Source organism: Mobula birostris, chromosome 7 (assembly GCF_030028105.1).
Source record: "Mobula birostris isolate sMobBir1 chromosome 7, sMobBir1.hap1, whole genome shotgun sequence".
Taxonomy (NCBI): Eukaryota; Metazoa; Chordata; class Chondrichthyes; order Myliobatiformes; family Myliobatidae; genus Mobula; species Mobula birostris.
Genome location: NC_092376.1, coordinates 35,639,901 through 36,793,333, shown reverse-complemented (window position 1 = coordinate 36,793,333; position 1,153,433 = coordinate 35,639,901). Strand labels below are relative to the sequence as shown.

The window sequence follows — 1,153,433 nt, the reverse complement described above, 5'->3', positions numbered from 1 at the left end:
AATTAATGTGGAACACAGCGAGATGGATAAGGAAATGATTGTGACACACAAAAAGGGGAGTTAGTGCAAGTAGATAGGCTGTGATGTGGGTATTGACGGCTACTGAACATGCTGGGATCTCTTATCATCGAAAGAGTGATGTGTTAACATCATGAACATAATATAAGACTCTAGGTTCATTCAGCATAGAAACAGGCCAACCAACCATTTACTTAACCATACTAATGTCACTTACCATCTTGGTCCGTCGTCTTCTATGCCTATATGCAATTCAAATACTCATTCAGATGCTTCTTAAATGTTGTGAGAATGCTTCCCCCTACCACCCACTCAAGCAGCATGCACCAGATTCCAACCATCCTTTGGGTAACAAAAAACCTTAGATTTCCTCTACATTTCTTACGACATCTCTCGTATGTTTTGTACAATGAATGAAGACAATGCAAGGTTCCTTATTTTGTAACTGTATATTTTATGACAAATGCATATTTATGGAAAAATATGCTGGGACTTACTCTGTTTTCCATTATACCAGAAGATATTTCATGGCATTGCAAGGCCCAGATTAAGCAGTATTGGGGTGACGTAAAATTAGGGGCAAGAAGAGGAGGTAAAGGAAAAGAAAGGAGAGGAGGTGAACAGGGAAGGTTAGGGCCAAACAAACCCTTGGAGTACCAAGGAAAAGAGAGAAAGAATGGAACTGGAGGAAGCAAGCAAAAGTCATGATGAGAAGAGGATGACGATGGTAGGGACATTGAAAGGGCAAGAGAGAAAGGAGGAGAGAGAGATGAGATCATGGGGAAGAAGGCAGGGGGAAAGAAAGACAGAGGACACAAGAAGGAGGAAAGATCAAAGAGGTTGGGAAGGGGTGACAATCATTGAACAAAAGGTTAGCATGTGGCCTTCTTCAGTTGGAGCTAATTTTACCTAACTGTACCATGGAAAGGGGTGAGGTAATGGCCATAACCTGTCGTCAGTCAAGCAACTCAGTTTTTTTGCTAGAACTGACAATATGGCATGTTGATTAGCTGCATGTATATGTGAAGCAAAATGAATTAACATTCAAGATGAAGCCATTAACATAAACTGCCTCAGGAAGCCCACTATTTTATTAAACAAAATATAAAGAGGAAGAAGAGTGTTATTTGCAATTCTGAATCACCGGTCTATAAAGGTGTGCTGATTATGAGAAGTGTGTCTTGGCAAATTGAATTAAACTTATAGAATGAAGAAAAGAGGCAATTACACTATCCCATGGTTTACTTCATATAACATAAAGCAAAGCCACTGAGAGCCTCTGCATCACACATTTGCTTTTTATGAAGCACAGGTGTGTCAAGCGATTGGTCATAATCACAAGTGAACCAGATGTTAGTGGTTATAGCCTTAACATTTTTGATTATGATTTTGCAGTAAATATTTCCTCAGTCATTCATACGTTCTTAGGATTTGACATACCATCTGATCCACTAAGGGTTTTGCTATAAGGTAGCTTAATGTGAAGTTTAAAGGATTGGCAGCATCTTACATTATACTGACATATTGTCTTATCATTCCTGTCGTATACGATGCCAGAGAATCAAGCTGTTCCAATGTGCAGTGATACCTGTGTGAAAACCAAACTTAACACACCCAAGCATGAACTTAATATAGTGACATGTGGCAGTTCCTTCACTGACATAGCAACAAATTTGATGCTACATTGTTTTGTCTTTGAGGTTCAAGTGCTAATTTGGAAATTTAGTTGAAAAACTAATTTGAGTACATGGAAACTTATACTTTTAACTTGTTTACTGGAAACATTTTAAGAGGTTAATTACTGCTCTTTTGGGTTTACTGTTTTTAAGTAATTTCATAAATTAAACTTATGATGTTTCTATTTCTAGTAAAAGATAGTGAAATTGTAAATATAATCACATAAAGAAAAGGATTAAGTTCATTATATGTTACAGTTATATACGGTAAGTTGTTAGTGAGACTGCACATGGGGTATTGTGTACTGTCTTGACTCAAGCAGTGTGCCTGATGCCAGTTTCCTGATAACTTTCCTGTTATTGGAAAGATATTGTCAAGCTAGAGAGGGTGCAAAGGCGATTATCGAGGATGCTACTTGAGTTATAGGGAGTTGTGGGAGTGGTTGGCCACGCTGGATCTTTATTCCCTAGAGCACAGGAGCATGGGATATGATGTTATTTAAATTCATAAAATTATGGGAGATATGGACAATCATAGTCTTTTCCCCAGGGTTTGAGAGTACAAAACTAGAGAGCAAGATACAAGATAAGAGGGGAGAAGTTTAAAAGAGACTTGAGAGGTAATTTCTTTACACAGAATAAGTGGGTACCGGTCATGGTCTGTCAGAGGAAATGGTCAAGGTGGGTTGAGCCGCAATGCTTGAGGTATTCAGATAGGTAAATGTAGTGGAAAGGATTAGAAGGTTATGGGCTGAACACAGGCAACTGGGAATAGCAGGGAGGACACCGGATATTGTGATCAGTTGGGCCTAAGGGCCTGTGTCTGTGATGAAAATCAGTTTGTGTGTGTATGTGGTGCCCATAAGCCATGTCAATGTTTTTCCTAAGGGAGGTTTGAGAACATCGTTGAATCTTTCCCCTTGCCAATTGGTAGTGTCTCTTAGCATGACAGAAGTCTGAACGCTTATTTCGGCAGTCTGGCATCAGGCACACAATCAATTTGGCCTGAACGTTGGAGTTGACTGTGTGTGATTACAGCCTCAGTGCTGTGTATGTTGACTTGGCAGTGATTGTGGAGACAGCAATATCTGTGTCTCTCCAGTGCTTCGACATACTTGCTATCTACTGTTAGCATCTTGAAGGCGTTCCAGAGGCCAGTAATCACAGTTGCACAGTAGACCATAAATCTTGTGCTGGGTTTGAGGTCTTGAATTTCAAATACTCTTTGCTTCAGTCAATGAAAGACTGAAGTGATGCATTAAAGGCAGAGTTGAATTTCATCATCAATTTCCCTTTCCTCAAGAGCTGACTCCAGAGATGTGGGAAGCAGTCCATGCTTTCTAGGATTTGTGCCTTGATTGTTGGAGATCAGTGTTGTATAGATAGGTAGGGTCTAGTTGATAGAGGGCTTTGTTTTGCAGATATTAATTGTAGGACCCATTTACTTGGATGTTTCAGAGAACAAGTTGAAATATGATGGAGAAGGAAGTATCTTCACACATTGATGACTGAAGATGGAGCAATCTTGTCTATGAAGTGGAAGAAATGTAAATTGTACAATTTTCTACTTGTGCTGCAGATTAGTTCCACTCCAGCTACAAGATTTTTGTAAGTGAGTACAGCAAGAATGATTGAGGGAAATGATGAGGGGATGATATAGCCTGGTCTAACATGTTACCACCAAGGCTGGGCCCATCATGGACTTATTGGCCAAGATCACAACATGCCTGGCATCATGTAGCAGACACGGGATGGAATAAATAAAAAAAAATCATGCAAGAACTTAGCTGGTCAGGTAGTATTTGTGGAAAGTGAAACAGTTAAAATGTAAAGTTAAAAGCCCTTCTCACAGATGCAGTCTGTCTTGCTGAGTGTTTCTAACATTTTCTGTTTTTGTTTCAGATTTCCAGCAATATTTTGATTTTCAGATATAATGTGTGCGTGCACTTCCATGGGCAGTCAAATTTGAGGAAAGGTTTGCCTGCTCATGGGCAGCGAGATGTCCATGATTGATAAATTCATATTTCTTTTTGTGAAACCACATTTCTCTACATTTCTTACAGTGTATTTCACATTGTCGACATGAATCTGTCCATGACATGAACGTCCTTTAGCAAACTATCTGGACCAGCATTGCTGTCACCTCTGACTAACCAGACAACAAAAAGACAGGAGTACACAGTGCTCATGATGAATTCATGAAACTTGACAGAGATAAAGGTCAGTCACATATACGTAATCTCATACCCTGCGTACGATGGGTAGGAGACGTGGCAGCAGATGTCAGAGATGTTGTGATCATGACCATCTTCAAGAGAGCAGACGTATCTGGTTGCCATACCGACTGAGTTATGGTTGCTCTATGTGGAAGTCACCAACAGGATTAGCACCATTTCAGTGGTATCTCCCTGTGACCGAAGAGCTCTATTATAATGCAAATTCTGTTCACCCAGAGTCATTGGGGCTCTGATCTCTACTGTGCAAATTCCCCAAGAGGGATCCGTGTGTGTGTGTGTGTGTGTGTGTGTGTAGTGTGTGTCTGTGTAGTGTGTATGTGTGTGGAGTGTGTATGTGTGTGGTGTGTGTGTATGTGTGTGTATGTGAGTGTGTGTGGTGTGCATGTATGTGTGTGGTGTGTAATGTGTGTGTAGTGTGTGTGTATATGTGTGTGGTGTGTACTGTGTGTGGTGTATGTAGGGAAGGAAGGAAGATGGTGTGAGCCATTTTTGCAGAACAAGGCGACTTCTTCCACTTTGTTCATGAAACAGCTTCTTTTTCTCTTATCTTATTTTTTTTCTTTTCAAGGTGGTTGGGGTTTTGTTGGAGTCCATGATCTACAGTTCTATCTACGGAGTCTGTGTTTGACAGTTTTAACTACGGAGTCCGTGTTTGACAGTTTTAACTACGGAGTCCGTGTTCGACAGTTTTAACTACGGAGTCCGTGATCTACAGTTCTAACTATGGCTCTTTGCAAGTGCTGGGTTTTTGAAACAGCCCGGAAGACGTGCGCCCTTGGAGTGTTGTCTTGGGGGTGTCCTGGTTCTTTACCAATTCGCCGACTGAAGCATCATGGGACTGAAACATCGAGATAGCAGGTGGTGTGTTTGCTAATCACCAGCTACTGTTGGAAGAAGGTCCCTGTACTCGTGATATCTCCATCTCCATTGCCCTCCCCTCCCCCTCTCCCCCTCCCCTCTCCCCCTCCCCTCTCCCTCCCCTCTCCCCCCTCTCCCTCCCCTTCCCCCTCCCTCTCCCTCCCCCCTCCCCCCTCCCTCTCCCTCTCCCTCCCCCCCTCCCTCTCCCTCCCCCCCTCCCCCCTCCCTCTCCCTCTCCCTCTCCCTCTTGATGATGAGTGAGAACCTGCCAGTCCTCGAGAAGTGACAGGGAAGATTGTAACATCAGAAAAGTGAGTTGCTGGTCTCTGCTCTTGTTGTTGCCGGGGCGACCGCTCTCTCCATCACTGGAGAGAGAGGGCCTGTCTGAGATACTGAAGAGCGGGGTTATGGACCATAATTTTGATGGACTCTGGATAAAGGTCTCTTTGAGGGCTTTTGCTGTTGCTTGCAAGCTGGGGGCGAGGGGAAGTGGGGGCGGGGTGGTTAGTGCTTTTGCTGATGCAGCTGTGGGGGTGAGGGGAAGTGGGAGAGGGGGGGTTTCTATGTGGTCATTTTTGTGGATGTCTGTGAAGAGTACAAATTTCAGGTTGCATACTGTGTACATCCTCTGATGTTAAAGGAACCTAGATCTCAATCTGAATCTATGTACATTTGTGTCACAGAGAGAAACATAGTGGAAACATGCTTTTTGCCCTGCCCTTTGGCACGCTGAGCCTGCACTGAATATCAACCACCCATTTCCACTAATCCTACATTAGTTCCATTTTTTATTCTCTCCACATTCTACCACTCAACTTTACACTTGGGGCATTTACAGAGGCCAGTTAACCTACCAACCACACATCTTGGAAGGTGGGAGGAAACCAGAACACTTGGAGGAAGAACACATGGTCACAGCAGAACGTGCAAACCCCACACAGTCAGCTCCTAAAGTGAGGATTAAACCTGAGTACCTGGTGCTGTAAGACAGCAGATATACAGTACTGTGCTACTCCAATAGAGAGCAAAATCTATTACATTTACAATTGCCTTCTCGGGTGTGTACATATGGGTAAGGTTTTCCATAATAAACTTGTTCTTTTATCCTATGACATGGATAGTCAAAAGTTGAGATTGCTCACAATATATACTAATTTGCCTTCTAACTGTATAAAACCCCTAGCAGTCGTCCATCCGTTGCCTTATAAATTGTGGCCTTTTACAGAGCACCTAACTTGTGCTTCCATTTGTTACATACAACACTGCATGCATAATTACCATTTTAATTAACACATTTCAGCTGCTGCTAAAAACAGAGATCCTGTGTTTGAGAGGTGTTAAGTCGGTATGGGGCTACCAGGTGTAGCATCAAGGGATGGAGCCCAGCACTTGGCAACCTCGAACTCTGCTGAATGAGCTGCTTTGTAGCTGGGTAGCAGGAGGAGTGTATAGCTGCCCCCAGTATCGATAGGACAAAGGCAACAATAATCAGCGAGGCACCTTGAGCTGGCTGCCGTGCTAGAACTTTCTGGAAAGTGCGAACAGGATCATCTTCAACTGTGACTCCCCCACAGTTAAGATATTTACTGTGAAGGTTCACGCATGAAGCTTGGCCAGTTTGGCAAGAAGCTGCTACTGTGATATCATATGAGCCCACATCTAAAAAGGTAGGGGTGTTAAAATATATTTTAACTCTCATTTTTATTTAGACTAGACCTTGCAAATGACACAACTTATAATAAATCTGCTTTTATCACCCTTTAAACAAAAAACAATAAGCAAAATTTAAATAGTCAAGAAATATAAATTATATATGTTAATAGAATGAAATTACATACAAATAAGCATGAACTTATTTGTACTTGGACTGTACTTATGTTTGTGAAATACAATGAACTACAATTGAGACTGGGGTGGTGGCAGTGTGTTCAGTAGTCTTACAGCCTCGAGGAAGAAGCCATTTCCCATCCTAACAGCTCTCATGCTATGGCACCTCCTGCCTGATGGTATGAGGTCAAGGAGATTGTTGGATGGATGGGAGGGGTCATTGACTATGCATATGCAATGCTCCTGATAAATATCTCTGATGGGTGGAAGAGAGACCCTGATGATCCTCTCAGCTGTCCTCACAATCCTTTGTAGGGTCTTGCGCTCGGATGATGTGCAATTCCAGTACCAGGTGATGATTCAGCAGGTCACGGCACTCTTGAGGGAGCTCCTGGTTTACACTCCAGTTTTATTAACGCAGATACATACACCTCCACAACAGATTTTGCCAGAGATCATGGCATTCTGCCGGCCCAAAAAGAGATGAAACCCTCTGGTTGGATGGCCACTTTGGGGTGGTATCCTGGGGTCACATTTCCGTCAGGATGATCATGCGCCTATCCTTCGTCTCACGCTGATTCAGTCTCAGATGCAGCTAATCTGGTTTATTATCACACGTTTGAAAGCAGAATGGAAGGGAAAGCTGCCCTGCAGGGTGTTACCTTTAGTCTCGCACGAATACCAATGTGCTTTCCTTGTGCACCGCTGCCAACAGCGCCTCCCCTGGGTGGCTCCCAGGTGACAACACACTAAACCCATGCCGCGGATCTCCTCTGCCTTCCGATGACTCCCTGCTGAGGTAGACTTGCAGTGTTTGCTGTTCTTAATATTCAGCAGTGTCTTATGACCACAAGAACGTTGTCAGTGGCCACCATATAGGTACCTAATAAAGTGGCCACTGAGTGTATGTCATGAAACTTGTTTTGTGTCAGCAGAACAGTGCAATACTTCTGTCACCAAAGACTTACACATTTCTGTAGATGTGCAATGGAGAGGATTCTGACTGGTTGCATAATAGCCCTTTTGAGCGTCCAGTGCACAGAGTCACAAGATACTGCAGAGGGTTGGAGACAGAGCCAGTTCCATCATGGGGACAAGCCTCTCCATCATCAATGGCATCTTCAAGGAGCGGTGCCTCAAGAGGGCAGCACCCACTATTAAGGCCCCTCACCACTCAGAACGGACCCTCACCACTCAGAACATACCCTCACCACTCAGAATGGACCCTCACCACTCAGAACAGACCCTCACCACTCAGAACAGACCCTCACCACTCAGAACAGACCCTCACCACTCAGAACATACCCTCACCATTCAGAACATACCCTCACCATTCAGAACATACCCTCACTATGCAGAACATACCCTCACCATTCAGAACACAACCTCACCACTCAGAACATACCCTCCCCATTCAGAACATACCCTCACTATGCAGAACATACCCTCACCATTCAGAACACAACCTCACCATTCAGAACATACCCTCACCATTCAGAACACACCCTCACCATTCAGAACATACCCTCACCATTCAGAACATACCCTCACCATTTAGAACACACCCTCACCATTCAGAACATACCCTCACCATTCAGAACATACCCTCACCATTCAGAACACAACCTCACCATTCAGAACATACCCTCACCATTCAGAACACACCCTCACCATTCAGAACACACCGTCACCATCCAGAACATACCCTCACCATTCAGAACACACCCTCACCACTCAGAACGGACCCTCACCATTCAGAATGGACCCTCACCATTCAGAACATACCCTCTTTGCACTATTATCACAGGGAGGAGGTTCAAGAACCTGAAGACCCACACTGAAGCTTTTAGGAACAGCTTCTTCCTCCCCACCATCAGATCTTTGACAAGTCCATGAACACTCCCTCGTTTCCTTTCTCTGCACTATTTATTTATTTTGTAATTTATAGTAATGGGTCTTTCCTCTGTACAGGTGCCACAAAATAATAAATTTCACCTTGTATAAATCAGTGATAATAAAACTGATACTGAAATTTTCCTGGTTTTCCATTCCATATGCTTATCCAAGAACACACTGCAATCTCATTTAAAAAATATCTTCCCTTGCACAGACATTTGTCACATCAATGAATGCATAAGAAACAGATTAGGTTCTGCACTAATTTAAATTCAGCTAGTAAATTTTATGCTCCTGCTTCTCCGTCAAGTAGTCCTCTTTTGTATGAATTAATTGCCAATTTATCTTTGTCCAGTAATGATATTTATTGATGTACACAAAATGTGCCACAATTCAATCAGTTTATTAAAATGCATTTCAGCTCCCATTTTGTTATCCTTCCCCAAACGTAGCAGGGAGATTTTTCAACATATAGATCACATTGTGATTCAAAAATACCATTTTCTACTCCTGGAACTACTAATAATTTTGATGCAGGTGACTGCTATAATTGCCCTTCCCTCTATTTTCAACCTAACCATTCATTGTTTACCATAAAAATCAGCAGTACAGAACAATTAGGGAAGTGTGGTATATGGTACATTGCTTCCCATTTTGAAATAAAGCATCCACCTCAATGTGATAAACATGAGCATGGCTTTTATTATCCCCTACAAGCCAACAGCATTGCAGATACATAAGCTTTGAAGGAAAAACACACACTCTGTATTCACTTATCATTTACATCAAAATTATGCATAAATGCAACTTGTTTGCTGTGTCTCTACATAGGTAACCTGAGCAATACCAATAATGGCTGTTGCTTCCTAGTTAGCTAAATAGGAAATGAGGATAACGTTTTCAAGAAAATGTATTTAAGAAGTGATTATGTTATAATGAAGTGCTAGCTGAGGCTGAAGGTTAGTCTATTTATTTTGCTTTCCTCTAATGTTGCTCTCGAGCATTGTCAGTTTTTCTACTGTACCATACTTCAGCTCCATTTATTCCTCACTCCCTTGATACCCTTCAATGACAAAAATCTTTTCATCTTTGTTTTTAAATGTTAGTTATTGCTTTATGAAATAAGAAATTACAGATTCCCTCTAACCTTAAAATGAAAAAGTAAATTTGATTTCCTGAATGAAATAGCTTTAATTTTAATATTATTCCTTTTTATTTTGATCTCTCATTAGCAGAAAAAAATCTCCCTCTTTTCTCTCTTTCCCTCTCTCTCTCTCTATGCCTATCTATCTCTTTATCTATCTATAAATAATAGGATATATATATATATATTTATATATATATATATAATTATTAAATTCCTTTATGATGAAGAATAAAACAAGACACATGGTAAAACAATGCTGATCAGTAATTTAAGCCAAGTATTTGGCTCACTTTAATATTCAAAGCTAAATGATTTAAGCTATTTCTTCATTTTTAACTCATGTTATCTTGTCATGTGAAAGCTGTTTTATTATGCATCAACACAATTTTTAGACATTTTAGCAAGGTCTATATCATAGCTTTTACAATACACAAAGAGATCTTTTGGCCCAGCTTGTCCATGCTGATCACCACACTACTCCCCTCCCCTTTGCCCACGTTAGGTCCATATCCTTCTAACTCCTTTCCTGTCAAAAAGGTTTTTAAATGCTGTAATTGTACCCGCCTGTATCATTTTCACTGGCAGTTCATTCTGTATAACCACCACCACCCTCTCTGTGAAAAACCTGTCCCTCAGTTGTTTGTATGTATGTATTTGGATGTCTTTATCTATAACCGCAAGTAGGTTTGTACAACTTTGGATGAACTTCCTGCTGTTTCTCTGAACCACTGATTGCTCTCCCAACCCTTACAATTAGCCAGTAACCCTAGGCTATTGGGGTTCATGATGGTTATACCACACACACTTGCACTGTATCATATAATGACAGTAATAATGAGGTCCATGTGGAATAAAAAATATAAGTAAATAGACAAAATTCCTTGCACTGAAACACATCAAGTAAAATATAAGATTGTTTCTAACTTAAGTCTGTTGGAAGAAATTGTTATATACTTGGAATGGATAAAAATCTATTAGATAAGTAGCAGAATATGCAATCCATCACAATGCATAATTAACAATAACCATATGAATATCAATATCATATCACAGTAGTATAACTATAGGTTATGTTAATAGATAAATAATCCAGAGTGTGAATTCAAATCCTCTAATTGCCATGGAAGTATTTCAAATTTCAGTTTTAAAAACTCCTCAAAATCGGCAAAACTAGAATCTGTAACATGAACATAAAGCGTTCAAGTTGTTCTCAAAATCTCAACAACCAGCAGGCTTGCTATATTCCTTTTAGAAACTGAAGCCTACCGTTGTCACCTAGTCTAGCCTAGTCTGATCTGCTCTAGTTTACTGGCCTAGCAAGTAATTTTGTTATTTAATAGCACCTTGTAGGCCAGAGAGAGGAGCGATAGTGTTGTGCTGTGTGATTGCATTTGCCCTTTAAGATCACTGTATGTTGTCTTAAACACACCTAAGGGCTGAAAGAGTCAAAAGTTCACAATCTTCTCTGGTCAAATATGGATAATATAGTTGTAGCCTTGACAGTGAGACCAAATGCTGGGAATGAATAATAAAAAAAACAAAATAAATAGATCTAATGAGGCGGTTTTAAATAATGAGCAGATCTGAACACACAGCTGGCTAGATTGCCACAGGCATCCTTTGTTCATTTAGATCTTCATATTTTAATTAATATCAGATCATGCCAGCCTTCATTATGTATTTTTTACACATAATGCAAAATATTAGTAATTTATCTTACAAAACATAAGTATAAAATATTAAATGATGAAGCATCTACTCCGTTTTTACAAATGTTGAGATTCTTTCCGAGCAATACATACTACAGCTTCTATCCTGACTTTTTCTTCAATAGTAATCTGGCTTTGTTGAAATATTCAGTGGTGATATGAATCCAGTTTTAGAAAGTAATTTCATTTGTGATTGAAATTTGAAGGAGTGTGATAAAAGCAATGAAATTGAACAATTTACATTCGCCACTTCAAAGATACTTGACATCATATCAAGCTTAAGATCAAAGCTAATTTATATAAAACAAAATTAGAGTACAATGTGTAAGAGTACTGACTTATTTTATGTAAACAAGTAAAATCATATTTACTAAAATTAATCCTGTCCTAAAATAATCATAATATTTCACTAAAAATGAATTTAAACATTAAATAAAAATCTGACCAAACTGCCTAGAATAATTATTTCTGCATGAACAGAAGTGTGCAATATATTTACTGTTCGGTTAATTAATAATGTACCATTCAGATACACTAATTCTCGGCTCTTTATCTCTATCTGATAAGATGAATGCACTTAAGAGGAAGTATATCCCATACTGACATATTGGATTATAATTCTTTATGTGCATTTCTACATTTCAATAAATTGAGAAGCTTCCAATGCAAAATTTAAAAATCGTTGGCAATCTAGCTTTTAGTTCATTTATCCTATTGTGTAAACTGCAGAAATGGACTCAGTAAGGCAGATTGTGAGTCCCAAATGCTCCACTAGATGGAAGTAGAGCCCATACTAAATACGTGCTCTTTGTCCACATCAGGTGCTCTAGTTTTCAATGCATTAAAATAGATCTGTGATTAATATTCTCTTGAAAATTTGAATACAGTACAGTAGGCCTGGAGTTCTATTGTTTTCAAGAAACAATTTAGGTGAACAGAAACTTACTTAATGCACAGACCTAAGAAAAACAGAAGTGTGCTTGTCTGCTTTATCAAGTTACATTGAAGAAAGCATTTCAGGGTAGAATTTTTTTATTCAATTGAAGTCTGTTTAAAACAAATATTTCTTTTGTGTGGCTGTTAAAAGAAATAGCTCTACCACAATTTTCTAGAATTGAGGGATTTCTATTCTCATCTGTACCGACCATGTGAATTCATAAAAATTACACCGTTCCCCTACGAAATATCGAAAAGGGTAAAGGTACCTTTGTATTTCAGATGCATGCCTCTTGGCAGAGCTGAAAAATTGGTAGATTTATCTGCCATTCTAGCCTGCCACATTGATTGCTGATATTTGTCTATGTTAGCTCAGTTTGTTATTTGTAGTGGGGGTAGAGAATTTCTTTTAATAGATGAAGCATTGCAGTTTAGTGTGTGTAGGATTTAATTGTTAATTTTCACTCTGAATACAAAGTGCAGCACAGGATAGTTAAAAGTCCTTTTAATAAGAGTTCAGATATCTACATGAGAGATGAAGGGGTCATCTAATGGTTTTGAAAGAACTCTGTCTTCTGCCATTTTCAAGGATATTTATTGAAAGGCGAGAAAAGGATTTTCTTGCAGCGTTGAACATTGTATAAACCCGAGCTGGTAATTATTAATGATTCTATATGGATGTCACCATGCATTAAGTCACTGCTCATTGGTATTTACTATTAGAGACACTGTCAGCAAAACGAAAATGAAAGCAAGCTGTGAAGCCGAATAAAATAGGAACAATGAATTTCAACATTTTATATATGAGCATGATCATCCAGGTAAAAGAAAATTCCTCGCAAAGATCGATCAAGTGGCAAATAGAATTTTGGTACTAATGTATCTTCTGATTTTCATCAATCTGAATCATTCACTGCTTGGCAACATAGCCAGTAACATCTTCCCTTATACCATTAAAATTTGCCAATTTAGGGAGTCAAGACCTGAACCTATTTGCTTCAAACCCATTAAATATATACCTATCATGGATAACTGAAATCATATTAACCATCTTCCAAAAATAAATTAATCTTTTAAAAAGCTTTTGTGTCAAGAATATGATGGATTTCCACTCTTTTATCAATATAATTAATTATCATACAATACTGATGACTCTGCGACACGTCGTTCAGCTTTATAGTTTTACAATATCAATCATCCTCACATTATCACATTAATAGTTCTAAATAATTAGGAGTGAATTTATTTGAAAGGTAATCAGTTATGAAATATAAATTTATAAATTGCTAAGCTGATGTACAGAGTGTGCTGGAATACTCTCCACGTGTCTAGTGTTGTGTAGCTTCAATATCAATGGACACCAATCTGCAAAAAGCTGTCCTTTTGTTCAGCATTCAACTTAGCACAGCTAGTCTGTTTTTTCTTGCAATACAAAGGTAGGTTAGCAAATTGTGAGAAGGATATGGAGCCTTCAGAATGATATAGATAGATTATGTGGTATTTTCCAAAAAAAACATTAATTTTAGAAGGGTTCCTTTTCAGAAGTGAGTGTCCTAGAAATTGGCAGATGGAGTATAATGTGAGGTTACCCATGTTGGAAGAAATAATGAAGAAACTAATATATTTTTTAAATCAAGTAATACTGCAAAATGATTCAGTACAATGGCATCTGGAAATACTAATGGTTAGAACACAAAAGATTTGCGTGCAGGTAAAGATAAAGGTCTTTTCTATAAAGATAAAGATTAGTTTTTGTTTATCACATGTCAATTGAAACATGCAGTGAAATACACCGTTTTTGCACCAGATCAGATCAGCGAGGTTTGTGCTGCAGGTAGTCCACAAAAATTGCCATTTTCCAGCACCAAAATAGCATCCCCTCAAATCACTCACCCTAACCTGTATGCCTTTGGAATGTGACGGCATGTGTTTAGCAAGGCTAATGGAACGTTGGCTTTTATTGTGAGGGATGTGGCAGTTAAAATTAGGAACATTTTTGAAGAATTTTACAAAGTTGAACCTGGAATACTGCATATAGTTTTGACCTTGTACTTGTAATGGAGGCAGTGCAGTAAAGGCTTTCCACATTGATTCCCGGGATGGATGAGTAGACGCATAAAGAAATATTGAGCAGGTTGCACCTATACTCAAGAGAGATTATAAAAATGAGGAAAGTCTCAATGAAACATATTCACTTCTGAGAAGAGTTGACAGAGTGGATGATGAGAAGATCCATCCCTGAATGCAATATCCAGGAATAAAGGGTACAGTTTCAGATTAAGGAGATACCCAACTAAGAAGGAAATGGCTTGAATATCTTACTTCAGTGGATCATAAATCTTTGGAATTCTATGAAAAACTGTGAAAGCAGAGTCAAGGAATATATTTTAACTGCCTGAGGAATCAAAGGGTATGAGGATAAAGGGGAAAGGTGGTACTAAGATCTACATAGGTTCAGCCATCATCATACTGAACGTTAGAGCAAACTGAGGGGAGGAATTGATTCACTGATATTTGTTCCTGTTTCTGATGCTTTTGTGCAGCATTTTCCCAACTATTCATTTCTGGCTAACTAGTCTGCAATTCCATGTTATTTTCTTACCTTCCTTTCTGAAAATGTGGGCTTATACTTTTTACCCTCTAACTTGTGAGAATCCTTCCAAGATTTAAGGTCTTTTGGAAAATACCAACTGATGCGTCCACCATCTTCAGAGACACCTCTGTCTCCATCAAAATTCGAGTTTGCCTGTCACCAGATCTTGATGTTTACTGCCTTTCAATCCCACTAGTTTCACCAGTATTTAATTTATACAGTTGCTAATATCTTTGAACTCCTCACTCGCTCTAGACCTCTCATTATCCACTATCATCATTTGGCAGTTTTCTGTGTCCTCTTCTGTGAAAACAGGTGCAGAATATCTATTTGACTTCACTTCCATTCTCTCTTTTACCCTTATAACATCTTCTTGCTTATTCGGTAAGGGACTCACTTTAACATTTGCTAATCTTTCGTGTGGGTGTGAACAGGAAGGTGTGAGCCGGTGTGTAGTTCAAAGGAAGCATTGTGAATGTGGAATTGTCCTTTGATCTTCAGCCTGAATTGTCCTTTGATCTTCAGCCTGAATTGTCCTTTGATTTTTGGCATATATATGATTGTGTACTGTTGGGTCAGGCAGGCCTTTTCCCTCCGAAAGGGGTGTCAGTATGATATCTGCTCTGTCTCCTTTTGTTGAATAAATAAACTGCTTCATGTCTACCTGTATTTCTCTTTGGTGACTTTGTTCATGCCACAACATTTGGGGGCTCGTACGGGATACCTTTGCAACCCATTGTGTGGCCAGCAATCTCAGCAGTCTAAGTGGGTGAGTAGTTTTAAAATTAGCACTCACACTTGGACATATTCGGGTCAGTGGCTACAGGATTCCTAGGTATCACAAACACGGCGGAAAGCTGAACCGGTAGATATAAAAGTTTTGTGTGTGTGTCCATTTATGTGTGTTTATGTAAGAGACTAAGCTTGTCAATTCAATTCAATTAAAACTTTGTGTGTTAATTTGGTGAGACAGACCCACCAGCTGTGAATGATGGTTATTGAAGGTTCAGGACACCAGAAACTGTATTTTAGCAGAAGTGTGTGTGCCTTGGCGTAACAGATGCAAAGGAATATTGCAGGCATCATGAGTTTAGATGCATATAAGTGGCATATTGTGGAGTGCATACTCTGTAGTTTTAAGTGTGTACTGTTTAACTTGAATCTATCATTTATGTTTTGCATAGTTTGGGAGTTAGTGTGGAAATAATTCAGGGAGCGGTTTTACCCAGATATATCTGTCAGGATGGCGTTTATTGTGGTTAGGCAATGTCACGTCGAAAACCATGATGACCCAAGTGAGCTCTTGGCCCTGTTTATGACCATCCATTAGCCCTTCACCCCCCCGGGGAGAAGCGGAGCATTTTGTCAAATCTGCCCTCACTACCGATGCTCTCCACTAAAATCGAGGCGAGAAGACTGCAACTAGCGGGGCACTGTCTATGCCACCCCGAGCTACCTGCCAGCCTAGTCATCATATGGGAGCCCAAGCACAGGAGGATGAACCCTGGGCGCCCTTCCAAGACTATGGTCAACACGCTCCTAGAAGACAGCGGCGCGGCTAATGTAGATGAACTGAACGCATTGATGAGGGAGAGGGAGAAGTGGAGAGTCCGTCATCGTGCCCGATGCCGGCCCCCTAGGCCTGAGTCGACGTAGTAGTAGTAGTAGTGCCCTCACTTAAGGTCATCTGTGGGAATGCAGAATTCTGGCACAAGCACGAGGAAATGGTGGAAATTCACCAGATGCACAATAAAGATATACATGTGTTGGTAAACGCAAAGCGCCCAAGGTATATGTCCTCCTGAAAATGCTGCAAGAAGACCTGAGCTCAGCCCACCAGGAAGTTTTAGATGTGGGGATAGCAGTGAGATTGACCTACACAGTGATAGTGTCATGGACCAGTGAGATAGAACATAGGAGGGGGAGGGGGGGTTGTAAAGTAGATCTAGTGAATATAGCTGCTGTGACAAACAGAGAACTTGTTATGTGATTTGTCGTGTCTGTGCACAACTACATAACAATTAAATAAAAGCACACATGTAGCAGATAGCTTTAACTGGTGTATTCACATTGCAGTGACAGAGAGAGAGTAATGCGCATGTGAAGGCAACAGATCAACATGTAGTGTAGGGGTGGGGGTTTATTGCTCTAAAAGAAATAGATCCATATATTACACTTCCTCCCCCTTTAGATTAACTGTATATGTACAAAACATTCAATTTCCCTTTCATAAACCCATATTCCAAATAAACATACTTTCACAATAACAGTCGATAACTAACTTCACAGTTCTAAAGGTTCAGTCTTTTGGGTGGTGCTCTGTTTCTTTCAGGATAGCGTGCCTGGACCTGCGAGTGGTATCAGGTTTGGTAGGTGTCTTGTCAACAATAACATTCTCGTCACACCTCTGCACCTGTGGGATGACATCAGGTTTAGCAGGTGTCTTGTCTAAGACAACGTTCTCAGTTTCTGGTGTCACGTTGTTGTCAGCGACATGATCATTACTGAGAAGTAAGCCCGGTGACTGTAATATGTCCATTTTGTTGGATTCAGTCGAATCAGGTGTGTTCTTCGGTTGAGCATCAGTACCTGGTCTACATGATGTCTCCATGTCTGATCTCCAACGTACACTGTGTACATCAGTGGTCCAGTTCTTGTAGATCCTACTGGGTGTCCACTTGTCTTCTCGGGTAATCATGCGCTAGGACTTCCTGTCCAATCTCGAAGCTCCTTGCTGCTTCACTTGGCAACTGGCTGAACTGTTTATTTCGCACTTCCCTCCATAGATCTGGTTTCAGGAGGTTTACGTGAGACCTCAGATTCATGAGCAACATTGCAAGTGTGTGAATTGTCTCTCGTGAACAGAATTCCAATACACAAAAAGGAAGTTATCCACCTTGTGCTGTCCAGAAATGTCCTCCTTGTCCATCATTTTAATAAACTTCTGGAAGGTTTGGACAACTTTTCAGCTAACCCATTCATTGCTGGGTGGTGAGGAGCTGGCTTGAAATCCCTGATGCCGTTTTTCTCCATGAACAGTCAGAATTCTTCTGACGTGTATTGTGGCCTGTTGTCATTCACAATTTGCTCTAGTAAGCCATTTCTGGTGAAGATGGTCCTGAGAGCAGAGACAGTCTTAATTGAGATGGTTGACTTCATTGCCATAACCTCCAGCTACTTCAAATAAACATCCACAGCTATCAGGAACATGGAGTCCATGAATGGCCCAGCAAAGTCAATATGCCCTCTTTGCCATTGGGGCCCTGAATGGTGGCAAGAGAGGAGGTGTAGGGACAGGTGTAGCACTTGCGCTTACGGGGATAAGTGCCAGGTGGGAGATAAGGCAAGAGAGGAGGTGTAGGGACAGGGCCCCAAACAGTTCTTCCAAGTGAGGCAACACCTCACTTGTGAGTCTGTTGGGGTCACCTATTGCATCCAGTGCTCCTGGTGCGGCTTCCTCTACATCGGTGAAACCTGACGCAGATTGGGGAACCGCTTCGTCGAACACCTCCACTCCATCCGCCACAACAGACAGGATCTTCCAGTAGCCACCCACTTCAACTCTGCTTCCCACTCCCATTCAGATATGTCCATACATGGCTTCCTCTACTGCCATGATGAGGCTAAACTCAGGTTGGAGGAGCAACACCTCATATTCTGTCTAGGTAGTCTCCAGCCCCTTGGTATGAACATAGAATTCTCCAACTTCTGGTAATTCCCTCCCCCTCCCTTCCTCTATCCCTATGTCACTCTGCCCCCTCCCCCAGCTGCCTATCACCTCCCTCATGGTTCCGCCTCCTACTACCCATTGTGTTTTCCCCTATTCTTTCTTCACCTTTCCTGCCTATCACCTCCCTGCTTCCCCTCCCCCACCCCTTTATCTCTCCCCTTACTGGTTTTTCACCTGGAACCTACCAGGCCTTCTCCTTCCCACCCTCCCCCCACCTTCTTTATAGGGCCTCTGCCCCTTCCCTCTACAGTCCTGACGAAGGGTTCCAGCCTGAAACGTCGACCAAAGCCAATTCTGAATCCACTTGGCCAAACTTCCCTGGATCCCATGCCTTCTGACTTTCTGAATAAGCCTCCCATATAGATTTCGTAAAATCTAAATCTCTCAGCTATTACCAACAGTTAAGGCTCAAGTGATTTTGTAAAATTGTAACAATTTCGTCAAACATCTTGACGGAGATTGAGAGAGAGAGAGAGACAGATAGACAAGCGACAGAGAGAGGAGAGGGAGAGAGAGAATGAGAACAAGAACAAGCTGAAATAGTAAGGAACTGCTGAAATAGATGTGGGAGGGTAAAGGAGATGATTTGTTACAGTAGTGGCCATGATTGAAGGCAGCATCCTCAAAAGAGAGGAAGATGTGAAAATCACTGACTAAAGCAGGCAGAATCCACAGCAGCACCCTCTCAATCTGATTTGGCTGCTGACCTAATTATAGAGCTGGCGAAGTCAGACAAGTGGGGGTCATCCACAAATATACACAACAGATTCATTTGTGGGCCAGCAATGTAAGTTGTGAGTGGTCTGGAGATCATCAATATCGATAACTGATCTACCTCTGCCCACAAATGGAGAGGCGAGTTACATTACACCAGTGCAGGAGGTGAAACAATGATTGCGGAGAGAAGTCAGCCCCAGGTACTTGAGATGGAGAGAGAACATAAGAACATAAGAAATAGGAGCAGGAGTAGGCCATCTGGCCCATCAAGATTGCTCCGTCATTCAATAAGATCATGGCTGATCTGGCCGTGGACTCATCTCCACCTACCTGCCATTTCCCCATAACCCTCAATTCCCCTCATAACTTTCCTGCCTCTATCTTATCTATCTCTTTCATAATTTTATATGTTTCTATAAGATCGCCTCTCATTCTTCTGAACTCCAGCGAGTACAGTCCCAGGAGAAACAATCTCTCTTCATAGTCTAATCCCCTCATCTCTGGAGTGCAGCTTCCTGGAGATAAGTGGATGTACCCAAACAATGAAGGGATAACCTTGGGAACAGACACACTGTGTAAGGCAGGTGCGATCATAGACACAAGAAAAAGAGAAATAACACGGACAAGACAGGGACAGCAAAAATTTGTGACCCGCAAAGCAGAACATGGCCCATAGAGAGACAGCAGCCCCAAGCAGGGTGATGTGTGGGAATGTCAGGAGCGGAGGGGCCAAGCACAGTCAGGAGCTGTTAGAAGTCGTGCAGATGCCTGAGAATGTAGCAATGATTAAAGTAAAGGCTCACCAGAAAGGGGATAGTAAGGAGCAAAGAGGGAACGCATAGGCAGACATCAGTGTGACGAGGGCAACGGAAGAACAAGAATCAACAGAAATTAGAAGTGTACAGAAAGAAACTACAACTGCCAATTTAGTAAGCTTACATGGAGAAGTGAAGGACCACTGTAACCAGGGTAAACTGAACAAAATAACATTAATACATTGCTGATCAGAGAGCTGGAGGGAAAGGAGATTGTCTTCCTGCAGCTGGGTGACCAAGTCATGGTGAGGGTGATGCCTGAAAGGGCAGGGTTTGCTCCCAGATAGATAGGACCACAGATGGTACTTTCAACAAATGATACTTGAGTCTGTGTGCAGACTCGGCGAGGCAGCCAGTGGAAACACTGGACTCAGGTTAAACCGTAGACTCACCTTCTTGTTGTCCCCACAGGCAGGGGGAGATCAAATGCACCCAGCAACCATATACTTCCAGAGAACCTAAGAGATGAACACCAGCTGGCCACACCAGACCTGAGCACAGTTGATGGAAGCAGACCCACAGCAAATGCAAAGGCAGTGGATACCGGGAGAGCACTGCAGAAAGTCAAGAGTAGCATGTTAAAGTGAAATGGTAATGGTACTCTGTAAGGAAGGTACATGATTAGTTGTATAGCATAGAATAGAAAAGATGTTGGGGATAACAGATAGGAATATCTATTTAATTTCACTGCCATTCATTTCCTTTTTTTTAACCTTTTATTATATCTTCTTGTTTGTTTGGTAAGGGGCTTGAATTAACCTTTGCTAATGTTTTTCTTTTGACATATCTATTACAGTTTGCTTTATGTCTCTCACCAGCCTACACTTCTATTATACTTTCCCTTTCCTCATCAATGTTGTGCTCCCTCTTTTGTTGCTCAGCAATTTTTTCATTCCTTAGGGATATTTCTTTTTTTGATATTAGAAGCCCTTTCCTTTATTGCAACACTAACTTTAATTTCCCTGACAACCTTGGTTAGATCATTATTCCGCTCCCCCAAAATGAATATGTATTACTTATTAATCTGTTCCCAGTTACTTAAAAGTTAGCTAGTGCTGGTTTATTGTCACATTTTTTAATGTAGATCCCCAATTGCATAGGTTGCTTTGTTCGGATATAAGAATCCGGCGTCAGACTGACCAACATCATTTTAAGTTTTTACATAACAGTGGATTGCAGTTAACTGGGCCATCAGTTAATTGTGGCAGCTGCTTATTTTGGACAACTCTTAAAGAGCAAAAACGAATCAAGAAAATAGTTGGGATTCCCTTTGTTTATTTGGGACACTGTGCCGCTTAATGAGGACAGGAAATAGTTGCCAAAGTTTCTAACTAGTGTCGGACGCATGCACTTGTGTGAACATTTCTCACTACGCTGTACTTAGAACGAACAGTTTTTAAATAGTCAGTTGTACGTGTTTATGTTCAAAAATCAACAATTTTTGTCACTGATAGTTGGCGAGAAATAAGCAGTAAGACAATTCTGAAATGTTTCACTCACTGTGGTTTCAAGCATTCAAGCTTGAAGATGCCAGAAACGGCTGAGAGTAAAACTGAAACTATTTCATTACTTAATCAAGTTAGGAACTATGAAGAATTTGAAGGTATCAACAATCATCTTGAATGTTTCAATGACAATATAGATTTGAATGATGAGGTCATTAAAAGCACGGAATGAAGGCAGTCCATTAACTGTACTAGGTGAGCTGATTTTGTTCATTTAGAGTCAAACAAAAGAACAAGGCAGTGTACTCTGGATGAATTCCTCTGACACTAACTATTAGGAACTAATACAGTTTTATAGTACTGTGGTAGTATTGGTAGTGTTCTGATTTGTTCCGTATTTCATTTAAATACATAATTTAATACTCCATTAAATGGTAATTTTTTAAATACCTTTTTAATTATTTCCCTGAAACCAGCTAATTGGGGCAGCCACTTAATATGTACTGGTCCTGATATGTCCCAATTAACTGCAATCCACTGTATTTATATTTTGTGATGTCCCTTAACTATGAGATTGTCAATGAACTGAATCTTATTATACAATATTTGAACATAAAACCTTTCCCATTTTGTTCTAAACCATATTAATCTTGAGTCTAAGCCTGAAATATCAACTGTTTATTCCTCTCCATAGATACAGCCTGACTTGCTGAAGTCCTCCAGAATTTTGAATGTGTTGCTCAAGAATTTCAGTATCTCCAGCACCTTTTGTGTTTATGATTTAGAGAACAATCTCTTATTCACTCTTTGAATTCACCCTTTACACTAATACTGTTTGTTTTGTTTGTCCAATCTGTATATAGATTAAAGTCCCAATGATTATTGTTTCACCCTTGTTAAATGTACCTCAAATTTCATGATTCATACTATGGTAAACATTATTACATTGCTATTTGGGAGGCTTAATGGCCATAATGCTTTTTTCCCATGCTGTTTCATAGCTCCACCCAAAACGTTTCCAGTCTACTAATATTTCTGGTCTAAGTTTCATTGTCTAGTGCCATTATCCCATTCTCTCTTAGGGCCTCTCCACCCCCTTTCCCATTTTGCTTATCTCTCCTTAAAGCTAAATATCCGGGAATACCTAGTTCATTTTGGAACCACATCTGTAATAGCTATTAGATCATATCCATTTGTTTCAGTTTGGGCCATTGATCATCTAACTTGTATGAATCCTCTATTCATTCAGTTAAAGATCCCTCAGTTTCATCTTTTTACTATGTTACTATTTTCCCTTCTCTGAATCTAATTGGAACTACAATCTTTTATTTGTCTGCGCTATTGATTACTGGCTTACCATGCTTATTATTACTTATTTTGTTACCAAACATTATCATCTTGTCCTTTTCCTTCAACCAAATTTCTTCTCAGTCCCATCCACCCAGCATCTCCCTACAGGCCTTGTTATTCGATTCACTGCAACACTGGTCACAACCCAGTTCAAGAGAAGTGCATCTCAATAGAACAGTTTGCTCTTCCACCAATATCAGTGCCAATGCCCTGTGAACTGAAACCTGTTTTTTCCACACCAGCCTTTCATCCACACATTCAATTCTGTTTTTAATGAGTCTAAATCAATTTACATGTAGCTTATGTAGTAAATCGTGTTCTCAGCATTATTAATTAATTAATCAAACTATTTGTTTATTTAGTTTGAAGTTTGTCTTCTTTTGCATATTGGTTATCAATCAGTTCTCGCTTGTGTTGGGAAAGGGAGAGGAGGCCTGGCCCACGTGCATAGCAATGGATGTTATTCAGTGGTGAGTGATAATTTTAATGATAAACTGCAAAATAACAAGCCATGAGGGGCTACAAAACAAGAGAGAACAGATACTTAACATGACAGCTGTTATTCTAAGATAAGGAATGCCTACCATTCCATGCCCAGACTGCATTTCGACAATCTGATCACTTGGCTCAGATTAAAGAAAAAGGCCCCGGACATCAGGACAACTAAGAGGTAGTCATGGGAGGCTAAACTTGAATCCATCAAGGATGCTCAACTGCTGTGACAGGGTTTGAATGCTATTACCTCTTATAAGGTTAAATCAAGCAACATAGCTAACAACAGAGCTTTGCTTCCAAATAAGCTCAATGCCTTCTATGCTTGTTTTGACTGTCTAAGCATGAAGGAACCATTATGAACTTCCAAAGTTGCTGATGATCCTATGATTTCAGTCTCTGAAGCTGACATGAGAACAACCTCCAGAAGGTTGAACCCACAGAAAACGTCTGGCCTAGTTGGGGTAGCTGACCAAGAACTAAAACCTGCGCTGATCAGCTGAATGGGGCGTTCACTGAGATCTTTAATCTCTTGCTTCAGCAGTCTGAGGTACCCACCTGCTTCGCGCAGGCTTCAATTATACTGGTGCCCAAGAAGAACGTGGTGACCTGCCTCAATGATTATCATCCAGTAGCACTTACATCCACGGCGATGAAATGTTTTGAGAGGCTGGTGATGAAACATATCAGCTCCTGTGCGAGTGATGACTTGGATCCACTCCAATTTGCCTACTGGAGCAACAGGTTCACAGTAGATGCCATCTCACTGGCTCTTCACTCAACCCTGAACATCTAGGCAGCAAAGGTGCATATGTCAAGATGATCTTTATCGACAACAGCTCAGCATTCAGTAGCATCATCCCCCAAAACTGATCAATAAGCTTCAAGACTGTGGTTTCACTACCTCCTTGTTGAATTGGATCCTGGATTTCCTCACTTGCAGACCTCAGTCAGTTCAGATTGGCAACAACATCTCTTCCACGGTCTCCATCAGCACAGGTGCACCACAAGGCTGTTTGCTGCCCTCGCTTCACACGTGCAATTGTGTGGCTAAGCAGCGCTACAATGCCATATTCAAGTTTGCTGATGACACCCCTGTCGTAGGCCTAATCAAAGGTGGTGATGAATCAGCATACAGCAGGGAGATTGAAAATCTGGTTGAGTGATGCCATAACAACTTCTTACTCAATATCAGCAAGACCAAGGAGCTGATTATTGACCTCAAGAGGAGGAAACCAGAGGTCCATAAGCCAGTCCTCATCCGAGGATCAGAGATGGAGCAGGTCAGCAACTTCAAATTCCTCAGTGCTCTGTCCTGGGCCCAGCACATCAGTGCAATTAAGAAGAAAGCACAGCAGTGACTCTACTTCCTTAGAAGTTTGTGAAGACTTGGCATGACATCTAGAACTTTAATAAACTTCTATAGATGTGTAGTGGAGAATATAAACACCAATGAACAGAAAGTTTGACAAAAGTAGTGGTCCGGTCCATCATGGGTAAAGCCCTCCTCACCATTGAGCACATCTACACAAAACATTGTTGCATCCGTCATCAGGGACCTCCACCACCCAGGACATGCTCTCTTTTCACTGCTGCCATCAGGAAAACACAGGAGCCTCAGGACTCACACCACCAGGGTTCAGGAATAGTTATTACCCCTCAACCATCAGGCTATTGAACCAAAGGGGATAACATGACTTCATTATGGAAATGTTTCCACAATCAATAGACTCCCTTTCAAGGACTCTTCATCTCATGTTCGTTCTCTCTCTCTCTCTCTCTCTTTCTCTCTCTCTCTCTCTCTCTCTCTCTCTCTCTCTCTCTCTCTCTCTCTCTCTCTCTCTCTCTCTCTCTATATAATTATTTATTTATTTATTATTTCTTTATTTTTGCATTTGCATAGTTTGTGTCTTTTGCGCATGGGTTGAATGCCCAAGTCGGTGCAATCTTTCATTGAATCCGTTTTGGTTATTATTTTATTATAGATTTATTGAGTATGCCTGCGAGAAAAAGAATCTCAGGGCTGTATATGATTGCATATATGTACTTGAATAATACATTTAACATAGAACATAGAACAGTACAGCACAGTACAGGCCCTTCGGCCCACAATGTTGTGCCGACCCTCAAACCCTGCCTCCCATATAAGCCCCCACCTTAGATTCCTCCATATAACTGTCTAGTAGTCTCTTAAACTTCACTAGTGTATCTGCCTCCACCACTGACTCAGGCAGTGCATTCCACGCACCAACCACTCTCTGAGTAAAAAACCTTCCTCTAATATCCCCCTTGAACTTCCCACCCCTTACCTTAAAACCATGTTCTCTTATATTGAGCAGTGGTGTCCTGGGGAAGAGGCGCTGGCTATCCACTCTATCTATTCCTCTTATTATCTTGTACACCTCTATCATGTCTCCTCTCATCCTCCTTCTCTCCAAAGAATAAAGCCCTAGCTCCCTTAATCTCTGATCATAATGCATACTTTCTAAACCAGGCAGCATCCTGGTAAATCTCCTCTGTACCCTTTCCAGTGCTTCCACATCCTTCCTATAGTGAGGTGACTGGTCCCTGATCAGACCATGATTCTCTAAATGCCTATAGATCCTATCTCTAAGAATCTTTTCCAACAGCTTTCCCACCACAGACGTAAGGCTCACTGGTCTATAATTACCCGGACTATCCCTATTACCTTTTTTGAACAAGGGAACAACATTCGCCTCTCTCCAATCCTCCGGTACCATTCCCGTGGACAATGAGGACATAAGGATCCTAGCCAGAGGCTCAGCAATCTCTTCTCTCGCTTCGTGGAGCAGCCTGGGGGATATTCCGTCAGGCCCCGGGGGCTTATCTGTCCTAATGTATTTTAACAACTCCAACACCTCCTCTCCCTTAATATCAACATGTTCCAGAACATCAACCTCACTCATGTTGTCCTCACCATCATCAAGTTCCCTCTCATTGGTGAATACCGAAGAGAAGTATTCATTGAGGACCTCGCTCACTTCCACAACCTCCAGGCACATCTTCCCACCTTTATCTTTAATCGGTCCTACCTTCACTCCTGTCATCCTTTTTTTCTTCACATAATTGAAGAATGCCTTGGGGTTTTCCTTTACCCTACTCGCCAAGGCCTTCACATGCCCCCTTCTTGCTCTTCTCAGCCCCTTCTTAAGCTCCTTTCTTGCTTCCCTATATTTCTCAATAGATCCATCTGATCCTTGCTTCCTAACCCCATGTATGCTGCCTTCTTCTACCTGACTAGATTTTCCACCTCACTTGTCACCCATGGTTCCTTCACCCTACCATTCTTTATCTTCCTCACCGGGACAAATTTACCCCTTACATCCTGCAAGAGATCTCTAAACATTGACCACATGTCCATAGCACATTTCCCTGCAAAAACATCATCCCAATTCACACCGGCAAGTTCTAGCCTTATAGCCTCATAATTTGCCTTTCCCCAATTAAAAATTTTCCTGTCCTCTTTGATTCTGTCCTTTTCCATAATAATTATAAAGGCCAGGGAACAGTGGTCACTGTCCCCCAAATGCTCACCCACTGAGAGATCTGTGACCTGACCCGGTTCATTACCTAGAACTAGATCTAGTATGGCAGTCCCCCTGGTCGGCCTGTCCACATACTGTGACAGGAATCCATCCTGGACACACTTAACAAATTCTGCCCCATCTAAGCCCTTGGAACTAATCAGGTGCCAATCAATATTAGGGAAGTTAAAGTCACCCATGATAACAACCCTGTTATTTTTGCACCTTTCCAAAATCTGCCTCCCAATCTGCTCCTCTGTATCTCTGCTGCTACCAGGGGGCCTATAGAATACCCCCAGTAGAGTAACTGCTCCCTTCCTGTTCCTGACTTCCACCCATATTGACTCAAAAGAGGATCCTGCTACATTACCCACCCTTTCTGTAGCTGTAATAGTATCCCTGACCAGTAATGCCACCCGTCCTTCCTTTTTCAGCCCTCTCTATCCCTTTTAAAGCACTGAAATCCAGGAATATTGAGAATCCATTCCTGCCCTGGTGCCAGCCAAGTCTCTATAATGGCCACTACATCATAATTCCATGTATGTATCCAAGCTCTCAGTTCATCACCTTTGTTCCTGATGCTTCGTGCATTGAGGTACACACATTTCAGCCCTTCTACCTTACTGTCTTTACACTGTTTATTCTGCTTCTCTTTCCTCAAAGCCTCTCTGTATGTTAGTTCAAAGTTTACTTTGAACTTTGAACAGGGCAACAAGGTAACTACAGACCAGAATAACTGGTTGAGACTGGCTGTTTCGTATGAGGATTGGGGATGAGAGTTGGGTTCCAATAGGCTGCAAGTAGTGAGTTGGAAATGAGTGGTAAGTGACTCCTCTTAGCTGGGTGGAGGCTGGGAGGAGCCTGCATGTGCACACCTGACAAGACCCCCCACTCCCCTCATGGCTGGCCCCTGATGGCCCAAGACAATCCAGAAGGCTTCAGTGTTACTCATCAATGAGCAATGGATCCAAGTTGTAACTGGATGGCACCCAAGGTTTCTCCTCCCAGTCGACCAGTTACTGCACACCTCATCCAGGATGATGGGAATCTATCAACTGGTGAACCATGTACACTGGGCCACTTTCCAGCATCCTTGCTTCTGGAGTTGCAGGCTCAGGTGGGTTGAGTGGACAGGGGACTTGAGGCAGGACACGTGGAAAGTAGATGTGATCCTGCAGGATTGTGGCAGCTGGTGATGGGAAGTAACTGGGTTAATGCAATGGGCAATCTTAAAGGGGCCAATAAACCAGGATGGGAGCTTGTGGTAGACAACGCACTAAGGTAGACAGCCAGACAGTCCCCTGGCTGGAGTAATCTAGCTTGGTGCCATCGGCGGTTGGCTTGGCAGCATTAGGCATGATTGCCAACTAGGATGGCCCTCTGTGCCCTCTTCCAAGCATTCTGGCAGCTGCAAACCAGGGTCCTGGCAGATGGGACCTCCACCATTGGCTCCTCCGTGAGGAGCAACAGGGGTTGGTAGCTATAATACACTTCAAGGGTGACATACCCGTGGCAGAGGAGGTGTGTAGATTGTGGGGCATCCTAGCCCAGAGCAGATACCTTTTCCATGTGGAAGGGTTAAAAGCATAGTATTACAGAATGTACTCCACTTGCTGATTGGCTCTTTCTGACTGTCCATTGGTCTGCGGATGGTAGCCAGAGGACAAATTCAGAGGTGCTGAGGAAGCAGCAGGACGCTCACCAGAAGCGGGAGATGAATTGTGGGCCCCTGATCCAACGCAGTTTCCTGGGAGAAGCTGTGGAGGCGAACTACATGTTGGAGAACCAGGTCCACCATCTTAATGACTGGCAGAAATTTGGGGAGAGCAATAAGGTGGGCTGCCTTGGAGAACTGGTTCACCACTGTCATGATCACCACGGCCCCAACAGAAGGTGGCAAACCTGTTGGCAATGTGGGACCATGGGTGACGAGGGAACAGCAGGGGCTGCTGGAGCCCCAGTGGTCACTGGTTGAAGGAATTGGACTGGGCACATTGAGGGTAGGCAGAGATGAATTGATGTAAATCTATGATCATGGTAGGCCACTAGAACCGGCATCATAGCGAATCTAGGGTCCGTGCTGTACCTGGATGCTGGAGAGGAGTGGGTCCACTGGAGGGCTTCAGAACACACGGCTACTGGCACGTACATGTGGTTGTCAGGTTTGTCAGCTAGAGCAGGTTCGTGCTGTAGGGCCTAGCAGATCCGGCTCTTGAGGTCCCAGATGATCAAGGCGAGGATCTAGGAAGATGGAGTTATGGGCTGAGGACCGATCTCTGTTCCAACTGGGTTGAACTGTTGTGACTGGGCGTCCACCTTGGTGTTCTTGGAGCTGTATCAGTAGGAAATGGGGTCGGCTGCTTCCAAGGCATCAGCAGTTGTCGATGCCTTAGAGGTTTATGGCAGGGAGTTTCTCCCTTTTGCCGCCTGATGACGGGGACTTGGGAGTCGATCGGGACTTGAGACTTTTTTTTTACCATGCCCATGGTCTGTTCTTTATCAAATTATGGTCTTGTTTTGCACTCCTGTTATATGTTATAATTATATGGTTCTGTCAGTGTTAGTCTTTGGTTTGTCCTGTTTTCTGTGATATCACTCTGGAGGAATATTGTATCATTTCTTAATGCATGTATGCATTTCTAAATGACAATAAAAGAGGACTGAGTGTTCTCATAATCTAAATGGGGAAATTGAATTGCTCCAAGAAGATGGCCCAGTGAGCCTGATGTGGGTTGAGTTGGCGGGTCTGTGGTATGGATATGAGGTTCTGGAGATCAGTCCAGATCAGGAAGGGCTTAGTGTTTCAATTCCTCCAAGGCCCATTTGATGGCACGTGGCTCCTTGTCACCTACTCCATACAGGGCTGTGTCCAGTCCTTGCTGGGAGGGGATGGCTTTGGTGCCCATATGATCAATCCACCTCTAAAGGTCTGGAGGGGTTCGGATGGCAGAGAATATAAGTAGTGGTGAAGCATCTTTTGACCAAGTTAGCCATGAAGTAGGCGATTTGGTATGAGAGGTGAGAGGAGCAGCGATTTGGGTGTTGTTCCTCATTAAACGGCGGTAGAAGCTGGAAAAGCCCAAAAAATGCTGTAGCTGTTTAATGGTGCATTATTGGAGCCATTCAATGATGGTATAGACTTTCTCTGGGTCCATGGTCATGCACTGGGGTGAAAAGACGTAAGCCAGGAAGGAAATGACTGGACTGTGGAGCGAGCATTTCCCTAAATTGCAGTACGGTGGTTTTCAAGGAGATACTGAAAGACTGAATGGATTGGGCAGACCTGATCTTGAAGTCCCTAGAGAAGATGAGAATGTCATCGAGGTAGACAAGTACATACCTATGTAGCATGTCTCGGAGGATCCCATTAATGAAGGCTTGGTAAAATGGCAGGACTGTTGAATAATCCAAAAGGCATCACTGTATTCGTAGTGGCTAGTGTATATATTAACGCTGACTTCCACTCATCTCCCAGTGGTTGTGGATCAGGTTGTATGCACTCCGTAGATTCAGTTCGGTGAAGATCTGGGCCCCTCGGGGTGTTTTGAATGCGCTATCCATCAAGCAGACAGAGAGTGGTTCTTAATGGTAATTTTGTTAGGTCCACAGTAGTCGATAAAGGGATGAAGACCCCCATCTTTTTTTTTGACAAAGAAGAATCCTGCATGGGCTGAGGACTGGGATAGTTGACTGAAGCTGTGTTGCAGCACTTCAACGATGTAGTCATTCATGGTGTGGGTCTCAGCAGGGGAGGGGGGAACAGATGACCTTGGGGAGGGGTGATGCCTAGGAGGAGACTGATTGCACAGTGGTGTGGTCTGTGAGGGGCAGGGCTTCCCTTTTGCTGAAGGCATTGGCTAAGTTGTTGTACTCCTCTGGGAGTTGGGTGGGGTTGAGAGTGGCTTTGTCTCTACGGATATACGGGGTGAAATTAGCAGGGTGAAGTCTCTACGGATATACGGGGTGAAATTAGCAGGGTGAAATTTGTCTCCACGGATAGACAGGGTGAAATTAGCAGGGTGAAATTTGTCTCCACGGATATACGGGGTGAAATTAGCAGGGTGAAATTTGTCTCCACGGATAGACGGGGTGAAATTAGCTAAGGTTGCAGGCTGGTGGTCCAGCAGGTGGGACCCCAACTCGGCAGTGAACCAGATGACCAGGAAAAGTGAGGGTTGTGAGAAGAGGACCAGAGGTAACCCAAGACGAGAGGAGTGTTGGGTGAGTTGATAAGGAGAAATTGGATGAACTTACGGTGCTCTCCAATACTCACATGCGTAGGATGTGTGCACGTTCTGACCATCTCAGACCTCAGGGGATGTCCATCAGTGGCTGTGATGCAGAAAAGGTGAGAGATAGGCTTGGTTTGAAGTCCATGCTGCGCACAAAGAGCCCAGTCCAGAAAGTTGCCTGCTGCACTGGAGTCCACCAGAGCCTCCTGTGTGCTTAGAGCTGTCGGGGTGTGGAGGAGGACAGAGAGAGTGAGTTGGGCTATGCTGCAGGAATGAGAGACCGGGTGTGCTTGCTAGATAGAAAGCCCTCACCCTACCTGATGTTGCCATTTACCTGGATCCAGTGGGCATTTGATACGTGGATGGTTGGTGGCTCCACAATAAAGGCACAAGTTGTTGCTCCACCAATGCTCATGCTCTTGGGGATTCAAAGGAGCTCCCCCTAACTGCATGGGTCCTAGAGGTTTTGATAATGAGGGTTCTGTATGCTCACATAGACAGACAACTTCCTTTAGACAAGTATATCTGCTGGGTCAATCATTAGTTCAAATGTAGAGGAGGTTTGATCCAAACTCAAAGCAGCAGAGACAATTCCGCATTGGGTGATAACTTTAATAATAAACTGCAAAATAACAAACCACAAAAACCACAAAGCAAGAGAGAACAGATGCTTAACATGACAAGGCAACAAGGTAACTGAAGGCCAGGAGCAACTGGTTGAGGCTGACTGATCCAAGGTGTCCAACTGCAGGTAGGTTTGTTAGAGCTTTTGGGGAGGATTTAAACTAATTTGACAGGGGGATGGGACCAGAGTGATAGGGCTGAGGATGGAGTGGGTGATATACACTGGATGCAGTGTGTAGTGAGATACACTAAAAAGGGTGATGAATACAGGACTAAAGGTGTTTTATTTGAAAGCACGCATTGTATGGAATAAGATAGATGATCTTGTAATGCGGTTAGAGTTGCTAGTATGACGTTCTGGGCATCATTGAGTCGTGGCTGAAAGGTCATAGTTGGGAGTTTAAAATCCAAGGATACACATTGTATCGAAAGGACATGCAGAGGGGTGGGGTAGCTCCGTTGGTAAAGAGTGAAATCAAATCCTTAGAAAGAGGTGACATAGTATCGGAAGATATAGAATCCTTGTGGTTAGAGTTAAGGAAACTTAAGGGTAAAACAAGGGTAAAAACATGGGAGTTATATACAGGCCTCCAAAGAGTTGCCAGGGTGTGGACTACAAATTACAATGGGAGATAGAAGAGGCATGTCAAAAGAGCAACAGTTACGGGGCATTTCAATATGTAGATAGATTGGGAAAATCAGGTTGGTGCCAGATCCCAAGAGAGAGAATTTGTAGGGAGAAGGTCCTTGAGAAGCAGGAAGTTCTGAAACTAGATCAGTCACTAGTACCAGATGAACTACATCCAGGGTTCTGAAAGAGGTAGCTGAAGAGACCGTGGAGGCATTAGTAATGCTCTTTCAAGAAAAAATAGATTCTGGCATGCTTTTGGAGGGCTGGAAAATTGCAAATGTCCCACCATTCTTCAAGGGAGGGAGGCAAAAGAAAGGAAATGTTCGGCCCTTTAGGCTGACCTCAGTAGCTGAGCAGATGTTGGAGTTGATTGTTAAGGATGAGGTCTCAGAGGCACATGATAAAATAGGCCAAAGTCAGCATGGTTTCCTGAAGTGAATATCTTGCTTGACCAATGAGTTGAAATTCTTTAAGGAAATAAAAATCAGATAATTGGTTATAAACAAGCAGCAAGTGACTTCCAATAGCAGTATGGAGACTGGGAAGAGCCTGTATGTGCAGGCCTGACAGAAGGTTTTCATTGATTCCATTGTATTTGTTTGTTCTACTGTGAATGCCTTTAAGAAAATGAATCGTAAGGTAGTAATGGTGACATATACATATTGATAATAAATTTATTTTGAACTTTAACTTTGTTATTATTACCTTTGTGGTTCTGCTTTTTAATTTGGATTCCAGACAAACATAATCCTTCATCAGAATGCCCCTTGTCCTGCTGATGCAATTGGGTCTCGCTTGGAATACAATAACTAAATCCTTTTCCCCCTGCTCTGAGGAAATGTTGGTAATCTTGGCTTTGGGCAGACAACACAACTTTTCGAGGCTAAGGCTCACAGCTGCAGAAAATAGCATCTGTCACCGTAGCTGCACGGAGACCATCCTCACTACAGACCTTTTCATTTCTCCAATCTGAATGACCTCTATACCACTGTCCATTTGCTCATCCACCTCAAGCCTCTGTTCTCATCTGCATGGATGCAAGGTCTTCATAATTTTTAGACAAGTGCAATCCTCTGCCATCCTCCTTCTGCATCTCCATATCTAGAATCGAAGAACCATAGAGCCATAAAAATCTACAGCACATTACAGGTCCTTTGGCCCGCAATGTTGTGCCAACCATGTAACCTACTCTATAAACTGTCCAGAATTTCCCTACCCCATAGCCCTCTTTTTCTCAGCTTCATGTACCTATCTAATAATCTATTAAAATACCTTATTGTATCCACCTCTACCATTGTCGCTGGCAGTGCATTCAACGCACCCATCACTCTCTGTGTGGAAAAGCTTACCTTTGACATTCCTCTTGTACCTTCTTCCAAGCACCTTAAAACAACTTCCCCTCGTGCTAGCCATTTCAGCCCTGGGAGAAAGCCTCTGGCTATCCAGACAATCAATGCCTCTCATCATCTTATACACCTCTATCAGGTCACCTCTCATTTTCTGTCGCTGCAAGGAGAAAAGGCCAAGTTTACTCAACTTATTCTCGGAAGGCATGCTCCCCAATCCAGGCAACATCCTTGTAAAGCTCCTCTGCACTCTTTATAGTATCCACATCTTCCTGTAGTGACGTGACCAGAACTGAGCACAGTACTCCAGGTGGGGTCTAACTAAGGTCTTATATAGCTGTAACATTACCTCACGGCTCTTGAACTCAGTCCCACAGTTGATGAAGGCCAACACACCATCCGCCTTCTTAACAACACTATCAACCTGACACCTCGTTCGTGGTCACACCTTCCTGTCCCTCTGCAGAACGTTATCTAAAAGTGGGGGATTTGACTCCTGGATATTTTTTCCATTCATCAAAGCATCATAGTGTAAGAATCTCAGATGATGGTTCATCAATTTATGAAGATTCTTGAGCAGTGGACACTCACTTCAGATAAGATCACCAATGGATCTGAATGGTTTCCATCAAGACCCATACATAACAGTTGCAACATGTCTTTAATTTTAATATTTGCATTAATTTAATTTTTTATAACTCTATTACCATTACCTTATCTTCTCACTTAATGTTGAAATTCTTGGAGTGAGCCCTGCACCCAACCACACATCATGTTTTCAGCTACAGCTACAGACTTGCTTTCCATCCCGACTTTTCAATCTCCAAACTTCAGTTGCCCAATTCCTACTGGTTATCCAATGACCGGAAACTAAAGGCTACTTTTGTACCATGTGATATTGAACAGGTTCAGATGAGTTCAGAATCAGAATCAGGTTTACTATTACTGACATAATGTAGGTCATGTAGCTTGTGGCTTTGTAGCAGCAGTTCAATACATTAAACAAGCTAAATAAAGGCATCCGTTAGTCTTGCGAGACCATGGATCTGCACCTGGAAAGTATTCACTCTCCAGGGCGCAGGCCTGGGCAAGATTGTATGGAAGACCAGCAGTTGCCCATGCTGTAAGTCTCCCCTCTCCACGACACCAATGTTGTCCAAGGGAAGGGCATTAGGACCCATACAGCTTGGCACCAGTGTCGTCACAGAGCAATGTGAGATTAAGTGCCTTGCTCAAGGACACAACATGTTCCCTCGGCTGGGGCTCGAACACACGGCCTTCAGGTAGCTAGTCCAATGCCTTGACCACTTGGCCACGTGCCCACATTAAACAAGCTATAAATTACAATAAGATGTATAAATATGATAAAGCATTGAGTGTCAGTCTTCAGGCTCCTGTACTTCCACCCTGATGGTAGCAATGAGCAGAGGGCATGTCCTGGGTTATGGGGGTCCTTAATGATGGATATTACATTTTTGAGGCATCAACTGTTGAAGATGTCCTCGATGCTGGAGAGCCTAATGCCATGTTGGAGCTGGCTGCGTTTACAAACCTCTGCAGCTTTTTCTGATTCGCTGCAGTGACCTGACGGTGATGTAACCAGTTAGAATGCTTTCCACCTATAGAAACTTGAGAGAGTCCTCGGTAAAATGCCAAATCTCCTCAAACTCATTATGAAATATAGCCACTGCCGTGCCTTATTTGTAATTGCAATAAATTGTTGGGCGCAGGATAGATCCTCAGAGATGCTGACACTCAGGAACATGAAGCTGCTCACCCTTTCCACTTCCGATTCCGTGATGTGGACTGGTGTTTATTCCCTCAACTTCAGCTTCCTGAAGCCCACAATCAGCTCCTTGACATTGAGTGCAAGGTTGTTGTTGTGACACCTTTCAACCAGCTAATCTGTCTCACTCCTCGTCACCATCTGAGATTCTGTCAACGACAGTTGTGTCATTGGAAAATTTATAGATGGCATTTGACCTGTGCCAAGCCCCTCAGTCATGGGTGAAGGGAGAGTAATGCAGTGGGCCAAGCACACATTCTTGATTGCGCCACTGTTGATTATCAGAGAGGGGGAGATGTTATTTCCAACCCACGCTGACTATGGTCTCCCAATGAGGAAGTCAAGGATCCATTTGCAGAATGAGGTGCAGAGGCCCAGGTTTTGGAGCTTGTTGATTAGTACTGAGGGCATGATGGTGTTGAATACTGAGCTGTAATCAATGGACAGCAGCCCGATGTAGGTATTGCTGTTGTTCAAAGCAAAGGCCGAGTGGAGAGCCATTGAGATTGCATTCTCTGTAGACCTATTGTGACGGTAGACCATTGGCAGAGATTCCAGGTCCTTGCTTAGACAAGAATTAATTCAGCCATGACCATCCTCTCAAAGCACTTCAGCACAGCACATGTGAGTGTAACTGGGCATTAGTCCTTGAGGCAGCTTACTCTGCTCTTAGAATACAGAGCTTAGAACATGGAATAGTACAGCACATTACAGGCCCTTCGGCCCACAATGTTGTGCCAACCCTCAAACCATGCCTCCCATATAACCCCCCTCCTTAAATTCCTCCATATATCTGTCCAGCAGTCTCTTAAATTTCACTAGTGTATCTGCCTCCACCACTGACTCAGGCAGTGCATTCCACACACCAACCACTCTCTGAGTAAAAAACCTTCCTCTAATATCCCCCTTGAACTTCCCACCCTTGACCTTAAAGCCATGTTCTCTTGTATTGAGCAGTAGTGCCCTGGGGAAGAGGCGCTGGCTATCCACTCTATCTATTCCTCTTATTATCTTGTATACCTCTATCATGTCTCCTCTCATCCTCCTTCTCTCCAAAGAGTAAAGCCCTAGCTCCCTTAATCTCTGATCATAATGCATACTCTCTAAACCAGGCAGCTTCCTGGTGAATCTCCTCTATACCCTTTCCAATGCTTCCACATTAGATTAGATTATGAGGACACTCAGTCCTTGTTTATTGTCATTTAGAAATGCATGTATTAAAAAAATGATACAATGTTCCTCCAGAAAGATATCACAGAAACACAGGACAAACCAAGACTAAAACTGACAAAACCACATAATTATAACATATAGGTACAACAGTGCAAAGCAATACCGTAATTTGATAAAGAGCAGACCATGGGCATGGTAAAAAAAAGTCTCAAGTCCTGATAGCTCCATCATCTCACGCAGACGGTAGAAGGGAGAAACTCTCCCTGTCATGAACCTCCAAGCACAGCAAACTTGCCGATACATTGGAAGCTCCTGACCACAACCGACTTTGAGTCCATCCGAAAACTTCGAGCCTCCAACCAGCCCTCTGACACCAAGCACCGAGCACCATCTCTGCCGAGCGCTTTGACCCCGCCCCAGCTGCCAAGCAACAAGCAAAGCCGAGGACTCGGGGCCTTCCCCTCCGGAGATTCTGGATCACACAGTAGCAGTGGCAGTGAAACAGGCATTTCAGAAGTTTCACCAGATGTTCCTCCGTGCTCTCTCGTCTGTCTCCATCAAATCAGGATCGTGCACGGCACCCTGCTTGACAGATACGATATCATTCACTGGAGTGGCTGCTGCAAGCTACATCGCGCTGCCATCCTTCCCAGAGTGAGGCGACCAGAACTGGACACAGTACTCCAGGTGTGGCCTAACCAGAGTTTTATAGAGCTGTATCATTACCTTGCGACTCTTAAACTCTATCCCTCGACTTATGAAAGCTAACACCCCATAAGCTTTCTTAACTACCCTATCTACCTGTGAGGCAACTTTCAGGGATCTGTGGACATGTACCCCCAGATCCCTCTGCTCCTCCACACTACCAAGTATCCTGCCATTTACTTTGTACTCTGCCTTGGAGTTTGTCCTTCCAAAGTGTACCACCTCACACTTCTCCGGGTTGAACTCCATCTGCCACTTCTCAGCCCACTTCTGCATCTTATCAATGTCTCTCTGCAATCTTCAACAATCCTCTACACTATCTACAACACCTTTGTGTCGTCTGCGAACTTGCCAACCCACCCTTCTACCGCCACATCCAGGTCGTTAACAAAAATCACAAGAAGTAGAGGTCCCAGAACTGATCCTTGTGGGACACCACTACTCAGAACCCTCCAATCCAAATGTACTCCCTCCACCATGACCCTCTGCCTTCTGCAGGCAAGCCAATTCTGAATCCACCTGGCCAAACTTCCCTGGATCCCATGCCTTCTGACTTTCTGAATAAGCCTACCATGTGGAACCTTGTCAAATGCCTTACTAAAATCCATGTAGATCACATCCACTGCACTACCCTCATCTATATGCCTGGTCACCTCCTCAAAGAACTCTATCGGGCTTGTTAGACATGATCTGCCCTTCACAAAGCCATGCTGACTGCCCCTGATCAGACCATGATTCTCTAAAAGCCCATAGATCCTATCTCTAAAAATCTTTTCCAACAGCTTTCCCACCACAGACATAAGGTTCACTGGTCTATAATTACTTGGACTATCCCTACTACCTTTTTTGAACAAGGGGACTACATTCGCCTCCCTCCAAACCTCCGGTACCATTCCTGTAGACGACGAGGACATAAAGATCCTAGCCAGAGGCTCAGCAATCTCTTCCCTTGCCTCATGGAGCAGCCTGGGGAATATTCTGTCAGGCCTCGGGGACTTATCCATCCTAATGTATTTTAACAACTCCAACACCTCCTCTCCCTTAATATCAACATGCAACCTCACTCATATTGTCCTCACTGTCATCAAGTTCCCTCTCATTGGTGAATACCAAAGAGAAGTATTCATTGAGGACCTCGCTCACTTCCACAGCCTCCAGGCACATCTTCCTACCTTTATCTCTAATCGGTCCTACCTTCACTCCTGTCATCCTTTTGTTCTTCACATAATTGAAGAATGCCTTGGGGTTTTCCTTTACCCTACTCGCCAAGGCCTTCTCATGCCCCCTTCTTGCTCTTCTCAGCCCCTTCTTAAGCTCCTTTCTTGCTACCCTATATTTCTCAATAGACCCATCTGATCCTTGCTTCCTAAACTGCCTTCTTCTGCCTGACTAGATTTTCCACCTCACTTGTCACCCATGGTTCCTTCACCCTACCATTCTTTATCTTCCTAAGCGGGACAAATTTATCCCTAACATCCTGCAAGTCATCCCTAAACATCGACCACATGCCCATAGTACATTTCCCTGCAATTATAATGGGTGACTTCAATCTACATATAGATTGGGTGAACCAAATTGGTAAGGGTGCTGAGGAAGAGGATTTCTTGGAATGTATGCGGGATGGTTTTTTGAACCAACATGTCAAGGAACCAACTAGAGAGCAGGCTATTCTAGACTGGGTATTGAGCAATGAGGAAGGGTTAATGAGTAATTTTGTCGTGAGAGGCCACTTGGGTAAGAGTGACCATAATATGGTGGAATTCTTTATTAAGATGGAGAGTGACATAGTTAATTCAGAAACAGGGGTTCTGAACTTAAAGAAGAATAACCTTGAAGGTATGAGACGTGAATTAGATAAGATAGACTGGCAAATAACACTTAAAGGGTTGACGGTGGATATGCAATGGCAAGCATTTAAAGATCGCATGGATGAACTACAATTGTTCATCCCAGTTTGGCAAAAGAATCAATCAAGGAAGGTAGTGCACCTGTGGCTGACAAGGGAAGTTAGGGATAGTATCAATTCCAAAGAAGAAGCATACAAATTAGCCAGAAAAAGTAGCTCACCTGAGGACTGAGAGAAATTCAGAGTCCAACAGAGGAGGACAAAGGGCTTAATTAGGAAGGGGAAAAAAGATATTGAGAGAAAACTGGCAGGGAACATAAAAACTGACTGTAAAAGCTTTTATGGATATGTGAAAAGAAAAAGATTGGTTAAGACAAATGTAGGTCCCCTACAGACAGAAACAGGTGAATTGATTATGGGGAGCAAGGACATGGCAGACCAATTGAATAACTACTTTGGTTCTGTCTTCACTGAGGAGGACATAAATAATCTTCCGGAAATAGTAAGGGACAGAGGGTCCAGTGAGATGGAGGAACTGAGGGAAATACATATGAGTAGGGAAGTGGTATTAGGTAAATTGAAGGGATTAAAGGCAGATAAATCCCCAGGGCCAGATGGTCTGCATCCCAGAGTGCTTAAGGAAGTAGCCCAAGAAATAGTGGATGCATTAGTGATAATTTTTCAAGACTCTTTAGATTCTGGACTAGTTCCTGAGGATTGGAGGGTGGCTCATGTAACCCCACTTTTTAAAAAAGGAGGAAGAGAGAAACCAAGGAATTATAGACCGGATAGCCTACATCGGTGGTGGGGAAAACGCTAGAGTCAGTTATCAAAGATGTGATAACAGCACATTTGGAAAGCGATGAAATCATTGGACAAAGTCAGCATGAATTTGTGAAAGGAAAATCATGTCTGACGAATCTCATAGAATTTTCTGAGGATGTAACTAGTAGAGTGGATAGGGGAGAACCAGTGGATGTGGTATATTTGGATTTGCTTTTGACAAGGTCCCACACAGGAGATTAGTGTGCAAACTTAAAGCACACGGTATTGGGGGTAAGGTATTGATGTGGATAGAAAATTGGTTGGCAGACAGGAAGCAAAGAGTGGGAATACACGGGACCTTTTCAGAATGGCAGGCAGTGACTCGTGGGCTACCACAAGGCTCAGTGCCGGGACCCCAGTTGTTTACAATATATATTAATGACTTAGATGAGGGAATTAAATGCAGCATCTCCAAGTTTGCGGATGACACAAAGCTGGGCGGTAGTGTTAGCTGTGAGGAGGATGCAGGGTGACTTGGATAGGTTAGGTGAGTGGGCAAATTCATGGAAGATGCAGTTTAATGTGGATAAATGTGAGGTTATCCACTTTGGTGGCAAAAACAGGAAATCAGATTATTATCTGAATGGTGGTCGATTAGGAAAAGGGGAGGTGCAACGGGACCTGGGTGTCATTGTACATCAGTCATTGAAAGTGGGCATGCAGGTACAGCAGGCGGTGAAAAAGGCGAATGGTATGCTGGCATTCATAGCAAGAGGATTCAAGTACAGGAGCAGAGAGGTACTACTGCAGTTGTACAAGGCCTTGGTGAGACCACACCTGGAGTATTGTGTGCAGTTTTGGTCCCCTAATCTGAGGAAAGACATCCTTGCCATAGAGGGAGTACAAAGAAGGTTCACTAGATTGATTCCTGAGATGGCAGGACTTTCATATGATGAAAGACTGGGTCGACTAGGCTTATACTCATTTGAATTTAGAAGATTGAGGGGGGATCTTATTGAAACATATAAAATCCTAAAGGGATTGGACAGGCTAGATGCAGAAAGATTGTTCCCAATGTTGGGGAAGTCCAGAACGAGGAGTCACAGTTTGAGGATAAAGGGGACGCCTTTTAGGACCGAGATTAGGAAAAACTTCTTCACACAGAGAGTGGTGAATCTGTGGAATTCTCTGCCACAGGAAACAGTTGAGGCCAGTTCATTGGCTATATTTAAGAGGGAGTTAGATATGACCCTTGTGGCTAAAGGGATCAGGGGGTATGTGGGGAAGGCTGGTACAGGGTTCTGAGTTGGATGATCAGCCATGATCATACTGAATGACGGTGCAGGCTTGAAGGGCCAAATGGCCTACTCCTGCACCTATTTTCTATGTTTCTATGTTTCTGAAAGCATCATCCCAATTCACACCCGCAAGTTCTAGCGTTATAGCCTCATAATTTGCCCTTCTCCAATTAAAAATTTTCGTTGGGTACTGGTATGATTGATGCCCTTTTGAAGCAGCTGGGAACCCCCAACTGCAGCTCGGAGAGACTGAAGAACAGTTTGTTGGCACAGGTTTTCAGTGCACTACCAAATACAACATCAGGGCCTGACACTGCAGAGGGTTCACCCTCTTGAAAGAAGTTCTGACGTCAGCCTCTGAAAAAAAGATCACTAGGGCACCAGATGCTGCAGAGATCTGAACAGGTGTATCTTTATTCACCCTTTCAAATTGTGCACAAAAGATGCTGAACTCATCTGGGAGTGAAGCATCACAGCCATTGATGATGTTTGATTTCACTTTGTTGGAAGTAACGGCCTGTAAACCCTGCTAGAGCCAATATGCATACTCTAATTTCAATTGGAATTGCTTTTTCACTCTTAAGATAGCCTTCCATAGATGGTACCTGGACTTCTGGATCACAGCTTTTGAACGTACCAACCTAGCCCTCAGCAGACTGCAAATCTCATGGTCCATCCATGGCTTCTGGTTTGGGTATACTCAGTGTGCTCTCCAAAGCACACACTCATCCACATAGGTCTTGATGAAGACATTGATAGCAGTGGCATATTTCTTCACATACAAAGGTGAATGTCCAGTGAGTATAAGTGCTCTTTTGCCTCCTTTAACCACACTGTAAAGCTGATTTAAATAAGTAAGTGTTTCAAGTAAAAGTAAAATCATGTTCCTATTCACCAAATTCCACACAAAACTATGCTGAATACACTCCATGCTTGTATCTGAATCCAATGTCAGCTCCAGATTACCTTCCTAGTCACATGCCTTGGCTATTTATTGCTGCTTCATTTTATACTGATGTGGACCTGGAAATCCCTGTAGCACAGAGTGCCCTTCAGCACAAGCTGCAAAGGTTCAAGAAAATAGTCTATTAACATCTTCCCAAGGGTATCTCGTGACGACCAATAAATACCAGCCTTCCTAACAATTTCACATTTAGTGGCAAGGTCACACAACAATAAAATTGGCTTGCTGAATGTCCTGTGACTAAGCTTGAGCTCTGTATCATCATGTTATGGCTTATAGCCCTAGATTTTTATAATATAATCAGCATTCTACCTCACTTGCTATTTGCGTCAAATTGGAGGGTAGATTCTCATGAAGATTATTTCAGTTAAGCTTATTTACAGTGAACCCTTTAATTACTTAATTGTGTAGATTGAGATGTTTTGCATTAGTTCTTTTAAACTGTTTGTTATGATCCTGTTCCTGTTTAAATTCTTGCACATCCTCATCTCAACTAACTTCGGTAAACAAGTTTTGTCTATGTCCTAGTCAATATCTGATATTTGCCAGCTCCTTTGTCCTTGAACGCCAAAGTGAAATGCATTTGAACAATTAGAAAATTAGGTCAGTTTTACACAGCTTTGAAGATTTTGGAAGTGTTCTTTATCTGCCATTAACTGCTAAATCTCCACATAGCAACATTGCATTAAAGTTTATCCCGGCAAAGAATTTGTTCCTTCATATTAATGCTTTTATAGGTTGAAAACTATTGCGAACGCTATAAGCGCAATATAAGTATAATATATTAGGGTGCCATGGTGGCGTAGAGGTTAACGTAACGCTATTCCAGTGCCAATGACCCGAGTCCCATCCCCGCCACTGTTTGTAAGGAGTTTGTACATTCTCCCATGACTGTGTGGGTTTCCTCTGGGTTGTTCAGTTTCCTCCCACATTCCAAAGACGTACGAATTAGTAGGTTCATTGGTCACATGGGTGTAATTGGGACAGCGTGGGCTCGTTGGGCCAGAAGGGCCTGTTACCTTTGCTGAATCTAAATATAACGCCACATGGATCTGCGAGTGCACACTTCTGAGAACATCCCCTTTTGATTTCACAATAACACTGTAATTCTCAATGTCAAATAAACCCTTGAGCCTGCAGAGATTGCAAAGAACCATGTGAAACCTCAGCACAGGCAAAATGACTGGATCATATTATTAGAACCTAACACTTATTTTCCAATTTCCAGAGCATAGCTCAGACAACCACTGGCGTATCAGCATCTAAATAGCTGCTGCAAATTGATGATTAATGCAAAGTATCCAGCTGAAATGACAGCCCAGTTGGAGTAAAAAAATATTAAAAATCAGGTGATTGTAAATTATGTGATTCATTTGAGAATTACTCATCTATCACATCCTTCTGCTACAGCAAAGCTGGTGAGTTAATTATATTTTGAATGCCTTGCTGGGGCTCAAAATGAATGTTGGATATGAAACAGACCAGATCCAATCAACTTTGAAGAGGGCTCCTTGCTGATCTTTAAGCTTGATTTGAATTTCTGGTGAGACTGTAAAAGCCAGTAGTGGTGATTTAGCCTCGGTGGAAATGAAGGATTGTGAGAGATGCAAAGTCAGCCAAAATCAAAATGATTCCCTACTTTCACGGGCTGAAGGTCTTGTCCGCAGTTCCAACTGGTGCAGCAGGTGAACCTTCCACTGACCTCTGGGGAGCTCTTTTCAAATGCTGGAGAATATTACGCCCTTTAAAAAGAAAGAATAAATAAAAGATTTCCAGCTGGGAAAGAAAGAATGCTGGATAGAGAAAGGGTAAAAAAAACTGCTTTGTCTGGCAGAATAATGTATCATTTCAAACAGCATCGGGTCCACAAAAACAACAATGGGAGGATATTATCCTGGTAAATTTGAAAGCTGCCTTCAGTGATCAATTAATCTAAAGCTCCTGACCAATAACATTCCTTGTTTGTGATTGCATTATTTTTTATAGATGCCATTGTTCACTGAAGCATAATCTCAGTAAAGGGGAATGGTGATTTTTTTTATACTCTATATTTTCAAGAATGCTGAAAATATATTGAACAGTAAACAGTATTAATGCACAAATGCCCTGAAAATTCAATCATGTTGTTCTACCTTTTTGTGTGCCGTGCAATACAAATTTAATGACACGAAATGTAATGTGAAATCAGGATCTAACCGTGAGCGACTTTCTGCAGACTCTGGTCTCTTAATCCTCAGCTCCCCACTGCCTCACATGCACTAAAACACAAAGGAGTCCGCACCTGTGGCGCCCAATGTCAAACACCACATAGCACAATATTTTTTGCAGAAACAGGCCTTCTCATTGCTACTGGTATCTTCGTGAGGATGCCCCAGCCCCACTTTTAAACATTATATTTAAAGCGTTTTCTCCTCAGGGCACCTACACCATATGCTCACCATACGCACCCAACTTCCGAAATTCCAAAATCCAACTGCACTGCCTGATCATTTTCATTTTTTTCCCAACCCTCTTCCCACCACTCTGAATTTTCCGATAACTTGCCCTTGTCCTGACCACTAGCCACTCTGACCCAATTTCATTGCAACCTCCATTAACTGCTTGATTCCCAACTTCTCCATTTACTGATTCCCTGAAACTACTCCATCCACCACTTTTGTCCTTCAATGCATACAAAACTCCCAACCGACTAACCCCAGATTCCCAGGTCTGTGTCCTTCAGATTCCCAGGACACTGTCCTCCATAGTTCTACCCCTCTATCAACACACAGGCATTCAGACAACTGAAGTTACCATCTGCTTTGCAGCTGATCCTCAGATTGCAAACTGACTGTTAAAAATATGGCAAAATGAATTTCTAGGCAACATTTCTGTGAATAACCATTCCCAATTGGTTCTACCATCAGAAAGCAACATTTTAGTAACATTGGAACTAATCTATCAAAAGAAACCCATCTGTGTCACTGGTATTTGTATTACATAAATGAAGTAGCTTGCCAGTTGACAATAATAGTTGATTCATCCATATTCAACCAGCTATATTACTGGATGGTAACATTGCTGCATCTGGTTGGCCTACACCATGGTTATCTATGGACCATCTTTGTTGCAGATTCATGAGATACAGACACCAACATTGAATACACACTCAGCAGAAAATCCCCCTTCAATTCAACTGCTCTATTATTTATATGCAGAACAGTTGCCTAAGGTTCATTTTGAGCCATTATAAGCTGGTCTTTGAGGTTGAGCAGCAGTGACCTTGAATCAAATGACATGAAGGATATCTAGTGCTCACACTGAAATTATACAGGAAGCTCCATTATAGGATTGAATTTAGGATGTGATGCCTCTAGCAGCTACAGCCAAAGTGGGGCAAATATTGTACCACATGGAATTTGGCTTTTATGCCACAAGATAGCTCTAAGCTGAATTACTTGCAGCACAACACCTCTCAATATGCTATCAGTACCCATGTGTCGTAGTCAGAGTTATGCAATTGTGACTGTTTCCACTGGAGTGAAGGAGGCTGAGAGATGACATCTTTAAAATGATGACAAGGCGGAAGATCAATTTAGAACTGTCACAAGCACGGACTCTGTTGCGGGGGCTATGTGCCCGTGCAGGTGGGCTGTGGAACAGGTTTGGCAATTGTGCTCGTAAGTGTACACGTTTCAGCTAATCACTGTTTCATTATGGCGGCATTAAACTCTGCTCTTTTCATTCTAGCCATGTCGAAACTTGACCAAAAACACAACTTTAATGCTCCTGCTTACTCTTGTCCTTGTCCAGGAAAGAAGTCTACTGTTCCGATTGGTGCTGTAAAGGAGTGGAGTTCATTTAGTATTTGGTTAGGGCTTCCAGCCGTAGTGTTGGCATTTAACGTTCAGTTTGAGAGTTTCAGCTAATGGCCCTGTTGGCATAGCATTTATTGTTCTTCCTACCCTTTAAACTCTGCAACAGTTCTCATTAAAGTCAGTGAGCTGTTGACACACGTTAGTATCTCCCTCTCTCTCACAATCTCTCTCTACACTTGGGCCATATCCGAATGTCTTGACAATAACTAAAGCACTCCACCCCCTCCATAGTGCTGGCAACATTCCTGTGAATTATTTCTGCATCCTTTCCAGCTTAATCACATCCATCCTACAGTATGGTGACAAGAAATGCTCAAAATATTCAGGTACCATTTCACCAAATGTCTTTTACAGCTGTAATGTCATGTCCCAACTCATGTATTTATTATCCTTTTAATGAAGGCAAGTGTACCACATTTCATCTTCCACATTTTTGCCATGACTGATGTTAGGGTCACCAGTCTGTAGTTACCTGTCTTGTCCTTTCAACTTTTCTTAAATAAAGGTACAATATTAACCCTCCCCAGGTCTTCTGGTACATCACCTGTGGCTGAGGAAGATATAAACTAGAGTGCTAGGCCTCCACAATTTACGCTTTTCCTTCCCACATGTCCCAGGGTACACTGACAGGCCCCAGACCTCGATTTCAGCTTTATGCGTCTCAGGACTGCCAGCACTTCCTCTTTTATAATATCGGTATGTTTCAACATATCACCATTTTCTTCCATGACCTTCACCATAGTACGTACAAGTTCAAAGCTCAAAGTAAATATATTATCAAAGTACATATATTTCATGACAGTATCCACTACTTTTTGTAGACTTTTCTGTACAAGAGCATTGGTGTTTCCATACCAGACCATGATGCCACCAGTCAATAATCTCTCCACCACACATCTGTAGGAGTTTATCAAAGTTTTAGATGACATGCCGAACCTCAGCAAACTTCTAAGAAAGTAGGGATGCTACCATGCTTTCTTTGTTATGGCATGTCATTGCTGGATCCTCTGAAATGATAACACTGAGGTTTTAAAGTTGCTAACCCTCTCCACCTTTGATCCCCCAATGAGAAGTGGCTTATGGACCTCCAGTTTCCTGAAATCAGTCATCTCCTTGGTCTTACTGACATTGAGTGAGAGGTAGTTGTGGCACCACTCAGCTAAATTTTCAATCTCCCTCTTATAAGGTTATTCATCACCACCTTTGATTCGGCCAGTGATCAGCAATCTTAGATATGGAATTGGAACTGTGCTTAGCCTCACAGACATAAGTATAAAGTGAGCAGAACAGGGGTTGAGCACATAGCCTTGTGGTGCACATGTGGTGATGTGGGAGAGTCTAAGACCAGAGGGCACAGCCTCAGAATAGAGGGGCATCCTTTTAAAATGAAGATGAGGAGGCCATCTTTATGTATATTTAAGGCAGAGGTTGATAGATTTTTGATTGGTCAGGGCCTGAAGGGATACAGGAAGAAGACAGGAGTTTGCGGCTGACAGGAAAATTGGATCAGCCATGATGAAATGGTGGAGCAGACTCAATGGGCCAAATGGCCTAATTCTGCTCCTACACCATATGGCCTTGTAGTGAGAGCCATGTGAAATAACATTAAGTCAGATGTTTGTTTAAGCATTGCTTCTTCTACCTGGATGCTTTGGCATGAACTCTTGCAGCATATCCCCAGTTTCCAGCTTTACGAATGCATTTACGCTGTCATAACTAAAGGCCTAGTTCTCCAACCTCTGGCTGACAATAAGCACGAAGTGAAAAAACAGACTACTAATGGGATTATTTATCTTGCAGAGAGAAGAAAACAACTTCATCCAAAACATCCCATGATCCTTAGCACCCGATCATGGTGTTGCTTTGCAGGCCTGAAATATAGTTCTTGCCCACAATCATCTTCAAATATAATAACCAATACCTGATACCAAAGACAGAACTATCACTGCACCACCTCTTCAGTAAATATGAGTAATAGTTAACTGGAAGCAACAACTACAAAATTCTGGAGGAATTCATCAGGCCAGGCAGCACCTATGGAAAAGAGTACAGTTGGTTGATGTTTCAGGCCGAGACTCCCGGCATCTGCAGATTTTGTCTTGTTTGTAGAAGCAACAACCAATGCTTTTCTTGTGTAAGCAGTTTCCTATGCTAGTGCTCCTACTTAACGTGGTTATAGTTTGGAAAAGATGGCTGCAGTACTCTGGCCTGGGTCACTTCAGGTTGCCGTGGTGACTAATCATATGGTAGGGTATGGCCATGGACTGCAACATCCTGGTGTGGAGTAGAGCAAAGTAACCCAGACAGACAAAGCAACTAGCAAGTGGATGGAAGGACGACAGCAGTTTCATTGAGAGAATAATCACCTCAGCTGCTATCTCAGCATTCCTGCGACTACTTAAGAACTGAATGCATAATTAGCGAGCCCTGGAAGTCCATCTGACCATTGGCTCCTGGATCCTCGGTGACAGCAGTCTGAACTTCCATAGCAACATTGTGACAGCTGCTGAGAAAGCTACCAGACTGCTTAACGCAGGGCCCATGACAGTTGGCACTGTTGCCATGGAAACCTTATGCGTAATATGTGGATTGCTTTCCATGCTCTGAAGAAAGCCACCACACACATGCTGGAGGTTTTCTTCCATATCGTCCACATATTCACAGGAAAGCCACTGACCTAGTATTTCAAAAACAAATTTTATTCATAAAATATATATATGAATTACAAAAAATGCTCTTGGCTATCAGTGTAATTCATTCTGTATATTCATGATGCTATTAGTTCTATACATTTGTAATTTGAGCGCATTGAATTCAATTGACTTATTTCCTACATCCTTCACATACATGAGTAAAAATCTTTACGTTACATCTCCGTCTGAATGTGCAAATTATAGTAATTTGTAATAAATAGTCTGTACAGTAAGATATACAACAGGACAGTTAATATAGCTTAGAAATACAATTGTCTCGGTGTAAATTAATCACTCTGATGACCTGATGGAAGAAGCTATCCCAGAGCCTGTTGGTCCTGGCTTTTATGCTGCGGTACCATTTTCTAGATGGTAGCAGCTGGAACAGTTTGTGGTTGGGGGTGACTCGGGTCCCCAATGATCCTTTGGGCCCTTTTTACACACCTGTTGCTGTAAATGTCCTGAATAGTGGGAAGTTCACAACCACAGATGCACTGGGCTGTCCACACCACTCTCTGCAGAGTCCTGTGATTGAGGGAAGTACAGTTCCCATACCAGGTAATGATGCAGCCAGGGCAGGATGCTCTAAATTGTGTCCCTGTAGAAAGTCCTTAGGACTTGGGGACTCATGCCAAACTTCTTCAACCGTCTGAGGTGAAAGAGGCACTGTTGTGCATTGTTGCATTCTGCAACAGAGTACTATTGATATTCTTGTGGCCCCCTTTGGTCAATGTAAAGTGATGTTCGATAGGTTTTTGCATAGGACTTGGCCCCTTCATGTCTATTAAGAGAAGAATCCTAGACTGCATTCTTCCCCGTAAAACCTTATGCTGGCTGCACCAGGTTTCAGTGATACCTCAGCATATATTACGACAGTCTGGAATATGCCACCTTTAAAATTCTTTGGATTTTTCAAGGTAGCTCCAGAGTATTCTGCAGCAAATCTACTTCTGAGGTGTTTCCCCAGAATAAGCATCCACTCAACTCATTTCAATTCCTGATGTACCTTCACCAACCCACCCTCCTATCACCCCACTTTCCATTCTAACACATTTGCAGCATTTGCAATAATTGGCGTATTATCTCTTTGGGTCAAGTATTAAATCTTATTGCAGCTCAAGTTCCTTATTCTTAAATCAATGTCAATAGAACAGAAAGTTTAGCAGAGTACAATGCAGCAACTTCGATCTGAGATTTTTTTCTAAGTGCCAATATTTTCCACCATATTGCACAATGTTTTCCAATAGATTTTTGGAAATATCTCTTTGATTTTTGGTGCAATCTCCTGCAATGAACAAACTTCTGTACTTTACATTGTTGCAAAACTGTATGTTCAATATATGGAGTTAGATTCTGGGTTATCTGGAATTCTCTGCTTCTCTGAAGCCATTGTCACGTTTTGTCTGTTGATGTAGCCAATGGGATGCAACCTTGTGTTGTTGACTATCTGACATGTTCTATTGTAAACTAAACAGTTTCCCGGCTTCCCAAGTTTTCTGATCTCAACAGTATCATTTACGGAACTCCACACTTCAGACTATTCTTGCCCAGTCATAATAATTAAGAACATTGAAAAAACCTATTATGTTTCTTTCTCTCCTATATCTATGAGAGCAGATTATTGCTGGTAAAACAGCCATAAATGAAAGAAACAAAAAAATCTTAAAATTATGTGCAGTCTGAAGGGATGAGGCTCATTGCATTAATAGTCCTATGCCCATCATGAAGGCATAAAATATAGAATAGTCATAGTCATACTTTATTGATCCCGGGGGAAATTGGTTTTCATTACAGTTGCACCATAAATATAAATAGTAATAGAACCATAATAGTTAAATAGCAATATGTAAATTATGCCAGTAAATTATGAAATAAGTCCAGGACCAGCTTATTGGCTCAGGGTGTCTGACCCTCCAAGGGAGGAGTTGTAAAGTTTGATGGCAGGAATGACTTCCTATGACACTCTGTGTTGCATCTCGGTGGAATGAGTCTCTGGCTGAATGTACTCCTGTGCCCACCCAGTACATTATGTAGTGGATGGGAAACATTGACCAAGATGGCATACAACTTAGACAGCATCCTCTTTTCGACCACCGTCAGAGAGTCCAGTTCCATCCCCACAACATCATTGGCCTTACGGATGAGTCTGTTGATTCTGTTGGTGTCTGTTACCCTCAGCCTGCTGCCCCAGCACACAACAGCAAACATGATAGCACTGGCCACCACAGACTCGTAGAACATCCTCAGCATCGTCCGGCAGATGTTAAAGGACCTCAGTCTCCTCAGGAAATAGAGATGGCTCTGACCCTTCTTGTAGACAGCCTCAGTGTTCTTTGACCAGTCCAGTTTATTGTCAATTCGTATCCCTAGGTATCTGTAATCCTCCACCATGTCCACACTGACCCCCTGGATGGAAACAGGGGTCACCAGTATCTTAGCTCTCCTCAGGTCTACCACCAGCTCCTTAGTCTTTTTCACATTAAGCTGCAGATAATTCTGCTCACACCATGTGACAAATTTTCCTACCGTAGCCCTGTACTCAGCCTCATCTCCCTTGCTGATGCATCCAACTGTGGCAGAGTCATCAGAAAACTTCTGAAGATGACAAGACTCTGTGCAGTAGTTGAAGTCCAAGGTGTAAATGGTGAAGAGAAAGGGAGACAAGACAGTCCCCTGTGGAGCCCCTGTGCTGCTGATCACTCTGTCGGACACACAGTGTTGCAAGAAACTGGGTCCTTCAAACTGGGTCCACACTAACCATCAGCGCCCATGTATATTAATTGTACTCTAGCCCATTGTATCCCCTCCACATTCCCATCAATTATTCATGCCACTAACCCAAAGATTCTTACCACTTACTTACACAAGGGACAATATGCACCGACCAGTTAACCTACCAACACAGTTGTCTTTGGGATTTGAGTGAAAAGGACACCACCCAGGGAAAGCTTTACAAGCATAGGCAGACCATGCAAACTTCAACAGACAGCCCTGGAACTCAGGGTTGAACCTGGGTCACTGGATGTGAGGTAGTACCTGTCGTAGCCGTGCCACCCTTAAAAGTGATGAGAGCGGCACAAATCACATTAACAGTCGATCATCATTTTTTGTTTTATTTAAAGTGAGTGCAGTGAGAAAATTAAACTTGAACTGTGAAAGTCAACTGAGCAATAATAGTGACTTTTTTCCAGATCAGAGAAGTTATCTATTCCAGATATGGTGTGTTGTAAATAGAATAAACACTTACATTATTATGCCTTGTGGCCTCAAAACTGAAGTAATTGCATATAGTTAAATGATTCATATAGCTAGAAGTACCAGGCCAATATATTCACCTGTGACAGAGGATTTCATTCCTAATACAATAGTTCTGCAGCAGAGGCTGCTTATTCCCTTCCTAAGTTAAATGCATCCTGTTGTCCTGAGCCAATAATTCATAACAAAGCCTGACAAAGTAAGAAAGAAAACCCAGAGAGAATTATTGTGTGCTCTGGCTCCAAAGAGGATCTAAATGAATGAAAGCTATAATTATAGGGCTGGAATTAGAACAGCCCTTCTGTTCCGAGTCGAATCTATCTATCAAACTACAAGTCATTAAAGCTACACAACCTCATCCTGCAGCCTGCAAGTATCATTAACCATCAGTAAGATATTTCCACAGGGAATTGCATGTATATGCGGAGAGAGCAAAAAAAAAAGGCAGACAAGCTAATCCCACATAGTTATTATAAGAAGTGACTGTGAAAAGAGAAGGCATTAGAGTTCTCCCATCTCTCTCTCTCTCTCCCTCTCTCTCTCTCTCTCTGCTACAAATTTTGTCTTATTCTCTCCACAGTTTGCCCTGGGAACCTATGATACTTCCATAGGAACTGCATAGAAATGAACTTTGTTGGCATTTGTGAGGAGGCAGGCACGTTGGTGAGGCCTAATTTGGAGTATTGTGTGTAGTTTTTGTCACCCACCTACAGGAAAAATGTAAATAAGGTTGAAAGAGTACAGAAAAAAAATTACAAGGATGTTGCTGGGTCTGGAGGACCTGAGTTATAAGGAAAGGTTGAATAGTGTAGGACTTTATTCCTTGGAACGTAGGAGATTCAGAGGAGATTTGATCGAGGTATAAAAATTATGAGGGGTATAGATAGGGTAAATGCAAGCAGGCTTTTTCCACTGAGGCTGGGTAGGATTACTGCCAGAGGTTATGAGGTTATCAGGTAAAGGTGAAAAGTGAAATGTTTAAGGAGAATATAAGGGGAATTTTCTTCACTCAGAAGGTCGTGAGAGTGTAGAATGAGCTGCCAGCACAAGTGGTGCATGCAAACTCTATTTCAACATTTAAGAGAAGTTTGGATAGCTACATGGAAGGTAATGGTATGGAGGGCTATGGTCCCAGAGCAGGTCAACAGTAATAGGCAGTTCAGCATGGACTAGATGGGCTAAAGGGCCTGTATTTTTTTCACTGTACTTTGCTATAACTCTATGTCCCTAATAGCATGTGCATCCATTATCTCCTTGGAGCATTACTGTGGACTGTGTTTCTGCCTTCTTCGCTACCATTTTGGAACACTACAGTAGTTCCAGTATTTCCTTGTCAGCTTCCCATTTTACAACAAACATACATCTTTAATAATCCACAGCTCTACTATGCACGTCTGTTCAATGGAATGTAAAATTCAGGGAACATTGGTAAATTGGTTAATATAATCACATGTACCAAAGTACAGTGAAAAACTGTTTTGCATACTATTGATACAGGTCAATTCATTACAACTGTGCATTAAGGTAGTACAAGGTAAGGCAACAGCATAAAGCAGAATGGAGTGTTACAGTTACAAAGTCCAGTGCAGGTGGACAATAAGGTGCAAGGTAATAACAAAGTAGACTGTGAGGTCAAGAGTCTATCTTATCATACAAGGGAACCATTCAATAGTCTTATAACAGCGAGATGGAAACTGCCCTTGAGCCTGGCGATATGTTTTCATGGTTTTGTTTCTTCTGCCCAATGGGAGGGGGGAGGAGAGGATGTCTATGGTGGTTGGGGTCTTTGATTATGTTAACTGCTTCATCGAGGCAGTGAGGAACATAAACAGAGTCCAAGGAGGGGAGGCTGGCTTCTGTGATGCACTGAGATGGAACCACAACTCTCTGCAGTTTCTTGTGGTCAAGAGCAGAACAGCTGCCATACTAATCTGTGATGCACCCAATAGGACATTTTCTGTGGTACATTGATAAAAGTTGCTGAAAGTAAAAGGGGACATGTTAAATTTCTTTAGCCTCTTGAGGAAGTAGAGGCACTGGTGATCTTTCTTGGCTGTGGCATCAATGTGGTTGGACTAGGGCAGGCTATTGGTGTTGATCATTCCTAGAAAGTTAAAGATCTCAACCTTCTCAACTTCAGCATTGTTGAAGTAAACAGAAGCATGTGCACCACCTCCTTCCCAAGTCAATTACCATGTCTTTTGTTTTGCTGACACTGAGGGAAAGATTGCTGTCATGACACCATTTCACTAAGCTTTCTATTTCCTTCTTGTACAATGACTCATTGATGTTTGAAATACAGCGACTACAGAGTATCATCTGCAAACTTGTAGATAGAGTCAGAACATAGAAACATAGAAACATAGAAAATAGGTGCAGGAGTAGGCCATTCAGCCCTTCGAGCCTGCACCGCCATTTATTATGATCATGGCTGATCATCCAACTCAGAACCCCGCCCCAGCCTTCCCTCCATACCCCCTGACCCCCGTAGCCACAAGGGCCATATCTAACTCCCTCTTAAATATAGCCAATGAACTGGCCTCAACTGTTTCCTGTGGCAGAGAATTCCACAGATTCACCACTCTCTGTGTGAAGAAGTTTTTCCTAATCTCAGTCCTAAAAGGCGTCCCCTCTATCCTCAAACTGTGGCCCCTCGTTCCGGACTTCCCCAACATCGGGAACAATCTTCCTGCATCTAGCCTGTCCAATCCCTTTAGGATCTTATACGTTTCAATCAGATCCCCCCTCAATCTTCTAAATTCCAACGAGTACAAGCCCAGTTCATCCAGTCTTTCTTCATATGAAAGTCTTGCCATCCCAGGAATCAATCTGGTGAACCTTCTTTGTACTCCCTCTATGGCAAGGATGTCTTTCCTCAGATTAGGGGACCAAAACTGCACATAATACTCCAGGTGTGGTCTCACCAAGGCCTTGTACAACTGCAGTAGTACCTCCCTGCTCCTGTACTCGTATCCTCTCGCTATAAATGCCAGCATACCATTCGCCTTTTTCACCGCCTGCTGTACCTGCATGCCCACTTTCAATGACTGGTGTATAATGACACCCAGGTCTCGTTGCACCTCCCCTTCTCCTAATCGGCCACCATTCAGATAATAATCTGTTTTCCTATTTTTGCCACCAAAGTGAATAACTTCACATTTATCCACATTAAATTGCATCTGCCATGAATTTGCCCACTCACCCAACCTATCCAAGTCACTCTGCATCCTCTTAGCATCCTCCTCACAGCTAACACTGCCACCCAGCTTCGTGTCATCCGCAAACTTGGAGATGCTGCATTTAATTCCCTCATCCAAGTCATTAATATATATTGTAAACAACTGGGGTCCCAGCACTGAGCCTTGCGGTACCCCACTAGTCACCGCCTGCCATTCTGAACAGAATCTGTCCTGCAGTTTTGTGTATATAGGGAGCAGAATAGGGGACTGAGGATGAAACCACGTGGGACAACAGTGCAAAGAGTAATTGTGGCAGAGGTGTTGCTGCCTATTCTCACCGAACATGGTCTACTGGTCAGGAGGGTAAGAATTCTGTTACAGAAGGAGGTGTTGACTCCCGGGACTTGGCCTGATGATGAGTTTATTTAATAGTATATTATTATTTTTATTACAGTATTGAAGATGGAGCTGTAGTCATTTAGCAATATACCCTATCAGTCTCACAGATACTTGTGCATGTACTGTATCTGTGTTTTCCTCAAGTTGACCATTTGTAACCTAGGCAAGACCTGTATGGTGTAATGGTGATCAAAGCAATCTGTAGAAATTAGTAGAATCAGTCATTTTCGTAATGTGGCCACAACAGTTGAAATCACATAAATTTGTAGAAAGCCAGTGGGTACTATTTTATGTGCAGATAACCTTATATAGAAAGGCATTGAGTTAAGCAGATTTGGCAGACACTCACAAACATCCAATGTGCAACTTGTGAAATGCCACAATAAGAAAAAACATTTAGAAAGAACAAATGAATCAACAACTTCCAAAGCAGTAGAAGGGGATTCAGGTACATTCATTTTCAACATATAGATAACAGGCTGATTAGAAAAAATGAACATGAGCCTTATATTTCATTAAATGGGTTGTCGACTTATATAACATTGAGCAATATGCACAAAACGCTGGAGATACTCACCAAGTCAGGCAGCACCTATGAAGGGGAATAAACGATCAATATTTTGGGCCAAGACCCTTCATCAGGACTGGAAAGGAAGGGGGCGTAAGCCAGAGCAAGTAGGTGGGGAAGGGGAGAAATACAAACTGACAGGAGAATTAAAGAATATTGGTTCCACTGCAACTGGAAGATTAGTATGATGTGACTTTGCTCCTGCTTGTTTGGCACTATTACTCAAGTCACATTTCACCATCGCCTAATTTAAAGCACAATTATAGAGAGATTATCAAGTCATGCAGGTAACGTTGAAGAAATCAATTACTTTTTTAAACCAGAGACTATGAGAACCATTGGCAAGAATGCCTTCAATCTCATTGATTTATGCTAAAAGGCCAAAATGCTGTATATGACAACATTGGTGACAACATTCACCAGAATTACATTCAAATTTCATTCACATTCACTAGAATACATTATGGATCCAGTTTTAAATTGGCATAAAACAGTAAGTTGTGAATTTCTGATTATTATAGTCATGGCAAATATTATCGGGAAATTCCATCTCAGTAATTCAAGGAGGATAAGGGGATATTTGACAGGTGAGGACAAAATTGTGTACCAATAGATCACCCTTGATTTTATTGATTGGCAGAGAGGATTTAGAGGCCAAGTACTTGCTCCTGTGTATATTAATATGTTCAGATGTTTCATGCAGTGTTTTAGACAAACATAATAGCAGATTAAATTGGGAACAAATAACTTGGATTAAACTTGCATCTAGGCTTGCCATACTGCCCTGACCTGCATGTAATTATCTGGTTGAGACATAGAGGGCCATACAAGCTGGCATTGCTCACTGGAGTCTGGCAGTGAGGCAGAGCTAAGTCTTAGGGTTGAGTAGGCCTCTGGTAGCCTAGTACTGAAGCCTCACCAATGAACTCCTATCAAACCCCACCCTAGAGCACTCCAGACACCTCTGGCTGGAGATAAGTCTGGGGAACTGACTCTTACCTTCAAAAATCTGTGAAGCATTATTTGAGTTTAGATTTTTCTGATATTCTGAGACAGTTAAAAATAAAATTGTCGTAAATGATTTAGACTTTAATACAGAAAATACTCAGCTGGTAAGACAGTATCTATGGAGAAAGAAACAGAGTTAACATGCCAGATAAATAACCCTTCATCCATTTTCATTTGAAATTTCCAGCATCTTCACTTTGTTTTTAATAAAAATTAAATATTTTCTTAAAAATAACAAATTGGAAACCCTAAGGTATGATTAAATAAACCTAGAAAGATATTCTTCTCCACAATTTTGAGGTTAGAAATACTCAGTTAGAATGGAATTCCAGTCTATATTGCATACCCTAATCTGATTACATGATGCAGGTTCCCAGTATTTAATGAAATTTTGTCCCAGGCTCACGGCTGGTTTCTTACCCGGGAGGGAGAGGCGACTGCCAAATGTTTCCTTCAGAACCACCAGCCGCAGGCAGCAGAACTTGGCCCGTTACCTGAATGCTTAATATGTTCAACCTCTGCAGAGCAGCAATAACAAAATCAATAAATGTTGAATTATATAGCCTTTGAGTCAATCACTGCAGTGATCAAACGATGCGATGCCCTGATCAGACCTCGGGAGGAAAGATTTGGGGGTAATAAACAATAAGGAAATTATTTCATTTTGACAGCTATTATTTGAATACATCCTCCAAAGTAAAATGAGAGCTTTTGTTTTGATAATTTCATGGCATCCTACAGCACACAAGGAAACCAAACATGCATTGTGGCTAGGTTAGTTCTCTGAAAGAACCATACAATTAATTCCACACTCCCAGCTTTTCCTAAAGCCATACACATATTGCTTTTTGATGTTTATTCATTCCCTTTTGAAAGTTGTTGCTGAATCCGCTTCTGCCAGTCTTTCAAGCAGTGCACTGCAAATCGTAGCAGGTCGCTGCATAAATAAATCTCCTCTATTCGCTGTACTCTGCTTCCAATACTGATGATCAAAAATCTGAAATCTGTAGTACATAGCCATTCCCCATCTTAGCCACCAACACCACAAGTAAGAGCAGCTTCTACTTATTTACTGTTTGAACACTTCTGTAAATCATCTTATTGCTTTGAAGAGATCAATCCCAATTTTTCTAGCCCTAGAAATCCCTCATCCCTGGAAACTGCATCAGCTACTGGAACATTGGACTGAAAGAATGTTAATTTCATGGCTATTTCAAGCTTACTGTACAAGAAGCTGAGGCTAATAACAAAAATGACCAGCACACAATGGACAATGAGAGCCTTTGTGAATCATAAAATGGTATGAACTCCTTTTTGGAATACTAAATGGATTCAATCAATTGCCTCACAGCACTACGAAATCCATCAATTTGGAAAGCAATTTATTGTTCTGAACTAACTGAGTAGCAGCATTCTGAATCAATGCCAGCCACCTCTTTGCAATACCTTCCTCATCTCTGAAATGTTCTTAAGCCTCGCTTACTCCTTCTCTTTCCCCTTAACACACTCTTTAAAGCCTACTTCTTTTACTTGTCTAAATATCTCCCATGTATCTCAGTAATGAAGTTAACACTCCCATGAGTCACTATAGGACCGTTTAATACATTAAAAGGTACTATACAGTTTGCTGTTAGTGTAAATTGTCTGTTGCTGTCTTAAGATCAAATGGTTACAGTGTGCTGAGGTTCATGAAGTCTATATTAATGCTGGTGGGTGAAAGGCGGCACAGACCTCAGAGATTTCAATGTATGAGTATAAATTTACAAAATGTGGATCTATTGACAAATCACTGCAGCTTCCATGTCTTTTGGAGCAAGAACATGGCATTATGTCATATCCTAAAAACATTGAATATTATTCCAGGGACAATCTATTTGCTTCCTTACATTTAATTTAGTGTTATTCAGCTGACAGTGCATACAATATATCTGAGCTGATAATTTTACATCAAGGATCCTTTGCATTTCAACAATAAACTCACAAACAAAGCTATTTTCTTTCATTCAGACTACTCAGCCACGAGAGTTAGCGTGTATATTTATTTAGAGATACAGAGCGGAATATGCCCTTCCAGCCCTGTGAGCCATAACACCCAGCAATCCACCGATTTAGAAGACCATAAGACCAAAAGATACAGGAGCAGAAGTAGGCCATTCGGCCCAGCAAATCTGCTCCGCCATTCAATCATGGGCTGATCCAATTCTTCCAGTCATCCCCACTCCCCTGCCTTCTCCCCATTCCCTTTGATGCGCTGGCTAATCAAGAACCTATCTATCGCTGCCTTAAATGCGCCCAATGACTTGACCACCACAGCCGTTCATGGCAACAAATTCCACAGATTTACCACCCTCTGACTAAAGTAATTTCTCCGCATCTCAGTTCTAAATGGACGTCCTTTAATCCTGAAGTTGTGCCCTCTTGTCCTAGACTCCCCTACCATGGGAAATAACTTTGCCGGATCTAATCTATTCAGGCCTTTTAACATTTGGAATGTTTCTGTGAGATCTCCCCTCATTCTCCTGAACTCCAGGGAATACAGCCCAAGAGCTGCCAGCTGTTCCTCATACAGTAACCCTTTCATTCCTGGAATCATTCTCGCGAATCTTCCCTGAACATATCCTTTCTAAAATAAGAAGCTCAAAACTGCACACAATACGCACAAGTGCCTTATAGAGCATCAACATCACGTCCCATCTCTTACATTATACACCTCTAGAAATGAATGCCAGCATTATATTCGCCTTCTTCACCACCAACTCAACCTGGAGATTAATCTTGAGGGTATCCTGCACAAGGACTCCCCAAGTCCCGTTGTATCTCTGCATTTTGAATTCTCTCCCCATCTAAATAATAGTCTGTCCATTTATTTCTTCCAGCAAAGTGCATGACCATACAATTTCCAACATTGTATTTCATTTGCCACTTCTTTGCCCATGCCCCTAAACTATCTAAGTCTCTCTGCAGGTTCTCTGTTTCCTCAACAATACCAGCTCCTTCACCTATCTTTGTATCATCAGCAAATTTAGCCACAAATCCATTAATCCCATAGACCAAATCATTGAAACACATCGTAAAAGGCAGCGGTCCCAACACCGACCCTTAAGGAACTCCTCTGGTATGTAGCAGCCAGCCAGAATAGGATCCCTTTATTCCCACTCTGTTTTCTGCCAATCAGCCAATGCTCCACCCATGCTAGTAACTCCCTTGTAATTCCATGGGCTCTTATCTTGCTAAGCAGCCTCATGTGCAGCACGTTGTCAAAGGCCTTCTGAAAATCCAAGTACAGTACATCTACAGATGCAGTAGATGCATCTCCTTTGTCTACCCTGCTTGTAATTTCCTCAAAAAATTGCAGTAGGGTAGTCAGGCAGGATTTTCCTTTAAGGAAACCATGCTGGCTTTGGCCTGTCTTGTCATGTGCCTCCAGGTACTCTAATCGCATCCCTAACAATTGATTCCAACAGCTTCCCAACCACTGATGTCAGGCTAACAGGTCTATAGTTTCCTTTCTGCTGCCTCCCACACTTCTTAAATAGCGGAGTAACATTTGCAATTTTCCAGTCATTAGATTAGATTATGAGAACACTCAGTCCTCGTTTATTGTCATTTAGAAATGCATGCATGCATTAAGAAATGATACGTTCCTCCGGAGTGATATCACAGAAAACAGGACAAACCAAAGACTAAAACTGACAGAACCACATAATTATAACATATAGTTACAGCAGTGCAAAGCAATACCATAATTCAATAAAGAACAGACTATGGGCACGGTAAAAAAAAAAGTCTCAATGTCCTGGTCGACTCCCGAGTCCCCGATAGCAGGCGGCAAAGGGAGAAACTCCCTGCCATAAACCTTCAGGCACCGACAACTGCCGATGCATTGGAAGCACTCGACCACAGCCGACACTGAGTCCATCTGTCCGAAAACTTCGAGCCTCCGACCAGCCCCTCCGATACAGCCTCCCAAGTGCCATCCTCTGCCGAGTGCCTTCGAACTTGCCCTGGCCGCTGAAACAAGCAAAGCCGAGGATTTGGGGCCTTCTCCTCCAGAGATTCCGGACCACACTGTAGCAGCGGCAGCAAAGCAGGCATTTCAGAAGTTTCTCCAGATGTTCCTCTGTACTCTCACATCTGCCTCCATCAAATCAGAATTGTGCACAGTACCTACTTGACAAATAACAGACATCACCACTGGAGTGGCCGCGCACGCTGCGTCCAGTACGATGCCAGAATTTAACCTAGCCTAATCACAGAACAATTTACAATGACCAATTAAGCTAACAGGTACGTCTTTGGACTTTGGGCACCTCTGAACTCTGAACTCCAATGCCCCAAGCAATAATAGCATTGTGTTAACTTCTACGCTACCGTGGCACCCCAAGGTATTTCAACTACTCCTTCTCAACAATAGGTTTGCTGCCTTGACTTGATGCAACTTGAGCAATTGCAGGACCTGGTTTCCTTGCTGCTTGATGCATACTTTTCAGTCCCCTGCCTGCATGCCTGGCCATCTCAATAGCTGCTTTTGACCCCTTGGACCACATTACGTTTGTACCCGGTCTCTATCTAGAATTTACTGCTCCTCTTTGAGTACCCAGCTTAGGCTGGTGCAACTTCTACTCATTTGATTTAACACATACAAGGTTTTAGTGCAAATCTACACTTGTATGACGGTAATAGGCTATTATTGTAAATTAGCAGAGTAATCCTACCACATTAAGAATCCGTATATTTCAGTACCATACTTTTTTCTCAATGTGCCAAGAAAAGAAGGTAGACAATCCACTTTATTCAAGTTCAAGGTAAACTTACTATTAAAGTACATATCTGTCACCAAATACTAGGCTGAGATTCATTTTCTTGTGGGCATTCACTGTAAGTACAAAGAAACATGATAGAATCAATTAAAAACTGCACACATCAAAAACAGACAAACAACCAATGTGCAAAAGTCAACAAATTATGCAAATATGAACAAGAAACACACAATAATAACAAAAATAAATAAGCAATTAATATTGAGAAAATAAGATTCAGCATCCTTGAAAGTGATCCGATGGAGTGTGGAATCCGTTTAGTGTTGGAGTGAGTGAGGTCATCCCCTCTGGTTCAGGAGCCTGATGGTTGAAGGATAATGACTGTTCCTGAGCCTAGTAGTGTGAGACCTCCTTCCTGATGGCAGCAGCGAGAAGAGAGCATGAGCTGGATGGTGAACGTCCTTGATAATGATGCTGCTCTCCTGCCGCGGCGCTCTTTGTAGATTTGTTCAATTGTGGGGATGGCATTATGATTGACTGGGCTGTATCCACTAGTTTTTATAGGCTTTTACGCTCAAGGGCATTGTTGTAAACATTACCTACAAATGTACCCATCCTACTTATTAATTAACTAAATGAAAGTATTGATGAGTGGGAGCCACTGAAGTCTGAGGAATAATCCCACGGGCACATCAGAGCTCTCAAACGCCTGATTATAATTACCACCATTGATCCCAATCATTTGTTTGGTATTATAGACCCAATTTATTATCCAATTTACAGCTTCCCACAAATCTTTAAGAAATTTTAACAGCTTTTTCTTCTGAAAACCAATCATTATAACATCTAACACATTACTTCAGCTTAAATAAATTATTAAGGCTTGGGAATTTTGGGTAACATCTTATTTTTTTCATTTTTGATATGCTGTGTTGTATATTAACCTCACACTGAATAAAAGGTAAAGCATTGTAATATGTCCTTTAGAATTGGTGACAAACATGACAACATCATTCCCAGGATCAGGATTATGCTATCTGCTATCCTATGAAGGAATTAGATTTTGCAAACATTTTAATAGTCAAATTCCTGCATTTTACATCCCAATTTCAACTGGTGCCATAACAACAACTTCTTACTGAATATCAGCAAGAACAAGGAGCTGGTTATAGATTCAGAAGACGGAACGCAAGGATCAGAGGTGGAGAGGGTCAGCAACTTTGAATTCCTAGGTGCTGTCATTTCTGAGGACCTGCCCTGGGCCTGGCACACAAGTGCAATTATGAAGAAAGCTCAGCAGCGCTTTTACTTTCTTAGGAGTTTGCAAAGACTCGACATGACATCTAAAACTTTGACAACTTGTACAGATGTGCAGTGGAGAGTATATTGACTGGCTGCGTCACAACCTGGTATGATCCATTTCATCACAGGTAAAGACCTTCCAACCGTTAAGAACATCTACATGAAATACTATGGTAAGAAAGTAGCATTCATCATCAGGGACCCTCAACACACAGAAAATGCTCTCTTCTTAGTGCTGCCGTCAGGAAGAAGGTATGGGAATCTCAGGACTCATACCACCAGGTTCAGAATGAGTTAACACCCCTCAAACAAAAGGCTCTTGAACCAAAGTGGATAACTTCACCCAGCTTCACTTGCTCCTTCATTGAAGTGTTCCCACAACCAAGTGGCGTATTTTCAAGGACTCTTCATCTCATATTCTCAATGCTTATTGCTTATTCATCTATTTATTTATTATTATTATTATCATTTCTTCTTCTGTATTTGCACAGTTTGTTGTCTTCTGCACTCTGGTTGAATGCCCTAGTTGGATGGTCTTTCAATGATTCAGTTATAGTAACTATTCTATAGATTGATTATGTCCACATGAAAATGGATCTCATGGTTGTACATACAGTACATATGGTCACATACTAGTTGCAAGAAAAAGTTTGTAGAGCCTTTAGAATTACCTGATTTTCTGCACTAATTACTCACGAGATGTGGTCTGATCTTCACCTACATCACAATAATAGGCAAACACAATCTGCCTAAACTAATAACACAGAAACAATTGTACTTCTTCTCATCAATGCTGAGTACACCATTTAAACAATCAGTCTAGATTCAAAAAAGGATGTGAAGCTTTGGGGTAATGCCCTCTATAAAAGCTATTTGGAATCAGGTGTTCCAATCAATGAGATGAGATTGGAGGTGTGTGTTATAGAGGTGCCCTGTCCTATAAAAAAGACAGAGTCTTTTTAAGAAGAGTTGCTCTTCTTGAGAATGATATGTTTATGTGCACCATGCCTTAATCAAAACAACTTTCAGAGGATCTTAGAAGAAGAATTGTAGAGATGCATGAAGCTGGAAAAGGCTACAATATCATTTCTAAAGACCTGAGTGTTCACCATTCCACAAGAAATTGTCTACAGATGGAAGAATTTCAATACTGTTGCTGGGAGAGGGTGTTCTGCAAAGATCAGACCAAGAGCACAACATGCAATGCTGAGGAAGGTGAAGAAGAACCCAAGGGTAACAGTAAAAGACATGCAGAGCTCTCTAGAACTTGCTAAAGTCTCTGTTCATGTGTTCACTATAAGAAAAACACTGAACAAGAATGATGTTCATGGAAGGACACCATGGAGGAAACCACTGCTCTCCAAAATAAAACATTGCTGCACATCTCAAGTTTACAAAAGACCACCTGGATGCTCCACAATGCTTCTGGGACAATGTTCTGTGGACAGGTGAGATAAAAGTTGAACTTTTTGGCAGAAATGCATACTGCTATGTTTGGAGGAAAAATGACACTGCACACCAACAGCAAAACTTCATCCCAACTGTGAAGCGTGGTGGAAGAAGCATCATATTTGGAGCTGCTTTGCTGCCACTGGGTCTGGACAGCTTGCAATCATTGAGGGAACAATGAATTCAAAATTGTATTAAGACATTTTACAGGAGAATGTCAGGGTAGTGGTCACCTGAAGCTTAATAGAAGTTGAATGATGCAGCAAGACAATGATCCAAAACATGAAAGTAAATCAACAACAGAAAGGTTTAAAAAGAAGAAAATTCCTGATTTGGAATGGTCAGGTCAGAGTCTGGACTTTAACTCAATTGAGATGCCGTGGCATGACCTGAAGAGGGCTGTTCATGCAAAGTATCACAGAAATATTGATGAACTGAAAAAGTTTTGTTGGAAGGAATGGTCTAAAATTCTGCCTCGCCATTGTGCAAGTCTGATGAGCAGCTACAATGAATGTTTGGCGGAGGTTATTGCTGCTGTCATGTACCCCATGACGGGTTAAAGAACCAGCAGAAATAGAAAACACTTTGGAGTCCGGTATTGCTATCAACTAATAGAATTTATTAGTAACTATGTAATACAGCAATATAAATGCAGATATATAAAAAACAGGTTAGCAATGATTATATATAAGTAAGTGTGGAAATATATGAAAGCCAAGCTTCTTCAAGTCTAGAGGTAAATAGATAGTCTTAAGATGATGAGTAAAATTCAGTTCAGTTTGTGGTATTGAATTGAGTAGTGATGGAGAGAGAGAGAGAGGGGGGGGGAGAAATCTGAGTCTTCAGGTGAGCTGACACCGTCGATCTTCCCATTGTCCTCTGAAATCCTTTAGAAGTCACCGACTGTAACCACAACAAAGGGGACCATTCTTCTGTGGTGGAATTATCAACCCAAGTGAGGGTTGGCCACACAAATAACTCCCACCAGTCACACCCCTTTTCACACTGCGAGAGCCACTGATCGATCCTCCAAAACCCACCTTTTCTGTGGGGCACTACAAATCTCATTCAGTATCCAAAACCATATGTCTCCAGGTCTATCATCTGACCTTTATTTATCTCCCCTTGCTGAATACCAACTGTCTCTCAAACAACTCCTCCCTTCTCTTTCTGTAAGAATTTCCAAGCAGGCAGCGTCCTTATAGAAAGTATAAATATGCTGTAAGCAGTCTTCGCCTCTCTCTCTTTTTAACAAGGTGTTTGTGTTGGGCACCTCTCTCTCTCTCTTTTCAAAAAGCACAGTTCATAGGGGTAATTCAGGACCCCGTCACACTGCTAAAGGACGTTCTTCCAGTTATTAAATATAAGGGTTCACATACTTTTTCCAGCCTGGACTGTGAATGATTAAACAATGTGTTCAACAAAGATGTGAAAATTACAATTGTTTGTGTTATTAGTTTAGGTAGATTGTGTTTACTATTATTGTGACTTAGATGGAGATCAAACCACATTTTATGAGAAACTTATGCAGAAAACCAGGTAATTACAAAGGGTGCACAAACTTTTTCTTGAACTTGTATATGTACTTTGATAATAAGTTTACTTTGAATTTTGAACTGTTCATGTGCATCTTCCATTTTGACATCATATTTATAGAACAAGCTTGAATATCAGCCATGATAAGACCGTAAAGACATAGGAGCTGAATTAGGGCATTCGGCCTATCTAGTCTGTTCCACTCTTTGATCTAGCTGATTTATTTTCCCTCTGAACCCCATTCTCGTGACTTCTCTCCATAACCTTTTGACACCCTTTCCATAAAGAACCTGTTAAACTCTGCTTTAAATGAATAACTTGGCATTCACAGCCATCTGTGGCAATGGACTCTACAATTCACTACCTATTGACTAAACAAATTCCTTCTCATCTCTGTCCTACAGGGACAACTTTTTATTCTAAGTTTGTGCCCTCTAATCCTGGACTCTCACTCTATAGGAAATATCTACTTCACATCTACTATGTCAGTCTTTCAATATTCATTAGATTTCAATAAGACTCCTCTCAGTCTTCTAAATTCCAATGAGCACAGGCCGAGAGCCATCAAATGCTATTCTTTCATTCCCAACTCATTCTTGTAAGCCTCCTCTGGATCCACTCCAGTGCCAGGTCACCTTTTCTTAAATAAAGAGCCCCAAACTGCATGCAATACTCCAAGTGCAGTCTCATGAATACCATGTAAAGTCTCAGCATTACATCCTTGCTTTCATTATGTGCCATGTCGCATGACTTGTGATCACATTCTTCGACCATGACTGCCCTTGGCATATTTTTCTACAGAAGTGGTTTGCCATTGCCTTTTTCTGGACAGTGTCTTTACAAAATGGGTGACCCCAGCCATTATCAATATTCTTCAGAGGTCATCTGCCTGGTGTCAGTGGTCGCATAACCAGGACTTGTGATATGTCACACAACCATCCACCACCTGCTTCCATGGGCTTCATGTGACCCTGATTGTGGGGTTAAGCAGGTACTACATCTTGCCCAAGCATGAATTGCAGGCTAGCGAAGGGAAGGAGCACCTTACTACTCCTTTGGTAGAGATGTATCTCCACCTCTCAAATGAATGTTAACATAGCATTTGCCTCCTTTCAGTCCTCTGGAACGATTCCAGAATCCAGTAATTCTTGAAAGATCATTACTAATGCCTACACAATCTCTTCAGCTCTCTGTTTCAGAACCCTAGAGTGTAGTCCATCTGAACGAGGTGACTTAACTACCTTCAGACTGTTCAGTTTCCCCAGCACCGTCTCCTTCATAACAGCAACTACACTCACTTTTGGCCCCCGCACTTTCAAATTTCTGGCATACGGCTACTGTCTTCCATAATAAAGACTGAAGCAAAATTAAGAAAATTGCCCATTTCTTTTTCCCCTGTTACTATCTCTCCAGTGTCATTTGCCTGCGGTCTGATATCCATTCTCACCTCTCTTTTACTCATATCTGAAACAATTTCTGTATCCTCTTTTATATTATTGGCTAGCTTACCTTCATATTTCATCTTTCCTATCCTTATGGCTTTTAAGTTGCCTTCTGTTAGTTTTTAGAGGCTTCCCAATCCACTAACTTCCCACTAATTTTTGCTATATTATATGCTCCCTCTTTTTATTTAATGCTGTCTTTGACTTCTCTTGTCAGTCATAGTTTCCTCATCCTCCCTTGAGAATACTTCTTCTTTGGAAAGAATCTATCTTGCACCTTCCAAGTTGCTTCAAAACCTCCTGCCACTGCTGTTTTGCCGTCATCTGTGCTGCTATCTCCTTTCATCCAACTTTGCCCAGCTCCTCTCTCATGCCTCTGTAATTCCCTTTAATACAATACTGATACATTTGACTTTAACTTCTCTCTCTCAAGTTGCAGGGTGGATTCTATCATGTTATGATCACTACCTCCTAAGGGTTCCTTTATATTAAGCTCCCTAATAAAATCTGTTTCATTGCATAACACCCACTCCCAAATTGCCTTTTTCCTAGTAGGCTCAACCAGAAGCTGCTCTAAAAGGCCATCTACAAATTCCATCTCTTGGGATCCAGCACCAGACTGTTTTTTTTCCCTATCTACCTGCATATTGAAATTCCCCTTGCAATTGCCCTTTTTACATATCTTTTCTATCTCCCATTGTAATTTGTACTCCACATCCTGGTTACTGTTTAGGGGCCTGTATATGTATAACTCCCATCAGGGTCTTCTTACACTTGCAATTTCTTAACTGCATCCCCAAGAATTCTACATCTTCCAATCCTATGTTACCCCATTCTAAGGATTTGATTTCATTTTTTACCAAAAGAGCCATCATCACCTCTGCATACCCACTTGTCCTTTCAATACAATGTATATTCTTTTATGGCAAGCTCCCAGCTATGATCTTCTTTCAGTCACAACTCAGCGGTGCCCATAACATCATACCTGCCAATCTCTAACTGTGCGACAAGATCATCTACCTTATTCTGTATACTGTGCGCATTCAAATATAATACCTTCAGTCCTGTTTTCATCACCCTTTTTAACCCTCCCCAACTGCTCTAGCAAACCTGCCTGCAAGGATATTGGCCCCCCTCTGGTGCAGGTGTAACCCATCCTTTTTTTTGACAGTTCATACAAAAGAAGAGATCCCAATGATCTAGAAATCAAAAACTCTCCACCAACTCTGCCCTCTACACCAGTTCCTTATTGCTCACCAAGCTCATCTACTTCACCATTAACCCAGAAGAATTGCTAACATTTCTCCTCAATATTATACTCATTCCCTTCATGATCAAATTAACTCATTAAGATCCGAGTTTCGATCTACCTCATTATCCAGCTCATGGATGAAATCTTCATTTGTAATTATGGATTCACGCCACCAACATACCTGGGCACTCAGAAAGCTTGCATTGAATGCCATAGAGGTAGAAACTTGCACTAACTTGGGAGAAAGCTTTGTGGAGTGGTTAGAGCTTATGGGTATCAGTGAGGGGGTAAATAGGCAACTCTTTGCAGACTTGTGAACCTCACTGTCTGATGGGAGGTATTTCAGGTTTAAGCAGTTCAGTTCAAGCAACTTCCCTCCAGTGTTTGAAGGCTACAGTTAGTGATCAGGAAACGTAAACTTTTCAATTCTCTCTGCAGTTTGTGCCTGACCCCTGCTGAGTTCCTGAAGCAGTTTGGTATTTCTTACCCATCATTATGTCCATATCTTGAAACAAAAATGCGTTTGAGAAGAAGTCAGAAAAGAAACCTCTAGTTTAGTCACATTATTCCCTGTAGATCTTTGCAATTGAAACAACTATAATAAACTTAAAAACAAACTTTGTGGTACCATGGCAACAACAGAAGTCAACCAGCACCTAACCTGTATAGTGTGGTTGATTACTATAAACAGTGCTGGTGGGTGTTAAATTCTGTGAGATTAGGAGAAGGTGTTTACTGCAGCAATCAATGCTAAAATGCTAACAATGACATGAAATCAGCATTACTCACAGATTGGCGTTTCATTTCAATTCTCTGCATGTTATTCTCCCATTACATTCTGTTTTCTATTAATGTGGATGACATTTTTTCCACATCATGTTCTGTCTACCACATTCTTCCAATTCATTGAACTAGTGTATATCCTACTGAAGCCTCTGCACCCACCTTTAAATCAAACTCAGCAAACAGGAATGTACAACACTTACTTTCCACATGACTGATCCTCGTCACAACTTCACAACTCACTATGATCTATTTTTTCCTATTGTTCTCCAAGCATTAACCAAACTCTGGTCTAGGCTGATGTATTACCCCTAAACCCGTTTCATAAACTCATGTAGTATTTTATCAGAGCCTTTCTGCAAGTTCAAATATATCACATCTACATGTTCCTCTTTATCCATTCTGCTCACAGAACCTCAAAATTACAACATCTTTGTCATTTTCCTTTTTAACGTCCCAGACTAATTCACTGAATTCTGAAAAATCCCAATCTGATGTTCAGAACAGCTTTTTGTAAAGCTGATATTTTTTCTTTGGCTCCAGTACTATCTTTAAGTTTCTCTTATTAAATACTGTACAATTGAATCACTTTTCATAGTGGAGTTAAGGCTTAAAAGGCACAAACTAAATGATTTTTAAGTTAGGTACCACTCATTTATTGTCGCACTTTTTAATGTCTTTTTCCAATCTACCATAGCCATCTCATGCTTTACACCTCTCTTTATTGCTTTGTTTAGATTCAAGACACTGGTTTCAGATTGAACTAAATTACTTTCAGTACTTATTATACAATTCTATTATGCCACGACCATTCTTGTAGTTAAGTGACCTTCAAGGAAGATAATTAATTAATCCCTTCTTGTTTCATGATAATAGATCTAAAACAGTCCAGCATGAACAAAGAATGCTGAAAACACTCAGCAAGTCAAGCTGGTCAAGCTCCTTAGCCATTTCTTCAACTTACTCATTTAAAAAGAAAACTGCTCTTATACACTTCATTAATTAATTCTTCACATGTTTATTATTACAATTTCATTTCCCACTCTACATATGTAGCCCTCCGATGATCATTACCTTTGTTACCTTTGGTAAAATAGGGTTTATACCAAGTCCTATAATACTGCTACTGTCTGGAGTTTTTAGACAACTACCAACAATGCTTCTATTTGGAATTTCTTAGCTCCCTGCAAACTGATTCTAATTCCTGATTTTCCAAACAAAGATCGTCTTATTTTATTACATTATTGGAATTCTTCACAAATTCTCCTCCTCCTTTTTCATTTGACCTCTTTTCAAAAGAGAAATATCCTGGAATACTTAAGTCCCCAACCTCAGTCAGTTAATAATCAGTTGCCCATAATGGACTGTAGATCAGGCCTGTTTAGTTGTATTTGTGTCTTAATTCAGTTGCCCATTTTATGTGCTCTGACCATTCAGATAAAGTCTTTTTGCTATTTTTATCTACTTCAACTATCATCATTATTCTCTGTTACTTCCTCACACATTCTACTTATCAGTGCATATTTTTGGCAACCTGCCTTGTCCTTGTCCTTTCCCTTTAACTTTTTATGTTATACCTTGCCAAGACCCTGCTCTTACTAGTTAATGAAGCTCATTCCAAAGAAACAGCTCAATCTTTCCGCAGTTTTGTTCCCATTAGCACATGAACTGAAATCCATTTCTGCCACATCAATCTCCGAGCCATGAAATGACACTCTGTTTCTCTGTTTTTATTTACCTTATGATAATATGCACATGGCTCAGTTAATATTCAAGACATTATTAACTTTATGGTTTGGCTTTTTAGTTTGGAGCTTAACTGTTTATGCTCTTTCAGCAGAAACAACTTCTTGGCTTGTGTCATTAATTTACATTGGATCGCATCAATTAGGTCCTTCCCCTTCTGTTCCAAATTCCTTTCCAGCCCTGTGGAGAGTTTTATAATCCTGGCACCTACCAAAGGATAACGTAACTGTGGGAACAGATTGTCAGCAAATGTAGAGGAGGCTTGACCCAAAAGCAGAGCAGAGGAGACAATTCAGCGATGAACAATAACTTTAATTATAGACTGCGAACATAACAAGCCACAAGGGGCCACGAAGTCAAAAGAAAACAGATACTAAACACCACAGGCAACAAGATAACTGAAGGCTAGGAGAAACTGGTTAAGTCTGGCTGGTTTGTGTAAGTAAACAAGCACTGTGGATGAGAGCTGGTTTAAGTAGGTTGCAGGTGATGAGTTGAAAGTGAGAAGGTGACTCCTGTTAGCTGGGTGGAGTCTGGGAGAAGCCTGCATGTGCAAGCCTTGTGGGACACCTCTGCTCCCAGTGATCCAGGTGGGTCCAGTGGAACTCCTCAATGAGCGAAGGATCCAAGATGTAATTGGATGGCACCCAAAATCACTCCCCTGGGCTGTACCCTTCCAGTTGATCAAGTACAACACACCCCATCCACAATGACATGAACCCATCAACTGGTGAATTGTGTACGCTGGGCCACCCTCCTCCACCCTTGGTTCTAGAGGTGCAGGTTAAGTGGTCCATGGACAACGAGCTTGAAGCAGGACCTGTAGAAGGTGGGTGTGATCCTGAGGGACTGCGGCAGCTGGAGATAGCAACTGGCTGGATTGGTGCGATGGGTAATTTTGAAGAAACCAGTGAACTGGGGCAAGTGTTCATGGGAGCTGGTGTGCAGAAGCAGATCTCGGGTGGACAGCCAGACACAGTCCCCAGGCAGGAGCAGTATAGCTCGGTGCTGATGGTGGCTAGCCTGGTGGCAATAGATGCATTTAGCAAGACACACAAAATGCTGAAGGAACTCAGCAGGTCAGGCAGCATCCATAGAGATCTCCGCCAGGAATATCGGCTGCTTATTCATTGCCATAGATGTTGCCTGACCTAATGAGCTCCTCCAGCATTTTGTGTGATTTGTCTTAGATTTCCAGCACCTGCAGATTTTCTGCAGGCGTATTTAGCAGCTGGGATAGCCCACCGTGCTCTCTTCCAGTCACCCCAACATCAACAAACAAAAGCTCTGGCAGACGGGACCTCCACCGTTGGTCCTTCCCTAGTGAACAATGGGGTTTGCAGGAATGAAACACTTCAAAGGATGACATCCCTATAGCAGAGGAGATGTGTAGATTGTGGAACAGCTCAGCCAAGGGCAGATACTTCTTCCATCTGGAAGTGACAAGGCATCACAGAAACATCTCCACTTCCTGATCGGCTCTTTATGATTGTCCATTTGTCTGTGGATGTTAACTAGTGGACAACCTCACTGAGGTGTGCAGGAGGGAGCAGAAGGCTCTCAAGAAGCAGGACAATTTATGGGCTCTGCCCTGATACAGTGTCCTGGGGGACGCTGTGGAGGCAGACTTCATGTTGGAGAGCCAGGTCTCCCATCTCAGTGGCTGACTGAAGTTTGGGGAGGGCAATGAAGTGGGCCGCCTTGGAGGAAAGGTCCTCCACTGTCATGATCACTGTGGCCTCATCAGAAGGTGGCAAACCCATGATGAAATCCATCGTGATGTAGGACCCTGGGTAATGAGGGACCAGCAGGGGCTGCAGGAGCCCAAAAGGCCTCTGGTTGGAGGAATTGGATTGGGCACATTGGGGGCAGGCAGCAGCAAACTTATGCACATCTGTGATCATGGTGGGCCACCAGAACTGGCATTGCAGAAAATCCAGAATCCGTCATGCACCTGGGTGGCCAGAGAGGGGTGAGGACTGGGTCCACTGGAGTGCCTGGCCGCCACCATGCACATGCAATTGTCAGGTGTTTCGGCTGGAGCAGGCTCAGGTGAAGGGCCTGGCAAATCTGGTTCTCAATGTCCCAGATGATTGGTGTGAGAATCTGGGAGGAAGGAATGATGAGGATCAATCTCTGTTTCAGCTGGGTCAAACTGTCATGACAGGGCATCTGCCTTCGTGTTCTTGGAGACAGATCGGTAGGAGATGAAGTTGAATTGCTTGAAGAAGGCCCAACGAGCCTGACGTGGGTTGAATGGATATGAGGTTCTGATGATCAGTCCAGATCAGGAACATCTCAGTGTTTCCCATCAGCCAATATCTCCATTCCTTCAAGGCTGATTTGATGGTGAGTAGCTCCCTGTCTCCTTCTCCGTGACGGTGCTGTGTAGAGTTGAATTTGTGCGAGAAAAAGGCACAAAGGTGTGTCTTCCCATTCAGTCCTTGCTGGGAGGGGATGGTCCCAGTGCCTATGTCAGATGCATCCACCTCTACCACAAAAGGCTCTGAGGGGTTTGGATGGTGGAGAATGGGAGCACTGGTGAAGCGTCTGTTAAGCTGCTTGAAAGTGTGGTCCGCAGCAGCAGAGCAGGTTATCCATGGGACAGGTGACTTGGTGACATAGGTGAGGAGAGTGGCGATTTGGCTGTAGTTCCTGATGAACAGGTGGTAGAAATTGGGGAAGTCCAAGAAGCGCTGTGACTGTTTGAGGGAGCATGTTCATTGCCATTCAATGTCAGTGCGCACTTTCTCTGAATCCATGGTTACACCTTGGGATGAAAAGACATAACCCAGGAAGGAAGTGTCTGAGATATGCGACTAGCTTTTCTCCAACTAATTTACTTATCTTATTTATTTAAAGATACAGTGCGGAGTCAGCCTTTCCAGCACCACGAACCACACCACCCCAACAAACCCACAACACTGATTAACCCTAACCTAATCATGGGACAATTTACAATAACTAATTAACCTACCCAATCCATCTCTAGACTCTGGGAGGAAACAGGAGCACTCAGATAGAAGCAAAGCATTCCATGGGAGGACGTACAGAGACTCCTTACGGAATGGCACTGGGTTGAACTCTGAACTCTGGAATGCCCCAGGCTGTAACACTGTGGCATCCTTGCAGCATTGTTGTGTCGTGTTGCATTTTTGGACACAAGCACAAGATCACATAGAGATGGAAGATTTAAACAAAACAAGGAACTTTATTAATAAAAGACAACAAAAGAGTAAAACTTACAAGGCCTTGGATAACTTGGCCAGAACTTCATTAGGCAGGGATCAGGACTACCTGAGGTGCTAGCACTGGCCCTTTAAATACCCTCCAGGGCATGAAGGAATCCACGCCCAGCTAATTAAAACCCCAGACACTTGACAAGCTTACAAGTAACCATTGTGATAAGAGATAAAATTCTAAGGATACTTAATAGGACAGCTGCAAAGTTTCAAAGAGAATTAACTTGAAGCATCCAAGGACAATTGCAACCAAAACGTAAACCAGAGAAGACTTAACTATAATACATAAAAAACCTAAAGCACAGCAATACATTGTAATTATAATTAATAAAACACAGAAAATACAAAAAAACAACAGTAAAAAATCTCACAGCCTTCAGAATACTCTACCAACGGCCCGCAGATATGTCAAGTTGGTTTTCAAGAAGACACAGAAGGACTGAATGGACATGACAGATGTGCTCTAGGGGTCCTTGAAAAAGGTGAGGATGTCATCGAGGAAGATGAACACGTACTGTACCTATGGAGCATGTCTCAAAGGATCTCACTGATGAAGGCTGGGAAAACAGCTGGACTGTTAGAAAGCCCGAAAGGCATCACCAAGTATACATAGTGGCCAGTTGGTGTTATGAACGCTGTATTCCACTCATCCCCTGAGTGTATGTGCATCAAGTTGTGTGCACTCTGTGGACCTGGGGCCTGCGAAGCATTTGAATTCACTATTCATCAAGGGGAGAGGGTAACTGTTCTTAATAGTGATTTTGTTCAGTCCAATGCAGGGACGAAGACCCCCCACCTTTCTTCTTAAAAAAACAAGAACCCTGGACTGGCTAAGGAACTGGAATGGTCAAATAAAATGGTGCTGTAGCACTCTGATGACATAGTTATTCATGGCTTGGGTCTCAGGAGGGCAGAGGGAGAACGGAAGGCCTTCGGGAGGGGTGGTGTTTGGGAGGAGGCCATTCACATAATTGTATGGCCTGTGAGGCAGCAGGGTCCCAGCTTCCCTTGTACTGAAGGGAAGGCGATGGTTAAGTTGTTTTATTCCTGCAGGAGTTTGGTGTGGCTGAGGGTTTCCTCTACCTCCACAGATTTATGGGGTGAAGTCAACTGAGGTTACAGGCAGGTAGTTCATCAGGTGCGTCCCCAACTCAGCAGTGAACCAGATGTCCAGACGAAGTCAGGGACAGTTCATTGGAGTCTGCAGAGTGGGAGATGGTGGAGTGAGTTGGAGACAGCTTCTTTGTAGACCTTACCTGCCAGGTTTAAAAAGTGGCCGCAGCCTGTTGGGACTTGTCTGCAAAGCGGGAAATTGACTGGGTTATTAATAAGTTAGCAGGGACCCACCAAAAGAAGTGAGGTGTAAGTAGATTGGCCATTGTGGGAGCGGCCATTGTTGGAGTGGGGTAGTGTTGGGAGCAGTCAGGCTTTGGCTCAATAGGCTTGGGCGAGAACAGGCACAGGCTAGAAAAATTTGAGAAGTTAGAGGTATAACAAGTGTAGACAGTTCAGGCAGTGTAATGTGCTTCCTCTGAGATGTGGGATTTCAGATACCTGACAGTCTCCCTGATGACTACATTTATAGGAAGTGCATCCAACTGAAGCTTCTGACTGACAATGTCAAAGAATTGAACCTAAAGCTGGATGTACGCAGGACCAGCCAGGACTCTGAAAACTACATAGATGATACTTTTACTAGATAGATATACTTTATTAATCCCGAGGGAAATTTGGTTTCATTACAGCCGCACCAACAAAGAATAGAGCGTAAATATAGCAGTACAAAAGACCCCAACAATCAAACAACAAAATGTAAACTATGCCAGATGGAAAATAAGTCCAGGACCAGTCTATTGGCTCAGGGTGTCTGACCCTCCACGGGAGGAGCTGAACGTTCGATGGCCACAGGCAGGAACGACTTCCCATGCTGCCAGTGTTGTATCACGGTGAGAATGTGGCCGAAGTCCAACAGTAAAAAGTTCAATATCCAGTCTGCAAACACGTTCCTCGATCGTAATATACCCCGGATTGCACCATCTGTTGTTAACCAGATCAGTAAGCACGAAACTCCTTTACGCTTACCGCTCTCGGTGCACTTCCGGTCAGCCGGAATGGCATTACCCACCGAACTCCTCTTCTTCAAAACTCTCTGTTGTCTTGACCCGGTCCTCTTTCCTCGGCTTTGTGATCCCCCCTGTGTGTTTTCCTCCAGATTTCAGCAGGGGTGTCCGTCGCTCAGTTAGCTAAGCCCGGCCGGGATTTGCTGGTCCATGGAATACACAATGCGACCTTGCTTCTGTCCCACGTGTTGGGATGTAACCATTTCCAGCGCTAAAGAAAACCCAAATAAAACTCTCTCTACCAGTATGTTAGAGAGGGTGCAGCTTCGACGTGTTACCATGAGAAAAAAAATACAAAACTAACGTAAATTAAAAAGTAAGAAGAAGAAAGTAAAAGAATAGATCGGAACGGCTGTACCAGGCTGCATGCACAACTGGTGCATGCGCACTAAGCCTGAGGTGGTCACACCCAAAGTGCAGGCTTCTGATAGTAGAAGGGAGACCACCGGGAGAAGTAAAGGGAGTAAGCAGTCAGTGCAGTGTTCCCCTATGGCCATTCCCTCAGCAACAAGTATACCCCTCTGGATACTGCTAGGAGTGGTGACTATCAGGGCACAGCAGAAGCAACCAGGCCAGTGGTATAGTGGCTGGTTCTAAGGCCCAGCAAGGAAGGGTAAAGTCAGACAGAACTAAAGGGGTAGGAGACTCAATAGTTTTGGGAGATGGACAAGAGATTCAGTGGCTGCAAAAAAGATGCCAAAATGGTATGTTGCCTCCCAGGTGTTAGGAGCCAGGATGTCTCAGATCAGCTATCGAAGATTCTCAAGGGGGAGGTTGTGCAGCCAGAGGTCTTGTGCACATTGGCACCAATGACGTGGGTACAAAGGGGGAAGAGGTCCTGCATAGAGGGTATAGGAAGTTGGGGAAGAGGCTGAAGAACAGGACCTCCAAGTTAGTAATCGCTGGATTACTCCCAGTACCATGTGCAGGTCAGTGCAGGAATAGGATGATAGTACAGATGAATGAGTGGCTGAAGAATTGGTGTAGGGGGCAGGATGTCAGATTTCTGGACCATTGGAATCTGTTCTGGTGAAGGTATGACATGTACACAAATGATGGATCACACTTGAACCGGAGGGAGACCATTATCTTTGCGGGCAGGTTTGTTAGAGCTATGGCGGGGGAGGAGGGTCAACTAATTTGGCAGGGGTTTGGGAACTGCAGTGGAATGGCTCTGTTGGTAAAAAGATGAAATCAAATTCTTGAAAAGAGATGACATAGGGCTGAAAGATGTAGGATCATTGTGGGTAGAGTTAAGAAACTGCAAGATGCAAGAGACCCGGATGGCCTCCCAACAGTAGCCAGGATGTGGGATATAAATTACAATGGGTGATGGAAAAGGCATGTAATAAGGTCAATGTTACAATAATCATGGAAAAATTCAATATGCAGGTATATTGGTAAAATCAGGTTGATGCTGGACCAGAGGGAATTTGTTTTTTTAGAGCAGCTTATGGTTGAGCCCACTGGGGGATTGCAATTCTGGATAGGGTGTTATGTAATGAAACACATTTGATTAGGAGCTTAAGGTAAAGGAATCCTTAGGAGACGGTGATCATGATATGATAGAACTGACCCTGCAGTTGAGACGGAGAAGATAAAGTCATATCTATTAGTATTATCATGTATAAAGTATTACATTGGAGTAAAAGAGTATTACAGAGGCATGAGAAAGGAGCTGGCTAAAGTTAATTGGAAGGGACACTAGCAGGGTGATGGCAAATCAGCAATCAATGACTGGACATTCTGAGGACAATTTGGAATGCACAAAGTAGATATATCCCAAAGATGAAGGAGTATCCTAAAGGGAGGATGAGACAACCTGGCCGACAAGGTAAGTCAAAGACAGCATATAAAAAGTGAGGGAATATAATGTAGCAAAAATTAGCGGGAAGTTAATGGATTGGGAGGTTTTTAAAAACCAACAGAAGGCAATTTAAAAAGTCATAATAGAGAAAAGAAGATTTATGAAGGTAAGCTAGCCAATAATACGAAAGAGAATACCATACATTTTTCAGCTATATAAAGATAAAATAGAGGAGAGAGGGATAGCGGACCACTGGAAAATGACACTGGAGAAGTAACAATGATGAGCAAAAAAATGGCCGATGACTTAATAAGTGTCTTGCATCAGTCTTCACTGCAGAAGACGTTAGCAGTATCCAGAAATTCAAGAGTGTCAGAGGGCAGAAGTGAGTGTTGCTGCTATTACTAAGGAAAGGTGATTGAGAAGAAAGGTATAAAGGTAGATAAGTCTCTTGGACCAGATATAATATACCCCAGGGCTGTGAAAAAGGTCGCTGTAGAGATTGTGCAGACTTTAGTGATGATCTTTCAAGAATCACTAGATTCTGGAATGGTTCCAGAGGACTGGAAAACTGCAAATGTCACTTCACTCTTTAAGAAGGGAGTGATGCAGAAGAAAGGAAATTATACACCAGCGGGCCTGACTTCAGTGGTTCGGAAGATGTTAGAGTCCATTATTAAGGTTGAGTTTTAGGCCAAACCTGTTGGAATTTTTCAAGGAAATAACAGGCAAAATAGGCAAAGGAGAGTCAGTGGATGTTGTTTACTTCGATGTTCAGAAGGCCTTTGACAAGGTGTCACACAGGAGTCTGCTTATTGCCATGCTAGGTAAGATACTAGCATGGATAGAAGATTGGCTGACTGGCAGGAGGCAAACAGTGGGAATAGAAGGAGCTTATTCTGGTTGGTTGACGGTGACTAGTGATGTTCCACAGTGGTCAGTATTGGGACCACATCTTTTCACATTAGATGTCAACAATTTGGATGACGGAATTGAAGTTTTTTTTGGCCATGTTTGAAAATGATACAAAGTTAGATGGAGGGCCAGGTAGTGTTGAGGAAGCACAGAGTCTGCAAAAGGATTTGGACAGATTGGGAGAATGGGCAAAGAAGTGGTAGTTGGAATATAGTGCAGAGAAGTGTATGGTCACTTACTTCATAGAAGAAATGGGGCTATATTTTTTTCTAAATGAGGAGAAAATTCAAAAATCTGAGGTGCAAAGGGACTTGGGAGTGTTCATGCAGGATTTCCTGACGGATAACTTACAATTTGGGTTGGTGGTAAGGAAGGCAAATGAAAAAGTTAGCTCTTATTTTGAAAGGACTACAATGTAAGAGGAAGGATGTAATGCTGAGGCTCTATAAGGCATTGGTCAGACTACATGGAGTATTAGGAGCAGTTTTGGCCCATTATCTAAGAAAAATTGTGCTGGCATTGGAGGGGAGTCCAGAGGCAGTTCATGAGAATGATTCCAGATATGGAAGTGTTAACATATAAGGAGCACTTGATGGCTCTGGGCCTGTACTCGCTGGAGTTTAGAAGAATGAGGGATATTTCATTAAATCTTATTGAATATTGAAAGGCCTGGAAAGTATGTGGAGAGTATGTTTCCTATTCTAGGTCCAGAAAGCAAAGCTTCAGAATAGAGGAACATCCTTTTAGAACAGGGATGAGGAATTTCTTCAGCCAGAGGGTAATGAATCTGTGGAATTCATTGTCATGGATGGCTGTGGAGGCCAAGTCACTGAGTGTATTTAAAACAGTTGTTGTTGTTTCTCTCCATGCCTTGTGGCACATTGGGTGGCAACCTTGTTGTTTCTTTAGCATTTGCCTATTACTTTACAAGGCTTAATTTGCTTGTTTGATGCTCAACCCAGCATGGATGGAAAGTGTGCAAGGAGCCAGCTGGATTTAAACCCAGGACCTCTCACCTCAAGGTCAGATGCAGATGCCACTACACTACCGGCTGGCTAATATTTAAAATGGTAGTTGATAGTTTCTTGATTAGTCAGGCCATGAAAGGTTACGAGCAGAAGGCAGGAGAATGGGCTGAGAGGGATAATAAATCAGCCATCATGGAATGGCAGTTCAGACTCGATGGGCTGAATGGCTTAATTCTGCTCTTACGTCTTGTAGTCTTGTGGTCTTATGGAGTGGAGAACTAGAGGTAACCCAAGAAGAGAGGAGTGTTGGGTGAGTTGATAAGGAGGAATTGGATGGACTTGTGGTGCACTCTGATGCTCATGTGGAAAAGCCATTTGCACGCTTTGACCATTCCAGACCCCAAGGGATTTCTGTCAATGGCTGTGATGCAGAAGGGGTGTAAGATAGGCTCAGTCGGGAGTTCAGGCTGCACACACACTGTCTGGACCTGCTGTGGCGGAATCCACTAGAACCTCCTGTGAGCATAGAGCTGTAGGGCTGTGGAGGAGGAGAGAGAGAGAAAGTGAGTCGGGATATAACGGTAGAATGAGTTACCGGGGGAGCTTACCAGATAGAAGGTCCTTCGCCTGTACTGGTAGTGCCATTTTTCTGGACGCGTGGATGATCAGCTGCTCCACAGTAAGTGCACAAGTTGTTTCTCCACTGCTCACACTCTTGGTGGTGGGGGTGGGGAGCGGTTCTGGGATTCTGGCTGGTGATTTGCAGGGCCATTCCATAAGATGCTTGTCAACACAGAGGGCCAGAGTGTTGGGGGGGGGGCGGGTTCTCCCAGTTAGGCAGCTCATCAATCAAGCACTCTGAAAGGCAGTGATGGTAAAGGGCCAGCAGCGCTTCTGCATTGCAGCTGCACACTGCTGCAAAGGTTCTGAATTCCATGGTGTAATCCTGCACTGAGCGCGAGGCTTCATGCAGGCAAAGTATCCGATCCACTGCCTCGCTCCCATTTCCTGGATGATTGAAAACCTGGTGCACCTCAGCAGTGAATTCCTCATATTCACTGCAGATGGAGGTTTTATTGTCCCAGTTAGCGGCGACCGGGGACAGAGCTTGCCCATTCAAGGGAGAGATTACGAAGGCACTCTTGGCTTGGTCTGTAGAACACAGGGATGGCTGCAGTTTGAAGTGCACAACGCACTGGGACAGGAAGTTGCAACCACTGGCTGGGGATCCATTGAAGCATCCAGGCTTGACTGGAATCTGGGCAGCAAGGGAGGAGGTTGACTGGGGTTTCTGCGACATGACGGAGAGTTGGTTGAGTATAGTGAGCAGATGGTCAATAGTTTCCTGCTGCTTCTGGATCGTGTACTCATGAAGGCAGATGACGTCCTTTCAGCAAGAAAACTCTGCTGGGTCAATCACAGGTTCACTCACCCGGTCAGGGAAAGTAAAGAAGCCTTGACCCAAAAGCAGAGCAGTGGAGATGATTCAACATTGAATGACAAATTTAATAATAGACCGCAAAAACAACAAGCCACAAGGGGTCACAAAACGAGTGAGAACAGATACTAAATACCACAAGTAATAAGGTAAATGACGGCTTGGAGTCTTAATCTCTTGGAATACAGCAGCCAGGTAATTTTTCCCTCTCTGATGCATCAAATGTCCAGACCATAGAGTCCAGCACAAAGCCAAAATTCCTTGAACTGTCATCACTTATTGTAGATGTGGTTGCCCTGGATCCCAGCATTCTATATCAATTTCCATATGCATCACCTGTCCTGTCATGCATATTTTAAATAATATAAGTTGCCATTTTGTTTAACTTAAAACAACAGCTTTGCATTTTTCTCTCCATATTTCACAGATTCATATTCTGAGGCACTACCATTTTTAGTCAGCTGACAATGACTTTAATTAACCAGTTCTAGCTTGTCACCTAACTAACTGGGAAACATGTAGGCTATTTCCTCATCATTTATTACAACTTGTTTACAAATGAAAACTACGTGGCTAAGAAAATCCAACAGGAGAACAAAACTAAATATTTAAAATTAAATCCTCTCTTTACACGCCGAAGTCTATATTGTGGGCTGAGCTAACATAATTCACAGATTCACAATTCAGGAATCAGCGGCTTCAGATAACCTCCATTCTACTTAGTTTCTAATCCCAATAATATTGCTTTGGTGAAGTGTCGAGGCACATTGATAAATGGGCCCGAATCCCTAATCAAGTTTGCACAGTACTGCATTATGTTTTGTTGTGCTGCTATTTGCAAATTGCCAAGCCAGGGAAGCCAATACGGTATTTTATCTTGCTTAGCAAAGCAGCACCATACTGAAGAATTGCTTTGCAAATATCTGTTGATTGACCAATCAGGATCTGAAAAGTATTTGTGCTATTCAACCACAATACAGCAGTATTTTTATTAGCCCCATAACTGAAATGAATCCTCATCATGCAATACATTTCATTCAGCAATTTTAAAGTTTGAATCAACACAGAGTGTTCAACTTATTCATAAAATATTGCATTTTCAGGAATAGACTTCAAAGCTTCCCACGTGATAATACAAAGATCCAGCACGTCATATGTTATTGAGATGCAATGTGTGGAAAGTGTTCAGAAGAACAAAAAGGCTTGCAGTACAAGGACAATGGCTTGGTAGATCGTGGTCTGATCATCCATGTCGAGAGTTGAAGAGAGTCAAAATGAGAAACGGAGGCATAATGTGGCACAGTCACAAACACAGAGGATATTATGTATGACTTTAATTGTGGATTTTCATCATCACAGTTCTGACCAGAAGCTTGAAAACATAAACTTGATCAAAAGGGTACAAATCTAACATTACAAAAAAGTTACAAGTGAATTTGAAAAGCAATGTCACTTTGCAACAGAAAGAGATGTTGAAAATGAATCAGTTGTTTGCAAGGACGTGGGTCTAAAATGAAGGCTTTTGGAGGAGGGATAGATAGATGAACAATACCAAGAAGAGCAAGCTATCCTAATATAATGTTGGAGGAGCAGTTTAATGGCCATCCATCCAAGAAGACAGAAGATAGTTTTAATTCAGGAGCCATGCTTTGGAGAAGGCGAAAGAAGAATTATGTGAGGAAATAGGGACATATGTGGGTTTACGGTTAAGATGCAGAGAAATAGCAGAGATTTCATTTCATTGTGAAGTGGACATTGCAAGGAAAACTGAACAGATATTCTTTATACTTTATACTTCATTGTCGCCAAACAATTGATACAATCATCATAGCGATATTTGATTCAGCGCTTCCCGCTCCCTGGATTACAAATCGATAGTAAATATTAAAAAGTTAATTTATAAATCATAAATAGAAAATAGAAAAATGGAATATCCTCTTTATCTTAAATGCAAATACATCCCTTTACACCTTGCTGTTGCATGGAAAAGATAGAAGGAAGAAAAGAGTTTAAAGAGATGTTTGATTAAAAAAATATCCATGGAGTTTCTTCACTTTCCAGGCAGATCATAGAGAAATAAATGTGGTGGAAGCAAGTGAAGCCAATAGTATTTCGTGTGACATCTGATGGCAGATAGCTACAATTGTAGTCATCCTTGAACTAATCTTCAATCTGTGTGAAAGATGCTCTAAAGATATTTTAATACCATGAATTCATAAGCTTTTCCCATTATAAAACTTGATTTAGTATACTTCATGAACAATGGACACTTTTTGATATTACAAAATTATTCTGGACAGCACCTTTTAATGAGGCAAAGATCTGGATAAATCCCGGTTATTTATATAAATTGCCCTTCTGAAATTTTAACATATTTTCAATGCCACAAATAAATGCAGCATGTGGCAAATCTTTGGCCTTATAACAAATTATCCCTCTGCCATTAAGCAAATGTTCCAGCAATAGATTTTAAATTATTATGTTTGAAAACAGCATGAGTCAAACTTTAAACCAATCTTCCCACATAGAGTTATCTCAACAGACTCTTTGCTTTTCTGTTGATTCAGACACAAAATAATGTTGAAGATAATCAGACACATGAAGCTTGATATTAATGTTTATGGAAATCAAATGAATTGACAGCGTGCGATGCTAAAAAGTCACCAGGTTGTAAGCTTCAGTGAACATAATAAACATGTTAAAATGAAACAAACTTACATTAACAGTTTAAATATGTGTTTGAAATTTTGAATTAGCAAAGCAAGAGGATGAAAAACTTAGTCATTATCAGTCATTGATTTCTCAAAATTCCACTAATGCCCCACCTCCGCCTCGTACCCCATCTATTATTTATTTATATACACACATTCTTTTTCTCTCTCTCCTTTTTCTCCCTCTGTCCCTCTCACTATACCCCTTGCCCATCCTCTGGGTTTTCCCCCCTCCCCCTTTTCTTTCTCCCTAGACCTCCTGTCCCATAATCCTCTCGTATCCCCTTTGCCAATCACCTGTCCAACTCTTGGCTCCATCCCTCCCCCTCCTGTCTTCTCCTATCATTTTGGATCTCCCCTTCCCCCTCCCACTTTCAAATCTCTTACTAGCTCTTCTTTCAGTTAGTCCTGACGAAGGGTCTCGGCCCGAAACGTCGACTGTACATCTTCCTAGAGATGCTGCCTGGCCTGCTGCGTTCACCAGCAACATTGATGTGTGTTGCTTGAATTTCCAGCATCTGCAGATTTCCTCATGTTTGCGTTAACTAAACATCAATATGGTCACTGAATGAAACAAATTATGTTCATTTCATTTTATGTGTTCTTTGCAAAACCTCTAATCTGCAATCTGTGTGAAAAATGCTTGAAAGATATTTTTTCAATACCATGAATACATAAGCTTTTCCTATTATATATCTTGATTCAGTATTATAAATATATTTTTGGATTATTTGTATCTTTTGCTTCCATTGCTCAGTGTTCATTTCCTCCTTACCCCTTCCCTGCCCTGGATTTTTGTCACCCAATCATGGATGTGTTCTTCTAAAATTCTTCTGGATGAGAGCATGAGGAAGACAGGGTCACTGATTTCTCCATCATTTCTTTCATAGCTTTGTATATTAAGCAGAGTATTGCTGTTACTTACTGAGAGCTAATTTGGGGAATTTGATCATTTGTTTATTCCCCCAGTAGATAATGGTCCAGTTCCTTGAGACTTGTTGAAAAAAATGTTATTGATCGTTATGAGGCAACAGCAGAGAATGGTGAAAAACATATAAAAAGACAGCGTAAAGCAAAGGAAAGGGCATATAACATAGCAAAATGTAGTGGGAAGACAGAGGATTGGGAAGCTTTTAAAAAAATAATAGAAAATAACTAAAACACAAGAATGAGAGAAAAGATGAAATATGAAGGTAAGCTAGCCAGTAATATAAAAGGTCACTCATCTGAGTGCTATTGGTATCATGTAACCCAGTACTACCTGTCGCATGGTCAGGTGGTCGGCGACTAAACCGGCTCCCCCACCAAACTTGCCTGGTGAGGAGGGTGGCTAGACACACTGCAGGACGAAAAACAAGACCTGTCAAAGGGCAGATGAACCCCCTCGTAGGGTCAACGGCCATCTAACAAACATGTGCCGTGAAGTGCGGAAAGGGCATCCCTTGCATCGAAGCTCGGTCTGGCCATTCACTGCAACAGAACTTCCCCCAGCTGTCTTGGACCCCACCATGCCGCTGGATCCGGGAGGGGATGTCAAGAGGGTGTGTCCGGACCTGTGCAACCCCCTACTCACCTAAAATCCACTCACGCACACGCTGTTCCTTTCTGAGGAGTGGGGTATCCTCAAACCCCACTAACTGACTGAAAGGAACTATCATCATCCAATGGGATAGATAGCCAGAGGGAGGGAATATAAAAGAGGATACCAGAAGTTTTTTTCAGATTTATAAACAGTAAGTGAGGGGCAAGAGTAGACTACTGGAACATGATGCTGGAGTGGTAGTCATGGGGAAAAAAGAAATGGTGGACAAACTAAGTAAGTATTTTGTGTCAGTCTTCACTGTGGAAGACACCAGCAGTAAGCCAAAAATTCAAGGGTGTCAGAGACAGATGTGAGTGCAGTAACTATCACTAATGAGAAGGTGGTTGGGAAGCTGAGAAGTTTGAAGGTAGATAAGTCACTTGAACCAAATGGACTACGTCCCAGGGTTCTGAAGGAGATAGCTGAAGAGATTGTGGAGGTACTAGTAATGATATTTCAAGAATCACTAGATTCTGAAATGGTTCCAAAGGTCTAGAAAACTGCAAATGTCGTGCCACTTTTTAAGATTGGAGGGAGGCAAAAGTAAGGAAATTATAGGCCAGTTAGCCTGACTTCAGTGGTTGGGAAAATGCTGAAATCCATTATTAAAGATGAGGTTTCAGAGTACATGGAATAACATGAAAAATTAGGCCAAAGTCAGCATGGTTTCCTTAAGGGGAAATCTTGCCTGACAAATCTGTTGGAATTCTTTGAGGAACGAACAGGCAGGATAGACAAAGGAGTGTTAGTGGACGCAAACACGAGGAAATCTGAAAATGCAGGAATTTCAAGCTACACACGTAAAAATTGCTGGTGAACGCAGCAGGCCAGGCAGCATCTCTAGGAAGAGGTACAGTCAACATTTCGGGCCGAGACCCTTAGTCCCTTAGGCCCAAAATGTCGACTGTACTTCTTCCTAGAGATGCGGACTGGCCTGCTGCGCTCACCAGCAACCTTTATGAGTGTTAGTGGATGTTGTTTACTTGGATTTTCAGCAGGACTCTGACAAGGTGCCACATATGGGGCTGCTAAACAAGATAAGAGCCCATGGTATTACAGGAAATATACTAGCATAGACAGAAGACTGGCTGGCAGAAGTCAAAGAGTGGGAATAATGGGAACCTTCATTGGTTAGTTGCTGGTGACAACTAGTGTTACACAAGGGTTGGTGTTGGGTCTGCTGCTTTACACCTGGTATGTTAATGATCTGGGTGACCAAATTGCTGTCTTTGTGGCTAGGTTTGCAGGTGATACAAAGGTAGGTGGAGAGGCAGGTAGTGTTAAAGGAAGCAGGGAGTCTGCAGAAGGACTTGGACAGATTGGGAGAATGGATAAGAAGTGTCAGGTGCCTTATAGTGTAAGGAAGTGTATGGTCATACACTTGGGAGAAGGAATAAATGCGTAGACTATTTACTAAACAGGGAGTGAATTCAAAAACTGGAGATGTAAAGGAACTTGAGAGTCTTTGTGCAGGATTCCATAAAGGTTAGCTTGCAGGTAGAGTCGGTGGTATGGAAGGCAAATGCAATGCTAGTATTCTTTTTCAGTGGACAATAGGCAATAGACAATAGGTGCAGGAGTAGACCATTCAGCCCTTCGAGCCAGCACCGCCATTCACTGTGATCATGGCTGATCATCCACAATCAGTATCCAGTTCCTGCCTTATCCCCATAACCTTTGATTCCACTACCTTTAAGAGCTCTATCCATCTCTTTTTTGAAAGCATCCAGAGACTTGGCTTCCACAGCCTTCTAGGGTAGAGCATTCCATATATCCACCACTCTCTGGGTGAAAAAGTTTTTCCTCAACTCTGTTCTAAACGGCCTACCCCTTATTCTTAAACTGTGGCCTCTCGTTCTGGACTCACCCATCTGCAGGAACATGCTTCCTGCCTTCAGCGTGTCCAATCCCTTAATAATCTTATATGTTTCAATCAGATCCCCTCTCAGCCTTCTAAATTCCAGAGTATACAAGCCCAGTCGCTCCAATCTTTCGACATATGACAGTCCCGCCATCCCAGGAATTAAACTTGTGAACCTACGCTGCACTCCCTCAATGGCAAGAATGTCAGAATGTCCTTCCTCAAATCTGGAGACCAAACTTGCACACAGTACTCCAGGTGTGGTCTCACCAGGGCCCTGTACAGTTGCAGAAGGACCTCTTTGCTCTTATACTCAATTCCCCTTGTTATGAAGGCCAGCATGCCATTAGCTTTCTTCACTGCCTGCTGTACTTGCATGCTTGCTTTCAGTGACTGATGTACAAGAACACCTAGATCTTGTTGTACTTCCCCTTTTCCTAACTTGACTCCATTTAGACAATAATCTGCCTTCCTGTTCTTACCACCAAAGTGGATAACCTCACATTTATAGTCATAGTCATAGTCATACGTTATTGATCCCAGGGGGAAATTGGTTTTCGTTACAGTTGCACCATAAATAATAAATAGTAATAGAAATAGTAATAGAACCATAAATAGTTAAATAGTAATATATAAATTATGCCAGTAAATTATGAAATAAGTCCAGGGCCAGCCTATCGGCACAGGGTGCCTGACTCTCCAAGGGAGGAGTTGTAAAGTTTAATGGCCACAGGCAGGAATGACTTCCTATGACGCTCTGTGTTGCATCTTGGAGGAATGAGTCTCTGGCTGAATGTACTCCTGTGCCCACCCAGTACATTATGTAGTGGATGGGAGACATTGACCAAGATGGCATGCAACTTAGATAGCATCCTCTTTTCAGACACCACCGTGAGAGAGTCCAGTTCCATCCCCGCAACATCACTGGCCTTACGAATGAGTTTGTTGATTCTGTTGGTGTCTGCTACCCTCAGCCTGCTGCCCCAGCACACAACAGCAAACATGATAGCACTGGCCACCACAGACTCGTAGAACATCCTCAGCATCGTCCCGCAGATGTTAAAGGAAATCAGTCTCCTCAGGAAATAGAGACGGCTCTGACCCTTCTTGTAGACAGCCTCAGTGTTCTTTGACCAGTCCAGTTTATTGTCAATTCGTATCCCCAGGTATTTGTAATCCTCCACCATGTCCACACTGACCCCCTGGATGAAAACAGGGGTCACCGGTGCCTTAGCTCTCCTCAGGTCTACCACCAGCTCCTTAGTCTTATCCACATTAAACTGCATCTGCCCACTCACCCAGCCTGTCCAAGTCACCCTGCATTCTCATAACATCCTCCTCACATTTCACACTGCCACCCAGCTTTGTGTCATCTGCAAATTTGCTAATGTTACTTTTAATTCCCTCATCTAAATCATTAATATATATTGTAAACAGCTGCGGTCCCAACACTGAACCCTGCGGTACCCCACTGATCACAGCCTGCCATTCTGAAAGGGACCCGTTAATTGCTACTCTTCGTTTTCTGTCAGCCAGCCAATTTTCAGCCCATGTCAGTACTCTGTCCCCAATACCATGTGCCCTAATTTTGCCCACTAATCTCCTATGTGGGAATTTACCAAAGGCTTTCTGAAAGTCCAGGTACACTACATCCACTGGCTCTCCCTTGTCCATTTTCATAGTTACATCCTCAAAAAATTCCAGAAGATTAGTCAAACACGATTTCCCCTAGAATATGAAAGTAAGTTTATAATACTGAGGATTTATAAGGCATTGGTCAGACCACATTTCAGATTCAGATTCAGTTTATTTATCACATGTACATTGAAACAAACAGTGAAATGCAGCACAAATGCTACAACTGCACCTATACCTCTTCCCTCTCTACCATTCAAGGCCCCAAACAGTCTTTCCAGGTGAGGTGACACTTCTCCCTTGTGATTCTGTTGGGGTCATATACTGTGTCCAGTGTTCCTGATGTGGCCTCCTGTGTGACCCAATGTAGATTAGGAGAAAAAAACGGGACCTCCCAGTGGCCACTCATTTTAATTCCACTTCCCATTCCCATTCCGATATGTCAAACCATGGTCTCTGTCGTAATGAGGCCACACGCAGGTTGGAGGAAAAACACCTTATACTCCTTCTGGGTAGCCGCTAACCTGACAGCATGAACATCCATTCCTTGAACTTCCGGTAACGGCCCCTCCCCCCATTACCGCTCCCCATCCTCTTTTCCCTCTCTCACCTTATCTCATTGCCTGCCCATCACCTCCTTCTGGTGCTCCTCCTCCCCTTTCCTTTCTTCCATGGCCTTCTGTCTTCTTCTATTAGATACCCCTTCTCCGGCCCAGTATCTCTTTCACCAAACAAGTTCCCAGCTCTTTACTTCACCCCTCCCCTTCCCAGTTTCACATGTTATCTTGTGTTTCTCCCTCCCCTCACCCATCTTTTAACTCTACTCCTCGTCTTTTTCTCTCCAGTCCTGCTGTGGGGTCTCGGCCTGAAATATCACCTCTACTCTTTTCCATAGATGCTGCCTGACCTGCTGTGTTCCTCCAGCATTTTGTGTGTGTTGCTTGGATTTCTAGCATCTGCAGATTTTCTCTTTTAGTGAAATACGTTGTTTGGTTTAACAATCAACACAACCCAACAATATGCTGGGGGGAAGCCTACAAGTTGTTTATCTGCATTTTCAAGAACAGAAATGCTTGGTGTATTATTTTTAGTTGGAGTAATATGAGCAGTTTTGGGCACTATAGGAGGTTTACAAGACTGATTCCAGGAATGAGAGTGTTAATGTATGAACAGTGTTTAATGGATTTTTTGCTGTATTCACTAGTTTAGAATTGGAGAGGTGGCGGGGTGTGAATCTCATTGAAACCTATTGAATATTGAAAAGCCTAGATAGAGTGGATGTGGTGAGGATGTTTCCAATATTAGGAGATTTTATGACCAGAGTGCGCATCCTCAGACTAGAAGGACTTCCTTTTGGAACGGCAGTGAGGAGGAATATCTTCAGAGAGAGGGTGGTGACTTTTTGCCACAGATGGCTGTGGAGGCCAAGTGATTAGGTATACTTACAGCAGCAGTTGATAGACAGGCGGTGGCACAGTAGTGTAGTGGTCAGCGTGACACTCTTACTGTGCCAACCGTAAGATTCGGGTTCAATTCCCTTTGCTGTCTGTGGGAGGTTTGTATGTTTTCCTCGTGAATGTGTGGGTTTCCTCTGAGTACTCCTGTTCCTTTCCACAATTGAAACGGTTAGGGTTAGTGAGCTGTGGGTATACTAAGCTGGCGCCAGTAGAGTGCTGTCACTTGTGGGCTTCCCACCACAATCCTTGCTGACTTGATCTGACCCAAAACAATGCATTTCGCTGCATGTTTTGATGTACGTGTGACATATAAAGCTAATCTCCAATCTTTAATCTTGATCAGTAAGTGCGTCAATGTTACGAATAGAAGGAGGGAGAATAAGGTTAAGAGGAAAAATAAATCAGCCATGACTGAATGGTGGAGCATACTTGACGGGCTGAATGGCCGAATTCTGCTCCTATGCCCTATGGTCTTCTGAATGTGAAATGCTATTAGCCACTGCTTGAGGTTGTAAGGTACTACTTAACATTTCCATTGTTCAGGATCCACCTCGATGTTTTTTTACTTTTCAATGCAATGAACAAGTATTCTACTTAAACCATATTTAAATCAAGCAACTGTGTTCTTGAATGGGTAGATAAATAACATGGACAATATGTACGTGCAGGATACACATATCACTGAGTCACAGCAACAGAATTTTGCAACTCCCTGCCTGGCAGTTATGGCAGCTTTACTTCAGCAGTTTAAGAAGGCATCCACCAACCTTACAAGAAAGGATCTAAAATAAAAGAGAATTATGTAAATCTTATTGCTATTCACATTCATCCCCTGTCACTGGGGAAGATAGGATTCATTTTGAATTTTCTGTTCTGAAACCAAGAGAGTCTTGTGTTTTGTTTTCAAATCTGAATGTGACCTCCAACAGGATAACATGAGTGTGCTTTTGAATAAATAATACATGGTTAGAATTACAAAAAAAATCCCCTATGTTGGCTAAAGGAAGCATCTGATCAAGTCTCTGTTTTTCTAGTTTCCTTACTATTTTGTATGATGTTCTTTTAAGAACAATTTTGTCGTATTCCCAACTTTCTGGAATGTTGATACTAAAATTTGATACCTCTGGTTCTTCCTTTCATTTCAATTTTATAGCCATTGATTCTCAGTCTGAAAATGTGGAACCTACTGTTGACAAGTTAAATAAGAACAGCTTTACTAATAACATGCATTCACACAGAATCGCTGGGCATGGAAAAAGTGGGATAAAGTGTAGAAAGAGAAGGAGCAGCACATGTTTTGTGGGTTTTTGGACATTTCTTTGGTTTGATATTACCCTGTCACTGACATAAGTTCACATCCATACAATAATTTGATAAGCTACCACGCTTCCTGATATAACACTGATAGATGCAGACATGCTGCAAGTTCAAAACCCTATGCAGGATGAGCTGTTCTTAGCTGGCATGTCAGTACAGACACTGTAATTAGCTGCACTGCCTAAGGTTAGGGAAAAAAATCAAGGTCTCTGAATAGCAATCACTAGTGGGAATTCTAGCTGACATTTATCTAATTTAGCGGTTGCTTCCTTATAAATGAAGGGTTCAAAATGGTGAGGAGTGAGGTGAGGGGAATGTGATCAGGAATATAGAGAGAAAACAGGTAAGCAAGTGCATAATGATTATGGAGAATACTACAAGTAAGACATGACAGAGATACTGAAGGTGTTGCAAGCTGGAGGAAATGGTTACCTAATTGGCACTTGATGAAATCCCTCGCCTTTGCTTACCCACAAGTAAGTGGGTCTTTCTTATCTCTGCTTACTGATCTGATTTCCCAATGTTTGGAAATCTGAGCAAAATAGACAAGTTTTAAAAGGGTTTTAAAAATGAAGACATGAAACACTCTTCAAAGATTTTACACACTGTGTCTACATTATTTGATACACCTATATATCTGCTTGTTAATGCAAATATCTAATCAGCAGATCATGTGGCATAACTTAATATGTACAGTAAAAGCATGAAGACATGTTCAAGAGGTTCAGTTGTTGTTCAGACCTAATATCAGAAGGGGGAAGAAATGTGATTTTGACTGTGGAATGATTATTGGTGCCAGATGGGGTGGCTTGAGTATCTCAGAAACTGCTGTTCTCTGGGTTTTTCACACACAGCAATCTCTAGATGCTGCCATTTTTTACAAATCATTGCATGATTATGTTAATTTCAATTGTTTTATCCTTGTCCTTCCAATTGTCCTCACAGGGGGAAGAAAGCTTCTATCATCACTATGTGTGTATCAGGTGTGGTGGATATGGTGGCTGTACTGTGGTTAAGTTACAAACTAGCAATCCTGTGATGCTAACTCAAGGCCTGCCATAGTGGCTGTGATGTCAGTTAAATAATCTGGATTTCTGTTTAAGTACTGGTATCAATTTACATATGCATATATATCATACCAGAAAGTGCAGTCCTTCAAATTGTTGTATAGACGTGCACTCGCGTCGCTGTCTGTAAGGAGTTTGTACATTTTCCCTATAAGTGTGTGGGTTTCCTCTGGGTGCTCCGGTTTCCTCCCACAGTCTAAAGACTTACCGGGTGGGAGGTTAATTGGTCACTGTAAATTGCCTGTGATTAGGCTAGGGTTAAATCGAAGGCTGCTGGGCAGCTTGGCTCTAAGGGCTGGAAGTGTTGTTCCATACTGTACCTCAAAAAATACATAAATATAAATAAACTTATCTCAGTGACAGGTTGAGACCAAGTTCAAGGAAATGTCTATAAGCCCACAGAACATAGTCACCTTTTCCTTTTTCTACCGTTAAACCACGAGATTGTTGGAAACAATATTTACACAAAATAATTTGCAGATGCTGGGGTCAAAGCAACACTGGCAAAACGCTGGAGAAACTCAGCAGGTCGGGCAGCATCCATGGAAACTATCAGTCAACGTTTCGGACTGATCATTTCCACGGATGCTGCCCGACCTGCTGAGTTCCTCCAGCATTCTGTGAGTGTTGCTGGAAACAATATTTGATTCCTTAATGTGCTTCTGCTATCCTTACTTGAACTGTTCAGAAAATAACTCCAAACTTTTAACTACCTTCAGAAAACGGACTTCATCATGATTCACCACCATATCTTCAAGCATGTTGAGGAAATGTAATAAATGCTCGCCTTATCAGGGACACCTACTCCTTAAGCAATGACTATCAATAAAAAGTACGATAAACTATTGTTCAGGCTGAAGAGATTTTTTTTGCCAGAAGATCTAAATGAGACTGGAATATTGAGCTACATCTCTTCACATTGTTGTGATGGTGGAAGGTGGACCTATGGCTGGAGAAGTGGAGGGGCTGCTAGAACTAGTATGGAAGTACTGTGGTTTGACAGGAAAAGGGAGATCTGGTGGCAGGGGCACCAGGGTTAGAAGTTTTGAAAATGGTGCTGAATTCTGGAAGCAAGTTACCTGCCAGAGCCAGCACCATATTGTGTGCTTAATGCCAATGACCAAAGTTGAATTTCCACCCCTTCGAACTCCTCATCCATCAACCCCATGAGGGCTCTTCCCAGAGCTGTACTAATCCAATTAAGTTTGCTGACTTTGACTCCAAAAATACCTTAATGCTTAGGCCTCTCTATCCTATAGGCATCTGTTAGTCTCGTGAGACCATGGATTTGCACCTTGGAAGGTTTCCAGGGCGCAAGCCTGGGCAAGCTTGTATGGAAGACCGGCAGTTGCGCATGCTGCAAGTCTCCCCTCTCTACACCACCGAGGTTGTCCAAGGGAAGGGCATTGGGACCCATGCAGCTTGGCACCGGTGTCGTCGCAGAGCAATGTGTGGTTAAGTGGCCTCTCTATCCTGCACTACCAAATATTATTGTAAGAACCACATAGACACACTGTTCCCACAGGAATCTAGTTCCAATTTCTTGGAGGCCAAGAGTCAGTCAGCAGCACTTTATAATTAATAATGGTGGGAAAGGAATGGAACTGCATGGAGGAGGAAATGGAATAGTAACCTAGGTTTTCTCACCAGAAGCCTGCTGTCACAAGTCACTCAATCCCATGACGTATCAGAGAAATCATAACAAGAAATAAATATGTTTACTTTTGAAAGTATGCACAGAGACAAGTACATTTTTGCATTGAAATACTTCATAAGAGCAACTGGATGTACAATGAAACATATATTTCTACTGGTTTTTTTTGCAATTTCTCTAATTTGTATTAATTATGTAGTTTTTCTAACTATAACAGTATGAACTTAAAAACGCACATTTACAATTCAAAGCATTCATAAAAATATTAAAGGCCATTTTAGTGAATCAATGTTACTGTTGTCTAATGATTTGCCTTAAATATTAAAATGTTAATTCTTTGCTTCTGAATGAATATGGATTTTTCATTAATATTGATGGTCTTTAATTTTAGTAAAGTGGAAAGTAATCATTCCCTCAAATGCTTCTTTATCTCTGCACATCCCACTTCCATCATGTCTCTGGCAGAGACAGTAAGGAGCAATGTACACACAGTGGCTTCCTTATTAGGTATTTCTAACACCTGTTCGTTAATGCAAATACCTAATTAGCCAATTACGTAGAAGTAATTCAATGCATAAAAGCATGCAGTTATGGTCAAGAGGTTCATTTGTTGCTCAGACTAAACATCAGAATGGGGAAGAAATGTGATGTAAGTGATTTTGACTGTTGAATGATTGTTGGTGCCAGACAGGGCAGTTTGAGATCTCAGAAACTGCTGATTTTCATGAGTTTACAGAGAATGGTGCAAAAAAACATCCAATGAAGAGCAATTCTTAATGAGAGAGGTCAGAGGAGAATGGCCAGTCTGGTTCAAGCTGACAGGAAAGCAACAGTAACTCAAATAATCATGCGTTACGACAGTGGTGTGCAGAAGAGCATCTCTGGACGCACCTTACTTCAAACCTTGAAGTGGATAGGCTGCAGCAGCAGAAGACCATGAACATACACTCAGTGGCCACTTTATTAGGTACATGGTAGAGTTCTAAATGCCAACTTAGATTACCAGATCAGGAAACATAATCCAACAATGTTAGCATTGATTGTAAGGGTAAGAGTACAAGTTTTCCACAGCAAGAGAGCAGTAATCATCTGCAAATTTTTATTTTAAGAAATACATATATACCTGCTACAACTGCACTAGTGCCATCAGAGAGATTAATTTTAGTGTTATAAAATCACATCATGGTGCTGAACATGTTATTATCCTGCATAATAAAAGAGGGTTTTAAAATTACCATTAAAACAATTTTCTACAGTTAGCTGACATCAGCTTTCAGACCCTGACACTGAGATTTTATGTATACATCTTTATATCTTTAATAAACAAAACTGAGACTAATTCAGGATGAAGTTCAGCGCAATAGAATCACAAAACTTTATCGGAGACCTAAGAAGTCTAAAATGGCCTCTAGTTATACGCTAGGCCACATTGCTCTTTGTAGATTAGCACCTATATGAGGGGTGATTGATAAGTTTGTGGCCTAAGGTAGAAGGAGTCAATTTTAGAAAACATAGCACATTTATTTTTCAACATAGTCCCCTCCTACATGTACACACTTAGTCCAGTGGTCGTGGAGCATACGGATCCCTTCTTTGTAGAAGTGGTCCACAGCAGGGGTGATTGATAAGTTCGTGGCCTAAGGTAGAAGGAGATGAGTTATACAGCTCTCGTTACATGCACATGCAGTTCAACTCTTTGAGTGAAAATGCAGAAAGTTTGAAGTTAATAACCCATCTCTCTCTACCCTAGGCCACAAACTTATCAATCACCCCTCCTGTGGACCACTTCTGGAGGTCCAAGACGCCAAATTCTACAAAGAAAGGAACCGTATGCTCTACGACCACTGGACTAGGTTGTAAATGTAGGAAAAATAAATGTGCTAGGTTTTCTAAAATTGACTCCTTTACTACCTTAGGCCACAAACTTATTAATCACCCCCGTACGTCGTACTGATACAATATCAACACTTAGGTTCTAGACCTCAATGATTCATCTATTGCTTTATCAAAATTGTAGCACTCATTGTGCAATTATCAGCAGCAAAGGCATATTTATAGTTACAGGCTTTGTTTTGGTTGCTTTTTTCCTGGCTGATGCTGCAATTCTATTGACCTACTGTAATCCTGTTGGTGATAGGTTGATCCAGGAACTGGTTGAAGTTACAGTATATAAACATGTAAGAAACACTGTGGCAGATATTGGAGATGTCAATAAGGACTTCAAGGTTTGGTGACAAATAGTTGCTCCTGGATTTGGGTGCAAAATAAAAAAAAACGTTGTAATACCACAGAATTGGAAGAAAAACACAGAATATGCTGAGCATATTATGCTGCTGACAGTGGAAAGGGAGAAGATCTGTCAGCACAAATTCATATCTTACCTACCTGTTCAGAGAGAAATTTCCTTACTTAATCCTCAGCAAGGAACAAGGTTTTAGCATGTTGTAAATCCATAAGCATTCCCTCACACCAGGGGTCCTCAAACTGGGGTCCACATATCCCTTGCTTAATGGTATTGGCCCTTGGTATGTGAACCCCTGCCTCACACAAACCTACAACAGTTGTAGTGAAACTGCAACCTCTGAGCAGAGCAAACATCCCATGGGTGATAAGTATTGCATTGACTTTGGTGATTTAGAGTCATAGAAACAGGTCATTTAGCCCATTTAATCTGTGCCAAAGTGTTATTCTGCCTAGTCCCATCAACAGGCACCTAGACCATAGCCCTCCATATCCTTCCCATCCATGTACCTATCCAAACTTCTCTTAAATGCTGCAATCAAATTGGCATCTTCCCTTCCACTGGCAAGCTCGTTCCATACTCGCACCATCCTCTGAATGAAGAAGTTGCTGCTCAGGTTCCCCTTAAATCTCACCATTCAACCTTAACCCGTGACTTCTAGTTCTAGTGTCGCCCAATCTCAGTGGAAACAGCCTTCCTATACTCATAACTTTGTATACTTTTATCAAATCTCTCCTCATTTTTTTAGATTAGATTATGAGGACACGCAGTCCTCTGTTATTGTCATTTAGTAACGCATGCATTAAGAAATGATACAATATTCCTCTGGTGTGATATCACAAAACACAGGACAGACAAGACTGAAAAAACTAACAAAACCAGATAATTATAACATATAGTTACAACAGTGCAACAATACCATAACTTGATGAAGAACAGTCCATGGCACAGTAAGAGTTCCAAGTTTCTCGAAAGTCCCACATCTCACACAGACAGGAGAAGGGAGAAAACTCTCCCTGCTATGCCTGACCACAGTCCAACTCTGAGTTGTCCGAAAACTTTAGCCTCCGATCAGCCCTCCGACACCGAGTACCGAGCACCATCTCTATCTGAATGATTCAACCTCAGTCTTGGTCGCCAGCAGCAGGCATAGCTGGGGATTTTGAGGCCTTTCCTCCGGAAGATTCTCGATCGCGCAGTAACAGCAGCAGCGAACCGGCGTTTCAGAAATTTCTCCAGATGTTCCTCTGTGCTTTCACATCTGTCTCCATCAAATCAGAATTGTCCATGGCCCCTATTTTCCTACACTCCAGAGAATAAAGTTCTAACCTATTCAGCCTTTCCCCATAATGCAGGTCCTCAAGTCTTGGCAACAACCTTGTAATTTTTTTTCTGTACTCTTGCAATCTTATTGATGTCTTTCCTGTAGATAGGTGCCCAGGACTGCACATACTACTCCAAATTTGGCCTCACCAATGTCTTATACATTTAACATAATATAACATCCCAACTCCTGTACTCAATATCTTGATTCCTGAAGGCTAATGTGCCAGAAGTTCTCTTTATGACCCAATCTACATGTAGCATCACTTTCATAGAATCCAGATCCTTCTGTTCTATTGCACTTCATTATACTCTATGTTTTACTGTGTAAGTCCTCCCAAAATGCAACACCTTGCACTTGACTATATTAATTTCCATCTGTCATTTTTAAATCCCCTTTTTCCAGCTGGTCCAGATCCCACTGCAATCTTTGATAGCGTTCCTTATTGTTCATTACACTTCCAATCTTGAGGTCCTCTGCAACTTTGCTGATCCAGTTTCCCACATTATCATCCATATCATTGATATAGATGACAAACAACAATGGGCCCAGAACCAATCCCTACAGCACAGCACTCATCACAGGCCTCCAATCAGAGAGGAAACTATTTACTAACACTCTCTGGCTTCGCCTCTCCCAATGTTAAATCCAATTTATTCCCTCATCCTGAATGTCAATTGACTGAAACATTCTGACCAGCCTCCCATGTGAGACTTTGTCAAAGGCCCTGCTAAAGCCCCTGTGGACAACATTGAATGCCTTTCCTTCAACTTTCCTGATACTGTAAACTGCTCAATATAACTCTAGAAGATTAGTTAGACAGAATCAATAAATCCATAAGATTTGCTGATGCATGTTTTTCCCCCCCAGATGGCTACAGATATTTTCAGAATTTTGCAGCTTGTCATCTTTTTTGCACTGGGGGGAAATCATTGACATTCTGTGTTTGAGCCAAATCAATTACAGTATATTTCATTTGTCCTTAGCACAGACAAGCCAATTGAGCACATAGGTTTAAAGGCTTTCGGTACTCTGACTACAATCCCTGCAGTGCTCAGGCAGTATATATACATTGTACATTCTGTAGCAGAGCTGCAGTCCTGGTGCCTCCTTCTTCCAGCAGTCCACTGTGCCAGCAGTATCTGAAAGGTCACAGTGAACTAAAGGTTGGCTGCTGAGTGAAAAGAACTGTTGGCCCGAATGATGAAGTTTATGTAGAGTTCTAGGCTTGTGAACAGCAAGTATAAATGAAAGGCGTGCTATCACCAGTCTAGAGTGTGCTGATGCAGCCTGTCTCCCTGGCCCACTCTGGAAGTGCCTGTTGTTAATCTGCCGGGTGCTTGTGTACGTTCTGTGCTGCCCTGCGCATAATCTCTCACTTGAGGCCACAGTCCTTCCCTCCCTCCGCACAGCAAGCAGCCAAAGTGCAGAAGCAGGAGGGAGGGGGATTCTCAGCAGCTTCCTTCTCACCAGACTCACCATGAAGATCCATTCCAAGTGAATTTTAATAATTAACAGTCTCTCCCATCTCTCTACCACTGAATGCCACACAAACTGCTTAGCTACAACACTAAAGCAAAAGCCATGACAAGATAAAGCATTTTTAAAAAATGAAACCATGCCATACTCCATTTGGAAAGTAACTAATCACCCTTGTACATTTCTTTAGGATGGCTAAGGAACACATGTCCCTGGTAACCCTCACCAGTGTCTTTGGATCCTCTCCAGATGCATCACAGCTTGTTATGGTAACTGCTCTGCCAGAGTCTGCAAGAAATTACAGCAAGTTCAGAACACAGCCCAGTTTATCAAGAAAACCACCCTTCCATCCATTCACCTCCTGATGCCTCAGAAAAGCAGTCAACATTATTAAAGACCCCCTTCCTCTAGTCATTATCTCTTCTTCCCCCTTCTGTATGGCAATGTATATGTCACCAAGCACAAGGGACAGCTCCTATTCCAGTGTTATAAGACATTTGAACAGACCTCTTGTACAATAAAGATGAACTGTTATTCTCTCAATCTACATCACTGTGGCCTTTGAATCGTATTTGTCTACAGTACCTGCACTGTATTTTTTGTGTAATTTCAATGCTAAATTGTGCACATTGTTATTGCATTATCCTTTCCTACTCCCTTGATGCACATAGGTATGGAATGATCTGTCTGGATGGTGTGCAAGCAAATCTTTTCATTGCATCTTGGTTCATTTTGGTTCATCTTAATTACCAATTACCAATCAAAGCCTGTCTTCTCTGTGTCTTTGTCATTTCCATCACTCCTTCACAGCATCTCCCAGTGCTTGAACGGGAGCACTGGAAGGCCGCTGACCTTCAAAGGAGATGGCAGAACTCCAAAAATACAACATTGAAGAACTTTGGGTCTGGAACATTCAGCTGCAGACTGTGACAAATCTTCAATGAGAGCAAGAGCCTAGGGTGACTGACTGACAGGCAGGGCAAGGTGAAAGGATGGCTTTCGGCATGCAATCAAACCCTGGAAGCTGCTTTTCAGACTGTTCTTCACAGCCAACAGCTTTCACTACTGCATCCTGAAACAGACATATTGCTGCTTGTGCTGCAGTGGAGGTTATAACATTGGCCCAGAAATTCTTCACCGTACTAGGTTTACAACTGTGGAACCAGAGATGGCCATTTCTCCCATGTTTCCAGCTGTGTGACAAGTTAATGCAGAGCTCCTCAATGCTCAATGACATTAAAGCAAATTTCATTACACATCTACCAGCTTCTCCTATAACTCATGTCATCAAAATCATCACATAACTCCATTAGAGTGGAACTCATGAGTGCCTGTGCTCTCTGGTGACTTGATTTCTATGTTGCCCTTCATCCCAGTCCTGACTAAGCATCTTAAGCCTGGTGATTTACCACATATGGATTCTTCCCTTGCACTCTCCTTTCTAAAGGCTCTCCTGTGTCCACTGTCTAAAGTCTTAGGTGAAGGCAAAATAAAACCATAAGACCATAAAACAAAGGAGCAGAATTGGGCCATTCAGCGATTGAGACTTCTCTGCCATTCCATTACGGCTGATTTATTATCCTTCTCAACCCCATTTTCCCTGTAAGCTTCGTTGCCCTGAATAATCAAGAACCTATCAACTTGTGCTTTAAATGTACCCATTTACTTGGCTTACACAGCCTCTGTGGCAATGAATACCACAGATTCACTACCCTCTGGCTAAAGAAATTCCTCCTCAATTCTGTTCTAAGTAGATATCCATTTATTCTGGGGCTGTGCCCTCTAATTGTAGACTCCTCCACTACATCCACTCTATCTAGGCCTTTCAATATTCGATAGTTTTCAATGAGATCCTACCCTCATTCTTCAAAACTCCAGTGAGACACTGATTCTCCTTTGTCTATCCTGCCTGTTAATTCCTCAAAAAATTCCAACAAATTTGTCATGCAAGATTTTCCATTAACAAAACCACGCTGACTTTGGCCTATTTTTATTATGTGCCTTTAAGTACCCGAAATGTCATCCTTAATAATGGACTCCAATATTTTCCCAACCACTGAAGTCAGGATAACCAACCTACAATTTCCTGTCTTCTACCTTCCACCCATTTTAAAGAGTGGAGTGATATTTGCAATTTTGTAGTCCTCCAGAACCATTTCAGAAAGCTTGGAGACAGTGAAAGAGGGAGGATAGGCAGATGACAGAGAAGGGATATGCTTAGACCGATGGTTTCAGATGTGTCTATTTTAATGCAAGAAGCATCATAAACAAAGCAGATGAGCTTAGAGTGTGGATCAGTACTTGGAGCTATGATGTTGTGGCCATTACAGAGACTTGGGTGGCTCAGGGGCAAGAATGGTTACTTAGAGTGCTAGGCTTTAGATGTTTCTGAAAAGACAAGGGGGGGGCAAAAGGGGTGGGGGCATGGCACTGCTGATCAGAGATAGTGTCACAGCTGCAGAAAAGGAGGAAGTCATCGAGGGATTGTCTACTGAGTCTCTATGGGTGGAATTTAGAAACAGGAAGGGGTCAATAACTCTACTGGGTGTTTATTAAGGATTACCCAATAGTAACAGGGACATCGAGGAGCAGATAGGGAGACAGATTCTGGAAAAGTGTAATAATTACAGGGTTGTCGTGGTGGGAGATTTTAATTTCCCAAATATTGATTAGCATCACCCTAGAGCAAGGAGTTTAGATGGCGTGGAGTTTGTCAGGTGTGTTCAGGAAGGTTTCCTGACACAATATGTAGATAAGCCTACAAGAGGAGAGGCTGTACTGGATCTGGTATTGGGAAATGAACCTGTTCAGGTGTCAGGTCTCTCAGTGCGAGAGCATTTTGGAGATAAAGATCACAATTCTATTTGCTTTACCATAGCATTGGAGAGGGATAGGAACAGACAAGTTAAGAAAGCATTTAATTGGAGTAAGGGGAAATACAAAGGTATCCAGCAGGAACTTGGAAGCATAAACTGGGAACAGATGTTCTCAGGGAAATGTACGGCAGAAATGTGGCAAATGTTCAGGAGATATTTGCATGGCATTCTGCATACATACATTCCAACAAGACAGGGTACAGGAACCGTAATGTACAAAGGCTGTTGTAAATCTAGTGAATAAGAAAAGAAGAGCTTATAAAAGGTTCAAATAACTAGGTAATGATAGAGATTTAGAAGATTATAAGGCTAGTAGGAAGGAATTTAAGAATAAAATTAGGAGAGCCAGAAGGGGCCATGAGAAGGCCTTAGCAAGCAGGATTAAGGAAAACCCCAAGGCCATCTACAAGTATATGAAGAGCGTGACAGTGGAAAAGTGTTCCTGGAACCGGAGGAGATAGCAGAGATACGTAATGAATACTGTGCTTCAGTATTCACTACGGAAAAGGATCTTGGCAATTGGATTGAAGAGCTTGAGCATATAGACATTAAGAAAGAGGATGTGCTGGAATATTTGGAAAGCATCAAGTTGGATAAGTCTCTGTGACCAGATGAGATGTAACCCAGGCTACTGTGGGAAGTGAGGGAGGAGATTGCTGAGCCTCTAGCAATGATCTTTGCCTCATCGATGGGGACAGGAGAGGTTCCGGAGGATTGGAGGGTTGCGGATGTTGTTCCCTTATTCAAGAAAGGGAGTAGAGATAGCCCAGGAAATTATAGACCAGTGAGTCTTACTTCAGTGGTTGGTAAGTTAATGGAAAAGATCTTGAGAGGCAGGATTTATGAACATTTGGAGAGACATAATACGATTATGAATAGTCAGCATGTCAAAATCAGGTCGTGCCTTACGAGCCTGATTTAATTTTCTGAGGATGTGACTAAACACATTGATGAAGGTAAAGCAGAAGATGTAGTGTATATGGATTTCAACAAGGCATTTGATAAGGTACCCCATGCAAGGCTTATTGAGAAAGTAAAGAGGCATGGGATCCAAAGGGAACTTGCTTTGTGGATGCAGAACTGGCTTGCTCACAGAAGGCAAAGGGTGGTTGTAGACGGGTCATGTTCTGCATGGAGGTCTGTGACCAGTGGTATGATTCAGGGAGCTGTTCTGGAACCCCTTTTCTTTGTGATTTTTATAAATGACCTGGATGAGGAAGTGGAGGGATGGGTTAGTAAATTTGCTGATGACACAAAGATCGGAGATGTTGTGGATAGTGTGGAGGGCTGTCAAAGGTTACAGCGGGACATCGATAAGATGCAAAACTGAGCTGAGAAGTGGCAGATGGAGTACAACCCAGATAAGTTTGAGGTGGTTCATTTTGGCAGGTCAAGTATGATGGCAGAATATAGTATTAATGGTAAGACTCTTCGCAGTGTGGAGGATCAGAAGGATCTTGGGGTCTGAGTCCATAGGACACGAAAAACTGCTGTGCAGGTTGACTCTGTGGTTAAGACGGCATACAGTACATTGGCCTTCATCCATCGTGGGATTGAGTTTAAGAGCTGAGAGGTAATGTTGCAGCTATATAGGACTCTGGTCAGACCCACTTGGAGTACTGCACTCATTTCTGGTCACCTCACTACAGGAAGGATGTGGAAACTATAGAACGGGTGCAGAGGAGATTTACAAGGATGTTGTCTGCATTGGGGAGCATGTCTTATGAGAATAGGTTGAGTGAACTCACCCTTTTCTCCTTGGAGCGACAGAGGATGAGAGCTGATAGAGGTGTACAAGATGATGAAAGTCATTGATAGTCAGAGGCTTTTCCCTAGGGCTAATATGGCCAACACGAGAGAGCACAGTTCTTAAGGTGATTGGAAGCAGGTACAGAGGAGATATCAGGCGTAAGTTTTTTACGCAGAGAGTGGTGAGTGCATCGAATGGGCTGCCGGCAACGGTGATGGATGCAGGTACGGTAGGGTCTTTTAAGAAACTCCTGGATAGGTACATGGAGCTTAGAAAAATAGAGGGCTCTGGGTAACCCTAGGTAATTTCTAAAATAAGTGCATGTTTGGCACAGCATTGTGAGCCAAAGGGCCTGTATTGAGCTGTAAGTTTTCTGTGTTTCTATTTCCCCTGACACTCTCGAATTTCTGACATAATGTTATTGTCTTCCACTGCAAAGACTGATGCAAAGTACCTATTAAGTTCATTGGCCATTTCTTTGACCCCCATTAATACCTCTTCAGCATCATTTCCCAGTGGTCCGATATCCACCCTCACCTCTCTTTTATTCTTTATATATCTAAGAAAACTTTTGGTATCCCCTTTTATATTATTGGCTAGCTTCCCTTCATATCTCATCTTTTCTCTCTTTATGGCTTTCTTAGTTGCCTTCAGTTAGTTTTTAAAAGCTTTCCTATCCATTCAATTCTCACGCATTTTTTGCAATATTATATTCCCTCTCTTTTGCTTTTATGCTGCCGTTGACTTCCCTTGTCAGCCACGGTTGCTGATCCTCCCTTTAGAATACTCCTTCTTCCTTGGGATGTATCTATCCTGCTCCTTCCAAAGTGCTCCCAGAAACTCTTGCCATTGCTGTTCTGACAAAATCCTTGCTGGTGTCCCCTTCCAATCAACTTTGGCCAGGTCCTGTCTCATGCCTCTGTACTTCCCTTTACTGCTCTGATACATCTGACTTTAGATTTAGATTTAGATTTAGATTCAACTTTATTGTCATTGTGCCAAGTACAGATACAAAGCCAATGAAATGCATTTAGCATCTGACCAGAAATGCAAAGAATAGTGTTATTTACAAAATAACTGCGAATAAAAAAAGTGCTACACCACACAAATATAAAAGTACTAAGATAGTACAATATGGTGTGATGAGAGGTTCAGCAGTGTCACAGCGTCAGGGAAGAAGCTCTTCCTGTGCCTGCTGGTGCGGGAGCAGAGGCTCCTGTAGCGCATACCAGATGGGAGGAGAGTAAAAAGTCCATGGTTAGGGTGAGATGCATCCTTGATAATGTTTTTCGCCCTGCCCAGGCAGTGTTTATGGTAGATGTTCTCAATGGTGGGCAATTGGGTGCCGATAATCCGCTGGGCAGTTTTCACCACACGCTGGAGTGCTTTGCGGTCCGATACGGGACAATTGCCATACCACACTGAGATGCAGTTGGTGAGCATGCTCTCAATGGTACAGCGGTAAAAGTCTGTCAGTATCCTGGGACAAAGTTGAGCTTTCTTCATGCTCCACAGGAAATAAAGGCACTGTTGTGCCTTCTTGATCAGGAAGGAGGAGTTCAGGGATCAGGAGAGATCCTCTGAAATGTGGACACCAAGGAATTTGAAGCTTGATACATGCTCCACTACATCTCTGTTGATGTAGATGGGGATGTGAGTTTAGCTTTACCTCTCAATCTGCAGGGTGAATTCTATCATATTATGATCACTATCTCCTAAGGACACCCTTACCTTAAGCTCCCTAATCAAATCTGATTCATTGCACAACACCCAATCAAAAATTGCATTTCGACAGTGGATTCAACCACAAGCTGCTCTAAAATACCATCTCGTAGGCATTCTACAAATGCCATCTCCTGGGATCCAGCACCAAACTGATTTTCCCAATCTACCTGCATATCGAAATCCCCATGACTATCCTACCACTACTCTTTTTTACATGACTATTATATCTCCTTTGTAATTTGTACCCCACATCCTTGCCACTATTTGGAGGCCTGTATATATCTCCCATCAGTTTCTTTTTACTCTTGCAGTTCCTTAACTCTACCCATAAGAGTTCTACATCTTTTGATCCTAAGTCACCTCTTTCTAAGGATTTAATTTCATTTTTTACCAACAAATCCATTCCACCTGCTCTGCCTACCTGTCTGCCCTTTTGATACAATGTATATCCTTGTATTTTAAGCTCCCAACTACGGTATGTTCTCTCAGCCACGACTCAGTGAATCATACCTGCAAATCTCTAACTAGGCTACAAGGTCATGCACCTTATTCCATATACTGTGTGCATTCAAATATAACATCTTCAGTTATGTATTTATCACCCTTCTTGATTCTGATCCAATATTACACTTCAACTCATTCCACTGACTACAATGTCACCCTATCATCTGCCCGTCCTTTCTCACAGTCTCACTGCACACTGCATCTACTTGTACGCCGACCGCCCCATCCTCAGCCCTGTCACTCCAGTTCCCATTCCTGTCTAATTAGTTTAAACCCTCCCCAAACCTTGCTGCAAGGACAATGGTCCCCCTCGAGTTCAGATGTAACCTGTATTTGTTTTTGTATCACGTCATATCTTCCTCAGAAGAGATCCCAATGATTGAGAAATCTGAAACCTTCCCTCCTGCACCATTTCCTCAGCCTCTCATTCATCTGCCAAATCATCCTGTCCTTACCCTCACTGGCGTGTGGCACAGGCAGCATTCCAAAGATTGAGGTCCTGCTTTTCTGCTTTCTACCTAACTCCCTAAATTTCCTTTTCAGGACCTCTTCCCTTTTCCTACCTATGCCATTGGTACCAATGTATACCATGACTTCCAGCTTTAAGATGCTATTAATTCGATTCAACACATCCCTGACCCTGAAACCTGGGAGGCAACATATCATCTGAGTGTCTCTTTAATGTCCATTCAATCTCCTGTTTGCTTCTTAGCTCAGGAAACCCCAGTTACTGCTGCGCTCCCCTTCTACAGAGCCAAACTCAGTGTCAGAGACCTGACTGCTGTGGCTTTCCTTTGATAGGTATCTTAACCTGTTGTCAAGGGGAACGTCCACAGAATTACTCTGCATTTGCTGCTTATCCCCTTTTCTCCTCTTGTGGTCACCTAGTTACCTGTTTCCTGTACTTTGGGTGTAACTACCAACCTCTCAGCCTTCCAAATGATCCAGAATTCATTCATTTCCAGCTCCAGCTCCTTCACACTGTCTGAAAGAAGCTGCAGCTGGATGTATTTATTGCAGGTGTAGTTATCAGGGACACCGGAGGTTTCCCACATCCCACATTCCACTATCCTGCCTGACATCCCCACTACTCTAACTGTGCAATAACAAAGATAAAAATTAAATGAAATACTGGCCCACTTACACAATAGCCGCTCCACTAAAACTTAGCTTCTTTTTATTGGCCCTTGCCGAGTACCTAATTATGCACAGTCCATTGTCTCAAAGATTCAAAGATTTAAAGATCAAACACTCAATGCACGAATAAAGAACAAATTGTGCAAACGGCCCAGTCTGCTTTGAGTGCCCCGTTCAGAAATACATGCAACATGAACCTCAAAGTCCCAAAATGAGTCCACAACCTTGCCAATCAATCCTTGCATTATGGATCCCAAGACTCCTGCACTTGCTCTGACAGCAGCTAGCAAATGGAAGAAGACTGGTCAAGCACAGGCAGACGGCACCGACACCCACCCATCCTCCACTCTTGTCCTCGTCAGCTTCAACCTTGCTCGACACCTCAGTCAGTAAGGAGCAAAGTAGTCGAACATGGGCTTGCACCCCCTCTCCAGGCTTCCAGGTCTGCAGGCCACACATTCATCTCCAAACCTCTCTGAACTCTCTCAGAGGCAGCAAAGCGCCAGATCACTCAATCGGCCCAAAAACACACCATCAAAATGTAAATCGCAGGTTCCACAGCTTAGTAGTTGAAAGCAGTAGAAGAAGAAGTAAAAGAAACACTTAGATGAACTGTCTACAAGACATTGTCATTGGTCATGGGAATTGTGGCATGCAAAATTTCCTGACTCCCCTTCTCACTTCTTTTGACCTCTCTCTCCCGCTACACAATTCAATGGTGTGTTAATCAGTCTGTCTCCTTTTTCTTCCATTGCTTGACAAAGACTAGGTATCCGAACATTTAAGTGGTTCTGGGTAAGGAATTGGTGCATGAAGAAGGGAATGGGGTGGATGGGGATAGATGAACCTGTGTATTTGAAGAAATCATTGGTTGAAGGGGAAGTAGGATGTGGGTTTTCACACCTCTCACTGGCCATGGTCCTGGCAGTGAGAGTCACAATAATATCCCACATCTTAAGACCATAACACCAGAGAACATAGGAACAGAATTTGGCCATTCAGTCCATCGAGACTGTTCTGCCTGTCCACCATAGCTACATAAATGTCCTCCTCAGCTCCATTTCCATGCCCTCTCCCCACAGCCTTTGACGCCCTTCCTAATCAAGAACCTATCAATCTCCACTATAATTATACCCTGTGCCTTGGCCTCTACAGCTGTCTGTAGCAATGAATTCCACAGATTCAACATCGCCTGGATAAAGAAATTCCTCCTCATGTCTGCTCTAAAGGGACATCCATCTATTTAGAGACTGTGGCCTCTGGTTCTAGACTCCCACACTCTATAGGAAACCACCTCTTCACATGCACTCTATTTCAACATTCAAGATAGGATGTCAAATGCAGATGCACTCACCTCCTACTGCACCTCTTCTCCAGTTGGTTGCAGTTGTGTCAATTTGGGCACCTGTGCCTAAAAAAAAGCAAGGGAAGTGAATTAGTGATTGTTGTGAAATGTATATGGGTGATGTGGTTGTCATGGTTAAACAGAGAGCAATGTGCACATTCTTTGAAACGTGTGGATGTGAGATTTGCAGCTATGCTAAAATGTGTGAGAATGTTACTGCACCATATGAATAGGTGCAAGTTTTGATTAAAAGAGAGTAGATATTGCCTTTGTTAAAAGAGCTACATATTTTATTCTAATAAAAGAGTAGGTGAATGGTGAATTGTACTACATCTGAGATTAAATATGTGGTTGGCAGCTATGGCAACCAGTCTTTGAACCAGTCATTAATCCAGCTGGAGGATCTTGATACAAAATATTGACTATTTCCCTCCACAGATACTGCTTGGCCCACTGAGTTTCTTTATCAGCTCCAGTTTACTCCAGATTCCAGCATCTGCTGTCTCTTCTATCTGAGATGTTACCCTCAGGTCTGTCAGCTGTGTAAGTCTAAGGAAGGCAATCTCTGGCCCAGCCAAATGGGTGAGATTGAGATGTGAGAGCACCCAGGACCACCCGTTTGTGTGGATGCTGCGTGATTTGTTACCCTGATACAAATCAGTACCACGAAATAACGGACAGTACACCACCTACAATTAAACGATTTAGCTTTATAATCCTTAACTTGACAGGGTTAGTGAGGAAAAAGCAAAAAGGGTCCATTTTAATGAAACAGTCTAATGTGCACAAGTTGGAGCTCACGGTTTCCCCTTCGCCGATCCTCCTTCAAACTTCTCCATTCCGAGCATGCCCAGTAACTCATGTACGAGTCTACTCTTGAAATCCCTTCCCTAATCACTATGCATCCACCTGGGGAGGCCATAATAAATGAAATACTTCTCCCATAACACTTTGGCCACTGTGGATGCCCTCTGATTATTGGTAGGGAAAGCCTGCGCATATCTAATGTAGTGATCCATGATGACTAAGACATTCGCCGTGTTGCTGGTATCTGCCTCTGTTGACAGGAAATCCATACACATCAGGTCCGGGAGCCCTGCACTCTGCAAGTGGGACAACGGAGCAGCCCTCGTGGGCAGCATCTTTCTCCATATGCATCAAATGCACGACTTGCAGTATTTTTTGACCTCCGTCTCATTCAGAGCCAGTAGTACTGTCACGTGACCAGCAATAATGAATATATAATTGAGTCAGGTTTTATAAACAAACAAACATTTATTAAACTCTGCTCAGCAATAGCGAAAACTATTCAAACGACTAACTTAACCGGAAGTTAACGGCTATACGGCAAATCTGGAACAGTTCTTAAAGTGATAAATTCGAACACAGTCTTAAAATGGTAAATTCGAAAGTCCAAATGATTTACACAGTCAATAAGGAGAGACTTCTCCGGAAATGGATTTCTTTGAATATGTGACGTTACTGCTGATTCTGTCCAAAGGATTCATGACGAAGGAAATAAAATGGCTTAAAGGAACTGACCTTTTCCAGGCGAATGAACACTGCAAGAACCTTCCTGATATTACAGGACTCAATTCTGGTAACTGGTTGGTCTTCAGAGCAGTGAGGTCACTATTTCTGAACGAAGATTCAATAAGGTCGATCCTTTGTGAAACCGCTAAAATATACCAACTTTACTCGATCTTTCCGGCTCCCGTACCTTAGTAAGATCGTCACTCTCCAATATTAAACTTATAAAAGAAAGTAAAACTCCACTTTAAAATGAACTGCATCATGAGGCGAATACGTAGCATAACGGAGTAACTGACGAATTAAACAACAAACTGAAACTGCATAACAACAGGGGTTTTCTGTTATATACCTGTTGAGAACATGTTATCACGTGACCTCACACTGGCGGGAAAATTACATCACCCCACTATCACAAGACCATTACATCATGTCACAAGATACTCAATTACATCATGGTCATAAGACAGTCACAAGATACCCACGAGGTATGTAACAGTACCAATCTCTGAGCAATCCACAGGTCTTTTCAAACCTCAAATGTCCAGAATCATCATGAAGTGACTTCAACACAATCCTCCAATACTTCTCAGGCAGAACCAAATGGGAATACATGAGGCTGGTCCGGAGGTGACGTGACCCGGTATAGGATTTCGTTCCGCAACTCCAATATCGGCCATTCTATCAGTAATGGAGGCACTGCAGTCTGTTTCATCTTCTCCGCTTCGGCCGTATCTCCCTCTTCGACCACTGACCAAATGGTACTGATGCCTGGGTCATCTCGCTGAGCAGCTGCCACTTCCCCAGGACTCAATTCTGGTAACTGGTTGGTCTTTAGAGCAGTCAGGTTACAGTAAACTTGTGGGCTGGCGTCATCAGGAGCTTCCAATTGATCTACCACTTGATCCTGCCCTTGCCTTCCCTCTGCCTTCACGGTGATGGAAAACTGACACATGGCCTTCACCCCCGGCGGGAATGCTCTCCCACTCCTCGTCCGTGTCCTGTCGCTCATGCACCCATCGGGACAAAGCATCAGCATCAATGTTCCTACTTCTCGGCCGGTACTTCAGGCTGAAATCATAGGCAGACAACGCCACCAACCACCGATGTCCTGTGGCATCCAGTTTCACCGAGGTCAGGATATAAGTTAGAGGATTGTTGTCCATCCACACCTCAAATTTGGCACCATAGAGGTAGTCACTCAACTTATCCATCACAGCCCATTCCAATGGCAGAAACTCCAACTTGTGCATGGGATAGTTTTTCTCAGAGGGCAACAGACTCCGGCTTACAAATGCAACAGGTCTCAACCCGGTGCCCTGATCCTGATACAGAGCACCCCCTTAGCCCTCTCTGCTGGCATCCGTATGCAGTACATACAGCAATCGGGGGTCTGCAAAAGCCAGCACAGGCACTTGTGTCAGCATCTCCTTCAGCAACTGAAAGGCCTCTTCACATTTCAAATCCCTGTTTGCTCCAAAAGGCTCTAAAGGGCTAAGATACTCTTTACCCTCCTCTCCTTTTGTCCTCCTGCCTTTCTTCCCCGAGGGAGGGTAACCACACTGAGGCTGATTTAAAGGGTGACTCACTTCCGCGTAGCCCTTCACGAACCTCTGACAGTCACCACAGAACCCAAGGAACAAGTCTGGGGCCATGGCCATGTGGTCACCACCTCTATCTTAGACGGATTCTAGCTACTCCATCCCATGAGACTATGTGCCCAACGTAGCTGACAGGCGTCTTGCAGAACTGGCACTTGTCCAGGGAAAGTTTTAACCCTTCAGCTTTCAGGTGACCCAGCATCTTCAGTAGCCTCACTTCATGTTCCTCCAAGGTGGATCCAAACACTATGAGGTCATCCAGATGCACCAATACCTCAAGCAAGTTCATATCCCCCACCATTTTCTCCATGACATGCTGGAAGGTCACAGGGGCTCCCAATATGCTCTGGGGCATCCTTTTGAACTCAAAGAATCCCAGTGGACATATAAATGTCCATCTTCTCTTTGTCAGCCTCACTCATGGGGATCTGGTAATATCCACACCTCAAGTCCAGCACACTGAACCACTTCACACCACTCAGACAGGCCAGCGTGTCTTTGATCCTTGGGACTGTATACTGGTCGGGGCGGTACACCTGTTCAGAGCCCTATAGTCCACACACATCCATACCTTCCCATTCTTCTTTCAGGCCACTACTGTTGGGAACACATAGGGGCTTCAAGACTCGGTGATGATTTCAGCTTCCTTCAACTTACACAAATGCTGCCGAACGTCCTCCACCTCTGTAGGGGCCAGTCACCGCGGCCTTTCTCTGAACGGGGTATCCTCAGTCACCTGGATAGTGTGACAAGTGCTCTTGGAACAACCCACAACAAATTTGTCAATGGAAAAGACACCTTCCATCTTCAACATCTTCTCTACCAGCCTCCTCTTTCAACCTGCAGGAACCGGGGAGTCCCCGAAGTTGAGTGACTCAGCGGTGAACTTTCCCCCCTTTTCCAACAGTTTCTCCCGGCCTGTCTCACAGGGACACTAGATATTATTGGCACCAGGAACAGATGTTCCAAGGACAACTCCCACTTGAAGGTGACCTCCCGCTTCAAAGTGTTCCTGACAATCACTGCCATCCTGTTCGCCTGTACAACCGAGGGCTTCTGAATTTCGGGCCTCACCAGTACTCCAGCAGGCCTGCCCGACTCCTCTTCATGCTCTTCCAGAGCACCCACCAAGAGGGCCTTGGCCTCAGGTATTCTGGGAAATTTGGGATTTCCCATTACTCTCGCTATTTCCCTGGGCCGTAACATGACTGGCTTTGACTGGGTGAACCACACAGTCCCTCGTCTAAACTCATTATCCAGCCCAATGCAGCCACGCGCTTCCTAAAAAACAGCTCAAAACACCAAGTGAACGGATAACGTTCTCAGAAAGCTCTCTCAAGCTTTCTCCTTGCAGGTTCCCATTAGTCTCCTCACAACAGGAGTGTTGGTCCCCACAAGAATTGAAATGCCGCCCTTCTCAATGGGGTCTGGACAAACCAGTGCTGATGTATCAAGGACCTCTGCCACTCCCACATTGACTTCTGAAAACTTCAGCTTTATTGACAAATAACCATCATACAGATCATACCAGATCTCTAGTGCTCTGAGTGACGTCAATGCATCAAATACTGGTTATAAAACAAATGGTACAGCAAAATGACCTGCAACCCTGTGTCAAGTATGGCTGTAGCATAAGTACCCTCTATCTGTAGCAATACACTGGAGCTTGGCCCCACTAAACCTTCAGGAATATGTTTTTTTGCTTTAGGGTATTCCTTGATATATTGGTGGGAATGTGTTCCCCGCGATATGCCAGGCTGTCTCCTCACTGGGTTGCTTTTTAGTTTTCCCAGTGTCTCTCTCTGTTTAGGTACCCGGGGGCTCACTCACTAAAGGGTTCCCCTTTGTTCACACTCCCGTCTGAAGATCCCCTCTTCACCGCAGGTATAACAGTCAATACCAGCCGCGCCCCTTCTCATGGAACCCTGGATGCTAGCAGCCCTCTGCATAGACTGTCCCCGTAGGGGATCCACCTCCTTATCAGCTCCAGCATATGGGGGGGGGGGTAACACCCACTGCTAACAACCGGGACATCTCAGTTCTTAACTCTGCCATGATCTCCTCTACCACTCCCCCAGGAGCAGGCTATCCATCGTCATTTCAACGCAGAGAACCACTTCTAAGGACCGTACCCTGGTGATGGAGGCCTCCTGCGCCTCCGATGCATTCTCCTCCTCTCGTACTCCAGCTCAACAAACAAGGGAGGGGAGCACTTCTTACGACAGTCAAGGACCCCAAGCGATCAAGTTCTGGGACTGGGCACCTTTCACTATTTGGTCCATTCTTAATTAATCCACCCCTCTACGCCGCAAGCAATTTAGATTTTTTTTTAGATTTAGATTTAGATTATGAGGACACACAGTCCTCTGTTATTGTCATTTAGTAATGCATGCATTAGGAAATGATACAATCTTTTTCCAGAATGATATCACAGAGACACATGACAAACCAAGACTGAAAAACTGACAAAAACCACATAATTATAACATATAGTTACAACAGTGCAAAGCAATACCGTAATTTGATAAGAACAGACCATGGGCACGGTAAAATCACAGAGTCTCTGGAAAATCCCATCATCTCACGCAGACGGTGAACCTCCAGTGCCACAAACTTGCCGATGCAGCATCCTGGAAGCATCCGACCACAGTCCGACTCCGAGTCCGTCCGAAAACTCCAACCCTCCGACCAGCTCCCCGACACCGATGCACCAAGCACCATCTCTACCAAGCGTTTCGACCCCAGCCCTGGCAACAGGGGCTACACAAGGCCAAGGATTTGGGGCCTTCCCTCCGGAGATTCTCGATCGTGTAGTAGCAGCGGCAGCGAGACAAGCATTTCAGAAGTTACTCCCTCCCTCACATCTATCTCTATCAAATCAGGATCGTGCACGGCGTCCTACTTCACAGATACAATATCAATTCGGAATGGCCGCGCACGCTGCGTCGTGCCGCCATCTTCTCCTCCCTCCTTTTAGCTGCTTCTTCAGCCGAAAAATATAGACAGAAAGCTTCACCCCTCCTCCTCACACATGTTCTGAAACCCCGTCATGAGTTCCATTGGGGTCCTATCGTATTAAACACCTTTTCTAGTGCTTGCCTGTGGGCCGCAGAAGTGGCAAGGGGGTTCTGTGTCTTTACAGCTCTCACTACGTCAGCAACCCACCCACTCAAACTTTCAACCAATTGATGTCATTTTACATCATTAGAGCACTGCCACTCATCTAACAACCGAGAGGTCTGCTCCACCCAAGTCTCATACTTCTCTTCTCCTTTAGGGATGGGTTTCGATCCTGAGAACAGGTGGAGCATACTGTGGCTGGACTTTGAATCTGGGCATTTTTCCATTTATTCACCAGGGAGGTAAGGGCCGCTACCAACACATTCCTTGCTGGGGAGCTAATTGGACATTCCAAATCAGATCACTCTTTCCCCTTGCTCCGCAGAAACAAGAGAACCCTGTCTTTGAAGTCTCTAACCCCAGCTACAAGAGATTCGATTTGTGATTTGGCCCACTCCCTTACACTCTCCTCCTCCTGAAAAGTATGGATAGTCCACAGACCCCCCCACCTCTCCTGGGGCCCCAGTGGTACCAGGAAGTTCCACTGCTGTTATGTCAGCTCTTGTCTGAACTAAACAAAGTCTCTGCCCGCCATTTGATCAAACCTCCGCTCCACAATCATAACTTTCCCTACAGTTTTAACAGTACTTAGAAGTCAAATTAAGAATTCACCAGGAGTACGAATATCTACCCCACTCAACACACACACATTTGTTACCAGTAACCCCGTGGATTCACACCACTGCTCAACCCCGGCAGCATCCATACCCACATATCTTAATTACTTTACTGGCCAATAGTTTAGCACAGACTTAAACACACAACCCACTGGTTCAATGCTCAGGGCAATCACACAGCAGCCAACAAGACCAATCCCAGATGAGCCCCCACAATTGTAACCCTCCAGTTCCGTCGGTTGTGTAAGTCTAGTGAAGACAATCTCTGGCCCTGCCAAACAGGTGAGATTGAGAACAGGTGAATCCACCCCTAAAACCCCTTGTTTGTGTGGATGCTGTGTGATTTGTTACCCTGTTACAAATCAGTACCACAAAATAACAGGCAGTACACAGCATACAATTAAACGATTTAGCTTTATAATTCTTAATTTGACTACAGGGTGAGTGAAGAAAAAGCAAATAAAAGGGCCCATTTTAATGAAACAGTCTAATGTGCACAAGTTGGAGCTCATAGTTTCCCCTTTGCTGATCCTCCTTCGATTTCCCTGGCCTTCGTTTGATCATGGCTCCACTCCTCCCTCCGGCGTCTTCTCTCTTCATCTCCTACTGAACAAAAGATCCAGATCACCCTGGCACGAAAACATCCTCCCGTCAGTGGACAGCTCACATTCCAAAGCACCTGTTATCTCTAACCCTAACCGAAACACTGCTCCTGCAGAAAGACCATGACATTAGCAGTGAAATCTTTCCCAGGGTGTTACAGAGACATTGATTTCCTTTTTTTTTATTGCTTTTCATTATATTTGTGTGGCTTGTTGCTTTGCAATGCTGTCTGATCCCATTGCCTTCCAAGATTGTTTCAGTGGATTGGCAGTGCACTTCCTTCACCAGGGTCTCTAGTGGAGCACCTGAAAGCTCTTGCTCCTGGGTATTTCGTCATTTATTCAGCTTCTGATTTAGAACACCCGTCAACTCCCATACCATCCACAAAATACCATGCTTTGAGACCTGCTTTAAATTTAGGTCGTCTGATTGGCCCCCTACAGTCAGTGAACAGCATGGTTAGTGCTGGTTGAACATCATAATTAAAATTAACAGTATGAAGTTGCCCTTCTTCCTTTATTCCTTTTAACAGGTGTGGTTTATTAACGTGTCACAATCTCTTGGCACCCATTGAAGGTCTATTAAATTTTGTTGCATTCATCGTTTATCTTCACCTTTCTTTCTCAGAAGTTCTGACCAGATACAGCTGACTGATGCCAGAAACAGACAGGAGACTGGCATACATAAACCTAGAAATTCAGAAAGCTTTGTGTCACAGATTCTATATCCCTGTACCTTTGTTTCATGCTTGACATGAGCAAGCAGAATTAAAAATAAATAAATTTGGTGCAGGTGGGAAAAGATTGTATGGACATAATGACTTGAAGGACCTATTTCTGTGCAGTGTAACTCTATGACTCCGTAGCAGAAAAAGTAAATAACTGCAAAATAAAATCTTCTCATGATGATTCATCGTTCATATTTATTATTGCAGTCATGATTCTTCATGGAACTACAAACAATCTGCTGGAGGAACTCAGCAAGATGAGCAGCAGCTGTGGGGGGAAAGTAATCGTTGACATTCAGGTCAAACCCTTGCATCAGTACCAAGAGTGAGGTGGAGTGAAGGGATGAGGGAGAGTGGTGAGATAGAGAAGGGATGAAAGATGACAGACAAATAGGGAAAGGCAAGGGGTAGATTTGGGACACAAAGACAGATAGATGATAGATTGAGGTACACAAAAAATGGGGCAGATTGAGCCAGTTTAGGGGAAGGGAGGGTTAATATATCTAACATTAAATTTAGGTTGTTCGATTGCCCCCCCCCCCCCCACTACAGTCAGTGAACAAATGGTTAGTGCTGGTTGCACATCATAATTAAAATTAACAGTATGCTTTAGTTCTCTTTCATATCCCCACACTGACCTGTCCATTCTCAGCTGCTCCATTGTCAGGGTGAGACATAACTCATATATTGGAGGAACAACACCTCATAGTATGCCTTGACAGTTTACAATTCAAAGGCATAAGCACTTAACTTTACCAGTTTCAGGACACCTTCACCTCAGGAGGGCATTTTATTCCTGGCCCTGCCTCCCCCCTCCCAAATTTCTTCCCACCACATCTCTCTTAATCCTCCTCCAGTCCGCTCAATTTGTCCCCCTTCCCATATAAACCAAACCTCAGCCCCCACCAACCTCCTAGTTCCATCATTCCATTATCTCCTTCCTTATTTACCACATTTCAACACTGCTAGCTTTGCATTCCTACTTATCACCCTTCTCCACCTTCACCCTTCCCTCACCTTGGTCCACCTGACTCTCTGTTTTTACGTCTGCCTCATCTATCATCCATCTGCCTCTGTTCTCTTAACTCCACCCTTCCCCCTGTCCTAGCTGGCTCAGTCTGTCAGTCATCCTTCTTCTCGCCTCAGTCCAATGATCACTTGTGACCCCTGTTGCAACATTTCCCCTCTGTTCTTTCTTTAGACTATCTCCACTCATCATTCTTGACCCCATTGCAGAGTTTCAACCTGAAACATCAACAATTCCACTTCTCCTCACAGATGCAGCCAGACTAGCCAAGTTCCTCCAGCAGATTGTTTGTTGCTTCACATTTTGTTATCTCCAGCCTCTTATGTTTCCTGGCTTCCTATGGCCTTTGATTTGGACACCAACTTATGATTTATAATTTGTAATCCATTTTATTCACATCGGCTTTGTTAAGATTAATATTAAGTATTTAGCTATGATGAAATGTTTACATTTTGAGCTGAATTAATGTTAGGACACACAAATACGTTCCATCTTGAGAGGACGTTTACATCAGGCACATTCAAAGGGCAGGCATAAACTTTACAAACTGGCAGTCTTTGGCAGTAATCACATAAAATCTCATACTGTGAACATTCACACTGGGAGATACAGGCAGCATCTGTGCATGTGCTGCAGTCTCAGTGTGTGTGCATTAAAGAAGGAAGCATGGAAAAGGCTTCTCAATAAGAAGTGTTGTAAGCCAGCCCAGATTCTCTGAAGCTATACTTGAAGCCCATGATTCATGAGACCAATTCAAATTTAGCATCAGGATTCAGTACATGAAAAGATATTATTTAATAGGAAGTACTCTACACAACTGCGTTTATATTTAACAGCATGTGGACTCTTTAAGCATCATACTTTATAAAATAAATGGGATTTTTTATTTTAACTAGCTCCATGTCTGCAGCTGCCTTTCTTCTACATCAAAAACCATTCATGATCAAAAGGGAAAATACAGACAAAAAACAGCATTCATCTTATCTGAGTTCTATCCAATCAGAAAAATCCAAGAACTCACCCCACCACAGCATCCAACAAGCTCTTAAAATGATTACATTTTTTTCCTTTGACACTGCACAGAGGTCTGTTTTGCATACTGATCAGATTAGAGGGAAGGGAAGCTGAAAGAAAAGAACTTTCATCTTCTGACTACGTGCACACAAACCTGTTCTATGCAGCTCACATGACAGAAAGCAGAGAAAAGATTCCTGACTTCTCTGACACTGGGCAGATAGAAACTAAAATTCATTGAACAGGGAAAGAGTGAGCTTTCAAAGAGACAGAGGGAGATTCAAAGAAAGGTTAAGGCAGCTGATTCTAGGATGACTGGAGGAAAAAAACATTTAGGGGGGAGAAATCTCAGGAAGCTTCATCAATTATTATATTGTTTAAATAAGGGCAATACTGAGTGTTATTTTAAAATAAATGTGGATAGTTACACAAATAATAATAATTACATAATAGTTATATAATCTAGTTAACTATGAATGAATAACTATAAAAATAATGAATGTCAGAAACATCTACAATACATAAAGATGAAAATCACTTCTTCTTTATATTTTTCATTCTGGATTGCATCACTGCTCGTATTTTGACATGTTGAAATTACCTGAAAACTGCGGATGTTAGGAATCTGAAATGAAAACAAAAAATGCTCGGAACACTCAATAGATCAAGCAACATTTGCAGAAGGAGAAACAGTTAATGTTTCAGGTCCAGGGAATGAAGAAACATAAATTAGTTTTCAGTAGTAGTAAAGGTAGAAGAGAGATGAGTAAAACAAAGGGAATATCTCTGATAGTGTGAGACCAAATTACCTAATCTGGCAGTTAAGTATTAGAATAAGCTTCTTTGTGTAATGTGTTACTATTAGTAAGGCTGTGGGACATGCCCAGCAGGGCAGACTATATGTATATGTAGAAAAAGAAAAATGGAGCCAAAATGATAATAGATTGAAACAAAGAGTTAATTACATATGGTTTGTGAATTTGATATTGTGTCTCAAAGGCTGCAATGCACCCAGACAGAAGATGAGCTCAGTGTCATTCACATGGAGAGCACACAGGGTGCAAAGTGATCATCCAATCTGCATTTGGTTTCTCTTTGTGACCTTATTAGGCCACATTGTGGGTTCCAAAGGCTCTACAGAAGATAATGCTGGTTGGAGAAGTCCTTCGAAGTGATCAAATTCACATTCAATTAAGTCATTTACTCATTTGGTCACAATGATATTCCCATTGTTCTATCGATCGTTCCCTCATCCACTCACAACTAAAGAGAATTGTGATTTTATCTCTGTTCTGCTGGAGAGTTCTGGACCAATAATATTAACCATTTCTCTTGTATGATTTGCTCAGTGATCCAGGCATGTTCTGTTTGTTTTGTTGGAATTATTTACTCATTATCTTGAAGAGAGCACTGTTACACAAAGGACTGTGGCAATTCAAGGAAAAGAGTTCCGTAGTTAATTATTCTGTATGCTAAATACAGCCTTTGCAGCAATAAATATTTTGAGAGGACACATCACAAAAACAGTTGCAGGACACGGGGAAATGCATGCTAAAATGGCACTGCACAGATGACCCCTATAACTTCCTCTGGAGCTGCAGGGAAGAAGTTTTCTTGCTTGTGGATAACAAAACAAAACCATGCCAATGTGATCCCTCACCTCAGAAGTTCTTTTCTTTCACCTAAAGTCATGGTTCTCAATGTGAACTCCTGGTGCATGCTAAAGGGGTGAATCAAGCTAATGATTTAAACTGCAATACAGTCAAAAATCATGGATGCATCAATAGAGAAACAGGGCAAGAAACAGAGCAGTTAAGTCCGCTCCCAAAGAGAAAAAAATGCAACAACAGCTATTGTTTTCCAAGGGGAACTCACCCAACAGTGGCCCAGATAAATAAGGATTTCCCTTTAGCTGACTCACAAGAAGTCCTTTAATGGACCATGTAGGCCTGCATTTCCAGTCAAGACCCATACTGGCTCCTGATTCTGCACATATGTTTCAGCGTTGCAGTAGTGATGTCAGTTCTGCTTTGCATATTGACTGATGTCGCTGCTGCGAGTGCAGTGGCCTCTGTGATAAGACCAATTATGCAGAGTGAAGACAAAAGCTCCATTTCATATTATGCTGTAAATGTACTTGGAAGTGCCAACTGTGTTTAGCAAATGATTTTTACACGTTAATCAATTATTCAGCATATAAAAAGAAAAAGTAACACAATTGAAATCTAAGTCAATATATTGCTTTTCAATCATTTGTCAAGCAGGAGCAGAGCTTCAGGATTTTTCGAAGTGTTTAAAGCATAGTTGCTACTAAGATAGGAACACTGTAATGGCAACACATTGGTCGCTCTGTTCTGTCCTGGTTTTGTAATTTAATTTTAAACGGTCTCTGTTGGATTCACTGTGTATTTTAAGGATTCAATGGCCACATTTTTCAATTCACTTTTAAAGAAATAATAGAAATCGACTCTCGCACTGCATTGAACATCAGAATTACTACTGCACAGAGAGACAGTTTGTTGGTTCTCAGATGAAATAATGCTCACTCAAGTAACCACTCTGTAGTTAGCAGAAGCCATCAACTTTGAAGAGACTATCTTGTATATCACCTCATGGTCCTTGTCAATTGTAATTATTTGCCTGTGCACTTTATCATCATAAACTCACATGATCGATGAGAATTTTAAACAATACATAAAAACACTTTTCTTAAAATAAACAATTTCTTCTAGATTTTATGATGTATGGAAACCATTTTCTCTTATTTAATCATAAGCCTCCAAAGACTAAATTTTCCTTTTACCGAGGGATAACTGGTTAAAATATTTTATTGCAAATCTTTCAGACAGGTCTTGGAGGAACAAGTTAATCATAAAAATCACATTGCAGGGATATCTGCAACCTAGAAGGTTTTACAGAACAAAATACATTTTTTACTTTTCAGAAACGCCCTCTTACCCATCTTTTGTCCTGCACATTGACTTGAATGTAAATTTGTTATTGATTAGAGTGATATTTGTGATTATTGTACATAGAACATAGAGCAGAATAGCATACTATTGGCCCTTGGCCGACCAATATGAGCCTATTCCACAATCAATCCAACCTTTCCCTCCACACAGCCCAGAACCCTCCATTTCTCTTACATCCATGTGCTTATCTAAGACCCTCTTAAACGTCTTTTTGTACCAGCCTCCACCACCACCAGTGAGCTCCAAGCACCTACAACTCTGCGTTTAAAAAAACCTACAACTAAAATCTGCCCTAAACATTTGAACACTCACCTTAAATGGAGTCTTCTAGTTTTGGCCATTGCTGCCTTGAGAAAAAGATGCTGGTTGACCACTCTATCTATGCTTCTCATAATCATATACATCCTTGTTATCACCTTTCATATTGCTTTCCTCCAAAGAGAAAAGCCGTAGCTCATTCCACCTTTCCTCATAAGACATGTTCTCTATTCCAGGAAACACCCTTTTCACCCTCTCAAAAGCTTTCACATTCATCCTGTAACGAGGTGACCAAAACTAATCGCACATTCCAAGTATGGTCAGCACCACCAACCTTCATGTTATCTGTAAACACACTGACTTACCCTTCCTCTTACTCATCCAAGTTATTTGTAGAAATCACACAAAGAGCAAGGGTCTCCGAATATCACTAGTTACTGATCTCCAGACAGAATGCACTCCACCTATTCCCATTCTCTACCATCTATGGGCAAGCCATATCTGATTCCAACCTGATGGCATGAACATTGATTTCTCAAACTTCCAGTAATGCTCCCCCCACTCACGCTCCTTCACCATTCCTCATTCCCATTTCCCTCTCTCACCTTATCTCCTTACATGCCCATTACCCTCCCTCTGGAGATCCTCCCCCTTTTCTTTCTTCCATGGTCTTCTGTCCTCTCCTATCAGATTCCCTCTTCTCCAGTCCTGTATCTCTTTCACCAGCTCTTTACTTCACCTCCCTCTCCCCTATCACCTTCTATTTGTTCCTCCCCTCCCCCCACCTTCTTACACTGACTCCTCATTTTTTTTTCTCCAGTCCCAATGAAGGGTCTCGGCCCAGAACGTTGACTGTACTCTTTTCCATAGATGCTGCTTGGCCTTCTGAGTTCCTCCAGCATTGTGCTGCTTGCATTTCCAACATCTGCAGGTTTCCCAGGGAAACTTGACTGCATGGAATCATGATGCTTATGACTTTCTGAATGAGCCTAACATGGGAATCTCTGTCAAACACCTTACTAAAATCGATATACACCACATCCACTGCTCCACTTTCATCAACACACGCAAAATACTGGTGGAACGCAGCAGGCCAGGCAGCATCTATAGGAAGAGGTACAGTCAACATTTTGGGCTGAGACCCTTCATTGCGACTGGAGAAGAAGAAAGATGAGATCCTGACGAAGGGTCTCGGCCCAAAATGTCGATTGTACCTCTTCCTATAGATGCTGCCTGGCCTGCTGCATTCCACCAGCGATTTGTGTGTGTTGCTTGAATTTCCAGCATCTGCAGATTTCCTCGTGTTTCCACTTTCATCAATTTGTTTTCTCACCTTGTCAACAAGCTTGTGAGACACAACCTGCGCCTCACAAAGCCATGCTGACTGTACCTAATAAAACTATGCTTCTTTAAACGGTCATAGGTCCAATCCCTAAGAATCCTCTCCTTTAATTTTCCCTCCACTGACATAAGTCTCACTAGTCTATAAATCCCAGGATTATCCTTATTAGAAACATAGAAACATAGAAAACCGACAGCACAATACAGGCTCTTCAGCCCACAATACTGTGCTGAACATGTACTTACTTTAGAAATTACTTCAGGAAATTCTTACTTTCCAATGGAACAAGTTTTGCCATCCTTCAATCCTCTGGTAACACTCCTGTAGCTAGAAAGGACACAAAGGTCATTGTCAATATCCTAGCATTCCAATCCTTCACTTCCTGTAGTAATCTGGGTACATCCTTTCCTGGGAATTATCTATATTAATGTTTTGCAAAAGCTCCCTCACTACCTCTTTCTTAACCTCAACATGCCTCAACACAGTATCCTGTTCCACACTGACCTCACATTTCTCAAAGTCCCTCTGCCTGGTGAACACTTATTATGTTCTGTAACTCCAAAACATTAAACTAATCAAAATAAAAACAAGGGAGGACCAGGGAACTCGAGTACTTTGTTTTACTTTAAATAAGGTGCACACGTACCCTGTGGTAGTATGCCATTTATGTACCTTTAAAGATAACCTGCAATGCATTATGTAAACAACAAAGATTGTAATGAAATGAAATATTTACAATATTACACAAATACTACTGAAATATTAAATACACAACACTCTTCCCCTGCTTAGCTATAAACTCTAACTGAATATAGAAATGCATCTCAACTTAAATAACTATATCTGAGGTCTTCATCAGTCAGATATTGTGTCCTAGCTGTCCAGATACACAAGAATGGGCAGTACAATATGGAGAGCAAGTTTCCCTTCTCCCAGTCAGCATTGAACTCAATGTAGGACTGCCTTACGGACTATAATTTACTATGCTGTGGATGTCCATTTAGTAGTTGTACTATATGGAATACTATATATATATATATTACACAAGAGACAACCCAGGAACAGCATAGCGGGTGAGTTGTTGGTGGTGGAGTGTGCTGCATTACGATATGTAAAAAGGAAATTGGCAGCTTCTAATTCAGTGCCAGTGTAATGTGTTCTACTGACATTCCTCGCGGTGTGTTCTTTACCCTCTGGACAAACCTTTCCGCCAAGCCATTTGTACAGTGTAGATGTAATATGTCTTATTTCATTGATTTTTAGGAATGACTGAAACTGTTCCACAACAAGCTGTAGTCCATTGTTACTGATTGACTGAATAATCAGTCCTTGAGAAGAGGCTTCTCAACACATTAACAGTCCGCAAGGCTGCACTGGAGGCTATAGGGAACACTTCTGGCCACTTCGTATCTGCATGCACTACTACCAAGAAATTTATGCCCATGAATGGTCCTGCAAAATCTACATGAATCCTCTGTAAGGGCAATGCTGGACATTTCCAGGGATGGAGAGGCTCTGCACTTGGCACCTTCTGGCCGTGTTAGCATCCTGAACAGAGCATGGCAATCTGCTCGATCTGATGATCTATCCCAGGCCACCAGACAAAGCTTTGAGCCGACACTTTCATTTTTAACATGTCTAGATGACCAGCACCTACAGTAACTGCCCCAACACTTTATCTCTCAGCTTGGATGGTAGAAAATGTCTCAATCCCCACATAAGACAACCTCCATCAAGAGCAAGTTCCTCCCAGCACTGGTAAAAATGAGGGAGATGGAGTTTCTGCTGCACATTCCAGCCATTTTGGGTGGCCGTGTAGACCTGAGGCAGTATGAGGTCTTTCTCATTTCCCTTTGGATCATCTCTGCCATAATAGGGAGACATTCAATTTGCATCAGGGAGAATACGTCAAGAGCAGAGTCCTTTTTTGTAAATTGTTCTGGTATTTCCTTTTCCAAGGGTAAACGGGACAATCCGTCAGCATTTCATGATTAGTTGTCTTCTGGAATTCAATTTTGACATGGCGTCCTCCAAGAAACAGAGCCCACCCCTGCATTCAGACTGCTGCTATTAGTTGAACACTCTTCTGTGGATTGAAAATGAACACTTGTGGTTGATGATCAGCAACAAGGGTAAACTCTCTTTCATACAAGTACTGTTGAAATGTTTTGCACCCCAAACCAGATTCAAGGCCTCTTTGTCAATCTGCATTATTTTTCTCTGTAGTGGTAAAAGAATATGATGCAAAGACTATGGTCTGTTCACTTCCATCACTCATAAAGGCAAGATGATGCCAGAGACCAACAGGACTAACAGTAACACCCTGCAGATTGTTCATGAAACTACTTCTTCTTTTAAATATACTTCTAATACTAATCTGTGAGTGATTGCAGCCTGTAATTTAGATTTTGATAACATGTTTCAGTTTCACTTTCGCTGTCTCTGAGGGGATTCGGCATGGTTGAGATCGAGGTTGAGAGCGGAGTATGCACCGTAATGGCGATTCGTGAACCCATGGTGGGTTTCAATTCTTGATCAACTCACCAATTAAAGCATCAAACCAGACTGAAATCAATGAGGACAAGAGCAGAAGGTGAGCATATGTTCAGCACCGTCTGCTTGTTCTTGACTGGCCTCCCTCTCCCTATCGCTTGGGGCTGCCAGAGGAAGGCGCAGGAGTCTTGGGCAAGATTTGATCGGCGTGGTTTGTGGATTGGACTTGTTTTTAGAGGACTCTGCAGTTCATGTTATATGTGTTTCTGGTTCCTGGTTACTCCTTTTTTTAATGCTATTTTGTGTGATTTTGATCGGGGTGGGTAGGCGTTGCGTCCCACAGTCAACGAACGACACAGTGCTAGCTTGAGCTGAACTGAACTGAACTGAACATTCCTAAGCTGCTTCAAGGACTCTGCAGTTTGACGTTTAATATTCTGTGTGATATTTGCTCATTTGTTGCCATTGCGTGATTTGGTCTTTTTTACTGCATTGGGTGTTTGATGTTTTATCTGAACGGATTGCATGGTGTTTCTATGTTTCATGACTGTCTGTGGGAAGATGAATCTCTAATTGGAAACAATACATATGTCCTACTTCGTTGCATTCCCTGCATGCATACTTTGATAATAAATATACTTTGAACTTTAAACTGTAGCATGTGACATTACTGCACCTATACCATAAAGTGACAGGCAAGCTTCACTGGATGATATGGATCATAATGTGTGAGTACAGTGTCCGACATCACCATTTCCTTAACCTTTTAGAAAGCCACCGCACACTGCTTTCTCCATTGCCATTTCTTCCCAATCTGTGGTAATGAATTCAAGGGGGGAAGAACAGTAGCCAGGTTTGACAGGAACCTGCTATAGTAATTGACAAATCCTATAAAGGATCACAACTGTGACATGTCACTTGTCCTTGGAGCATCCACCACTGCTTGAATTTTCTCAGCACGCTTCTGTAATCCTTGTGTGTCAATAATGTAACCGCATAAGTAATGTTTAGTTTATAGAATTCGCACTTGTTGCATCATGCTCTGAGCCCATAATTTTCCAATCACATGAACACTACTTTGAGATTTTGGAGATATTCCTTGTCCTCCTTACTGGTAACAATGATGTCATCCAGGTAACACTGAGTGCCTGGGCAGCCTTGCAGAACCTGGTCCATAGCTTTCTGTCAGAGTGCAGGTACAGATACTCCTCCAAAAATAAGCCTGCTATAGCAATTAAACCCTTCATGGCAAGAAACACTTTGGGCTTTTCTTCCATCTCCACCTGTAGATAAGCCTCAGCTAAATCCAATTTGCTGAAGTGTTTGCAAAGATATCTTTTATCCTGGGCATTCTAATGCTTTCTCTCATTCTTTGTGTTTTTTTCTCTCTCTCTGTTCTGTGAGTGTCAACAAAGAGCAAGGATTTCATATTGTATACTATATACATTCTCCGACATTAAGTTATACTATTAAACTGTTGATCTATTTTCAGTACTGGGTTGATGGTGATCTTCATGTCACCACGGAGACTGACAGACCCATTCTTATTGGCTACTGGGAAGACTGGCATTGCCCATGGGCTCCATTCAAACTTGGAAAGAATTCCTTTGGCCTCTTTGCAATCCAGCTGACTGGCTACTTTATCACAGATGGTCTAGGGAACTGGACTGGCTTTGTAAAATTTGGATATGGCATTTTCATTTAACACTATTTTACCCTTGATATGTTTCAGTTTGCCAATACTATCCTTGAACACTGCTGTAGTATCATCTAGTACCTTCTTTAATTCACTTTCAGTTGACTCTATTGTAGGGGATGTGGCATGGATCTCCAACCAAGCTGTGGTTGTCTCAGTCAATCACATTCTCACATTGCTGGCCCTTCTGTTTTTACCACATACAATCCCAATATGACTCTGTACCTCTGTAAGAAGAAGGAACACATACCAATCCTCATAGAGGGATCAGAAGTGGAGAGAGTGAGCAGTTTCAAGTTCCTGGGTGTCAAGATCTCTGAGGATCTAACCTGGTTCCAACATATCTATGTAGTTATAAAGAAGGCAAGACAGCGACTATACTTTATTAAGAGTTTGAAGAGATTTGGCATGTCAACAAATACACTCAAAAACCTCTATAGTTGTACTGTGGAGAGCTTTCTGACAGGTTGCATCACTGTCTGGTATGGAGGGGCTACTGTACAGGACTGAAGGAAGCTGCAGAAGATTGTAAATCTAGTCAACTCCATCTTGGGTACTAGCCTACAAAGTACACAAGACATCTTCAGGGAGCAGTGTCTCAGAAAGGCAGCGTCCATTATTAAGGACCTCCAACACCCAGGGCATGCCCTTTCCTCACTGTTACCATCAGGTAGGAGGTACAGAAGCCTGAAGGCACACTTCCCCTCTGCCACCCGATTCCTAAATGGACATTGAATCTTTGGACACTACCTCACTTTTTTAATATATAGTATTTCTGATTTTGCACATATTTTAAAATCTATTCAATATATGTATACCATAATTGACTGACTTTTTTTTTAATTTTATTTTTTTTCTCTGCTAGATTACGTATTGCATTGAACTGCTGATGCTAAGTTAACAAATTTCGCATCATGTGCCAGTGATAATAAACCTGATTCTGATTCTGATTCCGACTTGTTGGTTATTGTATCTCACTGTTACGTATGTCATTCGGACAGGAATTATCCTTTCTCCAGTATAAGTTCTTAGTTGGGAATCTGCAGGCTTCAGTTCAATTTCTTTGAAACGTCACTCAAACTCAATGTGTGGAATGACTGAAACAACTGAGCCAGTGTCTAATTCCATTTTAAATAATTTGCCGTTCACTTCTGGTTCAGCCATATTGCTTGTCCATCGCTAGTTTTCACATTATAAATCTCAAGGCTACTCAGTCCTGGTCACTCTCATCATTTTCAGATTTTTTGTCAACAGCTTGCAGACTGTTGAATCTGATGACTTCTTGAATCTGCAACTTGACTTTTTATCCTTTTCTCTTCCTTGTGCAATCCATTTATTTTTGTCTGCCTGACATGCTCTTTGTATATGTCCTATTTTGTTACACTTTCCGCAAGTTTCACCTCTAAACCTGCATTGATCTAGGTGTATGTGTGCGATCCTCCCACAAAACTGACACAATTTGTTTGGCCAGGCTGGTTTCTGTTTAGATGCTACAGTTTTGTTCACGTTCACTTTCATTCCCGATGGCAACTCTGTTGTATCTCAGTCTGCTGTTTCCATTGATACAGTGCTTTCAACTGCTCTTTTAAATGTGAGTTGTGTTTCACTTAGCAGCCATTTTTAGATGCTTGCTTGTAAGATTCCACAAGCAAAATGACCTCTCAGTGCATCATTAAGCCCATCATTGAACTGACAATGCTCAATCAATCTCTTCAATTCAGTCACATACTGTACGCTGAAATGGACTCCCTTTCATTTTGATTCCACTTATGAAACCTAAAGTATTCTGCAATTAACAATAGTTTTGGTTCTAAATGTTCCTACATTACCTTCACAATATCAGTAAAGCAAATATTGGCTGGTTTGTTTGGAGCCGTTACATCTCTAAGCAAATTGTATGCCTTTAAACCTAATTCCACTCAACAGACTTAACGCTTGTTTCTCATTGGATATTCAATTTGTTTTAAAATACTGTTCAATTCGCTCAGTATCAAAATCCAGTTATCTTGTGCAATTAAGAGTGTCAATCTTTCCAATGTAGCCAGGTATTGAGCTTATTAGCACCCGGTACTCACTGTTTATGAACCTGCATATTCTTCCATTTTCTGCCCTTTTTTAATTCCATCATCTCGGTCTCCTTTTCTGAAGAGATATGTGCTTCACTGCTTTTTTTAAAAACTCAACTGTTCCTCGCTGCGTTTTTTTAAACTCGAGCGTCTCGCTGCATTTAAGTAGGTAGATAGTCATCTCGGGTTTTTAAAAACTTCCTCATCGCCACTGCTATGTTTGTAACTTCAAAACTTTAAACCATCAAAATAAAAACAAGGGAGAGCCAGAGATAACTTATATACTTCTTTGTACTTTAAATGAGGCACACGTGGTGGGATGATGACATATGCCGTTTACGTACTTCTACAGATAACCCACAACGCATTATGTAAACAACAAAGAATGCTTAATCAAACAATATATTTACAATGTTATTCAAATATTACTGAAATATTAAACACATAATAACAGTGAGGCAAAGAATTCTTTAAGGCCCTCCCCTACCTCCTCCACCTTCAATACTTGTAGTTCATGAGAGCATGACAGCCTAAAGTTTAATTTTATCTCTCCCTCATAGAGAAAAAGTGTACTTAAGATGTTAATCATGGTTCATTGTGTGTTCCACTACGGGGACAGAAAGAACATTTTGTTCAGCTGAGTTAGTATTACTAACTCTTTGGTGTTTTTAGTGATATGCTTGTACTGTACGTGAAATTTGTAAGTGTCTTGGCTATCCTGTGAAATTTGGCCAGAAGGAACAAATAACTAAATCTGAATACAGTCATTAGTTGGGACATCTAGTTCAGAATAAGCGGTGACGGTGAAAGATTACTGGAGGTAAACCGGAATACAGAGCAGCCATGTGTTTAATGATTGTCAAATAAGGATTGAAGTTCCAAGTGTCCAACTTCTGTGCCTAATTTGTACATCTGTATGTTTGTATGAGGTCACATAAATCCAGGGAATTCAGAATAAAATATTGGTCGCTGAACCTTGGGAAAATATGAGACCTAATGAAATCTACCATGTGCTACAACTATACCTACAAGCACTTTATTGTCGGTGATTAGTATTGATCCAGTTTATCTAGAATGCTTTTTATTACAAACATTGCATTGCACCACCCATCAGGTTTTCATTTGTCCACTTTTAAAATAAGTCCTCTTTTGTCAAATTCATGTGCAACTTCACTCTTCAGAGATTTGGCAACTTCCTCAGGTGGCTAAAGAAATTCGGCATGTCGCCATTGACCCTAATCAATTTTTATCAATGCACCAGTGAAATCACCCTCTCTGGATGTATGGTAAGTACTCTGCCTGCGATTGTCACAAAACTGCATTGTTGTGGAAACAGCTCAGTACATCACAGAAACCTGCCTCTCTTCCAAAGACACTGTCTAATTTCGCTCTGCCTCTGTAAAGCATCCAGCATAATCAAAGATCCACCCTCCCAAGACATCTCTCTCCTCATATTGGGTGGAAGATACAAAAAACCTGAAATCACTTAACACTAAGCTCAATAACAGCTCCCTGCCCCTTATTATAAGACTCCTTAGTACAATAAGATGGACTCTTCACCCCACAATTGACCTCGTTATGATCTTCCACTATAGTTTACCTGCACTTCACTTACTCTACAGCTGTAGGACTTCGCTCCAAATTTCTGCTATTGTTTTACCTTGCACTACCATTGGTGCACTGTGTAATGAAATGATCCGGGCGAACAGAATGCAAGACAACCTTTTCACTTTAGTTTGGTACGTGTGACAAATATAAACTAAACGCAATTCCTTTCTCCTAGCCATAATCTGTGCAATGGTCCCCAAGAAAGCTAACACTGTGATGGTGGAGGCAGGGTGAGAGCAGGGTAATCCTGAGACCATGCAGAAAATTATATTTCATTTGGCATGGTGGCAGCTGCAACCTCCTCCATGACATCTTGCCCTTTAGGAGAGATGGATTGTCAGTGATCCACACACTTTCACTTGGAGCCATAGAGAGAAACAGATCACTTGGCTCACCACATCCACACTAACCAATGGTTGCCCATCCATATTAATCCTATCTTTCAGCATTTGCCCTTCTGTGCCAGGGCAATTCAAGTGCTTGTCCAGACACTTCTCAAATGAAGTCAGTGGCTCTGTTTCTACTGCTCTCTCCAGCAGAGTTTTCCAGATTGTCACCACCCTCTAGGTGAAATAGATTCTCCTCGGATAGTTCTCCTCGGTGGTGAAAATGGCTAGGTTGAATAGCTTAGCATGAGTCATGGAACCAAAAATGTAATGACACATACCTGTGTTGGCCATCATGTAGGGATCTATACCAGGTTGGCATTCAGCCAGTAACCTTCCATGCCATAGCATTTCAAGAAATCATCTGAATACTTCTTCAATGTTGTGAGAGTACCTGACTCCAGAAGCCACTCAGCTTTAACCACCTGCTGTGCTTCTCTTCCTCAATTCTCCTCTAAAACTCCTATCCCTTACCTTAATCTTTTGCCCTCTGCTCATAGACGCTTCTACCAAAGGGAAAATATTCTCAGTATCTACCCTATTAATGCTCCTCATAATTTTGTGCATTTCATTTGGGTCCCCACTCTGCCTTTTCCGGTCCAAGACAAAGAGTAGCCTATCTGGAATATGATTGCACTGGAGCAGTTGGTAAACCATGGATAGACATTTTGGCTATCCATGGTTTACCAGCTGCTCCAGTGCAATCACATTCCATCTATAATGTTGTAATCATAACTGCACACAGTACTCCAGTCGTAGCCTAACCAATGTTTTAGTTGTACGATAACCTCCTTGTTCTTAAACAGTGTCTTGAAAAAGTATCCAGCCCCCAGAACTATTTTTACATTTTACTGCCTCATTTTCAAAACTTAGAATATATTGAAGTAGAATTTTTGAGCTAATCTACAAAATATTGTGCATCATGTCAAATCAAAAGAAAAATTCCAAAACCCACCAACAATTTACCAGAAGTTAAAAAACAAAATTACTGACTTTTCCATTTTTGAAATTTTAGCTTTTCATGCTTTACAGTTTTCCCTGTTTTTTGGGGGAGGAGGGCTCTAATGTGTAAAAAGGAACATGTGATTCACAAATAAAAATTCTCAGATAAAAGGATCAAAGTCCATGGTTGTAATACTGATTTATTGTAAACAAAGGGTTGGGAACTGAATACTTTTACGAGGCACTGTACGCTGCCCTGGCTGATGAAAACATTGTATCCTTTACACCTACGTTAGCCCCCTTCAGGGATTTTTATACATGTACTTCCTCTGTTCTTCAGTACTTCCTACATTCTTGCCATTTTTTGTGTGTTATATTCACCATATTCATCCTCCCAAAGTATATCCTCACATTTTTTCAGAATTAAATTCTATCCATCATCTCTCCAACCACTATAATTACTGATGGTACCAATTTATGCCTCCTTCATTATAACTAACACTACCAATCTTTCATCAGTGAATGTGAAGTGTGCAGCAGTGTAAGAATGAGGTGAAGCAGACACGTGCCCAGATAGACATTATTGAATCGAAAGTGTGTTGTGACTTGCGTAAGTGGTGATAGTGTTGCATTATGACATTTGAAGGTATGTTCATGGACCTTGGCCACTCGTTTGAAGTCATCAGATCATCTTGCAGAATAATACTCACAAAATGAAGCAACACACCTGATGAAATATCTTCTGGAAGATTCGGCGGTTTATTCATTTCCATAGATGCAGCCTGACCTGCTGAGTTCCTCGAGTGCTTATATGTTATTCTAGATTTCCAGCATCTGCAGAATGTCTGGTATTTAGGATCTTTTTGTAGCATTGCGCTACGTACTGGGAGACAACTTCTGCCTTAGTTACCAGGACTGCTCATTTCTAGTACCTTGTAAGTGTGTTACTGAGGGTCCTTTTGTCTCATTTTGGATATAAAACATCTTTCCTCCACAAAGACCTCCATATAGTCTCCATAGACCTAGGGCTGACTCGTTTCTATATTTTGGCTTTGTCACAATTTCCTAGGTCAGAATAAATAGCTGTGCCTGTCTGTCCATCCTAAACATTTCCTTTAAGAGGTACAGGACAGATCTTGTGTTTACTATCCATGACTGACCCTCTGTTGAAGTATTCAGCCTATTCAAGATTCAAAGATTCAAAAAACTTTATTGTCATTCTAACCGTACATCAGCTCTGCAGGGCAGAATGAGGCAGCGTTTCTCAGGGGCAGTGCAATCATAACATAACAAACGCAACACTAAATAATAAACATAACAATAAATAGTAAAACACAACAGCCACATGTCAGTTTAAATCAGTTATAAGTGTCCAGTGCAAGTTAAAAGTGTCCAAAGCAGAGTCAGGTAGAGCAGCTATTTAGCAGTCTGACTGCCTGTGGGAGGAAGCTGTTTAGTAGCCTTGTGGTTTTAGTTTTGATGCTTCTGTAACGTTTGCCTGATGGCAGAAGAACAAACAGTTTATGAAGAGGGTGTGAGGGGTCTTTAATGATGTACCGTGTCTTCAGGAGGCATCGACTCTGAAAGAGGTCTTGGACAGAAGGTAGGGAGACCTCAATAACCTTCTCTGCTCCCCTAACCACCCTCTGCAAGGCTTTTTCGTCGATAGCACTGCAGCTAGAGTACCAGGTTGTGATGCAAAAGGTCAGCACACTCTCAACCACGCCGCTGTAGAATGTAGTTAAGATGTCAGTGGGGAGTGATGTTTGTTTAAGCTTCCTCAGAAAGTGCAATCTCTGCTGGGTCCGTTTCACAATCCCAGTGGTGTTCCTGGACCAGGTGAGATTGTCCGAGATCTGCACCCCAAGGAACTTGATGTTTTCCACTCTCTCCACTGTGGAGCCGCTGATGCTGAGGGGTGTGTGCTCAGGCTGAAATCGACAATCATCTTGGTTTTGGTGACATTAAGCATCAAGTTGTTATCCCTGCACCAGCTGTCTAGGTGTTTGCTATCACTAGTGAGGTGCGAGTTGTTCAGCTCCAATCAGTCAAACAACTTCTATTGATGAGTCATAAGTCACATCCCATCCCAAATATTTACACACAAATATCTATGCTGATGTATGGAGCAAGTATTGTCCTATTGGAAGTACAATTATTTGGATAAGGCTCTAAATTGAGGCTTTGTTTGCTTTTTCATGTGGACAGAAAGAATCACATGACACTATTTCACAGAGGAAGAATTATAACCTCTTTATTCTAAATAACACCACCAATCTCAGCTATTTTTCTGGTTATCATTTCTTTGTTTGTGTGAGTTTGCTGAGCACGGACTGGCTGCTGCATTGGGTGAAGAGTCCTGCAGTGATGAAACGTGCCATGCGGCTATGTATGTCTTCCTTTCTGAGTGGATGGCATGATCCTTATAATTAGTGGGCAGAATGTTGGCTGCATTGCGCTGAATGGATCCGTGTAATCCATGAATCACAGCCCACGCCTGCTTTCACGGACTATTGAATCTGGACCCCTGAGAGCTCTATTAATCTGCGAAAGTCTATGGTTGCTGGGAGACTATACCGTTGTGCTCTTAATTGTGCATACAAAGGATTAGAGAGAAACTGATACTCAAAAGCAAGTGAGAGGGATGAGAGCTTCCCAGTGGAGAATTAAAATATCTTCAAACTAATTATGTAGAAAGGAAATATGATAAAGTGACTTGAAAAAATACCATTGTGACAATTTATAACCAAATTTAAAAATGAACATTACTAAAGTACAGCTGCTTAAATCTGGCAGGGCTGTTGGATGGTTTCATTAATTTTTGTCATGACCTCAAGGTAGGCTATCTAATAATGGAACCAATAACTGATAGCTTCTTTCTGGTCTTTTCATTCCCTCTTGGCCAATCTATTAGGAAAACATTGGATTCTGTATCCCAGATGAACATGGCCACCTGCTCACCTGGCTGACAAAGAATGACACAGCAATGAGCAGCTGCATGAAAAAAAATTATAAAAGGAGACATTGATATAATATGACTAATTGATATCATAAACTTAAATCATCATTCTCACCAATTTATCTGATTTATTTTCTTCTCTTTGCTGCTTTGGGCTTTCCCCGAATTTGACATGCATATTGCTCTACATCACCGCTCCATAGATGATGTGATTGGCCTTCAGATATTCCACTGACTTACCAGAGTAGAAGTGCAAACTCTATTCAGGTCACCGAAATGGTGTACATAAGATAATGATTTCAAGCCCTGTTGCATCATATCATAGACTTTTGAAACACCTTTACAACATAGCTGCATGCTGTATTCTTCTTTCATGTCTTATACATGACTATATCATGACTCAGTCCTCATTAACATGGGGTTGAGAGCTTTATATTTATTACATTTATTATAAAATGAGACATCTTATTACTACTTTACCTGAGAAAGAATGAGAACACATCCTGGGAAAATTTCTTAGAGTGGTACAGCATGGTATCAACGATCTCGTGCCACCTAATGACACCCCAAATAACCAACTGTCTCACAATTAACCTACTAATCCCTTCGCTTTCCGAATGTGGGTGGAAACCAGAGCACCCAGAGGAAACCCATGCCTTCACGGGGAGAACATACAAACTCCTTACAGACAGCAGTGGAAAATGAACTCAGATCACTATTGCTGTAAAGCGTTACTCTAACCCGTATTTGACACGTATACTGCTGTTCCACTTTTTCCTCGTTTTACTTCAAATCATTGTTTGTCATTTTACTTCAAAGTTATTTAGGAATTTGCAGCCAAATTTCAGAGGAGGATTGTGGCATTTTTGTGATTAAGCCAATAAACCCTGTTCTTATTGGTATTGCCTGTGGAACTGGTGATAATCCATGGTCAAAGTTCAAAGTTCAAAATAAATTTATTGTCAAAGTATATACATAAAAATCACATGCAATCCTGAGATTCATTTTCTTGTGGGCAACCACAGTAAGTACAAGAAACACATTAGAATCAATGAAAGACCACACCTAACAGGCAGACAACCAACTAATGTGCAAAATAGAACACACTGTAAATAGAAAAGAAAGAAGAAAGAAAAGAAATAAATAAGCAATAAATATCGAGAACATGAGGTGGGAGTCCTTCAAAGTGAGTTCATAGGTTGTGGGAAGAGTTCAGTTCAGTGAAGTTGAGTAAAGTTATCCCCCCAGTTCAAGAGCCTGATGGTTGAGGTTAGTAACTGTTCCTGACCCTGGTGGTGTGGGTTCTGATGTTTCTGTTCCTTCTTCCTGATGGCAGCAGTGAGAAGAGAGCACGGCCTGGATCGTAGGGGTCCTTGATGATGGATGCTGCTTTCCTGTGACGTGATGCTCTCATGTCAGCCCCAGAGACTGAAATCACAGGGTTATCGGGGACTGTGGAAGTTCATGAAGATGCCCCCATGTTTTGAAAGTCAAAGCATACATAAAAGTGTAAAGGTCACTGATGTGACTTGGTACCTCATCATGAGTGGAGGAAACCAGAAATGGTATCAGTTAAAAGTACTTAAACATGAGTCAGGATTTTTTCAGTTGCTTTCTAGCCTACTTTTGGCTGAAACCTAAATATCGGGCACCAGCAGACTTATTGCTTGGTAAATAATTAACTTACATCTGGTTGTTCAAGCTATTGTTTTTGTCTGGAGGAACTGATAATCAGCCAAATAGAAAAGCAGTGTCTTTTGAAGATGTGGAACAGTAACTATACAGAGTGGTCATACTTGAGATTCTAGTTCCAAACATGGTTCAAATGAAAGTCCATTAAATTAGTGAATACTCCAAACTAATACAATGTTACTGAGGTGATGGTTCAGCCAAGTGCTGGAAAAGTGATACAATACTTGCAATATAAAGAAGGTTCACCAGATTGATTCTTAGGACAGGGGAATTGTCTAGCAGGGAGAGATAAATCAGTCTGACCCTGTAATCTTCAGAAATCTTTGACAAAGAGCTGCACACAAGGCTATTAACAAGGTAAGAGCCCCTAAGAACAGTCAAGATACAAGCAAGAACAGAAGCTTCTGTCTTCTGACTGGCAGAAGGCAAAGAGTAGGAATAAAAGGAGCCTTTTATGGTTGGCTGCCAGTGACGAGTGATGTTCTGCAGGGGTTGGTGTTGGGCCTGCTTTTCATGTTATAGGGTAATGATCTGGACGACAAACTGATGGCTTTGTGGCTAGGTTTGTGGATGATACAAAGGTAAGTGGAGGGACAGGTAGTGTTGAGGATGTAGGGGGCCTGCAGTAGGACTTAAACAAATGAGAAAAATCAGCAAATGATCCTTCTCCTTGGCAGATGGAATATAGTGTAGGGAATAATATGATCATGCACTTGAGTAGAAGGAATAAAGGTGTACACTGTTTTCTAAATGGGGAGCAAATACAGACATCAGAGGTGCAAGGGGACTTGGGAGTCCTTGTGCAGGATTCCTTAAAGGTAACTTACAGTTTGATCGATAGTAAGGAGTCAATGCAATATTCATTTCAGGAGGACTAGAATATTTAGAATATAAAAGCAAGGGCACAATGGTGCAATTTCATAAGGCATTGGTCAGACCATATTTGGAGCATTGTGAGCAGTTCGGGGCCCCATATGTAACGTAGGATGTGCTGGCATTGGAGAGGGTTCAGCGGGTTATGAGAATGATCCCAGGAATGAAAGGGTTAAAATATCAGGAGCATTGGGTGACTTTTGGCCTGTACTTACTGGAGTTTAGAAGAATGAGGGTGATGTCATGAAACCCACTGTAACAAAGAGAAATTCTTGTCGTCAGAGGGTGGTGAATCTGTGGAATTCGTTGGTACGGTAGGCTGTAGAGGCCAAGTTATTGGGTATATTTGATGCAGAGGTTGATAGGTTCTTATTTAAAAAGATTGTGAAAGGTTACAGGGAGAGGTCAGGAGAGTGGGGTTTAGAGGGAAAGTAAACCAGTCATGATCAAATTAATCAAATCAAATAAATCAACAGCCTAATTCTGTTCCTATCTCTTTCGGTTTTATGGTTAGAAGTCAGAAGGTAGAGTGATCACATTGAGATGTATAGAATTATCGCAGGGTTTGACAGGAAAGAAACAGAGATGATACTTTTCCAACATGGGCTGTCTAAAACTGAGGTTCTCAACCTCAAAGTAAGCTGTTTCTTCATGTAGGTGCTGTGAATCTTTAGTATTCTCTATCCAGAAGTCTGTGAGGGCTAAGGCTGCTGTGCATATTTAAGGCAGAGATGGATAGTTTTCAGAATATTAAGTAAATTGAGATATGTGATCAGAGCAGAGAACTGATATAGAAGATCAGTCATAATCTTCTTGAACAGTTGAGAAGATTTGAGGGCCAAATGACAAGCTTCAGCTTTCATTAATATCATTCTGTTCCGCTTATATCATCTTGGAAAGAAAACTGTCCTCAGTGTCTATTACAGTATAAATATCACCTACAATGGTAGCTTTTAACCATCACCCACCCCCTTCTCTACCTGCTCCATCCATTTCTCAATTTTTTTTTACTGCCTGCCTCTATCTGTCATCTATCTTCTTCTGCCTCCCAACTCCACATCCCTACACCTTCCCCCACCTCCAATACTTGATGCAAACTGCTCTCATCTTTTGCCCCTCCTTGGTTCACCTATCACCTCAGGCTCCTGTCTGACCACCTCCCCTTTCCTTTTGATACTGGGCATCTTCCCTCTCCACTCTCGGTCCTGATGCAAGGTTTCAGCCTGAAACATGGACAGTTCCACCTCCCTCCCACTCCCATGCTGTTTCACATGCCAAGTTCCTCAGGTAAATGGTTGCTTGTTACCCTAAACATTCAATGACATTGACATTTCTTAATCTCTCACCATCAATATCCTGGGAACTAGCGATGACCAAGAGCTCAAGTGAACCAGATACATTAACAGTCTCGAAGAGCAGGTCAAAGGTTGTGAATGACTCACCTTCTGACAAGCCAAATCGTTGCTTGGACTGTGTGGAGTACCAGCAGCTCTTGAGAAGCTCAACAGCATCCAATCCTCTTAACTGCACCCCATCCATTAATCTAAAACATTTATCCAGCCCACACTGAATTTCTACAAAATGCACTGGCACATCCTCAAAAAGGTAACTCAGCAGCACCTTCCACACATGTATTCTCCATTTGAAGGACAAGGACAGCAAACACCTGCCAACACATCACTTTATAGATTTCACTCCATGTTACACACCCCATCCTGATTAGGAAAGATGTTGCAAGTGCTTTATCACAAATAAATCCTGGATCACCTTCCTAATCCAAAAGCTTCACTACAAGGACTACAAAAATTCAAGATGATAATTCACCACCAACTTCTCAAGGGCAATTGGAGATGTGCAATAAACCTTGTCGTTATCAGTTAAACCCAGATCCCATGGCACAATATGAAAGAAATACAAGGGTTGTCTTCTGTGTGCTCTAACAGTTATTCTTTACCAACACTATTAAAATAGATTCTCTGGTCACTGTTGTCTTACTTTTTTGGGAGCATTCTGTAGATCAATATTCTGCTGTCATTCTTATATTTTGTCAATGATCACATTTCAAAGGATACTTTATTTGTGCAAAATGAATTCCTTGTAAATTATGAAAGATTAATTCTGTTTGTAGTTTTTATTTCTTGGACACACCTGTGAGACTATTCTGGTTCTTGCTATAAAAAATCCATTTGAATTACCCACCTTTTGAACTAGCTAAAAAAAATTTCTATGAATCAGTGAAAGGGGTTATCTGAAGATGAGTGGATATGGCCATGGGGAAAGGCAGGATTGTATGGTAAGTAATATTTCCTCCTTTTCTCATTTTACAAAAATGCTTAAAATTACAAACAGGAGAAAATCTACAGATGTTGGAAATCCAAGTGTAGCCCCCCCTGGCCACCCTCAGGGTCACTCGGCTCGCTGTTGTCTAGGGAAACAGCCTCGACCCCGCCAAACTGGATAATTAGTTTGTGTGGATGCTGTGTGAGGTTCCCCACCCCGCCCAAATAACAGACAATACACCAGATACGATTAAATGATTTACAGTTTATAGATATTACTGGAACTATATAATTAAAAGAGAATAAAATATAAAAGGAAAATAAAAGGCGCCACACTTATCAAAGTTCAATCTCTTCGTGCACAAAAACCATTGGAGCTCAAGAACCTTCTTCTTCACCCTGCGACCCCCTTGGACCACCTCGACCGGCCACCTGGGACCAACAACGGTGATCGACCAGACGCTCCACACGAGTCTGTCTCTGTCTCCTTGCCAAACGTCCCACTCGGGGTCCGACCCCGTTAGCGGACTCACAGCACCTCGTCCATCCTCTGTCTCGCTCTCCCGCCTTCTGCCCCAAAACCCCGCGCATACAGTATCTTCAAATACACCAAAACCATAACAACCATCCCAATTGGTTAATAGCACTCTCTTATCAGACTCTAAAGCAAAAACAAACTGTTAGCGCAAACTTTCTCAGTGTTTAACACAACAAAGCCGCATTCCCCAGATTAACATAACAAAGACGCCATTTTAATTAGCCTCCGCAGTAACATAAAAATCGAAACCCCCTTACACAAGCAACACACATGTAATGCTGGAGGAAGTCAACAGGCCACTCAGCATCTATGGAAAAGAGTACAGTCAATGTTTCGGGCCGAGACCCTTAAAATTAGCTATGATCTATGCGCAATCTAATTCTCCTAGATCTCTATTACATTCATCTTTCTTCAATGCTATTTGCAAAGACCATACATTAACCATTTTTATCTTTCCCATGTGTAATACTATTAGCCTTGAAATACTGCTTTTATTCTAATTATTTACTTCATTTGCTTTGGGCTGTTGTTCCTTTTGAACTTTTCACCTCTAGTTTGATATCAACTGCAAACTTAAACAATTTGAACAATTACCATTTGTTTTCTGCTCTGATGCCTACAACAATCTACTCAGCACTTTCTCCCCTACAATATCACTTCCTTGACAATTGCCTCTAGCTTTAAACTCTTCAACTACTTTGAAAGGGAATTGGAAGCAACAAGATTAGCAGAAGAGTGGATTTGTATAAATTCTCTGGTTTGAACTCCACTGTAGAAAAGTAAGAAGGACACTGTCATAGTAAATTTCTGTATTTTAACAATTGTGGAACAGTTCCTTACTTGGGTAAAATATATACAGAAAGATGCTGGAAAAAAGCCAGCAATATCACAAAGGATCCCACGCACCCAGCTGATGGACTGTTTGTCCTACTTCCGTCAGAGAAGAGGCTACCCAGCATCCACCCCAGGGCCCTCACACTCTAAAAAACTACTTCCACCAAGTCGTCAGGATGAACACCTTCACATATTTGTTATGTTTTGTAACTCCAAAACAAAAAACTAATTCAGAGGAAAACAAGGGAGCTGAGAGATGCGAGTCTTAGATTGTTTTTTACCTTAAGCAAGGTGCAAACGTATTACGTAGTAGGGTCATGATGTATGCAATTACAGAGAGTATAACCCATAATTAATTGTTTAGATGAACAAGAATGCTTAATCAAACAATATATTTACAATATTACTCAAATACTACTGAAAAATTAAATACACAACACCATTAACACACCCCACCACACCACTCCCATCACCACTACTTTGTCATTTCATATCAGAGTCACCTTATGTACAAGAACCCCTGTACATAGTGTCACTTCATGTACATGAGCTAATCTTATGTATTTATATTTATTGTGGGTTTTTTGTTACATTCTTTATGCTTATTATGTTTTTTATGCTGCATCGGATCTGGAATAACAACCGTTTTGATCTCCATTACACTTCTGTGCTGAAGAATAACAATAAACAGTCTTGAATCTTGAATGAACTATGTGCCCTCATATTGAAGCATGGTACTGTTGAAGCTAACACCATTCAATGCATTTTATCTGAAATGTAACTAGATAATAAATTGGAAACATTCCTGCAAGATATGTAACAATGGGTTCAAATAGAATTAACAAATTGCACTGAAAACACAGAAAATAGGCAGCCAAGATGACTGAATGAATTAACCCGCTGTCTCATCTCCAAATGACCTAATTATATTCAATTTCGCTGTTCAATCAAGCAGCAAGAATGAACTTTGTCTAACAGGAAACCAACGAAAGGCAAACTGACTGAAGGAACACACCAGCCACCTTCCACACAAGAAGGACTGCTTATCCTTAATATCTCCATACAGTACAAGAGAAAATCCTTCATCACCTAAGCAATAACTAACCAAAATAAGGAGGACGTATGTCAACAGCATACCCACATAATCTAACCTTCAATCATGAATCCAAAAGCACAAGCTCTAATACAGAACATTAACATCCTATTTTTGCATTGGATGATATAAGATTTCTCCTTTAATACCTCAAAGGTTGAACTACCATTTAATAGTTATTCACAGAGTAATAGAGTCATACAACACAGGAATATATCCTTTGGTACACCATGTCCACACAAACATCCAGCACCCAGCAAGACCAAAGTGTATTACCTCAAAGTTATCAGGATTATATTTCAACTGTCATTGTTCTGTCTACCTGATAACTAATCAACAACATTATGCTCTCCAAGACTACCAGCTGCACTATCAACAATAAATTTTCATGTTATCTCCAAACTTACTGCACATACAGTACCTCCAACATTCAAACCAAACTGTTAATGCATGTAAGAAACAGCAGGAGTCTCAGCATTTACCTCTGTGATATGGCAATGGTTATAGACTTCCCTTTGCCAAAGCAACCCTCCACCATCACCATCTGTATCCTGTTATTAAACTGATTTTGGATTCTGTATGTTAATATGTTGTAAATACCATGGAGCCTAATTCCTTAGACCATTTTCCAATGTGAGCATTGACCAAAGGCTTTACTGCAGTCCACATCAATGATACTAACCATATTTCTTTTGTCAGTAAAGTTTAGTAACTGGTTCAAAAATTCAAACTGGTCCAAAAATTCAAACTGATCAGACAGGATTTCCAACAACAATACGATACCAACTACCTTTGAATATTTCCCTGTTTTTCAAAGCGCATATTAATCCTTACTCTCAGAATTTTTTTTCCATGATTTCCCTATCACTGAGGTAAGTCACACTTGCCTTCGATTGAATTTCTTATCCCTGCCACTTTCCTGAGTAAAATGAAAGGAAAATAAAGCTGTTTATTATGTGACTTCATACACAAAATGAAATTTTCCACTGCATCTCACAATAATTTTCAGTCAAGGCTCATTCCAAGATGATCACTGCACTAAAGGAAATTATAGTTGACAATAACAAAAATGATAATCAATGTTCTCTATCAAATGCTCACTACAGTATATGTATTAGAAAATAACATTTCCAGTATTACAAACCTTGCATTCATTTTGTTTGTGGGCATTGGTATTACAGAAATAGAAAAATGATCACCATGGCAGCAATATAAACACGATCATTCCTTCTTAACAGCACTCAAATCTGGCTCTATGGCCACAACTACAATATTTAACAAAGATTAACTGTTCTACTCTAAGGTTAATGACTTATTATAATTTTGCCGTATTTCTCACAAGTTATATTGTGCAATTATGTAATAATTGAGGAACAGAAATAAATGTAACAAATATTTACTCAGAGCACAAACTGTTGATTGAAGCGGTAAAGTTGCTCATAAAATCTTCATAGCAAAATGATTAACAATTCTTGTCCATTTATTGGTTTTTATTTGAGGGATGTCTTCTCCTTTTCCTCTATCCAGCAATATCTTTAATGATTCCAGACATTAATTATGTAATTTTTTTATGAAGTTTGAAATTTGAAATACTGTATGTAACTCAAAATAAAACAATAAAGAGAAAACCGTCATTTAATGAATTTAAAAGCTTGCGGCAATTGCAGTAAATAACTAAAGTCTTAGAATGCTAAACAGGAGCTAGAGATACAAGGCTGCTTGGCAGTTGGAAATTAGTTCCAAATTAGAACAAAGGTCATAACGGCTAATAAATGGACAAATAATGATGAGCAAAACTTCTGAAATTGCCACAAAGACTTACTGTTCCCATACATTGAAAACCGAGATTCTGATTCACTCAGTCCCGTGCCCCCCAGAAATACAGTAGGTTAAATTCTAACATTGCACATCGACAAAGACATATAGTAGTGGTAATAGGGCCATTAATGTCATCAATGTGGGTGATATGTGTTTGCTGTGGTTCTTTAGTATTGTCCACCCAGATCTATCCTTACTAATCTGACAAATACAACAGAAAAATAGTTTTGATAACCATAAGTAACCTACCTTTCATGGACTTAAGACCCCTAAGGAATGAACACATTTCAGTAAGATTTTGCATCCAGGGAGTGATACCCTGATGAAACAGATATAATTGATCTCTCCAAGGCAGGTTGCCTTCGGACAGTTTCAGGGCCTTTACCCAGGCCTCAGTGACATTGTCTTACACTCTCAGCTGGTAAGGATTTTGCTGGGATATGCCTAAGGTCCAATGGATGAAATCCCTAGATCGGAGCAGGAGGTAACACAAAAATGACTTTGAGGATTGCAATAGAGTTTTTAGCAAGGGTGCCGGTTTTCAGTATCAGAGATCTTCATGAAGCATTGATTGAATTAAATATTAATTATTTTCATATAAATCAGGAAATTCTGTAACAAAATGTTGAATACGTATGATGTAATGTATTTACTCAGGAAAAAAATGGTATTTAGGGAATAAATTATTAGAAATATTTTCTCACTAATTTAGCAAAATACTTGGACATGAAGATAAGTCTGATTTACTTACGGAAATGTATACCTCCAGACCAGCAATAAACAGATGCTTCCACTGTATCAGTTACCCGCTATGCTCTTCCTGTGGCCCCATTTGTTTTATGTAGCTCTGAGCATCCAATCACATCGGCGGCCTCATCACTGAACTCATTCCCAAAGTCAAGCAGTCTACAAGTGGTGACTACTCCTCAGGCTGTAAGCACTTGCCGCTGATGTCCTTGTGACAACGTACTGCTCTCCAAGGCCTTTAAATCACTTTTAATTGCCATTCATCATCAGAAGCATTTAAAAACCATTCAAGATGATTTAAATTATTTAAATAAACTTTACAACAACTTAAAATGAATGTATGCTTTTATCTCTAAGTCTGAAAATTAATAAAATATTGAGTAGAATAATTAATTAAGTGAAACATTTGGTTATATTTTCTTTTTCAATCAAAATTCCTTCAAGTGAAGGAGGTGGTACCATCCTGCATGTGCCTGGTGTAAATCGGAACGTATCCAGACCTAACTTTAAGAAGTTTGGGCTCATCCCCTGCCTCTCAGTAATGTTTCCATCCATTAGAAAGGAAAGTTCAAAGTTCAAAGTGCATTTATTATCAAAGCGTGTATACATTATACAACCTTGAAGTTCATCTCCTTACAGGCAGCCACAAAATAAGAAACACAAAAGAATCCATTAAAAAAAGACACCCAATGAACAGAGAGAGAGAAAAAAACACAAATCATGCAAACAACAAAAGCAAGCAACACATTCAGAACAAAAGTGAGTCCATGGACACGAAGCCTGCAGCAGCCGGAGCGAGCACACAGCTTCAGCAACACTTCACCACACAGCGGAGCAAAACGTCATCGAGCTCATAGACACAAAGCCCAGAGCAGCCAAAGCAGGCCCCCAGCCTTAGCCTCAGTGCAGCAAAGAGCAGAGCAAACGTCGCAAAGCAGCGAGCAGCACTGGCCCGACCCTTGCTTCCGGTCCCACAACCCTGCCTTCTCAATTCATCTGACCGATTACGTCTGTATCCGTTTACACTTCAATTTTAATGAAAACACTTTTTGGCCTCTCTATTCCAGAGTAAGCAACTCCATTTGTGTAATACCTCATTATCTGGTTCAAATATCGTACTGATTCTCATTCTGATATTTGAAATCTATATTATATTCTTGCATTATATTCCTCATATTTTCTAATTACACAGAAGATGACCAGTTGGCCCATCCAGTCTATACTGTCCCTTCAGAGCAATCAGTTATTCCGAAACCCCTGCTTATTACCCTGTGGGTTGTTCTCTCTCACAGCCTTATCAATCCACATTGGTTCTCCCAACACCCGCACAATCCTTACAACAACCAGTTAATCGAGCAGTGGCCACATTTTTGAGAACTGGAAGAAAAATGGAATACCTGGGGAAACTCATGCAATTGGATGCAGTGCTTGTAAATTCTACACACTCAGCACCAAAGGTGAAGAACAAATCTCGGTCGCAAAAGCTGCAAGGTAGCAGCAAATCATAAACACAAGCGATTCTGCAGGTGCTGGAAATCTTGAGCCACACATACAAAACGCTGGGGGAACTCAGCAAGTCTGGCAGCATCCATGGAGGGGGATAAGCAGGTGACATTTCAGGCCTAGACCCTTCATCAGGACTGGAAAGGACGGGGGCAGAAGGGCTAAGAAGGTTGGGGGAGAACAAGCTGGCAGGAGAAAGGTGAAACCAGGTGAGGGGGAAAGTGAGTGGAGGAAGTGGGTGAAGTAAGAAGCTCAGAGGAGATAGGTGGAAGAGATAAATGGTTAAAGAAGGAATCTGATAGGAGAGAACAGTGGACCATGGAAGAAAGTGGGGGGAACCTGAGGGAGGTGTTAGCAGCTGAGGAGAAGAAAAGGGGTGAGTAGGTAACCAGAATGGGGAATGGGTAAAGAGAGAAGGATGGATGGTATAGAAATTGTCAGAAGTTGCATCAATTTATCCAACTTCTGCTAATTTCTCTAGTTCCCCTCCTCCTTCCATTTCTTCCATGGTCCACTGTCTTTTCTTATCAGAGTCCTTCTTCAGCCTTTTACTGCTTCCATCTATCTCCTCCCGGCTTCTTACTTCATCCCCCTCCACCCCCCACCCACCTTCTCCCTCACCTGCCAGACTGCATGCCTTCCCCTCCCTGCACTTTCTTATTCTGGCTCTTCCTTTCCAGTTCTGATGAAGTGTCTCGGCCCAAAACATCCATAGGTTATTCCCCTCCATAGATAATGCCTGACTTGCAGAGTTCCTCCAGCATTTTGTGTGTGTAGCTGTCAGGCAGTAACTAGTTCCAATCCTTTTGGACTTATGCCTTTAGAAATTAGTCTGCTTTAACTTATTTTTAATTGTAAATGGGATGATTTTGCAATTACTTACAATAAATGCATAATATATTAACATTACTTATTAACTTTTGTGTTTTGATCTACTCTGTTCAGAACATCATCTTTTTTTGTACCAGCAATAAATTTCAATCCACCTGCCTGAACGTTAGGAGCCCCAACACAAATTCTTACAAGGCAGCACTGTCATGTCAACATGGACCCCTGTCCAAACTTCTGTTTTTCCTGCCACCCAAATAGTTTATCTTCAGTTCCATGAGTTTCAGATTTAATTAACAACCCCTTGTTTCATATTTTATCAGAAGTAACATGATTGCAGCATTTATCATCTCTCACACAAGAATATTCAATCTGCGAAAGAGGTTTTACATCTGTGAGAAAAACAGATTTATAAATATAAAAGCTATAATTATTTTCTGTGATTAAGTAATTTTATAAATGATTGAATTTGCATTAATAACCCACCTGAAAGAAATTCAAGTTTTTGCAATACCACTATGAACATTAAAAGGGATAATGCAGATTTGTGTCCTTTTTAACATTGAGAAAACAGCATGGTGCATTTAATAGAAAACAGAAAATTAAACTTAATTAGGTAACGGAGAAGCAGAGTGATTTAAGATGGGAACGCAAGGTGGCTCAATGCAGGCCCACTGGCAATAACCTAATTGGAGGCAACAGCTGATATCGGAAAATAGGAAAATTTTGGGGTGTGGGTAGACACAGATGAGTACAGGGGCTCTTTAGAAAGATATGTAAGACACCATTAATTCTAAGCACATAGATGAGCATTATAAATTTGACTTCCTGAGGGATGAGAACAATTCGAGGCCACCAAAAGGAGTGATTAGTGTACATGGTTTTCTGTTGGATTGCCATTAGAAATAGAGATTCAATGAACAGGAAAAGAAGTCAGATATTTAAGGGTGCCTTGCTTTATTTGTTCTATAATACATCACATAAAATCGCTTAACTTAATTGGTAATTGAATTATTATTATCACATAGGTACAGTGAAACACTCTTGCTTGCATGCCATTCAGTCTGCTCACTCCATAAATAAACACCTTTAGATAACAGAAAAGAAACAGAACGTGTCTGTTCTATCTTGCAGAATATAGTGTTATTGTTACAGAGAAAAGATGGTGCAACTACATAAAGTGCAAGGGCTACATTGAGGTAGAATAAGAAATCAAGAGCTCATCGTTATCATGTAAGTGGTCCATTCAAGATCTTATAAAAGCAGGATAGAAGCTATTCTTGAGCCTGGTGGTAGATACTCTCAAGCTTTTGTACCTTCTACTCAATGGAAGGGGGTGTGGGAGGAGAGAGAATGTTCTGAGTGTGTAGAGTCATTAATTATGTTTATTCTTTCCTGAGGCAGCAGGAAATGTAGAGAGAATCAATGGAGGGATGACTGGTTTTCATAAGAGACTACACTGTGTTCACAGCTCTCTGTGGTTTCTTGCAGTCTTGAGCACAGCAGTTGCCATACCAACCTGTGATGCATCTTGATAGGTTTCTTTCTACAGTGCATCTGTACAAAATTGGTGAGGGTCTTTGGGGGTATGCTGAATTTCACTAGCCTTGAGGAAGTAGAAATCCTGGTGTGTTTCCTTGGCCATAGCGTCTATGTGGCTGGAACAGGAAAAGTTATTGATGATATCTACACATAGGAAGGAAAAGCAGTCAACCATCTTCTCCTTAGACCCATTGATACAGACAGGGGCATGTACTCTACCCACCTTCCTGAAGTCGATGACCAGATCTTTTGCTGACATTGGCAGAAAGATTGCTGTCTTTTAAATTATTTAATGAATTGAATTGACTTTATTATTTACATCCTTCATATACATGAGGTGTAAAACTCTTTACATTACGTCTCTGTCTAAATGTGCAATGTGCAATTATAGTAATTTATAATAAATATTATGTACAATATGATAGTCAATATAACATAGAAATACAGTTGTGTCAGCATGAATTAAGCAGTCTGATGGCCTGGTGGAAGAAGCTGTCCCAGAGCCTGTTGGTCCTGGCTTTTATGCTGCAGTACTGTTTCCTGGATGGTAGCAGATGGAACAATTTGTGGTTGGGGTGACTCGGGTCTCCAATGATCCTTCGGGCCAATTTTACACACCTGCCTTTGTAAATGTCCTGAATAATAGGAAGATCACATTTACAAATGCATTGGGCTGTCTGCACCACTCTCCGCAGAGTCCTGCGACTGAGGGAAGTACAGTTCCCATACCAGGCAGTGATGCAGCCAGTCAGGATGCTCTCAATCATGCCCCCATAGGAAGTTCTTAGAATTTGGGGGGCCATACCAAACTTCTTCAACCGTCTGAGGTGAAAGGGGCGTGGTTGTGCCTTTTTCACCACACAGCCAATATGTACAGACCACATGAGATCCTTAGTGATGTTTATGCCAAGAAACTTAACGCTGTTCACCTTCTCAACCCCAGATCCATAGATGTCAATAGGGGTTATCCTGTCTCCATTCCTCATGTAGTCCACAACCAGCTCCTTTGTTTTTGTGAGATTGAGGGAGAGGTTGCTTTCTTGACACCACTGTGTCAGGGTGATGACTTCTTCTCTGTAGGCTGCCTCATTATTATTTGAGATTAGGCCAATCAGTGCAGTGTTGTCAGCAAATTTAATTAGCAGATTGGAGCTGTGGGTAGTGACACAGTCATGGGTATACAGAGAGTAAAGGAGGTGGCTTAGGACACAGCCCTGAGGAGCATCTGTGTTGAGGGTCAGAGGGGCAGGAGTGAGGGAGCCCACTCTTACCACATGCCAGCAATCTGACAGGAAATCCATGATCCAGCTACATAAGGCAGGGTGAAGGCTGAGGTCTCTGAACTTCTTGTCAAGCCTAGAGAGAATTAAGGTGTTGGATGTTGAACTGTAGTCCAAGAACAGCACCCTCACATAAGCATCCTTCTTCTCCAGATGTGTAAGGATGGTGTGTAGAGCTGTGGCTATTGCGTCACCTGTTGACCGGTTGTGTCAGTAGGCGAATTGTAGGGGGTCCAGTGTGGTGGCAGCAAGCTGGAGATGTAGCCCTTGACCAGCCTCGCAAAGTATTTACTTATTATTGAGGTGAGTGCAACAGGACGCCAGCCATTCAGACATGTTACCTTGTTCTCTTTTGGTACAGGGACAATGGTGGATGTTCTGAAGCAGGAAGGCACTCTACACTGGGAGAGGGAGAGATTAAAAATGTCTGTAAACACACCTGCCAGTTTTGCCGCACACATCCTGAGTATCCACCTTGGGGTGCCGTCCAGTTCCACAGCCTCGCGACTGTCCACCCGTTGTAACGACCAGAGTACTCCAGCCTCAGAGATGACCAAGCTGCTGGTCGCATCATCTGCGGGTCTCCTCAAATAAATGTAATAATCTATGATATCTTACTAAAACCAAGAGGCGCGTCTGCCTGATTTGTAGTATTGTTTAATTAAAGAATGCTGGTGAGATCCACAGAGAAATTTTACCTGAAAGGAACCAGCATACATTTCACAATCACCTGGATGCATTGAACCTGTTTAATAGAAGAAAATAGGAGGTTGAGGAATGATCTTTTAGAAGTTTATAAAATTTTGAGGGACATAGATCGGGTAGATAGTCCAAGTCTTTTTTCTGGGTGGAAGAGTCTGAAACTGGAGGGAATTGAGGTGAGAGGGAAGAAGTTTAAAGATGAGAGGGAAGAAGTTTAAAGATCAGAGGGGCAAGTTTTGCACACAGAGGGTGGTGGTTAAATGGAGAAAAGCTGCCAGAGGAGCTGGTCGAGCTGGATACAATTATAACATTTAAAAGGCATTTGAACAGGTAACTGGATAGTTAAGGAGTAGAAGATTATGGAAGGCAGTTAGGGTTAGCTTATACAGGCATTGCATTCAGTATAGACATATTGAACGATAGGGCTGTTTCTGTGCTGTACAACTGAAGGACAATTATTTGACAGAGCAACACTTGTTCAATGTGGCTGCAGAGACACACCTCTATATTATTTGGAAACAGGAAACTTCAGATTTTGGAATCTGGAGCAATAAATAATTTGCTGGAAGAATTCTGGCTCAAGCAGCACTTATGGGAGGAAAGGAACTGTCGACGTTTTGGGTGAAAACCCTGTATCGAGACCCAAAATGCTGACAATTCTTTTTCTCCTACAGATGCTGTTTGACCCGCTGAGTTCTTTCAACAGATGGTTTTCTACCCAAAATTATCCACACAAGTTCTAGCATGGATCTTAACTTCACAACTACTTGACTCAATTTTTGAGAGGTTTTTTCATTCAAGGACATTTGTGTTTCTATATAAGGCTTTCATGCAACCAGTCAGTATACTCTGCAATGCACATCTATAAAAGTTTGTCAAAGTTTTAGACGACGTGCCAAATCTTCACAGACCTCTAAGAAAGTAGAGATGCTGCCATGCTTTCCTTGTAATGGCACTTTCATGTTGGACTCAGGACGGAATCACTGAACAACATATGTCTCGTGTCAGTATGATTTAAGACTATAAGACCATAAGACATAGGAACAGAATAAGACCATTCAGCCTATCGAGTCTGCTCCGCTATTCCATCATGGCTGATCCCAGATCCCACTCAACCCTCTACACCTACCTTCTCGCCATAACCTTTGATGCCCTGACCGATCAGGAAACAATCAATTTCCGCCTTAAATATACATATGGACTTGGCCTCCACCGCAGTCTGTGGCAGAGCATTCCACAGATCTACTACTCTCTGGCTAAGATAATTTCTCCTTACCTCTGTTTGACGTTGTGCCCTGTCATTCTGGATGTACCCACTATAGGAAACATCCTCTCCACATCCACCCTATCTAGTCCTTTCAACATTCAGTAGGTTTCAATAAGATGCCCCCACATTCTTCTAAATTCCGGTGAGTACAGGCCCAAAGCTACCAAAAGCTCCTCATGTGTTAACCCCTTCATTCCTGGAATCATCAACATGAACCTCCTCTGGACTTGCTCCAATGACAACATATCCTTTCTGAGATATGCGGCCCAAAACTGTTGACAATACTCTAGGTGTGGCCTGACTAGTGTCTTACAAAGACTCAGTCTTATCTCCTTGCTTTGATACTCTATTCCTCCTGAAATAAATGCAAAATTGCATTTGCCTTCTTTACCACGGACTCAGCTTGTAAATTAACTTTCTGGGAAACTTGCACAAGGACTACTAAGTCCCTCAGCACACCTGATGTTTCAACCTTCTCCCCATTTAGATAATAGTCTGCACTATCTATTCTTCAATATCCCAATTCCCTCCCCCCAAGTCTTAACTTCTTGTCCTCGTATTCCAATTTTCCTCAGGATTTCATCCTTTCACACAATGTCTCCATTGAACTCCCATTCCCTATTATCCCCATTCCATTGTCTCCCTCTCCATCCTCAATCTCCCATATCATTCACTAATATTCTTCTCCTCACCAGACACCCCAATGAGCAGCTTCCCTTGAAGTCAAGCACCCATCCCTTTCTTTTTCAGGTCCTCGGACTGTCAATTCTTCTACCTGCCATGACATAATAATTCTTGTTTGAGGAAGCATTCCTGTCAAAGTAACTGATAATAAGGAAAATATTTTGAGCCAGCACTTTATAGGCACATCCAAAGACTGAATCAGAAGAACCTCCTCACTTCCACAGAATAGATATTACAAGGTAGCCACTTCTGCTTCTCTCAATTTCTTTTTAAAGTAAGTCAGTGGATGCTCATAGCCTTAAACCCGCATGCTAGAGTACAAATTTTCAAATGCAAGCATGATATGTTGTGAAATAAATCAAAAATAACTAAATACAACTTGATCGTTGTGATGTCCTACAACAGGTCTGGCCTACCTGCAATTTAAGTTCCAAATGATTTAGTCTTTGAGCAAGAAAATGGGTCTATTAATGGCTAATGCAAGGCAACATAACTTTAAGGTGGTGAGAGGAAAAAGAGGAATTCAGAGGCCGTTTTTGTTTACGCAGAGAGTGGTAGGTGTATGGACTGCACTGTCAAGGATAGTGGTAGTGGCAGATTCATGAAGGACATTTAAGAGACTGTTAGATAGACATATGGATGAAAGGAAAATGGAGAACTATGTGGAAAGGAAGGGTTAGATTGATCTTGGAGTGGGTTGAAGGGTTGGTACAACATTGTGGGCCAAAGGGGCTGTACTGTGTTGTACTATTCTATGTTCACTTGATGGCCTAGTTTCAGCATATAAACTCCAGCATACCTAAGAACCTTAGACTACGTTATGCCTTTGTCATGTTCCATCCACCAGTCCTGTTGAAAGCTTTTAAGCAATTAATAAATAAACATAGAGTTTAGATTGATAAATGAAGATCCTCCCTGGGAAGCTTAGAGGAATTGGGATATAGCTTGCCCCACAGTGCTCACAGTGCCTATCTCTCCCCAGCCAACACCCCTCACCCCTCCCAACTTACAACATTACCCACTCCAAAGGACCAGCCTTCAGGTACTTGCTTCTTTGAAAGGCTAACTGAGAATCTTGCATGAAAATGCTTGATTTCCAAAGGTAAATATGAAAGAAATTTAATGAAACCTATGTCTTGACTGTCTGCCAAAAATCCAAATGAGCTTCCAAGCCAAAGCAACTAAGTACAGGCAATAAGTGCTACCTAACAGGTGGTGTTCAAATCCTACAAACAAATTTAAAAGAAGGACCTCTGCTATGAATCTACTACTTCCCATAAACATTACCCTTAACATCAGAACCCTCCCATTTCTTCTCCCTTCCCCACTTTCAAACCCCAGTATCAACACCAAACCTTACATCTGAGACATCAATCACCCCAACATTGAAGAGTATTGTGTCCATTGAATAGGAGCAACAAGCCATTTTTATCCCTAAATTAATTTGGCAGAATGCATTGAGATACCTCTATTTCATTTTAAGAGCAGCAAATTCATCTGCAAAATATTGTAGTAATTTTAAAAATTTATTATAACCCTTTTTCCTCCAAATGCTGCAGACTTAATGTGAATCTGGTCTCTCCACTATTACATATGTGAAAATTGTTCCTTCATCGAAACATAAATTATGGAGTGAGTGTTAAATCTGCCCCATCTGTGGTGCACAATCTCATAACTCGTCATCAAGCCACTGATGTGTGTGAAATTCTACAGGCCTGTTATTACTTTAATTGTCTGTCTGAACACCATTAGGAGACAGAACATCTTTTTCAACCAATCAGGAATGATGATTATGTTTGTGAGACTATATTATACATCAGCATGTAGTGTTCGGTACTTAAATGTCTCTCTTATGAGTCCCATGTGTCTGCTGTCAACCAGAACATGCCGTTCAAACAAAAGTCTAAAATGAATTCTAAATCTTCCATCCTCAAAGGCAACCTTGTTGTTTACCTGCTTGTTTACAATTTTATTTCTTCTTTAGGCAGTCCCTCTGGATCAATGATGACTTACTTCCACTACAGCTGTGTGGGCTCAGAGCTACATACAGTATCAAAATAATCTCAGTCTGACTCTTGTGATCACATCGTCACCTTTAATCAACAGGTTAAGTATATAGTGGCTCTTCTGCCCAGTGCAAATAGCTTGAAGACCACTTCTTTAACCGAAGAGAAGACCCCATTAATGTTTCAAACTATTTCTACTGCTTAATGTCAGAACAGTGATTTACATATTTATTAATATATTTTTTTAAAGTTCTTTTTATGTTTTAAGTAACATATCTATGCTTCCCAGGTTAGAGATTTTTTACTTGTGAATGCAGGAAACAAGACTTCCATGAAAATAGCTCACTGTCAAAAAATATTGTAATACCAACTTGCACTTTAGAACATTCAAAAGAGATTTAGTTAACCTAAGTTAACATAAAAAGGTGAGATTTTTCAGTGAAAAATATAGTACAGTCTTTCAATAATTTCCAAATGAACTGGTTTCCAGTAAAATCACTAAAACGGTTGGAGAAACACAAGAGTTCAATTATTAGATCTCATTGGGATTTGAAACAAATGCTCTTGTCTGATACCATCATTTTAGAGATGTTTCCTATTAATTATTGTGGTTAATCGAGCAAAGTATCTGCCACAAAAGCTCTTCAAACACCATGGAATCGATAAAGAACAATCTATCTGAAAGGCCCATTGAAATTTTTAACTATATAGAAATTGTGCTCAATGATTCTAATATAATAATGCCAGCAAGTCTATTAAACCGCTTGAATTTTTTGGAATATCACTATCATTCTATCATCATTTTACTTTCCAGTAGCTCTCACATAAATATACCCTGTGAGGAGAATACAAACATGGCAGATTGGTTGCTGCTTCATCGTATGGCAAATCAGAGACACCCTGTTCTTCCACAAAAGATCATGCAGTACGGATCTACGATGCATTACTAGTGTTGAAAGTGCACAATGCAATTTTAAATCACACTGTAACTTACCAATGTCAGAATCAGTAGAAGCTCTCAGACTGCTGCAAAGTTCAATTATCATCTCTTTTTTTGCAGTACTTCCTAAAAACTTTGATCCACAAACAACAAATACTTTAAGGGTTAGACATTGTCATGAATATTCAAAGATCTACTTTGGCAGATTGTGTCGGTATTTCAGAATGGGTGAAGATAGAAAATAATGGAAATGAAGCATATTAAAAATAAATATTATAATTTTTCAAAGCAGTAGCTCATAATTTCTAACATGTAATTATAACTTTAGTTGCTTCACTGAATCATATAAAAGATATAATTCCTCTTAAGTGAAAATTTTAAAACGCTTTGTGACAAAGTCTTTCTCCACCTGGCTGTTACATGCAATTACTATCAATAATACAATGATACATCGGGAGATCCCCAAAGATCCATTGCGGCCCCCTTCCTGTTTCTCACATACAATCTGAACTTCATTTGTAAACACATTTTCTGTCTCTGCATGTACAATCACAAAATGTAGTTCCTTCTCACCACCACCACTTTAGGAAAAATTGCTATCTGACAGTTTATATTGGATGGACAGCATTTTCCACCAAATAAATGATGGGAAAACTTAAACCATTCTATTTCTTATATTTCCTCTCCTTACATTCTGTTTCTCAGGCACTGGCTTTGCCCCTCATGATAGCCATTATTGGAGGTTAAGATGAGTTTATGCTCAGAGTTGAGCTTCTCAATCCAATATCAAGACCAATGTCATCCACCTCCATATGTGCTGAAATGCTCACCTGTTGTTAGATGTAGACTCTAATATTTATTTCTTTTAAATCCTAGCTGGCCTTTCAGAACATATTCTCTCTAAACCTGAAGTCAGCTGAAAGACCATTGGCAGTACCTGTAGATGAGATAATCTGCTTTGTGTTTTCTGACCTACATTGGCTGCTTATCCAGCAGTGCCTCAATTTAAAACTTTGTTTTTAAATTAACTGTGATAGCCTTCCTCTGTGGCCTCCTTCAGCCACAACACCACCCCTCCCCCACCCTGAGGTCTTTATACACTACCAATTCTGCTCCCTAGTCATTCCTGATCCTTATTATTTCACTTTCGCAGCTTATTTTGTCAGCTCTGCAATTCTTTCTCTCTAAACACTCCATAGTTTTCTTAATTTAAGATCCTCTTACAGCCTCTTTTCCTCCCCCAAGCTTTTTGTCTCCTGTCCTTGTATCACTTTACATGCTCAGTGACAAATTGTCTTTAATTTTGTTTCTGGATTGTTTTACCCCCACATAAAAAAGCCTTGTCTAGATGCAGTTTTAGTTACTCGTCAAAACTTACCCCTCAATATCTATTGTCCAGAGTTCCTCCCTTGATAGAAAATTGCATCATATTCTGCTTAATTTATATATAACTGCTTTGATCTAATGATCTGACAACTGAGGTCTCGTAATGCTTCATTGCAGAACTCCTAAGATCATAGATCATAGAAATTTATATCCATGTTAAGGAAAATTACTAAAGGTCAACAATATCTAACAGGTAACAATTTTCTGAGAAATAAGAATGTAATTGGAGAAAAATATTTTGCCTTATGATTGACAATGTTTAAAATATTTATCTGTTCCTGGCTGGAGCACAGAACCGTTTTAAAATGATAAGTGGCTTTCAAGTAATTTACTTTAATTCTGCACTTTAAATATGATTGGTGCTTCTTTGATTTTGTACCATGCATGGTCTCTGTTCTAAACTGTCTGTGACTGTGCTTTGGCCTATCTGTTAGAATTAGCACTAAGCGTCATGAATGAGCATTGGCTGGTTATTAGCAAATCAAGAGTTTAGTTATTATATGAAAGTAGGCACCTGACACGGAAAGAGACTGAAGATCCAATGAAGTGTAATAACAGAGGAACTGGGACACTAATTAACTTTGAAAGGCAGGACAGTACTTGGAGAAATAACAATTTCTGTAACATTTTGGAGATTTTTAGAATATCTTCTGCACCATTATAGATATTTTCAATTTTAGTTGAACATGTCATATTCAACCATCCTGCTAACCCTTGCACTCATTTAAAATGATTGCACCCATTGCTATGAATTAAACAAAAACATTTAAATGGCTGACCATTCTGTATAGGTAAAAATTTATTGCAAGCACACTACTTACTTATCAGTTTGGCTTGGTTGGTAGATGGTCAGCAATTTCAAATTCCTTGGTGTTATCATTATTGATTAATTTTGAGGGATGATGATATTAAATGCTGAGATATAACGATAAAAAGCATCCTGATGTACAGATCTTTGGTCTCCAGGTGTTCCAGGTCTGTGTGAAGAGACACTGAGATGACATCCGCTGTGGACATGTTGCACCAGTAGGCAAATCTGAGTGGACCAACTTGCCTCTCAGGCAAGAACTTATATGTTTCATCACCTGACTCTCGCAGTGGCACCTTATCAAACACCTTCTGAAAATCCAAGTAAATGACATCTACTGCCTCTCCTTTGTCCACACTGTTTATTACTTCCTCGAGGAACTCTAACAGATTTGTCAGAAACCATGCTGACTTTAACTTAGTTTATCAATAGTCTCCAAGTACCCCGAAACCTCATCCTTAATAATAGACTCCAACACTTTCCCAACCACTGAAATTACGCTAACTGGCTTATAATTTTCCCTCTTTTGCCTTCCTCCCACTCCATTCTTTAAGAAGGGAAGAAGGCAAGATACCAACAACCCTTTTCATTGTTGGTGTGTTAGGGAAGGGGATTTGTTGGATAAATCAGAATGGCAGTACTGGTGAATAGTTTTAAGGAAGAAGAAGCCTGCAGATCAGGGCTCAGAGATCAGGCCTTGAACTTTGGAATCAGAACCTTGGACTCAAAATTCAGGTACTGGGCCAGGTATCAGGACTTAGACCCAGGGATTGAATTTTAAACCTAGGTATCAGGGCCTTGCTTAGGGAATGAGCAGTGGCAGATTGAGTAGAAGGACTCATGGACTGGAGTCTTGGTTTGGTTAAGGTCATTGTCTTGGACCTTGGAATTGGGATCGTGTGGTGGCAGAACAGTAAAGTCAGAGACTCGGATGCATGGAAGTGGGAAGCAATGGCTTGGAGGATAAAAAAGCTCACAGTGTTGGTCCTTTGGCTGATCAGGGTCTAAAGGAAAACTATTGTAGGTGAATCCCAGAGGATGAAGATAAGTTACTGATTTACCTAGCATTACCCAGGCTGGCTCTAAACAGGAAAGAGAGGGTTGTCCTAGTTCTATCTGCTAATGGCCACTCCCCATATAATTTTGTCCAAGTTCCAAACAGTGTTGAACAGGGAGAGGCCTCACCTGCTGTGATCCTGACACAGAACGTATATCAGGGCATGAGGCTGACTAGCAACTGGCCGTGCCAAGCAGCAACGCTCATTATTACACTTCACTCCTCAGAGAATTCATTTATCAAACAAACAGCCATTACAGCCACCTGCCAAATAGCTGTATGTACACAGTTGCAAAATCATTTATTTACAAAGTAATGCTGAATGTATTTTAAAATTAGTTATTAACAGAATTTTCAAAGAACTGTTCATAAAGACACAATATGATCAAGTTTACAATTATGTTTCATGGTCACAGTATTTATTTGAGGTGTTACAATTGCCCCAACTATCTGACCACGAGACTCAGAGGACTAAAACTCAGCCCAGTTAAAAAAATATACTTCAATTTAAGGACAAAAGGGAGCTTGAAAATGGTTGGTAGACTGATAAGCAGACTGGCCTTTACACTTTTTGTACGTTCATGTCTTATTCTGCAATACCTTTTGTGATTAAAAAAAATAATTATATAACACAACCCAAGAATCTAACCTGAAGAAGTGTTGGAGTAACTCATCCAGTTACACAGTACCTTTGAAGAGAGGACCACAGGACTCAACAAGACCCAGACCTTCCATTTACTTCTCTCCACACGACTGCCCTGCACTTACTGTTTGGAGTTTGCAAGATCCAGATTGTCACAGTCCCCCAGGTGCACCACAAGGTGGAGTCATGTGTGTGTAGTCTCTGAGTCCTGGGCAGTGGAAGCTAAGGTTTCACCCTGTAGGCCTCTGTCAAACTTGGTCAAAGGACTTCACTGTTTCTAAACATCCTTGATAATCAGTGATGATTAAAAATAGCTGAAAATATTTAAATTATATGATCTGAAACACTATTAAAAATTAAGGTCATGTAAATTAATTAAAATCATTAATATCCTTGATAATATTGTAAAAATAAATACTTCAATATCCTTTTTAATGAAGGTTTGGTAACTTCATTGAGATAAGTTGGTCTGAGCATAATGTGCCAGCAATGGCTGGGATAAAGCTGAGGAACCACATACAAACTATATCCATCTCCTCTGCCAAATATAATTAAAATCATTAATATCCTAGACATTATTGTAAAAAGAAATACTTTGCTATCTTTTTTAATGAAGGTTTCGCAACTCCATGGGGATAAGTGGGTCTGAGCTCAATGTGCCAGCAATTGCTGGGATGAAGATGAGGAGCCAGATCCAAAGAGCATCCATCTCCTCTGGCCAAGCCATTACATTCCAAGCTACAGTGAACAGGCTTGGCAAGCCATAAAGTTCATATGCTCCCAGGCAATTTTCTATATAACAGGGGGCTTGAAGAGGAGACGGTCCAAACCATTGTTCCTGTTCAATGGATTCTCATCAGGACTATTGAATATTTCCAGTATCTTCAGTTTGCAATTCAGCCTCCAAGATACAGTTCTGACCACAAGATCTAAACACTCCAACAAAGTTTAGATCATCTGAGGTTTTTCTGTTTCTTCTCCGTCTTGTTTTACGGCAGTTGGCACCCAGCTTAATGGTGCATTACCGCCACCTTCTGCACCGGAGTGTGCCATAGACTTACATCCCAAATTCCTTCACCCAATCACACACACACACACTCACACACACACACACACACACACACACACACACACACACATACCCTAACCTACACTTTATCCTCCCATCTTTGGCCATCCTAGTACCCTATTCCTGCTTATCTGTCATATTCTATAAAAAAAACCCTGTACCCCTTAAGAAAGCTAAAAATATCCTGACCTGTGCTCTCTCACCCATGCCCAGCAACCCTTTTAATGTGAATGCCTGCACCCCCAATTCCCTTAGATTAATTCTCATCATCTCTCTCTGTATCCCATACTTCCTGCAACTCAGAACTACTGACTCCTCTTCCTGAGGTTAATCATCTGAGGTTAATCCCTAGTATGGTATATCCATCATGATAAAACAATTAATGAGCGCTTTGCTTTCTCTCTGAATAATGCATTATTTTCCAATGCCCTTCCTTTCTGTGTTACATTAATAGTCTCTGGGCACACGTAACAAGGATCTATATAATAGGCACTTCCTGTACACATTGATCTTTATTAGATCAGGAAGGGTCTTTTTGAACAAGACTGCAAGTCATTCTGTCTGTGATGAGTCAGGAAGCCTGGTCTGAAGATTTTATTCCAGAGTTAATAATACATCTGTCTAGATAAGTGAGATCTCTTCTCTCAGTTGGTTATCTACTTTGACATTACCCCCACATTTCTCAAGATTTACTAATTATAAGTGTGAACTGTGATTTAATAGGCAGTTTTGGTCCCAATGCAGAAAGTGGGGAAGTGCTTTGTTGTCTGTATTGCAAACAGTCTCACTGAATGTCTGAGTAGCACCAGTAACTCCTGGTGAAATCAGTAACTGTACCAAGTATCTGACAAGATTAAAAGGAAATTTGATAAGAGTGGAAATCTGCAATAGAAAAAAAGCAGAAAAGATTTTAGAAGTAGAATGAAAGTCAGGCAATACTCAAATAGAAAAAATGATTCAAGGCGGGGTGTTAAAGCTAAATATCTTTTTGTATAGAGATGAAGTCATGTATTTCTGTTTATTTTTACACTCTGCAAAGTGAAACCTTTTCTGATTCATATAGAGAACTTTCAGAAATTCAACCCTTTGCTCATGCATATTTGCTGTAATTTCAGTTTTGGATTCATGTCAAATTACTTCATTCCTCATGCAGCACTTCTCTTGGAGAACTGCTGGGATAATTAAACCAAATTGTTGCAACAATTTGAAAAAATCATTGAATGTACATATTTTCATTGTACATACTCAGAGTCTGTCAATGTAACATGTTGGGTTCCCAGGACAACCAGGTCATCACAACGTATGGGAACTTTGTACTACTTATCCTTTTGTACCTCCTCCACTTTGCACAACAATTTCATTCCTTTGTAACTCCCACAAATGGCTATGACATACTATACAGCCTCTGAACTCCTCACCCATCCGCTTGTCCCAGTCCTAATCTTGCTTGTCCACATCTTGAGTCGCAGCCTGAGCTTAGATTGGACTTTGGACCTTGATCCTCCCTACCTCTGTAGAGTAACATAATTGGGAGAAATGTGCATAATTCACAGCCACTGACATCGAGTTAGGGCTTCACTTTAAGAAGTTGGTCTGACGTGATGATGTAATTATGTAAAGATTTTTAGCATGCTTATGGTGTTTAAGTTTTGGAGTTCAAAAAGAACTGTTACAGGCTTCATTAAACTCACTTTGTTTTATTGTGAAAATCCACTCCAGCTTCTGCTTCCCAGATTTGCCCTCAAATCAGGAAAACATGCAAGCTGTGATTGGAATACTGGTGCTATGACATCCATCGCTCCCCTGAAAATGGACCAACACTACTTGGCCACTGTGTATTTTGAGTGCTGGAGTGGGCATACTTGCTGATCTGCAATCTAAAAAGGTTTTAATGATGGTTATCCACCAGTACCAGGGTCAGGAAGGTGTCAATTCTCACCTGGCTGTAGTAGACCAATAGCCATTCTGACGGATTCAGATGACGTCAAGCTGAGACTCCAAGTGAAACTATTAAGTGAATGTACACAACAAAACCATCCTTATCAGAGTATATTATCAATGCACATCAATTGAACGCCAGTCAAAATACACAAAATAATAAACAGGATTAATTGAAAATGGAGGAAAACTTTACAAGTAACTATAATAAACTTCAGGATCTTTGCTCCCAAAACTGAGTTAATCCATAACTCTCATAGGAATTGCTTGGTTTCCCATCAGCAGCTCCCCGTAATGGATCACAATGGTCAGTACCCTGACCAGAGAATAAAGTGGAATTTATAGCAGAGATCCAGGACATTTGCTCCAAATGGTTTATATTGTTTTCAATGCTCCTAACTGCCTCGATCTTTGCATCTGTGTTGAGTACTGGACAGCATTTATTCCTTAACCAATGCAATCAGAAAATATTATCTGGTGATTGAAATTGCATCTCATCACAGTATAGTAAGAATAATGAAAGATTGTAATATTTGCCCTCAAATAAGATATTATTTGGGTTTATAGCCCTCAGTAAATAATAGCGAGTTTAAGTAATTTAAGAAAAGCAACATCTTGATAAGTAATCCAATCATAATCTGATGTAGGACTGACAACCTAACCACATGTCACTAACAATGAGGCAAATGGAGTCAAAGGATTGGAAATACATTCATTAGCAAGTCCATTGTGCCGAGTCCATCTGGCTTAATGCCAGACAGGAATATCACATCGATGGGAAACCATCTGAGCAAATATATTAATGATATTTTATCTGAATATAGCATTTTCAGGTTTTAACTTTGGTCCACATTTAACTCATTGATGTATGATTAAAATAAATTTAATCTCAAAGGCCTTTGAAAAATGGGAAATGTTTCGATGTAAACAATTTGACTTCTCTCCAGTGGAGACAATTTTTCATATTCCTTTCAAAAATAGAAAAAAATATGTATTGTGTATTGGACTGGAATTAGCTAATTTGCATGAATAATCTATTCTACTTTAACAAATATTTTATATTTATTTAATAAACTATTAAATGCTACCTAGAACAATAAATTAAAGCACAGTCCATCCTTCTTTTCTTATTTTGCAGGCTGCGTAGCTTTGTCATGTGTGAATAAATCAATGTGAAACATGCAAGCCTGAATTTGTAATGGGTTTTTCTAATTATCACATCACTGCTGGGAGCAGTCATTCATCCGCAAAGTTCAGGGTGCAGTATTGTGTAATCTTTTCTCACTGGTACAGCAGCCGGAATAGTAGAAGCAGCTGTACATGAAGCAAAATGGAGAAACTCTCTTGCATCTGCTGTTTGTGCATGTGAAAGCAAGACCTACAATGTGTGCAGAAACACAATGAAACGGAAAAAGGTGAATCCAGGCTTAATTCACTATTTTTAACAATAACCATTGAATAAGTAAAAAAAAATCCAAGACCAGCAAGAAATTTAAACAAAAGAATTAATTAAAACATACAAGTTAAAATTCATAACAGCAAGATATCAAATGAAGTGATGTTTCACAAAGTGGTAGAGAAAGCTATGCTTCAATAATTATCAACACCTGGAAGATCAAATCATACATACTACATTGAGCCAATGATTAGTGGCAACAAAGGTGTTTATTTTTTCAATGGTAAAACAGATGGAACTATTCAGCTGGCCAGCCAGTTTTGCTGCCTGGACTTGCAGCTATCAATTAGCATCCTACCTATTTCTTCACAAAATAGGGCACCCTACTGATAGAACTCACAGTTCAAAGATGCACCAGGTAGGTTAATTGGTCATTGTAAATCGTCCCGTGATTAGGTTAGGGATAATTGGGGTTCTGTAGTTGCTAGGGATCAAAGGGCCGGAAGGGCCTATTCCACACAAAATCGCTAAATAAATACATTTGAAGTTTCACAAGTATTCAAGGTTGCCATTTGTCAAGCAAAAGTTAGAATGGGCCCCATTATTTTTACTTACCACTTCTGATAGCCCAGCTAATGGGATTGATGGTTGTATCTATGGATTCAGAAGAATAATATACGGGAGGCCTGAGTGAATAAATAAACAACTAAAATTATTGATCTGATTATTACAGATCCAACTTATGAATAGACAGGATTAACTCCTTCTGGTATTTCTGGCTACAAAAGTGAGCTTTCTTCATCTTTGAGAATCCAAGTCACAATCTAATAAAAAAAACAGAAATCCTAAGGCTACAGTCATAAAAGCTGAAACTGTACTGGCTGACATCCTTATGCCAAAAAATGTTGGTGCAGAGCGGCATCTAATTCAATGGGGAAGGCAGACACATATTTAATATGGTGTGCATTTCTGATGCTGGCATGTCCATGACATTCCAAACATTGACACTCAAATACCTTTCATTTAGATTGATTTTTTTCTCCATTGTTTTTATTTTCCTTCAGACTTTTAGGGTATTTCTGTGGGCTGGTGGCAGTTCTTCAACTTTCCCAGCTTCTTGGCAATGTTACTACTAACATAAGCAAAGCCTGATTGGCCTGCTTTTACTTAATCATATCTGAGAATGATTCCTACAGTCACTCTAGCTGTAATCAGGAAATTCGTGCTGAATTGCACTGCAGAGGTAATCTTAAAAAAGGCAAAAATCTGGTATTTCTACAGTTTTAAATGTTCATGTTTCAATTTAATGAAGTAAGACTGCTGAACATCAATTGTCATGAACCTTTGCTAAAATGAAACTTTTGAGAAAAATATGTTAGATTGATTAGTAATGTATTACACACTGCAAAAGGACTTTTAAATCAATGCAGCTCAGTAGCGCCAGGCTGTTCTTCATTGATTACAGCTCAGTGTTCCACACTATCATACCCCCAGTACTAATCAACAAGCTCCAAACCTGGGCCTCCGTTTCTCACTCTGGAACTGGATCTTTGACTTCCTCATTAAGAGACCACAGTCAGTGTAGTTCAGAAATAACATCTTCTCCACGCTGACAATCAACAGTGGAACACCTCAAGGATGCGTGTCTAGCCCACTCTCTTCTCTCTCTACACCCTCGACTATGTAGCTAGGCTCAGCTCAAACACCATCTATAAATATGCCGACGACACAGCTATTGCAGGCAGAATTTCAGATGTTAATGAGGAGGTATACAGGAGTGAGATAAATCAGCTAGTTGAGTGGTGTTGCAATAGCAACCTTGCACTCAATGTCAGTAAGACCAATCAGCTGATTGTGGATTACAGGAAGGGGAGATGAAGGGAAGACACAACAGTGCTTATTGAGGGATATGCAGTGGAAAGGGTGAGCAGTTTCAAGTCCTGTGTGTCAACATCTCTGAAGACCTATTCGAACTCAGCAAGCACCATTATGGGCACGAGCCTGCCCAGCATCAAGGACATCTTCAAAAGGCGGTGCCCCAAAAAATCAGCATCCATCTTTAAGGACCTCCATTACCCTGGATATGCCTTCTTCTCATTGCTACCATCAAGGAAGAGGTAAAAGAGTCTGAAGGAAGGAAATTGCCTTTTAAACTCACAAGAGAGCATAGACCAACAACTTTTTGCTGTTGATGTTTCTGTAGCAGGCAACTTCGTTTTTACGAGGTTGAGTTGCTAGCTCGACGCTCAACCCAGCACAAATGGAAAGCGTGCCTCGGTAGCCAGCTGGGTTCGAACTCGGGGGGAGCCTTTGCTCCAAAGTCTGGCGCTGATGCCACTATGCCACCAGCCGGCTATAAAGGAGTCTGAAGACACACTCTTAATGTTTTAGAAATAGCTTCTTCCCATCTGCTATTAGATTTCTGAATAGACAATAGACCCTTGTACACCAGGTCAATACTTTTTTTCTTTTTTTACTCTCTTTTTGCACTATTTATTTAATTTAAGTTTTTAAAAATAGATTTCTTATTGTAATTCATAGTTTTCTTTAATTATGTATTGCATTATACAGCTACCACACAGCAACACATTTCACGACATGTGTCAGTGATATTAAACCTATCTCTGACTCTGACCTGATAGTATAGTGGTTAGCGTAACACTTTTACAGCAACACCTAAGCAGGTTCAATTCCACAGCTACAGTATCTGCAAGGAGTTTGTACGTTCTCCCTGTGACCACGTAGTTTCCTCCAGATGCTCTGGTTACCTCCCACATCCCAAAGATGGAGGTTAATTGGTCACATGAGTCTAATTGGAGAGAACAGGCTTGTTGGGAACAAATAGCCTGTTACCATGTTGTATCTCTAGATAAAATATAATTTACCTTGAATCAATTAATTTTGAAGTGTAGTCACTGTCATTATGTAAGCAAATCCAATAACTGAAAATGCACATCAATTCCATTGATATAGTTAACCTATTCACACCCTGCTTGTAGTCTGGTAACCAAAGATACATGTGGAAGCAACAAAAACACATAATTCCCTCCTTATAACGATTCCTTGTGACTCCCTTATCATATCAAGAAGAAAATAGGATTTGAAACATTTCAAGTTGATTTATCAGTCTAGTGAAGCTAATTAAAACTTGAATAACCTAATCAAGACTTAAACATCCAGCGCCATTAGAAAGTGCCAACCCTAGTCATTTCCTAAAAGACACAATAAAGGGTAATAGCTGATGTAGAAGAATAATATGTCAAATGCAGTATTTGATGCATAAGTACATCAGTGGGCAATATCAAATAATATACAGCACTATGCAAATTCATACAATTGGTTAATAATTCAAAAACAAAATACTGCTTCTTCTTCATAGATTCTGCCTGTCCTGAATTTTACTTTTACCAGAATCTTGTACTCTGCTTCACCCAGTAAACAACCTTCAACTTGGCAATCTGCATTCGAGAAGACAATTCATTTTTTGGCAAAGTATATTTCCCTTTCTCTCGGTTAATATATGACTCATGTCCCTATATTATCATCAAAATCCTTCGAAGCCCATTTGCTTTTTCATGTCTAGATTACATTATGTATAAAAAGATGTGATTGGTAGGTGGGAAGCCTTCAAAGGGGAAATTTTGAGAGAGCAGAGTTTGTATGTTCCTGTCAGGATTAAAGGCAAATTGAATAGGAATAAGAAACCTTGGTTCTCAAGGGATATTGCAACTCTGATAAAGAAGAAGAGGGAGTTGTATGAAATGTATAGGAAACAGGGGGTAAATCAGGTGCTTGAGGAGTATAAGAAGTGCAAGAAAATACTTAAGAAAGAAATCAGGAGGGCAAAAAGAAAACATGAGGTTGCCTTGGCAGTCAAAGTGAAGGATAATCCAAAGAGCTTTTACAAGTATATTAAGAGCAAAAGGATCGTAAGGGATAAAATTGGTATCTTGAAGATCAGAGTGGTCGGCTTTGTGCGGAACCAAAGGAAATGGGGGGAAATCTTTAGTAGGTTTTTTGCGGTCTGTATTGACTAAGGAAGCTGGCATGAAATCTATGGAATTGAGGGAATCAAGTAGTGAGACCATGGAAACTGTACAGATTGAAAAGGAGGAGGTGCTTGCTGTCTTGAGGAAAATTAAAGTGGATAAATCCCCGGGACCTGACAGAGTGTACCCTCGGACCTTGAAGGAGACTAGTGTTGAAATTGCGGGGGCCCTGGCAGAAATATTTAAAATGTCGCTGTCTACGGGTGAAGTGCCGGAGGATTGGAGAGTGGCTCATGTTGTTCCGTTGTTTAAAAAAGGATCAAAAAGTAATCCGGGAAATTATAGGCCAGTGAGTTTAACGTCAGTAGTAGGTAAATTATTGGAGGGAGTACTAAGAGACAGAATCTACAAGCATTTGGATAGACAGGGGCTTATTAGGGAGAGTCAACATGGCTTTGTGCGTGGTAGGTCATGTTTGACCAATCTGTTGGAGTTTTTCGAGGAGGTTACCAGGAAAATGGATGAAGGGAAGGCAGTGGATATTGTCTACATGGACTTCAGTAAGGCCTTTGACAAGGTCCCGCATGGGAGGTTAGTTAGGAAAATTCAGTCGCTAGGTATACATGGAGAGGTGGTAAATTGGATTAGACATTGGCTTGATGGAAGAAGCCAGAGAGTGGCGGTAGAGAATTGCTTCTCTGAGTGGAGGCCTGTGACTAGTGGTGTGCCACAGGGATCAGTGCTGGGTCCATTGTTATTTGTCATCTATATCAATGATCTGGATGATAATGTGGTAAATTGGATCAGCAAGTTTGCTGATGATAGAAAGATTGGAGGTGTAGTAGACAGTGAGGAAGGTTTTCAGAGCCTGCAGAGGGACTTGGACCAGCTGGAAAAATGGGCTGAAAAATGGCAGATGGAGTTTAATACTGACAAGTGTGAGGTATTGCACGTTGGAAGGACAAACCAACGTAGAACATACAGGGTTAATGGTAAGGCACTGTGGAGTGCAGTGGAACAGAGGGATCTGGGAATACAGATACAAAATTCCCTAAAAGTGTCGTCACAGGTAGATAGGGTCGTAAAGAGAGCTTTTGGTACATTGGCCTTTATTAATCGAAGTATTGAGTATAAGAGCTGGAATGTTATGATGAGGTTGTATAAGGCATTGGTGAGGCCAAATCTGGAGTATTGTGTTCAGTTTTGGTCACCAAATTACAGGAAGGATATAAATAAAGTTGAAAGAGTGCAGAGAAGGTTTACAAGGATGTTGCCGGGACTTGAGAAACTCAGTTACAGAGAAAGGTTGAATAGGTTAGGACTTTATTCCCTGGAGCGTAGAAGAATGAGGGGAGATTTGATAGAGGTATATAAAATTATGATGGGTATAGATAGAGTGAATGCAAGCAGGCTTTTTCCACTGAGGCAAGGGGAGAAAAAAACCAGAGGACATGGGTTAAGGGTGAGGGGGGAAATGTTTAAAGGGCACATTAGTGGGGGCTTCTTCACACAGAGAGTGGTGGGAGTATGGAATGAGCTGCCAGACGAGGTGGTAAATGTGGGTTCTTTTTTAACATTTAAGAATAAATTGGACAGATATATGGATGGGAGGTGTATGGAGGGATATGGTCCGTGTGCAGGTCAGTGGGACTAGGCAGAAAATGGTTCGGCACAGCCAAGAAGGGCCAAAGGGCCTGTTTCTGTGCTGTAGTTTCTATGGTTCTATGGTTCTATGGTAAATGTGTGTCAGAATTAGAACTTCTTGCATCTCCTTTTGCATAAATATATATTAGTGCTTATTTAATCAGGAAATTGGCCAAGGATAACAGAACATGTGATCATGTCATTAATGTATGTGATGCAAATTTCCTAACTAATGACTTGAAATGTTGTAAAAATCCGACCTACAAACTAGCTTCAGTCACTGTCAAACAAAGACCAAATCACTCACCCTTTTACCAATCATTTGCAACCCCCACCCCATACGTATAATCACTGACCACAGATCTGTTGTGACAACATGCCAATGTCTGTATCTATAGCATGAAAAGAGAATACAGCTGAACACAAATGACATATGATCCCAATGTTCCTGCATTTCTCTTTCCTTTGTGGCAACCTTTTGATAATGTTACAATGAAGATATTGAAACCTGGAGCAAAAAGACAAACTGTTGGAGAAGCTCAGACAGTCAGGCAAAGGGATTGGTGACACTTTGATTCAAGATGCTGCATCGAAGTCCCGGTATAGAGTCTCAAACTGAAACATTGACCATCATTTTGCCTCCACAGGTGCTGCCTGAACCATGTGTAACGTACGGATCTACACTTTGTATTTCTTTTAGTGCAATGACTCCCCTTAGCACTACTTATTGACTGATAACTTATCCATGCAAGTTGATTTGTTGTTCTCTCTCTACAAAGTGAATATACCAGTTAGCTTAATCTCCATGTGCATGCTTTTATTTAATTGATATGCTATTGAACAGATACAACAAATTGGCATTGAGTACGAACCTGAATGTCAGCGAATATCACCAACTGCACCAACAGTTATGAGATGACAGAATTTGGAGGAAGGGAGAGAGACATTGAGAGGAAAGAGCGAATCAGTACGGAGAAGACCATCATGGACGCTAACAATGGGATGCGTGAGTAATAGTGCATGGTACTCAGTGAGAGATGCGCAGCTAGCGAAGTTAAAGTGAAAGTAACATGACAATAGTCTTAGTTGGGAAAGCTGATGACTTTGATAGTGCTAATGAGAACTGGGAATTGTATATCAAGAGGGTTGAACTGTTTTGTAATGTAACGACTTGGATGAGAAAAAGAAAATCTCGCTTTTTAGCTTAATGGGTGCTAAACATATAGGCTCTTATGCAACTTAGTAACTCCTGAAAAGCTAGCAAGCAAGATGTTCAACAAAATTATTGCAATTTTACAAAATCACCTGAGCCCTACATCACTAGTAATAGCTGAGAGATTTAGATTTCACAAAAGGAACCAGTCAAAGGATGAAATCATTACTGAATACAATGCTGAACTGCACAAACTTTCCCAGGACTGTGACACTTTGAAGATGAACTTTCTGATGTATTAAAGGACAGGCCTGTATATGACATGCATAGTCAAAGCATTCAAAAGAGGCTACTGTCAGAAAGAGACCTAACCTTAGAATGGGCATTGACCATTACACTATTGTTGAAAACATCAGAAAAGGATGTGTCAGAACTACAGAAAAAGAGTTTAGAATGTGAAACATGGACAATGTTCCTGAATGGTGCAAAAAGCCAAAAATGTTATTGATGTGGGAAACCCTCTCATGATGCAAATGACTGTTGGCTGAAAGGAAAACTTTGCAGTAAGTGTCACAGACAGGATCAGATAGAAAGCATGTGCAAGTCAGATAAAGAGCACAACCAAAGAGAAAAGTTTCAAACACAAAACTAAATAAATGCACAAAGTGACAGGCTGTGGAACTGAATGAGAGTCTGGCAAAGGGGAGCTGTCATACCTAGAACTGCATAGCATTACATAAGCAGATCGCAAAATCATATGGATAACAATAGATGTGCCTGGTGTAAAACTGAAAATGGAGCTGGATACAGGGTCAGTTGTGACTATAATTTCAGACGCTGACTACAACAGACTGTTTTCTAAGCTTTCATTAGAAAAGATCTCAGTGATGCTAAAGACCTACACAGGTGAAAAACTGTCTCCCAAAGGCAAACTGAAAGCAATGTAACATACGAAGGCAAAACACAGCAGTTAGAGCTATATGTGTTGAAAAGTGGAGAGTCAGCACTTTTTGGATGTGAATGGTTGAGAAAAATCCAACTAGACTGGCACTCAATCAAAGTTCTCAATGTGTCATCAACAGGCAACTACAGTCCAAACAGTAGCACTAACCAGGGACTGGCACAGCTGCTTAATGCTAATGAGAAGGTGTTTGAGAAGGGGGTTGGTAAACTCAAAGGCATGAAGGCCAAAATTGAACTGGATGAAGTAGCAACACCAAGATTCCATAAGGATTCGGTGCTGAAAGCTTATTTTCTTCTGAATCCTTTGCAATTTCTCAATGTCAAAAAGTGCTGGTGCTGGAAATCTGAAATAAAAAAAGGGAAAATGCTAGAATCATTCTGCAGGTCAGGTAGCATCCATAGAAAGAGAAACAAAATTAACAGTTTGGCGACCCTTCATCAGAACTGAAATATTAACTGGTTGCCACACCACAGATCTCACTGGACATGTGAATGTTTCCAACATTTTCTGTTATTATTCTCAATATTTCATTGTCTTTTTCAATGGTGTAAGATTTGGTTCTACATTTCAAAATATTGCTTTGCTTCAGAGCACGTTTTCTTTTTCTTTCCAGAAAATGAACAGAAGTATAAAGCATATCACAATTGATCCAAAAAATCAGATTGCCATACACTCAGTTAGTAAAATGTGTATTTTTGCAGTCAAATTTTCTTGGTTCCAAACTTCTTAAATCAAACTGTAATCACAAGTTATCTGAGAATGACATATTTTATTTTCTTTCTTCAGAAAACATCAGAAGTATGCAAGGACCAACTAAAGTGGAGATGTCATGCTCATGGATTGAAATAATATGGTTAATGAAATATGTCACTCCTTATATACAGTACATTCATTTAATAAAAATGATACCTCCAGTTGTTAAAGTTCAAAGTTCAAAGTAAATTTATTATCCAGCTACAGACATTAAAGTTGCTGGTGAACGCAGCAGGCCAGGCAGCATCTCTAGGAAGAGGTACTGTCGATGTTTCAGGCCGAGACCCTTCGTCAGGACTAACTGAAGTAAGAGTTAGAGAAACTCCGCCAGAGAAAGCAGGATCTCCCAGTGGCCAAACATTTTAATTCCACATCCCATTCCCATTCTGACATGTCTATCCACGGCCTCCTCTACGGTAAAGATGAAGCCACACTCAGGTTGGAGGAACAACACCTTATATTCCGTCTGGGTAGCCTCCAACCTGATGGCATGAACATCGATTTCTCTAACTTCTGCTAGTGCCCCACCTCCCCCTCGTACCCCATCTGTTATTTATTTTTATACACACATTCTTTCTCTCACTCTCCTTTTTCTCCCTCTGTCCCTTTGAATATACCCCTTGTCCATCCTCTGGGTCTCCCCCCCCCTTGTCTTTCTCCCTGGGCCTCCTGTCCCATGATCCTCTCATATCCCCTTTGCCAAGCACCTGTCCAGCTCTTGGCTCCATCCCTCCCCCTCTTGTCTTCTCCTATCATTTTGGATCTCTCCCTCCCCCTCCAACTTTCAAATCTCTTATTAACTCTTCCTTCAGTTAGTCCTGACGAAGGGTCTCGGCCCAAAACATCGACTATACCTCTTCCTAGAGATGCTGCCTGGCCTGCTGCTTTCACCAGCAACTTTGATGTGTGTTGCTTGAATTTCCAGCATCTGCAGAATTCCTGTTGTTTGCGTTTTTATTATCCAGCTATGTACTGTATATGTCACCATATTGCCAGGGATATGCAGTTATGGCCCAAGGGACGAGAACGAGACAGTGAAGCCAGTCAACTATTCACCGACTTTTAATCAGAACTGTGCAGAAATAAAGGAAAAACAATAAATGCTAGGTCAACAGGGACATTGACTAGAACTTTCAAACTAAGGCTAGTGCCAATACAGTGGCTCAGCAGTAGTAGCTTCATACACATAAATATCGCTCCTTCACAGTGCCAGTCAAAGCTGTACCCTCCTTTTCTGGTGCAAGGACAATGGTAAGCAGGGGGCGTTGATGTTGCTCTGTTTTTGGTCAAGACTTAACAAGACTGAAATGACATGAAGCGAGTTAAATACCACCACAATGAAACACTAATTAGCTGGAATGCACATACTCACAAGCGTGATTGCTGAGCTTATTCCACAGCACACTTGCGATGGTGCACAGAACCCGTGACAGGCCATAGTTGTGACAGGGGACCCCCTCTCTAGGTGCAGCTCCCAAGGCACCTGAGACCTGTGCCTGCCAGATGTCCCAGATGAAACACTACTCAAGGATGTCATGGACCAAAACGCAAGGATGTTCATCAGGGCCATACCTCTCCCAGTCATCGAGAACCTGGACCCTGCCCCGCACCCGGTGAGATGCCAGGAGGCACCACGCAGAGTAGACCAGGGAACCATCCACTAAGCAGGGAAGTGGGGCATGACTAGAGCCAGGGAAAGGTAGTCATCGGCTTGAGCTTGGAAACATGGAACACTGGGTGAATCTTCATTGATGGTAGGCACAATCTGAATGAGACCTTGTTGATAGCCTTCTCCGCTATAATTGGTCCCACATAGCTCTTGACTTTCAAGGGAAGGACCCTAGACATCAGCCAGATTTTCTGCCCTGGTTTGAAACGTCTCACCTGTCAGCAGAGCCGATCAGCCTGTCAGACATGTTGTTTCTCAGTGTGCAGCAGAGAAGCATTGGTCCATCTCCACGTGCTTGTAGGGTTGGACCAACTGTTCGGCAGCAGGGACTCTCACAGAGATCTCTTGGTTAGGGAAGCGCGGAGGCTGGAATCCCTTTTAGCATTCAAGGGGGAACATGCCAGTGGAAGATGACTGGAGGTTATCGTAGGAAATCTCTGCTCAAACCAATTGGGAGCTTCAGGATGAAAAGACAAGGCAACACAGGGTTGTCTCCAGCTCCTGATTCACTCTCTTAGTCTGGCCATTAGATTAAGGTTGGAAATGAGATGAAAGGCTGGCTGTACCTCTCAAGAGAGAACAGAAGGTCTTCCAAAAGCAGGTTGTGAACTGTGGTCAGACACTATGTCCTGAGGGAAGCCATGCAGCCTGAATATGTGATGAATCATGAAGATGGCAGTCTCATGAGCTGACAGGAGCTTAGGTAGAGCAATGAAGTGGGCCACTACCATTCTGGGGGTTGTGGACCAATTCTTGGAGAATAAGTCCACAACCTTTGGAATGGTAGAGTTTCCATCAGATGGGGACAGACAAGTGATGAAATCCACCAAGAGGTGGGACCAGGAGCGGTGAGGCACCAGCAGCAGACAAAGCAGACCCACAGGATGCTGATGTGACACCTTGTTCTGGTCACAAGTGGGACAGGTAGAGTCAAAGTCATGGACATACTGAGACATAGATAGCCACCAAAATCATCTCTGTAAATTCCACGGTCCATTAAACTCTTGGATATCCAACCAGAGAGGAGGAGTAACTCCATTCCAACAGTCTGGGGCATACCATGGAGGGACAAGCAGCCAGTTGGAAGGTCCCCACCTGTGCCTGGATCTGACTGTTGGGTTTTGCCCCATCCAAGTCAGTATAGCCATGCTTCCAGGGCCCCTTTGGCAGCCAAAAGTTCCCAGTTTCCAAAAATGTAATTATATTCAGCAGGAGTCAAGCAACAGGAAAGAAAAGCACAGAGGTGCAGCTGATTATCCACAGAAGAGCACTGGGAGACCACAGTCCCAATGCCGATGTCTGATGCGTCTAATTCAATGATGAATGGACAGGGTGAGTCTGGGTGTTGCAGCACTGGGGCTGTGGTAAAGCTTTGATTTAGTTTCGAGAATGCTTGGTCTGTTTCACTTGTCCAAAAGAACCCAGCCGAGGTCTTCTTGGTGCGTGCATTTATGGGAGCTGTGATGGAACTGAAATTACTGATGAACTGGTGAAAGAATTTTTCAAACCCCATGAAGTGCCGCACCTGTTTGACTGTAATTGGTTTGGGTCACTCTGAGACTGCCTGAACTTTACATGGGGCCATCTGAAAACTGGAATGGGTGCTGTTATAGCACAAAAGCAACACCAATTCTTATGGAACACAGGCCTTTGGCTTGACATAAAGCTTTTCCTTGAGGAGCCATCTGAGAACCCTCCAGGCATGCTGGAAGTGTTGCCAGTGAGAAAAGGAATGCAGCAGAATGTCATTCAAATAACACGAAAACAAACTGATTTAACATGTCCCTGAGCACATCATTGACTAGGGCCTGAAATACAGCAGGGGCATTGTCCAGACCAAATTGCATCATAGCGACTAGTGGAGGTGATGAGAGCTGTTTTCCACTCCTGTCCTTCTCAGATACAAACTAGGTTATAAGCATTGTGCAGATCTTGGAAAATATGGTTGCTCCTTGGAGATGCTTGGACACAGAGGCAAGCAGGGGAAGAAACTAACGGTCCTTCACCATGATGTTGCTGAGGCGCCGATAATTAAGGGATGTTGAGGGATGGACCTTACCATCCTTCAGTGCCCCTGGCACTGGCAAGGTGGACGGAAGGACCAAACATAAACCAATACTTCCTTGATGTATTCTTCCACATCTACCTTTTAAGGATGAGAGAGGGAAAAGAGCAGGCCCTGGGGATGACTAGTATTAGGTAAGAGGTCACAGACACTGTTCTATGGCCGGTATGGAGGCAGAGGTCTTCTTTTTACTGAAGACCTCAAGATGGTCAGCATATTCAGTCAGAATGCCAGCCTGGTCCAGACTAGCAACTGAAAATGGAGAGGATTCGTGGATGGGGGCTTGAATTGGCCACAGACAGGTAGACTGAAATGCCAGTCCTCCCTCCTGGAGCACCTCTAGGGACCAATCAATCCATGGGTGGTGTCCAGATAACCAGGGAAGGCCAAGCACCAGCACGAACCAACCAGATATAAGGAGAGCTGTTCCCTACAGTTGTCTTCTAGCACAAGTTGGAAGGCTTCTATGGAAAGGTGGATTGTACCAGAGCATCCAGGGCTTTGACGTTGATACAGTATTTGATCTCAATTGCTGAGCCGGAACTCTCCATTTCTGAACCCGAGAGATATCCATGAGGTGGGACTGACATGGTTAAAACACTGCTGAATTGCTGTAGTGAGGGCAGACACCTTATTCTGGCTGTCAGTAGTAAGCTGCTGAACCACAGCCTTGAGAGCAGTAATCACTGCCACCTGATTCCGGCTGTCTGTGGTGAGTTGAAAAAACATTGATGTCAAGGCTGATACTTGTTCTTCCAACTGGGACTGGGCTTGCCTCTGTGAAAGTAGCTGTAACACTGAATGAGGCAGTTTGGCCAATCCAACTGATATTAGTTTCTTCTCTGGTCTGGACTGCGCTTGTTGTTATGAGAGTATCTGTCACATTGCTTGAGTCACTTCTAGTAACACAGCTTCAACTAACTGTAACTTTTCTCTACAATAAATGTCAGGTCCAATGTCCGCTGTTCTCTCTCTGCTAGGTCCATCTTGTTTTGTTGAATCTTGCTGACAGGGATGTGCAATTATGCTGAGAGAAAGACACTGAAGCCAGTCAACTGTTCTCTGACTTTTAATTGGAACTGTACAGAAATGAAAGAAAAGATGATAAAAGCGAGGACAACAGTGCCATTAATGAAGACTTTCAAACTAAAGCTAATGCTGAATAAACTCTTCTCAGCCTTCCAGCCGAGTGTAGGTATTGATTTTAACCAATATTTCATTTGAAAAACTCTGCCATCCTCATCAGGGATTAAGCTAATGCCAATACTGATGCTCGGCAGTAGTAGCTTAATACTAAATAAATACCGCTCCTCAACAATCTCAGTCTAAACAGTAGTCTTCTTCCCCAGAACCAGGACAACATTAAGCAGGGAGCTTTGATATTTCTCTGCTTTTGGTCAAGTCTGGACAAGACTGAAATGAGAAGAAGGGAGCTAAATACCACCACAATGAAACGTTAATCAGCTGGAATATGCATACTCACGAGCATGATTGCTGACCTCATTCTGCAGCCCGCCTGTGAGGGCGTGTATACTTTGCAGTAGAGACTGTGGATGTGACACATATACTACCCTGAGATTCATTTTCTTGCAGGTATTTGCAGTAGAACAAAGAAATACGATAGAATCAATGAAAAAATACACACAATGACTGACAAAAACCAATATGCAAAAGTAGACAAACTGTGCAAATATAAAACAAAATTACAAACGCTAGTAACAATAAATAAATAAATAAATAAATAAATAAATAGATAAATAAATAAATAAATAAATAAATGCATGCTGATACCATCAGCCCTTGAAAATGAGTCCAAAGATTGTGGAATCAGTTTAGTGTTGAGGTGAATGTAGTCATCCACGTTGGTTCAGGAGCCCAGTGGTTGAAGAGTAATAACTACTCCCGAACCTGGTGGTGTGGGACCTAAGACTCTTGCACCTCCTCCCAGATAGAAGCAGTGAGAAAGGAGACTGGCCTGGATGATGTGGGTCCTCAGCGATGGATTCTGCTTTCATGTGGCAGAGCTCCTTGTAGATGTCACTGATTCGAGATGGTGCTGGAGATAGACGTGACGGCTCACAAAACATTAGTCATTAGCCAATTTAACAATTGTAAATGAACTATTTGACCTTTGTTTCTGATGGGTTCATTTACACTGAGTATAAATAATATGTAACTCTTCCACCTCTGGAAGTACTTTGTTTCAAAGACTGGCAGTCACAAGAAGCAGGTAGAATAAAAACAGAATACTGGGGATACTCAGCGAGTCAGCATCTGTAGAGAGAGAAGAGATAGAGTTGATATTTCATGTCAATGATCTGATGTTCTGATGACCTGAAATATGGAATCAGTTTGAGTTCTGAAGTACTGCATAGTGCTGTAGTGTTACAATTGTTCAGCTCTTGCGATCTGAGTTCAATCCTGATCTGTTTCCTTGCATGTTCTCTCTGTAACCACATGGGTTTATCGCAGGTGGGCCTGTCTCTTCCCACAACCCAAAAGACATACCAGCAAGTTAATTGGCTACTAAAATTGCCCTGGAAGTGGAAGGAATCTTATAGAAGAATGGTAAATGGCTGGCAAATGGCGGAAAATAAGTTGCAGCCAGATAATTAGGGGACTGGGCTGAATGGTGTGTTCTGAGACCTGGCATGGACTCAACAGTCTAAATGTGTCATAAATAAAATGAGCTGAGATACAAGAAAAATCATCAGCTTGAAAAGTTAGTTTCATTTTCCTTCCACAGATCACTATCTCCAGTGTTTTTTTGTTTTTATGTTGCAGTCTATATAAAGTGCACATGGTTTATTTATTGGAATTACTTTGCTTTTAGGCACAACTTGGGTATAGTTATCACTGTAATATATTCTTCCTCACTAAAGCTATAACTGAGTGTGAAGCAATCACTCTTGACCAAATCCAACAGAGGCTTCGGTGCTTTTTGCCAAAAACTCCATAAGGGTATCACAGATTAAATTAAATGACCATCTAATTAGCTTTGGTGAAGACTTGCAAAGAAAATTTAATTCTAAAAGCTGAAAGCCATAAGCAGGCTTTCAGAAATATTTTAAGTATCTTCAAGAGTGAAAAGAGTTAAGGTTTGCCTCAGTTGTCGTGCAGTAGATTTGAATGAGGAGGAGTTTGAGGAAGTGAAGTGAGGCATTTATACTGTTCTATATTTGTTGAGTCCAATCACATAATTCCACATATGCTTTACTATGTTGCATACTCATCTATATTCTGTATGCAAATTGATTTTGGTTAATCTTTGAGGATATTACTCACCTACTTTTACATATGACTAATCACCATTCCAGCTGCATTATGCCAGATGATTTACATGAAGGGTAATTAATTATTCAGGGTGGTTTATAAGATAACCTATTATTTTCATTTTATTTGATCACTAAAAATGCGTGACACGAATTTACCTATTCTCTTAGTGCTTCCGTAACAACGTTAGAGGAACTTGCAATGATGGAGAACCAGTTACATTGTTCTACATCAAAACTACTGAGTTGCTGGAGTCCAAACTGACAGTAAAGCATTAACACTGCTGGCAGATCATCAACTCGGTGAAAGACGCTCTTTGGTCGGCCCGAAACTTGATGATCTACCAGCACATGGAGATGTCCGTGGGAGAATGCTGCCGACTGGCACATTCTCGGCTGCAGGAGTACGTGCTGAGGGACGCACTGAAACTCAATGCAGCCACCGCAAGAGCCTGGTGGGGAAGGACCACGGTTTAGGTTTCTCCACCCGCGGGAGTGGGAGGGGTCGGCTGGCGGGGAGTATACCCCTCAACAATGATGTGGTAAGCTGAACTACTGGAGTGCCACTTGGGTGGCTATAAATACGGATATGTACTGACTATAATGGAAACGTATGTAAAGGATGGAAAGTTATTGAATGGTTTATTGCATATATTTATTTTTGAATAAAGTATATTTTGAAATAAAAAAAACAGTAACCACTGGCAAATAGAGTAATTTTGCTGGCCTTTTTTATAATGCCAGAATAACTTAAGTTAAAAAATATTCTTACTGAAGAGCCTCCGATGATCCTTTTGAGACCATTGGGTAAATTGCTCAATGCCTGTATAAATGAGCAGTGCATCTCCAGTGTGCACTTCGTCAATTTAAGGCTCATAATTGCAGGCAGATTTCTCTCTATGTCATGGAACCCCAGCCTGTGTATTCAATGAAGCACCCTGCCTAAAGCAGGCAAGTGCTTGAGCTGCAGCTATCGGGACTGCCAGCATGAATGGGGAGGCAGGTGAGCAAACATAATTATCATACCTTTAGTGCACTGTGTGCGCGTCAGGGAGAGGGACTTTAAAATAGCCTGTTAACTGGCAAGTTTTTTCACTGATCCTTGTGGAACCTTGGTCTAGAGAAGCAAGAGTGACTGCAGTTCAAAGATGCCATTCACTGTGAATTGTTTTGGGAGATTGGGAGACTATGGTGTGAGATACATAAATGCATATATAATCTGGTTCATTCTTAGAGCCAGATTAATTAATGAGTCAGTAATTATATGAACATGCATCACATCTGTTCAATAATGGCTCAAAAGTGCAAAGATGCTTCAATTGCAAAGAAAAATAAATAAAAAAGAAGTAAAAACCACTCCACTTTGAGCACCTAATGGATAATAGTGTTGCAACCAGTGTGGTTCCACAAAGCACGTTTCTCAACAACTGATCTAATATTAATGTGCATCCTGGGTGTGTTTTAGTTTATTTGTTCATATAGTGTTTTTCCCTTTTTGTTTTCTCTTCACTTCCTCCTTGCGGGGTATCAATCTCTGCTGTGCTGTGAGCCTTCTGCTGTCCATTATTCTTCTATGTGCCTTTATAATGAATATACTCAGTCATGCAGCCCATTTCAGCCCACTCCCCGTCCAATCACCCTTCAAGAAGACTTTTAAGGAGGATTGCTACCAGAATTTGAAAAGCTGACGAAATGTTCTTGCTCTCAGTTGGAATACTCAAGCTAGTTGTAGCACTTTATGTCAACCTGGCAAAGATCAGTTGACGTTCCTGGGGATAGAGTCATAGAGTTTTAAATGCTCCAGCACAGAAACAGGCCCTTCAGCCCATCTTGTCTGTGCTGAATTTTTAATCTGACTAGTCCCATCTACTTACACATTGATCCTTGCCCACCATACCCCACCCACCTACCACTCACTGTGTAAGACCTAACTTGGTTTGCCCCCCCTAAAGTGTACCACCTCACACTTGTCTGCATTAAATTCCATCTGCCATTTTTCAAAGTTGCTGGTGAACGCAGCAGGTCAGGCAGCATCTGTCTAGTCCTGACGAAGGGTCTCGGCCTGAAGCGTCCACTGCACCTCTTCCTACAGATGCTGCCTGGCCTGCTGCGTTCACCAGCAACTTTGATGTGTGTTGCTTGAATTTCCAGCATCTGCAGAGTTCCTGTTGTTTGCCATTTTTCAAGCCAGTTTTTCTACCACTCCAGATCCCACTGCAAACACTGACAGCCTTCTTGGCTGTCCACTATGTTATATTTGTTCTTGATGAAAGACAAACTTGTGTGGGTAAAACTAACACATATTTATTTACATGACTCTCCAGTCATGGCTTCAGCTCAACCTGAGCGTGTGCGACCAGTTCCCCAACGCCACCTCCAGTTCCAGGTGAACCCCCTGCGTTACGCACTGGGAAATGAAGTTCTCCATTATGTACACATATAATAACACATCTTCCCCCTTTAAAGAAAAACCAAACACAATACTATGTCCTCATAATCCTGCCAGAAGCAATAATGCTTTCCAATACAGATATTTACACTAACTTCAATTGTAATGAGCAAATTCACTCATGCTTCTCTTGTGCAACCTCTCTGGAGCGCTCATGGATGTTACGCACTTCTCAAGTTACATCAGGTAAGTATCCGAACGCCTCAAAGACATCTGCATACTCTTCCATGCAAGAAGTGTGATCATCTTTGGTCTGTGAAGCCACTACGGAAACTCTTTCCATCAGTTTGAGCATTTCCCATGCCCTCAGGCCTAATATTGGTTGTACTTGCTTCACTAAAATCAGTCGCTGTGCCTTTAGGTGCTGGCCCTTGTGATTGAAAGTCACTATACAGCCCCCTTTTACTGGAATGTTCTTTCTAGTATGGCCTGTCACTTTTAACTTAACTGGGTAAATCTTGTTCTTTGTTTTGAGAGTCTTGAAAGCATCTTCAGATAACAGGTTCACCTGGGCTCTTTCGTCAAGCTTGAATGGAATTACAGTCTCGTTCACAGTTACTGGAACAATCCATTCCACAGTCTGTAGAGAATCTACAAAGACTTCCTCCATTTCCTCAGCATCAGTGTACAATGTTCCTTGGTAGCTGCACTTTGCAGCACTTTGCAAAATGATTCCTCTTCCCACAATTATTGCAGAACTCTCTGTAGGTTATCCATTATGGGGATTTCAGCATCCCTCACCTTAATCTCTTGGGGAACTTTTGGAACAATGTGCTGCTTGTCACCTTGCTGGCCGCCAACCTCACTTGTTTCTAGCACAGTCTTTTTTTCTGCTGGAAAGAGCATCACTTTCTCAACCACGCACAGTTCATTTATGCTTTGTGTTTAGACTGCACATGAACTTCTAACACCATGTTGTGTTGATTCTTGATAAAAGATAAACTTACATGTGTAAAACTAACTCGTATTTATTGACAGGACACTCCAGTCATGGCTTCAGCTCAACCCAAGGTTGTGTGACAAACTCCCTTACGTCACCTCCAGTTCCGAGGGAACTGCTCACATTGCACACAGGGATTTGAAGCTGCCCATTATGTACACACATCATAACACACACTACACCCCCAATCTTTGAGTCATCCACAAAGCTGCTACATTATCATCCAGATCATTGATATTGAAAACAAAACAACAATGAGCCCAACATTAATTCCTGCAACACACCATTAGTCACAGGCCTCCAGTCAGAGAGGCAACCATCTACTACCACTCTCTGGCTTTTCCCACAAAGTCAATGCCTAATCCAGTTTACTACCTCATCTTGAACGCCAAGCGACTGAACATTGTTGACCAACCTCTCATGTGGGACTTTGTCAACGGCATCATCCACTGACCTTCCTTCATCAACTTTCCTGCTAACTTCCTTGACAAACTCTGTAAGATTGATTATACAAACCCTACCACACACAAAGGCATGTTTACCACCCCAAATCAGTCCCTGTCTATCCAAATACTTATAAATCTAGTCACTTAGAATACCTTCCACTGCTGCCGTCAGGCTCATCAGCCTATAATTTCCTGGCTTATTCTTAGAGCCTTTCTTAACCAACAGAACAACATTAGTTATCCTCCAACCTCCTGGCACTTCACCTGTGGCTAAGGATAGTTTAAATACCTCTGCTGGACTCCTGTAATTTCTGCACTGGCATCCCACAATATCTGAGGGAACACCGTGTCAGCCCTGGTGATTTAGCTACCCTAATTTGTCTCAACGCAGCAAACACCTCCTCCTCTGTAATCTGTATATGGTCTATGACCTGCTTTGCCTCACTTCTAGACTCTGTGTCCATCTTCCGAGTAAATACAATTGCAAAAAAAAATCCATCTAAGAGTTCCTCCAACTCTTTTGGCACCATGCATAAATGACCACTCTGATCTTCCAGACAACCAAAGAGCTCTTTTGCTCTTAATATACATGTAGAAGCCCTTGGGGTTTCCCTTCACCTTGTTATACAGAGCAATCTCACCCCCCCCCACCCCCCCCGATTTCCTTCTTAATGCAAGCATTCATCACTTTCTGATGAAATTATGTTGTACAAAATGGACTCCTTCACTGCCACATTAGACCATAAGACCATAAAATACAAGCAGAATTAGACCACCTGGCTCATCGAGTCTTCTCTGGCATTGTTATCCCAATCAACCCATTTTCCTGCCTTCTCCCCAAAACCTTTAAGGCCCTCACTAATCAGAAGCTATTAACATCTGCTTTAAATATACCCAATGACTTAGCCTCCACAGCCATCTGTGACAATGAATTCCACAGATTCACCAACCTCTGGCTTAAGAGATTCCTCCTCATCTGTCTAAAAAAATTTTTCTTCATCTCTGTTCTAAATGGATGTCCCTCTTTTCTGAGGTTGTGCCCTCTAGCCCTACGCTCCCCCACTATAGGAAACATCTTCTCCACATCCATTTTATCAATGCCTTTCAATATTCAATATTCAATAGATTTCAATGAGATCCCACTTCATTCTTCTAAACTCCAGAGAGTACAAACCAAGAGCTATCAAACGCTCCTCAGATATAAACCTTTTCATTCCTGGAATAATCCTTGTCAACCTCTTCCTCACCCTCTGCAATGCCAGCACATATCTTCTTAGATAAGGGGCTAAAACCGCTCACAATTCTCCAAGAACAGCCTGACCAATGACTTAGAAATCCTCAATGCCTTATTACTCCTGAGATGAAAATGGCCCCTGCTCCAGTGTCTACCAAAGCTCTAGGGCAGCAATTTCCTTTCACGTGAAGAGTCATGTGAAAGAGTGGTGCAACTCCCGACAATTCAGTGAAGTTTTACATAATGACTGCAGAGCATTTAAAATATTACATAATGATCGCAATGCCTAGCAAGGCAAGAGATTTTTCAGAGATATTCTTAGTGTGGTTTGCAGATGACATGAAACTGTGCAATGCGAGAGAGATTACCAAAGGTTACAGGAAAATGTAGGTCAATTGGAAATCTGGGGAGAGAAATGACAGATGGAGTACAATCCAAACAAGTGTGAAGAAATGCATCTTGGAGGTCAAATGCAAAAGAAAGTATACAATAAATGGCAGGACTCCAAGGAGCAGCAACTCTATGGTATACAGGGGATCTTGGCATGCAAGACCCTTGTTCTCCGAAAATGGCAACATGGGACAAACTTGCATTCATCAGTTGAGGCACTGAGTATAAAAGTTGGCAAGTCGTGCTGTAGCTAAAACTTTAGTTAGGCCATATTTGGAGCATTGTCTGCATTTCTGGTCACAGCATTAAGGAAGAATTTGGAGGCTTTGAAGAAGATTTCACCAGCATGTGGGTATATTATCAGTTATAAGGAGAGATCGGACAAACTTGGATTGTTTTCCCTGAGGTGTTGGAAGTTGAGGGCCGACATGATGGAAGTATATATCATTATGAGAGGAATGGACAGGGCAGATAGTGTGTTTTTTCCCAGATAACCATCATTTCCCAGAATACCATCATTCCCACAATCCTGATTGAGAAGTTGCAGAACCTGGTCCTCTGTACCTCCCCCTGCAACTGAATCCTCGACTTCCTAACCGGAAGACCACAGTCTGTGCGGATTGGTGATAACATATCTTCCTCGCTGACGATCAACACTGGCACACCTCAGAGGTGTGTGCTTAGCCCACTGCTCTATTCTCTGTATACACATGATTGTGTGGCTAGGCATAGCTCAAATACCATCTATAAATTTGCTGACGATATAACCATTGTTGGTAGAATCTCAGGTGGTGATGAGAAGGTGTACAGGAGTGAGATATGCCCACTAGTGGAATGGTACCGCAGCAACAACATCACTCAACGTCAGTAAGACAAAAGAGCTGATTGTGGACTTCAGAAAGGGTAAGACGAAGGAACACATACCAATCCTCATAGAGGGATCAGAAGTGTAGAGAGTGAGCAGCTTCAATTTCCTGGGTGTCGAGATCTCTGAGGATCTAACCTGGTTCCAACATATCGATGTAGTTATAAAGAAGGCAACACATGGCTATACTTTATTAGGAGTTTGAAGAGATTTGGCATGTCAACAAATACACTCAAAAACTTCTATAGCTGTACCATGGAGGGCATTCTGACAGGCTGCATCACTGTCTGGTATGGAGGGGCTACTGCACAGGACCAAAAGAAGCTGCAGAAGGTTGTAAATCTAGTCAGCTCCATCTTGGGCACTAGCCTACAAAGTACCCAGGATATCTTTATGAAGCGGTGTCTCAGAAAGGCAGCGACTATTATAAAGGACCTCCAGCATCCAGGGCATGGCCTTTTCTCACTGTTACCATCAGGCAGGAGATACGGAAGTGTGAAGCCACACAGTCAGTGATTCAGGAACAGCTTCTTCCCCTCTACCATCCGATTCCTAAATGGACTTTGAAGCTTTGGACACTACCTCACTTTTTTTAATGTAACAATATTTCTGTTTTTGCACATTTTTTTAAACTATTCAATATATGTAATTGATTTACTTGTTTATTTATTATTATGTTTTATTTTATTTATTTTTTTTCTCTCTCTCTGTGAGATTATGTATTGCATTGAACTGCTGCTGCAAAGTTAACAAATTTCACATCACATGCCGGTGATAATAAACCTAATTCTGATTTTGATTCTGAGAGTGTAATTGGTATCAAATACCATGGGGCATAGATGGGAGGAGGGAAGTTTGAAGGTGGTTTACAAGGCAAGATCTTTGTCAGAAGGGTGGTAGGTACCTGGATCACACTTTCTGGGGAGGTGGTAGAAGCTGAAACTATAGTAATGTTTAAGGGCCATTTACACAGGAACATGAACAGGCAGGGAGTAAAGGGGTAATGGCCTTATGTAGGCAAATGGGATTAGTTCAGATCTGCATCATGGTCAACACAAACATTATGAGCTGATGGGCCTGTACTTGTGCTGTCCTGCTCTATATTCTATGTTCTAGTTAATGAGTCTCAAAGCAGGAGTAAGGGACTGAAGTCAGGAATGTGTATCCCATATCTCCGATGGATAATTGGATATCATGATGGCATCTAGGATAAGTATCAATGGAATTGAGTCTGTGCTAACTTAAAAAAAGTAAGCCTTTACTTGAATATCTGGGCTCTTGGGAAGAATCCCATGGTTGTTTTCAGTAAGGTCTCCCCAACAAGTGCCCTGGTAAGGATAGTCATTTAAGATAACATCACAGCAATTCCCCCCTCCCTCACCAACTTACCTTCCCCCTCACCTGGTTTCACTTATCACCTGCCAGCTTGTACTCCTTCCCCTCTCCCCAATCTCCTTATTCTTGCTTCTTTCCCCTTCCTTTCCAGTCTTGATGAAGGGTCTTGTTCCAAAACATTGACTGTTTATTCCTCTTCATCGATGCTGCCTCACCACCATTTTGTATGTGTTTGCTCAGCACTTTTCTGCCTCGTTTACTTATTGCCCAATCAGAATCAGAATCATCGGCATACGTCGTGAATTTTGTTGTCTTTGCAGCAGCAGTACATAATCATGGAAATAATTGTGAATTACAGCAAATTTTATACACCTGTATATATAGAATAGATAAATTAGATAAGTAGTGTGAAAATAGAAATACACAAGTTGTGAGGTAGTGTTCATGGTTTCAATGTCCATTCAGAAATCACTCAACATTGCTCAAGAGCAATATTGCACTCCAACGTTGGCACCTGTGCAATGCGCCAAATGTCTTTATGTACAGAGACCCCTGAATCAATTCTGCAAATTAAATCATGAATTTTTTTGCTTTTCCAATGCTCTTATAATACCGAAAACCGTGCTGTGCAAATTAATATCCAGACCTTCGTTTTTCAGGTGAGAGTATGAATTCACCATTTGAAGAAAGAACTCCATTAAAGGCTGTTCATTGTAGAAAGATTATTTTAATGGTGAAATATATAAAAAAATCAAAATATATTTTACATGACCACCAATAGAAATCCCAAATTCTAAAGTAATGCTCTAAATTATACTTTTATGTTTTTATTTCAGGTGATCTCAGAGCTATTTCCATTGAACTATTATGTAAGTAGCTGTTTATAATAAATTCACTATTACTCATAATTTGCTCTTCTGTAAACCTGGTCCTTTATTTTGCTGGCATAAACATATTGTTAGTTTCAATTTAACAAAGAATTTAATGTGGCTTACATTACTTAATAAACATTTTATTCCTTTGAGATTGAAAGCTCTAATTTCACTATTTTGTCAAATGCAATAAACTCATTGCATATTTTATAAACATTTCTGCTGTGCTGAATGACCTCACTTGTAACAAATAATACTTCAAAGTTCAAAATAAATTGATTATCAAAGTATATTTACTCTACCATAAACTATCTTGAGATGCATTCAGTTCAGAGAAGTGGTGAGGGAAGTCACCCACACTGTCTCAGGAACCAGATGGTTGAAGGGTGGTAGCTTTTCCTGAACCTGGTGGTGTGGGATCTCAGGCTTCTGTACTTCCTGCCCAAAGGTACTAACGAAAAGAGAGCATGGCCTGGATGGTGAGGGTTTTTGATGATGGATGCTGCTTTCATGCAGCAGCACTCCATGTAAGTATACTCAATGGTGGGGCGGGCTTCGCCTGTGATAGTCTGGGTTGTATCCACTACCTTCTATTGCCTATTCTGTTCCTGCACATTGGTGTTTCCATACCAGGCCATGATGCAGTCAGGTACTCTCCAATGTGCAGTGGAAGTTTAGTCAAAGTTTTTGGTAACTTTCTGAATATACGCAAACTTCTAAAAAAAATAGAGGCTCTCTTGTGCTTTCTAGTGATGACAGGTGCTGGTTTCAGGACCAATCCTCTGACATATTAATGCCAAGGACTTTAAAGTTACTGACCCTCTCCACCTCCATTCCCCGACTGAAGACTGGTTCATGGGCCTCCAGCTACTTCCACCTGAAGGTGACAATCATCTCTTTGGTTTTGCTGGCATTGAGTGAGTGGTATTGTTCTGGCACCACTCAACCAGATTTTCAATTTCCCTCCTATATGCTGATTCCTCACTGCCTTTGGATCAGCCAACAACAGTGGTGTCATTGGCAATCTTAAATATGGCATTGGAGCTGTACTTAGCCACATGATCATAAGTATGAAGTTATGGTACAATGCCCTGGAATTTTTCTGCCCTTTGGAGTTGTGTTCTAATTTTCCTCAGTTGATATGTGGTCAGAACAGATTAACTAACCCCAGCATAGTCTGTTGTGAAAGAAAATCTGTTGTTTTGATCAGCCAGCGATGAGTTCAGATTCTTGCACAAGTATCTAAAGTCAGGGAATCTGGCTTGGCTATGCTGCATCCAGCAATGAAAGAGCATATGGGGCTCGACATCAAGGCTCACTAAAAGACTACTTGGATGAAAGTAATGAGAAAAGTGAAATCATGTCCCACATGGACTCTTTGCCCTCAGGACAAATAGAATGCTGAAGAGAAATAAAAAATTGATGCAAATAATTATTCAATGCATCGACTCCCATGCTGTAGTGAAAGGTCAAAATAAACAGGGATTATTTCTGGTAATAATTAATTGGTTCCTGCATTGTTCCTCTTTCAAATTTAAAAGATCAACAGAACCATACAGTATTTGAATGACTCATTATTTCTATATCAAGGCTCTATCCTCAAATCCTGCTAATCCTTTTAAAAGAAAGCAGCCATACATCTAGTAGAAAGAGTTGTACAAGTTCGATCACTTTCTTATCATAATATCAGCAACAATGTTTTCAAGGTTGCATATATTAATCTTGAGATTAATTTAGCTATTGTTTTCCTGAGATCATAGAAGGAATCCATCAATGACAGCTCAATAAAACAATACATACCAGTGTTCTTAAGATTCAATATAGCTTACCAAATGTGAAGCAATCAGAATTATTGAGAGGACAATTTTAACCTAATTCACAGGAATAGGTTCAGGGACCTGCTTTGTACCCTGCCTTACTTTACTTTCCACTGAGCTAATGTAAAATGTAGAATATAAATCAAGCAATACCAGTGAATTAGTTTACATAGAACATAGAGCAGTACAGCACAGGAAAGGACTCTATGGCCCGAAATGTTGTTCCAAACCAAATAAATTGATAATCAACGGACAAGTAAACAATCACTTATGCCTACACACTGTCTATATCCTTTCATTTTCCTCACATTGATGTTATGCCAATCTAAATGTCTCTTAAATGTTCCTGATGTGCCTCTACCACCACCTCAGGAAGTGCATTCTGGGCACCTATCACTCGATGTAAAAAAACTTGCCATTCACATCTCCTTTGAAATACACCACACCCCCCCCTCACCTTAAATGCATGCCTTCGAGATTTAGACATTTTGACCCTGGGAAAAAGATACTGTCTGTCTATTTATACCCCTCATAATCTTATAAACCTTTATCATATTTCCCCTCAGCCTCCACTGCTCCAGAGAAAACAACCTAAGTTTGTCCAACCTTTCATTATAACACACGTCCTCTAATCCAAGTAGCACTCTGGTAAAGCTTTTCTGCACCCTCTCTAAAGGCTCAACATCAATCTTATAATAGGTGACTAGAACTGTGTGCAATACTCCAGATGCAGCCTGATCAGAGTTTTATAAAGCTGCAATATAACATCCTGACCGTTGAACTCAGTGCCTCAACTGATAAAGACAAGCATGGCATATGCCCTCTTAGCTGCCTTATCAACCCGTGTAGCCACTTTTAGGAAGCCATGAACTTAGACCTCAGGATCCCTCTGCTCATCACTGCTGTTAAATATTTTGCCCTTTAACAATGTACGGTCTCTTTGCAATTGACCTGCCGAGATGCAACACTTCAGATATGGCCAGGTTAAACTCCATCTCCATTTTTCCATCCGTATCTTTAACTGATCTATAACCTGCTGTATTCTTTGCCAGTCATCTACACTATCCACAACACTACCAATCATTGTATCATCTGCAAACTTACTAACCCACCCACCTACATTTTCATTCAGGTCAGTTATCTATTTATCACAAACAGCAGATGTCCCATTACAGATTCCTGCAGAACACCCCGAATCACAGACCTCCAGCTAGAGTAAGTTCCTTCAACCACTACCCTTCTGTTGTCTACAAGCAAGCCAGTTCTGAATCTATGCGGCTCATAAATCCTATCACTAAAATTTCTCTCCAGTAACTTTCCTACCACTGATGTGAGATATTTGGGATTTCACCATATGCAGATTAATAGTCTTCTAGAAACATAGAAATCTACAGCACATTGCAGGCCGTTCAGCCCCCGATGCTGTGCTGACCATGCAGCCTGCTCTAGAAACTGCCTAGAATTTCCCTATTTTTCTAAGCTCCATGTACCTATCTAAGAGTCTCTTAAAAGACCCTATCGTATCCACCTCTGTCACCTTCACTGGCATTGCATTCCATGCATCCACCACTCTGTGTGAAAAACTTACCTCTGAACTTGATGTCACCAGTCTATATTTTCCAGGTTCCCTTCTTAAATAATGTAACATTAACTATTTGCCAGTCCTCCAGGACCTCACCTATGGCTAGAGAGGACACACAGACATTGGTCAAAGCCTCAGCAATCTCTTCACTTACCTCTGTCAATAACCTGGGGTATGTCCCATCAGGATCAGGGAACTTACTCATCCTAATACTCTTTAAGAGACCTAATACTACCTTCTCTTTTACTTTGAAATGCCTGTCAAGGACTTTTTATGGCCCCTCCTGGCTTTCCTAATTCCTTTCTTGAGTACTTTTCTGGTTTCTTTATAAATCTCAATGACTCTGTTTGATTCTACCTTCCTACACTTTAAATTGTTTTCCTTTATCTTCTTGACTAAATTCATCACCTCCCTTGACATCCACATTTTTTTAAAATCTTGTTATTCTATCCTATCTTCTGACTGAAACATATCTATTGGGTACGCTGTACAGTTGGCCTTTAAACACCCTCCACATGTCAGATGAGGACTTGCACAAAATTAAATGTTCCCTAGGACCTTCCTACAAAGACAAATAATACTCCCCAACAAGGTCCATACTTTACTTTATCTATAGCTATCTTAAAGCTTAAGGAGTTGTGGGCAGACTTCTAACTTCTCACCCGTTGACTCACTTGACTAACTACCTAACACCAAATCCAGTATAGTCCCTTCTCTTGTTGAACTACCTACATACTGATAGAAGGAGCTCTCCTGGATACACCCAACAAATTCTACCTCGTTTAAACCTCTTACATTAAGAAGGTCCCAGTTTATGTTAGGAAAGTTGAAGTCCTCCATGACAACAATGCTATTGTTTTTACACCTTTCCATAATCTGCCTGCATATCTGTTCTTCAGTGTCCTGGTCGCTATTGTGGGATCTGTAGTACAATCCATCAGCATGATTGCACCCTTCAGTTTTTTGAGATCTACCTTCATGGACTCAGTGGGCGAGTCCTCTGTTATGTCCCCTCTGAGTGCAGCTGTGATATTATCCCTGATTTGTAGTGCAACTTCCACCCCCCCCCCCCCCACACACACACACACACACACAAACACACACATCTCTTTTACTTCCCTCTCTATCTTTTCTAAAACATCAAACCCTTGGGCATTAACTACTCATTCTTGTCCCTCTCACAACTAAGTCTCTGTAATGGCCACATTATCATAGTTCTATATACTAATCCATGTTCTAAATTCATCAGTTTTACGCATAATACCGCTGGCATTAAATTACACACATTTCAAGCTCTCCATCCTAGTGTATCTATTTCTTTGCTCCTACCTGTGTATACGGGTCCTGACATCTACCCTTCTCTCCATCCCTCTACTTTTTGACCTGGTGCTTTGGTACCCAAACTCCCACCAAACAAGTTTAAAATGAACATTTTTAAAGCATTTTGTTTTTGCTTAAAATTATATAATATAATTTTTGAAACAACAGCTATTGCCTAAATATGGCCGATTCCTTTCAGTTGTAGGACAGTAAGAGGTGCAAAGTTTCCTCCTTTGTTGTTGCAGGGATTTAGAATGGGGTAAAGTGCTTCTGTAAACTTTTGATAAAAGGAAACTAAAACAGCCATTTTCTCTGTATCATAAAATACAAGCATTCCCCCTGTATAATTCAGATAAACACCAACCCGATTCAGTTTTCTGTTGGCAGTAACTTTTAGTTGTATGTTATTGTGCCATGCAGTATATTGGTCATTGCTGCATTCCAAACCCCAGGACACATTGTTTCGACCCAACCAACATTTGCCTTTCCTTGGTATAGATGAATAAGCAACCCCTATCTCCCAATCAGTCTTGCCTTTCACTACCACTTCCCAATAGTGATTACCAAAAGTAAAACCCTGAGAGCCAAGCACATACAAAGTATCATCAAATCGTTTGGGGCTGTATGGAGCCTTTATAATTTCATCTGTGTAGCGTATGACTGTTCGGTCTTCTGAGAGAATAAGGTTTTCATTTGCAGTCGCAGGGTCAAAAGTAATAGTGGTTGCATCTGTATTTTGAAGAAAATAAAAGATTATCCAAACTAAGTCCCTAAAAACAAACATATTCAACAACACTACATTATACTATAATTCCTGTTCATCATATTTCAATTGTTCATTGTTATTTCAGTTCAAATACAGCATGATGCAGTTCAGTTCTTCACCTGCATTCTACAAAAGCATCTTAACTTTATTAAGATCAAAAGGCAAAAAACGGAACAATTCTGGAAGGTAAGTTAAGGATGATAAGTGAAAACTTAAATAAAATCCACAAGTTACTGTTGAAGAAAAAGTGAAAGTTACTCTTTAGAAAGAGAGCACCAGAGAGCGGTGATATGATGGCCAAAGCCTTTGATGCCAAAGGGCAGGTTAGATAAGAAATTTCACAAAGGAGGTCATACGATGCTACAATGAGGGCTATACTGAAGCTAGTTCAGAATGAAGGAGTTTGTAGATCCAGGAAATAACAAGACCTTGGAGGATGACAACTGTCATAAGGGTTTGGAACTTATACTGAGCACAGAGAAAAAGGAGGGTTAGAAAGAGTTGCAGAGAATCCACTTCTTAGTTATGAATAGAGTGCAGACAGCAGAACTTAGAAGGAGTTTTACAATTTTCGAAGTGTAACACTTTTCCACCTTGGAGGTGAAAAAGGTATAAATAAGTGTTTTGATAAATGTGAGAGGAGAGAGGACAGAAGAAATTGCCATGGTGGAGTGCAAACAGACAAATTGACTGGAGAATGCTGTAATCTGGATCAATAAACAACTGCTAGAAGTACTCAGTGACTCAAGTAGCATCTGTGAAGTAGAGGGATGGTCAACTTTATCGGTTGAGAGCTTGCATCAAAACAAGATGAGCTGATCATAAGGATCGAGGTAGAGAGAAGAAAATGGATTTAATAAAATAAAGAAATTTGAGAAACTCTCTGAACTTGTGAGTAGAAAACCTGATTTAATGTTTCAGGTCAAAGACCATTCCTCCAAGGAAGGTGCTGGATTAAGATAGGCTAACTCATAAACTCATGAAGTATCCTAAGAAATCAGGTATAGCTTTTGCTTTTGAGTTGACAAAACTACTTGTTTATACAAGATATGGTATCAGTTCAATGTCAATTGATGAATCAAAGATGAGGGCCATGACTCTCATCCCACTCTATGCTATTCCATCACTACTTTGTAGATGGGGAGTTAGCTATTTCAGTCTCAGAGGGAAATAAGAACCAAGACCTTCCCAGGGGCAGAAAGGGAACAGTCATATACAGTTTTCACTTTGTCATTGCATATATCTCTTGCAAGCAAGCTGTGATTGTCACTGGGTCAGATCTGAGAGCATACGTAAAGGACTCTCACGTGATAAGAAATCCATCTATAACATTGATGAAAATATGTGCTACTATTGGGTGTGCAGAGATGTAAAATCTCCAACTACCTTATGAAAATACAAAGCAGTTTCAAGTGATGAATGATGAATTCCTACAGCATTGGTAACTTATTGCTGAAATTTTTCTTTACTATGAAATGTACAATACTCAAGGGTTTAAAATGAAGCAAAAACATGTTGAAAAATAAAATAATTGTCTATCTGTACGAATTCTCATTGTCCACCTGTTGAACCTTCACTCTCAGCAAAGTCAAATCTTTTTTTATCAAATGCAATCAAAGATCATAAGTCTAGATTTCTTGAGATGGAGAGGTACTTGGATAACAGAGAAATTCCAATCAGAAAACATTGCTTTTCCCCCATGCCTGTTGTGATTTTTAAAATATTATTTTGAAGCTATATTGTGTCTTCTAAGTAGATATAATTAAACAATATAATACTTTCCCTTATCATAGTAAATTTTTGGATTTGTGAACATTTGCCAATATTTCTGGAGGAGCCATTTGTTTTATGAAGTACAGTAGTCATGTCTTTGGATGGTAGAGATTTAGACCGAAAACCTTCGAATGTATATATAGATTTTTCATTATTGTATTTACATTTCACTTCCTTTTAACATTACATTATAGGAATGTAATTTTTTAAATTATTAAAGAATTAGGTATTTTCCTCTGTTGTAAATGAAAATACTTAGACTCACATGCCAGGAGAGTTTTTCTGACTGAAATGTCATTCTTGGACAAACTGTTCGCAAATTTGCCAATTGACTTGATCAAAGAAGAAAGTTTTCCATCATCAATCACAGTTTCATGAATGCCTGGCATTTGTTTATTTAGCAGAGTATTAATGCTACAAAGAAAATAATATCTGTTAAAACAATGACGATAGAAACAGACTTTAAAGCAAAAATAAGTAAAAGCAATCACAATAAGAAATTGAACTCCAGTGAATTTGCCGAGTACTCAGTGTATAGGCTACATATAATACAGTAGATATGAGGATGGGATAGCAGAAGCCTGCACACCAGCTGTTTGTTAGGATTGTTAATGATGAAAAACTTGTAATAAGCCTTCATCTGTGAACAGACATGGAGCTGATAATTTCCCATTATGAAAGAGATGCTGGATTGAGGACCCTGTTAGTCAAATCATGTCTTTTACATTGAAGTAGCAACGGTCTCATACAGTAGTTGTACTTTATTTAGCTCTTCAACCTTATCATATTTATGCATCTAGTTTCTATCTGGAGTGTATAGATCATGAGTCCAATTATACAGACCCCATACGCACCATTGCTACCAGCTAACTTCTTCTATTAATCTGTGTATGGAAAATTAGCTGACTCCTTTAAAGCATTCAAAACTTCATACAACATTGTTTGTCCAGATGAAAGATGTTATTATTTTCCTCACATGTTGGTTTCCTGAATCGTTGGCGAACTGTTGCAAAACCAGGAGAAAGTCTAAAGTGACAGGGGTGGCGGGGGGGGAACACACATGCAACCAGTGAGCCCTTGGTATGCCAGATCATTAAGGAAACTGAAACAAAAGTTTAGAGGCATCAAAGTACCATATAGCCTGAGGAAGATCTTTTGCAGATTATTGCATCCTGCTGTACTTTATATGAACTGTCCCTTCTGAAGGCCATTGTCAGGGATCCTGGGGAGGCTGTGAGCTTTATTTAGCAGTATATATGATCTCTAAACCAGATGCTAAGAATGGTGTCTGTACCTTAGGATCTGCCATTATCCTGATTACTTCCTTGTGCTGTTTCTAGTGGGTCTGTGTCCTATTTGAGATTAGATAAATGTACTAATTTGCAATGGTCTAAAATTAGTTTTACCATTACTCTCAACAATCCCAGTAAAACTTGTCCTGATTTTCATTTGATTTGTTCCAGATGTGGCTATCGGCTAATTTGTCTCAGTATATTAAAACCTTCCTTTTTTTGAGAAGCAGTTTCCACTTCATATCATACTAAGGTCATAAGGTAAATCTAATCAAACCCACTCAGTCTTGACGAGAAAGTGGAGTGAGACTTCCTGCAGGGGGTAGTCTCAGACCACTTCGGTTTGATACCATATGGCATCTACACCCAGTATAGTGTCAAACTAGGTTTAAAGAATACACGTGGGACTTCTACAATTAATATTCATGAATTGGACTATACTGATGCTGATATCCACTCCGCCTAAACAATTAAAAATTTAACAGCTAAGAGAGAGTGTGGTGGAACATTTGTGTAACCATGCACAAATAGATTTCTACCCCAGACAGACAGGAGCCAGACAGTGTGAACTGTGCTGTCTGAGGATACTACCTGAAAATGTATTTTATTAAAGTGCTCCACATTGACCGGGTGAATTTTAGTACATGATCATTCCTGAATCCTTTTCCTTTTAACTCTACAACTGGGGATAATACCTATATCTTCCCTATACCTTAACCCTATGCATTCAGAAGCCTATTGTAAAGTAGTTCATCTTCTCTGTGTTTTTAACTTAAAATAACATGGATGGGTAATCAAGACCTGTTCAGTTATAGGAAGACACGTGTGTAAATGCCACTATAAAAGAAGGCCTACTTTCTGCCTTCCCAATGTCCTACATTTGAGAGTATTCAGCAGTATTGTTTCTGAGTTAAATGGAGCAACAGATCAGTATTTCATTAATAAATGTTTATGGTATTAGGCTCTTGATTTGGTAAAACCATATCATTTTAATTTATTTTTAACTTATTGATTTTTTAAATTTTATGGTAGTTGGTTTGGGAGATTTACCTTGAAACTATAGTGGTGCTATATTTAAGGGAGAAGTATGTTACATCCCAAAGAAATGTACTTATTTCCACCAACAAAAATTCATGAAGATCATTGAATTTATTTTTGTGGTTGACTGGATCAAAATGGCACACACTTAATGATTTTGTTATTTGATTAATTTGTTGTGTTTCAACAGGCAAATTTTTAATTTTTTGCTTAAATTAATCTGGAAAAGTACCTCATCATTTAAAATTTATAGAGATGTTTAAAAACTGCACAATCTCTCAGTCGCATCTTCTTGTCTAAGATAAGATTTATAGGCTTACAGCTCTTCTTAACAGGCTTGTAAGAAAATCCTCCGGTTTTCTTTCCAGATGTATGCCTAGCCTTGGACTTTTTCTTCAGTGTTTCATGTGAAGGTTTGTGATGCTAGTTTCTTAGAGAGTGTATTGATGAAAATCTGTGTCCTACCTTGTTCATCATTTATGCTTAGATCTGAAGGTTTTAATATTAGACCTTGAATTCAATGTCTGAATGAGCCTGAAAGACTTGGGAGTGGGTGAAGATGAATGGCTTCTTAACATTTCTGGTAGGCAGTCATTGTAAATTTGTATTCACAATGAAGGAAAGGCTTCAGTATGTGTTACCCAAAGAGTCAGAACCACAAGGTTTTCTTCTCTTGAATTAAAATATTGCACTGAATTTTCCTGGTAAATGCTGGCAGTTTCCTGTGGAAATACTGGTATATCAGCACTTAAGGGTCAGTACAAGGCTCCCATACAAATGTGAATCAAAAGTGAATTGAAAATTTTCAAGTCCTAATCTTATAGGACAAAATTAATAAATCATTTTGTAAGGGTGTCCAAATTCTTGGTGCTTATTTTTGAAATATGTTCTTATGTTATGTACAGTGTCTTGTTAAACCTAGAGCAGGATCATTGACACTAATTTCAATGGGGATTGTAAAGGTTGTGACCATAAAACATAGGAGTAGAATTAAGCTATTTGGTCCATCAAGTCCGCTCTGCAATTCCATCATGGCTGACCTATTATCCCTCTCAATGCCATTCTCCTGACTTTTGACATCCTTACTAATCAAGAACCTATCAACTTTTACTTTAAATACACCCAGTAACTTGGCTTCCACAGCTAATTGTGGCATTGAATTCCACTGGTTTACCACCATCTGGCTAAAGAATGTTCTCCTTATCTCTGTTCTACAGGGATGGCCTTTCCTTCTGAGACTGTGCCCTCTAGTTTTAGACTCTGCCACTACTGGTAACATCCTCTTCATGTTCACTCTGTCTAGGCCCTTCAATGTCCAATATATCCCCCCTCATCCTTCTAAACTGCACAGGCCCAGAGCCATCAGGTGTTCCCCATATATTCACTCTTTCATCCCCGAGGTAATTCTTGTAAGGCTCCTCTGGACCCTCTCCAAAGCCAGGATATCCTTTTTCCGATATGGGTCCCAAAACTGCTCACAATTCATGATGTGGTCTAACCAACACTTCATGACGGTTTCTCAACCAGGGTTCTGCAGGAGCTCGCTAGGGGTTCCATGAGAGTTCACGATTTAAAAAAAATAAATATCATTTTTTGAACTTTGCACAACACATGATGCTAGTACTCTCAGTAGTAGGCAGTAACTGAGCAGCCCCATTAGCAATCGCGTTCGAGATCTCTCAGCCTAGTACGTCAGTGTGCAAAGGACCATGTTTAATTGGTTGAGTCCAGAGTGGAGAACGGTAGGCTGACGAGGAGCATGAAGTGCACTTTCCGAGCATTGAGTGGACTCGCCCAGCTTGGGTTGGGACATATTTTATTAACACCTGTGTTTTACAGACATGTCTGATGGTCCAATGTGTTGATTTTTGAAGAGAAGGTGTGAGATGAAAGAGGAGTATTCTAGGTCTATGTCTACAGACAATTCTGATAGGTTATCAATGGGTTTTACATGGACTGGTGATCCAAGTTGTCCTATTCCATTGTGTCTGTGGCAAACAACTTAGAAATGCAGCAACAGCTCCAGCAAAATTGAAAAGACACTTAACTACAAATCACAGCAATATGACATGTTAAAGTGCTGATTATTTTAAACGGTATCGGAATCTCAAAACAAACAGAGTAAAGCTTTTGCAAATAAAGTCAGAGTCAGTAAAAAGATCCAGGAAGCAAGTTATTTAGTAGCAGTATTTATTACCCAGAAAAGGAAAAGTCACATGGTTGGTGAGAACCTAATAATGCCAGCATGTAAAATTATAGTGAGTAAAATGCTAGGACAAGGTGCAGTACAAAAAATTGAAAACTTTTCACTCTCAAATAGTATGATAAGTTGACGTATTGATGACATGTCACATGATGCTGAAGAGGTTTTGTGTGAAAAACAACAGCTTCTTTATCCAGGTTGATGAGTCAACAGATTTCACCAATAAATATGTTGTGTCATTTGTAAGATTTGTAAATGATGGTGAAATTCAAGAAAACTTTTTCTTTTGCAAAGAGCTGCCTAAAACAAGCAAATACCAAGATATATTTAATGTTTTGTCCATATCTGGAAGCAAAATGTTTGTTGTGGAGGAACTGTTGGCATCTGTACTGATGGTGCCCCATGAGAGATTTCACAGAAACATAGAAACATAGAAAATAGGTGCAGGATTAGGCCATTCATTTCTCTTGTTAAAAAAAATTCTACTTTCTTCACAGAGAGGTGCTGATGTCACAGAGAGGACTGCTTTATGGACTCTAGCTCTGGAATTTTCCTCGGGGTTTACTCCCGAAACCTTCCCTATGAATGGGTATAGCCACAAGGCAGTGGAGATTTGAAATCAGTTTTCCTTCTCCTAGTTGAGCTGCCAATCATGGCCGATGAACCCCATTTGCCCAAAGTGACTGATTTTAAGACACCAGTAACCTGCCTTTGCCGCTTCTCCTGTCAGTAGAAATGATTCTGCTGGGCTTAGTATCTAAGCCACATGTGAAGGACAGAAGCCAGAGGCTATTTGAGATGCAGATCATTGGGAACATTTAATAGGTAGTGGGAACTTATCCCTACTACCTCCCCTGGCTATGACAAACTTAAGGAAACATGTGTCTATCTAAATGTTTGTTAAAATGCCCCTGATGTATCTAGCTCTATCACCCCTGGTAGCGAGTTCCATGCAGCCACCACTCTGTGTGAAAAAAAACCTGCCTCTGACATTCCCCCTATAAGTTCCATAAATCGCCTTAAAATTATTTCCCTTTGTATTAGCCGTTTCTACCCTGGGAAATATCACTGGCTGTTCACTCATACTATGTCTCTTATCATCTTGTACACCTCTATCAAGTGACAGCTCTTCCTCCTTTGCTCCAAAGAGAAAATCCCTAGCTTGTTCAATTTATTCTCATAAGACATGCTCTCCAATCTAGGCAGCACCTTGGTAAATCTCCTCTGTACCCTCTCTCAAACTTCTACGTCCTTTTTGTAATGAGGTGACCAGAACTGAACAGAATGCTCCAAGTGTGGTCTAACCAGTTTTATAAAGCCACAACATTACCTCATGGCTCTGAACTTAATATCTTGTCTAATGAAGGCTAGCACACCATATGCCTTCTTAACCACCTATGTAGAACTATGAAGATCTATCGATGTGGACACCAAGGGACCTCTGTTCCTTCACACTGCTAAGAATCCTGCCATTAACCCTGTATTCTGCCTTCCAAGGTATATTGCTTCACACTTTTCTGTATCGAACTCCATCTGCCACTTCTCAGCCCAGCTCTGCAAATTGTGAATATCCTGTTGTAATATACGACAACCTTCTACACGGTCCAGAACATCACCGGCCTTCTTGTCATCTGCAAACTTACTAACTCTTCCTTCCTCATCCAAGTCATTTATATAAAAAAAAATCACAAAGAGCAGTGTCCCGAACTGGTCCCTGCAGAAATCCACTGGTTACCAACCTCCAGGCAGAAAACACTCCATCTGCATCAACCTTTGACTTTGGTGATAAGGCCAATTCTTAATCCACTCCGTCAAGTTTTTTTGGATCCTATGCATCCAAATTGTTGAAATCTATGTTGAGACTTCATAAATAGAATGATTATGTGAAAAAGCAGCAAAGTAATGCCTAATTGTTCTGAAGGTTTGATATTTTAGCATTTAACCAGACACATTATCAGACTCAACATTGACCAACAATGACAGATACTAGCCTGTATAAACAAGATCATTTACCTGCTATGTTAACTGGTTCTCTTTCCAGTGACCTGCTGAGTATTACCAGCATCTGTGGTGAGTTTTGAATCACATAATTCCAGAATTTTCTTTACTCTTTCCTCTGCCCTTATTCAGCTCATCTTACATGCATCTCCTCGAAAAGATCAGCTGTATTTAATAAACCTTTGCCACTCTTTCTCACTTAACATGTGTTCCTTATAGACTTCCTAAATAGAGTGACCATGTGAAAAAGCAGCAAAATAATGCCTATTTTTTATAAAGATTTGATAAGGCCGTTAGTTGAAATATCTGTCCAGTTCTGGTCACATTCCTTAGGAAGGATGTGAAAAGGCTTGAAAGGATGAAGGGAGATTTGCAGTATGAGAATGAATGCATGGGCAAGGGATTTTAGCTATAAGGTTAGGTTAGAGAAGTTAGCTTGTTTGGTGGAGAAAAGCAAATGGAGGAAACATTTGATAGAGGTGAACAACAATATTACAAGTTTAGAAATGGTAGATAACCTTTGATCAAAGACAAAGACAAATGATGATGGAGACAGCAGCCAGAGAACTGGAAATGAATACCAATGAATTGATCCACTTGACCCAAAACAGGAGTGTGTGGGCCATGGCAGTCAAAGCTCAAACTGGGCACGACACCTGATGGTGATGATGATGATGATCCAAAGGTGAGTGGATGCAGATCTAAAGTTTTGGACAAGGGGTACAGAGTGAAAGAGAGAACAATTTATTTTGTACAGCCTGTTGTAATGAGCCTCTGTGAGTGATAAAGGAGAAATGATCAATGATATCAGAAAAAAATGAATAGAAGTTTGACAGATATAAACTTGTAGGGTTAAATGGATCAGACTGAGGAATGGGACTGACAAGATTGCTCTGCTGAAAACTGATGTGGACACAATGGGCCAAATAGTTTCTTTCTGTGCCTGTATGATTCTGATTATATCAATGTAATACAGTGTGTCTAAAATATTGTCAACAGAACCATGGTGAGATTGACTTAAGAACCTTAACAGTATAAAACAGTTTACCATTCTACTTCGCAAGTCATACATGATTGAAAAATGGAATTTGGATTGTGTCCCTTTTAACTGCATGTCGTAAAATGAATTGTCAAAATGAATTTCTTACCGATACTCATTGCAGTTTGCTCCCTACAAGAAAAAACAAAGAAAGTTTTAATTTTCTGCTGAAAAAGAACATTATCTATATCTCGATATTAAAACATTGAAATGAAGAATTATTCCAGATTCTTTAAAAGAATAATTTACCTTCAGAAACCTAAATGAATCACCTTGATTTAAAATGACATTTATGTGTTGAATAGTTCTTTTTATATCATCAAGCTCTTCCAACCAGTCTTTGGTCTGAGTTTCAATGTACAGAGTGGCAGCCTGTCGATCAGCTTCAATGAACCGCAAAGTCTGTTGCTCATCATCTTCAACAAGTGCTTTAATTTCTTTATAATGGTGTATAGCTTTTTCCAGATACCCAGAATATGCTGCCTACATGAATTAATAACCCAGAAAGGAAAATAATTAAGATTTCTTTCTCAGAAATTTCCAGATTTAAATATTTATATTTCTTTTATTCAAGGAACATTCCTTTTGATTCAAGTTCTAATTTTCTGGGTAGGATTATATAAAGAAAAGAGAAATTATGAAAAAATACTTAATTTAACACTTCTCTTTCATTATTGCCAACTGTGATTCATAAAAGTCTACTCCAATCATGCTGTGTGTTGCACATTTAAATATTCAGAGGTTAATCTGACTTCGATCATTTAAAATTTAAGCAGTTTTACCTTTGTGGTTGAAATTACACTACAGAATTTTGGGTAATGTCTCAGATATAAGAGGACTTGCAGCTTTCACTTATTGACTCATAATAAATGTCCAGTGAAAAAGAGAATGCTCTGTTTTATTCCCTTCGCTTTGATTACCCTTCCATGTTACAATTATGAACATTTCCAATAGTCATTTAAGTTATTTTAGAACTGCAAGACAAATATAAGCAACAATTAAAATCACGCCATATTATTGTGACTAAATTGTGATCAACCTGCCAGGGGTGTGATGCTATCAGGTTTGTTGTCTGTGAAGTTCTGAACCCAAATGAAGAACTTAAGCCCAATCTGATAGAGATAGCCATGGGTACCCTCACTAGATCACTTCCCTGTTTTCCTTCCACTACTTGAACTGTGGGTATCCCCTCTCTACAAAGGAGATACTTCTAGCCAGCAAAATAGTTTTAAACACACTTTATTTACTTGTTTGCTTATTTACTGATCTATTGAGATACCCCGTGGAATAGGCCCTTCTGACCCTTCGAGCCGCACCAGCAATCCCCCAATTTAATCCTAGCATAATCACCGGACAACTTACAATGATGTACTAACCTATTAACCGGTATGTCTTTGGACTGTGGGAGGAAACTGGAGCACCCAGAGGAAACCCACTCAGTCACAGGGAGAACTTACAAGCTCCTTACAGGAGGGAGCAGAAGTTGAACCCAGGTTGCTGGTACTGTAAAGTGTTGTGCTAATGACTACGTTACCATGCCACCATAGTGCTATCGTGCCAAGATAAGATTCTTAAAACATATTTAAAACATACAGAGGATTTCTATCTTATCAAAACTTATCAAATTACAAATGATTTCTAAAACACAAGGAATTCCAAAATGAAAAAAGTATACCAACGAGTTGTCCAAAGGCAAAGGAGTAGATTCTGGTCCTTCCATCTTTCCGTCATTCTTCTTATTGTTCCTTGACTATTCCTAACCACCTGACAGCTCTTTTACATTTATACTGTTTTTTGCTACTTGGTGACTTCACAAGCATATGATATTTTTCAAATACAGTACCTTGCTGGGAATTTAACACAAATGTTCTGAAAGCTTCTGGAGATAGAGATCTCAGGCACTCAAAATTAATGCTGTGAGGCTGACTCTCTGAGTACACAAATCTTCCATCTATTGATAGATCAGTTATTTGATGTGCTAAGTCATAGTATCAGTCTGATCTGTGTGCTTCCTTGAACAAAATAACTTAACCAGTGTTGTCTGGTTTGATTCTGGCCCAACTAATATCATCCCATTGTTTTGCACCACATCTCGCGTGCTGTGGGCCAGCAGCCTGGCTCTATAGACAGTGCCGTTTATTTGCAAAGCTATCCTTTTAATTTCAGACTGATTATTGTATGCAATTTATATTAAGCACTGAAGTCTGGTTCTTGTTTATGATGAGAAGCTGAGCAAGGAATATTGCTTGGGAGTTTATTTTACTCAGAACAAGAGGAGGAGTCACCTGCTGAGTTGGAAAGTTGAGCATGGCAAAAAAGGACACCTGGGCTCTGGACAGTGAATATCCATCACATGAGAATGCAGTGTTAGGATTGATTGAATTAAATTTAATGCCATTGAGGTTCCACTTCTATCATTGAATGTCAGATCAGACAGAATATTAAGTCACCTTAACTTGTGTGGCACGATTAATGAAATCAGGCAAAACTTCCTCTCTGTCAACTTGCACTACCCATCCCAATGTTCTAATGGTCCTTCTCTGGAGCAGTATTCAATATAATCTGGAGGAGAAGATGGCGGCGCGACGCAGCGCGCGCAGCTCTCCAGTGAAATGATATTATATTTGTAAGTAGGATGCCGTGCACATTTCTGATTTGATGGAGGCAGACATGAAAAGGCACAGAAGAACATCTGGAGAAATTTCTGGAATGCCCGTTTCGCTGCCGCTGCTACTGTGCGATCGAGAATCTCCGGAGGGAAGGCCCCAAAATCCCCGGCCTTGCCTGCTGCTGGCGACTGAGGCTGGGGTCAAAGCATTTGGCAGAGATGGTGCTTGGTACTCGGTGTTGGAGGACTGATCAGAGCTCAAAGTTTTCAGACGACTCAGAGTCGGACTGTGGTCGGGCATGGCAGGGAGAGTTTTCTTCCTTCTCCTGCCTGCGTGAGATGTGGGACTTTCGAGAGACTTTGAACATTTTTATTGTGCCCATGGGCCTGTTCTTCATCAAGTTATGGTATTGTTGCACTGTTGTAACTATATGTTATAATTTTGTGGTTTTTGTTAGTTTTTCAGTCTTGATCTGTCCTGTGTTTCTGTGATATCACACCGGAGGAATATTGTATCATTTCTTGATGCATGCATTACTCAATGACAATAAAAGAGGACAGCGTGTCCTCATAATCTAACCTTTTCCACTTTTTTAATGAAATTGCTTAATAATAAAATATTATCCATACTTGAAAGCGGTATAACACATCATTATTGAAGATTCAAAAGTGATTTCTTAATCTTCTACTTCACCCAAATAATTCCTTAACACTCAATAGTACACAGCCTTTGTTACATCTTGTCTACTGTATTTGTTCCTCTAATGTTGTCTTACGTGTGTGTTTAAATATACATCTTAAACAAATTGGGCTTTTTCATTCAGTAAAAACAAATTAGCTTTTACCCTTGTCTTAAAAACTTCAAAATTTCATAAAATATGCCAATACAATTAGTTTTCAACCAAACACTTACTAGCACCTGACTATTCAAGTCCCGCAGTTGCTTGACAGCTTCTTCTGCTCTTGCCCTCTTTAGATTAAGCTGTTTCATGTTTTCTGTAAAAGTCAACTGATAAAAAAGCAAAGGAAATTAATGACTACACTCATTAGTAACTTGATATTGATACAAGTCCTGTATAGTATCATATTGTGTCTCAACAAAGGGCAATTGCTTTTCAATGATGCCCTTATGTAGTGAATAATCATAGCAGAGATTTTCAAAGGACGATTTGGGTAGTCATAAGAACCTGGTTCATGCTCCTTCAGCTGCCACAGAAACTACACTCTATAATATCTCCAGTCAGTTAAGTTTTCATCATGCTCAATTATATGATTATATTGAATGGAGAAAGAATATTGTCTGGTTTGAATTGTTTGAAAGCCTTGACAGTGGAGGAGGGGAAGGCAATTTCAGTAGAAAAATATGAATTAATTTCAAAGTCTTAATGAATCTCTTGTATACACAGCAGAAGAAAACGTAAGACAAATGTTTGATGCCATGTTGCTTGCTGTCTGAAAACTTGTTCAGCATTACAATTTTCGTCAGCAGGGATCTCAAGCAGGTTTTGTCAGCTATCCTTCAGAATAAAAATAATGCTTGTCTCAGGAGAATGAAAGTTGGAGGAATTGAAAATAAATTTTAAAAATCAATTCACCTGATTCCTCGGGATTAAAAGATAAATGATGATGATGTATACTTCTCCTTTTCTTGAACACTGTGGGTGCCAATTTGCTGAAATTTCATTCACCAATTGGAATAACACAAATGTAGTGCACTTTGAGCTGCTTGCCAAGTTGAATTGAACTGCTCCATACAGGCTGTGTATATAGCTCATCACTATGTAGGCGAGACCTCTGGCAATAATAAAAACCATGCAATGCTGATTTGACACTTGTTCTGTCAAGTTAAATTGAACTATGCACAAGAAACAACCTACCAGGAAGAAGAATCTATCTGCACAATTTAGGGACCTTTAATTGCATTAAGGTCTGTTCAAAGGTGATAGTAGTTCAGCTTTCTTACTTGCCATACTTACAGACACTGCCTATTACTCATTTACACAAGCTCTTTCTTACCAGCCCGTTGTAATGGCCCATACAAATTTACTTTCCTATCTGGATTTAAAACATGAACGTAAGAAAATAAGAACAGGAGTAAGCCACTCATGGCTCACTTACTAATCAATATAATGATGGATGATCTGTCCAAACCCTCCTATTCTCATCTGTTCCTGTGCCCCTTAGCCCTCAATTCTCAGACTTTTTAAAACTGTTTTCAATTTCCATTTAAAAGAATTCCAATGACCTGCCTTCACAAACCTCCAGGTTAGGTCATTTCAGAGATTCACCAACCCCTGCAAGAAATTCCTATATACCTGTTTGCTAGATTTTGAATAATAGGTGATATAATTTCATCAAACCCTTCACAGCTTTATTAAGATAGAAGGCTTCTTCCAGAATGATCAGGAGGAGGGGACGACAGGAAAACAAGCCCACTTTGCAAAATGAGATAGAGGAGGAGGGTCAAAGGACAGTAAGTTAATAGGAACATTGATTGCTTGTATGAAGCAGCAATAACTTTGGGTGTAAGAAAAGGAAATGGAAGGAAAGACTTTTATAGGACAAAGTAATTCTGATCTGACATTCCCTGTCTGTGGGAGTTGTGGTAGATCAGTGCCTTCGGGGAGTTATTGGATAAGCACTTAAAAAGGAAGGAAACGGGGAATGGAACTAAGTAACTAATAAAATTGCTTAAAGACACTTTATCTGAAAACTGTCACTCACTTGAAAATACAATTACAGGATCATATAATTGGTACGGCATAGAAGTAGGAGATCACAATCACTGATAATCAACACTGATGCACCTCAAGGATGCATGCCTAGCCCACTTCTCTACCCTCTCTACATCCATAACTATGTGGCTAGGCACACCTCAAACACTATCTATAAGTTTGCTGATGACATAACTACTGTTAGCAATACTTCAGATGATGATGAGAAGTGGGATACAGTAGATCAGCTGGTTGAGTGGCGTCAAATCCTCATACATCAATCCTCGTCGAGGGATTAGCAGTGGAAAGGCCTGAGCAATTTCAAGTTCCTTGGAGTTAACATCTCTGAAGACTTATCCTGGGCTTGAGGAGATTTAGTATGTCACCAAAGACATACTAAAGTTTCTATGGATGTATCGTGGAGAGCATTCTAGCTGGTTGCCTGGAGGGGCCACTGCATATGACCACTACCCACCCTAACACTGAGGACATCTTCAAAAGGTGATGCTTCAAAGAGGCAGCATCCATCATTAAGGACCCCATCACGCAGGACAAGCCCTCTTCTCATTGCTACCATCGAGGAGGAGGTACAGGAGCCTGAAGACACACACTCAACATTTTAAGATCAGCTTCTTCCCCACTGACCTCTGATTTTTGAATGGATAATGAACCCTCACTATTCTTGTTATTTTTTTTGCTCTCTTTTTATAGTACTTATATAAATTAAAGTATTTACATATGTATATTTTTTCTTGTAATATATAATTTTTTATTCCATATTGTAATGTACTGCTACTTCAAAACAACATATTTCATGACGTATGCCAGTGATATTAAACCTGATTCAGATTCTAATTCTGATTTGCTCCACTGAGTCCACCATAAAAGTAGCATGAAGCAACAACAGATCTGGACCTGTCCAGACTATGTTAGTCACCCTTTAATTTTTAATTAGCAGCTGAGAGGTATCTAACTAAATGACTATTTAGGCAAAGGACGATGTACCAGGTGTGGATCTTTCCATCACCATGTTACTGACTGAGTGCAGGTTGTTGAGTAGCCATTATTCATATTGGATTTATCCTGATTTTAATGGACTGATAATACCACAAATATTTTTCACATTGTCAAGTAATCCCCAGGTTGTACCAATACTGCAACTGTTTGGTTGGAGACGGCTGATTCGGAAGCATGACGTAAGCAATAAAGCTGTGATATTGCTGTGTCCCAGTTTCTCAAATTTCCGTGCATTCAACCATTTCTTAACATTACATGGGGTGAATCCAAATGTTCAAGACCAGGTTCTGTGATGTGTGTTGATCTCAGAAAGAAGCTCACATAAATCATCTATTCTGCACTTCTGTTAGAAAGAAGCTACAAATATGTTCATCTTTGCCTTCACAGATCAACCTATCACTAATCATTGCCATCATTGAAAAAGTAGGTACTGTACTTATAGAGCTTTCTCTTCTCATTAGTTATTTAATTTCCCATCACTAACCTAAAGTCAAGATGCGAGAGACTGCAGATGCTGGAATCTGGAGCAACACAAAACACTGGAGAAGCACTGAGTCAGGCAGCATCTATGGAGGGAGATGGACAGTCAAGGTTTCAGGTTGAGGCACTTCTGGAACACACACCCAACCACTCCTCCAAAACCTTCCTCCATGTGGCAGCACTTGTGCTTACCCTCAGCAACTTCCTACTTTCCTCACACTTTCTCTAAATTAAAGGTGTAACCATGGGCTCCAGCTACGCCTGTGAAGAATTTGCAAACAAACATCCACCCCACTCTCAAATTAATTTTGTCTAGCTTTGAAACTTCTTTCCTCTTTCTTGATAATCTTAACTCCATCTTGGGAGACAGGTTATCCAGCGACACCTGAGTCCAGATGAAATGTCAAAACATCAACTATCCATTTCCCATATCAGATGCTACCTGACCCATTGAGAAACACTAAAGTCACCCTTGCTAAAAATCCTACTCAACCACCAACCTCAAGTTCATTTCCAGCACTGTGTGTTTCGAAAAAGAGTCTGATATGGATAATTTATTTTGCAATGCAGTATAGACAATAGAGGTAGCTGGTAGTTTTACTGGCTGTAATGATTATGGTGATTTATGCAATCTGTAATTATCTCTTTACATAGATATCTGGCAGATATGAGAAAAAGAAAGAACAATAAAAACATGAAATTAGTTCATATGATGACTTATATATACTGTATCTTAAATAAATCGATCTTTTTTATCAAGGTTGAAATGAATAGAGTTAAGAAGCGTGAATATTTCACGTACAACCTGCTGTATTTTAAGCTTTAAAATATTAAGTACAGTATATATATACCTATGATCATATCTTATTCAAAACCCTTACTGGCTACCAACTGATGTTGTACCAGCATTCTAGGTAGAACAGGTCAGAACTTCTCAGTTAGATCATCGGTGCAAAGGGCAATTATTTTTTCACAGTGGTATCCACATGGACACAGTTCTCAATCTATGCCAATATTTTATTCTTCTGCTCCTGTGCCCTAACTTCATTAACTTCAAGCCTGCTCTGCAATTCATCAAGCTCACAGCAGATCTTATACTGCAGTTTCTACAGTAACTCTATATCCCTTCATTTCTTTAATATACAGAACCCATTGATCCATGTTTTGAATGAACTCAAACAATGAGCCTCCAAACTCCTCCAGGGTAAAGAATTGCAAATATTTACCTATCCATGGTAGAGAGACAACAAATAGAGCACAATAGTCCAGGTGAATCTTACCAAGCCTCTATATAACTGCAGGAAGAACTCTTTTATGTATTTTAAAGGAAATGATCTTGTTCCACCTAATCAGAAATCTGTACTGGGAACAAACTGCCGCTGTAAGAATAGATGGAGAAGTGAGTCAGTTTACGAAAATCAAGAGAGGCGTTAGACAAGGGTGTGTTTTCTCCCCTGATTTGTTTAATGAGTACAGTAACACAATATTACAAAAAAATAAGAGACATCTTGGGTATCAAAGTTGGCGGTGAAAACATCAATAATTTTAGATATGCGGATGACACTGTGTTAATTACAAGTATGGAGGAAGAACTACAAAGCTTAATTGATATAGTTGTTGAAGAAAGTGCAAAAATGGGTCGATCTATCGATTGCAAAAGGACAGAATGTATGGTGATATCCAAAAAGAAGGAGAATCCTATTTGCAAGCTGAGAATAAACAGGGGAGACAGAAAACAAGTACAGAGCTTTTGCTACTTAGGAAGCTGGGTGACATCAGATGGCAGGTGTGACATGGATATCAAAAGAAGAATAGGGATGGCAAAAGACACCTTTACGAGAATGAAGAGTATACTGACCAGTACTAAACTAGGCGTGACAACCCGCCTCAGAGCACTGAAATGTTACGTTTATCCATTAATGTTATATGGCTCAGAATGTTGGACAATATCTAGTAACATGAGGAAACAAATTGAAGCAGCAGAGATGTGGTTTTTGAGGAGGATGTAAAGAATATCATGGACGAAATGAATATCTAATGAAGATGTCATGAACAGAGCAAACACAAAAAGAGAAATAATGTATGAGATCATGAAAAGGAAACATGACTTCATCAAACATGTGATTAGGAAAGAAGAGTTAGAATGCACGGTAATTATGGGAAAGACTGAAGGGAAGAAAGCAAACGGAAGGCAAAGACAAATGATGATGGAGACAGCAGCCAGAGAACTGGAAATGAATACCAATGAATTTATCCACTTGACCTGAAACAGGAGTGTGTGGGCCATGGCAGTCAAAGCTCAAACTGGGCATGGCATCTGATGATGATGATCTTGTTTATCAGGATTCAAATGAATGGAATTGAGAAGCATAAATATTTCTCACTGAGGTAAGCTATTTTCACTTCTGTACACAAATCCACTTGTAATAAAGGCCAACATGCTACTTGTTTTGCTAATCACTTGTTGTAAATGCCAGTTGGATTTTAGTAAAAGGTCATCTTGACCCCTTTGAACTTCAACATTATCTTGTCACATAAAGTCATCTCCTGCTTTTTTTTGTTTTTGCAAAGTATATGACCTCACGTTTCCACATTATATTCCACCCGCCATGTTTTTGCCCTTTTCCCATAAAACTTCCCTACGTCCTGCTCCAAATTAAGATTGTTTAGTATCATTAGAAAACTCTGAAATATGACATTGGATCCGCTCAGATAAATCATTGATACTGATTGTGAATATCTGGAGTTCAGCATTGATCCATGTAGTGCTCATTCATCACAGCCTATCAACCTGAGAAAGACCCATTTTCCCACTCTTTGTTTTGGTGCAATAATTCAGGTCAGTATAATAAACCCAGCCCACGTGCTTTCATCTTGTTAACCAACCACTTGCATGGAATTTTGCGTCACAATCTGCTAAAATAAAATGGTTTCTAATGACTGAATTGATTTCACCCTTTATCAATGGAACTATACTACTTGTTGTTTACCTATTTGCCTGTCGTCCCCAAATGTTAACTATTTTACCAGCTTTGGTCACCAGGCAACTGTTTCCATAGTGGCAATTAGTTTATACCCATTTATTTCTATTTGTGTCATCATAATTTATCCACTGTGTTGTAAATGCTGCAGCATTTAGATATAACATGTTGCATTTCTAATTTGAACTCCTTTCTGTATTTTGATCTCATTTGCTATTTTGTTTCTGCTTTCTCTTTACTTTGCTTACTACTTTTCCAACTTCAACTTCAGGCATTATTTTCTAACTTGAACACCTTGCAAAAAGGGTAGTCATTTATGTTCAAAGTATTTGTAAAAAATTCAGTTGTTCAGAAATTTGACCATACCAATACAGAGTATTAATTTCATTTTTCAGAACCAAACCTTGGAAAAGATTTCAACAGAATTATAAAAGATAGTAAAAAGTTAATCATAAACAGATGTAGGAGGAACTCAAACAACAGGAATTCTGCAGATGCTGGAAATCAAGCAACACACATCAAAGTTGCTGGTGAACGCAGCAGGCCAGGCAGCATCTGTAGGAAGAGGTGCAGTCGACGTTTCAGGCCGAGACCCTTCATCAGGACTAACTGAAGGAAGAGGAACTCAGCAGGTCAAGCAGCATCTATGGAAATGAATACTGTAAATAGGTGGGCCGAGACTCTTCTTCAGGACTGAGCGGAAAGGGGAAATATGCCAGAACAAAAAGGTGGAGGGAGGAGAACATAGCTAGCTGGAAAGTGATGGGTGAAGACAAGTGGGTAGGCAAGGTAAAGGACTAGAAAGGTTAGGAGAGGAGAGTGGACCGTAGGAGAAAGGGAAGGAGGAGAGGACTCAAGGGGAAGTAATAGGTAGGTGAGAAGAGGTAAACGATCAGAGTGGGGAAGAGTGGATGGGGGTTGTTTACTGGAATGAAAAGAGTTAAGTTAAGATCAGAAATAATCAAACTATTGTGTTAAAATGATTCAAAAGGGTATATAGATAATTTCTTCTGGTGAGTGGAATTCAGAACTAGAGGATCTAATTTTGGAGTTGTATCAAGAAGCAATTTTATACACAATGGGTAGAGGAAAACTAGGATTCAGCCAGCAGGAGAGTTATGGGAGACTGGTAGATTTTTTTTGACTTTGGGCTGTAAATTATAAACTTCAAAGAGAACGTTAGGTAAATGTGGCCAAGGTACAGATGTGCCATAATCTAATTGTATAGTGGTAAGTGATCCAGTGACTGTAGGCCAAATTCTATTTATAAGGATCTGACCATTTCAAGTATCTTGGCAACAACTGAGGACTGTGCTATCTTCGAGTTATTCATTTTATTCAAGTTTGCAACTTCAGTGTAGAATGATCAGGGTTGAAATTCAGTATAACATACTACCTATCCATCTAGGTATATTGCACACTTTTATGTCTTATTCCTGTTTATATGTATGCTTCCTGAAATATCTAGGCCAGTGAATAAAATCAATATATTGAAATGTATTCATTTGAAAATTAGATAGTGATATTACATTTCTCGGAACTCCAAATTAGCTTTCTTTTTGCTGCAGAGCTATCTGCTTTTAGAAAAATTATTAAAATATCCATTCCCATCCTATTTCCATGAAAAGGCTTTGTTTACATTTTCTCTAAGTGCAGACATTACATACTTGAAGACGATCCCAGAAATCTCAGGATTTTTTTTATCTTCATGGTACTTTTGAAGGCAACAGTCTAGGAACTAGGGCCTTTTTTTCTGTCTTTATCAGCAATCTCATGGTACAATGAAAGCTTGACCTCATCCCAACTTCTCCCTTCGCAATTGACAATATATGGTGGGTGAGTTCAATCTTGCCAAATCATTTATCTGTTTAAGTTCCAGTGGGCTGCCAAGTTTCCCTAAATGCATTTCTGAGAAAATTAATTCTCATTAATTTTCATTTCTTTCACTCCATACAGATGCTATTTTTATACTATCTCCACTATGCACTTTAAGATCAATAAGGACACGTTACCTGAAATTTTCACCTTTATTTTAAACATCAGTACCACTTCCTAAGCATAGAGTCATAGGGCAATACAAACCCCTTGACCCAACGAGTCCATGCCCACCCAGCTAGTCTTAATTTCCTGCCTTCGACCCACATCCCTCCGAGTGCCACGCCTCCATGTATGTACCTATCCAAGTGCTTCTTAAATGATACAATTGTACCTGCCTCAACCGTTTCTGGGAGCTTGTTCCATATACACACCACCCTCTGCATGGAAATTTGCCTTTCAGGTCCATTTTAAGTCACCCTCTCACCCTAAATCAATGCCCCTACCCTCGGGAAAAGAAACATACATTGAAAATGTACATCAAAACATACAGTGACTCCACTCTCTGTCCTCAAAACCATCCAAATGAACTTAAAAACAAATGTCTGAGCCATGACCTCAATGGACACCGCAACTCAACACCTTCTTGACCGCCAACTGTTAGCATCCACCTTGTCTATGCCTCATACATACAGTATCTATAAGGACTGCATTCTTAGGAATAAAGACTTGGCTTGGCCAGCCTTTCCCAATGACTCAAGCCTTCTAACCCTGGCAACATCCTTGTAAGTTTTTTCTGCACTCTCTTCAGTTTAAGCACATCTCTTCTGTAACCGGGCAACCAAAACTGTACACAATATTCCAAATACCAACAATTTACGCAACTGCAACATAATGTCCTAAGTCCTATACTTAGTGCCTTGACTTATGAAGGCCAACATCACCATCCTAAGCTGGTTTGATTTTCCAAAATGTATCACCTCACACCTATTTATACTGAAATCCACTTGCCACTAATCTATGATAACCTTCTTCACTGTCAACAACACCTCCTAATTTCATGTCATTCGCAAAGTTACTGATCAAGCCTTGTGCGTTCATCTCCAAAACATTTATATAAATGACGTATAACAATAAGATATAAATCTACTCAGGAAAGAACTGACAAAATATATCTTGTATAATACAAATAATATACAGTTAACTTGGGGGTGCCCATTGGTGTTATTTTTAAGTGGTCTTACTTCACACTCACCTGGATTTCATTTTTTGCTTCTTCTACAGTTAGGATCAAGTGGTTCTTGTGCTTCCCCATAATACTGCAAAGACTGCAAATGCTTGCATGATCTTGTTTGCAATAAAGCTTAAGAGCTTCTTTGTGCTCTTCACATTTCCTCAAGGATATAGCTTCTGTGGGATCAACCAAAATATGATCTTTTAGCGATGCTCTTTCACTGTGTGGGCGAAGATGTGTCACACAAAAGAAAGTCTCACACTGAATACAGCTCATTGCAGCAGGCACAGGTTCCTCAAAGCAGTAGTCACAGACAATTTTCTTTTCCTGACATCTTGACAGGTTTTTGACTTTTTCAACTAGCGTAGGATTTTTAAGCAACCTTGGCTTTTCTACAAACTCTACACGGCATTCTGGGCATGTATAATTATCACCTGATGACTTGTACTTCAGGTGACCTTGGATGCATTTTAGGCAGAAACTGTGATTACAGTTAAGAGTCACTGGGTAGGTAAATATCTGCAGGCAGATAGAACAGGTAACATTGTCCTTGTAACTGTCTACAGGTTTCATATAACCAGCCATAATGACCAAGCAACTAAATGGAGAGAAATCAACTATTTAAATGCTCATGGGATATTCCATTTTTCTTCACCACAGGTTTCATGTACATATAGAAAAATACGTTTATCTTTCAATGAATTTTCCTTAATAATTGCAATAGTTAATTTCCAAAAAAAACATGTGAACATATATAACAAAATATCAAAATTATATCACAAATACCTTTTATCCAAAGAGAATGGTGTAGTCCACAGGTGTCTTTCTCTACTTACATACAGTCAGCAGGTGGAAGATTGCACTCCGTAAATAATTGATACTTGTTTTAATTAAAAGAAGTGTGCAATTAAATAAAATCTAGATTTGTTGATAATGCAGTTTTTAAAACTTGCATGTAAATTTTGTACTGAGGCACAAAAGTCACAAACATTGAAAAGTTTCTGAAGATAATTGAATTTTTTCAAAACATATTTTATTTGTAATACGGACAGCTTCAGTTCCATTCAGGCAATTTGTATTTAGTATTAACATTAAAGTACAAAACATTGAATGAATGAAGTTGATTATCTCCAATTGTACAAAACAGATGGACATGTATAAAACTTGTGCCTCAGTCATTGGTTTGTGTTTGTTCTCAGCAAAATAACATTTCAATGTTATTACTAAACTTAGTGCCCTGAGCTAAAATCATAAAGATTAAACACGAGATTGCAGATACTGGAAATCCAGAGCAATATACAAATTACTAGAGGAACTTAGCAACTATGGAGGGGAATAAACAGTTGAAATTTCAGGCCAACCTCCTTCTTTAGAACAGATAGATTAGCCTGTTTCCTCCTTATGTTAACTGTTCAATGACCACAGCTGCTACTCCAGAGTAGCTGAATTCATCTTCTCCCTTGGCAGATATCAGAAGGCAGCATAAGCTGCCATGAGGATCGAAGGCTTCCAAGTCATGCAGAATGCCACTGTCTGGATCCCTCTGAGGATTGTACTTTCCATCCTGCTCTGTATGCAGGTAGTAGTTAAAAACTTGTGCCACTAACCAAGAACTACTGCAAAAAAAACCGAATTTCCTAGAAGTAAGAATAGGGTCCATAAATGATGGTGTGTTCAGCAGTATCAAATTTCAAGCTGTGATAAAGTTGTTTTTAGGTGAAAGGAGGTTTCAGTGTGATGCCAAGTGCTGGCATAAGACACTAGCTGTTTTTTAAAGAAATGTCAGCCTTCTGCTCTACACATTTGCTCTGAAAAAAATCCATCTAGTTCACTATTGTCCTTCATGGGAGGAAATCTGCCATCCATTTTTGGTCTGGCTGTTAGACCCACAGCAATATGGTTGATTCTTAAATGCCCTCTGAAGTGGCCCAGCAAAGAATGCTGATAGGGCAGTTTGGATAGGCAATGTGTTGGCTTTGACAGCAATGATCCCATATACTTCACCCCCATACAACACAATTATGTACAATATTCAGTTAATTATATTGGGCTGAATGATACACGTGACACTGAATGAGACCAGCAGTCAGGAACCGCCACTCATAACCTTTGCACATCTGTGTTTGCCTAGGTCATTTGTAGTGGACTTTCTTACTGGACCTATGCACTGTCAAGTATAAAATAGTGCAATGCAGAAGCCTAACTTAAGAAAAACTTTGACTGAGGCAAAGATTAATTTTCGATAAAGCTGTCATTGGTTTTGGCAATCAGTGTGATAGAAAGTTATTATAACTTAAATAAGTAAGTTAACATTTTTGTTTCATTTTAGAAATCAATTAACTGATAATATATTGAATATAATTTAAAATATTAGACTAAAGCAAAGGGATTTAAGCAAAATCTTCCCTTAGCCTCCTAATCCATAGGCTTAGAATTCTAATTTAAATCAATAGTGTTTAAGATCCTGCATCTGGTCTGATCTGGCACAAGGTCCAAGGGATGCATCTGTGAAATACCATCAATAGTGGATTAGAGCATGGACACAACATGGCATCCAGCACCAGGGCACATAAATGCAATTTCTTTGTTCTTGTGATATACATATAATGCAAAAAACAAAATTCAGATCCAAGCAATTTCCATATTTACACACTTATAAATTAGTTGCCCAAGTCTTGAGTTTTCTTTTGGTATTACAAAGGTAGAATCTGCTGAAAATTTGCAATCAAAGTTTTCACAGTAGCATTCAAAGAATTAGATACAAGTCATATTAAGATGCTACACTCTTGTACCAATACATGCAGATTATTAGTAACTACACTCTGACAATGTGCTTTTGTTGCATTTTATCTGATAACATTCCTGGGATATCTTATGATATCTGTATCAGAGCCGGTGTCCGGACATCTTCCAAGATAGTGAACCCTCAGAAGGCATCAGGCCCCAATGTTGTACATGGCAGAGCACTGAGACCTGTGCAAACTAATTGGCTGGAACGTTCAATGAGATCTCCAATTTACTCACTGCTGCTGTCAGAGTTCCCGCCTTCTTCAAAAGAGCATCAATCATACTGGTGAGAAAAAGGAACAGTGTAAGCTGCCTCAATGATTATTGTGCTGCAGCACTCATATTTACGGGATGAAGTCCTGTGGGAAGTTGGTCATGGCTAGAATTAACTCCTGCCTGAGAGCAGCAAAAATGTGCCTGCCACCACAGCATCCAGGACATGCAGTCTTCTCATTACTACCAGCAGCAAGCAGGTACAGGAGAAGACACACAATCAGTGCTTTAGGAACAGCTTCTTCCTCTCCTACATCAGATTTCTGAACAGTCCATGAACCCATGAACACTAGCTCACGATCTTCTCTCTTTTTACAATATCTATCTATTATTTATATTATAATTTGTAATAACTTTTACCTATTGTGCTGTATTGCCACTGCAAAGCAACATATTTCATGACCTGTGTCAGAGATAATAAACCAATTCTGATTCTGTTTCTGATGCACGAAGGTCATTTTGCTACATTAAAACACCATGTAAATTCAAATATTTCCTTTTGTTGTAAGAATGACTTCATGTAATACCTCAGCCAAAAGATTATATCTTCAGTGGAGCATCACACCCTCAGAACTCCACTGCAACTTCAGCTTAATTTATGTACTCATCCATGTTGTGTTCATAATTTCTCTCCTACTTAAGATGGAGCTTATTGCAACAGAGTGACATGTTGCAGGATGCTTACAAAGCTTCTAAGTTAACCCTTCTGAATTATTCTTACTGTAATCTGCAGCCTATAATTTCCCTTGAAGCAAAATAGTTTTGAGTTGTCTTAATGAACTGGTGATCATTAAGCATGAAGGTACTTCGCCTTTAAACGGACAAAGATGCATCACTGTGGTCAGAAGAGAGGGAGGAGAGGAGTACTCCAAGCCAGTCTTAGACGCAGAGGAAAGAAACTCCCTCTACCCAGCATCTTGTAAGCAAATGTACAATTGCTGGAGAATGTTTGAGGATCTAAGGGCAAGATTGCTGTATTGATGGGAAATGAGGAATTGCTGTGTTCTGTCTTTCACAGGGACACAGTTCACTATGTACATGCTGCATGTGCTGGTAAGACCTGACAGCTTCTCGATACACAGGACTGGCAGAAGATTCGGAGAGGGCAAAAAGTGGGAGTCTGTATTTCGTGATGAATTATTTGTGGTGCTTGGACATGGTGGTTTTGCTGAGTTTTTGTTTCCCCAATTTGGAACATCTAAAGATTAAGTGCCGACTGTTCTACTTGCCAAGAGAGTTTCCTTCTGTGGTTCTGACAACAGTTTACATACCACCGAAAGGCAACATTAATCAGGCACCCAAAATATTGAATGTGTCCTCACAAAAACTAGAAACAGTCCATCTCAATGCATTTCAAATCATAATCCCAGGACTTCAATCAGACTTGTTTGAAGAAATCTCTGCCCTTTTATCATCAGCATATAACCTGAAGTACCATGGTTCCCAACACACTCGGCCACTGTTATACCACGATAATGAAAGCCTACTGTTCCATTCCTACACTGCATTTTGAGAAATATGATCCCTTGGCTGTCCTTCTACCTACATACACGCAGAGGCTAAAGAGCGAGGCTCCAGAGATAAGGACAACAATGAAGTGGTTGTGGGAAGCAAAGGAACGGCTACAGGATTGCTTTGAGTTGGTGCCATGTTCAAGACATGATCTGAATGAATACGCCATGGTTGTCACCAACTTATAAAAACAGCCATAGACAAGTGAGTCCCCACAAAATCATTCCTAATCAGAACTCTGGATGAACCAAGGGATCCACAATCTACTCAGGGTCTGATTGGTGGAATTCAGGTCTAGTGACCAAATGAGATACAAGAGGTCCAGGTACAATCTCCAGAAAGCCATTTCACATGCCAAGTGGCAATTCCAGACTAAACTTGAATCACTGAAGGATGCTCGACAGCTGTGGTAGAGCTTGAGTTCTATCACCTCTTACAAGATGAAACCAAATGACATAACAATAAGGCTTCCCACCCAGATGAACCCAATGTCTTTTATGCTCACTTAGACCATCAAAACATGGAAACACTCTCACACAACCCTCAATGACTCTATGGTTTCATTCTCTGATGCTGACATGAAAGCATCCTCCATGTAGGTGAATCCAAGGAAAGTATCCTTCCCAGATGGGGTACCTGGCCAAGTACTAAAGACCTGTGCTCATCAACTGGCTGGAGTGTTCACTGATATCTTTATCCTCTCACTTTGGGAGTCTGAGGTACCCACATGCTTCAAGTAGGATTGAATTATACGTATGCCCATGAAGAACATGGTAACCTGCCTCAATAACTATCGTCCAGTAGTACTTACATCCACTGTGATGAAGTGCTTTGAGAGGTTGGTGATGAAATGACTCAGATCAACTCCAATTTGCCTACCAGCACAACAGGTCCACAGCAGATGCCATCTCATTGGCTCTTCACGCAATCCTGGAACATCTAGACAGCAAAGACGCATTCATCAGTTTGTTCATTATCAACTACAGCTCAGCATTCAATACTATCATCCCTTCAAAACTAATCAATGAGGTTCAAAAACTCAGCTCCTTGTGCAATTGAATCCTTAGCTTCAATTTTCTCACTTGCACACGTCAGTCAGTTCAGATTGGCAACACTATCTCCTTCACAATCTTCATTAGCACAGGCGCACCACAAGGCTGTGTGTTAGCCCCCTGCTCTGTTCACTTTACACTTATGACTGTGTGGCTAAGCACAGCTCCAATGCCATATTTAGGTTTGCTGATGACACCATTGCCATTGGCCCTAATCAAGGGTGATGCTGAATCAGCACATAGGAGGGAGATTGAAAATCAGGTGACTGGTGACTCAACAACAATCTTCCACTCAATGTCAGCAAGACCAAGAAGATGATTATTGACTTCAGGAGGGGGAAACCAGAGGTCCATGAGCTCTTCCTTATCAGGGGATCAGAGGTGGAGGGGGTCAGCAACTTTAAATTCCTCAGTGCTATGATTTCAGCATATCTGTCCCTGGCCCAGCACATAGTTGCCATTAAGAAGAAAGCACAGCAGAGCCTCTACTTCCTTAGGAGATTATGAAGATTCGGCATGTTGGATAAAACTTGACAGACTTCTACTGATGTTTGGTGGGAAGCATATTGACTGGTTGCATCACTGTCTGTTATGGAAACACTAATTCCCATGAATAGAAAATCCAACAGAAGTAGTGGATATGGCCCAGTCCATCGTGGGTAAAGCCCGCCCAACCACTGAGAACACCTATATGGAGTACTGTTGCTGGAAAGCAGCATCCATCCTCGAGGACTCCATCACTGAGGCTGTGCTCTCTTCTTGCTACCGCCATCAGGAAGAAGGTACAGGCGCCTCAGGACCTCCTGGTTCAAGAAGTTATTGACCCTCCACCATCAGACTCTCGAACCGGTGGGATAACTTCACTTGCCCCATCACTGATCTCTTCCCACAGCTTATGGACTCACCTTCAAGGACACTTCATGTCATTTTCTCTATAGTTATTGCTTATTTATTGTTATTATTTTTTGTTCTTTTGTATCTGTACAGTTTGTTACCTTCTGCACATCGGTTGTTTGTCCATACTGTTGGATATGATCCATTGATTCTATTATGTTTCTTGGATTTACTATGGCAGAGGCAGCAGGACTCCCACTGGGTCAAGGGTTTCAGCATGACAAGGTGTGAAGCATGATGGGAATGCCATAAACGAAGTCTTGACCAGAGAATCAGAAGTCAGCGTTATTGACTGGTATTTGGTCATTACATGGCTGACGTAAGAAAGTGGTTAAATCCTGAGATTGCTTCTGTTAGAGAAAGCTAAGAACAAATGAAAAACATACAGAATGCTGTAACAGGAAGAAAGAACAAAAAGGTGAGAACAATGAACTTTGTGTAAATGCTTGCAATTTTAGTGAAAGCATCTTGACAACACATTAACGTCAAATCATCTTCACAATGCATAAGGTCAAGCCATTTTCACAACACATCGACAAAATAGTCAGCTGACTTTGATTTTCAATAAGAAACATAAAATGCTATAAGACTCTAAGACTACAACAACGCGCATAAAAGGCTGGAGGAAATATAAAATGCTATAAGACTCTAAGACTATAACAACACACACAAAAAGCTGGAGGAAATATAAAATGCTATAAGACTCCAAGACTATAACAACACACACAAAAAACTTGAGGAAAGTCAGCAGGTCAGGCAGCATCTGTGAAAATGAATAAACAGTCAATCTTTAAGGCCAAGACCCTTCATCAGGAGTGGAGAGGAAAGGAGAAGACAGCAGAATAAAATGAAGAAACAGGCTACTTGCTACCTCAATATTACCTGCCCCTCCATCTATCTTCATATCATCCACAAACTTGGCCATAAAGCCATTAATTTCTTCATCAAAATAATTGATATATAACATGAAAAGAAGCTGATCCAACAGTGATGCCTGCAGAACACGACCGGTCACCAGCAGCAATCCAGAAGAGGTCCCCTTTATTTCCACTATTTGCCCCCTGCCAGCCACTAATTTCTGCTATATTATATGCCCTCTCTTTTGCTTTATTCTGTCTTTGATTTCCCTTGTCACCAACGGTTGCCTCATCCTCCCTTTAGAAAACCTCTTCATCTTCGGGATGTATCTTTCTCCAAATTGCACCCAGAAGCTCCAGCCATTGATGTTCTGCTATCATCCCTGCTTCTGTCCCCTTCCAATTAACTTCAGCCACCTCTTCCCTCATGCCTCTGTAATTCCCTTTACTCCACTGTACCGATACATCTAATTTTAGTGTCCCCTTCTCAAACTGCAGAGTGAATTCCAGCATATCGTGATCAATATCTCCTAATATCTCCTTTAGCTTAAGCTCCCTAATCAAACGTAGTTCATTACACAACACTCAATCCAGAATTGCCTTTCTTTGAGTGGGCTCAATCACAAGCTGTTCTAAAAAGCCAACTTGTCGGTTTTTTATAAATTCCTTCTTTTGGGATCCAGCACCAACCTGATTTCCCCAATCTACCTGCATATTGAAATCCTCCATGACTATTGTAACATTAGTATTTTACATGCCTTTTCTATCTCCCACTGTAATTTGTACCCCACATCCTGGCTACTGTTCAGGGACCTGTATATAACTCCCATCAGGGATTTTTACCCTTGCAGTTTCTTAACTCTACCCACAAGGATTCTACATCTTCCAATCCTATGTCACCTTTTTCTAAGGATTTAACTTCATTTTTTTACCAACAGAGCTACCCTATGCTCTCTGCCTACCTGCCTGACCTTTTGATACAGTGTGTATCCTTGGACGTTAAGCTCCCATCTATGATCTTCTTTCAGCCACAACTCAGTGATGCCCACAACATCGTATCTGCCAATCACTAACTGTGCTACAAGATCATCCACCTTACTCGGTATTCTGTCTGCATTCAAATGTAACACCTTCAGTCCTGTATTCATCACCTTTATCAATTTTGGCCCCTTCTTACACTTCAACTCATCCAACTGACTGCAATTTTGCCCTATCATTTGCCTGTCCTTCCTCACAGTCTCTCTCCACACTACATCTAGTTGTAGTGTGGAGAGTATCGTCCCAACCATTCAACAGACGACGCCATTGCCATCACCCTCCACCTGGCCCTAACCCACCTGGACAAAAAAGACACATACATTTGAATGCCGTTCATAGACTTCAGTTCAGCATTCAACACAATCATTCCTCAGAACCTGATTGGAAAGCTGAGCCCACTGGGCCTGAACACCTCCCTCTGCAGCTGGATCCTAGACTTCCTGACTGGGAGACCTCAGTCAATCCGGATTGGAAGCAACATCTCCAACACCATCACACTGAGCAGGGGGGCCCCCCAGGGCTGTGTGCACAGTCCACAGTTCACTCGGCTGACCCACGACTGTTCTGCAACACACAGCTCGAACCACGTCATCAAGTTCACTGATGACACGACCATTGTGGGTCTCATCAGCAAGAACGATGAGTCAGCATACAGAGAGGAGGTGCAGTGGTTAACGGACTGGTGCAGAGCCAACAACCTACTGCCCTCTACTGTGCCTATTGTCTTGTTTATTATTTATTGTAATGCCTGCACTGTTTTGTGCACTTTATGCAGTCCTGGGTAGGTTTGTAGTCTAGTGTAGCTTTTGTGTTGTTTTATGTAGTTCAGTGTAGTTTTTGTATTGTTTCACGTAGCACCATGGCCCTGAAAAACATTGTCTCATTTTTACTGTGTACTGTACCAGCAGTTATGGTCAAAATGACAATAAAAAGTGACTTGACTTGATCATCTTCAACCCTATCACTCTGGTTCCCATCCCCATTCCAAATTAATTTTAACTCTCCCCACCACCTCTAGCAAACCTGCCCACAAGGATATTGGGCCCACTCGAATTTAGGTGTAACCTATCCCTTTTGTACAGGTCATATTTTCCCCAGAAGAGATCCCAATGATCCAGAAATCTGAAACTCTGCTCTCTACACCAATTCTTTGGACATGCATTCATCTGCCACATCATCTTATTCTTACCTTCAGTGGAACCTGATACAGGCAACAGTCCAAAGATATCTGCCCTTGAGGTCCTGTTTCTCAGCTTTCTACTTAACTCCCAATATTCTCTCTTCAGGACCTCCACCCTTTTCCTCCCTATGTCGTTGGTACCAATATGTACCATGACCTCCAGCTATTCATCGCCCCCCTCTTAAGAATGCTGTGGATCAATCTGAGACATCCTTTATGCCTGGGAGGCAACATACCACCTGGGTGTCTCTTTCATCCCACAGAAACTCTTCTTGTTCCTCTAATTATAGAATCCTCTTTCACTATTAAACTCCACTTCACGCCACTTCCCTTCTAAGCCACAGAGACAGGCTCAATGCCAGAGACCCGGTCGCTGCGGCTTCCCTGTATTAACCATTATTACTTACAACAGCCATAAGAAATGCTGTACTCATTAGTCAATACACAGCATTTCTAATGCAATACAGTGAGCTGCAATGCTCAGGAAACAAATTGAAGCATTACATCAAATTTAAATATACAATGTCAATGTATGTAACACAATTAGCAAACACAAGTTATCAATGTGCCACCTTAAATGCCTCTTAAAAGGTGAGATGCAGTATAAGCATATCAACTAATGCTTTCAAAGTTATTAAAAAACATTCACTATCAGGATGGGCAACAATAGTGAAAAAATTGGATGTCACGTGACATTAAATAGAATAGTATAATTGCAGGAGGAATCATAATGTTGAAAGATAAAATAGTACAATTATTTCAAGTGTTTTCCAGGTATCTGAGTGATGATTATGGAATTAATATTATGCCCTGTAGATACTTTGGTAATTATGTCCTATTTGAGGATTCTGTTTGCCTCAGAACCCATGGGCATAAAACAATGCAATTCCATTAATCATGACACTTAACTGGACAGAATTTTTGTTTTCAATACAATGAGAGTTTGAGCAATCTGCTGAGCCTATGAGGAACTTTTAAATGACATATTCAAATATTTCTGCCTGTGTTTTCCATCTTTGTAGTATTACAAGTGCTGTAGTTTTGCTGCCAATGTATATCTTCAGACTGATTTGAGAAATTGGTTTGAAGGATTAAACATTACTACTAACAACAGCCATAAGGAAAAAAGATGCTTAAAAGACGCTTAGATCACTTCAAGTTTCAAAGTTCAAAGTAAATTTATAATCAAAATATGTATATCATATACAACATAGAATAGAAGCATAGAAAACCTACAGCACAATACAGGCACTTCGGCCGACAAAGCTGTGCCGAACATATCCTTACCTTAGAAATTACCTAGGGTTACCAATAGCCCTCTATTTTCCTGAGATCCATGTACATGAGATGGTACAGGGCATAACCTTGAGATTCATGTTCCTGGGACCACCCACTAAACAAGGAGACACAACAGAATACACAAAAGAAACACACACAACAAAGACTGACAAACATCTAATGTGCAAAAGATGACAACTAGTCGAGTAGTAAAAGGGTAAACAAATAATACATAGAACATGAGCTAGACCTCAGATGATTCCAATGACATTTTTGCCTTTGGCACAAGATTGTACTTCCGGTCCAAGAATATCTTATACAGTATTAACTCCTGAACCATGATTTCCAAACCAGTGCCAGATTTTTTGGCAGTGGGGTGCTGTCCACATTCAGTGGTTCTTGCTGGTAGAGAATCATTAGGCTGCCCATGAATGTGGTGACATGCAGGTCATTTGAACCCCAGTGATGTCTGCGTAGAGTTGTTCTCCCTTTGCCCATGGGGGATTCTCCTGATTGCTTCAACGTGTAGTTTAATTGGGACTGTTAATTACTCCTCATGTAGGTGACTGTGGATGAATCAGGACAGGAAGTTAATGGACATATGTAGGAGGTAGCAAGGAATCTGAAAGGGAGGTGGGGTTGATACTAATGCTCTGACAGTTGGCATAATAGCCCAATGGCCTCCTTCTATGTTGTAAGAGAATATGAAATGTGGTACTGACAGAGGAGATCTCTTTGTGCCTTTATAACAGTGAACATGCTTCAGTAGCTGTAAAACATTTTGTGAAGCGTGATTGGTGGTCTGAACTGGTTTGGTTGAAAGGCCTGTTTTCAAAGTTCAAAGTATATTTATTATGAAAACACGTATATGTCACCAGATTCATTTTCTTGCTGACGTTGACTGTAAAATAAAGAAGTGCAATAGAATCACAATGGAAACCTACACACAAACTGACAAACTGTGCAAATACTAAAGGAAATTAGTGATAATGAATAAGTAAATAAATAAATAGTACTGAGGACTTGAGTTGTTCACTTGGCACACCTTGTTAAAGATAATGCATCAGCCTTGACATTTCATTCGCCCAATCTCTTCCCCTAATCAGTAAGTAAATTATCGACCAAGATTTTTTGCCAGGACTGAAAAACTATGGACATGGGATTTCTCATCTCTGTCTCGAAAACAGGCTCTGGAATTGTTGAAGTACAGTAGTTCAAACCAAGGAAACCAAAAGGCAGAAGAATCAGAGAACATAAAAAAAACTGTAAAAAGGGCCTTTTATGTATGGTGAGACCTTTTATAACCCCATAATTTCCCAATGCAATATACTGGCAATAAAGAACATCTGATGTATATTTAAAGTTTGCAATGTAGGATATAATATTTAACTGTAAGTAAATACAACATATTATCATTTTTTTCCTGATTTTATAGTTGTTTTCTCTATATGGCAGATTATTAGCTGTTCTTCACATGCACCTAATGTTTGGTCATTCGCTTTCTTCTGAAATTCTTAATCTTACCGATCTCCGTTTCAACAATAAACACAGTTCATAACTCCTCCTTCCATGCCACCTCAAAAAATCAGTCATTGTAAGGACCCATATGGCTGCAGTTATTTCCTTGCCAGGACACATTTAAGAATAAATAGCATCTGTTGTTGTCGATATCCTGGCCATGGTGTATTCAAAGCACATCAACCATTAGATGCTAGAATCCTGCTGGATTATTAATAGGATGACCTTGTGGTACGCTTCAGTGATCACTGAGACTTGAAGCACCAAAGAAACGTTGCATCTGCAGTATTAGTCCTGAGGAATAAGGAGGTGTATAATCTGAAGAGACTTGAGCATGTTAATTTAAACCAAGAGGTTCCTAATCAATTTAAGATTGTACTTTTGTATCTTTGTAAAAGAATGGATGTGGTGAGAGTATTTCCTCTTGTGAGAGAATAAAAGGTCGCCTGTTTAATGCAAAAACGAAATGATTTTGTTTTTTTTGTGTGTCTTTAGAATTCTGTTTCTCAAATGCTGGTGAAAGCATTGTCTTCAAATATTTTTAGGCAAAGATATGTGGATTATTGATAAGCACTGAAATCAAATGTTTTCAAGGGTAGACTGGAAGATAGAGCTGCTCCTGTTCCTATTTCACATCTTTTCCTCCTTTTCCTGATAAGCAGCCAAATGTATGAGAGGCTAGCTGACTGTCAATTGGAAAAGAGACAGTGGAGATTGGAAATTGGTGTTGAAGATCATGGAGAAGATCAGAGGCCAGGTGAACCTCTGTGGAGATATTGAAAATCTTGCTTCAGTTTGGGTATGGTGACAGAAAGCCAGGAGTGTTGGAAAGATAATCAGAGGGTGAGCAGCAGGAATGAGTCTACCTGTCAGAGAATCATGCTGAAATCTATGAGAGGTCTTTAGAGGTAGAAGTTTCTGGTTGTTAGAGGAATGATGCAGTATGGAGGCTGGCAAAAGTATTTTTTCTCTTCCTAGCTCACAAACAATGATGTAAAACCTCTACCCATTGTATTTGACTTTACCTAACTCTTTATTTCTCCCAGATTTCTCAAGCCAACTGCATTGCACTTAAGCACAAAACTTCTGATCATGTCCTCTGGATACTGCCACTTCAAGTCCCAACACTAACAAATGAAGTTTCAGAAATGACCATCATGATTGTATTTCATCCATTGTCCTCTCCTTATGTAAAGCAATACATAATTTTGAGGATATTGTTCTTGAAGCAGCTTCTGAACCTTTTCATCTTGAATCTTTTGTTATTGTGTGCTCTGAATCATTAAGAGATTTTAAAAAACCCAACTTTTTGAAAAGGATCATTTTAGGAATCGCAATGGAAATACAGGGAGAAGAACTGCTACTTGGATGAGGTTGAGATGCTACTTGGATGAGAACACGCTCAGAGAAACCTTTCGGTCCCAAAAGAATCAGTTGTACCTGGGAAACACCACTGCTGTTTTCAGAGGTATGTTTCTGACTGTCAATCATTTGAGAGAAGACTTCATCATCTGCACAAGATACAACTACTTTGCCTACTGATTCTAATTCACAAAGCACTGATAGTTTTGCACTCTACCTCCTTCCACTGAGATTACAACTGGGCTCTCAGAAAAATCACTTTACTTGCAACTAGATTCTGATGCCTGAATGTATCTTTCACTTCCCTAAGGACATTTGATAACAGCACGTTAGGACTGTTTTTCATAACAATTGTGTATCTAAGTTACCTACTCCAAAATCAACCTAAAGAAGGGGTCTCCAACCTGAAGTCCACAGATCCCTCAGTTAATGGTAAGGGTCCATGGCATTAAAAAGATTGGGAATCCCTGACCTAGAGGCTCTTTCACACACTATTGTCATTGTGCATTAAGAAAAGTTCCATACCTTTAATGTACAGAGTTTGTGTTGTCAAGCACAATTAACACTTATGGATCAGTGACTTCCTTCTTAGAATGTACCATCTTTGTGCCAGTCATCTATTTTTCATGAATTTACCTCCTCAGTTACTTATCAGAGAGGGTAAGATGAAGCTGTGCAATCGAGACACCAATTCCAAAATTTGTTTCCAATGAGCCCAAAGGAGTTTAATTTCAAAACCAGATTACAATGCAACATCCATGAGTACAGTGTGCAAATACCACAAGTGGCTCAGGAGAATTGCCTGCCCCAAGAAGATAGTCCTGATCGTATCGAGTTCCTGAGTCTCCACGGAAATCTGCATATCATTAAAGCACCATTACAAACAGAACAGTGGGTAAACTGGTCAAATTGAGTCAATTGATATTGTGAAATTTGAAATTTTCTTAAAATCCAGATGACAAAGAGCAACCTGTATGATTTTGTGCTGGGATAACAAAGTGGATCCTTTGTTGGTGAGCGACCTTCTGAGGTTGAAAATGAGCAGTGATGACAGACACAACAGACAAAAATTTTGAAGTTGCCTGCGGCTGAACAGTTGGCAGGAGTTCAAAGAATCATCACCTAAACATTCAAAGCTTTGCTCCACTAACAAGAAAGGCCTGCAGTCAACAGTCACTGCCCCTATCTAAATTTTCTTTTCTGTAGCTTAGTACCTTCAAATGTTTCCGTCATAACTGCAGAATCAGAATCAGGTTTATTATCACCGGCATGTGTCGTGAAATTTGTTCACTTAGCAACAGCAGTTCAATGTAATACATAATCTAGTATTAGAGGACTAAGAGTACAGTTGTTCATACAGCAGTGCAAAGATCTGTGAAGATATATTCATCTTTAAACAAGAAAGGACAGTTTAAAAAAACTGTTAAAATGCTTCATTTGTTATCTTTATCTTCATAAATAAAAGAACAAAGGAAAAATTCGAGAATATCATAATACCTGTGTTATAAGAAAGGCCTACAGCCAATAGTCCCTAGTCCCTGTCTAAAATTTTCTTTTCCATACCTCAGTGCCTTCAAATGTTCCTCTTGTAACTGTTGTGTTAGAGGACTAAGAGTATAGTTGCTCATATAGAAGGGACAAAGATTTACAATCTTTAAAGGTGTCATGGCATGTTTTAAAAAAAAGCTTCTTACCTGGGCCCCCTCATCTTTCCCTTTCTCCTGTGCTTCACTCTCCTCCCCTATCAGATTTCATCCTCTCCATCCCTTTACCTTTCCTATACAACCGGCTTCACCAATCACTTTCTAGCTATCTTTCTTCCCCTCACCCCTTCCTTTTTATTCTAACATCTTTCCACTTCCTTTCCAGTTCTGAAGAAGGGTCTTGGCCCAAACATCAAATGTTCATTCATTTCCATAGATGCTGCCTAACCTGCTGAGTTTCTCCAGCATTTTGTACGTACTGCTTTTCATTTACTAGATTTATCTTGATCAATAAAAGAACAAATGGAAAATAACAAGAACATTATAATAAATATAATAATTGTTAAAACTCATTATTGCTGTCAATTTACTAGACAGAATGTGGGTCCTGAGAGAGGATGCAGGCTATTGACAAGAATTAGCGAGGACTTCAGGTGTGCACGGACTAATATAAACCAGAATTATTCCCCTTGGAGCAGTGTGGTTTAACAGAAGGCTTGAGAGAAGAAATGTGGTAAAAGTATTTTCAAAACCAGAAGATTCTGAGCAAAAGAATTGGTTATGGGGGAAGGGATTGGTAAAAGGACTAAAGCTTACACGAGGAAAATAAATGTAATCAATTTATTGAAGAGGAACATATCGGGCAATAGCCTAATAGAAATTGAATGGCACTAATTGGATAACTCTTCTAAAGAACTGGTATTTTTTCAACATGTGAGGGGAAAAGAACATCTTCATTGAATGATCTAATGTTTCCATGAACAGTTCCTGAAATGTTCATGGTGTCTGACCTGAAATGCAATGACTCAGTAAAGGTCAAAAAGTAATTCAATTTTGACTCTGGCACCAGTGAAAGTCATTAATTCAGTCAGTCACAAATGACAAGATGACAGCATATGAAAGATTCAAACAAATTAGTTTAATTTCCTAAATAAAAGCTTGTAATTCAAATAAATGTCAAAGCATTAAACAAACATATTGTTGTTAAATAACACCCACCATATGAGACATAGACTGACTGAATGTGCAACAGGAAAATTTGATCATATTAACAAAGAATCAGGTTGATTATCACCAGCATGTGTCGTGAAATTTGTTAATTATGCAGCAACAGTTCAATGCAATACATAATATAGAAGAAAAAAAAGTAAAAGGATAATAATAATAAATAAATAAATAAATAGATTACAGTATACATACATTAAATAGATTAAAAATCATGTGAAAAACAGAAGTAATATATATTAAAAAAGGGAAGTGGTGTTCACGGGTTCAATGACCATTTAGGAATTGGATGGCAAAGAGGAAGAAACTGTTTCTGAATGGCTGAGGTGTGTGCCTTCAGGCTTCTGTACATCGTACCTGATCGTAACAGTGAGAAAAGGGCATGCCCTGGGTGCTGGAGGTCCTTGATAATGGACACTGCCTTTCTAAGACACCACTCCTTGAGGATGTCCTGGGTACTTTGTAGGCTAGTACCCAAGATAGAGCGGACTAAATTTACCACCCTCCGCAACTTCTTTCGGTCCTATGCAGTAGCCCCCTCCCCCATACCAGACAGTGATGCAGCTTGTCAGACTGCACTCCACAGTACATCTATAGAAGTTTTTGTGTGTATTTGTTGACATACCAAATTTCATACTTGCCTCGTACGCGGTTCCCCACTATGTCAGAGAGGTGTGGAGGGAAATCTTCCACTAACCGGAGAAACTCCAGATGAAACATACCTTTCCTTTCCATAGTCGATGAACAGCATCCTGACGTAGGTGTTTGTGTTGTCCAAGTGGTCTAAGGCTGTGTGAAGAGCCACTGAGATTGCATCTGCCATCGACCTATTGCGGCAATAGGCAAACTGCAAAGGGTCCAGGTCGTTGCTGAGGCAGGAGTTCAGTCTAGTCATGACCAACCTCTCAAAGCATTTCATCACTGTAGATGTGAGTGCTACCAGGTGATAGTCGTTAAGGCAGCTCACATTATTCTTCTTAGGCACTGGTACAATAGTTGCTTTTTTGGAACAAGTGAGAACTTCCACCCGTAGCAGTGAGAGGTAGAAAATGTCCTTAAATGCTCCCGCCAGTTGGTTGACACAGGTTTTCAGAGCCTTACTAGATACTCCATTGGGACCTTCCACTTTGCTAGTGTTCACCCTCCTTAAAGACACTCTAACATTGGCCTCTGAGACGGAGATCACAGGGTCATCAGGAGCAGCAGGGATCTTCACAGCTGTAGTTATACTCTCCCTTTCAAAGTGGGCAAAGAATGAGTTGAGTTCATCTAGTAGTGAAACCTCACTGCCATTCATGCTATTGAGTTTTGCCTTGTAGGAAGTAATGAATTGCAAACCCTGCCAGAGTTGTCATACATCCGATGTCACCTCCAACCTCGTTCAAAATCGTCTCTTCGCCTTTGAAATGGCCTTCGCAAATCATACCTGGTTTTCTGGTACAGACCTGGGTTGCCAGACTTGAATGCCACAGATCTAGCCTTCAGCAGATGATGTACCTCCTGGTTCATCCACGGCTTTTGGTTTGTGAATATACAGTAAGTCTTTGTAGGCACAAATTCCACACTCAGTGGTCTAGAGTATGTATTAAACAACAGTGAAAGGCCCGACTTTATTTTTAAACCAACAATTTATTTGAACAAACTTAGTAAACTGTTTGTAGCATTTTACTATTTTACTTTTATTTAATATTTAAACCTTCTTGAGTATAGAAAGCAATGGACCAAAAGGAATTATGAAAGCAAAATGATGATACAAAAGCTCATAGAAAAAAATCCTAACAAATGATTTATAAGTACATAAAAAGGAAGACCTAATTAGGGAAAAAGTATAGTCCATTCAGTAACAAAAAAAATTAATCCAAGTGTGGAAACGGGTCTGATATGCAGCAAGCATAGCTCTTAATGTATCCAATCAGAAACAAGAGAAAATCTGCAGATGCTGGAAGTCCAGTATTTTGTGTCTGTGTTGCTCTTAATGTATACTCTGTCTAAAGAAGAGGATAATACTGATGTTTCAGTTAAAGGGGAAAATCACAAGTGTTGGATATAATAAACATAGTAAAGGAAGAACTATTAAAAACTATGGAATAATTGAAAGTGAACCAAGCCTCCAAGTACCCCAAAACCTCATCCTTAATAACAGAATTTAACGTCTTGCCAAACACTGAAGCTCAGTTAACTGGTGTATAACTTTCTGATTTTTGTCTCTGCTCCTTCTTAAAAAGTAAAGTGGCATTTCCTCCGGAATCAGTTCAGAATGCCTAATGGCTCCGTAATCTCCATAATGAGGACTGGGAGAAATTCAGAGTCCAGCAGAGGAGGACAAAGGGCTTAATTAGGAAAGGGAGAAAAGATTATGAGAGAAAACTGGCAGGGAACATGAAAACTGACTGTAAAAGCTTTTATGGATATGTGAAAAGAAAAAGATTGGTTAAGACAAATGTAGGTCCCCTACAGACAGAAACAGGTGAATTGATTATGGGGAGCAAGGACATGGCAGACCAATTGAATAACTACTTTGGTTCTGTCTTCACTAGGGAGGACATAAATAATTTTTTGGGAATAGTACGGGACGGAGGGTCCAGTGAGATGGAGGAACTGAGGGAAATACATGTTAGTAGGGAAGTGGTGTTAGGTAAATTGAAGGGATTAAAGGCAGTTAACTCCCCAGGGCCAGGTGGTCTGCATTCCAGAGTGCTTAAGGAAGTAGCCCAAGAAATAGTGGATGCATTAGTGATAATTTTTCAAAACTCTTTAGATTCTGGACTAGTTCCTGAGGATTGGAGGGTGGCTAATGTAACCTCACTTTCTAAAAAAGGAGGGAGAGAGAAACCAGGGAATTATAGACCGGTTAGCCTGACATCGGTGGTGGGGAAAACGCTAGAGTCAGTTATCAAAGATGTGATAACAGCACATTTGGGAAGCAGTGAAATCATCGGACAAAGTCAGCATGGATTTGTGAAAGGAAAATCATGTCTGACGAATCTCATAGAATTTTTTGAGGATGTAACTAGTAGAGTGGATAGGGGAGAACCAGTGGATGCGGTATATTTGGATTTTCAAAGGCTTTTGACAAAGTCCCACACAGGAGATTAGTGTGCAAACTTAAAGCACACGGTATAGGGGGTAAGGTATTGATGTGGATAGAGAATTGGTTGGCAGACAGGAAGCAAAGAGTGGGAATAAATGGGACCTTTTCAGAATGGCAGGCAGTGACTAGTGGGGTACCGCAAGGCTCAGTGCTGGGACCCCAGTTGTTTACAATATATATTAATGACTTAGATGAGGGAATTAAATGCAGCATCTCCAAGTTTGCGGATGACACGAAGCTGGGCGGCAGTGTTAGCTGTGAGGAGGATGCTAAGAGGATGCAGGGTGACTTGGATAGGTTAGGTGAGTGGGCAAATTCATGGCAGATGTAATTTAATGTGGATAAATGTGAGGTTATCCACTTTGGTGGCAAAAACAGGAAAACAGATTATTATTTGAATGGTGGCCGATTAGGAAAAGGGGAGGTGCAACGAGACCTGGGTGTCATTATACACCAGTCATTGAAAGTGGGCATGCAGGTACAGCAGGCGGTGAAAAAGGCGAATGGTATGCTGGCATTCATAGCAAGAGGATTCGAGTACAGGAGCAGGGAAGTACTACAGCAGTTGTACAAGGCCTTGGTGAGACCACACCTGGAGTATTGTGTGCAGTTTTGGTCCCCTAATCTGAGGAAAGACATCCCTGCCATAGAGGGAGTGCAAAGAAGGTTCACCAGATTGATTCAAGCAACTTTGATGTGTGTTGCTTGAATTTCCAGCATCTGCAGAATTCCTGTTGTTTGCGTGCACCAGATTGATTCCTGGGATGGCAGGACTTTGATATAATGAAAGACTGGATTGACTAGGCTTATACTTGTTGGAATTTAGAAGATTGAGGGGGGATCTTATTGAAACGTATAAAATCCTAAAGGGATTGGACAGGCTAGATGCAGGAAGATTGTTCCCGATGTTGGGGAAGTCCAGAACAAGGCGTCACAGTTTGAGGATAAAGGGGAAGCCTTTTAGGACCGAGATTAGGAAAAACTTCTTCACACAGAGAGTGGTGAATTTATGGAATTCTCTGCCACAGGAAACAGTTGAGGCTAGTTCATTGGCTATATTTAAGAGGGAGTTAGATATGGCCCTTGTGGATAAAGGGATCAGGGGGTATGGAGGGAAGGCTGGTACAGGGTTCTGAGTTGGATGATCAGCCATGATCATACTGAATGGTGGTGCAGGCTCGAAGGGCCGAATGGCCTACTCCTGCACCTATTTTCTATGTTTCTATGTTTCTATCTTTTCAGCTACCTCTTTCAGAACCCTGAAGTGTAGTCCATCTGATCCAGGTGACTTACCTAACTTCAGAACTTTCAGCTTCCAAGCACCTTCTCCTTATTAACAGCAACTAAATACTTCTGCTCCCTGACGCTATCAAACTTATGGCATGCTGCTAGTGTCCAGACAGTGGAGACTAACGCAGAGTACTAACTGAGTTCATCCAACATTTCTTTGCCCTCTATTACTACTTTTCCAATGTCATTTTCCAGCAGTCTAATATCTAGTATCACATCTCTTTTATTCTTTATATATCTGGAAAAAAAAACCTTTGGTATCCTCTTTGATATTTTTGGTTAATTTACTTTCATATTTTAAGTTTTCTTTCCTTTAGCTTTTTTTAGTTGCCTTCTGTTGGTTTTTTAAAGCTTCCCAACATGCTAACTTCCCACTAATTCATGATACATTATATGCCCTCTCTTTTGCTTTTATGCTGTGTTTGACTTCCCTTGCCACCCATGGTTGCTTCATCCTCCCTTTAGACTATTTCATCATCTTTGTGATGTATCTATCCTGCACCTTCCAAATTGCCCCCAGAAAACCCAGCGATTGTTATTCTGCCGTCATCCCTGCTAGTGTCCCCTTCCAATCAACTTTGTCCAGCTCCTATCTCATGGCGCTGTAATTCTCTTTACTTCACTGTAATACTGATACACCTGACTTTATCTGCTTTCTCTTAAACTGCAGAGTAAATTCTACCATGTTATGATCACTGCTTGCATCCAATCCAGATTTGCCTTTCCCCTAGTGGGCTCAAACACAAGCTGCTCTAAAAAGTCACCTCATAGACATTCCAAAAATTGCCTCTCTTGAGATCCAACACCAACCTGATTTTGCCAGTCTACCTGCAGATTGAAATCCCCCCCCCCATGATTATTGTAACTATGCCTATTTTACATGACATCTATACCTCCCATTGTAATTTGTATCCCACATCCTGGCTACTGCTCGGAATTTTGTATTTAGTTCCCATCAGGATCTTTTTACCCTTGCTGTTCCTTAATTCTACATCATGCAATCCTATGTCATCTCTTTCCAATGATTTGATTTCATTTTTTACCTAGAGCAGCCTGACTCCCTTTGCCTTCCTTTCGATATAGTATGGATTGTAGGATGTTAAGCTCCCAACTATGATCATCTTTCAGCCAGTGATGCCCACGTCATTCCTGCCCACCTCTAACTGCACCTCATGATTATTTACCTTATTCTCTTTACTGCATGCATTCAAATATAACATCTTCAGTCCTGTATTCATCACACTTTTTGATTTTGCCGCATGTTACACTTCATCTCATCCCACTGACTGCACTTTTGTCCTATCATCTGCCTGTCCATCCCCACAGTCTCAAAACACACAGCATCAACTTGTTTACTGAATTCCCCATCCTTAGCCCTATCACTCTGGTTCCCATTCCCCTGCTATCTTTGTTGAAACCCTCCCATCAGCTTTTGTAAACCTGCCTGCGAGGATATTGGTCTCCCTTGGGTTCACATGTATCCCATCGTTGTTTTTTACAGGTCTTACCTTCCCCTGAAGAGATCCCAATGATCCAGAAATCAGAAACCCTGCCCCCTGCACCACTCATTCATCTGTACCATCATCCTATTCCTGGCCTGTCACATCCCTGGAGCCTCAGAGCCGGCCACAGTGCTACTGACCTGGCTGCTACTGCAGCACTCTCATAGCCGTCCCCCTCAGCAGTATCAAAAGGGGTATACTTGTTGCTGAGGGGAATGACCACAGAGGAACCGTGTAGTGACTGCTTATTTTCCTTACTTCTCCTGGTGGTCACCCATCTACAATCTGAAGCCTGCACTCTGAGTGTGACCACCTCACTAAAAGACTCATCTATGAAGTCTTCTGCCTCCTGAGTGGTCCTGTGTGCTCCTGCTCCAGCTCCAATCCTAGTTCTTTGACCTGGTCAACAAGGAGCTGAAGTTGGATGCACTTCCTGCAGATGTAGTCAACAGAGAGACCATTAGGTACCCTGAAATTCCACATCTCACAGGACGACAATTCCACTGCCCGAACTACCATCCTGTCTACATTTGCTATATGTCTAACTTCTTAAACTTAAGTACTAGCCTGCAGGTGCTCTCACCCAAGCCACTGTTCACTCACACAATCGCCACTCTGCTCAAACTCCATTTCATTTTATTGGCCCTTGCTAAATAATTATAGTTACTATTAACCTAAGCAATCACCCACTCCACAAGGGCTTTATGTGCCAACTTACTCCACAATCTCCCACATCACTGACATGTCTGGTCTTGTTCAATGAGACAGATAAAATTAACAACCTTGTCAGTAAGCACACTCTTAGAAAGAGTGATCACAGTTTGACTGAATTTCTCATAAAAATAGAGAAGGCAATAGTTCAATATACTGTAAAACCAATGTATAATGCCAAAACAAGGGAGACTACAATGGAACGGGACACAAGTTGGCTAGCATAAACTGGGAACATAAGCTATATTGTGGGACAGTTGAGGAGCTGCAGAATACTTTCAAAGAGATGTTTTATAGTACTCAACAAAATACATATTCCTGTTAAAAGGGTGGGGAAACCAGCCTCAGATAAACAAGAAAATAAAAGAAGGCATCAAACTAGAAGTTCATTCATACATCAAGAGTAGTGGGAATCTGGAAGATTTGGAAAACCTTAAAAAGCAACAAAGAACCATTAAGCAAGCAATAAGGAAAGGGAAGGTAAATTATGAAAATAAACTATCCTAAAACATAAAAACAGATAATAAAAGCTTTTATTATTATATTAAGTGGAAAGGGATGGCTAAAGTGTACGTAGGTCCCCTTGGGTAATGTGGAAATGACCAAGGCCTTGAATGACTGCCTTATTTTGGTCTTCATGGTGGAGAACATGTCTAACATACCAAACAGAAATGTTATGAAAGCATTGGGAGGCAAGGATTGGGAGAGCTTGAGCATGAACCACAAAGGGTTGGTTTGCAGGTGTAACAGGTTTTCAAGAATGGAATGTTGGCCTTCATTGCTAGAGAGACTGTACTTATAAGTGGGGTGCATTGCTGCAACTCTTCAGTATACTAGTGAGGCAGCACCTGGAGTGCTATATGCATTTCCTGTCTCCTTACTTGAAGAAAGATATCCTGGCATTGATTCAATGTTCCCTCTAAAGTGTGCACATGTGTGCATGGAAACACCCTTTGCTACTACCAAGGAAATTTAAACTGCACACAAAAGGTGTTACCCTCTACCTCACAGGCATGCTAAGTATATATCACGATCGTTCACAATCACATTTCCTTTTCCATTTTCTGATGTGGACAGTGTTGACAATGTGGAGTTTGGTATGATTTGTCTGCTGATTTTAGCACTGGCTTACTTATACTGTTTTTATTGAAGAAATTATTGATTCACTATGTCACATTCCAAAGAAGCAAAGAGCGTGAAGTGCAAAAGAATTGCTAGTTCATTTAAAGCGGAATGGCTTAATGAAACTGTAGAAACTGCTACATTGAAAGCTCATGAAGTTAGAAATGTGCAGCTACGAGAAATATTTATGTGCAGTACAGAAACTGGTGTTACTGTGTATATTGTCACAATGCAAAACTTGCTGGAGAATTTGCAAATGGGAAGAAGTGGAATGATATTTGGAAACTTGACACTTTAAAGCATAAAATAGCAAGCAAATCACATATGGTTGGTGTGCAAAAACTCCAGCGAGAAAATCCTTCATTATCTGCTACAGACCTGTTATGCATGTTTTGTGAGAGAGCAGATGAATGAGAGCGAAAACAACTGAACGCTGAGGTGATCAGAGTCCTTATTGACAGTGTTTTAATAACTGTTAAAATGAATACACCTATATATAAAATTCAGTGCACACATGGTGTTATCACTAGGCAAAAAATTACACAGCAGGAGATTTTTGTGCGCACTGGTCATTACAAATTAAAGGGAACATTGTTAGGAACTGGTGCAGAAGAGGTTCATGAGGTTAATTCCAGATATGAGAGGGGGTTCACCTGTGAGGAGAGATTGAGTTGCCTGCGACTTACTTGTGCTGTAATTTGGAAGAGTAAGAGGGGATGTTATAGAAACATAAAAAAATTATGAAAGGAATCGATAAGATAGAGACAGGGAAATAGTTTTCACAGCTGAGTGAAACTAGATCTATGGGACAGAGATAAAGATTCAGGGGAATAGATTTAGGGCAGAGATAAGGAAAAACTGCTTTTCCCTACCCATGGAAGCTGTAGATGCTACTTCATTAAATGTGTTTAAGACACAGATTATTGCAATGCAGGAGAATTAAGGGTTATGGAGAAAAGGCAGGTCGGTGGAGTCCATGGCTAGATCATTGACTAGTGGAGCAGGCTCAATGGGCTAGATGGCCTACTCCTGCTTCTATTCCCTATGTTTGTATATTCTAAAATCCACTAACCCAAGAACTAATGCAGCGAGATGCAGAAAGTAGTCTATATTCCTTAGTCTGAAAAAACACAATATTTAATTGAAGTTGAATATTTCTTGTTTTTAACAGAAATAGAACAATAAACTAAACTTTAATAAAGCAACAATAATGTAGAAAAGATCTCCAATACTTTAAAATGAACTAAAATTAAACATTGTACATTAGTGGAGAGAACTGAGAAATGTTCTGAAGCATATGAATGATTTTTATTTCAAAAGACCTTTCAAGGAAGGCAGACAGAAAAGAAAACTGAAAGTGAATTCAGAACAGGGAACATAACAACAAGCACAAAATACTCTGCAGATGCTGGGGTCAAAGCAACACTCACAACACGCTGGAGGAACTCAGCAGGTCGGGCAGCATCCGTGAAAATGATCAGTCAACGTTTCGGGCCGGAACCCTTCGTCAGGACTGCAGAGGGAAGGGGCAGAGGCCCTATAAAGAAGGTGGGGAGAGGGTGGGAAGGAGAAGGAACCTACCAGCCTTCTCCTTCCCATCCTCCCCCCACCTTCTTTATAGGGCCTCTGCCTCTTCCCTCTACAGTCCTGACGAAGAGTTCCGGCCCGAAATGTTGACTGATCGTTTCCACGGATGCTGCCCGACCTGCAGAGTTCCTCCAGCGTGTTGTGGGTGTAACATAACAACAAAGTAGCTTGCATCTAAATAACTCACTTGACATTGCAAAACATCCCAAGGCATTTAAAATATGAATACCAATAAATATCATTTTGTCAAAGAAGACTTCAGGTTACAGATCATCAAAAATGAATAGAAGAGATAACTCACCTTTAAGAAAGAAATAGGCTTAAACTGTCTTAGATTTGAATTGGCTTTAGGAGCAAATTCCACAGGTAAGAACCAAGGGCAGTCAGAAATATGACCACCAAAGTTACTGATTAAAGTCAATCAAAATCAGTTAGCCCAAAGTAGAGGAGTTCAGAAAACTCAAAGACCTGAAGGCCTGGGAAAGGAAAGGTAGAAGGTAAAAGGTGTTGTAATAAAGAAAGGATCTTTAATTTAGGATGAAGATTCTAAAACTGCCTTTATTGACCAATTGGGACACATAAGCTTAACAGAGGCAGTGCACAAAGAAACCTTCATACTCAATATTTATTGATTTTCTTCATAGTATGCTGTAGTATTTGCCAAATGGCTGAATCTACTTGAGAGAAATAGGGTCAAGCAGTTGTATGCAGTAGCTCACTTCCTCAGGATCCGGGGTATAAGCAAAGGAAATCACGTTTATCAGTTCCCAACAATTATTCCATTATCTTCTTCAGAAAGAAGAACTAACTCATTTGTGTACATGGTGTAGAAAATCTTGTTGACTTCTGCATGCCAGTGTCCAACATATAGAAAATATTGCTGATGTATTGATATTTTTAGAGTCTGCCTTTCCTGAATTCTTCATGGAGGAAATCCAATTCAAAGATGGTGGCTGTGTTGAAGAGATTTATTGTTGCAATTGGTTGAAATTTTCTTTGTTGCATACATCAAACGTTGTGGTAGTTAAGCTTAATCATTTTCAAAAACAAAAAAAGATAAATTAGGTTTTGCATTTTGCAGTGTTGGGGTTTAATATTTCCATTTGAATTTGAATTTCCATGTTTGTTCAAGATCATAGATGTGGAAATGTGTATTTTATTTATTACGGTATGGTACTAAAGGTTTTATTTAATTGACTATCAAAGCATAAGGCATGTAGACAAATCAATAAATCATCTGTATGACTTCACCATGGAGGACATAAAAGATAGTGACATCATTGTGGAGTATGCTAATATTTGACGATACGCCTTTGAGATAAATAAGGATGTGGTGTTGGAAATCTTAAAGAACATTAAGAAACCAGGATCTGAAGGAATAAACAGAGAGACAGAACAATACATAGAGAGAGAGAGAGAGAGAGAGAGAGAGAGAGAGAGAGAGAGAGAGAGAGAGAGAGAATGAGATTGCAACCAAGACATTATAAACAGGTGAGGTCCCTGAACAATGTCGAGTGGCTAATTTTGTTCTTTTGTTCAGGAAGGGAAATTAGAGATAATCCTGGAAATTATGGATTGGTTAGTTTGACATCAGTGGCAGGAAAGCTATTGGAGAGCTTTCTTTGGGATAGAATTTACAAGTATTTGGAAAAGTGTGGCCTGATTAGGAATAGTCTGCATGTCTTTATGTGGGAGAGGTCATGTCTAACCAACTTAATTGATAGTTTCAAAGAGGTGATGATGGTGATCAGTGAAGGTAGAGCAGTGGATTTTTTCTACATTGGCTCATACAGATGAATAAGATGAATTGGACCTACGGTGACTTGGCCATTTGGATTTAGTATTGGTTTGTTCATGGAAGACAGAGGGTAATGACCAATGGGTCTTAACTCTAGTTGAATGTTCCACAGCAATCTGTCCTGAGGTCTCTTCTGTTTGTGATATACAGTAAATAGCTGATAGTTAAAAATGTGAATGTCTGGGTTACTAGGTTTTCAGATGACACAAAGATTGCTGGTTTTGTAGATAGCATAGATGATCATTAACGAGTACAATAAACTATATTGTAGATCAGTTACAGATATACTGCAGATGAAAAACTTGCAGATGGAGTTTAATGGGAAAGTGTAGGATGTTGCACTTTGGAAGATCGTACACCGTTAATGGCAGAACCTTTAACAGAGTGGATGTGCAGAGGGATCTTGGAGTCCAATTTCATAGCTCCTTTAAAGTGGGGGTGTCTGGAGTATTGTATTCAATTCTAGTCACTCTCTTATGGGAAGGATGTGAAGGCTTTGGAGAAAATGTGGAAGAGGTTTACCAGGATGCTGCCTGGGTTAAAGGACAAATGCTACAAGGAGAGGTTGAACAAATGAGAATTGTTTTCCTCAGAATGGTAGAAGCCAAGAGACCTGATAGAAGTTTACAAAATTATGAGAGGTATAGGTAGACAGCCAGTATCTTTTTCTCAAAGGCTGAAAAGGTCTAATACTACAGATCATGCTTTTGAGGAGAGAGTGATGAAGTTCAAAAGAGATATGTGGGGCAACCCTTTAACACAGGGTCTCGTGGGTACCTGGAATGAGATGCCAGGTTTGGTTGTGGACACAGAAACAACAGAGGAGTTAAAAGAGTCTTGGATAGCACATGAATACGCTGAGATTGAAGGGATGTGGATCACGTGCAGATAGAAGGGAGTACCCTATATAACGCTATACCACTCAGGACTCTATAGCGCCTTGGATCTTCCTGTCCAAATACTGAAGGGCACCAATTCCGCTATACTTTAATAATGACAAATGAGATGTGGAGATCCTGAGATGAATCCAAGTAATGACCCTCACTGTGCGGGCCGAGATGCAGTCTTGAACCTCAGGTCTCAATGCTGTGTGGCTGCTCCAATCAACACCGTCCTCGAGTACCGAGCGGTCGACGAGTCATTGTTGGATTCAAAGTCAGAATTAGGTTTATTATGTTGTGAAATTTGTTACCTTAGCAGCAGCAGTACAATGCAATACATCTTGATAATATAGAAAGTCAATTACAAGTGTGTGTGTGTGTGTATATATATATATACACACACACTTGTAATTTTATTTATATATATATATTAAATAGTTGAATGAAAATAGTGCAAAACAAATAATATTTAAAAAGTGAGGTGTTGTTTATGGGTTCAATGTCTATTTAGGAATCGGATGGCAGAGGGGAAGTAGCTGGCCCTGAATCGCAAAATGTGTGCTTTCAGACTTCTTCCTGGTGGTAACAATGAGAAGAAGGCAAGTCCTGGGTGACGGGGTCCTTAATAATGGGTGTTTCCTTTCTGAGGCATCGTTCCTTGAAGATGTCTTGGATACTACAGAGGCTAGTACCAAGATGGTGCTGAGTAATTTTACAAATTTCTGTAACTTCTTTTGGTCCCATGCAGTAGCCCCTGCATATCAGACAGCGATACAATTTGTCAGAATGCTCTCCACGGTACATCTATAGACGTTTTTGAGTGTTTTAGGTGACAAACCAAATCTCTTCAAACTCCTAATGAAATATAGCCGTTGCCTTGCCAGTGAGGATTAGTTTGTGTTCCCTCATCTTACCCTTCCTGAAGTCCACAGTCAGCTCTTCCTGACATTGAGTGCAAGGTTGTTGCTGTGACACCATTCAGCTAACTGGTGTATCTCACTCCTGTACACCTTCTCATCTCCATCTGAGATTCTACCAACAATGATTATATCATCAGCAAATTTATAGATGATGTTTGAGCTATACCTAGCCACACAGTCATGGGTATAGAGGGAGCAGAGCAGTGGGCTAAGCACACACTTCTGAGGTATGCCAGTGTTGATCGTCAGCGAGGAGAAGATATTATCACCAATCCGCACAGATTGTGGTCTTCTGGTTCAGTTTAGCAGTAAATCCACATAGCTGTGCTAATAGCTTTTCTTTACATGCTGCTATAATGACCTCTTTTGATCTGATTCCATTTACGGTTCCTATTCTGGGACCAAACTCTGCAGGAGTGTCAATATATAAATGATTGTCAAAAATACAGAAGCATAAGCAATATGCATTTCACTATTTTGTAATCCAGACAGAGATGGACTGATATGCTTGACGAAGAGACTAACTTTAATGGAGCAACAAACTGGTGGCACTCGGTGGACCAAGCAGCATCTATGAGAGGAAAGGAACTGTGGACATTAGGAGTCGAATCCCTGCATCAAGACTGAGAGTAGAGAGAGAAGATGGACAATAAAGAGGAGAAGGGGAGTGCTGAGAAAGGAATCCGAGGATATTGGTGTATTGAGCAGGGAGCAGGGTTGTAAACTGATAGGCTAGTTGTACCTGGTAGAGTGGTGGGCTGCCATTGGGCCTCAGTAGCAGGAGTGAGCAGACAAATGAAGAGATTTTTCAAAAACACAAACAACAGGAATTCTGCAGATGCTGGGAATTCAAGCAACACACATCAAAGTTGCTGGTGAACGCAGCAGGCCAGGCAGCATCTCTAGGAAGAGGTACAGTCGACGTTTCAGGCTGAGACCCTTCGTCAGGACTAACTGAAGGAAGAGTTAGTAAGAGATTTGAAAGTGGGGGGGTGGAGGGGGAGATCCAAAATGATAGGAGAAGACAGGAGGGGGAGGGATGGAGCCAAGAGCTGGACAAGTGATTGGCAAAGGGGATATGAGAGGATCATGGGACAGGAGGCCCAGGGAGAAAGACAAAGGGGGTGGTGGAACCCAGAGGATGGGCAAGGGGTATAGTCAGAGGGACAGAGGGAAAAAAAGGAGAGTGAGAGAAAGAATGTGTGTATAAAAATAAATAACGGATGGGGTACGGGGGGAGGTGGTGCATTAGCGGAAGTTAGAGAAGTCGATGGCATGAATCATGCAAAAACAAAAATAATATATATTTTAAAAGTGAGCTAGTGTTGACGGGTTCAATGTCCATTTTGGAATCGGATGGCGGAGGGGAAGAAGCTGTTCCTGAATCACTGAGTGTGTGACTTTCGGCTTCTGTACCTCCTACCTGATGGTAACAGTGAGAAAAGGACATGCCCTGGGTGCTGGAGGTCTTTAATAATGGACGCTACCTTTCTGAGACTCCGCTCCTTGAAGATGTCCTGGGTAACTTTGTACCCAAGATGGAGCCGACTAAATTTACAACCCTCTGCAGCTTCTTTCGGTCCTGAGCAGTAGCACCCTCCCCCACCCCATATCAGGCAGTGATGCCAGTCAGAATGCTCTCCACAGTTCAACTATAGAAGTCTTTGAGTGTATTTGTTGACAGACCAAATCTCTTCAAAATCCTATTGAAGTATAGTCGCTGTCTTGCCTTCTTTATAACTGCATCGATATATTGGAACCTGGTTAAGACCTCAGAGATCTCGACACACAGGAATTTGAAGCTACTCACTGTCTCCACTTCTGATCCCTCTATGAGGATTGGTATGTGTTCCTTTGTCTTACCCTTTCTGAAGTCCGCAATCAGCTCTTTCGTCTTACTAACGTTGAGTGCAAGGTTGTTGCAGTGACACCACTCCACTAGTCAGCATATCGCGCTGCTGTACACCCTCTCGTCTCCATCTGAGATTCTACCAACAATGGTTGTCTCATCAGCAAATTTATAGATGATATTTGAGCTCTGCCTAGCCACACAGTCATGGGTGTAGAGAGAGTAGAGCAGTGGGCTAAGCACACACCCCCGAGGTGCGCCAGTGTTGATTGTCAGCGAGGAGGAGATACTATCACCAATCTGCACAGATTGTGGCCTTCCGGTTAGAAAGTCGATGATCCAATTGTAGAAGGAGGTACAGAGACCCGGGTTCTGTAACTTCTCAATCAGGATTGTGGGAATGTTGCTATTAAAAGCTGAGCTATAGTCGTTGAACAGCATCCTGACACAGGTGTTTGTGTTGTCCAGGTGGTCTAAAGCCATGTAAAGAGCCATTGAGATTACATCTGCCATTGACCTATTGTGGCAATAGGCAAATAGCAATGGGTCCAGGTCCTTACCGAGGCAGGAGTTCAGTCTAATCATGACCAACCTCTCAAAGTGTTTCATCACTGTAAATGTGAGTGCTACCGGGCAATAGTCATTAAGTCATTATTTCCAGGCCCCCCCCCACCGCCCTTAGAATCATTAGCACAGTCCCCAAATTCCCAACCCTCTCCAAAACCCCTGCCTCTCTCTTACACACAAACACACAAATCCCACTTTCCCACGTTCTCCACGTCTATGCTTGCTTAACAACTATTGACGTTTATTTTCCAGTTCTGAGGAAAAAAACTCAGCTTTGAAGAATTAACTGTGTTTCCCTTTGCACGTAAGCTAGCCAATCTGCCGAGCATTTCCAGCTTGTTCTATTCCATAGTATTATTGCATAGTTTGAAGCAGTTCAGTAGCAGTTCACGCAGCTCTAATTGTTCATTATATATTGCATTTTATTTACCCTATTAAAATACGTTAGACTCTAATCAAAAAGTCAATTTTTCTTGTTTATTTTGAACAGACTTGTGTTCAATTATACATCATCTATTCTGTAGTGTAATGAGCCATATTTACATATTAGTTTCGCCATCAGCGCCTAGTAATTTTAAGTAGCCCAGAAATCCCAAGTGAATGGTGCACATTGATGGACAGTGTTCCTTGAACTACTTATATAATGCTTGTTTGAATTTCGTCTCATCTTCATTATTTTATCTTACCGAAGGATAAAATGATTAGCTGGGAAGACGCTTGGCTCAATTTGTAGCAGGTGCTCATAATGACTAACAGACTTATTTGAAATATTCTTTATAATATATTTCCAGGTGGTTGATATCCAACGGATGACAGGGGCTTTTGCATATTTAGCACCCATTAACTACATTACAGGAACGATATGGTAACGATATCTGCCATTTGTGTGGAGAGCTATGTCGTTTCTCGCTCCTTCAGAGTTTTAGTAAACAGAACTTACCCTTACTCCGTAACCCCAGCCCGGCCCTGCCTCTCATGTGGCTACATTATTTGTTGAAATTGATGTACAAGCAGCTGCTGTGAGCTATTTTGCACTAATTAATGAATTTAAGCATTTTCTAATCATGTTCAATAATTGCTGCTGTTCATTATTGTTATGTTTTGACTGAAAGGCCTTCACTTTACGTAGCATGGAGAACATGCAAGGGTTCCCAACCTTTTTTATGCTATGGACCAATATCATTAAGCAAGAGTCCATGGACCCCAAGTTAGGATACTTAATCATTTCATTCAAAACCAAACCAAACCTAACGATCAGCATTTTGGGCAACTTATCAACAATCTTAGTTCAGTTCAACTAACTAATGAGTGCATTAGTCATAATTAGATTAGAATGGTTTTTACACCAATTTTCCTTGGTGTCAAATTTGGCACGGATGTAATTCTCGCCACATATTTACCCTTGCCCTTCTTGATCATAGAATCACAAAATAATATATTGCAAAAACACCACCTTCATGCCAACTGTAATGTGCAGCTAATCCTAATGTCAGGCCATTAATCCTCTGTTCTTATCCATTTGCCTGTCTGAATGTACAAATGTATTTTAAATGTTGTGATCATATCCACCTCAATTCTCTCTTCTGACAATTGGTTCAGGATAACCACCCTCAGAGTGAAAACTGTACCCCTTATACTTGCTTTAAGTTTCTCTCCCTAAACTTATGCCCTGCATTTCAGGACTTGCTTAATCTGGGAGAAAGACTATGAGCGTCCCTTGTCCCTTGTCCATTTGTCCCTCCCGGCACTTATCTCTGCAAACAGCCGAAGTGCTACGTCAGTGTAGAGGTGGTCCGATGTGGCCTCCTCCTCAACACTGGTGAGATCCGTCATAAATTGGGGGAGCGCTTCGTCGAGCACCTCCACTCCATCTGCCAAGGTCACCCTTGACGAATTCTTTGCGTGTGATCTAATCTTCAGAAGCAAGCTTCTTTCTTTAATTATGAGGAAATGAGGCCTTAATTCAGAGAGGCCAACTTCAAAATTGTAGCCATCTCCACTCTAGTGTCCAAACTTTGACATTCTGTCTGTAATTTCATGTCAATATGTCTTGCTGCAACTAATAGGCATTTTGAGGACATGCAGAGTATAAATTTAAAATCCAATTGGGACATTTTCGCTGATTTCGTGTATACAATTGATAAGACACATTTGAAGAATTCTGATTCCCATTCCCATTCTGACATGTTGGTCCATGGTTTCCTCTCCTTATAACTATTGCTCTCTATTCCATCCAACATCCGAGTAAAATATTGTCCGCACTCTATTACTCCCATATCCTTCCTTTAAAGTGGCGACCAGAACTGTGTACTATATTGTAAGTACAGTCTAATCAAAGTTTTGTACATCTGCAACCCAACTCTTATTCCCAGTGCTTCCGCATATGAAGGCAAGTATACCAAATAATTATGCTATGCGCCATTATTTTCATGCTGCTAACTATGCTGTGGAACATATTTGACAGCAACAAAATATATTTTTCTCACATATGGAACATTTGGCCAATTTTTCACCCTTGACGAATTCTTTGCATGCAATCTAATCTTCTGAAGCAAGCTTCCTTAATTATGGAAGAAACAAGGCCTTAATTGAAAGGGGGGGGGCAACTTCAAAATCCTAGCCACTATCGTACTAACGTCCAAACTTTGATATTCTGTCTGTAATTTGATGCCAATATGTCTTGCTGCAACTAATAGACATTTTGAACACGTGAGGATTATAAATTTAAAAACCAATTGTGACATGTTCGCTAAATTTCGTGCATACAATGGATAAAACAAACTTGAAGCTTTGATTCAGAATATATGTTCTTGGCCTTTTGAGTAGGTCGAGGTGCACTTAGTTCAAGGGCAAAAGGAGAAGTGTACAGCCAAATTATTTCCAAAAAATATAGCAAAATAAAGAATTTTTACAATGCGTTACCTAGAGCCTTGCATATCTTGTTTTATTTTTACTTTAAAAAGCAGTTTTATGATATTTTAAAATGCAATATTGACTCTGGCTGATCATCGCGAAGAGAACGGCATTCATGTCCTGCAGTGCTCAGGTTCTCCATATGATAATACAAGGTATTCACTACCATTACCCACTTGAGTCCTTAAAAATGAAATATGAAATGATCAGATTTGTTGTGTTCATCAGAAAGTTCGTGAAGTTGGTGATCGACAGCAAGGTCTCATCTTGTACGAATTGAAATTGAAGGGGCGTCACCATATTGTGGGTTGACAATAGCTGCATCACACCATAGAAAATGTTTTAATCATTCTGCACTAAAGTTATTTTCCTTTCCTTTCTTCAGGTTTCCAGGAAAACAATAATTGAGTGCAGGAGATTAATTTCTGTAAATCTCACTGCACATTGAATACGGACTACTCTCTGTATTCAAAAATCTTCCTTTTTCTTTGCCAGTGTTTTCTAGTGGCGGTATACAAACTTAGTCTGGACTAAAATTGGGTTAATAGAAACTTTGTCACATGCGATATCTCCCACTATAGGAATATATTAATTTGCCTTTTGAGTTCAAAATAGAAACATAAATACAAATTTTATACACAACTCTTAGCCCAAAGGTACTGACATTCAGTGACAATGAGATGTGATGATCATCAGTAAGCACAATAATTAATGCTATGGGAGCTTGATATGAAAGCTTTACATGTTTTGACATGCTTGTTTTGCTCAGGCTTCACTCAGAATGACATCAATGTGTTGTATTTTCCATGCATTACGTGGAAAGGAAGGTGTTTTTCTAATACCTACTCGCCCAGTATATAGCTAGTGTGCTGAAGAGAGGTAAAGAGGGAACATATGGAAAATCATTGATAGCAATCGACCTTTAAGATGAGCGACTGGAATAAAAAACTGGGATGTTGAAGGGAATTCACTGACTTAATTGATTTAATTATTGTGGATATGCATTCATTCGTGATATGATGTGCTGATATAAACTGTCTTGTTGTTCTGGGTTGTCTAAGTACTGTAATGCTGTAGAGCTTTGGCTCAAAGCATCTTTTATTTAGCAAATGTTACGCTATTAGTGTACGTTTATGTTGCCTTTGCATTTGTGGTGTATTCTAAAATACACATTAGCTGGAAGAGATTCTGGAATCTATTAATCAGAGGACACCATTGAAGATATTTTCAAGATACCATACCTCAAGAAGGCGAAGTCCATCCCTAAGGACCCTCCCCAAGTGCGTCACACCCTCCTCTCGTTACTACTATTGAGGAGGAGGTACAAGATCCTGGAAAAACCCACTCAACAATTTAGAAACAGCTTCTTCCTCTCTGCCATCAGATTTCTGAAAGGTCCATGAACGCTACGTCATTACTGTATTCCCTTCTTGATCTATTTATTTGGGATTTTTTAATTTCTCGTTTTTAATGTCTTTAGACTGTATCAATTTTCATGTCATATAAAGAATGATAATAAACCTTTCTTCTGAGTCTGAGGTCCCTAGTAATAGTGAGGACAGCTTTTAGAAATCTCTTGACAATGTGACCTCTTCCTTAAAGTTAACCCACACACAATGACGGAGGAACTCAGCAGGTCAGGCAGCACCCATGAATAAACAGATGTTTCGGGCCGAGACCCTTCTTCAAGCTTGGAAAGGAAGGGCAAACACGCTAGAATAAAAGGTGGGGGAGGGGAAGGAGGGTAGCTAGAAGGTGATAGGTCAAGCCAGGTAGGGTGGGGAAGGTAAAGGGCAGGAGAGGAAGGAATCTGATAGGAGAGGGGAGTGGATAACAGGAGAAAGGGAAGGAGGAGGGGACCCAGGGAGAGATGATAGGCAGGCGAGAAGAGGTAAGGGGTAAGAGGTTTGGGAAAATGGGGGGGCGGGGGTTAGCAGAAGGAGAAATCAAACCGGAATGGGAATGAGAATTAAAATGTTTTGCCATCTGGACGTTTTGCTTTGGGCAGACGAAGTGTTCCCCCAATTTACAACAGGTCTTATCAATGTAGAGGAGGCCACATCGAGAGCACTGGACGCAACAGACAACCACAGCAGATTCGCAGGTGCAGTGTTGCCTCACCTGGAAGGACAGCCTGGGGCCTGAATGGAGGTGGGGGAGGAGGTAAATGGGCAGGTGTGGCACTTTGGCCTCTTGCAGCGGTAAGTGCCAGGAGGGAGATTAGAGGGGAGGGAAGAATGGACAAGGGATTCTCGGAGGGAGAGATCTCTGCAGAAGGTGGGAAGGGGTAAAGATCTGTTTGGTGGTAGGATCCCTTTAGAGATGGCAGAAGTTGTGGAGAATGATGTGTTTCATGTGAAGGCTTATGTGGTGATTGGCAGGACAAGAGGAACTCCATCACTATTAGGGCAGCGGCAAGATGGGGTGAGTGCGGATGTTATTTTCCAACCTCTGACCACCTCTACTTCCAATTAAATAGAACTCCATTTCTGTAATTTATCACCTGTCCTTTTTGTGACTGAATCAGTCCACAAACTGCCCTTAAAACTGGGGACAGAAAATTTAGCAGATGCTGGAAATCTTGAGCAACATGCACAAAATGCTGGAGGAAGTCAGCAGGATCCCACCCACCTTGTCCCTCACCTAGTCTCACTTATCACGTACCATTTTGTACTCCTCTCCATCCCCACCCCCCCACCCCATTCCTGGTTTTTATTCTGCCTTTTGCCCCTTCCTTTAATGTTTAAGCTCAAGTTGTTTAATTATCCTTCAACCATACATGAACACATCCAAACGAAACAGTGTTTCTCCAGAGCCAAGGGACAAAACAGTGTACCACAGTCATACACAGCACAAGGCCCACAGCAGGAAGTACCTGATGAAGAGTCTTGACTGTTTATTTTCCTCCATAGATGCTGCCTGACCTCTGAGTTCCTCCGGCATGAAAGTCAAACATCCAATTATTGCTATGATTCCAACCTATACAATACCCATCCCAGTCCTTCATTGTCAGCAGCTGCGATCTTGGTTATATTTTCCTCTGCAGTAAGTGGCATTAATTCATCCTCACATCTATTTTTCTTTCGCTGGTTTAATAGGCCCTCGGCCGAAACGTCAACTGTTTATTCCCTTTCATTGAAGCTGCCTGACTTGCTGAATTCCTCCGGTACTATGTGTGTGCGGCTTAAGATTTCCAGCTTCTGCAGGATCACTTGATTTTATAAATAATTCCCGTGCTTGAATTAAGACACCTTAATTCCGTTTTAAAAAGGCCCTTGGTCAGTCATATGGATGTCTTGCAATTCCAACTGCGTAACAATTTTAAGTTACAAACTGCATTGACATGTCAACAGGCAGCAATTTATACAAATCTGGAATTACCTGGATAGCGGAAGCGGGTTGTTGTTAAGTTATTTTAGTAAACAGACGTCTGAAGTAATATAAGGTACAGACTGTAAGTATACACAACCACAATTAAAAGAAAATAAAATGTTAAAGAGGGAACAGTGGCCAAAGCAGAGATTTAATTATTGAAACTCATTGAAGAGCTGGAAAGTAGCTTGAGAGTTTAATTAATATAGGCATGGAAAATGCTATGCTATCAGAATCAAGGAATTTAGCTTTACTTTCGCAGAAAAGATTAGATTAGATTATGAGGACACTCAGTCCTCGTTTATTGTCATTTAGAAATGCATGCACTAGGAAATGATACAATGTTCCTCCAGAGTGATATCACAAAAAAAACAGGACAAACCAAAGACTAACACTGACAAGACCACATAATTATAACATATAGTTACAGCAGTGCAAAGCAATACCATAATTTGATAAAGAGCAGACCATGGGCATGGTCAAAAAAAGTCTCAAAGTTCCGATCGACTCCCAATAGTCCTGATAGCAGGCGGCAAAAGGGAGAAACTCTCCCTGCCATAAACCTCCAGGTGCCGACAACTGCTGATACATCGGAAGCACCCAACCACAGCCGACTCTGAGTCATCCGAAAACTTCGAGCCTCCAAGCAGCTCTCCGACACTGAGCTGCTGAGCACTCCGACACCATCTCTGCTGAGCACTTCGACCCTGCCCCGGCCACTGAACAACAAGCAAAGCTGAGGACTCGGGGCCTTCTCCTCCGGAGATTCTGGATCACACAGTAGCAGTGGCAGTGAAGAAGGCATTTCAGGAGTTTCTCCAGATGTTCCTCCATGTTCTCATGTCTGTCTCCATCAAATCAGGTTTGTGCACAGCACCCTACTTGACAGATAATAGATATCATTTCACCAGAGTGGCCACTGCACACTGCGTCGCGCCACCATCTTCTCCTCCTAAAAGTTTCAGCAAAGAACGAGATGAAGGTAATCAGAGAAAACTTAAAAGCTCACTTTGCTACATGAAACGTTGAGAAATCTAATGAAAGATGGAAGATAACTTTTTAGTATACATTATGGAATCTTTATCCTAAGTGTGACTCCGAATGAAAATCCAAAAGACAGAATACACTGCAAAGTAGATCTAGTGGATCACTTAAGGTTGCATTTTCTGAAGGTGCCAGAGTTAAGTTTGGCCCTAACATAGCACCTTAAATACCCATCCGTATTTTCTCTAACAGTAAATATCTTACGTGGGCAGCAGCAAAACATTGAGACGTGGATTGACGAGCAGTGATAACACTAATGCTACACAACTGCAAAGCAATGGCTAGTTCTAGCAGAGGCAAATATTTACCTGGAAGTGCAAGGTTCGAAACTGGGATGCTTGAATGCAATATTGGATCTTGAAGCTTCTGTAAATGAAGTAGGAAGATAAGGCTCTAGTTCCTTGAACTTGCCTTGAAGATTGATAGAACGACATAGGAAGCAAAGGACACCAATTGGGGGTGGAGCAGATAATTACAGTGACAAGCAACAGAAAAGTCAAGTCATTTTTGCATCCAAACAGATGTTTGGCAAAGCCTACACCAAATCTGCCTTTGGTTTCACTGATGGAGGGGAGACCACAACACTATCAACAAATGCATTATAGTGAATTGGAAGAAATACAAGAGATTTACTGTTTTCCTGGTTGGAGCACTTATGGCCCGGATAATAGGAATGCATGAGACAAGAAATTGTTATATTGTTGAAACAGCCATTGAATGGCTGGAGCAGTGGTAGAGTGGTCCAGCATTGGCTTAAAAGGGTTGGGCAATCACAGACACAGACTCTAAGTAAGTTTCCAGTTTTTTTATTTCTCTGTTAATACATAGCTAGTGTGCTGAGAATGAGTCCAGAGTTAGTTGTACATTCCTTGTGTAACACCCTAGGGATGGTTTCACTGCTAACATAATGGTTTTTCTGTATCAGCAGTGTTTGGGTTATGACCAGAGATAACGGGCACTTTGGAATGTATGTTGTCCAATGAAGGGAGTGTTTTTTATTTGTTGCGTGCCTGAGACCAAGGTGATCTGGGTCTTCTGTTCGGCGGAAGATGGAAAGAGAAGATGCCAGAATGGAGAGGTCGTGGACACCAGGACGGAATGGACTTGGAGTAGGGCCAGGAGTCAACGAAGCTTGGGGAAATCGATGGAGGACCAATGGAAGAGAAACAGTGAACTCCAACTAGTGCACATTAGACTTTCATTAAAATGGGCCCTTTTTTGTTATGTTTTTCTTTACTAACTGTTTAGTCAAATTAAGAATTATAAAACTAAATCATTTAATTGCATATGGTGTACTTTCTGTTATTTCTTGGTACTGATTTGTAACAGGGGAGCAGATCACACAGCATCCACACAAACAAGGGGTTTTACATCTCAGATTTCACATGTTTGGCGAGGCCAGAGACTGTTTTCCCTAGACTAACACCACCCACCGAACCTGAGGGTTACACTTGTGTGAGATGGTGGACCTCCAGTCTCCCCGATAACCACATTTGCATGAAGTGTACTGAGCTCTTTAGAGACAATATTAAGGGACTGGAGCTGCAGCTCGATGACCTTGGGCTCCTACTGGAGAATGAAGAGGTGATAGAAGCTGCAGGGAGGTAGTCACCTGTAAGATGCTGTAGGCAGGTACCTGGGTGACTGTCAGGAAAGGGAAAGGGAATGATAGGTATATTGCTTTGGATCCAATTGGGGAGGACTACTTGCCAAGGGGAAGTTGCAATGACCAGGTCTCTGACACTGAGTTTAGCTCTGTGGTTCAAAAGGGCAGGAGGGAGAAGAGGCGAGCTGTCGCGATAGGGGATTTGTCAGGTTAGAGGAACAGAAAAGAGATTCTATGGATGAGATTCCCAGATTGTTTGTTGCCTCTGGGGTTCCAAGAACAAGCACATTTCAGATTGAGTATGCAGCATTCTTAAGTGGGAGAATGAACAACCAGAGGTCAAGTTTCATATTGGAACGAATGACATGGGTAAGATGAATGATGAGGTCCTGCAAACTGAGTTTGTGGAGTTGGGTGTTAACTTAAAGGACAGGACCTCCAGGGTTGTAATCTCAGGATTGCTATCCATACCACATGCTAGTGAGTACAGAAATGGAAAGATCATACAGTTTAGCGCATGGCTAAGAAGTTAGTACAGGAGGGAGGCCGTCACATTTTTGGATCATTAGTTTCTCTTCCAGAGAAGGTGAGATCTGTAGAAGAAGAATGGTTTGCATCTGAATTGGGGAGGAATGGGAAGGTTTCCTAGTGCTGCACAGGGGAGGGAGGGGATAGTGGGAGTGGGGGAATAGTTTAAACTAGAGTTGTTTCCTTAATCGGTACATAGAAATTTCAACTAGAAGGACTGCAATACTACATCTCCTATTAGGGAAGATGACAAAAAGTTTGTGGAGGGGAACACAAACTGGTGATCATAATGCCATTAGTTTCAAGTTAATTATGGAAAAGGATAGATCTAGCCCTCTGGTAGAGATTCTGAATTGGAAAAAGGCCAATTCTATGGGTCCTAGCAGAGATATTTGAAACATCCTTAGCCAGAGAATTGGAAGTTAGCTAATGTTGATTTGTTGTTTAAGAAGGGCTCCAAGAATAAGCTAGGAAATTATAGGCCAGTGAACACTACATCAGTAGTGGGAAAGTTATTGGGAAGTATTTTAAGAGATTGGATATGTTAGTATTTGTATAGACAGGGACTGATTATGGATAGTCAACATGGCTTTGTGGGTGATAAGTCATGTCTAACCAATCTTATAGAGCTTTTTGAGGAAGTTACCAGGAAAGTTGATAAAGGCAAGGCAGTGGATGTTCTCTGCATGGACTTCAGCAAGCCCTTTGACAAAGTCCTGCATGGGAATTTGGTCAAGAAGGTTCAGTCACTCAAGATTATGTAATGATTTGGATTCTTCATGGAAGAAGCTAAAGTGGGGTTTTTGATGGTTGCCTCTCTGACTGGAGGCCTGTGACTAGTCATGCGCCACAAGAATAGGTGCTGGGTCCATTGTTGTTTGTCATCTATATCTGGATGATAATGTGGTAAACTGAATGAGGAAATTTGTGGATGACCTCAAGACTGGGGGTGTAGTGGATAACAAAGAAGACTATCAAAGCTTGTAGCGGAATCTGCGGCAGCTGGAAAAATGGGCTGAAAAATTGCAGATGGAATTTAATGCAGGCAAGTGTGAGATATTGCACTTTGGAAGGATCAGCCCAGGTAGGTTTATACAGTGAGCGGTAGGGCACTGGGGAGTGCAGTGAAGCAGAGGAACTTGGGAATAGAGATCCATAATTCCTTGCAAGTGACGTCACAGGTAGATAGGGTTGTAAGGAAAGCGTTTGGCACATTGGCCTTCATAAGTCAATGTATTAAGTGCAGGAGTGGGGATGTTATGTTGAAATTATTTAAAATTATTTATTGTTATGTTGAAATTATTTATTTGGAGTATTGTGTACAGTTTTGGTCACCTACCTACAGAAATTACGTAAATATGAATTGAAAGAGTGCAGAGGAAATTTACAAGGATGTTGTTGGGATTGAAAGATCTGAGTTATAGGGTAAGTTTGGACAGGTTAGGACTTTATTCCCTAGAATGTAGAAAATTGATTGGAGATTTGATAGAGGTATAGAAAATTATGAGGGATATATATAGTGTAATTGCAAGGAGGCTTTTTTTCCCATTGAGGATGGATGAAACTATAACTAGACGTAATAGGTTAAGGGTGAAAAGTGAAATGTTTAAGGGAAACATGAGAAGAACATTTTCACTCAGAGGGTGATGAGACTAAGGAATGAGCTTCCAGTGCAAGTGGTGGGTATGGGCTTGATTTCAACATTTTTGAGAAGCTTGGATAGGTACATGTATGAGAGGGACACAGAGGGCTATGGTCCAGGCACAGTTCAATTGGACTAGGCAGGTTAAAGGTTTGGCATAAACTAGATGGGCCAAAGGACCAGTACCTGTGCTGAAATGCTCTATGACTATGATTCTGTGACATCTCCTGCAAATTCACCAGAAGGAGCTGTTAGAAGTGGAGTCACAGCGGAGAGAGAAGTGGAATCGTGTTGGAGGTAGTAAAGAGGACCAGGCATTACAGAAGGAACAACTAAAAGAGGAAAGGAGGAGATTATGTTTCCTGTAATGATATCACATTGGACATGTTGGAAATTATGTGGAATAATCTATTCAATATAGTGACTGAGTTGATGATCAAGGCAAGAAGAACTTTGTTGTTCTGGTTGCGAGGAGGTGGTGTGTGTGAATGAAAATATGTGATAAAGAACAAATGCAGTTCCACTGACCACAAACCTGCACTTTTCTGTTTGTGACCTAACTAATGGTTTATACAGTTCTTATATAATCTCTCTGCTTGTAGATTCTATGCCTTGGTCAATAAAGGCAAACTTCCCATTTGCCTTTCAAGCTATTTTCTGTATTTGTCAAGCTCCCTTCAGGGATTTATGGATATAAGCTCTATGATTCCTAAATTTGTCTTTTTTTTTTTTTTTTGCCTTTTTTGTCCTATTCCAGTGCATGACCTCTTTTCTCCAGTCCTAATTCAATTTTTCACTTTTTTCAGTCCGTGCAATGACAACTTCAAGAGCCAGACTATCATTTTATTCCCATACTATCAACATACTGCAATTTCAATTAATCTAGCTGCATCTGCAACACAAATTACTCTGGCTATAAGACTAGTTAGTGAGTGAAATTCTTTGGGAAGAGGCTCATCGCGTGAATTCCCAAAGCATTTCCAGCACCTTTGAGGTGTGCAATGGAATTGTCTCCATTTATATGATCAAGTGTGATGTCAACAACTTCCAAGAAGCTCCCTAATAGTTTTTAGATGCTCTAACCACTTTTCTCCACTTCCATTTAAAAAGTTCACAGTCGATGTCACCTAAAAGATGCAATACACCAACTCACCAAAATGTTTTTACTGAAGCTAAGCTATAGTATCTCTTGTGCCTGACAATTCTGAACTAGGATCAGAAACAAGTTTATTATTACTGACATACAGAAGAAGAAGAAAATAAAACCCTTGCCTCCGAGTGGAGTCATCGGGATGCCGCCATGACAACGATTTTTTAGCAGGCTTTCTTATTTTTACGAGGCCGAGTTGCTAGTTCGACACTCAACCCAGCACAGATGGAAAGCGTGCAAGGGAGCTGGCTGGATTCAAACTCAGGAGCCTTCGCTCCGAAGTCCGGCACTGATGCCACTATGCCACCAGCCGGCATACTGACATACAGTATGTCATGAAAATGTTGTTTTATTTGGCCATAGTACAGAGTAAAACTTAAATTTAATATAAATTTACAATAAATAAATAGTGCAAAGGAGGAATTGTGAACCATGTTCATGAATTCATGGCCGTTGAGAAATCTGCTGAAGGGGGGAAAGAACTTAAAACATAGAAACATAGAAAACCTACAGCACAATACAGGCTCTTCGGCCCACAGAGTTGTGCCGAACATGTCCCTACCTTAGAAATTACTAGACTTACCTATAACCCTTTATTTTACTAAGTTCCATGTACCTATCTAAAGGTCTCTTAAAAGACCCTATCATATCCGCAAGTTATTCCTAAATTACTGAGTGGGATCTTCAGGTTCCCTGTATTTCCTCCCTGATGACAGCAATGAGAAAAGGGCATGTCTTGGATGGCAAGAGTACTTAATGATGGATGCCTCCTTCTTGAGACAGTGCCTTTTTAAGATGTCCTCAGCGGTGGGAAGGGTTGTTCTCATGATAACTGGCTGAGTCTACAACACATTATAGCCTCTTTTGATCACATCCATTAGACATGAACAAAGACTGTGTATGCATGCGTTTATACATTGAATTGCTGCCACATGATTGGTTGATTAGATATGTGCATTTAGGTGAAGGTGTACAGATGTATGTGCCAGATAATAAATTTTCCTAAAAATTGTTCAAACAGAGGAAAATGAAAGCTGTGCAGCAAATTAAACAATGTTTTTTTTAAGCCAAAAGGCAATTTAGTTTCCAGAATACATACCCTACTGTGGTTGATTTCTGAAATGACTCTCACGAAAGTTCCTGCTATTCCTCAGATATGATGAGAAGGAAATAAAGAGAAACTAACCTTTTTGAACAACTAATTTGCTTTAAGATAATGGTTGAAGAGTCGTTGAATACTGAGATTTTTCCTTAATCAAAACAAAATCTTGAAACACTATCAAGTGACATTCTAAGTTGATTGTTCCCTGTTTAGGTGATGTCAAAATGAATCAATGTGATCTTGGTGATCTTCTGTGTAGTTATTTAGGTTCCCAGGATGAAATAAAAAATTCTCAGGACTCTTGAAAGAAAAACTTCTGCATCATCGAGTTTCGCACTTTGAAAGAGGAATAGGGTGGGCTGTGAGTAGGTAATGAAATAACACATAAATTGTGGTATATTGCCAAACTTGAAAGGGCCCAAATGTTTACAAAATATCAAGAGCTCTTGCAACTGAACGCTTGCATAGGACATTAAGAAGTTTAGTTTATTTGGCAATTAAATTCTATTCTTTATATATGTTTCAAGCAATCCTCGTATTACCCACTACTTTCAGGAATTGTTACGCTATTGCAGAGATTTCCAGTAAGGTAGAATGTGGGCCTGCATATTCCGCATAATATTCAATCTGAAAAGTCCTCTTAAGTATCGTTTTAAAATGATAATCATACTGCCACAGTTATAATGAATTGGAACTATTGTTCTAATTTTCATCTCTTTAATAGTTAATGGAACGGCAAAAAGAACAAGGATTTAACAGAGTATAATAAACGAATGCCCTAGCGGCACCATTGCTGCTTGCGGTATAGGTATAGTTACAGCAGCTGTTGTCCCCCTTTTTTGGAACAAGCCGATTTTTTTTCCGCTGACTGGTTTGAGCTTACACCATGTGCACTTGTCACCTGGACACCTGAGACTAACGGGACCCAGCCGACCCTTAGTGCGCATGTGCAGTAGAGCCGACTGCAGCGAGGGGGCCAGAAGATGGCGGAGAAAGTGCTGGGAGAGTCGGTGGCAGCAGTGAGCAGTGGCCAAACAGAACTGAATCAATCTGTATAAAAATCTTAGAGAAGGTAGCAAAAAAGAGAGAGACAGATACGTCTTGTAATTATTAAAGGGACTGTCTAGTTATTGTTTTCCCATCAATTTTTTTCCCCTTTGGTGTGGGTTGAATTGTGCTGAGCTTTTTTTCCAGAATATTCTGCTCCCATCATTTGTGTGACGGCGGTGCCGGTGAATGTGAGAAGCAGAATCGCTCGGGTCGGAGGACATGGCGAGCGACAAGCCGGCGCAGCCGGTAAACACACAGCCTGCGGCTGCGGTTGGAGCGGGAGGCGGCGGTCTGGAGCTCGATCCCAAGCTGCAGCTGCAGCTACAGCCACAGCCAGCGGCGGCGGAGATGGTGGGTTCGATGGTGTCCATCTCCGGAATTAACCCGTCGGTGCCCATCAGGAATATAAAGATGAAATTCGCCGTTGTCATCGGTCTGATCCAAGTCGGGGAGGTCAGCAACAGGGACATCGTAGAAACTGTGCTCAACCTGGTGAGCTTTTCAAAGTGTTGGACGAAAACGTTTGCTAAAACTGTGTCCTTGAGTTCTATAAAGGGGTGGGTGGGGGCTCGCTTTTTATAAAAGCGAAGAGTGGACGTGATTTATTGGTTGCTGTGTTTCAAGAAATGGTGTCTTGTAAAAATAAGGAGTTATATGTGGCGTTATTGCCATCAGTTGCACCTGCTTAAAAGAGATGTAATTTTTAAGTAATCATATTCCATACGCGCGCAAAAAATCTATGTCGTGCCTAATTCGTGATCGTAAACCTGCAATAGAAGGGATACTAACTTAACAGCAGACTCTTGTTACTAAACAACCGGGATCTACGAAATAATGTCTTGATTTAAATTGATGTTTTTTACATCTGGATCAGCCAGACTACGTTAGTGGAGATAGACAAAACAACATTTTCTTTCTTGAATGACACCCTTTTAAAGCCAAGAGCTTTCCCTTTAAACTAGTTTCCTTGCGGCGTAAAACATCGGCACAGTCCTCCAGCGATCATAGTCGTTGTTTGTCTTCAGAAGTTGCAGTTTGAGTCCCAAAGGTCTTGGCTAATGAATCAGATTTGCATCATTTGACTTTAGAGGGGTGCTCTATATTGCAAAGTGCATTGTGGTTTTTTTGAGGTGTACATATACCTGTTAACATTTTGGAAACTTGCTGCACGCTTGAAATTGGCAAATAGCTATAATGTTCACCTCAGATTAATCGGAAACTTGTCACTTGTGAAGATAGTGATTGAAAGAGATCACCAACATCCTGGAAACCACAAATTGATTACTTTGTTATTGATTTCATTGTAATGCTCTCCATAAGAGTTATTCTTAAAAAGTTTCCGAAGTTCTTACCTGGAAAAGGCAAGCTTGTTCTTTTATTGAGAGGAATAATTAACAATTTTTCAGTAATCATTTCAAACTTACTATTTCCATGGCTTGATAAATCCATAGAATAACTCTGCATTGGATGAGGTGATTGTCATTCCAACTCTGTTGCAATTTTTATGTAGCTCTGTATTTTTCCTCTTTTGAATATTTATCCTTTTTTGGAATGTACTGAATCTCCTCCTGTCACTATTTCAGGGAACACATTTCCAATCATAACTTGCTAAGTATTTTCTTTTGTATCATTTCTTGTTCTTTGCAAATTTTATGAAATATACTCTAGTTACCAGTACTACTATTAAAAGGAAGTTATTATTCTATCATAATATGATTTGAATTTTATGTTCAGTTACAGCGAGATAGGAAAATGTCCAAGATTTGTATTTTAAAGAGGGCATGAAAGCAGAATTAGCTAAAGTGAACTGGCAAGTTGAGATCAGGCAGATGAGACGCACTGGTGAAAAAAATTGAGCTTGTTTTTGGAAATGTGGAATAGAGACAATTCTTTTGAGAAAGAATAACATCGGAGAGGCAGATGCATCATTTGTGGATAATTGAAAGAAGTTAAATAATTTAAAAAGTATGTATATATTTGTGCAGACAGGTGACAGATTAAAGATTGAATGGAATGGGGGGGAGACAATGAATGATTGAAGGATTAACAGGGAAGAAAAAATGGAGTGCAAGATAAAGCTAAACTGAAATATAAAAACAGGTAAGAGGTTCTATTTGCATTTAAAAAGAATGCTTAACATTTTGTTAAATCTGCAAAATGTTAGTCTAGTTAGCAATGGAAAACCTGGAGATGACAGGTGAAATAAACATCAATGGATCCCAGAAATAATTATAAGTTAAGAGTTGTAAAAGAGGAGAGAACTCAGGGAAAATTACAAATGACAGGGCAGTGTTTCTGATCAAGTTTTTGAGCTGCAGGCTGACAAATCTCTGGGCCCTGATGGAACTCATTCTAACATACTTAAAACAAAAAATAAGGTTATTGGGTTAGATGAAATATCGGTTGTAATTTTATGTAATTCCCTATATCCAGAAAAGGTTGCTTTAGATTGACAAATAGCAAATATGTCTTTTATTCAAAAAGAAGGCAGGAAATTACAAGTTAGTTACATCTATCATTGAAGAGTTGTTAGTTTTTTTTATTAAAGACATTATGAGCAGGGCTGTGAGAAAAATTAAAAGGTAGTCAGGCAAAGTTATTTTAGTTTTCTGGAAGGTAAATAATGTTTGACAAACTTCTTTGACTTGTTTGAAGAAGTGATGTACAATGCTTAATTAAAATTGCATGGAATCCGGGGGGGCTGGCAAATTGGATTTACAATTGGCTTGATGGTAGGAAGCAGGTGGTAATGATGAAGGTTTGTTGTATGGATTGGGGGCTTGGAACTAGTGGTGTATCTTAGGGGTCAGAAGTGGGCAATTGTTGTTTGTCATCTATGTTAGTGGTTTGGAGAAGAATATACAAGGCATTATAGGTAACTTTGCAGAATGTAATGTAAGTGGTATCATGGACCTTGAAGTATCATCAAAAATGGCAGGAGGATCTTGATCAGTTGAGAAAGTGGGACAAGGAAAGATAAGTAGAGTTTAATTCGGTGAAGTCCAAATTTTCACATTTTGGACAATTAAATCAAGGCAAGACTTCCACATTGAGCAGTAGGGCCCTAGGGGTGTTGCAGAACAGTGGGATGGTTCCATGAAAGTGGAGTCTCAGGTAGACAGGGTGGTGAAGAAGGCTTTTGGCACACTGGACTTAGTTGGGGTATTGAGTATAAAAGTTGCAAGGTCGTGGTGTACTTGTGCAAAATGCTGGGGAGACCATATTTGAAGTGTTGTGTTCTGTTTTGATCACCCTGCATAGAAAAGATGTTATTAAACCAGTAGGAATGATGAAGGATTTGTAAAGATGTTGTGAAGACTTGAGGGACTAAGTCATAGGGAGAGTTTGACAGACAAGGACTTTTCCTTGGTGCAGGATACTAAAAAGTGATGTTACAGAGGTGCATACAATCATGAGGAGCTCAGACAGATTGAGTGCACTCAGTCTTTTTCCAAGAGTTCATCAAATTGATAAAAGGAAGGCAGAGTTTAAGGTGAGGGGGAAAGATTTAACATGAACTTAAAGATCAACTTTTTTTTGTACACCAAGTGTATAAATGTGGAAGTAATTGCCTTAAGCACTTCTTCTGGTAGGTCAAATAAGAACATTTAAAAGCAGGCAACAAACACAAAAAAATGCTGGTTAACGCAGCAGGCCAGGCAGCATCAATAGGAAGAGGTACATTCAATGTTTCGGGCCGAGACACTTCATCAGGACTTACTGAAAGAAGAGATAGTAAAAGATTTGAAAGGGGGAGCGGGAGATCCGAAATGATAGGAGAAGACAGGAGGGGGAGGGATGGAGCCAAGAGCTGGAAAGTTGATTGGCAAAAGGGATATGAGAGGATCATGGGACAGGAGGCCCAGGGAGAAAGAAAGGGGGAGGGGGGAAGCCTAGAGGTTGGGCAAGGAGTATAGTGAGAGGGACAGAGGGAGAAAAAGGAGAGAGAGAGAAAAAAAAAATAAATAGCGGATGGGATTCAATGGGGAGGTGGGGCATTAACGGAAGTTAGAGAAGTCAATGTTCATGCCATCAGGTTGGAGACTACCCAAACGGAATATAAGGTGTTGTTCCTCCAACCTAAGTGTGGCTTCATCTTGACAGTAGAGGAGGCTGTGGATAGACATATCAGAATGGGAATGGGATGTGGAATTAAAAAGTGTGGCCACTGGGAGATCCTGCTTTCTCTGGCGGACAGGGCGTAGGTGTTCAGCAAAACGATCTCCCAGCCTGCGTCGGGTCTCGCCAATATATAGAAGGCCACATCGGGAGCACTAGACGCAGTATATCATCCCAGCTGACACACAGGTGAAGTGTCGCCTCACCTGGAAGGACTGTCTGGGGCCCTGAATGGTGGTGAGGGAGGAAGTGTAAGGGCATGTGTAGCACTTGTTCTGCTTACAAGAACAAGTGCCTGGAGGGAGATCAGTGGGAAGGGATGGGGGGACGAATGGACAAGGGAGTCGCATAGGGAGCGATCCCTGCGGAAAGCAGAAGAGATGGGAGGGAAAGTTGTGCTTAGTGGTGGGATCCCGTTGGAGATGGCAGAAGTTACGGAGAATTATATGTTGGACCCGGAGGCTGGTGGGGTGGTAGGTGAGGACAAAGGGAACCCTATTCCTAGTGGGGTGGGGGGAGGATGGGGTGAGAACAGATGTGCGTGAAATGGGGGAGATGCGTTTGAGAGCAGAGTTGATGGTGCAGGAAGGGAAGCCCCCTTTCTTTAAAAAAAAAGGAGGACATCTCCTTCGTCCTGGAATGAAAAGCCTCATCCTGAGAGCAGATGCGGCGGAGACGGAGGAATTGCGAGAAGGGGATAGAATTTTTGCAAGAGACAGGGTGGGAAGAGGAATATTCCAGGTAGCTATGAGAGTCCAAAGGACAATTGGTTGGCTATTGTGTATCATATAAGCGCTGTATCAAAGATTATTGCAAAAAATAAAAGCTGTAGATGCAGGAGGTAATATTTTGGTGAGAATGCAAGGGGAGCTGACTAACAGGAAATGAAGTAGTCATAAATAGATCAATTTCTGATTGGCAAGGTATGACAAGTGGTGTAGTATGGAGTTTAGTTTTGGAATCTTGACTTTTTTACATTGTCTATAATCTCATTGGATGAAAACACTGTAACCTTAGAGTCATAGAGCAGTACAGCTCAAAAATAGACCTTTTTAGCTCTTCTATAGTCCATGCTGAAATGTTGTTTAGTCCCATCAAATCAGACTATAGATCTCTGTACCCTTCTCAATCACAAACTCATTCAATCTTCCATTTAGTGTTGCAGTTGAACCCATATCCACCATTTCTGTTGGCAGCTTGTTCCACACTGGCACCACCCTCTGAGTGCCCCCTCAGGATCCCCTTGAATATTTCACCTTTAACTCTTAACCTATGATTCTAGTTCTGGTTTCACCCAACATCAGTGGAAAAAGCCTACTTACATTTACCCTATTTATACCTCAGTTTTGTATACCTCCATCAAAAATTCCTTCATTCTCCTGAGAATAATATCCTAACAATTCAACATTTTCTTATAACTCAGATCTTCAAGTTGGCAATTGTGAATTTTCTCTGTATTCTTTCAATCTTATATATTTTCTGCAGGCAGGTGACCAGAACTGCACACAATGCTCCAAATAGGTGCCAGAGGCTCAGGTTCCAAGATCCCTTTGTTTTACTGCACTCCTCAATACCCTACCGATCACTGTGTTAAGTCCTACCCTGGCTTGTCTTCACAAAGTGCAACACTTCACACTTGGAAATGCTTCTTTTTATGTTATATGATCATGATTTTGATGATGGAATTAATGCTTGTTTGGCCAAGTTTGTGAACGATACAAAGATAGATGGAGGGGCAGGTTGTGTTGAGGAAGGAGAGAGTCAGCAGAAGGACTTGGACAGATTAGGAGCATGGGCAAAGAAGTGTCAGGTGGAATACAGTGTAGAGAAGTGTATGGTCATGCACTTTCATAGAAAGAATAAAGGCGTAGGCTGTTTCCCAGTGGGGAGCAAATTCCGAAATTAGAAGTGCAAAGGGACTTGGAAGTCCTTATGCAGGATTCCTTAAAGCTTAACTTGCAGTTTAAGTTGGTGGTAAGGAAGACAAATTAAATGTTAGCATTTTTTTGAGAGGATTAGAATATAAAAGCAAGGATGTACATGTAATGTTGAAGCTTTATGAAGTATTAGTCAGACTATACTTGGAGTATTGTGAGCAGTTTTGCACCCCTTATCTAAATAAGGATGTGCTGGCTTTAGAGTGGGTCCAGCGGAGGTTCACAAGAATTATCCGAGGAAAATTTGTGTTCACAGATGAGCGTTTCATAGTTCTGGAATTGTATTCACTAGTGTTAAGAATGCGGGATGGGTGGGAGGGGGTGTGGGTTCTCATTGAAGCCTATCAAATATTCAAAGGCCTAGATAAAGTGTACATGGAGAGGATGTTTCCTATGGTTGGGGAGTCTGGGACCAGAGAACACAGCCTCACAATAGAGTGGAGTTTGCTAGGTTCTTGATTAGTCAGGGTGTCAAAGGTTATGGGGAGAAGGCAGGAGAATGGAGTTGAGCAGGATTATCTTAAGACTATAAGATATAGGGGCAGAATTAGGCCATTTGGCCCATCAAGTTCTGCTCTGCTATTCCATCACAGCTGATCCAATTTTCTTCTTAGTCCCAATCTCCTACCTTCTTCCCATATCCCTTCAAGTCCTGAGCAATCAAGAATCTATCACCCTCTGCCTTAAGTATACATAACATGGTCTCCACAGCTGGCAGTGGCAAAGAATCCCACAGATTCACCACTCTGTGCCTAAAGAAATTCCTTCTCATCTCTGCTGTAAAATGATGCCCATCTATTTTGAGGCTGTGTCCTCTGGTCTTAGACTCTCCCACCATAGGAAACAAATCAGCTGTGATGGAATGGTGGAGCAGAGATGACGGGCTGAATGACCTAACTCTGCTCTTAATTCTGTAATTAAATTGTCTTATAAATGTCTTCTGTGTCTGCTCTAAACATAAATGTACCCCCCAAAATGTGGTTTTCAGGATTAAGCACGCCTTCAGCTGAGCCTTACCTAATCATTTGTAAAAGTTTAGCATAATGTACTACCTTTTGTATTCCAAGCCTCAGATTCTAAAAGTAGCAACACTGAATTATTGCAATTTCAATTTTTTGTACTATCTAATGTATGCTTATGCTGCTAATGTAACATTGCAGCATTTAGTGACCACTTTATTTGGTAAACCTGTACACCTGCTCATTAATGCATATCAGCCATTCATAAGGCAGCAACTCAATGCATAAAAGCATGAAGACATGGTCAAGAGATTCAGATGTTGTTCAGACCAAACATCAGAAAGGGGAAGAAATGTGATCTAAGTGACTTTGACCATAGAATGATTGTTGGTGCCAGGTGGGGTAGTTTGAATATCTCAGAAACTGAGGATCTCCTGGGATTTTCATGCACCACAGTCAACAGCAACCCCCCCCCCCAAAAAAAATCCAAAAAATACAAAAGTATTTGCACACATGGATTCCCATTGCATGTTGCTCAGTTTCTCATTGGCTTATCTTTGCTGCTTCTGAGCTTTCCTTTGTTCTTTGTCACTTCAGGTCCCTACAGACCGTATCTCGCGTCTCATGTTTCATTGTGGTGTTCATACACATGTGGTTAAATCGGTTTCAAATTAGGGAGAATACATATACCTCGAAGTAACTGTGATAAAATTCTGGGTATTGGGGGATGCAGTTAATTACCAATAATAGTTATTGTTCATTGTTTATATTTAGAATATATAATAATGAACACAGGTGGTAGAGAAAAAATAACTTCTGTCATGTGGGTGGTAGAAAAATAAAGTTATGAATCTTTGGTTTAATCACTTCCCACATAAGGTGAGATACTACATGGACTTTAGTAAGGCAATTGACAAGGTCCCACATGGGAGGTTGGTCAAGAAGCTTTAGTCTCTTGGCATTCAAGATGAGGTAGTAAATTGAATTAGGCATCGCCTTTGTGGGAGAAGCCAGAGAGTGGCAATAGATGGTTGCCTCTCTGAATGAAGGCCTGTGACTTGTGGAGTGCCCCATGGATCGGTGCTGGGTCCACCGTTATTTGTCATCTATATCACTCATCTGGATGTTAATGTGGTTAACTGGATCAGCAAATTTGTGGATGACACCAAGATTGGAGGTGTAGTGGACAGTGAGGAAGGCTATTATGACTTGCAGAGGGATCTGCATCAGCTAGAAAAATGGGCTGAAAATTGGCAGATGGAATTTCAGTAGGACCAACCAGGTAGGTCTTACACAGTGAACAGTAGGGCACTGAGGAGTGTGATAAAACAGGGTTCTGGGAATACAGGTCTTTTATTTGTTAGATGTGGTATCACGGGTAGATAGGGTTATTAAGAAAGCTTTTGGCACATTGGCCTTCTTAAAGTATTGAGTACAGGAGATGGGATGTTATGTTGAAGCTGTATAAGACATTGGCTTGGCCTAATTTGGAGTATTTGTGTAGTTTTTGCACTTACCTATAGGAAGGATGTAAATAAGGTTGAAAAAGTACAGAGACAATTTACAAGGATGTTGCTGGGTCTGGAGGATCTGAGTTATAAAGAAAGATTAAGTAGATTAGGACTTCATTCCCTGGAATGTAGCAGATTGAGAGGAGTGTGATAGAGGTATTCAAAATTATGAGAAGTATAGTTAGGATAAATGCAAACAGGCTTTTTCCACTGTGGTTGGGTGGGACTACAACCAGAGGTGATCGATTAAGGGTGAAAGGTGAAAAGTTTAAGGGGAACATGTGGGGAAGAGTTCACTCAGAAGGTCGTGAAAGTGTGGAATGAGCTGCCAGCACAAGTGGTGCATACAAGCTTGATTTCAATGTATAAGCAAAGTTTGGATAGGTACATAGACGGTATAGGTATAAAGGGCAATGTTCCTGGTTGGTGCAGGTTGATGGGAGTAGGCAGTTTAAATGGTTTGGCACAGACTAGATGGGTCAAAGGGCCTGCTTCTGTGCTGTACTTCTCTAATACACCATGATTCTATTACTAGTTAGCCTCCCTGTGAGGGCAGTAATTGTCAGTCTGTCAGTGTACAACCTAGTCATTATTAGAGTTTTATCTTGTGAAGCAATGGTTCCAATACCCTCAGCATCTGTAATCTCCTATTCTTTTTCATTTACCTAACTGCATGTTAGCCAGTCCATCACCTGCTATTGCTGGGACTTATCCTGACATTAATACAGTGGATTCCGGTTAACTGGGACACATCAGGACCCTTGCATTTTGTTCCAGTTAAGCAGTTGACCCAATTAGCTGATGTTTCATGGAAATACAGAGAACATATAAAATCTTCAGTACAAAACGGGCCCTTCGGCCCACAATGCTGTGCCGAGCATGTATTTACTTTAGAAATTACCTAGGGTTACCTATAGCCCTCTATTTTTCTAAGCTCCACGTACCTATCCAGAAGTCTCTTAAAAGACTCTATTGTATCTGCTTCCACCACTGTCGTCTGCAGCCCATTCCATGCACTCACCAGTCTCTGCGTTTTAAAAAAAAACTTGCCCCTGATATCTCCTCTATACCTACTTCCAGGCACCTTAAAACTGTGCCCTCTCATGTTAGCCATTTCAGCCCTGGGAGAAAGCCTCTGACTGTCCACACGATCAATGCCTCTCATCATCTTTTACACCTCTATCAGGTCACCACTTATCCTCTGTCACTCCAAGTCCAAGTTCAGTCAAACTATTCTTATAAGGCGTGCTCCCCAACCCAGGCAACATCCTTGTAAATCTCCTCTGTACCCTTTCTATGGTTTCCACATCCTTCCTGTAGTGAGGTGACCAGAACTGAGCACAGTACTCCAAGTGGGGTCTGACTAAGGTCCTGTATAGCTGTAATATTACCTCTCAGCTCTTGAAGTCAATCCCACAGTTGAAGGCCAATACACCGTATGCTTTCTTAACTGTGCAGTCAACCTACGCAGCAGCTTTGAGTGTCCCATAGACTCGGACCCCAAAATCCCTCGGACCTCCAAATCCTCCACACTGCCAAGAGTCATACCATTAATACTATATTCTGTCATTGTATTTGACCTACCAAAATGAACCACCTCACACTTATCTGGGTTGAACTCCATCTGCCAGTTCTCAGCCCAGTTTTGCATCCTATCAATGTCCTGCTGTAATCTCTAACAGCCCTCCACACTATCCACAACCCCAACCTTTGTGTCATCAGCAAATTTACTAACCCATCCCTCCACTTCCTCATCCAGGTCATTTATAAAAAACACGAAGAGAAAGGGGTGCTAGAACAGATCCCTGATGCACACCACTGGTCACCGACCTCCATGCAGAATATGACCCATCTACAATGACCCTTTGCCTTCTGTGGGCAAGCTAATTGTGACTCCACAAAGCAAGATCCCCTTGGATCTCATGACTCCTTACTTTCTCAATAAACCTTGCATGGGGTACCTTATCAAATGCCTTGCTGAAATCCATATACACTATATTTGTTGCTCTACCTTCATCAATATGTTTAGTCACATCCTCAAAAAAATTCAGTCAGGCTCTTAAGGCACGACCTGCCTTTGACAAAGGCATGCCTCTCTAAATGTTCATATATCCTGCCCCTCAGGATCTTCTCCATCAACTTACCAACCACTGAAGTAAGACTCACTGGTCTATAATTTCCTGGGCTATCTCTACACCCTTTCTTGAATTAAGGGAAGAACATATGCAACCCTCCAATCCTATGGAATTTCTCCCATCTCCATTGATGATGCAAAGATTATTGCCAGAGGTTCAACAATCTCTTCCCTCGCCTCCCACAGTATCTTGGGGCATATTTCATCTAATCCCAGTGATTTATCCAACTTGATGCTTTCCAAAAGCTCCAGAACATCCTCCTAATGTCTGTATGCTCAGACTTTTCAGTCCATTGTAAGTCAATCCTACAATCGCCAAGGTCCTTTTCCGTAGTGAATACTGAAGCAAAATACTCGTTAAGTACCTCGGCTATGTCCTCTGGCTCCATACACACTTTTCTACTGTCACATTTGGTTGGTCCTATTCTCTTACGTGTTATCCTCTTGCTCTCCACACACTTGTAGAATGCCTTGGTGTTTTTCTTAATTCTGCTCGCCAATTCCTTCTCATGTCCCCTTCTGACTCTCCTACATTCTTAAGCTCCTTCTTCTAAATCTGTATCATTACCTAGTTTTTTGAACCTTTTGTAAGCTTTTCTTCTGGACTAGATTTTCTACAGTCTTTGGTACGCCATGCTTCCTGTACCCCACCATCCTTTCCCTGTCTCATTGGAACGTACCTATGCAGAGCATCACACAAATAGTTTAAAAAGGTATAAAAAAAGAAAAAAAATGTGTTTAACTGGGTAATAAATTATGTATTTAAATAAAAGACAGAACAAATTAGAACAGTACCATTGCTTTGCTCTCACTACGTAGTCTTTGTTTTATTACAGAATGTTGTAGTTTGTCAGAATGTTGAGACTCCCTTTGATGTTCAGTATGAAAATTAGTTTTTGTTGCATTCTTACATCATATATTTCTTCCTAATCTGTCAAGTGGCAAATATTCTGACCTGTAAAGCATATGGTCAAGGAAATTCTTAATGCTCTTCTTTGAGTGTAATTAGATAGATGGATTTGTAACATGCATGACTTAGTAGAACGTATTTCTTGAATTGCCAGATATTCCCATCTTCTCTGCCAATTCAGATATTCCATAGCTCCCTATTTATATTTTTCTTAGTTTCCATTCAGTTATTTATTGTTTAGATAATTGTTATATGAAAGATGTGATTAAATTCAAAGGAGTGAAGAGAAGGTTTATGAGGATGTTGCCAGAATTAGAACACCAAAACTGTAGGAGATGTAGGTCAGACTAGGTCTTTATTTCTTGGAATTTAAGAGAATAAGGGGTGACATCATATTTAAAATTATGAGAGGAGTTGATAAGGTGGGTGGTAGCACTTTTCCTTATGGTAGGGGGGCCCAAAACCAGGGGTGGACATAGGTTGAGGGTTAGAGAGGAGGAAATTAAAAGGAGCCCAAGGGATAATGAGTACATTGAATGAATTCCCAGCAGAAGTGGTTGAGGTGGGTACTATTGTGTAATTTAATAATCATTTGGCTAGGTATATGGAGGGGGAGTCTTAGTGCAGGTAATTGGAACTGGCTGGGGAGCACCGTAATTAGCATGGACTTGCCTGTATCTGTGCTGCATTGCTCTATGACTATAAATAATGTACTAGATTTTGTAGGCATATGCTGGCAATTCCACACATAATCAGTAGCATTTACTGAATAAAAACCAGTAAGTCTGAAAATCACTGGCAGATTCTCAATGGTGATTTGCTGATTGTGCTCCTCAAGGAGTCCAGTGGTGGAGTACAGAACTGCAACATTGGTCCAATGCTGATGCTAGTGAATTCACCAAGAGATGTTCACTAGGTTTGCTTCTCCATTTTTTTGTTTGATATTTGTGAAGTATTTGAGAATTTTAGAAGTATTTGGTGTTTTGATAGCTTTAATAGTCCATTAAACCAGGAGGTGTAATATAGCCAACCGTCAAACTGTTGTCTCATGGATTGGTCAAGTTTTAGACTTGTACATGATTTTTTTAATGTGGTACTACTAATATTTTCAGAATTAACTTGTGACATGTGCACCAGATCTAGATTTTCATGGGCCAAGGAGCTTGGGCATTGTCACTAACTGCAATTTCTAGTTAATAACTTGTTCTTTCACCAGAACTGCTGCTCGAACGGCATCATTATATTTTCAGACTTTGAACTTCTGCAGAATTTGCTTTTTTCACATTTTAGATGTTACTTTCTTTATATATACTACATAGCTAATTTTGTACCCTAGCTATTTACTTGTTAATCCTTCTGACCCCTCCCTGACCCTAGCTATGATGTCACTATTATCTTCCAGTGGTCTTCAAGTATGACCTTGGTTGTTGTTGCAACACCAGTTTATATTAGTTACTTAAGTCTTTCTACTTTCTACCCTAATTCTGACCCACCAATTACCAAAGAAGAAATAACTAGAGCAATGAAAAGCATGAAACATGGTAAAGCCACTGGACCTGATGAAACTTCAGTGGAAATGGTACAAGCCATAGAAGATCTGGGCATAGATATTCTTTTTGAACTATCTAATGGCATATATGAGTCTGGTGTATTGCCTGACGATCTCTTGAAATCAGTATTATAACTCTGCCAAAAATTCCTGCAACTGTTGACTGCAAAAATTATAGAACAATCAGTCTTATGAGTCACATTATAAAGATTTTGTTGAGAATTGTTCTGAGTTGAATTAAAAACAAGGCCAGAAACTTCTGAACTACAATATGGGTTTATTGAGGATAGAGGAACTAGGATCGCAATTTTCATACTGCGGATGCTTTCAGAAAGGGCAATTGAATATCAAAATGATGTCTTTTTATGTTTTATTGATTTCACTAAAGCATTCGACAAAGTGCAGCATGAAAAATTATTTCAAATTCTCGCTAAACTAAACATTGATGGAGGGGACCAACAACTGCTTCAAAATTTATATTGGAACCAAACGACGGTGGTAAAAATTGATGATAATATAAGCAGTTGGACTAAAATTCGAAGAGGAGTTAGACAGGGATGCATTGCCTCACTGAAATTTTTTAATATCTGTAGTGAAATGATTCTCAGAGAAATAGAAGACCGAGATGGGATAAAAATTGGAGGTGTTAACATCAACAATATAAGATAGGCAAATGATACCACCCTAATAGCAAGTGCTGCAGAAGACCTACAAATCCTCCTAGACAAAGTAGTACAAACAAGAGGATATGCCCAACTGCTAATTGTCATCGGTAACCAAGAGATTGAACGAAAGACCAGCTTTAATTACCTTGGTAGTTTTATATCACAAGATGCTAGAAGTAAAGTAGAAATAAAAAGGAGAATTGCCTTTGCCAAAACCAACTTCCAAAAAATGAAACCCATTTTTACCAACAGACACATTTCTATGACAACAGGGCTTAGGCTACTAAAATGTTACATCTGGTCAATCTTGCTGTATGCTTCCAGAACATGGACTATAACACCAGAACTCCAAAGAAACCTAAAAGCAACAGAAATGTGGTTTCTTAGAAGAATGCTGAAAATATCATATAGAGATAGGGCAACTAATGAGACAGTACTCCAACGTACCCATACAAAAAGATCTTTAATGAGAACATTAAATGAGAGGAAACTTAAATTCCTGGGCCATGTCATCAGAAAGGGAGAAATAGAATGCCTTACATTACAAGGTTGTATGCCTGGGAAATGCGGAAGAGGAAGGCAAAGAAGAAAATATATGGACACTGTGAAAGAACTAACAGATCTAAGTGTGCGAGATATCATTGATGCTGCAAGGGATCGTTCGATGTGGAGTGCCATGATTGCCCAAGCGTGTAACGCGCAAGACACATGAAGAAGAAGTAGTCTTTCTACTCTTTTTGCCATCCAAAGCTCTGTTTTATTGCATATTGGGTTTCTGGTTATGCTATCTTCTATGCTTGCGCAACCTGTACTATTTTTACATTTTGTTGATTCCCACAATGTCTTCTAAAACTCATTGCTGTCAAAATCTATACGAATGATGCCATTTAATTTCAACACTTCATATTCCTGAGCATCATACAACTAAATCTATGTAAATTCAGTTTTAGATCAGGAATCATTTGCAGCAATTCAAATATGTTTATTTTGGTAGTACTTCCATACAGAGGAAGTAGCATAGTTCCCAATATTTTCCACTTCAATATCATGCAGATGATGGCATGTAACTGAATGTAAACACTGCATGGCTCTGGTCCCTCTAGGTTGATAATCCATTATAGTAATGGATCTAGTGGCTGTTGTGGCAGGAATGTGTTAGAAGACTAAATACCACTACCTGGGAATCCTAGTGGATGAAATCTACACCAGGAGAGGGGTACTTGGAACCAGAAGGACCAGTGAAGGTTCCAGGGGTCTGTGTCAGGAGAACTTGGTGGCTGAGCATCTGTTTATATTAGGCAAAACAGAAATCAGAAATAAGCTGGAGGTCAGATATGCTCTCTCTGACCTGATTTCTTTGAATTGATGACCCCAAAGAAATATAAGCTTCTAAATTATTCTACTTTAATATTTTAAATATCTTTTAGCATTTTAAGATTAAATCAATCCTATTTAAAAATGCATTTTAAGTAGTTTGGGCTATGTGGTGAGCTTTCAAAGGTCATCAGGCCATGGTCACAGCTGTATGCTGCTTAAGATATTTTTCCCTTGGCTCTATATCTTTGCTTACTTGCTGAAGGTTGGGCCATTTGGCTCTCTGCCTCTGGAAAAGGTAAGTGGGTGAAGGAGGGAAGGCCAGGTCCAGCAGAATGTGGTCGAACAAGTAAAATGTTTTTAGAAATATTTGCTAAGGTTCTAACTAGCAATTGTATCACAAAAGTGCTTCATAAAGTTCATACGGAATCATTGTTGACCATTTCAGTAAAGTATGGACATTCTTCATTGTTGTGCTATATTGGTTTTACAGTGCAGAGTTTTTTTTTAAATAATTGCTTTATATCCTTAAGCTATTGATAATAAGGGGGGTCTTAGTAATAATAATACCATTGAATGTTAAGGATAGGTGATGGTGAGCGACTCTCTTGTTTAAGATGATTATTTGGCATTTTTCTGGTGAGAAGTTGCTTGCCACCCAATAGCTTGTTGCCTGCATGTTTTTTGGTTCACATGGACCAAAGTAATAGGCCTTGGAAATTGGTTTAACACAAATGAGTTTAAAATCATTCATGGCAAGTAATTCTAATTTACAAATTTATCGAATGATTTGTGGTAAATGATTATTTCAATAAGTGAACTTTGGATAATAGCTGAAAGTAGATTAGTTATTTGTGCCTCAGCATTAAATAGGTTATAATCTAATTGGATTGGGGATTTTTATACATTAAGTATGAATAAGCAGATAGTTTGTTGGAATTAAGATACCTAGGCATAACCATTGCTTGAAAACTGACCAAGAAATTGATTTTATTGTCGTTTGTGCAAGTGCAATGAGCTATTGGTACATTGAAAATCTTGCTTGCAGCAGCATCACTAGCACATTTATTAAGAGAACACAGCATATTATATGTAAATTGGATATAAATTAAGACAGTGAAGAAAGATACTGTATAAAACAACACATTAATGCAAAAGTTCAATTTAGAAACATTGTGGTGTGTGAAGTGGTCCATAGTTTTTTTATCGAGGTATTATTGGGGTTGTGCAAACCAGTCCAAGAACTTGATGATTGTAGGAACCTGTTGCACTTCAGGCTTCTGTACCTCCTGCCTGATAGTAGCACTGAGAAGACAGCATGGCCTGGATGGTGGGGTCCTGATGATTGGTGCCATTTTCTTTAGGAAGCACCTTCTTGAGATGCTTTCTATCCTTTAGGGGTGGTGGTCAGCACTGGCTCAAAACTCAGTTGATTCTGCCACATAAATACTGCAGCTATTAATGATTGGGTATTCTGTGATGAGCCCACCCCCACCCCCAACATCCCAAAGTCTTCCAGTATTTACAAGGCACCAAATCTTATCTGGATAAATGCGGTGCTAACAACTTTAAAGAAGCTAAACATCATCCAGCATAAAGCAGCCTGTTTGGCTGGCATTATATCAACAATCCTAAGCATTCATTCCAACTGCTACTAGTGTGGTGTTTACCGCCTACCTACTTGCTCTGACATCTCTGACGGCTCTTTCCAAGCCTGTGACCTCTATCAGGAAATGGGATAAAGGGAGCAAATTGCAATATTTTTCCTGATTTGAAAATATACTACAGTTCCTTTGTCTTTGGGTCTGAGTTATGGTGTCCCTTCCCCATCAGTACTGTGAGAGTAACAGCACTTAATGATCAACCGTAATGGGGGAAAAATCCCTGATCATAAAATTATTTAATTGAGGAAAAAATGAAAAGGAATGTGTTCAGCTGTTCACTTACTACTGTACAATGTTTCAAAATTATCTGAAATACAGAGGAGTTCTTGATAAATAGAGTAATAGGTTGAGCAAAGATTACTAGGATATGTGAACAATGCTTTGGTTGGCATTATTATTCTTAAGCCCTGTAAATGAAAATTATTTTAAAATTCATTATGTGTTCTTTCATGGTTCAGCTCGGTATTCACATATGTATTTGCAAACTAAGGAGACAACATGCGTGTTCAAGGTCACAAGAAACTTTATTAGAACTAGCACAAATGTAATACAGAAAGAAAAAAAAAACAGATCTCTATAGCAGTATAGAAATGAAAATAGAAACATAGAAACAGAAAACCTACCACACAATACAGGCCCTTTGGCTCACAAAGCTGTGCCAAACATGTCCTTACCTTAGAAATTAGCTAGAGTTACCCATTGCCCTCTATTTTTCTAAGCTGCATATACCTATCCAGAAGTCTCTTTAAAAAAAACCCTATTGTATCCACCTCCACCCTCGTCGCCGGCAGCCCCTTCCACGCACTCACCACTCTCTGCGTAAAATAAAAAAAAACGACTTACCCCTGACACCTCCTCTGTACCTACTTCCAAGCACCTTAAAACTGTGCACTCTTGTGCTAGCCATTTCAGCCCTGGGAAAATGCCTCTGACTATCTACACGATCAATGCCTCTCATCCTTCGTCGCTCCAAGGAAAAAGGCCGAGTTCACTTAACCTATTCTCATAAGGCATGCTCCCCAATCCAGGCAACAGCCTTGTAAATCTCCTCTGCACCCTTTCTATGGTTTCCACATCCTTCCTGCAGTGAGGTGACCAGAACTGAACACAGTACTCCAAGTGAGGCCTGACCAGGGTCCTACATAGCTGCAACATTACCAATCCTAAACTCAGTCCCACGATTGATGAAGGCCAATGCACCGTATGCTTTCTTAATGTGCACCGCAGCTTTGAGTGTCCTATGGACTCGGTCCCCAAGATCCCTCTGATCCTCCACACTGCTAAGACTCTTACCATTAGTACTATATTCTGCCATCATATTTGACCTACCAAAATGAACCACTTTACACTTATTTGGGTTGAACTCCATCTGCCACTTCTCAACCCAGTTTTGCATCCTATCAATGTCCCACTGTAACCCCTGACAGCCCTCCACACTATCCACAACACCTCTAACCTTTGTGTCGTCAGCAAATTTACTAACCCATGCCTCCACTTACTCATCCAGATCATTTATAAAAATCACGAAGAGTAGGGGTCCCAGAACAAGTTCCTGACGCACACCACTTGTTGCCGTCCTCCATGAAAAATATGACCCGTCTACAGCCACTCTTTGCCTTCTGTGGGCAAGCCAGTTCAGAATCCACAAAGCAATGTCCCCTTGGATCCCATGCCTCCTTACTTTCTCAATATGCCTTGCATGGAGTCCCTTGTCAAATGCCTTGCTGAAATCCATATACACTACATCTACTGCTCTACCTTCATAAGTGAGATTAGTCACATCATCAAAAAAATCAATCAGGTTCGTAAGGCACGACCTGCCTTTGATAAAGCCATGCTGACTATTCCTCATCATATCATGCCTCTCCAAGTGCTCATAGGTCAGGATCCTCCCCATCAACTTACCAACAACTGAAGTAAGAATCACTGGTCTATCTCCACTTCCTTTCTTGAATAATGGAACAGCACCTGCAACCCTCCAATCCTCCGGAACCGCTCCCGTCCGCATTGATGATGCAAGGATCATCGCCAGAGGCTCACCACAGTAGCCTGGGGTACATCTCGTCTGGTCCTGGTGACTTGTCCAACTTGATGCTTTCCAAAAGCTCCAGCACATCCTCTTTCTTAATATCTACATGCTCAAGCTTTTCAGTCCGCTCTGGGTCATCCCTACATTCGCCAATATCCTTCCCTGTAGTGAATACTGAAGCAAAATACTCATTAAGTACCTCTGCTATCTCCTCCGGTTCCATACACACTTCTCCACTGCCACACTTGATTGGTCCTATTCTCTTACGTCTTATCCTCTTGCTCCTTACATATTTGTAGGATGCCTTAGGGTTTTCCTTAATCCTGTCTGCCAAGGCCTTCTCATGGCCCCTTCTGGCTCTCCTAATTTCTTTCTTAAGCTCCTTCCTGCTAGCCTTATAATTTTCTAGATCTCTTATCATTACCTAGTTTTTTGAACCTTTCATAAGCTCTTCTTTTCTTATTCACTAGATTTACAGCAGCTATTGTACACCACAGTTCCTGCACCCTACCATCCTTTCCTTGTCTCATTGGAAAGTACCTATGCCGAACTCCACGCAAATATCCCCTTAACGTTTGCCACATTTCCTCCGTACATTTCCCTGAGAACGTCTGTTCCCAATTTATGCTTCCAAGTTCCTGCTTGATAGCCTCATATTTCCCCTTACTCCAATTAAACGCTTTCCTAACTTCTCTGCTCCTATCCCTCTCCCAGTGCTATAGTAATGGAGATAGCATTGTGATCACTATTGCCAAAATGCTCTCCCACTGAGAGATCTGACACCTGACCAGGTTCATTTCACAATACCATCCCAAACACAGCCTCTCCTCTTGTAGGCTTATCTGCATATTCTGTGAAGAAACCTTCCTGAACACACCTAACAAACTCCACCCCATCTGAACCCCTTGCTCTAGGGACGTGCCAATCAATTTTTGGGAAATTAAAATCTCCCACCATGACAACCCTGTTATTATTACACCTTTCCAGAGTCTGTCTCCCTTGATGTCCCTGTTACTATTGGTGGTCTGTAAAGGACACCCAGTAGAGTTATTGATCCCTTCCTGTTCCTAACTTCCACCCACAGAGACTCCATAGACATCCCTTCATGACTTCCTCCTTTTCTGCAGCTGTAACTCACCTCTGGTCAACAGTGCCACGCTCCCACCTCCTTTGCCTCCCTCCCTATTCTTTCTGAAACATCTAAAGCCTGGCACTTGCGGTAACCATTCCTGCCCCTGAGCCATCCAAGTCTCTGTAATGGCCACAACATCATAGCTCCAATAATGCTTATCATTCACTAAGCAAGCCACACTGGAGTGGGCCACAGATCTGACAACCTCACACGTAACCTGTTTTCTCTGGTCCCCCCCCCGCTGTACAGTAGTCATTTTTTTTCCCAAAACACAGTATCTGATCAGGGTTTTCCTCCCATTACTGCCGATCATTAACTGCTGTTACTCTCACAGCACTGGTGGGGAAAGGACCCCATGACTTGGACCCAAAGACAAAGGAACTGCAGTATATTTTCAGGTCAGGAAAAATATTGTAGTTTGCTCCCTTTGTCCAGTTTCCTGGTGGAGGTCACAGGCTCGGAAAGAGCCATCAGCGAAGCCAGAGCAAGTAGGTAGGTGATAAACACCACATTAGTAGCAATTGGAACTAGAGCTGGTAGGTGACTGGTGGATCCAGGTGAGGAGTATGATAGGGCTGAGGGAGGTGGAGAGTGGTAATGATGTAAGAAGCTGTGAGGTGATAGGTGAAAGTAACAAAGGGCTAAGCAAGTTGGAATCTGACAGGACCATGGATAAAACAATGAGGTGAGGAGGGAACTGGTGGAAGGAATGTGTGAGTGATGGAGAGGGGGAAAAGGATGGAGTGATGGTGGCTAGAGGGAATGGGAGGCATTTAAAATCTTGGACATTTTTTTTTTACTGTGCTATAAAGATGAGGATAGCAATAAGCATCCTGTACATGGACAGTGAATATCTATCAGTTACTACTTAAAGTGGAATTTAATTGTACAAGTTATCACTTGAGTATAATATGGTACAGAATGTTCAGATAATAAACGTATAATTATTCCAGTGGGCCAAATACCTTGAAACTCAATGAGATTACATAGGTTTTGATAATTGCAGTTTCATTGGTTTCATAATAGTGCATATCCAATTGGTGTCTAGTTCACCCCGGGCTAGATTTGAATGATCTGGTGAAAGTTCATCTCCACTGAAACTTTACTGTCCTTCTGATGGAACAAGTTGTAATCCTGAAACTGAAAAGCTAAATGTTGCCGATACTGAAAATCTGTAATAAAATTGCAAGCTGGATCTGCGGAGAGCAAAGCTGTAAACATTTCAGTGCTATTACTTTTTTAACCTGATATTAAATGTAATGATTATTGCATGTCCACTTTTGACTTTTCATCCCTAACCCCTAAAACCTTGCAAAACTGCTAATTGTTACCTAGGCTGTTGACTCTCCCAGTTGTCTCTCCAACACCCCCATGTCAAATTCAGGTGGTAACATGTTTTCCTTTCTCCATTTTGCCCTCTGTTGCTTCCTCCTACCTACTCCTTGTTTAGTGAAACTGCATTAATTCTCACTTCCATTGTTGTTGTCTTTGAATGTAGCCCTTGAGCAGTGGACAGTAAATGGGAATCATTCAGAAGAGGGGAAAAGAAGTAAAAGTGTTAGGACATAGATGCCATGGCTTATCTTTTACTTACTGAGGAGTTCATTTGTTTTGGAACATCACAGCACAGTACAGATCATTTGGCTCATGATGTTGTGCCAACCTTTTAAACAGCTCTTAGATCAATCAAAACTTACCTCCAACCTAGTCCTCCCTCCATTTTTTATATCATCCATATTCCTATCTGAGAGTTTCTTAAGTGACTCTAATGTATTTGCCTCCACCCTGCAGGGCTTTCCATATATTCACACTCCATGTAAATAATTTACCTCTGATATACCTACTATACTTGCCCCCAATCACCTTAAAATTATTCCTCCTCATGTTAACCATTTCCACTCTGGGAAAAAGTTTCTGGCTATCTGGCTGAATAATGTTTCTTACCATCTGTCAAATCAGTTTTCATTCTTCTTTGCTACAAAGAGAAAAACCTAGCTTGCTCAACCTGTCCTCATAAGACATGCTCTCTAACCCAGGCAGCATCCTGGTAAATCTTCTCTGCCTCCTTTCTAAAACTTCCATATCTATAATGTGGTATTCCGAGTGTGGTGTCACCAGGGTTTTATAGAGCTGCAACATTGCCGTGTAGCTTTTGAACTCAAACCCCTGACTCATGAAGGCCAGCATGCTATTTGCCTTCTTAACCACTCTGCCAACTGGCGTGGCAACTTAGAGTGATTGATTGATGGATGGATGTGGACCCCCAAATCCCTCTATTCCTTCACACTTCCAAGAATTGTGCGATTAACCCTGTATTCTGCCTTCAATTTCCACCTTCCAGATGAATTACTTCAGACTTCTCTGGGTTGAACTCAATTTATCATTTCAAAGTCCAGCTCTGCATCATGTCAGTGTCTCATTGTAACGTATGACAACCTTCTACACCCTTTGTGTCATCTGCAAACTTACCCACCCTTGCACTTCCTCATCCAAGTTATTTATGAAAATCACAGAAGAGACGTTCCACAACAGATGCCTGCAGAATACCACTGGTCATTGACCTTCAGGCAGAATTTGCTCCATGTACAACCACCCTGTGCCTTCTATGGGGAGGCCAATTCTGAATCCTGAATCTCATGCCTCCTGACTTTCTGAATGAGCCTGCCATCGGGAACTTTATCAGATGCTTACTGAAATTCACTTAAACCAGATACACTGCTCCTCCTTCATCAATGTGCTTTGTGACATCCTCAAACAATTCAATCAGGCTTGTGTGGCGTAACCTGCCTCTCCCAAAGTCATGCTGACCATCACTATTTAGACTATGCTCCTAATACTTGTAAATCCTGTCTCTAAGAATCCTGTCCAATAATTTGCTACTCACTCTAGTAATACTGTTTCACCATTGTACCACACCATGGTAGTTATTATAATTGCTACTAAGGTGTACTCAGTGGTCGCTTTGTTAGGTATCTCTGATACTGTCCTGATGAAGGGACTCGGGCCTGAAATGTTGACTGTACTCTTTTTCCATAGATGCTGCCTGTCCTGCTGAATTCCTCCAGCACTTTGGGTGTGTTGCTTGGATTTCTAGCATCTGGAGATTTTCTCTTGTTTTTGTAAGTGACACTGAGTATGTTTGTGGTCTTCTGCTGCTGTAGTCCATCCACTTCAAGGTTTGATGTGCGATTAGAGATGCTCTTCTACACACCACTGTTGTAACAGATGGTTATTTGAGCTACTGTCGGCTTCCTTAACAGCAGGTTCAGGAACAGTTATTATCCCTCAACCATCAGGCTCCTGAACCAGAGGGGATAACTTCACTTACCTTCACTTGCCCCATCACTGAACTGTTCCCACAATGACTCTTCATCTCATGTTGTCTATTTATTGCATATTTATTTATTGTTATTATTTTTTTTCTTTTTGTCTTTGCAATTTGTTGTCTTTTGCACACTGGTTGTCCACTCAGTTGGTGCAGTCTTCCATTGATTCTATTATGGTTATTGGATTTATTGAGTATGCCCACAAGAAAATGAATCTCAGGGTTGTACATGGTGCTATATACGTATTTTCGTAATAAATTGATTTTGCACTGTCGGCTTGTACTAGTTTAGCCATTCTTCTCTGACCTCTCTGATTAGCATGGTGCTTTTGCCCACAGAACTGCTGCTCACTGGATTTTTTTGCTTTTTGCATCTTTGTTAAAGCCAAAGTAAAATATATTGTCAGAGTACATTCATGTCATCGCATACAACCCTGAGATTCTTTTTCCGCAGGCATACTTAGCAGACCTATAGAACAGTAACTGTAAACAGGATCAGTGGACAAGCAATAAATAACAAGCATGAAATAACAAGATAAAAGTCTTTAGGTGAGTGTAATTATCCCTTTCTATTCAAGAGCCTGATGGTTGAGGGTAGTTCTTGAATCTGGTGAACCACTTGACCATGTCTGCATGCTTTTATGCATTGCGTTGCTGCCATATGATTGGCTGATTAGATATTTGCATTAATATGCAGGTGTAGCTAATAAAGTGGCCACTAGTGTATATTGCAAGTTGTATGTGGTTTTGTATTGTTGCTGGAATTGATTGAAAAATTTGTAATTAATCTTCTGACCTGTGTGCCTTAATGATTTACAAGGCATCTCTGTGGGGTTCTGCAGTGTATCATTCTTACAAGATGTCAAAGTAGAAAAAGCCAAGTTCAAAATGTTATGCTGTTCTCCACAATTTATTTATTACTTTAATATTTAGCATTGGCGAGTGCTCTTATACACTTTGTATGTTTTCTGCGATGCTGACTTTTTTTTTAAAGATGTGGAAAATTGAAGATGTTTACTTTTAAAAATTGTGTATTGATTAGAAACCTTTTAATGGTTACATACCTGAAACCATTGCTTTCTTATTTGGGAAGGTTATGACATTATAGGTTATTAAGAACAGAGATTATTGGCACAATTACTATTTAAGTATTAAAATTGCAGTGATGGTTTTCAAATGGCCTTTGTGAAAGGCTCTTGATGATTGCAGAAATTAATGAACTTCGTGAACTCCTTTAAAAAGGCTGGTTGATGTTTCGGTCAAGTGCAATACGAAGTGTTTGAAGATGAAGATTTCAGTCCTGGTAGCAAACTCAGACCTACCAAGTAGCAGAGGTCATTGGGCTGCCTATTGCATGCATTTTAAGGAACTAGAAAGATTTCACCAAACTGTTATTACAAATATTTTCAGTTCTCTAGAGAAAAATAAATCAAGCAAAGCAATAAACTTCATTTTGTTGCTGGCCATCAGCCCATTATTCAGGCCTTGGTGATACTCAATTAGCTACATTAGTCAGCCACGCATTTGAGTGCCTAAAAGCAGGTGATCAAAAGAGATGCTCTATTCTGAGCTCTTTCAAGGGAAGAGAACACCAGAGGAAAAGATTCAGTAATGTGCTAAAAGGCTTGTAGAAGAAATGCGAAGTCCTATGACTTCTTAAATTGGAGAAGGTGCATTCAGAATAGTATTGAGAACCTTGCATCCATCCATTAGGAATACATGAATTTCTGAGTAAGTGCTGGAAGGAGTAGGCTACTCCAGACTACCCAAAGATGAGGAAATCTGCAGATGCTGGAAGGGTCTGGGCCCGAAACGTCGACTGTACCTCTTCCTAGAGATGCTGCCCGGCCTGCTGCGTTCACCAGCATTTTTTGTGTGTGTTCCAGATTACCCATCTGGTTTCCTTGTCAGCCATGTTCTGTTACTGTGGTTCACACATTGAGATCCTTAGCCACGTCAGAATCTACAAATGGAAAATTGTTGGAAGTCATTATAGAGACTAAGGAGTCAATAAGAGTTTAATTTTGTAAATATTTCAGTGACTAATTGAGGGAATAATTTTAAACTTTAAAATGCAAGTGATACCTGAAACACTAAATGGCTACACGAAAACTGACATTAGGGTCATAGAATCATAGTCATGTAGCTCAGAAATAAGTGCAACACACATAAAAGTTGCCGGTGAATGCAGCAGGTTAGTCCTGACGAAGGGTCTCGGCCTGAAACGTCGACTGCACCTCTTCCTAGAGATGCTGCCTGGCCTGCTGCATTCACCGGCAACTTTTATGTGTGTTGCTTGAATTTCCAGCATCTGCAGAATTTCTGTTGTTTGCAGAAATAAGTCCTTTGGGTCTTCACATTCACATTAACAATCAAGTGTCCATGCCCACTAATCCCTTTAATTAGCACTTGATCTGAGTCTTCACTGCTTTGATTCAGTTGCACACCTAGATATATGTACTATAGTTACTAGATCTCAAAGCAATGGGCTGATAAAATTAGCTTATCTTCCATCTTCCTCCCCCCCCCCGCCACCTTTTTATCCTCCCTCTTCCTTTCCAGTCCTGAATAAGGGTCTCAACCCAAAATGTTGATTGTTTATTCATTTCCATAGATGCTGCCTGACTGGCTGAGTTCCTCCAGTATTTTATATGTGTTGCTTTGGATTTCCACCATCTGCAGATTTTCTCATGTTTATGATTGACTAAATTTGGGATATGTCCTTCATACCAGTACTTGAACTTGAAATGCCTTATCCTAAGCTCCAAATGCTGTAGCCTGCCCAGATTTCAAATTTCTTATCTCTGCATTGATTATTCTTGATAAAGATTCAATTCTCATTAGCACTGACTGCCAAATCCTCTTGGCTTCATCTAAGTTGATACTTGCATGCTTGGAGAAAAGGGGACCAGACCATAACTCACTCACCTGTAGAATTGTCTATCCTAACTACTGTGATGGGAATCTGCACTTCCACTTTGGGCATTGCTACTCCTGTATCACATGTCTTTGTATAAAATTCCATTATTAATGTAACTTGGCAGTTGCAAAAATTTTGTAACTTTATTAGAAATTCTGTTATCCTGAACCCGAAGGGGACCAATATCCTGGCGGGAAAGTTTAATAGAGCTGTTAGGGAGGGTTTAAACTAATTTGGTAGGGGGATGGGAACTGGAATGACAGAGCGGTGGAAGGGGAAAACCGAAATAAATCTAAGACAGTGAGCAGTAAAGATATCAGGGAAGACAGGCAGGTGATGGGGCAAATTTGTAGCCATTGGGATGAGTTGCAGTGCAATAAAGTTGCAGTGAAATCAAAGCGAAAAGTATCAAATACTGGTCTTAAGGTGTTGTACTTAAATGCACGCAGCATAAGGAATAAGGTGGATGATCTTGTCATACAGATTGGCAGGTATGATATTGTGGCCATCACTGAGACCTGGCTAAAGGATGCATGTCTCTGGGAGCTGAACATCCAAGGATACACAGTGTATCGGAAGGATAGGAAGGTAGGCAGAGGGGGAGGCGTGGCTTTATTGGTAAGAAATGATAGTAAATCATTAGAAAGAGGTGATATAGGATCGGAAGGTGCAGAATCTTTATGGGTTGAGCTAAGAAATAGCAAGGGTAAAAGGACCCTGATGGCAGTTATTTATAGGCCTCCAAACAGCTACAGGGATGTGGACTACAAATTACAACTGGAAATAGAAAAGGCTTGTCAGAAGAGCAGTGTTATGATAATTGTGGGGGATTTTAACATGCGAGTGGTTTGGGAAAATCAGGTCCACACTGGATTTCAAGAGAGAGGATTTGTAGAATGTCTGCGATATGGCTTTTTAGAATAGCTTGTTGAGCCCACTAGGGGATCCGCTGTACTGGATTGGGTATTGAGTAATGAACCGGACGTGATTAGAGAGATTGAGGTGAAGGAACCCTTAGGAGGCAGTGATCATAACATGACTGAGTTCACTGCGAAATTTGAAAAAGAGAAGCCAAAATCTGATGTGCCGGTATTTCAGTGGAGTAAAGGAAATTACAGTGGCATGAGAGAGGAACTGGCCAACATTGACTGGAAAGGGACACTGGCGGGAAAGACAGCAGAGCAGCAGTGGCTGGAGTTTATGCGAGAAGTGAGGAAGGTGCAAGACAAGTATATTCCAAAAAAGAAGAAATTTTCGAGTGGAAAAAGGATGCAACCGTAGTTGACAAGAGAAGTCAAAGCCAAAGTTAAAGCAAAGGAGAGGGCATACAAGGAAGCAAAAATTAGAGGATTGGGAAGTTTTTAAAACCTTACAAAAGGAAACCAAGAGGTCATTAAGAGGGAAAAGTTTAACTATGAAAGGAAGCTAGCAAATAATATCAAAGAGGATACTAAAAGCTTTTTCAAGTATATAAAGAGTAAAAGACAGGTGAGAGTAGATATAGGACCGATAGAAAATGATGCTGGAGAAATTGTAATGGGAGATAAGATGGCAGAGGAACTGAACGAGTATTTTGCATCAGTCTTCACTGAGGAAGGCATCAGCAGTGTACCGGACACTCAAGGGTGGCAGGAAGAGAAGTGTGTGCAGTCACAATTACGACAGAGAAAGTATTCAGGAAACTGAATAGTCTAAAGGTAGATAAATCTCCTGGACCAGATGGAATGCACCCTCGTGTTCTGAAGGAAGTAGCTGTGGAGATTGCGGAGGCATTAGCGATGATCTTTCAAAAGTCGGTAGATTCTGGCATGGTTCTGGAGGACTGGAAGATTGCAAATGTCACTCCGCTATTTAAGAAGGGGGCAGGGAAGCTAAAAGGAAATTATAGACCTGTTAGCTTGACATCGGTGGTTGGGAAGTTGTTGGAGTCGATTGTCAAGGATGACGTTACAGAGTACCTGGAGGCATATGACAAGATAGGCAGAACTCAGCATGGTTTCCTTAAAGGAAAATCCTGCCTGACAAACCTATTACAATTTTTTGAGGAAATTACCAGTAAGCTAGACAAGGGAGATGCAGTGTATGTTGTATATTTGGATTTTCAGAAGGCCTTTGACGAGGTGCTACACATGAGGCTACTTAACAAGATAAGATCCCATGGAATTACGGGGAGGTTACATACGTGGATAGAGCGTTGGCTGATTGGCAGGAAACAGAGAGTGTGAATAAAGGGATCCTATTCTGGTTGGCTGTCAGTTACCAGTGGTGTTCCACAGGGGTCCGTGTTGGGGCTGCTTCTTTTTACATTGTACATCAACGATTTGGATTATGGAATAGATGGCTTTATGGCTAAGTTTGCTGACGATACGAAGATAGGTGGAGGGGCCGGTAGTGCTGAGGAAATGGAGAGTCTGCAGAGAGACTTAGATAGATTGGAAGAATGGGCAGAGAAGTGGCAAATGAAGTACAATGTTGGAAGGTGTATGGTTATGCACTTTGGCAGAAAAAATAAATGGGCAGACTATTATTTAAATGGGGAAAGAATTCAAAGTTTGGAGATGCAACGGGACTTGGGAGTCCTCGTGCAGGATACCCTTAAGGTTAACCTCCAAGCTGAGTCGGTGGTGAAGAAGGCGAATGCAATGTTGGCATTCATTTCTAGAGGAATAGAGTATAGGAGCAGGGATGTGATGTTGAGGCTCTATAAGATGCTGGTGAGACCTCACTTGGAGTACTGTGGGCAGTTTTGGTCTCCTTATTTAAGAAAGGATGTGCTGACGTTGGAGAGGGTACAGAGAGGATGCACTGGAATGATTCCCGGAACGAGAGGATTAACATATGAGGAACGCTTGTCTGCTCTTCGACTGTATTCCTTGGAGTTTAGAAGAATGAGGGGAGACCTCATAGAAACATTTCTTATGTTGAAAGGCATGGACAGAGTGGATGTGGCAAAGTTGTTTCCCATGATGGGGCAGTCTAGTACGAGAGGGCATGACTTAAGGATTGAAGGGCGCCCATTCAGAACAGAGATGCGAAGAAATTTTTTTTAGTCAGAGGGTGGGTGGTGAATCTATGGAATTTGTTGCCAAGGGCAGCAGAGAAGGCCAAGTCATTGGGTGTATTTAAGGCAGAGATTGATAGGTATCTGAGTAACCAGGGCATCAATGGTTATGGTGAGAAGGCGGAGGAGTGGGACTAAATGGGAGAATGGATCAGCTCATGATAAAATGGCGGAGCAGAGTCGATGGGCCAAATGGCTGACTTCTGCTCCTTTGTCTTATGGTCTTATCTATGATGCCTTGCATAAAATACAAAATATAAACTATCAAAGGTCAAAGTAAAATTATTATCAAAGTACATGTGTCACAATATATGACCCTCAGATTCATTTTCTTGTGGGTATACATAGTAAATCCAAGAAACACAGTAGAATCAATGAAAGATTGCACCCAACAGGATAAACAAACAACCAATGTGCACAAGACCACAAACTGTGCTAATACAAAAGAAAAAAATAAAAGAAATCAATATCGACAACATGAGATGACGAGTCCTTGAGGTTGTGGGAAAAATTCAGTGATGAGGCAAGTAAAGTTATCCCCTCTGGTTCAAGGACCTGATGGTTGATGGGTAAAAGGTGTTTCTGAACATGGTGGTGTGGATTCTGAGGCTCCTGTACCACCTTCCTGATGATGGCAGATATGAGAAGAGAGCATGGCCTGGATGGTGGGGGGCCTTGATGATGGATGCTGCTTTCCTGCAACAGCGCTCCGTGTAGATGTGCTCAGTGGTGGGAGGGCTTTACCGTGATAGATTGGGCCATGTCCACTTTTTTTTGTGTAGAATTTTCTGTTCAAAGGTATTAATGTTTCTATACCAGGCCATTATGTAAGCAGTTAATTACAGTACACATTTATAGAGGTTTATAAAAGTTTTAAATATGACAAATCTTCATGAACTTCTTAGGAAGTAGAGGTGTTGCTGTGCTTCCTTCATAATTGCACTTGCATACTGGATTCAAGACGGATCCTCTGAAATGATAACACCGAGGAATTTAAAGTTGCTGATCCTCTCCATCTTTGATCCCTTCATGGACCACTGGTTTCCTCCTTCCGAAGTCACTAATCAACTCTTGAGTCTTGCTGACATTGAGTGAGAGGCTGTTGTTGAGGCACCATTTAGCCAGGTTTTCTGTTTCTCTCTATATGCTGATTTGTTGCTACCTTCGATTTTGCCAACACTAGTGGTGTCATCAGCAAACTTAAATATGGCGGTGCAGCTGTGCTTAGCCTCACAATAATAAGTATAAAATGAGTAGAGCAGGGGGCTAAGCACTCAATGTTGTGGTGCACCTGTATTGATGGAGATTGTGGCAATGTTGTTGCCAATCTGAACTGACTGGGGTCTGCAGGTGAGGAAGTTGGGGATCCAATTGCAAAAGGAGGCATTGAGGCCAAGGTCTTGAAGTTTATTGACTAGTGACAAACTTGAAAGAGCTCTATCGTAACCAAAAACTGGATTGGCGCAAACCTTGCCCATCCTTGGGAAAATGATGCCTGTGACCATATTAGATAAAATAAGAGAAAGCAGGTCTCCATGCTTTATCCAGCTTTATCAGGAACGGGGCCAGTTTTAACTTTATTACTTTAAATTATAATGTTTGAGTTTAATAATAAGGCCAGTAAGATGCTTATCAATCCAATATGACCTAAAGTATTTATTACTAGCTTGTGTTCCACATAGTCTAAAGCTTTTTCAGGGTTTAGAAAGATAATGGACTACAATTGATAAGAATAGGTAGTGACATTTCCTTCATGATTATCCTCAACTTTCGTGCTCCGCAAGGCTGGATCTTCAGCCCCTTACTTTCTATGCACACATCTGTGTATCCTGATTTGGCTGTAACTCCACTTCCAAGTTTGCAGATGACAGCACTATACTGGGCTGGATTTATAGAAGAGGCAATGCATGAAAAAGATTGTGATGCCATATTTAGGTTTGCTGATGACACCACTGTGTGACGTTGAGACAGCAACCTCTTCATCAGTGTGAGTGAAACAAAAGAGATGGGCATTGACTTTAGGAAGCAAGGTGGAGTACATGTATGGGTGATGTTGAGAACTTCAAGTCTATAGGTATAGCTATCACCAATGAGTTATGCTCATTCAGTCACTTGGGTGCTATGGCTAAGAAAGCATACCAGTTCCCCTTTTGCTTCAGAAGATTAAGGGAATTTGGTGTGATCCCAATGACTTCCACTGACTTTTACAGATTCACCATAGAAAGCATCCTACCTGGATGTATCTCAGATTCATATGACAACTGTCCTGCCCAAGACAGCAAGAAATTGCTGAGTTATGAACCCAGTTTATCACAAAAGCTGGCCTCCCCCTCCATTGACTCTGTCTACATTTCCCACTGCCTTTGGAAAGTAGCCAACATAATCAAGGACCCTGCCCACCCTAGTCATTCAGAAGGTACTTGAGAACATGTACCACCAGGTTTAAAGATAATTTTTTTATAAGATTGTTGAGCAAATATTTTAAACCATAAAGATGAACTTGTGATCTCTTAACCTATGGAATCATGGCCCTTATGATTTATTTGTTTACCTACACTATGCTTTCTCTATAGCTGTTACACTACGTTCTTTGTGCATGTTTTTCCATTGTATACTACCTCCTGTTACTTGTGCATGGAACAATCTCTTCCTGGCATTCAAACAAAGGCATTTTACTGTAGTTCAGATTTTTGAGGAGGAAAGTTCTGGGAGATATTTCTTATCCTTGACTTTTGAAATCGAGTTTTGTAAAATGGCTGTGTTTGATTCCATATGGGGATAACCACTACATTCTTTTTGAAGACTGTACATAGTCATAGCTTCACTTAATATTTTGGTTAAGATCTTTGTTTTAAAAAACCTTGAGCAAAATGGAGCTAATAATTATAATGTTTCTAATTATCTAAATTGTGCAGTTTAAGAGTCATCAAATGTGGGAATAAGAGCTGTTTGTCTATTTTATCCGATATGCCATGTTTAATCCAAAAAGAATAATAAAATCCTTAAAATCTTGTCCAAACACAAGCAGCTGTGTCCCTTTTTTAAAAAAATGTCAAAGGCTTGCCCGATTTCAATTGCTCTTACTGTCATTAACGAAGTTTCACTGCTAGTACTGGATAGACTTGAGCTGGTCTTAATGATATTCAAACTGAGAGTTATAAAATTTATCTGGAATATTAGTCATTTTGGGCCTCCAATTAACTACTTTGTTAACATTCTTGTTTTCCTTAAGAAACTTGTGCATTTTTATATATACATTTGCGACTTGCAGATCTCTTTCTTACACTCCGATTAAAATAAATTCCTTTGTCTTAGACTGCTTGGTCTAAGTTTCTGTTCCAAATGGACACTATCCCTCTATATTATTCAATTGGCCAATAAATTAGTGATCTGTGACTAAAGCTACACACCACAATTTTTTTCTCTCCCTTTGAATAGTTGCTTTATTAAGATCTGTGCACAGGATATCTTATTAATCAGTTCCATTCATTGACGAGCAGCACCTCCATTAGCATCTTTGCATTAACCTACAAGATCTGCATTGATTGCATTGGCATCGGTCATTGTAGCCTGACTGTATCCTCATCATTGCATTTACTGCTATCATCCTCAACAATTGTTCAACAAGACAACACTGAATGTCTTCTAAAGATGATGGCTGTGCAGCGTTTGTTGGAAATCCACTTAATCGTCTTGTTTAAAAAAACTCACCAGATATTAAAATGTATATGCTTATCTTATGGTTCTACTTTTCCTTTAAGTAATTTAATCTTAACCAATATCCAGATAGATAACATTGTGGTAATGTCTTGCTGTTGACTACAGTAGCATCATCACAACCACTCATGAGAGCTGTAATGCTCTTTTGATTATGTAGAAATAAGAACGTATGTCTTTCTGGTTTACAAAGCCTATGTGAAGATCAAAGTATATTCCCCATCTCGACACTATTCGGAATTTTCAACTCACAGTATACTCTAAATAACATATACACCAGAAAGAAAAGTTGGTAACCTTTAAAAGTGATTAAAACTTAAAATGAAGTCTATAAACATTAAAATCATCCTAGGTATTCTCATCCAAAATGGTTTAAAAAGAGACTTTTAAAAATAAGTATTCCTGTGTAGTGGTGTACTTGCCTCTAAATTCTAACAGAATCAGGTTTATTATCACTGTCATATGTTGTAAAGTTGGTTTAACACACATCTATGTCCTTGGCAATCTCAAGTAGCCTTGGGAGCTTACAAAGAATCTTTCCACTAAAATTATACCTTTTTGTTGAGTGTGAGAGGACTGCCCACAGGAGGAGCAGTTGTTGCATGTGGCTCCAATGGAGACTTGGGTTATTTCTTTTCTGGATTGTGTTTTATTTAAACATTAGTGTGTTTCTTGACTTGGTGATCTACTGTAATAAATGATTTCTAGTAAGTCAACTTGGCCAATCCTGTGAGGAACTATGGGAAGGTGAAATCCCATATCAACTGCTGCCTGGAAAGTGACGTGGATCCACTCCAATTTGTCTACTGTCATAACAGGTCAACAGCAGATGCCACTTCATAGGCTCTTCGCTCAATCTGGAAACATCTGGACAGCGAAGATGCATACATCAGGATGCTCTTTGACTACAGCTTGGCACTCAGTACTATCATCCCCTCAAAACTAAGCCAGGAGCTTCAAGTCCGAGGCTTCAATAGCTCCTTAAGCAACTGGATTCTTGATTTCCTTACTTGCAGACCCAAGTCAGTTTGTATTAGCAAGAACATCTCCAAAATCTCCCTCATCACAGGTGCACCACAAGACTGTGTGCTTATTCCCTTCTCAACTTGCTTTGTACTAGTTAGTGAGACTAAGCACAGCTCCAATGCCATATTTTAAGTTTGCTGATGACTCCACTGTCATTGGACAAATCAAAGGTGGTGATGAATTAGCAGAGGGAGACTGAAAATCTGTCTGAGTGGTGCCACAACAGCCTCTCACTCAATCTCAGCAAGACCAAGGAGATGATTATTGACTTCAAGAGGAGGAAGCTGGAGGTCCATGAGCTAGTTGGGATCTCATCAGGTATGAGGGTCAGCAACTTAATTCCTCAATAATATCATTTCAGAGGATCTATCCTAGGTCCACCACATAATTGCCATTATGAAGGAAGCATGGCAGCACATCTACTTTCTTAGAAGTTTGTGAAGATTCAGCATGTCATCTAAAACTTTGACAAACCTTCAATAGATGTGTGGTGGAGAGTATATTGACTAATTACATCATGGCCTGGTATGAAAACACCAATGCCTTTGTACGGAAATGCTTACAAAATGTAGTGGATACTGTCCAGTCCATCATGGGTAATGCCCTCGGCGCCATTGAGCACATCTACACAGAGCGCTGTTGCAGGAAAGCAGCATCCATCATCAAGGACTTCCACCATCCAGGCCATGCTCTCTTCTCACTGCTGCCATCAGGAAGAAGGTTCAAGAGCCTCAAGACTGCACCACCAGGTTCAGGAACAGTTATTACCCCTCAGCCATCAGGCTCTTGAACCAGAGGGGACATCTTAACTCAAATTCACTCTCCCATTACTAAACTGTTCCCACTAAACAGAACCCACTTTTAAGGACTCTTCCTCATATTCTTGATAATTATTATTATTATTTCTTGCTTTTCTTTCTTCTGGTATTTACAGTTTTTTGCAAGTTGTTCATCTTCTATTGTATTTCTTTTATTTGCAATGATTGCCCACAAGGAAAATGAATCCCATGGTTGTATATGGTGGCATATATGTAGTTTGATAATAAATTTACTTTGAACTACATGGTTATGAATGATAATCAGTATTCTATTTAGTGCATAGGCCACTGTATACATTCTAAGTTTGTTGATTATATTCCTTCTTGTAGATCCTCTACCTTTACTCCTTGCTCTAATCTTATGCTTTTAATTTTAGATATCCTTGCTACAGGGTAAACATTTCCTAACATCTATCCTATAAATGACCCTCATTGTTTTATAAATGTCTACAGATTCTCCCCTTCAGCCTCCTCTGCTCCAAGCCAAACAAACCCAGCCTAATCATTCTCCTCAACTGAAATGTTCCCTGAATTCCAGGCAATATACTCAAAATTCAAAATAAACCATGTAGAGTGCTATGCATAATTCTTAGGCACTTGTAAAAACAAAAATTCTGTAAAGTGAAGATGCTTTTAAAAAATAATGAAATGAGAAGTTTCTGAATATGCTCAATCCCATATATTACCATATACTACCTTGAAATTCATCTTCTTGTGGGCATTTACAGGAAAAGGAAATACAGCAGAATTTATGATGAGCTACAGGTGTCCCCCGCTTTTTGAACGTTCGCTTTACGAAACCTGACTGTTACGAAAGACCTACATTAGTTAACCTGTTTTCGCTAACAGAAGGTGTTTTCACTGTTACGAAAAAAGGCAGCACGTGAAAAAATATCAGTGCGCGATAAAAGACAGCGTGCCGCTTGCCCCAAGCAGCCGCTCTCCCCCGGATTCGGAACAGCATTCTCGTTGGCATTGCTTAAACACGTGCCTGTTAGCAGCCGTTTGCAAGATGAGTTCTAAGGTTTTGGAAAAGCCTGAAAGAGCTCGTAAGGGTGTTACATTTAGGGTAAAACTAGACATAGTTAAGTGTTTTGATCGTGGTGAAGGAAGTAAGGACAAAGTGAGTTTGGTTTGTGGAAGTTGACGAAGATGATGTTGAAGAGGTTTTGGCATCCCATGACCAAGAACTGATAGATGAAGAGCTGATGCAATTGGAAGAGGAAAGGATAACAATCGAAACCGAATGAGTAATGATAAAGTACGACTTTAATTTTGAAAGGGTACATAGGTTTAGGGCATATTTGCAGGATGGTTTGAGTGCTTACAAAGAACTGTATGATAGAAAAATGCGCGAGGCTTAGCAGTCAAGCAAGCCTTCCACATCAGCCACAGCAGACGATGAACCTTCACCTTCGATATCGAGGTGGACAGTCATAGGAGAAGATGAGCTGCCTGCCCTAATGGAAACAGACGACAATGAGATGACACCCCAGTGTCCCACCGTTCCAACCCCCAGGCTGCCGACCGATACTGATTCGTGGAGAATGCAGCTGTTGCCGGGAGGCACACAGCACATCTTTAAGAATAAAGCGGAAATAATCATGCTAATTATTTAGCTTGTTTATTTCAGCATTTTTCTTAAAGATGTGCTGGATGCGTCCTGGCTACCACTGTACCCCTGTATGCTTCGCAGATCGGTATTGGGTCACTGCCTGGAGGGTGGGGGCCACTGCACCACCCCAACCTCCGACGACTCAGCCTGACACACCATCATCAGTGTGCTCGGTGCTGTCCCAATTCCGGTAAGTGATTCTACACTGTACATACATTATTTCTACTTTATATCAGCTGTGTATTTTTACGTGTTATTTGGTATGATTTGGCGGCTTCATAGCCTAAAGGTTACTGGAGAGAGTGTTTTGCCAACAGCGCTTGCGTGAGATTTTCACTGACGGCGCTTGCGTGAGATTTTCGCTACCGAGTACAGTGCAGGCAATCGTTGTAGAGAAGTATTTCTAATTTATATAGGCTGTGTATTTATCATATCATTCCTGCTTTTACTATATGTTACTGTTATTTTAGGTTTTATGTGTTATTTGGCATGATTTGGCAGGTTATTTTTGGGTCTGCGAACACTCACAAATTTTTCCCATATAAATAAATGGTAATTACTTCTTCACTTTACGACGTTCTGGCTTACGAACCGTTTCACAGGAACGCTCTACCTTCAGATGGTTGGGGAAACCTGTATTCATAAACAAAGAAAGACTGACAAACAACCAGTGTGCAAAAGGAAGGCAAACTGCAAATTAAAAATAATACTGAGAACACGAGTTCTTGAAAATGAGTCTGTAGGTTGTAGAATCAGTACAGCAGCTGATGGTTGTAGAATAGTAACTGTTCCTGAACCTGGTGATATGAAATCTAAGGTTTCTGTACCTTCTGCCTGATGGTACTAGTGAGAAGGCATGGCCTTGATATTGGTGGTCTTTGATGAAGGGTACTGCTTTCTTGTGGCAGCGCTCCACCTAAATGTACTCCATAGTTGAGATGGCTTTGCTATGATGGACTGAGCTGTACATCTCCAGAGCGATGGGCTCTGCAGTGGCCTGAGCTATCCGCAATAGTCCTGTTGTGACACTAACCAATGCCTTATAAGCTTGTACCATAACCTCCCACTAACAATTAATGACTGGGTTGATGAAGGAAAATATTCCGTATGCGACGTTATCACCTTCAAGAATCCTTGGACCTCTATATTAAGGACCCTTCATTCCGCAATACTCCCTAGAGCTCCCCCATATGTATGTCGTAGTACATACTAGTAGTCCTATTGTTGTAGGCAATGGTTCCCAAAGTAGACGATATCTCACCCCTCAGGATTAATTAAGAAATTAATTATTTAATGAAACCCCTTTTTACTGGGTGTCTCTAGAGATGCAGTGGTGAGAAGATGTTGTGGACTCAGTGGTGAGAAGGCTAACCCTTCTCAGACTCTGTACGTTTAGGGTTGATATGACTTTGATCCCATGAAACCTGGGAGGTTGGGATGTCCCGCCTACCTGAACCCAGATTTGTGTGAAAACCAAGTAACTACTGCCCCCAACGGGAAATTTTTTCGACCAATGTATTACAGTCCATTAAACTGGTGGATTACCACCCAGATCTGAGAGTGAGATGCATGAAAGTCAGGACCAGCATTAGACTTGGGTGGAGGCTGTGGTTTCCAGTGACATGCTAGAAGATAATGCCTTGTTGCTTGCAACGCAGTTGGTGAACAATGAGGACAGCAGCCCACCATTGGCCAAGTTGCGGGCACTTCTGTTGAGTACTGCGTCACCTAATGTGGAATTAGAGCCAGTCCTGGAAGAGTAGTGGTTTGATATACATCTCAAATCCCTTCCAAATGTCGAGGGTGTGGACTTTCCTACTTCTGCTCATTACCTTAGGCAGGAGACTGCTTTTGATTAACTCCCTCCCCCGACAACCTCTGAACTTACCCATCAATCGAGAGATTACCTAAGCCAGATCCTCCATCTATTATGGTTTTCTTTCAAAGCGCTTCAGTCCATTTTAAAACCTGGAGGGCAAGAATTATTGAGTTTAAGAGCTGAGAGGTAATTTTGCAGTTACATACAGTGGCATGCAAAAGTTTGGGCACCCCTGGTCAAAATTTCTGTTACTGTGAATAGCTAAGCGAGTAAAAGATGACCTGATTTCCAAAAGGCATAAAATTAAAGAGGACACATTTCTTTAATATTTTAAGCAAGATTACTTCTTTATTTCCATCTTTTACAGTTTCAAAATAACAAAAAAGGAAAAGGGCCCAAAGCGAAAGTTTGGGCACCCTGCATGGTCAGTACTTAGTAACACCCATTGGCAAGTATCACAGCTTGTAAACACTTCCTGTAGCCAGCTAAGAGTCTTTCAATTCTTGTTTGGGAGATTTTCACCCATTCTTCCTTGCAAAAGGCTTCTAGTTCTGTGAGATTCTTGGGCCGTCTTGCATGCACTGCTCTTTTGAGGTCTATCCGCAGATTTTCGATGATGTTTAGGTCAGGGGAGTGTGAGAGCCATGTCAAAACTTTCAGCTTGCGCCTCTTGAGGTAGTCCATTGTGGATTTTGAGGTATGTTTAGGATCATTATTCTGTTGTAGAAGCCATCCTCTTTTCATCTTTAGTTTTTTTACAGATGGTGTGATGTTTGCTTCCAGAATTTGCTGGAATTTAATTGAATTCATTCTTCCCTCTACCAGTGAAATGTTCCCCGTGCTACTGGCTGCAACACAAACCCAAAGCATGATCGATCTACCTCCGTGCTTAACAGTTGGAGAGGTGTTCTTTTCATGAAATTCTGCACCTTTTTTTCTCATAACATACCTTTTGCTCATTGTGGCCAACAAGTTCTATTTTAACTTCATCAGTCCACAGGACTTGCTTCCAAAATGAATCAGGGCTTGTTTAGATGTTCCTTTGCAAACTTCTGATGCTGAATTTTGTGGTGAGGATATAGGAGAGGTTTTCGTCTGATGACTCTTCCATGAAGGTCATACTTGTGCAGGTGTCGCTGCACAGTAGAACAGCGCAACACCACTCCAGAGTCTGCTAAATCTTCCTGAAGGTCTTTTGCAGTCAAATGGGGGTTTTGATTTGCCTTTCTAGCAATCCTATGAACAGTTCTCTCGGAAAGTTTTCTTGGTCTTCCAGACCTCAACTTGACCTCCACCGTTCCTGTTAACTGCCATTTCTTAATTACATTACGAACTGAGGAAACGGCTACCTGAAAACAGTTTGCTCTCTTCTTATAGCCTTCTCCTGCTTTGTGAGCATCATTTATTTTAATTTTCAGTGTGCTAGGCAGCTGCTTAGAGGAGCCCATGGCTGCTGATTGTTGGGACAAGGTTTGGGGAGTCAGGGTATTTATAAAGCTTTGAAATTTTCATCACTTGGCCTTTCCTAACGATGACTGTGAACAAGCCTTAGCCCTAACAAGCTAATTAAGGTTTGAGACCTTGGTAAAAGTTATCTGAGAGCTCAAATTTCTTGGGGTGCCCAAACATTCGCATGGTTCTCCTTTCCTTTTTTCACTCTAAAATTGTACAAAACAAAAATAATATGCTAATCTTGCTTAAGATGTTGAAAAGAATGTTTCATCTTTAACCTTATGTCTTTTGGAGATCAGTTCATCTTCTGCTCACTTAACTATTCACAGTAACAGAAATTTTGACTGAGGGTGCTCAAACTTTTGCATGCAGCTGTAGGACCCTGGTCGGACCCCACTTGGAGTTCTGTGCTCAGTTCTGGTCACCTCACTACAGGAAGGATGTGGAAACCATAGAAAGGGTGCAGAGGAGATTTACAAGGATGTTGCCTGAATTGGGGAGCATGCCTTATGAGAATATGTTGAGTGAACTCGGCCTTTTCTCCTTGGAGTGATGGAGGATGAGATGACCTGATAGAGGTGTACAAGATGATGAGAGGCATTGATCATGTGGATAGTCAGAGGCTTTTTCCCAGGGCTGAGATGGCTAGCACAAGAGGACACAGTTTTAAGGTGCTTGGAAGTAGGTACAGAGGAGATGTCAGGGGTAAGTTTTTTATGCAGTGGTGAGAGCGTGGAATGGGCTGCTGGTGACGGTGGTGGAGGCGGATACGATAGGGTCTTTTAAGAGGCTCCTAGATAGGTACATGGGAGGTTAGAAAAATAGGGGGCTATGGGTAACCTAGCTAATTTCTTAGGTAAGGACATGTTTGGCACAGCTTTGTGGGCTGAAGGGCCTGTATTATGCTGTAGGCTTTCTATATTTCTATGTTTCTAATCCGAAACACACTGCAGCAACAGCTGCCAACGGACCTAAAGCTTTCTGACTCTTCAAGCTTAATGAAGATCCCTTACTGAAGATAGTTTTACTGTAAATAAGTGCTTATTAATTTATCACTATACTAAATAATTTCATTATAAAACATGGGTAAAGTAATAGTCCTTTGACTAAGGGATGCATAGATATTTCTTAGTGTTGTTTTGTTGTTGTCATGCTTACTGAGATACAATAAAAAGCTTTTATTTGCCATCCAGATAGATCATTCCATAAGTACATCTTAGCAGTAAAATGAAAACAAAATGCAGCGAAAGTGCAGTGCACTACAGGACAATAAGCAAAGTGTAAGGGCCATGACGAGGTAGGCTGAAGATCAGAATTCCTCTTTTAGCTGCTACAATGTAGTACTGATAGTCCTCTTAAAGTGCCTTGTGCATTATTTATCCTTATTAAATTCCAAGTGGCGGGCTCCATTTATGTTATCAATTGATGAATAATAAACTTAAGGCTATCCTCCACGCTATTAGCACCACCAATCTGTCATTTGCAAACTTGCAATTATACCTTCTACATTTATAAAATAATTGTTAATAGAGGCAATGCCCACTGAATGTCAAGCTCTAGTCCTGAGATATACCATTGGTCATTGGTGTCCAATCACAAAACAGCCCTCTACCATCTGTCTCCTACTACCAAACCAATTTTGGAACCAAACTGCTAACTTTTCTTGGATTCCACAGGCATTAACTGTTTGGCTGTCCAGATGCTATTAATTGTATTGCTCTCATCAGTATGTTTTTTTTAATTATGCAGAATATTAACATTTGTTTTACTGGATATCTTACAAGTAAAACCTCATTGGTGATTGTTGATCTACCCACTTTTCTAAGTTTAGAATAATCCTGTCCTCAGAATTATTTTCAATTACTACAGCTGATGTTAGGCTGACAGGCTTATAATTGAAAATTAACACAGAAACTGCAGTTACTGGAAATCTGGAAATATAAACAGACAATGCTGGAAGTATTTGTAAGGCTATGCAATATCTGTGAAAAGGAAAGCAGTTTAGGTCTGAGAAAGAGAGAAGACGAATTCGTTTTCAGTAGCATAGAAAGTGGAGGAGGGCCGGGTAGAACAAGGAGAATACCTCTGGTAAGGTTAGATCAAATGTATAAATATAGCAATTAATTAGCAGTTGCTACTTCAAAGCATATGGGTCATAATCTGCGGATAATATTGTACAAACAGAAAGAAAAAGTGGGCCAATACAGAAGTGGCTGGTTCTGATACAGGTAGAAAGAAAGTGAAATACTAAAATTTAGACGTCATTGTTTATTCTTAATGCGATATTGTTCTTCAGGCATATTCAGATTCAGATTTGTTTACCACATGTACATCAAACTTACGGCCTGTAATGTCTGTTGGAGTTTATGGCAGAAATGAAGGTCCTCCTTCTCTGTCCACCAATTTTGTTCTTGGTCTTGGAGGCATTTTGGGTTTTCTTCATTGTGCCAGTAGTTTCCTCTCGGTTTTCACTACTGTCAGTCATGCAAGTTACTGATGGAGACTTGGGAATACCGTTGCACACAGGTATAGAAAGATTCTTAATTGCTATTTCCGTAACAGTTTTGTTTGACCTGTCAGGGTTGTTAGTCTGGGCTCTACCCTTTGACCTGTTTGGCATGGGTGATCATACCATAAGGCCCGATTCCAGCTAGCATAGCTCTTTGGGTCACTGAGGCATGCAAACCTCCAAACCATGACAAGGTTGTGGTCCCTGAAGGATGTACATCAAAACATACTATAAAATATGTTGTGTGTGTTAACAACGAACATATCTAACTACTGGCCTCAAACTCTGGACTCACCGATGTCTATACTAGACATCGAACTCTGGTCTCGCTGACTTGCAGAGTTTCCCAACCTGGGGTCCATGGACCCCTCAGCTAATGGTAAGGCTCCATGGCATATAAAAGATTGGGAACCCCTGATCCTTAGGGGGACACCTCCCCGCTTCCTCATTGGTCTGTCAGTGACATCTGACCACCTCCACTTTGCTGGCCTTCAGACATGGAGTAGAAGGTTAGACTTTGACCTGCCCCTATTGCCCCTCCCTGTCACAAAACAATCCCTATGAACAAAGCAATTAAGTTTGACTCGTGACCTTGATGGAGACCACAGGTTGCCACCATTTTGACCGGCCATCTACTGGGCCTCATAGCAGTAATAGGAGGCCACTGACAGAAAGGTCAGAATTGGAGTGGTATGGTGAACTAAAGAGGCAGGTAGTCACACTGGCCATGCTCTCTTCTTGCTGTTGCCATCAGCAAGAAGGTACAGGAGTCTCAGGGCTCACACCATGAGGTTCAAGAACAGTTATTACCCCGCAACCATCAGGCTCTTGAACAAAAGGGGATAATTTCACTCAACTTCATGTATGTGGTGACATATATGTACTTTGATAATAAATTTACTCTGAACTTTGAGTATATAGATTTGAGTTTTAAGTAAAACCAGAAAATGCTGTAAACACATCTAGGTCAAGCAGCATCTGTAGAAAAAGAAGCAATTATCTTTTCAGGTGGAAAACATTTTGTCAGAACTAGTAAAGAAATGAGTTTTTATACTTTGCCACGATGTTAGGTGCTTATTGTTCATTGAAGGTTTATCACCATGGCAACCTTGCCTTTGCCTCATTAGAGATATTCCTCTTAGTCCTGTTCATCCCTTTCCCACCCTCTCTACAATTTAAGTTATCTGATTGCTCACTTTCTGACTCTGATTATTTTTGAATGAGGTCCAGAGACTTATAATTTTGATTTTCTTGGATTGGAATTGAGCATTTTGCTCATTCTGCAATAATTGGACAAGCTAATTTTGAAAGCTAGTTTGATCTCTTTCTTGCTGTTATTTTGTTAAATATTGAATATTATTCAATGTGGTTCTGTTATGCATTTATTGAAAATTTATTTGTTCTTGGATATTTCATTAGTCTTTAATATTTGTAAGTTTAGCCATTCCTTGATACAAAGATTATAAATAATATGAAACCCCAATATTGATTCCTTCAGCATTTCAATCTGTATCATCTCATTTAACATCACATTATTGCCTACGCTCTGTGGCTTTCTCTCTTAATTCTGTTACATAGTTTTACTGGAATATCCAAAATCTGAAGCTTGCATTACAGCCTTTCAGTAAAAATTTTACCATTGACTTTCCAGAAATGTAATTGCATTTTGAGGTTTTTCTTGGTTTGCTTGGATTGCAGCTGCTTTAAAACAATATATTACTTTTCTAAGTGCTTGATGCAAAAGAGCTTGATAAAATTTAAATGATAAAATTGTGTTTATCTTGATTGTTCACAAAAAATCAAGAAAATAATTGGACCTCAGCATTTCCTGTAAGATTATTTAGACAAATTTATAAAATGTTGATGAATTTTTAAAAAAATCTTTAATCCAAACATTTTATAATGGCAATAACAGCGTAGAGTACATGGTGAGACAAACAAATTGAAAGCGATAAATAGAAGTTCATTAGAAATAATAAAGAGTTTCAGATGATCTTTAAAACTTGAGAATTGGAGCTATTTATTTGAGGAAGTTACCAGTAGGCTAGACAAGGGAGATGCAGTGGATGTTGTATATTTGGATTTTCAGAAGGCCTTTGACAAGGTGCCACACATGAGGCTGCTTAACAAGATAAGACCCCATGGAATTAAAGGAAAGTTACATACGTGGATAGAGCATTGGCTGATTGGCAGGAAACAGAGTGGGAATAAAGGGATCCTATTCTGGTTGGCTGCCGGTTACCAGTGGTATTCCACAGGGATCAGTGTTGGGGCCGCTTCTTTTTACATTGTACATCAACGATTTCGATTATGGAATAGAGGGCTTTGTGGCTAAGTTTGCTGACGATACGAAGATAAGTGGAGGGGCCGGTAGTGCTGAGGAAACGGAGAGTCTGCAGAGAGACTTGGATAGATTGGAAGAATGGGCAGAGAAGTGGCAAATTAAGTACAATGTTGGAAAGTGTATGGTTATGCACTTTGGCAGAAAAAATAAACGGGCAGAGTATTATTTAAATGGGGAAAGAATTCAAAATTCTGAGATGCAGTGGGACTTGGGAGTCCTCGTACAGGATTCCCTTAAAGTTAACCTCCAGGTTGAGTCGGTAGTGAAGAAGGCGAATGCAATGTTGGCATTCATTTCTAGAGGAATAGAGTATAGGAGCAGGGATGTGATGTTGAGGCTCTATAAGGCACTGGTGAGACCTCACTTGGAGTACTGTGGGCAGTTTTGGTCTCCTTATTTAAGAAAGGATGTGCTGACGTTGGAGAGGGTACAGAGAAGATTCACTAGAATGATTCCGGGAATGAGAGGGTTAACATATGAGGAACGTTTGTCCGCTCTTGGACTGTATTCCTTGGAGTTTAGAAGAATGAGGGGAGACCTCATAGAAACATTTCGAATGTTAAAAGGCATGGACAGAGCGGATGTGGCAAAGTTGTTTCCCATGATGGGGGAGTCTAGTACGAGAGGGCATGACTTCAGGATTGAAGGGCGCCCTTTCAGAACAGAAATGCGTAAAAAATTTTTTTAGTCAGAGGGTGGTGAATCTATGGAATTTGTTGCCACGGGCAGCAGTGGAGGCTAAGTCATTGGGTGTCTTTAAGGCAGAGATTGATACGTATCTGAGTAGCCAGGGCATCAAAGGTTATGGTGAGAAGGCGGGGCAGTGGGACTAAATAGGATAAAGTGGATCAGCTCATGATAAAATGGCAGAGCAGACTCGATGGGCCGAATGGCCTACTTCTGCTCCTTTGTCTTATGGTCTTAATGATGGAATTGTAAAGACAGGCTACTTGTTGCTTTGAGGGACCTGTAATTTTGGTATGTGCTGCCTGATTTACTGTTCTCAGTAGGTACAGGGTGGAATAGCAAGATAAGTTAGAGAATTACTGCTGTTGTGTGCAAACATGTATAGTAATAATGAAATCACATGTAACCATTGATCCGTTGATCCCTGCCATCTGTTTTGATGTAACTGCAAAAAACTTACTATCTATGAGTATAAAGAAAACATCATCAAAAATGTAAAAACTTCAGAATAACGTTGAGCTAGGTTAAAAAAAATAGATATTTTCAATTCTAATATTGCATAACATGGTTTAGCGAACTGTATCTTATTTGCTCATTGGAGTTTGTGTATGTTAATGGTTGACTTTTTTGATCACCTTTTGTCACACATTAATTTTGAATTTGTACATTTCTCTCCATTCCATCAACCCTTTGAGTCCATTGTGTCCATTTACTTTCTTAATGATATTACCACTAAATTGTTAAACTTCCTTTCTTGGTACCCATCTTAACTAGTTTTGTTGACCTTTCTTCATTCATGCCCTTCAACCTGTCAGGTAGATCATTGCTAACTTACTACTTACGAAAGAAGCCTTTGCTTACTCTTTCGTGGCAACTGCTCCACATCTCAAAACACCTATTTCCTAGCCAAAATCCTCAAGTCAGTTCCAAAACAGTCTTTATCTCTTCTTCAACTTTATGTTAGAATCACTAATCAGTTTTCCTTGCTTATCACATAAGTGAAACTATTATTGTCAAAGTTACAAGTAGATGGGTAAGAAAAAATGTGTTTATTTAAGCGACAGTGAATCATTGAAATTCTCTAAGAAAAAGAACTGGAGATTCTTTCACTGGGTATATAAAAGAACAAGATTGATAGTGTTTAGATATGGTAGCATTAAGAGGACACGGATAAAGTGAGAGGAAATTAATTTTGTAGCATTTCCAAATCTTCTGGTTCTTGAGTTGTATTCATAAAAATCTTGACAAATAGGTATTCTTTATTAAAAGAGGTCAACCTTTTAGCGGTTAATGAAATGTAATTATTACTTAGAAATGTACTTGAAATAAAAAGATGTTATAAATCTATATATTAATAAGTATATTATAAATCAGTTGGATAGTGTTTTAAAATCTAAACAATTTAAACTATATTTTATGTAAGTTATCTGTCCATTCATTGTAACCATTAATGTATATTTGAAACTTAACAAAAGTTAACTAAAGCTAAGCTTGCTGCCTTTCTGGAATGCTCTCTATAAATACTGTGGTGTGAATGATTCTTCAACATTGACATTAAAAACTGCTTGATGTCAGGGATCTCTTTGCAGTAATACCTGACAAAAGTGGGAAGAGATTACACAAAAAAATATAGTCCAAGACCCTGAGTCTATGAATGTTGCAACAGTCTGTAGCCAAACAGAATACGTCTTTACTTTGGCCGAGCGAACACTGGGGGACAGCACTGACTTCAGTATGGATGCTGCACCACACTGTGCTCGGTGGAATGCAAAGCAGGTGACACTATGGCTTGAGGCCTAGTCTTTGCTATAATCAAGATCACGCAGCTCTCCCGCCGACACCGTCCACCAATAAATCAATGAATAGTTACATTCCACATTAGCAATGTCCTACAGAGTCTTGAGATCACAAGAAAAACGACTAAGATGATGACTCGCTGTTGGACTGTATACCGCCTGCATGCACTGACTCAAAAGAACATAAGAACATAAGGAATAGGAGCAGGAGTAGGCCATCTGGCCTGTTGAGCCTGCTCCACCATTCAGTAAGATCATGGCTGATCTGACTATGGACTCGTCTCCAACTAGCTGTCTTTTCTCCATAATCCTTAATTCCCCTACTATGCAAAAATCTATGCAACCTTGTCGTAATTATATTTTCTGAGGTAACCTCCACTGCTTCATTGGGCAGAGAGTTCCACAGATTCACCACTCTTTGGGAAAAGCAGATCATCCTCATCTCCATCCTAAATTTACTCCCCCGAATCTTGAGGCTATGTCCCCTAGTTCCAGTCTCACTTACCAGTGGAAACAGCTTTCCTGCCTTTATCTTATCTATCCCTTTATAATTTTATATGCTTCTATAAGATCTTCTCTTATCCTTCTGAATTCCAACAAATACTGTCTCAGGTGACTCAATCTCTCCTCATTGTCTAACCCTCTTGTCTCTGAAATCAACCTGGTGAGCCTCCTCTACATCGCCTACAAAACCAAAATATCCTTTCCCCAGTAAGAAGACCAGCACTGCACATAGTACTCCAGGTACCTCACCAGTACCCTATACAGTTGCAGCATAACCTTCCTGCTCTTAAGTTCAATCCCTCTATTAATGAAGGCCAACATTCCAGTTGCCTTCTTGATAGCCTATTGCACTTGCAACCAACCTTTTGCAATTCATGCACAAGCACTGTCAAGTCCTACTTCACAGCAGCTTGCTGCAACCTTCTACCATTTAAATAATAATCTGAATTCCTGTTTTTCCTTCCAAAGTGGAAGACCTCACATTTATCAACATTGTGCTCCATCTGCCAGACCCTTGCCCACTCACTTAACCTATATATATCCCCGTATCTTCTGCACAGTTTGCTTTACCACTCAATTTAGTGTCATCAACAAACTTGGATACACAACGCTTGGTCCTCTCTTCCAGATCATTGATGTATATCGTGAACCGACCTCTGCGGCACACCGCTCACCACTGATTGCCAACCAGAGAAACACCCATGTATCCCAACTCTCTGGTTTTTATTGATTAACAAATTCTCTGTCCATGCTAATACATCACCCCCATCGCTATGCATCCTTACCTTATGGTTAAGTCTTTTATGTGGCACCTTATCGAACGCCTTCTGGAAATTGAAGTAAATAATATCCATCTGTTCCCCTCTATCCACTGCAGTCATTATATCCTCAAAGAACTCCAGTAAGTCTGTCAAACAGAACCTGCCTTTGCTGAATCCATGCTGCATCTGTGTAATGGATCCATTCCTTTCCAGATGCTTCACTGTTTCTTCTTTAATGATAACTTCAAGCATTTTCCCAGCTTACAGGTGTTAAACTAACTGGTCTATAGTTACCTGCCCTTTGCCTTTATCCTTTTTTTGAATAGTGGGGTGATATTCACCTGCTTCCAATCTGCTGGGACCTGCCCAGAGTCCAGAGGATTTTGGTAAATTATCACCAAAGCCTCAACTATAACCCCTGCCATTTCCTTCAGTACCCTGGGATACGTTTCATCAGAACCAGGGGACTTGTCTATCTTTAGGCCCACAAGTTTGCTCAGCACTACCTCTTTAGTGATAGGTATTGTATTGATGTCCTCACCTTCCATTGCATCCATATCATCTCTCTTCAGCACATTAGACGTATCCTCCACCATGAAAACTGACACAAAATAGTCATTCAAAGCCTCGGCCATTTCTTCATCACCCAATATCAATGCCCCCTCCTCGGCCTCCAAGGGACCTACATTCACTTTGGCTACCCTTTTTCCACTTTATATAATTATAAAAACTTTTACTGTCCATTTTTATATTTTGTGCTAGTTTATTTTCATAATCTATCTTCCCTTTCTTTATTGCTCACTTAGTGGTTCTTTGTTGCTTTTTAAAGTTTTCCCAATCTTCCAGTTTTCCATTACTCTTGGCAACTTTGTACGCATGAGCTTTTAGTTTGATGCTTTCCTTTATTTCCTTAGTTATCCAAGGCTGGCTCTCCCCACCCTTACTATTCTTGCTTTTAAGTGGATTATACTTCTGTTGAGCACTGTGAAAAATCTCTTTGAATGTTTTTCACTGTTCCTAAACCATCCCACCATATAGCCTGTGTTCCCAGTCTACACTAGCCAAATCCTCCCTCATCCCATTGTAGTCTCCATTGTTTAGGCATAATACCCTGGTTTTAGATCGACCTATTGCACCCTCCATTTATATGAGAAACTCAATCATACTGTGATCACTCTGTCCAAGAGGATTCCTGACTACACGATTGCTAATTTTACCTGTCTCATTGCACAGGACCAGATCCAAGATAGCATGTACCCTGGTAGGTTCAGTAACATGCTGTTCAAGAAAGCTATCATGTATGCATTCTATGAAGTCCTCCTCGAGACTGCCTCAACCAACTTGATTCACCCAATCTATTTGCAAGTTAAAGTCCCCCACGATAACTGCTGTTCCATTCTTACTTGCCTCAGATATTTCTCGGTTTATTGCCTGTGCCACTGTAATGTTATTATTTGGTGGCCTATAGACAACTCCCACCAGTGATTTTTTTTTTCCCCTTTACTATGTCTAATCTCTACCCAGGTGAATTCAACATTCTGCTCCTTAGATATTATATCGTCGCTCACTTCTCACCCTGATTGCATCCTTAATTAAGAGTACTACCCCACCTCCTTTACATTCCTGCCTATTCTTCCGTATTACCTGAGATATTTAGTTCCCAGTTCTCTCTACTTGGCAACCACGTTTCTGTAATGGCCACTAAATCATACCCCTTTATACTGATTTGTGCCACAAACTCACTGACCTTGTTACGAATACTACAGGCATTTGCATAAAGTGCCCTTACACTCATTGTGCCTTTAAAGTCTGGTAAGCTTTATCTGTTATGCATTTGAGTTTTCTACACTTATCCCTTACTTTTCTCTTTTCTAATTTTTACTTTTACTTTATCTTTACCCAAATTTTTCTCTTTTACTTTATCCATACTTCTCTAATCTGTTGACCCCCCCCCCCACGCTAAATAGTTTAAAGCCCTATCCACACCCCTAGTTATGCAATTCTGGCGCCATCCAGGTACCATCACGGTTCAGGTGTAGCCCATCCCAGTGGAACAGCTCCCTCCTTCCCCAATACTCGTCCCAGTTTCTCATGAATTCAAACCCACTTCTCCCACACCAATCCTTGAGCCACGCATTTAACTCCCTAATCTTCTTAAACCTGAATCCTCTGTCATCTTTCTGACACAGGCAGCAGCAAGATCTGCACTGAGTCCAGCTCAACACAGACAAAATGCTGGAGGAACTCAGCAGGGCAGGCAGCATCTAGTAAAAGAGTACAGTCGACGTTGCGGGCTGAAACTCCTAGGCAGGTCCCGTCAGTTTCTCCAAGCCACTTGCTGATGGGATAGACCTGCAGTAATTTTAAGTTCTTAATGTCTAGCAGGGTCTTCTGATCATAAAAAATACATTTAAAAAGAACAGTAACACCTTTGGTTGACCCCATAGAAGCCGCTGTGATTGAACACACCATCTTACTGGAAGTGAATAAAACAAAAATGTGGAAATACTCTTTAGGTCAGGCAACTTTTGAGAGCATATAAATGTTTACTATTTCGGGTTTTTTTTTTCATCAGCTTGGGAAGAGTTGTATTATAAGATTGAAGATGCAGAGAAAGGGGAAGTGCATTACAAGCCCAAATGTCAAAAGAAGTAGCCAAATACATTTTCTAAAGTTTGTGGACTTGATGGCCTAGAAATCTCTCCGCACAGCTCCAAAAAAGTGTTCTGCAATTGAAATTTGGATTAACTAGGAGTTGGGCAACATTCTTTCTTACAGGAATTTTGATTCCTGAGTTAAAAATTACATTTGTGTCAGCATTATTTTTGCCAGGTATCCTCAACACCAAAACTTAGTCTGAAAAACACCAGTTGATTTTACTTACTGAAGAACCAACTTTTACTAACCTCTCTTGAAACATGCTATAAAGGCCGAAACCTGAGCTGCCTTCTTTTTCGTTATCAAGAACTGTGGCCAAAGCCAAACTCTTGTGTTTTTGCACTTTGCCTGTGGAGATCATGATTATGGTCAGACTTGCCCTCCAGGCCTTGGGATCATTCAAGCTTATGCTGCTAAACTCTGCTGCTTCTCACAGTTTGATGCTTACTGTTGCTTTAAGGGTTGACTCAAGTTCTATACAGTAGAAGCTTCATCTGCTGCAGCATACGCAAAATGCTGGAGGAACTCAGCAGGTAAGGCAGTATCAATGGAAATAAATAAACAATCAATGTTTCAGTTGAGATTCTTCATCAGAACTGGAAAGGAAGCAGGAAGAAGCCAGAATAAGGAGGTGGGGGGAGAGGAAAGAGCACAAGATAGAAGATGATAGGTGAAGCCAGAATAAGGGGGCGTGGGGAGAGGAAGGAGCAGAAGATAGAAGATTATAGGTGAAGACAGGTGTGGGGAGGGTGATGAAGTAAGAAACAGGAGGGCTTCTTGATGTAAATGGTAAAGTGCTGGAAAAAAACATTCTAATAGGAGAGTGGACAATGGGAGAAAGGGGAGGTGACAGGTAGATGAGAAGAGGTAAGAGGGAAGCCTCATTGGGGAATGGAACAAGGGGGAGAGGGAAGAATTACCAAAAGTTGGAGATATCAATGTTCATGCCATTAGGTTTGAAGGCTCCCCAGATGGAATGCAAGATGTTGCTCCTCTGACCTAAGAGTGGCCTCTTCCCAGTAGTGAAGGAGGGTATGGACTGGCATGTCAGAATGGGAATGGGGATTAGAATTAAAATAGTTAGCCACTGGAGAATCCTGCTTTTTGTGGATGGAGAGAAGGTGCTCAACTTGTTCTACTTTTCTCTTAGCATGTGATTGAGCAGGGATTTGAAAGTCCATTCCCATACTGCATTCATGCCTATATCCTTTCAGAGTCTCCCTGTCAATTACCTGTCAGGAGCACCTGACTCTAGATCCAGAATGATTTTGTGGATCCTGTTGTGACTGTGATCACAGTCACTGGAGAGACACTGAAGTTGCCAAGTCTTTATTCATTACAACAAGCAGGCATTATTCTGGAGACCCTCCAGGTAGAGTCACAAACTTGTATGTACATCACATTTTTATAACCTTAAGATCAAAGGTAACAGTAGGTGATTCAATATTATTTCATTAATTGCAATGACATTGTTTACTTCAATATTGATGAAGAATTAACCATTTTGATAATAGCCCTCCAGGCCTCATCAGATAATGTAGTCTGTAAATCCTTTTCCCAATCTTTTTAAATTTTGTCTAAAGGAACCATTCTCAGACCCAACAGTAGACCATAAATATAAGATATTGAGCCATTATCAAAAGGTTTCAAATTAAAAATTACACCTATTATGTTCTCATCCGGGCTGGTAGGAAATATATGTAGTTTAGATCTTAAAAAATCTCTAATCTGTAGATATCGAAAAAAGTAGGTATTTGATCGGTTATATTTCACTGAGAGCTGCTCAAAAGAGGAAAGGACCCCTCCAACAAACAGATCCTGAAATCGTTTAATGCCTAATCTATCCCATTCTCTAAAAAACAGATCGGTCATAGATGGTTTAAAAAAAATTAGAAAAAACAGGACTAGAAAGGGAAAATCTCAATAAACCGAAATATTTTCTAAACTGTAGCCAGATTCTCAAGGTGTGTTTAACCACCAAACTGTCAGTTAATTTATTTAAAGATAGAGGAAGAGAGGATCCAAGAAGAGAAATAATAGAAAATTCCAAAAAGACCCATATTGGACAATCCTCACGATTAATATTATATAACCAGAACATAAGATTTCGTATGTTAATCACCCAATAATATAACCTAAAATTGGGTAGAGCAAGGCCTCCATTCCTTTTAATTTTTTGAAGGTGGGCTTTATTTAATCAGGGTTTTCTGTTCTTCCATATATAGGAAGAAAGAATCAAATCTAAAGAATCAAAAAAAGACAGGGAAAAAAACAAGTACGGCTTGAAAAAGGTATATAAATTTAGGTAAAATATTCATTTTAATAGAATTAATTCGACCAATCAATGATAAAGAGCGAGGCGACCAATTAGAAAGTGTCTTTTTCACATAATTCATTAAGGTTAGAAATTTTTCTTTGAATAGATCTTTATAATTCTTAGTGATTGTTACACCCAAATATGTAAATTGTTTTCTTACAATTTTAAAAGGAAGGTTAATATCGGTTGGTATCAAATTATTTAAAGGCAACAATTCACTCTTATGTAAATTGAATTTATATCCTGACAGTCAGTAATTAGTCAGTAAAAGAAACATAGAGGGTAAAGAAGTTGTAACATTAGATATAAAAAACAACAGATCATCGCATAAAGCGAGACTTTATGAATAGTACCTTTCCTTAAGATACCGGTGATATCTTTAGACTCTCGAAAGGCAATTGCTAAAGATTCTAGTACCAAATCAGAAAGCAAAGGACTCAACCGACATCCTTGTCTGATTCCACGTTGGAGTTTAATTGGTTTAGAATTCTGAAAGTTAGTAAGGACCCAAGCGGAGGGAGATAAGTAAAGTAATTTAATCCAATGAATAAAATTGGGCCCAAAATTAAATTTTTCTAAGGTTTTAAATAGGTAATTCCATTCAACTCAGTCAAAAGCCTTCTCCGCATCCAGAGAAATCACACATTCCGATATTTCCTTGGATGGAGAATGCATAATATTTAACAATCACCGTATATTAAAATTGGAATATCGACTTTTAATAAATCCTGTCTGATCATCAGATATTATAGAAGGTATAATATTTTGGAGTCTATGGGCCAAAATTTTAGATAGGATCTTAGCATCAACATTGAGTAAAGAGACTGGTCTATATGAAGAGCATTCAGTGGGATTCTTATTCTTTTTAAGAATAAGCGAAATGGAAGCTTCATAAAAAGACTGTGGCAACCTTCCCATCTTGAAGGAATCAGTAAGGGTAGAACATAAATAAGGTATAAGCAATGAAGAAAAAACCTTATAAAATTCTCCAGAGAATCCGTCAGGTCCTGGAGATTTCCCAGAATGCAGTGAACGTATAGCCTCAGTGATTTTCTCCTGAGAAATAGGTTGATCCAACTGCTTTCGATTAGCAACTGAAAGTCCAGGAATATTTAATTGGTCTAAAAAATTGTTCATTGCAGTATTATATTTAACAAAATCAAAACTATGCAGTTTAGAATAAAATTCTCTAAAAGTGTCATTTATTTCAAAATGGTCAGTTCTCATATCACCATTGGTTTTGCGAATTTCTTTAATTTGCCGTTTAGCTATAAAGGTCTTCAATTGATTAGCCAATAGTTTACCAGTTTTTTCTCCATGTATATAGAATTGGCTTCTATTTTTTAAAAGTTGGCTTTCAATTGGATACGTTATAAGAAGATCATATTTAGTTTTAATTTCAATATGTCTTTTGTATAGTTCAGGGTTTGGTGCCAAAGCATATTTCTGGTCTAATTGTTTTAATTGATTAACTAAATCAGTTCTCTCTTTATTAACTTTTTTCTTAATATATACAGTATAGGAGATAATTTGTCCTCTAACATATGCCTTAAAAGCATCCCAGATGATAAGACTAGAAGTCTCTTCCAATGCATTTTCTTCAAAAAAAAAGAGTAATTTGATTCTCCAGAAATTTTAGGAAGTCCTTATAAGATAACAAAGTTAAATTAAAACTCATATCTGTTCCTATAAGTGAATCCAGGAAGATTTAAAGATAGAAATACAAGAGAATGGTCAGATACGGCTATTTCTTTATATTCAATAGATCGAACTAGTGGAATCATTTGACTATCAATAAAAAAATAATCAATCCTGGTATAGGAATGATGGACTTGAGAGAAGAATGAATATTCCCTTTCTGCTGGGTGAAAAAAATGCCAGACATCAACAATATCACATTTCGTTAGAAAGGATTGAATAAATAAAGCTGATTTATTGGGTGTGGCTGATTTAAGAGAAGAACGATCTAATACTGGGTCTAGACAACAATTAAAATCTCCTCCCATCACTAGAGAATAAAGACTCAAATCTGGCAGGAATGAAAAGAAACACTCAAAAAATCCTAGGTCATCCACATTGGATACATTAGCAAATACAATTAATTTATTATCTAGTTTCCCTGACACTATGACAAATCAGCCATTAGGATCAGAGACAACTTTATGTTGAACAAAAATTGTATGGTCTTTAAAAATCGTGACTTCTTGAGATTTTGCTCTGAATGAAGAATGAAATTGCAGACCCCTCCACCGATTAAAAAGGTGTGTGTTGTCACAACTACGTACACGCATTTCTTGTAGAAAAATAATGGGGGCCCTTAACTTTTTAATATAAGCAAAAATCTTATTCCGTTTCACAGGATGACTTAACCCTTTCACATTAAAACTAAATAAATTAATATTTTGATCCATTTTAAATACTAATTAACAGAAGACTTAAAAGATCTGACCATAAATTATTAGAACCAGAGAATGAACCATAAAGTAAGGTACTCAAACAGAAAATTTGGATGGTAGCCCAACCCAGCTTCCAAAGAAAAAAGAAAAAAGAGACCTCACTCCCCTCCCCCTCCCAAAGCCAAAAAGCCGGCCAAAGGACAGTCGGCATGCTAAACCCTAAAGACAACCCTCCCAAAGAAACCCTGCTGGCAAAACTCCTATCATTCAAGGTTATTATGTCCCAACAAGACAAAACAGACAAAAAAAGACTTAGATCAGAAATCCAAAACATAAAGAGGATTCATTTTAACAATTTCAAATATATATGGAAAAACCTCAAAAAAAAGTAAAAAAAATCAAAGAAAATTTCAAAAAACAAGATATATAAACAGTCAAAACATAAGTTTATGAAAACCTTATTCTATCCAACATAAAAAAGATAATTGCTCTTGTAAGAGATATAGCACAATTAATCTTCTGCTTTCAAAAACTTCTGTGGGTGTTCAACCGATCCCAGCCATTTCTCCACACCTTTTTTCCGAATGATTCTAAGACGTGCGGGGAAGTGAAGGGAGGGCTTAAAACCTTTGTTATAAAGCAGCGACATGACCTCTTTATACTTAGCATGTTCAGCCATAACCTCCGGTGTATAGTCTTCCACGAATCTGATCATCTTCCCATTGTAATCGATCATTCCTATTCGATGGGTATGACGGATTAGAAGCTCCTTAGTATGAAATTCATGAAAACATAAAATAACTGACCTAGATCGCTCTTCCGACTTTGGTTTGGGGGCCTGGTGGGCGCGGTCCAACTTGGGCACAGACGGCAATAAATCAGGGAGCTTGCAAAGAACTCCGTGGGGTGGACACCTTCAATTGATTCTTCAAGACCCAGAATACGTAGATTGTTCCTTCTGTTTCTGCTTTCCAGGTTAGTAATCTTTTTTGTTAATTTTTCATTAGATAATGATAATTTTTTGCAGAGCTTACTCATGTTTTCGAAGTGCAGTTCCAGTATCAACAAAGTTTCTTTATTTTCCTTTCAACCAACACACATGAAAGTTGCTGGTGAATGTAGCAGGCCAGGCAGCATCCCTAGGAAGAGATACAGTTGATGTTTTGGGCCGAGACCCTTCGTCCTGACAGCATTCCCCTCCCTATCAGATCTGCCCCCTCCTTCCTAGAGATGCTGCCTGGCCTGCTGCGTTCGCCAGCAACTTTCATGTGTGTTGCCCCCTCCATTGACTCTTTTAAGTCCAGGTTCAAAACTTACCTTTATTGACTATTGACCTTTATTGAATCTTCTTGATGTGGCTGATTTTTGGCTTGTGCCTCGGCTTATAAATTGTTTATTTTGTGCCTATAAGCTGTGTACCTTGTTGTTTGTATCTGTGTTTCTTGTATTTGGTTGAGTACAGGGCTATGGTAGGAAACTTTGTCACATGGTGTGAGCAGAATTATCTGCAGCTTAATGTGAAAAAGACTAAGGAGCTGGTGGTAGACCTGAGGAGAGCTAAGGTACCGGTGACCCTTGTTTCCATCCAGGGGGCCAGTGTGGACATGGTGGAGGATTACAAATACTTGGGGATACGAATTGACAATAAACTGGACTGGTCTAAGAACACTGAGGCTGTCTACAAGAAGGGTCAGAACCGTCGCTATTTCCTGAGGAGACTGAGGTCCTTTAACACCTGCCAGACGATGCTGAGGATGTTCTACGAGTCTGTGGTGGCCAGTGCGATCATGTTTGCTGTTGTGTGCTGGAGCAGCAGGCTGAGGGTAGCAGACACCAACAGAATCAACAAACTCATTCGTAAGGCTAGTGATGTTGTGGGGATGGAACTGGACTCTCTCACGGTGGTGTCTGAAAAGAGGATGCTGTCTAAGTTGCATGCCATCTTGGTCAATGTCTCCCATCCACTACATATTGTACTGGTTGGGCACAGGAGTACATTCAGCCAGAGACTCATTCCTCCGAGGTGCAGCACAGAGCGTCATAGGAAGTCATTCCTGCCTGTGGCCATCAAACTTTACAACTCCTCCCTTGGAGGGTCAGACACTCTGAGCCAATAGGCTGGTCCTGGACTTATTACATAATTTATTGGCATAATTTACATATTACTATTTAACTATTTATGGTTCTATTACTATTTATTATTTATTGATCCCCCGGGATCAATATAAAGTATGACTATTTGTGATTTTGGCTACCTGTTATGATTTGTACAGCACTTTGGTCAACATGGGTTGTTTTTAATGTGCTTTATGAATAAATGTGACTTGACTTGACAAGTGCTTGCAAATAACACTCTATGGAAACTGTTAGGCAACAGTCTATTGTTCCAGTTAAGTGTTGCATATGATCCTGAGGTGAAACATTATCATGACAATTTCTGGAGGTTGTCACTTTTAACTTTAACCAGTTATGTATTGTCAGTTTATCTTCTGATCTGACACAATTTCTGAGATAGGACAGTAAAGGGGATATCACTCAATGCAACATTTTTTTGGAGCAATGGAGGGGAACCTGGAACATAATATCCTGAGGTTGCCCATTGTTGGGCACTCCTAGGACTACATGGTCTTAGTGGCAAGGTGCGAGATCTGTATCCATAGGCCCTTCCTTTAGCCTGTCTGCAATCTGAGCTTGGAGAGGAAGACCGGGAGATGTAATGTACAAATCTTTGATCATGGCCTAAAACAATCATCATGTTTTGAACTGGAAGCCTAAAATTTAATTCTTATGAATTTTATAGTATTTTGAAAGAAACATGCTAAACAGTTCATTGATGCTTTAATGCAGAAGTTGTCATTATGTTTCTTGTTAATTGTGCACCTTTGGATATACAATATCTGAGTCTGTTGTCTCCGTCGTTCAGAGCTGACCATGTGTCCTACCTGTCTAGATGTGCATGCCTGGGCAGTGTGATATGGAGAGCAAGCTGTTGCCCATGTAGCAAGCTGCCTCTCTCCACGCAACTGATGAACTGAAAGAAACGGCAGAGACCGATACATTTTGGTACCAGCAAGTTCGCAGGAGCTGCCAGTCAACATTGAACTCAATGTAGGACTGCCTCAGGGGCTCCAGCTCCAGATTTTCCCCATGGGGTTTACTCTCGAAGCCTTCCCCATGAGTGGGTATAGCTGTAAGGCAGCGGAGGTTTGAGATAGGAATTTTCCTTCTCCTAGATGAGTTGCCAACCACAGCTGACAAGCCCCATCTGCCTGAAGTGACTGGTTTTAAGGTGACGGTAAGTAGCCTTTGCCCTTTCTCTTGTCAGTAGAAATGTTTCCTCCGGGCTTAGTAGCTAAGCCACACATGAAGGCCGGGAGCTGGACTTGGTTGACAGAGGCTATTTGAGGTGCACGCCATTGGGAGCATTTAATAGGTAGTGGAAGCTTAGGATTGTGTTAGCTGGGGGTGGTAACGGGAACAATGTACAATATATTACCGATCATAATAGCTTGCTCTTTGAAAACCCTTACAGCTCTTTAGCCTGTTCTATTCATTGTCCAAGTTTAAAGTTTCTATCAAGGCCATCAATCTCCTGGATTTTAAATATGTTATGTAGTAGATTCACTGTTTCATTAATATCATAAATATTTAAATTGTACATATACCAAGCATAGCACAGATATATCAGTGCTGTCCCAATTCTGCTCATCAGACCTGGAATATCTAGCAGTTAAGTGCCGTCCTTTTTACCTACCATGGGAGTTCTCCGGGGTCATTTGGTAGCAGTATACATTCCACCTCAGGCCAGTGCACGACGTGACGCATCCTTAAGCCTTCACCATTGTTTTGGGAGATTTTAACCAGGGCAGTCTGAAAAAAAATCACTAAGCAATTACCATGAACAGATCACTTGCAATACCAGAGGAAGCAAAACACTGGACCATTGCTACAGCACCATTAAGAATGCCTACCATGCTATTCCACGCCCTCACTTTGAGAAGTCTGATCACCTGGGTGTACTTCTACTCCCTGAGTACAGGCAGAGACTGAAGACTGCAGCACCAGCAGTGAGGACCAAGAAGGTATGGACAAGGGGAAGCACAGAAGCGCCTACAGGACTGCTTTGAATCGGTGGACTGGACTGTATTCAGATATTTATCTTCTAACCTGGATGAGTATGCTGCAATTGTTAACAACTTCATTAAAATCTGTGTGGAAGAACGTGTGCCTACAAAGACTTACTGCACATTTCCAAACCAAAAGCTATGGATGAACCAGGAGGTACGTCATATGCTGAAGGCTAGATCTGTGGCATTCAAGTGTGGCGATCCTGGCCTATACCAGAAAACCAGGTATGATTTGCAGAGGGCTATTTCAAGGGTGAAGAGACAATTTCAAACGAGGTTGGAGGTGACATTGGATGAATGACAACTCTGGCAGGGCTTGCAAGACATTACTTCCTACAAAGCGAAACCCAATAGCATGAATGGCAGTGATGCTTCACTACCAGATGAACTCAGCACCTTCTATGCCCACTTTGAAAGGGAGAATATAACTACAGCTGTGAAGATCCCTGCTGCACCTTATGATCCTGTGTTCTCTGTCTCAGAGGCCTATGTTAGGCTGTCTTTAAAGAATGTGAACCCCCACAAGGCAGAAGGTCCTGATGGAGTACCTGGTAAGGCTCTGAAAATCTGTGCCAATCAACTGGCGGGAGTATTCAAGGACATTTTCAACCTCTCACTGCTAAGGGCGGAAGTTCCCACTTGCTTCAAAAAAACAATTATACTAGTGCCTAGGAAGAATAACGTGAGCTGCCTTAATGACTATCGCCTGGTAGTACTCACATCTACAGTGATGAAATGCTTTGAGAGTTTGGTCATGAGTAGACTGAACTCCTGTCTCAGCAAGGACCTGGACCTTTTGCAATTTGCCTATCTCTACAATAGGTCAATGGCAGATACCAATCTCAATGGCTCTCCACGTGGCTTTAGACCACCTGGACAACACAAACACCTATGTCAGGATGCTGTTCATCGATTATAGCTCGGCATTTAATACTATCATTCCCACAGTCCTGATTGAGGAGTTGCAGAACCTGGACCTCTGTACCTCCCTCTGCAATTGGATCCTTGACTTCCTAACCGGAAGACCACAATCCGTGTGGATTGGAGATAACATCTCCTCTTAGCTGACGATCAACACTGGTGCCCCTCAGGTGTGTGCATAGCCCACTGCTCTGCTCTCTATATATCCATGACTGTGTGGCTCAAATACCATCTATAAACTTGCTGACGATACAGCCATTGTTGGTAGAATCTCAGGTGGTCACGAATGGGTGTACAGGAGCGAGATGTACTAACTAGTGGAGTAATGCTGCAGCAACAACCTGGCACTCAATGTCAGTAAGACGAAAGAGCTGATGGTGGACTTCTGGAAGGGTAAGATGAAGAAACACTTCCAATCCTCATAGAGGGATCAGAAGTGGAGAGAGAGAGCAGTTTCAAGTTCCTGGGTGTCACGATCTCTGAGGATCTAACCTGTTCTCAACATATCGATGCAGTTATAAAGAAGACAAGACAGCGGCTATACTTTATTAGGAATTTGTAGAGATTTGGTATGTCAACAAGTACACTCAAAAACTTCTATAGGTGTACCATGAAGAGCATTCTGATAGGCTGTATCACTGTCTGGTGTGGGTGGGGGGCTACTGCACAGGACCAAAAGAAGCTGCAGAGGGTTGCAAATTTAGTCAGCTCCATCTTGGGTAGTAGCCTACAAAGTACTCAGGACATCTTCAAGGAGTGGTGTCTCAGAAAGGCAATGTCCATTATGAAGGACCTCCAGGACATGCCCTTTCTCACTGTTACATCAGGTACCGAAGCCTGAAGGCACATACTCAGCGATTCACGAACATTTTTTTCCCCTCTGCAATCCGATTCCTAAATGGACATTGAACCCTTGGACACCATCTCACTTTTTTTTAATATATTATATTTCTGTTTTTTGCAGGGCTTTTTAATCTATTCAATATATGTATACTGTATAAAGTATACTGAATAAGATTTAATTATTATTTTATTTTTTTCTGTTTTATGTATTTGCATTGAACTGCTGCTGCTAAGTTAACAAATTTTACGTCACATGCCAGTGATAATGAACCTGATTCTGATAGTATAATTTAATTTCAAATGCCTTCGCTCATTTTGTTCTGAACAGGAAGCATTAAATTCATTAATTTTTCTCTTTGTGTTTACTTGCTATTTATCGTCATCATCATTATATGCCTTTTTGTATGACGTAGGCTATCATGATCCCATGACCATGATTGTTCTTGGCAAATTTTTCTACAAAAGTGGATTGCTATTGCTGCCTTCTGGGCATTGTCTTTACAAGATGGTTTACCCTAACCATAATCAATAATCTTCAGAGATTGTATGTGTGGCATCAGTAGTCACATAACCAGGACACATGATATGTACCAGCTTCTCATACGACCATCCACCACGTGCACCATGGTTTCACACAACCCTGTTTTTGGGGGTGGGGCTAACCTTGCCCAAGGTGACTGCTGTAGGCTAGTGGAGGGAAGGAGTGCTTTACAACTCCTTATGTAAAGACATATCTGCCCTGCCATCCAATTTGCTATTAATATCAGTTAAAAAGTATTTGCAAATTTATATAGTTGAGTAGTCTAATATAAACTTAAGTTATTGTATGTTTTCATTTCACTAACACTTCTGCTCTAGCAATGTTCAGTTAAGAATGCACTCAGAATTATGTTAATCATTTAACATTTTGAAAATTGTCTCTTTTATTCCATAGAATGAAGGAAATTAAACATATGTCAGAAATAAGGGTTGGTATAGATCCACAGCACTTTGATGCAGGCTGATTTCTTTTTAACCACTTGTACTGCCCTCCTGAGTGAAGTAGAAAGTACACAATTCAGCAGTAAGGCAAACTCCATTGAACTGAACACAGGAGTTAAGATGTATCGTCCAAGTTCCGAGTGCTTACTTGGGCAGGACGCACAGATACAATTGAGTAAAAGTAAGATTGAGAACGAACCAGAAAAATACGTTAAGAATTTAATACAGCAAACTTCGGATGATTAAGTCACACATTCATAAGAAATTAGGAATGTATGATGCTATACTTACATGTAAGATATCCAAGATTGTCCACAACACGAGTAAGCGAAGTTTTAAAGTTTGAGAGAAGATTAATATCATGTAAGTGTTCGTTAAGTTATAAGGCTGGTCAAATACTATATGCCAATAATCGGGAATGAATGTTTATGCAATGTTAACACAAAATGTTGGTCAGATAGCATTCTTCTTCATGAACTAAGCCAAGACTTGCAGACAGTGATTTACAATGGTGCAAACAAAGGAAAGACAGCACAGGATTGTGTAAGTGTGCTTTAGTCTAACTGATAAGCTTTGCTAAACAAAATGGCTGCTCTCCTCACATGGTCCAACTGAATTTCAAATTTAAATTGATTTGCCTTTATTTCTTTCATCTTTCACATACACGAGTAAAAAGCTTTACATTACATCTGTCTAAATGTGCAATGTGCAATTATAGTAATTTATAATAAATAGAGCAGTCAATGTAACATAGAAATACACTCAAATCAGTGGGAGTTAATCAGTCTGATGGCCTGGTGGGAGAAGCCGTCCCGGAGCCTGTTGGTCCTGGTTTTTGTGCTGCGATACCATTTCTTGGATGATAGCAGCTGGAATAGATTGTGATTGGGGGTGACTCGGGTCCCCAGTGATCCTTCGGGCCCTTTTTACACACCTGTTTTTGTAACTCTCCTGAATCATGGAAAGTTCACAACTACAGGTGCGCTGGGCTGTCCGCACCACTCTGCAGAGTCCTGCGACTAAGGGAGATACAGTTCCCATACCAGGCAGTGATACAGCCAGTCAGGATGCTCTCAGTTATGCCCCTGTTGAAAGTCCTTAGGATTTGGGGGCCCATACCAAACTTGCTGAATCACCTGAGGTGAAAGAGGCGCTGTTGTGTCTTTTTCACCACATAGCTGGTGTGTACAGACCACGTGAGATCCTCGATGATGTGGTTGCTGAGGAAACTTGGATGACAATGTGCAATTCTTCTCATTCAGAGCTTTCCCAGGAGCTTGCAAAATTTGTGCATTTTCCCTGTGCTTTTCTTCAAGCAACCAAATGATATTTTTTTGAGATAACTTCTGTAAAGCTATCATTCACAGTTGACACAAATAGTTGTTGCTCCTCCACAGCTACGGCTGAGTGATCATCAATAACGACAACATTTACATAATTATTTAAATGAAATTGGGCTAAAGCATCAGTCTTCTCCTTTAGCTTTTTCACACCAGGTTTTACATCCTTTTCCCCTTCTTTTTACTTGATGTGTCCTTCACTGTAATTTGTATGGTTGCTGGGTCATTGGGAACCACACGCTCCACACATGTACTGTGTTGACACTCCCTCTGTTCACTGCTATCTGATCACACAGTTGTTCGTCTTCATACCTTTCGTTTCTTGATGGCTGCCCAGGTGTATTTTCATTTCTAGGACTAGATCCACTTATCTTTGGAGATCTTCCTCCATACGGTGTATTTGCCCTGTGTTTTTGCCTAGCGCTGGGCATTAGCTAGAGAAATTGTGTTTAGCTAATTCTTTTCTCTGCCCATGTCCAGTGTCTGCCACATCTTTCTTGGGAAGCAAATTATTCTGTGATGTTCTGTTGATACTGATGTTTACGAGAGACCATGTTGAGCCTATGAACTGGAGTTTTTGTTTCCTTTAAGATTAACATGGTTTCTGTAGGAGCTGAACCATGAAGGCCTCCCATTTGCCAGAATGTTTGTTTTAAAGCTGTGAACAGTAGGCCTGTGGATATTCCCTAAACACATATCATCAACAAGGACCCATTCTGGGTCTAGCCTGTGTGAAGGATGCATTGCCAGAACTGTTGATATGCTTCCTGAGCTTATATGCCATGAGGATATCTCTCCCAAGCAAATGTAGTATTTGAGCTTTATCATTCAGAGGTGGGATCTCTTTGGCAAGGGACTTGACGTGGGTGTGATAGAGAGCAGCCTCAAGAGTCTGTATTTCTTTGGGATTGTCTGGAATGTCATTACACTCATTTAGTGTTGGAAGTATAAGAGCAATGCCGTCACTCCATGCTTAAATCTAATAACCTTGTTGCTCCTCTGCCTGATATCTCCATTATACTAACAGGTCTTCAAGATGTAGGATGATGAATTGCCATAGATGCCAAACAGATCAAAGAACTCTGAACAGGCTAAGAATCTGTTGCTGTCGTTATCAAGCATAGCATGTTCTTGAAATCATTCTCTCATTGCCCTCTAGGATGCAGTTCAACTAAGCATATCTTGGAACAGGATTTAGTGGCTAGACTGCTGTAATGAACCCCTGTGCATAAAGAGTTCAGAGAGAGCAAAGTTTCTTCCTCTTTCTCCTTGCTGTGCTCTGCAGTGTGATCTGAAATCTGATGTTCACAGAGGAAGACCAGGATGTAGGGCTGTAACAAGACTATTAATATTGCATTCGTCACACTTTAATGTGCCTTTGCAGTTATGTGGGAGAGGTGATGATAAAGAACAGCATCTGAAGCAAATTCCTTGCTTTTACCAGTAAGCCTTTCATTTCTCAATGGTTTTTAACCTAAAGCCACAGCACTTTTGTGACGGTGAGATTTATTATGAATGGGACAATGTTTTACTGGGTCACCTTTAAGTACGAATTTGTTCTGAGGTTGGGAGACATTGGTTTTATGTACTGACACTGGAGCCCTAATATTTGTGTGCTTCAGAGGAGGCTTCTTGCTCCAAGATGAGCTGTGGCCAGGAAGAGCAAACCTAGGGTTATTTCTTATTTTAGCTTAATGGCAGCTGAATTCAGTGAAGAAAGTAAAAAGGGGATATATGACTTCATTTTCCTCTTTATACTTTGAAACTTGAAAAATCCATGTTTCTTGCAAAAAAAAAAGTGGCAGTTTTTCAGCAATAGGACTAATACTGTGGTCAGTGTCTAAATAAACTAAGCCAAGTGGATAACCATCTTCCTGTGCTGAAAACAATTCTATTAACAGATCACCAAGCTCTCTTAACTTTGGGTTATCCTTATATGAAGTCCTTGGAGAGCCGTCCAACTTTTTGTTACCTCCAGCGCACTGTAACATTGGTTGAGCCTGTCCCAGGTCATTCTTAAAGCTGCAGCTGGGTTTATACGAACTGCTCTAAAGCACCTAATGTAATCTGAGGATTCCTTACCAAGCCATTTTGACAGCAAGTCCAATTCCTCATTAGTAGTAAGATTCAGGTCTTTGATTTCCATGCTCTTATCACTTTCTGGATGGTCATCAATTTGTGATAGGTTGGTGCTCATGAGTCCTCTGCATGCCAGATATTTTGCCATATTCATCATGACTGAAGACTCTGGACAGCCTTCTGGTAAGCTACCTTTGTACTGAGGCATATTAAACCTTGGTTGTTGATGTGGATTGTTACTGTCAAGTCTTGATGTTGTCTCATCTATCTTAACCATAGCGGAACTCCTGATTTGGTGCTGGATAGGTAATTAAGATTTGCGTAATGTATGTAAGAGATTAATTTTTTTGAGCTTTGTTCTAAGCATCCTTACTAGGTGGTGACCATTGGCTATAGTGTGCTGATTGCTGTCTTTTTCGGTGGGTAATACCGTTCGGCCTGACCAGAAGTGCACCGAGAGCGGCAAGCGGCGTGAAGGAGTGGGGTGCTTACTGATCTTGCTAACAACGGATGGTGCAATCCGGGGTATATTACGATCGAGGAACGTGTTTGCAGACTGGATATTGAACTTTTTACTGTTGGACTTCGGCCACATTCCACCGTGACACAACACTTGACGGCACGTGAGGTCGTTCCTGCCTGTGGCCATCGAACGTGCAGCTCCTCCCATGGAGGGTCAGACACCCTGAACCAATAGACTGGTCCTGGATTTATTTTCTATCTGGCATAGTTTTGCATTTTGTTGTTTGATTGTTGGAGTTTTTTGTATTGCTACATTTACGCTCTATTCTGGTTGGTGCGGCTGTAACGAAAGCAAATTTCCCTCGCGATTAATAAAGTATATCTATCTATCTGTTTTTCCAAAGGGTTATGTGAAGTGTGTATGGAGTACTGTGACTGTTGATCCTGTGTTGTGTAGCAGGCAGACTCAGACTGCTGGCTAAGAAGTTTGCTTTTCTCCCTGACATAATCACTTAAATGCTCATGTGTGCAATGGATTGTTGCTGGGTGGCTTTTTCTGCTGTAAAGCTCTTCAATCTCTAGCTCAGCTGCTGCCTCCAATTCCTCTGCCTGGGCGATAGCAGCTGCAGCTCTGTGTTTATCAACACAATCTATTACTCAGATAGCGTTCTCCTTTGTGAACTAAGCCAAAACTTGCAATGGTGCAAACAAAGGATAGACAACACAGGATTGTGTAAATGCACTTCAGTCTGACTGAAAAACCTTGTCGAAACAAAATGGCTGCTCTCTTCACATGGTCCAACTGAATTTCAAAGTTAAAGTCAGCAGTGCCAACGGGAGAAAAATCGGCAGGGCTGAATTTCAAAATAAAAGCCTGAACACACTGCTCCACTTTACAGATTTATCCCATATCTCTTCTTTACCTGGGTGCCAAAAATATATAAATTTTTGTTCTTGAAATATTCATTGACTTGAAATATGGATTAATTTGCTTTATAGTGACTTTTAAAACAAAATTTATTTTAGATATAACTTGTAGGAGTTACACTATTGTAATGCATACTTTTCACTCAATTAAGCATGTTAATTTTGGTAAATATTTTTTACCTAGCTGATGTGTAAATTGATGTTATTATTTCTTTTCATTTCGTTACTAAGGTGTGATGCCTTTTTTTATTTTCACAAGCATATTGCTGTGATATACAAAGGGTGTTTGTCATTCTTGTTAAAATAGTTGTAAACTTTGTACTTTTGCCAAGTAAAATATGTTATAATATACAAATGTATAAATCTATTATTTAAATCAGTAATTAAATAATTTAGTATCAGATTGTTAAAGCCTTGGTAGCATTTGCTGTTTAAAGCAGCTAACTTTTTTGAAATCATTCATTGTAGAATTCATTTTCCTTGCCAGTGTAAGATTGTTCATCAGTTTATTCTATTTGGTTTGCCGCCTGCTGTGTTATCAGTTTTTAAAAATAATTGTTCGTAAGACATCAAACCTAGCAAATTATTGCTGCATTCTGATTAACTAACTCAATTCCATTCTGATCAATTTAATGTTGGAGGTTCGAAAGTTATCATTGTTGATTATTGATCAACATTTGGACATTTCCACAATGCCACCACATTGTTTTTCATTTTAATACTTAAGTTACTTCCACATTATTCCCTTGCTTCCGTGAGCACAAGTTGCACAATAGCATCTGAACATTTCGCCAACCAATCCACGATGGTATATGCCCAGTAGATAAGTAAATAGAATAAATGCACATTACTTCATCCTCTTTCCCTTTTAACTAATGTCTATAAAATCTAATCTTGAATATTCACTTAGCTTTAGCCTCATTCATTACTCCTGAAGTGAATTTCATGAAAAGACAATTCTTTTGTTCACTATTACAATTGTTTTAATTTTAATCTATATGTACAGCCACTCCAAATTTTTTTCTGCTTCTCTGTGCACTGTATTCTATCATCTATTTTGTTTTCTTATGCCTAGTTTGCCCTTCTCAAAAATACTGTTTCATTTCTGCTGCTGGAGTTTATTTGCCATTTTCTTCTGCATTTAGCTAGTCTACTGATCTAGAATTATCGTCATATTGAACAGAAACAGCCTTCTTGCCCTCATGCCCACTGCAACCATCTGTCATTTATCACCATTATTCCCAACCTTCATGTTGCAATCTCACCAACTCCTACAACTCTGCCCCACCCCGCAACCCTATCTCACCTTTCTCTTTCATTTGCATACACATGAGGCAATTTATAGTAGCCATTTTGTTTACCAACTTCCATGTTTTCCACCTGTTGGAGGAAACTGATGGACCAGAGGAAATCTACACTGACATAGGGAGAAAATGCAAGCTCTGCACAGCGTGCACCCAAGATCAGGATCAAACCTGGTCCAAGGCAGCTGAGCTAACCAGTGGGCTTGCCCCACTGTGTTTCTATGCTGAAGTTTATAGCTTTCTTGCTAAAAGCCATGCTAGGAATTATGATATAATTTATAACAATCCTACACATTTAATTTAACATCATTATTACTTGCTATTAAAAAAGCAAGGAATCAAGTTCTAAGCCTTGATTGACCTTGCTGCATGAAGCCTTTTAGTTTTATGTTTCCTCTGACCATTATATTTTTTTTTGCCACTGAGCCAGGTTTGAGTTCAACTTTGTAGTTTCCCTTTCCACTTCTCCGGGTTCATTTACAGATTTACATTCCTAACAGTTTGCCACATGGAATTTAACAAAGATTGGAAGCAGGAGCAAGTCATTCAATCCCTTGTGCCTGCTCCATTGTTTAGTGAGATCATGAGTGATCTTTTACATCAATGCCACTTTCCTGCATCATATCCCTTGATTCTCTATGTGAAATGAAATGCATTTTTATTTTGACCTTTTATCTCTTTAAAGATTTAGCTGTTAGATAGAACCTATCCTTAATAAATTGATCTCTGACTTCTCCATGATTAACCTGTGGCATCTCCCCCATTTCATGCACATCTGCTCTCACTCCATCCTCCCGCCACCCCACGAGGAATAGGGTTCCCCTGGTCCTCACCTACCACCCCACCAGCTTTCGGGTCCAACATATTATTCTCCGTTACTTCCGCCACCTCCAACGGGATCCCACCACTAAGCACATCTTTCCCTTCCCCCCCTCTCTGCCTTCCGTAGGGATTGCTCCCTATGCGACTCTCTTGTCCATTTATCCCCTCCATCCCTCCCCACTGATCTCCCTCCTGGCACTCATCCTTGGAAGTGGAACAAGTGCTACACATGCCCTTACGCTTCCTCCCTTACCACCATTCAGGGCCCCAGACAATCCTTTCAGGTGAGGCGACACTTCACCTGTGAGTCGGCTGGGGTGATATACTGCATCCAGTGCTCCCGATGTGGCCTTCTATATATTGGAGAGACCCGACGCAGACTGGGAGATCGTTTTGCTGAACACCTACGCTCTGTCCGCCAGAGAAAGCAGGATCTCCCAGTGGCCACACATTTTAATTTCACATCCCATTCCCATTCTGATATGTCTATCCACGGCCTCCTCTACTGTAAAGATGAAGCCACACTCAGGTTGGAGGAACAACACCTTATATTCCGTCTGGGTAGCCTCCAACTTGATGGCATGAACATTGACTTCTCTAACTTCTGCTAATGCCCCACCTCCCCCTTGTACCCCATCCGTTATTTATTTATATACACACATTCTTTCTCTCTCTCTCCTTTTTCTCCATCTGTCCCTCTGATTATACCCCTTGCCCATCCTCTGGGTTCCCCCCCCCCCCCTTTTCCTTCTCCCTGGGCCTCCTGTCCCATGATCCTCTCATATCCCTTTTGCCAATCACCTGTCCAGCTCTTGGCTCCATCCCTCCCCCTCCTGTCTTCTCCTATCATTTTGGATCTCCCGCTCCCCCTTTCAAATCTCTTACTAGCTCTTCCTTCAGTTAGTCCTGACGAAGGGTCTCGGCCCGAAACGTCGACTGTACGTCTTCCTAGAGATGCTGCCTGGCCTGCTTCATTCATCGGCAACTTTGATGTGTGTTGCTTGAATCTCCAGCATCTGCAGAATTCCTTGTGTTAACCTGTGGCTGTCTTTAAATTTACTCAACACTAATGATGGGCTAAGTAGATCTGTAATTTTGTAGTATACTCATCCTCTACTGAAACAAGGATAACATATTAACAGTCTACCATTCTCCATGCGTATAGATACATTGGTTTAGAAGAAAATCCTAGCTAGAGCCTGGGCTACTCATTTCTCTCCTCCTTTTAAAGTATTGGATATAGTTTATTTAGGTCTGCTGATGAATCCACATTTCAAGATGTCAGATCACTTAATATAACCTCTTATCATTTTGTGGTATGTTTGCATCATCCTCTTATCCATGAAGATTGATGTAGCATATTAACTTAGCACTATATCTGCACATTGCCAGCACACATAGCTCACAGTCTCAGTCTTGGTTTCTAACTATGGTGTCCTTTTAAAATAGTACCTGTATATCTGTTGTTCAACTGGATCATAATGTCTTTATTTCTTGCAGAATAGGAGAATTGCATAATCACTAGGATTGAGTATTCACTGTCACACTGTTGGTAGCAAGGACAATGTAAAATGCTGATAGATAGGGGTGGCACAATAGTTAATGGTTAGCGCATCATTTTACAGCACCAGTGACAAAGTTAAATTCCAGTTGGTGCTTAAGGAGTTTGTACGTTCTCCCAGTGATCACATGAGTTTCCTCCAGTTGCTCTTGACTGTCCTGTTGTACATACTACTTATTACAAATTACTATAATTTTGACATTGCACATTTAGATGGAGGTGTAATGTAAAGATTTTTACTCCTCATGTATGTGAAGGATGTAAGTAATAAATGCTTTGTGGAGCCAGAACTGGTTTGCCCACAGAAGATAAAGAGTGGCTGTAGACAGGTCATATTCTGCATGGAGGTCGGTCACCAGATGTGTGCCTCAGGGATGTGTTCTGGGACCCCTACTCTTCGTTATTTTTATAAATGACCTGGATGAAGAAGTGGAGGGATGGGTTAGTAACCTTGCTGATGACACTGAGGTTGGAGGTGTTGTGGACAGTGTAGAGGGCTGTCAGAGGTTACAGTGGGACATTGATAGGATGCTAAAATGGGCTGAGAAGTGGCAGATGGAATTCAACCCAGATAAGTGTGAGGTGGTTCATTTTGGTAGGTCAAATATGATGACAGAATATAGTGTTAATCGTAAGACTCTTGGCAGTGTGGAGGATCAGAGGGATCTTGGGGTCCGAGTCCATAGGACGCTCAAGGCTGCTGCACAGGTTGACTCTGTGGTTAAGAAAGCATAGGACTTAATGGACAGCCTTGCCTTGTCCCCTGTGAAAGCTGAAAAAAAGGAGACCTACGATTGTTAGTGACAACAGTAGCAATAGGGGCTTTATATATCATTTTAATCCAATTATTAAAATTAACACCAAAGCCAAATTTCTCTAAAACATTGAATAAATATTTCCATTCGACTCTGGAACGGTTTTTCAGCATCCAAAGATACAACACATTGTGGAATTTTAGAAGAGGATGAATATATAATGTTAAATAGTCTCCGAACATTTGAAAAGGAATAGTGACCCTTTATAAAGCCTGTTTGATCTTTACAAATAATTTTACCCAAAATATTCTCCAACCTATTGGCCATTATCTTTGACAAAATCTTAGCGTCAACATTCAGTAACGAAATAGGTCTATATGAAGCACGGTCAGTAGGATCTTTATCTTTTTTAAGAATTAAAGAAACAGAGGCCTCATAAAAAGTAGAGGGTAAGTCAGCTTTCACAAAAGAATCCTTAAACATTTCCAACATAGATGGAGAGAGCAACTTTCCAAATTTTTTATAAAATTCTACAGGATAGCCATCAAGTCCTGGGGACTTACCAGATTGCATTGAAAAAATAGCTTTATGAATTTCGGCTTCAGTAATTTAAGCATCGAGAGTTTTTTGATCCTCAGCTGAGATTTTAGGAAAAACAATCTTTTGTAAAAAAGCATTCATTTTAGAGGAATCTAATGGACATTGAGATTTATATAGCTCAGCATAAAAATCTTGAAAAATCTTATTAATTTCTTCATATTCATGAGGTAAGGTACCATCTTTCCTACGAATTTTCATGATTTGCCTTTTGGCTGCAGCCATTTTTAATTGAGATGCAAGCAGTTTATTATTTTTATCTCCAGACATATAAAATTGGCTCTTTAACTTAAGCAAATAACCTTCAATGGAATGAGTTAATAACAAGTTATATTGTGATCGAAGTTCCACCCTTTGTTTAAATAAATCGATATTGGGGGAAATTGCATAAATATTATCTAAATCTTTAATTTGTTTTGAAATTCTATCTAATTCTGCTTTAGTTTGTTTTTTAAGTTTAACTGAATAAGAAATAATCTGACCACGTAAAAATGCTTTAAATGTATCCCATATAACTAATTTAGACATACCCCCTATATCATTAAAAGGAAAAAATTCTTTTATCTGGATTTCAATGAAACTGACAAAGTCAGACTTGTGCAATAATGTCTGAGACATGTGCCAAGGTGGGTGGGCAAGAATAACATCATCAAATTCAAAAGACAAACTCAGAGGCGCATGATCGGATATAGCAATAGCGTCATATTCACAAGCTTTAACACTAGGCAAGAAGCGGGGAGCTCCTTTACCGATGCAATTAGGTAAAATTGTTAATTTAAACCTATATCCCGTGATTAAGTATTCTTTACAAATTTAGCTCCAGTTCTGCAATTTTTTTAATCTTAAAAAATTTAAACTTTGTAGTTTAATTTACCGAAATTACTTTTTAAAGCCTTCTTTGAGTGATCCGATTTTTTTTACTTTGGAAAAATAAAGGTATTAATTCTTTTTTGGATTTATTTAAAGAAGATAGATTGATGTCCTTTGAACAATTAATCGATAAATATTCTCTTTCATACTCACACTTTCTGCAATACCTTCAAGTTAGATATTTTTTACAAAAATATTTAAGTAATTTCCCTTACATATTGGAGGCTGACCTGTTAGATACTATTATGAGTATGAATCATTTGATTAAGGGTTCTATTGGAAGAATTTATAATTTATTATTACAATTGTATAAGCGTCCTTTATCTAAGATTAAACAGGATTGGGAAAAGGAACTTAATTTGACTTTTATGACGGAGGATTGGATGCGGATATTGAAGTTGGTTAACTCTTCTTCAATTTGTGCTAGCCATTCATTGATTCAATTTAAAATTGTACATCGTTATCATTTGACAAAGGAGAGACTTTCTAAAATCTTTCCTAATGTTGATAGTCATTGTGATAGATGTAAAACTGAGATAGCTACACTGACACATATGTTTTGGTCGTGTTCTATATTGGAACAGTTCTGGAAGTCTGTTTTCTCAACAATTTCTAAAGCACTTACAATTAATTTACAACCTAATAAATTAACTATGCTTTTTGGAATAGTTCCTCAAAATATTCATGGTATTTCTGTGTCTGACCAACATGTTATTGCATTTGTTACATTGATAGCTAGGAGGGCCATTTTGTTGAAGTGGAAGAATACATCAGCTCCCACTTTGTCACAATGATTCTCTCAAGTGATGCTATGTCTTAGTTTGGAGAAAATTAGAAGTTGAACCTTTGAACCTTTATTTGATTTTGAGAAAAGATGGGGCTCATTTGCTTGTTATTATCATTTGAGTTAATTGATATAATTTTTCCACGATCTAATGTAAATTTTTTTAGTATATTTTCTTTTCTTGCTGGCGGTTTGATGTTTATTTTTAGAAGCTTTTTGTATGACGCGTGTCTCCGGGTTGTACACCTAATGGGTTCTCTTTTTTTTCACACTTTTCTGCTCAGTAGGTTTTTTTTGTTATCACAAAATTTTGTTTTCAATCTTTAAGATAATGGTTTTTTTTGAGGCATTGTAAGTGTTGTTACTTTGATGTACTCATGTTATTTTTCCTATATATACAATAAAAATATTTGAAAAGAAAGAAAGCATACGGTGCATTGGCTTTCATCATTTGTGGGATTGAGTTTAAGAGCCGAGAGGTAACGTTACAGCTATATAGGACCCTGGTCAGACCCCAGTCGGAGTACTGTGCTCAGTTCTCGTCGCCTCACTATAGGAACGATGTGGAAACCATAGAAAGGGTACAGAGGAGATTTACAAGGATGTTGCCTGGATTGGGGAGCATGCCTTATGAGAATAGGTTGAGTGAACTTGTTCTTTTTTTCCTTGGAGTGACGGAGGATGAGAGGTGATCCGATAGAGGTATATAAGATGATGAGAGGCATTAATTGTGTGAATAGTCAGAGGCTTTTTTCCAGTGCTGAAGTGGCTAGCAAGAGAGGGCACAGTTTTAAGGTGCTTGTAAGTAGGTACAGAGGAAATATCAGGGGAAAGTTTTTACGCAGAGAGTGGTGAGTGCGTGGCGATGGTGGTGGAGGCAGACACAGTAGGGTCTTTTAAGAGACTCCTGGACAGGTATACGGAGCTCAGAAAAATAGAGGGCTGTGGGTAACCCTAGGTAATTTCTCAGGGACATGTTTGGCACAGCTTTGTGGGCTGAAGGGCCTGTATTGTGCAGTAGGTTTTCTATGTTTCTAATAAATTCAATTCATTTCAGTTCCAGTTTCCTCCCACATTCCAAAGACATATGGGTTTGTAGGTTAATTGGTCACATAGATGTAATTTGGTGACATAGGCTCGTTGCGCTGGAAGGGCCTGTTACCATGCTGTATCTCGAAATAAAGTAGATAAAATATTATTAAATTTTATTTTATTACATTTCTTCCTCTAACTTGTATTGAACAGTTGAAGTTTCAGCTGTATATGAAATATTATTTTTGATGGATCTATTCAGAAACAGAATAAAAGGCCATAAGATATGGGAGTGGAATTAGGCCATTCAACCCATTGAGTCTGCTCTACCATTTGATCATGTTTGATTTATTTTCCCTGTCAACCCCACTCTCATGCCTTCTCCCCTAACCGTTGACACTCTTACTAAATCAAAAGCCTATAAACTTCCACTTTAAATGTACCCAATGTCTTTGCCTTTACAGCTACTTGTGGCAATGAATTTCACAGATTCACCACTCTTTGGCTAAAGCAATTCCTCCTCATGTCTTTTCTAAAGAGAATGTCCTATTTTGGAAGCTGTGCCTTCTGGTCTTAGATACTCCCACTATTCCAAAGACCTCTTCATATCTCTTCACTTCTACATTAACACTATTTAGCATGTTTCTTTCATTTATTTTTGTACTAGTTAGCAATACTGTGGACATTAATCTGTTTAAGAACATTTTCACCATCCTTCTAGCCCTCAGGATACTTTATTCCATCGAGTGCTTTGACTACAGGAGTGGAGGCAACATTCTATATATGAGTAAGCAGCTTCTTGCAGCAGGGAAGCAGCCTTTGTTTGCCCAACAGAAGCTCAAATATTTCAGATGAACTGAGACGGAGATACTGAGGCTGCAGATCAGATAAAAAGCGGCGCAACAAGAGACAGAGATATAAACCATATCTCCCGTCTATCATTATGGGGTACCCAAGATCACTGGCAAATAAATGGAGGAACTGTTACAACCACAGGTTCAGCAGCTCAGCAGTTACAGCAATTGTGCTCGTGAATATGCGAGTGTCAGCTAATTATTATTTCATTTTGATGGTATTTAACTGCACTCTTTTCGTTGCAAGTCTTGTCGAGACTTGAGCAAAGCACAGTAATGTTTCACTGCCTGCTTGCATTTGGCCTTGCCTGAGAAAATTGGACTGTTGGGTCAACTGACTCTGAAGACTAGCAGTATTCGTTTTTTCAACACACATCAAAGTCGCTGATGAACGCAGCAGGCCAAGCAGCATCTCTAGGAAGAGGTACAGTTGACGTTTCCGGCTGAGACCCTTCGTCAGGACTAACTGAAGGAAGAGCTAGTAAGAGATTTGAAAGTGGGAGGAGGAGGGGGAGATCCAAAATGATAAGAGAAGACAGGAGGGGGAGGGATGGAGCCAAGAGCTGGACAGTTTATTTGGCAAAAGGGATATGAGAGGATCATGGGATAGGAAGCCCAGGGAGAAGGAAAAGGGGAAACCCAGAGGATGGGCAAGGGGTATACTCAGAGGGACAGAGGGAGAAAAAGAGAGAGAGAGAGAGAGAGAGAATGTGTGTATATAAATAAATAACGGATAGGGTACGAGGGAGAGGTGGGGCATTATTGGAAGTTAAGAAGTCAATGTTCATGCCATCAGGTTGGAAGCTACTCAGATGGAATGTAAGGTGTTCCTCCAACCTGAGTGTGGCTTCATCTTTACAGTAGAGGAGGCCGTGGATAGACATATCAGAATGGGAATGGGACGTGGAATTAAAATGTGTGGCCACTGGGAGATCCTGCTTTCTCTGGCGGACAGAGTGTAGGTGTTCAGCAAAACAATCTCCCAGTCTGCGTCGGGTCTCACCAATATATAGCTATGGGCACCCGTATGGGTCCTAGCTATGCCTGCCTTTTTGTTGGCTTTGTGGAACAATCTATGTTCCAAACCTATTCTGGTATCTGTCCCCCACTTTTCCTTGGTTACATCGACGACTACATTGGCGCTGCTTCCTGCACGCATGCTGAGCTCGTTGACTTCATTAACTTTGCCTCCAACTTTCACCGTGCCCTCAAGTTTACCTGGTCCATTTCCAACACCTGTCTCTGGTGTCTGTCTGTCTCTGGTGGGGCCTGTCTCTGTCTCTATCTCTGGAGACAGCTTATCTACTGATGTCTACTCTAAGCCTACTGACTTTCACAGCTATCTGGACTATTCCTCTTCTCACACTGTCTCTTGCAAAAATGCCATCCCCTTCTCGCAATTTCTCCGTTTCCGCCGCGTCTGCTCTCAAGATGAGGCTTTTCATTCCAGGACGAGGGAGATGTCCTACTTTTTTAAAGAAAGGGGCTTCCCTTCCTCCACCATCAACTCTGCTCTCAAACGCATCTCCCCTATTTCACGCAGATCTGCTCTCACTCCATCCTCCCGCCACCCCACTAGGAATAGGGTTCCCCTGGTCCCACCAGCATCCAGGTCCAACATATTCTCCATAACCTCTGCCACCTCCAACGGGATCCCACCACTAAGCACATCTTTCCCTCCCCCCTCTCTCTGCCTTCCGCAGGGATCGCTCCCTATGGGACTCCCTTGTCCATTTGTTCCCCCCCCCCCCAATCCCTCCTGGCACTTATCCTTGTAAGCGGAACAAGTGCTACACAAGCCCTTACACTTCCTCCCTTACCACCATTCAGGGCTCCAGATAGTCCTTCCAGGTGAGGCGACACTTCACCTGTGAGTCGGCTGGGGTGATATACTGCGTCCCGTGCTCCCGATGTGGCCTTCTATATGTTGGCGAGACCCAATGCAGACTGAGAGATCGTTTTGCTGAACACCTACGCTCTGTCTGCCAGAGAAAGCAGGATCTCCCAGTGGCCACACATTTTAATTCCACGTCCCATTCCCATTCTGATATGTCTATCCACGGCCTCCTCTACTGTAAAGTTGAAGCCACACTCAGGTTGGAGGAACAACACCTTATATTCCGTCTGGGTAGCCTCCAACCTGATGGCATGAACATTGACTTCTCTAACTTTTGCTAATGCCCCACCTCCCCCTCGTACCCCATCCGTTATTTATTTATATACACACATTCTTTCTCTCTCTCTCTCTTTTTCTCCCTCTGTCCCTCTGAGTATACCCCTTGCCCATCCTCTGGGTTTTTCTCCCCCCACCCTTCCCCTTTTCCGTCTCCCTGGGCTTCCTGTCCCATGATCCTCTCGTATCCCTTTTGCCAATCAACTGTCCAGCTGTTGGCTCCATCCCTCCCCCTCCTGTCTTCTCCTATCATTTTGGATCTCCCCCTCCCCCTCCCACTTTCAAATCTCTTACTAGCTCTTCCTTCAGTTAGCCTGACGAGGGGTCTTGGCCCAAAACATTGACTGTACCTCTTCCTAGAGATGCTGCCTGACCTGCTGCATTCACCAGCAACTTTGATGTGTGTTGCTTGAATTTCCAGCACCTGCAGAATTCCTTGTGTTTGCGGTAAAAGTTTTATATTTCGTTATTCCTTTCAGCCGCCGTGTTAACTTCGTTTTCCATTTGAGAATTTTAGTTAATGGCCCTGCTTTGGCCTAGTGTTTAGTGTTTATTTTTCCCCTCTAACTCTGTTGGTATTAAAGTCTGTGAACTATTGATCCACTACTGTCTCTTGCTCTGCACTTGGGTCATATCCGAATGCAGTGACAAGAACTAGCAGTACTCACGAGGACACAGAACAAATATTGGGAATGCAGTGTTATGTGTTTCACTGAGACATGGTTACACAAGCAAATCCCAGATCCAATTCTACTATGGGTTTTCAACAATAAAAGCAGACCAAGTTAATCTACAGTGTGGTAAGAGGAAGGGAGGTGGGCTTGCTGTGCTTGTGAGCAATAGACGGTGTAATCCTGGTCACACTTCTGTGAAAGAGCGAATCTGTAGATTGGACCTCGAACTGCTTGCTGTGAGTTTGGATCAGTTTTATCTGCTGCGTGAGTTCAGTCATGCCATATTGCTTGTTGTTTACATTCCACCTTCCCAACACAGTCCTGTTGCTGTGTGTGACATCATACACACTACCAACTCAGGACTCCAGACTCAACACTCCAATGCGTTCATTGTAGTATTGGGAGACTTCAACCATGTTTCTCTCTCGACAATGCTACCTACCTTCGATCACAACCTGGTTCACTTCATGCCCTTGTATAAGCCCAAAGAACAGCAACAGCTAGCTACCACTGAGATAGTAAAGAAATGGTCTCCAGAGGCAATTGAAGCCTTGAAAAGCTGCTTTGAGGTTACTGACTAGAATGTGCTGTGTGAACCATATGGGGGGAGAAGATTAATGGACTTACGACTTACTGATTGCATTACTGGCTACATCAACTTCTGTGTGGACACGGTAATTCCACCAAGGACTGTTCACTGCTTCCCTAATTTCAAACCATGGGTCACCAGTGATTTAAAGACTCTTCTCAACCATAAAAAGAGAGTCTTTGGATCAGGAGACAGGGAGGAATTGAAATGTGCAGAGTGAGCTAAAGGAGAAGATCAAGGTGGCTAAAGAGGAATATAGTTGGAGAACAAGCTTGGGCAGAGTAGCACTCGGGAGATGTGGAGAGGCGTGAAGAACATCACTGGCTTCAATCAGCCTGGCTGTAGAGCCTGAGAATACAGCTGTGAATGGGCTAATGAGTTAACTAATTCTTCATTAGATTTGACAATTGCCCTCCTGTTCGCACTCCCCTCAGCACATCAGTCTAGGTGTCGAGATACCCATTGCTGTCTCAGCACCAACGCCTTCCCTCCTCCATCCTACCCCCTCCAGTTCAACATGTGGATAACCAACACAGGCTAGCACTGCCTACATTCCCTGCTTGCCTTGCACCTACCACCCACACCTCCACATACCAACCACTTTCATCCTAATCTTCACCTCCCTCAGCCCCCTGGTGGCATAATTAAATGTAATCCACTGTATTGCAGAAGATTAACATTTAGCCTAAGGTACAATTGCAACACAAGCTAAAAATAAACAGTATAAACCTACTGGTGCTTCATAAATGATGAAACCTGGGTGTTGGCAGGGAGTTCAGTAGTTTCGCGACCTGGGGAAGAAGCTGTTTACCACCTTAATAGTCCTTGCCCTAATGCTGCGTTAGCTCTTGTCTAATGGTAGAGGGTTAAGGGATTGTGGGACAGAGGAAGGGATCCTTGACAATGTTAAGCACCCTGCATATGCTGCTCCTGATTAAATATCTTGGATGGGTGGAAGAGAGACGCTAGTGGTCCTCTCAGCAGTCCTTGCAATCCGTTGTTGGGTTTTGTGGTCAAGTGCCTTGCGGTGCTCATACCAGACAGTGATGCAGCTGGTCAGGACACCCTTAGTGGTGCTCCTCTAAATATTGCTCAGATTGGGAAGGAGGAGCCTCACTCGTGCTTTCTTGACTAATGAGGTGGTGCTGAAGTATCATGTGAGGTTGTCTTATGTGCACTCCCAGAAACTTGGTGCTCGTGTCTCTGTGGAGAGAATATCACTAAAATATAACTTTTAACGTAGAATCTAATGGAAATAAATTGTCAGATATTACATGTTAACTTAAGATTTTTATGTAATAACTGGCCAACATTTGATGTAAATAGCCACATTTCTTGAAGACGTATAGAAATGTAATCAATCTTTCATTTGATACTGGTTTCATAATAGGAGCTTTGAATAATTTGAACTATTTAAATAATCCTTATTAGACATGCTTTGGATAATTTCCTGACTAAATAGTGAGAGATTTGTTCAGAATCTTAAATGGCACTTTTTATTTAAGCTTTTAATCACATTTAAGAAAACATACCAAATCCCCTAACAATCTGTGGAATGTAAATCCTGTCTTAGACAATAAAAGAGTGTTCAAGTTCATGTGCTTTTCAAAAATACTTCTGTCCTGTGTGAAATAGCTTGCATATGATAAAATTAAAGTAATATGCACACACTGATGTACAATTATTTACCAATGTAATAGAAGTTACTGAAAAGTATAAAAGTAAAAAGTGACATAGTGTGGAATCAAAGAATTCCTGTATCACAGAAGAGCATTTTGGTTACCAAGCCCATGTCAGCTCTTCCTGGAGCAATCCTATTTTCTTCCTCCTTCCATATTTTCCTGAAAAATATTCTCTCTAATCCCTTTTGAAGATATTGATTGATTCTGTTTCCAACATTTTTAAAGACATGAATTCCAGTTTTTAACTTCTCACTTGCAAAAACAAATCTGTTCTTCACATCACTTTCATGCCTTTAGTCTGAAAATGTATTTGTTCCCCAGCTAATTGTTGAACTGGGGTGGGGAGAACAGTTAGAGAACGAGAATACAGCTTCTCACCATTCTAATGATAACTGTATTGTCAAGTTTTGGCAAGAACTTTTATTGAATTTCAGTCTATTCTGCAGTGTTACTTATTTTATTATGCAAAAATATTCTAGAAACTGGCTTGCTATAGTGGATTTGTTTTTAAAATCCATTAGTCTGATTTTAAATCATGTAACTAGGAAGTCATCGATAGTCATAGGATACTACAGTAAAGTAAAAGGCCCTTTGGCCCATCTATTCTGTGCCATCCTAATATTCTGGTTAGTCCCATCTACTTGTACCTGGACCATACACCCCCAAATCCCTTTTATCCATGTACCTATCCAAATATCTCTTAAATATTGCAATTCTACCTACATCATCTTCTTCCACTGACAGCTCATTCCATTCTCACACCATCTTCAGTGATGAGGTTCCCCCCTCAGGTTTCCCCTTGAATATTTCACCCTTCACTCTAAACCTATTCTAGTCTCTAATTCTAATTCTAGTCTCAGCTAAATTCAGGGGGAAAAAGCCTGCATACATTTTCCTTATCTAGATCCCGAATAATTTGAATACCTCTATGATTTCTCCACGTTCTCCAATCAGAAACTTTTCAACCTTTCCCTGTAACTCAGGTTCTCACATCCCAGCAGGATTCTTGTAAAGTTTCTCTGCACTCTTAGACTTACTAATATTTTTTCTGAAGGCAAGTGCCAGATCTGCACATAATGCTCCAAATTTGGCCTCACTAATATCTTATACAACTTCAACATTACATCACAACTCCTGTATTTAATGCCTTAATTTATTGAAGGCCAGTGTGCCAGAACCTTTCTACGTGTGATGCTCCATTTCCCCAGCAATGGAAAAGAAACTAGAAGCAGCTGAATTATGGTTCTATAGGAGAATATTAAAGGTATCAGGGACTACACACACATCAAATGAAGAAGTTCTCAGAAGAGCCCAAGCATTTGGATCACTCATACCAACAGAAAGAGAAAGACAACTCAGATTCCTAGGAGACATCATGCAGAAAGATGAACTAGAAGAACTCATACTCTCTGGAAAGATCAAGGGGAGCAAACCTAGAGGAAGACCTCAGCTTATGTACATCAAAAGCCTAGCCAGGTGGCTACACATCGAGGAAATGGAAGTCATCCAAAGAACGAGTGATACATCTATATGGAAAACCATGATCACCAGTGTCCGCATCAGATATGATAGCTAGACAGACAGACAATCCCAGATCTCTTTGTTACATACTTGTTACATACCAGCAGCAATAGATCACAAATTGAGTCAGGTTTTAATGGTAAAACCACTGTCTTTATTGGTATATACTCAAAAACATGGAAAATTAAACAAAATGAACAGAAGTTAACAGTGTTATGTGTGTGTGTGGGGCTCCCAAACTGTCAAGCTTAGGAACAGTTCTTAAAGTTTTAAGATGGCAAGCAGAAAGGTCCAGTAATCCATGAAATAAGTGAGGGGAGAGATTTGTAAATCCACGTTAAAATGTAGAGAGAAGGTGATTATGAAGAATTCCACAGGTTCCATGCTGGGAAAATGAAGTAACAGTCGCTGAAGACCTTATCCGTTGAGTCAATCCGAAATCCACATAGAAACATCACAAGGTGACAGTCACAGAATATCCCTTCGCACAAGTGGTTACCACATAGCACACCCGAATCCAGGCAAGGGTTAACGAAAGTAGTTTCCATAGGATACTCCAACAAAAATCCACCTAAGGATTATATGAAGTGACAGTCACACATCCAATGTGCACTGTGTGCCATTACTCAACCCAGTCCTTTGGGCATGGGAAAGTATCAGACTTTACCCATATCGTAGTGAGTTTAAGACCTGATAGTTAGCTAGCGCTCCCTCATCTCCCTCTCTATCCCAGCGGTCCATCGCAGCTTGTTATACTGACGGCATAGTCCCACCTCATACAGGCATTTCAAAGTGATGCTCGCAGTAAATGAAACCATGGTCACGTAACACCCTCCCCCAAAAAGGGAAAGTTTTGATCTGTAAGAGCAGAATTTTAACTGCAAATTACAGTATGTAAAAGAATACATTTACGGTTACCATATAGCATACTACAGACTAATATAACATATTGCAGAAGCGTATACAAATAGTAAATTCCACTCTGCTACTAAAAATACATTGCAAGCTTAACATCTGGAAAGACAATCAGCAATTATATTATCCTTGCCTTTAATGTGAATTATCATGAGATCATACTCCAATTCAACAATCTTCTAGTTTTGTTTTTCACTTCACTCAAAAACACCAATGGATTATGATCTGTGTAAACCACAAGTGGTTTCTGAGCTGTGGAAACATAAATGTCAAAATGCTGTAAAGCCAAAATAAGTGATAATAATTTATTCTCTATGGTGGAATTATTTCTTTGATGTTCATTGAATTTCTTTGAAAAGAAAGCCACAGGATGGCCAACATTATCATAATCATCCCTCTGTAATACTACTGCTCTTGCAGCTTCATCACTGGCATCTATGGCTATGGAAAATGGCTTGGCAATGTCAGGTGACCTGAGCACAGGTTGGTGACATAAGATGGCTTTCAGTTTATCAAATGCCTCTTAAGAAGGCTCTGTCCAAACAAACTTTTCACCCTTCCTTAGGAGACTAGTCAATGGGAGAGCAACATCAGCAAAGTTCTTACAGAACTTGTGATAATATCCGACCATCCCCAGGAATCTTCTAAGAGGTTTTTTACTGGTTGGAATGGGAACCTCAGAAATTGCCTGATCTTTTGCCTGAACAGGAGCCAACCGGCCTTGACCTACAACATAACCAAGGTAGGTCACAGTGGCATGGCCAAATTCGCTCTTAGCTAAGTTAACTGTAAGATTGGCCTTTGAGAGCCTGTCAAACAGCTTTTCCACTGCAGAGATATCGGCTTCCCAGGTGTCATTCCCCGTGACCAAATCATCAGTATAGGCATCTGTGTGCTTTAACCCTTGAATTACAGAATTAATCATTCTCTGGAATGTTCCTGGAGCATTTTTCATTCCAAATAGCAGAACATTGTATTCATACAAACCAGAAGGCATTACAAATGCAGAAATTTCTCTCCCTCTGTCTGTTAATGGAACACACCAATACCCTTTTAACAGATCGATCTTTGTAAGAAGCAGCCTTTCCCACCTTGTCTACACAATCATCCATTCTAGGAATGGGATAAGCATCTGTTTTTGTTAATACAGTCACCTTTCTGTAATTAGTGCAAAACCTGATACTACCATCTGGTTTAGATACCATAACACAAGTTGAACTCCAATCTGAAGTAGAATGCCTAATAATACCATTTTCCAACATGTACTCAATTTCTTGTTCAGCAAGTCTACGTTTTTCAACATTCATGTGATAGGGATGTTGCTTTATAGGTCTGGCATTGCAGACATGTACATCATGGGAAGCTACTGTTGTTCTTTCTGGAACATCAGGGAACAAATCCCAATATTTCATGATCAACTGCTTCATCTGTTGCTGCTGCTGTGGCTATAAATGAGCCAATTTCTTATCAAGATTTTCCAAAATAGTTGAATTCGTCAATCTGGCTGAAATAATGTTTGATTTAAAATAGGCCTCAGATGGATCAGCTAGTAAGTTCCCAGAGAGATCAGACTCATTGTTATTGACAACAACGGTCACAGCTGCTGTTTGTTTCTCATGGTACAACTTAAGCATGTTTACATGACAAAGCTACATTGGCCTTCGTCTATCTGGTGTTTTGACTACATAATCCACATCATTAACTTTAGACACAACTTCATAAGGACCATGAAATTTTGCTTGCAAAGGGTTTGTTTGCATGGGAAACAAAACAAGGACTTTATCTCCCGGCTTGAATGACCTCATTCTAGCTTCTTTATCAAACCAAGTTTTCAGTCTTCCCTGGGCTGATTTTAAGTTTTCCCTTGCAAAGTTGCAAGCCCTTTTCAATCTGTCCTTGAATTTTAAAACATAGTCCAACAAATTAATCTGCAGGTCATTGTTAATTCACTGCCCTTTTAGTAATGCCAAAGTTCCTCGGATCTGGTGCCCAAACACCAGTTCAAAGGGGCTAAAACCTAGGGACTCCTGCACTGACTCCCTAACTGCAAACTCCCTCATTCCAATCCTTCTCATTTTCAATACAGAATGTTTTACTCATGTTTTTGAGGGTAGAATGAAATCTTTCTAAAGCCCCTTGGGATTCTGGATGGTACGCAGACAACATAATCTGTTTGGTTCCCAGTTTGTAAACTACCTGCTGAAACAATCCTGACATAAAATTACTTCCTCCATCGGGCTGGATTTCTTTAGGTAAACCAAGTAGGGTGAAAAACTTTATGACAGCCTTCGACACAGTTTTAGCTTTTATATTCCGGAGAGGTATGGCTTCTGGAAATCTAGATGCTGTACACATGATGGTTAATAAATACTGATGACCTGCTTTAGTCTTGGGTAATGGGCCAACACAATCCACAATAACCTTAGAAAAGGGTTTACCAAATGCAGGAATAGGCTGCAGAGGGGCCACTGGGGTGATCTGATTAGGTTTACCCACAACCTGACAAGTGTGACATGTCTGGCAAAATGTCGCAACATCTTTCCTCAAACCAGGCCAGAAGAATTGTTTAAAAATCTTATCCACAGTTTTATTCACACCTAGATGGCCACCCAAGGGCATAATATGGGTCAGGGTTAAAATGTAATTCCTATAGACTTTAGGAACTACAACCTGGTGAACAGTTGCCCATTCCTCACTTGCAGGAATATCAGGTGGTCTCCACTTCTTCATTAACACTCCATCCTTGAAATAATACCCAAATGGTACTTTCTCAGTCTTATCACCTGGGAGAGCTTTTTCTCTCAAGGCTGCAATCTCAGGGTCTCTGCTCTATTCTGCTATGAACTCCTTCCTGGACAAAGACAAATCTTTATAGTCAGCCCTAATACAAGGATCTTGGTCAAACAGTGAAGGCAGGAAAGTCACTGACAAGTCATCAAGACCTGAGGCCTGATTTGGGCTATCATGGGTAGCAGAACCATTCTGCACAGAACCATTGGCATCGGCAAGCTTATTTGCCACAGCTCGAGTTACTGCGCAGGATGGATACATGTTAGAATCCATCTTTAGATCATCAGTGATTGGCTTAGTTGTTAGCTGCACTGCAGGAACAATTTTGCCACCTGCTAAGTCATTCCCTAACAACAAAGAAACACCTTCCACCGGTAAACTGGGCTGTAGTCCTAATTTGAAACAATGTACAGGGAGGAGGTCAAACACCTAGACAGCTGGTGCAGTGATAACAACTTGATGCTTAATGTCACCAAAACCAAGGAGATGATCATCGATTTCAGATGGTCTCAGCCTGAGCACATACCCCTCAGCATCAGCGGCTCCACAGTGGAGAGAGTGGAAATCATCAAGTTCCTTGGGTTGCAGATCTCGGACAATCTCACCTGGTCCAGGAACACCACTGGGATTGTGAAACGGGCCCAGCAGAGATTGCACTTTCTGAGGAAGCTTAAACAAGCATCACTCCTCACTAACATCTTAACTACATTCTACAGAGGCGTGTGCTGATCTTTAGCATCACAACCTGGTACTCCAGCTGCAGTGCTGTCGACAAAAAACCCTTGCAGAGGGTGGTTAGGGGAGCAGAGCAAACGTTACAGGAGCATCAAAACTAAAACCACAAGGCTACTGAACAGCTTCCTCCCACAGGCAGTCAGACTGCTAAATAGCTGCTCTACCTGACTCTGCTTTGGACACTTTTAACTTGCACTGGACACTTATAACTTGATTTTAACTGACATGTGGCTGTTGTGTTTTATTATTTATTGTTATATTTATTATTTAGTGTTGCGTTTGTTATGTTATGATTGCACAGCTCCTGGGAAACGCTGTCTCATTCTGCCCTGCAGAGCTGATGTATGGTTAGAATGACAATAAAGTTTTTTGAATCTTTGAATCTTAACAGGTCCTGAAACTAACTCTGACTTCAAGATTACCTTGTGCAGAGGCACAGAAACAATGTTGCCTCCAGTGCCTTAAATAAAAATTACCTCACCAATGGCAGTCTCATCACTAAACTTTAGAACATTGTCCAACAAGTGTGACTGAGAAGCCCCAGTATCTCGAAGAATTTTCACTGGTACCGGGGATGACCCCTCATTTACTGAAACAAACCCCTCTGACATAAAAGGAATGAATTCTTTCCTGACCAGGTCAGACATCTCAGCCCCCGACGGAGCTTCATCAGAATGTCCAGAACCCTGTGGGTTTATAGGTGTTTCAGAGTGCTGAATACAGGCATCTGGAACTACCTCCTTTTCCTTCTTCAGGAGAAAAGAGTCAGACATAACATAACCAGGTTTCCTGCAATAGTGACAAGTAGGACCAGAATGCTTCTCCTTTAATTGCTTCCCTTCATCCTTACCTTTGTCACTAGTGCCAGATTTAATTTCTGGTTTACCCTGACTATCCATGCTACTCTTTGGAAGGTCTTACTTGGGGTAAACTTAAACTTGTGGGTTAGAGCAAACTCATCTGCTAATTTTGCAGATTCTTGCAAAGTGGAAGCAGCCTTCTCATGGAAATATGTCTTTATGTCATTATGGACGCACCTTTTAAATTCTTCAATTAAAATCAACTCTTTCAATTTGTTGAAATCATCATCCACACTTCTAGCAACACACATAAAAGTTGCTAGTGAACGCAGCAGGCCAAGCAGCATCTCTAAGAAGAGGTACATTCGACGTTTCAGGCCAAGACCCTTCGTCAGGACTAACTGAAAGAAGAGCTAGTAAGAGATTTGAATGTGGGAGGGGGAGGGGGAGATCCAAAATGATAGGAGAAGACAGGAGGGGGAGGGATGGAGTCAAGAGCTGGACAGTTGATTGGCAAAAGGGATATGAGAGAATCATGGGACAGGAGGCCTAGAGAGAAAGAAAAGGGGGAGGGGGGAAGCCCAGAGGATGGGCAAGGGGTATAGTGAGAGGGACAGAGGGAGAAAAAGGAGACAGAGAAAAAGAGTGTGTATATATAAATAAATAAATAAATAAATAAATAACAGATGGGGTACAAGGTGGAGGTGGGGCATTAGCGGAAGTTAGAGAAGTCAATGTTCATGCCATCTAAATGTGCACCATCGTTCAAAACACACAGTCTGCTCATAAGCAAATTCCACATGAGTCTGGCTCACAGATTTCTTCAAATTCATAAACCTTTGCCTTTAGGCTTCTGGAACCAGTTCATAGGCTTTAAGCACAGGCTGTTTCACGATCTTATAATTAGCTGAATCGTCAACTGACAGGGCAGAATAAGCCTGCTGAGCCTTACCCTTAATTACAATCTGCAACAGGAGAGGCCAGTAGTTTCTTGGCCACTGTAAGTTCTGAGCAACTTTCTCAAAATGCTGAAAGTATTTATCAACCTCAGCCTCATCAAATGGAGGAACCAACTTAACTTCCCAAATGGCAACAAACTTATCACCAGAGTCAAACCTTGGACCCCCTTGCTGTAGCTTCTCTAACCTCTCTAGCTCAAATCTCCTTTGTTTTTCTGCTTCCTGCCTCTGTTTGTCCTTTTAACCATATAACAATTACAGCACGGAAACAGGCCATCTGGGCCCTTCTAGTCCGTGCCGAACTCTTACTCTCACCTAGTCCCACTGAGCTGCACTTGGCCCATAACCCTCCATTCTTTTCCTGTACATATATCTATCCAATTTAACTTTAAACGACAACATCGAACCTGTCTCAGTCACTTCTGCTGGAAGCCTGTTCCACACAGCTACCACTCTCTGACTAATGAAATTCCCCTTCATGTTACCCCTAAACTTTTGCCCTCTAACTCTCAACTCATGTCCTCTTGTTTGAATCTCCCCCATTCTCAATGGAAAAAGCCTATCCATGTCAACTCTATCAATCCCCCTCATAATTTTAATCACCTCTATCAAGTCCCCCCTCAACCTTCTACACTCCAAAGAATAAAGACCTAACTTGTTCGACCTTTCTCTGTAACTTTGGAGATGAAACCCAGGCAACATTTTAGTAAATCTCCTCTGTACTCTCTGAATTTTATTGACATTTTTCCTATAATTCAGTGACCAGAACTGTACACAATACTTCAAATTTGGCCTTACCAATGCCTTATACAATTTCAACATTACATCCCAACTCCTGTACTCAATACTCTGATTAATAAAGGCCAGCATACCAAAAGCTTTCTTCACCACCCTATCCACATGAGATTCCACCTTTAGGGAACTATGCACCATTATTCCTAGATCCCTCTGTTCTACAGCATTCTTCAGTGCCTACCATTTACCATTTATGTCCTATTATGATTAGTCCTACCAAAATGTAGAACCTCACATTTTTCAGCATTAAACTCCATCTGCCATCTTTCAGCCCACTCTTCTAACTGGACTAAATCTCTCTGCAAGCTTTGAAAACCTACTTCATTATCCACAACACCACCTATCTTAGTATCATCTGCATACTTACTAATCCAATTTACCACTCCATCATCCAAATCATTAATATATATGACTAACAACATTGGACCCAGTACAGATCCCTGAGGCACACTGCTACACACTGTCCTCCAATCTGACGCACAGTTATCCACCACTACTCTCTGGTGACTCCCATCCAGCCACTGCTGAATCCAATTTACTACTTCGATACTAATGCCTAATGATTGAAACTTCCTAACTAACCTTCCGTGTGGAACCTTGTCAGAGGCCTTACTGAAGTCCATATAGACAACATCCACTGCTTAACCCTCGTCAACTTTCCTAGTAACCTCATCAAAAAATTCAATAAGATTTGTCAAACATGACCTTCCATGCACAAATCCACAGCTTCTTCAGCTTCAAAGTGCCTTCGTCTTTCTCTGTCCTCTAATTGAAGTTACTCTAACTGTATTTGTTCCAGCTTCAATTGCTGCTCACCTGCTCATTAGGAAACATTTCTACCACCCTCTCTTCGAACATATTCATAGATACATAATGCTCAGCTATTCTCCTCTGAATCTCTGCCTTCCTCATAGCCCGTTTTACCGTAACAAATTCCAGCTTCTTAGCAACGGCCAACAAGTTTTCCTTTCTGGCATCCCTTAATGCCTCGGGTTGGCGATGCCAGAAATCCCTCAATTTCCATTGCTGCTGGTTTCCACACGCAAGTCAATTAAAAAGGAAATAGCCAATCAGATCGATAATTAATCAATCAATAAGCTCCGTTTTCATTCAAATTGTGGCCGAGCCCCCAATTTATGTTACGTACCAGCAGCAATAGATCACAAATTGAGTCAGATTTTAATGTTAAAACCACTATATTTATTAGTATTGTGATGACAAACCAAGTTATCAGACAATTGATACTAATGAGAGAGATAAGGGAGACAATGGAGAAACGTTCAAAATGTTAATGAGAGAGGAGAGAGAGAAACGGAAAAGAAACACAATTCAGAATATTGACAGACCGGTTGCTTTGAACCTGAACTGTTTGTAGTGTGATGGACAGGCGATACCCCAGCAGGGGGATAAAAAGAACAGGTTCGCTAAGACACACACTACGAGATCACGAGATAACGAGACCCTTGAAGAGCGGTGTGCCCCCACAAGTTGGTGAGAGTTTGGAGGTCTGGTTCGTGGGAACCAACCATAGTTTCACAGGGTGTAAAGGTACGAACGGTGGGAACCTGGTGTGTGTATCCGCCCTTGCCTGGGTGCCGGGTTCACCGTGGAAGAACAGTCGTATCCGGAACGGAGGGGTCACAGTCGGTGACCGCTGCGGGATAGAAGACATAAAAGGGTCCACCCGAAAGCGGATAGAAGACATAAGAGGGTCCGCCCGAAAGCCAACTGCGAAGAACATCAAAGGTCTGCTTGAATCAAATTTGCATTCTCCACCCCCACGGCACAACAGCGATTACTGCGAACTGTACTAAGCTGAACTGAACTCTGCGTCACTTAAGACTGATCATTTTACCCCTAGACTGCGATAGAGCTTGGTTGATTCCTGTTACCCTAGTCTGTGTACACGTGTGTATTATCATTGCTAACCTGTTGCATTTATATCCTTACGATTAGAGTACTGTGTTACTTCTTTCTTTAATAAAACTTTATTAGTTTCTAGTAATCCAGACTCCAATGAGTGGTCCATTTCTGCTGGTTTGGCAATCCAGTTACGGGGTACGTAACAGTATCTACTCAAAGACATAGAAAATTAAACAACATGAACAGAAGTTAACAGTGGTGTGTGTCTGAGTGTGTGTGTCTGTCTCTCTCTCTCCCAAACTGTCAAGCTTAGGAACAGTTCTTAAAGTTTTAAGATGGCAAAGTAGAAAGGTCCAGTAATCCACGAAATAAGCGAGGGGAGAAATTTGTAAATCCACATTAAAATGTAGAGAGAAAGTGATCACGAAGAATTCCACAGGTTCCACACTGGGAAAACGAAATAACAGTCACCGAAGACCTTATCAGTCAAGTCGATCCAAAATCCATGTAGAAACATCACCAGGTGACAGTCACAGAATATCCCTTCGCACAAGTGGTTACCACATAGCACACCCGAATCCAGGTAAAGGTTAATGAAAGTGGTTTCCCCAGGATGCTCCAACAAAAGTCCACGTAAGGATTATATGAAGTGACAGTCACACATCCTCTGTGCACTGTGTGCCATTACTCAACCCAGTCCTTTGGGCATGGGAAAGTATCAGACTTTACCCATATTGTAGCGAGCTTGAGCCCTGACCTCTCTCCCTCTCTCCCTCTCTCAATCTCTCCTCCTGAACAAATCCCAGCGGTCTGTCGCAGCTTGTTCTGCTGACGTCATAGTCCTGCCTCATACAGGCGTTTCAAAGTGACACTCATAGTAAACAAAACCGTGGTCATGTAACATACTACACACCTTAGATCCCAACCATTCACTCTGCAAGTCTTACCCTTATTTGTCCTTCCAAAGTGCACACTCACACATCTGCATTAAATTACATCTGCTATTTTTCAGCTCATTTTCCCAGCTGTTCAAGATCATACCGTAACCTTTGATAACTTTCCTTCCTGTCTTGGTGTCATCCAAAAATTTTCAGATCCAGTTTACCTCGTTATCATGTACAGTACTGTGCAAAAATGTTAGATACCCTAGTCTTTTTAATATAAATTTTGTTTTAGTTGTTCATTTTCTGTCTTCTGCATTAGTGTATCAGTAGAAAAGAGCAAATTTTAGATTTCCAAACATTAATTGTCCAAAATATTAGATGTTACAGAGACATTTTTGTGTTTTGTTATGGAGAGTAAAGAAAGTATTAAGTAAAAAGAAAACAGTTTTCAGGGTAAGGGTGTGGCAGCTGTGACATTTTAACCTTCAAATCATCAGTTTTTATACCATGGCAAGAATGAGTATAGCAACAACACACAAGGTGGTCATTCAACATCAGCAAGATCTTTCCAAAACACAAATTTTATGGCAGAGTTTCAAGATGTGCTGTTCAAGCTGTTCTGAAGAAGCACAAATAAGCAGCAATGTTGAAGACCAGAAATGTGATTGGCCACAGAAACTCACTGCAGCAGACGAGAGACATCTAACTGACGTCCCTCCTAAGTCAGAAGAGGTCCAGCATTGCTATCAGCTCTGAACTCACAGAAACTACTGGAACCGAAGTTCACCCCTCTACAGTCTGGAGAAGTCTTGCCAGAAGTGGTCTTCATGGAAGAGTTGCTACCAAAAGGCCATTCCTTGGAAGTGGAAACAAAAGTCAGCAGACTGACCTACATACAAAAAACAAGGACTGAGGTGCTGAACAACTGCAGCAAGTGCTCTGGACTGAAAAGTCAATATTTGAAATCCATGACTCAAACAAGAGGCAGTTTGTCCATAGAAAAGCTGGAGAGCACCAGATGGGTGAGTGTCTATAGCCAACAGTAAAGCACAGAGGAGGTTTCCTGCAGGCTTGGGGCTGCATTTCTGGTCAGTATTAATGGAATCCTCAATGCTGCGAAGTATAAGCTGATTCTCACTTCTTAGTGCAATACTTTCAGGGAGGTATCAGATTGGTTCCAGCTTCATTCTGCAGTAGGACAATGATCCCAAATACATGGTCAAGGTCATGCAGAATTATTTTCAGTGAAAAGAACAACAAGGGATTCTGCAACAGATGGTATGTCCTCCACAGAGCCCTGTTCTCAACATCACCAAGGCTCTCTGGGATTACCTGAAGTGTCAGAAGCAAGTGAGACAGCGAATGTCTGCAGAAGAACTGTGGCAAGTTCTCAAAGATGCTTGAAACAATCTATCAGCAGGAAAAGGAAAGGTATGTCGCATCCGGAGCTTCTCTGATTAGCGGACGATTTCCCTCCATGCCTCTCTGACGTGAGGAACCACGTACGAGGCAAGTTATGGTAGTGGTTTGCCATTGCCTTCTGCCGGGTGAGTTTCCAAAGAGATCAGCTCGTAACCCAGCCCGGATGGAAAGCGTGCGGGGAGCCAGCTGGATTTGAACTCAGGACCTTTTCATCCCTAAGTCCGGCACTGATGCCACTACACCACCAACCGGGTAAAAAATGCAGGAGAGTGCACCTAAGTGTTTGCCTAAGTGAGTTGATGCAGTTTTAAAGGCAAAAGGCGGTCACACCAAATATTGATTTGATTTAGTTCTTTTTTACTGCTTACTGCTCTTTTTAGTTTTTTTGATATTTAGGATGACTACTTCATCTTGAATGCCATGTGATTTAAACTTTTGGAGCAGCTTTACACATGGGACTTTGTCAAAGGCTTTGTTGACGTGCATGCATACAATGGCCTTTCTTCCATCATCTTTCTTGGTAACCTCCTTGAGAATCTCTTAAGTTTGGTTAGACATGACGTACCATGTACAAAGCCATGTTAATTACCTCTAGTCAGGTCTAGCCTTTGCAAGTACTTATATATCCTATCCCTTAGAATATTTTCCATGACTGACCTCAGGCTCACCAGCCTATAATTTCCTTGCTTATTCTTCGAGCCTTTCTTGATGTGTCAGCCCTTATCAGCGTTTCCTTTTAGTCTGAAGCTGAATAGTTTCTGTCATGAGGTATAAAGTAAAACAGTTCAGAAATTGACCTAATTAGGCATCTAATTGGGATGCCTAATCCACTGCAGACTGATATGAGTAGTTAAAGATAGCAATGATGGAAAATGAAATAGATACTAGTATGATCAGAGATCACTCAAAAACAATTATTTCATCAAAATCACAAAGTTTATCACAAATGTAAAAATAATCTCAGGCATGAGGTTAAACATTTTACAAAATGGTGCCATATTGTATTTAACAGTGCAGTAAAGAAATTGCTTTCATATTTGTGTGTTATAAATTGGATTCTATATTGTTGCTTTGTTTTGTGGCTGTCTGCAAGAAGATGAATCTCCAAGGTTGTATTCTGTATAGTATGCAGTTTATACTAAACTTTGATAATAAATGTATTTTGAACTTTCTTGCCTTAAGGCTTCCTATCCAACATCACACCATATTAATCACAATAACAGACATAAGTAAACTTCCATTCCTGTCACTGCTGTGCATCCAAAAATTTTCACTCAAATTCTGATTTTTCACATTTCCTGCATTAAGGCTGCTTTGCTGTTGGCTTCATGATTTTTATGTTGGGGTGGTAATTTGCTCTGGTGTGCAAGTTAGTATTTCCCAACCTCTTCAATGTCTGCCTAATTTTTGGTGACATCAATGGGGTTAAGTTATCTATTGCCCCAACATAATTAAGTATCGTTTACTTCATGGCTTCTGCTGAATGAATTAAAGATAATCATTGGCAGGCCGCAGTCTGCTTAAAATTAACGTCAATTGGATTTAACCTGAAGTTCAGGGCTAAAATAGCCATCTAGTCACCCAGTTGTATTCTTGACTTGTTTATTCTATTACTGCTTTTTTAAAAACTTTTTTTCTTTTCAAAATGGAGATTGCTGAGAGAAACAGATATAGCAGCAAAGTGTATTACTTCATTGTGCAATCATAAAGAGTTCATCCTCAGAAGAGACAGCAGTAAAATTGTTAATAGATACACTGTAGGTATGTGCAAGATGAGATGGGGAGGAAGAATTTGGAATGATATGCTTGGCTGCTATGGTTCTGGTTTCTCTTGCACAGGACTACAAAGGCTTAATAGAGGATTGAGGTAAACTTTGCCATATTTTTTCAAACACACCTCGAAAGCTATTGAAGCCTAATGTGATGATTCTTGTCCCTGAATATCATTATCAGAATCAAGTCTAATAATAAAAAGCCGTAACTTACAATAAGAAATATATATGTATATCTTATTTTAATTTAGTTTATTTATGCACGGTATACATACAGTACTGTGCAGAAGTCTCAGGCACAGTTTAGCTAGGATGCCTAATACTTTTGTACAGTATTGCCGTAATTTTATGTTCCGCTATCACAAAAGAAGCATATTTCAAGACGTATGTGAGTGATAAAAAACCCAATTCTAATATGGATCCCTATTTTAGACTGAGAGTGGAAAGAGCGCAGGGAGAAGGGAATTATTGCTGGAAAATGGAGAAAGAAGAGGGGAGGGAGCTGGAAACACTAGAGAGACATTCTGTAATGATCAGTAAACCAATTGTTTAGAATCAAATAACCTTGACTGGTGTCTCAGGGCTAGGTGTGTCTGCACCCACGGCAACCCCCACCCCTGGCACTCCTCCTCTGCCATCTGTTCCACATCCATAAGACCATAAGACATAGGAGCAGAATTAGACCATTCAGCCCATTGACTTGGCTGTGCCATTTCATCATGGCTGATCCATTTTCCTCTGAACCCCATTCTCCTGCCTTCTCCTGGTAACCTTTACACCCTGACTAATTGAGAACCTATCATCTCTCCTCTGCCTTAAATACACCCGATGTCCTGACCTCCACAGCTGCATGTGGCAACAAATTCCACAGATTCACCATCCTCTGGCTAAATAAATTCCTCCTCAGTTCCATTCTAAATGGATGCTCTTCTATTCTGAGGCTGTACCCTCTGGTCCTAGACGTCCCTCACCATAGGAAACATCTATCAACATCCAGTCTATCTAAGCATTTGAACATTTGAGTGGTTTCAAGGAGATCCTCCTTCGTTCTTCTGAACTCCAGCGAATAAAGGCCCAAAGCTATCAATTGCTCTTTCTATGATAAGCTTTTCATTCACGGAATCATTCTCGTAATCCTCCTCTGAACTTTCTCCAATGTCAGCATATTCTTTCTTAAATAAGTGGCCCAAAACCCAAAACTGCTCTCAATATTTCAAGTGAAGCCTCACTAGTGCTCTATTACACCCTTCCTTTTATATTCTAGTTCCCTTGAAATTAATCCTAATATTGCATTTGCATTCCTCACCACTGACTCAACCTGCAAGTTAACCTTTAGGGAATCCTGCATGAGGATACTCAGTCCCTTTGCACCTCAAATTTTTGTGTTTTCTCCTCATTTGGAAAATAGTCTTACACTTTTATTGCTTCTGCGAAGAGCATGAATATACACTTCTTGACACTGTATCCTATCTGCCACTTCTTTGCCCATTCTCCTAAGTCCTCCTGCAGACTCCCAAGTCCTCCTGCAGACTCCCTGCTTCCTCAATACTACCAGTTCCTTCACCTATCTTCGTAACGTCTATAAACTTGGGCCACAAAGCCATCAATTCCGTCATCCAAATTATTGACGTACAACGTCAAAAGAAGCAGTCTTAGGCTATCTGCTTGATTTATCATCTTATACACCCCTATCAAGTCCCCTCTCATCCTCCTTTCCTCCAGAGAGAAAAATTCCTAGCTCATTCAACCTATCCCTATAAGACATATTCTCTAATCTAGGCAGAACCCTGGTAAACCTCCTCTGTGTCCTCTCTATAGCTTCCACATCTTTCCTATAGTGAGGCAACCAGAACAGAGCACAATACTTTGTATGATTTAACAAGAGTTTTATTGAGCTGCAACATTAGTTTGTGGCTCTCGAACTCAGTGTCCTGACTAATGAAGGCCAACATATCACGATATCTTAATAAACCTATCATCTTGCGTAGCAGTTTTGTGGTATCTGTGAATGTGGACCACAGGATCCCTCTGTTCCTGCAGACAGCTAAGAGGAATCCTGCCATTAGCCCTGAACTGTGCCTTAAAATTCAATGTTCCAAAGTAAAATGTTTCACACTTTTCTGGGTTGAACTCTCCATCTGGCACTTCTCAGCCCAGCTGTACATTCTGTCAATGTCCCGCTGTAACCTGCAGCAACCTTCTACAATAGAGTTCAAGCTATCTGCAAATTTACTAACCCACTTTTCCATTTCCCCATTCAAGGTATTTATAAAAATCACAATGAGCAGAGGTCCCAGAACAGATCACTGACTTCCAGGCAGATTACACTCTGCCTTCTGTGGGCAATCAACACAGCCAATTTTCCTTGGATTCCTTGGATCCCATGGATCCCATGGGGAACCTTAACAAACTCCTTCCTAAAATCCATATACACCACATCTACTACTCCAATGTCATCAATATGCTTTGTTACATCCTCAAAGAATTCAATCAGGCTCGTGAGGCATGATCTGCTCCACACAATGCCATGCTGACTATCCCTAATCAGACTATGGTTTCTTGTCTCCAAGAATCTTCAATAACTTAGCCCACCACTGAAGGAAGATTCCATGGCCTATAATTTCCAGGGTTATTCCTACTCCCTGTCTTAACAAAAAAATAATATTTGCCACTCTCAAATTACCCTCAAATCAAGAAGGTATGGAATCCTCAGGACTCACACCACCAGGTTCAGGAGCAGTCATTACCTCTCCACTATCAGGGTCTTGAACCAAAGAGGATAACTTCACTTAGTTCCACTTGCTCTATCATTGAAATAGTCCCACAACCTGTGGACTCATTTTCAAGGACACTTCATCTTATGTTCTTGATACTTACTTACTTACTTACTTATTTATTAAGTCTTTTATTTTATTTTTGTATTTGCACAGTTTCCTGTCCTTTGCACACCAGTTGAATATCCAGTTGATACGATCTTTCATTGATTCTGTTAGGTCATTATTCTGTTGAGTATACCTGTAAGGAAATGAGTCTCAGTGTTGTATATGATGATATATATGCACTTTGATAATAAATTTACTTTGAACTTTTGAACTTTGATTATCTGGTACTGCTCCTTTGGCCAGTGGAGTGCAAAGATCACATCAATCACAGCAATCTCTTTCCTTGCTGGCCCTAGCAACCTGGTGACTTATCTATCCTAAGCTCAGCATGTCAGGCGTCATCTATAGAAAAGAGTAAACAGTCAACGTTTTGGCCCAAGACCCTTCTTGAGGATTGAGAAGGAAAGAAGAGGATGCTAGAATAAAAAAGGATTGGAGGAGGGGAAAGAAGCTTGCTAGAAGGTGATCGGTGAAGCCAGGTGGGTGGGAAAGGTCAAGGGCTGGAACAGAAAGAATCTGATAGAGGAAAGTGGACAATAGGAGAAAGGGGTGGAGGAGGGGACTCTGGAGGAAGTAAAAGTCAGGTGAGAAGAAGTGAAGGTCAGTGTGGTGAATTGAGGGGGGTGGGAGGGTTTGTCACCAGAAGGAGAAATCGATATTTATGCCTTCAGGTTGGAGGCTATCCAGACTGATTATAAGGTATTGCTCCTCCACCTTGAGGGTCGCCTCATCTTGGCATGAAAGGAGGCCATGGATCAATATTTCAGAATTGGAATGGGAATTAAAATGTTTGGCCACTGAGAAGTCCTGCTGGTGGTGGATGGTACGCAGATGTTCGATGAAATAATACCCCAGTTTACAATGGGTCTCACCAATATAGAAGAGGCCTCAGCAGGAGCACTGGACATAATAGACGACCCCAGCAGATTTGCAGATGAAGTGTTGTCTCACCTGGAAGGACTAATGCTAACATCCTAATGCTTTTCAGAAGATTTAGCACATCCTCTTTCATAACGTTAACCTATTCTGGCTTATCAGGCTGTTTTTAAGTATATTATATATTTGCTAGACTTAGAACAGTAAGTCGCAGAGAACTTTCAACGGGTTTGTAATACAATTAAGGTACTAATTTGTTGTACTCTTATTGATTGGGGAGAATGGCGGTAAAGTCGGACCTGTGTCTATTTTTTAAGTGTGGTGACTCCAGGAGAAGATTTCACGTTTAAGAAATAACTTCAGTAAGACATCTTTAGTTTTGTTCTTATTTAATTTTATCCATACTATTCTTTGGCCTGAACAGTCACATACTTACAAATACTGATTGCAACATTTCAATGGTAAACCTAACTGTCTTCCTCAGGCACGTTGATCAAATGACAAGTTCCCCTAGAGACACCACCTTATATACCCTCCTGAGTGAGCAAAGTGTGGGTGGGGCTTAATGCTTGATCCTGAATCTGGCTGAGTCTGAATTGCATATTCCTGATTGGTTAGTTTGAATTGGCCTTGTTCTGATTGGTTATCCTTTAGCCCAAACTCTCCAACAGATGGTTATTGTGCCAGACAGTGGCAGCTCAACTGAAAAGCTAAGAAAAATTTGCCAAAAATATGGTGGCCAGTTAATAGCAAAAAAGTGAGGACACAATTAGAAAAAGGCTAACCAAAGTGACACCTGGAAGACCTAAGGAACTGTGTCAGGGAATTGTATACTCCATACCTCTATCACCATGCCAAAAAGTATATATTGGTTAGACTGGAAGGCCATTGAAGACCAGGATGGCAGAACATAATGGAAACAATCAACTTCTGCCATAAATATACCCATGGACTTGGCCTTCACTACAGTCTGTGGCAGAGCATACCACAGATTTAATACTCCCTGGCTATAAAAAATCCTCCTTATCTCTGATCTAAAAGGTCACCCTTCAATTTTGAGGCTGTTCCTTCTAGTGCTGGATACCCCCACCATCCACCCTGTCCAGTCCTTTCAACATTTGGTAGGTTTCAATGTGATCCCCATGCATTCTTCTAAATTCCAGTGAGTACAGACCCAAAGCTGCCAAACTCTCCTCATATGTTAAGTCCTTCTTTCCCAGAATCATCCTTGTGAACCACCTCTGGCCTCTCTCCAATGTCAACAATTCCTTTCAGAGATATGCGGTCTAAAACTGTTGACAAGACTCAAAGTGCAGCCTGACTAGTGATTTTATAAAGGCTCAGCATTATCTCCTTGCTTTTATATTCTATTCCCCATGAAATAAATCACAAATTGCATTTGCCTTCTTTACTCACCCTGTAAATTAACCTTCTGGGAGTTTTGCACGAGGACACTTAAGTCTCTCTGCACCTCTGATGTTTGAGCCTTCTTCCCATTTGGATAATAGTCTGCACTACTGTCCCTTTTACCAAAATGCATTATTAAACTTTTTCAAACACTGTATTCCATCTGCCATTTTTTTGCCCATTCTTCCAACTTGTCTCAGTCCTGCTGCAATTGCATTGCTTCCTCAGCACTACCTACCCCTCCACATAACTTTGTATCATCTGAAAACTCTGCCACAAAGCCATCAATTCCATTATCCAAATCACTGAGAAACAATGTGAAAAGTAGAGGTCTCAATACTGAGGAACACCACTAGTCACTGGCAGCCAACCTGAAAAGGGCCCTTTTATTCCCACCCGCTGCCTTCTGCTTGTCAGTCATTGCTCTATCCATCTATAATGCCATATGATTTTATCTTGTGAAGCAGCATCATGAGTGGCACCTTATGAAATGCCTTCTGAAAATCCAGGTAAATGACATCCACTGCCTCGCATTTGTCCACCCTGCCTGTTCCTTTCTCAATTGATGGAGGGACAGGTAGTGTTGAGGAAACAGGTAGGCTGCAGAAGGACTTAGATTAGGAGAATGGGTAAGAAAGTGGCAAATGAAATACAATGTTGGAAATACGTGGTCATGCACTTTGGTAATGGGAATAAATGTGTGGACTATTTTCTAAATGGAGAGAAAATCCAAAACTCTGAGATGCAAAGGGTCTTGGGAGTCTTTGTGCAGAACACCCTAAACATAACTTGCAGGTCAAGTCAGTAGTGAAGAAGGCCAATACAATGTTAGCAGTCATTTCAAGAGCAGGGATGTGATGCTGAGGCTTTATAACACACTGATGAGGCCTCACTTTGAGTATTGTGCAAAATTTTGGGTTCCACATCTGAGAAAAGATGTGCTGGCATTGGAGAGGGTTCAGAGGCAGTTCAGAAGGATGATTACAGGAATGAAAGGGTTATCATATGGCTTTGGGTCTGTACTCACTGGAATTTAGAAGTATGAAAGGGGATCTCTTTGAAACCTTTTGAGTGTTGAAAGCCTTAGTCAGAGTAGATGTGGGGAAGTCTAAAACAAGAGGGCACAGCCTCAGGATAGAGGGGTGCTCACTTAAACAGAGATGCAGAGAAATTACTTTAGCCAGAGGATGGTGAATTTGTTACCACAGGCCGGTGTGGAGGCCAGGTCTTTGGGTGTATTTAAAGCAGAGATTGATAGGTTCTTGATTGGACACGGCATCAAAGGTTACAGGGGGAAGTCCAGAGAATGGGGTTGAGGAGAGGAAAAAGGATCAGTCGTGATTGAATGGCGGATTTGACTTGATGGGCCAAATGTCCTAATTCTGCTCCTATGTCTTATGGTCTTATGGAAGAACTTTAACAGATTTGTCAGGCAAGATTTCCATTTATAGAAACCATGCTGACTTTGACTTATTGTATCGTTAATCTCCGAGTACCCCAGAACCTCATCCTTAATAATAGACTCCAACAATTTGCCAACCACTGAGCTTAGGCTACCTGGCCTATAATTTCTTTTGCCTTCCTCACTTCTTAAAGAATCGCGTGACTTTTGTAATCTTCCAGTCCTCTGGGACCATGCATGAATAAAGTGATTCTTGGAAGATCATGACCAATGCATTCATTATCTCTTCAGTAACCTCTCTCAGGACTCTGGGATGTAATCTATCTGATCCAGGTGACTTATCCACCTTAAAACCTTTGGGTTTGCCTAGCATGTTTTCCTTTATAATAGTAATGGCACTCACTTCTGCTTGACACTCATGAACCTCTGGCACACTGCTAGTGTCTTCCAATGACCTATTAAGTTCACTTGCTATTTCTTTGTCCCCCATTACTACCTTAGTGGCCTCATTTTCCAATGGTCCAATAGCAACTCTCACTTCCCTTCTACTCTTTATATAACTGAAAAAACTTTTGGTATCCTGCTTTATATTATTGGCAAGTTTGCCCTCCTATTTCATCTTTTCCCTTCTCATAACTTTCTTAGTTGTGAGTTGATGTTTGCCACCTTGTATGCTCTTTCCTTGACTTTTATGCAGTCCTTAACTTCTCTTGTCAGCAACAGTTGCCTACCCTTACCATTTGAGAACAACTTCTTCTGTAGGACAATATCTATCCTGCACATTGTGAACTATTCCCAGAAACTTCAGCTATCTCTGCTCTGCTGTCATCTGTCATCCTCATCAGTATCTTCCTCCAATCCACCTGGTCAAGCTCCTCTCTCATGCCTCTGTAATTCCCTTTATTTCATTTTGATACTGATACATGTGAGTTATGCTTGTCCCGCTGAAACTGCAATATGGATTCAACCATATTATGATCACTGTCTTCTAAAGGTTCCTTTACATTAATCTCCCAAATAAGATCTGGGTTATTACACAACACCTAATCTAAAACGGCCTTTCCCCGAGTAGGCTCAAGTACAAATTGCTCTCAGAAACCATCTCGTAGGCATTCAACAAATTCCCTCTTGCGATCTGACACCAACCTGATTTTCCCAATCCCATTGCATATTGAAGTTCTGCATTACAATTGTGTAATTGCCTTATTATATGCCTTTTCCAGCTCCCTTTGCAATCTCAACTCCACATCTTGGCTACTATTTGGAGGCCTATATATGATTCCCTTGCAGTTTTTTCACCCTTGCAATTTCTTAACTCCGCCCACAAAGATTCAACATTCTCTGACCCTATGTCACTTCTTTCTAAAGATGTAATTCCATCTCTTACCAACAGAGCCACACCACCACATATGCCTTCCTGCTTGTCCTTTCGATACAATGTATCTCCTTTGATGTTAAGCTCCTAACTATGGCCTTCTTTCAGCTGTGACTCAGTGATGCCCACAACATCATACCAGCCACTCTGGCAGTAGCGTTGGTTTGTGTAGCTGATCCGCTGATCTCTGTAATAAGCACAACATTCACTCAACTTTTGCTCCAAACACAAGGTAGCCATCTCACAAGCAGCAAACTTATGACTTTTAAGTCACACATTCATAAGAAATTAGGATTTTAAGCTAGACAAAAGTAAAATATCCAAAAAAGTTCAAAGTAAATTTGTTATAAAAGTACATGTATGAATGTATGTCACCACATGAAATCATGATACTAAATTTCTTGTGGGCATATTCAATGTCCAATAACCCTAATAGTATCAGTGCGAGAACATACCAAGGGGGACAACCAGTATGCAAAGACAACAAACTGCAAATACAAAAAAAAAGAAAAAAACACCTTGTGGTGCACCTGCACTGATAAAAATTGAGGAGGAGATGTTGTCAATCCGAACAGACTGGGGTCTGCAAGTGAGGAAATCGAAGATCCAATTCCACAAGGATGTATTGAGGCCAAGGTCTTGAAGTTTTTTGGGGATGATAGAATTGAATGCTGAGCTGTTCAATGAAGAGCATCATGATGTATGCATCTATGCTGTCTAGATGTTCTGGGGTTGAGTGAGGAGCTAATGAAATGGCATCTACTGTGGGCCTGTTGTGCTGATAAGCAAATTGGATCCAAGTCTTTGTGAATACTCCAGTCAGTTGATGAGTCTTTACTACTCAGCTAGGTATCATGTTTGTGCTTGTTGCTTTCTGTGGGTTCACCCTCTTGAAGGGTGTTCTCATTTTGGCCTCCGAGACTGAAATAGGGTCATCAGGGTCTGTGGGAGTTTGTGGTGATTCCTCCATGTTTTGACAGTCAAGTGAGCATAGAAGGAGGCATTGAGCCCATCTGGAAGCAAAACACTGTTGTCACCTATGTCCCTTGATTTCACCTTATACACAAAATTATATACCTCATAAGTATACCTAATAAACTTGATTCACATCACATGCTGGTGATAATAAACAAAGTTTTAAGGTATACGAGAAGATTAATATATGTAAGTGTTCCTTACATTACCAAGGCTGGTCAAGCACTATACTAATAATCAAGAATAAACTTTTACATAATATTAACACAAAATATTGCTCAGATAGCAATCTCCTTTACGAACTGAAACAACACTTATAGGTAATGATTTTGACGGTGCAAACAAAAGAAACATGACGCAGGATTGCATGTATGTTCTTTAGTCTGACTGAAAAACTCTACTTAGAGAAAAATGGCTATCCTCCTGTTGTGATCCAACAGAATTTCAAAATAAAAGTCAACAAGGTTATTAGTTAACAAATAAGCCTGAACATCAGTAATTTTTGAACAGGTTTCTAAAATGCTTAAATTATTTCAATCTTGTCTCTGTTTTATTAATAGTAAATCAATGAATATATGTAAAAAAATAACAGGACACATCTTTTTTGCTTAAAGTCAATATTTACTGTTAATAATTTGTTCATCAATTATAATCTCTACTCAAAATTATCATGACATGAGAGAATTTTTTTAGATTATCACCAATATGAAAAACGTTTGCTACCCCTGCTCTCTACGGTTTCCTTCTGCATTTATCTTTGTATCATGAGAAAACTTAAAAACATATAAATTAGAGACAAGTGGGCCACCTGGTACTTTAAACTTGCTCCACCATATTGTCATGCTCCAACATATTGTCATGTTGACTTTGCATTCCAGTGTACTCAGGGTAACTTTTAACCTCTTTGCTAATAAAGTATCAATACCTCTACTTCAAAAAAAAGTTCAATGACTTGCACTTCCATGTGAGTTTTTTAAGGGAAGTATAGTTGCCTTAACTGTCTCAAATAGATGACCCTTTAATTTTAAACAGCTACACTGAGTTAGATTCTCCCACACACGGAAAAATATTCTCAATATCCACACTGTTAAGATTGCTCAGGTCCTTGTATGTTTCAATCACTTCCATTGTCACTTTACTGAAGTCCAATGGATATAAGCCTATCCTATCCAACATTTCCCAGATAGAAACATAGAAACATAGAAAATAGGTGCAGGAGTAGGTCATTCGGCCCTTCGAGCCTGCACCGCCATTTATTATGATCATGGCTGATCATCCAACTCAGAACCCTGCACCAGCCTTCCCTCTATCCCCCCGATCCCCGTAGCCACAAGGGCCATATCTAACTCCCTCTTAAATATAGCCAATGAACTGGCCTCAACTGTTTCCTGTGGCAGAGAATTCCACAGATTCACCACTCTCTGTGTGAAGAAGTTTTTCCTAATCTCAGTCCTAAAAGGCTTCCCCCTTATCCTCAAACTGTGACCCCTCGTTCTGGACTTCCCCAACATTGGGAACAATCTTCCTGCATCTAGCCTGTCCAATCCCTTTAGGATTTTATACGTTTCAATCAGATCCGCCCTCAATCTTCTAAATTCCAACGAGTACAAGCCTAGTTCATCCAGTTTTTCTTCATATGAAAGTCCTGCCATCCCAGGAATCAATCTGGTGAACCTTCTTTGTACTCCCTCTATGGCAAGGATGTCTTTCCTCAGATTAGGGGACCAAAACTGCACACAGTACTCCAGGTGTGGTCTCACCAAGGCCTTGTACAACTGCAGTAGTACCTCCCTGCTGCTGTACTCGAATCCTCTCGCTATAAATGCCAGCATACCATTTGCCTTTTTCACTGCCTGCTGTACCTGCATGCCCACTTTCAATGACTGGTGTATAATGACACCCAGGTCTCGTTGCACCTCCCCTTTTCCAATAATCTGTTTTCCTATTTTTGCCACCAAAGTGGATAACTTCACATTTATCCACATTAAATTGCATCTGCCATGAATTTGCCCACTCAGCCAACCAATCCAAGTCACCCTGCATCCTCCTCACAGCTAACACTGCTGCCCAGCTTCGTGTCATCCGCAAACTTGGAGATGCTGCATTTAATTCCCTCATCCAAGTCATTAATATATATTGTAAACAACTGGGGTCCCAGCACTGAGTCTTGCGGTACCCCACTAGTCACTGCCTGCCATTCTGAAAAGGTCCCGTTTATTCCCACTCTTTGCTTCCTGTCTGCTAACCAATTCTCTATCCACATCAATACCTCACCCCCAATACCGTGTGCTTTAAGTTTGCACACTAATCTCCTGTGTGGGACCTTGTCCAAAGCCTTTTGAAAATCCAAATATACCACATCCACTGGTTCTCCCCTATCCACTCTACTAGTTACATCCTCAAAAAATTCTATGAGATTCGTCAGACATGATTTTCCTTTCACAAATCCATGCTGACTTTGTCCGATGATTTCACCGCTTTCCGAATGTGCTGTTATCACATCTTTGATAACTGACTCCAGCAGTTTCCCCACCACCGACGTTAGGCTAACCGGTCTATAATTCCCCGGTTTCTCTCTCCCTCCTTTTTTAAAAAGAGGGGTTACATTAGCCACCCTCCAAACCTCAGGAACTAGTCCAGAATCTAATGAGTTTTGAAAAATTATCACTAATGCATCCACTATTTCTTGGGCTACTTCCTTAAGCACTCTGGGATGCAGACCATCTGGCCCTGGGGATTTATCTGCCTTTAATCCCTTCAATTTACCTAACACCACTTCCCTACTAACATTTATTTCCCTCAGTTCCTCCATCTCACTGGACCCTCTGTCCCCTACTATTCCCAAAAAATTATTTATGTCCTCCCTAGTGAAGACAGAACCAAAGTAGTTATTCAATTGGTCTGCCATGTCCTTGCTCCCCATAATCAATTCACCTGTTTCTGTCTGTAGGGGACCTACATTTGTCTTTACCAGTCTTTTCCTTTTTACATATCCATGAAAGCTTTTACAGTCAGTTTTTATGTTCCCTGCCAGTTTTCTCTCATAATCTTTTTCCCCTTCCTAATTAAGCCCTTTGTCCTCCTCTGCTGAACTCTGAATTTCTCCCAGTCCTCAGGTGAGCCACTTTTTCTGGCTAATTTGTATGCTTCTTCTTTGGAATTGATACTATCCCTAATTTCTCTTGTCAGCCACGGGTGCACTACCTTCCTTGATTTATTCTTTTGCCAAACTGGGATGAACAATTGTTGTAGTTCATCCATTGAAACAAATTTGTTCCACATGAAACAAATAGACATTTGGAGAATTAGTTTAGTGAATCTTCTCTGTTTTGGAATGGCTTGTTTTGCTGTTGCTGTCTTGTTGTTGTTGTTTGTGTTCTGTGGAACATTGTGGGCATGCTATGTTGACACTGGAATGTGTGGCAACAGTTGTGGGCTGCTCCTAGTGCAAACAGTGTTAATGTAAACAATGCATTTCACTGTATGTTTCTATGTGCATGTGTCATTTGATCATGGCTGATATATTTTCCCTCTCAACCCCATTGTTGTACCTTCATCCCATAATGTTTGATACCCTTAATAATTAAGAATATATCATGTCTACATCAAATGTACCAATGGAAAGTTATATTTAGACTTTCAATTGAAGACCAGTAATGTACACTGTACTCCTGATGTGGCCTCACCAGGCCTTACACAACGGAAGCCTGATTGTCTACTTTTGGTATTCAATTGCCCAGCAATAGATCATTGATTGAGATTGTGAATAGCTGCGGCTCTATGCCAGTCCCTGTAGCATTCCATTAGTTACACCATTAGCCTCCCTACCAGAAAGTGACTAAATTATCGTTACTTTGTCTTTTTTGTAGGTTAGCTATGAGAAGTATCATTCTTAATCACTTGTGCACTATTTTGTTTAATGATGTCCTGTGTGGCGTTTTTTCAAAAGCCTTCTGAAAGTCCAAATGCACCATTACCATTACTTATCACTTACCTACTGTAGTAGTACCTAAAAATAACAAGAGTTGTTCAACATAACTTCCCTTTATAAGTTCCTGTTGACTGTGATTAGTATAATTATAATTTTATGAATGTTCTTCAATATCTTGCATCAAGCAAGTTTGTTTGCAGTTCCCTGTTTTTTTTTAAACTTTTGTTCCTGTAATAGTGGGGTTATCTTTGCTACCTTCCAATTTGTGGGAAATGCTATGGTATTTTGGAACTTGACATCCAGTATCTCCATTGCCACTTGACAAAATTTTGGAGTGCATTTCATCAGATCCTGAATGTTTATTGGCTTTCAGTCCTATTAATTTTGCCAGGGCTTTTAATTTGAAACTAATGCTCATTTAGTTGATTTGCTTATTCTCTCTGGATTTTTTGCTTTTCACTATTTGTGGGAGATTTTTGTTGCCTTCCATGAAGAAGGGTAGTATTTATTTGATTAATATTTGTTTTGCAGTTTCCTTTTTCTTCAATTAAAAAAAACCCTGCCTCAGTTTCTAGGGACCTTATATTACATTTTGATCATCTTTTATTAAAGAACTTCCTATTAGATTAATTTTGTAGTATATTTCTCCTATCCTATTTCTTAATCTTTCTTTACTGTATTCTGCGAATTTCCCAATCCCATGGCTTACTGCTGTTTTATGGCTTATTACAAGGCTTTTTCCTTTACCTAAAATTATGCTTTATTTTTTGCCATGAATGCTTCACATTTGAGATTTTGTAGCTTGAAGGGATATACAGTGGATATCAGTTAATTGGGACACATCGGGACCAGTACACTTTGATCAAATTAAGCAGTTGCCCCAATTAGCCGTAGTTTCATGGAAATAGATAAAAAGGTACAAAAAAGAAAGACTACCATTTCACTGAATATTTAATTTATGCACAGTTCCTATAAAAAGTATTCACCCCCCTCTTGGAAGTTTTCATGTTTTATTGTTTTACAACATTGAATCGTAGTGGATTTAATTTGGCTCTTTTTGACACTGAACAACAGAAAAAGACTCTTTTGTGCCAAAATTGAAAACAGATCTCTACAAAGTGATCTAAGTTAATTACAAATATAAAACACAGAATAATTGATTGCATAAGTGTTCGCCCTCTTTAATATGACACACCAAATCATCAGTGGTGTAGCCAATTGGTTATAGATGTCACATAATTGGTTAAATGGAGATCACTGTGTGCAGTCAAGGTGTTTCAATTGATTGCAGCATAAATACACGCGTATCTGGAAGTTTCAACTGTTGGTGAATCAGTATCCTAGCAAAAACTACACCATGAAGACAAAAGAACACTCCAAACAAGACTGCGAAAAGTTTATTGAAAAGCACGTCAGGTGACGGATAGAAGAAAATTTCCAAGTCACTGAATACCCCTTAGAGTACAATTGTCAATCATCAAGAAATGGAAAGAATATGGCACAGCTGTAAATCTGCTTAGAGCAGGCCTTCCTCAAAAACTGAGTAACCATGCAAGAAGGGGAGTAGCGAGGGAGGCCACCTTTGACAACTCTGGATGAGCTACAAGCTTCAGTGGCTGAGATGGGACAGACTGTGCATACAAGAACTGTTCCATCAGTCACAGCTTTATGGAAGAGTGACAAAGAGAAGCCATTTTTGAAAAAAACTCACATGAAATCTCAGCTAGAGTTTGTCAGACCTACTGAGTTCCTGCAGCATTTTGTGTGTCGTATTGCCAGTTGTTTCTTAACATTGGCACACCTCATCCAGTTACAATGGAAAACCATTGATGGAGAGCCTCTTCAACATCTGGATTGTTACCTTCATTCTTTAGTTTTTTGGATATTTCCTGTAATCCCTCATGTAATGCCCATTCTTCTTGAGTTTATCCCGCTGATGTGTCAAGCTTGCAACTGTAGATTTCAGCATTCCAGTTATCTCTGCGTGTGCCAGTTGACAACAAGTGGTATTAGGTTTATGGCTTTTAGTTTGGTCCAGTAGGGTAAATTTTTTTTCGACATATCTTTTTGTGCAATCTTGGTAAGGGTTTAAAATATTTTAAAGTCAAAATCAAAAACAAAATGATCAAAAATCACTCTATTTTGAATTGGTGTCTTTGGCTCAAATGGATAACATAACACAAGCACATGCAACAGACATTTAAAAATTGTTTGCTCTAAGCATACCTCATGTCTATTGGCCATACAAGTGCACACGACTGGCACTATTGCAAAACTGTTCGGCAAAACCTCATCTCTTGATTAAGTGGCATAGTGTCTCAGATATGTAAAGGTTATCCTGGCGACTTTCTCAAGTAGCTTTTGTTCTTTAAGAGTTGTCTCAAAAAAACAGCAGCCCTGATTAACAAATGGCCTAATTAGCCAAAATCCACCTTGCAAACTTGGCGTTAATTCATTAATTTTTAGCCATTGATAATGAACTATCATAGCTTTTGTAGTCTACAAAAAGACAACTTGTGCTTCATATCTCTGTAGTTTGCTTTGATTAGATTTCACACTTATGAAAACTATTATTGAAAAAAAGCTTTACGGGTTTCCCCCGCCATCTGAAGGTAGAGCGTTTCTATGAAACGGTTCGTAAGCCGGAATGTCGTAAAGCGAAGAAGCAATTACCATTAATTTATATGGGAAAAATTTGTGAGCGTTCGCAGACCCAAAAATAACCTACCAAATCATGCCAAATAACACATAAAACCTAAAATAACAGTAACATATAGTAAAAGCAGGAATGATGTGATGAATACACAGCCTATATAAAGTAGAAATACTTTTCCACAATCATTGCCGCACTGTTCTCCGTAGCGAAAATCTCACGCAAGTGCTCTCGGCAGAAACACTCTCTCCAGTAACCTTTAAGCTGTGAAGCTGCCAAATCATACCAAGTAACACGTAAAAATACACAGCCGATATAAGTAGAAATAATGTATGTACAGTGTAGTATCACTTAGGGGAATCGGGAAGACATCATAGTCATAGTCATAGTCATAGTCATACTTTATTGATCCCGGGGGAAATTGATTTTCGTTGCAGTTGCACCATAAATAATAAATAGTAATAGAACCATAAATAGTTAAATAGTAATATGTAAATTATGCCAGTAAATTATGAAATAAGTCCAGGACCAGCCTATTGGCTCAGGGTGTCTGACCCTCCAAGGGAGGAGTTGTAAAGTTTGATGGCCACAGGCAGGAATGACTTCCTGTGACGCTCTGTGCTGCATCTCAGTGGAATGAGTCTCTGGCTGAATGTACTCCTGTGCCCAACCAGTACATTATGTAGTGGATGGGAGACATTGACCAAGATGGCATGCAACTTAGACAGCATCCTCTTTTCAGACACCACCGTAAGAGAGTCCAGTTCCATCCGCACAACATCACTGGCCTTACGTATGAGTTTGTTGATTCTGTTGATGTCTGCTACCCTCAGCCTGCTGCCCCAGCACACAACAGCAAACATGATAGCACTGGCCACCACAGACTTGTAGAACATCCTCAACATCATCGAGCACACTGATGATGGTATTAGGCTGAGTGGTTGGAGGTTGGGGTGGTGCAGTGGCCCCCACCCTCCGGACAGCGAACCGATACCGATCTGCGAAGAATGCAGGGGTACAGCGGTAGCCGGGACGCACCCAGCACATTTTTAAGAAAAAAGCCGAAATAAACAAGCTAATTAATTAGATGCCGCCCGGCACGTAAATGTCGGGCCAGATCAGAGGCAACTCAATCAGCAATCGCCTGTGATCTGGGCTGACATTTATGTGCTGGGTGGCATCTAATTAATTAGCTTGTTTAATTCGGCTTTTTTCTTAAAGATGTGCTGGGTGCGTTTAGGCCACCGCTGTACCCTTGCATTCTCCACGGATCAGTATCTGCGGCCCGGGGGTTGGGGCAGTGGGACACTGGGGTGTCGTCTGTTTCCATCAGGGCAGGGAGGTCATCTTCTATGTCTGCCTGCCTTGATGTTGAAGGTCGAGGCTCGTCGTCTGCTGTGGCTGATGTGGAAGGCTTGCTTGACTGCTTAGCCTCGCACATTTTTAGATCATACAGTTCTTTGTAAGCACTCAAACCATCCTGCAAATATGCCCTAAACTGACGTACCCTTTCGAACTTAAAGTCGTACTTTATCATTGCAGCGAAAATCTCACGCAGTTGCTTCACGTTCAGTTCCTGGACGACTTTGCTTTCGGTCCGTTTGCTACTGTACTCGGTTTCGATTGTTATCCTTTCCTCTTCCAATTGCATCAGCTCTTCATCTAGCAGTTCTTGGTCATGAGATGCCAAAACCTCTTCAACATCATCTTCGTCAACTTCCACAAGCCAAACTCACTTTGTCCTTACTTCGTTCACCACGATTGAAACGCTTAATTATGTCTAGTTTTATGCTAAGTGTAACACCCTTACGAGCTCTTTTAGGCTTTTCCGATACCTTAGAACTCATCTTGCAAATGGCTGCTCACAGGCATGTGTTTAAGCAATGCCGGCGAGAATGCCATTCCGAATCTGGGGGAGGAGCGGCTGCTCGGGGCGCGCGCTGCTTTTTATCGCGCGCTGCCTTTTTTCATAACAGTGAAAACACCTTCTGTTAGTGAAAACAGGGAACTAATGTAGGTCTTTCGTAACAGTGAGGTTTTGTAAAGCGAACGTTCGAAAAGCGGGGGACACTTGTAATATGAATTTGTTCCATCCTTGCATTATATACCTTCACTCTTTTCCTAAAAATTGATTTCAGCGGTATTTTACTTTTTAATATAAATATTCTTGCCAATGTTAGGAACATGGTTTTCATTACATTGTTGCTCCTAACTGGCTTCTTGAGGATCATCAGTGCTGAGCACCAATGCTTACAGGCACTTTAATCAATTCTTACTGTAAGTTTTGTTCAGGAATGGGAGCAGAAGCTAATATTGTCCTCCCTAAGACAGGAGCACAAATTCTAATTTAATGTGTCTACTGCTTCTGTGCCTGATTAGTTACTTTAGAATGGGGGTGGAGATCAAGGACAAAATCAGGTTTTCTTGATAAACACTGTACCAATGGAGCTGAATGCTAAAGTAGTTTTTTGCAAAAAATACTTTTGAATATTGTGGCTTGAAACATTTAGAAATGCTGCATGATTTAAGATTTTGAGATTGCAAAATATAATTTAAAAGGATGAAAATATTAAAATTATTGACCTTTTCTCTTTTGTCATGGCAGCTGGTTGGTGGAGAGTTTGATTTGGAAATTAACTTCATTATTCAGGATGCGGAAAGTATAACGTGCATGATTGAACTTCTTGAACACTGTGATGTCACCTGCCAGGCAGAGATTTGGAGTATGTTCACAGCTATACTACGCAAGAGTGTACGGAACCTGCAAGCAAGCACGGAGGTTGGCCTTATTGAGCAAGTACTGATAAAGATGAGCAAAGTGGATGACATGATAGCAGGTATGCATTCTGTATGCCAAGTATGATTCTAATAGTGAAGAATTTTTTTAAAAATGGTGTTATTATTTTATGTTTAATTAACAAACATTTCAAAGTACATTGGTAGAATACAGTTTGGAGACTGTGATATCTTGCTTTTTAATGCAGATGGCAGGGCAGTTTAAGAAGATATGCAGGAGTGAACTATTAAATCCCATGGGTCTACTCTTCCATTCATTAATATTATGGTTGATCTTTTATTTGAGAGCCACTTCCCATGGATATCATATTTCTTGATTTCCTTAATATCAAATAGCATATTTGTCTGTCATGAGGAGGTATATTGAGAGCACAGTTTAAAAATTAGTGTGGAATAATAAACTTCATTATTTGGGACAAGGAAGTCGCATGGAATCTTGACGAAACACGAGCTCAGTTACAACTGAATAATCTCAATGTTGGAAAGATATGAAAGTCTTTATGAGGCTACAGAAGAGATTTACTAAAGTGATTTAATTGTTGGAGGTCAGCAGCTGGAAGATAGACTGGAGGGGTAAGGATTTTGATCTCTGTGATTGAGAGAGGATGTGACAAGAGTTATTTAAAATTTTGAAATATAAATAATGGCTTTGATGGAAGGTTCAAAAAGCTGATGAGCACTCTTAAAATGATTAGGAAATGAACCATTAGGAAGTTGATAAGAGCAGTGAATTGATAGAATCAAGAATACATTTGTGAGGTTGGGGTATAAGTGAGGTAGATTCAGTCGTGGTGTTCAAAAGGGAAATAGACAAATACTTGCAGCCATGGATACTTTTCCTTTCAAGTAGTTATCTCGTCTCCTTTTGAACCCTGCTACTGAATCAGCTTCCATTTTTTCCCCTACCTCAGGCAATGCCTTCCTGATTGGCTTGAGAATGACAGTAACTTCATTACAATTTTATAGAGCTAGAAAGGATTTGAAGAACCAAATGGCCTCCTCTGTACCTTTTTGTGAAACTATTTTGTATTCCTGTATCATTGTAAGCATCTTGGCAATAAAGTAATCAAAAATCAAATAACGTAGTTGCTAGAAATCTGCAATTAAAGTATAAAAGTGCTGTAAATATTTATGTCAGGTAACATCTGTGAAGGAGATTACAGTAAATGTTTAGCTGTGTGACCTTCCGTCAGAACTCAACAATGAAGCAATTATGCTTTCTTTATCTCTATCTCTATCTCTGTCTCTGTCTCTCTCACTCTCTCTGCCCCCTCTCTCCTCTCCCTTCTTCCTTCTCCCTCCGAGTCTTTAATACCATTTTTCTTAGTCCCATTTTTCCATCTCTTTGTTTTTTATTTCACCTTCAGCGTCTTTTACTTGTTTCCATTCAAGTGTTGTCTTCAATACCTGATTGTTTATTTTCACCTAACACTCCGAGAACCAGGATAGGCCAGTTTGTTGAACTAACTCTACCATTGAGTAGGATTATGGTTGATTATATATTTCTTAAGTTCACTTTCTTGCTCTCGTCCATAATTGTTGATTTCATTATTGAATTTTGGAATCTGTTTTATTTTTAAGTAAGCTGAAGGACTCTACCCAACACCTCTGTGGCAAAGAGCTCCAAAGATTTACATTAAACAGAAGAGATGCTTCTTCATTTCTGTCTAAAATAGTTGTTCCTTATACTGAAACCCTTCCCCGGTTCTGAACGCTCTCAGGAGAGGAAACACCCTCCTCCCATTTATCTTGTCTAGCCACCGAAGAATTGTACGGATTTCAGTAAGGTTTTATCTTGTTGTTTTACTCTCCATTAAGTAGTCACATTCTGCTTAATCTTTCCTCCTTGTCTGGGATCATTGTGCTGAACCATCTCTGAACTGCCTCCATTGAAATATCTTTAAATAGAAGAGCCAAACCTGTTCATGGACCCTAGATGTGATCTCACAACGTTGTAGTAAAACTTCTCCAATTTCATACTTCAGCTCTCTTAGTTTAGGCCAGCATTTCCCTATTATCTGCTAGCCTTGTCAGCTAGTTTTATGTTCTACCTGCAAAGACATTCAATTCCCAAAAGCAATTTTTTTCTGAAAATGGCAAAATAATGAGGATGTAGGAATGGATTGAATAGCTTGTCTCCTGCAGAGAAATAATTTTGTAAGTGTGGTAAGAAGCAAAACTTAGTGGTTGAATTTTACCAGTTTGAATTGTTCTAAAACAGATTTTATGAATTTGATTCAGTACTTGTGCCTGTGATATTCTTAAAATGTCATAGTTGGATGCATCAGCAAGGGGGATGAGGCTGAGTATAGGGCTACGGTGGGAAACTTTGTCACATGGTGTGAGCAGAATTATCTGCAGCTTAATGTGAAAAAGACTAAGGAGCTAGTGGTGGACCTGAGGAGGGCTAAGGCACCGTTGACCCCTGTTTCCATCCAGGGGGTCAGTGTGGACATGGTGGAGGATTACAAGTACCTGGGGATACGAATTGACAATCAACTGGACTGGTCAAAGAACACTGAGGCTGTCTACAAGAAGGGTCAGAGCCGTCTCTATTTCTTGAGGAGACGAAGGTCCTTTAACACCTGTCGGACGATGCTGAGGATGCTCTACGAGTCTGTGGTAGCCAGTGCTGTCATGTTTGCTGTTATGTGCTGGGGCAGCAGGCTGAGGGTAGCAGACACCAACAGAATCAACAAACTCATTCGTAAGGCCAGTGCTGTTGTAGGGATGGAACTGGACTCTCTCATGGTGGTGTCTGAAAAGAGGATGCTGTCTAAGTTGCATGCCATCTTGGTCAATGTCTCCCATCCACTGCATAATGTAAACACAAAATAATCTGCAGATGCTGTAAAAGATCAAAGCAACACTTTCAGTATGCTGGGTGAACTCAGCAGGTCGGGCAGCATCAGTTAGAAACGATGAGTCGACATTTCGGGCCGGAACCCTTCGTCAGGACTGAAGAATGAAAGATGGGGAAGGATTTGAAGAATGCTTGTAGCGTCAGTTGATAGACCAATAACTTGAAAGACAAAGGGGTTGGGGAGGGGAAACATTGACGTCATAGCCCTGAAAACAATGGGTGGTAGAAGAAGGAGGTAGAAGCATGAGGGAGCTGGGGAGGGGGTAGAGTGAAATAGGGATAGGGGAAGGGAGCGGAGGGAATTACCGGAAGTTGGAGAATTCTATGTTCATACCAAGGGGCTGGAGACTACCTAGACGGTATATGAGGTGTTCCTCCTCCAACCTGAGTTTAGCCTCATCATGGCAGTAGAGGGGGCCATGTATGGACATATCTGAATGGGAATGGGAAGTAGAGTTGAAGTGGGTGGCTACCGGAAGATCCTGTCTGTTGTGGCGGACAGAGTGGAGGTGCTCGACAAAGCGGTCCCCCAAACTGCGACAGGTTTCACCGATGTAGAGGAGGCTGCACCGGGAGCACCGGATGCAATAGGTGACCTCAACAGACTCACAAGTGAAGTGTTGTCTAACCTGGAAGGACTGTTTGAGGCCCTGAATGGTTGCAAGATATGAGGTGTAGGGACAGGTGTAGCACTTACGCTTACAGGGATAAGTGCTGGATGGGAGATCAGTGGGGATGGGCGTGTGGATAAGGGAGTCGCGGAGGGACCGATCCCTGCGGAAAGCGGAGAGGGGTGGAGAGGGAAAGATGTGCTTAGTGGTGGGGTCCTGTTGAAGGTGGCGGAAGCTGCGGAGGATAATGTGCTGGATCCGGAGGCTGGTGGGGTGGTAGGTAAGGACAAGGGGAACTCTGTCCCTGTAGTGGTTGCGGGAGGATGGGGTGAGGGCCGAAGTGTGGGAAATGGAGGAGATGTGGGTGAGGGCATCATTGATGATGGTAGAAGGGAAACCACGATCCTTAAAGAAAGAGGACATTTGAGATGTCCTGGAACGGAAAACCTCATCTTCGGAGCAGATGCGATGGAAACGGAGGAACTGGGAATAGGGAATGGCATTTTTGCATGTGGCGGGGTGGGAAGAGTTATAGTCGAGGTAGTTATGTGAGTCAAGAGTCAGAGAGTCAAGATGCCAGTGGACAGTCTGTCTCCAGAGATGGAGACCGAGACATCGAGAAAAGGGAGAGAAGTGTCCAAGATAGAGTAAGTGAATTTGAGGGCTGGGTGGAAGTTTGAGGTAAAATCGATGAAATTGATGAGCTCAGCATGGGTGCAGGAAGCAGCACCAATGTAGTCATCAATGTACCGAAGGAAAAGTTGGGGAGCAGTACCAGAATAGGTTTGGAGCACAGACTGTTCCACATAACCAATAAAGAGGCAGGTGTAGCTGGGTCCCATGCGAGTTCCCATAGCTACACCTTTAGTCTGAAGAAAGTGGGAAGAGCCAAAAGAGAAGTTATTAAGGGTGAGAACCAGTTCCGCCAACCGGAGGAGGGTAGTGGTGGTGGGGAACTGGTGAGGTCTATTATCCAGGAAGTAGCGGAGGGCTTTGAGGCCTTCTTGATGGGGAATGGAGGTGTATAAGGATTGGACATCCATAGTAAAAATGTAGCGGTTGGGACCAGGGAATTGGAAGTTATTGAAGAGGTGGAGGGCATGGGAGTATCCCGGATGTAGGTGGGGAGGGACTGAACTATGGGTGACAAAATGTACTGGTTGGGCACAGGAGTACATTCAGCTGGAGACTCATTCCACCGAGATGCAACACTGAGCGTCATAGGAAGTCATTCCTGCCTGTGGCTATCAAACTTTACAACTCCTCCCTTGGAGGGTCAGAAACCCTGAGCCAATAGGCTGCTCCTGGACTTATTTCCATCTGGCATAATTTACATATTATTATTTAATTAGTTATTGTTTTATATTTCTATATTTATACTCGATTCTTGGTTGGTGCAACTGTAACGAAACCCAATTTCCCTTGGGATCAATAGAGTATGTCTATCTATCTATCTATCTATCTGTATGGGGTCTTTCTTTTTTTTTGTATGTTAAATTTAAAATGGCTTCTTTGTTATGTTATAATCGGGAGTGCTTCTTTGTTATGTTAAACGTTGAGAAAGCTTTCCTGTAGCAGCTTGTTGTGGGTTAAGAGGTGATAAGAGGATGTTACGAACCAATTGGGATAGTTGTTATGACTTTGGTGTATCTGGAAGATTTGTATGCGCGGGGTTTTGAGGTAGAAGGCGGGAGAGTGAGACAGAGGATGGACGAGGTGCTGTGATGTCCGCTAACGGGGTTGGACCCTGAGGAGGGCGTTCGGCGAGGAGACGGAGACGGACTCGTGTGGAGTGTCTGGACGACCACTGTTGTTGGTCCCAGGCGGCCGGTCGAGGTGGTCCGAAGGGTTGCAGGGTGAAGAAGAAGGTCCTTGAGCTCCAACTGTTTTGTGCACGAAGAGATTGAACTTTGTTAAGTGTGGCGCCTTTTATTTTCCTTTTATATTTTATTCTCTTAATTATATAGTTCCAGTAATATCTATAAACAGTAAATCATTTAATCATATCTGGTGTATTGTCTGTTATTTGGGCAGGGTGGGGTGCATCACACAGCATCCACACAAACTAATTACCCAATTTGGCGGAGCCGAGGGCTGTTTCCCTAGACGACAGCGAGCCGAGCGACCCTGAGGGTGGCCGAGGGGTGGGGGGGGCTACATATCTATATATCTATTTAAAATTGAGTCATAGTCATATAGCCCTTTAACCCAACTGGTCCGAGTTAACCAAGATTCTCATCTCAGAGTGTATTATGTGCACACATTTGGCCCATATCCCTTAAAAAGGTGGCATCCATCATGAAAGACCCCGAACACCCAGGACATGCCCTCTTCTCATTGCTACCACTGAGGAGGAAACACAGGAGCTTGAAGATACATGCTCGGTGTTTCAGGAACAGCTTCTTCTCCTTCGCCATCAGATTTCTGAATGGACAATAATTCTATGCGCACTACCTCAATATTATTTTTCCCTCTCTTTTTCCACAACTTATTTAATTTATTTTTAAATAGTTTAATAGTTCAGTAGTTTCATTCAATATCAGAGTAATCTATACCATATACATCCTGATAGAACCATAGAAACCATAGAAAACTACAGCATAGAAACAGGCCTTTTGGCCCTTCTTGGCTGTGCCGAACCATTTTCTGCCTAGTCCCACTGACCTGCACATGGACCATATCCCTCCATACACCTCCCATCCATGTATCTGTCCAATTTATTCTTAAATGTTAAAAAAGAACCCGCATTTACCACCTCATCTGGCAGCTCATTCCATACTCCCACCACTCTCTGTGTGAAGAAGCCCCCACTAATGTGCCCTTTAAATTTTTCCCTCCTCACCCTTAACCCATGTCCTCTGGTTTCTTTCTCGCCTTGCCTCAGTGGAAAAAGCCTGCTTGCATTCACTCTATCTATACCCATCATTATTTTATATACCTCTATCAAATCTCCCCTCATTCTTCTACGCTCCAGGGAATAAAGTCCTAACCTATTCAACCTTAGTCCCTGTAACTGAGTTTCTCAAGTCCTGGCAACATCTTTGTAAACCTTCTCTGCACTCTTTCAACCTTATTTATATCCTTCCTGTAATTTGGTGACCAAAACTGAACACAATACTCCAGATTCGACCTCACCAATGCCTTATACAACCTCATCATAACATTCCAGCTCTTATACTCAATACTTTGATTAATAAAGACCGATGTACCAAAAGCTCTCTTTACGACCCTATCTACCTGTGACGCCACTTTTAGGGAATTTTGTATCTGTATTCCCAGGTTCCTCTGTTCTACTGCACTCCTCAGTGCCTTACCATTAACCCTGTATGTTCTACGTTGGTTTGTCCTTCCAACGTGCAATACCTCACACTTGTCTGTATTAAACTCCATCTGCCATTTTTCAGCCCATTTTTCCAGCTGGTCCAAGTCCCCCTGCAGGCTCTGAAAACCTTCCTCACTGTCTACTACACCTCCAATCTTTGTATCATCAGCAAACTTGCTGATCCAATATACCACATTATCATCCAGATCATTGATATAGATGACAAATAACAATGGACCCAGCACTGATCCCTGTGGCACACCACTAGTCACAGGCCTCCACTCAGAGAAGCAATTCTCTACTATCACTCTTTGGCTTCTTCCATTGAGCCAATGTCTAATCCAATTTACCACCTCTCCAGGTGTACCTAGGGACTGAATTTTCCTAACTAACCTCCCATGCAGGACCTTGTCAAAGGCCTTACTGAAGTCCACGTGGACAATATCCACTGCCTTCCCTTCATCCACTTTCCTGGTAACCTCCTCTAAAAACTCCAATAGATTGGTCAAACATGACCTACCACGCACAAAGCCATGTTGACTCTCCCTAATAAGTCCCTGTCTATCCAAATGCTTGTAGATTCTGTCTCTTAGTACTTCCTCCAATAGCTTACCTACTACTGACGTTAAATTTACCGCCTATAATTTCCCAGATTACTTTTCGATCCTTTTTTAAACAACGGAACAACATGAGCCACTCTCCAATCCTCCGGCACCTCACCCGTAGACAGCAACATTTTAAATATTTCTGCCAGGGCCCCCGCAATTTCAACACTAGTCTCCTTCAAGGTCCGAGGGAACACCCTGTCAGGTCCCGGGGATTTATCTACTTTAACTTTCCTCAGGACAGCAAGCACCTCCTCCCTTTCAATCTGTACAGTTTCCATGATCTCACTACTTGATTCCCTTAATTCCATAGACTTCATGCCAGTTTCCTTAGTAAATACTGACGCAAAAAACCTATTTAAGGTCTCCCCCATTTCCTTTGGTTCCGCACGTAGCTGACCACTCTGATCTTCAAGAGGACCAATTTTATCCCTTACAATCCTTTTGCTCTTAATATACTTGTAAAAGCTCTTTGGATTATCCTTCACTTTGACTGCCAAGGCAACCTCATGTCTTCTTTTAGCCCTCCTGATTACATTCTTAAGTATTTTCTTGCACTTCTTATACTCCTCAAGCACCTGATTTACTCCCTGTTTCCTATACATGCATACATCTCTCTTTTCTTCTTTATCGGAGTTCCAATATCCCTTGAGAACCAAGGTTCCTTATTCCTATTCACTTTGCCTTTAATCCTGACAGGAACATACAAACTCTGCACTCTCTAAATTTCTCCTTTGAAGGCTTCCCACCTACCGATCACATCTTTGCCAGAGAACAACCTGTCCCAATCCACGCTTTTTAGATCCTTTCTCATTTCTTCAAATTTGGCCTTCTTCCAGTTCAGAACCTCAACCCTAGGACCAGATCTATCCTTTTCCATGATCAAATTGAAACTAATGGTGTTATGATCACTGGAACCAAAGTGCTCCCCTACACAGACTTCCGTCACTTGTCCTAACTCGTTTCCTAACAGGAGATCCAATATTGCATCCCCTCTAGTTGGTCCCTCTATATATTGATTTAGAAAACTTTCCTGAACACATTTTACAAACTCTAAACCATCTAGACCCCTAACAGTATGGGAGTCCCAATCAATATATGGAAATTTAAAATCCCCTACCACCACAACTTTATGTTTCCTGCAGTTGCCTGCTATCTCTCTGCAGATTTCCTCTTCCAAGTCTCGTTGACTATTGGGTGGTCTGTAATACAACCCCACTAATGTGGCCATACCTTTCCTGTTTCTCAGCTCCACCCATAAGGACTCAGTAGACAATCTGTCCTGACTGAGCACTGCTGTAATATTTTCCCTAACAAGCAATGCTACTCCCCCACCTTTCATTCCTCTGCCTCGATCACATCTGAAACATCGGAGCCCTGGAATATTAAGCAGCCAGTCCTGCCCCTCCTGTAGCCAAGTTTCACTAATTGCTATAACGTCATAATTTCACGTGTCAATCCATGCCCTCAACTCATCCACCATCCCCGCAATACTCCTAGCATTGAAATATATACGATTCAGAAGATTTTTACCACCACTCACAACCTTTCTATTAGCGGATTTGCTTGAACTTTTAACATCATTTATTTTCACCCCAGCCAGCTCTGGCACTCTGTGCACTGGCACTCTGGCACTCTGGTTCCCATCCTCCTGCAAATCAAGTTTAAAGCCTTCCCAACAGCACTAACAAACCTCCCTGAAAGGATATTGGTCCCCCTGTAGTTCAAGTGTAACCCGTCTCTCTTGTACAGGTCCCACCTGCCCCAGAAGAGGTCCCAATGATCCTGAAATCTGAAACCCTGCCCCCTACACCAGTTCCTCAGCCATTTGTTCATCCTCCAGAGCATCCTGTTCCTACCCTCACTGGCACGTAGCACAGGTAGCAATCATGAGATTACCACCCTCGAGGTCCTGCTTTTCAACTTCCTACCAAGCTCTCTATACTCACTCTCCAGGTCCTCCTCACTCTTCCTTGCTATGTCATTGGTACCGATGTGCACCACGACATCTGGCTAATCACCCTCCCACTTCAGAATGTCATGCAATCGATCAGAGACATCCTTGACCCTGGCACCCGGGAGGCAACAAACCATCCTGGATTCTCTTGTCACGACCACAGAACCTCTTATCTGTACCTCTAACTATCGAGTCCCCTATCACTACCGCTGTCCTCTTTTTCCACCCTCCCTTCTGCATTGCAGAGCCAGACTCAGTGCCAGAGATCCGGCTACTGCAGCTTGTCGCAGGTAAGTCATCCCCCCCAGCAGTATCCAATGCGGTATACTTGTTGTTGAGGGGAATGGCCACGGGGAACCCTGCTCTGCCTGCCCTTTCCTCTTCCCTCGCCTCACAGTGACCCAATTTCCTGTGCTCTGCTCCTTTGGCCTAACTACCTCCCTGTAGCTACTATCTATAATCTCCTCATTCTCCCAAATGATCCGGAGGTCATCCAGCTCCTGCTCCAGTTCCCTAACGCGGTTTGTTAGGAGCTGCAGCTGGACGCACTTCTTGCAGATGTCGTTGTCAGGGACACCAGAGGGCTCCCTGACTTCCCACTTCCTGCAAGAGGAGCATTCCAACATCCTGCCTGGCATTCTCTTTACTCTAAACAATCTGAACAAAAAATTTACCAGAACCTACCCTGGCCTTTGCCTGTTCTCGCCGAAGCCTGTTGAGCCAAAGCCGTCCCACTCTGACTCAGTCCACTCCGACGATGGCCGCTGTCTATTGTCTGCTTTTAAACCTTGGCGCGCTACGTCACGCGCCTGCGCAGTGCAGACCCTTCTCCTGATATTCTTGTTCTTCACAAACATTCATGAAATCAGAAATATGCCCCAAAGAATAAGTGACAGTAACAATGTTAGAACCCCAAAGCCCCCTCCTACACACAAGCAGCAGCAAAGCAATGACCCATCCCCTCACTCACTTACTTCAGCAAAAAAAACCATCGCTCACCAAGCAAGCAATTGCAAAACCCCCAAGAAAAATTACGATTTGCAGTACATCAAAAACTAACCATCCACCCAACAACTTGACATGCCACAGGATCTACCTCTCCCTAATTAAGGTGAAAAGAGGTGTCTCCTTTTACAGCGAAAGGGAAGACATAACAAAACAACTTGCTGATTCATGATAAAGTCTGTCGCACTGCCTCTTATTGTAATTTATAGTTTTTATTATTATGTATTGCAATGTGCTACTGCTGCAATACAAGTTTCATGACATGTGCCAGTCTTACTAAACCTATTTCTGAACCTTTCCTATCTATATATCTAGAGAAACAAGGAAGTATAGATGCTGGAATCTGGAGCACCACATAAAGCACTGGAGGAACTTAGCAGCTCAGGTAGCATCAATTGAGCTTGAATGTCAATTTCCCTCCCTCGATGCTGCCTGACCCACTGAAGTCCTCTAGTGCTTTGTGTATTGCTTGCCTTAAACCTGTCCAAGTGCCTTTTAACTGTTGTTAATTTATGTGTCTCTACTATTTCCTCTGGTGGTCATTTCATATACTAACCACACTGCCCTTCAGGTTTCTTTTAAGTCTCTAAAACCTAAACCTGTGTTCTCTAGACTAGGCATAGACTAGTCCATTGAGTACGGTCCCAGGCAACTCAATCTCTCCTCAAAGGCTAACCCCCTCATCTCTGGAATCAACCTGGTGAGCCTCCTCTGCACCGTCTCCAAAGCCTGTATATCCTTCCTCAAGTAAGGAGACCAGAACTGCACACAGTACTCCAGATGCGGTCTCACCAGTACCTTGTGCAGTTGCAGTATAACCTCCCTGCTCTTAAATTTGATTCCTCTAGCAATGAAGGCCAGTATTCCATTTGCCTGTTGATAGCCTGCTGCACCTGCAAGCCAACCTTTTGTGATTCATGCACACGCCTTCCCAAATCCCTTTGCACAGCAGCATGCTGCAATTTTTTACCATTTTAATAATAATATGCTCTTTCATTCTTCCTTCCAAAGTGGATAACCTTGCATTTCTCAACATTTTACTCCATCTGCCAGACCCTTGCCCACTCACTTAACCTATCTGTATCTTTCTGCAGACTCTCCGTAACTTCTGCACAATTTGCTTTTTCACTCGATTTAGTATCATCAGCAAACTTAGATACACTACACTCGGTCTCCTCTTCCAGATTGTTGATGTGATTGAATGCTGGAATTTAATGTTTCTACAGGGTGCTGGATCACCAAGAAAACTTAGATTTTCATTTTAGTTTAGATTTAATTAATTGAAACTAATAGATATTTCTTTTCATAATGATTATAAATGGAAGTAGAATCTGATTCCAATAAATTGTCAAACATTACTCTTGTGCACATTGTATTGTGTAGGAATGGGAATGATGTATAGTACATCACAGGAGTGTAGTAGGTAATGTAGCTTCTATCACCTGGCAGAACCTGCTCAACTTCTGCATATTCCTGGAACTTATAATTCAATATCTCACCTTTGGTTTATTTAGTCACATTGCTTTCTAATTTGTGTTGTACTGTAAAATGCATCAATTTGGAGTTCTCAATTTACATTGTGCAAACTATTTGCAGATCTGCTGGTTGACATGTTGGGTGTTCTAGCCAGTTACAGTATCACTGTCAAGGAACTCAAACTGCTTTTCAGCATGCTTCGTGGAGAAAATGGATTCTGGGTAAGTTGCACTATTGAGACTAAAGAGTTCATTTTGAATTATTGAAATTTTATTTCATTAACAAATTATTGAATTATTAATTATGGTATTTATCTTGGGTTTTTTAGCTCAGTTTCCCAAGATATGTAAACTACTCTTAATGTGGTGAAATATTGTCTTTGGTGCTTAATCCTGCACATCAACGTTGAAAGTTTTTTTTCCTTTTTTTTCCCACAGCCAAGGCATGCAGTTAAATTGCTGTCAATTCTGAATCAGATGCCACAAAGACAAGGCCCAGATACTTTTTTCAACTTCCCTGGACGGAGTGCAGCAGTATGTTTAAAATTCTTGAATTGCAATATATAAAATGGGGTAGAGCATTAGACTATGTCTCAGAAGAATTAAGAGAAGGGAAAAAAGAAAGAACAGGATTCAGTTGGGAAGGAGGAAAGGGGAAGGATAGGGTATGAAATCTTCAGCTGAAACCCAATTGGAAATGTTAGTGATGGATAGATTGTAAAGTTGAACAGTAGCTTTTCATTGAATGGCAATGGATCTGTTTTTCTAAGCACCCCAGTGTTATGATTTATCTGTTGGAATATAATAGGCTGAATGTTGCTGCATTTGGAACTATCAGTAGATAGTTATTCCCTCACAAATCCTGCAGTATTCTATTAGTTCAGGGTGCACTAAGTACCAAATATTCTTTGTATCTCACTTTTCCCCATTACTGGAATTGCCATGGTTGAGATCAGCATTGCTGTGATACCCTATCATGAAACTGGGGTATTGCCACTTGCGATCTAATCCCAGGTCAGATCTGGCAAATATGCAGTGACCATGGACATTTGAAAATGAATCCTAGACATGTAGATTAGTAGGGGAAGGTAAGTAAAGAGGAAACAATAGTTTTTCCTTATTTGCCAATGTTTTTGCTTCTTATAAATTATTTTTCATTCAATAATTATTCAATGTATCTGTCTAATGCTTTTTAATTACTATTAAGTTCTTTAAAAGTCTTGGATGGGAGTTTCGTCAAAACCATCAGGGTGTTCTGGGATCAGGTCTATAGACTGTGCGACTCTGAGGCTAAGTCATTGCTGCTCATATGTTATCTGTATGACATCCATCATCAGAGTGAAACATCAATGATAAAAGCTGAGGACATTTTTAAGACTTCATTTGCATTGCAGTTCTACACTTCCTCACAGTCAAGGAGGGCATTGCCACCAACTACACATAAAATTGCTCACATTTTTCAAGATAATTTGGGTTGTTGTTAGTCCTGCATTCAGACTTGGATCAGTCAGGATTACAGATGGCCAGCATACTGTTGCGCAATGGAATAGTTTTTACTGTTGTAACACAAAATGAATCGATCCTAGGATTCAATATAATTGCCACTTATTCTGATCTTTGTTACCTTTTACTGTTCCCCAGGCCATTGCTTTGCCTCCTATTGCTAAGTGGCCTTATCAAAATGGCTTTACCTTAAATACCTGGTTTCGCATGGATCCATTAAATAATATAAACGTGGACAAGGACAAGCCGTATCTCTATTGGTATGTACATATTGCTACTCAATATTTCCAAGGATGCTTTCAGTAAATTTATGTAAATAAAATTATCCATAATTTTGTGGCTTTTCTACTCTGAAATTTGAATTTAGAATTTATTGTCACATGTACCAAGGTACAGTGAAGAATTTGTCTTTCGTACTGTTCATACAGATTAAATTCTTACACAGTGCCTTGAAGTAGTACAAGGAAAAACAATAACAGAATAAAGTGCAACAGCTACAGTGACAATGCAGTGCAGGTAGACAATAAGGTACAAGACCATAATGAGGTAAATTACAAGGTCAATAGTCTATTTTATTGTACTAGGGAATTTAGTAATACAAGTGAATACAACATTTAGTAATACAACGTTGAAGCTAATTCTTCAGTAAAATCAGCAGTTTGTAAAAATTGCTGCATGTTGGCTCTGTGCCTCTTTCCATTTGAGTATTTTTAATGCCTGTGACATATGCAGTACTTTAGATCTATTGAAGAGCTTTTACTCTATTAAATATCTTTTGCCTCAGTTAAATAAGCTTCATTTCATATTGTAGATTTAATGCAGAATATAACCTCATACCATCAGATCAGAATCAGGTTTATTATCATCGGCATGTGTCGTGAAATTTGTTAATTTAGTAACAGCAGTTCAACACAGTACATAATGCAGAAAAAAAGTAAACATAAATAACTAAGTAAATCAATTACAGTATATGTATATTGAATAGATTAAAAATCATGCAAAAACAGAAATAATAGATATTAAAAAAAGGTGAAGTAGTTTTCATGGGTTCAATGTTCATTTAAGAATCGATGGCAGAGGGGAGAAGCTGTTCCTGAATCGCCGAGTGTGTGTACCTCCTACCTGGTGGTAACAATGAGAAAAGGGCATGCCCTGGGTGCTGGGGGTCCTTAATGATGGACGCTGTCTTTCTGAAACACCGCTCCTTGAAGATGTCCTGTGTACTTTGTAGGGTAGTGCCCAAGATGGAACATTCTCAAAATTAAATTGAATCAAAGTGCAATTTATTAGCATGTTCTCAGGATATTGAATAGAGTACCAAACCAGAAAACTGTGGAGTAATGTATGTATTTCCATCTGTAAAGAAAAGAAGTAAACATTTCAAATTAATAAAAACGGACTACTCTTCTACAGGACTAACATGATGAAAAGAAGAGGAATTGTAATTAAACAGCTAAGACTGCATAATTACAATAACTAAGAGTTGTTAATATATTTAATAACCTCATATTTCAAATAAGTTTATGAAAAGATGTTGAATAACACATATTAAGAGAATTTCAACCATTTTTCCATAAGTTTTAATGTGAATAAGACCAATTGGAATGCGAATAGGAAGGAATGGTGGGAGAGAACAGAAATCATTACATTTAAAGATGTTAATGTCAGTATACAAAGGCTGTAAAGTGGTCAAGATGCCTGAGAAGCCGTTCTTGAGTCAGAAACCATTGAGCTTGGTTGAATCAATATTGATAGTCAAACCTAGAAAGTTTATTTTAAGAAAATGAGGAAGAATTAAGTGGAAATGTATAAAGTTCAAAATATGCTTCTAGGTAGAATTATGAACTCAACAAAGTGATAGGTCAACCATCACATTTTCTGCAGTATACACAGCAGATCACATTGTTTTGAAATAAATAAGGAATGCTAAATTTACATGTAGATTACATATTCCAGTGTTATGCTTTCCCTTTTTTAAATCTTATTTTTTAAAATCTTCTCTCAAATGTGATAGCCTTTGCAATTCGTCTCCACCTGTTTTCATTAATCTCTTGGTAGTAATTGGAATTGGTTCACTCTTTTATCTTGTCTCTCTTTTGATCTACCTAATATACTTTATAAGCTAATTCCTTCATGCTGTATTGTTTTTGAAACGGGTGGAACTGCTACATTTATGCACTATTTACTTTTTATGCATGATCTACAGTTTTTATTTGTAAGATAAAATTGCCAGAAAAGGATTTTTTTAAATTGTTTCCTTCAATTTTATCTTCTTGAATGTAGTAATTTAAGTGATAAACCGATTTCAAAGGCAGAATCAGCTTTTATAGTATATAGATCCAGGCAAGCAATAAACAAGATGTTTAATCACAGGGTTATCATCGATGATTTCGCCAAGGGTCTTAGAATCTGTTGCCATGATTTGGTCCACATTAGTGAGATCCGTTTGGTTCTGTAAATTCTGTCCCTTGATTAACAATACAAGAATCGGTTAATGTTTCATAACCACTAGTCTGATAAACCTGGAAAGCTTTTGATCTATGTGTTTCAATATTGGACCAAATTGAATATTTATATATTAAATTATTGGAGGATTTTGGCTTGGGTGTGTTTCTCTAAGGCTAAAACCATTCATTATACTTGTCTTTACCCACTTCAGCTTTTGCAGTGGTATAGAGGTGACTGGAATGTTCATACAGCACATAGTACTTAAACTTTCTGAATACGATAACCAGACTGTGCTTGCTTAATCTATTAAAATGAAGAATGCCTTTGTGGTATTGTCTAAACCAGGAAGAACATGTTAGAATTCAGCAACAAAGAGTAGAGAAAGAAAACTCAGAGTTGAAGGAAAGCAACTTTTTAAATAAATCACTCATAATAAAGCTTCAACTTGCAAAAAAAAAATCACTCCCAAGGAAGTTGTTCAATAATGATCAAGACTAAACTGCATTGTTCAAAATTTGACTTAATTTGAATAGATGGCTCCGTTGTGTTTAGTTGGTGACTTCATATAATTGCATGCATTTCAGTGGCTGAATAACAACTCATTGGCAGCACTTGCAAAATGCTGGAGGAACTCAGCAGGTTAGGCAGCATCTATGGTTAGAAATCAGTTGCCATTTCGGCCTAACACCCTTCATCAGGACTGGGAAAGGAAGAGGGTAGAAGCCAGAATAAGAAGCTGAGGGTGAGGGTGGGTGGGGATGAAGGAAAGGAGTACAAGCAAGAAGGATGGAAATGTAGATGGGTAGGTTAGTAAGTTTGTAGATGATACCAAGGTTGGTAGAGTTGTGCATAGTATAGAAGACTGGCAAAGAATACAGCACAATAAAGATCAGTTGCAGATATGGGCAGAGAAATGGCAGATGGAGTTTAACCTAGATAAATGTTATGTGTTGTGCCTTGGTAGGGTAAATACAAGGAGACAGTACACTATTAAGGGCAAGGTCCTTCACAGAGTTGCTTAGCAGAGAGATTTTGGGATCCAGGTTCATAGCTCCTTATGTGGCTACGCAGGTCGATAAAGTGGTTAAGACGGCTTAAGGAATGCTTGCTTTTATTAGTCGAGGCATTGAGTTCAAAAGTCAAGAGGTTATGTTGCAACTTTATAAAACTCTGGTGTGGCCACATCATTTTGCATACAGTTCTGGTTGCCCTATTATAGGAAAGATGTTGAGGCTTTGGAAAGGGTGCAGAGGAGGTTTACCAGGATTACCTGGTTTAGGGGGAATGTGCTATTGTTGTGCAATGAAATGGATTTGATCAGGGACCTCGAGGTTGTTGTGCAATGAACCGGATTTGATCAGGGACCTCGAGGTAAAGGAGCCATTAGGAGGTAGTGACCATAATATGTTAAGTTTTAATCTACAATTTGAGAGGGAGAAGGGAAACTCGGAAGTGTCAGTATTACAGTTGAACAAAGGGAACTATGGTGCTATGAGGGAGGAGCTGGCCAAAGTTCAATGGAACAATACCCTAGCAAGGATGACAGTGGAACAGCAATGGCAAGTGTTTCTGGGAATAATGCGGAAGGTGCAGGATCAGTTCATTCCAAAGAGGAAGAAAGATCCTAAGGGGAGTAAAGGGAGGCCGTGGCTGACAAGGGAAGTAATGGACAGTATAAAAACAAAAGAGAAGAAGTATAACATAGCAAAGACGAGTCGGAAGCCGGAGGACTGGGAAACTTTTAAAGAGCAACAGAAGGTAACTAAAAAGGCAGTATGCAGAGAAAAAATGAGGTACGAAGATAAACTAGCCAAGAATATAAAGGAGGATAGTAAAAGCTTCTTTAGGTATGTGAAAAGGAAAAAAAATAGTTAAGACCAAAATTGGGCCCTTGAAGACAGAAGCGGGTGAATTTTTTATGGGGAACAAGGAAATGGCAGACGAGTTGAACAGGTACTTTGGATCTGTCTTCACTAGGGAAGACACAAACGATCTCCCAGATGTAATAGTGGCCAAAGGACCTAGGGTAATGGATGAATTGAAGGAAATTTATATTAGGCAGGAAATGGTGTTGGATAGGCTGTTGGGCCTGAAGACTGATAAGTCCCCGGGATCTGATGGTCTGCATCCCAGGGTACTTAAGAAGGTGGCTTTAGAAATCGTGGACGCATTGGTAATCATTTTCTAATGATCTATAGATTCAGGATCAGTTCCTGTGGATTGGACGGTGGCTAATGTTGTCCATGTCTTCAAGAAGGGAAGAAGAGAGAAAACAGGGAATTATAGACTGGTTAGCCTTACGTCCGTGGTGGGAAAGATGCCGGAGTCAATTATAAAAGATGAAATTATGACGCATCTGGATAGCAGTAACAGGATTAGTCCAAGTCAGCATGGATTTACGAAGGGGAAATCGTGCTTGACTAATCTTCTGGAATTTTTTGAGGATGTAACTATGAAAATGGACAAGGGAGAGCCAGTGGATGTAGTGTACCTGGACTTTCAGAAAGCCTTTGATAAAGTCCCACATAGGAGATTAGTGGGCAAAAGTAGGGCACATGGTATTGGGGGCAGAGTACTGACATGGATTGAAAATTGGCTGGCTGACAGAAAGCAAAGAGTAGTGATTAACAGGTCCCTTTCGGAATGGCAGGCCGTGACCAGTGGGGTACTGCAGGGTTCAGTGCTGGGACCGCAGCTGTTTACAATATATATTAATGATTTAGATGAGGGAATTAAAAGTAACATTAGCAAATTTGCCGATGACACAAAGCTGGGTGGCAGTGTGAAATGTGAGGAGGATGTTATGAGAATGCAGGGTGACTAGGACAGGCTGGGTGAGTGGGCAGATGCATGGCAGATGCAGTTTAATGTGGATAAATGTGAGGTTATCCACTTTGGTGGTAAGAACGGGAAGGCAGATTATTATCTAAATGGAGTCAAGTTAGGAAAAGGGGAAGCACAACGAGATCTAGGTGTTCTTGTACATCAGTCACCGAAAGCAAGCATGCAAGTACAGCAGGCAGTGAAGAAAGCTAATGGCATGCTGGCCTTCATAACAAGGGGAATTGAGTATAAGAGCAAAGAGGTCCTCCTGCAGCTGTACAGGGCCCTGGTGAGACCACACCTGGAGTACTGTGTGCAGTTTTGGTCTCCAAATTTGAGGAAGGACATTCTTGCTATTGAGGGAGTGCAGCGTAGGTTCACAGGGTTAATTCCCGGGATGGCGGGACTGTCATATGTCGAAAGATTGGAGTGACTGGGCTTGTATACTCTGGAATTTAGAAGGCTGAGAGGGGATCTTATTGAAACATATAAGATTATTAAGGGATTGGACACGCTGGAAGCAGGAAGCATGTTCTCGCTGATGGGTGAGTACAGAACCAGAGGCCACAGTTTAAGAATAAGGGGTAGGCCATTTAGAATGGAGTTGAGGAAAAACTTTTTCACCCAGAGAGTGGTGGATATATGGAATGCTCTGCCCCAGAAGGCTGTGGAGGCCAAGTCTCTGGATGCTTTCAAAAAAGAGATGGATAGAGCTCTTAAAGATAGCGGAATCAAAGGTTATGGGGATAAGGCAGGAACTGGATACTGATTGTGCATGATCAGCCATGATCACAGTGAATGGCGGTGCTGGCTCAAAGGGCTGAATAGCCTACTCCTGCACCTATTGTCTATTGTCTATAAGAAGCTGGATAAACAGGTTGTTTACTCTGGAAGGGCAGAAGCTGCAGAGAGATCTGATAGAGATTTATAAGATTATGAGAGGCATAGATAGAGTTAACAGGGAGTATCTGTTTCCCAGGGTAGAAATGTGTAATACCAAAGGGCATGCATTGAAGGTGAGAAGGGGTATGTTCAAAGAGGAAGTGAGGGGTAAGTTTTTTACTCAAGAAAGTCATCAATTCCTGGAAAGTGCTGCCTTGTATGGTAGTAGAGGTGAGTACATTGGAGGCTCTTAAAGAGAGATTTAGATAGGCACATGGATGTAAGGAAGATGATGGGGTATGAACATTGTGTAGGTAGGAGGAAATAGTGTTTGCGTATTTTTGATTTGCTTTTTAGCTGGTTTGGCACAACATTGTGGGCCAAGGAGCCTGCTCCTGTGCTGCTCTGTTCTTTGTACTCTACCTAAGATGATTAATGAAACCAGGTGGGTGAGGGAGGGGCAACAAAGTAAGAAGCAGGGAGGTGACAGGTGGGTAAGGTAAAGGGCTAGAGAAGAAGGGATCTAATAGGAGAGGAGAGTAACAAGATGGCACGATGACAAGTTCCTAGGAAAGATATGTGGCTGTGTTATTGAGTTTGGGTGAACAAATAGTGAGCAGCAGAGATCACACAGGGAGCAGTGAGAGAGGGTCTCATTGAACTCCTTTCGAAGAGAAGTTTAAACATCTTCAGGGTTGGCATACCTCAAAGAGACTTTGCAATGAAGGAGGAGATCATAGACACAAGAGATTTTGTAGATGCTCATAAACACAAGGGATTCTACAGATGGGTTTTTCAGCATCTGCAGAATCTTTTGTATTTATCACTGGCAGCATTCGTAGTATGTTGAACAGATTGGTGAAAATCTGGTCAAAGCAACCTCTGGTGTTGGTAGTTGAAGAAGGGTTTGATACATTTTACATTATTAACCCTGGCATTGGGGCAAGAGGGATGTTTGTGGGGTGGGGGATTTGCTATTTGATTGATTCTGCACTTTGTGGACATAGTAGGGTGAAGCTTGCATAGTCTTATAGCTCTGCCTGGAATGTGACTTTTCTATATACAAGTGGCAATAAATTCAAGATTCACCTGTGAACAAGGCTGCTTCTTGGCAAATTCATAACATTTCTGAATGTTTGGACGTTTCATTGAGTCCAGAGGCAAGGTTTGAACGTTAAGAATAGTTTCCAACCCTTGCACTGGGAAATATACTGTGCTAGGGCTTAATGTGACATAGGAACTCAGAAAATTTTATAATTTGATAGGTTTGAAAATCATCTTTGCCGGGGAGATAGCTTAATTAACTTACAGCATTTTATTCAGATATTCTGTTGGTGGGGGCTATTTGGATTTTACTGCTGGATGCCATTGTGCAAGGCCCTGCTGCTTTGCAAGGCAGTGTAATTAACACATGGGTTTACTTGGATATAGTGTGGCGCGTGGCCACAATCTGAAGGTCATGGGTTCGAGTCTTGGCCAAGGCAGCGTGTTGTGTCTTTGAGCAAGGCACTTAACCACATACTGCTCCAGTTTACCCAGCTGAAAATGGGTACCGGCAAATGCTGGGAGTTAACCTTGCGATAGACTGGCGTACTATCCGGGGAGGGCGGGAGTCTTGTACTCTCAGTGGCTTCATGCCACAGAAACCGACATAAGCACCGGCCTGATGGGCCACAAGGGCTCGGGACAGACTTCAACTTTTTTTTACTTGGATATAGAAGTTAATAGCAATCTGGAAAACACAGGTTCATAATAATTGTGCAGTGAAATGTCCAGTGAAGGCTGTGCAAAGTTTAAAGTAAATTTAAAATCAAAGTACATATATGTCACCATATGCTACACTGAGATTCATTTTCTTGTGGGCAGTAACAGTAAATACAAGATAGACAATGGAATCGATGAAAGTCTGCACCCAATACGACATACAAACGACCATTGTGCAAAAACAAACAGCAAACTGTGCAAATACAGAAAGAAAGAGAAAAAGAAATAAACAATAAATATCGAGACCCTGAGATGAAGAGTCCTTGAAAGTGAGTCCATAGATTGTGGGAACATGTCAGTGATGGGATAAGAGAAGTTGGGTAAAATTATCACCTCTGGTTCAAAAGCCTGATGGCTGAGGGATAATAACTATTCCTGAATCTGATGGTGTAGGTCTTGAGGCTCTTGTACCTTTTTCCTGGTGGCAGAAGCGAGAAGAGAGCATGGTCTGGATGGTTTGGGTCCTTGATGATGGCTGCTGCTTTCCTGCAGCAGCGCTGAATGTAGCTGTGCTCAATGGTGGGAATGGCTTTACACATGATGGACTGGGCCGTATCCACTACCTTTTGTAGGATTTTCCAAACAAAGGCATTGGTGTTTCCATACCAGGCCGTGATGCAATCAGTCCATATACTCCCCACCAAACGTCTATAGAAGTTTGCCAAAAGTGTTAGATGACATGTTGAATCTTTGCAAACTTATAAGAAAGTAAAGGCGCTGCAATACTTTCTTTGTAATGGCACATGTGCTGGACCCAGGACAGATCCTCTGAAATTAAAACACTGAGGAACTTAAAGTTGAGGATCTTCTCCACCTCTGATTCCCAATGAGGACTGGCTCATGGACTTCTGGATTCCTCCTGAAGTCAATAATCAAATCCTTTAGTTCACCACACAGCTAGATTTTCAATCTCACCACCTTTGATTCGGCCAATGACAGTGGTGTCATCAACAATCTTAGATATGGCGTTGGAGCTGTGCTTAGACTCACAGTCATAAGCATAAAGCAAGTAGAGCAGAGGGCTAAGTACACAGCCTTGTGGTGGACCTGTACTGATGGTGATTATGTTGTCAATACAAACCGATGGGGTCTGCAAGTGAGGAAATCGAGGATCCAGATACACAAGCAGGTATTGAGGCTTAGGTCTTGAAGCTTATTGATTAGTTTTGAAGGGATAATAGTATTGAATGCTGAGCTTGTCAATGAAGAGCATCTTGATATATGCTTGATGTTCCAGGATTGAGTGAAGAGCCAATGAAAAAGGATTTTGTCCCAGTAAGCAAATTGTCCCTATTGTCCCAGTAAGCAAATTGGAGCAGATTCAAGTTGTTCCTTAGACAGGAGTTGATATGTTCCATCACCAACCTTTCAATACACTTCTACACAGTGGATATAAGTGCTACTGGATGATAGTCATTGAGGCAGGTTACCAGGTTCTTCTTGGGCACTGGTATAATTGAAGGTTGCTTGAAGCAGGTGAGTATTTCAGACTGCCAAAGTGAGAGATTAAAGATATTGGTGAACATTTCAGCCAATTGATCAGCACAGGTCTTTAGTACTTGGCCAGTACCCCGTCTGGGCAGGTGCGTTCTGTGGGTTCACCCTCCTGAAAGATGCTCTCATGTTGACCTCAGAGACTGAAATCACAGGATCACCGAGGGCTCTGGGAGTTCATGAAGGTGCCTGTGTGGTTTGATGGTTAAAGTGAGCATAAAACGTATTGAAGCATCAGAGAGCGAGGCCTTTTTGTCACCTTTGTTACTTGGTTTGACCTTGTAGGAGTTGATATCATTCAAGCCCTTCCACAGCTGTTGAGCATCCTTCAGTGATTCAGGTTTGGTTTGGAATTGTCACTTCACACATGAGCTGGCTTTCCAGAGAATATACCTAAACATTTTGTATTTAACTTGGTTGCCAGGCCTGAATCCCACTGATCTGGCCCTCAGCAGTTTGCAGATCTCATGGTTCATTCAGGGCTTCTGGTTAGGAAAGACGAAAGGATATTGTGGGCACACACTTGTCTATGACTGTTTTTATAAGGTCCTTAATAACCATGAAGTAATCATTCAGATCCTCTGAGTTCTTGAATTGCCCAGTCCACTAACTGAAAACAATCCGTAGGCGCGCCTCTGCCTCCCGTGACCACCACTTTGTTGTACTTATCTCTGGAGTCATGCTCTTTAACCTCTTTATCTGTCTGTTTGCTGCAGATAGCAAGTTCTGTGCTTATAAAGAGGGTGTGATTTCTGGATTGCAGAAGAAAATTTTCATTTGGGGGCTACTATTCTACTATGCAAAAATTGATTTAAATTGAGCCCAACTTTTGAAATTATCAAAACTAAATTACATTCACATTTATATTTTTAGGGAAACTATATTAATTCCTTTTCTATTTATTGTTTTGGGTCTCAATATATTATTTGAATGATAGGTAAGTTTTCTGGCCTTTAGAGTTGGTAAATGTTGATCTGATGTATGCAAAAGCAATGGGGGTGTTTATACTATTTCTATTGCTTTATATAAACTTGAATATCTGATTGCTATCAGTCTTTTTATGCAAAGTTTATACTGAAAAATCAGAATGCATAGAAGATATTTCTTTTTTGGTATTTATCTATTTATTATTAATGAACCATAGTTTACTACCAGTCATTATTGTCTGTAAATTTCTGAAGAAATACAGTTTTGAGTTTTAATTTGCAGTTTTCGAACAAGCAAAGGAGTTGGCTATTCGGCACATTTTGTGGGAAACTGTTTGATAGTGACATCATTGAAATCAAAGGGAAAAGGCTTCCAGCATTGTGTTAAGTATGATTTTCAACCTAGAAAGGTAAGTCAGTAATAAAAATATGATTTTATTTATAAAAGAAAGCATTTTCTGCAATATAAATACGGACATCCCACCTCTCTTGGAAGTTCTGGGAGTTTCCCGCATATGAATAGTGGCTCCCTGATGCCCGCAAATTATATACAATATCACGGAAATCAATTTTTTTGAGAGAGCGCTAGAGAGAAAGCAAGCGAGAGGGAGAGCGCGAGAGCGAGAGAGCACCATGGCAGAGTGTTCCAAAAAAATATGAAACGTACGTCACCCCAGACTACACTAAAGTGTACCCCTGCCTAATAGGGGTGAAAAATAATGACAGTGTTGCTCACTGCAGTGTTTGCAGCAGTGACTTTTCCATTGCCCATGGTGGGTTAAGACTGTAAAAGATGCGTTGAGGTGAGTTTAACAGGTGTCATTCGTTCATTAGCATAGTTAACATTATTTAAACTAGCTGGCTAGCTGCTAAGGAGCTACTCTGTTGCAGACATTCCACCTCTCCCGGAAGTCTCCCGCAAATTAATGGTGCTACCTCCCTGAAATGAGTTTTTGCAGGGTGGGATGTCTGTAAATATCATAGTCAAAATGTTATTTTTGCTTGTACTATGTAGGAATTTTGCAAAATGCTGTGTGTTGTTAATAGATGAGCATAATTACTATCAAATAAAATAAATCTTAAAAATGAGTATTGATGGCTTGTTTATGTTAAGGCATATAAAAGCTCAAAGGATATAAAGGTCTGATTGTTAGTATCCGATTGATTTAACTAATGCCAATTACAATGAATAGATTGTCTAACCTCCAGCATTGAGCAGTTGTAAGATTTCATATAAGATATAATTAGTGTATATTCTTCTTTTGCAGTGGTACATGATTAGCATTGTGCACATCTACAATCGTTGGCGGAATAGTGAGATCCGTTGTTATGTCAATGGTCAGCTAGTTTCCTATGGAGATATGGCTTGGCATGTCAACACTAATGATGTAAGTTCAGTGTTGTACTAAAAAGTGAAAACGGCAGGTTAAATATATTGGGGTCACCTGCAAATTGGTAATGAGAGGATGAGGGATCAAGATAGACCAGTTCTATGCAGCCTATTTTTTCTGATCAGTAGTATTTTTTTTCTCACGGTAATATTTCATCAGTATTTTTTTTCTCACGGTAACACCTCGAAGCTGCACCCTCTCTAACATGCTGGTAGAGAGAGTTTCATTTGGGTTTTTTTAAGCGCTGGAAATGGTTACATCCCGACACGCAGGACAGAAGCAAGGTCGCGTTGTGTATTCCAGAAACCAGCTAATGCCGGCTGGTTTAGCGAGCAGAGCGGCGGACACCCCTGCTGAAATCCGGAGGAAAACACACAGAGGATGCAGAGGGGGATCACAAAGTCGAGGAAAGAGGACCAGGTCGAGACAACAGAGACTTATGAAGAAGAAGATTTCGGTGGGTTCCGTTCCGGCTGACCGGAAGTGCACTGAGAGCGGTAAGCGTAAAGGGGTTCAGTGCTTACTGATCTGGTTAACAACAGATGGTGCAATCCGGGGCATATTACGATCGAGGAACGTGTTTGCAGACTGGATATTGAACTTTTTACTGTTGGACTTCGGCCACATTCCACTGTGATACAACACTTGGCGGCACGGGAGGTCGTTCCTGCCTGTGGCCATCGAACGTGCAGCTCCTCCCGTGGAGGGTCAGACACCCTGATCCAATAGACTGGTCCTGGACTTATTTTCCATCTGACATAGTTTGCATTTTGTTGTTTGATTGTTGGGGTTTTTTGTATTGCTATATTTACACTCTATTCTTGGTTGGTGCGGCTGTAACGAAACCAAATTTCCCTCGGGATTAATAAAGTATATCTATCTATCCAAGTAAATAGCATAAGATTATAGCTTCAGAGAAAAATTAAGTAAGTGTTGAAGTATGGATTTTGCTTTTTACTTAAGTGGTTTGCAATGAGGTGCTATTTGGAGGTGATCTTTGAAGTCCATCAACAATGATACCATTAAGTAGGTTGTGATGAAAAATTGTTACAAACAAAAGATCAAAAACTAATGTTTTTTATCTATAAAGTAAAATACAATCCATCAATTACTTATGACAGTAAATTTAAATCTGAAATGTCACAAACATAGGTTTTGCTTTAAAGTTCTGTGGACATAGAATAGAGTGCATATTTGAAATAATTTTTCAATCCCAGAGAGAGAATTCAATAGTCATTTATAACTTTTAGGTTAAAAATTTAAGGGGCTTAACATTTTCAATTTTGTGAGCAATGATAATTAACTTACTGAATCAATATTGTTTGCATTTACATATGACTTTTGAGTGACTCTTGGATTTCTAAATTTAACTGTGGGATACTGTAGCCAGTTCTGGGATTGAGTGCTGTTTGTTCTGCTACGTAACTTCTGCAAATCCTGGAGCTATTATTTTTACTTTGCCATGTGTTGATGTTTTCAGAATAAACAATGTCAATTTTATAATGCTAAACCTGATCCCTCTCTTCTTCCCTCTTAAAAAGCTGTTTCTTTTTCTGGAGTACCATGTACAATATAAAATTAAAGAGGATTGACAGCTTGCAGTTGTTCCATGTTCTAAATACCTGATTTTTAAAGTATTATTGCAATAAACCTTGGCAATAAGTTGCTAGTTGTTCTGTCAATCTTTCCAAAGGACATTAGTGAATGTTGTAATAGAATTGAGTCATTTTTAATTATGTGGTGAGGTTAGATAGCTTGAATTATTCTAATCTATCCAATCAATGGGAATTTAATAGAATAAATAGGAAAACAATTTCCACTAGATTGGTCAATAACCAGCGCACCCAGATTTAAGATAAATTAAAGAAAATCAGAGGAGGTGAGAATTTTGAGAGGAATTTGTGGTCTGGAATATACTAAAAAGTTCAAAATAAACTGCAACTCATTTAAAAAGTTGATGGAAGCAGATTCAAATATCTTAATTTTCAAAGGGAGGTGAGATAGTCTTGTAAAGGAGAAATATGCTCGGCTTTGATAAAGAACCAGTGTGTGCGAATTAATTGGGCAGGGAGGCAGTATAGGCCCAGTCTTTGGAGGGGCTTATTTCATATGATTCTAAGTTGCAATGTTTCATTCTTCAGGAAAATGTTTTTGATTTGGTTTAACCATTACTGAATGTAATCTTCAAAAGCTAAGATTTTAAGACTAATGTGCTGATCTTATAATGTGTAACATCCATTATTTTGATATCTGTTTTCTATGTGCAGAGCTTTGACAAATGCTTTCTAGGATCTTCAGAAACTGCAGATGCGAATAGAGTATTTTGTGGTCAACTTGGAGCAGTCTATGTATTTACAGAAGCACTTAACCCAGCACAAATATTTGCAATTCATCAGTTGGGACCTGGATACAAGGTACTCTCAGAATTTGTTTTATGCAGTGTTGTTCACAGGTAATGTGAGCAAACATAAATACTCTGAATATGCATATAAAGGTACAAGTTCCAAAGACAAATACAGATGAGAAAGAATTGGTATCCTATCTAAATTCAGGTACTGTGAATTTAAAAGTTACTGTCACTTTCTGTATTGTTGTTGCAACTTTTTTTTCATTCATTATCACAAAAATATTCATTTTTACATATTTCACTAATGAAGTGAAGAAATTCTTCCTGATGTAATCATAATTCTTACAATATCAGAACCAACCCAGGTCATAGAAACATAGAAAACTACAGCACAATACAAGCCCTTTGGCCCCCAAAGTTGTGCCGAATATGTCTCTGCATTAGAAATTACTAGGGTTACCCATAGCCCTCTATTTTTCTAAGCTCCATGTACCTATCCAAAAGTCTCTTAAAAGACCGTATATCATCCGCCTCCACCACCGTTGCCGGCAGCCCATTTCACGCACTCACCACTCTCTGCGTAAAAAAAATTTACCCCTGACATCTCTTCTGTACCTACTCCCAAGCACCTTAAACCTGTGCCCTCTTGTGGCAGCAATTTCAGCCCTGGGAAAAAGCCTCTGTCTATCCACACGATCAATGCCTCTCATCATCTTATACACCCCTATCAGGTTACCTCTCATCCTCCGTCGCTCCGAGGAGAAAAGGCTGAGTTCACTCAACCTGTTTTCATAAGGCATGCTCCCCAATCCAGGCAACATCCTTGTAGATCTCCTCTGCACCCTTTCTATGGTTTCCACATCCTTCTTGTAGTGAGGCGACCAGAACTGAGCGCAGTACTCCAAGTGGGGTCTGACCACGGTCCTATATAGCTGCAACATTACCTCTCGGCTCCTAAATTCAATTCCATGATTGATGAAGGCCAATACACCATATGCCTTCTTAACCACAGAGCCAACCTGCGCAGCTGCTTTGAGCGTCCTATGGACTCGGACCCCAAGATCCCTCTGATCCTCCACACTGCCAAGAGTCTTACCATTAATACTATATTCTGTCATCATATTTGACCTACCAAAATGAACCACTTCACACTTATCTGGGTTGAACTCAATCTGCTACTTCTCAGCCCAGTTTTGCATCCTATCAATGTCCCGCTGTAACCTCTGACAGCCCTCCACACTATCCACAACACCCCCAACCTTTGTGTCATCAGCAAACTTACTAACCCATCCCTCCACTTCCTCATCTAGGTCATTTATAAAAATCACCAAGAGTAAGGGTCCCAGAACAGATCCCTGAGGCACACCACTAGTCACTGACCTCCATGCAAAATATGACCCGTCTGCAACTACTCTTTGCCTTCTGGATCCGCAAAGCAATGTCCCCTTGGATTCCATGCCTCCTTCTTTTCTCAATAAGCCTTGCACCTTATTCTGTTATCTGGCTACTTATTTCTATGTACTGGATTATGTAAATCCATAGTTTTTGGTATATTGTATAAACATCCATCCTAATCAATTCTTCCTAAAGGAAAAGATAAACCTTTCATGATAGAATTTCGTGGAAACTGAAACGATAAAAACAGATTTAGGGCATGCAATAATATTACTCTTTTGAAATTTCAGAAAAAGTGTGGCTGAGTGAATCTGGTCAAATCATTGTTAATTACCTCTGCCTCTTATTGTGCTTTTCCTAGGACTGCATTTACATTTTGCTTATCTGCTAATTTAGTTATCCTCATGAATTTACAGTGAAGGTTGCCTTCTGGCACAGTATTCAGCAGGTTCTCACTGGACCATGTGACTGATCTTGGGTTCTATAAAGGACCACTTTTTAATAGCCTTTTGATAGCTTGGTGCAATTAAAGACCATTATAAGATGCTGCCAGATCTTCTTAAAGCTTTCAGTTTAAGATGGTGCTGCAGAAGGCAGGCAACAACTTACTGACAGTTCACAATGCAAGATTACAATTAAATACTTCATTAGTAACACTTTTTCTGTAAAAACTTATGGTAAACAATCACAGCAAGCAATGAAAAGGTGAGTGGAGATGAAGCTGACTCGAGGGTTGAGCCGTGTGGGTGCAAGCGAGGTCAAGGCATGTTCGAGGAGAAGTGGTTCGAGACGGAGTCGGTGTATGCAAAGTGGAGAAAGGTTGGAGTGGAAGAGATTTGAGGCCCGTCCACCTAAACTTGGAGCAAGGTTTGATCGATCTAAGTACCAGGCTGATTTGGAAGGGCCATATATGGCCAAAATGTGGCAGCAGGGTCCAGCCCAGGGCATTTCGATGCAACAGGGCCTGCGTCCTACTGCGAGGAACAACTCAATATTTGGATGATTTAAACGCTGAGCCAGGTGAATTGAAAAGACAGGGTGTTGGACCAGCTCTGCTCATTGCTCCGCAGCGCTTGCTCCACACTTCACTGCACTGAAGTTGTGGCTGTGGGCCTGCTTTGGGCTTCGTGTCTATGGATTCACTTTCGTTCTGAATGCTGTTTGCTTTCTTTTATTGTTTGCACATTTTTTTTCTTTCTGCACATTGGATGTTTGTTGAATTTTTAAATGGGTTCTTTTGGGTTACTTGTTTTGTGGCTGCCTGTAAGGAGAAACGCCTCAAGGTTGTACAATGTATACATACTTTGATAATAAATGTATTTTGAACTTTAGACATTCACTGATGACTGGGGCATTTAAAGTTTGTCAAATAGATTTAAATAATACTGAGCAACACACGAAGAAATAAATTTGCTTAAAACTTGTTTTAAGTGCTAGAAATTAATTATGAAAAATTAAGGTCATGTAAAATAAAAAGAAAAAAGAATCTGCTTAACTATACAGTCAAGCTTGGGATCCTATTTAAATGTAAAGCCTAAAGCCATGATGTGCAGTAGCTTTAGCTATATAGTGGAGGACTCTTTGTTAAATCCAGTGCTGAAGTGGATATATTTTTCCATTTGATCCCCATAAATTTTGGAAAGGTGTAATAATAACAGGATTGTCGTGGTGGGAGATTTTAATTTCCCAGATATTGATTGGCATGTCCCTAGAGCAAAGGGTTTAGATGGGGTGGAGTTTGTTAGGTGTGTTCAGGAAGGTTTCTTGACACAAAATGTAGATAAGCCTACAAGAGGAGAGGCTGTACTTGATCTAGTATTGGGAAATGAAACTGCTCAGGTGTCAGATCTCTCAGTGGGAGAGCATTTTGGAGATAGTAATCACAATTCTATCTCCTTTACCATAGTATTGGAGAGGGAGAGGAACAGACAAGTTAGGAAAGTGTTTAATTGGAGTAAGGGGAAATATGAGACTTTACCAGGCAGGAACTTGGAAGCATAAATTGGGAACAGATGTTCTCAGGGAAATGTACGGAAGAAACGTGGCAAATGTACCGGGGATATTTGCGTAGAGCTCTGCATAGGTATGTTCAAACGAGACAGGGAAAGAATTGGAGGGTACAGGAACTGTGGTGTACAAAGGCTGTGGTAAATCTAGTCAAGAAGAAAAGAAGAGCTTACGAAAGGCTCAAGAAGCTAGGTAATGATAGAGAGCTGGAAGATTACAAGGCTTGCAGGAAGGAGGTGAAGAAAGAAATTAGGAGAGCCAGAAGGGGCCATGAGAAGGCCTTGGCAGACAGGATTAAGGAAAACCCCAAGGCATTCTACAAGTATGTGAAGAGCAAGAGGATAAGATGTGAGAGATTAGGACCAATCAAGTGTGACAGTGGAAAAGTGTGTATGGAACCGGGGGAGATAGCAGAGGCAGTTAATGAGTACTTTGCTTCAGTATTCACTACAAAAAAAGATCTTGGCGATTGTAGGGATGACTTAGAGTGGACTGAAAAGCTTGAGCTTGTAGATATTAAGAAAGAGAACGTGCAGGAGCTTTTGGAAAGCATCAAATTGGATAAGTCACCGGGATTGACGAAATGTACCCCAGGCTAGTGTGGGAGGCGAGGGAGGAGATTGCTGAGCCTCTGGCGATGATCTTTGCTTCATCAATGGGGACAGGAGAGGTTACGGAGGATTGGAGGGTTTTGCATGTTGTTCCATTATTAAAGAAAGGGAGTAGAGGTAGCCCAGGAAATTACAGATCAGTGAGTCTTACTTCAGTGGTTAGTAAGTTGATGGAGAAGATTCTGAGAGGCAGGACTTATGAACATTTGGAGAGGCATGATATGATTAGGAATAGTCAGCATGGCGTTGTGAAAGGTAGGCCATACCTTATGAGCCTGACTGATTTTGTTGAGGATGTGACTAAACACGTTGATGATAGTAGAGCAGTAGATGTAGTGTATATGGATTTTAGCAAGGCATTTGACAAGGTACCCCATGCAATGCTTATTGAGAAAGTAAGGAGGCTTGGGATCCAAATGGAAATTGCTTTGTGGATCCAGAACTGGCTTGCCCACAGAAGGCAAAGAGTGGTTGTAGACGGGTCATATTTTGCATGGAGGTCGGTCACCAGTGGTGTGCCTTAGGGATCTGTTCTAGGACCCCTATTCTTCGTGATCTTTATAAATGACCTGGATGAAGAAGTAGAGGGATGGGTTAGTAAATTTGCTGATGACACAAAGTTGAAGGTCTGATGCATAGTGTGGAGAGCTGTCAGAGGTTACAGCGGGACATTGATAGGATGCAAAACTTGGCTGAGAAGTGGCAGATGGAGTACAACCCAGATAAGTGTGAGGTGGTTCATTTTGGAAGGTCAAATATGATGGCAGAATATAGCATTCATGGTAAGATGCTTGGCAGTGTGGAGGATCAGAGAGATCTTGGGGTCCAAGTCTATAGGACACTCAAAGCTGCTGCGCAGGTTGACTCTGTGGTTAAGAAAGCATACAGTGCATTGGGCTTCATCAACCATGGGATTGAGTTTAGGAGCTGAGAGGTAATGTTGCAGCTATATAGGACCCTGGTCAGACCCTAATTGGAGTACTGTGCTCAGTTCTGGTCGCTTCAGTATAGGAAGGATATGGAAACCATAGAAATTGTGCAGAAGAGATTTACAAGAATGTTGCCTGGATTGGGGAGCATGCGTTATGAGGATAGGTTGAGTAAACTCGGCCTATTTTCTTTGGATCGACGGAGAATGACAGGTGACCTGATAGAGGTGTGTAAGATGATCAGAGGCATTGATCATGTGGATAGTCAGAGGCTTTTTCCCAGGGCTGAAATGGGTAGCACAAGAGGGCACAGTTTTATCGTGCTTGGAAGTAGGTACAGAGAGGTAAGTTTTTTACACAGAGTGCTGAGTGCGTGGAATCGGCTGCTGGCGATGGTGGTGGAGGCGGATACGATAGGGTCTTTTAAGAGTCTCCTGGGCAGGTATATGGAGCTCAGAAAAATAGAGGGCTATGGGTAACCCTAGGTAATTTCTCAGGAAAGGGCATGTTCGGCACAGCTTTGTGGGCTGAAGTACCTGTATTTTGCTGTATGTTTTCTAATGTTTTTCTAAATTTATGTATTTCATCTTTTAATGCATTCTACGTATCTACTACCCTTAAGTAGAGTATTAGAATAGTTTTCAATCTTTTTAAATTTTAAAATATATTCTCATCATCACCATGAAAGGTGTCGGCCCAAAACATTGGCTTTCTTCCTCTCCACATATGCAGCCTGATCTGCTGACTTCCTCCAGCAGTTATGTATGTTACTCTGGATTTACAGCATCTGCAGAATATCTAGTATTTAAGCTTTCATCAGTTCTTTTTCTCCTCCAACAGCATCACCTCAACTCTGCTCTGCATATCAATTGCAACATTTCTCACTAATGCAAATAACTAGTCAAAGTCCACTCTTCCAATCTCTTTCAGGAACTTGTGTGTTAATAAAATTACCTTCTATTCTCTTACACCTTAATGGGTTTTGGTCAGTCCAGCTCAATCAGTGCTCACAGGATAATCCTGATACTCCTGGAATCAATCTAATAAATGTATTTTGCATCACTTTCCTTGGTTTTGGAGCTAAAATTTGTACTGCTTATGTTAACAGTTAGGTTTACAATTGTAGCAAGTTTTCCTCATTCCTTTACTCTATTTCATTTAGCAGTAAAGACTAACGTGCTGTTTGCATTCCTTGTTGAATCTGACAACCTTATCTTTTCCATGTACGAGTGTATAAATTTCTTTTGTAGATCAAATTTTGCTGGTTATCCATTTTTTGATTACTATTTTTTGATCTTTCTTCCAAATTGAGTAACGTTATATTCTCATGTTGTACTCCTCTATCCATTCCCTAAACCTAACCACATCCCTTTCCTGAATCTCTGTTCTACTCACAGCTTGTTTTCTTCTTTAGTATTATATAATTAGCACCTTCAGGTTCGTTCATGTTACACATCATGTAGACTCTTTGCTTCTCTCATTATCTTTCAATACTTCTTAAGCCTTTCTGGAGAGCTTCAGTGTACCTGAACTGTACTTTGAAGTTCTCTGGTTACAGATTTCCCTGTCCTGCTAATGCATTAATCATTGAGGGGCCAATGCTGATTCTTGTGTCACCCTATTATTTAAATATCTGTCAGCTTAACAAAGACCTGTTCATGTTTTTTTTCATGTCCTTTAATTAATCTTCTATTTAAAATAATAAATTTCCCAAACCTTGATCGACCTTATTAAATGTAACAAACTTTTGTTTGACACCTGCTTAAATAACTTCTGAATGTCCAATTTTGTTGCATATTCTGTTTCCTCTTTAGTCCGTAAATGGCTCCATTCTTTCTTTGACTGATTAGAATTCTTTGAATGACCACTGGGTTTTCTTTTATGCCAAAAATCACATTTAGTCTGCCTCTGTGTTTTGTTTTCAGCATTCCTCAAGCCTTTCTATATTACCTTGATTTTCTAAATTCCTGACATTATTAAAGAAAGCTCCTTTTGCTGTTTGATTTCCTTTTTTTTAATATGTTTTTACTTACTCAAGTGTCTATAGATCTTGCTGTCTTTTCTGCATTGTGGAAACTTGTCAAAGTTGTGAGGATGCAAGCATATGGTTCAGAGGGGCATTATTAATTTTGTGATGCAGACACGTAGGCATAAATTCTTTGCAGTACTTAATGTAAATGTTATATACAAACAAACAGAGGACAGTCAGTTTGGACAGTGACATAAAATGTCAGATAATGTTTGTTGCAACTACTGTGCATAAAATGGTCATAGGAGCATTGTAAAGGGTCTTATTTGGAAGTTTGAGGCCTACTCAGTGTAGGTCGAAGGGTCTTGGCCCAAAACGTCGACTGTTTACTCTTTTCCATAGATGTTGCCTGTGTGTTGCTTTGGATTTCCAGCATCTGAAGATTTTCTCATGTTTGTGCTTTACCACTCCACTGAAGTTTCTTCGAGGATACCTACCCTGAAGAAGTTTAAATCTTTCCTTTGACAGAAGTTTAGTGAAACCCTGTCTCACTGCTCCCCCTCTGTGATCTCTGTTGCCTTCTGACTCTTCAACCACATGCTCACCCAGACCTGCTATCACAACCATTTGTCCTTCCTGGGAACTTGTCTTCGCTACCATCTTGTGCCACATGGCTTCCATGTCCATTTTCAGGCTTCTTGTTTCAGACCCACCAAGGATCCCAAATATTCATATTCAATTGACTGCTTCTCCCTCTGCATTCTATGTGCCACCCGGAAATACCAGGTGCCCTGTCCCAGTTGCTATTACGGCTCTGCGATTCTCTCTCCTCTGCCTGCAATGTACCTCTCTGATATTTTGTTCTCTGCTGGATCCACGCGTTCAACCACCGGTTCTTTGCCATTCTCGCTTCCAGCAATGATTAGAAGGCTGCTCCTCTCCTAAGTTTATACCTAGCCCCAGACACCCTCAGACTGTGTCACTGCTGCCTCATGCTTGGACCTCGATACCATCAGATGCCCCCAGAATATGAGTCTCTCCAGGTCCATCTTCAGACTTGACAGTTCTGGACACTTCTGTACTGGTGACATTACCATTGCCAATACTGGTTTTAGCGATTCTGAGCTGAGTCAGAACCCGGATCCTACTGCTGTCAGTGTTGGTCCCTATGATCCTGGATACTTCAAACTGCTAATTGTGCAATCTCTAACTCTGGCTCCAGCCTGGACCTTGACCAACAGCATCTCCAGGCCAAAACTTCATGCAGTGCCGCTGGATTCCCTGTCTTCTTTATCCCCCACCACCACCCTGCAATCTCGTGTCTCTCAGGCCCCACCATCAGCTCTTGGGTCCTCAGAACCTCCATCTTCCTCCCATCCTACCTTCCCTGAACACCCCAGTTCTCCTCTCTCCTCAGACACTACACACTCTCTGCACCCCCCTCTGATCCCAGCTCTCATACATGTTGGGTCTTCACAATTCCCTCCAACCTTCCCTCTCTGAGGTAGAACGTTCTGCCCTCAGCAAGGGCCTCAACTTTGAATCCCTGTGTCCACATCACAGTGAGTTCCGTGCCCACCATGACACCGAGCTCTTCTTCTGTTGCCTCTGTCTCTGTGCCTAATTTTTTGGCAAGCACTCTCCAGCCTGCACTGATGACCCCTCCTCCCATCTTCAGCCCTCCTCCTCTTCTAGGACACCTCGCTTTAGTCTTCTTCCTGTTCTGGGTGTTTTTTATTACAGACTGCAAATGAGACATCAACCATCTCGACTTTAGCACTCCTCTCTCCAATTCAAATCCCACTCCCTCTGAATGAGCTGCTCTCCACTCTCTCTGCACAAATCCCAACCTCACCATCAAACCACAGATAAGGGTAATGCTGTGGTAGTCTGATGGACTGACCTCTACCTTACTGAGGCCAAACGGCAACTCAAAGACACCTCCTCTTACTTACCCCTTGAACAGGACCCCACTCAGGAACATCAGGCCATTGTCTTCCGCACCATCACCAACCTCATTAACTTTGGGGATCTCCCATCCACTGCCACCAACCTCATAGTTCCCTTACTCCACACCTCCTGTTTCTACCTCCTACCCAAGATATCAAACCCGACTGTCCAGGTAGATGCACTGTTTCTGCCTGCTCCTGCCCCACTATAGGAGAGGAGTGTAAGATCTATCCTGGGCCCAACATATTGATCGGGGTAATTACAGAGTAGATATGTCAGCGTATTTCATTAGGAGTTTGAGGAGATTTGATATGTCACAAAATATGCACACTTGATATGCACATTTTTACAGTTATATCGTGCAGAGCATTCTAACTGGTTATGTCATCCTCAAGTATGGAGGGGCCACTGCACAGGATCAGAAAATGCTGCAGAGTGATGCAAACTCAGCCAGCTCCATCGTCAGCACCAGCTTGCTCAGTATCGAGGATGTCTTCAAAAGGTGATACCTTAAAAAGGCAGTGTCCATCCTTAAGGCCCCCATCACCCAGGACGTGCCCTCTTCTCTTTGCTATCATCAAGGAGAAGGTAGAGGAGCTTGAAGACACGCACTCAATGTTTTGGGACCAGCCTCTTACCCTCAGCCATCAGATTTCTGAATGGACAATGTACAAACCCATGAATACTACCTAACTTTTTTGCTCTCTTTGCACTACTTGTTTAATTTATAGTTACAGTATTTTTTATGTATAGCATTATAGTGCTACTGTAGGACAACTAATTTCATATCTCAGTGCTATTAAGTGTGATTCTGATTCTGAAGTGGAGAACTCATGACTTATGCCCTGTAAATTGTGGAGAGACTTTGAGATGGCAGAAGATGAGTCATGTACTGTAAACTGCCTAGCCTTTGACCTGTTTTTGTAGCCACCATATTTATCTAGTTTGTCATTTGATTTTGGTGTTACCTAGAATGTTGATGGCGGGGCACTCAGTAATCGTAAACCCATTCAGTGTTAAGGGTTGGTGATTAGTTTTTATATTGAAGATGTAGAAGCTTTTTATGGAAGTGGCGGTTGAAATTTTTGTGGTTTGTGTGTTACTTGTTATCTATTAAACCATCTTTGAACATTGATTATGTTCTTATTATGGACAGACATGAACAGCTTCATTTGCTGAGAAGCTGTGACTTGAATTGAGTATTTTGTAGTCATTAGCAAATATTCGGATGTTGGAAGGAAAGTCTTTAATGCAATAATTGTGATGATGTATGGAAGTGAATGGTCCAGGCAAAATATAATTTGGGCATCACTGAGCAGTTGCTGGTTTGTCAGTGCCGCTTGATGAAGCTTTGATGTTTTTCATCACATTGCTAATGGCTATGAATAGACTGATTGCCACCTGCACATCGAAGCATCCAGTGAAATGCATTGTTTGCATTGAGGATCTGCTGGAGGCAGCCTGCATATGTTGACATGTTTCAGGCACCGACATAGAATGCCCACAACTTTCTAACCCTAAATTGTACGTCTTTGGAATGTGGGAGGAAACTGGAGCACCTGGAGGAAATCCATGTGGGGGAATATACAAACTCCTTACAGAGAGTAGTGGGAATGGCAACCAAGTGTTATATTCTATATATTTTAATTAAACATTTTGATTACTCTTTATAAGAATGAAGCTCTGAAAATTAATGCTCCATTTGCCCAATTCTTTCCCCAATACTAAAACCAGTATTGGTTCCTGTATGAGTTCCTTTATCTTTACACTGTTAAATGTTGCAGTTCCTTTGTTATAAGTTGTTTTCACTTTGAACATAAAGTTCAGAATTAACATGGATTTTTTTTATTGTTCTTCCAGCTTTTCTGAAAATTTGCCATTCATATAAGATTTATAATCACTTTAATGTTTTCTAGTAATTATCTCTTAACTTTGATATGACATGTAAGAAGACTGCATTAGATTTATTTTATTGAATAACTAAATGCATCATTTTTTTAATGCTTGTTCTGTTTGATTATGTATGATTCCATATTGTCAAACTGACTTTTCTTTTTTTCTCTCACGTTTGGAGTTTAGTACTTTAGTCCAATCCTTTCATCATCTAAAAATCTACCCAACTCAGAGGCATGGTTTTAAACAGAGGTTTGAAATACATGAATTTATGTTAGATATGTTACTTTTTAGTGCAAGAAGATCCTGTGCAAGAATAAATACAATTACCATTTCACTCTGTTTCTTCATGTTCCTAGTGTTAAGGTTTTTGTAACTACAATTTACATTTTATTATTTTTTTCACAGGAAAATTCCTATCTCACTGGTTTCTTCCTTTTAAAATGAAATTGCCTTCTTTAAACATTGTTTTCAGAAGCCGCAAGCAATTTAATGTAAATAAGCAAAAAATATATGATTTAAGAGATTATTTCAACATAGTGTTTATTTCAGTGTTGCCTGAACTGTATTCCACATCCTAAGATTTTTTTAAATTCTTGGTGTTGGGAATATTACTTTTTTCACACTGTGGTAAGCTAATTCACCTCTAGTTCTGGAAACTAAATTCAATAACCAAAGAAAATGTTTATTTTTTGTCAAATAGATAGACAAAATTACTGTCATTATACACCTTACAATTACTGTAACTTACGGAGCAATTTTAATTTGGACCCATTACAGACCTATAGTATTTCATTCTTTAGTTATGTGCATTTTTTATTGTTTTGCCTCCATCTAGTGTAAGAAATGAGATATGTCAACTGACTGATACTGATTGCCAAGATCAGTTGCTGAACAATTCTTTTTCATCTCTCAGAAGAATTTTATTTGTTTAATAGATATATTGCAAATTACATGTTCTTTTGATTTTAATTTTTTTATTATTTGTGAAATCCTTAGCAGAGTAGAAAAAATTTAACTATCACATATGTTAGTGCACAAGATAATAGTATAACGGTGATTTTAAGGTATTTTTCCATATATTAAGGTTAAGTTAATTTTGTGGTTTGTCCTCTTTCTTCTCTTGCTTGTTTTGGTTTTCTCCCTTATTCTGAAATCAACTCTCAGAGAGATCTGTGGAACTGTTTAGGAACTATCATCTTTTGGTAGAGTTCTTTCTCTACTTAAATTCAATTTATTCCCCTTTTGCAATTCTGCTTCCAATAGATAGATAGTGATTGAATTTCCTTGCATTGCTGAAGGATGCTAAAGCTAAAATAAACTTTGCCATAGTGACTGATTTGACTTATCGAAAGAAAATCTGTGGATCAAATGTATTGGTTGTCCTTTTGTGTGTGCATGTAAGTGAATTTATCCATAGCTGTTTATGAAATCATTTTAACACCTATTTGAATGAATTCTGCTTTGTGAAGTTAACATTTACTTGGGTTATGTCCTGTGCCTTGCCTACACCAGTATTATTTATAAGCATATCTTTCCAGTAGGTGTTGACAATAATGTGACTATCATGGGGTCACTTAACATGGTCTATTACCTTTCAAATCAAGTTTAACTACACATTCAGTGAATTTTATATATCAATTCCAGAAGCATTATGCAGATTTCATAATACAAAGACCAAAACATTGATAGATCCTGTTTCAGCTTTGTATTTTAATCAAAGCTTATAAAGCAAAATACTTCAGACACTGAAACTCTGAAATAAAATGTTAGGTAAGACATTTAAGGTGCAGGATAAGGAGGGGAAGAAGAAATAAAAATAATCATTTTCATTAAACTTATGCATATTGTCAATGGAGTTCGTTGTTTTTCGTGAATTATCTGCAGTCTTTGACATAAATAATTGCACAATTACCTCTCCATTTTTATTAATCTGGATGGGATATGCTCACCGAGTATTAGTCTCACCTATTCTCCTGAGGTCACAGAATTATAGTAGCATTTTCTCTGCTGGACCCCACTGTTACCCCTATCTCAAAGCGCTGTTCTGAGCCCTCCCCTTATTTTGATTCCGTGCTGCTCTCCGCTAATGTATCCAAAAGCATAATTTTCCACATGTAGTCAGATGGCAACTAGATAATCCAACAGAAGGACAGAAAATACTTGAAACACCCAGTGTGTCAGGCAGCATCAAAGGAGTGATAAAGAAAGAGGATTATTGTCCTGCAGTGTTCACTTGGTTTCTTTTGCCACAGATGCTGCCTGACCTGCTGAGAGTTTCCCTTATCTTCTCGTTTAATTTCAAATTTCCAGTGTCTGCATTTTTAACTCTCTGTTTTAGCATTACCATTACATCCCTTGTCTGTTTCTAAGCTATTGGGCTATTTATTTGACACTATGTACTGGATGAACAAAGCTTTCCTCTGTGTAAATATTTCAAATCTAGAGTCACTGGCTTTGGTCTCTGCTTCAAATTCATTTAGTAGGCAGTGACTTTATTGCTATCCCTTTTTGGCACTAAATCAGATTGCTGTCAATATACGTAAGAGCCATCTCAGCCAGATGTCATATTTAATTGTGGTTTGCAGTTCTGACAGTGCAGTCACTGTCTGTTTCCAACCTCTGCAATGTTACTAATTGCGACACCAAGGAAGATAAAAAGGAAACTGTCATTTTTACCCGTATTAAAGCAAAGCCTTACTATTCATGCCAGATCTGTATAAAAACATTAGTTAGGCCACAGCTGGAGTACTTCTGCAGTCCTGGTAACTGCACTGTTGGAAGGAATTGATAATACTACAGCAGGTACAGGTGAAATGGATGCTGTCATGGCTGGGGAGTTAGAATTGACAGGAAAGACAATCTAACTGAAGATTTCTAATTTTGGAGTAAAGAAAATTGAAGGATGATTTAAAGATTGTGAGAGGCCTAGACTTGGGATGTTTAACTTAGCAGTGGGGCTAGTAATTAGGAAATGTAGATTTAAGTTAAATTTTGGATAGATTAGAGGGGAGTTGAAAATAAAAATAGTTTATTCATTTAAAATTAGGTGTATAAAACTCGCTGAAAGAGTCAGAAATCTTCATGCATTTAAAAAAAAATACATGAGTGAGCAGTTGAAAAGCTATTACCTGCACAATTTTCGGGTAATACCTAGGAAGTGGATTAACTAAATGCCAATTTCTAGAGAGATTATGTTCTCAATATTAGTTGGGAGTTCTTCAAATTGGATTTTTTTTTCTCAGGGACTGTGATAGCAGAGTAACACTTTTTCTGTATCAGTTTTCTGCAGTACAGCTCTGAGCCACCTAAATCTATTTACTAAATCACAAGAAATTTTGCAGAGGAGGTTCACTGAGATATTGCCTTGGATGGAGTATTTCAGTTAAGAGGAGACTGGCTATGCTGGGCTTGATTCCCCTGGAGCAGTGGAAACTTTAGGGGGACCAACTGAGACTGATCTAAAACTTTGACTCCATTCCTAGTCCTGGCTGATCTGCATTCTTTTAATTACAGTCAGTTCTGATCACATTTTATCCTCTCCTATTCTCAAACCCACATTTGGCTTGTCTTCACCATATATTTTCTTTTAGCTTCTTCCAACAATGGCTACAGATATTTTGCCACCCTTGGTAAATAGGCCAGTATTGGATAGGTGGCTTCAGACCCTTACGGGGGTGATAGGAAAAACATCTGATTTGAGAAGAGTATATTTTGGCACTGCTCCCAATCTGATTGTGGGTCATCTGTCTTTAAAGAAAAAAAGTAGACAACAACTTAAGTAAATGAATGTGTATATTGATGATCAATGAAAACATGCAGAAAGGGAGTAGAGAAAAATTGGGATAGATGCCATAAAAAATTGCATGTAAGGAACATTGAGGAAGATGGGGAGAGAAACTGAATAAATGGAAATGAAGATTGTTGTGTATTTTCCCCACAGGAGCATAATAATTAGCTGATAATAGTGAAAGATCTTTTTAAAAATTGATTTTCATGTTAATGCTATGATTCTAAAAGGTAGCTTACATAGAATACATTAGTGGCATATTTGGTGATAGTTTACCACCATGTGTGGCACTTTGCTTTTGTTGATGCAAATGATATAACTTTTATAGTTCTGAGTGAATTATTCCTTGATAAGTAATGAATTGTATAATTGGTAAAAGCATTTCCTTTTGGATACAGATTTTAATTGGTCCTTTTTCGTTGTTTCTTGAATTTGGAAGACTCTGCTTCACTTTGAACCATTTCATCGTATGCACACTTGAAATTCATTACATTTTCTATCAGGTATCATGGTTAAATTAGCTGTGGTGAGCCACTGCATATTTTAGACAGTATTGTAAATTCTTTATCATCACATTCTGACACTAAAGCTTCTGTATTTAAAGGAGTTGATTTTACGTTTTTACAGAAGTGTTAATATAAGATACATCTTTACAAATGTACATAATTTTGAATGCATCATTTGATCTAATTTTAAAAAATACCTGCATTAATGACTTTGTGTGAGTTTGTGAAACATTGTATATAAATATTTTTGTGTATTATTATAGTTTTGAGGTCACTGTTAAAGATTAAATATAGTTTTGTGAGTAGTTGCTGTCTAAATGTAGCACATTTGACGTGGATAACAATATGGTGTTTTTCAGAGTACTTTTAAATTTAAGTCTGAGAGTGACATCCACCTTGCTGAACATCACAAGCAAGTATTGTATGACGGGAAGCTGGCCAACAGTATTGCTTTCACATACAATGCCAAAGCAACTGATGCACAGCTTTGTCTTGAATCATCACCAAAGGAAAACCCTTCAATTTTTGTACATTCTCCACATGCACTGATGTTGCAGGTTTGCATTAAGATCTTTTATTGTATTCATCTATATCTTTCTGTGCTTTTTGAATTACTTAACTGTAAGATCTAAAACATGACATTGATAACAGCAGTATTTTGCTTTTGTAGGTGCAAGTGGCGTAACTTTTGGATTTCTGAAGGAATTATTAATTGACAAACAATGAATTGTTTTAATTGGTCATCTTTAAATTGTGTTAAGATTACTTTGTCTCTACCACATTATGTAAACCTACTGCCCGTTATGCCACTGGTGTTTAGGGTAGCAATGAAAGTCCTCCGTCTCTGGTGGTGTTCAGAGCTTCCTTCATCATGTCATAGCTCGGTTTTCCGTACTGTCAGTCATGCAAGTCCTTGGTAAAGACTTAGGAATATGCAGCATACAGGTGTAGGAGAATTCTTCATTGCCATTTCCGTTTCAGTTTTTTTGACCAGTCAGGTTTGTTAGCCCAGGTTTGTGCTTTCTTGGATACATCCCTTCATTTTGCAGATTCTGTAACCTGAGTGAGTTAGGGTAGAATAATAAATGTCTACTTTGCTAGCCAATGAGGTAGATCAAACACAGGGATCTTCTAAGTTAGATCTCTTCTAATGAGTCCATTGATGACATATGATGTGCTCTATTTGATTTACCAATCTTATGTATTGAATTTGGATGTGTTGATTCTTAAGCACTTGCATAATTTCAAAGGCCAGCTAGAGATCCTGGTGAATATAGAGATATTTATTTTCCTCACTTGTTTCACTGCTGATAATGTTTTTCCATCTCTGTAGCATTGCCTGATATGGATTCTGCCTCAGCTGACCTGTTGATGAAATCTTCCTCATGCCCTTATTTCCTCCAGACGAATGCAGCAGTACACTCCTTGATTGGCAAATATTCCTAACCCTGCACTAATGATTCCTTCTCCTATCTCCAACCCTCATCTGCTTCTTGGACACCCCACTCTGGATCTTTTCATCTTTAATTGCCAATGGGACATCAACTGGCTCAACTTCATCACTCTTCCCTACAGTTTGAACTTCACCACCTCTAAATGCATTGCCCTCCACTCTCTCTGCACTAATACCAACCTCACGATCAAACCCTCAGACAATGGTGGTGTTGTAGTGTGGTGGACTGACCTCTACCTTGCTGATGCCAGGAGGCAACTCTTAGATACCTCCTCTTACTTAGCCCGTGTAAAGGACCCCACTCCGACCACCAGGCCACTGTGTCTTGCATCATCACTAACCTAATCAACTCTGGAGATCTCGCATCCTCTGCCGTCTACTTCATAGTTCCCTTACTCTGCACTGCTCGTTTCCACCTCCTAATCAAGATTCATACCTGACAATTTGGATAGGCCCATTGTTTCTGCTTGCTCCTGCCCCGCTGAGCTCATGTCCACATACCTCGACTCCATTCTATCCCCCTTGGTTTACTCCCTTCTGTCCCCCTTGGTTTACTCCCTTCTTATCTATAGCAGCAGCATTTCACATACTCTCGATCTCTTCAACAACTTTCAATTCTCTGGCCTTGACTGCCTCATTTTCACTGTGGATGTCCAGGCCCTGTGCACTTATTTTACCCATCAAGAAGGCCTTAAAGCTCTCTGCTTCTTTCTCAACAATAGACCCAACCAGTTCCCCTCTACCACCCCTCTCCTCCCTATGGCAGAACTGGTCTTCACACTCAAGAATTTCTCTTTTGGCTCCTTGCACTTTCTCCAAGTTCAAGGTTTAGCCGTGGGCACCGGCATGGGCCCCCATTATTCCTGCCCTTTCGTTGGCTACGTGGAACAGAACATGTTCCAAGCCTTCCCTGATAATGTGTCCCAATTCTTTCTGCCCTACATTGATGACTGTATTGGTGCTACTACCCACGATGAGCTGGTCAATTTTGTTTCTAACTGTTACCCTGCCCTTTAATTCACTTGATCTATTTCTGATACCTCTCTTCCATTTCTCAATCTTATGTTTCCATCTCTGGAGACAAATTGTTTACCAATATCTTCTATAAGCCTGCTGATTTCCACAGCTTTCTTGACTGTATCTCTTCCCTCCCTGTCTCCCGCAAAAATGTATTTCCATAAGACCACAAGACATAGGAGCAGAACTAGGCCATTTGGCTGATCCCTTTATCCCCTCCTCAGCCCCACTCTCTGGCTTTCTCCCCGTAACTTTTGATGCCATTTCCCTTTTCTCATTTCCTTTGTCTCTGCTGTATCTGTACCCAGGATGATGCTTTCCTTTCCAGGACATCAGAGATGTGTTTCTTCTTCAAAGAATGGTGTTTCCTTTCCCCACCATTGATGCTGTCCTCACCAGCATCTCCTCCATTTCTCAGACATCCATGCTCACCCCATTTTCCAGCCGACTTAACAGGGCTAGAAGTTTTCTTGTCTTCACCTACCACCCCATGAGCCAATGCATCCATACTCATCACACTCTGCAAATACTGCCATGTTAAACAGGATTCTATCACTAAACAACTCTTTTCCTCCTCCCTACTCTTCACTTTCCACAGGATTGGTCCCTCCGTGATTCCCTTCTCCATTCCACCCTCCCTACTGTGCCTTCAAGTGACAGAAGTGCTACACAAGCCCATTCACCTCCTCTCTCACTTCCATTCAAGTCCACAAACAGTTCCTTCAGATGAGGCAACACTTCACTTACAAATTTGTTGGGGTTGTCTACTTTATAGATGCAGCCTCCTCTACAGTGGTGAAACCCAATGTAAATTGGGGGACTGCTATGTCGAGCACTTTGGCTCCATCTGCAAAAAGTGGAATTTCCCAGTAGCCAACCATTTAAATTCCAATCCCCATTCCTGTTCCACTACTCTTAGGATGGAGGAGTAACACCTCATATTCTATCTAGGTAGCCTGCAACTGGATGGATGAACATCAATTTATTCTTTCAGTATTTTTTACCTTCCCTCTTCTCCTCACCTGCTTATCACCTCCTCTAGTGCCCCTCTTCTTTCTCTTTCTCCCATGGTCCACTCTCCTCTCCTATCAGATTCCTTATTCACCAGCCCTTTGCCTTTTCCACCAATCACCTCCCAGCTTCTTACTTCATTTCCCCCTCCCCCCACCTCACTTCACCTATCACCTTCTAGCTTGTCCTCCTTCTTCCCTCACCTCCTTATTCTGGTATCTTCCCCCTTCCTTTCCAGTCCAGATGCAGGGTCCTGACCTGAAATGTCAGCTGTTTCTATAGATGTTGCCTAGCTTGCTGAGTTCCTCCAGCATTTTGTGTGTGTGTTCCCTGATTGATTTTCTTTCTTCTGTTTATAAACTTGAGAATATCTGAATTTCAGTTGACTAATTCAGAGTCCTAATTATTGGCAAACCTAACCTGAGTAGGTTAAGAATGCAATAGAAAATGCATACTTTACCAGCCAAATGAGGTTGATCAAAAACAGGGATATTCTGAGTTAGTCCTCTTGATGACATATGGTATGTTCTATTCAGTGTTTGAAACTGCCTCTTTGGAAATTGAATGTGTTGATCCTTGAGGGCCTGCACCACCATCCTTTGCTTGCTGTATCACATTAGTTTCTAATTCAGCAACATTTTGATTTTAAAAAATCACATCTTTTAAAAAAATTCTTCCTTTGTTTTTACCTCTATATGTCTGATCTCCTTCAAATCTGTAACCTTTAAAAGTGTATTCATCAGAATGTTGACCAAGCCTGAATTTAATTTGTGGGCAAGCCTACAACCAAGTGTTCAAGGTTAAGTAGTGTTGTAATTGCTTCTATTAACTTATTTGCTTTTCCACTTTCTTTTCCTTTGAAGCACATTGTTTAGTCATTGTTTCTTATTTATCCTTATGCACCCTAGTGTCAATTTTTGTCTGATAATACTCAAATGCAGTGCCTTAGGACCATTTTGTAAAGTTAAGGTTCTTATATAAATGGAAATCGTTTTAAGTAAAATTATGTTTTTTTTCTTTTGCTCTTTTTGCTGTAGGATGTCAAAGCAATTGTGACACATTCAATCCACAGTGCAATCCATTCTGTTGGTGGGATTCAAGTTCTTTTCCCACTTTTTGCACAGTTGGACTGTCATCAGCCAAATGACACTCAAATAGAGACTACGGTTTGGTAAGTTCAACATGAAAAAAGTGCATAAATGTGTTATCCTTTTTTGGGAAAAATATAAATGATATCATAATGTTTTAAATGTCAAAGTTGGGAGCATTAATGAGAAGGAAATACAACAAGAAATTGAGGAATATATGAGGAAAGCTGTAAGCCGCAAAAATAATTGATTTTTATTCACCTGTTCACTGACACTGTTCACCCCACTTTCTTTACCTTTTCTCTTTGCAATCGTTGTCTTGTTAGTGACAAATTAAACTAAAATTATCCAAAAATGCATATATATCCATAACTGATGTGATATATTCAATCATGTTAAAAGAATTTTAAAAAAGTGATCAATGTCTACAGTGCAGGTGATTGAAGGCTTTTGACTTATGGAAAGGCATGCAATCATTTATAATATTGTTGGCATCAACCACAGCTCTGAAACATTTAGATTTAGGTGCTATCAACTAAATCTGTTCTCATTCCCTAATTTCTGCCCTCAACACACTTCTTCCCATCCAAAACAAGAGAGGATTCATTTTGTTCACATTTTCTACAACTTCATAACTTCTACAATCAATCACTCATAAATTGTAGCAGCTCCAATGCACTGCTAGGTACATCTTTCCAGCTTCAGTGCTTTTGGAGATTCCAAGAGGCCTTTATTATTATTTTTTAAATTTCTATTTAAAGATACAGTATGGTAACAGGTCTTTTCAGGCCAACGAGCCCGTGCTATTCATTTACACCCATGTGGTCAATTAACCTACTAACCTGTACACCTTTAGAATGAGAGGAAACCGGAGCACCCAGAGGAAATCGATACAGTCATGGCAAGAATGTATAACTTACTTATTTTGTGATAGCTTGGTCAACTTTTTCATTTTTCATCAGTGCATGTTTCCTTTCTGATGGTCACAGTAGATGTAGCGTCTGCCATGTTACCTGCCTTTCTGTTGTTCAGGTGCCATTTCCCTAACATTGCTTGAACAGGCTTGGGGTACCTATAGATGCTGCAGGACCCTGACTGGACATTGACTAATATTTTCTCAACAATGTAGTAGATTTATAAAGTGATTTATATCTGAGAAGATATGGAAATAAAGAAAGTGAATGCTTGAAATTTCACATCGGTAATGACCTATGGAAAGAGACAAAGCTAACTATTCAGATTTTAAAATAAGAAACAGGAACACAAGTAGGATATAAGATAACTATATAAGATCTAAGGTTATATTGATTAACAGTATCTTATAAGATACTATATAAACTATATAAGATTAACAGTATCTTCTTGGACAATATCTTGAATTTGATGAAAAATTTCTTCCACACTAATTCTCTGAAATTAAATTTCTCTCTGAATTCTTTTCAAATGGGGAGGTGGTAGTACAGCCACTCCCACATTGACTTGGTGGAAATTTAATTCCTTTTGTTTAGCAGAAGGAAGTTCCAAGATAATTGGAGACCAGATGCTGATGTCAACAGATAATCTGCTGGGGTTAAGCAGCATCTCTCGGGGGGGGGGCTGGGTGTGGGCGGGGGCGGCTGGGGGGGTGGTTGAGGGCAGGGTAAGTTTGTTGACATTTTGGGTGGAATCCTAGTATCAAGACTTGAAGGATTGACAAACATTGACTGCATGCAGTCTCATGTGTCTCCACTCTGCTGTGGACTTAATGTGCTTATTGTTTATGCATAGTTTTGCAGGTATCTGATTAGCTCTTTGCCCTTTGCTCTTCCTCTTCACTTTGCCTTTCTCTTTCAGTGTCCCCTTCAATGATCTGAATCTCTGTCCACTCTATTCTCCCCATTTTCTTGCAGTTAAATGCCTGCTCATTTGACCTGTCCTAGAAGGAGGCTGCTCAGGCAACTACTCCTCATCTTTTTAGCCCCATTCAGTCACTGGGGGAGGGGGAGTTTAAAGCAAGGAATGTTTTTAATGTTTTGGGGGGGGGCGGTTTAAAGGAAATGTTAATTTTTTTTGTGCAGAGTGGTAGTTGCTTAGAATGAATAACCAGGAGCAGTAGTTGAAGCAGCTGGTTTGGTGGAGTTTGAGTCTTTTAGATTGATACATGAATATGAAAAGAATATAGATGCACAGGAGGAGGATATTTGATACAAATTGGCATCAAGATCAGCACAACATACTGGGCTAAATGGCCTGTTCAGCGCTGTACTGTTCTGTGTTTTATGAAAACCTCAGTAAAAAAGCCAAGACAATCTCCTGATCATCTGTAGTGGATTTGTGGGCCCTTTTGAAAGAGTTTGGGGCCAGTTAAGGTGGATTAATCCTGTAGAAGCTGAAATGTCTGCCATTATCACTTAGCATATATGGCAATGTTAAACTCATGGGGTCCCTGCCTCATTTGCAGTCAAGTTGATTTAGGGACATCTCTGAAGACCGAGGTCCTCTGCATTTATTGACAGCTTTATGACTTTTAGGTACTCAAATACAGGACTCCTTTATCTTTGGGAATGGGGGTATGGCTGGAGCTGTTGCTCATTTCCTCCACTTTTCAATTATTGTTCAATTGTGACAGGATTATGGAGCTTTGATCTGATCTGAAGATCGTGGGATTGATCAGCTGTTTATTGCACGTTGGAGTATAATTTTTGAGGTGCACCTATTCTTGCTTCTAGTACGCTCTTCATGTTCTTAATATCTACCTTATAAATAATAGGATGCCTGTGAAAGTCAGAAGATGGGTAACTTGCTGCAGGATTACCATCCTCTAACCTGTTCTTTTAGCCATTATTTTATAGCTTGTTTGTATAATCTCTGTTGATGCAGGAGATTTAAAGACATTTATTTTAGTGTTGTGGACTGGAAAAGGGTGATGGTTAGGGAGTTGGTGGATTTCTCATAGCTTGTACTACAAGTTACGTGCCGTTTATCAGCTTGAACCTATATTTTCAATGTGATCCATTCCTTCCCTTAATCTTTTCATATTGGTTCACTGACCTCTGTCCTTCAGTCTAGATGCAAAGTTTTGATTTGAAATATTGACTCTGCATTTCCCTTCCTGATCTGGAGGTCCTCCAGCATCTTGTTCATTGCTCCAGATTCTAGCATCTGCAATTTCCTGTGTTTCTCTTTTTTCCATATCTTGCTGTATGCCAGGATGAATTGTTTTACTATCTGAAGAATTGCATATGGAGGTGAGCTCTCCAATTATAACTTAACATTTTAACTTTTGGCTTTGTGTAGGGATGATCATTCATGAATTTGCTGAGGACAGTTAAGTTGAGGACATTATACTTGGCTCTTGCAGTAATATGGTATTCAAAAATGAATGATCTTCAGAAATAAAAGTAATCTTTCTTTGCCCTTGAAATAATATTAGCCAGTGCACAATTGGCTCCAAGTCAATTGTGCATCAGATTCTTAATGCTGTAATTGGTTAAATGCTACTTTAATGTCTAGCCAATAATTATTACCTTTGAGGCACGAGACTGCAGGTGCTGGAATCTGGAGCAACAAACAAATAGACTTTTCCCTAGGGTAGGGGGAGTCAAAAATGAGGTTCATGGTGAAAGAGGAAGGATATAAAGGGGATCTGAGGAGCAACCTTTTCAACAGAGGGCAGTAAGTATATGGAATGAGCTGCTAGACTAAATGGTGAAGGCAGGTACAATAGTGTCATTTAAGGAGAAATTGAATAGGTACATGGATGGGTGGGGCTTAGAGGGATATGGGTCCAACACAGGGAATTGGGACTATCTGGTTGGGCACCATGTTGCCATGGGCTGTAGAGCTGAATAGCATGTATTCATGCTGTATTGTTCAGTGACTTAACACTGGAATCTGGAGCAGCAGTCTGCTGGAGGAATTCAGTAGGTTGAGCACTATCTGTGGTGGAGGTGGGAAGTGAATTTGTCAATATTTCTGGTCGAAGCCCTGCATCAAATAAGGACAAGGTGGTAATGATTGAACCAATGCTGCAGTAAGTTATTTGGGCTTGGTGGGACTGAAACTGAGCATCACTGGGAACTTGGTATCTCAGTGCTGCAATATTGTACCGTTGTTGCCAATAAGAATCACTTAAAATGTTTAAAAATAAATGGAATCTAACAGTCCTTAATATATATTTACTTCAGGAAGGTAAAATTAGTTAGACTTCACCATGCTTGTTCAATGAAGGGAAGAGAGCAAGTCAATTTTGTGCTGCATTAATTTTGTAATATAGAAACATAGAAGATAGGTGCAGGAGTAGGCCATTTGGCCCTTCGAGCCTGTGCCGCCATTCAGTATGATCATGGCTGATCATCCAACTCAGAACCCTGTACCTGCCTTCTCTTCATACCCCCTGATCCCCTTAGCCACAAGGGCCATATCTAACTCCCTCTTAAATATAGCCAATGAATTGGCCTCAACTGCTTCTTGTGGCAGAGAATTCCACAGGTTCACCACTCTCTGTGTGAAGAAGTTTTTCCTAATCTCGGTCCTAAAAGGCTTCCCCTTTATCCTCAAACTGTGACCCCTCGTTCTGGACTTACCCAACATTGGGAACAATCTTCCTGCATCTAGCCTGTCCAATCCCTTTAGAATTTTATACGTTTCAATCAGATCCCCCCTCAATCTTCTGAATTCCAACGAGTATAAGCCTAGTTCATCCAGTCTTTCATCATATGAAAGTCCTGCCATCCCACGAATCAATCTGGTGAACCTTCCTTGTACTCCCTCTATGGCAAGAATGTCTTTCCTCAGATTAGGGGACCAAAACTGCACACGATACTCCAGGTGTGGTCTCACCAAGGCCTTGTACAACTGCAGTAGTACCTGCCTGCTCCTGTACTCAAATCCTCTTGCTATGAATGCCAGCATACCATTCGCCTTTTTCACCGCCTGCTGTACCTGCATGCCCACTTTCAATGACTGGTGTATAATGACACCCAGGTCTTGTTGCACCTCCCCTTTTCCTAATCGGCCATCATTCAGGTAATAATCTGTTTTCCTGTTCTTGCCACCAAAGTGGATAACCTCACATTTATCCACATTAAATTGCATCCGCCATGAATTTGCCCACTCACCTAAACTATCCAAGTCACCCTGCATCCTCTTAGCATCCTCCTCACAGCTAACACTGCCGCCCAGGTTCGTGTCATCCGCAAACTTGGAGATGCTGCATTTAATTCCCTCATCTAAGTTATTAATATATATTGTAAACAACTGGGGTCCCAGCACTGAGCCTTGCGGTACCCCACTAGTCACTGCCTGCCATTCTGAAAATGTCCCGTTTATTCCCACTCTTTGCTTCCTGTCTGCCAACCAATTCTCTATCCACATCAATACCATACCCTCAATACCGTGTGTCTTAAGTTTGCACACTAATCTCCTGTGTGGAACCTTGTCACAAGCCTTTTGAAAATCCAGATATACCACATCCACTGGTTCTCCCCTATCCACTCTACTAGTTACATCCTCAAAAAAATTCTGAGATTCGTCAGACATGATTTTCCTTTCACAAATCCATGCTGACTTTGTCCGATGATTTCACCGCTTTCCAAATGTGCTGTTATTGCATCTTCGATAACTGATTCTAGCATTTTCCCCACCACCGATGTAATGCCCTGATTAAGATTTTTACTGCTATTCTGTAGGTATTTCATTTTAGCAGTTCTGTAAGAGCAGTTTGTTCTGCTTTCAGCCTGTTTGGGTTTGAGCTGAGATAAGGAGCTTTGTTCACAAACAAGGGAAAATCTGCAATTGCTAGGAATCCGAGCAACAGGCACAAAATGCTGGAGGAACTCAGCAGGCCAGCCAGCATCTATGGAAAAAAGTACAGTCGACATTTTGGGCCGAGACCGTTTGGCAGGACTGCAGAACAAAAGATGAGAAGTAGGTTTAAAAGATAGGGGAGGGGAGAGAGAAACACAAGGTGACTGGTGAAACCCGGAGGGGGAGGGTGAAAGAAATAATCTGGGAAGTTTATTGGTGAAAGAGATACAGGGCTGGGGAAGGGGGAGTGTCTGGTAGGTGAGGACAGAACACCATGGAGGAGAGAAAAAAGGGGAGGAGCACCAGAGGGAGGCTGTAGGCGGGCAAGAGGTAAGGTGAGAGAGTGAAAGGGGGGTGGGGACTGGTGAAATGAGGGCGGGGGGGCACTAACGGAAGTTCGAGAAATTGATGTTCATGCCAATAGGTTAGAGGCTACCCGTACATAATATAAAGTGTTGTTCTTCCAACCTGAGTGTGGCCTTATTGCAACAGTAGAGGAGGCCATGGATTGACATATTGGAATGGGAATGGAAAGTGGAATTAAAATGGACTATACCTCTTCCCACCCTGTTACTTGTAAAAACATAATCCTCTTATCTCAATTCCACCATCTCTGCCGGATCTGTTCTCAGGATAAGGTTTCTCATTCCAGACAAAGGAGATGTCCTCCTTTTTCAAAGAAAGGGGCTTCCCTTCCTCCACCATCAACGCACGTCTGCTCTTACCCCATCCTTCCACCACCCTACCCGGGATAGAGTTCCTCTTGTCCTCACCTGCCACCTACCAGCCTCTGCGTCCAGCACATAATTTGCGGACTTCTGTCATCTCCAACAGGATTCCACCACTAAGCATATCTTTCCCTCCCGGCCCACCCCACCACCCCAACTTTTTGCTTTCTGCAGGGATCACTCTTTACGTGTCTCCGTTGTTCATTCGTCCCTCTAAACAGATCTCGCTCCTGGCACTTATCTTTGCAAGCAGAACAAGTGCTACACCTGCCCCTACACCTTCTCCCTCTCTACCATTCAGGGCCCCAAACAGTCCCTGTCTATTGGTGAGACTTGACATAGATTAGGAGACCGTTTTGCTGAGTACCTGTGCTCCATCTGCCAGAAGAACCAGAATCTCCCAGTGGCCACCCATTTTAATTCCACTTCCCTTTCCCATTCCAGTTTGTTAATCCATGGCCTTCTCCACTCAGGAGGGAGGAACAACAGCTGGTATTCCATCTGGGTAGCCTCCAACCTGAAAGCATGAACATTGACTTCGTGAATTCCTGGTAATACCCCCCTCCCTGCCCTCTACTTCACCAGTCCCAATCCCCTTTTACCTCTCTCACCTTATCTCCTTGCCTGCCCTCTGGTGCTCCAAACCCCCTTTCTTCCATGGCCTTCTATCCTAACCTATCAGATTCCCACTTCTCCAGCCCTGTATCTCTTTCACCAATCAACTTCCTAGCTCTTTATTTCATTCCCCCTCCCAGTTTCACCTGTCACCTTGTGTTTCCCTCTCCCCTCCCCCACCTTTTAGCTCTACTCCTCATCTTTTTTTCAACAGTTCTGCCGAAGAGTCATGGCCCAAAATGTTGACTGTACTTCTTTTCCATAGATGCTACCTGGGCTGCTGAGTTCCTCCAGCATTTTGTGTGTGTTGGAGGAATTGGGAAAAGTTCTAGAGAATGCTGGGCAGAGAGGTTTTGTGAGGGACCCTGGTGTAGGTTGAGGTCTTTTTTGGTGGGAGTTGGAAGAAGACAGAATGGGAGATGGCTGAGGATGCCGCCCCTGTTGCGCAAGGTGCTTTGTGCAGATGAATGGCTTCAAGGAGGAAGGACCAATACTCTTGCCTGAGAAAGATGGGTCTCTCGCCGTGGTGTCCAGATGCTGTTAGCGAGGGGCTAATAAGCTACATTTCCAGAGATGCCCAATAAGAAAGGAGTTTCTATTACAATGACTTTATTGTCCAGTTCGTTGATTGGCTGTACAAGAGGTTAACAACTTGCATTCCTTATAGATGAGTTGCATTGTGGTTGTAGCAATGCTGAGACAATCTGTTACTGCTTTGTATTTGGGGGAAAAAGAGCAAAATGATTTGTTATTGGAGAAAATGTGTGCACAGTATTTGGCCACAAAACTGGAGTCTTGGTAGTGAAAATTGAAAATGAGAAGAAATGTTCTGTATCCTTGAAAGGATGATACCCTCCAGGCAGGTGATGAAAAAGCCAGGAGGAACAGCTAACTATAGAATCCAGTGCCAGGTAAATGCCCCTTTGGGACAGAAAATGTTTGTCCACCTATCCATCCCTCACTCCCTCCCACCCAGAATTGGCCTTTCCAGCCCTTCAGGCTGCACCCCCCAGCAACCCTTGACAACCCCAATTTAAGCCTAACCTAGTAATGGGACAGTTTACAATGACCAATGACCAATTAACTTACTTGGTATGTCTTTGGACTGTGGGAGGAAACCAGAGAAAACCCACAGATTCCATGGAGAGGATGCACAGAGACTCCTTACAGAGGATGCCAGGATTGAAATCTGACACCCTGTGCTGGAAAAGCATTGTGCTAACCACTGTGCCCATGTTGGAAGAAGCTTAATAGCTCAAGTCATCAAAATCAGAGAATGTATACTCATATCCATATCCTGCTAAATACAGTACTAGATTCAGCTAATGCTGAACTTACTGGGTTTCCATTAAGTAGATACGATTAATTTCTAACTGTTAGGGCTCAGTATCTAACACATGCTTAACTGTGTTTATGTTTAACAGTATTGCAGTTTCATACCTAGATCTCACAATTTGTGTACAAAGGCCATTAACTAAGTACACTGAAAATCACTGAATAGAACATCCCATGTGAACTTGTGTTACTAATCAGAGGGGGAGAGGTGTGTCAGTGTACTGGTAATCTAATCCTGATGGACTGATGGGAAAGTTGCTCCTGTGGTGTAATTGCTGACAATGATGAAACCATTGATAATGGCATCCTCATCCTGCCCTTTTTTCTCCCATCCCACTTTTCCATCATTACCAATTTTGTTATAAACTTCCTTTGGTGAAAGCAATCAATTTCTCTCCTTTCCTCACCAGTATTTTTTTTGTGTGTATCAAATATCGGTCCTACAGTATGTTAAGGTAATGCTGTTTGTTAATGGAATAGGTGAAACATTGCATCAGTCTGTTTGACAATTTTAGCTACTGGCCCTGATCCTACGACTGCTATTAGACCTATTAGATTAGTGCTGGCAAACATTTAGACACAAAATTCATAATTTATGAGGATTAATAGGATGGTTTTGTAATGAGATGCTGTTGGACACACAGTGCAATCATGGCTAACAAAAGATTTGAAGCAAGAAGGCTGCAAGTAGAATGTCGGAAGGGATTTCTGGGGCGAAGGCATTTTACTACTCGGGGTAAAGAGAGGCAAGACTGCGCAGGCATGTGACGTGAGCCAGTAGAGAGTGGGAAGAGTTTAAAAAGAAGACGGCTATATACAGCGGACAGTGTTTGGAACGGGCAGCGGAGTGAGAGGGCTTTGGCCCAGAAGGGGCTTCAGCGAAGAAAGGTCAAGGCGAAGAACTGATTTGCAGAGACTCACAGATAACAGTCTTCGACTTCCCCAGCAGGCTCTTCCCTTTCTCCTGTGGTCCTCCTGCTAACATTGTTGCTCTGTCATGGCAGATGAGCTCAGACCCGTGCCATGCTCCTCCTGTGACATGTGGGAACTCAGGAAGGCTGTCAGTATCCCTGAAGACTATGTGTGCAGTAAGTGTCCAGCTGCAGCTCCTGATGGACCGCATGCCAGCACTGGAGCTGTGCATGGACTCACTTTGGAGCATCCAAATGCTGAGAATGTTGTGGATAGCACATTTACTGCTAAGGAAAGATAGGGAATGGGTGACCAATAGGAAGGTAGTACAGGAGTCTCCTGCGGTCATCTCCCTCCAAAACAGATATACCGCTTTGGAATCTGTTGGGGGAGATGACTCATCAGGTGAAGGCAGCAGTAGACAGGATCATGGCACCATGGGTGGCTCTGCTGAGCATGAGGGCAAGAAAAAGAGTGGCAGAGCTGTTGTGGTAGGGGATTCCATGGTAAGGGGAATAGAAAGGAGCTTCTGTGGCCACAAACGGGACTCCCGTATGGTGTGTTGCCTCCTGGGTGCAAGGGTCAGAGATGTCTCGGAGACGCTGCAGGGCATTCTGAAAGGGGAGGGTGAGCAGCCAGCTGTCGTGCATGTAGGTACTAACGATATAGGAAGAAAGCGGGATGAGGTCTTACAAGCTGAATTTAGGGAGCTAGGAGATAAATAAAGAGTAGGACCTCAAAGGTAATCATCTCAGGATTATTACCGGTGCCACATGCTAGCCAGAGTTGGAATAACAGGATAGCTAGCATGAATATGTGGCTTGTGTGGTGGTGCAGGAGGGAGGGTTTCAGATTTTTGGGGCATTGGAACCGCTTCTGGGGGAGGTGGGACCGGTACTGTCTGGACAGTCTACATCCGGACAGGGCCGGGATCAATGTCCTAGGGAGATTGTTTGCTAGTGCTGTTGGGGAGGCTTTAAACTAATATGGCAGGAGGATAGGAACCCATACAGAAAAGAGAAGGGAAGTGATGCAGAGACCAAAGCCAGAGTTAATGAAGAAAAATGTAAGGGTAGAGTGCATAAAAGTAAAAGGCATCGCATAGGTCACGAGATTCTAAAAGGACAAAATGAGTATAAGGGCACTTTATCTAAATGCCTGTAGTATTAGAAAGAAGTTTAGTGAACTTGTAGCACTGATCAGTACCAAGGCTTATGATTTAGTGGCCATTACAGAAACCTGGTTGCAAGGTGGAGATGAGTGGGAATTAAATATCCAAGGGTATCAGGTAATACGGAAAGATAGGCAGGAAAGCAGAGGAGGTGGGATGGCGCTCTTGATTAAGGATGAGATCAGGGCGATTGTGAGAGACGATATAAAATCTATGGAGCAGAATGTTGAGTCCATCTGGGTAGAGATTAAGAATACTAAAGGGAAAAAAATCACTGGTGGATGTTGTCTATAGGCCACCTAATAAAAATATTGCAGTGGCAGAGGCGATTAACCAAGAAATAACTGAGGCTTGTAAGAACGGAACAGCATTTGTCATGGGGGATTTTAACTTCCACATAGATTGGGTGAATGAGGTTGGTCAAGGAAGTCACCCAGGTTGATCAAGGAAGTCTTGAGGAGGACTTCATAGAATGCATCTGTGATGGCTTTCTTGAGCAGCATGTTAGTGAATTTATAAGGGAAAATACTGTCTTAGATCTAGTCCTGTGCAATGAGACAGGTAAGGTTAACGATCTTGTAGTCAGGGATCCTCTTGGAAAGGGTGATCATAGTATGATTGAATTTCGCTTTCAGATGGAGGATGAAATAGTTAGATCTAAAACTAGTGTATTATGCTTGAACAAGGGAGACTACAACGGGATGAGGGAGGAGTTGGCTAATGTGGATTGGGAGCACAGGCTATTTGTTAGGACAGTTGAGGAACAGTGGAATACTTTGAAAGAGATTTTTCACAGTGCTCAATAAAAATATATTCCAGTCAAAAGTAATGACAGTAAGTGTGGGGAAAGCCAGCCTTGGATAACTAAGGAAGTAAAAGATAGTATCAAATTAAAAGCTTATGTGTATAAAGTTGCAAAGAGTAGTGGGAGACTGGAGGATTGGGAAAACTTTAAAAAGCAACAGAGAACAACTAAACAAGAAATAAGGAAAGGGAAGATAGAGTATGAAAATAAATTAGCACGAAATATAAAAACAGAGCAAAAGTTTTTATAAATATATAAAGCGGAAGAGGGTGGCTAAAGTCAACGTAGGCCCCTTGGAAGATGATAAGGGGAAGTTGATATTGGGTGTTAAGAAAATGGCTGAGGCATTGACCGACTATTTTCTGTCAGTCTTTACGGTGGAGGATACTTCTAATACGCCAAAGAAGGATGTTATGGACGAAATGGGTGGTGAGGACCTTGATAAAATCACTGTCACTAAAGAGATAGTGATGTGTAAACTAGACGGCCTGAAGGTAGATAAATTCCCTGGTCCTGATGGGATGCATCCCAGGGTGCTGAAGGAATTGGTGGAGGTTATAGCAGACTCGTTGGTAATCATTTATCAAAACTCTCTATTCTGGGCAGGTCCCGGCGGATTGGAAGACAGCAAATGTCACGCCACTTTTTAAAAAAGAATGCAGGCAAAAGATGTGCAACTATAGGCCAGTTAGCTTAATGTCTGTAGTTGGGAAAATACTTGAAGTTGTCATTATGGAAGAAATAACAAAACATTTAGAAAGGAGTGGTTCCATTAGACAGACGCAGCATGGATTCAGAAAGGTCAGGTCCTGTTTGACAAACTTACTGGAGTTCTTTGAGGACATAATGAGTGCAGTGGATAGAGTGGAACAGGTGGATGTCATATACTTGGATTTCCAGAAGGCGTTCGATAAGGTCCCGCACGAGAGTTACAAATAAAATGGATGCATGGAGTCGGAGGAAGTGTATTGGCATGGATAGTGGATAGGTTAACCAATAGAAGGCAGAGAGTTGGTATAAATGGGTGTTTCTCTGGTTGGCGGTCAGTGGTGAGTGGGGTGCTGCAGGGGCCGGTTCTGGGTCCACAGCTATTTACCATTTACATTGATGAGTTGGGAGAGGGGACTGAGTGTAGCATAGCAAAATTTGCTGATGACACTAAACTGAGTGGAAAAGCAAATTGTACAGAGGATGTGGAGAGTCTGCAGAGGGATATAGATAGGTTAAGTGAGTGGGCCAAGGTCTGGCAGATTGAATACATTATTGGTAAATACGAGATCATCCACTTTGGAAGGAATAATAGAAGTCAAGTCACTTTTTATTGTCATTTCAACCATAACTGCTGGTACAGAACATAGTAAAAATGAGACAACGTTTTCCAGGACCATGGTGCTACATGAAACAATACAAAAACTACACTGAACAACTAAGAAAGGACACAAGAACTACACTAGACTACAGACCTATCCAGGACTGCATAAACTGCACAAAACAGTGCAGGCACTACAATAAATAATAAAGGAGACAGTAGGCACAGTGGAGGGTACAGTAGGGTTGGTGTCAATCCAGGCTCTGGGTATTGAGGAGTCTGATGGCTTGGGAGAAGAAACTGTTACATAGTCTGGTCGTGAGAGCCCAAATGCTTCGGTGCCTTTTTCCAGATGGCAGGAGGGAGAAGAGTTTACATGAGGGGTGCGTGGGGTCCTTCATAATGCTGTTTGCCTTGCGGATGCAGTGTGTGGTGTAAGTGTCTGTGATGGCGGGAAGAGAGACCCTGATGATCTTCTCAGATGACCTCACTATCCGCTGCAGGGTCTTGCGATCCGAGATGGTGCAATTTCCGAACCAGGCAGTGATGCAGCTGCTCAGGATGCTCTCAATACACCTCTGTAGAATGTGGTGAGGATGGGAGGTGGGAGATGGACTTTTCTCAGCCTTTGTAGAAAGTAGAGATGCTGCTGGGCTTTCTTTGCTATGGAGCTGGTGCTGAGGGACCAGGTGAGATTCTCTGCCAGGTGGACACCAAGAAATTTGGTGCTCTTAAAGATCTCTATGGAGGAGTCTTTGATTTTCAGCGGAGGGTGGTTGCTCTGTGTCCTCCTGAAGTCAACAACCATCTCTTTTGTTTTGTTCACATTCAGAGACAGGTTGTTGGCTCTGCACCAGTCCAGTAGCCGCTGCACCTCCTCTCTGTATGCTGATCCACCACCATCTCATCAGCCAGAACGATAAGTCAGCATTTAAATGGTGGAAGATTGCAGCATGCTGTTGTGCAGAGGAACTTGGGAGTGCTTGTTCATGAATCGCAAAAAGTTGGCTTGCAGGTACAACAGGTTATTAAGAAGGCAAACGGAATGTTGGCCTTCATTGCTAGAGGGATTGAATTCAAGAGCAGTAGGTGATGCGGCAACTATAGAGGGTACTGGTGAGGCCAAACCTGGAGTACTGTGTGCAGTCCTGGTCTCCATACTTGAGGAAGGATATACTGGCTTTGGAGGCAGTGCAGAGGAGGTTCGCCAGGTTGATTCCAGGGATGAAGGGGCTAACCTATGAGGAGAGATTGAGTCGCCTGAGACTAAACTCTCTGGAGTTCAGAAGAATGAGAGGGGATCTTATAAAAACATACAAAATTTTGAAAGGGATAGATAAGATAGAAGTAGGAAAGTTGTTTCCATTGGTAGGTGAGACTAGAACTAGGGGACGTTGCCTCAAGATTCAGGGGAGGAGATTTAGGACGGAGATGAGGAGAAACTGTTTTTCCCAGAGAGTGGTGAATCCATGGAATTCTCTACCCAGGGAAGCAGTTGAGGCTTCCTCACTAAATATATTTAAGAAACAGATAGGTTTTTACATAGTAAGGGAATTAAGGGTTATGGGGAAAAAGCAGGTTGATGGAGCTGAGTTTACAGACAGATCAGCCATGATCTTATTGAATGGTGGGGCAGGCTCGTTGGGCTGGATGGCCTACTCCTGCTCATACTTCTTATGTTCTTATGTTAAAAGTAAAAGGTAGACTGAAAGGAGATGTTGATAATATTAGCAAAAATAGGAATACTGTTGAAGATTTTGTTTATTTATGAAGCAGGACAAATTGATGGAGAAAAGAAAGATATAATGAGAGTAAACAATTAAAAGGTGAAAATTAATTGTAATGTTGCCTAGTGGTATGTAAAGTGTGGCGATTAGCAAAGGGAAACAAATTATGGAGAACACAAACCTGGACTCAACCTGGAGGTTAACCTTTAGGCTATCGTGCACAAAGACTCCCAAGTCCCTCTGCATCTCTGCATTTTGATAAAAACATAAATACATTTTTTAAAATTATCTCAGAAGTCACAAAACCATTTTGGATAAAGTGTAGAACTTGGGATCGATTCAGAGTATTTTAAGGAATAAGAGTTCATAAAGTTTTAAGACAATTTTGATAGTTAAATTTTGATAAATCTGTGAGATTAGATAACCCCTATCATGGGAAATGAAGATGAGCTCTATTGCAATCATGGTTCCATTGATTTTAATCTCCATGGAATGGTCTCTTGGATGGAAAGGTGAAAAACACATCAATGTGACTATCAGCTATAGGAGCAGAAGTAGGCCATTTGGTCCATCGTGTCTGCTCCACCATTCAATCATGGGCTGATCCAATTCTTCCAGTCATCCCCACTCCCCTGCCTTCTCCCCATACCCTTTGATATCATGGCTAATCAGGAACCTGTCTAACTATGCCTTAAATGCACCTGCTGACATGGCCTCCACGGCCATTCATGGCACCAGATTCCATGGATTTACCACCCTCTGACGAAAGTAGTTTCTCCGCATCTCCGTTCTAAATGGACGTCCTTCAATTCTGAAGTTCTGCTCTCTTGTCCTAGACTCCCCTACCATGGGAAATAACTTTGCCATATCTAACCTGTTCAGACCTTTTAACATTCAGAATGTTTCTGTGAGGTCCCTTCTCATCCACCTGAACTCCAGGGAATACAGCCCAAGAGCTGCCAGACTTTTCTCATATGATAACCCTTTCATTCCTGGAACCATTCTTGTGAATCTTCTCTGAAGCCTCTCCAATGTCAGTATATCCTTTCTAAAATAAGGAGCCCAGAACTGCACACAGTACTCCAAGTGTGGTCTCATGAGAGCTTTATAGAGCCTCAACATCACATCCTTGCTCTTAGTCATAGTCATAGTCATACTTTCTTGATCCCGGGGGAAATTGGTTTTCGTTATAGTTGCACCATAAATATAGTAATAGAACCATAAATAGTTAAATAGTAATATGTAAATTATGCCAGTAAATTATGAAATAAGTCCAGGACCAGCCTATCGGCTCAGGGTGTCTGACCCTCCAAGGGAGGAGTTGTAAAGTTTGATGGCCACAGGCAGGAATGACTTCCTACGACGCTCTGTGCTGCATCTCGCAGGAATGAGTCTCTGGCTGAATGTACTCCTGCGCCCACCCAGTACATTATGTAGTGGATGGGAGACATTGACCAAGATGGCATGCAACTTAGACAGCATCCTCTTTTCAGGCACCACCGTGAGAGAGTCCAGTTCCATCCCTACAACATCACTGGCCTTACGAATGAGTTTGTTGATTCTGTTGGTGTCTGCTACCCTCAGCCTGCTGCCCCAGCACACAACAGCAAACATGGTAGCACTGGCCACCGCAGACTTGTAGAACATCCTCAGCATCGTCTGGCAGATGTTAAAGGACCTCAGTCTCCTTAGGAAATAGAGATGGCTCTGACCCTTCTTGTAGACAGCCTCAGTGTTCTTAGACCTGTCCAGTTTATTGTCAATTCGTATCCCCAAGTATTTGTAATCCTCCACCATGTCCACACTGACCCCCTGGATGGAAACGGGGGTCACCGGTACCTTAGCTCTCCTCAGGTCTACCACCAGCTCCTTAGTCTTTTTCACATTAACCTGCAGGTAATTCTGCTCACACCATGTGACAAAGTTTCCTACTGTAGTCCTGTACTCAACCTCATCTCCCGTGCTGATGCATCCAACTATGGCAGAGTCATCCGAAAACTTCTGAAGATGACAAGACTCTGCAGTAGTTGAAGTTCGAGGTGTAACTGGTGAAGGGAAAGGGAGACAAGACAGTCGCCTGGGGAGCCTCAGTGCTGCTGATCACTCTGTCAGACACACAGTGTTGCAAGCACACATACTGTGGTTTTCCAGTCAGGTAATCGAGAATCCATGATACCAGGGAAGCATCCACCTGCATCGCTGTCAGCTTCTCCCCCAGCAGAGCAGGGTGGATGATGTTGAATGCACTGGAGAAGTCAAAAAACATGACCCTCACAGTGCTCGCTGGCTTGTCCAGGTGGGCGTAGACACGGTTCAGCAGGTAGACGGTGGCATCCTCAACTCCTAGTCGGGGCTGGTAGGCGAACTGGAGGGGATCTAAGTGTGGCCTGACCATAGGCCGGAGCAGCTCCAGAACAAGTCTCTCCAGGGTCTTCATGATGTGGGAGGTCAATGCCACTGCTCTATAGTCATTGAGGCCGCTGGGGCGCGGCGTCTTCGGCACAGGGACGAGGCAGGACGTTTTCCACAGTACAGGAACCCTCCGGAGCCTCAGGCTCATGTTGAATACATGGCGAAGTACTCCACATAGCTGAGGGGCACAGGCTTTGAGCATCCTAGTACTGACACCATCCGGTCCTGCAACCTTGCTTAGGTTGAGACGTTTCAGCTGTCTTCTCACCTGTTCAGCCGTGAAGCCCACCGTGGTGGTTTCGTGTGGGGGAGGGGTATAGTCATGAGAGCAGGGTGGGGGACTGTGAAGAGGGGTAGGAGGGGAGAGTGAAATATGTGTTGGTTGGGGGCCGACAACAGATGGCTCATGTGGGGGATGGGCAGGGGTCACAATGTCAAATCTGTTAAAGAACAGGTTAACAACAGGAATTCTGCAGATGCTGGAAATTCAAGCAACACACATAAAAGTTGCTGGTGAACGCAGCAGGCCAGGCAGCATCTCTAGGAAGAGGTGCAGTTGACGTTTCAGGCCGAGACCCTTCGTCAGGACTAACTGAAGGAAGAATGAGTAAGGGATTTGAAAGTTGGAGGGGGAGGGGGAGATCCAAAATGATAGGAGAAGACAGGAGGAGGAGGGATGGAGCCAAGAGCTGGACAGGTGATTGGCAAAAGGGATACGAGAGGATCATGGGACAGGAGGTCCAGGAAGAAAGATAAGGGGCGGGGGGGACCCAGAGGATGGGCAAGGGGTATATTCAGAGGGACAGAGGGAGAAAAAGGAGAGTGAGAGAAAGAATGTGTGTATAAAAATAAGTAACCGATGGGGTACGAGGGGAAGGTGGGGCATTAGCGGAAGTTAGAGAAATCGATGTTCATGCCATCAGGTTGGAGGCTACCCAGACGGAATATCAGGTGTTGTTCCTCCAACCTGAGTGTGGCTTCATCTTTACAGTAGAGGAGGCCGTGGATAGACATGTCAGAATGGGAATGGGATGTGGAATTAAAATGTGTGGCCACTGGGAGATCCTGCTTTCTCTGGCGGACAGAGCGTAGGTGTTCAGCAAAGTGGTCTCCCAGTCTGCGTCAGGTCTCGCCAATATATAAAAGGCCACATCGGGAGCACCGGACGCAGTATATCACCCCAGCCGACCCACAGGTGAAGTGTTGCCTCACCTGGAAGGACTGTTTGGGGCCCTGAATGGTGGTAAGGGAGGAAGTGTAAGGGCATGTGTAGCACTTGTTCCGCCTACACAGATAAGTGCCAGGAGGGAGATCAGTGGGGAGGGATGGAGGGGACGAATGGACAAGGGAGTCGCGTAGGGAGCGATCCCTGCGGAATGCAGGGGTGGGGAGGGAAAGATGTGCTTAGTGGTGGGATCCTGTTGTAGGTGGCGCAAGTTACGGAGAATAATACATTGGACCCGGAGGCTGGTGGGGTGGTAGGTGAGGACCAGGGGAACCCTATTCCTAGTGGGTTGGCGGGAGGATGGAGTGAGAGCAGATGTACGTGAAATGGGGGAGATGCGTTTAAGAGCAGAGTTGATAGTGGAGGAAGGGAAGCCCCTTTCTTTAAAAAAGGAAGACATCTCCCTCGTCCTAGAATGAAAAGCCTCATCCAGAGAGCAGATGTGGCGGAGACGGAGGAATTGCGAGAAGGGGATGGCATATTTGCAAGAGACGGTGAGAAGTCGGCTGGGGTGATATACTGCGTCCGGTGCTCCCAATGTGGCCTTTTATATATTGGCGAGACCCGACGCAGACTGGGAGACCACTTTGCTGAACACCTACGCTCTGTCTGCCAGAGAAAGCAGGATCTCCCAGTGGCCACACATTTTAATTCCACATCCCATTCCCATTCTGACATGTCTATCCATAGCCTCCTCTACTGTAAAGATGAAGCCACACTCAGGTTGGAGGAACAACACCTTATATTCCGTGTGGGTAGCCTCCAACCTGATGGCATGAACATCGACTTCTCTAACTTCCGCTAATGCCCCACCTCCCCCTCGTACCCCATCTGTTACTTATTTTTATACACACATTCTTTCTCTCACTCTCCTTTTTCTCCCTCTGTCCCTCTGAATATACCCCTTGCCCATCCTCTGGGTCGTCCCACCCCTTGTCTTTCTTCCCTGACCTCCTGTCCCATGATCTTCTCGTATCCCTTTTGCCTATCACCTGTCCAGCTCTTGGCTCCATCCCTCCCCCTCCTGTCTTCTCCTATCATTTTGGATCTCCCCCTCCCCCTCCAACTTTCAAATCCCTTACTCACTCTTCCTTCAGTTCGTCCTGATGAAGGGTCTCGGCCTGAAACGTCGACTGCACCTCTTCCTACAGATGCTGCCTGGCCTGCTACGTTCACCAAAAAAAAACTATAGACCTGTTAGCCTGACATCAGTGGTAGAGAAGTTGTTGAAATAGATTGTTAGGGATAAGATTACGAAGTACCTGGAGGCACATGACAAGATAGGCCAAAGCCAGCATGGTTTTCTGAAAGGAAAATCCTGCCTGACTAACCTACTGCAGTTTTTTGAGGAAATTACAAGCAGGGTAGAAAAGGAGATGCAGTAGATGTGGTCTACTTGGACTGTCAGAAGGCCTTTGACAAAGTGCCACATATGAGGCTGCTTAGCAAGATAAGAGCCCATGGAATTACAGAGAAGCTACTAGCATAGGTGGAGCATTGGCTGATTGGCAGAAAACAGAGAGTGGGAATAAAGGGATCTTATTCTGGCTGGCTGCTGCTTACCAGTGGACTTCCACAGCGGTTAATGCTGGGACCACTGCTTTTTACGATGTATGTCAATGATGTGAACTACAGGATTAATGGATTTGTGGCTAAATTTGCCGATGTACCCCAGAAACACACCTGAGCGGTGCAGCAGAGGTATGTGCTATGCATGACCCGGTCTGAAAGCATCATGTTGACTCATAACAGATTGTGTTCACGGTGGAACAACTTAGTCAAGGATGGGGTGATCAGCACAGATGGACAAATTATACCTCCACTACCCCTTTAGCTGCCTCCCACCATTCTTAAATAGCGGAGTAACATTTGCAATTTTCCAGTCATCCGGTACAATGCCAGAAAATCTATCGATTTTTGAAAGATCATTGTTAATGCCTCCGCAATCTCTGTAGCTACTTCCTTCAGAACCGGAGTGTGCATTCCATCAGGTCCAGGAGACTTATCCACCTTCAGACCATTAAACTTCCTGAGCACCTTCTCAGTCGTAATTTTCACTGCACACACTTCACTCTCTTGTGATTCAATAAACTAGGGAGAGAGGGAAAGTGAAATGTATTCTGGGATCTAATCTTGCAGACCTGGTACTATGGCACTTAGAATATAAGAATATGATTGGGAATAATCAATATGGGTTTCGAGATACTGCTTTTGGTATCTGTTGTTACAACAGATAAATTGTGTGTTTTGCTTGATTTTCCTTGGATTCTGGAATGCAAGCTACTTTTGTTGCAAATTATCCTATGGCTACGAACTGCAGTTAGTGCCATAACCATAATTTTTTTGTGCTAAGTCTTAGCATTCCACTGCAAAATTACTTGGTATGCTATTGCTCCCTTGCTTAATAAGGAAATAAAGTAAAAGAATATCTTTTCCAACCAGTTGCCTGGGTATGGAAGGTTTATATAACTCCACGTGATTATGTGCTGTGGGATCAACTATTGCATGTGGCTGGATGAATGTTTATAAATTGGTACAGGTCAACCTTCACTAATCCGACTACCTGTATTCCGGTTCCTTCGATAATCCGCACTGATTTCAAATTTTCCGGGCCACCATACCAATCTGCTGCGCATTGTTTTGGTTGCGCTAGATCTGTTTATGTGTTGGCGTGCTTTTGTATGCACAGACAGGTGATTCCTGCTTATTTTCCTGCATTTATTAATATCGTTAGTGTGAGGCGCGGCCACCTGACACCCGCCCGTCTCACCCGGCAGCGCGCTGTGTCTGTCCACCTTCTCGCCCACCTGCTGGCAGTCGCACATTGCCCTACGGTGTTGCCCAGCCGGCACTCTGTTCTCTTCTGCCTACGACCTCAGATCAGACATGGTGACCTGCTGTATTTAAGTATATTACTAAGTGGAGGAAAAGAAACTAATGAGGATTCCCTCAGTAACTGCGAGTGCAATGTAGTCTTTTGGGGTAACTGCTAGTCTGTGTCTTTGCTATCGCTTAGCTCATGTTTGAGTGCTGGTAGTGGGTGCGCTTTATTTTTTGTCGGTGGGGAGTGGGGATTGTTGCTTGCTGCTGTTTACGCGCAGGAGGGAGGGGAGCGGGGGGGATCTTAGGGGTTCTAACATTTAACTGTTGTTCATTCTGTGGGGCACTCCTCTGTTTTCATAGATGGTTGCAAAGAAAAAGCATTTCAGGATGTATATTGTATGCACTTCTCTGACATTAAATGAACCTTTGAATCCTTTGATATTTTAAAGGTATGATGAGGCGGTTAGCTATTGCTTAATGTGATCCTTCTGAAATTCGGCATTTTCACTAATCCGGCACTCCTCAGGTCCCAATGGTGCCGGATTATAGAAGGGTGACCTGTACTAGCTTTGCAAGTAACTGCAATCTTTTCAGAGAAGCAATTTATCACAATGATATCTTCATTGGATTTGTATTGAAGGTAGGATGATGATAGTCGTTGTTTAATCCAAGTAGCCATATCAACAGACAGAGGAGTGTTTCATTTGTCTCTTCTGCATGAGTTTGATTTCAGGTTATTGTGTGGATATTTCCTTAGAGATATGTGAAATCAAAAAACATCCCTGTTGGATTCTGACTTAATTACTTATTCATTTGGTGGATTTTGTTTTGGCACCTTTCCATTTGTCATCACTGTTGAAATTGAATATTCAAGCATATTGACATCATAAGAGTCCCTTGACATCATGTGGCAAGCTGGCAAGTCAGAGGTGTCTTAATGGATAGTCAGAGGTGGATCATTAATGGTGTGTTGCACCATCTAGATGACATTCCTCACATCATGTCTGCACAACATTAGATGTCTTGGGTTTCGATCAATGTAAACGTTTTCCTAACTGTGTTTAGTATGGTGGCTGGCCAACCAAACATAGCACGCTACTCAATTGTAGAGTGCAAGAGCAGAGATCTGTAGTAGCCCAACAATACCACCTTAGTCAGTGCCCTGCAAGTTTGTAACATACATGAATCCAGGATTTGTCCTTGTTTGCAACTTTCTGTAGATGTGACATATTCTGCAGATATTGCATTATGACCATACTATCTGTTGATATGATCATAATGTGTTCCAAATGTTTTTTTTTTCGGGAGGAGAGGATGGCGGTGCGACGCAGCTCGCAGCGGCCACTCCGGTTGTGATGTCTGTTATCTGTCAAGTAGGGTGCTGTGCACAATCCTGATTTGATGGAGACGGACGTGAGAGCACGGAGGAACATCTGAAATGCCTGCTTCACTGCTGCTGCTACTATGTGGTCCAGAATCTACGGACGAGAAGGCCCCGAGTCCTCGGTTTTGCTTGTTGCTTGTTTGCCAGGGCGGGATCGAAGCGCTCGGCAGAGGATGGTGCTTGGAGAGGCTGTATCGGAGGGGCTGGTCGGAGGCTCGAAGTTTTCGGACGGACTCAGAGTCAGCTGCAGTCAGGTGCTTCCAATGGTGCTGCATCGGCAAGTTGTCGGCACTTGGAGATTCATGGCAGGGAGAGTTTCTCCCTTCTGCCACCTGCGTTAGATGATGAGTCAATTGGGACTTTGAAACTTTTTTTTATTGCGCCCATGGTCTGCTCCTTTTCAAATTATGGTATTGCTTTTCACTGTTGTAACTATATGTTATAATTATGTGCTTTTGTCAGTTTTAGTCTTGGTTTGTCCTGTTTTTTTTTTGTGATATCATTCTGGAGGAACATTGTATCATTTTTTAATGCATGCATTTCTAAATGACAGTAAACGAGGACTGAGTGTCCTCATAATCTTAAAAAAAATAAAGAGAATGCAATAAATGTTTGATGTCTTAAATAAGTATTATAGAAATTCTTAAAACAGGGATTCCCAACTGTTTATGCCATGGACTGCTGCCATTAACTGAAAGGTTTGTGGATCCGAGGTTGGGAACCCATCTTAAAACCTGTTCTGTATTTTTTTTCCCAATTCTAATGTCAGGTTCTTGACCTCCCCATATATTAAGCCTAGCTAAGTATTTTTAGCGCTGTTTTCGGTTTATTTCAGATATGTGTTGTATTTTCTTAAATATGACATTCAGCAGTATTGAATTTTCTCTGCACAAAAGGCAATGTGAAATATTATGGTTGTCCATTGATTTGTGAAGTAATGGTCATTTAATTGCTGGGGTTAATTGAATTTTTTAGGTCTGCAATCAGAGTGAATCCAGATGTGTGAAGATTTCACCTTGTATTGTGAACAGCTTGCCATCAGAATTTTGAAATTATGTCACTCAAGTTAATATTGTAAGGCATAGGAGTTCTTTGACCAGTCTGATGTTCAGATTTCATGGCATCCTGATATTAACCTCATTTCTCAGTTGTTTAAAATCTTGAATGTAGGTAAACCAAATTGACACACTGAAAATCTCGAGCTGTGTTTGCAGTGTCATTGGTTGATGAAAGATCTTTATACCACAGGAAAATTTGATATTAGTAGTTGTTGTCAGCATGATACAATGAAACTTGCTATGTTCTTGTATGTTATAACTAACTTATTCCTTTACCCTCTTCTGATCTTATTGTCAAATTTTTTTTGCTGGAAGAAATAACTTTGCCAATAACATTCTTGAGTTCCCTGCCAAAGGCTGTGTTAGGATAATACATTCATCTTCATTTATGATTTTTTAATACTCAAGTTCCTGACTTGCATAATTAACTGTACCAATGATTTAAATTAAGTTCTTCAAGTATAATGGCAGTAATACCGCAGTTTTGAATTTCCTGCTTTAAAATTCTTTGATTTTGACTTTCTGAAGCCAATAATATGAAAGCAAGTTCATATGTAGATATAGTGAAATGCAAAAGTTTGGGCACCCCGGTCAAAATTTCTGTTACTGTGAATAGCTAGGCGAGTAAAAGATGACCTGATTTCCAAAAGGCATAAAGTTAAAGATGACACATTTCTTTAAGCAAGATTACTTTTTTATTTCCATCTTTTACAGTTTCAAAACAACAAAAAAGGAAAAGGGCCCGAGGCAAAAGCTTGGGCACCCTGCATGGTCAGTGGTTATTAACACCCCCTTTGACAAGTATCACAGCTTCTAAACGCTTTTTGTAGCCAGCTAAGAGTCTTTCAATTCTTGTTTGGGGGATTTTCGCCCATTCTTCCTTGCAAAAGGCTTCTAGTTCTGTGAGGTTATTGGGCTGTCTTGCATGCACCGCTCTTTTGAGGTCCATCCACAGATTTTCGATGATCTTTAGGTCGGGGGACTGTGAGGGCCATGGCAAAACCTTCAGCTTGTGCCTCTTGAGGTAGTCCATTGTGGTTTTTGAGGTGTGTTTAGGATCATTATCCTGTTGTAGAAGCCATCCTCTTTTCATCTTCAGCTTTTTTTACAGACAGTGTGATGTTTGCTTCCAGAATTTGCTGGTATCTAATTGAATTTATTCTTCCCTCTACCAGTGAAATGTTCCCCGTGCCAGTGGCTGCAACACAAGCCCAAAGCATGATCGATCCACCCCGTGCTTAACAGTTGGAAAGGTGTTCTTTTCATGAAATTCTGCACCCTTTTTTCTTCAAACCTACCTTTGCTCATTGCGGCCAAAAAGTTCTATTTTAACTTCATCAGTCCACAGGACTTGTTTCCAAAATGCATCAGGCTTGTTTAGATGTTCCTTTGCAAACTTCTGACGCTGAAGTTTGTGGTGAAGACGCAGGAAAGGTTTTCTTCTGATGACTCTTCCATGATGGTCATATTTGTGCAGGTGTCGATGCACAGTAGAACAGTACACCACTACTCCAGAGTCTGTTAAATCTTCCTCAGGGTCTTTTGCACTCAAACGGGGGCTTTTGATTTGCCTTTCTAGCAATCCCACGAGCAGTTCTCTCGGAAAGTTTTCTTGGTCTTCCAGACCTCAACTTGACCTCCACCGTTCCTGTTAACTGTCATTTCTTAATTACATTACGAACTGAGGAAACGGCTACCTGAAAATGCTTTGCTATCTTCTTATAGCCGCCTTCTGCTTTGTGGGCATCATTTATTTTAATTTTCAGACTGCTAGGCAGCTGCTTAGAGGAGCCCATGGCTGCTGATTGTTGGGACAAGGTTTGAGGAGTCAGGGAGTTTATAAAGCTTGAAATTTGCATCACCTGGTCTTTCCTAATGATGACAGTGAACAAGCCATAGCCCTAACAAGCTAATTAAGGTCTGAGACCTTGGTAAAAGTTACCTGCGAGCTCAAATCTCTTGGGGTGCCCAAACATTTGCATGGTGCTCCTTTCCTTTTTTTCACTCTAAAATTTGACAAAACAAAAATAATACACTAATCTTGCTTAAAATGTTGAAAAGAATGTTTCATCTTTTACTTTATGACTTTTGGAGATAGTTCATCTACTCACTTAACTATTCACAGTAATAGAAATTTTGACTGGGGTGTCCAAACTTTTGCATGCCACTGTACATTTAGGACTGAGCAGAAAAACTATTTCAGACTAATTTTTGCGTATTTCTGTAGTGCAACCCTTTTGGCATTTCTGGTTGACCTGCTGAAGAGCTCAGTTGCCATGCAAGAGCAAATGTTGGGTGGGAAAGGATTCTTAGTAATTGGTTACCTGTTGGAAAAGGTAAGTTTAGAAAGGTACAACTTGTTATCTTAAGTTAATAATGTAGCTAAAAATGTATAAATGTCTTAAAACCTGTTCTGTAATGATTCCCAGTGTTTTGAAAGGTAGTGGATCATCCCATAAATGTAGCCTAGTTCTATGTGTTTCCAGTACTTTCTATTTTTATTTCAGATCTAAAATATTTGTTGTATTTTATTTAATTGGAGATAAATTACAGTTTTATAATCTTTGCTTTCCTCATGAGAGGCTCATCCAGAAGATTAAGCTGCATGGGATCCTCAAAGCATGGCTGTTTTGATTCAGAAATGGCTTGCCCTTAGAAGAGAGAGGGTAATGATTGATAGGACTTGTTCTGGTTCCTGGCCTCTGTTCTGTACTGGGAATTCTGCTGTTTATGATAAATATAAATGACCTGGATAAAAATGTAGATGGATGGAATTGGGGATAATGTATAATGTTGTCAAAGGATAAAGCGGGTATAGATAATTTTCAGATGTGGACAGAGAATTGGGAAATGGAGTTTAATTTGGCCAAATGTGAGGTGTTGCACTTTGGGAAATCAAATATAAAGGGACAGTATAATAGGAAAACTGTTAAGTGGTGTTGATGCAAAGAATGATCTTGGGTTATCAGTCCATAGCTGCTTGAAAGTGGCTTTACAGGTTTATAGGGTGGTAAAGAGTGCATAATCAGTGCATATAAAAAAAATATTCACCCCCCTTTGGAAGTTTTCAAGTTTTATTGTTTTACAACATGGAATTGCGGTGGATTTATTATAGCTTTTTTAACACTGATCAACAGAAAAAGACGCTCTTGTGTCAAAGTGAAAAATGATCTCTACAAAATGATCTAAGTTAATTACAAATGTAAAACACAAAATAATTGATTGCATAAGTATTCACCCCCTTCAATATGACACACCATTGGTGCAGCCAATTTGGTCCTGGAAGTCATATACTTAGTTAAATAAATTGAATCGAGTTGACTTTATTTCTTAGATGCTTCACATACATGAGGAGTGAAAATCTTTACATTACATCTCCGTCTGAATGTGCAATGTGCGAGCTATAGTAATTTGTAATAAATAGTATGTACAGTAAGATATACAACAGAACAATCAATATAGCCTAGAAATACATTGTGTCAACGTGAATTAATCGGTCTGATGGCCTCATGGAAGAAGCTGTCCCGGAGCCTGTTGGCCCTGGCCTTTATGCTGCGGTACCGTTTACTGGTTGGTAGCAGCTGGAACAGTTGTGGTTGGGTTGACTGGGGTCCCCAATGATCGTTCAAGCCCATTTTTATGCACCTGTTGCTGTAAATGTCCTGAATAGTGGGAAGTTCACATCTACAGGTGCGCTGGGCTGTCCGCACCACTCTCTGCAGAGTCCTGCAATTGAGGGAAGTACAGTGATGCAGCCAGCCAGGATACTCTTAATTGTGTCCCTGTAGAAAGTCCTTAGGATTTGGGGACTCATGCTGAAGTTCTCCAACCATCTGAGGTGAACAAGGCGCTGTTGTGCTTTTTACACCACAAGCCGGTATGTACAGACCAAGTGAGGTCCTTGGTAATGTGTATACTAAGGAACTTGAAACTGTTCAACCTCTCAACCCCAAATTCATTGATGTCAATAAGGTGAGCCAGTCTCCATTTTTTCTGTAGTCCACAACCAGCTCCTTTGTTTTTGCGACATTGAGGGAGAGGTTGTTTTCTTGACTGTACTGTGTTAGGGTGATGACTTCTTCTCTAAAGGCTGCCTCGTTATTATTTGAGATTAGGCCAATCAGTGTAGTGTCGTCAGCAAGTTTAATTAGCAGATTGGAGCTGTGGGTGGCGACACAGTCATGAGTGTGCAACGAGTAAAAGAGAGGTGCTTAGGACACAGCCCTGAGGGGCTCCTATATTGAGGGGCAGAGGTGAGGGAGCCCATTCTTACCACCTGCTGGCGATCTGACAGGAAGTCCAGGATCCAGCTGCACAAGGCAGAGTGAAGACTGAGGTCTCTGAGCTTCCTGTCAAGCCTGGAGGTAATTATAGTGTTGAATGCTGAACTGTAGTCTTAAGAAACACATTCTCACATAAGTATCCCTCCTCTCCAGCTGTGTAAGGACAGTATGTAGAGTTGTGGCTATTATGTCATCTGTTGATCGGTTGTGTCAGTAGGCAAATTGCAGGGGGTGCAGGGTGAGTGGTAACATGCTGCAGATGTAGTCCTTGACCAGCCTCTCAAAGCACTTGCTTATTATTGAGGTGATTACCTGTATACAGTCAAAGTGTTTCAATTAATTGTAGTAAAAATACCCCTGTATGAGGAAGGTCCAACTCCTGGCAAAAATTACACCATTCAAGCGACTCCGCAAAAAGTGGAGTACAGTTAAGTCAAATCATCAAGAAATGAAACGAACATAGCACAGTTGTAAATCTGACTAGAGCAGACTGTCCTCAAAACTGAATGACCGTGCAAGAAGGGGACTAGTGAAGGAGGCCACTAAGAGACCTATGACAACTCTGGAGGCGTTACAAGTTTCAGTTGCTGAGATGGGGGAGAAAAATCTCCATGAAATCTCAGCTAGAGTTTGCCAGAAGGCATGTAGGGGAGATTGAAGTCAGCTGGAAGAAGGTTCTATGGTCTGATGCAATCAAAACTTAGCTTTTTGGCCATCAGACTAAACACTTAGTTTGGCATAAGCCAAATACCCCACGTCATCAAAAACACAGCATCCCTTCCGAGAAGTATGGTGGAGGCTGCATCATGCTGTGGGGATGCTTCACTGCACTAGGTCCAGGAAAGCTTGTGAAGGTAAAGGGTAAAGTGAATGCAGCAAAATAGGGAAATCCTGGAGGGAAACAAGATGCAACCTGCTGGAGAACTGCAACTTGGGAGAAAATGTGTTTTCCAGGAAGTCAGTGACCCCAAACATAAAGCCAAAGCTACACAGGAATGGCTTAAAAACAATAATGTTAATGTCCTAGAGTAGCCAATTCAGAGTCCAGATCACAATCCAACTGAGAACTTGTGGCTGGACTTGAAAAGGGCTGTTCACTCATGATCCCCATGCAATCTGACAGAGCTTGAGCAGTTTTGTAAAGAAGAATGGGGGAAATTGCAGTGTCCAGATGTGCAAAGCTGATAATGACCTATCCACACAGACTGAAGGTTATAATTACTGTCAAAGGCGCATTTACCAGATACTGACTTGATGGGGGTAAGTAATGCAATCAATTATTTTGTATTTAATAACTATAGCCAATTTAGATCATATTGTCAGAATTTATTTTCACTTTGACATGAAAGAGACTTCTCTGTTGTTCAGCATCAAAAAAGCCAAATTAAATCCTCTCTGATTCAGTGTTGTAAAATGCTAAAATTTGAAAACTTCTGGGGTGGGGGAGGGAATACCGTTCAAAAGTTGGGAAGTTATATTGTAGCTTTATAAAACTGTAGTTAGGCTACATCTGGAGTATTGTGTTCAATTGTGGTCATTCCATTATAGGAACAATGTGGAGCTTTTGGAGTGGTTGCAGAAGAGGTTACCAAATGCTCCCTGGATTAGTGCGCATGTGCTCTTGGATGTTGGACTAGCTTGGTTTGTTTTCTCTCAAGTGGTAAAGCCTGCAGCGAGACCTTAGGGATGTTTATAATATATTTTGATGCATAGATAGAGAAGACAGCCAGTTTTTTTCTTTCCCAGGGTCAAAACATCTAATACTACAGGGCATACATTTAAGGTAACAGGTGGTCAGTTCAAAGGAGATGTGTGAGCAAATATTTTACAGAGTGGTGGGTGCCTGGAATGTGATTGTAAAGACAAATACAAAAGAGGCATTTAGGAGGTTCTTAAGAGGCATTTAAAAAGCTCTGCTCACATGAATGTGCAGAGGATGAAAGAATATGAACATCTTATAGGCAGAGGGATTGGTTTAGTTTCGCACAACATCATGGACGAAGGAACTGTTGCTGTGTTGTCTTGTATATGTTCTATGTTCTATGCTTTGGGCATGCTGACACATGAAGACAGAACATTTGTTGTTAGTCCATATGGGTTTTAGCAAGGTGTTGGACAATGAGCAGCATGGCAGATTCTTGAGGCAAATAAAAGAGAGAAGACTAAAATACAAAAAAAGGATAGGCTGGATTAAACAAAGTAGCTGGGTGAATTTAAATGAAGAGTAATTGGGATTTTAGTGACATAAGAGTCCTTGCCATGGAGTTCCAAACACTTCAACATTAGTCCCTTTGTTTTATAAAATTGCAATGACTTTGACTTAAATATAGGAGCCATAATTAAGAAATTTGTTGATCATATCAACATTAACAGTGAAGGAAAAGTTTCTATGTTTCTGGAAGATATTTAAAAAAAATAGTTATGTGCAGCAGAGATGTGACAAATGATTTCATTCAGGAGAGGTATAAGATAATGTATTTGGTTGAGGGTTAGTGAGGGTGGGAACAAAGTAAGGGAATGTACGATAAATGGTAGAGTACTAAAGAATGTAGCTCTGCTCTGATGACTAAAAGTTATAAAATAGGTGGATGAGATGATAATTAGAATATCTTCTTTAATCACTGAGTGATAGAATATTAAAGTTGACAGCTATAACTGTTTCAGGGAGAGTATTGCATGTAACTCTAGACACCAGACTAGAAAAGGTGTGATAGTGAGAGAAAGAGTGCAGTTATATATGGGGATATTGCTGAGGTATGGAATTTCAGTTGTGGTAATTTTCTGTGGAACAAAGGATGCTGAAGGGAGATTTAGTTAAGGCGTATATAATTATGGATCACCAAAGCCTTAATGATAAAGAAGTATTTATTCACTTTTTCAGAAAAGTCTTTGGTAATTAAATGGGTTAATTGAACTTAACTGATGGAAAGGTTTGTGGAAATTTGAAGAACACTCCTTCCAGTGTAATTGATACCTCTAGTTTCCTGGAGCCGCAAAAATTCTGCTTGAAGAACTCAAGGTCGAGCAGCATCTGTGGTGGGAAGGGAATTGTTGGTATTTCAGGACAAAGGCCTGCTTCAGAATGGATAATGTAGGCAGGAACCTGGTTTACATATAAAAGATAATTAACCTGATACTTTTTACAATCTATTAAATTGTCAGTGGTTTGAAATTCCCAGTTACCCAGAATTAATTTGGATTCTACATTGTTAAAAATACGATTATGTAGAATACACATTTGTAACATCATCACTTTCAAGAACCTTAAGTAATTTTACATGTTCTCTTTTTTTTTCTTTGATAGTCATCCAGAGTCCACATAACACGTGCTGTTCTTGAACAATTTTTATCCTTTGCTAAATATCTGGATGGTTTGACTCATGGAGCACCCTTATTAAAGCAGTTGTGTGATCATATTCTATTTAATCCTGCTATCTGGATTCATACTCCTGCGAAGGTATGATTTTAGTACATTTGGGAAAAAAATGTATATTGTATGAAATGCTTCCTTGAGTCTTTATTTTACAACTCTTCTGCACAATATCCATGTGTTGGCCCTACTTTCAACTCCTTTGCAAGATAAGAGATTTAAACTCATTTTCATTTGTGGGTGATGAAAGGCTGTTTAATTGCATTATTGGAAAATGCACATTATCTCCAGGATTTAGTGAGGATCATTCAGGGGCAGAAGTTCACAACACAGTGCTGGGGGAATTCAGCAAGCTGAGCAGTATCTGCAGAAAGAAAGGAATTGTCATTGTTTCAGGTCAAAGTCTTCCAACATCAAGCTTGTTTGACCTGTTCATTTTCTCCAGAGGATTGTTAACAGTTTAACCTGTTTTTCTTTGTCTCTAAACATGAATATGGGCTTATCATAAGCCATCACCAAAATTAAACCTTTGCAACAGTGTTCAATCAGAAGTTCCGATGATCAACCAGTCATAAAATGTTACTGCAGTGCTTCTTCAGTGACCTTTCTTCCATTATATGGTCAAATGTGGGGATGCTCACTGATAATTGTATAATAAAGTTCTACTCAAAACCTGTCAGTAAACTTAAGTATCTCATCCCCATGCTTGCAGAAACAAAACATAAGGCAACTTTCAGGTATGGATTGATAAGTAGCAAATAACATTTGTGCCATAAAGTCCCCAGGCCATGACTATTTCCAGCAAGAAAAAAGGTCTTAATTATTGAACCTTATGATTGAATGGAATTATCATCACCACTTTCCTCACCATTACTGCAGAACATCCCTGACCAGAAACTCAATTGGGCTAGCTACCTCCCTGCCTGAATGACAAGTACTGGCCAGAGACTGGGTCTCTTTGATGAGTGGCTCATCTCCTGACATTCCAAGGACCTTCAACTACTGTAGTAGGGAGTATGATGGCATATGCTTAATCTGCCTGAGTGCAACTCCAGCAGCTTACAAGAAGCTTAATATTATCCTGGACAAAGCAGTCTGCATGATTTGCACAATCTTTGACTCAAACATCCATTACCAGTATCACTAAAACACAGTTACAGCAACATGAACAATCTACAGAATGTTCAGCAGTTACTTGTGCAGGATACACTCATAGTGTCTCCAAACTCAACAACCACAGTCAACAAAAACTTGAGAGTAGGAATATGAGAAAATCATTACCTGCAAGTTTCCCGTAGAGACATACTTTATTCTATATTAGAAATATATTGCAAGTCCATCATTTACAGGGGTGATGCCTGAAGCAACTTTTTCAACAGCACTATGAGAATATCTTTACTAGCAGGATGACAGTGGTGCCAGAAGCTGACTTAACATTACCTTATTAAAGGTAGTTTAGAATCGGTAATAAATTCTGCCTTCCCAGCACAGCCAAGCTAACAAAAATGCATGGGGGGAGAAAAGATATGTTATTTGAGATTCTGGACTAATTTAGGTGTGTTGTAGTTAATTCTTCAAATTAATTAATAAAAGAAAATTAACATGTAAAGATTTCTTTTTCCACAATATTGCTTTAGTTCCACCCTCAGCACATCTTCTGCTGAAACGCTTGATTAACTCTTTTTAGATAAGCTAGTTTGAAAGCAATGAAAAGCATTCAAGAAGGAGTTTGAGGGATTCACTGAAATATATTCCCATGGAGAAGAGTGAGATTGATCCTAGAGGATTGTTAACATTGCAGCATTGCTTTGAAAAGCAAGGAACACATAAAACAAGTAATAGCAGGTCAGGTAATTTTCAATAGAGGTATTATTGAAATCAGTTACGAAGGACCTGTAAACTTTTATGCAGGAGATGTAGATTAATTTGCGATAGTTGAAATGGTGGTGTTGAAGGGTAGTAAAGCCTGAGTAACTTGATCAAACTTTTTCAGGAGGTAACAAGCAGACCAAACAAGGGCAGTACATTTGAAAGATTCATTGTAGATTTTAGCAAGGCTTTTGACAAAACCCCACATGACATGCTGGTTAGGAAGGTAGCCACCTATTGGATTCAGAGGTGAGTGACATAATTGAACTAAAATTTGTTTGGTTGCCGGAAACAAAGCATAATGATTTGTGACTGGATGGCAGTTACAAGTGGCATTCCGCAGGGCTCAGTACTTCGTTCATTGCTTGTCTTAATATATATTAATGTTTTAGGCTTATATGTACATCCAAAATAAAGAACTTCACAAATGATATTTAAGTAGTGGCCTGTGGTTTATAGTGAGGAGCATAACTTTTGTCTGCATGACTATATAGCTAGTTTGGTTATTTGAGCAGAAAAATAATGGACTTTGATCTAGAGAAACATGAAGTACTACAATTTGAATGGCACAGGAAAGTAAGAGAATGCATAGTAAGTAGAATGGTATTGAGCAATGTGGGGGAACTAAGGGATCCTGAATTTCACATTCACAGATCCTTCATGTTAGCAGGACAGTTAGTAAGTGGTAAAGGAAGTCAAACTAATTTTACTATTGAAGTCTGTGTATGTCACCATATACTACTTTAAGATTAATTTTCTTGGACGCATTTACAGGAAAATCAAGAAATACAGTTGAATTTATGTAAAAATGTACATAAAGTCTGACAAACTAATGTGCAAAGGCAAATTGTGCAAATAGAAAATAAATAATCCTGAGAATATGAGTTGTGGAGTCCTTGAAAGTGAGTCAGGAAGTTATGGAATCAGTTCCAATTTGAGATGAGTGAAGTTATCCACATTGGTCTGGAGCCTGATGTTTTTAGGGTAATAACTGTCCTTGAACCAGGTGGTATGGGACCTAAGCCTCCTGTACCTTCTACTCAATTCAAGATACAAGTTTATCAGGTGTACATGGAAACATACAGTGAAATGCGTCATTTCTGTCAACAACCAAGACAACCAAGGGTGTGCTGAGGCAGCATGCAAGTGTTGTCATACATTCTGGTGTCAACATATCATACCCACAGTGTTCTGCAGAACAGCACAGAATACAACAACAGCACAAAAACAATAGCAAAATAAGCCCCAATTCTCCCTGTCACCCATGCACATACATAGTTGTTTGACTCAGGACAGGCCTTCTATCTCCAGCAGACTCTGACTTAGCCGACAGACATTACAGCTTCGACCTCCTCAGAAGACTCTAGGGATTCGCAGGCTTGGCTTCAGCTGATGTGCCTCGACTTCCTAACTTATGCCCTTGTGCCTCAGTCCTTGGCATTGAACCCAGGACACGCTGATCGCCAAAAGCTCGGGACTTATGGATGGTTGTGGTGTGGCCTGGATGGTGGGCATCCTCGATAATGGACGTTGCTTTTATGTGGCAACGCTCCATGTAAACGTACTCAGTGGTAGGGAGAGCTTTGTCTGTGCTTTCCTTTATTACCTACAGCACAGAACATTAGCACAAAGATGTTTAAATAGAATTGTAGTGATGTTTTGAATACAGTTTAAATACATCTATCACTGCACTGAAGAGGGTCTAGAGAAGATTTGAAAATATTGGCAGGACTGAAAAACTTCAGATGTGAGCAGAGTGGATAAGTTTATTGGAACTAAGGGAGCTGAGTTTAATTGATGTGTACAAAGCTAATAAATAAATGCTAATAAATAGAAGTGATTGAAATGATATTAAATAAGAAAATAAAACAACTTGCATCTTTCATCCTTAACTCTATGTTGGGATCTCCCATTCAAATCAGTGGATGAATAGTTTGCCACTGAAGGATTTATGTCCAAAACATTTTAGTTTGATTTTATTTGCTCCACTGCTGACAGATCTAAATATTTTTTACTATTTCTGTTCTTATGTTAAGTTTCAACGTTTCTTTTCTTTTTATCTGTCTATCTTGAAACTATTTTTGAATGTTTCAAATATTACATGTTCAGACATTCTATCTCAATAATGTACCATTGTATTTATAGGATAGCATTAAGTAAAAGCATTGGACAAGAATGATTTTGCTTCTTGAGTACTTTGGGCTGCTGAGCATGAAAATTGCTATGAAATTTCTCTGTCATACACTTTTTTTAAAATATCATGTAGTGGCGTTGATACGCAATGAGTGAAAACAACACACTGACTCGAGCAGGGTTGGGTTGAACTGTTTACTGTTTGAATCGGCGTGCGCTTCAGTAACCCGCTCCCAGCAACCCCCGCTCTTTGCGGGGCAGAAGCGACGTCGGCTTCTGGGCCAAGGCGTACCCTGCACTCAGAGTCCTCTTGGTTGCCGCTGGCTGTGGGCTTGCCGGCGACTGCTGGAGCTGGTTCGCTTGCTGCTTGGTCGAGCCACCACATGACCCCCCCCCCCCCCGAACTGGCGATAGGAGGTGCAGAGCCTACACACTCTCAGTTATTTTAGGTGGCTGGCCTCGACGTCATGGGGGTGGTACTGCAACCAGGCGTTCAAGGTCGAGGTGCGCCGGTTTGAGACGGTCAATGGTAAAAGTCTTGTCCCGACCGCTGATGTCGAGAATGCAGGTCACTCCATTATGGTGCACCACCTTGTAGGGTCCATCGTATGGTCGCAGCAGGGGTGGTCTGTGCGTGCCTCGGCGAACGAAAACATACTTGTTCTGTTGTAGGTCTCTGGGCACGAAAGAGAGTGTTGTTCCATGGTGGGACATCGGGACTGGAGCAAGTGTTCCAAGCCCCTCCCGGAGTTTAGTTAGGACTCCAGCAGGTGTGTCCTCTGGGCCACGGGGTGCTGCCACAAACTCACTGGGAACTGTGAGCAGCACCGTAAACCAGTTCGGCCAATGATGTGGCCAGGTCCTCCTTGGGTGCAGTACGGATACCAAGCAGCATCCAGGGGAGTTCGTCAACCCAGTCTGGCCCTTGGAGGCGTGCCATCAGGGCCGACTTCAAGTGCCTGTGGAAACGCTCCACCAGGCCGTTGGACTGCGGATGGTAAGCAGTGGCCGTGTCAGCGAGTGGAACAGCCTCCGGCCACCTCATGAACCTGTCCACCATGGTGAACAGGTATCTCGCTCCTCTTGAAACTGGCAGTGGGCCGACGATGTCCACGTGGACATGTTCGAACCTTCTATGTGTCGGCTGGAAGGGTTGCAGTTGGGCCCTCACGTGCCTCTAGATTTTGGAGGTTTGACAGTGTGTGCATGTCCTGGCCCAGTGCCCGACCTCCTTGCATAGGCTGTGCCACACAAACCTGTCTGCGATCAGCCGGATGGTCGCCCGGATGGAAGGGCGGGCTAAACCGTGCAAGGTATCAAAAATGCGGCGCCTCCAAGTGGTCGGGACAATGGGCCGAGGTTGCCCGGTGGACACATTGCAAAGGAGCTTCTTACCTTCGGGCTCAATGGGTATGTCTTCGAGGCGGAGTCCTGAGACTGTGGTTCAGTATGCCGGCATCTCGCTGTCCAGCCGTTGCGCCTCAGCTAATGCCGCATAATCCACCCCCGGAGACAGAGAGTGCACTGATTGGACGGAGGTTTGTGACAGCGCGTCTGCTACCATGTTTTTCTTCCCGGAGATGTGCTTGATCGTGGTGGTAAACTCCGAGTTGTACGACAGATGGCGTTGTTGGCGGCCCGACTACGGGTCCGACACTTTGGCAAATGCGTAAGTGAGAGGCTTGTGGTCTGTGAAGACCATGAACTCTCTCCCTTCCAGGAAATACCTGAAGTGCCGGATGGTAGGTACAGGGCCAGCAGCTCCCTGTTGAAAGTGCTGTACTTAAGTTGCGGGGGACGTAGGTGCCGGCTGAAGAAGACGAGCGGCTTTCACTGACCTTAGATGAGCTGCTCGAGCATGCCGCCAACTGCCGTGTCGGAGGCATCCACAGTGAGGGCAGTGGAGACGTCGACCCGGGGGTGGACTAGGAGCGTGGCATTTGCTAGCTCATTCTTGGCTTGTTCGAAAGCTGCCTTCGCCTCCTCTGTCCAGCAGACCTCTTTGACCTTGCTGGACATCAAGTCAAAAAGGGGCTGCATGATCCGGGCCGCTGAGGGCAGGAAACGGTGGTAAAAGTTAACCATCCCAACAGATTCCTGCAGGCCTTTAACAGTGCTGGGCCTGGCGAATTTCGGATTGCCTCAACTTTCGCCGGCAGAGGAACAGCTCCATGGCGGTCAATCTGGTGTCCCAAGAAGTCAATGGCGGATAGGCCGAACTGGCACTTGGCAGGGTTGATAACCAGGCCGTAGTTGCTTAGGCAGCGGCAGAGCAGGCATAGATGTGCTAGATGTTCCTGGCAGGAGCGGCTGGCGATAAGTATGTCATCCAGGTAGATGAACAGAAAGTCCAGACCTCACCCTACTGCGTCCATCAAGCGCTGGAAAGTCTGCGCCACGTTTTTGAGCCTGAACGGCATCCTGAGGAACTCGAACAGGCCAAAGGGGGTAATGAGGGCCGTCTTGGGTACATCATCCGGGTGGACTGCGATCTGATGATACCCTCGGACCAGGTCAATATTTGAAAAGATGTGCGCCCCGTGCACATAAAGTTCTGGATGTGAGGTACCGGATAGCGATCGGATGTGGTGGCATCATTCAGCCTCCGATAGTTGCCGCACGGTCTCCACCCTCCCGCGGACTTGGGCACCATATGGAGTGGGGAGGCCCATGGACTGTTGGAATGCTACACAATCCCCATCTCCTCCATCTTCTTGAATTCCTGCTTCGTGAGGCGGAGCTTGTCGGGCGGTAGCCTGCGGGCCCAGGCATGAAGGAGAGGTTCCTGTGTGGGGATGTGGTGCATCACGCCGTGCTTGGGGTTTGTTGAGGAAAACTGCGGCATGAGGATAGATGGGAACTCCGATAACACTCTGGTGAACTCGTTGTCGGAATAAGTGACAGAGTCCAGGTGCGGGGCCAGTAACCTGGCCTCACCGAGGGAGAAAGACTGGAACGTCTTCGCAACGACCAATCGTTGCCCCTTCAAATCCACTAGCAGGCAGTGCACGTGGAGGAAGTCTGCACCTAGCAATGGCTGTGACACTGCGGCCAGTGTAAATGTCCATGTAAAGCGGCTGGAACCGAACTGCAAGGGGATGGTTCTTGTGCCGTAGGTGCGGATGGTGCTGCTGTTGGCTGCCATAAGTTCTGGTCCTGTTCTTCTGGATCAGGTATCGTGGCTTGAGGGGGGTAGGACACTGATTTCCGCCCCCGTGTCCACCAGGAATCTTCGCCCGGAGAGCTTGTCCCAAATGTAGAGGAGGCTATCATGGTGACCAGCCGCTGTAGCCATTAGCGACGGCTGGTCCTGGCGTTTCCCTGGAACGAGCATGGCGGTTGGCAGCGGCAGGCCCCGGAACCCCACCTTTGACAATACAAACACCAAGACTCAGAAGTGGTGCCGTCCCTTGGTGTGGGTGTTCAGTGCTCCGCTGCTGGGGTGTGGGAGGTCTGAGCTTTCGGCCGTGCCGCAGCACTAATTCCGATGGTGGTTCCGCGAATTTGTTTGGCGTGCCAGAGCCTATCTGCGCGGGCAGCCACCCCGAGTGGGTCTTTGAAGTCTTCAACTGCTAGCAGGAGGCGGATGTCTTCTGGCATTTTCTCCGAGAAGATCTGTTCAAAAAAGCAGACAAGGCTTATGGTCGTCTGCCAGTGCTAGCATGTCACTCATCAGGGCTGATGGTGCGCGTTTGCCCAGGCCGTCCATATGTAGTAACCGCGCGGCCCATTTGTGGCGGGAGAGGCCAAACGTGCGGATTAACAGGGCCTTGAGTGCCTCGTACCTGTCTGTTGCTGGGGGCTGACGCAGAAAGTTGATAACGCGGCGCCCGCTGTCTCCTGGTCGAGGGCGCCCACCACATAGTAATACCTGGTGGCGTCTAAGACAATTTGCCTAACCTGGAACTGGGCCTCCACTTGCTCCAAGCAGACCAGGGGTTGGGTGGTCCAGAAGGTTGGCAGTTTAAGGGAAACTGCATTCTGCAGAGCCGAGTCGTTCATGTTGGGTCCAAATGCTGTTGGACCGTCAGGGTCACCAATGTAGTTGCGCTGATACGCGACGAGTGAAAACAACACACTGACTCGAGCAGGGTCGGGTTGAACTGTTTACTGTTTGAATTGGCGTGTGCTTCAGTAACCCGCTCCCAGCAACCCTGCTCTTTGTGGGGCAGAAGCGACGTCGGCTTCCGGGCTGAGGTCTGCCCCGCACTCAGAGTCCTCTCGGTTGCCGCTGGCTGTGGGCTCGCCGGCAACTGCTGGAGCCGGTTCACTTGCTGCGTGGTCGAGCCGCCACAATCACCTATATTTGTTATTTCAATTCATAAAACGTCAAAATAACTGCTGCCAAGATTAAGGAAGGCATTTTTTGTTGGTCTACAAATCAAACAGGTCAGCAATGACAGGCAATTCAAAGAACTTCAAGTGGGACCAGAGAAAATCCCATGGAAGGCATTCAAGGATGTTTTTGAAAACTTTCTTAGTAACTACAGAGCACCAAACTATGTGCAACTGGTTGAAAACATGCTTCAAGAATACAAAACCATAAAGTGCAACATGTCACTAAAGCATCTTCTTCCTTGCAAATCTTGGTGCTGTCAGTGATGAGCATGGCGAAAGGTTTCACCAGGACATTGCATCATGGAGAAATGGTATCAGGGCAACTGGAATCTATCAGTGTTGTCTGATTATTGTTGGACACTCAAGTGAGAAGCCTCAGACATGGAGTACAAATGAAAATCATCAACAAAACGTTTCTAGTTGAGTTGAATTATTGCAAAGTGTCAGCACCGTTGTGCAATAAACACATTATATTCAGTAAAAGCTAATTTCTTGTTTCTCCAGATTCCTATGTGATACAAGTAGTGTGAAATTATATTTTTGTTCAGCTTCAAGCGGTCTATCGTAAACAAAAAAAATCTGAGAAAGAAACACTTTTGAAAAAATCTGTTGTCCAGTGCATTTAATTTTACCCATCCAAAAAATTAAATGTCCTATGATTGCAGTTGCAATTTTATGTTGCAGTTGCATCATTCTCATTGAAGATAACATCCGTTAGTATTATAGCATTCATGAGTTAACGTAGTAGACAAATAAATGTTCATTGCATGCTTTTTAACAGGTTGAGCAATTGATACTTCTACATTTATCTTGCAGGTACAGCTTTCACTATATACTTATTTGTCTGCTGAATTCATCGGTACGGCTACTATCTACAGTACTATCCGTAGAGTAGGCACTGTACTGCAGCTAATGCATACGCTCAAATATTACTACTGGGTAATTAATCCATCTGATTGCAGTGGTATATCTTCCAAAGGCCAAGGTAAGAAATACATCAATCTTCTTTACAAAGGTTATGGTTAACAGACAAGTTTTGCTTTACTTCTCATATTTTAATGTTGGCAGTTTGAGGCATTTGAATTTGCTCAATGTCACTCAATTGCTTCAGCAATTGTTTTAACTGGTATTCTAACAAATTATATTCAAAGATCTGATTGACACATGATACATTCCTCAAAACGTGTTAATATGGGGGCTTAATTTGCTACTCTGATACTCTGAAATATGGATAAATAAGCCAGAAGTCAACTCTGTTCCCTTCACTCCATTTCACAATTAGAAATGAGAAGGGGATTCCAGGTATCCTTACCAGCTGGAAAGTAATTTACATAGAACATAAGCATCACAATGTTGTGCTGAACTGAGGTATATAAATGCAGTAGAAATGCCAACTGTGGCTTATTTCCATAATTCTAGATTATTTTGTTAATTGAAACTTCATTCATGCTTTGGTCACCTCCTAGCCTTGGTGATTTGAGTGCTCTTTTGGTCACTTTCCCTCTTTGCAACATCTGTAAATTTAAGTTAATCTAAGACACTATTACTTTATCCCAGTGTAATTCATTCCACACCTTGCTCTTTGACCTGTATTGGATGTCTTCCTGACAGCACCTCAGTTTTAAGTTGGGTTTTGAATATCATCCCATCTTTGTAACATCCTCCAATCCTCCAAAGTATGTATTTTTTCAACTGTGGCTTCCGAAATGTCTTCCATTTTAATTATTCCATTGTTGACGTCCATAGCTTCATTTGCCATGGCCCGATTTCTGGTTTTTAAACATCCCCCTTTCTTTCTTCTAAGCTGATTCTTAAAAACTCTCTTTGAACTCTGTTGATCACCTGTTCTTATATCTCCTTAGGCAGCTTGGTGTCATGTGTTGTTCATCTGTGTTCCTACGAAGCACCTTGAGGAGCTTGTTTATGTTAAATGAACCATATAAAATACAACTTGTTGTTTAGGAAGACAGATGAGAAAACTGATCATGGTCAGCTTTGAATAATGTGTCAGTGGCTATCAGCTTCCACTTGGCTCTGCATAGGTGATTGTTGCAGCATTGATTTATTATCACTTGAAGTATTGCTATTAAGTTCAATAAGTACAGTGAGAATGGTATCACTTGCAATAAAAAAGGAGCTTGGGAAATTATCTGGGCTGTTGAAGCCAAATTGGTAGTTTGATCTTTGAATTAACAAATTGTCTGACAACCTGGGGATGAATGAAGTTAGCTTTTGATAAGTGGTTTTAGATAATGGTAGATTAATTTTGAGTTGGCAGCAATATAACTAATATGTGATGTGATCTTGAAAATATTTCTGGCCAATTAGTTGAATTCTAGAAAGATTTCAAATATTATTATTAGTTATTTATTATTGGGAGAGCGTAAATGACACAATGGCGCAAACAGTTTATAAAGGATCAGGCCTAACTGATTGCTCTTCATTCTGTGTATTGTTGGAAGTTTTGAGTAGGCATTGAGATTAGAGAAACAAGCTCATCTGAAGTTGATGGAAACTTTATTAATATATGGAAGTGGAAGCACAAAGATCCTGCATGTGATTTTCTGTTAGTTTGCATAAGAACATTAAATTTAAATTATGTTCAGGTAATTCATGTTGTTGGGATGAGAGGGCAGGCAACATTTTATTTAAAGAGAAAGGAACTGCATAGTAAGTTATCTCTTGTTGAACATTCTGTATGAATTTAACTGTTTTTACCCATTGCTGAATTTCAAGATGTATTTTTTTTTCTGCTGATCATTTGGGTTCTTGCGAACCTTTGCGTAAATTCACCTTTTTTTCTTTGTTGCCCCCGTACCTTAACTGATACCAGTGGATTTGCTCCAAATAGAAATACTGCTCCTTTGAGATATCTGGGGATAAACTGTAGGACTTCAAGCATGTGAGGTAATATTTTTATAGCACTATACCAAGTTTCTAATATTTGTACAATACCACCTGGATATAGACATGTACCTGATACAGAGTCTCAAAATCTCAATGGAGTTTAGAATAAAATTCCACTGAGGTAAGTGAGGACTAAAGTAAATTGGCACTGCTTTATCTAACTGTTTCCATGAAGCTCTGACTGTGCTATGTCTGCCATAGGATATTTGATTGGTGGCTGGCTACTGTTACTTGATGAAAGAGTCATCCCTAAACATTGAGATTCCTTCCCCTCAATTTATACCTGCCGCAACCTAGTGTGTTGCTGCATTTTAATATGTTGATGCTTCGACTGTGACAACTGTCATGGTGGTTTATTTTTGTGCATTTTTATTTCCCTCTTATTGTGACATTCCCTTTAAAATTGGTGACATACCATTTTTTCACTCAGTAGTGCAATGTTTGAACTAGCTTGTCCTGTTATTGAGAGCCATTATTTGAATAAACTTTCCCAAGAATACTCCTGCAGGTTATACTTTTTGTTCTGGCAAGCTTTGCAGCATTTCTTAACTATTTAGATCTGAATATACTTCTCAACAATATTCATGCAGGCCATCCTTTTTGTTCTGGCAGGATCTGGGATGGCATGGTAGTGTAGTGGCTAGCACAATGCTTTACAGTATCAGCGATTTGGGTTCAATTCCTGTCGCTGCCTGTAAGGAGTTTGTATGTTCTCCCTGTGACTGTGTGGGTTTTCTCTAGGTGCTCCGGTTCCCCCCCACAGTCCAAAGACGTACTGGTTGGTAGGTTAATTGGTCATTGTAAATTGTTCCATGATTAGGCTAGGATTAAAATCAGAGGGTTGCTGTGCCGCGCTGGTTGAATGGCCAGATGGACCTTTTCTGCACTGTACATCAATAAAATGAAATTTCTTAATTATTCAGATCTGAAAGCCAAAAGTCAGTTTTAGTGAGTCTTTGCGAATGGAAAATTCATTTGCAAAGCTGTAAATTTGCGCATGCAAAGTAAATTTTTGCTCTGCACATAAATAGTGTTGGTAAATGGATCTACTAATTTTTTCCACATCGCTCAAGTATTGATAGCAGATTATTAGATGCTCAACAATGGCCTCTAAAGTCATTGCAGCTAGCGTGATCTTTTGCTTAATTGTACTGCTTGGAATGGCTTAATTTAATTTCAGTGATTGTCTATCTAGACTTATTTTGCATTCAGTTTCACAGTTTTGAGATTGGATATTAATGCATATTTTTTGACTTGACATAACAAAGCTACAGCACAGCCTTCATCATATGCTGGAGATCTGTCAGTTGACCATAAACCATTTTGCTACTGTCTATAGAAGACAGGTATTTTACCATCATCATTTTAAGATGAAAAGTCTTATTACAGTGGCAAGTAGGCTTGAGTGAGTGGCGGGATTTTACCTAAAAGCTCAGGACGTCTAATGTGAGGTGACACTATCTGTGCTTTTGCACTGCCTGTTATTTGTGCATAGTTGTCACATGGTGAGACTTTACTCTTCCAATGTTGACATGGAGTAAAGCTAAAGAATTTTTTTTCCCAATTTTCTCCCCTTCTCTCCTCTCCTGAAGGTGGTGACTCATGCTGGGGTATGGTTCCACAGGCACCAGCAGCCCTCCGGTACCTCACCCAAGGGTCTGTTCTTCATGTGTAAGCCTACAAGGTGAGTATCGGTGGGCTATTCGACTGTGGGGCATCATTGCCAAGGGAGTCCTTTCTTCACCTGTCCGTGCATGCAATTTTTAGTGAGATATCTTTGTAGTGATCTGGAATAGAAGACCAGTCTGGTTTTTGTATTCCCTCACTCTGCTTTGGAACATTGAAAATTGAGGCATCATTGTTGATTTTGTGTTGAATTTAACTGGAGCAGCATAGGGTATATAGAAGTAACATCTAAAATACAAATGAAAGTAAGAAATCACTGGTCAGGATTATGCTGACTTTGCAAAAATGTATAGATTAGATTTTAAAATGAGACCTGTGAGGTATATTGTAATACTTGGAATAGTTGCAACAGTTCATTAGAAATAATGGTGATAATGTGCAGTGTAGCTCAATCTAATTGTATAGTCTCTATCACTGCATTTTGAGCATTGAAAAATAGCAGTAACTGTGTCCATGCCAGTGCTGGATTAAGAGTAAACTTGTTCTTTCTGCTGCTTATTTTTATACGCTAGTTGTGTTGGGGTATGGTTTTCTTCTTGAGATGACGTGAAATATATTTTGTAATCCCATAGGAAAATGATATATATCTTTGTATCTTTTCTGCTCATCTCCAATTAATCTTGTATTGGTTTGAATATACATTCATCAACATGGTGCTTCTTTCTGGTCCTTTGTTAACTATTGGTTTAAACTATTTATTCTTCTCTGTTTCTGAATTGTAATAAGGATGAAGGAAAAAAATAACAAAATTGTTAAAAGGATCCAGTATTTGACTGCTTTTGAACCTCCAGTATGCCAACACTTCATGCAAAAACTAGATACATAAGCAAAGTTTGTTGAACTAGTAACTGTTATAATTGTTCTTAAGAGACTTTGGTTGTAAACTTTTGTTTTACCAGACTGAGGATAAGTTCTCTTGAATGTTAACTATTATGTTGCATGTTCAGCTAAGAAAGTGGTTTTGTGAAATGCAGAAAGTAACCTAGCAAGAGAAGCTGGTCATGTAGCTTTTTACTGATTTGTTGTAGTTGTGAATGGATCTGCAGTTGATGATATTTAATGTAAGATAAATTTGATGAGGTAATGCCCACATAGAGATTATATACATAAGTAGCAAGATTATAACTTAAAGTTTAAAACTGGAAATACTGGTAGAACATTGTGGAGGAAAATGGTGTTCTACAAAAGGAATAAAAGGAAATCAAGATTGAGATTTGCAATTTTCAGGATAGGGAAAATGGAAATGGGTCAGAAGAATCGTCAATAAATGTTTGAAGTCACTTACCCAAGAAATGTAGCTCTTGTTATTTTTGGTGAGAGAATGGCAGATAGAACAAAATACATAGAATAATACAGCACAGTATGAGTCCTTTGGCACATGATGTTGTGCCAACCTATATAAATCTACTCCCAAGATCAGTCTATCCCCTTCTCTCCCCACACAGCTCATAACCTTCCAATTTTCTTACATCTCTGTGCCTATCTAAGAGCCTCTTAAATGTTCCTATTGTTTCAGCCCCTACCACCATCCTTGGCAGTGCGTTTCAGGCACATACCACTTTCTGTGTAAAAACAAAAGCACTTTCTTCCCAAAACTTTCCTCCATACACCTTAAATGGATGTTCTTTGGTATCGGCCATTGCGTCCAGTGTAAAAGGTGCTGGCTCTCCTCCGTATCTTTGCCTCTCATAATCTTATATGTTTATCAAGTTGACTCTCATCTACCTTCACACTGAAGAAAAAAGCCTTAGTTCACTCAACGTTTCCTGATGAAGCATATTATTTAATCCAGGCAGCACCCTGATAAATCTCCTCTGCACCCACTTTAAAGCTTTTATATCCTTCCTATAATGAGGCAACCAAAACTGAACACAGCACTTAAATTGTAGACTAAGCAGAATTTAATAGAGCAGCAAAATAACCGAGGAACCTTATATTCTATCTCCTCCCCACCCCCCAACCATAGACCTCTTAACCATCTTATCAACCTGCATGGCAATTTTGATGGATCTATGAACTTGGACCCCAAAACCACTGTTTCTTCACACTACTAAGAATCCTGCTATTAACCTTATTCAGCCGTCAAGTTCCATCTTTCAAAGTGTGCCACCTCATACTTTTCGAGACTGAACTCCATCTTTCACTTTTCAGTCCAACTCTGCATTCTGTCAATGTCCTATTATAACCTATGGCAGCGTTCTATGACTATTTACAACACCACCAACCTAACGTAATTTGCAAACTTATTAATGCACCCTTCCATTTCCTTATCCAAGTCATTTATAAAAATCACAATGAATAGGAGTCCCAGAATAGATCTCTGCAGAACACTACTGGTCGCCGGCTTCCTGGCAGAATATGGTCCACTTACTACCATCATCTGCTTTCTCTGGGAAAGCCAGTTCTAAATCCACACAGCCAAATTTCCATGAATGCTATGCATCATGACTTTCTAGATGAGCCTGCCAAGGTGAACCTTAACACCTTACCAAAATCCATATGCACCGCATCCTGTGCTCTACCTTTATTCACATGTATTTTTGCATTAACTAGATATTTAGCACTTTTAGAATGTGGCCACTGGAGCTGTTTGTGCACATCAGGTTGACAGGCACAAATATCTGATGTGGTATATTCAAGGCTTACATTTCACGCTCTCAGACATCACATCAAGAAATGTATGGTTTAGATTTTGTTGTCAACAGTGTTTTAACTGCAAATGGCATGTTATCTTGTGTTAAGGAGCAGATGTTTTGAAATGCCAGTACCCAAAAGTTGCTTGTAATGAGATTAGTTTTGTGAAACCACATTTCACCATTTTCCCCATCACGTATCAATGTCATGAAATTACTATGAGTGTGAGATTGATACAAACTAAATTTGCCACAAAGATTGAAATTTTCAAATACAAAATTTCTTAACAATGCAATTACAAACAATTTCTCTGTTAATGGAAATTAACAGTCCCATCCTTGAAGGCTGTTGATAGTGAAGGTTATTACTGGGGATCTTGATCAGTTAGAGAAGCGGGTTGGATTGGATTTCAATGCAGATACTGCAAGTGTGAAGTGATCCAATTTGGAAAGTAAAACCAGTGGACAAATTATACAGTGAATGGTAGGGTACTATGGAGACTAATGAAATTGAGGGATGCATAATTTATTGAAAGTGTGCATAGGTAGGAAGGGTAGTGAAAAATAATATTTAGCACGCTGGCTTTCATTAGTCAGGGCACTGAGTATAGCAGTTGGAACATTTTGTTGTTACTGCTGATAATGCACTTGGAATACTTTGTATGGTTTAGGTCACCCTGATATAAGAAAGATGTGGTTAAATTGGAGTAGTTGCAGAAAATATTTACAAAGATGTTACTAGGAATAGAGGGCCTGAGTTATATGGGGAGATTCTCCATGCCAGGTCTTTATTCCTTGGAATGTTGAAAATGAGAGGAGACCTTATAAAAATACTTAAAATTATGGGAGGGAAAGGTTGGATGGATGGGCAGTCTTTTCCCTAGTGTATGGCAGACCAAAACTGGAAGTAGGATGGATGGACAGTCTTTTCCCTAGGGTATGGGAGACCAAAACTGGGGGGCATAGATTTAAGGTGAGGGGAAAGATTTCAAAGGGACCTGAAAGGTAACCTGTTAATGTAGAGGTGTTGAGTAAGTGGAACGAACTGCCAGAAGAAGTGGTTGAGGCAGGTACAGATGTCTCACTTAAAAAATACTTGGATAGGTACATGGAAGAGTGGTAGTCTGAGAGTAATTTGATGAATGCAGGAAATTGGGACAAACTAGTGGTCACTTTGGTCAGCATGGACTACTTGTATCAGTGCTGCATTGCTCTGATCCTAAGTTATCAGTTGTTATTGATGTTAACAAAAATGCCAAATTGGAACCTTCTTTAAGCTTTTTTGACTTTTGTTTCTTTTTCTCTCATTAATGAATATTTTTTCTTTGTATATGTGTTTCGGCACTCTTAATTTATATTGCTCTTATCCTTCAATACGATAGGTTAAGGAGATACATTATTTGCTGTCATGACCATTCAAGTTTCACATACTATTACATTCAGTTGTTCATTCCTAACTAGAGTATTTCCCTCCCTGATGCTAAATAACCATGAGCACTGTTAGCCTCATTGCCATTTTGTCGTCAACAATCGGTATGGCTATTTTGAATTTCCATTAGGTAGATCTGTTGTATATGTAATCTTTGACCCTGGTATAAATGCATCCAGGAACCTAGAGTGAGATTTTATTTCTAAACATTGAGACTATGGCAAGGTCTTTGCTTTAATACTGGTTTGTCGGGCAGTTTTTCAGATAAGTTTGTGTTCTATGTTAACATTAAATGATGCTTTCATGGACTGTATGCTTTAATAAGCTCTAACTTATAAGCACATGTTTGATTTTAGAGTTGCTGTTAATGTTTTATATTGATGTCAATTCTAGAGTGGTAAGTTAGTGTAGTAAGTACTTGCGTTATACTTTTTTTTACTGTGTTGATGTATTTCGACAAGAAAATTTTGGACTTTAGAGGATCGAGGATCAGCTTCCAAAAACACTCTTATGTTGAAGAAAAATTCTAAGTTTTAATTATTTTAATTTAAGAAGCCAGAAGTAAAAAGTTGGTTCAAAGTTCAATGAAAATACTGTAAAGTCATACACCTTCTGAAGGCTTACTAATAACTTGAAGGAAGCCTACCTTTGCATGGTTTGTATACTGGTATACAAGTCCAGTATCTAGTCCCAGGAACACCAGACTGGAGCATTGGTTGCAAGAATGTCAAGCTATTGTGGTCAAAGTGGCATACCTAGCCCCTCTTTCTATTGACATTTTCCTTGAGCCTGAAAGGGACAACAGAATTAAAAAATGTGTAAACAAAATCTGAAGCAAGAGAAATGTATCTCAGTATTCTTAGGAGGAAAGGAGAGCAGCCAAAATTGGTGGTACACTTTGGTACTCGTGGCATACCTAGGAAAAAAGATGAAGTCCTGAAGAACGAATATAGGGAGCTAGATAGGAAACTAAATATCAGGACATGAAAGGTAGTAATATCTGGATTGCTGCCTGTGCCATACCCCAGGGAAGTGAAGAAGAGGATAATATGGCAGATGAATATGTGGTTGAAGAAATGGTGCAGGGGGCAGGGTTTTAGATTTGTGGATCATCAAGATCTCTTCTGGGGAAGGTATGTCTTGTCACAAAAGGGTAGGGGTACACCTGAATTTGAGAGGGTTCTGTTTCCTTGTGAGCATATTTGTAGAGCTGTTGAGAGGGTTTAAACTAGATTATCAGGGGGATGTGAGCAGTTGATGAATTAATTGGTGTAAAGGTAGATACAATATATAAAGACTGATGGAGGATAGGAAGTAGATAGAGCACACAAAAAGTGTGTTTGATGAGTTGAAAAATGTTTACATTAATGCAAGAAGTATCACAAACAAGGGTGATTCGATCGGTACTTGGAGGTATGATGTTGTGGCCAATACACAGACTTGGCTATGGGAAGAGCAGGAATGGCTGCTGGGTGTTCTTAGGTATTTCAAAAGCAAAAGGGAGAGAAGTAAAAGAGGTGGAAGAGTGGCTTTGTTAATCCGGAATAGTATCACAGCTACAGAAAGGCGAGACATTGTGGTGGGATTGTCTATTGGTCCTGACACACCTCTGGGCCATCATGTCCATCACTGGACACCCTGCAGTTTTGCTTACCAACCACGTATTGGAGATGAGGATGCAGTTATCTTTCTCCTTCAGTGGGCTTACACCCATCTGGATGAGCCAGGCAGCACTGTGAAAATCATGTCCTTTGACTTCTCCAGTGGTTTTAACACCATATGACCTGCTTTACTAGGGAGTAAGCTCATGGAGATGCAGGTTGATACTCCATTAGTGTCCTGGAACACAGACTACCTGCCCAGAGAGCCACAGTATGTGAGATTGTAGAGCTGTGTATCAGATACTGTGGTCAGCAGCACAGGGGCACTTTGGGACTGTTCTTTCCCCTTCCTGTTCATTGTCTACACCTCGGACTTCAGATACAACTCAGAGTCCTGCCACCTGCCGAAATTTTCAGAGGATTCGGCAGTTGTAGGCTGTATCAGCTGGGCTCACGAGGCTGAGTACAGAAGAGTGGTGGACAACTTTGTTGAATGGTGTGGGCTGAATCACCTGCAGCTCAACATCACTAAGGAGTTGGTGGTGGACTTCAGGAAGGTGAAAATACCTGGATTCCCATCTCCGTGAAGGGAACGGATGTGGAAGTCGTCAGGGACTACAAATGCCTGGGACCTCACCTGGACAATAAACTGAACTGGACTAAAAATAGAGGCTCTGTACAAGAAGGGACAGAGCCAACTGTACTTCCTGAGTAGGATCCGGTCATTCAATGTCTGTAGTACTATGCTGCAGATGTTCAACGACTCAGTGGTGGCCAGTTTTCCATTTTATGCTGCAGTCTGCTGAGGCAGCAGGGTGAGAGCAGTTGATGCCAAGAAGATCAATAGCTCATGAGACTGATTCTGTTCTGGGGTGGAACTGGATTCTCTGGTGGTTGTGTCTGAGAGGAGGATGCTGCAGAAACTAGAGAGCATTATGGACAATCTGGACAAATAGAGGAGAACCTTTAGTAACAGACTGATTCCACTGAGGTGCACCTCTGAACCCCACAGGAGATCCTTTGTCCCTGTGGCTATAAGACTACAACTCCTCCTCCTTAAGTATATGGTTTCATTGCACATCTGTATTTTGCACTATTACTTTTTAATACGCATTTTGTATTTTTTGTACTTCAATGCTTACATTTTGTATTTTATAGTATATATTTATGATTGAGTAACATTGCAACAATAATTTCCTTCGGGATAAACAAAGTATTATCTTACTGAATCAGTATAGGTGGAACGCAGAAACAAGAAGGGGGCAATCACTCTATTAGGAGTATCCTATAGACCCCAATTAGCAACAGAGACACTGAGGATCAGATTGGGAGGCAGATCTTGAAGGCGTGCAAAAATAATAAGGTGGTTGTCATAGCTGTTTCCAAATTCCTTGGTGCAAAAGGTTTAGGTATGCCAGAATTTGGTCTGTTCAGGAAGGATTCCTGACATAATATGTGGACAGGGAGACTAGATGAGAGGCCATACTGCGTCTAGCACCAGGTAATGAATCTGGTCAGGTGTAGGTGGCTCAATGGGCGAGCATTTCAGAAACAGCAACCAAAACACCCTGATATTTATCATAACGTTGGACAGGGATAGGTGCAGAAGGTATTGGAAAGAAATTAATTGGGGTTGTTAATTAAATAGTTTATTTGTTAGCTATTAGGCAGGAACTTGGGAATGTAATGTGATCACTAAAATGTATGACAGAAATGTGGAGGTTGTTTAAGGAGCACTTGTGTGAGATTCTGGATAGGGTTGTTCCATTGAGGCAGAGAAAGGATTGCAGGACAAAGAAACCATAGTTGAGAAGAGAAGTGGAACATTTAATCAATTGAAAGTTCAAGTTCAAAGTTCAAAGTAAATTTATTAGCGAAGTATGTATATATCACCTACTCTTGAGATTCCTTTTCTTGCAGGCATTCATAGTAGAGCAGAGAAATACAATAGAACCAATGAAGAACTACACACAGAGACTGACAAGCAACCAATGTGCAAAAGAAGACAAACTGTGCAAATACAAAAAAAAAGTGAACAAATTATACTGAAAACAGTTGTAGAATCCTTGAAAGTGAGCCAATAGTTTGTGTTTAGTGATCAGTTCAGTGTTAAGGTGAGTGAAGCTATCCATGCTGATTCAGGAGCCTGATGGTTAAAGGGTAGTAAATGTTCCTGAATCTGGTGATGTGGGACCTAAGGGTCCTGTACCTCCTTCCTGATTGCAGCAGCAGGAAGGGAGAATGGCCTGGATGGTAGGGGTCCTTAATGGGTGCTGCTTTGTTGTGGCAATGCTTCTTGTAGTTGTGCTCACTGGTGGGGAGGGCTTTTCCTATTATTGACTAGGCTGTATTCACCTCTTTTGAAGGTTTCCCATTCTTGGGCATTGGTGTTTCCATACCAGGCTGTGATGCAGCCAGTCTTTGACAACAGCTATAGAAGTATGTCAAAGTTTTAGATGATATGTTATATCAGACTGAGGCATTGGCCTATTCCAGATGCTCAGGGGATTCAGGTCTATGGAGTCAATTTGGTTTGGAATGCTGTTGCATGCTTCTATTGCTTGTATGATTTTTGTTTTTTCTCTTTCTCTGCGCATTGGGTGTTGGTCTTTTGTTTTTTTTAAATTAGGTTCTTTGGGGTCTGCTGTCACAGTAAGCAGACAATTGTCAAGATTGTATAATTTACACATATTTTGCTAATAAATGTACTTTGAACTATCTGCGCAAATGTCTGAGAAAGTAGAGGGGCTCCTGTGCCTTCTTTAAAATAGTACTTACTTGCTGATCCCAGGAAAGATACTATGACATGATAACACCAATCATACTTAAGGTTTAGGAAGCAAGGATCAGACATTGCTCTTGAGATTTATAAGGTAGCCAGGAAGGAGCTTACATAGGGAATTATGGGAGCTAGAAGGGAACATGAGAAAGATATTGGTTAGGAGGATTAAGGAAAACCCCAAGGTGTTCTACACGTACATGAAGAACAAGAAGATAACTCGAGCAAGGGTAGGACTAATCAGGGATAAAAGAGGAAGCGTGCATGAAGTTGGAGGAGGTAAGGAAGGACTTAATGAATACTTTGCTTCACCGTCCACCATTGAGAGGGACCTTGACACATTAAAGGTCAACATAGAATAGGCTAAAATGTTGGAACACGTTGATGTTAAGAAAGAGGTTGACAGCTTAGACCCCAGGTTACTCCAGGAAGTGAGGGGAGAGATTGTTACACCTTTGGCAATGATCTTTGCACCCTTACTGGCTACAGGAGTAGTATCTAGAAGATCAGAGGGTGTCAAATGTTATCCCTTTGTTTAAGAAAGGTAATGAGGATGGTCTTGGGAATTATAGACCAATGAATGTTATGTCCTTGGTGGGAAAAGTATTGGAGAGGATTCCTAGAGACAGGATGTACATGTATTTGGAGAAGCAATGTCTGATTAGAATAATCAGCATGGCTTTGCGAGGGGTAACTTGTGCCTCACAAGCCTGACTGAATTCTTTGAGAAACTGACAAAAACAATTTGATGGAGGTAGAGTCATGGATGTGGTGTCTATGTATTTTAATAAGGCGTTCGATAAGGTTCCCCATAGTAGGCTCATTCAGAAAGTCACGGGGCATGTCCGTTCATCAAATCTTGGCTGCATGAATTCAGCATTATCTTTCACATAGAAAACAGAGATTGGTAGTAGATTGGCTGTATTCTGCCTGGTTTGTGACTGGTGATATTCTGCAGGGATCTGTTCTGGGATCCCTGCTCGTTGAGATTTTTATAAATGCCTTAGATAAGAAAGTGAAGGGTGGTTTAGTAAGTTTGCAGTTGACTCTAGGTTGGTGGTTTTGTGAATGGTGTACAAGGTTGTTGTAGGTTACAGCAGAACATTGATAGGATGCAGAATTGGGTTGAGAAATGGTAGATGGTGTTCAATTTGGAAAACTGTGATGTGATTCACTTTGGAAGATCAAACTTAAAGGCAGAGTATAAGGTTAATGGCTGGATCCTTGGCAGTGTAGAGGAACAGAAAGATTCACGTCCACAGATTCCTCAGAGTTACTGTGCAAGTTGATAGGGTGGATAAGAAGCTGTTTGGTGTTGTTTTCATTAGTCGGGAGTTTAAGAGCTGTGAGTAATGTTGCAGCTTTATTAAACTCTGGTTAGACCAAACTTGGAATATTGTGTTAACTTCTGGTCATCTCATTATAGGAAGGATAGAGGCTTAAGAGAGTGTGCAGAGGAGATTTACCATCAAATGTTGCTTGAATTAGAGATCTTGTCTGCTGTGTAATGGTTGAGCAAGTTAGAGAGGAGGATAATTGGTGATTTTATAGAGAAATATAAGGTGATAAAAGATACAGGTAGACAGGACAGTCAGCGCTTTTTTTTAGGGCAGCGATGGCTAATGTGAGATGGCATAATTTAAAGGTGGTTTTAGGAAAGTATCGGATAATTCCGTGGGTAAGCTTTTTTTTAAACACAAGGTGGTAGGTGCATGGATGCACCGTCATGGCTGGCTGGTAGTAGGGTCACATTGAAGAGATTCTTAGATTGTCATATGGATGAAAGAAAAATGGAGGGCTATGTAGTTTGGAATTAGCCGGCCGGTGGTGTAGTCGTATCTGCACCAGACTTTTAAGTTGAGTGGTCCCGGGTTCAGATTTGGCCGGCTGCTTGCATGCTTTCCATCTGTGTTGGGTTGAGTGTCGAGCTAGCATCTTGGCCTCATAAAAATACAACAAAAATGCTAAACAATGGCAAAGTTGCCACCTGATGTGCCAAAAGGCGTGGAGAGGAACAACAAATAAAACAAAATGTGAGCGGGAACGGTTAAATTGAACTTGAAGTAGGTTAAAAGTTCAGCACAACATAGTGGGCCAAAAGGCCTGTATTGCGCTGTACTATGTTGCATGATCAACAAAGTTCTATGTTGCATGATCATATTTTTCTCTTTTGCACTCAAGAAACAATTTAAAAAAAAATTCTGTGTATCCTGGGGCAAGTGTGCTGCCATCTCTGTGAGAGCTAAAGGAACAGTATTCCATGCTGGTTTGGTCTTGTGGGGTATTCATAATCTATACATTTGCTGGACTCATTTTTAACAGTTTACTCAATTAACCTATTCCACGGGCGAATGGGAGATTACTCAGTATAACTTTTTCCAGAGATGTAAGCACTACTTGCATTTTCTCAAATTATTTACTTCATGTAAGATGTTTCCATTCACCAAAAGGCCCCTGTATTCATATATATTCATTAAATGTAAATTTACATTATTCTCAACAAGCTTTTTTAAAAAAAAACATGGCAAAGGCAAAATGCTGGAAATCTGAAAAAAAACATGAAAAGTTATTGGAAATATTCAGTGGGTCAGACAGTATCCGTGAACAGAAAGAGTTCCCTTTCATTGGAGCTGAGAAAACTGCAGTCGGAACAAGAAGGATTGTGTGATGTGAAGACCAGAAGAGTTTGAATGATTTAGCTGGGCAGTGAATAATGCTAGATATGTCTGGAGATGGTGTACATTGGTGAATAATAGAAGAGACGAATGAAATCTCAATTTGTCAGAAGAAGAAGGAGGAAAAGTTAATGTTAGTAATGTGAAATGCAGGATTAAAATGGCTGATCATCTGATTATCGAATCTGATGTTGAACCTTGTAGATTATAATATGCCTTGTGGGAAATTGTGTTGTTGTTTGAGAATCTTCTTTTGAACTTTATTGCAATAGTGTAGGAGGTCAGACATAGAGTGGTTAAAGCTGCAGTGGTACAAAGAGTTGAGGTGATAGAGAACTGGAACTTTGAGGTTATCATCGTTGGCAGAACATGAAACCCTACATGCTGGTCATCTGATCTAATGTTAGGTTTTTCCAATGTAGAGAACACCACGTGTAGAGCACCAGATGCAATATACTAAATTGGGAGGAGTAGAAATAAATCACCATTCCAAAGTTCCAAAATAATCAGCCATTCCAGTTTTGTATCTCTCATCTTCAGTCCCTTTATCATACCTCCTACAGATATACAAGTGTGATAATGAATATTTATATCGCTTATCCCCCCATTCAGCTGCCATCATTCCATTTACCATACAGTCTCTCCCGTTGTATCTTTTTGTTCCCAGTGCACCACCTGTACATTCTCTGTAATATAAAACTTAGTTCTTCCCAGTTCTAAAAAGGTAATGCAGATAAGGCATTAATTCTGATTCTCTCCACAGTTGTTGCCTGATCTCTCAATTGTTTTCATTATTTTCTGTCGTTACGTTAAAAAGGTGATTATTTTCACTGACATTCCTAATAGGAAAGGATGACTGCTTCTGTTTCTTGTTCTATTTCTTATGGAAAGTATTTGACAATTTGATGACTGGAAATCTTACCTCGGATTGTTTAATATACTTATTCCATGATTGTATAATTCTGATGGAAATTTAATGCTATAAGACTTGAATGCCTATTTGGAAATTTGCTCAAAGGGATGTCAAAATTGAAGATGTTGCTGACCTTGGTACAAACTGTGATAAAGCTATTGTTTATTGCTTCATTTGGAGAAACAAGAAATTATATTGCGCAGAATCCTGTTGATAACATAGTTTATTTTAGTATGCTATCTGTACAATCACATTTATAATATTTGACCTGGCCTGCTCCCTTCGCATTTTTCCAGCAGCACAATAGCGTATGCAGTTCCATGGGACCGTAGCTGATTCATTTCCCTTTTAATCCCATTCTCCTGCCTTCTCCCCATAATCTTTCACGTCCTGACAAGTTAAGAACACATCAACCTCCATATTAAACACACCCAATAATCTGGCCTCCACAGCTGCTTGTGCAATGAATTCCACAGATTCCCCACCCTCTGGATGAAGAAATTCCTCATTTCCATTCTAAATGGACACCCCTTTATTCTGAGGCTGTGCCCTATGGTCCTAGACTCCTCCACTATAGGAAACATCTTCTCCACATCTACTGTATCTAGGCCTTCCAACATTTGATAGATTTCAATGAAATCCACCCCCCCCCCCCATTCGTCTAAATTCCAGCGAGTACAGGCCCACAAGCACTCTTAATACAATAAGCCTTTAATTTCTGGAATCACTTTTGTGCACCTCCTGTGAACCTTCTCCAATGTCAGCACATCCTTTCGTAAATAAGGGGCCAAAAACTTCTCACAATACTCCAAGTGAGGCTTTATAAAGCCTCAGAATTACACCCTTGCTTTTATATTCCAGTCCACTCGAAATTAATTCTAACATTGCATTTGCATTCCTCACCATCTACTCAACCTGAAAGTTAATCTTTGGCGAATCCTTCACAAGGACTCCCAGATCCCTTTGCACATCATATTTTTGAATTTTCTCTCTGTTTAGGAAATAGTCTAATTTTTTATTCCTCCTTCCAAAACTGCATGACCATTCCTGACATGGTATTCAATCTGTAACTTCTTTACCCATTCTCTTAATCTTTCTCTGCTTCATCAACGTTTCTGCCCCTCACCTATCTTTGAATCATCGGCAGACTTGGCCAGAAAGCCGTCATTTCCGTCATCCATATTCTTTGCCTCCTGCTAATCTTCTAATCCTCTATTGTCAAAGGTCTTCTGAAAATCCAAGTATACAACATTCACTGATTCTCCTTTGTCTATCCTGCTTCTTATTTCTTCAAAGAATTCTAACAGATTTCTCAGGCAAGATTTTCCCTTCAAGAAACCATGCTGATTTTGGCCTATTTTATCATGTGCTTCCAAGTACCCCAAAACCTCAAGCTTAACAATTGACTCCAACATCTTCTCAACCACTGATGTTAGTCTAAGTGACCTATAATTTTCTTTCTTCTGCTTCCTTTTCTTCTTAAAGAGTGGAGTGACATATACAATTTTCCAGTCCTCTGCAACCATGCCAGAATATATTTATTCATAAAAGATCATTACTAATGCCTCCACAATCTTTTCAGCTACCTCTTCCAGAATTCTTGGCTGTAGTCAATTTAGTACTGGTAACTTACCTATTTTCAGACCTTTCAGCTTCCTGAGCACCTTCTCTCTTGTAATAGCAGCTGCACTGACCTCTGCTCCCTGGCACTCTCGAACTTCCTGCATACTGCCAGGGTATTCCACAGTGAAGACGGATGCAAACTATTTATTTACTACTATTTACTATTATTCAAACTAATTACTACCTCTCCAGCATAATTTTCCAGCAGTCTCCCTGTTTTACCTCTCTTTCACTCTTTGTACAGTACTGTGCAAAAGTCTTAGTCATGTGTAGCTAAGGTGCTTAAGACTTTTGCATAGTACTGTAGTAATTTTTTGCATTGTACTATATGGCTGTTCCAAAAATAAAACAAATTTCATTACATATGTGAGTAATGATTCTGATACGGGTCTCTCTCAGGAGAGAGAATTTGCAGAATGTCTAAGGGATAGCTTTTTAGAACAGCTTGTTGCTGAGCCCATGAGGAGATTGGCTGTGCTGGATTGGGTGTTGGAGGTGATAAGAGAGCTTAACGTTAAGGAACCCTTAGGGAACAGTGATCACGATATGATTGTGTTCACTTAGAAATTTGAGGAGAAACTAAATTCTGATGTGTCGGTATTTCAGTGGAATAAAGGAAATTGCAATGGCATGAGAGGGGAACTGGCCAAAGTTGACTGGAAAGGGACACTAGCAGGAAGGACAACAGAGCAGCAATGGCTGGAGTTTCTACAAAAAATGAGGGAAGTGCAAGACAGATATATTCAAAGTAAGAAATTTTTGAATGGAAGAAGGACACTACCGTAGCTAACAAGTGAAGTCGGAGCCAAATTAAAAGCAAAAGGGAGGGCATACAAGGAAGCCAAAGTTAGTGGGAAGATAGAGGATTGGGAAACTTTTTAAAAACTTGCAGAAAGAAATGGAAAAGGTTATTAGGAAGGAAAAGATGAATTATGAAAGGAAGCTAGTGACGAATATCAAATAAAATACTTGAAGTTTTTTAAACATATAAGTTTTTTAAGGTAAAAGAGTCGAGGGTAGATATAGGACCAATAGAAAATGACACTGGAGATATTGTAATGACGGACGCGGAGATGGCAGAGGAACTGAAGGCGTATTTAACATCAGTCTTCACGGTGGAAGACGTCTGTAGTATACCGGATGTTCAAGAGTATCAGGGAAATGAAAATTAAGACTGAGAAGGTGCTCAGGAAGCTTAATGGTCTGAGGGTGAATAAACCTCCTGGACCTCATGGAATGTACCCTTGGGTTCTGAAGGAAGTAGCTGGAGAGACTGCGGAGGCATTAAAAATGATATTTCAAGAATCGATAGATTCTGGCATTATACCAGGTGACTGGAAAATTGCAAATGTAACTCCACTATTTAAGAAAGGTGGGAGGCAGCAGAAAGGAAACTATAGACCTGTTAGCCTGCATCAGTGGTTCGGAAGTTGTTGGAATCGATTGTCAGGGATGAGATTACGGAGTACCTGGAGGCACATGACAGGATAGGCCTGTGGTTTGATGTTTATTTTTAGAAGTTTTTTGTATGACACATGGCTCTGGGGTTGCACACCTAATGGGTTCCCCCCCCCCACTCTTTCTGCTTAGTAGGGTTTTTTTTATTATCACAAAATCTTTCAATCTTAAAGATAATGTTTTTTTTTCCTTGAGACATTGTAAGTGTTGTTACTTCGATGTACTCGTGTTATTTTTTTAATGTATTAATAAAAAGACTTGAAAAGAAAGCAAGATAGACCAAAGCCAGCATGGTTTCCAGAAAGGAAAATCCTGCCGACAAACCTACTGCAATTTTTTGAGGAAATAACAAGTAGGGTAGACAAAGGAGGTGTAATAGATGTGGTGTACTTGGATTTTCAGAAGGCCATACGTGAGGCTGCTTTGCAAGATAAGAGCCCATGGAATTACAGGGAAGTTACTAGCATGGGTGGCGCATAGGCTGATCAGCAGAAAACAGTGGGAATAAAGGGATCCTATTCTAGCTGGCTGCTGATTACCAATGGAGTTCCACGGGGTGTTTTGACCGCTGCTTTTTACGATGTATGTCAATGATTTGGACTACGGTATTAATGAATTTGTGGCTAAATTTGCCGATGATACAAATTTAGGTGGAGGAGCGGGTAGTGTTGAGGAAATGGGGAGCCTGCAGAGAGACTTAGGTAGTTTAGGGCAGTGGTCCCCAACCCCCGGGCCGCGGACTGGTACCGGGCCGCAAAGCCAGTGCTACTGGGCCGTGAGGAAACGATATGAGTCAGCTTCACCTTTCCTCATTCCCTGTCACGCACTGTTGAACTTGAACATAGGGTTGCCAACTATCCTATATTTGCTGGGACATCCCGTATATTGGGCTAAATTAGTTTGTCCCATACGGGACTGCCCTTGTCCCGTATTTTCCCCGCTAAGGTAGAGCGTGCCTATGAAACCTTTCGTGCCGAAATGGCGTAAAGCGAAGAAGCAATTACCGTTAACGTATATGGGAAAAATTTTTGAGCGTTCCCAGACCCAAAAAATAATCTACCAAATCATACCAAATAACACATAACACCTAAAATAACTCTATAGTAGAAACAGGAATGATATGATAAATACACAGCCTATATAAAGTAGAAATAATGTATGTACAGTGTAGTGGGGAAGATTAAGCCAAAACTGATATGTGGAAAAAAAATCGGCATGTATGCACATGCGCATGTCACGCATGTGCACACAGGTGCCCGCGCAAGGCTTCATGGTCATGGTAGTCTTTCTCAGGGTAAACACAAGTGTCCCGTCAACACATACAAAAAAAACTGCTGGTGAACGCAGCAGGCCAGGCAGCATCTATAGGAAGAGGTATAGTCGACGTTTCAGGCTGGGACCGTTCGTCAGGATTTGACTGCTACTTTTGTTCCTTATTTGGGAGTGAGGAAGTTGGCAGCCCTAACTGTAAAAAGACATGTTGAGGTGAATTCAACCCTACTTGAACCCTCCCCCCCCCCCCCCCCCCCGGGTCGACCGGTCCGCATTGCAAAAAAGGTTGGGGACCCCTGGTTTAGGGGAATGGGCAAAGAAGTGGCAAATGAAATACAATGTTGGCAAGTGTGTGGTCTTGCACTTTGGTGGAAGAAATAAATGGGCAGAGTATTACTTAGATGGGGAGAGAATTCAAAATGCAGAGATGCAAAGGGACTTGGGAGACCTTGTGCAGGATACCCTACAGGTTAACCTCCAGGTTGAGTTGGTGATGAAGAAGGCAAATGCAATGTTGGCATTCATTTCTAGAGGTGTAGAATAGAAGAGCAGGGATGTGATGTTGATGCTGTGTAAGACACTCGTGAGATCACTCTTGGAGTATTGTGTGCAGTTTTGGGCACCTTATTTTAGAAAGTATATACTGACATTGGAGAGGCTTCAGAGAAGATTCACAAGAATGATTCCAGGAATGAAAGTGTTACCGTATGAGGAACGTCTGGCAGCTCTTGGGCTGTGTTCCCTGGAGTTCATGAGAATGAGGGGGGATTTCGTTGAAACATTCCAAATGTTAAACGCCTGAACAGATTAGATAATGGCAAAGTTATTTCTCATGGTAGGGCAGAGGGCACGACCTTAGGATTGAAGGACATCCATTTAGAACAGAAATGCGGAGAAATGACCTTAGTCAGAGTTTGGTAATCTGAAATTTGTTGTCATGAGTGGCTGTGGAGGCCAAGTCATTGGTTGTACTGACGGCAGAGATAGATAGTTTCTTGATTAACCAGGGGATCAAAGGGTATAGGGAGGAGGCAGGGAAGTGGGGATGACTGGAAGAATTGGATCAGCCCATGATTGAATGGTGGAGTAGACTCAATGGGCTGAATGGCCTACTTCTGCCTCTATATCTTATGGTCTTATGTGTATTGTGGACTGTGAGTGGGAAAGGGAAAGGCAGAGGGGAATTATGGTTGGGAAAACATAGAATACTGCATAGGATCCTCTCATATCCCTTTTGCCAATCACCTGTCCAGCTCTTGGCTCCATCCCTCCCCCTCCTGTCTTCTCCTGTCATTTTGGATCTCCCTCTCCCCCTCCCACTTTCAAATCTCTTACTAGCTCTTCCTTCAGTTAGTCCTGACGAAGGGTCTCAGCCTGAAACGTCGACTGTACCTCTTCCTAGAGATGCTGCCTGGCCTGCTGCGTTCACCAGCAATTTTGATGCGTGTTGCCTGCATAGGAATAGGCCGTTTGGCTCACAATGTTGTGCTGAACCAGCTAAAAAGCAAATCTCCTGGCTTATTCAATAGCCTGGGGTAAATCACATCAGACCCTGGGGACTTGTCCACCTTAATACCCATTAGGAGGTCCAACACTTCCTCCTCCTTGACCTCTAACCACCCTAATGTATTTATACACTCAGCATTGATCTCCTGGTCCTCTATAGCCTTTTCATTGGTAAATATTGAAGCAAAGTACTCGTTTAGTACCTCACTCTCATTCTCTGCATGCAGGCAAATATTCCCCTCTGTATCCTTGAGTGATCCCACCCTCTTCCTAGTTATCCTTTTACTGTTGTTGGATGTGTAGGTAAAATGAGAAGGGAGAAGGGAGAGGGGAGAGAGTGGGAAACACCAGAAGGACATTCTGTAATGACCAATAAACAAATTGTTTGGAAACAAATGATTTTGCCTGGTGTGTCAGTGCTGTGTTGCTGTGTGTCTACACTAGCACTACCTCCCCCCACCTCTGGCGCTCTTCCTCTGCCACCTGTTGCACACACCCTTCCCATGGTACTCCACTGTTGCCATTCCCAACATCCTTTGCTCCGACCAGATTTACAAACTTGCTCTCTGCTCCACGTTTGAAAGTAGAGTACTGTGCAAAAGCCTTAGGCATCCTAGCTATAAATTTGGAATCCTCTTTGATGTTATTGCTAGCTTACACTCCTATTTCATCTTTTTCCTTCTTATAGCTTTTTTAGTTGCCTTTTGTTGGTTTTTAAGTTTTCCAATCCTCTAACTTCCCCTTAATATTTGTTCTATTATATGCCTCTGCTTTTTCTTTTATGTTGGCTTTGACTTCCTTTGTCAGTCACGATGGTGTCATTCTGCCCTTACAATACTTCTTTGGGATGTATCCATCCTGTTTGCAAAAACTCCAGCCATTGTTGCTCTACCATCACCGCTGCTAGTCTCCCCTTCCAATCAACTTTAGCCAGCTCCTGTTTAATAGCTCTGTAATTCACTTTACTCCACTGTAATACTGATATGTTTGACTTTATCTTCTCCATCTCAAATTACATAGTGAATTCTATCATATGGTCACTGCTTGCTAAAGTTCCTTTACCTTAAGCTCACTAATCAATTCTGGTTCATTACATAACACCCAATCCAGAATAGCTGATGCGCTGGTGGGCTCAACCACAAGCTGTTCTAAAGAGCCATCTTGTAGGCATTCTACAAATCCTCTTTCTTGGAATCTAAAATCTGAATCAGGTTTAATATCACCAGCATATGTCGTGAAATTTGTTAACTTAGCAGCAGCAGTACAATGCAGTACATGATAATATAGATTAAAAAATAACTGAATCAATTACAGTAAGTATATATGTATATTAAATAGTTACATTAAAATAGTGCAAAACAGAAATAGTATAAAACAAAAATAATAGAAATGACTCTTAAAACATTGCCCTTTTGACATGCATTTTCCATCTCACATTGTAATTTGTATCCTACACCCTGTTTGGAAGCCTGTATCTAATTTCCATCAGGGTCTTTTTACCCTTGCAGTTCTTTAACTCGACCCTCAAGGTTTCTACATCTTCCGAACCTATGTCACCTTTTTCTAAAAATGTTTTACTAACAGAGCCATGCCATCCCCTCTGACTAACTGCCTGTCCTTTTGAAAAATGTGTATCCTTGGATGTTAAGCTCCCAACTATAATCATCTTTCAGCCATGACTCATTCATGCCCAACATTATACCTGCCAATGTCCAACTCTGCTACAAGATCATCTACTTTATTCCGTATACTGCGTGTATTCAAATATAACACCTTCATTCCTCTACTCGTAACCCTTTTCAATTTTTGTCTCTCCATTATCCATCCCACTGTCTGCAATTTTTCTCTATCATCTGCCTGTCCTTCCTCACAGTCTCACTACACACTACCTCTGCTTGCATACCAATTGCCCCATCCTCAGCCCTATTCCTCAGTTTCCCTTCCCCCTGCCAAATTAGTTTAGACAATTCTAGCAAACTTACCTACAAGGATAATGGTCCCCCTCGGGTTCAGGTGTAGCTCATCCCTTTTGTACAGGTTGTACTTTCCTGTTCCCCTGCATCAGTTCCTTTGAAATCAAAGGACAGGGAGAAACCGAAAGGATGTGACACCTGAGCAGATTTACAAGTGCATCATTTGCTTGCCATATCATTGCCAAAACAGAAGGTATCACATTGAAGTGTTCAATAAAAACTTCCAATAATAATGTTTAAATTTTATACAATCTGACTGCTAAAATAACTTGGATAATAATTGTGATTGTACTTAAAAAAAAAAAAGTTAAACAACTTCTTGGTCAAGATTGTATCCATTTGTAATGTAGAAACTTTAAATATCATCCTTTGCTAATTTTTCCAACATGTACAGTAATTTATTTATATTTTCTGTCTTTATGCAATTCAGCTTTAGAAAGAAAATCCAAAGTATATTCATAAGGATCCATTGATATGTTTTAAGAATGTTATTATAATTACATGTAGAGCTTTGAAGGTAACCAAAAATGTTATTTTGTTTCAAGATGGTCCTCGTCCATCGCAGAAAGAAATTATTTCATTACGAGCTTTTATGCTGCTATTTTTGAAGCAATTAATTTTGAAGGTAAGAATTGAAATACTAAAATTGTTCCCCATTTTAGTAAATTTTGGTAGATTACAGAAACAAGAACATGTTACTTTCTTGAAACAAAATTCATTGGAAATTTTGTACAGTTCTGTTCTAAGACATTTTTAGTTAAACTACCTGAAGTATATTTGTTATAATAAATCCTGCATTCATACGCTTGGTCTTCCATGACAACCTTAATGTAATGATTTATATAAGTAACTTGAAATTCTTGAAATATAAATTAACTGTTTAACTTTTCTTTTGAACAGGATCGTGGTGTGAAGGAAGATGAACTTCAGAGTATTCTTAACTACCTTTTGACTATGCATGAGGTAAATGTTAAACAAACCAAAAGCAACTCTTCAGATAAAATCGCATTAAATTACAAAATTTGTGGTGTATTCCATGGAAAATCTGTTTTATACCTTTTTTTTTAAGAGTCCTTTAATTTTCCACCTCAGCTAGCATCATAAGTATTTTACTTATATAAAACTAGCTCATTGGAAGAGAATCATTTCAAAAGTTGAATAGCATAGTAGGATATCATTGTGAGGAAGGAATCAGAAGAAAATACCTTTCCTAATAAAACAGCCAAAGCTGTTGAATAGGCTCCTGGATGAGAGGTTATCATTTAAAATTAGTACATGAAATTCATCCATATATGAAGCAAAAGCTACTGTAAGGAAAGGAGGAATTAAGAACGCATGGTAACACCTGCATAACTTCATTCAGTATGTAAATTGGTTGCAGTTTATCCCAATGAATTTAATTGACCATAGAATCAGTGGTAGATTTTGATTACTTGCCCAGTTTAAATTTTCAGGCCCAATTTCACTCAATATAAAATATTGGGTAATGTTATTTAATGTGAATTCATCCATAATCATACCATAACAAACTGTGATATTTTAATGTATAATGAGGATGCAAGAGAAGTTCTAAAAAGATACATATATAGAGTTCCTCAATTAAGGGCAGCACTGAAGAAGCAACATAATTTAGTATTGCATACTTAGTAATTCAAATTGTACTAATATCGAACTGATGAGTATGGTATTAAATATTCAAGTATATTAGAACTGATTTATGGCTGTGCTGTACATTTTAGCAACACATTATTAGCTACTACGTTTTTATGGTCAGATAGGGTTTTAATATACTCTAATCTCTGAAAACTGAAGAGCTTTATTTTGTCTGGTTTTCTGACTGGATATCTATACCATGAAACAGGATGAAAATATTCATGATGTTCTGCAACTGCTAGTTGCATTGATGTCAGAGCACCCTGCATCCATGATCCCTGCTTTTGATCAGCGAAATGGAATACGGTAAGTTACAAATGAAAGCAATAGGTAATTCAGAAGAAATATGGAAGATGTTGTAGGGAATTGGTAAGGCAACTAAAATAGACCAACTTAAGGGAAGGGAGAAAGGAATGGAAGATGTATTGTTAAAGCTATGTAAGTACAGAAGAAATGCAAACAGAAATAGGACATTTAGTCCCTCAAACTTGTCCCACTGTTCAGAAAGATCATGGCCAATCAGTTCTTTGCACCAGTCCCACTTGTTTGTTTGCCAGCCCTCAACATCAATAGTCCGCAATCTGTTTCTCTTAACTTTGAATCTGTTCTCTTGGTTTAAATAATTCAAAGGATTCATGACTTCCATCGCATGAGTTTCATCCTTGTCTTTGTCCTAAATGGGCAAACCCTTGTTCTGAAACTATCCTTTGGGTATCAATCTTCCTTCAGAGAAATATTTCAGCATTGACTCTGTCAATCCTATTTTGAATCTTGTCTTCCAGTATGAGCTCTATTCTCGTAAACTCTAGCTTAGAATATAAATCCAAGCTGCTCAGTTTTACCTTACCACACTATTCATTCAGCCTGGGAGTTAACCTAGGTAGGTTCCTCAGAGATGATTCCAGTACAAGTATTCTACTCCTTAAATCAGGAGTCCAAACCTGTGTGCAGTATTCCAGGTGTAGTTTCACCATGCTGTGCAAAGATGTCACATAGTATAATATAGCATAATACAGCCCTTTAGCCACAATGTTGTGTGAGCCTTTTATCCTACTCAAAGATCAATTTAACTCTTCTCTCCCACATAGCCCTCCATTTTCCTTTCAACTGTTTGCCTATCTAAGCTGTATTACATGTCACTAATGTATGTACCTCTACCATTACACCTGACAGCACGTTCCACAGACCTACCGTTCTGTATATTAAAAAAAACTCACCTTTGACATGCCCCCATACTTCCCTCCAATTACCTTAAAATTTATGCTCTTCTGCATTAGCCATTCCTGCCCTGGAAAAAGTTTCTCACTTTCCACTCAATCTATGCTTCTTATCAGTTTGTACACCTCTATCAATTCACCTCTCATCCTCGTCCTTTCCAAAGAGAAAAGCTCTAGCTCCCTAAACTGCTCCTGTGCTCTTAATCCGGGTAACATTCTGGTAAATCTCCTCTGCATCCTCTCTAAAGCTTCCACATCCTTCCTATAATGAAGTGACCAGAACTTAATATAACACTCCAACTATGTTCTATGCAGGGTTTTATGGAGCTGCAACCTTATCTCACGACTGTAGAACTCAATTTCTCTAACTAATGAAGGCCATCATATCATAATCCTCTTAATCACCCTATCAACTTGCTCGGAGCTTTGAGGGATCTATGGATGTAAATCCCAAGATTACTCCATACTGCTAGGAATTTTGCCACTAACCCTGGATTCTGCCTTCATGTTTGCCCTTCCAAAATGTGTCACTTCACACTTCCTGGATTGAACTCCATCTGCTTCTTCTCAGCCCACCTCTGCATCCTATCAATGTCCTGTTGTAACCTACGGCAACCTTTTCTACACTATCTACAGCACCACCAACCTTCATAACATTGTCACTAACCACTTTTCTACTTACTCATCCAAATCATTTATAAAGATCAGAAAGATCAGAGGCCCCAGAACAGATCCTTGTGGGGCAACACTGGTTACTGATCTCAAGGCAGAATGCACTCCATTTACTACCATTCTCTGTTCTCTGTGGTGAAGCCAACTTTGAATCCATGCAGCCAAGTTTCCCTGGATCCCATGCCTCCTGACTTTCTGAATGAGTCTACCGTGAGGAACCTTATCAAACATCTTACTAAAATCTATATACAGCACATCCTTCATCAATTTGTTTTGTCTGGTCTTCAAAGAATGTAGTCAGGTTCATGAGGCATAACCTCCCCCTTACAAAACCATGCTGACTATCACTAATCAGACTATGGTCCTCAAATGCTTGTAAATCCTGTCTGTAACAATCCTCTCTAATTCTTTGCCACTACTGATGTAAGATTCACTGATCTATAATTTCCAGGGCTATTCCTGTTACCTTTCTTGATTAAAGAAATAACCATTTTGACACCTTCCTATCTACTGGTGCTACTCCTGTGGCCAATTAAGATGCGACGATCATAAGCAAAGGGGCAGTAATTTCTTCCTTCATTTGTAGGAGTAACCTGAAGTATATCCCATCCAGCCCCAGGAACTTGCCATCCAAATGTTTTTCAGAATTTCCAGCTTATCCTCTTTCTTTACATTGACATGTTCCAGGATGTCATTCTGTTTCACTTTGTCCTCACATTCAACTAGGTCCCTCTCACTGGTGAATACTGAAGCGAAGTATTCATTATCGACCTCCTCTATCTCCTCTAATTCCAAGCACAAGTTTCTTCTTTTATCCTTGATCAGTCCTACCCTCACTCTAATCACCCTCTTTTTCGTCATGTACATTTAGAATACCTTGGTGTTTTCATTTGTCCTACTCATCAAGGCCTTTTCATGTCCGCTTCTAGCTCTCCATAGTTCATTAATAAGCTCCTTCCTGGCTATCTCATAGCTCTAGAGCCCTGTCTGATCCCTGCTTCCTAAACTTCCTTCTTTGAAAGCTTTGCTTCCTTCTTCCCCTTAATTAGATGTTGCACTTCTCTTATCAACATTGGTTCCTTCATCCTATCATCCTTTTCTTGCCTGCAAAAGTAACTGTCCATGATTGTAAGCTCCACAGAAAATCCGAACGTGCCCTTTTCATTTTTTAGATCTGTTGTTAAGTTCCATAAGTAGTTGTCCCCATGATCTCAAGCTCTGCAGAAAGTTCTGACAGTTTCTGCTTGCTTTTTGAATCTGATGCTAAACTCCACAAGCAATTGTCCCCGCAATCCAAAGCCTGATTTATACTTCTGCATATGGGCTACGCCATAGGCCTGATTTATACTTATGCGTAGCTCTACGCCGTAGCGAGCATGCGTTGTATCTGCGTCGCTCGGCAATTCACCGCCAAAACGCTAGTTGGTGGTGGGGTTTCTATGCCACTGTGTTGAGTTTCTTCGTGAGAGAAATGGATGAAGAAATGCGTTTCAAATATTTTCGGATGTCGGCAGGTAGATTTGACGATTTGGTTCATCATCTCCGACCATTTATTTCGCATCAGTGTACAGCCATGGCGGAGAAAAGCAACTGGAAATGCGATTCTACCAAGTGGACCAATCGCAGTTGTTGCGGTCTGCGTTGCCGTGACGCATGAGTTACTTTTTTGGGGAAGTGCACGTCACCCTATGGCATAGGGTACGCGGTACTTATGGCGTAGATGTGACGCAGAAGTATAAATCAGGCTTCAAACTCCACAACATGAGTTCTTTACTTGTGTAATCCACCTTCCCTTTTTCCCCGATAATAAAAGATTATATCCTATTTGCTTTCCTAATTACTTGCTCTACATGCGTGCTTAAGTTTCTGTGTTTCATGAAAAATGATACCTAGATCCCAGATCTGTAGGATATTGTAGCAGTTCTTCTTTTAAATGTTTTACATTACTTTGCTTCTTACCAAAGTGAATAATCATTACCTCATATCTTACTTCATCTGCTGTATGTCAGTGATAACAAACCTGATTCTCAGAATCAGAATCAGAATCAGGTTTATGATCACTGGCATGTGTCCTGAAATTTGTTAACTTAGCAGCAGCAGTTCAATGCAATACATAATATAGAAGGAAAAAAAACACGAAATAAAATAATAATAAATAAGTAAATCAATTACAGTACACATATATTGAATAGATTAAAAATCATGCAAAAACAGAAATAATATATATTAAAAATGTGAAGTAATGTCCAAGGGTTCAATGTCCATTTAGGAATCGGATGGCAGAGGGGAAGAAGCTGTTTCTGAATCGCTGAGGGTGTGCCTTCAGGCTTCTGTACCTCCTACCTGGGTAACAGTTAGAAAAGTGCATGCTCTGGGTGCTGGAGGTCCTTAATAATGGACACTGCCTTTCTGAGACAACGCTCCTTGAAGATGTCCTGGGTGCTTTGTAAGCTAGTACCCAAGATGGAGCTGACTAAGTTTACAACCCTCTGCAGCTTCTTTCGGTCCTGTGCAGTAGCCCCCCCCCCCCCCCGCCCACCCCCCATAGTAGACAGCGATGCAGTGTGTCAGAATGCTCTCCACGGTACATCTATAGAAGTTTTTGAGTGTATTGGTGACATACCAAATCTCTTCAGAATCCTAATGAAGTATAGGTGCTGTCTTGCTGCCTTTATAACTGCAGCAAATTGTTGGGACCAGGTTAGATCCTCAGAGATTTTTGACACCCAGGGACTTGAAACTGCTTACTATCTCCACTTCTGATTACTCTATGAGGACTGGCATGTGTTTCTTCACCTTACCCTTCCTGAAGTCCACAATCAGCTCCTTTGTCTTACTGACATTGAGTGCTAGGTTGTTGCTGCGACACTACTCCATTAATTGGCATATCTTGCTGCTGTACGCTCTCTTATCACCATTTGAGATTCTACCAACAATGGCTGTATCATCAGCAAATTTATAGACAGTATTTGAGCAACGCTAGCCACACAGTCATGGATATACAGTGGCATGCAAAAGTTTGGGCACCCTTGGTCAAAGTTTCTATTACTGTGAATAGCTAAGCGAGTAAAAGATGACCTGATTTCCAAAAGGCATAAAGTTAAAGATGACACATTTCTTTAATATTTTAAGCAAGAAAACATTTTTATTTCCATCTTTTACAGTTTCAAAATAACAAAAAAGGAAAAGGGCCTGAAGCAAAGGCTTGGGCACCCTACATGGTCAGTACTTAGTAACACCCCCTTTGACAAGTATCACAGCTTGTAAATGCTTTCTGTAGCCAGCTAAGAGTCTTTCAATTCTTGTTTGGGGGATTTTCACCCATTCTTCCTTGCAAAAGGCTTCTAGTTCTGTGAGATTCTTGGGCTGTCTTACATGCACTGCTATTTTGAGGTCTATCAATAGATTCTCGATAATGTTTAGGTCAGGGGACTGTGAGGGCCATGGCAAAACCTTCAGCTTGTGCCTCTTGAGGTAGTCCATTGTGGATTTTGAGGTGTGTTTAGGTTCATTATCCTGTTGTAGAAGCCATCCTCTTTTCATCTTCAGCTTTCTTACAGATGGTGTGATGTTTGCTTCCAGAATTTGCTGGTATTTAATTGAATTTATTCTGCCCTCTACCAGTGAAATGTTCCCCATGCCACTGGCTGCAACACAAGCTCAAAGCATGATTGATTCACCCACGTGCTTAACAGTTGGAGAGGTGTTCTTTTCATGAAATTCTGTACCCTTTGTTCTCCAAACATACCTTTGCTCATTGTGGCCAAAAAGTTCTATTTTAACTTCATCAGTCCACAGGACTTGTTTCCAAAAAGCACCAGGCTTGTTTAGATGTTCCTTTGAACCTTTTGAATAAAACTTTTTGGCTGCAATGAGCAAAGGAATGGTTGGAGGGAAAAAGGTGCAGAATTTCATGAAAAGAACCCCTCTCCAACTGTTAAGCACGGGGGTGGATCGATCATGCTTTGGGCTTGTGTTGCAGTCAGTGGCACGGGAAACATTTACTGGTAGAGGGAAGAATGAATTCAATTAAATACCAGCAAATTCTGGAAGCAAACATCACACCGTCTGTAAAAAAGCTGAATATGAAAAGAGGATGGCTTCTACAACAGGATAATGAACCTAAACACACCTCAAAATCCACAATGGACTACCTCAAGAGGCACAAGCTGAAGGTTTTGCCATGACACTCACAGTCCCCTGACCTAAACATCATCGAGAATCTGTGGCTAGACCTCAAAAGAGCAGTGCATGCAAGACAGCCCAAGAATCTCACAGAACTAGAAGCCTTTTGCAAGGAGGAATGGGTGAAAATCCCCCAAACAAGAATTGAAAGACTCTTAGCTGTCTACAGAAAGCATTTACAAGCTGTGATACTTGCCAAAGGGGGTGTTACTAAGTACTGCCATGCAGGGTGCCCAAACTTTTGCTTCAGGCTCTTTTCCTTTTTTGTTATTTTGAAACTGTAAAAGATGGAAATAAAAATGTTTTCTTGCTTAAAATATTAAAGAAATGTGTCATCTTTAACTTGTTGCCTTTTGGACGTCAATTGATCTTTTACTCGCTTAGCTATTCACAGTAACAGAAATTTTGACCAGGGGTGCCCAAACTTTTGCATGCCACTGTATATAGAGAAGAGCAGTGGGCTAAATACACACCGATAAGTTGTGGATGGAACTAGGTTGTCGAAGGTTACAAGAGGATATAGACAGGATGCAGAGTTGGGCAGAAAGGTGTCAGATGGAGTTCAATCTGGATCAGTATGAGGTGATGCATTTTGGAAGGACAAACCAGAAGGCTGAGTACAGGGTTAATGGTCGGTTACTTAAGAGTGTGGATAAACAGAGGTACCTTGGGGTTCAAATCCATACATCCCTCAAGGTTGCTGCACAGGATAGTTAAGAAGGCCTATGGGATGCTAGGCTTCATTAATAGGGGGACTGAGTTCAAGAGTAGAGAGGTCATGTTGTAAGTCTACAAATCTCTGGTGAGACCACACTTAGAGTATTGTGTTCAGTTCTAGTCACCTCATTATAGGAAGGATGTGGAAGCTACGGAGAGGGTGCTGAGGAGATTTATCAGAATGTTGCTTGGATTGGAAAACAAGTCTTATGAGGCAAGGTTAGCAGAGCTGGGACTTTTCTCTTTGGAGCGTAGGAGGATCAGAGGGGACTTGATAGAGGTCTACAAGATTATGAGAGGCATAGATAGGGTGGATAGCCAGTACCTGTTTCCCAGGGCACAAATAGCGAGCACCAGAGGGCATAGGTACAAAGTTAAAGGAGAGAAGTTTAGGGGAGACATCGGGGTAAGTTTTTTACACAGAGGGTTGTGGGTGCCTGGAATGACATGCCAGGGATGGCTAAAACATTCGGGGTATTTAAGAGCCTCTTGGACAGGCACATGGATGAAAGAAAAATAGAGGGTTACGGGGTAGTGTGGGTTTAGTACGTTTTTTAAAAGGAATATATGGGTCGGCACAACATCGAGGGCCAAAGGGCCTGTACTGTGCTGTACTATTTCTAGTGTCTAGTATCTAAGGTGTATCAGTGTTGATCGTTAACGAGGAGGAGATTCTAGATTATTGCTTTGTACACTTTGTGTTCACCCTGCAACTTACTTTCCCACCTATTTTTGCACCTTTAGTGTTTCCTAAAGTACACTCTAGTCCTTCATCTAAAGTTACTGATATCTTTTGTAAGTAGTTGAGAATCCTGTATTGATCCCAGTAGCACATCGTTAGTTACAGTATATCAACCTAAATGTGAAATATTCTTCTGTTTTTAATTATTAAAGCAACCTGATACGTTATCTTCTCAGTGCCTATGGACATGTGCAAGGGGGTGGAAAGGGGTGGGAAGAGCTTTGTGCAATGTAAAGTTACCAGAATGTTTAGGTTATTCAGCCAACATCTCTGCTGAATATTCCATGCAGTAGTTTTCTGAGGCATATTGCAACATAAGTGTTGTTACATGTTAATAGCTGTGTTCAGTTTCTCTACCTGGATAGATGGAATTCTAAACATGATTTGTTTATGACATTCTAATTGCCAGAAGAACTGAGTGTGGGATCTAATACTTGTGGTTTTTATGGCGTGGCTGCATTTCAAGGGTTTTAAGAGGTATTTTAACATATACACTTAATCTTAGGCAAACATTTAAATCTTCTGGAGTTAGGTGAAAAATAATCCTGGTTTTGGTATTTTGCCAAACAATATTATGTGAGTTGGCAATTTTGTGAATTATTGTAATGTTAATTAATTTGATAACTATTTCTCTTTCAGGGTTATTTACAAATTGCTGGCCTCCAAAAGTGAAAGCATCAGAGTTCAAGCTCTAAAAGTTCTGGGATACTTCCTCAAGCACCTAGGCCACAAGTAGGTTTAGTGACATTAAATTTAAATGCATTTTTCATTTATTTGAAGTAATTTCATTCTTTATTTCCATATTCTTGACCTGCATACTTCATTTGTAAGGAGAAAGGAAATTGCCTTTTAAACTCACGAGAGAGTATAGGCCATCAACTTTTTGCTGTTGATGTTTCTGTAGCAGGCAATTTCTTTTTTACAAGGTCAAGTTGCTAGCTCGATGCTCAACCCAGCATGGATGGAAAGCGTGCCTGGGGAGCCAGCTGGGTTTGAACCTGGGAGCCTTCGCTCTGAAGTCCGGTGCTGATGCCACTACACCACCAGCCGGCGCATACTTCATTTGTACTGTTAAAAACATGAGAGGCATTCATCTTCAGCAAAATTGATTGAGACAAAGTAATAGGCTTTTATACTATGTTTTAGTTTATTCTAAGTCTTCATTATTCCTAACTTACTGTCCAAGTACTTGAGGTCAGTTGTGCATTATTGGAATTATGGTAAACATTAGGTGCTCCTCCAGAGCCCTTCCCTCTGGTTTCCAGTGAATTGTATTTACAGAAGCTGAGATCACGCTGACAACTAGTGATTGGCCAGCATTGGTGATGTGGTTGGGAGCCCCAGGGTCAGAAATTTGGGTAGATTTGTGGTGGAAGCTGCGATGTAGAATTTAGGCTGGGAGGATAACATGAATGTGAATGCATGGGTTTCCTCAGGGTGCTCTGGTTTCGTCCCACATTCCAAAGACGTACTGGTTAGCAGGATAATTGGCCATTGTAAATTGTCCAGTAATTAGGCTAAGGTTTAAAAAGGTGGTTCGCTGGGCAGTGCAGCTCTTTTGGCCAGAATAGCCTGTTCCACACTGTATCTCAAAATAAACAAATTTCAGCTAATGGTGACAAGGTAGTTAGGAATTGATATTGAGTAGAAGTGGATAAGTATGCTCGACTGGGAAGCAGGTAGTGATCATTGAATTAAGAAAGTTAGCCCAAACTGTATTGGCAAAATGTTATTAAACATATTGACAATTATGTAAACCTGAAGTTCATATTAATATGGAGCTTGCTATTTAATTCTTGATGGAATTCTTTTCTAAACTTCATATTCTGATTTTGCAAAGATTTCTGTCAATATTTGCAGGCAGTTATTTTTCTACCATTTTATTTTGGTTGGATTCAAATTTCTATGATATTCCCACTTGAATGTAACACTAGTCACAGTATTATCTCATTTCTGCCTGTAGCCCAAATATGTCCTACCTCAGTTTTTTCACGTTTAGCTGAGATCAGTCATTCCTTAAAAAGGATCTCGTGCTTTCCTCGTGTATATGATGAATAAACTCTCCTTGGGCTTCCGGCTGGGTACAGGTATCGATTATAACTGACATTTGAATTGAATTGAATTGACCTTATTTCTTACATCCTTCACATATGGGGGGGGGGGAATGCCCCCCTTCCCCTCCACTTCCCCTTCACATACATTAGGAGTAAAAATCTTTACGTTACGTCTCCATCTAAATGTGCAATGTGTATAGTAATTTATAATAAATAGGACAATCAATGTAATGTGGAGTACACTCACATTAGCATGAGTTCATCAGTCTGATGTCCTGGTGGAAGAAGCTGTCCTGGAGCTTGTTGGCCCTGGCTTCTATGCTGTGGTACTGTTCCCAGATGGTAGCAGCTGGAATAGATTGTGGTTGGGATGGTTTGGGTCCCCAATGATCCTACAGGCTCTTTTTACACACCTGTCCTTGTAAATGTCTGAATCATAGGAGGTTCACAACTACAGATGTGCTGGGCTGTCCGCACCACTCTCTGCAGAGTCCTGCGATTAAGGGAGGTACGGTTGCCATATCAGGCAGTGATGCAGCCAGTCAGGATGCTCTCAATTGTGCCCCTTTAGAAAGTTCTTAGGATTTGGGGGCCCATACCAAACTTCCTCAACCATCTGAGGTGAAAGAGGCACTGTTGTGCCTTTTTCACCACACAGCTGGTGTGTACAGACCACATGAGGTCCTTGGTGATATGGATGCCGAGGAACTTGAAGCTGCTTACCCTCTCAACCCCAGATCCATTGAGGTCAATAGAGGTTAGCCCGTCTCCATTCCTCCCTAATCCACAATCAGCTCCTTTGTTTTTGCGACATTGAGGGAGAGGTTGTTTTCTTGACAGCATTCTGTCAGAGAGATTGTCATCTTCTTCATGGATGATGCCTGGGCATGTCTAGACCAATGGCATTTATACCCTTGTAGTCCTTCCCTCCTGATTGGTAGTCCTCATCCAATCAGATTTCCATTCTCCCATCTTGCTTACAATCTAATACCACTTCTTACTTAGAGTGAGACCTTCGTCTTTGTTAAAATTCATTTCTTCTAATTTTATTTCAATGGCTTTCTTTACAGGCGGTCCAAAAAGCCCTTGCCATGGTACAGTAGTTTTGTGCCATCAAAGACATTGCGAATGCCAGTTTGGCCTGAATTTGCCAAATTACTAATTGTTCAAAGATAGCAAAACTGCAAAACCAATAGCAACATTTGTGTTACAGTTTTTGGGTTTAGAGATACATTTTATCTTATTATTTTGTGGATTGCCAGAAATTTGAATTAATTAGCAGTGCAAATGTAAAACAATTCTGTTTGTTCCTTTCAACATAAGACCATCTTCCAAAAGTATATAATTTCATTTCAATTTTTTTTGTTGTTGCTTTTGTAATGTCTGGTAATAATAAATAACCCTAATGTGACTCTTTCAGAAGGAAAGTGGAAATCATGCACACGCATAGTCTATTTACTTTGCTTGGAGAAAGGCTAATGCTTCACACCAATACTCTTACTATAACAACATACAACACACTGTATGAGGTAAGGCATAGAGCAAAAACTTACTTAAAGTACTTTTAACGTGTTAGAGAAGTAAATGTTTGTACTTTATAATTTAAAACTAAATTTGGTGTTACAGTATTATTCCATATAATGAAAATTTTAAATATTCTCACTGCTTGAGGACCTCATTGCATGCTTGAATGTATCCTCTAGGAGATAAGGTGAAATTGTTACAGTCAAAGCATTTTTCCCCAATATCATTATCCATAATTATTGTAATTTTAATATAATAACCTGATTATGTCTCCACTGAACAGAACCTGTTCCTTTAATTTGCTCTGCGAATCAATGAAAGATTGTACCTGACAGGATAGACAATGTGCAAAAGACAATAAATTGTGCTGATATTAAAAAAAAATAATAATAATAAATAAGCAATAAGTATCCAGAATATGAGATGAAGAATCCTTGAAAGTGAGTCCATAGGTTGCGGCAACAGTTCAGTGATGGGCCGAGTGAAGTTATCCCCTCTGTTCAAGAGCCTGATGGTTGACCGGTAATAATTCTTCCTAAAACTCATGGTGTGAGACCTATGTCTCCTGTACCTCCTTCCTGATGGCAGCAGTGATAGAGACCATGACTCGGAGGGTAGGGATCCTTGCTGATGAGTGATGCTTTTTAGCGACTGCGCTCCATGTAGATGTGCTCAATGGTGTGGAGGACTTTATCCGTGATGACTGAAACGTATCCACGTATCTTTATTGGGTTTTCTGTACACGGTCATTGGAGTTTCCATAACAAGTTGAGGTACAATCAGTCAATATCCTCTCCAACACACATTTATAGAAGTCTGTCAAAGTTTTAGATGACATGCCAAATCTTCACAAACTTAAAGTAGAGGTGCTGCCGTGCTTTAATAGTTATAGTTATAGGTTAACATATTAGACGCTCTTGTATCCAGATCAGTAAAGAGTCTGTGATTGATGGCCCTTTATACTACTTGATTTTGAAATAATTGCAATAGCAACCAAGGTGGACAACAAATACTTAGTGGTTTTGTCACTTTTTTAAAAAATGGATACCTGTCAAAACATTTTTAAGACAAAATTAATTTATTTTAATCCATTGCTTACAGTAAAGCTAAGATGCCTGTTACTAAACATTTGTGATTTGATTTGTAAGTGTTCTACCTCTGCCATATCTACATATAATACTGTAACTATGAGTCTCTTAAATGTCCCTAATGTAGCAGCTTAGCCCCCACCCCTGGCAGTGCATTCCAGATACTTAACATAATCTGGGTAAAACAAAAACTATCTCCAAATGTAAATCTGGTATTAAGGGAAAAACTTCAGGCCACCAAGCACAACATCTGCCATTGGAAAAATGCTGATTTGAAGGAAGGAGGAACATGATTTTATGAAACTGAGCTTGCAGATAATAGTGTGATTTGAGGATATTGGGAAGCCAGTGGCCTGAGTATATTTGGATTTCAAAAAGGTACTCAGTAGAAGCTTTCTGCAAAAGATAAGGGATCATGTAACTGAGGATTACACAATGGCATGAATTAGTTAATTTTCAGACAGAAGGGATAAATAGGTTATTTTTAGGTAGGCAATCTGTAACTAGTGGGATGCCACAAGAAGAATGTAATGGCTTCAGTTATTTGGAATCTATAATTCATAAATTAGACAAAAGAATCAGGTTTATTGAAATTTGCGAATGATGCAAAGATAGATGGTAAAGTAAATTGAGAGGAGGGCACAGAGGAATTACAAATAAGTTTAGTTTGCAGAACATTGAAGAATGTTCAATGGAGAAATCCATTGATCGGCTTTGAGGGAGAACAGAAAAAGAGAATATTACTTAAATAGTGTGAAACCATTGAATATTGATCTGATTGATCTTGGTGTACTCATACGTGGAAAATAAAATTAGCAAGCTGGTAGAGCAAGTTATAAGGAAACAGGGTGGAATCTTGGTATCTGTTGCAAGGGGATCAAATATAAAGGCAGGGAAGTCTTGCTGCCCTTGCAACAATGTCTCTGTATGATAACACTGGTCAACAAAGGCTTTGCTTCCTGAGTATTTTTGGGTGTATCTTGTGGAATTTGAGCTGATAATCATGAAAATCACTGTGAAATTTCCCAATCACGCACCATCTTTTTGAAATTGTTTATATTTGTTATTTCAGTTCATAATTTATGTCAAATAAAACAGGGGTCCCCATCCTTTTTTACAACACTGCGGACTGATTTAATATTGACAATATTCTTGCGGACCAGCCAACTCGGGGGTGGGTGGGTGGTCGCGGGTAGGGTTGCCAACGGACAAGAGTAGCAGTCAGATACGTTGTGTTTACCCAGAGAAAGACTACAATGACCATGAAGCCTTGTGCGGGCACCTGTGTGTGCATGCGTGTACGTGCTGATTTTTTCCCTACAAATCGTTTTTGGCGATTCTGTTGGTGGGGGGTGGGGTGGTGTTAATCATGACTGGAATATAGGTGATAAGTGGCTAATACACTCAATTTCATTTCTAAAAGGGATTATCTAACGAATTTAATATTAAACACACAGCGCATATTTTTCTCACATGAATGTAGTGATAAGTCAATTACCGGGGAGGACAGGGGATCTTGAAGTAAGTGTTGAACGAACTTCCAGTAGAAGTGGTAGAGGCAGGTTCGATATTATCATTTAAAGAAAAATTGGATAGGTATATGGACAGAAAAGGAATGGAGGGTTATGGGCTGAGTGCAGGTCAGTGGGACTAGGTGAGAGTAAGAGTTCGGCATGGACTAGAAGGGCTGAGATGGTCTGTTTCCGTGCTGTAATTGTTATATGGTTTTATAAGTCAATAGCATCATAACATTTTAAGTTACATTTGGATATTAAACACACAGCACATATTTTTCCCGTATGAACATATAAAATCATTGCAACCCACCAATATCGCTGAATCAGTGGGAGCCCTGGGCTTGTTTTCCTGCAACAAGACAGTCCTATCGAGGGGTGATGGGAGACAGCGATACTCGAACGGGGTTCCTTATGTCCAGTCTATTCTGCAATTTAGTTTCCGTTGCATTCATTGCAGAGATGTGTTGGAAATGGAAACAACGTTTTCAGTGCTTTTGTGGCTCTCTCAGGATACTTAGCCTTGATGACCTCGTGTGCGTTCAAGCTCAACAGTGGGCGTGACAGGGAATGAGGAAAGGTGCAGCTGACTCATATCACCAAATCATATCGTTTCCTCGCGGCCCGGTAGCACATGCTTTGTGGCCCGGCAGCGGTCCGCGGCTCGGTGGTTGGGGACTGCTGAATTAAAATGTTTCCCACAATGTAAGCTGAAAAGTTTTCTGTTCTGCCCAGGGATGACTGAGCATGCTTAAGTAGGGCAGATGCTGCATGGCAGGACAAGTTTTAGAAAGACTATAAAAGCATCATGAGCACACTGTTCTTTGTATTGCAATTACACTTGTATCAATTTGTGATCACCCTGATGTGCATGTTCTACACACATAACATATCTTGTGTACTTATTATAATAAAGTAATTGTACTTTCAGGAGTATTTATGATAACAAAATGTCTGACCAATATTTCAACGGTCGTGATACTTTCTGGCATATTTGTGGCAAGTATGCGCTAAATCTTGAAGATGGAGCATGGCTGCTCTTATTAAGAAATTCTATGAGCTCCACTTTGGGTGTAAAATTGGTGACCAAGATAAAACCTGGGCCCCTCGCATTTGTTGCACAACATACAGTCGGCCCTCCTTATCTGCAGGTTCCGCATGTGTGGGTTCAGCCAATCGCAAAGCGGGAAAACCCGGAAGTTCTCTCTCCAGCACTTGTTGTTTGAGCATGAACAGACTTTTTTTCCTTGTCATTATTCCCTAACCAATAGGGAATAGTATTAAGCAACGCACATCAAAGTTGCTGGTGAACGCAGCAGGCCAGGCAGCATCTCTAGGAAGAGGTACAGTCGACGTTTCAGGCCGAGACCCTTCTTCAGGATTAACTGAAGGAAGAGTTAGTAAGAGATTTGAAAGTGGGAGGGGGAGGGGGAGATCTAAAATGATAGGAGAAGACGTGGTGGGGGGGGAGGGATGGAGCCAAGAGCTGGACAGCTGATTGGCAAAGGGGATATGAGAGGATCATGGGACAGGAGGTCAGGGGAGAAAGACGGGGGGAGGGAGCCCAGAGGATGGGCAAGGGGTATAGTCAGAGGGACAGAGGGAGAAAAAGGAGAGTGAGAGAACGAATGTGTGTATAAAAATAAGTAACGGATGGGGTATGAGGGGGAGGTGGGGCATTAGCGGAAGTTAGAGAAGTCGATGTTCATGCCATCAGGTTGGAGGCTACCCATCAACTGCGACTCCAGCCTTGAACTCCAGGCCGAGTCTTTATGTGCTGCTGTTGTGACTCCCGTCTCCTTCAGATCCCATCATCAGCTCTTGGGTCCTCAGAGGCTCCATCTTCCTCTCACCCCAACCCTCCCCTCTCCATTGACACCCCCAGTCTCCCCCCTCCCCCCTCTGATCCCAGCTCTCATCCGTGCCGGGTCTTTACCATTCCCTCCGACCTGCAACTGTCGGAGGCAGAACGCTCTGTCCTCAGTAAGGGCCTCACCTTTGTCCCCCTTCGCCCACACCTCAGCAAGTTCCGCATTCGCCATGATGCGGAACTCTTCTTCCGCGGTCTCCGTCTCCGAGCCAACTTCTTCGGCAAGGACTCTTCCAACCCCACTGATGACCCCTTCTCCCGTCTTCAACCCTCCTCTTTTTCATGGACACCCCGCTCTGGTCTTCTGCCTGCTCTGGATCTCTTTATCGCTAACTGCCGACGGGACATCAACCGTCTCGACTTCACCGCACCTTGTTCCCATTCCAACCTCACTCCTTCGGAACGCTCTGCTCTCCACTCCCTCCGCACTAATCATAACCTTATTATTAAACCCGCCAGTAAGGGGGGTGCTGTTGTAGTCTGGCGTACTGACCCCTACCTTGCCGAGGCACAGCGACAACTCACGGATACCTCCTCTTATTTACCCCTCGATCGTGACCCCTCTAAGGAGCACCAGGCCATTGTCTCCCACACCATCACCGACTTTATCTGCTCAGGAGATCTCCCATCCACTGCTACCAACCTTATAGTTCCCACACCTCGCACTTCCCGTTTCTACCTCCTACACAAGATCCACAAACCTGCCTGTCCTGGCAGACCTATTGTCTCAGCTTGCTCCTGCCCCACTAAACTCGTTTCTGCATACCTCGACACGGTTTTATCCCCCCTTGTTCAATCCCTTCCTACCTATGTTCGTGACACTTCTCACACTCTTAAACTTTTTGATGATTTTAAGTTCCCTGGCCCCCACCGCTTTATTTTCACCATGGATGTCCAGTCCCTGTATACTTCCATCCCCCATCAGGAAGGTCTCAAAGCTCTCCGCTTCTTTTTGGATTCCAGACCTAATCAGTTCCCCTCTACCACCACTCTGCTCCGTCTAGCGGAATTAGTCCTTACTCTTAATAATTTCTCCTTTGGCTCCTCCCACTTCCTCCAAACTAAAGGTGTAGCTATGGGCACCCGTATAGGTCCTAGCTATGCCTGTTTTTTTGTTGGCTTTGTGGAACAATCTATGTTCCGTACCTATTCTGGTATCTGTCCCCCACTTTTCCTTCGCTATATCGACGACTGCATTGGCGCTGCTTCCTGCACACATGCTGAGCTCATTGACTTTATTAACTTTGCCTCCAACTTTCACCCTGCCCTCAAGTTTACCTGGTCCATTTCCGACACCTCCCTCCCCTTTCCAGATCTTTCTGTCTCTGTCTCTGGAGACAGCTTATCCACTGATGTCTACTATAAGCCTACTGACTCTTACATCTATCCGGACTATTCCTCTTCTCACCCTGTCTCTTGCAAATCCCCTTCTCGCAGTTCCTCCGTCTCCACCACATCTGCTCTCAGGATGAGGCTTTTCATTCCAGGACGAGGGAGATGTCCTCCTTTTTTAAAGAAAGGGGCTTCCCTTCCTCCACTATCAACTCTGCTCTCAAACGCATCTCCCCCATTTAACGTACATCTGCTCTCACTCCATCCTCCCGCCACCCCACTAGGAATAGGGTCCCCCTGGTCCTCACCTACCACCCCACCAGCCTCTGGGTACAACATATTATTCTCCGTAACTTCCGCCACCTCCAATGGGATCCCACCACTAAGCACATCTTTCCCTGCCCCCCTCTCTCTGCTTTCCATAGGGATCGCTCCCTACGTGACTCCCTTGTCCATTTGTCCCCCCCATCCCTCCCCACTGATCTCCCTCCTGGCACTTATCCTTGTAAGCTGAACAAGTGCTACACATGCCCTTACACTTCCTCCCTTACCACCATTCAGGGCCCCAGACAGTCCTTCCAGGTGAGGCGACACTTCACCTGTGAGTCGGCTGGGGTGATATACTGCGTCCGGTGCTCCCGATGTGGCCTATATATTGGCGAGACCCGACGCAGACTGGGAGACCGCTTTGCTGAACACCTACGCTCTGTCTGCCAGAGAAAGCAGGATCTCCCAGTGGCCACACATTTTAATTCTACATCTCATTCCCATTCTGACATGTCTATCCACAGCCTCCTCTACTGTAAAGATGAAGCCACACTCAGGTTGGAGGAACAACACCTTGTATTCCGTCTGGGTAGCCTCCAACCTGATGGCATGAACATCGACTTCTCTAACTTCCGCTAATGCCCCACCTCCCCCTCGTACCCCATCCGTTATTTATTTTTATACACACATTCTTTCTCTCACTCTCCTTTTTCTCCCTCTGACTATACCCCTTACCCATCCTCTGGGTTCCACCCCCCCCCCCCCGTCTTTGTCCCCGGACATCCTGTCCCATGATCCTCTCATATCCCCTTTGCTAATCACCTGTCCAGTTCTTGGCTCCATCCCTCCCCCTCCTGTCTTCTCCTATCATTTTGGATCTCCCCCTCCCCCTCCCACTTTCAAATCTCTTACTAACTCTTCCTTCAGTTAGTCCTGACGAAGGGTCTCAGCCTGAAACGTCGAATGTACCTCTTCCTAGAGATGCTGCCTGGCCTGCTGCATTCACCAGCAACTTTGATGTGTGTTGCTTGAATTTCCAGCATCTACAGAATTCCTGTTGTTTGCCGGAATAGTATTAACATTGTATTCGGTATTATAAGTAATCTAGAGATGATTTAAAGTATATGGGAGGATGCTCGTAGGTTACCGTGGATCGGGATCGAAAAGTAAACCGTAAGTTCTCTTACTAAGTAAGTCAAAACAGGTACATCCGGTATTATTTAGCGTCAGTTAGTCAAACGTTTGTCTTAGTGTATAGTATATATTTAACCTTTCTATGCATATAAAACACTTAAGAAACATATGTATTTTAATAATTAAACCACTGTGTTGCTTAGTAATAATTGTAGCTTTCATCGGGGCAGGGCCTTTCTCACTTTATCCTTTAAAATTGTTCCAATCATTGACTGACTGTATCCTAACGCTTTTCCAATGACCGATGGTGTTTCACCTCTTTCCGATCGCTTTATTATTTCCACTTTATTTTCAATCATGATCGTGATTATTTTCGTGAATAGAAACACTGCGGATTCAGAGCTCCACCGGGTTCCAAAGTCCACCACACTGAGACAGGTTAAATAAGGGACTTGAGCATCCGCGTTGTTTGGTATCCGCGGGGGGTCCCAGAACCAATTCCCCCACGGATAAGGAGGGCCGACTGTACACTGTCAGTCTTAGAGCTTGGCTCAGAGGTACTTCGAAGTCAATGCTGTTCACTGTCCCAATGATATGGCAAGAGCAGAAAAATTATGTGACAGACTGCTACTTCTGTCTGACCAGCATGTCTGGTTTCTCTGTGGAAAAACAAAAAATCCATGGAATACTCCAGTTTCCCTTTAGCCATGAGACCTATGCGCATGATGATAGTTTTCTGGTACTGAAGCTACCAGAGACAGAGGAGGCAGATGAAGATACCATGATGCACAAACCAGGAATGGAAAATGATACTGATACAGGTTTTGAACCCTTTATGTTGAGTGAGTCTCATCTGATAATTCAATCTGAGTTAAATGACCTGGTCAGAGACTTGGGTTTGTCAAAAGCAAAAGCAGAATTATTGGGTTCAAGACTGCAAGGAATCTGCTGTCACTGGGCACAAAACTTTTCGTGAAGGATTTCGATATTTGAGATGGATGTTTCCCAGAGTAACTGATACCAAGATTAAGGAAGGCATTTTTGTTGGTCCACAAATCAAATGGGTCATCAATGACAAGCAATTTGAAGAACTTCTTGTTGGACCAGAGAAAATTGGATGGAAAGTATTCAAGGATGCTGTCGAAATTCAGCTTGGCAACTACAGACCACCAAACTACGTGGAGCTAGTTGACAACATGCTTCAAGCATATAAAACCATTAAGTGCAACATGTCACTAAAAATTCATTTTCTGCATTCCCATTTAGGCTTCTTCAATGCAAATCTTGGTGCTGTCAGTGACGAACATGGTGAAAGGTTTCAGCAGGACGTTGTGGTCATGGAGAAACAGTATCAGGGCAACTGGAGTCCATTGATGCTGGCTGATTATTGTTGGACACTTAGCCTCAGGCAGAATACAAATAAAAATCATTAACAAAACATTTTTAGCTTAAACTATTGCAAAGTGTCAGCACCATTGTGCAATTAAACATATTCAATACAAGTTAATTTCTTGTTTCTCCAAATTCCTACATGATACAAGTAATCTGAAATCAAATTTGTGTTCAGCTTCAAGTGGTCTATCATGACCACAAAAGTAACATTTGAGTAGCACTGAGGATGCAACATTTTTGAAAAGTATCAGAATGCTGTGCACAACTTTTGTTTCCTTAATCTGAAAATAACTTACGTAATTGATGCTCTTTTCTATTAATTGGCTAGTATTCTGTCCTGGCTGATAGATTACTGAGTTCTTTGTGCTCTTATCTTTACAGTATATTAACTTTTAATGTTTATTTAGAGATACGACATGGTAACAGGCCCTTCCAGCCCAATGAGCCGATGCCACCCAGTTACACCCATGCACCCAATTACCTGACTAACATGTAGGAATTTGGAATGTGTGAGGAGCATCTGGAAGGAACCCACGCAGTCACAGGGAGACTGTATGAATTCCTTGCAAACAATGGCAGAATTGAACCCGGGTCACTGGTGCTGAAATAGTGTTTACGCTAACTGCTAAGCTACTGTATTATATGTCTTTTGGAAATTCAAATATACCACATCTTCAATTTTACGTATCATTTTCAAAAACACATTGACTCTGTTTAATTGTATTATCTTCCAAATGTTACTTTTATCTTAATAATGGATTTTTAGCATTTTCTCCAACAACGGGAGATTGGCGAGCAGGCATATAGTTCTTGCATTCTCTGTTGCCTCATAGAAATTTGGGATATCACAACTAATACATACATCATCACTGCAACCACTTTGAAGAAATTTATATACAGTCCAATTTGATTTGTTCAATCTATATGACATATAAAGCAGCTAGAAGTTGTGGTACACATTGGTACCAATAACATAGCTCAGAAGAGGATGAAGTCCTAAAGACAATATAGGGAGCTAGTTAGGAAGCTAAAAATCAGGCCGTTAGGTATAGTCATCTCTGGATTGCTGTCTGTGCCAGGCACCAATGAGAGTAAGAATAGGAAGGTATGGCAGATGAATAGCTGGCTGAAGAATTGGTGCAAGGGGAAGGGTATCAGACTTGTGGGTCACTGAGATCTCTTCTGTGGAAGAAGAATAAGGTCATACTCCTAGAGTTGTAAAATTAGTCAGCTCTATCATTGGTACTAGTCTCCTTAGTATCCAAGACATTTTCAAGGAGCGGTGCCTCAGGAAGGTGGCTTTCATCGTCAAGGACCCTCACCACCCAGGACATGCCCTCTTCTCATTGTTACCATCATGAAGGAGGTACAGAAGCCTGAAGGCACATTCTGTACTATTCAGGAACAGCTTCTTCCCCTCTGCCACACAATTTCTAAATGGACATTGAACACAACCTCACTATGTTTTTTTAAATTTCTGTCTTTGCACTACTTATCAAAATTTAACTACTTAATATACATATATATATATTTACTGTAATTCAGTTTTTTCTCTATTCATAGTGTATTGCATTGTACTGCTGCTGCAAAATTAACAAATTTCGTGACATATTCCAGTGATATTAAACCTGATTCTGAATCTTCTCTTGAACTAGGTCGGCAGGAGTGTAGGATCCAGAGTGTCATTTGGTCTAAAAGTCAATGCCATGTGCAGAAAGACTATGAAGGAAGTTAAAACAGTGGATAGGGCATATATGCAGTCAGATAGATGGGTTGAAATATGTTTACTTAAATGCAAGAGGTATTAAGAATAAGGGTGCTCTAGTTAGAACATGGATAAGAACATGGAATTACGAAGTTTAGGCTATTACAGAGGCTTGGCTGTCGTAAGGGCAGGACCTACTTCTTGCTGTTCTAGGGTTTAGGTGTTTCAAAAAGGATAGCATGGGAAATAAAATTGATGGTGGGAAGGGATGTGGCATTGCTAATCAGGGGTAGTGTCATGGCTAAGGAAAGGAAGGAGGTTGTGGAGGGATTGTCTGCTGAGTCAGTGTGGGTGGAGGTCAGAAACAGGATGGGAGCAACCACTCTTATTAGGAGTGTTCTATAGACTCCCCAATAACCGCTGTGGCATGGAAGAGCAAATAAATAGGCAGATTATGAAAAAATGCAAAAATAACATGGTTGTTGTCTTGGGTGCTTTCAACCTTCCTAATATTGATTAGCACCTCCTTGGTGCAAAAGATTTTGAGGGGCCATAATTTGTTGAGGGTGTCCAGGAAAGATTCCTGGCATAGCATGTGGATAGACTGACCAGAGGAGAGGTCATATTGGATCTAGTAATTGGCATTGAATCTAGTCAGATGACAGACCACTTGGTGAGCAAGCATTTTGGAAATAGAGACCACAACTCCTTGAATTTTAACACAACCATAAACAAGGATAGGAACAGACGATCTGGAAGTCTGATCACCTAGCTGTACTTCTACTCCCTGAGTATAGGCAGAGACTGAAGACTGCAGCACCAGTAGTGAGGACCAAGAAGATTCAGACAAGGGAAGCACAGGAGCGCCCACAGGACTGCTTTGAATCGGTGGACTGGACTGTATTCAGGGATTCATCTTTGAATCTGGATGAGTATGCTGCAGTTGTTACTGACTTCATTAAAACCCGTGTGGATGTGTGTGTGCCTACAAAGACTTACTGTACATTCCCAAACCAAAAGCCGTGGATGAACCAGGAGGTACGTTGTCTGCTGAAGGCTAGATCTGTGGCATTCAAGTCTGGCAACCCAGGCCTGTACCAGAAAACCAGGCATGATTTGCGGAGGGCTATTTCAAGGGTGAAGGGACATTTTTAAATGAGGTTGGAGGCGATATCAGATGCACAGCAACTCTGGCAGGGACTACAAGACATTACTTCCTATGAAGCGAAACCCAATAGTATGAATAGCAGCAATGCTTCACTACCAGATGAACTCAACGCCTTCTATGCACGCTTTGAAAGGGGGAACACAACTACAGCTGTGAGGATCCCTGCTGCACCTGATGACCCTGTGATCTCTGTCTCAGAGGCCGATGTTAGACTGTCTTTAAAGGAGTGAACCCTCGCAAGGCAAAAGATCCCGATAGAGTACCTGGTAAGGCTCTGAAAACCTGTGCCAACCAACTGGCGGGAGTATTCAAGGACATTTTCAACCTCTCACTGCTACGGGCAGAAGTTCCCACTTGCTTCAAAAAGGCAACAATTATGCCAGTGCCAAAGAAGAATAATGTAGGCTGCCTTAACAACTATCGCCCAGTAGCACTCACATCAACAGTGATGAAATGCTTTGAGAGGTTGGTTATGACTAGACTGAACTCCTGCCTCAGCAAGGACCTGGATCCATTGCAATTTGCCCATCGTCACAATAGGTCAACGGCAGATGCAATCTCTATGGCTCCTCACACGGCTTTAGACCACCTAGACAATGCAAACACCTATGTCAGGATGCTGTTCATTGACTATAGCTCAGCATTTAATACCATCGTTCCCACAAAAAAAAATGATGAAACTATGTACAGGGAGGAGGTCAAACACCTAGAGAGCTGGTGCAGGGATAACAACTGGATGCTTAGTGTCACCAAAACCAAGGAGATGATCGTCAATTTCAGACAGTCTCAGCCTGAGCACACACCCGTCAGCATCAGTGTGGCTCCACAATGGAGAGAGTGGAAAACATCAAGTTTCTTGGGGTGCAGATCTTGGACAATCTCACTTGGTCCAGGAACACCACTGGGATTGTGAAATGGGCCCAGCAGAGATTGCACTTTCTGAGGAAGCTTAAACAAACATCACTCCCCACTGACATCTTATCTACATTCTACAGAGGCGTGGTTGAGAGTGTACTGACCTTTTGCATCACAACCCGGTACTCCAGCTGCAGTGCTGTTGACAAAAAAGCTTTGCAGAGGGTGGTTAGGGGAGCAGAGAAGGTTATTGGGGTCTCCCTACCTTCTGTCCAAGACCTCTTTCAGAGTCAATGCCTCCAGAAGACACGGTACATCATTAAAGACCCCTCACACCCTCTCCATGAACTGTTTGTTCTTCTGCCATCAGGTAAACGTTACAGGAGCATCAAAACTATAACCACAAGGCTACTAAACAGCTTCCTCCCACAGGCAGTCAGACTGCTAAATAGCTGCTCTACCTGACTCTGCTTTGGACACTTTTAACTTGCACTGGACACTTATAACTGATTTTAACTGACATGTGACTGTTGTGCTTTACTATTTATTGTTATGTTTATTATTTAGTGTTGCATTTGTTATGTTATGATTAAACTGCCCCTGAGAAACGCTGTCTCATTCTGCCCTGCAGAGCTGATGTATGGTTAGAATGACAATAAAGTGTTTTGAATCTTTGAAATCTTTGAATCCTGATTGAGAAGTTGCAGAACCTGGGCCTCTGTACCTCCCTCTGTAATTGGATCCTGAACTTCCTAATGGGAAGACCACAGTCTGTGTGGATTGGTGATAACATATCCTCTTCGCTGACGATCAACACTGGCGCTCCTCAGAGGTGTGTGCTTAGCCCACTGCTCTACTCTTTGTATGCACATGACTATGTGGCTAGGCATAGCTCAAATACCATCTATAAATTTGCTGGTGATACAACCATTGTTGGTAAAATCTCAGGTGGTGACGAGAGGGTGTACAGGAGTGAGATTTACCAACTAGTGGAATGGTGCCGCAGCAACAACCTGGCACTCAACATTAGTAAGACAAAAGCGCTGATTGTGGTCTTCAGGAAGGGTAAGATAAAGGAACACATACCAATCCTCATAGAAGGATCAGAAGTGGAGAGAGTGAGCAGCTTCAAGTTCCTGGGTGTCAAGATCTCTGAGGATCTAATATTGATGTAGTCATAAAGAAAGCAAGACATTTGGCATGTCAACAAATACACTCAAAAACTTCTATAGTTGTGTACCATGGAGAGCATTCTGACAGGCTGTATTACTGTATTACTGTCTGGTATGGGGGGTGGGGGAGGGGGAGGCTGCTGCACAGGACCGAAAGAAGCTGCAGAAGCTTGTAAATCTAGTCAGCTCCATCTTGGGCACTAGCCTACAAAGTACCCAGGACACCTTTAGAGAGCAGTGTCTCAGAAAGGCAACATCCATTATTAAAGACCTCCAGCACTCAGGGCATGCCCTTTTCTCACTGTTACCATCAGGTAGGAGATACAGAAGCCTGGAGGCACACACTCAGAAACAGCTTCTTCCCCTCTCCCATTTGATTCCTGAATGGACTTTGAAGCTTTGGACACTTTTTTATGTACAATATTTCTGTTTTTGCACATTTTAAATAACCTATTCAATATGCGTAATTGATTTATTTGTTTATTATTATGTTTTATTTAATTTATTTTTTTCTCTCTGTTCTTGATTATGTATTCCATTGAACTGCTGCTGCTAAGTTAACAAATTTCACGTCACATGCCGGTGATATTAAACCTGATTCTGATTCTGAAAATATTTAATTGGAGGAGGGCTAAGTACAATGATATTTGGCAGGAACTTGGAAGCATAAATTGGGTATAAATATTCTCAGGGAAATACGCAGCAGACATAGGGAGTTTGTGTAGAGTTCTGGATAGGTTTGTTCCATTGAGGCAGGGAAAAGATGGTGTGATGAAGGAGCCATGGTTAACAAGAGATGCGGAACATCGGGTCAAGAGGAAGAAAGAACCATACATAAGGTTTAGGAAGTAAAGATCAGACAGGGCTCTGGAACATTACAAGGTACCAAGGAAAGAGCTTGTGATAGAACACAAGAAGACCTTGGTGCATAAGGTTAAGAAGAACCCCAATGTATTTTACATGTATGCTAAGAATTGGAGGATGACTGGAGTGAGGGTAAAATACTCAGGTAAAGGCAGACGTATGTTTGGACTCACAGGAGGTAGTGGAGGTCCTTATTGAATACTTTGCTTCAGTGTTCATCAAAGAAGGAATTTAATTATGAGGTCAGCATAGAACAAGGTAATGTGCTGGAGCATGTTGATGTTAGGAAAGAGGTGATGTTGGACCTTCTTAAAAACCATTAGGTCCCTGGAAATAGTAATATCTCTGGTGACAAGTAGCTGTAGCCAGACAGGATATACAGGTGTCCCCCGCTTTTTGAACGTTCGCTTTACGAAACCTCACTGTTACGAAAGACCACCGTTAGTACCCTATTTTCGCTTTCAGAAGGTGTTACGAAAAAAGATTTCAGTGTGCAATAAAAAAATCAGCGCGCGATAAAAGGCAGCGCGCGCCCCAAGCAGCCACTTTCCCCCGGATTCGGAACTGCATTGCTTTAACACGTGCCTGTGAGCAGCCGTTTGCAAGATGAGTTCTATGGTATCGGAAAAGCCTGAAAGAGCTCGTAAGTGTGTTACACTTACGATAAAACTAGACATAATTAAGCGTTTTGATCGTGGTGAACGAAGTAAGGACAACGTGAGTTTGGCTTGTGGAAGCTGATGAAGATGATGATGAAGAGGTTTTGGCATCCCATCACAAAGAACTGATAGATGAAGAGCTGATGCAATTGGAAGAGGAAAGGATAACAATCGAAACCGAATGAGTAATGATAAAGTACGACTTTAATTTTGAAAGGGTACGTCAGTTTAGGGGATATTTGCAGGATGGTTTGAGTCCTTATTAAAGAACTGTGTGATAGAAAAATGCACGAGGCTCAGCAGTCAAGCAAGCCTTCCACATCAGCCACAGCAGACGACGAACCTCGACCTTCGACATCGAGGCAGGCAGAGAGAGAAGAAGATGAGCTGCCTGCTCTAATGGAAACAGACGATGAGATGACACCCCAGTGAGTCACCACCCCAACACCCAGGCCACGGACAGATACTGTACCAATTCACGGAGAATGCAAAGGTAGCCGGGAGGCACACAGCACATCTTTAAGAAAAAAAGCCAAAATAAACATGCTAATTAATTAGGTGCTGCTGACATGTAATTGTTGGCCCAGATCAGAGACGACGCAATCGGAAATCGGTACTGATCTGGGCCGACAATTACAGGCGGCACCTAATTAATTAGCATGTTTGTTTCGGCTTTTTTCTTAAAGATGTTCTGTGTGCCTTCCGGGTACCGCTGGACCCCTGCGTTCTTTGCGGCAATGTATCGCTCAGTGGCCTGAGGGTGGGGGGGCCACTGCACCACTCAAACTCTGACGACTCAGTTTGACACACCATCATCAGTGTGCTTGGCGCTGTTTTCCCAATTCCAGTAAGTGATATTACGCTGTACATACATTATTTCTACTTTATATCGGCTGTGTATTTTTACGTGTTATTTGGTATGATTTGGCAGCTTCATAGTTTAAAGGTTACTAGAGAGAGTGTTTTTGCCAACAGCGTTTGCGTGAGATTTTCTGCCGATGGCGCTTGCGTGCGATTTTCGCTACGGAGAACACTGCAGTAATGATTGTGGAAAAGTATTTCTACTTTATATAGGTTGTGTATTTATCATACCATTCCTGCTTTTACTATGTGTTACTGTTATTTTAGATTTTATGTGTTATTTGGCATGATTTGGTAGGTTATTTTTGGGTCTGCGAATGCTCACAAAATTTTCCCGTATAAATAAATGGTAATTGCTTCTTCGCTTTATGACATTTTGGCTTACGAACCGTTTCATAGGAACGCTGTATCTTCGGATGGTGGGGGAAATCTGTACCTCAGGTTACCAGTGGAAGTGAGGGAAGAGATTCCAAGATTGTTGGTGGTGATCTTTGTGTCCTCCCTGGCCACAGGAGTAGTATTGGAGAATTGGAGGACTACAAATGCTCTGCTGTTCAAGGAAAGTAATAGGGATAATCTTAGAAATTATAGACCAGTGAGTCTTGTGTTAGTGATAGGCAAACTATTGGAGAGGACTCTTAGGTTCAAGATTTACAAGCTTTTGGAGAAGCATAGTCTTATTTGGGAAAGCTTGCATGGCTTTGTGAAGGACAGGTTATGCCTCATGAGCCTAATCAAGGTTTTTGAGGAGTCGACAAAACAAATTAATGAAAGTAGAGCTGTGGAAGTGGTGTATATGAATTTCAGTAAGGTGTTTGACAACATTCCTTATGGTAGGCTCATTTCCAAAGTCATGAGGCACAGAAAGCAGAAGGTGGTAGTAGATGAAGTGTATTCTGCCTGGCGGTCAGTGACATGTAGTGTTTTGTAGAGATGTGTTCTGGGACCCCTGCTCTTTGTGATTTTTTTTTTATAAATGACTTGCATGAGGAAGTAAAAGGGTGAGTAGGTAAGTTTGCAGATGACATGGAGTTTGGGATGTTGTGGATAGTGTAGGAGTTTGTTGTTGGTTACAATGGGATATAGATGTGATTCAGATTTGGGTGGGAAAGTTGCAGATGGAATTCAATCCAGAGAAGTGTAAAGTGATACACTTTGGAAAATTGAATTTGAAGACAGAGTACAAGGTTAATGGCAGTGTGATAGAACAGAGGGATCCTGCTTCACAAGTTGATAGGGTGGTTAAGAAGGCATGTGGTTTGCTGCTCTTCATGAGTCAGAAGATTGAGTTCAAGAGCCATGCGATTATTTTGCAGTTTTATAAAACTTTGGTTAGACTACATTTGGAATATTGTGTTCATTTCTAGTTTCCTCATTGTAAAAATAATGTGGAAATCTCCAAGAGGTTGCAGAAGAGCTTCACCAGGATGCTGACTGGTCAAGAAGAGAAGTTGAGCGAGCTAGGGCTTTTCACATTGGAGCGATAGAGGATGAGAAGCAACTTGATAAATGTGGATAAGATTATAAGAGGGTAGGTAGAATTGCAAGCAGCCTTTTTCTCCCGGTGGCAATGGCCAATACCAGAGGACATCTAATCAGCGGATTATCGGCACCCAATTGCTCATCATTGAGAACACCTACCATAAACGCTGCCTGGGCAGGGTGAAAAGCATTATCAAGGATGCATCTCACCCTAACCATGGACTTTTTACTCTCCTCCCATCTGGTAGGCGCTACAGGAGCCTCCGCTCCCGCACCAGCAGGCACAGGAAGAGCTTCTTCCCTGAGGCTGTGACACTGCTGAACCTCACATCACACCATATTGTACTGTCTCAATACTTTTATATTTGTGTGCTGTAGCACTTACTTTTTATTCGCAGTTATTTTGTAAATAACACTGTTCTTTGCATTTCTGGTCAGATGCTAACTACATTTCATTGGCTTTGTATCTGTACTCGGCACAATGACAATAAAGTTGAATCTAATCTAATCTAATTAAGGTGATAGGAGGAATGTTTAGGGGAGATGTTAGAGGTAAGTTTTTTTTAAGAGTGGTGGGTGTCTGGAATGCATTGTGCTGGCAGACTCAGAGTAGGGATATTTAAAAGACAGGCACGTGGATATAGGAAAAATGAGCTTTATTGATTTCTTCTTTCTCTATTCCCCACTCTGACCTTTCACTTCTTTTCAACTGCCTCACGAGGAATTCTGCAGATGCTGGAAATTGAAGCAACACATATCAAAGTTGCTGGTGAACATAGCAGGCCAGGCAGCATCTCTAGGAAGAGGTACAGTGGACGTTTCAGGCCGAGACCCTTCGTCAGGACCCTTCCTGCTTTTATCCACTCTCTGCTCCTATCAGATTCTTTCTAGTCAGCCTTTGACTTTTCCCAACCACCTGGCTTCATCTATCACCTTCCAGCTAACCTCCTTCCCCTCCTCCCACCTATTCATTCTGGCGTCTTTGCTGTTCCTTCTCAGTCCTGAAGAAGTGTATTGGCCTGAAACGTTGACTGTTTACTCTTTTCCATAGATGCTGCCTGACCTGCTGTGCTCCTCCAGCATTCTGTGTATGTTGTTATGGATTTACAGCATCTGCAGACTTTCCCATGTTTGAGGCTTATGAACTATGTAGGATGGAAGGGTGAGGTTGATTGTGGAGTAGGTTTATATACTGATTGGAACAACATTGTGTGCTGAAGTGCCTGAACTGTTCTAGACTGTTCAGTGTTCCATGTTCTAAAGTCAACAACAGCTTCTTTGAAAATTTTCATTGTTTTATTGAATAATACTGTTTGCAGTATTGCTATTTTTAGGGGGCCAGTTGGGTGCTCCATCTTGTTACTTTTTCACCTTTCGATATACTTCACCAAAAAGATGCTGCATCTTCATCCTCTAAGATTAAGTTACTAGTTATGACTGCAGTGATGATATGCTTTATAAACAAATCAATCTCCCCTCCTCCTCCTCATCATTCTGTTTGTTCATACTTGAAATATGGGTCGCAAGAATCCTTGAAACAGTGTTTCTGTAATGATTATAAGATCATGCCTATTAAATTTTATATATGCAATGAAATCATTTCTTTTATTACCAATAATACATGCATTTAGATGAAGTTCTTTAAATATGCTTTCAGTGGTCCCCAAAATTTTTTACACCGTGGACCAGTTTAATATTGACAATATTCTTGCTGATTGGCTGACGGGGGCGGGGGGGGGGGGGGCGGGTGGGCGGTGTATAGTTGATACACGACCAGAATATGGGTGATAAGTCAACTATAAGTGGCTAGTACACTCACTTTTGTTTCTATAAGGGTTTATCTAATGAATTTAATATTAAACACAGTGCATATTTTCCTCGCATGAATATAGTGATAAGTTAATTATAAGTCAATAGCATCATAACATTTTAAGTAACGTTTGGATATTAAACACACAGCGCACATTTTCCTCGTATGAACATATAAAATCATTGCAGCACACCAATATCGCTGAATCAGTGGGAGCCCTGGGCTTGTTTCCCTGCAACAGGATGGTCCCATCAAGGGGTGATGGGAGACAGATACTCAAAGGGGGTTCCTTATGCCCAGTCTGTTCCACAATTTAGTTTTCATTATATTCATTGTAGAAAACCCTGCTTTGCAGAGATACGTTGTTGGAAATGGAAGCAAAGTTTTCAGTGCTTTCATGGCTATCTCAGGATATTCAGCCATAACTTTGATCCAAAATGCCGGCAGAGATGTTATGTCAAACATACTTTTCAGCCCACTGTCATTTGCAAGCTCGAAGACATGGATGATTCACCGGGGACATTCACAAGTGGGTCATGGACCCATTCCTTTGCACGTCTTGGGTCATTTGTGTTTGGGAATTAATGCTCGAATTCTGTCGACAGCGAAGGTGGGTGATCGTGCACCAGCTGTGAGAAGGACGGTGCAGCCTCAGTCTTTCCCAAAATCCCAGCTAATGTTGGGAACATGTCAAATATGCCCATCCAGTCACCGTCCCCACAGTTCCAGTTTGGCTTTGAAAGCAGACACTTTATCCTGCCAACTTGAAGACAGTTGTCATTCTCCCCTGAAGTGACAAATTGAGTTCATTGAGCAGGTTGAAGATGTCACACAGATAAACGAGTTTTGCTATCCACTCCTCGTCACAGAAGTGTGCTGCTCGTGGTGAATTTTGTCCTGAAAGAAATCTCTGTGGCTGCTCTCTTAACTCAAAAACCCTGGCCAGGGCTCTCCCCCTTGATAGCCACCTGACGTCAGTGTGTAAGAGAACGTGTTTGTGCTCTGCATCCATTTCTTCGCAAAGCTGCTCAAACAGACGTGAGTTAACGGCTTTTGCTTTGATGTGATTGATAACTTCAACAACGTCACTCAACACGCTGTTAAGATCAGGTGACATTTTTCGGCTAGCCAGCATTTCCCTGTGTGTGAGACACAGTGTGTAGACTAGCATTCAATAGCAACCTCTTTGACTCGGGTAGTGAAACCAGACAGCCATCCAGTCATAGCTACAGCCACGTCTGTGCATATTCCAACACAGAATGACCAGTCCAGTTTGCTTGACATGTAGTCATTCAAAGACTTGAATAGTTCTGCCCCAGTTGTGTTAGCTGGCGGCGGCAGTGCACACAACATATCCTCGTGCACATGGTCTTGAAATATATATCACACATAAACCAGCAGTGTTGTCTTGTCGTCGACATTGGTAGACTCGTCGACCTGGATAGCATACCATGGTGACTCGTTAAACCATTCCAACAGCTGTGCTTCGATGTCTTCTGCTATGTCATCGATTCTCCTTGAAACTGTGGTAGCTGAAAGAGAAACCTGTGCTGTCTTGTTAGCTGTAGCTTCTCCCAACAGTTCATGGCATATGTCCTTGGCAGCAGGCAGAATCAATTCTTCACCAACAGTGAAAGGCTTCTTAGCCTTAGCAATACGGCTAGCCACTAAGTACGACACTCTCAGAGCAGCAGCATTTTTGCGGAGGTGGTGGCTCTCAGCACTTGCTTCTGTCCCGCTTGCTCACGTTTTTTTCTGCTCAAAAAACTCAGTGGGTTTGTCTTTAACTGCAGGGTGCTTGGACCCAAGGTGCCAAAGCAGTTTTGAGGGCTTCATTGCCTCATTAGACAGCTTGTCTCCACATATAACACACGGGGCTTAGTCACCGGTCGCAATAAAGCCATATTTTATGTACGACTCATCGTATTTTCTGTTGAAGGAAGCTTTCTTCTTTTTTTTTTTGCAGCCTTGACCTCAGCTGTCTCTGCATTATCATTATCGTTAGGCCTTTTATGTCTCCTACCACCTCTTCCAAAGAAACTCTCAAGCGACATTTTTTACTCATCAAGTAGTTGTAGGTCAATGACCGATTGATGACCTTGCGTGCATTCAAGTTCAACAGTGGGCGTGACAGGGAATGAGGAAAGGTACAGCTGACTCATATCGTTTCATATTGCCAAATCATATCATTTCCTCGCAGCCCGGTAGCACATGCTTTGCAGCCTGGTGGTTGGGGACCACTGCTTTATACTATTTTCCCTATTCTAATCATATTTCCAGGTGCATAGAAACATAGAAACATAGAAAATAGTGGCAGGAGTAGGCCATTCGGCCCTTCGAGCCTGCACCGCCATTCAGTATGATCATGGCTGATCATCCAACTCAGAACCCTGTACCAGCCTTCCCTCCATACCCCCTGATCCCTTTAGCCACAAGGGCCATATCCAGCTCCCTCTTAAATATAGCCAATGAACTGGCCTCAACTGTTTCCTATGGCAGAGAATTCCACAGATTCACCACTCTCTGTGTGAAGAAGTTTTTCCTCATCTCGGTCCTAAAAGGCTTCCCCACTATCCTCAAACTGTGACCCCTCGATCTGGACTTCCCCAACATCGGGAACAATCTTCCTGCATCCAGCCTGTCCAATCCCTTTAGGATTTTATACATTTTAATAAGATCCCCCCTCAATCTTCTAAATTCCAGAGAGTATAACCTTAGTCGATCCAGTCTTTCTGAAAGTCCCGCCATCCTAGGAATCAATCTGATGAACCTTCTTTGTACTCCCTCTATGGCAAGAATGTCTTTCCTCAGATTAGGGGACCAAAACTGCACACAGTACTCCAGGTGTGGTCTCACCAAGGCCTTGTACAACTGCAGTAGTACCTCCCTGCTCCTGTACTCAAATCCTCTTGCTATGAATGCCAGCATACCATTCGCCTTTTTCACCGCCTGCTGTACCTGCATGCCTACTTTCAATGACTGGTGTATAATGACACCCAGGTCACGTTGCACCTCCCCTTTTCCTAATCGGCCACCATTCAGATAATAATCTGTTTTCCTGTTCTTGCCACCAAAGTGGATAACTTCACATTTATCCACATTAAATTGCATCTGCCATGAATTTGCCCACTCACCCAACCTATCCAAGTCACCCTGCATCCTCTTAGCATCCTCCTCACAGCTAACACTGCCGCCCAGCTTCGTGCCATCCGCAAACTTGGAGATGCTGTATTTAATTCCCTCATCTAAGTCATTAATATATATTGTAAACAACTGGGGTCTCAGCACTGAGCCTTGCGATACCCCACTAGTCACTGCCTGCCATTCTGAAAAGGTCCCGTTTATTCCCACTCTTTGCTTCCTGTCTGCAAACCAATTCTCCATCTACATTAATACCTTACCCCCAATACCGTGTTGCTTTAAGTTTGAACACTAATCTCCTGTGTGGGACCTTGTCAAAAGCCTTTGAAAATCCAAATATACTGCATCCACTGGTTCTCCCCTATCCACTCTACCAGTTACTTTCTCAAAAAATTCTATGAGATTCGTCAGACATGATTTTCCTTTCACAAATCCATGCTGACTTTGTCCGATGATTTCACTGCTTTCCAAATGTGCTGTTATCACATCTTTGATAACTGACTCTCTCATTTTCCCCACCACCGATGTCAGGCTAACCGGTCTATAATTCCCCAGTTTCTCTCTCCCTCCTTTTTTAAAAAGTGGGGTTACATTAGCCACCCTCCAAACCTCAGGAACTAGTCCAGAATCTAAAGAGTTTGAAAAATTATCACTAATGCATCCACTATTTCTTGGGTTACTTCCTTAAGCACTCTGGGATGCAGACCATCTGGCCCTAGGGATTTATCTGCCTTTAATCCTTTCAATTTACCTAACACCACTTCCCTACTAACATGTATTTCCCTCAGTTCCTCCATCTCACTAGACCCTCTGTCCCCTACTATTTCCGGAAGATTATTTATGTCCTCCTTAGTGAAGACAGAACCAAAATAGTTATTCAATTGGTCTGCCATGTCCTTGTTCCCCATAATCAGTTCACCCGTTTCTGTCTGTAGGGGACCTACATTTGTCTTAACCAATCTTTTTCTTTTCACATATCTATAAAAGCTTTTACGGTCAATTTTTATGTTCCCTGCCAGTTTTCTCTCATAATCTTTTTTCCCCTTCCTAATTAAGCCCTTTGTCCTCCTCTGCTGGACTCTGAATTTCTCCCTGTCCTCAGCCGCTTTTTCTGGCTAATTTGTATGCTTCTTCTTTGGAATTGATACTATCCCTAATTTCCCTTGTCAGCCATGGGTGCACTACCTTGCCTGATTTATTCTCTTGCCAAACTGGGATGAACAATTGTTGTAGTTCATCCATGCGATCTTTAAATGCTTGTCAGTGCATATCCACCGTCAACCCTTTAAGTATCATTTGCCAGTCTATCTTAGCTAATTCACGTCTCATACCTTCAAAGTTATCCTTCTTTAAGTTCAGAACCTTTGTTTCTGAATTAACTATGTCACTCTCCATCTTAATGAAGAATTCCACCATATTATGGTCACTCTTACCCAAGGGGCCTCTCACGACAAGATTGCTAATTAACCCTTCCTCATTGCTCAATACCCAGTCTAGAATAACCTGCTCTCTAGTTGGTTCCTCGACATGTTGGTTCAGATAACCATCCCGCATACATTCTAAGAAATCCTCTTCCTCAGCATCCTTACCAATTTGGTTCACTCAATCTATATGTAGATTGAAGTCACCCATTATAACTGCTGTTCCTTCATTGCATGCATTTCTAATTTCCTGTTTAATGCCATCCCCAACCTTACTACTACCGTTAGGTGGCCTGTACACAACTCCCACCAGCGTTTTCTGCCCCTTAGTTTTTTTGCAGCTCTACCCGTAATCGATTCCACATCCTCCCGGCTAATGTCCTTCCTTTCTATTGCGTTAATCTCCTCTCTAACCAGCAATGCTACCCCACCTCCTTTTCTTTCATGTCTATCCCTCCTGAATATTGAATATCCCTGAATGTTGAGCTCCCATCTTTGGTCACCCTGGAGCCATGTCTCTGTGATCCCAACTATATCATATTCATTAATAACAATCTGCACTTTTAATTCATCCACCTTGTTACAAATGCTCCTTGCATTGACACACAAAGCCTTCAGACTTGCTTTTACAACACTCCTAGCCCTTATGTTGAAAAGTGGCCCTTCTTGATTTTTGCCCTGGATTTGCCGGCCTGCCACTCTTACTTTTCACCTTACTACTTTTTGCTTCTACCCTCATTTTACACTCCTCTGTCTCTCTGCACTTGTTCCCATCCCCCTGTTGTGAACTAACCTCCTCTCTCCTAGTCTCTTTAATTTGATTCCCACCCCTCAACCATTCTAGTTTAAAGTCACCTTAGTAGCCCTAGCAAATCTCCCCGCCAGGAAATTGGCCCCCCCTAGGATTCAAATGTAACCCATCCTTTTTGTACAGGTCACACCTTTGCCAAAAGAGGTCCCAATGATCCAAAAACTTGAATCCCTGCCCCCTGCTCCAATCCCTCAGCCACGCATTTATCCTCCACCTCATTGCATTCCTACTCTCACTGTCGTGTGGCACAGGCAGTAATCCTGAGATTATTACCTTTGTAGTCCTTTTTCTCAACTCCCTTCCTAACTCCCTGTATTCTCCTTCCAGGACCTCTTCCCTTTTCCTACCTATGTCATTGGTACCCATATGTACCACGACCTCTGGCTCCTCACCCTCCTACTTCAGGATATCTTGGACGCGATCAGAAACATCCCGGACCCTGGCACCAGGGAGGCAAACTACCATCCGGGTCTCTGGATTGTGTCCACAGAATCGCCTATCTGACCCCCTTACTATCGAATCCCCTATTACAACTGGCCTCCTCTTCCTTTCCCTACCCTTCTGAGCTACAGGGCCAGACTCTGTGCTGGAGGCACGGCCACTGTCGCTTCCCCCAAGTAAGCTGTCCCCTCCCCAACAGTACTCAAACAGGAGCATGTTTATGTTTGTATGCTTTGGCTCTCCATTTATCTCTTTAGCCAGATTGTTATTTCTGTAACTTTCTGTGCCATCTGAACCCACCCACCCTCTTTCTACATCTCTTCCCCCCCCCCACCCCCCATTTAGTTTGAAGCCTTAGATACTTAATGTGTTAAGATACTGGTCTCAACACAATTCAAGTGAAGCCTATCCTAGACCTCTTTACCCAGTACTGGTGCCAGAGCCCCTGAATTGAAATCAGTTTCTTCCTTACCTCATGGTCTCCAGCAGGTCAAACTTGTAAAAAGAACACAGTACTTTATCTGCTCTTTTACCTATTTTACTTAGTAATTAAGATCACAACTCAAAAATTTACGTTTATACTTTTGCTTAGCTAATAAATCAGTTTTAAGAAACTAATCTTAGTTGCACTGTTCTGATTTGCCATTTTGAGTGTCCCTTATAAGATACAGGAAAAATATCACTAGATTTTTATTTCCTGTTTTTCACACTTCTGAATTGGTTTGGTCCTATTGATGCTTTTATATATAATTCACAACAATTAGCAGATTCTGATTTCTGCACTCTGAAATTTATTCTTTGTTTGCATAATGGGAAAACTAATTTTAATAGTCCTGGCAACACACATCAAAGTTGCTGGTGAACGCAGCAGGCCAGGCAGCATCTGTAGGAAGAGGTGCAGTAGACGTTTCAGGCCGAGACCCTTCGTCAGGACTCGGCCTGAAACGTCGACTGCACCTCTTCCTACAGATGCTGCCTGGCCTGCTGCGTTCACCAGCAACTCTGATGTGTGTTGCTTGAATTTCCAGCATCTGCAGAATTCCTGTTGTTTGCGTTTAATAGTCCTGGCCTCAGCTGACAGTAATTATGAGATAATTAGTTCTAGATGATTATGAAGTTAACTGAGAAACTGCATCTGGTCTTGTTTAATCACAGGAGCTGTAACTTAAAGATTCCTTCAAAGCTGCTTGAGATTCTCTGTGCTGAACTTAACTGAATTTTAAAATGACCTTGCATTTAATATCACTTCTCATACTTTGCTAAGTTCTGATGCTGTACTGTTGAAATGCAGTTAGGTGATATGTCCACACTCAGGTATCATCATCTAGCCTAGTAACTTAACCACAATACTGTCAGGTTTAAATGCTCCCTTTCTCCTGAATGTGCCAGATTAAACATTTTTTTAGCCATTTTAGTGCCAAATATGTGGACAATTGTGCAAGTTCATTCTCCCACAGTTAATTAATTACTAGACAACGGGGTGACCCGTTGGGGCGCCCTTTGAGAGAAGGGTAGTGTTGTCTGATGTGACCAGAATAAACATTAAATTTTCCTGAATGCTATTGGTATCGCTTTGCTTTGGAAACTGAAGTAGAAAACCTCAGTTTATTAAAGAAGAACGACGCATAGCAAAGCAAATATAGCTACTCCTCGTTTAATGAAGGACACTTTTGATGGCATCATTTCTGGTTTATCTGCCACTCTCGTGCCTCTCATTGTCATTCTAGAGATGTGCAGCCCTTTCATCCCCCCATCTCTTCAGCTCTTCTGCTGTTTGTTGTTTGTCTCTGATCCTGGAGAACGTGCATGCCTCTCCTCCTCTGTCTCTCCTTCTCTCATCTTTTTTCATCCTGACTCTTTGATCCTGGAGTCTTGCGCCCCTGGCCTCATCCAATTCTTGTTCTCTCCCTCTCCTTGCTGCTTCCCGACGACGTTTGGCATCATCTCTTGACCATAATGTCCCCCTTCCCTTTCCATGCGGCGTAATTAGGCTGACCATTTTTTTTTAGCCTAATGCTGGATAGAAGATACGAAGCACTAACACCAAAGGATGCTGATTATTCTTGATGATGTGGTTGGAGCTCTCCTAAATGGACGTGATATAGTCACCGCAGTCCTTTGACTGCAGCAAAGAGTTTTATGGGTGTCTCGAAGTACGTCATTAACTATCTCTTATTGATGGGTGGCAGTTAGATCTGTCCCAATCCTGCACATGCTGATGGTGATTAGCAGAATGTGACCCCTCAAAATAGAGCTGCCTTGCCCTTTTGCTCCGGTAGGTGTTGCTGCTGAGGCTGGCTGTGCGCATGCGTCAGGCTGTCACGTCCCGATTTCCATGATGGCCAATCGGGTCTCGGATGAAAGCCAGCCTGTTGATTTTTGCCAAATGAGCAATTTTATACGAATATATAATCCTGAACTTTGCCCGCATTCTGTAAGTTAGCACATTTTAATTTGATTTAGCCAAATAAAATGCCACTGTAATGCACCGTTTGTGCTAATTGGAGGTCACAAACAGACAGACAGAACATGAGAGTTTTAGTAGTATATAGGTGGTCCCTTACTGATACAGTTTACAACAACATTTGTGGAAGGTCAGAGTATTTCTGACAACAAATCAGTGCAAAATATAAAAACAGCACATGCTGGGAATATAAAATAGAAACAGAAAATGTAAAAAAAATACTCAGCAGTTGAGGCCCTATTTGTGGAGAAAGAATTTTAAGTTAACATTTCAAGTTTGGAGATCTTACCGAAGGTTGAAGGGTCTTTGGCCTGTAATGTTAACTGTTGCTCTTACAGATGTGGCCTGACCTACTGAATATTTCCAGCTTTTTGTATTTTTATTACTGAGAGCATCATTAACTTTACATTAAGGCTGATTAAGGTGCTGTCGGATTGCTTCCATAATATAATGGTGAGAATTCTCACAACTATTCTCTTCTTTGATTTCAGAACATCCTTACCAAAAATTTAGATCCTTAGAAATTGTATGAAGTTTTATTCAGTAATATGAAGGTTTAAGGTCCATGACTTTCAATTTTGTTTTTATATAGATTTTAACTGAACAGGTGTGCACTCAAGTTGTTCACAAGCCTCATCTGGAACCAGACTCAACTGTAAAAATTCAAAATCCAAGTAAGTCTGCATGTTTCTTTTCATTAGTGAGTATAATCTGTTGTAGGATCCCTTGTCCAGCTATGAAGTGGCTTTGATAGAGACTTGGAAGGGAGCTACGAAATTGGTTAAAGTGGGAGACCTCTAAGGAGGTAATATCTCAAATTGCAAGATGTGGGAGATCAGGAAGAAGTTAAGTATCCTTGATGGCTATGTGTGCAGCTAGAAGTGTATTCAACTGCAGCTTCTGTCGGACTGCATGGATCAGTTGAAGTGGCAGTTAGACTCACTGAGGAGTGTTTGGAAAACTGGAAATGTTATAGGTAGGAGCTTCAGGTAGGAGTTGGAGCAGCAAGTAGTTGCGTAAGAGACCCCTGTGGCTATTCCCCTCTCAGACAAATTATACTGCTTTGCATATTGTTGGGGAGGTATGGTCTCTTAGGAGAATGCAACAGCATTCAGTGGCACCATGACTAGCTCTTGTACGGCAGGGAAGGTTGAAGAGTAAGCAAGAGGTAGTGATAAGAGACTCTATCACCAGGAGCATAGAGGAACTTAGCTATGGCCGTGCCTAAAACTCCAGCTTGATCTGTTGTTTCCTTGGTGCCAGAGTCAAGGATGTCTGACCAGACATATGTTATTAGAAAGAGGAAGATGAGCCGTCAGAGGATGTAATCCATATTTGGTACAATTGGAAGGAAGAGGGATGAGGTTCTGCAAAGGGAATTTAGTGAGTTAGGTAGAAAGTAACAAATCAGAACCTGTGCAAAGTGCTAGCAAGGCAAGAGATAGGAAGGTAGTACAGTTGAATACATGGCGAAAGAGATAGTGTAGGAGATGGAAGCAGCTGGAGGTTGTCATTAGTACCAATATGCACCACAGTGATAGGAAAAGGGAGGAGGTCCTGAATATAGGGAGTTAGAGAGAAAACTGAAAAGCAGGACCCCCGGGGTAGTAATCCCTGGTTTTCTGCCTGCCACATGCCAGTGAGGTTAAGAATAGAATGATTTGGTAGATGAATGCGTGGCTGAAGAATGGGTACAGGGGCAGGGTTTCAGATTTCTGGATCATTGGAAACTCTTTTGAGGAAGGTATGACCTGTGCAGAAAGGATGGGTTACAGCTGAAGGCGAGGGGGACCAATATCCTAGCAGGCAGACTTGCTAGAGCTGTTGAGGAGGGTTTAAACTAATTTGGCATGGGGATGGAAACCAGAGTGATAGGGCTGAGGATGGGGTAGTTGGTATACATTAGAATCAGTATGTAGTGAGACTGTGAGGAAAGACAGATGATAGGGAAAAGTTACTGTTAGTGGGATGAGTTACAGTGTAACGGGGACCAAAATTAAAAAGGGTGACGGATACGGGACTGAAAGTGTTATATTTGAATGCACGCAGTATATGAAATAAGATAGATGATCGTGCAGCAGTTAGGGATTGGCGGGTATGATGTTGTGGGCATCTCTGTGTTGTGGCTAAAAGAAGATACACGTTGTATCAAAAGGAAAGGCAGACTGGCAGAGAGGGTGGGATGACTCTGTAGGTAAAAAATTAAATCAAACCCTTAAAAAGAGATGTAGAATCCTTGTGAGTAGAGTTAAGAAACTGCAAGGGTAGAAAGATTGAGAAAATCAGGTTGTTGCTGGATCCTAAGAGACGGGATTTGTAGAATGCCTATGAGATGGCATTTTAGAGCAGCTTATGGTTGAGCCTATTAGGGAACAGCAGTTCTGGATTGGGTATTATTTAGTGACCCAAATTGGATTAGGGAACTTAAGGTCCAGAAACCCTTAAAAAGTATTGATTATAATATCAGAATCAGGTTTATTATCACCGGCATGTGACGTGAAATTTGTTAAACTAGCAGCAGCAGTTCAGTAATCTCGCAGAGAGAGAGAAGAAAAATAAATAAACAAGTAAATCAATTATGTATATTGAATAGATTGTAGCGATGTGCTACACACAGAGCTGGAAATAACAACACGCAGTCTGTAAGTTGCACTCGAAACTAGTTGATTCAAACTTCGCGGCACTGGCTTCTACGCAGTTCTGTTCCCGCCCTCTCCGGGCGGAAATGACGTCAGAGGTGTATTACAAAAGTCTCTTCCTGCGCGCGGGCTTTCTCCCCTTGCTGGTGAAGAAGAAGGCCCAGTGCCATTTTGGGGCTGGCCTCTCTGCCGCCACGCACGTCATTTTGTGAGCTGGTTCGCCTGCGTAGAAAGTGGGCCGCCACAAGATTATTAAAAAATGTGCAAAAACAGAAATACTATATATTAAAAAAAAGTGAGGTTAATGTCCAAAGCTTCAAAGTCCATTTATGAATCGGATGGCAGAGGGGAAGAAGCTGTTCCTGGATCGCTGAGTGTGTGCCTTCAGGCTTCTGTATCTCCTACCTGATGGCAACAGTGAGAAAAGAGCATGCCTTGGGTGCTGGAGGTCTTTAATAATGGATGCTGCCTTTCTGAGATATCGCTGCCTAAAGATGTCCTGGGTACTTTGTCGGCTAGTGCCCAAGATAGAGCTGACTAGATTTACAACCTTCTGCAGCTTCTTTCGGTCCTGTGCAGTAGCCCCTCCATACCTGACAGTGACGCAGCCTGTCAGAATGCTCTCCACGGCACAACTATGGAATATGATAGAATACACCCTGCAGTTAGAGAAGAGAAGCTAAAACCAGATGTATCAGTATTGCAGTGGAGTAAAGGGAATTACAGAGGCATGAGAGAGGAGCTGGCCGAAGTTGATTGGAAGTGGGCACTACTAGGGATAATGGCAGAACAGCAATGGCTGGTGTTTCTGGGGGAAATTTGGAAGGCGCAGGAAAGATACATCTGAAAGATGATGTATTCAAAAGGGAGGATGACTGTGGCTGACAAGGGAAGTTAATGACAGCATAAAAGCAAAAAAGAGAGCATAAAAGTGAAAAAAGCAGAGGATTGTCAAGCTTTTAAAAACCAGCAGAAGGTAACGAAAAATGCCATGATGGAAGAAAATATGAAATAGGAAGGTAAGCTAGCCAATAATATAAAAGACAAAAAAAAAGATTTTTCAAATACATAGAGTATACGAGAGATGAGATTGGATATTGGACTGCTGGAAAATGGTGCTGCAGCGGTAGTAATGGGGGACATGCACTGAATAAGTATTTTGCGTCAGACTTCACTGTGTAAGACACCAGCAGAATGCCAGAAATGCGAGAGTATCGGGGGTAGAAGTGACTGACTTGCAATTACTAAGGAGAAAGTGCTTCTGAAGTTGAAATGTCTGAAGGTAGGTAAGTCATCTGGACCAGTTGGACTACACCTCAGGGTTCTGAAAGAGGCAGCTGAAGTGATTGTGTTAGTATGGAGGCATTAGTATTGATCTTTAAAGAATCATTAGATTCTGAATGGTTCCTGAGGACTGGAAAATTGCTAATGTCACCCCATTCTTTAAGAAGGGAGGGAGCAGAAGAAAAGAAATTATAGGCTAGTTAGCCTGACTTCAGTGGTTGGAAAGGTGTTAGTCTGTTATGAAAGGTGAGCTTTGAGGCACATGCCAAAATAGGCCAAAATCAGCATGGCTTTCTAAAAGAGAATACTTGCCTGACAAGTCTGTTGGAATTCTTTAAGGAAGTAACAGACAGGATAGACAAAGTAGAGCCAGGTGGATGTTGTTTATTTGGTTTTTCTGAAGGCTGTTGACAAGATACAGCACCTGAGGCTGTTTAAAGATAAGAGCCCACGGTATTACAAGGAAGATACTAGCATGGATAAAAGATTGGTTGACTGGCAGGAGGCAAAGTGTGGGTATTACAGGACCTTTTCCAGTTGGCTGCCAGTGACTAGCACAGTACTGTACTGCAGGGGTCGGTATTAGGACCACTTCTTTTCACGGATAAAGGGAATTGATAGCTTTGTGGCCAAGTTTGCAGATGATACAAAGGTATGTGGAGGGGCAGGTAGTGTTGAGGAAGCAGGATGTCAACAGAAGAACTTTGACAGATTGAGGGAATGGGCAATAAAGTGGCAGATGGAGTATAGTGTAGGGAAGTGCATGGTCATGCTGAAGGAATAAAGGCATATACTATTTTCTTAAGAGGGAGAAAATGCAAAAATCAGAGGTGCAAAGTGACTTGGGAGTCCTCATGCGGAGTTCTCTGAAGGTTAAGTTGCAGGTTCATTCGGTGGTAAGGAAGGCAAATGCAATGTTAGCATTAATTTTGAGAGGACTAGAATACAAAAGCAAAGATGTAAGGGTCACTTAATAAGGTATTGGTCAGACTACATTTGGAGTATTGTGGGCAGTTTTGTGCTCCTTATCTAAGAAAATACATGCTGGAGAGGGTCCAGAGGAAGTTCACGAGAATGATCCCAGAAATGAAAAGGTTAATGTATGAGGAGCATTTGATGGCTCTGGGCTTGCACTCATTGGAGATTAGAAGAATGAAGGAGGATCTCATTGAAACCTAAGTCCTAGATCAAGTCCTAGACTAGAGGGCACAGCCTCAGAATTGAGGGACATGCATTTAGAGCAGAGATGAGGAAACACTTCTTGAGCCAGAGAGTGGTGAATCTGTGGAATTCATTGTCACAGGTGGTTGTGTATTTCAAGTCATTTGATGTAGTGTATTCAAGGTGGAGGTTGATAGATTCTTGATTAATCAGGGCATCAAAGATTTTGTGGAAAAGGTGGGAAAATGGGGTTGAGAAGGGTAATAAATCAGCCAAGATGGAATGGCAGAGCAGACTCAGTAGGCCGAATGCCTAATTTTGCTTCTATGTTTTATGGTCTTCAGGTATCACAATCATTGGGCTCACTTCCAGGGCAGGTGAGACCTTTATAAGAAGGGTGGGTTACACCTCAGTTGATGGGGCAGGGAGTTCCCTTGCAGGGGTGTTTGCTCGTGGTACTCAGAAGATTTAAACCAGCATATAGCAGGAGTTGGAAGCCAGAGCAGTGAATCAGCTGAGGAGAGAGTAGAGGTTAAAACAAGTAAATCTGACGGGAAGATCAGGCAGGGCCAGATTATAAAATGTGGAGGAATAAACAGTCTTGAGTACGTTTATTTCAGTGCAAGGAATATAACAAATAAAGCAGATGAAGTGTGAATCTGGCTTCGTATTTGGAACTACAGTGATATATACATTACAGAAAATGGGTTGAGAGAAGGGCAGACTGGCAGTGTTCTAGGATTTAGATGTTTCGGGTGTGATAAAGAGGGGTTGTAAAATATGTGGGAGAATTATATCATGGATGTCTTTGAGGGTTCATCCAGTGATGTTTTTTACAAAAGAAAGTATGGTGTGTTGGCATTCATCAACTGTGGGATTGAGTTCAAAGCCATGAGGTAATGTTACAGCTATATAAGACCTTGGTCAGACCCCACTTGGAGTACTGTGTTCAGTTCTGATCACCTCACTACAGGAAGGATGTGGATACTGTAGAGAGAGGCAGTGGAGATTTACAAGGATGTTGCCTGCATTGGAGGGCGTACATTATGAGAATAGGTTGAGTGAACTGGCCTTTTCTCCTTGGAATGATGGAGGATGAGAGGTGACCTGATAGAGGTATATAAGATAATGAGGGATAATGATTGTGTGGATAGCTAGAGGCTTTTTCCCAGGACTGAAATGGCAAATAGGAGGGTACATAGTTTCAAGGTGATTGGAAATAGATAACGAGGGGATTTCAGTGGTTAGTTTTTCACAGAGAGTGGTAGGTGCATGGAATGCACTGCTAGCGGTGGTGGTAGAAACAGATACAATAGGGTCTTTTAAGAGCCTCTTAGACAGCTACATGGAGCTTAGAAAAATAGAGGGCTATGTGCTAGGGAAATTCTAAGCAGTGTCTAGAATAAGTTACATGGTCAGCACAATATTGTGGGCTGAAGGGCCTGTAATATGCTGTAGATTTCAATGTTCTATATTCCTGAGCTCTACTCATATAGCATAGAATAAGGAAGATACAGATGGGATTATACTAAAGCTTTTCTGATAGCCTGCAGTAAACAGAGAAGAAGATATGTAGGCAGATCAAGGAAAGATGCGAAAACAACATTGTTGTAGTGAATGATTTTAACATCCCCTATATTGACTGGAATTCTCTAAGCGCCAGACGTATAGATGGGGCAAAATATGTTCAGTTCACTCAGCAGGATTTCTTGAAACCATATGTAGGTGGTCCAACCAAGGAAGGGGCAATGTTAGATATTATATTTTGAAATGAGCCTGGCCAGGTAATCAAAATTTCAGTAAGGAGACACTTTGTGAAGAATGTTACTAATTCCTTAAGTTTTATGGTAATGAATCAGGTTCTTGGGTGAATGTGTTAAATTGAGGGAAGGCTAATTACAATAATATTAGGTAGGAGCTAGGAAAATTTGAGTGTTTGGTGATAAATCCACATCTGACCTGGGAGCCTTTTAAACACCAACTGGTTAGAGTTCAGACCAATATGTTCCCGTGAGATTTAATGTTAAAAATGATCAGGTTCAAGAACTTTGGATGACATGTACTCAAAAATAAAAATAAAAGTATTTGTCCAATACTTTCATCAATCCTTGTCCATTCATCCCTACCCCCATCTCCCACCTGGCACTTATCCCTGCAATTGGAAGAAGTGCTACACCTGCCCATTTACTTCCTCCCACACCTCCATTCAGGGCCCAATACCGTCCTTCCAGGTGAAGCAACCCTTCATCAGCAAATCTATTGGGGTCATGTATTGTATCCGGTGCTCCCAAATCGTCCTCCCAAAGAGATCCACTGTAGACTGGGGTACTGCTTTGTTGTCCATCTTCGCTCCATCCGCACAATGGCAGGATTTCCTAGTGGCTAAACATTTTGGTTCCAATCCCCATTCCCTTTCCAACATTTCAGTGTATGGCCTCCACTACTGCCACAATGAGATCACTCTTAGGTTAGGGGAGCAATATCTCATATTCTGTCTGGATAGCCTCCAACTTGAACTTAGCATGAACATCAACTTCTCCAACCTCCAATAACTTTCTCTCCTGCCCCTTCCCTCTTCTTTAATTTCCCACTTTGGCACCCTGTTACCTTTTCCCCTCATATGCCTATCACCTTCCCTGGTCCCTCTCTTCATTTTCTTTCTTCCATGGTCCATTCTCCTTTCCCATCAGATTTCTTCTTTTCCAGTCCTTTACCTTTTCCATCTACTACCTCCTAGCTTCTTGCCTTATCCCCCTCCCTCCACCTGTCTTGAACTATCACCTTTTGGTACTCTCTACCCCCCACCCCTCATCTCCCCACCTTATTCTGGTTTCTTTCCCCTTCTCTTTCTAGTTCTGGTGAGGGTCTCCACCCGAAACATCGATTGCTTATTCATTTCCATTGATATTGCCCGAGCTGATGAGTTCCTCCAGCATTTTCTGCATTTTGCTCTAGATTTCCAGCATCTGCAGAATCTCTAGTGTTTAAAAAATAGATATATGAAGTTTAGGAGGCAGTTATCAGACAAGGCCCTTGACAAATATAAAGGAAGCAAGAAAGAATGTAAACAAGGAATTAGGAGGGCTAAAGGATCTATAAAATGTCCTTTGCAGGGTGGATTAAGGAGAATCGCATGGCATTTTATATTTGTTTTAGAAATAGCCATGTCACAAGGGGAAGGTTAAGTCCACTCAAGGATATTAAGACAGTGGTGTTGCGTGTCTTGAAAAACATTAACGTAGAACATGTACAGTACAGCAGTGGATATGGCCCTTCAGCACCAATGTTGTGCTGAATTAATTAATTCATATTAAATTAATACTCAAATGCCCAATTAAACCAATCCCTTCTGCCTACCAGTTCCCTCTGCCCATAAAGTGTCTGTAAGGACAGATTTTGACATTTAAATCAAGGGTCTTTTAGAAGTCAGGAATGAGGCATAAAATTTGTTGCTTCAGGATCATTTTACTTAAGAGTGATGGAACAAAGGGGAGATGAAACAAACAGAGGCAGAAGTTTTCTACTTGAAGAAAGGAAACTAAAGAAAAGATGGTGCCTAGCACAAAACTACTTTTATACCGTAGAGTTAAGAAAAAATCCATACATAAGAAACAGCCAATTAGAAAATACTTACTCAATACTGCAGTAAAAAGTTAACCAATGAGAAAAGCATTTAACACTTAATGCAGTACAAAGCTCTGCAGAATTACACTTTGTATAATCACTAGAGGCATACTAAACTGTTATGCACACTGCAGCCGCTAGGAATTGTATTATATATAAGTAATCATAAAAAAGTAATCATACAAGCAGATCATTTATTGTTAAACTACAAAGAAAAATCAATTAAACAGTTGGATCCAAAAATATCCTTCCATTTCTTGCACATTGATGTGCATATCTCAGAGCCTCTTGAATATCTCTGTTGTATTTGCCTCCACCACAACTCCAGGCAGTGCATTCCAGGCATCCAAAATGCTCTTTCAAAAAACGTTGCTTGCACAAATATTTTGAACTTCTCGCAAGTTAAATGCATGCTCTTTAGTATTAGACATTTCAATACTGGGAAAAAGATGCTGGTTGTCCATCTATGCCTGTCATAATCTTGGAAGTATCTGTCAGTTATCTCCCTTGCCTCCGCTGCTCCAGAGAAAACAACCCCAGTTTGTGCAACCTCCTCTTGTACAGGCAACATCCTTGTAAAAGTCTTCTTCACTGTCTCCAAAGCCTCATCATCTTTCCTGTAATGAGGCGAGTAGAACTGTATGTAATATTCCAGATGTGACATAACTAGAGTTTTATAAAATTGCAGCCTAATTTCCTGACTCTTGAAGTGAATTCCTAGATTAATAAAGGCAAGCATGCCATATGTTGCCTTCAGCGCCCCATCAATCTGCACAGCTGCTTCCAGGGAACTGTGAAGTTGGACCCCAAGATGCTTCTGCTCATAAACACTGTTAAGGAAGGGTCTTAGCATTGGGAGATTAAAAGTAAAGACACATTTAATATTAATGGTTTTGCAATTAACAATGTACTGTCTCTTTACATGTGATATCACAAGATGCAACACTTCATATTTGGCCCAGTTAAACTCCATCTGTCATATCTGCAACTGATCTATATCCTGCTGTATTCTTTGGCAGACTTCTACTTTTCAACACCACCACCAATCTCTGTATAATAAAGTGAAATTGAGGAATGAATGCAAGTTTTCAGAATCCAGTTAATCAGTGATGACAGTATCATCTGCAAACTTAGAGCTATATATTTTCATTCAGGTTATTTAAGCATATCAAAAAATTTCAAGGTAACAGTATAGATCCCTGCGGAAAACCACTAGACACAGACCTGCAGCCAGAATAAGTTCCATTGGCACCATCCTCTGTTGTCTATGATCAAATTAATTCTGAATCAAACAACCGATATCCTGTTGATTCTGTGCACCTTAATCTTCTGGATGAGCCTCCAATCAGAGACCTTGTCAAATGCTTACTAAAATACGTGCAGACAAAATCCACACTTCTGCCTTCACCATCCTCATCAATTCTCAAAAAACTCCATCAAGTTGGGTCTTGTATCACAAATTTGACTTTTTTGAGAAAGTGAGGAAGGTGATTGGTGAGAGGGGGAATGGTAGCTGTTGTCAATGTGGACTTTATAAAGCATTTGACCTGATCCCTAATGGTAGCCTAATCCATAAGATTAAGTCACATGGTATCAACAGTAAGTTGTTAAGTTGGATACAAAATTGGCATAGTCATAGGTGACAGAATAGTGATAGGAGGTAATTTACTGACCTGAGTTCTATGATCAGTGCTGCTCTAAGAGGATCGATATTGGGAATTTATTCGTTTGAAATATATTGTATATAAATGATTTGGATGAAAATCTGATTAGTAAGGTTGCAGATGACACAAGAAATTTGTGGTGTTGTGGTTAGTGAGGAAAGTTGCAAAATAATACAGCACAACACAGAACATTTGGAAACTTGGAAGAGAAATGGCAGATGGAGTTTAATCTGAACAATCATGAGGTGTTGTATTTTGGGAGGTCACGTGCAAGAGGAATTGATACAGCAAATGGAAAAATGTACAGAGAGACTGCAAGTCCATTGCACCATAAGAGTGGCTGCACAGGAGGATAGGGTGGTAAAGAAGGTGTATGATATGTTTGTCTTCATCAGTCGGGGTGTTGGGCATAAAATTTGGCAAGTCGTGTTGAGTCTGTATAAAACTTCGGCAATGCCATATTGTCCAGTTCTGGTTGCCACACTATAGGAAAGATGTGGATTCTTTGGAGAGGGTGCAGAAGTGGTTCACCAGGATGATTTCTTAGAGTGGAAGTCCTGGTGAAATTGTAAAATGTTTTCCTTTGCTGCAGCAAATTTATGGTAGCAAACTAGTCATAGTCATACTTTATTGATCCGGGGGGAAATTGGTTTTCGTTACAGTTGCTCCATAAATAATAAATAGTAATAGAACCATAAATAGTTAAATAGTAATATGTAAATTATGCCAGTAAATTATGAAATAAGTCCAGGACCAGCCTATTGGCTCAGGGTGTTTGACCCTCCAAGGGAAGAGTTGTAAAGTTTGATGGCCACAGGCAGGAATGACTTCCTATGACGCTCAGTGCTGCATCTCGGTGGAATGAGTCTCTGGCTGAATGTACTCCTGTGGCCACCCGGTACATTATGTAGTGGACGGGAGACATTGACCAAGATGACATGCAACTTAGACAGCATCCTCTTTTCAGACACCACCGTGAGAGAGTCCAGTTCCATCCCCACAACATCACTGGCCTTACGAATGAGTTTGTTGATCCTGTTGGTGTCTGCTACCCTCAGCCTGCTGCCCCAGCACACGACAGCAAAGATGATAGCACTGGCCACCACAGACTCGTAGACTAGGTGTTATTTCTATATTCTGTCATTTTTTCCATTCTTGATGTTGGGCAGTATTGCTGCCTGTTAATTGAGAGTGCACTTCTAATAGTTTTTAAAGATGTCTTTGTGTGAAAATGATCTCTTAGTGAGGTTAACAAGGAACACTATTTTCACAATGATCCACTGATCCATTTTAAAGTGGGTTCAAATGCGTTAGTGCTGTCTAAGGCATACTAAATCTGTGGGCAGATATTCTACTCTTACCTTGCCCATTTCAAATTGATGTGGAAGTTATTTCTTGTTTATTTATATACATGCATTATATACGTCCCAAACTAACAATGTCTTTGTTTTAGTGATTCTCAAGGTAGTTGCTACTTTGTTGAAGAATTCGACACCAAGCAATGAACTAATGGAAGTTAGGCGACTGTTTTTATCAGATATGATAAAACTTTTTAGTAATAGCCGGGAAAATAGAAGGTATGTTGGAAAAGCTGTCATGATTTCTGATTTTTGAATGCATTTTTTCAATGCATGATTTCACCTAGGTGCATATGTGATCATTTCCTTGTGGGCACTAAATAATGATGTGGACAATTTGTGTTAAATAGTTTGTTTTTGTATCATAACATTATGCATGTTAATACTGATACTGAATAGAAATAAAACTTTGGAGAACATACAAAATGGAATTTCTAAGAAAAATTGATACCTGTATTAAGATATTTTGGTTACAAGCTTTGAGTCTAGCCTGTGAAGTAAAATAGTTCTTCACAATCATGAACTGAATCTGGTCCAGCTCAGGTTCTTCCATCTCTGTGACAAATCAAATAACTCTGAAAGAAATTGTGAACTGATGAACCTTAAATGATTTTGTTGTATTAAAAAAAATCCTCTTCTAATTTTGTCCAGGATGTGAAGATGCCTATGCCTCATTCTCTGTCCTTCCATGCATTATTTCCTGATTTCTTAACCTTTCAAATTGTTTTCTCAGCACTTTTCCAGCTCTGATCTATAGGTCCTCTCTGCTCTATTTTCAGAACTGCATAAAATACTGCAATTAACATATTGCATAAATTACAATCTATTTTCTGTCTGTATGGAAAACAGTGGTTTTCTGGAACTCTCCATATGTTATGAAATTTTGTTTCTTGATTTATTTTTGAGTGTAGTTTGCCTTTGACCACTTCATTTTAGCAAAACCAGACTTCAGCCATACTACTTTATTGTCTTAGAAAAATGGTTGTAAATCACTTGGTCAGGGCACAGCACAAAAAAACAATAATTATATTTATATCTTCACAGTTAGTTTATAATGTTTCTGTTCATTATTCCAATCTTATAGATGGTTCAACAGTATAATTAAGTTAATATTTTGCAAGATTTTTTTCCAATGCTTTATTAAAATTGAAACATAACTGAGGCTGTTGTGTTAAATTTGTTTACTGACCAGACATGTTCAGTTTCAAAGGTAAAATTAGAATATTTGACAACCTATTTTCTTGTTTGAGATAAACAGTTAAGCATGTTGATGATGACAGTAATGTTATATTAATCTACTTGTTTTGATAACAGTTTATTCTGTATGTGCCAATGTTTTCTTTCAGATGCCTTTTGCAGTGTTCAGTCTGGCAAGACTGGATGTTCTCTCTTGGATATATAAATCCAAAATGCTCAGATGAACAGAAAATTTCAGAGATGGTGTACAATATCTTCCGTATCCTTCTGTACCATGCAATTAAATATGAGTGGGGAGGTTGGCGTGTTTGGGTCGATACACTTTCCATAGCACATTCCAAGGTAAGATTTGTTCACTGGTAACTTTTACTATAGTCACTTAAGTGATTTGTTTGTAAATTTAAAAAAAAGTTAAATTTTTCTATAAAGTGCAGTTCATTGTCACCATCATCATCAGCAGCTAAATACTAAAAGTTGTAGAATAGCAGTCGCGTCATCTTGCCTATTTCTTGACCATTGTTTTCATTAAAAGATGAATCACCTTCACTGTTTTAACATTCTTCTTTAAACTAATTTGGATCCATTAAGCTGAACATGCTGGTGGAGAGCAACCTGGAGCTCTTTGTCAAAGCTCTATATGGTCCTAGGGCTTTGGTCAATTAGTCAGAAGAAAATTCTCACAAGACTGCTTTTACAGAGGTCGTTACTTGCAATATAACTTTAACCAAATAGTCAGCTATTCCCTCAGCTATTTGTCTCTCAAAGTTTGGAACCTTTTGGACTGCTTCTGAATGTCAGTGAACAATGAATCAACAAATTAAAGATTCTTAGAATTGGTCTAAGTAAACACGATTTTACAAACGAAAATAATTAAAACAGAATAACCTATCCCATTCTTACTTTTCTTCTTTGCATCTGTAGAATTTAGACCTTGTGACCAGGTGATTGGATTTCAGTGGGAGAACATTTTGGGAACAGTGATCATAAGTTTTAAGATAGTTATGAATAAAGATAAGTCTATACCTCAGGGTTGAGGACGTTGCTAAACTGGGGGAAGGCAATTTATGATATTAGTAAGGATAAGCTGAGGAGTGTATATTGGGAGCAACTATTACACAACAGGTCCACATCTAGGATGCGGGATTCATTAAAAGTTTAACAGTTTGAATTCAGGACTGGCATATTCCAGTAAGGAGAAAGGACAGAGTTTGAGAACTTGGGATGACAAAAGATGTTGTAGATTTAGTCATAAAGGAAAAAGAGGTATACATAAGGTTGTAGAAGGTGAATAGACCTTAAGAAATATAAAGGGAGCATTAAAGAACTCAGGCAGCCAATTAGGAGGACCAAAAAGGGCCATGATATGTCCTTGGTGAGTAGGGTTAAGAAAATTCAAAGCTATTTTATACATAAATTGAAAACAAGAGAGCACAAGAGATAGGACCACTCAAGGGTAAAGGAGGGAATTATCTCCAGATCCAAAGGACATAGCTGAGGCACGAAACAAGTACTTTGTATCAATAGTTGGATTTATTGAAAAACAAAAGTGGGTAAATCCCCAGGGCCTGATGTGATCTGTACCAGATTAGTAAGGGGAGATTGCTGGGGACTTGACAAAGATCTCTGTATCCTCTCTAGCTTCAGGTGAGGTCCCAGAGGACTAGTGAATAGGCAATGTTATTCCTTTGATTAAGAGGGGCAACAGATATAATCTAGGAAATTTTAGCATGACTTTGTGAGGGTCAAGCTATGGTTTAAAGATGTGAAGAATTTTTGAGGAGTTAATAAAGTAGGGCAGGACTGTGGATATTGTCCAGGGTGAACTTTAGCATGGCATTTGACACAGTCCCTCATGGTAAGCTGATCAAGAAGATTACAATACATGAAATATATGGAGACTTATAGTTTGGATCCAAAATTGGCTTGGCTATAGAAAACATAGTGTAGTGGTAGAGGGGTGTTAATTTGGCTGGAGCTCTACAGTGGTCACACTGGGACCTGAAGTGCACAATAAATTGCAGGACTGTTAAGAGCATTGATGTACAGAAGGATCTTGAAATCCAAGATAATAATTAGCTCCCTGAAAGCAACAACTGAAGTAAATAGGGTGGTTGAGAAAGCAGATTGCATGCTTGCCTTCATTAATCAGGGCATTAATTATAACATTCAAGAAGTCATGCTGAAGCTGTACCATAATTTAGTTAGGATGCGTTTCGAGCATTGTATGCAGTTCTGGTCACTGCGTTACTAGAAGGATGTGGAGGCTTTGGAGATACTGCAGAAGAGGTTCACCAGGATGTTGCCTGAATTAAAGAGGCTCACCAGGCTGTTGCCTTCCAGGCCAGCCTGCCATGTGGGACCTTATCAAAAACCTTACTAAAGTCTATATACACAACATCTTAGTCATTTCTTCAAAAATCTCCAGAAGATTTATCAGACATGACCTCCCATGCACAAAACCATACTGATGTTTCCTGATTAAGCCTTGACCATCCAAGTGATGATAGATCTTATCTCTCAGAATTCTCTCCAATAATGTCCTTGCAACTGAAGTCAGGCCCACTGGTCTGTAGTTCCCTGGCTTGTTCTTGCTACCCATCTTGAACAATAAAACACCATTAGCCACCCTTCAGTCTTTGCCAGGGGCTAATGATGAAGTAAATATTTCTACAAAGGCCTGTGATTTCTTTCCTGCTGTCCTATTAGTTCTGGGGGTGCAGCTGATCAGACCCTGGAGATTTGCCCACCTTCCCACCGTTACTTATAAGGAGTTTGTACGTTCTCCCTGTGATTGCATGGGTTTCCTCTGGGTGCTCCGGTTTCCTCTCACATTCCAAAAACATTCTGGTTGGTAGGTTAATAGGTCATTGTAAGTTGTCCTGTGATTAGGCTAGGACTAAATTGGGGGATTGTTGCATGGCGCAGCTCAAAAGCTTAAATAAATAAAATCCTAATGCACTTCAAGACTTTGATTACCTCCTTCCTCATTAGATGATCCCTCAAGGGTAATTTCCTTAGCCGTTGCTATTATGTTCTCATCAAAAACGCAACATTTCCTCAACTCTTACCTGTTCTTCTGACATGCCTAAAGCATTGCTATCCTGGAACATTGAGCTGCCAGCCCTGCTGTTCCCTCAGCCACATTTCTGTTTTGGGCACAGTATCCCAGTTCCTAGAGGCAATCCATGCCCTCAGTTTCAATAAAGTCCAATCAGTCATTTGTCATCCTAGTTGCTTGATCTACAAAATTATTTATCAGATGTTTTTTGCAGATAATTTTCTAAAACCTTTCATATTGTGAATTTTATTGTTATTTTACTGAGTTACAAGCAAATTGAATCGTCTAAAGGGTCTTGGCCCTGAAATGGCAGCTTTTTATTCCTCTCCATAGATGCTGCCTGACCTGCTGAGTTCCTCCAGCATTTTGTGTGTGTTACTTTGATTTTCCACCATCTGCAGAATATTTCTGTTTTTGATTTGTTTCAACTATGCCTGAAAGTTTTGATCCTTGGGTATGTCTTGACTGCTATTGATTGTAATTGACTTAACTTTTTCCGAAGGTCACTTATGAAGCTCACAAAGAATATTTGGCCAAGATGTATGAAGAATATCAAAGACAAGAAGAAGAAAACATCAAAAAAGGGAAAAAAGGAAATGTCAGTACAATCTCTGGTCTTTCATCTCAAGCAGTTGGATCTAAAGGAGGCATAGAAATCAGAGAAATTGAAGATGTTTGCCAGACACAGAGCCCAGAGAGTGAAACAGACTATCCTGTCAGCACAGATTCTAAAAATCTCTTGGTTGAAGCAAGAGTATCTGGTAATGGAGCAGGTGGTCCAGACAGACCCACAACTGGAGTACATGTGGAGGTTCATGATCTCTTGGTGGATATCAAAGCTGAAAAGGTAGATGCCACTGAAGTAAAGCTTGATGATCTGGATCTGTCACCTGAGACATTGGTAGCTGCAGAGAGCTGTAATCTGGTAGAAGTAGAATCACTGCTGGACAATGTGTATACCTCTGCTGTTGAGAAACTTCAGAGCAATATTGGTAGCAGCTCCATGACACAACAAAGGGAACAAAGGGACAGTGGTCCTTTGATATCTTTAGTAGATGAAAAAGATGATGAGTCAATTAATTGTACCTCATTTACTTTTGATAAAGCAACAAGCCATCAAGAAAAGCTTTTGGCTGACCTGCCCTCTGCTGACAATCTTTCTCTTGCAAATGTATCAGAGAACCAAATACATACCAGCGCTAGTGATGATTTGGGGCTATTGGCTCATATGACTAGTAATTCAGACAATACTAGTCCAAAACCTATAACTGAGGATAAGAATTTTAAAATCTCAACAAATTTGGAAGAAATGTGTATTCTGACTGAATCAGAAGGAATTGTTCCAAAAGTATATGCTGAAATGATTGGTACACCAATTGATTCGGAACTGTCTTTGAAAAAGCCTGTGGGTAACCTAGATGCTTCTAGCACAATATCTGATAATGACAGATCAGATGATGGAAAAGAAACAGGAAAGGAAATAAAGAAGATCCAAACCACTGCTACAACCCAAGTAAGATTACAAATGATACTATGCTTTCCTATTTTATTAGTTGCAAATATGTTTTATAACAATTTTATTCTTCTAATTAAAACATCTTTTTTAATTTTATAGAACTGTTTTTGTGTCTATTCCTTATACTCACTGTGCTGTTCAATAGTGCTCATGTCTAAGTATTGCCATTGGGCTGCAGTGTTTAAAATCATAATAATTTTATTCTGGTGCCATTTTAATTTACAGTGTTTAACAGGCATTTAGACAATGTAATAATAATAAATCTTGATTCAGATTTTTGAGATACAAGGATAGGAAAGGTTTAGGTGATATGATATGAGCCAAACATTGGCAAATGGAACTATCTTAGATGGTCATCTTCGACAACATGGACCAGTTGAACCAAAGGATCTGTTTTCTTGCTGTATGACTCTGTGATATTCAAGATTAACTAGAACTTAGTTAGAGTTGCTGCTGACTAAAGTCCAATCTAGACTTTGCCTTCTGTATTGGCACTAGTGCAGACTTGTATTTCAGTTAAAAAATGACTTTGAACTGATACAATTTTTAAACTGTTATAGTTAGCACAACGCTTTATAGTACAGGTGACTCGGGTTCAATTCCCATCGCTGCCTGTAAGAAGTTTGTACATTCTCCCTGTGACTGTGTGAGTTTCCTACTTCATGCTGTATGTCAATAAACATACGTAACATAACCAATTGAATACTTTGAACATGAAAACAGAATTTATGATTGGTCACTAACAAGGCTTCAACTAAAGTAAAGAACGATCATCGTAAGAAAAAATACTTCAACGAATGCTGGTGCTTATAATATTAAAATGTATGTTTTTAACTTAAGCAGTGGGTATGAATATCTTTGGCATTGCTAGAATTTATTCCCCATCCATAATTGTCCTTGATCAGATGAGCTTCTATATCCAACTGCTACAGAATATGAAAGTGAATCTATAATATTGTTGGGTAAAGTATTCTAGGTTTCAACCATTATGAGCTGTGTTGTATATCTTGGGTGATCATGCTCTTTCCATGACCATGATTGTTCTTGACAATGTTTTCTACGGAAGTGGTTTGCCATTCCCGCCTTCTGGACAGTGTCTTTACCAAGATGGGTGATTGCAGCTATTATCAGTACTCTTCAGAGATTGTTTGCCTGGTGTCAATGGTTGCATAACCAAGATTTGTGATATGTACCAACTATTCATATGGCCATTCAACACCTGATCCCACGTTTCCATGTGACTCTGATCTGGGACGGGGGGAGGGGAAAACAGGCAGGATTAAGCTACACCTTGCTTGAGGGTGACCTGCAGGTTAGTGGAGGTAAAGAGAGCCTTTCACCACCTTTGGTTGAGACGTATCTCCACCTCGCCATCTCGGGGTTTAGACCAAATGAAGGAATGCCAATCTGTTTCCAAGTTAGGGCAATCTATGGCTTGGATGTGAACTTGCAATTCTCAGATTTTCTTAAGTCTACTCTGAAGATTGCCAGAATTTTGCCTGACTTGTGTCTGAATCTAATCTGTAGTGGTTGGGTGTATCAGGGATGGGCAGAAGTTGGAGTATAGAGGACTGGTGGACAAGTTTGTGGAGTGGTGCGGAAGGAATCAACTTCTCATGACTGTGGCCAAAACCAGGGAGATGGTGATTGATTTTAGGAGGAAGGGGACTGTGATGAGTCCTGTATACATTCTGGGAGAAGAGGCTGCGGTGCTGGAGGAGTACAAGTACTTGGGTGTTCACCTTGACAACACAATTAACTAGAAAACCAACACCATGGCAATTTACAAAAAGAGGATTAGCAAACTCAATTACCTAAAGAAGCTGAGATCCTTCAATGTATGCAGCAGGATGTTGGCGATCTTTTACCAGTCTGTTGTAATTAGTGCAGTCTTCTTTGCAGCTTTATGTTGGGGAGCAGCATCGGTTCTAGTGATGCAAAAAGACCAAATATACTCATCAAAATGGCTGAATTCATTCTTGGCTACAACCCGGACTGTTTTGAATTAATGGTAGAGAGGACGTCACTAAACAAACTGTTATCCATTATGGACTATCAGGTACATCCTCTCTGTGACCCACTGAATAAGCAGTGGAGCACCTTTTTGATCAGACTCATTCAGCTCTGCTGTCACAAGGATCGTTACAGAAAATCTTTTGTATCAAGTGTAATAAGCATATGCAACAGTTCATCTCTGTGTGACAGGAGAACACATAGTACAATAGGCTCTGCTTTATTATTTCATCCATTATTATTGCACACTGATACATTATTATTGGGTATATTATTATTATGTATTTTATTGTTAGTTAACTCTACATACTGTTAAGTGTGTTTTTTAATGTTGCTGCTGTAATGATAGAGTTTCCCACTCAGGGTCAAGAAAGTATTATTATTTTAATAGGTGTATAGCAGGTTGTCTGCCCAGTATCTTATTCTGTTTTAACATAGTGGCTTCAATACAGTTAAGTAACTTACTGGAACAGTAAAAAGGTCTATTTGGCAGACTGTATCAAAGAAACAAATTGCCTACCTCATACAGAAGTAGAAAAATTGATGAGTTTTTATGACAATCTAATATTATTATGTTTTTTGTTAAATTGCAGATTACTTAATGAGCTAAATTTAAATTCCTCCATGTGGTGATATTTTAACATGTCTCTGGATTATTGCTTGAGATCTTAAAATAGAAAACTTAACCAGGATGTACAAAACAGGTGAAACAGCATTGCTATATCTTTGGGTGCCAATTTTGATAAATCCCTAGGCACTGGTCTTTCTGTGCTATCAAGAGCCCCATCTAGTGGCAGAAGGGTGAAAGGTTATCCATGAGGGAGCAGGCATTGGAGCTGAATGGCTTTGATTTTTATTATGTTGATAGCATTATTTGCCTAGGTTTTCATTCAGATTCACTTTTTGAGTTTGGAGGCAGGCATTTCTATGTTAATTCTAATCCTTCTCAGATCTTATGGGAAATTTCAGATTTTTAAATCTTGCGTTCAGCCCTGAAGGCATCTTTACGACCAAGGCGCTGCATTTTTTTTCAAATATGTCCGGTTTTTCTAATTTCATATTATCTTTCACATTAATCAGAATAGTTTATTTCTGCCCCTACTTTGGTTATCTACTACCAAGATTAGACTCAGAGCATTCTTTTCACCAAATTCAGTCACTCTGTAGCCTATATGAATAAGTGTTCATCCAAAACTCACCTGCCCATGTCAAAATTGATCAAACAACTTGCTTGAACACAATTTTTGTGCTTACAAGATGGCATCGCTGAACCACAGCTATGGTCTGTCTGCTACACACAATACTTGTAAATCTTTTGAATTGCTCTCACTGCAATCTGCAGTATATAATTACTCCTCAAACATTGTACTTCTAAATCAACTTAATGATCTACAGATTTCATGAACTTCGGATGACCTTGGCAGACCAAGCAGGTATGGCACCATTAAGCGAATGAAGGTTCATCGCCATGACTAGAAGCAAGGCAGAAGGGGGGGGGGAGACTCCAAATGAGACTAAAACGCAGAGGGATGAGGCCCCCTCTATCCAGCATCTTGTTATGCAGTCGCTGGAGAACAAAACTGAGGACCTGAGGGCAAGATTGCTATATTGGAGGGAAATGAGTTGTGTTCTATGTTTGAGCAAGACATAGCTTTCTTGCAACATGCCAGATACAGCAATCTGACCCAAAGGCTTACACGAGGAGATCTGCAGATGCTGGAAATTCTAGCAACACATATAAAAAATGCTGGTGAACGCAGCAAGCCAGGCAGCATCTATATAGGAAGAAGCACAGTCAACGTTTTGGGCCGAGACCCTTCATCAGGACTAACTGAAAGAAAAGATATTAAGAGATTTGAAAGTGGGGTGGGGGGGGGAGATCCGAAATGATAGGAGAAGACAGGAGGGGGAGGGATGGAGCTAAGAGCTGGAAAGTTGATTGGCAAAAGGGATACGAGGCTGGAGAAGGAAGAGGATTATGGTACAGGAGGCCTAGGGAGAAAGAAAGGTGGAGGCGGGGAAGCCCAGAGGATGGACAAGGAGTTATAGTGAGAGGGACAGAGGGAGAAAAAATTCGGGAAAAAGGGGAAAGATAAATAAATAAATAAATAAATAAATAAATAAGGGATGGGGTGCGAAGGGGAAGTGGGGCATTAACAGAAGTTAGAGAAGTCAATGTTCATGCCATCAGGTTGGAGGCTACTCAGATGGAATATAAGGTGTTATTCCTTCAACATTGACTTCGCTAACTTCTGTTAATGCCCCACCTCCCCTTCGTACCCCATCCCCTATTTATTTATTTATTTCCTTTCCCCTTTGTTTTCTCTCTTTTTGCTCCCTCTGTCTGTTTCACTATAACTCCTTGCCCATCCTCTGGGCTTCCCCCTCCCCCTTTCTTTCTCCCTAGGCCTCCCGTCCCATGATCCTGTTCCTTCTCTAGCCTCGTATCCCTTTTGCCAATCAGCTCTTTTCCAGCTCTTAGCTCCATCCCTCCCCCTCCTGTCTTCTATCATTTCGGATCTCCCCCTCCCCCTCCCACTTTCAAATCTCTTACTATCAGTTAGTCCTGATGAAGGGTCTCGGCCGGAAATGTCGACTGTTCCTCTTCCTATAGATGCTGCCTGGCCTGCTGCGTTCACCAGCATTTTATATGTGTGTTGCTTGACCCAAAGGCTTCTCAATTTACAGAATGGACTGTACTGCTGAAAAGGCAAAGGTGGAGGTGTGTGTTTCGTGATAAACTCTTGGTGATGCCCCAATGTGGCAGATTTGTCAAACTTGCAAACCTACCATCCGTTCGAATTACCTAGAGAGTTTTCCTCCACAATCCTGACTGCAGTTTACATACCACCATACTCAAGCACTTGAGATACTGCATGATGCCGTCTGCAAGCAAGAAACAATCCATCCTGATGCACTTCAAATCATAGTCAGAGACTTCAACCAGGCTTGTTTGAAGAAAGCCCTACCCAATTACCATCAGCATATAACCAGAGGTCCCAACACACTAGACCACTATTATTCTAAGATGAGGAATGCCTTTCAGTAAAGCTGATTACTTGGCTGTATACAAGCAGAGGCTAAAGAGCAAGTTGCCAGAGATTAGGACATCAAAGAGGTGGTTGCGAGAGGCAGAGGATCAGCTGCAGGATTGCTTTGAGTCAGTGGACTTGGCTGCATTCAAGGACTCATCTGAGGATCTGAATGAATACACCATGGTTCTCATGGACTTTATTAAAACAGTTGTAGATGAGTGTGTCCCCACAAAATTATTCAGTCTTCGCCAACCAGAAGCCATGTATGAACCATGAGATCTGATTTCTGCTAAGGGCCCGATCAGAGGCATTCAGATCTGGTAACCAAAACGGTGACAAGAGGTCTAGATATGATTTCCAGAAAGCTGTCTGACGTGTGAAGTGGCAATTTTGGTCTAAACTTGAATCAAGAGTTGTGGCGGGGCCTGAGCATTATCACCTTTTATAAAGTTAAATCAAGTGACAAAGACAACAACAGGTTTTTACTCCTAGGTGTACTCAATGCCTTCTGTGCTTGTGTTAAGAGGTTGGTGATGAAACATATCAACTCCTGCCTCAGGAGCAGCTTGGACCTGCTCCAGTTGATCTGTTGTGACAATATCAAATAATAGATGCCATTTCATTGGCTCTTAGCCCAACCCTGCGATATCTGGGCAGCAAAGATGCCTACATCAGGATTCTCTTTATTGACTAAAGCTCAGCATTCAATACCATCATCCCCTCAGAATTTATCAATAAGCTTCAAAACCTTAGCCTCAATACCTACTTGTGCAATTGGATCCTCAATTTCCTCATTTGCAGTCCCCAGTCAGTTCAGATTGGTAACATCACCACCACGATCTCCATCAGCACAGGTGCACCCCAGGGCTGTGTGCATAGCCCCCTGCTCTGTTTGCTTCACACTTATGACTGTGTGGCTAAACACAGCTCAGTAGTAGTAGTAGTAGTAGTAGTAGTAGTAGTAGTAATACTTTATTGATCCCGGGGGAAATTGGTTTTCGTTTCAGTTGCGCCATAAATAATAAATAGTAATAGAACCTTAAATAGTTAAATAGTAATATGTAAATTATGCCATTAAATTATGAAATAAGTCCAGGACCAGCCTATTGGCTCAGGGTGTCTGACCCTCCAAGGGAGGAGTTATAAAGTTTGATGGCCACAGGTAGGAATGACTTCCTATGACGCTCTGTGCTGCATCTCGGTGGAATGAGTCTCTGGCTGAATGTACTCCTGCCATTGTACTCCAATGCCATATTCAAGTTTCCTCTCGACACCACTGTCATAGATCGAATCAAGGGTGGTGTCAAATCAACTTAAGGGAGGCAGATTGAAAATCTGGCTAGTGGTATCACAAGAACAGCCTCTCACTCAATGTCAGCAAGTCCAAGCAGCTGATTATTGACTTCAGGAGGAAGAAGCCAGAGGTCCATGAACCAGTCCTAATCAGGGGATCAGAGGTGGAGATGGTCAGCTACTTTAAGTTCCTCAGTGGTTTTATTTTGAAGTACCTGTCCTGGGCCCAGCACATAAAGTGCATTTAGAAGGAAAGCATGGAAAATGACATCTAAAAAATTGAGAAACTTCTATTGGTGTGTTATGGAGAGTATATTGACTGGCTGCATCACAGCCAGGTATGAAAGCACCAATGCCCTAAAACAGAAAATCCTACAAAAAGTAGTGGATATGGCCCAGTACAAAGATCTCCCCACCTTCCCACCTTGAGCAAGTCTACATGAAGCTTTGTTGCAGGAAAGCAGCATCCATCATTAAGGACCCCCACCACCCAGGTCATGCTCTCTTCTCGCTACTGTCATCATGAAGAAGGTAAAGGAGCCTTAGGATCCACACTACCAGGTTCAGGAACAGTTGTTACCCCTCAACCTTCAGTTCTTGAACCAAAGGAGATAACTTCACTCAACTACATTTTCCCCATCATTGAAATGTGATCACAGCAATTTATTATTATTATTTTGTTTGTATTTGCACAGTTTGTTGTCATTTGCATACTGGTTGAATGCCAAAGTTGGTATGGTCTTACACTGATTCTATCATGGTTATTATTCTATTATGGATTTATTGAGTATGCCCACAAGAAAATGTATCTCAGGGTTGTATATGGTGACATATATGTACATTGATAATAAATTTACTTTGAACTTTGAATTTTATTGACCTGCATTAGCAGTACAGGTATCCCCCACCATCTGAAACTAGAGCGTTCCTATGAAACAGTTTGTAAGCCGGAATGTCGTAAGTGAAGAAGCAATTACCATTTATTTATATGGGAAAAATTTGTGAGCGTTCGCAGACCCAAAAATAACCTACCAAATCATGCCAAGTAACACATAAAACCTAAAATAACAGTAACATATAGTAAAAGCAGGAATGATATGATAAATACACAGCCTATATAAAGTATAAATACTTTTCTACAATTATTGCTGCACTGTTCTCCGTTGCGAAAATCTCACGCAAGCGCTCTCGGCAGAGACACTCTCTTCAGTAAACTTTAAGCTATGAAGCTGCCAAATAACACACAAAAATACCCAGCCTATATAAAGTAGAAATAATGTACGTACAGTGTAGTATCACTTACTGGAATCGGGAAGACAGCGCCGAGCACACTGATAATAGTGTGTTAGGCTGAGTCGTCGGAGGTTGGGGTGGTGCAGTGGACCCCACCCTCCAGGCTGTGGACCGATACTGATCCGCGAAGCATGCAGGGATGCAGCGGTAGCCGGGACGCACCCAGCACATCTTTAAGAAAAAAGCCGAAATAAACAAGCTAATTAATTAGGTAACACACATAAAAGTTGCTTGAAATTCCAGCATCTGCAGATTTCCTCATGTTTACGTAATTAATTAGGTGCCGCCCAGTGCGTAAATGTTGACCCAGATCAGAGGCGACTTAATCGGCAATCATCTCTGATCTGGGCCGACATTTACATGTCGGGCAGCACCTAATTAATTAGCTTGTTTATTTCGGCTTTTTTCTTAGAGATGTGCTGGGTGCATCCTGGTTACTGCTGCATTCTCCGCGGCAATGTATCGGTCCGCGGCCCGGGGGTTGGGGTGGTGGGACACTGGGGTGTCATCTCATCGTCGTCTGTTTCCATCAGGGCAGGCAGGTCATCTTCTTCTATGTCTGCCTGCCTCAATGTCGAAGGGTGAGGTTTATTGTCCGCTGTGGCTGATGTGGAAGGCTTGAAAAATGACAGTATGCTTGTCTGCTTAGCTTCGTGCATTTTTCTACCATACAGTTCTTTGTTAAGGACTAAGACCGTCTTGCAAATATCCCCTAAGCCTATGTACCCTTTCAAAATTAAAGTCGTACTTTATCATTGCAGCGAAAATCTCATGCAGTTGCTTCACGTTCAGTTCGTTACTGCATTCGGTTTCAATTGTTATCCTTTTTTCTTCCAATTGCATCAGCTCTTCATCTATCAGTTCTTGGCCATGGGATGCCAAAACCTCTTCAACATCATGTTCGTCAACTTCCACAAGCCAAACTCACTTTGTCCTTACTTCGTTCACCACGATCGAAACACTTGATTATCTCTAGTTTTACGCTAAGTGTACACCCTTAAGAGCTAAAAGTTTAGGCTTTTCTGATACCTTAAAACTCACCTTGCTAACGGCTGCTCACAGGCAAGTGTTTAAGCAATGCCGGTTAGAATGCAGTTCTGGGAGAGGAGCTTGGCTGCTCGGGGTGCGTGCTGCCTTTTATTGCGCACTTCTTTTTTCACATGCTGCTTTTTTCGTAACGGTGAAAACACCTTCTGTTAATGTAAACAGGAACTAATGTAGGTCTTTCGTAACAGCGAGGTTTTGTAAAGCGAACGTTTGAAAAGTGGGGGACACCTGTACCTTGATATGAGACATACATCAGAGGTTCAGATCCCTTCCATTTATCATGCAGTTCCCTACATTAAACTCCATAACATTGAAAGCTCTATATTCTTCTGGTTCTAGTTTTTTGCACATCTCCAGCTTTCATCTACCTTTATGACTTGTATTAAGGTGTAAAATCTAGAATTTCCTCCTTGTACCACTGTTCCTGTCTACCTCTGATTTCCCCTTTATACATGTTGCTTAAAATGTAGCTTTTTAATCATCTATTCGCTCATATCTCCTTAGATGAGTTAGTGTCTGAATTTATTTTCTGTTCATTTGTGAATTACTTTGGGGCACTTTATCATGATGGTGCTATATAAATGCATATTGTTATAAATGTAACACCTTAGCTAAAAATTTTACTGCTATGCTGTAGGTATTTCATTTTAGAAATTCTGTAAAAGCAGTCTGTTCTGTCTTCAGCCTGTTTGGGTTTGAGCTGAGATAAGGGGCTTGTTCAAATTCGAAATGTGCTGTCAACTAATCAGGATGGTGGGATTGGGAGAAGGTTCTAGAGAACACTGGTGGAGAGTTTTTTTGTGAGGGACGCTGGTGTGGGTCGAGGCCTTTCTTGGTGGGAGCTGAGAGAAGACAGGTGGGAAGATGGCTGAAGATGTCATCCCTGTTGCACAAGGTACTTTGTGCAGATGAATAGCTTCAAGGAGGATGGACCAAAGTATCTGTGGGAGATCCCATTTGTTTGACATGGATTTCGAGTGCCATTTGGAAGGTGCGGTGTGTACATCGAAAGAATGGCTTCTGGAAGATATGAGCTCCACTGTGCACATGTGACTGTTTAAGTATAATGGGCCCTTTTTGTTTTTTTTCATTCCTTTAATAACTGGTTGCTTAAGTTAACATTCTTAAATATACTTCTTTAGAATTGTATGCAGTGTACAATCTATTATTTGTCGTTGATGGGCAGTAGCTGGGGGCAGTAAATCACACAGCATTCACACAAGCCGGGGTTTGGGATGGCGAAACATCCTAACCTCATGGATTTGACGGGAGCAAAGTCGCATACACTCTAGACGTAAGAAGCCTGAGAAAGGTGGGTTTCTCGCTGCAGAGTCCAGTAGCAGTTGGCAAGGGGCTAACGAGCTGCATTTGCAGAGATGTCCAGTAAAAAGGGGTTTCATAAAGATTATTTATCCTTCATACAAGTTCTGAACGTTTCCATGGGTGAGGTGTCATAGTCTAGAATGTAGTCAATGCTCTGCCTTAATTTAAGAAGGGCTGCAAGGACAACCCAGGAAACTACAGAGATAGGTGCCAGATCCCTTGTTTGTTAAACATATTAATGATTTGGCTGAGATTGCAAGTGGTATGATTTGTAAGTTTGCAGATGACACCAAAATCGGTGGTGTTATGGATAGTGGGGAAGAAAATAGGCAAAGGAATGGCAGATAAAATTTAAATTTGATAAGTGCGAAGTGATGCATTTTGCAAAGTTAAATCAGACCAGGACATAGACAGTGAACGGCAGCATGCTGTGGAGTTTTGTTGAACAAAGAAACTGTGGAGTACAAATACAGAGTTTCCTAAAAATGAACAGAAGGGTACATAGGGTGGTTTAAAAAAAAGCACGTGAATGTCCCAGGATGAGGTGTTCCTTTCTAGTATCCCAGAATGAGGCGATACTTTCTGGAACATCAGAGATATCCTCCTTTTTGCCTTTGCTGCACCATGAATGCTGCCCTCACCTGCATCTTCTCCATTTCGCAGACGTCAGTCTTCACCCCATCTTCCCACTACCTTAACAGGGATGCAGTTCCTCTTGTCCTTACTGCCCACCCCATGAACCTCTGCATCCAGCACAACATTCTCCACGACTTCCATCATCTTCAGCAGAATCCTGCTACCAAACACATCTTCACCTCCACCTCCCCCCTCACTCAACACTTTCCGAAGGGATTGCTCTCTCCATGATTACCTTGTCTGTTTATCTTTTTCCGCCTATCGCCCTCCCTTCAAGTGGAAGAAATGTCACATCACCTTAAGTCAGCCTATTCTCGCTTCTCTCTTACCTCTTCTCACCTGCCTATCACCTCCCCATAGGGGCCCTCCTCCTTCACTCTTTCCCATGATGCATTCTCCTCTCTTATCAGATTCATTCTTCTTCAGCCCTTTACCTTTTCCACCTACTGGCTCCCTGCTAATCATTTCATTACCCTTCCTGCATCCCACCTGGCTTCACCTATCACCTTCTAACTTGTACTCTTTCCACTCCCTTTACCTTCTTATCCTGGCTTCCTTTCCCTTCCTTCCCAGCACTGATGAAAGGTCTTGACCAAAAATTTCTACTGTTTATTCCTTTGCATAGATGTCGCCTGTCGTGCTGGGTCCCTCCAGCACTTTGTGTATATTATTCTGAACTTCCAACATCTGCAGAATCTTTTGTGTACATGATGTTGTTGCTGTGGTCTGGCATTGAGTGCAGAGGTTGCCATGTTACAATTGTACCAGACGCTGAAGACTGCTGTTGGAATATTGTATGCAGTTCTGATTACCAGTTGTAAGAAGGATATGCTTAAACTAGAGCAGGTGCAGAAGAGATTCTCACAGATGTTCGCTGGACTTGATGGCTTGACTTATGAGGACAGATTTCCGGGTCTGTTTTCATTGAAGCAAAAAAGGCTGAAAAGTGATCTTTTAGAGGTTAATGCAGTTATGTAGGCCATATACGGTCCCTATAAAAAGTATTCAAACCCCCCCCACGGATGTTTTCATGTTTTATTGTTTTACGACATTGAATCACAGTTGATTTAATTTGGCTTTCTTGAGTCTGATCAACAGAAAAAGACTTACGTGACAGAGTGAAAACAGATCTTTACAAAATGATCAATGTTAATTACAAATATGAAACACAAAATGATTGATTGCAGAAGTATTCACCTCCCCTTTAACACCACACACCAAATTATCACTGGTGCCGCCAATTGGTTTCAGAAGTCACATAATTAGTTAAATGGAGAAATGTTTTTGGAGACCTGTGTGTAGTCAAGGTGTTTCAATTGACCAGAGTACAAATACACGAGTATCTGGAAGGTCCAACTGCTGGTGAGAAAGTATCCTGGCAAAAACTGCACCATGAAGAGAAAGAACACTCCAAGCAACTCTGCAAAAACGGTTATTGACAAACACAAGTCAGGAGATGGGTACAAGAAAATTTACAAGTCACTGAATATCCCTTGGAGTACAGTTAAGTCAGTCATCAAGAAGTGGAAAAATATGGCACAGATGTAAAACTGCCTAGAGCAAGCTATCCTCAAAAACTGAGGGACCGTACAAGAAGGGGACTAGTGAGGGAGGCCACCAAGAGACCTATGACAACTCTGGAGGGAGTTACAAGCTTCACTGGCTGAGATGGGAAAGACTGCTCTTACAACAACTGTTCCCCAGGTGCTTTACCAGCAACTGTTGGGGAAAAAAAAACTCACATGAAATCTCAGCTAAAGTTTGCTGGAAGAAATGTGGAAGACTCTGAAGTCAGCTGGAAGAAGGTTCTATGGTCTGATGAAACCAAAATTGAGTTTTTTGGTCATCAGACTAAACGCTATGTTTGGGGTAAGCCAAACATCGCACATAATCAAAAACACATGATCCCTACTGTGAACCATTGATGGCTACATCTTGCTGTGAGGATGCTTCACTGCAGCAGGCCCTGGAAGGCTTGTGAAGGTAGAGGGTAAAATGAATGTAGCAAAATATAGGGAAATCCTGGAGAAAAACTGATGCAGTCTGTAAGAGAACTACGACTTGGGAGAAGATTTGTTTTCCAGCAAGACAATGACCCCAAGCATAAAGCCAAAGCTACACAGAAATGGCTTTAAAACAGCAAAGTTAATGTCCTGGAGTGGCCAGGTCAAAGTTCAGACCTCAATCTAAATGAGAATTTGTGGTTGGATTTGAAAAGGGCTCTTCACTCATGATTCCTGCTATCTGACAGAGCTTGAGCAGTTCTGTAAAGAAGAATGGGGAAAAATTGCAGTGTCCAGATGTGTAAAGCTGATAGAGACCTTTCCATATAGACTCAAGGCTGTAATTGCTGCCAAAGCTGCATCTACTAAATATTGACATGAAGGGTTGAATATATATGCAATCAATTATTTTGTGTTTTATATTTGTAATTAATTTAGATCACTTTGTAGAGATCTGTTTTCACTTTGACACAAAAGAGTCTTTTTCTGTTGATCAGTGTCAAAAAGCCAAATTAAATCTGCTGTGATTCAATGTTATAAAACAATAAAACATGAAAGCTTCCCGGGGGGGCACAGGGAGTAAATAGTTTTTATAGGTGCTGTATAAGGTAGATTGTCACAGGGAAGGGGAGTCTAATATGATTATGAAGACACGTAGTCCTCTTTTATTGTCATTTAGTAACGCATGGCATTAAGAAATGATACATTATTTCCTCCGGTGTGATATCACAAAACACTGGACAAACCAAGACTGAAAAAACTGACAAAACCACATAATTATAACATATAGTTACAAACAGTGTAACACTACTATAACTTGATGAAGAAGTCCGTGAGCACAGTAAAGTTCAAAGTTTCTCAAATGTCCCACATCTCACGCAGACGGGAGAAGGAAGAAAAACTCTCCCTGCCATGCCGACCACAATCCAACTCTGAGTCATCCAAAAACTTCGAGCTCTGATCAGCTCTCCGACACTGAGTACTGAGCGTCATCTCTCCGAACAATTCAACCTCCTTCTCGGTCGCCAAAAGCAGGCAAGACCGGGGATTTTGAGGCTACCCTCCGAAAGATTCCCAACCACACAGTTACGACAGCGGCGAACGGGCGTTTCAGAAATTTCTCCAGATATTCCTCTGTGCTTTCACGTCCGTTCTCTATCAGAATTGTCCACGGCTCCTATTTAACAGATACGATATCATTTTTCACCGGAGGGCTGCGCACGCGCAGGCGCGCCGCCATCTTCTCCTCCTGCCTCCTTGAACTCCTAATACTAGAGGACACAGGATTAACTTGAAAAGGGAAAGATTTAAAACAGATCTGAGGGGCACTTTTTCAAACAGAGTGTGCTGGGTATACAGAGTGGTTCATGAAGCTACAATTATAACATTTAAAAAACATTTGGACATATAGAGGGATATCGCCAAACACAGTCAAATGGGATTAGTTTAGATAGGCATCTTGGTTGGTGTGGATGTGTTGGACGGAAGAGCCTGTGTCTATGCTATAATAATCTATGTGTGACAAAGTAGAAAATGTAACAGCTAAATTTCTTTGTCTCATTGTGCTTGTAATCACATTGGGTAAAGTTGTTGTATTATAATATTGTTGTACATAACCTCAAGCATAACAGAACATTTGCTTATTAATCCCAATTCTGTGAGGAAATATCATTTGTCAGTGTTAATCCATATCAGTAATATTAAATTCCTTGTTTCCATGCATGCAAACAGAGCTGTAAGTGATTCACTACTGATTAGCCAGCTACTGTCCGATGGAAGAGAGTGCTGAATCCACCTGAAGGTTCTGTTGCTAGTGGGCAGGAGCACTTCCCATATATTTAAATGGAGAGGAATTGTGCAAGGGATTTCGGAGTATTTGTTAATCTAGATCTTATCTTCAGAATTTATGAACGTTTTAGGGTGCATGAGTTTCAGTATGATTTTAAAATGTCATTAAATACACATGTTATTGATGTCACTACAAGTGCTTATGTGTTTGAAACAAACTCGTCAGTTTAGCTTGGTTTGTTTTGTGCGTGTGGAATTAGAATTTAAAGAAGTTTATGTCAATAAGTGTGAACATATTTAGTGTGTAAATTGTACAATATACGAGGTGTACATGTAACATTGATTAAATGAACAATGCATGTTATAATCATTTCATTCAGTTAGCTAGCAAAGATTACACATAAACTATCTAATATTTTCTTCCACAGTGCTTTACATATGTTTTACATCTATTTTTGCTGGAATCCTTTTAGGGTTTAACTAGACCTGCATCAAGACCTGAAAAATTGACTACTACTTTGCCTCCACAGAAGTTGCTTGACCTACTGATTTTTTTTCTCAAACGATTTATTATTGTCATCCAAAATAATAATAATTGATCATTAAATAAAACATTAATTGTGGGAGTTAATTATGATTCACTAAAAGTTTCATTAAAAATATATTTTTAAATAGGTGAATTCTTGCTGTTCTTTTCTGATCTGGAACTAAGAATTTACAAGCATGAGATGAATAGGATTGTGGTGATACTGAGTTTCCTGTTCTGGAATTCTAAACTAAATCAAGATCTTAAGTCTTATCTATTGTAAGTTACCTTCTAGCACTGTCACTTTAGGAAAGTTAAGCAGTATTAACCAATAATTGAAATAGTAGTTTACTTGACTACTTTAGTCTCTTTTTTGAAGGGCCTAGATCAAGTGATGGGTCCATTTCCCGGCAAAACAGATTAAGACACAAATGCATTTCTTACAAACTAAAAGCTTATCACTAAATTGCTAATGAATAAGTTGTCCATTGCAGAATGAGATCCTTTCTGGTCTGAGAATAAGGTGTAAAGTTTTGGGTTTCTATATGTACCGATTATGGCTTTCAGTTTTTCTTGTTTTAATGAAAACTTTTATGCTAATAAAGTATAAGCTGCTATTGCTCCTGCTCACTTTACTTTTTTTCACAACTATATACAAAATTTTAAAAAAATTACAACAGCTATGAGTATTTGTGTTCTGAAACTAATTGTCTATGGAGATGGTTAGTAAATATAGAGCTCTGATAATGTTTATAAAGCAATTATACTTGTTTCATTAAAGGCTGTTCAAGGGCGAGGAAGTGGATCCCAAGAAAGAGATCTGCGTGTTGATCTGGGTTTTCGAGGAATGCCAATGACTGAGGAACAGCGCCGGCAGTTTAGTCCAGGGCCACGCACCACTATGTTTCGCATCCCTGAATTTAAATGGTCTATGATGCATCAACGCCTATTGACGGATCTGCTCTTTGCATTGGAAACAGATGTACATGTTTGGCGGAGGTGATAAAACAGTTTTTTGTGTGTATAAAGCAAAAAATGTAACATAACATAGAAATGAATGAAAAATTATTATATTTCCTTTTGCCATTCCTAATGTGCTGCAAAACAGCACAATTTTTGAAGTATACTGTCATCTAAGTAACATGCAGACAATTTGATCACAATAAAAGCACATAGACTGTGTGTCATAAGTGTTGTGGTGTTGGTTTTCATTAGAAGAACTTGTAGATTTTCAAGAATGATACTATAGAATTGTTTGCATTTACGTATCGGTTGAAATGTGGTAAATCAATGCCATAACCCATACTATAATATAAAGCAATTATAAGAAAATAATGTATTTCAAAACCTCCAGCTTGTCTGGTGCTCCATCCATCATCTAAACCAGGGGTAGGCAACCTTAAGCATAAATGATTTTCCAGCAAGCGTTATTCATTAATTTGAGGCAAAACATAACTGATGTATTTAAATGGATAATTCCCATATTTCAAGTTTTTTATGGCATTTATCTGGCCTACCGTCCGCTCATTAATATGCGATCCGGCCCACGGAGGCAAAAAGGTTGCCAATCCCTGATCTAAACCATTCATTCCCTTCAACTCCAGAGCACCTGCAAAGATCAACTGCATACATGGACAAAGAAATGGCAGATGGAGTTTAAACCAGTTAGGTCTAAGATGTTGTACTTGGGAGATCAAATGGAAAAGGTTAATATAATGTTTATGGCCTCAAGAGTGTTGATGTACAGAATGAACTTGGGGTCCAAGATCATAACACGCTGAAAGTGACTATACAAGTTGATAAGATGGTAAAGGATTTGTATGGGATGCTTGCCTTTATTAGCTGGGGCATTGACTTCAAGTATCAGTAAGTTATTCAGATTCAGTACTGAAGATCTATGCTGATCAACTTGCTGGAGTGCTAACTGATATCTTTAATGTCTTGCTTCGTCATTCTGAGGTACCCATGTACTTCAAGCAGTCTTCAATTATACTGGTGCCCAAGAAGAATGTGGTAAACTGCCTTTTTGACTTACATGCAGTTGCACTTGCATCAGGAAGTATTAAACTTTATGTCATGAATCCCCTACCATTAACTGAGGAGCCTGTGGACCCCAACTTGGGAACCCCTGACTAGCATCTATTATGATGGAAGTACTTTGAGAGGTTGGTGATGAAACATATCAACTCTTCCCTGAGGAGCAACTTGGATCTGTTCCAGTTTGATACTGTCACCACAGGTCAACAACAGATTCTATTTCATTGGCACTTCACTCAACCATGGAACATCTGGACAGTGAAGATGCATACATCAAGATATTCTTCATTGATTACAACTCTGCACTCAGTACTATCATCCCCTCCAAACTAGTCTATAAGATCCAAGACATAGGCTTCAATACCTCCTTGTACAACTGGATCTTCAATTTCCTTACTCACAGACCCCAGTCAGTTTGGATTAGCAACAACATCTCTTCCACAATTACCATCAGCACAGATGCCCAATGAGGCTGTGTGCTTAACTCCCTGCACTACTAGCTTTATACTTATGACTGTGGCACTAAGCATAGCTCATTGCCATATTTACAAGGTACAGTGTCACAGGAAAATGGCATCCATCGTCAAGGAATCCCCACCATCAAAACCATTCTGTCTTCTTGCTGCTGCCATCAGGAAGGAGATATAGGAGCTTCAGGACCCATACCACCAGGTTCAGGAAGAGTTATTATCCCTCACCATTAGGCTCTTGAGCCAGAACTCTTCATCTCATGTTCTCGATATTTATTGCTTACTTATTTATTATTATCTTGTTTCTTTGGTATTCGCACATTGGTTGTTTGTCCATCTTGTGTGCCATTTTTCATTGATTCTGTGATGTTTCTATGTGTTTACGGTGAATGCCTCCAAGAAAATAAATTTCAGAATTGTATAAGGTGACAGATACAGTACTATGCAAAAGTCTTATGCACTTATATATAGCTATGGTGTCTAAGACTTTTGCACAATATTGTATTTGTCAACGTGGAGTGGAAAGTGAGTTTGTAAATCTGGTGGGAGCAAAGGATGTTGGGAATGACAAGGCTGGAGCATTGTGGGAGTGCTGTGGGACAGGTGGCAGAGAAGGAGTGCCTGGGGCAGGTGGTGGCATGGGTGCAGAGACACCCAGCCCTGAGACAACAGGCAATATTATTTGATTCCAAACAATGAGTTTATTGATCATCACAGAATGTCTCTCTGGTACTTCCTACTCCCTTCCTCTCCCTTCCCCTTTTCCCAATCATGACTCCCCACTCCTGATTCCCCACTCCCTGCCCCCTTCCCACTGTCAGTCCACAATAGAGACCTATATCAGAATCAGGTTTTACATCACTCACATATGTCATGAAATTTGTTTTTTTGTAGCAGCAGCTGCAGTAGTGCAATGCAATACATAAAATTACTGCAGTACTGTGCAAAAGTCTTGGACAGCGTAGGTATATATATGTGCCTAAGACTTCTACACAGTAATGTGTGTACCTTGATAATTAATTTACTTTGAACTTTGAGATTCATTTTTTTTTATCACATATACATTGAAACATACAATGAAATACATTGCTTGCATTAACAATCAACGCAACTCTGGAATATTCAGGGAGGCAGCCCACAGGTGCGACCACACACTCTAGTGCCAACAGTATTCTCACCAAGGTCAGTAGAATGACACAAGCATCTTTATAAAATTCTGGGTAATTACTTTTGGAGTATTGCATTCAGTTCATGTTGCCCCATTATTGGTAGGATGTTGAGGCTTTGAAGAAGATGCAGAAAACATTAATCAGGGTGCTGCTTGGATTAGAGGGCACATACAGTAAGGGGAGGTTGGACAAACTTGGGGGGGGGGGTTTATCTGGAATGGCAGAGGCTGGGAGAGACATCTGATAGAAATATTTAAGTTTATGCAGGGCATAGATTGAGTAGACACCCAGTTTCTTTTTCCCAGGGTCAAAATCTCTAATACTACAGGGCATGTATTTCAGGTGAGAGGAAGTATGTAAAGCAAGTTTTTTTTTTTACATGCAGAGTGGCGAGTGCTTGGAATGGACTGCCAGGGTTGGTAGTGGAGGTAAATAAATTAGAGGTGTTTAAGAGGCTCTTAGATTGACACTTTAATATGTAAAAAAGAGGAGGGAAATGGTCTTGTGTAGGCAGAAGGGACTAATTTAGTAGCTTTTAATTATTAGCGATTAGTTTGGTACAACCTTCTTAGCTGAAAGGCGTTCCTGTGCCGTACTCTTTTATGTTTTTCCAGATCGAGGGGTCACAGTCTGAGGATAAAGGGGAAGCCTTTTAGGACCGAGATTTGGAAAAACTTCTTCACACAGAGAGTGGTGAATCTGTGGAATTCTCTGCCACAGGAAACAGTTGAGGCCAGTTCATTGGCTATATTTAAGAGGGGGTTAGATATGGCCCTTGTGGCTAAAGGGATCAGGGGGTATGGAGAGAAGGCAGGTACAGGGTTCTGAGTTGGATGATCAGCCATGATCATACTGAATGGCCGTGCAGGCTCGAAGGGTCGAATGGCCTACTCCTGCACTTATTTTCTATGTTTCTATGTTCTAGTAAATTATTTAGGCTCCTTCATACCACATACTTGTTTATGTTGCACACCTTTCTGGCATGGAAATATACTATCTTTCCTTCAGTTTTGTTTGATCTTCATCCTGATATTTCCTCCTTGACATCACTATAAGAGACTATCACCAGAAGGACCACCACCACAGTTCAAGAATGTCGTTCATCACCAGCTTTGCTAGAGTAATTAATAATGGACTCTCATCACTCGCCTTGAGAGCAGTGCCCCGAGTCCAAAACAATAATGAATGAGAATAGTAGCTTTCCAATTGCCTTGCCTTCTGGAATTTTCTTTTTTGTTTATGGGATGAGGACTTAGCAAGTGTGGCTAGCATTTGTTACCCCCTAACATGAATAGTTTGCCATGTAGGCATTTCGAAGTATTTTTAAGAGTCATACATGTTAATGGGTCTGGAGGCACATAGGTTATGTGGCAATTTACATTCCCTCAAATGTCATTGAAACTAATGGACTTTGATATCATGCAGTATTTTAATGATCACTTGCACAATATTTTGCTTTTTATACCAAAATTATGGGTAGTTAAATTGTTGTGATGAGATTTGAACTTGCTTCTAGGGATTTACCGTCAAGGCCTCTGTATACCATTGCCTTGTATCTAATACCTTGCTGCTTTTTACCTGAAAACCGTGGGATTCCAGAAATATGGATCTTTTATTTTGTTCAGTGCTGTGACTAGGAGGAGGTATTATTTGGGCATGTACAATTCACATCATTTCCTAAATTTAGTGTGGATTAGTCTCTTGCACTGGAAGTCATTGCGAACTGTATTTAAGCTGTTCTTATTATCCAGGTTAAGCAAGGTCAGGAATTGTATTATATTGCTTGCTCAATTCAGATCAAATTACAGAAGTTGTGCAAATATTGTGCACTCTTACGTCTTACTTACTTGCATTCAGTACTTTGTTGCATTGATTGACAATTATACAATGGGTATTCGTGTTTAAAAAAAGTCTAAAGACCAGTGCAGCTATTTTCTGAAGTTGGGTGATAAACCTATCTTGGAAAGTGAAATCTTTTCTTGGACTTCTGTATGTGTTGGTGTGGAAATTCTCCAAAAGATTCTTGTTCAGTTATATTGTACAGAGTTTCTGTTTCCGGATGTGAAATATAAAATTACTCATTGAAACAGTATTATTTAGCTGAAACTTAACATGTTTGGTTCTGTGTAGCAACTGTCAAGAATTATGGGATTACCATGCATGCTCACTGTTATTGCTGGAGTTCTCTGTGAAGTTAGCACACATCACTAGTTATTTTCCTACTGTATGTACATCGGAAATACTACAATTAAAATATTATCCATAGCCAAAAAATCTGAAAATGAAAGTGTTTTGGAGGAAGGTGGGGCATCATGATGAGGTGATCCATACCTGCAGGTTGATAAACACCTTACACTTGACAATTACTTTCTAAAATTAACCTCTATTCTGCAAATTTCTCTACAACATTTCTCAACCTTATGTAAACACATTTGTAAAATTTATTACCTTCATCAAGCTCCTTCCTCTTTTTCTCTTTAGTGTTTGTTTTTGTCTGTTTGCATTTTATACTTTAAATGCTTGACAGATTTATTGCTATCATTAAACATAATAGAAAGTAATCATAATGGTAGTAAAGTTAACTTAAGAATGATACTGACAAAGATGGGACAGAACAAGTAGATGAACTCTTATCGATAGCTTCCAGATCCTTTTTTAAACATTACAAAACTGCATTTGGGACCATTGGCTAAAATACAGCTATCTGAATTTATACATGATTGTCAAAGATAAATTTTCTTTATTGATTTCAGTTACTTGTTAAATCTAATCAATGTCAGTGCTTTTGTGTGATTTTGCAACTTTATTTGAACAACAGGGAGGTAGTAACTTAATAACTTATGTTGTTACAGTCATACTTCAAAGTCGGTGATGGATTTTGTGAATAGCAATGAGAATATTATTTTTGTCCACAATACAATTCACCTCATTTCCCAGATGGTGGACAACATCATCATTGCTTGTGGTGGAATTTTGCCTTTGTTATCAGCAGCCACATCCCCCACGGTAAGTACTAAGCATAATGTTGTCAGTGTCGTTTACCAGAAATGAAATCAGTTATCTTTTTGAAATACTGCAACTTGGTGAAATATTTAACCATATTATATTGTATTGTAATACAATAGTTTATTGTATTAAACTAAAGTGATTAAAGTCAAATATTTATGTCATATTTTAAGCATTAGGCTGGCCTATAATTTAATCATAGTGTTTTAGGGTTTAATGTGCAGAGATGTACATGTGATAAGAAGATGCAAATATATATATGGTGAACTGCTTGCAGATTCAGTCCAGGTTGCCATTCCAGCATAAGTATAAAATGAGCAGACGTAAATTAGAGCTATCCAAGTTCATAATTCAGCCTCAGGTTTTTAAATTAAAACTTAAAAAACAAAGGGATATTTTTCAGTTTTTGGCAGCATGGCAGAAATGTGTGAGTTTAGATCATGGCCACAAATGAGAAGTGGCACCCATTTAATTCTGAGGAGATTTAATTTTTAAAATTATTAATTTTAAGAGATTAAAAAATTGGTAAATATGCATTATACCTTACACTGGTCAAGTTTTGTGTTAAGAACAAAGCTGCCAGGGAATGATGTGAGTGAATTTTGGCAATGCAGAAGAAAAAGGATAGTGGGTGAAAGGAACCCTCATTCTTCCTCTCCTTTTCAGATATTAAATGTTTGAATTGGTTTTGCTGCCATGTTGGATTTGGTTGAATAGAGTGAAAGGTTTATGAAAGAAAGAAGGGTTGTTCTCTTTTAGGAAAGAGCCATGGAAATAGATTTCCAAGGCAGAGAGGTTTCTATAATTAGTTCGGAGCATCTCAAGAGGAGCTGACTTACTGATGTAGTAATCTGGCCAGGATATTGTGGGACCAAATAAGGGTAGATGATAGTTTTGCCACTATATATCATCTTCCAGTCTGGAAAGTTCATTTTTCATCACTACACTATGCTTCCACCACTGAAAGAATGAATAATATCTTTATTTGTCACATGTACGGTACATTGAAACATTGAAATGTACAGTGACCAATGACCAACGCAGTCTGAATATATGCTGGGGCCATTAGTGTCACCATGCTTCTGAGATCAGCATAGCATGACCAAAACTTACTAACCCTAACACACATACCTTTGTAATGTGGGAAGAAACAGGAGCACCCAGAGGAAACCTTCATGGGGTGAGCATACAGACTCTTTACAGATAGTAATGAGAATTGAACCCCAATCTTACAACTGGTGCTGCAGAGTGTTAGGCTAACTGCTATGCTACTATGCTGCCCATCTTCCTGCCCATTTTCCTATTTGTGCTGCTACTGCTTTTCAATACCTTACTACTGTTCCGATAGGATAATTTTGTTGAACAACCATTTGTGTGGGACTATATTAAAAGCCTCTGAGCATCAATGAAGATGATGGCAACACTATTCCCTTCATCAGTTTTTTCATTTATTCTATCAACAAATTAAATCAGTTCAGTCAAATATGATTTCTTGTTAAGAAATCTATTCTAGCTGCTTTTCATCAGATCAAACTTTTCAAAGAGCCTATTAATCTTATTTTGCTGACTACTGTTTTTATCTTGTATAATAAATCCCAGCCTGAGACTTGTTTTATGCAGGAATGTAGAACCTGGTATTTTCTGGCTCTTGTAGGTAGGAGTATAGAAGAATACGGCCAATCCTTATACAATCTTTATTCGCATCCTCAGATACAACCCATCAGAACCCATGATAGTTAATTGCTCTGGTATCTTTTCTTTATCAAGACTCACATCATTCATAATGTCTGTTACATTGCCTTCTGAGATTTCACAATCTCTCTCTTAATAGAGAAAGGTTCAAGTGTTCATTTGTAATTCCAGCTATGCTTTCTGCCTCAATGTCTAAATACTCATCTTTGTCTCTAATTAGCCACTACCCTCTTACTGTTTACATACCTTTGGCAAGATTTGGACTTTAATGTTAACTGTTTTTCATACACTCAAATTTTATTTTCTGTATCATTTCCTCTTAGGTTATTGTAGTCAGATTGCCTCTTTTGGAGTTTGTTACCTGACTTATGTCAAGCATCTTTTTCTTGAATGTGTTTTCCAACTCTTTTGTCATTTGAGGAGCTCTGACCTTTGGTTCACTTCATTGACAATTATGTAGTCCTTATTAGAAACATCACTCTTTAAAAGTCACACATGGTTCCATTATCTATTTTACCATTGGTATCTAATTGTTAAGTTCTGAAAGGTTTGAGCTGATGAAAACAGTGGAACAGACTTCTTAAAAGAAAATATCACATTTGACTGAACTGAATTAAATTTTTGATGGGATAATTAAGAAGGCTGATGAATAGAACATTATAGGTGTCATCATGGATATTCACAAGGCTATTGATAAAGTCCCACACATATGGCTGCTCAACATAAATAAATCCTATTTAATTGACAGGAAATGGTTCAAAGATAGAAAGCAGAGTGTGGTGTAAAATGTTGACTTTCCAGATAGCAGAATGGTAGTGGTGTAACAAACATCTACTTTAATATGAATATTTGGTTCCACTTTTTACTGGCCTAATTATTTATTATCCCATTAAAGTTAGTCCTCCTCTACTTTAGAAATTATTTAGATTTATGCATCCCATTTCTATTATTATCTAAACTTTCAGATCCAATGGTCACTGCAGGATTTTCACTGACTCTGTCCAGCTGATCCTCCCCACTCCCAGAAGCAGATCTATCAGTGTCTCCTTACTCATTGGCCGAGTAATATACAGAAAAATGTAACTCTCTTGAACTCATTTCAGAAATGTATCAGAAATGATCAGAGATTTCACCCTTTGCTCTTCACCTTGGCATTATTTCTGTCAATATTAAGGTAATTGACATTTCTCAATGTCACCAACCTGTAGTTCTTGCATATTTCTGTAATGTTGCTTCAAATTGCTTCTCTTATCAATGAACCCTTGAACCCCTTTAAGAAACATTTATTAACTTGTTAACCTGATTGATCTATTCTGACTTTTATATATCTTATAGTCATAGAGTAATTTCATGGCTGCACACTAATCATTTGTGTATCATGTGAATTTCTGTCTCTTTGACGAGGAAGCAACTGTGTAGATTCCCAAAAACCCACATATGAGCTTCCATTTGATCCAGTAAAACTGCTGCTCTTCCAACTGCTTGTACATGAGATGCTCTCAGCAAGATGCCTATTTTATATGAAGTCACGACTGTTTTTACTGAGAGCATCTTCCCCTGCCATCATCAAAAATGGTGATGGCAAAGAAAAACGTATTTGACATCAAAATGCAAAAAATAAACAGTAAAACAAAACTACTTAAGTAACAGTAGATTGTATGTACTTACCTGAGTTTTGAGGTAAAATTGAACATGCATCAATTTCTATTTAATGTAAATTGTGTTTCATTGCATCTATTGGAAGCTCAGAGAAAAAAAGGCACACTTTAATTTTCAAAGTGATCAGGCATTTTTTAAAGGGTGATGTGCAGAATGAGGAGGGATCACATTGACTAGGTTTGTATTTACTACCATTTAGAAATATATAAGCCCATAAGACTGGGAGCAGAATTAGGCCATTCAGCCCATTGAGTCTGTTCCACCATTACATCATGGCTGCTCCTGGATCCCACTCAACCCCATGCACCATATCCTTTGATGCACTGACTGATCTGATGGGAAACGATCAACTTCTGCCTTAAAAATACTATTGGACTTGGCCTCCACTGTAGTCTATACCAGAGCATTCCGCAATTCACTAGTCTTTGGCTAAAAAAATTTCTCCTTACCTCTGTTCTAAAAAGTCACTGCTCAATCCTGAGGCAATGCTCTCTAGTTCTAGATACCCCCACTGTAGGAAACATCCGCTCCATATCCACCTTATCTAGTCCTTTCAACATTCAATAGATTTCAGTGAGATCCCCCTGCATTCTTCAAAATTTCAAGAGTATAGGCCCAAAGCTGCCAAACGCTCCTCATATGTTAACCCCTTCATTCCTGAAATAATCCTAGTGAACCTCCTTTTGACTCTCCATTAACCACACATCCCTTCTGAGATATGGGGCCCAAAATGGTGGACAATATGCCAAATGTGGCCTGACTAGTATCTTATAAAGTATCAGTATTATCTCCTTACTGTTATATTCTATTTCCCTTGAAGTAAATGCCAACAATGCATTTGCCTTCATTACCACAGACACAACCTGCAAATTAACCTTCTGGGACTTTTGCACAAGGACACCTAAGTCCCTCTGCACAAAATAGACGTTCGAACCTTCTCCCAGTTTAGATAATAGTCCGCACTATTGTTCCTTTTACCAAAATGCATTATTGTGCATTTCCCAACACTGCATTCCATTCTGCTAATCTTTTGTCCGTTCTTCCAATTTGGCTAAGTGCTGCTGCAATCGCCTTGCTTCCTCAGCACTACCTTCCCCTCCACCTATCTTTGTATTATCCACAAACTTTGCCACAAAGCCATCAATTCCATTATCCAGATCATTGACAAACCATGTAAAAAGTAGTGTTCCCAATACTGACACCTAAACAATACCACTAGTCACTGGCAGCCAAACACAAAAATGCCCTCTATGTTCTCACTTGCTGCCTTCTGCCTGTCAGCCATTCCTCTACCAATGCCAGTATCTCCTGTAAAGCCGTGGGATTTTATCTTGTTAATTAGCCTCATGTTATCAAATGCATTCTGTAAATCCAAGTAAATGTCATTCACTGCCTATACTTTATCCACCCTGCTTGTTACTTTCTTGAAGATCTCTAACAGATTTGTCAGACAAGATTTCCCCTTGTAGAATGTATGCTGACTTTGACTTATTTTATCACTAGTCTCCAAGTATCCTGAAACCTCATGCTTAATAATAAACTCCAACACTTTCCCAACTACTGAGGTTAGGCTAACTGGCCTATAATTTCCTTTCCTTTGCCTTCCTCCCTGCTTAAAGGGTGGAGTGACATTTGCAATCATCCAGTCCTCTAGGACCATGCCAGAATCAAGTGATTCTTGAAAGATCATGACCAATGCATCAGTTGTCTCTTCAGCAACCTCTGTCAGGACTCTGGGCTGTAGTCCATTTGGTCCAGGTGACTTATCCACCTTAAAACCTTCGGGTTTGCCTAGCACGTTTTCCTTTATGATAGCAATGGCACTCGCTTCTGCTCCCTGACACTCATGGATCTCTGGCACACTGCTAGTATCTTCCACAGAAAAGACTGATGCAAAGTACCCATTAAATTCATTTGCAATTTCTTTGTCCCCCATGACTACCTCACCAGCATCATTTTCCAGTGGTCCAATATCAATTGTCACCTCCCTTTTACCCTTTGAAATTGAAAAAACTTTTGATATCCTGCTTTATATTATCGGCTAGTTTGCCCTCATATTTCATCTTTTCCTTTCTTATATCTTTTTTAGCTGTGTTTAGTTGGATTTTAAAAGCTTCCCAATCACCCAACTTTCCACTCAGTTTTGCTACTTTACAGTATATGCCCTTTCCTTGGATTTTATGCAGTCCTTAACTTCCCTTGTCAGCCACAGTTGCCTACCTCTGCCATTTGAGAACAACTACTTCTGTGGGAGATGTCGATTCTGTGCCTTGTGAACTATTCTCAGAAACTTCAGCCATCTCTGCTGTGCCGTCACACCCACCATATCCTCCTCCATTATAAAAGAGGATCTAATCACCACCTCAGGAATTCCTTCACAGCTTGATAGATTGAATGTGAGTTAGAGGTTACCCCTTTCTGAGATGTCTAGATGGAGGTGTTATAATCTTGGGACATGAGATAAAACATTTAAGACTGAGATGAAGAAAATTGAGAGGGTTCTGAACCTGTGGAATTTGCTATCACATAGGACTACAGTGTCCAAGTTGTTCTATAAATAATATTCTAAACACAAAAATCATTCAACTGTATGGTTAAAGAGCTTGAAAATGGTGTTAAAATAGGTAATGTACTGTATTGAATGGAGGAATAGGGATGCAGGTCTGGGAAGTGTATTCCTGCTCCTATTTTTTTATGGTGCACTTTGAATGAATTTATTAAGACTTATGATTTTAGAAATAGCGTTTTAAAATAAATTAATTATTGCTTTTTTTCTTTTTGTTGCATTTTTGCTTATTGCACGCCCAGGGTTCCAAAGTAAGTATTTCTTCCTGTTGAGTTGAAAATATTTTTATTATCACTTAATATTTGTAAGTATATATCATTTAATACAGACAAGAACTGCATTCTTTAATAGTTCTTTAATAATGATTCATGTGATTGCAAATTTGAAAGCAGAATATACACATAGAAAGAACAACAAAAAAGGGAGACAAACATTGAATTTCAGCATAGATTTTTTGTTGTTCATCCATTGAAATGAAATCATGAAAATCCATGGAAATCAGCATAAGTATTTTACAGAAATTTCTTTGTAATTTCCATTGAAGTTCCAGCAGGAATGTGGGAAATGGCTGGAAATTTACTCTGCAAAAATTTAGAAAAGATGAATTCAAATGAGTTGTCTTGTGTCACCATCACTCAAAACAGTTATTCTTGTGGTACGGTCAAAACAGTTGCAATGTGTGCAGTCTACTGCAGTTGAGCACCAAGGCCACTTTGAAAACATTTCTTAAACTCACTATTGCTAGTAAAGGTTGTGGGTGAATGGAAACAACATCTAAGTAATTTTTGTCCAAGTTGCATATCATTCTGACTTGGAAAATACATCACCATTTTTTTAATTAACATTTTGTCTAAATCCTGGAACTCCCAACCTAATAATATTGTGGAAGTGTTTTCATCAAAGGGCTTCACTTAAATGGTACACCATCATTGTTAGCTCAGAGAGAGTTACAGAGGACATCCTCATTCTGAAAGATACAATATATTAAAGAAAGTGGCTTTGTGGTGTGTAAGAAGAATGCGGTGCTGTTTAGCTTACATAATAATTAATGATCCATTGCTGAAAATTAAATTTTATGCTATTAAAGTGTTATCATATTTTAGGAAGCATCATCCCATAAAATAAGGAAAGGATAGTTATTTGAATGGCTACAGATAGTGGTATTTATCATACTTCAATAAGTATGTTATTGGCAATTTTAATCAATGTTGTCATATTCTTAGTAGCTACTTTTCCCAGAAAAATCATACAGTATATTCCTTGACTTTGTATGTCTTTTGATGTGCAGAATGCCTAACACATTTCTTTTCTATAATTAAGTTCAGCAGCTTGAACTTTTAAAAGATATCCTGAACAGACTTGCATGTCCAAAGGGATACTTGAAACAAACAGAAAGAGATATCCAAATTGCATTCAAAAGTTATATGTAATTTTGTGGTATCCCACTGCAAAGCATTTTTCGTATCATTCATTCTTCCTGTTTATGTAACAGACATTTTATTATAAACACCGTTGTCCCCACTTTGTCTGACATTTTATTAAAAACTGCTGCTTTCTTCAAAAGACCAATACCATGGATTCCAGAGCCCCTGTGGACAATGGGAGACTTCACAGCCCTGGTAAATCACTTGTAAGTTAAAATTATATATGATGCACATATATATATATATATATATATATATATAGATAGATATATTGCATAAATAATTTAATATTTGTACTTCAGTATCATAATTTATGACAGCATCAAAAGATGCTAATCATATTAGAAGTGGGCTGCTTTTTTGAAAAATTAGCAATTTCGTCTTACTATTTTAAAACAGTTTTCTGAGATTAATTTTCAGTTCTGCTTTGTAATCTGTAGAATTTACCTGAGAAGATTTTGTGTTCAGCTAACATGGATATTTTCCTTGTTTTATTTTTGAAAGACCGAACTTGAAAACATCGAGGCAACCCAAGGCATGTCAACAGAGACAGCAGTAACATTTTTAAATAGGCTAATGGCCATGGTTGATGTGTTGGTTTTCTCAAGCTCACTCAATTTCAGTGAGATTGAAGCAGAAAAGAATATGTCATCAGGAGGCTTAATGCGTCAGTGCCTGAGGCTTGGTGAGTTGGCATTTATGTATGAACACAGCGCATTTCCTTTAGAATACCTTCCAATAACTTTACCACTAATGATGTCAGGCTCATTGGCCTATAACTTCCTGGTTTACTTGTAGTGTCTTTCTTAAACAGTAGAACAACATTGGCTATCCTTCAATCCTCTGGTATTTCACCTGTCACTAAGGATGATTTAAATATCTCTGCTAGGGTCCTGGCAATTTCTGCACGTCTCCCATAGGGTCTGAGGGAACACCTTGTTAGGCCTTGGGGATTTATCCATCTTAATTTGTCTCAGGACAGCCAATATCTCCTCCTCTGTAATCTGTATAGGGTCAATGAAGTTGATGCAGCTTAGCCTCACTTCTATAGATATTGTGTCCATCTCCTGCGCAAATAACATATGCAAAGCAAAATCATTTAAGATCTCTCCCATCTCTTTTGGTTCCATATAAGGATTACCATTCTGATCTTCCAGAGGACCAATTTTGTCCCTTACAATCTTTTAACTCTTAACATATCTATAGAATTCCTTAGGATTCTCCTTCACCTTGTCTGCTAGGGAACTTAATGCCTTCTTTTAGCCCTCCTGATTTCTTTCTTAAATGCTCTCTTGCATTTCTTTTAATCCATAAGCAACTCATTTGTCCTACCTGCTATGCATCTCCTTTATTCTTTTAACCAGGACCTCAATATCTCATAAAAACCAAGGTTCCCTATACCTGTTATCTTTACTCCTTATTCTGACAGGAATATACAAGTTTTGTATTCTCAAAATTTCAGCTTTATAGCTCTCCCACTTACCAAGTACCCCTTTGCCAGAATATAACCTGTCCCAATCCACACTTGCCAGATCTTTTCTGATACCATCAAAATTGGCCTTTCTCAGCCTGTGGACCAGACCTATTTTTTTTTTGCACATTTACTCTGTAGCTAATGGCATTGTGATCACTAAATGCAAAATGTTCCCCTACACAAACTTGTGTCACCTGCCTTGTTTCATTCTCTAATAACAAATCAAGTATTGTACACTCTCTCATTGGGACTTATATGTATTGATTAAGGAAACTTTCCTGAACATATTTGACAGACTCTATCCCATCTTGTCCTTTTACAGTATGGGAGTCCCAGTCAATATTTGTAAAGTTAAAATCACCTACTATAACAGCCTAATGTTACTTGCAACAGTCTGATTTCTCTACAAATTTGTTCCTCTGTATCCCTGGGACTGTTGGGTGGTCTATAATATAGTCCCATTAATGTGGTGATACCTTCCTTGTTTCTCAGTTCCAGCTATAATGCCTCACTAAATGAGTTCTCCAGTCTGTCCTGAGTGAGCATTGCCGTGATAATTTCCCTGACTAGTAACGCTACCCCTCCTCCTTTAACCTCTTCTGCTCTGTCGCGTCTAAAACAACAGAATCCTGGAATATTGAGCTGCCAGTCCTGCCCCTCCTGCAACCAAATCTCACTAATGGCTACAATATCATACCTCCAGGTGTTGATCCATGCCCTGAGCTCATCTGCCTTTCTTATGATACTTCTTGCATTGAAATATATGCAGGTCAGGACACTAGTCGCACCACTTTCAACCTTTTGATTCCTGACTTTGACTGAGGTCTTAACAACATATCTCTACAACCTTGGCACTAACTGTTCTGGCACTCTGTTTTCCATTCCGCTGCAACTCTAGTTTAAACCCACCGTGCAGCATTAACAAACCTTCCCGCGAGAATATTAGTCCCCCTTCAGTTCAGGTGCAAACTGTCTCTTCTGTACAGATCCCACCTTCACTGGAAGAGGGTACAATGATCTAATAATCTTATGCCTTCCCTATTACACCAGCTGTTTAGCCACATGTTAAACTGTATAATCTTCCTATTTTGGTCCTCACTAGCAGGTGGCACAGGTAGCAACCTGAGAACCCAACCCTGGAGGTTCTGCCCTTGAACTTAGCACCTAACTCCCTGAACTCTCTTTGCAGAATCTCGTCACCCTCCCTATCTACGTCATTAGTACCTACATGGACCATGGTCTCTGGCTGTTCACTCTCCCACTTAAAAATGATGAACACTCGGGAATCTCGTTCTTGTCCACAGAACCTCCTTTCTATTCCCCTAACTAATGAATCTCTTATCACTTCAGCTTGCCTGTTCTTCCCCCTTCGCTTCTGAGTGGCAGAATCAGACTCAGTGCCATTGACCTGACCACTGTGACTTTACTCTGCCACATCATCCCCCAACAGTATCCACAGTGGTATATCTACTGTTGAGGGGGTTGGCCACGAGGGTTCTCTGCACTTTAACCCCTTTTCCCTTCCTGACTGTCATCTAGTTTCCTGTGCCCTGCATCTACCTGGCTGTAACTACCTCTCTATATGTCCTATCTATCACCCGCTTAGCCTCCCGAATGATCGGGAGTTCACACAGTTCTAGCTCCATCTCCTTAATGCAGAATGTTAAAAGCTGCAGCTGGGTGCACTTCTCGCAGGTGCAGTCATCAGAGATTCTGGAGGTCTCCCTGCCTTTCCACATCCCACAAGAGGAGCATTCTACTGTCCCACTTGGCATCTCTACTGTTCTAACTGAGCAAATAGAAAGGAGGAAGAACTATAAACTGCAGGAGGGGTGGGGGGAGAAAACTCTGCCTACAACTCTTTTGCCTTCTCGCACTGAAGACTCTCCTCGCTGAAGCCTTGAAGAGCTAAAGCCTAAAAAATTATGCACTATAACTCTGACCACTCCAATGATGGCCAATCAGCTTGCACTTGCCTTCCTTTAATATAGTCTTGCCAGTCAATCCCGAATGCTGATTGGCTGTTGTTCAAAGCTGGAAACAGCTGTGAGTTGCTGCCTTTTCTACTCAATCAACGAACCTGAGTGAGCTCAGTTTTTCAGACTTCTGATCTCCAATTGGATGCTGGTCAAATCTTTGTTTAAGCTACCTTAGGAAATCTAATGACATTTTGTGAAAGAATGAATCCATAGCTGAAATATTCCTCTCAGCAAATTTTTGTTAGATACTTCCACACTTGCACTTTGTCTAGCACTTTGTGCGGCAGAATTCTTACAAAAACTGAATGTTGCACCAGTCATTACTTTCCAGATTCTGTACATTGATTGTCACATGTATTGAGATACAATGAAAAGCTTGCTTGCTTTAACAAAAGAGTTAAATTTGATTCCTCCTTGGTATATGCTGAAGTAAATTTGACGTTTGTAAGACAAAATGGTGTTAATCTAGAAGTGGGAATGCTTTGAGTACAAGCCTACAGTCTTGAAAGTAAATAATGATGAATACATGTTTGTCTAGAGAAGGTGAGATTGTTGTGCATGTGCAGTTACCAGATTGTATCTTATGATGGGAAAGTACTAGCCTAAGGGGTTTTGATGGGTATAAAAAGGGTCAATTTCTTTGTGCACTGGGGCATCTTCTCTTCGAAAGTGACAGGGGGCGGTGGAGGAGAAGAGGAGGAGGAGATGATAGATATAGATATATCATAGGATTTGTGGGTCCCTCTGGCATTTTGCAGATCAGCTGACTTGGTGAGTGATAAGTACTAGTTTGTTATCTGTGTTTCTACCTCATTAACCATTTGTTTTTCTTTCTAGACTGCATGTTTTATATAATTCTAATAAAGTGATTTCTTGTGGTTTAACATGTATAAGGTGACTCCTTTGTTTACAAATACATTTGCGAATACCTCTGATGAATCAGAAAAAACACAATCAAATTTAAAAATATTTTTGTTACGCTTGCATACTGTTTATACAGATCAAATCATTGCACAATGCTCTGAGGTAGGACAAGGTAAAGCAATAACGGTGAAGAATAAAGTTAATGGCTACAGAGAAAGTGCAGCGTAGATAAACAATAAAGTGCAAGGTCATATAGATTGTGAGATCAAGAGTCCATCTTATCATACTAGGGAACCATTTAATAGTCTTTGTACAGGAGGGCAGAAGCTGCCCTTGATCCTGGTGGTACCTGTTTTCAACCTTTTGCATCTTCTGCCTAATGGAAGAAGGCAGAAGAGAGAATCTAGGTTGAAAAGGTCAGGGTGTTGGGGCCAGAGGAGTGGGATGTACCAGTTCAGCATACAGCTCTGCAAGGTTGACTCTGCCTCCACTGAACTGAGGTTATGGTCTGCAACTAATGGGCTCCTGAATCTGCTGTGGTTCACTTTTTTTTCTGCCCATTAGGTATCTGACAGTCTTTTTAAAAATGTGTTCTATGGGTTTCTTCGTTTTGTGGCTGCCTGTAAGGAGACAAATTTCAAGGTTGTATAAAGCATACATATTTAATAAATGTACTTTGAACTTTGACTTTGAGTCTGCTGGCTGCTTTACAGAAGCAGCAAGAAATAAAGACAGAGTCTATAGTATTAAGTTATGTCCATAATTCTTTGCAGTTTTTGTGGTCACATGCAGAGCAGTTACCACACCAATTAGGAAATAGGTTGCCATACTATCCTGATAGGACACTTTCTGTGGTGTGTCAGCAAAGACAGATAAGTGTTGATGGGCATGTGCCAAATGTCATTAGCCTCCTGAGGAACTAGAGGCATTAGTGAGCATTCTTGGCTGTGGCATGTATGTGGCTGAACAAGAACAGACTGTTGGTGGTGTTCATTTCTAGGAATTTGAAGCTCTCGGTCCTCGGTCCTCTCAACCTCAACACCATTGATGTAGACAGGAGCATGTGCACTGTCCCCCTTCCTGATATCAATGCGATCTTTCTCCTTGCAACTGTTGAAACTTGGGTAGCATTAGTACATGGCACAATAAGCAATATGTTTTTTTCTGTATTTAATTTTGTTAATTGTAGAATTATAAATTAAAATTAAGTCAGTTGAAAAATTATTGTTTTAATGTTCTCTATGTTACAGTTTGCTGTGTTGCTGTCAGAAATTGTCTTGAATGTCGACAGAGACAAAGGGACAGGGTGGCTAAAACTTCACTAGCTAACAATAAGATTCAAGAAAATCTTCAAAGTGTAACCGGATCTAATACATCTAAGGTATCACATCATATTTTATACTTCATTTAGTTTCAAAAAGATGACTTGCAATTTTTGATATCGAGTCAGGTAATGTGGTCTAAAAATTGCACCACATTATTAAATTTAAAAATGTGTATGTGGCAGATCAACAATCTCTTCACATTTTACATCATCCCCCTTCCAATTCTTTAAAGCATATTGCTTTCCTGTACTCAGCATTACTTTCTTATCAGATTAAACAATGGGCAATTTCTGAACATATATGTCGACATTTCTCTGAGTTAGCTCTCACCTTAAAGGGTTGGGGATGACTTGCTTACACTCCACTTTTGAGTGTTCTGAAGTGGTTGATGAGTCCAGTATGGCATACACTGAAGAGCATGGGTTGTCTGATATTTTGTGTACTCCTCCCATTGTCTACACTTATTGAAGTGGATTTCTGTTCCGCGAATGATATCGACCCTGAGTTTTATTAGAGTTGTGCTTATCCAATTGTAAAGAGAATTTCTTCACTCTTTTGGTTGTGTTTTATATATGACAGTTGGATAGTGGGGTTCTTGGTATTGGTAATTCCATTTTGTAGCCTCGCTTTTGTAGTTAAGTAACAACTTCCTTCTAAAGTTGCTAATCTTACATTTTCCTCATGAAGTCATTCTGGCAACTTAAAAACCCTCTCATTTATCCTATCTGTAATTCTTTGTAGGCACTTTATATCTTGCATGCACATTGCTAATTCACTTAGCTTTCAATCATCAGCTAACTTCAGTCAATTTGATCCCTTTATTCTTATAATTAACAAAGATTGTAAATAGTTGATTGCCAATGTGATAATGACCCACTTAACTGAGCTCTGTTTTCCATTAGAGCTAATTCTATTGAGCTCAATATTGGAAATAGCACTACTGTAATTTATGACACTTGATTAATATCAGTGAACGTTTGCACCAGGACCAGGTTTGCAAAAAATACTTGAAGTGAGAAGATGGTTGCAATTACTCAATTTCCTAGATTACTGCTCTTTACCTTGCTCTCTCCTAAGACATAAAAGAGATTGAGTTTCCTTCATCCTGGCATTTTACCCTACCAACCTCTGCATGCGGTGAACTCCCTTCGTAGCTTCTGCCAAGTGCAAAGGCATTCCACAATGAGTCGCATCTTCCCCTCCTTACCCTTTTACATTTACCATAGAGTCTGCTGTCTCCGTGATTCCCAAGTTTGCTTATCCCTGTTCACCCACCCATCCCTATTCACCAGCACTTTTCCCTTGCAACCATAGGAAGTGGAACATCTGTCCCTCCACCTCATCTCTCACCACCATCCAGGAATGTAAACAGCCCTGCCAGTTCGGGGAAAGATTCACATGTTTCTGCCAACTTTACCCACAAACTTTGCTCTCAATTAGTCTCTTGTACACTGGCAAGACCATGTGAAGACCAGGCGTGGAACACCTAATCTCAGTCTGCAATGGCCATCTCAGTTAGGTGCCATTTCAACTATCCTGCTCATTTCCACGTTGGCCTCTATTCTAAACTTCCACTGTGAGGCCTAAATGAGAAGAATAACACCTTATCTTCCATCTGTGTACTCTACAATCAAATGGTACAGACATTGAATTTTCCACTTTCATGGATACTGCCTCCTCTTGGTCCTCTCTGATCCACCAATTGTCCCCCTCTACCACCTCGTTCCTCACAAGTAGGTCTCCTATCTCCTCCTTAATGAGTTTCATTTGCAAATTATTTCCATTTTATGTTTCACCTATCACCTTCCTTCCTTATCAGATTTCAGCATCTGCAGCCTTTTGCATTCCAATTAACAACTTTCAGCCTCTGCCTCTACCTCCACTTTTCCCTCTCCCCACTGGATCCATCTTTTTTTTTAATCTGTCCTAATATGTCTCTACCTCTGTCACTGCACTCCATGCTTGACCTCTGTGCTCCAAGTGCTCAGCATTCTCACCTGTTTCCACTTATTGCCCGCCAGCTCCTGGTACACCCCGTCCCTCTCACCTCTTTATACTGGCTTTCTCTCCAGTAAACTCTCAGTCTTGATGCAGGGCCTCAATTCAAAACTTTAGCTTCCTTTGCCTCCTCAGATGCTGCTCAATCTGCTGAATTGCTCCAGCAGTGTATTTTTTTGCTCCAAGTTAATGTATTCGCAGTCTCTTGTGTCTCTAGTGAGAAAACAATATTTGCCAACAGTTTTTAAATAAGATGTTCACATTTTTTCAGACTGCAGTCGAAAGTGTCACTGGCAACCTTTCTCCAATTAAAGATCCTGATCGATTACTGCAAGATGTGGACATTAATCGTTTGCGGGCTGTTGTCTTTCGTGATGTGGTAATTTATTTAAACTTTTATTTTGTGATCATTGAGTTTGCTGTTAGATGATTTAAAACAATTATACTTCAGTATTTTATGACAAAGGAAAGAAGTCCTTGACCGGAAACTGCAGCATTGCAATTGATAAATGTAATATTTCAAACAAATTAAAGTGGTGAAACTTTATCGGTATTTAAGGTTTCTAGTAAATTTGGGTATTTGGCATTTATTGTATTAAATTCCTTAATCTGGTTTGACCTTGTATCTTTATATTCCACAGTAAATTTGTGTTAGTTTGTTATTTATAATCTATACTGCTGTAATGGTAAATTGGTTTGTAATTGTTACATGTACTGAATTACAATGAAAAGCTTATCTAGCATACTGTTCATATAGTTCAGAAGTTCAAAGTTCAATTTTATTATCAAAGAACATAAATGTCACCATATGCAACCCTGAGATTCATTTTCTTTTGGGCATTCACAGTAAGTACAAGAGACACAAAAGCATCAATGACATAAGACACTAATCAAGCCGCACTTGGAGTATTATCAACTGTCTTGGGCCCCGTATGGTGTTGTCATTGGAGAGAGTCCAGAGGAGGTTCAGGAGGATGAATCTGGGAATGAAGTGGTTAACATATGAGGAACATTTGACAGCTTTGGGTGTGTACTCACTGGAATTTAGAAGAATGCTGGGGGATCTCATTTAAGTCTACCAAATGTTGAAAGGACTAGATAGGGTGGATGTAGAGAGGATGTTTCCTATGGTGGGAGTATCCAGAACTAGAGGGCATAGCCTCAAAATTGAGGGGTGATCTTTTAGAATAGAGGTAAGGAGGAACTTTTATTTAGCCAGAGAGTAGTGAATCTGTGGAATGCTCTGCCACAGACTATGGTGGAGGCCAAGTCAGTGAGTATATATAAGGTGGAATTTGATCATTTCTTGATTGGTCAGGACATCAAAGGATACGGTGAGAAGGCAGATATTTGGGGTTGAGTGGGATCTGGAATCAGCCATGATGTATGGCAGAGCAGACTCGATGGGCTGAATGGCCTAATTCTGCTCCTATGTCTTATGGTCTTATGGACTGCACCCAGCAGGATGGATAAACAACCAATGTGCAAAGATAACAATCTGTATAAATACAAAAAGGAGAAAAAAAAAAGAAATAATAAATAAATAAAATAAATCGAGAGCATGAGATGAACAGTCCTTGAAAGTGACTCCATAGGTTGTAGGAACAGTTCATTGATGGAGTGAGTGAAGTTATCCCCTCTGGTTCAAGAGCCTGATGGTTGTGGGGTAATAACTGCTGGTGGTGGTGTGAGTCTTGAGGTTCTTGTAATTTTTTTCTGATTGCAGCAGCAAGAAGAGAGTGTGACCTGGGGTGGGGTTCCCTGTTGGTCTAAGTTCAAAATAGCAGGAGCTATCCTTGATGATTATGTCACCACTGTCATGAACTTTTTCAGCTACTGTTGAGGACTATGTATCAAAGAGGATAACCCAGGTGTTCCAAGCTGGGTGAGCAGGAACTAACCAGGACAGTCATGTCTGAGCACAACAAGATGTTGATTAGAGGGTCGAGAGCGCCAAGCTCCTAGGATTGAGCAACACCAGTAGCCTGTCCTGGTCCAACCATGTTGACAACATGGCCATTAAAGCTCAATCGAGTCTTTACTTACAGAGAAGACAAAAGAAATTTGGCATGTCACCATTGTCTTTCACCAGTTTCTATTAATTCACCATAGAAACACCCTATACAGATGCATCATGGCTTGTAGGACAACTGCTGTGCCTGTGATGTAATTATTCAAAATATATTACTGGATTGGGAAACAGAGATGAAATTCTTGAAATACACAATCGTTTGGTCAGCGCTGCAAGATAAAAAATGTATTGGAACAATTCAACAAAATCCTTTAGAAATTCTATTAAGATCAATGTTCTTCTCTTTATATACATTTGGGAACTGAGTGATCTATGTTCTAATAACTATTTCTAGTTACTTTCAAGGAAAGAATCATCTTTCTGCTTTTCTGAAGTAGGATCTAATTTCCAAAAAAAAGCTCCTCCTAGTGGTATCTCTGAAACCTGTATTTATACGGAAAGACATGCTTGGTGGATAAAGAAACATTTAAACTAGAACAACACACAAAATGCTGGAGGAACTCTGCATCTATGGAGCGGAATAAAGAGTCGACATTTTGGGCTGAGACATCAGGATTGTAAAATAAGATGGCAGAAACCAAAATAAGAAGGAAAGTTGTACAAGTTGGCAGGTGATAGGTGAGGCCATGTGAGACAGTAGGTGGGTGGGTAGGTGGAGGAAGTGAGATGAAGCACAAAGCTAGGAGAGTGTAGGTGGGAAAGGTAAAGGGCTGAAGAAAGTTACTTAATAGGAGAGGATAGTGGACTATGGAAGAAAGTGAAGGAGGAGGGGTACCGAAAGGAGCTGAATAGGCAACCAGAATTTGAAACAAAGATTACTGAAAATTAGATAAATTGATGTTCATGCCATCAGGTTGAAGTCTACCCAGATGAAATATGAGGTGCTGCTCTTCCTTCCTCAGTTTGGCCTTATCATGATAATAGAAGATGCAGTGGAGAGACATATCAGAATTGAAAGTTGGATTGAAATAGGTTGCCATCATGTGATCCTGCCTTTTTGTGGCACACTGAGCAAAGGTGCTTGACAAAGCAATTACACAATGTGCGTCATGACTCACTCATGTAAGAGCACTGGATGCAATAGATGACCCTTACAGACTTGCAGGTAACATGCCATCTCATCCTCCCACCATCATCACAGGGATAGGATTTCCTTTGTCCTGACCTACCACCCCACAAGCTTCCATATCCAGCACATCATTCTCTGTAACTTCAAAGTTTAAAAATTCAAAATGCATTTATTATCAAATTATGGACGCTATATATAACCCTGAGATTCGTCTTCTTACAGGCAGCCAAAAAACCAATAGAGCGCATTAAGAAAAGATTGTCAAATACCCAGTGTGCAAAAAAAAAATCAAATTATGCATGCAATAAAAGGTTGATGGCAGTGATGGTGGTTGAGGAATCCCCTCCTCTCATTTCCTTCGTCTCCACTGCTTCTGCTCATTCCAGAACGAAGGAGATGTCCTCCTCCTTCAAAGAAAGGGGCTTCCCTTCCTCCACCATTAACACGGCCTTCAACTGCATCTCTTCCATTTCATGCACGTCTGTCCTCAACCTACCCTCCCGCCATCCCACCAGGGATACTTCCTCTTGTCCTCACCTACCAAGCCACCGGCCTCCATGTCTGGCATATAATTCTCTGTAATTTCTGCTATCTCCAGTGACCATTTCCATCGCCAAGCACATCTTGCCCTACCCCCCAATTTCTGCTTTCCACAGGAATTGCTCCCTACGTGACTCCCTTGTCCATTCACCCCTCCCCACTGATCTTCCTCTTGGCACTTATCCTTGCAAGTGGAGCAAGTGCTACATATCAGGGTCCCAAACAGTCATTTCAGGTGAGACAGCACTTCACTAGGACTCTGTTGGTATCATCTATTGTTTCCGGTGCTCCCAGTGTGGCCTATTGTATATTGGTGAGACCCGACGTAGATTGGAAGACCGCTTCAACGAGCATCTATGCTCTGTCCTCCAGTAAAAGCAGGGTCTCCCAGTGGCAATCTATCTTAATTCCACTTCCCATTTCCATTCTGACATGTTCATCCAGAGCTGCTTCTACTGTCATGATGAGCCCAAACTCAGGTTGGAGGAGCAACACCTTATGTTCCGTCCAGGTAGCCTCCAACCTGATGGCATGAACATCGATTTCTTGAACTTCGGGTAATGTCCCTCCACCTTCTCTGTTCCCTATTCCTATTTCCCTCTCTCTCCTTATATTCTTGCCTGCTTATCAGAAACTAAATTTCAATGTGTCAGTATTTCAGTGGAATAAAGGAAATTACAATGGCATGAGAGGGAAACTGGCCAAGGTTGACTGGAAAGAGACACTAGCAGAAGCACAGCAGAGCAGCAATGGCTGGATTTTCTGCAAAAAATGAGGGAAGCGCAAGACAGATATATTTCAAATAAGAAGAAATTTTCGAATGGAAGGACACTACCGTGGCTGACAAGTGAAGTCAGAGCCAAAGTAAAAGCAAAAGAGATGACATACAAGAAAGCCAAAGCTAGTGGGAAGATAGAAGATTTGGAAGCTTTTAAGAACTTACAGAGGAAACTAAGAAGATTATTAGGAAGGAAAAGATGAATTATGAAAAGAAGCTGGCAACTAATATCAAAGAAGATACTAAAAGCTTTTTTAAGTGTATGAAGAGTAAAAGAGTTGAGGGTAGATGTAGGACAAATAGAAAATGACACGAGAAATTGTAATGAGGGACGCAGAGGTGGCAGAGGAACTGAATGCATCAGGCTTCACAGTGGAAAACATCTGCAGTACACTGGACATTCAAGAGTGTTAGGGAAGTGAAGTATTTGCAGTGAAAATTGTGACAGAGAAGGTGCTCAGGAAGGAAGCTTAAATGGTCTGAGGGTGGATAAATCTGGACCTGATGGAATGCACCCTCAGGTTCTGAAGGAAGTAGCTGGAGAGATTACGGAGGCACCTTTCAAGAATCAATAGATTCTGGCATTTTACCAGATGACTGGAAAATTGCAAATGTTACTCTGCTATTTAAGAAGGGTGGGAGGCAGCAGAAAGGAAACTATAGACCTGTTAGCCTGACATCAGTGGTTGGGAAGTTGTTGGAATCGACTGTTAGGGATGAGATTATGGAATACCTGGAGCCACATGACAAGATAGGCCAAAGCCAGCATGGTTTCCTAAAAGGAAAATCCTGCCTGACTGACCTACTGCAATTTTTTGAGGAAATTACAAGAAGGGTAGACAAAGGAGATGCAGTAGATGTGGTGTACTTGGATTTTCAGAAGGCATTTGACAAGGTGCGGCACCTGAGGCTGCTTAGCAAGATAAGATCCCATGGAATTACAGGGGAGTTACTAGCATGGGTAGAGCATTGGCTGATTGGCAGAAAACAGAGAGTGGGAATGAAAGAATCCTATTCTGGCTGGCTGCTGCTTACCAGTGGACTTCCACGTGGGTTGGTGTTGGAACCACTGCTTTTTACAATGTATGTCAATGATTTGGACTATGGGATTAATGGATTTGTGGCTAAATGCAAAGTTAAGCGGAGGAGTGTGTAATGCTGAGGAAACAGAGAGCCTGCAGAGAGGATTAGATAGTTTAGGGGAATGGCGTGGCAAATGAAATACAATGTTAGAAAGTGTATGGTCATGCACTTTGGTGGAAGAAATAAATGGGCAGATTATTATTTAGATGGGGAGAGAATTCAAAATGCAGAGATGCCAAGCGACCTGGGAGTCCTTGTGCAGGTTGAGTTGGTGATTAAGAAGGCGAATGCAATGTTGGCATTCATTTCTAGAGGTATAGAATATAAGCAGGGATGTGTTGTGGCTCCATAAGGCACTCGTAAGACCACACTTGGAGTATTGTGTGCAGTTGTAGGCTCCGTATTTTAGAAACATCCCACCTCTCCCGGAAGTTCTGGGAATCTCCCGCATATTAATAGTGGCTCCCTGACGCCCGCAAATTATATACAATATCACGGAAATCAGTTTTTTTGAGAGCGAGTGAGAGAAAGCAAGAGAGAGCGCGAGAGCGACCATGAGAGAGAGCGAGTGTGCGCGAGAGAGAGCGAGAGCAAGCAAGCGAGCGAGAGAGAAAGCAAGCGAGTGCTTGAGAGTGCACGAGTGACCATGAGAGAGAGAGTGGGCCATGGCAGAGTGTTCCAAAAAAAATATAAAACGTACGTCACCCCAGATTGCACTAAAGTGTACCCCTGTCTAATAGAGGTCAAAATAATGACAGTGTTGCTCGCTGCACTGTTTGCAACAGTGACTTTTTTATTGCCCATGGTGGGTTAAGGCTGTAAAAGACGTGTTGAGGTGAGTTTAACAGGTGTCATTCGTTCATTAGCATAGCTAGCGTTATTTAAATTAGCTGGCCAGCTGCTAAGGAGCTACTTTATTGCAGACATCCCATCTCTCCCGGAAGTCTCCCGCAAATTGATGGTGCTACCTTCCTGAAATGAGTTTTTGGAGGGTGGGATGTCTGATACTGACATTGGAAAGGGTTCAGAGAAGATTCACGAGAATGATTCCAGGAATGAAAGGGTTACAGTATGAGGAACATCTGGCAGCTCTTTGGCTGTGTTCACTGGAGTTCAGGAGAATGAGGGGTGATCCCATAGAAACATTCTGAATGTTAGAAAGCCTGTACAGATTAGATATAGCAAAGTTATTTTCCTTAGTAGGGGAGTTTCAGGACAAGAGGGCATGACTTCAGGATTGAAGGATGTCCATTGGTTTTTAGGATCTATGTTTCTATGTTTCTATTTAGAACAGAGATGCGGAGAAATTGCTTTAGTCAGAGGGTGGTAAATTTTCTAACTGGAAGAATTCGATCAGTCCATGATTAAATGGCAGAGCAGAATTTATGGGCCAAATGGCCTACTTCTGCTCCTGTATCTTATGGTCTTATGGTCCTATCACCTCCCTTTGGTGCTGCTCCCCGGTTTTTCTTTCTTCCATGGCCTTCTGTCCTATTAGATTCCCCATTCTCTAGCCCTGTATCTCTTTCACCAATCAACTCTTTTTACTCCACCTCTGCCTCCAAGTTTCACCTATCATCTTGTGTTTCTCCCTCCCCTCCCCGACCCTTTTACTTTGACTCCTCATCTTTTTTTCTCCAGTCCTTCAAAAGGGTTTCGGCCTGAAACTTCGAGTGTACTCTTTTCCATAGATGCTGCCAGACCTGCTGAGTTCCTCTAGGTTTTTGTGCATTACCTGGATTTTCAGCATCTACAGATTTTCCCTTGTTTATTCCCCAGTGTAGTATCTCAAATAAGGTATGATGAGAATTACATATTCTTACAGAGACAGTTGATTATATTTAAATAGTGTAGCATCACATTAACTTTTCAGAAAAACATGCAAGCTCTGGAAGTTTGAAAATATGTATGTTTTCAAGTTTGCAATGGTTGCATGCTGCTTCTGATTATAGATTCAATCTCTCCGTGGATGCTTCTTTTTTTTTCATTTTTGAAAAAACAATTTCAATAACTTTATCTGACCAATTTGCTGGTGTGAATGTATTGAGCTTTCAAAATTGTAACTAATGTTTCTATTTTTTTAATTGGGAACGTATGTTGTAATGCATTACAACAGACATTAGTAATTAATGTATTAGTATTAGTAATGCATTCCACATCCTTATTGACTAAATTACATTCCTGAATCTGATATTCAGTGATTTAAGCACACTTCGTTTTACAAGGGTAACCTGAGCAAATGCATTAAATCTATTCATATTACTCTGGTATTTATTTTCGAAAACTTGTGCAGGTTAACATCTCTCTTAACTTGATTTTATATCTCTATAATTTTTTCTCTCTATAATTTTATATGTGATAAGTCATGGCGATTTGGAGTATATGCTAAGATAATTACAATACTTTATCTGCAATTTAGCCTTTAACATCATTTATGTCATCTAATATGTTATTACCATTGTGGTACTTTTGTTAATATAGTCAATTATCTTCCATAGTTTTCTTATCCTTGTTGAAAATCTTGGCTTATGATTCAATTTACAGTCCTGTCAAGGCAACCAACATGTCTCTAATTATTATATGGTTGTGCTTCCAATTCCTCTGCTCTTTTTAGATATTTGGGCATTGGTTAAAAGACCACTAGTTTGATTGAATAGTTTCATTTATCTATTCCTGCACTTTGCATGCCTTTTTAACTTGGCTGCTTTTTAATTCAGCTACTGACCTAAATTCTAAAAATCATTAATTGTCTAATGTAAAACTGTGGTTTGCTACAGCTGTCTGTCTTTCTGCTTTAAATCCTTCCCCATTTGAATTGAAATTTATTGACATTTTTTTCTTCATAGGATGACAGTAAACAGGCCCAGTTTTTGGCTTTGGCTGTTGTGTACTTTATCTCTGTGCTCATGGTCTCAAAATACAGAGACATACTGGAACCACAGCGTGAAATTGCGAGATCTGGAAGTCAGACAAGTCGAAATATTCGGCAGGAAATAAATTCACCAACAAGTACAGGTGTGTATTTTAAGCTTCCATTTATTTTGTTTCCTACATTTTCCATCCTACATTTGAAATTAGTTCTTAAAAATAGATTACAGCTTAAATTGGTTTAGTGGCCATCAAAATACAGTTCAATTGTGATTATTTTAAAATATGTTAATTAGAAATTATTTTTCTGACTGGTGGAAAAGTGCTAAATTTTGTCTTTTGGGTTAGGCAATCTTTTCAGAAATTTGATTACAGGTTTCCCCCGCCATCCGAAGGTAGAGCGTTCCTATGAAATAGTTCGTAAGCCGGAATGTCGTAAAGTGAAGAAACAATTACCATTTATTTATATGGGAAAAATTTGTGAGCGTTCGCAGACCCAAAAAATAACCTACCAAATCATGCCAAGTAACACATAAAACCTAACGTAACAGTAACGTATAGCAGGGGTCCCCAACCTTTTCTGCTTTGCGGACCGGTTTCATATTGACCATATTCTTGCGGACCGGCCAACCCAGGCAGGGGAGTGGGGGGGGGGGGGGGGCGGGGTAGGGTTGCCAACGGACAAGAGTAGCAGACAAATGCGTTGTTTACCCCGAGAAAGACTACAATGACAACAAAGCCTTGCACGGGCACCAGTGCGCTTGCGTATACGTGCCGATCTTCAAATCAGTTCTGGCGATTCTGTTCGGAGGTGGGGGGGGTGTTAATCACGACCGGAATGTAGGTGATACGTGGCTAGTACACTCAATTTTGTTTCTAAAAGGGTTTATCTGACGAATTTAATATTAAACACACACCGCATATTTTCCTCGCATGAATATAGTGATAAGTCAATTATCAGCGGAGGACAGGGGAGCTTGAAGTAAGTGTTGAATGAACTTCCAGTAGAAGTGGTAGAGGCAGGTTCGATATTAACATTTAAATGAAAATTGGATAGGTATATGCACAGGAAAGGAATGGAGGGTTATGGGCTGAGTGCAGGTCGGTGGGACTAGGTGAGAGTAGCGTTCGGCACGGACTAGAAGGGCAGAGATAGCCTGTTTCCGTGCTGTAATTGTTATATGGTTATATAGATCACTTACAAGTCAATAGCATCATAACATTTTAAGTAACGTTTGGATATTAAACAGCACATATTTTCCCCGTATGAACATATAAAATCATTGCAACACATCAATATCGCTGTATCAGTGGGAGCCCTGGGCTTGTTTTCCTGCAACAAGACAGTCCTATCGAGGGGTGATGGGAGACAGCGATACTCGAAGGGGGTTCTTTATGTCCAGTCTATTCCGCAATTTAGTTTTCGTTGCATTCATTGCAGAAATACGTTGGAAATGGAAGCAACATTTTCAGTGCTTTCGTGGCTATCTCAGGATATTTAACCTTGACTTTGATCCAGAATGCCGGCAGAGATGTTATGTCAAACATACTTTTCAGCCCGCCGTCACTTGCAAGCTTGAGGAGTTGACCTCCTTCCCGCGCTGACATGGATGACGCGCGGGTTGACATGGCGTGCGTAATGGCTCAACAGTGGCTGTGACAGAGAATGAGGAAAGGTGCAGCTGATGCCTATCGCCAAATCATATCGTTTCCTCGCGGCCCGGTAGCACATGCTTTGCGGCCTGGTGGTTGGGGACCGCTGACGTATAGTAAAAGCAGGAATGATATGATAAATACACGGCCTATACAAAGTAGAAGTACTTTTCTACAATCATTGCCGCACTGTTTTCCGTAGCGAAAATCTCATGTAAGCGCTGTTGGCAGAAACACGGCGCAAGTGCTGTCAGCAGAAACACTCTCTCCAGTAACCTTTAAGCTATGAAGCTGCCAAATCATACCAAATAACACATAAAAAGACACAGCCTATATAAAGTAGAAATAATGTATGTACAGTGTAGTATCACTTAGTGGAATCGGGAAGACAGCGCTGAGCACACAGGTGATGGTGTTTTAGACTGAGTCGTTGGGTGGTGCAGTGGTCCCCAACCTCCGGGCCGCTGACTGATACCGATCTGCGAAGAATGCAGCGGTACAGCGGTAGCAGGGACGCACCCAACATATCTGTAAGAAAAAAGCCGAAATAAACAAGCTAATTAATTAGGTGCCGCCTGGCACGTAAATGTCGGCCCAGATCAGAGGTGACGCAATCGGCAATTGCCTCTGATCTGGGCCGACATTTACGTACCAGGCAGCACTTAATTAATTAGCTTGTTTATTTTGGCTTTTTTTCTTAAAGGTGTGCTGGGTGCGTCCCGGCTACCACTGCGTTCTCCATGGCAATGTATTGGTCTGTGGCCCAGATGTTGGGGTGGTGGGACATTGGGGTGTCATCTCATCGTCGTCTATTTCCATCAGGGCAGGCAGGTCATCTTCTTCTATATCTGCCTGCCTCGATGTCGAAGGTCGAGGTTCGTCAGCTGATGTGGAAGGCTTGAAAAACGACAGTATGCTTGACTGCTTAGCCTCGTGCATTTTTCTATCATACAGTTCTTTGTAAACCATCTTGCAAATATGCCCTAAACTGATGTATACTTTCAAAGTTAAAGTAGTACCTTTCTGCAATCATTGCAGCGAAAATCTCAAGCAGTTGCTTCACGTTCAGTCCCTGGACGACTTCACTTTCGGTCCGTTCGCTACTGCATTTGGTTTCGATTGTTCTCCTTTCTTCTTCCAATTGCATCGGCTCTTCACCTATCAGTTCTTGGTCGTGGGATGCCAAAACCTCTTCAACATCATCTTCGCCAACTTCCACAAGCCAACACGAAGACCAGCTCACTTTGTCCTTACTTCGTTCACCTTGATCGAAATGCTTAATTATGTCTAGTTTTATGCTAAGTGTAACACCCTTACGAGCTCTTTTAGGCTTTTCCCATAACTCATCTTGCTAACGGCTGCTCACAGGCACGTGTTTAAGCAATGCCGGCTAGAATGTAGTTCTGGGGGAGGAGCTTGGCTGCTCAGGGCGCGCGCTGCCTTTTTTCGTAACAGTGAAAACGCCTGTTAGTGAAAACAGGTAACTAATGTAGGTCTTCTGTAACAGCGAGGTTTCGTAAAGCGAACGTTCAAATAGCGGGGGATACCTGTATTTAATTGGGTATTTTAAACATCCAGGACAATAGCCACCCTCTCAGCTTTTCGCCTTGACAACTACAAAGGATATAGCACCCTCAGGGTCACGTTTTATGAAGAAAAGGTGTGTCATGATCCAGTCACCGACTTTTTAAAACTGCCTCACTAACACAACAAATGAGCACGATCTGTAGTTCTGCACACATCATAGAGACACATGTCCTGGAAATAGACCCTTCAGTGCCAGCCATTACATACCCATTTATTCCAATCTTACACGAATTCTATTTTCTTGTGTTCTTATTTACTTTAACTTTCAACCCCATCTACACACAACGAGCATTTTACAATAGCAAATTAATCTACCTGCATCTTTGGGAAGTGAGAAGAATCTGAAGCACCCAGAAGAAATCCACTTTGTCATAAGGAAAATGTACACACTCCACACACACAGCACCAATTGAGCCTGTGTCACTGGAGCTGTGAAGTCGCAACTCTTCTAGCTGCAACAATGTGCAACTGGAGTTGGAGTGCAGAGGCTGCAATAATCTGTGCTCTGCATTACTTGGGTCCTCTAAACAACTGAAGATCAGACAGTATCTCTCATGAGGAACTTGTTGAGTTCCTCCAGCGTTTTGTGTGTATTACCCTGAATTTTCTGCATCTGCAGAATCTCTTGTGTATTTGAATGTTGTTTTGCCTGGGCCAAATCATTACGCATAACTTTTGAAAAAACATTTATTTATTTATTTTTGCTTAGCATAACAAAACTTCCAATTTCCAGGTACACACAACTTCTTAACTTGTTTATTTATGAAACATTTATGAAGGTAATCTGTAAAATTTTAAAATCAAATTTTAGTTAGTGGTTACAATTCATTTTGTGCAATAATATGGAGAGAATTATCTGATCTAAAGACCAAATAACAATCTGAATCTTCTTTGTGATAAGTCTGATCATTTGGACATAAAGCAGCACCCAAGACCAGTTTCAGGGCGTCATCTTGGAGTTGTGCTTGTTCTTCGGGAGTATATGGATTGGTTAGGGGATTTGAAGTTAAAATTGTGATGGTGGTTTCTGCTATCATAGGTAAGGAGTTGCCCAACTAAAATACTATGAACTTCTGAATTTGAAATAATTGTGTTACAGTGTTTAGGTGCCACATCATGTAACAACCAATAGAACTATACCTACCTATAAACCAGTGATAATTATAATTTGACTTGAATAAGTGAGATCTGGTTATCAGACATTTTGTGCTTAGATAAATTTGGAGATTCTGATTAATGTCCTTCAACACATTATTGTTTTAGGAGCTTGTTAGAGCTTTAAAGTACATTCTATATTTTGAAAGACAGTTTGCCGATGTTAATGGGTGGCAAGCAAGAAGGATAAGGGGAATACTGGTTTAATGATGAGGGTCACAATCAGTCCTTTTCTCTTTTAGCTGATAGATTCTTGAGCGGGTATAATTAGTTTTAAAATCATTCCAAAATTTCACTATTGAGACAGCTTGCATAATGATAAGTTCTTACCTTTTAAAACATTTTGGGAATAATTTACAACACAAATACTGTGGTTTAAAGCAATATAATTATTTATTGTGAATGTCATTTTGATCTACCATATTATTGTTTCTCCCTGGAAAATGTAATCAAAAGCAAATGAGCTGTGTTTGACATTATAGTGAGTGCTTGGAATATACATTCAATGGCCACTTTACTGAGTACACCTGTACCCCTGCTTGAAAATGCAAATATCTAATCAGCCAATCATGTAGTAGGAACTCAATACATACAGGCATGCAGACTTGGTCAAGAGGTTCAGTTGTTGAGCAGACCAAACATCAGAATGGGAATGAAATGTGATCCAAGTAACTTTGACTGTGTAATGATTGTTGGTGCCAGACGGAGTGGTTTGAATATCTCAGAAACTGCTGAACTTCTAGGATTTTCACGCACTGCACTCTCTAGACTTTACAGAGAATAGTGCAAAAAACTAAAAGCATCCAGAGTACAGCAACTCTGTGGGTGAAAATGCTTTGTTAATGAGAGAGGTCAGAGGAGAATTGCTGGACTGGTTCAAACAGGCAGGAAGGTGACAAAAACTCAAATAACCACACATTACAACAATAGTGGGCTGATGAGCATCTCTGAATGCCCAATATGCTGAACTTTGAAATGGATAGGCTTAAGCAGTAGAAGATCATGGGTGTACAGAAAGACACTCAGTGGGCACTTTATTAGGTACATCCTGTGTATTTTTTAATTGTGAGTGGAAAGCAGCGATGGTCAGGTATCACTTTTAAGAAGAAGAAGAAGAAGAAGAAGACTGTTGTATTGATTCTGGGTGGAGGAGAATGGCTGCAGTGAGTAATGTGACTTTCAAGATAATGAGGCATCAATATGTGTCTGTCTCATTCTGCTGTCAAATATCAACTTCATTTTATTTGCAGCACAAGTTGTCAAATAGTGATTAGCTTGTAGTAGGTAATAAAATCAAAGTGGATTTTTCTATACTATATCTGGTGAAACAATTCTGGTAATGGTGGGTAGGGAGATGCTGTGGATATTAGGTTAAGTTGAAGGAATGCAAATCTGGACCACAGTAGTTTTATTATCCTCTCCAACAGAAGGACATTGATGTTATTTGTGGGGATCTTCAGCAATCCCTTCAAGGGCAGGCTGTGAGAAAACTAAATTGAAACTTTACGATGTGTGTACAACAATTAGTTGATAACTAGAGCAACACACATCAAAGTTGCTGGTGAACACAGCAGGCCAGGCAGCATCTCTAGGAAGAGGTACAGTCGACGTTTCGGGCCGAGACCCTTCGTCAGGCCTAACTGAAGGAAGAGCTAGTAAGAGATTTGAAAGTGGAAGGGGAGGGGGAGATCCAAAATGATAGGAGAAGACAGGAGGGGGAGGGATGGAGCCAAGAGCTGGACAGGTGATTGGCAAAAAGGATATGAGAGGTTCATGGGACAGGAGGCCCAGGGAGAAGGAAAGGGGGGAGGGGGGGAAAACCCAGAGGATGGGCAAGGGGTATAGTCAGAGGGACAGAGGGAGAAAAAGGAGAGAGAGAGAGAAAGAGAGAAAGAATGTGTGTATATAAATAAATAACGGATGGGGTACGAGGGGAAGGTGGGGCATTAGCGGAAGTTAGAGAAGTCATGCCATTGGATTGGAGGGTACCCAGACGAAATATAAGGTGTTGTTCCTCCACCCTGAGTGTGGCTTCATCTTTACTGTAGAGGAGGCCATGGATAGACATATCAGAATGGGAATGGGATGTGGAATTAAAATGTGTGGGCACTGGGAGATCCTGCTTTGTCTGGCAGACAGAGCGTAGGTGTTCAGCAAAACGATCTCCCAGTCTGCGTCGGGTCTCGCCAATATATAGAAGGCCACATCGGGAGCACCGGATGCAGTATATCACACCAGCCGACTCACAGGTGAAGTGTCGCCTCACTTGGAAGGACTGTCTGGGGCCCTGAATGGTGGTGAGGGAGGAAGTGTAAGGGCATGTGTAGCACTTGTTCCGCTTCCAAGGGTAAGTGCCAGGAGGGAGATCAGTGGGGAGGGATGGGGGGGACGAATGGACAAGGGAGTCGCGTAGGGAGCGCTCACCAGCAACTTTGATGTGTGTTGCTTGAATTTCCAGCATTTGCAGAATTACTCGTGTTTAAGTTGATAACTAGAGTATGGTTCTGAATTTGAATACTGAGCATGTGATTTTAGAATACAATCTAATCTCTGTTTGAAAAAGGCACCCTGGACATTGAAAGAAATGACTTCTAATTTTATAACTGATTATCCCTATTAAATGGTTATTGAGGAATTGTAACCAGCATGGATTTCATTTTTTGTCCAACATTAATTCTTCTTATCAAATTTAAATTTAATGTTTATTTTAAATTGTATTCCTTCATATCATTCTTCACTTTGGCCATATATCTTTGCCAGCTGAAAGGGCCATCACGCAAATTGCTTCAAGGCCATGAGGAGCCAAGTTACCCTAAACCCTTGTGGCACATTTTTGGATATTTCTGTTTCTCCTGATTAATTGATGGAATGGCAGAGCCGATTCGATGGGCTGAATGGCCTAATTCTGCTCCAATGAGTTATGATCTTACAAGATAGTATAAGGTTACAAAGGGATATTGATCACAATGGCAAGTAGAATTTAATTCAGAGAAGTGCAAAATGATGTAAGTTTTGGAATTACCCAGTGCAAGACATTCACAGTGGAATAGCAGAACCCTGGCGAGTGATGTTAAACAGCAAGACCTTAAGCACATATTTTCGTGGAAGTAGCAATACAGGTGAACAGCTGATGAAGGTGGCATATGACATGCTTGCCTTCATCTGCCAATGTATGGGGTACAAGAAGGGTGCCATGTTGCAGTTGTTGTAGTGTGTGCAGTACTTGTTGCCACAGTACAGAAAGATGTGATTAAGCTAGGGAGGGTGCAGAAAAGATTTACAAGGATAATTACTGAATTGGACGTCTGGAGATACATGTAGAGATTGGATAAGCTGCCTCTTTTTTTCCCTGGAACGAAGTAAGTTAAAAGGTGACACTATAGAAGTATATACAATTAGGTAAGGCATAGACAGAGTAAGTAGACCCAGTCTATTTTTCATGGTGGAGGTATCTAAAACTAGTGGGTATCGTGAGAGGGGTGAGGTTTAAAGCAGATCTAAATGGTATATTATTTGCACAAAGACCTGCCAGAGGAGATGTTTGAGGCAGAATGATAACTGCATTAAAGAGACACCTGGACAAGTATTTGAATATATGAGGCATAGAGGGATATGGAATTAATGAAGACAGATAAGATTAGTATAGATTGTTATGATAGTTGGCATAGCTATGTTTGCCAAAGCATCGATGCTTGCAACACACTGCTGGCCACAGGCTCCCAGTCTAGAAAGAAAAATCAACCCTGCATTACCACCTACTGTTTTCTGTAGTCATGCCAATTTTTTTATTCTGATTGGCCATATCACCCAGGATTCCATGTGATCTCACTTCCTGGACTATCAAAAGCCATGCTGAAGTCCATGTAGACAAGTCTACTAGATTTCCCTCATTTATCTTCTTGGTCACCTCTTCAAAAATAAACCAAGTTTGAGAGACTCAACTTGCCACACACAAAGCAACGTTGAGTATCCCTAATCAGTTGTTGCCTTTCCAAATACATGCATATTATGTTCCGCAGAATCCCCACCAATAACTTGCACATTGTAGTTCCCAGATTTTCCTTTGCAGCTTTCTTAAATTTAGGTACAGCATTAGCCATCTCCAGTCTTCTGGCATCTCACAAATTGCTATTACAAATATCTCTGCATAGGGGCTCTGTAATTTCTTTCTTAGCTTTTCACAATGTCTTACAAAGATTAGCTTATGAACAATAATTCAAAGTGTCCAATGTAATTCAAATATTTTGTTGCTCAGATGCCACTTGCTGCAGTTCCAAGTGAGATATATAATATTTATTATTATCAGTTTTTAATATTTGCTTTTGTGCTAGCTTTTGAAAATGGTGTGTCTGGTATTGACATTTTATTAAATCATTAACATCGTAAGGCAGAAATACACTTTTATTTTCACACTAAGCATATGGAAGGAATAATTGTGACATATATAAAAAGAAAAATATTATTTGGTTAGATAGCTTTGTTAATATTACCGATAAAATGCAAATTTTGATCAGGTTTTTAAGCTTGAATATTAGTTTTCTGATGCCCTCTTGTGGCCAAATGGAAATATAAAACTTGTTATTTTAGCATAATGGTTTAGTAGTCTGAATACTTAGGTACAAATGGCTCAAGTGTAGTATATCTTGTATGCCACATGTTCCCACACTATTGAAATGTACTAGAGGGGCTGAGGGAAAAATATTACCTCACAGATCTCTGAGTTGTAAATTTAGAGGTTTTTGTTTTGATTGTAGGTATTACAATTTTCTCTGGTAAAGATTCCAAAACAAAGAACAATGTTATGAAATGTATATGACTAGCCTTAATTGTAGAATGGTGATGTGCTTGTAGAATGAATTTTGATTTATATTTCATTTTTACTAGATTGTTTTGGAACCTAGAACATAGAACAATGCAGCAGAGCAATAGGCCCTTAGGGCCAAAATATTGTGCCAGACTAATTAACCACGTGTGGCCGAGTGGTTAAGGCATCGGGCTAGTGACCTGAAGGTCGCTAGTTCAAGCCTCAGCTGAGGCAGTGTGTTGTGTCCTTGAGCAAGGCACTTAACCACACATTGCTCTGCGACAACACCGGTGCCAAGCTGTATCAGCCCTAGTGCCCTTCCCTTGGACAACATCGGTGGCGTGGAGAGGGAAGACTTGCAGCATGGGTAATTGCTGGTCTTCCATACAACCTTGCCCAGGCCTGTGTCCTGGAAGCCTTCCAAGGCGCAAATCCATGATCTCATGAGACTAATGGATGCCTATTATTGATTAAATTAGTAATCAAATGCCCAACTAAACTAATCCCTTTTGCTTACACAATGTCCATATCTTTCTACTTCATGCACATTCATGTGCCTATCTTGGAGCCTGTTGAATGTCAATATCGTATTTGCTTCCACCACCACCCAGGCAGTGCATTCCAAGCACCCATCATTCTGTGTAAAACAAAAATTTGCCCTGCATATCTCCTTTGGACATGCCCTTCTCACCTTAAATGTATGCCCTCTGGTTTTAGACATTTCATCCCTGGGAAAAAGATACTGGCTGTCTACTGTGGCTGTCATAATCTTATAGACCTCTAATGGATCTCCCTTCCTCTGCCGCTCCAGAGAAAACAACCCAAATTTGTCCAACCTCTTTTTATACCAGATGTCCTCCAATTGAGGCAGCATCCTGGTTGTTTTCCTGTACCCTCTCTAAATCTTTAACTTCCTTGCTATAATGAGGTGACCAGAACTGAAAGCAATACTCCAGATGCAGCCTAACTGGAGTTTCATTAAGATGCAACGTAAATTCCTGACTCTTATTCTCAGTTTCTTGATGAATAAAGCACGCCATATGTCTTGATTACCAGCCTATCAACCTGTAGTCAATTTCAGGGAGCTTTGGACTTGGATCACCTGATCCCTCTGCGCATCAACACAGCTGAGGGTCTTGTGATTAATGGTATACTGTCTCATTACACTTGATTTTCCAAAGTGCAACACTTCACGTCACTTCACGTTTGGCCTCCATTTGCCATTTCTCTGCCTAAATCTGCAACTGATTTATATCCCACTGTATCCTTTGGTAATCTTTTACGTTATCCACAACATCACCACTAACCTTGGTATATTCTGTGAACTTACTAACCCACATATCTACATTTATATCCAAATTATAAAATGACAAACAGTAAAGGTTCCATTACAGATCCCTGTTGTACACAACCGGTCATATACATTCAAGCAGAAAAAATCCCATCAAACACCTTTGTCAACTCCTCAAAAACCTCATTCAAGTTTGTAAGACGCATCATGCTGACTGTCCTTAATTAAGATATGGTTTTCTAATTTCTTTTATTCTTATCCTTAGGAATCCTCTTTAGAAATTTGCGTTCCACAGACGTGAAACTCGCTGATCTACAGTTTTAAGGATTATCTCTCTTTCCCTGCCTAAATAATAGAACAATGTTAGTATTTGCCAGTCTTCCAGCAGGAAGATATTGATCAGTGCCCTTATAATCTCAAACCTTGCCTCTCTCAATAACTTAGGGTGTCTGCTGTCAGGCCCTGGGAACCTATCCACCTTAATATTTTTTAATAATCCACCTTTATACACCTTTAATGTTCATTAAAAGATCCTACAGAACATTTTTGGCACTTCAAACATGTGACTTTTTATGGGTTTTCATCCTAATATTCATATATTCTTTTACAAATGAAAAGAGATCAACATATTTCCTTTTTTCACTTTGACATGTTCATTTCTATTCCTTGATATACTATAATTTATAGAACATCACTTACATTTCTCCCGTAATACATGATGTTCTTCCATCCTTAAAATGTATCTGCTGGACCAAAATTCAAAGGCATAACAAGCAAAGGAGACTTAAAGAATTTGCTTAACGGAAATCTGATTCGGTACTTGACAGGCTCTCAAAATACTCATTGTGCCTCATTTTCGATTGGCCCACACAAGTGACAGATCTGATTATTGTTTTTGAATTTGCAAGCTGAAGATTGAAACCGATGCAAAAAACTCTCCAAGTGCCTATTTGATCTAATTTTTCTGGCATTCCCTTATATCTTGCTGTCAACAGTCCTCAGTTTTTCTAGCTTTTGTGCCAGCTCTTGATCCCCCTTTTGTAAAGACATTTTCTTTGATTCCTGTCGTAAAATTACCCATCATATTTAAAAAAAAACATTTTGCAGAATATTGACGTTGCTGAAAAGGTCAGCACAATATACAGTCTGATTTGTCTTTAGAGAAGGAGATGGGGAGTTGCCTTCATGAAGTGTTGTAGTTTTGTTCTCCCACTATGCTGTTGGGTAAGGAGATTCAGTATCTAGACCATAAGACCATAAGATATAGGAGCAGAAGCAGGCCATTCGACCTATCGAATCATGGGCTGATTCAATCCTTCCAGCCATCCCCACTCTCCTGCTTCTTCTCATATGCTTTGATGCCCTAGCTAATCAAGAACCTATCTATCTCTGCCTTAAATGCACCCAATGACTTGGCCTCCACAGCTGCTCGTGGCAACAAATTCCTCAGATTTACCACCCTCTGACTAAAGTAATTTCTCGCATCTCTGTTCTAGATGGACGTCCTTCAATCCTGAATGCGTCCCCTCTTGTCCTAGACTCCCCTACCATAACTTTGCCATATCTAATCTGTTCAGGCCTTTTAACATTCGGAGTGTTTCTTTGAAATCACCCCTCATTCTCCTGAACTCCAGGGAATACAGCCCAAGTGCTGCCAGATGTTTCTCATATGGTAACCCTTTCATTCCTGGAATCATTCTCGTGAATCTTCTCTGAACCCTCTCCAATGTCAGTATATCCTTTCTAAAATAAGGTGCCTAAAACTGCACACAATACTCCAAGTGTGGTGTCACAAGTGCTTTATACAGCCTCAACATCACATGCCTGCTCTTCTATTCTATACCTCTAGAAATGAATGCCAACATTGCATTGACCTTCTTCACCACCAACTCAACCTGGAGGTTAACCTTTAGGGTACCCTGCACAAGGAATCCCAAGTCCGTTTGCATCTCTGCATTTTGAATTCTCTCCCCATCTTAATAATAGTCTTTCCATTTATTTCTTCCACCAAAGTGCGTGATCATATACTTTCTAACATTGTATTTCATTTGCCACGTCTTTGTCCATTCCCCTAAACTATCTAATTCTCTCTGTAGGCTCTCTGTTTCCTCAACACTACCTGCTCCTCCACCTATCTATGTATCATCAACAAATATATCCACAAATCCATTAATCCCATTAATTTCTTACTAGCTCTTTCTTACTAGGAAGAGAATCTCTTACTAGCTCTTCTTTCAGTTAGTCCTGACGAAGGGTCTCGGCCCGAAACGTCGACTGTACCTCTTCCTAGAGATGCTGCCTGGCCTGCTGCGTTCACCAGCCACTTTGATGTGTGAGGCCTATAGTTTCCTTTCTGCTGCCTCCCACACTTCTTAAATGGTGGTGTAACATTTGCAATTTTCCAGTCATCCAGTACAATGCCAGAATCTATCGATTCTTAAAAGATCATTGTTAACGCCTCCGCAATCTCTCCAGCTACTTCCTTCAGAACTAGAGAGTGCATTCCATCAGGTCCAGGAGATTTATCAAGTGGATACATTGTAAGTGATGATGGCCCATGCTTCTGCTGAGTTTGTTCTTCATTATGATGGAAGTTTTGGGTTTGGAATGTGTTGACAGGTTAGGTGTCTGACTATTCTTCAGTTGGTGCTATACAAAAGGAGTGAATGTTTGGGATGATGGGCACTGTGTTAATCAACCTGACTTTATCCTGAATGATGTTGAGCTTCATTGTTATTGAATCTGAACTTATCTATTCAAATTTTCATTCACATTCCTAACACAGGAAAGATGGTGGAAAGGCTTTGAGGAGACAAAGGATAAGTTCTTTGCTTTCTTGCCTTATAGTTTTCATAGAAACATAGAAAACCTACAGCACAATACAGGCCTGTTGGCCCACAAAGCTGTGCCGAACATGTCCTTACCTTAGAACTACCTAGGCTTACCCATAGCCCTCTATTTTTCTAAGCTCCATGTATCCATCCAGGAGTCTCTCAAAAGACCCTGTCGTTTCCACCTCTAACACCGCCGCCAGCAGCCCATTCCACGCGCTCACCACTCTCTGCATAAAAAAACTTACCCCTGACATCTCCTCTGTAACTACTTGCAAGCACCTTAAAACTATGCCCTCTCGTGCTAGCCATTTCAGCCCTGGGGAAAAACCTCTGACTAGCTACATGATCAATGCCTCTCATTATCTTGTACACCTCTATCAGGTCACCTCTCATCCTCCGTCGCTCCAAGGAGAAAAGGCCGAGTTCACTCAACATATTCTCATAAGGCATGCTCCCCAATCCAGATACATCCTTGTAATTCTCCTCAGTACCCTTTCTATGGTTTCCACGCCCTTCCTATAGTGAGGCGACAAGAATTGAACACAGTACTCCAAGTGGGGTCTGACCAGGGTCCTATATAGCTGTAACATTACCTCTCGGCTCTTAAACTCAATCCCACGGTTGATGAAGGCCAATTCATCATATGCCTTCTTAACCACAGAGTCAACCTGCGCAGCTAATTTGAATGTCCTATGGACTTGGACCCCAAGATCCCTCTGATCCTGCACACTGCCAAGAGTCTTGCCATTAATGCTATTAATGCTATATTCTGCCATCATATTTGACCAACCAAAATGAACCACCTCACACTTATCTGGGTTGTACTGCATCTGCCACTTATTAGCCCAGTTTTGCATCCTATCAATGTCCCACTGTAACATCTGACAGCTCTCCACACTATCCACAACACCCCCAACCTTTGTGTCATCAGCAAATTTACTAACCCATCCCTCCACTTCCTCATCCAGGTCATTTATAAAAATCACGAAGAGTAGGGGTCCCAGAACAGATCCCTGAGGCACACCACTGGTGACCGACCTCCATGCAGAATATGACCCGTCTACAACCACTCTTTGCCTTCTGTGGGCAAGCCAGCTCTGGATCCACAAAGCAATGTCCCCTTAGATCCCATGCCTCTTTACTTTCTCAATAAGCCTTGCATGGGGTACCTTATCAAATGCCTTGCTAAGATCCATATACACTACATGTACAGCTCTACCTTCATCAGTGTGTTTAGACACATCCTCAAAAAATTCAATCAGGCTTGTAAGGCATGACCTACCTTTGATAAAGCCATGCTGCTTATTCCTAATCATATTATGCCCCTCCAAATGTTCATAAATCCTGCATCTCAGGATCTTCTCCATCAACTTAACAACCACCGAAGTAAGACTCACTGGTCTATTCCTGGGCTATCCCTACTCCCTTTCTTGAATAAGGGAACAACATCCGTAACCCTCCAGTCCTCCAGAACCTCTCCCGTCCTCATTGATGATACTAAGATCATCGCCAGAGACTCAGCAGTCTCCTCCCTCGCTTCCCACAGTAGCCTGGGGTACATCCCATGTGGTCCCGGTGACTTATTGAACTTGCTTTCCGAAAGCTCCAGCACATCCTTTTCCTTAATATTGTCACGTGACTGGCAACAATGAATATAGAATTGAGTCAGGTTCTATAAACAAATAAACATTTATTAAATTCAGCTCAAAATTAGTAAAATGATAAACAAATGAAAAACCTTAACCAGAAATAAACTGCTATGCGGCCATTTAACAAACCGCCAAACTCAGTACTAGTTCTTAAAGCAGTAAATGCGAAAACAGTCTTAAAGTGGTAAATTCAAACACAGTTCTTAGAATGGTAAATTTGAAAGTCCAAGAGATTTATACAGTCAATTAGGAGAGACTTTCCTGAAGTAAAGAATTCCTCGAAGACTCGACGTCACTGCCAATCCCAGCCGCATCCTGCCTTGTCCACAGGGTTCATGACGACGGAAATAAAATGGTTTAAAGGCACTGACCTTTTCTTCTGGATACTAGATATTGCACAGCCTTTTCTGCTGCTTTTAGCAGAGGCTATCTCATGCAGATCACTCTTTCTTGAATGAATTCAATAATGGTCGATTCTCTCCAATACTGTTGAACGACTCCTTCAGGTTCCTGTCTTCACTCTCCAATATTACTGAAAAGGTACATCAACAAATCTGGCAGCTATTGGTGAAACTGCCGGCCTAACCCTTCTGTAACTTACAATAGAAAGTAAAACTCCGTTTTAAAACTATACTGCGTTATGAGATTAATAAGCAGCGTAGCGGAGTATTTGACTGACGATCTAATTGAAAACTAACTGTGTCACCAGGGGTCTACACTTATGTACCTGGTGAGAACAGGTCATTACGTGACCTCACATCAGCGGGAAAATTACATCATGTGACCTCCGCAAGACCATTACATCATCCTCACAAGACAGTCACAAGATATCCATGAATTATGTAACAATATCTACATGCTCAAGCTTTTCAGTCTGCTGCAAGTCATCCCTACAACCGCCAAGATCCTTTTCCATAGTGAATACTGAAGCAAAGTATTCATTAAGTACCTCTGCCATCTCTTTCTGTTCCATACACACTTCCACTGTCACAGTTGATTGGTCCTATTCTCTCATGTCTTATCCTCTTGCTCTTCACATACTTGTAGAATGCCTTGGGGATTTCCTTAATCCTGTCCACTAAGGCCTTCTCATGGCCCCTTCTGGCTCTCTTAATTTCATTCTTAAGCTCCTTCCTGTTAGCCTTATAATCTTCAAGATATCTATCATTACCTAGTTTTTTTGAACCTTTCATAAGCTCTTCTCTTCTTCTTGACTAGATTTTCAACAGCCTTTGTACACCATGGTTCCTGTACCCTACTATCCTTTCCCTGTCTCTTTGGAATGTATCTACTCAGAACCCCATGCAAATATCCCCTGAACATTTGCCACATTTCTTCTGTACATTTTCCTGAGAACATCTGTTTCCAATTTATGCTTCCAAGTTTCTGCCTGATAGCCTCATATTTCCCCTTGCTCCAATTAAACGTTTCCGTATCCCTCTCCAATGCTATGGTAAAGGAGATAGAATTGTGATCACTATCTCCAAAATGCTCTCCCACTAAGAGACCTGACACCTGACCAGGTTCATTTCCCAATACCAGATCAAGTACGGCCTCTCCTCTTGTCGGCTTATCTCCATATTAGGTCCTGAACACACCTAACAAACTCCACCCCATCTAAACCTCTCACTCTAGGGAAATGCTTATCAATATTTGGGGAATTAAAATCTCCCACCACAACGACCCTGTTGTTATTACTCCTTTCCAGAATCTGTCTCCCTTTCTGCTCCCCGATTGCAAGAATACCCAGGTCCCTTGGAGCATAAGTGTTTGCAGTCTGTCACCTTTCTGAAAAACAGTGTACATTTTAGTGTTGTGCCTCAAAGTGGCTGACCAATGTAGATGGTTGCAAATACTTTATCTTGGTCTTTGGCACTTGCACATTGAGCTCTTTCGGGATTGAGGATATCCTTGGAGCCACTCCTCCTGTAAGATATTTACTTGTTCACTAATTATTCTCTATAAATGTAGCAGAAGTATTGAGCTTTGATGTGAGGTCCATTAATTCTGAAATTATGTAGTTCTGTCCAATGCATGATAGTGTTCTTGAGTAGCATGCATGCAGTTATTAATAGTAGCTTTGCCAGATTGCTGCCTCATTTTACTGCCGCCTGATCCTACTTCCGTTTTACTACTACATGCTTTTCATTGTTTAGCATTGATCCTTAGAGTTGATGGTTTTAGTAGAGTGTGGAATGTACTTGATCATGAAACGAGTTGATGGAGGAGTACGTATTTATTGCTGCTGGTGGTCCAAGATGGCTTGTGCATGTCATTTTTTGAAATGTCAGATCTTTTCTGAGTATATTTAGCAAAATGCTGCTATCACACAACATGGTAGGGGGTATCAGTGTAAAGACAGTCTTCACAATGACTGGTGCCCTCTTCTCCCTATACTGACTGATGCATCTGAAACACTTCAATGAGTGTGAATGAGTCAAATATGTTTATCGCTCTTAATCACCATCTGCTAGAGACCCAGTTTTATCCTACAGGACACAGTTAGTGCCTCTGAGCTCTGAAGAGCCCTACTCAATATACAGCCAGTATATTGCTTTGCTGCCCTCTGTGTTATTCTCATGTGTAGGAGTTCTGACTCATCAGTAGAAGGACAAAAGGTGCTAATCAGAGGTTCTTTCGGCTGTTTTTAACATGATGCCATGAAGCTTCATGGGGTCTGAAGTCAGTGTTTAGGTTTTAGATCTGGTCCTGTGTAATGAGACAGGTAAAATTAGTGACCTTGTAGTTGGAGATCCTCTTGGAAAGAGTGATCACAGTATGATTGAGTTTCTCATACAAATAGAGGGTGCAGTAGTTCAAGCGAAAACCAGTGTATTATGCCTAAAGACTACAATGAGATGAAGGAGGATTTGACTAGTGTAGACTGGAAGCACAGGCCTATATGGTGGGACGGTTGAGGAACAGTGAAGACTTTCAAAGAGATTTTTCACGGTGCTCAACAAAAATATATTCCAGTTGAAAACAAGGACAGTAAGGGTGGGGAGAGCTAGCCTTGGATAACCAAGGAAATAAAAGAAGGCAACAAACTAAAAGCTCGTGCACACAAAGTCACCAAGGGTAGTGGGAAACTGGAAGATTGGGAAATCTTTAAAAAGCAACCAAGAGCCACTAAGTGAACGATAAAGATAGAGAAACTAGATTATGAAAATAAACTAGCACAAGATATAAAAACAAATAATTAAAGTTTTTATAATTATATAAAGCAGAAAAGGGTGGCTAAAGTGAATGTAGGTCCCTTGGAGGATGAAAAAGGGGAATTGCTATTGGGTGATGAGGAAATGGCAGAGACTTTGAATAACTATTTCATGTCAGTCTTCACAGTGGAAAACATGTCTAATGTGCCAAAGAGAGATGATAGCTATCACTAAAGAGGTAGTGCTGAGAAAACTTGTGGGTTGAAGATAGATAAGTTCCCTGGTCCTGATGGAATGCATCCCAGGGAGCTGAAAGAAATGGCAGAAGTTATAGTCGAAGCTTTGGTGATAATTTACCAAAATTCTGTGGACTCTGGACAGGTCTCGGCAGACTGGAAGACAGCGAATGTCACACCAGTGTTCAAAAATTGATGTAGGCAAAAGGCAGGTAACTATAGGCCAGTTAGTTTAGTATCTGTAGTTGGGAAAATGCTTGAAGCTATCATTAAAGAAGAAATAGTGAGGCATCTGGAAAGAAATGTGATTCATCAGGTAGACACAGCATGTATTCAGCAAAGGCAGATCCTGTTTGACAAACTTACTGGAGTTCTTTGAGGATATAATGAGCACAGTGGATAGAGGGAAACAGTTGGATATTATTTACTTGGATTTCCAGAAGACATTCGATGAGGTGCCGCATAAAAGACGTACGTAAGATAAGGATGCATGGAGTTGGGAGTGATGTATTAGGATGGATAGAGGATTGGTTAACTAATAGAAAGCAGAGTTGGGATACGTGAATATTACTCTAGTTGGCAATCAGTGGTGAGTGGTGTGCCGCAGGGGTCGGTGCTGGACACAACTGTTCACGATGTACATTAACATCTGGAAGAGGGGCTGTGTGTAGTGTATCTAAGTTTGCTGATAATACTAAATTGAGTGGAAGATACAGAGAGTCTACAGAGGGGTATAAATTGGTTAAATGAGTGGGCAAGCGTCTGACAGATGGAGTACAATGTTGGTAAATGCGAGGTCATCCACTTTGGAAGGAAAAATGAAAGAGCAGATTATTTAAATAGTAAAAAATTGCAGCATGCTGCTGTGCAGAGGGACTTGGGAGTGCTTGTGCATGAATCACAAAAGGTTGGTTTGTAGCTGCATCAGGCTATCAAGAAGGCAAATGGAATGTTGGCCTTCATTGCTAGAGGGAATGAATTTAAGAGCAGGGAGGTTATGCTGCAACTGTCCAGGGTACTGGTAAGGCCACACCTGGAGCGCTGTGTGCAGTTCTGATCCCCTTTACTTGAGGACGAATATACTGGCTTTGGAGGCAGTGCAGAGGAGGTTCACCAGGTTGACTCCAGAGATGAGGGGGTTAGACGATGAAGAGAGATTGAGTCACCTGGGACTGTACTCACTGGAATTCAGAAGAATAAGAAGGGATCTTATAGAAACATATAAAATTATAAAGTGATAGATAAGATAGAGGCAGGAAAGTTGTTTCCACTGGTAGGTGAGACTAGAATTAGGGGACATAGCCACAAGACTCGGGAGAGTAGATTTAGGATGGAGATGAGGAGGAACTGCTTTTCCCAGAGAGTGGTGATTCTGTGGAATTCTCTGCCCAATGAAGCAATGGAGGCAACCTCAGTAGATATACTTAAGATGAGATTGGATAGATTTTTGCACAGTAGGAGAATTAAAGGTTATGGGGAAACAGCAGGCTGGTGGAGAAGAGTCCATGTCCAGATCAGCCAGGATCTTATTGAATGGCAGAGCTGGCTCGACAGGCCAGATGCCCTACTCCCTCTCCTATTTTTTATGTTCTTATTTTCTATGTTCTTTCACCACTCCACCATCTCTGGTGGGTCCTGTTGATGGTGGAGGATATATTCAGAGATTGTGCTGGAGTGTGAGATGCTGGTTGTATGATGTGATTCTCCTTTCAGGGTAATGCTTCGCTCATCTGTGGTATAACCACCGTAATTTATACACCTGGTGGTGAAGCAGGCTTTGGCACTGCAAAGAACAGCATGGTGTTTGATTTCAGTTCCTTTGTCAATGCAGGATGGTCTGTCAAGTTTTGCACTTTGTTTACATCTGGTATTTTGATATAATTGAATGGATTGCGAGGATATGTCAGAGGGTAGTTCAGTTGGAAGCAACTAATTAATTGAGGGCTAAACCATTAAATGAGGTAAACTTATGTTATTACTGAAGTAAATTTACATCAAAAAGAATCACATAGTCTCATGATCACTATTATTGATATTATATTTTACTTAAAATTCAGTTTATTTAACTTAATAAATTTTGATTCATTGGATGTTATGGTGAATTTTAACTCTCATCACTGGATTATTATTTTTTACAGAGGATTATCAATGCAGTAATTTAATCATTACACCAGCCTTTGCTGCAGCTTTAATCTGTTTGTCTTGTCCTAGCACTCCAAAATGTCTGGAAGTATTGCCATGAATTTACTTTTCTGATTATGGCTGTTCCATGTTTAACCTCATCTGATATTACATAAGCACAGCTTCTGAAATAGTGCTTGACAAAGTTATTCCTCTCATACTGAATATTGTGCGGTATGTTCTAAGCTGTATCTTTAAAGATTCCCTATAAATTCTTATGTATAAAGTGAATTGTATCAGTTTTATGCTGCACTATAAACACAGACCAACTCTTTTATTTATATGTACATTGGGCTGAGTTTGTTTCATTTTCCATTGGCTTGGCCATATTTTAATACATATTTCCATATTTGAAAAATGTCTTGTTTTTCCAAGGTATTTGTATAAGAGAAGTAGAAAATGTTTCCATTTGTATCAATAATTTTAAGTGGCTTTTTATTTCCCTGACATAGCATCTACATATGGTGTACACTAGATCCCATCCTTACTGTCACTAATTTAGGACTACTGGGTTATGATCTAAATTTAGTTTTCCTGCCCTTGGGTTAGTGATTAATTTAAATTTCTAGCCATGCAGTGGCCTGTGTAAATCAATAAAAGCCTTTTGATGTGGGTTATTGCATGTTTTCAGACAGGAGGTCTGGTCGAGTAAGGTTTGATCCATTCTTTTCTACCCACTGGTCATATGTTAATAAGTCTGGTCCAGTAAATGAGCTTCCTGCTAGAACAATTGAGTGACTTGTTGGAATTCCCAGTAAGTCTGCCACCCAAATACTACTCATAAGCAATATCTCTCTTGGGATCCATCAACATTGAATTGGAAACTGTTCTAAGCTGTATTCCTTAATAAGAAAAATGACATGTTATAATATGATGATTTAGAAACTTGCTTTGCAGAAACTGGATGGTTTAAGTAAAATATACTTTTCAGTTATTATTATAATTTGATGTTTACTTTGCTACGTTGTTTGACATTGCAAGTGTTTTACCTTATGTATTTTCATTAGTGCCTTGTATTGAAAGATTTTATCTTTCCTCAATGAAGTTGGATTGTTAGAGACGTTTACAACTTTGCATTTCGCATGGCTTTGTTTGTTTTAAATATGTGTTCTAAGAAGTGAGATTTTATGTATCAAAAACATTTGATTTATAATCTTTAAATATGATTTAACAAGGGATTTTGCTGTAGAAGTGAAACATAATTGGTCCAGATTGCAAAAATCTGTTGGAAGTCTCAGATACATAGCTGTGTAGTTTTTCTGTTTTTTTTCCAATAATTCTCTTTTGTTTCTCAGTATGCTATTACATTTAGAAATGAAACATTAATCTCAATTGTTAACCTATTCCAAAGTTATACTTAGTAATATAGTTGTTATGTGTGCCCATTGGTGCAGGTACAATTTGCTTGCCATATTAAGTGAGCTTAACTGACAGTAAATTATTGCATCACATTTCATAAATCATGGCTATATAAAACTTTAGTGAATGGTATAACAAATAAGGCTATTGCAGAAGAGTTGATATCACTGACAGATGTGGTCTATATTTTTCTATAACTTAGTGATGATCTTATTAGTTCATTTGATAGAAATTATTTTAAAAAAACATCCGGCAACTTGCTGAAGCAACCAAAGCCAGAGGTTTCTGGTTCTGATAACATGCAGCCTGATTTTGCATGGGGATTTGACCTAGTATCACAGAAAACTGATGAAAACTGTTCAAAATTAATAAGCTTAATAACTGAGAGGGTCAGAAATAGTAAAGCTAGGTTTCTGGTTATTTTTGTTGCTTTTTAAAATGTGGATATGAAGTAAATATAATTGCTTGAACCATTCTGCAAGTTGTGTGGCCTTCAAGTTTTATCTCTTAAATTTAACAGTACAGTATCAGTATTTAGCTAATCTTATTTCTACAAAGCATCTTAAGCAAGATATGCTCTTAATTGATGAAGTTACGTTATATGAAGTTGAAGAAAACATAGTATTTCAGTATTTAAAAAGCAGAATGTAGTAGTTGCTTTTATTTTGCAAGATAAACAAAATACTTCGTTATAATCAAACTTAATATGACCCAATGTTTCTGTCTGTATCTGATCATGATAGTTTTTAAATCCTTTTTGCAAGGTAGAATAGGCAGTCAGAAAGGAGTAGTTTAATTTGGTGTTCTGCCCGACACTGACATTGTGGGCTGAAGGGGCCTTTGCAGTACTGTACTGTTCTGTGTTATAAGTTTTGTATATTTTTGCATCTATGGTATTTGTGTTACTTATGATAATGTCTATACATTTTCTGTACATTTTTGTTAATAGTAAAATCGTATACTATTTCTTACCAAAGTCAATTTGGATAATGACTCTGAATCTAATACCATATAAATTAATTTTACCTAATCAAGTACTATATTTAATAAATCTTTATAGAGTAGTAACATTTTACAGATTTTCTGTCAATATACTGGTACAGTCATTACTGTTTCATACTAAGCAATCATGTTCTTACTTTTAAGAACACATAATGCAGACTGGGTGGAATTATAGTGGAATTATTTAGTGGCCTTTACTGAAGTACTTCACATAGGTCACACGATGCTTGGGTGTATCTTGTCATGCGATGTTCCAAACTTGGTATCTGCTAATTCGAAATATTTGGTTATGCATTCTAAGCGATGATGCACTTTATCAGAAGGTTCAAAGTAGGATGAGTCTTTAAAGATACTACTGCAAAAGGTACACATGCACATGTCTTATTCTTGATGGCCACTTTTTCATATGGCTCTATATGAGGTGTGTAGACATCCAATGAGTAAATTTTTTATACACTGAACTGAATTTCTGTCTGCCCGACAGCAGAAAAGTCTGGCTATATCAGGGGAAACTCAAGCTAAATCTCCCAGCACACAAAGACCCTGTAAATGCAACCCTCACCTCTGCATTCCACCCACTATTCACTCTTGAAAAGGAACCTCTTTCAACTACAAAGTCAGTGAATATCGCCACACCAAAATGTTAATGTCCTTTGCAAAAAAAAATTCTTTAAGTAACTATTTGAGAGGCAGTAGAGAGAATGACAATGAGAAGGATCTCCCTTTGTGGTCTTTCCAATACACTCACAATCAAACACACCCAGCAGCCGACAGTTTGTCCCATGTTTAGAGAAAAAAAAGAAGTTTCTCATTACTTATTAAAATGGTCACATGGTGATACTTCAGATGAACTTCATATCAGCAGCTTCTAGTATTTTTCATGAGCATGTTACTTACTAGGTATCATTTCAGTGGAAGTTAGTATAGGATTATTTTTAAGAACAGAATCAGTGGTTTTTATCTCTGTTTATTTGTGATACTTATTAAAAATTGAACAGAGTTTGCTCACTATTTCCACTCAGTATAAAACTGTGATAACATGATGTTTTATAATTTGAGAGTCCTGTTCATCAGAATATATTATTATGGCTGTAGATCATTAATTCAAGCTTAGTTAATGCTTTTGTTCGACCTCATCAGATTTTTAATCAATTTACCAGATGTTTTAAAATAAGTGCTTTAGAGTTGTATGTTAAAATCTGAATCTTTAAAAGACATGCATAGTAATAATCTTGTAAAGTATCAATATTCCATTTTCAATTTTTAATTTTTACAGTAAATAAAACTTTATTTTAACCTTAATTTTGTTTTTTAATAAGCTATAATTTTCCAATTCAAATATTATATTCTTTACTTCAAATATCAGATTCTTCTAATTTATGGTATTGAACATACTAATATCTGTATTTCAGAACGTTTTTCAATCTGAGTATTTATTTACTATCATCATTTGGTCAGAGCAATAAATATTTCTGTGTGTATTTTCTCTATGCCTTAAATCTGTTTCATCTAAATATCCATTTGAATTATATAGTATAGTGCCTCCAAGAATAGTGCACAAAATGCTATACCATGGGGACAAAAGTAATTGCTGCTTGATTGTGTTTGGCCTAATTTTGGTCATATCCTTCATTTAATCATTTTGTGGTGAGGTTTGGACTCAGAAGAATCTTCAAAGGGTGCTAATAAAGAGGTACCTGAGCAAGAATTGTGTGCCAAATGGCCTGTACCTAATAAATTGGCCACAGGAGGTAAACCTGGTGTGGTCATCTACTTCAAGGTAAATATGTTATGTATTCAGAGGGGTTCTTCGGCACACTAATTTTGTAATATATGGTTATTTGAGTTATTGTTACCTTCCTGTCAGCTCGAACCAGTCTGGCTATTCTCCTCTGACCTTTCTCTTTAACAAGGTGTTTTTGCCCACAGAATTGTTGCTCACTGAATGTTGTTGTTTTTTGCACCATTCCCTGTAAAGTCTAGAGACTGTTGTGCGTGAATGTCCCAGGAGATCAGCAGTTTCTGAGATACTCAAACCACCCATCTGGCAGCAGCAATCATTCCACAGTCAAAGTCATTTAGATTCCATTTCTTCACTATTCTGATGTTTGGTCTGGACAACAATTGAACCTCAAGTCTGCATGTTTATTGCATTGAGTTGCTGCCATATGGATGGCTGATTTGATATTTACATTAACAAGCAGATAGATAAGTGTACCTAATAAAGTGGCCACTGAGTGTATATGGAACCAAAACAAATGGCTTTTCCCTTTTCCATGAAGTCCTATAGAAAAGTATACAATAACAAAGCTAGACAAAAGACATGCTGTACAATCTTTTATACTGTATACTGTTCCATTGAATTAAAGTTCGCAATTTAACTTTTTAAAAACACAATTTAAAATTTTGTATCTGTTGGCTCTATTCCTGTAAATGATTCTGCTCTTTTGATGAAATTGAGAACAATGTTTAGTTTACCTATGTGAATAATTGCTCAGAATTTAAGTTCACATTCTGAGAGAAATTGAGAATTAGCTACAAGAAATATATTTTCAATAATGTTCAATACTTTTTTATTGATTAAGTATGGATTTAGCATTTTATGTTTTTTATGTTTATGTGATTAATACATTAATGTCATATCATTAAGCAATTTCCAGCTTGAGATTAGAAATTGTTAAATTTAATATCCATCAATTTAATAAATTATAATTTTGGATGAAAAATCATGTAAATATTGTGTTATTTTTGTTTAAGAAAAATACATTGTCTTGTATATAACATGCAGATCTTTCCTGTGTTAAACGGCACTTAAATATTTTTAATTTGAAGAGCTGCTAAATTAGCATGTTCTTTGTATGGGTTAAATGTTCTCCAAATCTTTTAAAACATTTTCACTTTGAAGTAAATTTGCAATACTCTATTTACAATTGCTTTGCATTTTCTGCATATGTTTCTTCCATTTCAAAGGCTGTTAATTTTTATAATTTAGTTTTTAAGTGGCACTTTAGTAAATGGATAGAACACATTTTACTGGTTGTATCTTAAAATATGACTTCTAGTAATACCAGTAATTACTTATGTGAAATATCCCTGTATTTTATGTGTTAATGCTAAATCTACTTAGATGCTATAATTTTGAAATAATTTCAGCAAAGTATTAACCTAATTATTCTATTCCTATCTTAAACATTAGCACTCGACAATTTATAAAGCAGTAATGCCTGTCACTTCTCCTTAGAGAAGTACACTTTTTCCACCAGCTTTGCAAATTCAAGCAAATCCACTGATTTCATTACCTTGAGTATTCAAGAACTATATATCTCTGATTGGCATTAAAATTGTATGGAAATGCAACAAAGGAACTCTGTCCACAGGTTAGGATTTGCTTATTTGTAATACTAAAACCTCTTTTATGCATTTTGTTCTGCAATGTCATGTAAAAAGTCATTTTAGGATAACACATTTCTACAAGTTAGTCCTTCATTTCGTATGGGCTTCAGAAGTTGAGCTGTGTTCAAAGTATCAAACATTGATAATTCGGGTAAATCTACTTTTTCTTTCAAAAGCACATTTAATATTTAAAAGCAGTTTCCTGTAAATTAATATCATAGGTTTGACTGCTACCTTATTCAACTCTGGAATCTGCTATTGATTACTTATTTTTGTTTCCAATTGCAGAGAATCCTGTTACTTTTCCTGAGAACAGCAAAGATAAAGAAATTCTGACACCAATTGAAGATATGCAGATTGATGGCTGTATTCCACATAGTGATTCGGGCATCGGAGAGGAGCAAATAGCTGGTCTTATGAATGGCTCTGATTTGGAAATAATTACTAGATCAGATGCAATGAGTGAACTTCTATCTTCCTTGTCCTCTGAAGTAAAGAGATCCCACGAAAGTTTAGCTGATGCTCAAATTGAAGTGCTAAAGCCCCCCTCATCCATATCAAGTGTAAGCCAAGGAAAAGGAATGAATGTGAAGGAGATTTTAAAAAGTCTAGTTGCAGCACCCATGGAAGATGCAGAATCCGGTCCTGAACCTGTATTGTATCCTGATCCTACAGTGAAAAGAGAAGCGCAACCTATTCTTCCAATGCAGTTTCATTCCTTTGACAGGTAAAGAGCCTCAATGTTGTTTTAATTTATTCATCCACCAGAGTATTTATGAATGTGAGTGATGAGATGATATTGGTAGGAGGAGGAGAGATCTCCAGGGGCTTCAGAGGCAGATTGAACAGCAGCATCACATAGCCCAAGCCTGTCATCTTCACAGCTCAAAGACCTAATTTGAGGTGGCAGCCTGAAATGAGTTGCCACTGCAAAGTGTATTATTTTTGAAATGCTTTCACACAAATCACTGAGCTCCACATACAACTTTGTTTCATGGTTTAATGTCATCACGAGGCACAAATTGGTGTGTCTAATTGTTTGCCACCTGCCAATGAAATGAACTGCCAGAAAGCCAGAAGGATCTGTTTGTCTGTCAAGCATTCAGGCTATTGAGAGTGACAACATCAAAAATTTTTGCTTCAAAATCTGAAGCTTTGAACGGCCTTTAAGAGACCCCACTCTTGTGCTTCTGGTCAGCTGAATTTTTCAATTAGTTTTAAATATATTAGGTTTCTGCTGCCTCATCTGTCTTTAGGAAAATGTAATTATGTTAGGAACAGACTAAACAGATTTCTAGTCAATGAAAATCCAAATTCCCATGATGGTACTTTTAATTATTTTTTTAAAAAACTTTAGAAAACACATTTTGTTGTAGACCTTTGTATTTATCTGCCAAGCTTTAATTTAGTGTTTTTTTAACTTGTTTGAAACAGGACTTTAAGATTATTTTTACTTTTAAATAAACACGTACAGTTAGTTGAAAATGTAACATTTCACATATTGCTAAACTGAATTATGCTGCTATATTAATGTATTCCAACAAAGCCAAATAACACCAATAAAAACAATAGCAAGGCTCTCAGTAATTGTTTGAAAAGAAATCTCATGTATAGATTCACGATCCCACATTGGTGCAGAAATTGCTATATTTGAAACAAAATGGAATTAGAGACAATGAACTGCCATGTATTGGGTACACACATAAACCTGCAACCTTGATTTTTCCTGGTGTTGGGCTGTAAATGCAACCTTTAGTCTATGTTTCAGAGAATCATTCCATATATTGTAATACCAGCATGTTCTTATAACACACGTATTTCACCCAGGAAATTTAAAAACATTTTTGATTTAGAGCAGTGTAAAGCTAAGCTTACATGACCCCAGCATCTGCAGATTATTTTGTGTTTACAATAAGCTTACATGAAACATTTTCAGAAAGTAAATGTCTTCTCTTTTTCTCTTTTGATTTTAATCACTTTCACTTATGCGGAGTCAACACCATCTTGCACAATTTGAAAATGGCAGTTAGTCTGAAGATATTTTAATTGATATTTTAAACTAACTATGGAGAATTACATGGAAGAAGGAAGTATTTGCTTTCTTTCCAAGTTGTGGTCAATATATTTGTATACATTTTCATGATAGCTAAATAAATATGGAGGAACATGAACATGATCCCATATCTTGCTACTATGTAAAGTAACTGATGTAAATTTGTCCATAAACAAAACCACCACACCACCAAATTAATTTTTTATTAACAGATATTTACTTTCTCATACTTTTGGGTCATTTACATTCCTCCAAGTATTTTGGTTATATTTGTAGTACCCATCTACTTCACCCACATTCACTTAGCCCAGGAAGCAACATTATTTCATGAAGAATGGTCTCCACCCGAAATGTCGACTGTTTACTCTTTTCCATTGATGCTTCCTGAGCTGCTGAATTCCTCTATCATTTTATGTGTGTTGCTTAACATTATACTGGATTCTGGTTTATGTGTTTAATGATAACTGAAGAAAAAGAATTAAGTTTCTATGATGACTTAAGCTTTATCCACTCTTCATTTAAATCATAGTGGGTCCAACACAAGACATTTTCTTGCTTTATCCCCAAAACTCATGGTTCTTGTGAATGTAAAACATTAATTTAGTTGTGGATGTATTAAATGACTCTCATTCTACAGGTTAGAAGAACTCACATAAATGAAATGTACAAGAATGTAAGAAAATAGGAACTGTAGTAGGCTACTTGATCACTCTGGCCTTCACTAACATTCCATATAATCATGGCTGATATACCCCAGGCTTCAACTCCCTTTCTGTGCTAGATATCCAGAGCCCTGAATCCCCTAACCTTTCAAACAATTATCTACCTCCACCATAATACTTCTATAAAGCTAGCCTGGGCAATTCTTAAGGCAAAAAATTCTTGAGATTCTCTACCCTCTATGAAAAGAAGTTTCTGCCTACCTCAGTTTTAACTGGCCCATTTATTGTCTTGACACTTTACGTATTTTTTTTTAAGATTGTCTCACTCTTCAAAATGTCTTAAATGTTTACCTGGTTATTCTCCCTGAGAATTTTATATACTTCAGTAAGATCATCCATCGTTATTTGTAACTGCACAGAATATAGACTCAACCTGCTTAGCTTCTCTTGAAAGGGAGATCCTCTCATCCAAGGAATTAGCCTGGTGAATATATTTTGCACTGTCTTTGGTGCCACTATATTCTTTCTTGTTTAACGGAATTCAGATATAACTTTACCAACAACCTGTGTATTGTAACAAAACCTTCTCCATTTCTAAATTCCAACCCATTTGATTTCAAAGGCTTAACTACATGCTTACAGTTGCCTATTAATTTTTTATGATTCATGTACAAGTACACCTAGATCCTTCTGCTGTTTACTCATTTGCAGTACCCTGAGATAATAACCTGCAAGTTGATCCCTCTTCCTGAGGTGCATGACCTCACTCTTTCCTACATTAAATTCCTTTTGCTAGGTTTTTCACCTAATAACTCAACCTATCTTTATCCTGTGCGGAGTTCCAATGTCCTCAGGAATTGTTGGAAGTTGGGTTGAATCCTTGCATTCCTTTTCTCCCAATAATATTGCTTGTTTCTCCTGTGAATTGTTTGTTAAGACCATAAGACATAGGAGCAGAATTAGGCCATTCAGCCCATCGAATCTGCTCTGCCATTCCATCATGGCTGATCTTGGATTCCACTCAAACCCATACACCTACCCTCTTGCCATATCCTTTGATGCCCTGACCGATCAGGAAACTATCAACTTCCTCCTTAAATATGCCATGGAATTAGCCTCCACCACAGCCTGTGGCAGAGTATTCCACAGATTCACTACACTCTAGCTAAAAAAATTCTTCCTTATCTCTGTTCTAAAAGGATGTCCCTCAATTTTGAGCCTGTGCCCTCTAGTTCTGGATACCCCCAGCAAAGGAAACATCCTCTCCACATCCACCCTATCTAGCCCTTTCAACATTCAGTAGGGATCAATGAGATCCCCCCACATTCTTGTAAATTCCAGTGAGTACAGACCCCTCTCGGATCATCCCCGTGAACCTCCCCTGGATTCTCTCCAATGACAGTGCATCTTTTTTGAGATATGGGGCCCAAAACTGTTGACAATGCTCCAAATGCGGCCTGATTAGTGTCTTATAAAGCCTCAACATTATCTCCTTGCTTTTGTATTCTATTCCCATTGAAATAAATGCCAATATTGCATTTGCCTTCTTTACCACAGATTCAACCTGTAAATTAACCTGACAGTCGCATGAGGACTCCTAAGTCCCTCTGCACCTCTGATGCATTATCATACATTTCCCAACACTATATTCCATTTGCCACTTTTTTGCTCATTCTTCCAGTTCATCAGTTGGAGGGACAACACCTTATATTCCATCTGGGCAGCCTCCAACCTGATGGCATGAATATCGATTTCTCGAACTTCCGGTAATGGCCCCCCCACCCCCCCACCATTCCTCATCCCCTTTTCTCTCTTTCACCTTTTCTCCTTGCCTGCCCATCATCTCCCTCTGGTGCTCTCCCCACCTTTTTCTTTCTTCTATGGCCTTTTGTCCTCCCCTATCAGACTCCCCCTTCTCCAGTCCTGTATCTCCTTCACCAATCAACTTCCCAGCTCTTTACTTCATCCCTCTGCCTCCCAGTTTCCCCGATCACCTTGTGTTTCTCTCTCCCCTCCCCCCACCTTTTAAATCTACTCATCACTTTTTCTCCGGACCTGGTGAAGGGTCTTGACCTGAAATGTCAACTGTACTTTTTTCCATAGATGCTGCCTGGCCTGCTGAGTTGCTCAATTATTCTAACTGTTTTCTCTATGTTAACCAGTTTTCAATCTGTGCTAACAATTCATCCAATACCATGAAATCTTAACTTGTGCATTAACTATTAATGTGACACCATGTCAGATGGCTTTCGGAAGTCCAAATACACAACATCTACAGTTCCACTTCATCTATTTTGCATATTATATAATCAAGTAACTGAAGTAAACTTGTTAAACTTGACTTGATTTTCATGAAACCATGTTGACAAGGTTGATTAAATTAAACTTTTCTAAAATATTTATCTGTTTCTTCTTCCATCATTGACTCAAGCATGTTGTCAATAAAGAATGTTAAACTAAGTTGTACAGCACTAAAATGGGACCCCTGGCCCACCATTTCCATGCTGACCATTTTGCCCATCTCCAGTATCAGATTTGCTCTCGCTAGGTCTATATCCTTCTATGCCTATTTAAGTGAACATAGAACATAGAATAGTACAGCACATTACAGGCCCTTCGGCCCACAATATTGTGCCGACCCTCAAACCCTGCCTCCCATATAACCCCCCACCTTAAATTTCTCCATATACCTGTCTAGTAGTCTCTTAAACTTCACGAGTGTATCTGCCTCCACCACTGACTCAGGCAGTGCATTCCACGCACCAACCACTCTGAGTAAAAAATCTTCATCTAATATCTCCCTTGAACTTCCCACCCCTTACCTTAAAGTCTTGTATTGAGCAGTGGTGCCCTGGGGAAGAGGTGCTGGCTATCCACTCTATCTATTCCTCTTATTATCTTGTACACCTCTATCATGTCTCCTCTCATTCTCTTTCTCTCCAAAGAGTAAAGCCCTAGCTCCCTTAATCTCTGATCATAATGAATACTCTCTAAACCAGGCAGCATCCTGGTAAATCTCCTCTGTACCCTTTCCAATGCTTCCACATCCTTCCTATAGTGAGGCGACCAGAACTGGACACAGTACTCCAATTGTGGCCTAACCAGAGTTTTATAGAGCTGCATCATTACATCGCGACTCTTAAACTCTATCCCTCGACTTATGAAAGCTAACACCCCATAAGCTTTCTTAACTACCCTATCTACCCATGAGGCAACTTTCAGGGATCTGTGAACATGTACTCCCAGATCCCTCTGCTCCTCCACACTACCAAGTATCCTGCCATTTACTTTATACTCTGCCTTGGAGTTTGTCCTTCCAAAGTGTACCACCTCACACTTCTCCAGGTTGAACTCCATCTGTCACTTCTCAGCCCACTTCTGCATCCTATCAATGTCTCTCTGCAATCTTCGACAATCCTCTACACTATCTACAACACCACCAACCTTTGTGTCGTCTGCAAACTTGCCAACCCACCCTTCTACCCCCACATCCAGGTCGTTAATAAAAATCACGAAAAGTAGAGGTCCCAGAACCGATCCTTGTGGGACACCACTAGTCACAACCCTCCAATCTGAATGTACTCCCTCTACCACGACTCTCTGCCTTCTGCAGGCAAGCCAATTCTGAATCCACCTAGTCAAACTTCCCTGGATCCCATTCCTTCTGACTTTCTGAATAAGCCTACCATGTGGAACCTTGTCAAATGCATTAGTAAAATCCATATAGATCATATCCACTGCACTACCCTCATCTATATGCCTGGTCACCTCCTCAAAGAACTGTTATCAGGCTTGTTAGACACAATCTGCCCTTCACAAAGCCATGCTGACTGTCCCTGATCAGTCTATGATTCTCTAAATGCGCATAGATCCTATCTCTAAGAATTCTTTCCAACAGCTTTCCCACCGCAGACGTAAGGCTCACTGGTCTATAATTACCTGGACTATCCCTACTACCTTTTTACCTTTTTTGAACAAGGGGACAACATTTGCCTCCCTCCAATCTTCCGGTACCATTTCCGTGGACAACAAGGACATAAAGATCCTAGCCAGAGGTTCAGCAATCTTATCCGTCCTAATGTATTTTAACAACTCCAACAACTCCTCTCCCTTAATATCAACATGCTGTAGAACATCAACCTCACTCATATTGTCCTCACCATCATCAAGTTCCTTCTCATTGGTGACTACCGAAGAGAAGTATTCATTGAGGACCTCGCTCACTTCCACAGCCTCCAGGCACATCTTCCCACCTTTATCTCTAATCGGTCCTACCTTCATTCCTGTCATTCTTTTGTTCCTTACATAATTGAAGAATGCCTTGGGGTTTTCCTTTACCCTACTCACCAAGGCCTTCTCATGTCCCCTTCTTGCTCTTCTCAGCCCCTTCTTAAGCTCCTTTCTTGCTTCCCTATATTCCTCAATAGACCCATCTGATCCTTGCTTCCTAAACCTCATGTATGCTGCCTTCTTCCACCTGACTAGATTTTCCACCTCACTTGTCACCCATGGTTCCTTCACCCTACCATTCTTTACCTTCCTCACCAGGACAAATTTATCCTTAACATCCTGCAAGGGATCTCTAAACATCGACCACATGTCCATAGCACACTTCGCTGCAAAAACATCATCCCAATTCACACCCGCAATTTCTAGCCTTATAGCCTCATAATTTGCCCTTCCCCAATTAAAATTTTCCCTGTCCCCTCTGATTCTATCCTTTTCCATGATAATGCTAAAGGCCAGGGAGTGGTGGTGACTGTTCCCCAGATGCTCACCCACTGAGAGATCTGTGATCTGACCCAGTTCATTACCTATTACTAGATCTAGTTTGGCATTCCCCCTAGTCAGCCTGTCCACGTACTGTGACAGGAATCCATCCTGGACACACTTAACAAACTCTGCCCCCATCTAAACCCTTGGAACTAATCAGGTGCCAATCAATATTAGGGAAGTTAAAGTCACCTATGATAACAACCCTGTTATTTTTGCACCTTTCCAAAATCTGCCTCCCAATCTGATCCTCGGTATCTCTGCTGCTACCAGGGGGCCTATAGAGTACTCCCAATAGAGTAACTGCTCCCTTCCTGTTCCTGACTTCCACCCATACTGACTCAAAAGAGGATCCTGCTACATTACCCACCCTTTCTGTAGCTGTAATAGTATCCCTGAACAGTAATGCCACCCCTCTTCCCCTTTTTCCGCCCTCTCTACCCCTTTTAAAGCACTGAAATCCAGGAATATTGACAATCCATTCCTGCCCTGGTGCCAGCCAAGTCTCTGTAATGGCCACTACATCATAATTCCATGTATGTATCCGAGCTCTCAGTTCATTACCTTTGTTCCTGATGCTTCTTGCATTGAGGTACACACATTTCAGCCCTTCTACCTTACTGTCTTTACACTGTTTATTCTGCTTCTCTTTCCTCAAAGCCTCTCTATATGTTAGATCTGGCTTTACTCCATGCTCTTCTTTCACTGCTCTATCGCTCTGGGTCCCATCCCCCTTGCAAATTACTTTAAACCCTCCCGAACCATGCTAGCAAACCTACCTGCAAGGATATTGCTCCCCCTCGGGTTCAGGTGCAACCCATCCAATCTGTACAGGTCCCACAGAAGAGATCCCAATGATCTGAAAATCTAAAACCCTGTTCCCTGCACCAACTCCTCAGCCATGCATTCAACTGCCATCTCCTCCAATTCTTACCATCACTGTCACATAGCACTGTCAGCAATCCTGAGAATGCCACCCTTGAGGTCCTGCTCTTCAGCCTTCTGCCTAGTTCCCGAAACTTACACTTCAGGACCTCATCCCTCTTCCTGCCTATGTCGTTGGTAACATGTATCATGACTTCTGGCTGCTTTCCCTCTCATACCAGGATGTTGTGCACCCGGTCAGAGACATCCCGGACCCTGGCACCCGGGAGGCAACAAACCATGCGGGTGTCCTTCTCACGTCCACAGAATCTCCTGTCTGCTCCCCTGACTATAGAGTCTCCAATGACGACAGCTCTCCTCTTCTCCGTCCCACCCTTCTGCACCACCGGGTCAGACTCAGTGCCGGAGGCCCTGCCACCGTGGCTCACACCTGGTCGGTCGTCCCCATCAACAGTATCCAGGACAGTGAACTTATTATTCAGGGGAATGGCTGCAGGGGTGCTCTGCACTACCTGTCTGCTCACCTTCGCTTTCCCCCTCTGACTGTCACCCACCGATCTGCTTCCGACAGCCTAGGTGTGACTACCTCCCTGTAGCTCTCATCTATGACTGCCTCATTCTCCCTTATGAGTCGAACGTCATCCAGCTGCTGCTCCAGATTCCTTACATGGTCTTCCAGATCGCCCAGCCGTATGCACTTGTGGCAGATGTGATTGCAGGAGAGGACCGTTCCCCCAAGACTGCCACATCTCACATGAGAGGCACAGTACCGTCTCAGGAGGCATTGTAAAGACTAATTGCGAGCAAGCTTGTCCTCCGCCTCTTCTCATCAAAGCCTCTCAAGTCAAAGCCTCAAAGCTCCACTCCTTAACTGGCCCACTCACTCACTGGCCACTCTGCTTGAGCTACCCCTCTGTTTATCTGTTTGAGCTTTTCAAACTGCTTGGTCACCTGACCTCGATTGCCCAATCAGCTGCTTTCTGCTGAGTCTGAGTTATTCAAATCTTGATTTTCTAATCAACGGCTTTCTGCTGATCGGAGAAGGAAGTCTGAGAATCGGAGCGGGCGTGCGGAGGAAGCCATTTTTGAATTTTTAATTTTTTTTCCATCGGCGTTCAGAGAGGCGGGACTGCGCAGGCGTGTGACGTCAGGCAGTGAAGCACGGATGATTTAAAAGGAACGGAGCCTTATACAGCGGGCAGCGTAGTTTGCAGGCGGCGGAGTGAGCCGGGAGCAGAGTGAAGGCTTAAGGGCTTCGGCTCAACGGGCTTAGGCAGAAACGGGCGAGGCGAGGAAGGTTTGGTATTCATTTTTTGTTGTTATTTGAGGAGAGGGGAAGTATGAGTGTGAGGGCAGCTTATTCTCTGTGCCGGATGTGGCAGGCGCTGGAGTCTCCAAGCCTCCCGGACGTCCACATCTGCGCCAGGTGCGCCGAGATGCAGCTCCTAAGGGACTGCGTTAGGGAACTGGAGCTGCAGCTCGATGACCTTCATCTGGTCAGGGAGAGTAAGGAGTTGATAGAGAGGAGTTACAGGCAGGTGGTCACACCGGGGCCACGGGAGGTAGACAAGTGGGTCACGGCTAGGAGGGGGAAGGGGAAGAGTCAGGTAATAGAGAGTACCCCGGTGGCTGTGCCCCTTGACAATAGGTACTCCTGTTTGAGTACTGTTGGGGGGACAGCTTACCTGGAGGAAGTGACAGTGGCCATGCCTCCGGCACAGAGTCCAGCCCTGTAGCTCAGAAGGGTAGGGAAAGGAAGAGGAGGGCAGCTGTAATAGGGGACTCGATAGTAAGAGGGTCAGATAGGCGATTCTGTGGACGCAGTCAAGAGACCCGGATGGTAGTTTGCCTCCCTGGTGCCAGGGTCCGGGATATTTCTGATCGCATCCAAGATATCCTGAAGTGGGAGGGTGAGGAGCCAGAGGTCGTGATACATATAGGTATACATATATACATACAATGACATAGGTAGGAAAAGGGAAGAGGTCCTGAAAGGAGAATATAGGGAGTTAGGAAGGGAGTTGAGAAAAAGGACCACAAAGGTAGTAATCTCGGGATTACTGCCTGTGCCACATGACAGTGAGAGTAGGAATGCAATGAGGTGGAAGATAAATGCGTGGCTGAGGGATTGGAGCAGGGGGCAGGGATTCAAGTTTTTGGATCATTGGGACCGCTTTTGGTGCAGGTGTGACCTGTACAAAAAGGACAGATTACACTTGAATCCTAGGGGGACCAATATCCTGGCGGGGAGATTTGTGAGGGCTACTGAGGTGACTTTAAACTAGAATGGTTGGGGGGTGGGAATCAAATTAAAGAGACTAGGAGAGAGGAGGTTAGTTCACAACACGGGGATAGGAACCAGTGCAGAGAGACAGAGGGGTGTAAAATGAGGGTAGAAGCAAAAAGTAGTAAAGTGAAAAGTGAAAGTGGCAGACCGGCAAATCCAGGGCAAAAATCAAAAAGGGCCACTTTTCAACATAATTGTATAATGGCTAAGAGTGTTGTAAAAGTGAGCCTGAAGGCTTTGTGTGTCAATGCAAGGAGCATTCGTAACAAGGTGGATGAATTAAAAGTGCAGATTGTTATTAATGAATATGATATAGTTGGGATCACAGAGACATGGCTCCAGGGTGACCAAGGATGGGAGCTCAACATTCAGGGATATTCAATATTCAGGAGGGATAGACATGAAAGAAAAGGAGGTGGGGTGGCGTTGCTGGTTAGAGAGGAGATTAACGCAATAGAAGGGAAGGACATTAGCCGGGAGGATGTGGATTCGATATGGGTAGAGCTGCATAACACTAAGGGGCAGAAAACGCTGATGGGAGTTGTGTACAGGCCACCTAACAGTAGTAGTGAGGTTGGGGATGGTATTAAACAGGAAATTAGAAATGCGTGCAATAAAGGAACAGCAGTTATAATGGGTGACTTCAATCTACATATAGATTGGGTGAACCAAATTAGTAAGGGTGCTGAGGAAGAGGATTTCTTGGAATGTATGCGGGATGGTTTTTTGAACCAACATGTCGAGGAACCGACTGGAGAGCAGGCTATTCTAGACTGGGTATTGAGCAATGAGGAAGGGGCTAATTAGCAATCTTGTTGTGAGAGGCCCCTTAGGTGAAAGTGACCATAATATGGTGGAATTCTTCACTAAGTTGGAGAGTGACACAGTTAATTCAGAAACAAAGGTTCTGAACTTAAAGAATGGTAACTTTGAAGGTATGAGACGTGAATTAGCTAAGATAGACTGGAAAATGACACTTAAAGGGTTGACGGTGGATATGCAATGGCAAGCATTTAAAGATCGCATGGATGAACTACAACAATTGTTCATCCCAGTTTGGCAAAAGAATAAATCAGGGAAGGTAGTGCACCCGTGGCTGACAAGGGAAATTGAGGATAGTATCAATTTTAAAGAAGAAGCATACAAATTAGCCAGAAAAAGTGGCTCACCTGAGGACTGGGAGAAATTCAGAGTCCAGCAGAGGAGGACAAAGGGCTTAATTAGGAAAGGGAAAAAGATTATGAGAGAAAACTGGCAGGGAACATAAAAACTGACTGTAAAAGCTTTCATGGATATGTGAAAAGAAAAAGATTGGTTAAGACAAATGTAGGTCCCCTACAGACAGAAACAGGTGAATTGATTATAGGGAGCAAGGACATGGCAGACCAATTGAATAACTACTTTGGTTCTGTCTTCACTAAGGAGGATATAAATAATCTTCCAGAAATAGTAGGGGACAGAGGGTCCAGTGAGATGGAGGAACTGAGGGAAATACATGTTAGTAGGGAAGTGGTGTTAGGTAAATTGAAGGGATTAAAGGCAGATAAAACCCCAGGGCCAGATGGTCTGCATCTCGGAGTGCTTAAGGAAGTAGCCCAAGAAATAGTGGATGCATTAGTGATAATTTTTCAAAACTCGTTACATTCTGGACTAGTTCCTGAGGTTTGGAGGGTGGCTAATGTAACCCCGCTTTTTAAAAAAGGAGGGAGAGAGAAACCAGGGAATTATAGACTGGTTAGCCTGACATTGGTGGTGGGGAAAATGCTAGAGTCGGTTATCAAAGATGTGATAACAGCACATTTGGAAAGCGGTGAAATCATCGGACAAAGTCAGCATGGATTTGTGAAAGGAAAGTCATGTCTGACGAATCTCAGAATTTTTTGAGGATGTAACTAGTAGATTGGATAGGGAAGAACCAGCGGATGTGATATATTTGGATTTTCAAAAGGGTTTTGACAAGGTCCCACACAGGAGATTAGTGTGCAAACTTAAAGCACGTGGTATTGGGGGTAAGGTATTGATGTGGATAGAGAATTGGTTGGCAGACAGGAAACAAAGAGTGGGAATAAATGGGACCTTTTCAGAATGGCAGGCAGTGACTAGTGGGGTACCGCAAGGTTCAGTGCTGGGACCCCAGTTGTTTACAATATATATTAATGACTTAGATGAGGGAATTAAATGCAGCATCTCCAAGTTTGCAGATGGCACAAAGCTGGGCAGCAGTGTTAGCTGTGAGGAGGATTCTAAGAGGATGCAGGGTGACTTGGATAGGTTAGGTGAGTGGGCAAATTCATGGCAGTTGCAATTTAATGTGGATAAATGTGAGGTTATCCACTTTGGTGGCAAAAACAGGAAAACAGATTATCATCTGAATGGTGGCCAATTAGGAAAAGGGGAGGTGCAACGAAACCTTGGTCATTATACACCAGTCATTGAAAGTGGGCATGCAGGTACATCAGGCGGTGAAAAAGGCGAATGGTATGCTGGCATTCATAGCAAGAGGATTCAAGTACAGGAGCAGGGAGGTACTACTGCAGTTGTACAAGGCCTTGGTGAGACCACACCTAGAGTATTGTGTGCAGTTTTGGTCCCCTAATCTGAGGAAAGACATTCTTGCCATAGAGGGAGTACAAAGAAGGTTCACCAGATTGATTCCTGAGATGGCAGGACTTTCATATGAAGAAAGACTGGATCGACTATGCTTACACTCATTGGAATTTAGAAGATTGAGGGGGGATCTTATTGAAACGTATAAAATCCTAAAGAGATTGGACAGGCTAGATGCAGGAAGATTGTTCCCGATGTTGGGGAAGTCCAGAACGAGGGGTCACAGTTTGAGGATAAAGGGGAAGCCTTTTAGGACTGAGATTAGGAAAAACTCCTTCACACAGAGAATGGTGAATCTGTGGAATTCTCTGCCACAGGAAACAGTTGAGGCCAGTTCATTGGATATATTTAAGAGGGAGTTGGATATGGCCCTTGTGGTTAAAGGGATCAGGGGTTATGGAGGGAAGGCTGGTACAGGGTTCTGAGTTGGATGATCAGCCATGATCATACTGAATAGCGGTGCAGGCTCGAAGGGCTGAATGACCTACTCCTGCACCTATTTTCTATGTTTCTATTCAAATCTTGATTGACTTGATTGCACAGACCAACTGCTAAATCTGCCAGAATCTCTCGAGTCAAAGCCTCAAAGCTCCACTCCTTCACTGGCCCACTCACTCACTGGCTGCTTTCCACAGGCCGCTCTGCTTGAGCTACCCCTCTATTTATCTGCTTGAGCTTTTCAAACTGCTTGGTCATCTGACCTTGCTTGCCCAGTCAGCTGCTTTCTGCTGAGTCTGAGCTATTCAAATCCTAATTGTCCAATCAACGGCTTTCTGCTGATCTATTCAAATCTTGATTGACTTGATTGCCCAGACCAACTGCCAAAACTGCCAGAATCTCTCGAGTCAAAGCCTCAAAGCTCCACTCCTTCACTGGCCCACTCACTCACTGGCTGCATGAATAAATGCCTCTTAAGCATAATGATGGGATCTGACTCAGCTGTCTCTTCTGCCTGTGAGATTCAGATGTTAAGCTCCTTCTGTATATAAATGAAAATTCCCTTCAAATCCCTTATAAAACTCCTTCCTCTGTTTTTAAGCCTGTTTTAGATTCTTAGCATGGGATAAAGACTCTGACTATTTTACCCTATCTATTCTTCCTATAATCTTATATGCCTCTATCATGTCACCCTTCAGCCTCCTTTGCTCCTGGGAACAAATCTTGCCCGTCCAGTCACTCCCCAAATTAAAATCCTCTAATCCTAGTGAATCTCCTCTTCAATCTTTCCAGTCCGATCACATCTTGTAGTGGGACAACCAGGATTTCACATAATACTCCAAGTGCTTGTAAGGTTGCAAAATATTGTCCTAACTTGTATATTCTGTGCCCTAATCTATGAAGGCGAACATACTACATGCCTTCTTCTCCACCCTATCTACCTGTGTTGCCACTTTCAGACTGAAGAATTAAACAGCAGAAGCCTTTCATGTGACACCTTATTAAATGATTTTTGAAAACACAAATGTGTCTACCATTGAATCTCTCCCTTCTGCCATCAAATATTTCAAATAGGCTTGTCAAATTCTTATTTCCCTTTAATAAAACTCTTGATTATGGTTTTATCATTGTCTTTCACCTATTCCAAGCCTTTTATGTGATATTAGGTAGTAATTTTCTGCTTACTGAATGTTGCTTTTTAAAAAAATAGTAATTATGTTATTCTTGCTGTCTTATACCTTACAATTTTTTTCTCGAATTTCAATATTAAGTTAATTAGAAAGATGTGCATAGCCAAGATCATTTAAGAATATTCATGCCGCTAGTAGCAGGAATAATGTGCATACTCAAGCGAGACTACAAATGTTTGAATCTGAAACCATGCACAAAATGCTGGAGGATCGCAGTGGCCCTTCATCAAGACTGGCATAATGGTTTTTTTACTAGTAATGGAGTAGGTTACAATACCAGCACCGTCCCCTCCCCTATCCCACCACTACCCAAATGGAGTTTCATTGAAAAATGGGTTTGCTACCAGAGAAAAATAGTGCCTCATCATGTCTGCTTCCAGTTTTTCATTCAGTATAATTGATGAAAGAGATGAACCAGTCCTCGTAGTCAGGGTTATAGCCAGCAAAGATCATTCAAAAGAAAATGGAAGAAGCAGGCATATTGCCCAACTAGAAAAACTGACTGATGTGAAAATTGCTGATTATAAGAGAAATGCTATGTCATCTCTATATATCAGACATTTAAATTTGTGTAAGAAGTCATTAAAGATGGATTGAAGGGACTGGTACTAATATTGGGAATAGGTGTGCAAGTAGCTGTTTTGAACGTAAACCCCTATTGATCTTTGACAGATCTGAAAGTATCAGCTCCATGTATCAATTATTTAATCTAGAATATAGATGTTCTATGTCGCCAAAATGCAAAGATTTTCATTTGTATTTTCACTTCATTTTCTTCCTTGGTTCGATGTAAATCAATAGCTTGCAAATTCTTGGAGGTTGAGGGGAGAATAAAAGTAGTAGTTTTGGTACTCATTATTGAATCAACAATGAAAGCACATTTTCCTTAAGTGGATTCATGCTTAGCAAACCAAGGTCATATTTGCCACAATATTTTTTATTTAATGTGGAAATATATTTTTCATATTTGCAAATCTTTCTTCCTTTTGATTGTATTTGTGCACACGGCAATAGGTTGAATTAAACTGTTGATTAGTAACAGTGAATGGTTTTGCATATGTGTATAACAATGAAACATTGTTAGCTAGTCATATGTCGCTTCATTTTCTTTTTGTAGAATTGTGTTTTCTAATGATTAACTGTACTAATGCCACATCTGTTTTTATGTTACATTTACTTTCGGAAAAATGATTTTTCCACTCAGGAAAATTTATACATCAATCAAAAATTACTTCTCTGCCAACTAATGCAAATTTGCCATGCTTTTTTCATTGCTTGCACATGAAAGAAGCACATGTCAAGCATACTGTGTATATGAAAGAACAGTGTGAAGTTTTCTCAATGACAACACTTAATTTTCTTAAACATGAGAAATTCTGCAGATTCTGGAAGTCCAAAGCAACCCCCACAAAATGTTGGAGGAACTCAGCAGGAATCCAGGAAATTACAGACCAGTGAGTCTTACTTCAGTGGTGGGCAAGTTGTTGGAGAAGACCCTGCAGGATTTAATGAGCATTTAGAGAGACATAATCTGATTAGGGATAGTCAGCATTGCTTTGTCAAGGACAAATCATGCCTTATGAACCTGATTGAATTCTTTGAGGATGTAACAAAACACATAGATGAAGGTAGAGCAATGGATATAGTGTATATGGATTTCAGTAAACATTTGATAAGGTTGCCCATGCGAGGCTCATTCAAAAAGTAATGAGGCATGGGATCCAAGGAGACAGAAGGCAAAGTGCGGTTGTGGACGGTTTGTATTCTGCATGGAGGATGGTGACCAGTGGTGTTCCACAGGGATCTGTTCTGGGACCCCTCCTCTTCGTGATTTTTATAAATGACCTGAATGAGGAAGTAGAACGGTGGGTTGGGAAATTTGCTGATGATAAAAAAGTTGGGGTTGTTGTGGGTTGTCAGAGGTTATAGTGGACATTGATAGATTGCAGAACTGGGCTGAGAAGTGGCAGATGGAGTTCAACTCAGATAAGTGTGAAGTGGTTCCTTTTGGTAGGTCAAATTTGAAGACAGAATATATTATTAATGTTAAGACTCTTGGCAGTGTGGAGGATCAGCAAAATCTTGGGGTCCATGTCCATAGGATACTCAAAGCTGTTGCGCAGGTTGACAGTGTCGTTAAGAAGGTGTATGGTGTGTGGGCCTTCATCAGTCGTAGGATTAAGTTCAAGAGTCGTGAGGTAATGTTAATCATAAGACCTTAGACCCCACTTGGAGTATTGTGTTCAGTTCTGGTCACCTGATTACAGGAAAGATGTGGATACTATAGTGAGAGTGAAAAGGAGATTTACGAGGATGTTGCCTGGAATGGAGAGCATGCCATATGAGAGAAGGTTGAGTGAACTTGGTCTTTTCTGCTTGGATCGACGGAGGATGAGAGGTGACCTGATAGAGGTGTATAAGTTGATGAGAGGCATTGATTGTGTGGATAGCCAGAGGCCTTTTCCCAGGGCTGAAATGGCTAACACGAGGGGGCATAGTTTTAAGGTGCTTAGAAGTAGGTACAGAGGGGATGTCAGAGATAAGCTTTTCACGCAGAGAATGGTGGGTGCGTGAAATGCATTGCCAGCGAAGGTGGTAGAGGTGGATATAATAGGATCTTTTAAGAGCCTGTTATATAAGACCATAAGACAAAGGAGCAGAAGTCGGTCATTTGGCCCATCGAGTCTGTTCCACCATTTTACCATGAGCTGATCCATTCTCCCGTTTCGTCCCACTCCCCCGCCTTCTCACCGTAACCTTTGATGCCCTGGCTACTCAGATACATATCAGTCTCTGCCTTAAATACACACAATGACTTAGCCTCCACTGCCACCCGTGGCAACAAATTCCATAGATTCACCACCCTCTGCCTAAAAAACATTTCCTCGCATCTCTGTTCTGAATGGGCGCCCTTCAATCCTTAAGTCATGCCCTCTCGTACTAGATTCCCCCATCATGGGAAACAACTTTGCCACATCCACTCTGTCCATGCCTTTCAACATCCAAAATGTTTCTATGAGGTCCCCCCTCACTCTTTTAAACTCCAAGGAGTATAGTCCAAGAGCGGACAAAGGTTCCTCATGTGTTAACCCTCTCATTCCTGGAATCATTCCAGTGAATCTTCTCCGTACCCTCTCCAACGTCAGCACATCCTTTCTTAAATAAGGAGACCAAAACTGCCCACAGTACTCCAAGTGAGGTCTTACCAGCGCCTTATAGAGCCTCAACATTACATCCCTGCTCCTATACTCTATTCCTCTAGAAATGAATGCCAACATTGCATTCGCCTTCTTCACCACCGACTCAGCCTGGAGGTTAACCTTAAGGGTATCCTGCACGAGGACTCCCAAGTCCCGTTGCATCTCAGAATTCTGAGTTCTCTCCCCATTTAAATAATCGTCTGCCCGTTTATTTCTTCTGCCAAAGTGCATAACCATACACTTTCCAACATTGTATTTCATTTACCACTTCTTTGCCCATTCTTCCAATCTATCCAAATCTCTCTGCAGACTGTTTCCTCAGCACTACCGGCCCCTCCACCTATCTTTGTATCATCAGCGCACTTAGCCATAAAGCCATCTATTCCATAATCCAAATTGTTGATGTACAATGTAAAAAGAAGCAGCCCCAACACAGACCCCTGTGGAACACCACCGGTAACCGGCAGCCAACCAGAATAGGATCCCTTTATTCCCACTCTCTGTTTCCTGCCAATCAGCCAACACCCTATCCACGTATGCAACTTTCCTGTAATTCCATGGGCTCATCTTGTTAAGCAGCCTCATGTGTGGCACCTTGTTAAAGGTCTTCTAAAAGTCCAAATATACAACATCCACTGCATCTCCCTTGTCTAGCCTACTTGTAATTTCCTCAAAAAATTGTAATAGGTTTGTCAGGCAGGATTTTCCTTCAAGGAAACCATGCTAAGTTCTGCCTATCTTGTCATATGCCTCCAGGTACTCCATAACTTCATCCTTGACAATCGACTCCAACAACTTCCCAACCACCGATGTCAAGCTAACAGGTCTATAATTTCCTTTTTGCTTCCTTGCCCCCTTCTTAAATAGCGGAGTAACATTTCCAGTCCTCTGGAACCATGCCAGAATCTATCGACTTTTGAAAGATCATTGCTAATGTCTCCGCAATCTCCACAGCTACTTCCTTCAGAACACGAGGGTGCATTCTATCTGGTCCGGGAGATTTATCTACCCTTAGACTATTCAGCTTCCTGAGTACTTTCTCTGTCATAATTGTGACTGTGCACACTTCTCTTCCCTGCCACCCTTGAGTGTCCGGTATACTGCTGATGTCTTCCTCAGTCAAGACTGATGCAAAATACTCGTTCAGTTCCTCCGCCATCTCCTTATTTCCCATAACAATTTCTCCAGCATCATTTTCTATCGGTCCTATATCTGCTCTCACCTGTCTTTTCCTCTTTATATACTTGAAAAAGCTTTTAGTATCCTCTTTGATATTATTTGCTAGCTTCCTTTCATAGTTCATCTTTTCCTTCTTAATGACCTTCTTAGTCTCCTCTTGTAGGCTTTTAAAAACTTCCCAATCCTCTGTCTTCCCACTAATTTTTGCTTCCTTGTATGCCCTTCCCTTTGCTTTAACTTTGGCTTTGACTTCTCTTGTCAGCCACGGTTACATCCTTTTTCCATTGGAAAATTTCTTCTTTTTCGGAATATATCTGTCTTGCATTTCCTCACTTCTCGCATAAACTCCAGCCACTGCTGCTCTGCCATCCTCCCCGCTAGTGTCCCTTTCCAGTCAACTTTGGCCAGTTCCTCTCTCATGCCACTGTAATTTCCTTTACTCCACTGAAATACCGACACATTGCATTTCGGCTTCTCTTTTTCAAATTTCACAGTGAACTCAATCATGTTATGATCACTGCCTCCTAAGGGTTCCTTCACCTCAATCTCTCCAATCACCTCCGGTTCATTACACAATACCCAATCCAGTACAGCCGATCCCCTAGTGGACTCAACAACAAGTTGTTCTAAAAAGCCATCTCGCAGACATTCTACAAATTCTCTCTCTTGAGATCCAGTGCCGACCTGATTTTCCCAATCCACTCGCATGTTAAAATCCCCCACAATTATCATAACACTGCCCTTCTGACAAGCCTTTTCTATTTCCAATTGTAATTTGTAGTCCACATCACTGTAGCTGTTTGGAGGCCTGTATATAACTACCATCAGGGTCTTTTTACCCCTGCAATTTCTTAGCTCAACCCATAAAGACTCTGCACCTTCTGATCCTATGTCACCTCTTTCTAATTATTTGATATAATTTCTTACCAACAAAGCCACGCCACCCTCTCTACCTACCTGCCTATCCTTCCGATAACACCTTGTATCCTTGGACGTTCAGCTCCCAGAGACATGCATCCTTTAGCCACGTCTCAATCATGGCCACAATATTATACCTGCCAATCTGTAGCTGTACGACAAGATCATCCACCTTATTCCTTATGCTGCGTGCATGTAAGTATAACACCTTAAGACCAGTATTTGGTATTTCTTGCTTTGATTGCACTGCAACTCATCCCAATGGCTGCAAATTTTCCCCATCACCTGCCTGTCTTTCCTGACATCTTTACTGCTCACTATCTTAGATTTATTTCTGTTTTCCCCTTCCTCTGTTCTATCATTCCGGTTCCCATCCCCATGCCAAATTAGTTTAAACCCTCCCTAACAGCTCTATTAAACCTTCCCACCAGGATATTGGTCCTCTTCAGGTTCAGGTGTAACCCGTCCATTTTGAACAGTTCATACTTCCCACAGAAGAGATCCCAGTGATCCAAGAACCTGAAGCCCTGCCCCCTGCACCAGTCTCTCAGCCACGCATTCATCTGCCTGATCCTACTATTCTTGCCCTCGCTAGCACGTGGCACAGGTAGCAATCCCGAGATTACTACCCTGGAGGTCCTGCTTCTCAGCTTCCTTCCTAACTCCCGGGAATCTCTCTTCAGGACCTTCTTGCTTCTCCTATCTATGTCATTGGTACCAACATGTGCCAAGACAACTGGCTGCTCGCCCTTTCCCTTCAGAATATTATGGACTCGATCCAAGACATCCCATACCCTGGCACCTGGGAGGAACACACCATGCGGGTATCTCTATCAGGCTCACAGAATCTCCTGTCTGTTCCCCTGACTGTGGAATCCCCAATGACTATTACATTCCTCTTCTCCCTCCTTCCCTCCTGCACAACAGTGCCAGGCTCAGTGCCAGAGACCTGGTCACCGTGGGCATCCCCTGTCAGATCATCCCCCTCAACAGCATCCAGAATAAGACACTTGTTGCTGAGGGGGACAGCCACAGGGGTGCTCTCCACTATCCAGGCATTTTCCTTCCCTCTCCTGACAGTCACCCAGTTTTCTGACCCCTGTAGCCTAGGAATGACTACTTCCCTGTAGCTCCTGTCTATCACCTCTTCACTTTCCCTAATAAGCAGTAGGTCATCAAGCTGCAGCTCCAGATCCCTAACATGGTCTCTGAGGAACTGCATCTCGGTGCACCTGGTGCAGGTGTGGCCATCAGGGAGGCTGGAGGTCTCCCAGGATTCCCACATCTGACACCCTGAACAAAGCACTAACCCTGCAGGCATGCTATCTAATTCTACAGGAACGAAACAGGAAAAATAAGTCTTCTCACCCATTTACCTCACCAAACAGACAAACTTTTTTCTCATTTGGCTCCTCCCACTTCCTCCAAACTAAAGGTGTAGCTATGGGCACCCGTATGGGTCCTAGCTATGCCCGCCTTTTTGTTGGCCTTATGGAACAATCTATGTTCCAAACCTATTCTGGTATCTGTCCCCCACTTTTCCTTTGCTACATTGACGACTGCATTGGCGCTGCCTCCTGCACGCATGCTGAGCTCGTTGACTTCATTAACTTTGCCTCCAACTTTAACCCTGCCCTCAAGTTTACCTGGTCCATTTCCGACACCTCCCTCCCCTTTCTAGATCTTTCTGGCTGTATCTCTGGAGACAGCTTATCTACTGATGTCTACTATAAGCCTACTGACTCACCCTGTCTCTTGCAAATATGCCATCCCCTTCTCGCAATTCCTCCGTCTCCACCGCATCTGCTCTCAGGATGAGGCTTTTCATTCCAGGACAAGGGAGATGTCCTCCTTTTTTAAAGAAAGGGGCTTCCCTTCTTCCACCATCAACTCTGCTCTCAAACGCATCTCTCCCATTTCATGCACATCTGCTCTCACTCCATCCTCCCGCCACCCCACTAGGAATAGGGTTCCCCTTGTCCTCACCTACCACCCCACCAGTAACTTACGCCCCCTCCAACGGGATCCCACCACTAAGCACATCTTTCCCTCCCCCCACCTCTCTGCTTTCCGCAGGGATCGTTCCCTACGTGACTCCCTTGTCCATTCGTCCCCTCCATCCCTCCCCACTAATCTCCCTCCTGGCGCTTAACCTTGTAAGCGGAACAAGTGCTACACATGCCCTTACACTTCCTCCCTTACCACATTCAGGGCCCCAGACAGTCCTTCCAGGTGAGGCGACACTTCACCTGTGAGTCGGCCGGGGTGATATACTGCGTCCGGTGCTCCCGATGTGGCCTTCTATATATTGGCGAGACCCAACGCAGACTGGGAGATCGTTTTGCTGAACACCTATGCCCTGTCCGCCAGAGAAAGCAGGATCTCCCAGTGGCCACACATTTTAATTCCACATCCCATTCCCATTCTGATATGTCTATCCACGGTCTCCTCTACTGTAAAGATGAAGCCACACTCAAGTTGGAGGAACAACACCTTATATTCCGTCTGGGTAGCCTCCAACCTGATAGCATGAACATTGACTTCTCTAACTTCCGCTAATGCCCCACCTCCCCCTTGTACCCCATCCGTCATTTATTTATATACACACATTCTTTCTCTCTCTCTCTCCTTTTTCTCCCTCTGTCCCTCTGACTATACCCCTTGCCCATCCTCTGGGTTTTTTCCCCCCTCCTCCCCCTTTTCCTTCTCCCTTGGCCTCCTGTCCCATGATCCTCTCACATCCCTTTTGCCAATCACCTGCCCAGCTCTTGGCTCCATCCCTCCCCCTCCTGTCTTCTCCTGTCATTTTGGATCTCACCCTCCCCCTCCCACTTTCTAATCTCTTACTAGCTCTTCCTTCAGTTAGTCCTGACGAAGTGTCTCGGCCCGAAACGTCGACTGTACCTCTTCCTAGAGATGCTGCCTGGCCTGCTGCGTTCACTAGCAACTTTGATGTGTGCTGCTTGAATTTCCAGCATCTGCAGAATTTCTCGTGTTTGAACTTTTTAAACCGTTATCTCGTACCGTTAGCTGTGTGAGTCCTGCTGTTCCTGTCTGTCTGGGCGGATTTGCCAAGGGGGGGCAAAAAGAGTTGGTGCCTCGCCCTCGCCTCTTCCCGTTACCACCGAAGCCCATTAAAGCCTAAGCCCTACACTCTGCTACCACTCACTCCGTTGCCCGCTGTATCGGGTGGTCTCCTTTTTAAACTCTCAGCGCTATCCTGTCTATCTCACGCGCCTGCGCAGTCTCATCCTTCTTGCACTCGAGGAAGTTCTTTTAAAAAACTGCCTTCCTTCAGAATTCAGCTCCCACACCGCTCTTCTTGTCCTGATCCAACAGACAGCCGTTGGAAGTACCCTTCCTTTTTAAACTCTCCGTGCTGTCCTGTCTGTGTCACGCACCTGTGCAGTCTTGTCTTTCTTGCACTTGAAGTTTTTTAAAAAACTGCCTTCCTTCAGAATTCAGCTTCCACGTTGCTCTTCTTGTCCCGATCCAAAAGACAGCCGTTGGAAGTACCCTTCCTTTTTAAACTCTCTGCACTGTCCTGTCTACGTCACGCGGCTGCGCAGTCTCGTCCTTCTTGCACTTGAAGAAGTTTTAAAAAAAAACTGCCTTCCTTCAGAATTCAGTTCCCACACCGCTCTTCTTGTCCCGAGCCGAAAGACAGCCATGTATATGGAACTTAGAAAAATGGAGGGCTATGCAGTGGGGAAATTCTAGGCAGCTTCTAGAGTCTGTTACATGGTCAGCACAACATTGTGGGTGGAAGAGCCTGTAATGTGCTGTAGATTTTCAATGTTTCTATGTCTGGCAGCATCTATGGAAATGAATAAACAGTCAACATTTTGTGCTAAGACCCTTCTTCAGGATAATATTCTTGTGGTCTTTGGTTGTGGAAAAATAACCCATGATAATGAATATCCTTGATAATTCATGATTAATGAGATGGCACCGGTGAACCATGGCAACATGTTGCAGGCTGATTACAGAACTTCTAAAAATACCTCTTCTGAATTACACCCACTGCAATCAGCAGCCTGAAATTTTCCGAAAGACATGGTGGACTTAATGCTCAAGCATGCAGGTATGGCACTTTTAAGTGGATGAAGATACATCACCGTTGCTAGAAGAGAGGGAGGAGAGGAGGACTACAAGCCAGGCTGGAACGCCAAGCAATGGAAGTTCTACCCAGCATCTTGTTAGCAAATGTACAGTCGCTGGAGAACAAGATTGAGAACCTGAGGGCAAGATTCCACTTTCAGAAGGAAATGAGGAATTGCTACATTCTCTCTTTCATGAAGACATGGCTCACTCTGAATACATTGGATTCAGCAATCAGATCCAGGGGCTTCTTGATGCACAGGCTTGACCAAACTGCTAGTTCAGAGAAGGCAAAAGGTGAGGATCTGTGTTTCACGATAAGCTCTCTGTGGTGCTCGGAGGCAGCAGTCTTGGACTTGTCACAGTCTTGTACTGCTGACCTGGAACATCCAAAGATTAAGTGTCAACCATTCTCCTTACCAAGAGAAGTTCTCCTCCGTGATCCTGACTGCAGTTTACATACTGCGGAAAGACATCATTAAGCAGGCACTTAGGATATTGAATGCTGCGATCATGAAACAAGAAACTACCACCCAAATGCATTTCAAATTATAATTGAGGATTTCAATCAGGCTTGTTTGAAGAAATCTCTGCAGCATATTACTTGCAGCACCAGGGTCCCAACATACTTGACCAGTGCTATCCTACAATTAGGATTGCCTACTATTCTATGCCTAGGCAACATTGTGGGAAATCTGATCACTTGGCTGTCCTTCTCTTACCTGCATACAGGCAAAAGCTTCAAGAGAAAAGCTGCAGAGACAACAAAGAGGTGTTTGCAGGAGATAGAGGAGCAACTGCGGATTGCTTCAAGTTGGCGGACTGGGCTGTGTTCAAGGATTCATCAGAGGATGTGAACGAATATATCACTGTTGTCACATAGTTTATTAAGACAGTAGTATTCAAGTTGTCCCCACAAAATCATTCAGAGTCTTCCCCAACCAGAAGCCCTGGATGAACCATGAGGTCTGCAATCTGCTCAGGGCCAGATCAGTGGCATTCAGGTTTGGCAACGAAGAAAGATACAAGACGTCCAGGTGCAATCTCCAAAAAGCCATTTCACGCGTGAAGTAGCAATTCCAGACCAAAGTTTAGTCATTTGGGGTTGCATGACAGCTGTGGCAGGGCTTGAATGCTATTACCTCTTACAAAATAAAACCAAGTGACATAGATGATGATGGCGCTTCACTTCCAGATGAACTCATTGGTCTCTATGCTCATATGACCATCAAAACGTGGAGAGATCTTCACGAACTCCTGCAACACCCAATGACCCTGTGATTTCAGTCTCTGAGGCCGATGTGAGAGCATCCTTCAGGATTGTGAACCCATGAAAAGCATCCGGCCCAGATGGGGTGCCTGGCTGAGTGTGCAAAAGTTCAAAAGTTCAAAAGCTCTTTTATTATCGAAGTATAAAACTCTGAAATTCTTCTCCAGGTGACCACAAAACCAAGAAAGAAAAGAACGGCAGCAAAATCATTAACCCCCAAATCCCTGCTCCCTGCACAAAAAAAAACAAACAAAAATGGAACAGCCACATCGACCCCTAAATTCCCCTCCCCGCACATAAAAAAATGAGAAAGATCAGGTGAAAAACACAGAATAATAAAAAAACTAAGACTGAAAATGGTATATAGTTCAAGTCCATATCCAACACACAGAATACCTGGGTAACATTCCCCGGCACCGAGGCAGTCTCCCCTCTCCACAGCACAACAATCCTCCAGCAATCAAAAGGTAGTCTCCCCTCTCCGTAGCAGAACAATCCCACCAGTGATCAAAAGGCAGTCTCCCCTCGCTGTAGTAGAGTGATTCCACCAGTGATCAGAAGACAGTTTCCCTGCTCCGTAGCAGAGTGATCCCACCAGTGATCAAAAGGCAGTCTCCTCTATCGGACAGGAGCAATCCCACAAGTGATCAAAAGGCAGTCGCCCCTCTCTGTAGCAGAGTGATCCTCCAGCAATCAAAAGGCAGGCAGCCGGCACTCATTTTCCACATTCGCCTTGACGTTTCAATTTCCCCTGTTGCATTAATCAGCAAACAATAGAAGCTTTAATTGGTGAAATGGAGTCTTCTCATCACGACGTTCGCGCATGCTGAAATACCCAAACAATCTCCAAACAGCAAATCACAGGCTCCAACAGTTCCAGAATCACATTCAAGTTGAAAAAACAAACATAACATATATAAAAGAAGTGAAATATGGTTTTATGATCTATTCAGAAGATGTCAACCAAAGGAGTTTGTGCGCAGGTGCCATCTTGACCGGAATTGGCACTGGAGTTAAGTTTAGCTTCACAGTCATAAGTATAAACCAATTAGAGCAGGGGGCTAAGCACACAGCCTTGAGGTGCACTTCTGCAAATGGAAATTGTGAAGGAGATGTTGTTACTTGGCTAGAGTATTCACCAGTATCTTTAACATCTCGCTTTGGCAGTCTGAGGTACCATTCTACTTCAGACATGCTTTAATTATACCAGTGCTTAAGAAGAATATGGTAATCTGCCTTAATGACTATTGTCCAGTAGCACTTATATCCACTGTGCTGAAGTACTTAGAGGTTGCTGGATGAAACATCAACTCCTGCCTCAGAAGTGCTTTGGATGCACCCCAATTTGCCTACCGGCACAGCAGGTCCACAGCAGATGCCATGCATGCATTAGGATGCTCTTCATTGACTACAGGTTGGCTTTCAACATTATCATCCCCTCACTTGCAGACCATAGTCGCTTCAGATTGGCAACAACATTTCCTTCACAATCTCCAATAGCACGAGTGCACTACTAGGCTGCTGCTTACCTCCCTGTCCTACACGCTTTGTACTTACGACTGTGAGGCTAAGCACAGTACCAATGCTATATTTAAGTTTGCTGACGACACCACTGATGTTGACCAAAAGTGGTGTCAGTGTATAGGAGGGAGAATGAAATTCTAGCTGAGTAATATCTCAACAATAACGTCTCTTAATATCAGCAATACCAAGAAACTGTTTATTAACTTTAGGAGGAGGAAACCGGAGGTTCATGAGCGGATCGGAAGTGAAGAGGATCAACAACTTTAAATTCCTTGGTGTTAGCACTTCAGAAGGTCTGTCACGGGCCCAATGTACAAGTACGATTATGAAGAAAGCACAGTAGTGCCTTTACTTCCTTAGAATTTTGCGAAGTTTTGGCATGACATAAAACTTTGATAAACTTCTGTAGATGTATGGAGAGTTTATTGGCTGGTTGCATCGCAACCTGGTATGGAAACACCAATGCCCTTGAACAGAAAATCCTACAAAATGTAGTGAATATTGCTCAGTCCATCATGGGTAAAGTCCTCACCACCACTGAGCGCATCTACTCGGAGTGCTGTTGCAAGAAAGCAGCTTCCTTCGTTTAGGACCCCGATCATGTAGGTCTTGCTGTTTTCTTGCTGCTGCCATCAGGAAGAAGGTACAGGACCTTTAGGACCCACAGCACCAGGTTCCATAACAGTTATTACCCCTCAGCCATCAGGCTCTTGAACCAGTGAGGATATCTTCACTCAGCTTCACTTGCACTATTACTGAACTGTTCTCGCAACCTATGGACTCACTTTCAAAGATTCTTCATCTCATGTTCTTGATATTTAATGTTTATTTTTTATTTATCATTATTGTTATTATTTATATTTCATATTTGCACAGTTTGTTGTCCTTTGCACATTGGTTGTTTGTCCATCCTGTTGGGTGTGGTCTTTCATTGATTCTTGGATTTACTGTGTATTCCCACAAGAAAATGAATGTCATGGTTGTAAATGGTGACATACATGTACCTTGATAATAAATTTACTTTGATTTCCTTTGATTTTTAATCATTTAAAATATGGAGGATCACACATTGATATCTTCAAGTCATTGTGAAAGAGAAAACTTATTTAGCAGTTTAAGTTTTTGAGCTGGAGGGTTTAGTTCATTGAGTTATAATCTTGAGTGAAATATCTGAATTTTTGAGTAATGGATATCCTTAATGTTCACAATAAAAACTTTCCTGCAACAAAATATTGGTAATACAAACCACAAGCTATGTTCCCTAGTAGATCACTCTTCACTCGATCCCTTTATGTTGGTTGTGTAAGAAGGACCAGATTGGGTGTCATATTTGATCCCTTGATGAATCTACACCACACATCTAACAAGCCTGATGGAGTTCTTTGAGGAGATGACCAGGCATATAGATGAGGGTAGTGCAGTGGATGTGATCTATATGGATTTAGTAAGGCATTTGACAAGGTTCCACATGGTAGGCTTATTCAGAAAGTTAGAGGGCATGGGATCCAGGGAAGTTTGGCCAGGTGGATTCAGAATTGGCTTGCCTGCAGAAGGCAGAGGGTGGTGGTGGAGGGAGTACATTCAGATTGGAGGATTGTGACTAGTGGTGTCCCACAAGGATCTGTTCTGGGACCTCTACTTTTCGTGATTTTTATTAACGACCTGGATGTGGGGGTAGAAGGGTGGGTTGGCAAGTTTGCAGACGACACAAAGGTTGGTGGTGTTGTAGTTAGTGTAGAGGATTGTCAAAGATTGCAGAGAGACATTGATAGGATGTAGAAGTGGCAGATGGAGTTCAACCTGGAGAAGTGTGAGGTGGTACACTTTGGAAGGACAAACTCCAAGGCAGAGTACAAAGTAAATGGCAGGATACTTGGTAGTGTGGAGGAGCAGAGGGATCTCGGGGTACATGTCCACAGATCCCTGAAAGTTGCCTCACAGGTGGATAGGGTAGTTAAGAAAGCTTATAGGGTGTTAGCTTTCATAAGTCGAGAGATAGAGTTTAAGAGTCGCGATGTAATGATGCAGCTCTTTAAAACTCTGGTTAGGCCACACTTGGAGTACTGTGTCCAGTTCTGGTCACCTCACTATAGGAAGGATGAGGAAGCATTGGAAAGGGTACAGAGGAGATTTACCAGGATGCTGCCTGGTTTAGAGAGTATGCATTATGATCAGAGATTAAGGGAGCTAGGGCTTTACTCTTTGGAGAGAAGGAGGATGAGAGGAGACATGATAGAGGTGTACAAGATAATAAGAGGAATAGATAGAGTGGATAGCCAGCACCTCTTCCCCAGGGCACCACTGCTGAATACAAGAGGACATGGCTTTAAGGTAAGGGGTGGGAAGTTCAAGGGGGATATTAGAGGAAGGTTTTTTACTCAGAGAGTTGTTGGTGCGTGGAATGCACTGCCTGAGTCAGTGGTGGAGGCAGATACACTAGTGAAGTTTAAGAGACTACTAGACAGGTATATGGAGGAATCTAAGGTGGGGGCTTATATGGGAGGCAGGGTTTGAGGATCGGCACAACATTGTGGGCCGAAGGGCCTGTACTGTGCTGTACTGTTCTATGTTCTATGTTCTATGTCTATCCAGCTATGTCCGTCTCTATAAAATAACTAGACTTGTATCTCTTGCTCCAGTGCATCTGTTGCTGAAGCTCTTCCTAAAGACTGATTACAGACTATTCCAAGTGATTCCTAATAGGCCAATCTTATCATTGCCTTTATGTATCTGAGATCATTCAGTACGCTCAAAAATTCAGATATTTCACACAAGATTATAACTCAATGAACTAAACCCTCCATCTCAAAAAATTAAACTAACTGCTAAAGAAGTTTTCTCTTTCACAAAGCTGTGACCTGAAGATATCAATGTGTGAGCCTCTATATTTTAAATGATTAAAAATCAAAGGAAATCAAAGTAAATTTATTCTATTCACATGTCATCTTGTGCTTGCTGCCTTACTTCGGCCCCTGATTAAACATTTGCTTAGATTTTCATCTCGCTTCATGGTCTTACTTATGCTGTCTCATTTCCTTTAGCCTTTTGATCCTCCAATACATATTGTTTCAATTCTGAGACTTTATACATCTCCAATTTTAATTAAATCATCATTTCAGCAACGTTAGCCTCAAACTTTGAATTTCCATGTAGAGTCATGGAGTCATAGAGACAAGCACAGAGACATGCCCTTTAGCCCGTCTAATCCTTGTTGAACCATTTAAGCTGCATTCTCCCATTGACCTGCACTGGAACCATAGCCCTCCATACCCCTACCATCCATGTACCTATCCAAACTTAAACACTGAAATTGAACTCACATTCAGCGCTCATTCCACGCTGTCATGACCCTCTGAGTGAAGAAGTTTCCTCTTGTGTGCCCCTTACACTTTTCACCTTTCACCCTTAATCCATGATCTCTAGTTGCGATCGCACCCAACCTCAGTAGAAAAAGCCTGCTTGCATTTACCCTATCTATACCACTTATAATTTTGTATACCTTAATCAAATCCCCTCTCAATCTTTGATGTTCTAAGGAATACAGTCCTAACCTATTCAATGTAAATGTCTTCACCTGAGTATACAGCTTTCTTTTTTTCTAGCTCTTTGCCTAAGTTTTTAGATATCTAGTTTATAATCTCAGATGGCATATGTGATGATGCTCCTGTCAATTTTCTTTGCTTTGGTAACTCTGCTAAACACAATTTATAAAAGTACCTGGTACTGGTCCTGGTGTGGCAGCATCTGCTTTTGCTTCTTGCCCAGTTGTTTGCTTGAATGAGCTGAGCCTCCTGTATATCGCAAATGAACCATTATAGTTAATATTCAAATTCCAAAGTAAATTTATTATTGAAGTACATACATGTTAAACATATGTAACCCTAAGATTCGTTTTTTTGAGGCCATGCACGATAAATCTAAGAAACACGAAATAATCAATGAAAGACCACACCCAATAGGACAGGCAAACAGCCAATGTACAAAGGACAGCAGGTAATGCAAATACAAAAGCAGAAAATAAAAGTAATAATAAATAAATAAACAATAAATATTGACAACATGAGATAAAGAGTCCTTGGGGTGATTGAAGTTATGCGTGTGGTTCAAGAGCCTGTGGTTGGGGAGTAATAACTATTCCTGAACTTGGTGTGTGATCTTGAGGCTCATGTACCTTCTTCCTGATGGCAGCAACAAGAAGAGAGCATAGATTGCATAATGGGAATCCTTGATGATGGATGCTGCTCTCCTGCAATAGCAGTTTCTATAGATGTGTTCAGTGGTGGGCAGGGCTTTGCGCAGGATTGTCTAGGCCATATCCATTACTTTTTGTAGGGTTTTCTGTTCAAGGTCATTGATGTTTCCATACCAGGCTATGATGCAACCTGTCAATAAACTCTCCACCACACATCTCTGGAAGTTTGTCAAAATTTTAGATATCATGCTAAAACTTTGCAAACTCATAAGGAAGTAGAATTGCTAATGTGCTTTCTTTGTAATTGCACTTGCATGCTGGGCCCAGAATAGATCCACTGAAATGATAACACTGAGGATTTTAAAGTTGCTGACCCTTGCTACCTCTGATCTCCCTGAAGGGGATTGGCTCTGGTTTCCTCCTCCTGAGGTCAATAATCAGCTCCTTGGTCTTGCTGATATTGAGTGAGAAGTTGTTGTGGCACCACTCAGCCAGATTTTTAATTTCCCTCCAAATGCTGATTAATCATCACCTTTGATTTGGATATAACGTCAATATTCTTGTTTTCCAAATAACAATTCATAATGATTCACATGGTTTTTAGTCATTTCTTGCTGGTGCACGGACATTGGATTTATGTCAACTTCTTGTTCCCCTGACTTAGAACAACTAAGTATTAGATGTGGACTATTCTATTTGCCTTGAGAGTTCTCATCTGTGATCCTGACTGCAGTTTACATACTGCCAGCGGCCAATTATAAGCACTCGCGAAACTGCACAATACTGTCTGTAAACAAGAAACAGCCCATCCTGACGCATTTCAAATTATAGTCAGCAACTTTAACCATGGCCTGTTTGGAGATAACCATGCCCATTTATCACCATCATGTAACCTGTTGCACCAGAGGTCCCAAGAAATTAGGCCACTGTTAACTATAATAAGAAATGCCTATCGTTCCTTTCGGAGACTGCATTTTGGCAAGTTGGATCATTTGGCTGTACTCCTCCTACCTGCATACAGACAGAGCCTAAAGAGTAAGGCTTCAGAGATCAAAACAACCAAGAGGTGGTTGCAGGAGGCTGAGGAATGGTTACAGGATTGCCTTGAGTCAGTGGACTAGGCTACATTCACAAACTCATCTGAGGACCTGAATGACTACACCAGGGTCGTTACAGACTTCACTAAAACAGCTGTGGATGAGAGTATCCCCACAAAATCATTCAGGGTTTTCCCCAATCAGGAGCCCTAGAGGAACAATGAAATCTGGAACCTGCTGAGAGCCAGATCAAAAGCATTCAAGTCTGGAGATCAATAATGTTACAAGAAGTCCAGGTATAATCTCCAGAAAGCTATCTCTTGGGCAAAGTGGAGATTCTAGACTAGACTGGAATTAACGAGGAGCTTGACACCTGTGGCCTGGTTTGAATGCCATAACTTCCTACAAAGCAAAATCTTGCAACATAGAGGACAGGAGACCTTCGCTTCTAGATGAGCGCAATGCCTTTTATGCTCGCTTTGACCACCAGAACAGGGAGGAACCATCATGCACCCCCATGTTTCCCAGTGTTCCTTTGGTCTCAGTATCTGAAGATGACGTGCAGGTTGCCTTCAAGAGAGTGAATCCAAGGAGAGCATCCGGTCCAGACAGAGTACCTGGCCCAGAGTCTTTTTGTGTTGCTCAGTGTCAAAAGAAGCCAAATTAAATCCACTGTGATTTTATGTTATAAAACAATAAAACATGGAAACTTCTAAGGGGGCTGAACACTTTTTGTATGCACTGTATAATGCATAGAAACAAGCTATTTGGTATACACTGTATATGTGTATCATTGTTTCCAGAAAAGCATTATTTGTTCACAGTGTACTTCTATTTATTTTCCTCTATTTGTAGTTACCTGGTATCCACTTTTAGGTCTCTATACTCTTGGTATCTGTAGCTAGTGGATTTCTCATTTTCCTTATAAAGAGTAGTAAATATTTGCAGATGCTTGATGCAGAGGATAAACTGGCATTTTCATGAGAGGATGATAAATCAGTAGTATAAGATGATAAGAGGCATAGATAAAGTGTTCAAACAGCACCTTTTTCCCAGAGTGGCTATGGCTAATAATAATTTTAAGGTGATTGGAGATGAGTATAGGGGTGGGAGGGGGGAATGTCAGAGGTAAGTTTTTTACAAAGAGTGGTAACTGCATGGAAAGCACAGCCAGTAGTGGTATATACACTAGGGATATTTAAGAGACTCCTAGATAGACATCTGGATGAAAGAAAAATGGAGGGCTATGTAGAAACCTTAGATTGATCGTGGGGTGAGTTAAAAGGTCAGCATAACAATGTGGGCTGAAGGGCCTGCACTGTGCTGTGCTATGTTCTATGGCAAATTTAACACACTTTTTTCCCTGTTTTATTAGGAGCGTTGTTGTTCCAGTAAAGAAACCTCCACCAGGGAGCCTAGCCATCAATACAGTTGGTGGCTCTAGTTCTGCTAGTCTTGTCACTGGGAGTGCAACGAATATAATTTCTCCTGCAGCAGCCACACCAAAAAGTATGATAAATACTACAGGTACAGTAAACAAAGATCTAGTTATAAAAGTTAAGCAATTCATTAAACAGTTGAATCAGGAGTTGAAATAGAAATAGATTTTGTTTATTGTGAAATGTTATGACCATACATTTACCTTGGCTCAGTGCAAAATGTATAACATTATGCACCGAACCAAGGCAATTTTGTTTTTTTTTTGTATTAACTTTAATGGATAGCTTTAAGTGTGAGCAGAAGTATTTCCAAAGCAGTTAATATTACATGCTCAGTATAATATTTATGAAATCCTATTTTAAGTATTGAAAGAATGATCAAAATGAACCAGAATGATCTACTTTCTCTTAATTGTTTAATGTGTTTGTTACACATCTTTACAAAATGTTCCTTCATGTTACCTTGTCCCTATTATTTCAAGTATATCGAACTAAGCTTTTCCATCAGAGGACACATGAGAGGTGATGGAGGGTACTCAGTTGGTCAGGCAGCATCGTGGAGGGAAATGGACAGTCAACATCCCTACAGTTGAGACTCTTCACCTGAACTGAGAATCTGGACATTCCAGTGCAAGTGAAGGATCTCAGCTAATTGCCCAATCATCACAAGGATGCATGCAAAAGATTTGTTGGTTATCTGTTGACTATATTTGCTGTTTCCCCAAATTAGATGGTAATGACATGTCATGATCATACAGAGAAAGGAGCCTTTGTTTACTAGGATGATACTTGCTGGTGCTTCATACTCTACTGACATTTATAATGATTTTATCTTCTTAAAGTGGTTACCAGATGCAGCTGGTTTCAGTGAAACACCACTTGGAGCTTATGTTATGAAACAGATTCAGAACTTGGTCAAGAATTCTCTTGCAGATTCAATGACCATTTATTATTATTTTCATTCAGATTTTGAAATGTATTTATTTATTTAATGCCTTAGATATTTCTGTATCTATGATTGTTTACTCTTAGCTTACCTGAGCATAGCAAATACAAAGATATATGCAATAAGTAGGCATTTACTTGGAAATATTGGCTAAACTATTGGGAAAGAATCTGACAGAACATTCAAAAACAAAATACTAAAGCATTGGTAGATCAGGCAGTATCAGTGGAAATACCTGTTGATGTTTCAAGTCAGGGACCCTTCATCAGACTGGGAAAGCACATTTCTTTTGTGTTGGAGAGAAGGGAGTGATGAATAAGATGAAGTTACCATCTTGTTAGCGTGAGGCTAAAGTTGCTCAAGTGGTCTCATTTGTGGAACAGCTATCTGCTTACTGGGAACATTTAGAGATAGAGTAAACTAAGAAAGAAACATAAAATTTATGTAATGCAAGATCTGAAACCAAAAGGAAAATGTGGAAACGTCCCGCAGATACATGGTATGGAGAGAGAAACTATACCTGCACCTGCACTGTCTTGTTCAAAATCTGTTATTGAGTCTAAAAGACCACAGAGGATGAGGTGCAGGTTGGACTTGATTGGAACAGTGTAATATACTACAACCAGATAGGTTAGAATGGGAATAGGCAGTGCAATGGAGAATTCAAATGTCAGGCAATTGAAAACTCGATCGTTTTGCAGACTCAGTGGTGGTTTTCTGCAAGTCAGCACCCATTCTGTATTTGATGGCCCTATGGATGTGGAGACTACATTGTGACCATTAATTGCAATGCATTAGATTGGAAGAAAGGGCAAATAAAACCATGCTTCACCTGGAAATATTGTTTGTATCCCTGTATACAAACAATATCTGTATCCTGGGATCAATAAAGTATGACTGTGACTATATTGGGAAACATAGAATCATAGAAAATAGGTGCAGGAGTAGGCCATTCAGCCCTTCGAGCCTGCACCGCCATTCAGTATAATCATGGCTGATCATCCCACTCAGAACCCTGTACCAGCCTTCCCCCCATACCCACTGATCCCTTTAGCCACAAGGGCCATATCTAACTCCCTCTTAAATATAGCCCATGAACTGGCCTCAACTGTTTCCTGTGGCAGAGAATTGCACAGATTCACCACTCTGTGTGAAGAAGTTTTTCTTAATCTCGGTCCTAAAAGGCTTCCCCTTTATCCTCAAACTGTGACCCCTCGTTCTGGACTTCCCCAACATCGGGAACAATCTTCCTGCATCTAGCCTGTCCAATCGCTTTAGGATTTTATATGTTTCAATAAGATCCTCCCTCAATCTTCTAAATTCCAACGAGTGTAAGTGTAGTCGATCCAGTCTTTAATCATATGAAAGTCCTGCCATCCCAGGAATCAATCTGGTGAACCTTCTTTGTACTCCCTCTATGGCAAGGATGTCTCTCCTCAGATTAGGGGACCAAAACTGCACACAATACTCCAGGTGTGGTCTCACCAAGGCCTTGTACAACTGCAGTAGTACCTCCCTGCTCCTGTACTTGAATCCTCTTGCTATGAATGCCAGCATACCATTCGCCTTTTTCACCGCCTGCTGTACCTGCATGCCCACTTTCAATGACTGGTGTATACTGACACCCAGGTCTCGTTGCACCTCCCCTTTTCCTAATCGGCCACCATTCAGATAATAATCTGTTTTCCTGTTTTTGCCACCAAAGTGGGTAACCTCACATTTATCCACATTAAATTGCATCTGCCATGAATTTGCCCACTCACCTAACCTATCCAAATCACCCTGCATCCTCTTAGCATCCTCCTCACAGCTAACACTGCCGCCCAGCTTCATGTCATCCGCAAACTTGGAGATGCTGCATTTAATTCCCTCATCTAAGTCATTAATATATATTGTAAACAACTGGGGTTCCAGCACTGAGCCTTGCGGTACCCCACTAGTCACTGCCTGCCATTCTGAAAAGGTCCCATTTATTTCCACTCTTTGCTTCCTGTCTGCCAACCAATTCTCCACCCACACCAATACCTTACCCCCAATACCGTGTGCTTTAATTTTGCACACTAATCTCCTGTGTGGGACCTTGTCAAAAGCCTTCTGAAAATCCAAATATACCACATCCACTGGTTCTCCCCTATCCACTCTACCAGTTACATCCTCAAAAAATTCCATGAGATTCGTCAGACATAATTTTCCTTTCACAAATCCATGCTGACTTTGTCGGATGATTTCACCGCTTTCCAAATGTGCTGTTATCACATCTTTGATAACTGACTCTAGCATTTTCCCCACCACCGGTCAGGCTAACCGGTCTATAATTCCCTGGTTTCTCTCTCCCTCCTTTTTTAAAAAGTGGGGTTACATTAACCACCCTCCAATCCTCAGGAACTAATCCAGAATCTAAAGAGTTTTGAAAAATTATCACTAATGCATCCACTATTTCTTGGGCTACTTCCTTAAGCACTCCGAGATGCAGACCACCTGGCCCTGGGGATTTAACTGCCTTTAATCCCTTCAATTTACCTAACACCACTTCCCTACTAACATGTATTTCCCTCAGTTCCTCCATCTCACTGGATCCTCTGTCCCCTACAATTTCCGGAAGATTATTTATGTCCTCCTTAGTGAAGACAGAATCAAAGTAGTTATTCAATTGGTCTGCCATGTCCTTGCTCCCCATAATCAATTCACCTGTTTCTGTCTGTAGGGGACCTACATTTGTCTTAACCAATCTTTTTCTTTTCACATATCTATAAAAGCTTTTACAGTCAGTTTTTATGTTCCCTGCCAGTTTTCTCTCATAATCTTTTTTCCCCTTCCTAATTAAGCCCTTTGTCCTCCTCTGCTGGACTCTGAATTTCTCCCAGTCCTCAGGTGAGCCACTTTTTCTGGCTAATTTGTATGCTTCTTCTTTGAAATTGATACTATCCCTAATTTCCCTTGTCAGCCACGGGTGCACTACCTTCCCTGATTTATTCTTTTGCCAAACTGGGATGAACAATTGTTGTAGTTCATCCATGCGATCTTTAAATGCTTGCCATTGCATATCCACCGTCAACCCTTTAAGTGTCATTTGCCAGTCTATCCTAGCTAATTCACGTCTCATACCTTCAAAATTACCCTTCACTCTCCATCTTAATAAAGAATTCCACCATATTATGGTCACTCTTACCCAAGGGGCCTCTCACGACAAGATTGCTAATTAACCCTTCCTCATTCTCAATACCCAGTCTAGAATAGCCTGCTCTCTAGTTGGTTCCTCGACACGTTGGTTCAAAAAACCATCCCGCATACATTCCAAGAAATCCTCTTCCTCAGCACCCTTTCCAATTTGGTTCACCTAATCTATATGTAGATTGAAGTCACCCATTATAACTGCTGTTCCTTTATTGCACGCGTTTCTAATTTCCTGTTCAATACCATCCCCAACCTCACTACTACTGTTAGGTGGCCTGTACACAACTCCCTTAGTGTTATGCAGCTCTACCCATATTGATTCCACATCCTCCCGGCTAATGTCCTTCCTTTCTATTGCGTTAATCTCCTCGCTGGTGAAGTGAAAGAGAGCTGCGTAGTCAAATGCCATAAGAAGGGAATTGGAGAGTTTCAAAAATAATCATTTATTTGGAATCCCGAAAAAGCAAGGAGGGACAAAATGTATCTGATCACCAGATCTCCTTGATGGTGGTATAAATTGAGAAGAGTAATCTGTTAAATGCAGATAATTATGAGGTGAAATATGAGAGCATTTGCTTTGCTTTGACTGGGAGAATATTGGGGTGTTCTGCAAGGAAGAACACCCCAATGATGTTTTTCCTCATCCCAGGAAGAGGGAAGAAAATGCAGGAAATAGCTGAGACATAGCTAATGGCTCTGTCAGCAGTGGTATAGAGTAACTGCACTGTTCCAAGAAAAGGATATCTTAGAAGCATGTGCTTGGAAATCATTGTCATTAGCACACATATAATAGAGACAACAACTGAGAGAATGGATACGTTTAAACCTAGAACGTTCTAGATGTCTAGGCCAGCAGGAAAGCAAATTAACAAATGCTACTGAACATTGGTATCCATTTAACAAAAGTCATGAAAAATAGATTATCTAATCATTATCATTTTGCTGTTTGTGAAGGGTTGCTGTTTGTAAATAAGCCACTGCTTTTCCTACATTAAAGATGTCTCCAGTTCATAATTGCTTTATTGATTGTAAATTCCATCAGGCTGCATTGAAGTTGTGAAAGTCTTTCCTTTTATCGTATATTAAAAATATAAAGTGGCCAGGCCAGGGTTATTTCAGTAGTTTTGATTAGATTGTTGTTGTTTCTACTGAGATGTTAAGTGTAATGTAAGATATTAGACCAGTTACCTCAGGAAAAATAGTAGCAAATAATTAGATAAATTTATTCTTGTATATCAACTTACTCATTAGTACACCATCCAAACTCAGTATACCCTTCTGTTAATGTGCTTGAATTACATGGCTATACATTGATGTACTGCAGTGTAATTGATCCATCATTCTTGAATGCTGTCTTAAATAGGTGCTGCAGAGGCTGCTTCCACTTCTTCCTCCTCTTCCTCTTCCAGCTTTGTGAATGGTGCCACCAGCAAGAATCTTCCAGCAGTGCAGACTGTTGCTCCAATGCCAGAAGATTCAGCTGAGAATTTGAGGTTAACATTTTTTTTCTATTCACATGAATTCATTTTGCTTAGACTAAATGAAATGCAAAGAAAATTAGACAAAAACCAAAGATATCTTTGTGGCAGATCATACCCCATGCGCCAGATTGAATTCTTTGAGAATGTGACAAAGCACAGTGATGATGGTGGAACAGTGGATGTGGTGCAACTAGATTGCAGTAAGGAGTTTGATAAGGTTCCCCATGCTCATTCAGAAAGCCAGGAGGCATGGGATCTGGAGGAACATGGCTGTGAAGATATAGAATTGGCTTGCCCATAGAAAGCAGAGGGTGGTAGTTGATATATTTTGACCGGAGGTAGGTGACCAGTGGTGCTCCGTATGGATCTGTTTTGGAAGCCCTGCTCATTTTGACTTTCATAAATGACTTAGATGAGAAAGTTAAAAGGTGATTTAGTAAATTTACGGTTGATACGAAAGTTGGTGGTGTGTGATTAGCATCAAGGATTGTTGCAGGTTGCAACTGGACATCGACATGATGCAGTGATGGGCTGAGGAGTGGCAGGTGGAGGTCAGCCTGGCAAAGTGTGAGGTGTCAATTTAAAGGCATAATACAGGGTTAATGGCAAGATTCTTGGCAGTGTAGAGGAACAAAGGAATCTTGGGGTTCACGTCCATAGATCACTCAAAGAGTAACAAAAAAACATTTTACCCTTGATATTCACTGAACTACAGTGCTAACAAGGGTTGTGAATAATAAGCAAAAATGTAATCAGCACATTCCTGAATTTACCAATCTCATTAAAAAGTTTACAATCCCAGAAATGCATTTCACTTATTTGAGCTCATCCTATGAGGAAGTTGTTGGAAGACCTAAATAGAATATATAGAATATAGAACTCTACGGCACACTAGAGTGCAGTACAGGCCCTTCAGACCAACATGTTGGCGAATGTTATAAACTACTCTCAATCTATCTAATCCTTCCCTCCTACATAGCCCTCCATTTTTTCTATCATCCATGACTCACCTGAGTCAGCATTTCAATGATAGAAACAAAATAAATTAAGAAGTTTTTAAATTCAAGTAAAATTTTACCAATAGATTAAAATTATTTGAATGGGCAAGAAAGTTTCAGGTTATAATTTAGCACCTATAAAGTATAAATTCCTTCCATTTGAAATGAATTAACGGAATGAATTTGTGAAACATATGAACTGGCTGAGCCTGATAGTATATCTGCAGTTAACTAAACATGAATGAGAAAGAAATGGAAAGATATGTTGATGGCTGATATTCATGAATACTGGCATTAAATCATGGGTGTGCTTGGTGCCATTAAATTATAGGAATATTATGTCACAAATTATATTGTCATTCTTATATCTACTTTTTTTTATTTCTAAGCAGCATCACAGCAAAACTAGAACGGGCCCTTGAAAAGGTTGCTCCACTGTTGCGTGAGATCTTTGTGGATTTTGCTCCATTTCTTTCAAGAACTCTCCTGGGCAGCCATGGCCAAGAGTTGTTGATCGAAGGTACAGGTGCTGTAGAATTAACATTTCTTTATGTGATGTTGATGTAGTCTTGCTGTGAAGGAGGAAATATTGTAATATTGCATGCATTACTAAATGACAATAAAAGAGGACTGCATGTCTTCATAATCTTAAAAAAAAGTAGTTGATAGGATTGTTGCCAATTTTCACATTTTACATTGATAGAGAGAATCAAGTACACAAAGAAAACCTATCCTAATTTGATCAAAGTGGGGTCCTTTGATTTTTATAATAAAGCTCCAGTTGATAATGAAAAAGTAGTGATGTGGTCATTGACAAAGAAAATGGTTCTGATCCTTTCAATCAATGTTTCTTTCCTTTCTCCTTGTCTCTAAACATCTCTCAGTCTGCTTCTTTATCATTCCTCAAATCATTCCCCAAATCACATTCTTCCGATTCCCACATTCTGCAGTGGTGGAAGACACCATAGGATAGATCTTTCTGTGACTTCCTCAACATAAACACCATTCCTCTGTGCAAATCTCTCGGAGATATCACACCAGAACAACAAAAACATAATCATCATCATCATCACCTAAGAATCAATATAGGCATGCTAGAATTTCTGAACATATTACAATTGTCAATTCCTTCAAACCAATAACAGAGAATAAAATGAGGAACTCTGCCAAATGAAGTGTAGATATCAAAAAATAAGACTGAATCACTGGTAAAACCCCGAAAGATGCCATTTTTGTTCAAAATAGTTTTTTAGCTTTGAATGAGCTGGTAGACAAATCCAACATTTTTGCAAGTCTTGGTGCAGTTGCCACAGGCAAGGTGTTTAAGATTTTATGGAAAACAAAAGTACCAGAAATTAAAATAGAAGATACCAGCAACTCTTAACAGACAAAGCAGAATCTGTGCTGTCAGTAGAGCTGTTGATAGAAGCAGTTGAAACATAGAATGGGCCACTGTTGACATAAATCTGAAAGCTAGATTGTTTGCAGATGATGTCATCAGTAGACTGAACATACTGTAGATGGAGAAGCGTATCAGTATTTTTTATTTAAAATTAACAGAACATAAAGCAAAAAATTATCATTGCTTTCTTCTACAGATAGTATATTGTATCTTTTATGACGTATAATACATTCAATAGTTTTGTCCTTTGTTCTGAATCATCAATATTGAAATGAAGACTGAAATTGTGCTTGGTTTATTATTTTTAATTTTAATTATGTTTTATTTATTCTAAATAGACAGTTACAATTAAAACACTTCATAGTTATTGGCTGTAAGGCCACATAAATTGAGTCTTCAGTTCTATTATATTAATTATTGAGACCAGAATTTGAATTAGGTTCAAATGGACTTACAGTTCTAGAACCGAGAACTTGCTTGTTCAGCACCAGAATAAGTCTCATTAAGATGAATAATAGGAAATAAAATGGAATTTAAAGAAAAATTAACTTCCCATTTAGTTTATTAAAGGTAGATTAGGTAGTCATTGGGAGCTTTGCTAAATCTTTCTTGATTTGAAATTTATCAGGGCAAACCTAAATAAATCTGGATTTTGGTCTAAAACTTGGAACATAAACTGACCGTTATATTTCTACTCATCTACATTCTAGTTTCTTAAAAATAATCATACTAAAACACAAATTTTAGATTTCACAATGTAGAAATTGTAAGAAATTAGTGAAGAATTTTGTAACTGATTAATTTGTGAAGGCAGTAATTTATCACACAAAGTAGATGCAACAGATAATTAGCATATCATGCTGCACAAAAAATGAAAGACATTGAGCACCAGCTGCAAAATAGTCTCATGCCGACAAGGGTCAATTTCAAGTAATTACTATCCATCTATTATACTGCTGATTAGAAAGGTCACGCACTTTCTCTCCCAGTTTCTCCAGCCATCTTCCCCCTTCTTCTCTCGACTTTCCTGTATTTTATGCCCTTAGAAATTTGGTCAATGCTGCAATTATAAGAGTGAACAGTTTCAGAAAAGCTGCTCAGTGTGCTCTATCAATAAGGCATTTATCCTTTAAATTCTGTGTACCAATTAGTTTGAAGCACAGCTCATTTTTTTAATGGCAGCTACAGAAAATATTTTTTTGCTATGTGGTTGAAAGTAGTTGAAAAGTTGCTTCCTTGAAATATAATTCATTGTTGAGTTTTTGAGCATAGTTCAGAGGTAGCATTGAACTATACCTATTCAATGTTAGAAGACAAGATCCTGGTGAATATTTTGTATGTATATAATTAGATGAAATGGCTTATTATAAAAAATTGAACTGCTATAACATAGAATTAGCAGACTACATACCAGATTTTGTCATTATTCTACAGATGTTTCCAGCTCACTTGGAGGATTCAATAGATGATGAATTTTCATGGAGTATTGATGACTTGTTTCTTTAAACTATTGTATTAAATGAAAATGGTTTGTTTTCTTTGTGTATGTTTTTATACATGCATTTAATTCAATGCAAAATTTGGTACATTTTATCTGCAATTCTAAACATTATTTTGAACAAATTTATGAAGATGGCTTTGTTGGCACTTTTCTTTGACTTGTGAGAATCTAATGCAATGATATTTTAAATATTAAAAATACCAAAGATCAGAGACTAATTTTGCATGCACAATTATATGGGCAACATATTAGCTTTACATTTTCTTCTTTGTACATTCAACTTTCTCATTGCATATATAGTGACAAGCCAGCACAAATAAGTTTCATTTTAATGTATGTGTATTATGCATTCTTAATAGAGTTAAAGTTTCAATTAATTTTTGTGAGTAGTTATTGTTAACTCCTGAGCTTTGAAGGTTACTGTTCCTTAAATGTTCTGTCTCCCCAAAGGTTGCCTTAGCCACTGAATAGTTCAGTAATTTCTGTTTTCAGTTGGTAATTACCATATTTTGCTCTTCTATTTGCATTTTGAGTTATGATATGAAGTTTTTGTTAACTAGCATTGACACTAAGTATACAATTATATTTATAATACACAGAATTTCATAACATCTCAGCTATTGTACTGAAATATCAGAAGGGTGATAGGTGCGCGACATGAATAGATCATAAGACATAGTGGTAGAATTAGGCCATTCAACCCATTGGGTCTGCTTTGCCATTCCATCATGGCTGAGTTATTCTCCCTCTCAAATCCATTCTTCTACCTTCTTCCAGTAACTTGATTAGATTAGATTATGAGGACACTCAGTCCTCATTTATTGTTGTTTAGAAATGCATGTATTGAAAAATGTTACAATGTTCCTCGAAGATTCAAAAGATTCAAAAAACTTTATTGTCATTCTAACCATACATCAGTTCTGCAGGGCAGAATGAGACAGTGTTCCTCAGGGGCAGTGCAATCATAACATAACAAACGCAACACTAAATAATAAACATAACAATAAATATTAAAACACAACAGCCACATGTCAGTTAAATCAGTTATAAGTGTCCAGTGCAAGTTAAAAGTGTCCAAAGCAGAGTCAGGTGGAGCAGCTATTTAGCAGTCTGACTGCCTGTGGGAGGAAGCTGTTTAGTAGCCTTGTGGTTTTAGTTTTGATGCTTCTGTAACGTTTGCCTGATGGCAGAAGAACAAACAGTTCATGGAGAGGGTGTGAGGGGTCTTCAATGATGTACCATGTCTTCTGGAGGCATCTACTGTATCGTGTCTTCTGGAGGCATCCTCCAGTATGATATCACAGAAACACAGTGACAGACCAAGACTAAAACTGACAAAAACCACATAATTATAACATATAGTTACAACAGTGCAAAGCAGTACCATAATTTGATAAGAGCAGACCATGGGCACGGTAAAAAAAAGTCTCAAAGTCCCGATAGCCCCAACATCTCATGCAGACGGTAGAAGGGAGAAACTCTCCCTGCCATGAGCCTTCAGCGCTGCAAACTTGACGATGCAGCATCCTGGAAGTACTCTGAGTCCGTCCGAAAACTTAGAGCCTCCGACACCGAGCACCATCTCTGCTGAGCGCCTCGACCCCATCCCGGCTGCCGAGCAACAAGCAAAGCCGAGGACTCGGGGCCTTCCCCTCCGGAGATTTCGGACCACACAGTAGCAGGGGCAGCGAAACAGGCATTTCAGAAGTTTCACCAGATGTTCCTCCGTGCTTTCACCTCTGCCTCCATCAAATCAGAATTGTGCACGACATCCTACTTGACAAATAACAGATATTCATCACAGGAGAGGCCGCGTGCACTGCGTCGCGCCGCCATCTTCTCCTCTCCCCAATTATCCTTACTAATCAAGAACAGAAATATACTCAGACTTAGCCTCGACAGCCATCTGTGGCAAAGAATTCCACAGATTCAATGTTCTCTGGCTGATTAAATTCCTCCTCATCTCTGTTCTAAAGAATCCTTGTATAAGTCAGAGGGCTATGCCCAGTGGTGGCGCTAGAGATTTTTTCTTGCTGGTGCTACAGTGGGGCTGAATTATTCAGTGATGGTGCTGAGGGATGTACTGTATGGTAATATGTATTCGCAAGGCCAGACGCGTGGCGTTCAAAAGTCAGTTTCAAGCATTATGTGCCTACTATAAATACCTCTGTTGATTCACAAGCAACAGCAATTGATAAATATAATATAGAAGTGAACTGTGACAGTGTCAACAGTATCGGAGACAACCCGGGCTACACAGAGCATAAACAAACAAACCAACAGAACATCCGACCCACAGTGCACAATGTAAATCATGCACCAATCCCGCAATCTGCATCAAATGCGTGCTTTTCAACTGAAAAACACACTAACCCACAATATCCACTGCTATTTGCATTACATAGACAGACAATGCCAAAAGATACACCATTATTAAAGTCAAATAAAGCAAACAACAGATGTAAGGCTTTACCAGGAGTTGGACAAATCATACTGTGACCATGCAATGCATCAATTAATTTGGCTGCTGAATTTAAAACAAAAATCTACAGAATCACCACTTGGAAGTCTAAGCAAAACCAGTAGGTTTAATAGCAGTAAATGTAATATTTTAGGAGTTGAAGGAAACATAAGGACTATGGGGTATCCACCACAAAATAATAATAATAATCAGCATTAGTCTTGGCCCAAATTTTTAAAAAATCAACTGCACTCACCATTGATGTTTTCAGAGAAGCACAATCCGTCTGTTGTTGTGATTGATGGTGAAAGTATCAATAATTTTCTGGATGTCAAGTCCTTTGGTCCTCCGGCTGCTTATGGCCAACAGGGCCAAGTTGCTGTTCCGAGCGTCGCCGCTGCTATTCCTTAGGTAGTTTTTGAGGCACCTGAGGCAAGAGAAACTCCGTTTGCATGAGACAGAAGTCAGTGATAATGCAGATTAGTTTGTATAAATCTATAAATGCATCGCGGTAGGGTCTCATTAGGGTCACAGTAGAAATTCCACTGTGTCATTCACTGTCTGTCCTTGCTAGAGACTCAACCACTGCTCTCATATACTCACGATTTTCTTGGACAATCTTTGCATGTTCTTTTTCAAGCATATTTCCCAATCTTGAACCATCTGTTTTCTCAATCTGAATTCGGCCCGTGCCTCCATAGCAAACTTATGAGCTGCACTTACATGGTGGGTTTTGAAAGCTGTGGTAGCTTTCTGCCAGTTGCGGTAACCGGTGACAGTGAAGGTGGAATCAGAATGGAACCCATGTCCTCCAGATAGGAAATGCCTGCATGCGAAGCAGAACGTAGTATCTTTCGTGATCGAATATTCCAGTCAGTCAAACCAGCCACGAATAAAACTCCTTTGCTGATTGCCAAACTGTGGCAAGCAGCGAAGGGTACTTTTTCAATGCTGGCCGACGGAGTCCTTCCTCAGGCTGCTGGCTAACATCGCTAACAGTATTCGCACTAGCACAAAGAGCAGCTTCATCCACATTCTCTTCCGAACCCCGCTCCATTCCTTGATCCTCTACTTCACCCTCACACTCCTGCGATGAACTGCTGTCGTCCTCACCCCACTTACTTCTTTCTGCATATCACTTTCAATTCGGACAGGCTCAAGCTGAGACACCACTGATTCCTCTAGATGAGGTTGTTTTCTCACTAAAAATCGATCCATTTTTCACACTGGCCAAAATAATGCAGGTGCCAGGCCCACGCTAGCTTGTAAAAGCACAATGTGTGTGTGTGGCATCCGTTAGTCTCACGAGACCACGGATCTGCGCCTGGATATATACTATCAATCTCTTGCGTGAGTGAGAGTGAGTGACATCACCACCTTAAGTGATCTTAGATCAGCTTAACTAATCTGAGGACAGCAATGGCAAGACATTGACGATGAACGAATAAGCAGAAGTATAGAGTGGATCTAACAGAGTTTGTAACTTTATTGCTGCATGGGTGCTATGGTAATTGGAGACGCTGCTTCACTAGATCAACTGGAGAAACAAGCTGTATTCAGAACTATACAGAGAAGCAAAGCAACTGCAATTTGTATGTGAAATTTCAGTTAATTTCTTGATGGTGCTACGGTGGTGCTATTGTAATTTCTGCTGGGGCTATAGCACCATCTTAGTGCCACCCCTGGCTATGCCATCTTGGACTTTCAATATTCAGGAGTTTTCAATGAAAATGCCTCCCATTCTTCTAAACTCCAGTAAGTAAAGACCCAGTGCTAGCAATACACTTCTCATACATTAATCCTTTCATTCCCGGGATGATACTCCTGAACTCCTCTGAACTCTCTCCTTTGTTAGATAAAGGGCCCAGAACTGCTCACAATGCTCACAATTACCAACACCTTATAAAGCATTACATATTTGTTTTTATGTGAATGAATGTTAACATTATACTTTTACCTTCCTTACTACCAGCTCAACATGCAAATTGACGTCTTGGAATCCTGCACTAGGACTTCCAAGTCACTTTGTACCTCTGATTTCAGAATTTGCTCCCCATTTAGAAAATAGTTGCTCCTTTAATCCTTCTACCAAAGCAAATGACTGTACATTTCCCTACATGCATTCCATCTGTCAATTCATTGGCCATTCTCCTAATCTGTTCAAGTCGTTCTGCAGACCCTTGTTTCCTCAATACTACCTATCTGTGTATCATCCACAAACCTGGCCACAAAGCCTTCAACTTAGTCATCCAAATCATTAATATAAAACATAAAAAGTAACAGAACCAACACTTACCCCTGCAGAACACCAGCAGTCAACCAGAAAAGGCCTCCTTTATGCCAACTCTTTGCTGTTTGCTAGTGAACCAATCTTCTGTCCATGCTGGTAACTCTTCTGTTATATAGTGGACATTAGCTTGTTTATCAGCCTCGTGTGGCACCTTGTGAAAGGTCTTTTGAAAATCCGAGTAAACTCAATTCAGTTCAATTCAAATTTAACTATCATTGAGCCATACATAATGAAACAGTGTTACTCCAGGGTCAAGGTGCAAAGTGCAATACCAACAGTCACACACAGCACAAAGCACACACAAGATAGCAAGCACAAATGGTATCACAATCACAGAATAAAAGAGTCCAAAACTCGTGTCATCAATCTGCAGTTGACCTTCTCTTCTGCTGAGTGAACATGGGGGTGGGAGGTGGTGCGGCACCGACTCCAGTCTGTTTACCGTGCCACACCACCCTCGGTGAGGTGCACTGGCTCCAATGCCTCTCTCAGGCGACCCCACGGCTTGGGGACTAGTCCTCGCATATACAAGATAGAAGGCACATATAGAATATCACTAAAATACAGCCACGCAAAGAATATATGTATATAGCCTAGACCCTTGAGAGCATCTACTTTCTCTCCTTTGTCTAACCTGCCTGTTATTTCCTCAAAGCATTCCAACAGATTTGTTAGGCAAAATTTCCCCTTAAGGAGAGACTCTGGCCTATTTTATTGGTGCCTTTGAGTATTCCAAAACTCCATCCTTAATAACTGACTCTTGTCAACCACTGAAGTCAGGCTAACTGGCCTTTAATTTCCTATCTTTTGCCTCCTTCCCTTCTTGAAAAATAGAAGTGAGATTTGCAATTTTTTTTCTTCCTGAACCATTCCAGAATCTAGTGATTTTTGAAGGTCACTAATAATGCCTCCACATTCTCTTCAGCTACCTCTTTCAAAACCCTGGGATGCAATCCATCTGTTTCCGACGTTTCAGCTTCCTAAGCACCTTCTCCTTAGTAATAATGACTACGCTTGACACTCTTGAATTTCTGGCATGTTGCTGGTATCTTCCATGGTGAATACTGACATAGAATACTTACTTGGTTTGTCTGCCATTTCTTAGTTTCCCTATTACTACTCTCTATGTCATTTTCCAGCGGTCCACTGTCCACTCTTGCCTCTTCCTTTATTCTATAAAACTGATATTTCTTTTTGTATCCTCTTTTGTTTTATTGGCTAGGTTACCTTCATATTTCATCCTTTCTCTCCTTATTTGTTGCTACCTTCTGTAGGTTTTTAAAAGCTTCCCAGTCCTCTAGCTTCCCACTAATATTTGCTGTATTATCTGCCCTCTATTTGCTTTTATGCTATATTTGACTTCCCTTGTCAGCCAAGGTTGCCTTATCCTCCCTTTATAATGCTGCTGCTTCTTTGGGGTGAATCGATCCTGCAACTTCTAAATCAGAATCAGATTTATTATCACCGGCATGTGACGCGAAATTTGTTAACTTAGCAGCAGCAGTTCAATGCAATACATAATCTAGAAGAGAAAAAAAATAAAAATAATAATTATTATAAAAACAAGTAGATCAATTACAGTATACATATATTGAACAGATTTTAAAAATATGCAAGAAAAATAGAACTACTGTATATGTATTACCCACAGAAGCAGGGCCGGGGCCCCTGGGCCCCTGCCGACACCGTAAAATGCTGCTGTACCAAGCAAAAAAAAGGCAGGGACAAGAGCAAAAGTCATACTGGTCTAAATATCAAAGCTGTGGACCAACACATTGGTTTAGTTCAATACGTAGGCTATAAATTTACAGGCCTTAAGAGGAAGGATAGAAAGTAATGCAGATTCTTAGTTTGAAGGAAAGCATCTAAAGCACTCAAAAATTGACCTAGGCTTAGCTGGCGTTATGAGCAACACGAAGTATGATGTACCCAATCTTAAATCTTTACTTAGCTATTGCTGCACATACCATAGGCCTTATTTCTCAAATAATGCCGGACATCCCACCTCTCCTGGAAGTTCTGGGAGTCTCTGGCATATCGATAGTGGCTCCCTGACACCCGGAAATTATATACAATATCCCAGAAATAGATTTTTTTGAGCGGGAGAGGGACAGCGAGTATCCTGATTGGTCTGTCTTCGTGCTAAGAGTGGTCCCAAACTGGGGGCCGCAAGGAAACAATATGATTTGGTGATATAAAACGATATGAGTCAGCTGCACCTTCCTCATTCCCTGTCACACACTGTTGAACTTGAACGCACGCGAGGTCATCAGTGACCCAAGACGTGCAAAGGAATGGGTCCGTGACCCATTTGTGAATGTCCCTGGTGAATCATCCATGTCAGTGCAGGAAAAAGATCAACTCCTCGAGCTTGTAAGTGACGGCGGGCTGAAAAGTACGTTTGACATAACATCTTTGCCGGCATTCTGGATCAAAGTCAAGGCTGAATATCCTGAGATAGCCACGAAAGCACTGAAAACGTTGCTTCCATTTCCAACATATTTCTGTGAAGCGGAGTTTTCTGCAATGAATGCAACAAAAACTAAATTGCGGAATAGACTGGACATAAGCAACCCCTTCGAGTATCACTGTCTCCCATCACCCCTCGATCGGACCATGTTGTTGCAGGAAAACAAGCCCAAGGCTCCCACTGATTCAGCAATATTGGTGTGTTGCAATGATTTTATATGTTCATACGAGGAAAATATGCGCTGTGTGTTTAATATCCAAACGTTACTTAAAATGTTATGATGCTATTGACTTATAAGTGACTTATAATCAGTGGTCCCTATCCTCCGAGCCGCGAAGAATACAGAGGTATACAGTCAGCCCAGATCAGAGGCGATTGCCGATTTCATCATCTCTGATCTGGGTCAACATTTACGTGCCGAGCGGCAGCTAATCAATTAGCTTGTTTATTTCGGCTTTTTTCTTAAAGATGTGCTGGGTGTATTCTGGCTACCGCTGCATTCTTCGCGGCCCGGAGGTTTGGAACCACTGTTATAATTGACTTATCACTATATTCATGCGAGGAAAATATGCACTGTGTGTTTAATATTAAATTCGTAAGATAAACCCCTTTAGAAACGAAATTGAGTGTATTAGCTACTTACAAGTGACTTATAGTTGACGTATCACCCATATTCCGGTCGCGTTTAACACCCCCCCCCCACCCCACCCCCGGGGTTTGCCGGTCCGCAAGAATATTGTCAATATTAAACCGGTCCACGGAGCAAAACAGGTTGGGGACTCCTGATTTAAAGTAGCTGGATAACTGCCAAGGAGCTACACTATTGATGTCCTACATGATGAGGCCAAACTTCCTGTAGACTTGCTTAAAGTTGTAATAGAATAAACATGATAATATAATATAAGTACATATTTTAATATCACATTTGCTGCATATACCCAACTTGGTTTACAGATTAGACAAAATCACTAAACAATTACATACACCCTTGGAGGTTGACGGGAGGCGGGGGGATAGGGGTTGCAGGGAGGTGGGGGTGCTACCTTCCCTGAAATGACTTTTTGCAGGGTGGGATGTCTGTAATGCCAAAGCATTTTTATCTAGGTATTTTTCTCAACCGTGTGTTCTGAGAAAGTAAAATGGAAATGAGAGACAAAAAGGCCAAGAGAGATGGCACTATGGCAAACTAGGAAACTTGACAATACTCCCACAACCTTTTTGAAAAATGAGATCTAGCACATACTAACCTATTGCTGTACTGTGTGGCTTGCAGAGTAAAGACCACTTTATTACTTACTAGGTTTGTAAACAGTCAACTATTAGCCTATTGCCGCAAAAACAGGAACAGCACTGACACACAAGCCTAGATGTTTACAAAGTCAGATGCTTGTTTTTTAAAATTAAAGCCTAGTTCTTCTGGATTTCTTCGCAGCAAAGTCCTTGACCAGATTACTAAATCCAGTTTCCGAACAAGATCACTTTCAAGTGACATCAGAGTAAGACGATTCAGCCTGTCCTGTCCCATTGTGGATCTAAGCCTGTTCTTCACTAGCTTGAGCTTGGAGAAAGATCGCTCACCACTTGCATTTGTGACAGGGAGAGTCAGGTAAAGCCTCAAAGCAACGCTTACATTTGGGAAGATGACCTGCAAGTTTTTTTCTCTGAGGAAGCATAAAAGCTTTGTTGCGGATGAAATATCTTTGCCACTTACAAATTCCCTGAAATGGACAATCTCCTCCACAAAACAAAACACACAGCTAGTGGAAGGGGAATATAAGAGCCAGTGCCTTGATATGTACTCACCATTTACGAGCTTGCGTTTGAAGTGAAATTTGGAGAAAAAAACATCTCTGCTGTTTGTATACTTGTTCCGAAGCTTTGACATCCACACCCTTATTTTGGCAGGACTCCGGCCCTTTCTTAGCCCAGTATGCTTGACTGAATCATCTAACGTTTCCTTTCCCCAGCGAGCAGGATCAGTGCTGTAAGGATCCTCAGTAGCAGTAACATTAACATTAATGGCGGCCCAACTTGGTTGCTCGGAGGCCTCTGTGGTCGGGGATCCCAAAGTCATGCTCTCTGCCTCTTCAACGGTGACAAGTGCGATGGTACTGCTGCATCATCAAGAGCAGGTTTAAAAAATTCTGTCAATTTCAATGTCTTTTTTAATGCTTCTTTCTCATGATCCTCTTTTTCTTGTTTTTTCTTTTCTGTGCTCCACTCTCGTATTTTCTTTGTCCGCCATGATGATAGTTACCTATTTTGGGCCCCTCTGCAGCTCTGGCCCCTGGGCTGCAGCCCAGCCTAGCCCTGCCTAAAGTCCAGCCCTGCACAGAAGCTCTGGCCATTGCTGGTCTACTGTCATTCCTGCTAGTGTCCCCTTCCAACCAATTCTGGCCAACTCCTTGCAACAAAAGGCCTCTGAGATATCTAAATAACTGAAACAGGAAATGTCAGCTACATGGCACAATCAGTGAGTGAGCTATAAAATGTTTCACACTTCAAGCTGCCCGTACAAAATTTCAAAATAAGTATACAGTTATGCTCATGAATCAAACTCACCTTCTCTTATCTATCATCCAGATATGTAATGTTCCTGTAGTTGTTTCTCTGTGATTAAAAAAAAAATCAATGCACAGCAAACACTTTAAAATCTTCAAAGTGGTCCAAAGCATGGTTAAATTGGAGAATTTGCATATTTAATTACCGATCCTTAGATTTTGTAAAATCACTTTGTCTTCTTAAGCAATGTATCAAAATTAGGAAATGAATCAGAATCAGGTTTTTTTATCACCAGCATGTGTCGTGAAATTTGTTAACTTAGCAGCAACAGTTCAATACAATGCATAATATAGAAGAAAAATAATAATAAATAAATAAGTAAATCAATTACAGTATATGTATATTGAATAGATTGTAAATCATGCAAAAAACAAATAATATATATTTAAAAAGTAAGGTAGTGTTCAAGGGTTCAATGTCCATTTAGGAATTGGATGGCAGAGGGGAAGAAGCTGTTCTTGAATCTCTGAGTGTGTGCCTTCAGGCTTCTGTATCTCCTACCTGATGGTAACAGTGAGAAAAGGGCATGCCCTGGATGTTGGAGGTCCTAGTAATGGACTCTGCCTTTCCGAGACACCGCTCCTTGAAGATATTGTGGGTACTTTGTAGGCTAGTACCCAAGATGGAGCTGACTAAATTTACAACCGTCTGCAGCTTATTTCGGTCCTGTGCAGTAGCCCCTCCATACCAGACAGTGATAAAATGTCAGAATGCACTCCGCAGTACAACTATATAAGTTTTTGAGTGTATTTGTTGACATGCCAAATCTCTTCAAACTCCTAATGAAGTATAGACACTCTCTTGCCTTCTTTATAACTGGATCAATATGTTGGAACCAGGTTAGATCGTCAGAGATCTTGACACCCAGGAACTTGAAACTGTTCACTCCTTCCACTTCTGATCCCTCTATAAGGATTGGTATATGATGTGATCAAGCAAGAGAATATTCAGAGAAGATTCACAAGAATATTAGCCTGGATTGGAGAACTTGAGTTATATTGAGAAATTGGATGGTCTAGGCCTTTTTTCCCTGGAGCAAACGAGGCTGAGTGGTGATCTTATAGAGATCTATGCAGTTTTGAGGGGATTAGATAATGTATATAGTCTTTTTTTTTAAGAATCTAAACTTAGAGGATATCAGTTTAGGGTAAAATATGAAAGATTTAAAGGGAAACTGAGAAGAAAGACTTTCACAGAAAGTGCTGAATATTTGCAGTGAGCTTGCAAAGAAGGTGGTAGAGGTAGGTGCAGTTACAATGATTACAATGCATTTGGATTGAAATGTTGAAAAGCATATGGACCTAACACAGACAAATAGGGTTAGCTTAGAGAGGCATGTCAGTATTAGTGAGTTGGACTGATAAGTCTTTTTCTGTAGTATATAATTTGATGGACCTAGAGTCATGTAGCACAGAAACTGGGGGCTATGCCAACTAAAGTGCCTGCTTATTCTATCCTATTTGTCTCCATTAATTCCATATTTGTCTATACTCCGCTTTTTCAAGTGTCTGACTAGATGTCTCTTAAGATTGTTCATGTTCCTGCCTCCACCATCTCCTGTGGTAGTTCATTCCAGATACCAACAGATACCAACTCTTCGATTTGCTCCTTAGATCTCCGTTAAGCTTCCTCACTCTCACCTTAATCCTATGCTTTCTAAATTTAGACACCCCTACCCAGTCAATGTCACTGCTAATGTTATATGCCTCTGTCATATCTCTTAGCTTTCTTTACTTCAGAGAAAAGTAGGCCCAGTCCAATGTTTGCTCTAATTTTTTTTTTATGGCTCTGCAAACCAACCATTGCTCTGAGCAGGAAGTTTTTACATGGCCTGAAAATTGTGCAGCACTTTTAACTGTTTAAGTATTGAGAAAATTCCAGATGCTCAGCACCAAAGGCTATGTGCTCAGGAGCATTTCAGTCACTGTGCAGCCATGCACTCACGCAGCTTTGAGGGAACAGTGACTTAGCCTACCTAATCTTTTCTGATAATTTGAGCCCTCCAAGCCAGGTAATATACTGGTGAATCTTCTCTGCACCCTCTCTGGCTTGATCACTTCCTTCCTGTTGGGTGGTGACCAGAATTGCTCACAATGGCCTCAGTATGATCTTCCTAATGTTTTTTACATCTGCAATATGACTTTTCAACTCTTATATTCATACTTGCTATATTGCCTCCCTCGCTACTTGTGTTCCCATTTTCAAGGGAATGATGTACTTGTAACCCAAGGTCCCTCTGCTCAGCAACGATTTCCAGGACTCTGCCACTTACTGTGCATATACTGACCTAGTTTAACTTATCAAAATGCATTTTCTCATTGATCTGTATCCTATGAAATATTTGACATCTTCTTTATTGTCCATTTTATCACCAATTTTGACATGATCCGACATAAAATGTACCAACCAGGTCATCCGCGTTGTCATCCAAATCTTAATATACAGTGCATATAACAAACAACAGAGAATTCTGCACTGATCCTTGTTGTACATGACTAGCCACAGGCCTCCAATCTAAAAATCATCTCCTCAACTACCACCATCTTCTCAACTACCACCATCTTCTCCAATCATCAAGCCAGTTTTATATTTTACTAACTTATCTTGAATCCAATGTATTCTAACTTTCTGGATCAGCATCCTGTGCAGGATTTTGTTGAAGACTTTGTTAATGTCCATGTAGACAATGCCTAGCAACTTACTCTTGTCAATCCTCTTGACCACCTCCTCAAAAAAGGAACAATCGAATTTTTGACATATGATTTCTCATGCACAAGGCCGTCTCTACTTTTCTACTTGATCCCTTTTCCAAAATCTTCTCTGATGTTAAATTCCATACCCATTGCAGTAAATGCCAACATTCAGTTAATCTTTCTAAGTTGCTTTCTGTATCTGCATGTTATGGTTTTTTAGACCATATGACCATAAGACATAAGAGCAGAATTAGGCCATTGGACCCATCGAGTCTGCTCCACCATTCCATCATAGCTGATTTATTCTCCTTTTCAACACCATCCTCCTGCCTTCTCTGCATAACCATCTGTCTAGGTGATTTATGTTCCTTTAGACTTTTCATCTTACTAAGCATCTTCTTCTTGGTAATATCAAAACACTCACTTCTGCCTCCTGACACTCTTGCATTTTTGGCATTTTGCTAGTGTCTTCCACAGTGAAGACTGATGCAAAGTACTTATTAAGTTCATCCGCCATTTGTTTGTCCCCTATTATTACCTCTCCAGCATCATTTTCCAGTATCCAATATCTACCCTCATCTCCCTTTTACTCTTAATGTATCTGAAAAAAACTTCTTGTATCCACATTGACATTATCGGCTAGCTTACCTTCATATTTCATCTTTGCTGTCTTTATGACTGTTTTAGTTCCCTTGGTTGGTTTTTAAAAGCTTCCCAACCCTCTGCCTTCCCACTAATTTTTGCAATATTGTTTAACCTCTCTTTTATTTTTAAGCTCGCTTTGACTTTTTTTATTGTCAGCCCCGGTTGCCTCATCCTCCCTTTAGAATACTTCTTCATCTTTGGGATATATCTTTCCTAAGCCTTCGAAAATTTCCCTGGAAACACCAGCTGTTGCTGTTCTGCCATCATCCCTGCTTGTGTCCCCTTCCAGTGAACTTTGGCCAGTGCCTCTGTAATTCCCTTTACTCCACTGCAATACTGATAACATCTACTTTTAGCTTCTGCTTCTCAAACTGCAGGGTGAATTCTATCCCCCAAGATTATTGCAATGTTGCCCTATTACATGGCTTTTCTATCTCCCATTGTAATATGTAGCGCACATCCAGGCTACTGTTCAGAAGCCTGTATATAATTCCCATCCCTTGCAGTTTCTTAACTCTACCCACATGGATTCTACATCTTCTGATCATATGTCTCCTCTTTCTAAGGATTTGATTTCATTTTTTACCAACAGAGCCACACCACCCCCTCTGCCTTTCTTTTTGTTACAATGTATATCCTTGGATGTTAAACTCCTAACTATGATCTTCTTTAAGCCATGACTCAGAGATGCCCACAATGTCAAACCTGCCAATCTCTAAATATGCTACAAGGTCATCTACATTATTCTGTATCATCATCATCAGGTGCCATGCCCAGTTTGAGCTTTGACTGCCATGGCCCACACACTCCTGTTTCAGGTCAAGTGGATCAATTCATTTCTAGTTCTCTGACTGCTGTCTCCATCATCATTTGTCTTTGTCTTCCTCTTGCTTTCTTCCCTTCAGTCCTCCCCATAATTATCGTGCATTCTAACTCCTCTTTCCTAATCACATGTCCGATGAAGTTACGTTGCCTTTTCATGATCTCATACGCTATTTCTCTTTTTGTGTTTGCTCTGTTCTTGACATCCTTGTTAGATAGTCATTTCGTCCATGATATTCTTTGCATCCTCCTCAAAAACCACATCTCTGCTGCTTAAATTCGTTTCCTCATGTTACTAGATATTGTCCAACATTCTGAGCCATATAACATAACTGGATAAACGTAATATTTCAGTGCTCTGAGATGGATTGTCATGCCTAGTTTAGTATTGGTAAGTATACTCTTCATTCTTGTAAAGGTGTCTTTTGCCATCCCCATTCTTCTTTTGATGTCCATGTTGCACCTGTCATCTGATGTCACCCAGCTTCCTAAGTAGCAAAAGTTCTGTACTTGTTTTATCTCCCTGGCAGGGAGATTAGCGGGGGCTACTGAGGTGACTTTAGACTAGAATGGTTGGGGGGTGGGAATCAAATTAAAGAGGCTAGGTGTGAGGAGGTTAGTTCACTACAGGGGGATGGGAACCAGTGCAGAGAGGCAGAGGGGTGTAAAGTGAGGGTAGAAACAAAAAGTACTATGGAGAAAAGTAAAAGTGGCAGGCCGACAAATCCAGGGCAAGCATTAAAAAGGGCCACTTTTCAGCATAATTGTATAAGGGCTAAGAGGGTTGTAAAAGAGCGCCTGAAGGCTTTGTGTGTCAATGCAAGGAGCATTCGTAATAAGGTGGATGAATTGAAAGTGCAGATTGTTATTAATGATTATGATATAGTTGGGATCACAGAGACATGGCTCCAGGGTGACCAGGGATGGGAGCTCAACATTCAGGGATATTCAATATTCAGGAGGGATAGACATGAAGGAAGGGGAGGTGGGGTGGCGTTGCTGGTCAAAGAAGAGATTAACGCAATAGAAAGGAAGGACATAAGCCGGGAAGATGTGGAATCGATATGGGTAGAGCTGCGTAACACTAAGGGGCAGAAGACGCTGGTGGGAGTTGTGTACAGGCCACCTAACAGTAGTAGTGAGGTCGGAGATGGTATTAAACAGGAAATTAGAAATGTGTGCAATAAAGGAACAGCAGTTATAATGGGTGACTTCAATCTACATGTAGATTGGGTGAACCAAATTGGTAAAGGTGCTGAGGAAGAGGATTTCTTGGAATGTATGCGGGATGGTTTTTTGAACCAACATGTCGAGGAACCGACTAGAGAGCAGGCTATTCTGGACTGGGTTTTGAGCAATGAGGAAGGGTTAATTAGCAATCTTGTCATGAGAGGCCCCTTGGGTAAGAGTGACCATAATATGGTGGAATTCTTCATTAAGATGGAGAGTGACATAGTTAATTCAGAAACAAAGGTTCTGAACTTAAAGAGGGGTAACTTTGAAGGTATGAGATGTGAATTAGCTAAGATAGACTGGCAAATGACACTTAAAGGATTGATGGTGGATATGCAATGGCAAGCATTTAAAGGTTGCATGGATGAACTGCAACAAATGTTCATTCCTGTTTGGCAAAAGAATAAATCAAGGAAGGTAGTGCACCCGTGGCTGACAAGAGAAATTAGGGATAGTATCAATTCCAAAGAAGCAGCATACAAATTAGCCAGAGAAAGTGGCTCACCTGAGGACTGGGAGAAATTCAGAGTTCAGCAGAGGAGGACAAAGGGCTTAATTAGGAAGGAGAAAAAAGATTATGAGAGGAAACTGGCAGGCAATATAAAAACGGACTGTAAAAGCTTTTATAGATATGTAAAAAGGAAAAGACTGGTATAAACAAATGTAGGTCCCCTGCAGGCAGAAACAGGTGAGTTGATTATGGGGAGCAAGGACATGGCAGACCAATTGAATAATTACTTTGGTTCTGTCTTCACTAAGGAGGACATAAATTATCTTCCAGAAATAGTAGGGGACAGAGGGTCCAGTGAGATGGAGGAGCTGAGCGAAATACATGTTAGTAGGGAAGTGGTGTTAGGTAAATTGAAGGGATTGAAGGCAGATAAATCCCCAGGGCCAGATGGTCTGCATCCCAGGGTGCTTAAGGAAGTAGCCCAAGAAATAGTGAATGTATTAGTGATAATTTTTCAAAACTCGTTAGATTCTGGACTAGTTCCTGAGGATTGGAGGGTGGCTAATGTAACTCCACTTTTTAAAAAAGGAGGGAGAGAGAAACCGGGGAATTATAGACCGGTTAGCCTAACGTCGGTGGTGGGGAAACTGCTGGAGTCAGTTATCAAGGATGTGATAACAGCACATTTGGAAAGTGGTGAAATGATCGGACAAAGTCAGCATGGATTTGTGAAAGGAAAATCATGTCTGACGAATCTCATAGAATTTTTTGAGGATGTAACTAGTAGAGTGGATAGGGGAGAACCAGTAGATGTGGTATATTTGGATTTTCAGAAGGCTTTTGACAAGGTCCCACACAGGAGATTAGTGTGCAAACTTAAAGCACACGGTATTGGGGGTAAGGTATTGGTGTGGGTGGAGAGTTGGTTAGCAGACAGGAAGCAAAGAGTGGGAATAAACGGGACCTTTTCAGAATGGCAGACGGTGACTAGTGGGGTACCGCAAGGCTCAGTGCTGGGACCCCAGTTGTTTACAATATATATTAATGACTTGGATGAGGGAATTAAATGCAGCATCTCCAAGTTTGCGGATGACATGAAGCTGGGTGGCAGTGTTAGCTGTGAGGAGGATGCTAAGAGGATGCAGGGTGACTTGGATAGGTTGGGTGAGTGGGCAAATTCATGGCAGATGCAATTTAATGTGGATAAATGTGAAGTTATCCACTTTGGTGGCAAAAATAGGAAAACAGATTATTATCTGAATGGTGGCCGATTAGGAAAAGGGGAGGTGCAACGTGACGTGGGTGTCATTATACACCAGTCATTGAAAGTGGGCATGCAGGTACAGCAGGCGGTGAAAAAGGCGAATGGTATGCTGGCATTTATAGCAAGAGGATTTGAGTACAGGAGCAGGGAGGTACTACTGCAGTTGTACAAGGCCTTGGTGAGACCGCACCTGGAGTATTGTGTGCAGTTTTGGTCCCCTAATCTGAGGAAAGACATCCTTGCCATAGAGGGAGTACAGAGAAGGTTCACCAGATTGATTCCTGGGATGGCAGGACTTTCATATGATGAAAGAATGGATGAACTGGGCTTGTACTCGTTGAAATTTAGAAGATTGAGCGGGGATCTGATTGAAACGTATAAGATCCTAAAGGGATTGGACAGGCTAGATGCAGGAAGATTGTTCCCGATGTTGGGGAAGTCCAGAACGAGGGGTCACAGTTTGAGGATAAAGGGGAAGCCTTTTAGGACCGAGATTAAGAAAAACTTCTTCACACAGAGAGTGGTGAATCTGTGGAATTGTCTGCCACAGGAAACAGTTGAGGCCAGTTCATTGGCTATATTTAAGAGGGAGTTAGATATGGCCCTTGTGGCTACGGGGGTCAGGGGGTATGGAGGGAAGGCTGGGGCAGTGTTCTGGGTTGGATGATCAGCCATGATCATAATAAATGGCGGTGCAGGCTCGAAGGGCCGAATGGCCTACTCCTGCACCTATTTTCTATGTTTCTATGTCTTCCCCGTTTATTCTCAGCCTGCAGATAGGATTCTCCTTTTTGGATATCACCATACATTCTGTCAATTTTGCAATTGATAGATAGACCATTTTTGCACTTTCTTCAACAATTATATCAATTAAGTTTTGTAGTTCTTCCTCTGTACTTGCAATTAACACAGTGTCATTTGCATATCTGAAATTATTGATGGTTTCACTGCCAACTTTGATTCCTAAGATGTCTCTTATTTTTTGTGATATTGTTTCACTGTACACATTAAATAGATCAGGGGAGAAAACACACCCTTGTCTAACGCCTCTCTTGATTTTTGTAAACTGACTCACTTCTCCATCCATTCTTACAGCGGCAACTTGTTCCCAGCACAGATTTCTGATTACGCAGAGGTCTTTCGAATCTAGATCTAGAGTTTTCTATAGTATTTCAAATAACAATGTGCTTCACTTTATCAGATGCTTTTGTGTAGTCGATAAAACAAACAAACAAGTCTTTTTGCACTTGAATAGCTCGTTCTGATAGTATCCTTAACATCAATATTGTGTTTCTTTTACCTTTGTCTTTCACAAAACCACATCGTTCTTTACCTATTTCAGCTTGTATCTTACTTTTAGCTCATCATCAAAATTCTTAGAAGTATCTTGGTGATATGACTCATTAAACTCATGGTCCTTTGTAATTCACATTCTAATGCTCCAGGTTTCTTAGGAGGAGTGATAAATACTGATTTTTTCATCTCTTCTGGTATTATTCCAGTCTCATTAATGTCATTGATTAAATCAGTAAGTTTTTCAATTCCATAATCTTCAAGGGCGATAATTTATTCTATTACTAATTCATCAGGACCTGCTGCCTTTCCTTTCTTCATCTTATTCATTGCATTACGAACTTCAGATTTTAAAATACTTGGACCTTCAATGTTTTTCTTAATTTCTGGTTTTTCGCCTCGATCATCTTCAAACAATTCCTGAATATACTCAGTCCATCTGTTCATAATCTCATTTTTTTCCATGATAATGGTACCGTCCTTTGCTTTCAAACATCCACCCGAAGGACAGAGGAGCTTTTTTACCAGTGATATTCTTGATTTCTTGATGTAACCTTTTTGGATCAGTAATAGGGATTCTTTCTGTTTGCTCACATTTCTGGTTTAACCTTTGTTCTTTGGCTTTATGACATAAGCTTTTAATTTTTTTTATCTAAGGACTTATATTCTATAGGGTTTGCTTTCTTCTGTCTCCTTTTTTACATTAGATTTTTGATTTCATCTGTCATCCATTTATTCTTTGTGCTTTTTTCTTTTTTAGGAATCACTGACTTTGCTGATTCTACCAAGACATCCTTTAGAGAGTTAAATTTAATTTCTACATTTGTTAGTCCTGACGAAGGGTCTCGGCCTGAAACGTCGACTGCACCTCTTCCTAGAGATGCTGCCTGGCCTGCTGCGTTCACCAGCAACTTTTATGTGTGTTGCTTGAATTTCCAGCATCTGCAGAATTCCTGTTGTTTCTGTTTTAATTTCTACATGATTGCTATCATCTTCAACAGATTCTATTTCTAGACTTTGAAATCTATTCTTTACTTCAATTGTAAATTTTTGTCTTAAGTTTTCTCGTTTAATTAATTGCAAGTAGTCAAGGGATTGTTCAGGTTTTTGCTTCTTTAGTTTTTTAAGTTTTACTTTTACATGACATACTACAGGGCTATGGTCACTGTTACAGTCTGTACCTGGATATGTTTTGCATTGAGTCACTGAGTTTCTAAATCTTTGGTTCATAAAGTGAATTTGATTTCTAGTGTTACCACCTGGACCTCTCCAGGTCCACAAGCGTCTCGGCTGGTTTTTAAAGTAGGTATTCATAATGACCAGATTATTCATCTTGCACTATCCTACCCATTTCTCACCTCTTTCATTTCTTTTCCCTCGTCCAAATTTTCCTATGGTATTTCCATTAGCGCCTTGTCCTGCTTTAGCATTTAGATCTCCCATGACAATAACAATATCTTGAGATTTGCATCCATTCTTTGCTTGTTCAAACTCTTCATAGAATTTATCTATACCCTCATTTGTCCCATCTGTTGTTCGTGCATATACCCGTATAATTGCTAAATCAAATGGTTGTCCTCGGAATCTAACAAGGAGCACTCTTTCTGATATTGCCCAATGTCCTAAAACACTTCTTGCCATGTTTTTATCCTTAAGAATTCCTACTCCATTAGTATGGGATGTTCCACAGTAATAAATTAGTGTTTTATTTCTGTTCTGACATGTTCCAGCACCTATCCAACGAACTTTGCTAATTCCCATGATGTTAATCTTCAGTCTTTCCATTTCATTTATTACATTGTCCAATCTTCCTGCTTGATATAGGGTTCTTACATTCCAAGTGGCAATAATTTTCTTTTGTGTTACTTGAATTTTATGAGCAGTAGCTTGGTGATGGTCGGGAATCCCCTGCTGACTAGAATCAACCCTACCGAGCGAAGCATCTTCAGAATTGTCTTGAAGATCCTCTTGACGCTGTTGTCGTGTGATACCTTTTGTGAGTTTGACCATGGTTTTCTTAGCAAATAGATTCTAGGAAACCTAGTATCTAGCAACGGTGGTTTGCTATTGCAGGCCATTGGGCAAACTAGAGAATTCGCCTTTTCTCTTCCCAAATGTTCATCCGCCTGTACTATAGCCATTGACATTTGAGGTCCTAGCTCATCCGCCTTCTCCGTCATAAGTTCAGTTACTGAACCTGCCGGATCTGCCGTTGGCCTTCGCTCGTATCCTGAGCAGGAACCCTTGCAGGTGCTGCCGTTCCGGGTCAGAGCGGCCCTGGGAGCAATGAATGACTAAGGGGTAACTCCACTTTCCCCAAAGCTCTGAAAGTCCCCAATCAGAGCCTCATCACCGGTTGCAGTTTAGAGTCATACCCAGGACTGTATACTGTGTGCATTCAAATATAACACCTTCAGTCTTCTATTCATCACCCTTTTTGATTTTGAACCCCTGTTACACTTTAATTCATACCACTAAATGCAATATTGCCCTATCATATCTGCCTGTCCTTCCTCACAGTCTCAATATACACTGGATCTAGTTGTATACCAACTGTTCCATCATCAGCCCAATCATTCGGTTCCCATCCCCTTGCCAAGTTAGCTTAAACCCTCCCCCACAGCTCTAGCAAACCTGCCTGCAAGGATATTGGTTCCCCTCAAGTTCAGGTGTAATCTGTATTTTTATGTACAAGTCATACCTTCCCTAAGGAGATGCCAACAATTCAGAAATCTGAAACTTTGTCCTCTGCTTCAATTCCTCAGCCACATACAGTATTCATCTGCCAAATCATCATATTTGTACCCTTACTGGCACATGGTATAGGCAGCAATCCAGAGATTTCTTCCCTGGTGGTACTGCTTTTCAGTTTCCTGCTGAACTCTTTACATTCTCTCTTCAGGACCTCCTCTCTTTTCCTTCCTATTTCCTTTACCTTTTTATGTTTCAACCACTTCTGACAGACTGTCAGAAAATGTGGTTGAGACAAGTACAATAGTACCATTTAAGAAGCGCTTGGATAGGTACCTGGAGGTGCAGACTATGAAGGATATGGGCCAAATACAGGATATTGGGAGGGAACTCTGGTTCCATCCTGTATTGTTCCATGATTTTAAGTATTCGGAACCTCTGATGCCTTTAGGCTGCAATTCTTTGTTATCTCATTCTATTTATTCTTCCTTCCAAGAAGGGTAAATTCACATTTTCAAACAATATAGAACATCGGCTAACATTGTCTTCTCTGTTAACCCATTGACACACTTTTATGAATAAAGAGAAAGCTGGAATATGGAAGTGGCTTAATCAAGTTTTTGGAGGCAAACAGTGCAAATAAACATATTAGGTTGGAATCCTACATCAAGACTGATATGGAAGAGGAAGTATTGGTAGTACAGAGCAGTACCATGGAAGAATAACATTTCATATTATGCTTCCACTGCTCTGTTATATGGCAAAACAGTTTCATTCTCTCCTCTTTCTTCTCAATCTTGATGCAGGGCCTTCACAGTTGCTGCGTGCTCCACGAGTTTTACCAGAATTATACTCTTATTTTTAGACTCTGGCATCTGGCAGCTTTTGCTCTTCATCATTATAGACTTTGTATGTCCTTCTCTCAACTGCTAATCGACCTATCTTGTATTGTCAACAAATTTGTTTGTACATAGAACATAAAATAGTACAGCACAATACAGGCCCATCGGCCCACATTGTTGTGCTGTCCCTCAAACCCTGCCTCCCATATAACCCCCCCATCTTAAATTCTTCCATATACCTGTCTAGTAGTCTCTTAAATTTCACTAGTGTATCTGCCTCCACCACTGACTCAGGCAGTGCATTCCACGCATCAACCACTCTCTGAGTAAAAAACTTCCTCTAATATCCCCCTTGAACTTCCCACCCCTTACCTTAAAGCCGTGTCTCCTTGTATTGAGCAGTGGTGCCCTGGGGAAGAGGCACTGGCTATCCACTGTATCTATTCCTCTTAATATCTTGTATATTAAGCGCAGAATCAAATATCGCTGTGATGATTGTAAGCTCTAGTATCAATTGTTTGGTGACAATGAAGTAAAGTATTAGTATTAGTACCTTTATCATGTCTCCTCTCATTCTCCTTCTCTCCAAAGAGTAAAACCCTAGCTCCCTTAATCTCTGATCATAATGCATACTTTCTAAACCAGGCAGCATCCTGGTAAATCTCCTCTGTACCCTTTCCAGTGCTTGCACATTCTTCCTATAGTGAGGTGACCAGAACTGGACACAGTACTCCAACTGTGGCCTAACCAGAGTTTTATGGAGCTGCATCATTACATCACGACTTTTAAACTCTATCCCTCGACTTATGAAAACTAACACCCCATAAGCTTTCTTAACTACCCTATCTACCTGTGAGGCAACTTTCAGGGATCTGTGGACATGTACCCCAAGATCCCTCTGCTCCTCCACACTACCAAGTATCCTGCCATTTACTTTGTACTCTGCCTTGGAGTTTGTCCTTCCAAAGTGTACCACCTCACACTTCTCCGGGTTGAACTCCATCCGCCACTTCTCAGCCCACTTCTGCAAACTATCACTGTCTCTCTGCAATCTTTGACAATCCTCTACACTATCTACAACACCATCTACCTTTGTGTCGTCTGCAAACTTGCCAACCCACTCTTCTACCCCCATATCCAGGTCGTTAATAAAAATCACGAAAAGTAGAGGTCCCAGAACCAATCCTTGTGGGACACCACTAGTCACAGCCCTCCAATCCTAATGTACTCCCTCCACCACGACCCTCTGCCTTCAGCAGGCAAGCCAATTCTGAATCCACCTGGCCAAACTTCCCTGGATCCCATGCCTTCTGACGTTCTGAATAAGCCTACCGTGTGGAACCTTGTCAAATAGCAGTAGTCATAGTCATACTTTATTGATCCCGAGGGAAATTGATTTTCATTACAGTTGCACCAACCAAGAATAGAGTATAAATATAGCAATATAAAACCATAAATAATTAAATACTAATATGTAAATTATGCCAGGAAATAAGTCCAGGAGCAGCCTATTGGCTCGGTGTCTGACCCTCCAAGGGAGGATTTGTAAAGTTTGATGGCTTACCTTACTAAATACCTTACTGAAATCCATATAGATCACATCCACTGCACTACCCTCATCTATATGCCTGGTCACCTCCTCAAAGAACTCTATCAGGCTTGTTAGATACAATCTGCCCTTCACAAAGCCATGCTGGCTATCCCTGATCAGACCATGATTCTCTAAGAATATTTTCCAACAGCTTTCCCACCACAGACGTAAGGCTCACTGGTCTAGAGTTACCCGGACTGTCCCTACTACCTTTTTTGAACAAGGGGAAAACATTCATTTCCCTCCAATCCTCCAGTACCATTCCTGTGGACAACGAGGACATAAAGATCCTAGCCAGAGGCTCAGCAATCTCTTCCCTCACCTCGTGGAGCAGCCTGGGGAATATTCCGTCAGGCCCCGGGGACCTATCCGTCCTAATGTATTTTAATAACTCCAACACCTCCTCTCCCTTAATATCAACATGCTCCAGAACATCAACCTCACTCACATTGTCCTCACCGTCATCAAGTTCCTTCTCATTGATGAATACCAAAAAGAAGTATTTGTTGAGGACCTCGCTCACTTCCACAGCCTCCAGGCACATCTTCCCACCTTTATCTCCAATCGGTCCTACTTTCACTCCTGTCAGCCTTTTGTTCTTCACATAATTGAAGAATGCCTTGGGGTTTTCCTTTACCCTACTCACCAAGGCCTTCTCATGCCCCCTTCTTGCTCCCCTCAGCCCCTTCTTAAGCTCCTTTCTTGCTACCCTATATTCCTCAATAGACCCATCTGATCCTTGCTTCCTAAACTTCATGTATGCTGCCTTCTTCCACCTGACTAGATTTTCCACCTCACTTGTCACCCATGGTTCCTTCACCCTACCATTCTTTATCTTCCTCACCGGGACAAATTTATCCCTAACATCCTGCAAGAGATCTCTAAATGTCGACTACATGTCCGTAGTACATCTCCCTGCAAAAACATCATCCCAATTCACACCCGCAAGTTCCAGCCTTATAGCCTCATAATTTGCCCTTCCCCAATTAAAAATTTTCCTGTCCTCTCTGATTTTATCCTTTTCCATGATAATGCTGAAGGCCAGGGAGTGGTGGTCACTGTCCCCCAGATGCCCACCCACTTAGAGATCTGTGATCTGACCCGGTTCGTTACCTAGTACTAGATCTAGTATGACATTTCCCCTAGTTGGCCTGTCAACATACTGTGACAGGAATCCGTCCTGAACACACTTAACAAACTCTGCCCCGTCCAAACCCTTGGAATTAATCAGGTGCCAATCAATATTTGGGAAGTTGAAGTCACCCATGATAACAACCCTGTTATTTTTGCACCTTTCCAAAATCTGCCTCCCAATCTGCTCCTCGGTATCTCTGCTGCTACCAGGGGGCCTATAGAATACTCCCAATAGAGTAACTGCTCCCTTCCTGTTTCTGACTTCCACCCATGCTGACTCAAAAGAAGATCCTGCTACATTACCCACCCTTTCTGTAGCTGTAATAGTATCCCTGACCAGTAATGCCACCCCTCCTGTCCTTCCCCCCCATCCCTCTTAAAGCACTGAAATCCAGGAATATTGACAATCCATTCCTGCCCTAGTGCCAGCCAAGTCTCTGTAATGGCCACTACATCATAATTCCACGTATGTATCCAAGCTCTCAGTTCATCAACTTTGTTCCTGATGTTTCTTGCATTGAAGTACATGCCTTCTACCTTCCTACCTTTACACCCTTTATTCTGCTTCTCTTTCCTCAAGGCCTCTCTATATGTTAGATCTGGCTTTACTCCATGTACTTCTTTCACTGCTCTATCGTTCCGGATTTGTAGTATACTCAGTCACTATATCCAAGTCATTATTATAAATTATTGACAGTTGTGGCACCCCAATGGTTACTGAATGCCAATTCAAAAATGATCAATTTTACTCTGTTTGCTGGAGTTAGCCATGCCCCTATCCCTACCAGTAAATTAGCCCCAATCTTGGCAACTCTTATACGTCATCTTTTATGTGACACTTTATTAAATACTCCCTGGAAATTTAAATGTATTGAATCTTCTGGTTACAAAAGTGCTAGATGCACTTAGCAGCTTTGATTGCAGTCATGAACAGAAGAACCCTTTGTCAGGTGTGGAATGTTAATTCCATTTCTCTTTCTACAGATATCAGCATTTTGTGTTTAGTTTTCCAGCATTTGCAGATTTTCTTTAATTTTCACTGGTGTTAGGCTTGTTAGCACCAGTTTCCTGTTCTCTATTACTCTTCTTTTTTCAATAATTGTCCACATCAGCAGTTTTCTCAGCCTTGGACCTCTCCGGAATCCAGGGAATTTTGGTAGATTACATACAATGCATCCACATTAGTTTCAAACCCAAATATGATACCCCAAAACCAAATTGGAAAATTTCCTATGCTATGATTCTTCACTATGAAATGGTTAATTAATCTTGCGTATTATGCAGTACTAGATCCGAAATAGCCTATTGGATGTTTAATCCTTCAACTGTTCTGTTGTACATACTATTTATTACAAATTACTATAAATTGCAGATTGCATATTCAGACGGAGACGTAACGTAAAGTTTTTACTCCTTATATATGTGGAAGGTGTAAGAAATAAATTCAATTTATTTCAATTCAATTCAACATTAATTGCTGTAGAAAATCATCCCAACTATATGACCTTGTCCTCAAGACGAACCTTGTGGAATAAAAGACTTTGGGATTGTAATTATCTTAGATATTTTTTAAATATTGAAATTTGAAATAATCTTTTTCTCATCAATTTTGTATAAGTTCCAATGTTTTTAGTTTCTGTGAATAGTTCAAAAAATTTAGTTAAAATGTTGCAGTATATTTCCTTGTCTTTTGTTGGTGAAAATTCAGACCATGATTGTAATTAGTTGCTAAGCATTTTGATTTAGCCACCAGAGCTGGATGACAAAGGTCACTTAACCAAATTCAGCCTGATCACAATTGGGAATTGCTGAATCACTGTGAGTCACATGCTTCAGAGTAAGCAATATACAGTGCTGTTTCACCCATGTCTGCAAGATCCAGGTTATTCCATTACAGTAGTGTTATTACTGAGATGAGGTTTCAGAGCTGAATTTCTATGCCAGGACGTGATTTAGATTCACAGATAAATAATTTATATAATGAGCCTTTAAATATTTTTAAAAGATTTATTTTAAGAGCTGAGTGAAAGAGATTAGCAGCAAGCAATTTCAGAGACCTAGCTTTAGTACTTGAATAATCTTCTCTCTAAGCTTCTAGGATTCCAGGCATAAGGTAGCCTAATAAATTCTGTTTGCATGATAATTTAATATACCATATGTGTTGATTTTATTAGAGTCATAGAAAAGTGCCAAAACCATTTAAACTGCCTACTACCAATGACCTGCACCAGGACCATAGCCCTTCATACCCTAGCATCCATGTATCAAACTTGGCTTAAAAGTTTACTTTCTTAACCCATGACCTCTAGTTGTAGTCCCACCCAGGGGAGGGAGGGAACATCGACTAAGACCATGAGAGGCTTGCGTCGGGCATTTTCATGCCTTACAAGGTGCAGATTGGAAATCTGTGTGGGGCGCCATTTCTCGCAGACACTAGAGCAATGTGTGGTTAAGTGCCTCAAGGACACAAACACGCTGCCATAGCTGAGGCTCGAACTAACAACCTTCAGGTCACTAGATGAACGCCTTAACCACTTGGCCACGTGCCCAACACCCGCAGTGGAAAAAGCCTGCTTGCACTTACCCTGTCTATACGGCTCATAATTTTATATATCTCTATCAAATCTCCTCAATCTCCTATGTTCTAAGGAATGAAGTTCTAACTTATTCAATCTTAACTCATGTCCTCCAGACAAGCAAACATCCTTGTAAATTTTTTATGCACGCTTTCAACCTTATTTACATCTTTCCTGTTGGTAGGTGACCAAAACGGCGCACAATTCTCCAAATTAGGCCTCAACACATCTTGTACAACTTTATAATAGATTGATAATAACTGTGGATGTAGTATTTAATTATTCTGCACTGAAAACTCCAGAAACAGAATAAGACTTGTCATTACAAACAGTAGTAGTTTTTGTCCTTTTGGTTCAAGATGCATTGTGAATATAGTTTACTGTTAAATATGAACCAATGCAGTAATTTTTATACACAGCAATAAAAAGACAAGATGTCTGAAAAGAAAGATATTTACTGTATTACATAATGCATACCATTAGATTTACAGTTCTTCACTTTATCTTGCAATTTAAAAAAATGAAATTGGTCATGGGATGATCTAAATGCTATTTAGCTTCTAGAAAAACGTGGGTATCATGACCACCTAAACTAATGACAATATTTAGCAATTAAATAATAAACCAAAGTTTTGTATTGAGCCACTGTTGTAATTCTTATAATATTTCAAGATATGGCACTAGTTATGCTGTTTCAAATTATTATATAATTCTCAAAACAAATGTATTTGTAATCTTTTGCAGGCCTGGTGTGTATGAAGTCTAGTACCTCTGTTGTAGAACTGGTTATGTTACTATGTTCACAGGTAAGATATTTTGATGCAATGCTTGCAAAGTTTTGCATCTTAATTTGCATTAAGACATGAAAAATGTGACATGGAAATATTTATTTTTTGTTTGAGATACAGCATGGAAGATGTTTCCCCTCATGTTCCCTTTAAACATTTCACCTTTCACCCTTAACTAATGACCTTTAGTTGTAGTCCCACAGTGGAAAAAGCCTGCTTGCATTTACCTTATCTATACCCCTCATAATTTTGTATATCTCTATCAAATCTCCCCTCTAGTCCTGGCATACCTTGTAAATTTCCTCTGTACTCTTCCAACCTTATTTAGATCTTTCTTGTAAGTAGGTGGCCAAAACTACACACAATATTCCAAATTAGGCCTCATCAGCATCGTCAACATAACATCCCATCTCCTTTACTCAATACTTTAATTTATGAAGGCCAATGTGCCAAAAGCTTTCTTTATGACCCATACAACTTTCAATGAATTATGGACCTGTATTCCCAGATCCATTAATTCTGTTGCACTCCTCAGTGCTCTACTGTTCACTGTGTAAGACCTGTTTGGATTGACTGAAGTGCAACGCCCCACCGTTGTCTGCGTTAAATTCCATCTGCCACTTTTCAGCTAATTTTTTCAGTTGGTTCAGGTCCCGCTGCAAGCTCTGATAGTTTTCCTCACTATTCACTACACCCCCCGCCCTCAATCTTGGTGCCTTCCCCAAATTGGCTGATCAATTTAACCACACTATCATCCAAGTGGTTGATACAGATGACAAGCAACAAAAGACCCTGCGGCACTCCACTATACGCAGTCCTCCAGTCAGAGAGACAATCTTCTACTACCACTCTCTGGCTTCTTCCACAAAGCCAATGCCCAATCCAATTTACTACCTCATCTTGAATCTCAAACCTTCTTGACCAATCTCCCATGTGGGACCTTGTCAAATGCCTTTCTAAAGTCCATGTAGACAACATTCATTGCCTTGCCTTCATTAACTTTCCTGGTAACTTCTTCGATAAACTCTATAATATTGGTTATTTGCAATTGAATTTTGAATTTTCCTAGTTTTGTTTTTTTCCTCTCCTGTGATATGAATATTTATTAGATTATTCCTGGACGTACTATTCTTTCAGGTTTCTCTTTGCTGCTTTAGTTCATGAGTAAATATCTGTATCTCACTCTTGTATGTTGGATCATGATAATTAATGAAGTCTCTGGAAAGCCCTTTACAACCAATTGAGATTTGGGCTGTAAAAAAAATGTCTTTTGCTTGTAAGCCAAGAAGGTCTATCACACAGTTAATTCTTCACTGAGCTATGGTTAGAATCTGCAGGTCTCGATAATTCAGTTTTTATTTGATCTTCACTGGAACTTACCCCAGAATACTCATTTTGTTAATAGTGCTACAGGGATGATCACATGTAACTTTCTGTAATGAGGTTATTGTTATTCTTCACACGTTTTCTAATTGCACATTTTATGTAATGCAATGTAAGGAGATATTATTCAAAAACAATTATAGGGCAATTAAAGTCTGGTAATATTTTGATAAGATTCTTGTATTGAAAGGCTGATATATAAATTTCAGTATGTTGACTATGAGAGCATTTAATCTTAATCAAGTGTACATTAGATTGACTATCATGAATAAATACAAATATAGCCCTTTGAGTAAACAGATTAATTTTACCTTCTATTAAGTTTTGCCAAATATATGTGGAAATTAATTGTTTTGATTATTTTGATATCATTCACATCTATTTTTTAAAATGTATGTCAATATGTTTTTCAAGATAATGCATCTCCTTCGAAACAGTGCAGAAAGCACTTGGATTCATAGGTCACATATATAAAAAATAATATTTCAAGAGAGAACAATTACAAAACAGGGAGTCCAAATCTCAAAGGTGAAATAAATAGCGTCTCTAAGAACCCTTCTGCAACATTATTATGTCTGCACTCTTGTTCATTTTCTTAGAGTAGTGAAAATAATTTCTGTTTTTAAAACAGAAAAGCTGCATTATTGAAGCATAGTGCAACTATTATTGTAAAACCTAGCATTAGATATTACGCCCTTGAGAATTTCTTTTTGCTTTTTAGTATAACTTGAAATAATTTGTAAAATGAACTTAAATGCACCCAATATCCTGGTACTAAACATACTTATACACAATATCAAAACTGCACGCATACAAGTTGAGTCTGCATGAATAAGTCTTGAAAAATGAACAAAATAGTAAATATTAACTGCATAGATCCATATTTCAGATTTCTCATAACTTTCTGTTTAATTTTAAAAGTGGATGTCACTTTTCTACAAATTATCAAATTGATTCTTTAACAAATGGTTCAAGTATCAGTTTCTCACTTCACAAGATGTTAAAAAATCAAACTTATTCTACAAAATTGAAAAAATGTACCAGATGCTTTCACATACCTGTTGTTACGAGTCTTGAATATACATTTCAGTATTCATCAGCTTAATTCATGTAAGGAAGCCATTAGATGCAAGTCAACTTTTTTAAAATCTTTTCCCATGGTATGAATGATTGCTGAGCAGAGAGAAGAACTGTGTTGGCATAAATCTCTGTGGAATTAAGGCAACAAAAAATATTGCAGGGCACTTGGATTTTGAGATCCCAAAGTCTTGTCCAAATTTACAGAAAAACTCTTTGTGCTTCAGTTTGGCAGCACAACATGGCAGAAATTCAGAGCTGTATAGTTTTTAAAGTGAGACTTTAGGAACAAGTTGGTGTTGGATAAGCTTCCATCTGCAGCCATTGTATTTGACTGCACTGTACCGGAAAGCAGCATAACATCTGGATAGTGTATCCTAATGATTCCATCATCTAATCATGAGACTAGCTTTATTCATTTCTTGGCTCCAGGAATTCCTACCATTAAGGACCCAAGAGATGAAACTTTGCCTCAAATATTGATTAGGACTAATAGTTTGAAATTTGAGCTCTTTTCCTGTGTCCTTCACAAGGCCTTTTGGTACAAATCTGCTGATGAGTATGCAGTCTAAAATTACAAATGCATTAATGCAAGTTAAATAAATATTACAGCTATGTCACATAAGAAACCATTTTCATTTATTCATTTTGGATTTGTTTGGAACATGTGTTAGGTTTGTGGTCTTTTCTCAGTTTAAATTTTTAAAACTAACTATCATACCAACAAAGTTTACTTGTTTAATTGAAATATGCAGTTGCTCAAAAAGTTAATTCTGTTACAGAAACCAAATATTACGTTTTGTTAATTTGCCGTTTTTAATCATCGAGAAATATCATGTTAACAGCTGTAGATTGTCAGTTTTATTATAATATATGCTGCTGTATAAAGCATTGGTTGCCAGAGGCTCAAGTCTAAGGTATGTTCTAAATTTACATGAGGTTTCAGATTGCAAATGTCTGAAAGTACATAACATGCCTAATTCAATTCAGATGGCCAAGCTTTCAGACTCTGAGGAATTGCAATCAAGTTTCCTGACCAAGGGACTTCTCATGCTTTAGTGCAAAGTATATTTCTTTTTTTACAACCTACTTGATACAGAATAAAACAAATATTCTTTTCCCATTAATCTACTTGCGTTCAGATCACTTTTAAAGACTCAAATTATTTAACCTGTACAGAAAAACCATATCTAAGTAAATTGCTTCAAAAAATCACTTAAAACATTTTAGATAAGTGATTGAAACTATTAAATTATGAATTATTTGCCCTACTTTCAAATTTCAAAGGAAAGTGAAGTCCCTAATCTATATGAAAACTTTGTTTTGTAAATTTGGACTGTATAAACTTGTCACTTCTAAAATGGAAACAAGCAAAACAAATGGATTGCATTTATAGGGTACCTTCTTTCATTGCTTTCAGTGCATTATGAACAATATATAACAATGTGACATCATTTCTGCACACAGCAAGCTTTCAAAAACAGCCATTCCAGTGTTAAAAGAGGGATAAATATAGGTCCATGCTCTGAGAATAATTCCTTGATATACTTCAAAGTGTTATCACTGATTCTTCTATATCCACCTCAGAGAGCAGCATGATCCTAACTTGATATCTTATTTAAAAGGCAAGATCATCAAGATTACAGTGCTTAGTTCTATGACTTGAGTCTTGTACCAGTGTTAGATGTTGAGCCACAGCTAATACAGAGATGTTTGAGAAGAAAAAGAATTTCAGGATGTATATTGTATACGTTAAGTGTACCTATTGAAACATAAGTTTGTCGAGTAACAAGAGAAGTCTGTGGTCAACAGTCAAAGCTAAGAGTCTTATATGATTAACATTCATTTGCATGAAATCCAGGGCACAGAACAATTTCATTTATTCTGCTGTTTTAGCTAATATCAGATCAGCAAACATTGTTGGCATTTGAATTTAGGATCTTTCATTCTTTCGTTGAGTTCTGCACAAGGCAGGGCCTTTACCTTCTCAATCATTGGGGATGTATTTTTATGTAGCATATTACAAAATGAAACGTTTTCCATATTTTTGGAGTCATTTTATAGCTATAGCTCAATAAACTAAAATTTGCCCCAATATCCCGATAGGTTTTGAAAAGAAAACTAGAAAATCAATAAGGTGGTTTGGATTTTGATCCTTCACAATGCCGGAGTAGTTGGGTGGATGTGATTTGTGTGATACTAGATTGATAGGCCCAAAAATAACTAGATATTTATGTTATGTGATATACTTGTATGATTGTGTTGCAGGTGACATGATAAATTCATCCTGATTCCATACTGTTCTTTCCAAAATTAATAACCAACCAGCATTGTTGAGAGGCTGAATGCATCAGCAGTTTAAGCTAATCTGCCCCTCTTAAAGTTAGATTCTGACTCATTAATAAAAAACAGGGGGTAGCACATCGTAGCTGAAATAAATGCTGGTAGTTTTGCAAGAAGTAAATCTGATCTGAAGGTATGGCAGAGCATGGAAGAGTGCATCCTGGAAGATGAGTAGATAAGTCCTTGAGCCCTGATGAAGGTCTTGGCCCAAAATGTCAACTTTTTACTCTTTTCCACAGATTTTTCCTGGCCTGCTGAGCTTCTCCAGTGTTGCTTTGGGTGAATAAGGTTGGAGAAAAGCTTGAAGGATTTCCCATCTCCCTGTAGAAATAAACCACATTTTGGAGCCAGTCTGGAGATAAAGCTATTGAGGGTAGTACCAGTAAGCAGGCACTAAACTGCTAAAATTGCTAAGAGGTCTGTAGATTGGAGAATTTTCAGAATTCTCCAAAAGAGGACCTAGAAATTATTAAGGAAAGTGGAAGGAGAAATCAAGTATTTAAGACTTCCATTGGTATATAACAAGGAACAATTAATGAAAATCAATATAGAGAAATGAATGGGCAAGAAAACCAACAGATCTATCAGTCTTAGTGATATTCATTCCATGGTTACTACTTTTAAAAACTATGCAGAATGATATTTGGCCACTGGTGGTCATCTTACAAAATGTTATAGATCCTCGACAGTATCCATAGAAAAATGCCTATGAGAGAAAAGACATTCCCACTTGGGCAAATTAAATTTGACTGCCAGCACCTCCAGATTGAGACTTTACGCCCTGCTGCTGGATCCCCAGTCTCCCCTTTCCCTGAGCACCACTCTGAAATCCCGTGTCTCTCAGGCCCCACTGTCAGCTCTTGGTTCCTCAGAGCCTCTGTCTCCCTCCCATTCCACTTTCCCTGAACAACCTAACCCTCCTGTCTCCTCTGACACATCAGCTCTCTTTCCCCGCAGCTCTCATCCATGCTGGGCCTTCACTATTCCCTCTGACCTTCCCCTCTCTGAGGCCATCCTCAGTAAGGGCCTCATCTTTGTCCCCATTCGTTCACACCTAAGGCAGTTCCACACCCACCATGATGTTGAGCTCTTCTTCTGTCACCTCCGCCTCCAAGCCCATTTCTTTGACAAGAATAACATACACTGCATTGATGACCCCTTCTCCCATCTCCAACCTTCCTCCCCTTCTTGGACTCCCTGCTCTGGTCCTCTGCCTGCTCTGGATTTTTTCATCTCTAACTGCCGACAAGACATCAATTGTTTCGAATTCAACACTTCTCTCACCTCCAACCTGACCCCTTAGAAATGCACTGCTCTCCATTCTGTCCGCACCAATCCCATAAGAAGTAAGACATAGGACCAAAATTAAGCCATTTGGCCATCGAGTCATGACTGATCTTTTTTTCCCCTCCTCAGCCCCACTCTCCAGCCATCTCCCCGTAACCTTTGATGCCATGTCCAGCTAAGAACAGAGCAAGCTCTGCATTAAATACACCTATCGACCTGGCCTCCACAGTTGCCTATGATAATAAATCCACAAATTCACCACCCTCCGGTTAAACAAATTTCTCCGCATCCCTTGTTTAAATGGACACTCCTCTGTCCTGAGGCGGTGCCTTCTTATCCTAGACTCCCCCACCATGGGAAACATTGTTGCGCGTCTACTCTGTCCAGGCCTTTCAACGTTTGAAAGGTTTCAATGAGATCCCCCCTCATCCTTCTAAATTCCAGCGGGTACAGACCCTGAGCAATCAAATGTTCCTTGTATGATAACCTTTTCATTCCCAGAGTCATCCTTGTGCACCTCTTCTGAACCCTCTCCAATGCCAGCACACCTATTTTTAGACGAAGAACCCAAAACTTTTCTCGGTACTCAAGGTGAGGCCTCACCATTGCCTTATAAAGACTCAGCTTCACATCTCTGTTCTTGTATTCTAGACCTCTTGAAATCCCTGTTTAGAAGATAGTCTGCACATTTATTTCTACTACCAAAGTGCATGACCATGCATTTTCCAACATTGTATGTCATTTGCCACTCCCTTGCCTACTTTTCTAATCTGCCTAAGTCCTTCTGTAGCCTACCTGTTTCCTCAACACTACCTGCCCCTCCGCCACTCTTCATATCATCTGCAAGCTTGGCAACAAAGTCATCTATTCCATCATCTAAATCATTGTTATACAGCATAAAAAGAAGCAGTCCCAACCTTGCCATCAAATCCACTGACAAAAGCAGTGCTGTTGTAGTATGGCACACTAACCTCTACCTTGCTGAGGCCAGGTAACAACTCTCAGACACTCCTCATACCTACTCCTTGAGGAGGACCCCAGTCCACACCGTCAGAAAGTGATCTCTGACGACATCACTGACCTCATCCACTCTAGGGAACTCCCAACTACTGCCACCAAACTCATAGTTCCCTTACTACACTGCTTGCTTCTACCTCCTACCAGAGAACCACAAACCAGACTATCCAGGTAGGCCTATTGTTTCTGCCTGTTCCTGCCCTACTGAAGTCATATCCTCATGTCTCAATTCCAATCTATCCCCCTTTGTTCAGTCCCTTCCCACCTACATCCGTTACATTTCTCATGACCTTGATCTTCCCAGTAACTTTCAGTTCCCTGGCCCTGACCACCTCATCTTCACCATGGATGTTCAGTCCCTATACACTTATGTCCCCCAGCAGGAAGGCCTCAAAGCCCTCTGCTTCTTTCTTGACAAAAGAACCAAGCAGTACTCCTCCACTACCATCCTCCTTCATCTGGTAGAACTGGTCTCTACCCTGAAAAAGTTTTCCTTCGGCTCCTCCCACTATTTCCAAACTCGAGGGTTATCAATGGGCCCAAGCTATTCCTGCCTCTTTGTTGTCTATGTAGAACAGTCTATGTTCGAAGCCTTCCCTCGGTATACTCCCCAACTCTTTGTCTGCTGCATTGACAATTGCATTGGTCCTGCTTCATGCACCCTTGCTGAGTTCGTCAATTTTATCAATTTTGCCTCCAACTTGCATCCTGCCCTTAAATTCACTTGGTCCATCTCTTGACACCTACCTCTCCTTTCTTGATCTCACTGTCTCTATCTCTGGGGACAAACTGTCAACCGAGATCTTCTATAAACCTACTGATTCCCACGGTCATCTCGACTATACTTCTTTCCACCCTGTCTCCTGTAAAAATGCTATTCACTTACCTCAGTTTCTTTGCCTCCATTACATTTGTTCTCAGGATGCGACTCTCCATTTAAGGACATCAGAAATGTCCTCCTCCTTTAAAGAACAGGATTTTCTTCCCTCCACTTTTGATCCTGCTCTCACCCACATCTCCTCCATTTCCCTTACGTTCGTGCTCACCCTATCTTTCCACCGCTGTAATCGTAATAGAGTCCCTCTTGTCCTTCCCTACCAATTTTTCAGCCTCTGTATCTAACACATTATCCTTTGCAAACTCCACCATCTCCAAAGGGATCCTACTACTAAACATATCTTAATACCCTTCCCTCCGCTTTCCACAACGATCATTCACTCCACGATTCCCTTGTCAATACATCCATCCCCACTAATATCCCTCCAGGCACCTACCCTGCAAGCAGCGTAAGTGCTATAGCTACCCATACACTTCCTCCCTCACCTCCATTCAGGGCTCCAAACAGACCTTCCAGGTGAGGCAGCCCTTCACCTGTGAACCTGCTGTGGTCATGTATTATGTCCGTGCTCCCGATGCAGCCTCCTCCTCTACATTGGTGAGTAAATTAGAGGACTGCGTCTTTGAATACCTCTGCACCTTGTGCCAAGACGAGGCCACTCTCAGGGTGGAGGAAAAACACATTATGTTCTGTCTGGATATTCTCCAGCTCCTGATGACCTCGTGGCATGAATATCAATTTCTCCCTCTGATGAAGAAATTTCACTCCCCTTCCCCTTTCCTCTATGGTTCACTCTGACCTTTCACTTCTTCTCACCTGCCTATTACTTCCTCCGGGTTCCCTTCTCCTTCCTTTTCTCCTATTGTCCACTCTCCTCTCTTATCAGATTCTTTCTTCTCCAGGTCTTGATTTTTCCCACCCATCTGTCTTCACCTATCACTTCCCAGTTAGCCTCTTTCCCTCCCCTCCCCACCTTTCTCTTCAGGCATGTTTCCCCTTCCTTCTCAGCCTTGAAGAAGGGTCTCAGCTCAAAATGTCGACAGTTTACTCCTTTCCATAGATGCTGCCTGACCTGCTGAGTTCCTCCAATGTTTTGTGTACTTTAAGTTTGTAAATTTGTTTATTGTTGCCACATGCACTGATATACAGTGAAAGGCTTTGTTCTGCATGCCATCCATACAGTTCATTTCATCATATCAGAACATTGAGATAATACAAGTCAAAAGCAATAACATAATGCAGAATAAAGTGTTACAGAAAAAGCATTCTGCAGAAGACAATATATGACAAGGCAATAATGAGTTCGGTTCTGAGTCAGGAGTCCATCTTATCATACAAGGGGACCATTCAGTACTTTTAATACTATGGGATGGATGGATAGATAGATACTTTATTGATCCCAATGGAAGTTATAGTGTCACAGTAACATTACAAATGCACAGATATAAATGTTAGAATAAAAGTAGAAAGAATAAAAAAATGTCACCACAAACAGGCTAACAAGAGGGGATTATTATATCCCCGGCTATAGGTTGACTCATTATAGAGCCTAATGGCCGAGGATAAGAATGACCTCATATAGTGCTCTTTGGAGCTGCACAATTGTCTTGGTCTATTGCTAAAAGTGCCTCTCTGTTTAGCCAAGGTGGCATGCGGAGGGAGAGAAATATTGTCCAGAATTGCCAGGGTTTTCCATTGGGTCCTTTGTTCTACTACAGCCTCCAGTGGGTCCACTTTGATTCCCATAACAGAATCAGCCCTTCTGATCTGTTTATTGAGCCTGTTGTCATCACCCGTGTTGATGCCATTGTTCCAACCTACCACCACATAGAAGATTGTACGGACGACAACAAACTGGTAGAACATGTGAAGGAGAGGCCTGTATACTCCAAAGGACTTCAGTCTCCTCAGGAAGTGGAGCTGACTCTGGCCCTTCTTGTACACAGCCTCTGTGTTGGTGCTCCACACAAGTCTGTCATCCAGGTGCACCCCCAGGTACTTGTACAGTGACATGCAAAAGTTTGGGTACCCCTGGTCAAAATTTCTGTTACTGTGAATAGCTAAGTGAGTAAAAGATAACCTGATTTCCAAAAGGCATAACGTTAAAGATGACACATTCCCTTAATATTTTAAGAAAGATTACTTTTTTATTTCCATCTTTTACAGTTTAAAATAACAAAAAAGGAAAAGGGCCAGAAGCAAAAGTTTGGGCACCCTGCATGGTCAGTACTTAGTAATGCCCCCCTTTGGCAAGTATCACAGCTTGTAAATGCTTTCTGTAGCCAGCTAAGAGTCTTTCAATTCTTGTTTGGGGGATTTTCGCCCATTCTTTCTTGCAAAAGGCTTCTAGTTCTGTGAGATTCTTGGGCCGTCTTGGATGCACTGCTCTTTTGAGGTCTATCCACAGATTTTCAATGATGTTTAGGTCGGGGGACTGTGAGGACCATGGCAAAACCTTCAGCTTGCACTTCTTGAGGTAGTCCATTGTGGATTTTGAGGTGTGTTTAGGATCATTATCCTGTTGTAGAAGCCATTCTCTCTTTATCTTCAGCTTTTTTACAGATGGTGTGATGTTTGCTTCCAGAATTTGCTGGTATTTAATTGAATTAATTCTTCCCTCTACCAGTGAAATGTTCCCCATGCCACTGGCTGCAACACAAGCCCAAAGCATGATCGATCCACCCCCATGCTTAACAGTTGGAGAGGTGTTCTTTTCATGAAATTCTGCACCCTTTTTTCTCCAAACATATCTTTGTTCATTGAGGCCAAAAAGTTCTATTTTAACTTCATCAGTCTACAAGACTTGTTTCCAAAATGCATCAGGCTTATTCAGATGTTCCTTTGCAAACTTCTGATGCTGAATTTTGTGGTGAGGACGCGGGAAAGGTTTTCTTCTGATGACTCTTCCATGAAGGTCATATTTGTGCAGGTGTCGCTGTACAGTAGAACAGTGCACCACCACTCCAGAGTCTGCTAAATCTTCCTGAAGGTCTTTTGCCGTCAAATGGGGGTTTTGATTTGCCTTTCTAGCAATCCTATGAGCAGTTCTGTCGGAAAGTTTCTTGGTCTTCCAGACCTCAACTTGATCTCCACCGTTCCTTTTAACTGCCATTTCTTAATTACATTATGAACTGAGGAAACAATGACCTGAAAATGCTTTGCTATCTTCTTATAGCTTTCTCCTGCTTTGTGGGTAGCATTTATTTTAACTTTCAGAGTGCTAGGCAGCTGCTTAGAGGAGCCCATGACTGCTGATTGTTGGGGCAAGGTATGAGGAGTCAAGGTATTTATAAAGCATCACCTGGCCTTTCCTAATGATTACTGTGAGCAAGCCATAGCCCTAACATGCTAATTAAGGTCTGAGACCTTGGTAAAAGTTATCTGAGAGCTCAAATCTCTTGGGGTGCCAAAACATTTGCATGGTGCTCCTTTCCTTTTTTTCCACTCTAAAATTGTGCAAAACAAAAGTAGTGCACTAATCTTGCTTAAAATGTTGAAAAGAATGTTTCATCTTTAACTTTGTGACTTTTGGAGATCAGTTCATCTTCTACTCACTTACTATTCACAGTAACAGAAATTTTGACCGGGGTGCCCAAACTTTTGCATGCCACTGTAGGACCTCACCACATCCATGTCCTCACCATCAATAGTAATAGGGAGCAATATAGAAACTGTTCTAGAGTCTGGTGGTACATGTTTTCAAACCTTTTTATCTCCTGCCCAGTGGGAGGGGGAAGAGATAGTATATTTAGGTTAGTTGGAGTCTTTCATTATGCTGGCTGCTTTACTGAAGCATTAACATGGAGTGGACGTTGGTGAGCCGTGCCATTGACTGAAGTTTCTTGCGGTCATGGGCAAAGCATTTACCATACCAATCCATGATGCTTCCAGATATGATATTTTCTGTAGTGCATCTATAAAAATTGATAAAAATCAAAGCATCATGCCAAATTTGTGAGTAAGTAGAGGCTCTTGTAAGCTTTCTTGGTCGTTGCTTCTGTGTGGTTGGATGAGGACAGGCTGTTGATGACATTCACTCCTAGGACCTTGAACCTGACTTGTAGCTTGACAGCAGTATTGAGGAAAGTACTGTCATCTTAAGTAAAGAAGTTGTTGCATTGCTTGTAGGAAATAATAATATGATTCAATATAGAAGAGTGAGGATTTATGAAAAGGATGAATCTGTTGAGGTTTTTTAGGTTATAGCAAGCAGGATAGGGTGAACTAATGGATATAGTATTTTTTGTGTCTTCTGAAGACATTCATTCAGACTGTCCTGTAGGTTATTGAACAAAATTAGACCACGTGCATTGGAGGCATGTACTGATGCAGTTTCAAGATTGATTACTAGCTGTAAAGCATTCCATAAAAGGAAATGGATCTGATTGAAAGGTTGTGATTAGTGGGTACCACAGATCTTCACGATACTTTGGATGAAAGGACCAGGTGTATCTCAAAGTTCACCAACACTGCAAAGTTGATTACAGTGCGGGTTATGAGGAAGAATCAGAAATTTCAGTAAGATGAGGATAACTTTGTTGTATGGTAAAGGACATAAATGTAAGTGGAATGAATTGAAAAGTAAAGTTTTTTTTTAAATAGTTAAAAATTAAAAGCTATCAGTGTTCAAAGTCACTTAAGTTGTCTTGTACATGAATCAGTGAAAGTTAACATGCAGGTACAGCAAGCATTTATTGTAAGGAGATTGTACAAGAATACAGCCAGCTTACTGCAATTATATATCTGAAATATTGTGTATAGTTCTGGTCTCTGTACCTAATGAAGGAAATGCTTGCAAATTAGAGTGCAACAAAAGTTAACCAAATTGATTCCTGGACTGAGGGAGTTAACCAGTGAGGAGGGATTAAATCAGACCTACACTCTAAAATTCAGAAAAGTAAGACATAATTTGATCTCTAGAACTTAGAAAAATGACAGGTGATCTTATAAAAACACCCGATATTCCTATGAAGCTTGATATGGCTGAAGCGTATTTGAAGTTTTCCCTGGCTGACTTATCTGGAACCAGGAATCACAATCTCAAAGTAAACAATAGATCATTTAGAACTAAGCTGAGCAGAAAATTGCTCTAGCAGAACAGTTCAGATAGCAAAGGATCTTTCAGCTTGCCAATGGCCTGTTCTGTCATATTTCATGTGGCATTACTTTATATGCATGCTGAATAGGCATGGAAGGTTGTGCAACTAAATCATCAACCATGTTGTTTCAATAGGTGCATTTAATGTTAGAGAAATGTATATAATATACATCCTGAAATTCTTTTTCTTCACAGACATCCACAAAAAACAGAGGAGTGCCCCAAGAAATGAATGACAGTTAAAATGTTAGAACCCCATAGCCCCCCCCCAACTCCCCCTCCCACACACAAGCAGCAGCAAGGCAACAACTCCACCACCCCCACCAGCAGGATTCTTATTACACTGTGGCCAACCTTTGTTTTGTTCAATACTGCTGACATTGTAGGTTGCTTCTAGAATATCCATCATGCCTTCAGCCTAGTTGCCATTGTTAAGAGGAAATGAAAGGTAGATATCAGTGATATACTTTATAGAGCAGTGAACTGTGAGATGATTTAAATAATCAGATATGTAATGGTTAACAATAAAAATAGAAAATGCTGAAAATACTCGAGATGAGACCACATTTGTGGGAAGAGCAACAGAGTAAACATTTCAAGTTGAAGATCCTTCAATTAGGACTGGGAAGGAGATGATGAGGGTTGTTACATTGCAGGGAAGATGGTGGAAAGGTCCCTGATCAGGGAAAAGTGGGTTGCACCATAGGGTTAAGCTGTAAATGAGGGAATGAGAGCTGAAGAGTAGGAATATGGACAAAAAAATGTAAAAATTGAAAACTGCAGAAAAGGAACAAATGCTCAGAGGTCAGGCTGAGTAAACCTTCCACTCGCAAATTGGGCGATAGCTTTGCAGGGTACCTGTGCTCAGTCCAAAAAGCAACTTTAATTCTCCTTACCATCCCCACTCGGACTTGTGGCCTTCTGCACTGTTACCATGAGGCCCAGTACAGTGCAGTTCAATAATGTAAGGTTAATTCATTTCTGTCTGTATCAGTGCCTTCTTTGTCTTTCACCATCCTTCCTTTACTTTCAGAGTGGAAGATATGGCCAGCCTCACTTGTTTGGAATGTCTTCTTGCTCTTTTTTTTTCTATAATTCTTACATTATTATGTCTATGTTTCCACTTTCATATTTCTTCCGTTTGCACACTGACTAGAAAACCTTATTTACAGTTTCACATTGATCCACCTCATTTTTCACCTATCAGAGATATCTCACTGCTTACCCTCTCTGAAGCTTAATAAGCTTCTTTTGTCTCTTTTCCAGTTCTGTTGGAGGCTCTTCCTAGATAAAAACGTCTCTGTTCATACAGATATTACCTAACTTGCTGAGTATTTCCAATGCTTTTTTTTCTATTTTAGATTTGCAGTATCTGCGGTTTTTATTTTGACTTTCATGTAAAGGTTCACAATGAAATTGAAATCCACTCTCTTGTTTTAGCAGCATGTCTTACTTTTTTTTATTCTCTCATCTGTATTCCAAGGGGAATGCTTACTAATGCATCCATATCTGAGAGGAAACAGCTTGCTTCCAAGTGCTGAAGTCAGTCTAAAGCTCCATCAGCATGGGTCACACTACTGTCTTCACATTGTTGTGAAACAATTTTTTAAAAGAACCAAATGCCTGATCACTTCAAAGATTCAAACTACATTTATTATTGAAGTATGTGCGCAGTATACAACCCTGAGATTTGTCTTCCCCACAGACAGCCATGAAACAAAGAAAAACCATGAGCCCTGTTCAAAGAAAAACATCAAACCCCTCCCCTCCATGTACAAAAAAAACAAATTGCGCAAGCAACAAAAAAATTGAGCTAAGCACACAGGATATAAAACACAAAATTGAAAAAGTCCAGGCATATTTTAGTTCAGCTCAGTGTTCATTATCTGCAGGCCGCTCTGATTCAGAATCGCCCAAAGTAGCAATAAAAAGAGGAGTGACCAGAAATCAGAATCACATCATAATGTGAACTACAGAGTCCAATCCACAAACTGCAGACCCAGAACTCTGGCACCATCCTCTAACAGCATCAAAGGAGAGAGAAACCATCTGAACACAGGGACCTTCCTTTGGGAGCAGTGAGCGAGAGGGAGAGAAAGACCATCACATGCAGATACCTTCCTCCAGCAGCAGCAAGCAAATGGCGGTAGATGGCGCTGAACACTTGCTCACACCCCTCACTCTCCTTGATGATTTCAATCTTCCTCAATGCTTTAAACGGTGAGATCGATGAGAAATGGAGTTGATCATAAGCTTGCACACCATCACCAGGCTTTTTGGCCTCCTGGCCACATGCTTTGCCCGAAGCCTCATGAACACCCTTGGAGACAGCACAGTGGTAGATCGCTCAATCGGCCTGAAAACACACCACCACAATGTAGATCACAGGCGCTGAAAGGTAGATCACAGGCTCCAACTATAGCCAAACCAAATTTGAAAGAAAAGAAGATGTGAAGGAAGTAGTTTAGTGAACTGTCTGGAGGATGTTCCCCTTGGTAGCATTATTCTTTGGTGCCATTTTCTTCCAGAACAATTAGAGCAATGCCCAATAGAAATCAACCTAAAAGTAATGTGGAGGTGAAATACAATGGACTCTGGAAATCTAATAAACGACAAAAAATGTTAAAAAGGCTTGAGCAATATCTGTTGAGTAAGAGACCATGGTAATCTAAGTACTGGATAAATCAAATATCATTTATGCTGCTGAATGAGCATTTATCTTTCTGGGGTTAAAGGGTGTATTGGCAGAAGCACTAAGCTGAAAGATAGCATTGCTGGTGTTAAGTAAGAAAAAAATGATTTGGCGCTATGATTTCACATTTCGGACAGATTCATGACACAAGTGAATTTTGAAGATTGCAAGACCCTTAAAATCTAAAAACAAGTGGAAGTCAATGATCCCATATTCTGTCAGCTTAAATTTAAATCTGTTCAGATCAGCGATAAATTGACATTTTCTTGCAGGGATCTGAACATAGTTACTGATTACATTCTGTACTTTCAGAGCCAGTATAAAATCCCTTATGAATGAACTTTACTTGTTCTTTTCAACACATTATGAAAGAACATAAATTTATCTGTTTGGAGTATTTCATTTTAAATTTAAAAAGTCTTGTGATCTGTCAGTTGGGGTTGTATGGCCCACATCTGTCAATGAAAAAAAATGACAAAAAAAGGAAAGTGTCAGATCTAATTTTGAGAAATTCTGACATTCTTTATTGTTCTTGAACCTTGACAGATCATATGTTAACTATACACTTTACACTATTCAACTTAAGTATTGTTTATGGCAGCTTCATTTTGTAAGCTATAATCTGGATACTACAAATTGTATAATTCATTTTAAAAAGTATTAAATTGAATCTATCATAATGATATGAAGACGCTTTGTACATTAAGATAACTTGTTTATTATTTTCATGATTAATGAAGTGATGACAGTGACCAGAGCTATTAACACTAAAGATTAATGCAGAACTGAACTCTATAGATGCACTAAAACATCAGCATAAAGATTGTTTGCTGCTAAATTTGATATGTCAACTATGCATAGCAGACTGTCATTAAGACTTGGAAAACTGTTACGTTTAATTGAAAATTTGGTTTGCTCTTTTCATGCATAAGCAACTTTTTTTTAAAATCTGAAATAAAAAGACACATACTAGTCATCTCAAATTAATCCACCAGAAATTTTCTGCATTTTTGGGTGCCATATTAATGTAGTGGTTAGTGCGATGCTAGTACAGCAAATGTTTGCTATTGTGTGTTGGGGCAGCAGGCTGACGGTAGCAGACACCAACAGAATCAACGAACTCATTCGTAAGGCCAGTGATGTTGTGAGGATGGAACTGGACTCTCGGTGACAGTGGTGTCTGAAAAGAGGATGCTGTCCAAGTTGCATGCCATCTTGGACAATGTCTCCCATCCACTACATAATGGACTGGTTGGGCACAGGAGTATATTCAGCCAGAGACTCATTCCACTGAGGTGCAACACTGAGCATCATAGGAAGTCATTCCTGCCTGTGGCCATCAAACTTTACAACTCCTCCCTTGGAGGGTCAGACACCCTGAGCCAATAGGCTGGTCCTGGACTTCTTTCCTGGCATAATTTACACTATTTAATTATTTAAGGTTTTATATTGCTATATTTATACTCTATTCTTGGTTGGTGCGACTGTAACGAAAACCAGTTTCCCTCGGGATCAATAAAGTATGTCTATGACTATGACTATAAAGCGTTCCAGAGTTCGGAGTTCTCCCCATGACTACGTCGGTGTCCTGTAATTAGGCTAGTGTTAAATGGGTGGATTGCTGGGTGGTGCAGCTCATTGGGCTGGAAGGGCCTGTCCATGTTGTATCTCTAAATAAATTAAAAAATATATAAAAATTGCCATTCCCACACGAGTTCCCTTAAACTCACCACCACAAAGATTGTAAATTTGAAATTGCCTATCAAGTCTATCCATCTTTTCGGGAATTCCCAGCATGGAACATCCTTATTTCTAACCAAATTGCATCTCCCTTGAATGTAACTGAGGTCCGTTATCACAGTTTCTCTCCTTATTTTTAAAGGTCAAGCATAATACCACTTCCGCAATATCTGGAGGAGTGGTTTAAAACTTACCTACCAGATCTCTTCATTTCTTCAGTATTGTCAGGTGATTTTGTCTTGGGAAATCTGCAATTTCTTCAAGATAACTGTCAAAAGAATCATATGATTGTTCTGTGTTCCACCACAATTCTGTACTTTTTCTTCAAATTCAGCTCCCCCTCCATCATAATCGGACATAGAACATTACAGCACAAATAGGCCCTTCAGACCATGATGTTGTGCTGACCCTTTAACCTATACTAAGATCAGTCTGACCCTTCCCTCCAGAAAGAGCCCTCTATTTTTCTGTTACCCATGAGTTCTTAGATAGCTACAAGTTTCTTGAATGTCCCTTATGTATCTGCCTCTACCACCACGCCTGGCAGCGTGTTCCACTTAACTCTGACATCCCCTCTGTACTTTCCTCCAGTCACCATTAAATAAAAACCTCATATTAGCTATTAAAGTTCAAGGAAAAAATCTTCTGGCTATCCACTTGATTTATACCTCTTATCATCTTATACACCTTTATCAAATAACCTCTCATCCTCCTTAGTTTCAAGGAGAAAAGCCCTGGCTCGCTCATCCTGATATGACATGCTCTCCAATCCAGGCAGCCTTCTGGTAAATCTTTTCTGCACCCTTGCTAAAGCTTCCACATCAAGGTTTACAAGAATGTTGCCGGGACTTGAGAAACTGATTTACAGAGAAAGGTTGAATAGGTTAGGACTTTATTCCCCGGAGCGTAGAAGAATGAGGGGAGATTTGATAGAGGTATATAAAATTATGATGGGTATAGATAGAGTGAATGCAAGCAGGCTATTTCCACTGAGGCAAGGGGAGAAAAAAAACAGACGATATGGGTTAAGGGTGAAGGGGGAAAAATTTTAAGGGAACATGGGGGGGCTTCTTCACACAGAGAGTGGTGGGAGTGTGGAATGATCTGCCAAATAAAGTGGTAAATGCAGGCTCACTTTTAACATTTAAGAAAAACTTGGACAGGTATATGGATGTGAGGTGTATGGAGGGATATGGTCCGTGTGCAGGTCAGTGGGACTAGGCAGAAAAATGGTTTGGCCCAGCTAAGAAGGGCCAAAAGGCCTGTTTCTGTGCTGTAATGTTTCTATGGTTTCTATCCTTCCTATAATGAGGCAATCATAACTAACAGAACATTCCAAATGTGGTATAACCATGGTTTTATAGAGTTGCAACATTACATTGTGGCTCTTGAACTCAATCTACCAACTAATACACAATGCGCCTTCTTAACAATCGTGGGCACTCCAAGGAATCTATGTATGTGGACCCCAAGATCCCTTTATTCCTCTGTGCTGCAAGAATCCTGCCATTAACCCTGTATTCTGCCTTCAAATTTGACCTTCTAAAGTGAATCACTTCACACTTTTCCGGGTTGAACTCTGAAACAGTGGACTAGGCTGTATTCAGGGATTCATCTTCGAATCTGGATGAGTATGCTGCAGTTGTTACCGACTTCATTAAAACCTGTGTGAATGAGTGTGTGCCTACAAAGACTTACTGTACATTCCCAAACTAAAAGCTGTGGATGAACCAGGATTTACGTCATCTGCTGAAGGCTAGATCTGTGGCTTTCAGGTCTGGTGACCCAGGTCTGTACCAGAAAACCAGGTATGATTTGCAAAGGGCCATTTCAAGGGCAAAGAGACAAATTTCCATTGAGGTTGGAGGCAACATTGGATGTACGACAACTCTGGCAGAGTATGCAAGACATTACTTCCAACAAAGCGAAACCCAATAGTATGAATGGTAGCGATGCTTCACTCCCAGATGAGCTCATCACCTTTTATGCCCACTTTGAAAGGGAGAATATAACTACAGCTGCGACGAACCCTGCTGCACCTGATGACCTTGTGATCTCTGTCTCAGAGGCCAATGTTAGACTGTCTTTAAAGAAGGTGAACCCTCATAAAGCAGAAAGACCCGATGAGTACCCAGTAAGGCTCTGAATACCTGTGCCAACCAACTGTTGGGCGTATTCAAGGACATTTTCAACCTCTCACTGCTACGGGTGGAAGTTCCCACTTGCTTCAAAAAGTCAACAATTATACCAGTGCCTAAGAAGAATAATATGAGCTGCCTTAATGACTATTGCCTGGTAGTACGCACACCTGCAGTTATGAAATGCTTTGAATGGTCATGACTAGACTGAACTCCTGCCTCAGCAAGGACCTGGACCCATTGAAATTTGCCTATCGCTAGAATAGGTCAACAGCAGATGCAATCTCAGTGGCTCATCACATGGCCTTAGACCACCCGGACAACAAAAACACCTATGTCAGGATCCTGTTCATCAACTACAGTGGGAGGGGAACGTCGACTCAGACCATAAGAGGCCTGCGTCGGGCATTTTCATGCCTTACAAGGCGCAGATTGGAAGTCTGTGTGGGGCGCCACTCCTCGCGCAGACACTAGAGCAATGTGTGGTTAAGTGCCTTGCTCAAGGACACAAACACGCTGCCACAGCTGAGGCTCGAACTAGCGACCTTCAGATCACTAGACGAATGCCTTAACCACTTGGCCACGTGCCCAACACACCTGTCGACTATAGCTCAACATTAATTACCATCATTCCCACGATCCTGATTGAGAAGTTACAGAACCTGGGCCTCTGTACCTCCCTCTGAAATTGGATCCTTGACTTCCTAACCGAAAGACCACAATCTGTGCAGATTGGTAATAACATCTCTTTTTCGCTGACGATCAACACTGGTGCACCTCAAGGGTGTGTGCATCACTCTACTCTCTCTATACCTGTGACTGTGTGGCTAAGCATAGCTCAAGTACCACCTATAAATTTGCTGATGATACAACTATTGTTGGTAGAATCTCAGATGGAGACGAGAGGGCGTACAGGAGGGAGCCAACTAATGGATTGGTGTCCAGCAACAAACTTGCACTCAATGTCAGTAAGGTGAAAGAGCTGATTGTGGACTTCAGGAAGCGTAAGACGAAAGAACACCTACCAATCCTCATAGAGGGATCAGAAGTGGAAAGAGCGAGCAGTTTCAAGCTCCTGGGTGTCAAGCGCTCTGAAGACCTAATGAGTTCCCAATGTATCGATGCAGTTATAAAGAAGGCAAGACAGCGATTATACTTCAATGGGAGTTTGAAGAGATTTGGATGTCAACAAATACACTCAAAAATTTCTATAGCAGTACTGTGGAGAGCATTCTAACAGGCTGCATCACTGTCTGGTATGGGTGTGGGGATGGTGGACTACTGCATAGGACCGAAAGAAGCTGCAGAGGGTTGTAAATTTAGTCAGCTCCATCTTGGGTACTACCCTACGAAGTACCCAGCACATCTTCAAGGAGCGGCGCCTCAGAAAGGCAGCATCCATTATTAAGGACCTCCAGCACCCAGGGCATGCCCTTTTCTCACTGTTATCATCAGGTAGGAGGTACAGAAGCCTGAACGCACACACTCAGCAATTCAGGAACAGCTTCTTCCCCTCTGCCATCCAATTCCTAAATGGATATTGAACCTGTGAACACTACCTCACTTTTTTAGTATATATTTCTGTTTTTGCGTGATTTTCAATCTATTCAGTATACATATACTGTAATTGATTTACTTATTATTTATTATCATATTATTTTTTTCTTCTATATTATGTATTGCATTGAACTTCTGTTGCTAAGGTAACGTACTGATGATAATAAATCTGATTCTGATTCACTTAGCCCAGCTATCAACATCCTGTTATAGTCCTTAACAACCTACACTATCCACAGCACCATCAACTTTCTTGTCATCTGTAAACTAACTTAACCCATCTTTCCATTTCCTTATCCAAGTCATTTATAAAAATCACAGAAAGCAGGTGTCCCAGAATTGTTTGATGCGGAACACCACTGGTCACTCACTGACATCCAGGCAATATATGCTCCATCTGTAACCACTTCCTGCCTACTATGCACAAGCTGATTCAGAATCCATACAGCCAAGTTTCCCGGGATCCCTTGGCTCCTACCTCCAGAATGAGCCTACCATGGGGAACCTTATGAAGCACTTTACTGAAATCCTTATACACCACATCCACTGCTCTCTCTTTGACATCCACTCAGCAAATTCAATCAGGCTCGTGAGACATGACCTGCCACTCACAAAGCCATGCTCACTTTCCCTAAGTGGGCTAAGGTCAGTATACATATATGTAAATAACTATTTTAATAACTATTTTACTAGATCAAAATAGCTGGTATTTACCTAGATCAAAATACTATTTTCTTTTTTGCTTTGTGCAATTGTCTTTAATGAACAATCATGGGATAGAATTAGCTGTAATAAAATACCATTTTTTCTAGTTTTTTTATTTCTACATTACATTGACAATTATATAATAAAGCTGTTAATTTTATGAACTAAGTGTTACTTGCCTCTGTTAAATGCAATTGGAACTGGTACCAATTTAATTTCGAAACATTTGAAAGACTGTGAAGCTTTGCACCAGTTTTTCTTAAAAAGAGAAGAGCACAAACTGTGTAATCGAACTCTGGTTAGTTTAACGTTAATGTTGCAAGGACTTTTGGAAGAATTTATGGAAGAGAATGTGAATAAACATGGGTCATTTTCAACATGGATTCATTAAGGTGTCAGTAAGAACAGCACATTTGACTTACAGTGCCTTAAAAAAGTATTCAGTCCCCGCAACTATTTTCACATTTTACTGTCTCATTTTGTAAATGTAAAATATATTGAAGTAGGATTTTTGAGCTAATCTACAAAATGTTGTGCATCATGTCAAATCAAAAGAAAAATACCAAAACCTGTCAACAATTCATTAAAAATTAAAAACGAAAATTGTGAAGCTGAGAAAGTATTCATCCCCTTTGTAATTACCACACTAACTTTCCTCAGGTGCAATACTCTGTAATACCTTAACAATTCAACCAATATGTTGATGAAGAAAATTGGAGATCACCTGAATAAATACCTCCACTCTTTTAAGGTCCAACAGTATGGTAGATTTTCTATAGATCAAACTAAAATGAAGACAAAAGAGCATGCAAGGAAATGATAATAAGAGAAGCCCAAATCTGGGAAACAGTACAAGACTATCTCAAAGGCACTGAACATACCTCGGAGCTTAGTGCAGTTCGCCTTGAGAAAGTGGAAAAAATATGAAACCACTGCCGCACTGTCTAGGTCAGCCCGCCCCTCTAAACTTAGTCGTCGGATGGCACTTGTAAGAGAGACTACTGTGACGTCAGCAGTCACTGTGAATGGACTGCAGAAGTCAGTGGCTGCAACTAGAAATGAAGTTCATGGCTCCACAATTTTTAAGACCTTGTACAAAAATAGTATTTATGGAAGAATGGCAAGGAAGAAGCCCTAGCTAAAATTACAAGCATATCTTTGCCCATAAAGACTTTGCAAAGTATCGCTTAGAAGAAAAAGGTTTTATGGTCGCATTTGACTAAAGTGGAACTTTTTGACCTCAATACTCAGTGGTACGTGTGGCATAATACTACGCATACACAGTTAACACCATCCCTACTGTAAAGTATGGTGGAGGTAGCATTTATGCTTTGAGGTTGCTTTTCAGCAGCAGGGACTGGAAATCTGGTCAGGATTGATGAGAAGATGAATACTGCTAGATACAGAAGATCCTGGATAAAAACCTGCTAGACTCTGCCAGAAGGCTTAAACTGGGGAGAAAGTTCCATCTTTTAGCAGGACAGTGACCCAGAGCATATTTAGAGTGGCTTCAAATGACAAAAATTGATGTCCTTGAGTGGCCCAGTCAGAGTAAAGACCTTAACCCAATCAAATATCTTGGGCAAAACCTCATGCATTGCAATTTCCCAAAAAATCTAGCATAGCTAGATCAATTTTACAAGGATGAATAGTCAAACCTTGTTCCATCACGTTGTGCAAAGCTAATAGAGACTTAGTCAAAAAGAATACTGGCTGTAACAGATCAACTAAGTACTGAGCAAAGGGGGATGAATACTATTGAACTGACAGTGTTTCAGTTTTTAAATGTTCAGTTTTTCATAGTTTATAATTTTCCCTGTTTTGGGGTTCTACTGTGTATATAAGGAGCATATGATTCACAAGTAAAGATTGTCAGTAAAATTGATCAAAATCCCTTGTGGTATTACCTATTTATGTGAACAAAGGGTTGGGGCTGAACACTTTTACAAGGCATTGTAGTATATGTGGCTTTTAACAAGGTGTTTGACAAAGTCTCAAATGATGGATGAATTGTGGAAGCAAAAACTATTGAAATTCAAGAAAAACATCAAGTTGGATTTTAAATTTGCTCGGTAGTAAAAAGCAAAGAATAATGTTGGGCAGGAGATTTAGTGACTGGAGATATATGCATTAATATTCCACCTTTGTATTATGTTTACGTATTAACAATATTGTCTTAAAAGTGTTGATTAACAATATGGTCTTAAGTGCAGGATCCACAATTAAAAGTTTCCAAGTCACCACTGGTAGTACTGTTGATATAGCAATGGGAAAGAGAGTAGTAAATGAAGGGAAGATGGTTCAATAACCACAAAAATGAGAAATGAAATTCAATCCGGAGAAGTGTAAGGTAATTCATTTGGGAAAGGAAAATGAGATAGCGGATTACATATTCAACAATAGGCTAAGAAATGTGGAGGAATAGAAGGATTCTAAATCCATAGATCCCTGCAGTTTGGAGGACAGGTCAGAACAGCAAAAAAAACCTACCTACCTTGTTGTAGCATACCATACCAGAACAGGGAAATCATACTACAGAATTTTATAAAACAGGAAAGCCACAATAAGAGACTATGCACAGTCTGTTCACAGTACCGTAGGAAGGATGTGATAACCTTAGAGAGGGTATAGATGAGATTTATGAAGATATCGATATGGCTAGGATGACTTGAGTATGCAAGGGACTGGCCATATTTAGATTTTGTTTTCTTTGAGTTAAAGAAACCAAGCACCAAGTTTCCTAAGGTGTATAAAATTATGAGAGTTATGATTATGATTTTTGTAGAATAGTCAACAACTGCTTGGGGGTGCGAGGGGTGTTGACATAAATTTCAGTGTATTGATACCAATATTTGGACACATCAAACAATGCATTTTGGAATTTGCTGTATAAACAACAGTGAAAGAACAATAAACTTCAAGCCTTTGAACCAAGAGCTGGAGCAGTGGAATTAATTTAACGTTCATTTTAGGGTGGCCTAAGTACAATGGGCTCCTTCAGTGAAATAACATCTGCAATTTGAGTACTCATGATGAAATAATACTATGTTATTGGCTATTTTTCCAGGAATGGCAGAATTCCATTCAGAAGAATGCGGGACTGGCCTTTATTGAACTCATTAATGAAGGAAGGTAACAAAGTTTTATGCTATTGTTTTGCTAAATATGGAACCGTAAAGGACACATGGTGTGCATAGGGAGAATTATCTTTATCTTCAGCCGTCTGCCAATGATTAATTCCAACTTCATTATAGTGAAATTAAACATAGTTCAATTATTGAGTTTAAAATAACCCACATTTAATTAGCAGTATCCTAGCAAATCTATCAGCATAAGACAATATTAATTTTCCACAAAACACTGAACTGTGCATTCAATATTTATATGTTTGTTTGCAGACAACTAATGAAACAGCAGGGAAGTTTCATTTGAAGGATAAAGGGATTTTAACATGTAAACCCATCTGCTACCCCATCTGTTAAAGGAATATGTATTGTATGTTTTATTGTTGAGATTCCTCAGTACATTAAAATAACATCAGTTTGACACAAGTTACTGTCTTGCGTGCTGTTGTCATAACTAATATGTTTATGCTATGTTTGGGTTGGCTAAGATTTTGTGTGGATCTGATATGACATATTATTTTTCTTTTGCTTAGAATGTCTTGAATTGAGCTTCTTCATAAATGACATGAGAAATGGCAAGACAAAAATTATATGAAGATTATCATACACTGCTAAAATATTCATTTGATTTTTTAAATGCCTTTTTCCAGAACCAATAGGAAAAATCATAAATTTGAAATTTCTGAATATACATTTCATAAATCTATGATAATCTGCTCTTATTGACAATGTAGGGTAGAGGAATCATTAAACATAACTGTTATATTGTATCTTTAATGTTGTAACTTGATTGGGACACGATTCATTCAACTGATCTGTCAAATTTTTATATTTAATATTTCAAAGATTAGTGTTTTAAAATGACTTGCTTGAATAATATTTTGCTGTATTCATATTTTACGATAGATTGAAGAAAGGATAGCTAAAAATTCTAACCACCAAGAAAATCTCCAAATGCTGGATATTCTGAAAGCAAGGAAGTGATGCTGAGGCTTTATAAGGCATTGGCCAGACTGCATTTGTAGTATTGTAAACAGTTTTGGGCCCATATCTTAGAAAGGATGTGTGGCATTGGAGAGGGTCCAGAGCAGGTTCACGAGAATTATACCCAGAATTGAAACAGTTAACATATGAGTAACATTTGAAGGCTTTAGGCTTGTACTCAATGGAATTAAGAAGAATGAAGGGGAGTCTCACTGAAAGCTGGAAAATATTGAAAGGCCGAGCTAAAGGCCTTCCATGGTGAGGATGTTTTCAGTAGTGGCAGAGTCTAGGACCAGAGGACATAGTGTCAGAATACAAGGACATCCCTTTAGAACAGAAATGAGAATTTCTTTAGCCAAAGGATGGTGGCCGCAGACGGCTGTGGAGGCCAAGTCATTGGATATATTTAAACTTGACAGGGTACCAAAGACTATGGAGAGAAGACAGGAAAATAGAGTTGAGAAGAAAAATAAATTAGCCATGATTGAATGGTGGAGCAGACCCAATAGGTTGAATGGCCTAATTCCGCTGCTATATCTTAAGGTCTTATTTATCATAGGTTAAGAATTGAATTTAATTGTGCAGTTATCTCCAATTAGCAGGGCATGAACTATTGATGAATGTGCTGGGGTTTAAGTGCACTGTGGGATAGCTGGTAGCTGTAAACAGGATCACTACAGGAATGAAAAAGCACCTCTGTAATTAGAAAAAAGCACATTTAATGATGTGCAACATTACACATAATCTCCACAGGACTGGTTTTCTCTGAATAAAATCAGAATAAGATTATCACAAGATTGTTGTGAAGAAAAGAGACTTTGCAAATAATGCATTGCATATTAGCAAAATTGATTTTGTGTTAATTAACAGTTAAGGTTTTGTTAGATAGAGACCACTCACAAGTTCATTGTGTTCATGCAATGAAATGTTTGAGTATATGCAAGAGAGAGCTCCCAGATTACTGAAGTCTCTGAAATTAACAAGTACTAAAAGACAATTTTTGTATCTAAGGGAGGTGAAACTCAACAGTTGACACACCATATTTCATATATAGAACAAAGAACAGTACAGCACAGTTTAAGGTTGTTAATATCTCCATGTTGGCTTTAGATTGGATGGCCCCCACCCTTCAGCTCCATTATCAACCATTGTATCCGGCCTTTATCATTCCTATCTGTTCCTCCCTGTCTACATTTAACACTGCTGTTTCCTGATTTCTTTAACATTGTAATTCATTGTCATTATCCCTGCTGGGTCTACAGGTACATGTCAACAAACTGCTGTTCATCTGTTTCCCTACAGGTTATGGAAACTCAATTTTTTTTGGTTTGTACTTTTTACTGAGTTTGGTGTATATAGGTTTCCCCCGCTATCCGAAGGTAGAGCATTCCTATGAAATGGTTCGTAAGCCAGAATGTCGTAAAGTGAATAAGCAATTGCCATTTATTAATATGGGAAAAATTTTTTAGCGTTCCCAGACACAAAAAATAATCTACAAAATCATGCCAAGTAATACATAAAACCTAAAATAACAGTAACATATAGTAAAAGCAGGAATGATATGATAAATACACAGCCTATATAAAGTAGAAATACTTTTCTGCAATCATTGAAGCACTGTCTAGTGCAGCAAAAATCTCATGCAAGTGCTCTCAGCAGAAGTGCTCTCGACAGAAACACTCGGCGCAAGTGCTCTCAGCAGGAAGCCTCTATCCAGTAACCTTTAATCTATGAAGCTGCCATATCATACCAAATAACACGTAAAAATACACAGCCTATATAAAGTAAAAATGACATATGTACAGTGTAGTATCACTTTACTGGAATCGGGAAGACGGCGAGCACACTGATGATGGTGTGTTAGGCTGAGTCATCAGAGGTTGGGGTGGTGGGACACCGAGATGTCATCTCATTGTCATCTGTTTCCATCAGGGCAGGCAGGTCATCTTCTTCTATATCTACTTGCTTCAACGTCGAGGTTCGTCATCTGCTGTGGCTGATGTGGAAGGCTTGAAAAACGACAGTATGCTTGACTGCTTAGCCTCGCGCATTTTTCTATCATACAGTTCTTTGTAAGCACTCAAACCATCCTGAAAATATGCCCTAAACCTACGTACCCTTTCAAAATTAAAGTCGTACTTTTCTGCAATCATTTTTGTCAATTGCAGCGAAACTTTTACGCGGTTGCTTCACGCTCAGTTCCTGGACGACGTCACTTTCGGTCCGTTTGCTACTGTGTTCGGTTTTGATTGTTATCCTTTCCTCTTTCAATTCATCAGCTCTTCATCTATCAGTTCTTGGTTATGGGATGTCAAAACCTCTTCAAAATCATCTTCATGAACTTCCACAAGCCAAACTCATTTTGTCCTTACTTCGTTCACCACGATCGAAACACTTAATTATGTCTAGTTTTACACTAAATGTAACACCCTTACGAGCTCTTTTAGGCTTTTCCCATACCTTAGAACTCATCTTGCTAACGGATGCTCAAAATAAATCGACATAAAGCACAGATACTCACAGGCACGTGTTTAAGCAATGCCGGCTAGAATGCAGTTCTGGGGGAGGAGCTTGGCTGCTCGGGGCACGCGCTGCCTTTTTTCGAAACAGCGAGGTGTCGTAAAGCAAAAGTTCGAAAAGCGGGGGACACCTGCTTGATTATTAGTTGGGATTTTTTTTGTGCTTTTTTATTGATTTACATCAAAGTGAAATGGTAGTTTAAAACAATGTTGGTAATGAGATAAACAATTTTTCATTATTAATGAATGATTAAATTGTTATTCATTGATTATTAAACCTAAATTATACACAAAACTTCATTGCAGATAATTTATGCTTTGCTTAGTTACTTTAATGACACTTTTAACTATTGATTGGCAATGCGTTAAATAATGTACTGAGTTTTATGAATCTTTGAGTGGAAGTAATTGAGGTTTATGTAGTAATATGCAGAGTATGTTTGTATTCATCATAGAATTTTTACAGTGCAGTAGACAAGGAAGATTTATCATGCTCTTTTTTTAAAAGATTGTTGTGCCATGCAATGAAGGACCACATCGTTAGAGTGGCTAATGAGGCAGAGTTCATTCTGAACAGACAGAGGGCTGAAGATGTACATAAGCATGCAGAATTTGAGGTAAGTTTTCTGCTTCAGGTCAACAGTCACTGAACTAATAAAGCAAAGGCATTAAAAATACTTCTAACATAAGTAACAAATTTCCAGATGTGTTAATAATTGAAACCTTACCTTAAAATATTGGTCAATATAAATTGAGTTGTACAGCGTTACCTTCCCAAAACATTTATACAATTTTCAGGATTCAATTACTTTTTGCAGGATAAATCTTAACTTATTCCAATTAATGGTTCTGAGCAATTCCTATTATTTCAAAGGTATAAACAGCTTTATTTTTTCAATAGTTCACATACAATTGGCTTTGAATGGTTTTGAATGCTGTATAGCAGTGGTAGCCAGCAGCAGTCACAGAAGAAATATTATTGATATTTATTTGTTTCTCAGTCCATGAAAACTTGCATTTTAAGTACAAATATTGTTTTAGTCTAAACAATGTAATAACGCAAAAGAATCATGTTCACTATAATGTATTGTTCTTTTAAATCAAAACATATTTTACAACACATACAATATACTGGAGGAAATTAGCAGCTCAGGCGGCATCTCTGGAGGAAAATAAACGGTTCACATTGTGGGCCGAGACCCTTTATCAGGACTGGAAAAGAAGACGGGAGAAGCCAGCATAAGAAAGATTCATCAGAGTTTTTATGGAGCACTTCGGAGAAGGACGTAGAGTTTTACAGAGCTTTTTTATAGCTTAGAACTTTAACATCTGAAGACATGGTCATCAACGGTAGAGTAGTTAAATTCAAGGACTAGCCAAAGGACCAGTAATGTCGACCACAGAGAACTGATGATTTGAAGGATGTTCTGAAAATGTATTTATTTGTGCTGTGAACCATTAAAGACTCTGATATTTGAATTCTATATTTTAAAAACTGATTGAAACTCAATGAAAAACATTGACAAATTCAGTTTTGATCATTTATCTTTCATTTCTGAAGTTACTTAATTGTCTTGCACTAATTTATATTAATTAAATTAAAAACAAAAATTGATAGATATTCTCAGCAGGTCAGGCAGTATCAACAGAAAGAAAAACAGAGCAATGTTTCGGGTTGTTGACCTCTTTTTGGAAAGTAGACATGTCCACAGAAGAGGAAGAGAATAATGGAAATGTCTGTAACAGAATGGAGTCTAAGAGAAAAACAGATGAGACAGATTTGTGTTGGCTGGGTGATCTTGGGTGATATCCAGCTAAACAGTCTAGAGGAGAGAGATAAAAAGAAACATGCTAGAACTGTGACATACAGAACAGAGTAGTTACTATAAATCAGAAATAAAGGATTTTGGCATATACTTTTTTTTTACAATGTTTTGTATTTTTTTGGATACCGAATTAACAATAACAGAGAATTTGACAGCTCCATTGAATTTTCTACAGATACAAGTTCCCTGATCAAAATCAGCATTTTAGTCCAGAAAATCTTAAGAATTAGTTTAGCTAGTTGTACAGTGGGCAAGTAAGCAATACGAACCAAAAGAAACATGGATCGTTTCCTAAAATTGACTGGGTTAACTCAAAGGTAAGAGTGCTATGATGGGAAAATTACCCAGCCACTTTGTTTTTATTCAATTATTATTAATGTATATGAATATGCATATAGTTAGCTATGATCTGTCTGACACTGAAATGTTGCATTCTGTTGAATGCATCTGCTTGCATAGTAGTATCTACTTGTTTGAGGTATTGAGGGCCAGTCTGGACTATGTTATCATGCAGGATGCCAATGCCTTTGGGAAAAGAGAAGAGAAGCAAAGAAATTAAAATTGAAATTCACTATTAAAAGTGCTATAGACTTTCTCCTTGAAAAGGTCACATTTAAGTAAATTAATTTACCTTACCTCTTATTATTTTTTGTAGAGATGGTCCAACTGAAAAGAATTAGGTGAAATCAATTTATGAAATATAACTAGTGTGAGGCTTAAAGTATAAACAATTTGGAATGCCAATCCAGTGAAAGTTTTCTAAATGTTTGAATGATGGTTATAGAATGATAATGGTAATTTGACATGGCAGCATGCTTGCAGAGATTACTTCACAAATAAGAATTACTACTGTGGAATGCATAACCTGAGAATAAAATATTTCCTGAACAAAAATAAAATGAATTTCATTGTGTTTTACTGCTATTCATACCACAGTAGTCATTTCATTGTTTTATAAAGTTAAATATAAGCAAGTGCATTTTCTAGCAACATATAGTATTACACTGTGCAATTGCAATGGGCTGGAAAGGCCCCAACAAATTGGAGCCTTTTGCTCATCTCTGAACCACTCTAATGTTAGTTTCTCAAATATGCCAAAGGTGAACCTTGTGGATGAAAGGAGAATTTGGCATGTCAGTTTTGATTAAATTCTTATCTGGTCACAACAGCTACCTTAAGCTTGCAGCTCGATGCCCTAGTTCTTATGAGCTTTCCCTGACCAATAAAGTGCATAACTTAAGAGATGGCAGTTGTCACTAAAGATAAATATAACCTCTGCCTCATTTGTCAAAAATTTGTCAGTTAGCACTTGTCAAATTGAAGATGTTTGCTGCAACTTTACAATTAGGTGCTAGATGAAAGAGATTTTAGAAGAGATAAAATTTACCTAAGGTCAGTCTGTACTAAGTTGCACTTTGGCAACATCAAATGTATAAATAGCAGATATGATATGTATTAATTTGGCACTTTTTAACCTGTGAAAGTATTAGATTCAATTATCTGTTTGGAAAGAAAATTCTGACTTATAAGAAGTGACAGAACTTGATATAAAATGGACAGATTCAATTATCTTGTGTCTGTTAACAAATGAAATTCTGGACATTATTCCTAAACAATGCTTTCTCAAACCTGTCTTACCTAATATACAACGTAAGTTAAAATGTTTTCATTAATAACATGCTTGCATATCAAAAGTCAATAAGCACAGTTTCATAAAAATGTCCAGTGGTAAGAGAATTATAATAAGTAAGAATAAACTTTAAAATATTGCATCCAGGTTGATGTTGATGTTTTATGTATTGCTGATTTTAATTTCATCTGTTCCAATCTGAGATAAATGATCGATATCTTAAGGCATAAACATGTTTGCACCATGACCTGCCAGTTTTTGGGTTATGCAGCACAATTTTCCTGCTTGTTCTCTTAATGTTTTCCTTTACCTCTCTTATTAATCAACCAATGAAGGAAATGAAAAAAAATCTGAAGTTTTATATTACTGTAAATAATGAAATAAACAGTTTACAAATGTATTCATCTAAAATGTGGGATATTAGAAAATAAACAGATGACAAGGCTGTTTTTTTAAAAGCTGTATTTTATTTCATAATGCTTGCACATGTGGTTTCCTTAATGTATATATACTTTGAAAACATTGGTACAGATTGTCCTGGCTCGAGCCAATGTGCAATTATTGTACTTGGCCCCTCACATGCTCACATATACCTTGTGTAGATCTAGGGGGCTTATTTTTCACTGGTCTTTTGCACCCTTGAGTCTAGTAGAATATGTCATTGTGACATGGCCTTGATAGTGTAGTTCTAAAGTTAGAGCCCCAAATGCTCTTGGTAAGAATTAATTGTGACAAAGCTAGAGGCAGAGCATATTCTTCTATAGTAGCTGCATGATTTGATTTTTAAATGTCTCTGATGTTGAAAGACATCTGAAAAAAAGAAGTCAATATTTAAGAAAATATATTATAATTCAAGTTAAGTAGTTAAACCTTTCCCTTTGCTTCCTAAATCTTTATTGAACAATTTTTATGAAAGGAGACCTCTGATCCTATCGGTTCTCAGTTGACACAGTTTGCAGGAGCCAACTTCTCAGTGTAATGCTGTGAAGTTCCATTAAGACCGGGCACTGCTGCTATATTTCACAAGAACTCCAGGATCAGAACAAATGGATGAGTTCAGTCTTCATGTTTGTCAGTTGTAGTTTTATATAACGGAAGCAGACTCCTTGGTCCAACTCAACCATACTGACCAAGTTGCCTATCTTAGCTAGTTCCTTCCTGGAAAACTGTTTTCCTTCATTGGCCAAATGTCCAGAAACACAAGGGGTATTCTGCACAATCCAGCCCATTCAGTATCCTCATGATATAGTTCATTTTCATTTTATGTCTATAGGTCATGAGAGTTTAGAAAATTTAAATTATGTAATAGGTGTAAATTGGGTGTATGTGATTTTAAATTGTCTCTAATGTAAATTTGAGTGCATACATAATGTCTGCAGAACTGTTTATGACATTTTATAACTGTTTTATAACCTTGTCTTATGAGTTAGAATCAGAATCAGAATAAGGTTTATTATCACCGGCATGTGACATGAAATTTGTTAACTTAGCAGCAGCAGTTCAATGCAATAAATAACCAGAGAGAGAGAAAAAAATAAAATAAAAGATAACAAATAAACAAGTAAATCAATTACGTATATTGAATAGAGTATTAAAAAATGTGCCAAAACAGAAATACTGTTTATTTAAAAAAGTGAGGTAGTGTCCAAAGTTTCAGTGTCCATTCAGGAATCGGATGGCAGAGGGGAAGAAGCTGTTCCTGAATCGCTGACTGTGTGCCTTCGGGCTTCTGTATCTCCTACCTGGTGGTAACAGTGAGAAAAGGGCATGCCCTGGGTGCTGGAGATCTTTAATAATGGACGCTGCCTTTCTGAGACACCACTTCCTAAAGATGTCCTGGGTACTTTGTAGGCTAGTGCCCAAGATGGAGCTGACTAGATTTGCATCCTTCTGCAGCTTCTTTTGGTCCTGTGCAGTAGCCCCTCCATACCAGACAGTGATGCAGCCTGTCAGAATGCTCTCCATGGTACATCTATAGAAGTTTTTGAGTGTATTTGTTGACATGCCAAATTGCTTCAAACTCCTAATAAAAGTATAGCCGCTGTCTTACCTTCTTTATAACTACATTAATATGTTGGGACCAGGTTAGATCCTCAGAGATCTTGACACCCAGGAACTTGGAAGCTGCTCAATCTCTCCACTTCTGATCCCTCTATTAGGGTCGGTATGTGTTACTTCGTTTACCCTTCCTGAAGTCCACAATCAGCTCTTTCGTCTTACTGACATTGAGTGCCAGGTTGTTGCTGCAACACCATTCTACTAGTTGACATATCTCACTCCTGTACGCCCTCTCGTCACCACCTGAGATTCTATCAACAATACAAGTTAAGCTTGTAGTATGTACTATTTTCTCTTAATCTGAAAGATCAGAAAAATATACTGGAAAAGTTGAAGCATTTATGATCCTTCTGTGTGTGAATTGCTGAAATTTAGTTGGGGGCATGACTTTAAAGCTTTGAAGCAACTTGTTGAAAACATTTCTTCCGAAAGTTATCATAGAACATAGAACAGTATAGCACAGGGATGACTAAGCATGCCATATGCCTTCTTAACCACTCTTATAAGTGAGATAGCCACTTTCAGAGAGCTATGAACTTGGATTCCAAGATCCTTCTGCTCATCAACACTGTTAAGGGTCTTGCCCTTAACTGTGTACTGTCTCTTTACATTTGACCAACCAAGGTGCCACACTTCACATTTAGGTTAAACTGTATCTGTCATTCCTTCACCCATATCTGCAAATGATCTATATCCCATTATATTCTTTGCCAGTCATCTGTGATATCCACAATACCACCAATCTTTATATCATCTGCAAATTTACCCACCCATCTACATTGTCATCTATGTCATTTATATATATCACAAGCAGCAGAGGTCCCAGTTCAGATCCCTGTGGAACAACACTAGTCATAGGCATCAATTTCTCTGACTTCCAGTAATGGCCCCCACCCTCACCATTTGTCATTTCCTTTTCCTTCTCACCTTACCTGCCCATCACCTCCCTTTGGTGCTCCTCACCATTTTCTTTTTTCCATGGCCTTCTGTCCTTTCCTATTCGATTCCCTCTTCTCCAGCCCTATATCTTTTTCACCAATCAACTCCCCATCTCTTTACTTCACTGCTTTCCCCCTCCTGGTTTTATCCATCACCTTGTGTTTCTTCCTCTCCTCCCCCCACCTTCTAACTCTGACTCCTCATCTCTCTTTTTCTTCAGTCCTGATAAAGGATCCCTGCCTGAAATGGCAAGTATACTGTGTTCCATAGATGCTGCCTGGCCTGCTGAGTTCCTCCAGTATTTTGTGTGTGTTGTTTGGATTTCCAGCATCTCCATATTTTCTGTTGTGTTTGTGAAAGGTTCCCAGGATTATCGCTGGCTCCCTTCTTGAACAATGGAACAACATTAGATTCTTGCCATCATTCAGGACCTTGCCTGTGGCTAGAGAGAACACAAAGACCCCTGCAATTCCTTCACTTGCCTCTCTTAACTGGGGACTTATGTACCTTAATGCTCATTTGGAGCCCCAACACTAGCTCCTCCTCTATTTTAAAATGCCCTAGCATATTAATCCTCAGCACTGATCTCGATTACCTCCACATCCTTTTCCTGGGTAAATGTGAAGTACTCATTAAAGACATTATCCACATGCTTCATGTCCAAGCAAATGGCAAATGTTGCTCCCTTTTTTCTTGAGTAGTCCCATTCTCTCCCTAGATATCCTCTTGCTCCTGATGTATGTATAGATTGCCTTGGGATTCCCTTTAATCCTACTTGCCAAGGACTTTTCATGCCCCCTTTCCCAGTTTTCTTACTCAATTTTTCACTGGTTTCTTTATAATCCTCCAGAATTCTATTTGATTATAGCTTCTGAAGCTTTGCATACTTTTTCTTTCTCTTCTTGACTAAATTCATCACCTCCAAAGTTTGACATCCAAAGTTCACTTACCTTTCCATCCTTATCCTTCCTTCTGACCAGAATGTAAATGTTCTGTACTCTGTGCAATTTTTATTTGAACACCCTCCACTTGTCAGATATGGACTTGACCATAAATAGCAGTCCCAATTAACTCCCCCTAGTTCCTGCCTAATGCTCTTGTAATTTGCCATGCTCCAGTATAATACTAGCCCACAAGGTCCAGGTTTATCCTTATCTATAGCTATCTTAAAGCTTAAAGAATTGTAGTCACTGTTCCCTAACTGTTCACCCACTTAATAGGTCGGTCATCTAGCCAGACTCAATACCCAGATCCAGTACAGCCCATCCCCTTGTTGAACTATCTACATATTGATTAAGAAATCCTCCTGGATGCACCTAACAAATTCTGCCCCATCTAAACCTTCCCTAAACTAAGAAGTCACTAGTCTAAATCCTCCTGAGTTGTATGAACGAACATCCTGGTCAAGATATTGGTTCCCCTCCAGTTTAGGAGCAACCTGTCCCTCTTGTACAGGTAATACACAAGACTGGTGTCACACAATGTAATGAAAACAAAACAGCCATCACTACAGAAGTGAAATTTTAATGAGTGGCATTAATCCAATGGGCATTAGGACTGTTCAGAATATTATTAGTATTTATAGATTGTTGATAATGGAATTGGTTTGAGTTCCGTGTTACTTTATGGAAGTTCATTACAATTTAGAAGACTTATCTTTCTTTGGTACTTAGGGAAATAAAAAATGTTTTAAATGATTTTCTTTATTTAATGCTTACTTTTTCTGCTGACAAAAATACATCATTGATATTATCCTTTTATTTTTTTCCAAATTAGCTGTAGTATATCACCAATTTGACCTTGTCAGGTTGCCATGCTTTATATCTTGAATTAGTAACTAAGACTTCTATGTTTATCTAATTCTACTCTTATATAATTTGGACTCCATTTACTGAGTTTGTTCTGATGCAGTTGACTGTGCTGAAGGCTTCCAAGCTGTTGTAATAATTTACAGTAAGCCAATAATGTACTTCTGCATTCATTTAGTCTACCCTTTTATTTTTCACCAACAGTCCCAGTGTGCTCAATATACAGCAGATAGAAAAGAGGAGGAGAAGATGTGTGACCATCTCATTAGTGCTGCAAAGCACCGTGATCATGTTACAGCTAATCAATTAAAGCAAAAGATTCTCAACATTCTTACAAACAAGCATGGCGCTTGGGGCACTATTTCTCAGAGGTAAGTTGCCTTTAGTGTGGAAAATTCATTTGTGGATTGTCATATTAGAGCTGTGTGTACAACATGGAGTTGATCTGTATGCAATTCTTTAAAAGTCTGTAGTAAGGAGAATACTCTAATGGTGTGTTCTCATACAGTTTGGTTTCCATGTGCTTGCACATCATTTTGGCACAGTGATTGTAATGTGACAACAAGCACATAATGAGCAAGCTTGGGGCATAAGAAAACTTTGGTAATAAATAATTATATTCAATTAGATATCAGATATTGTCCCAAGTTGTCAAGAGCACATACAGTGGCATGCAAAAGTTTGGGCACCCCTGGTCAAAATTTCTGTTACTGTGAATAGTTAAGTGAGTAGAAGATGAACTGATCTCCAAAAGTCATAAAGTTAAAGATGAAACATTCTTTTCAACATTTTAAGCACGATTAGTGTATTATTTTTGTTTTGTACAATTTTAGAGTGAAAAACCGGAAAGGAGCACCATGCAAAAGTTTGGGCACCCCAAGAGATTTGAGTTCTTGGATAACTTTTACCAAGGTCTCAGGCCTTAATTAGCTTGTTAGAGTTATGGCTTGTTCACAATCATCGTTAGGAAAGGCCAGGTGATGCAAAGTTCAAAGCTTTATAAATACCCTGACTCCTCAAACCTTTTCCCAACAATCAGCAGCCATGGGCTCCTCAAAGCAGCTGCCTAGCACTCTGAAAATTAAAATAAATGATGCCCACAAAGCAGGAAAAGGCTATAAGAGGATAGCAAATCGTTTTAAGGTAGCTGTTTCCTCAGTTTTGTAATGTAATTAAGAAATGGCTTTTAACAGGAACGGTGGAGGTCAAGTTGAGGTCTGGAAGATCAAGAAAACTTTCCGAGAGAACTGCTCATAGGATTGCTAGAAAGGCAAATCAAAACCCGCATTTGACTGCAAAAGACCTTCAGGAAGATTTAGCAGACTCTGGAGTGGTGGTGCACTGTTCTACTGTGCAGCAACACCTGCACAAATATGACCTTCATGGAAGAGTCATCAGAAGAAAACCTTTCCTGCATCCTCGCCACAAAATTCAGTGTCAGAAGTTTGCAAAGGAACACCTAAACAAGCCTGATGTATTTTGGAAACAAGTCTTGTAGACTGGTGAAGTTAAAATAGAACTTTTTGGCCGCAGTGAGCAAAGGTATGTTTGGAGAAAAAAGGGTGCAGAATTTCATGAAAAGAACACCTCTGCAACTGTTAAGCACGGGGGTGGATCGATCATGCTTTGGGCTTGTGTTGCAGCCAGTGGCACGGGGAACATTTCACTGGTAGAGAGAAGAATGAGTTCAATTAAATACCAGCAAATTCTGGAAAAGCAAATATCACACCATGTGTAAAAAAAAAGCTGAAGATGAAAAGAGGATGGCTTCTACAACAGGTTAATGATCCTAAACACACCTCAAAATCCACATTGGACTACCTCAAGAAGTGCAAGCTGAAGGTTTTGCCATGGCCCTCACAGTCCCCCAATCTAAACATCATCAAAAATCTGTGGATAAACCTCAAAAGAGCAGTGCATTCAAGACAGCCCAAGAATCTCACAGAACTAGAAGCCTTTTGCAAGGAAGAATGGGTGAAAATCCCCCAAAGAAGAATTGAAAGACTCTTAGCTGGCTACAGAAAATGTTCAAAAGCTGTGATACTTGCCAAAGTGGGTGTTACTAAGTACTGACCATGCAGGGTGCCCAAACTTTTGCTTTGGGCCCTTTTCCTATTTTGTTATTCTGAAACTGTAAAAGATGGAAATAAAAAAGTAATTTTGCTTAAAATATTAAAGAAATGTGTCATCTTTAACTTCGTCTTTTGGAAATCAGGTCATCTTTTACTCACTTAGCTATTCACAGTAACAGAAATTTTGACCAGGGGTGCCCAAACTTTTGCATACCACTGCAGCTTCCTTAAGCTTTAGAGCAATGTGATGTCAGATAATAGGTCAATAGTTTAAACTTGCTAGGTGATTGGTTGTTTTGTTGAATTCCTTTCTTGCCAGAGTGGTAGGTGATGTTAAGTTGAAGCAAAATACTTACTCTTGGAGGGAAAAAAATTAAAATATTCTTTTGGTTGATTACCAACATGACATCTACATTTGGCAAGGGACAATCACCCACTTGTTACCATCTTCTTGAATAATATTGGCAGGAAATGGGCTTTGCAAATAAAAAATGTTAAGATGATTCTGTGATATTAAATTCATGCTTCAACTTATGATAAGTTGTCTCAATTAATTGAAAAGTGTAAACTTTACTTATGGTCAAATTATGTGTATGGTCCTTATTGAATATAATCAATGTATGCAGTGAGTTACTTTCACAATCCAGTCATTACTGTTATCTGGATAAATAGAGCAGCCATTTTGAAATCAATAAAATTCTACAAAAAGTAAAGGAAAACCAAAAACAAAATTGCAAATTCTGGAAATCTCAAATAAGCAGAATATGCTGGAATCATTCATCAGGTAAAGCAGGTTTAGAGTCTTTGACATAAAAAAATTTCTCATACCACATATGCTCTCTGATCTGCTGAATGTTTCCAGAATTTTCTATTTTTATTGTACAAACAGCAGCCAGCTATGTGAATAACCACATCCTCTCACCATTATTGTTGATTTAATAAGAATTTTGGATGATATGCTGGAACATCAAATTGTGGTTTGGAATGCTTAAGGCATAATGAAAATGGGAAATAAAGCATTCTTTCCGTTCATCAAGGGAGCTTAACCATAATAGTAGAATAGAGCTGCCTAAACTTGTGACTTTGAAGATGTTTTTGGTTTGAAATAAAAGATCCTTTGCCAGAGTTGTAGCTGGCACATCCATGTACAAGATGAGCAGGTGCACAGTGGACACCAAATTGGTTAGTGATAGCAAATACTTGTTTGATACCTCTAGAGCAAACTCCTATATCACTTATGAAACCTACACAAACACTGAAACATTTTACTTGGAGCATTGATGTATACTCTCAACTGTTGCTGGAGAGTTCAAAGTGTTCACCTTCCTCTAGTATAGATCCTTGACTAGCTTCATTTTTCATACATCGCCTGTTTATGTACATACATATGCATTATTTCTACGAGTTCCCACCTCCTTACCAATTCTAAATTCCTTTAATTCCACATGCTCTCAAAGATTCCTATGTGGAATCTGAGTGATTCCATGTAAATAATAATTATTAACACTCACATTTATCTAACAATTTAGCAAGTCTTGATACCCAACATATTCATCCAGTTCCTTCTAACCAGCTTACAGTCAATAGCAGTTTTATTTTAACATCTCATCAAAAGTATGACCTCTCCAACAATGTGTCAGTGCTTCTGAGAATGTTATCCGAGATGATGTGTGTATCTCTTAAAGAAACACACCCAAAAGCTAAAATCATAGCAAACAGCTAATAGCACAATAAAATGAGTATGGTCAGTTGATAAGATTTGCTTCCAGCAGTATAATATGCAAACAGCCTGTTCTGTGGTGACCTTGCAGAAGTACAAATAAGTAGTTGGCACAATAAAGGAAATTAATGTACATTAAGGCAATCTAATCAATTAACATAGATGTTTGGTTTACATTTTTGATCAGAAAATATGAAATAGTATCAGTAAACAAAAGTCTGAGTGAGTGGTTATTAAATGTTACTGGTGTTAGCTGTAGATGTGTGAAATTACAGAAACAAATGTTCTTTGAATTTATCAGTAGTATTAACGAAGGTGAAAGGTTACCTATCCTGATCTTGGCAGCATGTTGAACTGTGCACTTTTAACCCCTGGGCCTTAAGTTCTGTTCCTGATCAGTTGGTCACCAAAAATAAGTAAAAGTGGCGCTGCCAGTTTACAGACAGGAGCAGGTAGGCAAGAGATTGACAGCAGAGGCTGAGGCAACCACTCACTGCCCTCAAGGTGGCTGTGATTTAGGTAGAACCATCATCCTTCTCCTTCTAAATTAGTAATTTTGATCCAAAATTGACCATCACTGAAGACAGTGCTAGTAGGGTATTTTTTCTGGAATCAGTTCTGAGGTCTCTGAGTTTGTAATCTACATCAATGATTGGGATGAAGATGTCAGACAACCCACCCTGCAAAAACTCATTTCAGGGAGGTCTCAACCAGAAGTCTCAACCTCAGCAGTCTGTGTCAATGAATTTGTTAATTTTGTAAGACATCAGATTCACAAGTGTTTTGTGAGACAGCTGACTTCTGAATTCTGTCTTAATGTGCCATGTTCACAATAGCTGTTGTGTTGGTTGATGAGCAGGCATAGTTTTTTGCTATTTCTGAATCAGGAAACATTTTCCTGAATCGCTTGCCTGTGTGCTTACACACCTGGAATGGCGGGTTATGTTCAACGATGAAAGATATAAAGTACACCTCAGCTCTAGTGACCTTCTCTGTCAGATTACAGTTTTCTGCTGAAGAGAACTGTTAAATACTTGAGCAGCCTTCCCTGCGCTTAGCCTCCCTAATATGTTGTGGTCCCTAAAAGAAATAAAAGCATAAAGTGTATCCTTATTACAGGTGTGCGCCGCTTAACGTTCATTCGGACAACGTCTGATCGCAAATACATCCGTAGTCTGTCTGTCTCTCTCTCTCTCTCACACTCTCTCTCTCTCTCTCTCACACACACACACACACACACACACACACACACACACACACACACACACACAAAAATTCCCTGCAATAGTCAGGATCAGAACTTACTATTTTACATCGAAATGGGGGATTTTGAATGAGTGATTTAGAAGTTCTGTATCTTCAAGTTCAAGTTTATTGTCATCTGGCTGATTGTCCACAAATGAAACAACCTCTGTCCGGACCACGGTGTAGCCATAATACATATATCACGCACACCACATAAAACAATATATTACCATATTATTTAATGAAGTGTAATTCAAAATGCATATAAAGTGCGCAGCACAGTTATAAACAGTTCGCTGTCCTAATGACGAGACCTCGGTGGGGCCTGGGTATTTATTAATATCGTTTTTTCTTCTGAAAATGGCTGCACTTAAACCCAGTCCATCGTGGGCTTCAATGTACCTGTAAGTGGAAGTGTTTCAGGAAAAAATCCCCGAAGAATTTGCTTGCTGCGAGGGCGTTTTTAAAGATGTCTTAGCGGACAATTTTGGAATTTCGCTCCAATTTAAACCCCACTCTAATCCCCTTTAAGACGCCAACGCGCCCCGCCCGTATAGGACAGCCTTGTGTAGTCAAGTTGTCACCGCCAGCCTTGGGAAGTTCTTTGCTAGGCTTTTGTACTTCATCACCGACAGTTGTCCGGATGATTTTAGAGTCATTACAGATGGCAGTAACTGAACTGATGGAATGTGAAAGAGAGAGAGAGAGGTTGACTGTAAAGCCTGCCCACTGAGAAAACTGATAGGTCTACTTAGCACATAGAGAGATCAAGCAGGATTCATTCATTTTCTTTCTTTCTTTTTTTTCCCTCTCCCTCTCCCTCTCTAAAAAGTCGATTTCCAGGATATTTTATATAATTTGCGGGCATTGGGGAGCCACTATCGATATGCGGGAGACTCCCGGAACTCCCAGTAGAGGTGGGATGTCTGAGGTATGGATGTTCTGATTAGTGAGCATGCAGATAACACAAGCATTAGTGGAGTAGCAGTTAGCAAGTAAGTTTGTTAAACCATCCAGCAGGATGTAGATCAGTTGCAGCTTTGGGTAGAGAAATGGCAGATGAGCTTAATCCAGACAAATGTGAGGTGGTGCATTTTAGGAGGTCAATGCAAGAGGAAAGTTTGCAGTATAAATTCAGGACTCTTAGGAGCATTGATATACAAAGGAATTGTAAGAGTGTAAGCCCATAGCTGCCTGAATGTAGCAATTCAAGTGGATGAGGTAGTAAAGAATGTGTTCAGCAAGTGTGCCTTCATTGTTTAGAGCATTGAATATAAAAACTGGGAAGTCATGTTGCAGCTTTATAAATTGTAGTTAGGCCACAAGCAGAGTATGAAGTATTGTTGCATTTCTAATCACTAAACTACAGGAAGGATATGAAAGCTTTGTAGAAGGTGCAAAGAGATTCAACAGGAAGTTGCCTGATTTGGAGGGTATTAGTTATCAAGTGAGATTGGATTAGCTTTGATAGCTTTCTGTGGAATGTCAAAGGATAAGGGATGACCGGATAGAAGCATAGATAGAGCAGATAGAGTTCCCTGCTACTAAGATGGATATGACATTTAGTAGAGAGCATAGCTTCAAGGTGAGGGGTGGGGGAAGTTTAGAGCAGGTTTGCAGCCCATAGAGTGGTAGGTGCCTGGAACATGCTGCAAGAGGAGGTGGTAGAAGCCAATAAACAACTTTTGTGAGGTACTTTGACAGACATATGAATAGGCAGGAATAGAGACATATGAAATACGAACAATCAGATGGGATTTATTTAATTTGGCATCAATGTTAGCATTGACTTGGTGGGCCAAAGGACCAGTTCCTGTGCTATACTTTTCTATGTTCTTCTAGATTGTGTGTTTGTGTGGAAGATCTGGAAAAGGATGTAAGATTCTTTATCAATGTTCATCTCATCATCGGTGCATTCGATAGGACTTTGCTTTATCAGCTGTTTCCAATGACCTAAACTGAGACAAACAGCTGCTTGAAGGCTATCAGCCCAGAAAAACACGCACTTTGGTCTATCTGATAATGACTGGTCTGACCAGGAGCTGTCTGCAACCATATGTTACAAACTGATGTATTTGAAAGTGCATGACTTTATGCCGAGGGAATACAATAAGGGTCAAAATATACATGAATACGTAACTTATCCCTTCCCCTTATTTCAAAGGTTTCTACCCCCTTCCCATATACAGACCAGCTGCTGAACTATTAACATGCAATGGAGTAATCATCCAATTCAACCAACAACAATAAATACTTGTTTTCTAAACTAGGGAAAGAGGGTAAATTGTCTTTATTCCCAGACATAATCCTGGGGATTATTCTGCCCCATGTGCTGAGGTTTAGTCACTAAACCAGAGATTCAATATTTCTGGAGGCTGCCTGTTCCTATGAGGATACTGATAGAACATAGAACATAGAATAGTACAGCACAGTACAGGCCCTTCGGCCCACAATTTTGTGCCGACCCTCAAACCCTGTCTCCCATATAAGCCCCCACCTTAAATTCCTCCATATACCTGTCTAGTAATCTCTTAAACTTCACGAGTGTATCTGCTTCCACCACTGACTCAGGCAGTGCATTCTACACACCAACCACTCTCTGAGTAAAAAACTTTCCTCTAATATCCCACTTGAACTTCCCACCCCTTACCTTAAAGCCATGTCCTCTTGTATTGAGCAGTGGTGCCCTGGGGAAGAGGCGCTGGCTATCCACTCTATCTATTCCTCTTGTTATCTTGTACACCTCTATCATGTCTCCTCTCATCCTCCTTCTCTCCAAAGAGTAAAGCCCTAGCTCCCTTAATCTCTGATCATAATGCATACTTTCTAAACCAGGCAGCATCCTGGTAAATCTCCTCTGTACCCTTTCCAATGCTTCCACATCCTTCGTATAGTGAGGTGACCAGAATTGGACACAGTACTCCAAGTGTGGCCTAACCAGAGTTTTACAGAGCTGCATCATTACATCGCGACTCTTAAACTCTATCCCTTGACTTATGAAAGCTAAAACCCCATAAGCTTTCTTAACTACCCTATCCACCTGTGAGGCAACTTTCAGGGATCTGTGGACATGTACCCCGAGATCCCTCTGCTCCTCCACACTACCAAGTATCCTGCCATTTACTTTGTACTCCCTTGGAGTTTGTCCTTCCAAAGTGTACCACCTCATACTTCTCTGGGTTGAACTCCATCTGCCACTTCTCAGCCCACTCCTGCATCCTATCAATGTCTCTCTGCAATCTTTGACAATCCTCTACACTATCTACAACACCACCAACCTTTGTGTCGTCTGCAAACTTGCCAACCCACCCTTCTACCCCTACATCCAGGTCGTTAATAAAAAGCACGAAAAGTAGAGGTCCCAGAACAGATCCTTGTGGGACACCACTAGTCACAATCCTCCAATCTGAATGTACTCCCTCCACCACCACCCTCTGCCTTCTGCGGGCAAGCCAATTCTGAATCCACCTGGCCAAACTTCCCTGGATCCCATGCCTTCTAACTTTCTGAATTAGCCTACCATGTGGAACCTTGTCAAATGCCTTACTAAAATCCATATAGATCACATCCACTGCACTGCCCTCATCTATATGCCTGGTCACCTCCTCAAAGAACTCTATCAGGCTTGTTAGACACGATCTGCCCTTCACAAAGCCATGCTGACTGTCCCTGATCAGACCATGATTCTCTAAATGCCTATAGATCCTATCTCTAAGAATCTTTTCCAACAGCTTTCCCACCACAGACATAAGACTCACTGGGCTATAATTTCCCGGACTATCCCTACTACCTTTTTTGAACAAGGGGACAAAATTCGCCTCCCTCCAATCCTCCTGTACCATTCCCGTGGACAACGAGGACATAAAGATCCTAGCCAGAGGCTCAGCAATCTCTTCTCTCGCCTCGTGGAGCAGCCTGGGGAATATTCCGTCAGGTCCCGGGGACTTATCTGTCCTAATGTATTTTAACAACTCCAACACCTCCTCTCCCTTAATATCAACATGCTCCAGAACATCAACCTCACTCATATTGTCCTCACCATCATCAAGTTCCCTCTCATTGGTGAATACCGAAGAGAAATATTCATTGAGGACCTCGTTCACTTCCACAGCCTCCAGGCACATCTTCCCACCTTTATCTCTAATCGGTCCTACCTTCACTCCTGTCATCCTTTTTTTCTTCACATAATTGAAGAATGCCTTGGGGTTTTCCTTTACCCTACTCGCCAAGGCCTTCTCATGCCCCCTTCTTGCTCTTCTCAGCCCCTTCTTAAGCTTCTTTCTTGCTTCCCTATATTACTCAATAGACCCATCTGATCCTTGCTTCCTAAACCTCATGTATGCTGCCTTCTTCCACCTGACTAGATTTTCCACCTCACTTGTCACCCATGGTTCCTTCACCCTACCATTCTTTATCTTCCTCGCCGGAACAAATTTATCCCTAACATCCTGCAAGAGATCTCTAAACATCTGGGGATGACATCAGACTCATTTTATCTGTTGATGGGGTATGTATGGATCTTAGCTTAGTTACTGCTTTGTCAGTAGTGGGAACCTCAGAAAGCACAGGTGATTGGGGAGTACTGGATGTGCCATTTGATCTTTACAGAGGTTCTGCAGTCGTTGTCTCTGAATCCTGCCCTATTTCTTCAACTGGATCTGTATTGGTCATTTTTTGTTGGTTTTCAGTAGCCTCAGAAGTGGACAACGGCTGATCATCGTCCCTTCTCCATATGTTGTTACGAGTTTCCATTGTGTATGACAGAGGACCAGTTTGTGCCACCACCATTGCTGGTATCCACTTTGTTCCAGAGATGTAGTTCCAGGCAGGTTCTCTCTCTCCTGCTGGGAAACTTCTGTACTGCACTTTGGCATGACTCTCTGCTTGGGTTTTCTGTTCATTTAGCACAATTTATTTCGCTTCTCAGGCGGGAGTTGATATGTTTCATCAGCAACCTCTCAAAACACTTCATCACTGTGGATGTCAGTGCTACTGAGTGATAGTTATTGAGGGAGGTCACCATGTTCTTCTTGACTACTGGGGTCTCAGTGAACACACTAGCCAGTTGATCAGCACAGGTCTTTGATATTTGGCCAGGTACCCCATTTGGGCCAAATGCTTTTCGTAGTTTCACTCTCCTGAAGGCTTCTTGCACGTCAGCTTCAAAGACTCAAATCATGGAATCATTGAGGGAGGTGGGAGTTTGTGATGGTTCCTCCATATGTTGACAGTCAAAATGAGCATAGAAGGCACTGAGCTCATCTGGAAGTGAAGCCCTGCTGTCTCCTATGCCACTTGATTTAACTTTGTAAGAGGTGCTAATTTCCATGCCCTGCTACAACTGTCGAATATCCTTCATTGATTCAAGTTTTGTCCAGAAGTGCCACGTCACCTGTGAGATGGCTTTCCAGAGATTGTATCTGGACCTCTTGTAACTTTCTTGGTCACCGGACTTAAATGCCTCTGATTTAGATCTCAGCAGATTTTGGATCTGATAGTTCAACCAGGGCTTCTGATTGGGGAAGACTCTGAATGATTTTGTGGGGACACAATTGTTTACAGCTGTTTGTATAAAGTTTGTTACAACTGTGGTGAATTCATTCAGATCCCTGGATGAGTCCTTGAACATGGCCCAGTCCACTGACTCAAAACAATCCCGTGGCCAGTCCTTTGCCTCCTGTGACCAACACTTTGTTGTCCTAATCTGTGGTATTTTGCTCTTTAGCTTCTGTGTCTGTGCAGGTAGGAGATGGACAGCCATGTGATCAGATTTCCCAAAATACGTTCTGACTATGGAACGATAGACATCCTTATCTTAGTACAGGTTATATGCTGATGGTAATGGGGCAGGGTTTTTTTTTTCAAACAAACCTGGTTGAAGTCTCCAACTGTGATTTGAAATGTGCCGGGATGGGCTTTTTCTTGTTTGGGGACAGCATCATGTAGTATCGCAAGTGCTTGATTATAGTTAGCCAGTGGTGCTATGTAAACTTGCGGTCAGGATCATGAATGAGAACTCCCTAGGAAAATAGAATGGACAGCATTTGGCCTTTAGGTGTTCCAAGTCGGGGGAACACGTTCAACAGAGCCACCATATCGGAGCACCACCCAGAATTTATCATGAAATTCCTCCTCCTTTTGCCTTTTCTGAATCAGCAGTTCAGTCTATTTTGTATGTCAAGAAGACTGGGTTTGATCGCTGTATCTGGCGTGCCCGGAGAAAGCCAAGCTTCCATCGAGCATAGAATAGAATAGGCTCTCATTTCTCTCCAATACTGCAATCTTGCTCTCAGGTTCTCAATTTTGTTCTCCAGCAACTGCACATTTGCCGACAAGATACTGGGTAGAGGAAACCTCTTCCATCTGTGTTTGAGCCTGGCTTGTGGTCCCCCCTCTTGCCTCGCTTCTGGCCAGAACCATGAACCTTTGTACTTTTAATAGTGCCGTACCTGCCTGGTCTGCTGAGTATGTCAGACGATCATGAGATCTGAAGACTATTTAGTTGATTTAGAAGTACATAACATTGGGGCAAGTTACATACTGCAGATTGCAATTAGAGTAATTCAAAAAAGGTATATTTAAAAGAATACTTGGAGCAATTGTCTGCAACAAACGGAGTGTTGCTAATGATCAATGCCATATTTAAGTTTGCTGAGAACACCACTATCGTAGGCCAAATCAAAAGTGGTGGTGGATGAGCATATAGGACGGACATTGAAAATCTGATTGAGTGGTGTCATAACAATGATCTCTTACTCAATGTCAGTGACACTAAGGAGCTGATTATAGACTTTGGGAGAAGGAAACCAGAAGTCCATGAACAAGTCCTCACTGGGGGATTGGAGATGGAGAGGGTCAGCAACTTTAAATTCCTCGGTGCCCTGTCCTGGGCCCAGCACATCAGTGGAATTAAGAAGAAAGCTCAGCAGTGCCTCAACTACCTTCGGAGTTTGCGAACACTTGGCATGACATCTAGAACTTTTCAAACTTCTATAGATGTGTAGTGGAGAGTATATTGACTGGCTGCATCAGAATCAAAATCAGGTTTATTCTCACCGGCATGTGACATGAAATTTGTTAACTTAGCAGCGGCAGTTCAATGCAATATATAATATAGAAGAGAAAAAATAATAATAAATAAAATAAGACATAATGATGATAAACAAACAAGTAAATCCATTACGTATATTGAATAGATTTTTTTTTAAAATGTGCAAAAAGAGACGTACTGTATTTTTTTTAAAAAGTGAGATAGTGTCCAAAGCTTCAATGTCCATTTAGGAATCAGATGGTAGAGGGGAAGAAGCTGTTCCTGAGTCGCTGAGTGTGTGCCTTCAGGCTTATGTATCTCCCATGCCCTGGGTGCTGGAGGTCCTTAATAATGGATGCTGCCTTTCTGAGACACTGCTCCCTAAAGATGTCCTGGGTACTTTGTAGGCTGGGCGAGTGTATTTGTTGAGATGCTAAATCTCTTCAAACTCCTAATAAAGTATAGCTGCTGTCTTGCCTTCATTATAACTACATCAATATGTTGGAACGCAAACAACAGGAATTCTGCAGATGCTGGAAATTCAAGCAACACACATAAAAGTTGCTGGTGAACGCAGCAGGCCAGGCAGCATCCCTAGGAAGAGGTGCAGTCGACGTTTCAGGCCAAGATCCTTCGTCTGCTGCGTTCACCAGCAACTTTTATGTGTGTTGCCTCAATATGTTGGAACTTCACTCAGGAACTTGAAGCTGCTCACTCTCTCCACTTCTGATCCCTGTATGAGGATTGGTATGTGTTCCTTTGTCTTACAATCAATTCTTTCGTCTTACTGACGTTGAGTGCCAGGTTGTTGCTGCGGCACCACTCCACTAGTTGGCATATCTCACTCCTGTACGCCCTCTCGTCACCACCTGAGATTCTACCAATAATGGTCGTATCGTCAGCAAACCTATAAATGGTATTTGAGCTATGCCTAGCCACACAGTCATGTGTATATAGAGAATAGAGCAACGGGCTAAGCACACACCCCTGAGATGTGCCAGTGTTGATCATCAGTGAGGAGGATGCGTTATTACCAATTTGGACAGACTGTAGTCTTCCAGTTAGGAAGTCGAGGACCCATTTGCAGAGGGAGGTACAGAGACCCAGGTTCTGCAACTTCTTAATCAGGATTGTGAGAATGATCGTATTAAATGCTGAGCTATAGTCAATGAACAGCATCCTGACATAGGTGCTTGTGTTGTCTAGGTGGTCTAAAGCCGTGTGGAGAGCCATTGAGATTGTGTCTGCCGTTGATGTATTGTGGCGATAGGCAAATTGCAATGGGTCCAGGTCCTTGCTGAGGCAGGAGTTCAGTCTAGTCATAACCAACCTCTCAAAGCATTTCATCACTGTCAACATGAGTGCTACCGGGCAATAGTCATTAAGGCAGCCCACATTATTTTTCTTAGGCACAGGTATAATTGTTGCCTTTTTGAAGCAAGTGGGAACTTCTGCCGTAACAGCGAGAGGTTGAAAGTGTCCTTGAATACTCCTGCTAGTTGGTTGGCACAGGTTTTCAGAGCCTTACCAGGTACTCCATCGGGACCTTCTACCTTGCAAGGGTTCACATTCTTTAAAGACAGTCTAACATCGGCTTCTGAGACGGAGATCACAGGGTCATCAGGTGTAGCAGGGATCTTCACAGCTGTAGTTGTGTTCTCCCTTTCAAAAAGTGCATAGGAGGCGTTGAGTTCATCTGGAAGTGAAGAATTGCTGCCATTCATACTATTGGGTTTCGTTTTGTAGGATGTAATGTCTTGCAGACCCTGCTAGAGTTGCCATGCATCTGATATCGCCTCCAACCTAGTTCGAAATTGTCTCTTCACCCTTGAAATAGCCCTCTGCAAATCATACCTGGTTTTCTGCAGGCCTGGGTTGCCAAGCTTAAATGCCACAGATCTAGCCTTCAACAGATGATGTACCTCCTGGTTCATCCACGGCGTTTGGTTTGGGAATCACAGGCTGGTGTGAAAACACCAATGCCCTTGAATGGAAAATCCTACAATAAGTAGTGAAAATAGCCCACTCCACCATTGACCACATTGTACATGTAACACTGTTGCAGGAAAGCAGTATCCATCTTCAGGGACCCCCACCCAGGGCAAGCTGTCTTCTCACTCTCCCATCAGAAAGAAGATACAGAAGCTTCAGAACCCATACCCCCATACCACCAGGTTGAGAAACAGTTTTTACCCTCAACCATCAGGCCTTGATGTCACCAGGTCCGGATACGGCCCAAGTGTGGAGTGAGACACTGAAGCGGGTTGATAGTTCACAGACTTTAAAGCAAACAGAGTTAGAGGGAAAAGATAACAATAAATGGTAGGCCAAACAGGCCCGTTCCAGGAGCTTCCAGGATTGCCTTCATCTTTGATGCCTTGTGAAGCCCTGATTTGGCGATCGCATTGTTCAAACTCACATTTGTCCTTCTGGACCTTTAGCCCTTATTACCAGGGTCTTTGTAATGTAGCATGCTTGTTTTGTGGGTGTTCATGGTCACTTTTCCCAATAACGAGTAAGTCATCCAAGTAGCATTGCATCCCTGTCAACCTGCTCAGTATCTGGTCCATTGTTCGCTGAAAATGGGTGGGAACCAAGGTGATGCCAAATGGAAGCCTTTGGTACCTGAACATTCCTTTGTCAGTCACTATGGTCAACAGTTTTGGTGACTCTGGCACCACATGCATCTGCAAGCACACTTAACATAAGGCAATCTTGTTAAGTATCTGTCCTCTGGCCAATCCTGCAAAAAAGGTTATCAATGAAGTGAAGAGGGTATTGTTTAGCCATAAAAATGGGATTAATGGTTACCTTGAAATCTCCACAAAGCCTAAAAGGCCCATCCCCTTTTAGGACAGGAATCACTGGAGTTGCCCATTTACCTACACACACTCTGGTCCATATTCTTACTTTGAACCAGTATCTAATTCAGCCTCTACCTTTAGTTTGAGGGCACATGGAAGTGGTGTACTTCAGGCATTTGGGTGTTATGTCTGGCTTAACAGCCAGTTTAACAGTGATTCCTTTCATACTGCCCAGTTCTCCGTTGAATACTTCTGGTTATTTCTTCAATACTTCTTGTAGACCAGTGCTCCCACCAATCAAGTGCACTTTGAACCATTTGAGCTTGAGCTCCTCCAACGATGAGCTGCCCAAGAGCACTGGATAACTACTTTTAACAATGTACAGTGGAAAGTTTCTTTCTCTGTTCATTATTCTCCACTGTAACATGTACTACTCACCTTACCAGTGTAAGCCTTTAAAGTCAACCTTGCCCCTTCTTGGGTGAAATGCTGCAATTTCTCCTTGTAAATTGTCTCTGACACCAGTGATACTGCAGCACCTGTGTCCACCTGAGTAACTGAGAGTCATTCAGTCCATCCTCAGTATGCTCCATCTTGTTCACGTTCCTTTTTGTTTTTCCAAAAGTTATTTTTCCTTATTACAGTGTTTTTGGTTGACAGTGTCTTCTTACTTTTATAGGCACATTAAATATGTCCTGTTTTGCCACAATGGCGACATTGATTGTCAGTAGGTGTCTTATTCTTAAAGTCAGTAGAAACTTTAGGACTTGGAAAAATGCACTTAATAGCTTTGCTTCTTTAGCTGCCATCTCCATAGATGTACTAATCAATTGCCTTCTGTAATGTTCGTCTGTCTTCTGTAGCAAATTTATCTAAATTGCTTTACTACACAGACCACATACAAGTCTATCACATAGTGTGTCATTCAGCAACTGCCCAAAATCAGAGTGTTCGGACAACTACTTTAGCACCACCACAAACTGTGAAATAGATTTGCCTTCCTCTTGATTCCTTTTATGAAATCTGAACCTCTCAACAATAATCAAGGGTTAGGGGAATAGTGGTCCTTTAAGACTTTAACTATGTCATCATAATGCTTATTGCCAGGCTTAGAGGTTGTGCTAGACTATTTAATAAACTAAATGTTTTTGCACCCATCACAGTTAGAATATCATCTGAAATTTGATTTGGTGGTACAAAGTATCTAAATCTTTCTTCATATGAACTCCATTGCTCTGCCGTTTCATCATATGGACCTATACTTCCAAACTTTTTTGTCATTTTCAAACACAATCGTATTTCAGAAAATTTAACTAGTATTATCCATCTCTGTCTCTCCATCTCTTATTTGTTTTATTTAACCATCCCATTTTAATTCTCTCCTCTCAGATTTTTCATTCAGCACGCTCATTCAGCATGTTTGTGACATCTTGCAGACAGCTTACAAAACTACTGGATACTCCCCTTGTAGATATACTACTACTTCTTCTGAATTGCGATTGATTGCAGACAGTAATTTCCCTTTTAGGAATGTATTTTTTGCCTGAGTGAACGATCTGGCTCTTCTGCAATCTCTTGTGGGATTCGGCATTCCCTGGTGATGGTTGCATCGATTCCTAGTGGCAGAATAGCCAACTAGTGGCTAACTCGTGGTCAGCTCCATTGCTCCACACTGATTGAAATGTTGAGCAAAATTAAAATCAAGAAGGACAAGAACGGAAATCAAATGGAAGTTCAGTGCCTTCTGCCTGCATTTGACCCATCTCCCTCTCACTGCTGAGGCTGAAGGTGCAGGATTCTTAGGTCCCGTGATCGGTCTCCTCAGTGGTTCGTGGATGTGGACTCACTTTCAGCTGTAGTTTGATGTTTAATGTCCTCAGTAAATAGCTTCAGCGCGGAATTGGATCTACGGCTATGACCTGTAGCCATTGACACAGCATTGACTTGGTGGCAGTGGCTGTGGTCATGGCCATCGGCTTCTGGACCAGCTTCACTCGCCTCAGTGGCTTGTGGCTGTGGACTCACTTTGCAGATTCTGTGGTTTGTTCTTTATGTTATTTTTTTCCTTTTTGTTCTTTTTTCCTCGCATGTTTGATGGTCTTGTTCTGTGGGGTTTTTCTTTAAACAGGTTCTATGGTGTTTCTTTATTTTGTGGCTGCTTGTAAGAAGACAAATCTCAAGGTTGTATACTGCGTGCATACTTTGATAATAAATGTACTTTGAACTTTGAGAGAGCACAATGGCTTTATTTTTAGGCCTTTTGTTTAAAATAACAAATGGATGCTAATTGTGTAATTGAAGCCTATTGAATTGAAGTTAAAAGTGGTACCAGCCACTTTCCAACAGATAGCATTTTCACTTGCAGGCTAAAATGAAGGTTATCAGAGTAATAACACAATACCAGCAGATATTACTCTCATTATTTTAACTGGCTGTTCTCTTGGTTTCTATATGGCAAACAGTAAAGTCTGCATCTGTTGATCAAGCAGGTTGTCATGCAAAGATTTCATAGAGCATTGAATCTGTGTTGTAGCTGCACATTGTAGAAAAGATTTCGTAATGTATCTGCTCATCTGCTCAAGGTCCCACTTGTCTTTCTCCCCAGACCTCCTGTCCCATGATCCTGTCACATCCCCTTTGCCAATCACCTGTCCAGCTCTTGGCTCCATCCCTCCCCCTCCTGTCTTCTCCTATAATTTTGGATCTCCCCCTCCCCCTCCCACTTTCAAATCTCTTACTAACTCTTCCTTCATTTAGTCCTGACGAAGGGTCTCGTCCTGAAACGTCGACTGTACCTCTTCCTAGAGATGTTGCCTGGCCTGCTGCGTTCACCAGCAATTTTGATGTGTGTTGCAATAATATGTTTTTGATAGACATGCAGACTTACAAAAATTTAATGACTTTTCTTCTTTTAATCCAGCAGTTCACAAGTGCCAAAAGTTAGAATATCTTTTCTTATTGAAATTGCTGCATTCTGGTAGCAAATACTGTTTGATACCAGTCTGCAGATTTTGGATGTCCCTTAAGGATTCAAGGGCCATCAACATGAAATAAGATCATATGCCAATCACAGTAAAAGTGTCAAAATGTAATGTAATTTCATGGTTTTAATTTTCAGAGTGAGAGATACCCCTATTGCCCCATGTTGCTTAAATGAAATTTGATTTCAGTGCAACTTCAGTTTTCCATGTCACTCCCACTCTAATATTGCAACCTTTGGTTTCCTTGAAGTCCAACATAAACTCGTCAAACATTTCCTCATTTTCCATCTAGGCACACCCTCAGGATGTAACAATGAATGCAGCAATTTCAGATAGCAAGTCTTTCCAGTTTTTATCAGCGTTGGCCAGTTTTCAATATCAACCTGTAGAATTAAATTCAGTTTTTCTGTCTCGGTTAAAGCTGCATATTTACAGTATTCTGTGTGTTGATTTCAGATTTCCAGCATCAGTTTTTTTTTCTTTTTTCCTTTCTCATCTTCTTTTCAATGTCCTCCTATTTACTTAGTCTCCACACAGATCATATGGAATCAACATTACTCCTCCACCCTCTTAGCCAGCACCTCTCGTGTCATTCAATCTTTCCTAGTCTTCATTTTAACATTAATGTTCTCTCCTTCTTTATCCCTGTCATATTGATTACCCTTAAAGACTTAGAATTATATAAACAGAGCCTTGAACAAAAAAATAGATTCTATAAAAAGAAATATATTATGAACTACTGAAAATATATTATAAACTACTGAAAGTATATTATAAACTACTAATGTTACTCATTTGATACATGTTGCCACATGCTTTTGGATTTTTGTTTTGCAGGGTATGCATCACAATATAATTTATTTGCTTTACTTCAAAATTTTGGAAGGAAATTGAGTGGAGATAAAGTTAGTCCTCAAAGGCTTGTAGTATCTCATGAAATTTATGGTTGCATATACATTAACTTCCTCTGTCAATAATAAAAGTCATCATGCTAGCTTTTAAAGACTCCTTAGCTGCATAATGTTGAAATTTTAAGCCAGCTGTCACCAAGACAATGCAGAGATGGAGCTCAATTTATGGTTATGGCATTTTAAGTAACTAAGTAAAACCTCTTGGGTATATACAGAAAATGCTTGTATTCCTGTCACTTCTGCGGGTTTCATTTGTGACCTTGATATTGCTTGAGTCTTACAATATTCCCCGGGGTATATCCCTAAAGTTGATAATTCTACAGAAACTGTCACTTGCTTCAACCAAAAGACTACTTGCTATATGTTGAATCATAATTGGTCGATCTCCTAGTCTGCTTTGAGTTTGATCAGACTCTGAGGGTTTAATTGTGATAGAATACCGCATTATCAAAGTTGCTGGTGAACGCAGCAGGCCAGGCAGCATCTGTAGGAAGAGGTGCAGTCGACGTTTCAGGCCGAGACCCTTCGTCAGGACTAACTGAAGGAAGAGTGAGTAGGGGATTTGAAAGTTGGAGGGGGAGGGGAGATCCAAAATGATAGGAGAAGACAGGAGGGGGAGGGATAGAGCCAAGAGCTGGACAGGTGATAGGCAAAAGGGGATACGAGAGGATCATGGGACAGGAGGTCCGGGAAGAAAGACAAGGGGGGGGGGACCCAGAGGATGGGCAAGAGGTATATTCAGAGGGACAGAGGGAGAAAAAGGAGAGTGAGAGAAAGAATGTGTGCATAAAAATAAGTAACAGATGGGGTACGAGGGGGAGGTGGGGCATTAGCGGAAGTTAGAGAAGTCGATGTTCATGCCATCAGGTTGGAGGCTACCCAGACGGAATATAAGGTGTTGTTCCTCCAACCTGAGTGTGGCTTCATCTTTACAGTAGAGGAGGCGGTGGATAGACATGTCAGAATGGGAATGGTATGTGGAATTAAAATGTGTGGCCACTGGGAGATCCTGCTTTCTCTGGCGGACAGAACGTAGATGTTCAGCAAAGCAGTCTCCCAGTCTGCGTCGGGTCTCACCAATATATAAAAGGCCACATCGGGAGCACCGGACGCAGTATATCACCTCAGTCGACTCACAGGTGAAGTGTTGCCTCACCTGGAAGGACTGTTTGGGGCCCTGAATGGTGGTAAGGGAGGAAGTGTAAGGGCATGTGTAGCACTTGTTCCGCTTACACGGATAAGTGCCAGGAGGGAGATCAGTGGGGAGGGATGGGGGGGATGAATGGACAAGGGAGTTGCGTAGGGAGCGATCCCTGCGGAATGCAGAGAGAGGGGGGGGAGGGAAAGATGTGCTTAGTGGTGGGATCCCGTTGTAGGTGGCGGAAGTTACGGAGAATAATATGTTGCCCGTTGGAGGTGGTGGAAGTTAGGGAGAATAATATGTAATCCCAGCACTAAGCACATCTTTCCCTCCCCCCCTCTCTCTGCATTCCGCAGGGATCGCTCCCTACGCAACTCCCTTGTCCATTTGTCCCCCCCATCCCTCCCCACTGATCTCCCTCCTGGCACTTATCCGTGTAAGCAGAGCAAGTGCTACACATGCCCTTACACTTCCTCCCTTACCACCATTCAGGGCCCCTAACAGTCCTTCCAGGTGAGGCAACACTTCACCTGTGAGTCGACTGGGGTGATATACTGCGTCCGGTGCTCCCGATGTGGCCTTTTATATATTGGTGAGACCCGACGCAGACTGGGAGACCACTTTGCTGAACATCTACGCTCTGTCCGCCAGAGAAAGCAGAATCTCCCAGTGGCCACACATTTTAATTTCACATCCCATTCCCATTCTGACATGTCTATCCACCGCCTCCTCTACTGTAAAGATGAAGCCACACTCAGGTTGGAGGAACAACACCTTATATTCCGTCTGGGTAGCCTCCAACCTGATGGCATGAACATCGACTTCTCTAACTTCCGCTAAGGCCTCACCTCCCCCTCATACCCCATCTGTTACTTATTTTTATGCACACATTCTTTCTCTCACTCTCCTTTTTCTCCCTCTGTCCCTCTGAATATACCTCTTGCCCATCCTCTGGGTCCCCGCCCCCCCGTCTTTCTTCCCGGACCTCCTGTCCCATGATCCTCTCGTATCCCCTTTTGCCTATCACCTGTCCAGCTCTTGGCTCTATCCCTCCCCCTCCTGTCTTCTCCTATCATTTTGGATCTCCCCCTCCCCCTCCAACTTTCAAATCCCTTAATCACTCTTCCTTCAGTTAGTCCTGACGAAGGGTCTCGGCCTGAAACATCGACTGCACCTCTTCCTACAGAGGGTGCCTGGCCTGCTGCGTTCACCAGCAACTTTGATGTGTGTTGCTTGAATTTCCAGCATCTGCAGAATTCCTGTTGTTTTTTTTAGAATACCACATTATACAGTTTTTCCTGCATTGAAGGATTAACATGAAGAGTGACAATTGAATGTATCTGCAGAGTAACAAACTATGTAGATAAAAGTAGAGCAATTCAGTGCTGTCAAGAAATTTAATATTCAAATATATTCTGTTTAGACAGTTACAATTTTGTTTTAAGTTAAATTAGTATATATAACAGGACATATTTTGTGATATAAATCAAACATTTTGTGAGATAAGTATTAAAGGTTATTAGGGCAATGCGTTAATCAAGCAGAGGAACAAATCATTTGTGATCTTATTGAATGTTGTTTTCGTAGCTATCTCCTTAGAGTTTTGTGAATTTTAATCACTTTAATTATTTCATTATAGAATCAGAGGATGATGGTCACCATCTTTGCTATCATTCTTGTAAATGTCTTTTGCAGCCCCTCCAAGATCTTGACATCCTTCTTAACTTGATGTCCAGGATTAGAGTTGTAGCAGAACCAGTAGTTAATGATTTTTTAAGATAATATCTGCACTTTTGAATTTAATATCTTAATATAGCCAGGGATTTGCTTATGTTTCTACAGAAAATTTTTCTATTTGTCATGCCACTGTCAAAGCTATGTGGACCTGTATCTCACTGCTTTTATAATTCCTTTATTAGAAAACCTATAGCACAATACAGGCCCTTTGGCCCACAAAGTTGTGCCAAAAAATAACTATTAGCCCACCAACCAATAAATCTTTGGACTGTGAGAGGAAAGTGGATCACCCAGAGGAAGCCCACTCAGTCACGGGGAGAACGTACACACTCCTTACTGGCAGCGGTGGAAGTTGAACCCGGGTCACCTGCACTGTAAGGTGTTGTGCTAACCACTACACTACCATGCAGCCCATGCCATTGCGACATGATTTAGTTTATTTTTTCTTTCTACATGCTTCCTGCCAGATGAATCACTTATATGTTGTATTAAACTTCACCTACCATGTGTCTGCCCATCTTCACCAGCTGTCTTCTTAAGCCACTCATTATTTTTATTGTTTACAATTTTGAGTTTCATGTTGACTATACCTGAGTTTTGGTCATTACATTAGGAGAGTAGTGGTTCCAACACTGTAGCTGAAGGATATAATTATACATTTCCCTCAGTTTGAAAAACTACTTCACCTCTACTGTCTTCTTTCTATCCCTTAGGCAATTTTATATCCACAAAATCACTGCTTCTTTCATCTTACAGGCTTCATAAATTCAGTTAATTTTGATCCAAGAGCTTAGCTAATTTTGCTTTTGCCAATAGCCTGAATAATAAAAAATGGACATTTGTAATTTAATTGGCTGCTTTCACAACTTGTGATCATATTATTCCTTATTTTTGCCCCTATTCCTTTGATTTGCATTAATCTGTAGATGTAGCCTACATCATCTACAGTATATATTATGTAAACTTACCAGCTGTGTGCAATCACATGGAGGTAATAGAGCTGTCTGTAATGTATATATCCCAAAATACTGCTATTTAGTTGTGTACATATATTTGTTGATTGTTTTTTCATGGCTTTGCCACACTACTTTGTGTGGGCAGGAAAATGGTATTTGTTTTAATAAGCAACACTACTTCAAAATACTAGGTCAAATAGTAACACTGCAGGTTCAGATAAAACCAGTTTCTTGTGTGATATACAGGAGCCTGACAACCCACTTAATGTTTTACGAACAGCTTCTTCACCGCTGCTGTTAGATTTTGAACAGTCTATGAACACTACCTCACTATTTTTCTTTTAAATTATTATTTTTTATTATTATAACTGAAAGTGATGTTTTATGTATTGCACTGTACTGTTGGCACAAAACAACAAATTTCACACATATTTCCAGGAATTATAATCCTGATTCTGATTTTATCTGAAACGTATCGTTAAAAGGATTGGGGAAAAATATACAGTTTTAACCAACTTATGATATTTGACCAGTGACCTGTACAAATAGCTCTCAAAGCAACCTAAACTTCTTTGTACAAGTCTGTATTCTTCCTGTTTTAATTTATATTATTAAAGCTGCCCAGGCGAGAAAAATGACACATTTTCGAAGAGTAATAGGTATTGTTGAAGCTGAGCTACTCACTCTTATTCAATGCTACATTAACTTTTTCATTATTGCTTCTGTTGTAAGATGTGAAAGCCCTTAAGCATTCTGAAGGTATATCCCATTCCAGATATTGTCATACAAAATATCATTTTTGAATGTTAAGTGTACCAGAACTTCAGTTTTTTTGGCAAAGGAGTGACATTAGCTTTTAATGGTACGATAGTAGATAGAAGTAAAGATTCTCAAAGCATGTTGATTGTCATTTTAAGATCAAAGCAGGTTTCTCGAGAAATTTATAAGACAAGAAATTCCTTATGAAGACACAATGGGCATATAAAAGATGTTCCAAAAATCTATCCACTTCCCAATATTTAAAATGCATAAAATGATTTTTTGTCTACAATGGTTGTAGTCCTTGATGTTATTCTTTGTTTTGAATCCTGGTTTCAAATGGCTAAGTTCAAGTTCAAGTTTAATTGTCATTCAACTTGACAACCCACTCAATGTTTTAATTCAACGTGAATACAGACAAAACAGTGTTCCTGTGGGGCCAAGGTGCAAAACACCGTACCAACAGTCACACATGACACACAGCACATAGAACATATAGCACATACAGTTATAATAGCAGGAGAACATACAGTCAGTTGTAATCTAATGTCTGGAAGGCTGCTTTTGATAGCAGAATCTGAAGTAAAAACTAGGAAGTAATACATGGTTGAATGCCTTGAAAAAATTACTTAGCGTTATCAGAACAGAGATAAAGTTAAGCCCAGGGATCTTCATTTGTCATCAATATAGCAATATATTTGTGAATAGAAACAAAAATGAATCTCTCTTTAATCAGCATCTTTCAGAGCATCTGGATATCTCAAAGCACATTACAATTGATGAAGTGCATGTGTAGACCCTGCCTTAAAGTTCCAATTCTCATACAGATAGCAGTGTGAACACAAAAAAATAGTAACGGTAATTGAGGGATAAATTGGTGTGCCCCCCCACCCTGGCTTCACCTATCACTTACCATCTTGTTCATCTTCCTCCCATTCCCCCCACCTTATTTCTCTGACTTCTCATCTTTATTTCCACTCCTGATGAAGAGTCTTAGCTCGAAGTGTTGACTTTTCCATAGATGTTGTTTGACTTGCTGAGTTTCTCCAGCATTTTAAGTGTGTTGCTTGGATTTTCAGCATCCGCAGATTTTCACGTGTTTGTGCTACTACTGCATTACAAAATCTCTTCCAGGGATGCCTACTCTGAAGAAGCTTAAAACTTCCCTTCGATGGGAGTTCAGTGAAAACTTCTCTCACTGTTCTTCCTCTGTGTCCCCCCCGCCCCCCGGTTTCACCTAGCACCTACCACTTTGTACTTCTTCCTCCCCTCCCTCTACCTCTACATTATCATATTTTTTCCCAGTCCTGATGAAGGGTCTTGGTCCAAAACTTCAACTGTTTGCTCCCTTGTTGCTGTTCAGAGTGCCACATGGTATTTTACATCACATTGAAAGAGTAGGTGCAACAGTATTGAGTTTAAATACTGGAGTATTACCCTAGAGTTTAGTGCCTGTGTCTCTGTAGTGATTTGAATTTGCAACCTGCTGACTGAGATGCGAGTGTAACCAAGTAGAGCCGGGGTGGGACTTCAAATTTATAGATTATTTGAAGTCTGTGCTGGATGAAAATGAAGAAACTAGCAAGGAAATATTGGACAAAAGATGAAATTTCAATTAAAAATTTGATTGGGTGGCAGTTAAGGGGTCAGATTAGATTGCCATGTGAAACAAATGTATTGATGAAGATAGAGGTACAACAGGATAAATATTTCACGATATGAAGTAGATAAGGGCGGGGGAGATTTTGGAAGAATAACAAATGGAAAAGGTAGTAACTCCCAAACTTTTTTAAGCTATGTTTAAGTAAATGATATAAGGAATTTTAATAGTATTGTAATATGTGCTTTATTATAGTGAGCTAAATATTTCATTACAAATTGATTTAATGAGCATTTTATGTATAAGAGTGTAACTAAGGATAGAATGGTTCAAAGTTCGAAGTAAATTTATTATCAAAGTACACATATCATCATATATTACTCTGAAATTCATTTTCTTATAGGTATGTTCAATAAATCTACAAACTCATAACCATAACAAAGTCAATAAAAGACCATCGAACTAGGGCATTCAACTAGTGTGCAAAAGACAACAAACTGTGCAAATAGAAAAAGAAGAAATAATAATAATAAACAAATAAGCACTTAAGATTGAGAACATGAGATGCAGAGTCCTTGAAATTGAGTTAATTGGTTGTGGGAATGTTTCAGTGATGGACAAATAAAGTTGAATGAAGTCATCCCCTTTGATTCAAGAGCCTGGCAGTTGTGGGGTAGTAACTATTCCTGAACCTGGTGGTGTAAGTCCTGAGGCTCTTGTACCTTCTTCTCGACGGCAGCAGCAAGAAGAGAGCACGTCCAGGGTGGTGGGGGTCCCTGATATTGGATGCTGCTTTCCTGGGACAGTGTTTCATTCAGTGGTTAGGAGGGCTTTACTTGTGATGGATTGGGCTGTATCCACTACCTTTTGGAGGAATTTCCGTTCAAAGGCAGTGGTAATTCCATGCCAGGCTATGATGCAGTCAGTCAATGTACTCTCCTCTAAATATCTACTGAAGTTTGTAAAAATTTTAGGTGTCATACCAAATCTCCGCAATCACCTAAGCAAGTAGAGGCAATGCCGTACTTTCTTCATAGCTGCACTTATGCACTGGGCCTAGGACAGGTCCTCTGAAATAATAACACCGGGAATTTAAAGTTACTAACTCTCTCCAACTCTGATCGTCTGATGACAGCTGGCTCATGGACCTCTGGTTTCCTCATCCGGAAGTCTACAATCATCTCTTTGGTAATGCTGACATTGAGTAAGAGGTTGTTGTAATGGCACCACTCAGTCAGATTTCCAGTCTCCCTATACGCTGATTCATTGTCACCTTTGATTTGGCCTGCAACAGTGATGTTGTCAGCAACTTGCATATAGCATTGGAACTGTGCTTAGCCACACAGTCATAAGTATAAAGTAAGTAGAGTAAGGGATAAACACACAGCCTGTGGTGCACCTGTGCTGATGGATATCATGGAGGAGATGTTGCCAATCTGAACTGACTGTGGTCTGCAAGTGAGGAAGTCCGGGATCCAATTGTACAATGAGGCATTGAAGCCAAGGACTTGAGACTTATTGATTAGTTTTGAGGAGATGATGGAATTGAATGCCGAGGTATAGTTGATAAAGCGCATGCTGATACTTGCATCTTTGCTATCCAGATGTTCTAGTGTTGGGTGAAGAGTCAATGAGATGGCATTTGCTGTGGACTTGTTGCTCCAGTAGGCAAACTGGAGCAAATCTAAGTCACTTCTCAGGCAGTTGTTGATACGTTTCATGACCAACCACTCAAAACACTTCATCATTATGGATGTAAGTGCTTGCTGGGCAATAGTCATTGAGGCAGGTCACTACAGTCTTCTTGGGCATCAGTATAATTGAAGCCTGCTTGAACCAGGTGGGTACCACACACACACTGCCAAAGCAAGAGGTTGAAAATCCCAGTGAATACTCTAGTCAGTTGATCAGCATAGCTCTTTGGTATTTGGACAGGTACCCCATCTGGCTGGATGCTTTTTGTGGATTCATCCTCCTGAAGGCTGCTTGCATGACTGAGAGACTCAATCATAAGATCATCGGAGGAGTTCATGATGGTTCTGCATATTTTGGTGATCAAAGCATCAGTAGCAGGCATTGAGCTCATCTGGAAATGAAGCCTTGCTGTTGCCTATGTCACTTAATTTAACCTTATAAGAGATGATAACATTCAAGCCCTGCTACAACTGTTGAGCATCCTTCGTTGATTGAAGTTTAGTCTGGAATTTGCACTTCTCCCATGAGATGGCTTTCCGGAGATCATACCTGGACCTCGTGGGACTTTCTTGGTCACAGATTTGAATGTCTTTGATCTGGCTCTTAAAAGACTGTGGATCTCATGGTTATTCCAAGATTTCTGTCTGGGGAAGACTGATTTTGTGGGGACACACTGATCTGCAGCTGTTTTAATAAAGTCTGTTACAACATTGGTGTATTCATTCAGATCCACAGATGAATCTTTGAACAAGGCCCAGTCCACTGACTCAAAACAATCCTGCAGCTGCTCTTCTGCCTTCTGCAACTAGCTCCCCGTTGTCCTAATATCTGGAGTTTTGCTCTTCAGCCTCTGCCTGTATACAGTTAGGAGGATTGCCAAGTGATCCAATTTACCGAAATGCAGTCTGGTCATGGAACAGTAGTCATTTCTTATCTTATTATAGCAGTAGTCTAGTGTGTTGGGACCTTTGTTATATGCTGATGGAAATTGGGTGGGGTTTTCTTCAAACAAGCCTGGTTGAAGTCTCTGACTATGATTTGAAATGCTTTGGGATGGACTATTTTTTGTTAGGAGATGGAATCATGAAGCATTGCCTGATTATAGTCCGCCACTGGTGGTATGTAAATTGCAGTCAGGATTGTGAAGATTTTAGGACATTTTAAGGACAAAGAAAGAAATTTTTGCCTGGAGCCAGAGGACATGGGTAAGGTACTAAAAGAGTCCACCAAAGAGAAGCATATGGAGGATACTGATCAGCGAGCCAGGAGGGTAATGTTGACATTCTTGGACATGTTTATGTCAAGGAAGAGGAGGTGTTGCGGCCCTTCAAAATGAAAGTAGACCTTTCCAGGTTATTGAGAGAGGCAAGAGGGGGGAGGTTGTTGGCATGTTGACAGAAATCTTTGTATCCTCTTTTGTCATAGTCCAGGTCACAGAGAAGTGAAATATAGCCAGTGTCATTCCTTTGTTTAAGAAGGGTAGTAGAGGCTGATCAGGACATTACAGGCCAGTGAACCTTACATCAGCGATAAGGAAATTACTGGAGAAGAATCTTAGGGATGGGACTCAGTAGAGATAATCAGCATGGCTTTATTGAAGAATGCGAGAGGCTTGAGGTTTCTGAGGAGGTGACAAAGATCATAGGTAATGGTAGAGCATTGGTTGTATATACATTGACTTCAATAAAATGTTTAACAAGGTCTCATGGTAGGCTGATTCAGAAAATTTAAGCTCATGGGATCCATGGAGACTTGGTAGAATCAACTTACAATTGGTTTAGCCATAGAAGTCAGAAGATAGTGGTGAAGGCATATAATTCTGACTGGAAGTCTGTGACCAGTGGTGCTGGAAATTGTGATATTTGTGATATATGTAAATGATTTGGATGAGAATGTAGGTGGATTGATTAGTAAATTGGCAAATAACACAAAAAGTGATGGTGTTGTGGATAGTTAAGAAGCTTTTCAAAGTATTCAGCAGGATATAGATCAGTCAGAATTGGCTGATAGAATTTGATCAGGACAAGTGTGAGATTTTACACTTTGAGCGGTCATATGTAAGAGGAAAGTACATTGCAAATGGCAGGACCTTTAAGAGCACTAATGTACAGCAAGATTTAGAGTGCAAGTCCATAAATTTCTGAAAGTGTTAATGAAGACACAAAGCATGTTTGCCTTAATCAGTCATAAGTTGAATATAAAAGTAGGGAAATTGTGGCAGGTGTATAAAACTTTGGTTGCACCACATTTGGAGTGTTGTGTGTCATTCTAGTGTTATGTACCAGCAGCAATAGATATGAAATTAAGTTGGGTTTTTATAGAGAAACAACGAAATTTATTAACCTCTACTCAAAAACATAGAAAAGTAAACAAACAACTAACTTACACGGAAGTTAACAGTGTTATGCGTCTGTCTATAGCTATCAAACAGTCGAACTTAGGGACAATTCTTAGCAGATCTTACTCAAGCACAGTCTTAAAGTGGTAGTCTAAGAAGTCCAAGTGATTCATGAAATAAATGAGAGGAGAGACTTCACGAAGCAGCGATGAGGCGATTCTTGAAGAAACAAAGAAATCTTTGATGCCGATCCCAGCCGAGAAGTACCTTCTACGAAGAGTGAGTTTTCACAAAGTAACTGACCTTTTGCCGGAGTGGTCACCACACAACACCCAAACCGTGTAAGGGTTAACAAAAGTGCGTGCCACGTATGGATTATACCCAGTCAGTCACACCCAAAATGCACCAAATGATTTAACCCCAATCCTTTGCGTTCGTTCGAAGTCTGCAATCTTCACTCTCTCTCTCTTTCTCTCTGTCTCCCCTTCTACAATTGTGTAACCACTGACTGCAACTCCCCAACAAAGCAACTCCCAACAATGGGCAGTCCCCCTTTTTATACCAGTGGGATATGCCATCATGTGATGCTAACAGGTAACATAGTCATGGGACACTCACGGGAATCGATATTCATGGGAATCATGGGACACTCACGGGAATCGATACTGTGGACAGGTAACACTAGAAACAGAAACATAGAAAACCTATGGCACAATACAGGACCTTCGGCCCACAATGCTATGCCAAACATGTACTTACTTTAGAAATTACCTAGGGTTGCCCATAGCCCTCTATTTTTCTAAGCTCCACGTACCTATCTAGGAGTGTCTTAAAAGACCCTATTGTATCCGCCTCCACCACGGTCGCCAGCAGCCCATTCCACGCACTCACCACTCGCTGCGTAAAAAAACTTACCCCTGACATCTCCTCTGTACCTACTTCCAAGCACCTAAAACTGTGCCCTCGCGTGTTAGCCATTTCAGCCCTGCGAAAAAGCCTCTGACTATCCACACAGTCAATGCCTCTTATCGTCTTATACACCTCTATCAGGTCATCTCTCATCCTCCGTCGCTCCAAGGAGAAAAGGCTGAGTTCACTCAACCTATTCTCATATGACATGCTCCCCAATCCAGGCAACATCCTGGTAAATCTCCTCTGCACCCTTTCTATAATCTCCACATCCTTCCTGTAGTGAGGTGACCAGAACTGAGCATAGTGGGATCTGACTAGAATCTTATATAGCTGTAACATTACCTCTCGGCTTTTAAACTCAGTCCCACAGTTGATGAAAATCAATGCACCGTATGCCTTCTTAACCACACAGTCAACATGCGCAGCAGCTTTGAGTGTCCTATGGATTCGGACCCCAAGATCCTTCTAATCTTCCACGCTGCCAAGGGTCTTATCATTAATACCATATTCTGCCATCATATTTGACCTACCAAAATGAACCACCTCACACTTATCTGGGTTGAATTTCATCTGCCACTTCTCAGCCCAGTTTTGCATCCTAAGTACCTCTGCTATCTCCTCCGGTTCCATACACACTTTTCCATTGTTATACTGGATTGGTCCTACTTTCACACGTCTTATCCTCTTGCTCTTCACATACATTCTAGTTGAACATTATAGAAAGAATGAGGAGGAGATGCACTAGAATGTTGCCTGGGTTATAGATTATTAGCTGTAAGGTAGATTGAATAAACAATGCAGCGTTGGAGGCTGAAGGGCAACTTGATAAAAGTATATAAAATTATGAAAGACATAGATAAATGGTCAAGATTCTTTTTCTCAGAATGGAAATCGAATGCTAGAGGACATAACTTTAAGGTGAGAGGGGAAATATTTAAAGGAGATTTATTAGGCAAGTTTTTTTTAACGGAGAGATTGGTAGATGCCTGAAATCCACTACCATGGAAAGTGGCAGAAGCAGAAATGATAATAGAGTTAAAGAAGCATTTAGAGATGCACATGACAAAGACAAGGGATTTCTGCAGATACTGGAAATCCAGAGCAACACATACACACACACACACACACACACACACACACACAGCCCAAAATATCGACTGTTTATTCCTCCTCATAGATGCTGCCTGACCTGCAAATTTTCTCTATTGGTTTCTCTAACTTACATTAATTTCTCCAGCTACCCCCCCCCCTCTCTTTTTCCATTCACCTCCTCTTTCATCTTCCCTTCACCTTCCTAACACCTCCTTCTGGTGTCCCTCCTCCTTCCCCTTCTCCCATGGTCCACTCTCCTTTCCAATCAGTTTCTTTCTTCAGCCCTCTACCACTTCTGCCTATCCCCTGCTAGCTTCTCTCTTCATCCCCTCTCCCCTACTCACCCATCTTCCCTCTCACCTGGTTCACCTATCACTTGCCAGCTTATACTCCTTCCCCTCCCCCACCTATTTCTGGCTTCTTTCCTCTTCCTTTCCAGTCTTGATGAAGGGTCTCAGCCCGAAGAGTCAACTGTTTATTCCTCTCCATAGATGTTACCGGAGCTGCTAGCACTTTGTGTGTGTTGCTCTAGACAAGCACATGAAACATGAACGGGCAGTTGGGGGGGGGGGGGAGGGAGGAAGGATATAGATCATGTGAAGGCAAACGTGATTAGTTTAAAATGGCATCATTTTCTGTACAGGCATTATGACTGAAAGGCCTGTTCCTGTGCTGTACTGTTCTGTGGTCTACAGGAGTGTACCTAATAAAGTGGCACAGTAGTGGACCCTGATACGGTCTTCTGCTGCTGTAGTCCATCCACTTCAAGGTGTAACATGTTGTGCATTCAGAGATGCTATTCTGCACACCACTGATGTAACACGTGGTTATTTGAGTTACTATCACCTTCCTGTCAGCTTGAACTAGTTTGTCCATTCTCCTCTGAACTCTCTCGTTAACAAGACATTTTTGCCCACAGAACTGCTGCTGACTGAATTTTTTTGTTGTTGTTCATACCATTCTCTGTAAACTCTGGAGGCTATTGTACGTGAAAATTCTAGGATATCAATAGTTTCTCAGATACTCAAACCACCACACCTGGCACCAACAATCATTACGAGGGCAATGTCACTTAGATTACATTTCTTCCCCATTCTGTTGTTTACTCGAAACAACAACTGAACCTCTGGACCCTGTCGGTGTGCTTTTATGCATTGAGTTGCTGCCACATGATTGGCTGATTAGATATTTGCATTAATGAGCAGTTGTACAGGTGTACCTAATAAAGTGGCCACTGAATGTATGTTTAAATACCTAAGCGTGCCATGTGCTTGTCTTTGGAAGTATGCCACAAGATGATGTGAGGTGCTCAGATTCACCTTCTAAAAGGTAATTAATTTTGGCATTGTTAGTAATCATTCAGAATGAATAACAGAAATGATTTCTGTATTGCTGTTAGTGTGATATGAGTCTGCAATAGAAATTCTTTTTTTTTCCCAAACAAGTAGCCAAGTGAAAATCCCAATCTCATGTTGCACTTGCTGACAAACTTTGTCAAAATGAATGTAGGTGAATTTATATTTAATATTAGAAAAGCTAATCTTTTTATCAGATTCATCCTTCCTTAAACTATTTGATCTCAGCAGTGAAATTTCTGATATCATAATAGGTTGTTACTGTGTTTTCTTTGAAATGTGGTTTCCCATGTGAATAATCTCAAGGGCAAAATCTGAGTGACTAAAGCATTTTTACATTCTTAAAGTCTGCCATCATAGGATTTATTAAACTCTCTTATAATTTGTTTAATCAATCTATTTTTGTTGCAAAATATGAAATGTGTAGTTTATAAAATTGCCATTATTGGATCAAATATTTAAGCACCTTTAGTGATTTATGCTCCTGTATTGAAGTAGTATCAGAAAATCAATATTAGCAAAATTGAAACAGTATGGTTTTGTATTGATCTGTGCTGCTAAATCAAAACTAAGGGCTTTTTAACAGCTTTTCTAGACAAGTTGCTACCTCTAATGGACAAACTATCAATTTGAGCTTTCCACTGATAGATCAGCTTGAAAATTGGATGTCATTTTTTTCTCCTATAGCAGTGATTTTTTTTTCTTGTCCTTTTAACCTTACTTGACCTATTAGACTGGGTTAAAGGTCTAAGCATAGACATCAGGAAGTGATTTCCATGATTGACATTTAAATTAATCTGTATGAATTTCATGGAAACTAAGATTCAAGTACATTGTGCTCCAGAGATGAAACTGCAAGCTTTTTGTACTTTAATGTATTACCAAGCAAAGAGGTTAGTACATATGTGCTTCCAATAGTGAATGCTTAGTTTGTACAGATTCAACAAAGATCACTGTTATTTATATTGCTTGGTATTCTGACATTTGATATTGTATATGCAGCAAGTTCAGGTCCAAGTTCAGTTCTTGAATTGTACAGCTTGTTCTTAGTTTTTTTTGCAATTACTATAGTCCCTTATTCATAGATGTATTTATGTTGCTGTGCTTGATTTTTTTGTGCACTATTTTACTTTTAAATAACTTGGGGTTCTATGGACAATTCATTTCTAATTCATCAACAACTTCAAAAGGTGAACGAAGTTCAAAGTAAGTTTATTATCAAAGTACATATATATCACCATACTGTACAACCTTGAGATTTATAAATGTGAACTGTTTACTAGAAGAGGCAGAGAAAAGCTTGAATTTTCAGTTTGACATTTTGCCATGAAACTCATGGATGCATGTTGTACCACACAACATTGCAATATGTGCAGTAGAGAGTAAGTTAACTTGACTGTATTGATCTCAAAGTTTTTCATTGTGTAATTATTCTTGCCAGAGAAAAGTGTAGCAGGTATTGATCTGGACAGAAGCATTTGAGCAACTGGTTCCCTTGAGTAACAGTGAGTGTCATCTTTCAGCAATGATGAATGGTAACAACCTTGTGCAATGTAATTACTTGCCAATGGAATGAACCTTTCATCTTCCCTGTATTGTAATATCTTATAATCTTCAATCTGAGCCCAAATCGCTAAACTATTGATTTAGTTAACTGATTTGCAAGCATACAATTATGTTGCAGCTTCATTTATAGATGCCTTTGATGAAAATGGTCATGCTAATACCTGACTCTCCTAAGGCTTGTGAATAAAATGTTCCTGGAATCTGTGTTTTACTCTTTGCTGCCATTGATTGCTCTCAAGAGGTCCAGCCTAGGGGCAGTTTCAACCTCAAGCCTTCATTAAACTAGAAGTGGAGGTAGTTATTTGGAAGATTACCAATTTACATTACAACTTTGAACTCGGATTGACAATATTGAATTTGTTTTATTTTACCTAACTTTTATTGATTGAATATACAAACTGCAGATATTAAAACCTATTACAGAAATACAAAATAATTAGAAAGCGAAGTATACATAAATAAAAAAATTAGTTTCATAGCATAGATTTTTCACATGGCGAATAAGTGGAGACAGATGACCTTTATAGCTTATATTGTTGCAAACTTGAAATTTGAAGAACTGATTGACATGGTTAAATATACTTCACCCTCAAGGAAATGTCTCTCAATTAAATCCTGTTTTTTTATTTGTGAACAAATATTGTGTTGAAAATTTTAGTAGATGCTTTCGCTTTGAGGTGAATTTCTAAATCTGCATCATTTGTTGGTATATTTTCTCTTGGCTGGTATAACTTGTGGAGGAGTTACCATTTTACTACAAACGGAGTTTTCCACTGCTCATCCATAAAATTATAGCAGAATAATAGGAAAAGCACAGTATTCTGAAAAAATTGCTTTCTGCACGTTAGAATACTAGAGAAAACATACTTTCCAAAGCAATTTCCAGATCCCCTTATAGGTCATTGGTTAGAGGAACTGCTTTTCCATATATCATGCATGATCATCCATTTCTCAGAAAATAGCTATTGAAGTTCCAGGCCCACAGCCCCTGATGATCCTGTGATTTCAGTCTCTGAGGCCAAAGAGAGAGCATACTTCAATAGAGTGAACCAATGGAAAGCTTCCAGCCTTGATGGTGTACCTGGCCAAGTACTAAAAAACTGTGCTAACCAACTGGTTGGAATGTTCACTGACATATTTAACCTCACACTTCGGCAGTCTGAGGTATCACCTGCTTCAAGCAGTCTTCAATTATACCAGAGCCTCAGAAGAATGTGATAACCTGCCTCAATGACTATCGTCCAGTGGCACTTACATCCACTGTGATGAAGTGTTTTGAGAGGTTGGTGATGAAACATATCACTTCCTGCCTGAGAAGTGACTTAGATCCGCTCCAATTTGCCTACAGATGCAACAGGTCACCAGTAGATGCCATTTCATTTGGTCTTCACTCAACCCTGGAACATGTAGACAACAAAGATGCATATATCAGCATGCTTTTTATTCGTTACACCTCGGCATTCAATTCTATCATACTCTCAAAACTAATCAATAAAGTTCAAGACCTTGGCCTCGGTACCTCCCTGTGCAATTGAATCCTGGATTTCCTCACTTGCACACCCTAGTCAGTTTCGATTGGCAGCAACATCTCCTCCACGATCTCCATCATCATAGGTGCACCACAAAGCTGTGTGCTTAACCCCCTGTTCTATTCGCTTTACGCTTATGACTATATGGCTAAACACAGCTCCAATGCCATATTTAAATTTGCTGACAACATCACTATCTTAAATCAATTCAAAGGTGGTGAAGAATCAGCATATAATCAGTTTATATCCCCACAACCGTCAGGCTCTTGAACCAGAGGGGATTAGTTCACTCAACATCACTTGCCCCATCACTGAACTGTTCCCAACCTACGGACTCAATTCAAAGGACTCTATCTCATGTTCTTGATACTTATTACTTATTTATTTATTATTTTTTCTTTCTTTATGTATTTGCACAATTTGTTGGTTTTTGCACACTAGTTGAATACCCTAGTTAGATTATGTAATGGTTATTATTCTATGGATTTATTGAATATGCCCATAAGAAGATAAATCTCAGGGTTGTATATGGTGATATACATGTATTTTGATAATAAGTTTACTTTGGACTTTGAACCATTCTATCCCTAGTTACCCTCTGTTGGTGTGGTCTTTCATTGACTCTATTATGGTTATTGGATTTATTGGGAATGCCTGCAAGAAAATGAATCTCAGGGTCATATATGGTGACATATATGTACTTTGGTAATAAATTTTGAAAATTTGAAATTTGCACTTTGAATAGATATAACTCAACAAGGTGGAATGCTAATTGTCCATTAAAAAATGTACCTTAAAGTTGACTCAGACTTTGAAATGGGTAATCGATACCCTCATGAGAAACTGAGCTGTTTGTCATCACTTTTTCAATCATTAATTGAACTGTTAGCGGTCACTCCCAAAGTATATAAGAATAAATTCCATGAAATTGAAAAACAATGAACACATGAATATGACTGAGCTGCGAGTAATGGGGGTTATTAATGCTCGTTATGATAAAAAGGAAAACCCGACAGCAGTTTCTCTGATATGTGCATGCCCAAGTAAACATGGGAACCTTCAAGTTATTATCAGGAATGACTTTGTTTTTCTCAGGATGTGATGCTGTAATGTTTGTTCATGAACTGTATTGAAATAAAAGCAATGAAGTGAACTTGCAGTTATTTATATATTGATTTTGCTCTATGAAACTTGTAGGTATGGCTGTGGAATTTGCATAACATGAATTTTAGATATGATTAATAATAGGTACCAAACCAATCCCTAGTGCTACAAAAGTGATTTTGAAGATATTTTATGTTTAACAATTGTAATAACTTTAGGTAATTTGTAGAAATTTGTTTTCGCTTTGACACAAAAGTGTCTTTTTTGTTGATCAGTATCAAAAAAAGCCAAATTAAATCTACTGTAATTCAATGTGTAAAATAATAAAACTTGAAAACTTTTGGGGGGGGTTAATGCTTTTTATGGATACTGTACCTTCCTGAACTTCCATAGAAAGGAAAATTAAGGCTACTATATGTAGGAGAAGAATCTCTTATTTTTCATTCCTAATAATTAGTGATGTAATAGTTATTAAACCTCAAGGCACTGGGATTTTATGACAGGTTATTTTTGGATGGATTTAAATAAATAAATGACTGCAGTTAAGTATAGATATATCAGATCAACTATGGGAATAAAATACAATCTATTTGTTGATTTTTCGTCTTCGAACGTCAGTTTTGTCTTTCTTTGAAAGAAATTCCCAAAATGTAAACTTTCACATAAATCTTGAAATTTTGGTCATAACATATTGTAGTTACAAACGCAAGATAAACTATATAAAATTTCTGCATAACTTCCCAACTTTATGCCCTGTACTATGAGGGCAAGCATACCACAGTGTGACTGTGATCAAAATCACCAGAGAGACACTGAAGCTGGTGATATAGAAGTATTTACTCAGCCCACAAGCTGACATCACTCTGGAGACACTCTAGGTAGAGGATTACAAACCCAGAGTTACACCACATTTTTACACCCTTAATAACAAAGGTAACAGTGGGCAATTCATTACAATTTCAATATTACAATGACATTGTTTACTTTAGGGATCCCCAACCTTTTTTGCACCGCAGACTGGTTTAATATTGACAATATTCTTGCAGACCAGCCGACAGGGGGGTGGGGGGGGTGGGTTGCGGTGTTCAAGTTCAGTGCGTGACGGAATGAGGAAAGGTGCAGCTGACTCATATCGTTTCATGTTGCCAAATCATATTGTTTCCTTGTGGCCTGATAGCATATGCTTTGCGGCCCGGTGGTTAGGGACCACTGGTTTACTTAAATACTTTAGACTGACAAATTGTTCTTTTGAGATTTATATTGGAAGCATTGTAATTGATAAGACACCTTTGAAGTTCCAAATGCCTTTAAACTAACTAACACAAATATTTTAAAACTTTTGATGACAGAGAGCCAGACTGTCAGAATTAATGTTGCTAGGGCTCTTTCTGAGTACACAATTATGGTAAGTACAGAAAAATTATTGATAGCCATACCTGTGACCATGTTTGATATACCAAGTAAGAACATCCATCTGGCCTGCAAACTTGAACTCAAGTCAAAATGATCCAAGTACCTTAGCTATGTTGCCAAGTTTTTTGCAAGCCAATTAACACAAACCCATTGTTTTGACATTTGGCGCCTGCATTGGTCAATTTAACTTTTATTTATTGCTTGCAATTTACAATAAGATCTAAAGACTAATTGCAACCTTCCTGAAATTAATTACATTTACAATAAGAACTGAAGTTGTGTGAATTAATATCTGCTACATTTTCAGAACTCCAGAATACTCCCTAACATAACATTTGGCTTTTGGAAATGATAACATTGCAGAAAAATCATTAAGATGACATAGAATAATAGTAAAACAACAAAATGCTTTTGTTTATCACAGTACCCTAATTACTTACTTTTGCTTATTACCCTTTTTCCCTCCCTGCATTTAGGCTAGTGATAGTTTTTCAACTTAACAGATTGACAGAAACCTAGAATTCATCTTATTTTCCAAGTCAATGCATTCACTCTGTCTTTCTATTATTTTTCTATCTTACATTCTGATTCCTCTCTCTTTCATTCTATTTTTCTAATTTGGAAGGAATTTTTTGTTAAAATCAGAGTTCAGCTTTAAAGGCTACTTACAGTATTTTGAGTACATTTCTTAATGTACAAACGTTTGTATTTGTATACTGTAGGCCCTTTCAACCTCTCTCATTTTTATACATAAAGCAAGGGCTTGTTGTAGAACATAGAACAGTACAACACATGACCAGGTCCTTTGGCCTACAATGTTCTGTTAAACTAATTAAGCTAATGACACTTTATCACTGCTCCCTGAACCTACTAGTCCATGTCCTTCCATTCTCCGTGTATTCATGGCCTTTCCAGACATCCCACTTCTCCCGGAAGTTCCGGGAGTCTCTCGCATATTAATAGCAGCTCCCTGACACCCGCAAATTATATACAATATCCCAGAAGTGAGAGGGAGAGCGGGAAAGGGAGCAAGATCAAGAGCGGGAGCGAGAGCAAGCATCCTGATTGGTCTCTCTTTGTGCTAAGTAGACCTATCAGTTTTCTCTGTGGGCGGGCTTTACAGTCGACCTCTGTCTCTCCATCAGTTCAGTTTCGTGTCCTGCACCGCTATGGCATCGTGTTTCAAAAAATAGAAAATATAAAACGCACTTCACCCCAGACTACACTAAAGTGTACCCCTGCCTAATAGGGGCCAAAAATAATGACAGTGTTGCTCGCTGCACTGTTTGCAACAGTGACTTTTCTATTGCCCATGGTGGGTTAGGACTGTAAAAGACATATTGTGGTGAGTTTAACAGGTGTCATTCGTTCATTAGCATAGCTAACATTATTTAAACTAGCTGGCTAGCTGCTAAGGAGCTACTTTATTGATGTCCTACATGATGAGGCCAAACTCCCTGCAGACATGCTTAAAGTTGTAATAGAATTTTTAAAAAAAATGACTCCATGATAATATATAAGTACATACTGTATTTTAATGTCACATTTTCTGTATATACCCAATTTACAGATTACAGATTGGTTTACAGATTAGGCAAAATCACTAAATAAAGTATTACATAAGACAATATAATAAGGATACACCTTATGCTTTTATTTTTTTTTTCGGGACCACAACATATTAGGGAGGCTAATCGCAGGGAAGGCTGCTTAGGTATTTCACAGTTCTTTTCAGCAGAGCCACATCACAGTATAAGGAAAGTTTGCAAAAGAAATAGAAAAGCTTTTTGCATTAGCATTGAGATTGCCAACAAAATACTCAACAAGGAATATATATGTGTGTATGTGTAAATAGTTTCAATATGTGTCAAGTAAACTGTTGTGTTCTTTCATAATCAAGTGCCCTGTATACATGCACCCTTGGAGGTTGACTGGGGGCAGGGGAATATGGGGTTGCAGGGGGCGGGAGTGCTACCTCCCTGAAATGAGTTTTTGCAGGGTGGGATGTCTGCCTTTCTAAGAGCCTCTTAAACACTTCAATTGTCATCATCAGCCTGACCGTGCGTTCCAGGCATCCATCACTCTTTATATGATAAATGTGCCCCACTTTCCCCCTCTCGCCTTAAAATACATGCCCTCTAGTATTAGACACTGGAAATAAAGATACCAGCAGTCTTTCTATAACTCTCATAATTTTACACATTTCTATCAGGCCGGCTCTCATCTTGCACCATTCCAGAGGAAACAACCCTAGTTTGTTCAATATGTCCTGATTGCACCTACTCTCTAATCCAGGCAGCATCCTGGTGAGCTTCTTCTGCATCTCCTTGATAACCTCCTCATTCTTCCTGCCATAGTGTGACCAGGTTATCCTTCAACCCTTATTATCCTTCAAACATCAGGCATTATTTGAGGTTTTATTTGTATTTACACATTTCGTCTTCTTTTGCACAGTGGTTGCTTGTTAGTCTGTGTAGTTCATTGTTGTTTCTGTTTTATTTCTTTGTACTAACATGAATCTAGGAGAGTATATGATAATGAATTTACTTTGAACTTTGAAGAAATGAATACAATACATTTGATATTCCAAAAATGCAACACCTCATATTTTCCCAGATTATCCTTCATCTGCCATTTCTCCTCACATCTGCAACTGAGCTATATCTCATTTCGGCAACATTTTACACTATCCAGAATGCAACTAGTCATTATGTCACCTACATTTTAATACATCACAAACAGCAGAGGTCCCAATATGCATTCCTATGGAATACCATTAGTCATGGATCACTACCCTGTTTTCTATGGGCAAGACATTTCTGAATCCAAATGGCTAATTCATCATGGATCCCATGCATCTTAATATTCTGGAAGAGCCTCCCATGAGGGACCTTGTCACATGCGTTACTAAAATCCGTTATCTTGAAATGCTCTAACATGTTTACACACTCCACCCTGATCTTCCTGTCCTTCATGTCCTTCTTCTTAGTGAATACTGACACCAAGTACTCATTTAAAACCTTGCCTACATACTCCACATCCAACCACTTGTTCTTTCCTTTATTCTGAATGGTCCTAACCCCTCTCTAGTTATCCTCTTGTTCTTGATGTATATATTGGATACCTTTGAATTCTTTTATTCTACTTTTTAAAGATCTTTTCATGACTTCTCTTGGCTCTCCTAACTTGCTTTCTTGAATACTTTTCTGGCTTCCTTATTGAATTGAATTGACTGTATTATTTACATCCTTCATATACACGAGTAAAAATCTTTACAATACATCTCCACCTAACTGTGCAATTGATAGTAATTTATAATAAATAGTATGTACTACAAGACAGTCAGTATAACATAGAACTACAATTGTATCAGCATGAATTAAGCAGTCTGATGGCCTGGTGGAAGAAACTGTCCCAGGGCCTGTTGGTCCTGGCTTTTATGCTATGGATGGTAGCAGTTGGAACAGTTTGTGATTGTGGTAACCTGGGTCCCCGATGATCCTTCGGACTCTTTTTACACACATGTCGTAAGTGTCCTGACTAGTGGGAAGTTAACATCTACAGATGCACTGAGCTACCTGCACCACTCTGCAGAGTTCTGCAACTGAGGGAATTACAGTTCCCGTACCAAGCAGTGATGCAGCCAGTCAGGATGCTCTCAATTGTGCCCTTGTAGAAAGTTCTTAGGACTTGGGGGCCCATACCAAACTTCCTCAACCACCTGAGGTGAAAGAGGTGCTGTTGTGCTTTTTTGACCACACAGCCAGTTGTCAGGATGCTGGAGCAGGGATCCAGTCACAGACCCAATACTGTGCACACAGTGATATTGAGTAACAAATCCCAAGGTGCAAACAAAGTCGGCGTCAAGGTTCAGGCAGAGATCAATACATAAAGAGAAATCCAAAAATCAGAAATGGGAAACAGGCGGAGTCGATATTCAGACAGACAGAGTACAGATACAAATGCTGGAAAGGCTTAGGAAAATTCACTGGCACAATCTGGCAGCAAACAGGTGAAAACATGGGACTGAAATACACTGAGCAATAAACAGAGAGGCAGATGATAAGTGAAGCACAATGAGACACAGGTGGCAGCAATACTGGTAATAATGAGAGACAGAGTACTCAGTAATACAGGGGCTGGAGCAGAGCAGGAGCAGGTGGTAATAAAAAACCACAGACTGACAGCTAGGGGGGAAAGAAAACAAACAAACACAGAGTTCAACTGGAGGTACTGACAGCACACACAAACACACACACACACACACACACACCTACCTACCTCCTGGCATCACGGCAGGTAGAGCTGGGTGCTGGTGATGAAAGTCCCTGATGAGAGAGGAGTACAGGATGTTATGGGTGGGGACCCATCACCTCTCCTCAGGACCATAGCCCTCCTAGTCCACAAGGTACTGGAGGCCACGGCCCCGACGACGAACATCCAGCAGTCAATGCCAAAGCACTATGAAGGCCTCTGGACCATTGATGAGCGGTGGGGGAAAGAGGTTTGGGGACAGGACACAGTGGGTGGCTCATGAAAGGCTTGATGCAGGACGCATGGAAGGTGGGATGAATGCGGTGGAGAGTGGAGGGGAGCTTGAAACGGACGGCAGCAGGGTTGATGACTTTAGCAATGGGAAAGGGGCTGATGAAGCGAGGGGTGAGCTTGCAGGAATCCGCCTTGAGGGACAGGTCTCAGGTTGAAAGCCACACACACTGTCCCTGGTGGTAATGTGGGGCCTTGGAGTGATGGTGGTTGGCTTGACATTTGATTCTAGCGGGGGCATGGAGAAGGGCAAAGCGAGTACGCCTCCACATCCACTGACAACAGTGGATGAATGCCTCGGCAGATGGAATGCCAACCTCCTCCTCCTGGACAGGAAACAGTGGAGGGTGATAGCCAAGGCAGCGCTCAAAAGATGACAAACCAGTGGATGAGGACGGATGAGAGTTTATGGCGTGCTGCTGTTTCCATGCAGAAGTGTTCTAGGAGACCAGATACTGTAATACAGTCTCTAGTTGTTGGTTGGCCTGCTTGGTCTGGCCTTTGGTCTGTGGGTGGAATCCTGAAGACAGACTCATGGTGGGACCCAGAAGATGACAGAATGCCGTCCAGAAGTTGGATGTGAATTGAGAACCCCTGTCTGGCACAATTCCTACACAGGTAAACCATGTAACTTAAAAACATGCAGTACTAGTAATTTGGCTGTTTCATCAGCAGAGGGGAGTTTAGATAAGGAATGAAGTGTACGTGCTTGGAGAAATGATTGACTACTGTGAGAATGGTGGTATTACCATCTGATGGGGGAAGACCGGTGACAAAATCCAGGGCAATGTGGGACTAGGGTCACTTGGGGATAGACAGGGGTTGTATCAGACAAGCGGATGACTGGTTAGAGTTCTTGCTTTGAACGCAGACTGCGCAGGTTGAGACAAAGTTGCAGGTGTCATCTTCCATGGAGGGCCACCAGAACCGCTGACTGATGCAGGCCTGAGTATGCTTGGTTCCAGGGGTGACAGGATAACCGAGAAGAATGACTGCAATACCTGTGAGCAGACAGAGCTGGGAACACAGTTAGTGGGGCATTGACTAGGGGCTGCTTCTCTCTGTTGAGCAGCTTGCACCATGGCTTCAATGTCCCATTGCGCTGCACCCACAAGACAGTGAGCAGGATGGATGACATCGGGTACCTCAGGGGTTTCAGGGAAAGGAAATCTTCAGGAGAGGACATCAGATTTTCCATTCTTGGAACCGGGGCGGAAGTGCAGAGTAAAATTGAATCTTGAGGAAAAACAGGGACCAACAAACTTGATGGGAATTGAGATGCTTGGCCGTATGGATATATTCCAGATTCTTGTGATCTGTCCAGACTAAGAATGGCACCTTTGCTCCCGCCAGCCAATGCTTCCACTCCTCCAGATCTAGCTTCACAGCCAGCAGCTCCCTGTTTCCGACATCATAATTCCGCTCCATGGGAGTGAGGCAGTGGGAGAAGGTGCAGAGGTGTACGTTCTCATCCTTGGCGAAGTGCTGAGAGAGAACAGCTCCTACACCAGTGTCAGATGCATCCACCTCCACAATGAACTGCTGGTCAGTGTCGGTTGAATCAGGACGGGGGCAGAGGTGAAACGTTCTTTCAGATCAGAGAATGCTTTTTCAGTGGCAGCGGACCAGGAGAACCTAACAGCCGATGAGCTAAGAGCAGTGAATGGTGCAGCCAGTGTACTGTAATTTCTGAGGAAGCGACAGTAGAAGCTCAAGAAGCATTGCAATTCCCGACGAGTCGAGGGTTGGGGCCATTTGACCTCCGCCTTGACCTGACGAAGGGTTCCGGCCCAAAACATTGACCGATCTTTTCCACAGATGCTGCCCGACCTGCTGAGTTCCTCCAGCATGTTGTGACTGTTGCCTTGACCTTCTGTTGGTCCATCTGAATGAAATCATCTGAAATTACATACCCCAAGAAGGAGACTGTATTGTAATAAAACCCACATTTCTCAGCCTTCACAAAGAGCTGGTTCTCCAGAAGGCACTGGAGAACTGTGCAGATGTGACCTTTTGTTCAGCAAGGGACTGAGAAAAAAAACAAAATGTCGTCGAGATACACAAAACAAATTGGTTCAGCATGTTCCTGAGAATGGCATTTACCAGGGCTCAGAAGACAGTGGGAGCATTAGTGAGACTAAATAGCATGACCAGATATTCGTAATGACCTGACGTGGTGTTGAAGGCCGTCTTCTACTCATCCCCTTCGCGGACAAGATGGTAGGCATTACAGAGACCAAGCTTGGTGAAAACTGAGGCTCCTTGTAGTAGTTCAAATGCCGAGGTCATGAGCGGAAGAGGGCAACGGTTCTTAACAGTGACTTCGTTCAGCCCCGGTAATCAATACATGGACGCAAGGAGCCGTCCTCCTTTTCAACAAAAAAAAAGCCAGCACCAGCAGGGGAGGAAGATGGCCGGATGATGCCTGCAGCCAGAGACTCTTGAATGTACTTACTTATGGCTTCTGTTTCAGGTACAGAATACAGGCGGCCCCTTGGGGGAGATGTGCCAGGCAAGAGGTCAATAGCGCAATCATATGGACGATGAGGCAGTAGGGAAGTGGCCTGGGACTTGCTGAACACAGCTTTTGAGGTCCATGTATTCAGGAGGGATGGCACTAAGGTCTGAAAATTTCTCGGCGGGATCTGGGCTTGGAGACAAGGGAATCTGAGCATGGCAGAGGCAGTGAGTGTGACAGAATAGGCTCCAGCCTACAATCTTGTGACTGAGCCAGTCAGTATGGGGGTTGTGTCCGATTAACCAGGGATAACCCAGGGCAATGGGAGCTTGAGGAGAGTCAATAACATAAAGGGTTAACAGTTCATGATGGTTGCCATATGAACTGTGACTCACCGGGGCCATGACATGGGTGATGTTAGCCAGCCTCAGACTGTTCAAGGCGTTGGCCATTAATGGTGACTGGAGAGCAGACATGGGTAGTCTCCACTGGGCAGCCAAGCCCTCCACACCAGAATCGACCAAGGCAGAGACTGCTTGACGTTGGACACTCCACTCCAGAGAAGCAGTTATGAGAGTGTGTGGTGTCAAGAAGGGCAGGGGTCACGCTCACCAGGCGCCTCACCCTACTGGTGAGCTCTTGGCTTTTACTGAGCAGGTGGAAATGAAATGGCCTGGTTGGCCACAATACAGACAGGAGCAGATGCTGATTCTCCTTTGTCTTTCAGTTGGCATCAGGCAGGTATGGTCAACATGCATAGCCTCGGGCTCTGGAATGGGAATTGTAGAAGGAGACAAAACGACAGGGAAATGTAGACTGACAAGGAGCTTGGAACTCACCCAGTGTCCCCAGAGACCCTCTGGAACCCCTCCCTCTGCGGCGCTGCTGAAGGCGAACATCAATACAGATGGCCAAATCCACCAGGGCTTCAAAGGTGGCAGGAAGGTCGTGGATGACCAGCTCATCTTTGATGTCTTCAGAGAGATTGTTCAGGAAGATATTGTACTGTGCCTCCAAGTTCCAGCTGCTGGAGGTGGCTAGGGTCCAGAACTCTATGGCGTAATCTGACACAGATCTTCGCCCCTGGTGCATGTGCAGCATTTCACGGGCAGTCTCCCTCCCATGTTTGGAGCAATCAAACGCTTTTCTCTTCTCCTCAGAAAATAACAGAAAACTGATGCAGAAAGGGGAGCCTGCCTCCCAGACAGCTGTTCCCCATTCTCTTGCCCGACTGAACAGTTGGGTGATGACATAGGCTACCTTGGCTCGATCAGTCCGAAATGTTGTTGGTTACAATTCAAAAATGAGGGTGCACTGGGAAAGAAAAGAGGGGCAGGTACCGGGCTCACCTGAGTACTTTTCTGGAGGAAGCAGACAGGGCTCTTGGATGGGAGGAGCATGCGAGGATACAGAGGGCAGGGCAGAAGGTGCAGTCGCAGAATGTTGATGGGTGCTCTGGGACAGCTGGAGTGACTGAGTCTGGGCCACAAGATCAGCTACATTGGCAGAAAGTGACTCCACTGCCCTGAACACGGGGTCCAGCTGGTTCTGGTGTCTCCCTAGCGCCACTCCCTATTGTTCCAGAGTAGCTCTCAGACGATTGGGGTCTGCTGGATCCATTCTAGACAGATTGTACTGTCAGGACACCGGAGCAGGGATCCACTCACAGACCCAGTACTGTGCACACAGTGTTATTAATTATGTAACAAATCCTGAGATGCAAACGAAGTCGGCGTCACAGTTCAAGCGGAGATCAAAACATCCAGAGAAATCCAAAAACCATAACCGAGAAACAGGCAGAGTCGATATTCAGACAGGCAGAGTACAGATACAAATGTCGAAAGGCTCAGGAAAATTCACTGGCTCAATCTGGTAACAAACAGGTGAAAACACAGGACTGAAATAGACTGAGCAAAAAACAGAGAGGCGGATGATAGGTGGAGCACAATGAGACACAGGTGGCAGCAATACAGGTAATAATGAGAAACGGAGTACTCAGTAATACAGGGGCGGTGTAGAGCAGGAGCAGGGACAGGAACACATGGCAGTACAAAACCACAGACTGACAGCTAGGGGGGAAAGAAACAAACACACAAAAAGACAGAGTTCAACTGGAGGTACTGACACCAGTATGTACAGACCATGTGAGATCCTTATTCCTTAAGGGCCCAGTTCGGTATTAGCTTCCTTATCCTTAAATCTGCTTCCTTTTGTTTCTTGACTAAATTCATAATCACTCGTGTAATCCAAGGTTCCCTTACCTAGCCATGCTTGTCCCTTGTTTTTACTGGAACCTACCAGTGCTGTATTCTGTGCAGTTGGTCTTTAAACAACTTCCACATTATTCATTACAGGCATTTAACATAATTCTTTATATTGGAAAGTTTAGACAGTAAAGAGTAAGAGGCCAAAGACAGAGATCAGAGTTTGAGGGGGGAAGAGGATAGAGAATTAAAGTGACAATTTACCAGAAACTTGTGGTCATCGTTCCAGACTGAACAAAGATATTCCACAGATTAGTCGCTAACATTGTTGGGGAAACCACTTAATTTCTTTCCACACAGATGCTACCTTTCCTTCCTATCATTTTCAGCATTTTCTGTCTTTGTTTCAGATCTCCACCATCTGCATTTTCCTAGTTATAATAAGGGTTTATCTACCTGAAGCACGTATTTTATTTCTCCAGGGTGTTGCCTGACCTGTTTTATAATTAATTCCAATTGAGTAATGTTTGATGGCAGGTGAGTACTCTGGAAAAAAATGAACTTTTAGTATATATCATGATTTGAATTTACAAAATGGGAGCAGGAGTCGATGACTCTGCACTTTCAACTCCTCCATTAATAATATCGGAGATGAACTGATAGTAACTTCAAATTTTACATTCATGTTTTTCGCTCAATAACTTTTCACTGCATACTTATCAAGTATCTATTCACCTTAGTTATAAATACATCCACACTGCTTCCACTGCCCTTTGAGGAATAGAATTTCAAAGACTCGTGGGTCTCTGAGAAAGAGGTTTAATTTCTGTATTAACAGTCCTTTATTTGTAAACAATGTTACATTAATTGTAGGTTCTCTCACAAAGGAAATAGTCTCATACCTGCCATCTCGACCCCTTGTGATCTTTTACGTTTCATTGAAATCCCTATCATTCATCTAAACTCCAGTATATATAACCCAGCCTCATAAGACAACCCATTTTTACAACTATTATTTTAACACATACCTCCAAGTTACTCTAACCCAATAAAATTTTTCCTTAAATAAGGAAGAAAACTGGAGAACCGTGTATAGAATCAGTTGTAGTCACACCAATGCCACACCCTATTTTATTCCTGTGTTCAATTCCTCTTGCAGTAAGCAATCACATTCTGTTAGCTTTCTAATTACTTGCTGCCTGCAAGCCATTTGCAAATGAAGTACTAGGGCACTTATGTCCCTCTGCATCGCATGACCCTGCAATCTTACCATTTAGATAAAATGCTTCTTAATTTTTTTCTGCCATTGGGCAATTTCATATTTACCCATTTCTATTCCATTTACAAGATACTTACAGTCACCTATTTTATATGCCTTACCAATGTCCTGCTGTCCACTTCCACTTCACAACTTTTTACTAACCTATCTTTGTGTCTTGTAGTAAATTTAGCAACTACTGTATATCTTTAGTGCCTTTGTCCGGATAAAAGTCTGTTTTCACAGTCATCAATTCAACTAAAGTGTCTGTATAAAATGTGAAAAAAATTCTGAAGTAAATTTCCATTTCAATGAATTATTTTACCTTTTACTTTCTCAAAATTATAAAGCTTTATACAGAAGCTCTTTACTTGTATAATTAAAGCATCAATTATTATTAAGTAAGAAAGATCTTTTCAATTGTGAATCTCAATCCAAATGAGATTTAGTTATTGTTGTTATGTGTTAATACAGTTGATCACTATTTATAAATAATGTTGTACTATCAGTTATGAAATTAGAGTTAATATAACTCACATTCATTAAACTGGTACCAAATTAATGGAAGTCAACTTATTCTTAAATCTGCAGTGACACTGATTATTTAAAATGTAGTCGTATTTGATATATCACTTCTTTAAAATAATTTCTTTGAGAATCTCATAATTTCTATTTAAAGTTCTTTCAAGGTTGGTTCATTTGAATTGAATTGAATTGACTTTAGTTCTTATATCCTTCACATACATGAGGAGTAAAAATCTTTACATTATGTCTCCATCTAAATGTGCAATGTGCAATCATAGTAATTTATAATAATTTATAATAAATAGAACAGTCAATGTAACATAGAAAAACACTCAAATCTGCGTGAGTTAATCAGTCTAATGGCCTGGTAGAAGAAGCTGTACCAGAGCCTGTTGGTCCTGGCTTTTATGCTGTGGTACCACTTCTCGGATGGTAGCAGCTGGAATAGATTTTGGTTGGGGTGACTTGGGTCCCCAATGATCCTTCAGGCCCTTTTCTCACACCTGTCCTTGTTAATGTCCTGAACCACAGGAAGTTCACAACTACAGGTGCATTGGGCTGTCCGCACCACTCTGCAGAATCCTGCGATTAAGGGAAGTACGGTTCCCATACCAGGTAGTGATGCAGCCAGTCAGGATGCTCTCAGTTGTGCCCCTGTAGAAAGTTCATAGGATCTGGGGGCCCATACCAAACTTCTTCAACCGTCTGAGGTGAAAGAGGCGCTATTGTGAAGTCCTCAGTGATGTGGATGCCAAGGAACTAAGTTGTTTACCCTCTCAACCTCAGATCCATTGATGCCAGCTCCTTTGTTTTTGTGACATTGAGGGAGAGGTTGTTTACTTGACACCATTGTTTCAGCGAGATGACTTCTTTCCTGTAGGCTAACTCATTATAGTTTGGGATTGGGCCAATCAATGTAGTGTCGTCAGTGAATTTAATTAGCAGAATAGAGCTGTGGGTGGTGACACAGTCATGGGTATACAGAGTGAAGGAGGGGACTTAGTACACAGCCCTGAGGGGCTCCTGTGTTGAGAGTCAGAGGAGTGGAGGTGAGGGAGCCCACTCTTACCACCTGCTGGTGATTTGACAGGAAGTCCAGGATCCAGCTGCACATGGCAGGGTCAAGGCCAAAGTCTCTGAGCTTCCTGTTGAGCCTGGTTGGGATTATGGTGTTGAATGCTGAACTGTAGTCCAAGAACAGCATTCTTACATAAGCATTCTTCTTCTCCAGATCTGTAAGGACGGTATGTAGAGCAGTGGCTATTGCATTGTCTGTTGATCGGTTGTGTCGGTAGGCGAATTGTAGGGGGTCCATTTTGGGTGGTAGCAAGCTGTAGATGTAATCTTTGCCCAGCCTCTCAAAGCATTTGCTTATTATTGAGGTGAGTGTGACAGGATGCCTGTTGTTCAGGCATGTTACCCTGCTCTTTTTAGGTACAGGGACAATGGGGGATAATTTGAAGCAGGAGGGCACTCTACACTGGGAGAGGGAGAGATTAAAAATATCTGTAAACACACATGCCAGTTGTGCTGCGCACATCCTGAGTACTCGCTCTGGGATGCTGTCCGGTCCTGCAGCCTTGCAACTGTCCACTCGTTGGAAACATCTGCATACCTCAGCCTCAGAGATGACCAGGTTGCAGGTTGTAGCGGTGGCTTTCCTTGGAGGCTCAGAGTTAGCAACATCGAACGGAGAATAATAGCGATTGAGCTCATCTGGGAGAGAGGCCACGATGTTGGCAGCACCACATTTGGCTTTGAAGTCTGTGATGGTATGCCACCCTCGCCACATGTGCTGTTCGCTGTGGACAGAGAATATCAATCATGTTGGTTAAAAATTGTAATGTATGGGAAGAAAACACTTTTCAATGACAGAAATAGATTAATAATTAAAATAGTTAGAACATAGAGAAGTACAGCATAGAAACAGGCCATTCAGCTCACAGTGTTGTGCCAAACCAGCTAAAAAGCAAATCAAAAGCACTCAAACACTAATCCCTCCTACCTATGCAGTGTCCACATACCTCCAACCTCCTTATGTCCATGTGCCTATCCAAACATCTCTTAAAAGCCTCTAATGTATTTTTCTCTACCATTATACCAGGCAATGCATTCCAGGCATTCATGACTCTCTGAGTAAAAAAGCTTAACCCTCACATCCCCCTTCAACCTTCCCCCTCCCTCATTCAATGCATGCCCTCTAATATTAGAGATTTCAACCCTGGGAAACAGATACTTCTGTCCACTCCATATATGCCTTACTTAATCTTGTAAACTTCAGTCAGATCTCCCCTAGCCTCCGATGCTCCAGAGTAAACAACCCAAGTTTATCCAGCCTTTTGTGATAGCACATGCCCTCTAAACCAGTCGGCAACTTGGTGAAACTCTTTTGCACCGTCTACAAGCCCTCAATATCCTTCCTATAGTGGGGCAACCAGAACTTATACAGTACTCCAAATGTGGCCTAGCCAGTGTCTTAAAAAATTACAACATATCTTCCTGACATTTGAACTCAGAGCCTTGACTGATAAAAGCAAGTATTCCATAAGCCTTCTTAACCAATTTATCGACCTGTGTAGACTCTTTCAAGGAGCTATGAACTTGAGTCCCATAAACTCTGCTCAGGATCTTGTCTTTAACAGTGTGCTGTTTGCCTGCATTTGCCCTTCCAAGATGCAATATCTCACATTTATCTGCGTTAAACCCCAGCTGCCATTTCTCTGCCCATACCAGCAACTAGTTTATATTATACTCTAAACACAAAATAATCTGCCGATGCTGGGGTCAAAGCAACACTCACAACACGCTGGAGGAGCTCAGCAGGTCAGGCAGCATCCGTGGAAATGAACAGTCAACTTTTCGGGCCAGAACCCTTCGTCAGGACTGAAGAGGGAAGGGGCAGAAGCCCTATAAAGAAGGTGGGGGGAGGGTGGGAAGGAGAAGGCTGGAAGGTTCCAGGTGAAAAACCAGTAAGGGGAAAGATAAAGGGGTGGGGGAGGGGAAGCAGGGAGGGGATAGGCAGGAAAGGTGAAGAAGGAATAGGGGAAAACACAACGGGTAGTAGAAGGAGCTGGAACCAAGAGGGAGGTGATAGGCAGCTGGAGGAGAGGGCAGAGTGAAACTAGGATGGGGAAAGGAAGGGGGAGGGAATTACCGGAAGTTAGAGAATTCTATGTTCATACCAAGGGGCTGGAGACTACCCAGAAGTTATATGAGGTGTTGCTCCTCCAAGCTGAGTTTAGCCTCTTCATGGCAGTAGAGGAGGCCATGTATGGACATACCGGAATGGGAATGTGAAGCAGAGTTGAAGTGGGTGGCAACCGGGAGATCCTGTCTGTTGTGGCGGACGGAGTGGAGGTGCTCGACGAAGCGGTCGCCCAATCTGCGTCGGGTTTCACCGATGTAGAGGAGGCCGCACCGGGAGCACCGGATGCAATAGATGACCCCAACAGACTCACAAGTGAAGTGTTGCCTCACCTGGAAGGACTGTTTGGGGCCCTGAATGGTGGCAAGAGAGGAGGTGTAGGGACAGGTGTAGCACTTACGTTTACAGGGATAAGAGCTGGGTGGGAGATCAGTGGGGAGGGACGTGTGGACCAGGGAGTTGCGGACGGAATGATCCCTGCAGAAAATGGAGAGGGGTGGAGAGGGAAAGATGTGCTTAGTGGTGGGTTCCTGTTGAAGGTGGCGGAAGTTGCGGAGGATAATGTGCTAGATAATCATGCTGTATTCTTTGCCAGTCCTTCGACACTATCCACAACTCCACCAATCTTGGTATCATTTGCAAATTTACTAACCCCTCCCCATCTACATTTTTCAGCAACACTCACAACATGCTGGAGGAACTCAGCAGGTCGGGCAGCATCCGTGGAAAAGATCGGTCGATGTTTCAGGCTGGAACCCTGCCTGACCTGCTGAGTTCCTCCAGCGACTTGTGAGTGTTGCTTTGACCCCAGCATCTGCAGATTATTTTGCATCGACATTTTCATTCAGGTCATGTATATGCATTACAAACAGCAGAGGTCCCTGCAAAGATCCCCGCAGAGGTCCACCAGTTACAGATCTCTAGCATGAATATGTCCCTTCAGCTACTACCCTGTCTTCTACGTGCAAGCCAGTTCTGAATCTAAACAGTCAATTCCCCGAGGATCCCATGCATCTTATTCTTATGGATTAGCATCCCATGAGGGACTTAATTGAATACTTTACTAAAATCCACGTGGACAACATCCACTGCCCTACTCTCATCAATCTTTCTCATAACTTTGTCAAATTGGTAAGGCATGACCTGCCATGCAAAAAGCCATGCTAACTTTCTGTAATTAGACCATGAGTTTCCAAGTACTCATTTATCCTATACATAGAAACATAGAAAACCTACAGCACAATACAGGCCCTTCATCCCACAAAGCTGTGCCAAACATGTCCTTACCTGGGAAATTACCTAGGGTTACCCATAGCCCTCTATTTTTCTGAGCTCCATGTACTTGTCCAGGGGTCTCTTAAAAGACACTATCATATCCGCCTCCACCACCATTGCCGGCAGCCCATTCCACGCACTCACCACTCTCTGCATAAAAAAACTTACCCCTGATATCTCCTCTGTACCTTCTTCCAAGCACCTTAAAACTGTGCCCTCTCATGCTAGCCATTTCAGCCCTGGGAAAAAACCTCTGACTATCCACATGATCTATGCCTCTCATTATCTTATATACTTCTATCAGGTCACCTCTCATCCTCTGTTGCTCCAAGGAAAAAAGACCAAGTTCATTCAACCTATTCTCATAAGGCATGCTCCCCAATCCAGGCAACATTCTTGTAAATATCCTCTGCACCCTTTCTATGGTTTCTACATCCTTCCTATAGTGAGGCGACCAGAACTGAGCACAGTACTCCAAGTGGGGTCTGACCAGCTGCAACGTTACCTCTTGGCCCTAAACTCAATCCCATGATTGATGAAGACCAATGCACCATATGCTTTCTTAACCACAGAGTTCCTAAGAACTTTATCCAGCAATTTTCCTACAAGTGATGTGAGATTCAGCAGTCTATAGTTCCCAGGATTTTTCCTTTTTTCCTTCTTAAATAGAGGTACAACATTAACCACTTGCCAGTCCTCCCAGACCTCGCCTGTGGCTAGAGAGGACACAAAGATACTAGTCAAGGTCCCACCAATCTTGTCTCTTGCCTCCCTCAATGACCTGGGTTAAATCCCATCAAGCCCTGAGGACTTATCCACCTTAATACTCTAGGAATCCCAATGCTTCCTCCTCCTTGACCTCTAAATGCCCTAATGTATTTATGTACTCAGCACTAATCTCCTGGTCCTCCAGATCCTTTTCCTTGTTAAATACTGAAACACTCATTAAGTTCTTTTCATGGCCCCTCCTGGCTTTCCTAATTCCCTTCTTTAGTTCTTTGGCCTCTTTATACTCCTCATCTGGAGTATATCTGATTGAAGAACAGAGATGCATAGAAATTACTTTAGTCAGAGGGTGGTAAATCTGTGGAATTTGTTGCCATGTGCGGCTGTGGAAACCAAGTCATTGTGTGCATTTAAGGCAGAGATAGGTAGGTTCTTGATTAGCCAGGGCATCAAAGCATATGGGGAGAAGCAGGAGAGTGGGGATGGCTGGAAGAATTGAATCAGCCCATGACTGAATGGTGGAGCAAAATCGATGGGCCGAATGGCCTACTTCTGCTCCTATATCTTATAGTCTTATAGTAGTAATTTGTTTCAATTTGACAAATCGACATTTGCCCATTATGCTTAAGAATAACATAATGGTTAATTTTCTATTGGAATTAATGTTGTTACCTATATCTTTAGGACACAGAACAATACAGCACAGGAACAGGCCCTTTGGCTCATGATACTGTGCCGAACTAATTAAGTTAGTAATAAAATGCTCAAGCAAACTATTCCCTTCTCATACACAATGTCCATATCTTTCCATTTCCTGCACAGTTATTTGCTTATCTAGGAGTCTGTTCAACTTCTCTTTCGTACTTTCCTCCATCACCACCCTAGCAGCACATTCCAAACACACACCACCTTCTGTAAAACAAAACTTGCCCCACACATCTCAGTTGGAGACGAGAGGGCGTACAAGAGTAAGATATGCCAACTAATGGAATGGTGTTGCAGCAACAACCTGGCACTCAGCATCATTAAGACGAAAGAGCTGATTGTGGACTTCAGGAAGGCTAAGACGAAGGAACACACGCACCAATCCTCATAGAGAAATCAGACATGGAGAGAGTGAGCAGCTTCAAGTTCCTGAGCATCAAGATCTCTGAGGACCTAACCTGGTCTCAACATATCAATGCAGCTATAAAGAGGGCAAGACAGTGACTATACTTCATTAGGAGTTTGAAGAGATTTGGTATGTCAACAAATGCACTCAAAATCTTCCAATGATGTATAGTGGAGAACTTTCTGACAGGCTGCATCACTGACTGGTATGGGGGGGGACTACTGCACAGGACCAAAAGAAGCTGCAGATGGTAGTAAATTTAGTTGGTTTGATCTTGGGTACTAACCTACAAAGTACCCAGGAAATCTTCAAGGAGAGGTGCCTCAGAAAGGCAATGTCCGTTATTAAGGACCCCCAGCACCGAAGGGCATGCCCTTTTCTCGTTGTTACCATCAAGTAGGAGGTACAGAAGCCTGAAGGCACACACTCAGCGATTCAGGAACAGCTTCTTCACTTCTGCCATCTGTTTCCTAAATAGACATTAAACCCGTGAACACCACTTCACTTTTTTAATATATAATTATTTCTGTTTTTTGCACAATTTTAATCTATTCAATATCTGTATACTGTAAATTGATTTACTTATTTATTTATTTTCTTCTTCTTCTATACTATGTAGTGCCTTGAACTGATGCCACTAAGTGCAAATTTCATGACACATGCCCATGATAATAAACCAGATTCTGATTCTTCTGACATCGCAATTGAACTCCTTTGAACTTACTCTCTCTCATCGTTAATGAGTGCTCCCTGTTATTATAAGTTTCATCCCTGGGAAAAAGAAAGCTATCAGCTGTCAATATTACTACACCTCTCATAATTTTATAAACCTGTTTCAGGTCTCCCCTCAGCATCAAAAGTTTGTCCAGCCTTTTCTGGTACGCTGGCAATATCCTGATAAACCTTTTCTAAACCCTCTCCAAATATTCCAAGTGTGATCTAACCAGGAATGTATTGAGCTACAACATTACTTTGTGGGTCTTGAACTTAATCCCCTGACTAGTGAATGTCTCTTTAACAACGCTACCAACTTCTACATATGAGGGATCAGTGGACATGAACCCCAATACCCTGTTCCTCCACACTGCTAAGAATTATGTCAGTAACTGCCTTTTACAGGCTAGGTTGCAATGATTTTCATAGTTGGCAAGATGTTAGAAGCCATTATTAAGTATGAGGTTTCAGGTTACTTGGAGGCACACGATAAAATAGGCCAAAGTCAGCATGGTTTCTTCAAGGGGAAATCTTGCCTGACAAATCTATTGGAATTCTTTGAGGAAATAACAGGCAGATAGACAAAGGAGAATCCATGGATGTTGTTTAATTGGATTTTCAGAAGGCATTTGACAAGGTGCCACACATGAGGTGGCTTAGCAAGATAAGAGCCTATGATATTCTAGGAAAGGTACTAGCATGGACAGAAGATTGGCTGACTGGTAGAAGGCAGAGTGGGAATAAAGGGGGCTTTTGCTTGTTTCTAGTGGTGTTCCACCGAGGTCGGCGTTGAGGGCCACTACTTTTCATGTTATATGTCGATCATCCAGATAATGGAATTAATAGCTATGTGGTAAAGTTTGTGAATGATACAAAGATAGGGGCAGCTGGGTTTGGGGAAACAGAGGGTCTGCAGAAGGACCTGGACAGATTAGGAAAATGGACAAAGAGTAGCAGATGGAATACAGTGTAGGGAAGTGTATAGTCATGCATGTTGCTAGAAATGTAGACTATTTTCTAAATGGGGAGTGAATTCAGAAATTGGAATTGCAAAGGGACTTGGAATCTGAATGCAGGATTCCCTAAAGGTTCATTTGTCGGCTGTGTCAGTAGTAAAGGAAGGCAAATGTAATATTGGCATTCATTTTGAGAGGACTAGAATGTAAAAGCAAAGATGTACTATCATACCATTGAAGCAGACTATGAAATGCACCATTTGAATTCTCATCCAACACAACCAAAGGATGCACTGGGGGCAGCCTGCAAATGTTGCCACACATTGCTCTGTCAAAATAGCATGCCCACAATGTTCAGCAGAACAACAGCAACAAAACTACAGCATAAAAAGCCCCTTTTATGTTGAGAGTGATATATATCACTCTTGCGCGCTCTCACACACACACACACACATACACACACACAGAGGAAAGGCCGCCTCCAGGCCTCCTCCATTGGACTTCTGGACATTTGGCCGCTGACTTTTCCAGAAAACCACCAATCTTTGTTTCATCTGCAAAATTATTAATATACCCTTCCATTTCTTCATCCAAGTCATTTGTAAAAATCACAAAGAGCAAGGGTCCCAAAACAGATCCTTTCAGAACACCACTGGTCACTGACCTCCAGGCAGAATATGCTCCATCAACTATCACCCTCTACAGGCAAATAAATTCTGAATCCACACATCCACGTTTCCCTTCATCGCATGCCCCCTAACTTTCTGAACTAACTTTACCATGGGGAACCTTGTCAAACACCTTACTAAAGTCTATATGTACCACATGCATTGATCTACCTTCAGTAATATGTTTTGTCACTTCCTCAGAGAACTCAATCAGGCTCATGAGACATGACCTGCCCCTCACATAACCTTGCTGACTATCCATAATCAGACTGTGCTTCTCCAAATACATATAAATCATGTCTCCAGGAATCCTCTCCAATAGTTTGTCCGCCACTGACATATGACTCTCTGGTCTGTAATTCCCAGGGTTATCCCTATTCTTGAACATATCTTCTGGCATTACTGCTCTGGCTAGCAAGGTCGCAAAGATCATATCCAAAGGCGCAGCAATGTCTACCCTTGCTTTCCATAGTAAGCTCAGGTATATCCTGTCCAGCCCCAGGTACTGATTTATCCCACTGTTTTTCAAATGTTTCAGTTCCAGGAGGAACAGAAGGATCTTGGGGTCATACCTTTCTCAGGGGAAATCTCAATAATCCACAAATCCGAAACCTTCTGCACTGATTCCTTCGTGATCTCGGGATCCATAGACATGAACTAAGGATAAACTTTAGCAAACTTATAGTGCTGATAAATCTGTTCGCCAACCTTGTCTTGTGTTCTTAATCAAAATAAAAGTCACATTTTTTCCTGGTGCTAAAAGCATCAGGAAAAAATCAGTAATATTGCTGTGGGCAGTCAGCTGTAAGCGGAATGATCTGGAAGGTAGCAAGTTAGTGTTACAGTGATGTTGACTTTGATTGGCATTGTGAGCCTGGGGTTTAAGCTTCATAAGATTGTTACAAAGATTCTGATAAATATTTCAGAAAAAAATTGATGTAGGAATGTTGGGCCCTGTACATCCTAGTAGTACAAAATACCCAGTAGTGAGCCTTTCTATTCCTCCTTTGTTTGGACACCTGTCCATGCTGATGCTCCCTCCAATGCTTGTGCTTTAGACCATACGATCATGAGATATTGCAGCAAAATTAGGCCATTTGGTCCATTTAGTCTGCTCCGCCATTTATCATGGCTGATCCCTTTCCCCTCTCAGCCCCAATTTTCTGCCTTCTCCCAGTATCCTTTTATGCCCTGACTAGTCAAAAATCTCATTACTTCTGCTTTAAATATACCCAATGACTTGGCCTGCACACCTTCCCGTGACAGCAAATTCCACAGAATTACCGCTCGTTGGCTAAAGAATTCCTCCTCATCTCCATTCTAAAAGGACGCCTCTCTATTCTGAACTGCATCCTCTAGTTTTAGACTTCCCATCTGAGGAAACATCCTCTCCACTTCGACTCCGTCGAGGCCTTTCAACATTGGATAGGTCACCTCTCATTTTTCTGAATTCCAGTGAGTAGAGGCCCAGAGCCACCAAATGCTCCTCATATGACAAGCCTTTCATTCCCAGAAATAGTTTCATGAACCTCCTTTGAACCTTCCACAATGTTAGCACATCCTTTCTAGATAAGGGGCCCAAAACTGCTTAGAATACTCTGTGAGGCCTCACCAGTGCTTTATAAAGCCTCAACATTACATCCTTGCTTTTCTATTCTAGTCTTCTCAAAATGAATGTTAACATCTCATTTCCCTTCCTCAACACTGACTCAACCTGCAAATTAGCCTTTAGGGAGTCCTTCATGAGGACTCCCAAGACCCTTTGCACCTCAGATGTTTGAATTTTCTCTCCATTTAGTGAATAGTCTACATTTGTATTTCTTCTACCAAAGTGCATGACCATACACTTCCTGACACTGTATTCCATCGGCCACTTCTTTGCCCATTCTCCGAATCTGTCTAAGTCGCTCGGTAGCCTCTCCACTTTCTCAAAAGTACCTAACTCTCCAACAATCTTCATATCGTCTGCAAACTTAGCCACAAAGCTATCAATTCCATCACCCAAGCCATTGACTTATAATGTAAAAAGAAGCGGTCCCAACATAGACCCTTGTGCAACACCAGTTGTCACTGGCAGGCACCCAGAAAAGACTTCCTTCATCGCCACAGTCAACCACTGCTTTAGTCATGCTAGTATCTTTCCTGTAATAACATGGGCTCTTAAATTTTTAAGCAGCCTCACGTGTAGCACCAAAGGCCTGCTAAAAATCCAACTGCACAACATCCACTGATTCTCCTTTGTCTATCTTACTTGTTATTTCTAAAAAAGAATTCCAACAGGTTTGTCAGGCAAGATTTTCCCTGAAGGAAACCAACCTGAGTATGGCCTATTTTATCATGTGCCTCCAAGAACCTCAAAACAACATCCTTAACAATCAACTCCAACATCTTCCCAACCACTGAGGTCAAACTAACTGACCTATGATTTCCTTTCTTCTGCTTTGCTCCCTTGAACAGTGGAGTGACATTGGCAATTTTCCATTTCTCCAGAACTTTGCCAGAATCAATTGATTCTGGAAAATCATTACTAATGCCTCCCCAAAATCTTCAGAACCCTGGTGTGCAGACCATACGACCATAAGGTCTAGGAGCAGGAGTAGGTCATTGGTCCCATTGAGCCTCCTCCACCATTCAATCATGGGCTGATCCAATTCTTTCAGTCTTCCCCTCTCCCCTGCCTTCTCCCCATGCCCTTTGATGCCCTGGCTAATCAAGAACCTATCTATCTCTGCCTTAAATGCACCCAATAACTTGGCCTCCACAGCCGCTCGTGGCAACAAATTCCACAGATTTACCACCCTCTGACTAAAGTATCTTCTCCACATCTCTGTTCTAAATGGACGTCCTTTAATCCTGAAGTCGTGCCCTCTTGTCCTAGACTCCCCTACCATGGGAAATAACTTTACCATATCTAATCTGTTCAGGCCTTTTAAGATACAGAATGTTTCTATGAGAACCCCCCTCATTCTCCTGAACTCCAGGGAATACAGCCTAAGAGCTGTCAGACATTCCTCATACAGTAACCCTTTCATTCCTGGAATCATTCTTGTGAATCTTCTCCGAACTCTCTCCAATGTCAGTATATCCTTTCTAAAATAAGGAGCCCAAAACTGCACAGAATACTCCAAGTGTGGTCTCACGAGTGCCTTATAGAGACTCAACATCACATCCCTGCTCTAATATTCTATACCTCTCGAAATGAATGCCAACATTGCATTGGCCTTCTTCACCACCAACTCAACCTGGAGGCTAACCTTTAGGGTATCCTGCACAAGGACTCTCAAGTCCCTTTGCATCTCTGCATTTTGAGTTCTATCCCCATCTAAACAATAGTCTACACGTTTATTTCTTCCAGCAAAGTGCATGACCATATACTGTGGACCCCCGTGGAACTCCACTGATAACCAGCAGCCAGTCAGAATAGGATCCCTTTATTCCCACTCTCATTTTTCTGCTGATCAGCCAATGTGCCCCCCATGCTAGTAACTCCATGGGCCCTTATCTTGCTAAGCAGCCTCATGTGCAGGCACCTTGTCAAAGGCCTTCTGAAAATCCAATTACACCACATCGACTGCATCTCCTTCGTCTACCCTGCTTGTAATTTCCTCAAAAAATTGTAGTAGGTTGGTCAGGCAGGATTCTCCTTTCAGGAAATCATGCTGGCTCTGGCCTATCTTGTCATGTGCCTCCAGGTACTCCATAATCTCATCCCTAACAATCGATTCCAGCAACTTCCTAACCACTTATGTCAGGCTAACAGGTGTATAGTTTCCTTTCTGCTGCCTCCCATCCTTCTTAAATAGCGGAGTAACATTTGCAATTTTCCAGTCATCCAGTACAATGCCAGAATCTATTGATTCTTGAAAGATCATTGTTAATGTCTCCGCAATCTCTCCAGCTGCTTCCTTCAGAACCCGAGGGTGCATTCCATCAGGTCCAGGAGATTTATCCACCCTCAGACCATTAAGCTTCCTGAGCACCTTCTCAGTCATAATTTTCACTGCATATATTTCTCTTCCCTGACACTCCTGAATGTCCAGTATTCTGCAGATGTCTTCCACTGTGCATACTGATGCAAGATACACATTCAGTTCCTCTGCCATCTCTCCTTGCAATATCTCCAGCATCATTTTCTATTGGTTCTATATCTACCCTCAACTCTCTTTTACCCTTTACATACTTCAAAAAGCTTTTAATATCTTCTTTGATATTAGTCACCAGCTTCCTTTCATAATTTATGTTTTCCTTCTGCAGGTTTTTAAAAGCTTCCCAATCCTCTATTTTCCCACAAGCTTTGGCTTCCTTGTATGCCCTCTCTTTTCCTTTTACTTTGGCTCTGACTTCTCTTGTCAGCCATGGTAGTGTCCTACTTCCATTTGAAAATTTCTTCTTATTTGGAATATATCTGTCTTGCACTTCCCTCGTTTTTCATGGAAACTCTAGCCATTGCTGCTCTGCTGCCCTTCCTGCTAGTGTCCCTTTCCAGTCAACCTTGGCTAGTTCCCCTCCCATGCCATTGTATTTTCCTTCATTCCACTGAAATTGGAATTTGTTTCCCTTTCTCAAATTTCAAGGTGAACTCGATCATATTGTGATCACTGTTCCTTCAGGGTTGCTTAACCTTAAGTTCTCTTATCCCCTCCGGATCGTTGCACATCTTATCGAGGTGACTTACCTACCATCGGACTTTTCAGTTTCCTAGTAATGGCAAATTCATACACTTCTGCTATGATACTCCTGAACTTCCAGCATACTTCTCATGTCTTCCACAGTGAAGACCGATGAAAAGTGCTTATTCAGTTTGGCCACCATTTCTTATCCCCCCTCACTACTTCTCCAGCATTATTTTCCAGTGGTCCTGTATCTATCCTCACCTCTCTTTTATACTTTATGTATCTGAAGGAACTTTTGGCATCTTCTTTAATGTTATTGGCAAACTTACCTTAGTATTCCATCTTTTTCTTCTTTATGACTTTTCTTAGTTGCCTTCTGTTGGTTTTTAAGTGCTTCGCAATCCTCTAACCTCCCACTAATGTTAGCTCTCTTTGGCTTTTATGTTGTGTTTAACTTCTCTTGTCAACCACAGTTATATCATCCTGCCTTTAGAATGCTTCTTCCTCTTTGGGATATCACATATCTTGTGCCTTCTGAATCTCTCCCAGAAATTCCAGCCATTGCTGCTCTTCTGTCACCCATGCCAGTGTTCTTTTCCAATCAATTTTGACCAGCTCCTCTCTTGTGCCTCCATACTTACCTTTACTCCACTGTAATACTGATACATCTGACTTTACCTTTGTCTTCATAAATTGTCAGGTGATTTCTATCATATTATGATCATTCTTCCCTGAGGGTTCCTTTCTCTTAAGCTCTCTAATCAATTCTGGTTCATTACACAACGTCGAATCCAGAATAGCTGATCTAGAAATGCATCCTCTTGGGATTTACCAACAATTTGATTTTCTCAAACTACCTGTATATTGAAATCCCCCATGACTATTGTAACATTGCCTTTTTGGCATGCATTTTCTGGCTCTCATTGTAACTTGTAGACCACATGCTTGCTACTTACTGTTTGAGGGTCTGTATATAACTCCCATCAGGGTCTTTTTACCCTTGGAGTTCCTTAGCTCCACTCACAACAATTCAGCACCTTCCAACCATATGTCACCTCTTTCTAATGATTTAGACCATAAGACATCGGAGCAAAATTAGGCCATTCAGCCCTTTGAGTCTGTTCCGCCATTCTATCATGGCTGATCCCAGATTCCCCTCAACCACAAATACCTACTTTCTTACCATATCCTTTGATGCCCTGACTGATCAGGAAACTATCAATTTTTGTGTTATATATATACCTACAGACTTGGCCTCCACCTCATTCTATGACAGAGCATTCCACAGATTCACCACTCATTGGCTAAAAAAAAATACCTTCTTTCTAAAAGGTCATGTCTCAATTTTCGTGCTTTGCCCTCTACTTCTGGATATCCCCACCATAGGAAACACCCTCTCCATATCCAACCTATCTAGTCCTTTCAACATTCAGTAGCTTTCAATGAGATCCTCCCGCATTCTTCTAAATTCAATGACTACAGGCCCAAAGCTGCCAGACGCAACTTAATATGTTAACCTCTTCATTTCCGGAATCATCCTTATGAACCTCCTTTGGACACTCTCCAATGACAACGCATCCTTTCTGAAACATGGGACCCAAAGCTATTGACAGTATTCCAAGTGCAGCCTGACTAATGTCTTATAAAGCCTCAGCATTATCTCTTTGCTTTTATATTCTATTCCCCTTGAAATAAAAGCCAACATTGCATTTGTCTTCTTTACCACAGACTCAACCTGCAAATTAATCTTCTGGGAGTCTTGCACAAGAACTCCTAAGTCCGTCTGCACCTCTGCTGTTTGAACCTTCTCCCCATTTAGATAATAGTCTGTACTATTGTTCCTTTTAGCAAAATACTCTATCATGCATTTCCCAACACTGCATTCCATCTGCCAGCCTTTTGCCCATTCTTCCAATTTGTCTAACTCCCACTGCAATAGCAATGCTTCCTCAGCACTATGGACCCCTCCACCTAGCTTCGTATCATCTGCAAACTTTGCCACAAAGCCATCAATTCCATTATCCAAATCATTGACAAGCAGTGTGAAAAATAGCGTTCCTAATACTGACCCTTGAGGAACACCACTAATCACTGGCAGCCAACCAGAAATGGCCCCTTTTATTCCCACTCGCTGCCTCCTGCCTGTCAGCCATTCCTCTATCCATGCCAGTATCTTTCCAGTAACGCTGTAGGATGTTATCTTGTTAAGCAGCCTCATGTGTGGCACCTTATCAAATGCCTTCTGACAATCCAAGTAAATGACATCGACTGCCTCTCCTTTGTCCGCCCTGCTTGTTACTTTCTCGAAGTAGTCTAACAGATTTGTCAGACAACATTTCCCTTTACAGAAACCATGCTGACTTTAACTTAATTTTATCATTTGTCTCCAATTACCCCAAAATGATTTGATTTCATTTTTTCCCAACAGAGCCACACCACCCCGTTTGCCTATTTGCCTGTCCTTTTGATACAATGTGTATCTTTGGTTGTTAAGCTCCCAGCTATAATCTTCTTTCAGCCATGATTCAGTGATGCCCACAATGTCATACGTGCCAATCTGTAATTGTGCTACAAGTTCATCCGTATACAGCACACATTCAAATATAACATTTTCAGTTCCATATTCATGTTTTTATGATTTTGTCCACCTTTTATCCTGTTGACTGCAATTTTGCCCCATCGTCAGCCTCTCCTTGCTAGCAGTCTTACTACACCCTGCTTCTATTCGTGAACCAACTACCTCATCTTCAGCACTATCGCTCTGGTTCCCATGCCCCTGCCAAATTAGTTCTCCTCCGGTAACTTGTCCCTTTTGTTCAGGTCATACTTTCCCCAGAAGAGGTCCCAGTAATCTAACAAAAAAAAGATCCCAGTGATCTAGGAGAACTAGCAGGAGCATCATGTAAACAAATACTGGAAGAAATTTGTTCTGAAATAGCATTGGAACCTTTTAGAAGTCTCAGGGTCTCAACTTTTAAAAATAAGCAGACAAATTCCAGAGTGTTCTATAGCAACTGCAGAAGTTGCAAATGAGAATCAGAGTAAATATTGCCTGTCAAAGCAAATAGCATTATGACTCCACAATTTGTTTGTTAATGGTAGAGAGCAATCAAACTTTGAAAACACTACATTGCATTTCACCTACGAAAGCACTGAAGTACAATCTGCCTGATCACAAGATGGATGATGTCTTTAGATGCATGTCTGACAGCAGAAACTTGTGATCCACACAGGTATAAATCACACTAGGTGTGCTTGGATATGATCGCATTTCATTCTGGAAAAGTTGACTTCCATTGCATTTGCATTGGAATAACTCTTGAAATTGAATACCAGGCTTCTGCTTAGAAGTATTTTCAGTTTGGTTGAAAACGTTTTAAAATTAGTCAGCACCATCCTCGGTACTCACCTCCATGGTATCGAAGACATCTTCAAGGAGCAGTGCCTCAAAGAGGCAGCGTCCATTATTAAGGATGCCAGCTACCCAGGACATGCCCTCTTCTCACTGTTACCATCAGGAAGGAGGTACAGAAGTCTGAAGGCACACACTTACCGATTCAGGAGCAGCTTCTTCCCCTCTGCCATTCAATTTCTGAATGGTCATTGAACCCATGAATACTACCTCACAATTTTTTTCATTTATTTCTGTTTTTGCACTACTTATTTAAACTTAACTATTTAATATACATCTATATTCTTACTGTAATTCAGTATTTTTGTCTGTATTTATCATGTATTGCATTGTACTGCTGCTGCAAAGTTAAGAAATTTTGCGACATATGCCGGTGATATTAAACCTGATTCTAATTCTGATGTAAAAACTGCTTTGATTTTGAGTCTCAACTGAGTTTTAGCTGCAGCAACACACAATCTGTTGGAGAAACTCTGCAGGGTGGGCAGCATCTGTGGAGAGCAAGGAATTGTTGACATTTTGGGTTGAAAATACTACTTCAGTTCCTCCAGCTGATTGTTTATTGCTCCATATTCCAGCACATGCAGTCTATTTTGTTTCTGAGTTTTAGCTATGTGATCTTCTCATCATCGAAATTTAGCTCCAATAATGGCTTCCACCAAATATAGTATTTGGATAGTAGGAAATTAAGATAAGTAGCATAGGTTATGTCAACCTCAAGATTTATTTGTTCAAAGTTTATTTGGATGAAAGATGTGAATTGATATGAGATATTACAGAACTTTGACCTTAATTGTGCAAAAATAATTCCCCGGGCAATTGCACATGCTCAGTTCATTTTTGTTGTAATGCATAAAGAAATATTATAGCCTAAAGGAAGTTTTAGATTTGAAGTTTCAGAGGTTCCACCATAAAAATCAATAGCTTGATTTATCTTCCCTTTATAAATCAGCATTTCTAAAAATCCACTATTATAAAGCAACTTAGGATAGCATTCCACTTGTATGTTTCACAATAAGCCAACTATTATATGATAATTTCATTCTTTTGGAGGTGTTCTGTCTTTTTATAGAAGAAAACTTAAAAATTATTCAACTTATTAATGAATAAAGGGAATTTTGTGCACATGGAAAATCTAAATCCTTTGCATGCTATTTGTTCATTCAATTTGGAACAATATTTTCAATGTCAGGAGACCTTTTCTTTATTTCCAGCTATAAAAAATGAAAATCTTAAATACATAATTTGATAGACTGGACTAGTTTCATAGGGAAGTGAATTATTCTATAAATTTCAAATTGTATAAATAATCAGTGTGAAAATTTAACACAATATATTGTGGGTGAAGATGTACAAAACAACAATCAGTCCTGGCAGTTCATGGTTATCAATGTTTAACAGTAAATTAGGTTTTCAAGTACGCCTTGCAATGATTGATTGGAGATGTGAATAATAAATTTAGCCTGCTTTGTATAAACCTTGACCACCATATTTTTGTCATTGTGTACAATTGGGAAGTAGGAAGTGAAAGTCAAGAGAGCTAATTATTTCTACAGATTGCCTTCCTGATGAATAGTCTGCCATTCTGAGTTATAGCCCAAAGATTTATTGTGGTTTGAATTCGTTGTTTGGGTCATTACAGATATTCAGAAATAATTATCAAAGATGAAAGGCAGGCAGACATGATAAAGTGTGTGATATTTCAGGGCTCTATCATAATCAAACATTCAGCATATAGTATCTAATCTTTCAGAAACCAGACCTAATATTTTATGTTAATATAGCAAAGTATTTGGAAAGAATGACAATGTTTTTTTTATCTGAAACACTCTTGAACATGCAGAAATAAGTCAGTTTGGCAAAAATATTAGAATTTTAAAGCTTTCAAATCTTATTTGAACAGCATAGAGTAATGACTTCAATGCAAGGCTTTCATCTCCATGTATAATTTAGTTGTTTTTTATAGTTTTCTGGCTCAGTAGCTTACTTCTCAGCAGGAGCATAGTAAGGTTCATGACAACATTGTGAAGGTTCTTAAGTTTGTATCATTAGCAGATTTGATCTAAAGCACAATTGATATAGTATTTTTACTGCCTTTTACAGTGTTGTAAAACTTTATGCCAGGCCGCAACTGAATATGTTTACTTAACTCCCCCTCCTTCCTTAACTGCTGCATTAGGCTATTTTGTGGAAATTGTAAATGCTTAGTATAAAATTAACCATGGTTTACTTAAAATTGCACCTATATTACAGTAATTAAGATATATCTGAATTTTTTTGTACCTTCGTTTATTTGTAAGTAATATTTACTAGAGAGCTTCGGGTCTTTAGATAACAAATGTAACCACTTTTTTCAGTTCCAGTTTGGTATTTAGATTTTCTAATATATACATATGCTTCTGAATGGAATTAAAATCATAGAATTCTACAGCAAAGAAACAGGCCCTTGGGCCCATCACATCCATGCTGACCCTTTAGCACATACAGTACTATGCATTAGTCTCAGATACATACAGCTAGGGTCCTTAAGACTTTTGCACTGTACTGTAATAATTTTATGTATTGCACTCCTTCATTTCAGGAAAGTAAAGCTTAGTTTCTCCAATCTCCCATAGCTAATGTGCTCCAATCTAGGCAATATCCTGGTGAATCTCTTCTGCACTCTATTCAGATTCAGAATTAGAATCAGGTTTATTATCACTGGCATGTGACATGAAATTTGTTAACTTAGCAGCAGCAGTTCAATGCAATACATAATCTAGCAGAGAGAGAAAAAATAATAACAATAGATAAAATAAAACATAATAATAAACAAGTAAATCAATTACATATATTGAATAGATTATTAAAAATGTGCAAAAACAGAAATACTGTATATTTTAAAAAGTGAGGTAGTGTCCAAAGCTTCAATATCCACTTAGGAATCAAATGGCAGAGGGAAAGAAGCTGTTCCTGAATCACTGAGTGTGTGCCTTCAGGCTTCTGTATCTCCTACCTGATGGTAACAGTGAGAAAAGGGCATGCCCTGGGTGCTGGAGGTCTTTAATAATGGACACTGCCTTTCTGAGACACTGCTCCCTAAAGATGTCCTGGGTACTTTGTAGGCTAGTCCCCAAGATGGAGTTGACTTGATTTACAACCTTCTGCAGCTTCTTTCGGTCCTGTGCAGTAGCCCCTCCATACCAGACAGTGATGCAGGCTGTCAGAATGCTGTCCATGGTACAACCATAGAAGATTTTGAGTGTATTTGTTGACATGCCAAAACTCTTCTAACTCCTAATAAAGTATAGCCACTGTCTTGCCTTCATTGTAACTACATCGATATGTTGGAATCTCACTCGGGAACTTGAAGCTGTTGGGATATGTTGGGACCAGGTTAGATCCTCAGAGATCTTGACACGCAGGAATTTGAAGCTGCTCACTCTCTCCACTTCTGATCCCTCTATGAGGATTGGTATGTGTTCCTTCGTCTTACCCTTCCTGAAGTCCACAATCAGCTCTTTCGTCTTACTGATGTTGAGTGCCAGGTTATTGCTGCAGCACCATTCCACTAGTTGGCATATCTCACTCCTGTATGCCCTCTCGTCACCACCTGAAATTCTACCAATAATGGTTGTATCGTCAGCAAATTTATAAATGGTATTTGAACTATGCCCAGCCACACGGTCATGTGTATATAGAGAGTAGAGCAGTGGGCTAAGCACACACCCCTGAGGTTCACCAGTGTTGATCGTCAGTGAAGAGGATATGTTATCACTAATCTGCACAGACTGTGGTCTTCTAGTTAGGAAGACGAGGATCACAATCACATCACATTCAGCAATTCAGCACAATCACATCTTTTCTATTGTGTAATGATCTGAATGACACACAATATTCCATGTGTGGTATATCTGGTAGATCTGACCTGCTCCTAGGAAACCCATACTTAGAAACAAGAGGAGAAGAATCTTCAGCATTGTTTTCAGATTATCACTGTAGAGTCATCACTTTCATTAAACAGCTCTCCAAGTACAGGTGTCCCCCGCTTTTCGAACGTTCGCTTTACGAAACCTCACTGTTATGAAAGACCTACATTAGTACCTTGTTTTCGCTTTCAGAAGGTGTTTTCACTGTTACGAAAAAGAATTCAGCGCGCGAAAAAATTAGTGCGCGATAAAAGGCAGCGCGCCCCGAGCAGCCGCTCTCCCCCGGATTCGGAACTGCTTTGCTTTAACACGTGCCTGTGAGCAGCTGTTTGCAAGATGAGTTCTATGGTATCGGAAAAGCCTGAAAGAGCTCGTAAGGGTGTCACACTTACGGTAAAACTAGACATAATTAAGCGTTTTGATCGTGGTGAACAAAGTAAGGACAATGTGAGTTTGGCTTGTGGAAGCTGACGAATATGATGTTGAAGAGGTTTTGGCATCCCATCACCAAGAACTGACAGATGAAGAGCTGATGCAATTGGAAGAAAAAAGGATAACAATAGAAACCGAATGAGTAATGATAAAGTACAACTTTAATTTTGAAAGGGTACGTCGGTTTAGGGGATATTTGCAGGATAGTTTGAGTCCTTAATAAAGAACTGTGTGATAGAAAAATACGCGAGGCTCAGCAGTTGAGCTAGCCTTCCACATCAGCCACAGCAGACGACAAACTTCGACCTTCGACATCGAGGCGGGCAGAGATAGAAGAAGATGAGCTGCCTGCTCTAATGGAAACAGCCCACAAGATGACACCCCAGTGTCCCACCACCCCAACCCCCAGGCCACGGACAGATAGCGATTCGCGGAGAATGCAAAGGTAGCTGGGAGGCACACAGCACACCTTTAAGAAAAAAAGCCGAAATAAACATGCTAATTAATTAGGTGCCGCCGACACGTAATTGTCGGCCCAGATCAGAGATGACGCAATCGGAAATCGGCACTGATCTGGGCCGACAATTAAGGGCAGCACCTAATTAATTAACACACTTAAAAGTTGCTGGTGAACGCAGCAGGCCAGGCAGCATCTCTAGGAAGAGGTGCAGTCGACGTTTCAGGCCGAGACCCTTCGTCAGGACTAGCTGCCTGGCCTGCTGCGTTCACCAGCAACTTTTAGGTGTGTTGCTTGAATTTCCAGCATCTGCAGAATTCCTGTTGTTTACCTAATTAATTACCATGTTTATTTCGGCTTTTTTCTTAACCTGTTATTTTAGGTTTTATGTGTTATTTGGCATGATATGGTAGGTTATTTTTGAGTCTGCAAATGCTCACAAAATTTTCCCATATAAATGGTAATTGCTTCTTCACTTTATGGCATTTCGGCTTATGAACTATTTCATAGGAACACTCTACCTTCGGATGGCGGGGGAAACCTGTACTGGCATTAAATATCAAACATCACTGAGAATGAATTTGCATAGTCAGCTGGTTATATATTAACTGTGTGCAGATCCATTGCTGATGAGCTATGCCAGCTAATCAAAGTCAAAGTAAATTTATTATCATAGTACTTATGTACTTTTATGTACCTCGTGTACTTTTGAGGTACTTATGTACCTCAACTCTTCTGGTACATATGTCAGGATTTTCTGTTGATTTAAGTTCCTCCAATACCATCATCTCTGAGCTTCTGAAGTGAAACTCTCCAAACTTAACGTACTATGTCCCATCCAAAGGTGGATCAGGAATGTCCTCTCTGATAGGAGACAGGATGTGAGACTAGGCAAGCACATCTCCATATCCCACTCACTCAGTATTGATGTGCCACACGAATGTTCCATGCACCAGTAATTGCATCTCCAGTGATTCATCAGTTAAACTGATAACGTTTCTGGACACCAGTGTCATCAGACTATCACTAGAAACAACGAATCTTTGAATATAAGCATCACCAGCAAGTAAACAAGCTAGTGTTTTGGTGCAAGCACAACAACTTCGACCTGAATGCCCTCAGAACTGTGGAGATGCACATCAACTTCAGGAAAAATTGTGTCTCCTCTCCACCCATTCATCATCAAAAACTCTACAGTTAGCACCATTTCAACATGCAGGTTCCTAGGCATTATTTCGTGAGGACCTTCATTAATAAAAAGTCTCGGGAGAGGATGTACTTTTTGTGGAAGTTGGTACATTTCTATCTTCCCCAGAGCTATCAGGTGCAATTCTACACTGTCATCATAGAGAGCATCCTCACATCAGTCATTGCTGACTGGTTTGGTACAGCATCCTATTACAACATGTGAAAACTACAACAAACTGTGAGGTCATCCGAAAAGGTAATTGATATCAGTCTACCATCACTGCAGGACTTAGACTATAAGAGCATAAAGCATCAGAGCAGAATTAGGCCATTTGGCATATCAAGTCTGCGCTACCATTCAATCATGGCTGATCCTTTTATCCTCTCCTCAACCCCATTCCAGGCCTTCTCCCCGTAACTTCGAAGCCATGTCCAATCAAGAATTTATCAATTCTGGCTTAATACACCCAGTGACCTGACCTCGACAGCTGCCTGTGTTAACAAATTCCACAAATTCACCACCCTCTGGCTAAAGAAATTTCTCTACATCTCTGTTTTAAATGGACACCCCTCTATCCTGAGGCTGCTTCCTTTTGTCCTAGACTCCCTCCCACGATGGGAAACATCCTTTCCACATCTACTTTGTCTAGGCCTTTCAACATTCAAAAGGCTTCAAAGGCTCCCACTCACTGCTTCCTACCAATCAGCAAATGCTCTAACTGTGTTAGTACCTTTCCTGTAATACCATGGGCTCTTAACTTAGTAAGCAGTTCATGTGTGGCACCTTGTCATAGGCCTTCTGAACATCTTCATTTTTGGAATACATATGTCCTGCACCTTCCTCACTTCTCCCAGAAACTCACACCATTGCTGCTTTGCTGTCATCCCTCCCAGCAGCTCCTTCCATTTATTTTGGTCAATTCCTCTGTCATACAACTGTAATTTCCTTTATTCCACTGAAATCCTGCTATGTCAGACTTTAGTTGCTTCTATAAAATTTCAAGTTGAATTTAGTCATATGATGATCACTGGTTTATAAGGGGTCTCCTACCTTAAGCTCCTTAATCACCTCCTGTTCATTTATGTAACACCGATTCCAGTATAGCTGATATCCTAGAAGGCTTAATGACAAACTGCTCTGAAAAGCTATCTCGTAGGCATGGAACAAACTCACGCTCTTGTGATCCATTGCCAACCTGATTTTCCCATTATACCTGCAGGTTGAAATCTCCCATGAATATCATAACAATGCCCTTTTCACATGCCTTTTCTATTTCCTGTTGTAATTTATGTCCACATCCCAGCTACTGTTGGGAGCCCTGTATATAACTGCCATCAGCGTTCTTTTACCCTTAGCAGTTGGTTAACTCAACCCACAAGGATTCAACATCTTCCAGTCCTATGTCACATCTTTCCACTGATTTGATGCTATTCTTTACCAGCCGAGCCACACCACCCTCCTGCCTACTTTCCTATCCCTCTGATATAACATGTATTGAATTGAATTGATTTTATTACTTATATCCTTCATATACATGAGGAGTAAAAATCTTTACGTTACCTCTCTGTCTAAATGTGCAATGTGTAATTTATAGTAATTTATAATAAATAGTATGTACAACAGGATAGTCAATATAACATAAAAGTAGAGTTGTGTCAGCAGGAGTTAAGCAGTCTGATAGCCTGGTGGAAGAAGCTGTCCCAGAGCCTGTTGGTCCTGGCTTTTATGCTGTGGTACCATTTCCTGCTGAATGTAACCTTAGACATTCAACCATCTTTCATCCATGATTCAGTGATGGCCACATAATCACACCTGACAATGTGTATTAGTGCAACAAGATCAGCCACCTTATTTCTTATACTTGTATTGAGATACAACACTGAGTGCTATATTTGCAACCCCTTTTGATTTTGCATGCCTAACGCACGGATACTTGCCCTCCTGGCTGCAATTTTGTCTTATCATCTTCCTGCCCTTCTTGACAATCTGACTGCATGTTATCTTTGCTTTTTTTACCATCCGTCCCATCCTGAGTCCCTTCATTCCACTTCCTACCCCGCTGCCAAATTAGTGTAAACTCTCCCCACAGCTCTAACAAACCTGTCCGCGAGAATATTGATTCCCCCTCTGGTTCAGGTGCAACCTGTCCCTTTTGTACAGGTCATACCTCCCCCAAAAGAGATTCCTATGATTCAAGAACCTGAAGCCCTGCCCTCTGCACCAGCTTCTCAGCCATGCATTTATCTGCCAAATCATCCTGTTTCTACCCTCACAAGCACTTGGCCTAGGTAGCAATCCAGAAATTATTATCCTGGAGGTCCTGCTTTTCAGCTTTCTCCCTACTTTCTAAATTTTCTCTTCATTGTTTTTCCTTCCTATGCCATTGGTACCAATATGCACCAAGACATCTAGTTGCTCTCCCTCCCTCTCTAAAATGCTGTGGACGCAATCTGAGATGTCCCTGACACCTGGGAGGCAACATACCATCCGGGTGGCCCATTCACATGCACAAAATCTCCTTCTGTTCCTCTCTAAATATTGAGTCCCCTATCTTACTGCTCCCCTCTAATCCCTCTTTACCTTCATCACCATGGACCCATGTTCAGTGCCAGTAACCTTTGTCTCTGTGGCATTCCCCTGGGAGATCATCTCCCACAACAGTATCCAAAACTGTATACTTATTATTGAGAGGAATGGCCACGGAGTACTCTGCACTGACTGCCTATTCACATTTCCATTTTTCCCGACAGTCACCCAGCTACTTGCCTCCTGCAACTTCAGGGTGACTATTTCCCTGTAACTCGGATCGATTATCTCCTCGCTCTCCTGTATAAGATGAAGGCCATCCAGCTGCCCCAGATCCGTAACCTAACACAGTCTTCAAGGAGCTGCAGCTGGATGCACTTCACACAGATGTCGTTCCCTGGGAGACTCTGGATCTCCCAGGACTCCAGCATCCGGCATGAAGAATATACAGTGGCCATTTACTACACTAAATACAGCAAGAAAGAGGAAAAAAAGGGAACCAACAGAAGCTTACCCAGAACCAACGCTTCTTCCAAGCTGAATCCTCTTTTGAGCCAAAGCCTGACACTTCTACTTTCACCACTAGCCTACACCCGACTAAGGCCACCCCATTTGTCCGTTTTGTACTTTATTTAATTCATTGTGCTCTGTTCCCGTTGCTGATTGGTCCTCCGGAATGTCCAAATGCCTGTGAAGTTCTCCTTTTAAACAAGCATTGCGGACCTGCAAGAAACCTGGTCGCTGTGCTCTGCTCCAGCTGCTGCTCCGTACTTGTATAAATCCAGGACAAAGGAGCAGAAGCTACCCACCATGCAAACTGCCTCTTCCAAAAGTTCATTTCTGGAAAGCGATAGGTCTGTTAAAACAAAAACTTCATGCCATCTAGAAGTTTTCTCCCCCAGGCAGTTAATCTGATAAACCGTTTAGTTAGCTCCCCTCTATCTATTATCCCCGTCACTGCATTTTATGGTAAACACTTTAAGCCACTTTTTATAATGCTGTTTACATTGTGTATACCTTCTGGTATTTATGTATTATTGCACATTATATTCCATATCTGTACTTTAATTTCTAACTTTTATTTTTACATAATTCTTTATTTTTTTATAATTATTGACTGTTGTATCTGTTGTATGCTGCAACCTGATCAACACACCACAGCAAATTCCTAGTGCTTATAAATATATATAGCAAATGAAGTTGATCCTTGATCATAGAAGTCATAGAACATTACAGCACAGAAACAGGCCCTTCAACCCATCTAGCCTATGCCTAACTATGATTGTGTCTAGTACCATCGAGCTACACCCAGACTGTATCCCTCTATAACCCTCCTATCCATTTACTTATCCAAATTTCTCTTAAATTTTGAAATTGAATCCATACCCTCCACTTCTGCTAGCAACTCGTTCCACACTGTCACCACCCTCTGAGTGAAGAAGTTCCCCTTCCTTGATATGTCACCATCTACTACGTTGAGATTCATTTACTTGGCAGGTATTAAAGGAAAACAAAGAAATACAATGGAATTTATGAAGAACTTTACATAAGCAAAACTGACAGACAACCAATATGCACAAGAAGACACATTGTGCAAATAAACAAATAATACTGAGAACATAAATTGTAAAGTCCTTGAAAGTGAGCGTAGGTTATGGAATTCGTTCAGAGTTGTGGTGTGTGAAGCTATCCACACTGATTCAGGAGCCTAATGATTGTAGGGTTTTATGCTGCTGAATGTACTTCTGTGGGACCTAAGGCAACTGTATCTTCTGCCCAATGATGGTGGCAAGAAGATAGTATGGACTGGATGGTCGGGTCTTTCATGCTTTCTTGGGTCAGCACACCATGTAAATGTACTTATTGATAGGGAGGGTTTTGCCTGTGATAGACTGGACTGTATCCACTACTTTTTGTATACTTTTCCTTCATGAGCATTGGTGATTCCATACCAGGCTGTGATATAACCAATCAGGACACAATCCACTATAGTCAAAGTTTTAGGTGGCATGCCAAATCTATGCAAACTTCTAAGAAAGTAGTGGTGCTGTTGTACCTTCTTTGTGACAGCACTTATGTGCTGGTCCAGGACAGATCCTCTGATATGATAACGCCATGGAATTTAAAGTTAATGACCCTCTCCATCTCTATAGCAGATGCAGTCTCGCTGGCTCTCCACTCAGCATTTGATCATCTGGGTAATAGATTCCTACGTAAGGCTGCTGTTTATTAACTACAGCTTAGCATTCAACATGCAGCTCAACATTCAACACAATCATGCCCTTAGTTCTATTCATCAAGCTCCATATCCTGGAGCTCTGTATCTCCCTCTGCAACTGGATCCTTGACTTTCTGACGGGGAGACCATAGTCTGGGCAGATTGGAAATGACATTTTCTCCTTGCTGGCAATCAACACTAGTGATCCTCAAGGATGCCCACTACTCTACTCTCTCTACAACCATAACTGTGTGGCTAGGCGCTGCTCAAATGCCATCTATAACAGCACGACTATTGTTGGCAGAATTTCAGATGTTGACGAGAAGGAACATGGGAGTGAGCTAGATCAGATAGTTAGATGATGTTGCAGCAATGACCTTGCTCAATGTCAATAAGATTGATTGTGGTCTTCAGGAAGGGTAAGTCAAGAGAACCCACACCGGTCCTCATCGGGATCAGGAGTGGTAAGGGTGAGCAGTTTCAAATTCCTGGGTGTCAGCATCTCTGAGGAGCTATCCTGGGCCCAACATATGGATGCAATTACAAACAAGGCACAACAGCAACTACAGTATATTTCATTAGGAGTTTGAGAAGAATTGGTATGACACTAGACACAAATTTCTACCAAAGTACCATGGAGAGCATTCTAACTGGTTGCATCGCCATCTGGTAAGGAGGAGCCACTGCAGAGGATCAGAAAAAGCTGCAGAATGTTGTAAACTCAGCCAGCTCTATCATGGGCACTAGCCTCCCCAGCATCTAGGACACTTTCAAAAGGTGATGCCTCAAAATGGCAGCATCTATCATTAAGCACCCCCACCCATCATTTAGGACATGGTCTCTTCTCATTTCTACCATCAAGGAGGAGGTACAGGAGCCTGAAGACAACGCACTCAACATTTCAGGAACAGCTTCTTCCCCTCCACCATCTTATTTCTGAATGGACAATGAACATTACCTCAGTATTTTTCCCTCTTTTTTTGCACTACTTACTTGATATAATTTTTATAATATACAGTATATATACTTATGACATAGTTTTATTATGTATTCCAATGTACTGCTACCGCAAAATAACAAATTTCATGACATATTGGGGAGCATGCCTTATGAAAACAGGTTGAGTGAACTTGGCCCTTTCTCCTTGGAGTGACAGAGGATGAGAGGTGACCTGATAGAGGTGTATAAGATGATAAGAGGCATTGATCGTGTGGATAGTCACAGGCTTTTTCCCAGGGCTGAAATGGTTGCTACAAGGGGACACAGGTTTAAGGTGCTGGGGAGTAGGTACAGGGGAGATGTCAGGGGTACGTTTTTTTACGCAGAGAGTGGTGAGTGCATAGAATGGGCTGCCAGCAACGGGGGCGGAGGCGAATACAATAGGATCTTTTAAGAGACTTTTGAATAGGTACATGGAGCTTAGAAAAATAGAGGGCTATGGGTAAGCCTAGTAATTTCTAAGGTAGGGACAGGTTCGGCACAACTTTGTGGGTCAAAGGGCCTGTATTGTTCTGTAGATTTTCTATGTTTCTATATGCCAGTCAAATTAAACCTGATTCTGATTAAATTAAATTATAATCAAATGGTCTGCTAAACTAATCTCTCCTGCCTGTACTCTGCCTACGTTCTTCCATTTCTTGCACACTCATCTGTCTACATCAGAGGTAGGCAACCTACGGCCCACGGGCCATATCCAGCATGTGAAGGTATTTTGACTGGCCCGCGAGCAAGTATTGAGATACTATGCTTATCCGGCCGGCGAGCGATTTTTCCTTATTCTGAGTGTTTCACGCAACCACACTGATGGACATGCATGGCATCTTGTTACACTCTCCCCAGGTTCCGTTTTGTTCCAAACCAAACACTGGTATATACGAATGACGGGAAGGCAGACTACCCTATTAATATGTATTAGATACTCTCCGTGCACGCACAGGTTTTCAGATGGGATCGTTCAAGTTTGTAAACAGAAACAGCGTCACTGTGTTTTAACAAAAAATCCACGCTAAATATCCAGATATTTACACGTGCTACGATACTTGTTGAATAACTCACGTTTTGAAATAAAATCAAAGAAAAAAATTCGAATGGCAGTGAATGCAAAACGCAGGAAGGTAGACGCTGAGTGCCGAAAAAGCAGTGAAAATGAAGGAAGTACCTATGCCAGCTACGAAGCCTCAAAATGTATTGCAGAAAAGATTAAGCCTTTTACAAATGGAGAGTTTGTCAAAGAATGTTTACTGGCAGTGGTGGATATTGTTTGTCCTGAAAAGAAATCTTCATTTGCGTCTATCAGCCTGTCAGCAAGAATGATCACACGACGAGTTGAAGAAATGTCCACAAATGTTAAAAGTTGTTTAAGGGATGCCTGCAACGAATTGCATTTTTTTTTCAATTGCGCTTGATGAGAGTGCTCAACTTGCAGTGGTTGTGCGAGGAGTGACCTCAACTTTTCAAATTTTTGAAGAGTTTATTCAATTACTTCCTATGAAGGACACGGTTACTGGAGCAGACATTTTTGAAGCTTTGCTGAAAATGGATGTCAGAAATGAAACTTAATGTGTCAAAGCTAATTGGCATCACAACTGATGGGGCACCAGCAATGGTGGGACAAAAAAACTTAGCTGATTTCTTTGATTACAAATTGGCATCCTTGGTTAAGCATAAGTGATCTTCTAGCATGTGTTATTCATTAATTTGAAGCAAAACATAACTAGATGTATTTAAATGGATAATTCCCATATTTAAAGTTTTTATGGAATTTATCTGGCCCACCGTTGTCATGGGGGAGGGCGCTGGGAGCGGACCCACATGCAAGACACAGACACTGAAGTACTAGGAACAGGACTAGGTGTGTCAAGAAATTAAGGGAAGTGAGGAAGAAATGACACTGGACAAGACACAGGCCCTGGATGAGACTAGGATACAGGGCCTGGGCTAGGACTAGACTAGGAAAGCGGGACCTGGACGAGGCACTAGGAACTTGGAACCTGGACAAGGACTCTGAGCCAGAGACTGGACAGGTACCCGGAACCTGGGTCTTGACTCGGGCTCGGACCCAGATCTAGGCGAGGACAAGACGTGGCTACAGGACGAGGAGCGGCAACAGGACTGGATGAGAGACCCCTGGACGGTACAAGGGAACCCCAGCACCGGGCTGGGCGAGGCACGTGGACAGGACGAGAACACGAAACTTGACTTGGTCAAGGGAGACAGGAACGCAGAGCCTTGGTTGTGAGAGAACAGGAACTCAGAGCCTTGTTCGTGAGAGAACAAGAACATGGAACACAGAGCTGGGACCCTTCCTTGGGAACAGGACTTGGGCTGGGGCTCTACACAGAGTCAGGACCCCTCCTAGGGAGCAGGATATAGGGCTGGGACTCATACATAGAACACTGAGAAACAGGTCGCCACTCAAGGTAGTGGCAAACGGCCAGACCTACCCAGCGGAGACGAGGGCACAAAGAGATGATTCTCTACACAAGGTAGCGGCAAATGGCCGGATCTACCTAGCGAAGGCAAGGACACAAAGAGACAGTTCCAAACAACGAAAGACAGTTCCTTATCAAGACACAGCAAGGCCCCAGTCTTGCCCTGGTGGTTGAACCTGACGGCGTTACAGGTGAAGGTAGCAGGCGAGGTTTCAGAAGGAAGGGGAAGAGGAGGGAGCAGTCCAGCAACTGAAGCTGAACCCAGGAGCTGTTTATGTAGCCAGCACAAAAATGGGAATCATGTGCCTCAATTAAGGCACACAACAGGACAAGGGAAGACTGGAAAACCTGGAATAAGGAACAATGGACCGGACCGTGAACCAGAATGCGGATTTCACGGACCAGACCATGACAACTGTCCGCTCATTAATACGCGTTCCAGCCCACAGAGGCAAAATGGTTGCTGACCCCTGGTCTACATGATACACAAGACAGTATGTAAGCCAAGGCAGAACAATATGGAGAGCAAGCTGTTGCCCATGTAGCAGCTTCCCTCTCTCCACCCAGCTAATGAATTGAAAGGAAGAGCACAGAATGATTCAGTTTTTCGCCAGCAGTATCACAGGGGTTGTCAGTCAGAGTTGAACTCAACATAGGAATGCCTTAGGGATTCTAGTTTCGGATTTTTTCCTCAGGGTTTACTTCTGAAACCTTCTCCATGAATGGGTATATCTGCAAGGCAGCAGAAGTTTCTCCTAGATGAGCCATCAACTATGGTTGATGAGCTCCATCTGTCCAAAGCTACTGATTTTAAGGCACCAGTAAACGCCTTTGTTTCTTCTCCTGTAAGAAGAAATGGTTCCACCAGGCTTATTAAGTAAGCCACATATGAAGGCCAGGAGCTGGACTTAGCTGTCAGAGGCTATTTGAAACACACACAATTGGAAGCTTGTAATATGTAGTGGGAACTTGTCTCCAGTACTTTACCTGGCTATAACAGCTTTAAAGAACCTGGCACCCATCACTCCATATAAAAATCTAGCTCCACACATCTCCTTTGAATTTAACCTTGATGAATTTAAATAATACCCCTCGGGTATTAGAGATTTCAACCCTGGGCAGAAAAGATATTGGCTGTCTAACCAGAATTTTATAAAGTTGCAACATTAACTTCCAACACTTAAACTCAGACCCTCGACTAATAGAGTTGAGCATGCTATATGTCTTAGTTACCATTCTAACAACCAATGTAGCACTTTCAAAGGAGCTTTGAATTTGGACCCCAAGATCCCTTTGTTCATCAATACTGCGGAACATTCTAACGACGGAGGGTGAGCAGCCAGAGGTCATGGTTCACATTGGCACCAATGACATGGGTAGGAAAGGGAAAGAGATCCTGTGTAGTGAGTATAGGGAATTAGGGAGCAGGACAACCAAGGTAGTAATCTCTCTATTACACCCATTATCACATACTAGTCAGGGAAACTGCACAGTTCCAATAAAACCCACTTGGAGTACTGTGCTCACTTCTGGTCACCTCACTACAGGAAGGATGTGTAAACTCTAGAAAGGGTGCAGAGGAGGTTTACAAGGATGTTGCCTGGATTGGGGAGCTTGCCTTGCGAGAAAAGGTTGAGTGAACTTGGCCTTTTCTCCTTGGAGCGACGGAGGATGAGAGGTGACCTGCTAGAGGTGTATAAGATAATGAGAGGCATTGATCATGTGGATAGTCAGAGGATTTTTCTCAGGCTGAAAAAGCTAACACGAGAGGGTGCTTGGAAGTAGGTACAGAGGAGATGTCAGGGGTAAGTTTTTTACGCAGAGAGTGGTGAGCACGTGGAATGGGCTGCCGACGATGGTGTTGGAGGTGGATACAATAGGGTCTTTTAAGGAACTCTTGGATAGGTACATTGAGCTTAGAAAAATAGAGGGCTATGGGTAACCCTTGGTAATTTCTAAAGTAAGTACGTGTTTGGCACAGTATTGTGGGATGAAGGGCCTGTATTGTGCTGTAGGTTTTCTGTGTTTCTATGTTTCAATGTTCAAGGTATTGATACTAACTCTGTACTATCTCTTTATATCTGATCTGTCAAGGTGCAACACTTCACATTTGGCTGGGTTAAAACACCATCTGCTTTTTTCCACCCTAATCTACAACTGACCTATATACCACTGTATCCCTTGGCAATCTTTTATGCTATCCACACTGCCACTAATCTATATCTCCTGCAAACTTACTAACCTGCTAATCTACATTTTCATTCTAGGTCATTTATAAATATCTCAAACAGCAGAGATCCCAGCATGTGCGGAACATCACCACGCACAGACCTTCAGACACAGCTGTGAAATTGTCCCTGATTAATAGTGCATCTATCCTCCCCTCCCCTCCCCCCCCCCCACACTTTCCCTTAATTTCTCTACCTTCTCTAAACCCTGAAGCATTTAGCATCCGTTCCTGTCCCTCTCTCATCCAAGTCTCTGCTGTGGCCACAACATCATAGTTCCATGCATTGACCCATGCTCTAAATTCATCACCCTCACCATAATACTCCAAGCTTTTAAATACACACACTTCAAATCATCCTTCTCATTATGTCTATCACCTTGTCCTCACTAGTCCTGACATCTACTTTCCTCTCAATTCCTCCACTTTCTGATCAGGTGTTCTGGTTCCCATCCTCCTGACAATCTAGTTTAAATCCTTCCAAGTAGCACCAGTGAACCTCCATGCCAATAAATTGAATCCCTTCCAATTAAGCTGCAACCATTCCTCTTGAACAGGCTACTTGTGCCCCAGAGGAACATTCCAATGATCTAAAAACCTGAAACCCTACTACCTGCATCAGTTCCTCAGCCACACATTCATCTGTTCTGTCTTTCTCTTCTTGCCTTAACTAGCACATGGCACCGAGAATAATCCAGAGATTACTACATTCAAAGTCCTACTGTTCAGCCTCTTGATTAACTCCCTGTACTCACTGTGTAGGACCTCTCCTCCCTTTCTACCTATTTAATTGCTACCAATGTTGTCCACAGTCTCAGACTGTTCATCCTCCTCCTAAAGAATATTCTACAGGTGCTCTGAGACATCCTTGACCCTAACATGTGGGAGGTAACGCACCATCCTGGAATGGCTTTCATGGTCACGTGATCTCTTATCCCCTCTGGGATCTCCTATCACTATTGCCCTTCCTGACTTCAGCCTTCTCTGATAAGCCTCAGATCTGCTACAGTGCAACTGACCTGGCTGTTGCTGGTGTGCCCTGATAGGTCATTCCCCACACTACCCCAGCAGTATCCAAAGGGATATACTCATTGCCAAGGGGAATGGCTGCAGGGGAACATTGTACTGACTGCCTATTCCCCTTACTTCTTGGTGGTCACCCATTTATCTGAAGCCTGAATCATGTAGTCCTAACTCAATGACTCCAAACACCATTGAAACTCAATGCCTTATTCAATCACATGGGAACAACCCTTGATTGCCCTCACTCAAATTATGAATCAGTAATTCTCCATGTTGAACAATGTGTGAAAGCAGCAGTTAATGCGTTTTGGGAATATTCTAAAAATTCTGAACTAGGATTCAATGCCCTTTCAATTTGACAATGCATCTTGGTTGAGTTGGGAGGAAGGGCATCACTTGTGCTGCATGAATCTATGATCGTTGTGAACAATGATCTTTTGTTTTTCTCTTGTGTCACCTGGAGAATTTTGGTTTTCACCCTTATCACTAACAGTCGCTTTCATTTCTCTACCTTCCCTTTTCCTGCGACTTAGATTATTCTAGTTTTCTTTTACTGTTCCAGTTCTGATATAGAGTCACCGACTTGAAGCATTAATTCAGTTTTCTTTTTCATTCAGACACTATCTGACCACTTAAGTATCCCTTACATTTTATGTTTATACAGGTTTCCCCTGCCATCCGAAGGTAGAGCGTTCCTATGAAACGGTTCATAAGCCGGAATGTCGTAAAGCGAAGAAGCAATTACCATTTATTTATATGGGAAAATTTTGTGAGCGTTCGCAGACCCAAAAATAACCTACCAAATCATGCCAAGTAACACATAAAACCTAAAATAACAGTAACATATAGTAAAAGCAGGAATGATATGATAAATACACAGCCTATATAAAGTAGAAATACTTTTCCACAATCATTTAGTGAAAATCTCACACAAGCGCTCTCGGCAGAAACGCGGCGCAAGTGCTCTCAGCAAAAACACAGCACAAGCGCTCTCGGCAGAAAATCTCACACATGCGCTGTTGGCAAAAACACTCTCTCCAGTAACCTTTAAGCTGTGAAGCTGCTAAATCATACCAAATAACATGTAAAAATACACAGCAGATATAAAGTAGAAATAATGTATGTACAGTGTAGTATCACTTACGGGAATCAGGAAGACAGCGCAGAGCACACTGATGATGGTGTGTTAGGCTGACTTGTCTAAGGTTGGGGTGGTGCAGTGGCCCCCACCCTCCGGGCCACTGACCGATACCGATCCACAGAACATGCAGGGGTACAGTGGTAGCCAGGACGCACACAGCACATGTTTAAGAAAAAAGCCAAAATAAACTTGCTAATTAACTAGGTGCCGCCCAGCACGTAATTGTCTGGGCCGACAATTACGTGCCAGGCGGCACCTAATTAATTAACTTGTTTATTTCGACTTTTTTCTTAAAGATGTGCTGTGTGCCTCCTGGCTACTGCTGCATTCTCCACGAATTGGTATCTGTCTGCGGCCTGCGGGTTGGGGTGGTGGGACACTGGGGTGTCATCTCATCGTCGTCTGTTTCCATTAGGGCAGCCAGGTCATCTTCTCCTATGACTGTCCGCCTCGATATTGAAGGTCGAGCTTCGTCGTCTGCTGTGGCTGATGTGGAAGTCTTGCTTGACTGCTGAGTCTCGCGCATTTTTCTATCATACAGTTCTTTGTAAGCACCGAACCCATCTTGCAAATATGCCCTAAACCGACGTACCCTTTCAAAATTAAAGTCGTACTTTATCATTGCAGCGAAAATCTCACGCAGTTGTTTCTCGTTCAGTTCCTGGACAACTTCACTTTCGCTACTGCATTTGGTTTCAATTGTTATCCTTTCCTCTTCCAATTGCATCAGCTCTTCATCTATCAGTTCTTGGTCATGGGATGCCAAAACCTCCAACATCATCTTCGTCAACTTCCACAAGCCAAACTCACTTTGTCCTTACTTCGTTCACCACGATCGAGACGCTTAATATGTCTAGTTTTACGCTAAGTGTAACACCCTTACGAGCTGTTTTAGGCTTTTCCGATACCTTAGAACTCATCTTGCTAACGGTTGCTCACAGGCAGATGTTTAAGCAATGCCGGCGAGAATGCCGTTCCAAATCCAGCGGAGAGTGGCTGCTCGGGGCGCGCAGCATGCTGCTTTTTCCGCGCGCTGCCTTTTTTCATAACAGTGAAAACACCTTCTGTTAGCAAAAACGGGGAACTAATGTAGGTCTTTCGTAACAGTGAGGTTTCGTAAAGCGAACGTTCGAAAAGCGGGGGACTCATGTATTTCAGATTTTCAGCATCTGCAGTTTTTGCCTTTTAAATCAAATGGGGGCCATGTGGGTTGAATCTAAGGACCAAAAATTCACAATCACACTGCTGGATTTATCTCCAAACTACCTGAGGAGGTGAGAAGAGCAAATTTGTAAGCAAATCTCAATAAATGAGAAGGATTAGAATAAAGTCTGTATAAAAGGTATGCACTTACTGAAATGGATTCAGGATCCAGAATTTGCTCTTACAGCAGGAAAAGGGTAATGTTTAATGAATGCTGTTTTTACAACTGGAAGATTGTTTGCAGTGGGATTATATAGGGCTAGGTAGCCAGTTTCCTGGTTTTTGTAATTTGCATTAAATTAGATCCAGATTTAAGGGGCAAATTAAAGAAGAATGCAAGTGATACAGAATGTTGGCTATTTGGCTGTAAGAAGGAAAGATTTAGACTGTGGAAATATGTGGATAGTCTTTTTATTTGTGCAGAAAAATGCTGAGAAGTATGATAATATATTGGAGAGATGCAAAAAGCAAGAATATTGGGTGATGTGGAGGAACCTGATGTTTATTTTCACAGATTCGTAACCTGACATTTTCTTTCATTTATGAAATTAGGGATAGAATACAATAACAGGAAGGTTATAATAGAACTATATACAATATTTTTCTTAGATGATAGCTTGAATTCTGTGAACAGTTCTTCTCATGATATAACGAGAAAGATATGATTGATCTAAAGAGGACATAGAAAAGGTAATCAAAGATGCAGTATCTTCAGGACTGATAAACTGTAGCTGAAGAGGTATTGTTGAGCTAGATTTATTTTCTTCGAAACTGACTAGAGACTTAAAGTCAATAAAATTATGAGCGCCTAAGACAGGAAATAGAAAGGGCCTTTTTCTGGCATCACGCTTGGATGCAGAGGCCTTTCTGGGTCCAAACAGTTGTAATTGTTCATCCTTTATGTGTTTCACAAGACACTACTGGATATTAAGAACACCAGGTACTGCATGTTAATACCACTAGCGAATTGATGGATAATGATGGAGCTGGACTTGTGCACCATGTTGCATCCTGCTTCAGCCACCCAAGGAAGAATGTGGCTGAGGCGTTGCTAGATCCAATGGACAGTGCGGTGATTGTCTTTGACATTTTTTGTTGCAAGACCCTGCTGGTAATGTAAAATACTGCGAGTCCAATTCTGTAGTTCATTGGAGAGACTGATGGTGAGGGAACTGCATTGCCTCAGTTGGACAAGGCCCTCATGCTTGGGTGTCACCTGTTGCAGCGAACTGAGTTGGAGTCACCAGAGTTGGCTCTGTGTTGCTGGATTCTGTGCTAGGGGTTGGCCCCTTCCATTGATGCTGTTCTCCAGTGGTCACTTGTTGAACACTCTGACTGCAACCCTGACATTCATTTTCTTGTAGGCATACTCAGTAAATCTAAAAACCATAATAGAATCCAAATGAAAGGAAGCATCCAGCAGGACGGGCAAACAACCAATGTGCAAAATACAACAAATTCTGCAAATACAAAAGAAAAAGATCAGTAATAAATATCAAGAACATGAGATGAAGAATCCTTGAAAGTGAGTCCATAGGTTGTGGGAACAGTTCAGCAATGGGGCAAGTGAAGTTATATCCACTGGTTCAAGAGCCTGATTGTTGAGGAGTAGTAACTGTTCCTCATACCTGGTGTAATGAGTCCTGAGGCTCCTGTACCTTCTTTCTGATGGCAGCAGTGAGAAGAGAGCATGGGCCTGCCTGGATGTCCTTGATGATGGATGTTGCTTTCTTGCGACAGTGCTCTTTGTTGATGTGGTCACTGGTGGGAGTAGAAACGTAGAAAACCTATAGCACAATACAGACCTTTCGGCCCACAAAGCTGTGCTGAATATGTCCCTACTTTAGAACTACCTAGGCTTTACCCATAGCCTCTATTTTTCTAAGCTCCATGTAGCCTCCAAGAGACTTTTAAAAGACCCTATCGTTTCCGCCTCCACCACTACTGCCGGCAGCCCATTCCACACACACACCACTCTCTGTGTAAAAAAAACTTACCCCTGACATCTCTTCTGTACCTGCTTCCAAGCACCTTAAAACTGTGCCCTCTCGTGTTAGCCACTCCAACCCTGGGAAAAAGCCTCTGATTATCCACACGATCAATGCCTCTCATCATCTTATACACCTCTTATCCTCCGCCACTCCAAGGAGAAAAGCCAAGTTCACCCAATCTATTCTCATGAGGCATGCTCCCCAATCCAGGACCATCTCATTGACCTCTGGTTTCCTCCTGATCTTAATAACCAGCTGCTTGATTTTGCTGTCAGTGAGTGCGAGGTTGTTGTTGTGGCACCATTTGGACAGATTTTCAATCTCCCTCCTACATGCTGATTCTCAGCATCTTTGATTTGGTCAGTGAACTTCTTAGTTGGGGAGTCAAAAACTAAGGGACAAAAAGTTTAAAGTGATCAGTGGGAGGATTAGAGGTGAGATGAGGAGACATATTTTCACCCAAAGGCTGGTAGGGGCCTGGAACTCACTGCTTGAAAGGATGATGCTGACGCAAACCCCTCTTACTTTGAAACATATACGTAAAGGACCATAACCTATAGGGCAATAGTCCTAGTGTTGAAGGATGGGACTAGATTGAGTAAACCTTCTGCAAACTAGTGGGTTAGATGGTTGCAACTGAAGTGGAGATTTTTATGCAACACACATCAAAGTTGCTGGTGAACGCAGCAGGCCAGGCAGCATCTCTAGGAAGAGGTGCAGTTGACGTTTCAGGCCAAGACCCTTCGTCAGGACTAACTGAAGGAAGAGTGAGTAAGGGATTTGAAAGTTGGAGGGGGAGGGGGAGATCCAAAATGATAGGAGAAGACAGGAGGGGGAGGGATGGAGCCAAGAGCTGGACAGGTGATTGGCAAAAGGGATACGAGAGGATCATCGGACAGGAGGTCCGGGAAGAAAGACAAGGTGGGGGGGGACCCAGAGGATGGGCAAGAGGTATATTCAGAGGGACAGAGGGAGAAAAAGGAGAGTGAGAGAAAGAATGTGTGCATAAAAATAAGTAACAGATGGGGTATGAGGGGGAGGTGGGGCCTAGCGGAAGTTAGAGAAGTCGATGTTCATGCCATCAGGTTGGAGGCTACCCAGACGGAATATAAGGTGTTGTTCCTCCAACCTGAGTGTGGCTTCATCTTTACAGTAGAAGAGGCCGTGGATAGACATGTCAGAATGGGAATGGGATGTGGAATTAAAATGTGTGGCCACTGGGAGATCCTGCTTTCTCTGGCGGACAGAGTGTAGATGTTCAGCAAAGCGGTCTCCCAGTCTGCGTCGGGTCTCGCCAATATATAGAAGGCCACATCAGGAGCACCGGACGCAGTATATCACCCCAGTCGACTCACAGGTGAAGTGTTTCCTCACTTGGAAGGACTGTTTGAGGCCCTGAATGGTGGTAAGGGAGGAAGTGTAAGGGCATGTGTAGCACTTGTTCCGCTTACACGGATAAGTGCCAGGAGGGAGATCAGTGGGGAGGGATGGGGGGGACGAATGGACAAGAGAGTTGTGTAGGGAGCGATCCCTGCGGAATGCAGAGAGAGGGAGGGAGGGAAAGATGTGCTTAGTGGTGGGATCCCGTTGGAGGTGGCGGAAGTTACGGAGAATAATATGTTGGACCCGGAGGCTGGTGGGGTGGTAGGTGAGGACCAGGGGAATCCTATTCTTAGTGGGGTGGCGGGAGGATGGAGTGAGAGCAGATGTACGTGAAATGAGGGAGATGCATTTAAGAGCAGGGTTGATAGTGGAGGAAGGAAAGCCCCTTTCTTTAAAAAATGAAGACATCTCCCTCGTCCTAGAATGAAAAGCCTCATCCTGAGAGCAGATGCGGCAGAGACGGAGGAATTGCGAGACGGGGATGGCGTTTTTGCAAGAGACAGGGTGAGAAGAGGAATAGTCCAGATAGCTGTGAGAGTAGGTAGGCTTATAGTAGACATCAGTGGATAAGCTGTCTCCAGAGACAGAGACAGAGACAGAAAGATCTAGAAAGGGGAGGGAGGTGTCAGAAATGGACCAGGTAAACTTGAGGGCAGGGTGAAAGTTGGAGGCAAAGTTAATAAAGTCAACGAGTTCTGCATGCGTGCAGGAAGCAGCGCCAATGCAGTCGTCGATGTAGCGAAGGAAAAGTGGGGGACAGATACCAGAATAGGCACGGAACATAGATTGTTCCACAAAGCCAACAAAAAGGCAGGCATAGCTAGGACCCATACGGGTGCCCATAGCTATACCTTTAGTTTGGAGGAAGTGGGAGGAGCCAAAGGAGAAATTATTAAGAGTAAGGACTAATTCCGCTAGATGGAGCAGAGTGGTGGTAGAGGGGAACTGATTAGGTCTGGAATCCAAAAAGAAGCGTAGAGCTTTGAGACCTTCCTGATGGGGGATGGAAGTATATAAGGACTGGACATCCATGGTGAAAATAAAGCGGTGAGGGCCAGGGAACTTAAAATCATCGAAAAGTTTAAGAGCGTGAGAAGTGTCACGAACATAGGTCAGAAGGGATTGAACAAGGGATGATAAGACAGTGTCGAGGTATGCAGAAATGAGTTCGGTGGGGCAGGAGCAAGCTGAGACAATAAGTCGGCCAGGACAGGCAGATTTTTATGTTGTATTTTATTTGCTATTTGCACACCCATTGTTTGAGAAAGGGTTCACTGGCAATCTGCAATGTATCTATACAATAAAGATGAACTTTTAATTTCTCAGCTACCACATCATGGTTCTTGCAGTTTTTGAGGCACCACAGTGGCGTTGTGGTTAGCACAATGCTTTACGGTACAGGCAACCCAGGTTCAATTTCCACCACTGCATGTAAGGAGTTTCTACACTCTCCCCGTGACCATGTGGGTTTCCTCTGCTTTCCTCCCACAGTCCGAAGACATTCCGGTTGGATTAAATCAGGAGTTTGCTGGGTGACAGGGCTTGAAAACCTGGAAGGCCCTATTCCACACTGGTCATAATAAATAAAATAATTTATTTGTATAATTACATTCATTCTGCATAGTACAAAATCAATGTATTTTTATCTGCCTTATGACATACAAATAGAAGCTTTTCACTGTGGTTCAGTACACAATATAATACTAAACTGATTACCAATATTTCTGGTGCAAATCTGGTAAAAAATGGTTTGTAAACACAGGTAAGCTTATGCTGACAGAGATTCCTCTTCAGCTTTTCCTTTTGTGGAGTTATCATCCTCCTCAGAGAGTCCTTCTATGGTCAGGTGATTCAGCATGCAACCCTTTTCTTACATGGTGCTGATCATTAAGCAAGAAGAGATGGATGAGTGATTTGGTGAAGATTCACTGTCTGTTTTTACTAGCACACTAATTTTATAAATGTGCCCACACAGCAGTGTAACTTTATTTTTTGGAAGTGTTCAGCTTCAGTATCTAATTAAGGCTGTTAATTCCACTTGAATTGTTGTTAAATGTGAAGATAGCTTTCTGTTTTGCTTTCCAGTCGGCTACAGGGTCATTACTACAATAAGACACAAAATATAAAAAATGTATGACACTCGAGTCTAGATCTCACAGCAGGCATATTATGTGCCTACAGATTTAAACCTATTTCTTGTAATAGGATGTTTTCAGTAAATTCAATCTGCTTCTCTGGAACAAAATTTCTCAGGACATGAATGGGTTAATTGAAAGCTTGAAATATTGTCCAAGGCCTTCAATAATGGTGTAATAATAATTTATCTAGACAATTACCACATGCTAGAACTTTTTGAGCTTTAATTCAGCTTTATTAATAATGAATAAAATTGCAATTTTCTTAGTTTGCTTTTTGCCTGTGAGAATTATTTCAATGAATATTTCAACACATTATTTTAATCATGGTTCTACAACCTCGCGTAAAGCAATATTTTATAGTTCCAAGTTCAGTCTGCAGAGGGACTAGAGTCATTAAATAGCATGCTGTTTGCTATGAGGTCCAATTGCATGATTTACAAGCCTTGTTAAAAATACTGTAAAGGGGGCAAGCTGTGCCATTTATAAATGTAATTTGAAGCTGTATTTGTTAATGGTCCTGCTCTGATTTATGTCAATGGCAGTTTGTGCTGTATTATGACTCAGGATAGTTCAATTTGTTTATATCATTTGTTTTAACAGAAATAAATGCAAAAAAGCCAATTTGTCCAAATTTTATATGAATAATGTTTGAATATATATCATAAAGAGGAAGCAGTGCAGCAGTTAATTACATGGATTGACACTAATAACCATTGATGCATTGTCGTTTATAAATTTACAGCTATAGTTTTCTACAATACAAGTGATAAAATGTTCTTACATTGCTATACTGTTTTACTGTTGTTGGTGTCAGAAAGTTGATTTCTTAAATAGAAAATAATTCTTTTACTTGAATACTGGAGTATGATCTGCTAACTCTAAATATCATTTTCAGAATTGTGAATATATGTATCTCTTTTGTATTTTCAGTCAGCAACATGATTTTTGGCGCTTAGACTACTGGGAAGATGACTTGCGTCGTAGACGCAGGTTCATACGCAATCCCTTTGGATCCATACATCCTGAAGTCCTATTGAAATCTGCAGAAGACTATGGTTAGTTCACAATTTTGTCATTTTTTCAGGGAATCTTCTGAGAAGAAAAGAAAATCAATTATGACAGGCATATAAATAAGTTTGTAGAATTGCTTTTGTTTAATCATTTAAATATATGCCTTTTTTCAGGAATTAACTGTTGGACACCAAAGTCAAAATTGAGTTTACAGTCATTTGTACAAGTACATACAGTATTGTGCAAAAGTCTAAGACACATATATATGCCTAAGACTTTTGCACAGTACTATATTTATCAACATGGAGCAGAGAACGAGTTTGTAAATCTGGTGGGAGCAAAGGATGTTGGGAATGGTGAGATTGGAGCAATGTGGGAGGGGTGTGGGTCACATGGCAGAGAAGGACTACCAGGGGTGGGGGGTGGGGGGGGGCACAGGTACAGACACACCCAGCTCTGAGCCACCAGGCAAGGTAATTTAATTCCAAACAATTAGTTTATTGATTATCAGAGAATTGTCTCTCTGGTGCTTCCCTACCCCTCCCTTCTTTCTTGCCCTTTTCCCAATCATGATTACCCTCTCCTTGCCTCCTTCCCACTCTCAGTCCACAATAAAGGCCATATTGGAATCAGGTTTATCATAACTCACATAGGTCATGTTTTTTTTTGTGGCAGCAGGACAGTGCAATACATAAAATTACTACAATACTGTGCAAAAGTCTTAGGAGCCCTAGCTATATATATGTCCCTAAGACTTTTGCACAATACTGTATCTGCACAGGTGTAATGAAAAACTTACCTACAGCAGCATCACAGGCACATAGCCAATTTGTAATGTACTTTAGTACTGGGATTTCATTGGTTGACCTTAAAAGATCCTATTCAGAAGGGAAATTCAATACCGAGGATGTAATGCAGTGTGCAAACAAGACACACTTGCTGGTAGCTGCATGGTTGATGCAACCTTCAAATTGACAGTTGGCTGTAATATCCCTATTTTCAAATTAATGGAGGTTCATATTTGTTTCAGGACAGCTCCCTGCTCTTTAAAAAAATATTTTTAATTATGAGGAGGAATTTCTTTAGCCAGAGAGTGGTGAATCTTTGGAATTCATTGCCACAGATGGCTGTAGAGGCCAAGTCATTGGGTATATTTAAAGCAGAGGTTGATAGGTTTTTGATTAGTCAGGGCACGAAGGGGTACGGGAAGAAGGCAAGAGGTTGGGGTTGAGAGGGAAATGGATCAGCCAAGATGAAGTGGCAGAACAAACTCAATGGACCAAATGGCCTAATTCTGCTGCTATATCTTATCTGTCTATATTTTATGGGGGATAGGAACCAGTACAACAGAGCTGATGATGAGCCAGTAGGTTTACAAGTAGATGATGGGTGTAATATGAATGTAAGGAAGGACAAGCCAATAAGTGGGTACAAATGCATACAGTGCAAAGAGTTAAATTGTACCACAGAGGCAAAATTAAAAAGGGCAAAGAATGAAGAACTGAAGATGGATATAGTGTTCAGAATAAGGTGGATGAACTCATGACGCATTTAGAGATTGGTCGGTATGACACTGAGTCATGGCTGAAAGAAGGTCATAGTTGGAAGCTTATACAAAGGATATACTTTGTATTGAAAGGATAGACAGGAAGGCATAGGTGGTGGTGTGACTATTGTTAAGAGATGGAATTACTTCTTTAGAAAGAGGTGACATAGGGTCAGGGAATGTTGAATCTTTGTGGGTGGAGTTAAGAAACTGCAAGGGTAAAAAAAACCATTATGGGAATCCTATGTAGGCCTTATGCTGCGGGGTTGAGATTGCAGAGAGAACTGAAAAAGGCATGTAATAATGGTAATGTCACAATTATAATGGGTGACTTCCATATACAAAGAGATTGGGAAAATCAGGTTGGTGTTGGATCGCAAGAGAAAAAATTTGTTGAATGCCTACAAAATGAATTTTTAGAGCAACTTGTGTTTGAGCCTACTCAAGGAAAGGAAGATCTTATTAGGGAGCTTAAGGTAAAGTAACCCTTAGGACACAGCGATTATAATATGATTGAATTCATACTGCAATTTTTAGAGGGAGAAGCATAACTCAGATGTATTAGTATTGCAATGGAATAAAGGGAATTACAGAGGCATGAGAGAGGAGCTTGTTCAGGTGGATTGAAGGGAAATGACAACAGAGCAGAAGTGGCTGAAGTTTCTGGGAGTAGTTCACAAGTCGCGGATAGATATATGTCCCACAGAAGAAGTTGTTCTCATATGACAGGGGCAGGCAACCATGGCTGACAAGGGAAGTTAAGGACTGCATAAAAGTCAAGGAAAGAGCATATAATGAAGCAAAAGTGACTGGAAAGTTGGATGACAGGAAAGTTTTTAAAATCCAACAAAAGGCAACTAAAAAAGCCAAAAGAAGGGAAAAGATGAAATATAAGGGCAAGCTAGCCAATAATATAAAGCAGGGTACTAAAAGTTTTTAAGTTATATAAAAAGTAAAAGGGAGATGAGAGTTGATATTGGACCACTAGAAAGTGATGCTGGTGAGGTAGTAGTGGGGGACAAAGAAATGGCAGATGAACTTAATAAGTACTTTACATCAGTCTTCACTGTGGAAAACACTAGCAGTCTGCCAGAGGTCCGTGAATGTCAGGGAACAGTGTCATTGCTATTAGAAAGGAAAAAGTACTAGTCAAACTGAAAGGTCTTAAGGTGGACAAGTCACTTGGACTAAATGGACTACATCCCAGAGTTCTGAAAGAGGTTGCTGAACAGATAGCATACACGTTGTTTATGATCTTTCAACAATCCCTTGATTCTGGCATGGATCCTGAGGACAGGAAAATTGCAAATGTCATTCCATTCTTTAAGAAGGAAGGAAGGCAGAAGGAAGGAAATTATAGGCATGTTAGCCTATCCTCAGTGGTTGGGAAGTGTTGGAGTCCATTATTAAGGATGAGGTTTCAGGGTACTTGGAGACTAATGATAAAATAAGTCAAAGTCAGCATGGTTTCTGTAAAGGGAAATCTTGCCTGACAAATCTGTTAGAGTTCATTTAGGAAGTAGCAAACATGCCGGACAAAGGAGAGAGTGGAGATTTACTTGGAGTTTCAGAAGGCATTTGATAAGATGCCACATATGAGGCTACTTAAGTTTAAATCCTATGGCATTACAGGAAAAATACTGGCATGGATAGAGGAATGGCTGACAGGCATGAGGCAGCAAGTGATAATAAAGGGGCCTTTTCTAGTTGGCTAGGTTTCCTATGGTAGACGTGTCCAGAACCAAAGGGCACAGCCTCAAGGTTGCAGGGCGACCCTTTAGGACAGGAATTTTTTTTAGCCAGAGTAGTGTATCTGTGAAATACTCTGACACAGACAGCTGTGGAGGCCAACACTGTGGGTATATTTAAGGCAAAAATTCATAGTTTCCTGATTGGTCAGCACGTCAAAGATTATGGTGAGAAGGTAAGTGTATGGGGTTGAATGGGATCTGGGATCTGGGATCAGCCTTATTGGAATGGCGGAGCAGATTTGGTTGGCTAAATGGCCGTATTCTATGTTTTAATGGTCTTCTGATCTTTTGCTCTTACGGTTATTTTGTGTGCAAGGCGCATTTCTGTAAAGCAGATCAGTTTCGCCCACAGTGGACTTCCCTAAAATTAAAAGCAAAGAATTAATTTTCAACTCCATTATCTGATTTTTGTTTTAATTTTGTGCTTTATTTGGGGTTGTCTTGCTCACTTATTATTAAATTTTACTTTGTCTAGACCAAAAAGAATTACTCTCATTCATTTCAGATATGTTACAAAAGATGGTGATAATTGTTGTGCCATCTCAGATATTAAAATTTATGAATTTTGAATATGTTGTTGGTCAAAGTTAAGTTTTTTCATTTAGGAGATTTAAAAACAAGCACTAAAGTTGGTCAGTATGACACAGTAAAAACATCTAGAGCTGTAATGTTACAATTTTGGGCATTATGGTTATCAATAATGAGCTGTTTTTTCTAGGTTGCCATGTGAAATGGATCTGGTTTAGCTCACCGGTGCCTGGTGTTGGAATATAATTGATAATAAATTGTAAGCAGGTGTTGTACAAAAACTGTAATTTTTTTATTAGCAATACACTTTAGCTGTTTATGAAACTCCCTGTAATTGGCAATTTGTGAGGACTGAGTATCCTAGAGCTCAGTTTATATCACTTGGATTGGTGCATAAACTAACTAATTTTATTACATTGTTTTTTAATAACATTTTAATTCATGTTGCAACTCAGCAAACCCTACTGGAGATCATTTCAACCACCAGATAGAATCAAGTAAAGATATTGGTAATATTTTTCTCCATTTTTCACTCAGGTCTTTTTAAATTTTTTTGTACAGTACTAGATTACTATTATTGATTTTACAATTTGAATATTTAACACATCTTTTTCTAACGCAACTACCTCTCAAATAATCTTACTATCAAGGATTATAAAATGTAAACTGTTTTTAAGAAACAAAAATATCTATCCATTTTATTTTTTCATTAATCTTAATCATTTGCTGTACTGAATCAAATGCATAAACACGTTGGGCAAATGCTGAAATGTACAAAATAATGGACATTTTGGGGACATTGAGGTATTGCTAATTTCACGGCAGGATAGGGCAAGTCGAAGAGATCTATCTGCTTCAATACATCTGATAGATAGGGTTGGGATATTTCTGACAGAATGCTATATTTGGAAATCTGTGGAGCAATTGCTGCCTGGACATAAGCAGGTTTCTGGAGGCACTTGAGAAAGAGAAGAGCTGGGAAAACCATTTCTGTTCTTCTTAATTCATATAAGTCACTTAACTTCTGAAAGAATGTGAAGAATCTAGTGAGAACAAAACAAATTTATTAGAATGCTTCCATCTCTGTTTAGTGTGAAGAAGCAGGGGTTAAATGAATGGAATTTGATGGTGGCATATGAAATCTTTATTTTTTTATATATTGGGTAAATAGATGCTGTTCCCATTGGTAGATTCTTGAAGGACTAGGGGACACATATTTAATATTTTCACTGAAAAGTACCAGTGGGAGTGAGAGAGGCAGAACAGCAGCCAAGCCACTATCACTTGTGTGCTATCTTTGTGGAGTTAGCACATTCCTCCTGTAACTATGTATGTTTTCTCCTGGTGCTCCAATTTTCTCCCATGTTCCAGTGACATGTAAGTTGATAGGTTAGTTGACTGTATTTTTCCTCTAATATAGGTGAATGGTAGAATGTGGGGAAAATTGATAAGAGTTTGTGCAGAATTTAAAAAAACATAGAATGAATGTAGTAATAGTATAAACGGTTGTTTGATGGTCGGCATAGACTTACTGGGCTGGAGAGCCATTCTCCATTATATAAGAATGTCTCAGTGTCAAACTTTTTGACTAGGAGTAGTAACAATCTGGAGTACAAACTCATTTCCAAGAGGACGAAATTGATTAGAGAGAATTTTATCCATATAATGCTCATAATATATATATATAGAGGAAAAAGCAATACAACATTAGATGTTCATCACCGTAAGATGAAAGTTTAAATCTTAGCATTGTTTTAAATTAGTGCTCAGTCTTTCCTGTGATCAGAAAATAGGAATCTTGGGTAAATTATCGGACAGCATAAAGTATGGTGAGGTACAGTGCCAGCATTGTAGATCAGCAAAGGTTCTACTTTGGGTTGGATTTCCAGAGCACAGTTACTGGATATCCACAGGATAGTACTGTCAAAGACTAAGTCAGTACATTCAAATAAAATTGGAAAGGAAATGAGAGTGAATTTTCACAGTGATGTAGGGCAAGAGAAAAGGATTGGAATTGAGAGGATAGTTCTGGTTGATGATCTCCTTTCATGCCAACAATAATTTTATAATAATTATTCAGTGATTCTACGTGAAGCTTTTACCATTTGGCTTTCCCTGGTCATTTGCCACCTCTCATTGTGGTTCTGCTCCTAAATGTGAAGACATGGAGAAGTGAGATTAAAATTATGCCATCGAACTGGTTGTAAGAATGGATCACACCTATTCGTCCTCATTTGCTTTATTTGGAGCCTTGTCAATAGTATGGATAACTAAATAAACATTTCATTAAAATGGGGTGGATTAAACTGAATATATAGGATCTTTAAATGATACCCCTTCCCACTTATTATTTTTGCTGGAAAAGAGATGTTGAAATTCTAAGTAATCTTGACTAAAATGTAATAATGTTTTTTAAAAAAAAGCTCAAGGTCAAATTAGTGTGAAAAATTTGTAGAGCATTTTATAGAAAGGGAAATTAAAGGCATTAAAAACATTCATCATTAAAGATATTGTTCTTTATTTAAAAATTTGCTTATGAATAATTTGTTCTTTTAAACAAAATGTATTAAATTCATTTTCTCCCTTTATATTTTATTTAGCAAGATTGTGATTGCAAAAAATATTTTCTGTTACTGCACAGATTTAGTGCAGTTCTGTGACCATCTGGTAAGGGTTTACTGGAAGACCGATCAATTCATGCTGATTTTTCCTCCCAGCACTGCCGCAAATACACAAACCACCCCACCTCCCTTCAAATCTACTCCATGCTGTGCCTGATGAACCAGCCAAGATTAGCAGTTCGCCATCTGTGGGAAAAATTGAGTACAAATACCTAATAAGGTTGGGATGTGTACATTTGTCTTTCAATTTATGATGTAGGAGCAATGATAATATGCTGCTTTGTGTGTAAAATATACAATTCTCTTTGTTCAATTCTTTATTAGCCAGTGAACTTACAAGTCTGCTTCAGGGCGTTAAGCAATTTAATTTGAAACAATAGCATGAATTGATAAATGTTACCAATTTTAAATAGCAAAAAGTTTATAGTATTTTTTTCCTGGGAAAAACTAAAAGGGGCAAAAAGAAGACTTTTGGTCTGAAGTTTGAATAGTGTTATGATGTGACTGCATTTTTCGAAAGAAAAGAACAAAAAAAAATGTAGTTATCCAAATGCAGAAAAGTTAATCCTACATTAAACTTTTGAATTAGGATTAAGAGGTGCAAAATAATGTTAATTTAATGAAATAATTTAAATCCAATTAATGCTTTAAATCTACATTATATCTTCAAGAATGCATTTTAGGTAGCTCAACACCTCATGCAGGTCAATCAGGTATCTCTGCTCCCTTTAAACTTGCACCTTTCTGTTTCCCAAATACCTTTGAAACTTACTCTGAGCTTATTTTAAACTTGCAGGTTATGTGGAACACATCATTCTATAATGTGATGTCTAAAAACAGTGATTTGGAAGTGAATTATGATGTATTAATATGAAAACATCTAATAATACAGAAAATCTGCTAGTCCAACACCCAAGACCCAATCATGGCAGGTTAACTGAGTTTTACTGTGGTTAGTCACATGTTTAGAGGGCTGTCATTTGAAAGTAATGATCATTAATCACCATCAATATTACATAGTTAACACTAAGAATAAAAGCACAAGGGAGAAATCAGCCTCTGCAGCACTTTTTTTTTTAAGAGTGTTCAGTGGTTCATTTGAAATGAGATCCAACATTTACATGCACTGCTGATGGGAAATCTGTTGGATGTGTTTTTGACAAACATACGCCCAAAAAATGTTATCAATCAATGCACCAAGTGGATTGAACACCAGCAATTTGGAACAGTGTGTTTCAGCCTATTCTGTTTCAATCTTTATGAAATATGAAATAATATGAAAGGTGTCTCACCCGGTTGGGATCTGGCAATCATCCTTGGCCTCCTTATTCTGGAATTGGGTTGCAAGGCATAACATGGCCTCAGTGGAATACTGTTGAGGACTATAATCCCTACTGCCTGGAATGCCTTGACAGCCTCTTACATGCTCCACCACAAAGTATGTGAGACTTTTTAAAAGTTTCAACCATCTCTGATGATTGTAACATTTTTAAAAGGAGCAAGAAAAGAAATAACAGAGACTAGCAATCGTATTCCAGTCTGATATGGAGATGATGGTGTATTATACAATTATTATGAGTGGAGAAGGGATGGGAAGTAATTACATGCTAGTCAGCCAAACTTGATAGCAGGAAAGTTTTTAGAAAGGTACTGCAGACCACATGTCCCGATGGTCGCGATTGTCAACCATGCTAGTTTAAAATCAGTTCTGTCTGAAGTCTATCAGCATGTTGATTTACTACCAGAGATGAGAACATATTGGACCACTATTCCTGGTGCATACAAAGCTGATTCCAGTCCTCACCTCCGATTCTCTGACCACTTATGGCACATGAAAAGATAGGCCAAAGCCAACACGGTTTCCTGAAAGGAAAATCCCGCCAGACAAACCTACTACAATTCTTTGAGGAAATTACAAGCAGAGTAGACAAAGGAGATGCAGTAGACGTGGTGTACTTGGATTTTCAGAAGGCCTTTGACAAGGTGCCACACGAGGCTGCTTAGCAAGATAAGAGCCCATGGAATTACAGGGAAGTTACTAGCATGGGTGGAGCATTAGTTGGTTGGTAGAAAACAGAGCGTGGGAGTAAAGGGAACCTATTCTGGCTGGCTGCCGGTTACCAGAGGAGTTCCAAATTGGTCGGTGTTGGGACCGCTGCTTATTATAATGTATGTCAATGATTTGGACTGCGGTATTAATGGATTTGTGGCTAAATTTGCCAATGATACAAAGATAAGTGGAAGAGCGGGTAGTGTTGAGGAAATGGAAAGCCTGCAGAGAGGCTTAGGTAGTTTAAGGGAATAGGCAAAGAAGTGGCAAATGAAATACAATGTTGGATAGTGTAAGGTCATGCACTTTGGTGGAAGAAATAAACAGGTAGACTATTATTTAGGTGGGGAGAGACTTCAAAATACAGAGATGCAAAGGGATTTGGGAGTCCTTGTGCAAGATACCCTAAAGGTTAATCTCCAGGTTGAGTCGGTTGTTAAGAAGGCGAATGCAATGTTGGCATTCATTTCTAGAGGTATAGAACATAAGAACAGGGATGTGATGTTGCGGCTCTATAAGGTACTCGTGAGACCACACTTGGAGTATTGTGTGCAGTTTTGGGCTCCTTATTTTAGAAAGGATATACTGACATTGGAGAGGGTTCAGAGAAGATTCACAAGAATGATTCCAGGAATGAAAGGGTTACCATATGAGGAATGTCTGGCGGGTCTTGGGCTGTATTCCCTGGAGCTCAGTAGAATGAGGGGTGATTTCATAGAAACATTCCGAATGTTAAAAGGCCTGAACAGATTAGATATGGCAAAGTTATTTCCCATGGTAGGGGATTCTAGGACAAGAGGGCAGAACTTCAGGATTGAAGGATGTCCTTTTAGAACTGAGATGTAGAGATATTACTTTAGTCAGAAGGTGGTAAATCTGTGGAATATTTTGCCACGAGCAGCTGTGGAGGCCAAGTCATTGGGTGTAGATAGATAGGTTCCTGATTAGCCAGGGCATCAAAGGGTATGGGGTGAAAGCAGGGGAGTGGGGATGACTGGAAGAATTGAATCAGCCCATGATTGAATGGCGGAGCAGACTCGATGGGCCGAATGGCCTACTTCTGCTCCTATATCATGTGGTCTTATGGTCTTATGGTCACTTATCTGTTATGCTAATTCTTGTATACCAGCCACTGATTAAGCGAGTTAAAGGGAGTTTATCTGACCAGAAGGAGCAACCTCAGCATCGCGGGACTGTTTTGAAAACATGGACTCATGTTCAGGGAGGTGGCTATCATATTAACATCGATGAATATGCGCGATTTGTGACTAGCTATGTACAGAAGTGCATTGAGGATGTCACAGTTATTAAACATATCTACTGTATCTGAGGGCAAATCAGAAACCATTGCTGACAGCCAAGGCTCGGGCATGGCTGAGAAATCGAGATGTCACCTTCAGATCTGGGATAAGACAGCTCTGAAGTCAGCTTTCCCGCACTATTAGGAAGTCAAAACCAGATTTTTCACGAAGAGTATACTGCCATTTCTGTAACACCAGAGACCTGAAGCACATGTGACAGGACATTCATATCATAACGGATTGCAAGTCCACCCTGCGTGTCAATGACAGAGATACTTCTCTTCCTGATTGGCTGAATTTCTTTTACGCTCAGTTTCATGCATGGAATTGTGTTCCGGGGAGAAGGCCCTCTCTCTGACCCCAGCTGATGCGAGGAAGACCCTAACCAGTATCAACCCACGTAAATCTGTGTGGCCTGATAATGTAATTAGGCGTGTGTTGATGGACTATGTGGCCTAGTTAACAAAGGTTCTAACAGCCATCTTCAAATATCTCTCTGGAACAGTCCACTATCCCCTCAGGCTTCAAGTCAGCCACCATCATTCCGGTGCCCAAGAGAGCGATAGTAATCTGCCTTAACGACTACTGTCTAGTGACACTAGCCTTAAAAATAATGAAGTGCTCTGAGCGACTGGTTATGGATCACATTAAATTCCATCTTCCTGCTACGTTGGATACTTTCCAGTTCACTTATCACTTAAATCAGTCCATTGATGCTGCCTTAGCCCCTGCACTACACTCTGCCCTGTCCCAACTGGAAAATTGTGCCTCATTATGCCAAGATGCTGTTTATTGACTTCAGCTCAAAGTTTAATATGATCATCCCACTGAAGATGGTGAATCAACTATACTATGATAGGTCTCAATACCTCTCAGCAACTGGATCCTGGAGTTCTTAACAGGGCTCCCCAGGGCTACATGCCCATCCTTCTGCTGACAGGACTGAATTGTTCAATCCAGTTTAAACCAAATCATCTGGCTTGCTGATGGCTCAACGGTGGTTGACCTCATCAACAACAATGACGAGATGGCGTACAGAGAGGAGATAGAGCAGCTGGTAGAATGGTGCAAGCACCGCAACTTGAGTCTCAAAGTGGACCTTAGGAAAGTGCAAGCTGACCACCCCTCACTGCATGTATACGGGTCATCTAAGGGGAGAGTTAAGAACACTAAGTTTCTGTGAGCGTATATAATGCATGATCTAACCTGGTACCTCAACAGCACCTCTTTGGTCACTACTTCCTAAGGAGATTCATGCAAATGAGGCCCCTCCATTCTAACTAATTTTTACAGGAGCACCATTGAGAGTGTCCGGACCAGCTGCATTACCATTTGGTACAAGAATTGTAAGATATCTGACCATATGTCCTTACAAAGGATTGCAAGGAGACTGCTGAGAGGATCAGGAGTGTTGTGTATACAGGGTCCTTAGCATTGTCAGTGATCTCTCCCATCCATCCAACCTTCTCTTTGACCCATTATCATCAGGCAGGAGTTACTGTAGCATTATGACAAGAACTCTTAGGATAGGAAGCAGCTTCTTCTCCCAAATTGTAAGACTATGAGTTCCTTGCCACCACCCGGATCTCATCATGCATGAAGCACCAGGAGTGCTATCCTGTTTACTTTTTGACTTGGGTTGTAAATGCATGTTTTGTCTTTTACCAAAGTGCAAGACCAGACACTTCTCTAAGTTAGATTCCATCTGCCGTTTCTTTGCCAATTCTCTTAAACTGTCTAAGTTCTTCTGCAGATTTCCTGCATTCTCAACACTACCTGCCCCTCCACTTATCTTTGTATCATCTGCAAACTTGGCAACAAAGCCATCAATTCTGTCATCCAGATCATTGACATATAATGTGAAAAGAGGCAGTTCCATACTGACCCCTGAAGAACACCACTAGTCACTGGCAGGCAACTAGAAAAGCCCCCCTTATGCACACTCTTTACCTCCTTCTATCTTCTATCCAATGCTAGTATCTTTCCTGTAATCCATAGGCTCTTATCTAGTTTAGCAGCCTCATGTGTAGCACCTTGTCAAAGGCTTCTGAAAATACAAGTAAACAACATCCATTGACTCTGTTGTCTATCCTGACTGGTATTTCCTCAAAGAATTCTTACAGATTTGTCAGGCAAGGTTTCCCTTTAAGGAGACCATGCTGGTTTCAGCCATTTTGTCATTGCCTCCAAGTATTTTAAAACCTCATCCTTAATAATTGACTCTAACATCTTGCCAATCACTGAAGTCAGGCTAACTGGACAATAATTTCTTGTATTTTGCCTCCCTCCCTTCTTAAAACGTGGAATGACATTTGCAATTTTCCAGTCCTCCAGAACCATTCCCGAATCTACTGATTATTGGAAGATCATTACTAATATCTCCACAGTTTCTTCAGCTACCTCTTTCAGAACCCTAGGGTGTGGCCCATCTGGTCCAGGTTCAGATTTTTCTGCTTCCCAGGCATCTTCTCCTTAGGAATAGTGATTGTACTCACTTCTGTCTCTCCTGACACTCTCAAACTTTTGGCATACTGTTGGTGAAGACTGTTCACTATTTCTTTGTCCCCTTTTACTACCACTCCAGCATCATTTTCCAGTGGTTTGATATCCACTCATGCCTCTTTTTTTATATCAGAAAAAACATTGGTGTCCTCTTTTATATTATTGGCTAGCTTAACTTCATATTTAATATTTTCTCTCCTTACTGGTCTTCAGTTGCCTTCTGTTGGTTTTTAAAAGCTTTCCAGTCCTCTAGTTTTCCACTTTTTTTTTCTATATTGTATGCCCTCTCTGTGGTTTTTATGCTGGCTTTGACGTACCTTGTCAACCATTGTTGCCTCATCGTCCCTTTAGAATGCTTCTTCTTGGGGATAAATTTATCTTGCGCTTTCTGAACTATTCCCAGAAACACCATCCATTGCTACTGTTCTGTCATCCTTGTTAGTATCCTTTTCTGATCAGCTTTGGCCAGCTCATCTCTCATGCCTCTATAGTACCCTTTACTCCACTATCCCTCCCACATGATATTAGTAATGAGAAGAGGCCATGTCCCAGCTGGTGAGGGTTCTTAATTATGGATGCCATATTGAGTCACTGCCTTTTGAAGATATTCTTGATCTGGTGGTAATTTATGCCCATCATGGAGTTGGCTGAGTCTACAACCATCTGCAGTCTCCTTCAATTCTCCATGTAGGATCCTCCATACCAGGAGGTGATACAACCAATCAGAATGCTGTCCATGGTACATCTGTTGAAAATATCTAGAGTCCTTTGTGAACTTCTGAAACTGTTAATGAAGAATAGCTGCTGGCATTGGGTCCAGGTTAGAACTCTGAGGTGGTGATGTCTAGGAACTTGTAGTTGCTCACCCTTTTGCACCGCTGACTCCTCAATGAGGACTGGTGTATGTTCTTCCAGCATCCCCTTCCTGAAGTCCACGATTTATTTCTTGGTCTTGCTGATGTTGAGTGCAATGATTTTGTTGCAACACCACTTAACCAATTCTATCTTGCTCCTACTGTACATGCATCCTTGGCACCATCTGAGATTCTGCCAACAACAATGGTATCATTGATGAATATACAGATGGTGTTAGAACTGTGTGTAGCCACACGGTCACCTGTATAGAGAGAGTAGAACATGCATCCATGATGTGCACCTGTGTTAACTGTCAGCGAGGAGAAAATGTCATGTCCAATTTACATTTACTGTGGTCTCTCAATGAAAAAGTCAAGGATCTATTTGCAGAGAGAGGTATCTATAAAAACCCAGGTTCTGAAGCTTGTTGATTAGTACTGTGGGGATGATAGTGTTGAATGCTGTGCTATAATCGATGAACAGCCGCAAGACATATGTATTGTTGTTGCCATGGTGCTCCAAAGCCAAGTGAAATTGGGTTCGCTGTAGACTTGTTATTATGAAAGGCAAATTGAAGCAAGTCCAGCTCCTTGATCAGGCAGAAATATCAAATTTAGCATAAGCCTGGGTGTTAAGTTTCTGAAACAATATTAACGTTGGATCATAAAAATCAAATTGATTGCAAGGGCTGCCATTTGAAATATGTCAGCAGACAGGCATTGATAAGAATGAAATATGTTTTTCCTGATTAACCAAGCTGTTTTTTACCTAGTTGTTTATGCAATACAGCCTACTTATAATCACCAAAACACAGTAAGGTATCTATGTTGCTACAAATGAAAAATGAAATGTGATATTTAGACTAATAAGTAAATCTTTTCACTTCAATTAATACTGCACTTCAGTTGCATAGAGGGTGGTGGTGGTTGGAATAGAAGTATCAGAATAAGAAAAACTGCATATTGACTATGAAATACATCTTGTTTAGAATTAATTATGTGCAGATCTGTTAATTTAAATTTTAAACTTTATGTTCAGACAGTTTAACATATATACCAAGGGAAATATCTAAGGAACATGATTTTTCATATGAAGAGAGGAATCTTGAATGAATGATATATTCTTGAATGAACAACATCTTGATCTCATTAAACATACATTCTGTTGGGAATCCCACTTACTTATCTCTGTGAACTTTAAATATTACATTTTGATAATATTCATTTGGAAAACTCTCAGCTGCTCAATATTTGATTCCTTCTTTGGTGTTAGTGGGTGCCATCACCCCATCAAGTTTGAATAGTTGAGTTAATTTCAAAATCACAGCACCATCAGGATTTTTTGGGTTACAGAAGTGTATTCAAAAAGGGTACACAGGTAAGTGGAAATGGAAAGCAGCTGTGTGACTCATCAGTCAGATAGAGTAAACATTCTTCGAGTCTTGCAGGAGTTCATCTGCAAAGTATTATATTGAATGCAGAATCATATGGATGTGTAAGAGATATGAGGTGGAAATTAACAGGTAAAAATGCAATTTATTGCTTTCATTCTCACACAGTAATTAAGATTGAAAACAGTGGGATTCAATTCTTGTAAAAGTTAATTTGCTCTGCCAGATAAGTTATTTGGTTTTAATTAAGAGTTTGCTCTGAATCTTGCTAATGCTGAAATGTCCACTTTCTAGCATTGAATCTCTCAATAAAATATCAGTATAAATATTTGAAAGAAAACAGATTTTCAAGTCAAGGAGTGGAGCCAGGTTAATTACATTTGCGTAGAGCCAGAAATTGTCCTCATTCTTTAACCTTTACCTGGAAATCTTGGGGCATTCATAGTATTCATCTTGTCCTCTTGCTGCTATATTGTCTGTTGTGTGCCTGTTGTCCTCTTTAAGCCACTGTAGAATATACAATAAATGATTAATTGTCCACTGTATACTGCCTTATGGCTGTTCATCTCTCACCTGCATCACCTCAACAATTTCAAGACCAAAAATTATTCCATTGTTCAATTAATAGTAGTTGGTTTGGGTCTACTTTACCATTATTTCTTATAAGTGTCAGGTATAATTGTATTTTTCTCTCTCTAAATGCTTGTCCTTCTGGCTGCAGTCAAAACCCATATTGTGAGGATTCTGATCATACTACTGAAGGCCTGGTGGACCAAGCAAAGTAACAACATGCAGCAGCAAATGACAAAGTTAATCAGTCATTTCTGTGGCAGAAAATAATGAGGTATGCTGAAGAAGGCAGATGGAAGAATTTCTGTGCTCCTCAGAGATATGTCTGTACAGCAACCAATTCATCTAAGCACATGACCTTGAAGATTTGAAACATTCTTGTATCAAATACAATGCTGAATCCATGTTGATGAAGAACGTGGGTGCATTGTAAAGATATGGCTTTTGATAAGCACAATTGTTTTGTGAATAAATGGAAATATATAAGAGATGAGACAAAGCTGGCCTATACATTAGTATTAACATAGTTCACCTTGCTGTCTTGAATAAATGAAAAAACGCTCAATAAAATATGATAGGAAAAATGTCAAAGGAATTATAAAGATAATTTTAAATTTAAATAAGGGATAGTTCCATTTTCAAGTAAAAAGAGAACAAAAGATAGAGACCAGAAATAGCCCTGCTGGTTTGTCCTTGTATCTTTAGTATTAATACGTGCGCACTTGGGATATACCAATCACACTTTTTCCTATTAGTGTGCGTTAAGCACAAATAATTTTGTGAGTCCTGTGCACCTGCTAAAACTAATCTTTGTTAATTCACATTATGCCTGTAGCTCTTAAAGGGGAAATGATCACTGAACCCAAAACTGCTGGCAGTCATTGTGCAACTAGGTGAGCACTGGCAAAAAACAGCTGAACACATGAACAGGTACCAAATTTACTGATATTGACCTTGAGAACCGGAGAGGAGGGAGATCTTGCATGTAAGGACAATTAGAAGGCACCGGTCGGAGTTGTTGGCCAGTTAGAATAATGTCTAAAGTGATGGCTTGAGGACCTAGTCTCATCACACATGTAGTTTACAGTCTGTACATATGTCAAGCTTAAAAGGAACATCTTAAGTGCTCCACCTGCCAATACATTTATCACCATTTTCATACACTTAATCACTATTCTAGTAGTCTCATACTTTATACATTTCCAGGAATGCAACTACAGCAAGCATATCATTGCACCACACTTTCTGATACTCCTTCCCCTTGCAAGAAAATGCTGTTTGAAATTACAACAAAAGGGGGTAGGTATGAGCTTCAGTCACTTGAGCAGAAGGTGCTTCTAATCTGAGTTTAGCTCTCACAGAGCCTATGGCCAGTGGGTTTTGGAAAAACATTGGGGGCTACATCTAATCCTTAGGCCATCTCCCTTTTTCTGTAATTTTATCACATCTGCCCAATAATGCCTATGATTCATGTGTGTCTCTTGCTTGACCTTCCCCTCACCATGATCTTATCCTAAGATTGACAGCCATTCCAACAGTTTCCTTTTAGTTGCCTTTTGGCTAGGAAACAACCATTAATTGAAAGTAGTTCCCAAAGGAATATTGCATAAAAATAATAGATTAGGCAAAGGCACAAGAAAGATAAACATGAGAAATTCTGCAGATGCTGGAAATCTAAAGCAACATGCACAAAATACTGGAGGAACTCAGCAGGTCAGGCCGCATCTATGGAAATGAATAAACAGACCTCTTCTTCAGGACTGGAAAGGAAGGGGGAAGGTGCCAGAATAAAAAGGTGTGGGCAGGGGAAGGAGGATAGCTAGAAGGTGATGGGTGAAGCCAGGTGAGTAGGAAAGATAAAGGGATGGAGAAGAAGGAATCTGACAGGAGAGGAGAATGAACCATTAGAGAAAGAGAAGGAGGAGGAAACCCAGGGTGAGGTGATTAGCAGGTGAGAAGAGGTAAAAGGCCAGAGTGGAGAGTAGAAGAAGAGGGGAGGGGATAGAATATTCTTTTACTAAAAGGATGAATTGATATTCATGTCATCAAGTAGGAGGCTACAGAGGTAGAATATAAGGTGTCGCTCCTTCACCCTGAGGGTGGCCACATCTTTGCACAAGAGGAGGCCACGGACTGATATGTCAGGTCGAAAATAGGAATCAGAATTAAGATGTTTGACCACTGGGAAGTACCGCCTTTGGCAGATAGAGCAAAGGAGCTCGACAAAACAATCACCCAATTTATGACAGGTCTCACCAATGTAGAGGAGACCGCACTGGGAGCACCAGACAAAATATACCACCTCAGCAGATTCGTTGCCTCACCTGGAAGGACTATTTGGACCCTGAATGGAGGTGAGGAAGGAGGTAAATGGGCAGGTGTAGCACTTTGGCAGTTTGCAGGCTAAGTGTCAAGATGGAAATTAATGGGGAGGGCTACAGGAAATGGACAAAGGAATCACAGAGGAAGCAATCCCTGCAGAAAGCAGAGTAGAGAGGAGATAAAGATGTGTTTGGTAGTAGGATCCCTTTGAGTTACAGTGGATGATGTGTTGGACACAGAGGCTCATGGGGTGGTAGGTAAGGACAAGAGGAGTTCTATCCCTGTTAAGGCGTGGAAAGATGGGGTGAACAGTGATGTTCGGGAAATGGAGGAGATGCAGGTCATGGCAGCATCAATTGTGAACGAATGGAATCCCCATTGTTTGAAGAAGGGTCACCTCTCTGATGTTCCTGAAAGGAAAGCCACATCCTGATAACAGATATGGCAGCAATGAAGAAACTGAGAAAAGGAACTAGCATTTTAACAGGAGACAGGGTGGGAAGAGGTGTAGTCAAGATAGTCGTGGGAATCACTAAGTTTGTGAAAGATGTTGGTCAACAGTTTGTCTCCAGAGATGGAGACAGCGACATCGAGAAAGGGGAGGGAGGTGTCAGAAATGCACCAAATGAACTTAAGGACAGGGTGGAAGTCAGAGGCAAAGTTAATGAAATTGACAAGCTCAGCATCAGTGCATGAAGCAGCACCAATGTAGTCATCAACGTAGCGAAGGAAGAGTTGGGGAGCATTACCATGGAAGGCTTGAAACATAGCCAGTGTAGAGTCAGGCATACGTTGGGCCCATGTGGTTGCCCAGGGCTACCCGTTGTGTCTGGAGAAAGAGGGAGGAACTGAAGGAAAAATTGTTGAACATGAGGACCAATTCTGCCACATGGAGGAGGGTGGTGATGGAGGGAAACTGGTTGATTGGTTGAGATTGATGTGGAAAGAGTGGAGGGAAGTGCATTCAGAGGAGATAAAGTTAGAGAAGAGGAGGAGAGAGTAGTGCCGAAGTCGAGATGGTTGATGTCTTGTCTGCAATTCAAGATGAAAAGATCCACAGCAGGCAGATAACCAGAGTAGTGTGTCCATGAAGAGGAGGAGGGTTAGAGATGGGAGAAGGGGCTTGGAGGCGGAGGTGATGGAAGAAGAGCTTGGTATCGTGGCGGCCGTGGAACTCACTGAGATGTGAACAAAGAGGGACAAAGGTAAGGCCCTTTCTGAGAACTGAATGTTCCAACCGTGAGAAAAATAAACATAAATGGAAAATACAAATGGAGTTATTATTAATTATATGGTGTTATGCATGTATTAAAATATTACATTGATTTTTGTTTCAAAACATATGCAGAAAGGCATTGATGTAAATGACACATTTCACTGTATGTTTAGATGTACATGACACTTTGTGATGGCATCAGGAAATGTTTCTCAGTTTGTTCCAGTTATCATTGATATCCCTTGAGTTACATTGTAATTTAGATTTGGTAGTGGTCAGAGAATGGAGGGAGTGACTGTGAATATGGTGTATATAGTAACCAAGTGCAGTGATGAGAAATCTCGGGCTTTGACGTTCATAATTACAAGTTGTGTGATGTTTCTAAATCTTAATCACCAGTTGCTGAAACCAAGCATTCAGATGCAGCAAGCAGTTAGAAAGGCAAATGGCAGATTTGCATAGTTTGAAGAGAATTAGAGTAAGCAGCAAAGATGTCTTGCTGGGTCCTTTGTGAGACCATGTGGTGTTTTGATCTCCTTACTTGATACCAAGTACATTAAATAAAAGGCTTACTGAACTAATTCCTGGGATAGCAGGACTGTTGTATAAAATATAAATTAGGTCAGTTCGTCCTATATTCACTCAAGTAGAAAGCAATGAGAGAGAATCTTGTGAGATAAATGCAGGGAGAATGAAGCCAATAACAAGAGATTTCAGAAAAGGGGTCAAAGCCCAAAACAAGAACAGAGAACAGGAGAAATTCCTTCAGAGGTCAATGAATCTAGATAATGTATATAGTCGAAGGCAGTGAAGGCCAAGTTACTGTATATATTATGCAAAAAATTGGGTACATTTCTCAATACACTGTTGCTTTTTAGTTCATAAATTTCTTCTCATGAGATATATTTGCCCCCCCTCACCCCACTTGTTTAAGGCCTTTCCTGCAGCCCCACTTATTCAAATCACATGGGCAGTGATCCTGTGAAGCATGTCCCAGTGCATTAGCTCCCTCTTTTTATTGTTCTACTACCAGTGCCCATGAATTGAAACACATTTTTTTCTATGCCAATTGCTCAGTTAATAATAAGACCATAAATGATGTAGGAACAGAATTAGGCCATTTGGCCCTTAAGTCTGCTCCACTATTTTATCATGACTGATCTAATTTTCCTCTCAGCCCCAATCTCCTGGCATCACCCTGTATGCCGTCGTATCCTGATCAATCAAGAATCTATCAACCTCTGCCTTAAATATACATATAAAGACTTGACCTCCAAGGCTGCCTGTGGCAAAGAATTCGACAGATTCACCACTCTGGCTAAAGAAGTTCCTCCTCATCTCCATTCTAAAAGGGTACCCCACTATTCTGATGCTGAGTCCTCTGGTCTTAGACTCTCCTACCATAGGAAACATCCTCTCCCTATCCACTGTATTGAGGTCATTCACTATTCAATAGGTTTCAGTGAGGTCACCTCTCATTCTTCTGAGTTAGAGTGAGTATAGGCCCAGTGCCATCAAACACCCATCATAAGACTAACCATTCAAACCTGGAATCATTTTTGTGAACCTCCTTTGAATCCCCTCCAGTTTCAGCACATCCTTTCTGTTAGGGGCCCTAACCTGTTCACTATACTCCATGAGGCCTCACCAGTGCTTTATGAAGTCTTAAAATTACATCCTTGCTTTTATATCTTAGTCCTCTTGAAATCAATGTTAACATTGCATTTGTCTCCCTCATCACAGAATCAACTTGCAAATCAAACTTTAGGGAATCCTGCACAAGGACTCCCAAGTCCCTTTGCACCTCAGTCTTTTGTACTCTCTCTCCATTTAGAACATAGTCAACCCTTTTATTTCTTCTACCACAGTGCATGACCATGCACTTTCCGACACTGTATTCCATCTGCCATTTCTTTGCCCATTCTGCTAACCTGCCTAAGTCCTTCTCTAGCCTCTCTACTCCCTCAAAACACCTGCCCCGCACCTATCTTTATATTGTCTGCAAACTTTGCAACAAAACCATCAATTCCATCATCCAAATCATTGGCGTATAATGTAAACAGAATCCGTACCAACACAGAACCCTGTGGAACACCACCAGTCACCCAAAACCAGCCAGAAAAGGCTCGTTTTATTCCCATTCTTTGCCTCCTGCCAATCAGCCACTCCTTTATCCATGCTAGAACCTTTCCTGGTATACCATGGGCTTGTAGCTTGTAAAGCAGCCTCATGGTGGGCATCTTGTCAAAGGCCTTCTGAAAATCCAAGTACACAACATCAACCGATTCTCCTCTGTCTATCCTGTTTGTTATTTCTTCAAAGAATTCCAACAGATTTGTCAGGCAAGATTTTCCTTTGAGGAAACCATGCTGACTACGGCTTATTTTATCATGTGTCTCCAAGTACTCTGAAACCACATCCTCAACAATCGACTCCAACATCTTCCCAACCACTGAGGTGACTACTGCCCTCATCATGCCAATCAACATTGGATGCCAATCATCATGAAGTACTCTGAACACATCTACACAAAACTCTGTCGTAGGAAGTGAGCATCCATCATCAGGGATCCTCACCACCCAGGACATGTCTCACCTTGCTGCTGCCATCAGGAAGAAGGTACAGAAGAATGAAGAGAGGTGAATATATCTCTCTATTTCCAGCTCCTTAACACGGTTTGTTAGAAGCTGCAGCTGGATGCACTTACCGTATTTGTAGTCCTCAGGGACACTGCAGTTTTCTCTGCACACATCCCACAAAAGGAGCATTTCACTATCTTACTGTCCAAGCTGAGCAGCTTTAAAGAAGAGAAGGAAAAAACATATGCATTTCTTTCCTTTGCTTTCTCTGGGTAAAGCCTCTCTTCAATGAAGCCTCGAAGAGCTAAAGCCTCAAGATCACCACTCTGAAGATGTCCACTCAGATGATGGCCGCTGCGCTTTCCCCTGCCTTCCTTTAATTTGCTGTTACTAATAAATCCCAAATGCTGATTGGTTGCTGTTCAAAGCTCTGCCGTGACATACTATACTCCTTTTGTCCTCGGGCAGTGGACCTGATTGAAGTCCCTTCCTCTCCAAACTTTCAATATTCAGAATGGCTGCTGGTCAAAGTTCTAGTACACTGCCGCGACCTGCTCCTGGCTTTTACCCTTGGACAGAGGACCCGATTGAAGTCCCCTCCTTTCCAAACCTCTGATGTCCAAATTGACTGCTGATCAAAGCTGTATTATTTGCAATTTTCCGGTCTTCCGGAACCATTCCAGAATCTAGTGATTCTTGAAAGATTATTACTAATGCCTCCACAATCTCTTCAGCCACCTCTTTCAGAACTCTGAGTACTAGCAGCACTCACATCTACAGTGATGAAATGCTTTGTCATGACTAAATTGAACTCCTGCCTCAGCAAGGACCTGGACTCATTGCAATTTGCCCATCGCCACAATAGGTTGACAGCAGACGCAATCTCAATGGCTCTCCACCCGGCTTTAGACCACCTGGACAACACCTATGTCAGGATGCTGTTCATTGACTATAGCTTAGCATTTAGTACCATCATTTCCACAATCCTGATTGAGAAGTTGCAGAACCTGGGCCTCTGTACCTCCCTCTGCAATTGCATCCTCGACTTTCTAACTGGAAGACCACAATCTGTGCGGTTGGTGATAACATATCCTCAGGGTTGTATATGGTGACGTATATGTAGTTTGACAATAAACTTACTTTGAACTTTGAATGGCTGGTAATGGCACATATCAAAAATTCCATTCCTGCCACACTGGATGTGATACACACCACAGCATCTGTCATGCACCTGGCCCTAGCACACCTAGAAAACACTGATGTCAGAATGCTGTTTCTGGATTTCAGTTCAATATTTAACACTATTTTCCCACTGACCTTGGCAAACAAACTCCAGCTCCTTGGTCTAAATATACCACTGTGCAACTGGGTGTTGGACATCCGAAACAATAGACCTCAAATAGCCAGGATGCACAGCTGGTTCTGCCTCCCTACCATCCTCAATATGAGTGCCCCCAGGATTTAACCCACTGCTGTGTAGTCTGTTCTCAGATGACTACATGGCCAAAAACTTGAATAATCGCATTGTCAGATTTGCCGATGACACAACAGTGGTGGGCTTGAACACCAACAATGATGAGAGGGCCAACAGAAAGGAGATAGAAGAGCTTGAGGCCTGCTACCAGGCACATAACCTCTTCCTCCATGCTGACAAGGCAAAGGAGATGGTTATTGACTTAAGGAGAACTCACACCCCACTTTATATTGGCTGCACAGCAGTTTCAACCTTTTGGGAGTGCACCTTACACAACCTCCCATGGTCCTAAAGCACATTCTACGCAATCAGGAAAGCTCACCAACACCTCTACTCTACTCACCAACACCTCTACACACATGGTGTGAGCAGGATTATCTGCAGCTTAATGTGAAAAAGACTAAGGAGCTGGTGGTAGACCTGAGGAGAGCTAAGGTACCGGTGACCCCTGTTTCAACCCAGGGGGTCAGTGTGGACATGGTGGAGGATTACAAATACCTGGGGATACGAATTGACAATAAACTGGACTGGTCAAAGAACACCGAGGCTGTCTACAAGAAGGGCCAGAGCTGTCTCTATTTCCTGAGGAGACTGAGGTCCTTTAACATCTGCCAGACAATGCTGAGAATGTTCTACGAGTCTGTGGTGGCCAGTGCTATCATGTTTGCTGTTGTGTGCTGGGGCAGCAGACACCAACAGAATCAACAAACTCATTCGTAGGGCCGGTGATGTTGTGAGGATGGAACTGGACTCTCTCACGGTGGTGTCTGAAAAGAGGATGCTGTCTAAGTTGCATGCCATCTTGGACAATGTCTCCCATCCACTGCATAATATATTGGGTGGGCACAGGAGTACATTCAGCCAGAGACTCATTCCACCGAGATGCAACACAGAGCGTCATAGGAAGTCATTCCCACCTGTGGCCATCAAACTTTACAACTCCTCCCTTGGAGAGTCAGACACCCTGAGCCGATAGGCTGGTCCTGGACTTATTTCATAATTTACTGGCGTAATTTACATATTACTATTCAACTATTTATGGTTTTATTACTATTTATTATTTATGGTGCAACTGTAACGAAAACCAGTTTCCCCTGGGATCAATAAAGTGTGACTACTACTACTACTACTTTCTGAGGAGGCTGAAGAGAGCTGTACTTTGTACATCTAAACTCATGTCATTCTGCAGATGCACATAGAGAGCATCACCTCATGGTACAGAAAATGTACTGTAGTGACAAGAAGGCTCTATATTGGATAGTCAAAGCTCCCCCGTACCAGCCTACCCACATCAAGAGTGTATATATATAGCAGACATCCCACCCTGCAAAAACTCATTTCAGGGAGGTAGCACCATCAATTTGCGGGGACTCCCGGAACTTCCGGGAGGGGTGGGATGCCTGCAATAGAGTAGCTCCTTAGCAGCTGGCCAGCTAGTTTAAATAATGTTAGCTATGCTAATGAAAGAATGACACCTGTTAAGCTCACCACAACACGTCTTTTACAGTCTTACCCCACCGTGGGCAATAGAAAAGTCACTGTTGCAAACAGTGCAGTGAGCAACACTCATTATTTTGACCCCTATTAGGCAGGGGTACACTTTAGTGTAGTCTGGGGTGACGTACATTTTATATTTTTTTTGGAACACTCTGCCATGGCGCGCTCTCACTCGTGCTCTCTCTCTCTTTCTCTCTCTCTCTCTCTCTCTCATGGTCGCTAGTGCACTCGCGCTTGCTTTCTCGCTCGCACGCTCTCGCTTGCTTTCGTTCTCTCGCTGGCTCTCATGCGTGGGCTCTCTCTCGTGGTAACTCTCGCGTTCTCTCTTGCTTTCTCTCGCTCGCTCTCAAAAAACTTGATTTCCGTGATACTGTATATAATTTGCGGGCATCAGGGAGCCACTATTAATATGCGGGAGACTCCCGGAACTTCTGGGAGAGGTGGGATGTCTGATATAGATCAGTGCTGGAAAAGGGCCAGACTGTTTGTCCTGCTCCCACCAGGGAGGAGGCTACGTAGCATCCACGGCAGGACCACCAGACTCAACAAACAGTTACTTTCCCCAAGCAGTAAGGCTAATCAACCCTTTCACCCCCACCCCCCCAACCACCACTTCTTTATCATTTCCTGTCAGTCACCTTATGTACAAACACTTTTGTATCTAGCATCACTTTATGGACATGCAACCAGTCTATGTATATAAACTGTCTTATGTATTTATTTTTATTGTTTTTGTTATAATTATGTTCTTTATTTTATTGTGGTTTTTTTGGTTTCAGATCAGGAATAACAACAGCTTTTTCTCCTTTACACTTGTGCACTGGAAATAACATTAAACAATCTTGAATCCATTGGTAGATAACAGAATATTGATCACAGTATCTGTATTTTGTCCCTGTCATGTAAAATTCCTCTCAAGCCCCAAGAAATGCCTTTAACACTAACATCCTGGTAGGCAACACAGGCTTTACCTTTGCACTCATGTCTACAAAAACAATAGTTATTCCCTTGTCAATAGTGTTTCTTAATATAACAACATTCCACTTTTCTCTCTCAACTATATGTTTCCCTGCACCACAGTGCTGAGAACATACAGAGACTCCTTACAGAGGATGCTGGACTAGAACTCTGACATCCTGAACTGAAATAGCGTTACGCTAACCACTATGCTACCATAGCACCCACAGTTCCAAACCTCATTTCCCAAGTCTATAAGAAAACAAGTAGTAAATTACTTCATATAAGAACTTCACTAATTCCTTTTTAAATCATATTGCTGCAGCCTGCTAACCATGCGCACTGGTAAGATTTGTCATTGTTGTCCCATAATGAATTTTACTTTTAACCTTAATATTACAAAATAAGAGACATGGAGTTGAGGCTAATCTATTGGTCTGAAAGAGGATTTGCTATTGGAAAACTGTCATGATGTTCTGTACTTGGATCCCAGTTATTTTCAGTTACAGTCATGAGTTAGAAAATGGAAAAAGCGTATTTGTATTCAATTTTGCTGACTATGCCGAGCCAGATGGGAACTGAGTCGTGAGGTGAACTCAAAACAGCTGCACAGGGGTACATCAGTAGCTAAGAAATTATCAGTTAGAGTACAGTAAAATGCAGGAAACCATGAAGTTTTTCATTTTGGTAGAAAAGCTGAATATTTGTAAATTGATGGGAAATCAGTGTAACTGCACGGGAGCTTCTTGGCATATTTATGAATGATAAATAGTTCCAGCAAGTAATAAGGATAGCAAATGTTAGCCTTTATTATAAAAGGTGTGGAGTAGAAAAGGAAAATTTTTTACTATTGTACTGGCTTTGATGAGAGCATACCTAAAGTTTATGTAGCTTTGAATTTCTAAGAAACTGTGTGCTAGCCCTGGAGGCAATGATGTACAAACTCACTAAACTCACTCCAATATGACGAAATGCATTGCAAGGGTAGATTGAATAAGATTGTCCCATACTTACTGAAATTCAGAAGAATGTGAAGAAGTCTATTAGAATGTATATGGATCTTAGAAAGATTGAAAGAGTAGTTCCTGAGAGGCTATTTACTGTGTCAGAAGAGTGCTGAATTAGATGGCATAGTCTCAAATCAAGTCAACAGAACAACAGAACCTGAGATAAGAACATTTCTAAACAAAAGTATTGTGAATCTTTGGAATTCTCTCCCCAAATGCTGTGAATGCTCAGCCATTAAGTGTACAAAGAAAATCAAGGGGTGTGGGGATTGATTAGGAAAGTGGATTTGAGGTAATGGATTAATGTTCCTTAATACTTAGGTACCTTCTGAAAGCATATCATTTCAATAACCCTGTGAGTCAGTCCTCCTAATCTCTCCCTTCCTGGCATTTTTTCACTGATCCAGACACCATGTTTATGCATATTGCTGATGTTGACCTTTGAAATGCAACATCCCTTTGTGGCATACCAGAATGGTGATAAAATCATGGTATCTAATAAGATATTTTGTATTTTTAGTGTTTTGTTACTTTAAAATTTAATTTTATATCAATTAAACAGTTAAAAGGCATATACTTCATTATTCGCAAAATTTCTGGAAACTATGCTTTGCTTTCACATCAAGAAATGGTACTTTAAATAGGTGTCCAAAAGATTTATTCTACTTCTCTTTAAATATGGCCCAAGGCAGAAAGAAAGTGTATGTCATAGTAAATCCATACTCGATTCTGTTATAAAATGCTTATATTAATTATTAATATCAATAACTTCAATAATTTATATGAATGCATATGGACATGGATAATAAAAGATAATAGATAATTAGACATTTCAAATGTATTTGTTTCATAGAAATATGAACATTATGAAGAAATAATTAAAATTAAATAGCAAAGAATGTTCTATGTCGTTCACACAAAAACATATTTTATAATCAAGTACATTATTCTATTTATGTTTATAACTAAGAGAATTAAAATTAGTATATATGAAATTAATTAATATTACCTATATATGCTTACAAATGAGTTGCTCAAAAATAAATGAGATAGTTTTTGTTGTGTTCATAAAAAGGAAATTAATTTATGATCTTTCCTGCATTAGTCCTACATTACATCTTTGCTTCATTGAATTATTATATAAACATTCAGCATATGCATTCTGACAGAAATGGTTATGTTAAACTTAATATTATGGGGTATCTTGTGCAGTTGCAAAAAAAGTTGCTATTGTATTATACCCCAGTAAATTTTCAATTTTGGTTTGCTCTATGATAATATATTCCTAGTTACTTTCCTTGCAAGTCTCAATAATGCTCTTTAGGTGTGCAAGTTATTTGACTCTGCAAAACTTTGAAAGGATTTGAACTATATATTAACATATATAGAATATACTCCCCCTCAGATTTGGTTCTTATGATTCAGTGAACCATACTGAATCAGAACACATTTTCTCTGTCTCTGAGTGGATTGTACAAGTCATAAACACCATATGTGAAAGGATGCTTTTTGGTTTACACAGATTATACAAAATATGGTAATAGCCTTATGAATCTTCCAGCATCATGTATATTTAAAATCTTAAAAAACATAACAATGTCAACCATATACCATACTCTTCCGGAATATTTTTGACATCGTATTAAATTAGCCTTATGCCTAAGGTTACTTAACCTTTGAAGAAATAGGTAGTGCCTTCTTATGGAGCCACTGTATTTGTGTTTTTTCCTAAAGGAGAGGATCAGAGATAACTCCCGAAGGAGTTTGTTTTTAAAGAAACATAAAATCATAGGTCAGCGCAGAAACAAGCCCTTTAGCCTCACACATCAACAAAAACCAAGAGGCCATTCCAAACATGTCCCATCTGTCCAAGTGTGGCCACCTCCCTCTGAACCTTTTCTACCCATGTACCCGTCCATGTATCTATTAAATGTCATTATTATACCTGCCTCAGCCACTTCCTCTGGCAGTTAGTTCTATATACTCATCTGAACAGCCTACTGCTGAAGTACATCATTTTTAAAAGAAATCATTTCACTAATTTTCCCAAAACTGTCTCTGACTGATTAACAATTCTGTCCTGAATGGCATGCTCTGGTTAGAAGGCTACATTGTTACAAGTTATTTTAAGAAAGGAATGGCACTATTGAATCAAAAATTTAATTTATAATTTTCATATCTCCACATATTCATTGATTCCTTCATCAATTTCAATGGCAAGAATGTATTTTCAAGTCTCTTATTTGATTTTAAAATCTGAAAAATATCACAAAGATGTGTAATTGTAACAAATATAAATCAATTATAGTTGAATGTTGTCATATAATATATTTTGCTTTCCATAGTTGTCACGATACGGGATTATAATGCTTCACTTATTTTTTTCATTAGATACTTCCATGGAAGAGATATCATAATTGACTCTGCTGTCAGTATAGCATTGAGTTTCAGTTAAATTTTGTCAGAATCAGTAAATATCGTTAAATAGTTGCTAATTTTTATGCAATATACTGTATATATAATATGATAATTGCAGGAACTTATTTTTATCTATGTATCAATATTTTAACTGAATAAAATAATGGAATTTATAGTGTAGGGGTATTGAACCTTTAGGAACTGCAATTAACTAATTTCCTTCTCTTTACTGTTTAGTTTTGAAATACTTATCCACTTCCCCTTCAAAACCTACGATGCATTTTTCCAAAATGGGAAAACATGCTACACATAGAACAAAATAACTTTATTGTTTCTTTCATTGATATTCTTAAACTAATGTCTTCTTATTATAAAATTATATCCTTTACTAGAAGGAATATTTTGGTAGTGTATATTTTCATTCTTTTTGTGATTATACAGTACCAGATTTGTTCCTATATTATTTCCTGTTGTTTATCCACTTTTATATGCTTATTTTTATATGATAAATAGTTACCTTTTTGAAAATAGTTTATTATAATCAGTTGCGTTAACATTTCTTTTTCTAAAATATTTTCTTGCTTGCATTAATTTATTCTATAGGATTAAGTCCAAACATGACTCCTTTAAAACCTGAAACATGCCATCTCCTTTATTAAAACTGTGTTGTCTATTTTTGATCACTTGTTCTCTTAGACCTACCGTACTTAAATTAAGCTTTGCAAACCTAAAGCACAACTGCCTTACAGATAAGAAAATGTATCTCTGTATTAATCAAATTCTGATAGTAAGTTTTCATAATTTATATCTGTCAAGTGAGCTATTAGTGTTTAATGCTATCATCATTTAAATATTATTTCTGTGAATATTCATGTGATCATAACCAATCTTTCAAATAGTTTTCCGAGTCAAAATGGTTTGGATCTTTAAGTTTTGTGATTGAAAAGGTAATTACCATTATGTTGCCATGTTTTTTTCTCTTCCGCATCTTTATTTTTATATCAGCTGATTAATACAGGGAATAAGTAAAAGAGCTGAAATTGATAAAACTTTGCCTTGAATTGAAGTATTGTGGTTTCTTTAGAGAACATTGAGGGGAGATTTGAGAGATGCATACATAGGTACAATAATGAGGAGTGTGGACAGAGTAGTTAGTGGGAGATTGTTCCCTTTGATGATGCAGTTAAGGACTAGAGGTCACAGGTGTAAAAATAAAGGAGAAGAGAACTAGAAATGACACGAGGAAATTTTTTTTAACATAGTTTGCGTTTAGAATCTAGAATATGTTGTTTGCTGCTTTTCTGTAGGCAGGTTCATAATGTCTTTAAGATGTAATCAGATAAACATATACTGAGAAATATTTTCAGGGCAATAGGGAACATTTTGTCTGGTACGACCATTGAGTTGCTATGGTGGAGACTTGCAAAAACATGATGGACTGAATGAGCTTGCTCCTGTGCTGTAATTATTCTGTGTTTCTAAATGAAGATAATGATATTTTTGATGGTCTGTACTCTTCACTTCTCTTTAGTCAACATTTATTAGACCTCATATTTTCTAATAATCACTTCCAATTGTACAAATTCAACTTCAAGTTTATTGTCATTCAATCGTATATGTGTATTCTGCCAAAAAGATAGATAGATAGGTAGATATACTTTATTAATCCCGAGGGAAATTTGGTTTAGTTACAGCCGCACCAACCAAGAATAGAGCGTAAATATAGCAATACAAAAACCACAAACAATCAAACAACAAAATGCAAACTATGCCAGATGGAAAATAAGTCCAGGACCAGTCTATTGGCTCAGGCTGTCTGACCCTCCACGGGAGGAGCTGCAAGTTTGATGGCTACAGGCAGGAACGACCTCCCGTGCCGCCAAGTGTTGTATCACAGTGGAATGTGGCCGAAGTCCAACAGTAAAAAGTTCAATATCCAGTCTACAAACACGTCCCTCGATCGTAATATGGCCCAGATTGCACCATCCGTTGTTAACCAGAACAGTAAGCACCCAACTCCTTTACGCTTACCGCTCTCAGTGCACTTCCGGTCAGCTGGAACGGTATTACCCACCGAACTTCTCTTCTCCATAAGTCTCTGTTGTCTCGACCCGGTCCTCCTTCCTCGACTTTGTGATCCCCCTCTTCATCCTCTGTGTGTATTCCTCCAGGTTTCAGCAGGGGTGTCAGCCGCTCTGCTCGCTAAACCGGCCGGCGTTAGCTGGTCCCTGGAATGAGCAATGCGACCTTGCTTCTGTCCCGCGTGTCGGGATGTAACCATTTCCAGCGCTAAAAAAAAAACTCTCTTTACCAGCATGTTAGAGAGGGTGCAGCTTCGACGTGTTACCCTGAGAAAAAAATACAAAAAATAATGTAAGTTAAAAAGTAAGAGGAAGAAAGTAAGAATAGATCAGAACAGCTGTACCAGGCTGCATGCACGACCGGCGCATGCGCACTACAGGAAAAAAACAACATTCCTCCAGTCTAAGGTGCACAACATAGTACATGTAACTCACACACAACACATAAAGTAAGACTATCACAAATAAATTCACAAATAAGAAAATATATTCCAAAAAATTGACATTTAACATAAGATGCTTTTACAACACAAGTTAGTAGTAAACAGTATAATGCTACTGGTGCTTCATAAATGATGAGATCTGGGTGGTGGCAGGGAGTTCAGTAGTCTCACCATTGTACTCCATTGCAGCATCCCTGGTGTCTTTTTATTCAATTTCTACGTGGAATTTGCTATCATTCTTATTTTCCAATTCCTGATCCTTTGGTCAAGGTATTTAGTTATATTTTCTGACCTGTCCGCAAAATAAACAGTGTGGGAAATACTTTGACTGGAACTTTAATCATATTTAAAATAATTATATTAGGAAATTTATTATTTTGCTTTTATCCTATTCTTTCATACTGATATTTATTTTGTATTTTAGAATAGCTGTGTTCAGTATGACCCCTGCATTAGATAATCTTAAAAGTCAGTAAAATCTATTAGTGAAGCTATCAATAAAATACTGCCTTCCATTTTCACTTCTGCAGTCTAATAACCTTTTTGTTACTTGGAGGCACATCACATAATCGGAGTATATTGTCAGCTTATTGGAGTTGGGCAAGCATGAAATGAAAGTCACATTAATATTGATCCAAGTCTTTAGCTGTGACTATGTGTTTTACTTACATGTGTCCTTGATATCCAGTCTTGCTTTACAATAGCTTCAAATATAAAGTAATCAGTGTCTCTTACATTTGTGTTACACTGCCATTAAACTCTTCTTGCTTATATATTAGTATAATTTAATTTGCATTCTCAAGTTCATGTTTCCAAAAGAAATGCAGCACCAGATTTTGACCTCATGAAATAAGAAGTCATCACTTAAGTTTGAAAGCGACTGCCTATGTCCAACGATTATTCTTTGCAATAAATTTCAAATAATAAATGTATTATAAAATCGTGAGCAGCTGTATCGATGGAGGACAGTAATTATCTCATGAAGTGGCATCCTACTAGTTACAGTATTTGAACTTGAAATATGTGTAACTCGGAAAAATAAAGACACAAGGTTTCATTATTACATACACCTAAAGAACTATAATATTTTCTTTGTGTAAGATTTGAAGAACATGAAGCTTAGGAACCATGCTTCTGCATTTAAGCTATTAAATTTATTTTCTACAAACTGGCAGCAGACTTGTCATCCATAGTAATACTATCAGAATCAGGTTTATTATCAATAGGTTCAATAGGTATATTTGATGTCAGAGAAATGTATATAATATACATCCTGAAATTCTTTTTCTTCGCAAACATCCACGAAAACAGAGGCATGCCCCAAAGAATGAATGACAGTTTAAACCTTTGAACCCCAAAGCTCTTCCCACGCACAAGCATCAGAAAGGCAATGGCCCCCCTCCACCTCCACCAGCAAAAAAACATCAGCGCTCTCCACCAAGCACTCAAGTGTACAGCAAGCATCAATAAAGACACAGACTTGCAGTACCCCAAAACCTACTTGTTCACTCGGTAATTTGTAAGCTCTCTCTCTCTCTCTCTCTCCCTGATAAGAGAAAAAGAGGTGTTCCCATTCCATAGTGAGGGGGGGGGGGGGCCACATAACAAACAACTCACTGATTTAGAATGTTTAAAGTCTGTTGCGTCGCTTTGTCCGAGCTCTGCGCTCAGAGAGTCAACCCCATAAAGGCGCAGCTCCCCCGACAGCTAACCCACTGCTCCCAATGTTCCGTCTTATCCTGCGACGTTTCAGTCAGGGGCACTGTCCTAGTATCAGCCTGTATCCAGAGCCATGAAAATCCATAACCCTGAGGGCGCACTTGTCTTCTGTACCATGAGGCCCTGAGAGCAGATCCTGTTCCCGCAAAGAACCGAAGTCAGAGTGTAACTCCAGGTCAGGGTCTTCAAAAGAACCTTGAAAAGGGAAAAAAGAGATATCAAAGATAGAAAGAGAGCTGCTCCCAAAGATGCAACCAAAGGAGCCGCTATTTAGTGTCATCTTGACTTCACTTCGCCTCTCCGCTATCAGTAACGTATGTTGTGAAATTCTTTGTTTTGCAGTAGCAGGACAGTGCAAGACATAAAAATTACTGTAAGTTGCAATAAATAGGTAGATAGGTAGGACAAATCACAGGCACCAGACTTATGGAATTGGGCTTAAAGAGCCAGTGTATAAGCACTTTAATAATTAGAAGATGAAAATGGAAACTCCTGATGCTGGAAATGCAAATTAAAACAAAGGCACTTGGAAAGTTTCAGCAGACTAGGCCTCAGCTGTGGAAAGAAGAAAGTTAACATCTGAGTTCTGATGAAAAGTTCTAAATCTGAGACATTTAATTTTTTTTTTACTCTTTACAGGTATTCCTTCACCTACAAAGTATATTCCACATTTTCTTGTGTTCTTATTTAGTACATTACTGTTATAAATTATTTTGGGGGGATAATATTCAAATCTGCTCTATCTGAATTGGAACTAAAAATCACCGTGGAAAAACTGAATTCACATAGCCCTTCTAATTTGATTTTTGATTAATCTTCAGTATGGGCATAGCTGTTTTCATAGGAGGTTCTTGAGTAAGTGCAAGTCAAAGTCAAACCTGATACCCTCCAATCTGCTTCTTCCTGATTTCCTTTCCCCCACCCCTACAGCAACCATACAAACCATCAAACATCAATAGTGGGAAGCTGGTTGTTTCAGAAAAAATCTTTAAAGGAATTCTTAGCCACAGCAAAGGGAAAGTTAGATTTGGAATTTTTTTTTGCTACTACTTCTAGATCTCTAAGCTTAAAGTCCATTTTTAATGTCAGATTAAGGGTCTTTGACCTGTTTTTGTCTTTATAGATGCTGCTTGATCTGATGAGTGTTTCCAGTATTTTATGTTTTTATTCCATTTTAATAGAACTTCCATTGCAGTTGCTGCAAAAATATTCTGTGAACCTGTTGATTTTTTTATATGTCATTCATTTTCTTTAAATATTGGTGCAGGCTTTGATTATCAATGGATCACAATATTTCCTCAAATTGCAGGAACAAAGGAGGGCAGTGTGAGTCAGAACATGTGCTTAAAAGGGAAATTGTTGCATTCATGTGCACTACTGCTATTCTAGTTGTTGAATGTAACAATCCTGGATGTCGTTCCATGCGATTCCTTGCAACAGAAGATCATGAACACAGCCCAGCACATCACACAAACCACTCTTCCGTCCTTGGACTCACTTTACACCGCACGCTGTCGGAGCAGTGCTGCCAGGATAATCAGGGACACGACCCACCCAGCCAACACACTTTTCGTCCCTCTTCCTTCCAGGAGAAGGCTCAGGAGCTTGAAGACTCGTACGGCCAGATTTGGGAACAGCTTCTTTCCGACTGTGATAAGACTGCTGAACGGATCCTGACCCGGATCTGGGGCGTACCCTCCAAATATCCAGACCTGCCTCTCGGTTTTTTTTGCTCTACCTTACTTTCCCTTTTCTATTTATGATTTATAATTTAAATTTTTAATATTTACTATCGATTTGTACTTCAGGGAGCATGAAGCGCAGAATCAAATATCGCTGTGATGATTGTAAGTTCTAGTATCAATTGTTTGGCGACAATAAAGTATAAAGTAAAGTAAAGTAAAGTCCTATGCACAATGCAGTTATGGAATCTAATGGTGGAGGGAGTGGTTCTTTAAACCAGTGGGAATGGTCCAGATTTGGCTAACTACTTTGTTCAAGTGTTAAATTTAGTGAATGTTCTTGTTGCTATATACCTTCAAGATGTTGGAAATGGTTCAGTCAATCTCCTGAGTATTAAAGTAATACAAATAATTTTGTGAAGTTACTAAGTGTACAAGTAGAACATCTGGTCAGTATTCAACCCCAGCATGTTGATTGGGAGAGATGAGGTGCTGCTGTATTTATGGAGAGTTGATGTTGCTTGACAGATGTGTGGAGTCAATATTATCTTGTTCTCATGACATATCAGCCCAAACCTACATGTGGTTTTCTTGCTGCATGGAGAAATGCAGTCTTTTATTCATGCAAATGAAGTCGAACAATGTCCAGTGATTAGCATATACTTTTTTTTTGAATGAAATGAAAATTTGATAGAATACCTGAAAATGTGTTTGGGTTTAGGATTTTGCCTAAGGAATTGCTGCATTTTTATCCTAGGATAAGATGACTGGCCTCGAACAACCTTATCCATTTTACTTTATGTCACATATGACACTAGCCACATGAGCTGTTTTTATGAACCCATAAAATCCAATTCTTTTGGGCTTCTTTTGCATGAAGCCTAAGAAACCAATTGACAAATGATGCAAAAGCCACAGCTCTACACACTGTCCTTACACACCTGGAGAAGAAGGATGCTTATGTGAGAATGCTGCTCTTGAATAACAGTTCACCATTCAACACTATAATTCCTTCCAGGCTCAACAAGAAGCTTAGATACTTCGGCCTTCACCCTACCTTGTGTAGCTGGATCCTGGACTTCCTGTCAGATCGCCGGCAGGTGGTAAGAGTGGGCTCCCTCACCTCTGCCCCCTCTGACCCTCAACACAGGTGCTCCTCAGGGCTGTGCACTGAGCCTCCTCCTTTACTCTCTATATACTCATGACTGTGTTGCCATCCACAGTTCCAATCTGCTAATTAAATTTACTACACTGATTGGCCTAATCTCAAATAATAATGAGGCTGCCTACAGAGAGGAAGTTATCACCCTGACACAGTGGTGTCAAGAAAACAACCTCTCCCTCAATGTCGCAAAAACAAAGGAGCTAGTTGTGGACTACAGGCGGAATGGAGACAGGCTAGTCCCTATTGACGTTAGTGGATCTGGGGTTGAGAGGGTGAACAGTTTTAAGTTCCTCAGCATAAACATCACCGAGGATCTTACGTGGTCTGTACATGCCGGCTATGTGGTCAAAAAGGCACAACAGTGCCTCTTTCACCTCAGATGGTTAAAGAAATTTGGTATGGGCCCTCAAATCCTAAGAACTTTCTATAGGGGCGCAATTGAGAGCATCCTGTCTGGCTGCATCACTGCCTGGTATGGGAGCTGTACTTCCCTCAATCGCAGGACTCTGCAGGGAGTGGCGTGGACAGCCCAGCACATCTGTAGACTACTACTCAGGGCATCTACAAAGACAGGTGTGTAAAAAGGGTCCAAAGGTTCACTAGGGACCCGAGTCACCCCAACCACAAACTGTTCCAACTACTACCATCTGGGAAATGGTACTGCAGCATAAAAGCCAGGACCAGCAGGTTTCGGGACAGCTTCTTCCACCGGGCCATCAAACTGCTTAATTTATGCTGACACAACTGTATTTCTATGTTATATTTAACTATCTTGTTACTGTCCTGTTGTACATACTATTTATTATAAATTGCACATTGCACATTTAGACGGAGACATAATGTAAAGATTTTTACTCCTCATGTATATGAAGGATGTAAGTAATAAAGTCAGTTCAATTCACCTTAATATGAAGAACATAACTAGCAGTTGGCCTAATAAACAGTTAAGCTCTTTTGCTCATGTTTGGACCTAAGCTGCAATGAGATCCAGGTCCAAATGGCTTTGTCAAAGTCCTATACCTCATCCAGGTTTTGTCTCTGTAGCTTTTGACTCAAAAATACATTTCATTAAGCAATTGTGAATGCACACTTGAGACACAAAAGACTCATTGGGATAAACAACATCTTTGGAGACAAAGGGATGGTTGAATTTCAGGTTGAGATTTGTATCAGGACTGAGAAAGTAGAGGGAAGATTGTCAGTATTTAGAAGTGAGTGGGAGGGATAGATAGAGGCTGGAAAGTGATAGATGGAACAAGTGGGTGGGGAGGTGGTGATGGCCAGATGGAGTCAGGTACAGAACAGGGAGCCCTGGATGAACTGGTAGGAGTGGGAAAGGAGCACAGCGGGAGGGGGTTATCTGAAATTTGAATGGACTACCCATTGGAATATACCTGCTGTTTCTTTATAAACCAGTCCCTTCAAAGGTAGGCTCAAATGTGGAGGCTTAGTCACTGCGAATATTCAGGAGTGCATTAATAGACGTTTAGATAATAAGGGAGCTAGTAAGAAAGGTTGGTGCAGGAAAATGACACTGCAGTGCAAGATCAATCACAACCATATTGCACAGTAGATCACAGATAGAGCTCAGCAGCCTCTCCCACTGCAAAGTGAGGTAAGTTAGTTGACTTAGTGTAAGTTACTGTAGATGTTGTTTTTCATTCTGGAAAAAAATCCTGGAAAAAAGCATGGTTCCTGTGGGCCAAATATTCTCTTTATGTGCAGTTGGGGGTTTGTAAGCAGGCAGTCAAAAGATCAATTTTGCAAACAGCAGTTACTTTTGGACATCACAAAGGGTAATTGCTGGCAATTACAGAAGTACCTTTTGGTCAGGAAATCAGAGGAGCTGGCACCATCCGGCACCATCCATGTTTTTGACTCTCGCCTGGCATACTTTTGAATTGGACCGTACCGTAGCGTAGCAGTTAGTGTAAAGCTTTTATAGCATCAGTGACCCAGGTTTACTTCTGCCACTGTCTGTATGGACTTTGTACGTTCTCTTTGTGATGTTACTTCTGCCGCTGTCTGTATAGACTTTGTACGTTCTCTTCATGACGTTTCTTCTGCTGCTGTCTGTATAGACTTTGTATGTTCTCTTCGTGATGTTACTTCTGCCACTGTCTGTATCGACTTTGTACGTTCTCTTCGTGACGTTTCCTCTGGGTGCTTTGCTTGGACTTGTTGGATTGGTAGGGCCTATTGCCGTGCTGAATCTCTAAATAAACAATCACATTGCAAATTTCATCTCCTGTTTTTTTTTCCTGCCTTTGCACTGCTCAATATGTTTTCCGCTTCAAATGAGGTTATTGATTTGGAAGGTTAAGTTGCTCTTGTCACAGATCCTGCCTGTGTTTCTAGCATTTTCTATTTTTAATGGGTTGAATCATACTAGCCGCGGTCAATATTTCAAAGGGAACTGCTAACATTAAGAGGCTTCCAGGTTAATAAATCCCAGGCTTATGCAGATGCCTTGGGTGTCTGGGATACTTTGAATGCTCATTTCCAGCAGGGATATTAGGAAGGAAGAGGTAACGTTTACTTAAGAGATTTTGCAAATTTTGGAAATCGAGAGCAACACACAAAATGCTGGAGGAACTTAGTAGGTCAGGCAGCATCTATGGAAATGAATTAACAGTTGACATTTCAGGCTAAAACCCTTCAGCAGGCCTGCATTTATGTTTTTCTTAATTTATTTTATTAGGTTTTAAAATGAGTAATTGTTTTAATATTTAATGATGTTTTTACTTTAAATCTTCAATATTTTAAATTATTTTCAGTAATTTTAATAATTTTCAAATATCTCTGAATATCAGAATCATTTAAAAACTGGAAAAACAACTCCCAGCTTTCACAGAATGCAAAGCTCTTCCCACCGCTTTGCCTTCTAGCAAAAGGTTGTCAGAATTTTCTGAGGGCTGGGCCTCTGCAACATATTGCCTGAGGCTGACTTTCCTCTGAGATCAACTTGCCCAGAAACTTGGCCATGTTTTGCTGAATGTCTGTGGGTGAAGAGGATTAATTCAATTGGCCCTTTACTTCCTAGCCCAGCAAGGTAAGTGGATGGGAGCCACTTTTGTTTTCTGTGCTTTAATAAAGAACACTCTTTTTCCATAGGAAAAATATTATAAAACCTTAAAAGCATATATATACCATATTAAAAATAATTTCTTCAAAAAATTTTCAGAGTCATACAGCGTACAAACAGGCTCTTCAGATTATCATGTCCATGTCGACCTTTGTGCCCACCTTCACTAATCTGATGACTAGTAAGTAGAGGCATGTTTAGAAAGTTTGCGGACGATACTAAAATAGATGGTGTTTAGACAGTGCAGAAGGTTATGAAAAAGTATATGGTATTTTGATCAGATGGATATGTAGGTTGAGGATTGGCAACTGGCTTTCAATCCAGATAAATATGAGATATTGTATCTGGAGAGATCATACCAAGGTTGGACTTATACAGTGAATGATAGGGCTCTGTGGAGTGTTATGGAAGAACGAGACCTACGGGTATAAGTGCATAGTTCTCTGAAAGTGGCATCACAAAAGTAGTAAAGAGTTGGAAAGTTATGTTGCAGTTATATAAGACATTGGTTGGGCTGCACAGTTTTTGCTATAGGGGAGATGTTACTAAACCAGAAAGAGTGCAGAAAAGATTTACCAAGATGTCTGGACTTGGGGCCTAAGTTACAAGGAGAGGTTGTGTAAACTAGGATTTTATTCCCTGGAATGGAAGAGCTTGAAGGGTGACTTGATAGAAGTACTATATAAGATCCTGAGGGGCATTGACAGGGTGAAAGCACGTATTTTCCCCCAGGGGGTTAGAGCTAAAGCCAAGAGAATATAATTTTAATATAGAGGTGAGAGATTTAGAAGAGTTATCATGGCAGTTTTGTCATACAATAAGTGGTGTGTATTTGAAATGAGCTGCCAGAAATAGTGGTTAACATGGACATTTTGGCAATATTTAAAAGCCGTCTAGACAATTACATAAATATGGGGCAAATATGAGCAGATGGGACCAGCTCGCTAGGCAACCCAGTTGGCATAGATGAGTTGGACCAAAAGGTCTGTTTCCATGCCGTATGACTCTATGAAAGAGATGACTCATGCCTCTTTTCTGTTGGGTGGTTAAAGAAATTAGACATTCTCTGTCAAGACCTGCCAATTTTTATCAATGCATCAATCAAGGCTTCTGGTTGGACTGTAAGATGACTGTTTTGGAGGTACCAGTGTCATCTACAAACTTACTGATGCAGCCAGTGACAGATGAGGCATATTCCTTGAGGTCTGTGGCTACTCCGCTTGTGGTGGCCTCCAATAGCATCTGCCAATTAGTCCATTCAAAACCATCCTGAAGCATAGAGATTGCCACATTAGGCCAAACAGTGATGGTCCTCTCAATTGGTTTCTCCATGTTCAGCGGTGGTTGGTATACTGGAATTAACATTATGTAGATGTGGTCAGAGAGGCCAATATGAAGATGTGGAGTGGCTTTGTAAGTATATAAACATGGTCGAGTCTGCTTGTTCCTCTAGTGGCCATGGTGACATTGGTATTGTTTGGGCTAAATGTCCAGCAAGTTAACATGATTGAAGTCTCCTATAATTATGAAGAGACTTTCTGGATGCTTGTTTTGTAGATGATACTGTAAAGCACTCTCAGTGCATCCTTGGCATTCATACTTGGGGATATAGACAGCTGTGATGAACACAACAGTAAACTGTCTGAGTAGGTAATGTGGATGTTCAATTGCCCTTGACCGGTGACTGCTAACTACAAATTAGTTTTCCACATCTGTGTTACCATTGCATTCTGTCCCCTAACAATTTTGAATCCAGTTTGCCAGCTCATCTTGGATTGCATGTTCTTCTGGACCAGTCTACAACATAGTACACTAAGGTTTATATATACAGATTTCATCTACAACCTTACCTCATCAGTCTTCTTAGTTGCATCCTCTAAGAACTCTGTCAAATCATTGAGGCAGTATTCCCCCACACAAAGTCATGCTGACTATCCCCAATTATTTTCAAATGTACATAAATCCTCTATCCCTTGTAATGTTCTCCAATAATTTCTCTACCATTTAAGGCTTAACAGCATGCATTTACTTGGCTTTTCCTTACTGCCCTTCTTAAATAAAGAAACAGGATTTGCTGTCCTCCAGAGTTTTGGCACCTCACATGTGACTAACTGAGATGCAAAATTCTTAGTGAGGGCATCTGCTATTTCTTCTCTTACCTCCCATAGGAACTTGGGATGGATATTAACCCACCTTAAGGAGTTATCAATCCTAATGTGTACCATGACATCCAACAGCTTCACCTTCTCAATACTGACTTGCTCATGTTATACACATAAGTATATTCCATGAACCCGCTATCTTCCATATCCTTCTCTTTGGTGAATATGGATGAGAAGTTTTTTTTAAGTTGTTATCCACATTCCCTGGCTCCACACTTAGATACCTTTTTGGTCCCAAAAGGGACCCATTCTTCCATTGGCTACCCTCAATATTGTTATCTCCAAAAAGACATAATTAGCTTAGATAATTCCTTCCAAAATTCAGGTCTTGAAAGGCCGGTAGGTGCTCCTCAACTGTAGTTGCAAGGTTTATTGCAGAAATGCATACTTAAGTTATTTCATTTTGTGATCACAGAAAAAGATTTTACTCCCATTTAATTTCTGCTTCATGCTAGGATTCCAAAATAAAGATAATCATGAGTGGTTAGGAATTTTCCCCACAGGATTAACAAAAATAAGGGTACCATGGCCATTAGGATTATGAAAGATTGTGATGAGGTAAAAAGAGATCATTTACATCTGCTTAATGGTGAAAGATCTCTGATAGGTGTTAGTTTAGCAAAAGGAATTTGAAATGATGGTAGAAAAACGATTGATATGAAAAAGGGAAGATTGCAATTGTTGAGAAAAGTCAAAATAATTTCAACAAGGATTTTTATAAATGGTTTTGTTGAGGAAGTGGAAGGGTAGGCGAGTAAGTTTTCATATGACGCGAAGGTTGGTGGTGTTGGGGATAGTGTTGCCCTAAGTTACAGTGGGACATTGATAAGATGCAGAGTTGGGCTGAGAAGTGGCAGATAGAATTCAATCTGGAAAAATGTGAAATGATGCCCTTTGGAAGGTTAAACTTGAAAGCAGATTTCAGGGTTAGTGACAGGATTCTTAGCAGTGTAAAAAAATACCGGGATCTTGGGGGCTACGTTCATAGATCCCTCAAAGGTGCCATGCAAGTTGATTGGATGGTTGGGTGGTATGGTGTATTAGCCCTCATTCATTGGGGGATTGAGCTCAAGAGCCACAAGATAATGTTGCAGTTCTATAAAACTCTGCTTAGATGACCCTTGAAGTATTGTGTTCAATTCTGATCACCTTATTATAGGAAAGATGTGGCAGCTTTAGACAAGATCCAAAAGAGAATTACCAGAATACTGTCAAAATTAGAGAGCATTTCTTAAAAGGAAAGGTTGACAAGCTAGAGCTTTTCTTTTTGGAGCAAAGGAGGATGAGAGGGGACTTGATAGAAGTGCATAAAATGCTAAGAGAATGGAAAGCCAGCACCTTTCTCCCAGGGCAGAAGATAATTTTAAGGTGAGTGGAGGAAAATATGAGGATATTTCAGTAGCATGTTTTTTTTACACACAGAGAGTGGTGCATACATGGATGGTGTTAGAGGTGGATACATTAGGGACACTTGCGTCAACAACCAACAGCACATTTCAAGAATGTGCTGAGCACAGCCCACAATTGTTGCCATGCTTCTAGCATTAACGTAGCATGCCCATAACTTACCGACCCTCACCCATATGTCTTTCGCATGTGGAAGGAAACTGGAGTACCCAGAGGGAACAAACATGGTCACCTGGAGAACATACCAACACCTTAGACAGTAACAGAATTGAAACCTGGTTGCTGGAACTTGTAATAGCATTAGGCTAACCACTACAATACCATGGTGCCCAACACACATGGATGAAAGAATAATGAAGGGCTATGTAGAGCGAAGCATTAGATTGATATTGGAATAGGTTAAAAAGATTGGCAAAACATCGTGGGCTGAAGTTGTACTGTTCTGTGTTCTGTGACTAATTAAAGAAGCTAGACCCAGGGACTGAACAAGAGATTAGGAATGGGCAATGTGATTTATGCAGAGAGGACATCAAAGTAAACACTGCAGCTGGATACCCATTTCAGTCTTTAACCACACCATCTTAAAAGGTATAAGCATTTATTTGTTAGTTCTTGTGCAATTTAATGCCAATACTGTGGTTAATATACAATGCTAGCTCAAAGCATTAATGTATGTTACTTTTTCAGTCAAGGTACAGGGTTTGTCTACTGAAAGATGTTCCAGCCTACCAAACAGCAGGTATATTTTGCTTGGTACGTCTGAAACAAAACACCTTTAGTTTGCTGATTAAAGGATAAGGACAACAATTAATAACTGCTCCGTAAAATAAAATATTATCTCTTGGTTCATACATTAAGTGAAGATTTGAAGGATTTTAACTATTAAATGCCTAACTGACTGAAACTACTGATCGGTTTCCTGCAAATGCCAAATGAAGTATAGGACTTGATAAACAAGTTGTTGCACGAAATACTCACTTCAGTGCAACTTGCTAGCTCCAATGTAGCCAGTGCTTTTTCAAACACTCCTAATGACTGTAGGGCACAGTAGTAAATTTGATATGATGTACATATCAGACATGGAGTTATTGGATGCTTCAGGCATTATGTGATCTAATTTCTATGTAACAGAGCACTACAATTATAGACATTCTTAAAGTGAGGGATGGTGATGGAAAAGAATCAAGCTGGGTCCCTGGGAGATTTACTTTTTGAGTTTGAGAGGTTAGGAGCTGTAGCAAGGAAGAAAAAAGTATGTGGACATTCCTACGCATTGTAGTTTTTACAGGCTGTCTGTTCCGTTACGAAGATTAGAAGAGAAGGTGCAATGGAATCAGTTAAGATCCTGAGGGGTTTTGACATGGTGATTGTGGAGAGGATGTTTCTTCTCATGGGAGAATCAAGAATTAGGGATTACTGTTTAAAACTGAGGGGTTGCTGATTTAAGATGGAGATTAAACATTTTTCTCTTATGTTTATGAGTATTTGGGGTACTGTTTTCTCAAAGTGCAATGGAAGTAACGTCTTCTGAATATTTTCAAAATTTTTTTAGCCCGACAGAGTTAACTGGATTCTTCATAAGCAAAAAAAATGAAAGATTATGGCAAATGGATAGGAATGTTATTAAAAGCTGAAGGATGGCTTGAGGGGCTAAGTACCCTATGCCTCTGGTTAACTATGTTCGTATGAGGGAAATTGAAGCATAAAATTCTTCTGAATTGATTAATTCTTTAAAAACATAGGTTAGTTTTTCCTTAACTGTGTAGCCAGTAAACTGATGGAACAGGTGGTATGGAGTGCCCAATTTTCATAACACAAAGAAATCAAGTTGGATTTCAATCAGACACCAGCGTCCACTGGCTCAGATACTGTAGAAATAGTTTGAATGCAAAATTTTGCATATGGTGAGTCAGTGGGCACAATTGCCAGCAGCCAAGGGAGGAGTAACATCAGAGGGTAAGATAACACATGAGCTTTATTTCAGAGTACTGTGGTGGGAAGCCTACTGAAAAAGATTGATGGACATACACAGTAAGAATCTTGATGCTTCATCAGGTTCACTGAAGTACCAAATGGCATAGGTGTGTCTAGCTAGTAGCTTGTACCAAATTTGAGTAAAGCTTGAAGTACATCCTTTTTATTGTGATGAAAGTTATGTCCAGTTCCATTTTAATATTTGCCCATTCAATCACCTTCCATTGTGTGATGGTCAGGACCTCAGCTTCAATTGTGGTAGAAATAGGGAGCTCCAATTTGACAGGAGTTCTGACTCCTGTCAAATTCATACTCCTGTTATAATGGCTGTGGTTTATGTTCAAAGGGGCTTTGAGCACATTGCATAGTCTGTGCTCCATAAAATTATTAAGGTTGTTGGTAACTTCCAGTGAACATTGCAGTGGTACTTCTCTTCTTCCAAATAGCAAAAAAAAAATCTTAACCTTAAAATCTTGAACAAGCTACCAGAGCATGAACGTTATCCTTGAGAAAAGTTAGGTGGTGGAAACAAGTTTAAATGTTAATGATAGATTTAAACATCATTTTCTTGTCTTAAAACATTTGAAAAAGATTATGGATTGGCAGCACTGTTCATGAGCTATTCTGAGGCAATTCTGAATAATTATTTAACTTCAGATGAAGAATAAAGAAAATCATTTGTGTGGAAACCTAAACTCTACTTAAAGAAATTGATAGTGCAATGACTGCAATCAGAAACATTATAAACTCTGTTGGGGCTGTAGAGAGGAAATTATACAGACAGAAGACAAAGCATTTTATGCAGCATGACACTACCAAATAGATATGTTACAAGCAACGTTCCCTCTTATTTTTTTATATAGTTGCACTGACCAACCATTGCTCCGAGCAGGATATTTTTACACAGCCTGAAAACTGCACGATACTTCTGAATTTCTTTTTTGTAATATGTATTCTATGAATATTTAGAATGAAAATTGAAAAATCACATACTTTTGAATTTATTTACTTATTGAAGAGTATAATAAAATACAGTACAACAAAGAAAATCTTTCACATTTTGTAAACTTTTTCTGGCTGCTCTAATTCCAGCTGAGAGGCAACAAAGACTGCGCAGAGGAGTATTTCAGTTACTGTTTAGTTTAAAGAGAACAGTTGTTACAATACTTAAGGTCTGCTATTTAAAAAGAAATGTTAAGTGTAAATAAGAGTTTATAAATTCTAATGATGTGTGATAATGTCATCTATTTTCATCAGTGACTTAATTAGTTTGATTTACCTTTTTTCTCTCTTTCCTAGGATAAAAGGATTGGTGACTTTCTTGTAGATAAAACAAAAAGTAATTTTATTGATGACAGTCAGGAAGGAAAAAGGGTTTAAACAGCCAGTGCAGAGTACCCCTGTGGCCACTCTGGAGGGTGGTGTGACTCTGTTGTTAAAAAATGAAATCAAGTCACCAGAAAGAGGTGACATAGGGTCAGAAGATGTTGAATCATTGTTGGTAGAGCTAAGGAACTGCAAGGGTAAAAAGATTCTGATGGGAGTTGTATCCGAACACTAAACTGTAGTAAGGATGTGGCCTACAAATTACAACAGGAGATCAAAAATGCAAGCCAAGGGCAATCTTAAAATAGTCATGGAGGATTTCAATATGCAGGTAGATTGGGAAAATCAGGCTGGTACTGGATTCCAGGAGGGGGGATTTCAAGAATGCGTTTTAGGTGGCTTTTTAGAGCGGCTTGTGGTTGAGCTCATTAGGGGATCCGCTATTTGGGATTGGGAAATTGTGCAATGAACCAAAATTGATTTTAGGGAGCTTAAGGTAAAAGAACCCTTTGAGGAAAGTGATCATAATATGACTGAGTTCAGCCTGAAATTTGAGAAGAAGAAGCTAAAGCCAGAAGTATCAGTATTATAGTGGAGTAAAGGGAATTACAGAGACATGAGAGAGGAATTGGCCAGAATTGATTGGAAAAGAGCACTGGCAGGGATGACAGCAGGTAAGTAATTCAGAAGGCACAGGATAGATACATCCCAAAGAGGAAGAGGTATTTGAAAAGAAAGATGACATGACTGTGGCTAACAAGAGAAGTCAAAGCCAACATAAAAGCCAAAGAGGGGGCATATACTTGAGCAAAAGTTAGTGGGAAATTAAGATTGGGAAGCTTTTAAAAAACAACAGAAAGGAACTAAAAAAGTCATTAAGAAGGTAAAGATGGAATACAGAAGTATGCTAAATAATAATATTAAAGAAGGTACTAAAAGTTTCTTCATATACAGTGGCATGCAAAAGTTTGGCCACCCTGGTCAAGATTTCTGTTACTGTGCATAGTTAAGTGAGTAGAAGATGAACTGATCTCCAAAGGTCATAAAGTTAAAGATGAAACATTTGTTTCAACATTTTAAGCAAGATTAGTGTATTATTTTTGTTTTGTTAATTTTAGAGTGAAAAAAAGGAAAGGAGCACCATGCAAAAGTTTGGCCACCCCAAGAGATTTGAGCTCTCAGATAACTTTTACCAAGTTCTCAGACCTTAATTAGCTTGTTAGGGCTATGGCTTGTTTCCAATCATTATTAGGAAAGGCCAAGTGATGCAAATGTCAAAGCTTTATAAATACCCTGACTTCTCAAACCTTGTCCTAACAATCAGCAGCCATGGACTCCTCTAAGCAGCTGCCCAGCACTCTGAAAATTAAAATAAATGACACCCGCAAAGCAGGAGAAGGCTATAAGAAGATAGCAAAGCATTTTCAGGTAGCCATTTCCTCAGTTTGTAATGTAATTAAGAAACGGCAGTTAACAGGAATGGTGGAGGTCAAGTTGAGTTCTGGAAGACCAAGATAACTTTCTGAGAGAACTGCTCATAGGATTGCTAGAAAGGCAAATCAAAACCCCCGTTTGACTGCAAAAGACGTTCAGGAAGATTTAGCAGACTCTGGAGTGGTGGTGCACTGTTATACTGTGCAGCAACACCTGCACAAATATGACCTTCATGGAAGAGTCATCAAAGGAAAACCTTCCCTGCGTCCTCACCACAAGATTCAGCATCAGAAGTTTGCAAAGGAACATCTAAACAAGCCTGATGCATTTTGGGAACAAGTCTTGTGGACTGATGAAGTTAAAATAGAACTTTTTGGCTGCAATGAGTAAAGGTATGTTTGGAGAAAAAAGGGTGCAAAATTTCATGAAAAGAACCCCTCTCCAACTGTTAAGCACGGGGTGGATCGAATATGTTTTGGGCTTGTGTTGCAGCCAGTGGCAGGGGAAACATTTCACTGGTAGAGGGAAGAATGAATTCAATTAAATATCAGCAAATTCTGGAAGCAAACATCACACCATCTGTAAAAAAGCTGAAGATGAAAAGAGGATGGCTTCTACAACAGGATGATGATCATAAACACTCCTCAAACACCATCGAAAATCTGTGGATAGACCTCAAAAGTACAGTGCATACAAGACGGCACAAGAATCTCACAGAACTACTTTTATACTTTATACTTTATTGTCGCCAAACAATTGATACTAGAACGTACAATCATCATAGCGATATTTGATTCTGCGCTTCCCGCTCCCTGGATTACAAATCGATAGTAAATATTAAAAATTTAAATTATAAATCATAAATAGAAAATAGGAAAATGGAAAGTAAGGTAGTGCAAAAAAACTGAGATGCAGGTCCGGATATTTGGAGGGTATGGCCCAGATCCGGGTCAGGATCCGGATCCAGAACTAGAAGCCTTTTGCAAGGAAGAATGGGCGAAAATCCCCCAAACAAGAATTAAAAGACTCTTATCTGGCTACAGAAAGCGTTTACAAGCTGTGATATTTGCCACAGGGGGTGTTACTAAGTACTGACCATGCAGGGTGCCCAAACTTTTGCTTTGGGCCCTTTTCCTTTTTTGTTATTTTGAAACTGTAAAAGATGGAAATAAAAAAGTAATCTTGCTTAAAATATTAAAGGAATGTGTCATCTTCAACTTTGTGCCTTTTGGAAATCAGGTCATCTTTAATTCACTTAGCTATTCACAGTAACAGAAATTTTGACCGGGGTGCCCAAACATTTGCATACCACTGTACATAAAGTGTAAAAGAGAGGCAATAAAACGATGCTGGAGAGGTAGTAATGAGGGAGAACGAAATGGCGAATGAATTGGATAAGTATTTTGCATCAATTTTCACTAATGGATGACACTAGCAGTTTGGTGGAAGTTCCAGATGTTGGGGGTCATGGAGTGTGTGAAGTTACCATAACTAGAGAGAAGGATCTTAGGAAACTGAAAGGTCTGAAGGTAGATAAGGTCACTTGGACCAAATGGTGTATTAGCCCAGGGTTCTGAAAGAGGTTGCTGAAGAGATTGTGGAGGCATTAGTAATGATCTTTAAAGAATCACTAGATTCTGGAATGATTCCAGAAGACTGGGAAATGTCACTCCACTATTCAATAAAAAAAATAGGCAGAAGAAAGGAAGCTATAGGCCAGTTAGTCTTACTTCTGTGGTTGGGAAGATGTTGCAGTTGATTGTTAAGGATGAGGTCTCAGGGTACTTGGAGGCACATGATCAAATAGGCCATAGTCAGCATGGTTTCTTTAAGGGAAAATCTTGCCTGAGAAATCTGTTGGAATTCTTTGAAGAAATAACAAGCAAGATAGACAAAGGAGAGTCAGTTGATGTTGTGTACTTGGATTTTCAGAAAGCCCTTGACAAGGTGCCACACATGAGGATGCTTAAGAAGCCACAAGTCCATGGCATTAGAGGAAATATTCTAGCATGGATAAGGCAGTGGCTTATTGGCAGGAGGCAAAGACTGGGAATGAGCCTTTTCTGGTTGGCTACCGGTAAATAGGGTATTCCACAGAGGTCTGTGTTGGATCCGATTCTTTTGACGTCATATGTCAATGATTTGGATGATGGAATTGATAGTTTTGTTCTGAAGTTTGCAGACAATATGTGATAGGTGGATAGGCAGGTAGTTTTGAGGAAGTAGAGAGACTACTGAAGGACTTAGACAGATTAGGAGAATGGGCAAAGTAATGGCAGATGGAATAGAGTGTCAGGAAATGCATGGTCATGAACTTTGACAGAAGACATAAAAGAGTTGACTATTTTCTAAATGGAGAGAAAATACAAAAAAACTGAGGTATAAAGGGAGTTGGGAGTCCTTGTGCAAGAATGCCTGAAGGTTAATTTGCAAATTGAGTGGGTGGTTAGGAAGGCAAATGCATTGTTGGCATTCATTTCAAGAAGACTAGAATATAAAAGCAAGGATATAATGTTGAAACTTCATAAAGTGCTGGTGAGGTCTCTCTTGGAGTATTGTGAGTAGTTTTGGGCCCCTTATCTCAGAAGGGATGTGCTGAAACTGGAGAGGGTTCAAAGGAGGTTCACAAAAATGATTCCAGGATTGAATAGCTTGTCATGTGGAGAGTGTTTGATGGTCCTGGGCCTGTATTCACTAGAATTCAAAAGAATGAGGGGTGACCTCATTGAAACCTATTGAAATGTGTAAGGCCTTGAAAGAGTGGATAGGGAGAGGATGTTTCCTATGGTGGGAGAATCTAAGACCAGAGGATACAGCCTCAGAATAAAAGGGTGTCCTTTTAGAAGGGGGAAGAGGAGGTATTTATTTAGCCAGGGGATGGTGAATCTGGAATTTCTTGCCACAGACAGCTGTAGAGGTGCAGTCTTTATGTATATTTAAGGCAGAGGTAGATAGAGTCTTAATTGGTTCATACATGAAGGGATATGGGGAGAAGGCAGGAGATTAGGGCCGAGATGAAAATTGGATCAGCTGTGCTGAAAAGGTGGAGCAGATTCGATGGGCCAAATGGCCTAATTTTGCTCCTATAACTTACGGTCTTATGATCTTAATTATAAATTACTTAAGTGAAGTACATTAAGGCATTCAACAAATTCCTTCTTTAGTTGATACTTATCTCAAGAGTTTGGCTGGATGTGATGAATATTCTTATTTAGAGAACTGGTGATCTCTAAATTTTGATTGTAAAATGATTCTTAAGATGGTGATGATATATTCTTGAGAACCCATTGCTGATCATTAATGCTATGTCAGTTTGTGGATGCATGCATGTATAGAATTCTTACTAGTTGGACATATTGCTTTCTTCATATTAACCTTTGGACAGCTATTATGACTTAGTGATGGTAACATGCTGAAGGAGCATTAACATCATATATGCCATTCTACTGTTTCTATGACTCACTTTGTGCTCCATCAATTGAACTGTGAGACAAAACAAGTGTGCACCACCATTTTGACTGCTGGATAGTTTAATTTACAAGATGTTACTTTTAAATATCCATAAAAATATCAATCTCTCAGTATTTTCTAACCATTCAATTAAAAGAATGAGCTGGTTTACTTATCATCTCTCAAATAACATAATGAATTAGGCCATGTAAACAGAGATCATATCAGAAATAGTTTTTTTGTGCCGCAGCTTATATCTGGTTCTTGAAAAGACAATAGGGCTGATCATCGGATCAGATCCATCGATCTGTAGAAATGATCTCTGAGAATTTCTTTGAATAGTTGATTAAGGTAACAAGAAAGTGAGGCAAGTTATATTTCCCAGAGTGTGATTCAGCATTCCAGAGTCAGTAACATATTCTGTCTTTTTACTGTCCTTCACGAAGTAATAAGATGCATATTTAGATAAATCAACGTTATTACGAATGGAAGTTGAGGTTTTGATGATATCAAACTGTTGTAGGTTCTTTCCTTTGGGGGAGGGTAGAGCAATTTTACCCGTCCTTTCTGTTTTTCCTATGTTTGAATTATTGGTTTCTTATGTTATTTGTTCTTCCCCGGCAGGCTATGAGTAAGGAAAGGTGAGCACAAGAGATTGAAACAGTAAAGTGATTGCAATCTTGAAACACTCTTTGAGAAGATAGTAGAGGCAGGTATTCTCACAATCCTGAAGACCTATCTGTTTGAGCATACAGCATAAAAGGCAATGGACCATGTACTGGCAAATGTGATCAATTAAGACCATCAGATATAGGAGCAGAATTAGGCCATCTGGCCCATCGAGTCTGCTGTGCCATTTTTTTGGCTGATGGCTGATCTTTTTTTTTATTGCCTCCTCAACCCCAGTTCCCGGCCTTCTCCTCATAACCTTTGATGCCATGTCCAATCAAGAACCTATCAATCTCTGTCTTAAATACACCCAACGACTTGGCCCACACAGCTGCATGTGACAACAAATTCCACAAATTCACCACCCTTTGGCTAAAGAAATTTCTCCACATCTCTGTTTTGAAAGGGCACCCATCTATCCTGAGGCTGTGCCTTCTTGTCCTATATTCTCCCACCATGGGAAACATCCTTTCCACATCTACTCTGTCTAGGCCTTTCAACATTCGAAAGGTTTCAGTGAGATCCCCCCTCCCCCCACCATCCTTCTGAATTCCAGCGAGTACAGACCCAAAGCCGTCAAACGTTCCTCGTATGATAACCCTTTCATTCCTGGAATCATCCTTATGAACCTCCTCTGGACCCTTTCCTATGCCAGCACATCTTTTCTAAGATGAGGGGACCAAAACTTCACAATACTCAAGGTGAGGCCTCACCAGTGCCTCAGAATCACATCCTTGCTCTTGTATTTTAGACCTCTTGAAACACGGTAACACGCACAACACGCTGGAGGAACTCAGCAGGTCAGGCAGCATCCGTGGAAACGAACAGTCAACGTTTCGGGCCAAGGCACTTCGTCAGGACTGAAGAGGGAGGGAGCAGGGGCCCTATAAAGAAGGTGGGGGGGGGTGGGAAGGAGAAGGCTGGTAGGTGCCAGGTGAAAAACCAGAAAGGGGAAAGATCAAAGGGTGGGGGAGGGGTTAGGCAGGAAAGGTGAAGAAGGAATAGGGGAAAGCACAATGGGTAGTAGCAGGAGGAGGAGCCAAGAGGGATGTGATAAGCAGCTGGAGGAGGGGACAGAGTGAAACTGGGAGGGGGAAGGAATTACTGGAAGTTGGAGAATTCACTGTTCATGCCAAGGAGCTGGAGACTACCCAGACGGTATATGAGGTGTTGCTCCTCCAACCTGAGTTTGGCCTCATCATGGCAGTAGAGGAGGCCATGTATGGATATATTGGAACGGGAATGTGAAGCAGAGTTGAAGTGGGTGGCAACCAGGGGATCCTGTCTGTTGTGGCGGACGGAGCCGAGGTGCTCGATGAAGCGATCCCCCGATCTGCGTTGGGTTTCACCGATGTAGAGGAGGCTGCACGGGGAGCACCAGATGCAATAGATGACCCCAACAGACTCACAAGTGAAGTGTTGCCTCACCTGGAAGGACTGTTTGGGGCCCTGAATGGTGGTGAGAGGGGAGGTGTAGCACTACGCTTGCAGGGATAAGTGCTGGGTGGGAGATCCATGGGGAGGGACATGTGGACCAGGGAGTCGCGGAGGGAACAATCCCTGCGGAAAGTGGAGAGAGGTAGAGAGGGAAAGATGTGCTTAGTGGTGGGGTCTTGTTGAAGGTGGCGGAAGTTGCGGAGGATAACATGCTGGATCTGGAGGCTGGTGGGGTGGTAGGTGAGGACAAGGGGAACCCTGTCCCTGTTGTGGTGACAGGAGGATGGAGTGAGGGCCGAAGTGCGGGAAATGGAGGAGATGCGGGTGAGGGCATCATTGATGATGGCAGAAGGGAAACCACAATCCTGAAAGAAAGAGGACATTTGAGATATCCTGGAATGGAAAGCCTCATCCTGGGAGCAGATACGGCGGAGACGGAGGAACTGGGAATAGGGAATAGCATCTTAGGGATGCTAACATGGTATTTTCCTTCCTCACCACCGATTCAACCTGCAAGTTAATTTAGATGGGTTCTTAATAGGCAGCATTAACAACACAAGCTGAAGGACCTGTTTCTCTGCTGTATGACTTTATAGCCATTTATTCTGATTGGTACGTAATATAATAGAATAGTTACAAAGAAAAATATGTACATTTAGATGTATGTTTTGTGAAATCTAAGTTCAATCTTTAAATGATGTTATTTTGAACAACACTAATTTTAACATTAGCTTTGTTTACTATGATTTAATTCATGAATTAGTTTGTACATGGAATGCTAATTAGTCCCATTATAATTAGTGAATTATTCACTCATTTTCAGTACTAAAGTACAATGCTCTTTTTCCTAATTCTCTTTAAATTCACTGTAATCCTATATTCTGCTTCTAGTAATTTTATTTGTACTAACTAATAGATTCTTAATGTGCCACAATGACAATTATGGAATTATTGTTAAAGACTGTTACAACCAAGTAAGTTGTTTTGTGGTCCAGAGAGCTGCTTCCACTCTTCAGAGCAAGGCCTAAGCAATTCCAGTAATCATTTGAGAACATTTTCTTGAACTAATATGAGGCCCAGGAAATTCCTTTGATCACTTGTATCCATGACCGTGATAACAATAATGTTAATTTATATGCTAGCAAGTAAGAATACGTGAGAGGAATTACAGTTTGTGATTGAGACCATTGATAATTCCCAATAATATTCAGAGAAAGATTAAGTGTGGAAAGTGATACTGTATTTTGGGATTATCTTGTCAAATAACTGCATACTGTAGAAGTATATAGATGAAAACAGAATGTAACTAAGGATATTGCACCAGAGATAGTTAGGAAAATAAACCATTGATGATAATTTATGATTGAATAGATATAGATATAGATAGAACAAGGCAAAAATGGCCCGCATAGCTGGGCAGTGGTGGAAAGGCACCAGAGAATAGCTATAGAGAAGGTACTTAATTTGAGCAGAATGAAAGTTGTAAAAGGTTATCCAGTACAGATAGGATAAATTCTACTTTGCCAGGAGAATTTAAATTGCAAGTTGTTACACTACTGTCAAAAAAGTCAGAGAGTGATAAACTTATCAAGCACAGGCTAGTGACTCAATGAAGATATTGGAGAATTTTTTTACAGACAAAAATTTGGAAAATTTGCTATGAATTAACATGTGATATATACATAGTGTTTCACTAAACTGATTAAAGATTTGGGTAGTGCAGCTGATGTAGATGAATTTTCAAAAGGTGCTTAATAAAGTACCACATATAGATGTGTTAGCAAAATTGAACCGTTTGAGATTTAAAGGGAACTGGCTACTTGCCTAAGGAAAAGAAAGCAGAAGATAGTAGGGAACAACTGCTTTTCAGACAGACAAGAAATAAGTAATTGAGTCCTCTGCCTATGCTACTGTTCTCTGTATGTGTTATCTATATTAATAGACCATAATTTTAAATTTTGTAAATGGTATACTTGGAGTTGGATTATAAGGGACTCAAAGACATAACTAGTAAAATGGCTAGACATTTGGCATGGAAGCTTGACTATGGGAAGTAGGAAATAATTTATTTTGATAGAGGTAATATGAAAAGGCAATACAAAGTAAATAAAACATATAACACAACTGCAGGAATGGAGATCTATATGCATGGCCTGTCAAGTAGAGAAATCTTTTAAAATACATTTGAGATCTTTGGGTTTGTAAATAGAGTACAAACCAAAGAAACTATGCAAAACTTCCATTAAACATTGGTAAGGCTCCAGCTAGGTTACCATGTCCTATCCTCGGCACAGACTAGAAGGGCCGAGATGGCCTGTTTCTGTTCTGTAATTGTTATATCCTGGTTAGCACATTTTAGAAAGGATGTGAAAGGCATGAGGATGGTATGGAGGAGTTGTCCAACATCAGAATGTTGCTAAAAATTCAGAGATTGCTGAGATCCTAGGTTATGGAAAGCTGATTGAAAATATAAACAAAATGTCAAACATTAGAAAAAGTTTGTAAATGTAACAATGGAGAAATATTTCCAGTAAGATAATATGGGTAGATAAATAGAATTAAAGACTATATAGGAATTTAATGAGGTGTTTTGATCTATAGCCTTATAGAGAGATGTGAGAAGGTGAAATAACCTTTCATGAGGAATAAGATAAAGTAAAAAAAACATTTGAAGAGTTTTGAGGGATGACCAAGTAGATAAAACTTGAAGAACCAGGGCTGACACAATAGGCTGAATACGTTATGTCATTCTATAATTTTCCAGAATTACAATGTGATGCTTCATCAGTAAATAGCCAAGATCTCACTTTCAATTTGGCTTTATGCACTTCAAATTAGTAACTTGGTAAATCATATGATTTTAATATCTGAATAGTTCACGGTGCAATTTTTAGACAGTAGTACATGATGTAGAAAGTACAGAATGCAGCCTTAGAAAGACCAATACATTTTTGTAATGGGCTTGTTTCAGGTTGGATCACTTTGTTATATGTGGTTGCAATGTGTGTTGAACGTCCAGCACACCTTACTCTGAGGGTCACACGTGTACCTCTGATTGCATGAAAATCGTGGAACTTAGAAGCTGTAATAATTAGTAAGTTTTTCTTTCCTAGACATTAGTGAACCTTGCTAATGGAGACTCCCTCAAGAGGAAGAGAACGGAATTCACAGGCAACTGCCATTTTATAAGTAAACTTCCTTAGATGATTATGACTCCGTATTTCCAATTGCAGATCATTTATCTATTTACCCATTATCCATTGCAGAGAAATAAAAGTTAAATGAGTAACTGATCTATTCTGGCACTGGAAATAGAATAGCATGAAATGTTTAGATTTGTTTAGTGATTAGAAATGTGTTGAACACTTAAAATAAGAGAATAAGATATAACAAGGAATTATATAAGCATATTTATGATAGTTCTTCATTTGGATTGAGAATATCATTAAAGTATTTTTAATAAGACTATTCAAAATAATTTGCCTGCAACAAAGCGGGAAGTAGATTTAGAATGTAACTCGTGGATGAAAAACTATAATTGTTCAAAGTCCTATTATTGTCCTTTTAATTAAAGTAATTTTTAAACTCGTTTTTAAAAAATGCATCGCAAATATGGGCAAGCGAACTTAAATTCTCTGAATTTCACATGATTTTAGCTCATTGTCCAGGTACGTCGTAAGATTCCAATACCATTATTACTTGTCATCATTAATTTCTAAAAATTAGGTTTGCAGAACGGGAGGTAAACTATATATTCCGATTTTCACATTGATTTGTATACTTCCATCCATAACTACACTAAAATCGATTAAAGATCGCTTTCACTGTGAGGCTCCCCGTTGATTTTAATGGCAATTTTGTAATTGTTGGATTTACCACATAATTACGCATTATTCCCGCCACAGTCTTTTAGGACTGGTATTTATGTTATGGAATACTATGGTATTTACTTAAGTTATATATTGACATAACACAACCTTGGAGACCAATAAAAGCAATCAATGAAGATGTGTAAGGAATCTTAACTCCAGGTAATGAATTGTTCCTTGAGGTTTTTGTAGCAGGCACGTCAATGGATTGCTGTTAACATGCAAAATTAACAGTTACAGATTAACAATACTTCTTTAATATATTAATGGTGCTCAAAAAGGGGGAATTGCAGGTGTTCCCCCCAAATAATAAGCCATACATGGGCAGCGTACAACCCAAAGCTATTTCGCATATCGGATCCCATCCCTGTCTCCCCGTTCTTGTTTTGACCAGACCCACTGATTCCGGCCATAGGACCCTGGACTCTAGCGGCCAAACCCTTGATTCATGCAACCTACTGGGCGGCAAGAGTACCGGAGTATAAGTATGGAGGAGGGAGGGGAATAAAAGCGGAAGCGAGAAAAAGGGGATGGGAGAGAATGGGCAAAGAGAGCATAGACTGGGTAAATCACCCGTTCTTCGTCCTTTTGAAAGTTGTGACTTCAGCTCAGCATAGCCCTCTGTCTTCTCACCCTTTTGGTCTCCTTTGATGACAGTCCTGCTTGCAATATGCACGACTGTTTGCACCCGGGGGATCCGGAAGGTTATTATTGTATAAAAATCATTGCATTTTATTTGACTATAATCAATATTTTAACATTATTGTGCGATATAAAATACATAATACAGCAAACTCAAGTACTGCAGACGCGAGTGTAACAGAAAATCATGAAATTGTTCAGATGCTCGGCCAGCATCAGTAGCGTGGGAGAACCAGATAAACTATTTTTCAGCATTTTCGGGAATAGGTAAAGATATAACAATTTTTCACTAAGCATACAGATCCAGAGAACGTGGGGATTTGAAGGGGAAGGAGTAGCCTGTGACGGGAAAATACACAGCGGTTATTGAGAAGCAAGAGACTCAAAAGAACTGTTGAAGATTCTCGCATCTGGATGCCATTGCATCCCATTCTTTTTTAATTATTGGGAAAGATTGTATTGAAATGAACTGTAAACCTTTTTGGTATCTGCATTTTGAAATCTACTTTAGTGATTATCTTTAATTTATGACGAAGAATTTTTAATATCGCTAACTAGATTTTAAACGGGAAAGGATTGTGGATACTTCACCAGAACATTGCCGATAGAAATAAAATCTTTTTGTGCCTTTATTTGCTGTATTCTGGACGACGGGAATTGCTAAGGCAATAATGGATATATTTAGTAAACAGCTGTAAACCATTATCAGCAACATTTTGAACATTGCTAGAGGAATGTAAAAGAAATAGCGGATTCTTTGAGGGGGTTTTGTGTATGACGTGAAGTTCTACAACCTGGAATTATTGGCTTTCATTTCGTTCGCCTGCATGGTGCCTGGTCAGTTTTATCTTTGGCAGAAAAATATCATGTACGATATTTTACAGCGATTATATGCTATTTATTCACGTACTTCAAAACAGCTCTATAAGAATAAAACAAAAAAACTAATTATGTTTTGTTCATTATATCTCCGCCTATACTGATAAATCTTTTTTTCTTTCACGTAACTACGCATTTTCTTTTCTCATTTGTTATAAAATAGTAAATGGAGACAAGGTTAAATAACAGATCCTATTTCTGTAAAAACGAGTATAAGTTATACTGTGGAGTCCAGACATTTCTATCCACAAGGTGGAGCTCAGAAATAATTTGGTGTAGCGGTTTGCTATAAGTGTCAAAATAATGTTGGATTGTGAGCAGTGCAGGGCAGTGAAAACATGAAACATTTGCCATAATGACGAGACTAATTATTCACATCATTTTATTTTTGGAATTCCTGAGCATTCAATCATTTTGAAATATTAACCATGACCTAGGAACAGGAGCCCCCTTTTCATCGCCTTCTACTTTGGACTGTGATTGACACGTTGAAGCTTAATTTATATTTGAGCGGTCTCGATGGATATCTGTGACCCTGGCATTAACTACTATATCCTCGTCTGGGTTATGTTTATACTTGATATGACATGTTCATAAAAAAGAAATGTTTGATCAGTGATTGATAGCCAACTCGCCAAGTGATATATAAAATGGTTTAGTTCTATATAATACTAAAATTATTTAACATCCCAGAAAAAGAGCGCAAAATATGTAATACATGGGTGTCACCTATGCTTTCGTCTTTCTTGGCATTTTATACGTATTTTGTTTTGGAATATTAGCATATCTTTACCACTATCTTTAATAAGTGAAAGTGGGTGAAGTGAGTCAACATGTGACGCACATTGTGCACTATAAGTTGGGATACATGAACTAAATATTCGTCTTGAACTAATTTTTTATGGATAGAAAAAAATACCCTGCTGTTTGAAGCTCTAATATGCAACCTGTAATCAGAAACAAAATATTTGCGTAAATGGTAGAGTTTGCATTCCGCAGAAAAAGCGTATAGCATCCTGTCTCTGCACCATTGTCCAAAAGAAGAAAGAGAAGTGTGCTTCTATTGAATATCGCTGTTAAATGCGGAACTTAACATACAGTATTTCCGGAAACAGTTGAATAATTTTTCATTGCCTTATTTCTGCTGTAGTTGCAGATGAAGACATTATAAAGTCGAAGAAAACTTTCCGGGCCCAGACAGTTGTAAACCAAAATACGGAGACCGAGTTAATGTTAGAAGGAGATGACGATACGGTCAGCCTACTGCAGGAGAAAGAGATCGACAATTTAGCAGGTAATTCCCAGCATATGAAAGGCAAACACTCTCTCTGGGGATTTGCCTTTGTGGTATGAAGGTGGGCACAGTGACGCATAACTTTATTGCACATTGTCTTTAAAATCACTCTGGAACGAAACTATATATAGTGCAGGAGATCCATAGTTTAGGGAGAGTTCAACACGGCGAATCTGGCAACCACTTTGTCTCCTCATTATTCAAACCCTTCGGATCCATAACCCAGAACTCGAGGAGCAAGATCTGTCACGTGTATCTAGATACAGTAATCATTTTAGTTTATAAAACTGATATTAACTGATGTTTCTTGCTACTCAAGTTATGAAACAAACACACTGCATTTACATCGTTAAAGATATAAAATTGAACATAAGTATTTATACTGACTAGATTGAGAATTATTAAATTGTTGTTTTCTAAAATAATACATGCACTTTATTGATTAAATAAACTGAGCCAATAATATATTTGTGTAAAGTTCCCATTTATATTTAGATACAACTTCCGCGTACGGCAGGATGAATAGTTTGTAGCTTCTGTTTTCCCTTGGGTGAGAAAGATCGTCTGTACTTCCACTCTGGTTTGATCATAAGTTGTAGTTACATTTTTCTCCCAAATCACACTTTTATCCTAGCGCCTTTTTGAAGGATTGTCGTTATTTCCAGAGGCATGTCACAAGTTTGTGATCAATAACCTCTACGGAGTTTTTTTTCACCGAAATTCCGGAAACAACCATCCGGCAGTGGTTAAAGAATATAATGTAATATATAGTACGGTTAAAAAAAAATCATTTAGCAATTTTTTGGACGTTGGTGTTGACATCATGTCTTTAGGGTTGTATTTATAATCGTGCAATGATGTAGATTTTCTTCAATGTTGAACTGGTTTATTTGATGAATTTATAGTAAATGTAAATGACATTAAACTTCAGCTAAGAAATATGACTAACCTCTCACTTATATAAAGTGAGCACTGCATTCTGTGAAATGTGTAGTCAAAAGAATGAAGACAAAAAAACGCATAAACTTAGTCTGTAGTGTAAATTTGGTAAATGTAGTGTATTTTTGTGTGCGTGGAGAACTTGCGGTACCACAACTTCGCTTGTCCATCTACCGAACTCGTAGATCCTCCTATTGATTGGCACAGTGCCTTTGATTTCACAGGATCAACAATCGAAAATATTCCCAGAGATGCGACGTGGTTGTTGACTCTAGAAGTGGATTAACAACTCCATAATGAAACTTTCCTTTCAATGATCTCCACATACTCATAATTTTATGCTTATTATGCTGTACTGTCTCTTATTGTGCATTTATTACTGGCTGAACCAGACCAGACTCTCTATCACTGATTATTATAATTCTGTTGCTTTGAAGGTATCGGAATCAGGTCACTGTACTTAAACCACTCTGTTCCTTTCACTCATTGCCTTTGGGTTGGGGTTCTGGGTAAAGCTGGGTAAAGACGTAGTCCACGTCTTTTCCTCATTGTAAATAAAAATTAGAAAAAATCACGAGCGCAGTGAAACACCTGGTAGGTTTGATTGAATGTTGTAATTCTTGGATACCTTTGCATCTGTAGACCTGAACCATTTAATGTGAACCCTGAGTGATCTCCAGGTTTTGATGTTAGTCCATGTTTTCTTTTTCCGTCCTGCCAAACCCCTCTGCTCCGTAACCCATCATCTCTCCAAGACAGCTATATTTTGTTGCGCTCTCATTCCAGTCTACCTTACCTCGCCCCGGTACTAAATTTGGTAAATCAACTCCAATTCAGGATTTTCACCTTCCCCTCCAGATTTACTCTTCTATCTTACATCTGTATGCCGGCCACCTCAAACTGCCAGTTCGGTCCAGTTAAACAGCTGGCAAATGGTGAATCGTGATAGCAGCCAGGCGTCAAACCAAGGAGCCCTGCTGTTGCCTATCCGCTGCAACCGACTTTACATTAAGGAAAAACACTGCAAGGTGTATATAAATTCGAATGTTAATTTTAATATGAACGACAGTTTGAAGTGATTGATTAACATATCAATAACGACTCGATATCAATTTTCGTCCCTTCGAACTTGCATGGAACAATTATTGCCATATTTAGGCTCTCATACGCATGATGAGGGTGAGTTAGCTGCCTGTTTTTTTTAACGCCTCATTATGGTATAAGTAACAACGTGTCCATCTGAGACATGCGATGTTGAAACAATTCAAATGCAACAACAAAAAAAGGAATGTAAATTTTATCAGTGTGAAAAGGCAGAAACGTTTGCGAGGTCGCCTCAGCTGCATTCAGGCAGTTGCCATACACGTTTGAAGGATTCAGCCTTCCGTAAAATAAGGTCAGAGTCGGTGCCATTATCCAGTATTTACAACTGAATTCTAATAAGGTACACTTAGAACTGCGTTTATGTTTATAGATAGCTGGTTAAATGGGAACTCCAATAGTATGGATAATTTTGAGACCTCTTAATATATGCACACTGGATTATCATTTTATGCAAACATTTTAATATTGGATTCTAATTATGGAGTCACTATCCCTTGGGAGATTAAAACGTAATCCTTTTCTTTCGGCTGTTCTGGATTAACCTCGTATTGTCCCATTCTTTTTCTGATTCCCTCCAGGCTACAGTACAATGATTGTATCTACTCTAAATGTTCTGTGACTGCGGTTACTGTATAATCAGAGATTTGGAAAGCACCTTCCCTAAAAAAAATGACAACTTCTAACTATCTGATCCAAATTTGTAAATATCTAAACGATAAAAAGCCTAGAGTCGCACGCAAAGCTTTCCCTGAGCAGAAAAGATGAGTCTTGGGAATACAAACCAAATCGACTTGTAATCTTGAAACAATATCGAACAGAACTGGTGGAGCAACGCAGATTAAGATTGATGAGAGATTAAAGTACCAGTTCAGTGTAGCGATCGATAGAAAATACCAATCCTAAAGATTTTAGTTTGGCTAGTTTCGGGTAGACGTGATGGATACAAGTGAGAACTCTCGATCGAGATGATGACATTTCACGTGATTGTGGTCAGCTGACTCAGATCAGAAATGTGCCGAATGCTTAAAAACTGTAATACTGTTCTGGGGCAAAAACTGAAGTAGTCCCGATGTAGTGTACGTTCCCGTTCCTCTGGCAGTAATCAAAATAATTGCGTTAAAAATGGTACTTTAAAGCTACTGCTGAATACACAACTAAGCACGTTCTGAACAATAAATATGTTATTTACAAAACTGTGGTACTCTTTTTGATTATTTTGAGACGCATAAAATTCTTTGAATCCTGATATCTCGACTTCACTGTAAAAGTATTCCACGCGGGTTTCTCAGAACAATAAACTAAATATTCGACGCTGTCACAGAATGGGAGTGATTATATTTACAGGATCTTGCTCGGATAGCTCCTCTGAATCGCCTAAAAAGATAGCAAGCTTTCGCGTAGTAAGATCACAAAAATTATCAAAAGCAAAATTATTTCTGAAATCTTTGTACTTCCATTGGTATTACCATGCATGCCAAAAGCCCTTGCGTGTGTGAGCATTGACCTGTGATATATAATGGCGAAGCGTTTATAGCTGATGGCTTAGAATTTATCAAATTATCCCATTTAAAATGGTCAATGTGAAATCATATTCCCTCTAAAAGGTATAATAAAAGTAAAAGATTTACATGTCTACTTGCAGGCCCTGTTGTCTTAAGTACTCCAGCTCAGCTAATAGCACCAGTCGTAGTTGCTAAAGGAACCTTGTCTATCACTACCACAGAAATTTATTTCGAAGTCGACGAAGATGATCATGGCTTTAAAAAAATCGACCCAAAGGTAAACTATTTAATATTTGATATATTTTACTATATTTTTCCTTCTGTTAAGCCATATTTATTGCTCGTTTTCCTCATCATTTTAACTAACACTGGACGTAAATGCTAAATTACGTAGTTGTCACATGGAAAAGACGGGCTTTTCATGAAAATTAAAATACTGACGTTTTTCAGTAAAATTATCATCTCGATTTTGAACATACTATTAAACATTTATGTGACAGTAATATAACTCACCGAGAAATCGCATGTTCGTTTAATACTAATCACGTGGTTACTGATATTCATAATGTCATTTATTTTCGGTGAGTTCAGAAAAAAATTTGTAAATGACTTACATTTACACATATTTTCACAACTTGCTTAAAATAAATTAGGTGCTTGCCTAATTATTTGCAATATTAAATTGACGACACTGAATGATGGAGCGAAGAAGGAAAACAGCCTGAATATTTGAAAAAGTCGTTATGTACTGTCCTCAAAATTGTTTTAATGTATGATGCGTGAAAACTCTTTCCCAATTTTACTCCCATCCCTTTAGTGTGACATATATTGGCCCAAGCCACTCAGTGGAAGTTTTTCCTGCAATTAATTTGATCAGCATCTTGCAACCATTTTGGTTATTTATCTTAAAACTAATCTTTTAGATTAAGCTAACTTTTTCTTAGGGAGGCGCAATTACAGTTGGAACAATCCTGTTGGTGCTTTTGAATGTAATTATTATAATTATGTTGGGATCAATGGCAACAAATTGCGCCATGTTAGGTGTAGCTTTCCTCACTAGAAATAAACAGAGTTTATCGTCTGTTTAAATGTTGTGTGAAATATTCTAGAAGTTTTGCATGGGTACTGGAAACTGACGTCAGAAAGTATTTGATTTGTACATCTCTTGAGACTCGTTTATTTAAAGTAGCCGATACATTTTGATGAGTCTTAAGTGAATAAGACTGGCAGAACTAAAGACGGGATTTGATCTTTAACCCAAGTCTATCCGGGTTTACAAAAGAGTTAATAGCTTTATAAAATCACGTTGGTTAGGCCTTGGTCCGGATTTCATTGCTACCAGTGGTCTCACCACGTCAAACTTGTACAATTTTGCAATATTCGCCAAATATTCTCTTCTACATATTTTAAAGGGGTAGTTCTTTTCGAATTTTGATACGAATTTACATTTTGATGTAATGTTTTCAACGAATTGTCAAATTCTGCTGTTTTACACTGGTACAATATAATTAAACGTTATCTGTAATGTATTTTGTTTTTAATGCTAAACTTTAACGCACCTGTTTCCTTCCATTTTATTTTCATCTCAGTTTTATTTTCTTTTCTTTTAGGTTTACATTAATGCAGTTCAATCCCTTGATTATGTCTATGGCACATAAATTTGGTAAAATTCCTTCACCTTCAAATAATTAAATAACCTGTGTTTCTATTTCATCAAAATCTAAACATTAAAGAACACCAAGCTTGTCTCGAGGAATTACATTCATTGCTTTCGCCATCTTATACATTTTACGTAGTAACATAAAGCAGGGAAGTTTGAGACTCTACAACCTGGAAGCTTTTAAAATCTATCAACGAGTTTACGTCTTTTTCATGTCTTTATAACGGATACATTAAGCAAAACATTAATATTAGATAATGTTTTGTGTTGATTTGTTGAGGTTTCCACTAAGAACGTAATTAATTTACCTTAGTTAACGTATTGATATCACGAAGTTATATTTCTGCACCAAAAGTTATGTTAGAATATACAATTTTGCTCATAAAGTTGGTTATATGGACATGATTCCCTGGGTTAATACCAGAAAATAAAATTAAAGTCATGTATAGTTCCACAAGCGACTAATAATCGCATTAACAAAACAAAACTGAGGAATATACATAATTTTGATTTTTAAAATTATATATTCCGAAGTCCATGTTCCAGAAGTCTTTTATAAACAAAAATTTTAGTGCAGTGGAGTAAGTCCTGGTGCAGGTATAAAATAGGCTGCTTTGTTTTGCTTATGTTAAATCACTGCTGTTTTCCTAAGCGCGTCAAAGCAATTCCGTTATTCATTTTCTCTTTATATTTCCGGTGTGTTTTTATGCAATTATAGACATTGTGATCAGGATAAATTAACATTATTTTACTTGTAGTACACTCGTAACACTTTGTCTACCAGTGGCCTTATTAAAATACATCGAAAAGGAAACAAGTTATCTTGCATGTGCGTTTACATTATACGTTATTACGATAAACAGTGCAATTCATACGCTGAATGCAGATGTGCAATATATTCAAGATGTTAAATAATTTCCTAGTAATTTTGCTGTGTTGCAATTTATTGTATGGTTATACTAAACCAAAACTTTTAAGTTCGCTTTCTAACGTTTATCGTTAATATCGATGGATTTCACCATTCTTAGTTATCTTCACGTTTGCCAAGTCTTATTTTGAATTACTCAAAGAGTACTATATTTAATATACTAAGTATTTTTATTATAATCTGCCATCAGCCGGGTTTATTTTTTAAAAAATCAATTGAACTGTCTGCTGTTACTGATAGAGGGAACTAGCAACGTACACCTTATGCTGCAGCAAACATTAGCTTAATGCATAACTGGATTTCACACTCTTTGCTCATACGTAGCCGAAAACGTTAAACCGTAGCCTAAATTCTACCCATTATTTCCTGTATTCTCTTTTTTACATTGCAGACTTAAATTCGCAGTCTGGTTTACGTGTGTCTTTGTGTCTTTTTAAACTAAATTGTTTTATAATAACGATTTCAAAAAAGATTAATTCAGTCAAAACAACATAATAGGTTTCTGCATGTCGTAATTTTGGAGTATGTTGTATTTTGCATACGTGCATTCCTAAAGATTTTCGGTTAACAAAATGTTTTTTTTTCTTTTCCTGCAATTATGAAATATGTGATTTAAATAATTCATTGCAAACTGCAGGCAGTAAGGATTTTAATCGTTTCATTTATTAATTTCAAATTAAATATTTCAGCAACAGAAATTCCAAAATGTTCTTAGTCACATAGTTTTCTAATCCAGTGTTTTCCAAGTGCATATTTTTCAATATTTTCTCCAGTTTTCCACAATCAAGCATTATGTATAAGCGACGTTTATATATCCGTCCGGATATAGTTTAAATAACAATTCAAGTCATTATGGAATGAGTAATAATGATATGAACAAGCAAAATCTGAAACGATCACTGTCGCCAAGGTGTAAACTTTTCCATTAGACACATCAGATAGCAATAAACTTCAATAATATCATCTACAAATACCTTGATGGCAGTATCTTCTTTTAGCAAAAAGAAAGTCCAGCTTATCCAAAAGTATGGGATCAGTCAGCTTGTTCGCCTAGGAATTCCTGGTACACAAAACATCAATAGCCACAACTGAACGACAAATGCGCGGATATTTAAATGTCATAAAATGGAAATCACGGTTTAAAGGATATAAATGTTCATTTTCAAAGTTTTTCCAAGCTTTTGGGATTAGTAAGTATCTCTCTCGCCAGGCGCCAGGTTTGTTTTGCTGCGTTTTCCAAAGCGGTATGTGGTTTGCCCTGAAATAAATCTAGGTTGGGTAAGAAATAATGTGGACATCTGCGGCACTGAAGGCAGGAGATGAGCTGCAGTAGAATCCCGTTTAGGCGATCTCCCAAACACGACTCGTCCCAGTCCGATTCTCTGGGATGTTTCTCACATTCATAGGAAACGAGTGTTTTCATGTGATAATTATTGAGAGGCTGTCCAGGGAGTTCAAGGTGTCGATCGCGCAAAGTTTTGAGAACAGACAGGCATTTCTTCCGACAGCCCCCTAATAGAAGCCTGTTCTCGGCCTCGGCGAACTGTAACACCCAGGCATCGCTCTCGGCTGAGCTCTGTTTGCCAGAAAGGGAGTAACACTCTTTGGAGAGTAAATTGAACCCCTCGGCCTTGACCTCCGCTACCCTGTTCGGCCCAGGCCATGGGATATGAGGCAGCGGCCAGTGCGCCGCGCTCCTCGGCCAAATCCCAGTGCATTTGAAAGCGGGGGTGATCTGCACAATGTAGCGGTCCCTGATCCGAAGTTTCACCTCGCTGGTGTCGGCCACCATCTTCACAACATCCCGGTAACTACATTTGTCCACGGCCTGAGCCACCAGTGTTTGAAACCTGGAGCGGATCTTACGTGCAGAGAGATACCCCGAAGCCGTAATGAATTCCACCCACAGAGACATGCTCCTTTTACGACCGTCACTTAGCTTCAGCACGGCGCAGCCAGGTAAGGAGCCATCATCCACGAAGTTGAAAACACCCATCTGGTTCAAGTAGAGGACTACCTCGAATTCGGTAGGGGAAATTACCTCCAATCCTTCAAAGCGACTGTCGATTTCGTTCAGCGAGCTGATAAACCGTGGCTCCTGCACTTCCACTTCCTTGAGAACGTCTGACACTACTTTACACACTTCCCTGATGGTTTTGGCTATTGCAGCTTTTCGAGCTTGACACTTCTCATTATAGTATTTGTTCAGGTGGTAGACTAGTTTGGCTTGTGCAGCAATCATATTTGGGCAGAGATCCGGGTTGTATACCGGAGTCTCGCAGTACCCTGACGGATCCAATGCGGCCGGTTTAACAGGCGCCAACTTCAGAAATATAAATTTAAAAAAACAGTAAGTGAAGACGTCGCAAAAAAAAGCTTCAAATCGTAGATCTCCAACGACTAGCTTCATGAAATTTGTTCAGCAGCAATAGCGTACAAATCTATCACGGCAGTAGCAGCACTAGCCAAACTTGTTTGTTTTCTCTCTTCTCGGTTTCTCTCTCTCTCTCTCTCTCTCTCTCTCTCTCTCTCTCTCTCTCTCTCTCTCTTTTGTCAAGAAACAGATCAACTGTAGTCCAGTCTGCGCTTCTAAAGCTGCTGATCAGTTTGGAGGAGCATAGATGCTCTGTGGAGTGTAAAATATAAGGCAGGGCCGGGCGTCGGTATCCAATCGCTCTTGGGCTCGTCATTGCCTGCCACTAAATAGAGCTAATTAATCCTAGCATTTATAAAGAACTCAAAGTGGGTGTCTGAGCCCCAAAGAGGGTGTTCAAAAAGCGCAGTCGGATTGTCAGAGGAATATTCGAATTTTTGTGTCTATGTTGTGGATATTATTAGACAAGAAGCTATTTGGTAATATATAAATAGATGCGGCTTTTGATAGTTTATCTATTATCCCTCTCATTCTATTAGGTAGGGCAATGTTTACAGTTATGAAAGTGTTGTGTTTGTATAGGCAGGTGCTAATGGGTTGTTGTGGCAGTAGGTTCTTGTCACTTTCATAGGAGAAAGACCGGTTTCATCGGGGCTCTTCATTTGATTGTCAGATTAACAGCTCAAATCCAGTTTTAGAAGGGTTTAAACTGTATAGTATAGCTGTTTTTGAAGTGGCCTTCTCACAGTCAGAAATATTCTACTACATCAAAAGAATAATAAAATAATTATATTTTAACAAGCAAAATTGGGTTTTCGAAATATTCACTTTGTAGTCTGTTTTTGAAGCTCTAAAATTGCACATTCTTAAAAAAGCATAAGTGATAACAACGCTGTACGAAAATCTGCTTTATAACAAAGTTAACTTTAAAGCCTATCGGTTGTATTTTATGGGTTATTTTGAATGATTGATTCATGTTATTTATCCAAACATGCTTTCGTAAAATTATCATAGCTTTCGGATTTACAGATGCTCTTGGGGCGGGTTTGTTCGTAGCGATGCCATTTTCTGGAGCTCTTGCAATTGGAGAGTTGCTGTTTAGTGCGTCGAAACCGTGCCTGTCATTTCTCTCAATCTGGGGCTGCTGGCGGTGTGATAAAAAGGAGATAATTATGCACCACAAAGTGGGTTGCATTACTGGATATGTCACAGTTTGTAAACCAAAGATAACAACCTGTTTTATAGGGAGAAGTATCGCAAATAGATAGATATTGATAAAACACCATAATTATTGTAGATTGAATCGCAGAATGAGCTGGGTTTATAAATTGTAGATCAATTCAGGAAATCCAATGGCGGAACTGTTGGCAAAATGTTGTCGATGTTGAAGCTGTTTAAATGAAGGAATAAATGTAGTTCGATTTACTAACTTAGTTAACAGGAACATTTGATCTGGTCAAAGGTCAATTTGTAAAACATTTGTACCATTTTCCATCAGCCTTGTACACTACATGGTATTGGTGTATATCGCATTCATATTCATCAAAAGTCATTTTCTTTATCTGTGTTGGATTAGTAAACAACCGTTTGAATACTAGTTACCGTTGGTATTTAAAATACATATAATCACGTAGTAATCCTTACTTAAATTCGGCTGTGTGCGAGTGTTGACTGGTTAAAAGTAAGATTACATTTTGTTTTCAAGTTGAATGCTAGCGCTTGATTGGTAGTAATGGTTGTTTTTCGGAATCTGGTGATAATAGGGATGTTCAGTTTAGCTGTTACATTTGAAAATAAAGTTATATGGAACAATGCGTGCGTTTGAGATAACTACATTCATGTCATTTTATGACGCCTCCTGATTCTTTGTTAGTAATTTAATCAATTAGTTTATTAAATAATAGTAAAGAAGAATTAGCTGCTAAGAATATATTTCAGTTAATTTTAGAGTTTCTGGTGGAACTTTTTATATAATGAGTATCATTTTTGTAAAATGACCGTTAATTCTGACATCATGACAGGTATTATACAATTGCATTGAGCACGACATAAGCAAAAAACGTTATGATATAAAACCAGTACAAAGAATGATGTTCTGGTGCACTAGATGGTTGAAAGTCAATATATTTTAAATTCTGTATACCAACTTCCTGTGTAACTGGATTATGTAGTCCTAGTCTTTTACCTACCCATCCAAACCCCCTCCCCCCATACACACACACACACACACACACACACACACAAAATCAAAATGTGCATCATTCTGTTTCTAGAAATATAGCTAATCTGTTGATGTTTTTGATTATATTTATTAAAAGGTAGTGAAAGATGGAACAGTCATTTTATTTACCATTGAAGGAAATAAATCAAGTGGGTTAAAGAAAACTTCAGTTATATTTAAAAAGTAACTTCTAGCCTGTGCTCTATTTGCTATCATGTTTAGTAATAATTGCTGTCAGGTTCAGAGAAATTTAAATCTCTAATGTGGCAATTCCTTAAACTTTCAATATACACAATGTTATGTTCAAAAAGGTGTAACAAAAACTATTCAGAACAAAATAAATTTTCCTCTCCACATTCCCTTTCACTCATTTCTATCATATCCCTGTTCCCCAATTTCTTTTTTCAGTCTCTTTCCCTCTTTAGTTCATATTTTAGGTTGGGTAATTTATTGTACATATTTTTACTTCTCAAAATTTTATTCTTTTCTTTGGCTGTGGGATGCCATGAGAAAAAAGACTGGTTTGTGATTGTCTGAAAATAGTAGTTTTTCATTCATTTCTCTTTATCAGCCCAAGTATGGCTTTTGCAGGGTGCATTATCGATACTGTTTCAGGCACCAGTTTCAGAATTATATTTGGATTAATTTCAGATTAAATCTGTCACAACCTGAATTTCAGTATATCACCAAGGAAGGTGGTTAAATTTATAAGAACAAAAGTATACTAACTCTTATGCTCTATTATTAAAAATAATGATGAACAATTGGTTTCAAATCCCTGTATTTCACTATTGTTGTATAATTGGCTACCAGTTATGTTCATCAGAAGATCTGTTCAATTTGTACCAGTTCATATAGAAATAAGTCCACAGAGTATTTTTTGGCAATATAAGTTTATTTAAAAAGTTTCAATTCAAATTTTAGTATTGTACATTTAATCAGGAATGCCTTGGTTAATAAAATGAAAATTAAGCTAATAAGTTGTTTAATTTGAATAATGGTTTACCAACTCAATCCTTCTGAAAAAGCAAAAATATAATTCATTTATCTTTTGTTCTAAATGCCCATCCACTTAATAATAACTGAAGAACCCAAGCATATGTTTGAGAGAAGTGGGAGATGGGGGTCTAGAGGGATGCTGGTGGGAGAACTATTTATTTGTAGTATTGAAATCTTGCATTTTTATCATTATAGTACTTTTTTTCAGTCCTTATGTAATCAATTTCTTAATTTGGAGTAATTTCTAGCATCCTGGCATATAAAATATTTTTCCATACAAAAAACTCCATCTTATTAGAGTCTTATTTTAAAAGAACAATATAACAATTTAAAATGCAGTCCCCAAAATATCTACATTTTTACAATAAATATGGTGATTTAAAAACTTCAGTAAAGGAGATACTATTAATGGTTGTTCAGAAACAACTTTGGCATTATATTCTTTGGGACCTTTACAAGCCACCTTTAGCTTCACAGTAGATTAATTTTCAAGTTTTCCTAATAGTTCAATGTACCAAGTGAACATGGTAAACTTAAGAACATATTGACCTATATGTCGAAATCCAGGAGTCAGTAGTTTAAGCTCCAAATTGCATTGCCAATGTGCACTGTGTGATTCATTTACTGGGGCAAATCAGAGCAAGACAAATGAAAGAAATAGAAACAGATTTTTTTTAAATTTGTTTTTAGTTTCTGCTCTGGAAAGAAGAACTCCCTTCGTGTATGTAATGTCATGTCATCATGTGCACATGACATCTTGGTAGTGTAAATTTTCTTCAACTTTGAAGGAAGATTGACATTTGGATTTCTGGAATAATCAATTCACTTCCAATACAAATACATTTTGAGAAACTGTCACAAATTAATTGCCACTAAATTTTTAAAGGATTCCTACAATTTGCAGGAGAACAATTAATTGAACCTGCAATATCTTGCTAGATTCGATGGTACAATTAAAATTAAATGTTTTCACCAAAATCACATTAAATGCACATAGCATTATGTCTTATTGTTGATTTATTTAAATTAATTCTTTTCAGATATCTGGTCATTGTGGGAAGCAAGCATTCTATATCCCTCCCTAACTGGCCTTAAACTGATCAGCTAACAGATTTGATTGATCTAAAGTCACATATAACAACTTGCCCTCAGGACATTAGGGAACGAGATAGATTCTTGTAACAATCTTGTAATAGTTTTGAGGTCATTTACATTCATGATTATGTTCTATGTTAATTGTCTAAACACTTATAGCATGCCAACTGTATACATTTGTTTTCATAAGATAGATTTGGACAGAAAATTCTCCGCAGTATTCTTTCATACTATTGTTTAAATGAAACAATATAATTCAATATTATGTACTTCTGTGGTTCAAGAACACAAATGTAAATTTAAGCCTATTACAAGAATTAGGGACCAATTTTGAACTTCCATGGTAGGTTATAGTGAAGACATTTGTAGGTTGTGGGGTTGTATTCAAAATTTCTGAATAAGATATTACTTTGCATCTGATTTTAACAAAGGACAAGAGGTCAGTATGTGAAGGTAGGAAACAAATTCATTTTCATGAGGTAAATTAGTCAGTGAAATCTTAAAAAGAGACTGTTCTTATGTACTAACTCAAGTTTTATTTTTAACTCCTGCAAGGTAGGATACCCAAATCATGCGAATGCTACTAAATAAGATGAGGTGTGAATGATTGATTCCTTAAGTATATTGGTTCGTCACTGAAACCTAACGTGTGGTGCAGCAGAAAGTTAGGAAGGCAAGTGGTATGTTAGTCTTTATAGCTAGAATATTTTAATACAAGAAAGAAGGTGGTGATGAGCTGCTACCTTGATCTACTGCAGTGCTTCTGGTGAACGTACTTCCTCAATGCTGTTTGGGATGGATTTGCAGAATTTAAAGCAATATATTTCCAAGTCAAAATTATATCAAACTTAGAAGCAGCATTGTTCCCGTGCACTTGCTGTTCTTGTTCTCCTGGTGTTAGAGAGGTCTGAGATATGGTTTTGAAAAAGCCTAGGCAATTAAGGATGCTACATACCACAGCCAATTTGCATGGTTGTTGTCAGAAATAAATCTTGGATAGGATGGATAGGATACCTAACAAGTAGAGTGCATTATCCTGAAGGATGTCCAGCTTCTTGAGATTTGCAAGAGCTGTACTCATCCAAGCTTCTAATTATATCTTGTAGATCATGGAAAGGCTTTAGTCTCGCTGCAAGATTCTCAGCCCGTGACCTGTTTATGTAGCCACAAGACTTAAGAGGCTGATCTAGTTCAAATTTTGGTCAGGCATAACCCTGGGTTGTTAAAGGTGGGGGACTCAGCAGTAATAATATAACTGAATGTCAGGATATGTTGTTAGACCTTTTCAAGATGGACTTGGTCATTTTGTGGTGTAAATATTATCTGCCACTTATCGTTGTATGCTAGAATGTTGCCTCAGTTTTGACTCATGCGAGCATGGGTTGTGAATAGTTTGAAATGGAATTGAACATTGTGCAATTGTCAGCAAATATTCACATTTCTGACATTATTAAGGAAGAGAAGCCATGGATGAATCATCTAATGATGGCTGATGGGTAGGGTACTGCCTTGCAGAACTCTGCAATAATGCTGTAGGTTAGTGATGATTGATCTTTGACAATCTCGACCAAATTACTTTGTGTGAGATATAATTCCAACCACAGGTTCTGTATTATTTCAGTTTTGCCAGGTCACCTTGATGCCACAGTAAATGCTGCCTCAACATCAAGTGCTATCATATTGGCTTTACTTCAAGAATTCAGCTCTTTGATCCTTATTTGGACCAAGCCAGGAAGTGAGTGATTCTGGCAAAACTGAACTGAGTGTTGGTGCATAGTTTGTTGGCGAGCAAGTGCTGCTGATAGTATTGTTGATGACAACTTCCATCAGTTTGCTGATGATTGGTAGTAGACTGGTTTGGCAGTTTGGATTTGTCTTGCTTTTTGTGAACAGAGCATTCATGGGCAATTTTCCACATTGTCGGGTAGATGTCAGAGTTGTAATCATATTGCATTAGCTTAGCAAGATATGTGGCTGGTTCTGGAGTGTGGTCTTCAGTCCTATAGCTGGAACATTGTCTCGACCCAATGCTCTCAGTAATATGTGGAATGAATCAAATTGGCTGAAGACTGACTTCTGTAATGCTGAACGTCTCTTGAGGAAGTCTTGGTGAGAGTGAATCTGGGATATTAAGCACAATTTTGGATATTTGGATTAGGCTGTTGAGGCTGACTTCTTCATACAGAGGGTGATGAATCTTTGGAATTACCCACCTAGAGTGTTGTGGAAACTGTCAATGCATTCAATATACTTGTATTTAAAAAGCTGGATGTGTTAAAATATAAATGGTTGCCTCTCTTGCTCAAACACGTTTAAAAACTATTAAGATTTCAATATATTTTTAAAAGTTAAGTATCATCATTTAAAAAAAACTTAGCTGAATACATTTAACAATATTTGTAAATACTTCAGGTTATTTTGGTTAGTTTAATGCTATTGGAAGAATGCCACTTCCCTTTCCATCGGCTTTAATTTAGTCTAATCAGGTACAGAATTCAAGAACTTATTCTCCATTGTAAATACAAAGGAATCCATTTTGCTGGCAAATATAGACATCCTAAATAACCATTTACTGGTTTAAGTGGAAGCAAATCTGGGACTTCTGTGCATGCATTAACCTGAACAGCTGTCTGCTTGAGAGGTATAGTGTAAGACTGAACTGTCAGAATAGGCATTCTGAAATTGTCTGGAAAATTTTGACTTTTGCATTTCACAATACAGTACATGCCCATACACAAATCCTAGACTTCCATGCAAACTGGGAAACATTGACTTTTTTTAGGACTGACAATAATTACCAACATAGTTCTAGGGTAACATGTTTCTTATGTAGTCACAAAACTAATTAATTGGTCAAATGTTTTGGAGAGCCTATCAAACACAAAACCAAGGACCCCCACCACCCAAAGCATGCTCTTTTCTTGCTGCTGCCATTGGGAAGGAGATACAGAAGCCTTAGATCCCACACCACTAGGTTCAGGAACAATTATAACCTTAAACTATTAGGCTCCTGAACCGGCATAGATAACTTTTCTGAACACTGAACTGATTACAAAATCACTTTCAATTGGTTTCAACACTCACTTTCAAGGACTCTATAACTCTTGCTCTCAGTATTATTTATTTATTTTTGTATTTGCACAGCTTGTCTTCTTTTGCACATTGATTCCAAAATCAATCTTTGTTTATGTGTGGTTTTTTATTGATTCTGTCATATTTCTTTGTTGTCCAATTATGAATGCCTGGAATAAAATAAATCTCACAGTAGCATATGGTAACATATATGTACTTTAACAATAAATTTACTTTGAAGTTTGATTATCTGACATTTATCACAAGAAATCAATAAACTGGAATTTTCCACTCAAAAGAAGAAATCCTATCAGATCATTTGCTCACATTGTTTACATGAAAGATATTTCACTTTCATCTTTCATTTTTAAGATATCTGCACTATTTACTAGTGCAAAAATAAGATAATGAACGAATCTTGCTTATCTGTTCTGCTGCAGAGAACATGAATACTACTTTAATTTCTGGATTTAAGTTTTTCCAGTGCACTGATAGTATGTTATCTTTGTCATCATGACATCCAGAGTAAATATTGCTCTTTGCAGGAATTGAACACCATTATAGATGTCCTGTTTGCTTGAATTGTCATAGTATATCGTAAAATACTATTTTTTGTACTAAGGTTTGATATTCTCTTGTTTATTTTGCACTGTTTTCACTAGATCAAAAAAAAGGGAAATGGGCAGTATACACAAGAAAGACTATCAATATAACAGTGAAATGGAATACACAAAGAGATTTATTGACTACCTTCTACTGAATCCAAGGCATATGTTCAGACATTTTTTAACTTCTATTGTCTTTCCTCAGATAATTCTTTAAGCATTTTCACCAATCCAGTTCATTTCTTCCCATATCATAAAATGACTGTGATTACTTTAGAGTTTTGCACCTCTTAATTTGCCACACCTGTACTAGGTCATAAAGGTTCAATGCCATAGTGAATTTGTTAAAGTTAAATATTGCATTACTGAGCATTTGTGGTCACATCATAGAATTGACCTCCAGTAATGAATCTGTGCCTGCAGATGATCAGATTCATTTATTATCCCTGTACCTTGAAGCAGCGTGGAATGCCATTTTCTCTTCGGTTGATATTAATATTCATCTTCATATTCAGCATATTTAAGAATATCCGTCCATTTAAATGTGGATAAGATTTTGGAATCTGCAAGTTTTAACATTCGTGCAGAAAATAAGCTTTAGCATATGCTTTTTAATAGTTAAAATACCATTCCATGAAGTCTTTTGAAAGTCTGGAATTTTACACTGGATTTGATTAAACAAGATACAACTTCATTGGTTAACTTTTTTGGGAGCCTGGGCATCTCTGGCATAGTAAATGCCTCTTGCTTCTTTCTAATTTCTCTTGAAAAGGTGAAGGTGAGCAGCTTCTTAAACCACTGCATTTGGTGAAGGGATTTCACGGTGCCATTGAGCAGGGAGTTTCAGGATTTAGACCCTTCAGCAATGAAGGGTTTGCAATATATTTCTTGGTCAAGGTAGTGTGGCTCAGATCCAGCAGGTGGTGGTGTTCCTATGAGTGGTATTGGGAAGTAATCACAGTACATATTTCAGACAGCATAGACCAGTGCTGTAAAGAACAAATGTTTGAGACGATGGATGAGGTGTAAATCAAGTAGGCTGCTTTGTCCAGATTGCTAGCAAGCTTCTTGAGGTTTATTACATCCTAACTAATCTGAAGAATATTTCACCATATCCTGATGGGAAGGCTTTAGAGCATCATGAGGTGAGTTATTCTTCACAAGATATTCAGCTCTGACTTGTTCATGTAGCCATGAGATTCCTTTGGCTGTTTCAGCTGAGTTTTTGGCCACTGGTGATCCCCAGGATGTTGTGGTTGGAGTCTCAGCAAAAGTAATGCCATGTGAAGGTAGGTGGTTTGTCTCGCTCGTGTTGGAAATGGTTTTTGTCTGACACTTTTGCCATATATCAACCGATGCCTGAATGTTGTCAAAATCTTGCTGCATGCAAGGATGAGCTGTTCCATTTGCTGAGGAGATGGAATTTGGACATCGTGCAACCATCAGCAAATACTCCCTTGCCCCCAACTCCCTTTCTGACTATATGAAGAATGGAGAGTTATTGCAGCTGAAGATGGTTGGGTTTGGGACACAGCTCCGAAGTACTCTGACAGAGGTGCCAGGGGACCAGGGTTATTGATGTCAAAAAAGTGCAACAATTTTGAGCAAGTTGAGTTTCCAACAGCCTTTCCTTCTGATACCATATATAATAGCTTTAGAGAACTTTTAAATCTAAGCTTGGCCAAATGCTGCCTTGATTGAAGGGCAGCCATTAGGGTTAGGGTTAGGTACAGGAGACCATACCGGCATCAGGTATAGTAGATGACCCCAACAGACTCAGAGGTGAAGTATTGCCTCACCTGACAGGACTGTTTGGGGCCCTGAATGTTAGTGAGGGAGGAGGTGTAGGGGCAGGTATGGCACTTGTTCACCTTGCAAGGATAAGTACCAGGAGGGAGATTCATGGGGAGAAATAGATGGACACCAGGGCTGAGCGATCCCAGTGGAAAGCAGAAAGTGAGGTGGAGAGAAAAATGTGTTTGGTGGGATCCTGTTGAAGATGGCAGAAGTTATGGAGAATTATGTGTTGGCAGCAGTGGCTGCTGGGGTGGTAGGTGAGGACAAGAAGAACCCTATCCCTGGTGAGGTGGCGGGAGGATGGGGTGATGGCAGAAGTGCAGGAAATGGGCTTCTGCAGATTTTCTCGTCAGCTTGCTAGATTAGCTGGATTTGTCCTACCTTTTGTGAACAGTACCTGGGCACATTGTACAGTAGATGTGAGTGCTGTAAGCAGTTTGGCCATAGACATACCTGGTCTGGAGCACAGGCCTTCAGTTCTAGAGCTAGGATGTTGTATGGTCCCATAATGTTTATTGTCAAAAAATTCTAATAGTTTGTAATTCTTCTATAATCCATGCATTTTCTAATTTCAAGCAATGAAATCCTCCAAGGAATTCCCTTGTTGCCTTATTCCACAGTCAAAATGATACTTGACTATCTTAGCTGCTACCTTTCTGCCTTATGATAAATAAAAAGATCATTATCTCTAATCCATTACATAACTTTCAAAAGAGGAGTTTTATGCAATAATAAAACATATACATTTTAACAAGTATTGTAAATAAAGTATTAATAACTTAAATTTGTAAGGTAGATGTCAATGTTGTAACTGAACCAATCTTCCACTTTAAGCTTCTTGAAAATTTCATTTTTTCTATTTGATTCAATGGCATGCTTTCTTTTTATTGGCATCATGGTATAAAACCAGCATACCAGATTGACAGTCCATTGGTGGGTTTCATGTTTCGATGTACGTGTTAATAATAATCTTGAATCTTGATCTTGATTGGCTAAATGGCATGATGTTTACTTCCATTTTCCTTGAAATAGAATTGACAGTCAAGACGTTCTTAAACATTAGTAATATCCATCAAGTACCAACCAATCATTATCTTTCATGTAGCTTTTAAAAATATGACCCAATTGAGTTAGAAATCAGACAGAGCAGCTTGTTTATGCACTATTACTGCCCTTAGGGGTTCTTCTTTGGTTCTGTGGCTTAAACTGTACTTGTGACATAAAGTGCACCAGATAATTTGGTGCAGGCATCACTAGTCTACAGGGTTTATATCAATTTGTAGCCACTGTAGGTTTTTTTGCAATTTATTGTCCCAGACAACACCCACTGCTAAATTTGTGCACATGCATTGAGCAACAGTAAAGTTCCCTGTCTTTCTCCTCCATCTCTTGTCTCCTCCTCCCCAGCACCGGCAGAGATCCTCAACTACTCACAGGTTTTATGGTGTTTAATTTCTTCCCACTATTACATTTTAGTATTTTAGTTATTTTGTTTAAAATTTTCAAATCTACAGGAAGTGCTGTGATGGTTGTTGAGATGCTTTGTTAACCATGTAATGTAGGGAAGGGAGAAATTAAATGCCATGAAACACGTGAGTAGCTGAGTATTTCTGCTGATCTGCACAATTCTGTAGTTTTCAGTTTTGGGTGCACCAGCAAGCAAAATGAATGGGATTATGAGCAAAGTCTATGCAAGTTGGACAAGCTGCTGGAAAATAAAGGGTTGGTGAATTTAGGTCTCTGGAAAGGAGGCAATATCTACTCAGCTCTCTTACCTGAGATTCCTACTGAAATCTGCCAGCTTCAACAGCCACAACTGCACCTTCTGAGTAGGGTAAGAAGTACACTGGCAATTGTGAAGGTGCTGTGCCTATGAATGTATATATCTTTCATATAAAGAGCTGATTGCATTTCCTTATTGGGTTTATAGGGTTTATATAGGGTTTGCAAAGATTGTTGGCTTCTTCCCAGTACAAGGAGCTGTTGAGTAAATGCACATTGCTTTGCTGCACTGGATATCAATTTCTCTATGTAGTGGAACTGAAAGGGATTTAATTATGCTTACTGTCAGTTTAGCATCTGACCACAGGTGTCGTGACTTTGAGGTCAATGCCCAGCATTCTGGCAATACTTGGTGTCTTATTCTGCAGTGGTCTATTGATGCATATGTATATTAACCACATCAGTCAATGGACGCTGCATACTGACCATCAATGGTTTTCTCTGCTGTTATGACTCATGACTCCAATTTGCAGCCCATAAACACATGCATAGAAAGCTTTCACGTAACCCTACATGCTGAAGTGTCATTTGGCCACAAGACAGGACTAAAATACAACATAAAAAAACTTAAACACAATTTCATAAGTTATGCTGTATTTTATACAGCAGTCATCCAAATCACCCTTATGCATTCTTTTAATTCCTGTTTTCCCTTACTTAGACTATTATACTTTACTGTCATAGGGACTGGAGCATGGCTGCTGGAAGTCTTTTGGGGTCTTCCTGCAGTCAGCATTGCAGGAAGACCTCAAGAAAGTGTGGGCCTACAAGACCCAGTTTCAGACTGACCAAGTTGTTGGGGATAGCAAAAGCCTGATCTGAGTGACTGAAAGTTAACAACAAGCTCATTGATAGTGTTAAACTGGGAGGATGAATATTGACAACCCAGGGAAGGAAATGGAATTATGCTTTACTGAGGTACCACCATTCCCCAGGGTGCTGCCTTAGTAGCTCTAGTCATTTTGTAAGCCATAGAATATTTAAGCATTCATATAAATATCTGGAGCTGTAATGCTTGAAAATTTCATGTCTGGAAGGATAATTTACAAGCTTTACAAAAAGGCTCATAACCAGTTGATTTCTAATTCTCCTATTTTTCTTGAGCTTAAATGAACTGGTAGCTTTTAAGGTAAAAAGCATTTTTGTAAATTAACCTTTGGCTGTCGCTTGGTCTATTGAAGACTTCGTCTAGGTCTTCTGCAACAGAATTTTTACGACATTGTCAGATTGCATGCTGACACAGAAAACTTCCTCATTTGGCTGTAGGGCACAATATTCAATGTCTCTTCACATGCAAGGCTCGCCTCCATATTCTGTACATAATGAGTAGAGTGTTAAATTAAATTCAAGTTGTTCAGTAGGCTGAGGTCAGTATTTTCAGGATTGATGTGCTGCGAGAAAACTTCCTTCGATCTTGATAATTTCTATTGACATTCTCAAAAAAGAGGAACATGAGCACATTTTCAATGATGATATTCAAGTGTAAGTATTCCTTACAAACTTATGAACACTGAACTTAAATATTCTTGTGTAATGAACTATGTTAAATGTGACAGTGAGAGGACGAAATATCATTAGTAGCAAGGTTGCAACTTCAGGATGACATTGTAGGAAGGATGTGGAAGCTTTAGAGAAGGTGCAGAGGAGATTTACCAGGAAGCCTTCTGGATTAGAGGGCATGTGTAATGAGGATAGGTTGTGCAAGGCAGAGCTTTTCTCTTGGGATGAAGGAGAATGAGAGGTGACTTGATAGAGGTGTACAAGATGATAAAGTGCACAGATCAAGTGGAGAGCTGAAGACCTTTTCCTTGGGTCGAAATGGCTAATACAAGGGGACATAAGTTTAATGTGATTGGAGGAAAGGATAGCAGGGATGTCACAGGTAAGTTATTTTAGATAGAGAGTGGTAGGTGCATGGAATGCCCTTCAAGTGTAGTAGTAGAGGCAAATGCATTAGAAACATTTAAGAAACTCTTAGATAGGCACTTGATTAGATTAGATTAGATTATGAGGACATGCAGTCCTCTTTTATTGTCATTTAGTAATGCATGCATTAAGAAATGATGCAATGTTCCTCCAGGATGATATCACAGAAACACAAGACAAACCGACTGAAAAACTGACAAAAACCACATAATTATAACTGATAGTTACAACAGTGCAAAGCAATACCGTAATTTAATAAAGAACAGTCCATGGGCACGGTAAAAAAAGGTCTCAAAGTCTCTCGAAAGTCCCATCATCTCACGCAGACAGTGGAAGGAAGAAAAAAAACTCTCCCTGCCATGAGCTTCCAGCGCCGCAAACTTGCCAATACATCACCCTGGAAGCACCCAACCACAGCCGACTCCTGAGTCCATCCAAAAACTTCGAGCCCCCGGCCAGCCCTCAGACACCGAGCATCGAGCACTATCTCTGCCATGCGCTTCGACCCCAGCCCCGGCAACAGGCAATAGGCAAAGCCGAGGATTTGGGGCCTTCCCCTCCAGAGATTCTTGATCGCACAGTAGCAGCGGCAGCGAAGCAGGCATTTCAGAAGTTTCTCCAGATGTTCCTCCATGCTCCTCACGTCTGTCTCCATCAAATCAGGATTGTGCACGGCCCCTACTTAACAAATATGATATCATTTCGGAGCGGCCAAAATCATTTTGGATGATTGAAAAATGGAGGCTATATAGGAGAGAAAGGTTAGATTGATCATAGGGTAGGTTAAAAGGTCAGCACAACATCATCGGTCGAAGAACCCGTACCGTTCTGTAATGTTCAATGTTCTTATCTGCAAGTATTCAGAGCACCACGTCTTATACATTCCTTGCCAAGTCATATGAAACATCTGGCTTTCCAACAATCCAAATTTACAAAATTCTGGAATTTCTTACTTAATTACAGTATGGAAGTACCTTCATGTAGCAGACCAGGCACAAACTAGGCAATCATTCCATCAAACATCTGCACTCCATTTGCCAAGACCTTCTGAAGATCCCATTTGCTAGCTATTTTAAATCTTCTCCCATTTTCACTCCAGCATGTCAATTCTCAGCCTCCTGTACTGCCACGGTGAGGCTAAATGCAAACTAGCGGAACAACACTTCATATTCCACTTAGGTAGTCTGTAACCTGACTACATGAACATTGAATTATCCACCTTTCAGTAAATTGTTCCCCTCTATCTCCCTCATAGTAACCACTTTCCTTTTGTTGGGTTTGTTGAATGCTGGTTAGAATAATTGTGCAGAATGCAATTTAGTGATTTTCTGCCCTGGATATCTGTTACAGTGAATGCATTCCAATTAATATCAGGGTAATTGAAATCCACCACCATGATTGCCCTGTTGCTTTTGCTTTTCTAGTTCCCTTGGACTGTTCGTAAATCTATATTACATGTAGCGCAATGTGGTTACCCCTCTTATATTCTTTAATTTGTAAAGACTATTTCATGATTCTTCTAAAATATTTTTCAGAGCTGTGATTATTCCTTTAACGAAAATTTCCAGTGCTCTCCTATTTATGCTCATATTTCCATCTTCATTGAAATCTCTATGACTAAGAGTATCAGAGTGCTGCTCCTTATTAAGCTGTTAGCTGTGAGGAGGATGCTGAGAGGATGCAGGGTGACTTGGATAGGTTAGGTGAGTGGGCAAATTCACGGCAGATGCAATTTAATGTGGATAAATGTGAGGTTATCCACTTTGGTGGCAAGAACAGGAAAATAGATTATTATCTGAATGGTGGCCGATTAGGAAAAGGGGAGGTGCAACGAGACCTGGATGTCATTATACACCAGTCATTGAAAGTGGGCATGTAGGTACAGCAGGTGGTGAAAAAGGCAATGGTATGCTGGCGTTCATAGCAAGAGGATTCGAGTACAGGAGCAGGGAGGTACTACTGCAGTTGTACAAGGCCTTGGTGAGACCACACCTGGAGTATTGTGTGCAGTTTTGGTCCCCTAATCTGAGGAAAGACATCCTTGCCATGGAGTGAGTACAAAGGAGGTTCACCAGATTGATTCCTGGGATGGCAGGACTTTCATATGATGAAAGACTGGATGAACTAGGCTTATACTCGTTGGAATTTAGAAGATTGAGGGGGGGATCTGATTGAAACGTATAAAATCCTAAAGGGATTGGACAGGCTAGATGCAGGAAGATTGTTCCCGATGTTGGGGAAGTCCAGAATGAGGGGTCACAGTTTGAGGATAAAGGGGAAGCCTTTTAGGACCGAAATGAGGAAAAACTTCACACAGAGAGTGGTGAATCTGTGCAATTCTCTGCCACAGGAAACAGTTGAGGCCAGTTTATTGGCAATATTTAAGAGGGAGTTAGATATGGCCCTTGTGGCTAAAGGGATCAGGGGGTATGGAGAGAAGGCAGGTACAGGGTTCTGAGTTGGATGATTACCCATGATGGTACTGAATGGTGGTGCAGGCGCGAAGGGCCGAATGGCCTACTCCTGCACCTATTTTCTATGTTTCTATGTTAAACAAATGATGTCTAAAAACATCACCTTGAAGGAGACTAGTGTTGAAATTGCGGGGGCCCTGGCAGAAATATTTAAAATGTCGCTATCTACGGGTGAAGTGCCGGAGGATTGGAGAGTGGCTCATGTTGTTCCGTTGTTTAAAAAAGGATCGAAAAGTAATCCGGGAAATTATAGGCCGGTGAGTTTAACGTCAGTAGTGGTAAGTTATTGGAGGGAGTACTAAGAGACAGAATCTACAAGCATTTGGATAGACAGGGGCTTATTAGGGAGAGTCAACGTGGCTTTGTGCGTGGTAGGTCATGTTTGACCAAACTGTTGGAGTTTTTCGAGGAGGTTACCAGGAAAGTGGATGAAGGGAAGGCAGTGGATATTGTCTACATGGACTTCAGTAAGGCCTTTGACAAGGTCCCGAATGGGAGGTTAGTTAGGAAAATTCAGTCGCTAGGTATACATGGAGAGGTGGTAAATTGGATTAGACATTGGCTTGATGGAAGAAGCCAGAGAGTGGTGGTAGAGAATTGCTTCTCTGAGTGGAGGCCTGTGACTAGTGATGTGCCACAGGGATCAGTGCTGGGTCCATTGTCATTTGTCATCTATATCAATGATCTGGATGATAATGTGGTAAATTGGATCAGCAAGTTTGCTGATGATACAAAGATTGGAGGTGTAGTAGACATTGAGGAAGGTTTTCAGAGCCTGCAGAGGGACTTGGACCAGCTGGAAAAATGGGCTGAAAAATGGCAGATAGAGATTAGTACTGACAAGTGTGAGGTATTGCACGTTGGAAGGACAAACCAAGGTAGAACATACAGGGTTAATGGTAAGGCACTGAGGAGTGCAGTGGAACAGAGGGATCTGGGAATACAGATACAAAATTCCCTAAAAGTGTCGTCACAGGTAGATAGGGTCATAAAGAGAGCTTTTGGTACATTGGCCTTTATTAATCGAAGTATTGAGTATAAGAGCTGGAATGTTATGATGAGGTTGTATAAGGCATTGGTGAGGCCGAATCTGGAGTATTGTGTTCAGTTTTGGTCACCAAATTACAGGAAGGATATAAATAAGGTTGAAAGAGTGCAGAGAAGGTTTACAAGGATGTTGCCGGGACTTGAGAAACTCAGTTACAGAGAAAGGTTGAATAGGTTAGGACTTTATTCCCTGGAGCGTAGAAGAATGAGGGGAGATTTGATAGAGGTATATAAAATTATGATCGGTATAGATAGGGTGAATGCAAGCAGGCTTTTTCCACTGAGGCAAGGGGAGAAAAAAACCAGAGGACATGGGTTAAGGGTGAGGGGGGAAAAGTTTAAAGGGAACATTAGTGGGGGCTTCTTCACACAGAGAGTGGTGGGAGTATGGAATGAGCTGCCAGACGAGGTGGTAAATGCGGGTTCTTTTTTAACATTTAAGAATAAGTTGGACAGATACATGGATGGGAGGTGTATGGAGGGATATGGTCCGTGTGCCGGTCAGTGGGACTAGGCAGAAGATGGTTCGGCACAGCCAAGAAGGGCCAAAGGGCCTGTTTCTGTGCTGTAGTTTCTATGGTTCTATGGTTCTAATATCTCTACACAGCTTTCCAAAAATATGCCAAGATCTAACACTAACAACTCTGCCCATGTGGCTATTTGTCGTGACCCCATTGAGATGCACCTCAACTGGCCTGTCAAGGTCCCATCTTCCTCAAAATCATTTCCTATGCCCCAGAAATCTAAAGCACTCCTCCACCATCTATGCACAAATACAGTCATGTACGATATGCTCCCTTGTTTACTCAAAGAATCTAGAGATTACTCTTCTTAATTTATTACCTGTTTTCTTAGTCTTTCTATGAGATCTCATCCCTTTTGCAACCTGTATGAAACTAGTCTTATGTCTGTTACCCATGCCTTCCAAATTTTTTTTCAATTATGAGATGATGTTATGAACCCTGGAACCAAGGAATCATCATCCATAGTGAGAGGTACTGAAAGGGGTTTCTGTGGCAACAGGCGAGATTTAAGGATGGTGTGTTGCCTCCCTGGTGCCGGGATCCAGGATGTCACGGACCGATTGCAGGGAATCCTCAAGAGTGAAGGTGAACATCCGGAAGTGGTGGTGCATGTCAGCACAAATGACGTGGGGAAGAAGAGGAAAGACATTCTACAGCGTGACTTCAGAGAACTCGGAAGAAGGCTGAGAAGCAGGACTTCCAGGGTGGTTATCTCTGGTTTGCTTCCAGTTCCTCGTGCTGGAGTGGGCAAGAACGGAGATAATGGATCTGAATGTGTGGCTGAGGAACTGGTGCAGGAAGCAAGGATTTACATTCTTGGACCACTGGGGTATGTTTCGGGGTAAGGATGAATTGTACAAAAGGGACAGGTTGCACCTTAATAAGCGGGGCACCAGCATTCTGGCAGGCAGGTTTGCCTCTGCAACACGGGTGTGTTTAAACTAAGTAGTGAGGGGGGGACGAACTGGAAACATAAGGATGGAGATAAAGGGAAAGTGAGAATAAGAAAAGTGAAGAATGACAGCAGAATCAACAGAGCAGAAAGCTCAAGAAGGGACCGTACAGTATGGCCAAGTGAAATAGGAATTGATATGGGAGGTGAGGGGAGTAATGAATTGAAAGTATTGTATATGGATGCACGGAGTATAAGAAATAAAGTGGATGAGCTTGAGGCACAGTTGGAAATTGGTAAGTATGACGTTGTGGGAATAACAGAGACATGGCTTCCAGTGGACAGGGCCTGGGAAATGAATATTCAAGGCTATACGTCCTATCAAAAGGACAGACTGATGGGCAGAGGGGGTGGGGTGACTCTGTTGGTGAGGAATGATATTCAGTCCCTTGCGAGGGGGGGACATAGAATCAGGAGACGTAGAGTCAGTATGGATAGAACTGAGAAATTCTAAGGGTAGAAAGGCCCTAATGGGAGTTATCTACAGGCCCCCAAACAGTAGCCTGGATATAGGGTGTAAGTTCAATCAGGAGTTAAAATTGGCATGTCACAAAGGTAATGCTACAGTTGTTATGGGGGATTTCAACATGCAGGTAGACTGGAGGAATCAGGTTGGTACAGGACCCCAAGAAAGAGAGTTTGTGGAGTCCCTCTGAGATGGATTCTTAGAACAGCTTGTACTGGAGCCTACCAGAGAGAAAGCAATTCTAGATTTAGTGTTGTGCAATGAACCGGATTTGATCAGGGACCTTGAGGTAAAGGAGCCATTAGGAGGTAGTGACCATAATATGATAAGTTTAATCTACAATTTGAGAGGAAGAAGGGAAACTCGGAAGTGTCAGTATTACAGTTGAACAAAGGGAACTATGGTGCTATGAGGGAGGAGCTGGCCAAAGTTCAATAGAACAATACCCTAGCAGGGATGACAGGTGAACAGCAATGGCAAGTGTTTCTGGGAATAATGCGGAAGGTGCAGGATCAGTTCATTCCAAAGAGGAAGAAAGATCCTAAGGGGAGTAAGGAGAGGCCGTGGCTGACAAGGGAAGTAATGGACAGTATAAAAATAAAAGAAGAAGTATAACATACCAAAGACAAGTGGGAAGCCGGAGGATTGGGAAACTTTTAAAGAGCAACAGGAGGTAACGTAAAAGGCAATACGCGGAGAAAAAAATGAGGTACGAAGGTAAACTAGCCAAGAATATAAAGGAGGATAGTAAAAGCTTCTTTAGTTATGTGAAAAGGAAGGAAATAGTTAAGACCAAAATTGGGCCCTTGAAGACAGAAACGGGTGAATTTATTGTGGGGAACAAGGAAATGGCAGACGAGTTGAACAGGTACTTTGGATCTGTCTTCACTAGGGAAGACACAAACAATCTCCCAGATATAATAGTGGCCAAAGGACCTAGGGTAATGGATGAACTGAAGGAAATTTATATTAGGCAGGAAATAGTGTTGGATAGACTGTTGGGTCTGAAGATTGATAAGTCCCCGGGACCTGATGGTCTGCATCCCAGGGTACTTAAGGAGGTGGCTTTAGAAATCGTGGATGCATTGGTAATCATTTTCCAATGTTCTGTAGATTCAGGATCAGTTTCTGTGGATTGGAGGGTGGCTAATGTTGTCCCTCTCTTCAAGAAGGGAGGAAGAGAGAAAACAGGGAACTATAGACTGGTTAGCCTGACGTCGGTGGTGGGAAAGATGCTGGAGTCAATTATAAAAGATGAAATTACGACACATCTGGATAGCAGTAACAGGTTCGGTCCGAGTCAGCATGGATTTATGAAGGGGAAATCGTGCTTGACTAATCTTCTGGAATTTTTTAAGGATGTAACTATGAAAATGGACGAGGGAGAGCCAGTGGATGTGGTGTACCTGGACTTTCAGAAAGCTTTTGATAAAGTCCCACATAGGAGATTAGTGGGCAAAATTAGGGCACATGGTATTGGGGGCAGAGTACTGACATGGATTGAAAATTGGCTGGCTGCCAGAAAACAAAGAGTAGTGATTAACGGGTCCCTTTTGGAATGGCAGGCGATGACCAGTATGGTACCGCAGGGTTCAGTGCTGGACTGCAGCTGTTTACAATATAAATGATTTAGATGAGGGAATTAAAAGTAACATTAGCAAATTTGCCAATGACACAAAGCTGGGTGGCAGTGTGAAATGTGAGGAAGATGTTATGAGAATGCAGGGTGACTTAGACAGACTGGGTGAATGGGCAGATGCATGGCAGATGCAGTTTAATGTGGATACATGTGAGGTTATCCACTTTGGTGGTAAGAACAGGAAGGCAGTTAGGAAAAGGGGGAAGTACAACGAGATCTAGGTGTTCTTGTACATCAGTTAACTGAAAGCAAACATGCAAGTACAGCAGGCAGTGAAGAAAGCTAATGGCATGCTGGCCTTCATAACAAGGGGAATTGAGTATAAGAGCAAAGAGGTCCTTCTGCAGCTGTACAGGGCCCTGGTGAGACCACACCTGGAGTACTGTGTGCAGTTTTGGTCTCCAAATTTGAGGAAGGACATTCTTGCCATTGAGGGAGTGCAGTGTAGGTTCACAAGGTTAATTCCTGGGATGGTGGGACTGTCATATGTCAAAAGATTGGAGCGACTGGGCTTGTATACTCTGGAATTTAGAAGGCTGAGAAGGGATCTTATTGAAACATATAAGATTATTAAGGGATCGGACATGCAGGAGGCAGGAAGCATGTTCCCGCTGATGGGTGAGTCCAGAACCAGAGGCCACAGTTTAAGAATAAGGGGTAGGCCATTTAGAACGGAGTTGAGGAAAAACTTTTTCACCCAGAGAGTGGTGGATATATGGAATGCTCTGCCCCAGAAGGCTGTGGAGGCCAAGTCTCTGGATGCTTTCAAGAAAGAGGTGGATAGAGCTCTTAAAGATAGTGGAATCAAAGGTTATGGGGATAAGGCAGGAACTGGATACTGATTGTGGATGACCAGCCATGATCACAGTGAATGGCGGTGCTGGCTGGAAGGCCCGAATGGCTTACTCCTGCACCTATTGTCTATTATCTATTATTAACATAACAACCAGAAATTGTATCTCCCACCACATGATTGCATCTGCGTGTTTCTCTAATGACAGAATATCATATGTATTGCTCTCTTGAACTTTTTTCATTCCTCCCAGTAGTGCTAAACTCTGACATTACTCAGAAGGATTATCTCTCGTACCCCTCTCCCCCCATCTACTTCCATCAATATTTTAGAAATGAATACTACTAGAGCAGCGAGATGCCCTTACAGATCTCCTGAACTACCTGCCTTCTCTGGTTGTACTCAGTCCTTCTGTGCCTTCATTCTTTTAAGCTACTAGATAAAAGAATCAACATCAGCTGTTGCCAAACCTCCAAAACCTGGATCTTGAGCTCTTTCATCTGTTGACACTTCCTGTATCTATGATAGTCTGGAACACTGGGAGTATTCTGAAGTTCCCACATGGATCAGGATGAAAGCTGTCTTAGAGTAATTCACCAAGCAGAAATAAAGTACCAGAAATTCAGTTATTATAGTAGTACTACCTCTTTCCTACACAGCACCTAATTTCCCATTTTCCTTTTAATCTTTTGCCCTTTAGTCTCCATTTAAATCAATGGGGGCTTTGATTTTCAGTCATCCTAGCTGACATGAGATCTGAGAGCATTTTCCCTAACATATTGCCACCCGAGCTCAGAATAACAGGTTCTCCTGCTGGAGTCGAACTAGACCAGTGGTAGAGCAAACCAATATATTTACTTCACACTTGCATATTTGGCAGTTTCTGCATAGACATATGGTAATTACTGCTGTTTAAAATTTAAGCACAGTCAAGGTGTAGTCCATTAAAAGGATCTGTGAGGATGGAATAAACCAGTATTTGGGAAATCTAGGACTAAAGAACAGCTTGAAAATTAAATCAAGAGCTAAGTTAAATTAAGAGCTAAGTTTGGAAGCACGTCTACACACAAGTAGTGGGATTCATTTGGAACATTCTATTGCAAAGAGCACTTAATGCCAAGTCAACATTTTAAATCGAAGATTGATAGCATTTTGTTAAGCAAAGGCCTTGGGGGATGTGGGCCAAAGTCAAGATTATTGAGTTAGCTCACAGATTAACCATGACCTCATCGAATACTGGAATAGGCTCAGGAGGTTTAATATTCCTAAGGTTACATTTAGAGAAGTTTAATGTACAAGAAATGGGTTCAGCTAAGCATTCAGAGGTATGTGTTTACAGCCCTTAATTTTAAGAAGAGATTTAAGAAATATACTGGACAGTTAATGGTTAATGTAATAGCTGAGTTTTTGATAGATGATGAATGAAGGCAACTGTCATTGTCCGTACAGTTACACGAGGAGTTACTATCTGTCCACTATCGAAAAGGCACAATGCCCTCTTCTAAGTATCTGGAACTTGAGTTAACAGGATAAGTAACTATCTATTGCCCTAGCCAATAATATTGCAAAACTGTTACTGATTAATATTGAAATATCAGGTAAGATAATGTCAAATCCGGCCTGGAAATGAAAATAGTGAGAAGGAAAGATTCAGTTTAAGGAAAGAGCTAAAAAGACCCACAGAGTAAATTTTATTTGCTTTTTTAAACATCCCCACAATAATTATCGAAAAGAACAATAGTACACATTTGTAAAAGTTAGTTTTCATTGCCAGTGCCGTTGTCTGGCAATAATCAAGCCTTGTCATGTTCTTATACTGAAATAAGCAACTTCTGGTGAGTTTAATAATAATGCTTGAAAATATTGCTTGTAAACATTTATTCACAGCTCTTCATCTGAACAGTATAAAACATGCAATGAGCCACATCAAGAAAAATTAGATATGGTTTAGAATTTGGTTGAAGTAGTAGGTTGGAAGGTGAACCTTGAAAGAACTCATGTTTAGGGAGGAAATTACAAAAAGTGCATCATTGGCAATCAGGAGATTAAATTGGATAGCCCTGTTTAAAATGCTGGAGGTCAACTAGCCTATGCCATTTCAACCCAGTCCAGGCAGTGTGCCAAATTTGTATTGCTTGTCCATTAACATAACATCAGCATTCAGCCAGCATTAACTGTGTTATGTTTGCCCAAGGGCTCCCAGCAGGGCATCCAGTTTCCTGAATGCCTAACACTATTTTGTGCAAACCTGTATTGCTTAAAGCCTGCCTGTCCGTCTTAAAGGAGAGATACATTATAAATGGAACAGGTGGATGAATTCTTTTTGAAGGTGTTTGCAACTAAGTGAACATGGTTTTAAGACACTTCCCTGCGGACTGGTGGAGCTTGAGAGCCATTCTGTTGAGTAATGTGGGGCATTTACAGATCCACTGAAGCATTAGAGCCATTGCCTGATGATGCTAATGACTTGTTCCATCAGATTGTGGAGAGCAGTAAAACATCCATTAAATGTACTGCTTGCCCTTGTAATGCAGAGTTGCCGAGTGGTTAGTGAGTAGTCTGTGCCACCCATTAGACCCAGTGGCTTTATGCCAAGGCTCAAATATTAAGGACACTGTAAGCACCGACTAAAGGGATGGATTCTGACTGATGCTTGCATCTGCATTTATAATCACACATCAGCATGACATTTGAGTGAATCATTGACTAGTGGCATAATTGGGAATCTGCATGTTCAGTCTACTCGCTGCATTTCTTTAAGAGAGAATGGGACATATTGGTGGTTGTCTTGGAACAGAGACTTTCTCTGGCCTTTCTTCCCCATCAATACACAAAACTAGGATAGATTGCAGCCATTTCCAGCTCATCCTAGAGTAACCTATATACATAAAGCTTGATATACATCATTATTGTAAAAGGAGGTTCAAGAATGCCCTTAAAAATGCTTCATCCGTCCTGAATTAGAAGACTGAACCTAAGATACCTCAAAGTGAAGCAGTGGTATTAAGGATGGCACATAGCCTCAAGTCTGTACTTCACACAAAATCCTATGTAAATGGCAGAAGGAGTACACTGACTCACAAACTGGCCACCCACCTACCATCATGTGTCTCCTGATCCATCCATGTGGGATGTCTGTGGGATCTACAGTCTCATCAGCCACCTTAGAACTCACAGAAACAGAGTGGAAGCAAAACATCTTCGATCCTGAAGGATCATCTAAAGAGGAGAGAATGTCCACTAGAGAAGCAGTTCTACTATAATTTTTGGTTGTAACTGCAGACAGATAAAAGAGTCAAGGTACCTCAAGTACCTTGGCACTGTTCCTAACTGAGATGGATAAAGGAAAATATCTCATGAAATTTACTTGGTGGAATTAGTGTACTATCTAGGCCTCTTCTCTCTCTTCCCCACCTTTACTTTTTGGTAAGATGTCCTCTGTGTGCCTGATGCTGTCCATCACCCTGAGTGGATGATTACTGTAACACCCAAATCTTATATATTAGTGACCTTAAGAAGAGTGTTTTAGATATTGAGATGGGTGAAAACTAATTGTAGGTTTGCACAAGATTTTCTAGAAAAATAGCCAGGAAGTTAGGAGAAGACAAAATATCTTCAGAGACTTTGGAAATGAAAGGGAATGTTTGGAAATGAAATGGCAAGTTGTGAGGATAGAAAGGAGTTATCAGTTGCCTTTTGATGTGGGTAAGTGGTAAATTAGTTTATTATTGTCACATGTACTGAGGCACAATGAAAACTTGTACCATCCTTACAGATTAATTCATTACAACAGTGTATTAAGGCAGTACGATGTAAAATAGCAAAGTGCATAATAAAGCATTATAGTACAGAGTAAGTGCACTGCAAGTAGACAGTAAAATGCAAGGTTACAACCAAGTAGATTGTGAGATTAAGAGACAATCTTATTGTACTAAGGAACCATTCATTAGTCTTAAAACTAATAGGTAGCGTAGTGGGCGCCATGGTATCATAGAGGTTAGTGCAACACAGTTACAGCTCCAGGTGTCCCAGAGTTGGGAATTCAATTCCGGTACCATCTGCATGGGGTCTGTATGCCCTCCCCAAGGAATGCAGGGATTTTTCTCAGGTGCTCCGGTTTCCTCCACAATCCAAAGGCATACCATGTAGGTGAGTTGGTCATCGTAAATGTCCTGTGATTAAGTTCAGGTTAATTGGGCTTATCAGCGGTTGCTGGGATGGTGTGGCTTGAAGGCCTGGAGGGTCTACTCTATACTGTATCACTAAATTAAATAAAATAAATAATTAACAGCACAGTAGAAGCTGTCCTTGAACTTGGTGGTGCATATTTTCAGGCATTGTATTTTCTGCTGATGGGAGAATTTGAGAATATACAGGGTGAGTAGGATCTTTGAATATGCTGGATGATTTACTGAGGCAGGGAAGTGTAGACAGAGTCCGTAGAGGGGATACTGATTTCCATGATGTGCTGAGCTGTGTCTACAATTCTCTGCAGTTTCTTGGATCATGGACAGAGCAATTGTCATTACCACATCTTGATGCATATGGATAGAATGTTTACTATGGTTCATTGAAGAAAATTGGTGAGGATGAAGAGAACATGCCAAATTTTTTTAGCATCCGAAGGAAGTAGAGGCACTAGTGTGTTCTTTTTGCCATAGCATCAAAATGGTTGAACCAGGACAGATTTAGGAATGATGTTCATTCCTAGGGTTGAAACTCTCAGTCCTCTTGCACTGTTGATGTAAATGGAAGCATGTGCTCCACCCTCACTCCCTGAAGTCAATACCCAGTCCTTCTGTATTGCAAACACTGAGAAAAAGGTTGTTTTTCATGACACCATGTCACTAGGCTCTCTTTCTCTTTCTGTACTCTGGCTCATCATTATCTGAGAGAAAGCTCACTACGGCGGTGTCATCTGCAGACTTGTAGTTGGAGCTAGAGCAGAATCTGATCACGCATTCAGAACCTCAGCAAATTTGAAGCAGAGATGGACAATACCTGCGGAGAAAAAAGCCTTTTTAAAAAAAGGTTATAATAGCTTTACTTTCAAGAAGTGAAGTAGTGGGACCAGCAGTTTAGTGAGAATTACAGTTGAAGCAATGATAGTGAACCCACAACTATGGCTTGTCAGCATTTTCTGTTAGCTGATTGAAATTAAGTAACAGTGAAATTAAGTAACAGAAACCTTTCAGCAGGATTTCGGCCCAAAATGTCAACTGTGCTTTGTCCCATAGATGCTGTCTGGCCTGCTAAGTACCTCCAGCATTTTGTGTGTGTTGCATTGGTGAGTTTCAGGTTTTCCAGCAATACAACTGAATTTGGTTCATGTTAACCACAAATATTATTTAATGCACATTATTTATTTTTTCCTATTTCTCCCTATTTATATGACCAAAAGATTACATTCCTGAAGTTTTCCATAATGTCAGGAAGGTGTGCTCATATTCTACTGTGTATGAGGTTAGGCTTTCATATTTGTGGTGAATTACACCTGTTACAGTAATATGCATATTAGCATCCCTACGTATTGTATCATCAATCATTACAATTCACAGGTAGCTTCATATAGGTTTGCAGTGTAATTTATGTTCCCATTTAACCAGCAACTGAGTGGCCTATTAAGCACATTTTTGGTCCAAATTGAAATTTGCAAATTAGTATATTTCAGAGCTTGTTTCAGTTTGCCAAACAATAATTATCACGTTTGTTAATGCTTTTGCTACAGTATAAGAGAAAATATCCATTATGTAGCAAAATCGTAATGCTATTTGAGGTATAGTTGAATATTTTGACTGAATGATCATAGCTTACACTTAAGTACTCAGGGGAATTCTGTACTATTGGAAATACCATCTCAAATAATATTTAATTTAGAGTAAACTTTCCGATGGAAACTTTGGAACAGAGATGTTCTACTGCGATTCTGACCAAGATTTATTTCTCAATTAACATAGCCAAAAATTCATTATCTGGCTTTCTATAATTGTTGTTTATGATGCCTTGCTGTGCATAAATTGATGACTTTGTCTCACTCTATTACATCAGTGATTACATTGCAAAAGTATTTAATTGATTGTGAAGCAGTTTGGGATATCCAGGGTAGTGAAAGGTTTTGTATAAATGATAAGTAACAATATAACCACAATATAGGAGTTTGTATCTAAACCCATCCCTAAAGGCTTTTAAATAATCCATTTAAAATAAACCCAGGCTTGCTGATATGACGTGTCTGCCTGTTCTATATTCCTGCTGAGTGAATGCCTCTCTGAACTTAGCTGACATTTCTTGGTCTTAGATATAAGATGTTTTCTAAGAAATTGCTGTTTAAAACTCAATATTAAATTACTAGTATCTGGAGAACACCTGTATTTAAGTTTGCTTTAAATTTATTTTACTTCTTTGAGCTTTGTGACTAGAATTGGAGCTCTAAATATTTGGTGCCCTTTTTGTTGAGTGAGCAAGCTGAGAAGATGTAAATTGAAAATTGTGTCTTGTTCCCTATATCAAGACACTATATGAAAGCTATACTTTGAAGAAAAAGCTGCTGCTTTTAATATAAATTCGGTTCTTTCATTTGTTTTTTTTTCTGTCCACACTCCGTTAATGCAGTTTTCCCTTGTGTGCATCGGCCGGTGTACAATTTAGCCATGGGCATCTGTAGACCTTGTGGTGATCACTATTGCAAGCAAAAGCCATATGTGTTTAAAAGAAAAAAAATCTCTTTATTTTACTCGCATTTTTAACTGGATGGATAACTTTTGTGCCTCAGGACAGAAGAACAGAAAATACAAAATAATTAATTGCCTCCATTCTTGAGGCTGTTTGATTTTTCCCCACCAATATGGAATGGTTGTCAGCTTTTCTGATAAATGACTGCATGAATTTGCATAGATTTTACATTAACACAATTTTATTTTATTTGAGAAAACTAGTTTACATAATAATGCAGAAAATTACTAAAATAGTTTAGTTTTTCAGTGGCAGGAGATTGCTTTCAGCAGACATTGATAAATTTCTTTGTGTCTTTCATATAATTATTCTACCAAGATTTAAAATGGCACAGTTTAGGCTATTAGATTTTTATTGCGGTATTAAATACTTGGAACTCTGTGAGCACAGTAAAAATGTGATTAGAATACCAGAAAAGTATATAATAATATATTCTTTGTAGTAGAGATTATATCCTTTTTTGGAATTGTCTGTTGGGAATAGCACAATGTTAACAAATATTATAAAAGGCATTTTTGGTGATTTAAAAAAATTACCATTAGTATTAAGATTAGATACCTTACAATCAAGTGTCATTGCCAAAAAGATAATAAAATTAAATAATGATGAGGCCTAACCCTGATGGACTCTGATGAGAGATCTGTTATTGCCACTCCTACAGCACTGGGACACCCTGGGTGCCAACTGTCAGGACTGAAGCTAATGATGACAAATGCCTTAGTCTATGCAGATTGTGGTGTTGCGTGACTGCAGTGATTACTTTAGCTGTTTTCCTGACTTAACCCTTAAAACAAGCAAGCTGGCAAAACTTCAGTTTTGTTCATTAAGTGACATAAAAGGGCTCTTTAAAACTGAATTATCCACATTGCTGATAAAAAGAGATTTCATATAATATTTCATTGCTGACTTAAATAACCCAATGTTTGCTAAACTACAGTTAATATTAATTGGGCAACCAACTATTTCTAATTCCCATAACATATGTGAGATGAGGTTAGAAGGCAACAAAGGATGTATATTTTGTTTTAAAAAAGGCTATTTAGGATCTTAAAGTCCAAATAGACGTAAATATTCTTGTTGCTTAACTGCATCTCATGAGCAAAGCAAAATGTGTGTGTTTGTACTTTGCCAAATGGTGGCGTGGGATTCCAAACAAAAGAGCAAAATGTAGTGTTACTTGCACAGATTTCCCCAATTTGTTGCTTGAATGGGTTTTGAATAAGGTCCAGGACTTACACAAAGGAGGCTTTTCTTTGCTTGAGTTTGTCCCATCTGTGTCATCTGGTCATTCTTCTGTACTAAGTGTCACAATATGAATCCGAATGTACTAGACAGTTGCTTTATGAACTGCTTCTGGAGCTTGGTAGAGTTCATAAGTTGTCAGATCTTTTGTGCAGCATTCCCAGTTGGTGCATGTGTATTCTGTTGAGCATATTATTATGTAATTCTGACTAATGACGCTGTGATTGTTTCTCAATGGAATAATTTATTTATGCAGTTTCTGACCAGCTTCAGCTACTACTCACCTATACGCATAATGTATACTTCCTTGTTTCCTTTATCGAACCAATAGTGCAGAGCAGAGTGTTCTGTCTTTCTGAATATAGTTATCATGCATACCTCAACCTCAGTACAATATTATATTAAGTTGGAAGTAATTCTGTTTATACTGCAAAGGACAACAATATCAGTATAGTTGAGAACAGTTGTTGTTTAGCCAAAATCTACAGTTGGCAACATTCACAGTTTAGTAGACTAAGGTATCAGAATGCAACCAGATAGATATTCAGGAAAGAAAATAATATGATGCAAACCCATTACCATATTTCAAACAACAGGAATTCTGCAGGTGCTGGAAATTCAAGCAACACACATCAAAGTTGCTGGTGAACACAGCAGGCCAGGCAGCATCTGTAGGAAGAGGTGCAGTCGACGTTTCAGGCCGAGACCCTTCGTCAGGATCTCGGCCTGAAACGTCGACTGCATCTCTTCCTACAGATGCTGCCTGGCCTGCTGCGTTCACCAGCAACTTTGATGTGTGTTGTTACCATATTTCAAAAGTATTTTTTTGCAAAGCTAAATAACCATGACCAACAGGGCCTAGGACCTATTGTTGCAAAATGGAATTTGACTGTGTAACTCATTTTGATCAGCACACAACTGATGGTCCATATGGGCTCCTCCTAAGTTGCAGTTTTTCTTTGAATTAGCACTTTCACTTTTTCAGCCTGGAAGAAATAATACCAATCAAAATTGTCCCAGATTCATATTTTCACTGTATGAAACCCATTGCCGAATGAATATTGTATACCAATATGATATTTGAATGAAGTTTACATATGCATGTCAAGAGGTTATCCATCGTGAGCCTTATTTAATTTTTGTACAAATGTGATTTTAAGTATATTTACAAAAATTAATTCCTCAAAAACTGTGTTATTTTTATACATGGAAGGTTTGTAGCGTTATCTTCCTTTATGTTGAATTAACATTAAATATTTGCAAGGTTTCCTTATTTTTAATTTCGACCTGGCAGATGGGGCTGCTCAGCTGTGGTTGGCAGCTCATCTTGGAGAAGAAAAACTCTGATCTCAAACCTCCACTGCCTTGCGGCTATACCCACTCATGGGGAAGGCTTCAGGAGTAAACCCCAAGGAAATAGCCGGAGCTGGAGTCCTAAGGCAGTCATTTGAGTTCAATGCTCATGGCAACTCCTGCAATGCTGCTGGGGCCAAATTGTATCGGTTTCTGCCGTTCCTTTGGATTCATCGGCTGTGTGGAGGGTGGGAGCCTGCCACATGGGCAACAGCTTGCTCTCCATATCGTACTTATCTGGCTTGCTTATCACATAGACAGCTGGGATGCAACGTCCATGGTTGACCTCGACCAACAGAAGCCCCCTGTTAATTTGGATTATTGTTTACTGAATTGATAGAAGTATACATTGTTTTATAGATTTAGTGTTTGTATTGTTGAAATTTCATGCTATGGCACAGTGGGATAATGAAGTGGTACGTCAATGGCACTGAGCAGGGATGCTCCAGTGATCCAGGTTAGATCCTAACCCAGGGTGCTGTCTGTGCGGAGTTTTCACACTCACAGTGACCACGTGAGTTTCCCTCTATTTCTGCAGTTTCATTCCACATCACAAAGTTGTGCTGGTTGATAGATTAATTGGCTATTGTAAGTTAGCTATATGGGTGTGTGGTTGATTGAGAATAGCTTACAGAGAGATAAATGGGAAAATGGTAATGGGACTCATTATGAGTCTAGTGAAAGTTAACTTAGGCTACGTCCACACTACGCCGGATAACTTTGAAAACGCCGGTTTCGAGTAAAATCGACAGGCGTCCACACTACGCGTTTTTCAAAATATCTCCGTCCACATTAGGCGGATATTTGAGCGAATCTCCTCCTACTGGGCATGCACAGGACACACACAGAAAACAAGCGAAGAGGAAACTATGTACTTCGTGCGCGTTTGTCCAGTTACAGAGTAGAAAAACTTTAAAGGAATTGCTCTTGGCTCTCGCACAGGAGGACTTAAAACTTAAAAAAAAACAAATACTGGAGCGTATGGAGGCAACCGACAGGGAGTTCACAGACAGTATGACCCAGCTGACGACGAACATTGAAAAACTAACTCTGTTACATTAATAAAGCACCTTGTTAAATGTATAAAACGTCTGCATCAGCGTTATCTTGTATTTCCATACAATGTTACATTAGGCTGTTACACATCTATTGTCAGAGAAGTACTTGCATAAATAGGTAAACCACCTTCATACAAGCAAGGACAGAAAACAGGGCGAAGTGAGTATACTTATTTATTCAGTAAGCTATGGGTCAACTGGCTTTAGTCTCGTCCGTCTGTTCTGAAATTGTTAGGTGATGGCGCTCAAGAAAACAACGAACATCTGTTCCGGCACGTCATGACAGCGTTTTTAAATAGTCAAAAAAACTCGCTTTACATTTTAACTCTCACGCCGTTCACACCGACTGCGCGTTATAACAGCTTGCGCAGTACCAAGCAGAAGCAGAAAAAAACATTGTTATAGTGTCATGACAGCGTTTTAAAATCTCTCCGGTTACCCCGTACACACTACGCCGGATATTAAGCGTGTTCAGATTTATTCACTCTGGAGAGTGTTGTGGAAAATCTCCGTTTTCGGGGGCTGAAAACGCCGGCTCAGTGTGGACGGGAGGGCAAAACGAAGAGAAAAAGCTTCATTTTCAAAATTATCTGGCGTAGTGTGGACGTACCCTTAGAGAGGATAGCCAATGGACTGATGATTTGTCAGAAAACTTGCCAAATATGAGAAACATCTAATAATAACTAAGTTTATCCTGAAAATTAAGAAAACGAAATTGAAGTGACATTCTCTAACAGCACACATTTATGTCATTCTTTTAGCCATATTTTTGCACAGAAATGGGATTTTGTAGCAACTGTTCTTTTACACTGTTCAATTGAATTTTGATGTCTTCAGCTATAAATTGAGAAAATTTGGTTATTCTACACAAATTTCAGTTTGTAAAATTCAGCCTGTTAGTTGTCATATTGGTTGAGTCAGAGAAGGAAATGCCTTTCAAGATATTCTTGTAGAGGCATTCTTGTCATCTGAAGTTTCTCTTTGGCATTCGCTCCATGAGCTCTGCCTGTGTAAAGTGATAGTTATTGGGTAATTGATAGACTACCTTCACACAAGCTAGTCTTGGTGTTCGAAAGCCAAGATTTCCAGGCAAGTGATTACTTGGACTTGACACCTCAACTACAGCAGAGGTACTTTAATTTATCATTACTTTTTCATTATTTATACAGTAGTTACAACTGTAACAACTTTGCACAAAGCCACAAAACTAACTACAGTATGGGATTATCTGCCATTAAGTGATAGTTACGTCTTTGGTGAGCTTTTCAGAAGTACGTTCAAGATTAACTACTTTCCAGCTACTTTCTTTTCTTGAGCCACTTGTCAAAACTCTAATCACTACGCTTAGCAACTCTGTGAACACTTTGACAACTTAGCACTGAAATGGATCTTTTATTCTAATTGTGCTTTATTGTATCATTTATGTTTAATTTATGTTTTTCCTGTGATTCTGCTGCAAGTTTTTCATTGCACCTATACATAAGTGTACTTCTGCATATGACAATGAACTTAACTTTGACTTTAAACAGTGATAACACCACAGAGAAAGTATTACTTACTTACAGAAAATTTCTGATGTTAGTAACTTTATGAAAGGCACCACGGAGATTAGTTTATCATCAGCAACTGTTTTCATGAGGATTCCAGTGCATAATCAGAGGGATCAGTCATTTCAATCAACTGGTTTCATTTAGAATTCTTACCAAAGATTTTTTTTCTTCTAAAATCTCAGTACCTGACGTATGACTCCGGTCAATAAATTTGACTATCTTGACTCTTGCAGCTAATTCTCAACAGGGGAAACTTGACAAATCTTTTGAGTGCACTATTAACTCCAGAGAGGTCTTTTCTTGGTTGGAGCAGTGAAGTATCAGATCATGTCCTAAACCTGGGCATTGAAAAATCAGCATTGCCGCATCAAGTAGTATGAAACATGTGCTATATAAAGAAAGTGCAATAAAACATTGCCTTCATCATTACAAGGAATGAAAGTAATGAAAACTAAACCACTCAACTCCCCCAGCATCTTTACAGTGTACTTTTAAAACACATTTGTCTACATTCATTCACATCATGGCAAAAAAAAATGAAGGAGGATAATTATTCCATAAAAACTCCCAGGAAATGGTTACAATGATTTAATGTACAGTACATAACCAAAGTGAGCCTTTAACTGGGAAGATGGTGAAAATATGTATGTTTTGCATAATGAAAGTGGATTCTCATGGCAGCCTATCCAATCCCATCAACTTTCTACTAGTATGAAGACCATAGGACATAGGAACAGAAATGGCCATTCAGCCGATCGAGTCTGCTCCACCATTCCATCATGTCTGATTATTATACCTCTCAGCCCTATTTTCCTGCCTTTTCCCCATAACCTTTGACACCTTTACTAATTAAGAATGTACAAACCTCTGCTATAAATATACCCAATGACTTGGCCTCCATAACCATCTGTGGCAATGAATTTCACAGATTCACCACCCTCTAGCTAAAGAAATTCCTCCTCACCTCTGTTCTAAAGGGACATCCTTCTATTCAGAGGCTACGCCCTCTGGTCCCAGACTCCCTCACTATAAGGCATCCTCTCCAGGTCTACTATATATATAGTCCTTTCAGAAGACAGAAGCGAACATGGAACCAAAAAAAACTCTGCTAGAAGAACTCAGTGGGTCAAGCAATACCTATGGAGGCAAAAGATATACTAAGTTGGGGGGGGGGAGTGTGCTCTGAGCAGGAAATTTTTATGCACCCTGAAAACTGCATGGCACTTTAATAAAAAGTTATATAAAAGAAAATTCCAGCCATGTGGCAACGACGGCTATGTACATGGGAGCATTACAGATACTTAATAGCTGTGCATCTTCGCAACTTAGAGGGAACAGTCCAATGGAACTGGAAGGGAGCAGGATGATGGGAAAAGTGAACAGAGGGAGAAGGGACCTAAAGTTAACCGGCGAGACCCTGTGAGGCAAAACACCAGAATGTGTATTATCTGAAATTTGAAGTTCAATATTCATTGCATTGGATTGTAAGCCTGCCAAGCAGAATATGAAATGTTCTTCTCCAATATGCATTAGGCTTTTCTGTAGCAATGGAGAAGGCCAAGGACTGATTGGTCGATATGGAAGCAAAAGATAAAGATTACTCAGAACAACCATCAGAACTTGCATTGTTTCATTTTATTAAAGCTTCCCCCGTCTTTCTATCTGCCAATTTCATTGAAGTGGTGTGGGTAGAATGACTTAAGGATTTCAACGAACATAAACATGAGATAATTACCATCAAAGAAAGCTTACTTACTTCACAATGTTTTTCTCTAAAAAGCCTTTTATTTATTTCTGGTGATAGCCTTTCAACTTCATTTGATTCCTCTATTCTGCAAAACTCCTAATCCCCCTGTTACAGTCAAGCTGGCTGAAAACCACTCCTTTTTATTGATAATGACTGAAGGCAGTCTTATGGATGACCATGGAGATGGCTGGTCATGGAGAGGCCAAGTGGAGGATTCACCCTTGTGCTGACTACTTGCAGTCTTGGGTAGCTAGCTACAAGGCAGACCTAAAGCTACTGCTAAACAACCAGTCATGGGAGAAGAAAGGCTGACACCATCAAATAATTGCATTTTCAGCTCCCCAATGCTGCAGACACTCTCCACAACCATTGATATCACCGCACCCATACTATGGCACATAAATAACTTGGATATGGTGTCAGACTGCTCACTGTTCTATTTGTCATCTCTCTTTTCTTGAATAGTAGCATCCTCCTATTGTGCAACAGCAATCAGAGCCCTGATCAGCGCAGTTTCTATCTGCATCTCAAATGAGGTTGAAAACTGCTGTGTAAACCCTGAACAATGGATCTATTAATGCCAGCTGACAATGAGGTACATATCACTTCCATATGGAAAGGATTACCTGGGCTCACATAAACTCAAGGTTGGAGAAGGACTGTCTCACACTCCTCAAAATCATTTGCATGCTGTGAGGCATGTATCATCTTATATATCAGCATACCCATGTATGCCCTCCTATTGTGGTCTGACATAAGCCCTCTAGGATAGGACTGATGTACATTCCCCCTCCAGGAGTCTGGCACACTGTCCATCTTGGATAACTGCAGCCACTAGTGTCAGATATCTCTCTACATGAAATATCTACCATGATCAAATCTGTTCATCCCCTTATGCCAGTATCAAAAACTGGTATTTAATGATATTTAGCTCTTACAGAATGTTATTCCTTCCACAGGATAGGATAGAGTGATGACTATGTGGCTTCTTCTGAGACTGTGCGATGATAAAGGAAAATAAAATGGCATTGATGAATGCATCATGCTGTTGTGAGGCGCACCTAGCAGTTAAAAAGACATCCATATAAATTTCATCACTGTGAGGAGAGGAAGGATTTTAAAGATCATATGGACTGGCATTTTTCGGTATACATGATGTTCTCAGGTCTAACACTGGTGATGTCCAGTATGAGAAGAATAAAGAGAGCTGATAACTGTCACCCAGTAGCACTCACATCTACAGTGATGAAATGCTTTGAGAGTTTGGACATGACTAAACTGAACTCCTGCCTCAGTAAGGAGCTGGACCCACTGCAATTTGCCTATCGCCACAATTGGTCAACGGTAGACACAATCTCAATGGCCCTTCACACTGCCTTAGACCACCTGGACAACACAAACACCTTTGCCAGGATGTTGTTCATCGACTATAGTTCAGCATTTAACACCATCATTCCCACAATCCTGATTGAGAAGTTACAGACCCTGGGCCTCTGTACCTCCATCTGCAATTGGATCCTTGACTTCCTAACCAGAAGACCACAACCTGTTCTGATTGGTGATAATATCTCCTCCTCACTGATGATCAACACTGGTGCACCTCAGGGGTATGTGCTTAGCCCACTGCTCTACTCTCTCTATACCCATGATTGTGTGGCTAGGCATAGCTCAAATACCATCTATAAATTTGCTGATGATACAACCATTGTTGGTAGAATCTCAGATGGAAACGAGAGGGCGTACAGGAGTGAGATATGCCAACTAGTGAAATGGTGTTGCAGCAACAACCTTTTGTCAGTAAGATGAAAGAGCTGATTGTAGACTTCAGGAAGGGTAAGACAATGGAACACATATCAATCCTCATAGAGGGATCAGAAGTGAAGAGAGTGAGCAGTTTCAAGTTCCTGGATGTCAAGATCTCTGAGGACCTAACCTGGTCCCAACATATCGATGCAACTTCAAAGAAGGCAAGACAGCATCTATGCTTCATTAGGAGTTTGAAGAGATTTGGTATGTCAACAAAAACACTCAAAAGCTTCTATAGATGTACTGTGGAGAGTATTCTGACAGGCTGCATCACTGTCTGGTATGGAGGGGCTACTGCACAGGACCAAAAGAAGCTGCAGAGGGTCATAAATTTAGTCAGCTCCATCTTGGGTACCAGCCTACAAAGTACCCAGGACATCTTCAAGGAACGGTGACTCAGAAAGGCAGATTCCAATATTAAAGACACCCAGCACCCAGGGCATGCCCTTTTCTCACTGTCACCATCAGGTAGCAGGTACAGAAGCCTGAAAGCACACACTCAGCGATTCAGGAACATCTTCTTCCCCTCTGCTATCTGATTCCTAAATGAACATTGAACCCATGAATAGCACCTCACCTTTTTAGTTTATATTATTTCTGTTTTTGCACGATTTTTAATCTATTCATTACATGTATACTGTAATTTATTTATTTACTTATTCTTTTTCTGTATTTTGTATTGCATTGAACTACTGCTGCTAAGTTAACAAATTTCATGATGCATGCCAGTGATAATAAACCTGATTCTTATTCTGATTCTGACTCCGATGGCCATTGGCAAAAGGGCCCCTTCCTACGGATTGGCATGGTTTTCATACCAGGTTCTGTATTGAACTGCTTCATTAACATGATTATTATTGTTTATTTGTTATGAAAGGGTTGAGCTCATATGGAGTATTAGAGTATAAGTTGAAAAAAAACAATGTTTATAGATTGCTGATGAGGGTGTTGTTTGTTGTTTGTGGGTGTGTGAGTGAGAATTCAAATGAGACCTAATGAGTTCATGGAATTCCTTCCCTCCCTGTCCCCCCGGTATTCATTGAATCACTCTTGGAAGTTAGTTGTATATCCATTTGTTATAGAACCATAGAACACTACGGCACAGAAAAAGGCCATTTGGCCCCTCTAGTCTGTGCCGAAACATTATTCCGTTGGTCCCATTGACCTGCGTCCAGTCCGTAACCCTCCAGACCTCTCCCATCCATGTACCTATCCAATTTATTCTTAAAATTTATGAGTGAGCCCGCATTTCCCACTAAACCTTTCCCCTTTCACCCTAAAGCCATGTCCTCTCGTATTTATCTCTCCTGATCTAAGTGGAAAGAGTCTATCCATACCCCTCATAATTTTGTAAACCTCTATCAAATCTCCCCTCGTTCTTCTACGCTCCAAGGAATAAAGTCCTTTTTCTTTTTCAATCTTTTTATTAGTTTCATAAAAATAAACATAACATGTTAATGGTACAAAGTTATTGGGAATACATTGTTATAATTAGCATAAGTGATTATAAAGCCAGTTGATATTTAAATGATAAAACTCCCAATCATATAGTATACAAATGAGCAATATATAACAAAGAAAAATATCTAAAAACAACATGAAAAAGGAAAAAAAATTATAACTCCCCCAAAAAAACTGATCTAAACAGAATTAATCAACTAAACTAAAAAAAAAGACATGAGCTGTTTTGCAACATCGTAAAAAAAAGAGAAGGAGAAAACCTTAGTGTCGACGACTCCGTTACTCTCAACCAATATTACAAAGAAATAAAATAAGTTTGGAAAAGGTCAAATTACGTCATATGAAAATGTTGAATAAATGGCCTCCAAGTCTTTTCAAATTTAATAGAGGGATCATAAACAACACTTCTAATTTTTTCCAAATTTAAACACAGCATAGTTTGAGAAAACCAATGAAATGTGGTAGGAGGATTAATCTCTTTCCAATTCAGCAAAATGGATCTTCTAGCCATTAAAGTAAGAAATGCAATCATCCAACGAGCTGAAGAGGTTAACTGATCTGATTCTATCATTGGTAACCCAAAAATAACAGTAATTGGGTGAGGTTGTAAGTCTATATTCAAAACCGTTGAAATAATATCAAAAATATCTTCCCAATATTTTTTCAACAAAGGACATGACCAAAACATGTGAGTTAAAGAAGCTATCTCGGAATGACATCTATCACATATAGGATTTATAGAAGGGTAATAACGAGATGTAGGAGGGAGGAGAAGATGGCGCGACAGCGCACGTGGCCGTTCTGAATGAATATCGATATGTGTAACCAGGGGTGCCGTGCATCAATCCGGATTTGATGGGAACAGCCGTGAAAGCACAGAGGAACATCTGGAGCAACTTCTGAAATGCCTGCTACTGTGCGATCGAGAATCTCCGGAGACGTAGGCCCCAAATCCTCAGCTTTGTGTATCGCTTGTTGCCGGGGCTGGGGTCGAAACGCTTGGCAGAGATGATGCACGGTGCATCGGTGTCAGGAGGTGGTTGGAGGCTTGGAGTTTTTCGGATGGACTCAGGTCGGACTGTGGTCGAATGCTTCCGGGATGCTGCATCGGCAAGTTGGCGGCTCTGGGGGTTTACCGTCTGCGTGAGATGATGGGACTTATGAGAGACTCTGAGACTTTTACTATGCCATGGTCTGTTCTTATCATATTACGGTATTGCTTTGCACTGTTGTAACTATATGTTATAATTATGTGGTTTTTGTTAGTTTTTAAGTCGGTTTGTCATGTGTTTTCGTGATATCATTCTGGAAAAACATTTTTATCATTTCTTAATGCATGCATTACTAAATGACAATAAAAGGGGACTGCGTGTCCTCATAATCATAATAATCATAATTTATCTTTGGACATATGAGCCCTGTGCACTACTTTAAACTGTATCAACGCATGTTTAACAGATATAGATGAGTTATAACTAATTGAAGAATTTTTTCCCATTTTTCAATCGGTACAGTGATCTTGAGTTCTCTTTCCCAGTTTTAATTTCGTTAGAAGGAATAAAGCCCTAACCTGTTCAATCTTTCCCTGTAAGTCAACTTCTGAAGACCCAACAACATGCTAGTAAATCTTCTCTGCACTCTTTCAATCTTACTGATATCCTTCCTGTAGTTAGGTGACCAGAACTGTACACAATACACCAAATTTGGCCTCACCATTGTCTTATACAACCTCCCCATAATATCCCAACTCCTATACTCAATACTTTGATGTATGAATGCCAGGATGCCAAAAGCCTTCTTTACAACCCTGTCTACCTGTGACGCCACTTTCAGGGAATTATGTACCTGAACTCCCAGATCTCTTTGTTTCTCCGCACTCCTCAGTGCCTTACCATTTACTGTGTATGTCCTACCTTGATTTGTCCTTCCAAAATGCAATACCTAACACTTGCCTGCAAGAAATTCCATCTGTCATTTTCTGGCCCATTTTTCCAGTTGGTCCAGGTCCCTCTGCAAGCTTTGAAAGCCTTCCTCACTGTCCACAACTCTCCAATCTTAGTGTCATCAGCAAACTTGCTGATCCAATTTACCACATTATTATCTAGATCATTGAGACAGACAACAAACAACAATGGTCCCAGCACAGATCCTTGAGGCACACCACTAGTCACAGGCCTCCAGTCTGATAAGCAATCATCCACTCCCGCTCTCTGTCTTCTCCCACACAGCCAATTTCAAATCCAGTTTACAACCTCTCCATGGATACCTAGTGTCTGAATCTTCTGAACTAACCTCCCATGTGGGATCTTGTCAAAGGCCTTACTGAAGTCCATGTAGACAACATCCACAGCCTTTCCTTCATCTGCTTTCTTGGTAACCTCCTCAAAAAACTCTACAAGATTCGTTAAACACGATCTACCACACACAAAGCCATGCTGACTATCCTTAACCAGCCCTTGGCTATCCAAATACTTGTATATCCGATCTCTCAGAACACCTTCCAATAATTTACCTACTACTGATGTCAGGCTCACCGGCCTGTAATTACCTGGTTTACTTCTGGAGCCTTTTTTAAACAACGGAACAACATGAGCTACCCTCCAATCCTCCGCACCATACCCATCGCTAAGGACATTTTAAATACTTCTGCCAGGGCCCCTGCAATTTCTACACTAGTCTCTCTCAAGGTCAGAGGAAATATCATGTCAGGCCCGGGGGATTTATCTACCTTTATTCGCTGTAAGGCAGCAAGCACCTCCTCCTCTTTAATCTCCATATGTTCCATGACACTGCTGTTTGTTTCCCTTCCTTCCATATACGCTATGCCCGTTTCCTGAGTAAATACTGATGCAAAAAAATTGTTTAAGATCTCCCCCATCTTGTGAGGCTCCACACACAGACAACCACTTTGATCTTCTAGGGGACCAATTTTGTCCCTTACTATCCTTTTACTCTTAATATACTTGTAGAAACCCTTCGGGTTTACCTTCACATTATCTGCCAAAGCAACCTCATGTCTTCTTTTTGCCTTCTTGATTTCCTTCTTTAGTATTTTCTTACATTTTCTATACTCTTCAAGTACCTCATTTGTTCCTTGTTGCCTATACCTGCTATACGTCTCTCTCTTTAGTCTATAGTCATATCTGTCCAGAGCCTTAATTCTGCAGAGAAAAAGACAATTTCTCTCAACATCATTTATAAAAAGAAGTTAAGATCTAAGTTACAAGGACCTGGGCCTCTGTACCTCCCTCTGCAATTGGACCCTCAACTTCCTAACCGGAAGATCACAATCTGTGCGGGTTGGTAAGAATTTTTCCTCCTCTATCTTCTCTGTAATCCCCAGCTTGCTCCAATTTTAACAGTACCAAAGTAATCCTATGCCAGTACCAGGGTGATTGAGGTAATTTATCAATTCGTGCTTGAATGAGGCAGCAGGTTCACAGTATTGAGTCAGTAGTTGTGAACCACATGTTTTTGGAGGAATGGAAACATTGTCAAAATGCAAATAGCCTTTTTAAGAACGTTTGAATACTACATCCAACCTGCACTGGTGTAAATAGTCACAAGTTAATTGCAGCACAGGTTTATAACTCCAATTTAGGAACAATCCAGTTTCTAGTTATTTATTTAATATTGATTAAAGTATGGTGAGAGTACGTTTGAATATATTCTTGGTATAATTATAATTTTAGTAGTAGTTATTGGCATGAACCCATCTCACTTCACATATCCCAAAAGCAATAAAACAATTTGAATTAAATCTTAACTTCAATGGAAATAAAATTTGAAAAAAAAATTGAAAATTTCTTAAGGCTGACCATCATTATATACAAACCTGTTGTCACTCCATCCAATACGGCTCCCTTGAAGTATTCAATATATTCTTCATGGAAGGTGCAGCCAATGCCAAAGATCTTTCCCATGACAGATGGAGCTTAAAATATAGAGTGGTTATGTTAGAACCATATAAAACATTGGTCTGGTCACAGCTACAGTAAATCATTTAGTTCTAGCCAGCACATTTCAGAAGTGAATGATAGCACAAAAAAGAGTACAGAGTATGTTAGTCATTTATGCTGTCTCATTTAGAATTTTATTAACTTTCCCTTACAGTTGCAAAAGCCAAACATCAAATTGCATTGTATGTGAGTGCATACCAAAACTAAATAAGAAAATTAAGATGTTACAATTTTGATTTAGATTAATCCATGTTAATATCATTTTCTAAAATCAATAACATATCAGACAGGACAGATTAAATTTAATTTAGAGAAAATTAAAGTGGAACGCTTTGGCAAAGAGAATAAAGAAAGACATTAGGTCAGTTAATCCAGGACTGTGCCTGGCTGGCAGTTGCTCTGTGTGCTAATATTGTGACCACAGTAAACTTTTGTTGTTTCATGCTTTGTAACAACCTGCCAGCAGTACTGCTGAAGATGCTTTTAATTTAATAAATAAAAAGTATATCTTCTAGGTAAATGGGCTTGTGCTAGATGCGCAGATAAGGCTAGTGTAATATGAGAGAAGAGATACATGGTATATCTGGGCACTCCACTCAGAAACTTACAAATTTCCTTCAGATTCAAGGAGTGAGTCTGGGAACAGAGTGAAAAGTAAGATGTTCTCCAACATGTTGCAAATTTCCATGCTTCAGTGTGCAGGCATGGAAAACTGGAGCTGCAACTAGTTATGGATTCTGCATGGACAAGCAGACATCAGCACTTCCATGTCCAATGCAAAAGGCAAGGTTCTAAAGAGTTGGAAGAATAGAGAGGTTTAGGCTTATGAATACATAAATCTTTGAAGATGACAGGATATATTAAGTAACTTATTAGTAAAGGTTACGGGACTCTGAGCTTCATAAATAGAGATAGCAGAATGATCATGTTCAGATTTTATAAAACAGTGGTCATGGCACGTTGCTGTGTCATGGTCCATTCTGGTTACTGCACTTTAGGAATGACTTGAATGACTAGAAAGAATGCGGAAAATATTAAACTTTTCAGGAATGATAGATATCAACTAAAAGCTGAAGAAACTTAGTTTGTTTTCCTTGGAGCAAAGAATGTTAAGAGGAGACTTGAAGGTAATCTATAAGGTAATGATGGGTTAGGGTAAATTGAGAGAAGTTTTTCCTGTAAGCAGATGGTCAGATATTGGGGACATGTTCAGTATGAGGAGCAAGACTCAGTGGAAATGTGAGGAAGTTTGTTTTAATTGTCTATTAACTGTCTAAACTATTTTTAACTGGCGATGAAAACTGGAATTAGTGAGGACTTTCAGAAAGGAATTGAATAGGCATTTGAGAGAAGATAAATTTGCAGGACTACAGGAAAGAAGAATGACAAAATTCATTACAGATAGTTGCTATGGATGTGAACTGATTTAAATTCTTCTGTACCAGACTAATTCTGTGATTTTATAATGGATTAGAATTTGCTGATGCTGATGAAATGTTGTCAGAGCTGTCCCATAGAAATGTTCAGATTTGACCTTCGTGAATCTTTTGATGTAATTTACTGCAAAGTGCTCGCCTGATCCTTAATGGAGGGGCGTTCCTCAGAATCAGAACTTTGCAAAACCTCCCCTCACCCACAAAACGGAATAGGTGGCTAAATTATGTCCCCATCAAACCTGTTTTTTTTTAAGTGTCTCTAACAACTGTTTTTAAAGAAACGTAAAACACTAAACACCAAAGAACATCAGTATAATTTAAAACATACAAGTTACTTCATTCAAAAAATCTTTTCACATCTTTGCATTTGTTGCTTTCCATTTGAATGAGTGGAGTAGTTGGTGTATTGCTACAACTTTGGGCTCCACTGCTGAACTCTGTGGAATTACATTGTGTAGTCAGGAAATGCACAGCAAAGAATGGCTAGTAAATCTGTGTTCAGCAGAAATCCTAAATTTTGTTCTCTTCTCCAGGCAATTCCACCCATAATTTCTCAACAAAATTTAGTCCATTATATTTAGTATAGAATGTGTAATTCTGTTCTAAATAAAAGATCCATAGCAGATAATTGTAAATTAGTGGAATAGTTATTGTTTGAGTGCATAGGCTGAAAATGATATATTTTTGATGCTGGTAAAATCAGAATGTTTAACAATGTCCTGAGTGGTGCTAGCTTTTCAACAGTGACACTGCATTTTAGGTGTCTAAACACAAAAGAACGACCACATTGGATGAATGCTGGTGTTGACACCACCTAACAAGCAGGGATTATGTGTTTACAGAAGAAGTAATATGATAGGTCAAGTATAAGAGGCTCTTCTCAAGAGCACTTCACCACATAATGAGTGATTGACTCGGGAGTGCGGAGCTGCCATTCTTGGCTTCTTTTTGGTGTTGATGCCTGTTTCACTGCGCCAAAGCCTTCTTGATCATGTTCAGCTGCTCTGTTCTCATGTGATGAATAATGGTGGGCAAAAGCTGCTTTTCTGTCTCATTTTTCTTGCTAATTTACACATCCAAACATTTTTTTGTCTGCATTCCCTATTTGCCATTCTCTTTTGTCAATGCACCATTCTCTATTGCCTCCAGGCAATGAACTAATTCCATCTTCTGTAATTACTGCATGTTTTACACCTGTCAGTATGATATAGACAGTCTTGTTTCTGCATTGGAGCTATTTTATGGGAACAGAAACCACTCTTCCAGTACAAATAAAAGTTATATCAAAATAATAAAGATTTCTTACAGAATGGATATAATTGAACTGTTGAGCTATTTTCTGAAATACTCCTTGACCTTTTGCATCTTACAAAGGCAAGTAAGTGCTACAGCTTCAGACAGTTTGTGTTCAAACAATGTGCTAAGGAGTACTGCCCTGAGCTTTTGTTCAGCTAGAATGAAACAGTGGCAGTAGTCATTTTTGGATCATTAACATCTTGAATACACAGTAACATTCAATAGTCTTTTTTCAACAGCTGTACTTTAACTGTAATAGCATCTTATTAAAATTAGGTCAAGCATACTCTAAAGATTATCACAATGAGAAAACTGTTTGAAAAGTTACCTGTTTAAGGAAGCAATTCATTAAATTTTAGTTAAGTGACAGATGCAATTCATTGCTTGATCTTTAAGTTGCCTATATCCAGGGCAAGAGCCTTTTATAGTCTAGCTCCTCAGTCTATAAAACCCAGTTGAATAAACGAAGCCTGTTTTATATTTCTGCTCAGCCGCAATCCAATTAGGAGTTGAACAAGGGTCAAATTAAAGAGACTTTACGCTTCATGTTTGCATCATTAGCTTTAGAATATTTTGTGTGTGGGGGAGGATAATGGGAAGGGATAGACTCAAAGCTGTCATCTACCATGTGGTGCAGTACTGAACTGAGGGAGACACAGCAGGCTAGCAAAAATATTTCTTGTATTATGGGGCTATAGTGCTGTAGATCAGCTGGTATATAGTTGTTTGTAAAATAGCAGGGGGGGGGGATTGTGGGGAGAATAGTGGGTGGGGAGGTTACAGGTGCAACCTGGGGTTACAACCATTCTTTTCTTGTGGCATGTTGCTTTTACACAAATCAGTTAGAACCCTCCTGAGCATTCATTATCTTGGATACAATAATTCTAATCAGATTGCCTTCTGTTAGTTCTCTGCATTTAAGGGATTTGTTTAATTTTGACCAGGACTTATTTAAAATTGTATTTTTGATTTGCTTCATATGTAAAATTGAAATTGTTTACTTACTGAATGCTGAACAGATATACTTAAGCTAATTATTGTTTGCTTACTCAGTATACCTGTACACTCTATATTTATTACAACCATGTACGTGAAATATAAATTGAGATTCAATTAAGTTTTCAACAGCTTCCTCTAAAGTACCCTTATGAATATATTATAATTCATTTTGTAAGTGTAAATAATGTTTTTAATTAAGAAGGAATATATTTATTTTCTATTTTTTGTATAATTCTCAGCAAACAGGAACCATGTACTTGTAAAGATTATATCTCAGAACTATTCTCGGCAAATATTTAACCCTCAGAAGAGGTTAATCTGGAACATATTTCCGACAGTAACAGATTAATAGAATAACCGTGTGGGAAAGTAATTTCTAATCTCACTTTGGAGTTATTAATTAGTTGTAACTCCATCATTGTTTATCAATCCCAAAATGCCCTCAGTTTAGCATTTTATTCAAAGTTTGGCTGCTTGAACAATGTTACACTCTATCAGTACCACAATGAAAACTTCTCTAATTGTTACTCCTTCCCCTCCTGCTAACTCCCTTCTCCTCCTCCTCCTCCTGCAACAGAAGCATCAGCACCAGCTAAGTATCAATATTTGACAGTCAACAAAGACAAATTTGATCAGCAAGGCTTGATCAGTTCTCAGTGTTTTAATGAGTAGAATTCATTGAAGGTGAGACTTCTGTCTTGCCATGGAGGATTCTTCCTAATAGTTGCCAGAAGTTCCCAGTTCTGTACAAAGTTCCCAAGTTGCCAGTGGATTGCAATCAAGCAAGTTTGAATTTATTTCAAAGGTGAGAAGTGCAGTGATAGTTCTCATCCCAGTCTGCAAAATACCTGGACTATTGCACCCTTTGGGTAACTTCAGGATAAGTACCATTCTGGAGCCATTCATTTTCGGATTGGCCAAGGATATGATGATTTTGTTTTTGTAATTCTGGAACCCAAGGGAGCTTCCCATGCTGATGGCATGCAAAATAGCTATTTTTAAATCACCAATCATGATCTTTGATCTGCAAATACTGGTTTGCTTAGTGTTCCTAGAGCCAAGCATATAAGAACTGGTGATACGGCCTTTTGCTTTTACACATCAAAAATCTGCAACATTCTACCAACTGAAATATGCCCATTTAGTACTATAGAACATTTCAAAATACTTCTAAAAGCTAATATAAAATTTGCCCTACTTATAGGATTACTAAATGCCTGTTGATGATAATTGCATTTATATAATATGGTATATTCAATTACATTTTATTCTATATAATGTTTGTCAAATGGTTAACAAAAATAATTAGTGAGTCAGTTAATGGTTTGTTAATGGTTAACAAAAATAAATAAAAGAGGAATAGTGAGTCAGTGTTGATAGACCATTCAGAAATCTGAAAGAGGAGGGGAAGAAGTTTTCCTAAAACATTAAGTGTAGATCTTCAGGTTCCTGTACCTCTTCCCAGATGGTAGTAATGAGAAGAGGGCATGTCCCAAATGGTGAAAGTCCTTAATGATAGATGCCACCTTCTTGAGGCACTACCTGTTGAAGATATCCTTGATGGTGGGAAGTGGTCTGTCTGTGATGGAGCTGGCTGGGTCTGCAACCCTCTCCAGCCTCTTTCAATCCTGTACATTGGAGCCTTCATATCAGGTGGTGAGTCAACCAATCAGAATGTTCTCCACTGTGGATCTGTAGAAATTTGCTAGTGTTGGTTGCAGATCAAACATCCTCAAACGCCTCATGAAGCATAGCTGCTGGCGTGTCTTCTTCATGATTATATCACTCTGTTGGCCCAAGATAGTTCCTTTGAGATATTGATACCCAGGAATTTGAAGCTGTTTATGCATTCCAACACTGACTCTGCAATGAGGACTGTTGTGGTGCTCTGACTTCCCCTTCCTGAAGTCCACAATTAATTCCCTGCTCTTGCTGTAGTATCTTCACTCCCTTGAGTATCTTCACTCTCTGAAGCAGTGGGCTAAGCATGCATCCTTGAGGTGTGCTTGTGTTAATTGTTAGCAAGGAGGAAATATTATTTCTGGTCCACACTGACTGTGGTCTGCCAATGAGGAAGTCAAGAATCTTGGTAAGAGGGGTGTACTGAGGCCTAGGTTCTGAAGCTAGTTGATTGGTACTGAGGGGATGATGGTGTTAAACACCAAGCTGTAATCAATAAACGGCAGACTGACATATGCTTTACTGTTATTCAGCTGCTTCAAAGCTGAGTAGAAAGTCAGTGAAATTCTGTACACAGAAGACCTGTTGGGGTGGTAGGCAAATTGCAACAGGTCCAAGTTGTTGCTTGGGCAGGAACTCATTCTAGCCATGACCGATCTCTCAAAGCACTTCATCACAGTGTATGTTAGTGCTGCTGGGTGATATTTGTCGAGGCAGTTTACCTTGCTCTTCTTGTGCACCAGTGTGATTGATGCCCTTTTAAAAAAGGTGGGAACTTCCAACGACAGCAGTGAGAGATTGAAGATGTCCTTGAGTATCTTCACTCTCTGAAGCTTAAACAGTCAGATTTTTAGTACCCTGCCAGATATAGCATCAGGGCCCGACACCTTTGCAAAAATTCACCCACTTGAAGGATGTTCTGAAATCAGCATCTGAGAAAGACGTCACATCGGGAATTTGCACAGATGTAATTTTAATTGCCCCTTTCAAGATATACATAAAATGTATTGAGTAATACATCTCTGACATTTATGCTGTAGGTTTCACCTTATAGGAAATACCAATATGCAAATCCTGTTGCAACTGCCATCCACCTGATCGTGTCTCTAATTTCACACTGAATTGCCTTTTTGCTCTCATGATGGCTTTCCATTTGTCATACCTGGGTACCTTGTAGGTTTCTGGATCCAGGTCTTGAAGGCCCTCGACAGATAGCGAATCCACTGGTTCATCAAGGGCTTCTGGTTGGGGATGGTTGGTATACTCTTGAAGACACATACCCATCTACACAGGACTTAATGAATTTCATGATGACTGTGACATGTTCATTCAGATCTGAAGATGAATCCCTCAATATGGCCCAGTCCACCAACTCAAAGCAGTCTTGTAAGTGCTCCTCAGTCTCCCTTGACCATATGTATCTTCACGGTCCTGTAAACTGATACTGCAGTTCTATATGCTTTGAGTCGAAGTACAACCAGGTGACTGGACTTGCTAAAGTGTAAATAAGGGATGATATGCAAGCGTTCTTGATGGTAATTTAACAGAGATCAAGTGCTTTGTTTTATTTCTATATTCAATCAATAAAAGTATTCTGCAGGATTTCACAGAGGGAAAATAAACTATTCTATGCCTCTTATCTCTTAATAGAAGTTTCTAAAATGATTATAGAGTAGATGCAGAGAATGTTCACATTTGTAGATGCACTAATTATAAGAAAGTCACCAAGAGGTAATAAGCAGAATTCAGGAAAAAATTATTTACATGAGGAATAGCAAGAATATAAAATTTGCTACCATAGGAGTAAGTTGAAGCGTCTAATATAGATGCCTTTAAGAGGAAGCTGGACACACTTATGAGAGAGAAGGGGAAAGATGATTATATTGATAGACTTTGAAAAGTAAGCCCAAGTGGAGCATAAATGGTGATGCGGATTGTCAGGTTAAATGGCTTGTTTAAATGCTGTAAATCCTACTTGTCCAAGAGGAGAGATTAGTAGTAGAAAACATGGTTACATTGAATTTTTTTATGGGGAAGCGTAAATGAGAAAGATGAGCTAAAGCAGCAAAATGTGTCCTAGAGCGAATTCAAATGTACAGTATGTAATCCAGGTGACTGAATATCACTAAGATCATTGGGATCACTGGGATTGTACAAGAAGCCATAGTCAGAAAAATATTAAATTAGAATACATATTGTACTAAGATCTAATAAAGCATCCTTGATTTTTAATCAAGGTGGAAGGAAAGTTCGAAGGCAGTGGTTAGAGCAGTGTTCCGTGCAGGCTGAGGGTATCATTGTTCCATGGACATGTCTGAATAAAACATTAAGTCTCCTCTCATACTGCCAGATCTGCTGAATTATTTCCCACATTTTCTATTTTTACTTCAGAAAAATGGAGAACTGAGGTGTGTGTGGGATCTTGAAGCGTGAGAAGGTGTTTAGAAAGTTAGAGATTTCAACACCAAGTATTTAGTCATAGATCTGAAGTCTAATAGGGCTTTAGAATGTTGATTGTGGGGTAGGTGGACCGAGTCATGGATAAAGGTTTTAGCAGCACTGAGGTAGGTGTTGCAATGGAATGGGACGAACCCAAATGCAGGACCCAGACATGGAGGTAGAGTAATCTAAAGTGTTTATTAACGGTTACAGGGAAGACCGGGGAGCAAGGATTAGGCAGAGGAAAGCCGAGGAGCGAGGAAGCTTGGCCGGGGATTGAATCCTGGTTGCTCCGGTGGGAACGTGGCACTTAACGACCAAGCCAACGGAGAACGTAGGTTGGCGGGGGAATGAGGCAGAGCAGGAATGCAGACCAGGGCGTGAGCATGGCTTGAGGAGAACAGCAGGCAGAAGGATGGACAGGAAGACAGGCAGCATGCAATGCTCCTATTAACACTGAGAGACAGAGTTAACACAGACAAACAACGTGGAAACAGAACTTGGAATACACAATTCTTAGCGGTGGAGAAACACAGTTAACATCGGAAAACAACGCGGGAACAGAACTTAGAATAGACAATTCTAAGCGGTCGAGAAACAGAGTTAACACAGGCAAACAGCGCGGAACAGAACTTAAAATACACAATTCTAAGCGGTCAAGAGACAGAGTTAACACTGGCAAACAGCACAGAAACAGAATTTAGAATACACAATTCTAAGCGGTCGAGAGAGAATTAACACAGGCAAACAGCACGGGAAAACGGAGGAGCAGGAGGCAGGCAAAACTTTTCTTGACGCAGGGCGTTGCTGGAGCTGAACGGCAAACAAGAGACAGGCGGCAGGCAAAACTTATCTTGACACAGAGCGTAGAGAGGCAAGCGACAGACAATACTTTTCTTAACACGGAGAGATGGAATTACACAGGTAAACCTCGGTACTTAAGTAAAACTTAGAATACTTATCTTGACACGGAGAGACAGAGCTTCACAGGTAAACCTCAGTACCGAAGTATAATTTAGAATACTTATCTTGACACGGAGAGACAGTTTCACAGGTAAACCTCGGTACTGAAGTATAACTTAGAATACACCATTCTAAGTGGCTGGTAACGTGAATTACCACACTGGCTGAAGCAACAGTCTGGCGACAAGTGGATGCAAAGCCAGGGTTTTTATGCAGCAGGTTTAGAAGAGAATCAGGTGCAACAATCAAGGAGCCCAAGAGAACACGGGGGAAAAAGGAATTAAGGATAATAAGAGGAATTAACGGTCGGGACCGTGACCATAGGAGAGAAATGGACAAGTTTATAGAAATGGAAATAACTATTTTTCTTGATGTATGCTTTGATGAGATCAAATTCCATGGTGTTCTAAGATTAAATCACTGGGGCACTACAAGCTTTTTGAAGGAAGATACTTAACAATTATTAAGAGCAGGCACAGTGCAGTTTCTGCATATTCAGCAATTAAAACGAATTATAGACTTGGCTGCTCAAAGACCTACTTTAAAAAGTTTCCATTATTGTATCCAATATCCAGATTACAATTTATGGACAAATAATACAGCTGAGGCCCTCTAGTGGAGGGTGTTCCTTGCAAATGGAAATCCTTCTCATCAGAGAAACATGCAGTGAGAAAAAGCAGATCAATTTGCTGAAGCCATCTTCTAGTTTGTGCCCAAAACCTATTGAATTAAAGGCAAGAGTGATACACAACAAATCCAATCAAAGAAGATTTACCTCTACTCCTAAGTAAGTAGAATGCACAATTTGTCTTGCCACGAGAAAGAGATGATACCAAATCATACAATCTAATTTTTTGGATAAAAACAAAAACCTCAGCAAGGACAACATTGAGGAAAAAAACTCAATTTTTTTCATAGACAAGACATTGAGTAAATTCTACAACAATTTATCAAGTAAGTATCACCTATTATACATCCAGTAATAAAAGTAACTGTTACTGGGAATGCACACTAGCAATTGTCATCAGTATTAACTCTTAGGACCATCCTGAATGTTGCTTTTTCTCTGAAGATTCCTAGGAGACAATGGGGAGGTTGCAATTTTCTAATGGTTAGGAAAATTTCTTGAATTTTTTCCTCTGTTGACTTGGTAATTTCTTCCTTTGATAGAGTTTGGAACAGAATACGTACCTGTTTTGGGAACCTGGTGTCAAGCATGTGAATAATGTGTAGGAGCCAATTCATTCCAATTAAGGCCTCAACGTTGAAAATAGTAGCATGGGAGAGGACACTGGCATTGGTTCACTGATCTTGCTCAGGGAGTTGGGTTTGTAGATGGTATGTCTCCTGTTCCTTAAAGCATCCAATGTACCTTGTCCAGTTTCAGAAGTACATAGGAGAGCAATAACCACTGCTATTTAGTAATTAACAGGAATTCTGCAGATGCTGGAAATTCAAGCAACACACATCAAAAAAAATCCATGGCCTCCTCTACTGTAAAGATGAAGCCACACTCAGGTTGGAGGAACAACACCTTATATTCTGTCTGGGTAGCCTCCAACCAGATGGCATGAACATCAACTTCTCTAACTTCCACTAATGCCCCACCTCCCCCTCGTACCCCATCTGTTACTTATTTTTATACACACATTCTTTCTCTCACTCTCCTTTTTCTCCCTCTGTCCCTCTGAATATACCCCTTGCCCATCCTCTGGGTCCCCCCCCTTGTCTTTCTTCCCGGACCTCCTGTCCCATGATCCTCTCTTATGCCTTTTGCCAATCACCTGTCCAGCTCTTGGCTCCATCCCTCCCCCTCCTGTCTTCTCCTATCATTTTGGATCTCCCCCTCCCCCTCCAACTTTCAAATCTCTTACTCACTCTTCCTTCAGTTAGTCCTGACGAAGGGTCTCGGCCTGAAACGTCGACTGCACCTCTTCCTAGAGATGCTACCTGGCCTGCTGCGTTCACCAGTAACTTTGATGTGTGTTGCTATTTAGTAATTCTTGAGTTTTAAAAATAAGGGTTAATGTCTTTTCCTTGAAGGGCCAAAGCCTATGCTAGTGCATTAAAGTTGGTCTTTAATCTCATTATTGACATCCACTTCTGCTGGAAGTGTCATTCCAAGATATGGAAAGTGATCTGTATTATCCAAGGTCTCATCATAGATCTTTGTTTTTGAGAGTAGGTGTTGTACAATAGAAGCAGATTTAATAGAGAATTTTTATTTTGAGGATGTTGAGTGGAAGATCCATCCTTTTGTATCCTTCTATGAAATAATTGAAGGTGACTTGAAATATCACAGTCAGGTTTATTATCATTGACATGGCATGAAGTTTGTTGTTTTGTGGCAACATTACAGTGCAAAATATAAAATTACTGTAAATTTAAATAGATAGATGGCTAGGTAGATAGGTAGATTAAATAGATAGATAGATAGATAGATAGATAAATAGTGCAAAAGAGGAATTATGATAAAGTGTTTATGGACTGTTCAGAAATCTGAAGGTGGAGAAGAAGCTGTTTCTAAAATGTTAAGTGTGGCTTCCTCCCCAGTGCTAGTAGAGAAGGTGGCATGTCCCAGATGTTGAGAGTCTTTAATGTTGAATGCCGTCTTCTTGAGGCTTTGCCTTTTGAAGATGTCCTCAACGTTAAGGAGGTTTGTGCCCATGGTAGAGCTGGTTGAGTCTGCAGCTTTCTGCAGTCTCTTACAATTCTCCAAATTGGAGCCTCCATACCAGGCGGTGTTACAACTAGTCAAATGCCACTATACATCTTTAGAAATTTGCAAGTCTTTGCTGACATACCGAATCTTCTCAGTCTCCAAATCAAGTAGAACCACTAATATACCTTCTTCATGATGCATCAATGTGTTGGACCGAGGATAGATCTTCTGAGATATTGACACACAGGATCTTGAAGCTGTTCTCCCTTTCCACAACATTACTCAACCAGCCTATCTTCTCATCAAGATGGTTCACTAAAATTTTACATTAAGAACTTTTCTTCATCTTTTTTCCTGTGTATTTTAAATGTTATTCGCTGTGGCATGGAAAAAACAAATATGTTTGAATAATTGATAAAATAACTAAATGAAATTTCTTAAATCAAACTTAGTTAAGTATATGCATTAATTTACCAGTTCTTAAAATCTCACTTTTCTTCTTAAGTGGGTTTAATTTGAGAATTTGATTCAGTTGCTGGTCGGTTAAAAAATCGACTAGGAACAAACATGTTATCTTTGTGCTGACGTAGAATTGTTTTTGAATGTCTGCTGCAGTCAGAAGAAAAGAGAACTTTTAATTTTCTTTCCCATGATCCCTAGAGTAGAAAGTTAGAAAAGCCTTGAAGGGTAATAGGAGGCACAATGTCACAAGCATTTTGCTGCTCAGTAGTTTGATGTACTCATTTGCTGATACGAAAAGACGAGAATCAGAAATTGGGTTTGTGTTTTTAGTTTCTTGCAGACTTGCAGGCATATGAACCCAGCCAGTAGGTCATTAACCCTAGAGAAAACAGCTTGCATTAATATGCTTTAATCCTGTATAATTAGTCAAATTACTGCACGCCGACCAGCTTGTCATGTGTTGTCAGATTGGTGTGCACACTGGGGTGTCCAGGTCCCCTTGGAATGCCACTGGGTAGGGAAGCCTTTTGGTTTTAACAATGGTAATCTGAGGAAGGATAAAAACTATCTAAATTTTTAAACAGTTAAAGCATGAACAGTTAAAAAATGATCCAGCAATTAGGATTTCTCAAAACAGAAATCCAAAAGCTATTCACTTACTGTTTTCTCTGCTATCTCCCAACAAAACTAGGGTTTGCTTATGATTTAGGATTAATAACAATTAAAAGATTTAAGCTATATAATTAGAAGAGGATAAAATACAAATTATCTAATAGACTCAAATACAGATTATCAACTGCCAAAGTGTCCTTCCATGGGACCTGCTTTCATACAAAAGGGCATCATTAGCATAAATTTACAAGAGCCCTTGTTCCAACAGCATGGAGAAAATGTGTATTACGTTTGCATTAGCACAGAATTGCTTGTTGTGCTTTTGGCAATGACAGATAAGTCAGTGTAATTCCATATTATGGTGGAAATGATGCTCCAAATTGTGAATGCATCCTGAAGGTGTCACTGACAATAATCTTCAAAGTGTACACTGGGAAACAGGGCTATATGTTTTGCGGATGATATACTGCCAATGACAGGAAGAATTATATGACTGAAGACAAATCTGTAACATGTTATTAAGCAATTTCACGTGAATAACAGGATAAAAGGATAATGGATGAGGGTGTCATTATTACCTTCACGTAGTGGGAAAGCAAAGCAAAGGTAGAGAGACAAGATTAATTGGGGGATGGTGCAGCATTCATTGCTCATGAGCCCTTTGTGCAGCAAACTGGAGCTTTCCTGAAATTCCAGTCCTTTAAATGCTCAGAGCCACATTTAACACACTTGGCAGAATGAGTTGAAAACTGACACGGCGTGTTTCAGTTGCCTCACAGCTCAAATCCACTAAGTCCCTAAGCATGCCTATCACATCCTTTGTATACTAAAGAACAAAATGTGAAGGCAACTAGCAAGATTTCTTCACAGCAGCTGTTGTTTTACAAGATTTTCGATAAGCCTCTCTCAACCCCTGCAGAATTTATGAATTTATGAGTTCAGAAGAATGAAAGCTGATTTCATTGGAACATTCTGTAAAGGCTTCATAGTGAGTCAGTGGCTCCAGAACTAGGAGGCATCATCGGGATAGAGGGTTCATCATTTCTGGCAAAGATGAGGAGCAATTTTGCCTCCCCATTTGTTTTAATTCTTCTGAATTTTCTATAGCAGAAAGCTGTGGAGGTTGTGTCATTAAGCATATTTAATTGTGAGAAAGATAGATTTTTGGATTACAGGGGAATGAAGGTTATGGAGATTGGACAGGAAAATGTAGTTAATGCCAAAGGTCAGAGCATATTGATTAGTGGAACAGTCTGAACAGCCTCCTCCTACTCCTCTTGTGCTTATGTGAATACTACAAAATACTGTAGCCAGAAGTAAAATTCTTGATTATATTTTTCTAAATAAATTCACATAATCAAGCAAGACAATCCAACTCAAAAGCTGCTGTTGTAAATATTTGACTTATTTCAACAGCACATGGAAAATAGATCATATATAATTTGAATTCTGAGAATCCCTACCCAAAATTATCTCTTGTCTGTTTTATCTTCATGCAGAAGCTGATGAGCTTGCTAAATATATTTATAAATTATTTTTATTTTGGAATTTAATGATTTTTTAAAAATCACCTGTCTTCTCTGATGCAATATTTGTACTTAATTGTTAGCTATTGTGTCATCTAATTTAATTCAAACTATGTCAAAGGAGGATATTATGAAAGTGGAGTATTTGCTGTCAAGTTCATCTTAAACATAAGTCTTTGTTAAATGTAGTCACTGTGATAGGTCCTCCTAGGACTGAAGTGGGTACCAATTCACTAACACTGAATATGCTGAAAGTCCGTGTTATGATCATGTGGGATATTTGATATACTTAAGTGCAATTTGAATAGACCTGTAGTTTTATATCATATATCAGTATTGATTTATAAAATAATTTTGGAAATTCTTCAGGGAAATCAAGAATCTATTTTTTTAAATATCTGTGCCTAATCGATTAGTATGGGTTGCAAATGTAATATTGTGGTAATCTAACACTGTACATTTCTTCAAAACATTGGCAGTTGAACCACATTGAAGAATTAGTTTGGTCTGAGTTTAGCACAAACAACTAGTCATTAAAGAAAAGATTCAACCTACTTATAACAACCATTATGTTTCCCTACTTCAGTTTTTCCACTTTAATCCTTTACCATCTTTGCCCAGTATCTGTTCAGTCCCATCAGTTGCCTGCGTCTCTGGCTCTTGAATACTCCAGATTAAAATTCCATCATCTGCAGTTACTTTAGGAGCTCCCTTGTATCCACTACCTGGTGCAGTGCCTGCTTCTATCGTTGTCTTTATATTCAGGTTTTTTTAGCCTTGCTGCTACAAGTTGCAAAAACAGCTCTTAAACAAATCATAATCTCAGTGGCGCCATCACGTCCCAATTCAACCAAGCTCAAAACCTTACAAGCTAGAATCACAAAAGTCTCAGTATTACAGCTATTTCCTTTCAACCCCATCTTCCTTTTAATGTAGGCTTTTGAGCCAATTAAACACTCTGCTTTGTATCTACCTTTGCATTTTGCCCCTGATATTTCCCCCTGCCTATATGTGATCCTTGCCCTCTGATTTGCTTCCTTCAAGCTTCTGAACTAGTACTGTTCTAGTTCAGGGAGGTAACAATGAAGAAGTGTGAATTTTTCATGCAGTAGATAAATAATTACTGTGATGCTTCAGAATGAAGTTTGCCTTCTTATCTGTTCCTAAATTAAATGACCATGTAAAGAAAAGAATTTAGGATTAAATACCATCTTTCATTCCTTTATATTAGACCCATTGATTTTTCTTTTGATCGCAGTAACTGTTACAGTTGGGTAAAATTTTTATGTAGCAAGATCCCACAAATTGCAGTGAGGAAAATGACCAGATAGATGTTTTAGAAATATCAATTAAAATTTAATTTACTTTCATAACAAAAAAACCATAACTAATAAATATGTACTCACATAACCTAGTAAAAGCATTTATAGTAGAAATATCACAAAATTGCCGACTTTCCTTGCCATCTATGTATAGAATATTGTGACACACTGAAGATATGAATTAAAAATGTAATCTAATAATTCAAAAGTTTTGCTTTAAAGCTACATCCCTGAGCAGTATGGTACTCTGAAGATCTTCCAAAAACAAACTTTTGGTTATATTTAATTTGCCAAGCTGGATTGTTGTTCATTTTCAATACTGAGAATCATGTAGAATTACAAACACCATTTTAACTGTTGAATGACTATTGGTACAGTATAAAAGCTGCATTTTATCTAAGTATTTTAGTGTAGAACTAAAAGGAATGCAAAACTTCAGATTAATTTCTAAAGTAAAACAAAGTACATCTCATCTGTCTGGCACAAAAACAAGTAGTGCTAATGGTCATGTAGCTTCAGAGCTGAAGATACAATGTTCATCGGATAGATTGAATGAGTTCAAATAGTTTAAGTAACTAACTGTAGCAAATATCTGTGTGTAATGGAATGAAAATGAGATTTTTTTTAAACACAGGATACTGGAATTCCAAAACAAAACACACAAAATGCTGGAGGAACTCAGCAAGTCAGGCAGCATCTGTAGAAATGAATAAACATTTGACGTTTCGGTCTCTCAGCTCAAAACGTCAATTGTTTATTCATTTCCATAGATGCTGCCTGACCTGCTGAGTTCCTGCAGTATTTTGTGTGCATTAATTTTTCTTAAAGCTAGGCTAAAGGTTGACGTGTGAAAAATTGAGTTAGTTTGCAAAAAAGAAATTTGTTTCTCTGAGTAAAAATTGAGGTCAGGAGGCCAAAACTCGCCTTGCTCCTAGATGAATGAAATGAATCAAAGAACAAGCTACAAGGAAGTGCGTAGGTTATAATTTAATGATAAAGTTGTATTCATTGTCTTTAAAATGTTGTAATCCAGACAGTGTTGCCTTTCATAATGATTGTAATGTTACTACAATATATACACTACTTTTAAATGATTTTCAGATCTGTTAGCTGTGTTTTTAAATAGGCTACGAAAGAATGGTCTTGGCCTTATTGCTAGTTGTCTTTTTTTGATTTACATTAACGCCATGTGTTTTTGGTTATATTAAACAGCATGAAACTCATCTGCTAGTAGTATCTTTTAATTACTGTGTGCAAATTTCATCTGTAATTGAAACAAAAAGCTTTTCAGCCATCTTCCCAAACCATCTTGACAAGCTGAAACCTGAATGTTATTTTCTGGTGCTGCGATTAGATTGAGGCTGAAGTCTCCAGCTGGCAGGCCTGTCTATGACTGGAGGCGGCCTGTCCCCAGTGCTTGTCATTTCCTGACATGCCTGACAGGACAAGGAGAGCCGTCCCAGACAGATTCATTAGATGGCATTTTCTACAGCTGGGCTAAAATAAGGGCTGCACTTCATCATGGTAACTACGGACTAACTCTGCAAGGCCCCTTGTTGGCTTTAACCAAAGCCATGTTGTTTTAACAATTTTGGCTTTGCAATACTTTAAAATCTATTGACATATTTTCCATATATTCCCCTGAAGCTCACGCCTCGTACACTGCATTGACATTGATTCTAAATTCAAGCTGCTGCTGTGGTCGAGTCTATTGTGATGGGGTATCGAGTATTTTATTCATTCATGAGATTGTGGAGTTTACCTTTCACCTTATTGTTGGCTGCCATTTCTTTAGTTCATGGTCTCTATGACAACTGTTTAAATTGGGATGAGTAACTGTCATCTAGGGTATTACGGAGAGAAAAGTGTTAGTGAGCATAAAGTCCCATAGATAGAGCATTTCAACATAATCCAATTTTAATTGAGCTCAGGAGACTTTGATGTGTTGCATAAGGTCAGGAAAGAGCTATTCCAGGGAGAAATTAAACCAGCCTAGCTAGGCTTCAGTACTACTGACTGTCACCATTTTAAATGAGCATTAGCATCAGCCTTAACCTTCCCCTATGGAACATCTCACTTCACTTCCAGCATTTCTCTGCCTTCTACCATATGCGAAGCTTTGGGGACTTTCATCTTTTTTTAACACCTCCTTGATTAAGTTTGAAAAGCATGAAGCTGACCTGAGATGCATAGAAAACTGTCAATTGGGTCCTTCTTTGCAAGTTAGGGTGGGAAAGTAGAGAATGGAAAAGGATTATTTTCACTTGTCAGTTAGAGTCCACTTGAATTTTTTTTCTTCAAAGGCAAACTGCTTTTAACCTATATCATTGTAACAATTAAGGCTTATTTGGTAACCAAATAACATTAAAAGCCATAGCCATTTGTTTTCTCTTTTAAAAAGGTCTTACGTTGAGAACTGAAAGGGAGCAACAATCTGTTTAAATGGCAAAGTGTGTCTTTTTAATTCTGATTGGTCTTTTGTAAAAAGGAATAGGCTCCTTTCATCTTTTTCAATACATCACTAAATCCTCTGTGGTATTCTTAGAACATTTTTTCTTAACAGGAAAAAACGGAGACGAAATTCCAGTATGTTCCCTCATTAACCCTTTGAGAATTTTAGTGTTATTTCTGAATAATTTCTCCAAACATTTTAAGAAAAAATGTGATTGACCAAGTGGTCTGCATATTTAATACCAGTCTGTTTGTAATCAGCATTAATTAAAATATTTTAACATTGAATATGGACATAATAGTATTATTTTCCTTGTGAATTTGAGCTCTCCATCAAAAATAACAGTGCACCTTCCTGCATCATAGCATACACAAGCCATTGCAAAAAAAGTAACAATTCATTTTTAGAGAAAACTTTGATCTTAATTGTAAAGATTATATTTATTTATTTGAAACTCTTAAAGTCTTAATATATTCAAGTTATTTCAAAATTATAGAAAAATACCTGTTTGATATTGTTCCACATCTGAAATATGTTATTTATTGATCGAATGTGAACCTAGACTTACAAAGCATTCTCATATTTGTATCTTAAATTCTGTAGATAGCTTGAATTAAATAAAATGGAAGTACTTTCAAATTTTAGGTCCTTGCTTACACAGAAGGTTTACATGGAAAATGGATGTTCAGCGAAATACGAGCTGTTTTTTCACGGCGCCATCTCCTCCAGAACACAGCTTTGGAAGTCTTCATGGCCAACAGAAGTAGGTACCATTAGAAATTTAGTTTTCTGATGGAAACTAATATCAATACAATCTTATAGTGCCGTTTTAAAATTGCCTAGCCTTTGAGAAATAGGTAATTTCTTTGTTGTATCAATCCTTTTAAGACTTACATTTCTTTTTTCCCTTCTGCAGCATCTGTTATGTTTAACTTCCCAGACCAAGCTACAGTGAAAAAGGCTGTATATAGTTTACCTCGTGTTGGAGTTGGCACCAGTTATGGTTTACCACAGGCCAGGTATTAAATATTACAACACTTCTCAGTTTTTCATCTCAAATGTAGTATTCCTAAATGGAAATTTTAGCTCAGGAATTGATAATATATAATAAATCTTGGAGTTTATGCCAATAATTATTTACAAGATATTAACTAGTCTATTTATATTTCTAAACTTATTCTTTAATACAATCTTACAACATTATTAGAACTTGAAAATAATAAGACACATCTACTATGACTCATATCCTGCTGTATTTACTTGAAAGGTGTACTTTAACAAAAATGATAGCCTGAGCTTCATAATTTTATATTTCACTTCCATGAAAGCAATGGTAGAGATTACCAAATAGGAATTCCTCTTTTCATATACATTTGCATATATATACTCAACTCCATGTTTGAAATGCTGTTCAATTGAAGTCAAGGCAGTGGAATTTCTGAGGTGGAATTCAATGTGCAGCAGTTAATATATTTGTGTATTTAGGACAAGCACCATGTGCTATATCACCATTGGGATCAAGCAAAAAGTTTTAGTACTCATTAAAGAAAATCTTTGATTTACACTGATTCTTTACATTGATCTCTTATTTAGGTAGCAGTCTTCAAAATCTATAATCAATACCTATACAATTTATATAATATAAACTTCACTTTTCTTTGCCCTATTTTACATAAGATAATGGTATGGTTTGAATGAAGTATGGTGGTGGCAGTAATTAAGTAACTGGACTAGGAACCCAGAGTTCAAATCACACCAAACATTGCTATGATATTTAAATTCAGTAAAAAGTCTGGATTTAAAACAAGAGTATTACTATTTCTAACCACAAAACCATAAATTTTGTCATAAATTTCCATGTGGTTCACTGATGTCCTTGAGGGGAGAAAATTTGCCCTTCATCAATAATCTTACCTACATGTGACAGACCTGTAGCAGTGAAGATGAGTCTTAAAGGTCCCCTGAAATAGCTAAGCAAACCACTTTGTTCAGAGGCAATGAGGTGTGGGAAACATATTCTGGCCTTGCCAGCCATGCCATAGCCCTGAAACATTAATTAGATTTAAAATGCACAAAAGTAATGGTATATTTGTGATGCTATCATCAAAAGCAGACATTTGACCATAAAGTTGAAGATTTATTTTCAAAATTTATATTTAGAAACAAATTTGTTTTGAACATGGATGTATATTTATTACTAGAATGCAGGCATTAGATGTTATATGTGTATTTTATAATATAACAAGTGTTTTAAGCATACTTTAAGATGAATGCCCGTCAGTGGTTTAGCTACAAGACATGTTAGATGTGTTGATTTTTATCTTTTCATTAACTTTCCCCTAGTACATTGTATAATAAACAGGGTAGTTGCAAATCACACCTTGAGAAAGCCTAATGAATGAGAACTGCTTCAGAAATTTTATCAGCAGTTTATGTGCACTGAAGTCTGCAGAAGAGCAACATACAGTTCTTACTCTGCACAAAAATTTTGGCATTTGCAAATTGAATATAAACTTTTAATCTTAAAGTTGCTTTTTAAGTAATTTTGCATATTTTGTCTACTACTACAAAATTATGTTTCTTCTTATCATTATCAACTAAGGACAATTGGGGATATTTATGCAAAATAAATGTTTTCATCTTGTTTTTACTTGGATGAAAATTCATAATATTAATATGCCTTTAACTTGTTTTTTTTGTCTTTAAAAGCTGACTATTGTCTGCAGGTTGTTGCTTCAATAATTCAACATGGATATCCAGTTCAAACAAAAAAATGCTGATCTGAATGAATTGCCCATATTTAGAATGGCAGTTCTGATGAATATTCAATTAATATTCTCTAATTATTACTCTTTTATTCAAAAATACAAACTATTAAGAAATGGAATTCTTCAAAATATATGCAGAACTCATGTTTTAGATTTCTTTTGTTTACTACCAGCAATGACTTTAGTATTTAACCTTGTGCTGGGACATCTTAGCAGTTGATTGGTTTAATTGAAGTGTAAGCAAAGTTTGTTTACCAAATGCACCATGCTTAAGTATTCACATGGCTATAACCTAATAGCTATTATGATTAACAAGCTGATCAAAGTAATTGTGGTTCGCTCTATCTCCCATAAGATAATGTCAATGCACTTTTGCAAATAGTTGGAATAAATTTGGATTAAACTTTAAATAATTTCTTCAAGTGTGTTTCCTTAAATAAACTGGGTTAAAATTTTAAGATAAAATGCATTATTTCAAGACTAAGCAACTGCAAAACCTTCTGTTGACTTTTATTAGTTTCAGAACACATTTCAGGTCTAATGATTAACCAATTTATAATGACGGACTTACTATTGATTAAGTTGTCAAATAGTTCTGGCATCTTAATAATTACTTCAGTGTGCTTGTGCATGCAGCAGAAAAAATACTATTTAATTGGCACGATCTAGGACTTAGATACATTCCAAAACTCGTCTTTCCAGTTAGGTGTCAGAAAGAGCCTGCAGGTTTAATAAATATAAAAACATTAAAAATAGGAGCAAGAGGAGACCATGTACTTCCTCCAGGCTGCTCTGTCTCCCAATAAGATCATGGTTAATATGATATTGACTTCAACTTCAATTGCCATTCCCCACCCCTTTCCAATCCTTATACCTGTAACTTTTTATTCCTCTATAATCCAAAAAAATTAACAATCTCAGCCTTGAACATATTCAATGACTCAGCCAGTACATTTCCCTGGGACGGAGAACTCCAAAGATTCATGACTGAGGGAAGAAGCGTTCCCCATTTTAAATGGACAACGTATTAATCTGAAACTGTGTCTTCTTTTTCACAATGTCCTTTCCAGGGGAAACACATTCCCGCAGCATCTTAACTGATATGGATGTGGTAGTTATGAATCAATAGGGGTCCTGACATTTTGTACTTGTTAACAAAACCAATATTGATTTTAAAAACTTTGTGAATCACCAAGTAATTTCAAATTATTATCACCAAACCTATTTAATAATCTACATTCAAATAAGTCATCCCAGAAATTAATGATGATAATATTGCATCAATTGCGATGCTATTTCATTATGTTAATTCATTTTAAAAATAGGTTTCTTTTACAATGCTAGATAACGTGATATATCACATTGGCTTTTAGGATGATTTCTATGAAATAATCTAGCATAAAGCTCATGAGAATGAAATTCAATCAAGATCTGAGCCTCTGATACCAGGCAATTTTCCTTTAAATAATAAATCTTGTGAATTCTGTTGAATCTCTTAAGGCACAACTAACCTGAAGAAATCAACTATTTATCAGATAATGTAATTTGAATCCTACATAATATTGCTATTCAAAAATTAATAAAGAATTCAGAAATTAATTGTCAAATATCCTCTTTAAGGCTTATGAATTAGTACACTGAACAGATTAGCAACTTTCAATACATTTCATGATTATTTTTCATTGAGCGTAGTGACACTTTTTTATAATCTCATTTTCCACGACAAATTCAAATATTTGAATATAATGGGTGGACTTCAACTTCTCAGTTTAGATTTTAGCTTTGCTGTAACAAACCTGTATTGATTTAAGAAGTAAATATATGGCAAATATTAATGCTTTTTCTCTAAAAAGCTTAAGGACGTCCAGATACAAATGTGTGAAGAGAAGGAAAGGCTAATTTTAGTCCCTCAATAAAGCACTGTTGCTTGTATGTAAAAGGAATGAAAGGGAAATGATAAAGCTTAATGTCAAATCTGGGCAAGTATGAGATGTCTTTTTGCTACAAAAGATAAGATGAAAACATTTTTGTACATTTTGGTATTATAACTGTGGATAAAATCAAATATGTATAGTCAATTACAACCTTTCATTTTTTGGAATTAACAGGAGAATATCATTGGCCAGCCCTCGTCAGCTTTTTAAATCATCCAACATGACACAACGCTGGCAAAGGCGGGAAATTTCAAACTTTGAATACCTGATGTTCCTTAACACCGTAGCAGGTACATTGCAGATATTGATTACTCTTTAGATGTTTATAAATCAAGGTTTGGCTTGATAGTTTACATTTATCCACTCAGGGTCTGCTATTGAGCAATGATGGATACTGAAACAATCCCATTAATTTTTAACAGGAGGCACATAGCCTAGCATTGTGACTATAGATTCATTTACCGTTACTAAGGTTATTCTGTGGCCTCACTCTGCCATTTCTTTGTTGACAGCTTTGTCTAAAACTGAAGCTTTATTAGAGTCTACAAGTCATTTTCAGAGTATGTCTGGAAATAATAACAAGAAAATGAAATTTTAGTGCTTTGTCACTCAAGGCAGCAGCAGCTAGACAGTAGTTCAAGAATGGCACAGCATTCTGTTCAGTATAACATCCTGAGTTGTGGCAGATTAATAGAAGGCAACATAAATATACATGAAAATAGGAGATTTTGTTTTGTATCAGAAGGTAAACCAAAGGCAGAACATGTTGTGAGTTTCCATACAATGCATGCATTTTCCACTATTTTATTTTTTGATATGTTTCTGATTGAAGTTTACACTGAATAATTATGTATAGGTTTGGTTGCAGCATGTGCCGTGCTTATTATTACTATCTAATTAGATGTAACCTGATCTGCTTACATGGAAAAAATCATAAAAATTCTTTCCTAATGAACTGGAGATGACAAAATGTCTGTTAAGTATTAGGAAGCAGACAAGCAGAGGAATAACAACCATTAACATGTTATGCTGAAGTACATTAAATATATGTTTGATTCTCAGTGTTTCATCAATGTCCTCTAGTCTACAAGTTGGTTGTCTTATTGCAGAAGTAGAATAAAAAAATATTTCTTGAAATCCAAGAAGGTGAACAAATTTAAACTTAATTGAATGATAGGATCAGTTTTAATCTATATATAAAAGTTTTTCATGTATACTTATACTCCTAAAACTCCAATGTTATTCTGTTAATGGTGAGAAAACAATTATGGACAGCATTTGTGGTCATTGCACTGTGAAAGTGATGATGTTAAGCTTTAAGCACATACCCTGATTTAATGATGCAAATCCTGAAGATACTGTTGGTGATTTAGCATTCTTTCACTGAGATCACTGCATCTTTTTGCGACAAATAAGGGGAAGAGTAATTAACTAAGTCTTTAACTACTTATGAACTAATATTACTGAAATAAACTCTGAAAATGTTGTGCTTTATTGTATGAAGTTCAAAGGTTCAAAGATTCATTTATTATCAAAGCATGTGTCCATATACAACTCTGAAATTTGTCTTCTCCAGATAGCCATGAAACAAAGAAGGGACATGAAAGTTGTTCAGAGAGAAACATCAGACTCCCCCCCCCCACACATAAAAAAGAACAAGTGTCCTGATCATCAACCCCTAAACCCCCCTCCCCTACACAAAATGGAATAGGAACATTGACCCACCCCCAAAACACAGTCCATACCCAGACAAAAAACTAACAGAACACAACAGAACATCAACCTTCAAACACTCCCCATCCTTTTGCACAACAAAATAGAAAAGGAACGGGCAATTGAAAAGCACGGAATATAAAAACTTCAAGTCTGAAAATGTCCACAATCTATAAAAGCAATAATCTAATTCGTAAATGCAGAACCATCAAGTCTAAATGCTTTTCTGATGGTGCACTAAATATGGTCCCTGGCAAAGTGTTCTATCCCTAAGTATACTTACTTTTTTTGTATCCAAACTTCAACACCCTTGCTTAAGTACTTCAAAGCATGATGGATTTTAAATATGTAACTTATTGTCTTTTTAAAATACTAATGATAATTCAATTTATCCTTTTTTATATATGTTCTCATTTTTATTTAATCTGTAAAATGTTTACAATATTAGGAAACAAAGGTGCTTTTACTTTCCATGTTTGCCATGTGAGATTTAATGTGATAACAACTCCTTATGATAACTAGACCCTTCTGAATTGATGCTTGACAACACAGAGACTATTGGTTCTTTGTGGATATTATTTTATATGCAGTCAGCAACAAGTTACATTTCAGAAAAACCAAGCCTTAGAATAGCTTCTGACTAGCAGATCAATAAATAGCAGAAAAGTAATAGATGACAATGTCAGCTCTAATTTTTGTCACACCAGCAATTTCTTTTTAGTGTTCTAAATGTATAAAGGTCATCTAAACCTATTATACAAAAGCTGTTCAATAACATTATTGCAAAATTTGTTGCAAAGTTCGTTTTTTGCACTTTTGTTGCGCAGACGTTCATTTCAGAACATCTATGCACGGGATTTTTGATCCAGAAACCAGCTGAAACAGAAAAAAATCTCTAAAAATTTGTACTTCTCTTCTGTTTCTGTCAGTATACAGTTATATACCAATAACCTTATATTCTAAATGGTAACTATTGTAAAGGTAAGGAAATATTTTCCGTAATCATATAAGTCTGCTAAAGATTGCAGTGAAGGTATTGGTAGAGCTCTATAGATCAGTCATTTCTAGTTTTCAGCTCAACACAGTATGAGTGCTATTTGTTAACAAAGAATGCTCAGCAAAACCAGTATGCCCATGTGGTTTGTAGCTGTGCTTCAATCTGTAGTAGACCTATAGCAGACTATTCAAGGAAGTGCTCTGAAGAGAATACATTCACTAAATACAGAAACTTATACACTAGTTTATGATTTTTCTCCTCCCTTCTGATAGATTTCAAACAATTTTTGGTTCACTGAGGAAGTATATGTTGCTACTGATTTTATGACACAGTTTTTAAAAAGTGTTCTGCAAAAGTTATCTTTTAAAATGTATGATTTTGGTGAGCAACCATTCTTTACAGTTTTCTAAGGTTTCTTCTCTTCCTTGCTAGGACGGACATACAATGATTTAAACCAGTACCCAGTGTTTCCTTGGGTGATTACGAACTATGAGTCTGAAGAGCTGGACTTGACCCTACCAGGCAACTTCCGGGACCTATCAAAGGTATCTTTCAACAGTGCCTGTTCTGAAACTAGGCCTCTTTAGCATTTCTCTGTAGGGTAGAAAGGGATTCTAAATTTCTGCCTCAGATTACCCAAGGCATAAGGATTTCATTAAGTTGATCGTAAACTCTAAAGCTCTTGTGAATTTTTTTTATGACTAATTTCAAAATAACAGTGGCATATATGGGTAGAATTGCTTTAAATAAAACATAACCAATCAGTCCATTTTGACTGGATGAGGGAAGCTTACTCTGGTTATTTTAATTTTGCTGATGCTATTGAGCACGTTTGTGCCAGAAATATGATATCCTTTGTTTGTATTAATTCAAAAGCCAACTTTTGAAGGCCTATTCTAAATAAGCATGGCAGCCCATGAATAGAAATATGTTAAATGTGTCTTGATTTTGCACTATTATAAAATCTGAAGCCATCAAAATTTTTGCTAAATTGGGACATCCTTACTTAAGATGAATATTCAGCCAGAGACTCATTCCACCAAGATGCAACACTGAGCGTCATAGGAAGTTATTCCTGCCTGTGGCCATCAAACTTTACAACTCCTCCCTTAGAGGGTCAGACTCCCTGAGCCAATAGGCTGGTCCTGGACTTACCTCTTGGCATAATTTACATATTATTATTTAATTATTTATGGTTTTATATTGCTATATTCATACTCTATTCTTGGTTGGTGCAACTGTAACAAAACCCAATTTCCCTCGGGATCAATAAAGTATGACTATGACTATGCATGCTTTAAGAGATGTCAGTAGCCCAACTTGCACATGTTACTCTGTAGGATAGTAGCAGAAATGACTTTGGTGAGCTGAGCAATGTGGAGAAATTCTCTCCATGCACTGTAGTTCAGTGTATTAAGGAGGGTTGACATCATAACGAGAGACTGGCAGAAATGGAGAGGTACTGTATATAGGGAAACCATTGATGCAGGTGGGAGGTAGGCAAGATTTCAGTGGTGCATGACAATGATCCCTGAAGCAGTCAAAAAGGGATAGAGAATGCATAGTGTAATATATTACACTATGCATTCTCTACCAGGGACTAAGTGGCATGATCAAAATGGGGAATAGTAGAAAGCTGTGATTACGCCCTGCTCGTCAGGTAGCTAGCATTTTAAGTTGAATAAAACTCAGCGGATTGCTGTATTAAATGTATAGATAATGTCACTTTAAATCACACATGATGTAATTCTGAACTAGTTACATGCTATAATACTTTATACATCTCAGCTCTTTGATCCAATTTCTGCCATTTGCATGCAAAAGATGTAGCATATTTTGATGATATTACCATATGATCAAAATGAGATAGGAAAATGACACTGGCATTAGAATGAGTTGTGTCATAAAGTTTCCCATTCAATTTCCTGATCCAATTTCCCATCGAATTTTGTGCTGTTAAGGCCTAAAAACAGGCACAAATAGATTTTTCTAATCTACTTTCTGAACATTGGGCTTTCAGCATCTGACTAATAAAATTAATAATGATAGATGGTAGCTGTATCAATATGAAATTTGCTTAACATAAGTGAATCAGTAACTAAATAATTTTTATGTCCAGGCATAAAAGGCATTGATTGGCAAAAATCAATAGCACATATGGTGGAATGGAATCAATATTACCTATTTTCAGAGTGTTATAGCTCCATATTTTTCTGCACATCATTTGCAGAGGTTTGTAATGCGGAATACAAAAGACACCATCTTGGTGATCGTGATAGCACACGTGTAGCAAATGTCTACCTATGGTATCTCGATTATACAAACCATGATGAGCAGGGTGGGCAAATACTCAGTGGGGTATCACGCATGTGCAATTGAAACCTTAGCCTACCATTCTTAGCTTTTACCAGCATAGTGATTTTTGATCACTAACATCTTCTCTTAAGAAGCTGGCTGAACACAGGTTAAGGACCAGGAAGGATTACACCAGAACCGTCGACCTCAATCACTAATCCTAAACTATTGTAATCAACTAATTACATGGTAATTGCTAGTTGATTTCAAGTGACTTTTGCCATAGGAAGTAGAACAGTACAACGTAGGAACAGAGCTTTCAACCCATAAGGACTGTGCCAGCTAATTTTAACTAATCCTATCTGCTTGTCCATATATCTTAACATAGATTAAGATTATACATGTGCCTTTCTAAATGCCTTGTAAACATTGCTATCACATGAGCCTCCACCATTTCATTGGCAGCATATTCCAGACATCTACAACTTTCTATGTGAAAGAAAAAACAAGCCTTTGTAAATATTCATTAAACTTTCCACTATCACCTTAAAGCTTTACGCCTGAGAATATAATATTTCCATCCCGGGAAAAAAAGACTTAGGTTGTCTATCCTGTCTATGCCTCTCATAATTTTGTATACTTCTGTCAGGTCAACTCTTAGCCTCTGACACTCCAGAGAAAATAATCTAAGTTTGTCCAACCTTTCTATATAACTAATATCCTCTAACCCAGGCAACATCCTGGTGAACTTGTTCTGCACCCATGTAAAAACCTGTATGTGCTTCCTGTAGCACAGTGCTCAGAACTATACACAGTATGCCAAACGTGGCCTTACCAAAGTTTTAGACATCTACAATGTAACTTCCTGACATTTCAATGCCACAATCAATGAAGACCAATATGTCATATTCCTTCTTTGTCACGCTGTCTACTTGTGTTGCCATTTTCAGGAGGCTATAGATTTGAACTCCAAGATGCCTCTGTACGTTAATGCCCCAATGTATCCTGACATTTACTCTACGTATTCTTCCTACATTTGGCCTCTCAAAGTGCACCTCACACTTATCCCAAGTAAATTTTATCTGCCATTTTTCTGTTCACGTTTCCATTTGGTCAATATCCTGCTAAATCTTTGATAGTTTCCTCACTATCCACAATCCACCATGTTTAGCAAACTTACTCATCAACACCAATATTTTCATCCAAATTATTTATATGTAAATCGTAAACAACAGAAGTCCCGGTATTAATTCATGAAGAACATCACTGGTCACAAACCTCTAAACAGAAGAACACATCTCCAGCATTACCCTTTGTCTTCCATGGCCAACCGAATTTTGAATACAGTCTGCCAAATCTCCATGGATCCCATGTGTCTTAATCTTCTGGACCAGTCTACCATGAGGGACTTTGTTCGAAGCTTTCCTAAAACCCATGTATACAACATTCACTGCCTTCCCCTTGTCAGTCACCTTTGTCATCTCAAAAAATTCAAAGAATTTTGTAAGACATGATCTTTGCCACACAAAACCATGTTGACTGTTCCATAGTAAGTCTATGTTTCTCCAAATGTGAATGAACTCTGTCTTAGTAAGAATCTTTTTCAATAATTTCCCTACTATTGATGTAAGGCTCACTACTCTATAATGTCCAGGGTCCAGGTTTATGACTATTATTGTTTTTAAACAGCAGAACTACATTGGCTATTCTCTCGTCCTCTGGGCCTCACCTGTGGCTAAAGGGGAGACTATCCCTATCAAAGCCCAGCATTCTCCCGCCTTGCCACTGTCAATAATCTAGGATAGATTCCATCAAGCCCTTAATATTTTTCAGATTCCATTCACCTTAATGTTTTTCAAGAGGTCAAGCACCTCCTCATTCTTCCTATCCATTTGCCTTAGAATATCAACATACTCCTCCCTGATCTCAGTGTCCTGTTTGTGTTTCTGATTGGTATGCATCAATGCGAAGCACTTGTTTAGTACCTCACCCATTTCCTCTGGCTCCAGGCATAAATTCCTTTCTTTATTCTTGAATTGTCCTATCCTCTTCCTATTTGCCCTCTTGTTTGTAATGATTGTGTACAATACCTTGGGATTATTCTCCATCCTACTCACCAGGGACACTTCATAGCTTATTTTATCTCTTCTGATTCCCTGTTTAAGTTTTCACCTGCTTTCTCACAGTTTCCTAAACCTTACATGGAATATAGAACAGCAAAGGCTTTTCAGCCCATGCTGGTTGCGCCAATTATGATACTAAATTAAAATAAATCTCTTCAATCTGTACATGATCCATAATCCCCAGTTTTCTGCATATTCATATGCCTAAAGGTCTCTTAAGTGCCACTATTGTATCTGTTTCCACCACTCCCACTAGCAGTGTATCCGAGGCACCTGGGTAGTCTCCAGCCCCTTGGTATGAACATTGAATTCTCCGACTTCCAGTAATTCCCTCCCCCTCCTTTCCCCTATCCCAGTTTCACTCTGCCCCCTCCCCCAGCTGCCTACTACCTCCCTTATGGTTCTGCCTCCTTCTACTACCTATTGTGCTTTCCCCCTTTCTTTCTTCACCTTTCCTGCCTGTCCCTTCCTTGCTTCCCCTCCCCCACCCCTTTATCTTTCCCCTTACTGGTTTTTCACCTGGACCCTACCAGCCTTCTCCTTCCCACCCTCCCCCCACCTTCTTTATAGGGCTTCTGCCCCTTCCCTCTTCAGTCCTGATGAAGGGTTGCGGCCCGAAACGTTGACTGATCATTTCCAAGGATGCTGCCCGACCTGCTGAGTTCCTCCAGTGTGTTGTGAGTGTTGCCAGGATACCTTCCCCACTTTGAGTGTACAGTGGACAGTTCTACCACCTGAACTGAAGTGAAGAACATTGCGTGAAATGTATCACTTTAATAAAACGCAGCAGCTTCACAGACTGTGTGGTCACTAGCTCCCTCCTGGCACTTATCCTTGCAAGTGGAACAAGTGCTATACCTGCCCTACACCTCCTCCCTCACTACCATTCAGGGCCCCAAACAGTCCTTCTAGGTGAGGCGACACTTCACCTGTGAGTCTGTGGGGGTCATATACTGTGTCCAGTGCCCCTGATGTGGCCTCCTGTATATTGGTGAGACCCACTGTAGATTGTGGAACCGCTCCACTGAGCACCTATGTTCCGTCCACCAGAAAAAACAGGATCTTCCATTTTAATTCTACTTCCCATTCCCATTCCAATATGTTTATGCATGACCCCCTCTATGGGTAGAGGAGGCCACACTCAGGTTGGAGGAACACCACCTTATATTCTGTCTGGGTAGCCTCCAACCTGAAGGCATGAACATCAATTTCTCAAATTTTTGGTATTGCCCCCCACTTCACCATTCCCCTTCCCCCTTTTCCTTTCTCATCTTATCTCCTTGCCTGCCCTCGCCTCTCTCTGGTGCTCCTCCCCTCTTTTCTTTCTCCCATGGCCTCTCCTATCAGACACCCCCTCTCCAGCCCTGTATCTCTTTCACCAATCAACTTCCCAGCTCTTTACTTCATCCCTCCTCCTCCTGGTTTCATATCTCTCCCTCCCCTCCCCCCACCTTTTAACTGAACTGTTCATCTTTTTTTCTCCAATCCTGCTGAAGGGTCTCGGCCCAAAACGTCAATGGTACTCTTTCCCATAGATACTGCCTGGCCTGCTGAGTTCCTCTAGCATTTTGTGCATGTTGCTTGGATTTCTTTCCAGCATGTGCAGATTTTCTCTTGTTTGTGAAAATGAAAAGGAATGTCAGTTTTTGTGCATCTACCACATTACACACTGGGATAGGAAATACATGCAACAATTTCTACATGTTGTCTATTGTGATGTAAGGAAAACACAGGTTTCCCCCGCCATCCGAAGGTAGAGCGTTCCTATGAAATGGTTTGTAAGCCGGAATGTCATACAGTGAAGAAGCAATTACCATTTATTTATATGGGAAAAATTTGTGAGCTTTCGCAGACCCAAAAAATAACCTACCAAATCATGCCAAATAACACATAAAACCTAAAATAACAGTAACATATAGTAAAAGCAGGAACGATATGATAAATACACAGCCTATATAAAGTAGAAATACTTTTCTACAATCATTGCCGCACTGTTCTCCGTAGCGAAAATCTAACGCAAGCGCTCTCGGCAGAAACACTCTCTCCAGTAACCTTTAAGCTATGAAGCTGCCAAATCATACTAAATAACACATAAAAGTACATAGCCTATATAAAGTAGAAATAATGTATGTACAGTGTAACATCACTTACCGGAATTGGGAAGACAGTGCCAAACACACTAATGATGGTGTGTTAGGCTGAGTCATCTGAGGTTGGGGTGGTGCAGTGGTCCCCAACCTCCAGGTCGCTGACTGATACCGAACTGCGAAGCACGTAGCGGTACAGCGGTGGCCGGGGCGCACCCAATGCATCTTTAAGAAAAAAGCCGAAATAAACAAGCTAATTAATTAGGTGCCGCCCGGCACGTAAATGTCGGCCTAGATCAGAGGCAATTGCCAATTGCGTCGCCTCTGATCTGGGCCGACATTTATGTGCCAGGCAGCATCTGATTAATTAGCTCGTTTATTTCGGCTTTTTTCTTCAAGATGTGCTGGGTTCGTCCCGGCTACCGCTGTATTCTCCGCAGATCAGTATCGGTCCGCGGCCCGGGGATTAGGGTGGTTGGACACTGGAGTGTCATCTCATCGTCGTCTGTTTCCATCAGGGCAGCCAGGTCATCTTCTTCTATGCCTGCCTGCCTCGATGTCGAAGGTCGAGGTTCGTCGTCTGCTGAGGCTGATGTGGAAGGCTTGAAAAACAACAGTATGCTTGACTGCTTAGCCTAGCGCATTTTTCTACCATACAGTTCTTTGTAAGCACTCAAACCATCTTACAAATATGCCCTAAACCTACGTACCCTTTCAAAATTAAAAACGTACTTTTCTGCAATCATTGCAGCGAAAATCTCATGCAGTTGCTCCACATTCAGTTCCTGGACGACTTCACTTTCAGTCCGTTCACTACTGCATTCGGTTTCGATTGTTATCCTTTCCTCTTCCAATTACATCAGCTCTTCATCTATCAGTTCTTGGTCATGGGATACCAAAACCTCTTCAACATCATCTTCGTCAACTTCCACAAGCCAAACTCACTTTGTCCTTAGTTCGTTCACCACGATCAAAATGCTTAATTATGTGTAGTTTTATGCTAAGTGTAACACCCTTACGAGCTCTTTTAGTCTTTTCCAATACCTTAGAACTCATCTTGCTAACGGCTGCTCACAGGCATGTGTTTAAGCAATGCCGGTTAGAATGCAGTTCCAGGGGAGGAGCTTGGCTGCTTGGGGCGCGCACTGCTTTTTTTGTGTGCTGCCTTTTCTCGTAACAGTGAAAACACCTTCTGTTAGCGAAAACAGGTACTAATGTAGGTCTTTCGTAACAGCAAGGTTTCATAAAGCGAACATTCGAAAAGCGGGGGACACCTGTACCTGTTATTATCTATACCGAGACCCAAGCGCTTTTCACTCTCTTAGACCATAAGACCTGAAGACATAGGGACAGAATTAGGCCATTCAGCCCACCGAGTCTGCTCCACCATTCCATCATGGCTGATCCCAGATCCCATTCAACCCCATATACCTGCCTTCTCTTTTGATACCCTGACTGATCAGGAAATGATTAACTTCCACCTTAATTATACACATGGACTTGGCCTCCACTGCAGTCTGTGGCAGAGCATCTGTCATGGTCCAGATCGGGGTCCCTTTAAATTTACCTTGTTTATGTTACAATCCGGACCATTGATTCCCTGTTTTCCCGTGTCCCTCGACTTTGGTGATTAAAGGTAATTAACGCTCGGCTGAACCGGTAGTTTATAGTCTCCGGCTTTCAGCCGTTCGGCGCGGGAGCATCTGCAAAATCATCCAAGGTACGGTGTGCCGATGTCATCTGGCCGGAGCAAGCCTAGTCTCTGCCAAAGCGAGTGCCGGTAATTCGCTTCTCCTCACCAGAGCAACCCTGTCCAGTTACCTCGCCAAAGTGATCCTGCAAAGTTTCCTCACCAAGGTGGGTCTGTCAGTTAACCCGCTGGAGGGAATCAAGAACCGCTGTCTACTGTTCCCGGGCCAAGTCGAGAGCTCGCCACTACCCGGAGGCTCTAAGTCAAGTCCTGACCGTGGCGGCATTCTAGCACCAATTCAAGTCCTGGCCCTGGCGGCATTCAAGCACCAAGTCAAGTCCTGTCCCTGGTCTGAGTCCCTTCTCTGCCCCTCTCGCCTCTAGCCCTTGTCTGCAGCCCCTGCCTGTACTTCGGTCTAGTTCCATCACCGGAGCTGGATAGGTACTGTCTGGTGTTCATTCATGTTGGTCTTGTCTTGTCTGGTCCTCGCCTCCGTGGGGGTAGGTCAGGCCGTCTTGCCGTTGCCCCGTGGGGGGTCATGTTCTGTCTTGTCTTGTCCTCGCCTCCGTGGGGTAAGTCAGGCCGTCTTGCCATTGCCCCGCGGAGGGTCATGAGTCCTGGCCCTATGTCCTGTTCCCAAGGAGGGGTCCCGGCCCTATGTCCTGTACCCAAGGAGGGGTCCCGGCTGTCTGTTCTGTGTGTGAGTCCCTGCTCTATGTCCTGTACCCAAGGAGGGGTCCCGACTCTGTGTTCTGTGTATGTGTCCATGGTTCCATGTACCTGCTCTCCCGAGACCGAGGCTCTGTTTTCCATGTTCCTCCTCTCCCTAGCCCATGTCATGTCCTTGCCTGGTTCTGGGGTCCGAGCCCGAGGCAAGACCCAGGTACTGGGTCCTTGCCCAGTCTCTGGTTCGGAGTCCATACCCTAGCCTCTTCATGTCTCCTCTAGTTCTGGGAGCCGATTCCGAGTCCAAGCCCAGACCCTTGGTCCCAGCCTAGTCGTAGTCCTGAGTCCTTGTCCAGTTTGCTATTTCCTGCTCCTGCCTTGCTCTCCTGGTATCGAACAATAAACTAAATCTAAGTAACCTCACAAGATGTGTCTTGCATTTGTGTCCACCCTTGCTCCCAATACCCCGCCACTGTGACAACATCCGACAGATTCACTACTCTCTGGCTAAAAAAATTCCTTCTTACCTCTGTTCTATAGGGTCACCCCTCAATTTTCAGGCTGTGCCCATTAGTTTTGGACACCCACACCATAGGAAACATTCTCTCCACATCCACCCTTTCAACCTTCATTAGGTTTCAATGAGATCCCCATGAATTCTTCTAAATTCCAGTGGGTAGAGGCCTAAAGATGCCAAATGCTCCTCTTATGTTAACCCCTTCATTCTCAGAATCATCCTCGTGAACCTCCTTTGGACTCTCTCCAATGACAACACACCCTTTCTGTGATATGGGCCCAAAACTGTTGATAATACTCTAAATGCGGCCTGACTCGTGTCTTATAAAGGCTCAGCATTTTATATTCTATTCCCCTTGAAATAAATGCCAACATTCCGTTTGTCTTCTTTACCACAGACTCGACCTGTAAATTAACCTCTGGGATCCTTGCACGAGGACTCCTTAAGTCCCTCTGCACCTCTGATATTTGAATCTTTTCCATAGATAATAGTCTGCACTCTTGTTCCTTTTACCAAAATGCATTATTATATGTTTCCCAACACTGTATTTCATCTGCCACTTTTTTGCCCATTCTTCCAATTTGTATAAGTCCTCAGTACTGCTTATGCCTCCACTTATCTTTGTAGCATCTGCAAACTTTACCATAAAGACATCAATTCCGTTATCTAAATCATTGACAAACAATGTGAAAAGTAGTGGTTCCAATACTGACTCCTGAGGAACACCATTAGTCACCGTCAGGCAACCAGAAATGGCCCCTTTTATTTCCACTCACTGCCTCGTGCCAGTCAGTCATTCTGCTATCCATGCCAGTATCTTTCCTGTAGCACCACAGGATTTTATCTTGTTAAGCAGCCTCTTGTGTGGCACCTTATCAAACACCACCTGAAAATTCAGGTAAGTGACATCCATTGCCTCTCCTTTGTCCACCCTGCTTGTTAGTTCCTTGAAGATTTGCCAGGCAAGATGTCCCTTTACAGAAACCACACTGACTTCGACTTATCATTAGTCTCCAAATACCTTGAAACCTTATCCTTATTAATAGACCCCAACACTTTCCCAACCACTGAGGTTAGGCTAACAGGCCTATAATTTCCTTCTTTTAGCCTTCCTTCCTTGCTTCTTAAAGAATGGAGTGACATTTCAATACAAAGTATATCCTTTGATGTTAAGCTCCCAACTATGGCCTCCTTTCAGTGATGCCTACACTGTTGTACTGACCAGTCTCTAATTGTGCCATCAGTTTGTCCACCTTATTCTCTTGCTCCAGATCATAGGAACCACAGCTTTCACAGATATATGGGCTTCCTCAAGGTGTTGTCATGTACTGTACATGCATTTTACAGGTATCACATTGTCAAATCATCCATTATTGGATGACACTACCTCAGCTTTAAGCTGGCATGGGCAATGAATCATATAATTCAATAACTCCTGATGATGAAATGAAGTTTTCTGCAGAACTAAGTAGACTGGATGTAATGTAATCAATCATGAAAGGGAAATCTTTGCTGAAAGTCATTGAACTTTTTTGGGTACTACATCCAGGTCTAGATGATAATCTGTTCCCATCAATGACTGCCTATGTACCTGGAGGTCTTCCTGCTCCTTTGCATATACAATATAGGTTTTATTTTTTTCAACACTGGCAGACTTTGAATTTTGCAACCTGCTCTCTCCTTTGTTGCACTATTCTTCGTAGTACCCAAGACTTTCTTTACTCTTGGAAAGTCCAACAGCATCTGCTCTGATTATAATGTCAACCTCTCCAACTGTGTGGGAACTCAGTTTGTGGGCTTATTTCCTATTTGTGAACTGTTTGGGTTACAAACAGTGCACGTAAATGGAACTCTGTTGTAGTTTGGGAAAGACCTGTATAATCTCTGGGTAGAACAGACCTAAATTTATATCTTTCACAACCTCTGAACATTGCAAAGTAGACATTGTGAAGCACTTCTGGCACGTTGTCATTTGACATTCATCTTAGAAAAATATTGAAAGTGATCTTTAAAAATCATGAACCAATGATTGTTAAATTGAAACATTAAATTCATAACTTTAGGAACATTTATGTAAATACTTAAAAGCCATTGGCTAGGCTGTAATTAAGGGTACTTTCTTTCCACGCATAACGTTAGCTATCGTGTATATCCTTATGTTGGCAATGTCTAGAAGAAGAGAGAAATGGAAGATGAAGAGGAGAAAAAGAGGAAAGGGGGGGGAGCAGAAGAGGGAAAAGGAGACAGCAAAATTGGGGAGCAGGAGGGAATTCTCAGCCTTTCCATTCTCTCCTTCTAACAAGCTCTCCAACTCTGTCAACATCCTTGTGATTTTATTCTGTAGCTTATCCAGCTTAATAACATCCTTCCTACTGCTAGGGACCACCATACTTCACGTTATCTTGCCAACATATTGTACAGTTTTAACAGAGGTCCCAACCCTTGTGCGCCATGCTCTGACTAACAAAATCAAGGATGCTAGAAGCCTTCTTTACCATCTTGTCTACTTGCGTTGCCAATAGTTCTTGTACTCTTGGGTCTCTCTGTTCTACAACACTATACAGTGGCATGCAAAAGTTTGGGCACCCCAAGAGGTTTATAGTTTAGATTATGAGGACACTGAGTCCTCATTTATTGTCATTTAGAAATGCATGCATTAAAAATGATACAACGTTCCTCCAGAAAGATATCACAAGAAAACACAGGACAAACCAAGACCAAGACTGACAAAACCACATAATTATAACATACAGTTACGACAGTGCAAAACAATGCCATAATTTGATAAAGAACAGACCGTGGGCACAATAAAAAAAAGTCTCAAAGCCCCGATAGACTCATCATCTCACGCAGGCGGCAGAAGGGAGGAACTCTCCCTGCCATGAACCTCCAAGCGCCGCCAACTTGCCGATGCAGCAACATTGGAAGCACCCGACCGCAGCAGACTCTGAGTCCGTCCGAAAACTTCGAGCCTCCGACTAGCCCCTCCGACACAGCCTCTCCGAGCACCATCCTCTGCCAAGCGCTTTAACCCCGCCTCGGCCGTCGAGCAACAAGCAAAGCCGAGGACTCGGGGCCTTCTCCTCTGGAGATTCTGGACCACACAGTAGCAGCAGCAGCGAAGCAGGCATTTCAGAAGTTTCTCCAAATGTTCCTCCGTGCTCTCACGTCCGTCTCCATCAAATCAGGATTGTGCACGACACCCTACTTGACAAATAACAGACATCATCATCGGAGTGACAGCTGCGAGCTGCGTCACGCCGCCATCTTCTCCTCCCGCTCTCAGCATTCAGATTTGAGCTCTCAGATAAATTTTACCAAGGTCTCAGACCTTAGTTAGCTTGTTAGGGCTATGGCTTGTTCACAGACGTCATCAGCAAAGGCCAGGTGATGCAAATCTCAAAGCTTTATAAATACCCTGACTCCTCAAACCTTGTCCCAACAATCAGCAGCCATGGGCTCCTCTAAGCAGCTGCCTAGCACTCTGAAAATTAAAATAAATGATGCTCACAAAGCAGGAGAAGGCAATAAGAAGATAGCAAAGTGTTTTCAGGTAGCCATTTCCTCAGTTCGTAATGTAATTAAGAAATGGCAGTTAACAGGAACAGTGGAGGCCAAGTTAAGGTCTGGAAGACTAAGAAGACTTCCAAGAGAACTGCTGGTAAGATTGTTAGAAAGGCAAATCAAAACCCCCGTTTGACTGCAAAAGACCTTCAGGAAGATTTAGCAGACTCTGGAGTGGTGGTGCACTGTTCTACTGTGCAGCGACACCTGCACAAATATGACCTTCATGGAAGAGTCATCAGAAGAAAACCATTCCTGCGTCCTCACCACAAAAGTCAGCATCAGAAGTTTGCAAAGGAACATCTAAACAAGCCTGATGCATTTTGGAAAGAAGTCCTGTGGACTGATGAAGTTAAAATAGAACTTTTTGGCGGCAATGAGCAAAGGCATGTTTGGAGAAAAAAGGGTGAGGAATTTCATGAAAAGAACACCTCTCCAACTGTTAAGCACGGGATGGATCGATCATGCTTTGGGCTTGTATTGCAGCCAGTGGCACGGAGAACATTTCAGTAGTAGAGGGAAGAGTGAATTCAATTAAATACCAGCAAATTCTGGAAGCAAATATCACACCGTCTGTAAAAAAGCTGAATATGAAAAGAAGATAGCTTCTACAACAGGATAATGATCCTAAACACACCTCAAAATCCACAATGGACTACCTCAAGAGGCGCAAGCTGAAGATTTTGCCATGGCCTTCACAGTCCCCTGACCTAAACATCATCGAAGATCTATGGATAGACCTCAAAAGAGCAGTGCATGCAAGACGGCCCAAGAATCTCACAGAACTAGAAGCCTTTTGCAAGGAAGAATGGGCGAAAATTCCCCAAACAAGAATTGAAAGACTCTCAGCTGGCTACAGAAAGTGTTTACAAGCTGTGATACTTGCCAAAGGGGCTATTACTAAGTATTGACCATGCAGGGTGCCCAAACTTTTGCTTCGGGCCCTTTTCCTTTTTTGTTATTTTGAAACTGTAAAAGATGGAAATAAAAAAGTAACCTTGCTTAAAATATTAAAGAAATGTGTCATCTTTAACTTTAACACGAGGAAATCTGCAGATGCTGGAACTTCAAGCAACACACATAAAAGTTGCTGGTGAACGCAGCAGGCCAGGCAACATCTCTAGGAAGAGGTACAGTCAACGTTTCGAGCCGAGACCCTTCATCAGGACTAACTGAAAGAAGAGCTGGTAAGAGATTTGAAAGTGGGAGGGGGAGGGGAGATCTGAAATGATAGGAGAAGACAGGAGGGGGAGGGATGGAGCCAAGAGCTGGACAGTTGATTGGCAAAAGGGATATGAAGAGGATCATGGGACAGAAGGCCCAGGGAGAAAGAAAAGGGGGAGGGGGGAAAACCCAGAGGATGGGCAAGGGGTATAGTGAGAGGGACGGAGGGAGAAAAAGGAGAGAGAGAGAGAAAGAATGAATGTGTGTATATAAATAAATAACGGATGGGGTACGAGGGGGAGGTGGGGCATTAGCGGAAGTTTGAGAAGTCAATATTCATGCCATTGACTTCTCAAACTTCCGCTAATGGCATGAACATCGACTTCTCAAACTTCCGCTAATGCCCTACCTCCCCCCTTACCCCATCCATTTTCTCCCTCTGTCCCTCTCACTATACCACTTGCCCATCCTCTGGGTTCCCCCCACTTTTCTTTCTCCCTTGGCCTCCTGTCCCATGATCCTCTTCATATCCCTTTTGCCAATCAACTGTCCAGCTCTTGGCTTCATCCCTCCCCCTCCTGTCTTCTCCTATCATTTCGGATCTCCCCCTCCCCCTCCCACTTTCAAATCTCTTACTAGCTCTTTCAGTTAGTCCTGATGAAGGGTCTCTGCCCGAAAGGTCGACTGTACCTCTTCCTAGAGATGCTGCCTGGCCTGCTGCGTTTACTAGCAACTTTGATGTGTGTTGCCATCTTTAACTTTATGCCTTTTGGAAATCAGGTCATCGTTTTCTCACTTAGCTATTCACAGTAACAGAAATTTTGACCAGGGGTGCCCAGACCTTTGCATGCCTCCGTACTGTATAGCCACAACCATTTACTGCCTAAGTCCTGCCCTGGGTTTAACTTCCCAAAAAACAATACTTCATTCTTTTCCTCACCTACTAACCAAGCCAGCTACATTCTCATCCAAAATGCTAATATAGATGACAAACAGCAGTGGATTTAGAACCAATCCCTGTGGCACACTGCTGGTCACAGGCCTCCAATCTTAAAAGCAATTCTCCACCCTTTGATCTTGTGACTCCTACCATTAAGCTAATTTTGCATCCATTTGGCTTACTCACCTTGGATCCCATGTTATCTAACCTTCTGGTTCAGTCTACCATGTGGGAGTTTGTCTAAGGCCTTGCTGAAGGCCATGTAGACAATGTCTCCTGCCCTGCCCTCATCAATCCTCTTGTTCACCTCTTCCAAACACTACCAAAGTCATGAGACATGATTTCCCACACAGAATGCCATGCCAACTGTCCCTATTAGTCCTTGCCTTTATATGCCTATAGATCCTGTATCTGAAATCCCCTGCTGTAACTTTCCCAACATTGATCTTAGGCTCATTGTCCTGTAGTTTCCCAGATCCCCCTTCCAGCCACCATCCAGTCTTCCAACACATTGGATTCCAATAGTTAACAATGATACAAATATCTCCAACAGAGCCCCGCAGTTTTTACATATGTTTCCACAATGCCCTAGATTGTATTCTCTATGTACAAACCGCATTTCCAGAAAAGTTGGGATATTTTCCAAAATGCAATAAAAACAAAAATCTGTGATATGTTAATTCACGTGAACCTTTATTTAACTGACAAAAGTACAAAGAAAAGATTTTCAATAGTTTTACTAACCAACTTAATTGTATTTTGTAAACATACACAAAATTAGAATTTGATGGCTGCAACACACTCAACAAAAGTTGGGACAGAGGCATGTTTACCATTGTGTTACATCAACTTTCCTTTTAATAACACTTTTTAATCGTTTTGGAACTGAGAATACTAATTGTAGTAGATTTGCAATAGGAAATTTTGTCCATTCTTGCTTGATATAAGACTTCAGCTGCTCAACAGTCCGTGGTCTCCGTTGTCTGATTCTCCTCTTCATGATGCGCCATACGTTTTCAATAGGAGATAGATCTGGACTGGCAGCAGGCCAGTCAAGCGCACGCACTCTGTGTCTATAAACCCACGCTGTTGTAGCCCGTGCAGAATGTGGTCTGGCATTATCCTGCTGAAATAAGCATGGACGTCCCGGGAAGAGACGTCGCCTTGATGGCAACATATGTCTCTCTAAAATCCTAATATACGCCTCAGAGTCAATGGTACCTTCACATACATGCAACTCACCCATGCCGTGGGCACTGATGCACCCCCATACCATCACAGATGCTGGCTTTTGCACCTTTCGCTGATAACAGTCTGGATGGTCATTTTCATCTTTGGCACAGAGAACTCGACGCCCATTTTTTCTGAAAACTAGCTGAAATGTGGACTCATCTGACCACAGCACATGGTTCCACAGTCTTTCGGTCCATCTGAGATGAGCTCGGGCCCAGAGAACTCGCCGGCGTTTCTGCATAGAGTTGATGTATGGCTTCCTCCTTGCGTAATACAGTTTCAAATTGCATTTCTGGATGCAGCGACGGACTGTGTTGAGTGACAATGGTTTTCCGAAGTACTCCCGAGCCCAGGTGGCTATAATTGTCAGAGTAGCATGATGGTTTCTTAGGCAGTGCCGTCTGAGGTCTCGAAGATCACGCGCATTCAACAATGGTTTCCAACCTTGCCCTTTACGCACTGAGATGTCTCTGAATTCTCTGAATCTTTTCACAATATTATGTACTGCAGATGTTGAAAGACCTAAATTCTCTGCAATCTTGCGTTGAGAAATGTTCCTTTTGAACTGACTAACAATTCTGTCACGAATTTTGGCACAAAGGGGTGAGCCACGACCCATCCTTGCTTGCAAAGACTGAGCCTTTGATGGATGCTACTTTTATACCCAGTCATGATATCTCACCTGCTACCAATTAGCCTGCTTAGTGTGGAGTACTCCAAACCGGTGTTACTTGAATATTCTGTGCACTTTTCAATCTTATTTTAACTCTGTCCCAACTTTTGTTGAGTGTGTTGCAGCCATCAAATTCTAAATTTGTGTACGTTTACAAAGTACAATTAAGTTGGTCAGTAAAACTATTGAAAATCTTTTTTTTTATACTTTTGTCAGTTAAATAAAGGTTCACGTGAATTAACATATCACAGATTTTTGTTTTTATTGCATTTTGGAAAATATCCCAACTTTTCTGGAAATAAGGTTTGTATAATTACAATGGTAAAAAAAATCAGAATGTCTCAGATTTATTGCCTAATTTCCATGATTTTAGAGTATCAGAGAATTTTACATTTTTGATAAGCTACTTTACAAATGTCAGTAGAAGAGATTGCTTTGTTTCCAAAGCTGATCTCTTAAATGGCCTCCTGATGTAACACTGGCACTTTATGTTCTTAACAGACAATAGACCGTGATTACTGGGGTTCATTGTTAACAGTTTTTTTAAAGGTTAACTGCCTTTTGAATTAACCAGTTTCTACCCCTATTCCATAACTCCTGAAGATGCTTGCATTCTTGTAACTGACATTCCTATCATTAAAAAAAATTAAAATTCCTGGTAGAATTTGCATAAATTCATATTTCCATTAGTGAGGGTTCTGTAATCCTGAGAGGTACCGTGCATGATTGGTTCTGAAGAATTTTGATGCAGAATTATTAATAGTTTATAAACTCCATTTAATACATTGCTCCGCCAAACAAAATTCCTCTTTACTATGACCTAGTGCATGGTATGTTTGCTGTTTTGAAGCTTTACTTTTGAATGGGAAATGTTGCTAATTAATTGTAAATTTAATGGCCTTAATTTTGAATTATTCAGTTCAATTTTATTATTATTTTAATTAATAATGAGGTATAATTTGCATGTCACATATGACACATGTTTGTAGAACTTTGTTATGATAAATAATAATGCAATTAGGAAAGCTTATTTCCCATTGATGTCAATTAACATCAAGTGTAAACTTTTCTTTAATAGATAGAATTCAGCATTAAGGGCAATTTTCTGGATTTCTTTCAATACTCTTGAGCTTTGCAGCACCATTGTTTCTGTCTTTTCTTATTCACTCTGTTTTAGTGGCAATTCTGTTTTGTGAGACTGAAGGCCAGGAATGCTTTTATCTGTTGTCATTATTTCAAATCAGCAGTTTCAGTTCACATTCTAGAAAGGAGATGTAGCTCACTTAAGGTCTGAAAGAGTAACATCATTTAACCCTGTAATTTCAGAACCATTTCTGCATCTACAAAGAAAACCTTTGGTTAATTGGTTTGAGCAGAAGCTGGTGAACTATTGGATTGTCTTTTATTGAACTTTAACAAATGTCCCTTAGATTGCTTACATTTTTCAATTTTATACCTAAATCTTTGGCCGTCATCAAGCAATACTTCCTGACATTGAATACTTTAATCAGTTTGACAGCAAGTTAACAATCCCTGAATGAATGTCAATTTAGCGAATCAAGTAAACAAATCAAAACAGGAGATAACGATGAGCAGAGGTCTCACTTGGAAATAGTCACTTCCAGAAGCAGTCATACCATGGTGACACGGTAGAGTAGTGGTTAGCACAATTCTTTACAGTACTACCAACCTGGGTTCAATTCCTGCTGTTATCCATAAAGAGTCTGTACGTTCTCCCCGTGACTCCATGGGTTTCCTCTGGGTGCTTCGGTTTCTTCCCACAGCTCAAAGACACACCGGTTGGTAGGTTAATGGGTCATTATAAATTGTGCTGTGATTAGGCGAGGGTTAAATCGAGGGTTACGGGACAGCACGGCTCGAAGGGCTGGAAGGGCCTGTTCCGTGCTGTATCTCAAAAAATAAACAAATAAATAGCGCGTGAGAAGGTCATTGGGTTCATGAGATCCATATTACAAGTTTTAGTTCAATTCACTTTTCCCATAGCCCAGAAGGTCACAGGATGATCTAGTGATGATTCAGGTAGCCAAATAATCTATTCATTAGTAATCGGGTATATACTATGTGTTATGACTTGTTGTATAACAACATTTTCAGTTAATAGCTGGCTTTGTAGGCAGACAATAATCTGAGTAGAATGTGAAAGAATTGAGATGATTCAGGTGATTTGACCTGTTGAGCTAGTATCTTTTACCGCCATCCTACATTTATTTAATAATTTTTTTTAGTTTAGAGGTTTGAATCCTTTTGGTCTGTATCCTCATCCTACTGTAAAATAGAATAATCCATGATAGCGCAAACACGAGGAAATCTGCAGATGCTGGAAATTCAAGCAACACACACAAAAAATGCTGGTGAACGCAGCAGGCCAGGCAGCATCTATAGGAAGAGGTACAGTGGACGTTTCGGGCCGAGACCCTTCATCAGGACTAACGGAAAGAAGAGATAGTAAGAGATTTGAAAGTGGGAGGGAGAGGGGAGGATCCGAAATGACAGGAGGGAGCTAAGATTTGGATAAATTGATTGGTATAAGGGATACGAGGCTGGAGAAGGAAGAGGATCATGGGACGGGAGGCCTAGGGAGAAAGAAATGGGGGGGAGCCCAGAGAATGGGCAAGGAGTATAGTGAGAGGGATAGAGGGAGTAAAAAAGAGAGGAAAGGGTGGGGGGGGGGGGAGAATACAAATAAATAAATAAATAAGGGATGGGGTACAAAGGGGAGATGGGGCATTAACGGAAGTTAGAGAAGTCAATGTTCATGCCATCAGGTTGGAGGCTACCCAGACGGAATATAAGGTTTTGTTCCTCCAACCTGAGCGTGGCTTCATCTTGACAGTAGAGGAGGCCATGGATAGACATATCAGAATGGGAATGGGACGTGGAATTAAAATGTGCGGCCACTGGGAGATCCTGCTTTCTATGGCAGACAGAGCATAGGTGTTCAGCGAAACGGTCTCCCAGCCTGCATCGGGTCTCGCCAATATATAGAAGGCCACATCAGGAGCACTGGGCACAGTATATCACCCCAGCCGACTCACAGGCGAAGTGTCGCCTCACCTGGAAGGACTGTCTGGGGCCCTGAATGGTGGTGAGGGAGGAAGTGATAGTCTTTGTTCAATGACAAAGTGGAAAACATTCATAATCCTGACATGGTATTTTTATGTATTATTAAATCTCAGACATTCGTGTAACCAGTATAAACGATTTTTAATATTTCCAAGTTTCATTTGAAAAATATGACGGTGTGGGAATTTCTTTGAAGTGTTGGTACTATTAAAAGTTGTAATGTATTATTTGTTCACAAAATGTGAAAAAACAAGATTATATGTAAATATAAACTGAGAGTCTTTAAAGAATTATTGCATTAGTACTAACATCCTTTTCCCATGACTCTAAAGAGCTTGGAAATGCGAATGTTTATTTTATCGTTTTACAGTAGTTGAGAAAGTATTAGAAAGCCTTTTGGGTTAAATCATGTTGCACTTTAAAGAATGTGTATCAGGTCTTTACAGTGTACTAAAAGTCTGGTAAGGTTAAGCCCTAGGGATTACTGTGAATATTTCACACACGAAGAAAACCAGTCAGTTTATCTATGACTGAATGCAGAACTTTCCGTGTGTGTGTGTGTGTGTGTGTGTTTGAACACAGTTTAAATGTAGACTAATGCATCTTGGGGAGTGAGTTAGAAGATTGTAATTCAATCAAGGGGTATAGACCATAAGAGCAAAATACAGGGCAAAATTGGGTGGTAGTGGGAAAAAATTGCATGAAGGCACCTGTGTCAGTTGTATCAGTACACATTACATCTAAAATTTGTGCTCCAACTCGTTATTATAGTCTTCATACACAATAATAAGTAATATCAAATAATATCAAGTTTGCTGTTAAGTACATTGCACATTACAATAAGAGTTAATTTGAGAAGTTTGTTACACAGCTGAGTTAGTACTGATTAAAACAATCTCTGCAATTCTAAAGGGGAGCTCCTCTCGTCTGGAACTGTTACAAGAAGTCATAAGGAAGGTTTTGAAGTTACTGGAAACTTTTTCAGAGCATAGAGAAAGATTTCCTGACACAATTTTGGACACATTAGTCAACAACTAGAAGAGTAGTCTACCATGCCCATCAGCAGTCCATGAATGTCCTTGGCAAGAAGTACCTAGCAAGAAGTGAACAGAACCTAAATGTGTTGCTGGGAAAAGTTTCATAACCTGAAATTTCAAGTTTCAATATCTGCACCACTAGACTCAGTGCTCTGTCCTATGTACCCCAGCATTCACAATATACATCGTTTCTAACTTCTAACATTCCTTTGTATTGCTCTACGACAGAACTAAGAGCTCATATATACTTCCAACTATTAAATCACAGAAGACATTTGACAAGGCAGGTTGAAGTTCACTTATTAACACACTCCCCGCTCACTTACAGAACAAGGTGTCACGTACTTTCCATGAATAGCAAGAGATTGATGGCAAAAAATACTTAATCCTTTTCCCAGCACACTAACAGAGAAATATTGATCATCATGGGAGTGGCTTTCACAGAGTCCATGGACTGCAATATTCAGGGATCATTATTTATGTTAATATTTACAACTAACAAGATCATTGTTTATATTTATTTATTGAGACACAACAGGGAATAGGCCTTTCTAGCCCTTCTATCCATGCCACCCTGCAATCCCCCAATTTAATCCTAGCCTAATCGCCAGACAACTTACAGTGACCAATCAACCTACTGTCTGGTACATCTTTGGACTGTGGGAGGAAACCAGAGCAACCGGAGGAAATCCATGTGGTCAGAGGGAAACATAGAAACTCCTTACAGGTAGCGGCAGGAATTGAACCCAGACTGCTTGTGTTGTAAAGCATTGTGCTAACTACTATGCTACTGTGCCTTCCATGTTAATATTTACCATCCACTTCTTCCACATCTCACAATTTCTTCTGAATTTTTTCTTCAGCTGAAATGGGTTATTAATATGTCACTTTTACTCCTCCTCCTTCTCCCACCCCTGACTTACCACCAAATTGCCCTTTCATTCTTGCAGAGGGCCAATAACTTCCACATGGCCAGACCCTAGTTGTAAGAGAGTAAAGGAAGTGACACGTTGGCATTCCTGCACAGATTATAGAACACTGCGTACTTGCCGATGGGAATTGGAAAAGGAATCTATATTTGGCCATTGTTGGGAATGAGAGACTGGAGTTAAGGATAACACAGGTGCCACCTCAACAAAGGGTCATCTTACACAAGCTCTGCACCATCTGAGGAGTTTGAAGAGGCAGATAAAGACCACAAGATGCTTGGGCCATTTGTAGCATCACAAGAAAGCTTTCATGAATTGTTAATAATTCTGGGGAATGCAACTGGTACCTTGCATAAGAATGCATACAGATCTTGGGCTTATTCTTCCTAGCATAGCAGGGATACTGAATCCTTGTCAACACTTACTTCTATGTGATAGGGGTTATACACTTGCTACAAATCTATTCCATTCCCAGCAAACATGCAAAGGATTCCTTTGAATAACACAGGTGGTGGTGAGATCCATATGGGAAAAGGGTTCCAGTTTTCCTGGTATAAAGAGTATGATTCACACCGTGGATTAACTTGCTTAGTACCTGGCTATTTCAATGTGCTGCCACCAAATCAGCACTGTGCAATGTATTACTTCTTCGAGTGAACACATGCAGTGCACAGAGGACTACACAATTTCATTGGGTAAATCACACAAGTCTCACCAAATACTGTATGTGTGCTTGTGCTGAAAATTCTGCACTAAACATCAACTGTATTACTAAACAAAAATGCTCTGTCATCAAACTGTTTCTGAATGTTGTTTAACTCTTCAAGCTTTTATCAATTTAATGCTGCCTTTTAAAGCAACATGTGGTGATCTAAGTAGTATTATTATCCCAGTTCGAGGTTGTTTGCTAATTGTATACATTAAGTGGTTTTAATTTGATGTACAATTGTAGTCTTGTATTATGTTTTAGGCCCTACTCTATATAGTCTGCAAAATTGAAGCTGTGTAACACAGAAACATGGGAAGTAGCAGTTCTGTGCTATTTGACTTTCATGTAGATAATTTAATAACATTTGATCCCACAGTAATAGAAAACTTTTGTCTATTTCTGCATTGTTTAGTCTATTTCTGCACGTTTTAAACATTGTGATTTAAAGAACAATTTGCCCAGCTGCTTTCAAGGCAGAGTAATTAAGCAAAGTGAATTTCAAACAACCATTAGCTTTCCACATTTGCAAAAGAACCTTGTGATTCTTTTTCTGGCTCTACTGGTACAGCAGATAGTGCTTTTCTGGTGCAAAAGGAGTGCATACCTGTTCAGTATCTTCACATGTTTTGAAACTGAAAATGATTACCATCCATGATATTTGGGCCATAGAAATCTTTTGGTGATATCATTAGGCTCCTCCAAAGTCCATGTTTTAAGTTAATGTAAAAGTAATTCAGACAGCATACAGTTTGATGTTCTTTCTCTCTAAAACATGCTTCTCTCTCTCCCTCAGTTCAGTATAAATTAGCACATTTTTCAACCAATTTCCCCCGGGATCAATAAAGTATGGCTATGACTAATCAAAAACAACTATGTAATAATTTTGTTTCCTATATGAGGAACTGGAAGATAAATTTTACTTAATTTTCACACATATTATAAACCTAAAGTTGCAAAGTCATATAGTTTTAGCAAGCCTGAATACAGTTCTTTGGGTAGTTTCCATGTTAATTAGACTTGACCTGGAACCCACATTGCAAGTCATTGACAACAGGAATTCTGCAGATGCTGGAAATTCAAGCAACACATATCAAAGTTGCTGGTGGACGCAGCAGGCCAGGCAGCATCTCTAGGAAGAGGTACAGTCGACGTTTCAGGCCGAGACCCTTCGTCAGGACTTCCTAGGGATGCTGCCTGGCCTGCTGCGTTCACCAGCAACTTTGATGTGTGTTGCTTGCAAGTCATTGAGATTAATTTAATATACATGTATAATTGTATGTCGCTGTCTTTCATTCAAATTATTATTCTGAAATGTTTACCTTGCTTATACTGGGAAAAGACGATTGCTTTGGTTTCATCTACTCCTTATATAGAAAAGGGTCTCAGAAATTCCCTCACACATCTCTGGAGAGACAAAAAATAATATTCTGCATTTGAAAATAGAGAGTTGAGCAATATTGCACCCATTTCCTGGCATCAGCATAAAACCATCACAATCGACATCAATAGTATGCCACACCTAAAATTCAGTGATCTTATCCCATAAGTCTGGAAACTGGTATTTGTACTTATTCACAGAATAATAACTATATTCCTTTTTTATGGGTGCTGGGTGTAAGGCACTCCTTCCCTCTGCTAGCCTGCAAGTCACCCTTGGGCAAGGTGTAGCACCTTGTTAGCTCCCCCCACCCACCCACCTCAATCAGGGTCACATCAAGCCATAGAATCAAGCTGTGGATGGTCGTATAAACAGCTGGTGCATTGCCTAAGTCCTGGATATGCAACCACTGACACAAGGCCAACAATCTCTGAAGAGTCCAGTTGTAAACAAGAGAAAGGTTTGGGCACGAAACATCGACAGTACTTTTTTTCCATAGATGCTGCTTGGCCTGCTGAATTCCTCCAGCATTTTGTGTGTGAACCTCTGAAGAGTATTGACAATGGTTAGGGTCACCCATCTTCTAAAGACACCGCCCAGAAGAAGACATTGGCAAACCACTTCTGCAGAATTTGCCAATAAAAAATATGACATTGCACATGATGATGATCCCTTTTTTAACAGCCCGGCGCTCAGAACAACACATAAAAAATGCTGGAGGGCCTCAGCGGATCAGGCAACATCTATGGAAATGAATAAACAATTGACGTTTTGGGTCAAGGCCCTTCTTCAGGACTGGAAAGGGATGAGGAAGATGCCAGAATAAAAAGATGGTGGGAGGGGAAGGAGGACAAGGTGATAGGTGAAGCCAGGTGGGTAGAAAAGGTAAAGGGCTAGAGAAGAAGGAATCTGATATGAGATTGGACCATGGGAGAAAGGGAAGAAGGAGTGGCACCAGAGAGAGGTGATAGGCAGGTGAGGAGAAGAGGTAAGAGGCCAGAGTGGAGAATAGAAGGAGGGAAGGGGGAGGGTAAAAGAAAAAGGAAGATAAGAATTTGCCTGAAGGGGAAATCAATGTTTATTCTATCAATTTGGAGGCTACCTAGATGGAATATGAGTTATTGCTCCTCCACCCTGTGAGTGGCCTCATTGTATTAGAAGAGGAGGCCAGGGACCGCACCTCAGAAGGGGAACTGGGATAGGAATTAAAATGGTTGGCCACCAGGACATTCCACTTTTGGCAGATGGAAAAGAGGTGCTCGACAAAGCAGTCCCCCAATTTACGTCAAGTTTCACTAGTATAGAAGAGGCTGCATCAGGAGCACCAGATACAATAGACGACCCCAACAGATTCGCAGGTGAAGTGTTGCCACACCTGGAAGAACTGTTTGAGGCCCTGAGTGGAGGTAAGGGAGGAGGTGAATGCATAGTTGCAGCATTTCTGTCACTGCAGGGATATGTGCCAGTAGGGAGATTAGTAAGGAGGGATGAATAAACAAGGGAATCATAGAGGAAGTGTTGCCTGTGGAAAGTGGAGAGTTTGGGGGAGATTAAGATGGGTTTGGTGTTAGGTTCCTGATGAAGATGGCAGAAGGCACAGAGTATGATGTATTGGATGCTCATGGGGTGGTAGGTGAGGACAAGAAGACCTCTACCTCTGTTAATGTGGTGGGAAGATGGGGTAAGCACGGATGCAGGGGAAATGGAGGAAATTGGGATGAGGGCAGCATCAATGCTGGAGAAAGGAAAACCCTGTTCTTTGAAGAAGGAGGACATGTCCTGGAAAGGAAAACCTCATCCTAGGAACGGATCCAGCGGAGATGAAGGAGCTGAGAAAAGGGAATAGCATTATTACAGCTGACAGGGTGGGAAGAAGTATAGTCAAGATAGCTGTGGAAATCAGTAAGTTTATAAAAGATGTTGGTGTTTAGTTTTTCTCCAGAGATGGAGACAGAGAGGTCAAGAAAGGGGTCAGAAATGGGCCAAGTGAATTTAAGGGCAAGGTGGAAGTTGGAGGCAAAGTTGATGAAATTGACGAGCTTAGTATGGGTTCATGAAACAGCACCCATGCGGTCGTCAGTATAGCACAGAAAGATTTGGGGAGCATGAACTGTTCCACATAGACAATGAAAAGCAGGCATAGCTGGGCCCTGTGCTGTTACCTATGGCTACCCTTGAGTTTGGAGAAAGCAGATGGAGCCAAAGAAAACATCGTTGAGGGTGATGACCAGTTCTGCTAGAAGGAGTGTGATGGTGGAGGAAATTGGTTGGGTCTTTTGTCGAGAATGAAGCAGAGAGCTCTAAGGCCTTCTTGATGGGGACTGAACATCTGTAGTGAAAATGCAGTGGTCAGGGCCAGGGAATTGAAATCGTTGAGGAGATCGAGAGCATGAGAAGTGTCGTGGGTATAGGCAGGAAGGGACTGAACCAAGAGAGATAGAATAGAGTCGAGTTATGCGGACATGAGTTCAGTAAGGCAGGAGCAGGCAGAGGCCAATGGGCCTATCCAGACAGTCAGTTTTGTGGATCTTGGGTAGGGGATAGAAATGACAGTGCGGGCTAAGCAAATCATGAGTTTGGTGGCAGTGGATGGGAGATCTCCAGAGTCGATGAGATTAGTGCTGATGTGGGAGACAATATCCTGATGGTCTGGAGTGGGGTTCTTTTCAAAGGGTAAGTATGAGGAGGTGTCTGCAAGCTGACACCTGGTCTCAGCAAGGTAGAGGTCAGTTCGCTACACTACAACTGCACCTCCTCTGTCTTCAGACTTAATGATAAGGTTGGGATTGGTGCAAAGAGAGTGGAGGACAGTGTGTACAGAGGAGATAAGGTTCAAGGAGGAGAGAGGATTGCTGAAGTCAAGCCATTTGATGTCTCGCTGACAATTAGAGATGAGAAGACACAGAGCAGCCAGAAAACCAGAGCAGAGAGTCCAAGAAGAACTGGAGGGTTGGAGGTGGGAAAAGGAGTTACCAGTGCAGGGTGATAAATTCTTGCCAAAGAAGTAAGCTGAGAAACAAAGACAACAGAAGAAGAGCTTGGCATTATGCTGGATCCGTATCTCACTGAGGTCAGCAAAAGAGGACAATGAAAATGCCCTTGCTCAGGACAGACCACTCTGCCTCAGAGAGGGGAAGGTTAGAGGGAATGGCAAGGACATGGCAGTGATTAGAGCTGGGATGAGAGGGAGTAGGAGAGTTGGTGGTGTCAGAGGAGGGGAGGGATTGGAGTGTCTAGGGAAGGCAGGATGGGAGGAAGATGGAGTCTCAGGGACTAAGGACTCAGAAGCTATCTGCCTAGGTCACATCTACAAGGCTGAGCACCAGCAGCTGCAAGATCTTGTTTTTTAGATCATTCGAATACTGCATGTTTAAACTGATAAAATGTAGCATTGCAGAGGGCAATCTTAACAGTTCTGTTCTGGAAACGTCATAACTGAAGTATACAATGTTTATGGAACCTTTACAAACATCACAAAGGTAACAAACAACACTGTCTTAACACCATTAAGCTATAGTTTTGCAGTGGTCACAATGTTTTCTGAGTAAAAACAATTTTGCTGGATGTCATGCACTGTCCCCTACCTCCAAGTCTATGTCCAGTCAAATGTTGACTTCAAATATGCTAAAAGTCAAGTTGGTCATTAGGATCCCAAGTAGCAAGTAAATATGCTAATGCAACATTTCAAAATGTTTCTGGCTCAGACAATGAGCCAGCAAATCAGAAGATAAACTCTGAAGAAGAAGATAAATGTCTGTTGGAGAAGCACGGCAAGAAATGGTTGATGTGCTGAGAGTGGATTTAATATTCAGCATATAATGCAGCTGCTTGTGCTGTTATCATGGAGAAGAAGTATTGTCATTCATTGTGGCTCCTTGTTTAGGGAAGACAAATTTGGAAAATGTATATCTCTTCTATTTAGATATTTTCATGGCTTCCCTGATCACTACCATTAAAAGTTCCCTCTCCTACCAAACAGTCCTCCAGTAGGCCCTGGCCTCTTTCTCAACCACAATTGCCTCACCATTGCCAACCATTTCTTTAGCCAGGGCTAAAATTACCATCATAAATGTTTTAAGTTCCAACAACTTATTTGCCCCATCTAGCTTTTCATTAGCTATCAAATTTTTACCTGCAATATAAATAATATAAAGCAAGTTTTGTTTAGCCTTTGTCTATTGCTGCCTTTTATATTTTGGTTGCCTTGAATGTTCCTAGAGGAAATGCCTGCACTGTAGCACTTCACAGGACAATTTGCACAATGTCTTCAATCAACCATGACCTGATTTTTAAAAAAAAGTCAAGAAAGAAAAGTCAACCAAAACCCTCAGGATGAATATTCTCCTGGCAGAATGTCACTAAACCCGGATGCTAGCGTAATCATTCACCTATAAATTAACCCACAGTCATTTGCTGACTCAAACATGTAGTTTCAAATCATCTTTAGTTACAAAGAGCGCAAGGACATATTACATAACTGACAAATTACAGCCAGTTAGGCTCCTTGAAGAAAAAATTCTTTCATAAAGTTCCAAGAAATTAAATCTGTTCTATATTTAGGACAAGCTCTCAGCAGATAGTCACTGCACGTTATTTAATTTAAATTATAAGGACTGCCTTTTTTTTAATCACAGGGACTGCACTGCATGCAAAAGGTCTCTGTGGTAAAGACTAATAAATCCAAAAATGATAGCAAAGACAAAGCTAATTACTGTCTTAAAAGTGCTAACTCTGGCAATTTTGTACACCTGTGTTAAATCATTTAACCCTTATGACTGGACGTCCTTATAGCTTTGAAAATATATTTTATTACTGGTTTTCAAATTTTATCAAAAGCAGTAGTTACCTCCATTTCTGTTTCTTAGGAAGGTTTTTGATAAAATCTTAGCTTGAAATCTACAGACTGAGCAGGGATGTAAAATCCCAAGAGATCCAAGGTAAAATGACAAGTTGAATTTACATTGGCTCAGTAGGTGAAAATGGATAGAAATTTTAGTGACTGATGGCTGAATATCTTGGTCTTCCATGATGTTCAGTATTACACTTTTTTTCCTGGTTTTTATCTGTGGTTTGGGAAAAATATAGGGGATGTGGTATGGAATTTGTTAGATGATACCAAATTTTGCAATGTACTTCATAGCGAGGGAGGAAGTTGTCAATTGCAGAAAGACGTTGATGGACTAATTTGGTGGCAAATGGAATTCAGTTTATAGAAAGGTCAGACATTATGTTTGGGGAGGGAGTACCCATTAAATGATAAATAGTAAAAAGTGCAGAGGAACGAAGGAAATCTGGGAGTCTACTGAATGCTGCAGGACAGGAAGGTACGATGCTTGAGAAGAGGTATAGGATATTTACTTTGGCTGCCAAGTGGACAATGTCATGCTTGAACTGTGCAAGAAACTAGTCATTTCTCAGCTGAAATAATATGTTCAGTTCTAATTACCAAAACTCGAAAAAATGATATTATTGCTCAGGAAAGGATGCCTGCGAGATTCACAAAATTCTAGGGAATTTTAGTTATAAGGAAAGACTGGCTAGGCTTAGTATGTTGTTACAAGAGGAAAGGTAATTTAACTGATGTATATGTATCTAGAGCAGGTCTTGGCAGGGTGAACAGAAGAGACCTATTTCTTTTAGCAGAGAAATCATCAACTGATGCAAGATGTTGGTTCGTTGATGGAAATATCAAAGAAGAGTTGATGAGTTACTGGAAATCACTACATTTACATTTAAAGGATTTTTTATTGAGGACTTGAGCTATTGTTATTACTTGTAAATCTGAAGAACTGGAAAGCAATATTAGCCTAAGTAGCTTTTTTTTTGTCTGGTATGGAAGTAAGGAGCTGAGAAGCTTCCTTTCTATATAATATTTCTATAGTTCTATAATTCTATCTTTTTATTTATAATTTTCTGTCATTGTAAATTACCTGTTTTGGGTTATTTTCATGGTTAATGTTAAGACCATTTCTCACATCAGTGACAGATTTGCATATTTGCTTATTGTGAAATTTCTAGGCAATTTGAACTGGTGTATTTTTTAAATTCTTGGTCATTCAATATTAGAAATTTGCTGTTGACATATATGGAAATTGTAGAGTTGATATTCATTTCCGGTATAATTACCACTGAAGCACTCAAAGGATTAACGGCATAATTAACTTCTTGGTCTGATCATATACATACCAGGAAACACTATAATCTTAGATCAAACATTTACAAGAGTTTTTTTCAGTGTAACAGCATTTATCGTCATAAAATATTATTTGTATTTTATGGATCTAGGAATTAGATAGGAAATATGAACTAATAATCTACAGAATCTCAGTTTGAGGATTTCTAGAACAGTATGGGCCCTTCAACTCATGATGTTGTGCCAACTCCATATAACCCCCTCCGTGATCAGTCTATAACTCTCCATTTTTCCAGTCCATGTGTCTATCTAAAAGAATCTTAAATATCCTTGTTGTATCAGCTCCACCATCACCCCTGCCAATGCATTCCAAGCACCTACCAATCCTTGTGTAAAAAGAACTACCTCTGACATCGCCCCTAAACGTTTCTCCACTCACTCTAAATGGTTATCCATTGCTGCCCTGGGATAGGGTGCTGCTGTTCATGCTATCAATGCCTCTTATAATCTTATGCAGTTCTGTCAAATATCCAGTTAATCTTCTTTGCTCCAATGAGAAAAGTCCTAGCTCACTCAACCTATCCTCCTAAGACTTGTTCTCTAATCCAGGCAACATCCTGGTAAATCTCCTTTGCACTGTCTATAAAGCGTTTACATCCTTCCTTTCAGTTATTAACTATCAATAAAGAAAATTATTAATCTTGAAGATATTCTGTCTTTTTTGGGATGGCTCAACCAGTTCTATAGGATAGGCAATCAGTTGTCCTCACTAGGTTTGTTGTATATGTGACTTGAATGCCATGTCAATGTCATAGGCTTAACTGTACAAGAGACTAGGTTACAGGAACTAAGAGTGGAAATGTGACTGAAGGGATTGCTCTGCTGGGAGCCAAAAGATTCAGTTAGTCTAGTGGACTAGTCCATTGTTATTCTACTTAATGCTTAAATTGGCCATTAAGATGAACATGAGAAACAGGAATGAGATTTAACCACAAGACCTCTCTCATTGACAATGTTGAACTATCTCAACTCCACTTCTCTGTTTAATTCACATACTGCATCTCTTGATTCTCACAAATTCCAAAGTCTGTCAGTTTGAATATGCCAATGTTGGAGCATTTTGGGGTAAAGATTTCCATAGATTTACAGCCCAGTAAGTGAAGATACAGCTTAGAGACACTTAAATATCAGAACCCTTATCTTGTAAGGATACTCCCTAACTGTAGGCTCTCCAGCCAAGGGAACAACCTTTCAGCATGTACCCTAACAAGCTCTTTCACAACCTGTATGTCAATGAGATCACCTTTCATTCTACGCTTACATCTTAATCATTAATGTCCAATTACCACAGTTCCACATTTAGCTGAATAAAATGCAGTTTCAAAAACCACAGCATCATCTTTCACAGAAACTAGCAATCAATATTAAATGCTAATATTGTCAATGGAACCACATTCCAAGACAGAATAAAATCGAATTCCTTTGAGTTATTTTCAAATTGAATAGTATTTAGGGAAATGTATCAAACCCCAGTGTGCTGGGAAGATTGTTGATAAAAGATCCATTTCTTGTTTTCTTTTAAATCTACATATCCTCAATATGTAAATATACTTATTTAGTTTGTGGTTGAAAGTATAACTAAAGGTAGCTTGTTTACTTAATGGACTTTGCATTTGTATTATTTAAATATAATACTAGGTCCTACAAAAATCAATTCAGCAAAAATGAAAAACATTAAACAGGATGAAATGTCATTGAAAATAATGTATTGTTGCATCAAATAAAGAAGTAGATTTAAGTGCATTTTAGAAGAGCATGCTACAGAAATCTTACATTTATCAAATAATTTGTGGAAGGATAAAGCATTTTAATTTTATTTAGTGAATCATTACATTGGAGTTCTTAAATATATTTAAGATATAATTTGAACGAAACCATTCAACACTGCTGTATGTCATGTAGCACCTTATATTTCTTTCTTTAGGATATTTTTATCTTAAAATCCACAGTATTTGATGGGTTGTTTCTCATTCGTGAGACATCACTGAAAAACACAGACATGTTTAACAATTCTACATTGCAGGATTTAGTTGTCAAGCACTGGATATAACCCAGGCCATACAGATAAAGCGGCATGCTGAATATGTCAAATACGAATTGTTGAGGCAAAATTTCAAATTTATTTGTTTTAAAAAAGTATGGAAAGCTGAATTTTTCAGGGCTGTGTCTTGCAGAAAGCTATTATTGTTTAATTATTAATCTATCTTTTTCTATATATTTGAACACAGTTTTCTCTACAAGCTTTGTGGTTAAAATAAACTTTTATGGATTACTACTCTATGACGTAGTGGGCGAAATAGTATATGCTGTACAACATTCTGGAACTTTTGTGGCTTTCGAGAAAATGCAATGAATAGTATATACATACCATGAAACAATTGATGTTGAATCAAATTTGATAACTTGCATTCCAGCACATTCAAAGAAGATGTTAGTTTGTTCTCAATGCCTTTGTCGGTACTGAGCCCCATCACAGAAAAAACATTTCACAATGTAGATGCTGCCATTATTTATCTCTTCAATTAAGAAACAATAACCTTGCAAAACTATGCTTGAAGTTTGGCTAAAATGAATCCTTAATGGATTTGCAGTAATAAAGATGATCAGAATCAGATTTAATATCACTGGCATATGCCATGAAATTTGTTAACTTTACAGCAGCAGCACAATGAAATGCATGATAAATATAGAAAAAAGGTTACATTAAGTATATATATATATATGTTTATTAAGTTAAAATAAGTAATACAAAAAAGCATAACAAAAAAGTACTGAGATAGAAATTGGTTGGCAGAGGGGGGAAAAGCTGTTTCTAAATGCTGCATGTGTGCCTTCAGGCTTCTGTATCTCCTTCCCAACGGCAACAGTACGAAGAGGGCATGTCCTGGGTAGTGGGGATCCTTAGTGAAGGACACCACCTCCCTAAGTCACCGCTCACTGAAGATGTCTTGGATATTATGGAGGGCAGTATCTATGAAGGAACTGACTAATTTTACAGGTTTCTGTAACTTATTTTGATTTTCTGCAGTAGCCACCCCTCCCCCCCCCCACCAATTCCAGACGGTGATGCAGCCAGTCAGAGTGATCTCTGCGGTATATCTGCAGAAGTTTTCCAGTGTTTTAGTTGACAAACCAAATCTCCTCCTACTCCGATTGAAATACAGCCTCTGTCTTTCCTTCTTTGTAGGTGCAGCAATATGTTGTGTCCAGGTTAGGTCCTCAGAGATATTGATGCCTGGGAACTCTCTCCACTTCTGATCCCTCTGTGAGGATTGGTTTGTGTTCCCTCATCTCACCCTTCCTAAGGTCCATAATCAGCTCTTTGGTCCTTATGATGTTGAGTGGAAGGTTGTTGCGGCGACACCACTCAGGTAACTCTGTACACCCTTTCATCACCAGCTGAAATTCTGCCAACAATGGTTGTATCATCAGCAAGTTTATAGATGGCATTTGAGCAATACCTAGCCACACAGTCATGGATGTAGAGAGAGTAGAGCAGTGGGCTAAGCTTGCGTCCCTGTAAAGTTCCATTGTTAAAGTCCAGTGAGGTGGAGATGTTATTTCCAATTGCACAGGCTGTAGTCTTCCAGTTAGGAAGTCAAGGATCCAGTTGCACAGGGAGGTATAGAGCCCTAGGTTCTGTAGCTTTTTAATCAAGACTGTAGAAATTATAGTATTCTATGCTTTAAATATATGAAGATCTTAAAAATGAGCTTTTTTGTCACATATGCATCAAACATACAGTGAAATGCATCATTTGCATCAATGGCCAGCATGGTCCAAGGATGTGCAGGGGGGAAGCCCACAAGTTCCTAGTCTTCAAACCTCTGGACTGTGGGAGGAAAGTAGAGCACTGGAGGTAACCCATGCACTCACAAGGGTAATGTACAAACTCCTTTCAGACAATGGTGGAATTGAACCCAGATCACTAAAGCTGTAAAGCATTATGCTAACTGCTACACTACCAATCTGCTGCAGTGATTTGAAAAAAAAATACTGTTGGCATCTATTTCTATAATTGAAGAATAGACAATTTAAGAGAATCTGCATATTATTTTTCCAGATAATATTTAAAGCTAACATTATCTATTTCTTGACTGTTTTTTTTCCTTTGACAGCCTATTGGATCTTTGAACCCAAAGCGTGCTGTCTTCTATGCTGAACGCTATGAGACATGGGAGGATGATCAAGTTCCACCATATCATTACAATACCCATTATTCCACAGCTACTTCCACATTAGCTTGGCTTGTCAGAATTGTAAGTATCTTCTTTTGCATCTTTTATTTTATTTTAAATTATCTGAATCAGTAAAGGAAGCAGACCATTCAGTCCAACTTCTCTAACTCAATGCACTCAGCTAATTTCTTCTGGAACTTGATGTGTATTTGGAAATGTCTTATTCAGATATGCTGAATAATCCATAAAAGTCTCTAAATCATAATTTGTTTTGTTAGCCCTACCAATTTTACCTCTTAACTTGTTACTAGTTTGTTATTAATTTTACCACTTGTTTTAATCATATGTCGATGACCTTTTGATTATTTGGAATGGACAATTTGAATATTCTGTGCAGATGTACTTATTAGACAAAAATAACAAATATCACATTTTATTGTTAAATCTAAGAATTAATGTATGACCAAATATTATTACTACTATAGAAACAATTTATTGTGTTGCAGATTATAAATATTATCAAAGTACAGTATATAAAATGTATGAAACTGCTCATAATTTTGTTACAAATATTTAATCTATAACATTGTTCTTTTGAGTGGTTATTACAAAAGTTGTTCTTTCCTGTTTTGGTTTTAATTGTTTTGCAATGGCATCATACAGGATCAAACAATTGAAGTAATCCATTATAAATTAAGTTCAATAACATGACATTTATATTAATTATTTTCATCTTCATGGAGAAGAAATTCATTTTTCAATAATTTGACATTCACAGTAACTTGTCACTCAATCCTTTTTGTAACTATTTCGGTGTTTAGTATTTACGGACATGCCTGCTTGGTACGTGAAATCCTTAGAGCTTACATTGAACTTTAAGGGAAATACAAGCTAGTAGTTTAGCAGTATTCTCAACATCCACAATATCAATTTTAAGCCTTTGATTTTTTTTAAACATTGTTAAAGTAGTCCTAAATTTCAATACATAGAAGCATTACAAAAACTCTTTTGTGATAAAATTATGAAAGTTTATTTTTAAATAGATATTTGTAGTTAATACCATTAAGGTAGAAATGAGATTGATACACTAAGTGTAACTGTATTAGAGGTCTGGACAGGCAGTCAGCCATATCTAATAAAACTGATTAGGTTGCACAGTTTGACATGAAATTACAAAATCAGATTAGGCAATGACATAACCTTCAGGTTGCACCGCTACAAAGATATTTTATGTATTTTACAGAACATTCTTGGATTATTCTGCAATTTCTCATTAATTCTTCCCTTTAGTGAAAAACTGAAATTTGTAAATAAAGAGTAATACCTGATTAACATAAAAATAAAACCTACTTTCAGTCCATATTTATCTTTCTCAAATATTAGTCTTATATGACTAAATGCAGATTGGTAAGAGTCAAAAGTAAAGTAAACTTCGAAGCTTTACCTACATTGACATTTCTAAAATATGTATAATACACCCAATTGATTGGATGATTTATTTATTTTTGAATTCTCATTAGATTGTCTCACTGAAGTATTTTAATTAAATGGTTTGAAGTTCATGAATCATACATATTTTTAAAAACTTAAAAAAAATTTAAACTGTTTGTAAGACCTTGATATTGTTTTGTCCCAAGCTGGTTGGAAAAAAGATCCAACACTAATGTTATTAGCTTTTTCATTGAATTACTCACAATGTATTGGTGGTTTTATAAGATCAAGACTTATGAACATTAGGATGCCACTGTTGCATCAGTGAGGAGTATAAACTCTGCAACCAGCAGTCTTTTGGTGTGAGTTCTTAAGAATCTCGGTACATAATGAGTTTCAAAAATCTGTTACCTATCTTCTTTATGATCTTCAATCATAAAATATTTAAGCAAAATTGATCTTCAAGTTAATGGTTAGAAAATATTAAGCTATGAGTGTGCAATTTCCAATATGAAGTAAAACACAGAAGCAGAACATTTATGTTTCTCTTGATAAAATTGTTAATTTTAATGAACATAACTTCTACTAAAATAACTAATTTTTTATAGAATAGACAAGGGGGATCAGTGGATGGTGATGTACTTGAATCTGTGGAAGGATTTTGTTAAGGCTTTTTGCAGGATTTCAATGAATATCAGGGGACATGAACTTGGACGTAATATGCTAGTAGATTAGAAGTTCTTTAGTAAATAAAATGCAAAGAATAAAAATAAGTATGTTCTTCTCAGGTTGGCAGGCTGTGCTTTATTGATCTGTACGTGGGCTCCAAATATGCCCAATCAATATCAATGACTTGGCGGAGGGAATCAAATGTAACATTTCTTAGTTTATTGATGAGAATGAGAATGCAAAAGCTTCAGTGAATATATACAACATAAGTGTGGGCAAAAATATGGGAGAGGAAGTAAAGTGTGGAAAATATGAGATTATCTACTTTTGTAGAAACAGAAATGCTGAGTATTTTTAAACCATGAGAGATATAAAAGTTTAAAGAGACATTAGTGTCCTGAGAATTAACCCACTGATGCAGCAGGAATTTGAAAGGCAAATTGTAGTTTTGCCTTTATTATGAGAGGATTTAAGTACAAGAGTAAAGTTGTATTTCTGCAATAACGTGGGATTTGGTGAAACCACATCATTAGTGTGACATACCATTTTGATATTCTTTCATAAAAAACTGATGTATCCAGCCTTAGGGGGATTGAAGCAGAGGTTCATCAGACTGGTACCTGGAATCATAGGTTTGCCATATCAGAAGTAATTGCATAGGCTGGGCCTCAAGTTTAGAAGAATGAAATATGACCTCATTAAGACATAACAATGCTAAGAGGACTTGACAGAATGAATTGAGGAAAGTTCTTGCCCTGGATAAGGAATCTAGAACAAAGGACTACAGTCTCAAAATTAGAGATTGACCATTTAGGATGACAAATAACTTCAGCTGCAAGATGCTGTATTAAAAATAGAAATCAATCAACTTTGGGGATATAGGGATAGGAAGGAAAATTAGATTTGAAGTTAGTCATGATCTTGTTGAATGGTGGAGCAGGCTCAAGGGACCAAATGTCTTACTTCAGCTCTAATTTCTTACATCATTATTTTCTAAGACAAATAAATCATCTTTTCCTCTTCATGAAGACACTTCCCCCCTCCAATTCCTTCTCCTGATAGTTTACAAGTCAGTATAAGTTCAAGTTTATTGTCATTCAACCATATACGTGTATACTTCCAAACAAAACAACATTCCTCTGGACCAATGTACACAAAACAGTACATATAACTCATATGCAAAACATATAGTAATATTACCACAAATAAATTAACAAATAATAAGGTGCATTTACAACACAAGTTAAAAAGTAAACAGTATAAAGCGACTGGCACTTCATATGTGATGAGACTTGGGTGGTGGCAGGGAATTCTCATGGCCTGATGGAAGAAGCTGTTTCTCATCCTAACAGTTCTTATGAACTCTAATATCTATTGTATCTTCTGCCTGATGGTAGGGGGTCAAAGAGATTGTTAGACGGATGGGCGGAATCATTGACAATGCTAAAGACACTGCTTTATGCAGCATTTTTGATAAGTATGTTGGATGGGTCCAACTCTCTTGTGACACTCACCCACAAGCTCACCCACAAATTCACCGAAGCTCATTCTTAGGTCTACAACAAATTGTGTTATTTTATTTTATTATTGGTTTCTTCCATTGGAATTCACTCCATTGACTTCACTGAAAAATACGAAAGATGATATTAGTATATTTAGTGTTTCCTGCCTGGTTTGAACTTACAAACATAAGAAGTACAACAGGAGTAGACTATTCAGCTTTTCATGCATGTGCTAACATTCAGCATGATCTTCGGCATTCTTTTATCTCAGCGCTCTTTTCTTTTACTAATTCTATTTTCCTTGATTTCCTTAATTTACAAAAATCTGTTCCTAATAAAGGAAAATTTCTTGCCTTTCCTTTTCTTGCCACAGGAGTTCTTGTGCAATCTAATATCTGCTGAACTCCATTCTCCTCTCTTCCAACCTCTAATGTTTTGTTTTTATTCCACTAAACCTGGCCTTGATATTCTTACTTCCTCTCTGCACAACACTAAGTCATTCTATCTCACCTGAATTTTCCTTGCCATTACAAATGGTTTTTTTCTTTCTGATGCTTTGGCATGTTTTATCATTGTGTTATGGATTTAATTTTGTTGCGGGTATCTTCATTTACAGAGTGCCTGCAGCAGTTTGCAGTGATAGTTAAAAACTGATGCAACTGCAAAAGGTAAAATGTAGACCAGGGGAGTTTGTAATTTGTTTTAATTGGTATGTCCATTAGATATATATATATCTTCCTTACCTCCTAAGTTGTAAATTGTTGTTGAATTATAACCATGAAATCAGAGTCGTTATCTACAAAATCATCCACATAGGAGGTTATTGTAAGAAAAAATAATCTGACTGACAAAGCCTGTCCTTAAACATCCTTATTTGGAATGGTAATATTATTTTTGCAGAAGGATTTTACAGATCATTATCATTACTTTATGTTTAAATCATAAAAATTCAGCATCATCCAGGTCAAGGTGTCAAAATAGAGAAATATAATTGTGAGTTTGCCATTGATGTGGTAAAAGTTAGACTGACTTCTTTTCACTTATCCAAGAAGTGAAACCCCGTATTTAATCACTGCCATTGATCACTTGATAATCAGATATTTGATCAATGATATTGTTCAGTTAGTAAGAAGTGCAGGATACACTTTGGAAGGACTAATTTAAGATACTTGCCTTCTTGGATCAGGATATCTGGACATAGAGTACAAGAGCAGGGAAGCTAAAGTACAACTTCATAAAGCAGTGGTTAAGCTTGTTCATCACACTGGGACAGTGCAAAGGGCTTTGTCCAGGGTGTTTTCTGGGATGGAATGTTTCAGTTATGAGGAGAAGCTGGATAGGCCCAATTTGATTTACATGAAGCACAGGAGTCTTAAGTGTTGTAGGTGGGAGGGGGTGATGGGAATCTGATAGGGGTATACAAAACTGAGGGGCATAGATAGGGTACATTGTATGAAACATTTCCATATAGAAGGACTATCTAAAATGGCGGGCATTAGTTTAGGTAAGGGTTTTGAAGAATAACCTTTTCACTCAGCCAATTTTTGGAATTTAGAATACACTGCCTGAATGGGTGATGGAGGCAGATATTCTCACAATATTTAAGAATGATAGAGTCAAGCACTTGAACACCAACACATTGAAGGCTTCGGTAACAAACAATGTCCTGGAGGAACTTAGTGAGCCAAGCAGCATCTCTGTGAGGAAAAGAGTTGTTGACATTTCGGGTCAAAACACTGTACAAGGACAATTCCTTTCCTTCCATAGATAATGTTTTGACCTTGCAGAGTTCCTTGACCCATCTTGTTGCTCCAGATTTCAGCATCTACAGTCTCTTGTGTCTTCAGAAATCTGTGTTTTCTGGTTTTAAATCTGTTATTTTTCTACTGTTATTTAATTTATAACAGCCTATTTCTGGATGACAGCCACATTCAGAAGTATTAAAACGTTTTGACAGCTTTAAGAGGGGCAAAAACTGTCACTCTGAGTTTTTAAGAGTTTTATGGGTGAAGCTTGTTCTAACCTTCTTTCCTATCTAAATTAATGTCACAGGAGGTCCTGGTGTCATCCAAAGCCTTGCTACCATTTAGGACAATATTTACCAATATAACCAAATTTCCAGCTGTGGTCTAAATAATTACATAGTATCAAAATACTTAAGCAATATGCAGTAGTAAGCCCTACTTAACAAAATCAAGGCCAAACTACAGCTGTTGCTAATTGCAGGTACTCTTAATCATAGTCAGTAATGAAGCGAAATGTTCATGCTGTAAATGGAATAGTATGTAATAAAATTCATTTAAATATGAAATTTGCCCCAAATGAAATTTTGACAACTAAATCACCTTTTGGTTCTTTAGGAAAATGTGATGTCGCACGCGCAAACACACACACACACACACACACACCCCTCACCCCTCAATGGGACAAAGTAATAGACTTTTCTCTTGCAACAAAATATAATCTACTGATGCATTCTGGGAATAACCATATATCAGACTTACTTAGGATACATAGATATATTAAAAAGTATCCTTACCTGTCCAAAAAGTGAAAACCATTTTCACTTAGTTTACCCTCCCATTTGATTTATTGTAAGTCCTCATGTATTTGTGTGGTTGTTTCGAAGATGAATTCCTTAGCTTTCATTTGTGCATTTTCTTCCTCTTTTATTTCTACTTATTGTTGTTTTATATTGGATGAATTATTGAAAATGCAATAGTAATAGCCTGGAGGATTAGTTATATCAATTGTAACTTTCACCAAGAAAATATACTGCAGATCTTTTAATATGTTACAAGTAAACTTCCTTCATCTTGGCTGATGATGAGTTGGAGACTGCTTCGTGTAAAATTTTATTTTAATTGCCTGATAAGTGCCAGATATATGTCTCCAGATGGTACATTGATAAACTTTAGGCCTAATTAAGCAGCTGGGCTAACATAAATTTTGTAGTAGACAAATCTAAGATCATTCATAGTAGCATAAAATTTATGGTGTAGTAATAAGTTAATCTCTGTTCACTGTGGAAATCCCAGTACTCTATAATTTTGAGCCTCCTGTGCTCCTTTAAGAACAAGAAATAACAAAAGTATGCAAAGAGTATCCACTATTAAAATATGGAGAAGAAAATTGCCTGAATCTGCTTTAAATAATTCACTGAAAATTTTGTGTCAATGTGAAATGGCCATCAACAAGAGTAATTAACTACGAGGTTTCTCTTCTTGGATAAGTGAAAAGAAGTTAGTCTAACCTTTACCATATCGATGGTAAACTCACAATTATAATTCTATATGCAGTTTTAACATCTTGAACTAGATTTTGCTGGATTTTTACCAACATTTCTCAATGTGAGTGCCAGCAAATTTCAGGATGTGCTTGAATATGGAAGTCCAGAAGTTAATAACTGAATTCTACTAGTGATTTTTCAGCTGTTCTCTGCGGTGTACTTCCCATAAAAAATCATTGGCAGAACTGAAGCTTGGTGAGGTTCCTCAATATTAAAAGTGCAGTACATCAGGATGCATCAAGACCAGACTTTTAATTCGTTGTTTTAAAGTAGTGGTTCCTAAATATTTTCAAGTTACTGCCCCTTTGGCTCCCAGACCACATCCCCAGCACCCCCTCTCCTTTTTTAGATATTACATAAAAACTATAAAACAGTTTTGATTTACAATGCATTGTTAAAGAAAATAGGGACAACAAGTACAAGGCAGTGACAAATAATTGTAAAAATTCAAATCTATTTAAGCCCCAAATAAAATAATTTATTTAATTACAGTGAAAACAATTTTAACAACAATTTTAGAGCATAAATTACTCGTCCAACTATTCACTCCTTCACCTTTTTCACCTTTCAATGAGATGGACAGATTTGGTGCAGTGATATCAGCTTCTCAACATCAGGCTGTCACTCAGAAGGAGTCACAGATCCCCATGTTCAGTAATTTGAAGCCTGAAAGTTTTGCTTTGAAAGAAGTTGGGCAACTGCACTTAAACTGCACTCCACGAAATATGCTGTTGGAAAGGCAAAAAGTAACATTTTGACCTTTTTCAACAGTGGAGGATAGTGTTCAGAGATTTCTTTCTCAAACCAAAAGTCGAGATAAATTTTGAATCTCGGCTTCAGCTCAAAAATCATTTTATAGCAATATCGGTTCTTCTTCCATCCTTCCTGTTAATTCCTCGTTACAAATGCATGAATGGATATAATACACAATCTGGAATTTGGATCAAGAGAAGATCCTGAAATCTCTCAGTCATGTCTTTATGCAGCTCACTCAGGTGGGCACAGTATACTTGAAGATCATCATCTGGTATTCCTTCTTTTTCTTCCAACTCGGAGAGGCTCAGAAATTGGAAAAAGTTGCTGTGGCCAATGTTGCACGTAAATAGAGTTAACTTGGACAGAAATGTGGAGATGACTTGATTTGACTGACAGATTCACATCATTTCCTTACAATTGAAGATTTATTTCATTAAACTTCGGAATAATTCTGAGAAATAAGTAATGTTATGCCTAATATTCTTGAGTTGATTGCAGAATGAAGCATTTGAGTCTTCAAACAACTTTATCATGATTTCAAAAAGTGCATAAAAGCATCTCAGGCAGTTTCCTTTTGAGAGCCATCTGACTTCCATGTGCAATGACACGTGTTCAGATTGTTCATCATTCTCAATACAAAGCTCTCGAAATAGTCAAGAATTGAGAGTATAAGACCTGATTTTATTTACCTCTGTGATAATAGCATTTAATGATTTGTGCAGCCGATCACTTAGGTTTTTTGCAACAAGATGTTGTCTTTGAGTTTTACAGTGAATGATAAATATGTTGGTTTCAGCCTTTCTCAAGAAAGTAATAACCCCACAATGGCATTCTGTCATTGATGGTGCCTCACCTGTTGCACAACAAGAACGTTGAGTGGAATCTTCTTCTTTTTGAAAAATTGCTCAACAACCCAAAAGTTTGAGTCCCATTCATATCTGTTTCTACAAACGATAGTTCCCTTGAACTAGAACAATAAGGGAGGTTCTGAGTATGGTTTTGCAAAAGTCACCAGCCCAAATAATTAAAGGTGCAGTTCTTCTCCAATGATGGAGGTTTCCAGATTTAGCAATGAGCAATGATATGTTGTATGAAGAATATAACCCATCACTGTTTTGTTGTGAAATGCTGACAAACATGTTTTGAAGTGTTTTCTGTTTTTGAAAGTTTTCATGAAATAACTGAAAATATGTCAAGTTCTTGTTTACTTTATCAGAGTGTATTCTCTTCAATTGTCCAAGGAGCCTGGATAGTTTCATTGCCTCATTTGAACAAAACTATTTCACATAACAGGCACATTAGCAGCCGTTGGTTGATTGGTGCTGTTATATAACTATATTTCAGATACCTCACACTATGCTGTCTATACTCTTTTCTCATTTGGTCTGATTCTGCCATTTTTGTCGTGGATTAATGACCACGGTCAATCACCTATTGCTTTAAATCCAACCGCAAGTGCTGCTATCAAAGGGCGAGTTATGTCATCATCATAGCTCAGGCAAAACCTGACTCTCTGCCTAAGGGAACATAAAGTGGGGCAGCAATATCTCATTTGGGTTATGGACTGGAAAATTGTGGTCAAGACCATTCAAAGGACAGATTCTGAACTTTACCCCATTGAACACCATACCTTAATTCACAGGAATCACATCATTGCACAATTAGAGTATAGGATCGTACTAACTAATGCTGTGCTACAGGAGTGAACGGCAGTAATGCGTGGGCTGGATCTGGAAATAACAGAACCTCCTCAGTCCAGATTTCTCATGATATTGCAAATACAGAAGCGTCACATTGCTTTTCAACAAATATAGCACACCTCAATCAAAATCTAAGAGGATGGTGGGTTAGCAAGAGACAAGGAGATTACATGATGATTGTAATCAGGGAACTTTGGATCAAATTAATTTTTTAAATTAAGCCTGTAATCCCTCAGCTACTCCTTTTGCTACTGAGTCCCCTCACCTCTACCTTTATCTTTACCTTTATCACCCCGTTAGAAACTCCCACCACTCCTAAGGAGATGTTATTGCCCACTTTGAGAGCCACTGCTTTAAAGGAACCTTGCCGAAAAAGGTATTATGGAGTCTTGGTAACATATGTATCCTATAGATCTGGAAATCCAATTTACCACAAATGGGATTGCAGAAATAAAAATAAATAGCAAAAATTATCTGTTATTTTAAAAATTATTTTAAATTATTTATATATTTTAAGTGCTTCATTTGACGATCTTTATTTCAACACTCTTAAAATGTTAACACTTAATTGTGTTTATTAAATCTTTGTAAATGTTTCTGAATGTCATAAGAATGCAAGTAGTTGAAGCAGAAGTAGACACTTTGGGCTGCCTCTGCCACTATAAAGGATCATGGCTGGTTTGATGCTGACCTCAACACTTTACTGACTGTTTCCCAAAATCCTTGATCACCATCCCTACCTCCACCCCCCACAATAATTCACATATCTACCTATCTCAGCCTTGAATATATTCAATGACACACAGGCAGAGGTTTGCCAAAATTGACTACCCTCCAAGACCTTCCTCCTATTCTCCATGTTACATAGGTAATTTCACTCCACATCCCCACCCACCAGAACCAACACTGTCACCGCAGTAATGTAGCAGTTAGAGCAACGCTATTACAGCTCAAGGCGTCAGAGTTTGGAGTTCAATTCTGATCAAACTTTTGTATGGTGCTCCTTTCCTTTTTTCCACTCTAAAATTGTACAAAACAAAAATAATACACAAATCTTGCTTAAAATGTTGAAAAAAAGTTTCATCTTTAACTTTATGAATTTTGGAGATCAGTTCATCTTCTACTCACTTAACTATTCACAGTAACAAAAATTTTGACTAGGGGTGCCCAAACTTTTGCATACCACTGTATCTTAAACCTACATCCTCTTGTTCAAGCATCAATCCCTTGTGAAAAAAAGTCTACGTGCACTCTGTCCTTTGTGATCTTGTGTACTTCACCATCATGTCACTCTTTAAACTCCTATATTCCAGGGAATAAAGTCCTGGCCTATGCAATCCGTCCTTGTAACTCAGGCCCCCAAATCCAGCCTACGTCCTAGATTAGATTAGATTATGAGGACACGCAGTCCTCTTTTATTGTCATTTAGTAATGCATGCATTAAGAATTTTTATGCACTCTTTCTCATTTAATAACATCTTTCCTGTAACAGGGTGATCAGAACTGTACACAATATTCCCAAATGCAACTTCACTAATGTCTTATATAATTGCAACGTAGCTTCCCAATTCTTATACACAGTTCCCTGACTAATAACACCAGCGTACCGAATATCTTTGTCACTACCCTATACTTGTGATGGTATTTTCAATGGAACAATGCACTTGCACTCCTGGGTCTCTCTGTTCCTACCATTTACTGTATAAGTCCTACCCTGGTATGATCTACCAAAGTAAAATACCTCACAATTATCTGGATTGAAAGCTAGTTACCAATTCTCAGCTGACATACCTAGCTGATCAAGATCCCCCAGTAATCTTTAATAATCATTTACACTCTCTATAACACTGCTTGTTTTAGTGTCATCTACAAACTTACAATCATGCCTTGCACACTTCACATCTAAACCATTTAAATAAATTACAAACCGCAAAGGTCCCAGCACCAAACCCTGTGGCACACCACTAGACACAGCCCTCCAGTTTTAGAAATAACTTTTCACCATCATCCTCTGCTTCCTACCACTGAGCCAATTATGAATCCAATCTGCTATCTTTCCTTGGATCCCATGCTATCTAACCTCCCAGGATAGCCTATCATAATGGACCTTATCATATAGACAACATCCACTGCCCTGCCCTCATCCATCCTCTTGATTATCTCCTCAAAGAACTCCAAGAGATTTGTCAGTCATGACTCCTATGCACAAAGCTGTGTTGATTGTTCCAATTCATGCACTATCTCTTCAAAGTTTGTAGATCTTATACCTCATCTTCTAGATCCACCTTCTTGAACTACTGCAGTTCTTGATGTCTAGGTATACCACAATACTGTTAAGAAGTGAGTTCAAGGATTTTGACCAGCAACAATGACGAAAAACAGTGGATTCTGGTTCATTGGAACCAGTACATTTTAGCCTTTTTAAGCAACTGCCCCAATTAGCCAAAATTTCATGGAAATAGTTATAAAAAAGTATAAAAAGAGACAAATTACCATTTCACTGAATAACAATTCATGCATTTAAAATGAAATACGGAACAGATTAGAGCACTACTAATAGCTCTATAGTACTATAAAACTGTGTTAGTTCTTAATAGTTATCAACAGAAGAATTCATCCCGAGTACACCGCTGTGTTCTTTTGATTGACTGTAAATGAACAAAATCAGCGGAGACATCTAGCGGAGGCACAATACTTTTGATGATTGCATCCACCATATCTTCATTTTCATTGTAACATTCAAGATGATTGTTGATACCTTCAAGTTCTTCATAGGTCCTAACTTGTTGAAGTAGTGAAATCATTGAATTTTTACTCCTGATTGTTTCTGGTATCGCCAAACCCGAATTCTTGAAACCTTGGTAAACAAAACAGTTACGAATTGTCTTACTGAATTGCCCTTCTCTTGTAGCCATGTTGTGTGTATGGTTAGTCCAATTCAGTTGCCGGTCAATGGTTGGTGATAGTGGGAGATTTGGTGATATGCTGTCATCGGATGTTAGGGGGTGATACCTATATTTTCTTTTGCTGGAGATCATCATTGCCTAGCGTGGTGCAAATGTAACTTGCCACCTATTAGTCCGGACCTGGATATAATCCAGGTCTTACTGCATTTGGATGTGAATTAAGGTATAGTTTGGATGTAGTTAGTTAATCCATGTTTGAATATGCTGCTGCCAAAATCATGAACCCTTACCTTATGTGGTAATCACGTATGTGGTTCTCATAGAATGCTTTTAGGAAATCCAAATATGCTCCTACCCAAAAACTCGAACAGGACAGTCAAATATTATTTTATTTTCATAAAACCTACCTAATTGCATTGTGATTTGCTGAATGACTTGCTACTTCTTTCCCAGCAATGGTTTCTACACTAACTCACCGGTAAGGTTCCTGCTCCTTTTAGAAAAAAGTGATATGTATGTGATTTTCCATTCTGCCAGGTCCATTCTAGAACCAGGAGAACTTTGAAAGATCACAGTCATGGTATCAACTCTCCTGCAATCACTTTTTTTTAAAAGATCTCAGGATCTTAAAAACTGTGGGACTTGTGAGCTTTAGTCCATTAATTTGTCCAGTATTTTTTTTCAAAATGATAACAATTTCCCTCACATCCTTTGTTTCTGAAGTTTTTACTGTTTTTGGGATGCAAACAGTGAATTGAACATGAACAGATATAATATATTTATTCAAGTGTATTGTCAATTCTTTTTGTCCTTATTTTCCATTATTATTTTCTTATTCTCATCCTCAAGACAAATGCTTATCGCAGCTACTGGCTTCCATTTCATTTGCTTGTATTCATATTTCTTGCTTTTTTACTCTCACAATGAGCATTTCTTCCTCTTTACTCCCTTCCCTATCATTCTTGTCAGATTATAAAATTTTGCCAATCTTCTGGTTAACCACTCATCTTTTTATTTATTTATTTAGAGATCCATTATATACCAATTTAATGTTAAATTTAACTTCCTTAATTAATTGTTCTTCTTGTGGACACAAGAGGTTCTGCAAATTCTGGAAATCTTGAGCAATACACACATAATGTTGGAGGAACTCAACAGGTCAGGCACCATCTGTGAAGGGAAATAAGCAGTCAAAGTTTCGAGTGAGACCCTTATGAGTCTTAATGAAGTGTCTCGGCATGAAATGTCTATTTTATATCCTTACTGTGAAGTTTCTATTTGTCATTGGAATACATCTTTGTAGAAATCTATGAAAATTTTCCTTAAATGTGTCTAATTTCTTATCCAACTTTACATTATCTACAAATCTAGTTAGTAAATTTTTCATGGCTCCGATGCTAACCCAATTCATGAAGCTATCCCAGCAGATCACTTCCAGAATAAATGCCAATGTCTCATGATTTGAAACCTATTTTCTTACAGCAAACTTAAAAGCACACATGTAAACTTCTGATTTTATTAAGTTTGTAAAAATGTTCATATCCAGTGATTATCAAATTTGCAATTTTGCCCCTGCCTAGGTCTTTGGGTACCAGATAGGCTATGGCAACTCTCTTCCTCTCTGTTCCCCTGCAGACACCAAGAAATTTTAAGAAATACTGAAAAACTGACTGCTTTGACAAATGGCACAGCTGAGGGCAGGATTATATTGAAAAATGGCTCAGCTGAGAAGTTTCCAGACTTTGTAGACAATGATTGTAGTAGTCCACCTCTCGTGCTGCCATTTACATTTGGCTCTGGATTCTCTGGGCCAACAAAATTAGTCTTCTGGTTACAGAAAGGATAAATTTGTGAAAAATGTGAACATTTAGAGCAGGGTTTACTCAGGAATGCAGAGGCTGTTACCTTCTGCTGTATTATTTGTTTGCATGTCTGGATGAGAGGTCTTTTATGCAGAATTCTTCTTTCTGTCTATTTGAGCCATGAAATACATGTCTTTTGTTGTTACATGCTGATATTAGTATGCGCCATGTCATCATTAAAGTTGTTTGATATTGCATATAAATAAGGTAATGAGGCAAATAGAATATCCAGTATATTTGAAAATGATTAAAGATGATAATGGTCATTCTGTAATGTATGTTTACTTCTATGTCAATGCCTTCCTTCCAGCTTCAGAAGTAATATTTTATTGATCAGAATTTATATTGCAGTTCTGTACCAGTTAAATTCACACAAATATAACTTTTTTTAGGAGCCATTTACCACATTTTTCCTTAATGCAAATGAAGGAAAATTTGATTATCCAGAGCGAACATTTTCTTCTGTCGCAAAATCATGGAGGAATTGTCAAAGAGACACTTCAGATGTGAAGGTATGTAAAATGCTGAATGTTTTAAGTATATTAAGGCTATTATGTTACATGTTCTTGTTCATTTGTATAGATTGATGCAAACACAACAAGTGGATTATTCTTTTCATCACATTCTGCCTAATGACACCTGAACATACATTAATGCCTATTGATTTTAATATTTGTTGGGAATGAGAATATTAATACCGTTTTCCCCTAATATTGGAAATAGTGTGTAAGAGTGGACTGCCAGAACACATTTGAAATTTGGTTTTGTGTTACTTGGTAATGTGCAACATTGAATAAAAATAATACTCCATGTGCAACCACTAACTCCAGGAAGTTTCGTGACTTCCTTCGAAAATAATATCTTTCTGCAAAGTTCCAATGGATTTATGGAAATCGTGCTTGACTGGTCTATCAGAGATTTTTGAGGTTGCATCTTGTAGAGCAGATGAGGGATGTTCTGTATTAGAATTTTTAGAAGAATCAAGATAACGTCCCACAGGAGGCTTGTGAATTGGTTAGGATACATGAGGCTAGTGAATTAGGTTAGGATACATGAGACTAGAGTAATTTATCAACATAGAATGGAAGCAGAGAATAAAAAGATTTTTAAAGAGAAGATTAAGTTTGTGATCAATGGAGAGCTGCAGGAATCATTGTTTGAGCCCATACCGTACACAATCCATATCAATGATTTGTTTAACAAACCAAATAAAGTATTTCTAATTTTGCTGCTGACACAAAGCTAAGTGGGAAAGTTAGTTTTTATGACGATGCAACGAGGCTGCAGGGGATATGCACAAGCTAATTAAGTAGGCAATAGCAACTCTAATTATCAGAGTGTGGAAAGATGATAAGTAAATAGAATTGCTGAGTATCTGTTAAGTAGTGAGATATTCTGAAACATTGATGCTCAAAAAGCTGAGGAGTTAAGAGACCTTTCTTACTGGTGGACATGAGTACAAGTGTAAAAAACTCAGTGCAATTATGTGGGGCCAAGATGAAGCAATATTTAGATTGTTGTGTACTGTTTTGATCTCCGTACCTAAAAAATCAATGACCTAGCTAAAGAGGGAATATTGTGAAGATTTGATTTATCACAGTAGTTCTTGGGACAGTGAGGAGGTAAACTTGAAAGTTTGACAGAATGAGAGATGATCTTAATGGAACCAGCAGAATTCGTAGTGATCTGAAAAGGTAGATAAGAGATGAATGTTTCTCTTGAGTGATTTCTAAACTAAGGAGTCAAAGTAGTAAAATAACCCATCTGGAAATGAAATGACAAACAATTCTCTCAAAGTGGTGTGTCTATGGCACTCTGGAGGGTTATGATGGTTCACTCATTGATGTTTTCTTGGAAATTATAGCAACTAAGGTATATGAGGAGACCACAGGAAAATAGTATGAGGTAGAAGATTAACCAGGGTCTTAGGAAATGGTGGAATAGGTTTAATGGTCTGAATATGTTCTTCTACTGCTATTTCTTATGAGGTTATCGCTCCTTATTTTAGATTGTAGAATTATACAGCAAATGATCAGGCTGTATGGCCAGCTGTGCTGACCATTATGCCAAGTTAAACGGCGCATCTGCTTGCATGCAGTGTATATTCTTCGATTCAAATTGCAAAGTAAATTTATTACCAAAGTACATATATGTCACCATATACAATCCTAAAATTCATTTACTGCGTGAAGTTCACCGATAGGGCGAGTGAAGATATCCCCACTGGTTCAAGAGTTTGATGGTTGAGGCTATCATGATAACTGATAACAGATAACTGTTCCTAAACCTGGTGCTGTGGGTCTTGAGGCTACTGTGCCCTCATCCTGATGACAGCAGTGAGAAGAGAGCATGGTCTAGGTGGGGGGGTGGTGCGGTCCTTGATGATGGAGACTGCTTTCCTGCAACATAACTCCTTGTAGATGTGCCCAGTCATGGGGAGGGCTTTACCTGTGATGGACTGGGCCATATCTGCTATTTTTTCCAGGATTTTCTGTTCATGGGCATTGGTGTTTCCAAACCAGGCTGTGATGCAGCCAGTCAATATACTCTCCATTATACATCTATAGAAGCTTGTCAAAGTTTTAGATGTCATGCCAAATCTTTGCAAACTTCTAAGGGAGTAGAGGTGCAGCCATGCTTTCTGCATAATTATACTTATGTGCTAGGCCCAGGACAGATCCTCTGAAATGATAACACTGAGGAATTTAAAGTTGCTGACCTTCTCCGCCCCTAATCCCCCAATGAGAACTGGCTCATGGACCTCTGGTTTTTCCCTCCTGAAGTCAATAATCAGCTCCTTGGTCTTGTTGACATTGAATGAGAGGTTCTTGTAGCATCACTGAGTCGGATTTTCGATCTCCCTCGTATATGCTGATTCATCACCTCCTTTGATCCAGCCTACGACAGTGGTGTTGTCAGCAAACTTAAAAATGGCATTGGGGCTGTGCTTAGCCTCACAGTTATAAGTATCAGACAAGTAGAGCAGGGGGCTAAGCATAAAGCCTTGTGAATCCCCTATTCTGATGGAGATTGTGGAGTACATGTTGTTGCCATTCTGATCTGACTGGGGTTGGAGACTGAGAAATTGAGGATCCAATTGCAAAATGAGGTATTGAGGTCTTGAAGCTTACTGATTAGGTCTTGAAGCTTACTGATTAGTTTTGAGGGGATGATAGTATTGAATACCAAGCTGTAATCGATAACGAACATTCTGACGTATGCGTCTTTGCTGTCCAGATGTTCCAGGGTTGAGTAAAGAGTCAGTGAAATGGCATCTGTTACAGGCCTGTAGTGCCAGTAGGCAAATTGGAGCAGATCAAACACAAAATAATCTGCAGATTCTGGGGTCAAAGCAACACTCACAACACGCTGGAGGAACTCAGCAGGTCGGGCAGCATCTGTGGAAAAGATCGGTCGACGTTTCGGGCCAGAACCCTGCATCAGGACTGAAGAGGGAAGGGGCAGAGGCCCTATACAGAAGGTGGGGGGAGGGTGGGAATGAGAAGGCTGGTAGGTTCCAGGTGAAAAACCAGAAAGGGGAAAGATAAAGGGGTGGGGGAGGACAAACCGGGAGGTGATAGGCAGGAAAGATGAAGAAGGAATAGGGGAAAACACAATGGGAAGCAGAAGGATGTGGAACCATGAGGGAGGTGATAGGCAGCTGGGGGAGGGAGCAGATCAAAGTTGTTTCTCAGGTAGGATTTGATGTGTTTCATCAATAACCAGTAAGGCACTTCATCATATTTGATGGAAGTGCTACTGGATAATGGTCATTGAGGCAGAATACCACATTCTTCTTAGGCACCAGTATAATTAAAGGCTGCTTGAAGCAGATGGGTACCTCAGACTGCTGAAGCAAGAGGTTAAAGATATCGGTGAACACTCCATCCGGTTGATCAGCACATGTCTTTAGTACTTGGCCAGGTACCCCACCTGGGCCGGATGCTTTTTGTGATTCCACCCTTCTGAAGGATGCTGTCATATCGGCCTCTAAACTGAAATCACAGGGTCATCGAAGGCTGTGGGAGCTTGTGAAGGTTCCTCCGTGTTTTGATGGTCAAAGCGAGTGTAGAAGGCATTGAGCTCATCAGAAAGTAAAGCCTTGTTGTCACCTACTTTGCATGGTTTCACTTTGTAAGAGACAATAGCATTCAAGCCCTGCCATACTTGTTGAGCATCCTTCAGTGATTCAAGTTTATTCAAGAATTGCCACTTTGCCCATTAGATGGTTTTCAGGAGATCGTACCTGGAATTGGATACTTTGCCTGGTCACATGCTTGTCTAAATGCCTCTTAAAATGCCTTTTACATTCTGTATGTTCTAAGAAAATGCAATCTGCCAATATCCTTTAGTGTGTTATTGTTTCCTTTATACTGTAACTTACAGTATATACAGTGGTCATAGACTTAAACAGACTGATTTGCTGCTAAAACAGGAAAGTAGAATTTGAAGTCCAGAGACATTGTCTTTACTGATTCTATTTAAGTACAAAGCCAGTGTAGATTAGCTTCACTTCTTCAGTAGGCTTTGATATCTCACCTTGGAAATATCATCTGCTGGGGAGCTTAGTTGGACCCAACGTAATTTGGCCTCTCAATGGCACAAGGAGCAACAATATATTTTCAGTTTAGGGTGATGTGTGCCTTGAAGGACAACATGTGGGTGGTAATATTCCCATGCTGAAACTTGTTTCTTTTGAATAGAGTTACTTAGCTATGGATACCACAGTTTTAGTATAGCCTGACTAAAAGCAGAGGTAAAAACAAAGTCACCACAAATGAATCTGATCTTCTACTGACTGGTGTGCTACCAGTCAGCTACGCTTGAATTATGCTACTTATTTCAGAGAGCTCCATGGCACAGGCTTGCATGGGGAGGCTAAGGTCCAACATTGCACCGGGCTTTGATGGTTGGTGATGATTATCCCAAGTTCTGTAATTGTGAAAACTGGCATTGAATATTAGTGAATGTCTTTGAGATTGACAAACATTCAATAATTAGTTTAAACTGTAAGTAATGGAAGTACTGAACATCATTCCATGTGCTTGAAAGCAATTAAATGCATTTAACTGCAAATTATCTGAACCTAATCAAACATTTTACTTGCCATTTCATAATTGCTGCAAATGCAGTTTAAGAAATACAGTTTTAGCAGGCAAACTTCCCAGTCTGTATGTTGGGAACCAAGGAACTCTGTACACCCCAATGGACTCAATGAGAAGCCCACCCATGTAGCAGAGGGGCTGCCACTTAGCTGAAGCAGAAGACTCCATTTAAGTCTGTGTTTTGGAGTGCCAGGCTTCCACAGTTGAGTACTTTAAAGCCAGAGCAGATTTGACAGCTTTTAAGTGGAAAATCTGCCACCATATAAACGTCATTAAAATATGAACTACATACAAGAAAGGTATAAAATTATTATGGTCCTGCTGGTGTTGATTTAGTATTTTTTTCCCATTGCAACAAAACACAGCTGGAATGGCATTTGTCCTCAATGTGTCATATTGTTGTAGTTCAGTCCAATGGTAACTTGCCTCAGGCAGTTAATTAACCATTTATGACAAGTTTATTTTAAATGCAGCTTGTTCCTTAAGCCTTTTTCTTGTCATTTGCTGCCTGTGTCCAGTGATGTTGTAAATCACTGCATCCATCTTAAATATGTTTCTTTATGTGTTTGTCCTGTTTGTGCATTTCAGATGGATTGTGAAAATAACAATTGTGTATAAATATTTTAGTGTACATATGTGTACATGTTTTTATGATTATATTGATTGAAATTACAGGTAATTCTGGAATCTGATCAAAAGAATTATTTGAAATTCGATCTTCCAGATCCCAAAATTGGGCAAGAGTCTATGTTTTACAGTCTTTCTTTATTAATCCCGGTCTCCTTCTGTGGTAATGAGTGCAAGCTGGGAAAAGAGTGGCTGTTAGTAAGATGACCTTTCAGGAAACAATTCACCCAGAAAAGACCTTAGCTGGACCAGTTGGCTTCATACTGATTTTTTTAAAATGTAATAACTAGCAAGGGAACACAATGCAGGCATCATTTCTTTTATAGTTTAAAAAAAGCTTTTCAAGGTAATTGCTATGTTGTCAAAGCCTCTGTTGGCTTCGCCAGTTTCACAAAATGCCATTAAATCTGTGGAATTAACACAGTTGATGGAGAGGGTTTCTGAATGATTTACCAGTCCATAATGGTATTTTCCAGAGTTAATGGGTTGCAAGGGAAGAGAAGCTAGAAAAATATGGCATTTTTAAAAGTTTGCAGTAAATTAGAGAAGTGGAAACATATGTTTAGGATTTTGTTTCATTGTACAGCCATAATAACGTGTTATGGTAATAGTAGAATGTAATATTAAATATTAGTTAAAGTCACTTGTGTAGCTAAATATTCTTTGTTGACACTTCTCATAAATTTAATTTGTTTAATTTAGTTATATGTCCTTTTTCTTTCCCTGACCATCCCTGTTCTTAAACCGAGTTTGACAAAATCTTATGTTAGTAGAATATTCATAATGTATACCTCACCTGGAGCTTTGACTTATTTCACATGTTATTGAATATCACCTAATGTTATATGAAGGAAAAATGTGCATTAAATGGTAATAAAGAGAGTTTATGTGATTAATTTAAACTAACTATATTTTCATTGTGATAAATAGATCCTTTGTAGGAAAGCTAGAGGAAGCTATTTTGTTTCTAATAATTAAGAAAGCCTTTCTTACATCATATTCCTGGCACATTAGAGGACTGAAGTATCAAATTTAATTGGTTACTTTAGTGACTGTAGTGATTTTTTTTTTACATTTTTGTACCCCCGTGCCCTGAGAAAAGCCGACTTAGAATCAGATTTCAAGAAGAGTGTCATCCATTTTGATCATGTTACACATTTCAGTGCCTTAATGCTTGTAACGATGTAATCTGGTGAATTTAATCTGTTGCTAGGATTTGTGAAATTGGAGGCTTCAGGCTGTATTTTTTTAAAGCTGGATCTTGTTAGCATATTAGTAAAGGAAAACTGCAGTATGTTTATATTTTAGATGTGTTTAATTGAAATCAGGATGATCATTTTAGTGGTGATTACTGCACTTTTCTGAAGATGGTAAAAAGTCAAGCAAATTAAATTATGACAAATAAGAGAGCTTAAACAAAATGGTTTATTAATGGATTATGATGTGATTTGTTAAAAAGCATATTACTGTTGTAAGTTTTAGTTCTCTGTGTTGCTGCAGTTAATAAGTAAACTCTAATTTCTAGTTTTACAACTTTTCTATGTGCATCAAAGTGGCTTTTAGCACCCTGAAGCTATCAGCTATGCTCCAGTTACATGCACCCTTGCTGTAGAGTTCTGAGACTTGAAGATGAAATCTGTTCAAGATGGTGCAGATCTGTGACCTCTGTTGAGGTCATGGCTCAGCTTTAGTGTTTTTTTCAGTATATTTTGGGTTTATGGGGATAGTTTAGGGGACAGAGAGGGGTGTTACAGGTCACATTAGAGTTTAGGGACAGGGGAAATGTGAAAATAGAGGACAGGCTGGAGTCTTAAACCTCGGCACCCTGTTTGAAGACCTAGAACATTGACATGGGACATCGGTGGGCCAGGCCAGAATGTCCAGTCAGATATTGGACCAGAAGACCAGCATGGATGAACGCTGGTGTCCCCCCGGCACCCCCCACCTGGGGTCAGTAAGTTGTCGTGGGTTCCGGAATCTGAGTTCTATGTAGGCAGGAAGAACTCCTGGGTTCACAAAACATTGAGATCAGAGTTCGAGGCCAAGTGTTTAGGGTCCTTCATTGGCAGGTTCGTAGTTTAGGACCTGGTGTTTAGTGGTCGGTGGATACTTGGGTCAATGCTAAAGATCAAAGCCCAGGGGTTGAATCAGAAATCTGAAATTTGAGACCTTTTGGCCAGAATCCTGGGTCTGCGAACCTCTGCAATTTCTTAGTGTCTGAGTCCAAATCCAAGTACGAATCTGAACCATAGAACACCAAAGAAGACGGCCTCTTTTGGGGCTAGAGGTGTGTACAGTAAATGTGCATGGGTGAGAGAGAGGTGTGGGGCTTGTTTTATTGTTGTTGTTTTGTTGTGTTCCATGTCATTCTACCAAGCATTGTGCAGCTACCTCCAGCAGATACTTGAGAACTATGGTTGTTAACACAAATGATGCATTTCACTGTATGTTTCAATATATACTTAATAAATAAACTTGAATCTTGAAAATCTTGCTGGAAATCCATTGCATTGCTGAAGTAGTGCTGTGCTATCAAAGGTTCCACCTTTCAGAAGAAACACTAAACCCAGAATTCTTCTGCTGTAAGATAAATTAAATGTTTCCATTTCATGGTGCCAAAGAAGAGAATGTGAGTTATCTCCAGTGCACTGGTTGCTTCACTCAGCATTATGGAAAAAGTGGAAAAGATCAGTCGACGTTTCGGGCCGGAACCCTTCGTCAGGACTGGCCCAAAACGTCGCCTGATCTTTTCCACGGGTGCTGCTCGACCTGCTGAGTTCCTCCAGCGTGTTGTGAGTGTTGCTTTGACCCCAGCATCTGCAGATTATTTTGTGTTGGCATGTATGATGATGTGAGCATCACTGAATTGTTGCTGAAAGAAGATTGTGGCTGGAAGCTTAATGCATTGTATGGAAAGGACAGACAAGTAGGCAGTGGCGATGGTGTGGCTCTGTTGGTTAAAAATTAAATCAAATCCTTAGAAAGAGGTTACATTAGATTGGAAAGTGCAGAATCATTGTGCGTAGGGATAAGAAACCACAAGGATAAAAAGACCCTGATGGGAGTTATATACAAACCTCTGAACAGTGGCAAAGATCTGGCCTACAAATTACAACAGGAGATAGATAATGCACGTGAAAAGGGCAATGTTACGATAGTCACGGGAGGTTTCAATATGCAAGTAGATTGGGAAAATCAGGTTGGTGCTGGATCCCAAGAGGTGTGATTTGTGGCATTGGATCCCAAGAGAGGAAATTTGTAGAATGCCTACAAGATGGCTTTTTAGAGCAGTTTGTGGTTGAGCCCACTAGGGGATCAGCTATTCTGGGTTGGGTGTTGTGCAATGAACTGGAATTGATTAGAGAGCTTAGGGTAAAGGAAGTCTTATGTGCCAATGATCATAATATGATAGAATTCATCCTGCAATTTGAGAAAGAGAAACTAAAGTCAGATGTAGCAATATTACAGTGGAGGAAAGGGAATTACAGAGGCATCAAAAAAAAGCTGGCCAAAATTGATTGGAAGGGGACACCAGCAGGGATGACATCAGAGCAGCAATGGCTGGAGTTTCTGGAAGCAATTCAGAAGGCACAGGATAGATACATCCCAAAGAAGATCACTTTTTTAACCACTCACGTAATTTAGTAATTCATTTAGATGCATTTAGCTGCTGCTCACATCAAGATAATGCAGACTGAAGCCAGCATATTATGGCGCTTTTCTGCAGCTCACAGATAGATGAGGTTGTGAATATCATCTTCACAGGGCCAACCCATGGATGAAGTCTGACAGCCATGCACACTGGAGAATGGCAGGCTTGATTGAAGGTCTGTGTGAAATGTCAAAGGGCATAGACCAGTCCAGCCTCTGTGTTGTACAAGTCTTTGCAGTGAGCCAAGTACTTATCCTTTCCTTGATAATAAAGGCAGCTGGCTTTGTTTTAGGATATGCAGGCTTAATCCACCAGTGTCTGATGGTTGAGATATCAGTTACCACCATAACACAGGCAGAAGGTACCCAACATATGGTTGTTATGTGGAAGCTCAAACTTGCAAGTTCAGACTGTAGTCCTGGAAACCAAAATAGCTTTAAGAGTACAATGTCATTTAATTGATCTGTTTTCGGAGAAGTTAAACATAGAAACATAGAGATCTACAACACCTTACAGGCCCATCGGCCCACAATGTTGTGCCAACCATGTAACCTACTCTAGAAACAGCCTAGAATTTCCCTGCCACATAGCTCTCTAGTTAGTAGGATTGTGAAGTATAACCCTCATGAACAGGAAAAATTATTTGCTACTGTTCTCTTTCCAAATATTAGCATTCTCAACCTCATCAGTCCACTGTGTGCCTTCTGATGCCTCTCAGCCAGTTAGCCTGGATGGCTGGGGCTCATATCAAGAACAGTCCAGCTGAAGTCTGTATTATTGGTTTCATCTTTAAGTCCACTTCCACTTGTCATGAGTAGTGCCAGATTTAAAAGGCAAGCGGGATCTGTCCAGACCTTCTGCTGAGTTTGCGTTTGATTGGGTTATTGCTTATCAAGGGCCAATAAAAAGAAGTTAGGTTAAGCAGAGTGGCCTTTGTTGGAGTGGATTGTGATAGAATAGGGAATTGTGGCTTTTACTCAAGAGGCTTCAGCAAGAAGAAGCAGAAGCCAAATTCAGGAGGCCATTTTAGGTTGGCCATTCTGTGAGTGGGCCAGTATAAGAGTCTGTGGTTGGAGGCTTTGGCCTGAGAGGTTTTGGCAAGGAAGTGCAGGTTAGTTAACTACAAAAATGCCAAATTGCAACAAATTAAATAAAATAGGGATGCAGGATCAGTTGATGAGTTGCATCTGCATGATGTGAAAGCTGGTGGGCCCCACGGTGGTTCCCGATGACCACATCTGCAAAAGTGTTGTTTGCTCAAGGAAATCAGTTTCAAAGTTGATGGCCTAGAATCTAAGCTCTGATACTTCAGGGAGCGTAAGAATTACTTAGATGTTGTGTCCCATTAAATTAATTATTTCAAATTCAGTTTGTGGCCAGGGATAGTAGGGTGTGATTGTGAGTGAGACATGTTTGGAGATCCAAAAGTTAGTGCTGGAAGAGCCTCAGCCCTTGAGCTTACCCAACAAGTCTGAGATTGATGCTCCTTGTGAGGATGAGAGTTGAGGCTGTAGAAAGAATGAGCAATCTAACCGTAGCACCATGGTTCATGGAGCCATTTAAGGGGTGGGGGGGGTGGAAGAAGAAAAGTGCAGTTACTTTGGGGATCAGAGGAATAATCATAATCAGAGGAATAGACATAATAGTCTGTCACAAGGATCAAGAGTCCCAGAGACTGTGTTGCCTGCCTGGTACCCAGGTTTGGGACACCTCGTCTGACCTGCGGAGCAGTTTGGAGTGGGAAGGGAAAGATCCAGTTGCTCTGGTCCATATGATACCAACAACATAGGAAGAACAAGGAAAGACGTTCTGTTGAGGGAATTTCAGAAGCTAGGAACTAAGTTAAAATGCGGAACAAAAAAGATCAGGGAAATGTGTGGCTTAAAGATTGATGTGGGAGAAATGGGTTTGAATTTTATTTATTTATTTAGAGGTACAGAGTGGAATAGGCCCTTCTGGCCCTTTGAACTATACCACCCAGCAATCACTGATAATCCCAAAGTAACCCTAACCTCATCGTGGGACAATTTATAATGACCAGTTAACTGGTACGTCTTTGGATTTGTGGGCATTGGGACTAGTATTGGAGAAGGAGGGAGCTGTTCTGATATGACAGACTCCATTTGAACCATGCTGGCAAATCGCATAACTGAGGCTGTTGATAGGACTTTAACTAAATAGCAAGGGTGGGTTCAACAGCTTTGAAAACTACGGATAAAGTAAAAAGTGAAGGAGAGTGCAGGAGAGGTTACTGAAGTCTCCAGAATAAACAATAAGACAAATAATTTAGAAAGTGATAAAACTTAAATTTCATGCAACATGGAGATAAAATTGAGAAGAAGGGTAGTGAATCCAGGACTGAAGCTGTTGTATCAGAATGCACACAATAAGATAGATGATTCTGTAGCACAGTAAGAAATTGGCAGATAAAATGTGGTCATCACAGGTTTGTGGTTGGAAGATCACATCTGGGCGCTGTGAACGAGCTAAAAGAGGGGGCATAGAATATAGCAAAAATTAGTGAGAAGCTAGAGGATTGGGAAGCCTTTAAAAACCAACAGAATCTGACTAAAAATGGGTGATAAGGAGAGAAAAGATGAAATATGAAGTCAAGCTAGCCAATAACATAAAAGAGGATAACAAAAGTTACTTTTCAGATATGTAAATAGTAAAAGAGAAGTAAGAGTAAACGTCGGACCACTGTATAAAGCCACTGGAGAAGTAGTAATGAGAGACAAAGAAATGGCAGTTCAACTGAAAGAGTATTTTGTGTCAGGATTCATGGTGGAATGCACCAGCAACATACCAGAAATTCAAAAGTGTCAGGAGGCAGAAGTGAGTGTAGTCACTACCACTGAGGAGAAAATGCTTTGGAAGCTGAATGGACTGAAGGTAGATCATAACCTGGACTAGATGGACTACACACAGGGTTCTGAAAGAGACCACATTTGAAGTATTGAGAGATGTTTTGGGCCCCATATCTAAAAAAGCATTTGCTGGCGTTGGAGAGGGTCCAAAAAGAGGTTTACAAGAATGATCCTAGGAATGATGGGGTTAATGTATGATGAGCATTTCATGGCTCTGCCTATACTCACAGGAGTTTGGAAGAATGAGGGGGAGGGTAGAATCTCATTGAAACCTACCATATATTGAAAGGCCTACCAAGAGTGGATTTGGAGAGGATGTTACCAATAATAGGAGAGTCTAGGACCAGAGGGCATAGCATCGGAATAGGACATTCTTTAGAACAGAGATGAGGAGAAATTTCTTTAGCCAGAAATTAGTGAATCTCATTGTCACAGACAGCTGAGGAGGCCGAGTCACTGGATATGTTTAAAGCAGAAATTGATCTGTTCTTTATTAGCAAGGGTGCCAAAGATTATGGGGAAAAGGAAAGAGAATGGGCTCAAGAGGGAAGATAAATCAGCGAAGATTGAATGGCAGATTAAGCCTGCAGTTTTTTCTGCATCTTGTAAATCATAGAAAAATATTAGGAGTTTGAAGAGTTGAGAGACACATTTCAGTTAAATTTCTGGTTAATAGTTATGCATCCACACCCACCCACCTCACATCGTTCTCTCCCCCTCACGATGTTGATGCTCGTGTGATGGCTATTGCCTATCAAGAGAAACTGATTTGATAATAACTCTTAAGAATTGTTCATTCTTAGAACTTGTGTAATATCATTCATATTTTAACAGGCCCATGGGAGGATATTTCCCATGTCTAAAGAATCTAGAACTAAGTGTTGCAGCTCAAAATAAGGATGGACCATTTGGAATTGAGATGAAGAAACAGTTCTTCACCCAAAGGGTGGTATATCTTTGGATTTGTCTCCCCTGCAGAGCTGTGAAAACAGATGAATAGTTTGCTTGAGGGTTAGGAAAATAGGATGGCAAATGGTGTTGAGGTGAAAGTTCAGGCATAATCTTGTTGAGTGGAAGAATGGGCCTGTGGACTCAGATGACCTGTTCCTGCTCCTATTTCTTATGTTCTTATGTGAATGTTGGTTGTTATTTATTAGTTTATAGCTTCCCTTATATTCAGTGCATTTAGTAATTTCTTGATATATGAAGTGAATCATAATGGCTGTCACCTGTGATAGCGGGATCAAAAGGAATTATCTGTTCAACACATCAGCATAAAGATAATTACGGATTATTTTGCACTCATGGTCTGGACTCTGTCATCAATGAGGTTGTTGGCTTATGCATCTACATGGGGCCTTTCTCTAATTCTCTTCTTTGTTTTATCTTCTTGTTATATCTTGTTATCTTCATTTCATGATCTGCACAATGTGGTACACATTATCGTCTGTAAAGTGATATACCTGAACATTACAACAATTATTATATACTCTACCAATGATACTGGTAATGTTAACTTTACATTTGATGGGCAAAAGTCAATGCTAACTCATTTATTTTGAAGTAATTTTGCCAGAAAATTTGATATCAATTGTCTTGTAGATTATGAACAGTGAATGTTTTATTTTAAATTCATGGTATTTTGAATGCTCATAAGTTCAAGAATTGCATTGTGTGTTTTCTGTGCTGCTAGAAGTAGAAACTTAAATTATGAAATAGCTTTGTGGTGAATATTTCTTTGGTAATTGTATGGGAACTTTTATAACAACTTTTGATTCATAAAACTTGTATTGCAAAATGCTAATTTCAAGTTTCCTTTTAACATTTTAATGTAAAAATATATTGCTAATTAACAATTAAATTTAATCTCCTTTTAGATTTTGAGAATATATGCCTCATGGCATGTGATGAGTTTTCTGCACAGAGAGGATATCCATAATAAGAGGTTCACTTTAGAACAGGAGGCCTGCTTACATGTCAAACGTTGGTATTTTTAATTTATTTATTTGGAAACACAGTGCAGGTCAGGCCCTTCCAGCCCAACGAGTTACGCCATCCAGCAACCCACCTATTTAATCTTGGCTTAATCACAGGACAATTTACAGGGAACAATTAACCTACTAGGTGGGAGGAAACCACCCAGGGGAAACCCATGTGCACACAGGAAGAAGGTACAGACTTTCTAACAGAGGATGCCAAAATTGAACTCTTAAGAACTCCGATGCCCTGTGTTTCCACCAGTGTGCTGAAATCATACCCAGATTTAATTATCATTACTGTGAATAGCACAGTATATTAATCAATTTCTCATGGCATTACTATTGAAGGAGTCAACACAAGCTGCAGTATTCAAGGAGGGTAATATTAGAGGAGAAGTGAGAAAAAGATGCTAAGAATGATTGAGTAGATATTGTCAAAAAAGTGTACCAGTCTATAAGAGACTAGTCTATATATATATAGAATCAACTGATAGAACATCTCTTAATGCTAGACACTTGTAATACATTTTATTGCACAAATCAGTTCATCAGATTGGGCAATTTCTTTTGGTCTGTATGTTTGTTAACATATTATTCAATATGGTCTGGTTTTCCTAATGATCTGATCAGTTGTATCTAAACATAATTGTGATAATTGAAATGGTTTATGCTCATAAAGAAATTGTGAAATCTGTTATTCAACAATTTCTCTTTTGTCTCTTTCTTAACCAGGAACTAATTCCAGAATTCTACTATTTACCTGAAATGTTTGTGAACAGTAATAATTACAATCTTGGCATCCGAGAGGATGGAACAGTTGTTTCTGATGTTGAGCTTCCACTATGGGCAAAGAAGCCAGAGGATTTTGTTCGTATTAACAGAATGGTAAGAGAGAAATCTGCCTGCACTGGGCTGTAGATATTTCCCAGAGCTTTATTCATGTAACCTTATTAGAACTAAGTGTTCAATGCTAACATAATTTTTGTCTGACCCTGATGATGTCACCAAAGGACTGAAGCAGCGAGTATCCCTGATAATGTTACTTGATTGTTGGGCTCATCAATCATAATTTACCACTTTTAAAAAGCCTTGCACAGATGTGCATCTGCTGTACTACTCAGCCATTTAGTCCTAGCAGGCTCAATAGTACAAATTCAACCCATGCATTGTAGTTGGCTACAGAAAACGAAATCTGAGATTTTTGAGTTTATTCTTCAAGTCACATTCATTCTAACTTATCATTAAAAATAATAACTTTGCGATACAGTATTTAACTATTTATTTAATATACTGATTGTATTTTTGAACAACATGCTGTTTCTTTTGATTTTGATCAAAGAGTTCTAGTCACACACCAGATTCCTATCTGAATTACATCAGTGCCTATCGCAAAATAATAAACCTCTTTGCATGATTTGATGCTAGGTCAGCTGCATCCAATGTGAGGTCAAAGTACATTTGACCTGTGCTTCGAACTGTCAAACTAGATGAAGTAGTTATTAAGCAGTTAAAAATATTTTTCTGTTATTTATTACAATACAGCAGTCTCCACTAAAGACTTCCAATTAAGAAGTATATAGTGCCCAGGTTTGGTGTCTTCACTGTTACCAAGGCGAGGGAGATGCATGTTCCAACCCCTTGAAAATGTTGGTTATTAGAAGATGAGTGATTGTAGTCTATTATGTTTCAGCTGTCACTCTCCATAAATTTTTCCTGTAGGGTAGCTCTTGTGTTTGTTCACTGTCTACCCTTGGCTTACAGATCAAATTACTATCCCTCCATCACAGAACAAGTTTTATTCTAAAATTCTAATGCGTAAGTGCCAAGGTTCCAACAGACTATAACACCCTGCATTCTGAGTAAATTGCATAATTAATGATATACTAATATGCTTGTATTTTACAGAAGTACCAAGATTAGGATAATTTTATTACACAGCAAACAGAACATAATTTATTGCAAAAATAGCATTAATATGGCATATATCATCTTACCCATATTCCAAAACCCTTTACACACATTGAGAAACTTCAAAAGTGTAAAAGCTAATGCAATGTAGGAAATGCACAACTAATATCATTAAAGAAAATTGGTATAATACTCTTCTTAGCCAGTTATTAGGGTTGAGGCTACCTTGGTACCACTATGGGATCTGAAGTGCTGTGGTATTCTAGCCTCTCTCTGATGTGAAACAAGTGGTACTTTATGAGGCAGATTGATAGGTAGTTTGGGAGGTGGTGCCCACTTTCTGCCTTTTACGTTATGCTTCTTTGTGCTCCTGACAAATGCATTCAGGAATCTCAATGCTATCTCACAAAGTTTTTCTTTTCTATTTGAATGGTCATGGACCAATGATTCCCAGGAGCCCATGTTTTACAAGGAGCCTTTGAGGACATTATTTTTTTTTTTTGCTATTCAACTGGTAATCTCTTTCTGTATCAGAATAGAGTAAAGGAGTCAGCTGTGATGCAAAACAATGACAATCCCAGCCCATCAGAGTAACTAGGTTATTAATGTAGGAGATTTTGGCCTGGAAGAAGATGCTGATGTTTCTTTTTATCCTACCAGTGGATATGATTGACTTTGTGAAGACAACATTGGTATTAGATTACTCTCTTTCCAAGTGTCTACTGTGAACAGTTGAGATCATAAACTGTAGAGAAAGGCATGGGTCTCTGATGATCGCTAGGCTATCAGCTTGTAAACAGTTGGAGGTGTTGATCTTTATGCACTATTTTCCTCAGGCAGTCAAAGGCTGTGGTGATGGATTGAAGGTGATGGTGAATTTCATATTTAATGTCTGCTTTGGTGCAGGGGTGACTCCTAAGAAATAGTGGAAGAGTTTCTAGGGTCTATTTATGAACCTTTATTGTCAGAGTAGTATACCAGAGGCAAGTTCATAGAGGGAATTTTTATATTGCAAGCGTTTAGTGTATGGCCCATTCTATCATACAGTGCATGAATTGACCATGATGGGGAATTCAGTCGTTGAATATGTACACTTGCAAATGTTGATTGAATACCACTGTTCAATGACGGAAATTGGGTTTGCCTTGGTTTTGGAATGAAAACATAGTAGTTTGAATGGTTTGTCTTTTGTCCTGTAGATGACCTCCAATGCAGTGGGAAACTTGCTGGAGGTAAGTTCATAAGAAAATGAGAAATAGAGCAGAATGGGGAGAAATTAAACAGCGTGAGCCTAGACTCTCTTGTGAAATGAGAATGATCTCATTGAACCAGACAGAATGCTTGAGGGTCTTGAAAAGGCAGATGTAGTTCTGATGTTTCCTCTGGCTAGGAAATTAAAATCAGGGATCAAGGTTTCAAAATAAGAGGTCAGCCAATCAGGAGTTAGATGAGAAGACATTTCTTCACCTGTATGGTGTGAATGTGTGGAATTCTGTATGCACAAGGACTGTGGAAGCTCAATTACTGGCATGTTCAAGCAAGAGATCATTAGAACCTTTTTGATATTAAGGGAATTGTGGGATATAGGATTAGGACAGAAATCGTGTGATAGGATAAGCGATCAGCCTTAACCTCCTAACTCAACAGCAAAAGTGCTGTCAACTGAACTTTTAAGGCAAGGTTACCTTCTGGAGAGGCTGACTATCAGAGGAGATGTTAATCTGATATTCAGATTGCTGTTGAAGCAGCTGTAAGAGATATTAGAGCACAAGGGTGTTATGGCTGGTGTCCAGGTTGAGACTTATACTTCAATTTACATTATTTATTTTTAAAAATCCCATCCATATCAAATTGAAGCATCCTGATACAAATAATTGCCACCTTTAATGCATTCCAAAATAAATGTAAACTGTTTTAGAAGTTATAGATAATTGTGAAATCATTGATATGAGGATTTTTTCCTCTATCCATAAGACCATAAGACATAGAAGCAGAATTAGGCCATTTGGCCCATCAAGTCTGCTCCACCATTCAATCATGGCTGATCCTTTTCTCTCCTTCCTCAGCCCCAACACTCCAGCCTTCTCCCCATAACCTTTGATGCCATGTTCAATCAAGAGTCTATCAAGCTCTGCCTTAAATACACCCAATGCTTGTGGTAACAAATTCTATAAATTCACCACCCTCTGGCTGAAGAAATTTCTTCATATCTCTGTTTTTAAATGGACGCCCATCTATCCTGACGCTGTGCCCTCTTGTCCTAGACTCCCCCGCCATGGAAAACATCCTTTCCACATCTACTCTGAGATGGATTCTTAGAGCAGCTTGTACTGGAGCCTACCAGGGAGAAGGCAATTCTGGATTTAGTGTTGTGTAATGAACCGGATTTGATAAGGGAACTGGAGGTAAAGGAGCCATTAGGAGATAGTGACCATAATATGATAAGTTTTAATCTACAATTTGAGAGGGAGAAGGGAAAATCAGAAGTGTCAGTATTACAGTTGAACAAAGGGGACTATGGAGCAATGAGGGAGGAGCTGGCCAGAGTTGACTGGAAAGATACCCTAGCAGGGATGACAGTGGAACAACAATGACAGGTATTTCTGGGAATAATGCAGAAGGTGCAGGATCAGTTCATTCCAAAGAGGAAGAAAGATTCTAAGGGGAGTAACGGGTGACCGTGGCTGACAAGGGAAGTCAAGGATGGTATAAAAATGAAAGAGAAGAAGTATCACAGAGCAAAGATGAGCAGGAAGCCAGAGGATTGGGAAATTTTTAAAGAGCAACAGAGGATAACTAAAAAGGCAATACGGAGAGAAAAGATGAGATACGAAGGTAATCTAGCCAAGAATATAAAGGAGGATAGTAAAAGCTTCTTTAGGTATGTGAAGAGGAAAAAATTAGTTAAGACCAAAGTTGGGCCCTTGAAGACAGAAACAGGTGTATTTATTATGGGGAACAAGGAAATGGCAGAGGAGTTGAACAGGTACCTTGGATCTGTCTTTACTACGGAAGACACAAACAACCTCCAGATGTAATACTGACCAGAGAACCTAGGGTAACGGAGGAACTGAAGGAAATTCACATTAGGCAGAAAATGGTGTTGGATAGACTGATGGGACTGAAGGCTGATAAGTCCCCAGGGCCTGATGGTCTGCACCCCAGGGTACTCAAGAAGGTGGCTCTAGAAATCGTAGATGCATTGGTAATCATTTCCCAATGTTCTATAGATTCAGGATCAGTTCCTGAGGACTGGAGGGTAGCTAATGTTATCCCACAGTTTAAGAAAGGAGGGAGAGAGAAAACAGGGAATTATAGACCAGTTAGCCTGACATCAGTGGTGGGGAAGATGCTGGAGTCAATTATAAAAAATGAAATAACGGCACATTTGGATAGCAGTAACAGGATTGGTCCGAGTCAGCATGGATTTACGAAGCGGAAATCATGCTTGACTAATCTTCTGGAATTTTTTGAGGATGTAACTATGAAAATGGACAAGGGAAAGCCAGTGAATGTAGTATACCTGGACTTCCAGAAAGCCTTTGATAAGATCCCACATAGGAGATTAGTGGGCAAAATTAGAGCACATGGTATTGGGGGTAGGGTACTAATGTGGATAGAAAATTGGTTGGCAGACAGGAAACAAAGAGTAGGGATTAATGGGTCCCTTTCAGAATGGCAGACAGTGATTAGTGGGGTACCGCAAGGCTCGGTGCTGGGACCACAGCTATTTACAATATACATTAATGATTTAGATGAGGGAATTAAAAGTAACATTAGCAAATTTGCGGATGTCACAAAGCTGGGTGGCAGTGTGAAATGTGCGGAGGATGTTATGAGAATGCAGGGTGACTTGGACAGGTTGGGTGAGTGGGCAGATGCATGGCAGATGTAGTTTAATGTGGATAAGTGTGAGGTTATCCACTTTGGTGGCAAGAACAGGAAGGCTGATTACTATCTGAATGGTGTCAAGTTAGGAAAAGGGGAAGTGCAATGAGATCTAGGTGTCCTTGTTCATCAGTCACTGAAAGTAAGCATGTAGGTACAGCAGGCGGTGAAGAAAGCTAATGGCATGTTGGCCTTCATAACAAAGGGAATTGTGTATAGGAGCAAAGAGGTCCTTCTGCAGTTGTACAGTGCCCTGGTGAGACTACACCTGGAGTATTGTGTATAGTTTTGGTCTCCAAATTTGAGGAAGGACATTCTTGCTATTGAGGGAGTGCAGCGTAGGTTCACGAGGTTAATTCCAGGGATGGCGGGACTGCCATATGTTGAAAGATTGGAGCGACTGGGCTTGTATACACTGGAATTTAGAAGGATGAGAGGGGATCTGATTGAAACATATAAGATTATTAAGGGATTGGACACACTAGAGGCAGGAAACATGTTCCCGATGTTGGGGGAGTCCAGAACTAGAGGCCACAGTTTGAGAGTAAGGGGTAGGCCATTTAGTACGGAGTGGAGGAAAAATTTTTTCACCCAGAGAGTTGTGGATCTGTGGAATGCTCTACCTCAGAAGTCAGTGGAGGCCAATTCTCTGGATGCTTTCAAGAAAGAGTTAGATAGAGCTCTTAATGATAGTGGAGTCAAGGGATATGGGGAGAAGGCAGGAACGGGATACTGATTGTGGATGATCAGCCATGATCACAGTGAATGGCGGTGCTGGCTCGAAGGGCCAAATGGCCTAGTCCTGCACTTATTGTCTATTGTCTGTCTAGGCCTTTCAACATTCGAAAGCCCTCTTCGTACTAAATTCCAGTGAGTACGACCCAGAGCCATCATTTCTTTCTTATATAATAACCCTTTCATTCCCAGAATCATCCTTGTGAACCTCCTCTGAACCCTCTCCAATGTGAGCACATCTTTTCTCAGATCAGGAGCCCAAAAGTGTTCACAATACTCTAGGTGAGGCCTCACCAGTGCCTTATAGAGCCTCAGCATCACACCCCTGCTCTTGTATTCCAGACTTCTTCAAATGAATGCTAACATAGCATTTGCCTTCATCACCACCAACTCTACCTGCATGTTAACCTTTAGGGTGTTCTGCACAAGGGCTCCCAAGTTCCTTTGCATCTCAGATTTTTGAATTTTCTCCCCATTTAAAAAATAGTCTGCACATTTGTTTCTACTACCAAGGTGCATGACCAACATTGTATTTCATTTGCCACTTTCTTGCCCATTCTCCTAAACTGTCTAAGTCCTTCTGCAGCCTACCTGTTTCCTCAACACTACCTGCCCCTCAACCAATCTTCATATCATCTGCAAACCTGGTAACAAAGCATCTATTTCATCATTTAAATCATTGATATACAGCGTAAAAAGAAGCGGTCCCAATTCCGACCCCTGTGGACCACCACTAGTCACTGGCAGCCAACCAAAAAAGGATCTTTTTAATTCCACTCACTGCCTCCTACCAATCAGCTAATGCTCTTACCATGCCAGCAACTTTACTGTACTACCATGGGTTCTTAACTTGGTAAGCAGCCTCATGTGTGGCACCTTGTCAAAGGCCTTCTGAAAGTCCAAATGTACAACATCTACTGCATCCCTTTTACCTATCCTACTTGTAACCTCCTCAAAGAATTCCAACAGGATCACCAAGCAAGATTTTCCCTTAATAAACCATGCTGACTTTGTCCTATCTTGTCCTGTGTCACCAAGTACTCCGTAACCTAATCTTAAACAATTGTCTCCAACATCTTCCCAACCACTGACATCAGGCTAGCTGATCTATAATTTCCTTTCGACTGTCTTCCTCCTTTTTGAAAGAGTGGAGTAACATTTGCAATTTTCCTGTTCTCTGCCACCATGCCAGCGTCCAATGATTTTTGAAAGATCATTATTAATGCCTCCACAATTTCTACTGCTACCTCTCTCAGAACCCTAGGGTGCAGTTCATCTGGTTCTGGATGACATATGTACCCTTAGGTCTTTCAGCTGTTTGAGCTCCTTCTACCTTGTAATAGTAACTGCACTCACTTCTCTTCCCTCACAGCCTTCAACATCTGGCACACTGCTAGTGTCTTCTACAGGGAAGAATGATACAAAATACTCTTTTTTTTCATCTGCCATCTCCTTGTCCCCCAGTATTATGTCTCTGGCGTCATTTTCCAACTGTGTCTCTCATCTCTGTTTTATTTTTTACATACTTGAAAAAGCTTTTACTATCCACTTTGATATTTTTTGCTAGCTTGCTTTCATATTTTATCTTTTCCCTCTTAATGATTCTTTCAGTTGCTCTCTGTAAGTTTTTGGCCAACATTCTTTTCCAACTGAAATATGACAATAGGAAAAAAATCTGATGGCATAAATATCAATTTCTTGAACTTCTGGTAATTGCCCCCCCCCCCCTTCACCAATCCCATTTCCCTCTCTCTCATCTTGTCTCCATACCTGCACATCACATCCACCTGCTGCTTTTTCCCCATCCCTTTATCCCATGGTCTTCTACCCTCTCCTATCAGATTTTCCCTTCACAAACCCTTTATCTCTTTCACCTATCAGTTTCCCAGCTCTTTACTTTACCCCCCTCCTAGTTTCACTTATAACCTCCACTTTGCGCTTCTTCCACTCCCACCACTTCCTCGTTCTAACTTCTCATCTTTTGTCCAGTCCTGATGAAGGATCTCGGCCCGAAACATCAGCTGTTTACTCTTTCCCGTAGATGCTACCTGACCTGCTGAGTTCCTCCAGCATTTTGTGTGTGTTGGTTGAAATCTTACTGTTCTTTGCAGTATGCAAATATAATTGTACTATTTGCCTACCATAACACATAAGTGATCTCAAAAGTAATTGCACTCTGTGTTACACTGAGCTTGTGAAAGGCAATATATAAAAACATTTTTTTTCATTCCTATTTCTCTTTTCCTCTTGTTCAGGTAATCCAAATGGAGATCTTATCTACCTATACCATGCAAACAGGCCACTTCAACCTTTGTTCCTTTGTAATTTGTAATAGTGATTACTGCATAGTTTGTAAGCTGCCAAATTATGTAGTTTGTCCTTAAACTATGCTATCTGTACACTATTTTTAAAACAATTGAAAATGTTATTGATTTTTTAAATTTGCCATTTGAAATACCCTATCTATTTTCTATTAAAACAAACACTTGAATTGTTATTTGACTAGTATTTTAATGATGATATTATATCTCAAGCCTTATTTACATTTTGCAAAAAATACTTAGACTTGTGTTTAGGAATGTGGCTGTATTATTAAAACATTACCTTTTACTGATCCACTGAATTCAACACAGCATTGATTTGGGTTGGGATACCTAAATCTGATTTAAAACAATGACGAGACAGCTAGCTGTCTTTGTTTAATAATTTTCATCCTGTGCATCTCCGTGTATTGTTGTAAGTTTGAGAGAGCCGCTTAAATATGATGATGGCAGCTAAAAATGTCAGCATAATTCAGTGAACTATGCTGACTTGACCTTGAGGATGAGTGCATTATGATGATTTGTATTTTCTAATTCTTAAATTATTTGGTGGGTAGAGAAAATGAAAACGTATGAGGTCAGACTGCTCAGACACATCTATCATTCATTTTCTGAAAGAAATAATATTCCCTTATTGTCCATATATATTGAAAAATTGCTCAAATAGCTGTACAAATTTTTAACATAATTTAAATATGGTTAATATATCATTTTTAGAAATACAAAATATTGCTTACAATAATATTTAACATTTACGAGCTTGGATATCTTAGAAAAAATGCCATGATGTGCTTTTATTTTTTACTTGAAAACCATTACCATTCATTTTCTATTAAATATGCATTTTTTTGGTTTCATAAACCAAATTTATCAATAATTACACAGTGCTTTGTGAATTTCAGTATAAAATTTCTGAATCTACATTAAATACCTCTTTTAGTGTGATGAGAAACAGGAAGAAGCAAAAGAAACAGCAAACATTATAGAATGGAGAGTTAATATATATTTTACCATGTATGTGACTCTGCAGATTTATTATTTTCAAATGTTTTTGTGCAGGCCCTTGAAAGTGAATTTGTTTCTTGCCAACTGCATCAGTGGATTGACCTTATTTTTGGATACAAACAGCGAGGCCCAGAGGCAGTGCGTGCTCTCAATGTTTTCCACTACCTGACATATGAGGGGTCTGTCAATCTAGATAGTATCACAGATTCAAGTCTCAGAGAGGTAAGACCTAACAACCACAACAGATCCAAATATCAGTCTTGAAATCTTTATAGAAATGCTTCCATTAATACTAGGCTACAGAGCTCTGTTAATATGTACAGTATGTTCAAAAGAAATTCTTAGAATTGAATACAGAAGGGTATATATTTAACCAGCTGAGATGAAATCCCAGTTATGAGGTGTAAGTTGTATTGATTATATTTGTGATACTATATTTTTTTATCTTTTACTAATATCATAAAATATAGCAGCACATAATTCAATCACATGTAAAAGCCTGAACCAACTCTCAGAAAGGATTCTGTGCTAGACCTAGCTTATTTGCTTTCCTTATAGAAATCAAGAAAATGTTTTTCAAGTATATATTCAATTCAACACAATTTCTCATGGAATATTCAAAGTGCTTCTGATCATTGAAGTAATTTTCAACCTGTGATACACATTGTTCTTTTTGGACAGGGATATGTATTAGAACCTCAGTAAATTTATCAGAAATCGAAGGGTGATTGATTGCATGATTCTTTGAATATATATGTAAGTAATGTGTAGAAAAAAAACTCATCAATCTATTGAACTTTCAACTGTATGCCAATTAAATTCTTGCTTTTGTTTTGACAACTAGGAACAAGTTACTAAACACTATGAATGAATGTGGAGTATTTATTATATTTAACATATAAAATCAAATAAAGTTTGAAGAATTTGTCTTGACATAACTAGTTGCTATAAAAGAGCAATTCTATTAAATTGTTTTAAGAGAATTTCTCTCCAAATTTCTTTTCCCTTGAAGCCAAAGTGCATAAATCTTTTCTTGTCCTTAAGTGGTTGAAAATGGGCAAGATGAAAAAAAATAGCTACAAAAGCAATTGCAAATAATTTTACAATCATAAGCATGTCCATGTAAAGCAAGAGCAGCCTCAAATGGCAGTCCCCTATTTTCTTATTTTATTTCCTTTTTGGAAAACTATTTGAAGGTCAAAACAACATGATTTTAATGGGCCCAGTGAAATCCTTTACTGGTAATTTTGCACCATTTCAAGCTATGTACATATGCAACAAATCTATCTCTGAAGGACAAAACTCATCATTTGCACTAATGTCATAGTATAATATTTCACTACATCAAACTCTGTAATATGAGACCAGAAAAACCCTTTCAAACACTTGGGCTGTTGAGTAAACTTGTACTGAGTGATATCACGTGCAAGATGTCCGCAGATAAATATATCCAATTGACAGGTCAATTAACGGGGCTAATAAATTATGCCTGGAGTTTCTTTAAATCAATGCACATTGTTTCCATAATTTTTTGATATGCCTTCAAAATAGTTTTGTCAATTTACTTGTGCCAGTTTTTTTTCCCCATGAACAAAAGAACCTCTAAGGGGTTTTTAACACTTATTCAGAACATTATGAATATGCGCCAGCTGGTATGCAAAGCTTAAGAGAAATATGCTTTGAAACTACAGTGCACCAGTAGAGCTGTGGTACTGTGCTAGAGACATCCCTAGATATTTACCATCTGTTACAAAATAACTAAAAATACAATGCAATACAATGGAGAATTATTAATAAAAACGACTCAGAGATCAAGTCGAAAGTCTGCAAAGAAGAATAAATTACATTATCTAGCTAATTTCTTTTGGTCTTCATTTTGTATGCAATATGAGCATTAATAACTTTTGTTTAAGCATTCCCATAACAAACATAATTTCAATATTTAGTCAGAACATAGTTTGTTGAAAATTAAGTTTTTATTACTGCAGTTAACTGAAGAGTCCTAATTACACACCCCAGACTGGTTACTATTCAAATCTGCTTATTGTAGTTAGGATAATTTTTGATTGTTCTTTGTTAGGAAGTTAATGGAACCACCCTTTGAAGCAAAACGTTGTTGAAACCATTATGTTATGTCTTTTATTGACAGGTTAAAGCGACATAGGAACATAGCAAAGGTTAAGGAGAAGTATAAAACCTGGACTGAACCACCTTAGCAGGTTTTAGAAATATCAGAAACTGAAATTTAAAATTTATGTCCTATAAGTGCTATTTTCTTTTGCACATGTAATGTAGTTTTTTCTTAATTTGTAAAGATTTTTTTTTCTAATGTCTACAAAATAAAGTCTTGAGCTGCCCCTATTATTTTTGTTGGATGGGAGGGTAGGGCAATGAAATCTATGGAGAGCTGCATAGACAGTGAATATTAATCCTTGGTTGTCCAGCTTCTTTTATTTGATCTCATGCTATTAACTTTCTTATACTTAATTTCCTTCTCCTGAAGAAATAGATGTTTGAACTACTACCATGAATCCCATGATTAAGAGTTATAGGTCTTGATCTGCCAGTGTTCCATAGCGTGAGTATGTTATAAGGAGAATGGGATTTTCATTATAATTTTTATAAGTGAAAACAAAACTGAGACTATTTTGTTTTGGTTTGGGTTTATAATTTTCCTAAAAATGGAAATGAAAAATAAGCTAAGGATCTCAAGTGAGACAGTATCCTGGAAAATTCTGATCTAATTGCATGGTTCCTTCTTACTGGGTTCTGATCCAATTCTCTATTGGACTTCTTGAGAAGTGTTACACAATTGGAAGTTCCACTATTTGGTTGAGGCACAAAACCAAGAATGTAACAGCTTCTTCGATGAAGGTAAAATGGATGAATTTATAGTAGAGGAGTGAAACTATGCCCAGTGTTCTGACAAACTTATCCCATGATCAGCTTTTTCAAAATATCATTTATTTGATCATCATTGCAGGTGCCTACAATGCTCAAAATGGCTGCTGTATTTCATTGTTTGTGAAGTATTTTAGAACATTAAAACCATACGAAAGGTACTTGAAACCTTACTTTATGCATAAAAATGCTTCAACACGTGTAAGTACATGTATGTAATGTATGCTTTGTATAATTGAAATAGTAGGAAAGATATTGCCAGAAATATATTCCCAAGACAAGTGTTTGAACAACAAAATAACTGCAATCTCCCCCTGTGCTGTCACATGGCAGTAAGGGAACATTAGATAGTATACGTGAGTTTATTAGTTCTTCATAAATGAAAATATAGGAGGAGTTCTACTTTCATGTTGTTAACTCTTTTAATGTTTATCACTCTCCCTCTTGCCATCTGTAAATGTGCGGGACTAGATGAGAGCTAGGCTTCATGCAAAATTTCTTCTTTACTACTATTTCCTGGGGCTGCTCAAAGGTTTAAATGTTCATTTTATTGTAAGCATGCATGTACAGTACTACTCAGTCTTTTCCAGATAGCCATGAAAAACCATAGTAGTTGTTGAAAAAAAAGCCACCACTCCCCACCCTGCCGACATGAAAAAGAAAAAGAAACATAAACTCACAAACCCCCAACCGCCTTGCACAAAAAAACTCACACTCCCAAAAACCCCAAACCCCCAAACAACCCCTTGCAAAAAAAAAGAGACTATTAATATCAAATCCCCAGTCACCTCCCTCACAGAAAAAGTAGCGACAATAGTATCAAAATCCCCAACCCCTCTCTCACACACAAAACCTAACAGATTTGCCCACATAGAAAACCATCAACAAACACTAACATCAGACCCCAAATCCCCACTTCTCGCTCACATAAGAAGTAACATATCGCCCACCACCAATCAGCAACAAGAAAGAAAACACCGAAAACCGAAGGAGACCAATAGAAGCTGCAGTCCAATAAATCTTGGTATATCGAAAACATCCTTCCATCTGCCTTTGAGAAGAGCTGCTGCACAAACTCCATCCTTTCGTGAAGAGCATCCACCACGCTGGGTCTGAACACAAATGCCAACAACACGACTGCTGACCCCCCTGGCCTCTGTTGAGAGCGATATCTGACCTCCTCCATATTCACCTCGATGCTTCAATCTTCCTTTCTACTTCGAGATGGAGTCGTTCGTGACCCCAACAAGGCAGCTTATGTTCTCAGTCCTCTTCAGGACCCCACCTCTGATCTTCTCCACGAGGCAGCTCTCTAGACACTAGTTCATTCAATCAAGTTCCAAACTGCACATCACAAGCTCCAACAGTTTCCGTAACACAATCAAGACAAAATGAACAAGCAGAAGATGTAGAGAAAGTGAAGTAATTGAAGAGATTGGCTTTCTGAAAGCTGTTGCCTGATGAATCGTTGTTCGCTGGCGCCATCTTAACCGGTAGTCCTCTATGTAGGCAGTAAATATTTTTTTCCATACAAAAGGATCACAGCCACTTTCTAGCTTTGCTCTCATCTTCAAGAAGCTATCAATCATCTGCTTATCTTCTAATGAACTTAGAGTCAGAATTGTACAGCACAAAATGTTTCCTTTAGCCCACTGTGACCATGCCTACCTTTTTCTCATTTGCGTGCATTTACCCCTGGTGATGGTATTGGGTTCCCTGTCCGCAATGTCCTAAACTCAAAAGGAGATTTTAAGCCCTATCCGATATGGATATCTCTGGGTAGCCTCACTATAGGGAAGTTATATATACCGTATCCACCTATTCGTCAAAGACTAGTATGCCATGAAAGTTGTTGTTTTGCAGCAGTACTACAGTGCAATACATAATAAACAAAATTATAAATTACAAAGAGAAATAATAATGAATCCAATATCAATATAAGTTATAGCCAAATGAATTATCTAGTGCAGAAACTAAAGGCTAAGGATTGAATTCTAATTCTTTCTGTCACCCTGTCATTCTGTTATTCTCCTTGTCATCCTTAACAATTACCAATGCTTCCCAATACTTACGCTGTTTTCTACCAAATAACATCGTCTTCATGTGATGTTTTCCTGATACCTTTGCTGGTACAAAGTAATTTACAAAGATGGTCTAAAGGATTCTGAGAAAATAGTGCATATAATTTAGCTGTATTAGCCTTGTTTAATGTAGGCCAATTATCATAGTCCCATTGTCTTCTGTTTGGCTAATGCAGAGAAGAAGACTCATGGAAACTTCACTTTGCAAACACATCTCTTAGTAGCCAGTCTAGGTGTCCTTTTAACTTCAAACAGACTACTGCTTGCAATGTACATTAAGAACTGAAGACTGGTTCTTGTTTCCAACAAGAAATTGAGCAAGGGACATTTGTTACACATTTGACTTTGGCACAAGCAACTCTGATCCTTTGGAAAGGTCATGCTGCTGTTGTAGAAAGGCTAGGTTAGTTATAAGCTTCTTGGACACCAGAAAGTGAATATTCATCACAACCTAAGATCTTGAAGCAGCACTGTCGGAGGTTCCTCGCTGATGAACATAGGCTTCATGGGCATTCTTCTAGGAGTTTGCAATACATCTTTCTACAGTTATCTAGCCAGACAAATGGGTGGAGACTATACCTAACAGGGAAAAAGAAACTGAGACTCCATCGAAGTTCCACTTTGAAGCATAAAATTTTTATTAAAATGTCTGTTTTGACTTCAATTTTGTAATATTGTTGCCATTTTCCTATCACAGTTTATTTTTATACTTAAAAGAAAATACAGAGGTCGCTCATTGGTGATGCAGCACAAGGTTTGAAAAGAGCTCTGGTGCTATCAGCTCTTTTCAGCAGGCTACAATCAGCACCAGAGGTCGTTCTTTGGTGACAGAGGTTGAATTTAAAAAGAACTCCAGTGTTCTCAGTTTCTTGTGGTGGGGAGCACCACAAGTGCCATTGTTGGAGAGGGACATTTTAAAGTGGTCTGGCTTAGACAAGAACAAGCAGAGGCTCTGAGTAATTAAGTTTCATGTAATTTTTTTTCTGTTAGCACATAGCTAGTACACTGAGAGCGGGTTCGGAGGTAGTGGTATGTTCTTTGTGTGAGATATAGGAACCCTCGGAGACCTCCAATCTCTCTGATAACTACATATGCAAGAAATACACCGAGCTGCAGCTCTTTAGAGACCATGTTAAGGAACTAGCATTGCAGCTGGATGATCTTTGGCTCCTACAGAAAAATGAGGAGGTGATGGATCAGAGCTGCAGGGAGGTAGTAGCACCTAAGTTGTGGGAAGCAGGTAGCCGGCTGACTGTCAGGAGAGGGAGAAAGAATTAGCAGCCAGTGCAGAGTACCCCTGTGGCTATTCCCCTCACTACTAAGTATACCACTTTCCAGTACTGTTGGGGGATGACTGACAGGGGGAGCCCAGCGACCACATCTCTGGCACTGAGTCTGACTCTGTAGCTTAGAAGGGAAAGAGAGTGAAGAGGAGTGCAGTAGAAATAAGAGATTCCCTTGTGAGAGGAGCAGAAAAAAGATTCTGTGGACATGAAACAGACACTTGAAAGGAAGTGTGTTCCTTCCCAGCTGCCGAGGTCAGGACGTCTCGGATCAGATCCGTGGCATTCTAATGAGAGAGGAAGAACAGCCGGAAGTTGTATTACATGTTGGTACCAACAACATAAGTAGGAAAAGAGAGAAAATAAGGAGTTAGGCAGAAAGCTAAAAAGCAGGTCCTCCAGGGTTGCTGCCTGAGCCATGTGCCAGTGCGGGTAAAAGGATGATTTGGCAAATGAAATACTGGCTGAAGAATTACTGCAGAGGGCAGGGTTTCAGATTTCTGGATCATTGGGATCTCTTCTGAGGAAAGTATGTACAAAAAGGAGGAGTACACCTTAACCCAAAGGTTAAAGTGTATCCTTGCGGGCAGGTTTGCTAGAGCTGTGGGGGAGGATTTAGACGAATCTGGCAGGAGGATGGGAACCAGAGTGTTGGGGCTGAGGTTGGGGCAATTGATATATGACAAAGTGTAGTGTGTGGTGAGACTGTGAGAAAAGACAGGCAGATGATCTGGCAAAATTGCAGTCAATGAGAAGTGTTAACGTGTAACAGGGAGCCTAACTCAAAGAGAGTGATGAATACAGAATTGAAGGTGTTATATCTGAATGCATGCAGTATATGGAATAAGGCAGGTTATCCTCCAGTGCAGTTAGAGATTCTCAGATATGATGTGGGCATCTCTGAGCCATGGCCGGAAAAAATCACAGTTGGGGATAACATCCAAGGGTACACATTGTTTTAAAAGGACAGGCAGGTAGGCAGAGGTGGAGTGAGGTGGCTGTGTGGGTAAAAAATAAAATCTAATCCTTAGAAAGAGGTGACTTAGGATCAGAAGCTGCAGAATCTTGGGCGTAGAGTTAAGAAACTGCAAAAGTAAAACGATCCTGATGGGAATTATATTTAGACCTCCAAACATTAGCTAGGATGTGGGATACAAATTACAAAGAGAGATAGAAAAGGAATGTAAAAAGGGCAACGTTGTGATATGATAATCACAAAGGATTTCAATATGAAGATAAATTGGGACCTAAGAGAGGGAATTTGTAGAATGTCTATGAGATGGCGTTCTAGATCAGCTTGTGGTTGAATCTATGAGGGGAATGGCAATTCTGTATTGGGTGTTATGTAATGACCCGGGTTTGATTATGGGACTTAAGGTAAAGGAACCCTTAAGAGTAAGTGATCATAATTTGATAGAATTCACTCTGCTGTTTGAGAAGGAGAAGGTAAAATTTGATGTGTCAGTATTACACTGGAGTAAAGGGAATTACAGAGGTGAGAGAGAAGGGGTGGCCAAAGTTGATTGGACGGGGACAGTAGCAGTGATGATGGCAGAACAGTAATGGCTGGTGTTTCTGGGGGAAATTCAGGAATGATACTATACGTCCCGAAGAAAGCAAATGCCGCTGACAACAGAAGTCAAAGACAGAAAAGCAAAAGAGAGGGCACATAATATTACAAAAATTTGTGGGTGGGTAGAAGATTGGGAAGCTTTTAAAAATCAACAGGTGGCAATTAAAAAAGCTATGAAGAGAGAAAAGATTAAATAGGGAGGTAAGCTAGCCAATAATAAAAAAATAGGATACAAAAGATTTTTTCAGATATACTTATAAACAGTAAAAGAGAAATGAGAGTGAATATTGGACCACTGGAAAATGACACTGAGAGGTAGTAATGGAGGATAAAGAAATGGTGGACAAACTTCATAAGTACGTTGTGTCAGTCTTCGCTGTGGAAGATGCTTACAGAATGTCAGAAATGCGCAAGTGTCAGGGCAGGAGTGTTGTTACTATTATCAAAGAGAAGGTGCTTGTGAACTGAAAAGTCTGAAGATAGATAAGTCACCTGGACCTGATGGACTATGCACCACGTTGCTGAAAGAGATAGCTGGAAAGATTGTAAAGGCATTAGTAATGAGCTTTCAAGAATCATTAGATTCTGGCATGGTACTGTAGGACTGGAAACTTACAAATGTCACTCCACCCTTTAAGAAGGGAGGGAGGCAGAAGAAAGCAGCTTATAGGCCTATTAGCCTGACTTCAGTGGTTGGAAAGATGATGGAGTCTATTATTAAGAATGAGGTTTTGGGTACTTGGAGGCACATGATAATATAGGCCAAAATCAGCATGGTTTCATTAAGGGGAAATCTTGCCTGACAAATCTGTTGGAATTCTTTAAGGAAATACAAAGGAGAGTCAATAGTTGTCCCTCTGTCCCCTCATTATACTCCTTGTCCATCCTTTGGGTTCCCCCCTCCCCTTTTCTTTCTCCCTAGGCCTCCTGTTCCATGATCCTCTCATATCCCTTTTGCCAATCAACTGTCCAGCTCTTGGCTCCATCCCTCCCCTTCCTGGCTTCTCCTATCATTTTGGATCTCCCCTTCCCCCTCCCACTTTCAAATCTCTTACTAGCTCTTCTTTCAGTTAGTCCTGACAGAGGGTCTCGGCCCGAAACATCGGCTATACCTCTTCCTAGAGATGCCGCCTGACCTGCTACGTTCACCAGCAACATGAGGCTACTTAACAAGATAAGAGCCTATGGCGTTACAGGAAAGATATTAGCATTGGATTGAAACAAAACAAAATCTACAGATGCTGAAAATCCAAGCAATACGCACAAAATGTTGGAGGAACTCAGCAGGCCAGGCAGCATCTATGGAAAAGAATACAGTTGATGTTCTTCAGGGCAGTGTGCTAGGCCCAATCATTTGTTGGTTCATTAATGACTTTCTTTCATCCTAAAGTCAGAAGTGAAGATGTTTGTACCATGTTTATATTGCACTCACAGCTCCTTAGATAAGCAACAGCCCATGCTTGCCTATTAGTCCTTACCTACACATTGTCTGGTACAAAGCATAGAGTAAAAATGACAGTTTCACCACATGGTCTTGACTTTTATTGACAATGCCAGTGTTTTGCCACCCATTAAGATTTGCATCTTCAGCAATTTAATTTGTTGGACACCATCCCTTCATCAAAATTATTAATGAGGATTAGATTTAGTTGAGGACCTAGCAATGATTCTCGTATCACCACACTAGTAACAACCCATCCTGCTGAAAATGCTCCATATATTCCTATTCTCTTTCCCATCCATTAACTAGTTCTTTATGCAGCAAAGTTCCTAATTCCATAAGTAGTTATTTTATGAAGCGACTTTGGGTGAACTTGGTGGCTGGAAGAGGGCATTTGTTCTTCCAAATAAGAAGCCTTATGAAGAGGCAACATCTGTGACATTTTCCCAGTACTTTGAGGTGCTTGCAGTAGTAATCCTGGTCCCAGAAACATATAGAGGATATCCAATATACAAGATACACTCAGCTGGCTACATTGGGCAGGCTAGATAGCTCTCAAAATTGTTCACATAAGAAAGGCTCCTGATATGGACACTCTTGCATTCTGTCTCATAGAGTTTACCAGGTAGACAGTTTTGTGCTATGTCTGAGATCTTAATCTTCAAATATTCTTTTCTCAATCTATCAAAAGGCAACATTAAATGCATTGAAACATAGAAACATAGAAAATCTACAGCACAGTACAGGCCCTTCTGCCCACAAAGCTGTGCCGAACATGTCCTTACCTTAGAAATTACCTAGGGTTACCCATAGGCCTCTATTTTTCTGAGCACCATGTACCTGTCTAGGAGTCTCTTAAAAGACCCTATCATATCCGCCTCCACCACCGTCGCTGGCAGCCTATTCCACGCACTCACCACTCTCTGCGTAAAAAAAAGTACCCCTGACGTCTCCTCTGTACCTACTTCCAAGCACGTTAAAACTGTTCCCTCTCATGCTAGCCATTCCAGCCCTGGGAAAAAGCCTCTGACTATCCAACACAATCAATGCCTGTCATCATCTTATACACCTCTATCAGGTCACCTCTCATCCTCCGTTGCTCCAAGGAGAAAAGGCCGAGTTCACTCAACCTATTCTCATAAAGTATGCTCCTCAATCCAGGCAACATCCTTGTAAGTCTCCTCTGCACCCTTTCTATGGTTTCCACATCCTCCCTGTAGTGAGGCGACCAGAACTGAGCACAGTACTCCAAGTGAGGTCTGACCAAGGTCCTATATAGCTGCAACATTACCTCTCAGCTCCTAAACTCAATCCCATGATTGATGGAAGCCAAGGCATCTTATGCCTTCTTAACCACAGAGTCAACAACGCAGCAGCTTTGAGTGTCCTATGGACTCAGTCCCCAAGATCCCTCTGATCCTCCGCACTGCCAAGAGTCTTACCGTTAATACTATATTCTGCCATCATATTTGATCTACCAGAATGAACCACCTCACACTTATCTGGGTTGAACTCCATCTGCCGCTTCTTAGCCCAGTTTGGCATCCTATCAATGTCCCGCGGCAACCTCTGACAGCCCTCCACACTATCCACAACACCCCCAACCTTTGTGTTATCAGCAAATTTACGAACCCATCCCTCCACTTCCTCATCCAGGTCATTTATAAAAATCATGAAGAACAGAGGTCCCAGAACAGATCCCTGAGGCACACCACTGGAGACTGACCTCCATGCAGAATGTGACCCGTCTACAACCACTCTTTGCCTTCTGTGGGCAAGCCAGTTCTGGATCCACAAAGCAATGTCCCCTTGGATCCCATTTCTCCTTACTTTCTCAATAAGCCTTGCATGGGGTACCTTGTCAAATGCCTTGCTGAAATCCATATACACTACATCTACTGCTCTTCCTTCATCAACGTGTTTAGTCACATCCTCAAAAAATTCAGTCAGGCTCGTAAGACATGACCTGCCTTTCACAGAGCCATGCTGACTATTCCTTATCATATTATGCCTCTCCAAATGTTCATAAATCCTGCCTGTCAGGATCTTCTCCATCAACTTACCAACCACTGAAGTAAGTCTCACTGGTCTATAATTTCCTGGGCTATCTCTACTCCCTTTCTTAAATAATGGATCAACATCTGCAACCCTCCAATCCTCCAGAACCTCTCCCGTCCTCATTGATGATGCAAAGATCATTGCCAGAGGCTCAACAATCTCCTCCTCGCCTCCCACAGTAGCCTGTGGTATATCTCGTCTGGTCCCGGAGACTTATCCAACTTAATGCTTTCCAAAAGCTCCTGCACATCCTCTTTCTTAATATCTACATATTCAAGCTTTTCAGTCCACTGTAAGTCATCCCTACAATCGCCAAGATCCTTTTCCGTAGTGAATACTGAAGCATAGTACTCATTAAGTTCCTCTGCTATCTCCTCCAGTTCCATCCATCGGTATGGAGATGAAGTTCTATGGGCAGACAAATTGGAGGAGAGTGCTACACAGTTCCTCCCACTTGCTGGGATCACAAGGCACACGTGAGAGTAAAACAACTAATATCATCAAGGACCACTCCCACCCCGGTCTTCTGTCCTCTGCACTCTCCCATTGGGCAGAAGATACAAAAATTTGAGAGCATGAACCATCAAACTCAAAGACAGCTTCAATCCCACTGTTATCAGGCATTTGTTTGGACCTTTCATACAATAAAAGGTGAACTCTTGATCTCCCAATCTATCTTGTTGTTTTCCTTCCATTTTATTTGACTACTTGCCCTACACTTTATCGTTCACTGCAACAATGCATTCTGCATTGTGTTTTCTTTTTGCTACCTCAATATAATTACATTATGTATGGCATGATCAAGCTGGATGACATTTTATTTTATTTAGTGATGCAGTGCAGAGTACATCTTTCTGGCCCTTCGAGCCACGCCACCTCAGCAACCCCACAACACCAATTAGCCCCAGCCTAATCACAGGACAATTTACAATGATCAGTTAGCCTACCTGGCACACCTTTGGATTGTGGGAGGAAAGTGGAACACCCAGGGGAAACCCCACATTCCATGGGGAGGACAGGAGAAGGCATGAGATTGGGTCTGAGAGGAAACTTGGATTAGCCTTAATGAAATGGCAGAGCAGGCTGATGGGCCAAATGGCCTAATTCTGCTCCTATATTTTATAGTCTTGTGGACACACAGAGACTTCTCACAGAACAGTGCCAGAATTAAACTCGAACTTTGGAACACTCCAAGCTGTAATAGCGTCATGCTAACCATGATGTGTAAAAAAACCTTTTCACTGTATCACAGTCCACGTGACAATAACAAACCAATAAACCCAGTAAACTGAAAAACATGTATAGTGATTAAATATGTTTGCTGATGATACAAAGCTGGATGGCAGTGTGAGTTGTAAGGGGAATACAGAGAGGCTTCCAAGGAAGAAAGGCAGGTTAAGTGATTGTACGAATATATAGAGAATGGAATATAATTCAGTTAAAATAGTAATGAAACTGTATAACCTAAAGAATGAACAAAAAATTATTCCGATGGCTTCACACTTGTATTCTAATCCTGAAATACATGTCAATATATTATTTTGTGCCAAAGAGTACTCAGATCTAAGATGCTGCTTGACTTGTTGTGTGTTCCTAACATTTTAAAATTTTATTTTAAATAAGGAATGGTTATATTAATGAACTGAGATGCATATTCACCTTGAGACCTATTCAATTTATGCTTAGTTATTCAGTTATTGTTATATACAGTGAAAATACGATTTTACTTCATGGGAACTAAGTGTAAAACGTGTGTAGTCAATTTACCACAGTGGTGCATTATCGACACTTAGAAGACAATGCTAAACTTCCAGTCTCTCTCAACCTTACTTTTAGAATCATGTATAAGGTTTTTAAGGAAATTACTCTTCTTAATTCCCTAATTACTTAAAATTTGCTTTACATGCAGATTGCACTGATATAATCAACAAAATTATTGAAATAGAAATTTCATATAACAATCTAAATTACTATTTTCTAATCTGTTTTTCAATTGTCAGACAATTTCAAGCATGGATTTCAAAGGACTTTGTATTATTATGAGATTTCACCTACTTCATCAGAATCTTTGTCTTTATTTTTATTTTTGGCTCTTTATCATTATTGGTGTTGCTTTATGTAAATAAACATTGTTTCCTGGCACTTTACAGCATAGGTGGCTGATGCAGCACCTATACCAATACTTACAAAAGATCACCAGGAAATCGTTATGTGTTTCAGAATTCCTATTAGAAACACTGCTGAATTTTGGCATAAACTATTTTAAAGGGGCTGTTTTGCCGTAAGTTTTAAACTTTGCTAAAGTAATGCTATGAAAAATTGTGATACTACAGTTTGATCAATTATCCATTATTTCGTATTTTCCATTTTCCTTCATTTATATTGTCTGACATTCAGAAAACAATAAAATTATGAACCTGGTGTCAGAATAGTCCACTCAATTTTGTGAGCTTTATCTACCAATTAATAAGATCATGGCTGATTTATCTCTGCATTGATAACCTTTCAAATCTCTTGCTGGTACAGGAGAGAGAGCTTTGTGTAAGTGGATCTTTTCAAGGGCATGTGGGACCTATGCAAGGAGTATGGATTGAACCTATTCTGGGTGGGCATCAATATACTCTCAGGCAGGTTTCCTAGTGCTGTTCTGGAGTGTTTAAACTAATGTGGTAGGAGGAGCAGAAACAGAGTGGTGGGTCAGCAATTGGACAGATTGTAGGGATGGTAAATGTTACGTTATGTAAGGCTGGAAGGAAGTTCAGGCCACCCAAGTTAATGAACATGTTGGAGCAACAAGATGAAGTGTATTAATCTCAAAGCAAGGGGAGAAGGCCAAGACTGACAGCCTAATATTTCAGGGTTCAGATGCTTCAGATGAGATGGAGAGGAATGTAAAATAATAATACTAAATACTTAATTGATCTCAAGTAGGAAATTCTTTTGTTACAGCAGCAATATTTGACTTAACTAATAATAAAGTGCAGAATGATAATATACGCAATAATAATTTACCAATGTGCAATATAATAAAACAGACTATTGTACTATGATATGTTCTCTTGTCACACAGAGATGAACTGTTGTATATGCTTTTGCATTTGGTAGGAATGATTTTCTGTAGCAATCCTTGTGACAGTTTGAAAGACTTTTTACTCTTTGAAAGAATGATTTTCACCTAATTTCTGCCATAAATAGGTGATCCCTTATCCTTAAACTGTGACTCCTTGTTCTAGGTTCTTCCCCAAGAAGAAACATCCAACCTGTCAGAACCCCTCATGATCTTACCTACTTTTGGGGTGCCATGGTAGCTTAGTGGTTAGCACGATGCTATTACAGCTTGGGTGTTGGAGTTCAGAATTCAATTCCAGTGTCATTGGTAAGGAGTCTGTTTGCCCTCCCCGTGGAATGCGTGGGTTTTTCCCAGGTGCTTCAGTTTCCTCCCACACTCCAAAGATATAATAGATAGGTTAATTGGTCATTGTAAATTGTCCCATGATTAGGTTAGGATTAAATCGAGGTTGATGGTGGTTGCTGAGGCGACACGAATAGAAGGGCCTGCTCCTCCTTGAATCACTAAATAAATTAAATAAAATACTGCAATGAAGTTATCTCTCAGCCTTCCAAAATACAGTGGATACAAGCCTAACTTGTCCAACCTCTCCGCTTAATACAACTCAAAACAATCCAGATATCAGTCTCGTAAACCTTCTCTGAGCTGCTTTTCATAAATAAGGAAACCAATACTATAACAGTACTCAAAAGTGGTTTCACCAAACCCTATATAATTGAAGCAGAATTTTCCACTTTCTTATCTTATTCCCTTTGCTATCCATGATAATGTTCTGTTAGCATTGATATTTACTTGCAGCACCTACATACTAGTTTTGATGACTATTGCACAAGAGAGTCAGTTTCTTTTGAATCTCTTAAGTCCTGAATTCTCTCTCATTCAGATAGGATAATTTTATTTATTTTTTCTGCTAAAGGAATCAGTTTTATAAATTCCAACATTATACTTACTTGCCAAATTTTGACCCACTTCCTCTTTGTAGCCTCCTTATGTCCTTCCTTGAACTTGCTGCCCTTCCTATTTTGCAACGTTAGCCAATTTAGCAACTGTACCTTGGATGCATTCATACAAGTCATTGATGTAAATTATAAAAAGTTGAGATCTTAGAACTGATCCTTGTGGCAAACCAGTTGTTACATCTAGCTCATCATATTTTGCCTTTTTCCAATTTTCTTTAGCCAGCCAAGATTTCAATGCTAGTAGTTACCTCCTTCATTGTGATTTATTTTGTATAATATCCATTGTATCGTATTTTGAGGGTAGGGGCATTACACTGGCATTATTGTGAAATCAAGGGAATCAGGATGGTGGAGGTGAGGAATTACACTACCGTTGTTGTGGAGAATTGGGATAAGAGATCACACCAGACATTTTTTGTTTGAGCTGGAATTGATATTGTCTGGGCTGGAGACGAGGGAAGAAGTTGAGGGGCATTGTTTTGAGGATTGAGTGTGATGGTTCTCACACTAAATTGGGAATCTGGAGTCATGTTTATAAAGTGGGTGTGGGGAGCAGAGTTGCACTACTAATGATGTGGGGAGATGGATCACACTGATAGTATTATGGGGAGTGCGAGGAAGTGTTCACAGTGGGATAGCTGTAGGGGGAGAGCATGGAGGTACCTCTGGTGATCTGGGATTTGGAGTCCCTCTGAATATTAGGGTGTTAGGGAGATGAATTAATGCAGAGATTGGTCAAGGATTTAGGTTTTTAATTTACCTATCATGTTTGCTAGGGCGGTCCTATGGGTATAAAATCACATTTTTCCAGGACAGTCCTATAGAACACTGTTCTGAAAAGCAGCAGGAGGAATAATATTCTCTTCCTGATGCAGTCGAGTGACAGACACAACAGGGATTTTCCAGCAGAAATTTCCAACTGATGTCAAACTCAGAAAAAGGTTGTTTATTGTACTTTGTTCATGTTGCTCTTGCTTAATGCTGAAAAATACAGCTATATATAATCGAATTTCTTGTTAAAATTATATATTAATTAATAATGCAGGATTTCACCCACCGAAACAAATACCATATAAAAATATACTAATATAGATGTATATGCATAAATAACATTCTCATTCTGCCTGCCCAGAAATATTATCAGTAGTCCTCCATCTCTGAAAATATTTGGCCTGAAGCATCTCAATATCCAGCAACCTAACAACTATGAGGAACTTTAATAGTTTAATATTTCTGAAATGTACTGTGAAGTTTCTCAAAACAATTGAATTTGAATCAAATAATTATAAAGAACTTTTCTGAAACTTTTACAAAAAATAATTAGTTGACAACTATATTAAAAACAATAAATTAATGTGAAGTTCTGCAATCCCTCTTGAAATCAATGGAGAGTAAACTAGCACTGGATCGAAAAAGTGATTTCCCCAAACTATTGGTGGGAAACATTAGCAAGACTGGGCTCTGTCACTTGATCCCATATAGAATCCAGTGCTGAAGCACACTGACAGATTTGGTCCTATAAACTATTTTCGTGTTTGACAGCACATGTGTATAAGTCCAGAATATACTGCTATTTAACAGCTAAACACAGCAGTTCCATTTGGAAACAATAGCATTAGCCAGCAAGATGTAGCCCCTTTGCTTTTTCAGCATTCATGTGATGTATGTATGCATCAAAATTACTATAATACATTCTCAGTAATGTTATCCCACAAGAATTTGATTTGGCCAAACATACTGGTTAGCAAATGCTTACATGAAATAAATCAAAAATATTGCATAACAAATACTAGTCTGGGTGCAATTGAAGACCGTAGGTCTGTCTGGTGGTTCGGATTAGTATCTGCAAATGATACTCAGATTTTTCTGTAGCACCTTGATTGACCTGCGCGGCTTGATTTTGCTCCTGGCTTCTAGCCATCTACCATCTCTTATTCAGTATGTGTAAGTGGAAGGGCTGGGATGATTGTTATTTTTCTCTATCAAAATGTATCTGCTCATTTTCTAAGCCAGGCTTGCCACAGGCTGAGGCAAGTTGAAAGAACAATATTTCATTTTCCAGACTGTGAATCATTATGTTTGGATATAAAAGAAGAAACAAAAACATATTTCCCACAGAGTGTATTCACCATATGGTGCACATAGTATTTATTTTTCACTCCTCAGTAAGTATTAAAATGCTGGACACCAGGTTCTGCCAGCAGGCTAAATGATTGATATTATCTCAATGGCTGAACGTAAACTAGACTTTTGCAGTTTACAGATTTGCTTTGAGGATTCTCAAGTGATACAATATTCAAAGTATTTAGTATAGGAATACTGTGTTATATATACTAACTCATGGCAATACATAGAATCTTTTGTTCTCAAGAGAATCAAGTAATTCCTGCAGTAATGGGATCTATCTTGAATCCATGTCTAGTTCTTTGTTATTACAATTTATATTTCTTCTTCCCCATTGACCCAGCACTCTCAGCTCTTTGATGGACTAATTACAGCCTCAACAATTTGAGAGGAATAATTGATGTGATGAAATTACTGTTTCCTTTTTAATACTTAACTTTATTTAAAATTGAACTGTGCTGTTGGTATTAGTTGTGCCGTTTTGTCAAAGCCTGCAGAGTTTCTATGGCTATAATGCTTTTTAATCCCATTTGCTCTGATCAGACTTTGCATTCAAAATGAACAAATTACTGACTACCTCTCCTCTTGGTAATAAAAATAGCTGGAAGGAATTTTCTTCTTACTTGACAGTCCATGGCATTTCATCCGTGCTCTGCTGACTGACTTGTCTCCACTGTGAAACCAGCTATTTCTCAATTTTCCACAGTAGGGGATAATTGGTAGTTTATGTAATAATTAATTACACAAGATTCTTTTCTTTTTTATCACCAGTTTATTTCATGTGAGAATTAGAGTGCTACATCTATTTAAATAAGGTGTTAATGTAGAATGTGACATGAGCAACTTTGCCATTTTGGTTATCAAAAATAAATGAATGTATATTTTTCTCTATAGAGGTGTTAGCTACTTTGTTTTGGATGTCAGAATTATTTTTAATGAGGACTTAAATGATTTCTTAACCATGAATTGCATTTTTGCAAGAAGATTATTGCTCTTGGCTTGTGACTATTTTGTCTTTTTTTTTAAGATCTCTGAATCTTATTTCATTAAAGATCCTTATACCTTTCTCCTTACATCAGAATTTGTAAAGGTATTTTGGTCGAAAGCATTACTATTTAAATAATTTGAAATTTTACTGCATGTCATCACCATTTAACATTTTTAACTATTAATCCTAATGCGAATGTAAAGAAAGAATTAATCTCAGCATGTTGCAGGAAAAGTGTATTGACCACAACTAACAAGTAGCATAATTTTACAGATTGCAAAAGGAGCACATTTGTATGAACTTCCAGAAATCGTAGCCAATCTAGTATGTGCTTGCATTGTCAAAAGAGCATTGACCCATCTCTTTGATGCATATTGATCATGACAGTCATTCTATTTTCCCTCAGGCCATGGAGGTACACATACAGAACCTTGGACAAATGCCATCTCAGTTGCTTATTGAGCCACATCCACCCCGAAGCTCTGCCATGCACTTGGTGAGAAACTATGCATTTTGAATCTACCTACCTTGATGTAAAAATAAAATGATGGGTTACAGTAGATGAGAATGGCACACTTGCACAAAATGAAAAAAGTCACTTGAAAATCATATCCGGTTGTCATAAATTCATTCATTAAGAGAACAATAAGTTTAGTTATCCCTTCTCCAATTGATAAAAGCAGACTATTGATTTGAATTTTTCATGAGATACAAGGACAGATAAGTTTGTATGTAGTGTCAAAGCTTTACTTAATATGATTTCCTTTCCATTCATTTCAACTAGATATTCTCAGACCTACGCTTCTCTTACTAAGTATATACTGTCGTTTTCTTGCTCCTTTGAAGCTTCCCCATACACTTCCCTCCATCTCTCCCCTGCAATATTCAATGAAGGTTACTACATAAGCCTGGCTCAGAACAGTGCCGGATTGCGTAAGACTGAAACTGGTGACTGGGAAATGGAGGTGGCAAATACATTTTATAAGGGAACTAATAACCCGTAGATGGAAGCAGCTTCTGATCACAGGCATGAGAGACAATGAGAAGCAGTGGAAAGGAGAATTACTGGAGATGGACTATGTACAAAAGGATGAAAAATATACAGTTTCTATGTCTGCTGAACAGTCACTGACAGCCTGAAGTAACAGAAATAAATATCCATACATTAAAACTCACAACAATAGAGGTGTTAGTAAAAAGAATAAATAGACAAAAGTGAAAGCATAGGCAAATGCACAGTAACTAAAATAGGGATTATCAGTACTTATAAAAATTCAGAGATCTGAAAAAACAGATTATGCATAGGCATAATAAATTTTAGAAGCAATTTTAAAACTAAATAAGGTCTCCTAACTGCTGTAATGCAAGCAGTTCAATCAAATTATGGCACAAAATATGAAGATAATAATAAAAGTAAAATAAACTAAAGACGATACTGAAAGAATTCAGAAAATGGCATTCATTTCAAGTGACAGTGCTAATGTCTGTTTCTCAGATTTGTTTTTAGAATCTATAGATAGAAATGAAATAATTAGAAAGAGGTGACATAGGATTGGAAGGTGAAGAATCATAATGGGTAGAGCTAAGAAAATGCAAGGGTAAAAAGCCCTTGATGGAAGTTATATACAGACCTCTGAACAGTAGTAAAGATGTGGTGTGCAAATTACAATAGGAGATAGATAATCCATGTCAAAAAGTCAATGTTACAATAGTCATGGGGGATTTCAATATGCAGAGAGATTGGAAAAATTAGGTTGCTGCTGGATCTCAAGAGGGAACCTTTGTAGAATACCTATGAGATGGCTTTTCTGAGCAGCTCATGGTTGAGCCCTTAGAGGATCATCTATACTGGATTTGGTTGTAGTGCAATGAACCGGAATTTATAAGAGAGAGTTAAAATAAAGGAACCCTCAGAGGACAGTGAACGTAATAGAGTCAAAGAGACATAGAAAAACACTGCACAGAAACAAGTCCTTCGGCCCATCTAGTCTGTACCAAACAGTTGAGACTGCCTACTCACGTCAACCTGCACCCAGACCATAGCCCTCCATACCCACCATCTGTGTACCTATCCAAACATTGAAACCAAGCTTGCATGCACCACATGCACTGGCAGCTTGTTCCACACACTCATGACCTTCCGAGTGAAGAAGTTTCCCCTCTTGTTCCCCTTAAACTTTTCACCTTTCACCCATCTTAACCCATGACCTCTGGTTATAGTCCCATCCAGCCTCAGTAAGCCTGCTTGCGTTTACCCTATCTGTGTGTGTGTGGCTTCCTTCGGTCGTGGTCAACCATGGGTACTGTGCCCCTGGTAATCACTGGGGAGTGGCCCCTCCAGGGCACAAGCCAGGGCAGAGTTGATATAGAGATCTGTCTGTTGCCCATGCAGTGGGACCCCCCTATCCATGCTGATGACAGGTCCAAAGGAACGACAAAAGTCAATACAGTTTGGTTCCAGCAGCATCACAGGAGTTGCCGTGCCAGTGTTGGCTACAGCAGTCAGCTGCCTTCGGGACTCCAACTCCAGATTTTTCCTCAGGGTTTACTCCCAAAGCCTTTCTCATGAGTGGGTATCGCCGCAAGGCAGCGGAGGTTTGAAATCGGAGTTTTCTCTCTCCTAGATGAGCTACCATCCATGGTTAACGAGCCCCATCTGCCTGGAGCAACTGGTTTTAAGGCGCCAGTGGCCCACCGTTGCCCCTTCTCCTGTCGGTGAGAACAGCTCCACCGGGCATAAGAACTATGCCACACGTAAAGGCCAGGAGTTGGACTTGGTATCCCTCATAATTTTGTATACCTCTATTAAATCTCCTCTCAGTCACCTACGTTCTAAGGAATACAGTCCTAACCTCTTCAATCTTTCCTTATAACTCAGGTTCTCCAGTCCTGGAAACATCCTTGTAAATTTTCTCTGTGTTCCTTTAATCTTATTTACATCTTTCCTGTAGGTAGGTGAATAAAACCACTCACAATACTCCAAAATAGGCCTCAGCAACATCTTATACAGCTTCAACATAACATTCTATCTCCTGTACTCAGTACTTTGATTTACGAAGGCCAATATACCAAAAGCTTTCTTTACAACCCTACATACCTGTGCCAACAGTTTCAATGAATTATGGACCTATATTTCCAGATCCCTTTGTTTTTCTGCACTCTTCAGTGCCCTACCATTCACTGTGTACCTACCCTGAATGATCATACTGAAGTGCAACACTTCCCACTCTCTGCATTAAATTCTTCTGCCATTTTCAGCTCATTTTTCCAACTGATCCAGATCCCGCTTCAAGCTCTGATAGTCTTCCTCAAAATCCACTACACCTCCAATCATGATGTCATCCGCAAATTGGCTGATCCAATTAACCACTATCATCCAGATCATTCATATATTTGACAAACAACAAAGGACCCAGCAGTAATTCCTATGGCACTCCACTAGTCTCCAGTCAGAGGCAACCATCTACTACCACTCTCTGTCTTCTCTCACAAAGCCAATCTCTAATCCAATGTACCACTTCATCTTGAATGCCAAGTGACTGAATTTTCTTGGCCAACCTCCCATGTGGTACCTTGTCAAATGCGTGATAAACTCCATAAAGACAACATTCGCTGCCTTGCCTTCATCCACTTTCCTGGTAACTTCCTCGAAAAACTCTGTAAGATTGGTTAGGCATGACCTACCACACATAAAGCCATCCCTAGTTAGTCCATGTCTATCCAAATACTCATGTATCTGGTCCCTGAGAATCCCTTCCAATAACTTTCCCACTACTGATGTCAGGCTCACCAACCTATAATTTCTTGATAGAATTCACCCAGAAATTCGAGAACTTTTTAGATGTGACAGAGCAGGAGGGGATAAAGGGGTAGGGATTGTATTACTAACCAGGGAAAATGTTACGACAGTGCTTCGTCAGGGCAGACTGGATATTCAATGAGTGAGGCATTATGGGTGGAACTGAGAAATAAGAAAGGTGTGACCACATTAATGGGGCTATATTACTGACCACTGAACAGTCCTATTTATTTGGAGGAACAAATTTGTAAAGAGATTGCAGACTGTTGCAAGCAACATAAGATTGTTATAGTAGGTGCTTTTAGCTTTCCACATATTGACTGGGAATCCTATACTGTAAAGGGACTAGATGGGACAGTTTGTCACATGTGTTCAGGAAGGTTTCCTTCATCAGTACATAGAAGTCCCAATGAGAGAGCATATGGTACTGGATCTGCTGTTAGGAAAGATGTGACAGAAGTTTGTGTAAGGGAACACTTTGCATCCAGTGGCATTAGTTTCAAAGTAAATATGCAAAAAGATAGGTCTGGGCCACGGGTTGAGATTCTAACTTGGAGAAATTTTGATGGTATCAGAAATGATCTGGCAAGTGTGGATTAGTTCAAAGCTGTACGTAGTAAGTGGGAGGCCTTCAAAAGCAAAACTTCAAGAGTGCAAACCTTGTATGTGCCTATCAGAATAAAAGGTAAAGATAACAAGAGTAGGGAACCTTGGTTTTCAAGAAATATTGAGCCCCTGGTTAAGAGAAAAAAGGAGGTGCATAGCATATTTTCAGGTGTGAAGGCAAAACAGATGAGGGAGACCTTAAATTTTTTTTTGCATTTGTATTTACACAGAGTCTATAGAAATGACACAAAGCAGCATCAACTTCATGGATCCTGTACAGATTACAGAGGAGGAGGTGTTTGCTATTCTGGGGCAAATCAGGGCAGGATAAATACCCAGAGCCTGACAAGGTGTTCCCTCGGATCCTACGGGAGACTAGTATAGAAATTGCCGAGCCCTATCACAGATATTTAAATCATCCTTAGTGACAGGAGAGGTACCAGAGGATTGGAGGATAGCCAATGTTGTTCTGCTGTTTTAAAAAGGGTCCAAGAACAAACCAGGAAATTATAGGCCAGTGAGTTGACATCAGTTGTGGGAAAGTCATTGGAAGGTATTCTAAGGGGACGGGTATGTAAGTATTTGGATAGACATGGATTGATTAAGGATAGTCTGCATGGCTTCCTGCCAGGTCATGCCTAACCAATCTTATAGGGTTTTTCAAGGAAGTTACCAGGAAAGTAAATGAAGGCAATATAGTTGTCTACATTGACTTTACCTAGGCATTTGGCAAGGTCCCACGTGGGAAGTTTATCAGTCATTCGGCATTCAAGATAAGTTAGTAAGTTGGATTAGACATTGTCTTTGTGGGAGAAGCCAGAGAGTGGTAGTAGATGGTTGCCTCTCTGACTGGGGACCTGTGACTAGTGGTGTGCTGCAAGAGATCAGTGCTGGGTCCTCTGTTGTTTGTCATTTATATCGATGATCTGAATGATAATGTGATTAACTGTATCAGCAGATTTGCAGATGACACGAAGCTTGGGAGTGTAGTGGACAGAAGGGAAGACTATCATGGCTTGCAGAGGGATCTGCATTAGCTGGAGAAATGGACTGAAAAATGGCAGATGGAATTTAATGCAGACAGGTGCGAAATTTTGCACTTCGGTAGGACCAATCAGGGTAGGTCTTAAACAGTAAACGCTAGGGCATTGAGGAGTGCAGAAGAACAAAGGGATCTAGGATACAGGTCCATAATTCATTGAAAGTGGCAGCACAGGTAGATAGGTTCATAAAAAAAGCTTTTGGTACATTGGCTTTCATAAATCAATGTTCTGAGTGCAGGAGATGGGATATTATATTGAAAGTGTATAAGATGTTGATGAGGTCTAGTTTGGAGTATTGTGTGCAGTTTTGGTCACCTACCTACAGGAAAGATGTAAATAAGATTAAAAGAGTACAGAGAAAATTTACAAGGATCTTTCCAGGACTGGAGAACCTGCGTTATAAGAAAAGTTTGAATAGATTAGGATTGTATTCCTTAGAATGTAGAAGACTGAGAGGAGATCTGATAGAGGTATACAAAATTACGAGGGGTATAGAAAGGTTAAATGCAAGCAGGCTTTTTCCACTGAGGTTTGATGGGACTATAACCAGAGGTCATGGGTTAAGGGTGAAAGGTGAAAAGTCTAAGGGGAACAAAAGGGGAATCTTCTTCACTCAGAGGGTCGTGAGAGAGTGTAATGAGCCAGCATGCAGCATCTGTCTTCATTATGGAAGACACTAGCTGTATGCTGGAAGTTCAAACGTATCAGGGAGCAGAAATGAGTGAACTTGCCATTACTAGGGAAAAGGTGCTTGGAAAAAAAGGTCTGAAGGAAGACAAGTCACCCGGATCAGATGGTCTATACCCCAGGGTTCTGAAAGAGGTGGCTAAAGAGATTGTGGAGGCATTAGTAATGATCTTTTAAGAATCAATAGGTCCTGGAAGGATAGAAAGTTCCAAATGACTGTCCAGTCTTCAAGAAGGAAGAGAGGCAGAAGAAAGGAAACTATAGTCCAGTTAGTTTGACCTCAGTGGTTGGGAAAATGTTAGAGACAATTGTTAAGAATGTAATTTCGGGGTTCCTTGAGGCACATGATAAAACAGGCTGATAAAACTGACCGTAGTCAGCATGGTTTCCTCAAGGGAAGATCTTGTCTGACAAATTTGTTGGAATTCTTTGAAGAAATAACAGGCAGGATAGACAAAGGAAAATTGGCGAATGTTGTGTACTTGGATTTTCAGAAGGCTTTTGTCAAGGTACCACTCATGAGGATGCTTAACAAATTAAGAACTCATGGTATTTAAGGAAAGATACTAGCATGGATAAAGTGTTGGCCAATTGTCAGGAGGCAAAGAGTGAGAATAAAGGGAGCCTTTTCTGGTTGGCTGCTGGTGACTAGCGGTGTTCCACGGGGGTCTATGTTGGGACTGCTTTTTATGTTATATATCAACGATTTGGATGATGGAATTGGTGGTTTTGCGGCCAGGTTTGTGGACAATATGAAGATAGGTGGAGGGGCAGGTAGGGTTCAGGAAGCACAGAGGCTACAGAAGGACATAGACAGATTAACAGAATGGGTAAAGAAGTGGCTGATGGAATACAGTATTGGGAAGTGTAAGGTCATGCACTTTGGCAGAAGAAGTTGAAAGGTAGACTAAATGGAGAGAAAATACAAAAATCTGAGGTTCAAAGGGACTTGGGAGTCCTCATGTTCCCTAAAGCAGGGATTTCCAACCTTTTTAATGCCACGGACCCCTACAATTAACCGAAGGGGACACGTACCCCAGGTTGAGCACCCCTGCCCTGAGGGTTAATTTACAGGTTATGTCAGTGGTAAGGTTGGCAAATGTAATGTTAGGATTCATTTTGAAAGGACTGGAACAAAAAAGCAAGGATGTAATGTTGATGTTTTATAAGGCACTGGGAAGCCTCACTTGGAGTATTGTGAGCAATTTTGGCCCCTTATCTAGGAAAGGATGTGTTGACATTGGAGAGGGGTCAAGGAGGTTCACAAAAATGATTCTGGGATTGAAAGACTTATCATATGAGGAGCATTTGACGACCCTGGGTCTGTACTTACTAGAATTCAGAAGAATGAGGGGGGATCTCATTGTAACCTATCAAATGTTGAAAGGCCTGAATAAAGTGAATGTGGAGAGGATGTTTCTTATGGTGGGGTGTCTAAGACCAGAGGACACAGCTTCAGAATAGAACGACGTCTATTTAGAATGGAGGTGAGGAGGAATTTCTTTTGCCAGAGAGTGGTGAACCTGTGCAATTCATTACCTCAATCAGCTGTGGAGGCAAGTCATTGAGTATATTTAAGACAGAGGTTGATAGATTCGTGATTCGTCAGGGTATGAAGGAATACAGGGAGAAGGAAGGAGATTGGGACTGAGAGGGAAATGGATCAGCCATGGTGAAATGGCAGACCAGACTCAATGGGCCAAATGGCCTGATTCTGCTCCTGTATCTTATAGTCTTATAGTCTAAGTATCCATTGAGCATATTCAGTCACACACAATTATGATTATCTTCACTAGCACACAAACTAGAATAGGAACTTTTAACTTTTTGCATGTAAAATAGAGATGGGTCCCAATAGTTTATGATCCAAATCTGACCAACTAAAATATAAAATCATATCTCAAATATATGGAGCCAGAATCTCATTCTTTAATGAGAGATCAAACCACAGCTAAAAATAAAAGAAGATCTTTGCTGGGGAACTTTAGTTGTTTTTTGCTTGTTTTAAATAGATTGGAGGATTCAAAGAGAAGAGATAATGTTTTTTTAATTCTTTTGGACAGGGAAGAGCAGGACTCTTTCTGTGCCTAAAGGGAACATTGAGCTTACACTTACCAGGTGTGTCTGTTACTTTGTGGCCATAAGTGTCAACTGATACCTTTTGAGGATATATTTATACAGATAAACATTTGTCCTTGCTGGTCATCTGATTTAAATAACCAGCAACTGACTCCAACCCAGTTTTTGCAAATGAAACAGTGGTGTGCTAATGGCATGTGGTCATTCTAAAACTACAGAACTTGATCAGTCATTTACTATGGGCATTTTTCCGCTTGGCATATAAAATTAGTCCAGCATAGTTAATGATGACCTGAGTTTTTCTGTCATGTTTATAGAAAGAAAATCATGGGTGTGGCCTCTAATATAAAAACAGAATTAAACTCTGACCATAGAACCATAGAAACTACAGCACAGAAACAGGCCTTTTGGCTCTTCTTGGCTGTGCCAAACCATTTTCTGCGTAGTCCCACTGACCTGCACACGGACCATATCCCTCCATACACCTCCCATCCATGTATCTGTCCAATTTATTCTTAAATGTTAAAAAAGAACCCGCATTTACCACCTCGTCTGGCAGCTCATTCCATACTCCCACCACTCTCTGTGTGAAGAAGCCCCCTCCCCCTAATGTTCCCTTTAAACTTTTTCCCCCTCACCCTTAACCCATGTCCTCTGTTTTTTTTCTCCCCTTGCCTCAGTGGAAAAAGCCTGCTTGCATTCACTCTATCTATACCCATCATAATTTTATATACCTCTATCAAATCTCCCCTCATTCTTCTACGCTCCAGGGAATAAAGTCCTAACCTATTCAACCTTCCTCTGTAACTGAGTTTCTCAAGTCCCGGCAACAACCTTGTAAACCTTCTCTGCACTCTTTCAACCTTATTTATATCCTTCCTGTAATTTGGTGACCAAAACTGAACAGAATACTCCAGATTCGGCCTCACCAATGCCTTATACAACCTCATCATAACATTCCAATCTGACCCCATCTGATCTCATCTGATCCCATCCAGTATATTTTAAATAAAATTTAGATACAATAGAATCAAATGATAACAGTTTTATTTTATATGATAGCTCCCTACTCTACTCCCTATATACTCATGACTGCATGGCCAGATTCTGCTCTCAATCTATCTACAAGTCTGTAAATGATGCTACCATCGTGGGCTATATCTTAAATAATGATGAGTTGGTGTATAGGAAGGTGACAGCCAAGTGACTAGTGTCATTGACTGTCAGCATTCTCCCAGTGTCAGCAAAACAGAAGGTCTGGTAATCGATTGCAGGAAGTTAGGGGTAGCAGTGCACATGCTCCTATTTGCTGAGGCTGAGAGAGTTGAGAGCTAAATGTTCCTACAGAGTGAACATCACCAATATGCTGTCTTGGTCCAATCACTTTGACACTGAGGACAAGAAAACTCACTAATGTCTCTACTGTTTCAGGAAGCTAAAGAAATTTGACGTATCCATTTTAACCCTCATCAATTTTTATCAATGCACATAGAAGGCTAATCCTATCTGGTTCCTCACTGTTTGGTATGACAACTGCTCAGCTTGTGACATCAAGAAACTGAAGAGAATTGTGGAAACAGCACAGCACAGCACATCAGAGAAATCAGCCTCCTGTCTGTAGACTCTGTCTATACTCACTGCCTTAGTAGAGCAGCCAGCATAATCAAAGACCCAGACCACCCCAGGCATTATCTCTTCTCCCCTCCCCCTTTCATTGGGCACATGAGGAAAAACCTGGAAGTATGTACCACTTTCTTTCCCATTGTTATAAGACTTTTGAACAGTCCCATTGTACAATAGGATGGACACCTGACATCACAATTTATCTGGTATGACCTTGTATATATGTTACACTGCATTTTCTCTGCAACCGAAACATTTCATTCTGACACTTTTTTTATTGTTTTCTCTTGTACTACCTCAATGAACTGTTGCAATTGAATTGATCATGTGAACATATGGAAGGCAAGATTTTCACTTTGACAAGAATAAATCGATTTACCAATTTATTAAATGAATAATTAACATATAATACTTCCTCTCTCCCTAAAGGACTGGGCACAGAAACATAGAAAATAAGATAGGAGTAGGTCATTTTGCTCTCCATATGTTCCACCATCAGAATCAGCTTTATTATTTCTAACATATGTCATGAAGTTTGTTGTCTTGTGTCAGCAGTGCAGTACAATACATAACATATATTGAAAGTTACAATAAGAAATATAAAAATATAAATAAGTAGTGCAAAATGACAGCAAAATAGACAGATGGTGTTCATGGATTCTTAGACCATTCAGAAGTCTGATGGCAGAAGGGAAAAAGCCATTCTAACACATTGAGTGAGTAACTTCAGGTGCTTGTACTTCCTTTCTGATAATAGTAATGAGAAGAGAGCATGTCCTGGTTGGTGAGAAATCCTTAATAATGGATGCTGACTTTCTCAGGCATCACCTTTTGAAAATGCTTTGACAGAGGAGAAGCCAGTGCCCATGATAAAGCTGGCTGAGCTTACAACCCTCTACAGCTTTTCTTGATTCTGTACTTTGGCTCCTCCATACCTGACCGTGATGCAGCCAGTTAGAATGCTCTCCACAGTACATCTGCATTGCTAGAGTCTTTGGTGAATACCAGATCTTCTCTAATTTTTAATGAAATATAGCCACTGACGATACTTCTTCATAATTATAAGGTCTTTATTCTTTGGAACGTAGAAGGTTGAGAGTGGATTTGATAGAGGTGTTTAAAATTATGAGGGGGATTGATAGAGTTGACACGGATAGGCTTTTTCCATTGAGAGTGGGGGAGATTCAAACAAGAGGACATGAGTTGAGAGTTAAAGGGCAAAAGTTTAGGGGTAACATGAGGGGGAACTTCTTTACTCAGAGAGTGGTGGCTGTGTGGAACAAGCAGGTTCGATGCTGTCATTTAAAGTTAAATTGGGTAGATATATGAACAGGAAAGGAATGGAGAGTTATGGACCGAGTGCAGGTCGGTGGGACTAGGTGAGAGTAGGAGTTCGGCACGGACTAGAAGGGCCAAGATGGCCTGTTTCCGTGCTGTAATTGTTATATGGTTATATGGTTAATTGCATCAATATGTTGGGTAGACTTTCAGAGATGTTGACACCCAGGAACTTAAAACTGTGCAATCATACTGATAAACCAACTTTAGCACCTGTTCCTGCATTCTACCCATATAGTTAGTCTCTTAAGCACTAAGAACAACATATAACCCCTTTTATGAATATATAATTTCTATTCAGCTGCTTTCTGTGTAAAAGAATTTCTGAGGTATACCACTCTCTGGGCAAAAGAAGTTTCTTCTACTGTCTTTGTAGCTTTCCCATTATCTGTAGACCTAGTGAACTCCCTACCATCCAGAACATTCCTCCTGCATCTACTTTGTACAGTCCTATTAGAACTTCATTTGTTTCTATGAGATCCTCTCTAATTCTTCTAAACTCTTTTGAATATAAGCTTAATTGACCCAATCTTTCTTTATATATCAATTTAGCAATTCCATGAATCTGTAGTGAACCTTTGCTGGACTCTTAGGCTAACAGTACATCCTCCTTAAGCTAGCAAGACCAACACTGCACACAATACCGCAGGTATCATGGCTTATATTCATAGCAACACAGCCCTGCTCCTTCAGGTCCTGAACTTTGCTATAGAGGCAAGCATACTATTTGTGTTTTAATTGTCTTGCTGATCCACATACTCCTTTTCAGCAAATGATAAAGATTCTCATATCTAATTCCACCTTCATCTTTTCTCATCTGCTGTTGCAAATCTGCATTTCTGTTAACGCCATCAAAGTGGCTATCTCATTTTTATCTACTTCCTACTATATCTGACTTGTATTTACCCACTCTCTGAACCTGACAAATTCACACTGGAACTTTCTTCTTATAGTTCACATTCTCACCTAGTTTGACATTGGAGAACCGGAGAAATTGCTTTTAATTCTGTTGTTTAAGCCATTCAAATATTCAGTAAATAGCTGAAGTCCCAGCACTAATCCCTATGGCACCTCACTAGTCTCTACCTGCCAATCAGATAAAAGACCCAGTCATTCATGATTATATTTCTACTGAAACTGAAGTACCTTTATCACACTGACTTTGTTTTTCTCCTTACTGGATATTGAGCACCTGTGGATTTTATTTACCATTCCTAGGCATTCTGCAGCCACATTTCCATAATTTCCACTATCTCATTTCATTTCCACAGCTAATTCAAAACTTCACTGTGAGCACTCCACCCACTGAAATACAATGAGTTCAGTCTTCTGCTTTAACATTCTTGGTATCTTAGCATTATTTTGCTCTATGACTCCATTTATTTCCTCCTCTGGTTTTCTTTGCTCTCCACTTTTGATATTGTTTCCTGATTTTTGATTCTGTCTTTATTCCTCCACAGTCTTCCTGCTGTGTTTCCAAACACTGCCAATCTAGTGTAAATTCTCCCAACAACAGCCCCACAAGGACATTAATTTTGGTCTTGCTCAGGTATAATCCATTCCATTTGTACATGCACTTCCTTCCCCAGAACCAGTCCTGGTCTATTCTACCCATGTTATTGCTATCAGCATGTCCCATGATCTCCATCTAGTAATTCTACCTCTCCCGAATGCCTTACAGCAGCTCTAAAGTGTTCTTGGCCCCAGCAAAATACAATTTACAAACCTGGAATCCTGTTTGCAGCTGCAGAAATACATGTTGATTCCCTTCACTATAACTCGCCCAGTCTTTTCCTCTCAGTATTTCCCTTGAGAATTTTGATCTTAAATGTTTCTAAGAAACCACAGTTACATGGTTTAGTTATTTCAAATGGTAAGCTATTAATTTGAATTATGATGATGATTATCCACAAAGACAAGAACAATGTCATAAAAATTATTCAAATAAATAACTTTTAAAATTAAATGCAGTAAAACTCTGGTTTCTGCTATCCAGTTATTTGAAATCCTGATGATTCAGCATCTGGCACACCAGGCCTGATTCCTGTGCCCTCTTCTACATACCATAATCCTCCCTCTAAATTTACCAGGTTTATTGGGGTATGTATTATTGCACCAACATCTTAATAATAAGGCAAATTGTAATTGTATACAGTATTAATTAAAATAACATTCAATAGCCTGGAAAATCTGTGAGTCCAGCAACAAAGTCCTGAACATGTTAGACTAATAGAGTTTTACTGCATATTAAATGAGTAAATTCCTATAGAGGAGAATTGCCTTTGAAATCATTCTGGGCCTTACTCCATACTCATGATGATATTATGTTACATTTTTCAATCTTTGTAATGAAAGTATTATTTCAAATAACTAAACCAACTCAAAGTGAAACTGCTATTTTTCTGCAATAATTTCAACAAGATCTAAATTGTCTTGCCAAAATTGAAAGAGAGAGGCAATGGCATGGCTGATGTATATCTGGAAAAAGGCATTAGTTTCTGGTGAGCCTTTAATTTTATATTATGTACTTTGAAGAGTTAGCATTATAAGCCCATAAAATTTGATGGCATATCCTGATTGAGCAATCATATGTGAATTTTGCCATTGACCTTGCTGAAATTGAAGGGAAGCGCAAACTCCAAGGCCTCTCACTTGCCTTTTACCTTCAGTGGAACCTTCACCCATTCGAACAGGGAATTCCACAATCTCCGGCTTCCAGGATCAGACATACAAAGTTCACTGCTTGATTTGGAGCTCCTCCAGCATCCTTAGAGTAGAATTGTGCTGACAGTGCTCTAGGAAGGCAGTAGATACTTCGCTGCATCATGTTTCACAATAATTGGCAGTACATGTCTATTTGCAGGCTTTGTATGGGTGATACCAACTTCACTATCATGAAAACAGTTATATTGCATTATATATTTTAATACTGTTATATATCAAATAATTATGATCTTCATAGCTGGTTTACTGAAACAATATTCATTTAACTCTAAATTGAATAGAAAGTGATAAAAACACTCAGCAGATATAGCAGCATCTATGAAAAGAGAAATAGAGTTAAACAGAGTTTCCAATTGAAGACCCTACATCTTACCAGGGCCTGTTCTGACAAAGCCTCTTCTACCTAAAACATTAACTCTATTTCATTTTATATTGAGGTTCCCTGACCTGCTGATTGTTTCTAACATTTTCTTTTGTTTTCTATTTCAAGTTTACAGCAAGTTTCCATTTTTTGATGTTTAACTGTGTTGGTCAAATGCAAAATCTTATTTTGAATTTATTTTTTGTTTTATTATTCGTTGATAGAATTAACTTAAAAGGTTGTATTGAATGTTTCTTTTACCTAAAACTCCTTCTGCACCACCTCATAAAACCATTCCCAACATGGACCCTTAATACCTATCCTATTGTTCTAAACCACTTAGATCTAGGTGATATTTGTTCTACCAAAAATGCAGTACGTTATCCTGATGCATGTAAATACTTTACCTACTGTTTTTTCCCTGTTTTACCAGACCTTCACATTAATTGTGTTTCCCTTTTGCCTCTTCTGTTTTCTCCTCTTTGTTTCTATTCAACAGTGTTTCCTTCCACAGAGCCCACTCATGTTTAAGGATCAGATGCAGCAAGATGTTATAATGGTGCTAAAATTTCCATCCAACTCCCCTGTTACCCATGTGGCAGCCAACACGCTGCCTCACCTAAGCACGCCTGCTGTGGTCACTGTGACCTGTAGCAGGCTGTTTGCAGTGAATAGGTGGCATAACACAGTAGGTAAGTGAAAACACTATCTTTGAATATTTTTAATATTCATGGTGTGAAATTTTGTTTTTGTCACTGCTGTTTTCAGTATTCCTGACATTCAGTGCAAAGGATAACAAAAAAATGACAGTGATTTTATGGTTGTGCAGTGATTGAGTGTGTCTACATCTTGTTCCCCAGACTAGTATGATACAAATTTCTGATCAGCACTGAATTCAGATCTTTCCAAATTATCATTTTATTAAAATTTGACATATGAAATAACTTTATTTTGTAAGTGTATATGTGATAAATATATTTTTCATGTTTTCTTAAATAGCAGTGAGTATAGCTTCCTCAATTACTTCCAGATTATTTTCTGTTTTTGCAGGGTGGAATAAAGTATTAAGTGGGTAGTAAAATAGATACATGATGAGATAGGAGATTATTACTGTCTTCCACCATTTGTATGCGTTGATATGAACTGCAAGCCATTGTTCCAGTGTTGTTGATTTATACTTCTGGATTGACAATTACAAAATACATATTCTATTCTATTCTGTGCTGTTTTTGTATAATTTTACAGTAGGCTTGGTTTTATTTTTATAAAATGTTACTAATATATTTGATAATCTGTGATACATCCTCTTTAATATTCAAGCTAACATTAAAACAGCATTAAAAGTAGCAATACTGTCCTGCCCAGGCTTCACACAAATATCTCTGAAGGCTATAATTGCTATTAGTAGTTCCTGCAAATAGTAATTCATGTCTTTTACCCTTCAAAGTTAGAAGTTGACTTGATTAGGTAGCAATAAATTAGATGAATTATTTCAATAGTTTAAGAAAACTGTACCGTTCCTGTTTGCCACCATACATTCCAGAACCTAGTTTTCATCATAAGTAGATATTGATCATTTTAGTCTACTCAAGTAGCAACATGTAGAGCATGTAAACTTATAAAGTACATGTAGTTTCTAAGTGACAGCTGGTATGCAATTTCATTAATGTTAAACTTTTTATCCTATTTGTGAAATTTGCCTGTGGGGTGCTGCAGCATTTTTTAAGCATTTAACAGTTTTAAGGCTAATTTTCAAAGCCATTTGCTAAATAGAAATATTTAATAAGAAATCTAATAATAATAATACTACAAGCAAAACTTACATATATCAAAGATCCAGATAATGTCAAATTCATAAAATACTACATTAAGTTGAAAGTCTGAATAGTTGATAAACAGTGAATTATTAATTACATGTGTCTGAAACCTGTTGATATTTCAGAAGTACTATTAGAAATATATCAGTTTTAAATATAAAGTTGTAACTAGTTTTGCATGGTTTTTCTTATCAGCCAGATCCTTTGCTATTTTTATTATTAGTGAATAGAAAAGTACCTGTAATGCTAAGTGAATTATATTATTTGAGGCTAAAAATTTTTTTAAAGTTACAAAAAAGAGAGTGGTTTCTCTGCCATTGTTTTTCTAATTCCCATTTAGGCTCTCATCCTAGGGGATCTGGAGATACTTTTTAGCTCAATATTCTGTTTACTGACCCAAGAAAAGTGAAACTAATCTCGATGCCACAATTATTCTAGTGGCCAAATTCTGTAAATAAGGACTATGAGATAAATTTGATCTTTATTGCCTGGCAGGCATCCTGAGAGTCAGATTGTAGTTCTATCGATTCCAGTGAATGGAAAGCGACAAGTTTAATAAAGAGCGTTCCATATGATTGTCAGATTACCAACAGGTGATGAAGATAACCGTCTACTCCTTGTTCTGAGAAATTCCCAATTAGTGCTTTGATGTATTTTAAAAAATTGTTTTGTCTGCATGTGAAATAGTTTCCATATTTATGGGCTCTGTGAGGTCCTTTTCACCAAAATGTGCTGACAGTCAACGAAACAAATGAATGTCATCATATTCACAGTTACAAACAAGTTATATTAGAGAGTGCTTCAGCCCACTGAAATACAATTTGCATTGGTCAGTTAAATAAACCCTTAAATACAATGAGCACTTATATAGTAATGTAGAAAAAAAATCTAAATTGCTTGATGCTGTTTAAAAAAAAACAAATGTAGGTAGCCAAAGAATTAGATATTAATTAGGTGATGTGACTGAGAGCTTGGCCAAAGAAGTGCTTTAAGAATGCTCTTGGAAGTAGAAGGTGAAATACTTGAGAACATGAGTTCTAAAATCTGCATCCAGATGCAATTCTTGCGTTAATTACTTTTAATAATATTACTAATGCAACGGCAACTGTTGTATTTTAGAACTTAATGAAATCAGTTCAGTCATTGTAAGACACTTGTTATTATTTCTCTACAGGTCTTAGGGGAGCTCCAGGATACTCTCTAGAACAGGCCCATCATTTGCCAATTGAAATGGATCCGTTGATTGGTAAATCCATTGTAGCTAATTATGGTGTTTCAATTTAAGATTAGATCTTTATGATTGTTCTCTTAATTTTTGCTTCTTTATGTCAAGTGCAGTAAATTAAAGACATAACAGCAAAACTTAATAATTAACTAGAAAATAAAAAGAGCTTTGTCAATATCTTTGATAAGCTTAGCATAAGTATTTAGGCATACAATTTTAATTCAGAGTTTTAACAATAAAATTACTCATCTTACCATTCCTTATATTTGTAGTTTAATTACAGATATTAAATTATGCTCTTTGTGACCAGTAGTTCTTTAAAGGACTGCCATTTTTCAGCAATTCAAACAAATCTATGCTCTCGAATTGCACATGAATCTCTGTGCCAAAAGCTTCTAGTCACTGAAACAACCCAGTACTATCTCATCTTCAGCTTATCTTGCTAACTTTGACAACTCCTACCTTTCCAAGTATTGATTAATCATACCCCATCAGAATCTTTTCCAATAATTTCTGTACCACTAACCTTAAGACTCACAGGCCTGTAATGATCTGTGTATCCTTCTTGAATAAAGGTACAGTTCAGTCTCATCTACTTCAATAAAATTTGCAAACTGATTAGGGAGGGTTCCGAAAATGTGTTACTGTATGCTACAGAGGTCTTTGGTAATCAGAGATAGTCATCAAGGCTTTGCTGGTAAGCGATTTAATCTGATCAATTATAATTTTTTGATGTGGGCAGTCTAGTTAATCATAAACACAAGAGATAATGTAGTTGATGTAGTTTACATAGGCTTCAGTAAGAACTTTGACAAGGTCCCATAAGTGAAACTGGTCTAAATGGTTAGTGTTAATGGGATGCAAGACAAATTGGCAAATTATATCGAAAACTGGCTTGATAACAGGAGGCAAGGGACGATGGTGCTGGGTTGTTTTGATGACCTGAAGCCCATGAGAAGTTATTCCTAGAACCCTTATTGTTTGTTACCTGCATTAACAATTTGCAAATAATTTGGAGGTGTGAATTGTTCCCAGGAGACACAAAATTGATGGTGTTACTGCAATTGAGAAGAATGGTCTTAGGCTATAGGATGATATCAAACAGTTGACAAAGATGGACAGAGCAATGGCAGATAGAAGTAAATACAAATGATGCATTTCACTGCAACACATACAAAATGCCGGAGGAACTCAGCAGGCCAGGCAGCATTTAGGAAAAAAAGTACAGTCGACGTTTTGGGTTGAAACTCTTTGGCAGGACTGGAGAAAAAATGCTAAGGAGTAGATTTAAAAGGTGAGGGAAGGGGAGAGAGAAACACAAGGTGATAGGTGAAACCTGAAGTGGAAGGTGATGAAGTGAAGAGCTGGGAAGTAAATTGGTAAAAGAGACAAAAGGCCATGGAAGAAAGAAAAGGTGGGAGGAGCATCAGAGGGAGGCAATGGGTGGGCAAGGAGATAAAGAGAGAGAGGGAAAAGAGGATGGGAAATGATGGAGAAGGGGATGGGGGGCATTACTGGAAGTTCGAGAAATCGATGTTCGTACCATCAGGTTGGAGGCTACCCAAACGGAATATAAGGTGTTGTTCCTCCAACCTAAGTGTGGTCTCATCACAACAGTGGTGGAAGCCATGGATAGACATATCGGAATGGGAATTTCTCGTTGCCACATAACAGGGAAAGATATGATTGCATTGAAGGGGGTGCAGAGGAGATACTCTGGATGTTGCCAAGGGTGAAGTGTTTCAATTATAAGAAGAGACCAGATAAGCATTTGGAATAAGGAGGTTGGTCGGGGGTGGGGGGGGGGTGGGATGTACCTGATCAAGGAGCACAAAATTATTTAGGGTATAGATAGAAAAGATAGTAAGGAATTTTCTCCAAAGCAGTGGCATGTGAAACTACGTAGATTTAGGATAAGAGGTGAGAATTCTGGAGAGGATCTGAGAAAGAATTTTTGTACCTATTGTGGAAGTACGCCATGTTGTCCTTTATGACTAAGTATTGCACCCTTGCAAGATGTGTCTGGATGAGAATTCCTCCTCCACATCCAATGACACTTTGAGATATGGATTGGCAATAGAGTGCACAACACACTAATATCTCACATATACTCAAGATGCATTCCCAGGAATGAAAGAGCTAATGGAATTCATGCTAATAGCAATCATTATCGTGTTTGTAGCATAGTGCTGCTGTGCTATAAATCTGGTACAAATCCCTGCCATCCCTTAGTACTCTTGTAAGAATGACACAGTGTGGAGGAACTATCTGTGAAGACTGCTATCTTAACAGGCAGAGCCTTCCATCTCTCCCTCCCTTTATAAGCCTGCATACTCTTTTCTCCCCAGTGATATTTCTATGGAAACAAACAGATAAAGAAAGAGATGAACATCTTATATCACCACCAACATTGAATCATAGATTTGTACAGCACAGAAACAGGCCTTTTGGTCTATCACATCCATGCCAACCTTTTTGCCCATTTACACTAATCCCGTTTGCTGTATAGGGTCTGTATTATTCTGTGCCATGTTTACTTAGGTGCCTGTCTAAATGTCTTTTAAAGTTGGTGATTTTATCTGACTCTGGCAGCAAGTTCTAGATATCAACCACTCTCTGTTAAAAAATTGTCTTAAATCTCCTTTAAAACTCCTTCCTCTCACCTAAAACCTGTGGCCCCTTGTTTTTGATACCCTTACCATGATTATATACTTCTGACCATCTACTTGATATTTGCCTGTTCTAATTTTATATATATCTATCGGGTCCCAGCGTCAATCCCTGTCCAACTTTACTGGTCACAGACTTTTGATCGAAGAAAATGTCCTTTCACCATTGCATTCTGCCTCTTGTCACCAAGGCAATTATGGATCCAAGTAGTCAGGTGGACTTGGATCCTTTGTGATTCAGCCTTCTGGACTAGCCTATCATGAGGGAAAATGTCTACTGCCTTGCCTTCATCAGTCTTCTTAGTTACCATCTCAAAAACTTAAATTAGAGAAGCAGGATTTCTCTCACAAAAAGCCATGCTGAAGGTTCTGATTAGCCCCTGCTAAATGACCCTAAATTATATCCCTTAGGACTTTCTGTAATAATTTCCCCACCAGCAATATAAGACCTGTAACATCTGTAACCTGGCTTATTCTTGCTGCCCTGCTTAAATAAAGGAAAAAACTATGACTTTCTTGCAGTCTTCTGGCTCATGAAGATGCAAAATTCTCCGTAATGATCCCAGCTATCTTCTCCCTTCGTTCCTATGGCAATGTGGGATAGATCTCATCTAATCATAAGGATTTATCAATCCTTATGTGTCCCATGACACCTAACACCACCCACTCCTTAATACTGATCCGCGCCACCAGATTATCCATATACCCCTCCCTGAATTCTTATCAACTGATTAAAAATAAGGAGTATTCATTTAATACCTCACCCCAAAATGCCTGGCTCAAGATTGACGTAAGACCATAGGATCCAACAGTCTATCAAGATATGGCAAAATGCTGCCAGTTCCCAGCAATCATCTGTATTCATTGCATTGGCCAGGTTCCAGTCTTGAACCTCACATCTTGATGCTGAGAGGTTTCATGCCCCACTCCTCACAGGCAGTATGCTCAGCAGGCAGAATTGTGTGCAATTACTTAAACTTTTCAGTGCTTTCTTAATAACTTGATATTAATGTGCTTCCCTTCTGATGATTAACCCAATTCACCGTGTTTGAAGGCCAGTCCTATAATATAATCCTACTACAGTGGAGCGCCACAGTAGCGTAGCAGTTAGTACAATGCTATTACAGCTTGGGGCTTCGGAATACAGAGTTCAATTCTAGCGTCCTCTGTAAAAAGTTCATGTCCTTCCTGCGAGCTCCAGGTGCTCCAGTTTTCTCGCACAGTTTGAAGTCCTACCAGTCAGCAGGTTAATTGGTCATTGCAAGTTGTCCTCTGATTACGCCAGGGTTAAATAGGTGGGTTGCTGGGTGGTGCGGCTCTTTGGACCAGAAGGACCTGTTCTGCACTGTAGCTCTAAATATAATCATTGTGTTCAGTTCTGGTTGCCTCGTCATAGGAAGAGGCATGTGTGTGATGTAAAGGTATTGCATAGGCTCTACATCTCTTGTAAAAAAAAACTTGATCGGCCATAAAAGTAGGCATTTTATTAAGTGCTCCCAATTTTCCACACAAAGACCTAAAGTATAAAAATATACTGTATGTACAGGATGGAACAATATGATATAAACCTACACAGATATACAAGATAAATACAAGGGGTGATTGATAAATTCGTGGCCTAAGCTAGAAGGAGTCAATTTTAGAACACCTAGCACATTTATTTTTCAACATAGTCCCCTCCGACATGCACACACTTAGTCCAGCGGTTGTGGAGCATACGGATCCCTTCTTTGTAGAAGTGGTCCACAGCAGAGGTGATTGATATGTTCGTGGCCTAAGATAGAAGGATAATAGACAATAGGTGCAGGAATAGTCCATTCGGCCCTTCGAGCCAGCACCGCCATTCACTGAGATCTTAGCTGATCATCCACAATCAGTACCCTGTTCCTGCCTTCTCCCCATATCCCTTGACTCCGCTATCTTTAAGAGCTCTATCTATCTCTTTCTTGAAAGAATCCAGAGAATTAGCCTCCACTGCCTTCTGAGGCAGAACATTCCACAGATCCACAACCCTCTGTGTGAAAAAGTTTTTCCTCAACTCCGTTCTAAATGGTCTACCCCTTATTCTTAAACTGTGGCCTCTGATTCTGGACTCACCCAACATCGGGAACATGTTTCCTGCCTCTAGCGTGTCCAATCCCTTAATAATCTTATATGTTTCAATCAGATCCCCTCTCAGCCTTCTAAATTCCAGTGTATACAAGCCCAGTCGCTCCAATCTTTCAACATATGACATTCCCGCCATCCCTGGAATTAACCCAGTGAACCTACACTGCACTCCTTCCATAGCAAGAATGTTCTTCCTCAAATTTGGAGACCAAAACTGTACACAGTACTCCAGGTGGGGTCTCACCAGGGTCTTGTACAACTGCAGAAGGACCTCTGCTCCTATACACAACTCCCTTTGTTATGAAGACCAACATGCCATTAGCTTTCTTCACTGCCTGCTGTACCTGTATGCTTACTTTCAGTGACTGATGAACAAGGACACCTGGATCTCGTTGTGCTTCCCCTTTTCCTAACTTGACACCATTCAGATAGTAATCTGCCTTCCTGTTCTTGCCACCAAAGTGGATAACCTCACATTTATCCACATTAAACTGCATCTGCCCACTCACCCAACCTGTCCAAGTCACCCTGCATTCTCATAACATCCTCCTCACATTTCACACTGTCACCCAGCTTTGTGTCATCTGCAAATTTGCTAATGTTACTTTTAATCCCTTCATCTAAATCATTAATATATATTGTAAATAGCTGCAGTCCCAGCACCGAGCTTTGCGGTACCACACTAGTCACTGCCTGCCATTCTGAAAAGGACCCGTTAATCCCTACCCTTTGTTTCCTGTCTACCAGCCACTTTTCTATCCGTGTCAGTACCCTACCCCTAATACCATGTGCTCTAATTTTGCCCACTAACCTCCTATGTGGGCCCTTATCAAAGGCTTTCTGAAAACCCAGGTACACTACAACCACTGGCTCTCCCTTGTCCATTTTCATAGTTACAGCCTCAAAAAATTCCAGAAGATTAGTCAAGCATGATTTCTGCTTCGTAAATCCATGCTGACTCAGACCTATCCTGCTACTGCTATCCAAATATGCCACTATTTCATCTTTTATAATTGACTCCAGCATCTTCCCCAGCACTGCTGTCAGACTAACTGGTCTATAATTGCCTGTTTTCTCTCTCTCTTCTCTCTTAAAAAGTGGGATGACATTAGCTACCCTCCAATCGGCAGGAACTGATCCTGAATCTATAGAACATTGGAAAATGATTACCAATGCGTCCACGATTTCTAGATCCACCGCTTTAAGTACCCTGAGACGCAGATCATCAGGCCCTGGGGATTTATCAGCCTTCAGTCCCATCAGTTTATCCAACACCATTTTCTGCCTAATGTGAATTTCCTTCAGTTCCTCCATTACCCTACGTCCTCTGACCACTATAACATCTGGGAGATTGTTTGTGTCTTCCCTAGTGAAGACAGATCCAAAGTACCTGTTCAACTCATCTGCCATTTCCTTGTTCCCCCCCACCCATAATAATTTCACCTGTTTCTGTCTTCCAGGGCCCAACTTTGTTCTTAACTAATTTTTTCCTCTTCACATACCTAAACAAGCTTTTACTATCCTTCTTTATATTCTTGGCTAGCTTACCTTCGTACCTCATCTTTTCCCCCTGTATTGCCTTTTTAGTTATTTTCTGTTGCTCCTTAAAAGTCTCCCAATCCTCTGGCTTCCCGCTCATCCTTGCTATTTTATAGTTCCTCTCTTTTATTCTTATACTGTCCTTGACTTCCCTTGTCATCCACGGTCACGCCTTACTCCCCTTAGAATCTTTGGAATGAACTGATCCTGCACCTTCTGTATTATTCCCAGAAACACTTGCCATTGTTGTTCCACTGTCATCCCTGCTAGGGTATTGTTCCATTGAACTTTGTCCAGCTCCTCCCATAGCACCATAGTTCCCTTTGTTCAACTGTAATACTGACACTTCCAAGTTTCCCTTCTTCCTCTCAAATTGTAGATTAAAACTTATCATATTATGGTCACTACCTCCTAATGGCTCCTTTACCTCGAGTTCCCTTATCAAATCTGGCTCATTACACAATGCTAAATCCAGAATTGCCTTCTCCCTGGTAGGCTCTAATACAAGCTGCTCTAAGAATCCATCTCTGAGGCACTCCACAAACTCCCTTTCTTGGGGCCCAGTACCAACCTGATTTTCCCAGTCTACCTGCATGTTGAAATCCCCCATAACAACCGTAGTATTACCTTTGCGACATGCCAATTTTAACTCTGGATTTAACTTCCACCCTATATCCAGGCTACTTTTTGGGGGCCTGTAGATAACTCCCATTAGGGTCTTTTTGCCCTTATAGTTTCTCAGTTCTATCCATACTGACTCTACATCTCCTGATTCTATATCCCCTCTCGCAAGTGACTGAATTTCATTCCTCACCAACAGAGCCACCCCACCCCTCTGCCCACCTGTCTGTCCTTTCGATAGGATGTATATCCCTGAATATTCATTTCCCAGCCCTGGTCCTCTTGCAGCCATGTCTCTGTTATTCCCACAACATCATACTTGCCAATTTCCAACTGTGCCTCAAGCTCATCCACTTTATTTCTTATACTCCGTGCATTCATATATAATACTTATAATCCATTACTCCCTTCACCTTTCACATCGATTCCTATTGCACTTGGCCATACTCTCCGATCCCTTCCTATTAATTCTGTTGTCTTTCTTAACTTTTCTTATTCTCTCTTTCCCTTTAACTCCATCCTTATATTTCCAGTTCGTCCCCTCCCCCCCACTACTTAGTTTATACACACCCGTGTAGCAGTGGCAAATCTGCCTGCCAAAATGCTGGTCCCCCGTCTGTTAAGGTGCAACCCATCCCTCTTGTACAATTCATCCTTGCCCCAAAACAGATCCCAGTGGTCCAAGAATCTAAATCCTCGACTCCCACACCAGCTCCTCAGCCACACATTCAGATCTCCTATCTCCCTGTTCCTGTCCTCACCAGCACAAGGAACTGGAAGCAAACCAGAGATAACCACCCTGGAGGTCCTGCTTTTCAGCCTTCTTCCGAGTTCTCTGAAGTCACGCAGCAGAATTTCTTTCCTCATCCTCCCGACATCATTTGTGCCGACATGCACCACCACTTCTGGCTGTTCACCTTCACCCTTGAGGATGCCCTGCAATCGGTCTGTGACGCCCTGGATCCTGGCACCAGGGAGGCAACACACCATCCTTAAATCCTGCCTGTTGCTGCAGAAACCCCTTTCTGTACCTCTCACTATGGAGTCCCCTACTACCACGGCTCTGCCTGACTTCCGTCTCCTCAGCTTTGTTTCAGCGCCAATTTTTGACTTGCAGACCTGTCCGCCTCTCAGACTGGCAAAGTCTTCTGTCCCGACAGCTCTAAGAGGGTGAACCTGTTTTCAAGAGGTACATCCCCCGGGGGTCCCCTGTACTCAAAGCATCCATCTCTTCCTCATCGTCGCCCCCTTCTCTCTTCCGGTATCTTCGGTGTAATGATCTCGCTGTTGGTCCTGTCCAGAAAACTCTCAGTTTCCCGGATGAACCTGAGGTCATCCAGTTGCTTCTCCAGTGCCTCAACACGGTCCTTCAGGAGCTGAACCTGGACACACTTTCCACATTTGTAGCAGCCAGAGGCACCATCAACGCCCCTGACCTCCCACATGCAAGCAGCACACTGAATCAGTTGATCTGTCATTTCTTCACCACTTCTCACCCTCTCCAACTGTGGCGTAGTCTGCTCCCTCAGCCTCTTCGCCAAAGACTCTCGAGACAAAGACCCGCACTTTTCTCACAAGGCACTTCCCTCGACAAGGCCACTCCCCAACAGGCCGCTCCCCTAGAGCGAACCTTGATTATGTTAGATGACATTTTGACTAATTCATTTCACTTGTCGCACCTCGTCCAACCTCGAACGTTTGTCTTGCAAGCTGGTCCCGACCGGTTTTTAAATCAACCGCTCCTTCTCAGCCAATCCCCTCACTCAAAGAGTTGAACTGCACGTGCATGTAATGAGAGCGTCTTGGACCTCCAGGTGGTCCATAGCAGGGGCGACTGATTGTGGTCTAAGGTAGAAGGAGATGAGGGCTCGCGGTGCATGCACGTGCAGTTCAATTCTTTGAGTGAAAATGCAGAAAGTTTGAAGTTAATAACTCATCTCCTTCTACCTTAGACCATGAGTTTATCAATCACCCCTGCTGTGGACCACTTTCTGGAGGTCCAAGACGCCAACTTCTACAAAGAAGGGGTCCGTATGCTCCACGACCACTGGACTAAGTGTGTAAATGTAGGAAAAATAAATGTGCTAGGTTTTCTAAAATTGACTCCTTCTACCTTGGGCCACGAACCAATCAATCGCCCCCCGTATTTACACAGATCAATTGATATTCAAATCCTTCCTCAACTTAGTTCACAAGCACCTACCACAATTTATGGTCTACCTCCAGTCATACTAGAGAGTACACCGAGGCCCATTTTGTACCTTTAGCCCTCCTCCCCAGTAGCCCATGGAATGTCCCTGCTGCAAACTCAGGAATAATACCTGCCCTAAAGCAGCGCCTCGGTTTTGCTGAGACGTACCCAGAACTGCCAAACCGCAAACAAATGAACAGACAGGCAGACCAATGGAGCACTTAACAAACAGCAAATGTAAAACAAATAAACATTTATGTTTTAATAAGCATAACTGTTATTCCCTGTATGTTTTTGTGTGTGCTGCTTCAAGGGTGTAAAATTCTTGCAGTGCTGCCCAAGGGCAGTGACAAAGCCCTCTGTCACAATGTAAAAGTTTTAGAGAGAGTTCAGAGATTTACCAGGATGTTGTCTGGATTAGAGAAGATGTCTTATGAGAAAAGTTTGAGTGAGCTAGTTCATTTCTCTTTGGAGCAAAGGAGAAAGAGAGGAGACTTAATGGAGTTGTATAAGATAAGCTGCATAGATAGACTGGACAGCCAGCACCTTTTTCCCAAGTCTGAAATGGATAATGGCTACTATGAGAGGCGTAATTTGAAATGATTAGAGGAAGGTCTAGGGGAGATATTAGAGTTAGGTTTTTTTACGCAGGAAATGGTAAGTGCATTGAATGCACTGCCAGGAGTGGTGATAGAGGCAGATACATTAGGGCCTTTTAAGAGCCCCTTACATAGGCTCATGGAGGGCTATGCGGGAGGGAAAGGTCAGATTGATCTTGGAGTAGTTTAAGAGGTTGGCAAAACACCGTGGGCTGTAGGGCCTGTACTGTTCTGTGTTCTATAATAAATTCCGTGTTTACCCTTTATATAAAAACGTTCAACTGGAGTTTGCTCATCTGAATACCTCTCTGCAGTGTGCAATTGTAGCTGCAGCCAGGCTTGTGAAAGGTTCCTCTCTCCTATTTGGGTTCTCTGCACTTGGCTGTGATGGATGTTTATAAACAGCTCAGGACCATGAATGGTCGACTAGTGACTGCAGTCTCTCAGTACGAGGGGCTGTAGACTGAAGCAGATAGATATGGGGACCATGTGAGTGGATTACATGAGAACTAGTGGTGCGAAGAGAGATGCTGAAACACTGAGAGAGGACAGGACCTTCAAACTCCATAATACCAGTGGCACTCACCCATTTCTGACATAGAACAATCTGCGTATCTAGATCATGTGGCTGTCATCAAAGTCTCCATAGCTGCACCAATCCAGATTATCATGACAGCTGTCTGCTCCCTGAAGGCGGCTCTGAGCTCCTAGTTGTCAGCTCTCTGTTGTTCCAGCACGTACATCTGCTACTGGATGGCAGCAGTCTGTTCCCCAGTGGCACCTCGCTGCTCTTGCAAAACACAAGTCTGTACCCTGGATGACAGCAGTAGAGTTATGATTGGTGCTTCCTGAGTTGACACTAAAGCACAAAGATTTTGGATGACCGTTGTCTCTTCCAAAATCGATGCAAAAAAAATACTTATTTCAAGTGCTATGTCGAATGACAGTCAATGCCACTTGGCACTGCAGTTCACACCGTTGCCATACTGGCTTCCTGTCAGGAGCTGGGCATGGACTCTCCCATATTTCTTGGCATTTCTTACACTTTGACAGGTAGGCTAGATAATACAACAAATATTTCCATATACATTTGCACCAGCTTCCCATATATGTACTAAAATTACAATCTTCATTCTAGTTCTCCAGATTGCACCTTTTTAGCTAATCTAAGCACTTCAGATTAACTGCAACCTGTTAATGTTAAGTAATCTAGACATGCTTACATGCTTCATGTGCATGTATGTATAGTGTTTATAAATTAAACATGAAGCACATTAAACATGTTTGTCCAATGTTGACTTTCAATTTTTACAATGCCAGCATCTGAACTGATGCCTGGTGGTGTCACTGCAGGAAATGATCTCTGCAGCTGTTTCCAACTGCTATTTCCTGTCAGCTCTGGCATTCTGATCCTCAACAAAGTACAACTGAAGAAAAGTTTGCTCTACTGCAGAGCGTCTATTGGATCTATTTCCACATAGAGATACTTGTCAAATGGTTCTCTTATCCTGATGTCAATTAATGCATGAATTAGATAGCAGGAGCTCCATTCTGAGCCACTAACTAATCATGACCATGTATGAACAAAAAGGGGCTGTAACACTTGCTCAAAATGTGCTCTGATATTGTTCCAATAATCATGATCTAGCATAATGAACTTAAGTATGATGTAATAGCTTTGATCATCCTCAGTAGGGTTCCTAATGTTACCCATTATTCAGTCATGACATACTGTGACTGGGTTTTAACTTCGTATTTGTCTCTCCCAAGGCTCTTCATCGGAGAAGACATGTTTACATTAGATCTCAAAGCGATTGCTCTGCTGAGAGGCTACTAAATCAAATTGCCTTATAGATGTGGGATATGACTCTATTTTTCATTAGAGAAGCTGAGTAGTTTGGCCTTGTATGTCAAATTGTTTTCTTCTTCTACCATGAGTGTCTGATTTTGTTGATTATAAAATCTCTTTGAGGAACATAAGAGAAACCTCAGTAGGGTACAAGTGCAAAACAGAAGACAGCTGAACTTCATTTACTGAGCAGTGCATCTGTTTGTGAATATAGATAAAATGCCATTCTTAACCTTTTTAGTTCATAGTTAGAGCTCCATTGTCCAGGTTAAGTAGATAGCAAGAGGTGAAAATTGTTTGTTTGACCAGCAAATAAATCATGGTAGCATAGCAGTTAGCACGACGTTATTACAGATCGGTGCATTTGAGTTCAGGGTTAAATACCAGTATCCTCTGTAAGGAATTTCTACATCCTCCCTGTGGAATGCATGAGTTTCTTCCCACAATCCAAAAAAAGTACCAGTTAGTAGGTCAATTGATCATTGTAAATTGTCATGTGACCAAAATGGGGTTGTCGATTTTTGTTCAGTGGGCCAAAAGGGCCTATTCTGTGCTTTATCTCTAAATAAATAAATAAAACTTTGTTTCTTTCACAAACATTGTTTTCCCTTTGTCTCCCTGCAGCCAATAATGCTGGTGTGAACAAAAGGCAGATCACAGACCTTGTAGATCAGAGCATTCAGATTAATGCCCACTGCTTTGTTGTGACAGCAGATAATCGTTACATACTTGTTTGTGGATTCTGGGACAAAAGTTTTCGAGTGTACTCAACAGAAACAGGTACATGCTACGTAGCCACAGAAAACTATTACTAAAGTTAAGGACGATAGTTTGAATTCAGAGCAACTAGTAATATTAAATATATATAAATAACAAAGAAGTTGTGCTTAAAGTGCAGAATTTGAATATTGAGTCTTTGAATCTTTACATTGTACTGTGTATTCTTTCTCTTTTCAGTTATGTCTCTTTAAGTTATGGGAATTCACTCAGGAGACATCTCTGGTTATTATTTCAGACTACTACCTGAATAAAAATTGCTCAATTGATAGTTCATTGATAAAATAGCAGCAGATTTTTTTTGCAGAATGGAGACTCCAGACCAAACTGACATGTGGTTGGTTTTAAATGCATCAAAGACCACTACAAAATTACTGCAGCACATGTAGGAGGCAGCTTGCCTGAACATTTTCAAGAATTATTATGGACAGATAATAAATAGGGGCTTACAGTGATGTGCTCAGTTGGAAAGAATATAAAATATGCCTAACCATTATGCTCTGCAGTAGGCATGTTACTCAAATCTATTTAGATATTGATACCAGTATTGATGGTATCCTCAAAGTCAAAGTCTGTCCCGAGCCCTGTGGTCCATCAGGCCGGTGCTCAAGCCGGTTTCTGTGGCGTGAAGCAACTGAGAGTACGAGACTCCACCCCACCCCCCGGATAATTTAATTAATTTAAGGCATCCGTTAGTCTTGTGAGACCATGGATCTGTGCCTGGGCAAGGTTGTATGGAAGACCAGCAGTTGCCCATGCTGCAAGCATCCCCTCTCCACGACACCAATGTTGTCCAAGGGAAGGGCATTAGGACCCATACAGCTTGGCATCAGTGTCGTCGCAGAGCAATGGGTGATTAAGTGCCTTGCTCAAGGACACAACGCGTTCCCTCGGCTGGGGCTCGAACTCACGACCTTCAGGTAGCTAGTCCAATGCCTTAACCACTTGGCCACGTGCTCACACTCCCCGCATAGGACACCAGTCTATCACGTAGCCTCAAAGTAATTTCTTTTAAATTAAGCTTTACTCAGTTATTTATCAGTTAATATATTTTTAAAACACCATAAAAGGAGGTGTGAATGATCTTGCACCATATGTAGAAAATAACTCAAAAGATTAACACCTAAAAGGAAAGCTATTTAATTATATGTATGAAGAGACCCAACAGAAAAGTTGATGATCCTCATGGTTGGAATATGATCAATAACCAGATCCTTTTTAATGCTATATTTAATTTTCCTCTCTCATCTGCATTTGATGCCTCCCCACAGCCTTGCAACTAAAATCAAAACATTCAATGGAATATAAAATTATTGCTGCACCTCTCATCACAAGGATGCTACTTGTTGGTGCATAGGTGACTAGTCTCACTGAGATTGAGTGTTTATATACAATCCATGGATAACAAAGAAAACATCCCTCATTGTTCTTTTTATATATTTATTGCACTGTATCAACTAGTTGTACTTCTTTCAAGGTTTTACTGAACAACTCCTATTGGAAGCTATTTATTTTATAATTAGAAAACTTAAAATGTAACATTAAGACAGAAGAATCGTCAATTTGTGTGTGTGTGTGTATATATATATATATATATATATATATATATATATGGGTTTCATCACCTAGGTTACAGAGAAAGGTTGAACAAGTTGGGTCTTTATTCTTTGGAGTGTAAGAGGTTGAGGGGGGACTTGGTAGAGGTATTTAAAATTATGAGGGGGTTAGATAGAGATGACGTGGATAGGCTTTTTCCATTGAGAATGGGGGAGATTCAAACAAGAGGACACAAGTAGAGAGTTAAAGGGCGAAAGTTTAGGGGTAACATGAGGGGGAACTTCTTTACTCAGAGAGTGGTAGCTGTGTGGAACGAGCTTCCAGCAGAAGTGGTTGAGGCAGGTTCGATGTTGTCACTTAAAGTTAAATTGGATAGATATATGGACAGGAAAGGAATGGAGGGTTATGGGCTGAGTGCAGGTCGGTGGGACTAGGTGAGAATAAGAGTTCGGCACGGACTAGGAGGGCTGAGATAGCCTGTTTCTGTGTTTCTGTGCTGTAATTGTTATATGGTTATATATAAAATATTCTTTCACAACTCTTTCATGAAAACAATGTAATTATTTTTAGGAAAATTAACACAAATCGTGTTTGGACACTGGGATGTGGTTACATGCTTGGCCAGATCTGAATCATATATTGGTGGTGATTGTTACATTGTATCAGGTTCTCGTGATGCCACACTTCTGCTATGGTACTGGAGTGGCCGACATCACATCATTGGAGACAACCCTAACAATAGTAAGTAGCCTGTGGAAGGTATCACCTGATACCTTGATGTGTAAAAAGTTGAGTGCAGCAGATATCCAGTGCTTATTTGTCAAGCCTTCTAGAACCAAAATAATAACTACATGGTTTAGGAATTAAAAATGTCAAGACCAATGATTAGCTGTTTCAGTCATTAGAACTGAAGTAATGTATTTTCAGTTGTGTTGGAGCATTAATTAAGATTTGCAGTTTTACTGAGTCCTCCAATCTGTGAAATGAGATTTTTTGAAGATTGTAATTGGGATAATGGGAATAATGCATCTTATTTAATGCAACGCCTGTCTATAAAGGCAAACTAAAATCAAAGGGAAAGATTTGTTTTATTTTTAAAATTGATTTAGCTCATTAACAGTTTATAGGTTAACTACATTGCCTAACATCTTGTAAAATTTCAGTGATTTATTAGAGATCTTTAATTATAATGATTTGCTTTTCTTTATAGTACTATAATATTTAGGAATAAAAAGAACTGCTGTCTATGATACTTTAATTTTTCTGAAATTTTTCTATATTTTAGTTAGCTGAATACCTTAATGTGTATAAAAGAGAAGGCAATCCTCTCAGCAATTGGAGAAGTAATAGCATGCTACAACATAGACGTCTGTGCAGAATGAACAAGTAGTTCACAATGATCTAAAAGGTTTTTTCAGAGCATAACTACGTTTGTAGATAACAGGCTCCTTTTTCCCAAACAAAGGTGTAAGTATACACTTTAAGTTTTAAACAATCAGCTAAGCTCATTTATTAATATGATTTCCAACAGTTTTGAGATCAGCAAGCAAAATGTCAGAAAGTTGATAGCAAACACATTGTCATCACAAGTACATGTTAACGTTTGCAAGCAGATGAAGAAGGTTGATAGCTTTCATTCCTGTTATAAAGCTAATAACATATCTAGAGCTACTTTGAAACTGAGCATTCCTACGGAGTTATCACACAAGCTGATGTGTGTTGGCAGAATTGAATATAGTAATTCAATTCTGTAAAGCCTAACCTTATTTATTTAGTACCTGTATATTTATTCAGCAGTGTGACATTCAGTTTAATAACCTCACTTTTAAATAAAACCAATTTCCCTGTGAAAATGAATGCAGATCTCATGACAGTAACTGAGCCAGTAAATCTTTCTGGTTTACTCAAAGGGATGTGTATTAACTTCCCGACCTGGTAGGTAACCAAAGGAGGCTGTTACTATGTAAAGAGGGTCTTCTTCACATTTTACCTCCCTAGCTTGATTGACTACAATATATGACAAAAGGAGATGAAGCTTCATTTTGAATATACAGTATATTTACACATCAAGCTTCAATTATGTAACTGAGACAAAATCTACCCATTTTATGTAACAAGAACGAAGATTTTTTTTACTCCTTGGTCAAAGCTGTTAGGAAGAAGAGGCCTAGCAAGGACATTCGTTATCTGGAGTTAAAATGTAATCTGGTTGCAAATGCAGGTATTGCTTTCCACTGGTTATTATAAAGTATTTTACATGATTGTTACTGAACTCGTCTCAAAACAAACATTGGTACAAATTGAATAATTTAAAATAAAATGCTGAAATAATATTTTATATACACACACACACACACATATATATATACATATTGATGTCTGTGCACTATGAACAAGTAGTTCACAATTCAGCTAAAACTTGTATTATTTTCATATCTTGACAAATTTAATATTAAAATTCTGCAGGATATAGTCAATGAGTGTAACATCTATAAATGTTCAAAGTGAAACTGTGATAGATCTGTGGAAGATAGAAGACAGATGCATTAATTTGATGCAGAATAATTCACAACAAAAAAAACTAATTTAAAAGTGATAAATATTAATTTACACTCTCTAATTGAAGCTGTTGGCTGCTACTGAAGAGCTGCAAGACTCCGACATGTTATGTTAGAAAAGGAGCTGATTGAATCTTTTATTGTCAGGCAGGTGTGTTGCACTTGGCCAAGAATCCTCCAGAGCATTTCTTTGCAATATATTACATTCAGCCTTTGACTGCTGTTCTCTTGAAGGGATCAATTCAATTCACACTTTGTCCCAAGAGCCTGAAGATCCATTGATTAGAGAGATTTCATCTGACGTTTCTCATTAGACACCTCCAAAGAGCATGCATTCGTACATTTTTGTTTTCATTGCAGGGTAGGACAGTAGGGGAGGTGGGAGTGGACGGGAAGGTCGTGATCCGGAATAAAGTTGTATACTCCATTGTGCAGCTAGTGATAAATATAGTTCATATAGTATTTATTAACTCATTTTCAGCATTCTTTTTTTAAAAGTCTGTTGTTTTGTTTCCTTTTTATCCCCCTTTCAGTTTCTAGTTCCTACCCTTTCATTGAATAGGGTACAGTAGTATTATAGTGAAGAAGTTACCAGACTACAACCCAGAGACCTGGACTGATTATTCAGATATGTGAGTTCACAGCTCAGCACTAGATTTAAATTTAACTATTAAATAGCAGTACAAGAAGAAAGAATAGTCATTAATAACAATAGTCATGTTAATTCTGTTGTCTCTTAAAATGTGAGAACATAAAACAGCAGAGGAGTTAGCCATGCTGTTGCACCATTCAAAAGATCAGGACAATGACACTGAGGTGAGGATAACCCGTGATTTTATTGAATGGCAGAGCAGCAGAAGTTCCAGCTCCTGACCTCTTCATGCTTATATTCAGGGAAAACACAAGCAAACAAACTTGCTTCTGAGGATCTGTTTGACATTCCTCAGCTGTTGAAGCAATGCTTCTCCTAGCTCTACTTGGAATGAAATGGAAGCAGAAGCATTACTTCTCTAGGGCTACAACATCATTGGGTGTACAACAGTGGAAGGCTAGTAGGACTGCCTCCTCTTCCACGCTGGAAATAAAATGCAGCAATTACTTCACAAAGCTGTGTGCAATCAGTGTTGCTTTCCCTTGGTATGGCACAAGTTTTTTTTAACAGGTTTACAAGTGCATCAAACAAAACTATGGATTCACTCTACTTGATGGTGTCTGGAAGAGACAATGAGAACATAGTCACTTCTCATTGAATAGAGAACATCAGAAAGTAACTACTTGTATTATTAGATGAGCTGCTACTGCAAGATGTTGCAAATGCAGTGCCTATAAAAAGTATTCATGCACCACCCCCCCCCCGAAAATTTTCATGTTTTATTGTATTACAACATTGAATCACAGTGGATTTAATTTGATTTTTTTTGACACTGGTCAACAGAAAAATACTCTCGTGTCAAAGTGAAAACAGATCTCTACAAAGTGATCTAAATTAATTACTGATATAAAATAAAATACTTGATTGCTCAAGTATTCATCTGCCTTTAGTATGGCACACTAAATCTGATGCAGCCAGTTGGTTTTAGAATTCACAGAATTAGTTAAATGGTGATCTGTTTTTGGAGACCTGTGTACAGTCAAGGTGTTTCAATTGATTGTAATAAAAATACACCTCTATCTGGAAGGTCCAGCTGCTGGTGAGACAGTATCCTGGCAAAAACTACACCATAAAGACAAAAGAACACTCCAAGCAACTCCATGAAAAGGTTATTGAACAGCATAAGTCAGGAGATTTCCAAGTCATTGATTATCCCTTGGAGTACAGTTTAGTCCATCATAAAGAATTGGAAAGAAATGGCACAGCTGTATATCTGCTTAGAGCAAGCCATCCTCAAAAATTGACTGACTGTGCAAGAAGGAAATTAGTGAGGGAGGCCATGAAGAGACCTAAGACAACTCTGGGGGAGTTACAAGCTTTAGTGGCTAAGATGGCAGAGACTAGGTATCCAACAACTATTGCCTGGGTGCTTCACCAGTTGCAGCTTTATGGGAAAGTGGCAAAGAGAAAGCCACTGTTGAAAAACTCACATGAAATCTCGGCTAGCGTTTGCCAGAAGGCATGTGGGAGACTCTAAAGACAACTAGAAGAATGTTCTATGGTCTGATGAAACCAAAATTGAGCTTTATGGCCATCAGACCCAAACACTATGCTTGGCATAAGCCAAACACCGCACATCATCAAAAACACACCATCCTTACTGTGAAGAACGGTGGTAGCTGCATCATGCTGTGAGGATGCTTCACTGCAACAGGCCCTAACAGGTTTGTGAAGGTAGAGGGTAAATGAATGCAGCAAAATACAGGGAAATCCTGGAGGAAAACCTGATGCAGTCTGTAAGAGAACTGCAACTTGGGAGAAGATTTGTTTTCCAGCAAGACAATGATTCCAAGCATAGAGCCAAAGTTACTCAGGAATAGCTTAAAAACAACAAAGTTAATGTCCTGGAGTGGCCAAGTCAGAGACCAGACCTCAATCCAATTGAGAATTTGTGGCTCGACTTGAAAAGGGCTGTTTACTCATGATCCCCATGCAATCTGACAGAGCTTGAGCAGTTTTGTAAACAAGAATGGGGAAAACTTGCAGTTTCCAGATGTGCAAAGCTGATAGAGACCTATTCACACAGATTCAAGGCTATATATGTTGCCAAAGGTGCATCTAGTAAATATCGATTTGAAGGGGCTGAATACATGCAATCAATTATTTTGTGTTTTATATTTGCAAGTAATTAAGATTACTTTGTAGAGGTCTGTTTTCATTTTGACACAAAAGAGTCTTTTTCTGTTGATCAGTGTCAAAAAAGCCAAACTAAATCCACCATGATTCAATGTTGTATAACAATGAAACATGAAAACTTCCAAGGGCAATGAATACTTTTTATAGGCACTGTATTTCCCGCTTCAACTTGCACACTTACTAATTGAAATTAATTCATTTCTTTGCTGATGTTCTATGTAGTTTCCTTATGTTTTCTCATATTGTTTTAAGATCACAAGAGAATCAGTTGTTTCTCATCTCTGTTTACTGTTATTTATTGATTTCTGTTGAAGTTAATATTTCAACGCACATTATTAATTTAGCTCTGCCTCAAATTTGTCTTGATTTTCATGACTTCAGTTTTCCCAATGATTTAAAAACCTGTAAATATTTATGAAAAAACACACCAGAGAAGACTTTTTAATATCAAAGATGGAAATATGATCATAAGTCTGCATCACTTGTGACAATTTTAAAGGGTCACTACTAACTGTGAAATGTCAGTAGTTTGTTGCTGAAATGCTGCTATTTACATAACAACCTCCCTTTTAAATGTCAGATGTTGTAGTTTGGGACCCTGATGTGAGTGAGGAACCACCAAATTTGTTGGCTGACCTTAGCTGATATCTTCCTGGCTGTACTCCAAATCCTGAGAGACTGCGAACTTCCTCCAGTCCTGAGTAGTTGCAGTGAGGAAATCCCTGATGAGCCTGCATCAGGGTAAACCAGCTGCAGGAATAATAAGCTTATTCATTTGATTGGAGGGAATGGCTGCAAGGAACAAGTGTATATAGGTAGACAATTTGCAGCTTTAGATGAATTAAATCTGCCTTAGTATTTTTCATTGTTAAAAGCGTTAAATTTATTCTTTCAATACTTTCAATATTTAAACATTTCAAGTTGCTTATGAACATAGCCAAAGGTTAAGGACATAGAGAAGCATTTAGTTCCTTTGATTGCTGACAAAGCTTGAGGTTTATCTATGCTGACTGCCTGTCTTTTTTCAATTTTTTCACTGCGTCATGGAACCAAGTGCAGGCTGAACAGCAAAAATAACACAGTTGTCATCTGATCTGCAGAGAATTTTTCTGTTTTACTTTCTCTTTCTGGGGAGTTGTAAACAGAACTGAACTTTGTGAAATAATCAGTGGACATCCTTACTTCTGACCAAATGGTGGAAGGAAGTTCATTGATGAAGAAGCTGAAAGTGGCTGAATATAGGACACTGCTTTTAACTCTTGCATTGATGTTCAATGTGGAATCATTAACCTCCATCAACCACAGCCCTTGTATATGAATAACTCCAAACACCGAACTAATTTCCCTTTGATGCCTATTGACTTTAATTTTAACTGGGCTCCTTGATATCAAACTCTGCCACATGCTGCCTTGATATTAGAGGCTGTAATTCTCATCTCATCACTATAGTACTTTGTTTGTTCTATATTTGGATCAAAATTGTGATTTGGCCTGGAGCCCAAATTGGGTATCTGTGTGGCTCTCTGATGATTGAGGTTGACCATGGATGTTTTTCCCTAGCTGTCTATATGATATGCAAGCTAGGGCGGTGGAGAGCAAGTTGTTGCACGTGCAACAGGCTCCCTATCTCCACGCAGCTAATGAATCCAAAGGTACAGCAGAGTCTGATACAGTTTGGCAGCAGCAGTGTTACAAGAGTTGCCAGTCAGTGTTGAACTCAACGTAGGTCTGCTGTAGGACTCCAGCTCTGGTTTTCCCCTCAGCGTTTACTCCCAAAGCCTTCCCCATGAGTGGTATAGATGCAACACAGCAGAAGTTTGAGATCTGAGTTCCTTCTCTTAGATGAACTGCCAATCACAGCTGACTAGTGACTAGTTTTAAGGCATCAGTAACTTGCCTTCGTCCCCTCTTCTGTCAGAAGAAATGGTTCTGGCTGGGCATAATAGCCAAGCCACACATGAACGTCATAAGCTGGTCTTTGTTGTCAGAGGCTATTTGAGACGCATGCCATTGGGAGCATTTAGTAGGTAGTGGGAGCTTATCCCCACTAGCCCTCCGCCCCCAGGTATGAGCACCGGTGGGCCCATTACTGATGAGGAATTGTTACTTGTCAGCAAAGTCAGTGAATGATATCTTCCAACACTTTGTTGACGCCAAAGAGAAGAGTGATTAGATTGTAATTAGCCACATTTTATTTGTCCTGCTTTTAGTGGACAGGATATACTGGGCAATTTTCCATTTTGTAGAATGGATTCTAGTGTTGTAACTATACTGTAACAGAGTTGGCTTGAAATGCTACTGGTTCTGAGGCACAATTATTCAGTTGGCATGATGGCTTTTTCCATTTCCTTTGCTGTAGCCACTGCTCCAAGCCCTTTCTTGATTACACGTGCATTGAATCAAATTGACTTTCAACTGACTTCCATGATGACGGCAATCTTGTGAAGAAACAATCTTGGATCATCCATATAGTACTTCCAGGCGACTTGTTGGCCCCATTATAGATGTGAATGTCCCTTGAGGCTTTTGTTGTCATTAGCTGTTCATAACTACATCTGGAAGAACTGAAGCCCCATGATCTGATTTGCTGGTTGTGGAATTGTAATAGCTCTTTTGCTTGTATACTATATTTGTTGTTCATTTGTTACAGAATTTAACCCTTTAAGTGGTGTATTACCTCAATGTTTTGATCAGTGTAATAGAAAATTAATTCATATTCCTTTTAAAACCAGTTTGTTCTGTACCTAAAAGATGGAATTTTGTTCTTGGTCACTTGAGCTAAAGGTTCCCCATAGCTGCAGTTGTACTCTGCTTATGTAAATTGATTGTATTTACAATTAAAATTAGATCTGAACACTTTTAATACAGTTATTTAAAATCAAAATCTGAAATATATATAGTGCAGTATATTCTTGTTGTACGTTATATTTAACTTTTACTTTCAGGTGATTACCCTGCTCCCAGAGCTGTACTGACTGGTCATGACCATGAAGTAGTTTCTGTATCTGTGTGTGCTGAACTGGGACTTGTCATCAGTGGAGCCAAAGGTGAGCAGGCATGCCACTACAAAAATACTACTACTTTTTGTTATTTTTGTGAGTCTCTATTTTCCTTTGAGCACAGTGAATTATAAGGTGCCACTCACCTGTAGAAATGACTATCCAGCCCTATCCAGCAGGTGTTAGAGGTTTTTCTGAATTTTTCCATGCTCTTTTCCAGAAGGCCCATGCCTGGTGCATACAATTACAGGAGATCTCCTTAGGGCTTTGGAGGGCCCAGAAAACTGTGTCTACCCACGACTTATTTCTGTATCCAGTGAAGGTCACTGCATCATCTACTATGAAAGAGGAAGGTTCTGTAATTTTAGCATCAATGGCAAGCTGTTAGGGCAGATGGAGACCAATGACTCAACAAGAGTAAGTGGCATTGAAAGCAGCAAAATATTGCATTTCTATCTGTTTTCAGATTACTTCTCTGTAGATGCTTTCCTGCATCCCATTGTTTTTATTTTAAAAGACATTTCTTGTAAAAGTGTTTATTAACACGATCAAGTTTCCTCTTCAATTGTGAATCTGGGAATTTTGGAGGTGCTAATTATTACCAGTGTATACTGTGTGGTACTGGAGCTTGGTATGAGTTTGAATTTTTGGCAATACTGCTTTTATTGTTAACACACCCACATGGAGTACAGATCTTCCAGTCACCTCAGATTATTTTTCTAGTTTTGTACATACAAGAAAATTAATCACATACTGAGTAAATAAGCAATTTAGAATCACCAAGAAACTACTGATGGCTAAATTTTACCCAAGTAAGTCTTGAGTGAATTCAGGGGTCCTTATTTTGCTTGCTGAGCACTTCCATTCTCTACTTTACAATGCATGGAGTACAACTATGGAAAAGGAGCTTGTTGGAATTCCCCAGCATTTTACATTGGGCATTCCGGTTTCTGGTCCTGGGCCCTTCCCAGTGTGGGATTGGTGAGCCATGTCATTTGATTGGCAACGTAGAAATGGAAAGAAGGAAAGTAAATTACATTTGTTATTATTATAATATGCTTGCTTTAATGACAAACAAAACTATTTTCAAGCATGTTTATAGACTTGTTCAGAAACATTTTAGTAATTTTTAATTATTTTACTTTTATATTATATTTTTATTTAAAGTCAGAAACAACCAAAATCATTAAACACATGGATAGTAATCAGAGGTAATGAATCCGTGGATGGATTTCCCATCTGTTAAGGATTTCCAGAGGAGTATTGTGGACAAGGCTTCTGGCCTGGTTAAAAGTCCCAATTGCACCATTTGTGACAAATGCCTCACACAGTTCTTTTACTGCTTGGCTCCAGGGTGATCTTGGCCATACGGATCTGGAGCTTGAGCATTCAGGACAGGTAGCAAAATGCAGGATATTGGGGATAAAGTGTTCAGTTTGTAGAATAAAATAAACTAAATGTCTGTGAATCTACTGTAATTTTTTTTCAGTCATTTAGCAGTGAACTTGAGGAATTCTGGACAGGACATTTAGTGATCTTATACTGTCTTTATATATTTCCTCAAAGCTTGCTTTCTTTTCTATAGGCCTTACTTCTCAGCAGTGATGGACAGAACCTGGTAACAGGCGGTGATAATGGTGTTGTAGAAGTGTGGCAAGCCTGTGACTTCAAACAATTATATATTTACCCAGGTTGCGATGCTGGCATTAGGGCTATGGACCTCTCTCATGATCAAAGGTAATGGAAGCCATGAAATAAGAATGCAGGATAATATTTCTAATATTTTTGATTCATATCTCATAATTCTTAAATAAAAACATCTCCAAAAGCTGTTGAAAGTACTGTGGACAGTTCCAGGTATGCCATAAGAGGCAAGATATGACAGCAATGAATAACATGCTGCATTGATTCAGTGGTATCTTACCAATGAGAAAGACTTATAGTTCTACAAAGATTTTCAAGGAATTAGGCTAGTAGAACAAGAGAAAAAACATTACAATACAACCTTGATATAAGACACTTTGTTATGCCACAGTTTTAGGTATACCAAGGCAAAATTTAGGTAATTATTAACTTAACTTATAAAGTGATGATCTTCCAAAGCAGGCAGTAAAGTTGTCATTTCTTATGTATAGTTTACTCTATATTTACAAAAAAAATCGCAGGTTACCCAGTAGGGCAAGGAATAGAGTAATTTTATTGGTTCATTAAGAAATGAGAAGTAACTGTAATAACCACAAAATAATAAAAGCAGACATATAATCATTACTGATTTCCTCACAATGGACTGGAAGATATTAACATAAGGCATGAATGGGAGCTGCCTTTTTTCACAGTTGTTGAACTTTCTTAAGCATATCAGGGAGCTAAGCCAAGACTGCACAGTCTACCTTAAACAGCTTGCAGACATTGCTTGCCTGGCTTAAATACCCTCTTCAAGAAGTTGGCAAATGCACCCTGCCCACCATTATCTCAATTAACTCAGGTTATTAATGAACTGAGAACAAATGAATAAGTGTCCCAATCATCGATTAACCAATTTAGTTGTGAATATTATTCATCCCCATGAAATTTATGTTAACTTGATTGTCTTACCTATCTGCGGGTAATTGAACAGTCTTTATATGCTTCCTAATCTGCATAGTCTCCCCAGAAAAATGTACTTTGAACACAAATTCTTGCTTCTGGTCTGCAGAAAAGAAATCATTGAAGCTTTCGAGTTACAGTGCCTATAAAAAGTATTCCCCCCCTCTTGGAAATGTTTATGTTTTATTGTTTTACAACATTGAATCACAGTGGGTTTAATTTGGCTTTTTCGATTCTGATCAACAGAGAAGACTTTTGTGTGAAAGTGAAAACAGATTTCTACAAGTTGGTCTAAATTCATTGCAGTAATTCAACAAAATAATAATGAATTGCATAAATATTCACCCCCTTTAAGTCAGCATTTAGTAGATGCACCTTTGGCAACAATTACAGCCTTGGGTCTGTGGATAGGTCTTTATCAGCTTTGCACATCTTGACACTACAATTTTCCCCATGCTTCTCTAAAAAACTGTTCAGGCTGTCAGATTGCGTAGAGATCGTGATTGAACAACCCTTCCCCAGCCACAAATTCTTATTTGGTTTGAGGTCTGGACTCTTCTTCCAAGTCCTCTTGCAGACTGCATCAGGTTTTCCTCCAGAGTTTCCCTGAATTTTGCTGCATTCATTTTACCCTCTACCTCCACAAGTCTTCCAGGGCCTGCTGCAGTGAAGCATTCCCACAACATGATGCAGCCACCACTATGCTTCACTGTAGCTATGTTGTGTTTTTGATGATGTGCAGTGTTTGGCTTATGCCAAACATAGCGTTCAGTCTGATGGCCAAAAACCTCAATTTTGGTTTCATCAGACCTAGAATCTTCTTCCACCTGACTTCAAAGTCTCCCACATGCCTTCTGGCAAACTCTAGCCTAGATTTTTGAGTTGTTTTCAACAGTGGCTTTCTCTTTGCCACTCTCCCATAAATCTGCAACTGGTGAAGCATATGTATGCACAGTCTCTCCCATCTCAGCCACTGAAGCTTCTAACTCCTCCAGAGTTGTTATAGGTCTCTTGGTGGCCTCCCTCATTAGTTCCCTTCTTGCGTGATCACTCAGTTTTTGAGGATGACCTGCTCTAGGCAGAATTACAGCTGTGCTGTATTCTTACCATTTCTTGATGATTGACTTAACTGTACTCCAAGGGATATTCAGTGACTTGGAAATTTTCTTGTACCTGACTTATGCTTTTCAATAACCTTTCCACGGAGTTACCTGGAATGTTATTTTGTCTTCATGGTGTAGTTTTTGCCAGGATACTGACTAACCAGAAGTTGGACCTTCCAGATACCTGTGTATTTTTACCACAATCAGTCGAAGCTCCTTGACTGCAGACAGGTATCCAAAAACAGATCTCCATTTAACTAATTATGTTACCTCTAAATCCAATTGGTTGCACCAATAATATTTTAGTGTGTCATATTAAAGGGGGTGACTACTTCTACAGTCAATTATTTTGTGTTTTATGTTTGTAATTAATTTAGATCACTTTGTAGAGTTCTGTTTTCATTTTGACATGAAGGAATCTTTTTCTGTTGATCAGAAAACAAATTAAATCCACAGTTGTAAAATAATAAAGCATGTGACAACTTTCAAGGGGGTGAATACTTCTTATAGGCAGTGTAAAAATAGATTTTCTCAGCAACCTTTCCATATGTGATTTTCATCCTGATCACAAATCTTGACTGATGTTATTACATTATGTAATGAATAGTAGCCGTTACCTTTTTCAACTAAATGTTGATTCATGTCAGTTATGTATACTTAATAATCTTACAAACAAGTTTGTTTAAACAAGCATCAGCACTTCTCAATGATGGCATTAGGGCTAGAGGTCTCCACAAAAATTGGATATCTGTAATAGAATGGGGACTAAGGAGGATTAAGTAACAGAAAAGGCATTGGTTCTATCAGAGGGAGGGAGGTGAAAGCTTGTTTGTTGAAATAGACTATTCAACCAGCATTTTCTATTTTATTTTTAGCTACATTGGATCCCCCATCCATTGTGGAGAGACACCTGTGAGGGACAAAGATAATTTGTGATTAATTCACAGTTTGAATTAGTTTAGTTTATTTAAGTATTATAATTGTTTTTAAGGGTGTTTTTGTAAATTGAATTGCATTGCTTATTTTTCAGATTTTGATTTTATGGTTTTAATGGTTTGAATATGTTTAAATACATTTGGAATACTGTTGAATGTTTGAGTAGTTCAGAAACATTGAGGGGAAACATTCTCACTGCTAGACAATAATCTATGGAAAAGGGCACAGGATTCTCGGGACTTTATCCTTCTTATCTGTAGTGCATGTGGCAACTTCCACACCTGCAAATTGTACTTCCATCTGACCTCTGGACACCTCACTGAACAGCTGAGCTGAGGTCCTAGCTATGCCTGTCTATTTGATGGCTACGTGGGACAGTATATGTTCCAAGCCTATACTGGTGACCATCCCACACTTTTCCTACACTACATCAACAAATGCATTGGTGCTGCTTCCTGCACCAATACAGAATTCATTGACTTCATCTACTTTGCCTCCAACTTCCACCCTGTCCTCAAACTTACCTGGCCTATTTCCGACACCTCCCTCCCCTTCCTTGATCTCTCTGTCCCTATCTCTGGAGACAGCTTATCTACTGATGTCTGTTACAAACCCACAATCTCTCACAGCTACCTGGACTATACCTGCTCCCGTTCTATTACTTGTAAAAACACCTTTCTCTCAATTCCTCGGTCTCAGCCAGATCTGCTCTCTGGATGAGGCTTTTCATTCCAGAACGAAGAAGATGTCCTCCTTCAAAGAAAGGGGCTTCCCTTCCTCTACCATCAATGCTGCCCTCAACCACATCTCCATTTCACGTACGTCTGCTCTCACCCCATCCTCCTGCCACCCTACCAGAGATAGGGTTCCTCTTGTGTTCACCTACCACCCCCCCCCACCCAGCTTCCGTATCCAGCACGTAATTCTTTGCATCTTCTGCCAATGGGATCCCACCACCAAGCACATCTTTCCATCTCCCCCAATTTCTGCTTTCCGCAGGGATCGCTCCCCACACGACACCTTTGTCCATTCGTCACTCTCCTCTGATCTCCTTCCTGGCACATATCCTTGCAAGCAGAACAATTGCTGCACCTGCTCCTACACCTCCTCCCTCACCATCATTCAAGGCCCCAAACAATCCTTCCGGGTGAGGCACCACTTCACTTGAGAGTCTGTACGGGTCATATACTGTGTCCAGAGCTCCCGGTGTAGCTCCTGTATACCGGTGAGACCCGATGTAGATTGGGAAACCACTTCACCGAGCACCTAAGAAAAAGCAGGATTTCCCAGTGGCTACCTATTTTAATTCCACTTTCCATTCCCAATCTGACATGTCTATCCGTGACTTCCTCCACTGTTGTGATGAGGCCACACTTTGGTTGGAGGAACAACACCTTCTATTCCATCTGGGTCGCCTCCAACCTGATGTCATGAACGTTGATTTCCCAAACTTCTGGTAATGCCCCCCCCCCCCACCATTCCCCATCCCCTTTTCCCTCATTTACCTTATCTCCTTGCCTGCCCATCGCCTCCCTCTGGTGCTTCTCCCCCCCTTCCCCCCTCTTTACTTTCTCCCATGGCCTTCTGTCTTCTTCTATCAGATTCCCCCTTCTCCAGCCTTGTATCTCTTTCATCAGTCAACTTCCCAGCTCTTTACTTCATCCCTCCACCTTCTGGTTTCACCTATCACCTTGTGTTTCTGTCTCCCCATCCCACCTTTTAAATCTACTCGTCAGCTTTTTTTCTCCAGACCCGCTGAAGGCATCTCAGCGAAATGCCGACTGTGCTCTTTTCCACAAATGCTGCCTGGCCTGCTAAGTTCCTCGAGCATTTTGTGTGTGTTGCTTGGATCTCCAGTTTCTGCAGACTTTCTCTTGTTTGTGAGCTGAGTTGAGGTGCTGAATACATCATATCGACACCTTCAGCTCTATTGCTGAAAATTGCTGCAGTATGCAGTGTGCCCTCATTCATTTGAATGGGTTCATCAACCTTCATTTACAAGTTGTTTTGCATTCATTCTTCTTTGTGTCACAAACCATTTTTAATTAATAGTATTAAATAAATATATTACTTTTTTGCTAGGCTTTTGTTTTTCTTTAATGGAATTATATATCACTGGGAAGCTGGCATTTATTTTCTGTTGCTAATTATTCCTGAACTGAGGAGGCAGTTAAGAGTCAGCCACATTGAATGGGTCTAGACTCACTTCTGGGCTAGGCTGACAGATTTTCTTTCCAAAATTGTTGTTGGATCTTTCCAAAAGTCTGGTAGTTTATCAACTCTGTTCAAGTGCTCTGTATCTTTATTGGACATTAAAAAAATAAATGAGCAACACCTATGACACAAACAGAACATGCTGAAAGCAGGCATCAAGTTAAGTAATCTCCCATGAAAGAAAAAGTGACAATGTTTTAGATGAAGGGCCCTCAATCAGAATTGGAAAAGGAAAAAGATAATCATGTTTCAATTTGCTGAGAGGAGTATGGAAGAAATAGAAGGAATGGCTGTGATAGGATGCAGACCAAATTTGTCAAGGTAGCATTGCTTTAAAAATCAGCATTTTGTTACAGGGGGAAAAAATAAACAAATTGAAACAAAAATGTACAGCCCCGTCAGTGGCTGAGAGAAAGAGCAAGGGGATGACCTAAAATTAATTCTTAAATCCTGATGGTTCAATATATATACAAACATTAGTAGATAAAAGATGATCTGCTGTTTTTCAAATTAACATTTGTTCTAGTTGGTGTGAAGTATGGTGTCAATGAACGCAGAATGGGAGTGGGATGGAGAATTAGTGTGACAAGAAATTGGAAGCTCAGAGATGGTCTTGCAAATAGAATAGAAATTACCTCCAAAACAATCACGGCATTTGGTTTCTCAAATATATAAAAAAAATCACATTATGAAAACCAACTATAATACATTAAACTGAGCAAAATGCAAATGAATTGTCACATTACCACGAAGGAATAGTTTGGTTCCTGGATGACGGGCAGGAAACAGATAAAAAGACAGGTGTTACATCTCCTACTGTGGCCTGAATGGCAGCACTTATTGGGGTTAGAAGACCAGATAGTCACAAAGGAAATACAATTCTGAAAAAAAGAGGGGAGGAAAAAAGTTCTAAAACATATTATCTAATTTGCACTAGTCCCCATTTAAAATATTTAAATAGCTTAAGTTATTTAAAAGCTCTCTTAAAGCTTGGTTCCTCACTTGAACACTTAGATTAAGACAGAATTTTTCAGTTCTTGAATTAAGTAACCAAGGTCATATATGAACCGAGCTGTTTTTAACCTTTTGCTAGAATTGTAATAGTTACCTATGTTACATTATAAAGTAAAATAGTACCAAATACTTCAAACCACTTGCCAGATGTGATCTAAGATCAAAATTATTCCAAGCACGAGAGAAAATCCAAATGTCAGTTCAGACTTGAATGTGCGTTTTGCCTTTTAATTCTGTCGATAAAGCCAATATTTCTATAATTTATACAATTGAACTCGACAATGAGGAGGTATCTCAATATTATCTCCTTGATTACTTTATCTAACTAATAGAGACTAGATTAGAAATTATGGTAAAGCTCTGATAATCCAGCGCATTTAGGATTTAGTGATGTCAGATTTGCATATTTATGACCATAAAACCATAAGATATAGGCCGCTCGGCCATCGAGTTTGCTCCGCCATTCAATCATGGGCTGATCCAATTCTTCCAGTCATCCCCACTCCCCTGCCTTCTCCCCATACTCTTTGATGCCCTGGCTAATCAAGAACCTATCTATTTCTGCCTTAAATGCACCCAATGACTTTGACCTCCACAGCCGCTCGTGGCAACAACTTCCACAGATTTACCATTCTCTGACTAAAGTAATTTCTCCGTATCTCTGTTCTAAGTGGATGTCCTTCAATCTTGAAGTCATGCCCTCTTGTCCTAGGTTCACCTACCATGGAAAATAGCTTTGCCATATCTAATCTGTTCAGGCCTTTTAACATTCGGAATGTTTAGAAACCATAGAAACCATAGAAAAACTACAGCACAGAAACAGGCCTTTTGGCCCTTCTTGGCTGTGCCGAACTATTTTCTGCCTAGTCCCACTGACCTGCACACGGACCATATCCCTCCATACACCTCCCATCCATGTATCTGTCCAATTTATTCTTAAATGTTAAAAAAGAACCCGCATTTACCACCTCATCTGGCAGCTCATTCCACACTCCCACCACTCTCTGTGTGAAGAAGCCCCCCCTAATGTTCCCTTTAAACTTTTCCCCCCTCACCCTTAACCCATGTCCTCTGGTTTTTTTCTCCCTTTGCCTCAGTGGAAAAAGCCTGCTTGCATTCACTCTATCCATACCCATCATAATTTTATATACCTCAATCAAATCTCCCCTCATTCTTCTACGCTCCAGGGAATAAAGTCCTAACCTATTCAACTTTTCTCTGTAACTGAGTTTCTCAAGTCCCGGCAACACTCTTTCAAACTTATTAATATCCTTCCTGTAATTTGGTGACCAAAACTGAACACAATACTCCAGATTTGGCCTCACCAATGCCTTATACAACCTCATCATAACATTCCAGTTCTTATACTCAATACTTTGATTAATAAAGGCCAATGTATCAAAAGCTCTCTTTACGGCCCTATCTACCTGTGACGCCACTTTTAGGGAATTTTGTATCTGTATTCCCAGATCCCTCTGTTCTACTGCACTCCTCAGTGCCTTACCATTAACCCTGTATGTTCTACCTTGGTTTGTCCTTCCAAAGTGCAATACCTCACACTTGTCTGTATTAAACTCCATCTGCCATTTTTCAGCCCATTTTTCCAGCTGGTCCAAGTCCCTCTGCAGGCTCTGAAAACCTTCCTCACTGTCCACTACACCTCCAATCTTTGTATCATCAGCAAATTTGCTGATCCAATATACCACATTATCATCCAGATCATTGATATAGATGACAAATAACAATGGACCCAGCACTGATCCCTGTGGCACACCACTAGTCACAGGCCTCCACTCTGAGAAGCAATTCTCTACTACCACTCTTTGGCTTCTTCCATTGAGCCAATGTCTAATCCAGTTTACCACCTCTCCATGTATACCTAGCGACTGAGTTTTCCTAACTAACCTCCCATGCGGGACCTTGTCAAAGACCTTACTGAAGTCCATGTAGACAACATCCACTGCCTTCCCTTCATCCACTTTCCCGGTAACCTCCTCTAAAAACTCCAATAGATTGGTCAAACATGACCTACCACGCACAAAGCCATGTTGACTCTCCCTAATAAGTCCTTGTCTATCCAAATGCTTGTAGATTCTGTCTCTTAGTACTCCCTCCAATAACTTACCCACTACCGACGTCAAACTTACCGGCCTATTATTTCCCAGATTACTTCTCAATCCTTTTTTAAACAACAGAACAACATGACCCACTCTCCAATCCTCCGGTACCTCACCCGTAGACACCGAGATTTTAAATATATCTGCCAAGTCCCCTGCAATTTCAACACTAGTCTCTTTCAAGGTCCAAGGGAATACCCCGTCAGGTTCTGGGGATTTATCCACTTTAATTTGCCTCAAGATAGCAAGCACTTCCTCCTTTTCAATCCGTACTGTTTCCATGATCTCACTACTTGTTTCCCTTAATTCCATAGACTTCATGCCAGTTTCCTTAGTAAATACAGATGCAAAAAACCCATTTAAGAACTTGCCCATTTCTTTTGGTTCCGCACATAGCTGACCACTCTCATCTTCAAGAGGACCAATTTTATCCCTTACAATCCTTTCACTCTTAATATACCTGTAAAAGCTCTTTGGATTATTCTTCACTTTGACTGCCAAGGCAACCTCATGTCTTCTTTTAGCCCTCTTGATTTCTTTCTTAAGTATTTTCTTGCACTTTTTATACTCCTCAAGCACCTTATTTACTCCCTGTTTCCTATACATGTCATACAACTCTCTCTTCTCCTTTATCAGAGTTGCAATATCCCTTAAGAACCAAGGTTCCTTATTCCTATTCACTTTGCCTTTAATCCTGACAGGAACATACAAGCTCTGCACTCTCAAAATTTCTCCTTTGAAGGCTTCCCACACCGATCACATCCTTGCCAGAGAACAACCTGTCCCAATCCACGTTTTTTAGATCCTTTCTCATTTCTTCAAATTTGGCCTTCTTCCAGTTCAGAACCTCAACCCTAGGACCAGATCTATCCTTGTCCATGATCAAGTTGAAACTAATGGTGTTATGATCACTGGAACCAAAGTGCTCCCCTACACAGACTTCCGTCACTTGTCCTAACTCGTTTCCTAATAGGAGATCCAATATTGCATCCCCTCTAGTTGGTACCTCTATATATTGATTTAGAAAACTTTCCTGAACACATTTTACAAACTCTAAACCATCTAGACCCCTAACAGTATGGGAGTCCCAATCAATATATGGAAAATTTTAATCCCCTACCACCACAACTTTATGTTTCCTGCAGTTGCCTGCTATCTCACTGCAGATTTGCTCCTCCAATTCTCACTGACTATTGGGTGGTCTATAATACAACCCCACTAATGTGGCCATACCTTTCCTGTTTCTCAGCTCCACGCATAAGGACTCAGTAGACAAGCTCTCTAATCTGTCCTGCCTGAGCACTGCTGTAACATCTTCCCTGACAAGCAATGCTACTCCCCCACCTTTCATTCCTCTGCCTCTATCACATCTGAAACATCGGAACCCTGGAATATTAACCTGCCAGTCCTGCCCCTCCTGAAACCAAGTTTCACTAATTGCTATAACGTCATAATTCCACGTGTCAATCCACGCCCTCAACTCATCCGCCTTCCCAGCAATACTCCTAGCATTGAAATATATACACCTCAGAAGATTTTTACCACCACTCACAACCTTCCTATTTGCGGCTTTGCTTGAACTTTTAACATCATTTATTTTCACCCCAGCCCCACTGTCAGCTCTAGCACTCTGGTTCCCATCCCCCTGCAAATCTAGTTTAAAGCCTCCCCAATAGCACTAACAAACTTCCCTGAAAGGATATTGGTCCCCTTGTAGTTCAAGTGTAACCCGTCTCTCTTGTACAGGTCCCACCTGCCCCAGAAGAGGTCCCAATGAACCTGAAATCTGAAACCCTGCCCCCTACACCAGTTCCTCAGCCACTTGTTCATCCTCTAGAGCATCCTATTCCTACCCTCACTGGCACGTAGCACAGGTAGCAATCCTGAGATTTCCACCCTCGAGGTCCTGCTTTTCAACTTCCTACCAAGCTCTCTATACTCACTCTCCAGGACCTCGTCACTCTTCCTTGCTATGTCATTGGTACCGATGTGCACCATGATATGAGATCACCCCCTCATTCTCCTGAACTCCAAGGAATACAGCCCAAGAGCTGCCAGATGTTCTTCATACGGTAACCCTTCCATTCCTGGAATCATTCTCATGCATCTTCTCTGAACCCTCTCCAATGTCAGTATATCCTTTCTAAAATAAGGAGCCCAAAACTGCACACAATACTCCAAGTGTGGTCTCACGAGTGCCTTATAGAGCCTCAACATCACATCCCTGCTCTTATATTCTACATCTCTAGAAATGAAAGTCAACATTACATTCACCTTCTTTACCACTGACTAAACCTGGAGGTTAACCTTTAGGATATCCTGCACAAGGACTCCTAAGTCCCTTTGCATCTCTGCATTTTGAATTCCCTCTCCATCTAAATAATAGTCTTCCCATTTATTTCTTCCACCAAAGTACATGACCATACACTTTCCAACGTTGTATTTTATTTGCCACTTCTTTGCCCATTCCTCTAAACTATCTAAGTCTCTCTGTTTCCTCAACACTATCCACTTCTTCACCTACCTTTGCATCATTGGCAAATTTAGCCACAAATCCATTAATCCCATAGTCCAAATCATTAACATATATCGTAAAAAGCAGCGGTCCCAAAACCAACCCCTGTGGAACTTCACTGGTAACCAGCAGCCAGCCGGAATAAGATCCCTTTATTCCCACTCTCTGTTTTCTGCCGATCAACCAATGCCCCACCCATGCTAGTAACTTTCCTGTAATTCCATGGGATCTTATCTTGCTAAGTAGCCTCATGTGCAGCACCTTGTCAAAGGCCTTCTGAAAATCCAAGTACATCACATCTACGCATCTCCTTTGTCTATCCTGCTTGTAAATTCCTCAAAAAATTGCAGTAGGTTAGTTAGGCAGGATTTTCCTTTCAGGAAACCATGTTAGCTTTGGCCTATCTTGTCTTGTTCCTCCAGGTACTCCGTAATCTCATCCTTAACAATCAATTCCAACAACTTCCTAACCACTGATGCAGGCTAACAGATCTATAGTTTCCTTTCTGCTGCCTCCCACCCTTCTTAAGTAGCAGAGTAACATTTGCAATTTTCCAGTCATCTAGTACAATGCCAGAATCTGTCGATTCTTGAAGGATCATGGTTAATGCCTCCACAATCTCTCCAGCTACTTCCTTCAGAATCCAAGGGTGCACTCCATCAGGTCCAGGAGATTTATCCGCCCTCAGACCATTAAGCTTCCTGAGCACCTTCTCAGTCGTAATTTTCACTGCACATACTTCACTTCCCTGACACTCTTGAATGTCCAGTGTACTGCAGATGTCTCCTGCTGTGCAAAATACGCATTCAGTTCCTCTGCCACATCTACATCTCTCATTACAATATCTCCAGCATCATTTTCTATTGGTCCTATATCTACCCTCAACTCTCTTTACTCTTTATATACTTAAAAAAGCTTTTAGTATCTTCCAGACTTATTAGGTGTGATAAATTTTCCAGTGAACTAGGTAGGTTTAAATGGAGTGCAAAAACTGGGCCTTGTTGAATTTAAAGGGAGACTGGAAACAAGGACTGCAGCAAATATCGCTTGGTGAGCCAGATGCTGAACCATCAAGAACTCTGTAGAGGCGTATAGTAGATAATCATTGTTGTGTTGTGGTATGTGCAACACCAAAAGAAAGCTTTGTGTGGTTCAAATTTGCAATAATGTCAAATGATGTACTGTTTGTACCTATGCCATTGCATTAATTGCTAACATTGGCTGCTCATATTTGGGCAAGATTCATGTTTGTTGCTTGGCTAAATATCAATACTAGTGCAGGCCCAAAATTTGTCACCTATCTTTTTTTTCAACTACATTTGTTTGAAAAATTATTGTTACTATTATCTCACAGAAGAACCATCTTTACTAATGCTGAGTGCTTAGAAACTTTGAGTTTAAAGAGACTAAATTAATACTGACACCACCCATGAGCCTTGCAAAAAATGTTGTTCTTTATTGTACAGACACTGCACTTTTAGGCATAACATCTACTGAATCTTGAATTAATCTTGAGGCTGAATACCTTCACATTTATAAGTCTTACAAGTGTTTATCAAACAACCCATTGGAGAAAATTGATCGTTTTAGACTGGAATAATACAAGCCTTAAAACATTTTGCAGAAAGCTGCTGTTATTGCTAATATTATCTTATTTTGTTAGAGGCAGTGTTGATCTTTAAATTATTAGTAACTGGGTTAAGAGTCTTGCATCTCTCTGATACAAGACCTTTAACCCAGTTATCTCCACGAGGCCTTGTGACATTGCTGTTCTCTTAGTGGTCACTGATTGTTATCCAAGGAGTCAATTAATTCACTAATATTGGCATTCATCTTATGCATTGAAATGATAGCTACGCATGTTTGATATATTCAGCTGATCTAGGTTGGATTCACATATACAGCTTATGTTGAGTGATACAATATAATTTGACAGCAGATGCTATTCAGGTTTTTTCTCATAGATTTATGCAGTATGTAAATGGGCCTTTTGGCCCAACTCGTCCATGCTGACTAAGTTATCTACTTGAGCTAGTCCTATTTGCCTGCATTTGGTGCATTTTCCTCTGAGGGTTTGTAAGCATTTTCTTTGCAGGGAAATGTACTATGGACATGTGGTCGATGTTTAGAGATCTCTTGCGGGATGTTAGGGATAAATTTGTCCGGGTGAGGAAGATAAAGAATGGTAGGGTGAAGGAGCCATGGGTGACAAGTGAGGTGGAAAATCTAGACAGGTGGAAGAAGGCAGCATACATGAGGTTCAGGAAGCAAGGATCAGATGGGTGTATTGAGGAATATAGGGAAGCAAGAAAGGAGCTTAAGAAGGGGCTGAGAAGAGCAAGAAGGGGGCATGAGAAGGCCTTGGTGAGTAGGGTAAAGGAAAACCCCAAGGCATTCTTCAATTATGTGAAGAAAAAAAGGGTGACAGGAGTGAAGGTAGGACCGATTAGAGATAAAGGTGGGAAGATGTGCCTGGAGGCTGTGGAAGTGAGCGAGGTCCTCAGTGAGTACTTCTCTTTGGTATTCACCAATGAGAGGGAACTTGATGATGGTGAGGACAATATGAGTGAGGTTGATGTTCTGGAGCATGTTGATATTAAGGGAGAGGAGATGTTGGAGTTGTTAAAATACATTAGGACAGATAAGTCCCCGGTGCCTGACGGAATATTCCCCAGGCTGCTCCACGAGGCGAGAGAAGAGATTGCTGAGCCTCTGGCTAGGATCTTTATGTCCTCGTTGTCCACGGGAATGGTACCGGAGGATTGGAGGGAGGCGAATGTTGTCCCCTTGTTCAAAAAAGGTAGTAGGGATAGTCCGGGTAATTATAGACCAGTGAGCCTTACGTCTGTGGTGGGAAGGCTGTTGGAAAAGATTCTTAGAGATAGGATCTATAGGCATTTGGAGAATCATGGTCTGATCAGGGACAGTCAGCATGGCTTTGTGAAGGGCAGATCATGTCTAACAAGCCTGATAGAGTTCTTTGAGGAGGTGACCGGGCACATAGATGAGGGTAGTGCAGTGGATGTGATCTATATGGATTTTAATAAGGCATTCGACGAGGTTCCACATGGTAGGCTTATTCAGAAAGTTAGAAGGCATGGGATCCAGGGAAGTTTGGCCAGATGGATTCAGAATTGGCTTGCCTGCAGAAGGCAGAGGGTGGTGGTGGAGGGAGTACATTCAGATTGGAGGATTGTGTCTAGTGGTGTCCCACAAGGATCTGTTCTGGGACCTCTACTTTTCATGATTTTTATTAATGACCTGGATGTGGGGGTAGATGGGTGGGTTGGCAAGTTTGCAGACGACACAAAGGTTGGTGCTGTTGTAGATAGTGTAGAGGATTGTCAAAGATTGCAGAGAGACATTGATGGGATGCAGAAGTGGGCTGAGAAGTGGCAGATGCAGTTCACGCCAAGGCAGAGTACAAAGTAAATGGCAGGATACTTGGTAGTGTGGAGGAGCAGAGGGATCTCGGGGTACATGTCCACAGATCCCTGAAAGTTGCCTCACAGGTGGATAGGGTAGTTAAGAAAACTTACGGGGTGTTAGCTTTCATAAGTCAAGGGATAGAGTTTAAGAGTTGCGATGTAATGATGCAGCTCTATAAAACTCTGGTTAGGCCACACTTGGAGTACTGTGTCCAGTTCTGGTCACCTCACTAAAGGAAGGATGTGGAAGCATTGGAAAGGGTACAGAGGAGATTTACCAGGATGCTGCCTGGTTTAGAAAGTATGCATTATGATCAGAGATTAAGGGAGCTAGTGCTTTACTCTTTGGAGAGAAGGAGGATGAGAGGAGACATGATAGAGGTGTACAAGATAATAAGAGGAATAGATAGAGTGGATAGCCAGCACCTCTTCCCCAAGGCACCACTGCTCAATACAAGAGGACATGGCTTTGAGGTAAGGGGTGGTTAGTTCAAGGGGGATATTAGAGGAAGATTTTTTACTCAGAGAGTGGTTGGTGCGTGGAATGCACTGCCTGAGTCAGTGGTGGAGGCAGGTACACTAGTGAAGTTTAAGAGACTACTAGACAGGTATATGGAGGAATTTAGGGTGGAGGCTTATATGGGAGGCAGGGTTTGAGGGTCGGCACAACATTGTGGGCTGAAGGGCCTGTACTGTGCTGTACTATTCTATGTTCTATGTTCTATAAGCTGGTTTCATAGCTGCAAGGTACTAACTCGTGTGCTTGCAGTCTGGATATACAGGTTTAGTTATGTTGGTGAGAGCAGTACTTGAGAGTATATGCTACATGAGGGAGGAAAGGGTCTCAGCTCTTATACATAGGACTCTCATGCATACATGGACAAGTGTTATCCAGAGTACACAACCAATAACATAGTCTCATGAATCCTGCCAAAGTCGGCAACTGGTCCTTAGAGGAAAGTTGTCTGGTAACTGATAGAAGCATCAATTTCTTTCAGAACAGTTTGCTGCTGTACGTGGGAGTCTGCCTGCTTATAGCTCAGGGTTCAGAGTGTCCAGAAGACTGATTGAAGATTTGTCTTAATTGAGGCAGAAACCTGCTCCTCCTGTTTCCATGTTTCTTCTGCATTGTCACTACCTGGAAGGCATGAGCAAACTATTTCCAAGCTAGAAATGTTCTAGTTTTGCACTGGCTCCATGGTTCATAGCTCTAGATAAATCCTGAGAAGTATACATATGGTTGTGTATGAATGTTGTCCTGAAAATATTGTAGATTTTATCAAGCATTACCCAGCATGCTTCAGCTGCAGTGCGCCTGCTCTCACTGTACTGTACTTCATCTCTGTTACAAATATTAATTTCTGAATACTGAAAAGCTGAAAGCTGCAGATGAAGGAACCTGAAATAAAACAAATGTATGCCAGATGTACTCAACAGGCAAGGCAGAGAGAAGCAGAATTAATGTTTCACATTGATGGTCTTTTATCTGAACAGTGATGTGAGAGTTCTGATAGATCATCAACCTGACAGATTGACTGTCTTTTTCCACAAATAGTGACTGAACTGCTAGGTATTTCCTGCATTATGTTTTATTTTTGATGTCTGGATATATTTGGAAGTACCATTTGTACTGTATCAGAGAGATGATTTCATGCTGAAGCCAGTGAGTTGGGATTGGCTGACAAGATTAAACATGTTTACAAAACCCAAGTATTTTCAGGATCGGCTGGAATTAGCTGAGGATATCAAACATTTTGAGTATGTGCAAGATTTCAATCTGTGGCCATATATCTATGGTGCAGTCATTGTAAGAGTTAACAAAATAAAGGAGTCTTTCTCTCAGTGAGTCCTTAATTATTAACATGCAAAGATTGTGAATGTAAATTAAAAAGAAATTAAGCTCCATGGACTCAACTTAAGGTGCTTAGTTTTTATGACAGTGGTTGTCAATGCCTGCAAACTTGCTTCTTATAATGGTATCCTAACTATCCCCTATCCGTGTCACTGCAGGTAATTCTTCATTAGAGGATATACCTCCCAGGGGTGATGTGTTCCACACACCATGAGCAGTTGCTTCACAACATCTGTGAGCTTGCTTTGTGCTCCCAGGAATTAGTGGTGCAAGTTGACAGCACTCTCCAGCAGCTGAAAGAGAGTTGTTGGTGTTACATGCCTATGTCTTTAAGAGCCAGCTCATTTGGAATCAGCTGTGTGGCTAAATACTGTCAGCTGAGAAATTCAAACCACAGTTTATCTGTAATGATTGCAGTTTCCAAAATAGAAGGTATTTTGCAAAGAAGCCCAACAACTAGTAAAGAATAATAGGATTGAAGTTATAAAAGCGAAATCATGTTTGACTAACCCACTTGAATTTGCTGAAAATGTGACTGGCAAAAAAGATGTGAGAGAACCAGTGTATATCGTACATTTAGATTTTCAGGAGTCATTGAGTTATACAGGATGGAAACAGGGCTTTGGCCCAACTAGTCCATGCTGAACAAGTTGCTTATCTCAGCTCGTTCCATTTGCTTATGTTTGCCCCATATAAACCTTGCTAAGAGTAGAATCAGATGGCTAACTCCTGGCTACATATTATGATTGGATCCATTCCGTATCGAAAGACAACTGTCTTTATACTGTATACAAAATAACCCGGGCACATGACACACTCAATGATATATCTGAATAAGCAAAATTGTTTTCCTGAGTACTTAAAAAATACAGCAAAACATTTTCATAAGTCTAAAAATATTGCAGGTTTATTAATTTATAGTAACCTTTTGCAATCATCATTATCCTGAAGCTATGTATGTTTTTATTCTTCTTTATCAATAGACAATTTTTAACTTTTAAATGTTTGGCACCTTGTTCAGCTCCAAAGTTGTATGTAAGTATGTCCTTTTTGTGCCTATGTATAGCAAGGATGGGGTATGAAGAGGTTTAGTGGTGTCTGGTACCAAACATTCACTGAGTTATCAGACGAACTTGTGTCATACAATAAAAATATTACATTTATAGATAACTTACTGAAATAAAACAAATGAATTTTGAAATTTGATTTAAAGTATTTCAATTTCACATTGTAAATACCATGTTCTATTTGAAAGAATTTGAGCAGGTTTGTATATATTGAACAAAGTGGTACACAAATATCTAATTCTGATTTTGACATTTTTGTATTTCTGTTTCAGGACACTGATAACAGGCATGGCTTCAGGCAGTATCGTAGCTTTTAACATAGATTTCAACCGGTGGCACTATGAACATCAGAACAGATACTAATCACATGCTGAGGGAGGGTGAAGAGTGATTGGCAGTTCCAGCTGAGAGCACAAGTGCTACAGTCAACAGCCCAGGTATAGGTGTTGGAATGTAATACCCTCTGTTTGCCCTCCATTATACATTGCATTACATCCAGCAATAGTTGTGCATTTTGTATTATTTTCATGTGAAAGCAATCACAGTAATTTTGTTTTCTTTCTTCACTGATCACCACCTTTATCAAAGAACTACCACATTAATTTACAAATCATTGATGAAAGACAGATGATTAACAGTATGTTGAATAATTAATGTTACTATCTAATTTTATTTACAAAAATGTGTTGAGGACAAGTTACAGAACATGTGCAGTTGTTCAAACAATTCATGCTAAGAGAAGGCCATTTAAAAAGAAAAACTACATTTGTCTTTTCAGTTTGTATCCAGCTATGAAAGAATACTTTTAATAAGTATTACTTTAATATCTTTGATGGAAATAAAATACCCAAGGCATATGTTTCTCAGCCATTGCACTCAATCTGTTGATCCATCATTTTAGACATAAGGTAAAACTAATCATGATAGAAAGTACTGGATATTTATTAGCACCATGAACAAAATTAACGGCTAATAATTTTACAGTGTGGCAATGAGATCCACATTCTGTACTACGCTGACAATTTACAAACACAGTTTCATTTCTGTACCCTGTTAACACTTATTTCATGAGGTAAATATTGTGAGATCTTGGCTCTCTTGCTTAAAATTACATTTCCAGCTTTCCTAGTAAGCACGAGAATAAATGTACCATGCATTTGTTTCCAGAGCAAAAATTTTACTGTAGTAAAGATATTTCTGGCATATAATTCTAACTAAATACATACACACGGGGATTAAAAATCACCTCACCTTTTCTTTTCTTTTGTATAATTGGTGACTGTTTTGTCAGAAGTCATAGATGTACATACTATGTTGGTAGGGCTAAGAGGCATGTAACAGGAATGTAGTTTTCTTGGAAATTGCAGTCATGCAGTTTATTTAAGAAAGAAATTGGATTCTTTGTATTAGCACTTTGCACCAGAAACATCATTATTTATTGCTGTGATTATTGATTTTTCATCCACACTGTAATAGTAAATTTTAGCACTGAACTCTTTACTTGCTGTTTGTATTTAAACAATTAAAACTATGGAAAAAGTCTGACTGCGTAACTATTAAGTTGTACATCTCGTGTGAGCAATATTATGAGTTTTTAGTCTAGAATTGGGGGAGGGAAGCAAGCATCTGGAAACCAATTTCATTTCATCTGGAAATCACAGTGAAATATTTTGGATATAAGAAATCCTTGAGCTATTGTAACGCTGTTTTATGGCAAAGATGTAAGATATGCCAGATGTGTGTTAATTGGAAACTAAAATTGAAGAAAATAAAATATGCAAAGCCCTAATTTATTTTGTTCATTCTTTCTCAATATAGTATCCAGTGGAGCATCTGTGAATATTGTCAAATGTAACAACATGAAAATATGCTTTTATTTAATTGAAAATATTTCTCTAATTAATGAAGTTACTTGTTCACTTTTTCAAATTGAAAAATTCCTAATTCAAATAGAATCTTGCTACTTACTTTCTTTTTTTTTAATTGTAACAACCTACTAAAATCGGTATTAGTTTCACTGGTAAACAGAGCATTTGAATCTATATAAAACTGTCATATTTCTTGAAATCTGTACACAGTTTTCTTGTGACCTAAAAACAGAGTGTTTCATTATGCATATGCCCCAAGATGCTGGAGAAAAGTAAGAAACATGGTCCTTTTAAAGTCGTTACTTGATATAAACACACAGTTATTTACTCTTGTTCCAAGAATAATTGCTTCATTCTTTTTTATTGGATCTATTTTATTTGCAATCAGTTTCAATCCACAATTCTTAGATTTTCAACTTGAAATAAATATTTTCCCAGTTGGCAGTTCTGTAAATAATGTTACAGCATCCAACAGAAATGCAACAATAATGACTCCAAGAAGATCCAGATTATGGATGTTGCCAAGATGCAGAACAATCACATTGCAGATTTATGAGTAGCTCAGAGATAATCTTGAGATAAATTACCAAGAACTCATAGAAAGTGGCAAGCTGTATTTTGTTGAAAGAAAGAACAACTGCTAAGACAAGAAAGTTTAATACTGTTCAAAGTTCAAAATAAATTTATTAAAGTACATACATATACGCCACCTTTTCCCACCCTGAGATTCATTTTCTTGTGAGCAATCACAGTAAATAGAAGAAACACAATAGAGCAGATAAACAACCGATGTGCAAAAGACAGCAAACTGTGCAAATACAAAAGAAAAAAAGAAATAATTATAAAAATAAAAAATAAATAAACAAACAAACAATACATATCAAGATCATGACATGAAGAGTCCATGAAAGTAAGTTCATAGCTTGTGGGAACAGTAGAGTGATGGGGCAAGTGAAGTTATCCCCACTGGTTCAAGAACCTGATGGTTGAGGGGTAGTAACTGTTCCTGAACCTGATGGTGTGAGTCCTGAGGCTCCTGCACCTTCTTTCTGATGACACCAGTGAGAAGACAGCACACCTGGGTGGTGGGGGACCCTGATGATGGATGCTGCTTTTCTGCGACAATGCTCTGTATAGATGTGCTCAATGCTGGGGAGGACTTTTCCCGTGATGGACTGGACCATATTCACTACCTTTTTGTAGCATTTTCTATTCAAATGCATTGGTATTTCCATACTAGGCTGTGAAGTAACCAGTCAATATATTCTCCACCATAGAGATTTGCCGAAGTTTTAGATATCATGCCAAATCTTTGCCAACTTCTAAGGAATTTGAGGCATGCCATGCTTTCTTCATAGTTATACTTACTTGTTGGGTCCAGGACAAGTCCTCTGAAATGATAACACCGAGGAATTTAAAGATGCTGACCCTCTCCACCTCTGATCCCCTGATGAGGACTGGCTCATGCTCCTCTGGTTCCCTCTTAATGAAGTCAATAATCAGCTCTTTACAGTGTCAAAAAGCTAAAAACAAAATGTTATATCAACTTTTAATGTGGCTTAACAGATTCAGATTTTAAATTCAATTGTTTGAACAATGTGCTAATGGTCATGTGATCAGGTACCTGACAGCCTTTGGCAAAGTTACCACAAGTGCCAGACTTTGTACAATATTGACCTTCGCAGTGGAGGATCGCTGGGCAGCTTGCCAAATATGTGGAAGCATCAGAAAGAGGAATTTTCACTCTCCAGTCTGTTATCAATAATAAATAAAAAGGAAAAAATTTTAGAAGTCTCGTATCTTGTTGAACTGTACTAAACAATCAAGTCAACCAAAGAGATATTGGAGAATTTCTCCATGTACAGAAAACAGCAGTAGTTTTCAATAAGACAATAGATTTGGGTTTTGAGAGAGCTGTTAGTTAAATGAGGAGTAGTTAAATATATGCTTGACTGAAGTGAAATTGCAGACTATATATGGTAACATCGCAAACCTGTGTAACTCATTGATCTACAATGAGATAATATGTGGGGTAGGAAGTGCAGGATTGTTGCAAGAAACATGCCTGGCAAACAGAGTCATAGAGTTGTACAACACAGAAACAAGACCTACAACCTACCACTGTCCAGCTACATTAATCCCATTTGTTTGCATTAGTTCTGTCTCCTTGCATGCTTTGTACATTTAAGAACATATCTAAATGCCTCTTAAATATGAACACAGAACAGTACTTCACAATTCGGTCCATATTGTCTGTACCAAGCATGATGCCAATCAAATAAAACCCTGTTGCGTGCAAATGATCCATATTCCCCCATTCCTGGCATATTCTTATGCATATCTAAAAACATCTTGAATACCATTATATCATAACTGCTTCCACTACCCAGCCTTGTGATGAATTTCAAGCGTCTACCACTCTATGTATAAAAAACATGCTTTCATTTCCTTTTTAAGTTCCACCCCACCACGCACTTCACTCAGCCTCTTCCAGTCCAGAGAAAACAATCCAAGTTTGTCCATCGTCTTCTTATAGCTAATATCCTCTAATCCAGATAAAACTCAACTGAACCCTCTCCAAAGCCTCCACATCCTTCCTGTAATGGGGTGGCCAGAACTAGCAGCAATACTCCAAGTGCAGCTTTAACCAAAACTTTATACAACCACAACATGACTTCTTGATTCTTATACTCCATTTCCCTAGAGATTAAGACTTTCTTTACCACGCTATCTACTTGTGTTGCCACTTTTAGGAAGATGTGGACCTGTACCACAAAATTCTTATGTATTTCAAGGGTCCTGCCATTAACTAAATACTTTCCCCTTACATTTGACCTCCTAAGGTGCCAATGGTTCACCGGCTGAAGTATCTTGCAGACATTGGATTAGACATGTGCTGAAATTTTATACTGATCACACAATATTTTATGTTAAAGCAGTTTCAATTTGACACTTGTATTTACGGGAATTTTCTGTATTCAGTCTCCTATTCAACAACACTTAACACTCTTTATTTAATATACTAATATATATTATTACTACCATGTAATAGCTATATAAAATTGTGGCATGAAGCTTTTTTAAAAATCAGACATGGTTCCAAGATGAAGCAGGGCTGCTTTGTAGTCTGATGAGAATTGCAAATATAATTTTATACTGATCTCACTAAGAATTTGTTGAATATGGCATCGAGTATATTATACAAAATGCTGAAGGAACTCAGTAGGTCTGGCAGCATCTATGGAAATGAATAAACAGTCAACATTTGGGGCTAAGACTCTTCAGAAGGGTTTTCCTGTATAAGCCATTGGTGAAGACTTGGAGTACGGTGTACTGTTTTGGTCACCCTCTTATAGAAAAGGCATGGTTAAACTAGAAAGAGTGCAGAGAAGATATAGGAGAATGCTGTCAGGATTAGGGAGCCAGGCTAGATATACCTTGTAACATATGAGAATGAGAAGCATAGAACATAGGAGAGTACAGCACAGGAACAGGCTATTCAGCCCATAATGTTGTGCCGAGCCAGCTAAAAAACAAATCAAAGGCACCCAAACATTAATCCCTCCTACTTACACCATGTCCATATCCCTCTATCTTCCTTATATCCATGTGCCTATCCAAATTTCTCGTAAAAGCCTCTAATGTATTTGTGCATTGGCAAATGTGATGTTAGCATTCATTTCAAGAGGAGTAGAATATAAAAGCAAGGATATAATGTTGAGACTTTATAAAGCACTGGTTGAGCCCTCACTTGGAGTATTGTGAGCAGTTTTGGACCCCTCATCTTGGAAAGGGTGTGCTGAAACTGAAGGGTGTTCAAAGGAGGCTCACGAAAATGATTCCAGGATTAAATGAAGACCGTTTGATGGCTCTGGGCCTGTATTTAATGGAATTCATAAGAATGAGAGGTGACCCTTATTGAAACCTATTGAATGGTGAATGGCCTTGATAGAGTGGATGTGGAGATGATGTTTCCTATGTGGAAGAATCTAAGACTAGAGGACACAGTCTTAGAATAGATGTGTGTCCTTTTAGAACAGAGATGAGGAGGAACTTCTTTAGCCAGAGAATAATGAATCTGTGGAATTCTTTGCCTCAGGCAGCTGTATAGACCAAGTCTTTATACAGGCAGAGGTGGATAGATTCTTGATTGGTCAGAGCATGAAGGGATACTGGGGAAGGCAGTAGATCAGGGCTGAAAAAAAAATCAGATTATCCATGATGAAATGGCAGAGCAGACACAATGGGCCAAATGGCCTAATTCTACTCCTATACCTTATGGTCTTATGGTCTTATCACACCACCATGTAATTTGCAGACCTCACTAAAAGTAAAATTGAAATGTACACACTTTCCATGGCTCCTGTCATTTTCTTCCAATTAGTTTTATGTTCTGGAGTTACAAAATATGACAGTAGTGATGATGATGACTACCTAACTTAAGACGTTCGCTTTTTTAAAAAAAAATGCAGCAAGACTTCCAATTTCAAAAAAGACAGAAAATGGACAAATTCATGAATTCATAAACAGTGAGTACTGGGTGATAATAATCATAAATAAAAAAAGAGAAGAAATGTTTGGCTGCATCAGAAAGATTGACATATTTGCACATCGATTGAATATGTATAGTGAGCAAATTGAGCAGGATTTTGAAGCAAATTAAATAGCTAATGAGAAACAAGTGCCAGTTTTGCTGAGCGCTATTGGTGGAAGAGCATGTGGTTTCCTTTGAAGTTTCAGAGCTCCAACCAAACCAGCCAAAAGGAGTTTTTCTGATATTGTGAAAGTAATGTAGGAACACTTAGAACCGAAACCATTGTTGTTTGCAGAGTGCTTAAGGTTTCATAAGTGGAATCAAGAGGAAAGGGAGTCCATTTCAGCTTACGTGAATTGCAGAGATTGCCTGAGCATTGTTACTTCAGTGATGGGCTTAATAATGCACTGGGGGTCATTTAGTTTGTGGAATCTTATAAGAAAGCATTCAAAAATGGCACCTTCCTGAAGCACAACTCATATTTAAAAAAACAATTGAAATCACTGTATCAACGGACACAGCAGACAGAGATGCAATTGAGTTGCAGTCATGAATGAAAATGAACGTGAACAAAATCGCAATGTCGGAACAGAAACCAGCCTGGCCGAACAAATTATGTTACCATCGTAGCAGGGGCTCACATACACCAGATGAATGCAAGTTTAAAAGTGAACCGCGAGGCTCAGTGCTGGGACCCCAGTTGTTTACAATATATATTAATGACTTGGATGAGGGAATTAAGTGCAGCATCTCCAAGTTTGCGGATGACACAAAGCTGGGCGGCAGTGTTAGCTGTGAGGAGGATGCTAAGAGGATGCAGGGTGACTTGGATAGGTTGGGTGAGTGGGCAAATTCATGGCAGATGCAATTTAATGTGGATAAATGTGAGGTTATCCACTTTGGTGGCAAAAATAGGAAAACAGATTATTATCTGAATGGTGGCGGATTAGGAAAAGGGGAGGTGCAACGAGACCTGGGTGTCATTATACACCAGTCATTGAAAGTGGGCATGCAGGTACAGCAGGCGGTGAAAAAGGCGGATGGTATGCTGGCATTTATAGCGAGAGGATTCGAGTACAGGAGCAAGGAGGTACTACTGCAGTTGTACAAGGCCTTGGTGAGACCACACTTGGAGTATTGTGTGCAGTTTTGGTCCCCTAATCTGAGGAAAGACATCCTTGCCATAGAGGGAGTACAAAGAAGGTTCACCAGATTGATTCTTGGGGTGGCAGGACTTTCATATGAAGAAAGACTGGATGAACTAGGCTTGTACTCGTTGGAATTTAGAAGATTGAGAGGGGATCCGATTGAAACATATAAAATCCTAAAGGGATTGGACAGGCTAGATGCAGGAAGATTGTTCCCGATGTTGGGGAAGTCCAGAACGAGGGGTCACAGTTTGAGGATAAAGGTGAAGCCTTTTAGGACTGAGATTAGGAAAAACTTCTTCACACAGAGAGTGGTGAATCTGTGGAATTCTCTGCCACAGGAAACAGTTGAGGTCAGTTCATTGGCTATATTTAAGAGGGAGTTAGATATGGCCCTTGTGGCTAGGGGGATCAAAGGGTATGGAGGGAAGGCTGGTGCAAGGTTCTGAGTTGGATGATCAGCCATGATCATAATAAATGGCGGTACAGGCTCGAAGGGCCGAATGGCCTACTCCTGCACCTATTTTCTATGTTTTCTATGTTTATGTAAAATCTAACAAAATAGGACACATACAAAGAGCATGTTGGGCGGACAAAAATAAATAGACTGTACGGGGAAGAGAAAAAGATAATAAAATCAAGTTGTTGTTCCAAAGAAAGCATTGATCTGTATGATGTTTATAAAAAATACGATAATGATGAGAGTGACATAGGACTGAGTAGCAGTGAGGTTTATAATGTGAAAATTAAGATAAGCAATATGGCTTACACCAGAAGTGACTAGCAAATTAATTAAAATGGAATTGGCCACTGACTCGGCTGTTTCAGTCATTCCACAAAATGAGTTTGAATGGCATTTCAAAGATACTGAACTGAAGCCTGCAGATATCCAACTAACAACTTACACAGGAGAAAGATAACTCCTGTAAGATTGGCATTCATAACAGTGAAATAGAACAAACAACAAGCCATATTGAGCTTGTACGTGGTAAAAACAGAAGGGCCAGAGTTGTGGGGGCATGAGTGGCTGAGACAACTACAACTTTATTGGAGGTCTATCCACCATTTTCATGCCACATCCCCTGCACTAGAGTCAACTGAAAGTGAATTAAGAAAGGTTTTGGATGATGCCACAGCAGTACTCAAGGATGGCATTGGAAAACTCAAACATATCAAGGGTAAAAAAGTGTTAAATAAAATGCCACACCCAAGTTTTACAAAGCCTGTCCAGTTCCTTATACCATCCATGATAAAGTAGCCAGTGAGCTGGATTACATTAAAGCAGAAGGAATTCTTTCCAAGGTTGAGTGGAGCCCATGAGCAATGCTAGTGGTCCCAGTAGTGAAGAAGAGTGGGTCTGACAGGATCTGTGGTGATTTTAAGGTCCCCACCAGCCCAGGAGTAAAAGTAGATCAATACCCTCTGCCCAGGATAGAAGATATCTTTGCAAGTCTTTCTGGAGAAAAAGTGGACTTGGCTAAGGCATACCTACAGATGGAGATGGAAGAAGAGTCCAAAGTGTTTCTCACCATAAACACTCACAAATTTATTTATTGCTATATTAGGCTTATTTTTGGAGCAGCCTCTGCACCTGCACTCTGCCAGAAAGCTATGGGCTAGCTGCTGTAAGGCTACACAGGCACGCAGTGTTACCTGGATGACATCATTTTACTGGTAAGGATAACAAGAAGCATCTCCAAAATCTCAAGAGATGTTAAAAGGATTAGAAGATTTTGTGCTCAGAGCATGATGAAACATTTATGAATTCTTTAAACCAAGCATCAATTAAGTGTGCAAAGAAAATTCAAGCAGTGGTGGGTGCCCCAAGGCCAAAGGGCATGTCACAATTGTGATCCTTTTCATCTAGTATAGCAGGTTCCTGCCACACCAGGCTACTGTGCTCCTCCCCTTGAACTCATTGCTACAGATCGAGAAGAAATGGCAATGGTAAAGAAGCATGAGGTGACTTTCCAAAACAGAAAGGAAATGGTGACATTAGACACTGTACTCGCACATGATGATTCACATCATCGAGTGAAGTTTGCCTCACCTTACGGTATAGGTAGAGTCATGTCACAAGTTATGGGTAATGGAAGTAAACACTCCATTGCCTTTGTATCACTGCTGCAGACAAATATTACACACAGATTGACAGAGAGGCCTTGAGTCAGATTTGGGGTGTAAAGTATTTCAACAGGTACTTGCATTGGAAAGGGTTTACCCTAATTTCTGATCGCCAACCACTAGTATCAATTTCCAATCATGGAAGGGTGTTCCACTAACAGCAGCAGAACAACTACAGAGACAGGCTCTGTTTCTTGTAGGACACAATTAGAAGATCAAATTCAGGAGAACAACTAGGATTTTCCCCTTTACCCTTGATAAAGGAAGTACCTGAAACAAAAGAGGACTCTTCTCTTGACGTATTCTCCCTAACACAAATCAAACGTCTCCTTTTACAGCAGAGATTATCTAAAGGGAAACCAGGAAAGACCCCATGGTGCCTCAGGTCTACATGGCCACTCAAGATGGCTGGACTGCGCAGCAGAAATTCCAGTTACCCCATTTTTACAAGCACTGGGATGAACTTGCCCTTGATGAGGGTTGCCTTGATTGAGAGCCGCAGAAAGCTAAAGTGTTGGAAGATCTACATGCCAATCATCTGGCCACGATCAAAATGAAAATGTTGCTTGAAGCTTTGTTTGGTGGCCTGGGATAGATCAGCAGATCAAGCAGTTTGCCATGCACTCTTTGGGATGTCAACACATCCAGAAGATGCCAAGAGCAGAGCCTCTCTGTTCCTAGGAATGGTCTGCATTGCCCTGGCAGAGGAATCATGTGGATTTTGATGGACCATTCATGGGCAAAAATTTCTTGGGAATAGTGGATACAGCTACAAAGTGGCCAGAAGTGTTCCCAATAGCCTCCACTACAGCCTCACACACTGCTGGATGTGTTGAGAAGCCTCTTCTCAAGGACTGGTGTTTCAGAACATTTAGTAAGCGACAATGGACCACAGTTTGTTGTGGAATGGTTTCAGTCATTACTGAAAATGAATGGAGTAAGACATATTACATTTGCACCATACTATATACCTACAAATAACTTGGCAGAAAGGTTTTTCCAGAGGCTAAAGAACAGACTGTGAACAATGTCTGCAGAATACAGGACACCGACAATGAATCAGAAGCTTGCGAATTTACTTCTTGCATATCACAATGCAGCACACTCCACAACAACTCACCAGCCACGCTGCTCCTGGATTGTCCTTTGCGTTCACACTTGGATCTTCTCAAACCAAATCTCAGGAGTTTGCAGGACAAACAGCTGGGACAAATTGAGGTCTCCTCAAACAAGGAGGTTCAATGTTTCACTCCTGTACAAGCAGTCCTGGCGAGGGATTACAGAGGTGATCAAAAGTGGGTACTGGGAAAGATTAAGGAAAGAACTGGACCACTCTCCTACACAGTGGAGATTTCATCTGATATCACCTGGAGGCAACACGTCAATAAATTGCGGGGAGCAGAGACAAATGTTAGAAAAGAAAGGTGTCCAGGACTGTCAGAACCACTTCCTGCAGTCCCAGAGTCATCTCCGACAAGCACCGCGGAGGAGGACCCAGAACCTGAGATTGTTCCACAGCAACAAGTCTCACCTGCCAAGCAGATTGACCCACCCCAGCCCTTCCCACTGGGTCAGGAAAGACATTATCTTATGAAACTAAGAAACCCTCCACAGCGATCAAATCTTTAGGCCCTGATGGGACAATTTAAAATTTACTATGCTGTGGATATCCATATGGTTGGTTGGTTGGTTGGCATCCGTCTGTCTTGAAGGGCAATGGGTGATGATCATCATCATCACAAGCCTGGGCAGAAGGTATGGAGATCCTGAGATGCCCAGTTGTCAAGATCCCCCTCTCGGCCTCACCAGTGTAGTCCAAAGGAAAGCTTATGAAGCAATACGTTTGGCACCAGCTTGGGTACAGGAGCTGCCAGAAGGATGTTCAAAGATGTCCAGCCGCCTTAGGGATTCCACACTGGATTTGCTATCAGGGTTTACTCCTGGAGCCTTTGTCACTCTCAAGGCTTCCCACAATGCAGTGGGGCTATTTTACCCATATAATAATATATAGTGATTGTATTACTTAGTGTAGTATCTGAGTAATATTGTAAATATATTATTTGATCAAGCATTCTTTGTTTATATAATTAAGCATAGGTTTTATGTAAAAGTAAGTGAATGGCATACATCATCACTCCACCACGTCGTGTGTGTGTGTGTGTGTGTGTGTGTGTGTGTGTCACTAAAAGTAAAAATGAAACATACAGATTCAATTAGTTTCATGTTTTGTATTTATAAAACATAACAGTAGGTATATTTTTGTATTTTTTTCTCACGGTAACACGTCGAAGCTGCAACCTCTCTAACATGCTGGTAGAGAGAGTTTTATTTGGGTTTTCTTTAGCGCTGGAAATGGTTACATCCCGACATGCGGGACAGAAGCAAGGTCGCATTGTGTATCCCACGGACCAGCAAATCCCGGCCGGCTTAGCTAACAGAGCGGCGGACACCCCTGCTGAAATTCGGAGGAAAACACACAGAGAATGCAGAGGGGGATCACAAAGCCAAGGAAAGAGGACCGGGTCGAGACAACAGAGACTTTTGGAGAAGAGGAATTTGGTGGGTAATACCGTTCCGGCTGTCCGGAAGTGCACCGAGAGCGGTAAGCGTAAAGGAGTTTCGTGCTTACTGATCTGGTTAACAACAGATGGTGCAATCCGGGGTATATTATGATCGAGGAACGTGTTTTCAGACTGGATATTGAACTTTTTACTGTTGGACTTCGGCCACATTCCACCGTGATACAACACTTGGCGGCACGGGATGTCATTCCTGCCTGTGGCCATCGAACGTGCAGCTCCTCCCGTGGAGGGTCAGACACCCTGAGCCAATAGACTGGTCCTGGACTTATTTTCCATCTGGCATAGTTTGCATTTTGTTGTTTGATTCTTGGGGTCTTTTGTATTGCTACATTTACGCTCTATTCTTGGTTGGTGTGGCTGTAACAAAACCAAATTTCCCTCGGGATTAATAAAGTATCTCTTTCTATCTATCTATATGGAATGAGCTGCCAGAGGAAGTGATTGAGGTAAGTACAATGTTATCATTTAAGAAGCACTTGGATAGGAGGGGTGGGACTTAGAGGGAGATGGGCGAAATGCAGGAAATTGGGACTAGTTGGGTGGGCACCGTGGTCAGCCTCTGACTCATTGGGCCAAAGAGCCTGTATCAGTGTTGTATTGCTCTATGACTCCATGTGTGACAGACTGTATAACACTTACTTAATTTACATGTGTTATCTGTGTTATGGCATCTTACCTTTAAGATCTAACCCAACCATCAGAAAAATTAAGTTAAACAACTGCTGGAAATTGAATTTTCTTCTTGGTTTTTCTTTAATATCCAGAAATGGGTAAATTTCCTCAACATTTTGAATGATATATAGAATGGAATATTTTCTTCATTAATGCATAAATATGTATGAGCATCTGGCAGCTGTAGTGCACCTGCCTGATCTTCCCTTCCACCAGATACTGTACAGCAATCCTGGCACATCCCGTCCTGCATTTTGCCATTACTGCACTTCATAGTTATGACTGTTCCTGGTAGTTAGCATTAAGATGAAGTGGCTTGTATAAATTATTAGATCAAAGAACATTCATCACAGGTGGAAAAAAGAGAAAACAAGTTAAAGTTGAAGACTTAAACAAGCCTTTTTTTCCAATTCTCTTTCCTAGTCTCTGCAATTTAAAACTAATTTGATTCCCTTTCCTACTTCTGGTAAAAGAGCTTTGACCTATAGTGTTCACTCGGTCTTGTTTCCAGGCACTGCGTGACCTACTGCGTGTTTCTGGCACTTGCATTTTAATTTCATACTTGGCACACAACAGAGACTCCATTTGTTTGAATGGGGATTTTCTGCCTGCAGAGCATGCTGCTGTGGGAATGACTGAACTCTAGTGGCTCCTTTAGGAACTGCAGCCACACCCAACAAGATTCAACTCATTGTTTTAAACTAACTTTCGTGTTGTACTTTATTGACAGAATGAGAATAGCAAATTTATTAACCAATTTAGAATCTTATTACTGCAGTAGTGTGTGTTACTTATAAAGAAAGACCCCTAATCAGCTCAAAAACTGGTGTCATTTAGTCATATCGTTCTTTTTACATTAAATACAATGGATAATTGTGTTCAATTTTTATGTTTGTAAGTACTCACATTTTGCTCTTTCTTTCTCTCTCTTGTAATTTACGCTTATGTTTCTCTGTAATAAATCAAGCCTTCAGATTTGATGTAAGCAAGTCCGATAGTATCTACTCTGATCTGCTTTCCATTTTTTCTTGGAAATCCTTCTGCTACGCGTCTGATGAACTTTACCACTTGCCTTGATCCATTCTTCATCCACTCTTTCCTCTGTTCTGAAGATGAAGATGTTGCTTCTGAAAAACAGAAATAAGCATACAATATGCAGTAGATCTGGCCCATGGCATTCAACGAGACAGCACAAGAGAGAAAACAAACTTGTGTGAGGTTACGGAGCAGGGGAGAACAAAACAAAATCCTGCAATGGGGTGAAGATCGGGGTTGTCCATCTGATATAATTGCTTCATACTATCTAGTTATTCATTATTGATCTGTCTAGAGGGGAATAAGTAAAGGGAGATGAATGAAGATGGAGCAAAAATATCTTTATATCTAATATATTTAATACCTAATAAAACAAGTTGTAGCATATGTATTCAGCACAGTAACATCCCTGCAGGCTGCAATGATATCTGCTTGGGATTCTGCCCTAACTGATATTCTAATTCCCCATTTCTCAGACACCTGGAACTTCTCTTCCTGCCATATTCCCTGATACTTATCCAGCTTGTACAAATCTCCTCCTACTCCCCCACCTCCTCACTATCATTCCCTAGCCACTGATACACAGAAAACTCCATTGAACCTCTACTTTCAACCTCATCCATTTTCCTCCAGGTTCATGGCTTAAGGTACAAGACAAAAAATAGATAGGTAAAGTAACATATAATAAGACAGACCACTGCATCACTACTTTCTTAAAATCTTCAACAGGTTATGATTCTCAAAACTACGCAAAGCAGGTCTGAACTGTACATTCTCTAGCTTATAGTAGAAATCTAATCTTAGATCCAGTTATATTTCATAACACCATAAGACATAGGAGCAGGATTAGGCCATTTGGCCCATCGAGTCTGCTCTGCTATTCAATCCTGGCTGATCCTTTTCTCCCCCTCCTCAGCCCCACTCCCCGGCCTTCTCCCCATAACCTTTGATGCTGTGGCCAATCAAGAACCCATCAATCTCCACCTTAAATACATCCGCAACCTGGCCTCCACAGCTATCTCTGGTAACAAATTCCACAAATAAACCATCTTCTGGCTAAAAAAATTTCTCCACATCTGTTTTAAATGGGCACCCCTCTATCCTGAGACTGTGCCCTCTTGTCATAGACTCTCCCAACATGGGAAACATCCTTTCCACATCTACTCTGTCTGGGCCTTTCAACATTTGAAAGGTTTCAATGAGATTCCACCCCCCCCCCCATCCTTCTGAATTCCAGCGAGTACAGACCCAGAGCCATCAAACATCCCTCATATGATAACTTTTGTTCCCAGAATCATCCTTGTGAACCTCCTCTGAACACTCTCCAACTGCAGCACATCTTTTCTTAGATAAGGAGCCCAAATCTGTTCACAATACTCAAGGTGAGACCTCCCCCAGTGCTTTATAAAGCCTGCTCTTATATGTTAGAACTCTTGAAATTAATACTAACATTGTGTAATGCCCTGGGAAAGGTTTTTCTGTAGAAGCACTGCTAATGTAATGGGTTTTCTGTAGCCGCAGTGTTTGGGTTATGACTAGAGATAACGGGGGCTTTGGATTGTGAGCCGTCCAATGATGGGAGCGTTTTTCTTGTTGTGTGCCTGAGAATGAAGTGATCTGGGCCTTTTGTTCTGCAGAAGATGAAGAGAGAAGATCCCTGAAAGGGGTGGACTCAGAGTGGGGCTGGGAGTTGACGAAGCCCGGGGGGGGCGGGGAGGGAATCGATAGGGGACCACCGGAAGGGAAACCATGAGCTCCAACATGTACATTAGACTGTTTCATTAAAATGGGCCCTTTTCTTTTTGTTTTCCTTTACTAACCCTCTAGTCAAATTAAGAATTATAAAGGTAATCCTTTAATTGCATATGGTGTACTTTCTGTTATTTCATGGTACTGATTTGTAACAGGGGAACAGATCACACAGCATCCACACAAACAAGATGCTTTCACCTCAGATTTCACACATTTGGTGGGGTCAGAGACTGTTTTCCCTAGACTAATATCGCCAGCCGAACCTGTTAAACTTGCATTTGCCTTCCTCGCCACTGACTCAGCCTCCAAGTTCACCTTTAGGCTGTTCTGCACAAGGATTCCCAAATCCCTTTATATCTCAGATCTTTGGATTTCCTCCCTATTTAGTAGTAGAACTATTAGGACTTGATGTTTCAATCCCTATGGTAAGTCGGCACTCTCGATGTTGGCAGTGGGCTTGGAGTGGTGACAAGGAGGGAGGGTAGGTACATCTTCGGGGTCATCAGGTGGGCACCCTCCTTCTTTGACGTTTCGTTGATAAGCCCACAACGTCTCCAGAGGGCTCAACGGTGCTACCTGGCGTCCCAGATACAAACCCCTCCGTTCCCTACCCTCTTGTCTTCATCTTGCAGCCCAGTTGTTGTCTTTCTTTTTAATCCAAATCCAATTGCTGCTTTCTTCTGCTGCATTTGACAAGGTCTTGACTGCTTGTTGGAGGCAGTGACCCCTCACCTGAAAAAAAAAGTCCTTCGTTTTGCACCTTGTAAGGCATTATGATGACAGACAACCCAACAAGTCCTATACTTCCAGACCCGGGAGTGCTCAGGAACTCTGTGGAACGTCCAGACCCTGGCCGAGACAGGCAGTATGAATATGCAACCTCAAACCCCACGGGGAGGGTTGAGTCTGACAGGTGTGCCGAACGAACTGCACCTCTTTTGCGTTGTAAGGTAAAAACGATCATCTCAACCTTCAACACAAATACCATCTGCCTCTTGCCTCGATGCACAGAGTTGGCATCACAGGCAAGCAGCAACGAGATCTCCATCCTGGGGATCCAAGAACACCGTCATATACACCCTGACGAAGAGATAAGATTCACAGAGGCAAAGGGGATGCACCTCATCACCTCGTCCGCATGGAGAGAGCTGACGACGATGTCAGCACAAGGTGGAGTAGGGCTAATGTTGAACAGCAAGGTGAAGAAGGCACTGAGAGGCGTAGTCTCAGTCAGGGACAGAACCCTTATTGCGGAATTCGATGGAAACCTGATGACCTCTGTCATCATCTGTTACTCCCCGCACAACTGCAGCGAGGAGAAGGAGGTGCAGGCCTTCTACAGTAAACTTCACAAAGCTGTCACTTCAATACAGGTACATAACTGCTTGGCTCTGCTCGGCAATTTTAATGCCCAGTTCGGACTGGAAGATGTTCCATACTCATACCAAGACTTTGCCAACAGAAATAGACAATATCTAGTTGATTTCATCCAGGAACACAGTCTCATTTCCGCCAACGCACAAGAAGCGAGCTGGTAAACTGTGCACATACGAAAACAGAGCCTCCATCTACAGGAAACAGCTCGATTACATCCTCGTAAAAACAAAATGGTGTAACTGTATGGTCAACACAGAAGCCTACAACATCTTCAACTCGGTCAGTTCTGATCACAGAGTATTGTCAATACAAGTGAGACTGAGCCTGCGGCAACCCAAAGCCACAGGTCCCAAGGAGAAGGTAGACGGGAAGGAATTCTCATCACAACCTATTCTTCAAGCCCAGTACACAGTGGAGGTGAGAAATTGCTTTGGCCCACTGGAAAGGGAGGAGGAAGAGACTGCCACCGACCGCTATCAACGGCTCATAGATGCACACACAGATGCAACAAAGAGCTTGCCTACTGTGAAGCAAATCAAGAAGAGTCAGATCTCGAAACATCCTGACGTCGTCATAGCAAGAAGTGTGGTCAATGCTTGTCATGCCGAACTTAGAAAGAGTGAAACAGAAGAGCTAAGAGACAAGTTCAAGACAGCAAAGAAGAATCTCTTTGCCACCTATGACCGACTGAAGGAAGAGGAACTAGCTGAGAGGATTAGAGAGGTAGAGGCTGCTAATGAAGACATGCAGCATGGAGAAGCATGGTGCCTGGACAAGGAGATCAGCAGACAGAAGAAGTCACCATCAGGTCAAGTAAGTGGTAAAACGGCAGAGGACCGTGTCCAGACATGGTTTACCCATTTTAAGGACCAAATGGGAAGCCCTCCAACGATCAAGAAAGAAGAAGAGGACATACCCACGATACTAACGCAAGTTGACATCGATGAAGGCTCATTCACCACTGAGGAACTGAAGAAGGCCAAATATGCATTCAAACAGGGCAGGAGCGCTGGACCAGATGGGATACCACCAGATGTCCTGAAGAACTGCGACCTGGACGGCATCTTGCTGGACATATGTAATACGGCACTGATGAAAGGCGACAAACCAGAACAGTGGTCACTCTCAAACATTATTCCAGTCCCCAAGTCTGGATCCCTCACGAAGACAGATAACTACCGTGGTATCAGCTTGACCTGCATCTTAGCAAAGCTATACAATCGGATGATCTTGAACAGGATTCGCGCCGCCATTGACCCTAAGCTAAGATTCAATCAGAATGGTTTTCAGCAGAAGCGCACAACAGTAATGCAAATACTTACTCTCCGTAGGATCATCGAGGAAGTCAAGAAGAACAACCTACCAGCCATGCTTACTTTCATCGATTTTCGCAAAGCTTTTGACTCCATTCACCGAGGTAAAATGCTGAAAATCCTGAAAGCTTACGGAGTGCCAGACCGTCTACGTCAGCGGTCCCCAACCACCGGGCCGCGAGGAAACAATATCATTTGGCGATATGAGTCAGCTGCACCTTTCCTCATTCCCTGTCATGCACTGTTGAAGTTGAACGCACGCATCATCCGTGTCAGCGCGGGAAGAAGATCAAGTCCTCAAGCTTGCAACTGACGGCGGGCTGAAAAGTATGTTTGACATAACATCTCTGCCGGCATTCCGGATCAAACTCAAAGGTAAATATCCTGAGATAGCCACGAAAGCACTGAAAACATTACTTCCATTTCCAACATATCTGCGAAGCGGAGTTTTCTGCAATGAAAGCAACGGAAACTAAACTGCGGAATAGACTGGACATAAAGAACCCCCTTTGAGTATCGTTGTCTCCCATCACCCCTCGATCGGACCATCTTGTTGCAGGAAAACAAGCCCAGGGCTCCCACTGATTCAGTGATATTGGTGTATTGCAGTGATTTTATATGTTCATACGAGGAAAATATGTGCTGTGTGTTTAATATCCAAATGTTACTTAAAATGTTATGATGCTATTGATCTATAAGTGACTTATAATTGACTTATCACTATATTCATGCGCTGTGTTACATAAAACCTAAAATAACACTAACATATAGTAAAAGCAGGAATGATATGTTAAATACACAGCCTATATAAGTAGAAATTATATATGTACAGTGTAGTTTCACTGAACAGAATTGCCAAAAACGATTTGTAGAAAAAAATTGGCACCTACACACATGAGCACACAGGTCCCCATGCAAGGCTTCATGGTCGTGGTGGTCTTTCTCGGGGTAAACACAACGTATTTGACTGCTACTCTTCTCCATTGGCAACCCTACCCTGCCCCTCCCCCCCCCCCAGTCGGCTGGTCCGCAAGAATATTGTCAATATTAAACCGGTCCACGGTGCAAAATAGCTTAGGGACCCCTGGTCTACTGAGAGTAATAGAGTCCAGCTATAGCAAAACCATGGCGAAAGTTGTATCACCAGATGGAGAAACAGCAGTGTTCAAGCTCCTAGCTGGTGTGCTGCAAGGAGACACTCTGGCACCCTACATCTTTATAATCGTCCTTGATTACACTCTGCGTCAAGCTACCAAAGATCATGACAAGAACCAGGATGAACCAGTTACGCTCACTGATCTCGATTTTGCAGGTGACATAGTCCTGCTCTCTGACCAGATGGAGGAAGCACAGCAGCTACTGACAAAAGTGGAAATTGAGTGCAATAAAGTTGGACTTCACCTAAATGATAAAAAGACAGAGTACATGGCGTTTAACTACGGCGAAGGTACTCTCAAGACCGTAAAGAACAGTATCTTTAAGAAAGTCTTTGACTTCAAGTACCTCGGGTCAAGAATGATGAGTTCAGAGAAGGACATAAAGATACGGAAGGCGCTGGCATGGAGGGTTATGAATGACATGAAGGAAATCTGGAAGTCGAACCTGACCAGAGGGCTTCAAAAGAGGATCTTCATAGCAGTCATAGAGTCCATTCTCACGTACGGATGTGAGACGTGGACACTCACCAAGACTATGCAAAAGTCTGTAGATGGTTGCTACACACAAATGCTCTGGATGGCTCTTGACGTGAGTTGGCAACAGCACATGACGAATGTTGAGCTCTGTGGTGACCTACCGATGCTCACCACTAAAATCGAGGCGAGAAGACTGCAACTAGCGGGACACTGTTTACGCCACCCCGAGCTACCTGCCAGCCTAGTCATCATATGGGAGCCCAAGCACGGGAGGATGAACCCTGGGCACCCTCCCATGACTATGGTCAACGTGCTCCTAGAAGACAGCTGCACACTAATGTAGATGAACTGAGGGAGGGGGAGAAGTGGAGACTCCGTCATTGTGCCCAACACCGGCCCCCTAGGCCTGAGTCGACGTAGTAGTAGTAGTACCCTTCACCCCCATCTTCTTCAATAGACTGGTCGTGGATGTAGCCGCAATCCCCTGCATCCCACTTCTACAAGGAAAATCTTGATCTTCCAGCCATTCTGGGCAGCTTCAGTTGCCAGTTCAGAGTACTTGGTCTTTTTCCTCTCATAAGCTTCTTCGACACCATCTTCCCATGGTACTGTCAATTCCACAACATATGCCAGCTTGGCTGTTGTGGACCACAGGACTGTGTCTGGCGGGAGTGTTGTAGCCGCAATGTCTGGGGGAAACACAAGCTTTTTTTCCAAGTCCATGTCCGTTTTCCAATCCTGAGCAATCTGCTTATCTCTTTTGATGTTATATGGTGCTCTGGAGGTTGTCCTGCTGGTACAAAACGTGTGATATGAACATTTATTGCCAAGGTTTGTGGGAGAGCATTTGTGGTGATTCGCTTCTGTTCCAAGATTGATTCCAGCTGTCTGAGAACTTGGTTATGCTTCCAAGTATACCGCCCCTGGCTCAGGCTCATGGTGCATCCTGATAAAATGTGCCTTAGTGATCCAAGTGCTTGACAAAGAGAGCAAGCGGGGTCTTATCCCCACCATTGCACATAGTCTGTACATTTATTTCTCCCACCAAAGTGCATGACCATGCATTTTCCAACATTGTATTTCATTTGCCACTTTCTTGCCCATTCTCCTGATCTGTCCAAGTCTTTCTGCAGCCTTCTTGTTTCCTCAACACTACCTGCCTCTCCACCTATCTTCATATCATCTGCAAACTTGGCAACAAAGCCATCTATTCCATCATCTAAATCATTGATATACAGCATAAAAAGAAGCAGTCCCAACACCTACCCCTGTGGAACACCATTAGTCACTGGCAGCCAACCAGAAAAGGACCCTTTTATTCCCACTCGCTGCCTTCTACCAACCAGCCAACGCCCTGGCCATGCCAGTAACTTTTCTGTAATACCATGGTATCTTAATTTGGTAAGCATCCTCACATGTGGCACCTTGTAAGAGGCCTTCTGAAAATCCAAATATACAAAATACACTGCATCCTCTTTATCCTACTTGTAATCTCCTCAAAGAATTCCAACAGGATTGTCAGGCAAGGTTTTCCCCTAAGGAAACAACGCAGACTTTGTCCTGTCTTACTCTGTGTCACCAAGTACTCCATAACCTCATTCTTAATTGCCTCTACCATCTTCCCAATCACTGAGGTCAGGCTACATGGTCTATAATTTCCATTCTGCTGCCTCCCTTCTTTCTAAAAGATTGGAATGACATCTGCAATTTTACAATTCTCCAGAGCCATGCCAGAGTACAATAATTCTTGAAAGATCATTATTAATGCCTGCACAACCTCTACCGATACCTCTTTCAGAATCCTGGAGTGCAGTTCATCTGGTCCAGGTGACATATGTACCTTTAGGTCTTTCAGCTGTTTGAGCATCTTCTCCCTTGTAATATTAATTGCACTAACTTCAACACCTGGCACTCTGCTAGCGTCTTCCACAATGAAGACTGATGCAAAATACTCACTTGTTTCATCTGCCATCTCCTTGCCCTCGTTATTATTTCTCCAGCCCCATTTTTCAGTCCTATATCCACTCTCATCTCTCTCTTATTTTTTACATACTTGTAAAAGCCTTTCATTTCCACCTTGATACTTTTTGGTAGCTTGCTTTCATACCTCATTTTTTTCCCTCTTAATGATTCCTTTAGTTGCTCTCTGTAGGTTTTTAAAAGCTTCCCAATCCTCTATCTTCTCACTAATTTTTGCTTTGTAGTATACCCTCTCTTTTGCTTTTATGTTAGCTTTGTCTTCCCTTATCAGCCATGGTTGTACTATTTTGCCATTTGAGTATTTCTTTGCTTTGGAATCTATCCATCTTGCACCTTTTAAAAGTTCTAAAGTATATTTCTTTAAGAAATTCTACTAACAACAAAGTTCATACATGTTTGAGCTGATCATGATAACAAATGGTCAGAAGCTCTAAAGTAGATTCATAGACCAACCATGGAGAAATGGATATATCATTTTCACCAACAGCATTGCCTATAGTTGACAAATGCTGGGTTTTCACTGAAATCTCACAATGTAACTGATAGAAGAATTTTGAGCAGTTTTTTGAGGTAAGTCAGTTAGAAGCCTTCATAACTCATCCCCCTGAAAAGCAATTTTATGAATTCCTGTGATCAATCTACCATTAATATTTAACTAAAACTTGTCCTAAAGTTACCCGATACTGGCATGACTACACTTTCATGCTGGTTTTCCTCCTGATTTAAAAAAAAATTATGAAGACTGAACAAATCAAAACCAAAACATCTTGAGAACAAATGTACCTGAAATATTTTTAAATCCATGTTCTCCACCAACTTAACCAGCCCCTTCGCCCAATGCCACCACCTCTGTGAAGAGAAGGACTATGTCCCATAGCTGGAATGACCTTCCAAAGGGCAGGGAACCATCTTACAAAGCCATGCAGTGAATCAGAGGCTCACAATGACCAACTATTTGATAAGAATACAGTGCAATCAATTTCTCTGTTGGAAGCTGTGATACTCCAAACTTTAATTTGGTATTTATATTCCAGCAGAAAAAAATTAAGCTTTGCAGGAAATTTGGTCATTGGATGATGTTGTCATCATAGACATCAGTGAAAACCTTGTTAAAAAGTTGCAATCCAGGAAAACTCTGCTTTTAAAGGATTAATTAATTCGGTTTATATTGAATCAAAAAAGGCATTTTCTTTGTGAAATCATTGGAATGAGTTTTATGAATTTTAAAGAAGGAAGTTCTCTTTGCATATTGGTGGGTTAATTAGTCAATACCATAAAAAGATTAAATTTCTTTTTTAAAATGAGGTTAGAGCTGTCTCAATGATTTATAGGTAATTGTTCTGATTAAAGGAGCAACATAAATGAGAATAGATCAGATTAATGGCAACTATTTTAAGAGGTGTATGTTGATTAGATTGTTGATTGCCTAAAGCGTATCACAGTTGGATGTCACTGTTATTTTTACACTTTTGGAAAATCTTAATTAGGCTCTCATTATTTTTGAAGTTTTCTCTCAATTAGACATATATGTTTTGTATATTTTCATTAACGTACAATTGGGGAAAAGAATAGAAGAAAGTGCAATTTTAAATATGTTTTTTTTTCCTTAAAGTGAACTTGGCACATCTTATTACATTAAAGTTGAAATACTGTTCTGAATATTTTCAATTAATTTGAGTCGTATATTTTATTTCAGAATTTGTATAATTTTGAATTGTATGCTTCAAAACTTTCCAAGAAGACAGCAGCAATAGAAATATTGACCACACTTCTGGTCCTCCTCTACAAAAATAGAAGTTTTCTACTCAACTCTATCAGCCTGTTCTGCATTGAATTCAGTCGATTCCTTTAGCCTGTCTTTGATCTATATCTTTGGACACTGTCATCAAATCTTGTATTTTTGAACAAAAACAGTAACATAACTTAAGAACATATGGGAGGAGTGTGTGAATATGTAAAGGAGATTTAATAAGGTAGGTTATGGAGCCTTCTGTGCTGTGAAACACTTTTGAGTCTGCATTCTCCATTCAGATTGATCAACCCATGGAGAAAGAAGAATCTAAAAATGCATTACACACTGAGAAAGGACATTCCTTCTCATAACTGTCCAATAATTAGAGTATGCTCTATTTCAAAATTCTCCTGTGGGTGTAAAAATATCTTGTTAGCAATTATTCCTCAACCCTCTTGGAATCTTTTATGTCTCAATGAGATTACCTCTCTTTCTTCTGATTTCTATGAGTCAACCTTACTGTCTCACTGCACAAGCCAATCCCTCATCTATAAATCACTCTAGTGAAACTACTCTGTACTGCCTCTAAGACAAATACACCTTTCCTTAACTGCTGAAACCAAATATGTACACCATAGTCCAAATGTTGTCTCACCAGAGTTTTGCTTATTTGCAAAAGACCTCCTTATTTTGAAGTTCAAGTTCAGATTACTGTATTGTCATTCAACCACACACAAATATACAGCCAGACGAAACAATATTCTTCCGCAGCAAGGTGACAACACAGTACATACGACTTATGCACATAACACATAAAGTAATATTACCACAAATAAATTAATAAATAATAAGGTGCATAAACAATAAAATAAAGTACATAAAAATAAACAGTATATTGTTACTGGTGCTTCTACATGATTTAACCTGGGTGATGGTAGGGAGTATTCATATACTTCAAGTATTTTTCAGTGAAGTACTGTTTACTTCAATCTCATTATAATGATGGCCACCAATCATTCACCTTCTAATTTCTTCCTGTACTTGCATATTTGTTTTGTGCATTTCATGAAACAGAACATTGAATCCCAGTCCCCATATTCCAGTTTGTCATTGTTCAATGAATATTCTGTCTTCTATTTTCCTTACTAAAGTGATTAACTTCACATTTTCCACATCATCCTCCCTCTGCCATCTTGTCCCCTGCACAACCTATCTATATTCCTTACAAGACTCTTTGTTCTCTTCACAAGGCCTCATTTGCATCTGTCATTAGATTATATGCAGACTTGAATATATGTTTTCATCTAAATTATGAATATAAGCTATAAATATCTGAGGCCTAATACTGATCCCTTTGGCATCGTATTTGTAACTGCCCTTTAGTTAGGTCAAGTCATCCCATGGCACTGGACAGACACTTTGGACTCTACTCCATTTCATGATCTGGTCTAGCAATGTGCACTGTATCAGTTCCAACACTCTCCAGCCCTTCATACCAATTCGCAGTTTCTCTTAGGTCCAACTCTTCTTATCTTTTTCTCAACAGAATTGTGATATTGAGAAGGATGAAAACTTTTTAAAATATTGCCATCCAGTTGCAGTTTCTTCACTCACTAGTAACAATGTAAAGTAAAACAGAGTGAACGTTTCAGGTCAAAAACTCCTCATCAAAAACAAGAAAGGGAGAATTTGTTAAACTGCAAAGAGAATGGGAGAGCGAGATGAATAGGATAAATGGATATCTCTGATGGGTGTGGCCAGGATTCCCCTGGTGATAAGCTATCTGAAGTCGTTTATGAGGGCATTTAGAGAGTGCAAGAGAGGAAATTTAAAAAATGACATGTACTCTTAGAACATAGAACATAGAATAGTACAGCACAGTACAAGCCCTTTGGCCCACAATGTTGTGCTAAACCTTAAACCCTGCCTCCCATATAAGCCCCCACCTTAAATTCCTCCATATACCTGTCTAGTAGTCTCTTAAATTTCACTAGTGTGTCTGCCTCCACCACTGACTCAGGCACCAACCACTCTCTGAGTAAAAAACCTTCCTCTAATATCCCCCTTGAACCTCCCACCCCTTACCTTAAAGCCATGTCCTCTTGTATTGAGCAGTGGTGCCCTGGGGAAGAGGCGCTGGCTATCCACTCTGTCTATTCCTCTTAATATCTTGTACAACTCTATCATGTCTCCTCTCATCCTCCTTCTCTCCAAAGAGTAAAGCCCTAGCTCCCTTAATCTCTGATCATAATCCATACTCTCTAAACCAGGCAGCATCCTGGTAAATCTCCTCTGTACCCTTTCCAATGCTTCCACATCCTTCCTATAGTGAGGTGACCAGAACGGGACACAGTACTCCAAGTGTGGCCGAACCAGAGTTTTACAGAGCTGCATCATTACATCACGACTCTTAAACTCTATCCCTCGACTTATGAAAGCTAACACCCCATAAGCTTTCTTAACTACCTTATCCACCTGTGAGGCAACTTTCAGGGATCTGTGGACATGTACCCCCAGATCTCTCTGCTCCTCCACACTACCAAGTATCCTGCCAATTACTTTGTACTCTGCCTTGGAGTTTGTCCTTCCAAAGTATACCACCTCACACTTCTCCGGGTTGAACTCCATCTGCCACTTCTCAATGTCTCCCTGCAATCTTTGACAATCCTCTACACTATCTGCAACACCACCAACCTTTGTGTCGTCTACAAACTTGCCAATTCACCCTTCTACCCCCACATCCAGGTCGTTAATAAAAATCACAAAAAGTAGAGGTCCCAGAACTGATCCTTGTGGGACACCACTAGTCACCGTAAAATAGAAAAATGCAAGGAAATTCCCAGCAGATCTGGCAAATTCAAAGGCAAGAATAAAACTGTGATAGAATTATAATGATAAACATGAGAAATCTGCTGAAGCTGGAAATCCAAAGCAACAAGATGCTGGAGGAACTCAGCGGATCTGGTAGCATCTAAGGAAATGAATAAACCATCAATGTTTTGGGCCAAGACCCTGTCCAGGACTGGAAAGGAAAGGGGAAGACACCGAAATAAAAAGGTGGGGGGAGGAGGGGAAAGAGAATAGCTAGAAGATGATAGGTAAAGCTGGGTGGGTCGGAAAGGTAAAGGGCTAGAGAGGAAGGAATCTGACAGGAAAGGACAGTGGACCATAGGAGAAAGGGAAGGAGGAGGGGATCCAGGGGGGAGGTTATAGGTAGGTGAGAGGAGGTAAGGGGCCAAACTGGGGAAAAGAACAAGAGGGATTTTTTTTTACTGGAAGGAGACGTTGATATTCATGCCACGCTGTTGGAGGCTACCCAGGTGTTCCTCCTCCTCCCTGAGGGTGGCCTCATCTTGGCACAGGAGGACTCCATGGACCAACATGTCAGAACAGGAATGGGAATTGGAATCAAAATGTTTGGCCACCAGGAAGTTTTGCTTTTGGTGAATGGAGCAGAAGTGCTCAATGAAGTGGTCCCCCAGTTTACAATGAGTGTCACCAATGTGGAGGAGGCCACTGGGAGCACTGGACATAATAGACAACCCCAGAAAATTCGCAGGAAGGACTGTTTGGGGCCCTGAATGGAGATGAAGGAAGAGGTGAATGGGCAGCTGTAGCATTTTGGCCACTTGCAAAGATAAGTGACTGGAGGGAGATTAGTAGGGAGGGATGAATGGACAAGGGAGTAATCCCTACAGAAAGTGGAGTTGGGGGGTAGGTAAAGATATGTAAAGTATTATTGTTATGAAGTATGTTCTTTTGCGAAGCAGTACATTGCTATGCATAATGAAAATTATAAATGACAAAAAGAAATAAATACAACAAATTAAATTAAGTAGTAGTGCAAAAAAAGAGCAAAACAAAAGAAACAAGTGCTGAGATAGAGTCCATGGATTTATTGTTCATTCAAAAATCTGATGGTGGCGGAGAAGAAGCTGTAACTAAAACACTGAGTGTGTGTCTTCAGGTTCCTGTACCTCCTTCTTGATGGTAGCAATAAGTAGAGGGCACGTCCTTGGTGATGAGGGTCTTTAATGACAGAAGCCGTCTTTTTGGTGCATTCCCTTTCGAAGATGCAATCGATGATGGGAAGCTAGTACCCATAATGGAGCCGGCTATGTTTGCAATTTTATGCAGCTTTTTATGATCCTGTGTAGTGGTCCCTCCATACTAGGTGATGATGCAACTAATTAGAATGCTCTCCATGGTACATCTGTAGAAATTTGTGAGACTCTTTGGTGACATATCAAGTATCCTCAAATTCCCAATGTAATATAGCCACATTGTAATTGCATTGGGTCCACTGTACTGCAGATCTTCAGAGATGTTGACAGCCAGGAACTTGAAACTGCTCTTCCTTTCCACTGCTGATCCCTCGATGAGGACTGGTGGGTGTGTTAGGGCATATTCCAGAGTTAGGGTATATCACAAATATTAAGTTCAACAGCAGCCATTTTTCAGATTTGAATGTGGATTGCAGATTCAATTTAAAGTAAAGCCCTGGACAATAGTTTTCTGGGAGCTGTGGAATAGAGTTGATATCATACAAGACAATGTTGATTTACATTCATTTTGAGTGTCTGGAGTGTGGGTGTGAAATGTGTGCAAAAGTGTCTCATTTTGTGGAATAAAACACTTCTGTATCCACTAGCTTCAGTTTTTCTCTAGCGACTTTGTTCACGTTACAAAATTTGGAGGCTCGTCTGGGATACCTTTGTGACCCATCATGTGGCCAGTGATCTCAGCAGTCTAAGTGTGTATTTTTAAAATTAGCACTCACACTTGGACCTGATTGGGTCAGTGACTACAGGATCATTAGGTATCACAAACTTGCCTGAAAGCTGCACTAGTAGATATAAAGGAAGTGTGGTGTGTGTGTGTGGGCGTGCGTGCATGTGTATTTATGTAAGAGACTAAACATTTGTGTGCTAGTTTGGTGAGACAGGACCACCAGTTGCAAAGGGTGGTTACTGACCATTTGGAATACCAGGGAAGTGCATGTATACTCGTTCAGGGAACTGTATAGTGGCAGACGCACTTCCAAGTGTGCTTGTGTGTTTCAGCAGTAAGTCTGTAACCTTGGTGTAACAGTGTTAAATGCAAAGAGATACAACAGGCATTATGAGTTCAGTTGTACATAGTGGTAGATTGCAGAGTACGTACCCTGTCGTTTTAAGTGTATACTCTTTAATTTTTATTCTTCATTTATATTTTGCATAATGTGGGAATTAGTGTGGAGATATTTGAGGGGGAGGTTATCCCCAAATATATCCGTGAGGATGGCACCGATTGAGGTTAAGCAACATCAGGTCAAGAATCCTGCTGACCTGAGCCAGCCCCTGCCTTTGATTACAACCAAACATAAATCCTTCACCCCCGAGGAAAAGCAGAACATTTTGACAGAGTCACCCTCACTTAAAGTCACCTGTGGGAATGCAGAATTCTGTCACTTCTCAAAGTGGTTGAAATTCACCATATGCACATTAAAAGTATACATATATTGGTAAAAGCGAAGTGCCCAGGGAGTAGGTGGGACAGAATGGCCCAGAGGGTGCAGGATTGTACAACCACCTGGAATACCAGCAATGAAGAGAGATATCTTCACTTCTTTCAGGGGGAAGTGAGGCAGCAACTAGGAGGAAGTGACAGTAACTGGGGAACAATAATGTCAGTAATTCAGAGAGTGGAAGAGCCTGCCATGGATTATGCAGAATGTAAATATCGAGCGTATGAGGAGTTCTCAAGTTTGGACAATCTAGGGAGGGATAATCCAGTCTTCCTGAAAATGCTGAAGGAAGGCCTGAGCTCTGCCCACCAGGAAGTTTTAGATTTGGGGATAGTGGTGGAATTGGCCTACCTCATTATAGCATCATGGCCTGGTGAGGTAGACCAGAGAGAGGAAAGAGAAGCCATAAAGTAGCTGTAGTGAATGTAGCCGCTGTGACGTCACAGAGAACTTGCTTTGCGTGCCAGCAGCTGGGGCACGTAGCAAGGAAATGCTGGAATAGACATGGGAAAGTAAAGGAGATGGTTTGTTACACTTGTGGCTTCTCGAGCCATGGTGTCCTGAAGAGAGAGCAAAGTGTGAAAATCACTCACCAAAGCAGGCAGAATCCACAGCAGCACCCTTTCTTTCCAACTTGGCTGCTGATCAGATTATACAGCTGGTGAAGTCAGACAAACAACTGACAGCAGCCTATTGCCAGCAGAGGTCATTTACAGATGTACACAAGAGGTTCATTTGCGGGCCAACAATGTGAAATGTTAGTGGCCACAGGAATGGTTGTCAGTATTGATAACCAATCTATCCTTGCACACGAATGGAGATAATATTACCAGTGCAGGAGATGAAACAATGAGGGCAGAGAGAAGTCATTGAGATTGAGGGAGTGCAGCTTCCTGTAGATTTTTGGGTGTTCCCAAACAATGAAGGTAATATCCTGGGGATAAACATAAGGCAGGTGCGATCATGGACTAAGGAAAGGAGAAATAACGTGGACCAGACCAGGACAATGAACAGGTGTGGTCCAGAAAGAAGCTAACATAGTCCACAGAGAGACAGCAGTGCCGAGCAGGGGTATACATTGATTGAGCTCATCCTGCTCTTTTTGGGCACTGGTATGATAATCGCCTTATTGAAATAGGTGGAAACCTCCAACTGCTGGAGTGAGAGACTCCCATAGTTCATTGACACAGGTTTTCAGTGCCCTACCAGGTACATCATCAGGGCCTGAAGCCTTGCGAGTCAGAGATTACAGGGCTACCAGATGCTGCAGGGATTTGTTTGGGTTAGTTTTATTCTCCCTTTCAAATTGTGCATAAATCATGCATTTAGCTCATCTGGGAGTGAAGCATCGCAGCCATTCATGATGTTAGATTTTGCCTTGTAAGAAGTAATGGTGTGCAAACTCTGCCAGAGATGATGTGCATCTGATTCCATCTCCAACTACAATCAGAATTATTTTTTTGCTCTTAAAATATCCTTCCGTAGATTGCACATAGACTTCTTGTATAATTCTAGATCACCAGTTTTGAATGCAACCGATCTAGCCCTGAGCAGACCATGAATTTCCTGGCTCATCCATGGCTTTTGGTTTTGGTATGTCCGATATGTTCTTGAAGGTACACACTCATCCACAGATCTTGATGAAGTTGATGACAATTGTTGTGTAATCATTCAGAACTGAAGGTGAACTCCTGAAGCCCTTCCTGTCCACCAACTCAGAGCCGTCCTGTAAGGACTCCTCTACCTCCCTTGACCATTCCTTCTTGGTCCTCACCACTGATGCTGCAGTGTTTAGTCTCAGTCAATGTGCTGAGAGTCTAGGTGATCAGACTTTTCAAAGTGCAGACGTGGGTTAGCATGGTAACCACTCTTTACAGTGTTATACAGTGGTCAAGTGTGTTGTCTCCTCTGGATCCACAGCTGATATGCTGGTGGTAGTTGTTCAGAGATTTCTGAAAGCTGGCCTGGTTGAAATCCCCTGCAATAACAGGGAAGACATCAAGGTGCTCTCTTTCATGATTGCTGATCACAATGCTGAGCTCCTCCAGTGCCTGCTTGTGTTACAGTATGGCGTTTGGGGAGTGGACCCAAGAGCTGGACACAGACACGTAAGTAGCATTAACAGAAGTGTGTTTATTAATAGTTGCCAGGGAAACTGGGGGGCGAGGATAGAATGCTTACGCGGATGAGGATGCGGGACAACAAATAGGAGGAGCTCGGACACGGAGCCTGGACATGGACTTGGATTTGGAGCCAGAGCCTGGACTTGGAGCCAGAGCCTGGACTTGGACATGGACCTGGACCCAGAGCCTTGATTTGGACACAGAGCCTGGACTTGGACTTGGACTTGGATTCGAGCCTGGACATGGACAATGACTTGGACCTGGAGCCTGGACTTGGACCCGGAGCATGGACTTGGACTTCACTTTGACCCGAAGCCTGGACTTGGACTTGGACTCGAGCCTGGACTTGAACTTAGACTCGGACACGGAGACAGAGAATACTCAACTTGGAGTAGCGGCAAATGGCCAGACCTACTCAGCTGGAAATGAGGCAACCAAACCAAACAACAACAGACAAACCATATCTTGACACAGAGTAGCTCATGAAGTGGCAAATGGCCGGCAATCCCTTAGCTGGACACGAAGAGACAGAATTCCCAACTTGGAGTAGCGGCAAATGGCCAAACCTACTCAACTGGAAATGAGACGACGAAAACAAAGCAATGACAGTCCATTTGTATCTTGGCTTGGAGTGACAGCAATTGGCCAGCAAATCACAGCCGGACATGAAAATGACAAAATTCGCATCTTGACTCAGAGTAGCAGCAAAATGGCCGGCAACTCAGATGGACACGAAAATGACTGAATTCACTAAGCAGCCACAGGCACCGAAGCAACTTAGAGTCCACAATTCTTGGCAGCTCCAGAACGAGCAAAGCTGCACTGGCTACGGTGACAAACCAGCAGTGAGTAGATGTAAGCCAGAATTTTTATGCTGCTGGTTCGAATGAGGTTCAGGTTCCCTAATCAAGGAGCCCCGAAGAACACGGGGAAAATGAAATTAACTGAAATAAGGAGTCAGCAGACCGGACCGTGACAGCTTGACGTTGACTAGGGTGGAACGTGCTGCTGAGGCCTCCGTCGGTCAGGGTTGACCATGGGTATTGTGCCCCAGCTGTCTAGATTTGTAAACCTGGGCAGTACAATATGGAGAACAAGCTGTTGCCCATGTAACAAGCTCCCCAACTTCACACGTCTGATAAGCCTAAAGGAACAGCAGAAACTGATACAGTTTGGCACCAGCAGTGTCACAGGAGTTGCCAATCACCATTGAATTCAATGTAGGACTGCCTTAGGGACTCCACCTCTTGATTTTTTCATATGGGTTTACTCCTGAAGCCTTCCAATGAGTGGGGATAGCCACAAGGCAGCAGAGGTTTGAAATCAGAATTTTCCTTCTCCTAGATGAGCTGCCAACCACGGCTAACAAGCCCTGTCTGCCCGAAACGACTGGTTTTAAGGCACCAGTCACCTGCTTTTGCCCCTTCTCCTGTCAATAGAAATGGTTCCACCAGGTTTAGTCGCCAAGCCATACGTGAAGGCTAGGAGATGGACTTGGTTGTCAGAGGCTACTGGAGGTGCACGTCATTGGGAGCATTTAATAAATAGTGGGAGCTTATCCCCATTACCATCCCCAACTATAAAAGCATTAAGGGGTGTAATGTCCACTACTCCCAAGAAGATGGTGGAAAACTTACTTGGCAGATAAAATGGATGACAATTGACTGCTAGATGAGGAGGACTGAAACATAACTATCACACCTGTGCACCACCATCCAGGTACTTATCCAAACTTCTCTTAAATGTGGCAATTAAAACTTGATCCTCCATTCTACTGGCAGCTTGTTCCAGACTCACTGCACCCTCTGAGTGAAGTTCTCTTTTCAACCCTATCTACCTGTAACACTACTTTCAAGGAGTTATGGATCTGTATTCTTAGATCCCTCTGATCTACTGCAATCCTTAGTGCCTTACCGTTCACTGAACATGTCTTATCCTTGTCCTCACAGAGTGCAACACATCACTGTTGTCTCCATTAAATTCAATTTACTATTTTTCAGCCCATTTTTCAGCTGGTCCAGATCTTGCTGCAAGCTTTGATTGAGACATAGAAACATAAAAAACCTACAGCACAATGCAAGCCCTTCAGCCCATAGAGCTGTGCCAAACATGTCTTTACCATAGGAATTACCTAGGGTTACCCATAGCCCTCTATTTTTCTGAGCTCCATGTACCTGTCCAGGAGTCTCTTAAAAGACCCAATTGTATCCGTCTCCACCACCATCACCAGCAGCCCATTTCACACACTCACCACTCTCCACGTAAAAAACTTGCCCCTGATATCTCCTCTGTACCTACTTCCAAGCACCTTAAAACTGTGCCCTCTCGTGCTAGCCATTCCAGCTCTGGGATAAAGCCTCTGACTATCCACACGATCAATGCCTCTCATCATCTTACACACCTCTGTCAGGTCACCTCTCATCCTCCATCACTCCAAGGAGAAAAGGCCAAGTTCACTCAACCTATTCTCATAAGGCATGCTTCCCAATCCAGGCAACATCCTTGTAAATCTCCTCTGCACCCTTTCTATGGTTTCCACATCCTTCCTGTAGTGAGGTGACCAGAACTGAGCACAGTACTCCAAGTGGGGTCTGACCAGGGTCCTATATAGCTGCAATATTACCTCTTGGCTCCTAAACTCAATCTCACGATTGATGAAGGCCAATGCACCATATGCTTTCTTAACCACAGAGTCAACCTGCAGAGCTTTGCTCGCTGGTCGCCACACCCCCAATCTCAATGTCATCCAAAAGTTTTTTGATCCAGTTTACCTCATTATCATCCAAATTATTAAAATAGATGAAAAATAACAACAGACCCAGCACTAATCTCTGCGACACTCCACTAGTCACAAGCCTCCAGTCAGAGAGGCATCCATCTACTACCACTCTCTGGCCTATCCTACTTAAGGGGATGTTGAAACCAATTTACTACCTTATCCTGAATGCAAAGTGACTGAACCTTCTTTTGAAAAACAGAAGTCCTTGGATCCAGATGGAACATACCCCAGATTACTGTGGAAAGCAAAGTAAGAGATGATTTTCGTGCCCTCTCTGGCCATAGGAATAATACCAGAAGATTGGAAGATGGCAAATGTTGTTCCATAGTTCAGGAAAGGTGATTGGGATATTGTGGGAATTATAGACCAATGTATGGTGGGCAAACTAGTGGACAGGATTCTTAGGGACAGAATTTATGAGTGTTTGAAGAAGCATAGTTTTATTATGGCTTTGTGCCTCATGACCCTGATTAAGTTTTTCGAGGAGGCGACAAAACAAACTAATGAAGATAAAGCAGTGGATGTGGTGTATATGGATTTTACTCAGGCGTATGACAAGATCCTCCATGGTAGACTCATCCAGAAAGTCATGAAGCATGGGAATCCATGGAAATCTGGCTGTGTGGATTCAGAACTGGCTTGCCCACAGCAGGCAGAGGGAGATGGCAGGTAGAGTGTGTTCTGTTTGGAAGTCGGTGACTAGTGGTGTTCCGCAAGAATCTGTTCTGGGACTCCTGTTCTTTCTGATTTTTCTGTGACATTGATGAGGAAGTGCAAGGGTGAGTCGGTAGGTTTGCAGGTGACACAAAAATTGGTGGTGCTTTCAATATTGTGGAAGGTTTCATAGGTTACATTAGAATCTACAACAACCTTCAGGATGCAGAGCTGGGCAGAGATGTGTCAGATGGTGTTCATTCAGGAAAATTATGAAGTGATCACTCTGGAAAATTGAACTTGAAGGCAGAGTACAAGGTCAATGGCAGGATTCTTAGCAGTGTGGAGCAACAGAGGGATCTTGGAGTCCAAGTCCAAAGATCCATCAAAGTTGCTACACAAGTTGATGGAAGGTGTGTAGTGTGTTGATCTTCATTAGTCAGGGGATTGAGTTCAAGAGCTGCGACATAATGTTGGAGTTCTATAAATTCAAAGTTCAAAGTAAGTTTATTATCAAAGCACTGCACATATATGTCACCGTACACTACTCTGAGATTCATTTTCTCGCATTCACAGTAGAACAACTAAATACAATAGATCTAAATCAATGAAAAAATACACACAAACAATGACTGACAAACAATCAATGTGCAAAAGAAGACAATCTGAGCAAAACAGCAGAGAGAGAGAGACAGATAGATAAAATTTAAAAAAAATTGAGAACATGAGTTGTAGAGTCATTGAAAGTGAATCCATAGGTTGTGGAACAAGTTCAGAGTTGAGGTGAGTAAAGTAATCCACGCTGTTAAGGAGCCTGATCATTGGAGGGTAATAACTGGTCCTGAACCTGGTGATGTGGGACCCAAGGTAGTACCGGATGTATCCTTCCTGATGGTAGCAGTGAGAAGAAGGGATGGCCTGGATGGCGAGGACCCTTGATGACAAATAGTGCTTTCTTGTGGCAGTGCTTCTTGCAGATGTGCTCGGTCATGGGGAGAGCCTTTGCCTGCGATGGAATGCACAATATCCAGGCCTTGTCATGCCTTCTTTGTAAAGGCACTTACATTCAGGTCCCAGGACAGATGCTCTGGCATGATAACACCAAGAAATTTTAAGTCTCCACCTCCAACCCCCTGAAGAGGACTGGCTCATGATCTCCCATTTCTTTCTCCAGTGTCTGATAAATCAGCTCTAAGTCTTTCATTAGAGCACACTGGAATATTGTGTTCAGTTCTGCTTACCTCACTGCAGGAAGAAAATAGAAGCTTTAGAAAGGGCGCAGAGAGATTTACCAGGACGCTGCTGGGATGAGAGAGCATGTCTTATAAGGAAAGGTCTTATGAAGCAAGCTAGAGGTTTTCTCTTTGAAGCAAGTGAGGATGAGAGGCTACTTGATAGAAGTGAAAGCTACAGGATAAATTATGTGGGGCATAGACAGAATGGACAGCCCAGGGTAGCAATGTTCGATACCAGAAGACATCCATTTAAAGTGAGTGGAGGAAAGTTGAGGGGAGATGTCAGAGGGAGATTTCTTCTGCAGAAAGTGGTGGGTTCCTAGAAGACACTACAGGGAGTGATGGAAGAGGCTGATACAATAGGGACATTGAAGAGACTCTTAAGTAGAGCCATGAATGTAAGAAAAATGAACCCGAAAAGGACCAATATCCTTACGGCAGGTTTGCTCAAACTGTTGGTAGGAAGAAAGGATTAGATTGATCCTGAAGTTGGTTTATATACTGTCAGTCAGCACTATGTTGTGTGTTAAAGGGCACCTACTGTGCTGTACTGTTCTATGTTCTAAGTTCTCTCTGCCACATCTTCATTTTCAGACTGAGTGACTGAAAGAAATACAATTTTGTCCAGTCAAACAGTGCAAAACCTCAGACCTTTGTCTTTGTCCCCAATACTTACTCTGAGCCCTGATCACCAGTTCCATCCATCTCCTCAGCAACTGCCTCAGCTGAACCAAACAGCTTGCAATCTCAAAACATTTAGATCAAAGTTGGCTATCGAATAACACTGCCTTTTCCATGCACCAATGAGGGTAAGAATAGGATGATTTGGCAGATGAATGCGTGGCTGAGGAATTGGTGCAGGGTGCAGGATTTCAGATTGCTCTATCACTGCAATCTCCTCTGGGGAAGGAATGACTGTGCAAAAGGATGGGTTACACCTGAACCCGAGGATGACCAATATCCTTACGGCAGGTTTGCTTGAACTGTTAGTGAGGGTTTAAACTAATTTGGCAAGGGGATGGGAGCCGGATTATGGGGCTGAGGTTGGGCAAATTGGTCTACAAATTGATGCAGTGTGCAGTGAGGCTGCGAGCAAGGAGAGGCAGATAGCAGGGCAAAATTGCAGTCAGTGGGATGAGTTGAAGTGTAACACAGGGTCAAAATTGAAAAGAGTGATGAATATAGGACTGAAGGTGTTATGTTTACATACATGCAGTATATGAATTAAGGTAGATGACCTTGTATGTAGCATAGTTTGATATTGGCAGGTGTGATGTTGTGGGCATCACTGAGTCATGGCTGAAAGAAGATCATAGTTGGGAGCTTAACATCCAAGATACTTATTGTATCCAAATGACAGGCAAGTAGGCAGATGGGGAGGGATGGCTCTATTGGTAAAAAGTGAAACTAAATCAATAGAAAGGGGTGACATATGATTCAAAGATGTAGAATTCTAGTGGGTAGTGTTAAGAAACTGCAAGGGTAAGAAGACCCTGATTGGAGTTATATACAGGCTGCCAAATGGTAGCCAGGATGAGAGATACAAGTTACGATTTGGAAAAAGCATATGAAAAAGGCAATGTTATGGGGTATTTCAATATGTAGGTAGTTTGGGAAAATGAGGTTGGTGCTAGAAACCTAGAGTGCATATTTTTAGAATGCCTATGATATGTCTTTTTAGAGCAGCTTTTGGTTGAGCCCACTAGGGGAGAGGCAATTCTAGATTGGGTGTTGTATAATGAACGAATATCTAATGAGGATGTCATGAACAGAGCAAACACAAAAAGAGAAATAATGTATGAGAACATGAAAAGGTAATGTGACTTCATTGGACATGTGTTTAGCAAAGAGGAGTTAGAATGCACGGTAATTATGGGAAAGATTGAAGGGAAGAAAGCAAGAGGGAGGCAAAGACAAATGATGATGGAGACAGCAGCCAGAGAACTGGAAATGAATACCAATGAATTGATCCACTTGACCCGAAACAGGAGTGTGTGGGCTATGGCAGTCAAAGCTCAAACTGGGCACAGCACCCGATGATGATGATGATGATGATGAACCAGGTTTGATTAGGGAGCTTAAAGTAAAGGAAGGCAGTGTACTCGCTAGATTTTATAAGAATGAGGTTGGGGGGGGGGCACGGAATCTCATGGAAACCTATTGAATATTGGAAGGCCTAGATAAATTAGATGTGGAGAGGATGTTTCCTATAGTGGGAGAGTCTAGGACCAGAGGGCACAGCCTCAGCATATAGGAACATCCCTTTAAAATTGTCATAAGGAGGTGGCTGGGAACAGACCCAAGTGCAAGACACAGACACTGAAGTACTAGGGACAGGACTAGGATATAGGGTAAGGACATGGACACGAAAACCGGGAACCCAGAACAGGACTGGACAAGAGAGCTAGGAGCCAGGGCTTGGACTCCGAGCCAGAGACTGAACAAGGACCCAGTACCTGGGTCTTTCCTCTGGCTCGGACCCCAGAACTAGGCAAGGCCAAGGCTTGGCAGGCAGGCAGGACGAGGCTGGAGTCTTCAGGCTTGAGGTGAGGCTTGGCAGGAGGCTAGAGACTAGAGGCTTGAGGTGAGGCTTGGCAGGAGGCAGCAGGCTGGAGTCTTCAGGCTTGAGGCTAGGCAGGAGGCCGGAGACTTCAGGCTTGGGGCTGGAGGCTCCTCCTGGGCAAGGCACGGTACTCCGCCCGACGGAGGCAAGGGACAGGAAGGGACAGAACCAACCGTAGGTAATGGCAATATGGCCTGGCTTACCCAATGGAGGCAAAGGACAGGAAGGGACAGAACCAACTGCAGGTAACGGCAAGACAGCCTGGCTTACCTGGGCAGGCGGAGGCAAGGGACAGGAAGGGAGCTAGGTACAGGGTGGCTCCAGGACAAGACTGCAGGCGAGACAAGGCGAGAGTTACCAGCAAGACAAGACAAGGCTTCAGGCAATGCAAGGCGAGACGAGAACTTCAGGTGAGGCGAGAGTTACTGGCAAGACAAGGTAAGGCTTCTGGCAAAGCAAGGTGAGATGAGAACTTCAGGCGAGGCGAGAGTTACCAGCAAGACAAGGCAGGGCTTCAGGCAAGGAAACAGAAAGCAGAGGAAGGGATACAAGGAGTAAGAACAAGAACAATCCAGCAGCCACACCTTGGTCTCTGAAGGTATTTATGTAGCCAGCCCCAACGAGCATCAGCTGCCTCAATTAGAGCTCAACAAGAACAGAAACAGGGTAGACAGGAAAACCTGGAGCAAGGGTCGATGGACTGGACCATGAACCAGAATACAGACTTCACGGACCAGACCATGACAAAAATAGAGATGAGGCTGAATTTCTTTGGCCAGAGGTTGTTGAATCTGTGGAATTTAATGCCACAGGTGGCTGTGGAGTCAAGTTATTAGGTATATTTAAGGTGGAGATTGATAGGTTCTTGATTGGTAAGTGTGTCAAAGGTTATGGGGAGAAGGCAGCAGTATAGGGTTGAGAAGGACAATAAATCAGTCCTGATGAAATGGCAGAACAGACTCAATAGGTAAATGGCCTGATGGGTTCCCATATCTTCTGGTCTTATGGTCCATATCCATTCCATTTCAACTGCTGCCCACTTCAAGTTCATATGTTCATTCAACTCTCCCTGAATCCAGGTCATCTTTTGTTGTACACTTTAATCATACCACTTCAGTCTCAGTTTTTCCAGTGCTCTTCTCACCTGTCCCAAATCCGTCATCTTCTGCAAAGTTAAACTCTTCAAAAGCATCTACTGGCATATATAATCAATGGCCATTTTATTAGATATACCTGCTCATTAATGCAAATACCTAATCATCCAATCAGGTAAGACATTAAAGCATGCAGACATGGTTAAGAGATTCAGTTGTTGTTCAGTCAAACATCAGAATGGCGGAAGAAATATCATCCAAATTGGAATGATTGTTGGTGCCAGATGGGGTGGTTTGAGTAACACAGAAAGTGCAGATTTCTATGCGCAGCAGTCTCTAAAGTTTACAGTGAATGGTGTGAAGAACAAAGAACATCCATCAAGAACTCCTTGGTAATGAGAGAGGTCAGAGGACAATAGCCAGACTGCTTCAAGCTGACAGGAAGGGGGAAGAAAATCAAATAACCACACACTACAACAGTGGTGTGCGAAAAAGCATCACTGAGCCACGTGACATGTCGAACCTTGAAGTGGATGGGCTGCAGCAGCAGAAGACCACCAACATAAACTCAGGGGCCACTTTATTAGGGGCAGCAGGTACCTAACAAAGTGGCCACTGAGTCTAATCCTTTATCTGTTCCCCTGTTCGTTATGACTTACATTTACTCCTAATTTAATTTAGCTTTATACCGACCAGAATACATCAAGTTCTACAAAGCATAACATCTGATAGAACTTACATACTGACAAGTACTGCTAAGATGATGAGAAATGTATAAACGCCTTGAGAAGAAGATACTCTTCAAGCATGGGAATATGCCCCCACGTTAGAATCCAATCTGCTGATATTTGATCCTTGAGTATAACTGTTTGCCTTATTTCCAATATGGGTTTTGCTGGTGCAGGCTGTTTCTTAAATGAGCCAAGGTTGAAATAAGTTTAATACCCGAGGACCTATCAGCTGACCCAATCTTTGTAAGCAGTTTTCTGCATTTACCAGCTGTTTTAGCTGATCAGCCAAAAGGTGAACTTTCTTCCCTTCATGCTTGAAGCATTTGTTTTTGCTACTCTTGAAAAGTGTAACATCTTGCTTGAGAGCATCATATTTAACATCATCTGAAAGGACATTAATGTATATTCTTATCCAAATCCTTTGGGAGGATTTTAATTACTTTTGGTTCAGATAGTTTCCCGTTCAGCTGTAATTTTAATGGAATGGATGGTAAGCAGCTGACAACCTCTTGATAATTGTCATGTTCAACTTCATGTGCAAGGCATTCTGGGATGGTTAGTGAATAGGAATTCTGGGATAGGAGAAACTTGAGTTTTGTTGTCAAGGAATGACATTCCTTTTCTTGAGTTCATTGAAGAAAGTGAAACAAAGCCTACTTCAGAGACATATTCAGCTTCCTAATACTTTTCACCTGGGCTGAAAACCACAATGATTTCTCTTTTCTAGTTGAAGTTGTAATTGCACGCAAGATGTATGTGGATCTGATTAGCATTTTCAATTAGAGTCAGCATGTGGCCTTTGAGAAGAACTTAATCAGTTGTTTAGGAACCTCAAAAAAATTGAACACAACAGGATTTAGATTGCTTTCTACAAGCTATATAGTTGTCTTTTCAGTCTATTTCTATCTCAGATAGAACGAGATTATTTTGATATATATGGTCTATACCAACTCATGAAGCAATCACATTCTCTATCAACCTTCCCTGTAACCCATTCTACCCACATTCCCTTCAAGCCCCCTAAATTCTAGTGCCCACCTATAACAAGGGAAATATACAGCAGCTAACATCTGACAACCCAAACATATTTGGGAAATGAGAGGAAAGTAGATAATCTGAGTGAACCCAGACAATCCTGGGAAGAATGTACCGACTCTACACAGACAGCTATCAAGGTCAAACCCAGGTTGCTGGAGCTCTGAGGAAGCAGAACTAGAGGCATCACTTCACCACCATGTGCTTAGGATTAAGATCTCTCCTATTTCTTGCCTCTATAAAATGACAATAACACTGGCTTCTAATGTTAGTGTCATGGAGTGGTAGAATTTATACATCATGGAAACAGCCTCTTTGGCTCAATTTGAAAGTGCTGACTAAGCGACTTCCCCGGGCTGGTATCATTTGCCTGCACATATCATCCTACCACATCCCTCTAAACTTCCCTAATCATGTACTTGTCTAAATGTCCTTTAAATATTGTGATTGTACACACCTCTACCATTTTTTCAGCCAGCAGGTTCCATATGCCAACCAACCTCTAACCTTCAACTTAAGCTGTTAATTTTTAGATCCTTTAGCTTCGGAACAAAAACCATGTTCATCTTCCTTAACAATGTCTCTCATGATTTTATAAGTCTCCACTCAGCCTGTAGGGAAGAGGACCCTGTCTGGCTATAGCTCTTTGTTTATAGGGATGGAAATACTGCCATACTAATCAACCTTGTCAATCTTGTCTAGATATGACACAAACAGCTGGGGGATGTTCATAGCATGGGTAGTTCAGGAATTCAAAGCTTCAAAGTATGTGAGCAAAGTGGTTAAAGAAGATTGTCCAATTTCTATCAGATCTAGGCATCTTCAAGTTTTTGATTTGCTTATGATATTTATCCTCATATTGTTGTGTTTCAGAATGCTTTGATTTAATAAGAAGAGAAAATTCAGAAGCTCAGTCAGCATCAGTGGAAATACTTCAACTTGAAATATTAACTCTGCTTTTCTTTCCAAAAATATCTTCTGACCCGCTGAGTATTTTCAGAAATTTCAGCTTTTACTTCAGATTTTCGGCATCTGCAGTTTTGTTTTTGTTGTGATGGTTTGATAAATAACTTGATCTCATTCAGGATGGTTTGGGAGTGGATGAATTATTTTATTGGGAAGCCTCTATACTTTTAAACCATATCATATTTGTTCCATACTTGTAAACTTTATCCGTCTAGTCAGAGACCTGTAATGACACCATTATTCTGCATTTTCCACATTCTGCATGCAACTGTAATACATTTATTGAAATCAGACCATAGTTGAGGGTCAATTCAAAGCAAATGTCAGCATTTAGCTGTAAAATAGTTCTTGCCAATGTTCAAACTGTAAGTATTTCTATAGAGTATCTGTATTCATTTTCTAGAGATTACTTGTATGACAGGTGGTTAAAAGAACTGTGACTTACTTTTTAGTAGTTATGTTATTTAGTACAAAATGTAACAGTAATATTGAACTATTCTTCCTAGCTGTATTTCCCAAGCCAACAGTGTACAATTGTTTGCATAGAGCGGAAACGATGGCTTTCAGCATTCAACGTTGCTTAAACTACATGAGTCTTAAACTACATGATCTATGTGTATAACAACAGGAATTCTGCAGATGCTGGAAATTCAAGAAACACACATCAAAGTTGCTGGTGAACGCAGCAGGCCAGGCAGCATTTGTAGGAAGAGGTGCAGTCGACGTTTCAGGCCGAGACCCTTCGTCAGGACTAACTGAAGGAAGAGTGAGTAAGGGATTTGAAAGTTGGAGGGGGAGGGGGAGATCCAAAATGATAGGAGAAGACAGGAGGGGGAGGGATGGAGCCAAGAGCTGGACAGGTGATAGGCAAAAGGGGATACGAGAGGATCATGGGACAGGAGGTCCGGGAAGAAAGACAAGGAGAGGGGTGGGGACCCAGAGGATGGGCAAGAGGTATATTCAGAGGGACAGAGGGAGAAAAAGGAGAGTGAGAGAAAGAATGTGTGCATAAAAATAAGTAACAGATGGGGTACGAGGGGAGGTGGGGCCTTAGCGCATAAAAATAACTAACAGATTCAGGGCCCCAAACAATCCTTCCAGGTGAGGCAACACTTCACCTGTGAGTCGGCTGGGGTGATATACTGCATCTGGTGCTCCCGATGTGGCCTTTTATATATTGGCGAGACCCGACGCAGACTGGGAGACCGCTTTGCTGAACATCTACGCTCTGTCCGCCAGAGAAAGTAGGATCTCCCAGTGGCCACACATTTTAATTCCACATCCCATTCCCATTCTGACATGTCTATCCACGGCCTCCTCTACTGTAAAGATGAAGCCACACTCAGGTTGGAGGAACAACACCTTATATTCCGTCTGGGTAGCTTCCAACCTGAAGGCATGAACATCGACTTCTCTAACTTCCGCTAAGGTCCCACCTCCCCCTCGTACCCCATCTGTTACTTATTTTTATACACACATTCTTTCTCTCACTCTCCTTTTTCTCCCTCTGTCCCTCTGAATATACACCTTGCCCATCCTCTGGGTCCCCCCCCCTTGTCTTTCTTCCCGGACCTCCTGTCCCATGATCCTCTCGTATCCCTTTTGCTTATCACCTGTCCAGCTCTTGGCTCCATCCCTCCCCCTCCTGTCTTCTCCTATCATTTTGGATCTCCCCCTCCCCCTCCAACTTTCAAATCCCTTACTCACTCTTCCTTCAGTTAGTCCTGACGAAGGGTCTCGGCCTGAAATGTCGACTGCACCTCTTCCTAGAGATGCTGCCTGGCCTGCTGCATTCACCAGCAACTTTGATGTGTGTTGATCTATGTGTATGATCGTTTAAAAGTGACCATTGAAGTACCTTGTTAAAAAAGCAGAGAATTCTGGAAATGTTCAGCAGGTCAAGCAACACATGTGGTAAGAGAGACAAATTTACAATATTTCAGATTGAAGATCTTTCTGCTTTTAGCACCTGCTGGTTTTTGATTTTGATTTACCTTGCAACAAGTCCTTTCTCATAATCTTTACATGATATTTTTCATGATGTTTTACATGCTTTAATGTTTCATGGCATTTATTCTTTGGTTATATAGAGGAAATATAAATGTGTTCCAGTACTCTCCGAGAACTTAAAGTTAACTTCATCTTTATCATCAAATGACCTTACAGCCAATCAATTATTGCAACAAACAGTATCTTGTCATTGGTCATTTAATAAGTTCTAGTTCCTCCTAGAGCTGCTAGGTTGGATTCCTCAGTTTGTAAAGTTCTAATGCGTTGCAATCAGATTTTACTGTGGAATGCCAGATGGTAAGCTCCCGAAGTAGACAGACATGAACCATCATTCTCATTTTTCAGATCAATCGGTCCTCTGTTGAGTAATTTCCTCTCCCTCTGAAATCTGTTAACATTCATATCAGTGGAAACAATGCTTCTTTTGCTATTAGGAAATTCCTTCTCCGCCATAATTGAGGCAAAATCAACATCTTGACACAGTGAACTCTGCATCAGAAGAATAACAGTAGTGTTTCATCTCTTCAGATCCATTTTAAATATTTTATAATTGTCTCTAAGTCATATTTCTTCTTTTCATTTGCCCAGGGAATACCCTGCCCTGAATGTTCACTGCAGCCTATGACATGATTGCAGGTTTGTTCAGATAATTTAGAACTCAAAAGTAAAGGAAAGTGATGCTATTAAACTCAGAACCGTGGTTGGCTTGATCGGTAGTTCATTGACAAGATGTTCTCTGCATTAAGTTTAATCCATTATTCTTCATTGGATTTACAGGAGTGCTTTAGACAGCCAGCCTGAGTTAGAGATTAAAATATTTATTAGGTCTTCTAAAACATCACTCCCTGTCAAAGGATAAAAGATCCTTTAGTTAAGAGCATTTTATTAATATACTGTATGGGACCTTGAAGAGTAGCTAGAAATTGGTTGACTGTAAGGTATATATACTCATTGAATTTTTCACCTTCAGGATGTCCATGACAGAAAGTACAACTTAATGTACTTGAAACACAAGAAATTAAAAAAAAAGGCAGTCTGGCTTATACAAGTTATCTTCGCAGATTGGCTCTGGAACATTCAATATACATCACTGCAGCTCAGCGACTGTAATACTCTGCATAAGTGGTTGATGGCTATCAATCAACAATTATTTCTCACAACCATTATGACATATACTACATATATATTGCCACATATTTTCTATATTCTTTAAAGTAGGAACAAGCTTAATATTTTATAAGTAAAATAGCTTGCGCCCAGTAGGCCAGAAGTATGACCCCCCCCCCCCCCACCAATGCTTTGGCATCCAAAACAAAAGGTACACCAAGCATTTTGCTGGAAGAACTCTGTAGTTCAAACTGCATTTGAAAGGGGAAAGAAATTGTTGACATTTGGAGGCCGCAAATGCTGGTATCTGGAGCAAAAAACACCTCATAGGTCATTAGATATTAAAAACATTTCAACCTTGGCTCACTTTAGAAACTAGTGGCACCAGCAAAACTCATATTAAAATAAGCCAAACAGTTAATAATTTAGGATGAAAAGTTTTTAAAAAATTGGACTCCAATATGGGGGCGTACTCCCATGCTCGAGGAGAATCCATTTAGAAGTTATTGTTACAGTTTTCATCATTCTAGATGTACTTGCCATTAAGAAGTGCTCTAAGACATTATGCCTCGTAGAAATTAGTGTGTTTTGCTTGGAATGAAGCAAAAGTAAAATTAGAATTGAAGTAAAATTTTAATGAAGTAAAATTAGAATTGAATGTGAGTCATGATGAACAAAGGTAACAGATGCAAAATTAGATGCAGACATCTGGTTTTGAAGAACTTAACTTTGCTGAAGATGAAGGATTGGGGACAGTTGAGAAGAGCACTGAAAAAATTGAGGCTCATGATGTATGGCTCTATAAAACAAATTGTAAGCTCCTTCAGTGGACTGGTATCATTTTCTAGAATTAGTTACCTCTGAGCTTGATGGATTTCATGTTTGCCTGCTGAAGATTCTTCAGTAGCCTTTAGACATCAGCAAAGGTTAAAGATAAATATCTCCATTGAATAATAATTTATATCTGGAGTGGGAAGAATCTGCAAACTCCTCCCAACTCCAAAACCTCAGTAATTACTTTTCTCCACAACAATGTAGAAACCTCATTGTTTGCTTTCTTGGGCAATGCGTAAGTGAGACACAGGAACTACCTTTAATTGTGTAGAGCATATAACGCAATTTCCATAAAATTATATTCAGCTAAGCAATCCATGTTTTGGTTAAAGAATATTCAATAGCTCTGCACTCCTCTATTGGTCAGGATTGTGAAGGATGTTTGCTTTTTTTCAGCAAAGTGAGAAGATAATATACCTCGTTAGGAGGGTCACCGGGATCTGACCACATAGAGACAAGGATAGGAGTTTAATGTCAGCTGTCAGGTGGGTGGAACTAGAGAGGAATGCGTATGGGAGAAAAGAGTGGGGAGATGGAAGCTGATAGTTAGGGGATGTGTAGAAAGCTTGAAAGACTGGAGTGTTCTTAGGAGATGTTGGCTGAGTGTGGACAGAAATCTGAAAAAATAAATTACGTTTGTAGTTTACTGATCTTTTTGATACAGAATTTTTGTAATATTCTTTTAAAATTGCCAAACAATAGTGTCAATTTTAACAAATCTCACTTACGACTTACATTAGATATTTTCAGGTCGAGTGAACTTAGCCCAGATATGGTATAGTGATTAAAGAAATTATCAATCAGAAATATTTTGGATTAAAATCATATTGCACATGAAGAGAATTATCCTTGTTTTATGCTCTGAAAATTCTGCCACTTTAATGTAAATATTTGAAACAAAATATGTAAAATTATTACTTTTTATTAATTTTCTGAATTTGCTTCTACCTGCCACCATTCTATGATCTGCCTGACTATATCTAGCCTCATATCTATCCTCTTCTGGTCTCTACCATTCCTGCTGCATTCAAAGGTCATTGAGGGCACCTTGTTTAAAATGATTTCTGTTGCTGCTACAGTCATAAATATAGATCTAAACTGCTGAGTACTCTGTATGGTTTCATTAAAAATAGGGTCTATATCATTCCCATTGCTCGGTGCTCTATTTCAAATTTATTGATTTGGAGGAGGAAAAGAAAGCTCAAGTAATGTCTTTGTTCTGCCACTGAACAAAACCTGAAAGTTCTTTTTCACAGAATAATGACAGTTAACAACAGAATAGGGGCTTCAAACATTCAGCATCGGACACAGAAAAGCATTAATCAATAGAGACGTAAAATGAATTAAAGGCTTCAGAGACAAAACCTCAGTGAGCACATTTCATGAGCAAAGATAATAGGACGCATGTGCAAGTAATGATGATGAATGGAGATTGGAATTAAAGACGGAAGAATACGGGAAGCTAGCCATGCTAAGATATGCCTCTATTTTGTTGTTGATTTCACAACTTTGAGTGTAGAAGAAATAAAGAGGAAAACAATAATATGCAAGCAATGCAATGCAGTGACCTGAGCGATCCCATATTAGACATGATTCCCCTTCCTAAAGTCAAGTATTTAATCACTACACCGTTAATTTCATGTATAAGTGACATCCTCAAAGAAAATATCATGTGAAATTACATGTAGGATTTAGCCATCTAAAAAAGGAGGGAATTTTAAATCTATTTTATCTTTGAATCCAAGGCAAGGAGAAGAGCTTTGTATTTTCAGTTTGGAATGGATTACGACTCTATTTCCAGAGATGGACAGACAGTGTGCTGATATATTGTGACGTTCAGATCATCATAACTGAAAACATATTTTTAATTATTTCAGAAACATGATTTCAACATGTATTGAAAAAAATCCATCTTTAAGTTCGCATTAATATGTAATTATGGGATTGCATTAATGATTGTATAAATGAAATATACCATGCTCCATTTGAAATTTTAAATTAAGGTTATAAATTTCACTTTGAGTAAAATCCAGGCACCATCGTTTTTTGCTGATCATAAGTTGTATACTGAACCATTGCATCATATGGGATCAAAACCAGATGTGGTATCACTACCTTCAAAAACTGTAATCACTTTTAACGAGATCAATTACCTTTTGGGAGAGAATTCTCCTTCACTTTGTGGAATCTTTCAATTTAGTTTTGATCTGTCTTTTTTATTAGCTATCTGTGGTTGCAGGTGATCTAAAAAATTGTGGTTTCTACCACAGTTTAGTTGGATTATTTTAACTTTACTGCCCTTTTCAAGCCTTTATGTATCATTTTTTGCATGATTTCCCTTTAACATCTACCATTGTCCTTTCCAGCACACAGCACTTTTGTATTAAATGTATTACACACTCTAGTAATCATACAGCTACATTTGTATTCCATTGGTTCTCTCAAATGAAATTTAATAATCCTCTTTTCCGAGTTTCTGATTTTGCAGGTAATTTAGGATGGATGGATAGATCAATGGCGAGATGACAAACTGCTCTAAAACTGAAAAATAAATTAAAAGTTATAACTGACTAGTTATCCTAGCAGAGATCTCTCTTTCAGTTTGGATAAATTGACCTGCAAGTAAGATTAGGATGTTGAATACAAATGTTAAAGATAATTTCAAGGTCAAACAAAGATATATTTTAAAACAGAAGACAATGAAAAATATAGGGTCTGAGTATATGTTCAAAGTGATAGAACTATTATAGAGGATCATGAACTGGTTGTGTGTGTTTTCTGCATCCATTCATTTTCGCTCAATGATGATTGTAGGACTCAGTCAGCTGTGTTATTTGAAGATAACGCAGATGATAGTTGATAAATACTTGTGTTGAAAGTGGCAAGGCCTTGATATATTCAGAATTTTTATCATTAACTTTCATCAGCTAGGTGTCTAGGAAATGGAAGGTAAATGTTCAAGAAAGTATCACTGGAAATTATGGACCAGTTAAGCAAACATTGGTGAGGAGTGAGGAATGTATCTAAATGCTTGAAAGCTTTTCAGAACAGCCATTATAGATTTAGAAAAAAAAACAGTTAATGACTATCCATTTTGTAAAATTTGCTTAAAATAGTTGTGCTTGAGGAAAATTAAAGTCTTAAAGTCAAAGGTAAATTTAATTGACTGGATTATAGATTCAACCGACAAGAATGAGCGGGAAATAAGGTTCTGATGTTATTGTAGCTTTTTTTTTGCGTAGGAGGGGGCGGGGGGGGTTAACATTCTAGCTGCTGTTTTCCAGGTGGGTAATCTGATATTTTTTGTGCAAGGGAGGGGTTGGGGGTGTGGTTTGGGGTTTACAACATTGTTTTTTTTCTTTGTCGTGTGGAGGGGGAGGGTTGATGTCTTTTTTTTCAATGACTTCCATGGTTTTTCTATATTTCCTGGTGATCTGGAGAAGAATCTCAGAGTTGTATTCTGTGTACATACTTTGATAATAAGATGAACCTTTGAACCTTTGTAATCGAAGGTTGTGGCTGGTGGAGATTTACAGACTTATATTTACAACTCCCATCTCTAAGGAAAGTATAGCTTGTAATACAGTGACACAACATCACTCGATGGACTAGGTACCACTTGATGGGCATAAGTAACATGCAGAAAATATTGAACAAATTAAAGAGATTGATTTAGAAATGATAGGAGTGATTACCTACAACATAATTGTAGATTGTACATGAATGCAAGGAAATAGAAATTGGAACTGATTAATGACTAGTTGCTTTGCCAAAGATATAAGAGAAGAAGGATCTCAAGTGATTGTTAACCATTTAATCAAGATATCCCATCACTATTAATAACTCAACTAATCATAGACAATAAATATCTGGTAATCCGGGATGCTTGGGACTGTGGTGGTGCTGCTCTGGAATGTTTTCCATCAGAGACCTCATCTCTCTGGAGATCCCCCTCCATCCTTACTGTTTCCCAAACCTACACTGTCAATTTCCAATATCTACCAAATATTCAGAAACCAAACAACCCTGGTGGTCCATTGTTTCTGCCTGGTCCTGCCCTGCCAAACTCCTCTCTTCATTTCTTGAATCTATCTTGACCCATGGTCCAGTCCCTTCCAGTTACATCTGTTACATCCACATGCTCTCCTCCATTTCAACAACTATCATCTCCCTGGCAGAGAACACATTATTTTCTCCATGGATGTCCGGTCCCTGTACGCTTCTATCCCCCATCAGGAAAGCATCAAGGCTCTGCATTTCTTTCTAGAAAAGTAAGTAAACTGGTTTCTGCACCCTCCCCCCATGCCCTCCTCCATTTGGCAAAACTTGTGCTTACCCTCCAGAGTGCAGAGTCCAGATGGAACACTGACTGTTGATTTCCCTCCATAGGTGCTGACTGACACACAGAGTTCCTCCAGGGCTTTATGTGTTGTGACAGATTTTCCAGACTGCAGTATATTATTCCTATTTATCCCCCAAAACACTTTTAATTCCATGTTTTATGTACTGCACAATAACGTAAAAAAGATTCCAGTGACCCTGGTACGATTAAAGTGAGTGAAGGAATTAGGGTAAAGATTAATGGGTGCATGGGAACCCAGTGAGTTGAAAGAGAGCAATCATCACTTAGTCAGCCACACACCAAACCATTGGGACTTACAAATAATCAGATAGCAGACATATGAGTTTACTATTTTGGGGTGCATCTCAAGTCACTTGATTGCAAGTCAAAGCAAATTATTCTGACCTTTTTATTTTTGCTACAAATAGAATATTACATGTCATTTTGACCTTCTGAAATGAGGAGCGAAGGCAGTCTGAAACTGTGTGGGAATTTAAAGTCATGAAAAAAGTGGGGTACACCCTGGCCCAAGAAAGAGGACTCTGGTGAGCTTCCGTTGGTGGCCTATGCGCTAGGAGGGCCAATCGGCTGAAGAAGACGTGTTCAGTTTTTGTCACCAGCCTACGGGAAAGATATAAATAAGACTGAAAGAGTACAGAGAAAATTTACAAGGATGTTGCCAAGGCTGGAGGACCTATGTTATAAGGAAAGATTGAATATGTTAGAGCTTCATTCCCTAGAATGTAGAAGATTAAGGGGAGATCTGATTTAGGTATATAAAATTATGAGGGGTATAGAAAGGGCAAATGCAAGCCCTTCCATTGAGGTTGGGCAAGACTACAACTAGAGGTCATGCGTTAATGGTGAAAGGTGAAATGCTTAAGGGTAACATGAGAGGAAACTTCTTCATTCAGAAGGTGGTGAGAGTTGGGATAAGCTGCCAGTGCAAGTGGTGGCTGCAATTTTGATTTCAGCATTTAAGAGAAATTTGCTAGTACATGGATGGGAGGGGCATGAAGGGTTATGGTTCAGGTCAGGTC

At 40.5% G+C, this 1,153,433-nt stretch overlaps 3 protein-coding genes across 11 annotated transcripts; 1 reads left to right on the top strand and 2 right to left on the bottom strand.

Annotated features, from left to right (window-relative positions):
* Nucleotides 1–194,564: 194,564 nt before the first annotated feature.
* LOC140200919 (E3 ubiquitin-protein ligase TRIM62-like) lies at nt 194,565–217,920 on the bottom strand. Its single transcript, XM_072264569.1, has 6 exons — nt 217,369–217,920; nt 208,020–208,115; nt 204,748–204,981; nt 204,608–204,630; nt 197,194–197,342; nt 194,565–195,118 (listed from the first exon to the last, which is right to left on the bottom strand). Exons 1-6 carry the CDS (start codon nt 217,918–217,920, stop codon nt 194,565–194,567), a joined length of 1,608 nt encoding a protein of 535 aa, XP_072120670.1.
* Nucleotides 195,309–1,103,445, top strand: nbeaa (neurobeachin a). 9 transcript variants are annotated; one of them, XM_072262897.1, is made up of 59 exons: nt 195,309–195,341; nt 263,676–264,023; nt 377,119–377,350; nt 389,269–389,369; nt 389,586–389,681; nt 390,789–390,910; nt 401,271–401,397; nt 402,256–402,375; nt 404,646–404,792; nt 420,135–420,332; nt 424,294–424,427; nt 449,863–449,971; nt 455,223–455,375; nt 464,445–464,613; nt 488,629–488,708; nt 488,984–489,046; nt 489,945–490,042; nt 497,909–498,001; nt 500,744–500,852; nt 528,891–528,972; nt 540,124–540,247; nt 541,375–541,567; nt 544,786–545,796; nt 561,538–561,755; nt 567,285–567,438; nt 574,920–574,985; nt 575,284–575,464; nt 580,347–580,477; nt 582,691–582,798; nt 590,768–590,936; nt 617,377–617,815; nt 650,780–650,931; nt 656,327–656,456; nt 657,835–657,968; nt 688,108–688,169; nt 713,094–713,158; nt 717,163–717,271; nt 725,120–725,286; nt 816,683–816,807; nt 875,922–876,065; nt 879,751–879,887; nt 945,367–945,484; nt 945,638–945,740; nt 949,598–949,713; nt 952,566–952,678; nt 986,534–986,674; nt 1,001,101–1,001,220; nt 1,015,671–1,015,823; nt 1,024,850–1,025,017; nt 1,043,313–1,043,375; nt 1,043,680–1,043,769; nt 1,058,033–1,058,225; nt 1,060,525–1,060,596; nt 1,072,777–1,072,932; nt 1,075,057–1,075,227; nt 1,082,778–1,082,879; nt 1,083,052–1,083,248; nt 1,084,417–1,084,568; nt 1,101,936–1,103,445. In XM_072262897.1, exons 2-59 carry the CDS (start codon nt 263,751–263,753, stop codon nt 1,102,024–1,102,026), a joined length of 8,844 nt encoding a protein of 2,947 aa, XP_072118998.1. In that variant the 5' UTR covers nt 195,309–195,341; nt 263,676–263,750; the 3' UTR covers nt 1,102,027–1,103,445. The 9 variants fall into 9 exon arrangements, with proteins under 9 accessions (XP_072118998.1, XP_072119002.1, XP_072118999.1 ...); XM_072262901.1 differs by lacking the exon at nt 195,309–195,341 and having other exon boundaries at nt 263,460–264,023; nt 650,780–650,913; XM_072262898.1 differs by lacking the exon at nt 195,309–195,341 and having other exon boundaries at nt 263,460–264,023; nt 657,835–657,962.
* LOC140200113 (putative nucleotidyltransferase MAB21L1) lies at nt 882,896–884,781 on the bottom strand. The gene has a single exon (XM_072262907.1). The coding sequence runs from the start codon at nt 884,606–884,608 to the stop codon at nt 883,361–883,363; it is 1,248 nt and encodes a 415-aa protein (XP_072119008.1). The 5' UTR covers nt 884,609–884,781; the 3' UTR covers nt 882,896–883,360.
* Nucleotides 1,103,446–1,153,433: the final 49,988 nt, after the last annotated feature.

Coding starts and splice junctions, on each gene's coding strand:
- LOC140200919 (XM_072264569.1), bottom strand. CDS start 217,920: ATGAAACCTGTAGACAGTTACAAGGACAATGTTACCTGTTCTATCTGC. Junction 208,116..217,368: donor AAGCAAAAAATGAAATCCAG/GTGAGTGTGAAG, acceptor CTTTTTTATCAG/TTGACTTTTACAGAAAACAT. Junction 195,119..197,193: donor CAGAAAAACTCTCCTGGCAT/GTGAGTCTAAGT, acceptor TTCAAAATACAG/ATGCAACCACTATTACTTTT.
- nbeaa (XM_072262897.1), top strand. CDS start 263,751: ATGGCGAGCGACAAGCCGGCGCAGCCGGTAAACACACAGCCTGCGGCT. Junction 688,170..713,093: donor TTATGTTACTATGTTCACAG/GTAAGATATTTT, acceptor CTATTTTTCCAG/GAATGGCAGAATTCCATTCA. Junction 1,043,376..1,043,679: donor TTACATCAGAATTTGTAAAG/GTATTTTGGTCG, acceptor ATTTTCCCTCAG/GCCATGGAGGTACACATACA.
- LOC140200113 (XM_072262907.1), bottom strand. CDS start 884,608: ATGAAGCTAGTCGTTGGAGATCTACGATTTGAAGCTTTTTTTTGCGAC.